Below are 1,008,898 nucleotides of genomic sequence, written 5' to 3' on the forward strand. Positions count from 1 at the left end.
AAAAAAAGGAAGAAAGAGGATGGGTTATATAAGACTGAAAAATGAGAAGTCCTGAAAGGTGGGAATCAGCTGCCAGGCCCAATCCAAAGTTCCCTAGCAAACCAGCCGTAGTGTAGAGAGGATTCTAAAAGGCCAAAAACAAAAACACATTCAAACACACTGGAGATGAATTCTTTCAAAGCAGCTTAGTCCTCTGGTGGGGCCTTCCCCTGTCTTTCCTCCACCCTCTGCCCCTACAAATATCCAGGGAGAGCAGACACCCACCAGCCTCGTCTGGCCCACAGAGGAGTTTTCTTTAACCTGCACACAGTTTTTAAATAGCTGTAAACATCAAAAGTGAGAAGTTTTACCTAAGAATTTAGACTTTTTCTTCTCTTTTGGAAAATCAAAAGTTTTTCATATGAAGCCAAGTGGCTTCATATCTCTGAATGATAATTGTGACAAAGGTGAATAGTGGCTGCCTCCAAGGTATTTGTATACCCAGACCACTTGACTCACTTATCTTCCCTGCCTGACCCCTGTGGGCATCTGTTTTTCACTCAGGCCAGGTGAGACTTCCCATCTGCATATCAAGTGAAACAGATCTCCTCTCACCCTAACATTCAAAAATCCTTCACAACACAGCTTATTCTGACTTACCCTTGTGACTAGACTTCCTGCATAAACAGGTCCCTTACCTTCCCATAGTCACATCTTTGCTGGTGTTTTTTCATTTCCTCTAAGTTGCCTTCTGTCCCAACCAAATCTGGGAAATCTCCAGCACCCTCAAAAGTCCATGTGAGGGCCTTTTTGGAATCTCTCAAACAGAAATAACCTTTCTTTCATTAGAGGCTCCAAAGTGCCATGTTATTTTGCAGTATAGTCATAACTTATGTATTCTTCTTTACAGATGTTGGGACTTTTACAAATTGAAGGTTTACAGCAACCTTGTATTGTCAGATGATGGTTAGCATTTTTTAACAGTAAAGACGTAAAGCTATTGCATACTTAACAGATTACAGTATAGTATAAACATAACTTTTATATGCACTGGAAAAGCAAAAAAAAAAAAAGGCTTGATTCACTTGCCTGCGATATTTGCTTTACTGTGGTGTTCTGGACTGAACTGGCAATACCACCCAGGTCTGCCTGTACTTGTTCTGGACTTTTACAATTTTACACATTTACATATTATAAGTTCTTTTCCTGTGATTCACTTCTGTCCTGGCCAGTAGTCCAACTGAGCCAGCCAAGGCCTTACCTGTGAATAAGGAAGCTATCTTAACCCTCCTGACCAGCCAAGTCACCAGATAAATGCCACAGAATGGCTTCATTTAATGCCATATGGAACAGTACAACTTCCTGACTGAGATTTGCCCAAATTCCTGACTTTTGTGACAGTTGTGTGATAGGATAATAAGGTTATTGTTTTAAGCCACTGCTTTGTCACATAGCAACAGATAACTAAACTGGTTCAGAAAATTTTAAAAGTCTTTAATCTTGTTAATTATTTTCAAGCCTTTTTACAAAATTAAAAATAAACACACATACAACTTAAAGAAGGAGAAGGGAACTCATTTATTGAGTTCTTAATTTGATTCAGTTCAGTTCAGTTCAGTTCAGTCGCTCAGTCGTCCGACTCTTTACTGCCTGACAAGTTATATGTGTTACATTATCTAACACTCAAGACAATCTAACTTGTGCTATTATCTACATTTCTGAGAAGAAGAAACCAAAGCTGAGAGGGAGTGTGCTTTGCCAGCTCAGAAGACTGAGTGGACGTTGGGTAGTACTGAGGTCCGGGGAGCGGGGGCACCACAGGAGCTCTAAGCACGTGGGCACTTGTGGTGGCTATTTTTCTCCCTCCATTTAGAAGTCACAGATAGTTTAGCATGAGCAAGAACTATATAACCAGGAGACTGGAGAGAAGAGGCCAAAGTACAAGTGATTTCATATTTAGTAACTACAAATACACATCATGAAGCTTTACTTTTTTCACTTTTTAAAAAAATTATCATTTTAATTGTCAACAAATGTTGATTGAAGGCAGGAGGAGGAGAAGACAACAGAAGATAAGATGGTTGGATGGCATCACCAACTCAATGGACATGAGTTTGAACAAACTCTGGGAGATGGTGAAGGACCAGGAAGCCTGGTGTGCTACAGTCCATGGGGTTGCAAATAGTCGGACAGGCTGAGGGACTGAAAAACAACACCACCGCTTATTTTACTCCTGTCCCCAACCACCTTCCCCTCGTTAACCACTAGTTTGTTGTCTGTGTCTAAGAGTCTATTATTGTCTTGTTTTGTTTAGATTCCACATATGAGTGAAATCATCAGGTTTGTGTTTTTCACTTTCCATCTTATTTCACTTGATTCTACAACTAAAATAACGGCTTCTATGAATTCAGTAATTACTATGTACCAGGCTCTGTGCATCTTTTAAAATGTTTGCAACAACCCTAAATGGATAGAGGTATAGTTGTTATTATCTCCATTTTACAAATGAGGAAACTAAGGCACAGAAAATGTAAGTAGCTTACCTAAGACCTCCCAGCTAAGTGGTGAAGCCAAGCTATCTAATTCCAGAGCCTGTACTTGTAACTGTGTAAATTAAGACAAGCCCTGTAACCTTTCTGATCTTCAGTTTCTGATCCATAAAACTGGGAAATCTTTGTGAGGATTAGAAATAATGTATATGAAATGACTATCATGGCCAGTGCCTAGTATTTTATGGATATTAACGGTTTCCCTAATGGCTTAGTGTTAAGGGTTGGATTGTGTCCCTCCTGAAGATGTTGAAGTCCTAGCACCTGGTGCCTATGAATGTGACCTTATTTGGAAATAAGGTCTTTGCAGATGATGAAGTTAAGATGAGGTCATTAGGATGAGAAATCTGGACACAGAGAGAGACACAAAGTGAGAGTGCCATCTGAACAACAAGGCAAAGATCGGGGTGATGTATCAACAAGACAAGCAACACCAAAGATTGAAAACGAACCGCCAGCATCTAGGGGAGAGGCTTGGAACAGATTCCATCAGAGCCCTCAGATGGAATCAGCCCTGCTGACACCTTAATTTTGGACATCCAGCCTCCAGGACCATGAGAGACTACGCTTCTGCTGCTTTCAGCCCCTCAGCTTGCGGCCCTTTGCTATGGCAGCCCTGGGGAACTAATAGCTCAGCATGTGGTACTTGTACCTTTGATACTCAGCAATGTGTCTCTGAGTCTGGGTATACACAGCAACCTGCTGCTAGCATGCTGGGTGCTCTGCACATGTGCAGCCCTGCAGCCCAGCTGTACATGGAGTCAGTCTAGTACATTGGAAGGTGGGCCAAGGTCAACTCTTCGAGATCCCGCCTGCTTTTGTGCTCCTCTGGATCAAGTGCCCACTACTCTTATGCTACCTTGGGTAGAGCAGAATGTCTTCAGTAAACTCATTCAGAAGAAGGTGCTGGTAGATAATTTGTCCTCTCAAATGAATTAATCACACCTGAAAGGTGATTTCTCTGATACCTTGGTGCCTGGTTGGAAGAGATTTTAGGTTAAGACCCCTCAGGCTCCCCCAGAATATCTGCATGCCCTACAGGCCACGCACCATGTGCACTGCTCTCTGCAAACAGATATCCATGTTCAGAGATCAAGGGATACTTTCCAGCAGAGAAGGTGATTTAAGCAGCCTAGGTAAATGCCTCAGGCCTTCAGGGAAATCAGGACAGCCTCAGAGAGCATTTAGAAATGGAGAGGTAGGAGGGCTTTGTGTGCCCAAGAGATTCATTGTTGGGGCTTGGAAAATAATTAGAGTTGGAATGAGCTCAAGCTGCAGCAACCAGGGACCCTGTGGGACACTGTTTTTCAGGAACTCTAGAAGCAGCATTCCCTCAGGTTCATTTTCAGGAAAGGAAAAGATCTCCAAACAGAAAGACCATCATAGCTGTTTAAAATAGGTGGAGATCATGATCTGTTGGTGTTCCCTGATCTATTAGGGGGCAACAGACCCCCTGCATATTGCTGTTTAACAAACTACCCCACACTGAGCAGCTTAAAATAACAATATTTATTGTCTCACATAATTTCTAAGGGTCACCTTACCTGGGTGGCTCTGGATCAGGGTCTTTCATGAGGTTGCAGTTGGGCAGTTGGCTGGGGCTGCAGGCTTTCCAAGGCTTGACTGGGCCTGGGGGATTTACTTCCCAGATGGCTCCCTCATGTGGCTGTTGGTAAGAGGCCTTATTTTTTGTTCACTGTTGTCCTGAAGTCTCACTACCTTACCACATAGGGTGACCAATCATCTTGGTTTGCCCAGGACTAAGGGGGTTCTCAGGATGTGAGACATTCATTCTAAAACCAGGAAAGTCCTGGGCAACCTGGGGACAAGTTGGTCTCATATGTGGACTTCTCTCCCAGGGGCTGCTCAGAACAGGAAGAGAGTGGCCGAGGTAGAGCTATGAGGCATTTTATCATCTAATCTTACAAGTAACATACTGTGCATCATTTCTGGTCTATTCCACTGGTCAGACAGACCAGCCTTGGTACTGTGTGCAAAGCTACTATACAAGGTATAAATATTAGGAGGTAGGGATCAGTGGAGCCATCTTGGAGGCTGGCTACTACATTTCCCCAAAACTCAGTGGTTTAAAGCAACCATCCTGTTAGTATCTCTTGTGAGTCTGTGGGTTAACAGGGCTCAGCTGGATGGTTCTTCTGCACCCCACGATGTCTGTTGGATCTGCAGCCACTAGGGCTCAATTGAGCTGGAATCTCAAATGACATATTCCCATGGCTGGCAGTTGGTGCTGGCTGTTGGCTAGGAGCTAATCTAAGGCTGTCTATGGGAAAGTCTTGGTTCTCCTCCATGTGACCTTTCCATATGGCTTTGACTGGATTTTGAGAGGGAACATCCCAAAACAGGAATGTAAGCAGAAGGAAACAGAAGCTGCCAAATCTCCTAAGACTTGAAATCAGAAGCCCTCGAACATTTTATATTGCATTCCATTGGCCAAAGCAGTCACAGGGACAGCCTAGATATAAGGAAAGGGGAAATAAACCATACTTCTTGATATGAGGAATAGCATATGTTTGCAGTAAGGGGAAGGATTACTAGTAGCTACTACGCAGCCTAATGGGGCTACCACTACCCAAAGATTGTGCTTCAGGGTTTCTCACTAGCGAATGTGCAAAAGCTCCAGAGGTGGTGAAATATTCCAGGTGCTCTTAAATTTCTGAATCTATAACCCTGGCTTCATTTTTCTTTAATATTTTTAATTAAAAATTTATACATGTAATTGTAATGAAGTTGATATAGAAAAAATAGGTAATCAATACTTAAGAGAGTGTGTAATTTTGGTACATAGCATCTTAGAATTTACACTATGCAAAAATAATAATTTTATTTTACAAAACTGTAACCATTTTGAACCTACTATTTTTGAATCTGCCATTTTCTCCTAAAACTAACTTGTGAGTCTCTTTCTGTGATGGTTAATATAGAGCTACCTCAGTTTAAGGGTTGCATAGTATTTCATTGTATATCTACCAGCCAAGACTGTTGATAGCAACAACAAAGATACACTGTGGTTAGGTTATTTAGCAAAAAAAGAAATTTTTTGAAAAGTATTGGATAGCCCATGGAATCTATGCTATGTCAGTTTAGAGTTCCATTAGCTATTTTTGTGTAATAATCCGTAAGACTTAGTAGAATAAAACATTCACCATTTTAATATACTCATAAATTCTGTGGGTCAGAAATTCTAACAGGGCATAGCAGGGATGATGCACAATGTCTGGGATCTTGGCTGGGAAAATTCACACTAAGAGTGAGATGAAAGGCTGGGATGGGGGTGGAGTGGTAGAATCATCTGGAGGCTATTTCATGCACATGTTTGGAGACTGGGCTGCCATGAATTGAACTCTGGGCTGGGCAGGGACTCTTGATCAGAGTACCTGTACAAGCTCTCTCTGTATGATTTGGGCTTCCTCACAGTGTGGTGGCCTCTGGGTAGTCTGACTTCTCACAAGGTGGTTCAGTGCTTCAGGAGATGGTGTTCTAGCAAGCAGGGAGGAAGCTTCACAGCCTTTTGTGACCTAACCCTGGAAATCACTTTCACCAAAGTCTATTGATTGAAGTGGTCACAAGCCTGCTCAAATTCAAAAAAGGGGACATAGTCTCTACTTCTCAACAGGAGGAGTAGAAAAGAATTTGTGGCTATGTTCTAAAATCACCATAATTAGGATAATCTAAGTTACCATAACAAAGAAACTTCAACTTAAGTGACTTAATGAATATGGAAATTTATTTCTCTGGTACATAACAGTTACAAGGTGAGTAGTCTAAGTCATTGAGGCAGCTCTGCTCCACCAGACACCACTATGTCCTGGAATCTAGGCTCCACTGCCAACACGGCAGTCTTGAAAACTGCTAACTGTTCTTGTGTCTTTGTGGGCAAAACCTTAGGCAGGAGTCCACACGCTGGCCACTCAGCTCACATGCTTGTATATTGTCTTCCAGGGAGCAAGGAGTGGGCATATTTGTCTTCTTTATGCGGATGTTGGCAATTTGATCTCTGGTTCCTCTGCCTTTTCTAAAACCAGCTTGAACATCAGGAAGTTCACGGTTCACGTATTGATGAAGCCTGGCTTGGAGAATTTTGAGCATTACTTTACTAGTGTGTGAGATGAGTGCAATTGTGCAGTAGTTTGAACATTCTTTGGCATTGCCTTTCTTTGGGATTGGAATGAAAACTGACCTTTTCAGTCCTGTGGCCACTGCTGAGTTTTCCAAATTGGCTGGCATATTGAGTGTAGCACTTTCACAGCATTGTCTTTCAGGATTTGAAATAACTCAACTGGAATTCCATCACCTCCACTAGCTTTGTTCATAGTGATGCTTTCTAAGGCCCACTTGACTTTACATTCCAGGATGTCTGGCTCTAGGTGAGTGATCACACCATCGTGATTATATTGCACTTATCTCACACGCTAGTAAAGTAATGCTCAAAATTCTCCAAGCCAGGCTTCAGCAATACAAGAACCGTGAACTTCCAGATGTTCAAGCTGGTTTTAGAAAAGGCAGAGGAACCAGAGATCAAATTGCCAACATCCGCTGGATCATCAAAAAAGCAAGAGAGTTCCAGAAAAACATCTATTTCTGCTTTATTGACTATGCCAAAGCCTTTGACTGTGTGGATCACAATAAACTGTGGAAAATTCTGAAAGAGATGGGAATACCAGACCACCTCACCTGTCTCTTGAGAAACCTATATGCAGGTCAGGAAGTAAGAGTTAGAACTGGACATGGAACAACAGACTGGTTCCAAATAGGAAAAAGAGTACGTCAAGGCTGTATATTGTCACCCTGCTTATTAAACTTACATGCAGAGTACATCATGAGAAACGCTGGACTGGAAGAAGCACAAGCTGGAATCAAGATTGCCAGGTGAAATATCAATAATCTTAGATATACAGATGACACCACCCTTATGGCAGAAAGTGAAGAGGAACTAAAGAGCCTCTTGATGAAAGTGAAAGAGGAGAGTGAGAAAGTTGGCTTAAAGCTCAACATTCAGAAAACGAAGATCATGGCATCCGGTCCCATCACTTCATGGGAAATAGATGGGGAGACAGTGGAAACAGCGTCAGACTTTATTTTTGGGGGCTCCAAAATCAGTGCAGGTGGTGACTGAAGCCATGACATTAAAAGATGCTTACTCCTTGGAAGAAAAGTTATGACCAACCTAGATTGTATATTCAAAAGCAGAGACATTACTTTGCCAACAAAGGTCCATCTAGTCAAGGCTGTGGTTTTTCCAGTGGTCATGTATGGCTGTGAGAATTGGACTGTGAAGAAAGCTGAGCGCTGAAGAATTGATGCTTTTGAACTGTGGTGTTGGAGAAGACTCTTGAGAGTCCCTTGGACTGCAAGGAAATCCAACCAGTCCATTCTGAAGATCAGCCCTGGGATTTCTTTGGAAGGAATGATACTAAAGCTGAAACTCCAGTGCTTTGGCCACCTCATGCGAAGAGTTGACTCATTGGAAAAGACTCTGATGCTCGGAGGGATTAGAGGCAGAAGTAGAAAGGGATGACAGAGGATGAGATGGCTGGATGGCATCACTGACTCGATGGACGTGAGTCTGAGTGAACTCCTGGGGATGGTGATGGATAGGGAGGCCTGGCGTGCTGCGATTCATGGGGTCGCAAAGAGTTGGACACAACTGAGCGACTGAACTGAGCTGAACTGAACTGATGCTTCTATAGTGGAAAGCAGGGGTGCTTCTTTCTTACCTTTAAATTTCTTCTTTAAACGAAGAATGATCAGATACTAGATACCCTAAAAACCAACAAATATCCAGTAGAATATGGATGTATCATATCCCATCTCTTACTGATAGACATTTAGGTTGATAAGTTTCTGTTGATAAGATGTTATTTACACCGTTTGGAGGAACATTCAAATATCTTTGAATATTTGTAAGGTATTTTTTTCCTTTAAGATAATTTCAGGACTTCCTTGGTCGTCCAGTTGTTAAGAATCTACGTTGCAATTCAGGGGATGTGGATTCAATCACTGGTCTGGGAATATCCCACATGACATGGAGCAACTAAGCTCATGCACCACAACTACCGAGCCTGCTCCCTAGAGCCTTTGCTCTGCAACAAGAAAAGCCACTGTAATGAGAAGCCTGTGCACAGCAGCAAAGAGTAGCCCCTGCTTGCCACCACTAGATAAAGCCCACTTGCAGCAATGAAGACCCAGCACAGCCAAAAAAAGCAATGAACAAAGGAGACACTGTTACTGCCTTGATCCTTATCATGCCCTTATCCAGACTTGACTGTATAACCTCTCCTTATTTATGGGGTGCAGGTGCGGGGGCGGGGAGTGGATAGTTCTTATGGAGCTAGCCTGCTGTGTTTCCCTTTGCCTGCTGCTGCTGCTGCTAAGTTGCTTTAGTCGTGTCCGGCCCTGTGCAACCCCATAGACGGTAGCCCACGAGGCTCCCCCATCCCTGAGATTCTCCAGGCAAGAACACTGGAGTGGGTTGCCATTTCCTTCTCCAGTGCATGAAAGTGAAAAGTGAAAGTGAAGTCGCTCAGTCGTGTCCGACTCTGCGACCCCATGCACTGCAGCCTACCAGGCTCCTCCGTCCATGAGATTTGCCTGGCAAACTAATAAAGCCACCCTTTCCTTCTCCGTGGGGGAAAAAAAAGATACTTTCCAAGGAGTCGTGTCATAGTTTCTGATGCCTAGCCCACAGTTTCTGTGTCTAGTCCTACAGAAACCCACCAAAGATGGCAACCTCCTCCTTTTCTTCAAGTCAGGGGTGGCAGCCCAGCAATTTGTATGAGCCAGGGAGAAAGTCTGGAGAGATTCATCATGTACTATCAGGGATGCTCCAGGATTAAGTGTTGGGGTGGCCATGACATAACCTGCTCTTGTTTATGGAGCACTGTGTGAAGGGCTTTACTCAAACAGTCTCACTTAGTCTTTGCATTAATCTGATGGGGAAGATTCATCTTCACTTGATAAAGTGTCTTTATCAAATTGTCTTTGACAAATTAGCTTCATGTAATAGACGGAGAAGCTTAGGTTCGAAGAGATTAGGTAATTTATCTAAGGCCTTAGAGTCAAATCAGTGCTTGGAATACTTGCTCATAGGATATTCCCTCTCTAACCCAGCTGCCATACTGTGGGAAGCCCAAGCCACATGAAGAGGCTATGTGTTGACATTTCAGCCAACAGTCCCAGCTGAGCTCCCAGCTGGCTGCCAGCATCAGCTCCCAGCCATGTGAGTGAGCCAGCTTGGATTCTTCAGCTCTCTCTTCAGCCCAGTTGACACCCCAGGTGGCTACAGCCCTAACCAGCATCACAGTAGTAGACCTGCTAAGTTGAGCTCAGCCACTCCAAAAACTGGTGAGAGTGAAATAGTTTATATGTGTCAAGTCACTGAGTTTTGGCAAGATTTTTTATGTAAGAGTGACTAACCAAAACAGGTGGGGAACTACTCATTCTTGGATGAATCCCAGCAGAGTCTGAGGAGGGGGTTACTGTTCTGGGGGTATCAGTAGAGTAGGGGGTCTTTGATGATTCTTACTAGCTCAATGCACTAGGCTGCATCTGCATATGACAGTTTTGCTTGTTCTCTGCCCCAGATGGGGAAAACTTCATTGAGTCACAAGTCTGGGAAGAGAAACTGTGTATAAATAAGTTGACAGAAATCTGGGCAAGATTCCCAAAGTAAATAATGTTGATTCTCAGTACAAAGAAGACATTGCTTAATGCTACAAAAACTCACATAAACAGTCATTGCTTTATGACTGATTTGCTATATTTTCAAATTTCAAAAAAGTAACCATAATAAACCATCATTTTAAAAAGCAGCACTTGGAAAGGCTGGAACATTGTGTGCAGTTCCTGAGGTCACAAGAGTATCCTTATCTTTTGGAGCTTCCCAGTCCTGTGGGCTGGAGGTTGTGCCAGTTTGACCTTTGGAAAACCCCAGTTGGCACTCAGATCCCAAAGCAAAATCCAACTTTTCTCTCCCAAAGAGCAGAAGAGAAGCTCACAACAGTTCAATAAGATGGTGGCCTTTACCAGTCTTAGGTGTTTACTCTCCTAACCCTCACCTCTCAGTCCCTTTCAGTTCAGTGGTTCTCAAATCTGGGGGCATAAAAATCATCTGGGAAGTATGTAAAAGATGCAAAAATCCAGGATTCTTCCCTGAAGATTCCCAGTTTCTAAGTCTGGGGTGGGATCCCAGAATTTTTATTTTAAAGAGAACCAGCTGGGACTTCCTTGGCAGTCTAGTGGTTAAGACTCCTCGCTTCCAATGCAGGGGGTTCAATCCCTGGTTGGGGAACTAAGATTCCACATGTCATTATGCATGGCCAAAAAGAAAAAGAACTGGCTAAATTCTTCCATTGTTGGGCCCCATACCCCAAGCTTAAGAGAACTGTCATCTCAGGCCTTTCCTGAAAGTGTAGAATAGAGATGGGGAGAGGCCTCGATAAGCCAAACCTCCAGAGACCGGGATGGACCTTGGAAGGGGATCAAGATGGGATATTCAGATTCTGAGCCAGGAAGGATATAACAAACTCTGTAGCAAACGGTTTTCAAATTTTGTTTCTTCGGACCCTAGGGGGTTCCTCAGATGTACTATCACCTCCAACCCCAGCAGTTTCTCTTTGATCTGTTTTCTCATAGTAGATTTCCAAGAAAGATTGTGTTAGAAGAAAAGATTTTACTACTAAATTCCCTTCCTGCTTAAGGATATAGTTTGGTGAGGATGAGGAGCAAACAGAACCCTCAAACCTTGGTGGTAAGAATGAAAAATGATGCAGCCACTGTGGAAAAGCTTGGTGGTTCTGTAATAAGTTACATGGAGATTACCATATGTCTTGGTTTGCTCAGGCTGTTGTAACAAAATACCATAGATGAGGTGAATTAATCAACAGACATTTATTTTTCACGGTTCTATTATAAACGTTTGGCTCTTTACAACAGTCCAAAGGTGGAAACAACCCAAATTTGACCATAACTGACAAGTGATGAACGGGTAAAAGTAGTATATCTCTACAATGAAATACTACTTAACTATACAAAAGAATGTAGTATTGATACGTGAATGAACCTTGAAAACATCATGCTACGTGAAAGAAGTCAGTCACAAAAGGACAAATAATCACATGATTCCATTTATATAAAATATTCAGAATAGGCAAATCTATAGAGACAGAGACGGAAAGCAGGTTAGTGGTTGCCAGAGATTAGGGGGATGGGGTAATGGGGAGTGACTTAGTAAGTGCAGGATTTCTTTTGGGGATGATGAAAATGTCCTGGAACTTGATAGTGGTGATGGTCACACAACGTTGTGAATGTGCTTAATGTCAATAATGACAAGCTTTATGTTATGAGAATTTCACAAAATACAGCAGAGAAAAAAAAAACCCAATCAACAGACCTGGAACAATCATCTCATTATTATTACTATTGTTTTTACTGATAAGGTAGCTGAGGTCAGAAAGGGAAAATGGCTTGGTGAGGTCACCCAGCCTGTTAGAGCTACAGCCAAGTCTGGTGACCCCCAGCCTGCCATAGCAGGCTGTCTCTCTTCCTCAACTTGGTCCCCTACCCCCAACTCTTACAAAAATGCTAAGATTCAGGGACATGCAATGTCCTGAGCCACACATCACACCATAGTTTTTGTAGCCAGGCCCCCTGCTTCCCAGGCAGAGGTCCACCTTAGCCCCCATAGAGCTGGGCCAGCCTTTCTTCTGCTGTCACCAGTGCCTATTGCCTTCAAGTGTGGTGATGAAAGACAAACCCACTTCTAACTTCATACTTGAGTAAATCTTCCTAAGGAGCTCGCTAAGCTGCATTCTTTGGACAGGGTTGATAGGGCTGGGTGCATCAGATTCCTTACATTACAGGCATTGCTTAGCTTCCCAAACTCCAGCTGGGCAGAGAGTCTGGAGGAGCTGGTGATGCTCCTAGGGCTGGGTTGGGTTTATTCCAGCCATACGCATTTGTGTGGTTGGCTCTTATCTCTGGCTGTTGGACCATATGCATCTATCCCACAGTAGGTGCTTCATAAAGATTCATTGTAGGCTTCCCTGGTGGCTCAGTGGTAAGGAATCTGCCTGCCAAGGCAGGAGTCACTGGTTGATCCCTGGTCTGGGAAGATTCCACATGCTGCAGAGCAACGAAGCTCGTGCACCACAGCTACTGAGCCTGTGCTCAAGCCAAGGAGATGCAACTACTGAAGCCGTGGGCCCTAGAGCCCATGTTCCATGAGAAGCCTGAGCACTGCAACTACAGAGTAACTTGCCACAACTAGAGAAAAGCCCAGCGGCAATGCAGACCCAGCGTAGCCCAAAATCAATCAATCAACAAGATTATTTAAAAAAATTCACTGGCACCTGTTGTCCCTGTCTTGTGGTCATCCTGGGACTGTCTTCATTCTAGCTAAGAGAGTTCAGGAAAAGGCCTCACTTTCCTTGGTGCCATTGAGAATAAAGGACTCACGGTAAGTTGTACATGAAGTGAGAATCGTTTATCTGGTAGCCAGCCAATTGTCCTGACTCTTTGTGACCCCATGGATGCAAAATTCAAGTCCATGGAATTCTCCGGGCCTGCAATGCAGTCATGTCCAACTCTTTATGATTTCACGGACTGTAGCCTGCCAGGCTCTTCTGTCCATGGAATTCTCCAGGCAAGAATACTGGAGTGAGCAGCTGTTCCCTTCTCCAAGGAATCTTCCCAACCCAGGAATTGAACTCAGGTCTCCTGCATTGCAGGCAGATTCTGTACCAGCTGAGCCACCAGGGAAGCCCAGGTAGCCATCTGAGATGGAATTATTCCCCATTCTGAGAGGTGGGGGCAACAGAAGGGTATAACTCATTTGCATTACTGTGAACTTTAGAAGTCAGGTCTTTGGGAACAATCCCTTCAGCCTCTTACCTAGGGTTTCAAAAAGTTGCTAAGGGTTTTGTTCTGTCTCCTCAGATCCTGACCATTCCTTACATCTCTTAGTTACAGTCTCCAGACAAATCATGGAGTTTTTAAAAAGTGCATAAACATACAAAAGGGCAATTGCAGGACCCAAGAAAATTGGCTCTTTGGCAATTTTCTAATCTCAGCTGAGAACCCTGGCTGAGAAGGGAAACCTAGTTCTGCTCATTTGTGTTCAGTATCTGCTTCAGCATGGGGATGGGGAGGGCGAATTCCCTCAATCCTCACATGGTGACTCGCTTCACTCAGCCTCTGAGGATGATCTAACTCCTTGAACTTGAACTTGGAAATTGACTTCAGGCAGCAGGGATGGATGGAGACATTAAGGAAGACAGCAGGGTAGCAGTGGCCAGTTTCTAAGTTGCCATTTGGGATAAAGCAGGAAAGGTGAGAGTTGCTATAGGGCAGACAGAGGTTTGGGGGTGAGTATTTACAATTCAACCTTGGTGGTTGTATGTGGTTTCCCTGCTGTGTGGACAGATGCCTTATGTCTGGATGCAGACTTTCATTTTACAGGACAGAGAGGTTTAGAAATGCTCTATTCCTATTTGGAGATTTCAGTGTATGACTCTGTTCAATGATCCAAGGTGTCCTGCAGAGGAGAAATCTGCCTTGGTGTTGTTCAATCCAGTCTTTCCCAGTTATTTGACTTCAGAATTCCTCCTTCTCCCATTATAGCACTCATTTATACTCCGTGAAAGCCAGGTTTCCAAGAAATAATAGGAAATGCCTCCTTTGTCCTATGGAGTTGGTTTTGGCCACTGATGCCCTACATTGAGCAGCAATGGGGATATTCAGGCAGGACACAGGACAGGGGACCCTGTTATAATAATCCAGGAAGTAGCATCACATGTTGTACCTGTCAGGCTCCTTCCTACACCGAGATGTTTTGATTTTCTGCACACAGACCAGGAAACCACTATTTGCTGAGCACCATGCACTAGGAGCTTTCTGTATGTCATCTGTGTAATCTTGCCTCAAGTCTGTTGTTTCCATTCTATAATGAGGAAATTGGGGCTCCAAGAGGTTGTGTAAGGAGGTCACCCAGTTGAGTGTGTGGCAGAGTGAAGATCTGGGCTGAGGACGATGGGACCACACTGGTACCCCCTCCTCAGACACCGATGTTGGGAAAGGAAACTGGGGCAGCCATAGTTCAGCAGTTCCTCCATCAGTTAAAGAGAATTGCCAAATGTCTTGGGCTGCTATGATAAAATACCATGGAGTGGGGGGCTTAAACAGCAGGCATCTGGTTCTCACAGTTCTGGAGGCTGGCGAGTCCCACGTCAGGGTTAGTGTCTGGTGAACACTGGTGGATGGCTGCCTCTTGCTGTCGCTCCCCTGTGTCTCGCCACTTCACTCATAAGCTGCATTTTCATGTTGCTCGTTCCAGAGTGTCTGGTTCCCACGAGGAGCTGTTTGGCTGGTCATGTGACATTGGGTCTCTGGGCCTCAGTTTCCTCATCTGTAAAATATGATGATGCTCTCATTTTCTTTCTTCTGAACTTTTCACATTTTCTTCTTCCTCCCCTCCTCTCCTCTTTCCTTCTCCCTTAATTTTTCCTCCCTCAGTTTGTTTTTCCACGTTGTCATAAACCTCCATCTCTAGCATTAATTTTCCCCTGGAAGATCCTTGAGACTCCCCTGTTGGATCCTCCCTAAAGTGGCTTGAGAGGCACCGACGGTTTTTCAGTAACAGAGACCAGACAAGAAGGCGACTGCTGAGAAATTCCATGTCAGTCAGGCGCTCTGTGCTCTGCATCTAGAAGAGGGCAGTTTCCAAGGTGACTGAGCCTGGTGTGTGAGGACAAGGTGATAAGGTGAGGGCCTGGAGTTATGAGCTGCCAAACTCATAAACCATGAGGGCTTCCTCTGAGCTACTCGCCAAGCAATTTAACCACCGACTTGTTTCAAAGTGTTCCAAACTATTTAATGATCAGTGCATCTATAAATAGGGTCGTAAAAACAATCTGGATAGATATTAATGTATGGGTTCAGTCCTGGTGTAACTAAACCTTGAGTTGTTTTGACCTCAGAGAGCCATCAAAGTCTGCTGCAAGGAACAATTCTGCAGTTGTCTTGTGGCAGATTTTTTGTTCCTGTTCAACGTGTCCTTGTGTGTATAATTAGTTAACATGATAATAATGTGCTGCTTGGCACTCAAAATTTAAAACTAAGTGCCTTCACACACATGTTCGCATTTGATCCTGGCAAGCCAGGCATTATTAAGAGGCTCAGGGGAGATAAGTGACTCACCTCAGGACATCCAGACTGTGGGGTGAATGGGGCTGGGGTTGGGGGGCGGTGGTAGCAGAGTCCAGGTTTCAGATAAGGACTATGTGGCTTCCAAATTTATTTTCCTATCTTATTCCATCAAATCCTATTTCCTGGTTTAAAAGATTGGATACAATCAGTGACTCTTCTGTCCTCAAAGGGGCCAGCATCCAAGTCTCTCCTTTGATTGCTTTACATTAAAAATAGGCTGGCCAGATTTAGTAAATAAAAATATAAAACACCTCATTAAATTAAAAATTCAGATTAAACAATGAATAATTTTTTTGGTGTAAGTGTGTCGCATGATACCTGGCAGCTCTAACTTAAAGTACTTGCTATTGTCAGATAAGAGAATTCTTACCTGTTCCTCTTTTTGGAGGGCAGAATAGAACGTGATGATTGGAGCTCGCATGATTTATGATTAAGGGCTCTCCATAATCAGGACTTGCAACACCCTGATTGTGCCTATCTGATTAAAAAAACAAAAAAATAAAAAAAATAAGGTACTTGCTATTAAATATTTTTGCTTTTAAAAAATAATATGAGTTACAGAAAATTTTGAAAAATCAGATAAACAAAAGAAAAGTGAAAGTGAAAATCATTTAGTCATGTCCGACTGTTTGTGACCCCGTGGACTGACTACATAGTCCATAGACTTCTCCAGGCCAGAATACTGGAGTGGGTAGTTTTTCCCTTCTCCAAGGTATCTTCCCAACCCAGGGACTGAACCCAGGTATCCTGCACTGCAGGCAGATTCCTTACCAGCTGAGACACAAGGAAAACCCATAAGCAAAAGAAATAAAATAGAAATTAGTCCTAATTTTACCATCACGTAATATTAATATTTAAATATTAGCTGTCAATACTTTGCTATATTTATTGAGACCTCTTTTCCATTATGCATATGTTTATATGAATAATTCCTTTTTAAAAAATAGAAAAATGAGTTTGCTGATTATATATTACTTAGTTCAGTTCAGTCTCTCAGTTGCTTTGCGATCCCATGGACTGTAGCATGCCAGGATTCCCTGTCAATCACCAATTCCTGGAGCTTGCTCAAGTCAGTGATGTCATCCAATGATCTTATCTTCTGTCGTCCCCTTCTCCTCCTGCTTTCAATCTTTCCCAGCATCGGGGTCTTTTCTAGTGAGTCAGTTCTTTGCATCAAGTGGACAAAGTATGGGAGTTTCAGCTTCAGCATCAGTCCTTCCGATGAATATTCAGGACAGATTTCCTTCAGGATTGACTGGTTTGATCTCCTTGCAGTCCAAGGGACTCTCAGGAGTCTTCTCCAACACCACAGTTCAAAACCATTGATTCTTTGGCACTCAGCTTTCTTTATAGTCCAGCACTCACATCCATGCATGACTACTGGAAAACCACAGCTTTGGCTATATGGACCTTTGTTGGCAAAGGAATGTCTCTGCTTTTTAATATGCTGTCTAGGTTAGTCATAGCTTTTCTTCCAAGGAGCAAGCATCTTTTAATTTTGTGGCTGCAGTCACCATCTGCAGTGATTTTGGAGTCCAAAAAATTAAAGTCTGTCACTGTTTCCACTGTTTCCCCACATGTTGCCATGAAGTGTTGGGACCAGATGCCATGGTATTAGTTTTTTGAATGTTGAGTTTTAAGCCAACTGTTTCACTTTCCTCTTTAACTTTCATCAAGAGGCTCCTTAGTTCTTCACTTTCTGCCATAAAGGTGATGTCGTCTGCATATCTGAGGTTATTGATATTTCTCCTGGCACTCTTGATTCCAGCTTGTATTATTTAAGGTCTGCGTTTTTTTCACTCAATAATATATCTTGGATATCTTTCTATGCCTTGATAAATTCTGTAATATTCAAATGACTGCAAGGCCATTGATGGCATAACACACTGCCTTTAGTGAATCCCCAGGTTGTGTCTAATGTTTTATTACTACAGACTTATCATGAATAAACTTCACTGAGTCTTCTGGACATCCCTGGGGTAAATTTCTGACAGTATAATTTTTCGGTCAAAGGATATGCAAACTTTAAAGGCTTTTTTATAGGTTGTCAAGTTGTGCTCCAGAAAAATTGTACCAGTTTATGTTCTTACAAATAGTGTCTGAAAGTGCCATTTCCTTGCATATTGTCAATATTGGGGATTATCAATAAAAACAGAAAGAAAAAATAACCCATTTGATTCTGAGCCTATCCTGACTCCATAATCATATTCAACACTCTGCCCTCAAGTATGTGATCTTACTTCTTTCTACTGAGCCTTAAATTCTCGAAGAAGGGAGTAGATTAGATCAGGGATAGAAATCACTACTACTGTCCCATCACATGCTGAATTTCCATCCAAGTACTAACAGGCCCGATCCTGTTTAGCTTTTGAGATTAGAGGAGTGCACATTCAGGGCGGTATGGCTGTAGACCATCTGCTGAATTTCCACAGTGTTCAGAATCCTATTCACCTCAGCCTTACAGGTGGCCATTACTAATGTAAAGAACTTGCTCATTAGGGCAAATTTCCCTTTATGTAGGAATTCAGTTAATAAATAGAGGCAGAATGGTAGAATTATTCCATCACCAACTCCCGGAGTTTAGTCAAACTCATGTCTATTGAGTCAGTGATGCCATCCAACCATCTCATCCTCCGTCATCCCCTTTTCCTCCTGCCCTCAATCTTTCCCAGCATTGGGGTCTTTTCAAATGAGTCAGTCCTTTGCATCAGGTGGCCAAAGTATTGGAGTTTCAGCTTCAACATCAGTCCTTCCAAAGAACACCCAGGACTGATCTCCTTTCGGATGGACTGGTTGGATCTCCTTGCAGTCCAAGGGACTCTCAAGAGTCTTCTCCAACACTACAGTTCAAAAGCATCAATTCTTCGGTGCTCAGCTTTCTTTATAGTCCAACTCTCACATCTATATATGACTACTGGAAAAACCATAGCCTTGACTAGATGGACCTTTATTGACAAAGTAATATCTCTGCTTTTTAGTATCCTGTCTAGGTTGGTCATAACTTTCCTTCCAAGGAGTAAACATATTTTAATTTCATGGCTGCAGTTACCATCTGCAGTGATTTTGGGGCCCCCTCAAAATAAAGTCAGCCCCATTACCACTGTTTCCCTATCTATTTGCCATGAAGTGATGAGACCAGATGCCGTGATCTTAGTTTTCTGAGTGTTGATCTTTAAGCCAACTTTTTCACTCTCCTCTTCACTTTCATCAAGAGGCCCTTTAGTTCTTCTTCATTTTCTGCCATAAGGGTGGTGTCATCTGCATATCTGAGGTTCTTGATATTTCTCCTGGCAATCTTGATTCCAGCTTGTGCTTCTTCCAGCCCAGCATTTCTCATGATGTACTCTGCATATAAGTTAAATAAGCAGGGTGACAATATACAGCCTTGACATACTCCTTTTCCTATTTGAACCAGTCTGTTGTTCCATGTCCAGTTCTAACTGTTGCTTCCTGACCTGCATACAGGTGTCTCAAGAGGCAGGTCAAGTGGTCTGGTATTCCCATCTCTTTCAGAATTTTCCACAGTCTATTGTGATCCACACAGTCAAAGGCTTTGGCATAGTCAATAAAGCAGAAATAGATGTTTTTCTGGAACTCTCTTGCTTTTTCGATGATCCAGCAGATGTTAGCAATTTGATCTCTGGTTCCCCTGCCTTTTCTAAAACCAGCTTGAACATTTGGACGTTCACAGTTCATGTATTTCTGAAGCCTGGCTTGGAGAATTTTGAGCATTACTTTATTAGCATGTGAGATGAGTGCAATTGTGCAGTAGTTTGAGCATTCTTTGGCATTGCCTTTCTTTGGGATTGGAATGAAAACTGACCTTTTCCAGTCCTGTGGCCACTGCTGAGTTTTCCAAATTTGCTGGCATATTGAGTGCAGCACTTTCACAGCATCATCTTTCAGGATTTGAAATAGCTCCACTGGAATTCCATCACCGCTACTAGCTTTGTTTGTAGTGATGCTTTCTAAGGCCCACTTGACTTCAGATTCCAGGATGTCTGGCCCTAGGTGAGTGTGAGTGATCACACTATCATGATTATCTGGGTTGTGAAGATCTTTTTTGTATCAGTGTTTCAGTGTCTGTTTATTTCAGGTGCAGAGGAAATGTTAAACTACTATGAACATGTAATCAGTGAAATTCAGACTAAGGGCAACTCTATAGGTCATATGGCTTCTTTCCTTTAAAAAAAAGAAAAAAGTGGGGAAAAAAAAAGGAAGCAGGGGAAACAACGTAAAAGATACTAAAAGACATTTCCACCAATCAGAATGTATGGAGCATACTTGAATCTTTAGTGTTTTTTTTTTTTTTAAAAAAAAACTATTGGAAAGAATCCACCATTCATGAGATGATTAGAAATGTAAACATGGAATGGATATTTGGTTAAAGTAAGTAATAACTACTAATTTTAAAACACATGATAGTAGTATCATCTATGTTTTAAATAAGAGCCTTCATCTTTTAGAGCAGTGGTTCTCAGTTTTGAGATTTTGCTTCCCAGGATATTTGGCAATCTTGAGATATTTTTGGTTGTCATAACTGGAGGGAAGGTGTTACCAGGGTCTAGTAAGTAGAACCCAGGGATGTTGCTAAACATCCTATAATGCACCAGATAGCTGCTCACAGCAGACTCATTTGGCTCACAATGGTAATGATGGTGAGATTGAGAGGCTCTGTTTTAGAGATACATATTGAAATATTTGGGTAGTGGTGAAGAATCCACCTGCCAAGTAGGAGACACAAGTTCAATCCCTGGGTTTAGAAGATTCCCTGGAGAAGGGAATGGCTCCCCACTCCAGTATTCTTGCCTAGGAAATCCCATGGAAGGAGGAATCTGGAGGGCTATAGTGTGTGGGGTCACCAAAGAGTTGGACACAACTTAATGACTAAACAACAACAAACTGAAGCATTTATGGGTAAAATGATATTATGGGTGGGATCTGCTTTAAAATAATACAGTACTCCTCCCCTCCCCTACTTTAGCAGCAGTTTTGTTTTCGGCCCTGTTTCAGTTACCTGTGGTCAACTCTGGTTTGAAAGGATAAAATGGAAAAATTTAGAAATAAACAATTCAGAAATTTTAAGTTGCACACCATTCTTTTTTAAAAAATTATCTAATTATTTATCATTTCTTTTCGGCTGTGCTGGGTCTTTGTTGCTGCGAGGGCTTTTCTCCAGTTGCAGTAAGCAGAGGCTACTCTCTAGTAGTGGCGTGCGGGCTTCTCATTGTGGTGGCTCCATTTGGTTTAGAGCGCAGGCTTTAGAGTATGAGGGCTCCGGTAGCTGCAGCATGTGGGCTCGTTAGTTGTGTCTCCTGGGCTCGGGGCACAGTCTCAGTAGTTGTGGTGTCCAGACTTGATTGCTCCTTGGCATGTGAGATCTTCCTAGATTAGGGGTTGAACCCCTGTCTCCCACACTGGCAGGTGGATTCTTTACCACTGAGCCACCAGGGAAGCCCCTTGCACACTATCCAAGGTAGTATGATGAAATCCCACGGGATCCCACTCCATCCTGCCTGGGACATAATCATCCCTTTGTCCAGCATATCTGCCCATTAGTCATCTAGTAGCCATCTAGGTTATCATGTTGACTGTCATGGTAACCCAGTTCTCATGTTCAAGTAACCCTCATTTTACAGAGACCACATTCACATAACTTTCATTCCAGTATATTGTTAAAATTGTTCTATTTTATTGTTGGTTACTGTTGTTAATCTCTTATTGTGCACAATTTATAATTGTAATTTAGGCAAACATGTATAGGAAAAACATCGTACATCTAGGGTTCAGTACTATTTCATACATCCACTGGGCGTCTTGCAACCCCCACAGACAAGGGAGGACAACTGTATGTGACAGAGGAAATGGATGGAGGTCTGCAGGCATGGACTTGTTGATGGTTGTTGTTTGGGGCTGGGTAAATGTTATGGGACTTCATTATATTCTATCTCCTTTAGGTAAGCTGGGACTCCCCTGGTGGCTCAGATGGTAAAGCATCTGCCTGCAATGTAGGAGACACGAGTTTGATCCCTGGGTCAGGAAGATCCCCTGGAGAAGGAAATGGCAACCCACTCCAGTACTCTTGCCTGGAAAATTCCATGAACTGAGGAGCCTGGTAGGCTAAAGTCCATGGGATCACAAGAGTCAGACACAACTGAGCGACTTTGCTTTCTTTTAGGCAAGTTTGAAATTCTCTAAAATAAAAATTTAGGGAATTCCCTGGCAGTCCTGTGGTTAGGACTCTGTGTTTCTTCTGCAGGGGACCTGGGTTCAATCCCTGATTGGGGAACTAAGATCCTGTAAGCCATGTGGTGAAGCATCCCCCCCCAATCCCCCAAAATCTTCCAATGAGGTGGATTGCCATTTCTTCCAGATTCCTTCTCTAAGAACCATCTTTTTCTTTCTCTAGTAACTTTGAATTTTTTCTAATCTCATCCATAGGAAACTGTGAAATAGCTTAATTTGTGTGTCCTCCTATCTCTGCCTTCCCTACCACCAGAGGGGAGGCATGTAGGTCAAACTTCCCCACCCTGTTTCTGTGACCAATTTTTATTTTTTCCTGCAAAGCAAGGACACACATGAATCTTGTTTACACTCTGGAGTTTTTTAAAAAAATTTGTCTGTGCCACGAGGCATGTAGTATATTAGTCCCCCCAACCCAGAGATTGAACCTGGGTCTCCTGCATTGCAGACAGATTTTTTTTTACTGTCTGAGTCACCAAGGAAGCCCAGAAAATTGAAGAGGAGAGGTTATTTACCAATTAACCATTAGGTTAAAATTACACTGAAATTCTAAGTCTTTACTTCCAGACCAAAGACTGCACTTAATATTAAGGGGAGAAAAAATGCAATTTTGGTAACGCCAGATGAAATGGAATCCTCGGTCTTATAAAAGCTTCACGGGAGACTTCTCTGGTGGTTCAGTGGCTGGGCATCTGCATTTTCGATACAGGGTGTAGGGTTCTAAAATAATTTGTATAGAATTTATATTACTTTTCCCTTACATGTCTGGTAGAATTTACCTGTAAAGCCATATGAACTTGGAGTTTTCTTTGTGGAAATGTTTTAAACTATAAATTCAATTTCACTAATAGACATGGTATTCAGGTTATCTATTTGTTCTTTCATAATCTTTGGTAGTTTGTATCTATCAAGGAATTCTTCCATATCATCTAAGTTGTCAAATTTATTGGCATAGAAGTTTTCCATAAGCATCTCTTATCATCTTTTTAATCTTTGTAGACTCTTTAGTGATGTCATCTCTCATTTCTTAAATTGGTAATTTGTGTCTTAAATAAAGTTTTGTGTTTTTTTTTTTGGCTGTATCTTGTAGCACGTGGAATCTTAGTTCCCTGGCCAGGGATCAAACCTGTGCCCCCTGCATTGGAAGCATGGAGTCCTAACTACTGGACTTCAAGGAAAGTCCCTGAATTAAAGTCTTTTAGAGGACAAAAATTCAACAAGGAAGACAGAATTTCTTTGCTCATATGAGAAAATCTACTTATGCTTGAAGTATTTGCTTTTACACATTTTATAGAATTATTCCTTATGTTGAAATAATGCAGCAGGAGGCTTATGGGAAGCAGAAGGGAGACAGTCAGATGAAAATCTGATTTGTAACCAGGCTCTGTCTTTATGAAAGGAGGAAGCAAGAGTGATAGGTCACCTTGAAGTTTTTTGCATACTGAGTTGCTTTAAAGAAGCACATAGTTTTTGTCAGGGTCATTGACTCCTACATTCTGGATCCTTTCCAAACCACTCTATTATTTTGGGAACATGTGATGTTAAATAATGCCGCTGTGCCTGTTTATTCTCAAACACTGGAGATTCTGGCAACATTGAACAGCTCAGATAATATTCTAGGTCTGCTTTTCCAGGAAGAGTTGGGGGACATTTGAAATTGTGGGAAAACCATAGGTTTTAGAGTAAGACAACTGTGACTTCAAAGTATAGCTGTGCTGCTCACTAGCTATGGACTCGGTACAATTGTGGAACTTCTCTCTGAACTCTACTTTCCTCACGTACAAATTGGGGACAATAAGACCTACTTCGTAGTGCTCTTGGGGTGTTTAAATGTGATAATACATGGGTCTAGCACATATTATCAACTCTGAGTGGATCTCAGGCTGTGGTCCCTGGACCAGCAGCAACAATAGCCCTTAGAAGCTTGTTAGAGATGTAAATTCTTGAACTCAACTCCAGACCTACAGAATCAGAAATTCTGGGGGTGAGGCCCAGTAATCTATGTTTTCATGTCTCCTTGGGGATCATAAGGACCTGCCACGTTGGAGCACATGGATTAGCACATTCTTTGGCAGATGGTAGAAGCTCAAGATATACTAGTTTTCTCCCATTATTTATGCTTTCTTGAAAAATATTCTTTCGGCTTATTATTGGCTCTGATACTAATTAAACTTATCAAGAATTAAGAGAGTCTTTCTCTGTCTCATCTTTTTTTCCTTTTTCCAAAGTTCCTGGTGCATGTCAGCATTCAGTAGAACTCAGAAAGTTAACTGTATTTCCACATGTCACAAAAGACAGAACTGCCCTTGGCTTTCCAGAGCTATACTTATTTATTTGATTTATGTAGCACCTTGGCTCAATCATGTCTCTGAAAGATGAGGTGTTCTATGTGTGCCTGGAGTGAATACCAATCTGTATGATACCAGGGATGTCAGAGTATAATGTCTTACTTTTGGTGTTGGCCAATAAACATAAATGCATGAGCAACGTCATAAGTCATTTGGTCCTGATTAAAGAAGAGATGTCATAAAACCTCACAAAACCCAAGTGGAGTGAGAGAGAGAGAGAGAGGAGGGCAGGCCAATAAATAAATGAAAACCCTAAGATGCACAGAAAATTCTTTTGTTTAAAAAAGGCAACTTTATTTGGTTTAAGAAAAACCTTAAGCTGAGAGACCAGTCATAGCTACCTTATAGGATGGTTGTGAGAAATGAATGTGATAATCCCTGTATTTGAGCATGGTACACTTTATTAAGCACTCAGTATACTACTAAATTATTACTAGTAATAGTAGTAGGTGGTAAGTGAATGTTTACTGGATAAATGGCTCATTAAACGAGTGCTTGGTTGAATGAAATAATGAACTATCAAGTTGTTTGATCACAGATAATTTTTCTTAGTGCAAAAGCAAACTTCAGGGAAAATTGTTCATTTTGTAGTGAGTCCCATAGCAGCTACTGGATAAGTATAGTTGAAATTCAAAAAAAGAAAGAAAAGTTTCATTTATAATAGTCCCAAACTAGAAACCACCCAAATGTCCATCAAAGACATTGAATGAATAAAGAAACTGTGGTTCATCCATAAACTGGATACTCTTTAGAAACAGTAAGAGAAAAGCTAAGGTGTCACACAACTTAGATGAATCTCAGAAACATTATATTGAGCAAAGAAAGCCAGACACAAAAGGGTGCATGCTGTATGATTTCATTTCTGTCACATTCTAGAAGTGGCAAACCTAATGTACAGTCAGGAAGCTCATCAGTGGTTGCCTGAAGTTGGAAATGCAGGTTGGGATTGACTACAAAGGGACCAGCAGGAACCTGAGAGGGTGATGGCGAAATTCTGTATCTTGATTGCAAGAGGGTGTACCTTTGTCAAAACTCATTAAACTGTATATTTCATTTATTTTTAGAAATTTTGTATATTTATTTGGCTCTGCTGGGTCTTTGTTGCTGTGCTTGGGCTTTCTCTAGTTGCGGCAGGCGGGGGCTACTCTCTAGCTGCGGTGCATGGGCTCCTTATTGCAGCAGTTTCTCTTGTGGAGCATGGGCTTTAGGCACATGGGCTCAGTATTTGTAGCTCTCAGGCTCTGGAGTTCAGGCTTAGTAGCTGTGGTGCACAGGGTTAGTTGCTCCAAGACACATGGGATCTTCCTGGATCAGGGATCAAACCCATGCCCCTTGCATTGGCAAGGCAGATTCCTATCCACTGTACCCCTGGGGAAGTCCAAACTGTACATTTTAAATGGATGGATTTTATTTCAACAAAATGGATTTTAAAAAAATCAGAAAAAAATAAACAACCCCAAAAGTCTCTCCACTGTGGTGCCACTGTAGATTCTGAATCCAGAGTGAGAGGGAGTGAAGGCTACAGTGTGTCCTGCTCCGGCTGGAGAGGTCAAGGCCCATATGCCCAGGTGCCATCTACCAGGGCTGATCACTCTGGGGAGACCAAGGAAATGGTGTGGGACAGTGTGCCCTAAAATGAAGTAACTGCAGCAAGTAGAACAGATATTTCAAGCTTGTTTTTCAGGCCTTCTTTTGTCTTCTTCTTAAACTAAATGTTAACCTCTAATTCATCCTGACCTGGCCTATGTCCAAATGCATTTAAACATGATGTTCCAAGCCCTACAGGAATCTTTCAGGGGGCCTGGAAGAATCTTAACAAGATGTCTGACCTTGAAAGGCTGTCTTACAGATCATTTTCCAAACTGCTATAATCACAGACATTCTGTGTGGCCTCCGGCCCTATTGCAGTGTGTGTTTGATCACCACAGAAGAGTTCAGACCAGTCTGGGCGAACAGACGCGAGGGAGGGCTGCGTCTATCCACCCAACTACCATTCATCTCTCCAGCCATCTAAACACAGAATCCAACCATGGTCATTTAGCTTACTTGAAACATAGAAAAAAATACATGCAAAATAAAAATTGCCATCCATCAGTGAAAACCACTGACTAACATTTTGGTCTACACTTTTTTCAGGGATACATAAAAACACATAAACAAATTTATTTAAAATTTAAAAAATAGGATCTTGCTGTAAGAATTGTTTTGTAATCAATTTTTGCCATCATGTCATTTATTGGGAGCATTTCCTGATGAAATAATCTCAATCAATATCCCAGTAGTCAGTTACTGCTAGGTAACAAGTAACCTCGAATGCTTAGTACACACACAGTTAGCATTGGTTCTTATTTAAATGTTTTCTGGCCAGTTGGGGTGACTCTGGTCCATATGTCTCCATCCTGCCACTAGGATCAGTCGATTAGTTGCAGCATGTTCTCATAATGATGAGAGAAACACAAGGGGACACACCCCACTGGCACACTTCAAATCTCTACTAATTTCACATCTGCTAACATTCCATTGGCCAGAACAAGTCACATGGGCCAGCTTGAAGTGAAAGGGCAAAGAAACAGACTCCACCACCTGCAGAGGAATTGCAGTCACGTGGCAAAGGCCCTGGATACAAGGAGGGAGATGAAATTGGAGCCAAGATCACAGTCTACCAGAGACCTCATTTTCAATGCCAGACTCATGTGAATGTTCACAAATTTATTCATTTATCACTTGTAGTGCTATGTTCCAGCTACAATTCTAAGTACTTTATAAATATTTAATTCTCAAAACAGACCTGTTTACAGATGAGGAAACTGAGGTACAGAGAAGTTAAACAGCTTGCCCACAGTCATACAGCTAGTAAGTGGGGGAGCAAGGAAGTTCACATCCAGAGTCTGTGCACATGAGTATCATGCTTGGCTACGTCTCGTATGATTTGTCTGTTAACCTCCTGCTCCCACTGGACTGTGGACAGGAACTCAGCAAACAGAGTAGTACTTGGCCCTGCAAGCCTCAGTATGTATTTGTTGGATCAGTTTCATCATTATCCTATCATTAGATATTTCACTTGGTTCTAATGTGTTTAGCTATCAGCATTCTATAATACTATGGGGTGAAATGTGTCCCCCGCAAGATTCATTTGTTGAAGCTCTACCCCAATACCTCAGCATGTGACTATTTGGAGATGGGTCTTTAGAGATTTGATTAAGTTAAATGATGCTTTTGAACTGTGGTGTTGGAGAAGACTCTTGAGAGGCCTTTGGACTGCAAGGAGATCCAAGTAGTCAATCCTGAAGGAAATTAGTCCTGAATATTCGCTGGAAGGACTGATGCTGAAGCTGAAACTCCAGTAATTTGGCCACCTGATATGAAGAATCAATTAATTGGAAAAGACCCTGATGCTAGGATTGAAGGCAGGAGGAGAAGGGACGACAGGGGATGGTTAGATGTCATCACCGACTCAATGGACATGAGTCTGAGTAAACTCCAGGAGTTAGTGATGGACAGGGGGGCCTGGCGTGCTGCAGTCCATGGGGTCTCAAAGAGTTGGACACAACTGAGCAACTGAACTGACTGATGCTGTTAGACAGGGCCCAACCCAATCTGACTGGTGTCTGTAAAAGAAAGGGAAGTCTGGACGCACAATGGGTTACTGGGAAGCTTGTGCACAGAGAGGAAAGACCACATGAGCTACAGTGAGAAGGTGGCCATTCGCAAGCCAAGAAAGGTCTCAGAAGAAAACAAATCTGCCAACAGTTTGATCTTGGAATTTTAGCCTCCAGAACAATAAACTGTGACACAATAAAGGGCTTCCCTGGTGGCTCAGAGGTTAAAGCGTCTGCCACCAATGTGGGAGACCTGGGTTTGATCCCTGGGTCGGGAAGATCCCCTGGAGAAAGAAATGGCAACCCACTCCAGTATTCTTGCCTGGAGAATCCCATGGACTGAGGAGCCTGGTGGGCTGCAGTCCATGGGGTCACAAAGAGTCGAACATGACTGAGTGACTTTACTTACTTACTTAAGCAGTTCAGTCTGTGGGCCTTTGTTATGGCAGCCCTAGCAAATTAACATCAAGTTGTTATAAGTATCCTAGGTGTGTCTGCTGCTAAGTCGCTTCAGTCGTGTCTGACTCTGTGCAGCCCACCAGGCTCCCCCGTCCCTGGGATTCTCCAGGCAAGAACACTGGAGTGGGTTGCCATCTCCTTCCCCAATGCATGAAAGTGAAAAGTGAAAGTGAAGTTGCTCAGTCTCTTTGCGACCCCATGGACTGCAGCCTACCAGGTTCCTCCGTCCATGGGATTCTCCAGGCAAGAGTACTGGAGTGGGGTGCCATTGCCTTCTCCGAGGTGTGTCTAAATTTATCTAAATCTGTGTGTATATCCATAACTACTGGAGAGATCATTTTAAAATCCCATTTAGCAATATTTTGGGGGGAAGGGTAGTGTTCTTAATCCCATGGAAATTGTATATCTGTTTTCTCCATAAAACTAAGCTATTTTATGACCAAGACTGTAAACTCTTGGTCTGTATGCCCAATAACTCTGGAATATGTAAGACATATCATGGATACTCAGTTAACATCTGTTATGGGAATCAATGGTCACAGTTCCTTTTTTTCCATCTTGCCTCAGCAAAGAATTTACCAGGAGCTTCTGATCAGAATGAATGGTGAGAGGTGGGGGAAGGAAATTCAGGGCTTGGACTCATCAGAAGGAGGAAGTGCAGGATGGGAGAGCAAGACAGAGAGAAAAGGCAGAGAGGAGACGTCATCAGCAACAAAGGTGAGTTACTGTTAGAAAGATGAAATCTTTCTTTCCTCATCAAATGAGATGATGAATAGGAAGAGCAAATAGTGGAACTTCCCGGGGACCATCTGCCTTTGCTCAGGAATGCAGTAAGGGGGTAGGAAGTCAGCTAAAACAGGGGACTAGGGCTCCTTCTGATGAGAGCACTTCATTTCCTTCTGTAGGTTTTCTTTAACAAGGAATGAAAATAATAGGGCAAGAATTATGGGTAGTCTTTAGAAAATTAACATCCTTGGGTAAGGATTTGCAGAAAGTTAAGATTTAGAGTTTTTGTGGCCCAAACACCCACTACTTCTCTTCCCTCCCATACCTGCTAAATCATTCATTCAACAAACATTTACTGAGTGTCCACTGTACTTGACACTGTGTGGGGTGCTGGAACACAGAGGGGCCAGGACAAAATGCACCTTTTCTTGTAGTCCTTGTGTCTAATTCTCATAAGCAGCTGAAAAAAACCTGAAATGTCCAGTATTGAATGAGAGTCATTGAATAATAGTCAAGTGATTTCCCATTCAAATTCATTGTCTCACTGTTTCATTCACTAATATCTATGGCTTCCCTGGTGGCTCAGTGGTAAAGAATCTGCCTGTCTATGCAGGAGACGGAGAAGGCGATGGCCACCCACTCTAGTACTCTTGCCTGGAAAATCCCAAGGACAGAGGAGCCTGGTGGGCTTCAGTCCATGGGGTCACTAGGAATCGGACACGACTGAGTAACTTCAATTTCACTTTTCACTTTCATGCATTGGAGAAGGAAATGGCAACCCACTCCATTGTTCTTGCCTGGAGAATCCCAGGGACAGGGGAGCCTGGTGGGCTGCTGTCTCTGGGGTTGCACAGAGTTGGACATGGCTGAAGTGACTTAGCAGCGGGCAGCAGCAGCATGCAGGAGACATATGGGTTCCACCCCTGATCCAGGAAGACCACACGTGCCTTGGAGCAACTAAGTCTGTACAACTATTGAGCCTGTGCCTAGAGCCCAGGCACTGCAACTACAGAAGCCCATGTGCCCTCAGCCAGGGTTCTACAACGAGAGGAGCCACCACAGTGAGAAGCCCACACACAGCAACCAGAGAGTAGGCCCCACTCACCACAGCTAGAGAAAAGCCCGGGCAGCCACAAAGAACCAGCACAACCAAATAAAATAGATACATTTAAAAATTTTGTTAAAAAATTAGGGATTTCTCTGGTGGCCCAGTGGCTAGGAATCTGCCTGCCAGTGCAGGGGCATGGGTTGATCCCTGGCCTAAGAAGATCCCACATGCCCTGGAGCAGCTAAGCCTGTAGGCCATAGCTACTGAAGCATAACGACACATGCTCTAGCGCCTGTGCTTGACAGCGAGAGAAGCCCCACTCCCAGCAAACAGAGAAAGCCAATGCACAGCTGCAAAGACCCAACACAGCCAAATATAAAATTAAAAAATCTACACAGCATCTGCTATATAGTTGCTCTAAGCATAAGAGAAGTGGCTTAAAGTGGACACCATCTCTGCCATGTGAGGGTTCCAGTCTAGCTGGTGAGAAATCAGATGATGCTCACGGGTGCAAGGGCAGTGATAGGAGTGTGACAGTAGTACAAAGGCAGTGGAGGTATACAGAGGGCCTGCACTGTAGTAGTGCACAGGAAGACTGTGGTGACATACAGGGGGGTGTGGTAGTACACAGGGGCACTGTGGGAGTGTGCAAGAGGACTAGGGTAGTAGGGGGGCTGTGGTCGTGTACAGGGCGACTGTGGTAGTGTACAGGAGACTGCATAGTATACAGCAGGACTGTGGTAGTGTACAGGGGGGCTGTGGTCGTGTACAGGAGGACTGTGGTGGTATAAGGCAGACTGTGGTGGTATACAGAAGGACTGTGGTATGTACAGGGGGACTGTGGTAGTGTACAGCGGGACTGTGGTAGTGTACAGGGGGACTGTGGTAGTGTACAGGAGACTGCATAGTATACAGCAGGACTGTGGTAGTATACAGGGGGACTGTGGCAGTGTACAGGAGGACTGTGGTGGTATAAGGCAGACTGTGGTGGTATACAGAAGGACTGTGGTATGTACAGGGGGACTGTGGTAGTGTACAGCGGGACTGTGGTAGTGTACAGGGGGACTGTGGTAGTGTACAGGAGGACTGTGGAGGTATAAGGCAGACTGTGGTAGTATACAGAAGGACTGTGGTAGTGTACAGGAGGACTGTGGTAGTATACAGCAGGACTGTGGTAGTGTACAGGGGGCTGTGGTAGTGTACAGCAGGACTGTGGTAGTGTACAGGCAGACTGTGGTAGTGTACAGCAGGACTGTGGTAGTGTACAGGGGGCTGTGGTAGTGTACAGCAGGACTGTGGTAGTGTACAGGCAGACTGTGGTAGTGTACAGCAGGACTGTGGTAGTGTACAGGGGGACTGTGGTAGTGTACAGAGGGACTGTGGTAGTGTACAGGGGGACTGTGGTAGTATACAGCAGGACTGTGGTAGTGTACAGCAGGACTGTGGTAGTATACAGGAGGACTGTGGTAGTGTACAGCAGGACTGTGGTAGTGTACAGGGGGACTGTGATAGTGTACAGGGGGACTGTGGCAGTGTGCAGGGGACTGTGGCAGTGTATAGGAGGACTGTGGTAGTGTACAGGAGGACTGTGGTAGTATAAGGCACACTGTGGTAGTATACAGCGGAACTGTGTTAGTATATAGCGGGACTGTGGTAGTGTACAGCAGAACTGTGGTAGTGTACAGGAAGACTGTGGTAGTGTATAGGAGGACTGTGGTAGTGTACAGGAAGACTGTGGTAGTATACAGGGGGACTGTGGCAGTGTATAGGAGGACTGTGGCAGTGTACAGGAAGACTGGTAGTATACAGCGGGACTGTGGTAGTATACAGTGGGACTGTGGTAGTGTACAGTGGGACTGTGGTAGTGTATAGGGGGACTGTGGTAGTGTATAGGGGGACTGTGGTAGTGTACAAGGGGACTGTGGTAGTACACAGGCAGACTGTGGTAGTGTACAGGGGCACTGTGGTAGTGTACAGCAGGACTGTGGTAGTGTACAGGGGACTGTGGTAGTGTACAGGGGGACTGTGGTAGTGTACAGGGGGACTGTGGCAGTGTATAGGAGGACTGTGGCAGTTTACAGGAAGACTGTGGTAGTATAAGGCAGACTGTGGTAGTGTACAGGGGGACTGTGGTAGTGTACAGGGGACTGTGGTAGTGTACAGGGGGACTGTGGTAGTGTACAGGGGGACTGTGGCAGTGTATAGGAGGACTGTGGCAGTTTACAGGAAGACTGTGGTAGTATAAGGCAGACTGTGGTAGTACACAGGCAGACTGTGGTAGTGTACAGGGGCACTGTGGTAGCGTACAGGGGGACTGTGATAGTGTACGGGAAGACTGTGGAGGTGTACAGGGGGACTGTGGTAGTGTACAGGGGACTGTGTTAGTGTACAGGGGACTGTGTTAGTGTACAGGGGGACTGTGGAGGTGTACAGGGGGACTGTGGTAGTGTACAGGGGGACTGTGGTAGTGTACAGGGGGACTGTGGAGGTGTACAGGGGACTGTGTTAGTGTACAGGGGGACTGTGGTAGTGTACAGGGGGACTGTGGTAGTGTACAGGGGGACTGTGGTTAGTGTACAGGGGGACTGTGGTAGTGTACAGTGGTAGTGTACAGGGGGACTGTGTTAGTGTACAGGGGACTGTGTTAGTGTACAGGGGGACTGTGGTAGTGTACAGGGGGACTGTGGTAGTGTACAGGGGGACTGTGGTAGTGTACAGGGGACTGTGTTAGTGTACAGGGGGACTGTGGTAGTGTACAGGGGACTGTGGTAGTGTACAGGGGGACTGTGTTAGTGTACAGGGGACTGTGTTAGTGTACAGGGGGACTGTGGAGGTGTACAGGGGGACTGTGTTAGTGTACAGGGGGACTGTGGAGGTGTACAGGGGGACTGTGGTAGTGTACAGGGGGACTGTGTTAGTGTACAGGGGGACTGTGATAGTGTACAGGGGGACTGTGGAGGTGTACAGGGGACTGTGTTAGTGTACAGGGGGACTGTGGTAGTGTACAGGGGACTGTGTTAGTGTACAGGGGGACTGTGTTAGTGTACAGGGGGACTGTGGTAGTGTACAGGGGGACTGTGGTAGTGTGCAGGAAGACTGTGGAGGTGTACAGGGGGACTGTGGAGGTGTACAGGGGGACTGTGGTAGTGTACACGGGGACTGTGGTAGTGTACAGGAAGACTGTGGTAGTACAGCAATCCCAGGAGGAAATGTTCACTCTAAGGAAAGGGTCTGGTTGGCATTTCCTAGCAAGGATACCTAGTATTGGTCACATGGAAGCTAGTTTGAAGGAAAAAGGATATGTTTTATGGATTGCACAGTTCTCTGAGACCCACAGAAATCAGAATCTGCATGGCTTTGAACAGTGACTCTACAGACTCCAAGAGCCAGGCACCGATCTTATCTGACTCCAAAACTGGCTCTGTCTCTCCTCTCTGCACATCTGCTTTGTGTCTTCCCCTCAACAGACCAGGCATCTAGATTTCTCTGCCCACCCACAGCCTTTGAGCTGGCCCATCTTTCAACTGAGTAACCAATAAAAATGAACTTTCTTATTTTAGGCCCAATTTACACTTTTGGGAGAAAATTGACCGATTCTTTTTTGGTTCGGTCAGCAATGGTCAGGGAGGGGCCAGGTCACTGGTGACAAAATGGATGCCAGGTCCCCTTGCTGAAGCGGGTGAAGCATTCTCAGGAAGGGGTGAGATGATTCACGTTGACAGTGTAGAAAGCCTTTTCCATATGGTGCAAAGGTGAGGAATCCATTAATGATTCTAATTTTAAAATCATTCAAGAAAACTTGCAGTGTATGCTATGAGGAGGAGCAAACACCACAGGTCAAATTCTGAAACCAATAAGAATAACTCAACACAAAGAACTACATAGTAAAGCTTGGATAACAAATACCAAAGGATTAAGTAATAGAATCTTGTGAGATTTCCATAGTCACTGTAACCAAGAAGGAGGAAGTGTAATTAAATTCAGGGGGTCAGGATCTTGAAAGCAGGAAGTAGGAAAGAACAGGAAAGAGAGAAAATGAAATTTCCTCAGGTGAGGATCTATAGCACGGAGTTCCTCACTTCACAGGCTGCTGTGAGGACAAAATGAGCTTGTGCACAGAAAGAATTCAGCCCAATGCTTGGCACAATTTTACTTGTAATTAGGAACATAAAGGAAAGGCAATGCACTACAATATTCTTGCCTGGAGAATCTCATGGACAGACGAGCCTGGAGGGCTATGTCCATAGGGTCACAAAGAGCTGGACATGACTTAGCAACTAAATCAACACCAAGAAAGCGTACAGGACACAATGGGGCTTCTCCTTGGTTAGCTGGCAAGTCAGTGAAGGAATTCCCAAGCCCAACCCCAGGAAAGCAATGCCATCCAATAAAGATGTGAGTATGGGTCCCAGTCTCTTTGGGCATGAGGACTCTTTCTAACATCAAAATATTTAAGCCAGGACCTTTAGTGTTCTGAAAATTCTGAAATTTGTGTGCTGAAAGGAACAGTTAATGTCATTGGATAGAGACATCTCAATTTACTCTTGTGGATACTGAAGGTCAAAAAAGTGAAGGCTGTCTTCACTATCACACTGAAAGCTAGACATCAAAATTGACAGAAACTACACCCCCTACCTGCCTTCCACTAGGATTCTTGTGTCCTCAACTGTTCTTTGACTTTTCTCCTCCTGCCTCACCACCCCTACTCTGAGAGCTTGGGTTTTATAGCTTTTTGGTCTAAACTTCTTTAATTTGAGGTTGTGCCTACACTCATTCATCCCTTCTTGTAGGCCTTTATTCACCCATCAGTAGTCAACTGCTATTTGGTCCCCAGGTCCTGTTTGGATACTGAGTATACAGCTAGAGAACAGAGGGTCCTAGTAAATGAAAATTCTTCATTATCAAGAGGATTTCCCAGAACTTCCCTGGTAGTCCAGTGGTTAAGAATCTGCCCGCCAATGCAGGGGACACAGTTCCCTGGTCTGGGAAGATTTCACATGCAGCAGGGCAACTAAGCCCAGGCACCATAATTACTGAACCTATGGCCCTTAACTACTGAACCTGCATGCCCCCAGAGCCCGTGCTCCACAACGAGAGAGTAGCCCTTGCTCACCACAACTAGAGAAAGTCTGTGCTCAGCAACGAAGACCCAGTACAGCCAAAAATAAATATATAATTTAAAAAGAGGAGTCCCCAAATGTAGAAGGACAGGAGTGTCAGCCCCTCAAGGTCACTTGAGAATTTCTAATTCATATCAGTAGTGTTAACATCTTTGTTTGGGAGTTCAGAAGTCTTACAGGCGGCAGAATGATTTAAAATTTGCCCAGTATCTTATTTACATGGCCTAATCATTTTTGATCTAGTTTAGTAACCATTATTTATCTACCTAGCCAGCTTTGTAATTCACATTTTCCCCTAGCACACAGTTAAGGAAACTGGTGAAATGCTCATGTTGGATGTGACCAAGATCACTGTTCAGGCACGCACAGACCTAGGAGAGTGAGCTGTCTCATTTTACTCCTGAGTTCATGAGTTTTGGAAAGCACATGCCCTGTCTTAAGAGTGGAATGCAGAGAGTTAAGACTTATTCAAGACAAAACCATGTAAAATCAAAGTTCTCACCACATTCTTTCTAGGAAGCAGATATTTTAAAAAGTTCAACAACTGGCATTGTGTTTCTAAAATAACACGTTTCCTTTTCATGTTATTTCAGTTGTTAAAGAGACAGATGAAACTGATAGTTACTTGGCTGAAAATATTTGTGTTGGGTGATGTCCCTATCCTGTCTCTACACCCAAGACATTCATTCTACAAGTGTTTATTGATGATTTTAGAGTACAGGGTTTGAGCTGTGGGTCACAACATACTGATGGGTCATGAATGGTGTTGGGCTGCAGCTGGCATTTTAAAAAATGAAATAAAACCAAATAAAACAGGAAACATCAGCACAAATTATGTGCAGTAAGGGTAAATATTGTTACATGCACCTTTTGATTCCTCTCTGTGTGCATGTATGTGTGTGTGTATAAATGTGAGTGAATACTATACTGTGCTATAAAACTTATTTCTTACTGTGAGTCACCATCAAAAATGTTTGAAAACACTGATAGAACAGTTAAAAAAAAAAAGCACAGACTCTGGAGTTAGAATGAATTAAAATCCTGGCTCCATCTCTTTTCTAGATGTATGATTATTGGACAATTACTTAAACTCTCTGTGAAATGGGAATTATGACAGATCCATTAAGCCTAGGAGAACCTGAGCACAAGCACGAGGTACATGATATTTTTGCTATTGGTGTTTAGTCACTCAGTCCTGTCTGATTTTTTTGCGACTCCATGGACTGTAGCCCACCAGGCTCCTCTGTCCATGGAATTTTCCAGGCAAGAATACTAGAGTACGTTACCATTTCCTTCTACAGGGGATCTTCCTGACCCAGGGGATCAAACCCACATCTGTTTGGCAGGTGGATTCTTTATTAATACCACTGAGCCACGTGGGAAGCCACACATATTTTTTGGAGCCTATTAAAATGTTTTATTTCTTTTAAAACCAGAAGAAAAAAAAATAAACCTTTAGGGCCGAAGAAGATATTTTACATTTTTTTCTCATGTAATAAAAAGGCAAATTTTTTAGGGTCCACCAAAGTCTACTTTGTGGGAGGAGCCCTCAAAAGCAAAAACTCCTGGGCCAATGAGAGTCGTAACACACCCTGAATAGGTAAGGTAACCAATTCACCCCAGTTTTAAATAGAAAGTCCCGCATCCCATGAACCTCCTCAGCCATAAGCAAACAGGACTCTCAGCTACCATGCTGATAGACTGTTGTGAAGCTGAAATTAGATGATTATTGACAAAGCTTGGAAGATTGCCTAGTACATAAGCGTTCAGTAAATGCCTTACCAAGGGTCAGGCACTGTGCTGGCCTTGAAGAATTGTAAGGTGAATCAGACAAGGCTAGCCCTTGAGAAGCAGTAGAATATTACAGTGGATGAGACTGAATGTGGAGCCAAATGGCAACTGTTCCAATCCCAACTCTGCTACTTCTTAGCTTTATGATTTAGAGCTAAGTACTCAGACTTTCTGTGCCTCAGATTCTTATCTGTACAGTGAATAAGATCGTAAGTGTACCTAATTCACTGGAAAGTAGTAAATATTAAATGAGTTGGTGCTTAAAAAATACTTGGAACAGTGTTTTGGAGAAGGAAATGACAGTCCAGTCTCCTTGCCTGCAGATCCCATGGACAGAGGAACCTGATGGGTTACTGTTCATGGGGTTACAAAGAGCCGGGCACAACTGACTAAGTACAAGCACAGTGTTTGGTGTATGACAAGCACTTCGAGAATCTCAGCTATTGAAGCATGAATCAACCAGCAGCTGGGGTTGCTGTAACAAATGCCACAGACTTGATGACTTTCCCAAGAGAAATTCATTTTCTCATAGTTCTGAAGACTGAATGTTCAAGGTCCCCGTTTGGCAGGGTTCAGTTTCTGGTGAGAGCTCTCTTCCTGGCTGACAAATGGCTACCTTCTGCTGTGTCCTACATGGGAGAGAGAGAGAGAGAGTGAGACACTGTGAAAGGGGGCCCTTTATCTTCTCTTGGCACCCTGATAACCAGAAATGAATCATGGGCCCACACTTATGTCCCCCAGGTGGACAAATATGGGATCACCATACTCAGTTCAGTTCAGTTCAGTCGCTCAGTTGTGTTCGACTCTTTGCGACCCCATGAATCGCAGCACGCCAGGCCTCCCTGTCCATCATCAACTCCCGGAGTTCACTCAGATTCACGTCCATCGAGTCAGTGATGCCATCCAGCCATCTCATCCTGGGTCGTCCCCTTCTCCTCCTGTCCCCAATCCCTCCTAGCATCAAAGTCTTTTCCAATGAGTCAACTCTTTGCATGAGGTGGCCAAAGTACTGGAGTTTAGCTTTAGCATCATTCCTTCCAAAGAATTCCCAGGGCTGATCTCCTTCAGAATGGACTGGTTGGATCTCCTTGCAGTCCAAGGGACTCTCAAGAGTCTTCTCCAACACCACAGTTCAAAGCAACAATTCTTTGGCACTCAGCTTTCTTCACAGTCCAACTCTCACATCCATACATGACCACTAGAAAAACCATAGCCTTGACTAGATGGATCTTTGTTAGCAAAGTAATGGCTCTGCTCTTCAATATGCTATCTAGGTTGGTCATAACTTTTCTCCCAAGGAGTAAGTGTCTTTTAATTTCATGGCTGCACTCATCATCTGCAGTGATTTTGGAGCCCCAAAAATAAACTCTGACACTGTTTCCACTGTTTCCCCATCTATTTCCCATGAAGTGATGGGACCAGATGCCACGATTTTCGTTTTCTGGATGTTGAGCTTTAAGCCAACATTTTCACTCTCCTCTTTCACTTTCATCAAGAGGCTTATTAGTTCCTCTTCACTTTCTGCCATAAGGGTGGTGTCATCTGCATATCTGAGGTTATTGATATTTCTCCCGGAAATCTTGATTCCAGCTTGTGTTTCTTCCAGACCAGCGTTTCTCATGTTGTACTCTGCATATAAGTTAAATAAGCAGGGTGACAATATACGTACTTGACGTACTCCTTTTCCTATTTGGAACTAGTCTGTTGTTCCATGTCCAGTTCTAACTCTTGCTTCCTGACCTGCATACAGGTTTCTCAAGAGGCAGGTCAAGTGGTCTGGTATTCCTATCTCTTTCAGAATTTTCCCCCGTTTATTGTGATCCACACAGTCAAAGGCTTTGGCATAGTCAATAAAGCAGAAATAGATGTTTTTCTGGAACTCTCTTGCTTTTTCGATGATCTAGAGGATGTTGGCAATTTGGTCTCTTGTTCCTCTGCCTTTTCTAAAACCAGCTTGAACATCTGGAAGTTCACGGTTCACGTATTGCTAAAGCCTGGCTTGGAGACTTTTGAGCATTACTTTACTAGCGTGTGAGATGAGTGCAATTGTGCGGTACTTTGAGCATTCTTTGGCATTTCCTTTCTTTGGAATTGGAATGAAAACTGACCTTTTCCAGTCCTGTGGCCACTGTTGAGTTTTCCAAACTTGCTGGCATATTGAGTGCAGCACTTTCACAGCATCATCTTTCAGGATTTGAAACAGCTCAACTGGAATTCCATCACCTCCGCTAGCTTTGTTCTTAGTAGTGATGCTTTCTAAGGCCCACTTGACTTCACATTCCAGGATGTCTGGCTCTAGATGAGTGATCACACCATCGTGATTATCTGGGTTGTGAAGATCTTTTTTGTACAGTTCTTCTATGTATTCTTGTGACCTCTTCTTAATATCTTCTGCTTCTGTTAGGTCCATACAATTTCTGTCCTTTATCGAGCCCATCTGTGCATGAAATGTTCCCTTGGTATCTCTATTTTTCTTGAAGAGATCTCTAGTCTTTCCCATTCTGTTGTTTCCCTCTATTTCTTTGCATTGATCACTGAGGAAGGCTTTCTTATCTCTTCTTGCCATTCTTTGGAACTCTGCATTCAGATGCTTATATCTTTCCTTTTCTCCTTTGCTTTTCGCCTCTCTTCTTTCCACAGCTATATGTAAGCCCTCCCCAGACAGCCATTTTGCTTTTTTACATTTCTTTTCCATGGGGATGGACTTTATCCCTGTCTTCTGTACAATGTCACGAACCTCAGTCCATAATTCATCAGGCACTCTATCTATCAGATCTAGTCCCTTAATCTATTTCTCACTTCCACTGTATAATCATAAGGGAAAGTGGTTTTCCCTACTTTCTTCAATTTAAGTCTGAATTTGTCAATAAGGAGTTCATGATCTGAGCCATAGTCAGCTCCTGGTCTTGTTTTGTTGACTGTATAGAGCTTCTCCATCTTTGGCTGCAAATAATATAATCAATCTGATTTCAGTGTTGACTATCTGGTGATGTCCATGTGTAGAGTGTTCTTTTGTATTGTTGGAAGAGGGTGTTTGCTATGACCAGTGCATTTTCTTGGCAAAACTCTATTAGTCTTTGCCCTGCTTCATTCCATATTGCAAGGCCAAATTTGCCTGTTACTCCAGGTGTTTCTTGACTTCCTGCTTTTGCATTCCAGTCCCCTATAATGAAAAGGACATCTTTTTGGGGTGTTAGTTCCAAAGGGTCTTGTAGGTGTTTATAAAACCGTTCAACTTCAGCTTCTTCAGCATTACTGGTTGGGGTATGGACTTGGATTACTGTGATATTGAATGGTTTGCCTTGGAAACAAACAGAGATCATTCTGTCGTTTTTGAGAGGAGCTACCCGTGACATCCGAGGTCAGGGGCAGAAGCCAGGAGGACCTCATGCCTGAGGGGTGGTGGCGGAGAGGAGCTACCCCATGCCTGAGGCCAGGAGCAGTGGCTGGGAGGAGCAACCCCATATCCAGACAGAGGTGGCTGCATGGGCGCAGGAGGGCCTAGAGGAGCTATTCCATGGTCAAGGTCAGGAGGGGCAGCAGTGAGGAGATACCCCTCATCCAAGGTAAGGAGCAGCGGCTGCAGTTTGCTGGAGCAGCTGTGAAGAGATACCCCACATCCAAGGTAAGAGAAACCCAAGTAAGATGGTAGGTGTTGCAAGAGGGCATCAGAGGGCAGACATACTGAAACCATACTCACAGAAAACGAGTCAATCTAATCACACTAGAACCACAGCCTGGTCTAACTCAATGAAACTAAGCCATGCCATGTGGGGGTCACCCAAGATGGGCAGGTCATGGTGGAGAGGTCTGACAGAATGTGGTCCACTGGAGAAGGGAATGGCAAACCACTTCAGTATTCTTGCCTTGAGAGCCCCATGAACAGTATGAAAAGGCAAAATGATAGGATACTGAAAGAGGAACTCCCCAGGTCAGTAGGTACCCAGTATGCTACTGGAGATGAGTGGGAGAAATAACTCTGGAAAGAATGAAGGGTTGGAGCCAAAGCAAAAACAATACCCAGCTGTGGATGTGACTGGTGATAGAAGCAAGGTCTGATGCTGTAAAGAGCAATATTGCATAGGAACCTGGAATGTCAGGTCCATGAATCAAGGCAAATTGGAAGTGGTCAAACAGGAGATGGCAAGAAAGAACATTGACATTCTAGGAATCAGTGAACTAAAATGGACTGGAATGGGTGAATTTAACTCAGATGACTATTATATCTACTACTGCGGGCAGGAATCCCTTAGAAGAAATGGAGTAGCCATCATGGTCAACAGAAGAGTCCAAAATGCAGTACTTGGATGCAATCTCAAAAATGACAGAATGATCGCCATACTAGTTTAGCTTAATTACGTTTCCTCCAAATAGGACTGGTCTTCCATCAGCAAGGTGGAAGATGAGCATGGCTGTTGAGTAGGCTTCTGACAGTGTCTGCCCTGAGGTGTTCACAGGCCACCTGGGAAGCCAGACAAAACAATAACAGCTAATGGTATGTAGCTGTGGCGCTAATGGTGCAAAGATGGTGGGGGGTACTTCTGGGATGTGACAGGTGAGTGGGGTCTTGCAGGCCTGAGAAAGATTTCTTCAGCTGAAGAAGTGGGCAGAGGAGAGGAAACAGCACAGGGAAGGGTGGTCAGGAACGGGCTGGAAGGGAGACTTTAGGAGTCAGGAGTGGGTGCCGAGATTAGAAGAGAGGCAGGAGAAGTGGGTGATCCCAGGTCATGGAGGCATTGAATGGTGGGCTCGAGAGGCTGGACTTGATCCTGAGAGTGGTCAGAACGCTTTGGACGTTTGAAGCCAGCAAGTAGCTGATTAGCTGAACCACTTTTCAAGGGAAAGCCTATGTTTCTCAGTCTTGCATGTACGCTTCTCAGGGGATACGTGGTGGTGTGGCTGGGGCTTTTGAAGTTACAGAAGGAATGAGTGCATCTCCTCACATGTAAGTGACTGGTTTGAGAAGAAAAAAGAAACTTATCCCCAGTAAGCAACTTAGAATTTTATTTTGATAATGAAACGAGCAAAGTAAGACACAGGATTTTCAAGAATAATGAAGATAAAAGAGAAGACTTTAAAGAAATTATGAGTTTGTGGTGGACTTCTTAAGGCTATGATCCTAGTCATCCAAAGTCTACATTTACTGTCATCTATAATCAGGTGATTGGTGGTGGGACAGTTGCAGAGCCCTGGAGCCAGTAGGGAGGGCAGCAAGAAACTGTCTTAACCCTGCTCGCAGGATGTTCTTTACCTGCCCAAGATCTCTGAAGGAATGTTTCCCTGGAAAGTATCCTTTTCAGACAAGTTCACAGGGAGTATCAGGCACTTTGTAATTCAGTGTGAGTTTATCTAAGCATACTCTACTGGCTAGTTCTATTGTCAACCCTGTTAAAAGGGAACTATGTTTCCGCAATCCCTTTCCTGTTTGGTTTCAGGCTAGAGTTGCCCAAAAGAGGAACTTGCACCAAACTGGGGAGGTGAGAGAGAAGCAGCAGCCATTCCCCCCTGGATGTCATCATGATTACATGCAGTGCCATGCGAAGAGGTACCAGTGCATTCTGGCAGCCCTAGCCCTCCTGCGCTCTGAATCCAGCTCTTCTATCCAAGTGGTGTCCCTGATGACCAACAGCAGCAGCAAGCCCATGGCCAGATGCTGTGGGCCCACAGCCCACACAGCTTCCCTATCAGTTTCCCCGTTGCACTCCCCTGGGATGTGCTTCTCCCAATGATAGGCTGGCAACTCTCCCACCTCACTCTTCCTTTCTGACTTCCGCTTCCATGCTCCTCTCATGATTGCATAAGGTTTAATCCCAAATTCCTTATCCCAGAGCTCACTTCGGTTCTGCTTCCCTGATTGGACTCGATTGATATACATAATTTCCTTTTGATGTTTCACTCAGGCCTGAGGACAGAGAGGTTTTAATGGAAAATAAAGTGAGGAGGTAATCTCTAGCAGGGACCAACTGCATAGTAGAGGGAACTAAACATTGTTCTATATTTGGTAACAACTTATAAGGGAAAAGAATCTGAAAAAAATATGTATGTATATATAACTGAATGACTTTCCTCTACACCTGAAATGAACACAAATTTGTAAATCAACTATACTCCAATAAAAAAAAACTAATTAAAAAAGAGACAGGAGGCAATCTTTTAAGCTGTGACAATATTTGAAAGATGAGACTGGACAGGACATGGCAGTGGGAGGCTGTAAGCCCAAAAAGCAGTGAGGCCTCCCACCCTGCCCCCCCACCATGGGCAAGGAATAGAGGGCTGTGCAGAGGTGAGACAGCAACAGTGAAGGATGGTCCCCACTTCCTGCTTTCAGCACGACCTGCCTCTGACGGCAGCTTGCTCATTCTCTTCTGGCTTTCAGAATGGTTGTTTAACAGATGACGCTTTCATGCCCGAGAGAAACAGAATAGAAAAAAACATACACAAAAGCAAGAGCAGTGGAAAAGAGAACACTGAGAAAGAAGACAGTCCCACACGGGATTCGTTAGTCTGGACAGGACTCTGAAGAATTCCTTTTGTGGCACTGACTTTATAAAACTACATCCTTCTGTATTGTCCTTATATCTGGGATCATAGATGACAGAAGTAGACCTCCCTTTATATTTTGAGAATGTTGTCTATTCCATTGTTCATGATTCTATACATAAAGATCCATGTAAAAATTGACCTTTAAAAGTGCACAAGTGGGAAAAATCTGGACTCTTGCCATTCATTTATAAGGCAAAAAGAAGTATGATATTTCTATTTTTCTTCTCGTCCTGGTTGCCAGGAAACTCAGATACACGTTTTATGATTGTAGGCAGGAGTGTCCTTTAGTCTAAGGTAGTTCTGTCTTTCTGTACTTAGTTCCCTTGAGTGTCAGTCCTTGAAAAGTTTCTTTGAGAATGCTTAAGGCAATTTTGTGTTTGTTGAATTTGCCAAAGGTCCTTCCTCTTGCCTTTTTTTTTTTTTCCATTTTGGAGACAACCTAGAGAGGGCATATTTCATTTCTGATAACTTGGCACCATTCCTTCCATTCCACCCAAGAGACAAACGTAGTTCTTGACTGGGAGGAACACAAAGAAGGTGAAAGCTGTATTTCCAGTTTGGAGAGAAATGAAATTGCGCTTGCGCGTGGGTCATATCTATATATATGGTTATTTTTGTCATGAGATACAGCCAAGACATGGAGCACCTTCAGGACTGCTCATCTGTGTGGAAAAAGGCTTAGTGGTTTTCTCCTAAATAGTCAGCGAGGAGTTTTCAGACTCATATAATGCACAGGTTACCGTGGAGCCCTTGGGCTCCTTCTATTGGTTCCTCAGCTTACTCATTTTTAGGTAATGGTCCAATTACTAAAATGCAAAAATCACATAAATTGTTGTCGAGTAGAAACATGTACAGGTGACTTTATTCTTTTCCAACTTTTTGAAACTGTAGTTATATGATTTGTAATTAAAATTAAATTTATAAAGAAAAGTTTGTTATGACAACAAAGTGAATTCCCTGTTGTAAGGTTGAAGTCCATAAACTTAATCACAACAATCCTATCCTCAGGCTACAGAAAAGTAGATTAAAATCGACATGGATAATTTAATCTGAAGCCCTGAAGGGAATTCAATCTGGTTTCAGAGTAAGAGAAAACAATAAATGTCAAGGAAAATTCAATCTCACTTCATTGGAGAAATGAAGGATCTGTGTAGCACAGACCAGGTTAACTATCAGTAAAATGGCAAAAAATGATGTAGTTGTTACATAAACGTATCATAGCAAAGCCAAATACACAGACATACTCTGTGTACACGTGCAAGCACACCCACACAACATAAGTGCCTTTAAAGCAAGAACTTTTTCTGTTTTGTGGTATTCCCAGAGACCAAAACACTGTCTTACAGTAGTAGGTACTCAAGTCTATTTCAAATATAAATAACATAGAAAGATAGCAGCATGCACCCTTAGACAGTGGCATATTCTCCATAAGTATTTGTGCTAAGAGAACATATAGATTCTTAATTTAATATAATAATATATATGAGGGAGTAAGCTAAGACCAGCAGAATGGGTTGAAGAGGATATTGCAGAACTGAATAAAAGTTAGTACTATTTGATATATAACAAGTAAACCTGATATATTAAGAGCTATGAATATATATAGCTGAAAGTCAAATTTTGGTGGAGAGTCTTGAGATAATCAGAATGAATGTGGAGAAAAGGGAAAATAAATTAGACAGGAGATGATAGACATGAAGAGGGCAAAGGTGACTCTTTGATGGCTTTGAAGTAGAGACTCTTGCAGATGGAATAGAACATGTATTCAGAGATGTAATATAAAAAATTTACTTTAAAATGAAAGAAGAATAAAATTTTTAGGCAGATAGGGCATATCACATGTAAAAAGTGATTAAAAATGATGGTACTCGGAGCAGATCTGCAGTCTGATTTAAGATCTTGAAAAATGAAGACAAACTATTCAAGTGTCCAGGAAGAAGCAGTGGGAGGTAGACAGGCCTCAGACTTTTCCACAACAGTCCAAGCCAAAGACTATGAAGTAAAGTCTGCCAAGTTCTGAGGGAAACAAAACGTGAGCTGGGAACACTACCTAGTCAATTCTTATCCAAATGTAACAGAACCAGCGCTGCCAAGTCGCTTCAGTCATGTGCGACTCTGTGCGACCCCATAGACGGCAGCCCATCAGGCTCCCCTGTCCTTGGGATTCTCTAGGCAAGAACACTGGAGTGGGTTGCCATTTCCTTCTCCAATGCATGAAAGGGGAAAGTGAAAGTGAAGTCACTCAGTTGTGTCCGACTCTTTGTGACCGCATGGACTGCAGCCCACCAGGCTCCTCTGTCCATGGGATTTTCCAGGCAAGAGTACTGGAGTGGGGTGCCATCGCCTTCTCCAAACAGAACCAGTGAGACATGCTCAAACATGAAGGAAGTCAAGAAGTCCAGTACCCATCAGTCACCAGCACTTAGAAAATTCACTAAAGATAAATTGATTTAAACAGAGATGAAACATAATAAAGAATCTAAGAATGAAAAAGCTGTGGTTAAAGTACTCATAGCTAAATATGGACAGACTAAGGCTGATAACAAAAGGATTTACATTTTCGGAAAAAAAATGTGAACACTGCAAGTCTTGATTAAATAAAAATGATGTGAGCAAAAAAAAAAAAAAAAAAAAAAAAAAAAGATACCAAGAGAAAGAGAAGGAAAAAGAGAAAAGGTGTAGCTGTGTTAACAAGTGCATGTTTTCTAGTGTAACAAACTGATACTACATAAAAACTGAAATGCATTTTATTTTTTTATTTTTGGCCACACTGTGCAGCTTATGGGATCTTAATTCCCCTACCAGGGATCAGACCTGTGCCCCCTGCAGTGGGAGCACTGATTTAAACACAGGACTGGCAGTTTAAGTTAAGTCACTCAGTCATGTCCAGCTCTTTGTGACCTCATGGACTGCACCACACCAAGCCACCATGTCCATCACCAGCTCCTGGAGCTCATTCAACCTCATGTCCATTGAGTCGGTGATGCCATCCAACCATCTCATCCTCTGTCATTCCCTTCTCCTCCCACCTTCAATCATTCCCAACATCAGGGTCTTTTCCAATAAGTCAGGTCTTTGCATCAGGTGGCCAAATATTGGAATTTCAGCTTCAGCATCAGTCCTTCCAATGAATATTCAGGACTGATTTCCTTCAGGATGAACTGGTTGGATCTCCTTGCTGTCCAAGGGACTCTCAAGAGCCTTCTCTAATACTACAGTTCAAAAGCATCAGTTCTTTAGCACTCAGCTTTCTTTATAGTCCAACTCTTACATCCATATGTGACTACTGGAAAACCATAGCTTTGACTAGATGGACCTTTGTTGGAAAAGTAATGTCTCTGCTTTTTAATATGCTGTCTAGGTTGGTCATAGGTTGCTTTCTTCCAAGGAGAAAGCATCTTTTAATTTCATGGCTGCAGTCAACATCTGCAGTGACTCTAGAGTCCCCCCAAAATAAAGTCTGTCACTGTTTTTACTGTTTCCCCATCTATTTGCCATGAAGGGGTGGGACCGGATGCCATGATCTTCGTTTTCTGAATATTGAGCTTTAAGCCAACTTTTTCACTCTTCTCTTTCACTTTCATCAAGAAGCTATTCAGTTCCTCTTCACTTTCTGCCATAAGTGGGGTGTCATCTGCATATCTGAGGTTATTGATATTTCTCCCGGCTATCTTGATTCCAGCTTGTGCTTCATCTAGTCCAGCATTTTTCATGATGTACTCTGCATATAAGTGAAATAAGCAGAGTGACAATATACAGCCTTGGCATACTCCTTTCCTGATTTGGAATCAGTCTGTTGTTCCACGTCCAGTTCTAACTGTTGCCTCTTGACCTGCATACAGATTTCTCAGGAGGCAGGTCAGGTGGTTTAATATTCCCATCTCTTGAAGAATTTTCCACAGTTTATTGTGATCTATACGGTCAAAGGTTTGGCATAGTCAATACAACAGCAGTAGATGTTTTTCTGGAACTCTCTTGCTTTTTTGATGATCCAATGGATGGTGGCAATTTGATCTCTGGTTCCTCTGCCTTTTCTAAATCAAGCTTGAACATCTGGAAGTTCAGAGTTCACGTACTGTTGAAACCTGGCTTGGAGAATTTTGAGCATTACTTTGATAGCCTGTGAGATAAGTGCAATTGGCATTTCCTTGCTTTGGGACTGGAATGAAAACTGACCTTTTCCAGTCCTGTGGCCACTGCTGAGTTTTCCAAATTTGCTGGCATATTGAGTGAAGCACATTCACAGCATCATCTTTTAGGATTTGAAATAGCTCAACTGGAATTCCATCACCTCCACCAGCTTTGTTCATAGTGATGCTTCCTAAGGCCCACTTGACTTCACATTCCAGGATGTCTGGATCTAGGTGAGTGATCACAACATCGTGTTTATCTGGGTCATGAAGATCTTTTTTGTATAGTTCTTCTGTGTATTCTTGCCATCTCTTCTTAATAGCTTCTGCTTCTGTTAGGTCCATACCGTTTCTGCCCTTTATTGTGCCCATCTTTGCATGATAAGTTCCCTAGGTATCTCTAATTTTCTTGAAGAGATCCCTAGTCTTTCCCATTCTAGTGTTTTCCTCTATTTCTTTGCATTGATCACTGAGGAAGGCTTTCTTATCTCTCCTTGCTATTCTTTGGAACTCTGCATTCAAATAGGTATATCTTTTCTTTTCTCTTTTGCCTTTAGCTTCTCTTCTTTTCTCAGCTATTTGTAAGGCTTCCTCAGACAACCATTTTGCCTTTTTGCATTTCTTTTTCTTGGGGATGGTCTTGATCACTGCCTCCTGTACAATGTTATCAACCTCTGTCCGTAGTTCTTCAGGCACTCTGTCTATCAGATGTAATCCCTTGAATCTATTTGTCACTTGTATAATCATAAGGGATTTGATTTATAAGGGGTCATACCTGAATGGTGTAGTGGTTTCCCTTACTTTCTTATTTAAGTCTGAATTTTGCAATAAAGAGTTCATGATCTGAGCCACGATCAGCTCCTGGTCTTGTTTTCTTCTAACTGTATAGAGCTTCTCCATCTTTGGCTGCAAAGAATATAATCAATGTGATTTTGGTATTGACCATATGGTGATGCCCATGTGTAGAATCTTCTCTTGTGTTGTTGGAAGAGGGTGTTTGCTATGACCAGCGTGTTCTGGTGGCAAAACTCTATTAGCCTTTGCCCTGCTTCATGCTGTGCTCCAAGGCCAAACTTGCCTGTTACTCCAGATATTTCTTGACTTCCTGCTTGTCAGGGAAGTTGCCAAAATATGTATTTTAAAGTAATACACAATATTGTAACCAAAGAGTTGAAAACTTATGTCTATACAAAACCTGCACATGGAAGTCTAGAGCGGCTTCATTTATAATAGCCCTAAATTGAAAGCAACCAAGATTCTTTCAATGGATGAGTGGATACACAAATTGGTGTTCCATATTTCATTCGTACAGTGGAATAGTATTCAGTATTCAGTAATAAAAAGAAATGATCTATCAAGCCACAAAAAGACATGCATAAACTTTATAGTGCTAAGTGAAAGAAAGCAATCTGAAAAGTCTACACGCTCTATGATTCCAACTATATAACATTCTGGAAAAAGCAAAAACAGTAAAAAGATCAGTAGCTAGCAGGGGTTCCTGGAGGGGGAAAGGATGAATGGGTAGAGCACAGAGTGTCTTTAGGCAGTGACACTATTCTCTATGGTACTGTTATGGTGGATACATGTCATTATACATTTGTCAAAACCCAAAGAATGTACAACACAAAGAGCAAGTCATAATGTAAATTATGGACTCCAGTTAATAATGATGCATTAATAAGAAGGGCAATGCCAAAGTATGTTCAAACTACTGCACAATTGCACTCATCTCACACGCTTGCGAAGAAATACTCAAAATTCTCCAAGCCAAGCTGCAACAGCATATGAATTGTGAGCTTTTAGATGTTCAAGCTGGATTTAGAAAAGGCAGAGTGATTAGAGATCAAATTGCCACCATCCATTGGATCATTGAAAAAGCAAGAGAATTCCAGAGAAACAGCTACTGCTGCTTTATTGATTATGCCAAAGCCTTTAACTGTGTAGATCACAACAAACTGTGGAAAATTCTTTTAGAGATGGGAATACCAGACCACATTACCTGCCTCCTAAGAAATCTGTATGCAGGTTAAGAAGCAATAGTTGGAACTGGACATGGAACAACAGACTGATTCCAAATCAGGAAAGTAGTACGCCAAGGCTATATATTGTCACTCTGTTTATTTAACTTATATGCAGAGTACATCATGCAAATGCTGGGCTGAATAAAGCACAAGCTGGAATCAAGATGGCTGGGAGAAATATCAATAACCTCAGAAATGCAGATGACACCCCACTTATGGCAGAAAGTGAAGAGGAACTGAATAGCTTCTTGATGAAAGTGAAAGAGGACGGTGGAAAGCCTGGCTTAAAGCTCAACATTCAGAAAACTAAAATCATGGCCTCTGGTCCCATTGCTTAATGGCTCACCCTGATGTTTTGGGATTTTATTTGTTTGTTTGTTTTTATTTTGACATAATTGCAGACATACAGAAGTCAAAATAAATTTCAAAGAGTTCCCACATACCCTTCACTCAGATTCCACAATATTAATATTTTAGATCAATAAACCATCCCCAAATTATTAATACAGCTTTAAGCTTTATTAGCTTCAGAAGTATAAATGCTATAAACTTACAAGAAATTATTATTTTAAAGTTTTCATTTCTTGTACCTGGGCTTCCCTGGTGGCTCAGAGGTTAAAGTGTCTGTCTGCAATATGGGAGACCCGGGTTCGATCCCTGGGTCGGGAAAATCCCCTGGAGAAGGGAATGGCAACCCACTCCGGTACTCTTGCCTAGAGAATCCCATGGAGGGAGGAGCCTGGTAGGCTACAGTCCATGGGGTCGCAAAGAGATAGGGAAACAATGGAAACAGTGATAGACTTTATTTTGGGGGGGTCCAAAATCACTGCAGATGTTGACTGCAGCCATGAAATTAAAAGATGCTTTCTCCTTGGAAGAAAAGCTATGACCAACCTAGAGAGCATATTAAAAAGCGAGACATAACTTTTCCAACAAAGGTCCATCTAGTCAAACTATGGTTTTCCAATAGTCATATATGGATGTGAGAGTTGGACTATAAAGAAAGCTGAGTGCTGAAGAATTGATGCTTTTGAACTGTGGTGTTGGAGGAGACTCTTGAGAGTCCCTTGGACAGCAAGGAGGTTCAACTAATCCATCTTGAAGGAAATCAGTCCTGAATATTCATTGGAAGGACTGATGCTGAAGCTGAAATTCCAATATTTGGCCACCTGATGCAAAGAACTGACTCAATGGAAAAGACCCTGATGCTGGGAAAGATTGAAGGCTGGAGAAGAGGAGGACAACAGAGGATGAGATGGTTGGATGGCATCAACGACTCGATGGACATGAATTTGAGCAATCTCTGAGAGTTGGTGATGGACAGGGTGGCCTGACGTGCTGCAGTCCATGGTGTCACCAAGAGTTGAACGGGACGGAGTGACTGACCGGAATATTGGTTCACCAGTTGTAACAAATTTACCACACTAATAATAAAAAAATAATAAAAGTTGTTAATAATAGAGAAGGGCTTCCCTGATATCTCAGTTGGTAAGGAATTTGTCTGCAATGCAGGATACCCCAGTTTCATTCCTGGGTCAGGAAGATCCACTGGAGAAGAGATAGGATATACACTCCAGCATTCTTGAGCTTCCCTTGTGACTCAGCTAGTAAAGAGTCGCCTGTAATGTGAGAGACCTGGGTTCTACCCAACCAGAGTTTAATTAAACCAGTATTAGTGTATCATTATTAACTGAAGTCCGTAATTTATGCTATGACTTGCTCTTTGGGTTGACAAATGTACAGTGACATGTATCCACCATAACAGTACCATAGAGAACAGTATCACCACCCTAAAGACCCTCTATGCTCTACCCATCCATCCGTTCCCTCTCCTGGAACTCCTGACAACCACTGATTTTTTTACTGTCTCTCTAGAGAAAACTCTGTGTGGGACAGACAGTATACAGGAACTCTCTGTACAATCTGCTTAGTTTTTCTGTAAACCTAAAACCACTGTAAAAGATAAAGTCTACTAATTAGAAAATTTTACAAAATTTTATAAATTTTAAATAAAAAATCTAAAATGTAAACTTTTGTCTCAATGTTTGTCAGTCAAAAATTTTCAAGTTATTAATATATTACAATAGATAAGTATACAAGTAATTAATAGATAAGTCTACAAGAAACTGAAGAAGTGAAGTGAAGTGAAGTGGAGTGGCTCAGTCGTGTCCGACTCTTTGCGACCCCATGGACTGTAGCCTACCAGGCTCCTCCCTCCATGGGATTCTCTAGGCAAGAGTACCGGAGTGGGTTGCCATTCCCTTCTCCAGGGGATTTTCCCGACCCAGGGATCGAACTCGGGTCTCCCATATTGCAGACAGACACTTTAACCTCTGAGCCACCAGGGAAGCCCAGGTACAAGAAATGAAAACTTTAAAATAATAATTTCTTGTAAGTTTATAGCATTTATACTTCTGAAGCTAATAAAGCTTAAAGCTGTATTAATAATTTGGGGATGGTTTATTGATCTAAAATATTAATATTGTGGAATCTGAGTGAAGGGTATGTGGGAACTCTTTGAAATTTATTTTGACTTCTGTATGTCTGCAATTATGTCAAAATAAAAACAAACAAAAAAAAAAAATCCCCAAACATCAGACCTTGCAGCCTTATGTGTTATTGAGTTTAGTTCACAGCCAAATACTGTTTGTGCGCTGCTTCTGAAACTTTAGCTTGGCCCTTCTTTCTTGTGGTGGCTGGTGTGTAAAGTACAACATGTATCTCACTTTAGAACGTCTATACCAACAACTCTAGACCACTGGATCCTTACAGGCTCCACCCATGTTCTCAGGGATTATCTCCCCCATCTGGCTTACAGGGGGACCTACGTGCTGGCTCCTTGGGCCCACCAAATCCAATTAGCATGATGAAAACCTGTGATGGATGATCTTGGTATTCTTGGGTCCTTTTTGAATACATTATGACCATGTACAGGGGAGAAGAAATGGCTTGAGGCAAGACAGGAAAGGTATTTCATTGTTCCTGCCAGAGGGACAGGATAGGATGAGAATAAAAGCATTTGCTGGGTCAGTAGTGACACACCAGGTTCCAGGGCTGTGTGGATTTGCTCCAGGGAAACTACCACCCCTGCAATCATGCTGTGAGTCACCTCACCATTTGCTTCCTCTCTGATCCTTCTGCATGACCCACCTGACTGTGTGCTGACCACACAGGTGAGTTAGTTGCAGATAAGGTGGGAAACACTATCCTGCATCTTCAAGTCTTTGGTGGTAGCATTAAGCTCTCATGTGAAAGAGAAAAGCACTATAAGAAGGATGGCACACTGAAGGATCTTGATGAATGGTAGCCGTCATCATCTTTGTCTTGTTGTTATTGTTATTGTTTAAGGCAAAGCAGGGCCAACATTTAGATTACCACTTTCCTTTATAAGCACCATATTTCACTGGTTCTAAGGAGCACATTGTTTTGTACTTTAAAGTCTCTGAAATCAAGATATGATAACAGTTGATGACGTGTTACTGCTATTCAGCTGGATTAAAACTGAGCGCCTTCACATAGGCTTTCTGTTTGCTTCTGCCAGTCCCTTGTGGGCAGAGGTAGGTGTACCCAACACCAATGAAACTAAAACTTCAAGGTCCCTCTCTTGTGTGGTTCTTCCAAGGCCCTGCAAGAGGCCTGAGTCACAGTTTCACATGATCATCTGGTTTTGTAAAATTTGTAAGAATAACGTATTTCATATTCATTTTCTTAAAGATGGTCCAAATTGCATAAGCTTCAGGCTCTGGCTGAAGCTTCTCTTGTGTCATCCTGCTTGGTTTTTTTTTTTCTTGCTAGTTCTATTTTGTATATTTCTCACTTACCCCTAAACCATGGCCTTTAATGTCTCACCTTTATCTGGGGGTCTTGTAGCAGACTTCCATTGGGAGTAGCTTTATTTCTTAGTGTTATGTTCAATAATGATGTATTTTATAATCAATGATGCCTTAAGTTCCATGAACATAGTATGTAATAGGACACCCAGGCTGGGGCCAGCTGAGGTCCAGGAGGCCAGCTGTGAAGCTGGACAGCACAGTTCCCTAGAGATTCCTTCTGTGGTCTGGGAAGATTAGCTTCCCCTCCCTCAACTACAACTCACAGTTCAGGAGTTTCTTAAAACTCAAGAAATATCTGGCGACATTGAAACAAATGCCTGGTCACATATTCTTGTTTGGTGTGGGGCTGAGGAAAGGATATGAATTCAGCCCAGATGTGGGGTTCAAATCTCTCTGAGGAACTGAAATGGTTGGAGGTGAGTCTGGATGTAACTAGACTGAGGGAGAGGCTATGGGACCTCTATGAAGGAGTGAGAACTCCCAGAATGACTCAGTTGAGCAAGTAGGGGCTAGATATGAGCCTCTTTTGATTTATTACCCCTTCCAGGGCCTGTGCAGAAAGGAGGAGAGGGATGCGGCATAAAATGAAAGACCTGTGTCACAGGAGGCCAAGCACTCTGCTAGGGAACTCCTTCCAAAAGAGCTGGCTATGAGAAGCAGTGTAGTGGAGTGGAAGGATCCCTGGAGGAAGCCTGTGAAACTGTTGGAATGACAGTCACTCAATTTATACACACTTAGGATACTCAGGGATACCCCTCTGCCAGGCACTTCAGATGTATTTGGGGAAATTAAGCAGGACTTCTCACAAATAAGCTTGCAGATATGACCTTAGCTATTTTCAAAAGGTAGTTAAGCCCATGGTACATCCCATACACCTCTACTCAACTTTCGCCTGCACTGTCCAATATGGTAGCCACTAGTCATGTGTGTCTATTGAGCTCTTGAAATATGGATAGTGCGGCTGTGGAACTGAATTTCAAATATTATTTAATTTTAATTAAAAAATGGAAGCTAAATATAATATTTGTCCTGTAAAACTTAAAAGGAAAATTTGAAACATGTTTCATTTTTGATATTTATAGATTTAGAATTGATTTTCAATTTGTGCAATACCTTCTTAAATGTGATATTAATAATTAGACATAAGAGTGAATGGATTTACTTAACTTGAATAGGTGTGATTTTGAAGTTGACATGCTTTTGCTTCAAAGTTACATGAATTCTTCTGAAAAAGGTGAATATAAATGGTCAGTATAGTTGTAAACATCAAAGGAAAACAATTTTTTGGTCCTCAATTCAGTTATTGGAAAACTTCTACGTATGTTTGGAATAACTTGGGTTTGTGAGTCTTAGTTCAGTTCAGTCACTCAGTCGTGTCTGACTCTTTGCGACCCCATGAATTGCAGAATGCCAGGCCTCCCTGTCCATCACCAGCTTCCGGAGTTCACTCAAACTTACATCCATTGAGTCGGTGATGCCATCCAACCATCTCATCCTCGGTCGTCCCCTTCTCCTCCTGCCCACAATCCCTCCCAGCATCAGAGTCTTTTCCAGTGAGTCAACTCTTCGCATGAGGTGACCAAAGTACTGGAGTTTCAGCTTTAGCATCAGTCCTTCCAAAGAACACCCAGGGCTGATCTCCTTTAGAATGGATTGGTTGGATCTCCTTGCAGTCCAAGGGATTCTCAAGAGTCTTCTCCAACACCACAGTTCAAAAGCATCAATTCTTCAGCGCTCAGCTTTCTTCACAGTCCAACTCTCACATCCATACACGATCACTGGGAAAACCATAGCCTTGACTAGATTGGCCTTTGTTGGCAAAGTAATGTCTCTGCTTTTGAATATGCTGTCTAGGTTGGTCATAACTTTTCTTCCAAGGAGTAAACGTCTTGTAATTTCCTGGCTGCAGTCACCATCTGCAGTGATTTTGGAGCCCCCAAAAATAAAGTCTGATGCTGTTTCCACTGTCTCCCCATCTATTTGCCATGAAGTGATGGGACCAGATGCCATGATCTTCGTTTTCTGAATGTTGAGCTTTAAGCCAACTTTTTCACTCTTCCTCTTTCACTTTCATCAAGAGGCTTTTTAGTTCCTCTTCACTTTCTGCCATAAGGGTGGTGTCATCTGCATATCTGAGGTTATTGATATTTCTCCCGGCAATCTTGATTCCAGCTTGTGCTTCTTCCAGTCCAGCGTTTCCCATGATGTACTCTGCATGTAAGTCAAATAAGCAGGGTGACAATATGCAGCCTTGATGTACTCCTTTTCCTATTTGGAACCAGTCTGTTGCTCCATGTCCAGTTCTAACTGTTGCTTCCTGACCTGCATATAGGTGTCTCAAGAGGCAGGTCAGGTGGTCTGGTATTCCCATCTCTCAGAATTTTCCACAGTTTATTGTGATTCACACAATCAAAGACTTTGGCGTAGTCAATAAAGCAGAAATAGATGTTTTTCTGGAACTCTCTTGCTTTTTCAATGATCCAGCAGATATTGCCAATTTGATCTCTGGTTCCTCTGCCTCTTCTAAAACCAGCTTGAACATCTGGAAGTTCACGGTTCTCATTTTGCTGAAGCCTGGCTTGGAGAATTTTGAGCATTATTTTACTAGCGCGTGAGATGAGTGCAATTGCCAACTATAAATTTTGTGAGAGCTAAATACCGATCAAATACTTCAGATAAAAGTTTAGTATCCAAATCAAGATGGAAAAGAAGGGCAAAATATAAGCCAGATTAGAAAATTTAGTACCAAGAAAAGAATGGAAATTTTCTAATGAATAATTATAAAATATAACATAAATTATATCCTGAAATGATAGGATTTTGGATACAGCAATATTAAATAAGTCATTATCAATAACCTCAGATATGCAGATGACACCACCCTTATGGCAGAAAGTGAAGAAGAACTAAAAAGCCTCTTGATGAAGGTGAAAGAGGAGAGTGAAAATGTTGGCTTAAAGCTCAACATTCAGAAAACTAAGATCATGGCATCTGGTTCCAACACTTCATGGGAAAGAGATGGGGAAACAGTGGAAACAGTGTCAGACTTTATTTTTGGGGGGCTCCAAAATCACTGCAGATGGTGACTGAAGTCATGAAATTAAAAGATGTTTACTCCTTGGAAGAAAAGTTATGACCAACCTAGACAGCATATTCAAAAGCAGAGACATTACTTAGCCAACAAAGGTCCGTCTAGTCAAGGCTATGGTTTTCCCAGTGATCATGTATGGATGTGAGAGTTGGACTATGAAGAAAGCTGAGCGCTGAAGAATTGATGCTTTTGAACTGTGGTGTTGGAGAAGACTCTTGAGAGTCCCTTGGACTGCAAGGAGATCCAACCAGTCCATTCTAAAGGAGATCAGCCCTGGGTGTTCTTTGGAAGGACTGATGCTAAAGCTGAAACTCCAGTACTTTGGTCACCTCATGCGAAGAGTTGACTCACTGGAAAAGACTCTGATGCTGGGAGGGATTGTGGGCAGGAGGAAAAGGGGACGACCGAGGATGAGATGGTTGGATGGCATCACCGACTCGATGGACATGAGTTTGCGTGAACTCCAGGAGATGGTGATGGACAGGGAGGCCTGGCGTTCTGCGATTCATGGGGTCCAAAGAGTCAGACACGACTGAGCGACTGAACTGAACTGGAAATTAGTTTCATTGGTCCCCCACTCCCTTTTAAAAATGTGGCTCTTAAAAAAGTTGAAATGACATATGTGGCCTACATCCATTTCTTTTTTTAGAAGATAGCTGTGTTGTCTTAAAAAAGTTATTTCTTTATCTTTGCTTATGCTGTGTCTTCACTGTTGCAAAGGACTGTCTCTAGTTGTGGTGCGCACACTTCTCACTGAGGTAGCCTCTCGTTGCAGAGCACTGGCTCTAGGCACACGGGCTCAGTAGAAGAGGCACATGGGTTTAGTTGCCCCGTGGCATGTGAGATCTTCCCAGACCAGGGATCAAACCCATGTCCCCTGCATTGGCAGGCGGATTCCTATCTGCTATACCACCAGGGAAGTCCTGCATTCCATTTCTACTGGACAGTGCTGATCTAGATTATCTGAAAGCAGGTCCACATTTTGTCCTTCCATATCCTCAGTGACACGTAACAGGGCTACATAAATGGTTGTTGAGGAAGACGATTTAATCTTGGAGCAAGTTTTCTGCAGCTGAGCATGATGGTTGCTCAGGTAAACTGCTAAGACTGAATTCATAAAGTAATGTGTAAAGCCACTCTCTCACTTTCCCAGGAGAGCTTATTACTCTCCATGTTTCTCTAACATCTTATCTTTTGGTCACCACTAGCTAAATGATGAAATGTTGAATCTACCATTGATCTATTGATTTCTTCCCAAAGCATCTATAGCATCACTGATTATTATGAAGGGAGTTGGCAGTAAGTTGTCTCTAGCCAGGTTTGCCAAGAAGGCTTTTGAGTTTGAAACTGTGAACCTCATTCATGCATTTCCTGTCCAGGCCCTCAGTAAGAAATTCAGCTGCACAAAACAAAACAAAACAACATATACCTATGATTTGTCCAAAGAAGTTAGGTAGTTTGTTGCTTATCCACTTTATGAAGCCTCTTCCCCTAAAATTCAACATGGCTTTAAAATAAAAATTATTTATTTGGTTGCACTGGGTCTTTGTTGCTGTGAATGGCTGATGAGTGGGTGCTCTTCGCTAGTTATTGGGCACTGGCTTCTTATTGCAGGGGCTTCTCTTGTTGTGGAATACAGACTCAGTAGTTGTGGTGCGCAGGCTTAGTTGCCCCGTGGCATGTGGAATCTTCCTGGAGCAGGGATTGAACTCGTCCCCTGCACTGAGGTGAATTCTTGACTACTAGAACACCAGGGAAGTTCTCAACATGGCTTTTGTGTCCAATCCTAGTATTGCACTGAAAGCCTGACTCTCTGTGATGTGAATTCCCTTTCCCTTTCAAGAGGAGCTGGAGAAAATGGAATATTTTCTCTTATGCTTGACAGGGACAAGTGGGTTTTCTGTTGACACTGCAACACAGCACATCTATGGTGGGATCTGCTCTGGTTCCTGTTCAACCTATTGTTCAAAATAACCAGTCTATATGATCTAATTAAGCCAGTCGCTTCAGCAGAGAAAATAGTTTGCTTTATTTCATCACTCAATGAGCAGATTAATTTCTTGAACATGACTGGAACTGCTGTGCTGCTGTGTCAGGAGACTGAATTTTCAATCAAGATTGGGCAAGGACATGCCCTGGATCACCTTTTCCCCTTCTCGTGTGTTGCAATATCCAAGCTAGAAATGCTGGACAAACCTTCATATATAATTTAAGGTCAGATACTATGTGGGGAATATGAAGTATGGAGTGTTTTTGTCTGATATGATTAGGGCTGCCAGATAATTTTTTGGTAGAAGTATGTCTCATGCAATATGTGGGACATATCATACTTCTATTAAAAATTATTCACTATTTGTATGAAATTCAGATTTACCTGTAGGAGAAGGCAATGGCAACATACTCCAGTACTCTTGCCTGGAGAATCCCATGGATGGAGGAGCCTGGTAGGCTGTGGTCCATGGGGTTGCGAAGAGTCAGACACGACTGAGCGACTTCACTTTCACTTTTTTTCACTTTCACGCATTGGAGAAGGAAATGGCAACTCCCTCCAGTGTTCTTGCCTGGAGAATCTCGGGGATGGTGGAACCTGATGGGCTGCCGTCTATGGGGTCACACAGAGTCGGACACGACTGAAGCGACTTAGCAGCAGCAGCAGCAGCAGCAGCAGATTTACCTAGGCATCCTATATTTTTATTCACTAAGTCCAGCAACTCCAGATAAAATGCTAGAATGGCCCCAAAGAGGTACCATTTCTTTTACCATTTCTCAAACAAAAAGGTGATGTGTTTAAGAAAGGATATCTGTAGTGCAATAGTATCAGAAACAAATAGTTAGGAATAAGTTTAGCCGGGGAGGGGAAAGATCTCTACACTGAAAACCATAAGACATTGATGAAAGAAATCAAACAAGACACAAATAAATGGAAAGGTATTCTTTGTTCATGGATTGAAAGAATTAATATTGTTAAAATGTCTATTCTACTCCAAGCCATCTAGAAATTTAATGCAGTTTCTATCAAGATTCCAATGGTACTTTTAACAGAAATAGAAAAAACAGTTCTAAAATTTACATGGAACCACGAAAGACCATGAATTTGCAAAAACAATCCCGAGAAAGCAGAACAAACAGAGAAGCATAACACTTCCTGATTTCAAGCTATTTTATCAAATTATAGTAATTAAACTGTATAATATTGGCATAAACTAGTTACACCGATCAATGCAACAGAACTGAGAGCCCAGAAATAAACTCAGGCATATATGGTCAACTAATATTTGACAAGGGAGTCAAGAATATTCAATGAAGAAAACACAGTCTCTTCAATAACTGAGAAAATTGGATATCACATAAAGAATGAAACGACCCCTTATCTTATACTACTCACAAAAATTAACTCAAAATGGATTAAAGACCTAAATGTAAGATGAGAACTCATACAATTCCTTGAAGAAAACATAGGAAAAAAGGCTGTTTGACATGGGTCTTGACAAATGACTTTTTGGATATGACACCTAAAGCACAAGCAACAACCTAAAAAGTAAGATGACATCAGACTCAAAAGCTTCTGCCCAGCAGAAACAAACGAACAAAAGCCAACAAAAGACAACCTACGGACGGGGAAAGCATATTTGTAAACTCTACATCTACTAAGGGGTTAATACCCAAATTATAATGAGGAAAACTGACCATTTCCAGTCCTGGGGTCACTGCTGAGTTTTCCAAATTTGCTGGCATATTGAGTGCAGCACTTTCACAGCATCATCTTTTAGGATTTGAAACAGCTCAACAGGAATTCCATCATCTCCACTAGCTTTGTTCGGAGTGATGCTTCCTAAGGCTCACTTGACTTCGCATTGCAGGATGCCTGGCTCTAGGCAGGTAATCATACCATCATGGTTATGAGTCATGAAGATCTTTTTTCTAGCCACAGAACTGGAAAAGCTCAGTTTTCATTCCAATCCCAAAGAAAGGCAATGCCAAAGAATGTTTAAACTACCACACAATTGCACTCATCTCACACACTAGCAAAGTAATGCTCAAAATTCTCCAAGCGAGGCTTCAATAGTACGTGAATTGGGAACTTCCAGATGGTCAAGCAGGATTTAGGAACCAGAGGAACCACAGGAACCAGAGATCAAATTGGCAACATCTGCTGGATCATTGAAAAAGCAAGAGAGTTCCAGATAAACATCTACTTCTGTTTAATTGACTATGCCAAGGTCTTTGTGTGGATCTCAACAAACTGTGGAAAATTCTTCAAGAGATGGGAATACCAGACCACATTACCTGCCTCCTGAGAAATCTGTATGCAGGTCAGGAAGCAACAGTTAGAACCGGACATGGAACAACAGGCTGGTTCCAAATCAGGAAAGGAGTATGTCAAGGCTGTATATTGACACCCTGCTTATTTAACTTATATGCAGAGTACATCATGCAAATGCTGGGCTGGATGAAGCACAAGCTGGAATCAAGATTGCCAGGAGAAGTATCAATAATCTCAGATATACAGATGACACCATCCTTATGGCAGAAAGTGAAGAACTAAAGAGCTTCTTGATGAAAGTGAAAGAGGAGAGTGAAAAAATTGGCTTAAAACTCAACATTCAGAAAACAAAGATCATGGCATCTGGTCCCATCACTTCATGGCAAATAGATGGGGAAACAATGGAAACAGTGACAGATTTTTTTTTGGGGGGGGGGTGCTCCAAAATCACTGCAGGTGGTGACTGCAGCCATGAAATTAAAAGATGTTTGCTCCTTGGAAGAAAAGTTATGACCAACCTAGATAGCATATTTAAAAGCAGAGACATTACTTTGTCAACAAAGGTCAGTCTAGTCAAAGCTATGGTTTTTCCAGTGGTCATGTATGGATGTGAGAGTTGGACTATAAAGAAAGCTGAGTGCCGAAGAATTGATGCTTTTGAACTGTGGTATTGGAGGAGACTCTTGATAGTCCCTTAGACTGCAAAGAGATCCAACCAGTCCATCCTAAAGGAAATCAGTCCTGTTTGTTTATTGGAAAAACTGATGCTGAAGCTGAAACTCCAATACTTTGGCCACCTGATGCGAAGAGCTGACTCACTGAAAAAGACTCTGATGCCGGGAAAGATTGAAGGCAGGAGGAGAAGGAGGCAACAAGGATGAGATGGTTGGATGGCATTACCGACTGGATGGACATGAGTTTGAGTAAATTACTGGAGTTGGTGATGCACAGGGAGGCCTGGCGTGCAGCAATCCATGGGGTTGCCAAATGACTGAGGGACTGAACTGAACTGATATAAAGATAATGGATGTTAACTTATTGTGGTAATCATTCACAATATATCAAATCATTACGCTATATACTTTAAACTTACATGGTGTTGCACATCAGTTTTATCTCAATAAATCTGGAAAAAATATTTATGTGCTATATGGAGATAATCAGAGACCAGCATGGTGTTTGGTGATTCCTGCTGAATCATCTTACTGAAACCAACAGAGGTCAGATCTGAGTGTCTGTGTTCACGTTTTCTATGATAAACTGAGCTCTGTTTAAGGGGTTGTGCAAATTGCAATGTGCTGCTCTGCCTGCTTTGCTTTGTTTCCCCTTTTATGTGCCCATATGAACTCCCCAGTGAGATTGTAAACCCAACAGGGCAGAAACTGTGTCTTCTTTTTACTGGGATCCCCAAAGTCCAACAAAATGTCTGGGTACCAGCAGATGTTTAGAAGTGTAATACATGATAATGAAAGGGAGACTTACCTTGGTCTGAAATCCAACAGATAGTCTAACAATCTCAGTGGGAGTTTTGTGCCCCAGGCGCCAGGCCAGAGGTCAGTGGAGTAACCTGATCTGGAAATAGAGCTCTTCTGCGCTTCCGGAGGAGTCTGTCGAAAGCCCTTCTCTCCTTTGCCCCAGAACAAGTGCTCCATCCTTGAGGCCAACACAAGCAACAGCCTCCCTGCCACCTGTCAGTGAATTGCTGCCAGAGTGTAATTGTACCGGATGCCGTGAGAGGAAGCCTGAATTACAGGAGGCTTCAGCAGGGCCAACAGTGCCTTTTCTTACCTGTTAATGAAGCCTCATTAGAGACAGCAAGAAACCGTGCTGAGAACTGGAAGCACCAGTCTGCTGGGCTCGCCTTGCCAAAGGATGATTAACTTAATGATTTACGGCAGCTGCTCTTTGAGACTACAGAGCTGGGGAGACTTGAGTGTGTGCGGCTGGCACAGTGTGTTGTCTGCTGGAAGCTCAGGAGGGTGTACAAATCCATTCTCCCCTCACTTCCAGGTTCTGGGAAATGCGCAGCCATTCAGATCCAGAAGTACCTCATTCTGATGGCCGGCCTTCTGAGGCTCTCCAGCTGTGTTTAAGTTAGGGATTTAGATCATGGCTGGGGAACAAAAATTCACATAATAAGTAAAAAAGAAAAGCAGAGCCCAGTGAACAGGCATTCTATAAAGTTGGCTGCACACTCTTCTGGGGAGGCCCTGGTACCCATGGCTTCAGTCACGGGCACCCCTGGGTGTGCAGCTATGGAGGGGATTGGTGCTTTCTGAAATGCAGCTGTAGGTGGTGTCTTGACTATTTCTGTGCTTCAGACAACAAAGGGAATCACGCAAATATGCCATGCAAACTAAACAGCTGTCCTGCCCACCTGACTTAGTAATACAATTCCTTTGATCCTGGGAGCCAAAAGGGAAACCAGTTGGAGTGATTTCAACCAGGCGATCCCCCATGTCTTACCTCGCTTCTCTTTCTAACTTTCTTAAAGGTAAATAAGATTCCATTTGTTTATGTTGACCTTGGCTATTTGGAAGCCCAGGAACTGAAGGAGGGGGTCTTCAAATGTGCCCATGTTGGACACACTGCCCTGTCTGGATTAGCTGCTTATATGAGGACAGAGACTCAGCTTGGATCATTTTTTAACTTTGGTCTGTAATTCTGTGTGACAGGTGTGCTGATAGGAGCTTGGGGGAGGAATTAAGAAATTAAGTCTGGGCTGTGTGTGTGTGGTTTTGGAGGCACTGAGAGCCTGTGCTAGGACACAGGTGGTGGTTTCAGTTTTAATCAGAAGGCAGGGGCGTCTCGAATGGGTAGGCGGCAGATTCATGAACTATATTTGGCTGGCCTGAGCCCTGAGAGGGCTGGGGAAGGACCCTGGAAGAATGTTCTGAGGCTGCAAGTGTAGGCAGCCACAATCACAACCTAATTCGTCTCCCACAGATTTAAACTGAAGTTCCCTTTAAACTGATTGAGAGAGGTGCTCTGCCAACAGCAGTGAAATGTGGGTGTCTGCGTATAACTATTCATGCAGAGCACACTAAAGACACCTGAATGCTCTGTGATCACGCTACACGCTGACCCCCTCTAGCAAGAATATTGTTTTTTTCCCCAATGGTGGCAATCTGGTATGCTGAGCACAACTCTCACCCCAGAAGCACATTTATGTTGATAAACCCACGAGCAGCTGACCCTTGAATAATGAGGAAGATGGCATCATGCTCCAGGACCCTTCTAGAAGCCTTTAAGAATGGCCCCATGAGGGAAGGCCAGGTAGGTAAAGTGATATCCATCTCTATCTGATAGTGGGTTGAACAAGGTGGGCAGACTGGAAGCCACACACAAAGCATTTATTTGAGAGGGGCAAGGGAGGTTGCTCGAGCTACAGACTACTTGAATTAAGGCAGCAGGACCCTCTCCTCTTCCAGGAAGCTTTTCAGCTCAAGCTGAACCAACCAGGAAATCCAGCTTGGGGTGGGCATTGGGAAGGGTGAGGGGAGATGGGGGTTGGGGGTGTAAGGGGGTGTGGGGGGGAATTCCTCAGGGAACTTCATTGGTCACTTGGTGAGGAAGCCAGCATTTTCTTCATGAAAAATGGGTATTTCTCCATTAGCTGAAACAAACAAAACCCCAAAAACACATGAGTGAGAAAAGCCATGGATGATGAAAATTAGTAAAGACATCACAATAGGATTATAGGGAAGGTAGATGTTTCACAGAAAGAATTTGGCCTTTGGAACAAGACAGTTTGAGTTTCAACTCCTACCTCCACGGTTATTAGCTGTGTGACCTTGGGTAAATGACTTAAGCTGTCTTTGATTTTGTTTCCTGTCTGTAAAATGGGGATAATGATGTGGTTCTGGCAGAGTTTTGAGGGGAAATGAAGATAGCGTAGAGCTTGAGACTGTGCTGGCACATAGCAGGCACTCACTGGATGGAGTTCTTGAAGTAAATTTAACCTATCTTGTTACTTTTGCGTTTCAGTTATTCATATGCACCTGAAAAAATTAGCGTTGTTACAAACATCTAGCTTTTATAATCAACAGAAATCAATCCAATAAAAAGACAGATGGAAACAGGAGCTGGATGCCATGTTTTTCGTTTGAAAGGAGTGAGTGTTAGGTTGCTTCCTGGCCTTCTCACCTTCTAAGAAGGGGATGGCACAGACCACAGTGAGAGCCAGGACACCTGGGATCCAGGTCTGCCACCCCGTGGGACCATGGGAAAATCTTTTTCTGCTCTGAACTTCTTATTCTCTCTGGAATCATGAGCCATTGTACTACATAATCAACAAGTCATCTCTTAGCCCTGCTATTCTACTTCTCATTCAACGTGTGCCATAGAATGGACCTTGGAGGGCATGAAGATAGAATTATGATGAAAGAAAGGCTTGAATTTCCTTAAAGAATTGGCAAGGAAGCTGAGCCCCAAGCCTCAGGCCTGTGCTTCAGGGTGTCCTTACCCATTAAAAAAGTACTGCTAGACGCATATATACGTGCATGGTGTATATGTATATATACCACACATATGAATATATGTGTGTTATATATGTATATGTACCACATAGACACATAAATGTATATATACCACATGCACACATATATGTACATTGAAGTACACATGTCATTCCCAACCTCTCACCTCTGTCCACTATGGAGGCTGGAAAAGCTAAATAGTTGCTTTCCCAGCTTCCCTTGCAGGTAGGTCTAATCATGTGAGCAGACTCTGGTTAATGAGATAAAAGAGAAAGTCTTTTATGGGTTGCCATTGCCTTCTCCGCATGAGCAGCCTAGCCTACCTCATTTCTGAAACTTTCAGGTGAACATGGTTTATGCCCTTGCTGCTCAAAGTGTGGTCTGTGGACCAGCAGTACAGGCATCACCTGAGAGTTCTGTCAGAAATGCAGAGTCTCAGGTCCTGTCTCAGACTTACAGAAGCAGAATTTGCATTTTTAAAAAGATGCCCAGGCTTGGCATATTTCAGGAGTGTTGGTTTATAGCTTCATTAATAAGGACTTACTACATACAATGGCACCCCACTCCAGTACCCTTTCCTGGAAAATCCCATCGATGGAGGAGCCTGGTAGGCTGCAGTCCATGGGGTCGCTACAAGTCAGACATGACTGAACGACTTCACTTTCACTTTTCACTTTCAAGCATTGGAAAAGGAAATGGCAACCCACTCCAGTGTTCTTGCCTGGAGAATCCCAGGTATGGGGGAGACTGGTGGGCTGCCGTCTATGGGGTCACACAGAGTCGGACACGACTGAAGCGACTTAGCAGCAGCAGCAGCGGCAACATGCAGCAGAAAGCATTGCTAACAGCTACCATGTAGTATGAGTTAAGTGTGAACCATATAGGTGTGTCTATAGGTGTGTGTCTATATGTCTGTATACATGAATATATACTGACATCCACACATATATTTATACACACATAAGTATATACTATATATTCATCTATATATTGTGTTGTTGTTTAGTTGCTAAGTTGTGTCTGACTCTTTGCAAACCCATGGACTGTACCCCCAGTCTCCTCTGTCCATGGGATTTTCCAGGCAAGAATTCTGGAGTTGGTTGCCATTTCCTTCTCCAGGAAATCTTGCCCACCCAGGGATCCAACACTTGTCTCCTCCTTGGCAGGTGGATTCTTTACCACTGAGCCACCAGGGAAGACAAAAACTATGGACATATGAATGGAAAAATCCTGGGAGGACAGTCAGGCTGTGGGAGTTGAGGGGGTGTGCTGGGAGGTGATTTCTCCTTTTTACATTACTTACTTCAATAGTATTTGAGAAAATGTTTAATCGAAACCTATGAGTACCTACCCCTCTCCTAACAAAGCTGAGCAGAGACGCACCTGCTTTCCTCGCGGTCCAGCAGCGCGTGGTAGGATGCCACGTCCCGCTGCAGCTGGCATTTGTGCGACAGCAGGTGCTCCCGGGCCTGCAGCTGCTGCTCCGCCTCCGCGCGCATCTCCCTGAGCTCCGCCTCCAGCCTGCTGACCACCGCTCCCAGGTTCTGCAGCTCGATGTCGTGCCAGTGCTTGGCATCGTGCAGGGTGTTCTCCAGGCCTCGCTTCTAGAAGAGAGGGAACGGGGGCCAAGCCTGAGGCCGACGGACAGGCCCTGGGAAGAGGGAAGTGGGCAGAGCAGTGCGAGGGGCTGGCCTTGGCCTGGTCTGTCCGTTTCTCCCAGGACGATTACGTTGACCGAAGGAGGTAGCTCATTGGGGAAGTAATGAATCCTCCTGGGGGAGGCCAGAGTCTTGTTTAGTCTAATTCACTGATCCTTCCTATGGGGGCGGAGGTGGAGAGGGAGAGGAGGAAGAAAAAGAGGGGAGGAAGACCAGAAGGGAGGGCCTAGGAGAAAGATTGATGAGAGAAAATAGAGGGAGATGAGTGAGAGGAGAGAGAGGAAAGGAGAGAGAAACACACAGACACACACAGACACACACACACACACACGAAAGGAGAGAGAAACACACAGACACACACACACACACACACACAAAAGGAGAGAGAAATACACAGACACACACACACGAAAGGAGAGAGAAATACACACACACACACACACACACAAAAGGAGAGAGAAACACACAGACACACACACACGAAAGGAGAGAGAAATACACAGACACACACACACACGAAAGGAGAGAGAAACACACAGACACACACACACACACATGAAAGGAGAGAGAAATACACAGACACACACACACACAAAAGGAGAGAGAAACACACACACACACCAAAGGAGAGAGAAACACACAGACACACACACACACAAAAGGAGAGAGAAACACACACACACACGAAAGGAGAGAGAAACACACACACACACGAAAGGAGAGAAACACACACACACACGAAAGGAGAGAGAAATACACAGACACACACACACGAAAGGAGAGAGAAATACACACACACACGAAAGGAGAGAGAAATACACACACACACACACACACGAAAGGAGAGAGAAACACACAGACACACACACACACACACACATGAAAGGAGAGAGAAAACACACACCACACACAAAAAGGAGAGAGAAAACACACAACAAAAAAAAAAAAAAAAAAAAAAAAAAAAAAAAAAAAAAACACACAAAAGGAAGAAATACACACACACACACACACACACAAAAGGAGAGGGAAATACACACACACGAAAGGAGAAAGAAATACACACACACACACACACACACACAAAAGGAGAGAGAAACACACACACACACGAAAGGAGAGAGAAACACACACACACACAAAAGGAGAGAGAAACACACACGAAAGGAGAGAGAAACACACAGACACACACACACACACATGAAAGGAGAGAGAAATACACACACACACACACGAAAGGAGAGAGAGAAACACAGACACACACACACACGAAAGGAGAGAGAAACACACAGACACACACACACACACATGAAAGGAGAGAGAAATACACACACACACGAAAGGAGAGAGAAATACACACACACGAAAGGAGAGAGAAATACACACACACACACACGAAAGGAGAGAGAAATACACACACACACACACACACACACACACAGAGGAGGCAGTCTGTAGGTGTTTCTTCAAAGAAATTTTGCAGTCTTCTCCCTGAACTGCCTGCAAGCCCTTTTGCTCCTGACTGCTCACGCTCTGGGCCCCTTCCTTCCTCTGTGAACCCCTACTTACTGTCCTGCTGGGAGGCTGTCTCCTCCTGCACGCTTCCCACATTCCACAGTCAGAAATAGTGTCTCTGGTCTTTATACCCTCGGCATGTCTTTCCTTAGTGTTTGGGTAGCACACTGTGCTAGTTCTTCTTCCCCAGCGGCCCCTTTGCCCTACCCTCAGCCCGTCTCTCTCTGAGCTGAGCCGCACCGGTTGGTCTCTACCAGACTCACGACTTGGTCACTCCTGTGTTGATGTGTCCAGCACAGATGTCTCCCCACCCATGCAGACTTGCTACTGAGGTTCTTCCTAGAAATATACACAGGTTGTGGGCACCTCAAATCAAGGTGTTCAAAATGAAGCCATTGGCTTCCTTCCAAACCTGCTGGCCCCTCCTCTCCTGTGCTCCAGCTGGTGAACTCAACAGGAGCTAGAAACCAGGGAAAGATATGCCCCTGATCCTGCTTCCCTCCCAAATTCAATTATCAGAGTCCTGCCTCTTGTATATTCTGAAACATTTTCCCATTTGTGCCCCCTCTGCTCCAGCCACCAATACCCTGGATGGATGCTTATCGCCTCTCATCCGGAGGAACCTCCGTGGCCTCCCAGCTCATTTCCTCTGACTGTAGTTCCTCCTCCTCTGCACCACAGCGCCCCACCACCACCACCCCACTGCTAACAGCAGCCACAGTGTGCTGTCTAAAGCCCAAATCTGCTTGTATCCCCCTCCTCCTCACCTGGCTACTCCTGTTTACCCCATGTCCAAGATCAGGGGTCACCTTTCTTAGGAAACCTCTTGTGCCTGCCACCACCAGGCTGGATTAGGGGGTCCCTTCTCTGGGTTTCACAGCTTCCCAAGCACACACGTGCCCTTGAAGTGGGCTGAGCTTCTTAGGGGCATGTCTCCTCTATCAGATGCTGAGCTCCTTAAGAGCAGGAACCTGGTCTCTATAACCCCAGAGATAAGATAGGACCGGATACAGAGCAGGTGTGTGTGTGTGTGTTGCCTAGATAACAGCACTTGTATTATGGTTACACTTACTGTCCTATCTCCCCACTAGACTGAAACTTTCTTCTCATCTTCCCATATACCAAGCCCTGCAAACTGAAGGGCTTTACTGACCAGTAAACACCTTTAAAAAATGGTATGCATCTTTAACAGTTTTTAGTAGTTCTAATTATGTAGTCCTATAATTTAGAATCTGGCTTTTTATATGGCATATAAGAAACAAATATCTTTCTAAATTGGACTGAGTCTTGTTGAAACAAGTTTCTGTACTCTCTTTTGACTGTTGTGACTGAAATGGAAGATTCTTGCTCAAGACGTCATCTTGAATCATGACTACTGTTAAGCAGAGGCTACCATATTATCTTATTTAAATCTTCCTAACTTTACAGGATATGAGAATGTTGAGTCAGATTCCCATCCTAGGTATGTCTACAGGTGGCAAAATGTGATTAGTAGAAATAAATATAGATCAGTGTCTGATTTGGTTATTATTTGCTGGTAAGATCTGGGGTGCTAACTCTACCTACTACGCTTGGCATTCAGTATCAGATGATCCTTTGCAGGCCTCAAAACTCTCATGAGCTGTGAGATGGGAAACCCATACAACTACAGTTCGACAGTCGAGAGTTAAACTTGACACAGAAAAGGCCAGGACTGTTCCTGGCCTACTCACCAGAGCTCGTAAGGACTCCGTCTCAGCCTGCAGGCTCTGGATTTGGCAGGAAGTGTTGTGCAACTCCACCCTGAGGGCTGCAGCCAGCTTCTCTTCCTGGGTCTGGGCCCTGCGAGCCAGTTCCGCCTGTTGCTGTGGAGAGTCAGGAGTGAGCAGAGGAGCCACAGCCTGGAGCCATGGTTCCCTCTCACCCTCTTGGAAACAGCCATTTGACTTAAAAATCACTTTTTTTTTTTTTTTTAATAGGTGCTCACATGAACTTGTATTCCAACACTTAAGTAATTTGAACATATAATGCATGCAAATAGAATAAAATACAAAAGATCTTCTAAAGGATATATAGTAGAAAGTCACCTTTTCTTCCTGTGCCCTAATTACTTCATTGTGTTTCTAGTTTCTTATATCCCCTACCAGAGCTATTTCGTTCATTTATAAACAGATGCACATGAGCATCCCTCCTTGCTTTGCTACTTAATACATTTTTAGAAACTATTCTATAGCAGTACATGTAGATCAATTACATTCTTTTTAAGGGTTGCATGATATTACCTTGCTTGGAAGTACTGTGATTATTTGGAAGTTTCCCACTGATTGACACTTAGCTTGTTTCCAGTCTTGGCCTGTTATGAACAATGACGCAATCCCTCATTTTCCATACATGGGGGGGATCTTTGAGGGGTAAACTGCTGAGTCAAAACATAGGCATTTCAGACTTCTCTGGTGGCTCAGTGATTAACAATCTGCCTGCCAATGCAGGGAACACAGGTTCAGTTCCTGGCCTGGGAAGATTCCACATGTTGGGGAGCAACCAAGCCTATGCACCGTAACTACTGGAGCCCTTGTGCTCTAGGGCCTGCAAGTCACAACTGCTGAGTCCACATGCTGCAGCTACTGAAGTCTGTGTGCCTAGAGCCCATGCTTAGCAACAAGAGATGCCCCTGCAAAGATAAGGTGGTGCACCGCAACGAAGAGTAGCTGCAACTTGCCACAACTACAGAAAGCCTGTGTGCAGCAAAGAAGACCCAGTGCACCCCCCCAAATTAATTAATAATAAAAAACCCAGTGCTAAGGGGTCATCAGGAAGGATTATAATAAAAAATGTAGGCGTTGTAACCATGATAAACTTTGGAAATTTGAATTCCTTCCAGCGTTGCAATTGTCCTACAAGGGGTGAACCAACTCGACCTGAAAGCTGCTGTTTTCCTGTAAAGATCCATCTGACCACCACTGTGAATACGGGGGGAAGATCTGTATTTCTCCCCAGAGCGAGATGGACACATTCTGATTCCTCCTACATTCAAGAGAGCGGGTCACTGCTACTCCTCTTTGCTGGAGAAAAGGGAAAACACCAGAGTTCTCCCTCATGTTTCTTCAGTGCAGTCTGATGAAAGGTCTCCAGGTCAATGATGTAGGAGAAAATAAACTGCTTTCTCTCCTAGGTTACTGGCTTTCTGAGTTTCCCCTCTTTACCACATATGAATACTTATTTATAGAATTACACCCAAATAGTCCAACCTAATTGACTGGCTAGAAAATCCCAAATCAAAAGGCTCACATCTCAGTAGCAGTTCTGCTAATTCTTGCTGTTTGAGGTCTATTAAGAGCTCAACTAAAATGTCCATTAAATGCCAGGGAGCAGCTGAAGGACAGCAGAACCCGTGGGCTCAGCTCTGACTGGTGGGCCCATGGCTGTGCATCTCTGGCCCATTATTCATCCTCTCTGAGTTCCAGTCTGTACCCTTAGATGACGTTGGGTGGGGAATGATAAGCATATGATCACTGCCTCCTGGGGTCACTGTGAGGCTCCTATCAGTTATGCATGTGGAGGTTTTTAGAACCTTAAAAGTGTGCAAATATTGGCTCTGTATATTTTCTATATGTAACAAGGAATAGTAGCTAACAAATGAGTTTGCAAAAGTCACTATAGTTGAATACTCCTAATGATAACTAATGGGCTTCCCAGGTGGCTCAGTGGTAAAGAATCTACCTGCCAATGCAGGAGACACAAGAGATGTGGGTTCGATACCTAGATCGGGAAGCTTCCCTGGAGGAGGAAATGGCAATTCAATCCAGTATACTTGCCTGGAAAATTCCATGTACAGAGGAGCCTTGTGGGGTACAGTCCATGGGGTCATAAAGAGTCAGACATGACTGAGCTTGTAGTTTGAAATCAGCCATGGTGAGAGTACTTACACCATGGAAACTGGCAAACACTACAAATCAGGGGTTGAATTATTGTTTTGTTGATTGTGCAGACTTAAGAAAGGGATGCAGAAAGTGTTAATAATGCAGATTAAACTTAAAAGTGGGTCATGTCTATAGCTGTTGCATTGATAATGTCACAAAAATTAGAGGGGCTATCCTTCCAGTATTTGAAAATTACTATGTGATTCACAAAGAAGTCACTCATAACCCTGATGAATGAACTCATTAAAGTCAATAAAAATATCAACCAAAATTCACAGTGGAGTTGTCCTCATTCCTATAATGTGAGTGACTTTTTGTTTAATTTGATATTAATAATCAAGCAGTTTTCTGATTTTGTGACACTACAGTTGATGACAGAATTATTAAAATGGCTGGCAGATTTTGTAAGAAATAGCAAGTCACACTGAAGTTATAGGTTCTAATGGAAAAACAAAGTATTTTAACTTAAAATTTGTTATTTCTAAAATAACATAAAGAAAACATCAACAGAAACTTTTATGTTACCTCTAAGTAGTATATGCAGAGTACATCATGGGAAACGCTGGACTGGAAGAAGCACAAGCTGGAATCAAGATTGCCTGGAGAAATATCAATAAACTCAGATATGCAGACGACACCACCCTTATGGCAGAAAGTGAAGAGGAACTAAATAGCCTCTTGATGAAAGTGAAAAAGGAGAGTGAAAAAGTTGGCTTAAAGCTCAACATTCAGAAAACATTCATGGCATCTGGTCCCATCACTTCACGAGATATAGATGGGGAAACAGTGGAAACAGTGTCTGACTTTATTTTTTGGGGCTCCAAAATCTCTGCAGATGGTGATTTCAGCCATGAAATTAAAAGACGTTTACTCCTTGGAAGGAAAGTTACAACCAACCTAGACAGCATATTCAAAAGCAGAGACATTACTTTGCCAACAAAGGTCCGTCTAGTCAAGGCTCTGGTTTTCCCAGTGGTCATGTATGGATGTGAGAGTTGGACTGTGAAGAAAGCTGAGTGCTGAAGAATTGATGCTTTTGAATTGTGGTGTTGGAGAAGATTCTTGAGAGTCCCTTGGACTGCAAGGAGATCCAACCAGTCCATCCTAAAGGAGATCAGTCCTGGGTGTTCATTGGAAGGACTGATGCTGAGGCTGAAACTCCAATACTTTGGCCACCTCATGTGAAGAGTTGACTCACTGGAAAAGACCCTGATGCTGGGAGGGATTGGGGGCAGGAGGAGAAAGAGATAACAGAGGATGAGATGGCTGGATGGCATCACTGACTCGATGGACATGGGTTTGGATAAACTCCGGGAGTTGGTGATGGACAGGGAGGCCTGGCGTGCTGCGATTCACAGGGTTGCAAAGAGTCGTACATGACTGAGCGACTGAACTGAAGTAGTAATATGATTATGACTGGCACATAAATACATGTGTTTACATTTCCCTGCAGAGAGAAGTTGGGAAATGTCACCAGCACAGCATGAGTTAGAGCTGGGCACGAGGAGAAGTCCAGTCCCATGGAGGCACATTTCAGTTCCTTGGTGGCAGGCCTGCGGTAAAGCTGCTGGCCAAGGAATGAACTGTCCCTCTACTGCGTTCAGATCATGTAGTCTGTGGTTCAGTGGTACACACTGGTCTCTGGAGAGATGAATCCACATGTCTCAGTTTTATTAGCAAAATGCTGTACCCAAATGTTTCCCAAGTATTCTTAGACAGCGAGCATGGTTTGTCACATATATGAATACTTATTCAAACCGTTTTTATTTGAATCACTTCACTTTTTCTTTGTAAATAAATGTCTTTAAAAACGTGATCTGCAGTGAAGTTCTCAAATATTAATGTGTGGCCGCATCATCTGGGAGACCTTGTGAAAATTCAGATTCTGAGTCAAGAGGTCCTGAGCAGATCCCAGGAATGTGCATTTAAAACTTCCATGCGATGCCTGGTCCTTGGAAGCAAAGTTCTAGGTTGTTACAGAAACTGATAAACTGTATTACTTGCCAAAGATAAAAGATAACTGAAAAGTCAATAAAATGAAAACAAGCCACTGATTGCATTCTAACAAATGCTGCTTGCCAAGCTGCTGAATCTCAAAGCTGCTTTTCTCTTTGTTGAAAGGTAGAATTAATAAACATAAGAGAAGTGTTAGTGACATCCTAGCATGAAATGGAAACTTTCTTACACCATTTTAAAAATTAAGGTGGAAAGAAAAAGAAACTAATTTGATCCCTATGGGTTTAGATATTGTTTTATATCACATCTCCAACATTCTCAAGAGGAGAAGGGGTGACAGAGGATGAGATGGTTGGATGGCATCACTGACTCAAACAAGGTTGAGCAAACTCCAGGAAATAGTGAAGGACAGGGAAGCCTGCTGTGCTGCACTCCATGGAGTCACAAAGAGTTGGACACGACTTGGCGACTGAACAATAATGACAACCTTCTTAAATCAGCTTGCCGCAAATGATACTTGCCCTTCATATGGGGACAGTCAATTGTTTTAACTCACCTAAAAGTATAACATGTTCTTCTCCAATGGCTTTTATTTATTTATTTATTTATTTATTTTTATTTTTTATTTACCAATGGCTTTTAGATTTACGTTGACCCAGCACCTCCGGATTTCTCCTCATACACCAAATAGCAGGTGTGTGTTTCGAGCCCCTGAGCATGGGAAGGGAGGCCCTTGATCTGTGGTTCAGTGCCATTGCTGGGACGTGTGTCCTGAGGCTTGCCAACCAGCTTGAACCCTTGGCTCCACTGTGCAGGAGCTGGGCTACTCAGGTTTACACTCCAGTAATATTTCTGGGGCAGGAGAGTGTTTTGGCATTCTGAAATATGGTAAAAATTTTCAAATTAACTGTTACAAATTGGCATGGTGTTGCACATGAAGGATGGATGTGAGAGAAAAAGAGCAGCAGGCTGTCAAGGAAGTCAGAATGAAGAATTGGATGGTAAAGAGCCATCCAATTGGAGGGGAAAAGATCCATCTCCACACTTTGCTGGTTAGCGCTGCCATTCCTCCAAACACCCTGGGTACTGGAAAGGTGACTCGGAAGTGGTGATTGTGTGGTGTGAGGGGAGAGTGAGAGTTTAAGAGAGGCACAGTATGGAGAACAGTGACGCGGGTCCAAGCTGAGCACTGAACATGAGTCCAACTGAGCACTCAAGGGTGGACGTGTGCAGTCCGCCTTTCCCTGAGCAGTTGCTGCGTGGGCTCTGGAGTCTCACAAGCTCTCTGGGTTTTGCAGCTGGGAAACAGCTTAATGAGAACATCGGTCTGCCCACGTCCTTGCTCACATCCTTGCCCTTAAGCTTCTCAGATCTCACAGGATGACACTGACCTCATTATGGTCACTTTCATAGAGAAAGGGAAAGCAATGGGTTCCTTGGAGAAGCAGGGGTTTCTGATCTTGCTCCACAGAGGAATCTTATGCCAGGTGGGCTACACTCCAAGGGGCTCTCAAAGAGCTGGACAATGACTGAGCAACAAACACTTTCATTTTCACATCCACAGGGAAAGCACAGAATTGTGGCCTGGAAAGATCCTGACAGAAGCCTGGCATAACCTTTTGGTTCCTCAAGACAAAGCCCTCCCAACCTCACACATGATGTCACTTGTGCTCATCCTTAAAAAAGAGGATGAATCAAGGTCTCCCTGCTTCCCAGCTCCCCACCCACTCCATGTGATCTGTCTGGGTCAGCCTAGCAGTGAAGAATGTTGATTCTATAGTTAGAACACATGGTTTGAATCCTAACTCTGCCATGTCCTACCTTTGTGATCTTGGGTAATTTATCTAACCTCTCTGTGCCTCAGTTTCCTTCTCTATATAATGGATGAAATCACAGTAGCTATCTCAGGTTAGGAAGAGGAAACAAGAACAGGCCTTTCAAGTGCTCTGGACACTGTTTGGCACTTGGTAAACCCTTAATAAGCTCCTGCTTTCCTGGCTCGGCTCACTGTCTTGCGGAAGAGTGGTCTTTCTGTCCACTACCTCCCCCCTGCTCCCCAGCTAACCTCACACTAGGGTGTACCACCTTGTGTGCAGGAACAACTTCGTACTCGCCCCTCAACTTCCATCCCAGGCACCTAAACTGGTTTTTATCCCTAGAACACACCCAATGACCTTTATTTAAGGTCAACAATGTGTCCCAGGTACAGGTTTGGGACTGCAGTAGAGTAAGATCTACCATGGAATTAAATCAAATCTCCTTTTCATTAGGAGGACTAGCTGTCATTATTATAATTATAAGGCACTTCATAGTCACAAGTGTCATATAAATGCTATTTAGCTGAGGAAAGCTTTTGCCAGGCAGCTACCCCAGCCAGATGTAGGATTTACTAGGGAGAAGGCTGGATGCCACCCAGGAGGACTTGGGTTCTCCTTAGTGGGAATTAAAAAGAAGTTCTTGTCTCCCTCAGTGAAACATCAAGACTGGCAGAAGAGCTGGCCTGGCTTGGCTGAGCCAAGTCTCTTCTTGAATTTACACAAGAGCTGTTTGGCTGCTGAAGGTGCTCTCTTTAGGGTACAGGAGTAATTCACAGCCTCAGTTGAAGCTGCCAAAGAAAACCCATGGGAGCACGTGGTCTGGCAGACCCCTGCCTTCTTGGTAGTGTGCAAGTGTGCCTGCTGATGAAAGAAGCAGAAGAGGCTCAGGAAGAAGGAGTATTCTGATGAGAAAAATAGATTTTTCTTCCTAAAGTAATTATTGAAAAAGTTGAAATGACAGCGTTTTTGCTCTGGTTCATGGAGATCACCCCATCCCTAAGAAGGCTCACCTCTGCTCTGTCCCTGCCAGGAGACCAAATGTTGAATACAAGCCACCCTACCTTAATGTCCCAGAGATTTGTATTTTCTTGTCTTTGCAGATCTCTTGGTTTAGAAGTAAGATCCCTATGCTTTTTTTGGGAAAGAGCTACTGTTAAGAAATATTCAAGACAGCTTTGAGATCAGCAGAATCAGGTGCCAGAAATGGCCAAGAATTGAAGCCAGGGACTTTCTGTCCACAGCACCAAGCTCACGGCCTAGAGCCTGGTTTGTGCTTGACAAACAGCATCTGAATGAGTGAGCGAGTGAAGATTTCTTGGTAGAAGGTGTGAGGACAAGGCTGTAATGGCGAGCGATACCCTGATGGTCAACTGGGTGTTGACCAGTCGTGGGGATGAAAATGCAATATACGAGGTGAGGACCTGGGCGCGCCCTCGACAACACCTGTGATTGTGCTGGGTGGTCAGGTAAAGAAGAGGGTGAGACAGCCTCTTCATCTTTCCTACTCTTGACTCTCCACACCTGCCCCCAGCTGCACCAGCTGGGTCATACCACCACAGCACACAGCTACAGGAACCAAATTCTAGCCCCTGGCTCCTATATAACACTTCCTTACAGGCTAACAACAACTTTTGAAAGCTAGCTGGAACCACCATAAAGTAAGTAAAAAGACCAGTGACAGGGAGGTCCCTGGTGGTCCAGTGGTTAGGACTCTGTGCTTCCACTGCCAAGGTCAGGCAACTCTGTGCTTCCACTGGTCAGGAAACTAGGATTCTGCAAGCCATGCAGTGTGGCTAAAACAAACAACAAAAAAAGACAAGTGACAAGTGATAAGCTAGGAAGATATTTGCAACTTCTATCATGAAGAGAGAATTAATTATTTCTCTAATGTACAAACAGCCACTACAAACCACTAATAGGGTCCAAGACCTAATAAAAATGGGCACAAGATATGATCTGATAGAATACACAAAAGCAAATATGGATGAAATTCAGCCATGATGTTACAACTTCCTCATAATATGGCAAAGGCAAAATAAAAGCATGCTGAAAAACCATTTTTACCTGTAATATTGGCAAAGATCACAAAGAGATCACAGTGTGAGAACTCAGTCTTGATGAGGATGCAGGGAATATATATTCTCAAACATTTCTAATGAGAATTGTTATAACCTTTACGGAAGGTAATTTGGCAATGCTTATCAAAATTACTGATTGCACATAATTTTTGCTCCAGCAATTCCATGTCTATAAATTTATCCAACAGATACATTTTTATATTGGGAAAGGAGGGACATACAAAGTTAGTGACTAATCATTTATAATATTATAGGAAAGATTGGAAGCCACCATTCATCAACAAGGTGCAGGTTAAATAAACCCTGGGATACACATTAGCTGGAACAAAGGTTGGCAGCTTTTCTGCAAAAGGCCAGATAGTAAATGTTTTAGGCTTGGCAGACCATATGGTCTCTGTTGCAACTATGCAACTCTGCTGGTATAATGCAAATACAGCTGTAGACAATATGTAAATGATGAGCATGGCTACATTCCAATAAAACTTTATTTGCTGAAAAACAGGCAGCAGGTCAGATATTGCTTGTGGCCCAGATTTAGCTCTGTTGCCCTCTGTGGTACAATATTGTGCAGCTAAAAAGCAGTGTGTTCCAAATAATACTATTTGTGTAAAAAGAGAGAAAATATGTACATATTTTCTTGTATATGCATAAAATGTCTCTGTAAGGGCACATAGGAAAAGGGTGACATTTATTGACCCAGCAACAAAGACTGGGTGCCTGGGACATGGGTGAGGTGACATTTTTCACTCTTTATTATTTTGTACATTTTGAATTTCGAACCAAGTGAAGGTATTAGATATTGAAATGAATAAATAAAATAAGAAGTAAAGGTAAGCTGGGGCTCTTTTAAAATCTGTGGTGTTTTTATGAGGTTTAGAAATGCTACATGATTCCTCTTCAGTGCTTGCTGTGAGGACTTATTTCACAGAAGAGCCATTGAGATTATAGCCAACTCATCACCACACAGGGACCCCCAGATTACAGATACTCTCGGAGTCTGCCCCCCCAAAGGAACTCCCCCAGTTGACTATCATGGCAGGACCATATGGAGCTTCTAATTTTCCATCTTAAAGCCTAGAGCAGGTGACAGCTGAGTGCCAGAAATGCATTTAATCCAAGTTTATATGCCCTAGAAAATATTGACTCTTCCAGGTAGAAGCAAGCAAAGAAAAGGCACAGACATGGCAGCCTGAATGAAATATCTACCCCGCAGGCAAGCTGCTGTTTGTGAATGCAGATGACATGGTGCCATGTTATCCAGAGCTTCTAGCTGCTCATGGGAAGATCTAGATCCATGCTGTCCAGTATGGTAGCCACTAGCCAACACACAGTGATTTATGTAAGAAGTCATAAAAAATAAATCAAGAGTTCAGGTTCGCAGCCGCACCAGGCACATTTCGGGTGCTCAGTAACCACGACTGAGCCGCCTCGCTGGACTGCTGCACACGTTACCGAGCAGCCCCTCCCCACGCCTGCCCACGGGCACGGTCATCAGAGGGCGCCACTCCAGTCCGTCTCAGTGTCTTCTCCCGCTCTAAGTCAGCAACAACCAGAAACCTCACAATTCATCTCCATCTGCTCACCTCTCTTCATTCTTAACCGTCTCCACAATCTGTCATCCTGACTATTCGAGGCATGACGGTTACAGCATAGACAAAGTTTCTAACCACAAATGTCTTAAACTGATCTGAGGCAAGTGTGGCCTCCTGTCAGGGCAGGAGGCATGGGGGCAATCTATTTGCTGTGGAGTCCCTGCCCCTGAGAGATTCCTCAGAGCGCCGCACCTGCCCACATTAAACAAGCTTTTGGTTACGGTGCACATCACCCAGCTGCAGTGAAGAAGGGACAGAGATGTAACGTCTAGGAATTGGGAGGCGGGCCTCCAGTTCCATCAGGGGCAAACTGAAGTGGTTAAGGTCAACCTTTCAATCCCTAAGCAGCCTGACTCAGAAACTTTGGGAGCCCTTAGTCTGCAGAGTGGCCCCATTTCCAGGAGGACCGCACACTGTAAGGAAAACATCAGGTGGAAGAAACATGGGATTATCTTTACCGTGATGGACTGACACTGACATAAAAGGCTATGCATGGGTGTGTGCCAAATCTCTTCAGTTGTGTCCGACTCTTTGTGATACTATGGACTGTAGCCTGCCAGGTTCCTCTGTCCACGGGATGCTCCAGGCAAGAATACTGGAGTGGATTGCCATGCCCTCCTCCAGGGGACCTTCCTGACCCAGGGACCAAACCCCCGTCTCCTGCATTGCAGGTGGGTTCTTTAGCACTGCGCCACAGGGAAAGCCCACAAAAAGACTGTAACAGACATTTAGGACTACATTCCTGAAAGTGTCTTTTTGGCTGCCGAGAACATCATTTTCCTGTTGATGACATGATGCTTGAAGTGTTTGCACCTGTGAAAGAAAAACTTAGTAGAAACAGCCTGGTTGCAGGGAAACTAGAAGCTCCCAGCTCTTTCTCCGCCTTTTCTCCCTTTCTGCTTGCTTTCCTTTCTTCCTTCCTGGTTGCAGAAAACACCTCTGTGAAGTGGGAATAGCAATAGTTCCTACTTTTGAGGCTGTTTGAATGAATAGAAAGGATGTCAGAGGTCTAGCCAGCACAAATGGCCTCACATGGTTATTGGTTTAATTTTTGAATTCTATTAATAGTCTTCTAACAATAACGGACAGATGACTTCAATGCGCCCGTAAGTTCTGCAAAAGTTTTAGAAAGAAGAGCACTGTAAGATCTTAACCTAGCCAAGGTCTGGGTAGAGCATACTTGCACTCAGGACTCTCTGTTTTCTTTGTTACTCTACAGAGTGGAAATAGCTCAGCACATGAATCTAGGAAACAGGCTAATAATAGTGACCCTGCTGGATTTCCCAAGGTGGTCTTTTTAAGGTCTGCTAGTTGCAGACCAGGTAGTGTGTTCCATGGCTAACCAGGTGGTCTGGAGGGTGGTGTGGCATGCTGTTGGAGGTTCTCAAGGTATACCCAGATATCCTGAGTTGGGTAACCACATCAAACAGAAAAGAAAGGGCCAGACTTTAAAACACTCTAGAAATTCTCTGGACCAACCTGAGGCCCCAGTCACTGAATCTTGCAACTTGAGAAGCTCCAGAAACTGGACCACTGTGGGAATGTAAATTGATACAGACACTATGGTAGACAGTATGGAGATTTCTTAAAAAACTAGGAATAAAACTACCATATGACCCAGCAATGCCACTATTGGGCATATATCCTGAGAAAACCATAATTGAAAAAGACACATGTACCCCAATGTTCTTTACAGCACTATTTACAATAGCCAGGACGTGGAAGCAACCTAGATGTCCATCGACAGATGAATGGAAAAAGAAGCTGTGGTACATAAATGCAATGGAATATTACTCAGCCATAGAAAGGAACACATTTGAGTCAGTTCCAGTGAGGTGGATAAACGTAGAGCCTATTAAACAGAGTGAAACAAGTCACAAAGAGAAAAAAAAATATGGTATATTAATGCATATATGTGGAATCTAGAAAGATGGTACTGATGAGCCTATTTGCAGGACAGCAATGGAGATGTAGACATAGAGAACAGACTTATAACATGGGGCTGGGGTTGAGTAGGAAGAGGAGAGTGGGGATGAATGGAGAGTGTAGCATGGAAACAAATACACTAACATATGTAAAATAGATAGCCAGTGGGAATTTGCTGTATGACTCAAAGAACTGAAACTGGGGCTCTGTGATAACCTAGAGGGGCTGGATGGGGTGAGAAGTGGGAGGGAAGCTCAAGAGGGAGGGGACATATGTATACCCATGGCTGATCCATGTGGATGTATGGCAGAAACCCACACAATATTCTAATTATTCTTCAATTAAAAGTAAATAAAAGAAAAAACACCTGGGCCACTGAGGTTCCCAACATCTGTAACACCATGACTAGAGAGAACCTATCGGGAACTTCTTTACAAGATTTACCGATTAAGAGTTGGCAGGAAAGCGGTAGCAGATGCTGATAGCACCCACCTTGACTCCTTAGGTGACACGTTAGTTCTCCCCAGCTTCCTTCCCACTGCCAGATTCTGCACCTGGGAGCTCTCTCTGAAGACTCTGAAAGGTCACTCAGCTAGCAGATGTCAGATAACTGACAGGAGAGGGTATTACTACCCCAGCTTCCTTATCTCTCTTATATTCTTTACTGTCCCCCAGACCCACCGTGGGGATGCTCCAGTCTCTCAGAGTGGGAGCTGGCTGGATAGTGTGTTCTTTGTTGGTTCACTTCTCTGCTTCCTGCAACTTCCAAAGAAACTACCTACACTTCAACATTTGTCTCAGGATCAGTTTCTGGGGGAATGTAAATGAAGACAAATTAATCATGTCAATTAATTTTTAGCCTCTCCAGACTGAGAGGTAATTAAATACATGTCTGTATTCTCTCTGCAAAAGGTTTTGAAAGCAGTGTGTGCTAAGCTATTTCACATTTACACTTTGCTGCCAAGAAACCAACAAGAGATGTTCAGGCCGGACAAAAGTCAGCCCCTGAGGGCATGATGGCAACTGACAAAACTATTTATTGGAGGACTTTGGCTGTCAGTTCTGATTGCTGTGGATGATTAGAATTCACTCATTCTGCAAATATTTTCAGAGCTCCGCCTCTCTGCAAGAGGCCCGCTGGAAGCATTAGCCAAACTGAAACAAATACTGTCTGTATTCTCTGAGATGTAGCTTTCAGATTACTCTATCTAAAATTAAAAAAAAAAAAACTCTAATGGATCTGTTTAGAATTAACCTTTGAATGACTGTTGGGCTGATGATGATTCTCAAGAGGGTAAGGGAAGAATAATAACTAACAAATTTTTTCTTTTTCACGTGATGCACAATTTATTTCTGTTAATTACAGTGCCCCTCCACCCTTCCCCAGAGAGATAATCACTATGATGTGGTAAGGACCCCGGGGGTGTTGGGACAGAAGCAAGTTTGCAAACTGCTGGGTCAGTATGATTTAGCTTTGGGAACAGGGCCAAAGAAAAGTGACAGCCCAGTGCAGAGAAAGGGTCCCTGGACCCAGACTCAGGAGAGCTAAACAGCGGTGTTACAGCCAGCTCTGTGACCTCAGGACATCAGCTACCCTCTGTGGGTCTTAATTTCCTCATGGCACCCCACTCCAGTACTCTTGCCTGGAAAATCCCATGGACGGAGGAGCCTGGTAGGCTGCAGTCCATGGGGTTGTTAAGAGTCGGACACGACTGAGCGACTTCACTTTCAATTTTCACTTCCATGCACTGGAGAAGGAAATGGCAACCCACTTCAGTGTTCTTGCCTGGAGAATCCCAGGGACCAGGGAGCCTGGTGGGCTGCCGTCTATGGGGTCGCACAGAATTGGACACGACTGAAGCGACTTAGCAGCAGCAGCAGCAGCAAAGTGAGGGTGTGGGACAGATGGTCTCTAGGGCCACTCATTGTAAACATTCATGAGTCCCCTAAGAAACAACGGACCCAAACCAAATCTATGTTTTGGTTTCATTTTCTCTCTGTGCTATTTCACCTCTCACCATTGTGGAGGCTGTATTTCAATGGAGTTACTAGGCGCTATTTGCTGTGTATTTGTTTGTACTGTGTATTTGCTGTGTACTATTTGTTGTGTATTTTGCTGTGTATTTGCTGTGTACTATTTGTTTGTAGTGACCTGGCCCAAGGAGTTGAAAGAAGAGGTGTTGGAAAGGGGTAGAGGGTAGAGAATTGGGGAGTGGAAGACACTTTCTGGACTGGAGAATTTGGGGGGATCCACATTTGCGAAGACCCTGTGGGGAAGTTTCCTATTGATATGTGGGGGCAGGGGTTGAGGAGGGCTGAGAAAAGAAAAAACAGAAAAGGCCTTCCTCATTTCCTTTTGGTCGATTTGATCAACCCATGGTCCCCAACCTTGGCTATGTGTTAGAATCATCAGTGAGCTTAAAAGCCAGGAAGTCCCTCTCCTCCTTCTGATTTAATTGGTCTCGAGCCTGGGTATTTTTTGAAAGGGCCCTGAAATAATTTTGCTGTGCAGTCAGGATTGAGACCCACTCAGTGGTCACCAAGACCTCAGAGCAACCCTCTTGCCTTCTTTCAAATTCTATCTTATTTTTCTCACTTCCTTTCTGCTTCCCTTCCTCTTCTGCTCTCTCATCCTCTGCCTCAGAATTCCAGAGTCATGAATTGGTGGGAGATGGAGAAGGGAAGAACAAACCCTGTGCTTTCTATTTTCTGGTTAAGTTCTTTCTTATTTCTGAGGTCTAATAAAAGATGCTTTCCCGCCACGAATATAAATCATACTATTTAAGAAAAGTTTGAGAAATACTCAAAAACAAGAAAGAAAACACACCACAACATGAAATGGGTCCCTCGCTTAAAGACAACCACTGCTGATGCTAATACCTTTACATTACAGGGTTTTTTCTTTCTGATATTTTCTTTAAGGGAGACCTTTTCTTTATAGCTTAATTAAGGTATAATTGTGTTAAGTCGCTCAGTGATGTCCAACTCTTTGCAACCTCATGGACTGTAGCCCACCAGGCTCCTCTGTCCATGGGGATTCTTCAGGCAGGAATACTGGAGTGGATTGTCATGCCCTCCTCCACGGGATCTTCCCAATCCAGGGATTGAACCGAGGTGTCCCACATTGCAGGAGGATTCTTTAGCATCTGAGCCACCAGGGAAGCCCAAGAATATTGGAGTGGGTAGCCTATCCCTTCTCCAGGGGATCTTCCCGACCTAGGAATTGAACCAGAGTCTCCTGCATTGCAGGTAGATTCTTTACCAGTTGAACTACCAAGAAAGCCCTAAATTATATAATTATAATGGTATAATTGAAGTACAATAAACTTCCTTCTGACTTTTTCTTGAGGCTTAGCTTCTTTGTTTGAATGCTTTACCCACTGTGTATAGCAGGGGTCAGCGATTACAGTCCAAAGGCCAAATCAGGCCCACTCACTTCCTGTTTCTGAAAATAAAGTGTTATTGGAACACAGCCATGCTCAGTGATACTTTCTGTCCACAGCAGTTTTCACACCACAGTGGCAGAGCTGAGTACTGCAACAGAGGACCTCTGGCCCAGGAAGCCTCAGTATTTACTATCTTGTTCTATACAGAGCAAGTTTGCTGGCCCCTGGTACATACCTTTCTCTACTCTCTTTATTACCCCCATTTTACATTATTGCCTGAGCAGTCCCCATACTGCTGTCAATGCTTCATAAATCTAATTTCTAATAATTGCCTGATATTCTATTGCATGCTCAGGTTGTGGCTTACTCTTTCTCCTGCTGATAAACATTTATCTGTTTTTCCTCCCAATTTTTTCACCCTTGTAGTAATAAATGCTTCAGTGGGTATATACAGATGTAAACTTTATATTTTCAATTATATCTTTAATGGAGCCTAGATTATTCAATTGGCAGGTAGGGGCATTTTAAAACTCTCGATACATACCACCAAATCCCTTCCTCAAAGATGTCAGACTGGTTTGTGCTTCCCAGTAACTCAGGAGAGTTGCCAACATTGAGTATCAACATTGTAAACATATTCTGCATTTAGACAGGTAAACAAAAAACTATTGCTGTAAATTGCATGTCTTTTTCTGTCTGATGAGATTGAAATGGTTGCTTTTCTTCTCTCACATGTTGGCTGCTATTCATCTTTGCTTGGCCTCCTTCTGCACAGGGCAGAGTGAGGGTGCTGGTCTTGCCTCTCACCTTAGCTTGGAGCAAGGCTCCCGCCTGCACCCGGTTCTTTTCAACATCTCTTTCCCAGTGAATTCTGATCGTCTCAAGGATGTCATCCAGCCCGGTGCCAATGGGAACATTCAGTTGTTCCAGCTCAGACCCTGCCAGCTGTTTGTACAGCATTTTCACATCCTGAAAATGACAACATACACCTCAGTGAGTTCAAGAGGAGAAAGGAAAGACATGAGGTTCTAGCGGCCAAAGCCCAGCTCCATGAGCGATACTTGGCTTCTCATTCTGCTGTTGCCCATTGTGGGGCTTCACAGAGACAGGCAGCTTGGGCACCATATTCTCTTTCCCCCAGGATGCATTTCTTAAGTTGGTCTTCACAATCCCAGACTCACCCAAAGCAAGACTCAAAATAAATCACAACACAGGGTAAGCAACAAAAGCAAGATGAAACTCATGAATCTCACCAAGTCAGAGCAGGTGGAAAGAAAGTTAAAGATAACTGTGAAGTTTTTAAAAAAGGGGTACCTTTCAAAAAGGGCGACAAACATGGAACTAAGAACAGGAGGAAGTGGTTAGCTCAAGGCTAGACAAAAGAAGTGACTTCCCAGTGTGAGCGTGGTTAGGTGGGTTTTCACTGTTTTAGCTGCAAGCATTTTAGGTCTTGGATCAGTGGCAGGCGCGACGCAGTTTAGAATCAGCGCAGTTCTGCAGGACACTGGACCACATCCTCGTTGGTGGGCCCCTTTGGTCTTGTCACTCTGATCTGACCTAATTTTATTATAAAGTGTGACTAAGCCACAGCCTGGATCTGCTCTCAGAGTTATTTCGTTTGTTCTGTCCAGTGTTGAAAGAAGGTCCGAGCTAGAAACCTTGGGAGATGCTCCCTTTAATTTAACACACATTCCGTCATTCACTGCTGCCTGGACCTGCTTCCTCCCCATTTATGTATCTGCCTGGTCCCTGAAGCAATTTGAGTTTGAGACTCAAGATAACCTCACCTGCTATAAGAATCTGAAAATATTTTATTGGTGTTTTACCCACAGCCCAGAGTAATTGATACAGAAAGGCTGTCGTCACTTGTGTTGTGAAGCTCAGCCAGACAGGTGAGGGCTTCTGGACCTGTAGACAGCCCAGTCCCCACCTACCTCTTCATAGCTCCTGGACAGAAAGCCGAGTTCTCCTTTCAGGCTTTCTATTTGACTCTCCAGATCCATTTTTGACGAATTTGCTTCATCAATGACTTTATACAGAGAGTTAATTTCCTCTTCTGCTGCCTTCCTAAATGGCTGCTCATTTTCATACCTGTAGGTAAAAGAACCCAATCAGCAAGATTGGATAACCCCAAAGAAAAACAATCAGATTATAAATGTGACCAACAGGCTAATTATGGGATAGTCAGGAAATGGATATTAAAAGTCAGTGTTTCAGTGGGTTTGAAAGAAAGAAAAGAAAGTGAAGTCACACAGTCGTGTCCAACTCTCTGCAACCCCATGGACTGTAGCCTACCACGCTCCTCCATCCACAGGATTTTCCAGGCAAGAGTACTGGAGTGGGTTGTCATTTCCTTCTCCTCAGTGGGTTTGAGGACACTGTTAAGGCAATTGTTACATATTGATTTATTAAAATGAAAATGATTGCAGCCAACTGCTGAAAACAGGGCACCTGGGCTAACAAAGTATGAGTCTCATGGAGCACTGGAAGCAAGGAGCTCTAGGGAAAGCTTCTCCAAGAGACCATATCCAGGTAAGGGGACCAGTACTGTCATCATTGTTCTAATTTGTCATCCTTTTAACCTGGGGATACTTTAGCAAACATTACTGAGAATCTGCTAATTACCAGACTAAAGTGAAGTGAAGTGAATTTGCTCAGTCATGTCCAACTCTTTGCGACCCCATAGACTGTAGCCTACCAGGCCCCTCCGTCCCTGGGATTCTCCAGGCAGGAATACTGGAGTTGGTTGCTATTTCCTTCTCCAGATCTTCCCAACGCAGGGATAGAACCTGGGTCTCCCATATTGCAGGCAGATGCTTTACCATCTGGGCTACCAGGGAAGTCAATAATCTCAAAATGAAGAACGTGTTCCTCTCTCCAAAGAGCCCATGTAAAATTTCAGGACTGTGGCTACAAACCCAGGTGCCTTCAGAGGCCAAGAGGGGGATACAGATGAGTGACGAGGGCCAGGTCCGGGCCAAATTGAGAGGTGGGGATTGACGCACCTAGGGACACACATGCTTCAGCAACAGGGGCCCTGCTGCCCATCCCCTCCCCAACACTGCAGCGTCAGAAGGGGTGTGCCTTTCTCTTCTACAGAAACTGGAGACCTGGATTTATATGTGAACTATGCAATAACATGGGGCTTTCCTGGCATTTCAGATGGTAAAAAATCTGCCTGCAGGAGACCCAGGTTTGATAACTGGGTCAGGAAGATCCCCTGGAGGAGGGCATGGCTACCCACTCCAGTATTCTTGCCTGGAGAATTTCATGGATAAAGGAATCTGGTGGGCTACAATCCATGGGGTCACAAAGAGTCAGACAATACTGAGTAACTAACACACAGACACACATACACACACAGATAGAAGTGTGAAACCATCACCTCTGAGTCACTTCAATCTCTGGTTTGCACAGGCCTTTTTTGCTAACAACTATCCAACATCTTTTCCAATTTCTCCCAGTGTCGCTCCTCTCCTCCACCTCCATTCACTCAGTCACATTTCACATGTTACCTTCATCTATCCACAGAAGGGAGATGTCTCATACCTCTCATTCCAGAAGGCATCTTAAGGTCTTAGAATTTTAATGAACTTTAGCGTTTGACTATTGCAGCTCCTGCCAGGTGACAATCCCCCGACGGTGTTATTGATAGGTGATCATGCAGGCTTGGCTTCAAAACTTCCAGCAATGGGACCTCATTGCCCAAGGCCACCAGGCCATTTTTGAATGATTCTAACTATTGCAAATTTCCTCCTTCAAGAGCTTTAGTTTCAGTTCCTATAAGAGTCTGAGTTCCATACTCTGCAACACCTGAAGTCAGTCTAAATCCTCCACTGCTGCTAAGTTGCTTCTGTCATGTCCTACTCCGTGTGACCCCATAGATGGAAGCCCACCAGACCTCCCAGTCCCTGGGATTCTCCAGGCAAGAACACTGGAGTGGGTTGCCGTTTCCTTCTCCAATGCATGAAAGTGAAAAGTGAAAGTGAAGTCGCTCAGTCATGTCCGACTCTTAGCTACCCCATGGACTGCAGCCCACCAGGCTCCTCCGTCCATGGGATTTTCCAGACAAGAGTACTGGAGTGGGCTGCCATTGCCTAGCTGTCCCCAAACATTTGGAGATACTCCCTTACTCATTCTCTCATCCCATCTCCATCCCCTCCACCCCTCCAAGACCTTTCTCCTTCAGGTTAAACATTCCCACTTTCTTCCTCCATTCTTCATGTAAATCAGGTTTCATATCCATCATTATTGACAGCAGGGTCTATGACCCTTTCCGTTTTGTTTTCCCAGCACCAGGTTTAAGATATATTTGTGGAATGATTAGAAATACTCTCACTAGTCTACGTCCTTCTTTAAATGTGATACAGAGAATGAAATGTAAAACTCCAGATATTACCTGATCAGTTCACAGTCCTGTGGGACTGTCTGCCCCTTTGTTTAAACCCTTTAATTCTATTCATCACAAACCCTAAGATTTGCATTGTGAGTTTTGTTTGTGTTTGTTTGTTTCAGTTTGACTGGCTGTATTTGCTGCTAACTAATCAAGGAGAACCTCTGAACGTTTTTCATAAGAGCTGCTTGAAACCCAGTTTTCCTATCTTCTCTAAGTCCACCTAGTATTTGAATCGCAAAATAGGAGTTCATGCTTATCCTCTTACAATTTCATTGGCTTATTATTGCAATGTGTTGGGACCAGAATCACCACCCCTACTGGCTTTGGATGGTCGGCCATTTTGTCACATCTGCTTTCAAGCTCCTTGCAGTTAAAAATAGTAAATGAGGAGACTAAGGACCAAGCCCTGTGACATGCCACCAGAGACTTCCCTCAGAGCTGGACCTGTATCTTTGAATCAGCACTCAAGGGTGGTTTCTGAAGCATTTTCTCTGTGTTCTACATGTGGGATTACATTTTCTACCCAAATGTATTCTTTTTGGAAGGACTGTATTCTTATTAACATTTAGTCCCTTTGGAGACAAATCCTGTCCCTCCAGCTGAAATGGAAAGCCACTCATATAATGGGGATTGGTCCCTTTTGACCCAAGTTGGAAGAATCCCTCACTGCCTCTGCAGTCCTGTTTTGCTCACCTGTCCAGGGAGCCTGGTCCCTTCCAGCACATGATCCATTCTGCATTACTGGAGGTTTTGGTCCCCTACAGACCATTTTTTTGGAAGTCCTCTGAGGATTTGAAATATCTCTGTGACATCCCCCAAGGCTGCTGTTAAACTTTTAGCCTTTTTTTTTTTTACCACCCTACTTTGAGTGGTGCTTCAGTTAGAACCCCTGGGTGCTCATGGCACCCAGAACCATCTTGCCTTGACCTGCAGGCCTCCCTGACATGACGGTGTCTATGGCATCTCATCACTTCTGCTTGACTGCCACCATCAACTCAACTCAGCTTCCCCAAAACCAAACTCATTATCAATGCCTGAATTTTAGACAAGCTTTCCCTCCCCAATTTTTCATTTCATTCAAAGAATCACCAGTGTTCTAAATTACTCAAGTTCAAAGCTTGGAATTTACCCTTCTCTCTTCAGGCTGTCTAAGTAGATAATTTTCAAATCCAGCCAGTTAGTTCTTCAACCCATCCCTCAAATCTGCCCACTACTACCATCCCAGGCCAGCCCTGAACTACACCTGCCTTCTAGGGTCTTCCCAGACTCACAGTATTGCCCACAGGGTGACTGTACTTAATCACACTGAATCATCTCTCTGCTCAGATGGCTTGTCGCATCCTCTGGCTCCTCAATAATCTGATAAACTGACTTTCCAACCACTGTCCCAATCCAGACCCTTCGCTCCCATTGTTTCCTACTCATTTGCCTGCCTCTTCTCTCTACCACTGCAAAGCTTCCTTTAAAGCTCAAGTCTCGTCATGATGGGCCACTGCTCAGACCCCTTCTGAGGGTCTCCTCTGCTCTCAGATAATGTCTGAGCCCTTTGGATCATTTGCTCTACATGCCCCAGTCTCCCAAGCTGCTTGGAATATCACTGACACATGTCTTCTCACGTCCTCCCAACTTGGCACATGCTGCTCATTCTGCCTGGGAAGTCATGCATCCTTTATTTGCCTGGTCAACTTCTACAGGAGTTCAGGATCCAAATCAGGTATCACCTGTTTTGCCAACCCTCCCTCATTTGGGCTCATCTCAGTGATGGCATCTATGCTCAGTGAGACCACTGTCTGCTCACTCCTCTGTCTTTGACATTAAACTGTGGGCTCACTGAGGTCAGGAACCGTGCCTGATTCACGTCACTCCCAGCACCTGGCAAGGGGCTGGATAAACGGACATTCAAACACATGTTGAACTCATTCATTCTCTCATTCAACAAATGTTTGTTGAGCATCTATCTCACGTCCTCTGTTTTAGGAGCTGGTGATACAGTGGAGTACAAAATAGATCAAACCCCTGCTTTCAGTGAGTTTACATTCTATTCTGTTGAATGGGAGGACAAAGGTATGTATGAATGCATGAATGAATGAATTGATGCCAAAAGGAATAAATGAATGAAAGACATTTCAGTCAGATGCTGCTTTATCACACTTAATTGAATTCCACCTTAAATTTAGTGTGAATGGTTTGTTATTTACTGGTAATTATCTTTAATTGTGCACTGAGCTATCATGACTGGATGATGGATCCACTTCCTTGTGTGCCTGTAACACTGGCTGCCAGTGCTGGGTAAATGGCAACCCTGGCTGATTGAGAGTCTTTTCAACTCCAGAATGCCACTAATGGAGGCCTTTTAGCAGGTAGAGTGGCTTGGTGTCAGAGAAAGGAAAAGACTAGGGATCTTAGGAGATGGTGGGGATTCCCTTTTTCATCACAGTTCAGTTCAGTCCCTCAGTCATGTCCAACTCTTTTCGACCCCATGGACTGCAGCATGCCAGGCTTCCCTGTCCATCACCAACCCCCAGAGCTTGCTCAGACTCATGTCCATCAAGTTGGTGATGCCATCCAACTATCTCATCCTCTGTCATCCCCTTCTCCTTCTGCCTTCAATCTTTCCCACCATCAGGGTCTTTTTCAAGGAGTCAATTCTTCGCATCAGGTGGCCAAAGTATTGGCGTTTCATCACAATACCCTTCTTATTCCTAAGATAAAAATGACTGTGGGATCATGGTCTTCCCTACAGACTCCCAACTATATGCCTTTCTTCTTAATCTTTGCCAGTTTAGGGAATAACAATCCCATGACTCACCCATTTGCTCAACTCCCAGGACACCTTCCCCACAAAATATTCTCAAAATCACTGTGCTCATCCATAAAAGGCATCTTCATTTTGCTCTTCCATTAGGCCAGTGTTTTGCAAAACTCACTCTCCTTCATGATTTTGCCCTAAACGTTGATCTCTTTTATCATTATTTATTTTTTATTGTTCCTCAAATTTGTCTACTTAAAGAGCAAACCTTAAATCAACAAACTTTAAAAGCTCTTTATATTAAACAAATTTTACATTGATACTATAAATGGTAGTACTATAGTGGAAAGACAGTTTCATGGGCCATAAACAGAAGGTAACATAAAGATCAATGACCATTAAAAATAAAATATTAATCTTCATACCACTTAAAATGATCTTCATCAGCTACATTTTAGGAAATACTGTATTAGACTCCAAAGAGGTGGTTCTCAAGGCTGGATGGACATCAAGAAAGCCTGGGGAACTTTAAAGATACAGAGGCCTGGCCCCATCCCTGGGACTCTGTTTTAATTAGCCTGTGGGGCTTGTGTACTGGCACTTTGAAGTGTCCAGGTAATTCTCATATGCAGCTGCACTTGAGAAGCATAGATCCAAACCAGTAGTTCTTAAAGTGTGTTCCCAGGACCAGAGTATCAGCATCATTGGGACCTTGTTAGAAATGTGAATTTTAGGTACCACCTACTGAATCAGAAATTCTGAGTGTGGGCACAGCCATCTGTGTGTTCCATCAGCCTCTCAGGTGATTCTAATGTACAATGAGTTTTGAGACCCCTGCTCTAAACCAAGTGACACTCGTGAAATCTCTGAGGTCTTAGACCTATTTGTGTCGACAAGGAGCGCTTGAGTGGGGTGGTCTTGGCTCTGGATTCTCCCAGGACTGCTGTTATCCCACCCAGCCTTCTGTGAAACTGAGGTGCCTGCTGCAGACACATTACCCAAGTGGCCCAGGAGTCCCAGGTGTGGAGGGACAGTCCCCTCTGCTGCAGAGTGTTACCTCTCCTTAAAGTCGTCCGCGCCCGCCTGGATATTCTCTGTCTGGAGCATGAGCCGTGCGTTTTCCAGGACCGCCTCGCCCACCTAGAACGACCACACACCGAAGGACAAGGTCACCGCCACGTCTTCCCGCTTCCCACTGGGCCTCATGCTGGGCACAGAGGCTTTGGGGCGCTGTGAGAACTTTTCTCACAGCAAGTATTTTTAGAATTCAAGTGTCCCTCTTTAAGAGACGAGCAGATAGACACTAAAGTCTAAAATCTGGATATATTTTAAGGGCTTTTAGGGTTGGATTTTGGAGCAAAAAGATTACTTAAGGCAGACTTGTCCATAGCCTCTTTCACAACAATGAGCTTTTGGCTCTCCAGAGAAAATTCTGGCTCCTTAAACAAAGTTTCACTGGCTCAACCTAGTGTCTCTTAACATTTTCTGGTCATGGACATCTTGAGAAGCTGATGAACTCTCTAGACCAGTGCTGTCCAACAGAATTTTCTGTGATGATGGAACTGTTGTACACTGCGTGGGCCAACAAGTGGCCCCACGTGGCTACGGAACACTCAAAATGTGGTAAAGGCAACTGCAGAAGGGGAGCATTCAATTTTATTTAAACTTAACTATTTACATTTAAATATATGCTGCACAGCTCTAGAATTCTGTCCACTCTGAAAACATACATGGGAACATAAACATAGTTCATACAGTTCAGAGGTTTCACGGAGAAGAATGGTTTTTCAAACTTGGACCACAACACCTCTCACGATCCCCACAGGTGGGAATGGGGGGGACGGTCCTCTTTTTAACCTGATACGCTTCTTTTAAAAAACATATATTTTTTACATATTGACTTTTGCATAATCTTCAGTTTGGGCTGGGGAATAAACTAACTGGTATTTTATTTTTTAATATAAATTTATTTATTTTAATTAGAGGCTAATTACTTTACAATATTGTATTGGTTTTGCCATACATCAATATGAATCCGCCACAGGTGTACACGTGTTAAGAAGGAGGCAAGAAGCTCTCTTGGTGACTCAGTGGTAAAGAATCTGCCTACCAATGCAGGAGACACAGGTTTGATTCCTAAGTCAGGAAGATCCCACATGCCCCGGAGCAACTAAGCCCGTGTGCCACAATTACTGAGCCCGTGCTCTAGAGCCAGGGAGCTGCTGCTACTGAAACCTGTGTGCCCTAGAGCCCCGCGCTCTGAAACAAGACAACCTTCACAGTGAGAAGCCTGTACACTGTAACAGAGAAGCCCCTGCTTGCCACAACTAGAGAAAAGCTCACAAGCAATGAAGACCCAGCACAGCCAAAAATAAAAACCAATAATAACATTTTTTAAAAATGGAAGCAAACCTGAGAAAACTTTGGGAGTGATGAAGATGTTCCAGGGACTTCTCTGAAGGCTCAGTGGTAAAGAATCCATCTGCCAATGCAGGGGACATGAGTTTGATCCCTGATCCAGGAAGACTCCACATGTTCAGGAACAACTAAGCCTATGCACCACAACTACTGAGGCTGCACATTCCAGAGCCCACATGTCACAACTACTGAGCCCATGTGCTACAGATACCAAAGCCGGAGTGCCCAGAGCCTGTGCTCCACCAGAGAAGCCACTAGTGAGAAGCCCTTGCACTGCAATGAACAGTAGCCGCCATTCGCCAAAACCAGAGGAAGCCTGTGCAGAGCAACAAAGACCTGGTGTAGCCAAAAATAAATGAATAAAATGTAAAAAGCCCAGATGTTCCATATCTGGATCTGTTGATTACACTGATATATAATAAGTAAAGGGACTTCCCTGGTGGCTCAGATGGTAAAGAACCTGCCTGCAATGCAGGAGACCTGAGTTTGATCCCTGGGTTGGGAAGATCCCCTGGAGGAGGGCATGGCAACCCATTCCAGTATTCTTGCCTGGAGAATCTCACGGACAGAGGAGCCTAGAGGGATACAGTCCATGGGGTCACAAAGAGTTGGACACAGCTCAGCGACTAAGCACAGCACAAGTTATCTTTAATAAAAATATGTAAAATTGAAAAAATAAAATGATGCAAATGACTGTTTTAAGCTCTTATCAGTCCTTTGCTCTTAAAAATTAATGAGTTGCAATTAATGAGTTCTTTGCTGACTTGGCGGAGGACTTCCAGCACTAGAGGTCAGAGACTGGAGTGAGATGAGAAAGAATGGGGAGAAGGAGACCCCAGTTTCCTTCTCCCCTGTGTGTGTCAGGGTGGGGCTGGAGCAGCAAGAAGATGAGGTTCCTGTTGGAAAAATCAATGAAGTGGAAAAACCACACAGGATGGCCCCACTGGATCAGAAGAGCACCATTCTTTCCACCTGGAGCTGGGACTTGGTCCACGCTGTGTTTCCTGTTTCCCCAGCAAAGTCTCATCGTGCTGAAGTAGACCTCCCCAGGTCAGCCCCTTGTTCATTGCTGTGTCCCCAAGCTCTGGCTTGTGGTGGCCGTTCCATCAACATCTGGAGAAGCACCAGGGTTGGTCAGGAAGGGGTGAGGGGAAAGCATGGGTAAAGGTTTTATTGTACTTTTCATGAGAAGAAATGGGCTTGGCAAGGTAAGCAGCTGGGACTGGCTGGTTTAAATAATTTCAGTGGTCTCTATGCTACAGTGGGGGTCCCCAGTTTTCTGGTACCTAGCCTTGGGTGGTCGGAGCAGAGGAATATTGCCTACTGGAAGGTGAGAGCCAGCAATGGGAGTCAGGTTGGGGTACTGACTCAGAATGGGCTGATTTGCACCTCGAAAGCATTGTCCCAGGTAAGTGGTTACTATCTTTAGGATTTGCTAGTCCCGTGAAAGCGCAGTCTCTGCCTGTTAATGAGGCCCCAGCTGTCAGAGCATCAAGAATATAGACAATAAGAAGACATAGTTATGTTGTTGAATATAGCTCATTCAAGGGCTCTGGCCAAGTGAGGCCTCTGAGGACTATCTCTGGCAGCTCTGACCCAGCCCTGTCTGCATCCTCTCCACACACTGCCACCCCTATATCAGGAGTCCCTTTCCTTGTCTCTGGATGTTCAGTGATGCCATCTTACAGATGATGAATTTGAAGCTCAGGGCACTCACTCTGCTCATTTTCTCACAGTTGTACCCCTGGCAAATATTTCACCCTGGTATGGGACCTGGAGGCATAGGAAGTGTCCAGATTGTGGGCTCAAAAACCTTAATACAGAGAAGATGGCTTCAGAAGTGCTCTAAACTACGTGGCTATGTGGGGCCTTTGTGGGTAGAACAGGCCTGCAGCTTGTACCATCTGGAAGACCACCTTTAAGAAAAGGAATAAAACAACGACTAATGTTGGACTTCCCTGGTGGTCCAGTGGTTAAGAATCCACCTGCCAATGCAAGGGACACTGGTTCAATCCCTGGTCTGGGAAGATCCCACATGCTGTAGGGAAACTGGGCCTGTGAGCCACAACTACTGAAACCCACATGCTCTAGGGCCGATGTGCAATTATTGAAGCCCTTGGGCAGCAAGGAAGACCCAGTGCAGCCATAAATAAATAAGTATATATGTATAAAGACTAAGGTGGGGTGTGCCAGTGAGGGAGCTCCAGGTTTAAACTATTCTCTTGGGTACAGCTCCATTTTGTGTCTGCTTTTAAAACTGGGAACCGAGGGGTTGGACAGAAAAAGTTAAAAATAAAACCCAACCCTGGGGCATGAGTGGCGGTATGTGTGTACCATGTTCAGAAGCACACAAATCTGGAAAAGCAGAAAGATGCTTGGGGATGCAGTCACCTATGTCTGGTTGTCCGGAATAAACACCCTAGTGCTTACACTTGCTGCGTTACGGCTGGGGCGTGGCTTTTGGGAATCAGTGACGTCTGCCCGGTGGACTGCAAACTTTAAGTAGGAGGCTGCCAGGAGGCCGGGCGCAGGAGTCGGTTGAAGGTGCCGGCTGATGGGAGGCAAGGCCGGGACCCTGCCCTTGCTTCTCCTCACCCCGGATGAGGACCGGAGGCGACTTGGGACCGTTTGGACATTGCCCAGCAGATGAAGTGGTTCTGTCCGAGAAGGCTGGGCAGCGCTGGGCTCCGGGAAGCTGGGGACCTTCCTGCTTTCACTGTTGTTTAGTAACAACAAGGGGTTTATTCGAGCCTCAGGCAGAGGCTAATTATAGGTCCCAACTTGCCAAAGCACAGTTGGCTGGCGGTGCTACCCCATGTCCACAGACGGGATCCTAAAATAGACCTCCAGCCAGGGCTGAGCCACGGAGAGCCTTCCTCTGTCCTCCTGGGGTCCCTCAGCCCCGCAGAGGCCACGGCCTCTGGGTGTCAGTGGTGGCTCAGCGCCTGCAGCCAGGAAGGGGCCGGGAGGCCGGTCCAGGACTGGGACTTAGCTGAGGTTTAGCACAGCCTGAGGACTGGGATTGTGGCCGATGCCAAAAGTACGCATGGAGCCTGCAGTGGAACAGGGACCATCTTTGTCTATATATCTGGGAAAACCATCTTCTCTGGGGCTGAGGACAGAAAAGGAAGAGGAAGGGAAGTCGGACTTACTGCCCATCCACACGTGTGCCGCCCGCCCCCTGTGCTGGCGCTGGCTTGGACTGGCTTGTACTTGCTTGCCAGGGCAGACTGTTAACTATTTCAGGAGTTTTGTGAGCTGGTTTTTAAACATAGCCATCACGAAAATTTTAATTATGTGAAGTTACATGTTCTGTGTTGTGCTTAGTCACTCAGTCATGTCCAGCTTTTTGAAACCCCATGGACTGTAGCCCCCCAGACTTCTCTGCCATGGGGATTCTCCAGGCAAGAATACTGGAGTGGATTGCCATGCCCTCCCCCAGGGGATCTTCCCCACCCCGGGGTTGAATCCAGGTCTCCTGCATTGCAGGCAGATTCTCTACCATCTGAGCCACCAGGGAAGCCCTACAATTACATAAATTGTATTAAAAACAAAAGTAATAAATACTCAATACAAAAGTAATGAATACTCATCAGTTCCAAATTGTTTTACTATGTTTGACTGTCATCTCTGCTTTTGAGATTGTTTCTATTATGATGTGTGGACAGGGAACATTGCTTGCCATTCCAGTACACAAAGAATGTTGCCTGCCATTCTATTAATAGTTCTACAAGGACCAAGCCATTAGCCACTGCAGCTGCCCCCTACCCCCATGGTGCACCCTAAGAACCCAGGATGCAGGAAAACAGGAAGCATTCTGTGCTTTGGATACTGGCCTTAGATAGTTAAGATGCACATTGAAGGAATAATTTCAATGAGCTCAGACTCTTCATCTCTCTTTATATATAAAAGCCCTGAAATCATCAGCTTGAGATGTCAGTTTCTTATGATTAGCAGTGATCTTTTGATGTTTGTTTTCTAGCATAAAGCTCCTATATCCTGCAGCTTACCTTATCTCTTCCAAACAGTTCCTCAGAGCTATCCGAGAGGCTGTCTTCTGGGCTATAGTCCTCAGTAGGACCCCAAATAAAACTTAATTCTCAACTCTTAGGTTGTGCATTTTTCTTTAATAGACAGGTGAAACTGTGTAACACTGTCCTACATGCATCTCTTCCCAGCTCTGTGTCTGTGTGGGTAGCTTGATGTCATTGGGTGAGAGTAGCTCCACTAGGGAGACTGGCAAATATTGTACCACAGAACCTTTTATCCATGGAGAGCCAGCTGTTAAACACATCTCAGCTCACCAGCAGTGCCCCACCTCCCACTCAGTACTACATTCACAACTTCACTAAATGCTCATGCCCCCCATCCCCCCCATGCTGATATCAACACACCCATTTTACGGATGAGGCTGCTAAGGCATAAGTTAATTGCCTTAGCAATTAACCTTAGCAATGGCACAGCTGGAATGTGGCAGAGCCAGAAGGCCAAGCCAGGTAAATGTGACTTGAAAGTGTGCAAATCTTTGTCATCAGTTTTGGAAACCAAAAGATACATCAGAATCAAGAGAGACTGTGTTGTGGAAGACTGTTTTCTGTCTTTGCTGTAACACAGAAGAGTCAGGATTCCAGGTTCCTATTTGGACTCCATCATGAAGACAAAGAGACATCGTCCCTACTGTGTGTGAGAATGCTAACCGATCAACCCAAGCCATCTCCCACTCTAAGTCCCTGAGCTTTCATTTCTGAGCTCTGTAAACTGGGAAGAGCTGAGACAGATTTGTGGTCCGACTCTGAAGGCCCAGAGGGGTCGTGCGGCTGTGTGCTTTGCTGTCAGCCCCTAGACAGCAGAGGTCATTTGTATTTAAGACTGCAAGAGGCATGCGTTAGCTATCTGGTCCTCTTGGATTTATAGCTATAGTGGGTGCAAATTAACCTCACTTCTCCAATCACCTTTTCTTTCTGGGGAGAAGGCAATAAAAATACCAAACACTAAGATTTTCAGTCCCTGACTGATGCTGGGAATGCAAACATGCTTATTCATGACCCTGGGGCCACACCTGTCCACTTTTCTAGTAGGAGAAAAGTATAACATAAACTGATGTAACAGTTGCTCTCAAGGGCAGACTTAAGGGAGAGCAGGCTGGCAGCTTGTCCCCAGGTATGCTGGGGACACCAGCAGGTGACATCCTTTCCTTCTCTCTGTCCCACTGCCCAGAGCAGGGACTCCTACCATCGAGGCCATGTAACTTAACACCACTTCTGTTAAAAAGAAACACCATCATAGCAGCGAAGGACAAATTGCTATGTGAGATTAGCTGGTTTTGACGGATTAGTACCCATTGGTTTTGCTAGAAGCAAAAACAAAAGTCACCTGCAAAGCCTAAAATGCTGTGGATGAGAGTAGCTGGGGTTGACTAGTGGGGAAATGGCAGTCAGAGGTTGAGGTGGGCAGGGGTGTTTGGGGGATGGTACTTGTAGGAGGGGCTGCCCACTGGCTGTGTGGGTTCAAGCTGCTCCGGGCGTGGCCTGCAGCTGTCTCATCTGACATCCCTGGACCTATCTTCCTCTGCGCCTCCACATGGAGGCTTCCTTAGCAGACTTTACCCCATTGCTTCTCAAAGTGTGGTCCCTCTGGACCAGCAGGATCAGCATCACCTGAGACTTGTGAGAATGCAAATTCTCAGACCCTACCTCCCATGTCTGAGTCAGAATCTCTGGAGTAGGTCCTAATGATCTCTGTTTTAACCAGCTTTCCAGGGGATTACAATGCACATTGGACTTTAAGAGCCTCTGCTTTGCACAGACCTGCCTCCAGTCCTGCTCACGCTGCCCCCAAGCTGCTCCTGGCCCTCCTTGCTGTCCTGACCCACGCTGTGGTCTCTACCTAGAACACCTGGTCTTCTACCCTGAACCTGGCCACCTGAGAAACTCTTCCCCACTTTAGCGCTCATCTTGAACATGGCGTTGTCTATGAAGTTGCTTTATTCACTCACTCATTCCTGCCTTCATGTCTCCAGCACGTGATGATGATTTCCTCTGGGCTGGCTATGTGCTGGTTTGGGGGAATTAGCAGGATGGTAGGAGACATGGTTAGAAAGGCAGGCAGAGGCCAGATCTTAGGGTGAAGGTCTTGGGAAGAGTGGAAAGGATATGGCCTCTGCTGGGAAGTCACTGGAAGCTTGCGAACAGGCACAGGGGTGACCCCCATGGTAAATGGACTCCTCTGACTCCTGCAGGAAGGGAGCTGTAGGACACGAGGGGCCATGCCGAGGGCCCAGCTGAAAGGCTTCTGCATTCACCCAGGAGAGGTGATGGCGCTTTGTCTAGGAAGGAGGTGGGGATGGAGCAGTTGCAGGGGGCATTAGAGAGAGGAATTAAGGATCAACCCTAGGCTTTCAGGCAGAGTTCCTGGGGGCTTCCCTGGTGGCTCAGACAGTAAAGAATCTGTCTGCAATGTGGGAGACCCAGGCTCGATTCCTGTGTCAGGAAGATCCCCTGGAGAAGGGAAAGGCTACCCACTCCAATATTCTTGTCTGGAGAATTCCATGGACAGAGGAGCCTGGCAGGCTACAGTCCATGGGATCATAAAGAGTTGGACACGACTGAGCAACTCACCAAAAAACAAATGAAAAAACAAACTGGCCCTTGCTGCCTCCCTTCCTTCCTTCCTCCTTGGGTTATCCTACATCTAAGTCTGGGTGATCACGTCTGGGACTCTCCACACAGTGTAAATGTTGTGTAGGCAATGAACATGTTGGCCTATTCTCGAGCCCAGCTCTTCCCTCACCAGTTTGGGCCAGTTGCTGGGATAAGTGATCTAAGATTCAGTTTCCTCATCCATTAAATGTGGATAGTGGCATGCTCTGCCTCCTGGGGTAGTTGTGAGAATCACGTGAGCTGATGCATGTGGAGCGGGGCAGGTGAGGGATTTGACTATCACTGCGTTTCAAAAAGGGCAAGGATGAGCAGCATTTTCAAAAGGGTTTATTGTTTGGGCTCAAGGGTATAATGAATGCTTTATTCGGAGTTAATGATATTGACATCCCAGCAGACAGAGCTGCAGAAGGGGAGGAGGTGGGTAAGACTGGGCTCCGGGAAATGAGACTCAGCTGGTGCACTGGCAGATGTAAGAACCCTGGAAACACTTCTCACATTTGTTTGACTTTCAAGTTTAGAATAAATGCTCACCTGTCTCCTGAGAAACCTGTATGTGGGTTAAGAAGCAACAGTTAGAACCGGACGTGGAACAACTGACTGGTTCAAAATTGGGAAAGGAGTATGACAAGGCTGTATATTGTCACCCTGGTTATTTAACTTCCATGCAGAGTAGATCATGTGAAATGTCATGGTTGGTCACAAGCTGGAATCAAGATTGCTGGGAGAAATATCAACAACCTCAGATATGCAGATAATACCACTCTAAAGGCAGAAAGTGAAAAGGAACTAAAGAACCCCTTGATGAGGGTGGTAGAGGAGAGTGAAAAAGCTGACTTGTAAGTCAACATTAAAAAACTCAGATCATGGCATCCAGTCCCATCACTTCATGGCAAATAGATGTGGGAAAAGTGGAAGCAGTTACGTATTTTATTTTCTTGGGCTCCAAAATCACTGTGTATGGTGACTGCAGCCATAAAATTAAAAGACCTTGCTCCTTGGAAGGAAAGCTATGACAAACCTAGACAGCATTATTAAAAAGCAGAGACATCACTTTGCTGACAAAGGTCTGCAGAGTCAGAGCTATGGTTTTTGTAGTAGTCATGTATGGATGTGAGTTGGCTGAGAGCCTAAGAAGTGATGCTTTCAAACTGTGGTGCTGGAGAAGACTCTTGAGAGTCCCTTAGACAGCAAAGAGATCAAACCAGTCGATACTAAAAGAAATCAACCCTGAATATTCATTGGAAGGACTGATGCTGAAGCTGAAGCTCCAATATTTTGGCCACCTGATGTGAAGAGCTGACTCGCTGGAAAAGAATCTGATTCCGGGAAAGACAAAAGGAGAAGGGGACGACAGAGGATGAGATGGTTAGGTGGCATTACTGACTCAATGGACATGAATTTGAACAAATTCTGTGAGATAATGGAGGACAGAGGAGCCTGTTGTGCTCCAGTTCATGGGGTCACAAGAGTCAGACAAGACCTAGTGACTGAACAACAGCAACAATAACTTGTTTTCAGCAATAAATGAGCAAGAATCATCACCTGTCCCTGCACCCCACTCTTACTGCAATTTTGTCAAGGTGGTGAAGGCCACCCTATCTCAAGCCAAGCAGATGCATCCCTGTGCTCATCATGACCTGCCCACTGTGCTTGTCACAAGGCACGCTTCCCTCTCTTGGCTCCCATGAGCCACTCTCCCCCACCCTTCCTTCTACTTTTTGGCCAGCTTTTGACTTTTTCCTTCATGAAGTCTTTCTCTCTTCTCTGACCTCTAAATGCTAGAGTTTCTCAGGATTAGGTCTTTGGGTTTGTTCTTTACAGTCATAAGTGGTCTGATTCATTTGCATGGATTGAAATGTATATGCGACGACGTCTGTATTTTTGTCTCTAGCCCAGAACGTTCCTTTCTATTCCAGGCTTGTGTACCATTCTCCCCTTGACATCTTCTCTACTTAACAAACTTAACATAACTAAAACGGATTTTTTTTCCCCTCAAATACCGCCTCCCACTTCTCCATGCCAGTAAACAGTACCAACATCTACCCAAAGACCAGAGTCTTGACATCACATTTTCTCTCATCTGCCACATCTAATCCAACACCAAGGTTAGTCAGCTTTACGCCCACTTCTGCCCCAGTGTACCTCAAATCCATCTGCATCTCAAGTTTCCACCCACACCCTGCTGCACATCCCGTCAAGCTCTCTGACCCCAAGACACCATCCTCCTAATACATCGGTCCTCCTCTCCTTGAGTCCGTGGTGCATTCTGCTTCCAGGGAGATTTTCTTCAACTCTTCACATCAGATCATGTTGCTGTGATTAAATTAAATAAAAACTCTCCTGCAGTGTTTCTTTTGGTTAGAAAAAAACCCAAACTCCTGACAGCAGCCCTCAAGGCCCTGCAGGTGTGATGACCTTCCCACTGCTCGCAGGTTAAACCCTGCTGGTATCGGTTTCGTGCACCATGCAGGCCTCCCTCCTGCCTCGAGGCCTTGGCGGGTGGCGACTCCTCAGCCTGGACTGCTCTCCCCTCTTTGTGTGGGTGGCTCCGTTCTCGTGATTTCCTCACCTAAGGCAGGATCTTCTTCCTCTCTTCCTCTCTCTGCCTTGTTGTCTTTCTTTAAAACACTTATCCCAGCTATGCTTAGTTGCTCAGTAACCCCGACTCTTTGTGACCCCATTAACCATAGCCCACCAGGCTCCTCTGTCCACAGGAATTCTCCAGGAGAATACTGGAGTGGGTTGCCATGCCCTCCTCCAGGGGATCTTCCCAACCCAGGGTTTGAACCCAAGTCTCCTGCATTGCAGGCAGATGCTTTACTGTCTAAGCCACCAGGGAGGCCCATGAATGCTGGAGTGGGTAGCCTATCCCTTCTCCAGGGGATCTTCCCGACCCAGGAATCGAACTGGGGTCTCCCGCATTGCAACGGATTCTGTACCACCTGAGCTACCAGAGAAGCCCATCAACAGCTTATAATTATTACCAATTTTTGTTTCTTGATTTATCAGTTGCTATCTGTGTATTTTCTGCCAGAATATAAGGCCAGGCACTGCTTTTCTGTTCCGCTGTTGTTCCATCCCCAGCACAGTGTCTGGTACAGGATGAGATGGATGAATGGGCCCCAAAATGGTGCTGCTTCTTCAGGGACAAACAGACAGGGGAGCCCCTCAAGGCACAGCCAGGTTTGTACCTACTTCAACCTGAGAATCACCTCCGGCCCCTCCCCTCACTCCCAAATCAAAGATAACAGTTCCCTACACTGACATGCTTCACTCCATTCCCATCCCTTATCCAGCTTGGTCTGAGTCCTAATCATCTCTTTTCTAGTTCAACCTGCTAGTTGTTACCTGCAGATGGAAAAAATGAAGCCCACAGAGTAAGTTAAGGTTGCACCTGTGGGTGGAGTTAGGGGACATGTCATCAGGGAGTGGAGAAGGTGTCACCTCCCTATGCAGCTCATCCCAAGCACAGTCACAGCCACTGGGCACCCAGGGAGAATCAGGGACACCGAGGGCTAATTTTAGCCTTTCTGGAGAAGCTGAGGTTGGGGGAACCCTCCTGAGTCTATACTGCATATGAGTTTTGACCTGATCATTACACTGTGGTCCATCTGAGAGAAGAGGTCTTAGTAGGAGAGGTCAGAGGAGGGTGGAGCAAGAGGCTGATAGTGCTGGTGTGGGTGCTGGTGCTCACAGTGCTGGGCAATCAGGAGCTCCTAGTCCCTAGAGGCTGCCCTCTGTCGTGGAGGACAGAATTCCCTTGTCTTCCCCCTCCTCGGAGGCCTCCTTCATTCCACACCCCCCAACATCCTGCCTCAGTTACCTTGGACTTGCTTTGAGCAGAGTTTAACCGCCACAGTATAGCAGTATGTAATCCTGGGCATACATGTCAGAAGGGTTTCTTTGTCATGAGCTGGCCCTAATTTCTACAGATGCCCTAATAAAATCAGAGTTTTGAGCACCAAGCATTTCAAGATATGGTGACTCTGGGAGGCTCTGTTTGGGCAGCCAGCTGGTCTCCATCTGTGACTTCTCTCTGCTTCTCTCCACTTTCTACATTTGAAGCAAATGTTTTCCAACTTCCCATTCCCCTTTCTACTGGAATGAACTTACTAAGAGCAAGTTTGAATTTATTCAGGGGTGTGCTCTTAAATAAACCCTGACAACTTGACCCTGCTCTTCACTCTGGCTTTCTATCTCCTCTCCCCCACTGTGGGCTGAACTATTTTCCTGAACAGATGAGGGCCTTTCCAGGTTCCAGCCCTTGACTCACATTGCTACCTCTGCATGCCATGAGCAAACCCGGCCACCCAGCCTCCCCATGGGGAAACTGAGGCCCAGAGAGTTCAGGAACTTGCCTACAGGACTAGGCATCCAAGTTGAATTTAATCCTCATATGTCTGACTCATAGCTCATTGCCCCTTTTTCTTTTTAAAAAAATTTTTTATTATGGAAAATTTCAACTACATAAAACTACATATAAAGGTAGAAAGAGACACATCTCTTCACTTCAACAATTAAAATCTCATGGCTGATGAACAAAACCTCCATTTCCACTGACCTCTCCTCCTTATCTCAGATTGTTATACACATGTCACTTCATCTGTAATTATTTCAGAAACTCTCATTTGTACTTCTTGTACTTCAACTTAAAAATTAACAAAGCCATGCATACACTAGTTTAAAAATTAAACAGTACTAAAAGGAAACGCTTAGAAAGGTTTGTAAAGAAAAAGCACTCGCAGGCCCTCAGTTTTCTAACCTCATGTCCTAGTCCCCAGCTGTTTGTCTGTCCAGAGCTTGCCCCATCTTTCTACAGATTTTTCGATTGCTTGAGTTCTCAGCCACAGGCATTATTTATTGACTTCCTGGCGGACATATGAAGATTTACTGCTGTCCCACTCCACCTCCCTTTTCCTTTATTCACTGGCTCTCTTGATAACTTTAAATAATAAAGCTGTATGTCTTGCTGTATCATTTATGGACAGTTTCTTTCTCACATTCACTCTTTCTCTTATAATTGCAGATGTTTTATATTCTAAGGTCAAAAGAGAAGATAGGAAACCGGTTTAATTACTAAACGACTCTAATGATGCCTGTGTGAAATACAGGTTCTTTTTGCTAAGAATTACGATGGAAGTGCCCCTGATTGTGAGAAGCTGTGGGCAGAGAGCCAAATTGTTGCTTTATTTCTCAACTGAGCATCCTTGGACCTGCAGAACAGTCAGCTATTTGATCATTTTTCATGGTGCTAACCTCTCCAGGGCATGCCTGCACCACCCGCACGCAACCATCTTGCTTCATCACCCACCATGTTTGAATTGTGATTCTAACACTGAGTAGCTTAGTTTTTTCTCTTGTCAAAGGGAGCAGCTTTATCTTGACAGTACCAGGCACACAATGATCCCTTAATAGATGTTTGTTGAATGAATAAGTGATACATGTTTAAAGAGCCAAACATGAAATAGCAATGAGAAACCAGTTCCCAAGCATCAGACTGGCAAAACTTTGGAAGTAGAGGATATGAAGAAGGGGGGCCTCATATTCTGTTTCTGGGAGGGTAGGTTGTGTGGCCACTCTGGGGAGGCATTTGGCAATGTTGGATAAAAGCTGATGGATAAAAGCAGAGCCCATGCTGCTCCTAGTACCAACCTGGAGCCCAGTAGGAAACCCTTTCTTTTTTGGGGGGTGTGCTGTGGCTGCTTGTGGGATCTTAGTTCCCTGACCAGGGATTGAACGGGAGCTCTCAGCGGGGACAGTGAAAAGTCATAACCACTGGGCCACCAGGGAATTCCCAGAAACCTTTTCTCTAGTGGGACAGGGAGGAAATACTTTAGGCTTTGTGGTCTTTGTTGCAAATCCACAACTCTGCCTGGGAGTGTGAAAGCAGCCAGTTAGTATACAATTAGCACATGAACAGGTGTGACTATGTTCCAGTAAGACTTTCCTTACAAAATAGATGCTTGGCTGGATTTGACCTGCCTGTAGTTTGCCCACCTCAGACCTAGAAAGAATCTTTCCATACATGAAGTTTATGCCCCCTTGTTTGTGACAGGGAACCGAAGCAACCTCTTCGGTTTGACAGTGAAGCAACCTCTGTCCATCGACAAAAAAATTCATAACCTATGATGTAAATACAATGAAATGCTACATGCATCAACAAGGACAAATCTCAAAATCAAAATGGAGAGTTAAGAAAGCAAGTTGCTTAAGGAAACAGTATATAACAGTTAATTTCTTGTGTCAATTGGGCTAGGCCATTTCATGCAAAGATGGGCACAATAAAGTACAGAAACAGCAAGGACCTAACAGAAGCAGAAGAGATTAAGAAGCAGTGGCCAGAATACACAGAAGAATTGTTCAAAGGTCTTAATGACCTGGATAACCATTGTGTAGGCAGCAGCAGCAGCAGCAGTCACACACCTAGAACTAGACATCCTGGAATGTGAAGCTAAGTGGGTCTCAGGAAGCATTACTATGAACAAAGCTAGTGGAAGTGATGGAATTCCAGCTGAGCTATTTCAAATCCTAAAAGATGTTGTTAAAAATGCCGCACTCAATATGTCAACAAATTTGGAAAACTCAGCAGTGGTCACAGGACTGGAAAATGTCAGCTTTCATTCCAATTCCAAAGAAGGGCAATGGCAAAGAATGTTCAAACTACTGTACAATTGCGTTCATTTCACAAGCTATTGAGGTAATGCTCAAAATCCTTCAACCTAGGCTTCAGCAGTATGGGAACTGAGAAATTTTAAATGTACAAGCTGGGTTTAGAAAAGGCAGAGGAACCAGAGAACAAATTGCCAACATCCATTGGATCATAGAAAAAGCAAGGGAATTCCAGAAAAACATCTACTTCTGCTTCATTGACTACACTAAAACCTTTGATTTTGTGGATCATAACAAACTGTGGAAAATTCATAAAGAGATAGGAATATCAGACCACCTTACCTGCTTCCTGATAAACCTGTATGCAGGTTAAGAAGCAACAGTTTTAAGTGGACATGGAAAAATGGACTGTTTCAAAATTGGGAAAGGAGTACATGAAGACTGTATATTATCACCTTGCTTATTTAATTTCTATGCAGAGTTGAGCTGTGAAATGCTGGGCTGGATGAAGCACAAACTGGAATCAAGATTGATGGGAGAAATATCAACAACCTCACATATGCAGATGATACCACCCTAATGGCAGAAAGTTAAGAGGAACTAAAGAACCTCTTGATAAAGGTGAAAGAGGAGAGTGGAAAAGCTGGCTTAAAACTCAACCTTCAAAAAACTAATATCATGGCATCCAGATTCATCAATTCATGGCAAATAGATGGGGGAAAAATGGAAACAGTGGCAGATTTTATTTTCTTGGGCTTGAAAATCACTGCAGATGGTGACTGCAGCCACAAAATGGCTGATTCATGTCAATGTATGGCAAAAACCACTGTAATGTTGTAAAGTAATTAGCCTCCAATTAAAATAAATAAGTTAATTAAAAAAATGCTTGCTCTTTGGAAGAAAAGCTATGACAAATCTAGATTGCATATTAAAAAAACAGAGACATCACTTTGCTGATAAAGGAGCATATAGTCAAAGCCGTAGTTTTTCCAGTAGTCATGTATGGATGTGAAATTTGGACCATAAAAAAGGCTGAGCACTAAAGAATTGATGCTTTCAAACTGTAGTGCTGGAGAAGACTCTTGAGAGAGTCCCTTGGATAGTGAGAAGATCAAACCAGTCTGTCTTAAAGGAAATCAACCCTGAATATTCTTTGGAAGGACTGATGCGGAAGTTGAAGCTCCAATACTTGGCCACCTGATGGGACTCATGGAAAGGACCCTGATGGTGGGAAAGACTGAGGGCAGGAGGAGAAGGGAGAGACAGAGAATGAGATGGTTGGATGGCATTACCGAATCAACAGACATGAGTTTTGCAAACTCCAGGAGATAGTGGAAGACAGGGAAGCCTGGTGTGCTGCAGTCCGTGGGGTCACAAAGAGTTGGACATAGCAACCCAACAACAACAACAAATGGTGCCAAGATGGCTCAGATGGTAAAGAATATGCTTGCAATGCAGGGGACCCAAGTTCAATCTCTGGATTGGGAAGATCCCCTGAAGATGGGAATGGCTTCCCACTCCAGTATTCTTTTGTCTGGAGAATTCTATGGACAGAGAAGCCTGGCAGGCTATAGTCCATGGGGTCGCAAAGATTTGGACATGATTGAGCGACTAACTAACATGGTGCCCAGATATTTGCTCCAACATTACTCCAGATGAGATTAACATTTTAATTGGTTACTTAAGTAAAGTGGATTGCCTGCCACAATGTGAGAGGACCTCATTCAATTAGTTGAAGCCCAGAATAGAACAAAGACTGAGAGGAAGAAGGGATTCTACCAGCAGATGGCCTCTGGACTTGAACTGGAACAAAAGCTCTTTCCTAGGTGTCTAACCTGGAGAAGGCAATGGCACCCCACTCCAGTACTCTTGCCTGGAAAATCCCATGGACGGAGGAGTCTGGTGGACTGCAGTCCATGGGGTCGCAAAGAGTTGGACACAACTGAGCGACTTAACTTTCACTTTTCACTTTTCATGCATTGGAGAAGGAAATGGCAACCCACTCCAGTGTTCTTGCCTGGAGAATCCCAGGGATGGAGGAGCCTGGTGGGCTGCCATCTATGGGGACGCACAGAGTCAGACATGACTGAAGCAACTTAGCAGCAGCAGCAGCAGCAGCAGCAGGTGTCTAACCTGTTGACATCTTGATTTTGGACTTTAGCCTCATTATAGTGTGAGCCAATTCCTTAAAATGTTTCCTTGAAACATCCTATTGATTCTGTTTCTCTGAAGAACCCTAATGCACAATGTAATACAATTGAATATAAAGTCTAAAATCATGCAAAACAATCCTACAAATGATATATATATACACACATAGTAAAATTGATAAAAGCTTGGTGGGAATGATAAATGCCAAATGTAGAGGAGTGGTGGTCTCTGGAGAGGAGAATGAAATCAGGACAAAGCACAAAGGAGTTTCAGCTGTATCTGAAACCTCTGATTGTGGTTTTTTTAAAAAAAAAGTCTGTAGCAAATAACATTAAGGTGGACAATTTCGGATGCTGGGTATCCGTTTTATATATTTGACATATTTTAGAAATTAAGAAGGATGAGACAACACCACACAACAAGGGAAAGAAAGTCAGTGCAGTGGCTGGCATGCCCATGCTCCTAAAATGCAGAGCAAGAGTGGCTGGGACGGCTGGGCAGAGAAGGCAGATCAGGGGTGGTGGGAGATGACCAGGTACAGGGCAGTGGGGACCTCTAGAGCTCCAGAAGAGGCCTCTGGGCAGCAAGGATGAAAATGAGGCAGACTTGGCATGGGAGAGTGGGGCAGAGCAGTGTGGTCTGTATGGGTGAGGCTGCGGTAGGTGGCTGCAGAGGCATGGCTCAGCCACGTGGATATGGTCACAGTTGCATGGGCTCTCCGAGGGGCATTTTGTGTTTACCTGGAAGAGGCTCTGCAGAAATATTAATAGTTATCCTCTACTTCGCTTTGACAAGAGTTGTTTCCTGAGAGCTTGCCAACATCAGAGGAATTTGTGTTGCTCTGAAATACACTGGGGACTTGTTGAGGCTTAAACTGAATTGCAAGTTCTTCTTCCCTAATACAGTGTGGCTGCTGGAGCAGACATTGTCAGCGCTCGGCCACATCCCCTTGGATTGTTTTTTCCACCATTTTCTGCGCCTATGGGTTCCTGTGCTTTCGCTTCCCATAGTCTGCACTTGGGACTCTTTTTGGAGCAGGGCCCTAGGCCAGCAGAGCCCACTGTTCAGTTCCCTGGGCTAGTCCTTTGGGAATGACTGACAAGCATGGGGTGCGGAAGCCCAGCTCCCTCACTTGGGATTAGGACAACTTTGAGTGCAAATTCCCCTCCTGAGTTCCCTGAAGCTGAGATGATTTGCTTGCTTGTTTCTCCCTCACAGGTTTTCCAGGAACACCTCTATAATATGCCACCTGCTAAAGAGTCCTAGACTTGGGCTTTGCCTCTAGGGCATCCATCTAAGACAAGCGTTCTTCTCATCCCAGAAACTCTCTGACGTCAGGATACCTCAAGCTGTCTAGTGGGCTGTTGGGCACATAGGCTGTAGAATCATACTACCCAAGTTGAAAGACTTGTCTCTATCACCTATTAGCTGTGTGACCTTGCAAAAGTTACTTAACTGTTCTGTGCTTCAGTTTGCTCATCTTTATTTTATTTTTTAAGTTTTATTTTTTCATTGAAGTATAGTTGATTTATGAAGTGTTGTTTCATCTGGACAGCACAGTCTTTCAGTTATATATATGTTTATATTCTTTTACATATAGTCTTTTATATATATTCTCTTACACATATATTGTCTTTCAGATTCTTTTCCCTTATAGTTTCTTACAAAATACTGAGTAGAATTCCTTGTGCTATATCATAGGTTCTAGTTTGTTATTTATTTTATATATAGTACTATGTATATGTTAATCACAAATTACTAATTTATCCCTCCCCACCCTATCCCCTTTGGTAACCATAAGTTTGTTTTCTAAGTCTGTGAGTTGCCTTATCTTTAAAAAGGGGATTATAAAATTGTGGGCCACATAGAGTTGTTGTCAGGTCAAATGGCTCAAGAGATGCAAGAACCTCAGAACAAATTCTGGCATATGGTAAGTGCCCAATAAATGTTAGCTTTGTTACCCTCCACTAGAACTTAAGGGCAATCAAGAATTAATATGCTTTACCCCTGAACCTGGGTCTGAACACCCAGGCTAATGTAATGAAGGAGACAAACCCTTCTCTGTTACATGGACATAAAACCTCAATTTATTACAATGCCGTAGGATGGGCAGGTCAGTAGATTGGCAGCGTGGATGTGGCTAATAGTCTATTGAAAGAACAATAGAAGAATCCTCACCCTTCCTTTGCCTGAGATCCCACCTCACCTTCTAACCTCGGGGCTGGTTGAGAAGCAGGAAGGTGGGTTTGGACTCCGTGTCCAGGAATGGGATTTGATAGAGAGACAATTAGAGAAGGGCACCAGCAAAAAAGAGAGGACAGAACTCAAAGTATTAGATTTGGAATAGGAAATCAAGGTTCCAGTCCTGGCTCTGACCTTTACCAGGCATGTATTTCTCATCTCTGAGCCTCAGTTTCCTCACGGGTAACGGGAGGTAATCGCACCGGATCTGACTCCACAGAGAGGCTGTGAGGATCTAGGGAGTCAGCAGAGAACTGCTGTGCACTGATTCCTACAGATGGCGCCAAAGCAAGTGTTAGGAGAGCAGCGCCATTGCACAGCCCAGATTATCTTTGGAAATCCCTTTGGAGGGCACTATTTGGGGAAACGACAACCAACACATCCAGGACAGCCGGGGTTTTTCTCCAGATAAGATAGCTGATTTAGAAGGAGATCTATGCTATCTGGAAAGTTCCTCTCTTGAAACACCACATCCTGCTCAGCAAGGTGGAACCCTCTCAGCAGGAGGAGCAGTGGGAACTGAGCCTGTGGAAAAGGAAGCAAATTCATCTCGTGCTCAGTACAGGGTACATCCTCACGGAGGGAGACGAAGGCCAGCACCAGTTAAAAGGGGTTTGTCTCTCCCTGCGCTGATTAAGGTGCAGGACACGCGGGGCCTTAGGGCAGGAAGTGGAGCGCTGAGCTGTGCTGCCTCTCACACTGGAGGGCGAGGCGCTGCAGATTGCTTTGCCGATGCCTTGCAGGAAACCTCAACTCACATTTCATGATGCAGTTTTAGAATGCAAAGGGCTCTTGGAGATCACGCAAGATGAAGAACCAAGGCACAGAGAGGTGTGATGGCTGGTCCCTCCGCTCTTTAGTGACCATAGCAAGGACTCATGGGAGAAACATGGTCTTGATTGGAGAGACAGGACTTCAAACCCTGTCTTTGTCACCTGGGAATGTGTGATGCTCTAAAGGCCCCTGTTTGTAGAATGGGAATAAGGAAACTTTCTCCCCAGAGTAGCAAGAGGACTAAATAACCTGCATGTGTAACAGAATGTTGAATTGTCTGAGCCCAGACAGGGAAGCTGCTCACGCCTCTTTCGGTGCCGGGAGGTTCGCCTGCCCCAGCAGCAAAGGCAGACCCTGCGACAGGCGTGGCAGCCTGGGCTCCACTGAGAGGGGTCTACCAGAGGGCACCTTTGGGGCTGGGGTTGCCATGGGGGGCACCAGCAGAGGAGAGGCCTCTTCCTGCAGCTAGTCCTGCAGAGGGGGAGGGGCGTCTCAGAAGAGCCAAGAAAAATGTCCTCAGGAGAAGAAACCTGGTTTGAACTCCAGCCACACCCAGACATTGTGAAGCCACCTTATAACAGTGTCTCTCAAGGAAGAACCTTTCTGCCTTCCTTTCCTCTCCTTCCTTCCTGCTTACACACTGACTGCATTAGAAACAGCAGTGGGGAGGGCAGGGCGGGGCCGGGGGTTGCCCACCTGGGAGGAGGGAACACATGGGTCCATGGGTTGAATAACATATTGACCAGCCATGTTGTTTACTGGATTGAGACAGTGTTTGGGGACTTAAAATTAGCATGGAATTTTTCATTACCTATAAGTGATCAGAAAAATCCTGAGACCATTCATGTTTTCAACAAGGGGCAGGAGACAGCATTTACCTCCCTGATTATATTGAAAGGGACCTTGGAAGAGGTCAAGCTGCTTTTGTAAGTGGACCTCATGAGGCCCTCCTGTTTAACACACAGTTGACACCCATCATGCACCCTGCACTATGCTTTGGCACACGGCAGGCTCTCAACAAGGTGTGGAGTCATTTATTCCCTCCTCATCCCTCTTGGCTCTCCAGGTCCTAGAGGCCAAGAATTTTGACCCTTTAATATCTGAATTCCATAGTGGCTGGTACAGAGTAGACCCGTCAATGCCTGATGAATGAACAGAATAAAAATGAGTTCTGTGCCAGCTCCACAGCAGCCACCATGACAAAGGTTACACTGTGGAGCCTGCTGCTGAGGAAGGGGGTGGGGCCAGCACACGCCATTATTGCCAAGATTCTGTACTTACATGTGACACTAATTACACCCGCAGGCTGAGGAGCTGCAGCCTAATCTCTGACACTGACAGGGCGTTTTCCCCACTCATATTATTCTCCTTCAGTTTCAAAAGAGTTGGGGCCATGATGGCAGGTGTAATTCTGTCTGTTCTTTTGTAGATGAGAAGATAAAGGTGGAGAGACTGGGGACCCAGGCAAAGTCTTTGGTGAGCTGAGAGCAGGTGGGACTCAGGACCCCTACTGCAAACTCAAGCTCTCACCTAAAACCCAAAGCCACAGAAAATGCAACTGAAAGAGAAAAGGAGGAGGTGGTTTCTCCCACCACAAATAGAAGCAGGAGAGAATAAGAACCGACTTGCTAGATAATAATATGCAAAGTCTCAGGGCAAAGTGCAATTTTATGGTTGATTTATAATCCTCAGGAAATTGGGAGCTGTCATGAAAATCCTGACATGAATGGACTGACTGAGGGGCAGTATGAAGTGTGTGGCTGGCCTCTCTGGATCAGGGTGGCTCTAGCAATGAAGGGATGATTATAGGCATCCAGAACTTGGCACAAATCAGATTTTGCAGCTGGGTGACTAGGAGTTCAAGCCAGTTCCTAGAGGAGCCAGAAGGTGACGCCACTTGCCAAGATAATCTGGTCAAAGGCAGCAGCCTGAGAGCCCCGCCCGCCCTCCGCCCCCCGCCCCGCCTACAAAGGAGTCCCTGGCCGCTCTAATTTGGCCTGGAGTTTACTGTTGGATTTCTATTACATAGTGAGATGCTTTTCAGACACCAAGGGTACATCTCTGATTCAGTTCAGTTCAGTCGCTCAGTTGTAACCCTATGACTCTTTGCAACCCTATGAACTACAGCACACCAGGATTCCCTGTCCATCACCAACTCCCAGAGCTCTCTCAAACTCTTGTCCATCCAGTTGGTGATGCCATCAACCATCTCATTCTCTGTCGCCCCCTTCTCCTTTTGCCTTCAATCTTTCCCAGCATCGCCAAAGGATTGGAGTTTCAGCTTCAGCATCAGTCCTTCCAATGAATATTCAGGACTGATTTCTTTAGGATGGACTGATTGGATCTCCTTGCAGTCTAAGGGACTCTCAAGAGTCTTCTCCTACACCACAGTTTAAAAGCATCAAGTTTTTGGTGCTCAGCCTTCTTCACAGTCCAACTCTCACATCCATACATGACTACTGGAAAAACCATAGCTTTGACTAGACTGACCTTTGTCAGCAAAGTAATGTCTCTGCTTTTTAATGTACTGTCTAGGTTGGTCATAGCTTTTCTTCCAAGAAGCAAGTGTCTTTTAATGTCATGGCTGCAGTCACCATCTGCAGTGGTTTTGGAGCCCAAGAAAATCAAGTCTGTAACAATTTCCACTGTTTCCCCATCTATTTGCCATGAAATGATGGGACCGGATGCCATGATCTTCATTTTCTGAATGTTGAGTTTTAAGCCAACTTTTTCCACTCTCCTCTTTTACTTTCATCAAGCTCTTCAGTTCCTCTTCCCTTTCTGCCATAAGGGTGGTGTTATCTGCATATCTGAGGTTCTTGATATTTCTCCCAGCAATCTTGATTACAGCTTGTGCTTCATCCAGCCCGGCATTTTGAATGATGTACTCTGCATATAAATTAAATAAGCAGGGTGACAATACGCAGCCTTGACGTACTCCTTTCCCGATTTGGAACCAGTCTGTTGTTCCATGTACAGTTCTAACTGTTGCTTCCTGACCTGCATACAGATTTCTCAAGAGGCAGGTCAGGTGGTCTGGTATTCCCATCTCTTTCAGAATTTTCCAGTTTTTTGTGATCCACACAGTCAAAGGCTTTGTTGTAGTCAATAAAACAGAAGAAGATGTTTTTCCGGAACTCTCTTGCTTTTCCGATGCCTCCACGGATGTTGGCAATTTGATCTCTGCTACCTCTGCCTTTTCTAAATCCAGCTTGAACATCTGGAAGTTCACGGTTCATGTACTGTCAAAGCCTGGCTTGGAGAATTTTGAGCATTACTTTCTAGCGTGCGAGATGAGTGCAATTGTGCGGTAGTTTGAGCATTCTTTGGCATTGCCTTTCTTTGGAATTGGAATGAAAACTAACCTTTTCCAGTCCTGTGGCCACTGCTAAGTTTTCCAAATTTGCTGGCATATTGAATGCAGCACTTTCACAGCATCATCTTTTAGGATTTGAAGTAACTCAACTGGAATTCCATCATCTCCACTAGCTTTGTTTGTAGTGATGCTTCCTAAGGCCCACTTGACTTCACATTCCAGGATGTCTAGCTCTAGGTGAGTGATCACACTATCATGATTATCTTGGTCTTGAAGATCTTTTTGTACAGTTTGTCTGTGTATTCTTGCCACCTCTTCTTATTATCTTCTGCTTCTGTTAGGTGCATACCATTCATATCCTTTATTGTGCCCATATTTCTTTTCACTTTCATGCATTGGAGAAGGAAATGGCAACCCACCCCAGTGTTCTTGCCTGGAGAATCCCAGGGACAGGGGAGCCTGCTGGGCTGCCATCGATGGGGTCACACAGAGTGGGACACGACTGAAGCGACTTAGCAGCAGTGCCCATATTTGCATGAAATGTTCCCTTGGTATCTATAATTTTCTTGAAGAGACCTCTAGTCTTTCCCATTCTAGTGTTTTCCTCTATTTCTTTGCATTGATCACTGAGGAAGGCTTTCTTATCTCTCCTTGTTATTCTTTGGAACTCTGCATTCAAATGGGTATATCTTTCCTTTTCTCCTTTGCCTTTAGCTTCTCTTCTTTTCTCAGCTATTTGTAAGGCCTCCTCAGACAACCATTTTGCCTTTTTGCATTTCTTTTTCTTGGGGATGGTCTTGATCAGTGCCTCCTGTACAATGTCATGAATCTCCATCCATAGTTCTTCAGGCACTCTGTCTATCAGACATAATCCCTTGAATCTATTTGTCACTTCCACTGTGTAATCATAAGGAATTTGATTTAGGTCATATCTCAATGGCCTAGTGGTTTTCCCTACTTTCTTCAATTTAAGTCTGAATTTGGCAATAAGGAGTTCATGATCTGAGCCATAGTCAGCTCCTGGTCTTGTTTTTTTCTGACTGTATAAAACTTCTCCTTCTTTGGCTGCAAAGAATATAATCAATCTGATTTTGGTGTTGACCATCTTGTGATGTTCATGTGTAAAGAGAGTCTTTTCTTGTGTTGTTTGAAGAGGGTGTTTGCTATGACCAGTGCATTCTTTAGGTAAAACTGTTAACCTTTGACCTGCTTCATTTTGTACTACAAGGAAAAATTTGCCTGTTACTCCAGGCATCTCTTGACCTACTTTTGCATTCCAGTCCCCTATAATGAAAAAGACATCTTTCTTGGGTGTTAGTTCTAGAGTAGAAGGATGTGAGCTCATCTTCTCCTGCAAGAACTCCAAAATTACAACTCGCTGCTGAACAACCATCGACAGGAGAATGTTGGATCCCACCAAAAGAAAGATACCCCATGTCCAGTGGCAAAGGAGAAGCCCCAGCAGAACAGTAGGAGGGGCAAAATCACGTTTAAAATCAAGTCCCATATCTGCCAGAGACACTCGGAGGGCTCAAACAAAGCCTTGTACACACCAGGAGACCCCACAGAGATTGAGCCAGACCTGCCTTTGAGTGCTTGAGTGTCTCCTGCAGAGGTATGGGTCAGAAGTGGCCTGCCGCAGGGGGCAGGGGCTCTGGGTGCAGCAGACCTGGGTGTGGCATAAGCCCTCTTGGAGGAGGTCACCATTAACCCCAGCATAGAGCTGCCAGAACTTACACAGGACTGGGGAAACAGACTCTTGGAGGGCACTAATAAAACCTTGTGTGCACCAGGACCCCAGAGAAGGAGCAGTGACCCCACAGGAGACTGATCCAGACTTGCCTGTGAGTGTCCAGGAGTCTCAGAAAGGAGGTGTGGGCCAGCGGTTGCCTGCTGCTGGGTCAGGGGCACTGAGGGTTGTAGTGGGTGCCTGGGACCTTTTGAAGGAGGTCACTATTATCTTCATTATCTCCAAACACCAGAGCTTGGTCTCAGGTCAGACAACAGGGAGGGAACACAGCCCTGCCCATCAATAGAAAATTGGTTTAAAGATTTACTGAACATGGCTCTGCCCATCAGAACAACACCCCCACAGTCAGTCTCTCCCATCAGGAAGCTTCCATAAGCCTCTTATCCTTATCTGTCAGAGGGCAGACAGAATGAAAACCAAAATCACAGAAAACTAATCAAACTGATCACATGGACCACAGTCATATCTAACTCAGTGAAACTATGAGCCATGCCATACAGGGCCATCCAAGACAGATGGATCATAGTGGAGAGTTCTGACAAAACGTGGTCCACTGGAGAAGGGAATGGTAAACCACTTTAGTATTCTTGCCTTGAGAACCCCATGAACAGTATGATAAGGTGAAAATATATGACACTGAAGGATGAACACCCTAGATAGGTTCCCAATATGCTACTGGAGAAGAGTGGAGAAATAACTCCAGAAAGAATGAAGATACGGAGCCAAAGCAAAAACAACACTCAGTTGTGAATGTAACTACGGATGTAAGTAAAGTCTGATGCTATAAAGAGCAATATTGCATAGAAACCTGGAATGTTAGCTCCATGAATCAAGGTAAATTGGAAGTGGTCAAACAGGAGATGGCAAGAGTGAACATCGACATTTTAGGAATCAGTGAACTAAAATGGACTGGAAAGGGGGGGGATTTAACTCAGATGGCCATTATATCTACTACTTGGGCAAGAATCTCTTAGAAGAAATGGAGTAGCCCTCATAGTCAACAAAAGAGCCTGAAATGCAATTCTTGGGTGCAATCTCAAAAATGACAGAATGATCTCTGTTCGTTTCCAAGGCAAACCATTCACTACCACAGTAATCCAAGTCTGTGCCCCGACCAGTAATGCTGAAGAAGCTGAAGTTGAATGGTTCTATGAAGACCTAAAGACCTTCTAGAACTGACACCCATAAAAGATATACCTCTCTGATTGCCCCTGTGCAACTGCTAATTCCTTCACCCTGCAGTACTGAAGAGTTGGCTGAGCAGATGGTACTGGGAAGGCCTTGCAATCCAAGCAGTTATTATCATTTTAACTACTACACACAATGACATAAATTACCACTACCATTAATTGAGCACGTGCCTGGCTAGACACTAAGCTAAATGCTTTCAGTGAATTATTTGATTCCCATGACAATCCTGTAGGGTATGTATTATTATCCACCTTTTACAGATGAGGATGTGTTGAAATTCAGAGAGGCCAATACATATGTTTTCCATCACAAGTCCAGTCAATTGCAAAGTCAAGTTTGAATGCAGTTCTTTCTGGACTCTGTAGCTTGTACCATGAATCACTGTGAGGCACTGTCTCCTTCTGTCTTCCTGCCCTCTCTCCTCTGCTCTCTCTGTGCCTGGCATTGTCCCAGGGGTTAGATTCAGGACCTGCTGGACTAAACCTCTGCTCTTGGGGATGAATAACAGCAGTGGGCCATGGGAGCGTGATTCCCATCCTGAGAACAGGAAAAATATTCACTTGTATCCAAGACCACCTTTAGGTCAGGCATGATGCTGGGAGGTGTTCAAGCTGGAAATTCCAGGTGTCTATTGGCTACATTTAATCTGGGTTTTTGTGATCATGGATCAGGTATGGGCTCTGTGCTCTCTCAGTAAGCCAATTTCTCCCCTCACTGCCAGTTAGCAAGACCGTCAATATATTCTGGCAGGTATGTGTGTGTGTGTTTTGGGGGGGGGGGAGCTGATTTATCAATACTGGAGCACAGGAACCACTTGAAAATGAAGCAGGTGGCCAACATATACTGAACAGTTCTATCCCAGCCGGCCAACTAGCAGAGCCATGAAAGATTAGGGAACCAGGCTCTTGGGAGGGTGGTTTCTTCTCTTAGGGGTCCTCTGTGGCTTGGGGATAATGAGGAACAGTGACAGACGCTCTAGGGCCAAGGCTTGGGAGATCAGAGAATTTTACCCTCTCATGTTGTGTTATTTCACTTGGAGTGAAATGGGTTTGCTGCAGGGCACACAGCCCGTTAACCCTGAAGTGAAGACAGACATGGGGGTCACCTGTACTTGGTGTCCATGGATTGAAGTGATATGAATGGAATCTGACCTATTACCTGTGTGTCTGCAAGATATCAGTTTGACCCAATCTCATTTAACAGTTGAGGAAACTGAGGTTCAGAGATGTCCAAGATCATGCAGCAACTTAGTGACATTTACTGTGTTTCTAATATATAAATAGTACCCTCCTGGGTTCTCTGTACCATGTATGTGGTTTCATACACCACACAGATTTGGAATCCAAGGAAGTGAGGGTGAAGTGAATTAGGTGCAGAAATATTGGCATTTCTGGAAACTTAAATGACATTTGAGGAAACAGGATAAAATGTTGGAAATCAAGACTGTAATGAGATAAAAACAATAGCTGATGTTATGGGTTGAACTGTGTGCCAGCCAAAAGATATGCTGAAGTACCTGTAAATGCAACCTTATTTGGAAATATGAGGTTTTTACAGATGCAATCAAGTTAAGACGAGGTCATTAGGGTGGACCCTAGACCAGCGTGACTTGATGTCCTTATAAGAGGGAATATTGGACACAGAAACACAAGGAAAAGGAAGTTAGAGACTGAAATGATACTCTACAAGCCAAGGAAGGTCAAGGGTGGCAGGCCACCACCAGAAGGTAGAAGAGGACCTGGAGCAGATCCTCCCTTAGGGACCTTTGGAGGAACCAGCTCCACTGACACCTAGATTTCCAGCCCCAGCCCCAGAAGTGGGAGAGAGTCCACTTCTGTTGTTTAAGCCACCCTCTTCTGGGTGCTTTGTAATGGTAGCCAGCAAACAAATATAATAGAGAACCTCTTTTTAAGTAGTTACTTTGCGGATCAGGTCTCTCTGCCGATTTAATCAATATTCATTGTGTATCTACTAGGTGCCAGGCACTGTCTAGGGTGCCAGAGAAAGATCAGGGAGTAGAGAGGCCAAGTCCCTGCCTTCTGGAAGCTTCTAGTTCCCTGCATTATGTCCCAGAATCCTCACAATTCTGTGAAATAGGGTCATCCCCCCTCACCTTGAGATAAGGGCCTCACATTAAGGAAGGACCAAGTTGGGACTGGTCTCTGTCACTCTGATTTACAGGGAGGTACACGACTGATTTCTGGGGGGAGAAGGTGAGACAGGCAGGGGTGTGGGGCCCCAGCATTTCTGAGGTCAGAGTTCTGCCTCCCAAAGAAACCATGCCTTGGCCCAGCCTGGAGAGCCCTGAATAGCCACAGGTGAGGCAGACTTGCCCGTTCTGTCTCCAAGTCCCCGCTTCCCGCACTGAGGTCAGGCTGCTCAGGAGGCCTAGTTTGGGTGGAGGATGTAAAACCCTGGCCCTGACAGCAGGCAGCTGCAGTTAACAGCTGGGCTGTGGTACGGTCACCTGCATATAAACGTTCACAGTGTATCAGCGACACCAGAGGGTTGCTCTGTGATCCTGGCGGGAGGGGACAGAGACAAGGCCTCCACATGATCGCATCTGAACCGAGAGGCAAGGTCAATGCTCTCCAACCACAGAAACTCAATGGGCTCCTTCTAGCCAGTGCTGTGAGGGACTGCTGTTTACTCACAACAGCTCTAGGCCTGCTGCACCTTGTCCACCGGGTCCAAACTGTAAGCTACCCCATCATCCAAGAGCCCCTGGTTCCTGACAGCATCAAATGCAGAACAAGTCCTTACTCTTAACTTCCTCCAAATTGCCCGGTACAAGCCTACACCTCACAACAAGCTCCTTGCAATCCCTCTTCCTGAGATGCCCCAGGTTCCCTCAGAGTGTTTCTCTCCTGCTTCAGCAAGTGACATACCTGACTTTGTCCCCCTACCTGTGTACTCTTAGTGGTCAGCCTGGCTGTAACTGGTGCCTGCCTCACTCCCAGACCCAGGTCCTTCGAGGTCAGCACAAGGGGCTCCTCCCACTGGGCGTGGCCTCTCGCCTCCCAGGAAGAACCCTCAGCACCTCAAGGGGCCCCGTAGACCTAGGTGTGGCGGCAGCCATCACCCCTGCAGGGGAGACTGGCTCCACTCCCGCAGTCTGTGGGAACCTCTGATGTAGGAGAGCGTTTTCCAAGGAGCACCCCTCTCTCCTCCCCCACAGGCTCCCACCGGAGCTCTTCAGCCGCTCAGATAAAGAGGTTCTGCCTTCAGGGCCGACTGCTCAGCACATTTTTCTAAGCATTAAAAAATCACTGAAGAAGAAAAATAGAAATCCCTGGGGGGCTGCACCATTCCCCGACAGCCAAGCTATTAAACTTTCAAGTCCCAGTGCTGAGCGGCCTGACAGCTGGAAAGCGCCCAGCCTCACGCGTCCTTGCTAAAGCAGTTCGTTCCAGTTAGAGCAAGCTTGGGTAAGGATCAATCACTGTTTCTGGCAGTTCCTCTCAAATTAGAAGAGGCAGAAAAGCAGAGAAAAAGGAGGCCTATCCCAGAGTTTAATCTCCTCTCAGAGAAGGACTTTCACTGACTATGAATCCATCTTATCAAACAGTGAGCACTCAGGGGATCACTGGTCCAGTTACCCTTCAGGGTCTGGTGTCTCTTATTTATTTATTTTTTATTTTTTAAAGTCTTTATTGAATTTGTTACACTATTGCTTCTGTCTTATGTTTTGGTTTTTTGGCTGTGAGGCATGTGAGATCTTAGCTCCGGGCAATCAGGGATCGAACCTTCACCCCATGCATTGGAAGGCAAAGTCTTTACCCCTGGACCACCAGGGAAGTCCCTGGGGTCTTCTAAATGAGTTTAATAATAGGAGGCTTTTCATAATTTTTTTGGGACAGGCAACACTGAGTTGGTCCTGACTAGGACACTAACTCAAGGAGAAACTGCATCTCTGTGGGCCTCAGTTTCTTTGTCTATAAGGTGGGTGTTAATGGCCTGAATTGTGTCCCCCTCTCCAACGTGCATGTTGAAGTCCTAACCCCTAGCGTCTCAGAATGTGACTGCATTTGAAAAGGGCTTTTAAAGAGGTGGTTAAGTTAAAATGAGGTGGCGGTAGTCTGATATAAGTGGGTCCTTATGGGAAGAGGAAGCGTGGCCACAGGTATAGAGGAAAGCCCATGTGAAGAGGCAGGGAGAAGACGGCCACCTGTCAGGCAAGGCGTGGGGCTTCAGAGGGAGCAGTCCTGCAGACACCTTGATTTCGGACTTCCAGCCTGTGAGAAAACCAGTTTCTGTCGTTTGAGCCACCCAGTATCACCCAGTCTGTGGTAATTTTCTATGGCAGCCCTGGCAGACTGATCAAGTGGGCATGCCTCCATTTTTCTGGGTAACACACTGTTGCGAGAATCCACTGAGACAGTGAATAAAGTTCCTGGAAATATCTGCAGGTGTCACACTGATGAAGGCGCTACCTGAGCGGCGCAGAGTGACTGCACACAGTTCATCTCCATGGATTTTATCAGAGAGCAGGATTCTTGGGAGGGAGTCGTATAGAACTCCCAGGGCACATTTGCCCGCTCCAGAGGGCAGTTGCGATCTGGGTGAACCACCTGGCAAGTGGGGGTTGCCCAGGGGTGCCCCCTGCAGTGAAGGCTGGCCTGGCTGGCCCTGGGTGAGCTGCCAGGTGCCTGCGGGAGCTAAAATCCCACCAGGTGCAATTCACTCTGCAGGCGGTGGTCCTGGGGACAGCCCAGGAACCTGTCTTCCTTGTCTCATTCACACTTCACAGCCACACATGGGCAAAGAGCCTTTCCACCTTTATTAGGAACATACACCAGCGCTAAGAAGTTAAGAGTCACATCCCTCCCCAAGTAACAATCAATTCGTTTATCAGATAACCTTCCTCCTCAGAGTTAGCTGGGAACAGGCCTGAGCAGTGGGCCCTTACCCGAAGTGGACAGAGATGATGAAGAAATAACACAATTAAAGGCTGGAGGTGAGGCCTGGACGGACTCTGGTCAGCCAGGGAGGACAAGGGAGGGTGGGGCCTGGGTGCTGGGGGAGGGGCCTCTGTCCTTGGTGCTGGGGGACACGGCAGGTGTGGGTGGTGAGGGTTCTTTGCCTCTGGTGAAACTTTGCCCAGCGTCTGCTGAGAGGGGGGCCTTTTAAATTTTGCTTCTCTCTCCATGTTCCCCTAAGAATTATTTAGATGGTTGTTCATTGGTCCCTAAAATAGATAAATAAAAACTACCAGTTGGTCGGTTTTGTGATGGAGTTTTCCACTCTGTGCACACTGCTTTTTGTTACTTACTAATAATGGCTGACATAACTTCTCATTTCTGCTAAATAATGTGTTTCTGCTCTACCATCTCATTTACAACCAGGTAAATGAGTCTTTATGTGCTTTTCTCCAGCCTGAGAACGATAAACTAGATTTTATTTTCCTAAATTGAGTCCTCAAATTTGGTAGATCAGCATAAACCTTTTAGGGGAGTGGCAGTGGCATGGATTATGTTCTGCTGGGTTCAACCGTTTTTTCAATAACTGCCTGGAAAGAGGCACTACATTTGTCTTTGGCACTTGCCTGGATTGTTTTAATTTAGTTCTTCTGGAGAGTGTAGGTCAGTGGAGGGTCTCTCCTATTGCTCTTGGGGTTTTGTTTTGAGAGAAGGCTGTTGAGAAAAGTTTTCTTCCCTCACACCTGGTTTGGTACTTCTCTGAGGCTGTGGGGGCTTCACCAGCCCTGGACCTGACTGGAACTCACCCCAAGTCATTGGTAGGAGTTTTATTTATAACTTTATTTTCTTTTAAGATAATTCATTCAAATGGTGCAAGAGCCCAAAGTAAGCCTGTTCCCACCTGTGTCTCCAGTCCCCCAGCTCCACACTAGAAGCACCCATTGCCACTGCTTGTGTGTGCTTCCAGGGACGGGCTGCCCTCCACCTTTCTTCCTCTCTCCCTCCCTCCTGCCCTTCTTCCCTTCCCCTCTTTTTTCCTTCCTTAAGGACCCCTCCCTCTTTCTTCCCCTCTCTCTTTCTTTTGCCTTAAATGCAAACAGTAGCATAGCATAGATAGGCTTTACAGTCTGCCTTTTGATTTTTAAAAAAAAATATATATTTAGTTTCACAGGTGGTTCAGTGGCGAAGAAGCTACCTGCCAAGCAGGAGATGCAGGTTCAATCCCTGGGTTGGGAAGATCCCCTAGAGAAGGAAACGGCAACCGACTCCAGTATTTTTGCCAGGAAAATCCATGGACAGAGCAGCTTGGTGGGCTACAGTCCATAGAGTGGCAAAGAGTCGGACACAACACGACTAAGCCACTGAGCATGCACCATGGTTTCTCATTAGGACACAACAGGCTTCCTTCTTTCTTTCTTATAACTGCAGAGGAGTCTGCTGTGTTATTTAGCGTTATGGGGCATTTGGGCTGTTTCTATTATTTCACTTCAGGGTTCTGATTTGAAACCTTAGACTGCCTGCTTCTGTATTTAACCCTCACTGCCCAGCCGTTCATGGGCTGCCTTTTGCGAGCTGTGTTGCATCCTCTCTCGGAATAGAGAGCAGGGCACAGACTGGGAGAGCTTGGCACTTGGAGGGGAGAACTGCAAACTGCATGACACTCTCCACCCACCACTGCCCTCCAACTAGGGGACCTGACAAAACTCTAGCGTGGCTTCCATCCCTAGGATGACCTCAGCCCACTTAAAATGCCTTCCTGAGGGAGCTCCAGCTCCCCAAAGAATTTACTGTTCCAGCCTGACAACAGACCCCCGCTCTACCTTTTCTTTGACAATTACTTTGGGAAACATGGAACTGTACATCTTTTCTCTACTCTTTTGAGATATGAATCTCTTAGAACCCAGAATGTTTCCTCTAGGACCTGGGAGCCGTCTCTGTGAAATGCAAACATCTGGGGACATAGTTCCCCCTCTCCCAGTTCCTGGTATGATGCTAATTTCAGGGGCCTCCTTGCTCCAGTCTGTTTCCATCATAAAGATGTGAGATGTGTGTTTCTCCTCTGGATAAGTGCCAGTTAGTGAACACGGATGGCCGGATCATCTGGACCACCCTCCTCAGCCTCCTTCAGCGTTCTCCTGTAGCACACCAGTGTTTAAAAAGCCTCCTACCTTTTGTTTCAGTGGAGTTGAGCTCAGTTCTATTCTGAAGTCTCTCTCTCCTACCGCAGTAGTCTGAATATTAATAAAACCTGTTTTGCTGATTTTTTAACGAATGTCCAATACAGACCTTCCCTTTGACAGTCGGGAGGTCAGCTCCAAGTGCCGATTGCCCTGCAGCTGGTCACAGCTGGTCCTAACTCCCAGCTTGGTCCACGCTGGGCCTGGATTGAAGGGTCGCCCTCTGGCGGGTTCTTTGGGTCTCACATTTGGTCTCCCTTTCTTGGGGGTACCTCTGAGGGCTAGTCAGTACCCCACTCCTCTCAACTCCTGCAGTGTCTGTGGTTTGAACCAGTTTCCCCTGGTAGTTGTTTACGTTACCACCCACTTAATGTTGCTATCTTCTCATTTATTCAATTCTACAAACTTAATTGGGTATTAAGTATGCTCCTAGCAATGTATATACATTATTTCATGTTATACCTACGGATCAATCATTTTTATTACAAAAATGTCAAACATATATAAAAAGAGAATGGTATAATGGATCCCCATATACCCATCACCAGTATGATTATAAACACATGGCTTTTTTTTTTCTTTTGTTATACCAATATCCCCTCACATTTCCATCCTGTCCCAGATTATTTTAAACAAATCCTGGATATTATTTCTTCTTCAGATATTTCAGTATGGTATTGCTAAATTATAAACATACATTTAAAAAAAACCACATAACTTCTACAAATCTAAAAATACATAGCATCTAAAAAATAAATACAATTCTTCAATAGCACCAAATATCCAGTTCCTCTTTCTTTAATTGTTTGATATATTTTTTACAGTTTCTTTGAAGAGTGGTCCACATAAAGTCCATTTCAATGGGTTGATATGTCAGTTTAATCTCTTTTAACTTATAATCCCCCATCTCTCCTTTCTCCCCTGGTAATTTTTGCATGCTGAAAAAATTAGATGTTTACCCCTGTAGTTTCCTACTGCCTGGATTTGCTGACTTCATCCCCATGGTGTCAGTTAACATGTTCATCTGACCTCTGTATTTCCCGTAGTTCTTTCTTGAGACTTAATCACTTGCAATTTTCTTGTTTGTTTGTTTCTTTTTTTGGCAAGGCTACTTCATAGGTGGTGTTGCATGCTCCATCAGAAGGTACAAGTCTGCTGGTCTTTTTTTGTGAGATTAGTAGCTATTTGATAATTGTTATTGCCTAGATACATTATTTGCAAACTGGTGATATTCAAATGCTGTTTTAAGAATTACTTTTATGATATACAAATAAAATTAATAATTACATTCTTATTTGTTTTTTAACTGTAATACTTCTACAAAATGATGCTCCCTCTCTTCTTTTTCTTTCTCTTTTTTAAAACTGTAACCAAGATATACCTACAGTTCTTATAGGAAAGTCGGGAAAAACTTCTGGCTCATTATCTATCATTTTCAAAAAACTGAGTTGGTTCCCCAGCAGATTCCAAGGTGGATTTTGGAGGAGAAGAGTACAATACTGAATGCATAGATTTAAACATTTTTATGTATTTCGATCTATTATAGTTAATATTATTATTGGTATTTAACCATCTTTGATTAGTGGGAGTCTATTCAAATTGGCTATTAAGTCTTTTAATGTGACTCTAGTAGTTCTTTATAGTTTCCTTGGTTTCTCAGACTCATTGCCTCCAAACCTGGATCCAGCCATTTCTCCAAGGAGCTTCTGTTCTTATAGTGAAAGATGGTGGTTAGAGACCAAAACCAGAGGCTAAAAATGCTCAGTACCAGAGGGTTGGCCATAGTTTCTAAGTCTTTTCACTGATCAGAGTTAGGAAATGGATATATATTTATTTTATGTTAACCTGCAACCAACAACATGATTACTGAAATGACTTGAAATTCTTTTTGCAGTACTCTTCTGCATCCCCACTAGGGATTACTGTGATTTTAAACTTGAAATAGTTCTTCTCTGTGTGATTATACGATAAATTTGAAACATAGTTGGATTCATTTGTTTCTTTTTCTTTTTGATTTTTTGAGCTTTCTCTTTAAGATTTAATTTTGTTTTCTAATTCTCTAAAATATTTGCATGGCCCAAAAGTCATCTCCACATAACAAGATAAATTAAAACAACTCTAGTGTCTATTTCTTTTCTCTCTACCTGCTTCCTGTAAGTGATCATTTAAAAACATGTTAAAAAATTTTTTTTCAATTATAAGGGAATATGTATGCATGTACTCATATCCCTTCCTCTGTCTTAGATAAGTGGTAAATAACACACATTCTCTCCACCTTGCTTTTTAGCCCAATGATATATCCTGGAGATTTTCCATAATAGTTTACAGAGTTATTTCTCATTTCTTTTGTGGATATATAATCCATAGCTTATTCAACTAGTCCCCTACTGATAGGTAGTTGGGTTGCTTCCAATTTTTTGCCATTATTCATAGAATTGATATAAATAGCCTTATGCATACTTCTTGTTCATGTTTTTGCCAGTGTGTCATTGGGAGGGAGTCTTAGAAGTGGGATGGCTGGATCAAATTCAGTATACGTAAATGCATATAAATTCATATAGATATTGCCAAATTCTTCTTCACAAGTGGTTGCAATATTTTCTATTCCCATCAGTATTAGATAAACTTCCCTAGAGCTTCACCTTGGCTTCCCAGGTAGCACAGTGGTAAAGAATCCTCATGACAATGTGGGAGACGTAGAGGTGTGGGTTCAATCCCTGGGTTGGGAAGATTCCCCTGGAGTAGGAAATGGCAGCCCACTTCAGTATTCTTTTTTTTTTTTTTTTTAGTTTTTTATTTTTTAAATTTTAAAATCTTTAATTCTTACATGCGTTCCACTTCAGTATTCTTGCCAGGAAAATCTCATGGGCAGAGGAGCCTGGTGGACTATAGTCCATGGGGTCGCAAAGAGTCGGACATGACTGAGCGACTGAGGACAGCCCAGCACAGAACTTCACCAACAAAATACACTGACACCCTTGTGGAGCTTTGCCAATCTGATAGATATAAATGGTATCTCAGGTAGGTTTCCGTTTTGTTTTATTTTTTGTATTTTACTATTATGACTGAAATTGAGCATTCTTTTATGTGGTTAAAAAACACTTTAACTTTAGAAAGGAGAGTTCAAGATGGGGGAACACCCGTGCACCCGTGGCTGATTCATGTTGATATACGGCAAAAACAATCAGAATATTGTAAAGTAGTTATCCTTCAATTAAAAGAAATCAATTGATTGTAAATTTTTTTCTTTTAACTTTTTATGTAAATGGTCTATTCATATCTCTAGTCCACTTAAAAATAAGAGTGTTGCTGACTTTTTTTAATCCTCAAATTTTAAATGCTGTCTATATAATGGAGATATTAACCCTTTACATTCTAAGTTGCAAATACTTATTTTTTAGTTTGCCATTTATTTTTCAGTTATGCTTATGTTGTTTGAGAATTCAAAATTTAAAACATTTTGGTAATCAAATTTATCAATATTTTAAAATATCAGCAAGTTTGCTTTTAGATTTTGAATTATATCAAGAAAAAATGTCCCCACAGCCAAGTTATAAAGAATTTAGCCTCGTATGGCTTCCTCTTTTACATTTAAATCTAGAATGAATTTGGAATTGACCCTAGAATATAGTGAGGAATGGATACGATTTCATTATTTTCCTTATGACTATCCAGTTTCCTGAATACCACTCACTGAAAAGGCTTGGTTGCAAAGGCTGCCTCGATCAGTACTAATTTCCATATGCAGTGGGGCTTAGTTTTAAATTTTGTCTTATGTTTCAGTGGCCTTTCTATTCTTTGTTTACTTTAATCATTGAGACTTTCTAGTATGTTTTATTATCTGGAAGAGCTTTCTCTTCTTCGTTTTTAGTTTTTCTTCTTGGCTCTTCTTGCCTTTTTCCTCTTACAAATGAAATTTATAAAGAACCCATCTAGCTCTAAAAAAGCAACGTTACTATTTAAAAAATTAGAATTGCATTAGGGAAAACTGGCATCTTTATGCTTTCAAGTCTTTATATTTCGGTGCATGGTATTTCTTTCCATTTGGGTCTTTCAGGAGAGTTTTATGGTGGTCTCATATAGATTTTGGACATTTCTTGTTAAATTCATTTAAAGGCATTTCATTTTATTTTTTGCTATTATAAGTAAGATTTTTCTCTTTCATTGTATCTTTTTTGTTATTTAAGATACAATGGCATTGACTTTAATTTTTTAAGTAAACTGGTACTTTACTAAAATTATGTTATTGTTTGTGTTAAAGTTTTCACATGGAACCTTTCAAATACTCCAGAAAGACCAACATTTTTCCTCTTGTATTCAAATTCTTGGTGCTTTCCAATTGTTTTCTGATCACATTGACTGCTACCTCTGACCAGTGTTACACAGTAGTAGAGATAGTACTCATCCTTTTCTTTTTGATTTCTTCAGGAAGGCTACCAGTGTTTTCTTCTTAGAGACAATTTATCATTGAAGAAAGTGTCCAAATATCCTCATTATCCAGATGAGGAATCAAGATGTAGAGCGATCAAGGAAGAACTTGTCTTCAGGTCTGTGGGGCCTCCATCTCCCCGGCTTAATAATCCCCAGTCTTTGCAGCACGCCCCTATTTTCCATTATCTAGACTCCTCTGCCCGCTTCCTCAACACGGACCTGACGTTTTAACAGATCTTGATGAAAGTGAAAGAGGAGAGTGAAAAAGTTGGCTTAAAGCTCAACATTCAGAAAACGAAGATCATGGCATCCGGTCCCATCACTTCATGGGAAATAGATGGGGAAACAGTGGAAACAGTGTCAGACTTCATTTTTTGGGCTCCAAAATCACTGCAGATGGTGATTGCAGCCATGAAATTAAAAGACGCTTACTCCGTGGAAGAAAAGTTATGACCAACCTAGATAGCATATTCAAAAGCAGAGCCATTACTTTGCCAACTAAGGTCCATCTAGTCAAGGCTATGATTTTTCCTGTGGTCATGTGTGGATGTGAGAGTTGGGCTGTGAAGAAGGCTGAGTGCTGAAGAATTGATGCTTTTGAACTGTGGTGTTGGAGAAGACTCTTGAGAGTCTCTTGGACTTCAAGGAGATCCAACCAGTCCATTCTGAAGGAAATCAGCCCTGGGATTTCTTTGGAAGGAATGATGCTAAAGCTGAAGCTCCAGTACTTTGGCCACCTCATGCGAAGAGTTGATTCATTGGAAAAGACTCTGATGCTGGGAGGGATTGGGGGCAGGAGGAGAAGGGGACGACCCAGGATGAGATGGCTGGATGGCATCACTGACTTGATGGACGTGAGTCTGAGTGAACTCCGGGAGTTGGTGATGGACAGGGAGGCCTGGCGTGCTGCGATTCATGGGGTCGCAAAGAGTCGAACACGACTGAGCGACTGAACTGAACTGAACTGAGGAGATTTAAGAGTGACTAAACTTAGCATGTGGGAAGGGCCTAGAGGCCCCAAGTGACAGGACTGTCTCTCCCTTATTTTCTTCAGCAATTCTGCTCCCTCTCAGAGACTCTATGTAGCAAAAGAAGAGCCTCCAAGAAATCAAAAACAACTTTCCTTAGAAAGCAGCTTACTGATCACCTATATTACTCAATCAAGAGCCTCAGGCCTCCTTCCCCTCGCCTCCTTCCATCCAAGGAATTTCTCCAACCTTACACATTACTCTCCCTCAGAGGAACGCTCAATGTATCTCTCTCTCTTGAGTTACATTTCTAATGATACTTCAGTGTCCCTTATAGATCCACTGACAGGGTGACTACCTTACGGGCCTGCTCTCTCTTCAGAAATTGTATCTATCAAGAAACAGACGGAGTGGTTTGTCTTGGGTAAATGTATTCAAGCTTGTAAAGGTTCTAAAACGGCTCAGGTTCTTCCTCTCTCCGCCTTTCAGGGATACCAGGTTGTGAGTCACAACAGTGATCCTGTGGCCTTTCATTTATTCAGAGGGGGAGGATTCTTCTCATATCTTTTTTTTTTTAAACAAAACAAAACAAAAAACTGCTAGGACCACAAGTGCTTTGAGGCGAGAAACCTGGCCTGGATCTAGATTCCCTGTTTCTGGTAGTTTCCCCAAATGGGTAGATCCTGAGAGTATGGACTCTTTCTCTGCAAGGGACAGAAAGAGAGACTGTGAGAGAGGGGGAAATACTAAAATCAGGCCCATCTGAAATTTGAATCCTTTTGCCTTTCAATAGTTTTGACTTCTTGCCTCCAGCTGACAGCCCTTGCCATTGGAGGTATAAGCCGCTGTTTTCTCCCATTTCGGTGGAGACTTAAGCCTCCGTGGTCCCCTTTCCTCTGCCTGCAGCCTCTCCACAGCGCTGGCCTCTGCTCACTCCCTGGGCTCTGACTCCGTGGCTGCCCCACCTCTGTTCCTACTCCTCTTTCATGAGCAGCTCTGAGGCAGGGAGGCTGCCTAATTCCAAGCTTGCGCTTGCCCTATTTGAGGATGAAAGGGCCTGATGTTGCTGCCAGAACTTCCTATCAGCGTTATTCACTTGGCATGGAAAGTCGGAGCACTAAGCAAAGCCAGACAGGGAAAGGACCACCTTCTGCCTGAGCTGGTGCCCGGGCCTCCTTGACCTCTTGCCACCGTCTGGGAGTTCTTCCATCTGTTTTACTGCTGAGCAGAAGTAGCTGAGAGTTTCTATACTAACTCAGCTGAGTCCCTGAGAGAGACGTTTGGACATGAAAAAGAACTTCATAACATTTAACTCTAACTAGGACAGGCTTCATACTTTGTGAATCCCAGTGCAAAATGAAAGCACAGAGCTCCTTGTGCTTTTCCGCTTTCAAAAAGCAAGAAAAGGGGTGCCTTGAAAGGTATTAGAATTTTCCTTTCTTTCTGGTTTTTCTATTGACCTATCATACTCATTTTTGCTGTTTAATCTTGTAATCCTTCAAGTACAGGGGTAATAAAGGCACAGATGCAACCCTCACAGGCACCCAGGGGGCCATGCCCTGTGATCTGGGGGAGCTGTGAGGCCCGCTACTATGGGGTTACCCTTCCTGCCAGCTACCGGACTGATGTGCTAGGTCCTGGCCAGGGGTGGGGAAGTCCAGCCAGGCATATCCCTTTCTATAGACTGGGCACCCTAACATGGAGGACAAGGGACCCCTAAGGGTACTGAACCTCAGTACTACTCTGTAGGCACCTGGATCGAGGGTGGGTGAAAGGCTCATCTTTCTCCTGTCAGTTGCCTGTTGAATGCACCGTGGTGCTGCCTGTCTCAGATCTGCCCCCCTGAGATACCACCCTGACCCTCCCTGCCCCTGTGACCAGGCCTTTGCTGGGGGTGGGGCAAGGAGGGGAGGTCAGGAGAGGCCTTGAGTTGCAAGGGGTCGCATGACCTGGCTGTCCCAGAGAGACAGGGGAGCCTCGGCTCCAAGTCCCTGACACACGCGTCACTGTGCCATTGGACTTCACTTACAAAACCCGAATTCAAAGAAACAGCTAGTGAAAGTTTCAATATGGCAGCTATTGAGCCTTAAACCCCAGCTTTGGGGCCTATTAGAGTTTGGGCTTCATAGTGTGGCAGTGGGCCTGCCCCCCATGAAGCTGGCCCTGACTCTGACCCCAGTTCTTCCAAGGCTGATAAACTTACACAGTGAAGGGGGATGGACTGCTGGGCTGTGAACTCCTGAGCCCCCGTCCTGGGTTACGTTCCGTGCTGGGGCTTTGTCCACAGGGAAGGCACTCTCTTTCCCCTTCTCGCCCTCTTCCTTGTTCTTCTGAAAGTACGCCTGTGTCTCCTCGAGGTTGGTGGTGAAAACTCTTGGTGGAGGTGGAGAGGCTGTGGGAGGCTCTGGAGCAGAGGGGCCTCTTCCCAGGAAAGCTCTGGGAGCTCTCCATTAACACTATCCCCTCTGAATCTTTTTTCTTTTTTCCTTCTCAAACAGCTACAGAAGCGTTTGACACGAAATCATGCTTGGTACTTGCTCTGAACTTCTCCACTGTTCCTATAGCTGAGTCTGAGAAAGTTTCACTGAAATGGACTTCCCAGCCCAACCTACTCGTGGGTGACAGGGGTCCATGTTGGGTTCTGTTGGGGGCCCAGGTTAGGGAGAAGGGGACATTTTTCTCTAGGTGTCCAACCACCATTCAGCCTCTTTAGGGCTCAGTTACTGAGAGCTTGACCCCAGGCCTCAAGCACAATGCGGGTCCTGAGGAGCCAAAGAAGATCAGGGAGGGCTTCACAGTGGAGGTGCCATTGAAATAGACTTGAAGGATGAGGAGGAGGTGCAAAGAGGGGAGGAAGTGGCTGCAGGTGGAGGAGAGTGGGCTGCCAAGGGGAAAGAGTACGGGAGTGTTGTGAAGTGTCGGGAATGCTGGGGACAGGTGTTTGGAGAGACAGGCAGGAAGCTCCAGGCCAAGAAATCCAAGTGAGGGCAGAGGATCCCAGGAGCACTCAGCAGGCATGCGTGGCTGCCTCTGAGCCCCCATGAGAGGAAGGCGGCACATTCTGAAACAAATGGACTGTGGAGGTGCGGGGGGCTGATCTCTAGACCAAAAGGGGTAGAGTGCCTTGGGGGACGGGTCCCTCCTGAGCCCTATGGGGACTGGCGGGTGGGAGTCTAGGGCTCCATGACCTGCACCCAGGGAGGCAGTGGGCCCCACTCCCTGAGGGAAAGGCATCATTTCTCAGTGCCCAGAAGCTGGGCCTGCTGCTTGGGGATAGATAGGGGTTAGGAGGGAGCTATCTCCTGCAGCCCTTGAGTGATGAGGACACTGCTTGGGGATTGGGGAGTAAGGGGTCCTTTTAAGGCCCTGACAGTAGCAACCCCAGGGCCCATGGCCCAGCTCCCAGGGGGGCGGGTCCTCTTTGAGGACACCACGCTTCACGCACACAGCCCTTCAGAGTCCATGCAGCCCCCTTTCACATCTTATTTCAGTTCATGCTCATAGTGGCCCCTTTCCACTGGGGAGGTGTTTATCCATCTCAAAGACAGGGATTTGAGGGTCAACACTGTGTTCCTTTCAAATACGGTTGGTCCATGTGAGGGGCACATGTTGACCATCGATCGTGTATGTGGCTCTAGGTATCTGCAGTGCCAGGAATGAAACTGTCTTTCTAGGCTGTTAGCCGCTGATTTTACCAAGTACATGACATTCAGTTAACCCCCTAACAGCTCCACACAGTAGATATAGTGACGCCCCAATTGCAAATGAGGAAACAAGCTCAGAGAAGTTACATAACTGACTCAAAGCCACCCAGCTGGAAGGTAGCAGAGCCAGCATCCAAATTCAGGTTCCCCTGACCTTTCCACGTGCCTGAGTGAGCCTAGTACGTGAGGGCCCAGACTCGCAAACGACACAGGTGAGCAGGGCAGCCTCCGCAGCCGATGTGTGTGCAGGCTGCCCCGCGGCCCCGGAGGGACGGCCAGGCCGAGGGCACGCGGTGTGCCCGTGGCCTCCCGGGTGCGCGGTGTGGCTGGGACAGAGGTGACTTTGGGAGGGCCCTGTGGACTGAGCTCAGGGTTGTGGATTTAGTCCTGTCGGTGAGGAGAAGCCCAGAGGGTTCGGGTAGGGTCATAATGCAGAATTTGCATTATGGATTATATGTGTCCAAAAGATCACTCTGGTGACTGGGTGGAGAATACCAGGTGGAGAGAAGGTGTTAGTAAAGCTGAAGGGGGAAGCCTGGAGGTGGATAGCCCACATGGGTCAGTTTTGCAACGGCAACAGAGGAAAAACTGTGTGTCTTTCTCAGATATGTAGGATTTTCTTTCTTTTTGGATGAAACAGAGCTAGATATGGCTGGAGGACTGGGCCATGTGAGACAGAAATAATTCCATTTTACAGGTTGTTCTAACTTAATCTTCAAGTCCATGTTTCATAAAAGAGGAGAAAGGGAACTCTGTATTTGTAGCTAGAATCTCAAGTCACTTGAAATGAAAATGGCCCCTATTTGGGGGCTGACTGTCTTGGTGTCCAGCCCACAGCTCTGTACCTGTATCACTCTCAATATGCACTTTTCTGATCTGTAGTCTACCTATGGGCAGGACTTATGCAACTTATTTATCTATGGACTTGCTGGAATACTCATGGCACTATTATACCCATTTTTCAGATAAGGAAACTGGGGCTCAAAGAAGTTGGGCAAGCTGCTGAAGCCTCTGAAGCCAGATTAAGTCAGTCTCTTTTGAATATGGACTAAGTTTTGTCACTGTACTTTTTGACTTAGGAATTGGGACATTTGACTTATGATAAGTCTGTGTGGCAGCTGAGTGCAAGAAATTATCTGGCAGGAGCTGAACTATTGGAATATTCCAATAAATAAATATTTGAATATTCCAATAAAGAAATATTGGAATAGGGGCATTCTCGTGGCTTGTGGGACACAAATATTTGGAATTATTACTGTTGGAGAGAACCCTGGAGGAATGGCTGGCCAAGATTTGTCAGCTTCAAGGTCCCAGGCTGCTCTGAGATGGCTCTCCTTCCAACACAGATGGATGTGAGCAGAACAGCAGCTCTGAGGAAGAGCCAAGAGGACAGTTTTGGGTGTCATGTGTACTGTGCTGTCTGCCGGGCACCAGCTGGTGGTGGGGAAGCCTCCTGGGGGTGAAGTGGGAGGCAAGAGGGGCAAATGGGGAGCCGCTGAGTGTGTCTGCCCAGCATCACGCAGTCACACACGTAAGAAGGTCTGTGACGTCCCCCTGGGGGCTGTGTGCTGAGCCCCAGGGTGCAAGGGGTCTGAGCTGGCAATTCCTGGCTGGGCTAGAGGCTGATTTAGCTCAGAGGGATGCGAAGGCCAGCATTTGTGGGAGGAAGGGAACAGAGAAGCCAGCCACCCACAAAGAGACAGATGAAATGTGCAAAGCTGGCTGTGGGCCCAGTGTCAGAACCACAGGCTGCAAGCAGATGTGACTGATGATCTCAGCGTCCTGCAGAACCACCCTGGAGAGCAGGTCCTGACCAAGCAAGGAGAAAACCTCTGTGCCCTGCCCTGGTCAATAAGGTAGCCACTGGCCACTTGTGGCTGTTTAAATTTAAAGGAATGAAAATGAAATAAAAGGAAAATGTCAGTTCCTCAGTCTCAGCCACACATCAAGTGCTCAATAGCCAGAGATAACTAGATGGTATGGATACAGTGCATTTCCATCATTGCAGAACTTCTTTTCAAATGTAAATTATCTCAGTAATATTTTTAGCATTGATTATATGTTGAAATAACATTTAAAATATAATGAGTTAAATAAAATACACTAATATGAACCTCACATGTATCTTTTTACTTTTATTACTGTGGGTAGTAAATTTGTCAATTACCTGCATGGCTCAGATTCCTACAGGACAGCCCTGAATTGATGCAAGTAGGAACAGGCCTCCATTTAGCCATCGTCTTTAATGCCACAGCCTTTGGTGGTGATGATGGCTTGATGATGGCTGTAAAAACCATTCTGCTTGATGATGGCTGTAAAAACCCTTTCTTAGCACAAAGTTACAGAGTCAGCCTAGGCTGAGGGGAGAAATGCAAGCTTTGGAGCTGGAACAATTTAGGTTCAAATCTCAGCTCTGTTTTCCCATCGGCTGTGTGATTTGGGGCACATAACTTCTTTGTGCCTCAGTTTTTTCATCTAAAAACGCAACCAGTGAACGATCCTCTGCACAGTACTGCTTTGAATCCTAAAGGAGACAGTGTCTGCAGAGGGTCTGGCATGGGCCTGGCCCTGAGGGCACCTTAATAAATGGTGCCCCCTTTTATTCTTTTTACCACTGTCATTAATGTTTTTAGCACGGAAGTGTAAGGGGTTATGGTCAGTCTCTCTGGCCTCAGGCCACTCACTTCCCTGCCCCCCACCCCCCACCCCGCCTCAGCACCCTTGCTCTCTTTAATGAACCCCAGAGATGGGGCAGCAGGCAGCCAGTCAGCACCCTCTCTCAGGCACTCACCTGCTGGCAGCTGCTGGCCCATGAGGCCCGGAGGGCACCCCAGTTCTCTGAGCGCGTGGCTTTGCTTTCCAGGTGCATGCGCAGCTGTGCCTCCAGCTCCTGGCTGACTTTCTCCAGGGCATGTACCTTGGCCATGTATTCCACCAGGCAACCCCCCAGGTCCTCGACGGCACCGAGGTCCCTCTCCAGGCTGGGAGCAGGTGCCGTGGCCAGGCCTGAGCTCCGCAGGCCCTGCAGGAAGACGCTGCTGATGCCCAGGGCCCTGCGGGTCACGCGGGCACCTAGGCCACCTGTAGGCCCACTGGGTGTCATCCCTACATAGACCCTGGGTGTTCGGACAAGACCGCCCACGGCAATGGTCCTGGAAGCTGGGAGGCCGTCCAGGGAGGACGGTGACGGAGCTGCCCTGAAGGGCGCCTTGTGCCTCTGCAGAGGCATACTGGAGCTGGCCCCTGCAGGCGCGTCCACCACCACTCGCCTGGTGCTCATCTCCCCTTCTGCCTCTGCTGTGCCTGGGGGACTTACAGAGCCCAGTGGTTTTGGGTTTCCAGCCCCAGCCTCCCCGTGACTGGGCCTCTCTGGAAGCTTCCCTGTGCCAGGGCTGCTTTGTCTGCTGTTTTCCATGAGTTTCCACCATTCACCACGCTGAAAGGGCAGCGGCCCGCCCAGGGCTGTGTGCAGAGAGGCGCTCAGGCATTCTCAGCAGGATCATGTGCCTGACCTCCTAGATTTTTCTGCGGGTGGTGGGGAGGCTGGATCCGGGTAGGCTGTGGGGGTGGCTCATCTGGGCCTGTGTATTTCACTACCTAGGAGGGCAAGGCCAGCACCCAGCAGTCCCATTTCACAGATGAGAAAACTGAAGCTCAGGACTATTAGATCAGAAGTAGAGAGAGTGGCTGAGCTAGGACTGATTCCAGGTGCTTCGGGGCTAACGTCAGGGCTCTCCAGCTTTGCCTGTGCTGCGTGTGTGACTGTGGACATGTGCCCGGAGATGACTGTGAACCAGCCTTGGTGGGAGGCAGCCCCAGGGACTCAAAAGAAACAAACTAAGCCTGTTGCTTCTTTCAGGCTCCCTCAGACCCAGCAGCAGATCAGGTCCCTGCCTGGTGCCTTTCTGCCCCCGAGCATGGTGTTCGTCAGTTGCTTGACCTTGACCATATTGCTTCCCTTCTCTGCACCTTACTTTCCATGCACTGGCCTGGGCTCTGACTTGCTGATGCACTAGAAAGGGACTGTGGGCAAATGCAGTTCTCGCACATGTCGGCCATACATGCTCTGGATGTTCCCCGCACCTTGCCTTCCCCATCTGCCAGAAAGCTCATAAATATAAAAAGAGGTTTTCTGGTTAAAAATCTTAAACGGTGCTCCAAGCTAGTACTGGATGACACCCTCTGGGCTTTAACTTGTGCCCTCAGTATCCAGAAAGGCTCTTGCAGTCCCCAGTGTAATAAAATGGACCTAAAATCCACTGCATTTAAGTTTAACCCTAGAGAAAAGAAGTAACCAAAACCCAGATCCTGCAATGTGGGGACGCACCTCGAGGAGAGAAGGGGAAGTGGCGAGCTGAATATGGCCAGTACTGTGCACATTCCCATGCTTACTACACTGAGTTCTCAATTTGACCTCAGGAAGCAGGATCAAGGTTGCCATGCACTGCCGTCAGGGCTGTGCACTGCACAACTCCAGGAGTATCATCACATGGCCTATGACCACCTGTTCTCCCTCGTGTGATGAGAGTCCTGAGGGCTGCGTGACTTACCTGAAGTCTCCTGTCCAGGAAGTGGCGGAGCTGGGATGAGAAGTCTTCTGACTCCAAGTCCAGTGACTTATCTAGAATCCCCCTGTCTCCTAACACCCAGAAAACAGGGTACCTGCCCCAGGTCACACACGCAGTTAAAAGAGCTGGTCACTTACTGGAACATTCTATGTGCTCTTTCCTTTTTTTCCCTCTTCCACTTTTTCTATTTGAAATGACATGGAAAGCACTTTATGAATATCAATGTTGAATATATGATTATCAGGTTAAGTAACCAATCAGATCAAGTAAAGGCTGGCAGTGCCCCTTGTTTATTCAGACGAGGCTTTCTTGCTGTGAACAGAAAGCACCCTTTCTTGGTGTACCTGAAGGCCCATGGCTCCCACTAATCTGCATTATAATGATATCCTCCTAAAACAGGTGATGCTAATGGGCCCCAGGAGCTGCAGGAATTCCAGGATGGATCACTCAAGAATGAACGGAGAGCTCAAGCCACAAAAATTGTTGCAATGGTGCCACATTTAGGCACTGTTAGTCTATGAAATGGTGACATTCTGTGGTCAGGTTAACTTCATATTTCTCTGACTGAAGATATTTACAATACGGTCCGGAGTCCAGGAAGGGGTGGATGAGGAGGATGTATCTTGACACCAATATCTCCAAAGACCCATAGACAAATGACTTTTGGGGGAGAAATCCCAAGCATTTCCTAAAGAATTTGTTTTATCAAATGATAAATGGCTATTAGCTCATCACACTGATAAAAATCCAATTTACTGTTAAAATAGATACAGATGGATACACGGTATTGGTACTTAAGGAAGACTTAAAAGTTATCTAAAAATGAAAAGAATGCAAAATGTATTAGCAACTTAATCCTCTGGCTAATAAAATAAGTTTATTTATATATACATGATAGCTGAATTCTGTGTATAAGGAAAAATAAGTCATACATCCCACATATGTATATATAACATATGTATCTCTGATTACATATATTATATATAAATTCTACTTTACAAACAGATTTCTTTCTCTATATACACACACATTGATATTTTAAATGCAATCACTGACAGAAATATTATGATAAAGTTGAAAGATCAGACAGCAATGCACTGGGAAATGAGTCTCAGAGCAACATGTAACCTGCTTCCTTGAGGGTTGAAGAGTCTTTGAGGAGAGACAATCACCAAACTCATGTTAAGTACATTCATACGACATTGAAAACACACAAGTTGAAAGGCCATTTTTTAAAAGGGAAAATGTAGGAAAGGAAAAGTTATGATAAAAAGACCACAGCAATAACACAAACATATGACTCAACATTCAAGTTCAGGTCCCAATCTGACTATAAGAACATCTATAATCAAAATATACTATCAAACTATCTTTCATTTAGAGAAAGGAAGTGTCAAAGCAGTTATCTTCTCTATCAGCCACTATATATTAGGGGAAAAAATGGATAAGCAGCCATCTCTGGAAGCCCTTCTCCTGTCTCCGGGGGTCTGAGCCTTGGTTTGTGGACCCCGGGGTGGGGGTGGGGCAGCGGGAGACCACCGACAGAGAGACCAGGGAGAGGTGAAGACCCCTGGTGACCCCCAGGCAGGTCCGCAGCGCCCAGCACAGATACAGTGATGTCTTCTGAGAGATCCGCTTTGGCAATCTTGTTATTTTAAGATCCTGGGAGGAAGGTTTAGAAAACTACAGCTCCACTGTAATTTTGGAGCTCCAACTCCAAGGCTTCTTCACAAACACGTTCCTCAGGGGTGTGATGTGATGGTTTTTTGAGAAAACAAAGGTGAACCCCCAAACATTGGATCCTTGAGGAAGGGCAAGCATTTCAAAGCTCCGGGGCTGGGATCCACATCCAGACGGTCTCCAGAGAAAGGCACCCTGTCTAATGCATTTGCGGGTGGTGGGAGAATGTGGGGATACACTTGAAGGGGAGCCTCCTGCTGGCGGAGGGGAAAGCAGTCCTGATGTTAGCACAGTGGGGGCTCCCTGAGGGGGCTGTCAGGGGGCGTGGCCCGAGGAGGTCCTCATCCGCCTCCACGCTCCAGCCTTTCTCCACACCTCGGATGCAATCACCCTCGACAGCCAGCGGTGCCGTCACAGGGCTCAGGGCTCCCTCTTCCTTGTCCGCCAGCGTCCTTCTAGGTGCCCAGTTCCCGTCACTGAGGTGCGGATGAGGGGACAGAAATGGGGTCCTTCACATTGAATCAAGAGGAACTAGAGCTGTAAGAAGCCTCAGAGGCCGTGCACTTGGCCATTTCAATATCCACTTGTACAGGTCAGTCTCTTCTCTCACCTGCCTGGGGCTGCTGGGACCCCCACGTACAAGGACAGTTATTAAGAGAAGCAATCAGTGCAACTGCTTTGCTTAGAAATACCTTTATTTTATAAAGGCCATGGATTGTTCTGCCAAGATTTTTTTTTTTTTAAACCACACTTATAAAAAAGATGTTGACAATTCTTAGGAAAAAAAAGCTGCTGAAAATGTTTCTCATCAAGTCAGGGTTACACAAAGATTATATTTATAATATATATTTGTATATTGATAAGTTAGAGATGAAAGGTAGGGACCGGTAAAGCGAGGGCTGCTGCTTAGATCTAGATCTCCGACACTTGATCATTTCCCACAAACAGCGTTTCTTGGCAGAAGGGGTTAACCAGGACCATCCCGGTATCTCTGTAGTCACCATTGGCCGGGGAGCGGGGCTCTGACAGCTGGTCCTGGAGGACAGAGGGAGGAGACGGGTGAGCTGGGGAGGGGTCATCAGGTGGCCATTCTTACATACCCACCGGAACATTTACTTCCACTTGGGAGTGCTTGGTAAACATGAATAAAGTTATTGAAATATAGTTGACATACAAAGTTACATGAATTTCCAGCGTACTACATAGTGATTTGACATTTACACATATTATGAAATGGTCACCATAAGCCTAATAACCATGTGCCCTCAAATAACGTTATTACAATATTATTGACCATGTCCCTTATGCTGTACCATTACACCCGTGAGGCTTATTTATTATATAACTGGAGGTTTGTACCTCTTAATCCCCTTTACCTATTTCACCCTTCATCTTAACCACTGGTCAGCATCCTCACTGCTGATGCTGGGGTTCAGAGATTTGCCTGCTCTTTTTTCAGATCTTCATATCAGCTTCCAAAGAAGAGTTCCTGCTTCCTGAATCATCTCCACTCTAGGCTGCAAGAGGTAGCATTGCTGTCCACACACGTACAGCTGTCCACGGTGTACAGCTCACTGCCCTAGTGGGCAAAACCTGGTCCCCTTGGGCCCCAGACTCTCCTTCCACCTTTTTCCCACAGACCTCCAGGAGGCCTCACCACTTTTCTTTCCTGAACACACCCAGCGCTTGCTCTCCTCTTTCTTCTGCTGAGACCCACCTGCCAGAACCTGCAGAGCTCATTCCACCCTCCTGAGTTCTCCCAGAGCCTGGTCAGAATTCTAAGCCTGTTTCTTATAGCACTGGATGTGCTGAGCTGAATGGATCTGAATTTCTGTGTGACTGCACAATAGGTAGTGAAAAATTCTGTCCATCTACACAGCCCCAGGAGGGGGAAAGCCCAGAAACAGACAACCCGCTCAGGTCATCTAAACGACTTCGGCCTCAGCCGTGCAGACAGATGGGGGCTATGCAATAGCAGCTCTCAGACTCCAGCCCAGGTGTTGACATAGAGAAAAAAAGCCACAGTTTGTTCCAGTTCCACACAATGGAAGTCTCAGAGTCTGCAGGCTATTGTAGTGCAAAGACTCAGTGGCAGACTTGGGTGTAACTGGTTTAGGCCAGACCAGCTTAGAAATGGCTTCAGTTTAAGATGTCATAATTAATACTCGGAAATTTATTTTTAAACAAAACGTGCGGACTTTTTTGATTTTGTTTTCATTGCACTATACTCCCCCCAAAATGAATAAAAAGCATGCAATTTTTGACAAGTATAATTATCTATGGGTAATAAGGAGAGAAAGGAAGACAGGCCATTTGTTGTAAAATGTCTTCAGAAGACAAGAATGTCCTTCGCTCATCTTAGGGGTGGACGTGGGGCCAGCTGTCTAAGAGAGGAGACCAGGGCGGCGTGTCAGCGAGGGGACAGAAACCCTCTTTCTCCACTGGGCTTTGGGGTTAAGCTGATGGGGAGTTTGGAACCTGAGAGGTGCTGTGGTTTTACAGTCCTCACAAGAGTGTAAGGGCAAACCATGTGGGGGAAGTTATTCTGTGTAAAAAAAAGAGAAAGTTATATAGAAAATAACTAAGGCAGGAAGGAAAAAACAAGGAAGGAGGGGAGGGAAAAAGAGGAGAAAGCATGAAAGTTTCCAAACGCTTCTGGGCACAATTCTGCCCACACAATTCTGTTTTGCTGTTTTCATCAGCCCAGCAGGGGAGCAGGGTGCCAGGGAAACTTGCTTAGGCGAAGCACTTGGCAGCCTCCAAAGCTGGCATCCTGGCAGTGAGCTCATGGCCCTATGACTGCGGTGGCTGTGTGGGTAGGCAGGGCCTCTGTGCCCAGGGGACAGGGGACAACTGCTGTTATTGGGAATACAGTGGGATGAGGGGAGCAGGCCGACTGGGAGAGGGTGAGAAACCCACTCTGAAGCCAGCCAAACTTGGCGTTGCTGCAGCCCCCTGACCCTGGGTCCTAGCAGGGTCTCATGGCCTGTGTCCCACGGTGTCCTAGGGCTGTGGGTGCTGTCCACCAGCACTGTCCTCTGGCTTTTGGTTTTCATTTACCAATTTGTAAGCAGCTTAGGGTCCAGGAGAACAGAGCCCACACTCAAAGTGGGCCAGCCCTTGGGCCAAGTTACCTGTTTTTTCTTTTTTTTTACTCACTGTGATAGTTTTCAGGAACACTCCTGCCACCAAATTGTACCCTGGCCACGCTAAAGATCAATGCCATTGTAAGGCCTGTCCCTCTGTTTGTCCTTCAGCTAATTTTTTTTTTTTACTGAGTGTCCACTGTGTGTCAGGGTTTGGGGTGGATGACGGGTAGATCGTGAGCAAAGTTCACCCATGTGAAGACCATTTACTGAGTACCTACCACATGCTCAGCACTGTTCTAGGAGTCGGGCACAGGGCGTGAGGAAGCCTCCTGCCCTGGGGCAGCATGTGTTCTAGTAGGTGAGATGTATACTCAGCAGTCAACAGAGAGAGAAGGGTACAATGCCAGGGGGAGAGAAGTGCTGAAGAAAATCGAAGCAGGTGGGGACAGAGCACAGAGTCGGGGGAAGGTGGGGTTCTAACCTGTGTCGAGCAGTCAGGGGAGGCGTCTCTGAGGAGGTGGCACTGCAGCAGAGGCTTGGAGGAAGTGAGAGATGGAGGCAGCGGGGAAAAGAGCATTTCAGACAGGTGCCAGGACGAGCTTACTCTAGGGACTGAGACCTGTACTCCTGGGGGGCCTGGCAGAGCGGAGAGGAGGTAGGCGGGGGCCAGCCTGAGAAAAAGCCCGCTGGGAGGAATCTGGACTTTGTCCAGAGTGTGCGGAGGAGCCCTGTGAGGCTTGGAAGTCGTGACTGACATGAGGTCCTCCCTTGAAAAGCTGGTCTGGCTGCTGTGTGGAGGACAGGCTGCAAGCAGGGACTGGGGGCAGACAGCGGCCGGGAGAGCCGTTTGCAGAGCGGTGGCAACGATCCCGGGTTCGAGGGCGGGTGTTGTTGGGGTGGGGGGTGGCCACAGTGCTGGTAGTGAGACCTGCTCATGTGGAGGAAAAGCCAACGGACGAGGGGCTGTTGACGGATGGGATGTGGGGTGTGTCAGAGGAGAAGGTGGCCAGCAGTGCCACCTGATGAGAAACACCAGGGGGCTTCCGGGTGTTGAGGTGGCGGGGAAACGCTGAGATGCCGGTTAAATGTGTGCATCGGTAGCTGGGCACATGGGTCTGGAGCTCAGGGGAGACGGCCAGGCTAGAGCAGAACTTGATAGTCATGGTGAGAATTGGGACTTAGAGTCATGGAACCTTCTCACAGAGAAGAGAAGCAGTGGGAGCACTGAGCCTGGGCCCTCCTGTGACTGGAGCTTGGGGAAAGGACGGGGGGCCATGATGGAGGTTCCGGAGGAGCTGCTGGGGGTGGGAGGGAACAGGACAGGATGGGGCTGGGATGCCAGTGGAGAAATGGTGTAAGGAGGAGATGACTGAACGTGCCAGTACTGCTGGTAGGCGGAGTAAAATCGGTGCCTTAGAACTGCCCCTCGGGGTCAGCAGTGTGGGGGCAACTGGCTATTCTAGTCGGGGAGAGAGATTCAAAATTGTCATGTCAGACCTGTGGCTGTGTAATTACAACCCTGGTACGTGCCACAGTGGAAAAGCACAGGAGCTGAGACCTGATGATAGGAGAGAGTGCCCAGCTCGGCAGTCAGGGGAGGCTTCTCTGAGGAAGTGATGGCTGGACTGCACCCTGAGTGGTGGGTAGGAGTCACTGAGTGGACAGTGAGGGGGATGCCCAGGAGGGACAGGAGACACGCTAGGAGACACACCAGGAGAGGGAAGAGCTTATGCACAGCCCTGCAGTGCGAAATAACTTGGGGCCGTAATGAAGTGAAGAGAAATCCAAAGTCATCTGAGCTTCGCAGATGAGGGAGAGGGCATGACATGAGGCTGGAGGGTTGGGTGGGGGCAGGTTCACCTCACAGGCCCGCCCTGAAAAGACTCTGAACTTCGACTTACCAGCAATGGGAAGCTACGGAAGGGTTTTGGCACAGGTGTGATGTGATCACAGGCATGTCTATAAAAGCTCATCTGGATGCTGGGGGGATGGGTCTGCAGGAGGGGAGGGGACTGTTCCACCAGAAGCATGCTCAGCACCACCCCCACCTTTACTTAGCTGACCGCCACCCTCCTCCCGGACCATCTGAACAGCATCCCTTACTTATTTCTCATCTGTCTTTCTGTCCTCTCATCCATTCAGCCATCCAGTAAACCATCCTTCCTTTCCTTCTCATCCATTCACTGATGATGACCATCAGCACAATCTTTCTACAACTAGGTCACAAAAAGCTTAACTTTCATTGACTCTCCGCTGTCCAAGACTAATGCACAAACTCCATCCAACTTCATCCAAGGCTGTGCCTAATCCATCTACCTCTCCTGGGGTACCCTGGCCCCTGCCCCACCCTTCTGTTAGAGTGGAAAGAGCAGTGATCTCTGTAGTCAGGACATGGGGTTCAAAGCCCAGCTCCCTCACTGGCCAGGCTGGGGTTTCCTGCTCTCATTCACTTTGCCAGCACTTGCTCTGCAAGGCTCTCCTCTGCGGGTTTCACAGCCTCTAACTCTCCCCATATCCCCCTTGCATCCTACTCTCCCCGTATTATCTGAATGATGCCAAGGTCCAGTACCTTAACCACATCTCGGAGCCTGGACCCCTTCCGAGCAAGCTCCCACCTTCACAGTCCCCTGAACACCTGCCACCAAACTGTCCTCAATGAACAGTTGTTGGCCTGTTCCCAGAAACCCGAAGTCCCAAGAAACGTGCCTCGCCAAGCAGATGCCCTTTCGGCAGGGCTGGGGTGGGGCCCAGCAGCTCAGGACCCTGCAGGTTCGTGCCACCAGGAGGAGGCTGTAGAGGCGAGCAGGTGCTCCTCTCCCAGTGGCAGTCCTCCCGGGGGCAGCCCTTGGTTTGGGGCTCATTACCTCAGATGTTTCCAGGGACTGGATCTCCCTGGGAAGCTCCACGGCATGCTTGCTGAAGTAGTCCATGGTGATGGCGTTGTTCCAGTAGCTCAGACTGTTCTCGGGGTTGGCCGGCTTCTTCTTCCTCCGCAGGCAGCACACAGTCAGCAGGACCGCTGCAGAGAGAGTCCCCATTAGAGAGAAGGAGGGGCGGCAAGCGGGGCCAGCATCGCGGAGGGAGGGGGCCAGCCTCCGGGTGAGACCGTGAAAGTCACACATCCAGCCACTTGCCCCGCTCACTGATTCGCTTGTTCATTAGCTCAACGAATATCTATAAACGTGGAGCGTCTGCTTTGTGCCAGGTGCTGGGGACGGGGGAGAGAAGAAAAAGACAGGACCGCCCTGCTTTCCTAAGCTTCCCTCCTTGCTTGTGTATGGAGGGCTCACAGGGGTTAGACAGTATAGGAAGATAACTGTTCAGAGAAAAGGAAACACGGGGAAGTGAGGGAGACAGCTGAGGGGAGCTGTGGGAGGGGTTCCATCGTGAAAAGCTTCCCTGAGCAGTGACTTTATGGCTGAGACTGGCACGTGGGGAAGGAGCTGGCCATGGGTGGAACAGGGGCAGCGTGTCCCAAGTGGAGGGAACAGCATGTTCAAGGGTCCTGAGGTGGGGACAAGCTGCATGTACGTGAGGAAATAGCAGCATGGCTGGAGTGCGGTTGGTGTGGGAGAGAGTGAGGTGGGAGGTGAGGCAGGGGCAGGTGGTTTGGATGGAATTTCGGATACCTGCTCATGTTGCAGTGCCAGGGAGTTTGCTCCAAGTAAAGGCCTTGTGCTCTCACTGCGGGGGGGCGGGGGGGGGGCTCCCCAGAGCTCAGCTGCAGGAAATGTCATGTATGTGCCAAGCTGTACCTCAGGACTGAGGAGGAGTGTTCCCGAAGTGGGAGTGTGGCATAGAGATGAGCAGAGCCCAAGGAACCTTACAAATGAGCCTTGACTTCCACAGAGGGCAGAGGCTCAGAGCAAAATCTCTAGGCAGAGGTCTTGGGTCCTGATAAAACTGTTGCTCCGGTCTCATTACCACCACCATCATCAAAAACAAATAGCTCTTAACAGTCCTATAGCATGTATGTAGGGCTCCAGTACTCTAGAAACATGAATTCATTTAATCCTCCATGTAACTCCATGAGGTCAGTACTATGAGGGTCACTATTTTACAGGCAGGAAAATGGAGACTTAGAGAGGTGAAGTGACTTTGCCCAAGAGCAAATCCAGATGGCTCCAAAGTCCATGCTCTCAACCATCAGTGCTGCCTCACAAAGATAAGCCAAATGCTGACATGGAAGCCCCGCTGCACAGAGAGGTCTGATCCCGCCTCCACACAGCTCGACGTGCCACGCTGTTTGTTCAGTCTTGGACTCTTGGGGACACGGGAGGAAGGAGCATGTTTGGAGGCTGCTGCTGAACCATGTGTGAACAGAGTGGCTTGGACATGCTGACAGGGAAGGCTTCCAAGGTCAGAGAGGTGGGGCGGCCTGTCCTGGGTCTTACAGGGGAATAGGGATGCAATGCCCCAGGGAGACAGGAGCCATCTTGGGGAGAAGCCAGTCAATGAAGACTGGGCACCTCCTGCCCAGGCTATCCATTCCCAGAGCCCATGGGGTGGCTGAAACTCTGGATCAGGAGTAGGCATGGTTGCACTCAACATCCTGGTGGTGCCCATCATCTGTGCTGGAGGGTGGAGGGCAGGCTGAGCTGTCCATAGAGGCTGGTGCTGTGGTGGCAGTGGCCACCAGGGGGCAGTGGAGGCCCATCTCTGCCCACAGCGGCCAGCAGGCTTGGTAGTTTTGGGGGCCTGTGCCTGCCAGGGTGTGGGGGAACTGCAAAAGTTGGCATCCACACAGGCTGAGACTTCAGGGCCCAGAGCCCAGAACCTTGCAGGCTGACTGAGGAATTCTGTAGCTCTTTCCTGCTGCTGGCCTTGCTGGCATCTCTACCTGAAAAGGCTTCCAGGCAAGATCAAGAGATTGGGCAAGTTTCCATTCCATCCAATCTGCTTTGATCAAAAAGACTTCTACTTTTCTTACCATTCTTCCAGGCCCTTTCAAAGAAGTTTTAAAAATAGAAAGCCAGTTTCTGAATACTTGAGCTCAAAGACATTTTAGACTGGCTGGTAGAGATTCTTTCAAGCTTTGTGGGTTTCCTCCCTTCCTTCCAAAGAGCCCTTTCTTCAGCTGGTTGAAGGAAGAAGGGGTGAGGAGGGAGGCTGCAGAGTCAGCCTGAAAGTCTGCTAGTTTAGGGCACACCTGCCTGTTTTATAGAGGAGAAGACTCTGATGCAGAACCCAGCTTGCCACAGGTCACAGCAAGTGGCAAGGCTGGGGTAAGGCCCTGGTCCCTTCTCTTTTCTGGAATTTTTATTCTTCATTGTCATTACTACTTTTCACCCTACTCCTGGGGCTGGAAAGGTGAAGCAGCCCAGGGGAATTCAAGCTGGGGAAACCCAAGCCATAGGGTGAGGGCTAGGCTGCATGACCACTCCCTCCCACCCCACCCCACCCCCGCCCGCTAACCTAGGTGTGTGCAGGTTGCAGAATCCAGGTCCTCTGGATCCCGGGCCAGTGCCCTCTGAGCCCACACTGCCCCTGCTCCAGGGCCTGGGCATGGTTAGGACGCACGACCAGGGTCCTGCCCTGTGGGAAGGGCTGGGGGTCGGAATGGGGAGTTCTGTTCCTCACCTTCTCCTCCTCCCATGTTGTTAGCACTCCCAGCCTGATTATACATCTATCGGGGAGTTCTTGGTGCCTCTCAAACACCAGTTCACTTACACACCAGAAGCCAGCCTGGCTACAGGAAGAGCATGGGCTTAGAGTCCAAAAGACCTGAGTTCAAGTCTGACTCAGCTGTGTATTACACTAGGCGTCACTTCATCATGCTGATCACTACAGACTCGGCAGGGTTGTAAGGATCACGAATGCTAAATGCTGAGAGCACTGCCTGACACACAATAGGTGCTTCACTAATACGAGTTTCCTTCTTGTTCTCACATCATCATCCTTAAAGGGAGACCCTGAAGGAAAAATTGGGCCTCATGACTGTTGCGTGGCTCAAGGCCAAGGGTTAGGTTAGTACTTTCATTATTTTGGGGCCTGAGCTTTCATCTCAGAAAGAAAAGTTCAATCAGATTTATGGAGTCTCTATTTTATTCCCAGGTGCTCTACTGTCTGATTTAACTCACAATATGGCTGCCTGAGGAAGGTGCTGGCACTCTTCCCATTCACAGAAGAGGCAACTGAAGTTGCCTAAACTTCTAAACCACACAACTCTGCACACTCAGGTGTGAGCCGCGCCCTCTCCCATGTCACCGAAAGCTTCAACTGCTCTGTTTCTCCAAAAGGAAACGCTGTCGAGACCCTCGAGGAGGTCAATAGGATCCCTATTTCCTCTAGTTTTGAAACTGAAATGAGAGTGAAGCAAGTTCTCCCAGCTTCTCCAGCACATCAGTAGGGAATCAGCCACAGCTTGTTGGATGTGTGACAGGAAGGAGGAGCGTTGCTGACGTGAAGATGGAGCCTGGGTACTGTGCTGATGTTTCTGGAAGGGGCCTCATTTCAGGGCTGGGACCTGCTATACGATGGGAAATGGACACGAAAGCCTACAGGACCCTGAGGGAGGGTGCTCTCCATGGGCGGCTGGAGGATGTGTGGCAAATCCTGACAATGAGATGAGTATCATCTCCCTCTGACCGTGTCCTCATTGGGCACCTCCCCATGGTAGAGGCCGTGATAGGACTTCAGATGCATCTGCTGTCCCCGACAAGGCTTTGGAGGGGCAGCTGCAGCCCCGCAAGCGCCTGAGCAGCTCTCCTGCTGCGCGGGGCAGCCAAGGGACCGCCCCTGCCTCTGCCCCCTTGACCCACCACCACAGGTATGCTGAGGCCACCCTTCCTAGGCTGCTCCCAGCCATTACTGATGGAGGTTTGTTCCCGTGGGACAGGAAACTCCTCTAATGGTCTGAGGACTCCCCTCACCTCGTGGAAGCTTCCTCAGGTTGGCCATCCCAGCCTTTTCCTTCCCAGCCCTCCACCTCCTTCTTCTTCCTTTGTATCAATAATTCAAAGGTGTTTCCCCAGTAAATCTCTTGCAGGCCTAATTCTGTTTTGGTATCCATCTCCTGAAGGCCTTGAACTAACAGTGGACATTAGTCCTATTTTTGCAGGTGAGAAAACAGTGGTCCAAGGGTTAACCTGTCCAAGTCCCAGGGGCAACTAGTGGGAGAGCTGGGTTTCCATCCAGGTGTGTCTGGTTCCCAAGTCAAGGCTTCCTGTTACAGCAGGGTCCCTCTCAAGCTATTCACACGAGTTTAAAGTTAGGCAAATGAGAGAGGGCAGGGAGCTCTGATGTCTTAGTGTGGCCCCTCATTAGGTAGATTAGAAACCAGAAACCCTGGAGGAAAGGATTACCTGAGTGGTGCCAGCCCATCTTGGACAATCATTTCCTCACTCCGGAGGTTGGGGGAGGTCAAGGGAGGCCTCAGGGTGTGGAAGGAGGCTGGGCTGGACTGGGTGACGGGCCTGGGGAAAGCAGGTTTGGGGGCTCATTGACTTTCTGGCCTGGTGGATGGAGATGTGCCTGAAGAGGTTCCAGAAGGTTCCTGCGGGGGTCGCTGGTTGGGAAGCACAGGGAAGAGCTCTGAGTGTGGCCAGGACACTCTAGTCTAGCCTCGGAACACCCCCGGGTAAGCCTGCCTTGTTCAAAGGCTGCCCCACGTCCTTCAGTTGGTTCATAAACCCCAAGGAGACAAACCTGGTCACACTTACTTCCCATCCTAATCTATTCTTTTAACTGGAAAGAGTACTTCTGACCCAGGTTTCTTTCTTTCTTTTTAAAAATAACTACAAAGTCACTGGGGTTGTGAATAAAGGTACCCAGACACATACGGATTTGAGTAACATTCACAGAACAACTGGTAATATAGCCACGAGCCACCTGGCATAAGGATGCATTCTCTCTGCTGCTCCAGTGGGATTTCTGTATGTCTGGAAGGAGGCCAGCCTGTCCTGGGTAATGTGCATATGAACTCTCACGAGTCCTGGGTCAGGGAGAGGTTGCTCTGCTTTGGATGGCTCAACTTGGATTGATGCTGAAAAATATCTGTAACTGGCCTTGTTTCCTGCTTTTGCCCCATGTAACTCCCATCTCTTCCAGGGAGGCTGGATGAAGACATTCTCAGCAATGAATGTGGTACGTGCAGGCCAGGCCAGAGAGACTGACAGAGCCACACAACCGACCTCCTGATGGAAACCCAGAGCACTGACAGCCAAGAGCAGGGGCCACTTCAGCACCAGACCCAGAGGCTTCCAGCAGGAGGTGGTGGGCTGTGCGTCCTGATGGTGGCAGCAGAGACCATCTCAGGAGCCACCCAGCTCCCAGACCCTGACCAAATGTGGCCTGGATCCAATCAGTTTCAGTTCTCAGCACATCTGAAACTGAGTGTGGCTGTTTCCAGTGTGGCTCAGGAGACAAAGCATTTCTCAGACCTGGCGCAACATACATCCTTCCAGCTGCTAGAAAAGGGCTCATGATCTGAAGAGCAGGTGCGATTGGTGACAGCCCCTCTTGAACAGACCTGAGACTTGCTACAATCACCCTCTGCTTCCACCAGAAACCGGGGACTTGCCGGCCTGCCCAGGCAGCCCCAGAAAAGCTGGACCAGGGCCCGGACTACTCAGAAAAGCCAGATGAGACAATCTATGCATGTACTTTGTTACCAATGCAGATTGCCTGAAATATCTGGCAAACTAGCCAAAGAGGAAACTCTTCTTTGAGGGCTGGAGAGTGTGCTTTAGGATAAATGTAGCTGCTGAGAAGGTCTGACGTTGGGAACCCTAGACCTGGCCAGGCTATGAGCTTTCAAACAGCACAGAATTTTAAAGCTGGACAAGCACCTTCTTTCTCAGTGCCCCTCTCATCAGGACCTTCACAGGGCCAGCGATGGTCCCACAGGACAGGGGCAGCCAGGCTGGAACCCTGCTGAGTGAGGGCTTGGCCTGAGGATGGTGGAAGTGTAAGACAGACACCAAAGGAAGCAGGGGCTGTGGGTCCCAGGGGAAATCTTCCTTTCTGAAGTAATATGCTCTCACCCAGCGGCTGAAGGCTCCTGTCAGTGCCAGAAGCATTCTCGCGGTGCAGTTCCAGGCTTGTCCTCGCTTCTGTCTTGGCTGATGTTATTATACATGGTTTAGGCAGCCCATGGGTTTTCTGCTTTGCAGTAAAATTTGATCTAATTTCAAACCCATATATAGCAGAAGGGCTGGAGACATCTTTTTAGACTTGCAAACCCAGGTGGGTGTGGGCTGTGGGAGTGCAGGTAGGGAAAGGGCTCCGGCAGCTGGGTGGGGGAAGCTGTTTCACACACTCCTGGGTCCCTCGTGCTTGAAACAATGCTTGGCACACTGAGCACTTGGGAGATGCTGTTGAGTCAAATGGATCATGCCACCAGGTCTGGGGTGGCTCAGGTGTGACTGGGACCCTGGGCAAGTCACTTCATTTGGTGACATACTCCTTCTTATCTGTATGGTGTATCTGCTTCGTCTTTTTATTTTATTGCTCTAGCTAGTCTGTTTTAAGGATGAATGATTAAAAATAGTAGGAATTCCCTTTGTAAACTAGAGCCTCTAGACACATGGAAAGAATGGAAAATTAGAAGGCTGTCTCTAATGTGGTTACTTCTAAATATGACCATTATTAATAATTTATTGGCTAACAGTGCTACATTTTCTCATTATCATTCTTCTGTTTTAGAAGTGGGCAATCACAGCTTTAAGAATATCTGTGTGCACCCATAAGTGACAATAAATCTGCTTAAGGAAAGAATGAATATGCAACCTGTAAACATTTTCACTTTTCCCGCACTGGGTCCTTGAGCAGACTGGACTTTCCCCAACATGGAAAGTTTGCTTTGCTTATCAACTAGAAGGAGACAGGGAGCTGGGAGAGGCAGCTCCTGGAAGGAATCCAGACTCCAGATTAAAAAGGATGTTGTCAGAATACAATGCCAAGCAGACATCAGGTTAATGTTAAAGGCACACACCTCCTGTGCTGATGTTTGCTTGACCCATAACATGAAGACAGGCTGGGAGACCTGGCCGCATAGCCTCCTCTGAGAAAGTTTCTGGGGCTTCGTTGCCCTTGAGATCAGGCTGAGCCCATGGTGTGACGTGAGGACCTGATGCCAGAGTAGGTTGCCTGAATGTGACTGAAGTGTCCGAAGAGAGGAACTGCCATGCACGCTCCTCTGCCTCAGCCGGGCACGGGCAGTGCCGTGCTTCTTCTGGGAGCAGGCATGAACTGAGGCCACTGGAGGGGTATACAGGGGCAGGACCAGGGCCAGGTGGCCCCATGAAGAGACTCAAAGCGACAGGGACGACAGCTTGGAAAAGCAAAGCCTGCCCTTGAGAGTGGTTTCATGTATCTCAGGGGTTGGTGGATGGACTTGTTTTGTGTGGTTTCAGAGGGCAGAGGTTAGAACCAAAGAGTGTAACTTACAACAGGGAAATTACAAGGCCCCCAGGAGAGCTGGAAACAGCTAACAGGAGAAAGGGGCTAAGTGGGGAGCACAGGGGTTTCTCACCCCTGAAAGGACTGAGGGGGCACCTGGATGGTGTCTGTGTGTGGGGTGGGGCCGGGGGGAGGGTAGGCACGGTAGGGATTCCTGTGAGGCCATCAGAAGAACTCTTCAGAATTGAGATCAGGTGCAGTGGGGAGACAGGAAGGCAGCTGTGGGTCCCGAGTGACTGCATCAGGTTCTTTGTGGAGACGTCAGGGAGGAACAGGGCTTCCCCAGTGGCTCAGCCAGTAAAGAATCTGCCTGCAGTGCAGGAGACCTGGGTTCAATCCTGGGTTGGGAAGATCCCTGGAGAAAGAAAATGGCTACCCACTCCAGTATTCTTGCCTGGAGAATTCCTTGGACAGAGGAGCCTGGTGAGCTATAGTCCAGGGGGTTGCAAAGAGTCAGACAAGACAGCAACTAACACTTTCACTGCACTGAAAAAGGGAGGAAGAAGCCCCTGCTGCTGCTGCTGCTGTTGCTAAGCTGCTTCAGTCGTGTCCGACTCTGTGTGACCCCACAGACGGCAGCCCACTAGGCTCCTCTGTCCCTGGGATTCTCCAGGCAAGAATACTGGAGTGGGTTGCTATTTCCTTCTCCAATGCATGAAAGTGAAAAGTGAAAGTGAAGTCGCTCAGTCGTGCCAGACTCTTAGCGACCCCATGGACCACAGCCTACCAGGCTCCTCTGTCCATGGGATTTTCCAGGCAAGAGTACTGGAATGGGTTGCCATTGCCTTCTCTGAAAGAAGCCCTGAGTTTTCAATACAGAAGTGATGGCGGCAGCAAGGGGGCGCTGGTGGCCCGCTATTGCTGTGGTCTAGGGGAGCCCTTCCCCATGTACCCAGTGGGAGCAAAGGCAATGACTAGGTCCACAAAGTACCACTTCACACCACTCATGGACAAGCAAAATGGGGAGGAGCCACAAAATAGCTAAATTCACATGTAACTTGTAAGCCTCAATTTAGTTATAAGAACTGTTTTTGTCAAGGCTAATAGAACTTCCTGCAAAATCAAAACTTCATCTTTTCGTCTTTCTTGAGGGAAGACAGGAGGAGAAGAGAACAGCAGTAAGGGTGATGGAAGAGAGGTGGGGAGGAAGGCTCCAAGGGCTCTGCTACTTGGAGGCTGTTGGTTTGGGAGCACCAGCTCTCACCTTGTGGGGTGTTGGTGTTACGTGGTGAGAGATGAGAGCCGGCAGGGTAGTGTCATGATATGAGCTCTGGGCTGGAAGATGGGTGCTCTGAGCTCACATTCTAACCCTGCCTCTCATGAGCTCTGGGGTCCTGGGGAAACCATGTCCCCTCCCCAGCCTGGTGTTTCTTTCTGCAAAATGCAGAGTTGGACTTGACTCCCAGCTCCTAGGAGTTGTGCCTTTATGATCAGTGGGCATCTGAGCCATGGCCTGATGAGCTTGGGACCAGGAGTGGGATAACCTGAGATTCTTGTTCTGCTGCCTTCTCTCCTCAGGTTCTGGGAACTCTGCAGCCCACTTCGTGGGGACTGCCCAAGTGTGGGGCAAAGGAATTGTGGGGATGGGTATGCTGCCGTGGTGGCGGGCCAGGGGAGAAGGGAGCGTGTGAGGCACTTACAGCAGGAGGAGATGGGCACGCTGATGGCGAGGATCACCCAGGCGATGTCCATCTTGCTCAGGCAGATGGTGGCTCTGTGCTGGGGTTTGTCCCCTTCGGCCACATGGGAAATGTTCCCTGCCATTCCAGGCTTCCAGGTCCCAGCGGGGACCAAACGGTTGAGGAAGTTTCCTGTGGCTGTGGACACCACTGTGGAGAGGGGACTGGGCACCCTGCCCATCATGGTGGGTGTGGGGGTAGCCACAGCTTTCTCCTTGGCTTGGGAAACAGTGCTTTCTGAAGCCCCTGTTGGGTGGGCTGGGGCCTGCGGGGCTGAGGATGTTCCCTGAGGAAGCCCCTCGGAAGGGACTGAGACACTGGCATCAAAGGCAGGCTGGATGGGCCCCGTGGTGTCTGTGAAGACCCCAGAGCTGGTAGATGGAGGTCTGCTGGTGCCGGGGGTGACAGTAAGCCAGGAGTCACTGTGGCGGGGGCCGTCCTGCGGGTCACCAAGGGGGCGCTGAGAAGGCACTGGCTGTTGACTGGCAGGGGTGCCTGAGGCTGCTGTGGCGTCTGGCTCCCCTCCTTGGCTGGTGAAGGTGGAACCACCCCCCTGGTCTGCCCTGCTAAGGCTGGGCTTGTCCTCCACAGGCACTAGGGGGGTGGCGGGTGGTACCCATGAGGTCCTGCTGGGCGCCGAGGTTGCAGCCACTGTCTGGGGCTGTGGAGAGGAGGAGAAACCCCAGAGCGGGTTCCTGGGAGTGAAGGTGGAGGGGTCAGGCTCCACAGACCCTGTGAAGTTGCCTTTGTAAATCTGAAAGATTTTCCCCAGGGGCCGCTTCTGCCCCAGGTGTGTGGAGCTCTGGTTTCTTCCCCGCTGGCTTTCCTTCCTGCCGGCATGACCACTGGGTGCAGCGGGGCCAGGGCGTGGTGCACTGCCGGCTCCCTTTCGGGAAGAGCCAGGGGGCCTGGGGGGCCGGCGTGTGGTAGCTCTGGAGGGGGCTGTGGGGGCATGGCTGGTGGCTTCCCCTGGCTTTGTCAGCAGGATGGTGGGTGCAGTCTCACCAGGGGAGCGGCCCTCTGAACGGGAGGATGTGGTTGCCACGGCAGCAGGGAGTGGCCCTGTGGACAGGGGCCCTTCAGAATGGGGGGTGGATGCCGTCGCCATGATGGTGGAGATGGTGTTTGTGGGAGGGTGTCCATCTAGATGGGGGGTTGTCGTTGCCATGGGAGCTGCAGCCTGTGAGGAGGGTCCATCAGGATGAGGGGTCGGGGTCACCACGGAGGCAGGGGTGGCCACCACGGAGGAGTGTCTGGTGGAACCGAGGGAAGCTGTCACCATGGTGCCTGGGATGGTGCCTGAGGGGGAGACTTGAAGAGATTCCCTGGGAGATGGTTCCTGGGCAGCAAATACCAGTGCTTCAGTCAGCGCCAAGGTCAGGAGGAAGCCTTGAGAGGGAGACAGAGAGCAGAGGTGAAATGCCCGGGAGCAGCTCAGCCCTGTGCTTTCCTTGCCCATGAACCTGAAGCACCTGGGAACTCAAGGGAAACGGTGGGAGGATCCCTGAGGCCCCCGCTCATCCCACACAGGACCATGGGGACCAGGGGTATCTATCAGGTTGGTCCCACCCAGCACCCCTCCCAGAGAGAACCCAACCACAGGGGAACCAGAGACAGCTAAACCAGCCAGGCCTGTCCCTTCCCAAGGGCCTCTGAAATGCCTCCGCCCTCCGCCCAAGGGCAGATGCTCAGACGGGCTGGGGGAGGGGCGTGGAGGAAGACTTGTGGCCCCCGAGTGCCTGCTGGCCTTCTGCACCAGCGAGCCGTCCAAAGTGTGACCACAAGGAAGCCAGCAGCTCTGTGTGAGCCGCCCTGAGTCACTGAGCAGGGCTTGGGTGGGCAGAACTGACCAGCACCCACGCTTTTTCAGACTCCTCCATTTATGAACTAGACACAGGTACAAATGACAGACCTCTGCTTGTTCACGCCCACCCACCAAAGAGTTAAGGAGGATCTACCCGCTCCTTGACCCTGGAGACACAAAAATGAACAGGGGCCGGGTGAGGTCATATAAATCCACAAACAATCCTAAAACAAGGCAGAGACATCTCGGTGCCTTTGGTGACCAATAGGCAGAAGCAGACAGGATTCAGAGGGTGACTGGATCTGCTGCCTATAGCAGCAGAGCCTGCAAGAGAAGGTGCGGTGCATAAACACCAGCTGGTTGTTTGGTTGTTATGTTAACTGCTTGTCCTGTGTGCTCAAGAGGCTGAACTCTGGAAGACCACTGGTGGTGCCTGGCCTTCCAGAGTAGGAGGAGCCCTTCTGAGCGTTGACAGAAAGCTATGGACTTTGCATGATGGTGAGTGTGTGTGCTTTTGTTCACTGAGAAAAATGCACAAGGACAAACACCTATACACTTAAAAACTCTTCTGAAGATGTGTGGATTTTATTGATCACAACAGCATGTGCCCATCTTTAAGAATAATACCTCAGATCAATGTGATATGTAGGATCTATTCAGATTATAAACGTGAAGACAGGCCACCCTGTACAATCCACGGGCTAGGAAGAGCTGCTTCCTGCCACCAGGGAGGGCTTGACAGACCTCTACGGTCTGATTCTGACCTGAGACCTCCCCCGTTCACAGGAGCCCCCTGCTCAGTCACTCACATGCCCTTCCTTCAGCGCTGCTAGCCGCCCAGACCAGCCCAGGTAGAGGTGGGCCTCTGACTGGTCACCCTTTCGGGGCCTCCCTCCCCCACAGATTCCAGCAGGATGAATGGTCAAAGCAGGGGCCCTGGTGGTGATTCTGGGGAACCTGGGGTGGTCAGCAAGGCTGGCAGGGGAAGACAGGGGCTCTGGTGAGTTTCTGGAAACAGGGGGAGACCTCTGGACATGGCTTCAAAGCAAGGTTCAGGGTCACTACTGAGGCCTCCTGCAACTTAGGGGAGGGGATGGGGTGGGTCAGTGCTCCCTCACCCTGCACGTCTAGCTTAGTGGGTGGGGGAGGCTGAGGGACGGCAGATGGAGTAGAGGCTATAGCACTCACATCTCCAGGACCAACAATTCTCCTTAAACGACAGAATTTCTCCACACTTTCATTCATAGTTTAGCCCATACACCAACAGTGTTTTCTCCTTATCTGGGTCAATCCTAAAATCTGGCTACTGAGCATCACCCTGGCCCTCTCATGCTTGATTGAACCCTCAACTTAACCACCTGATGGGGCAGGAAGTTGAGGCTGAGGGAGATTAAGTAATGTGTTCAAAGCCCCTCAGGAGAGAAGTATGAGACACCCAGGCATATCCAAAATGCACAGAGTTCCTGGTCACCCAGCACATACGAGGCAGGAGAAGAGGACAGGAAGTTGCAGCTACAGAAAGAACCATGTGCTCAGGGTTACTGCAGCCCCTCTCTGGCAGTTTAGCACCACAGGGACAATCTATTCCTAGAGCTGGTGGTCGTGACTGCTGAGGTTTTAAGGGACATTCTCTAATAAGCCTCTGTTGGCTCACGAGCACCCTGGTTCAATGTGTTGAATGTGTTGAACACATTCCCCTCAAAGCCATATGTGACACCCTAGTGCTAGCATCTCAGGGTGGAACTGTGTGTTAGGGCCTTTGAAGAGCTGATTAAGGCAAAATGAAGCTGATGGGGTAGGTCCTAACCCAATCTGAAGGGTGTTCTTATAAGAAAATGAGCCCAGGACACAGATGCAAAGAATGCCCGCACACGATAGGCAGTGAGAGGCCAGCTGCCTGCAAGCCAAGAAGAAAGGAGTCAGACTACTCCAACCCCGCTGGCACCTAGATCTTGGGGTTCCAGCCTCCAAAACTGTGAGGTGATGACTTCCTGTGGTTTAACCTCCTGGCTGGTGATACCTTGTGTGGCAGACCCAACAGACTGATACCCATGTCTTACCTTAGAGATTCCTAAAAAAGGAGAAGTGGAGACTGGGGCTTGTGTGCAGGGAGTTTATTTTGGGAAGTGGCCCTAGGGGACAGCTGTGGGGGCCTGAGATGAGTGAAACAGGGAAAGTCAATCCTCGGGTAGGCTGTGAACTGATCAGGGTGCAGCTCAAATCTGCTGGGGGTCTCTCAGGAGCTGAGCACCTCTTGCCAGCAGCTCCCCTTCCCACCGCCAGTGCTGCTCACCCACCTCCTCGCTGTTCCACGAGGCCCACCTGAGTGAGTCAGCGAGGCTCTGGGCAGGGCCTGTCTGCTCACACCTGTACCCAGCTGGTGGCTGCCACAACAGCTGGAGTTAAAATTAAGGGCCCAGAGGATTTCTAGGGTGGAGCACAGATGTGCTCCAAACAACCTGAGGCCCCTGACCAAGGACAAGGACACTGTTGCCTTCCAGCAGCAGCATCAAGGGCAGCCCAGAGTTTTTAGAGAGACCCCTAGGGACCCCGGGGACAGGCCAGAGGTAGGAGAGGGGTAGCTCGGCCTCCAGGGGAACTTCTGCAGCCTCTAGAGGCAGAGGGCTTAATGCACCCTGGTCTTCAAAATACTCATGGAAAGAAATCTCTTGACTTTGTCACCATGAACATCCCTGGGGCTAAAATCCTCCCAGGTGGGAAGTATACAGCTGACTAGAGTTCTCCTTCCTGCAAGACTTTCAGGGGAAGTAAACATGTGTGCCCTTGCTGTAGCTCTTTCTAGTTGCCAGCATCCCCTGAAGGTATTTTCACTCTAGGAGGACTGTTAGGGCCCTTTTTTCTTCAGACTTGAAAGCTTTGGTACAATGAATGGATACTGCCATCCTGGGTGCACAGAGTTTTCACCTAGAGGATGACATTTAGCTGCCACAGTGAGAAGGGCACTCGAAACAACTTAGTCCAGTCCCCTCATTTCACAGAAGGGGCAATGGAAGGAGTGAAGTGACTTGTCCAAGAACACAGCTGGTCGGGACACGGCCTGGATTACAGCCATCATTTCAAAGCAAGTTTTCATTTGTATCATAAAACTGCTGCAGCACCACAATGCCCAAATGCCTCCTTCAACCTCCACTGTCATCTTCACTATGGAAATCGCCTCTCCTCTTTGGCACAAAAGGTTAAGCACTGAACGCAAAGGCTTACACTGTCACAATTACTGCTCAAGGCCTTCAACCCAGGGCTCCCCTAACAGATGCAAATTTCCACTCCAGGCCCTTTGTGCTGGCCTGCTCACTCCCCTCCCCACAATCTGGGGCTACTGCCTCTTTGAATATAATTTGCATAGATTTGCATAATAGACTTTGCCGGCTCTAATCCCAAATATGTAGGCAAGACTATAACTAAAATCCTACTTGATGTGTTTTAAATGTAGAACCGATGTTTAAGGGATGCCAGAATAAGAACAAGTGTAGGGGGTGGGAACCAAAGATTGATCGGTGCTCAGATGTGGCAGGAAGGCCTCCTCCTACCTGCAATCCCAGTGCCCAGTGATCCCAGGACCCAAAGGAAGGAAAGGCCTTCCTCCTTCTGTTTATTTGGTTGGCTGCCGACAGCCCATATTGGGCATGATATTTGCATCCGGGAATTGGTGAAGAGAGAAACGACTAATCTGTGCTGAGTGCTTCCTGCATGCCACGTGTCATTTGAAGGGCTGAGCCTGTTCCTGACACATTTAATCTTCGTAACAACCTGATGAGGCAGGTGGTATCATTAGCTCCCCATCGCAGCCGACGAGAAGCAGCACAGAGAAGCACAGGAAGCTGCCTCCTTCCACACAGCCTGGGATAGTGAGCTGTGATTTGAACCTGGCAGCCTGGCCCCGACGTCTGCACGCTCAACCATGTTCACTCACCTTTCCGCTCTGCATATTCAAAAGCAATGGTTCAAAATCTTTTGGGAGTTGATTTTCTATTACTGATTGTTTGACTTTTCTTTCCTCCTATTTGTTTCCTTCTAGCTCCATTTCGGGGCTCTGTATTAACATTTAGGTTCTTAACAAGTGAGTCAGTTGACTTTATTTTGCAATTTAGCTTCTGCATCTGATGTTTCAACAACAAAAAAAGAGAATCCATGCTCACCAAGTTTGACCATCATGAAGTCTGTTTTCTACATGGGCAATAACATACCATCTTGCCAGAAAACAGGCTCTTCTCATTTCAGGACTATTGTCTTTTAATTGGAAGGGGCGCTAGGGCTCCCTGGTATCTAACTCCTTCACTGACAGATGAGAAGGCTGAGGCCCAGTGAAGTGGAATCCTCACTCTGGGCCACGTACTATGACGCACCAGCCCACAGGGCTCTCTTCACATTACTGTGGGTCTGGTATTCTAGTGCTCTATCCTCTGGACTTCTTTTAAAAACAAAATCCTTTTGTTTTAAAGATCAAAAAGCTTGTCATTCCTAAGAGCATGGTTTCTGTCCACGTTCAGAAATAAATGCACATCACTGACTTTAGGATGAGCTGGGTGACTGCTCTGAAGAGGTACTCATGCCTCTGACCTTGGGCTTCTTTATGAAAGGCAGATTTTTTTTTTTTTCATAAAGACAAAAAGGAGTTTGGGAGTGTGTATCTTTGCTGATACTCCCTTCTCAGGCGGACACTTTCCAAATGTTCCCTATCAAGTCTTGCTGGTGACATGCTTCAGGTCACAGAACTTAAAGCACAGAGGGTTTTGCTTAGTTCTGAGAGACACCTGAGGCCATCACCTGGTGGGTTCCAGAAATGTCTGGGGATCACTGATTCAATAGTTGCACTGATCAGATCCATGACTCCACTGAGAATTATTGCTCAGAGTACAATCTCTAGAACACATGTGAGCAAGCAAACCCCATGAGATGGGCCTGGGTGACCCAGACACTCCTATGGCCTCCAGCTAGCATGAATTCACTTCGTCCTGCAACTCTGAAGCTGACAGATCACAGCTTTCTATCAAAAACATGTGTACTCACATGTGAGCACACACACACACACACAAGCTCCTCTCCTGATAGCAGGAAAAAAGGAAGAATGACAAACGTGAGAGCTCCAATCATCTCCATGGTAATAAACAGTTAAGTCATTCATCTGAAGTAAAAATGACCATCGTGTAGCAGTGTCAGGATTTAAACACAGGTTCTCTGATCCTGGCTGCTCGAGACCCTAGGTACTGAGAAAGTTTTGATCCAGGAAAATGTCCTATGCTTTATGAAGACAGGCAATGATATAACAATAGTAGGAGCTATGATGAACACAGCTACAAAACAAAAATTTCCCCCCAAGCAGAAACACTTGGCAACCACACCACCTTTTATCTTCAGCTTTTGCTTCTCTGCCTTAGTCACTCAGTTCATTTGGGGACAAGCATTTTCCAACTAGTACTCCTTCCTCTTGGGTCTTGAAGCCATTGTTAGAAGCCCCTCCTGTGTGCCTGTAACCACCATTCCTATCCTTGATCCAACCCCTATCTCTCTAAATGGAAATGCCCAGTGTCCTGTTTCAAATGCCCACTGTCTGAACTCTAAGCTGCCAGAGTGCAGAGACTGTGTCTGCATCAATGATATTTCCCCATATCTAGCCCAGTACCTTAGCCACAACAAATGTTTGCTGAAGAATAAGAAACTCTCCTAAATATCCAAAATATAAGAACTCATACAGCTCAATTCACAAAAAACTCCAAATAATCCAATTAAAAAAATGCTTGGAGGGTCTGAATAGATATTTTTCCAAAGAAGACATTCAGATGGCCAACAGGTATGTGAAAAGGCACTCAGTATCACTAATCATCAGAGAAACGCAAATCAAAATCACAATAAAAAAACAAATGAAATATCTCTTTACACTCGTTAGAATGACTAGAATCAAAAGGATAAGAGATAACAAGTGTTGTGAGGATGCGGAAAAAAGGGAATCATTGTGGACTGTTGGTGGGAATGGAAACCGGTTAGAGCCAACATGGGAAATAGGATGGAGTTTTCTCAAAATATTAAAATAGAACTAATATATTATCTAGCAATTCCACTTCTGAGTACATGACTGAAGGGAACAAAAATCACTATCTTGAAGAGGTATCTGCACCTCCACGTTCACTGCAGCATTATGTAAATAGCCAAGACATGGAAACAAGCACAGTGTCTACTAATGGATGAATGGATAAAGGAAGTGTGGTATTACACACACACACATGCACACACACACACACAGAAGATTACTCAGCCACAAAAAGAAGTAAATGCTGCTATTTGCAACAACATGGATGGACCTTGAGGGCCTTACGCTAACCGAAATAAGCCAGACAGAGAAAGACCAGTACCATATGATCTCACTTATGTGTGGAATCTAAAATAAAAATCAGGGCTTCCCTGGTGGCTCCGTGGTAAAGAATCTGCCTGCCAAAGCAGGTGACACAGGTTTGGTCCCTGGTCCAGGAAAATCCCATATGCATCTAAGCCTGTGTGCTACAATTGCTGAGCCGATGCTCTAGAGCCTGGGAACCATAATTACTGAGCCCACGCTCCGCAACTACTGAGGCCCACGCATCGCAACTAGAGAGTAGCCCCTGCTCACCACAAACAGGGGAAAAGCCTGTACAGCAATGCAGACCCAGCACAGCCAAAAATAAATAACTAAATAAAATTACAATAAAATAAAAATCAAACTCACAGAAATACAGAGCACATTGGTGGTTACCATACGTGGGGAACAGAGCACAGGGGAAATGGGGGAAGGTAGGCAAAATTCCAGTTATAATAAATAATTTTGGATATAATGTATAGCATATTGTCTATAGTTCATAATCCCTGGAGAGGGAATGGCTACCCACTCCAGTATTCTTTCCTGGAAAATCTCACAGACAGAGGAGGCTGCTGGGCTACAGTACTTATTGTACATTTGCAACTTGTTAAGAGAGTAAATCTTAAATGTTCAGTACAGTTCAGTCACTCAGCCGTGTCCGACTCTTTATGACCCCGTGGACTGCAGCATGCCAGGCTTCCTGTTCATCACCAACTTCTGGAGATTGCTCAAACTCATGTCCACTGCATCAGTGATGCCATTCAACCATCTCATCCTCTGTTGTCCCCTTCTCCTCATGCCTTCAATGTTTCCCAGCATCACGGTCTTTCCCAATGAGTCAGTTCTTTGCATTAGTTGGCCAAAGTATTGGAGTTTCAGCTTCAGCATCAGTCCTTCCAATGAATATTCAGGACTTCCTTCTTTTAGGATTGACTGGTTGGATCTCCATGCAGTCCAAGAGACTCTCATGAGTCTTCTTCAACACCACAGTTCAAAAGCATCAATTCTTCAGCCCTCAGTTTTCTTTATAGTCCAATTCTCACATCCATACATGACTATGGGAAAAACCATAGCTTTGACTAGATGGACCTTTGTTGATAAAGTAATGTCTCTACTTTTTAATATGCTGCCTAGGTTGGATACAGCTTTTCTTCCAAGGAGCAAGTATCTTTTAACTTTATTGCTGCAGGAACCATCAACAGTGATTTTGGAGTCCAAAACAATAAAGTCTTTCACTGTTTCTATTGTTTCACCATCTATTTGCCATGAAGTGATGGAACTGGATGCTATGATCTTAGTTTTCTGAATGCTGAGCTTTAAGCCAGCTTTTTCACTCTTCTTTTTCACTTTTATCAAGAGGCTCCTTAGTTCTTCTTCGCTTTCTGCCATAAGGTTTGTGTCATCTGCATATCTGAGGTTATTGATATTTCTCCTGGCAATCTTGATTCCAGCTTGTGCTTCATCCAACCTGGCATTTCACATGATGTACTCTGCATAGAGGTTAAATAAGCAGGGTGACAATATACAGCCTTAACGTACTCCTTTCCCGATTTGGAACGAGTCTGTTGTTCCATGCCCGGTTCTAACTGCTGCTTCTTGACCTGCCTACAGATTTCTCAGGAGGCAGGTCAGGTGGTCTGGTATTCCCATCTCTTTAAGAATTTTCCAGTTTGTTGTGATACACACAGTCAAAAACTTTGTTGTAGTCAATAAAGCGAAATAAGACTTTTTCTGGAACTTTCTTGCTTTTTCGATGATCCAAGATGTTGGCAATTTGATGTCTGGCACCTCTGCCTTTTCTAAATCCAGCTTTAACATCTGGAATTTCTTGGTTCAGTTGAAGGTACTGTTGAAGCCTGGCTTGGAGAACTTTGAGCATTTTTCTTTGCTAGCGTGTGAGATAAGTGCAATTGTGTGGTAGTTTGAGCATTCTTTGGCATTGCCTTTCTTTGGGATTGGAATGAAAACTAACCTTTTCCAGTCCTGTTGCCACTGCTGAGTTTTCCAAATTTGCTGGCATATTGAGTGCACTTTCAGAGTATCATCTTTTAGGATTTGAAATAACTCAACTGGAATTCTATCACCTCCACTAGCTTTGTTCATAGTGATGTTTCGTAAAGCACACTTGACTTCACATTCCAGGATGTCTGGCTCTAGGTGAGTGATCATACCATCGTGGTTATCTGGGTCATGAAGATCTTTTTTTGTATAGTTCTTCTATATATTCTTGCCACCTCTTCTTAATATCTTCTGCTTCTGTTACCATTTCTGTCCTTTATTGTGCCCATCTTTGCATGAAATGTTCCCTTGGTATCTGTAATTTTCTTGAAGAGATCTCTAGTGTTTCCCATTCTATTGCTTTCCTCTATTTCTTTGCATTGATCACTGAGGAAGGCTTTCTTGTCTCTTTTTGCTATTATTTGGAACTCTGAATTCAAATGGGTATATCTTTCCTTTTCTCCCTTACCTTTAGCTTCTCTTCTTTTCACAGCTATTTGTAAGGCCTCCTCAGACAACTATTTTGCCTTTTTGCATTCTTTTTCTTGAAGATGGTCTTGATCACTGCCTCCTGTACAATGTCACAAACCTCTGTCCTAGTTCTTCAGGCACTCTCTCTATCAGATCTAATCCCTTGAATCTATCTGTCACTTCCACTGTAAAATCATAAGAGATTTGATTTAGGTCATACCTGAATGGTGTAGTGGTTTTCCCTACTTTCTTCAATTTAAGTCTGAATTTTGCAATAAGGAGTTCATGATCTGAGCCACAGTCAGCTTCTGGACTTGTTTTTGCTGTCTGTATAGAGCTTCTCCCCATCTTTGGCTGCCAAGAATATAATCAATCTGATTTCAGTATTTGACCATCTGGTGATGTCCATGTATAGAGTGTTCTCTTGTGTTGTTGGAAGAGGGTGTTTGCTATGACCAGTGCATTCTCTTGGCAAAACTCTGTTCACTTTGACCTGCTTCATTTTGTTCTCCGAGGCCAAATTTGCCTGTTACTCCAGGTAGCTCTTGACTTCCTACTTTTGCATTCCAGTCCCCTATAAGGAAGAGGACATCTTTTTTGGGTGTTAGTTCTAGAAGGTCATGTAGGTCTTCACGAACCATTCAGCTTCAGCCTCCTCAGCATTACTGGTCGGGGCATAGATTTGGATTACTGTGATATTGAATGGTTTGCCTTGGAAATGAACAGAGATCATTCTGTCATTTTTGAGATTTCATCCAAGTACAGCATTTTGGACTCTCTTGTTGACTGTGATGGCTACTCCACTTCTTCTAAGGGATTCTTGCCCAGGTAGTAGATGTAATGGTCATCTGAGTTAAATTTACCTATTCCAGTCCATTCTAGTTCACTGCTTCCTAAAATGTCAATGTTCACTCTTTCTGTCTCCTGTTTGACCACTTCCAATTTGCCTTGATTCACGGAGCTAACATTTCAGGTTCCTATGCAATATTGTTCTTTACAGCTTTGGACTTTACTTACACCACCTGTCACATCCACACTGGGGGTTGTTATTGCTTTGGCTCTGTCTCTCCATTCTTTCTGGAGTTATTTCTCCACTCTTCTCCAGTAGCCTATTGGGCACCTACTGACCTAGAAAGTTCATCTTTCAGTGTCATACCTTTTTGCCTTTTCATACTGTTCATAGGGTTCTCAAGGCAAGAATACTGAGGTGGATTGCCATTCCCTTCTCCAGTGAACCATGTTTTGTCAGAACTCTCTGCCATCACCCGTCCGTCTTGGGTGGCCCTACATGGCATGGCTCATAGTTTCACTGAGTTAGACAAGGCTGTGGTCCATGTGATCAGTTCGGTTAGTTTTCTGTGATTGTAGTTTTCATTCTGTCTGCCCTCTGATGGATAAGGATGAGGCTTATGGAAGCTTCCTGATGGGAGAGTCTGACTGATGGGAAAACTGGTCTTGTTCTGATGGGCGGGGCCATGTTCAGTAAATCTTTAATCCAGTTTTCTGTTGAGGGGGATTATAAGTCACTTTATATGTGTGCATTTTCATAAATGTTACATGTGTGCATTTCATAAATATTCTCATCATGCAAAAAAAAATTATGCACTTTCACTCACTTTCTCTTTCAAGAGACTGAATCTTAAAAGTTCTCATCATATAAAAAACTTGTAACTATGTGGGGTGATTGATGTTAACTAAACTTATTGCAGTAATCATTCCACAATATATTCACAGATCAAATCATTATGATGTAACACAATGTTATATGTCAATTATATTGAAGTAAAACTGAGAAAAAAGAAAACTCTTCTAATCAATCACTACCAGCTTTTATTTTCCAAAAATAACCACTGTAACACACCCCAACCAACCTACTCTTCCTAAATGTGACTGCAGCACTCCTACTGAAAGGTGAAGTCTGTTCCATCCCCTGGAATCTGGGTGGGTTTGTGACTATGGCTGACGTGATGCTACATGACTTCCGAGGCCAGGTCATAAGAGATGGTACTGCTTCCTCCGAGTCCTTATTCTTGGTATTCCTCTCAGAAGTCAGCCACCATGCTGTGAGGAAGCTTGGGCAGTCCATGAAGTGGCCCATCTGGAAAGGGGCTGAGGCCCTGGCCTTCAGTCCCAGCTTGAAGTCAACACCAACTGCCAGCCAGGGCAGTGAGCCATCCTCAGCCCTATGTGGGCCACCCCAGCTGAGTCCAGGTGGAGTAGAGACAAGTAGAGACTAGATTTATGAGCAAAATGAATGATTAATGTTGAAGTTTTGAGGCAGTTTGTTAGGCAGTCATAGTAACTTGAATACTATCTTGGTAGAAGTGAAATTAAAGTTCTTCATTAAAAAAAAACCCTGGATTTAAACATCAGGGGTTTTAAGTGCTGGGGCTTAACAGGCTGATCTTGTCTTGGGTCCCCTACTTTTGTCTCCTGCCCAGATGCAAGGAAAGGGAACTAGCTCACTTCTGGGCGCCTTCTTCAGCATCAGGATTTCTCTAATCTATAGTTACAATTCCCACCCCCAGAGGAGGGAATGGCTACCCACTCCAGTATTCTTGCCTAGAGAATTCATGGACTGAGGAGCCTGACAGGCTACAGTCCATGGGGTCGCAGTCAGACATGGCTGAGTGACTAACACTTCAACTTGACATCAAAGAAGGGAAGGAACAAACGTGTACTAACAGGGGCATGAAGTTCCTGGCATCCAGGTACTTTGTGGACCAGGGCACAGATGGAATGAAGTGGAGGCTAGCATAAGGTGACCACACATTGAAGACATGAGTTCAAAGAGTATATATATGTATGTCTATATGGTGCCTACATATTGAAGACACACATGACCATTTGCTTTAAGGAGCTGTCATTCTGGAAGGGAAGAGAGTCATCTGTGACAGGGGAACAAACCTACACATCAAAGATGTTTTCTCAAAGACTTTCTCCAAACAACAGGGGTCAAAATTAGAGGAATGAAAAGGTCAGCTCAGTTTCTAATAAAATAACAGGATCGTTAATATTCAGGAAACATCTCCCTGACATCATGGGAAAGAACACAAATGCATCAGTCCAGACTGCTTTGTACTCTCCTAAACTAAAAGCAAAAGACTCATAAAAATGTTCCATGCTTTACAGTAGAGAACCTGACAGACACTACCTCAGCCAGGCGATCAAGGTCATGCTGATAATATGCACCCTGGATATGAAGACAGCACTTTACCTTTGTAGCTCTCCTTTCCCCTATATCCCAGGTCTAATGATAAGCAAAAGATCTGAAAATCCCAAATGAGGGTCATGCCACAAAATATCTGACCAGTACTCCTCACCAAGGTCATCAAAAATAAGGAAAGTCTGAGAAACTCACAGCCGAATGGTGTGTAAGGAGACACGACAACTAAATGTAATGTGGAATCCTGGCTGGGTTCCTGGAACAGAAGAAGGACACTGGGGGAAAATGAAGGAGATGTGAGTAAAGGTTTGGACTTCAGTTAACAATAATGTATCAATACTGATGCATTAATTGTGATAGATGTACACCAGTATTGTAAGACACTGATTACAGTGGGAACCGGCTGCAGGCTATATAGAATCTCTCTGCTTTATTCTGCAATTTTTCTGTTAAGTTCAAAACTACCCTGGGACTTCCCGGATGGTGCAGTGGACAAGAATCCATCAGCCAATGCAGGGGACATGGGTTCGATCCCTGGTCCAGGAAGATTCTATATGCCGCAGAGCAGCTAGGTCTGTACACCATGACTACTAAGTCTGTGCTCTAGAGCCCGTGCTCAGCAACATATTGCAATGAGAAGCCTGAATACTGCAGCAAAGAGTAGCCCTGGCTCACCGCAACTAGAGAAAAGCCTGCACACAGCGACGAAGAGCCAGTGCAGCCAAAAATAAATAAATAAAAGTTATGAAAAAAAAAAAAAAAACCAACAAAAACCCAAAACAAAAATCTAGCCTGAGATTTAAAAAAAAGTTCCACAGAAGTAAGACAGCAGGGACAATGTGAGAGTGTGTCCTGGAAGGAAAGTTAGCTGAAGGGAGGTTTGCAGGCAACTTTCCCAGAGCCTTGGTGTTAGATCATGTGTCCACAGATGCATTTTGGAGCCCACTTACAGAGGGGAGTGACTATTGTCATATCTATCTATCCCCTCTGCTTCTCACCATTTAAAGTGTTCTCATACAGAGTGTGGAGTTTGGAGGGGAAATGGTCAGGGAGACTAACAGCCTGAACACATAGTTTTTTTAACCTGTTCAACTGAGGGATCAGTTTATATACATGCTACAGGTGTAATATAAACACTCTTGACCAAGGAAGCAGGCTGCATGGAAACCAAAGCTTATGTCTCATTACCACCGGGCTAAGTTGCCCTGCTGTCTAAACATGAAAACTATGAGATATTGGATACGGTTATACAACCAATCAAAGTTTCTGCCCATATCGCTTTCCTGCTTGGATGCCTCTCCAAAAACCCAATCTGTCACCTTGTCTTGACAAGATCATGGTTCCTCAATTTGTCCAGTTGGAATTGGTGGCTCCCTGCCCAGTGCTCATAAGGCAATCTGCTCCAATTCATACATGGCCCTTTTCTCCACAGAAACCTTCAGCCAAGGGTGTCATGGGAGGTCAGGGATGGACCTGCGGTCAGTGGGATTTAGGTCCATCCTGGCTCTGGAAAGTCCTAATGGTGGGACCTCTGGCAGATGAATTCAGCTTTGTTTTCCTTCTTATATGTAAGGAAGATCATGCTAACTTAGTGTGCTTTCAGGGATGAGAACACGACACAGAGGCACAGAGGCCCCACTGAGGCCTGGATGCAACAGGTGAAAACTGTAGTTTTATCTTCTGCTACATTTGGGTCAGTTCTCCTGGGCTCCCTAATCCCGCTGCTCTCCACCCGGCTGCCCTTTCCCAATAAAGTCTCTTGCTTTGTCAGCACATGTGTCTCCTCGGGCAATTCATTTCTGAGTGTTAGACAAGAGCCCAGTTTCAGGCCCTGGAAGGGGTCCCTCTTCCTGCAACAAATGGCAAGTCTGGTGGGATTCTCCTTCGCTGAGACTGACATCCTGACCACTCGGGGTACTCAGGGGCCAGCTTGCCTGCCAATGGACCAGACCCAGCGATTGCAACTGGGACCCTTTTGTCCCTGGTCTCCTCCTGACGCGGACAACTGGCCAGAGTGTCCCGACCGGTAAGGAACAAGAGACTTTATTGTGCTCTCTCCCCTTCTCTCTCTCTTTCCTCTCCTTAACCCTTCTTATCCTTCTCTGTTTTTCTAGTCACCTGGTCCTGGACGCAGGAATCTGGTCTAAGGGCCCTCAGCCTGAGCTGAGGATAGGAGACTGATCACCTCCTCTTGGCAGAGAACTCGAATTCTGGTTCTGGTCTGGTCTGATTTCTGGTAGGGCCGAGTTCCAGTTCTCCCTTCTCTGGAGGCCCAGGGAAAAGTCCCATAATGCCTAGGTATCTGTAGGTGGCAGGAGACGTCTGTAAGGCCACCCCTTTCGCATTCCCTCTCCCGCCTCCTTCCCCTTCTTCTTTCAACCTGGCTTCCTTTCCTCCCTTGAAATCTTTGATGTTAGTATTTGGATCTGAAGTTCTGTGTCTCTATAGGAGGTTTTCTGAGAGACTGTATTCTTGTATTTAAGGGCTTCCCTGGTGGTGCAGAGGTTAAAGTGTCTGCCTGCAATGTGGGAGACCTGGGTTCGATCCCTGGGTCGGGAAGATCCCCTGGAGAAGGAAATGGCAACCCACTCCAGTACTCTTGCCTGGAGAATCCCATGGACGGAGGAGCTTGGTGGGCTACAGTCCACGGGTTGCAAAGAGTCGGACACGACTTCACTTTCACTTTCACTTTCACATTTGGGTCAGTCCCCTAGGGCCATGAGCTTCTTCAGCATCTTGAACCCTAGAACTTAGTTCACTGACTTGTACTAGGGGCACAACAATGTTTTCTGTAAAAGATGAGAGGGTAAAAGATGACTTAGAGGATTCCAATCATTTAAGGTATTTGCAGCAGAATGCTTGCCACAAATTATAGATATTTATTTTGAAGACAATGTCAACAGAAGAAAACAGTACGAGTCCTGAGATGTGGCATTACGGTTGTGTGTGTGTGTGTGTGTGTGTGTGTACGTACAGGCACACATATCTAGTTTTCACTTTGCTTATCTTAACGATTAACATTAATAGGTTCAAATGGACACACATCACACAAGCAGGAGCCAGAAGAAAGCTGAGATGCATGGAACCAGCTTCCTGCAGATCCTCCCAAGACCCCCTCCCACTGCTGCCAGCTCTGGTCCTCATCCCCTAAGCAAATCAGCCTTCGTGCCTTTCCAGAGTTCTAACTGGTGATGTCTTTTTTGGCTTTCCATACTGTTCACGGGGTTCTCAAGGCAAGAATACTGAAATGGTTTACAATTCCCTTCTTCAGGACCACGTTTTGTCAGAACTCTCCCCGATGATCCGTCCGCCTTGGGTGTCTCATAGTTTCACTGAGTTAGACAAGGCTGTGGTCCATGTGATCAGCTTGATTAGTTTTCTGTGACTGTGGTTTTCATTCTGTCAGCTCTCTGACAGATAAGGATAAGAGGCTTATGGAAGCTTCCTGATAGGAGAGACTGACTGTGAGGAAAACTGGGTCTTGTTCTGATGGGTGGGGCCATGCTCAGTAAATCTTTAATCCAATTTAGGGCTATGTTCCCTCCCTGTTGTTTGACCTGAGACCAAACTCTGGTGGAGGTAATGAAGATAATGGTGATGTCCTTCAAAAGGTCCCATGCACGCACTGCCGCACTTAGTGCCCCCGACCCTGCAGGAGGCCACCGCTGACCCACCACCGGAGACTCCTGGACACTCACAGGCAAGTCTGGGTCAGTCTCCTGTGGGGTCACTGCTCCTTTCTCCTGACTCCTGGTGCACACAAGGGTTTTTGTGCCCTCCAAGAGTCTGTTTCCCCAGTCCTGTGGAAGTTCTGTAGTTAAATCCCACTGGCCTCCAAAGTCAAATTCTCCGGGGATTCTCAGTCCCTTTGTCAGATCCCCAGGTGGGGAAATCTGTTGTAGGTCCTAGAACTTTCTTAACACTGTGAGAATTTCTTTGGTATAATTGTTCTGCAGTTTGTGGGTCACCTGCTTGGCGGCTCTATGATGGGGTTAATGGTGACCTCCTCCAAGAGGGCTTATGCCACAGGCTGTGTGACCCAGGTGGCTGCACCCAGAGCCCCTATCTCTGCAGCAGGCCACTGCTGACCCATATCTCACATGCTAGCAAAATAATGCTCAAATTTTTCCAAGCCAGGCTTCAACAGTAGGTGAACTGTGAACTTCCAGATGTTCAAGCTCGATTTAGAAAAGGCTGAGGAAGCAGAGATTAAATTGCCAACATCCTTTAGATCACAGAAAAAGGAAGAGAGTTCCAGAAAAACATCTACTTCTGCTTTACTGATTATGCCAAAGCCTTTGACTGTGTAGATCACAACAAACTGTGGAAAATTCTTCAAGAGACGGGAATACCAGACCACCTTACCTGCCTCTGAGAAATCTGTATGCAGGTTAAGAAGCAACACTTAGAACAGGACATGGAACAACAGACCAGTTCCAAATTGGGATGGGAGTACGTCAAGGCTGTATACTGTCACCCTGCTTATTTAACTTATATGCAGAGAACATCATGCAAAATGCTTGGCTGGATGAAGCACAAGCTGGAGTCAAGACTGCCAGGAGAAATATCAATAACCTCAGATATGCAGATGACACCATCCTTATGGCAGAAAGTGAAGAGAAATGAAAAAGCCCTTGATGAAGTGAAAGAGGAGAGTGAAAAAGCTGGCTCAAAACTCAACATTCAGAAAACTAAGATCATGGCATCTGATACCATCACTTCATGGCAAATAGCTGGAGAAACAATGAAAACAGTGACAGACTATTTTCCTCGGCTTCAAAATCACTGCAGATGGTGACAATAGCCATGAAATTAAAGAGTACTTGCTCCTTGGAAGAAAAGCTATGACCAACCTAGACAGCAATATTAAAAAGCAGAGACATTACTTTGTCGACAAAGGTCTGTCTAGTCAAAGCTATGATTTTTCCAGTAGTCATGTATGGATGTGAGAGTTGGACTATAAAGAAAGCTGAGAATGATGACCCTATATGCAAGACAGCAAAAGGGACACAGATATAAAGAACAGACTTTTGGACTCTGTGGGAGAAGGTGAGGGTGGGATGATTTGAGAGAATAGCATTGAACCATGTATATTACCATATGTGAAACAGATCACCAGTCCAAGTTTGATGCATGGAACAGGGCACTCAAAGCTGGTGCACTGGGACAACCCAAAGGGGTGGGAAAGGGATGGAGGTGGGAGGGGAGTTCAGGATGGGGTACACATGTACACCTGTGGCTGATTCATGTCAATGTATGGCAAAAACCACCACAATATGTTAAAAAAAAAAAAGGAAGCTGAGCACTGAATAACTGATGCTTTTGAACTGTGGTTTTGGAGAAGACTCTTGAGACTTCCTTGGACTGCAAGGAGATCAAACCAGTCGATCCTTAAAGAAATAAGTCCTGAATATTCATTGGAAGGACTGATGCTGAAGCTGAAATTCTAATCCTTTGGCCACCTGATGTGAAGAACTGACTCACTGGGAAAGATGCTGATGCTGGGCAAGATTGAGAGAAGGGGACATCAGAGGATGAGATGGTTGGATGGCATCACTGACTTGATGGACATGAGTTTGAGCAAGCTCTGGGAGTTGGTGATGGACAGCGAAGCCTGGCATGCTGCAGTACATGGGTCACAAAGAGTGGGACACAACTGAACGATTGAACTGAACTGGTGATATGAGAGTGTTTGCCAGGACTTGGGATTTACAGACAAGTGCCAGCTTTGGCTTGCTGACTCAAGGTGTATCCTCTTGGGAGGGTTGGATGAAAGCAGGAAGGAAGGAGGGTTTGTATTTGATGGTGCTGGCAAGGCAGCCCATGGGGGCTCAACGTGTCTTAGAAGCCATGGTACTCTGAACCTGTGGCTCCTAGAAACCCAGTAAAATGACTCCCCTGGAATCTGTAGCCCCACAGCCTGGGGTCTGGTCCAGTGAGCACCTCAGCAACTATAACAGGATCTCTCGACCCCAGGGGAGCCCTGGTGAGTTCCAGGACCTGCCTGAAGAGGCTGAGGTACCTGCTTGAGCACAGAGGCATCTGTCTACCCTCAGCTCATGTGTCTGTGCTAAGTCACTGCAGTTGTTCCTGACTCTTTGCGACCCTATGGACTGTAGCTCACCAGGCTTCCTCTGTCTGTGGGATTCTCCAGGCAAGAATACTGGAGTCGGTTGCCATTTTCTCCTCCAGGGGATCTTTCTGACCCAGGGATTGAACCCATGTCTCCTGTGTGTTCAACAACTCAGGAGGGTTCTTTACCATTAGTGGCACCTGGGAACCCCAGCCCCAGCTCAGAACTCTCCAAAGCCAGGAGGAGAAGAAAAAGAGTGCTGGCCTGATCACATCTGAGAGTCACTTACCTAAAAAGGACATTAGGGCTTTTGACCCGACATCCTCTAGGGCTTGCTAACAGTCTGGTGTCATCTTTCAGCACCTGCTCCTCCACTCGAAAGAGTTTGCCAAGGAGAGAAGGGAAGAGGATGAGGGGTGAGGCTGGCAGGGATGTAGCAGGGGCAGTGGGAAGGTGCCTGGGGGGAGGGGTAGGCAGCCGGGGTGATAGGGGACTGACTGACGTCAAGACTGGTGTCTGCTCTCTGTGGCATTGGCTGCATGGCTCCTGGGCTCGAGGCAGCTTGGTATTCTGGCCCAGCTCCTGTTGGGGGGCTGCAGGCTAGTTGGCACTACTCTCTGGTTGCAAAAGGTTCACCGCTTATTCCAGTTTGCCTGGAACAAAAAGGCTCAGGCAACACAGCTGTGCATCCTTGTGAAACTGTCTAATTTCCCATGTCAAGGCAGGATACCTACACTCCAAGGTATAATTAGGCTTTGGGCATGACTTAGTTTTCACAACTGAATTCTGAAAGTCAGCTCTCCAGGCTGCGTGTGCCTGGTGATGAAAGCTTCCCTCCTATCTCGTCCCTCCTTCTCTCCAACATCTCCATTTATTGAGCACCTACTATGTGCCAGGCAGTAACTCTACTAAGAAATTTTTATGTCATCTTACTCAATCTTCACAAAACTCTCTGAGATAAGAAAGAACACGTCTCAACCCATGTTCCATATAATGATAAGGGTACTCACCCTTCACCTCCTTATTATTCTCTTTTGGAGTAAAGGTCTGTGGGTATAGGTAACTAAATAATTCAATGTGGACTTGGAGGTAGTTTTTTTGGAGGAAAAAATAATAAAAACATCTTGTTTACATCAAGCCAAGTGTTCTGATGAGAATACAGAACAAAGAGGGAACAACAGAAGGTGGGTTGCAAGGCAGGACTATTTTGGATGGAACACATTTTATGTGCTGTGGCTTGCAGGGAACCTACCAAAGCTGGAGGAACCCAGGAAGGCTTCCTGGAGGAAAATCCACAGCCTCTGACTACCATTCCACCATCCACCCATTTTCTTCATTCACACGTTCAACAAACATCTACTGAGGGCTAAGTGTGGCTTTCGTTTCTTGGATAAACTGGCATCCTGATCTCAGCCACGGAGATGGCTGCCATTACCTCATTCCCTACCATGGCTAATACAATGCATCTTGGCAGAGAAAATTCTGAAAAGGTCAGTTTATTTATGGGTGGGAAACACTTTATAGTGTGCTAATGTCCACTATTATGTATATGTATGTATGGACATACATGTATTATGTATGTCCACTATAATGTAAGACACATATTTATTAAGCCTTCTTATATTTATACTTCACTCCTGAAAACTGATACATATTCATAAAAGCTTTTGTGAGATGGGTATCATTCCTGAAAACTGAGGTTCACAGAGGTTAAAGGATTTACTCAAAAATCACAAAACTCAAGGGGGACCCATGATATGCATGCATATTTCTGTTTTTCTCTACCTTCCTTCTTTTCCATTTTCAGTGGACATTGCCAGCTGCAAAAGCCCTTTAGTGATAACATTTGATTACTCCCAGCAAGCACACCACCTGGCAAAGGACTCCTAACTTCAGTAGGCCTTGGAGAAGATAAGTGGGTGACTATGCAGAGTCAGTGGAGAAGGCAATGGGACCCCACTCCAGGACTCTTGCCTGGAAAATCCCATGGATGGAGGAGCCTGGAAGGCTGCAGTCCATGGGGTCTCTGAGGGTCAGACACAACTGAGCGACTTCACTTTCACTTTTCACTTTCATGCATTGGAGAATGAAATGGCAACTCACTCCAGTATTCTTGCCTGGAGAATCCCAGGGATGGGGGAGCCTGGTGGGCTGCTGTCTATGGGGTCTCACAGAGTTGGACATGACTGAAGTGACTTAGCAGCAACAGCATGCAGAATCAGACTCTCAAAGGCTGTTCCACTCTGGTCCGACTCTACTCCAGGCACAGTTCAAACTCTGCTTCCGACCTGAACCCAAGAATATAGGATCAGGATCAAAACTGAGGCACATCTCTGACAGGCTCTGATCCCCAGGTCAAGTCTAGGGGTGGCGTGGGGACCACCATAAACACCCACCTTGGGGCTGCCATCTTTTGTAGACACCCTGCTTAGTAGTAGAAAGGTAGTTGCCCCTTTCTCCTAGGCAGGGGAGAATGAGAGACAGTTTCTTTTCTTTGTTTTTAAAAATCATTTATTTATTTGGCTGCATCAGGTCGTAGTTGCAGAACCCAAGATCTTCATTGCATCATGCAGGATCTTTCATTACAGTGTATGAACTCTCTAGTCGTGCCTGGGCTCAGTAGTTGCAGCTTGTGGGCTTAGTTGCTCTGTGGCATGTAGGATCTTAGCTCCCTGACTAGGAACTCGGGTTCAAGTCCTAGTCAGGGATTGAACTGACTAAGTGGATTCTTAACCAATGGACCACCAAGGAAGTCCTGAGATGTTTTCTTGTCACTGAAATGTCCTTAGCTGTTCTCCCCTCACTCCAGACACTGCAGTTAACATGTCAGGTACCCAAGGCACACAGGTAAATGCAGCCTCCAAATGTGGTCCAGATTTCTTGTAGAATCTAGAACACAGTGTTTAAATACTACAGATCAAGGAACAGCACACTTCGTAATAAAGGGTGTTTAAGGTCTATTTTTCATCTCTCTCCTCTTTCCTAGAGAGGTATAGAGAGAACACAGACACTGGAACCAGAAAGAAAGTGAAGTTATTCAGTCGTGTCCGACTCTTTGCAACCCCATGGGTTGTAGCTTACTAGCTCCTCTGTCCGTGGTATTTTCCAGGCAAGAATACTGGAGTGGGTTGCCATTTTCTTCTCCAGGGGGATCTTCCCGACTCAGGGATCGAACTCGCGTCTCCTGCATTGCAGATAGACGCTTTACCATCTGAGTTACCAGGGAATCAGGAACAAGAGAGAACTAGGTGTAAATTCACTCACTAATTGCACAGCTTTGCATGAATTTCCCACACAAACTGGCTATGCTGGGATTCTATCCTGTGATTTCCATTCACCTACGTGCTCTCTTGTTGGTTCTTTAGATTTTTCACTGAATCAGTGTAGTGAATACTGTGGTGCACTACAGATTCCTCCTTCTGCCCCGCAGCAAGGAGGTCTTCATGCTATCACTGCTGGAAGTGTTGGCAGCAGAAGATAATACAGCCAAGTTTCTCTTCAGGACCTGCTCTCAGGTCAAGGTGACACCTCCTTTCTGGGAAACCTGCATCCAGTGACTGGTTCATGTGGGGTTAGAAGGACTGGTCCCCTACCTCAATTTGGGAGGACCACCCCAGCCCATGAGGTCTCCATAGGGTCTTTCTGAGGCCTCACAGCTCAGCTTCTTTCCATCTCTCCTGGAAGTGTTGTATGCAGATCTGTAGCTCATAATCTGCTTCCAGGGACTGAGGTCTGCAGTAAACCGCATCCGCTCAGTGCTGATGAGGATTCTTCCTTCTTATCACTCCTTTCCTGTGTCTTACTCCACCAGATTCTTTCCATTTCACCTAACATTGCTTTAGATCCACCAACTCTGGGTAGCCTCTCTCAGTGTAACCCTTCCTGGTTCCAGCCACCCTAACTGTGAATGCCACTATAAATAATAGTATGCGAGACCTTTATTCTTGTCTTTGTGTATTTTCTCACATCTATTAGCCTGGAAGCAACTTGACAACAGACAATTTCAAATTTAATTTTAAAATATCCCCTTTCACCCACTCACACACAGTGGTGGTCTGGGGTTACCTGATCCTGTTGATTGAATGTCTGATAAAACCTTCCTCTCCTTCTCATTAAGCCATTCAGCACACGTTTACTGGGTGTTCTATCTGAGCTAACTGTGCTCTTTGCTTGGGGACCCACAAAGACAGTGATTTCTCCCTACCCTCCAGGGAGTTGTGGTTGAACACGAGGGCCTTGTGGAAATGTGGCTGACCCTGAAGCCAGATGCCAAGCTCCAGCCCCCTTGCCCCCAATTTCTGGCTCAGGAGTCCTGGGAAAGTTACCTAAAGCTCTCTGGGCCTTAAGTTTCCTTACCTGTAAAATGAGATTAATAACACTGTTTATCCCCTATGGTTACTGTGAGGGGCTAGAGTTAATATACAAGGTTAAATATATATTAAATGAGTTAAAGGGTTTACAGCACTCTCTGGTACACAGTGAGCAGGACCTCAGTCTGTCCCACCCAGTGTGGTAGCCACTGATCACATGTGGCCATGGAGCACTCCACGTGTGATTCGTTCAGACTGAAATGTGCTCTGGGTGTAAAATACATACCTAATTTTGAAGACTTAGTACAGAAAATATAGAATATCTGGTTAACATTTATTTTGGTATTGATTACATGTTGAAGTGATAATATTTTGGACATATTTGATTATTAATAAAATGCATTGTTAAAATTAATTGTCTCATGTTTATTAATGTATTACTAGCTACTATCAAATTTAAAATTATATACATAGGTCACATTTCTATGAGACAGTACTGATCTAAGTCCTTCCTATAAAAGTAACAATGAAAGCAGAATATAACAGATACCATAATAGAGGTATATGTACTGTGAGAAGAGCTACTCAGTGTGGATCACCAGCAGCCATCAGCATCACCTGGGAACTTGCTAGAAATAGAGACTCTTGGATCCCCCTTCCAAACCTACTGAATCAGGAACTCAGGGAACAGGCTAGGCAATGTGTGTGTGTGTGTATGTGTTTTAAAAAACCTCCAGGTGATTCTAATCTCACCAAATTTTTAAAGGTACTGCCCAAAGGGGGTGCAGAGGAATCAGTGACCTGTTCTACTGGAGGAGGAGACTATGTCGTCCACAGGATAACAATGGAAAAAATGTAGTGTAGTTTCAGAGGCCACAAAGAAAATGGTCCAGGCAGTTAGCAAATTTGAAATAAAAATAGCCAGGTGAGCTACAGCAATGCTCCATCCTGCTCTGCCTGGCTCCTTCAGATGCTGCATTTTCTGCAAGTGATGCCCTCCGGCTCTGGCTAGGTTTCTTGGTCTCTGTACCTTTTTAAGCTAAAGTGAGCCAAGAACAAATGGAATTTGAGCTGTCTGCCAGCAGTGAACTTAATTTGCATTTGTAAAGCACAACCTCAGAAAGGTGCGGTTATTATTCCGTGGTTTGTGGATGTGGTGCCGAATGGGCAGCTCAGGTCCTGAAACAGACTGCAAGAGAGAAGCAGTAACTCCTGAGCCAGCCCATGACAAGGGGGTCAGCTTGTAAATAGTCCTTTCTGAAAGCACTGTGAGCCAGTGGAGGATTACAGGGTGGTGGTAGGGAGGGATGCAGGGATCCTCCTCCATTAGGAAAAGACTCTACACTTGACTCCATGATTTTGCCCTTTGGATTTATGGTCTTTATTTTCTCCTGTGCTCTTACCAAATGGATGCCTTTCAATTGATAAAGTCCAAATTCTGCCATTAGTCTTCAGTGGGGCTGTGCAGAGGGATGCCAGTCCACAGAAGGCCATGCATGTGGTGTGGGTAGAAACCACGGTGAATGTGCCAAACTCATGCCACATTTCTTTCTAGGGAAGTGGTATGAGAGAGCTGGGAAGAAGGGGCTCCGTGGGGCAATGTCACAGTGGAGGAGGCTGCAGGTACATAACCAACACATCTTTATATGGAAGCCTGTCTCTGCTCTCCCATCATTTGATTTACAGGGTGCGTATGCATGCACATATATTCACATTTCTCTTGGGTAAATACCTAGGAGAAGAACTGCCGAGACATACAGTAAGTATATATTTAATTTTGTTAAAAACTGCCAAACTGTTTTCCAAAGTGGTTTATCATTTTACATTTTTGTTTTAAAATGTAATTATGTTGATGGACAGACTGTTTAGATAATGAAGTACATTGGCACGATCCCAACGTCAAAATGCAAGTAATCAGTACAGTGAAAAGCCTATCTCCCAGCTTCAACACACCTCAAAGTGAGTGGTACTTCAAGAGATGACTGAAACATCTACAGGCAAACACTTAACCACAGTTTCCTTCTTCATGCTTTACACTGATGGGTGTGTAATGGATACACCTTGCTTTTCTCACTTAATATCAATAATATATCTTGGATACTGAATGAGAACCATCTTCCATAGTGTCTTTTGAGGAACTCTATACATATGCAGAGTACATCATGAGAAACGCTGGGCTGGAAGAAGCACAAGCTGCAATTAAGACTGCCAGGAAAAATATCAATAACCTCAGATGACACCACCCTTATGGCAGAAAGTGAAGTTGCTCTGCAGGACATGAAATCTTCCCAGACCAAGGATTGAACTCATGTCTCTTGTGTTTTCAGGTAAATTCTTAATCACTGGATCACCAGGGAAGTACTTCAGTTAAATTTTTAAAGTGTTTCTTCAAGGCCTCCTGTCTGTGCTGCTTTCTTCACACATGTCCTGTGCCCTCCCCCACTTCAACTAATCTGCCACTTCAAGGCTAGAAGATGGGTGAGAAGGGAGGAGAATAGTGGACAAAAGGAAAGAAAAAATGACAGGGTTTTGGGGGGTGAGGGGCACAGTGGAGGGATAAGGGAAAGGTAAGGAGGGGAACTGTAGAGAAGGCATCCACAGAAAACAAATAGTCAGATAAGGGACAAATGAACAGCTGCCCAACCTTAAACTCCATCACTTCCCATTTCTCCCCTCTCCTGTCCACTCCCCTCGAAGCCAAAATGTCCACTGGGAGCACTGGGAAAAGGGCATCCATGCCTCACATTCTCATGATCTACTCATTAGATATGTGTCCAGTGACTGAAGAGAGGCTTCTGAATTCTGGGCTCCAGCAGCTCCATCTGTAAGACCATAGAATCCCTAAGACTCCTTTACAGATTCCTCATTCTAGGATTCCATGAAATCTTTGTCGTCCACACTCAAACCATCTGAGGTTGCATCAGTTTGTGGCCAGATTCTGGGAGTGAATTTTATAAATTACCCTGTGCTAACTGTGCTATCTATCCAGGCAATAGATAGAATATTTACCTAAGGAAATTCAAGCTCTTCTGTTTTAAGCACATTTCATCAAACATAAGAGACAACATACTATTGTTTTATGTCCCAGTAAGAAAGAAAACATACTGCCAATTACACTATAACACAATGCTTTCTTACATTTACAATTTTTATTCTATGCTACTGAGGGAGTGCCTTTAGACTTATCCAGACACTTCAATCGTGCATCCCTTCACTTACATCATGTGGTACATAATTGCCAATTCTTTTGCAAATATTTCAGCAACAAAACACAACCCAGTTTCAACTGTTTTGTAAGGGTCTTCTTTCCTTTAGTCCCATTTAGAACTTGATCGTTGCTCTGGTATATGGAATGGAGACCATTCTTAAATGATGAGCATTTGTTTCACAAATAACAAATTTCTGCTCTGCTGCTCTGGTTCTATGCCTTCTGCACACAACACAACTTTTGGAGGCTGAGCCACAATAATCTTTTTGAAGAATTTAAGATAGCAGTTAAAGATGCTCAGTACCAGTGATGCATACGAGTCAAATAGAGATGATGGGGTAAATAACTACAGCTGACACTCACCACTTGGGCTGTGATCACCGTCTGACTGACAGGAGAGAAAGGTGTGTGCTTAAACAAAGTCCTACTTTCCTACTGTAGGAGGTAAAGAAAAAACAAAGTGCCTTGAAGCAGCATGTTGTAGCATCTTTCTTCTTTGCAACCATTTCCCAATGCTATGCAGGGATATTCGGATACTTCAGCTGAATATCTGTGCCATGAAAGTCACCTGGATCAAAACAGGTCTAACCATGGAATTCTTGATATGACCCACAAGAAGTGTATCTTCACACTTGCCCTCCCTCCCATGAGCTCAAAAAAAAAAAAAAAAAACCCCAAAAAACTTTGGTTTACTTAATGAATTATGCATTAGAGTGTGAAATGCTGATCGTTTTAAAGGGAGAAAATCAGAATTAAACTAGTTTTTTTTCCCCAAGCATGTGCTTAGCACATATGCCAAAGAAATGTGTAAAGGAAAAAGCCTAATTAGAAATTTATATCTGTGTAAAAAATGGTTATATGACATTTAAAGTAAGATCTGACAACTATAGCTACAGTTAAGAAGGCTGCTTGGCTCTTTTAAGCCCCTCTCTGAGCTGGGCCTGCCAGGCTCTGTTTGGCAGGTGGGGGTGCAGGGACCTTGGGAGGTGTGGTTACATGTTGGCATGGCAAGGAAAGCACACACCTTCTTCTCTTGGTGATGGATTTTGTGTCTCTGTCCTGTCCGAGGTTCAGACTCTGGTCTCTCTAACCATGATCCCCTATTCTCTCCACCTTATGCTGTTTCACAAAAGTGCTGCTAGGATCCACTATAATAAAACCCCTAATATTTCTATTCTGTACAACTCATTGTAGTAAACAAGTGTCCTGGCCACGCTCCCCTGAAGATGAGGCTGAGTGACATGGTGTTCTGGGTACCAGCTCACCCTCTGTGCCCCTTTAGCATGGTAGGAGTCTCTCAGATGCTGACCAGGTTTGTTGGGTGCCTCCACGTCAGTCAGCCTCCAGATGAGGGTCCACAGCTCAGACCCTCACTCAAGCACACACCTGACTGGTGCTTGCCAGCCTCCCGCCACAGACGTGGAGGTCCAAAATGACAAAACTGTTTCTGACATATGCCTTTCATGCTTTCAGAAAGGATTTAAGGTGGTTTACAATGGGATGGGCACAGACATAAGCTTTGTAACATAAAAATTGAGATCAACACTTTACGGAAGACTAAAATGAGCTGAAACAGAGGGTGGAAACAAAGACAACAGGGACAAGCAAGAGTCGCCTGTGAAATCCCCAGCTGCTCGCCCTGCCTCCTGTGGGCTCATTGCTAAGCCACCTTAAAGGACACAAGCACACTGGCGTCTCTCCAGAATGTTGAGGAGCCAAATCTGGCAGAAATCACGTGCCTGCCTGATGCTTGTGAAGGAAAGTTTGGAAAGGGGGCTGTATGCTTAAAATGGAGAGTAGGCAGGACACAGTACTATTCTTTTTTCTGACAGGGGGAACCAGAACATAGCAATCGGGTAGCAGTGAGGTTCTTGGCTCTTAAACTGCCTCCATGCATGTGAGAGGTGATTATTTCTTCCCACCGCACCAGCTTTCTCCCAGTTCACATCTCACATCTAGTACTTCTCTGTCAATCTAGGAGCAGGGGGCAGTAGAGTTGGGGTGACCTCACATGCACACTCTGAGTTAAAGTCTTTATTTACTGTCAGAGATGAGGAGACTGCACAGGGCAGAAGCAGATCAGCAGTCCTTGGCAAAGGAGTCCTGGCTTTCGGTTCCCTGATGGATAGGATCCTTAGGATGTTTGAGGTTACACAGGTTCTTGCTATGTCACTGCCCTGGTAGGTTTGGGTCTTGCACCTTCATTTTGAAAGAACTAAGACTAACAATGTATGTGGTTCCATTTAAGGAATTGTTACAAAAACAGACTCTTCTAACTCTTGAGCCAAAATCAGCGTCAGATTGCTTCCCATAACTTTAATTTCATAAAGATGGGTGGTAAAGGCAGAATTATCAGCACCCTCATACCGCTTGAACAACATCTTTGTCTCCAACCTCTGGTATTTTAGAAAGAGGTTCTCCCCATCCCCATTCCAGCATGACATTCTGCTGCTCAAAAATCTAGTTGGCTTCCTTCAGATTAAGGAGGAATTTCAAGATCAAGTCACATAGGTGGTAAGTGGCAGGACTGAAACTTGAACTTAGGTTTTCTAACTCTGTTCAGAGTGATGACTTCCCACTGCATGAGAAGGCATGGCAGCACCTAAGATTCCTAAGCTTACTGCTGCTGTGTCCTGTTTATGTTTAGTTACCATTTCTGTTAGGTCAATATGAATATCAAGTTGTAAATAAAATGCTCAAAATAGTCATCAGATCATCCATGATGAAATCTCTTTAAAGCATGAGGAGAAGGTAACACCAGCTTTTAAGATGACACCAACTCTGCATTCTAGGATATTTTGGGGGTGCATCAGATAAGTGGTTCTCACTGGAACCAGTGGGATTTTAAGACACTCCCTGGATGAACCTAATGTGAAGCCAAGACTGAGAATCAGTGATGTAATAAAAGCTGCACACTAAATCTCCTGCCCCTGGTCTCCATAGCCCATCTTGCTCAATGGAACCTGAGAGGAACTGAGGGGACAGAAACAATGAGGCCTTTGGAATCAGGGAGATCCTCATCCACATCCAGGTGTCTTAGGAAAGTGCTTTCAGTTGTGTAATCTTGGGCAATTGATCACTCTAAGCCTCATTTCCTCCATATGTAAAATACAGACTTAAGTATTTGTTTGACTTAAGTATACAGACTTAAGTATAAGTTTGGTGAGGCTTCTTCGTAAAAACACCAAATGAAGGCTAACTCTGGTGCTGTGGGAGGGCCTGGATGCCCCGGGGGGCCTGGAATAGGAGGCTGGGGTAGCATCCATGGAGACTTTGGCAGTGGTGTCCAGGGCCAGGGCTGCGGCCAGGGTCAGGGCTGGGGTAAACGCCATGGAGCTCTTGGAGGTAAGGCTGAGGACAGGGAGTGGCTCCCCGATACCAAGCTGGGCCCTCTGGTCAAGGACATGAAGATCAAGTTCCTGGAGGAGGTCTACCTCTTCTCTTTGCCCATCAAGGAATCTGAGATCATTGTCTTTTTCCTGGGGACATCCCTCAAGGACGAGGTTTTGAAGACTTTGCCCGTGCAAAAGCAGGTCTGTGCTGGCTAGTGGACCAGGTTCAAGGCATTTGCTGCCACTGGGGATCACAACAGACATGTCAGTTTGGGTGTCAAGTGCTCTAAGAAGGTAGCCACTGCCCTCCTGGTCATAGGGGCCATCATCCTGGCCAAACTCTCCATTGTCCCATGTGATGAGGCTACTGGGGAAACAAGATCAGCAAGGCCAACACTGTCTCTTGCAAAGTGACTGGCTGCTGTGGCTCAGTGCTGGTGTACGTCATCCCTGCCCTCAGGGGCACTGGCATCGTCTTGGCCCCTGTGCCCAAGTAGCTCCTGATGATGGCTGGCATTGATGACTGTTACACCTTTGCCAGGGGCTGTACTGCCACCCTGGGCAACTCTGCCAAGGCCACTTTTGATACCATTTCCAACTGATCTCTGGAAAGAGATGGTGTTCCCCAAGTCTCCGTATCAGGAATTCACTGACCATCTTGTAAGGACCCACACCAGTCTCCATGAAAGGACCCAGGCTCCAGCGGTAGCTACCATGAAATTTTATATGAGAAAAAAAAAAAGCGAATGAAACTGGTAAAAAAAAAAAAAAAAGAAGAAGGTTTGGTGAGATAATATATGAGAGGGCTTCTCACAGTGTCTGGTACAGTCACTATGGCTGCTATTATCATAATATTAACTCAGAAGATTTCTTTTTCCTTCCTAAAGTGTCATAGTCTCTAACCATTGATCAGCCTTCCAAAGGGTTCAGAATAAAGCAGCAAGTGGGAACACGGGATGTCCAGAAAAAGCCCACATGCTGGATGTTCAGCAGCTTCTATGGCCTTGACTTTCTGTAACGGGCACGCAAAAGTGGGGTGAGGTCTCAGGGGAGGGCAAGTTTCTGGGGGAGGTAGGAGCCAGTGGGAGAATATCCCCTGGAGACTATGTTTTCTTACAAGCATGTTGAGTTTGAAATAGGCAGGACCCTCCAGGTGACTCAAAATCAGCCCCTCCCCACCACACACAAATGTGAAGTAATGCTGTAAACCAAGGCTGATGTGCAAGCTATTTGTCAGGGATTTGAGAAAAGTAGCGCTGGAAGGAAACATTGTCCTCCAGATGCTCAGCATTTGAGGCAAGAGAGGTCTGTCCTGGACCACGGTGATGCTGGTGGCTTTTCTTACTGCTGTCCCTTTCCACCTACACGCCCTACCTTGATAAAACCTACTGTCATAGATGCTCTACATCTTTTTATCTGATTTGGGAAATATCACAAAAAGAAAGTCTTTTTCAATCTCATTTTTGGACTATTTGATATTTCCTTCCATTTGTTTTATAATTTCGTCTTTTACATTTAACCATGTAGAGAATGTTGTGTGTCACTCAGCTCTCCTCTTCAAGACTGAGGCTGTCTTCCCCCAGAGAGGAGTGTTGGTTGCTCACAGCAGAATCCCTCCCCTGGAATTTCCCTGGCCAAAGGAAGGCACAAAAAGCTATATGATTCCATTTGTATACAATAACACACATTTCATTTTATTTTTTAAGCTGAAGTATTTGATTGGTGATGGACAGGGAGGCCAGGCGTGCTGCAATTCATGGGGTCGCAAGGAGTCGGACACGACTGAGCGACTGAACTGAACTGAACTGATAGTTGATTTACAGTGTAACCACTGGTTTGTTTCCTGTGAACCTGTTTGTTTTGCATATACATTAATTTGTATTATTCTTTAGATTCCACATGTAAGTGATATCATATAGTATTTGTCTTTCTTTGTCTGACTTATTTCACTAAGCATAATATTCTCTAGGCTGACCCACTTTGCTGAAAATGGCAGAACTCCATTTTTTAATGACTGAGTAATGTTCCAGTACGTGTGTGTTTATGTATGTGTGTGTATATATCTCTGTCTCTCATATCTTTCTTATCCATTCATCTGTTGATGGACCTTTGGGCTGCTTCTATATCTTGTCTATTGTAAATAACACTGCTATGAACATTGGGGTGCATGTATCTTTTCAAATGAATGTTTTTGTTTTCTTTGGATATATACCCAGGAGTGGAATTGTTGGGCCATATGGCAGTTTTATTTATAGTGTTTTGAAGACCTTCCATACACTTTTCCACTGTGGCTGTACCGATTTACATTTCTACCAACAGCATACAAAGATTCTCTTTTTTCACATCCTCTCCTTGTTTGTAATCTGTAGACTTTCTGATAATAGACATTCTCATAGGTGTGAGGTGCTATCTTGTTGTTTTGATTTACTTTTCTCAACAATTAGCAATGCTGAGCATCTTTTCATGGATCTGTAGCCATCTGTCGGAGAAGGCAATGGCAACCGACTCCAGTACTCTTGCCTGGAAAACCCCATTGGCTGAGGAGCCTGGTAGGCTGCGGTCCATGGGTCACTAAGAGTCAGACACGACTGAGCGACTTCGCTTTCACTTCTCACTTTCATGCATTGGAAAAGGAAATGGCAACACACTCCAGTGTTCTTGCCTGGAGAATCCCAGGGATGGGAGAGCCTGGCGGGCTGCTGTCTGTGGGGTCACACAGAGTCAGACACGACTGAAGTGACTTATCAGCAGCAGCAGCAGTAGCCATCTGTACGTCTTATTCAAAAAAATGTCTATTCTGTCCATTTTTTGACTGGGTTTTTGTTCTTTTGATATTGAGTAGTAATGACTATTTACATATTTTGGATATTAATTCCTTGTTGGCCATATCACTTTTTCCCATTCTGTACGTTGTCTTTGTTTTGCTGACAGTTTCCTTTGCTGCGCAAACATTCTTAAGTTTAATTAGGCTCCACTTGTTTATTTTTGCTTTTATTTCTTTTGCCTTAAGACAGTCAAAAGTACTGCTATGATTTATGTCAATGAGTATTCTGCCTATGTTCTCTCACAGGAAGGAGTTTAATGGTTTCAGGTCTCACAGTGAGGTCTTTAATCAATTTTGAGTTTATTTATTTATTTTTAAATATAAATTTATTTATTTTAATTGGAGGTTAATTACTTTACAGTATTGTATTGGTTTTGTCATACATCAACATGAATCTGCCACAGGTATACACGTGTTCCCCATCCTGAACCCCCCTCCCTCCTCCCTTCCCATATCATCCCTCTGGGTCGTCCCAGTGCACCAGCTCCAAGCATCCAGTATTATGCATCAAGCCTGGACTGGTGATTCGTTTCATATATGATATTATACATGTTTCAATGCCATTCTCCCAAATTATCCCACCCTCACCCTCTCCCACAGAGTCCAAAAGACTGTTCTATACATCTGTGTCTCTTTTGCTGTCTCGAATACAGGGTTATCGTTACCATCTTTATTTTTGTATATGGTATGAAAGTGAAAGAAAGTGAAGTCGCTCAGTCGTGTCTGACTCTTTGTGACCCCATGGACTATAGCCTATCAGGCTCCTCTGTCCATGGGATTTTCCAGGCAATAGTACTAGAGTGGATTGCCATTTCCTTCTCCAGCAGATCTTCCAACCCAGGGATGGAAGGTCTCCCACATTGTAGACAGATGTTTTACTGTCTGAGCCACCAGGTTCTAATCTCATTGCTTTACATTTAACTGTCCAGTTTCCCCAGTGCTACTTGTTGAAAAGACTGTCTTTTATTCATTGTATATTCTTGCCTCCACTGTTGTAGATTAATTGACCATGTCTGTGTGGGGTTATATCTGGGCTCTCTATTCCATTCCATTGGTCTATGTATTTGTGCCAGTACTATGCTATTTTGATTACTGTAGCCTTGTAGTATAGTCTGAGGTCTGGGTGGGTGGTATCTCCCGTTTTTTTTTTTTTTTTCTTACTTAAGACTGCTTTGTCAGTTTGGGGTCTTTTGTTGTTCCACATGAATTTTAGGATTATTTTCTAGTTCTGTGAAAAATGTCATGCATATTTTGGTAGGGATTGCATTGAACCTCTAGATTGTCTTGGGTAGTATGGTCATTTTAACAATATTAATTCTTCTAATCCAAGAGTATGGGGTATCTTTCCATTTCTTTGTATCATCTTCAGTTTCCTTCAACAATGTTTTATAGTTTTCAGAGTACAGGTCTTTCACCTCCTTGGTTAAGTTTATTCCTAGGTATTTTATTTCTGTTGATGTGATTTTAAACAGGATTTTTTTTTTAATCCCCTACTGACAGTTCATTATTAGTGTAGAGAAATGTAATGGATTTTTCTAATCTTGTACCCTGCTTTCTTGATGAATTCACTTATTCTAATAATTTTTGTGTGGAGACTTTAGGGTTTTCTATATAGAGTACCATGTCACCTGCAAACAATGATAGTTTTACTTCTTCCCTTCCATTTGGATGACTTTCATTTCTGTTTCTTGTATAACTACTGTGGCTAGGACTTCCAATATTATGTTAAATATAGGCAGCAAGAGTAGAAATCCTTATCTTGTTCTTGGATAAACCTAAGTAAAAGTAAAAGCTGTCAGCTTTTACCCATTGAGTATGATGCTGGCTGTGGGTTTGTCATAAATGGCCTTTATTATGTTAAGATGTGTTCCCTCTATACCCACTTTGATAAGGTTTTTTTTTTTTAAATGATGAATGGATGTTGAATTTTGTGAAATGCTTTTTCTGTGACTATTGAGATGATCATGTAATTTTTAATCCTTCCTTTTATTAATGTAGTATATCACATTGATTGATTTTCAAATGTTGAGACATCCTTGTGCCCCTGGAATAAATCCTACTTGGATCATGGTATATGATCCTTTTTATGTTTTGCTGGATTTAGTTTGCTAATATTTTGTTGAGAATTTTTGCATTTATATTCATCATAGACAGTGGCCTACAATTGTATTTTCCTTGTAGTGTCTGTCTGGTTTTGGTATCAGGGAAATGGTGGCTTCATAGAATGAATTTGGAAGTGTCCTATCTTCTCCAATATTTTAAAATAGTTTGAGCAAGATAGGTATTAGTTCTTCTTTACATGTTTGGTAAGATTCCCCTATGAAGTCACCTGATCCTGAACTTTTGTTTTCTGGAAACTTTAAAAAAAATAACAAATTCAATTTCACTACTTGTGATTAGTCTGTTCAAATTATCTATTTCTTCTTGATTACTCTTGGCACGCTGTATGTTTCTAAAAATCTGTCCATTTCTTCTAGGTTGTGCAATTTGTTGGCATACAACTGTTCATTTTTTTTTATGATTTTTTTTGTATCTCTGTGGCATACATTATTATTTCTCCTCTTTTATTTCTTATTTTAGCCGTCTCTCTTTTCTCTTTGGTGAGCCTGGCTAAAAGTTTACCAGTTTCAAATTTTTATTAAAACAAAACAAAACAAAAAACAAAACTCAGTTCTTGGTTTCCTTGATCTTTTGAATATATTTTTATTTGTATTTTATTTATTTCCTCTCTGATCTTTATTTATTTATTTTTTTGGCCAATTTTGAGCTTTGTCCATTTTCCTAATTCTTTTTTAAAATATAAATTTATTTATTTTAATTGGAGGTTAATTACTTCATTTTCCTAACTCTTTTAGGTGGTAGACTAGGTTGTTTGAGACTTCTCTTGTTTCTTAAGGAAGGCCTGTATTGCTATAAACTTCTCTCTTGGGACTCTTTTGCTGCATCCCATTGATTTTGAAGTGTTGTGTTTCCATTTTCACTTGCCTTAAACGGTTTTCTAATTCCCCCTTTGATTTCTTCATCAACCCACTGGTTTTTCAAGCAGTATATTGTTTAGTTATCATATGTGTCATTTTTCCATTTTTCTTTCTGTAGTTGATTTCTAGTTTCATACCACTGTAGTTGGAAAAAATGCTTGATATACTTTCTATTCTTTTAAATTTCTTGAGACTTGTTTTGTGGCCTAGCTTGTAATCTCTTCTGGAGGACATTCCAGGTATACTTGAAAAGAATGTGTATTCTGCTATTTTTGGATGGAATATCCAATATCTGGTCTATTCTGTCTTAGAGTCCTGGTCTATTATGTTATTTAAGGCCATTAGTGCCTTACTGATTTTATTAAAGTCCCTTACTATTATAGGGCTTCCCTGGTGGCTCAGAGGTTAAAGCATCTGCCTGCAATGTGGGAGACCTGGGTTCGATCCCTGGGTTGGGAAGATCCCCTGGAGAAGGAAATGGCAACCCACTCCAGTATTCTTGCCTGGTGAATCCCATGGACGGAGGAGCCTGGTGGGCTACAGTCCACAGGGTCGCAAAGAGTCAGACACGACTGAGCGACTTCACTTCACTTCACTTCACTTCTACTATCATAATATCATTGCTCATTTCTCCCATTATGTATGTTAGTATTTGCTTTATATATTTAGGTGCTTCTGTTTGGGGTGCATATATGTTAGTGAGTGTAACATCTTCTTGAGTTGATCCCATTATCATTATAGTGTCCTTCTTTGTGTTTGTTATAGCCTTTATTTAAAGTCTACTTTGTCTGACATGAGTTTTGCTACCCTCATTTTCTTGTCATTTCTATTTGCATGGGGTACTCTTTCCTGTCCTCTTATTTTCAATCTGTGTGTGTGCTTAGCCCTGAAGTAAGTCTCTTGTAGGGAGCATATTGAAAGGTCCTTTTTAAAAAACCAATCAGCCAACACTCATACTTTAAATGTGCAGTATACATCTATAAATCACTACTCTAACCAAGATATAGAAACTCTCTATACCCTAAGAAACTTGATACTCCTTTTTAGCCAATATTCCGGACTCAGAGCAACAATTTGTTCCAATTTCTACTACAGATTAGTTTTGTCTGTTTTTGAACCTCATATAAATAAAATAATTAGATATTAATTTTTTGTATGTTGACTTTATAGTTAGTTCAGTGGCTCAGTCATGCCTGACTCTTTGCGACCCCATGAATTGCAGCACGCCAGGCCTCCCTGTCCATCACCAACTCCCAGAGTCCACCGAAACCCATGTCCATCGAGTCAGTGATGCCATCCAACCATCTCATCCTCTGTCGTCCCCTTCTCCTCCTGCCCTCAATCTTTCCCAGCATCAGGGTCTTTTCCAATGAGTCAGCTCTTCGCATCAGGTGGCCAAAGTTTCAATAGCAGTCCTTCCAGTGAACACCCAGGACTGATCTCCTTTAGGATGGACTGGTTGGATCTCCTTGCAGTCCAAGGGACTCTCAAGAGTCTTCTCCAACACCATAGTTCAAAAGCATCAATTCTTCAGTGCTCATCTTTCTTTATAGTCCAACTCACATCCATACATTACTACTGGAAAAACCATAGCCTTGACTAGACGGACCTTTGTTGGCAAAGTAATGTCTCTGCTTTTGAATATGCTATCTAGGTTGGGCATAACTTTCCTTCCAAGGAGTAAGCATCTTTTAATTTCATGGCTGCAATCACCATCTGCAGTGATTTTGGAGCCCAGAAAAATAAAGTTAGCCACTGTTTCCACTGTTTCCCCCTCTATTTCCCATGAAGTGATGGGACCGGATGCCATGATCTTTGTTTTCTGAATGTTGAGCTTTAAGCCAATTTTTTCACTCTCCTCTTTCACTTTCATCAAGAGGCTCTTTAGTTCTTCTTCACTTTCTGCCATAAGGGTAGTGTCATCTGCATATCTGAGGTTATTGATATTTCTCCTGGCAATCTTAATTCCAGCTTGTGGTTCTTCCAGCCCAGTGTTTCTCATGATGTACTCTGCATATAAGTTAAGTAAGCAGGGTGACAGTATACAGCCTTGAGGTAGCTCTTTTCCTGTTTGGAACCAGTCTGTTGTTCCAGGTTCAGTTCTAACTGTCGCTTCCTGACCTGCATACAGGTTTCTCAAGAGGCAGGTCAGGTGGTCTGGTTTGCCCATCTCTTTCAGAATTTTCCACAGTTTATTGTGATCCACACAGTCAAAGGGTTTGGCATAGTCAATAAAGCAGAAATAGATGTTTTTCTGGAATTCTCTTGCTATTTCGATGATCCAGCAGATGTTGGCAATTTGTTCTGACAGGATGTGGTCCACTGGAGAAGGGAATGGCAAACCACTTCAGTATTCTTGCCCTGAGAACCCCATGAACAGTATGAAAAGGCAAAAAGATAGGGACACTGAAAGCTGAACTTCCCAGGTTGGTAGGTGCCCAATATGCTACTAGAGATCAGTGGAGAAATAACTTCAGAGAGAATGAAGAGATGGAGCCAAAGCAAAAACAACACCCACTTGTGGATGGGACTGGTGACAGAAGCAAGGTTCAGTGCTGTAAAGAGCCATATTGCATAGGAACCTGGAATGTTAGCTCCATGAATCAAGGCAAATTGGAAGTGGTCAAACAGGAGATGGCAAGAGTGAACACTGACATTCTAGGAATCAGCAAACTAAGATGGACTGGAATGGGTGAATTTAACTCAGATGACCATTATATCTACTATTGTGGACAGGAATCCTTTAGAAGAAATGAAGTAGTCATCAGTCAACAAGAGTCCAAAAGGCAGTACTTGGATGCAATCTCAAAAACGACAGAATGACTTCTGTTCATTTCCAAGGCAAACCATTCACTATCACGGTAATCCAAGCCTATGCCCCAACCAGGAACACTGAAGAAGCTGAAGTTGAACAGTTCTATAAAGACTTACAAGACCTTCTAGAACTAACACCCAAAAAAGATGGTCTTTTCATTATAGGGGACTGGAATGCAATAGTAGGAAATCTTTGACAAAGGAGGCAAGAATATACAATGGAGAAATGACAGTCTCTTCAATAAGGTGTGTTGGGAAAACAGGACAGCTACGTGTGAAAGACTGAAACTAGAACATTCTCTAAAACCAAAAACAAACTTAAAATGAATTCAAGACCTAAATATAAGACCAGATACTTTAAAACTCCTAGAGGAAAACACAGGCAGAACTCTTAGACATAAATCACAACAGTATCATTTTTGAATCCATCTCCTAGAGTCATGAAAGAAAAAACAACAAGAAAAGAACAAATTGGACCTAGTTAAACTTAAAAGCTTTTGCGCAGTGAAGGAAAGAAACCATCAGCAAAACAGAAGAATAACCTACAGAATGAGATAAAATATTTGCAGATAATGTGACTGATAAGGGATTAGTTTCCAAAATAAACAAACAGCCCAATATATAAAAAAAAAAAGAACAACCCAAACAGCAGGCTTATGAAAATATATAAACATCATATTTATTAGAGAAATGCAAATCAAAAGTGCAATTATTAAAGAAATGCATATTATTAGAGAAATGAAAATCAAAACTATAAAGCATACCGAACATTGATCAGAATGAAAGTGAAAGTGTTAGTCACTCAGAATCTGACTCTTTGCCACCTCATGGACTGCAGCCTGCCAGGCTCTTCTGTCCATGGAATTTTCCAGACAAGAATACTGGAAGTGAAGTTGCTCAGTTGTGTCCGACTCTTTGCGACCCCGTGGACTGTAGCCTACCAGGCTCCTCAATCCACGGAATTCTCCAGGCAGGAATACTGGAGTGGATTGCCAATTCCTTCTCCAGGGGATCTTCCCAACCCAGGGATCAAACCTGGGTCTCCCGCGTTATGGGCAGACGCTTTACTGTCTGAGCCACCAGAAGAATACTGGAGTGGGTAGCTAAGAGATAAGAAAGCTTTCTTCAGCGATCAATGCAAAGAAATAGAGGAAAACAACAGAATGGGAAAGACTGGAGATCTCTTGAAGAAAATTAGAGATGGCAAGGGAACATTTCATGCAAAGATGGGCTCGATAAAGGACAGAAATGGTCTGGACCTAACAGAAGCAGAAGATATTCAGAAGAGGTGGCAAGAATACACGGAAGAACTGTACAAAAAAGATCTTCACGACCAAGATAATCATGATGATGTGATCACTAATCTAGAGCCAGACATCTTGGAATGTGAAGTCAAGTGGGCCTTAGAAAGCATCAGTACAACAAAGCTAGTGGAGGTGACGGAATTCCAGTTGAGCTGTTTCAAATCCTGAAAGATGATGCTGTGAAAGTGCTGCACTCAATATGCCAGCAAGTTTGGAAAACTCAGCAGTGGCCACAGGAATGGAAAAGATTAGTTTTCATTCCAATCCCAAAGAAAGGCAATGCAAAAGAATGTTCAAACTACTGCACAATTGCACTCATCTCACATGCTAGTAAAGTAATGCTCAAAATTCTCCAAACCAGGCTTCAGCAATACGTGAACCGTGAACTCCCTGATGTTCAAGCTGGTTTTAGAAAAGGCAGAGGAACCAGAGATCAAATTGCCAACATCCGCTGGATCATGGAAAAAGCAAGAGAGTTCCAGAAAAACGTCTATTTCTGCTTTATTGACTATGCCAAAGCCTTTGACTGTGTGGATCACAATAAACTGTGGGAAATTCTGGAAGAGATGGGAATACCAGACCACCTGAGCTGCCTCTTGAGAAATCTGTATGCAGGTCAGGAAGCAAGAGTTAGAACTGGACATGGAACAACAGACTGGTTCCAAATAGGAAACGGAGTACGTCAAGGCTCTATACTGCCAACCTGCTTATTTAACTTATATGCAGAGTACATCATGAGAAACTCTGGGCTGGAAGAACCACAGCTGGAATTAAGATTGCTGGGAGAAATATCAATAACCTCAGATATGCAGATGACATCACCCTTATGGTAGAAAGTGAAGAAGAACTAAAGAGCCTCTTGATGAAAGTGAAAGTGGAGAGTGAAAAAATTGGCCTAAAGCTCAACATCCAGAAAACGAAGATCATGGCATCTGGTCCCATCACTTCATGGGAAATAGATGGGGAAACAGTGGAACAGTGTCAGACTTTATTTTTCTGGGCTCCAAAATCACTGCAGATGGTGACTGCAACCATGAAATTAAAAGATGCTTACTCCTTGGAAGGAAAGTTATGCCCAACCTAGACAGCATATTCAAAAGCAGAGACATTACTTTGCCAACAAAGGTCCGTCTAGTCAAGGCTATGGTTTTTCCAGTAGTCATGTATGGATGTGAGAGTTGGACTATAAAGAAAGTTGAGTGCTGAAGAATTGATGCTTTTGAACTATGGTGTTGGAGAAGACTCTTGAGAGTCCTTTGGAGTGCAAGGAGATCCAATCAGCCCATCCTAAAGGAGATCAGTCCTGGGTGTTCATTGGAAGGAATGATGCTGAAGCTGAAAGTCCAAAACTTTGGCTACCTGATGTGAAGAGCTGACTCACTGGAAAAGACCCTGACACTGGGAGGGATTGGGGGCAGGAGGAGAAAGGGATTACAGAGGCTGAGATAGCTGGAGGGCATCACCGACTTGCTGGACAGGAGTTTGGGTAAATTCCAGGAGATGGTGATGGACAGGGAGGCCTGGCGTGCTGCGATTCACGGGGTCTCAAAGAGTTGGACACGACTGAGCAACTGAACTGAACTGATTGAATATTATAAGATACTCAATTTCTTGTATAACCTATACTGGAAAATAATCTGAAAAACAATAGGTAGATTGATAGTTATAGATACTGAATCACTTTGCTATACCCCTAAGTGTGTACACCTGAAACTAATACAACATTTTAAATCATCCATGCTTTAATAAAAAGTTGCTTGTTTGAGGGAGGAAAAGACATGAATATGAACTGAGGTTGAATAAATGTATGGAGAAAATTAAGTAGGGTCAGAAGATGAAGGGTATGATGTGGGATAGTCAGGAAGAGCCTCCATTGAGTGGAGAGGCCCTGAGGGATAATTTTTGGAAGAGCAACATGGAAGTCAGTGTGGCTGAACTAGAGCGGGGGTAAGGCAGGGAATAAACGAAGTCAGAGCAAAGGTCAATGGCATTGTTAATACTTGTGTTTTGCTCTAAGTGAACTGGAAATCCTAGAGAGTTTTGAGCATAGAAATAACACGTAATAACTATTATATGTTTATCATGTAATAACTATTACATGTTTAACATCATTTCCTCTGAACAGTATTTCTGCCCCCCCTTTTTAAGCCTTCTGGGAAATTCCATTATGTCTCAGTCCACTCCAGACTCTGATTTAATGCTCTTTTTTTCTGAGCCACTCAGGCAGAGTTAGGTCTGAGGACGTCAATCCCAAATCCATTTCCCCTGGGCCAGCAGCCTCATTTCCTCATAGCCCACATTTCACTCTAGTCAGAAATTAGGCACATAGAGAAATAAGCAGACAGCACCTGCACTCCACATTTTTTCCCATTCTAACCCCACCTTCCCTGCCACAGCCACATGAGAAGATTATGAGCAGCACACAGCCCTGTTATATGCACACTTCTGCCATGTGAGCAGGATAACATCCCAAGAGGCAGGCACCTTTTGACTAATGAGGGACGGAGCCACATTTTTCCCCCTGCTGTCCCCTGCAGGCACATAAGATCCTACTTTGCTCCTCCAATGATCCTTAGTGAGACTGCATCCCAACTGTCCACAGTGGTGATCAGCTCAGTAACATATGTTCTTTCTCCCTTCCACTTTTTCACTCTTTCCAGTCGCCTACACAAGTTCCCTGAAACCACTCTCCAAAATTTAAGCCATATGTCAGCTTACTTTGGGGAGAAAAAAACAGGGTTAAAACATCCCTCTCCTTTCACCTTACTCTTCTCCTGCTTCTTTCAAAAAATTTCATGTCAGCTTCAGCCTCAAGGAACAGAAGACGAACACCAATAACCCCTTCTCTAGCAGGACCATACCCCACCCACTCCTGCTGGACAGACCCAGCCACTGTCCTGGCTGATCTCAGGCACACGACTTTTCTCTGGCTACTTTCCTACATTCATAATAATTTTTTCCTTTCAACCATTTTTTCAAAGATCAGTTCAAATCTCAGTGATTTTCCTAACAGCTTGCTTCTCTAAATGGCCAAAGTGGAAGTTGTTCTGTTTGTGAGATCTCATCTGCTGTCTTATAATAATTATTTCTGTGTGCTAAGTGTCCTTTCAACTTGATTATGGGATCCTTCAGGGAAGAAACACCATCTTACATTTCAATCACGGAATTATAAGACTTCATGGTTGGGAAGAATCTCAAAACTCATTCATACAGGACCAGGATTACGATGCCATATCTGATTCTAACTTCATGACTTTCAGAGACTCACTTCATTTCTTTGGACCTGCAGAATGAGGATGAGCTCCAAGCCACTTCAAAAGTCAACCATTTCATGATTTCGTGAAAAGACAAATAGTTATTTCAACAAAGAAGGAACCAACAAACAGCCCAAAGAGAGGAAATGACTCGCTCAGGTTCACAGACTCAATGGCCAAAATATAATTAGAAGTTCAATTTCTTGATCTCTAGCCTGCTGGGAGCTATTTTGGAAAGCCCTTTGACTCTCCTACAACACCACTATGAACCTCAAGAAAATGCTCAATGAAAACATACAGATTGACTTACTAAGAAACTAAACTCTCCAGAAAGATGCAACTGACCACAATCCTTGAATATTCTTAAACACTATTACTTATCACAGAATTGTACATTACTTCTCCATTTCAATTTCTAGGCACTGATTCCTTTTATGCCATGCCAAAGGTTAGCTTTCATTTTACTTTGTTAATAAAGTCTTATTCTTAACTTTGGAACTGTCTGACAAGCTCTGCTGTCCCTGACATGTTTTTGATTTTCCACTTGCTCTTATCTTTTTCACAAAGACAAGTTATAGCAGAGGCATATTAATCTCTTTAGCCTTCTGTTTCCTTACCTGTAACCAAAAGTTGTGGAAATGAATGTTCTCTAAAGGTTTTTCTGACTTTAAGATTATTTGAGAAGATCTGACTTATCTCAGTCTATAGCAGAAGGAAGTAAAATGTGGAAACTGTGACCAAGATCTCTTATAATAATTAAACAAATAGTTAAAACTGCTAATTTCTGTTTTGTCCTTCAGTTCAGTTCAGTTCAGTTGCTCTGTCGTGTCCGACTTTTTGTGACCCCATGAATCGCAGCATGCCAGGCCTCCCTGTCCATCACCAACTCCTGGAGTTCACTCAAACTCACATCCATCGAGTTGGTGATGCCATCCAGCCATCTCATCTCTGTCGTCCCCTTCTCCTCCTGCCTCCAATCCCTCCCAGCATCAGAGTCTTTTCCAATGAGTCAACTCTTTGCATGAGGTGGCCAAAGTACTGGAGTTTCAGCTTCAGCATTTTGTCCTTAAGCAATATATTTTTAAGTGACATTTTAAGCATAATTGATACACAGTGTCCTTGGCACAAGGACTAGTTAGAAAACTCAGTAAAATAATGAAGAAAATTTGTCATTTTTTGCTAACAGTTCTTTGGAAGATCATTTAAATGAGTGCAATTGTTTAGAAACAGAAATGTATGAGGCCCATTCAGCTTGATAAATTCCTGTTTTGAGTGGAATTGGTGGAAAGGTGAGAGAGAGATTCGATTTTTTTGTGTTTGGCATGGATAATTAGAGATAATTATTGAAGGACAATAAAAGTTTGTATACTTTAAAAACAAAGAAACAAGTCAGCAGCCATCAAAAAAAATAGAATAGAAATCATAAAAGAAACTGAGAAAAATAAGACCTAAATTTATATGAATAAATGTAACCAAAGTCTCTTATTAGGTGACAGAGATGTTCACCTAAAATAGAATATAGCTGATATTCTCCATTAACCTAAAACACGACACAAAATATTGGTAAATACAAGGATAGAAGAAAATCAGCAAAACTCAAGTAGAAATATATTTTATTCAAAGCTCAATTCAGACAAATTGATAACCTTGAAAGTTTTCATCATTTAATGAGGAAGAATGAAGATAAATTATCTGTGAATTCAGCTAAATTTTTTTCCAAAACAACAAAATGTAATTAAAGCAAAAAGAGGAAAATAAAAAAGTAAGTAAAATTGTAAATTAGAAAAACAGTCATAGATATATTCAAACGTTAATTTCTTGAAAAAATAAAATGTATGCCTTTGACCAACTTCCCAGGTGATGCCAGTGGTAAAGAACCTGCCTGTCAATGCAGGAGACATAAGAGACACAGGTTCGATCCCTGGATCAGGAAGATTCCCTGGAGGAGGGCATGGCAACCCACTCTAGTATTCTTGCCTGGAGAATCCCATGGACAGAGGAGGCTGGTGAGCTACAGTCCATAGAGTTGTAAGGAATCAGACACAACTGAAGCAACTTAGCACACACACATGCCTTTGACAAGTATATTAAAACAATAAAAATTTGGTGTGAGAAAAATATGTAATAGATGAGGAAATTTTTAAACATGGCTACACTTTGTACTATATGTTTAGTGTGAAAATTTTAACAAAATTTACAAGTTTCTAGAAAAATACAGGAATCAAAATTATATAGCAAAGCAGGTAGAACTGTAAGCATAGGAAGTATTTTTAAACTGTCAAATTTTTAAGTTTTTAAGGTGTGAAAGAATTATCTCCAAAAAAGACTTTTTACTGTTTTATAAATAGTAAAAAAAAAAAAAAAGTTTAATGAATATCTTACATGCTGTATAAAGTTGCCCAGATCACAGAAAACACCTAAAGACTCTCCTTTTATATTACACAGCTCATGAAACCCAGTTACCAAAACCTAACCTGTTACCTTAAAACCACCATCTCAAACTTATAGACCAATATTAATCATAAATACAGATATAACCATCTGAAACAAAGTTCTATCAAGATCAAATGAAGGTTATTCAAAGAATGCACAGATGAATTGCTCTTAGTATCTATTAATATAGACCATGAAGTCTTAAGGAGAAGAGTTGAATGACAAGCTCAATAGATTACATAAAAAATATTTGACATTTAATATCTACTCCTTAAAAAAAAACACCTCATACTTAGATTCAGAAGCATATTTCCTTAACCTAATAGTATTATTACATACAGTCATTTCCATTAAAACCAGGATTAAACAAAGATCCCCACTAACATCATGTTAGATTTAGTTAACCTTATTCTGGACAGTCAAATTAATACAATACAATACAATAAAATAAAAGTAAGAATAATAAATGTATAAAAATAATACAAAATTATTGTTCATAGCAATATTATTGTTTTCCTGAAAAATTCTAAACTGTTAGAGCAAATAAGAGATATTCGTAAAGGGTATGAACTGGACATGGAACAAGAGACTGGTTCCAAATAAGAAAAGGAGTACGTCAAAGCTGTATATTGTCACCCTGCTTATTTAACTTATATGCAGAGTACATCATGAGAAACACCGTGCTGGAGGAAGCACAAGATGGAATCAAGATTGCTCGGAGAAATATCAATAATCTCAGATATGCAGATGACACCACCCTTATGGCAGAAAGTGAAGAAGAACTAAAGAGCCTCTTGATGAAAGTGAAAGAGGAGAGTGAATAAGCTGGCTTAAAGTTCAACATTCAGAAAACAAAGATCATGGCATCCGGTCCCATCACTTCATGGGAAATAGAGGGGGAAACAGTGGGAACAGTGGCTAACTTTATTTTTCTGGGCTCCAAAATCACTGCAGATGGTGATTGCAGCCATGAAATTAAAAGATGCTTACTCCTTGGAAGGAAAGTTATGACCAACCTAGAGAGCATATTCAAAAGCAGAGACATTACTTTGCCGACTAAGGTCCGTCTAGTCAAGGCTATGGCTTTTCCAGTGGTCATGTATGGATGTGAGAGTTAGACTATAAAGAAAGCTGAGCACCGAAGAATTGATGCTTTTGAACTGTGGTGTTGGAGAAGACTCTTGAGAGTCCTTTGGAATGCAAGGAGATCCAACCAGTCCATCCTAAAGGAGATCAGTCCTGGGTGTTCATTGGAAGGACTAATGTTGAAGCTGAAACTCCAATACTTTGGCCACCTGATGCGAAGAACTGACTCATTGCAAAAGACCCTGATGCTGGGAAAGATTGAGGGCAGGAGGAGAAGGGGATGACAGAGGATGAGATGGTTGGATGGCATCACTGACTCGATGGACATGGGTTTGGGTGGACTCCAGGAGTTGGTGATGGACAGGGAGGCCTGGTGTGTTGTGGTCCATGGAGTCTCAAAGAGTCGGACACGACTGACTGACTGACATGAACTCTTCATAGATTAAGTGACTGTAAGTGCATGGGTTTATTTCTGGTTCTCTGTCCTGTTCTACTGATCTATGTGTCTGTTATTGTGCCAGTGCCATAGTCTGAAATCAGAGGGCCTGACCTCTCTATTTCTTCTCTTCTTTCTCAGCTATTCAGGGTCTTTTGTGTTTCCATACAAAGTTAAAATTTTTTTTGCTCTAGTTCTGTGAAAAATGCCATTGGTATTTTGATAGGGATTGCACTGAACCTGTAGATTGCCTTGGGTAGGATGGTCATTTTAACAATATTGATTCTTCCAGTCCAAGAATATGGTATATTTTTCCAACTGTTTGTGTCTTCAATATCTTTCATTGTCTTATAGTTTGTGGAATACATGTTTTTTGCCTCCTTAAGTAGATTTACTCCTAGGCATTTTATTCTTTTGGATGTGATGGTAAGTGGCATTGGTTCCTTAATTTCTTTTTCTGATCGTTGTTAGTATATGGAAATACAACAAATTTCTGTATAATTTTGTTTCCTGCAACTTTACCGAACTCACTGATGAGCTCTAGTAGATTTCTGGTAGCATCTTTAGGTTTTCCTATGTATACAGTACTATGTCATCTGCAAATGGTGACGATTTTAGTTCTTCCTTTTCACTTTGGATTCCTTTTATTTCTTTTTCTTCTCTGACTGTTGTGGCTAAAACTTCTAAGACTCTATTGAATAAAAGCGAGGAAAGTGGACATCCCTATCTTGTTCCTGATCTTAGAGGAAATACTTTAAGCTTTTCACCGCTGAGCATGATGTTAGCTGTAGGTTTGTCATATATAGCCTTTATTATGTTGAGATATGTTCCCTCTTGGCCCACTTTTGGTGTCTTTTAAAAATAATTTATTTCCTGGAACCAACAGATTTGCTCAACTCAGGGTTGCCACAAACCTTAAATTTGTAAAAAATATAAAAAAAAGAAAAAAAAACCCAAAAATATGTGAAACACAATAAAATGAGGTATACTTATAAATAAACAGGCATACTACAACTCCATTAGAAATTTATGCTAATTAAATTTCATGAAGTAGTTTAAAATGCTATTTGAGTTTTGAACCAATTGTTGATTTTTCTCCATAAATGCAATACTAAAAAATAAAATAAATTTATTTTAGTATGCTCCACTGGAATGTAAGTACCACTAACATAACATATGTGTTTTGGTTTGTTCATTGGCATGTTTCCAACATCTAGAACAGTTCCTGTAAATAGCAAGTACTTGATAAATTGAAGAAAAAATGAGTGACAGACTGAATGAATGAAGATGCATGTGTCTTGCTGAGCCTGAGTTTGTTTCAAAAAAGATAGGAGGGGTCTACCATTTGTTAAAAGGCCCTAAATCAAAACATAAACACTGATTGATTATGTTCTATCTAGATGGTGATGGACCTTGCTTGTGATGTAGAAAGATGGGAGTTTTTTGGACCTGGAAAGACCAGTGTATAAACAGTGTCACCAGCAGTTGTGTGTTACTGCTGTGGACTCTTGGGTTAAAAGGAGGCATTTTGGAATATGTTGCAACAACTATATAACCTTCTGCCCCTGTATCACCTGGTTGTGCCCTCATATCCTGTGACTTCAGATGATATTTTGTCCTCTTGGCTAATTAAATCAGGTAAATCAAATCCCTTATGATTATACAGTGGAGGTGAGAAATAGATTTAAGGGACTAGATCTGATAGATAGAGTGCCTGATGAACTATGGATGGAGGTTCGTGACATGGTACAGGAGACAGGGATCAAGACCATCCCCATGGAAAAGAAATGCAAAAAAGCAAAATGGCTGTCTGGGGAGGCCTTACAATTAGCTGTGAAAAGAAGAGAAGTGAAAAGCAAAGGAGAAAAGGAAAGATATAGGCATCTGAATCCAGAGTTCCAAAGAATAGCAAGGAGAGATAAGAAAGCCTTCTTCAGCAATCAATGCAAAGGAACAGAGGAAAACAACAGAATGGTAAAGACTAGAGATCTCTTCAAGAAAATTAGAGATACCAAGGGAACATTTCATGCAAAGATGGGCTCTATAAAGGACAGAAATGGTATGGACCTAACGGAAGCAGAAGATATTAAGAAGAAGTGGCAAGAATACACAGAAGAACTGTACAAAAAAGATCTTTATGACCAAGATAATCACGATAGTGTGATCACTCACCTAGAGCTAGACATCCTGGAATGTGAAGTCAAGTGGGCCTTAGAAACCATCAGTACAAACAAAGCTAGTGGAGGTGATGGAATTCCAGTAAAGCGATTTCAAATCATGAAAGATGATGCTGTGAAAGTGCTGCACTCTATATGCCAGCAAATTTGGAAAACTCAGCAGTGGCCATAGGACTGGAAAAGGTCAGTTTTCATTTCAATCGCAAAGAAAGGCAATGCCAAAGAATGCTGAAACTACTGCACAATTGCACTCATCTCACATGCTAGTAAAGTAATGCTCAAAATTCTCCAAGCCAGGCTTCAGCAATACGTGAACTGTGAACTTCCAGATGCTCAAGCTGGTTTTAGAAAAGGCAGAGGAACCAGAGATCAAATTGCCAACATCCGCTGGATCATGGAAAAAGCAAGAGAGTTCCAGAAAAACATCTATTTCTGCTTTATTGACTATGCCAAAGCCTTTGACTGTGTGGATCACAATAAACTGTGGGAAATTCTGGAAGAGATGGGAATACCAGACCACCTGAGCTGCCTCTTAAGAAACCTGTATACAGGTCAGGAAGCGACAGTTAGAACTGGACATGGAACAACAGACTGGTTTTAAATAGGAAAAGGAGTACGTCAAGGCTGTATATTGCCACCCTGCTTACTTACTTACTTAACTTATATGCAGAGTACATCATGAGAAACGCTGGGCTGGAAGAAGCACAAGCTGGAATCAAGATTGCTGGGAGAAATATCAATAACCTCAGACATGCAGATGACACCATCCTTATGGCAGAAAGTGAAGAGGAACTAAAACGCCTCTTGATGAAAGTGAAAGTGGAGAGTGAAAAAGTTTGCTTAAAGCTCAACATTCAGAAAACAAAGATCATGGCATCCAGTCCCATCACTTCATGGCAAATAGGTGGGGAAACAGTGTCAGACTTTATTCTGAGGGGCTCCAAAATCACTGCAGATGGTGACTGCAGCCATGAAATTAAAAGACGCTTACTCCTTGGAAGGAAAGTTATGACCAACCTAGACAGCATATTCAAAAGCAGAGACATTACTTTGCCAACAAAGGTCCGTCTAGTCAAGGCTATGGTTTTTCCAGTAGTCATGTATGGATGTGAGAGTTGGACTGTGAAGAAGGCTGAGTGCCGAAGAATTGATGCTTTTGAACTGCGGTGTTGGAGAAGACTCTTGAGAGTCCCTTGGACTGTAAGGAGATCCAACCAGTCTATTATAAAGGAGATTAGTCCCGGCTGAAACTCCAGTACTTTGGCCACCTCATGCGAAGAGTTGACTCATGGAAAAGCGTCATGCTGGGAGGGATTGGGAGCAGCAGGAGAAGGGGATGATAGAGGATGAGATAGCTGGATGGCGTCACCGACTCGATGGACATGAGTCTGAGTGAACTCTGGGAGTTGGTGATGGACATGGAGGCCTGGAGTGCTGAAATTCATGGTGTTGCAAAGAGTCGGACACAACTGAGCAGCTGAACTGAACTGAACTGATTTAAGATAAACTTAGAGAAAGTCTAGGTAAGTGTGTGGTTTGTATTTACATGCTTAAATGTGCACAAGCAAAAGCTCTTCCAACCAATATGCAACTCAAAAAATCTGGTAAAGATATGTTGTTGAAGCCTAAGGTGACAGCCTCTAAATATAACTATTGCAGCATGATGTATACATATTTGAGAATGAACAGAATAGCTAGAGAAAGGAGAAGGCTAAATGAAGTTGTTTTAGTGATAAAAATCTCAAGAATCAGAAGAGACATGAAATATGTAGGATTTTTGGACAAATTTCTACTAATTTTATAATATAGCTTAGCTAGTGAACCTAACAACAGAGTTCAGTGAATCTAGACTCTTGGAGTGACTGAGTGGTAGTTTCTCAGCCATGTCTGACTCTTTGCGACCCCATAGACTATAGCCTGCCAGGCTCCTCTGTGCATGGAATTGTCCAGGCAAGAGTATTGGAGTGGGTTGCCATTTCCTTCTCCAGGGGAGCTTCCCAACTTAAGAACCGAACACAGGTCTCCTGCACTGCAGGTAGATTCTTTACGATCTGAGCCAACAGGGATGCCTATTATTAAGAGACATTTCTAAGTATAAAGACAGGTCAACTGAAAAAGTATCAGCAGATACATGCTTGACTTTTATCTTATAATCAGTAGACAATATATTAGAATATGTAATGAATCCATACAGTTTTTCCAAAGGAATACCCGAGACAGAAGTAGCAATAAAGTTATAAATGACAATTATCAATCAGATGAAATAATTTAGATGAAGCTTCTCTCTCGAAGAGATGTGGACTGGGCAAGTGTTCAGGAAGGAAATACAATGTGCTTTTAACTTTGTATGAAAAATAATCTCAGAAAAAGAGTTACCCCCAATTAAATAAATTTATATTAAAAAGAGTTATGAGTAGTAGTTTTGATTTGCATTTCTCTAATAATTAGTGCTATAGAGCATCATTTCACATGCCTCTTGGCCATCCATGTCTTCTTTGGAGAAGTGTCTATTTAGGTCTTCCTTCCATTTTTTGATGGGGTTATTTGTTTGTTTTTGATATTTAGCTTCATGAGCTGTTTGTATATTTTGGAGACTAATCCTCTGTCTATTGCTTCGTTTGCAAATATTTTCTCCCATTCTGTGAGTTGTCTTTTCGTCTTGCTTATGGTTTCCTCTGCTGTGCAAAAGCTTTTAAGTTTAATTAGGTCCCATTTGTTTATTTTTGCTTTTATTTTCATTACTCAAAAAAGATCTTGCTGTGGCTTATGTCAAAGAGTGTCTTTCCTATGTTTTCCTCTAAGAGTTTTACAGTGTCCAGTCTTACATTAGGTCTTTAATCTGTTTTGAGTTTATTTTTGTGTATGGTATTAGGTAGTGTTCTAATTTTATTCTTTTACATGTATTGGGTCATTTGTAGAGCTATGGATGAACCGAGAGTCTGTCACACAGAGTGAAGTAAGTCAGAAAGAGAAAAACATATATCATATATTAACGCATATATGTGGAGTCTAGATGGAGAAGGAAATGGCAACCCATTCCAGTGTTCTTGCCTGGAGAATCCCAGGGATGGAGGAGCCTGGTGGGCTGCCGTCTATGGGGACGCACAGAGTCAGACACGACTGACGTGACTTAGCAGCAGCAGCAGTGGAGTCTAGAAAAATGACAGAGATGCGCCTATTTCCAGAGCAGGAACAGAAACACAGACATACTGAGCGGACATTTGGACATGGGGTGGGGGGCAGGGAAGGGAAAGGTGGGAGGAATTGAGAGATTAGGATTGACATACATGCACTGCCATGTAAAGCAGAAAGTTAGTGGGAAGCTGCTGTAGAGCACAGGGAGCTCTAGCTCAGGGCTCCATGATGACCTAGACGGGTGGGATGGGAGGAGGGCAGCAGGGAGACCCAAGAGGGAGGGGATGACCCAAGAGGGAGGGGATGAATGTGGACTTTTAGCTGATACATTTTGTTGTACAGTGGAAACTAAAACAACACTGTAAAGCAATTATACTCCAATAAAGAACACTAGGAAGGGGGTTTATATTGATGGTAAGCTTGTCAGTGATACTTTCTGAAAGTGAACATACAGTTTAGCATAACTGTAAACTCTCTGGTGACATTATTTAAGATTTTTAAAATCTTTTGAAGTCATATAAATCTAGCATTTGTAGATATCAGTTGTATGAAACTGAGGCCTGAAAAGTCTAGAAAAATGGAACTAGTAAAGAAATTTGTAAGCTGAGCTTGGTTTACATGAATTGAAGTAAGGGGGTCCTAAGATTAGGTATAAATTTTTTATGCAGCCATGTACATTTTTCTGGGAAAAGGTTATATAGTGGGGTTGGCAAACATTTTCTATAGAGGTCTAGACAGTAAATTTTTGAACTTTGTGGACCAAATGGTCTCTGCTGCAAACAAGTCAACCCAGCCCATATAGTGTGAAAGTAGCAATAGCTGATATACAAAAGAATGGGCATGACTGTCATTCAATAAAACTTCATCTGCTATCATAGGAGGAGGATTGAACTTGGCCCAAGAGCCATCCATGGTATAGTGCAGTGCTAGCCACAAGAAGTCTAAACAACTAGAAAATGAAATGAAAATGAAAATGTCCTTTATTGGTACTGTCCAATACGGTAGCCAATCTGTGTTGTCCAATATGGTGGCCACTAAACATAATATGGCTATTGAACACTTGAAATGTAGTTAGTACTACGTGGGAGTTGAGTTTTTGATTAATTAAAATTTAAATTTAATTGCCACATATTGGCTTACCATACAGGAAGGTATAGGTCTAGAACTTTCATCACAGAATTAGAGGCAATGTAAATAAGCCACAGGCTCCCAGAGAAGAGGACCTCATCCTGCAAAGAGAGGTGTTGCACACAGAGAGAACTCCCTAGGGTTTTGCCATCGTGGCTCATGCAGTTATTCAAACCTTACCTTGGATGAGGTCTTGATGGGTTAGTGTCAGGAACCGAGGAGGTGGTCTGGTTTTACGACAAATGCTCTGGCACTTGGATCACTACAGGGGATAGACTCTCTTCTCCCAATTTACCTGCCTGAGATAGTTCATAAGCATGACACTAATGGTCACCCACTTCCCTAGTGGTTCCTTGGTTAGAGGAACATGCTGGTACAATGTGACCAATTAGCCGAAAGGACAGGAAGAAGACTGAACCTAGATGCTTGATAAAGGCTATAATTGAAGGGTTTTAAGGTTACTTCCTCCCCCTCCCCCATCTTTAGACAGTATTGAAACACACCAGAATCTGAATATTTAATTCTGGGGCCCAAAGCATTTCTCGAACAGGCTGCTGACCATGGGCTGGAAGGACCTTGCTCTAGCCCTGCTGCATCTGCCCGCCTCTAGGGAGTGTCCAAGTTACGATGGAGATCTCTGGTCTCTGGGCCTCACTGTTGGTATCTTTTGCCACATATTCCAAGTCTTTCATCGTTTCCTGTTTGCTGAATGTGGTAACCATCCTCCAGAGCTGGTGGGAATAGATGTATTGATTCACATTTTGTACCTGGATTCCAAGAAGCTCTCTCTTGTCAGCTTTTGGCACGGCTACAGTGGGAGTCACACAGAGATGTCTCCAGATATTCAGCATCTCCCTTGGACAGAATTACTCCTAGTGAATCTCTAACCTAGGCTGGATCTGTGGCATCCTCAAACCTCTAAAATATGAGATGATTCAGTGGAGAAACCATTTTCCTCTTATACACTGCCTTCCTAATACAAAAAATGGCTATTTCAGTAGCAAATTGGATACCTCAGCCCCGTCTAAAGATTGACTTATCTAGGCAGATCAATTCAAAGGCCTCAGCCACAAGTTTCAGTATGTATTTGTGACACAAACTGACTTCTAGTCTGGGCTCTCTATTCTTCAGACTTCCCTACCCTCCATCACCAGAATTCCCCTGACAAGTATTAATAAGATTCCTTCCTCTGGTTCTTGAGATTTAATTAGGTTTGTCCCCAGGGAAATGCGTGCATCACGGAACCTAGGGGGCCATGCTTCTGGGGAAACCAGAAGAGAAAGAAATGATAATCAGTATGGGTCCCTGGGGGGCTCTGTGGATATGCAGCTTGCAGTCTATAAATGGTACTGATAGCAGCTAAGGGAAGATTCCACATGCCTTCTGCTCCCAGGGGGTTCTAACAGATGAAGAAAGGCAATATTTTGACTGTTCAATCCACACTGCAGTCTGCACTGGATGTTTTGTTGTTGGTTTTAAGAAAGAGAGTCATTTGTCTGGTTTCTCTGCCTCTATTAGAATGTTCCATGACAGGAATGTTTCATTAGGATGGTAAATTGCCCCATAAAATATTCAGCACTGGGGGAGACCTAGTAAGTCTGGATCAAATCCATAACCAGGAGTTTTTTATTCCAGCATTATTTTTTCAGTACTGAGACATTTGATGACAGTCAGTATCCCCAAATAAGGCAACCACCCACAGTAAATGTCAGTATCTTTCTTAGCAAAGTGTCTTGGTAGCTTGCAGCCTGATTTCTTTTCCTGTGATTGCTTCCATATCTTCGGACTAAGGGACATGGGTACAACTTCTTACCTTTTATCACAGATAAACATAAATCTATGTAAAAGCAGGCAAAAGAGTATTAGGAAACTTCCATGTGTCAACAAGTATCAACTCCTGGCCAGTACTGCTTATCTAATCCCCCACCCACTTCCCTCCTTTCTTGCATTGCTGTGAGGTAAATTTCCAAACACTGTATAATGATAACTGCTTTTTAGGGGTCTCTTTTATTCCCCTTGCCTGATATGTTACATTGTCTACTTCTCACCTCTGCTGCTGCTGCTAAGTCGCTTCAGTCGTGTCCGACTCTGTGTGAACCCATACACGGCAGCCCACCAAGCTCTCCCATCCCTGGGATTCTCCAGGCAAGAACACTGGAGTGGGTTGCCATTTCCTTCTCCAATGCATAAAAGTGAAAGTGAAGTCACTCAGTTGTGCCCGACTCCTAGCGACCCCACGGACTGCAGCCTACCAGGCTCCTCCATCCGTGGGATTTGCCAGGCAAGAGTACTGACTGGAGTGGGTTGCCACCTCTAATGTTTTGCTATTTTGAAGTGAATTACAAATATCATACTTTTCAGGGATCCTTTTCTTTACCCAGCCTGATATGTTATAAAGTTATTTGTTTATTACTTTTAATAAACTGAATACATTTAAAAAACAGAAGCAACCTGTCAGCAGAGAAAGCATGATTTAGAATCCAGTCCACAAAGCAAGCTCCATTCTCTAGAATGGGCTGAATGTAGTTGGAGGACACAGTACTGTATTTAATCTTAGCAAAAGCAACAAAACAAAGCAATCATACTCCTGCCAGCCACAGCAACAACAGCAAAAAAGAAAAACACAAGGTCTACTCTATCTGATGAGATACTTTCCTATAAAACCAGGTGGTTCTATTGCCCAAGGTTTTCACCAATGTCATTCTAGAAAAGAACTTTTCCAAGAAAACTAACTATAAGCCACATATCAATATAACATCTGTCTCTCTGTCCCTCTCTCTCACACACACTCTTGCACTTGGACATGGTTTCCCCTGAGACTTTAGGCTTAGAAGTCGGCTTCCTCCCCTACCACCCCCTACCCGCACCTCCCTGTGGGGTCTCCTGGCCCAGCTGCTCTCCAGAGCAACACAGATGCACACGTGGCAAGGCAGGGAAGTGGAGCTGGCCAAGAGAAAGTTTCTCATCAAAAGGCAACTTCAGTTCAGTTCAGTCGCTCAGTTGTGTCTGACTCTTTGCAACCCAATGAATTGCAGCATGCCAGGCCTCCCTGTCCATTACCAACTCCCAGAGTTTATCCAAACTCATGTCCATCAAGTCGGTGATGCCATCCAGCCATCTCATCCTCTGTCGTTCCCTTCTCCTCCTGCCCTCAATCTTTCCCAGCATCAGGGTCTTTTCCAATGAGTCAACTCTTCCATGAGGTGGTCAAAGTGTTGGAGTTTCAGCTTCAGCATCAGTCCTTCCAATGAACACCCAGGACTGATCTCCTTTAGGATGGACTGGTTGGATCTCTTGTCTTCATGAAAGGAATTGTGTGTACCCAGCACTTTTCAGCGGTGAAGGCAATGGCACCCCACTCCAGTACTCTTGCCTGGGAAATCCCATGGACGGAGGAGCCTGGTAGGCTGCAGTCTATGGGGTCGCTGAGTCGGACATGACTGAGTGACTTCATTTTCACTTCTCACCTTCACGCACTGGAGAAGAAATGGCATCCCACTCCAGTGTTCTTGCCTGGAGAATCCCAGGGACGGTGGAGCCTGATGGGCTGCTGTCTATGGGGTCGCACAGAGTCGGACACAACTGAAGTGACTTAGCAGCAGCACTTTTCAGGGCAGGCAAATAGCAGTGTTTATGACATTATTAATGTTCCTTTCTCTCCTTGCCATTATTGTGATTGTTTTGTTTCAAAGCAAAAGTGCCAGGTACAAAGGATGAAAAGACAAGGAAACCCAAATTGCATCTCCCTCAGCATCAAGTTCCTTTTTATGGGGAACTTTAATCTTTCTGCGGAGGGGATGTAACCACACACTGCCCTATAATCTTCCCCAGAAAAGGTAACAGGTCACAGCTTGGAAGCATGTTTAATTAGAAATTAACCACTGTCTCCCAGAGGTTTTGAGATTGCTGCTGCTGTGTGTGTAGTTTTGGGTGGGGCTGAACAGAGGGCCTAGGGCCTTCACTTCCTGCGCCTGTGAGCTGTGATAAGCATTATTTGAACTTTTTCTTCGCCTTAAAAGACAACAATAAATAAAAATGGAGGGTAACCAAGCAAAGGAATGGGAAAATAAAATCTCCCCCCATGACTTTCCTATGTGGTTAGCACAGCTGCCCAGAGCTGAAGCTGCAGAGTGAGGGAGCGACTAGAAGCAGAGCTTCCACCACTTCTAGCATTTTCCTCCTTTTTTTTCCCCTGGAGATTTTCTGTGAGGCCTTGTGATCCTGTCTACAGAGACAAGACCCAGAAAAGCTCTGCCAGTCACTGCCAGGCTGTCACGGGCTCTAGGCATTGATGAACTCACACGTCACCTGCTTAGAGAACATTTATCTTCCTCAGCGAAGAGCCCAACCTCATTTCCCAGATTCCTTCTCTGGTTTTAATTACACAGACCTGGAACATGTTCCAAGGCATCAGGCAACAGTGGGGCTGTTAATTTTTTAAAAGGAGATGCTTTCCTGCCCCCGCACAATGTGCTTAGATTGAATAATTTTTTTTTCCACCCACAAAATACTATTAATAGTGTTGTCATATATACTCCAAGATTCTCTCACTTAATACATTTTCAAACACTTATTTACTACCTAATATACTCCAGACAACAGACTAGATTATGAAAATGGTTAAAACAGTCATGACACTCTTAGGCAGCTCAAGGAGGGTGGGTAGGGGACATATAGACAAGTAAATTAAAAACAGCCTCAAAATCTGACAAGGGTTAAAACAGAGGTATGGGTTTAACACAGTGAGACTAGAAAGGGAGGTGTGAAGATCATCTCTAGTCACCTCCCTTCTTTCTTCCTTCCTCCCATCCCCTGACTGTTTCGGGAACCTGTGGCGTAGAAAGTGCAGAGCATCATTCTGCATGTAGTCCTACGTTACATGTGCCCTGCTACAGGCTTGGACATTAAAACACACCCTGGCTTCCTCTGTCCACTGCTCTGCGAGTGTGGACTGGCTCTGTGTGCTATTGTGAGACAGCCTGACAGCAAGAGGTGAGGAGGGTAGGACAGGTTTAGGAAAAACCAACCACTGCTCTCTGCCTGGAAATACTGGTAACACTGATTTTACCTGCTTGAGTAGAAACAACCAGAATCCCTCTGCTTCTCACAGGGCCATAGAGGGAAGACACCTGCTGACTCAGGCTGGGCCCTGCAGACAATAGGCACGCAGCAGGAGCTCACACGGTTGTGTTAATTGTAGAAAAAGGAAAACCTGATCAAATGATAGGGACTTCTATTGAGCTCTACCAGGTTTTTAACTACAAGTGATGAGCTCAGAGATTTTGGTACCAGCATCCCTTTATTCCCTTTGGTCAGGAGTCATGGCACGATCTTAGTCAGGCACGAATGACTGATCCTCTATTACACACACCGCCTCATGATGCTAGGCTCCCAAACGCAGAATGATAGCAATCCCCATGTAGGGAAGCACACAGCTAGCATCAGTTCCGAATGGGGTTCCAAATCCCCTCTGGGCCACTAAATGTTCCTAGATACCAACTAGATGAATGGAACTAAACTGAAAATCCCCCAAAGTTAAAAAATGAGTCTACAAAGGTGGTTTGGGGAAAGAATAGAAAGGAGGCATTTCAACAAATAGTACTGGGACAACCAGTTAAACATCTAGAAAAAAATGATGTGTATCTGGACATCACGCTGTCCACCTGTTAACGCCCGCCTCCCTCTTGCCGTCCCTTCTTCCTTCACTGAACCTCGCTGCTCTTCTTTTCATAACTTTCTTGGCTCTCCTTTTGCCTTTGCTTGTCTCGACAGACTTTAGAATCATTTTGACCTCCACCCCAAACACGTCCACAGCAGTAGGCCTGGCTTCTGCTCTTTCCTCTTAGAAGGGTGGGATCCCTGCTCCTGAGCTTCTGATATGAAGTAGTGTGGTGGGGCAGAGATGTGTGCGCTCACCCAGAGCTGACCCTGGGTCAGCTGACCACGCTGACCCTGACACCACTTTGGAGAGGCAGCATCTCTTTAAATGGTAAAGGAAAGGGGGGCCCTGCTGCCGATGGACATTTGCCAGGAGGACTCCTATCACTAGTTAAGATTCACTGGGCATCCACCTGGGATGCAGAGTTGACTGTGTCTGGAGGGTGGCCTTGGGGAAGTCAGTCTAACATGCAGCCAGGCCCACAGTGGCTACCTTCCTCAGACAGCCCATTTGGAAAAGTAGCACTTTCATGCTTCTGTCTTTTTAATGACCCTGGTCCCATAATGCCCAAGCTAGAGAACCTGAATAACCAACAAAAAATCTTAACATGGTCTCAAAATGTGGTTCGTTTCAAAGAAGGCCCAGTGCTCTGACAATGTGCTTGGAGTTATTTTCCCTCTTGACTCTTGGCACCAGTTGGAGTCATGAATTATAAAAACAAATCCCTTCCTCTAGGTGACTGGCATTTCCCTTCTGAGTAGGAACACAGAGCACTCACTCAGCAGCTCTGCGCAAAGCGGACAAAGACACGCTTCCTTCACGCAGACGTTCTGCACTCGGGCGCACGGCTGAGCCCAGCCAGGTGCCCTTGTGCAGTGACAAGCCTGTGTAACCATAGCTGGTGGCTCTGCTGCTGAGGCGCCCACATTCACAGACACATCTAGTTACACTTGTCATTCACCAGGTAGCAAGAAAGCACCTGAGGCAGTGGGAAACTCTCACTTCCCAAGCACGAACTGTGCACTGGATGTTGAATGTCTTCTGTTAAATCTTCTAGGTGGACTTCATTATCGCTATTCATAGATAAGGAGATTAAAAGCTTTGCCAAAGGCTCCATGGTAGGTAAGTGATAGATATAGAATTAAAACCCAGGACTTTCTGATGCCAAAGCCATGTCCTTCCTGCCTTACTATCTTGGGAACACAGAGAAGCACAAGACAGGCTCCTTCTCTCAGGGGGCACGGTCTAAAGTGGGAGAAAGAAGATCCAGAAAATGTGAGTCACTCCTGCGATAGAGACTACTTCTCCCCCTATTCATTAACTGCTGGGTCTAAGCTGACCAGGTATTTGGGAGCCCATCATCTTGGGAGGGATCTTCAGGGTTGATATTATTCTATTGTTTGATGCTATTCCATTTGATCACCACAACTCTCCAAGGCTCAGCAAGGTGAAGGGCTTTGCTCTAGGTCTGCAGCTCCTAAAAGTAAGGCCAGATTTCTTTTCATTATACCACATCACCCCCTTGTTCCTTGGATGACATGATCCATGAGCTGGTTGCACAAAAGCCATAGCCCCAAGACAGGGGAGTATACCATAGGCAGGAAGTCCAACACTTAGCCAGCTCTGGCAGGTGGTCAGTGCAACCAATTCCACATTCACCATGGCAGGGGTGTTTGGTTTTACTTTTTATTATGGAAAAAATTAAGCATATACAGAACTAAAGAGAATAGTATAACAAACTGCTATAATAGTGATCAACAATGGTCAGTCTTACTTATTTATGACTTCTCCAATACATCATTCTTTTATAAAAATTAATTACTTTAATTGGAGAATAATTACTTTACAATATTGTGATGGTTTTTGCCATACATCAACATGAATCATCCACAGATATACATGTGTTCTCCTCAATCTGAACTCCCCTCCCCCCTCCCACCCCACGCTATCCCTCTGGGTTGTCCCAGAGCACTGGCTTTGAAACATGTATATCACCATTTATAAAACAGATGACCAGTGCAAATTCAAATACATTACTCTAAAGTAAACTCAGGCATCATATCATTTCCTCCGGCAATATGTAAGCATGTACCTTTAAATTTACTCATTTAAAAACTTCCTCTTTTATCACACCCAAAAAAATAAAAATAACTCTTCAATGTTATCAAATTGAAGAGTTATTTTTATTTTTTCAGGATGCTTGGAGCTGGTGCACTGGGATGACCCAGAGGGATGGTATGGGGAGGGAGGTGGGAGGGGGGTTCAGGATGGGGAACACTTGTACACCCATGGCGGATTCATGTTGATGTATGGCAAGACCAATACAATACTGTACAGTAATTAGCCTCCAATTAAAATAAGTGAATTTATATTTAAAAAACTGCAAAAAAATAAAGTTTAGAGCAATTTCTTAAAAAAAAAAAGTTTATACAAATAAAGATCTAAATAAGGTCCAAGCTTTGAAACTGGTTGTCTCTTAAGTCACTTTTAATCTATAGGTTTCTTTCCTACTCTTTTCCCTGTATTAATCTACTGAACAAACCAGGCAACTTGTCCTGTAGTGTGACCCACATTCTGGATTTCGCTGAGTGCATCGACATCTGGGAACGGTTTTTAAGGGTGAAGAGTGAGGTGCTAGTAAGAACATGGCCGGGTGGAGTGAAAGGTGACACACTCTGGACTCAGACAGATGTGGGTTTATTTTTTATTTTATTTATTTATTTATTTTTTACTTTTTATTTTTAGTGGGTTTAAATCCTCAAACTGGAATTAACCGTATAAATTTGAGCAAGTTACTCAGTTTTTATTTTCCATTTTTTAGCCTATAAAATGGGCTTGAAAAATGACAGTGCCTACTAAACGGTGAATGTCAAAGAGGCAACTGTACACGTCTGTAATATCCTCAAAGTGTTAAACAGTTCTCCCCATTTCCCTCCCATCTGCCATCACTGGAGTAGGAGCACCGATGAGGCCACTAACGGGAGTGCCCCACTAGAGCAGAAGCTCCGTCTGGGTGAGGTGTGGCTTTGTTTTCCTGGCACAAAAGAACATGACTTGGTGAATCACTTTGCAAGGTTGAAATCCAACCTTTTTCCTAATTTCCCTTGTGTTGTATTTCAAAGGGCCACCACTGACCACAGCTGTGAGGTGACAATGATCCCAGTCTGGCTGCACCACTCAATCACTGGAGAAAAGGAGATCCAGGGAGTAAGGTGCCTGGCTGGAGCCCCCATCTCCACTCTAGAAACCAACCCTTTCCTGAAATCAGGGCCTCTGGCACATTTCCCCCCTTTCCAAGCTGAAGCACCACCCTTCAACCCATCTACTCCCCTTTCAGGCCTTAGATTTCTTCATTGCATGTATCCCCATCTAACACACCACATGTTTTGCTTATTTATTCCTGTTTATTAATCTTTCCCTAATAGAGTGTCAGCATCGCAAGGGCAGGAACTTGGGCTGTTTTGTTTGCTGTTGTGTCCCCAACTCCTAGAATGGTGTCTGGCACACAAAAGCCACTCAACTCATACCTGCTAGATTGAACCATGTTGAAAAAAAGCCTTTTCAGTTGCTATTTGGGGGCATCCACACCGAATAACATTTCTAACCAAGAAGACATTAAAGGTTATAAGCGGAGAATTTCCTGGTGGCCCAGTGGTTAGGAATCAGCATTCTCACTACCAGGGGCCTAGGTTCAATCCCTGGTCAGGGAATTAAGATCCTGCAAGCTACATGGTGTGGCCAATAAATAAATAGGCTTTAAAAAAAGGTTATGAGCAATTACTATTTGTTAATGCTCTTCAGGTTTCTATTGTGCTTATTTTCATAGTTTGGCTTGGTGTTTATGTTCTTGCCGATAATTTATGTTCTGTTTCCAACCTCTTATTTACTAAGCCATCTGGGCAATCTCTAAATCCATTACTCACAATTTGGAGAAACTAATTTCTTATAAAAATCATATTATTGGTATCTGCCAAGATCTTCAAGATTTGGCAAAAATCTTTATTCCCCTCTCTTTGAGATAATGTTTATTACTTCCTTTGGTTCAGTTCAGTTGCTCAGTCATGTCTGACTCTGTGACCCCATGGACTGTAGAACGCAGGCTTCCCTGTCCATCACCAACTCCCAGAGCTTGATCAAACTCATGTCCATTGAGTTGGTGATGCCATTCAACCATCTCATCTTCTGTTGTCCCCTTCTCCTTCTGTCTTCAATCTTTCCCATCATCAGGGTCTTTTCTAAGGAGTCAGTTCTTTGTATCAGGTGGCCAAAGTATTGGAGTTTCAGCTTCAGCATCAGTCCTTCCAATGAATATTCAGGACTGATTTCCTTTAGGATTGACTGGTTTGATCTCCTTGCTGTCCAAGGGACTCTCAAGAGCCTTCTCCAACACCACAGTTCAAATGCATCACTTCTTTGGTGCTCGGTTTTCTTTACAGTCCAACTCTTATATCCATACATGACCACAGGAAAAACCATAGCCTTGACTAGATGGACCTTTGTTGGCAAAGTAATATTTCTGATTTTTAATATACTGTTTGGGTTGTTCAGAGCTTTTCTATCAAGGAGCAAGCATCTTTTAATTTCATGGCTGCAGTCATCATCTGCAGTGATTTTGGAGCCCAAGAAAATTAAATCTGTTACTGTTTCCATCGTTTCCCCATCTATTTGCCATGGAGTGATGGGACCAGATGCCGTGATCTTAAGTTTTTTGAATGTTGAGTTTTAAGCCAACTTTTTCACTTTCCTCTTTCACTTTCATCAAGAGGCTCTTCAGTTTCTCTTTGCTTTCTGCCATAAGGGTGGTGTCATCTGCATATTTGAGGTTATTGATATTTCTCTTGGAAATCTTGATTCCAGCTTGTGCTTCATCCAGCCCAGCATTTCACATGATGTACTCTGCATATAAGTTAAATAAGCAGGGTGACAATATACAGCTTTGATGTACTCCTTTCCTGATTTGGAACCAGTTTGTTGTTTCATGTTCGGTTCTAAGTGTTGCTTCTTGACCTGCATAGAGACTTCTCAGCAGGCAGGTATGGTGGGTCTGGCACTCCCATCTCTTTCAGAATTTTCCACAGTTTGTTGTGATCCACAAGTCAAACGCTTTAGCATAACCAATAAAGCTGAAGTAGATGTATTTCTGGAACTCTCCTGATTTTTCTATGATCCAAGAGATGTTGGCAATTTGATCTCTGGTTCCTCAGCCTTTTCTAAATCCAGCTTGAACATCTGGAAGTTCTAGGTTCATGTACTGTTGAAGCCTGGCTTGGAGAATTTTGAGCATTTCTTTGCTAGCAGGTGAGATGAGTGCAATTGTGCAGCAATTCTTTGGCAATGCTTTTCTTTGGGACTGGAATGACAACAGACCTTTTCTTGTGGCCACTGCTGAGTTTTCCATATTTGCTGGGATATAGAGTGCAGCACTTTCACAACATCATCTTTTAGGATTTGAAATAGCTCAAGTGGAATTCCATCACCTCCACTAGCTTTGTTCATAGTGATGCTTCCTAAGGACCAGTTGACTTCTCATTTCAGGATGTCTGGCTCTAGGTGAGTGATCATACCATCGTGGTTATCTGGGTCATGAAGATAGTTTTTTGTATAGTTCTTCTGTGTATTCTTGCCACCTCTTCTTAATATCTTCTGCTTCTGTCAGGTTCATACCATTGCTGTCCTTTACTGTGCCATCTTTGCAGGAAATGTTCCCTTGGTATCTGTAATTTTCTTGACGAGATCTGTAGTCTTTCCCATTCTATTGTTTTCCTCTATTTCTTTGCATTGATCACTGAGGAAGACTTTCTTATCTCTCCTTGCTATTCATTGGAACTGCATTCAAATGGGTATATCATTCCTTTTCTTCTTTGCCTTTAGCTCCTCTTCTTTTCTCAGCTATTTGTAAGGCCTCCTCAGACAACCATTTTGTATGTCTTTTTCTCAGGGATGGTCTTGATCACTGCCTCCTGTACAATGTCAGGAACCTCCATTCATAGTTCTTCAGGCATTCTGTCTATCAGATCTAATCCCTTGAATCTTGTCACTTCCACTGTATAATTGAAAGGGATTTGATTTAGGTCATACCTGAATGGTGTAGTGGTTTTCCCTACTTTCTTCAATTTAAGTCTGAATTTTGTAATAAGGAGTTCATGATCTGAGCCAGTCAGCTCCCAGTCTTGTTTTTGCTGACTGTACAGAGGTTCTCCATCTTTGGCTGCAAAGAATTACTTCTTTAGCAAAGGTAGTAAAAACTCAACAATTTTTACTAAGCTTGTCACACATCTGATGTCAAGGGAATAGCATCCTTTTTTAAAGCCATCACAGTAATATGGTAACAGCAACGCACACATTTCTTTGGGGGATAGAAATCCCTTTTGATTTGCAGGCCATCAGTTTGAGATGGGCAACAATAGGGCTGTGAAAACAGAAACTGTCAGCCCAGGAACCTGGAGTGCTTTTCAGCTGCTCACAGAAACACAGGTGCAGTTCACTTTTGAATCAGTGCTCACTCTGACAAGCTCATAAGAGTTTACAAACCACCCCATTAGGCCTCGCTAGCATACTCAGTGGTTCTCCTCTCCCCATTGATGTTTAAAGATAGATACTGCTATGGATCCCCTTTCCTCATAGAACTTTCTCCTACCCTCAGCTTCATCCTTGGCTATCCAGCTTTCCCTCCTCCATCTATACTAACTCACTCTTCTGACTCTTTGATTAGGTACCTCCCCAAGACCCTGTTTTTTAGCTTCCCCCTCGGTCTTGCATATTATAAACTGAGGGCCAAATCTGCCCACCTTAGTTCTGACTCAGGTACCTGGGGACCTTGCCAGCTAGGCCCTGTTTGGTAAGAGGAGGGATCTGACAATATGGTTCATTTTCAGTCATTCCTTTGGTACCGATGAGACACAGGGTTTGGCTACATCTCTTTACCGACAAAGAAAAGATGTTCACCCATGGCTTTACATGCCCTACCTGTTCTATAATGGCAAGCTCTCACTTTCCAAGGTTCAGAGCTCTCCAATTAAGTACCAGGCAAAGTGCTGTTCAGTTCACAGTCAGCACATAGGATGGAAACAAACCTAGTGACCACACAGCTCCCTAAGCGATGATGCTAGAGACACAGGCTCTGCAGAATAGACCTTTACAGCTGGTGCCCAATGGATACTGATTTTCTTTTAAAGAGAGTGCTTTCTTCAATTTCCTTATAAAAGAGATTCTTACAAATTCAGAGGATACCTAGAGAAGGAAGATCCAAACTGAACACCCACAATCTCACCATCCAATGGGAATCACTCAACCCATTGGTGTATTTCTTCCAGTCCTTTATTTTTTTTTAAAGAATGGGAGGAGTATATTTCTTTTTCTCCTCCTGCCCCATATATTTGTTTCCCTTATCTTTCTTGTCTTCTGTGATTAATGGAATAACTAATGTAACAGGGACTCCAGAATAGCTGATTTACTGGAATGTTTGTATAGGTCCCTCCTTACTTTGTCATCTGTGTGTGTTTCAGGAGAGGCTTCAGGGCTTCCGCTGTCCCTGGATCTTAGGTGCAGGAGGATTACTTTAAGAGCAGGTGCTTGCCAAAGCTGCAGAGTGTGTGTATATGCTTTTTATCTCTCTTAATAACTGGATGATACAAGTGCTCACTCAATTATGTATTCTGCTTTTTCTTTTACTGTTACTGTGTAATGCAAAGATGAAAGTGAGCTTTGCAAACAAGTGCTTCTATGTCCACTGTCAAAGTGGTGTCAAATTTAATTTTCATTCCCTAAAGATCAGAAGTTACAAAAGCCACCTCTCAGATATTTCCATGGTTTTTATTTCTGAGGGCGACCTAACTCTCTATATATGTGACTGTGACTGCTGGGCTTCATGGAACCAGCAGGTTGGTGAGATTTCCTGTTGGGGTATCTGGGCACCTGGCAGGGGCGGGATGGGGTTTGTGTTGCTCATGCTCCCAGTTGACCGGCTCCTCACTGCCTCTGTGTCTGGCACTTGCCATAGATCCAGGCTCTGGTGGGCCTGGGGGCTGGGGAAGGGGTCAAGCATTTCTGTGGGGATACAGACTGGTCCAGGTCTGTTTCATATACTCAGGAGTATGGCTTCTCTTTAAATTTTCAATTATTGTGGGATCGTAGGCAACTCATTGAACATCTGGCTCTGACTTCTTCACCTGTTAAAAACAGGAGGGCTTCGCTGGTGCCTCAGTGGTAAAGAATCTGCCTGCCAATGCAGGAAACACAGATTTGATCCCTGATCTGGGAGGATCCCACATTCTGTGGAGCAACTAAGCCTGTGTGCCTAAACTACTGAGCCTGCACTCTAGAGCCTGCGTGCTCCGCAACAAAAGAAGCCACTGCAAAGAGAAGTCTGTGCTGCAACTAGAGAGCAGCCTCCTCTTGCCCCAAAACTAGAGAAAAAGCCCACACAGCAATGAAGACCAGCACAAAATAAAGAAAAATCACATTACAAAAAGAAACACACAGGGTATCCGTCCATGCCTTTGTGTTCTCTAGCAGAATATAAGGATGCGGACTTGTATCAAGCATTTCCTGTGAGTTGGGCATCATTCTAAGGACTTGATTAATATTATCTTATTTAGTTCCCACAACCACCTAAGAGCAAGGAACCACTATTATCTCCATATTACACATGAAGAAATTGAGACACAACAAGGTGAGACACCTTTAAGAAGATGGTGAGGCCAAATTTACACCAAAGCATTTTGGCTATATTGCCTAAAAGGAGAAATTGCTGAGTGCTTTGAAAGGGCCATGCAAAATAGGTGGTCACTGCCATCATACTTCTTTCAGAGAGGTGTATCAATAGTAATAAGCTCTTGGAGTTGGGACCGAGTAATTCCAAATCCTAAACTGATGCTACCTGTCCTTGCTCCAGATCTTTAGGTAAAGTCTAATCCACCCACCAACCCCCATGATAGATTCCATGCTACAAAGCTCCAGCCCTAGACCTCTGTGTGAGTAGGTGGAGACATGGCTTTAGTGTGCAGCTTATGGCTCTCAAAGAACCTTGGCTATAATATATGTTAGTCGCTCACTTGTGTCCAATTCTTCGTGACCCCATGGACTGTAGCCCACCAGGCTCCTCTGTCCCTGGAATTCTCCAGGCAAGAATACTGGAGTGGGTTGCCATGCCCTTCTCCAGGGGATCTTCCCCACCCAGGGATCAAACCTGGGTTTCCCCACATTGCAGGCAGATTCTTTACCATCTGAGCCACCCAGGAAGCCTGCAATATATAATGGGAGGAAGCTTATATCTTCAGATGAAAAAGTGATTTTATACATCTTCTACTAGCTGTACAACCATTCTTTCCCAAAGCATGCATGTTCTTAGGAGCAGTATCAGTTTGAGAATTAGAAATGGGTCTAGAGTTACATCTCTGAAATCACAGCTAGTAAGTTGAAAGTGCTTCTGAAAGCAACTGAACCTCCTATTTAGTTGTGCCTCCAATTAGCATCTACATAATTTAATAGCAAAGCTGTCATCCTCTCCTATTAAATAGATGCCGAGATACTGACGAGAGGTGGCACATGCTTTGGATTTGTCATCATCCTTTTTATTTTCCCAAGCTATTAAAAATATTTTTTTCTCCATGTACTACCCTTTCCAATAAAATCTGAGCCATTACTTTTCTTTTGAGTTGTTCGTTTTTCTTGATTTAATGGAACAGGAAAAAAAAAAACAACCCTTAAGAATTCCTACAGTAACACAGCTCCCTCCATTTATTCACAAACAGGCATGGCAGTGATCCAATCAGGAAAGTCTTTGGAGATATTAATAGAACAGCACAAAGGAGTTAATCTTGTATTAGATCACAGTGGATAAGAAAACTGTCATTCATTTGGTAGAATCTTTCTCTAATTCTCGTCATCCATGCATTAGGAAAAAGCCTTAAATACACATTAAAAAGTCTTCTGCGTTTAATGCCATTATCAGTGTTCTCTTCACAGGAGGGAGCAATTACCTGCAGTATTGCAAGAGAGGAGAAGGTTTTCCCCTGCCAGGGATACTGAGAAACATCTAAAATGCTGGTCCAAAAAGAAATCAGAGGACACACTAAATGTGAGGGGAGAATGGTAGTTAAGCAGTGGAGAAACTGGGCCCACCTTGATTAGGTGATGAAAATAAACATCCGTGAGGCAGATGGACACATCGTGCACTTCCAGATGCACTGCCCTGAGAAGGACTCGCCACTGTCTGAGTGGTGTCCTGACTTGAGAAGCACAATATGAAGGGAATCAGGTGGAAACATCAGACAAGAAAAAAACAAAGACTATCTACTTTAAATGTATTTTTAAATGATGTAAAAATAATTGTCAAAAGTGTGAATATATATGTATTGTCTAATGTTTTTTGAAAGTGTATTTTCAAAACTGTTAATATTATAAAATGCAAAGAAAGGCTGAGGAGTTTTTCAGATTAAAGAGACATGACACCTAAATGAACTGTATGATTCTAGATTGGATCCTATTCAGGAGGAAAACAGGCTATGAAGCACATTCCAATTGGTGAAATTGGAATATAGGTAATTGATGAAGAGATGAAAGCATATCTAGGGAACTTGGTAATTTTACTGTGGTTATGTAAGAGAATGTCATTCTTGGGAAATGCACACTGAAGTCCTCGGGGAAAAGGGCATGATATATGTAACTGAACCTCAAGTGGCCAGGAGATAATTGCATACATACAGAAGCAATACAGTATTGTAAAATAAAATAAAGTAAAAATAAAAATTTAAAAAGAAAAAGAAAAAAAAAGAGATTGATAAAGCAAACAGGCAAACTGTTAACATTTACTGAATATGAATAATGGGTACCTGTGTTTTCTTCATACTATTCCTATAAACTTTTCTTTAAGTCTGAATTTTCTTACAAATAAAAAGCTGTTTTAAAGTCACTAAACTATGTTAAGATGTCAGTTCTCCCGAGACTGATGTATACATTTGATGCATTCTATCAAAATTCTAGTAGGTTCTTAGAAATTATCAAGATGACCCTAATACTTACACGGAAATGTAAAGGGCCTAGAATAGTCAAAACAATTCTGAAAAAGAACAGTGTTGATGGGCTTATACTACTTGATTTCAAAACTTACTATAAAATCACGGTAGTTAAGACAATGTGGTATTGGCACATGGATAGTAATATAAACCAAATGGAACAGAAATGACTTTAGGAGTAAATCCTTATGCTTATGATTTTTGATAAAGGGATCAGGACTATTCAATGGGGATGGCAGAGAGTTTTTTCAACAAATGATGCTTACACAATTGGATAGCCACATGCAAAAATAATGAACTTAGATCCTTATACAATACACAAAAATTAACTCAACGTGGCATGTAAACCTATATGTAAGAATTAAAACTGTAATATTTCTGGAAGAAAATATAGGAGAAAGTCTTTGTTACTTTTGGTTGGGCAGAGTTCTTAAAAATAATACCAAGTTCATCAAAATTAAAAAAAAATTCCATGCTTCAAAGACACCAATAAGAAAAGAAAACAAAAGCCATACACAAAAATAGAAATGTAAGCTACAGGAGAAAATATCTGCATAACATATTGGAAAAAGACTTGTATCTAGAATAAAAGAATTCTTACAATGCAATAAAAAAAATTCAATTAAAAAATGTGCAAAAGATCTGATGGCATTTCACCAAAGATGTATGGATAGCAAATAAGTATATGAAAAGATGCTCAATATTATTAGTCATCAGGGAAATGCAAATAAAAAATCCTAATGGATATAATTTCATATTCACTAGAATGGCTGTAACAAAAAAGACAGTAGAACCATGGATTGGTGATAATGCAAAGGAATTGGACTATTCATACGTTGCTAGTGGGAGTGTAAAATGGTTAGCCAAAACAGTTTGGCAGTTTTTTAATTAATTAATTTTTTATTGAAGGATAATTGCTTTATAGAATTTTGTTGTTTTCTGTCAAACCTCAACATGAATCAGCCATAGGTATACATATATCCCATCCTTCTTGAACCTCCCTCCCATCTCCCTCCCCATCCCACCCCTCTAGGTTGAGACAGAGCCCCTGTTTGAGTTTCCTGAGCCATACAGCAAATTCCTGTTGGCTATCTATTTTACACATGGTAATGGAAGTTTCCATGTTACTCTTTGCATATATCTCACCCTCTCCTTCCCTCTCCCCATGTCCATAAGCCTATTTTCTATGTCTGTTTCTCCATTGCTGCCCTGCAAGTAAATTCTTCAGTACCATTTTTCTAGATTCCATATATATGCATTAAAATACACTATTTATCTTTCTTGTTCTGACTAACTTCACTCTGTATAAGAGGTTCTAGGTTCATCCACCTCATAGGAACTCATTCAAAGGTGTTCTTTTTTATGGCTGAGTAATAGTTCATTGTGTATATGTACCACAACTTCTTTATCCATTCATCTGTCGATGGACATCTAGGTTGCTTCCATATTCTAGCTATTGTAAATAGTGCTGCAATGAAAAATGAGATACAATGTATCTTTTTCAATTTTGGTTTCCTCGGAGTGGGATTGCTGGGTCATATGGTGGTTTTATTCCTAGTTCTAAAGAATCTCCATACCATCTTCCATGGTGGCTGCATCAATTTACATTCCCACCAACTGTGCAAGAGCGTTCCCTTTTGTCCACACCCTCTCCAGCATTTATTGTTTGTAGAATTTTTGATGATGACCATTCTGACTGGGGTGAAGTGATATCTCATTATAGTTTTAATTTACATTTCTCTAATAATGAGCAATGTTGAGCATCTTTTCATGCGTTTGTTCAGTTCAGTTCAGTTGCTCATTCATGTCTGACTCAGCAACCCATGGACTACAGAACGCAGGCTTCCTGGAGTTTACTCAAACTCATGTCCATCGAGTCGGTGATGCCATTCAACCATCTCATACTCTGTCGTCCCCTTCTCCTCCTGCCCCCAATCCCTCCCAGCATCAGGGTCTTTTCCAATGAGTCAACTCTTCTCATGAGGTGGCTAAAGTATTGGAGTTTCAGCTTCAACATCAGTCCTTCCAATGAACACCCAGGACTGATCTCCTTTAGGATGGACTGGTTGGATCTCCTTGCAGTCTAAGGGACCCTCAAGAGTCTTCTCCAACACCACAGTGCAAAAGCATCAATTCTTCGGCACTCAGCTTTCTTCACAGGCCAACTCTCACATCCATACATGACCACTGGAAAAGCCATAGCCTTGACTAGGTGGACCTTTGTTGGCAAAGTAATATCTCTGCTTCTCAATATGATCCTTGCACTTTCTCCATTTTGTTCTGAAGGTTTTTGATCATCTTTACTATCACTATTCTGAGTTCTTTTTCAGGTAGTTTGCCTACTTCATTTATTTGGATTTCTGTGTTTCTAATTTGTTTCTTCATTTGTGTAGTATTTCTCTGCCTTTTTATTATCAGTATTTTTTTTAAAACTTATTGTGTTTAAGGTCTCCTTTTCCCAGGCTTCAAGGTTGAATTGTTTCTTCTTTTGGCTGGCGGCCGCGAGGAGCAACCCGAGGAGCGTTGGCTGAGCAGGCACAGGAGGGCCTAGAGGAGCTATCCCACATTGAAGGTCGGGAACGGCACCCATAAGGAGATAACCCTCCTCCAAGGTAAGGAGCAGTGGCTGTGCTTTGCTGGAGCAGCTGTGAAGAGATACCCCATGCCCAAGGTAAGAGAAACCCAAGTAAGATGGTAGGTGTTGCAAGAGGGCATCAGAGGGCAGACACACTGAAACCATACTCACAGAAAACTAGTCAATCTAATCACACTAGGACCACAGCCTCTTCTAACTCAATGAAACCAAGCCATGCCTGCAGGGCAACCCAAGATGGGTGGGTCACGGTGGAGAGATCTGACAGAATGTGGTCCACTGGAGAAGGGAATGGCAAGCCACTTCAGTATTCTTGCCTTGAGAACCCCATGAACAGTATGAAAAAAAAAAAAGGTTGGTCCAGTGGTTTGTAAAAGCTTCATATAGGGTGAGTTTTGTGCTTTTTTTTTTGCTGTTTGTTTGTTTTTCCTTTGATGGGCAAGGCTAAGTGAGGTGGTAATCCTGTCTGCTGAAGATTGAGTTTTTATTTTGTTTGTTTGTTGTTTAGATGAGTCCTGTACAGGGTGCTACTGGTGGTTGGGTGTTGCCAGGTCTTGTATTCAAGTGGTTTCCTTTGTGTGTGAAGTTGCTCAGTTGTGTCCGAACTTTGCGACCCCATGGACTGTAGCCTACCAGGCTCCTCTGTCCATGGGATTTTCCAGGCAATAGTACTGGAGTGGATTGCCATTTCCTTCTCCAGGGGATCTTCCTCACCCAGGGATCAAACCCGGGTCTCCCACATTTAAACAGACGGTTTACTGTCTGAGCCACTGAAAAGCTTTCCTTTGTGAGAGTTCTCACTATTTGATACTCCCTAGGGTTAGTTCTAAGCAGAGACATTACTTTGACAACTAAGGTCCATCTAGTCAAGGCTATGGTTTTTCCAGTAGTCATGTATGGATGTGAGAGTTGGACTGTGAAGAAGGCTGAGCACTGAAGAATTGATGCTTTTGAACTGTGGTGTTGGAGAAGACTCTTGAGAGTCCCTTGGACTGCAAGGAGATCCAACCAGTCCATTCTGAAGGAGATCAGCCCTGGGATTTCTTTGGAAGGAATGATTCTAAAGCTGAAACTCCAGTACTTTGGCCACCTCATGCGAAGAGTTGACTCATTGGAAAAGACTTCGATGCTGGGAGGGATTGGGGGCAGGAGAAGAAGGGGACGACCGAGGATGAGATGGCTGGATGGCATAACGGACTCGATGTATGTGAATCTGAGTGAACTCTGGGAGTTGGTGATGGACAGGGAGGCCTGGCGTGCTGCAATTCATGGGGTCACAAAGAGTCAGACACGACTGAGCGACTGAACTGAACTGAACTGAGGGTTAGTTCTCTGGTAGTCTAGGGTCTTGGAGTCAGTGCTCCCACTCCAAAGGCTCAGGGCTTGATCTCTGGTCAGGAACGAAGATTCCACAAGTGGTTTGTTATGGCATTAAGTGAGATTAAAACAAATACCCCAAAACGAGCATCCAAAGATGAACCTCAGACAAATGGCAGTTACAAAATCAGGCAAATAATAATTAAAATAATGGAATATTCACATATACATATACAACTATAAGCAAAGTCAAAACAGTCCAACTAAAATAAAATACAGTAGACTGGCTCGGTGAACAAAGGAAATCAAAAATGATATTTAGCAGTTAAGAACAAAACTAACAAGAGCACAAACTGGAAAACAAAACTAAAGCAAGTTGCCAAGTGGAGAATAAAGCATTGAAAACAAAACTAACAATATGTTGAGAGAGAAGGAAAGAAAGAAAAGAAATGCAAAGTTAAATAGAGGTAGATGAAGAAGATTTATATACAGTAAAGATTAACTGCAAGGGGAAAAGAACAGTAAGAAAAGAAAGGAATAAATGTAGAAAAAATAATAATAGGTTTGAAAAATTAAAAATAAAAAAAGAGAACCCGCCCTCCAAAAAAAAAAAAAAAACTCCACAGAACTGCAAAAAGCCCAACGTAGAGGTAGACATTTATAACAATGATAAAAATGTGACTGAGAAAAAAAATCTCAAAAGTTCAATTAGATTTCATAGTCCTAATAAAATCAACAACTAAAACAGTGGGGAGCAGGGCAGTGGGGGAGGGAAAAAAAAGGAAAAAATCCAAAAGAATCTATAGAACAAGTCAAAACAGGAATAATAAATGTTTTTCTTGAGTCACTGCTGTCAGAGTCCTTTCCCTTGCTGGGAGTCACTGTCCACTGCGTCTCCCTACAGTGCCCTCCAACATTGTACAGATCTCTGGACCTGTTGTTGGGGCAGCTCAGATTCTAATCTGGTCTTACTCCTGTGTGTTCTTACCTCCAATGTCCACAACTATCAGAACTAGTGCATTTTCTTTTGTGGGAGCTCTCAGTGCCCTTTTATATATTTCATAGACAGAGTCTGCCTGGTTGATGTGTGGATTTTATCTGCAACAGTGGGAAGGTTTCAGGTCTTCTTCCTTAGCTACCTGGCCCTTGGGTTTCAACTGTGGTTTTATTTCCACCTCTGCATGTGGGTCGTCCACTGAGGTTTGCTCCTGAGGCTGCCCTGGAGGTCTGGTTTTGCCCCTGTGAGGGCCAGGTGTAGAGGTGTTGCAGTTGCTTGGGTCACAGTGGTTCTGGCAGCACCAGGTACTCAGGGGAGTTGACGGTTAGGGCAGCAGGAAATAAAGTGCTCTAGAAGGGTATGGTGCCAGGAGCCAGCATGGGGAATCCCACCCATGGCAAAGGTCACGAGTAAGAGGCCTGATAGGCAAAGGCAAGATCAGGCCTTGAGGAAACCCCCCTGGGCCTTCTTGAGCATCTACCCCCAAACCAGAATCTGTCTGTCTTATTATTTTATGACTTTCACCAACGTTTCTGACATTAACAGGGGCTACCCCCAACCACCTTTCTCTGGAAAAAGTTAACTTAGAGCTCCAGTTAACAGTCTCCTGCATATAAAAGGAGTGTTTCAGCTCAAACCCCTCTGATGGCTCTCTAACTTGCCTTACCTGGACTTTTACAACTACGCAAGTGATTGTTTACAGCCCCCCAACCGCGAGAGGCATGAAGCTTAAAACATCTTAAAGAAACAGAGCCTTTTTTAAAGAGCTAAGAATTATACTGGTGGAGGGTTTTCATTGTTGTGTTAATGACTGCCACCAGGCCTCCATATCCTTTATCTTTTAGGCACCTGGAGGATATTAATCATTGTAATTCGGATGTAGAAAAAGAATATAGTAGTTTTGATGTTAGCAATACTAGACTTTTGAGTTAATGAATTTTCTCTTTGTTATAAATCACTGTACTCCTCTTTCCTTGTTATAAATTGTTGTGTCCTTGCTGTGTGACAATGTAACCTTAATTAGTGCTTTCTGAGAGTGGCACCAGACTTTAGTAAGAACAACACTTTTAGGGCAAATAAGTTTTCTGGTTGATGGACCCTTATCAGAAAAGGGCCATAAAATGCTAATAGGCCTCCTGGCCAGAAGATGATAATCACCTAAGACCTGTGTATATAGCTAAGTATGCAGAGAGGAAGCCTGGTCTTGATAAGGGTCAGGGCTGCTGACCCTGCATGACTTTGTATTTTCCACTTATCTCTATGTATAACAAAAAGTATAAAAGCGGACCTGGAAAATAAAGAAACAGACCAGTTTCTTGGAAATCTGGCTTCCCCTGTGTCTTCTTTTTCTTTCTTACTCTATTTTCTGGCTGATTCCCGTCTGGAGCGTAGAGGCTCATCGTGTCTGCTTATTTGCCTGGGCTTCTAAGACCCACACGAGAGGGAGCCCAAGGTGGGGCACCCTCCACTATTCAAGCGGGCGCTTGTGGCCTTATATAGACGGTGTAAGTCTCTTGTCTGAGGCTTTACTGGCTTTCTATGTAAACCAAAGAATAGAGCCTCTTTCTCTCCTCTATTCTCTTAACTGCAAACTCTTTCCTTATCTCTCTCCAAATCTATATATCTCTCTTGCCACGCCATCCCCGCTTCGAATTACCCTGGATACACCGGAGCTGGATCCACCTGGCAGTATGGCAACCAGTATTGGGTAATACGTTCCAGTATTCTTGCCTGGAGAACCTCCCTCCCTCCTTGACAGAGAAGCTTGGCAGTCCACAGTCTACAGGGTCGCAAAGAGTCGGATATGACTGAAGTGACCCTGTTAGCATAGACACAAGACTTTTTTGCCTGTGGCAGCTCTGCCCCAGTGAGAGTTGAGCGTAAAGGTGGCACAGCTGCTTGGCTTGCGGGGACCCTGGTGGTACCAAGTGTGCAGGGACTGCCTCCATGGCAGGAGTTATGGCTCTGTCAGTCTTTTTTTGAGCCTCTTGTAGCTGGTGATCAGAAGGCCTCTTTGGCCAGTCTTTCCCTGTAGCTCTGCCTGTTCAGGCACTTAGAGGGCTCCCTTGCCTGGGTCCTTCTTTGTTGTTCGGTGCATCAGGCACATAGAGGGGCCCCCTCCCAACCCGCCCCCAAGCTGGGGTCCTACTCTTCAGTTGCTGCTGTTGCTGCTGCTGCTGAGTCGCTTCAGTCGTGTCCGACTCTGTGTGACCCCATAGACAGCAGCCCACCAGGCTCCCCCGTCCCTGGGATTCTCCAGGCAAGAACACTGGAGTGGGTTGCCATTTCCTTCTCCGATGCATGAAAGTGAAAAGTGAAAGTGAAGCCGCTCAGTCGTGTCTGACTCACAGCGACCCCAGGGACTGCAGCCTACCAGGCTCCTCTGTCCATGAGATTTTCCAGGCAAGAGTACTGGAGTGGGTTGCCATTGCCTTCTCCACTCTTTGGTTAGGGTGCATGCATCAGTCACTCAAAGGAGTACCCTGGGTAGAGTCCTACTCTGTAAGTCAGTGCGTCAGGCGTTTGATGGGCCAGCCTCTCTATTGTTCAGCTGCCCGCTGCTGGTGTGTGGGGTCAGCGAAGCTATGGCGATGGCTCCACCCTCTACTTGTGACTCAGCAGCACTGCCTTGCTTCCATGGCTGCCCGGCTTTCCTCCACAGGCATTTCCCACTGCAATCTCCTCAGATCCCCTCGACCTGTCTTTCCACAGTCAACAGCAGCACTCACCCTGGGATTGCTCCACAATCCCTAAACTCCAGCTCCCAGCCACTGTGCCTTTCAGAGGACCTGCATCCCTGTCTGGGGTATGTGTGGCTGTGGCAAGGACTGTCTGATTCTCATTCTGTTTAGGTTGCCACAGATCAGCTGTTTCACTCTCAGCCTTGAATGTTTCTTCTCTGACTCAGACAATTGACCCAATATGGGGACTGGACCCCTTGCTTAAGTGCTCTTACCTGCTAAGGGCAGGTTCAATCCTACTAACACTCCTGTTTTTTCCCCTAGTTCCTTTGTCCTACTGAGTTTTGCGTGGTTTTACATATTCTTTTCCACTGGTCAGGTACTCCTGTCTACTCTCAGCTGGTGTTCTGCATGGACTTCTGTGTCTGAAGGTGTATTCCTGATGTATCCGTGGAGAGAGATGTACTCCATGTCCACCTACTCTTCCACCATTTTGATCTTTCCTCAGTTTGGCAGTTTTAAAGAGATAAACACAAACTTATCATGGAACCCTGAAATTTTACTCCTAGGAATCTAACCAAGAGAAATGAAAACAAATATTCACAGAAGGACAAACACATGGATACTCAGGGCAGTATTACTTTTAGTAGGCCCAAACTGGATACAATCCAAATTTCCACCAAGTGATGAAAGATAAGCAACATGGTAGTATATCCATATAATAGAATTCTATTCAGCCATCAAAAGGAATGAAATATTGATACATGCTTGTGATGGTTAGCTTTTTGCATCAACTTGATTAGGCTAAGGGATGTCCATATAGCTGAAAAAATATTATTTCTGGGTGTGTCTGTGATAGTGTTTCCGGAAGAGATTAGCATTTGCATCAGTAGACTGGATTAAGGGAATTGCTCTCCCCACTTTGGGTGGGCATCAATCAATCTTTTAAGGGTCTGAATAGAACACAAAGGCAGAGGAAGGGAAGATTTTCTCTTTGGTTGATGTAGGATATCCTATCTTCTCTCCTTCTTGGACATTGGCACTCCAGGTTCTTGGGATTTTGGACTCAGACTAGGACTTATACCACTGGCCAGTTTGGTCTCAGGTCTTCAGATCCAGACTAGAACTACATCACCTGCTTTCGTGGGTCTTCAGAATGTGGATGGCAGACTATGGGACATCCGAGCCCCCAGAATCACAAGAGCCAATCCCCTATAACAAATTCCTTTCTACATATCTATTCATTTCCTATTGGTCTATTTCTCTGGAGACCTCTAGCACAATGATACAACGGATGAACCTTGAAAAACATCATGTACACTGAAGAAGCAGATATAAAAGACTGCATATACTATATATTTCCACTTATATAAATGTTTGAAAGTGTAAAAGTGTTAATCACTCAGTCGTGTCCAACTCTTTGCAATCCCATGGACTGTAGCCCACCAGGCTCCTCTGTCATGAAAATTCTTCAGGCAAGTATACTGGAGTGGGTTGCCATTACCTTCTCCAGGGGATCTTCCTGACCTAGGGATTGAACCCAGGTCTCCCACATAGCAGGCAGATTGTTTATCATCTGAGCCATCAGGGAAGCCCATAGAAAAGGTACACTTATAGAGAAAGCAAGCAGATCAGTTGCTGCCTAGACTGTGGTTGAAGTGAGGTGCTGCCAACGGGCAAAGGAAACTGCAATGATGAATGCTCTATAACTGTACATGGCAATGGCTCCACAGCTCCATCCATTTATGGACATAATTACACATTATCTCCATAAATGGAGATATGTCAGCATTTGGTGGGTTTTATGGTATATAATTCATACTTCAACAAAGCTGTTAAAAATTATACTTCCTTGACTTACAAGGGGACTATGTCCTGATAATCCAGTGTAAGATCAAAATATCACAAGTCAAAAAAGCATTTAATGCACCAATTCTTCTGAACACCACAGGTTAGCCTAGCCTATCTAGGTTTAGAACACTTAAATTAGCCTGCAGCTAGGTAAAACTATCTAACACAAGATCTATTTTATAATAAAGGGCTGAAGATACTATGTAATTCATAGAATGCTGTACTGAAGGTGGAAGACAGAATGGTTCTATGTATATTACTTGTTCACCCTTGTGGCTGCATGGCTGAATGGGAGCTGCAGTTCACTGCCACTGCCTCAGCATCATGAGAAACGACTGTACTGCATATTGCCAGCCCAGGAAGAGATCAACATTCAAAATTCAAATTATGGTTCCTACTGAATGTGTATCACACCATTGTAAAGTCAAAAAATCTCAAGTCAGACCAGAATAAGTTGGGGACCATTTGTGTAGCCAAGTTCAGAAGGAAGATGTAATACAGAAGGCTTTCACTCTGTCAGGCCATTCTTGCATGATCACGGCTGAATCAAAATATCAACTACTTTTTTGCAGTGAGATGTCCATAGCTCTTTCATGGCATATGAAGGAAAAGTAAAGAATTGAGCCAGGCAGTATGTACCAGGCATTACAATGGTTCTTTTTCTTGTATTTATTATGACCGCCAGTGAAGATGGTAATTATTCCCATTTTGCAGGTTTGGGCTCAGAATTTGTTAGAACAGCAGAGCCCTGTTAGTGTAGCTTGATGAAGCCGGATCTCACATCGTGAGACTTATTGGAAGTAGTAGCTGCCACATGGCTATGTTGGCTTATATAGTAAGACATGGGAAACATAAGAGTGCTGAGCCAGGAATAAAGTCAGAAACTACATTAGCAAAAAGAGACTTCAATTTCTTGCTTAGCCAGAAAGGAAATAGCAACTACGTAACTATACAACCATTTGTCTTTTCAATAGACATTAAAAAAAAAAAAAACTATAACAGGGTAATCAACTGAAATTGGATTTCCTTGATATTTCATCATGGTAACAGTAAAGTTTTGCAAAGTAAATTGTCACATAATTACATATGATTTAACCTTCATAAATCAACCTTGGGTTAGTAAATTAATGGTATTCACTTTAAGAGTATATGGCACCCCACCCCAGTACTCTTGCCTGGAAAATCCAATGGATGGAGGAGCCTGGTGGGCTGCAGTCCATGGGGTCGCTAAGAGTCGGACACGACTGAGCGACTTCACTTTCACTTTTCACTTTTATGCATTGGAGAAGGAAATGGCAACCCACTCCAGTATTCTTGCCTGGGGAATCCCAGGGATGAAGGAGCCCAGTGGGCTGCTGTCTATGGGGTCACACAGAGTCAGACACGACTGAAGCGACTTAGCAGCAATAGCAGTGGTTTTTTAACGACTAAGGCAGGCTTTCTTGTTTCATTAAGACTGCATAACAAATGAATAAATAATGGCCAAATTGCTTCACTGCTTAATTTGATTTTATGAGAAGGATATTAGGAAGTTATTCTCAAAAGTATTCTGACTGATTTTCTATATATTGTGGAATGTTTAAGAAGATACCTGAAAGACAGTTGTCTTTGGTAAACTCTGATAAAGTTCATTGTCTATGAGATTTGTCACTATTATGAAACATTTCCTTTGAAAGACCCAAAGCTCACCCACTTCCCTGTTGTAGGGCATCTGTTCTCTATGGGGACCCTGACTGATGCTGCTGATGTTAGGCAAAGTATGTAGCATGTACATTCTCCAAATACAGTGGTTACCATTAAAATGTATGTAAAAGTGTTTTCTAAATGATAGCTCTAATATATAAATACTCCATGCAGTGATTATCCTTGAGAAGTTTGCTGCTACTGTTAGCTCTAAAGAACACCTGTTTCTACAACTAGAGCTATATCATAAAATTAGAGATGAGTGTCATAGAAAAAATTCCCATAGAACAGCTTTATCATCAAACAGGCCTCTGGTTCTGATCATATTTCCTGGACCACTTTAATCTCTATCAGCAGAACTCATCAAGAGACAATTAAAAAACAGGCAGCAGGTAGCAGGTCCACTGTCCTATGTCATATGTACCACCTCACTTCAGGCTTGAGGGCCTAGCAAGGAATGAAGTCACATCTGTGTGAGGCTGACTGCTATTCCTTTCATGCTTGAGGGCTGACAGGACACATGGGGGGAAGGCTCAGGGATGACAGATGCTATAGGATCATGCTGTAGGGCCAATATTACTCAAGTATTAGAGTCAAAACACTTCAATATTAAATGTAGAACAGAAATTTCAGAAGATCCATGAAAATGTATATTTTGAACTTTATATTTTCAAAATGTAAATTGAAATTTTACATTTCAGTTTGGAATATGTCTTCAGTCTACCAAGGGTATAAATTCCCCAGTATGTAGAGTTTGGTAACTAAGTGTGTGTGTACATGTGTATGTATACGTATGTGGTTTCACTGATGTGTCAGCTTAAGGTTTAGTAAGGTGATGAGCGCAAGGTAAGAGAAACTCAAGATGGTAGGTGTTTCAAGAGGGCATCAGAGGGCAGACACACTGAAACCATACTCACAGAAAACTAGTCAATCTAATCACACTAGGACCACAACCTTGTCTAACTCAATGAAACCAAGCCATGCCTGCAGGGCAACCCAAGACGGGCAGGTCATGGTGGAGAGGTCTGACAGAATGTGGTCCACTGGAGAAGGGAACGGCAAGCCACTTCAGTATTCTTGCCTTGAGAACCCCATGAACACTATGAAAAGGCAAAATGATAGGCTACTGAAAGAGGAACTCCCCAGGTCAGTAGGTGCCCAATATGCTACTGGAGATCAGTGGAGAAATAACTCCAGAGAGAATGAAGGGATGGAGCCAAAGCAAAAACAATACCCAGTTGTGGATGTGACTAGTGATAGAAGTAAGATCCGATGCTATAAAGAGCAATATTGCATAGGAACCTGGAATGTCAGGTCCATGGATCAAGGCAAATTGGAAGTGGTCAAACAGGAGATGGCAAGGGTGAACGTTGACATTCTAGGAATGAGCGAACTAAAATGGACTGGAATGGGTGACTCAGATGACCATTATATCTACTACTGAGGGCAGGAATCCCTCAGAAGAAATGGAGTAGCCATCATGGTCAACAAAAGAGTCCGAAATGCAGTACTTGGATGCAATCTCAAAAACGACAGAATGATCTCTGTTCGTCTCCAAGGCAAACCATTCAATATCAGTTATCCAAGTCTATGCCCCAATCAGTAATGCTGAAGAAACTGAAGTTGAACGGTTTTATGAAGACCTACAAGACCTTTTAGAACTAACCCCCAAAAAAGATGTTCTTTTCATTATAGGGGACCGGAATGCAAAAGTAGGAAGTCAAGAAACACCTAGAGTAACAGGCAAATTTGGCCTTGGAATGCGGAATGAAACAGGGCAAAGACTAATAGAATTTTGCCAAGAGAACGCACTGGTCATAGCAAACACCCTCGAAGACTCTATACATGGACATCACCAGATGGTCAACACCGAAATCAGATTGATTATATCAATCAAAGATGGAGAAGCTCTATACAGTCAACAAAAACAAGACCAGGAGATGACTGTGGCTCAGATCATGAACTCCTTATTACCAAATTCAGACTCAAATTGAAGGAAATAGGGAAAACCACTAGACCATTCAGGTATGACCTAAATCAAACCCCTTATGATTATACAGTGGAAGTGAGAAACAGATTTAAGGGACTAGATCTGATAGACAGAGTGCCTGATGAACTACAGAATGAGGTTCGTGACATTGTACAGGAGACAGGGATCAAGACCATCCCCTGGAAAAGAAATGCAAAAAAGCAAAATGGCTGTCTGGGGAGGCCTTACAAATAGCTGTGAAAAGAAGAGAGGCAAAAAACAAAGGAGAAAAGGAAAGATATAAGCATCTGAATGCAGAGTTCCAAAGAATAGGAAGAAGAGATAAGAAAGCCTTCTTCAGTGATCAATGCAAAGAAATAGAGGGAAAGAACAGAATGGGAAAGACTAGAGATGTCTTCAAGAAAAATAGAGATACCAAGGGAACATTTCATGCAAAGATGGGCTCAATAAAGGACAGAAATTGTGTGGACCTAACAGAAGCACAAGATATTCAGAAGAGGTCGCAAGAATACATGGAAGAACTGTACAAAATAGATCTTCAAGACCCAGATAATCATGATAATGTGATCACTAATCTAGAGCCAGACATCTTGGAATGTGAAGTCAAGTGGGCCTTAGAAAGCATCACTACAAACAAAGCTAGTGGAGGTGATGGAATTCCAGTTGAGCTGTTTCAAATCCTGAAAGATGATGCTGTGAAAGTGCTGCACTCAATATGCCAGCAAGTTTGGAAAACTCAGCAGTGGCCACAGGACTGGAAAAGACCAGTTTTCATTTCAATTCCAAAGAAAGGCAATGTAAAAGAATGCTCAAACTACTGCACAATTGTACTCATCTCACATGCTAGTAAAGTAATGCCCCAAATTCTCCAAGCCAGGCTTCAGCAATATGTGAACTGTGAACTCCCTGATGTTCAAGCTGGTTTTAGAAAAGGCAGAGGAACCAGAGATCAAATTGCCAACATCCGCTGGATCATGGAAAAAGCAAGAGAGTTCCAGAAAAACATCTCTTTCTGCTTTATTGACTATGCCAAAGCCTTTGACTGTGTGGATCACAATAAACTGTGGGAAATTCTGGAAGAGATGGGAATACCAGACCACCTGACCTGCCTCTTGAGAAATCTGTATGCAGGTCAGGAAGCAAGAGTTAGAACTGGACATGGAATCACAGACTGGTTCCAAATAGGAAAAGGAGTACGTCAAGGCTGTATATTGTCACCCTGCTTATTTAACTTATATGCAGAGTACAGCATGAGAAACGCTGCGCTGGAAGAAGCACAAGCTGGAATCAAGATTGCCAGGAGAAATATCAATCACCTCAGATATGCAGATGACACCACCCTTATGGCAGAAAGTGAAGAGGAGCTAAAACACCTCTTGATGAAAGTGAAAGTGGAGCTTGAAAATGTTGGCCTAAAGCTCAACATTCAGAAAATGAAGATCATGGCATCCAGTCCCATCACTTCATGGGAAATAGATGGGGAAACAGTGGAAACAGTGTCAGACTTTATTTTTTGGGGCTTCAAAATCTCTGCAGATGGTGATTGCATCCATGCAATTAAAAGATGCTTACTCCTTGGAAGGAAAGTTATGACCAACCTAGATAGTATATTCAAAAGCAGAGACATTACTTTGCCGACTAAGGTCCGTCTAGTCAAGGCTATGGTTTTTCCTGTGGTTATGTATGGATGTGAGAGTTGGACTGTGAAGAAGGCTGAGTGCCGAAGAATTGATGCTTTTGAACTGTGGTGTTGGAGAAGACTCTTGAGGGTGCCTTGGACTGCAAGGAGATCCAACCAGTCCATTCTGAAGGAGATCAGCCCTGGGATTTCTTTGGAAGGAATGATTCTAAAGCTGAAACTCCAGTACTTTGGCCACCTCATGCGAAGAGTTGACTCATTGGAAAAGACTCTGATGCTGGGAGAGATTGGGGGCAGGAGAAGAAGGGGACGACCGAGGATGAGATGGCTGGATGGCATCACGGACTCGATGGACGTGAGTCTGAGTGAACTCCAGGAGATGATGATGGACAGGGAGGCCTGGTGTGCTGCGATTCAGAGTCGGACACGACTGAGCGACTGAACTGAACTGAAGGTGATGAGCAGGAGATACCTGGAGTCATACACTGGAGTAGCAAACAACGAAAAGTGGGAAGACTGTGGATTCACTGGGTATAAGAGCTGAGACCTTACAGCCCCTTGTGCCCTTTTTACCTGCCTTGCTCAGCCATCTCACAGCTGAGAACACTGAGGCTTATACAGTTTTAGGGATGATTCATCATAGAGGCAGAGGCAGAGGAAGTGGTAGGACATTCACAGAGTGCTTCCAGGGTTGTGCCCATTTCTGTGGCAGTAAGGGAGGGCAGATAACATAAAGCTTAAAACATGGTTTCACCCAGTGTGTGTGCATTTGTGCTGGGCTTTGCACATTAGGAATGTGTGACAGTGGAAGTGTTAATCACTCAGTCGTGTCCGACTCTTTGCACCCCCAGAGAATGTAGTCTGCCAGGCTCCCCTGTCCATGGAAATCTCTAGGCAAGAATACTGGAGTGAGTTGCCATCCCCTTCTCCAGGGGATCTTCCCAACCCAGGGACTGAACCTGGGTTTCCCACAATGCAGGCAGATTCTTTACCATCTGAGCTACCAGGGAAGCCCAGGAATGTGTAACCAAATGCAAGGAAAACGGTTAGTCAGTAGAGGCTTGCAGAGACTATGGAACTAAAAATGACTGTGCTAAATGCTTTTCTATTACTTGGCTTTTCCTTTAACCCCATCCAAATCATCACTTCTATCTTCTAAATATGCATTGTTAAGAATCCCCCAAAGTAATTATTAACAAGTGAGTCAGCCGGTGCTTGTAAACCATTTTACAAACACAAAAGGCTCTGCAAATATTTATTCTCATTACTGAACCTCACTCTACAATGGCATAATATAGTAACTCCTTCTTAGCAATGCTCACTGTGCGTAATTGGAAAAGACACAGCTCATGCCTCAACCCTGGTTAAACCTGGCAGGTGAGCTGAGGAAAACATATTCTCCACTTTTCTGTGTTGAGATAATCAAAATGACCAGACCTGAGTCCTGCACTGTTTGCAGTTATTCTTTCAAGTCTGCACCTCAGGGACTACACAGCAGTACTGTGTAAAAGGCTTCAGTGTTCTTCCGGTCCTAAAGTGCTCATCTTCAAAGAACGGCTTTTCCTGAGGCACCTGCTTGGCATTAGTAGGTGTGCACACTGTGTTCTTGGGCATCAGAGGGACAGGGAAGGAACAGGAGATCGTTCTCATGCTGCTTTTTAGGGCTCCTTTCTTACTCTGGGAAGGGTGGTGGTTTAGTCCCTAAGTCATGTCTGACTTTTTGTGACCCCCATGGACTGTAGCCAGGCTCCTCTGCCCATGGGATTTCCCAGGCAAGAATACTGGAGTGGGCAGCCATTTCCTTCTCCAGGGTGTCTTCCTGACCCAGGGATCGAACCCACATCTTCTGCATTGCAGGCAGATTCTTTACTGCTGAGCCACCAGAGATTCCCTACTCTGGGAATCTCAGTCCTGGAAAACACAGATATCTCTTACATCACAAAACAGTAGACCTTTTGCTTATGTGTGTATTAAGGCCAGTATTAACTATACTTTCTTATCTTCTATATTCTAATGCTCTGGCATCTGGGCCTTGCAGACCTGTGGGAGGGCTACCCCTCCGAGGGTGTGCTAATTCTTAGGGATAGTAAACTAGAAAACACCAGGATTCCCTGGTGGTTCAGATGGTAAAGAGCCTGCCTACAATGTGGGAGACCCGGGTTTGATTCCTGGGTTGGGAAGATCCCCTGGAGAATGAAATGGCAACCCACTCCAGTATTCTTGCCTGAAGAATTCCATGGATGGAGGAGACTGGCAGTCTACAGTCCATGGGGTTGCAAAGAGTTGGACACAACTGAGCGACTTCACTTCACTTCACTTCACTTCATGAGGGCCCTGCAATATGGACACCGTCCTTCTGCCCTAATTATGCCAGGGCCAGGAAATCAGCAATTTATGGTTCAGATAGCACTAAACTTATTTAAATTAGCCAATTCTAAGTCTGTCTACCCTGCCTACCCAGTCTTGCCCTCTCCTTCCCATGAAAACTATAATATAGGTTCTCGCCCATGCTACCCTTTTGCCTCCTGTCTGACCCTGGTGCTTTCTTGGGTGGCCTTGTGTGGCACACCATGCCTGCTGTTTCTAGAGGTCTGTGAGACATGCCTTCATGACAGTAATTTCCATATCTGTATGTCTTACCATACCTGATTGAAACAAACCCTGGGTACACTTTAAAACATAAATCCTTACCCAATTTTATTCATAGTCAGCAAAAAGGAGTGAAGTGAAAGGTGCTCAGTTGTGTCCAACTTTTTGCAACCTCATGGACTATACTGTCCATGGAATTCTTCAGGCCTGAATACTGGAGTGGGTAGCCTTTCGCTTCTTTAGGGGATCTTCCCAACCCAAGGATCAAACCCAGGTTTCCTGCATTGCAGGTGGATTCTTTACCAGCTGAGACAGCAAAGAGGGATGGGAATGGTAAATTAGATCTCTGAACACGTCACCAATTTCTCTCTTTTCCTGGGACTCTATTGCTCCAGGAACAGCTAAGGTTGCCAGGCAACACCATCAGGTACACTGCCTACAGTCCCTGGATATCAATCACTTTCCTTCAGGACTTATTTACTTAGGTCTTTATGTGCTTAAATGTGGTCAGGATCTACTTCCTCTTCCTTTCTTCTCACACACACACACACACACACACAAAATCTTTTATCTTTTAAACAAACACTTTTGAGACTTCCAATGGCTTGATAAATGATACAGGGAAATATGGAGCAAGAGAAGGCATGGACCTGTCAGGTAACCTATGAATTCTAACTGTGCCATTAAAGTACCTCACTTACAACTCTTTATTGTTGTTGTTCAGTCGCTCAGTTGTGTCAGACTCTTTGCAACCCCATGGACAGCAGCATACCATGCTTTCCTGTCCTTCACCATCTCTGGAGCTTGCTTAAACTCATGTGCATTGAGTCGCTGATGCCATCCAAATGGCTCGTCCTCTGTTGTCCCCTTCTCCTCCTGCCTTCAATTTTTCCCAGCATCAGTGAGTTGGCTCTTCGCATCAGGTAGCCAGAGTATTGGAGCTTCAGCATCAGTCCTTCCAGTGAATATTCAAGATTGATTTCTTTTAGGACTGACTGGTTTGATCTCATTGCAGTGCAAGGGACTCTCAATAGTCTTCTCCAACACCACAGTTCAAAATCATCAATTCTTTGGCACTCAGACCTCTTTGGCTCACTGTAATTTCCTGAAAACTTAGGGTGAAAAATCAGCTAGTCCTATTTTCTTCTCACTCTGACCTTTCCTTATTCTTAACTCCGGTTTTCAGATTTATCACTTCTATGTGATAGGAAGACCATTTTAATAAAATGTGCTAATGACATAAGATAATCACATTCATAACTGGGGAGAACTGGGAATAGATGTATGATTGTTATCATTGGGGTGGCTCAGGAGAAGAGTGTGTGTGTGTGTGTGTGTGTGTGTGTGGTCAAAGATAAATATTGGCCTGGAGGAATGGGAACAGTTTCAGTTTTTGTTATTTATAGTAGCATCCCAGGCAGAGAAGAACAGTGGGCCTGTGTCATAAGGGAGAAAAAAGCAAAGAAGTGCTTTTTCACTAAGATCTCTGATGGTTTTGGTCCAACATCATTTGAAAATCTTAAGCATGAGTTGTCTGAGTCTGTGGTGGGCCCAGGATAGGAGGGGAGTGTAATTTCCATGAGTTCCTTTATGCTAAACCACCACATAAACAAATGGGCTGCAGAAGGAACAATCCTGCTTGCTATACAAATGTAGCTTCAAGCAAGTCTCCTTAGCACTCCATTCCAAAAAGACTGACAACCTCATCTCTAGCTCTAAAGAAGTTCTGGAGATTTGGGCTTGATATCCTAATTGACTTGTGTTCACAGCTGGTCAAAAAGTCCAGATTAAAAGAGTAAGATGAGACTCACCAACTGGTTGGTTAAATGTATTTACCACTGAAAAGTTACTCTTTTATTTCCCCCATTGAAATAGAGGCAATTTACTCCTCTTGTTTGAAAAGTGGCTTTCTGGCCTCCAGGTCATCTGGGAGGCAGTGAGCAACAGCAGGCTGCACAGTGTCACTCAACTTCTGCAGGCTTCATTTTGCTAGGCTGCAAGCTTTATAATTTTCCCGGATTTTTCCTAGATGACACTTGCCATGAAACAAGTATTAACAGCTTCACAAAAAAGTGTCCTTTTTACCCCCAGTACAGGTTTCCCCAATGGGAATTTGTGTAGGGCTGCCACCTCTGTCAGTTCAAAGCAGGAAGTGGAGCAGGCAGCTCTCCTGGAAACCTAGCTTAAACACATAATCTGTAAGGATGAAAAGTCATGAGCAATAAGATGTTCTTTGCAGTTATTTATAATTCTGAAGAGAAGACAGTTAACTAAAATATCAGCGTTGCACAGTGGTTATGAGCATAGATTAGCATATGCCTGTCTCTGCCGCTCACTACAATGTGACCTTGTACAAGTTACCTAGTCTCGCTAAATCTCGATTTCCTCATCTATAACGTGAGCATAGCATTTGTTAGGAGTGTGAAATGAGTTTATAAACATTTGTGAGTGAAATTAGTTAATATTTACTGTAATATTTATGAGCCTGGTACATACAAAGCATATGTAAGTATTAGACAAACAAAGTGGTACCTTTTCTAGATGGAGAATTTTACAGCTATTACAAAGATCACTATCAAGATTATTCAGCAGTGAGGAAAGGGGTTATCATAGAAAAGGCCCTACAAAATCATAAGTACTCTATATGAAATATGAATATGTTTATCAGTACTGTTTTTCTAGATTCCATTTATATGTGTTAATACACGATATTGTTTTTCTCTTTTTGACTTGCTTTACTCTGTATAACAGGCTCTAGGTTGCGGGGTGGGAGGGAAGTTCAAGAGGGAGGGGATATATGTTTACTTATGGCTGATTCATGATGGTGTACAGCAGAAACCAATGCAACATTGTAAAGCAATTATCCTCCAATTAAAGGTAAATTTTTAAAATATGAATATGAATATGAAAATTCATCAACGGACTACTTAAAATGAAACCAGTTGTACTGAGATTCAGGGGCATCTTCTGTTTTCCAGACATTCTGTGTATTTTTGTATTAAGTTTTAAGGAAGTTCATGAGGCAGCAGTGGAAAGGCAACATTATTCCTGGGCCCCTGGCTGGAACAAATCACCTCATCCTTCTGGCAGAGCTGGGAGGGTTGTCTGCTCTACCAAGAGTAAATAGAAACCTACTCATAAGAATACCCTCAGAGAGGGAGATAACTGGGGGTAGATAACTGGGGAAAGAGGTTGCAGCAGCCAGGAGAGGGAAGAGGGACCAAAGTCAGTGGGCAGGCACTTCCTTGCCTTCTGCTCCCTGATTCGCTAGTGGTGCAGTCCATGTTGGGAGGAGGGAGTTCAGAACATCTTGGCAAGATGGACAAAGACAGCAAAGAGATCAAAGCATTTGAGACTTACAAGGTAGCGGTAGAATACCCTCATTTGTCAGGGACTTGTCCACAGTCACTGAAATAAACTCCAACAAAAGAAATAAACACCAGCATCCAGCAGGCCTCCCTCTCCTCTTCTGACCTGGATATCTTATCAGCCCTTCCCAGGAGGGCAGGTGCTTCCCCAGGATAAAGCAGCTTGGATACAGCAGTCTTGCCCTCTGTGTTTACCCACAATTCCCTTTCCCCTCTTCTCACAAGACTCTCAAATATACAAGGAATCCTTGAAGATTGTCTCAGCCAGTGGCTTTCAAGTCTGGCCCATAGTCCACTCCTAGGGAACTTAATACAAACATGTCCTAGGCTTTAAAAAGTAGCAGCTCTGGGGTGGGGTAAGGATTCTGCATTTTAACTTCCCCTGAGGTGAATCAATTCACCTGTGGGAATTATAAGTCTCCTAGTTTATCTTAGTAATAGGAACAACTGACCCAAACTTTCCCTTTTTCTTCTACCTGTTGGTCATTTACTATTTTCTTTTCTACCTTCACCCTACTTCTTCCTTTCTTTCTTTCTTTTCCTGGGTTGGGATTGGCATTTTAACTACAAGAATGAAAACCTCAACTGGGGGAAGGGAGGCTAACAATCTTTTGTTACTAATAAACACATTGGCATTGTTCCAGCATGGCCCCAACATCCTGACATCTGTCTCAGGAAGAGAGAAGTATCTCTGAGCAGTGCACCCATCTGTCCTGGCAATGAGGCAGGGACACAATGAGACGTGCTAAATTAAATGAGTGAGCTCTATGCCTAATGAGTATTATTAGTGCATCTGCATGCATTTAAGGAAAAGCCATTGTTAGCCCTGTGCTGTTCTGACTTCCATCAGAAAGAGGGTGTGAGACTCAGCTCAGACCTGGGCCTTGTGCTATTGTCTTGATCAGATATCTGAGGACCAGACTCCCCAAGAAAGTGGGGACAGTTGACGTCACCAGGGATCCATCATCCTCACTGGTTCATACTCTCTATTCTTCCTTCCACCTAATGAGAAAGCTGTCTGCTTAGAGTCTATACCTTTGAATGAGACACTTTCATTCAAACCTGGTTTCTGGGGGCCCTTCTGACACTTCCCCATGTTTGTTCCTGACTTTTCTGTGCTGGACTGCAGCCCCACTGTCCACAAGTGGCCCCAACAACCCCTTCAGAGGTGCACTGGGCCTGCCACATAGGTTCAGGCAGGTGCCTCCTCCAGCCTATCCATCTATCCTTGAGGAGTGGGACAGGGATCTGGATAAGCACGAAGTTCAGTGGAAATGTCAGATCATTGCTTTTTGTTAGTGTTTTTGGGCAGCTTAGTAACCTGGTAGTAACAGTTGATGCTTACATGGTACTTGTTGGTTAGCCTGGCTACATAATAATTTGAGTTCTGGAAATATTGGCAGAAACATGATTTCTTTGTGTAACAGATTTTTTGTGCACTTTGTATGTAAATATCCTTGTGAGTTCTAAGTACTTTGCTTCCTGGGTGTAATTCCTGTTTTAACAATGTAATCGTTGTTTTGTGTTTAATGAATTCAAAAAAGCAAGGGCTTTGGGGGCAGAGACTCTGAGATTTAAATTCCGACTTCACTGCTTTCATAGCTTTGATGTTTCTTTTATTATTTTGGCTTAGTTTGTTTTTTGCCTGCCTTTAGTATTTAGTAAAATTTTTTAAAAAAAAAACTTAAATGTGACCAAGAGAAAACCAAGAAAGAGGGGACTTCTGTTAACATTTGAACCAGAGTGTTAAGCGTGGACACACGCTCAGTCATCAGACAGACTAGGAGCAGCTGGAATAGAAATAAATGAGAATTTTGGAGAAACAGTCAGTTGGGACAAGAGCTCTTTCCAGTCTTAAAGCACTCTGTCTTGTTCTTTCATTTTAGTAGGAGAGGCTGTTCCCCGAAAGAGGCTGTTCCCCGAAAGACAGCTCCATTATCCCTTGTTGGCTAGAGAATGTTTTCATCCAGAGGGTCTTGATGAGCCTTATTTTCCCGACTCTATGGTCTTCTCTCCTCAGTGGGCCAGCTGCCATGCTGGTGTTGCTTATCCAGGAGCATTGCCTCCGGCCTAGAACTCTTTACCCTTCTGTAGCAGAAGAGGTGAAGCAGTTGTAACTGGTGGCACAGCAGCCAGTGGTGGCCCTAACCTAGTACTTACTACCTCCCTCCCAGCTCTCTCAGTGTTCCTTGGGGATACGAAGAGCCTGGTCTGGATGTCGGGACCTTCTGGATTCCAGACCTGGTTTTGCCAAAGAATGCTCTCGGGCATGTTATGCACTCTTCTGCTCTTCAGTGGAAAAGTAAGAGAATTTTCTTAACAGTACCAAAACTGACCCTGACATTGGGCTTTACAGTTCACATGCTTCCAGGAGATTTCATTTCATGCTCATAACTTTCCAGGTAGGCAAAGGTGTTGTCATTATTTCCATTTAAAGATAAGGAAACCGTGGGTCACGGGGTTACCTAATGGTCCAAGGCCACACGGCTAGACCATGGCAAGCAGGTATGGGACCAGAGCTCTGCTTTGCCCCCTCTCCCATCTCCTTGGTGAGTTGTTCTAAAAGCCTTCTTTCAGATCTTAAATGCTATGATTCTTAGGGTTCGGGGCAAACTTTGCCTAGCTTCTGCACCAAAAATTTTGGATAACTTACACTAATCTCTAAACTTGTCCTTTTAATGAAACAAACATGAAAAAAGAAAATTACGACATATTGTGATGTTAGGATTCCAAGTTTTATCTAAATTCATTATTTTCCCATGATTTGTTGTTATAAAAGTACACAGTAGGGAGTAGCTGAAAAATAGCCTTTAACTTGATAAACCTCAAATGGTTTTGCCCACAGCAACACTCCTAGCATTGGTAAAATTTTACTTCAGGCAAGGAATGTACATTATTCTGTTGGTGGTTCTGCTCCAACTAGATTGAAATGGCACATACATTCACTTCCTTAAAACTTTTTTTTCAGGAAACAGTAAGGACATATGGATGCTTGAAATCTCATAAGTCTGAAATTATCCCAATTGTGAATCAGCTAATATCATTAAAGGGAATGGGCTGGGCTATCATTTCCTGAACTTCACCATCTCAGTAGCAGCCATTTAATAAAAACAATGTGCATTTAGTTTTAGTTTCCATTAATAATGATAGAAGTTTAAAAAATAAGCAAAAAGTAAAAAATACTTGTCAATATTGCTACTTGAGAATCAAGTTGATTTTATCCTTCTGTAGATGGGAGAATTATCACAAGAGGCAAAGCCCCCATCTCCAGAAATCATCCTTACACCAGTATTAAACTAAATTGCCCAGAAATAATCATATTTGAAGGAAGTAGAGAAAATATCTTGAGACGAGTCATCATGAAGTGATGGCTCTGTGACATAATGCTGTATGTTTTTATGGTTTTAGAGTTTTCTTTGATCTCTCAATTCTAAATTAGAATTTGTTTTAAAAAGTAAAACAAATAGCAAAAAGGATAGTTGCTTTTTTATTACCACTTCTTCTAGAAGTTCAAAGAATTTTAGAGCCACGTTGCTATCAGCTCAAAACAGCTCTAGGGTTGAGAGATTTTTACTGGACAATAAAACTTTCTTCCTATGTTTAATACGATCACTTTTCTTGTGCCTGAAGATGCCCTATATTTGTATAAAGAAGAGAAATACAAATGTTCATTATCCAAAAAAAGCAATTCTAGTAAATTAAATTCACTGAATTAAATTCATCACAGGGGACTAAACACTTCAGAGAGTAGGGAATTAATATCTAGACTTGACAAATGCAAGATCTTCTGCATACTAGTCTATCTTTGGCAAAAGGATGGTGGTGGTCCAAGCCGCAGCATCTCCACTCTGTGTGCTGAAGCAGATTCCCATGATACCAGCTGCCACTGGAAGTAATTCTAAAATTCAAGTTGACAGCTTCTTAGTTCTTCTGTTGAGATGATGGTCTCTGCTTCCAATGTAAACTAGATCAGACTCTGATATAAGAAAAATCTTTAATTATATATATATATAAAAATCCCTCCTATACATAAAATTTGGGCATGTCCAACCCCTTTCATTCCTGAGCTAAAGAGGAAATGGACTTTGCTGTACAAAGGAAACTAAACCACTATTTAGCCAGTGAAACTACTCAACGTCCTCCTCAGGAAGGAACTGAAAATAAAGGACCCTAATTTGTTAGGTGCTGGAAAGTTGGCCCTGGCTAAGCGCAGAAAGTTGGTAAGATGAACCCTTAAGATCCATTCCAACTCAGTAATGTATATTGTGCTAATCTTTGGCTTGAAGTACATCTAATCCAATGCTGGACAGTGTCCAAGCTCATTCATTTAATAGCCAACATTTGTTAAGGGCTTACTATGTGTGAAGACCTGTATTAGCCTTGAGGACAGATACAAAGAAGATTTCTGCCCTTGAGGAGTGTGATAAAGGCTTTTAGGGAGGGAAGTGCTAACTTCAGTGGGAACCCAAGGGAAGGCATGACTGACTCCAGCTGCGGGGTCAGTGGTGAAGAAAGCTGGGGCCAGATCCTATGATGAATGGCAGGCTGTCTACATGGAAACACTATCAGTGAAAGCTAACACTTCCTGAAAGGTACCTACTGGTAAATTGATTCTTCTTTGTGTCTCAGAAAAAGCAACCTGCCTTACAAGCTTGAATTATACAAGGTTTTGTTCCCCGTTGTTCTTAAGAAATAGCCCCTCATTTGTAACATACATCCCTTTCCTCAAAACTCCATTCACATGAGATCTCCTCCATTATTCCAGGCCACAAAAAGTTTATAAAGCATGCTAAAATACCAATTTTATAGAAAGGGGAACTGAGACAGGAAAGACGTTTCATTTGGCCAAGTGATTTGGCTTAAGTTAGACAAGTAAGTAGCTTATGAAACAGAACAGGAAGCCAGGTGTTCTATCTCAAGCCCCAAGCTCTTCATAGAGCTCCATTCCATCAAGCTGATAAAACTAAATCCAGAATTCTACTATAAGAAAATTGTGGCTAGAGCATCTCTCTGTCTGTTCTGGCAAAGGAAGACAGGATCTTATACTTGAGAGTATGGGAGAGATGCTTGAGAAAAACTTGATGAAAACTATTTCTGGGGTTTCCATTCAAACTCTAAACCCTAAAACCATTCAAACTCTCTGCCAACTGCAGAGCACTTTGGGGTGGGCTGTTTCTGCCTGAGCTATCTTACAAACAGCCAAGTTCCAAGTCCCAGCCATGCTGTTTCTCTCTCTTATGATGATCAGTGCCAGAGCAAAGGACAAGTGAGAAGCAGTCGTGGCAGGGTCAAAGAAAGCTTGAAGCAACCCAGACCCTGGCTCTGGGCCTGTGAGGACAGGGCTAGGAACCCACCACTGGAAGCCCGAAACAGCAGAGCTGGAGGGGAGCCTGGCAGTGAGATCTTTATTAAAAGAAAACATATCAAGAACTCTGATATTTACAAAAGAGTTTCCTTACCACTTGAACACTTTTTTTTGTAGTTTGAAAACCTGCCTTTTCTTTAACTTGCTATGCACACACCTTCACCCATATCTGTACACATAGCATTTTATATCCAAGTGAAAAGAATTCTTTCCCCTTTGTCAGTCTGGTAAACTTCTATTCACCCTTCAAGATCCTCAGGAAGTGTTTTCTAACAGAATCATCTGAGGCACTTAGACAAACTCATGAGTCTCTTTTCATATGTACTAAATACAGACTTCTGTTCTTATCGAGCTCCTGGTGGGACCCAGGTGTGCAGTCAGGTCTGGAAACCACAGCAGATCCTGCTCTGTAAAATGGTTTTTAACAAGAGATGATTTATAGAAGAATTAACTCCAAACTTTCTGGGAAGGGGAGGAGGTGACAGAGAGATAAGCTGAAGCTTGTTTACTGTCCAGAGGTGAGCAAGGCCAGGAGGAAAGTGAAGGGCTGCAAGGCTCCAGATGCTTCAGGGCCCTGCCTCTGTGGGTGAGGGCTGCCTTAAGGACACAGAAGCCAGAGGGCAGGCAAGCTGAGGAACACAGGACATCAGGGGCTTAGAATCAGTAAGTCTGCAATTTTCTCTTGTGCAAGGCTCAGGGAAATCCCACAGCTCCATGAAGCTTGCACCTGTCCCATAAAGAAATCCCGTGGTGGTAATTTAAATGTTTTTCCTTCTGATAGTTCCATTTACACGGTTTTTTAAAGAGTGCCAGAATGAAAACAACCCACCTCTTGAATGACTGAAGGTTCTAATTGCTATTAACATTTTCAGTATTGACTTCTACTTGTTACCCATGGTTCAAGAAAAAACATCCTCTCCGGGCCCTCCACTCCCAAATTCATAAAACATCTACATACAAGAACAAAATATTGTTACGTTGTTATTATGTGAGCAGCTGGAGATCTCATTTAAACAGTGGAGATCCCATTTAAAACAGCTGATCCCTGGGTGCAGAAGATCCCCTGGAGGAGGGCATGGCAATCCACTCCAGTATTCTTGTCAGGAAAATCCCACTGACAGAGGAGCCTGGCAGGCCATGGTCCATGGGATCACAAAGAGTCGGACACAACTGAAGTGACTGAGCATGCATGCATGAAATTTTAGCTAGTGCTATTTAGCATCTCAAATTACCAGAACATGATTTCTTTCTTTCTTTTTTTTAGGGATCAATTAACAACTGAATTTAGACAATGTTCATTTCATAATTTACTGCCACATTCCATCAGGGCATTTGTTTTCATGTTATGACAGTCCAGCAGCTAAAACATTTATCTCTGAGAAAAATCCTAATGCTTAGTCTTGTAACATATAAATATAATGCACCGTATACCCACAAATTGCTACATGCATCATTTCTGAAATATATACCATATATAAAAGTATACCTCTATATTGGCTGTGATGCTTTAAGAAAACTTAAGCTTTCAAAGAACTTAAGCTTGTAGTAACTATCTCAGCCTCTGCAGGGCCTAAGGTCTTCTTCAGACCACTCAACTCTGCTACTGTAATGTGAAGGCAGCCACAGGCAAAACAACTGAATGTTTTTCATTATTATTGTTCTAATAAAACTTGAATTTATAGACACAAGTTTGAATATAATATAATTTTCATGTCACAAGATATTAAAAAATTTTTTTTCAACCATTTAGAAATGTAAAACATTGCAGGCAGTGGGCCAGATCTGAATCACTTGTGGAAAAATGTAAAACCAAACCAAAGCAAGGCACTGCAGCAATAAAGTGAGTGGTGAATGCTCTTAGCCAACCTTTTATTTATTTATTTTGCAGCATAATTCCAGAAATACAAACTATAATGATGGTAGTATCTAACATATAGCTCTTCCTGTGTTTCAGACACTATTCTAAGGACTTTAAAAATAATAACTTGTTTACACTTCTAAGCAATCCTAGTATTATTATTATCACTTCTTTTTACAAAAAATAAAACTGAGGCACAGAGAGGTTAAGTGCATGCCTCATGCTAGAACCTGAGGCTGGGCAGTAGAAGTCCAGAGGCCACACTCTTAACCTTTACGTCATGTTGCTACTAGGAAGAAAAAGGACAGTGAAGAACATTTAGGACTCTCATACAAAACATAAATTCAGACAGCTCTGCAACTTACCAAAAGAATACTAGCATAATAGATATTTCTTTACATAGCGTTAAATTTTATTGTGTAGGGTATTTCAGCTGTTTTAAAAAATGAACTTGTTCAGTTGCTAAGTCATGTCTGATACTTTTGAGACCCATGGGTTCTAGCCCACCAGGCACCTCTATCCATAGGATTTCCCAGGCAAGAATACTGGAGTGGGTTGCCACCTCCTTCTTGAGACAATGTGATTTCTTATTTGGGTAAAATCTCTGGGCCCTTCTTCATTTTGCATTGTGAGTGAGGTACAGGGTTTATGTAATTATCACCTCTGTTTCTTCTTTCTCCAAGTTCAGATTCTACTGAAAACACTGAAGTGAGGTAATCCAGAAGTTATAGACCAGTTTTCTTTTGTTCTTTCCTGAGTTATTCTGTCTGATGTAGGCCAGTTCTCATTAGTTTTCTGTTGTATAATGTAATTTCAGGGCTTTGTTTCTGAGTTAGTTTATTCTTTTTGTTAAGAGACAACTGACAGGGACTTCCCTGGCGGTCCTGTGGTTAAGACTCCATGCTTGCAATGCAGGGGCACAGGTTCGATCCCTGGTTAGGGAATTAAGATCCCACATACTGCACAGTGTGGCCAAAAAACCAGAGAGAGAGAGAGAGAGAGACAACAAAGTTAAGTGGCGGATAGCTCTCTTACCTCTTTTAAGTCTTTAACAAATTGCCACCTTAGTGAGGCCTTTCCTGTCACCTCCTTCCTGCCCCACGACCTTTTCTATGCTCTTGGCCCGCTTTGTTCCCTTCTTAGCACTGTTAGCAAATCTAACAGAATGCACACTTATTGTTTGGTATTGTGGTTACTGTTTGTCTTCCCATCAGGATCTGAGCCCCATCAGGGAGGCACTTTGTCTGCTCGTTCACTGCTGTAACCCCTGTGCCTAGCTCAGCACCCTGCAAGTCCGAGGTGTTCTGTAAGTGTGGGTGAATAAGTGAATGAGCCATCCCTCCCGCCCTCCTTCCATCCTTCTGAGGATTATTTTTCATCATGGCAACATATACATAAAACTTACCATTTTAACCTGTTTTCTTTTTAAAGTGTGCATTTCAGTGGTATTAAGCTCATTTGCATTGTTGTGAAACCATTGTCACCGTCTTACCTCCGGAACTTTTTCATCTTCTCAAACTGAAACTCTGTGCCCTTAAAACACTAACTCCCCAACAACTGGGCAACAACCAGTTAACTGTAACTCTGGGCAACAACCATCCTATGTCTCTGTGAACCTGATTACTCTAGGTACCACATGTAAGTGGAATGGTACAATAAATATTTGTTCTTTTGTGTCTGGCTGATTTCACTTAACATAATGTCTTCAAGTTTCATCCATGTCATAGCATGTGACAGGATTTTCTTTCTGAATAATATTCCATTTTATGGATAAATCACGTTTTAAAATTGAGATATAACTAACATACATATTGTATGAATTAAAGTGTTGAGCTGATACATTTATATATATTGCCTTATAAGTACCACTGAAGCTTTAGCTGATACCTTTACCGTATCATACAACTATTACTTCTTTTATTGTGGTGAGAACATTTGAAAACCAGGCTCTTAGCAATTCTGAAATATATAATACTGTTTTGTGGACTGTAATCACTACGTTGTACATTAGACCTCCAGAACTCATTCATCTTCCAGTTTCAAGTTTATCGTTTTTCACATCTCCCCAGTCCCTCAGCTCCTGGTAACTATCATATTTCTTTTCTTTTTAAAATGTATTTATTTTAATTGGAGGCTAATTACTTTACAATATTGTGGCAGGATTTCCTTCTTTCTTACAGCTGAATCATATTCCAGTGTATACATGCCACATTTTCTTTATCTGCTTGTCTGTTGATGGGCACTTAGGTTGTCTCCATATCTTGGTTATTTTGAATAATGTTGCAGTGAACATGGGGAGGTAGATATTTTTTTGATATTCTGTTTTCATTTCCTTTGGCTAGATACCCAAAAGAGGGATTGCTGGATCCTATGGTTGTTGTATTTTTAATTTGAGGAGTTTCTGTACTGTTTCCCATATTAGGTGAACCAATTTACATTCCCACCAACAGTCTATTAGAGTTCCCTTTTGTCCACACTCTCCCCAACATTTGCTTTTCCCCCCGTTTTCTTGATGTTGGCATTCTAACAGACAGTGATCTCCATTTTTGGTTTTGATTCTCTATGACTAGTGATATTGAGCACCTTTTCATGTACTTGTTGGCTATTTGAATATTTTCTTTGGAAAAATGTCTATCCAGTTCTTCTGCTCATTTAAAAAATTCGATTGCTTGTTTTTATTGTTGAGTTATTGTTATTGAGGTTGTATGTGTTCTTTATATATTTTGGATATAAGCCCTATATACACTATATGTTGCTGTTGCTGTGCTGTGCTCAGTTGTGTCTGACTCATTGCAACCCTATGGACTATATATAGCCTGCCAGGCTCCACTATCCATGGGATTTTCCTGGCAAGAATACTGGAGTAAGTTGCCATTCCCTTCTCCAGGGGATCTCCCCGACCCAGGGATTGAACCCAGGTCTCCTACATTGCAGGCAGATTCTTTTTCCCTGAGCCACCATATGGTCTGCAAACATCTTCTCCCATTCAATAGGTTGCCTTTTTATTCTGTTTATTGTTTCTTTTGCTGTGTGGAAGCTTCTTAACTTGATGTAGTCACCTTTGATTTTTGCTTTTCTTGTTTGTGCTTTTGGTGTTGCATCTAAAACATCATTGCCAAGGCCAAGGTCAAGGAGCTTTTCCCTTATGATTTCTTCTAGGAGTCTTTAACATATGGGTAAAAACTTTGGTCTTATATTTAGGCCTTTAATCCACTTTTTAAAATCTATTTTGAGTTAGTTTTAATGAGTGGTAAAAGACAGGTCCAATTTCTTTCTTTCTTTTTTTTTTTTTGCATGTTGTTATCCAGTTTTTCCAACACCATTTGTTGAAAAAACTATCCTTTCCTCATTGAGTGTTCTTGACTTCCTTGTCAAATCCTGACTGTATATGTAGAGCTCTTAATGCTGTTTCATTGATCTATGTGTCTTGTTCTTATGCCAGTACTAACTGTTTAAATTACTATAGCTTTGTAGTACAGTTAGAAGTCAGGAAGTGTGATGCTTCTGGCTTTGTTCTTTCTCAGAATTGCTTTGGCTACTTGGAGACTTTTGTGAACCTGTGAACATTTAGATGCTCCATGTTTTTTAGCCTCCACATTTGAGACAGTGTAGTCAAGTGAACAGATGCCCAGAACTTTAGTTCTCAGGGCACTTAGTTAGATCAAAAGTTGGTGATGGACAGGGAGGCCTGGGGTGCTGCGATTCATGGGGTCGCAAAGAGTCGGACATGACTGAGCAATTGAAATGAACTGAACTGAACTGATGTCAAAACAACTTAATAGCCGTTTGGAAAGAGAAGCACATACATTGAAAGAAAAATATTTTAATTTTATGCTTTAATATTGTAATTAGTTAGTAATGGGATGTATGCACCTATTAGGGATGGCAGACTTTGCAGAATCAGATGGGACACAAGAACCTTCAGTTCTGGTTCCACATTGATTTTTCATGTGGTACATGCTTTTTATCACAAGTGCTGAAAAGCCAGCTTCACAAAGATACACTATCATCGGAGGAAAGCAGGGTGCTCTAATGTGCACACCGTGAATCTGAGCTCTTAGTTCAGGCGGTATCTGACAGGTATGCGGCACTGGGCCATCATATCCACTCTCCGCCCTACTGCTGTGCCCTGGGGAACTGTGGTGCAGTTTCAGAACCATGGACAGAGTGGCTGGATGCAAGCAAACACTTGGGGAAGGTTTCCTATCTATAAGAAAGAGCAAATAATTGTATCTACGTCATAGATTTTGTTTTGCTTTTTATGATGAAGAAATATCAAGCCTACAGAAAAGCAAACAGAACAAAACATACCGCATCACTAAGACCCCAAACCATTCAATTATGACCAACTCTGCCCCAGCCCTGCCCTGTATACTTCGCTCCTCATAGCTGAGACATAAATCCTGAGTTTCATCTGTATTTTAGCACCTCCTAGGTTTCCCACGAGAATTAAATGAATTAATAAACATGATGTATTCATCAGACTGCTGATCTTCCCAAAGTGTAGGCTACTGTTACCACTGTCATCTCAGCAACAGCAGCTCTACCACACGCAAGCACTCTGCTCCGCTCCTGGGATGTGTCATACCGGTAAAATCTAGTGTGCTTCCTGTGATACTCCCCAGTATAAAGGAATACCCATGGCCACAGAGAATAGGGCTGTGGCAAATGCACTCACCACCTTCCACAAGGATTTAGTATATGTTTCTCTACGGAATTTCCTCGTCCTGCCTTAGAGAATACATGGCATTCAAATGGCATCAGATGCTTTTTATAGACACACAGAGCCACATAGAGTCTGGTTTGATTTCTTGGTTCTGGGTAGAAATCTTCTCTGAGAAGATTAAGTTCTTTCCTACCTCCTGGCACTTTAGATGCAGTGGGGTTTTGCTAAACTAAGTATATCAGAATGCTGCTAAGCTAGTATAGCACAATTTTGAAAGAACTAGGAAAAAAAAATCAGTTTATGGAGAGGTCCCAGCTTCATGTAACTGTCCACACACACACATTTGATTGTGAGGGGCACAGCTGCTACTCTATCTAGCTGTTGAGGCACGAGGTATGTAAACGGTTATGAAGACAAGAAACAATTGCTATTTTTTCTGAATGACACTCTTAATTCTCTCTTCCCTCCTGGGGCTCAAATAAAATGTAATTTAAATTGTTCCCATCTTGGGGTCTCTGAGTCCATTATCCTGTACCCAGCCTAGTGAGTGAGGGGTGATGACAGGAACATGAAGCATCCCTCTGATTTCAATGCTGCAGCAGCGAAATTCTCCACTTGGCTCTCCTGAATTTGCTGTGGAACCTAAGTGATTATCTGTGTTCAACAAAGCTGAACAAATTATTGATCTGTTCTGTTTGATTTACAGTCTGTTTGGTTTACTGATCTGAGAGAGGCGCTAACTAAAATTCTTCAGTTTTTACTTAGTGAAAGTCGCTCAGTTGTGTCTGACTCCTTGCAACTCCATGGACTATACAGTCCATGGAATTCTCCAGGTCAGAATACTGGAGTGGGTAGCCTTTTCCTTCTCCAGGGGATCTTCCCAACCCAGGGATCGAACCCAGGTCTCCCACATTGCAGGAGGATTCTTTACCAGCTGAGCCACCAGGGAAGCCAAAGAATACTGGAGTGGGTAGCCTATCCTTTCCCCAGCAGCTCTTCCCGACCCAGGAATTGAACTGGGGTCTCGTGCATTGCAGGCAGATTCTTTACCAACTGAGCTACCAGGGAAGCCCAAAGTCACTCAGTTATGTCCAACTCTTTGCAACCCCATGGACTATACAGTCCATGGAATTTTCCAGGGCACAATACTGGAGTGCATAGCCTTTCCCTTCTCCAGGGGATCTTCCCAACTAAGCGACTGAACCCAGATCTCCCTCATTGCAGGTGGATTCTTTACCAGATGAGCTACCAGGGAAGCTCAGGGAATAGTGAAGTGGTTTTACTTAGGCCAGGGGCAAAATATACAACTAAATCATCTGCAACTGGCATCCACTTCTTTTAGGCACTGAGCATACCTTAGACCGGGACGTTGTGTTGGAATCTTATCAGCGCACCCTCTCCCACAACATTCATTTTATTATAATTTTCCATCAATGTTACACCACAGATTCAATCTAGCTCCCGTCAAAGACAACCAGCAATCTCAAACAAAGGAGTAAATAAAGTCATTCTGAAAAACGGTGAACTGTCTAGAAGCAACTCTGTTAACCTCCATGCAACTTAGGAAGGTAGGAACTCAGTATAATCGTATTTGTCAGTTTTTGTTCAGGGAGTAAATAACATGTGAAGTCTTGTATCATATTCTTTAATACTGCATGGTGCTTCATTCAAACAGTTTTTCCTGAATTAACAAAATAATTGACAGAAGTCACTCATACCCATAAATATACTCAGCCCTGATTTACTTCTAAAAAGGTTTTATAAACAAGGCTTTGCAAGAATTTTAATCCGTATTCTTTGTCAGTGATCTGCTCTTTATCTTTTGAACCTCATTACATAAAACTGTCTGAAGAGGTGAAGTTTTAAAAATACCAAGAACCTTCTTGCCAACCACACTCTCAATTCCTGGGTCAGCTAGGCAGGACTTTGAGGGACCTGAGCCTCTTATTTATCCAGCCTTCCTGTCTACTCTGAAAGCAAAGAGGAGCAAAGGATTCAACAATAAAGCTGGAAAAATAAAGAATATAAGTAGTAATTAGATGAAAATCTAAGAAAACAGGATCAGAGAAGCAGATAACAGAATCTACACGAAGAATCAACCCTTTTCGTATTTGGTCTGTTTCCTGATTTCCTGATAAAGCAGGTTTTCCAGTTACTAAGGCTGTGGGGATGGAGCAACAAGACCTGCCTCTGCATTCACTGGTCCCCAGGCATGCTCAGTGGCCAAGGGCCAGAGGTTTCACTACTGCTGTCCTATTGTAGCACCAGGCTGATACAGGTACAACACGCGGATCACATTTTGGAGTCGCTTTCAGGATCATTAAAAAGTCAGGTGTGATACCTTCCCATTGGGAGGTGGAGCTTAATTTCCACCCATTTCCCATTTGGGAAATTTAAATTTGGGTCTGCTTAGCCACTTCGTGGGAAATAGATGGGGAAACAGTAGAAACAGTGTCAGACTTTATTTTTGGGGTCTCCAAAATCACTGTAGATGGTGACTGCAGCCATGAAATTAAAAGACGCTTACTCCTTGGAAGAAAAGTTATGACCAACCTAGATAATATATTCAAAAGCAGAGACATTACTTTGCCAACTAAGGTCCATCTAGTCAAGGCTATGGTTTTTCCTGCGGTCATGTATGGATGTGAGAGTTGGACTGTGAAGAAGGCTGAGCGCTGAAGAATTGATGCTCTTGAACTGTGGTGTTGGAGAAGACTCTTGAGAGTCCCTTGGACTGCAAGGAGATCCAACCAGTCCATTCTGAAGGAGATCAGCCCTGGGATTTCTTTGGAAGGAATGATGCTAAAGCTGAAACTCCAGTAGTTTGGCCACCTCATGCGAAGAGTTGATTCATTGGAAAAGACTCTGATGCTGGGAGGGATTGGGGGCAGGAGGAGAAGGGGATGACTGAGGATGAGATGGCTGGATGGCATCACGGACTCGATGGACAAGAGTCTGAGTGAACTCCGGGAGATGGTGATGGACAGGGTGGCCTGGCATCCTGCGATTCATGGGGTCACAGAGTCGGACACAACTGAGTGACTGAACTGAACTGAACTTAGTGGCCTTCTCAGGTGGCTCAGCAGTAATAAATCTACCTGCAATGCAGGAGACGTGGGTTTGATCTCTGGGTTGGAAAGAACCCCTGGAGGAGGAAAGGGCAACCCACTCCAGTATTCTTGCCTGAAAAATACCATGGACCAAAGAGCCAGTAAGGATAGCAGAGTTGGACATGGCTGAAGCGACTTAACATGCACATACACTGCTTTAGTGACTTGCTTGATCAGTAAAGTGCAATTTAAGTGACTCCTGGCACCCCCAAGGCTAGGTCATAAGAAACTTTGCAGCTTCCGCTTGGCTGTCTTGAGACAGTCTCTCTGGCTGCCCTGAGCCGCCATGCAAGAAAGCCAACTACCTGGAGACTGCTCTGCAGGTGAGGCCAGATGTGGGTGCTCCAGCTGACAGGTCAGTGCAGCCATGCTCAGTCTTCCAGCCATCCTTGCTAAGATATAAAGTTGCCTTGTCTGACAGCCTCCAGGCCAACCTACCCACCAGCCAAATACCAGTGAGCTTTCTTAGTCAGTCAATGAACCACGGAGCAGAAGAATCCCCTGGCTGAACTCTGTCCTCCACTTCCTATCAATGTAAACTATTAGGTATATTATAAGAAAATGCTTGTAGTTTGAAGCTGTCAAGTCTCAGGGTAGTTTGTGACACAGTAGCGGATAACAGGAACACCAGGTACCTGACTGGCTATGCCACAGAATGACTGCCACTTCAAGAGCCACAGCCCAGAACCTGGGGTAGAATGGCTGATGTGCTGTTGAACCACTAGTGAGCTGGATTAGCCAAGGGCTCTCAGGGTTACAGTTGGTCTGGAGGAGACCACAGAGAGTTTTGTTGCCAGTTTTGATGAAAGGAAACCAAGACTGGTGAGGGGTATTAGGCAAAGTATTCAAGAGGAATCTGGGTGTGTGGAGTTTTGCTTGAGGGTCATATAAAATGGACTACTGCAATGATTTGGAGGAGGTACCAGGAGAGGAGATTCATAAATATTATCTTAGTTCCCTATTTTGGACTCCGAGTTTTAAAAAACATGGACTATCTTTTTAGAAAAGATTAGAAGGATGGCACCAGAGAAGGAAGGGTACAAAGTCACTTCTGCAGCCCCTCACTTGGAAGAGTAACAGAGAAGTGAGCAAAAAGAAGATGCCACTTGGCTTTATGTGGGAATCTCATGCAATACCACCACCAAGCTGGTTAAAGAATCAAGTGCCCATTCATTCTGGTTTATTTGACACAGACCCACTTTAAGTCTGTTATTCTGGGGCAATTATTCAGAACATTTTCTTTCCTCTCAAAATAGTTGGTGTTGGAAAATAAATTATTTGTTGTTCAGTATCTTAATTGTATCCGACTCTTCGCAATGCCATGGATTGCAGCACGCCAGGCTTCCCTGTTCTTCACCATCTCCCAGAGCTTACTCAAACTCATGTCCATCGAGTTGGTGATGCCATCCAACCATCTCATCCTGTCATCCCCTTCTCCTGCCTTCAGTTTTTCCCAGCATCAGGGTCTTTTCTAATGAGTCAGCTCTTTGCATCAGGTGGCCAAAGTATTGGAGATTCAGTTTCAGCACCAGTCCTTCCAATGAACACCCAGGACTGATCTCCTTTAGGATGGACTGGTTGGATCTCCTCGCAGTCCAAGGGACTCTCAAGAGTCTTCTCCAACACCACAGTTCAAAAGCATCAATTGTTCAATGTGCAGCCTTCTTTATGGTGCAACTCTCACATCCATACATGACTACTGGAAAAATCATAACTTTGACTACAGGGACCTTTGTCAGCAAAGTAATGTCTCTGCTTAAGGAAATGGCAACCCACTCCAGTAGTCTTGCCTGGAGAATTCCATGGGCAGAGAAGACTGGCAGACTACAGTCCATGGGATCACAAAGAGTCGGACACTACTGAGTGACTAACAGCTTTTCTAGGTTTGTCCAGCTTTTCTTCCAAGGAGCAAGCGTCTTTTAATTTCATGGGTGCAGTCACCATCTGCAGTAATTTTGGAGCCCAAGAAAATAAAGTCTGTCATAATAAATCATAATTTATGTGCCTGCCCTGTTTGCAAGAAAATAAAGTCTGTCACAATAAATTATAATTTATGTGCCTTCCCTATTTGTAGGGGCCCGTGTGGCTCAGTGGAATAGAGTTTTGAACACACTTCCCATCATCCCATTAAGATAACACAGAAGGACCTTATTGAAAGTTTGTAGGGTTCTTCTCTGGAGTAATGTTTGCCTTTAGATTTGATATTTCATATATCCACTCAACAAACATTTAATGAGAGCCTATTGTACTGTATTCTTTCACAGTTGTGACCAGATGCTTAGGGAATCAATGAATGTAGGAGTGTGTTATGATTAGAAATGCCTTGGAGGGGACACCACTGGTCAAGACAGCCTTGTAAATTTGTGTTTTGATGTATCCCCCCTTTGCCCCCTGCCTCAAGCACAGGGCAATGCCAGTTAGAACATAAAATGAGAAAACTAAAAAGACACAGCTGAACTAAAAAGCAAGATTAACATACTTGGGCCAGAATTGGAACCAAAAGGTAAAGCAGTGAAGACTGCTGAAGCCACAGGCTAGCAGGCAGGCAGTGATGGAGTCTAGCTCTAGCAGGAAGAAGGAAATAAAGCATTGGATCTAGGGATGGGAATCAGGTTCATAGCTTAAGGCTGGGGTTGAGGTACGTCTCTTCTGCTTGTGAAAGTGAAAAAGCCAGTCATTTCTAGTTACCACTTGGGGCTGCGGTTTTAGCAGGTGGAAAATCCAACGAGGAGGAAGATCAAAGTTATGGTCTCATCGGGAACTGAACCAAGCCACAAACAGGTCTCTCCACATTATCCAACTCACTCTGGAGCAGGAGCTTCAACACACATTTCTCAAAACATATTCGTTACTTAAGACAGTTCTACCATCATAAAACCCACCTATTCCATTCCTGCATCATATCAGAAAAAACAAAAATCCTAAATGAAGTAGTACCTTCCACTTGAAAAACAGAGAAAGAAATTATAAAGCAAAGAATGCAAAAAATAAGAACATTTACCAATAAAAATGTTGGTAATTAAATTTACATTCATCAAATTAAAAAATGTTAAAGCTTGGAATAACCTTAGACAGTGATACAGTGATTTAGTAATTAGTGAACTGGAAGACAAAACTGAGGCCTAAAGCCAGGTGGAGCACAAAAGACAAAATGAAATGTTCTTGCAAAAACCAGTAGAAAAAGAGGTTGCAGGTCATTCTTGGCTTGAATAAGTCAGGGTTTTGGCATTAATCTGGGATGGTCTGAACAGGACAGGCAGCAATTCAGAAAAATAACATGGGAAGAAGAGACAAAAACCATTTTTTGAAAGAGGTAAACTCAAAATGTTGGCCAGTTGCTAGGCAACCAACCAAGGGTGTCAGCAGCCACTGGAGGAGAAGCTGAAGGCACCTGCTCAATGAGAATAGTAACAAGTAGGACCACCACCAAGGGAAGGTGGCCATCTGACTGAAGGGACAAGAAGAACCTGTTGTCACAATAGCCAAGACCTGGAAACAACCTAAATGTGCATCCACAGACGACTGGATAAAAAAGATGTGGTGCATGTATAGTAATCAATGGAGTACTACTCAGCCATTAAAAAGCAAGAAATAATGCCATTTGCAGCCACATGGATGAACCGAGAGATTATCACACACTAAGTGAAGTAAGTCATAGAAAGACAAATACCATATGATATCATTTGTATGTGGAATCTTTAAAAATATGACACAAATGAACATACGTACAAACAAAAAGGACTCACAAATATAGAGAACAGACTTGTGATTGCCAAGACGGGTGAGGGAAGGAAGGACAGGGAATTTGGAATTAGTAAATGCAGTATATACTGGATGTATATGGTATATATAGGATGGAGAAACAACAAGGTCCTACTGTATAACTCAGGGAACTATATTCAACATCCTATAATAAACTAGAACAGAAAAGAATATAAAAAATAATATATATATGTAACTGAGAGAAGCAGAACATATTAAGAAGGGGTGGCAAGAATACACAGAAGAACTGTACAAAAAAGATCTTCACAACCCAGATAATCACGATAGTATGATCACTCATCTAGAGCCAGACATCCTGGAATGTGAAGTCAAGTGGGCCTTAGGAAGCATCACTATGAACAAAGCTAGTGGAGGTGATGGAATTCCAGTTGAGCTGTTTCAAATCCTGAAAGATGATGCTGTGAAAGTGCTGCACTCAAGATGCCAGCAAATTTGGAAAACTCAACAGTGGCCACAGGACTGGAAGGGGTCAGATTTCATTCCAATCCCAAAGAAAGGCAATGCCAAAGAATGCTCAAACTACCACACAATTGCACTCATCTCACACGCTAGTAAAGTAATGCTCAAAATTCTCCACGCCAGGCTTCAGCAATATGTGAACTGTGAACTTCCAGATGTTCAAGCTGGTTTTAGAAAAGGCAGAGGAACCAGAGATCAAATTGCCAACATCTGCTGGATCATTGAAAAAGCAAGAGAGTTCCAGAAAAACATCTATTTCTGCTTTATTGACTATGCCAAAGCCTTTGACTGTGTGGATCACAATAAACTATGGAAAATTCTGAAAGAGATGGGCATACCAGACCACCTGACCGGCCTCTTGAGAAACCTGTATGCAGGTCAGGAAGCGACAGTTGGAACTGGACATGGAATAACAGACTGGTTCCAAAGAGGAAAAGGAGTATGTCAAGGCTGTATATTGTCACCCTTCTTATTTAACTTATATGGAGAGACACTGGAGAAACGCTGGACTGGATGAAGCACAAGCTGGAATCAAGACTGCTGGGGAAAACATCAATAACCTCAGATATGCAGATGACACCACCCTTATGGCAGAAAGTCAAGAACTAAAGAGCCTCTTGATGAAAGTGAAAGAGGAGAGTGAAAAAGTTGGCTTAAAACTCAACATTCAGAAAACAAAGATTATGGCATCTGGTCCCATCACCTCATGGGAAATAGATGGGGAAACAGTGGAAACAGTGGCTGACTTTATTTTTTTGGGCTCCAAAATCACTGCAGATGGTGACTGCAGCCATGAAATTAAAAGACACTTACTCCTTGGAAGAAAAGTTATGACCAACCTAGACAGCATATTATAAAGCAGAGATATTACTTTGTCAACAAAGGTCCATCTAGTCAAGGCTATGGGTTTTCCAGTAGTTATTTATGGATGTGAGAGTTGGACTATGAAGAAAGCTGAGTGCAGAAGAACTGATGCTTTTGAACTGTGGTGTTGGAGAAGACTCTTGAGAGTCCCTTGGATTGCAAGGAGATCCAACCAGTCCATCCTAAAGATCAGCCCTGGGTGTTCATTGGAGGGACTGATGTTGAATCTGAAACTCCAATACTTTGGCCACCTGATGCGAAGAGCTGACTCATTTGAAAAGGGCCTGATACTGGGAAAGATTGAGGGCAGGAGGAGAAGGGGACAACAGAGGATGAGATGGTTGGATGGCATCACCGACCCAATGGACATGAGTTTGGGTGAACTCCAGAAGCTGGTGATGGACAGGGAGGCCTGGTGTGCTGCGGTTCATGGGGTCTCAAAGAGTCAGACACGACTGAGTGACTGAACTGAACTGAGACATTCTGCTCTCCAGCAGAAATTAAATACAGCATTGTAAATCTATACTTGAAATCAATTTTAAGATTTGAAAGAAATAAATAACTTGCCTGAGAGTGGCAGGGGGCCAGGCTGGGCTGGCCCCTTGAACAAACAGCCTTTCTATGCCTGCACTGATAGGGCTCTGGGAAGGGGTTGGAGCCAGGAGAGCCATGTGTGGCTGGGGGAGTGCGGCGGAGGGTGGAGGAAAGGGCTGACTCCCGAGTGGAGTGTTTCTGACCTGCTGACAGAGACAGAGGCTGGGGCACAAGAGACACATGAGCTCTGCAGGGGACTAGATATCTCTTCCTCTGGCTGCCTGGGAGCTGAGCACTACACAGGAGACCAGTCTGGGGGAGGAAGAAGCGGCTCTGGGGAGGACAAGACCCTCCTCCAACCCTGAGCACCAGGCAACCCTACAGCCCCCTGGCCAGGAAGACTCTCTCTCAGAATGCTCTAGAATCTTGCTGCTCAATACAGCAGCCTCCAGGTCCAAGTGGCTAGTCCACACCTGATACCTGGAGATACCGCACAGGTCTTTTCTCCCATGTTTCTCAATGTGGAGCGGCCACTGCTGAGTTTTCTGGGTACCTGAAAGGCACCAGATACATGGCATATGGATTATAATTTTTGAGAACATGGAAAGCAACACCAGATACCACCACATTTGAGCTTTCTTTGAAATTCCCAAAGTTGCATGGAGGACATGCAGTGTCTTACCACAATTGTTATAAACAAAAGTTATCAGCATGTGGTACCGTAACTGCTGAAGGTGTAAGAAATTAAGCATCTGGATTGACTGTATGACAGAACCTGAAAGGCTTTTGGAAAAGTTCCCCAAGTTTGGCTTACTTGTCTCATTTTCAAAAAGCAGAGTAAAGAGGAAAGTACTGATTATGTGAGTATCTGGTTGTCCAGATTATGAAGAAGTATCAATAATTCAGTTCAGTTCAGTCATTCAGTCGTGTCCAACTCTTTGTGACCCCATGAATCGCAGCACGCCAGGCCTCCCTGTCCATCACCAACTCCAGGAGTCTACCCAAACCCATGTTCATTGAGTCAGTGATGCCATCCAGCCATCTCAGCCTCTGTCGTCCCCATCTCTTCCTGCCTCCAGTTCCTCCCAGCATTAGGGTCTTTTCCAACGAGTCAACTCTTCGTATAAGGTGGCCAAAGTATTGGAGTTTCACCTTCAACATCAGTCCCTCCAATGAACACCCAGGACTGATCTCCTTTAGGATGGACTGGTTGGACCTCCTTGCAGTCCAAGGGACTCTCAAGAGTCTTCTCCAACACCACAGTTCAAAAGCATCAGTTCTTCAGTGCTCAGCTTTCTTCATAGTCCAAATCTCACATCCATACATGACCACTGGAAAAACCATAGCCTTGACTAGATGGACCTTTGTTGGCAAAATAATGCCTCTGCTTTTGAATATGTTATCTAGGTTGGTCATAACTTTCCTTCCAAGGAGTAAGCGTCTTTTAATTTCATGGCTGCAGTCACCATCTGCAGTGATTTTGGTACTCTTTTATAATTAAAGTGTAAGGAGTTAATTGTAATTAAAGGTCACCATGTTTCGAAAAAGCTGTCACTTCTTGGAATTAAGTCTGAAATAACAGAGCAATCAAAACCTGAAATGCAGATCTTTGCAGATGGTTTTTGTCCAGGTTGGGATACACAGCCTTTTTATTTCCTGCAACCTCTGTTGTGTTCTTTTCCTTCACAGTGACAGGTCAGACAGGAATTCTGGAGTGGGTAGCCATCCCCTTCTCCAGGGGATCCTCCCAACCCAGGGATCAATCATGTATTGATCGCCTAACTCTTTACAAAAATTTCATTTACCATTCTTTAAAAATGTCATAAATCATATGATTCTATGTGTCTAATGTTTAAAATGCAAGTAATGCAGATAAGCAAACATTCCCATTACTCTCCTTCCCCCTTCTATTCTGCTGACCCCAGAAACTGCCATGAACTATTAATGTGTCCTTCCTTAGCAAACTCACCTGTGTACACATGTCTACACTTCCTTTGAAATAACTGTTCCAGTTAACTTTTCCACAAATAATAACACATTTTTCCCATTTCTCCAAGTCTTTTGAAAAATGTTTGATGTTAATACCAATAAACCTTGCTGCTTTTCACTGCTGTACTCTATTCTCTCGAATAGCATTGCCCTATTTTATTAAAGCACTCCTCCCTTTATGGGAGTTTAGGTTTGCCCCACTTTTCACTGTTACAAACACTGCTGCAAAAGAATTTCACCCTTTACAAAAAACCTGAATGGAGACGGGGACAGGAGACACAAACTTAACGTCACACCAGTAGAGAAAGAGAAATGAAATAATGATGGGCAATGGAAATGCACAACAACAGGACAAGGGTGTGTGGTTTTAATCAGCGCCAGGAGAGCCTTCTTTGACACTATCTGAAGACTTCTTGGTGGCTCAATTCATTAGTGAATCCGGGAATTGAAATATGGAGTCAAAGAAAGTTTTCAAAGCATGCCAGATTCGAATAGTTCATGCAAGGAGGTAAGCAACAACATGACTGTCTTAAGATCCTGAATCTCTGGACTCCAGCAGGGAGCGCTGTGCTGCCTAAAATGGCACGAAACTGGGGAGCTGCTGCTGCTTCTAAGTCACTTCAGTCATGTCGATTCTGTGCGACCCCATAGACAGCCCACCAGGCTCCTCTGTCCCTGGGATTCTCCAGGCAAGAACACTGGAGTGGGTTGCCATTTCCTTCTCCAATACACGAAAGTGAAAAGTGAACGTGAAGTCGCTCAGTCCTATCCGACTCTTAGCGACCCCACGGACTGCAGCCTTCCAGGCTCCTCCGTCCACAGGATTTTCCAGGCAAGAGCCCTGGGGAGAAAACCTTCTAAATCTCCATGAAGTCTCTTCTGATTCTTATTTGCATCATTATCCTCTTATCTCCAGGAAAATAAGCAAACTGGGTTTGGCAGAGAGGTCCATGGCCAGGAAAACCGCACTAAAGCCCAGGCTGAGAGTAGTCTAAGAACACTCTTTTCCTGCTGTACAGTTTCTTGGGATAAGCCATTATGTGTAAAAGTACTCAGCCTACTATACAGAGCGAAGTAAGTCAGAAAAATACCAAGACAATATATTAACGCATATATATGGAATTTAGAAAGATGGTAACGATGACCCTATACGTGAGGCACGGATATAAAGAACAGATTTTGGATTCTTTGGGAGAAGCCGAGGGTGGGATGATTTGAGAGAATAGATTGAAACATGTAATTACCATATGTGAAATAGATCGCCAGTCCAGGTTCGATGCATGAGACAGGGTGCTCAGGGCCGGTGCACTGGGATGACCCTGAGGGATGGGATGGGGAACACATATACACCCATGGCTGATCCATGTCAATGTATGGCAAAAACCACAACAATATTGTAATTAGCCTCCAATTAAATAAATTAATTAAATAAAAAAAAATAAAGTACTCAGCCCCCAAATCCTAATTCCATTACTGGAAGGAACTACAGAGACAATCAAATTCATCCTATTTGGTAGGGAATGTAACCAAAGCCCAAGAAGAGAAGGTGACTTGGACCTCATCACAGCTGGTTAGTGGCAGAGCCTGGGCCATGTGCAGTTACCCTGAACTAGCCTCCTGCTGCTCGCCACAGTATCCCTCCATCACACCCAGTGTGCCAACTACTCTCGAGCTTCTGTCTGGTAGTGCCACCTCTGTTTGTCACTTTCTTAGCCACGTGACACACATTTTTTGTTTGTTCATCTGTTTAAGCTTCTCTGTCCTTGGTATACAGCACAGAGAAAGAGGCTCAGTTAGCTGCGGCTGTTTCCAACTATCTATGGTGTCTACCGCAAGGTTCATTTTTATCTGATGCTATGCTTCTGCATTCCTTTGAGGCATAGCTATCTGGCAGAACCCTATCCACACACACACCTTTCCTAAAGCAGAATTCAATTTCCCCATCAAAAACAACTTTGCAAACTTTAGTGCAATGAAGAGGCTCTGGCTTTCATTTCCTGCCCCCCTCAGTCTGACTTATTTAAATATGTGACTCCTTTGACCCCTCCTCTTTTGTCCTGACAGGTTAAGCCTTATTTACTGATTTCATTCAGGGCTCTATTTCTTTTGATGTGACTCTGGTAGATTACAAAAATGACTGCCATTCTTCCCTTCACAGTATCTGCCACCCCTTGTGAAAGTGAAAGTGAAGTCGCTCAGTTGTGTCCGACTCTTTGCGATCCTGTGGACTGTAGCCCACCAGGCTCCTCCTTCCATGGGATTCTCCAGGCAAGAATCTTCTCCAGGGGATCTTCCCGACCCAGGGATCGAACCCAGGTCTCTCGCACTGCAAGCAGACGCTTTTACCTCTGAGCCACCAGGGAAGCCACCCCTGCCTTGTATGTGACTCTAAAGTTCTTCCCATCAGGAGGTAAAGTTTACTTCCCCATCTCTTTAATCTAGGGTGCTGTGTGACTTGCTTTGGCCTATAGAATGAGGTGGAAGTGGCAGCATGCCAGCTCTGAGGGTGGACTTTGACAAGTCTTGTATATTTCTGTCTGTTCTCTTAGATACCTGCTCAGTATCCATGTGAACAAGCCAGAGCTAGCCTGCAGGAGCAAGTGAGACCATGTGAATCAGAGATGAACAGTTCCAAATGAGGCTGTGCCAGATTAGCCAGCCTCCCTCAACCCACTTGGCAGCTGAGCACAAAGGCATGAGTGAACCAACCAGCTGAGGAGAGCCCACATAGATAACTGTTAGGATTATAGGCTAAATAAATGACAGTCATTTTAAGCCACTAATTTTTTTCGGGGGGAAGAGTTGCTATTATGGAGCAAAAGCCAACTGATAAAGATTCCTTTATTACTGTCTGCACGAATGTTTAAAATTGGGCCTCTCAGAGCACTTGGTTCTGTATAATACCTCAATGAGTAACTTAATAGAAATTTAGAACAAAAATTGTTTTCTTGAAGAGAATAGGGAAATGGTAAAGAATCATGAAAATGTGATTCCCACTTTCCTCCTACATTCAGCCCACCCCACTCTCTACAGCCTGTGATTAAGGAAATAAATAGAAATCCACAGGATACAGGGCATGTCATTAATCAATACTATGGTAGTAAGACAAGCAGCAGAAAATTCTCTCCTTACAAAAGATTTTCTCCTTACCGAAGAATAGCCTGGGAAAATTGTCTAGGGACAGGGTGAAAACCCTGTAATTTTTCAAACATCTTGACTGGCGTGACTTTTGCTGTGCCATTTCTTCACCACTGTCCTGGGTTTTACCTTTGAGCCCATCTCAGTTCCTTCCGAAAGGCAGGAACTTTTGCCTCTGCTCCAGGCTCTCTTGCAGGGAGGGATGGGGAGTACACCACGTGACTCACACCTGACTGCTGTGACTGTGCTGCTTCAAGTCCTTCTTGGGGCTTAAATGGGCTTCTCTGGTGGCTCAGTAGTAAAGAATCCGCTTGCCAATGCAGGAGACATGGGTTTGATCCCTGGGTCAGGAAGATCCCCTGGAGTAGAAAATGGCAACCCCACTCCAGTATTCTTCTCTGGGAAATCCCATGGATAGAGGGGCCTGGTGGGTTACAGTCCATGGGATTGCAAAAGAGTTGGACGTGACTTAGTGATTAAACAGCAGCAGCCGTGGGCCCTACATGAACTTTCAGAAGCTCCACTCATGCCACATTCAACATGTTAAAATGTACCCACATCCTACAATTTAATATAATTTGTACAGAACCCTCAGGGTCAAGTTGTACTTGACTAGCTAATATTCTGTATGATATTCCCCTAATTACACATTTGAATGTTTACTTTGTAGTTTTCTTTCTGTATTTTGACTTCTTTCTCCATTGCTGATCTTCAGTTCTGAAACATTTTCATAGTCTCTTGAAGAACTCACAGGTTCTGGGCTCTGTGCATATAGGTGTCTAACAGGAAAGTCACCCGTGGCCTAGTCAATCAACCAATAGCTATTTCTTGAGCACTTAATAGTTATAAAGCATTGTACTGAGGTCTTCATCAAACTCATTCATTGGGCAGCTATTTGCCATATCCAGCTACTGAGCTAAGTGCTGAGAACCAGGATAGAGGCCCTTCAGTTTCTGCCGTCAAGGGTTCTGAGTTAGCCAGGCCTAGGCTCAAAGTAAAGCAGATGAAAAGAACTACATCTGGGGTCTTTCCTTTACTCCACTCTAAGGGTGAACAGAGTTCATTTGGGTCAATATCACTGAGAAGTAGAATACTGCTTACTATAGTCAGTGTCAACTACAAATTGGCAATTGCCATTGACCCTTGCCATCTGCCTCTACAAGGATTAAATCAGGTGCTGCTGCAGCTGCTCGTCTTCAACACCCCCTGAAAGGACTTCAGGGTGGATAGCAGAAATGAGGCACTCCATGCTCGGGGAAAAACTGGCAAGACAGGTCTTCAGATAGTTAGATATTCTAAGGAGCTGATTTTATGAGCCCAATTCTTGTATCTCCTCATATCTAGAAGAGCATTAAAGTCCTCTGTGGTGACAACTGCTCCTCATGACTAGCAGAAACCTTCTGCAAAAAATTATGTGCTTGACTCTACCTCTTTGAAGCAGCTTCTCAGAGCTATCTGAGGTGCTGTCTCCCAGGCTATAGCCCTCATTTTACTCCAAATAAAATCTGACTCACAACTGTCACATGTTGTGCAAATTTTTTAAAGTTGATATCAGTAAACAAAGGATGTCACAGTCTTTAGCAGCTGCCCAGTGATAAACCCTGAGGAAACTCAGGATGTGATAACACAGGATACTGGCCCCACCTAGCTGAAGTACATATCAAAGGAATAACTGCAGTGAGCTCAGACTCTTGCAGAGAAGGCAATGGCACCCCACTCTAGTACTCTTGCCTGGAAAATCCCATGGATGGAGGAGCCTGGTAGGCTGCAGTCCATGGGGTTGCTAGGAGTCAGACACGACTGAGCGACTTCACTTTCATGCATTGGAGAAGGAAATGGCAACCCACTCCAGTGTTCCTGCCTGGAGAATCCCAGGGACAGGGGAACCTGGTGGACTGCCGTCTCTGGGGCTGCACAGAGTCGGACACGACTGAAGTGACTTAGCAGCAGCAGCAGACTCTTGCATCTTCCCATACACAGAAAAGCACTAAATTCCTTAAGATATATGGTTTTATTTTATAAACAGTAATCTTTCGTTCTTTTTGCTGCAAAATGCCTATATATCCTAGCACTCCCCTCAACTCCTTGTAGCAGTTCTCTCAGGGTTACTTGAGATGCTGCCTCCTGGGTTGAAGTCCTAAGACCTGCCAGATAAAACAACTCAGCTTTCAGGCTGTGCAGTTGTTTTCGACACCACCTTCCACCTCCGTCAGCAAAAGGAGACTTGACAGATAGTCCTCATTCCTACCTGCAGCTGACTTTGGGCTAAACCCTTACAGTCCTTCCCTCAGAAAGCCAGGATGGTCTCATGAGGAACATGGCAGTCTCCAGAACAAAGGCCAGACCTGGAAGTAACAGGTCCCTCAGAGCTGACTTCGGGGGTCATGGTGGGGGTGGTACAGAGGACTGGCTCAGCCCTGTGTTGAGGCAAAAGCTCTATCAGGGTTCTCAGGGTGCTTTTAGTGTTCACCAGAGACTATGCTGGTTTCCCAGGCTCTTGAATGACACACTTTACAGCCTCAATGGGCAAAACACTGAAAATCAAGTAGGTCTCAGGTTCCAGCAAACAGAGATCCTGTTTTTAAGGTCCTGATTTTAAGATCTCTCAGACCTCTTTAAAGGCACTATTAATACTATAAGAATCAACTCAAGCAAGGGTGATGTTTTAGCTCAGCTTCTCAACTCTCCTGTGCATTTGAATGCCCTGGGAATGGTGTTAAAATGTAAATTCTGATGCAGTAGGGCTGGGGTGAGGCCCAAGAGTCTGCTTTTTTCTCCCCATGAAATCAATGCTTAATTGCACTTTGAGCAAGGCTTTATATCATACAGCTCTCCATAGACTTTATCTCTTTTATTAATTTACCAACTCTGAAGCTTTAGCATCTACATCTCACAAATAACGTCATGGACTCAGAGTGGCTCACCTGGAATACCTGCATCCACCCCCCACCCCAACCCCTGCCACTAGTAAATAGCAGAGTGAGTTCTAATCTGTCTTCTGGCTTCTAGCTCAGCATCACTGCTATTCACTCATGGCCCCAGACAGTTCTTTTCACTTTTACTCCCATGTCTTGCGAGGTCATTTGTCTCAAGGTAAAAAGTCCAGAGTTAATTTCATCCTTTCAAATTTTTGAGCTGATAACCTGATCTCACTTCTCATACTGTGTGACAGCTAGAGAAGGAAAGATTTCCAAAAGCCGACTAGAAGGGGCTTGCAGTGGTTATGCCTGGAGTGATTACACCTGCAAAGAAACCAGTCATCCTTGGAAGCATTGTCTGGAGCAGTTAAGCCAACAGGATTTCCATCAGGGCTTGCAGTTAGAGGTTTCCGAACGGCAGAGCCTGAGCTTCAGGCCCACAGACTTGGCAACAGACTTGTTGCTTTCTGTGCCTGAAAGTAATAAAAAAAACTGGAGCTAGTCAGCCATGGTCTTTCTGTGGAAAGAAAGCTATATTTAATTTGGGGAAGGTACCTATTACATGCCAGATGCTGAGCCAGGTACTTTGTAAACGTCACTTCCAATCCTAACAGCAAGGCTTGAGGTAAGTTGCCACATTCCATTTTTATAGGGTAGGAAACTGAGGCTCGCTAGGGCCCTGCAGCCCATGGACACCAGGGCTGAGTGTGTCTGATGTGCAGGCTCTTATCACCACACCAGACTACCTCTGAAATGGAGAGTCAGTGAAGTTCAAGGGCAAGAGACTGAACCTGCTGTAACTCCAGTGGCTCCTGTCTCAGTGGAGGCCGGGTCCTCACCCTTCCCATGGCTATCTTCTTGGAACATCTGTATCTAGGTTTTGCCAGGATGCATCCTTTTCTTGCTTTTTTATTGAAAAAAAAAATCCTTACTAAAAGTTATAAAGACTGGTACAACGAACTTCTGTATTTTTCACGTAGATTCACCAATAGTGAGTGTGTATATATATATATATATATATATATATATTCCTGAATCACTTTTTATTGGAGGATAACTACTTTACAATGTCGTGTTTCTTGCCATGCAACAATATGAATCAGGTATAAGCATACATATGTCCCCTCCTTCTTGAACCTCCCTCCCATCCCACCACTCTAGGTTGTGACAGAGCAGCGGGTTTGAGCTCCCATGTCATACAGCAAATTCTCATTGGCTCTTTATCTTACACATGGTAATATATCAACTACTCTCTCAGTTCGCTCCACCCTCTCCTTTGCCCACTGTGCCCACAGGCGTTCTCTATGCCTGTGTCTCCACTGCTGCCCTGCAAATACGTTCATCAGTGCCATCTTTCTAGATTCCCTATATATGCGTTAATATATAATATTGTTTTTCTCTTTCTGACTTACTTCACTCTATATAATAGGCTCTAGGTTCATCCACCTCATTAGAACTGACTCAAACGTGTTCCTTTTTATGGCTGAGTGCTGACTCATTTGAAAAGAACCTGATGCTGGGAAAGATTGAAGGCGAGAGGAGAAGGGGATGACAGAGGATGAGATGGTTGGATGGCATCACCGACTCAATGGACATGGGTTTGAGTAAACTCTGGGAGTTAGTGATGGACAGGGAGGCCTGGCCTGCTGCAGTCCGTGGAGTCACAAAGTGTCGGAAATGACTGAGCAACTGAACTGAACTGAACTGAATATTCCACTGTACATATGTACCACTTCTTTATCCATTCATCTGTTGATGGACATCTAGGTTGCTTCCATGTCCTAGCTATTATAAATAGTGCTGCAGTGAACACTGAAGTACATGTCTTCTTCAATTATGGTTTCCTCAGGGTATATGCCCAGTAGTGGGATTTTGGGGTCATATGGTAGTTTTATTCCTAGTTTTTTAAGGAATCTCCACACTATTATCCACAGTCAAAGCCCACTTTTGATGCAACTTTAAGCCTCTCCATCCCTGGACCTGGGTGAGCCAGGTGGTTCTTAAGCACTTACTCTTAGCACCTCTTAATTTCGGAGGCATTTAGAAAGGGAGTTATGCTCTCAACAAATGCCCACCACTATCCACTGTACCCCTCATTTAAAAAATAAGAGATTGTTCCTAATTCACCCTCCTTGGCTTTCTTTCTGGGATCCTTAGTGGAGATTAAGAAGCTCCTAAATCAGGAGTTACATATTAAAAAGCAGAGACATTACTTTGTCAACAAAGGTCCATCTAGTCAAGGCTGTGGTTTTTCCAGTAGTCATGTATGGATGTGAGAGTTAGACTATAAAGAAAGCTGAGCACTGAAGAATTGATGCTTTTGAACTGTGGTGTTGGAGAAGACTCTTGAGACTTCTTGGACAGCAAGGAGATCCAACCAGTCCACCTTAAAGGAGATCAGTCCTGGGTGTTCATTGGAGGGACTGATGTTGAAGCTGAAGCTCCAATACTTTGGCCACCTGATGCGAAGAGCTGACTCACTGGAAAAGACCCTGATGCTGGGATAGACTGAGGGCAGGAGGAGAAAGGGATGACAGAGGATAAGATGGTTGGATGGCATCACTGACTCAATGGACATGAGTTTGGGTGAACTCCGGGAGTTGGTGATGGACAGGCAGGCCTGGCGTGTTGCAGTCCATGGGGTCACAAAGAGTCGGACACGACTGAGCGACTGAACTGAACTGAAATCAGGGGCTGTATGATTGCCTTGTGGCTTATGACTTCACAATGTTTTTAAGAATGCTAAAACAGTCAATTATGAATGAAGAATGTATTAATTCTTATGAGTTAAGACTGTCAGATTATAAAAAAAAAGAAGTCAGTGAACTACAACCCAATGGTCAAACCTGAATCACTGCCTCTTTTTCTATGGCCCATGAATGAAGACTGACTTTTATATTTTCAAATGGTTTGAAAAAAGTTTTAAGAAGATAATGGTTCATGATACATGAATATTACATAGAATTCAAAATTCAGCATCCATAAATAAAGATTTGTTAGAACATTAAAAAAAAGAATGTCAGATTAGCTTTTGGCTCCAAGTTCCCTCCCAATGACCTTTGCCATGATGACTGCAAAGGTCACATTAGTAACTACATTCTTTGTCATTCTGGAGTTTTTGAATTCTGGAATTTAAAAACCAGGTTTCTAATCTCCTTAGCCATCTAGACTGCTTCACACATTTTGTCTGAGAAAATATGACGCAAGATGAAAAAGACCTACATTGTTTTAGCTGGCCAGTAAGAAGCAGCGGGCTACTTCTGACGTAGCTCTTAACCTGTCAGAGTCAGTACAGAAAAATACATCTGGCCAGGTAAATTTGAATTCTGAATAAATTTTATCTGAAATTCAAATATTGTATAGGGTGTAGTTATATTAAAAAGTTATTTGATGTTTATCTGAAATTTAAATTTAACTGAGTGTCCTGTACTTTCTCTGGCAATCCTAAATCTATGCCTCTAGGATTACCTTTTACATTTGCTGGAGATAGTTATCACTACTGAGATTCAAAATAAGGGAGGAAAAAGAGAGGATATACCTATATGTATAACTGATTCATGTTGCTATACAGCAGAGACTACCCCAATATTGTAAATCAACTATACTCCAAGAAAAAAATTAAAAATACAAAAAAAATAAGGGAGAAGACTCAACCATTATACCATATCTGTGGCCAGCAAATGGACAATGGCATTGCCGTATTAGTTCTGGGCTGAGTTTTGATAAGTGAAACAACTAAGTAAATATAGAAGCTAAGCACACACAGTTTTCACAGTACAGATCCATATCCTTGTCTCTGGCATACCACCTGGAACATGCCTGATCTCATCAGATCCACATCCTTTATCTGTAATTTCGAAAGATAAAACACTCTGAAAATCGAAAATTTTTATTTAACTCACTTGCCAGCAACATTCAACCAATAAGATACTAATTATCATCTTATCTCACTTAGTGTGAGTTATCATACTCTTTGCTACAGAAATATTTATTTGTTTGACCACTGAGCACTGCTCCAGACCCCCTAGATGTATCACATAACATATGATAAATACTGTATTACATAGTAATATGAAAAATTCTGAGTCCTTTGTCTGACATCAATGGGTTCGAATAAAAAACTATGGCATATTTAAAAATTAATAGCCAGAAGGTTAAAACTGCATTGTCCACTATGGTAGCCATTAGTCATGTGGCTACACTGAACATCTGACGTGTGTCTAGTCTGAACTGAGATGCACGGTTAATGTAAAATACATACTGAGTTTCAAAAACTTAGTAGGAAAAAGAATATGAAATATATGATCACATGTTGAAATAGTATTATTTTGGATTTATTAGGTTATATAAAACATATTATGAAAATTAATTTTGCTAATTTTTCTATTTTTTAATGTTCAGTTCAGTTCAATTACTCAGTCATATCTGACTCTTTGCGACCCCATGGACTGCAGCATGTCAGGCCTCCTAGTCCATCACTAACTCCCAGAGTCAAACTCATGTCCATTGAGTCGGTGATGCCATCCAGCCATCTCAGCCTCTGTCGTCCCCTTCTCCTCCTGCCTTCAATCTTTCCCAGCATCAGGGTCTTTTCTAATGAGTCAGTTCTTCACATCAGGCGGCCAAAGTATTGGAATTTCAGCTTCAACATCAGTCCTTCCAATGAATATTCAGGACTGATTTCCTTTAGGATGGACTGGTTGGATCTCCTTGCAGTCCAAGGGACTCTCAAGAGTCTTCTCCAGCACCACAGTTCAAAAGCATCAATTCTTCGGTGCTCAGCTTACTTTATAGTCCACTTCTCACATCCATAAATGACTACTGGGAAAACCATAGCTTCGATTAGACGGACCTTTGTTGGCCAAGTAATGTCTCTGCTTTTTAATATGCTGTCTAGGTTGGTCATAACTTTTTTTCCCCAGGAGCAAGCGTCTTTTAATTTTTTAACGTAGTTACTAGAAAATTTAGAACTACTTTTGTGGCTCCTGTTATATTTCTAGTGGAGGCACTGCTTCAGAGAATATCTAAGTGTAAAACATTTTTACAGTTGGGAAAACTAGATGAGAAAGTGACTTGGGTACTATGGGCAATTAGTTGCTGAGTCTGAGCTAAACCTTTGGTCTTCTGACTCCTGTGTTAGCGTGCTTTCCATTTTCCCTTCAAAAGACCTGATTCCAGAATGAAAATTCTCAGAGGATGAGTCTCTCAACAGCCTCTGGGCTCTGTACTTGGTTCTGGAATTCTAAGACCAATTTTAGAGCCTGACTGAATGTTGGTAGTTCTTGCTGATGGAAGTAGGAAAATCAAACACCGACTTGTAATCAATGGTTTCAGGCATAACAGAATCAGACTTTATCAGCAAATGAGAAAGATTTGTAGGTCACTGGTTCCATTTGATGTGCTAGTTTTCAACAGATTCAGAAGAGGAGATCTCAGCCCTGAGTGCCTTGCACCAGAGGCAGTGGAATTTCACTCAGACTCTGATCAGACCTGCTCCTTCATCAGCTCTGCTGGAGATGGTCAGGCTGGAAAAGCACGCCCAGTAGGGAGGGTGGGGCTGTCTCTTATTCTCTGACAAATGGTACAGGGATCCACTACCTGCAGAAAGTTCACCTTCTAGACAGAAGACGTTCAGTAATAAGATGGGCCTGAGTGAATGGTAAGCCTGGTCACAGGGGCAGGGAATCACTTGTTCAGCTGTAGTTAAGACTCCCTGACAGGAGGCAGCGGGAAGGGACTCTCGCCCACCAGCACACAGTTATGCTTGGCTGAACTGAGGGATGCTTTTGAACTGTGGTGCTGGAGAAGACTCTTGAGAGTCCCTTGGACTGCAAGGAGATCCAACCAGTCCGTCCTAAAGAAAATCAGTTCTGAATATTCATTGGAAGGACTGATGCTGAAGCTGAAATTCCAATACTATGGCCGCCTGATGTGAAGAACTGACTCATTAGAAAAGACCCTGATGCTGGGAAAGATTGAAGGCAGGAGGAGAAGGGGATGACAGAGGATGAGATGGTTAGATGGCATCACTGACACAGTGGATGTGAGTTTGAACAAGCTCTGGGAGATGGTGAAGGACAGGGAAGCCTTGTGTGCTGCAGTCCATGGGGTTGCAAAGAGTCAGACACAACTGAGTGAGTGAATTGAACTGAGGGAAAAACAAATCTCCATGGGGAGCAGAACAAAGCCATCACAAAGTGAGAGCAGATGCAGTTCCCTCGTGATGTGTCCAGCCAGGCTCGGGAGGCTCTCAGGGGCTGAGTTCTTAGGCACTTGCATCAGCAGGGCCTTGCCTCTCCCATCAGTCTAGAAGGAAAGGTTCATAATCAAGAGAAAGAAGGAAGAAGCCCATGAGAGACATTGCCCTGACAGGATTCTAGATGGCCTTGATGGATCACCAGAAATCTGAATGACAGTTGGCAGGCTCATCCCCAGCATCCTGCACCCAAAGCAACCTGAGAAGAGTCCTGCAGCTGGGGAGGTGCAGTCATTTGCAGGTATGGAGCTCCCTGCTATGCAGGTAATTTGAGCAGTTTGAAAGTACCATTAGCTGTGTTTGCTCATTTACACAAACTAGCTGGGTGTTTGGGAAGCCCTGGGGTAGGGAGAACTTGGCCTAGGAGTCACAGAGGGCTGGGTGGGAATTTTATATAACTGTGAAAAAGTTACTTCAAGTCTCTGAGCCATTTTCTTCATTAGTAAAATGGACAAGAAAATATGTCCCAGAAGGTTCTTGCAGAGTGACCATTCGCAATGTCTGTTTGGCTCTACTTTTACACTTGACCCTAAGTCCTCTCTCACAGAGTGGTAGTGGGCTGGCCATCTTCCCTCTCCTCCTCATCCCCCCTATCCTCCTCTCCAAAACAGCCCCACAGAGGCTTGACAATCCACTGCCTGCTGTAAATGGAAGGAACAAAACACCCTGAAATGGAGCATTTTGCCACCTAACTAATTTAATGAGTCAGAAATTGCCCTCTTGGAAAATTTATAAAATGCAGCATATGATTTACAGCTTGACCAGCGTTAAAACCTGTGTTCCTCCTACCTCAGCCAGGACACACAGGACTGCAGGAGCCTGTGACCCACTCCCATCTCTGTTGTGGCCCCCACCCTTGTAACGAGGGGACAGCAAAGGGGAGACAGGTGCTGGAAGCATATGTGGTGTTCGGTTCGCTCTCACTAGGAAACAGTAGCTACAATTTTCAAGTGAATTTTCCAGGGCTTCTGGTGAGTGGGAAAAAAAGTCTAATAGTCTGGATAGCACCATGCCTATTTGATAGGGGGAAAAGACTCTTATTATTCATCCCATTAGGTAGACACCCCTTTATCCATAAGAAAATATACACATATTTAATTTCTTCTACCTTTATGTCTCTTTCTAGTCCAGAGTTATTAACCTGGGATTCAGGGATGGGCTTAAAGGGGCTTATAATCCATTAAAATTAGGTGCAAAGTTCACGTGTATGTGACAGTTTCCCTGAAGAGGAGATTTTTAATTAGTTCTCAGAGGGGTTGGTGATCCAGTCTCACATACGCACTCAAGGATAAACTGCTGCGCTGCAAGTGCTCAGAGCCAGTTCTCTCTGCTCGGGATGGGCTCTTGCTGCCATAAGAAAAGTCGCTTTAATCCTGTGGTTCTCAGTGTGCTGCTGCCATCTGGGACTGCGTGAGTCCTCACTGGGTAGGACTGCTCCACTTACTATGCTTATAGCATCCCTGGTATCTGCACGTTGAATGCCAGTATCACTCCTAGTCGTTTTGGCAACCGAAGATGATCACGCATATTTCCACACCGCCTTAGAGGGCAGGGCCTCCCTTGCTTGAGACAGTTAAGCTTATCTTCCCCCACTTCTCCTTCATGAGGAAAATGTGGGAGGTGGGCAAGATGCCCTTCCGGCTCCGTGATTCAGTGGCACCTCCTTCAGTGGCATCCCCCCTTCTCTGAGTGCCACGTTTGTTCCTGTTCACTCCACTATGCCAACAGATGTGTGTTGTTGAAGGGACCAGAAAGGTACCCCCAAGAGTGCAGAACCATGGCCTGGCCTAGATGTGGCCCTCCTGGGCAGTCCTGTGGCCTTCTTAGGCTGATGCCCATCGACTGTAATCAGGCTGAAGTGACTTGGAGGGTCAGTTCAGCTCTAGAGTTGGATGATTCTATGCAGTAATGAGAGTAGGTTCTATGGAATTCCCTGCACCTCAAGAAAATCGCTAAGAAATCTTTCAGATATTGTAACAAACCCCTTAATGGGGGGGAAAAAAAGTGAATAATGCTCCTAGCAGGCAAAGGACCCGGTATGCTCCTTCAATGCCATAAGTGTTAGACCATACAAATCAAATGTCTAATAAGGGAAAAAAAAAAAAAAAGAAACAGTCCTAGGGGAGGGGATATCCTGGTTGGGCTTATTGATGAGAATCTGGGAATTTGACGACCAAGTTCAGACACTAACTCCTCTCAGAGGCCTGTTTGAGCTCCCGAAGCAGTTAAGAACCCAGAACCTAATGTCAGTGCATTTTTATTATGATACATTAATTTTACCCTAGCTGTTGATTATTTGTTCACCTACTCATATCTTTACTGAGCACCCGAGGTCTTTGAAGACAGGTTGCATAGGACTCATCAGAGCCCGACACACAGTAGGGATTCAGATAAATGAAACAAGGTGCAGGGATAAGGCTGGGTTGTGCACTTGATGGAAGAAATGATAAAGCAAGCTGGGCTAGCTTCCAGTGGGGCTGCTCATGATGGCCTGTGGAGGACACCTTTCAGCTTTGTCTCTTCTCTCTTCCAGGGGAGCCAGAGCAGCACCTGGTGTTAATCACTCTTTCCCTGCAAATGAGACACTTCCTGAACTCACACACTAGCTAGACAGTCCTGTGAAGCCAAAGGAACCATACTGTTAATTCCCGCTCGCTCTCTCTCTCCCCTTGCCCCATCTCTCTAGTGAGTATCTGAATGCAGAAACACCTTCTGCATTTTTCTCTAGAGATTTAATACCATGTAGGAAATTATTTCTGAGCAATCACTTCTGAACTGCTGAATTTGGGTATTCCTACTAAAACTGACAGGCCTGTAATAAGGAAATTTATGGGCCTTGTGAGAGAGGTTTTGAACATAGTTGTCAGGTAAAAAGTTAATATTTTCTAATGACAAAGCGATGTGGTTGATTCAGATCCCCAGACAATGTTCCCCTGAAGGCTGCTGGCCCTGCCTGTTTCCTGGGCTCTTCCTCTTTCCTGGCGCTTCCCCTTCTACTGTGGAACTCTTGACCCTTTCCCTCAATCAGTGAGCTCAGTCTTTCCTGGTTTCCCCAAGTCTCCTTCTTGGCTTCTTGATGACGGTGAGGGCAGTACAGAGTAGGTGAAGAGGCAAGAAAGCCTGCTATAGGGTCCAGAGCTGGGCTGAGTGATATCTCGAGTGCCTGAAGTGGTAAGGACCAAAGAGTCACAGAAAGTCAAAGGTCAGAACAGTGCTGGCTTCAAGAGGATGGCTTCCAGGGGGCTTCAGTTCTTCAGTGACTATCACTAGTCTCTCTGACCAAAGAAGGGGGGTGGAGGGTATGACTCTTCCTGACAGAGCTGTGTGGTGATCTGGGGAGGTGGGAGAACTGTGTGTGCATAGGGCCATTCTTCAAGCAGGGAGAAATTGGCTAATATGACCAAAAAAAAATGGCTTCAGCCACATTTGACCACCAAGGTCTTCTTGAGAGCATGTCCAGGACACCTGCATATGTCTGCACAGCCTTTAGAAAGTTCTTCTTGTGGACTAGGACCAATAGCCTCCACTCTCCAACCCAGCTTGCATCAGCCAAAAATGGCAGGGGTGGTGAAAAGGACACAGGCTTGAGAGGAAGATCTGGGTTCAAGGTTTATATCTGACTCTTCAAACTAGCTGTGTGTTCTTGGGCAAGTCACGAACTCTCAAATTCTCATCTCATCTCTAAACACAGGTACTGCAGGTTTCTAGGTCTTTTAGGAGCTTGTATTTATTAAAATAATATTTGTCGAGTACCTACTATGTTCTAGGTACTTTCAAGCTGCTTGGGATACAACAGAAAACACAAAACACTAAAATCCCTGTCCTCATGCAGCTCATGAGGGAGGGAGCTTGATAATAAAGGTAAGTATGTATATTATATTGTCATTTAGAAGGTGATCAATATTATGGGATGAAATAAAGCACAGTAGGTTAAGGAGGACCAGGAAAGGTGAAGTCAGGGGCTGGGGGAGAGTGCAAGCAGCAAATTCTCTGATTGATGATTTTCTGGAATCTCAAAAATGCCTCCTAAGTAAACTTTCTGAGTAGGAACATGATGCCTGTTGAGATGACACAATCAAAGGGAGGAAAATGAGGTTTACCTTTCACAAGATTTCAGAATGATCCAATTGGCAGCTCTTAACTTTACTCTAGCTCATTTCCATGAGGAGAAGGTGGGTCTTACTTTCAACCAAAGCTCAGGACAGGGCAGTACTATTGCAAGCTCCCTCCTCACAAGTTGGGTCCTTGGAAATGCCACAGGAGGAGGTTGCAGGTGATAGGCAGTTAGAGATCTACTACCAAGGCTCGGTAATTACTGGAAGCCTCAAATTTACTGGTCAGAGGCCTGTGTAATTACCCTAAATGGCAACAGATAACTTCATATCACTGTGAGAAGCCAACTAAAAACTACTCAAAAAATGATCAATAACTCACTGGAAATTCTCCTTCCTCCAAGAATAAAATAGTCTTATGGGGCATCACCAACTCGATGGACGAGAGTTTGAGTGAACTCCAGGAGTTGGTGATAGACAGGGAGGCCTGGCATGCTGTAATTCATGGGGTCGCAAAGAATCGGACATGACTGAGCGACTGAACTGGACTGAACTGAACTGATGGTGCCAATGCTTGGTTATAGGTTTTGTAGAGGTTTGTTTGACTGATTAATATATATTCATTTCCTTGCTCCTTCTTTCTTTACAGAACTGGCTAATATATTTATTTGAGTTCTGAGATCCAGAATGAATTCATTTACAGAATTTTTCTAATTGTAAAGATCTGGGTAGAGGAAGGCAGGCAGAAGGCAAAGACTGGCACACGACACATGACAGTGGGTGCTTACCAGCCAGCAGACCTCACAGGTTGCACGTGTACTCAACAAGTGCAAACCCCACTTGGGTGTGTCACCCAGTGTCCAGAAGGCAAGTAATGGATTTCCTGGCAGACATCTCCTGTGTGAGGCCCAGTAGTTAATTGGTTCCCAAACTTGATCCCAGAAAAGACAATGCTTGGAAAGGTCATCTGGAAATTAGGACATTTTCCAGGATATGCATTATCTTCCCAAATCCCTGTTTATCATATGATTCCATTCCTCATTGCGTCTACTCTGAAAATGTAGATATCTGTTCTTCAGACAGAGATAAAACAAATATGCTGGTTGGAAAATATTGTGAGCCTCTACAATAGAGCAGTATTCAGTAGGTTTCCTTTGTTGGCACATTTCACATAACTACATATCATAGAGAAAAGAATTCCTTCTTGTTATTAGACCTTATCACACCATTAACAGCACTGTGAAAATCCACAGCTCTCTATGGACTCATTCTGTAGATTCAGGTAAAAATGTTTACAGCGTGCTTTCTACTTTGAAGTGGAGCAAATATGACTTAGGAGCCAATCTTCTGCCCTCTTCTCCCCTTAGCACTCATATTCCTAATTATTTCTACCGCATCCCTTGTAATCGTACTTCTCAAACTTTTAGGTCCATATGACTCAGAGTCTATTGTGTGCAGGGTGACGCCTAGGATTCGGCGGTTTTACAAGCTCTCAGACAATGCCAGAGCTGCCGAGACTGTGCTCCACGGACCACGTCTGGAGTAGCAGAGTTCTACGTCCCATACCACGCTGCCTGATCTAGGTGTTATCTTGCTGGACTTTGGTGACAGCTCATTGTCCCTTCTGTTTCAAACTTCCCCCACAGTTTCCAAGAGGACTTTCTAAAATATGGATGTGGTGCCTGTCTTCTCTTCTTACCACTTCCTCCAGTGGCTCCATGCTGCCCAGAGATGAGGTGTCAGCCTGCTAACGTTGGCTGCTGGTCTCCTTCATGATTAGGTCCTGCACCTCACAGCTTCTTCTGCCGTTTGGTGTCTTAATCTTGATATCCTTGTGTGGCAGCCACCTTCCAAGATCTCAGCGATCTCTGTCTCACACCCCTGTGTGTAGTTTCCTCCCATCTTGCAAAGGGCTAACTTGTACAATCAATAGAATTTTGCGTGACTTCTAAGATTAGGTCATAACCTAGAAGCTGTCACACTGAGTGAAGTAAGTCAGGCAGAGAAGGAGGAATAGCATATGACATTCCTTATATGTGGAATCTAAAAAGAAATGATACAAATGAACTTACACAATAGAAATAGATTCACAGACTAGGAGAATGAATCTATGGCTGCCGGGGGAAGGATGTGGGGAAGGGATAGTTAGGGAGTTTGGGACAGACATGTACACAATGCTGTATTTAAAATGGATAACCAGTAAGGATCTCCTGTATAGCACACGTGGAATTCTGCTCAGTTTTATATGGCAGCCTGAATTGGAGGGGAGTTTGGGGGAGAATGGATACATGTGTACGTATGGCTGAGTACCTTTGCTCTCCACCTGAAACTATCACAACATTGCTAATTGGCTACAGCAATATAAAATAAAAAGTTAAAAAAAGATTAGATCATAAAAGATATTTAGGCTTTTGCTTTGCTTTCTGTTGGATCATTTACCCTGGGAGAAGCCATTTGTCATGCCATAGGAACACATGGGCAGGCCTATCAAAAAACCCCCTTGGTAAGGAACCGAGGCCTCCTGCCGACAGCCACGTGAGTGAACCATTTCAGAAGCAGATGCTCCAGCTGCAGTAAAGCCTTCAGATACCTGTAGCCCCAGCTGATGCCTTGATTACAACCAAGTGAGAGACCTTGAGCTAGAACCCTTCAGGCTGAGCCACTTTCAAATTCCTGGCCTATAGGAACAGTGAGATAAATGTTTGTTGCTTGAAGTCACCAAGTTTTGGGGGTTACTTGTTGTGTAGCTATTGATGCTGGCACCTCTTCTGGGAAAACTTTTCATCTGCCTAACTTCTAGCCATCCTCTGAGATCCAGATCTCCAGATGTTTCCTCCAGGAAGCCTTCACTAACCTTGTCCCTCAAGATTTGACCAGATGCATCTTCCTTGGGCTGCCACGATGCCCTGGGTGCGTCTGTATCCCTATCTTTATTACAATGTCTAGTCATTATCTATATTTCTGACAGTCTCACAAGGCTGTGAACTCCTTTGAGGCAAGGGAGAGTACCATTTGGATAACCTGAGTGCTAATCAAAGTACCTGGAACATAGTAGGCACTTGTATATGTTGGAATGAATGAACAAGTAAATGAAGTCAACAGCTCTGGAATCATGACTTTACAGTAACCATATCACTTTATCCTGGAAGTTCTTTAAGCACTTGCCACTACTTGCTGACCCCCCCATCTCACAAGGGTCAGCTATGATGCAATCTGTTGACTGCTAAATTTCCAGTTTTTTATCACACCACTCATCCACTGAGTTACCTCAGTGGCTCTTAAACAGAATACATCATAATCATCTGTGAGATTTAAAAGAAGATATGTGTGTATACACACACACATATATACATATATATACATACACACACACACACACACACACACACACATACATATACAGGTATTTACTTTGCTGACAAAGGTCCGTCTAGCCAAAGCTATGGTTTTTCCAGTAGTCATGTATGGATGTGAGAATTGGACAATTAAGAAAGCTGAACACCAAAGAATTGATGCTTTTGCACTGTGGTGTTGGAGAAGACTCTTGAGAGTGCCTTGGACTGCAAGAAGATCACACCAGTCAATTGTAAAGGCAATCAGTCCTGAATATACACTGGAAGGACTGATGCTGAAGTTGAAGCTCCAATACTCTGGCCACCTGATGCAAAGAACTGACACACTGAAACAGACCCTGATGCTGGGAAAGACTGAAGGCAAGGGGAGAAGGGGATGACAGAGTGAGTATAAGATGGTTGGATGGCATCACCGACTCAATGGACATGAGTTTGAGTAAGTTCTGGGAGTTGGTGATGGACAGGGAAGCCTAGCATGCTGCAGTCCACATGGCTGCAAAGAGTTGGACATGAATGAGCAACTGAGCTGAACTGATACACACACACACACACACACACACACACACACACACACACACACACACGAGCTTCCCTGGTGGCTCAGATGGTAAAGAATCTGTCTGCCAATGCAGGAGACCTGGGTTTGATCCCTGGGTCAAGAAGATCCCCGAGAGAAGGCAATGGCAACCCACTCCAGTATTCTTGCCTGGGAAATCCCATGGCCAGAGGAGCCTGGTAGTCTACAGTCCACGGGGTTGCAAAGAGTTAGACATAACTGAGCAACTAATATGCATATCTGTGTGTATATATATACACACACATACACACACTTACATACATATTTCAGTCCTGCCCCCAGAAATTCTGAATCAATAGTTGTTAGCTCCAGACATGTACATTTTAAAGGTTTCCACAGGTGACTTTTCATCCCTAAGTTGATACTCATTGATTTATTGATGTTTATGTCCAAAAAGCACAGGAAGTTTATAAGAACATATGATTACTAAAACAAAATAAGAATAACCAAAAAAAAAAAAAACACCTCAAACTCTTAAATATAGGGAAGTATAATAATAAGAACAAGCGATGGTAAGTCTTGGTAGGGGATAATTTTTATAACAGAAGATCTAGGCTAGGGAAGCTACTGCGAATTTTTTTAGAGCTTCCTTGGAGCCAAGACAAGAAGAGACTTGAATGAATTATGCTGCTCTCAACATTTGAAAGAGATAGCATGTACGTTTGTCAGTAAATATAGCTTCTTCTCTAGTATTGAATTATAAGAGGAACTATCTCATAACTCTTTATATAAGAGGCACTCAAACACAATGAATGATGTTTTTGATACATAAAAAAAGGTATAGGAAACTTTTACATACAGCTACTTTTACCCATCGTCCAAGGTAAGGAGCAGCGGCTGTGCTTTGCTGGAGCAGCCGTGAAGAGATACCCCACGCCCAAGGTAAGAGAAACCCAAGTAAGATGGTAGGTGTTGCAAGAGGGCATCAGAGGGCAGACACAGTGAAACCATACTCACAGAAAACTAGTCAATCTAATCACACTAGGACCACAACCTTGTCTAACTCAATGAAACCAAGCCATGCCCTCGGGACAACCGAAGATGGGCGGGTCATGGTGGAGAGGTCTGACAGAATGTGGTCCACTGGAGAAGGGAATGGCAAGCCACTTCAGCATTCTTGCCTTGAGAACCCCATGAACAGTACGAAAAGGCAAAATGATAGGATACTGAAAGAGGAACTCCCCAGGTCAGTAGGTGCCCAACACGCTACTGGAGCTCAGTGGAGAAATAACTCCAGAAAGAATAAAGGGATGGAGCCAAAGCAAAAACAATACCCAGTTGTGGATGTGACTGGTGATAGAAGCAAGGTCCAATGCTGTAAACAGCAATATTGCATAGGAACCTGGGATGTCAGGTCCATGAATCAAGGCAAACAGGAAGTGGTCAAACAGGAGATGGCAAGAGTGAACGTCGACATTCTAAGAATCAGCGAACTAAAATGGACTGGAATGGGTGAATTTAACTCAGATGACCATTATATCTACTACTGAGGGCAGGAATCCCTCAGAAGAAATGGAGTAGCCATCATGGTCAACAAAAGAGTCCGAAATGCAGTACTTGGATGCAATCTCAAAAACGACAGAATGATCTCTGTTCATCTCCAAGGCAAACCATTCAATATCACAGTTATCCAAGTCTATGCCCCAACCAGTAATGCTGAAGAAGCTGAAATTGAACGGTTTTATGAAGACCTACAAGACCTTTTAGAACTAACACCCAAAAAAGGTGTCCTTTTCATGATAGGGGACTGGAGTGCAAAAGCAGGAAGTCAAGGAACATCTGGAGTAACAGGCAAATTTGGCCTTGGAATGCAGAATGAAGCGGGGCAAAGACTAATAGAGTTTTGCCAAGAAAATGCACTGGTCATAGCAAACACCCTCTGCCAACAACACAAGAGAAGACTCTACACATGGACATAACCAGATGGTCAACACTGAAATCAGATTGATTATATTCCTAGCAGATTTGATTATATTCTTTGTAGCCAAAGATGGAGAAGCTCTATATAGTCAACAAAAACAAGACCAGGAGATGACTGTGGCTCAGATCATGAACTCCTTATTACCAAATTCAGACTCAAATTGAAGAAAGTAGGGAAAACCGCTAGACCATTCAGGTATGACCTAAACCAAATCCCATATGATTATACAGTGGAAGTGAGAAGTAGATTTAAGGGCCTAGATCTCATAGACAGAGTGCCTGATCAACTATGGAATGAGGTTCGTGACATTGTACAGGAGACAGGGATCAAGACCATCCCCATGGAAAAGAAATGCAAAAAAGCAAAATGGCTGTCTGGGGAGGCCTTACAAATAGCTGTGAAAAGAAGAGAGGCAAAAAGCAAAGGAGAAAAGGAAAGATATAAGCATCTGAATGCAGAGTTCCAGAGAATAGCAAGAAGAGATAAGAAAGCCTTCTTCAGCGATCATTGCAAATAGAGGAAAAGAACAGAATGGGAAAGACTAGAGATCTCTTCAAGAAAATCAGAGATATCAAAGGAACATTTCATGCAAAGATGGGCTCGATAAAAGACAGAAATGGTCTGGACCTAACAGAAGCAGAAGATATTAAGAAGAGGTGGCAAGAATACATGGAAGAGCTGTACAAAAAAGATCTTCACGACCCAGATAATCATGATGGTGTGATCACTAATCTAGAGCCAGACATCCTGGAATGTGAAGTCAAGTGGGCCTTAGAAAGCATCACTACGAACAAAGCTAGTGGAGGTGATGGAATTCCAGTTGAGCTGTTTCAAATCCTGAAAGATGATGCTGTGAAAGTGCTGCACTCAATATGCCAGCAAGTTTGGAAAACTCAGCAGTGGCCACAGGACTGGAAAAGGTCAGTTTTCATTCCAATCCCAAAGAAAGGCAATGCAAAGAATGCTCAAACTACTGCACAATTGCACTCATCTCACATGCTAGTAAAGTAATGCTCAAAATTCTCCAAGCCAGGCTTCAGCAATACGTGAACCGTGAACTTCCTGATGTTCAAGCTGGTTTTAGAAAAGGCAGAGGAACCAGAGATCAAATTGCCAACATCCGCTGGATCATGGAAAAAGCAAGAGAGTTCCAGAAAACATCTATTTCTGCTTTATTGACTAAGCCAAAGCCTTTGACTGTGTGGATTCCAATAAACTGTGGAAAGTTCTGAGAGAGATGAGAATACCAGACCACCTGACCTGCCTCTTGAGAAATCTGTATGCAGGTCAGGAAGCAACAGTTAAAACTGGACATGGAACAACAGACTGGTTCCAAATAGGAAAAAGAAAGTGAAAGTGAAAGTGAAAGTGAAGTCACTCAGTCGTGTCCCACTCTGTGTGACCCCATGGACTGTAGCCTACCAAGCTCCTCTGTCCATGGGATTCTCCAGGCAAGAATAGTGGAGTGGGTTGCCATTTCTTTCTCCAGGGGATCTTCCCGACCCAGGGATCGAACCTGGGTTTCCCGCATTGGAGGCAGACGCTTTAACCTCTGAGCCACCAGAGTATGTCAAAGCTGTATATTGTCACCCTGCTTATTTAACTTCTATGCAGAGTACATCATGAGAAACGCTGGACTGGAAGAAGCACAAGCTGGAATCAAGACTGCCGGGAGAAATATCCATAACCTCAGATATGCACATGACACCACCCTTATGGCAGAAAGTGAAGAGGAACTAAAGAGCCTCTTGATGAAAGTGAAAGAGGAGAGTGAATAAGCTGGCTTAAAGCTCAACATTCAGAAAACGAAGATCAGGGCATCTGGTCCCATCACTTCATGGGAAATAGATGGGGAAACAGTGGAAACAGTGTCAGACTTTATTTTGGGGGGCTCCAAAATCACTGTAGGTGGTGATTGCAGCCATGAAATTAAAAGACGCTTACTCCTTGAAAGAAAAGTTATGACCAACCCAGATAGCATATTCAAAAGCAGAGACATTACTTTGCTGACTAAAGTCCGTCTAGTCAAGGCTATGGTTTTTCCTGTGGTTATGTATGGATGTGAGAGCTGGACTGTGAAGAAGGCTGAGTGCTGAAGAATTGATGCTTTTGAACTGTGGTGTTGGAGAAGACTCTTGAGAGTCCCTTGGACTGCAAGGAGATCCAACCAATCCATTCTGAAGGAGATCAGCCCTGGAATTTCTTTGGCAGGAATGATGCTAAAGCTGAAACTCCAGTACTTTGGTCACCTCATGCGAAGAGTTGACTCATTGGAGAAGACTCTGATGCTGGCACGGATTGGGGGCAGGAGGAGAAGAGGATGACAGAGGATGAGATGGCTGGATGGCTGACTCGATGGACGTGAGTCTGAGTGAGCTCCGGGAGTTGGTGATGGACAGGGAGGCCTGGCGTGCTGTGATTCATGGGGTCGCAAAGAGTCGGACACAACTGAGCAACTGAACTGAACTGAACTTTTCAACAAAAGTCAAAAGCATATTAAATTGTAGAATGGTGAAAGTATTTCTATGGAGAGTCAAAAAATAAAGTATGTACCTTCATTGTATCTGGCTTGATACAAGAAACTGATAGAACCTGGAGGAGAAAATGTCATGAATATTCCATTCATTTTCAATGGTCTCACTCAGACTTCTTGCAGGAGCTCCGTAGTAGCCATCCCTCCACTCCCCAAGTCCAAATTTGGGCTGTTCTCCCTTGTAGCTCTGCTGCCAAGGATGGAGGGTGGTGACAGAATATGTGCAGGTGTGGAATGAATGCTAGCTACATTGGTTAACAAAGGCTCCTGCCCACACAGTTCAGAATCACTGCACTGGAGTGCCAGCAAATGATGTAAGGAAGGTACATTTTACCTGTAAGCACCGTGCAGTGCGCGCTGCACAGCACTGAAGGGCAGAGTGATCACACCTAATTCAAAGTATGTGTTTTGTCTATCAACAGGTTGGGAGCTCAAGGTCACACTTTAATGAATTATTTCAAAGCTTCAAGGTAGAACATCAAACCCCAAAGGCACACAGAATGTTTGAGGTAGAAGATACAGATATCTGGAGGGCATAAGTTAGGAAAAGAACATGCAATCAAAGGATCTTGCCTTGCCTGTCTATCTGTGATGATTCCTAGTGGATCTATGCCAAACTAGTCCATCAGGAATACTTGACCTTTGATTAATGATCAACCAGTCAGTGAGGTATCAAACAGCTATCACCATACTCCTGGCTCTCCTTGCCCAACACCAAGGGCAGCTTTGGGGGTCATGGAAAAGCCCTAGGAGTATAGGTGCAGACTGGGAAAGGACTGGGGCCCTAAAAGGATGCTCTGTGCCATTAATATTTCAGAAAACTTGCAAAGGTTGTAGATTTCAGCTATGTTCGCAAGTTCTGATTGACACATGAAGAGACATTTCAGCAGTGCTATCCAACAGAACTTGCTAAAACTGATGGGACTATTCTATGTCTGCACTGTCCAATATAATGGCCACTAGTTACATGTAGCAATTGAGAATTCCAAGTTTTGTTTAATTACAAATAGTTTAAATTTCAATCACTCCATGTGTTTTAAGTGGTTATCCCTACTGGACAGCATAATTCTCTAGGATCTGAACCAAACTGCTTCTCCTCTGGAACTGCTAATTGAGGCTTCTGACTTCATCTGCTAGGGAGGGTTATCCCCAAGTAAAGCTGTATATTCCATGGGACAGCTGGTTGTGTGCCCTGAGGGCTTTGCCAGCAGCCTCAACCAGATCAAGAGGGCCTCCCAAGCTCGGAGTGTCAAGTTCAAGCCTTGGCATACAGTACTCTTTTAGGAGAACAACTCCTCCATCATTCTGGGTCTCTGGGTGCCATTATATATCAACTTGTCCAAAGAGTTCTAGGAAATGAGGAGGGAGACAAGAGTTAACAGTACTATCTCACATCTGAATAGCAAAAGCAGGAGGAATGTAACTCAACTTCAGTAGGCACTGCAGTCAGCACTTTCCTGTTGTGGTAAATAATGAGAGCTGGTTTTCCCAACCCGACTTCCACCTTCCTCCTAGCTGGAGGGGCTGAGGAGCCTAAAACATGTTTCCTTGACTCCTGTGTGTGGCAGTGTTCTCGATGTGCATTGCAGGCTGTGGGGGACCTGGAGGCCCAAGCCAGCAAGAGGTGACTCTCTCGCGGGTCAGTTCTGATCATAATGAGAGGTGGTGAGGCATCTGTATTTAGCACTCCTATATCCAGGCTGCAGTGTTCTCAGAGCTAAGAGGCAGCTGTAGTGGTCACTGTGGTGGTTCCTGACGTCTGGATTGCTTCTACAGGGGTGTGTGCTTGGAACTGACCATTCCTGACTTCTATCACTGTCCCAGCTTTCTAATAGTTTAGTAAGCACTTAATCATCTATATACAACCTCTTTCTGCTCAAACGATTAGAGTGATTTCTGCTTCCTGCACTGTTTTCCTGATCAACACCCTTGCATTATCTCATTTAGTCCCCTCAGAAACCCTCTAAGGTGGGTAATTTTACCATTGCTTCTTTTACAGATAATCATCAAGTCCAGTTCTGTTTGTGTAAGTACGTTGTACATTCATGGCCACATCTTTTCCTCCAAACAAATCTAGACCTACATCTTGAATTGTTTCAAAAGCCAGAGTGTATGCTTCGAGCATCAACGCTTCTTGTATGTGTGTGTGATGAATCTGTATCCAAACCAGAAAGCAAGTTGTAATGACAACTTGCTGAGAGTGATGTTATCTTTGCTAGAAAATAGTGTTGACACCTGTGGACAGAATTTCAATCCTAAATTAGCTATGTTCCTGCTGAGAAAGTCATAGTTCCGGGTTCACAGAATGAATCTCTAACCATAAACAGAATGAAAACCACAATCACAGAAAACTAACCAAACTGATTACATGGACCACAGCCTTGTCAGACTCTATGAAATTTATGAACCATGCTGTGTAGGGTCACCAGAGACAGACGGGTCATGGTGGAGGGTTGTGACAAAACGTGGTCCACCGGAGAAAGGCATGGCAAACCACTTCAGTCTTCTTGCCTTGAGAACCCCATGAACAGTAATGACAAAACAAAAAGATATAACCACAAACAAGCAGCTACACATGAAGTTCTTGATCTAGAGAAACTGGACAAGAGATGTGAGTGATTGAAGTGACCTAGTACCACCTGCATATCAGCCCTACAGGACAGCCTTCTTTGGGGAAATTGATACTGTTATCTGTCTCCTCCTATTAAGTCAGGTATCTGAACTCTATGTATTTTCACCTCCAGATCCCCAATATTCCATAACTCATGAATTATTCTCTTCGTCAGATGAACTTTTGACCACTCCATAGACATATCAAATAACTGCTCTGAAATAGTTTCTTTCAAGCTAGAGAGGAAGAAAACACTCATCACTAGACTGGTTGTGACTTGGGCAAGGGGTTCCCACCTCACCCTCCAGCAGTAGCTCTGTGAGCTGTAGAAAGACAGTATAATAGACTGACCTCTCCAACTTGTCCAAATGCTGCCTGTGAGCATTGACGCCACAGTTTGTGGATTATCTGTGACCCTTTCACACTTCTGATACTAATTTTGAGCCATTTAATTATGTAAACGTCCATCCTACTAGAAGCTGAAACTCATGACAGAGTTAAAACTCAAGTCAGCGAATTTGACTTTTTAATATCATTATAGAGTCTATAAGTAGTATCATACCAAGAGCTTCTTTTTGCCCTTCAGATGAATCAAAGAGTAAAGATGCACTATTCAGGGCATCAGAGAAGGTCAAATTTCAAACATTTAGAACGTCTTTAATTTTTATTTATTTGCTGTTTATTTGTTTATTTTATTTATTTGCTTATTTAACTTACACACAGAGTACATCACGTGAAATGCCAGGATGGATGAATCACAAGCTGGAATCAAGATTGCCAGGAGAAATATAAACAACCTCAGATATGCACATGATACCACTCTAATGACAGAAAGTGAAGAGGAACTAAAGAGCCTCTTGATGAGGGTGAAGAAGGAAAGTGAAAAAGCCAGCTTAAAACTTAATGTTAAAAAAAAAAAACAACTAAGATCATGGCATCTGGGAATGCCACTCAGGGGAAAAAGTGGAAGCAGTTACAGGTTTTATTTTCGCAGGCTCCAAAATCACTATGGACAGTGATGGCAGCCATAAAATTAAAAGCCACTTGCTCCTTGGAAGGAAGGCTATGACAAATCTAGACAGTGTCTTAAAAAGCAGAGACATCACTTTGCCGTCAAAGGTCCGTAGAGTCAAAGCTATGGTTCTTCCAGTAGTCATGTATGGATGTGAGAGTTGGACCATAAAGAAAGGTAAGTACTGAAGAATTGATGCTTTTGAATTGTGGGGCTGGAGAAAACTTTTGAGAGTCCCTTGGACTGCAAAGAGATCAAACCAGTCAATCCTAAAGGAAATCAACCCTGAATATACATTGGAAGGGCTGTTGTTGAAGCTGAAGCTCCAATACTTTGGCCACCTGATGTGAAGAGCTGACTCATTGGAAAAGACTCTGATGCTGAGGAAGATTGAAGGAAAATGAGAAGGGGGCAACAGAGGATGTGATGGTTAGATAGCAAAACCGACTCAATGGACATGAATTTGAGCAAACTCTGGGAGACAGTGAAGGACAGGGAAGCCTGGCATGCTGCAATCCATGGGGTCACAAAGAGTTGGACATGTCAGTGACCGAACAACAATCTTTGTTTAGCTTATTCTTTTCACCACAAAAATACTGTATGGAACTGAGTCATTTCAAATTTAAATGAGAGAAATTATTATGCACAAATACTTTGAGGGAGGTAAAGCGAGACTATCAGCTACTCATTAAAACCAGTAAGTCATCAGTTACTATCAGTGAGTACTCTTTGATGTTTATCTTTTAATAACTCAACATTGTGAGCTCATCTCTGAACTTCTTTTAGATACATAAAGAAATTTCACTGTTTTACTTTTTTTTTTATTTTTATTTTTACTTTATTTCACTTCACAATGCTGTATTGGTTTAGCCAGATTCTCCAAGCACTGAAAAAACTCACTCAACCTGACTGCAATTAGGATAGAATAATGATGTTGTAAACAGTAACATATATAGCATACCCAAAGGACTTATACAGGTTTCAAAGGTAGCAAACGTTTGAGAAATAACTTAGTTCTGAATGACATATATGCTCCCTTCTACTTGGCTATGCACAAAATGGAATTCAGCTAATTTTCACTTCAGTTCATCACCACTAATTTACCACTATGGTATTTTGATTATTTTTATCCAAGAAACTACAAGTATTTTCACTTCACTGCTCTCTGGGTTTCCTGTAACCACTGTGCCCTCTACCTCACCTGTGGTATTCCCAACAGGTTAGGATCTTTGCAAGGGAACAAAGCAACTGGCTTGCAAAGTTTTTTAAACTATCATTTAGATCTATAGCAGCAGAGAACTTTCAAAAAACACAGAAGCTTTGCTTAAGTATTTTGAATGGAGGGTCATATCCCATTGGCAGGGTATTCAGGACAAACTTTTGTGTTATAGTCATAAACCAAGAGCCCATTCTCAAGAGATTTGGAAAACAAAGATGCCTGGTAATAAAGGGATTGTATCTGAAAATTTTGTTAAGATTCTTGGAAAACAATCCTTTTTGTGGGAAAGAGGTATGATTACTAGCTTACAGGTTCTCTGAAGGTAGCACCACATATCCTGCTGCTTGCATGATACATTGTGTGTGCTTAGTAAATATCCAATGAACTGAATTCTCAGAATCCACAAGTACTGCAACATTCTTATCTTTAATTATCATCAGTAATCTTGGGGATGGGCTTCCTGCTTTCTCTAGGCCCTCTGTCTGAGTTGGTGGGCTCACAGAAACCTAAAGTCTCGAAGGTAAAAGCTCAATTGCTGTCTCTGTTTCTTTCATTTTTGTTTGAACAATCTTTCCACGTTACTATGGTAATGCCTAGTATCAGGATGCTCTGTAAATTTTCATTTGGGAAGCAGGAGGAGATCACGAGTGATGTAGTTCATAGAAAAATCTGCCCAGAGGGCAACCTCTTTGCCAATCTGAAAAGCTTGTGCATGTCCTATTTCATAATAAATGCATTTAAATAATACATGACACCATATAAAGCAGACACAATATGTTGAAATAGAGATCCATTGGGCCCAGGAAAACTGCATTAAGTATGAGATTATAAGTAAGTGAATATTTTAAGACATTTGAAAAAAAATACCAGAGGGAATTCAGTCCATATATAAGATTCATTTCAACACATAAAGGTAATAGCTGTGGAATTCCAGAGATGAGTACACAAGGCTATCCTGAGTGGAGCTGGATATTAGTCTGGGACCAGATCTGAATGGTGAATACACTGGTTACGGCAGTTAAAGGGGCAGGGGTAAACTAAAGAAACAAAGACATCTGTTACTGATATTTGCCCTTTGATATGTGTAACTTCACAGCTGGTATGATCAAATCTGGGACTCTGAGATGGGGATGAGAAAATGGTCTGTGGTATCTGACACTTGAGCCATGAAGTCAAATTTCTCAGTACTACTTTTGGACGGTGCTGACTGTTTCTCAGTACTACTTTTGGACGGTGCTGACTGTAGCTTATTAAAACCCAAGCTGGGAATGCTCCCGCCTGGCCAGAGTAGGCACTATAACACCTTAGGATGCCCACCACCACTAGTTTTGTCTGAGGACATAAGCTGCTTTGGCTTCTTGATTTATTACTTCATTACAATGTTTGTGCTTCAAAGCTCCATCAAAGCTTACTGAAATTAATAGTGTCTTAAAACGGAAATACTCAGTGATAAATGAATGCAGCTTGCATCTTATGAGAGGGGAAAATAGAGCACTCTGCTGCTGCTGCTAAGTTGCTTCAGTCGTGTCCCACTCTGTGCAACCCCATAGACGGCAGCCCACCAGGCTCCCCCATCCCTGGGATTCTCCAGGCAAGAACACTGGAGTGGGTTGCCATTTCCTTGTCCAAGAGCACTCTAGATACCCTTTATATTCCTCCAGGTACAGGGTCATGCTTTCTGCTGTTGTATACTAGTAAGTCTCAAGAATGAGTCGGTGAGAAGATGTAAGTGAGATCATGAAGAGAACAATCACTGATTCTCAGCCAAGAAGAGCACAGCTGCCAGCAGTCTTTCAGAAATGCATTAAGGAAAAGGTCTAAATTGTTCCTGCTTAGAAAGACCACAACCAACTCAGAAATCAAAAGGCTGCTATGTCTATTACAGATATTCACTGACTTGGTATTCACAGAGATCTCAATTTAAAGATATAACTTTGAGATGGGCTTTTTGTGAAGATTCTCACAAGGACACAGGATTTTGAGCTTCCGAGGCAGCTCTTATTTTTTTATATTCATAGCACTTGGCTACATCTACGTGTGTGTACTCAGTCGCTAAGTCTTGTCCAACTCTTGCAATCTGATGAACTGTAGCCCACCAGGCTCCTCTGTCCATGGGATTTTCCAGGCAAGAATACTGGAATGAGTTGCCATTTCCTTCCCCAGGGGATCTTCCTGACCCAGGGATCAAACCTGTGTCTCTGGCATCTCCTGCACTGGCAGCCTGATTCTTTTCCACTGAGCCACCTGGGTAGCCTAGCTATGTCTAGCACATATTAAATATTTGATGAATAAGTGAATGTAGCAGCTACCACTTCCAAAGGGAGCCCTGATTCTTCCTTGTGGTTTCTTGCGATCCATTTGTTCAAACTATCCCAGGACCTAGAGATGATGCAGTTACTGCCATCAGCACCAAGTTAACAAAGTCTCACTTATCCCTTTTTAAAATAAATTCAAGTGTGGACAAGTAGCTCAAACACTTAGTGGGAGTTTAACCCAAGCGTCTTGCTTTTGTTCATCCGAACCCCTTATCTCATTCCACTGGTCCTCTCACCCGCTGTCCTTCAGACACAGCTGGTCCTCTTTCTGCTCCTCATCACTTATGAGCACGTCTCCCCTCAGGGCCTTTGTCCATGCTGTCCTTTACTACCTTGTTCTTTTTTATTCGTCTTTGCAGGCCAGGGTGCTTCCTTCCATTCAGATTTCAGTCTAGTGTTAACCTACTCTGAGATGCTTTTCTTGATCACTTAACCAAATGAGCTACCCAGGCAAGCACTATCAAAATAACCTTGTTAGATCTCTGCACACTAGGGGTCTCTTTCAGGTTTTACACATTTGCTTATTGTTTGGGTTGCCCAACTATTCATTCTAGGGATCTTATTTATCTTGTTTACTATCAAGAATGATGCCCAGCACATAGTAGAAGCCTCATAATCTTATTAAAAAGCAAGCCTAAAATGGTCACCAGAAAAACATCTATTTCTGCTTTATTGACTATGCCAAAGCCTTTGACTGTGTGGATCATAATAAACTGTGGAAAGTTCTGAAAGAGATGGGAATACCAGACCACCTGACCTGCCTCTTGAGAAATCTGTATGCAAGTCAGAAAGCAAGAGTTAGAACTGGACATGGAACAACAGACTGGTTCCAAATAGGAAAAAGAGTATGTCAAGGCTGTATATTGTCACCCTGCTTATTTAACTTACATGCAGAGTACATCATGAGAAACGCTGGGCTGGATGAAGCACAAGCTGGAATCAAGATTGCTGGGAGAAATACCAATAACTTCAGATATGCAGATGACACCACCCTTATGGCACAAAGTGAAGAGGAGCTAAAGAGCCTCTTGATGAAAGTGAAAGAGGAGAGTGAAAAGGCTGGGTTAAAGCTCAACATTCAGAAAACTAAGATCATGGCATGTGGTCCCATCACTTCATGGCAAATAGATGGGGAAACAGTGGAAACAGTGGCTGACTTTATTTTTCTGGGCTCCAAAATCATTGTAGATGGTGACTGCAGTCATGAAATTAAAAGATGCTTACTCCGCAGAAGAAAAGTTATGACCAACCTAGACAGCATATTTAAAAGCAGAGACATTACTTTGTCAACAAAGGTCTGTCTAGTCAAGGCTATGGTTTTTCCAATAGTCATGTATGGATGTGAGAGTTAGACTATAAAGAAAGCTGAGCACCAAAGAATTGATGCTTTTGAACTGTGGTGCTGGAGAAGACTCTTGAGAGTCCCTTGGACTGCAAAGAGATCCAACCAGTCCATCCTAAAGGAGAGCAGGCCATGGGTGTTCATTGAAAGGACTGATGTTGAAGCTGAAACTCCCATACTTCGGTCTCCTGATGCGAAGAGCTGACTCATTTGAAAAGAGCCTGATCTGGGAAAGATTGAGGGCAGGAGGAGAAGGGGACGACAGAGGACGAGATGGTTGGATGGCATCACTGACACAATGGACATGGGTTTGGATGGACTCTGGGAGTTGGTGATGGACAGTGAGGCCTAGTGTACTGCAGGCCATGGGATAGCAAAGAGTCGGACACGACTGAGCAACTGAACTGAACTGAAAATGGTCACAAGTGAGTAGCTCTGCAAGCAAGAAACTACTATACTGAATGCAGGTTCCTCAACCAAGCCAGATGCTACGTATAAACACAACACCTGGATAAGGCATATCTGAGTTGGTGAATTGGCATAGTTCTTTCACATCTGATGAGACTTTCACTGACCCCTTGAACCCACAAAATCAATTCTTAGTATCCTTGGCTCTGGGATCTGTCTCCCCAAGGCCTCCACCTATCTGGACCTTGGTAGATCAGTTCTTTGAATTGTCCAAATGATCAAAGAGACAGTTTCTGAATTCACACGGGACAGGCAGAAACTGACGGCTAAACCAAAGGAAAATTCAAGGATGATTCCACATGGGTTTGTAAATACTAAAATAACAAAATAATTAACCTCAAATCACGAATAAGTATCTCTTAACTGTTATTTATGAGTGTAAAATTTTATTTTTCCAATCTTACATTTAAATTTTTTTGCTGCTTCTGCTAAGTCGTGTCCAACTCTGTGTGACGCCATAGACGGCAGGCCACCAGGCTCCTCTGTCCTTGGGATTCTCCAGGCAAGAACACTGGAGTGGGCTGCCATTTCCTTCTCCAATGCATGCATGAGTGCTAAGTTGCTTCAGTCATGTCCAACTCTGTGCGACCCTATTGACAGCAGCCCATCAGGCTTCCCGTCTATCACCAACTCCCAGAGCCTGTTCAAACTCATGTCTGTAGAGTCAGTGACACCATCCAACCATCTCATCCTCTGTCATCCCCTTCTCCTCCTGCCTTCAATCTTTCCCAATATCAGGGTCTTTTCTACTAAGTCAGTTCCTTGCATCAAGTGGTCAAACTATTGGGAGTTTCAGCTTTAGCATCAGTCTTTCCAGTGAATATTCAGGACTGATTTCCTTTAGAATGGACTGGTTTGATCTCCTTGCAGGCCAAGGGACTCTCAAGAGTTTTCTCCAACACCAAAGTTCAAAAGCACCAATTCTCTGGCGATCAGCTTTCTTTATGGTCCAACTCTTACATCCATACATGACTAATGGAAAATCTATAACTTTGACTAGACGAACCTTTGTTGGCAAAGTAATATCTCTGCCTTTTAATATGCTATTCTAGTTTGGTCATAGCTTTTCTTTCAAGCAGCAAGCATCTTTTAATTTCATGGCTGCAGTCACAATCTGCAGTGATTTTGGAGCCCAAGAAAATAAAGTCTGCCACTGTTTCCATTGTTTCCCCATCTATTTGCCATGAAGTGATGGGACTAGAGGCCATGATGTTAATTTTTTCAATGTTGAGTTTTAGGCCAAGTTTTTCACTCTCCTCTTTCAGTTTCATCAAGAGGCTCTTTAGTTCCTCTTCACTTTCTGCCATAAGGGTGGTGTCATCTGCATATCTGAGGTTATTGATATTTCTCCCAGCAATCTGGAGTCCAGCTTGTGCATTGCCTGCAGTCATTTCCACATACACTACCTCAATGGACCTCTCTAATAAGTGAAGAGACAAAGTAAATCCAGTAAAGAGCAAAGCCAGGACTGGAAAGTTTATGCTCTTCTCCTATATCCTATGGCCTCACATAGCTCAGATTTCTCACATTTCCAGTACAATTTATTAGGAGTCTGAAGGAAAAAAGAAAGGGAGAGGAATTTAATTCTCACTGGCAGTTTTAGACCTTGCAGGCTGTTGGCTGGGAACCTCACCAGGTACCTAAGACTTCTGTCTCAATGAAAATAACTTTTTTCCCCCATGAAAGTTTCTCATTCAACCTTGAATAACAGTCATCAAGGCCAGAGTCCTTAAATAGAGGGCTATGTGAATAATGAATGATCTCTATTTATTTGGCATCTATTAACTACCAGGTATGTTCATAGAACTGGTGATAAGTAATCTCCCTTAATCCTCACAAATCCAGCATCATGGGTTATATTACTCCTAGACAGATGAAGAGACTGAGGTAGATAGTAAATGACAGAACCTATATTCGAATCTAAGGTTGTCAAAACTCAAATGGCAAACTGTTGTTGTTATTTAATTTAGTTCACAACCAGTTCATAGCACAGAGAAGGCAATGGCACCCCACTCCAGTACTCTTGCCTGGAAAATCCCATGGACGGAGGAGCCTGGTAGGCTGCGGTCCATGGGGTCGCTAAGAGTCGGACATGACTGAACGACTTCACTTTCACTTTTCACTTTCATGCATTGGAGAAGTAAATGGCAACTCACTCCAGTGTTCTTGCCTGGAGAATCCCAGGGATGGGGGAGCCTGGTCGGCTGCCATCTATGGGGTTGCACAGAGTCAGACACGACTGAAGTGACTTAGCAGCAGCAGCAGTTCATATCAAACCAAAATAACTGACATCTTGGATACTTAACAATTAAGCATAAAGAGCAATATTGAAAGTCAAGTTGACTTAGCATAATATTAGAGCTTGGATTTCTTTCTCATCTCCTCTTGTCATGCTAAAACAGGTAGACATGTAGAATAATGATACTGCTAGAAAAATTTCATACAACTCTTTTTAAAAATGCAGTTGATACTTCTAACCACCAGCATTTGCAATCTAAAAATCAGGCAGAATTCTGAAAACAGCAAATGAGTAACTTAGCATTTCACATTTACCTGTAAATAAAAAAATAGCAAAAAAGGTAAAATCTCCTATTATTTCCAGTCATGTCCACAGGTTTGCTGGCACCGAAAGCGTCTATTTTAGTGCTTTCTCAGTTGCACTAACAATCAGCTTATCCTGAAACTGCTCTTCACATGCTAAATTTAGTTCAAGAGACTTATAGGACACCATCTTTTTATTTTCAATGAAGATGTCACTCCAAGACAAAAAAGAAACCCTACCCATCCTCAAGGGAAAAAAGTGTCCCTACACGATGTTTTGCCCTTTGTTCACAGCATGAGAAGATGTTTTCCAAGTCCTTGTTTTCTCTGTCTCTCTCGCTGCCTCACCCCTACCCCCTCGACCTACCACTCTGGATGAGGAGGTCCTTTCCTCAAACCACTGAGGAAGGGACTGCCGAGGGGCAGGGCTGACGAGGATGGACAATGCAGCAGCGACACTGGCTGTGCTGGAGAGGGTGAGTGCCCGCTGCGGCTACACCTCTGCCTCCCTGAGCTGCAGGCAATGGGAGGTGGGATGGACAGCTGCCCCAGAAACAAGGATGGGGCACAAGTGTGCCTGAGGGGCTCCTCTGGACTCTACCACACCAAGAGGGACCAGGGCTCAGCAGCCAGCTGCCCCTGGCCTGGACCCACCACGTGGCCTTCCAAACCAGTTTCTGGAGAAACACCGAGTGCGTTTTCCTGCCTTCACCAACTGCCGTCTCATAGCTGGATGGAGACGAGGGTGGGGTCTGGCTGGTATTCTCAGCATGGGACTCACGGGCATCTGATTCCCATCCTACCCTTCCCACAAGGTCCCTGAAGGAAACACAGGAAACAACTCCTCCTGGAACCTTTCATGCTGGGGAGATCTTTTCCTCTAGTAAAGACTGCCTGGTCTCTGACTTCACAACAGGCAGAGCTCAGGGCCACACACTGAGTAGATCAGAGCCTGGAAGAAAAGCCTTTGCACTTTCCTTCATCACCGGAGCTGACCGAAGTTTGCAACTAAGCAGCATCTATTCTGCCCAGTTCAGATGTCCAGCCTAGTCCTATGAATGGTTTGCATCCCTTTTCATTTATCCTCTCCTCACTGACAGCTCTCAGAGAAGGGAGGGTGGAGAGGTAAATCCATGCTTGTTCAGTTTAGCTCAGTTCAGTCGCTCAGTCGTGTCCGACTCTTTGCGACCCCGTGAATCGCAGCACGACAGGCCTCCCTGTCCATCACCAACTCCCGGTTAATCTAATTTGCTAGCTCACGCTTTAACATGCCCCTGAATAGATGACAGGTAGATCCTTGGCACTCAAAGGGAGAGATACAATACTGCTGTAGGTTTTGTTTCAAGAGGGTCAATTTCTTTCTTTCTTTTTTTTTTTTGGTTGCACAACTCAGCATACAGAACTTCTCCAACCAGGGATCAAACCCATGCCCCCAACAGTGGAAGCAGGTAGTCTTAACCACTGGACCACCAGGGAAGTCCAAGAGGCAGTGATATGATGAGGTTAGGTCTAATTGTTGAAAATTTCTGGACTTAAGCAATGCTTAAACCGTACTAAAATGTATTGCTTTTCTAAGGATTATTAATAATACATTTGTAACTACTCAGAGACTGGTTATAAACTTTCAGAGACAGAATGAGAATGTAATCTGTCCACAGCAACAGAGACGAATGACTTTGATAAATTCCTTATGATGTTGCCTCATCTCCTGCAACTCCTGGATTGGTTGAGTCTACAGTTAATCCTTCAATAACTCCCACAAGCATCTCATTACTCATCAGACTGTGACATCTTGGGCTGTAAAAGAGGTGCTGTGGTATAACACAGGCATTGTGTGGCAGCCTTAGGTCATGAATATTAAGACAGCTTCAAATGAATTGATATCAATAAAGCCCTCCTGTCAACCTCCACCCAAGAAATAAACCAGAAGAAGGCACGATCTTGTCCTTGGAGGCATCCAGAAAGCAGGGGTGATAGGTGCAGGCACTGTGCTCTTTTCAGCTTTCATGGTTGCCATCCCTCCCACCAAGCCATGACTTTACAATCATGTTGATGAGCATAAGGTTGATGCAGTAATTTTCCCTTCTCATGTTATCCTTTCCTGACTTTTGCATTAAATGTATAGTAATCTCGATCTACTGACATTTACTGTGCTTACTGATATTTATACTCATTTCTACCTTTTCCTATTCATCCAGCTTCTCCATGCCCACTTTTTATTGCCTTTTTCTAGTTACAACAGTGTTTTTTTTTTGTTGTTGTTCTGTTTGTTTGGACCATGTGTGTATGCATGCTCAGTCATGTCTGATTCTTTGCAACCCCATAGATCTGTAGCCTAATAGGCTCCTCTGTCCAAGGGATTTCCCAGGCAGGAATACTGGAGTGGTTTGCCATTTCCTACTCCAGGGGATCTTCCCAACCCAGGGATCTAACCCACGTCTCCTGCATTGCAGGTGGATTATTTACTGCTGAACCACTGGGGATTCCTATTTCTATTCTTTTAGTGGGGTTCTTAAAAGTTTGCCATGCCTATTTACCTTGACAATGCCTAAGTTAACTGATGTATTTTCCTTCCTCTCAAACATGGCAAGGGAGTTAGAAGACTTTGATTTTGTTCAACTCCTCCCAACTCAAATGCTACTGTTGTCCAGCATATTTTTTTAGTTTTGTTTTCATTTGACCTGACAAATTAAACATTATACTGTTTAATGGGACTTCCCAGGTGCCGCTAGTGGTAAAGACCTTGCCTGTCAATGCAGGAGCTGCAAGAGACCCGGGTTCAATCCCTGGGTCAGAAAGATCCCCTGGAGGAGGCCAAGGCAAGCCATTCCACTGTTCTTGTCTGGAGAATCCCATGGACAGAGGAGCCTGGCGGGCTACAGAGTCAGACATGACTGAAGAGACCTAGTGTGCACACATAATGTTTAATACAGAATATTGTTTGCCAATTTCTTTGGTGACTATTCCTTTTTACATTTAAAACCTTTCTTCTGGGAAAATTTTCTTCTTCCTGAAGCATGTTTTTTAGAAATTTTGTAAGTGAGAGTATCTGTGAAATACTTTGTTTGGGAACTCATGTACACCCGTGGTGGATTCATGTCAACGTATGGCAAAACCAATACAGTATTGTAAAGTAAAATAAAGTAAAATAAAGTAAAAATAAAAATTAAGAAAAAAAAAATCTGAAAATGTTTTTATTTTGCTCTCATGCTTTAAAGATGGTTTCACTGGATTCGTAATTCTAAGGGGGTAGGAGAGGTGGGCAAATTGAGAAAGTAGCATTGATATATACACACTATCATGTGAAACAGATAACTAGCAGGAAGCTGCTTTATAACACAGAGCACCCCGCCTGGGGCTCTGTAACCACCTAGAGGGGTGGCATAGGAGAGAGGTTCAAGAGGGAGGGGATATATATGTGTATAATTATGACTGATTCAAGTTTATGCACAGTAGAGACCACCACAACATTGTTAAGCAATTATCCTTCATTTTAAAAAAAGATTATCTCATTATGGGCAATACCATTGTTCATATATCCAGGTTTGGTGTTCCTTTTCACTCTTTCTTCAGACTCACAGTACTCCCAGAATCTGAATGTTCACATCTTTCTTATATCCTAGAAAATATTCTGAGAATTTAAGTCTTCAACTATTTCTCCTCTTCATTGTCTCTCTTCTTCCTTCCTGAGCTCCCCCCTTATACCTATTAGGCCCTCTCAAACAACCTTCCATGTCTCAATCACTTTCAAATTTTTCACCTTACTTCTCCGTAACATATTCCAGGTACTTTCTTAAGCTCCATGTTCTAGTACGTTAACTCTTTTAAAAAGATTAAATCTGCTATTTAATCTATCTATGGAGTTTCAAATTCCAGTGATTACATATGCTGTAATTCTGTAAGTTCTAGCTTGTTCTTCCTTCAAATCTAACTGGTCACTTTGAATAGTCTATTATCTCATGATCTCCCTTCAATATATTCTTCTCTCATTTGTTCAAATATTTTTACCTAATCTGACAGTTTTTAGGAAATGGCTGCAACAAAATTTCTACTGCTAAATTGCCCCTCAGAACCCTGATTACCCTCATCAAAAGACTTCACCTTTTCCCTCAAGCCTGGCCAGTCTTTGTGACTTACTTAACAAATAATGCTGTGGAAGTCACACATCAAGTCTCGGGGCTAGTTGAGAAATGTTGATATGGCTGCTGCCTGGCTCTCTCCACAGATGCTCTGGAAACCAGGCATCACGCTGTGAGGAAGCCCAGACCAGGAGGTGAGGCCACATTTGGATGTCCTGGCTGGCAACTCCAGCTAAGGTCTCAGTCACAGCCAGCAGGAACCACCAGAAATGTGAGTGCAAGAGCTTTCTGAGCGCAGCAGCAGCCTGCAGCTGAGGCGCTCCGGCCTTTCAGCTATGGACATTGACAATGTGGAATGGACACAAACCATTTCCCCAGGACCCTGAATTCCTGACCCACAGACTCCACAAGCATAACAAATGGTTGTTTTATGCCACTAAATTCTGTGGTAATTTATTAAATGTTGATAGATAATGAGAAGTCTCTTCTTGTTTAGTTGCTAAGTCGTGTCTGACTCTTTGCACCCCATGGACTGTAGCCTACCTGGTTCCTCTGTCCATGGGATTTCCCAGGCAAGAATACTGGAGTGGGTTGCCATTTCCCTCTCCATGGGATCTTCCCAACCCAGGGATCAAACCCAAGTCTCTAGCATTGGCAGGTGGATTCTTAACCGCTGAGCTACCCTATGAGAATCCTAAATGGTTCATACTCAGTATCTGATAATTCCAACAGCTAAAGTCCTTGGCAGTCTAAACCAAGCTTTCTCCCCCTCCCTTTTCCCTCCCCCATCTCTTTCTGTTCTTCCCTCTCTCTCTGGCTGACTCCCACTATCACAGCTCGCTTCCTTATGTGTTTGAAACTTTTCACTGAGACATGAAAGTTAATCTATAGGTACCCTGAGATCCTTTGGTTGAAGATGCTTTCACACCAAGAGAATTCCCATTTGTTCTGGCTGGCTTCCAGAAGGTGCTATCACTGGAATTACTTTTATTTATATCTCCTTTCAGAGTTACCATAGAATATGTAATGTGGTTTCAAAATCCAAACCACAAGAAAGCAGGACTATGTTTCGAAATTCTCAAGAGAGGCTAATGTTATTATTATTTTTCTTCACTAATAGCTGTAACTGTGACTGATAAGTTTGTTCACTGGCTGCCTTTGTTGCAGGTGGATATTCCCTAGGCACATTCACTCAACCTACAAGTACTCAATAAATATGCTTCATATGTTCCTTTACAGAACGTGGCTCAGGTTCCTTTACATGACGTGTTTGCACCCACAGCACTGCTGCAGCCAGGTTTACAGTTTAGTTTTAAAAATTACCTCTCCAATTACCTCCTTCCCATACCTACTGGGATTAATCAGAAGCTCTATGAGATCAGGCCTATTATCTTTTTCTTTTCTTTAAAACTCACAGTGACTACAAAAGCTCAATACGCACAGGAGATGCTTTTTGTTTTTTCCCTGGCTGTGCTGAGCTATGACTGACATACAAAAATTGTATGTATTTACATCATACACTGTGATGTTTTGATAAAATGTGAAATAACCACCACAGTCAAGTTAATTAACCCATTCATCACCTCAAACAGTTACCTTTTTTACTTGGCGGTGAGATCATTTAAGATCTATTCTCCTAGCAAATTTCAAATATACCAAACATATTTTTGAAGATGACTATTAGCCAATCAACAGAAGCTTGGTAAATGAAAACAGGTGAAATTAAATTGACCACTGGCAAAAGAAATCCTCCTACGGGTAGATTTATGATTCAAAAAGCCTATCAGAAGGGCGGCATGTGTTTCAGTTTTCTATACATATTAGGTCACATCTGAAGAGTTAAATAGCTTAGCTCGTGTTTAATCAGCTGTATCACACGGGATGGACTAGGTGAAAAGACTACATATGCCCTTATGTTTCTTTCTTGGTGAGCTTCTGCCATGAAGTCTGACTCCAGTGTGGAGATCCCATGTCACTCAGATCTTTTTCTTTGTTTTAGGGCAAAAACACCCATCATGTTTAAATTCTAGAATCAGAGAATATTAAGAGTAGGAACAATCTTGTAGAACACTTGATGTTCTTTTTTAAATGTTCTTTTTATAGGTGGATAAACTGAGATTCAGGAATGGGGAAACTGACACTCAGGAACAGATAAACTGAGGCTCACTCAGGACGAGGCAATAACTGACTTTGAGGCTGTATTAGTAGCTGAGCCAGCATTAGAATCCAGCTTTTCTGACCCACAGACCAATGTTTATGTCATAGAACTACCCCTCTTGTTTTATGTGGTATTTGTCAGGTAAGACAGAAACCTCTGCAATAGATTGCTCTACATTCTATGTTTCTATGAACACTGTACACAGACATGGTGTTGGAGACTTCCTAATTTAAGCATCATTTCACAGATGGGTGATCAGAGGCTCAGAGAGGTCTCCCTATCCACTCAAACGCCACAGCTCCTTGATCCTTCCGTCTTCTGTTTCTCTATCTTTCATCATAATCTCAACTCTCTTCCTCTTGATTTTACTTTCCATTTCTCCACAGAAACATGAAATTCCTGCTTATGAAACAAGATTTCCTTATATACTATTCTGAGAAAAAACAGAACTTACATCAGAAAAAACTAAAAGGAAAGTATCTGCTGGATCCCAATGTGAACTTTAAGTTAAAGCATCATAAACTGTGTTTAAAACAGTATTTTTCCTTCCTATCCCATTGCTAAAATCTTCTTTCAGCCCTTTACAAGAGAGTCATATAATTCCAGAAGGATATTAACACAGTTTGCATATGAATGGTGCCCCTACCGCTATGCACTTCACAGCCTGAATAACCTTAGCTAATGGCCCTGTTTCCATTCATCTCACATACCCAGACTTTTTCAGCTTTTTTAATACTACCATAACAGGGAGCTGAAATGAATCATGTTTTACTTTCCTTTCATCCTTCTCAATCTGTGAAAAGCAATATTTACTCCCAAGAGGCTATCAAAACCTGAAATTAATGTGGTTCTGGTCACTCACTCATTTATTTCAAGGGCACTCACATCAACAGATGATGGCAGTGATGGTAACAGTATTCCATAATAGAAAACTGCTATGAAACAATGCTGCTGGAGTTATATAGCAACAGGGGTTAGAATGAATTATTTCTCAAAACCATGCTTATGGCCTTTATTTTACTCAATATTACAGGCTGTCAGAAGACTTGAGTGCTTGACAGGTTGTCTTGTTTCCTTAGTTAACTTTCCACCTCGAGTTTTAAGTGTAGAGCCAGAAACAGAGGTGCCTAGTTGGCTACCCAAGATTCATATTTCCCTCCCACAGTGTATACTGGTTTCTGGGAAGTGGCTGCAAGCATTTTCTAGTCCCCTTGCATCTAGATGGGGCCATATGACTAAATCAAACTACTGGGACAGGAACAGAAATTCATGTGTATTACCTCTACTCTGAGGAGGACATGTAGACAATATCTATTTCCCATCTGTGATGGTCCTGGAGGCCACCAAGTGAAGATAATGGGATCATGAGATGGAAAAAACTGGGCTCCTGATCAAAGCTTGGAGGAAAGCCATCCAACCAGAAACATCTACTTGGGAACTTCAGGTAAGCGAAAGACAAATCTTTGCTGGGCTAGGTCATTATGATCTTGGAGTTGTTTGTTACAGCAAACAACCTACACTGATTAAAACAATAACTATTGGTTGGTTGGTTTGATTGTATAAAATTCCTTTAAAGAGAAGGGACCCTGTCTTCATTAGGTTATATCCTCTGCAATGCCATCATAACAAGTGCTTAGTGATGTCGAAGAAAATTTGTTCTGAGGAAGGGTAACTTTCATCTGACTCTCTCAGGGGGCATAAGATTTTTAATATTTTGTTTGCCTTTTAATGGGAAAGGAGTATGTCAAGGCTGTATAGTCACCCTGCTTATTTAACTTAAATACAGTACACCATGCGAAATGCTAGTCTGAATGAAGCACAAGCTGGAATCAATTGCCGGGAGAAATATCAATAACCTCAGATATGCAGATGACACCACCTTTATGGCAGAAAGTGAAGAGGGACTAAACAGCCTCTTGATGAAAGTGAAAGAGGAGATTGAAAAAGCTGGCTTAAAATTCAACATTCAAAAAACAAAGATCATGGCATCCGGTCTCATCACTTCATGACAAATAGATGGGGAAACAATGGAAACAGTGACAGATTTTATTTTCTTGGGTACCAAAAATCACTGCAGATGGTGACTGCAGTCTTGAAATTAAAAGACACTTGCTCCTTGGAAGAAAAGCTATGACCAACCCAGACAGTGTATTAAAAAGTAAATGCATGACTTTGCCAACAAAGGTCCATCTGGTCAAAGCTCTGGTTTCTCCAGTAGTCATATGGATGTGAGAGCTGGACCATAAAGAAAGCTGAGCACTGAAGAATTGATTTTGAACTGTGGTGTTAGAGAAGATTCTTGAGAGTTCCTTGGACTGCAAGATCATCAAACCAGTCAATCCTAAAGGAAATCAGTCCTGAATATTCATTGGAAGGACTGAGCTGAAGTTGAATCTCCAATACTTTGGCCACCTGATGCAAAGAACTGACTCATTGGAAAAGACCATGATGTTGGGAAAGATTGAAGGCAGAAGGAGAAGGTGATGACAGAGGATGAGATGGTTGGACGGCATTACCAACTCGATGGACATTAGCTTGGACATTAGCTTAAACAAGCTCTGGGAATTGGTGATGGACAGGGAAGCCTAGTGTGCTGCAGTCCATCGGGTCGCAAAGAGTTGGACACGACTGAATGACTGAACTTGCCTTTTAAGGAATGCATCCAGGATCTAGCACAGTGCCTGGCTACCTGACTATTAATCTCTTTCAGTGCCTGTTTGAGTCACAGAATGGCTGGCTATGGACTAAGATCCTAGGGAACCTCACTGACCCACGCTCCGGGTATGCCAGCATAAGTATACAAGTCAGACTAAGTAAAAGTAAAACAAACAAACAAAATCCAAGGGATTCTTATTGCAGTGATACACTATTTTAGGCAACTGGTTCAATACAAAAGAATTATGATTTGTGAGATGAGAGAAGAAGAAAAAAAGTAGGGGACAAATTAGAGTTGAGAGAATAGAGAATTTTTTTAAAGCCACTTCACCCCTACAGGTAGAGATAATAATGAAGATCTGATAGCTCAAGGAAGCATACTTTTTGAAGTTTAAAAATACACATTTAAAAAAATGCATATAACTACTGTCCTACACCATATACAAGAATCAACTCAAAATAAAGACTTGAACATAAGACATGAAATCATCAAACTCCTCGAAGAAAACATAGGGAACAAGATTTTTGACACCAGTCTTGGAAATGACTTTTTAAAATTATCTGGACCAAAAGTGAAGGTAATAAAAGCAAAAATAAACAAGTAGGACTAGATCAAACCAAAAAAAGCTTCTGCACAGTAAAGAAAACCACAACAAAATGAAAAGGCAGTCTACCAAATGGGAGAAAATATCTGCAAATCATATATATCTAATAAGGGGTTAATATTCAAAATATATAAAGAATTCAATTATTAATAACTCCATAGCAAAAAACAAATGAAACGAAAAATAAAGACAACACCAAGCAATCTGAGTAAAACAGGCAGAGGAAAAGAAACGGAGAGGAATTGAACAGACATTTTTTCAAAGAACTACAAATGGTCAGGAGATACATGAAAAGATGTCCAGCAGGTACATGAAAAGATGGTCAACATTACTAATCATCAGGGAAATGCAAATCAAAACCACAGGAAGATATCACTCACACCAATTAGAATATGTGAATGTAAAAGTTGCTTAGCTGCATCCGACTCTTTGTGACCTCATGGACTGTACAGTCCATGGAATTCTCTAGGCTAGAAAACTGGAGTGGGTAGCCTTTCCCTTCTCCAGGGGATCTTCCCAACCCAGGGATTGGACCCACGTCTCCTACACTGCAGGTGGATTCTTTACCAGCTGAGCCACAAGGGAAGGCCAAGCATACTGGAGCAGGTATCCTATCCCTTCTCCAGCGTATCCTCCCAACCCAGGAATCGAACCGGGGTCTCCTGCATTGCAGGTGGATTCTGTACCAGCTGAGCTACCAGGGAAGCATGGCTATCATCAAAAACACAAGAAAGAACAAGTACTGGTTAGGATATGGGGAAAAGGGAACCCTCGGGCATTGTTGGTGAGGATGTAAGTACTGGTGCAGCCACTGTGGAAAACAGAATGGAGGCTCCTCAGAGAATTAAAAACAGAACTACCATATGATCCAGCAATCCCACTCCTGGGCATATCCAAGGGAAATAAAGTCAGGACCTCAAGGAGAAACCTGCATTGCCACGTTCATTGCAGCATTACTGACAAAGATGAACTGTGAATAGCATTATTCATGATAATACTATGGTGTGTGAACCACAAATTGGCACTGGCTATGGGTGCTTGCCATCTATCTCCACAAGGATTAAATCATGTACTGTGGCAACTGCTCACCTCCAATACTTCCTAAAGGAGTTCAGGAGGGTGGAGAGCAAAAATGAGGCACTCTGTGCTCTGGGAAAACTGGCAGGACAGGTCTTCAGATAGTTAGATATTCTCAGGTGCTGATTTTATGAGCTCAAGTTTTTGTATCTCCTCATATCTAAAACAGCACTAAATCCTTCAGGGTGATGACTGTTTCCCGTGACTAGCAGAAGCTTCACAAGACCAGCAGAAACTTTCTAAAAAATGTGTTTGGTTGCATGTACTTGCCCTTTACCAAAATCACATATATACTGTCCTTCCCCCTTACCTCTCTGCAGCAGTTTCTCAGAGCTATTTGACGTGCTGGCTCCTGGGCTGCAGTCCTCATATTGCCCCAAATAAAACTTAACTTGCAACTCTTACATTGTGCAGGTTTTAAAGTCAATGGGTGGTAATCATTTTGGAATATGTAAGCATGTCAAATTAACACATTGTACACCTTAAACTTACATACACAGTTATATGTGAATTATATCTTAATAAAGTTGGGAGAATATATACAACTGCATTTTTGATAAATAAAAATTTCTTTTCTTTTTAAAAAGTTTCCTACTGTACACATATCACTTTGCTATACTATTCAAAGAATTTAAAAACTGGAAATAGAATTGCCAATCGACCCAGCAATACCACTGCTGGGTATACACCGAGGAAACCAGAATTGAAAGAGTCACGTGTACCCCAATGTTCATCGCAGCACTGTTTACAATAGCTAGGACATGGAAGCAACCTACATGTCCATAGGCAGACAAATGGATAAGAAAGTTATGGTACATATACACAAGGAGTATTACTCAGCTATTAAAAAGAACACATTTGAATCAGTTCTAATGAGGCAGCTGAAACTGAAGCCTATTATACAGAGCGAAGTAAGTCAGAAAGAAAAACACCAATACAGTATATTGACGCATACATATGGAATTTAGGAAGATGGTAACGACAACCCCGTACGCAAGACAGCAAAAGAGGCATAGATATAAAGAACAGACTTTAGGCCTCTGTGGGAGAAGGCGAGGGTGGGATGATTTGAGAGAATAGCATTGAAACATGTATATTACCATATATGGAACAGATGACCAGTCCAAGGTCAATGCATGAATCAGGGCACTCAAAGCTGGTGCACTGGGACAACTCAGAGGGATGCGATGGGGAGAGAGGTGGTAGGGGAGTTTGAGATGGGGGACACATGTACACCCATGGCTGATTCATATCAATGTATGGCAAAAACCACCACAATGTTGTAAATTAATCCTCCAATTAAAATAAATTAATTCATTAAAAAATTTTAAATATCGTTGTTCCTTAATGTGGAGAAAATCAATCACTACAAAATTAATTTAAAATGATGGTGCTTCCTACAACTGTGTTCCTGGTCAGATAAACACACTTCTGAAATGTCATCAGTTATAGAATAAAGATGATCAGGGTTATTTTAGTGGCATCTAGGTAGCCATGGCAATGATGAAGCATCTATAGTTGATGTCACTGTTGTAGGAGTCTCCAAAGAACCTGAAAACTCATCACTAACGTCTGGCTATTTTGTTGATTATGTTTTATTGATATAAATAATTTGGTAAAATGAGCAGATACATAGTGTTTTGACTTTTGGACTCAACAAATGTAATGCACTTTGTTATTAAATCAGCAGCCTAGTGCCCACTTGATTCACTTTAGGCCTTTTATTTTCTTCTTCCATTTCTTAGAGCCTCTTTGGCTTTTGATACACTCACTACCTCAAAACTCCTGTTGAAATTCACCCTAACAGTCCACTTGTGCAGTTAGTAAGTGGACAGGCCTAATAACTAAACAATAGAATTTTGCAAGATACTTGCAAATTAATGGGATTTTCACAGTAGCATTGCTGGGCTTTTGGGAACTTTTACTTATGAAAATTGTATTAAATAGCAAATAAAATATAATGACTTTAAACTGTCCACATCATTATGACTGCAACTGCAGGATTAGGGGTTGTTTAAAAAAACTTCTTCATCCTCTCAATTCTAATTTTCTATCTCCTATTTTTCTTCTTCTTTCTCATCTCTTTTCCTAGCCTGAATTCATTTCCTCATATCTTCATAATAACTCCAATTCCTTGTACTCTGCTATCTGCATTTCGTCATTCTTTATTACTCTGGGATTCTAAGCTTCTTTACAATATTTTTATCATCTGCCTTCTCCTCACTGGATGGTATCATCCTTCCTCTGGGGAAACAAAAGGCAGAACTGATTATTTCACTGGTCCTGCAACCGTATCTTATATTTCTTCTCCTGAAATATATAAATGCTGAAGGAAAAAGAGCTATGTTGGATGGGCTTGGTGGTGACGCACGGTAGCCTCTCAGCAATGAATTAGTGAGGATATGAAAGAAGAGCCAAGACCCAGCAGGAGGTGGAGCTGGAAAAAGCCAAGCAGCTACAGACAGTGTTGCTATTGACAACATGGACATGTCATATCTGGCCTTACCCTGGACAGGCCACGAGAGCTCAGCTGTGAAATTTAGGAACACCCAGAGATCCCAGGCCAAGTTGGTTTTCCTCTCACAGTGCTGGCTTACCAGTCTGTCTGGGCAGGCCCTCAGTGCTGAGAACTTATGGAAAATAGAATCCAGTTCCCTAGGGGAAGATGCTGACGGGAGCTCAGAGGACGAGGAGCCTGCAGGTGAGGCCCTCAGGACAGCAGCAGGGCAGCGGGGGCCGATGCTGCAGTAGACTCAGGAGGTGGCAGCGGAATGCCAGTTCACATCCTTCATGCTCAGAGTATTCCCTACTCTGGTTTTCCCCATACAGCCCCTTCAGAGCTCGTCTACACTCAACCACAATGTGAGAGAAACTGTTTAAGGGCTAACATTCCCTGCCCTTAGCTGCTCTGATGTAGCCCAATGCTGCTGCTAAATCACTAAGTCATGCCTGACTCTTTGTGACCTTATGGAGCCCACCAGGCTCCTCTGTCCATGGGATTCTCCAGGCAAGAAAACTAGAGTGGGTTGCTATGCCTTCCTCTAGCTGATCTTCCTGACCCAAGGATGGAATCCATGTCTACTGCAGCTCCTGCACTGCTGTCCGATTCTTTACCGCTGAGCCACAGGGACGCTTTACCGTCTGAGCCATGCTATGAAGACCTACAGGGGAAGCCCAATGCAGCCCAATAGCTTGCCACATTTACTCACTTCTTGAGCCCCTTGTCATTCTTCAGTGCACAGTGGGGCTGTCCCATTACAGGCTCCTCCTCTTGTCACATCAGCTGGAATGAGGCTTACGTGCCATGACTAGAATATCAGGCTCAACCCAAATTGTTCATGTTTCACTCGGCACCGCACGGGAGATGTCATGTCACTGCAATGCACTCTTTCTATAAAACATTTTCACCTCGGTCCTCCCAGGTCCAGCTGGTACCCAGAATGAACGACTGGATGACGAGGAGGAAGACCTGCAGCACCCTGAAATACCTGTCATCAGCTCGTAGCCCTAACAGCAACTACACAAGGAAGGGTGCAGTATCCTTTGAGGGCTGGATGAAGACACATCTCAGTCAAGAAACAATTAAGTGAACGTATTTGGGAGCCAGATTTCTTTTCCCATCCTTTTTCTCAGTTGTTGTTAATAATCTAAGACTTCTAAAAATACAGCCATAAGGATGGCACACGCAGAGTTTGCTAACTAAGAAATAATGAGGCTAAGTGAACTCCAGATTCATTGGCTTATGAAAGGAATGGCCCACAGCCTTGATGGGTTACAACATTTATTTTCCCAAATATAATCTAGCCAATATCTGGGAGCTAGTATCTTTACCCTGCAACTGTTTATTTTATTTCTTTAAACAGACTAGGGGCAGAGGATGGGTGACAAAAAGACCAACTACCAAATCTGCTAAAACAAAATGAGGCATATTGCAAGGGAAAGGCTGGAGGAGTTCATCGATTCAAGTTGAAAAACTCCAAGAAGAAAACACACAATCAGATGGCACAACTGTCCTCAGTGAGTTGTACAGTATTCCTAGTACAATGACTGTGGCTTAGATAAAACATGAGAGACTGTGGGTAAGATATAGGACTTGGAGCAAGAAAAGACCTGGGTTCAAGTTGTAGGACCTCGTAGGATCTTAACTACAACACTTAGCTTCTTTGGGTTTCCTTTTTTTTTTATTTTGTCATAATGTGATAAAAATCATGCCCATCAACAGGGTTGTCAGGATGATGAAAGGCACACCAGATGAGAAAACACTTTGCGAAGTACAAATGGCTGGTTTTCACTGATCTCCTTCGGTTGCAGTGCTGGTCTCAGGGACTAATCACTGCCTTGCTCCAAGTCTGGAGCCACTAAAACACACACAGTTCAGTTCAGTTCAGTCGCTCAGTCGTGTCCGACTCTTTGTGACCCCATGAGTCGCAGCACGCCAGGCCTCCCTGTCCATCACCAACTCCCGGAGTTCACTCAGACTCACATCCATCGAGTCCGTGATGCCATCCAGCCCTCTCATCCTCGGTTGTCCCCTTGTCCCCCCTGCCTCCAATCCCTCTCAGCATCAGAGTCTTTTCCAATGAATCAACACTTCGCATGAGGTGGCCAAAGTACTGGAGTTTCAGCTTTAGCATCATTCCTTCCAAAGAAATCCCAGGGTTGGTCTCCTTCAGAATGGACTGGTTGGATCTCCTTGCAGTCCAAGGGACTCTCAAGAGTCTTCTCCAACACCACAGTTCAAAAGCATCAATTCTTTGGCGCTCAGCCTTCTTCACAGTCCAACTCTCACATCCATACATGACCACAGGAAAAACCATAGCCTTGACTAGACGGACCTTAGTCGGCAAAGTAATGTCTCTGCTTTTGAATATACTATCTAGGTTGGACACAGAGGGCTTAGAAATTGAATCAAAATGTCATCTTCATTACTATTAAGCTGGACTTAAGAACATGGCTTGACCTGTGCCTTATTATAGTCTGAAACGTACTATTTTCTTTTTATCTTCCATACTTGTCTTCTTGATTATATTATTAAAGCTTCTGGATAGTAGACTATGTCTTATATATCTCTGTCTTCACAGAATTTTTCCCAGAACCATACATACAGCTGGCACTCTGTCCGATCATGATGAACCCACGTTTGTACTCTAGGTTTCTCTCGAAGCCTCTCTCTCTACTGGCCTGGAGCTCATGGAAGGAAATGTGTACATTCCTAGTGCCTAGCACAATGCCTGGTCCTTTATGAAAGTGAACTGAAAGATAATGAAAATAGGAGGATATCAAATGATCCACCTACGGGTTGTAGAGAGGGGCTTAAAGTAGGGATGTCTAATACAAATTCCATTCTTGGTAGCTCATTCATTTGTGAAGAGCTCTACCTGCAAATTGTTTATGACTTAAGAATTTCTCTGAGATAGTTTTCCACAAGACAAACTTTAGTGTTTGTCTACTCATCAGGCCCCTTGCCTATCTGGGCATCTGTGCTCTGTGTATCTCAATTAGCACTCGGTAACTAACTTAGATCTATGATAGAAGCCTGTGACATCTGATGTTTCACAGTACAACACTCACCCTTGTTCTCCTAAGGGATGCATGCACCATGAAAGTTTCCTTTGGGACTGCTGGTGGAGTCAGCTCATGGCATGATACCCAGGCCACCCAGACAAGTGTAAGAAAGCTGTGAGAAATAGCATGTCTGCCCCTGCATCATTAAGCTCCTCAGGGACTGAGGGAGACACAGTGCTGCCCGGCCTGGACTACAGCAGAGGTCAGGATGAGATGTACACAGAGGGGCTGCGGATCTCAAAACATGCTTCGCGAGAGGGATGTTCAGGACCTGCAGAGGATCTGAGGAAGAAGCCTTCCTGGACAGAAACTCTCAATGCCTCTGTGGCTCACCCTGTCAGAGCCACACAAGCAGGTTGCTCCAGGGTCAGGCCCTCTGCTCTGAGTGATGCTCTCTGTGTTTTCTAAGCCCTGAGCCTGATGCCACCACTGCAAGAGAGGCTCCAATGTGTGCTTCGATTCATCCCTGGACTATACAGTCTCTGTAGGCACTGTGAAAATCTCTGATCTTGCCCTTCCTCTAAAACAACTCAAAATAAAACCACTTTACTTAGAGGGATTTACCAACTACTACCTCTTAGCATGATGCCCGGAGATGGGTGGGCTAGAGGCACGGTCATCTATCATGGCCAAGGCCATGGTGCTCTGCCTCAGTGCATCCTGCCCACCAGGCTCTGCACCACGGGGCAGATGGAGGGCAGGAAGGGCAGAGGAACGTCAAAACCAACACTGAGGTGTCAGTAATACATCCTTGTGCAGCCACAGGCACATCTAGTGCTTGAAATGCTGCTAGTGGCTGAGGAACTGAGTTTTAAAATTTTATTCATTTTTAACTAAACTTAAAAACTGATATCAAATTCAAGTGCTAGAAAAAAATTTATGTGAATCTAATTATTCAACTATATGTTTTATGAAATCTAAGTGCCAATCAAGTATTTCTGATAAAAATTCAATGTCCAAATTGAGATGTGGTATAAGTGCAATTTCACCTATTTCTACCCATTTTTTCTAATATGGCTATTGGAAAATATTAAATTGTGGCCTGCATTCTTTATGTCTATCAGACAGTGATACTCTAGACCATAATTCCAACCCTTTCTATATCCCTTTCTGACAATGTGAACCACCCAAAAACCTGCCCATTGGTCCTCTGTCTGGTTCATTCTATTTTAATGTTGCTTTAAAAATTTTTTTTCTATTGAAGGGTAATAGCTTTACAGAATTTTGCTATTGTCTGTCAAACCTCAACATGAATCAGCCATAGGTATACATATATTCCCTCCCTTTTGAAACTCCCTCCTACCTCACCCCCATCGTACCCCTCTAGGTTGACACAGAGGCCCTGTTTGAGTCTCCTGAGCCATATAGCAAATTCCTGTGGGCTATCTATTTTACATATGGTAATGTAAGTTTCCATTGTATTCTTTCCATACATCTCACCCTCTTCCCATGTCCATAAGTCTATTCTCTATGTCTGTTTCTCCACTGTTGCCCTGTAAATAAATTCTTCAGTACCATTTTTCTAGATTCCATATATTTGCGTTGCTGCTGCTGCTGCTGTTAAGCCACTTCAGTTAGAATACAGTATTTATCTTTTTCTTTCTGACTCACCTTCACTCTGTATAATCGGTTCTAGGTTCATCCACCCCATTTGAACTGACTCAAATGTGTTCCTTTTTCTGGCTGAGTAATATTCCATTTTGTATATATAACACAACTTCTTCATCCATTCTTTTGCTGGGGGATTTCCATGAGCCAGGCGCTATTCAATGCTGGGAACACAGTATGTTGGCTCACGGCTGACATTCCAAGAGGAGATGTAGGGAATGCAGAAAAAAGGGCAAAGAAAAATGTCAGACAGCCCCGTGTGCTAGCAGAACTTAAACCAAGGCAATGTCATGGACAGAGGCTGGGTGGGGAGGAAGCTGCTGGGCTGAGGTCAAGGGGCCAATCCTGAGCAGCAGGGAGCCAGGCACACCAGGTTGTTGGAATACTTGAGAAAGGAAGAGAAAAGCAGTGAGACAGGGGCTGAAGGGAAGAGGGAAGGTGGAGGGTGGTGGAAGGACCGCCTGCAGGGAGCCCTGCTCCTGGCTCTGGGGACCCATGTTTGTGCCTCTGCCCTCACATCAACTTATCCTTTCAGGACAGAATCAGTTTCTTCATCTGTTAGATAAGAGTGGCAATTACTAAAGGATCTTCCATTCAGCTCTGAAACTATCTGACTCTTCCGTATATTCCAGGGAATAAAATCCTGTCATGGAAAATGAAAGAAAGAGGAAGCGAGTGGAAAAATCCTGACCATTAATCTCTTTCAATATTTAGCAACTGCTTATCTGATGCCTCCTCTTTCGCTTCCTCTCCTCTTTCCTTTTTTTTTTAAGAAAATGAAATTTATTTGATATAAAGTCTACACATTCTCGTGTAACATCAGAAGGTAAATCTCTCAATTCCCTGCTATACACACAAGAATGTTTTTCTCACAAGAACAGTTAGGTGTCCTGTATAAAGACTTCCTTCCTTCCTTAATAATTATACTATAAATCCCTCCGAAGTTTATAAATAATTCCTAAGTTTTGGAACTTTTTATTTTTGAAGTACCCATTGATTGGGGGAATCTGGATTCCCGGACTGGCAGTGATGTGCTGAAGTTCCACCTATGGCGAAGAACTCCCAAGGAGACCACATCTGAAAGAGCCACATCTTCAGGGAAAGATGAAAACACCTGGCCTCCTCATTTATCATCCCAAGTTAATAATGCACAGGAGACACCCACGGGGCCACGTCCGGGGGGATTTCAATTACATCTCTAACCACAGATACTTTCATCACCAGTCCTTCTCCAGTCACCTCTGGCGCTCAGCTGGGACTCCAGACAGGCTCTCAAAGAAGGAGACTTAGGAAGGGGACTCATAGGGGAAAGGATGGAGATGTAATAGCTTGGACTTGTAACACAGTATATGAGAATGAGAACAGGTCCAGAGATAAAAGAGAGATGAGTTTCACTTTTAAGTCCAGAGAAATGGGATAAGTGGGGGAAGGGATGGTAACAATGGTGGAAATAATTATGACTCAACGTTTTTGGCTCTGCTCCAAGTACTTAGATGAGACCCCATGTGTTCAGACAAGGAAGTTGCCCAGACACTCAGGTTTCTTGCAGGCTGGCACTCCTCCAACCTCCTAGTGGCCTCCAGGCCTGAGCTGGGGTCTTAATAATCACCACCCCTGTTCAAGTGCCCTGACTGAGAGCTTCCAACTGTCTCCACCTATCACCTTCCTATACATCTTCCACTGCAACCCTGGATGCTGGGGCATAACCCAGCAGAGACTTGGGGCACAATACTTGGTCCCCCATCCAGGTGACATCTGGACTCTGGCTTTGGGGGAAGGTGGTTACGCTCTCATTTCTTCACCTAACCAAGGAATTTCAAAGTAAACTGTAGCATCTTTTCATCTCAGAGGGTTCCAGGCTCTCTCTCAAGCCATATTATAATTAGCAGACCCTGCAGCTGCCAGCACAGAGCCTGGGCTCTGCCCTGTGGGAGACAGTTGTCTGAGAGAATATCCCAGGGAAATCTTTAAAGCCCTTATGCTCAGTGTTAACCAGACTCACTCATCACAGTTCAAGAGAATCTAATTCTTGCCTCTTCTCATCAAATACCCAGCACTGCAGTCCCTGGCAAGGTCAGGAGACGCAGCCTGTGCACCAGCTACACACGGGCCTGGGCATCTCGGCTAGAGTCCCTCCTGCCCTAGAGGCTCAGCCTCAGTGTGCACCTCGCGTCCCTCAAGCTTATAGCCCTAAAGCACTCAGTCTCTGCAAATCTTTCCTGGGCACTTTTACACCAGTTGGGTTGGGTTCACTGGTGTTTTTTTTTTTTTTTTTTTTTTAAGCACTTGGTGCTCTCCTGCCCTCACTTTGTGGTAAAACTTCAGAAAGCTGTATAAACTCATAAGTGCACTGGTTCCATTTCCTGACACCCTACTCCTCCACCCACACTCACCACGGCCTGAGCACCTATTCGGCACTGTGCTAAGTGCTTGATATACTTGTATTACCAACTCTATGAAGTATAGCAAGATCATTCTCTGATTGGTGGGGGTGTGGTCCCTCAAAAGGCCCATCTATGTCCTAACCTAGAAACCTGTTAAAAGTGATGGTTACTTAGTCTTATCTGACTCTTTGTAATCCCATGGACTGCAGTCCTCCCGGAAACCTGTTAATGAGACCTTATTTGGAAAAAATAGTTCTGCAGGTATAATCAAGGATCCTGAGATGAGATCATGCTTGATTATCCAGTAGGCCCTAAATCCCTTGGCAAGTGTCCTTACAAGAGATACACAGAGGAGAGACGCAGGGATAAGAGGGAAGGCCATGTGAAGACAACGGCAGAACCTAGAGTGATACAGCCACAAACCAAGGAACATCCTGGAACCACCAGCGTGGGAGAGTCAAGGAAGGATTCTCTCTCGGAGCCTTGGTAGGGGGTGCAGCTCTGCTGACACCCTGAATTCAGACTTCTGGCCCCCATAACTGTGAGAAAAAAAAAAAGTTCTGCTGTTTTAAGCCACCAAGTTTGTGCTAATGTCATATGGCAGCCATAGTGAGCTTTTTATAGAGGAAACTGAGGAAGATGCATAGACAGGGGGATGAGTAATACTACTGGCCACAGCTCACAGGGCACCCTGATACCCTAAGTGACATGCTGGTATCTCCAGAACAAAGGCAAGAAATCCACTTTTGAGGGGCTGTCAGAACACCTGCAACAGAGAAAGGATTTATGCCTTGCAGCAGAAAGTTTCAGAAACTTCTCAAGGGGAAAATCAAAGAGAAGAGACAGCCTGGTGAACAAGATAACCCAAAGGAAAGGAAGGGAAATGGGTGAACAGGAGAGGGAGATTAAGAAGGAGAGCTGGCAAAGGCAATGTGGCTTAGGTCTGAGAAGCTTCTTGGATTGTAGCTGGACAATCTCCAGTGTCCCTCACATTTGTAAAGGCAATGATTGAACCATCCAGAAAACTTCCAGAGAAGATTTATTACAAGTCAGTGTGAATCTGCTGAGGAAAAATTCCTTTTATTCATTAAAAAAATTCTGCTCGAACCTCTCTCATTTACAACAATTTTCCAAAATTTTATCAGATCCCGATAAGCCAGAAAATGCCCTGTTAGACTAGCTCCCTTGAGTTTCATGTCCATGAATGAGTGTTCTACTGAATTGGAAGCTGGGTAAGGACATACTAGACTCTCTCACATTTCCCTTTTAAAATTTTTAAATGAGATTTACTAAACAATAGCACAATTTAAAAACAAAAGAAATGTTTAAGTTATTTAAAGTGAAAAGTGAAAGTCGCTCAATCATGTCTGACTCTTTGCGACCTCATAGCCTATACAGTCCATGGACTTCTCCAGGCCAGAATACTGTACTGGGTAGGCTTTCCCTTCTCCAGGGGATCTTCCCAACCCAGGGATCAAACCCAGGTCTCCTGCATTACTTACCACCTGAGCCACAAGGGAAGCCCTAAGTTATTTAAGTACAATAGTAAAAGAACAACCCATGTTTAAAAGGCATTTTACAACTTATGAAATGTTTCTATACCCTGATCATTTAACTCTCACAACAATCCTCAAGGTGGATATACTCATCATTTGTGTCCTGTAGTTAAGGAAAATGAGGCAGCTCTGGGCAGTTAAGCGCTCTGTGTAAAATGACAAACCTGTTAAGAAAAGACATGAGAGCACAAAGTACATCCTTCAAATCCAAATTCTATGCTCTCTCCCACTGTATGTTCAGCAAAAGTACTTTCATATTGAAAATTCATATAGAATTTTGACATAGAAATTGAATTTTCTATATGATTCATTAAAATTCATTAAGAGTTAACATTTAAGCATCACTATGAACAAAGCTAGTGGACGTGACGGAATTCCAGTGGAGCTATTTCAAATCCTGAAAGATGATGCTGTGAAAGTGCTGCACTCAATATGCCAGCAAATTTGGAAAACTCAGCAGTGGCCACAGGACTAGAAAAGGTCAGTTTTCATTCCAATCCCTAAGAAAGGTAATACTAAAGAATGCTCAAACTACCGTACAATTACACTCATCTCACATGCTAGTAAAGTAATGCTCAAAATTCTCCAAGCCAGGCTTCAGCAATATGTGAAACCTGAACTTCCAGATGTTCAAGCTGGTTTTAGAAAAGGCAGAGGAACCAGAGATCAAATTGCCAACATCCGCTGGATCATGGAAAAAGCAAGAGAGTTCCAGAAAAACATCTACTTCTGCTTTATTGACTATGCCAAAGCCTTTGACTGTGTGGATCACAATAAACTATGGAAAATTCTGAAAGAGATGGGCATACCAGACCACCTGACCTGCCTCTTGAGAAATCTGTATGCAGGTCAGGAAGCAACAGTTCGAACTGGACATGGAACAACAGACTGGTTTCAAACAGGAAAAGGAGTACATCAAGGCTGTATATTGTCACCCTACTTATTTAACTTATATGCAGAGTACATCATGAGAAATGCTGGGCTGGAAGAAGCAAAGCTGCAATCAAGATTGCCGGGAGAAATACTAATAATCTCAGATACGCAGATGACACCACCTTTATGGCAGAAAGTGAAGAGGAACTAAAAAGCCTCTTGATCAAAGTGAAAGTGGAGAGTGAAAAAGTTGGCTTAAAGCTCAGCATTCAGAAAACTAAGATCATGGCATCCAGTCCCATCACTTCACGGGAAATAGATGGGGAAACAGTGGAAACAGTGTCAGACTTTATTTTGGGGGGCTCCAAAATCACTGCAGATAGTGACTGCAGCCATGAAATTACAAGATGCTTACTCCTTGGAAGAAAGGTTATGACCAATCTAGATAGCATATTCAAAAGCAGAGACATTACTTTGCCAACTAAGGTCCGTCTAGTCAAGGCTACGGTTTTTCCAGTGGTCATGTATAGATGTGAGAGTTGGACTGTGAAGAAGGCTGAGTGCCAAAGAATTGATGCTTTTGAACTGTTGTGTTGGAGAAGACTCTTGAGAGTCCCTTGGACTGCAAGGAGATCCAACCAATCTATTCTGAAGGAGATCAGCCCTGGGATTTCTTTGGAAGGACTGATGCTAAAGCTGAAACTCCAGTACTCTGGCCACCTCATGCAAAGAGCTGACTCATTGGAAAAGACTCTGATGCTGGGAGGGACTGGGGGCAAGAGGAGAAGGGGACGACCGAGGATGAGAGGGCTGGATGGCATCACGGACTCCATGGACGTGAGTCTGAGTGAACTCCGGGAGTTGGTGATGGACAGGGAGGCCTGGCGTGCTGCGATTCATGGGGTCGCAAAGAGTCGGACACGACTGAGCGACTGAACTGACCTGACCTGAACTGAAGTCAGCAGCTCTAGCTGTGAGGATGACTTCCCTCATCTATGCTCCTGCCGTGTGTGTAATGGAGTATACTCTAAAGTCATAAAATTGAGTTTCTTTAAAATATTTTATTTTCAGTCTTTACTGGGATTGCTTACAATGAGAATGTCTACTAAGGTTTGTTTAATCTGCATAAGAGAATTGTTGACTTAGGCAAATTAAAAAAAAATCACAGTCTAAAATGAAAAACACCAATACAGTATACTAACACATATATATGGAATTTAGAAAGATGGTAATGATGACCCTGTATGCGAGACAGCAAAAGAGACACAAATGTGTATAGCAGACTTTTGGACTCTGAGGGAGAGGGAGAGGGTGGGATGATCTGGGAGAATGGCATTGAAACATGTATACTATCATGAAAGAAACGAATCGCCAATTTATGCCCAATGCAAGATATAGGATGCTTGGGGCTGGTGCACGGGGATGACCAGAGAGATGTTATGGGGAGGGAGGTGGGAGGGGGGTTCATGTTTGGGAACGCATGTACATCCGTGGTGGATTCATGTCAATGTATGGCAAAACCAATACAGTATTATAAAGTAAAATAAAGTAAAAAAAAATAATAATAAATTTTTTTAAAAATAAGAAAAATTAGAAGATGCTTTATCAGAAAAAAAAATAAAATAAAATTTAAAAGACATTAAATCAACATAACACTTTTAAAGGCCCAGTATGCACAAGCTTCCTGGGTTAATGTTGGACCCCAGAGTGTTATTTCCTCAATTTTTCTGTGTAAATGAATTAATCGTCAAAGAATCAAGGAGATCTGTTCTCCCTAGAAAACATTAGAAAAACTTTTTCATAATAAAAAAATTTCAGCCTCAATTTCCTGACTTGCAAAAGAATTATCCAGCATGAAATGAAGAAACAGTCTTATAAAATCAAGTTCTAAAGTGGGCCTGATGCAGTGAACAGCCAGATTTGAGGGCCATTCTCCTGTTTTGTCTTTGTTTATAACCTTAGCTGAAGCTCCAATACTTTGGCCACCTGATGCGAAGAGCAGACTCATTGGAAATGACCCTGCTGCTGGGAAAGACTGAAGGCAGGAAGAGAAGGGGTTGACAAAGGAAGAGGTGGTTGGATGGCATCACCGACTCAATGGTCATGAGTTTGAGTAAACTCCAGGAGATGGTGAAGGTCAGGGAAGCCTGGGGGCTGCATTCCATAGGGTCACAAAGAGTCAGACACGACTGAGCAACTGAACAACAACAACATAACTTAGCTAGTCCATTCAGAGTGCCCTTTTCCAAAACAGAGTGAAAACTAACTTCCAGTGTATCCTGGGGAGTAACTGAAACCTCAACTTCTAACAGTTCCTAACCTTACAACACTGAGATTCTTTTGGTTTTCTTCCTCTTCCTTCCTAACTTCCTTCCTCTTCTTTCCTAACTGACCCTGGTTTTGCTCCAACATTCATTTCACCACTTCACCCTGCTCAAGTGCTGCAGGGAAACTGAAAGCATCTTTGGCTCCACGAGACAGCACTTCTTTTGTCTAAGACAGTGATTATCAAAGTATGGTCCGTGATAGAACTGCCTTATGACCCAGCAAGCCCACTGCTGGGCAAACACACGGAGGAAACCAGAATTGAAAGAGATATGTGTACCCCAGTGTTCATCACAGCACTGTTTTTAATAGCCAAGACATGGAAGCAACCTAGATGTCCATCAGCAGATGAATGCATAAGAAAGCTGTGGTACATATACCCAATGGAGCATTACTCAGCCATTAAAAAGAATACATTTGAATCAGTTCTAATGAGGTGGATGAAACTGGAGCCTATTATACAGAGTGAAGTAAGCCAGAAAGAAAAACACCAATACAATATGCTAACGCATATATATGGAATTTAGAAATATGGTAACGATAACCCTGTATGCGAGACAGCAAAAGAGACACAGATGTATAGAACAGTCTTTTGGACTCTGTGGGAGAGGGAGAGGGTGGCATGATTTGGGAGAATAGCATTGAAACATGTATAATATCATATATGAAATGAGTCACCAGTCCAGGTTCAATGGATGATACTGAATGTTTGGGGCTGGTGCACTGAGATGACCCAGAGGAATGGTACGGGGAGGGAGGAGGGAGGGGGGGTTCAGGATGGGGAACTCATGTATACCTGTGGTGGATACATGTTGATGTATGGTAAAACCAATACAATATTGTAAAGTAATTAACTTCCGATTAAAATAAATAAACTTATATAAAAAAAAAGTGTGGTCCCTGGACGAAAGCTTCTTCAGCATCAGAGACAATTTAGAAGTGCAAATTACTATCCCCATATATTGAGTCAGAAATTCCAGGGGTGGTGACCAGCAATCTGTATTTAAATAAGCCGTCCAGGTAATTCTGTTGCATGGTTATCACTGCTCTAAGCCAGTGATTCTCAACCCTGTTGCATGTTAGCATCACTGGATACCTAGGCCCCACACTCTCCACCCTGTCTCCCAAAGATTCTAATTGATGTGGTGTGGGGTCTGGGCAAGGAGATTTATTAAAAGTTCTCCAGGTGATTCTAATGTATATCTAGGTTTGAGAACCAGCAACGAAAGCCAGTTGGAGTAATCCAGTCTGAAATACTGAACTGTGGTGCTGATGAAATGGTTCCTCCAATTTCCATAACGCTTACTGGAGAACAGATTGTGTCACTACCATTATTATAGCTACTGGTGGTAGCACTTTGCTTTTTTACTTTCATGGCCTCTGGGGTGATAGATCTGCAAGGGGTGGAGGGCAGACGCTCCCACAGGTATTTGGAGGCATGCTTAACTGGCAGGTTTGGTACCTAAAGAGGCAAAAATCATTTGGATAATAATTTGTAGCAAACCAGGATCTGAGCCCAAGCAGTCTTAACCTGGGGCTTCCCAAGTGGCGCTAATGGTAAAGAACTTGCCTGCCAATGCAGAAGATATAAGAGACACCAGTTCAATCCCTGGGTCATGAAGATTTCCTGGAGGAGGGCATGGCAACCCACTCCAGCATTCTTGCCAGAAGAATCCCATGGAGAGAGAAGCCTGGTGGGCTACAGTCCATAGGGCTGCAGAGTCGGACACAACTGAAGCAATTTAGCAAGTGCCCACGCAGTCTTAATCCACAATCTGAGTCCTTAACTGTGGCAGGCACATGTTATCCTCCATGGATGGTATAGTCAGGCACCTTCAGTGAGAAAGGGAAGCACCTTCAATGGTGGGTGGAGGAAATGAAAACTCTTCATTTCTGAGGCAAGTTCAGTTCAGTTCAGCCACTCAGTCATATCCGACTCTTTGCGACCTCACAGACTGCAGCACACCAGGATTCCCTGTTCATCACCACCTCCTGGAGCCTGTTCAAACTCATGTCCAGCAAGTTGGTGATGCCATCTAACCATTTCATCCTCTGTTTCCCCTTCTACTCCCCCCTTCAATCTTTTCTAGCATCAGGGTCTTTTCCAGTGAGTAACTTCTTCCTATCAGGCAGCCAAAGTATTGGAGCTTCAGCTTCAGCATCAGTGCTTCCAATGAATATTCTGGGTTGATTTCCTTTAAGATTGACTGGTTGGATCTCCTTGAAATCCAAAGAACTCTCAAGAGTCTTCTCGAACACCACAGTTCAAAAACATCAATTTCTGTTTCAAATCCTGAAAGATGATGCTGTGAAAGTGCTGCACTCAATATGCCAGCAAATTTGGAAAACTCAGCAGTGGCCACAGGACTGGGAAAGGTCCGTTTTCATTCCAGTTCCAAAGAAAGGCAATGCCAAAGAATGCTCAAACTACCGCACAATTGCACCCATCTCACGTGCTAGTAAAGTAAGGCTCAAAATTCTCCAAACCAGCCTTCAGCAATACGTGAACCGTGAACTCCCTGATGTTCAAGCTGGTTTTAGAAAAGGCAGAGGAACCAGAGATCAAATTGCCAACATCCTCTGGATCATGGAAAAAGCAAGAGAGTTCCAGAAAAACATCTATTTCTGCTTTATTGACTATGCCAAAGCCTTTGACTGTGTGGATCACAATAAACTGTGGAAAATTCTGGAAGAGATGGGCATACCAGACCACCTGACCTGCCTCTTGAGAAATCTGTATGCAGGTCAGGAAGCAACAGTTCGAACTGGACATGGAACAACAGCCTGGTTTCAAATAGGAAAAGGAGTCCATCAAGGCTGTATATTGTCACCCTGCTTATTTAACTTATATGCAGAGTACATCAGGAGAAACGCTGGGCTGGAAGAAGCACAAGCTGGAATCAAGATTGCCGGGAGAAATATCAATAATCTCAGATACGCAGAGACACCACCCTTATGGCAGAAAGTGAAGAGGAACTAAAAAGCCTCTTGATCAAAGTGAAAGTGGAGAGCGAAAAAGTTGGCTTAAAGCTCAGCATTCAGAAAACTAAGATCATGGCATCCAGTCCCATCACTTCATGGGAAATAGACGGGGAAACAGTGGAAACAGTGGCTGACTTTATTTTGGGGGGCTCCAAAATCACTGCAGATGGTGACTGCAGCCATGAAATTAAAAGACGCTTACTCCTTGGAAGAAAAGTTATGACCAACTTAGATAGCATATTCAAAAGCAGAGACATTACTTTGCCAACTAAGGTCCGTCTAGTCACGGCTACGGTTTTTCCAGTAGTCATGTATGGATGTGAGAGTTGGACTGTGAAGAAGGCTGAGTGCCGAAGAATTGATGCTTTTGAACTGTGGTGTTGGAGAAGACTCTTGAAAGTCCCTTGGAGCACAAGGAGATCCAACCAATCTATTCTGAAGGAGATCAGCCCTGGGATTTCTTTGCAAGGACTGATGCTAAAGCTGAAACTCCAGTACTTGGCCACCTCATAAGAAGAGTTGACTCATTGGAAAAAACTCTGATGCTGGGAGGGATTGGGGGCAGGAGGAGAAGGGGACGACCGGGGCTGGATGGCATCACGGACTCGATGGATCTGAGTCTGAGTGAACTCCGGGAGTTGGTGATGAACAAAGGGAGGCCTGGCGTGCTGTGATTCATGGGGTCGCAAAGAGTCGGACACGACTGAGGGACTGAACTGAACTGAACAGCTTTCATTATGGTCCAACTCTCGCATCCATACATGACCACTGGAAAAACCACAGCTTTGACTAGACAGGCCTTTGTTGGCAATGTAACGTCTCTGTGTTCTAATATGCTGTCTAGGTTGGTCATGACTTTTCTCCCAAGGAGCAAGCCTCTTTTAATTTCATGGCTGCAGTCACCATCTGCAGTGATTTTGGAGCCCCCCAAAATAAAGTCTGTTACTGTTTCCATTGTTTCCCCATCTATTTGCCATGAAGTGATGGGACCAGATGTCATAATCTTTGGTTTTTGAATGTTGAGTTTTAAGCCAATTTTTTCACTCTCCTCTTTCACTTTCATCAAGAAGTTCTTTAGTTCCTCTTCACTTTCTGCCATAAGGGTGGTGTCATCTGCATATCTGAGGTTATTGATATTTCTCCCGGCAATCTTGATTCCAGCTTATGCTTCATCCAGCCTGGTATTTCATATGATGTACTCTGCATATAAGTTAAAGAAGCAGGGTGACAATATACAGCCTTGACACACTCCTTTCCCAATTTGGAACCAGTCTATTGTTCCATGTTCAGTTCTAACTGGTGCTTCTTGACCTGCATACAGATTTCTCAGGAGGCAGGTCAGGTGGTCTGGTATTCCGATCTCTTTCAGAATTTTCCACATTTTGTTGTGATCCATGCAGTCAAAGGCTTTGGTGTAGTTAATAAAGCAGAAGTAGCTATTTTTCTGGAACTCTCTTGCTTTTTCTGTAATCCATTGTTGGCAATTTGATGTCTGGTACCTCTGACTTTTCTAAATCTAGCTTGAACACCAGGAAGTTCTTGGTTCATGTATTGTTGAAGCCTGGCTTGGAAAATTTTGAGCATTACTTTGATAGCCTGTGAGATGAGTGCATTTGTCAGGTAGTTTGAACATTTTTTGGCATTGTCCTTCTTTGGGATTAGAATGAAAAATGACCTTTCCCAGTCCTGTGGCCACTGCTGAGTTTTCCAAATTTGCTGGCATATTCAGTGCAGCAGTTTCACAGCATCATCTTTTAGGATTTGAAACAGGTCATCTGAAATTCCATCACCTCCACTAGTTTTGTTCATAGTGATGCTGTTCATAGTGATGCTTCCTAAGGCCCACTTGACTTTGCATTCCAGGGTGTCTGACTCTAGGTGAGTGATCATACCATCATGGTTATCTGTGTCATTGAGATCTTTTTTGTATAGTTCTTCTGTGTATTCTTGTCATCTCTTTTTAATATCTTCTGTTTCTGTTAGGTCCATACGATTTCTGTACTTTATTGTGCCATCTTTGCATGAAATGTTCCTTTGGTATCTCTAATTTTTGTGAAGTGTTCTCTAGTTTTTCCCATTCTCTTGTTTTCGTCTATTTCTTTGCATTGATCACTTAGGAAGGCTTTCTTCTCTCTCCTTGCTCTTCTTTGGAACTCTGCATTCAGATGGGTATATCTTTGCTTTTCTCTTTTGCCTTTCACTTCTCTCCTTTTCTCAGATATTTTGAGCCTTTTTGCATTTCTTTTTTGGGGAATGGTCTTGATCACTGCCTCCTGTACAATGTCATGAACCTCTGTCTACAGTTTTTCAGGCACTCTATCAGTTCTTACCTCTTGAATCTATTTTTCACTTCCACTGTATAACTAATGCAATATCTTTATGACTGCCTGTAACATTTAAAAGAGCCTACAATCCTGGAGTTAATACTTGTTTGGACATTAATTCCACATCAGTCAGTTATGATTTATACCAGCTCTCCCTCCTTTACCTAAAGGAAAACTTCCTCTTACTTCTTAGAAAAACAGACCACGAAGACTGCATATGCTCACCAACATCAGTTAGGGATAACCCACTTACTTGGATCTTTCTCTAGTTTCCAAAGGAAATTCCTTTGCAATATGCGGCCAAACTAGGGTGGGAGCTAGAATACGGGTGGGAGCTAGGATACAGTTGGGTTTGCTGAGACTTGGTCCTAAAGGAGAATTTAGTGGCAGAAACCCAGGACCATGTTGCCCAGTTAGCCACAATCTACTCTAATAATTTTATCCGTATATGTGCTTCTGTATTGTAATGTATAATTGATAATTGATGGCTTGTGATAGTTCTACAGTTGAAGCATTAATTCTTTCTCAGTGGTTCATTAAAGTAACCGTGCATTTTACAGTTAATGACATCCTTGACATTCTAGATTTGCAGAAACGTGGTAATTACATTAAACATATATTAAGCCCCATTATGAGTCAAGTTCTAGATTAGACTGGAGATAGGGGAATGAATGGAGTCCCCACATTGAAGAACTGGCAGACAAGCAAACAAGCATATGCACACAGAAAGCCGAATACAAGCTGATCCTCCAAAAACACAGGTTTGAACTGCATGGGTCTGTTCATACACAGATTTTTTTTTTCAATAAATACACTCTTACCCCACTGTAAGTATGCACAGACTGACTGTAAGGAACCCTAACACCTATGGAAGTGGGATCCACAGAGGGGCCTGGAACCAATCCCCCTTAGATACTGAGGGGTAACTGTACTTTGTGAGGGATGCAATGTCAGCACACTGTGGATGTCCCTGGGTGGAATAGCGTGTGTGTGTGTGCACACGAGCACACGCCTATGTACATGGAGAGAATCAGTGAGAGATGAGGTGGAAGAAGAAGGCAATCTGGGACCAGAGTATTAACCAGTCTTCAATGCTAACCTAAGAAATTTAGGCTTAATCCCTCAGTGATCCTCAAACACTTTGGTTTCATGACCTCTTTATACTCTTAAAAGCGAACCTTTGTTTATATGGGTTATATCTACTAATATTTATTATGTGCTGTACTGTGCTTAGTTGCTCAGTCATGTCTGACTCTTTGTGACCCCATGGACTGTAGCCTGCCAGGCTCCTTTGTTCACGGGGATTCTCCAGCCAAGAATACTGGAGTGGGTTGCCATGCCCTCTTCCAGGGGATTCTCCCAACCCAAGGATCAAACCCAGGTCTCCCGCATTGCAGGTGTATTCTGTACCATCTGAGCCACCAGGGAAGCCCATGAATACTAGAATGGGTAGCCTATCCTTTCTCCAGGGGATCTTCCTGACTCAGGAATTGAACTGGGGTCCTCTGCATTGCAGGCAGATTCTTTACCGGCTATTAGAACTGAGAAACAAAAAAATATTAACCCATTAAAATAACAATAAACTCACTACATGTTAATATATAACATTTTAACTAAAATACAACCATATTTTCTAAAACAAAAAAATTATGACAAGGATTCAGTTCAGTTCAGTTCAGTCACTCAGTCACGTCCAACTCTTTGTGACCCCATGAACTGCAGCACGCCAGGCCTCCCTGTCCATCACCAACTCCCGGAGTCCACCCACACCCATGCCCATTGTGTCAGTGATGCCATCCAACCATCTCATTCTCTGCTGTCCCCTTCTCCTCCTGCCCTCAATCTTTCCTAGCATCAGGGTCTTTTCAAATGAGTCAGCTCTCTGCATCAGGTGGCCAAAGTATTGGAGTTTCAGCTTCAATATCAGTCCCTCCAATGAACACCCAGGACTAATCTCCTTTAGGATGGACTGGTTGGATTTCCTTGCAGTCCAAGGGACTCTCAAGAGTCTTCTCCAACACCACAGTTGAAAAGCATCAATTCTTCTGCACTCAGCTTTCTTTATAGTCCAACTCTCATGTCCATACATGACTACTGGAAAAACCATAGCCTTGACTAGATGGACCTTTGTTGACAAAGTAATGTCTCTGCTTTTTAATATGCTGTCTAGGTTTGTACCATTGTTTTATATTTTTGTAAATCTCCTTAAGATCAGGCTTATGAAACACAGCTAGCTGGCTCTCACATCAGCTTCTGCATTTAATCTCTTGCAGTATAGCTGAAGAATATAAAGAAAATCTGGCTTCATAAAGATAATATAGTTCGAAAAGGAGAGCCTCACAGACTTCCTGGAAAGGTCTCAGGGGTCTCCAGAGCTTCTTGGACCACACTATGAGAACTGCTGTTCCTGGTAATGCAAAGCCATCGAAAGATCATCAGCAGTGGACAAGCTGCTGTTTGGTGGCAATGTGAAGGTGGATTAGAAGGAGGAGGCCTTAGATAAGGGAAGTAGGAAAGGAGACTATTAAAAGGGCTCAGATAAGACCATAGGAAGCCTTTCTTTAAGCAGAGACAATGCAGATGCAGAGAAATGGATTCACAACAAGTTAAGAGTCTGTGGGAACTGATATCCAAATGCATAACTTCAGGTATTCAGCACTGGAAATCCAGAAAGATGGTGATGATAAGGCATAAGCAGATCATTTCTGCTTTTAGTTGGCCAAAGAGGCAAGGGATAAGCCAGAAAGAGAAATAATGGGAAAATTCAAGACCTTTGACTCAAAGAGATCCAAATGCATGGACAGGCCCTGGCAAACTTACCTGTTTAAACTGCTATACTCAGTATGGTTTAAAACGACACTGAGGATTTCCCTGGTGGTCCAGTGGTTAAGAATCCACCTACCAAAGCTGGGGACTTGAGTTCAATCCCTGCTCTGGGAAGATTCCACATGCCACGGAGCAACTAAGCCTGTGAGCCACAACCACTGAAGCCCACATGCCCTAGAGCCTGTGCTCTGCAGCTTGAGAGTAGCCTCTACTCACCACAACTAGAGGAAGCCCTCACACAGCAACAAGGACCCAGTGCAGCCAAAAATAAATAAACATTAAAAAAAACCCACAACACTGACAGCATTTGCCTTAAGAAGGTAAAATTAATTTCTTTATTAATGCAAATATCCCTGAAGGTTATGGAGAAGCTCCCAACTCTCCTTAGCCAATGAAGCACACCTTGGCATTAGTTAATTTAGTCAGATTGTTTTCTTTCTTAATGAGCATGGGGGAGCTTCAGATCACAGATCACATTAGAGCAACTGGCCTAGTAGGTACCATGGTGGGGCTCTGGGTATACTATGGGATAAAAGGGAAAAGAGAGGGAGAATGTTAACTCCCTTTGGAAGATATTATTATCTGGATATTTTTAGTTGAAGAATTGATTAGAGGGACGATCGTTAAGTGATTATTCAGTTCAGTTCAGTTCAGTCACTCAGTTGTGTCCGACTCTTTGCAACCCCATGAACTGCAGCATGCAAGCCTCCCTGTCCATCACCAACTCCCGGAGTTTACCCAAACTCATGTGCATCGAGATGGTGATGTCATTACGAAGTATATAAAGTCACTGGGTAGCTGGTTGGCAAAAGTCTCTAGTTAGCACTGAAAAACACAAAAGACAGTTTGCTCATTGTAAAGTATATTTAGGGCTTTCTGCCCAGTTCCAGAGATCAGAAGAGAGGCAGATCATCCCAACAGAAATGAACTCTGTTCTCAAGCAGCTTCTTATTATGCCTAAAAGAGCCTAGAGAGTTGAGTAATACGGATTTTGGGGTGTGTATGTCTGTGTGCATAATTTGAGTCTGAGACAGATGCAATCTCCATGGTCCAGGTAGAAGGCAGAAAAGTTGATACTTCTTACCTTCTAAATTCTACAGATTAGGAACCCAGATCTACTATAGGAATTCTCTTTATCTTCTACCATTTGAGTAATAGGGCCCTGTGGACAGTTCTCTGGGTTGAGCAAAGGATTACTTTTTGTATGGTCAGCACAGTTAGTATATTCAGAGGATGCAAGAATAAGCAAGATTGGGAACGCATGTAAGAATTAAAAAAAAAAAAAAAGAATAGGCAAGATGTACCAATAATGCAGAGTATGATTTAAGAAATACAGATTCCTGGGTGTAGAGCAAATGCTTAACTTACTAAATATCATTACTCCTTAACTCTGAGTAAGTATCCAAATGACTTTGATCTGAACAGATATAAAAACTTACTTTCATAAGCGCAAAAGGATTGTCATGGTCTTAAAAGTGAAGTAAATTTCTAGGACACAGCACCCAGGCAAAGACCAAATCTGTCATTTTAGAACTCAGCGCCTCCCCAGTAATGTCACATTCTTAAATGTTTTGATGATGTTCCTTATTTTCCATGTTACTTAAAAAAAAAAATGTGACATGACCTGGGAAAGGCAGCCTTGATCATGTCAACTCTCTCTTCTGTAGAATGAGATCAATGATAGTCAATGTTCCACTTGCCATATAATGTTTGTAAGGATTAAATCCTGCAAACATTTTTGTGAACCAAAAAGTCCCATGCAAATGTTAGTTACAGTAGAGCTCCTAGGGAGGCTGTATCCTTTTCATGCAGACAGGATGGCCCAATAAGGGAACAGGCATTTATTGCAGGTCTTCTATATGCCATATTACCTCACTGAATACCATCTTATGTAGTGGGTGGTCATATCCCATTTTATATAGGACATACATGGAAGTCAAGTCATGGTTATCGAGGTCATTAAGTCATTTTTTGTATAGGTCTTCTGTGTTTTCTTGCCACCTCTTCTTAATCTCTTCTGCTTCTGTAAGGTTCTTATTGGTTCTGTTCTTTGTCATGCCCATTCTTGCATAAAATGTTCCCTTGATATCTCCAATTTTCTTGAATAGATCTCTAGTCTTTCCCATTCTACTGTTTTTCTCTATTTCTTGGTATTGTTCATTTAAGAAAGCCTTCTTATCTCTCCTTGCTATTCTCTGGACTCTGCTTTCAATTGTGTATGTCTCTGCCTTTCTCCCTTGCCTTTCACTTCTCTTCTTTCCTCAGTCATTTGTAAAGCCTCTTTAGATAACCACTTTGTCTTCTTGCATTTCTTCTTCTCTGGAATGGTTTTGGTCACTGCCTCCTGTAGTGTTACAAATCTCTGTCCACAGTTCTTGAGGCATTCTATCTACCAGGTCTAATCCCTTGAATCTATTCATCACCTCCACTGTATAATCATGACCTTATAATACTACGCAAACTTTGGGGCATCCAATCAACATAGGTGAATTCAACAAAGCTTCTGCTGCCTTCTAAATCAACTATGCCCTTTTTCATTTCTGGCTTCTCTTACCTATAAAAAACTGCCTCGCCTTCTTGAGTGTGTGTGTAATCCTATTTATCATTCAAATATTCCCTCTCTCATCATGGCAGAATTAATCATTCCTTGATGACACTGCTAATTCAATCCATAAAGCCCTTTCTCTAATAAGCAAGCTTATCATTAAAAAAAAAAAAGCAACAAACCCTATAAAATACATGGGGAAAAACATGAGAGAGTCCCTATAACTCTTGGTGACATCCCACCAGGCTGAAATCAGGCTGAAGTGATCTGTGTTTCAGGGATTAGAATTTAATAGCAAAAATGAGTCAGGTAAAACACCCAGTCAGAATGCTGTCTGTAGATTAAGTGCTTTGCACTGGGGATACAACAACTGCTGAATCCTAAGGGCTGACTGGTGATTGCATCTCAATCTCTTTTCATGTTATTTTCTTGGCAAAAGTTAACAAGGAGCACTCAGCCTAGGAAAGACAGGTCCTCTATTTACCTTAGCAAGAAACAGATAAGCACAATGAATTTCAAGTTTTCCCAGTTCAATGGCTTTGGTTTGACCTGGAGTGGGTAATGTCTGTTGTCCCAAATGTGTCAATCTGAACATCAAACCCACCAGCTGGTGTTAGATTTTACATTCATTTAGTAACAATCCAGAACCAACGATTACACAGTCCCTATGTGACAACTGGCACTTTATGGTACAATCCACGAAACACATGAGCAATGTGCCAAGAAAACCATGATCGAACACTTGCCATCCTACCACCAAACCTAAACAGATTACGTTTCACCACTCATTGTTGAAGAACACATGGAACTATGCAAAACTATTCCAAGTAAGGCTGTACAGTCACTGAGTGGTAATAGGTTCTATGTAACTAAATCCTAACAGCCTACCATTCCCTCTTCATGAGGAATCCAGAGTGGATCATACCGGAAGCTCTTTAAATTCTGCCACATAACCAAGAGTTTTAACGCTTTTGATACTCATTTTCAAATTGACTGTGCTTAACATACCAATTTAGAATAATCATATAAAAGTCTACAATAATCATGTATAGTAACTGATGCCTGAGGCAACAGAATGACTTAATGCTTGATACTCAAGTACCTAGATGAAGCAGAGGGAAAATGTACTGTTCTTCTTCACCAGCCAAACACTGGTCTTCCTCCAGAAGCTTCTGGCACCAGCGAAATAATAACATTGGTCTATTCTAGGCCAGAAGAAAAGTGACATTGACTTACTTAACAGTTGGCAATAGAGGGCCTGTAAACTTCTCTTCATGGTATCATCTGGTCCTGCTTGTCCTCCAGTTTATTCATGATTCTGTCTAGGAAATTGGGAGAAGAAAATCATTACATCTGGGAAACAGAATTCAAGTCAATAATCAGCAAGAACTCCACTCAATATGACTCTGGTGTTAAAGCCCAAAATACCTTATTTGAAGAGAAAAATTCTTGGAGTGAATATACCACAATATAGTCTATGTTATAAAACTATCAGTTAATCAATTAGATTTTGAAACTACGCATCACTCATATGGGCAACTAGAGGGTGAGAATCCGGCCTTGGGATTTTGAGGACTTCCCAAACATCTTTCCTGCGTCTCTAGTTTTGAAACGGGAGAAACAAGGAACTTGTAATCTCATTTCTGCAACAATAAGTCCTGCTCACCAAACAAAACACTCCCCCAAAGCTTCACCAATTTCAAATTGTATTATATCAAACAACTTTTCTATTATTTTCTGATTACAAAAGATACCTCCAGTGTAGAATATCTGAAAAATATAGCTAAACAAAATATAGTTAAGAATGTACATGAAATTACAAATTATCTATCTCTTCAGCTTTTCCTGTGTACACTTCTATTGGTCTCTTTTGCTATACATTCTAATTTTTCTCCCTAGCAGTAGAAACATCTTCCTCTGTTGTTATTACACTTTATTACATTTTTTTTTCTTTTGGCCATACCTCTTGGCTTATGGGATATTAGTTCCCTGGCCAGGGTTTGAACTCAAGGCTCTCAGCAATGAAAGCGTGGAGTTCTAAGCACTGGACCACCAGGGAATTTGCATTTTACAACTTTATTCTAAATGGCACACCGTGATGACCCAGAGAGATGTTGTGGGGAGGGAGGTGGGAGGGGGGTTCATGTTTGGGAACACATGTAAGAATTAAAGATTTTAAAATTTAAAAAATAAAAAAAATTAAAAAAAAATAAAAATATATATAAAAAAAGATAAATTCCTAAAAACAGAATCACTAGGATACAATCTAAGCCTTTTGAAATATATTGCTGAGATGCCCTTCACCAACACCATATTATGAAAATCTCCATTAGACTGCAACCTACTCAATGAAAGAAACTTATATTTTCCTACCATCATTGCCAAGTAAATAGGCACATATTTCATCTCATTGCTTTTGTATTTTACAGGTTTATTAATCTTTTCAAAAACTGTAAATTCACATTTGGCAAAGATTCTCTAGTTAGGGGCTGAACCTTCTCCTGTGGACCTATCTGTGCACTTTCTTGTAAAATCAAGTGAAGGCAGCTCTTTTGCCCCTTTCCTGTTCGCCCATTTCTCCTCCCTTTTTAAACTTTAAAGAACCTAATGTAGGAATAAGATCCTTAGGCAATTTAACCTAACTCCTGACTTACGCTCTCCTGAATGCACACCATGCCTTGCCTAACCTGCGAATTCTTCTCCAAGATAAAAAGAAGAGTGAAGAGTTAACTAGTTAAAGAATGGTTAGCTCTCTACCCCACAATGGCGCCCTCAGGAATCCTGTAGGCAGATCAAGGGGGCAAGGTAATATCTGGAGAGAGAGAGTCAGCCAGTCTGCACTCAGTAGAGATGATGCAGAACCCAACCTCCTGCCTCGACAATTCTGAGATTCTTTTCCCCATTTTTCCCTTTAAAAACTGTCATGGCTGAGCAGAATCCTTGGAGTTGGTCTCTGGACATGAGTCCACCTCCTCCCTGAGGCTGCCGGATTTTCTGATTAAAGCATCTTTGCTTTCTACTGACACTTGCCCCTCGAATTATTGGCTTTTGAGTGGTAAGCAGCCAAACCTGAATTTGGTAACACTGGTTTTTAGCAAAAACCCTGCTAAATCAGTTTAACTAGCACCCCAAACCCTCAACATTTGATCAGATTTACTCTACCATCCTACCTTCAGCATAACCTTGTTAGGTCAGTTTAGCCAAACCCCTTACCCTGGTGCTTCCTCCTAGTAATTTTCCACCCACTGACTCCCATTCTGCTCCTTGGCTATCTATTCCCACTTGACTGTGCTTTATTCAGGGTGGAGCCCAGTCTCTCACCCTTACTGTAAAATCCCATTGCTATGGTCCCTGCATCCATTCATGTGGTATTCAATAAAGTATGTCTTGCCACCATTAACAAATGGCACTGAATGTTTTTTTAAAGACATTCCTTAACCATTTTCTACTGGTATGTTGTTTTTTTTTTTTTCTTATGATACCCCAAGTAGAAATGATCTATCCTTAAATTTTTTCTCAAGTATAATTAATGTATCATAAAATTCAGCCTAGAAAGTAGACAATTTAGTGGTTACCAGCATATTAAAAGTTGTGCAACCATCACCAATACCTAATTCCAGAACATTTTCATCACTCTAAAAAGAAATCCCCATGTTTATTAGCATTTATTTCCTAACATCCTCTCTTTCCAGTCCCTGGCAACCACTAACCTACTGCACTATGGGTTTGCTAATTCTGTAACTTTCACACAGAATATATGGCCTTTTGTGCCTGGCTCTTTCAATTAGCATAGTGTTTTTAAGGTTCATTCATGTTGTGAAGCATGCTGTTTTTTTTTTTTTTTTCTTATTTTTTTGTAAGAATGATACACACACACACACACACACACAAAACCATGGTTAGAAAGGCCTTCCTCACTTAATTAAGGATTACATAAAAGGTTATAAGTAGTTGCCTATATTTTCTTCTATTTTTTTAAAAATTTCATTTAGATCTGTTTCTGAACTTTGTGTTATGTTTTACTTCTCTGTCTGCTCATTCTCCCATTAAACAATATGTGTTGTTTAACTCAAACTCTTAGTAGAACTAGTTCTGCATTACTTCCCCTTTTAGAGACCCAGGTTCAATCCCTGGGTCAAAAAGATCCCCTGGAGTAGGAAATGGCAACCCACTGCAGTATTTTTGCCTGGAGAATTCCATGGACAGAGAAGCCTGGTGGGCTCCAGTTCATGGGGCTGCAATGAGTTGGGCATGAATGAACACACATGGATGGATGTTGTTCTTTGAGTTTATTCTCCCCCCAAATTAACTTTAAGATAATTTTATTAAATTTCAGAAAAAAAATAATTGGGATTATAGTTAAAATTATCTTCTATTTGTTTATTAATCTGGGAGAGGCTTGATTTCATCAAAATCCAAGTGTGCTGAGGGAATTAAATTTTTTAAAGATTGTAGCTCTGGACATCAGAAGAATCCCTTTTATAGGAAAAGAGCTCTTGTTTTGTAGGGTGGGGTAGGGGGTGGGGGAACAATAGCTCAATGACTTCTTTGGCTAACCCAACCCCAGTGTGATCTAGCTGAGTAACAGCGGGAGAGAGAGAGAGTTAAATTGCTCTCCATTATAATATAAGAGGGGGCTTCCCTAGTGCTTCAGTTGGTAAAGAATCTGCCTGCAATGCATGTAGCCGAGCAGGCTACATGACTGTGCAACTAGCTTTAACTTTTGACTTTGATAACATAAGAGGAGGTTTGAGTTCCCAAAGTCTAGAAAAGAGGGATTAAGAGGAGATAATAAACAAGAGATACTGTGAGGCAGAATGAAAGTGAAGTCGCTCAGTCATGTCCAACTCTTTGCGACCCCGTGGACTGTAGCCTACCAGGCTCCTCTCTCCATAGGATTCTCCAGGCAAGAATACTGGAGTGGGTTGCCATTTCCTTCTCCAGGGGATCTTCCCAACCCAGGGATTGAACCTGAGTCTCCCACATTGCAGGTAGACGCTTTAACCTCTGAGCCACCAGGGAAGCCCTGTGAGGCAGAATAGGCAATTCCAAAAGACAGCAGCAGGTAAGACACAAGAATAAAGGATAGAGTGAGAAATTCCCCACAAACTTAAATATGTGTAATATTTAATTTTTCATTGCTTCTTGTTTTATGCTATTTGACCTTAGACACCACATCTGTCCTCCCTCTCTCTCACACAACAGTTATCCACCACTAGGATCCTCAAAAACCTCAGAAAGTCTTGCACAAAACAGCCTTGTGTTGGCGATGCTCAGCTGGGCAATGAAAGAGATTATGTCTTAAGACAAGAGTGACTGGAAATGGAGATAGGAGCCACAAGGACCATAAGCAATGATTGTCAGGCATCTTCGGAGTGCTCAGGACCCGGTAAGCATGCAACAAATGTGCTGTGAATAAAGAAATAAATGAATGAATAAATGAATAATCAAGTAATTGGAGAACAGGAATATTCGTAGTTGATGTTGATCAAGAGGAACATAAGCCCCTCAATCATCTCTGGAAATGCTTGGAGATTTTCAAGAACCCATTAGACTTGTCACAATAGATGGAATAGAGTCATGTCATTCGACTATCAAAGAAACAACTGAGCACATAAATGTGGGACACTTGAGCCCTCTGGGTCACCCAGGGCTATTCTAACTACAAGCACCGTATGGCCTACTATTTATTCAAAATTAATCTTTAGGTCTTTCTGCGGATTTTTGTAATGTTTTTCCTTAAGTTCTATAGTCTTGTCGAGTTACTCCCTAGGCATTTTACACCTATATGTCCTTTTGCCACAGTGATAGAATTTCCATTTCCATTATATTTTCCTAATTGCTTCTACATGGAAATGACTGAGTTTGTATATTTACTTTGTGATCTAACTAAACTCACTTAGAATTCTAATGATGGTTTCTCAGCTGGGTCTCTTGGGTCACTTGCGCTCCTTTGGGTGGATGCAGAGGCATGGTGAGATTCCATCAAAAGCTTCTTTTTAACCGTATTTATTGTATTAATCGTATTAACCATATTAACATTAATTGTATCTGGTCCCTCAGGGAATAATTTAGGAGCTCTGATGATGACAGCTAATCCTAAGGATGTACAGAGTTTTATAGCCAAAAGGCTGAAGGAAAGACAAATGAGAGGAGGAAGATGAAAACACCTGACCAAACATGCAGAGACAGTGGCAGGGGTGGGCACCTGGCTGATCATTAGCTCAGGGGAGAGGAGAGGGTGCAAGTAACCCGAATCACTCCTTAGCAAGTGCGAGCCTCATAGAACCCTGCCTCTCCTTCTGCGTTAAATGAAACAGTTCTATCACTTTTATTGACTTGGGAGGGAAATCTCTTTAGAAATGTCCACATACCCAAGGAAGAAGTAATAAAGAATCAAATGAAAACCTCTTGACATTTGATACGTAAATTGACTTGAAAAGACAAGTTCATAGCGAACAAATAAGAAAGAATACCCAAGAAAATTCTGGAAAGAAAAATCCAAGAAGATGGGGCCAGGGAGAGAGGGACTGCCAGACCTAATAGACATTAAAACATCCTCAAAAGCCTCTATATTTAACATAATTTGAAACTGGCACAAGAATATACCAAATTATACATGGATATTTATGATACAATAAGGACAGTAGTATTAAATCAGCAAGCAAAAAGATGAGCTTTTAAATAAACATTTTGAGATAATGGCAGAGCAATATGGATAAAGTTAAAATTGTACTCATTCCAAATATCACATACCAGCATAAACTGCAAATAAGGTAGACATTTAACTGTAAAAAAAGTAAAGAATACAAATACTAGAAGGAAATATGAGTAATTCTTCAATTACTTGGGGGTAGAGAAGGTTTGCTAACTCTGAGTCAAAGTTTGAAGCACTAAGGAAAAAGATAAACTTTATTACATAAAAATTACTCAGTAAAAACTTTAATAAGTAAAATATAAGTTAAAAAATATAAAAATGTTCAACTTATAAGAAGGAAAGATTTAAAGTCTCTAAATTTTCCCCGAAATCAATCTTCATGGTGCTTTAGCAGTTGTCTGCATACATGGGCAGAATGGCACAAATCTGAACCGGCCAGCACACCTGCTCCAACTCAGGCTGAGCGAGGCAGGGCTCTGTCTTTGTATTTCAGGTCTCATACTGTGAACAGTGTCCTTTCAACGGGCAATTTAATGCCATGCGTGTTAGCATTTTGTGCTTTTTATTGACATCTCTGTTTGAAATGACCCGCAAGCAGAGTGCTGAGGTGTTGTCTAGTGTTCCTAAGTGCAAGGAGACTGTGACGAGCTTTACAGAGAAAACACTTGTCTTAGATAAGCTTTGTTCAGGCATGAGCTATAGTGCTACAACTGTGAGTGCAAAGTTAATGAATGAACAATGCATATTACACAAGGCATCTTTAGACAGAGACACATATAAAACAAGACTATATATTGATCAGTTGACAAAAATGTGACCACATCTAACGAGGAACCTAACCCTATATTTCCCTTAGGAGCACAGACTCACTCTTTACTCATTCAGTATTCATGACAACTTTATAGAACATAACTATTATGAGTAATGAAAATCAATGGTATTTGAGTTCAGCTTTAAAATATTTTGTGGAGCAAAGAATGAATATGATGAACAATCCATGCCAATAGTAGAGTTTGAATAAAACAGGATAATCGTTCACCATCTCTTTGGGACAGAGAAAGATTTGATTAAGCTGATGGCTAACACTTGCCCTCTGGGAAAGAGAGAGGGGAAAAGGAATAGCAGAACTGACATAACAGTTAACATCACAGGCCTGTGAAGAAGTTTGGAATGGAGCATCCTCCTCCATTTTACAGGTAGGGACACAGACACCGAGTCATAGTCTTTTTATAAGTAGAAATAATGACCTGGTTCTGCACATGATTTCTGATACTCTAAAATTATGTAGCTAAAAGTGAAAGTGAAGTCACTCAGTCATGTCTGACTCTTTGTGACCCCACAGACTGTAGCCTACCAGGCTCCTCCATTCATGGGATGTTCCAGGCAAGGATACTGGAGTAGGTTGCCATTTCCTTCTCCAGGAGATCTTCTGGACCCAGGGATTGAACCTGGGTCTCCCTGAAGTTTATATGATATCTAAGATTCATGGCCTTTCTAGACATTATATGTCTCATCATAAAAATTATAATAGCGTGATGAAGAACAAGACGTTCCTTTCCTAAAAAGTCCTCATGGAGTAATCACATCAATTATGGTCACTCCTTCACGTAGCCATTTAGCAATTTATCTCACATCTTCCTAGTAGTGGTTTTGTTTGGTCAAGAAATCAGTCGTTATTCAAGATCAAACCTACCAGCGATGAGATTCTTGAGCTGGATTCTTGACTTCTCTGATCCTTGCATTTCTTGTAAGGTATAAGAACAGTCCTTGATATGCTTGTGGCAAAGACTGAGACAACCCATGCAGAAGGCAAGATAACAAACAAATCAGGCCAGAGCTTACCAACCATCTTAATTTTGCTTCTCTTAAGCCATAAAAGAAAAGCTTTAGGGCTTTTCCCCAAAGGGCCCCTTCTGTAAATCCAGTGTCTTATTTAAATTGACTTTAGAGATTACTTATATGGGGATAAGTGGAACTTTAAGATTCTTATTTAGAACTTATACATTTGTCTTCCTTAAAAAGGATCTGAGGAAGTTTACTATCAGATACAACGTGTACAGTAGAAATACTAACAAATCAAAGCACATTAATGGCATCAGAAAGACAGATTCAGAATTACAGGGAGAAAGGGGGCGATTCATTTTACCATAAGATGCATTGGGGCCATACACCTCCCTTGGAGGTTCTTGAAAATAAAGGCAAAAAGGACAGCTAGTACCATGGCTTTTTTTTTTTTTTTTTGGCTGCATAAATAGAAGTACATTCTCTATTTTGTTCAGAAATACAAACCTATTCTGCCATTAAAATCTAAGAAAAGATCATTAGACAAATCTCCTGATAAGCATACAAATAGAATATTCTTGCCATGGCTGCTTCTTATGCCGTATGTGCTCCATTGCTCAGTAATGTCTGACTCGTTGCGACCCCATAGACTGTAGACTGCCAGGCTCCTCTGTCCATGGGACTTCCCAGCCAAGAATACAGGAGTGGGTTGCCATTTCCTGCTCCAGGGAATCTTTCTGACCTAGGGATCAAACACTTGTCTCTTGCGTCTCCTGCACTGACAGGCATGTTCTTTATCACTGTGCCACCTGGGAAGCCAGGCTGCTCCTCATCAATCCACAATAAACACTAACGTCTTTGTGTTAAGTAGGAATTCAGGGGAAGTTTTTTGATGAGCAGCAGGAGCACCATGCTTCGGAGAAAGAGTGAGGCAGGCCTGCCCCTGAGTAGCTTTGCTATGTGAACTTGGGCAAGTTACTTTACTTCTCTGAGCCACAGCTTTCTCATCTGTAAATGAGGCTGACACCTAAATCAAAGGATTGCTGAGAGAATTAAGTGAAGTAAAGAACTTACTGTGTACTTGATATATTATATGTGTCTCTTCTTTTCTGCCAAGCTACTAGTGTACAGACACGCCGCTTCCGGTCGTATGGGGATAGAGAGAACTAGGAAAATAGGGGGAATGACGTTTAGTAAGTCAGCCTGGGGCCTGAGCTGCTGGTTACTCAGGAAGGCAAATGTGATGGTGTCTCAGGTTCACTTACACCAAAAGGCACAAATGAGTGTATGTGTCCACAGGCTTGAGTCTGGGTCATAATGGTGTTTTCAGAATAAAAAGTTCTTTTGATAGAGACACATTGCATTTTAAACACAGGAATATGCTTCACTTCCATAAAGAAATATTCTCTCTCACTTTTCTTGAAACTTATAGCCCTCCTACTCTTTCTTCCAATTTTTCTCATTTTTGTGCAAGAACTAGTTCACCCTACTCTGGGATCAACAGTGTGAGCATGATTACAATGACTGTTGCTTTGCCTCAGGTCTGGGAGTTCATCGGAAGTAGTGGGGACTATGGTGAACTTGAAAGCAGAAAAAAAATAGTGGTTTTTTTTTTGGTCTTCAGCCATTTGTCAGTGGAAAAATAGCTCTTTGTTTATTTTATCTTAAGGAAACTGAAAATCCTTTCAAAAATTTTTCCCTAAATTTTCAACAGAGGTTAGAAATTTTAGATGAACCTCCCTATTTAAAAATACTAGCAATGAATTCATATGGGCCAAGGCTGTAGGATTTCTGACTAATAAGGGTTCTCCTGCAGCAGAACCTGCACAGTGACTGTTGGGAGCTGGGAAGAGGGAAAGGACATGCAACTCTGCCTTCCACCCAAGCTCTGTCCTCCAGGAGCCCTGGGGCCCAATAAACTTCAAAGCATGAAACACACCTTCAATAGAGCTCCTTCCCTCTCCTCCCCTTCATATTTCCTTCTCTGAAAAAGAAAAGAAACTACTGGGAGTTTGTCACACCCACTGAGATTTAATTTCAGTAGAATTTAAAACAAAAGGGCAAAAATTATTCATCTGCTAAGGAAAAGCCTACAAAAAGGGATTGATAAGATGTGGATTCTGCTTGGAGGACTGAGAGGTGACTGCCTGAACATTCGTCAAGACCAGCTGGACTTTGTTTGTATCTGCTGTGGGTGGGTATTCCGCTCTCCACAGCCACTGAAGTCAGCAGAAGGATAAAAATAGGACCAGAAGTTTGAGGCATATTAGAATGACACAGACCTTCTCCTTCCGGCATTAAAGTGTATTAAGACCACTTATCTCATTTGAGGAGACAGAAAGGTGCTTGTGTGAAGTGAAGAATACCTATTACACATCCCTTTTTATAGTTTTGATATTAAAGACTGAATACCAAAGTCAAGGAATTATATGATACTGTAGCAATGCCAAATACTAAAGGAGCATGTTCTATCATTTTCACCAGCTTATGAAAGAGATTATTTCTCATCCACAGTAAACTCAAGCATTTTTCTTTTTATCTTTTGCAGTGTGTGAGAAACATTCTCAGATATTGAATTTGGGGATCTAAAAAAATGTGTGTTTCTTTTGGGTAGCAGGCATTTGTTCTGAAAGATGCACCACATTTTTATAATGGAAAGACAGGCAAAGCCTTATGAAACAGGCAAAATTGTCATCAGAATGTTTACATGTGGAAAGACTATTTAAACCCACGATGCACAATTTGAATGGGCAGTGTATTTCAGCATGTGAAATTATTCATAATATCATAGCAATTGCTAAATTTTAATTTTGACTTGTTGGCTGAAAAAAAATGTATGATCAAACAGTTGAGAATTATGTTTTATTTGGCAGACTTTCTGAGGACATCAAGCCTGGGAAGCAGCCTCTCAGATAGCTCTGAGTTCAAAGAGATAAGGGAGGAGTAACGATTTTTGCAACAAAGGGCAGATAGCAGGAACATCAAAAGATTACTGTTAATTAAAGAAAACCAGATATTTCAGGTTAAGGAGATTTAGTGCTTCTCTATGAATGAGAAGAGGACTTCCCTGGTGACTCAGATGGTAAAGCGTCTGCCTACAATGTGGGAGACCCAGGTTCAATCCCTGGGTTGGGAAGATCCTCTGGAGAAGGAAATAGCAACCCACTCCAGTACTCTTGCCTGGAGAGTCCCATGGACAGAGGAGCATGGTAGGCTATAGTCCATGGGGTCACAAAGAGTCAGACACGACTAAGCGACCTCACTTCACTTCACTTCATGAATGGGAAAACACAAGAGTCTCAGCTCATTGAAATCATTCCTTTGATATGCAACTCAGCTATCTGGGGCCAGAATACTTTTCTTTCCCATCCTTTGACCCCTCAGGGCGTACCAATGGGGCAGCTGCAGTAGCTGAGGGCTTGGTAGCCTGGCAAGCTAACTCATTTGTCTCTATTCTGAAGTGAAGTGAAGTGAAGTCGCTTAGTCGCATCCGACTCTCTGCGACCCCATGGACTACAGCCTACCACGCTCCTCTGTCCATAGGATTTTCCAGGCAGGAGTACTGGAGTGGGTTGCCATTGCCTTCTCCAGAGGATCTTCCCAACCCAGGGATTGAACCTGGGTTTCCCGCATTGTAGGCAGATGCTTTACCATCTGAGCCACCAGGGAAGTCTCTGAGCTCCTTCAAAACTCATCTTCGGAGGCTGTAGTGGCTTGATGGCTATATCATCCTTCGTTTACTGATACGGGAGGGAATATTTTTCATTTATAAACCTTTAACCTCAAACTCTCTTCCCCTTCCTTAGCTCCTCCCATCCCACCTCCACCCACATAAAGCCTTCTTTAACGGTTGAGCTCGTATGAAGACATTTTAATTTGTGGTTTTGTTTAATCTTTGAAAATACATAATTTATGTCAAGTGATTCTACAGGATAGTCTGTTGAACGTGCAGTTGGAATAAAAATTATAAAGACATGAAAAATTATGTGGGCAAGAGTGGGATGGGTCAATACCAAAAGCTGAAGCCATCACTTGAAGAGTACGGATCAAGGTCACAGGAAAGGCCTGTGCAGACAAGCTCAGTCCACAGGGAAGTCATGGTATTCCAAGCATTTCTGATGAACTTTATACCTCAGTTTTTTCCTCAGCTTTACACCTTGCTTCAGGAAGCATGAATTAAGTAATACATTTGATCTCACTTGTGAGGGCCTAAAATACTAAACAGCTCATTTAACTGTGCTGATGATTCTGTCTTGCTTTGATGACCACAAAGGCTAGAATAAATATCCAGAAGAACCAAGACTGCTGTTTCCCAAACAAGCTGATAGTCAGAATCTATTTTTAAAATAAATTCCTAGGTGTTTCCCTCAGGAATTCTAATTCTAGGTTCTTAGATGGGACAATTTTAAAAGGCTCTCAAGCTGACTCTCATGATAACCCAGGGATGGAAACCAAGACTGAATCTAGCTGCTCTAACCCTGACTGCACATTAGAACTATGGAGGAACATAAGAAATCAGTCAAGCAAACTCCCCAGGGACTGTGAGAAGCTCCCAGGAGAACCAGGGATCCTTGTTGCTGCTCAGTTGCCAAGTTGTGTCCAACTTTTTTCCAACCCCATGGAATGTCACATGCCAGGCCTCCCTATCCCTCACCATTTCCTGGACTTTGCCCAAGTTCATGTCCACTGCATCCGTAATGCCATCCAACCATCTCATCCTTTGTCGCTCTCTTCTCCTTCTGCCTTCTGTCTTTCCCAGCATAAGGTCTTTTCCAATGAGTTGGCTGTTCGCATCACATGGCCACAGTGTTGGAGCTTCAGCTTCAGCATCAGTCTTTCCAATGAGTATTCAGGGTTGATTTCTTTTAAGATTGACTGGTTTGAACTCCTTGCTGTCCAAGGGACTCTCAAGAGTCTTCTCTAGCTCCGCAGTTCAAAAGCATCAGTTCTTTGGTGCTCTGCCATCTTTACGGTCCAGTTCTCATAACTGTAGGTGACTACTGGAAGGACCATAGCCTTGACTATACAGACCTTTGCTGGCAAAGTGATGTCTTTGCTTTAACATACTGTCTAGTTTTGTCATAGCTTTCCTGCCAAGAAGGAATCGTTTTCTAATTTCATGGGTTCAGTCACCATGCACAGTGATTTTAGAGCCCAAGAAGAGGAAATCTGTTACTGCTTCCATCTTCTCCCCTTCTATTTCCCATGAAATGATAGGGCCAGATGCCATGATCTTAGTGTTTTAAGCTGGCTTTTTCATTCTCCTTCAGCATCAAAAAGAGGTTCTTTAGTTCCTCTTCACTTTCTGCCATTAGAGTAGTATCATCTGCATATCTGAGGTTGTTGATATTTCTCTAGGCAATCTTGATTCCATCTTGTAACTCATCCAGCCTGGCATTTCTCATGATGCGCTCTGAGTATGTTAAATAAACAGGGTGACAATAAATAGCCTTGTCGTACTCTTTTCTCGATCCTAAACCAATCAGTTGTTTCACATAAGGCTCTAACTGTTGCTTCTTGACTGGCACACAGGTTGTCCAGGAGACACGTAAGATGGTTTGGAATCTCTTTAAGAGTCTTCCACAGTAATGATCCACACAGTCAAAGGCTTTAGCACACAGTCAATGAAACTACACTAGATGTTTTTCAGGAATTCTCTTGCTTCCTCTACGATCCAGCAAATGTTGGCAATTTGATCCGGGTTCTCTGCCTTTTCTAAACTTAGCTTGGACATCTGGAAGTTCTCGGTTCATGTAACGCAGTTTACGGTTTAGTATGCAGGATTATGAGCATCACTTACAATCATGGGAGATGATATGGTCTTGTTTGGTGGCTTGAACATTTTTTAGTTATTGCTCTTCTTTGGAACTGGAATGAGGATTGACCTTTTCCAGTCCTGTGGCCACTGCTGGGTTTTCCAAATTTGCTGAAATATTGAGTAAAGCACTTTAGTAGCATCATCTTTTAAAACAGTGTCTGTATATATATGTATATAACTGAATCATTATGCTTTACAGAAGAAATTATTACAACATTGTAAATCAACTATAATAAAATTTTTTAAATATATAGAAAAAAATAAAATAAAATTTTAAAAAGCTATGATAGAACTCCATCACCTCCACTAGCTTTGTTCATAGCTAAGGCCCACTTGACTTTGCATTCCAGGATGTCTGGCTCTAGGTGAGTGATCACACCATCGTGGTTATCTGGGTCATTATGATCTTTTTTGTGTAGTTCTGTGTATTCTTGCCACCTCTTCTGTTAGGTCCATACCATTTCTGTCCTTTATTGTGCTCATCTTTGCATGTAATGTTCCCTTGGTATCTCTAATTTTCTTGAAGAGATCTCTTCTTTCCCATTCTACTGTTTTCCTCTATGTCTTTGCATTGATCACTGAGGAAGGCTTTCTTATCTCTCTGTGCTATTCTTTGGAACTCTGCATTTAAATGGGTACATCTTCCCTTTTCTCCTTTGCCTGTAGCTTCTCTTCTTTTCTCAGCTATTTGTAAGGCGTCCTCAGAAAACCATTTTGCCCTTTCACATTTCTTTTTCTCGGGATGGTCTTGATCCCTGCTTCCTATACAATGTCATGAACCTCTGTCCATAGTTCTTCAGGCACTCTGTCTATCAGATCTAATCCCTTGAATCTATTTGTCACTTTCACTGTATAACTGTAAGGGATTTGATTTAGGTCACACCTGCATGGTCTAGGCGGGAGGAGGTGGGAGGAGAAGGGGATGACAGAGGATGAGATGGTTGGATGGCATCAATGACTCAATGGACATGAGTTTGAGTAAGCTCTGGGACTTGCTGATGGACACGCAGGCCTGGCGTGCTGCAGTCCATGGGGTTGCAAAGAGTTGGACATGGCTGAGCGACTGAATGGAACTGAATGAATGGTCTAGTGGTTTTCCCTACTTTCTTCAATTTAAGTCTGAATTTGGCAATAAGAAGTTCATGATCTGAGCCACAGTCTATTTCCGGTCTTGTTTTTGCTGACCATATAGAGCTGCTTCATATTTGGCTGCAAAGAATATAATCAGTCTGATTTTGGTATTGACCATCTGGCAATGTCCATGTGTAGAGTCTTCTCTTGTGTTGCTGGAAGAGGGTGTTTGCTATGACCAGTGTGTTCTCTTGACAAAACTTTGTTAGCCTTTGCCCTGCTTCATTTTTGACTCCAAGGCCAAATTTGCCTGTTATTCCAGGTATCTCTTGACTTCCTAGTTTTGCATTCCAGTCCCTATGATGAAAAGGACATCTTTTTTTGGTGTTAGTTCTAGAAGGTCTTACAGGTCTTCATAGAACATTCAACTTCAGCTTATTCGGCATTACTGGTTGGGGCACAGACTTGGATTACTGTGATATTGAATAGTTTGCCTTGGAAACAAATAGAGATCATTCTTTCATTTTTGAGACTGCACCTAAGAACTACATTTCAGACTCTTTTGTTGACTATGAGGGCTATTTACTTTCTTCTAAGGGATTCTTGCCCACCATTGTAGATATAATGGTCATCTTAATTAAGCTTGCCCATTCTCGTCCATTTTAGTTCTCTGATTCCTAAAATGTCGACATTCACTTTTGCCATCTCCTGGTTGACCACTTCCAATTAACCTAGATTCATGGACCTAGAACTCCAGATTCCTATGTAATATTGTTCTTTACAGCATTGGACCATACTTCCATCACCAGTCACATCCACACCTGGGCATTGTTTTTGCTTTGGCTTTCCTCTTCATTCTTTCTGGAGTTATTTCTCCACTGACCTCCAGTAGCATATTGGGCATCTACCGACCTGGGCAGTTCATCTTTCAGTGTCATCTCTTTTTGCCTTTTCATACTGTTCATGGGGCTCTTAAGGCAAGAATACTGAAGTGGTTTGCCATTCATTTGTCAGAGATTAGGTTTGACCACATTTTGAGAATCCCACTTCGTAAACCACATGGTTATACTACTGTGGAGTTGATGAAATAATGTGTGCCTACATTCATCATTAATATATGATGAGAGATTAATATATCAAAAATTACTCTACAGCCAGATTTTGCCCTATCAGCTCTATCAGACAAGTTATTTTACTATAGCAAATTATTACAAAGTAGAAAATGTGTTACCCTTCTTGTCTCACCTGTAAACAAGTATCACACCTACACTACAAGGTTGTTTTGAGAATAAAATAATATCCCTGTCCTTTCAGAGGAAGGAAAAATGATGTCTTCTGGAGAGCACCAGACAAGGTGTTTGGATATGGAATCTACACGAACTTTCGAGGTGAGGAAGCATTTTGACTAGTAAAGGTGGAAAAGCTCAAAGCTGCACAGAGAGGACAGTGAGGCAGGAGTTTGGATGAGTAAATTAAACAACAGAAGACTGGTCGCTTTAAAATTCCTAAACAATGCTGTTTTTGATATAGCGTAACTGGCTCTCCAGCTTCTCAGGAAGGGTTGAGTCAAAGATTCCATCTTCTAGGGGTGGGAAGGAAACACAGAGAAGACAGACTGACAGAGAAGCAGCAGGCAGTGGTTGGGAAGCAGAGAGCCAGAAGCTGGGCCTCTGAGGCTCAGTCTTCCCAGATCTGAACAACAAAATAAATGCTTACTCCATGAGATAGCTGGCATCTCACTGTCCTGGAAGTCCCAGGACCCAGAACTTCCCCCATCATGTCTACCCAGGACGAGATGGTCACCACCCCAAACCTAGGTCCACACCTGGATAGAGCTGATCATTTAGCTGGATCCTCAGATCTCTAGGCTAGCTGTGTAGGCACTCATCATTTCATCAACTCCACAGTAGTATAATCATGTGGTTTACAAAGTGGGGTTTTTAAAACATAGACCTCAGATCACCAGCAGCATCCAAGAAGTTTTTAGAAATACAAATTATCAGGCTCTACCCTAGACTCCCTGAATCAGAAGCTCTGGGGAGGGGATTCAGCAGTGTGTGCTTCAACAAACCCTCCAGGATGCACACATAAGTCTTAGAAACTCTGCTTTGCATGGGTGAATTTTTGGATGCCTTTATCATGCTATAGCTGAGTTTTACTCTTCAATTCTTGCTTGGACAAATTATTGCTCTTCAAAGAAGCAATAGTGAGGAAAGAGGGATTTGGAGCAGAAAGACTCATTTCCAAGGTCTCTTTCTTCTATAACAGACTCTAAGTCATCAGTTCACCAGTGGGGAAAAGATTTATAGTTCATTAGTTCAACCAGATTGTTGGTGTTGGCATTCACGGCTCTTGTTGAGAGCATTTAGCAGTGTCTGAATTCTAATGGCTAATTTAGAAATACCACCCATTTTCATTATTCAAGTTTTTAGGCTGGTATCATTAATGCTCTGTGAGTAACCCCTGTATAGGGGGTGTGTGTATTAAAACATGGGCTTTGTGGTAGGAAAACCGACAAAATGATTGCTATGTTTTGTCTCTGCTGTAGTTATATACTATCAGTAAGAACTAGACCTTTCACTGAATTAAAATTCTAAACGCAGGCAGCCAGAATTGATTTAAACGATCAAATCCTAGAACGACTACTTTCAAATAAATCTCTTACTTAGATCTAAAAAACTTAACAGTGGCAGCCAGCACTTAAAGGTAAATCAAATGTGTAAGCCATCTGTGCCGTGCAAATCAGCTCAAATCAGATGTCTAAAATTCAGAGGTCTAAAAGTAGAAGAAAACAGAGAGCTACATCTTAAAGGATCAGACTGGTGATGAGCCAAGATTAAAAAAAAAAAAAATTAACTATCTGTTTCCCCAGGCTGTCCTTCTTCAAGCTATTGCTAAACACTGACATTTGGATGCAGGCTTTGTAAGTTGAAGTGTAAGTCCCGGGAAAGCAGAAATTTTGCTTATCTTATCCACTGCTATATCCTCAGTTTTTAGAAAGGGGTCAAGCACATGGTAGGTATCCAGCATATTGACTAAATGCATGAATGATCCTACAAGTTACTGTACTGTACACAAAACAGTGGCACTGTCACAGAATATTCTGTGATGACAGAAATGTTCTGTAAGTTGTAGTGTCCAATACAGTAGCTACCTGTAGCTGGGGACATAAATCTTAAATGTAAGTGGCTACTATATTGGACAGCACAGTTATAGAGGCTACAGACGTGTGGAGGAAAAAACAACAAAAAAAAACTGTAGTGCAGGAAACTTGTTACTTATGAATTCTGACTCTGGCAGGTGGTTCAGATAAGGGCAGGTTGGGTAGGGTAGTTCCTGGTTTTCAGATTCTTCCCACTTTCTCTTCAACCACTAAAGGCTGTGGCAGCAGCTATTGAGGCAAGGAAGACTGGGTTTCAGATTTAAGGAGGAGAGACTGCATTCCTCTCCCATCAGGGACAAGGTGGTATTGAACCTATGGGTACCCCAACAGATGAGAGTGACCAGCGGATGGCAAATGACACTTAGCACTTGCAGAAGCAGGCAGTGATGAGTTCTGGGTCTTTCTCTTGCCTCAGTTTGCTTTCTGGTTCATGAGTTTATTCATTTGATTATTTTTACTCATTCAAGGATCTTCCAATATCTTCATTAATACACAGGCCCTCTTTCATCAATATCCTTTGTTAGGGGACACTATACAAAGGTCTGATCCTTTGAGGTTCTTGGGCTTGCCACAGAGGAAATCCTGAGAAGAATGGGCTGTCTTACAAAATGAGATGATTAAATAAAAGTCATTTAATCTTACTATTTTAAAAAAGATATGCCCTTTTATTTTTCTGCCCAAATTAGTAGGCCTTGCTGCTGCTGCTAAGTTGCTTCAGTCATGTCTGACTCTGTGCGACCCCATAGACGGCAGTCCACCAGGCTCCCCCGTCCCTGGGGTTCTCCAAGAACACTGGAGTGGGTTGCCATTTCCTTCTCCAATGCATGAAAATGAAAAGTGAAAGTGAAGTCACTCAGTCGTGTCAGACTCTTATCGATACCATGGACTGCAGCCTACCAGGCTCCTCCAACCATGGGATTTTCCAGGCAAGAGTACTGGAGTGGGTTGCCATTGCCTTCTCCATAGTAGGCCTTAGGAAGCGCTAATATGAACAAAACTAGTGGAGGTGATGGAATTCCAGCAGAGCTATTTCAAATCCTAAAGGATGATGCTGTTAAAGTACTGCACACAATATGCCAGCAAATTTGGAAAACAGCAGTGGCCACAGGACTGGAAAAGGTCAGTTTCCATTCTAATCCCAAAGAAGGGCAAAGCCAAAGAGTGATCAAGCTACGGCACAATTGCACTCATCTCATATGCTAGCAAGGTCATGCTCAAAATCCTTCAAGCTAGGCTTCAACAGTACCTGAACTGAAAACTTCCAGATGTCCAAGATGGATTTAGAAAAAGCAGAGGAACCAGAGATCAAACTGCCAACACCCACTGGATCATTAAAAAAGCAAAAGAATTCCAGAAAAACATCTACTTCTGCTTCATTGATGATGCTAAAGCCTTTGACTGTGTGGATCACAGGAAACTGTGGAAAATTCTTAAAGAGCTGGAATTATCAGACCAGCTTATCTGTCTCCTGAGAAACCTGTATGTAAGTCAAGAAGCAATAGTTAGAACTGGACATGGAACAATGAACTAATTCAAAACTGGGAATGGAGTACGTCAAGGCTGTATACTGTCACCCTGCTCATTTAACTTCTATGCAGGATTCATCACGTGAAATGCTGGGCTGAATGAATCACAAGCTAGAGTCAAGATTGCTGAGAGAAATATCCGTAACCTCATATATGCAGAAGACACCACCCTAATAGCAGAAAGCCAAGAGGAACTAAAGAGCCTCTTGAGGGAAAGTGTAAGAGGAAAGTAAAAAAGCTGTCTTAAAACTCAACATTCAAGAAACTAAGACCACAGCATTCAGTCCCATCACTTCATGGCAAATAGATGGGGAAAAAACAGAACAGTGACAGACTTTGTTTTCTTGAGCTCCAAAATCACTGCAGATGGTGAATGCAGCCATGAAATTAAGACACTTGCTTCTTGGAAGAAGAGCTATGACAAACCTAGAATGCATATTAAAAAGGAGACACATTGCTTTGCCAACAAAGGTTCGTATAGTCAAAGCTATGGTTTTTCCAGTTGTCATGTATGGATGCAAGGGTTAGACCATAACGAAGGCTGAGCACCAAAGAATTGATGCTTTCGAACTGTGGTGCTGGTGAAGACTCTTGGGTCCTTTGGACAGCAAGGAGATCAAACCAGGCAATCCTAAAGGAAATCATTCCTGAATATTCATTGGAAGGACTGATGCTGAAGTTCTAATACTTTGGCCAAATGATGCAAAGAGCTGACTCATTGGGAAAGATCCTGATGCTGGGAAAGACTGAGAGCAGGAGAAGGAGGCGACAGAGGATGAGATGGTTGGATGGCATCATCAACTGAATGACATGAGTTTGAGCAAACTCCAGGGGAAAGTGAGCACACAACTGACCCCATGGTGTGCTGCAGTCCATGGGGTCGCAAAATGTCAGACATGACTGAGCGACTGAAAAATAAATGTGGTGGGTGCATATTTAAGTTGCTTTAGCTCAGTTCAGTCGCTTAGTTGTATCTGACTCTTTGCAACCCCATGGACAGCAGCACGCCATGGGGTAAGATGTGTCCAACACTTTCTGGTCCTATGGACTGTAACCTGCCAGGCTCCTCTCTCCATGGGATTTTCCAAGAATACTAGAATGGGTTACCATTTCCTCCTCCAGGGGATCTTCCTGACCCAGGAATCAAAGCTACATCTCTTACATCTCCTTCATTGGCAGGTGGGTTTTTGTTTTGTTTTTTTTTACCATTAGTGCACCTGGGAAGCCCATTTATGTGGTATAAGGCCACAAATAAGGCTTATGTGCATTAATATGTCTGCCTTGACATCTGGTAAAGCCAGGAAGGCCTTGAATGGCCTGCTTCTTCACTTCCCTCTTTGCTCTAGTCATCAAAGTCTCCTAGCCAAGCAACTCTCCTTATCAAAAGGACCAGGCACAAGGTCCTGCTTAACCCTGAGTAGGAGGTTTCAGTTCCCTCCAAGCAAGCGGAATTTTTCAGACCAGCCAATCTCATCCTCCACATGAATCAGAGGCTCCTCAGCCTCTTGGTATTACAAAGCCTGCTTCCCACAGCCTTTGGTTGTTCATGCTGTTTCTGCGGACAGGTCCCACGTGCCCTGCATGGCACTCCTGTCCTCAGCCTCCGGTTATGAGTCCATGTGACTAATCAGCTGCTGTTGATCTCATCTATCCAGTGTTGTTGTATGTTTGGCCATCCCCAAGCCACTAGTGCAGGATCCCTCCTTCATCAGTGAAGACAATAGGAAGTGATTAAAACCAGTTTTGTAAATTCCTCATACATAATTCATCAGTTGCTGCTGGACCAGACATCATTCACTGATATTCAGGACATACTCCACCCTTCTGAGCTCTCCTTTGTACCTCAGGAGCATGAAGCCTGGAAACTGCATTTCTCAGAGGCCCTTGCCATCAAGTTTCCCATTAGATCCCACCAATTAGAGGCACTTGCATGACATTATAAAGGTAAAGAGAAGCTACCTCCCCAGTAGCAGCTGTGGGAGAGTGGTAGACAAGAGATGGAAGGCATTGCCAGAGGCTTCTGAGTGTCTCCCAGAGAACCACCTCTATGGGGACTACACTCCTAGGACTATTTTATGTGAAATTTCCTGATATTGTTGTAGCAGATGTCTCTGCACCATGGTTCATATCCTCTTGGCTTTACCTCTGATATCAGCCATGGTTGCACAATTCCACACAAGCTTTAACTCGCTTCATGCTAGCAGCATCTGCCTCAAGTGCAGGATACACATCTCCATTTTCTGTTCCTCCAACATTTCAGAAGTCACAAGAGTTAGCTGGCTCACATACACATGGGCAGCTCATAAATATAGGAAGTCAGTATCTCTGGGGGCAATTCTCAGGACCCAGTGGATAAATCCCCCTGCCTTCTAATCCTTGGGGAGACAATTCTGGAAGGTATCCTGTATCTCAGTAGGTTCTGACAGAATCAAGCTCCTACCCATCAAAATGCAACCTTCACAACACACCCCTACCTAGGTTGACTATTCTTCTTTCCCTTACTCTCCAACTGCTGATCCCTGGGCTCACTTCTCAGGTAAATTACCTGCTCACAGTCCTTTTCTCAGGCTCTGCTTTGTGAGGAATCCAAGCTAAGATAGGGGTCTTCCTGACATTCACTCCTCTGGCCGTCCAAAGACTGTATAGCTTCTAATTCCCTGTAATGAAGTATTTCCTAGTCCTCCTACCTAGACCAGCTTTTGTTTTCATGACCTAGCTATAATTAATATAGTTACAGAATATTCTATCTCATTTGATCATTTTATTTGTCCATTAATCTGCAAATGGATATTAAGTATGCCTCTATTATTTTACTTAATATCTTCAGCACATTGATTACTATGGAAAACATTATTAGTTGTTTACCAACATCCATTCTCTCCATTTCCCTTACTAAGAAAACCCAATTTGGGTTAACCTGACAATGTACCAAACCTAAACCTGGGAAATTATTCCAATCTCCCTACAGCTAGCGGAGACATAGTTCTAGCTAATGAGAAATAAACAGAAGTCCACCAGAGATTTCTAGGAAGGTTTTACCTGCCCTCTTGTCCTTCTATTCCCACCTGTAACAATGACATGAGATTAACTTGCCATCCTACAACCACATGGGACAGTGAGGAGAAATGCCATTAAATACGATCCATCATATTAAAACTGAGAGGGGGCCTGTGGGGCTGTGCTGTGCTTAGTTGCTCTGCTGTGCTGACTCTTCATGACTCCATGGACTGTAGTCCACCAGGCTTCTTTGTCCATGGGGATTCTCCAGGCAAGAATAACTGGAGTGGGTTGCCATGCTCTCTTCCAGGGGATCTTCCCAACCCAGCGATTGAACCCAGGTCTCCCACACTGCAGGCAGATTCTTTACCATCTGAGACACCAGGGAAGGCAAAGAATAAAGGAGTAGGTAGCCTATCCCTTCTCCAGGGGATCTTCCTGACCCAGGAATATGAACTGGGGTCTCCTGCATTGTAGATGGATTCTTTAACAGCTGAGCTACCAGGCACAGAGGCCCTTCTTTTTCCCATTTCTTGTAAGTACCTTCCAAGACCTTACCTAAGTTCCAAAAGGCTGATTCAACAGGTGCTAATCAAGGGAAGAGCAGCCACCTGAGGCAAAATCAAAGGGAGCAGAGAAGCTCATCAAGATTAGGAGACTGAGCACCTGAGATGAGACTGAAGTGAAGTCGCTCAGTCATGTCCGACTCTGCGACCCCATGGACTGTAGCCTACCAGGCTCCTCCATCCATGGGATTTTCCAGGCAAGAGTACTGGAGTAGGTTGCCATTTCCTTCTCCAGAGGATCCTCATGACCCAGGGATCTAACTCAGGTCTCCTGCATTGTAGGCAGATGCTTTACCATCTGAGCCATCAGGGGAAGAGATAAGATTAAGGGAGTACAAATCCTGCACAAACCATAATCCTGTCAGAGAACCCCATCCTTGAACTGTTATAAACTCCCTCATCAAATCCTCTGGGGTTAAGACACATAGTTTTTCAAGGCAGGAACCCTCTGTGTCCCCCTTTGTCTGGCAAAGCAATAAAGCTACCCTTTTCTACTTCACCCAAACCTCTGTCTCCAAGATTTGACTCACTACCAGTGTACAGAGAAGCTGAGCTTTTGGTAAAAGGATCATGGAGATGCCCCAGCAGCTCTGAGTGTTGGTCTTCTTACTTCTTATTACATGAAAAAAATAAATGACTATTTTGTTAAGCTATCATAATGGTTTCTCTAACACTGCTGAGTACAATCCCATACCTGGTATACTGTATTCGTATTTCTATGAATTATTTCCTTTAACTAGACAACCAGAAGGAAATTCCCAGGTCAAAAAATGTATTAAACATATATGAATTTATAATTCATGCTGTTAAATTATTTTACAAAAGGAATACATCAAAATACATGGCTACTCTTAAAATCTGAAGCTGTATATGCTGGAAAGGTACATTGTTTGTACCTGCTAATTCATTTCCACTTTGATCAGCAGTCTAATATACTACTGGTAGGTTTCAGAGTCATAGGCTACATGGTGAGAAAAAGCTGTGGGAGCCCTAGTCAAAACGACTCTAAGCATGTTGTCCATTAAAAAAAGCAGCACATACAATGTTGCTCTACAGTGATTTCATTACAGGCTGACTGTTAAGACAGCCAGTGTGTCTTTCTTTGAAAAGAATTTTCCCCAAATGCTCCAAAGTGACTCCGGTGGTCAAGGAAGACATAGAGGTTAAAAGAGGCAAAACAATGAGAGGATGACAAGAAAACCAGTGTGGTAATGGCTTACCAACAGCTAAGAGATCTGCTTCCATGGGCAAAAGGTAGAGGAAAAGGTGGAAAGTCCCTGCACTGCTCTAATTGAAAAGAGAGCTGTTAGATACCAAGAGACAAAGGTGGGGGCATTTCTAGCTGATTGTTGTTGTTGTTTAGCCACTAAGTCTTGTCCGACTCTTTTGTGAACCCATGGACTATAGCTCACTGGGTTATCCTGTCCGCAGGATTTCCCAGGTAATAATACTAGAGTATTTTGCCATTTCCTTCTCCAGGGGATCTTCCTGACCCAGGGATCAAACGTCCATCTCTTGCATTGGCAGGCAGATTATTTATCACTGAGCCACCTGGGAAGCCCTTCTAGCTGATGGCTCCAGAGTTATTGTGGCTCAAAAGGAATACTAGCTTGAAAAGAGAAATTAAAAAAAAAAAATTGTAAAGAGAAGACCAGGCCAAACTGGTGTGTCCCCCATGGCTTGCTGTGCACTATGTTCTGTGTTCAAAGCTCAGCCTCATCTTATATCTGAGCCATTTCCCCCACTTATCTGCAGATCTAAGAGGAAAGACCCTTGGCGAGGTCAGTAATCACACCACTGCTCTATGGCAGACTCTTGGGATGTGACTCATTCATATATGTTCATTCACTCACTCAGTCACACTTTTCCTGCACGCTTGCCACTAGTAAGTGATAATAAATAAAATACCCCCTGGACTGAAGGAGCTCAGTGTCTTGGAGCAGTTATGATACTATAGTAATAATGACAACACAAAGGATCTGTAGGTTAAGAACAACAGAAATATGTGAGGTTGCAGGAGTTGAGAGTATGAAGAATTTCCTCCAGTTGGGAAGACTGGAGAATCCTACTTGGAGATGACAACCCAGTTGAACCTCAACAGGTAAGCAGGATGTCAAAAGGGATGCTTAGATGAAAAAGCAATCAATGTGAGGGGAAAAGAATAGGGTGTAAACAAGAAATCCTGGATTTTGCCCCATTCTGTTAGGATTTTAGATCTACTAAAATTTTGTGATAGATGGGGAAAGAATGGAAACAGTGGCAGATTTCTTTTTCATGGGCTCCAAAATCACTGTGGATGGTGACTGCAGCCACGAAAAAGCTATGACAAACCTAGACAGCGAATTAAAAACCAGACATCACTTTGCCAACAAAGGTCCGTAGAATCAAAGCTATGGCTTTTCTGATATAAGAGTTGGACCACAAAGAAGGCTGTGCACCAAAGAATTGATGCTTTCAAACTGTGGTGCTAGAGAAGACTCTTGAGAGTCCCTTGGACTGCAAGGAGATCAAACCAGTCAACCCTAAATGAAATCAACCCTAAATATTCATTGGGAGGACTGATGCTGAAGCTAATACTTTGGCCACCTCATGTGAAGAGCCTACTCATTGGAAAAGATCCTGATGCTGGGAAAGACTGAGGGTAAGAGGAGAAGGTGGTGAGAGAGGATGAGATGGTTGAATGGCATCACTGATTCAATGGACATGAGTTTGAGCAAACTCCAGGAGACAGTGAAGGACAGGGATGTCTAGAGTGCTACAGTCCTTGGGGTTGCGAAGAGTCAGACATGACTTTGTGACTGAACAACAACAACAACCATTCAGAGGCTTCTTATTGCATGTATTAAATTACATAGTACATGGGGGAAACTATCTCATAAATCTTAGCGATATAAATATAATTAACTTATTATTATTATCATTGTGTTTCTTATTCTTCCACGTATAGCAAACAGGACCAAAATGTTCAAACACGGAAATTTTCCGGGTATGAATGAGACAAGTTTTTCTCTGTCTAGACTCAAGATCATACACGATTTGTATAATAGACTGTTAAACAGTTGTTTGACACACACCCAGACACACACACCCTAAGTATTAGTTCACTGAAGTCTGATACTGGATTTTTTTTTTTTTTAACTGTGTTAGTGCTCATGGTAAATGTCATGTCAACATACAGGTCTTTGTAATGAAAATTTTTATATTCTCAAGATTTTGGCCATGTTAAATAGGGTTAAAGATGTTATAATTTAATGAGATTGAGTTTATAACCAGAAAGGAAATCTGAAGCCTTCAATATAAGAAAGCAGTTCAGCATCCAACAAAAGTTGGTATCCAACCTGAATTTTGTTTCTCATTATACCTAGGTAGCTTTCTGGCCAGTAAGAATAGGTGAACTCGCAGAAAAAGCATTAGCTTCCATGCTGACTGGAAAATAAAGTTATGAGATTTTACTGACAAAAATATCATGGAACTTTTATGGCCCTTTTTGATGCTGATAACTCTGAACATTCAGAAAGTTGCTGTGAAAAATACAGCAGAAGAGGGAACTTATTCATTTCTCTTTGTCTAGTGTGGATTGAGAGTCTAGTCAGTAGAAAAGAGAAATAATTTGAAAAAAAATGTTAACAAACACAGAAAACTACTCACAGCAAAACTGGCATAAACAGGCTCAAGGAAATGTCCAGTGAAATTACTTATATTACTCAGTTCAGTTCAGTCGCTCAGTTGTGTCTGACTCCTTGCGACCCAAAGGACTGCAGCGTGCCAGGCCTCCCTGTCCATCACCAATTCCCGGAGTTTATTCAAACTCATGTCCATTGAGTTGGTGATGCCATCCAACCATTTCATTCTTGGTCATCCCCTTCTCCTCCCGCCTTCAATATTTCCCAGCATCAGGGTCTTTTCCAATGAGTCAGTTCTTCACATCATGTGGCCAAAGTATTGGAGTTTCAGCTTCAGCATCAGTCTTTCCAATGAATATTCAGGACTCATCTACTTTAGGATGGACTGGTTGGATCTCCTTGCAGTCCAAATGACTCTCAAGAGCCTTTTCCAGCACTATAGTTTGAAAGGATCAATGTTTTGGTGCTCAGCCTTCTTTTTGGTCTAATTCTCACATCCATACACGACTATTGGAAAAACCAGAGCTTTGACTCTATGGACATTGCTGGCACAGTGATGTCTCTGCTTTTTAATATGCTGTCTAGGTTGGTCATAGCTTTTCTTCCAAAAAGGAAGCATCTTTTAATTTCAAGGCTTCAGTCACCATCTGCAGTGATTTTGGAGCCCAAGAAAATGAAATTTGTCACTGTTTCCATTTTTCCCCACCTATCTGCCATGAAGTGATGACAGCAGATGCCATGATCTTTGTTGTTTGAATGCTGAGTCTTAAGCCACCTTTTCCACTATCCTCTTTCACCGTCAACAAGAAGTTCTTTAGTTCCTCTTCACTTTCTGCCATTAGGGTAGTGTCATCTGCTTATCTGAGGTTATTGATATTTTTCCTGGCAAACTTGACTCCAGCTTGAGCTTCATACAGCCTGGCATTTTGCATGATGTACTCTGCATATAAGCCGGCTCAGATGGCAAAGAAAAGCTTTTGTGTATGTGCGTGTGTCTATATATATACATATACTATGTGTGTGTGTGTGTGTGTGTGTGTGTGTGTGTGTATATATATATATATATTTTAGAAAAGTAATGAATTTTTGCCTATCTAAAAAGATATATAACATTTAGATTCCACTTGCTTGACTTAGTATAAATACAATGCTAGGTTTCTAATTTATGTTCACTCAAAATTTTGATATTGCTTCACGTATTTTGGCATCTAGTATAGCCCCTGTTAGAGGAATAAAGATACAGTTGATGTGTGACAGGGATGTATCTTAGGGAAGAGTAAACTTTTTTGTTTTAAGTTACTAAGATCTGGACGTCTTTTGTTACTGCAGCATAACTTAATATATCCTGACTATATATATAAAGTAATTGTTATGAGAAATGGGGTGCTCCAGTAACAACAAAAAGCCCTTAAACAAAGGCATTGGCTTAGGGCCAGGCAGTAGCCCCATGCAGAAACTCTTTTAATGGAGCCTAGAAAGATAGCAATCTATTCTACAGAAGGAAAATATTTGCTAGAACTGTCACTTGTGACAATTTAGAACACACATAATGCACCTAATGAGCTTGTTGCTCTAGGTGAAGAGAGTGAAAAATGGAATGCTAATAGCATCCTCTGACTGCTGCTGGCTGTATCTGACAAGGTACCATGAGAAAGAGATGATTTTTTTAAAAAGTGAAAATTTTATTAAGCAGAAATAAAAGGACTGAGAGCCCAGAGATTCCAAGCCTTATAGGATTAAAAGAGGCAATTTCTTTATAATCCAAACTGAAACAGAAAATATCAATAACCTCAGATATGCAGATGACAGCACCCTTATGGTAGAAAGCGAAGAGGAACTAAAGAGCTTCTTGATGAAAGTGAAAGAGAAGAGTGAAAAAGTTGGCTTAAAATTCAACATTTAAAAAACGAAGATCATAGCATCCAGTCCCATCATTTCATGGCAAATAGATAAGGAAACAATGGAAGCAGGGACAGATTTTATTTTCTTGGGCTCCAAAATTACTGCAGATGGTGACTGCAGCCATGAAATTAAAAGATGCTTCTTTTTCGGAAGAAAAAGTTATGACAAACCGAGACAGTGTATTAAAAAGCAGAGATAGTTCTTTGCCAATAAAGGTCAGTATAGTCAAAGCTCTGGCTTTTCCATTAGTCATGGATGGAGGTGAGAGTTGGACCATAAAGAAGGCTGAGCCCTGAAGAATTGATGCTTTTGAACTGTGGTGTTGGAGAAGACTCTTGAGAGTCCCTTGGCCTGCAAGGAGATCCAACCAGTCCATCCTAAAGGAGATCAGTCCTGGGTGTTCATTGGAAGGACTGATGTTGAAACTGAAACTCCAATATTTTGGCCACCTGATGTGAAGAACTGACTCATTAGAAAAGACCCTAATGCTGGGAAAGATTGAAGGCAGGAGAAGTAGATTACAGAGGAGATAGTTGCATGGCATCACCGACTTGATGAGCATGAGTTTGAACAGGCTTCGGGAAACAGTGAAGGACAGGGAAGCCTGGCGTGCCACAGTCCATGGGGTCAGAGAGTCGGATACGACTGAATGACTGGGCAACAACAACCGACAAAACTAACGAGACCTTTAAGCAACGAGGCTAATTAAATCTCAGTTTCAGGGCAAGGACCAAATTAAAGATTGGCCTTTATAACCTTTAAAAAGCCCCTGAATGGCCTCAGGTAGCCCCCATGTGGATAAAATAACCTAGGAATAAGAGACTAAGGGTTTCTCCCCCTAAATTCAAGGTTCATAAGATTAAGTTTAGAGAAAAAGGACTGCCTTCCCGGCCCAAGCTTGATGATGTGATTTGTTTGGCTAATGAGATATGAGCAGGCTTGATGTGTTGTGTGTTGATTCTGGACCGAAGCTTTAACAGCCAGTGTTAAAACACTCTTGACCACAAAACTGGCAATATTCCCGACAGAGGCTACATCATCAGCCTAGAACTCAGAGTAAAAAGGACAGTAAGCAGAGCTGCAGCCCATCCTTGTTGCCTTGTCACAGTGTGAATGAGCTATAAACTGCCATGATTGTTTGTCACCACAGCATAAATCAGCTTATCTACCTAGACAGACATGATGACTTTTAAAAACATCTCTTGCAACTCCAAAGGAGCAGGGGCCTATTTTATAATAACAGAGGTGAAAGTTTGCTCACTAAACAAAAGTGAACAGCAAAAGAGAAAATTAGCACATTTAAAACCAAGTTATTAAGGCTCTGTTGGGGACTATGCTTCATTAAACTGACTGCCTTCTCTGGTCCTGCCTCTTCATGCCCCATATTTTTCTTAAAAAAAAAAAAAAATCTCTGCTTATGGCACTCCCCTCCCAATTCTCAAATTCTATTCACAATGGTACTACTCACTAATATACTCTGTTGCTTCCTCCAATTAATTCTAAATGAAAAAGGATTTAATTAATTAATTCATTCATTAAGAGTGAAAATGAGCCAGACTGGCATATTGAGGATGTTTTTGTTTTTTGTAATGAATCACTGTTTAATTGATATACCAGCTCCATCAACAACTCTGATGGAATCATACGTTGACAATAAATGTTGTGTTGAACTCTTATTTATTTATTTATTATGTTTTATTTTTATTTACTTATTTTTTACTTTATTTTACTTTACAATACTGTATTGGTTTTGTCATACATCAACATGAATCTGCCATGGGTGTACACTAACTCTTAGTTTAGATTCTCATATAGAAGTTACTGCCTCCAGTGACAACCAGCAGCCCAAGTTCATCTTTGCTCACAAGAGCAATGAGGACTGCACACACTTTGATCTGAGTGCCAGAAGCAGCCAGCACAGAGCCTAGGACAGAGCTTGTGATCAAGGAATGTCAAGTTCCTCTTGTGCCCAGTCTCCTCCCTGCCTCTTTACTGAAGACATCTGTCTGATCAGACTCACTGTCACTTTAAGATCTTAAAACAGAAAGTGAAAGTCACTCAGTCATGCCCGACTCTTTGGGACCCCATGGACTATACAGTCCGTGGAATTCTCCAGGCCAGAATACTGGAGTGGGTAGCCTTTCCCTTCTCCAGGGGATCTTCCCAACCCAGGGATCAAACCAGATCTCCCACATTGCAGGCAAGCTTCTTTACCAGTTGAGCCACAAGGGAAGCCCAAGAATACTGGAGTGGGTAGCCCATCCCTCCTGTACAAGGTCACGAACCCCTGTCCATAGCTCTTCAGGCACTCTGCCTATCAGATCTAAACCCTTGACTACTGTTCACTTCCACTGTATAATTGTAAGGGATCTGATTTAGGTCATACCTGAATAGTCTGCTGGTTTTCCATACTTTTTTCAATTTAAGTCTGAATTTTGCAGTAAGGAGTTCATGATCTGAGCCACAGTCAGCTCCCAGTCTTTTTTTTTGCTGATCATATAGAGCTGCTTCATCTTTGGCTGCAAAGAATATAATCAATCTGATTTCGGATTGACCATCTGGTGATGCCCATGTGTAGAGTCTTCTCTTGTGTTGCAGAAAAAGGGTGTTTGCTATGACCAGTGCACTTTCTTCACTAAACTCTGTTAGCCTTTGATCTGCTTCGTTTTGTACTTCAAGGACCAAATTTGCCTGTTACTCTAGGTACCTCTTGACTTTCTACTTTTGCATTCCAGTCCCCTATAATGAAAAGAACATCTTTTTTTTGATGTTAGTTCTAGAAGGTCTTGTAGGTCTTCATAGACCCATTCAACTTCAGCTTCTTCAGCATTACTGGTTGGGGCATAGACTTCGATTACTGTGATATTGAACGGTTTGCCTTGGAAATGAAGAGAGATCATCCTGGTGGTGATCAAGACCATCCCTAAGAAAAAGAAATGCAAAAAGGAAAAATGGTTGCCTGAGGAGGCCTTACAAATAGCTGAGAAAAGAAGAGAAGCTAAAAGCAAAGGAGAAAAGGAAAGATATAAGCAGATGAATGCAGAGTTCCAAAGAACAGCAAGGAGCAATAAGAAAGCCTTCCTCAGTGATCAATGCAAAAAAATAGAGGATAACAATAGAATGGGAAGACTAGAGATCTCTTCATAAAAATTGGAGATACCAAAGGAATATTTCATGCAAAGATGGGCACAATAAAGGACAGAAACCGTATGGACCTAAAAGAAGCAAAAGATATTAAGAGGTGGCAAGAATGCACAGAAGAACTATACAAAAAAGATGGTGTAATGATCACTCACCTAGAGCCAGATATCCTAGAATGTGAAGTCAAGTGGGCCTTAGAAAGCATCCCTATGAACAAAGCTAGTGGAGGTGATGGAATTCCAGTTGAGCTATTTCAAATCCTAAAAGATGATGCTGTGAAAGTCCTGCACTCAATATGCCAGCAAATTTGAAAAACTCAGCAGTGGCCACAGGACTGGAAAATGTCAGTTTTCATTTCAATTCCAAAGGAAGGCAATGCCAAAGAATGTTCAAACTACCACACAATTGCACTCATCTCATATGCTAGCAAAGTAATGGTCAAAATTCTCCAAGCCAGGCTTCAACATTATGTGAACTGTGAACTTCCAGATGTCCAAGCTGGCTTTAGAGAAGGCAGAGGAACCAGAGACCAAATTGACAATATCTGCCAGATCATCAAAAAAGCAAGTGAGTCCCAGGAAAACATCTACTTCTGCTTTATTGACTACTCCAAAATCTTTGCATGTGTGGATCACAACAAACTGTGGAAAATTCTGAAAGAGATGGGAATACCAGACTACCTCCTAAAAAGTCTGTATGCAGGTCAAGAAGCAGCAGTTAGAACTGGACATGGAAGAACAGACTGGTTCCAAATCGGGAAAGGAGTACGTCAAGGCTGTATACTGTCACCTTGCTTATTTAACTTATATGCAGAGTACATCATGCGAAATGCTGGGTTGGATGAAGCACAAGATGGAATCAAGATTGCCAGGAGAAATATCACTTACCTCAGATATGCAGATGACATTACCCTTATGGCAGAAAGCGAAGAAGAACCAAAGATCCTCTTGATGAAAGTGAAAGAGGAGAGTGAAAAAGTTGGCTTTAAACTCAACATTCAGGAAAACTAAGATCATGGCATCTGGTCCCATCACTTCATGGCAGATAGATGGGGAAACCAGTGGAAACAGTGAGAGACTTTTTATCTTTTTGGGCTCTAAAATCACTGCAGATGGTGACTACATAAAATTAAAAGATGCATGCTCCTTGGAAGAAGAGCTATGACCAACTTGCCGCTGCTGATGCTGCTAAGTCACTTCAGTCATGTCCGACTCTGTGCGACCCCAGAGATGGCAGCCCACCAGGCTGCCCTGTCCCTGGGATTCTCCAGGCAAGAACACTGGAGTGAGTTGCCATTTCCTTCTCTAATGCATGAAAGTGAAAAGTGAAACTGAAGTCGCTCAGTCGTGTCCAACTCCTAGCAACCCCATGGACTGCAGCCCACCAGGCTTCTCTGTCCATGGGATTTTCCAGGCAAGAGTACTGGAGTGGGTTGCCAGTGACTTCTCCATGACCAACCTAGACAGTATATCCAAAAGCAGAGACATTACTTTGCCAACAAACGTCTGTCTAGTCAAAGCTATGGTTTTTCCAGTAGTCATGTATGGATGTGAGAGTTGGATTATAAAGAAAGCTCAGCACTGAAGAATTGATGCTTTTGAACTGTGGTGTTGGAGAGGACTCTTGAGAGTCCCCTGGACTGCAAGGAGATCCAACCAGTCCATCCTAAAGGAAATCAGTCCTGACTATTCATTGGGAGGACTGATGTTGAAGCCGAAACTCCAATCCATTGGCCACCTGATGTGAAGAACTGACTCACTGGAAAAGACCCTGATGCTGGGATAGATTGAAGGCAAAAGGAGAAGGAGACAACAAAGGATGAGAGGGATGGATGGCATTACGAACTGGATGGACATGAGTCTGAGCAAGTTCTGGGAGCTGGTGATGGACAGGGAATCCTGACGTACTGTAGTCCATGGGGTCACAAAGAGTCCGATATGACTGAGCGACTGAATTGAACTTAACTGAGCCTATGCCTTCTTCAGCAGATCTTCCTGACCCAGGAACTGAACTTGGGTCTCCTGCATTGCAGGCAGATTCTTTACCTACTGAGTTATCAGGGAAGCCCTTAAAACAGAGATGGCAGGAAATTTCTCTACAGCACAGCTTCTAGGGTAGCTCAGTTTTCTAGACCAGGGTGGTCAGGTGTCCCTCCCTTACAGGACTGGCTCCACTGTCATAAGAGGTTTAAGAAGAACTTAGCAAGAAAAAAAGACAGTTGCATCCAATGAGGTCAATTTAATTAGTTCCTCCCTCCCCAATTTTTGGGGGTCTGGCAATAATCAAGGGAAGTTTAACAAGTTAAATTTCTTATTCTTCCACTGTTGAGATAGCTCCTGATTTTTTTTTTTTTAAAGCTCATTGTTCCTGGGTAGGAAAATGATATCTAACATGGCTAAAGTAACACTTCTTGACCTGATGTAAATAAAATCAGGCTTGATATATTAAAAGTCCAAAAGGTCTTCACCCTGGACATTAGCCCATTGGCCCAGATGCTCTAACAAAATCCTTTTACCATAGATAACTCCCCACATTCACAAAACTGCAATCTTTAAGGCTAGAGGAAAAAACCCAAAATTTTTATCATGTGATATCAAGTTAAAAGTTGAGATCTTTGTTGCCATGGAAATGGGATTTTTCTTGCAGTGCTGGCCTTTTGCTGGAAGATGTTGTATATAATCAATAAAGGAATAGTACTTTCATACTTTCCTCTTGGGGAATGGATTCTAAGCAAAGGCACATAGAACCATATTTGATGGGTCTTAAATGTCAATGTGTAGAAGTTTCCCCTGTGAAATACCAGAATGCTCAAATAAAATCCCTTTACCATGCTCTGCTGAAGGATTCACTAAAAGTCAGAGTATACAGGCCAGTTCCTGATTTCTCTCTGTTCCTTGTCATTTCTCTAGTGCTTTGGGTCCCATCTAACAAGTCGTTCAGATGTCTGAACTGCTTCTTAATCAAGAACCAAGTTGAGTTGAGAATCTCTTAGACTTTGAATTTTGGAATAAGTTTAAAGGGTGTAAATGAATCTCTCTAGAAGACTATGTCTCAAATTTGTAATCATGTAATCTTCTGTTACTGGATATCTTGGTGTTACACCATTCCTTTATCATTTAATCTGAAATCTCTCTGGCTTTGTTTTTCTTTTGGTCATTTGGCCATCTTGAGGTTCTTGTTTTCCTCTTTCCCTTAGAGGAACACCTTGGTAGAAAGGAACAATCTTTTAAAGATTTTCCTAATATAACAGATGGATGGATGATATCTCCTCTTACTTTACACATGTATATATCAAAAGTCGGCAGCAACTCCACTTTAAAAATATGGTGATTCAAGCAGGGTCTCTATTTATACATGCTTACTCCTGACAGGAGAAAAGTCCTCTATGTATAACAGTCTTCTCCTTCCAGAGAAAAGTAAATGGAATAAAATGGGGTCAAATGGATACATGCCTGACCACTAGATCTGTCTATTCAGATGCCCTGGTGTCATTACTCAGTTACTCCCTGGGACTAGGATAGTGTGCACAGGGATGGGTACAAAAGGAAAGGAAACCAAGGTGGAGTCAGGACTATGGGTTCACCATTGCTTCTTCCTCCTGCAGGTAACGGGCTCAACTCCATTTTCAAAGCTCCCTTGCAGTTAGGTAGGACCACGTAGCCAAGAAGTTCTGACGTCTAAACTGCATGATCCTCTTCTCTCTTTCTCACTTAGTTGCCAGGTTGATGCAGAGAATGCAGGAGATGGATGCTGAATCTGAGATGCATTATAGAGAACTTCTAGGTCCCTAAATGGAACAGGGGCTTCCAAGGTGGTGCTAGTACTAAAGAACCCACTTGCCAACATAGGAGACGTAAGTGATGCAGGTTCAATCCCAGGGTCGGGAAGATCCCCTGGAGAATGAAATGGCATCCTACTCTAGTATTCTTGCCTGGGGAATCCCATAGACAGAGGAACCTAGTGGGCTACAGTCCATATGGTCGCAAAGAGTTGGACATGACTGAAGCGACTTAGCACACAAATGGAGCTAAGGGTCCTTCTTCATCCCAAGTCCTGCCAACCTACATTGGATCAGGATGTGAGTGATAAATTTTTATGTCAAAACACTGAGGTTTGGGTTTTTTGTTAATACAATCAGTATTACCTATCTGGATTAAAAAAGGCAATAAGTGGATCCTGAAACATGGTTCCTCTTACACGTTTAGACCACCTAGTTCAGTGTCCTGAACTAATCTTAAATAATCCATACTAGAATTTTGAGGCAACTATTGATAGATGGACACTGTTCATTGATCCTCTGAACTTAAGGACCAAGAAGAAATCTCAATATTTAGTGCAAACCTAGAACTGATAGCCAAAAACAAATATAAAATTCCTCGTCCTTGTTACTTTCCCAAACTCTCCATGTCCATTGAAAAAGGAATAATACAAACAGCTCCAGAAGCTGCAGCTCACCAATGTCACCTCAGGGCAGGGACGGGGAGGATGAGGGAAGGAGACAGGACCATTTATACCATCCAATCTCTTTCAAATTATTCACTCATCATTTCTATGGGGAGATTATCCTCCTCCAACACCACTTTCCATTTTGCAAATGTGTAGTGTGCAGACTTTCCTGGTTTTATGGGGAAGGTTTCCAAGAAAATTAAATGTCAAGGCTGCTTGGCTTATTGGTTTCATTCTGTATAAATTCCCTTTTAAATTCAGCTTTGAAGAATAACATTCCTCAGTGTCAATGTGACAAATTAGCTTCAATCTTAATGGGGTGTGAGAATCGAGAGAGGAGGAGAGGACTAGCTATGGTGCTCATCTTAGCACGTTAGACAATTAATCGAGAAATAAGTCCAAAAGACAGACTTTAACGACTCTGAGGAAGAAATGGCACAAAAGGCACCAGATTTTTTCCTTAAGTCTGTTGATTATTTGTTCCTATAGTTTTCATTTTCCAGAAGTCAACACCCTGATAGATGCAAAATTTATACTAGAACCCTCCCCTGAATGTAGATAGGATATTGCTGGGAAACCCGTGTTTTCCTATGAGACCACACTCAAGGCTACTCCTGGCTGTGAATGAGTTAGCGAGCCTTGGGAGACCCAGGCCCAGAACTCCTCCCTGCATTTCTCATCCCTACAGTAGCCCCATGTAGCACTATTCTATCATATGGCTTTGAACACAGGTTGACTGGTGAAGACTGGTTTGGGGTAGATCTAATATTTAATCAAAAAATATTTTAGTCTTTTTTTTTTAACCCTTCCTCTCAGTTCACATATATTAAAATATGAGACAAAAGCTAAGAGAACAGCTCTTGTATATATGTGAATTACATCAGTCCAGGCTCTCAGAGATAAAACCTTAATCTATGTTATCTGCATATGGAGGACATACGTAAGTAAGCATGTGGTCACAAGGTGCTTTCCCATTAAAGTAAAAACATGTTATAAAAATAGAATGCTTAAAATAAAAACATGGTGCAACTCCTTCACACTGCACTGTGAGGATACAGCCCAGAAGGGCTAACTGACTTGTCCAAGGTCTGTTTCTCTGATATGACTGATTGACTTGATATGACAGGATACACATACAGAGAGAGAGAGAGAAAGGAAAAATGATATACCAATTTGCACATTAAAATCTCAGATGTCTGGAAGCAGTATGATGATATTTAAAATATTACATCCTCAAGGCATGTATCATCCAGCAAAATTATTCTTAAAGAGTTGAAACCTAGGATTACAAAAGCTGTTGCCAACTTTGTTGCCAAGGTTTTATCAAAAGGAAATTTGGATTGGGAAGACTTATTTCTTTACATGCTGTTTCCAGGGATAACTGCACCAATAAATGGATGACACATTTCCCAGAGATTTGTTACAATATCTTGACTGACATTTCTATTTATACTCACAAACAGGACAGACTAAATTTTCAACTGGGTTTTGATTCCTAAGCCTTTTCAGAGTATGAAAAATTGACCCCAGCATTGCAGTTGATGCTTTTAAAACTCATTTTACACAACATGGCTTTGCAGGCATGGATCAGAGCTAGGACAGTAAGAAATAAATTATGAACTGTGTTAATAGCAGAAACAGGACAGTAATATCAACCCCAACAGTTTGAGGGGAGCTAACTAACACCCACTTCCAATGTTTTGAAAGTAAGCTTCAAAAATTTTCCACAAATGCATCAGAAATAGTTACCAACAGTGTGAAGCAACCTAAACAGTTCCTAACAGAGTGGACAGTATTGGCTCTAGAGAAAACAGTAACAAATGAAACCCCAAAATGGATATTACTGTAGACTCTCCAACCTGAGAAGGATGTCAAGCCCATTCTGGAGACTGCATCCTCTGACAGACTGCGAAGGCCCTCAGTTCATTTGCCAAAGGCAGCCAGGCACCTGCTCACTCTTGGGTGAGAATTTTCCTATAGCTGGAGAAATTGCTGAGCACTTGCTGAAATTCTGGCCCCTGATTCACAGCTAGGGATTCACCTGTAGGATCTCTAGCTCTGCAAACAAGAAGCGGTGCGCACACTCAGGCACAATGCCATGGAAGAGCTCGCCAACTCTCCCTTCAACCTTTCTACTGCAGGCTCAGGGGGCCTTAGACCACTGCACAGGGAAACAGTGCCTGAGCAGGGAACAAGAGAAACCTGCCTGGCACTGGACATGAAACAGTTAATCAGGCAGCCCTTTGGAGACAGGGAGAAATGCAGGCAGGGTGAAGGGCAGAGTGAAATGTAAGAGTTAAGCAGAAAGTACCCATATGTCCATTCAATGCAGGGGAAGAAATGTTTCTAGCTTTGAAACTGTGTACAAGGCCCTGTGTCCTTGTCTTTTGAAGTAAAGGGCTGACTCAAGAGTTAAGGATTGGTAAATGTGAAGATGTGGAAACAAAGAATAGCTGTTGGTCTAGGGAACTGGTAATAATTTAGACTATAATTCTGCCACATAGCAGAATCACTGAACTCCCAGTTCTCAGAAAGATATAGATAAACACCTGACACACATTCCTAAATTGCGCTTATAGGAAGCAGACCCCCTCCAGATGAAAATTGCTGACCACAAGAACACAGACCCTAGACTGGTTCAAACAAGAAGGCTGTTCATGCTTGAAACTTCACTTTGATGCCAGCCAATCCAAGAACTGTCCATGAGCTAATCATGCCCTGCTCCTTGAACCTATAAAACTCCTCACTACCCCTCTAGTGTGGGTCACACAGTCTTGGGGGCATTAGCCCACTGTGCCCACCTTTGTCTGACGAAGCAATACAGCTACTCTTTCCTACTTCATCCAACTCTATCTCCACATTTCTATTTGGCACCAGTGAACAGAGACTGAGTTTGGCCAATAGTTTGGACCCTCAAACAGGAAGTTACTTTTCTAACCAAAAGCAGCTGAGACTATCCTCTCCTATTTAGTCTGCAGTCAGAGTTAATGAGGCCATAACACTGAGAGAGGATGTAGAGTAGAGAAATACACGGAGTCAGGGCAACAAAGCCAAGTCAAACTTGAATTAAGTGGTAGATCAGGAAGCTGTAATTCTGTAGAATTTCCGGCAGGAAGTAAACTTCCTTCCAAACACAACTATGAAGATATTTGAAGAGACCTTAGATGAGGTGGTCATGTATGGATGTGAGAGTTGGACTATGAAGAAAGCTGAGTGCCGAAGAATTGATGCTTTTGAACTGTGGTGTTGGAGAAGACTCTTGAGAGTCCCTTAGACTGCAAGGAGATCCAGTCCATTCTGAAGGAGATCAGCCCTGGGATTTCTTTGGAGGGAATGATGCTGAAGCTGAAACTCCAGTACTTTGGCCACCTCATGCGAAGAGTTGACTCATTGGAAAAGACTGATGCTGGGAGGGATTGGGGGCAGGAGGAGAAGGGGACAACAGAGGATGAGATGGCTGGATGGCATCACTGACTCGATGGACGTGAGCCTGAGTGAACTCTGGAAGTTGGTGATAGACAGGGAGGCCTGGCGTGCTGCAATTCATGGGGTTGCAAAGAGTTGGACACGACTGAGCAACTAAACTGAACTGAACTGAACTAGATGAGGTGGGTAAACAGAAACTATTAGGTTGGTACAAAAAGTAACTGCAGTTTGGCATTGTTGAATCTTGCCATTTGACATTGCAATACAATTAAACATGGTTATGTTAACATTATTTTAATGCACATTTCTTGCTTTTTTTTTGCTAATGACTTATTACTTGCTATGCATTTCATATTTATTTTAGACTATGGAAATGATGTTAGACGAAAAACTAATTTGAGTAATTTTCTTAGAGTTCAAAATGGGTGGTAAAGCAGTGGTGACAACTCCTAACATCAACAACACATTTAGCCCAGGAACTGCTAATGAACATACAGGCAGTAGTGGTTCAGGAAGTTTTGCAATGGAGACAAGAGCTTTGACAATGAGGAGCATAGTGGCCAGCCATCAGAAGTTGACAACGACCAACTGAGAGCATTATTGAAGCTGACCCTCTTATAACTACAGGAGAAATTGCTGAAGAACTCAGCGTCAGCCATTCTATGGTCATTTGGCGTGTGAAGCAAATTGGAAAGGTGAAAAAGCTCGATAAGTGGGTGCCTCATGAGCTGACCAAAATTCCAAAAAACTGTCGTTTTGAAGGGCCATCTTCTCTTATTCTATGAGACAACAATGAACTGTTTCTCAATCAGATTGTGACATATGACAAAAAGTGTGTTTTATATGACAAACAGTGATGACCAGTTCAGTGGTTAGACCAAGAAGAAGGACAAAGCACTTTCCAAAGCCAGACTCCCACCCAAAAAAGGTCAAGGTTGTTGTTTGGTGGTCTGCTGTCCATATGATCCACTAGAGCTTTCTGAATTCTGGCGAAACCATTACATCTGAGAAGTATGTTCAGCAAATCAACGAGACACACCGAGAAATGCAATGCCTGAGCTGGCAATGATCAACAGAAAGGGCCCAATTCTTCTCTACAACATTGCCTGACCACATGTCGCACAACCAACACTTCAAAGGTGAATGAATTGCGCTACAAAGTTTTGTCTCCTTCACCAAGTTCACCTGTCCTCTTGCCAACCAACTATTGCTTTTTCAAGCATCTCGAAAACTTTTTGCAGGGAAAATGCTTCCACAACCAGCAGGAGGCAGAAAATGCTTTCCAAGAGTTCATAGAATCCTGACGTACAGATTTTTACACTACAGGAATAAACAAATTTATTTCTCATTAGCAAAAATGTGTTGACTGTAATGGTTCCTATTTTGACAGATAAAGATGTGTTTGAACCTAGTTATAATGATTTAAAATTCACAGTCTGAATCCCCAAGTACGTTTGTGTCAACCTAATAGAATAAATTTTATAGACAATAAAGAAAAACCTTATTTGTTGTTGTTATTTATTCACTAAGTTGTGTCCAACTCTTGCCATCCCATGGATTGTAGCCTGCCAGTTTCCTCTGTCCATTAGATTTCCCAGGGAAGAATACTTGCCATTTCCTTTTCCATATTGGTTTTTACTATCATGGAGTCAAGAATATCATAGAAAAGAATCAGCAGAAAAAAAAATGAGTGTTACATTGATTATCCTTTTATAAATTAGCTACATACATTTATGGTTTGGTTAATTTATCACAGAATGCATGCAGTGGACTTTCAAAGTGTAACCTACACTGCCTGCTACTTGGAAGTGCAGGGGAGAATACAACTTTAGAGACAAAATGTACGCTATTCACACTCTTAAACAACCCTTAGTTAACTGACCTGCAGATGAACCAGTACCCTCCACTCCATGTCACACTGACCGATTCTCTTGCAAAACCAAGAACTCACAGGTAACAGTTTCTGGGGTGTCTCCACATTGTCTGCTCTCAAGAATAAGTTGTGTCTCCAAATATGCTTGCTGCTGCTAAGTCGCTTCAGTCGTGTCCGACCAAATATGCTTATGTCCAGTTTATGGGTTTGTTAGTTACCTAATAACTAGTAACATAGTTGCATAACACACGGTGAAAGGAGAAAAAAGGGACTGAAGAGAAAGCTGTCTGTATGCAAACTAAATCAAGTGCTTTGAATCGACTTAATTGATATACGTTTCCTCTAACAATGCCTTCAATTAGGTGTCAAGGCAACTGTAAAATATTTTTTTACCTGTAAAAACTCAAAGATTCTATGCTCACATTTCATTGCAAGAGAAAACGAGTAACTGACACAATAAAGAAAATATAACTACAAATTGTAGACAAAGCATTATGGGGGGGGAGGGTTTATGCCAGAAATAAGCAGCAGGACTCTAAGAAAAGGTTTTAGGTCACTATTAAAAGATATCTGTATGAATGCAGATTTATATTAAATTAAAATGTTTAAGATAGATACATATATAATTTTTTAATGATTCTCTCTTTTAACCACTTAGTAAAAAACTAGTTCTGATCACATCTGATATAATATCTTCTAATAGATAACTGAATGCCCAGTCAAGCTTAAAACTTAGTCCAATACAAAAGCTTAAAAGTTCTTTTAGAAAACATTCAGGTTCTCTGATAGCTTCCTCTTCTCCTGTAATAGCACCGGCCCTCCCAGTGTTGTAAGCATTGTACTAGTCCTGACGTGTGCGCTGCCTGGCACCCGCTGGTCTGTAATAATGACTTTGTTTCTCGGTCACATGAGCCCCTCTGGCCTCTGATAGTAAAGTATGAGGCTGTCCCCTTCTTTTACCTCCAGCAATCCTCCCAGCCAGATGTGGCCATTTCCCATTGTTGTTTATTTAGCTTTTCCGCAGCTGGCTGCAGCCCCAGCACTACATGGCCCTGGGCTGCATGTCCACCCTACATCTGCTGTGATGCTTCTGGTTCTCTCCTGAGCATCCTTGGTGTATGTGGACTGAACTGCTCCATATTGGTTTGGGAGGCATCTGCACTGTGCTCCTTTCTGCTCCCCAGTCCCAACAGGAGCACTGGAATAGAATCTCGGGCACTTCCCTGAATGCTTCATTCTTACCTTGGCCAGGACAGCAGCAGGCCTTTAATTTCTCTTATATCACCTTTTTTGCTTCCTGACTGCAGTCTCCACACTGGGAGAACCCTGTGAACTTGGTCTTCATTTACCTAAGGATCAGGTAGGGGAATTTAATGGGACTTCTCACTCCTCACTGCCTGCTTTCAAGCCCAGCATCCTGCCAGTCTCCTGCACCAATGCCATAAGCTCACTGTGCTTTACAAATGATGAGCTATAATGAGACAAGACTCTAAGGGAAGGAGGGGAAGATGCATTGGTTTAATGTCTGTGAACACATAAATATTTATTTGTTTTTATTTACATATTATAATTCCAGAATGAGGGTTCAAACATGCCAGGTAATACTTTTGTTAGTATTATAAAGTCTCCTCTACCTCTAGCTATGGATTAACACCTGCTATTGCTGTGCATAGATGTCTGGACTGAATACTACAGTCAGTACATGGTGCCAGAGAGGCCACAACTCAGTCAGGTGCACCTCCTACAGAAACACCTTCTTATCAACCAAACACCTGCTTATTTGGTTTAGATACCAATATTTCACAAGAGGTATCCTCCCTGGGAGGGTTTCTCTGGTGGCTGAGTGGTAAAAGAATCTGCCTGTGAATGCAGGAGACACAGGTTTGATCCCTGGCTCAGGAAGATCCCCTGGAGAAGGAAGTGGCAACCCACTCCAGAATTCTTGCCTAGGAAATCCCATGGACAGAGAAGCCTGGTAGTCTACAGTCCATGGGGTTGAAAAGAGCTGGACATGACTGAGTGACTAAACGACAACAAAAAAACAATTCTCCCTGGACTCCAGAAACCTTCACTGAAAGGACAGGTGTATCAGCACACCTCCTGCTGGGCCCTGTGCTTCCAGACAAGACAGTAATGAGGTTTGCTGGCTGAAGTAGCTTCTCCCACACACATAGGTGAATTAAGCAGAAGGCGTATATTTAAGGCTATAAGACTAGTAAAATATGGAAAGAAATGCATTATCATGAAACTTCAAAGCAGCAGAAATAAAGACCACGTCATAAAGATCACACCATTATCTAATGACCATGGGGTTCCCAGGTTTCCCTTCTCATGGTCTGCTAATGCTCAGATGTGCCCAGTTGTAAATCCATGTGGAAATCTCAGGCTGTTCTCCCCAAAGGTTGACCCTCAGCAGGTCTTTTTAAAGAGCCCACTCTCACAAGCTCTCTGGGGAGACTCTGATCTATGCATTTTCCTAGATAACAGCGAAATCTAACCTTTTATATTCTGCTTAGGACTATCAGTCCTGAAAAGAAAAGTTAACCTTTCCTGCCCTCAATGCAGTGTGGTTAATTGATCTACCACTGCAGGAAGAAAGGAATCTGCTTCCATTAAAACTGGAATAAAAAGCCAGCAGTCAAGCACATGCAGAAACTATTAGACACTGACACATGTGACAGACAAATGGTGGAAGCCAACTGGGGTTGCCTAGACAGGGCGAGATCTACCAGACGGAGTACTAGGTTAGGTAGATTGGGGGTTCAGAGGCAAAAGCTTACTGCTTAAGCTTTTAGCAAACTAAATCCTCTGTTTAGCTGAAATTTGTGTTTCTGGAATGAATCTGCTAAAATCTTAACTTTTCTTGGAACAAAATCACTCCTTGAAAACTTTTCTATGTTCTACATAAATGTGCCTCAAAATGTTTCTCTCTCTGCAATGAGGTCTCTTCATTAGAGGACAATCTTTGACTGAGTCCAGGCTGTGGGAGGGGCAACTTCAGTGATAAGGAAGTGATCTTAAGCATGTGGTATTTAGAAAGAACACAGATCTTGCCCTCAAAAGGCACAGAACTAAGGAAGGAAGCCGTCAACTAGGTTGAAATTAAACACGCATGTGCATACTTTCCAAGTTCAGAGCAGTGGTAAGAAACACTGGATCCCCTGAATGGCTGCTAGATGTAAGGCCGGACCCCGGGGGCCATGATGGGCCGCCCCTCCTCTCCCTCCTGCCGGCGGGGGAAGTCCCTAATGGAAGGAGCCTTCCAGATCCCAGGGACCAATGACAGCACACTTCGCCAGCTAAAGCCTCCCCACCCCAGCCACCAGCCACGTAGAATGACCTGTCAGCCCGTGATGCCTGGGCCTGGCGACCTATCCGAACGCCCGTCCATCTAGCCTGACCATCCTTTGCAACAAACTATAAAAACCACCCCCAACACAGTCCGGGCGCGACTTCCTCGACCTGCCTCCTTTGGGTCCTGGAACACCGCCGGGGAGCGCTTCGCCATTAAAAAGCCTGTTAGACACTCTTTTGGTGTCCTGGTCATCTTTACCTAACACTAGATAGGGCTCTCTCTTTTCCTGTAATAAAAGAAAAATAAAGAAATCTTGAGTGATGGGGCAGGGGTATGGCCAACCAGGCTCTTCTTTTCTGGACAGCTGAGCACAGATGAGACTCCTTTAAACCTTTACTGGCACTTGGCACCGTCAACTTCCTATAACTGCTTAGTGTCCTGAAGACAACCTTTAAGCATACACTTTAGTACAGATTGTCTTTATCTGAAAACAACTGGAAAAAGAACACATTCATTGAATAAATAATAAATTGACTGTTTTTTGGAGTGTTTTGTAGACAGAATGGCCCAATAGTACCATATGACACTCTTTACTTCACACAAGATGCTCACAGAACAAATATAATGGAAGCAATTTTTCAAAATCTATTTCAGGGCTTCATTTTCTTTCCTTTGTTAGCCAAATGATTCTCTTTGGAAACATCAGCTGCATCACGGTTGCCCAATCCTACCAGCTCCTCATTTGTTAATGCTGTTCACGTGACTCAAGCTGTTCCCCAACATTACTTGCAACAACTTCATGAATTCTAATCTGGTAAACAGTACATATTTAATACTTTCTATAATGAGGAGCAGGAAAAGTTAATGTTTACAAGCTGGATTCTGGAGCCAGATCACCGAGGGCCAAACTTGGTTCTGCAATTTCTAAGCCACATGCCCTTGGGAGCTTTTTTTGAACCGTCCAGGCCTCAGTTTCCACAGTAAACACTATTAGGTGCTGACTACCATCATGTTTGGGGGCTTCCCAGGTGGCTCAGATGGTAAAGAATCTGTCTGTAATAAGGGAGACCCAGGTTCAATCCTTGGATTGGGAGGATCCCCTGGAGAAGGGAATGACAACCCACTCCCGTATTCTTGCCTGGAGAATTCCATGGACAGAGAAGCCTGATAGGCTACAGTCCATGGGGTTGCAAAGAGCTGGATGCCACTCAGCTACTAATACTTTCACCATCATCTTTATCATCATCAGAGTCTGCAGGAAATCTTCAGCAGCAAGTGTCTAGGTATGCACAAGTCATGGGGACTTCTGACATGCAAAGTGGTAATCAAGACATTAAAGTAGCTAAATGAGGAAACTACTGCTTCTCTATCAGGTAATTGTGAGAATTTATCCATTTGTATTTCTTTAAACTGTTTTCTAAATGTTGAATCCTCATAAACTGGATAATAAGTGATTTATGCTTGGCTCATTTAAGAGGTAGGCTTTTTCAGAGAAAGTATAGTAACTGAATGGAATTCCTTCATAACTATAACAAAATGGTCATTGATTTAAATAAATTTTATGCTGTTGCTCTTGATGGCCTCATGCAGTGCTTCTCAATGTTTTCACAGAAGAACATTTAATATAAGAAAAAATATATATACCACCCACCACTCTAACCCTACATTCTGGACCCTCAGGGTCTAGTAGAAAGTATTCTAAGCAGGAAATTTCCTTCAAGTCTCTTGTTTCATTTTAAAAACCAAACCACATTTTGCTTTATATTCTATAATATGTACAATTTATTTAATATAAAATAATTTTAAAGTTATTTATCATTAGTAAAATTTGTTAACATTTTTTGTCCCCGACATCCTCAAATAAAATCGTAACTCTAAAAGCCCATAGCACTTATCTATGCTATGCTATGTGTATCTAAGCACAGTTTTGTTAATTTCTTGCATGTACCTGGTATGTGTGGATAAAATGCAACATGCAGGCACAGATTAATGGAAAACCAGCCACAACCAGGATCACCTACCTGGTGTTAAATTATCCAGATGTCAGGGAAAGGAGAAAGCCAGAACCAGTGACATCAGGCTTACAAGCAAGTAAGATAATGAAAAAATATCAACTGGCGACCAACTCACCTCACAGCAGTGTATTTGCTAGTAACACCTACTACTTTTACTTGCCTAATCTTCACTACTTACCTAAATGTTAGGAAAATGGGTCAGAGTGATATGAGGTTTAACTATTCATTATCTAGGGGTGGAAAATAAATCAGTCTGAAGATTAACCATGCTCAAAGGTATACATAAACTGTCAAAAAAGAAAATCATCACAATTCAGCATGAATATTTTCATCTTTGTGTCTTTATTGGAAACAACACACTAATGAATAGCTGTGATTTCCTATCATAGCTTGGGGACATCTCTCTTTCGCCATGAAACAAATTGAAAGTGAAAGTCACTCAGTCATGTCTGAATTCTCTAGGCCAGAGTACTAGAGTGGGTAGCCTTTCCCTTCTCCAGGGGATCTTCCCAACCCAGGGATCAAACCCAGCTTAGTCACAAGGGAAGCCCAAGAACACTAGAGTGGGTAGTCTATCCCTTCCCCAGTGGATTTTCCCAACCCAGAAATAAAACAAATTAACAAAACCCCAAAAACCAAGCAGTATATTTTAAAAGACTTTGATCTTTTTAAAACTCTGATTTTAAATATTTTTTATTTTAATATTCTGACCATTTCTTTGTTGAGGAAGTAAATGTTTAGTTGCTTGCACTAAATCAATACCTACATTATTTCTGCCTTTAGATGATGTTTTAGAATGTTAATGTGTTTCTGAACATTAAACATGCTTTGAACTAAATATGTTTACAGTGAAAATTTTGGTACCACATGTTGACTAGTTTTGGCTCAACCACGCTTTAAATTGTCTGTGATTTTTCCTTTCTCTCCATTTATACCTTAGGGAATTGAGAGCTGGGAGATCCTAGAGTCTATAGCATGGGTTTCAGTAGGCAGCAACTTGAAAACTTTCAATTTGTTGTTGTTGTTGCTTTTAACTAAGCAGAAATGGAATGGTAGCCTAAAATATTTGGGTAGCTTCATTTGTCTTTTTTTTTAAATATAAAATATAGGTCTGTGTTTGTATAGGTAGATAGTATGAATATTAGTTTTCCATAGCAGTCATAAATGGAGCTGAAAATGCTTTGTTTGGAATTCTTAAATAGATGAATAAATAGATGTCCCAGGAAGAAGACATTACTATTCTTAACAAGTGGATGGAAAATAACATTGTCATCTCTTACCACAAAATTTTAAGGAAAGTGTTACCTTAATAAAAATGAGAATGCTGTGGTATAAAGTTAGCCCACTCTTTATGTCCACTGAAATAATGAATGTATTGCTAATGAACCCAAGAAAATGAAAACTTTTGTATCCAACCCCACCCTAGTTTCCAGTACATCTGCCTTGAGAAGACCTGTTGTTATTCAACCAGCTAATCACATCCTTTGTTTACATCACTGTTTCTACTCATCAGAGCTAATCTACACAGCCATCTGGTACTTGAGAGATAATTACCTTTTCCAAGTCCCAGAAGCCCATGAGGCATCTCAGGGGAAAGCTGAATTAGATCTGCCCTTCCCTGGTAGAGCAACTACTGGAGCTAAGATGAACAGATGGTTAGAGTGTTAGCCTTCAACTGGAGTATGGATTTTACCCAGCATTACAATGAACCTGTAGTTTACAGGGGAAATGGCAGCTCTGATAACATTCTTTAGTATGACTTAGTCTAGAATCTGCTTCCACTTTCCTTGGCAGCCTTGTTTCCTACCAGTTCAAATGAGTCAGTATCTCCAGCAATGAGGCTCAGAAAGCTGCATAGTTCACCATAGTTCACATACTTTCTAAGGTGATTCTAATGTATAGCCCTGACACTGGAGGTGAAATGGTGAGCAGTAGACAGTCCCCTTCCTGCGTAGATAATACTTCAGGGTTTTGTTTATAATCACTTTTTTTTTAAGAGTATAAAAGAGATACATGCTTATTGTAGAAAGCTTGGAAAACACAGAAAAGCCTAAAAGTAGGCTCAGAAAAATATCATCCAATGACACACCTGTAAATATTTCTTCTCCAAAACTTAATACGATTATATGTACAAGAAAGCGTCTACTCTTTTTTTTTTTCCACTTACTAGTATGTCATGAGGAGTTTTTAATGTGATATTGTTTTTTTTTTTTTTAACCAATTTGTAAACTCTCTTAAAATGTTCTTCTCAGTTACTCTGAATCACCCACTGCATACTCATCTAAGTCTCCCCAGGCCCCATCTCCCTTTGGTATTTATCTCTCAAGAGGATCCCAGGGTCTCTTGTTCAGGCTCCAAACAAGCAAAGAAGCCCTTCTGGAGCCTCTTTATCTCCATCAAAGGGTGATCTGAAGACTGGCCTCAGTCCATTCCTTCCGGCCACTCTACTCTGCTGCTTTTGAAGCTTTTAGGAGTTGATATGGAAATAAGCTATGTAAATAGAGGCTGTTCTTTATGAGCCTGCTGTCTTCCCAGATATTCAATAAGAACACAGAAAAATGGCTTTTTAGAGGATTAGGTGGAATTTCATAAAATTTACTTAAAAAATTTATTTTATTATTTTTATCAAAGTAGAGCTGATGTACAACATTATATAAGTTACAGGTGTATCATATAGCGATTCGCAATTTTTAAAGGTGTTACTTTTTTATACTTATTATAAAATATTGGCTGTATTCCCTGTATAGTACTTATAAATTCTAGTAGCTTATTTTACACCTAATAGTTTGGATCTCTTAATCCCCTACCCCTATCGTGCCTTTCCCCGTTTCCTTCTCCCGATCGGCAACCACTAGTTTTTTCTCTAAAGTCTGCTTCTCTTTTGTATATTCACTGCTTTGTTGTATTTTTTAGATTACACATATATGTAATATCACACAGTATTTGTTCTTCTCTGACTTATTTCACTTTTTTATTCTTTTTTTCTGGGTGAATAGTACTCCATGGTATATATGTGTATGTATGTGTGTATGTATACGTGTTTGCGTAAATAATGCTGTTATGAGGACTGGGCTGCATGTATTTTCATGAAAGTTATCTTTAATAAGCAAATTATATCCCTTATATCAATGGTGGTAGTGTTTTTACATTTTTCTATTTATGGGAATAAATGCATAAAAAAACTTTCCCCACCAGATAAAGTGTATTCTCCATCTACATTGCTGTGTACTTTTTTCTTTCTTTATTTCTTTTTTTTTCAGTTTTATTTATTTTTTCAATTTGGTATCCTGGATGGATATATTAACGATATCTCCATGTGAATTTTAAAAATATACTTGTTACTGAAAATAATGTTGTCACTGAAAATACTTCTAGTATGAAGACAGAGTTAACAAAATAAGTGACTCACACAAGAATCCCCTAAAAAATAAACCAGGGTGGTCACATTTAGCTGCAAATCCTGTCACATCCACAATTGTATCAGCAGTGTCCAACGTGGTGCCGGGTACACAGCGGTCATACCCAAATGGTATCAAGTTAAAGATCTTGACCATGTCGTCTGGCCAGTAAGCTGGCAGAGTGAGGATGCTCCCAAACCTAGGACTCTCACTACAAGTTCAGTATTCCTTTTATATCACACAGCTATGGAGAAGGTAATGGCACCCCACTCCAGTACTCTTGCCTGGAAAACCCCATGAACGGAGGAGCCTGGTAGGCTGCAGTCCATGGGGTCACTAAGAGTCGGACACGACTGAGTGACTTCACTTTCACTTTTCACTTTCATGCGTTGGAGAAGGAAATGGCAACCCATTCCAACTTTCTTGCCTGGAGACTCTCAGGGACGAGGGAGCCTGGTGGGCTGCCGTCTATGGGGTCACACAGAGTCAGACACGACTGAAGTGATTTAGCAGCAGCGGCAGCTTCCTGCTGACCTATTAAGCTCCAATACATACAAAGTTTTTCATCCACCCTCACCAATGACAGCCTGCTGGGTCTTCACTGTTCAGCTTGAAGAGAAAAGTTAAAATTTTACATAACCTCCTATTCCTTTTGCCTCTGTAACTCAGCTTGCTCCTTGCAAAGTCTGGATCATGTAGTCTCAGAAAGTGGGGACTTACAATACTAGGAACTGGAGTTTATCACACTCACCCTTGTCCTGCTCTTTGCAATTGCCCAGCCCCTGCAAACCTGCTTAATCATGCCTGTCCATGTAAAGGTCAGGCATCCCCCTCCCCATCTTGACTACTGTTCCCATACACACAAAATCCCTTAGTTTAAACCAGCGTATTAGCAGCTAGTGTTGCCACTATAGTAAGTTTATAAAAACTCTGTAACCCCTTTGTTTGGGGCTCAGAACTTGGAGTGTTAACTCCTCTGGGCCTGCTGGTGTGATAAGCCTGAGTTCTTCAACTCTCTGAGTGCGGTGCTTGGTTTCTTGATGACTGGTTTCTGCAATATTTCTGGGGCCCCAGTGAGATTCCAAACATGCTGGCCCCTTGAGCCGTCGGACTGGTGGCTTGGCCGGGCTAGAGCGAAGGAGCCACAAGACAACAAGAAGGCACACCACCTGATGGTATTTTGGATTCTCTTTTGGATCCGTGTTCTGACTCTCTGGTTGGCCGAGCCCTGACGAGACTCATTGGAGGAGCAGAGCAACTCACCAGGAATGGCCACAGGATAAGGTAAGGCCCAGGGCCAGTCCCCAGTCAGGTCCTACCCCAACGGATAGAAGAGGAGATGGATCACCTCCTTGGAGGTCCCAGGAAGGGAGCAACAGTTAAGGAAACCTGGGGACTTGGGAGAAGGAAGCATTGTAATAGTCTCTGAATGACTGTGAGCGAATGGAATGAAAAAATTTTTCTTTTTGGAAACTAAAAAACCAATTCTTTTTTCAGTTGAGTTCAGTTCATTTGCTCAGTTGTGTCCCACTCTTTGCGACCCCATGAACCACAGCATGCCAGGCCTCCCTGTCCATCACCAACTCCTGGAGTCCACCCAAACCCATGTCCATCAAGTTGGTGATGCCATCCAACCATCTTATCCTCTGCTGTCCCTTTCTCCTCCTGCCCTCAATCTTTCCCAGCTTCAGGGTCTTTTCCAATGAGTCAGGTGGCCAAAGTATTGGAGCTTCAGCTTTAGCATCAGTCCTTGCAATGAATATTCAGAACTGATCTCCTTTAGGATGGACTGGTTGGATCTCCTTGCAGTCCAAGGGACTCTCAAGAGTCTTCTCCAACACCACAGTCCAAAAGAATCAATTCTTCGGTGCTCAGCTTTCTTTATGGTCCAACTCTCACATCCATACATGACCACTGGGAAAACCATAGCCTTGACTAGATGGACCTTTGCTGGCAAAGTAATGTCTCTGATTTTTAATGTACTGTCTAGGTTGGTCATAACTTTCCTTCCAAGGAGTAAGCGTCTTATAATTTCATGGCTGCAATCACCATCTGCAGTGATTTTGGAGCCCAGAAAAATAAAGTCAGCCACTGTTTCCACTGTTTCCCCATCTATTTGCCATGAAGTGATGGGACCAGATGCCATGATCTTCGTTTTCTGAATGTTGAGCTTTAAGCCAACTTTTTCACTCTCTCTTCTTTTACTTTCATCAAGAGGCTCTTTAGTTCTTCTTCACTTTCTGCCATAAGGATGGTGTCATCTGCATATCTGAGATTATTGATATTTCTCCTGGCAATCTTGCTTCCAGCTTGTGCTTCCTCCAGCTCAGTGTTTCTCATGATCAACTCTGCATATAAGTTAAATAAGCAGGGTGACAATATACAGCCTTGACGTACTTACTCCTTTTCCTATTTGGAACCAGTCTATTTTTCCATGTCCAGTTCTAACTGTTGCTTCCTGACCTGCATACAGGTTTCTCAAGAGGCAGGTCAGGTGGTCTGGTATTCCGATCTCTTTTGGAATTTTCCACTGTTTATTGTGTTCAACACAAACAACTAGCTTGTTAAAAGGCCTAGGAAAAAGCTTGAAGTTAACCCTTTCCATGTCCTTGAAATACACAGCCAACCTTGCCTGAGACAAATTAATTTGCCTTGGGCAAATCAGAACTTGAAGCAAAGAAAAATAAAAAGGGGTCAAAGAGATAATTTTTTTTTTTATATTTTAAATTTCAAACAGAAAACTATAAGATCTCTGTCTGTCTGTCTGGATTTATGTATGTCTCAGTGTATGTCTTTTGTTTTTTTCTGATAATAATGTTGAAGTTGTAAATGAATTCTAATTTAATTAGCCTAAGAAAGTAAATGCTTGGAAATCAAACAATTCTAAATACAAGAAAAATTAACTTAAATAAATTTCAGATTCACGTAAACTGGGAAATATTCAATACTAAATATCTAGTATTAATGTTTGTTTGCTAATCTAATAAGGAAGTAGGATGTATGTTTTTAACAAAGAAGATATAAAACATTACATTTTACAAAAAGAAAAGAAAGTAGGTCAGACTTACAGGTGGCTATTACAGAAAGTGATTAAAAAGTCTGTGGAAAGTGGACCCTGAAAAAAAAGTTTTGTGCATGGCTAGGACTGATTAAGTTTAAAATAAATTTAATTAAGTTTACCTAAATTAATTTAAAGTAAGCTGGTGCAAAAACTTGAATTTGGCCTTTCTCTCTGTTAAGAGGACATACTTTCCTCATATGATGAACTGCTTTTAATAATAGATTTAAGTGTCTTTACCTCTTAATTGATCTGTTCTATATTTACCTTTGAAATCTTCTAACTTTGGCTAAGTGTATAACTATTATTTCACAGTAACTTATATGATCCTACCTGACTGTTACAAACCCTTTTGACATTTATTGACAAAATTTCCTAAATAACTTGATCTCAAGCTAACTTTGGGATGCTTCAGAGGGCCCCTGAGATATCCCAAAGAGCTATTAAGCTACCTTGGTTCCTTGGACATATTAAATTACATGAGAAGTACTGTTAAAGGGGTGATAAATCTTTTCAGGTTATACCATATGGTTGATGTTACTCATATAGATATCCTAAAATTATGTAAGATTCATATGGATCTGATATGCCCTGATAAAATATGGTCAATTATAATTCTAGTTATCATATTAAAGTGTTACATATCACAACAATGACCAGGTTTCTCTGTCAACTGCAACAGAATCAGATTTTAAACATGCTTTCTATGGTTTTACTCATGTGCTTTCTGAAGAATACTGCTAGTTCTTCAAGATTTATGAAAAAGACTTTCCAAGATTAAACAGATAAACAAATGTTGTTATTAACAGTAAGCTGGAACCAGATTGGAATTTGGTCTTCTCTCTGTTTATAGAACAAAGTTTTCTTAGAGTGCAACTTTCGATAACAGATTATGACTTTCTTTGCCTTTAAGTGATTTATATTTGTTTTTTAAAACTTTTTGTTACTTTGGTAAAGTAAATAAACATTATTTCAGATTATGGTACATGCAGACAAAGCTCATTCTGCTTCTACAAAAAATAACCCCTCACGGTTTTACTTTTGCTATCCTAATGTCCTTAAAACATGGAAATAGTCTGCTTCTAAATCAGGAAATTAAAAATGGATAAACAACAGCTGAAAATCAAAGAGCCAGGGCTATGGGAAATCCAAGACAGCTGCTTGCCTTTTCCCAGTTCCCTGATAGACCTCATTTTTATTTGATGGGTTAAAGCCTTCCCTGGCTACAGTGTTAATGCCTTCACAATGAGTTCTCCCAAAAAAAGAAAAAAAATTACGTTTCACTGAATATTAAGTTCTAGTTTTATTAATTAACGTCTGTGCTTACTAAGACTCACTTCTGAGTTAGTTCCTTGTTATGTTATATTGCTAAAAGTTTTAATTAAGTTATTAAAAAGACACTCATTGTTTCTAAAGCTTATCTCAGTAACCAATCTTTGTATAAAGGTCAGATGCTCCTTGATGTAGGACACAGTTGAGCGACTTCACTTTCACTTGTCACTTTCATGCATTGAAGAAGGAAATGGCAACCAAGAGATTAACAATTGGCTATGATCATTTATCTGAGTCAGATTACCTGGGGTATACCGAGTTATATCCAATGAAAGTTCTTGACTTAAATACTTGTTTGTGATCTTACTAATAACTGCTAGCTCTATTATTTCCTATGTAGCTTGCTTCAAAAGATTATTTCTTACGTTACCAAATTTCTTATGTGAGCCTATGATAAATGCTAATATGCAGCTCCATGTGAAATCAATAATTGTAATAATGTAACTCTATATATGGAGAGAAAGAACAAGAGGAGATATTTTCCTGGACCAAGAGGCTAGTAAGACAGACTTTTGCTACTTACAAGCCCTGGTCCAGTGACAACACATTGAGTAGCCTATCAGTGGAACCTTTGTTAGACCTGGGAATGAGCCTTCCCAGCACCATGGGACACAATGACCATGCTGCTGCTGTTAAGTCGCTTCAGTCGTGTCCGACTCTGTGTGACCTCATAGATGGCAGCCCACCAGGCTCCCCCGTCCCTGGGATTTTCGAGGCAAGAACACTGGAGTGGGTTGCCATTTCCTTCTCCAATGCGTGAAAGTGAAAAGTGAAGTGAAGTCGCTCAACCATGTCCTATTCTTAGTGACCTCATGGACTGCAGCCTACCAGGCTCTGCTGTCCACGGGATTTTCCAGGCAAGAGTACTGGAGTGGGGTGCCATTGCCTTCTCCAACAATGACCATGAAATGCCCCCAAAACATGGTCAAATATGTGGCTTTGAAGGGGCCCTGCTGACTGGAAGTTGGCCCTTGACAACTGCCTCTACAAAGATTAAATTATGACTGCCACAAGATGCTGAACTTCAACACCCCCCGAAAGGAGTTCAGGGTGGAGACAAAAAAATAAGGCACTCTGTACTCGGGGAAAAACCCAGGAAAACAGGCCTTCAGATAGTCAGATGTTTTCAGGGAAAGATTTTTATGAATCCAAATTCTTTGCATCTTGTCATACCTAGAGAAACACTACTGTCACGAACCAATGTCTGGACCTGGTTCTCCTGGCTAGCCCCACAACTGCTTTCCTACTTCTATTAATCTTTGGATCATATATCTTTAGCTTCCTTGTTAAGTTTGTTTCTCTAAATAGTAGTAGGACAAGAATATCCCCCAGCCAACACCCAGACAATGCTGGAACAAGCTGCCTTATCATTCTGTGGACTCTCATCTCCCTCTGTAAATGCACCCTGAGGACCTCAGGCTTTCTCCCTTTGAGATCTTATACAGGAGACCACCTCCAGTGATATAAAAGCTCAAGGGAGACCACCAACAACTAGCTGACCTAGAGATGTCCCAACACCTCCAGGCCCTGGAAAAAGTATTACGCCATATCATCTGGTAAACCTTAGAAAGGACACCCATTCCTTTGGGCAATTGGGTTCATCCTATCAGGAGATGAGATATGGGTTAAATATTAGAAAAAAACCACAACACGTCAGCCAGTTTGGACAGACCCTCACACAGTCATCCTGGCAACCCCGACTGCTATTAGAGTTATAGGTGTCATTCCCTTGGATCCACCACACCAAAGTCAAGAAGGCAGTGACTTTCTGTGATGAGGACACCTGGAAAGCAGTTTGGGACCCCAAAAACCTCCTCAAGGTCTGGTTCCAAAGACAATGGCCCTCACCCACAAAGGATGCTGAGCCCTGCTCTAGTTACTCTGGAAGCTGACCAGTTAATGCATGGAGAAGTTTGAGGATTCTTCAGCCTTGCTCCAGCCACACTCCGGTAGCTGGCTGGTCAATGCACGGTGGAAGCTTGAGGATCCGGCTATCAAAATATCAATGGATTTTCATTGTCAACCCCAGCCTCTATCCCTAATCAGTATTACTGCTGTGCTCTTCATTACAGGACCAACTAGATGCACTGGCTGAGGTGGTTGACAGAATAGGAGAGGGCTAGACCTACTGACAGCTGAAAAGAGAGGACTCTGCCTCTTCTTGAATGAAGAATGCTGCTTTTATGTAAACTGATCAGAAGTAGTCAGGGACATGGCCCAACAGCTAAGGGAACAAATCATAAAAAGCAAAGAGAAACCAGCTAATTCCTGGGATAATTGGAACAGTATCTGAAGCTGGGCATCATGGCTTCTCCCTTTAACAGGTCCTCTCTTCATGCTCTTTGCTGTGCTCTTGTTCGGCCCTTGTATTCTCAATGCATAACCTCTCGAATTGAATCCATAAAGTTACAAATGGTAATAGCTCCATATAGCCCCCTAAATGATAGGAAGCTCTGAATGTCCTGCTAAAACATGAGATGATGCTTTCTGCAATGAGTGATAGAAGCATCAAGAGGGGGGAATGAAGAGGAAAAGTTAAAATTTTATGTAACCTTTTGCTCTTTCTGCCTCTGTAACTCAGCTTGCTCCTTGCAAAGTCTGGATCACGTAGGTGATGTAGTCTCAGAAAGTGGGGACTTACAATACTAGGAACTGAAGCTTATCTCACTCACCCTTGTCCTGCTCTTTGCAATTGCCCAGTCCCTGCAAACCTGCTTAATCATGCCTGTCAGTGTAAAGGTCAGGCAATCCCCTCCCCATCTTGACTACTGTTCCTGTACACACAATATCCCTTAGTTTAAACCAGCATATTAGCAGCTAGTGTTGCCCACTATAGTAAGTTTATAAAAACTCTGTAACCCCTTTGTTCGAGGCTCAGAGCTTAGCGTGTTAACTCCTCTGGGTCCACTGGCGTAATAAACCTGAGTTCTCCAACTCTCCACGTGTGGTGCTTGGTTGCTCAGTTAGTGGTTTCTGCAACAAGCTCAGGGACCCTCCTCTGTCAAGGTGTCAGGCTTTTTCCATACATGGCTCATGAAACTGGCTGGGTTAAGGACTTATGCCATTGGTGTGTCTTTGGAGGAGTCGGGAAACACTTCACAGTGTTAGATCGAGTCAGGGAGAAATCCACAGCCCTTCCTGTGACTCGACACTCAGTCTTATCTGTTGAGATTAATAAAATTATTCTTGTCACACAGTATTAATAGAAAAAGGCATTAAATGTAGTTCATACAAAAGCAGGCACATACAGATAGTTGTGATGGCTAATAAATAAACTCAACTTAAGAGGCCAACTCTAATGCAAGGAAAGGGAAGGGAACATTATGAAGAGATAATCAAACTGTGCATCTCTGATTGCAAATTACAAGAGGAAACCTAAGTAAGGGTAGCTAGACATAGGCGAAATCCTAGCTTAGGATAGTGAGAAAACTAAAAATTGAAACTTGAGGCTCAAACAGCTGTCAGAGAAGAGATCCCTGGTATATGGCAAATTGGGGCCCTGGGCAGCAGCCCAAGCTTTAGAAAGCTGGCGACCAGAGCTGACGTGACTCAGACAGGAGAAGGGTGAGCAGAGGAGGATGCACCACTGTGGGCAAAATTCTCCAAAGGCTCATAGATTCAGGCCACTGAGCACCACCACCCACCCTCCTGAAGGCAAAGGCCTGGAATACCCTCCCTCTCCCACAGCCTTCAAGACTAAAGCCTTCCAACCTCTTAATCTGATTATCCTGGTATAGAAAGCCTTGGGGGCAGGTGGCAGCGTGAGCTCCTGAATGCCTGTCCCCTGGCAGAATCCAAGGGAAATAGGTGACCAGGTCTTCCCAGCTCACCCCTCCACTGTCACCCATGACAGCCACTGCCACCTGTAATTCTCTGCCCTCCTCATCCCATCCTTCTTGACTCCTGCCATGAATGAGGACGTGTGGGGCAATTTACCCATGACTGGTATAAGCTGTGCTGTGAAACACAGTGCCATTGCAGGAGGGCCTAGGAGATACCACCCCAGGCTCTGTCACCTTCATTGTCTGGCTCTTCCCCACTGGATGGGGAAGACACTGGCCACTTTAAATGTCAATTTACTCTAAGAAGATGGATTGGGAAAAAAGGAAAGTAAGGTAAGAAGCCAGTAGCCCATTTCAGAAAAAACAGTTCCCTGACCTCTGGCTTCTGAGCCTCTCTCTTTCTCTCATGAATATTTATGTCTAACTCCCTCCCTTTGTACTCCCTGAGGCAGGGTAGCCGAAAGGCTCAGGACTGTGGCAGAAACAGGGGAGAACTGACAGGCATGTGATTGGAAAGCAAGTCACAGCTATTAAACCTAGGTTCTTTGTATGCAGACCTCTGACCAAAATCTAGATGGGGTGGGAGAAAACCCCAGCCCCAGATGTTACCATAATGCCCACATCACCTTTTGGAAACCACCTTCTTAAGTGTTTCATATGGTGCCAGAAATAAACAGGCAGAATGCAGCTGGGAGCTCTGAGCCATGCTCCTCTGCAAATCACTCAACTGCATACAAATGATAGCAATTATATAGCCAGGATCCCCCAGGGAAATGATTTCTATTCCCACTCTCTCCTAACCTGATGAGTCACTTGAGGTCAGCTGGTAGGAGCAGTACGCTCAGGGAAGCTGCTCTGACAGGCCTGGTAATGTGCAGGGTAGGGCCCGGCCTCCCTGATTGTAGCCTGTCTTCTCAAGAGTTGGTCTTGCAACGTGTGCTGGCTCTGAGGGAGCCTAACAGATGGCTCTCGAAGCCAGAATCCACTACTGGAGAAAAATCTCAGAGGTAAACTGAAATCTGGCCGGACTTGAGAGATCAGGATTGCTGTCAGACCAGGGGAATGAAATCACGCTTCATCCCGATCTGCTCACGTCAGGCTGCTGGGTATCATATTCTTTTCTCTGCCACTAGCTGTTCCTCTTCCCTTTTAGATGAAAGCTTTTAACACACAATAGTTAAAGATGAAATAATGCAGCAAGTTGATAACTACATCCAATCAGAGTCAGTAAGATTCTAAGAGAGAAAGAACTCTGGGATAGGAGACATCCTCTCCTGTCCTGGGTTCAATGCTCCGTAGCAGGAAACCAAGAATGAAGACATATACCTTCTATGTACTTGGGTCCTGATAAAAAGTCCCTAAGAGTCAAGGCTCCCAAGTAGAGCTTTTAGTATAGTAGGAGTAGTGCCCAGTCACATCTGACTCTTGGTGACCCCATGGTCTTGCTGACTCCCAGGCCCCTCCGTCCACGGGATTTTACCAGGCAAGAATACTCAAATAGGCTGCCATCTCCTTCTCCAGAAGATCTTCCCAACCCAGGGACTGAACCCTAGTCTGCTGCACTGGCAGGCAGATTTTATTTTATTTTTATAACCACTGAGCCACCATAGTGCTTCTTCAACACCATTCAGTTCAGAATTCACTCAGATTGTTATTGAGTTTCCCTTTTTTGCTGTGTGTGTGTTAACCTGTGGATATCCCCAGCCTCACCTCCACCTCTCCAACCCCATGTATCAAGCCTGCCTGTTGGATTTGTGACTTTTTGTTATGCTGATTTAGAAAATGGGTCCAGAACCTGGAGGTGTGCAGCCAGGCCATGGGTTTTTGAGCAGAGTTCTTTGGTTGGGACTTGGCGGGGAGATAGGAAGAGAAAAACTGACTGACTGGCTGCCATGAGTGTTGGATAATGTGGGCAAAAGAGATGGTGAGATGGGATTTTAACAAGTTTTGCTATAGATGAAAAATACACCCTTCCATCTTGGGCATATTCTTGAGGGTATGAGCACAGATTTTAGTTGCTTTCAGTCATATTTTTCTGCTAGACACCTATTTTTCTGAACATGTTACTGCATAGAATCAGGACAAAATAGAACCCCGGTTATATTAAGGTTTCACCTTTTTGGTTTTTGATAATATAATTAATACGAATAGTGAACGTTTATAGAACATTTATCAGGTGTCATTCATTCAGTATTAATTGCCCACCTACTATGTTTTCAACACTAGTCTTGGCACTAGGAAAACAAGATCAGGCCATGAAAGGTCCCTGTCTTCATGAAATGATTTCCTAAAGGAAATAAAGAGATAATGGACAAGTACATAAACAAGAGACACAAAAGTTCTATTCATGTGGCTACTTCAGACTAGACAATTAAAGACTGCCTCTTTGAGGATGTTAAGCTGGGATCTGATGGTGTGAGGAAGCTAGTTACACGAAGATCAGTGGGCGAGCACGTCAGGTAGCAGAAACAGCTTCTACATGAGGGCCGATGTCAGCAGATACTTGGAGTGGTAAAAGAGGTAGGTCAGTGTGGCTGAATCAAAGGGGAGAGACGGTATGAACTGACATCTGAGATGGAGGCAGGGAGCTGAGGCACAGGGCGACGCAGGCTTGCATGTGAGCAGTGTGGCAAGATCGAGAAGTCACTGGAGGACTTCAGACAAGGAAGCGATGAGATGGAATCTTCACTTTTAAAAGATCAAATTGGTTTTGATACAGAAAACAGCTTTGGCGGTGGGGGTGGGGGGTCGGCAGGGTGAAAGCAGGAAGGCCAGGTAGAAGACCATTACAGGGACCCAGGAGACAGTATAGCCTTAATGTCAGATGCCATGTTTTCATTAAGTCCTCAAACGACCACCCAGGGAGCGAAATGAAACACAAGGACTAGGGCTTGGTGTAAGGACAGTGCTGGACTGACCAGATACACAAGTGGGGTGGGATGGCTGGGCTGAGTGACTTACAAAAGCAGATCTTCAAGGTTATCGAGATTTGAAGGCATGGCCAGGTGAGCAGTGACAGCAAGGTGTGGTCAACTAAGAAGATCCCCCCTGGGAGAAGCTGTCAGTTTTTCTATACAGGAAAGCATCAAAGGTGGCAGCCCAAGGCAACACTGCTCTGATTGAGGCTCCTGGACCCACAGTCCAGGGCTAAAATATTTTTAACCTTGTCTCAAGGGGCAGTGTTCACACTCTTTGGAATGAGTCTCAGGGCTCAGGGACTTCCAGAACCTCAGTGTACAAACCAGGCTTTATTTGGTTCTTGATGGCAGAACAGAGTACCCAGTGGCAGCCCTTTTTCCAAGTAACTTCCTAAAACTTAATAAAAACCTAAAATCTATGATTAGAGGCTATGGCACAGCTTTCAGGTACTTTCTCCTTTCATTGCTTCAATTTTCTCAAAATCTCAGCTTCCTGCTGAGGCTCATGTTCCAGTGTTAAATGAGTGACACCAAGTAAATGAAACAAAAGTTAATTACTTCGGTAGCCCAAGTCTAGCATGTTAATTTGATGTTGAGATAAGTTACCAGATTCCTCAGAGTCACAAAGTTGAAGTACCTATTAGTTTGCTTGTTTCTCTCTCTTCCTTCCTCTCTCCCCAATCTCCATCTCTCTCTCTCAGCCACCTTCTCTTTGCTCTCCTCTCACTCTCCTTAAAGCAACAGTGAGTAAATGTCAAGCATTCTAGGAAAAGGTATCTTTCAATCTAGGATTCCAGATACACTTGTTTAAATGAGTGTGGAGAAATGAAGGGACAGGGGTTGGATAAATTGTCCACAATAAGACAGCCATGCTAAAATATAATACAGGTTTAAAAAATTCTAGCAAATGGTATCTGTCAACTTTCAAAGCATTCCAAGTAATGTCTGTTCCCTCCTGCAAGAAGCGGAAGTTAGAAATTAAGTAGCAGAAGAGAACACAAGGCTGGCAGGCCAAATAGCAGGGCTGCAGCTCTGACAATTACTTGTGAGAACTTCAGCAAATCTCTCCAGACCTTTGTTTCCTGGTTTATGTAACAAGGGAGCCAAGGCCAGGGTGGTCCCTAAATTTAAATCCAGCTTCAAAAGGATCTCTTCAAAAGGAGCACTCTTTCAAAGTCAAAGAACACCTGAACAAAGATTATAAATGACAGATGACTTAATATGTCATATATAAAGCCACTCCTATTTAAGCTTTAAGTTTCTAACTTTTGGGTTGTACATACTATGCAGGCCAGCAATCCCTGCACTTTCCCAGCCTCAAGAAAGAGCCCAGAGTCAGCAACAGAGATATCAGTGCTTTTATGGGTGGGGAGCTTCCATGTCTGAAGCAGGGTCCTGGAGTAATACCCCACTGTGTGTATCAGATGGTGGGCAGGACACAGCAGCAGTCTTTGTTGTGGGGGTGGCAGGGGAGAGGGAAGTTATCAGTTATACAGGGAACTGATGTCAGGTTGGCTCACTGGTTACCAAGGAAACCAGGAGCACAGTCCTTCACTACCCCTTTGCTACGCTATCGTGGTGGAGGTGTTCTCATCTAAAGATTAGAACAGTTACTAGCTGGGGCCGAGGCAGGTATGTAGGCATGTACTGACGGGGCTCTATGATTAAGAAGGAAGGTCAATTAGGTGAGTAGGGTCTAAGTGAAGCAGGGACTGGTCAAGCAGGGCATAGCCATCCTGGGCGGCCTGACCATACACTAACAGAGGTTCTTCCACAACATCATAAAGCCAGGTGGCAGGTGGCAGGGGGAAGGGATGAAACATCCATGGAAGGGTGGTAAATTCCCTACTCCCTCTTGCCCTGCAAGTGCCAGGGATCTGCATAACAGAAATGAAAAGATACTAAACGACTAAGCAAAATGCGTTCTTGTTTGCTAAGACTGCATAAACAAACTAGAATGAAAGCGCAGTCTTGTTATAGACCCAACTTCAACTCTTCTCTAGGGTTTGAGAACTGGAACTACATATATAATCTTGCAACCTTCCACCCAGGATCTACCCACCAAGCACACACAGTTGTTTCCTCCTATGATTCCACTGAATGCTGTCAGTTCCTTTTCTCCCACCAGCTCCACTTTCCAGAAGCAGCCCCTCCATCATAGAGTGCTGGCCACTCCTGACGCCAGCCAGCAAATACTGATTTCCCTGCAGATTAGGGCCTTGTGAGCTTGAGGACTTTAACCTCCGTTAAAGTGAAGTAAGCCCTGCCCTGGAAGATGCCTTCTGCCAAACAAAACAGAGACAGACCTCACCTAGATTGAGAAAGAATTCAGAAAAAGGGGAAAGTGGAAGCAGAATGAAAGAGTACAAAGGAGCAGTGAAAGGAGAGATGCCCTAGAGTCACACTGCCTGGGTCTGAACCCCAGCTCCACGAGTGGAAGCTGTATGACACTGGATAATTCAATTAACCTCTCTGCGACTTAGTTTCCTCATCTATAAACTGCAGATAGCAACAGTATTCACTCATAGGGTTGTTGTGAGGATTAAATTAACAAGAACATGTGGAGCAGTGTCTGGGCCAGAGGTAAAGATATAAGTGCTCATCACCATCACATCATCATCTTTGTGGTTTCTTAAAACTGAATGTAAGCTTGTGGTTCTACTCTTGGAAAGAATTATACCAGAAATACATGAAGTAACGTACAAGAATCCTCAAAGTAGTCAGTCGGATGGATCCTCTTGAACAGACAGAGAAAAATAAAATTGCCATTTAGAGTATGGATAAATGCAGCCAAGGAGAACTGTCTGTTGTTGTTTAGTTGTTAAGTCACGTCCAGCTCTTCTGTGACTCCACAGACTGTAGGCCGCCAGGCTCCTCTGTCCATGGAATTTTCCAAACAAGAATATTGGAGTGGGTTGCCATTTCCTTCTCCAGTGGGTCTTCCCAAGACAACTACAGGTGTATAAATGCTTTAAAATATCTAAATTCCAGGAAAATGGGCCGTGGGGATTTACCTAACTTAACTAAGAAAATTAGAATAAAAACTAGGTGAACAGGTGAAGACCACAAAATAACCAGAGTGATGGATTCCTACACATCTTGTCAAATGGATGATAACCACTGCCATGTGGAGAGCCTCAGCACTGGTTTACAGGAGAGATAACTTAGGAGGGCAGCCTGTCAGAAACAGCAGGATGTCACAGCGAAGATCTGGGGAGGAGGTGAATGCAACCTAGGGAGAAATACATTTTTCCTTTGTGTATTGAAAGCCTGCATTTTTGCTGTCCTTTCCCAAGTGATTCATCACATGATCCGACAGATACAGCATGACAGTCACACTCTCCCTGCAGGGGAAATGCTGGTGGTGTTTACAGCCTGGTAAGCTATCCATGGGTTCAGCTCAACTCTGCTGTGTTAGCTAGCTTTTCACATGCTTTGATTAGCAGCTGGCTGACACTAGCCATCCATAGGAAAGGTCATCAGGAGACAGTAACCAGGGATATCACCCCTGGGATAGCATCTCTCGATTGCCATTTACTGAGCCAATTCTCCTGCCCTGCATGCTTGAGACACTCAGTGCTCATGACCCTGCTGGAAGAGGGATGTGGTATCTCCCCTGTCCTTCCATATACACACACACACTTGGGGCTGGCTTTTCAAAGTCTCAACAAATACTCTCCATGCATGGTTGAATTATTCTCCTAGTGACTCTTTGGCAATTTTGATTATCTATTAAAAATGTGTCATTCTTGTGATGTTAAAAAAAGAACAAAATTTTCCTTCCTTTGGCCAACTTACTTTGCATCTAACCAATCTCTAAGATACAAGAGGCACAACAGAGAGAAATGTGGAAGACAGAACTTACTTGTTTTTTGCGTCTGTTTTAATCTATAAATGAAGTTGACTAAGACTCACAGGACTGTCAAAAGGATTAAAGGAGATAACCCATTTGAAAATGATTGCTCCAGTACTTGACATATGGCACGTAGAATCTGCGTCCCGAAATGGGTTAATCTATTCAGTCTAGGAAGACTAATCCCTCAAAAAGCCCATCTCACTACCTCCAGTGCTGGCACTGACTCATGCTGCCTGAGGATGGGCTAATCACTCATTTAAGAACTAAGAGGGGCCTATTTACCCAAGTCACCTGCACCTAGAGGGATACTCTTGAATCCTCATTCTAGTTGATGGCTCAGATCCTTCAGTTCAGTTCAGTCACTCAGTCATGTCTGACTCTTTGCGACCCCATGAACTGCAGCACGCCAGGCCTCCCTGTCCATCACCAACTCCCGGAGTTCACCCAAACTAATGTCCATTGAGTCAGAGATGACATCCAGCCATCTCATCCTCTGTCTCATCCTGCCCCCAATCCCTCCCAGCATCAAGGTCTTTTCCAATGAGTCAACTCTTCGCATGAGGTGGCCAAAGTATTGGAGTTTCACCTTTAGCATCAGTCCTTCCAAAGAACACCCAGGACTGATCTCCTTTAGAATGGACTGGTTGGATCTCCTTGCAGTCCAAGGGACTCTCAAGAGTCTTCTCCAATACTACAGTTCAAAAGCATCAATTTTTTCGGTGCTCAGCTTTCTTCACAGTCCAACTCTCACATCCATACATGACTACTGAAAAAACCATAGCCTTGACTAGATGGACCTTTGCTGGCAAAGTAATGTCTCTGCTTTTCAATATGCTATCTACGTTGCTCCCAACTTTCCTTCCAAGGAGTAAGGGTCTTTTAATTTCATGGCTGCAATCACCATCTGCAGTGATTCTAGAGCCCCCCAAAATAAAATCTGACACTGTTTCCACTGTTTCCTTATCTATTTCCATGAAGTGATGGGACCAGATGCCATGATCTTCATTTTCTGAATGTTGAGCTTTAAGCCAACTTTTTCACTCTCCTCTTTCACTTTTATCAAGAGGCTTATTAGTTCCTCTTCACTTTCTGCCATAAGGGTGTTGTCATCTGCATATCTGAGGTTATTGATATTTCTCCTGGCAATCTTGATTTCAGCCTGTGCTTCTTCCAGCCCAGTGTTTCTCATGATGTACTCTGCATATAAGTTAAATAAGCAGGGTGACAATATACAGCCTTGATGGACTCCTTTTCCTATTTGGAACCAGTCTGTTGTTCCATGTCCAGTTCTAACTGTTGCTTCCTGAACTGCATACAGATTTCTCAGGAGGCAGGTCAGGTGGTCTACTATTTCCATCTCTTGCAGAATTTTCCACAGTTGATTGTGATCCACACAGTCAAAGGCTTTGGCATAGTCAATAAAGCAGAAATAGATGTTTTTCTGGAACTCTTTTGCCTTTTCAATGATCCAGCGGATGTTGGCAATTTGATCTCTGGTTCCTCTGCCTTTTCTAAAACCAGCTTGAACATCTGGAAGTTCACGGTTCATGTATTGCTGAAGCCTGGCTTGGATAATTTTGAGCATTACTTTACTAGTGTGTGAGATGAGTGCAATTGTGCAGTAGTTTGAGCGTTCTATCCTTAGGGCTAGTGATATGTAGGCTTGGGATATTCTATCATGCAGAAAAAGTGCAATATAAAGTGGTGCTGTCTTAGGCACTATCCACAAGTCTTTCTCAAGATTTAAAAGTACTCTTGGGAACTTTTCTGGTGATCCAGTGGCTAAGACTCCATGCTGTCAATACAGCCGGCTTGGGTTCAGTCCCTGGCCAGGGAACTATGATGTAAAGGACATCTTTTTTTTTTGGTGTTAGTTCTAGAAAGTCTTGTAGGTCATCAACTTCAACTTCTTCAGCATTAGTGGTTGGAGCATAGACTTGGATTACTGTGATACTGAATGGTTTGCCTGGGAAACGAACAGAGATCATTCTGCCGTTTTTGAGACTGCACCCATTTTGGATTCTTTATTGACTATGAGGGCTACTCCAATTCTTCTAAGGGATTCTTGACACAATAGTAGATGTAATGGTCATTGCCCATTAAACTAAATTTGCCCATTCCGGTCCATTTTAGTTCACTAATTCCTAAAATGTTGATGTTCAATCTTGCCAACTCCTGTTTGACCGCTTCCAATTAACCTTGATTCATGGACCGAACATTCCAGGTTCCTATGCAATATTGTTCTTTACAGCATCAGACTTTACTTCCATCACCAGTCACATCCTCAACTGGGCATTGTTTTCGCTTTGGCTCCATCTCTTCATTCTTTCTGGAGTTATGTCTCCACTCTTCTTCAGCAGCATATTGGGCAGCTACTGACCTGGAGAGTTCATCTTCCAGTGTCATATCTTTTTGCCTTTTCATACTGTCCATGGGGTTCTCAATATTACAGGTACTCAAGTAATGTTTTCATACTGCTCATGGGGTTCTCAATGTTACAGGTACTCAATATATTTTTATACTGTCCATGGGGTTCTCAATACTACAGGTATTCAAGTAATATTAAAGGTGAGTGATATACAGTCTAATCAGCATGCTAAAAAACTATGCTGCAGTAACAACCCCGATTCTTACTACTTTAACATGGCAGGAACATCTTGCTCATTCTCTTGTCCATGCTCTATGCTCAGCATTAGTTGTCTGGGGGCTCTGCTCATCACAGCTACTCAAGGGACTATAGGTTGACTTAAGACCCAGTGATGCTTCCACAATCACAGTGGCAGAGCAAGATGGGAGAAAGCAGTGAATTACACACAGGCTGTTAAAACTTCAACCTGAAAGTAACAAATGTCCACTTGAGTAAATAATGTCCACTTCATTGGCCAGAGTAGGTCACACGACCCTACCTACCTAACTTCATCGGTGGCAAGGCTATACAATTCTATCATATGTCTGAAAAGCACTAAGCTGGACACTTCCAGTGAACATTATTGACTGCTATTACTAAATGACAAGCTTATTATTTAAGAACTTTGCAAAGTTCTTCCACACTCACTACCTCATTTGATTTCTACTCAACCCTTACAGGGGCTTCCCAGGTGGCACTAGTGGTAATGAACTTGCCTGTCAATACAGGAGATGGAGGTTTGCCTCCTGGGTGGGGAAGACTGCCTGGAGGAGGGCATGACAACCCACTCCAGTAATTTTGCCTGGAGAACTCCATGGACAGGGGAGCCTGGTGGGCTACAGTTTAGAGTTGCAAAGAGTGGGACACGACTGAAGCAACTTAGCATACATGCACACAGCGCCCTTACAGTGTGGGTTCTATCAGCATTCTTTTTTTACAAATAAAATAACTAAAGCTCGCGGAGATGAAAACTTATTTAAATCACACAGATAGTAAATCAAACAGTTTGGAACTTCAAATCTTAATCTTTTAAAAAACTACTATAGAATCCCATGGACAGAGGAGCTTGGTGGGCTACCGTCCACAGGTCACAAAGAGTCGGACACAACTGAGTGACTTCATTTTCACTTTCACTATGGTACAATCTTTGCACCCATTATAACCAGTGCATTCCAATTTGCCATTTAGTTGCATTATTTATTCATTACATTATCGGACATTACTCTTCCCTTCATGTATATTATACATGTACTAGATTGCGAAATTTATGTTTTCTGAGAACATATTGTCATATACTTTGTGTTCACGGAATCTCACCACATCTTATCTCATCTTATCTCACCTTATGAAAGGCGTATATTTCTAAGTTTGTCTTGGTTAATTTGTAACAGAATCACTATTTTCTGAACACCAAGGCCATGCTTTGGGCATTAGAGAAGAAAGATGCCAACTAGATAAATTAAATCAAGAACTTCACTGTTAGGGAGAACGTAAGTCTGCTCAATTTGAAGATGTCCTCCAGATGCTACCTGCCGTTACAGGTCCAGGTTTCATTGGGATGAAACTTGACATGCACGTGCTTCCCATTTTCATCACATCAAGTCATACCACACGCTCCTGACAATGCATCACTCTTAGAACAGCCTCCACAGATTTGCACAGACTTGTTCACCTTATTTTGATACTGAAAGCTCCTCTCTTTGTGAATTCACTAGGAGCCATTCTGCTGTCATAATGCCATTTCCATGGATACCCATAGGCAGAATGTGTCCTGAAACACTGGAATGAATGCTGTGCTCCTGCATATGGGGCAAGACTGGAAGACTCAAAAACCAGCTGCCCGATTAGAACCCAGGTCTGAATAACAAGCAGAGGTGCTAATGGTGAAAGCAATTCTCCATTAGCTTATCTAATGTGCCTTAATATAACCACAGAAGGAACTGCCCAAGGACACGGTTTCCTCAATTTCCTTGTTTGTGGGAAATAATTGTACTTACTTCACAGGGTTGCTGTGGGATTAAATGAGGTAATGCAACAAACATTTAGAATAAGCTTAATGCATAGTAGTTTCTCACTAAATCTCTCACTTATTGTAGTACTTGCCTTTGAATTTAGCCAAATGCTTTCACTTGAGCCAGCTGGGCTCAGATATTAACATATAAGAAAATTTTAGGGCTGGAAGGAACTTTGGAATCCATCTGCTCCAGAGAAACTGAAGAGATTTGTCCAGGATCACAGAATTTATGGTGGAGCCAAAATAGGATCTGGGTCTCTTGACTGTAATTTTACATTTAGGAGGACTGTCTTACTTAGAACAGTGTTTGACACAGTAAAGAAGCTGTCTATTTGATTCTACATGAACCAAAGCTGATTTACTTTGGTTAGTTTTCATTTCTTCTGAAAAGTCCATTTATTTAATAAGTACACAGAACACAATCAATCCCTATTACAGTTAAATTGTGTCCTAAGAACAAAAGGAAACTAACCCAAATATTAAGTCAAAGCTCTTTCCAGCCTAGGGCTAGGACTCCAGTCTGAAATTAGTTCTATTTTGCTCACGAGTTTAATGATATTGTCAGTTGTTTTTTAATTAAGTTGCTCTTAACTGCTACACTGCATGGATTTTAAAAGCTAACAGAAGTGCTTGCTGTGCTTCAATACACTTTAAAGTGAAATAATTTGAACTGGCTCTCTTTTAAAAGGCTTAGATAAGGGCATTTCAGAAAACAACTTAAAAGTTTTTTTCCAGGTAAAGAGTCTGGAAATGTCTGCAAGTTTCCAGGCTTTCTAGACTTGATAGTTAAATTCCAATTCCTCCAAAGTAAGTCACTGAAATTTCTTTATTTCTGTGAAATAGAAATCATGACCTTTGTAACCCAGGGGAGAGAAAGCGGAGCCATTACCCAAATAAATGGTGGCAATTTCCAAAACAACTGTAAAGACTGGTGTCCTCTATTTTACTTTTTTCTTTTTAGAATCAAATCAGTTTTCAATAGAGAACAGATGTGCCATTATAGCTTCTCCTTTGCCCTTTTGAAGGTTCACCTGGGATACCTCTTGGCCAAAATAGATTAAGTGAAGTCAGCATGTTGCTATTACATTGGGAAGCCAAAAAGAGATATTGTCTCTTTCTAAGGTAAGAACCTGGTTGAAGCAGTAATGTGAATTCCCAGCAAACCAGCTGTTTGCACAAGAATATGCTATTGCTGTTCCTCAGCAACCAATGTTATTCTTTAAAGGGACAATGAATGGAAAGTATTTTGTTCTGTCTCTTGTATCTGGAGTATGACTTGAACAAACCTCTAATTAAAATGAACACTCTACTGGTACCTTGGAAGGACTCAGGTAACTGACCAAGTTTGCCCATGGAGTTGATAAGTCAGATACGATTTTGATCAATGGAAGTCTCCAATAACCAAATAAATGCCCCTTCACTCTCTTTCTTCCATTCAGCTGTAGATGAATAACAGTGTCTGCTCTACTCTTGGCATCTACCATGTCATTCAACATTCCATTCTCTCACCCAGTCTCATGTTCTACTCTGGCACTAGCACTAAAAGAGGCAACATGCGTGAAGCAACCAATATTCCACGGAATGGTTAAACAAACAAACAAAATGAGATAATAACACAAAATTTTTAAAATTGCTTTATTTTAATTGCAGGATAATTACTTTCCAATATTGTGATGGTTTTTGCCATACATCGATATGAATTAGCCATAGGTGCACATGTATCCCCCCATCCTGAACTCCCCTCCCATCTCCCTCCCCACCCCATCCCTCTGGGTTGTCCCAGAGCACTGGCTTTGGGTGCCCTGCTTCATGCATCGAACTTGCACTGGTCATCTATTTTACGTATGGTAATATACATGTTTCAATGCTATTCTCTCAAATCATCCCACCCTCGCCCTCTCCCATGGAGTCCATAAGTCTGCTCTTTACATCTGTGTCTCTTTTGCTGCCTTGCATATAGGATCATCATTACCATCCTTCTAAATTCCATATATATGTGTTAATATACAGTATTTGGGTTTCTCTTTCTGACTTACTTCGCTCTGTATAATAGGCTCCAGTTTCATCCACCTCATTAGAACTCACCCAAATGTGTTCCTTCTTATAGCTGAGTAATATTCCACTGTGTGTATGTACCACAACTTCTTTATCCATTCATCTGCTGATGGACATCTAGGTTGCTTCCATGTCCTAGCTATTGTAAACAGTGCTGCAATGAACACTCGGCTACACGTGTCTCCTTCAGTTCTGGCTTCCTCCATGTGTGTGCCCAGCAGTGGGATTGCTGGGTCATAAGGCAGTTCTATTTGCAGGTTTTAAGGAATCTCCACACTGTTCTCCATAGTGGCTGTACCAGTTTGTATTCCCACCAACAGTGTAAGAGGGTTCCCTTTTCTCCACACCCTCTCCAGAATTTATTATCTGTAGACTTTTTGATGGCAGACATTCTGACTGACATGAGATGATACCTTATTCTGGTTTTGATTTGCATTTTTCTAATAATGGGTGATGTTGAGCATCTTTTCATGTGTTTATTAGCCATCTGTATGTCTTCTTTGGAGAACTATCTGTTTAGTTCTTTTGCCCATTTTGATTGCATTGTTCATTTTTCTGGTATTGAGCTGTATGAGCTGGCTTGTATATTTTGGAGATTAATTCTTTGTCAGTTGTTTCATTTGCTATTATTTCTCCCATTCTGAAGGCTGTCTTTTCACCTTGCTTATAGTTTCCTTCGTTGTGCAAAAGCTTTTAAGTTTAATTAGGTCCCATTTGTTTATTTTTGTTTTTATTTCCCTTACTCTGGGAGGTGGGTCACAGAGGATCTTGCTGTGATTTATGTCAGAGTGTTCTGTTTATGTTTTCCTCTAAGAGTATTACAGTTTCTGGTGTTACATTTAGATCTTTAATACATTTTGAGATTATTTTTGTGTATGGTGTTAGAAAGTGTTCTAGTTTCATTCTTTTACATGTGGTTGAACAGTTTTCTCAGAAAAACTTGTTAAAGAGACTGTCTTTTCTCCATTGCATATTTTTGCCTCCTCTGTCAAAGACAAAGTGTCCACAGGTGCATGGATTTATCTCTGGGCTTTCTATTTTGAATAACAGAAAATTTAATGACAATCTGCAATTAAAAATATTTAGGCACTGCTATATAGTCACTCTACTGTTATTTAAACATAAAACACAAAAGATCTGGCACTTAAATACTTTACTAAAGTAGTTCAAACTATAAGATTAGTTTTACTGCAGTACAACAGGCTCTTTGTTACTGTTATTTATTTCCACTGCTTAAAATCCTAGGCTTAATAATGCCTATGATCATCCCCTACCCCAAGTGTCCAGCAGATTCTTACTGGAATATAAATGACAAAATAATCTTACAGAGGTATGAGCTTCACAGGTAGATTATAATTTGATTTCCATAGCGGTTTTCCCACTGAATATCTCTTGAATGAACTTTGGAAAGTCTTCCCAGTATTCTGGTCCAGATTTATTATTTCTCACTTATTAATTAACCCAACAAGTATTTATTGAGCATCTTGCTGTCAGCAACTGAGGTAGGCACCAGGGGATGTGGACAAGATAAACAAGTTCCCTGCCAAGTGCTAAGGATCCATGCTAAAGGAGCACCCAGAAGGTTCACTTATCTAGACCCAGAGGGGGCTCAGGACAGAATTCTTGGAAGGAATGGTGATAAAACAGAAGAGCTAATGAAGCAGTAGAAGTGTTCTTGGAAGAGGGAGTATCAGGTGTACAGGTTAGGAAGAGAGAGAACATGGCAAATGAAAGAAAAAGAAGAAAAATTCACTGTTGATACAGTTGAGTTGGGATAATGAGGTCAAGAGAGGTAAACTGGGACCAGATTATGAAAGGCTGTAGAAGCCAAATGAAGGTGTCTGACTTTAAGAATATGTGTATGAAACTGGAGCCGATTATACAGAGTGAAGTAAGCCAGAAAGAAAAACACCAATACAGTATACTAACACATATATATGGAATTTAGAAAGATGGCAATGATGACCCTGTATGCGAGACAGCAAAAGAGACACAGATGTGTAGAGTGGACTTTTGGACTCTGTGGGAGAGGGAGAGGGTGGGATGATTTGGGAGAATGGCATTGAAACATGTATACTATCATGTAAGAAACGAATTGCCAGTCTATGTCCAATGCAGGATACAGGATGCTTGGGGCTGGTGTAAGGGAGATGACCCAGAGAGATGTTATGGGGAGGGAGGCAGGAGGGGGCTTCATGTTAGGGAACACATGTACACCCGTGGTGGATTCATGTCAATGTATGGCAAAACCAATACAGTATAAAAAAAAAAAAAAGAATATGTGTATGTACGTAGCCTTTAGCCTTTCCTCAAACAGAATGCCACTCGACCCTCCCTGCCCAGCTGTTTTTTTTTCATTAAAAATTTTTTTTTGTCAGGACTTCATTTCTTGTTTCATTTCAGTTTTCTTTTTCTTCCATTTTTATTGATATATAATTGACATGCATCCTAAGTCACTTCAGTTGTGTCCAATCCTTTGTGACCCCATGGAGGAGCCCGCCAGGCTCCTCTGTCCATTCTAGGCAAGAATGCTAGACTCGCTGGCCATTTCCTTCTCCAGGGGATCTTCCAGACCCAAGGATTGATTGAACCTTGTCTCTTAGGTATCCTGCACTGGCAGGTGGGTTCTTTACCGCTAGTGCTACCTACCACACTGTATAAGTTTAAGACGTACAGTGCAACAATTTAATTTAATATATCATGAAATGATTGCTACTTAAGTTTAGTGAACATTCATCATCTAATATAGATAAAAATTAAATTGAAAAAACTTTCCTTATGGTAAGAACCCAGATTCACTCTCATAACAACTTTCATGTATAATATACAACTGTTAATTATATTTATCATGTTGTACATTACATCCATAGTACCACCCCATTTTATAAACTATTATAGACATTTCATAACCACTGAATGAATTTTTCTCTGATAAAAAATAACATCTTTGTTAAAATGGAAAAGCTATCTGTTGATCATGTTCTTGATCTAGAAGGGAATTCAAAGATCATACATTCTAACCCTTCTCACTTTTTAGGAAGAAAAACCAAGATTAAGAAAAGTGAACTGTGTCATCTGAGGGTCTGTGGGTGCTAAAGGGTGAGCAAGGCCTAAAACTTAAGTTCCTATTGGACATTCCTCTACACAATAATATCAGATGTGAAGTCTATCTGACTGATTTAGACATATTTTATTACTATATAAGCTGGGTTAAATGAATTTTTTTTAACCCTACCAGTACCTTTGAAAGCTGAGGAGCTTTCTTGAATGATCTTCATTAGGAATATAATGGAGAAGGCAATGGCACCCAACTCCAGTACTCCTGCCTGGAAAATCCCATGAACGGAGGAGCCTGGTGGGCTGCAGTCTGTGGGGTCGCTAGGAGTCAGACACGACTGAGCGACTTCACATTCACTTTTCACTTTCATGCACTGGAGAAGGAAATGGCAACCCCCTCCATTGTTCTTGCCTGGAGAATCCCAGGGACGGGGGAGTCTGGTGGGCTGCTGTCTCTGGGGTCACACAGAGTCGGACACGACTGAAGCGATTTAGCAGCAGCAGCAGGAATGTAATACTATAAGAAATATGATGGTGAAGCCCTGCCCTGTTAATAATGTAGATTCATAGTTTGAATGCACGGAAGATCTTTAAATGAAGCCTCAGGTCTCTGTCCAGTATTAGGATCATCTCATTAGAAGCATAATCAAGATACAAGCAGTACCTTCATGGAAGATAAACCAAACACAAAAACAACAAATGCCACTAGGAACAAAAGGACAGAACTGTCAACTCAGAAAAACCAGACTCTGGCTCCAAATTATCGTATGCATTTCCCAAATGTCCAGAGAAAAACAGCTATTTGTTACAAACTTTAATTACTGCTTTTAAAGATTCCCTGAAAACAAAAAGCAGTAGCCATAAACTTTTCAGGCAATGTATGCCCCACAAGCACAATTTAATTACAGAACATGAAGCTGAGTTTTCTATCTTGGAAACATTTGGCTAGGAATTCAAATAGACCATGTCATAGCTTCTTCTCATCTTAAATTAAAAGACCCTGAATATTTTTTAAATTAGGAAAACATAGGCAAATGTGAGCTTCTGTGCTTTTTTTTTTTTTCTGTAGTGAAATAACACATATAAACTGTGGCCTGTACCCTTCCAAGACCCAGTTCTTGAGGACATTGTTCTACAGTTTATTATATGAGCATAGTTAAGAAAACTGCGCCCCGTTTGTTTAAAAATATCTTCAAAGAGCCGACCTTATCCTCGAAAGGAGGCATGGCTGACAAATATCTTCTTTAAAAAAGGTAACAAACCAGACTACACTGGATATTTATTGAGTGTATTTCGATAATCTTTCAGTTTTCTCAGTTTCAGTTCATTTATTTATCCATTCATTAAAGAATTTTAAGAAAATATAACCTTCTCTTGGAACCAAGGAGGTTACAAAAAGTTAATTTTTGTAGAGTTTATATAAAAATGGGGGCAACATACATACTTGAAAAGAACAGAATTCCTAATTAAGATATGTTAGTTAACTGTGGCCCTGTGGAGTCTGTAAAAATGCACGTGCTGAAGGTATGCAAAGCAAGAAAAATATAGGAGAAAAATTTTTAAACTTTTAATTTTGAAATAATTTTAGATTTACAAAAGAGCTGCAAAGATAGTACTGAGTTCCTATGTACCTTTCATTCAAATTCCCCTAATGTTAACATCTTATGCAACTATGGTACAATTATAAACTAAGCAATTAAAATTGGAAAAATATTACTGACTAAACTCCCCAAATGGCAACCCACTCCAGTATTCTTGCCTGGAAAATCCCATGGATGGAGGAGCCTGCTAGGCTACAGTCCATGGGGTTGCAAAGAGTCGGACACGACTGAAGAGATTAAGCATGCATGCACGCAAACTACAACGTCATTTGAATTTACTCATTTTTTTCCCACTGATGTCCTTGAAGGAGTTCCCGACATGGCACTCCAAAATATGCCACTTTGGCATATTGATTATTATGAACTAAAGGCACTTGAGAAGGAGCGGATTCAGGAAGGGCTCTCTGACCTCTCCTTTTGTATCCAAAAACAGGTCATAAAGTTTCTCATGAGAAAGGTAGCCCTTTGTACCAGGAGGAAACGAACATCCTTGTTTCCCAGAGACTGGGAATTAATGTTGAAGTGGATCTGTACAAACTTACTCTAATGATGCGATATTGTCCTCCACTGGTTTCCCTCTCACCCCATTTATGTCCTATTGCCTTCCCCATAATTTGTTGCCCCTAGCCCAAACTCTTTTGCCATTTCTTCACAAATCTATTATTTCTTTCTCTAAAAGTATGAAAGCTTCCTGCTCTGGTCACTTCCTCAAGGTCTTCATTCTCTTTTGAAGGCCCCCATGTACAGGTAGAAATTTAGTAAAGGGTGTATGCCTTTTTTTCTGCTAATAGTCTTAGGCCAGTGTAGTTCTTAAGCCCAGCTGGAGATCCTAAAGGAGAATTCTGCCCCCGACCCCATATCCTTTTTCTGTTCTTGCCTCCAACTCAGGATCCCACATTTCATTTAGCTGTCACCTCCTTAGCTCCTTCCTTCCGTTACACTTTCTCAGTCTTTCCTAGCCTTCACTTTTTCATGACCTTGATACTTTAGAAAAGTACTGGTCAGGTATTGTGTGGAATCCTCCTTGATTTGGGCCTGTGAATTTCAGGGAAGAAAACCACAGATGTGAAGCATTCTTTTCATCACATCAAATCAGGGTGTACCTGATGTCAATGCAACTTTTTTCTGGTGGTGTTCACCTAGATCACCTGGCTGACGTGGTGTCTGCCAGGCTTAGACACTGGAAAATTAGTAATGTTCCCTTTCCACTCTCTACTCATGAGATGTGAATCACTAAGTTCAGCCCCCTCCAGGGGAGAGGATTCAAGTTTCATTTGTTGGAGGAAGAAGTCTCAAAGGACTTGTCAACTTATATTAAAACCACTACAGTAATAACTATTTGGGGAGAGATACTTTGAATCTATGCTAAATATTCTCTCTCTGAAGGTTTTGCCTACATTTAGTATTCACTGATAAATCTTGCCTATAGCAATTTATTGTGGTATTTGAATCACAATTTTCTATTTCTCTTTATATTTTCTAAATTTAATACCTAGAATTCTTTCAGAAAAAATATTTATCCCCTCTCCTTATTTATTTATATTAGTATGGTATCATTGATATTTGCTAAAATTGCTTCAGCACTGGTCTTTGGAGGTTCTTTTAGATATATCTAATCATGCATTTTTTTTTTAACATGGCCTCCTTTTTTTTTTTCTTGAACATTTACTTACTTTCTGGCATTATAGGATACTCCAGATTCATCTCGTATTTTCCTCATTGGCCCAAGATTCAGCCATTTCCCAAAGTGGTACTGGTTCATTTTACTAGAAAATGGTATTTAGCAACCAAAATCTGGGCATCATGTGTTAACAATGAAGTATGCTCATTGCTATAGGAATATTACTGTCCCTAGGGCCTCTCAGGGAATAGAGCTAGAAAATATACGTATGTATACACAGATAAGGGGCTTCCCAGGTGGTGCAGTGTTAAAGAATCCACCTGCCATTGCAGGAGATGCAAGAAAGGCAGGTTCAATCCCAGGGTCGGGAAGATCCCCTGGAGTAGGAAATGGCAACCTACTCCAGTATTCTTGTCTGGAAAATGCCATGGACAGAGGAACCTACAGACCAGACCAAGGGGTTGCAAAGAGTTAGACACGACTGAGAAACTGAGCGTGCATGCATGCTACATAGATAACTCAATTTCCATATATACATTAAAATAGACATGAGTTCATGTTGTTATATTCAACTTTAATCCAACAACAATGGATTCATTCAAGCACTCACAGCAGAAGGTATTCTAATCAGAGAAAGGTTTCAGTCAAAAAAGATCTCACACGAGTCTCAAGCCATGCTGAGAGGTGAAAACACTGAAATGTCTATTGAATTTCTTTGAATAAAATCTTCTAAGCAGGTGGTAGTAGATTATATTGAGGACATTTTATAGATCAGAAAATGAGGTGTCCGAAGGGTCAAGGAACTTGGCCAGTATCTAACATACTGGTAAGAGATAAGCCTTCCCCTCCCTGTGGGATGTTCATAACTGGGAGCATATCAAATGGAGGAGAAGGAACACCAGAGGCTAGGGAAATACGAGTGTGGGCAGACAGGAGCACCCACTGGGCTGGCAAGGCCCCAGTCTGGCTGAGGTAGAGCATGGAGTCTCCGCTCCTAGTTCAGTGTAGCCCAGGATCTACCCCGGGCTGAAGGGAATTCCAAACCTAAACCCCACTTCTGCTTCTCTCTGTAGCCCTGTTTCCCCATCAGGAAAGCAATTTACAACATCTTTTTTACCATACCAAGCAATAATAAAAGGCAAAGGAATGAAAATATCAATGTAAACTCTTCTGCTTCATAAATGATTTTGCTTCTGGTGCTGTTCTGATGAGAAAATAATACAATTGAAAATGGCTTTTATAAACACAAGGTATTACTTTATAACAGGTCTAGATGAATATAATGTACTTTCATATTACAGAAGTGTCAATTGAATACATTAGTCTATAAAATTTGGAAATGATAAATTCAAAAGATCTCATTGAAAAAAATGACTAAAGGAAGATATGTTTCTATTTGTTGGTTCTGTTGTTCAGTCACTCAATTGTGTCCAACTCTTTGTAACTCCATAGACTGCAGCATGCCAGGCTTCCCTGTCCTTCACTATCTCCTGGAATTTGCTTCCCTGGTGGCTCAGATGGTAAAGCATCTGTCTACAATGCGGGAGACCTGGGTTCGATCCCTGGGTCAGGAAGATCCTCTGGAGAAGGAAATGGCAACCCACTCCAGTAACCTTGCCTGGAAAATCCCATGGAAGGAGGAGTGTGGTAGACTACAGTCCATGGGGTCACAAAGAGTTGGACACAACTGAGCGACTTTCACTTCATGTGTATTGAGTCCGTGATGCCATCCAACCATCTCATCCTCTGTCACCCCACTCTCCCTTCCTTCAATCTTTCCCAGCATCAGGGTCATTTCCAATGAGTCAGCTCTTTGCAACAGGTGGCCAAAGTGCTGAAGCTTTCAATGAATATTTTGGGTTGATTTCCTTTAGGATTGACTGGTTTGATCTCTTTGCTGTCTAAGGGACTCTCAAGAGTCCTCCAGAACCACAGTTCAAAAACATCACTTCTTCGGCACTCAGCTTTCTTTAAGGTCCAGCTCTCACATCCATACATGACTACTGGAAAAATCATTTCACTACAGCCTTCATTATACTAGCCTTTGTCAGCAAAGTGATGTCTCTGCTTTTTAATACACTGTCTAGGTTTGTCAAAGTTTTTCTTCCAAGGAGCAAGCATCTTTTACTTTCATGGCTGCAGTCACCATCTGCAGTGATTTTGGAGCCCCCCAAAATAAATTCTGTTACTGTTTCCATTGTTTCCCCATCTATTTGCCATGAAGTAATAGGACTATATGCTATGGCCTTTGTTTTCTGAATGTTGAGTTTTAAGCCAGCTTTTTCACTTCCTCGTTCACCTTCATCAAGAAGCTCTTTAGTTCTTCTTCACCTTCTGCCATAAGGGTGGTGTCATCTCCATATCTGAGGTTATTGATATTTCTCCAAGCAATCTTGATTCCAGCTTGAGCTTCATTCAGCCCAGCATTTTGTATGATGTACTCTGCATATAAGTTAAATAAGCACATGACAATATAGAGCCTTGAAATAATCCTTTCTGAATTTGGAACCAGTCCATTGTTGTATTCCCAGTTCTAACTGTTGCTTCTTGATCTGGATACAGGCTTCTCAGGAGACAGGTAAGGTCTTCCCATCTCTTTAAGAATTTTTCAGTTTTTTGTGATCCACACAGTCAAAGCCTTTAGTCAACACTTTCTGGATTTCCAACAGGCCAGAGACTATGGGCACAAGTGCCATATATTTTTTTATTCTATCTATGTAGTTTTTCGCTATCTCTGTCACACTATGGCAAGTTATTAGCATGGGTAGAGAAGGGAGTGTAGTGTGGAATAAAAGCACAGGAGCTGAAGCCAGGTCAACTGTATTCAATTCCTGTTTATTCATCTTACTATTGATGTTTGTGTAACTTCTTCATGCCTCAGTCCCCTCAAACGTAGTCAAGAAAATGACAACATAATACAACTAGCACTGTTGTGAAAACAAATGAAGTTACATATATAAAGCACATAGAAGACTGCCTGGAACATAGAGAAAGTTTAGTGTCAGCTACAAATATTTTCCACTAATAATCTTATCAGGTAGAGTTCCTAATGAGGGGACATGGGTTGTTAGTTCAAAGTACTAGAAATTATTTTATTATCATATTTAATCACGTGAGGAAAGAGGAAGAGTAGCTTTACATTGCGTACATGTAAAATCCATGTTTTAGAACTAATTTCATGACCAGGATGTGCTTTTTAAGGAGCTGCAGGGAAGCATGGAGTATGAGATTGTTTCAGGGCAGCAGCTTCTAGCTCAGCCTCCCTCCCTCTATGTCCTAACCCATCCCCTCGTCTCCGCCCCCACCCCCCCGCCCCAGCAGGGCAGTGTTCTCACAGTTTCCCAACATGCTTGCCCTTGCTCACCAGCTGCACTTTTCCCCTGCACATGTTATATGCCATCCATCCTTAAATGAATGGCTCCACCTCTGGCTCCTCTTCAATATATTTCCTCATGTCAGTCCATCTCAATCTGTGTTTCTAACTCTTTTCATATGTATGCCAAGAAGGACACCATTCCAAACAGACTTTGTACCACATTATACATGTAGATTAGATGTGTGCACCCAATTGGATTTCTTGAGAACAGAGCCATGATTTACACACGCTTCTTTTGAAGACTTCAGCAGTGGTTCTCAGCTAGGGACGATTTTGTCCTCAGGTACCATTTGGTAATATCTGGAGACATTTTTGGTTACACAGCTAGGAAAGTGAGGTACTACTTGCATCTAATGGGTAGAGACCAGAGATGCTGCAAAACAACCTACAGTGCACAGGACAGCCTGCCCTCCCTTATAACAAAGTAGTACCTGGTTCAAAGTATTCATCGTACCACAGTTGAGAAACTTTGCCTAACAGTATGCAGGACAGTGGAAAAATAAGAATCATTCCCATTACTTTGCCAACAAAGGTCCACCTAGTCAAGGCTATGGTTTTTCCAGTAGTCAGGTATGGATGTGAGAATTGGACTATAAAGAAAGCTGAGCGCCAAAGAATTGATGCTTTTGAACTGTGGTATTGGAGAAGACTCTTGAGAGTCCCTTGGACTGCAAGGAGATCCAACCAGTCCATCCGAAAGGAGATCAGTCCTGGGTGTTCACTGGAAGGACTGATATTGAAGCTGAAGCTCCAATACTTTGGCCACCTGATGCGAAGAACTGACTCATTTGAAAAGACCCTGATGCTGGGAAAGATTGAGGGCAGGAGGAGAAGGGGACAACAGGGGATGAGATGGTTGGATGGCATCACTGACTCGATGGACATGTGTTTGGCTGAACTCCGGGAGTTGGTGATGGACAGGGAGGCCTGGCGTGCTGTGATTCATGCGGTCGGACATGACTGAGCGACTGAACTGAACTGAACAATTTCATGTTTTCTATAATATCTCAATGAGCTAAGCACTAACTCAACTTCCATTCCAGGGTCATATCCACTAACATGGGCTTCCTTATAACCAGCAATAATGACCAGGAAAACAAGAGGAAATATTTTGTATTCATATTTTTGGGGTCTTGTGGCTACCTTGGTAGCAGGAGCATGAGTGTTTATTCACAGTGAGAGTTGAACAATGGCAATGACATCTCCTTGGCACTGAAAAGATAACCATATAGGTCAGTCCTTGTCTCTAATCTCAGCTCAGCTACAGCCTCTGAAGTCTTTTATCAGCAGCCTCAGCCCAGATTAGAAACCTGGATATTATCAGCTTGTTCCCTGAGCAGGGTAGGGTCTGAGATTGATATTGTTGCTCTCACCAGCTATACCTATGGGACTAGAGAGGACTCTAGGGCACCCACATTCCCACTTCATTGCAGTTTTTTCTTACTAATCACTAGACTTGCCCAGTCCCCATGAATGACCTTTAGCTCTAGATTCTTAAGTGAGTTCCTGCTCAACCCTAAAATTTAGGTCCTATCCTTTCCCTCTGACTCTCAGCAAGCTCAGCTGAGAGTGAGAGCACATCCAGGAGATGTGCTCTGCTCTCAGTACCTCAGTCACTGAGCATGAGCCTATTTCAACAACAATGGCCCTACTGGTATCAGAGCTGCTGGAACTAGCCTGACTATCAGAGAGACTTGTGCCTACTTCCCTCAATAGTTTAAACCACCTGTCCTCAAAGTCCTCCTGGATACTGACCTTTCCCTTATAGATGGTGTGATTTAATTCTAGTTGATTCCAAAAGCTTTGAGCAGCACTCTTGTGGTTGGGTAAGCTGGATCCTTTAAGTGAACCTCCACAGTGAGTGCCTCTCCTCTAATATACTCTGATAGGCACAGTCCATTTCACTTACTGAGATGGAGCTCAAGATGGCACATGCAAAATTTTGGGAGGATGAGAAGGTACATACCACAAATATTCTGGAAAGTTTAACAATCAAAATACATAATGATTAAAGAAAATAAATGAATCATGATAAGCTGCTATCTCATTCTCAAAGCCTTATTTCATCTGGTACTGTAATGTGTTTCTATCACTCAAATGTGATTATAGCTCTAGACTTTTTATGCAGCGCAGAAAATGGATGTGGATAAATGAAAGGAATAGACTGAGATAGGAACAATCAATTTTGCACTTGATTTCTATTTGTAAAGGTGTTTTTAAAACTCTTTACCATCTCTTAACTGCTCAGACTTTTCTCTCAAAAACAAAAAAAAAACTTATAAACTTGTTGAAGTTATTAAGTACAAAATTGCCCAGCTAATATTTTTTTTTCAATCAACTTAGCCACTGATTTAAAAATTCACAGATATTCTACAATTTACAGGATAATACCTGTTGACACAATCTTTCACTTTACCAATAGATCATGAGGTAATATACATAATTGATTGCTTGTTCTTCCCTGGTAGCTCAGATGGTAAAGAATTCGCCTACAATGCAGGAGACCTGGGATTGATTCCTGGGTTGAGAAGATCCCCTGGAGAAGGGAACGACAACCCATTCCAGTATCCTTCCTTGGAGGATCCCAAGGACAGTTGAGCCTGGTGGGCTACAGTCCATGGGGTCACAAAGAGTTGGACACGACTGAGCAACTAACACTATACTATATTATTAAATCAGCATGGTGAATGGTCAAGTCATGATCAACTGCACCTGCAAGGCTCAAAGAGGTAACTGAATGGATTCAAGATGTTTACAACTAGAGTGTACATGCACTAATTTCAAGTTCAGTTCAGTTGCTCAGTCGTGTCTGACTCTTTATGACCCTGTGGACTGCAGGACGCCAAGCTTCCCTGTCCATCACCAACTTCCAGAGCCTGCTCAAACTCATGTCCATCAAGTCGGTGATGCCATCCAACCATCTCATCCTCTGTCATCCCCTTCTCCTCCTGCCTTCATTCTTTCCCAGAATCATGGTCTTTCATAATGAGTCAATTCGTTGCATCAGGTGGCCAAAGTATTGGAGCTTCAGCTTCAACATCAGTCTGTCTAATGAATATTCAGGACTAATATCCTTTAGGATTTACTGGTCTGATCTCCTTGCAATTCAAGGGACTCTCAAGAGTCGTCTCCAACACCACAGTTCAAAAGCATCAATTCTTTCATGCTCATCAATTCTTCCCTGGTGGCTCAGACGTTAAAGCATCTGCCTGAAATGCGGGAGACTCAAGTTTGATCCCTCGGTCGGGAAGATCCCCTGGAGAAGGAAATGGCAACCCACTTCAGTACTCTTGCCTGGAAAATCCTATGGATGGAGGAGGCTGGTAGGCTACAGTCCATGGGGTTGCAAAGAGTCGGTCACGACTGAGCGACTGTACTTTCTTTCTTTCAGCTTTCTTTATGGTCCAACTCACATCCATACATGACTACTGGAAAAACCATAGCTTTTACTAGATGGACCTTTGTCGGCAAAGTAATGTCTCTGCCTTTTAATATGCTGTCTAGGTTGGTCATAGGTTTTCTTCCAAAGAGCAAGTATCTTTTAATTTCATGGCTGTGGTCACCATCTGCAGTGATTTTGGAGCCCAAGAGAATAAAATCTGCCACTGTTCCAATTGTTTCCCCATCTATTTGCCATGGAGTGATGGCACTGGATGCCATGTGATCTTAGTTTTTTGAATGTTGAGTTTTAAGCCAGATTTTTCACTTTCCTCTTTCACTTTCATTGAGGCTCTTTAGTTACTCTTAGCTTTCTGCCATAAGGGTGATGTCATCTGCATATTTGAGGTTACTGATATTTCTCCTAGTTATCTTGATTCCAGCTTGTGCTTCATCCAGCCTGCTACTTCCCATAAGTTAACTCTGCATCTAAGTTAAATAAACAGGGTGACAGTATACATACTTGAAGTACTCCTTTCTCAATTTAGAACCAGTCTGTTCCATGTTTGGTTCTAATTGTTGCTTCTTGACCTGCACACAGATTTCTTAGCAGGCAGGTAAGGTGGTCTGGCATTCCCATCTCATGAAGAATTTTCCACAGTTTGTTGTGATCCACACAGTCAAAGACTTTAGCACAGTCAATGAAACAGAAGTAGATGTTTCTCTGGAATTCTCTTGCTTTTTCAATGATCCAACAGAAGTTGGTAATTTGATCTCTGGTTCCTCTACCTTTCCTAAGCCCAGTCTGAACACCTGGAAATTTTCAGTTTACATACTGTTGAAGCCTAGCTTGGAGAATTTTGAATATTACTTTGCTAGCATGTGAGGAGAAGGCAATGGCAACACACTCCAGTACTCTTGCCTGGGAAATCCCATGGACAGAGGAGCCTGGTAGGCTACAGTCCATGGGGTTGCGAAGAGTCGGACACAACTTAGCAACTTCACTTTCACTTTTCACTTTCATGCACTGGAGAAGGAAATGGCAACCCATTCCAGTGTGCTTGCCTGGAGAATCCCAGGGACGGGAGTCTGGTGGGCCGCCGCCTATGGGGTCACACAGAGTCGGACACGACTGACATGACTTAGCAGCAGCAGCATGTGAGATGAGTGCAATAGTTTGAATTACTGAGTGCGGTAATTTGAACATTCTTTGGCATTGCCTGTCTCTGGGATTGGAATGAAAACTGATCTTCTCCAGTCCTATGGGCACTGCAGAGTTTTCCAAATTTGCTGGCATACTGAGTGCAGCACTTTCACAGCATCATCTTTTAGGATTTGAAATAGCTCAGCTGGAATTCCATCACCTCCATTAGCTTTGTTTGTAGTGATGAACATGGAACAACAGACTGGTTCCAAATAGGAAAAGGAGTAAGTCAAGGCTGTATATTGTCACCCTACTTATTTAACTTATATGCAGAGTACATCATGAGAAACGCTGGACTGGAAGAAACACAAGCTGGAATCAAGATTGCTGGGAGAAATATCAATCACCTCAGATATGCAGATGACATCACCCTTATGGCAGAAGTGAAGAGGAACTAAAAAGCCTCTTGATGAAAGTGAGAGGACAGTGAAAAAGTTGGCTTAAAGCTCAACATTCAGAAAATGAAGATCGTGGCATCTGGTCCCATCACTTCATGGGAAATAGATGGGGAAACAGTGGAAACAGTGTCAGACTTTATTTTTGGGCTCCAAAATCACTGAAGATGGTGACTGCAGCCATGAAATTAAAAGATGCTTACTCCTTGGAAGAAAAGTTATGACCAACCTAGATAGCATATTCAAAAGCAGAGACATTACTTTGCTGACTAAGGTCTGTCTAGTCAAGGCTATGGTTTTTCCTGTGGTCATGTATGGATGTGAGAGTTGGACTGTGTAGAAAGCTGAGCGCTGAAGAATTGATGCTTTTGAACTGTGGTGTTGGAGAAGACTCTTGAGAGTCCCTTGGACTGCAAGGAGATCCAACCAGTCCATTCTGAAGGAGATCAGTCCTGGGTGTTCTTTGGAAGGACTGATGCTAAAGCTGAAACTCCAGTACTTTGGCCACCTCATGCGAAGAGTTGACTCATTGGAAAAGACTCTGATGCTGGGAGGGATTGGGGGAAGGAGGAGAAGGGGACGACCCAGGATGAGATGGCTGGATGGCATCATAGACTCTGTGGACGTGAGTTTGAGTGAACTCCAGGAGTTGGTGATGGACAGGGAGGCCTGGTGTGCTGCAATTCATGGAGTCGCAAAGAGTTGGACATGACTGAGCGACTGAACTGAACTGAAGAAATGGATAAATTCCTAGAAATATACAACCTACCAAGCCTGAATCATGAAGAAATGGAAAATATAAACACACTTATTACTATCAAGAATACTGAGTCAATAATCAAAAATCTTCCATCAAACAGAAGTCCATGACCAGATGGCTTCACTGGTGAATTCCACCAAACATTTAAAGAAAAGTTAATACAATTTTTTTCAAATGCTTTCAAAAAATGGAAGAGAAGGAAATGCATGCAAACTCATTTTATGAGGCCTGCATTACACTGTTACCAGAACGAGGCAAAGACACAAGAGAATTATAGACCAGTGTCCTGATGAACATAAATGTGAAAATCCTTAACAAAATATTAGCAAACTGAATTGAACAATACATTAAGATGTTGCACACCATGATCAAGTAGAATTTAATGTGGAGATGCAAGAATGGTTCAACAGTCACAATTCAACCAATGTCTGTCACCACATTAACAAAATGAAGACTAAAAATCAGATAATCATTTTAATAGCTACAGAAAAAGAATTTGAAAAATATAACATCCATTTATGATAAAATCTCTCAACAAAGCAGATACAGAGGGATGTATCTCAACATAGAAAAGACTATATATAACAAATGTGAAAGTGAAATGGCTCAGTAGTCCGACTCTTTGCGACCCCATGGACTGTAGCCTAAGAGACTCTTCCATCTATGGAATTTTTCAGGTAAGAGAACTGGAGTGGGTTGCCATTTCCACAGGTAATATCATAATCATGAAAGGCTGAAAGCTTTTCCTATAAGATTAAGAACAAGGCAAAGATATCCACTCTTGACACTTTCAGTCACTATATTATTGAAAGTCCTAGCCATAGCAATGAGAAAAGAAAAATAAATTAAAGGGATTCAAATCCGAAAGAAAAAAGTAATACTTTTCTCTATTTGCAGATAACATGATATTACATATAGAAAATCCTGAGCTCTACCAAAAATGTGTCAGAGAAAATGAATGAATTCAGTAATGTTGTAGGATACAAAATCAGCACACAAAAATCTATTGTGTTTTTACAAATTAATAACGAACTTTCAGAGAGAGACATTTTAAAAAAGTCCCACTTATAATTGCATCAAAAAGAATAAAATACCTAGGAATAAATTTCAGGAGGGAAGTAAAAGACCTATATACTGAAAACCTTAGCCATCGAAGAATATAGAAATAAATAGAAAGAGAGTCTGTACTCAGGGACTGGAAGAATATTACATGTTCAAACTACTCAAAGTAATATACAGATTCAATGCAATCCCTATCAAAATTCCAATGGGATTCCCCCCTCCCACCCCCAACAGGAATAGAACAGTCCTAAAATTGGTATGGAACCATCAAAGATTCCAAATAGTTATGGCAATATTGAGAAAGAAGAAAGCTGGAGATATCATATTTCCTGATTTCAAATTATATTACAAAGCTATAGTAATAAAATGCCAGTATAATACTGGCATTAAATGGCATTAAAAACAGATACACATGCCAATGGAACAAAATAGAGAGCCCAGGAAAAAATGTTTATATGGTCAATTAATTCATGACAAAGGATGAAACAATGGGGAAAGAACAGTCTCTTCAACAAATAATGTTGGAAAAAATGGACAGCCACATGAAAAAGGATGAAACAATATCACCATCTTATACCACACACAAAATGAATTAAGGATTTAAATATAAGACCTGAAACCATAAAGCTAGAAGAAAACACAGGGGGTAAGCTTCTAGACATTGGTCTTGGCAATGATTTTTTTTTTTAATTTGACACCAAATGTAAAGCAATAAAAGAAAAAATTAATAAATGGGACTACAGAAAGTCAAAATGCTTCTTCATAGCAAAGGAAACCATCAACAGAATGAAAGGGCAACATACGGAATGGGAGAAAATATTTACAAATCATATCTTTAAGGAACTACTAACCCAAAATATAAAATAACTCATATAAATCCATAGTAAAAGACAAATAATCTGATTAAAAAATGGGTAGGTCTGGATAGACATTTTTCCAAAGAAAACATACAGATAGCCAACAGATAATATTAAAAAATGCTGAACATCACACTAATCATAAGGGAAATGAAAATCAAAACCATAATGAGGCATCACTTAACACCTGTTAGAATGGCTACCATCAAAAGACAATAAATAACAAGTGTTGGCAAGGATGTGCATTGTTGATGAGAACATTAATTGGTGCAGCCACTATAGAAAGTAATGTGAAGATTGTTCAAAAAATTAAAAATAGAATTACCATATAATCTAGCAATTTCACTTCTGAATACTTATCTGCAGATAATGAAAACACTATTTTAAAAGATATCTGCATGTCCATATTCACTGCAGCATTATCTATAATAGCAAAGGCATGGAAATAACCGAGTCCATCGATGGATGAATGAATAAAGAAATTGTCAAACACACATAACGGAATATTATTCAGCTATAAAAAAAGAACCCTTGCCATTTGTGACAACATGAATAAAACTTGAGGGCATTATGCTAAGTGAAATTAGAGAAAGACAAATTCTGTATGATCACTCAAATATGGAATTTGAAGAAAGAAATGAACTCATGAATTCAGAGAAAATATTTGTGGTTACCAAAGGCTGGGTATGTGTGTGGGGTAGGAATGGGAGAAATGAGTCACAGTGATGAAAAGGTATAAACTTCCAGGTATAAGATAAAAACATCTTGGGGATGTAATGTACAGAATGATGACTATAGTTAACAATACACTATTGTATATTTGAAAGCAGCTAATAGAGTAAATCTTAAAAATTCCATTATAAGAAAAAACTGTAGCTATGTATGGTGATAGATATTAAATAAGCATTGTGGTAATCATTTCAAAATATATACATATATTAAATTACATTGTATACCTGAAACTACTGCAATGTGTCAATTTTATCTCAATAAAAATAAAAACAAAACAAATGACCATTTAAAACTTCTGGAAATTGACCAAAGGCATATAATAAATTAAGATTTATTCAAGTACACTTACTGAATCTCAGTAAGAAGAACAGGATTCTGTGACATTATAGCCAGAGATTGCTCCTATTCCTTGCCACCTCCTACCTCAGCTTCATGCTACTGAAAATTCTACCCAAGCCTCAGCAGATGGAGAGGGCTGTGGGAATTGGCAGTTCTACCTCCCTGCTACAGGGGGTTGATTTTATGGAAAAATTCCTGCCTGGGCACTGTTGGTAACAATAGTTATCTCAGTGGCAAACAATCAGGAAAGGCTAACATCATGAGTCGCCTGAGGTCTTGACAGGTTGGGACAAGCATAACATGGCAGACATGCCAGATATTTAATAAGGAGATCCAGGGAAGGAAACAACCAAACAGAGCCTGGCTAACAGCCCCCTTTTCTCTGGTGGTCTGGAAAGCTGTACATGCTCTGCTGAGATCAGACAGGACGAGCTACTTGCTACCTGTCCTTGGCTGATACATCATGTGTCTAGCACATCAATTGATAACTAAACTCATTTAAACCCACCCACTGTGGTCACAAATCATACATTACAGACCACCTGCATTGCCTCCTTTATTATACAGGTGGTAAAACCAAAGCCTCTGAGCAGTTTAAGAACACGAGTTTCCATAAAGTTAGTAGAAAATCATCAGAAGTTAGTACAAATGGCTCCATAGGACTTTTCAGAAATTCATTTACCTGCCACAAGTTGGCATAAAGTTAAAAATAAATTTACCTTGCTAGTCAGGTAAGTTTGGTCTACCTGCATCAAATATACATAAAGATCCTCCTCAATCTTTATCCTACATACAGTCTCCCTTCTCTTTGTTTTATTTTATTTTGAGAGACTAGAAGGGGCTCCTGAGGAGTCACTCCTTGTGGACTCTCAAACAGGTGGTAAACTGCACTGGAGAACAGATGATACCTGTCCTATGAGTGATGATCTATCACAGTTATTGCTCTTAATCAATCCTCTTACCTTCTGTTGTTTCATGTTGTCGTAACTCCTGACTCCTGGATCTAGCTCTTCATCTTGTGTTTTGTGGGTGACAACCCATGCTAAAAATACAGAAGTCTTTTGGTTGGCTACCTGTAATTCTCAGGGAAAATGACTCACCTCAAACTGTTATCTCATCTCAAACATTTTTGTCTTTATAACACTGCCTCTTTTCATAATGAAATGCTATCCATGCATGTCCTTAAGCTTTTTTATTGTAAATCCTGCTTATTCAAGCAAGTGATTAGAAGTTCTCTTGAAGGCAATAGAACACTCATGTGCACTAATAGCTCTGTTTCCCCAAAGCATGGTTTAGGATACAGGAAGTTACTTCAGTTTGGTATCAAGGAAACCTGCTCCCGAGACAACCTTTATATGTTCCTGTTGTTCTTGATGGCTTGACATTTGGTTCATCCCTGGCATTTAGTCAAGTTTACATCACTTGAAAAAAGAAATAAATCCCTGTGTTTAGACAGCTGACATCTTTGCTTCTCATAACTTTGTATAATCTGTATTTATGATAAGGACAGTCAGGAATTTTAATAGTTTAAACATCATAAATAGGGTGATGGACATTCAAGAAAGGGTACAAAGGATAGATTATAGTAGGGCTAGCTGTTGCACTGTGGACTGTGGACCGAATCCTTTATTTAGGCTTTTTTTTTTTCTTCTATTTTTGTTACTTGAAGACAGCATCCAGGGATTGAAGGCTGGAACTCAGGGCAGGTATAGAGGAATGATGTCTCCATAAAGGGGAAACACCTGGGTAAGACGAATTTATCACAGAAAACACATCTATTCTCTCACATGAGCAAAAGTAAATACCAAAATATGCCCAGAGGCAGTATGGTATAAATTTTGCCACCAATTAATTATTCCTGGGTTTGAACTGTGTCCACCATGTACTTGCTCAGTTGGACAGTACCTTGGACAGTTTCCTCACTCTCTGAGTTTCCTTAACTGCACAATTGATTAAATGAGACAATTTAGGTAAAATTTAGATAAATTCAATAAAATACTGCTCTCATGAGCTCATCTATGTCAACAACTTTCTACTTTATTGACATCATCCAAAGGCAAGTGTTAATAGTGACAAACTCATTTCTAAGCAGATTTTAGAATCTATATTTGTAGTTTTCAATAGCAACAACAAGAACTATAAGAACCCTTCTGCAGGTTCACAACTCAAAATTTTTTTCCATCTAGGTTGAAATGAGTAACTTTTACTTGACACTTTTCCTCCTGAGTCACTTCTAAAAGATAAGATATTTTAACAGCACCCAATTCATACCTCAGGATCCCATGGGTCAGCCACCGCCACCAATGTAAAAAGGCCAGGAATATTTTAGATCATGATGCTGCCAGATAGAGTTGAGCTCCCCAAAGAAAACATTTTATAGCACATGATTTTTTTCCCCCAAACTCCCAGCTCCCTCCTCTGACAAGAAATACCTGGATTTGATGAGGCTTGCAGTCCATAGGGTCACAAAGAGTCAGACACGACTGAGCGACTAAACTGAACTGACGGATGTATGCCCAAGTTCAGAGCACTCCAGGATAGCACCAGGTAGAAGGCAAGGAGTTGCTCATGTTCTGGACTGACACATCACATCTGCTATTAAAGCTACTTACCACCCTGACAGGGAGAAGTTCCTTTGAACTCTCGGCAGTGTCCACTGCAATCATTATGTGTGAGTGACGAATAAGTCACTGAATCACTGTGATGACTCATGCATTAAAAAGAAAGCCCGAATTTGGGCTCGTAGGCCAGGCAGCAATCTCCAGGGAAGAAACTGATCTTGCCAGCTAAAAACAGCAGGTAGGAAGCATAAGCGTTGCAAATACTTTTTTAATTAAATGGAGGGATTTGTTTTTTTTCCCCCTTCCCTTGCTCTGCCTCTGTCTTCCCTTCCTTCTACTCCTTCCTGTCTTACCAGATGCTCTTAGACACTTTGGATCATATCTGCCAGCCTGTGGACAGTGTTAAGGTTAAAAATAGATACCCAACAAGAGGTCCCATTGGCGGCACTGCATGGCCGCAATCATTTTACAAACAGCAGAGAAGATAGTTCTACATTTCAAATTCTAGACCTAAAATTTCACTGAAATCTTATGATTATTTAATTATACGTTATTTATTGCTAGAAACAGACTCTCTGCATCCTGCAGCAGAGATCTATATTCTAACTCAGGAAACGAAAGAAGGAAAAACAGTAATGACCAGAACCACCAAAATCAAATGTTGCCGAGTTCTCAACACAGAGATATCCCTAATTTATTAAATACTGATTTCTTCTAAGACCGACTCATCATCTTCCTGAAAAGATATCAAATCATTTATGTGACAAACTCACCTCGTCTTCTCTTTGCAGTGGTGTCTCACTACACCCCCAACATGCACCCCGCCTTCCCTGCTCTCAATCCTGCTAGCCCTCTAGATTATACTCTTTGGAGTGCATCACCTAATCTCTCTTCTTTAAATCTTCTTTTCAGAGCTTTACCTTGTCAACGTCCTTTAAAATTTTGTTTCTCCTTTTCATTACCTTTGCTTGCTTTGGTTTAGTTACCAGCCTCCTCCCAGATCAGGAGTCACACATATCACTCCTAAATAATACATCTACTCATGTCACCCCACTGCTTTAAACCTGCCCCAACTCTCTACTGCCATCAGTTTGGCATTTAAGGCTCTGCATAACCCACTCACTAATGAGCTAACCTCTCTAGCTCCATCTGGCACTAACCTGCTCCTAAGCTCCAGCCTGCTGCGCTGATGAATGTTCCATGAAAGCACCCAGAGCCCTCCACACTTCACATTTCCTATCCTGAGATGCCCCCACCCCCTGCTCCTTAAACTTAGCTTCCCCTCTCTGTGCTCACAACACATCGTCCTAATCTTGAATTCTGTATTTACACTGCAAATATATATTTTTTGTGAGTGTTACTTATTCATCTCTGTATTACTGACATATAGTATAGAGTTTACTATTAAAAAACTCACTAAATGAAATTCTAACGGATATACTTCAGAAAGAAGGAAAAAGACTACCGATGAAACTCTGAAATGGAAGAAAGTAACAAGGGGAAAATAATGACAAGTAGATGGATAAAACCAAGTAATCTTTATTTAAAACTATAAGAAAAATGTGTAATTTGTGGAAGAAAAATAAGGAAGCTGAGGAGAGGTAAGTCTTTGAGTTTTGGAGCATGAGTTATAACATACTCATCAAATAGAAACTTTAATTTAGAATATATTTGCTGAAATAGCAAGAACAGCTACTAAGGGGGCAGACACTAAGCATATAACCTAAAAAGAAGCAGGAGGAAAAACCCAGACTGAGGAAAAAAGTGATTGGTTCAAAAGATCGCAAGAAATGTATCTGTGGGGGGGTGGGAGAAATAGAAAACATTCACAAATAAAAATACATAAAATAGTGATAGAAATAAAAGTAAACATACAATTAATTGCAATAAATGCAAAAGACCCACTTTCTAATTAATATTTTTAGACAATAAATAAAAATCTAGCTATGCATTGATTGTAAAAGATACATCTAAAACATGGAAAAACAAAGAATTATAAATTGTGTGTATCTATTAATATTACCTGAAATCATGCAAAGCAAAAAACTGACATGATAACTAGAGAAATGAGCAAATCACCAGAGAGAGAAACTGCAATATAATTCTTTTAGTAATTGACAGCTTCAGCAGATAAAAGCCAATAAGGATAGATAAGATTTAAACAAAATCAATATTATAATAAAGTGAGTCACATGAATTTTTCGGTTTTCTAGTGCATATAAAAAGGCTTCCCCGTTGGCTCAATTGGTAAAGAATCTGCCTGCAATGCTGGAGACACAGGTTCGATCCCTGGGTTGGGAAGATTTCCTGGAGAAGGCAATGGCTAACCACTCTAGTATTCTTGCCTGGGAAATCCCATGGACAGAGGAGCCTGGCAGGCTACAGTCCATGGGGTTGCAAAGAGCTGGGCATGACTTAGTGACTGATCCACAAGAGAAACTGCATATAAAAGTTATGTTTATACTATACTGCAGTCTAAGTGCATAATAACATTATGTCTAAAATTACAATGTACATACCTTAATTTAAAAATATTTTTATTGTTAATAAAATGCTACTATCATCTGACCCTTCAGTGAGTCCTGATCTATTTGTTGGTGGACAATCTTCCCTCACTGTTGATAGCTGCTGACTGATCAGGGTGGTGCATTGCTGAAGGTTGGTGTGGCTGTGGAAATTTTTCAAAATGAGACAGCTGAGTTACTGCACTCACAATTTCCCTGTAGCATGTAACGTTGTTTGATAGATTTTACCCACATAACTTTCAAAATTCTCAAACCCTGTGGCTGCTTTATCAACTAAGTTTATATAAAATTCTAAATCCTTTGATGTCATTTCAATAGTCTTCATAGCATCTTCACCAGAAGTGGATTCCTCCTCAAGAACTTTGCTTATCCATCAGAAGCAATTTCTCATCTGTGAAGTTTTTATCATGAGAGTAACAGCAACTCAGTCACATTTTCAGGCTCCATTTTTAATTCTACATCTCTTGCTATTTCTACCATATATGCAGTTTTTCCTCCACTAAAGTCCTGAACCCCTCAAAATCATCCATGAGGGTTGGAATCAACTTCTTCTAAGCTCCTGTAATGTTGATATTCTGAACTCTTCTCATGAATCACAAATGTCCTTAAAGGCAGTTAGAATGATGACTCCTCTCCAGAGGTTTTCCATTTATTTCACCCAAATCTATCAGGGGAATCATTATTTATGGAAGCTACAGCCTTATGAAATATATTTCTTAAATAATAAGACCTGAAGTTACTCCTTGAGTCGAGGGCTACAGAATGGATAATGTGTTAGCAAGTATGGAAATAACATTAGTTTCAGTGTATATCTCCATAAGGATTCTTGGATGACCAGGTACATTGTAAATGAACAGTCATATTTTGAAAGGAATCTTTGCTGAGCAGTAGGTCTCCATAGGGGGCTTACATTCACTGCTGCTGCTGCTTAGTCATTTCAGTCATGTCCGACTCTGTGTGACCCCGTGGACTGTAGCCCTCCAGGCTCCTCTGTCCATGGGATTCTCCACGCAAGAATACTGGAGTTGATTGCCATTTCCTTCTGCAAAATATTCACTAAAATGTTTTAAACAGGTGCTGTATCTAGGCTTTGTTGTTCCATTTCTAGAACACACACAGAGTACGTTGAGCACTTCTTAAGGGCTCTAGGATCTCTGGAATGGTGAAAGAGCACCAGTTTCTACTTAAAGTCACCACTCGCATTGGATTTGCTCATAACAAGAGTCAGCCGGTCCTTCGAAGCTTTGAAGCCAAGCACAGACTTTTACTCTCAGCTATGAACGCCCTAGATGGCATCTTCTTCCAGTAGAAGGCCATTTTGTCTACATGGAAAATCTGCTGTTTAGCGGAGCCACTTGCTGCTTTACCTTGCACTTCTATGTTAGAGACAGCTTCTTTCTTTAAACTTCTATCATCTCCAAACTTCTCTCTTGCAGCCTCCTCAATTCCTTCAGCTGTTATAGAATTGAAGAGAATTAAGGCTTTGCTTTGGGTTCAGTTCAGTTTAGTTCAGTCGCTCAGTCGTGTCCGACTCTTTGCGACCCCATGAATCGCAGCACGCCAGGCCTCCCTTTCCATCACCATCTCCCGGAGTTCACTCAGACTCACATCCATCGAGTCCGTGATGCCATCCAGCCATCTCATCCTGGGTCGTCCCCTTCTCCTCCTGCCCCCAGTCCCTCCCAGCATCAGAGTCTTTTCCAGTGAGTCAACTCTTCGCATGAGGTGGCCAAAGTACTGGAGTTTCAGCTTTAGCATCAGTCCTTCCAAAGAAATCCCAGGGTTGATCTCCTTCAGAATGGACTGGTTGGATCTCCTTGCAGTCCAAGGGACTCTCAAGAGTCTTCTCCAACACCACAGTTCAAAAGCATCAATTCTTCGGCACTCAGCCTTCTTCACAGTCCAACTCAGGAAAAACCATAGCCTTGACTAGACAGACCTTAGTCAGCAAAGTAATGTCTCTGCTTCTGAATATACTATCTAGGTTGGTCATAACTTTTCTTCCAAGGAGTAAGCGTCTTTTAATTTCATGGCTGCAGTCAACATCTGCAGTGATTTTGGAGCCCCCCAAAATAAAGTCTGACACTGTTTCCCCATCTATTTCCCATGAAGTGATGGGACCAGATGCCATGATCTTCATTTTCTGAATGTTGAGCTTTAAGCCAACTTTTTCGCTCTCCTCTTTCACTTTCATCAAGAGGCTTTTTAGCTCCTCTTCACTTTCTTCCATAAGGGTGGTGTCATCTGCATATCTGAGGTTATTGATATTTCTCCTGGCAATCTTGATTCCAGCTTGTGTTTCTTCCAGTCCAGCGTTCCTCATGATGTACCCTGCATAGAAGTTAAATAAGCAGGGTGACAATATACAGCCTTGATGGACTCCTTTTCCTATTTGGAACCAGTCTGTTGTTCCATGTCCAGTTCTAACTGTTGCTTCCTGACCTGCATACAGATTTCTCAAGAGGCAGGTTAGGTGGTCTGGTATTCCTATCTCTTTCAGAATTTTCCACAGTTTATTGTGATCCACACAGTCAAAGGGTTTGGCATAGTCAATAAAGCAGAAATATATGTTTTTCTGGAACTCTCTTGCTTTTTCCATGATCCAGCGGATGTTGGCAATTGGATCTCTGGTTCCTCTGCCTTTTCTATAACCAGCTTGAACATCAGGGAGTTCACGGTTCACATATTGCTAAAGCCTGGCTTGGAGAATTTTGAGCATTACTTTACCAGCATGTGAGATGAGTGCAATTGTGTGGTAGTTTGAGCATTCTTTGGCATTGCCTTTCTTTGGGATTGGAATGAAAACGGACCTTTTCCAGTCCTGTGGCCACTGCTCAGTTTTCCAAATTTGCTGGCATATTGAGTGCAGCACTTTCACAGCATCATCTTTCAGGATTTGAAACAGCTCAACTGGAATTCTATCACCTCCATTAGCTTTGTTCGTAGTGATGCTTTCTAAGGCCCACTTGACTTCACATTCCAAGATGTCTGGTTCTAGATTAGTGATCACATTATCATGATTATATGGGTTGTGAAGATCTTTTTGTTCAGTTCTTTCATGTATTCTTGCCACCTCTTCTTACTATCTTCTGGGTTAGGTTTTAGGTTAAAGGAATATTGTGGCTGGTTTAAACTTGTATTCAGACCATTAAAACTTTCTCTACATTCACAATAAGACAGCTTTGCTTTCTCATCACTCATGTGTTTACTTTTAATTTCCTTCAAGAACTTTTCCTTATCCTTTGCTTTCAAAACTTAGACGTTTGGTGGAAAAGGCCTAGCCATCAGTTTTTGACATGCCTTCCTCACTAAGCTTAATCATCTCTAGTTTTTGATTTAAAATGAGACATGAGCAACTGTTCCTTTCACTTGAACATTTAGAGGCCATTGTAGGGCTATTAACTGGCCTAATTTCAGTATTGCTGTGTCTCATGGAGCCCCAGGGAGAGGGAGATGGATGGAGAACAGCTAGCTGGCTGCTGGAGCAGTCAGAACACACATAACATTTATCAATTAAGTTCACCATCTAATAATGGTGCAGTTTGTGATGGCCCAAAGCAGTTACTGTAGTAGCATGAAAGACCACAGATTACCATATAAAACCGAGTATCAATAATAATATAAAAGTATGAAATATGCCAGGACTACCAAAAGGTGACACAAAAACACCAAGTAGGCAAATGCGGCTGGAAAAATGGTGCTGATAAACTTGCTTGAAACAGGCTTGCATGCACCTTCAATATGTAAAAAATGCAATACCTGTGAAGTGCAATAAACTGAAGTGCAGTAAGAAAAAACAAGTACGCCTGTAGTGAGATTAAGCAAATTTGATTTTCATAAAGCTAACATGCAGAAATCAACTGCAGGTTCATACTTGGCAATAATCAGAATGATACCATTAACAACAGCAACAAAAATATAAAGTACCTAAGAATCCAGTTGACCCTGAGCAACACAAGAATCAGGGCCATTGACCCCTGAGCAGCTCAGTCAAAAATTCAAATGTAACTCTGTAGTTGGCCCTCTGTATTCATAGCTCTGCATCTTCAAATTCCATCAACTACAGACTGAGTAGCACTGGAGTACATACTTACTAGGAAAAAATCCATGTATGAGTGTACCTGCACAGTTCAAACCCATGTTGCTCAAGGGTCAACTGCAAAACTAACAAAAGATATACAAGGTTTTTTTTTTTTTTAATATAAAACACTTTTAAAGTGAAAGCATTATGTGATGATTCAAACAAATAAAGGATTTTACTTGTCTCAGAAGGTAAAGCCTCTGCCTACAGTGTGGGGGACCTGGGTTCGATCCCTGGGTGGGGAAGATCCTCTGGAGAAGGAAATGGCAACCCATTCCAGTACTCTTGCCTGGAAAATCCCAGGGACGGAGGAGCCTGGTAGGCTATGGTCCATGGGGTAGCAAAGAGTCAGACACAACTGAGCAACTTCACTTCACTTCACTTCAGAATAGACACAAATGAAAAGAGTCACCAGGGAAGTCTTGCTATAGATATAGATATGGTAATGCTATAAAGGAAAGGGTTTAACCTCCAGGGGATAAGGAAGGTGACAGTTTACTTCCTATCTTGCAGGGTGTATACACAAGTATTCTGTTTTTCTTTAAACTGTATGTATAAATTTTACATTTCTTAATATGGATGGAATATTTTACTGCTTTTTAAAAAGTCTAGAACAAACTTAGCCCGATTAATGCAAAATGTACCTAAGTCTGTTGTGCGCCACGCCCCAGGATTCCCATATTTTACATGTAGCACTTGAAAGAAGATACTAACTTTGTAAACTTTAAGAAATGTGTCTTGAATAATCATTTCATTTTCAAAAGAGGAGGCAGCAGATGTTTTAAAATGCTAGAATAAACCCCTACCAGAAACATTCAATTTTAAGTGTAATGGTCTTCTCCACTTTTTAGTTTTGAGTGGAAAGGTTTCTATGCAAGGTGTTTACATAAATATTCGGCTGTTTACTTCTGCACACAATGTAGAAAAGCAGATATATGATGATAATTCAAGAACATTAAACAGGCATGGGCTCAGCAATGACAGAAAATTCAGGAAGAGTACACTAGCTATCTCATTAGCCTAATCCACTCATGTTTTACAAGTGATTTGTTTCTAATGTTAGAGAAAGTGCCAAAATTTTGCAGATGATTTACTTTTTTGAAGAGTGTAAATTATGGTGGGTTAAATTATAGGGAAATAAATTATATTTCATTTACATACCAATATGCTCCCTTGGATGGGCAAGAAATGCTCAGAGATACACCTGGCTTAGGCATCAGCATATAACCCATATCCTGGGTTATCTGTACAGCAGACTGTATTTTCCAAAAATGGTCACTGCAATATTTCCAGTTCCACATGCTCTTCCAGAAACTTTCCACTTCCCTATCAAGAGAGAGTATCTATTTCCATTCCCACTGAACTTGAGCGGCTTTTCTAACTGCTTCAATGAACTGAACGCACTGTAGGGATGCTGTGTGATTTCCTAGGGTGGGTCATAAAAGATAAGGTTACAGCCTGACTTTCTCTCTTGAGTCAGGAGCTTTAAAGCACTGAGCTAGCACAGAAGTCTGGCTACCTTGCAGCAATTCATGCTGGAGAGGTCACCAAGAAAGAGAGATGCCAGAGGAGCCCAGCTACTCCAGTCTTTCCAGACCAGGCTTCAGACATATGAGTGAGTGAGCTCAGATGATTAAAGCCTTCAAGCCAACCCAGCTGATGCTGAGTGAGCAGAAATGAATGATCCCCATTGGACCCTGCCCACATTGCAGATCTGTGGGCAAAATAAACATGGCCACTGGTTTAAGATACTAACTTTATTGTGCAGCATTAGATAACTGTTGTCATTCATATCTGTGAGAAGGACATTGAATGCAAATGTCATCCTCTCATGTCCCCAAAGGAACCACCAATCCAAACAACACAGTTTCTTAAAAACCAAAATGATGGCACCATATTTCACCCCAAAAGCAGTGAGCACCACCTCTGAAGGTTAAATTTGATTTAGGATTAAACTTTTTGCCACTGATCAATGATCCTATCAGTGAGTATCTTTATAATCCTATTATTTTAAAAATTTATTTAATATTTTTGCTTGTGATATCTTCAAAGGATTTCTGAGATGCAGTTTAACAACTTCTGCTTATAAATGAATTACTCCATTTATGTATTTCCCTTTCATTCTGGTCCATTTATGTTGGCATCTTCAGAATGGCATCAAGCATCCTCCTCAAACACAGTGGAACCAAACTGAAATCACTACTATTGGATATTACTGAAATTAGTGGAAAATAATTAGACTTTAGAGCCAAATAAAATCCCTTCTCACTTACTTTGTGACCCTAGGCAAGCTAGAGTACTTTCCTGAGTACTTATATTGATTTGTAAAATGGAAATAATACCTATCTGTCTTGTAGAGTGGTTATAGAATTAAATGAGCCAATATGTAAAAAAACACTTAGTATGCCTTGTACACCTAATAGGCAATCAATAAGTTTCCTTTCCTTGACATACCTCTGTTTCTTTTTAAACAACTGAATGACAGGAGTACAAAGGCTCCTGCATTTGCCTGGCAAAAAGCTGCCCTCCTGAGAAAGTCAGGCTCAGCTTCCTATCTGTGAGTACTGCCTCAACACTTGAAGTAGGCCTCCAGCCCACTCTGGGAACTTCAACAGCAGTACTTTACTGGGGTCTTCTGTTCTGCTTTGCTTTGTTATAGTTGTTTAAATGGTAAATATTTGAGCAAAGTTAACTGCATTCCAGCTGCTGCTTTTTCCTTTGTCATCATACCTCTTCAGCAACAAAGAACTGATTTATATTTTTTGTTTACAGGTCACTGGTGGACTTTATGCCATAGAGATGCCTGAGCTGAATTACTGAAGGTAGCGAAAAAAAAAGGCAACCTGGAGGTTTTAGAGGTTTTGGCCAGCAACCTCAAAATATCAGCAGACAAAATGAATGATGTTATGGGGATAGGTAAAACCAGCCATTCTTCTGAATATCTTCATCTGGTTCATGCTCAGCTTCTCAGAGCCTGATGAAGCCTCTGGGGTAGACAAAGCACATGACTGAGAACAAGAGGCCTGCCTCCCACTTGCTACATGTTCTCAGGAAGTGACTTCACAGGCCTCTGGTTATCTGGGAAGCTGCAGGATTAGTCAAGATGATCAAAACATGTGACGGTTGAGATGGGCCTTGAGACCACCTGGTCTAACATTTGACAGGTGAGAAGTGAGGCCCAAAGCAAGCCAATGGCTTTCCTGATATCACACCCCTCACAGCTCATGGACTAAGGATTAGCATACAAGGTTGTCCTTCTGTCATTGATAATCATTCCACAAAGTCCTATTTAAAAATTATTTGATTTGATGGTAATGAGGAAGGCGCACAATGTGCATTCCTACTCAAATTAGTTCAAAATGACTCAACAGACTGAATTTCTGAGCTAGTTTTCTTACCAAGGGAGGACTTGTTACTGTCTTGGATAACACATTATTCCTTAGACCTGGAAAAGCTCTGGAAGTACTTTTTACCTTATATGTCCCAGAATGCACAGGGTGAATTTCAACACTGTAATTGACGGTGTCCCTTGAAAGTAAGTATCCAATAGGAACTGATGAACTCTGTGCTCTATAAGCTCTTGGTGATCATGCTATATGCCAAACAAGGTTCAGACCCAAGCAAAATGCAAAGCAAAAAAATTCTAGTAAGGCTAAGGGGGCGGGGGCGGCGGTTATCTTCCAAATTATTACCTACCTACCTACGTATTTCTTAATTCCTCCTGCCTAGGGAAAAAAGAGAGGTTCTTAAAGGTTAACAGGTCTAATCACAGGTGACCATAGTGAAGAACCCTGATTTGCCCAAAGAAAAATATTTCCATGGGTAGAAGGGACTGTGAGGCTTCTTGACCCAGTCACTCTAGAAGTCTGGAGCAAGGGGCTGAGGAACATTTTCTAATTCAAATGAATATAAATCAAACACTATGACCTTAATTAAGAACCACGCTGAAAGGTGAACATTTGAATCCTCCACTAAAATGGAAACTAGAGCCAAATGTGATGAAAGATTAAGACAAAGGAGGGTCTATAAGCAGGAAACACTCTGATGTAAAGGAACCGAGCCAGTGTGGAGGATGGTCACAGAAGCCCGAGGCAGGCACATCGCCATGTTCTCATCTGTTGAGGGTACGTCTGGGAGCACAGTGGAGACAGCATAGTCAGCCAAACAGATAACCTTGCTAGGAGGGCTCTAATACAGTTTAAATGGAAATCTCTTTTAAAAATGTAAACTCTTTGTCTGTAGTTCCCAGCTTACAAAGTGAGGTCCTTTCCCCATTAGAATTCTCAGGTAGGACTCACAACTGAGGTATGTGGGAGTGAAGAATGGAAGCTGGAGAAAGGCAGGCCTGTCTATGCTGTCCAACGTGGCAGCCACTACCAGCCAAGTGTTGCTACTGAGTGCCTGAAATGTGGCTAGTGAGACAGGAACTGCATTTTATTTTAAATTTTATTTAACTTTAAATTTAGAAACAGATACTGATTCAGTTATTGTAAAGTTGATATGCATTGTGGAATGACTTGGGTATGTGAATCTACCTTTTCAACTGTAAATTTTAATCTAAATACAGATCATGTGTTTTCTGTGAAAACGTACTGTCCAAATTTAGATGAGCTATAAGTGAAAAATGTACACTGGATTTCAAGATTTAATATGGAAAAATGTAAAATATCTCATATAATTATATTAATTACTGTTAAAATGGTAATCTCAGTATACATTTGGTTAAATATATTAAAATTAATTTTACCTGTTTCCTTTCACTCTTAAGTGGCTACTAAAAGATTTAAAATTACATAGAAGTGCACATTTGAGGTTCACATTTTATTTTTATTAGATAGTGCTGCTTAAATTTGTCAGGCTGCCTCACTTTTCTGAGTCTAAAAATGGGCTTTTGGTGACAGAGTGTGCAGCTCTAAAGCACAGTTCCAGCTTTCTTGCATGTTTAGCTAGGGTTTTGTGAGTGCATTGCTATTTACCCCATGAAATCACATGTACAACACTCTGCTTTGTAACTGGACTTGTATTATCGCTTTTTTCTGTTACCACCCATTTCATGTTAGCTGCATTGTTAGTCAGCTTATAATTAAATTAACTGTGAATCATTTTAGCGGCCTGTGAAGTGGTAACTAGTCCATTTTGTGGTCTTTTGACACACTGTTTTTATAATTTGCATCATTGGCTAATTAGTTGATATTTAAAATTCCTTGACGATTTCTCTGTGGTTTCATGCTTGATTTCTTTCCGAGTATTTGTTAAGGAACAGTTCTGTATGTTTTCCTTGCTGTTGGAGTTCTCTGATGGTGTGTCTGCTTTCATCATTGGTTTTGATTTCCTGTCTCATCCTGTTGTCTGCTTAGTCGTCGTCAATCCAGACCCCCCTCCCCCCGCCGCCCCCGAGGCTGTAGTTTACCCATCCTTCTCCCCTCGCCCGTCCCCCCACTTGCTCTGGTCATAGTTGTGCTGTGGTCCACAGCGTGTGTGCCCTTAGTCGGGTTTGTGCTTTGTCTTCATGTCTCATTAAATGGTGTTTTTCCCCCATAGCAGTAAGTTGAACTGGTGTATCACTATGCAGTTACAGGAGAAGGCAACCCACTCCAGTACTCTTGCCTGGAAAATCCCATGGATGGAGGAACCTGGGTGGCTGCAGTCCATGGGGTCACATAGAGTTGGACACGACTGAAGTGACTTAGCTTAGGTTAAATTCTAGCAGGTCTAGATAAGAATATCACTTTATAAAAAACATTATAACCAATATACATTTTAGTTTCTTTGTCAAGATCAAACTAGAGAAAGGTTATACCATCTGAAGAGTCCAAAGATAGTTTTTCTAATTATACTCTCCCAGTAAATTAAAATTTGACATTTGGTTTACAAATTTACCTCAGATTAACTTGTCAATCAATCATTAAATGATCAATTAAAGTAAAAATGATGCTAAAGGTACAGACCAAAACACTGATGAAGGAGTGAATTCTGAAACAGAATACAGTAACCTCTACTCTGGGTCCTATGCCATCCTTTGTATTTATGCATCACTATAATTCAAATATTTGATAATAAATATCATGTTCTATTAGTCTTCTTTATACGACCCAAGAGAAAAAACCACACTAAAAGAAACATTACACTGTATGCTGCAACTACTGAGCCCACATTCTCTGGAGTAGAGGCGAATGTGAGGCTTCTTACACACTTACATCAGTGTGTTTCCTGCTTACAGGCCCTCCTTTGTCTTTCCTATTGTTTCATTCTTCACATTTGGCTCTAGTTTCTGTTTCAGTGGAAGATTCAAATGTCCACATTTCAATGTGGTTCCTGATTAAGGTCATAGTTTTATTTACATTAATTTGAATTAGAAAATGTTCCTCCTCAGTGCCTTGCTCCAGACTTCTAGAGTGACTGGGTCAAGAAGCCTCATTGTCCCCTCTACCCATGGAAGAGGGGTTGTGGGTCACAACTAGAGAGCCTGTGCACCACAAAGAAAGATTCTGCATGCAGCAACTAGGACCCAACACAGCCAAGTAAGTAAATAAATAAATATTTTTAAAAAGAAGCAACTTTTTTAATACACATATATACCCTAATGAGACCATTTTAAATACCCTCTGAACACAAATCAAATCTATGGCACAAATGATAATAATTATACATATATAAATACTTCACATGTATAAGTAAAACTATCAGTTAAACAAAGCTTCCTTTAAGTTAAAGGAATAAACCTGAAACACAAAATCTTTGACCTAAATCATTATGACAAACTAAGCCTGTCATTATCATCATAGGCACCTCAGGATCTTCTACCACCTCCAGAAATTGTATTCAATGACAGCAGCATCCATGCTCACAACATTCCAGAAAGGCAAGGATTAGCTCTCACATCCATTTTAAGAGCTGATAATTGATCAATGACAGAGAAGTTAAATAGCACAAAGGTTCAACATTTGAAAAAGCTAACAGCTGCTTATTTCTGCTTGGACCCTGAGCTGTCATCCCAGAAGCTGCCACCAGATACGTAAGGTACTTATTAATAGAGCAGTAAGCCCATCTTAGAGGGTCTCTTTAAGGTTTGACATCAGTCAAATTTGGTCAATTGGACATTTGGTCAATTGCGCTTCCCCCTCTATAAAAAGAGAACTTAATAAATATAGCAGCATAATTAATTAACAAATCTTTATTACTACCTTTGTTTTATGAATTAAAGATATAATCTAGCATAATATTTACTTAAAAAATACCTTCAAACTAAATATTTCTTTCAACTAAATCTCACTATTTTAAATCTACATCTAATTTAAACCTGGGTTTTTTCCAGAGTCAAATCAGAATTTTCCCTGACTCAATTCTAGATGGTAGCTTCTCCAAGTCTCAGACCTTCAGAACAGAATAGGGGTTCATCATGTAATTTCCCAGAGTTAAACTATTCTTAATTCTCCTGCCTGTTTTTAGCTTCAGAAACCATTAGTTTCACAGGGCACCTAGGGACTCGTCTGCTGAGGCCCCTCTTCCCTTCACAGGATGCAGTGTCCTTCTGCCTTTTCCACACCTAGCCTCACAGAACGTTTCTCGGGTTTAGCCCCTCCCTCTCCATGGCTTACCTCTGCTCCATGGCCCACTCTGGGCTCCCATGCCCAAGCAGAAAGAACCACAGATGCAGCCGTCTTGCTCTCTCCACTTTCCAATCAGAGAAACATTCCTATGGCAACCAACATGCGCCACCATCTCACTCCTCTTCCCAGAAAATTCCCTATTTGCATTTCAGACATTTGGCAAGGACCCATGAATAACTTGCCTAGCAACTACTAGCCCGTTCCAGCCTCTCTAAGGGGCTTACTTTTTTCTCTTTATCTTTTAGAACACACTCAGAAGCTGGTGGGTTGGCTGTGGAAGAGCAGCTGCCGAGTCAGCCTCCCTTGGTAGTGGCCTGGAGCACACACAGCTTTTGGGCAAATTGCAGCCTCCTTTTACCCCAGGGTAAAATAATGCCCACAGGCTCAAGACAATGGCCCAAGACTGGGCAGCTCTAAAGTGTTCATTCTGGGCTTCCTCCAGGGAAATTTCAGTTCTTAGAGAACCAGAGATCTTGTTCATCCTCAGCTATAAGAGTTGCATTATTAGTACATATGCCTCCATTTAGAAAACCAGGTTTATCCATCCATTATGTTGAGTAATAAGGGTCCTCCTATTTATTTATTCATTTACTAAACAGACTAGCAACCAGATATTTTGTTTTGTTTTAATTTATTTTTAATTGACAGATAATTGCTTTACAGTATTGTGTTGGTTTCTGCCAAACATCAACATGAATCAGCCATAGCAGCAACCAGATATTTTAACTTACAGATTGTATTTAACTCATTTAGGCAATTTTGGTATCAGAAACCAATGTGGTCCCAAATGACTAATGCTACTACCCACATTTTCCCCCTCAATGAATTCTGAAGAAGCCCTCAGTGTCTTTAACATAATTGTAGTGCCCTTGCCTGGAAAATCCCATGGATGGAGGAGCCTGGTAGGTTGCAGTCCATGGGGTCTTGAAGAGTCGGACACGACTGAGCGACTTCTCTTTCACTTTTCACTTTCATGCTCTGGAGAAGGAAATGGCAACCCATTCCAGTGTTCTTGCCTGGAGAATCCCAGGGACGGCAGAGCCTGGTGCGCTGCCGTCTATGGGGTCGCACAGAGTCCGACACAACTGAAGCGACTTAGCAGCAGCAGCAGCTGCAAAGTGAAATACTTTCTCTGAGAACCCACAGAAGTGAAGGAGTTTCAATAATAAATAAACTGTGTTTCTCCTGCCTTTGTGCTGTTCTGCTGATAGAATTCGGAGAAGGCAATGGCAACCCACTCCAGTACTCTTGCCTGGAAAATGCCATGGATGGAGGAGCCTGATAGGCTGAAGTCCATGGGGTCGCGAAGAGTCGGACACTTACTGAGAGACTTCACTTTCACTTTTCACTTTCATGCATTGGAGAAGGAAATGGCAACCCCACTCCAGTGTTCTTGCCTGGAGAGTCCCAGGGATGGCGGAGCCTGGTGGGCTGCTGTCTCTGGGGTCACACAGGGTTGGATACGACTGAAGCGACTTAGCAGCAGCAGCAGCAGCAGCAGCAGCAGCTGATAGAATTCCATGCTTCCCTTTCCAAAGAGAGGCCAACAGTACATCCTAGCTCCTAAAACCAACTGACAGAATCATCAAGGGAGGTCCTAAAAAAGCTACTTTTTTTTTTCCCTCCACAAGGAAAGCAAGCCACTGATGCAGAAAGGGGGATGTAGGGGGAGTTGTCAATTTAGGCTAGGAATAGAACTAGAAGTCGATCCTGGCAATGCTTTCTTTACACTTACTTTCATGACTTGACAAGGACGATTTTTGATCCTGAGATCCCATTTCAGAGAAGACACATAGTAAGTACTCAGTATATACTGAAGTGAAACATATACTGTATATACTGTAACACATATAAACATATAAAGTGAAACACTGTTGCTGGAACTGATACAGTAATTCTGGAGGACACTTTGGCATTATCTAAAAATGCACACACCTTCACTAATTAATTCCCCTGCTTTGGTTTTCCTTGAGGCTCAGCTGGTAAAGAATCTGCCTGCAATGTGAGAGACCTGGGTTCGATCACTGGGTTGGGAAGACCCCCTGGTGAAGGGAAAGGCTACCCACTCCAGTTCTGGCCTGGAGAATTCATGGACTGTATAGTCCATAGGGTTGCAAAGAGTCAGACACAACTGAGTGACTTTCACTTCACTTTCACCAAAAAAAAAGGTGAAAAGGTATGTCCAAGGATATTTATTGCAGCATTGTTTGTGACAGGATAAATCAAATCTAGAAATAATCCAAATGTTAATAAATAGAAGATAATTTAAATTATGACATGCCACCACTACTATATAGCCAATAAAGTAAGGTAGAATATATGTATTGATATGGGCAGATTTCTAAGATACATAATTAAGAAAAACGTATTGCACAATAGAACCCATAGGTAAATACACATGTGTGTTATGTGTATGTATATCTATATATGTACATATGTAAGTACAGATGTGTATGTATGTGTGTGTGTATATATATATATACATATATATATATATGTATATATGTACATATGTAGGTTCCCTGGTGGCTCAGCAGTAATCCACCTGCCAATGCAGGAGATATGGATTCAATTCCTGGGTCAGGAAGATCCTCTGGAGAAGGAAATGGAAATCCACTCTAGTATTCTTGCCTGGGAAAGCCCATGGACAGAGGAGCCTGGCAGGATACAGTCCATGGGGTTGCAAAGAGTCAAGCATGACTTAGCAACTAAGCAACAACAATGTTCTTATGTACATTTATGTGTGTATTTGGATGTGAGTGTGTGTGTGTGTGTGTATGTATGTAGAACATTAGATCATTTCTGGAAGGTTCTACAGAAACTTTAACCTAGTTATCTTTAAATAAAACTTTAGAATCAGCGAACAGGAAGACTTATTTTCTCTTTATCATTTTTTAAAACTTTGATCAATTTTAAAACAAAGTAAGCCTTCAGTCAGTTCAGTTCAGTGGCTCAGTCGTGTCCAACTCTTTGCGACCCCATGAATCACAGCACGCCAAGCCTCCCTGTCCATCACTAACTCCTGGAGTTCACTCAAACTCACGTCCACAGAGTCTATGATGCCATCCAGCCATCTCATCCTCTGTCGTCCCCTTCTCCTCCTGCCCTCAATCCCTCCCAGCATCAGAGCCTTTTCCAATGAGTCAACTCTTCAATGAGGTGGCCATAGTACTGGAGTTTCAGCTTTAGCATCATTCCTTCCAAAGAAATCCCAGGGCTGATCTCCTTTAGAATGGACTGGTTGGATCTCCTGGCAGTCCAAGGGACTCTCAAGAGTCTTCTCCAACACCACAGTTCAAAAGCATCAATTCTTCGGCGCTCAGCCTTCTTCACAGTCCAACTCTCACATCCATACATGACCACAGGAAAAACCATAGCCTTGACTAGATGGACCTTAGTCAGCAAAGTAATGTCTCTGCTTTTGAATATGCTATCTAGGTTGGTCATAACTTTTCTTCCAAGGAGTAAGCGTCTTTTAATTTCATGGCTACAATCACCATCTGCAGTGATTTTGGAGCCCCCAAAATAAAGTCTGACACTGTTTCTACTGTTTCCCCATCTATTTCCCATGAAGTGATGGGACCAGATGCCATGATCTTAGTTTTCTGAATGTTGAGCTTTAAGCCAACTTTTTCACTCTCCTCTTTCACTTTCATCAAGAGGCTTTTTAGCTCCTCTTCACTTTCTGCCATAAGGGTGGTGTCATCTGCATATCTGAGGTTATTGATATTTCTCCTGGAAATCTTGATTCCAGCTTGTGTTTCTTCCAGTCCAGCGTTTCTCATGATGTACTCTGCATAGAAGTTAAATAAGCAGGGTGACAATATACAGTCTTGACGTACTCCTTTTCCTATTTGGAATCAGTCTGTTGTTCCATGTCCAGTTCTAACTGTTGCTTCCTGACCTGCATACAGATTTCTCAAGAGGCAGGTTAGGTGGTCTACTAAAGCAGAAATCATAAGCCTCAGAAGCCCTGAACATACATAAAAATTAAGAGCCCATAAACTGGATCTAAGAACTCTAAATGATGTTTCACCAAATAAAAAGTCAGAAAGCTGAAAATGCGTCTTTTTGGGAAGAGTTCTTAAAATGGGGAGAGTACTTAAAATGCAGAGAGGGACAGCTGAAGAGAAATTTCCCTTAGTCACTTTCACATCAGTAACAAGAAAGTAAAGGCCATGGCATAAAATTATTATTTTCAACTTCCAAAGTCTAGGAAGAACACTTCATTAAGAAAATATAGCATTAAAGTTCAGTTTCACACTATGCCAGTCTCCCAAATATTCCTACCTTTTTCTTACAAACTCAAGAGAAAAATTTCCTGTGGTACTCATTATTAAAACCCCAGAATGTTCTTGACACTGCCATTTTAACTGTCTATTGTTCTCCTAACTCCAGGAAGTCTCTGAAAGCCAGACATAATGACTGTTATGACAGTTTTCAGTAACAAGAAGTGAAGTTTCCTGTCAAAAGAAGTGTTCTCTCCATTTTGATCATATGTTAAAGAAGATGTTTCAACAAGCACCTTCACAGAAAGAGCAGATTCTCTGAGACCCTGAAAATGTACTACACAAGTGAAAGAATGAATCAAAATCAAAATGACAGATAAATTTGTGGGAGTTTTTTTCCTTTCAGCTAGAGCAATGTGATTTATTTCCCAAGTAATATTGATTTTCTGGACATAGAACTGGTTTTTTATTGGGCTTCCCTGGTGGCTCAGATGGTAAAGCTTCTGCCTGCAATGCGGGAGACCCGGGTTTGATTCCTGGGTCGGGAAGATACCCTGGAGAAGGAAATGGCAATCCAGTCCAGCACTCCTGCCTGGAAAATCCCATGGACGGAGGAGCCTGATAGGTTACAGTCCATGGGGTCGCAAAGAGTCAGACGACTGAGCGACTTCACTTTTTCACTTTCATTCTAGAACTGTTAAAGGTAAGTTCCAGATGTTAATTCAAAGGAGCAGGAAAAAAAAGCTGGGAGTTGGTACTAGCTCCTCAACTAAATGCAGGGGATATGAGACACATTACATTATAATGCTCTCCCAATAACTGCTTCAAGTCACCAAGAATCCAAATCTCCCATGATAAGTGAGAGGTCTTCAGTAGGGCTTTGGTCAGATGAGCAGAAAGGAGGAGGATGTGTCTTGGACCAGGATTCAGAAGCCCTGGTTAAGTACTACAGTCCTGGACCTGTACCACAGAAAGCAGAGACAGTCTCATATGCCTTACTTCTCCCATGTAAATGAATGGGGACAGGTGTAACAGATCAAGTGAGGTGGAAACAATCTGAAAAAATTGGGGAAGATGCCAAATGGTCTTACTATTAGAAACAGCATGGGTTCCTCTGTGTGAAACTGTCAAATACAAATGTGTTCCTGCATGACTCAGTTTCCTTATCTGTAAAATGAAAATTATAATAACATTCCACAGATATTCTGAGAATTAAATGAGAGAACATATGAGATATTCTTAGAAGAGTGTCTGGCATAGACAGAGCAAATGCTCAAAAACATTAGCTATAATCTTTAGTACAAAACGGCTTTATTTATTTAGAACTGTGGATCCCTAGTACTGGAGAGTCCCTAGATGTTACATAGTCATTGCATAAAGTGAAAAATTGGGATACATTAAGAAGGAATAAGCTATTGCTCATAGCATCTGCCTTGTAACTAGTGGTGCAGTTAGGCTCAAAGCAATAACCACAGAAGGATGGTTGATATTGGACTTGGACCAAACACACAGCAGCTCTGAGTACAGTGAAAGGCAAATCTCTCTACTAAAGGTTAAATGGTTTGTACACTAAATATGACATGCATGGGGGCAGAGAGTCTGTCTCTTCTCTATGCCTGACTGGTTCCAAAGCTTCTTGTTATTGTTCAGTTGCTCAGCTGTGTCCGACTCTTGGTGACCCCATGGACTGCAGCATGCCAGGCTTCCTTGTCCTTCACCATATCCCAGAACTTGTTCAAATTCATGTCCACTGAATCAGAGATACCATCCAACCATCTCATCTTTTGTCATCCCTTCTTCTTCTGCCTTCAGTCTTTTCCAGCATCAGGGTCTTTTCTAATAAGTCGGCTCTTCACATCAGATGGCCAAACTATTGAAGCTTCAGTTTCAGCATCAGTCCTTCTACTGAATATTCAGGATTGATTTCCTTTAGGAATGACTGGTTTGATCTCCTTGCAGTGCAAGGGACCCTCAAGAGTCTTTTCCAACACCACAGTTCAAAAGCATGAATTCTTTAGTGTTCAGACTTCTTTATGGTCCAACTCTCACATCCTTATATGACTACTGGAAAAACCATGGCTTTGACTACACGAACCTATGGCAACCCAGTCCAGTGCTCTTGCCTGGAGAATCCCAGGGATGGTGCAGCCAGGTGGGCTGCCATCTGTGCGGTCGCATAGAGTCGGACACGACTGAAGTGACTTAGCAGCAGCAGCAGCATACGAACCTCAGCAAAGTAATGTCTCTGCTTTTTAATGTGGTTCCACAGTAGGTTCCCCCCAAATATTTGAAAGATGGGCAAAAGGAGGGATGGGATGAACAGGTAGTGCTTTCAACACAATCCTCTTACAGAGTGTCTATCATAATATAGGCTGGTCAACATTAAGGCAGTCTATATGAAAGAAAAAGGAAAGTCCCAAAGATGTATGTATTCTTATACCTTCATTCATTATTTATTCAATGTTCACTATAGGTAAGGCACAATACAGAAGTTGTTTTATGAGTAAAGGTTTGTGTATGTAATTACAGAAATCTAACCAACTTTTCACAGGAAGAAGCTGGCCTCCTATTTGGACTAGAGTTTAGCCATAGAGGACATAAATAATTATCAGTCTCTCTAATTGGCTTCTACAGGACACTCTTCTCAGTACTCAAACTTCAGCAATACCATTTAAGTGTCAAGATATTTGTATTAATATCTAAGGAAACCAAAGGAAACTGAAGGTCTTATTCAAAGGATGTAATTGCACCAGACAGTTTCCAAGGGATTTAGAAGCATGTAATTAATTACAATAATACCTTACAACAAATTCATCCTGATGGAAGGAAGATCTGGGTGACAATATTGAATTACAGATGAGTTTTAAAGAAGAGGAGTTTTATTAGAGTAATTCAAATTAAATGCTAATAAAATATTACCAAGTAGAAATCCTCATAGGACTACTTTAATGACTAGAATCACTCATAATCAGTATTTAGTTAGGATACAAATAGATGCAAGTAAGGCATTTGAAAATAGCCCTTTTCTTAAGCAGGTTAGTATGTTTCCTAGCAAACTTATTTACACTTTCCATTTGCTTGGTGGGTCCCTTCTCCATAGATAAAGTAAACTTCAGATTTGCCTCACAAAAATTATTAAAGACCATGAATCAATGGGCTACAAATGGATGACATTGCTGGAGAGAGATCCAGGGCTCTGTCAGATGGCTGCAGCCAACTACATCTCAAGTTATTTTTAAATGTGGGTTTATACTTCTCTGTTCATGCACATTATCACAAGAGGCTCTGTCCATGCATACAAAGCAGGAAAGAACTGAATTCAACCAGTGTGCTGAATGGAGCCAGGAGAGTAGGTGGAGGGGAGTACCTACCCTTTTTCCTCTTCTTTTCTCTGTTATTTTCCTTTCCTCCCCTATCTGGTATTCTTGGCTACACTCTGTCAGCTTGTGCAAACTGAGGAGCCTGACAGCCTTGACTCAGGAAAGACACACGTGCAAACATGTTTTGCAGCCTGTGCAGAATGATCAGACCTTGGTGAATGAGTTAGTACATGTCCAAAGCAGTCCAGAAGCTGCAAAGAATGATCCATGTTACTCATCTGATACAACCACTGGTGAGACAAGAAAGGCAACCTCTCCATTTTACAAGTAGGAGAGGTTACTGATGCAATCAAGGCCACACTGTTAGAAATGATAGATCCCATTGTCAAGTCCAATCCTCTCACTCTTGGTCTGCGGCAGTGGCCCCATACCACACCGCCTAGAACTTAACAAACTTGTTTTTTTTTTTTACACACCCCTATGGTAAACTGACAAGCCCTAGCATCGATCTCTTACATCCAGAGGAAAAAGAATCCTGGGTGGGGAAGGATTCATAGCCCTCGGCCTCACTGTGATTTCACAAGGGACTTATTCTGTTCTGGAACAGCCACTTTTCAGATGTTAGGCAGTTTTACTGCAAATGTTCTTCTGCTAGTGAAAAACATGGTTTGGGGGCAATGACCAAAGAAAATTACCTATTGTTCTAAAGTTTGCTTCTGTGCTAAGTCTCTTGAGTCATGTCCAGGTCTTTGAGATCCCATGGAAGAGTCTGCCAGGCTCCTCTGTCCATGGGCTTCTCCAGGCAAAAATACTGGAGTGGGATGCCATCCCCTTCTCCAGGGGATGTTTCCGACCCAGGGATTGAACCCCATCTCTTATGTCTCCTGCATTGGCAGGCAGGTTCTTTACTACTAGTGCCACCTGGGAGCCCTTCTTACTGAAGTTGAGATATCAAACGGGGGCAGGAGTGGCTTAGGCTTGCAGGTCTCTCATTTGAGAGGCAACTAAAATATATTTTGCAAACATAAAATTTAACATAAATGCCTATAAATTACCTTCAAGATAGTGGCGTAGAAAGACATGCGCTCATCTTCTCCAGCAATACCAAGATCACAACTAGCTGCTGAACAACCAGAGACGGAAGAATGTTGGATCCCACCAAAAAAAGATACCCTGCATCCAAGGACAAAGGATAAACCCAAACAAGACAGTACGAGGGGCGAAACTGTGTTTAGAATCAAAGCTCAGATCCGCCTGAGATGCTCAGAGGGTGCAAACGAAACCTTGTGCACAAAGAACTCCGGGAAAGGAGCAGTGACCCTCAGAAGAGACTGAATCAGACCTGCCTTTGAGTGTCTGAATGTCTCCTGCAGAGGCATGGGTCAGCAGTGACCTGCCATGGGAACTTGGGCTCTGGTTTCAGCAGATCTAAAAAGCGCTTAGACTTCACTGGAGGAGGTCACCATTAAGCACCACCATAGAGCCACCAAGCAGACATCCCACAAACTGGAGAACAATTATAGCAAATAAGTTCTTGCACTGTTGCAAAAGTTCTAGGGCCCACAATAGATTCTTCAAGCTGGAGATCTGGCAAGGGACTGAGCCCCCCCAGAAAAACAGATTCTTGGAGGACACAACAAACCTTGTAGGCACAAGGTCCAGGAGAAAGGAGCAGTGATCCCACAAGAGACTGAGCCAGACTTGCCTGTGAATGTCCAGGAGTCTCCAGTGGAGGCATGGGTCCATAGTGGCCTGCTGTGGGGTCAGGGGCACTGATTACAACAGTTCTGGGAGCCACGGCATGCTGGCATAAGTCCTTTGAAGGAGGCTGCCATTACTGCAATTATCCCTACCACAGTTTGGTCTCAGGCCAAACTACAGGGAGCAAACATAGCACTTACACATCAGAAGAAAATTGGATTAAAGGTTTACTGAAAATGGACCAGCCCGCCAGAGCAGACCAAAAACTAGCTGAACACACAGCTAGTCACTTCCACCAAAAAGTTTCCAAAAGCCTCTTATCCTCATCTATCAGAAGCCAGACAGAATGAAAACCACAATCACAGAAAATGAACCAAATTGATCACATGGATCACAGCCTTGTATAGCTCAATGAAACTATGAGCCATGCAATATAGGGTCACCCAAGACGGACAGGTCATGGTGGAGAGTTCTGACAATATGTGGTCCACTGGAGAGGGGAATGGCAAACCACTCCAGTATTCTTCCCTGAGAACCCCATGAACAGTACAAAAAGGCAAAAAGATATGACACTGAAAGATGAACTCCCTAGGTTGGTAGGTGCCCAATATCCTACTGGAGAAGAGTAGAGAAACGGCTCCAGAAGGAAAGAAGAGGCTGAGCCAAACTGGAAAAAATGCCCATTGTGGATGTATCTGGTGGTGAAAGTAAAGTCTGATGCTGTAATGAACAATACTGCATAGGAACCTGGAGTGTTAGGTCTATAAATCAATGTATGGCAAGAGTGAACATCGACATTCTAGGAATCAGTGAACTAAAATGGACCAGAATGGGTGAATTTAATTCAGATGACCATTATATCTACTACTGTGGACAAGAATCCCTTAGAAGAAATGGAGTAGCACTCATAGTTAACAAAAGAGTCCAAAATGCCGTTCTTGGGTGCAATCTCAAAAACAACAGAATGATCTGTTTGTTTTCAAGGCAACCCATTCAATATCACTGTAATCCAAGACTATGCCCAACCATTAATGTCAAAGAAGCTGAAGTTGAATGGTTCTATGAAGACCTACAAGACTTTCTAGAACAACAAAAAAAGATGTCCTTTTCATTATAGGGGACTGAAATGCAAAAGCAGGAAGTCAAGAGACACCTGAAATAAAGGCAAGTTTGGCCTTGAGTACAAAATGAAGCAGGGCAAAGGCTAACAGAGTTTTGCCAAGAGAATGCACTGGTTATAGCAAACTCCCTCTTCCAAAAACACAAAAGATGACTCTACACATGAACATCACCAGATGGTCAATACCGAAATCGGATTGATTATATGCTTTGCATCCAAAGAGGAAAAAGTTCTATAAAGTCAGCAAAAACAAGCTGACTGTGGCTCAGATCATGAACTCCTTATTGCCAAATTCAGACTTATATTGAAGAAAGTAGGGAAACCACTAGGCAATTAAGGTATGACCTAAATCAAATCCCTTATGCTACACAATGGAAGTGACAAATAGATTCAAGGAATTAGATCTGACAGAGTGCCTGAAGAACTATGGACAGAGGTTTGTGACACTGTATAAGAGGTGGTGATCAAAATCACCCCCAAGAAAAAAAAATGCAAAAAGGCAAATGGTTGTCTGAGAGGTCCTTGCAAATAACTGAGAAAAGAAGAGAAGCGAAAGGCAAAGGAAAAAAGGAAAGATATACCCATGCGAGTAAAGGGTTCCAAAGAGAGCAAGGGGAGATAAGAAAGCCCTCCTAAGTGACCAATGGAAAGAAACCGAGGAAAACAATAGCATGGGAAAGACTACAGATCGCTTCAAGAAAATTAGAGATGGCAAGGGAACACTTCATGCAAAGATGGGTACAATACAGGACAGAAACGGTATAGACCTAACAGAAGCAGAAGATGTTAAGAAGAGGTGGCAAGAATACACAGAAGAACTATACAAAAATGATCTTAATGACCCAGATAACCACGACGGTGTGATCACTCACCTAGAGCCAGAAATCGTGGAGTGCAAAGTCAAGCAGGCCTTAGGAGGCATCACTACAAACAAAGCTAGTGGAAGTGATGGAATTCCAGTTGAGTTACTTAAATCCTAAAAGATGATACTCTTAAAATGCTACACTCAATATGCCAGAAAATTTGGAAAACTCAGCAGTGGCCACAGGACTGGAAAAGGTCAGTTTTCATTCCAATCCCAAAAGGGGGCCAGAGAGTGTTCAAACTACTGCACTATTGCACTCATTTCACATGCAAGCAAAGTAATGCTCAAAATTCTCTAAGCCAGGCTTCAACAGTATGTAAACCAAGAACAAAAAATGAAGATAATGGCACCCGGTCCCATCACTTCATGGCAAATAGATGGGGAAACAATGGAAACAGTGACAGATTTTCTTTTCTTGGGCTCCAAAATCACTGCAGATAGTGATGGAAGCCACAAAATTAAGAGATGCTTGCTCCTTGGAAGAAAAGCTATGAAAAACCTAGACAGCATATTAAAAAAGAGAGACATTACTTTGCCCACAAACTCCATATAATCAAAGCTATGGTTTTTCCAGCAGTTGTATATGGATGTGATAGTTGGACCATAAAGAAGGCTGAACGCCGAAGAACTGATGCTTTTAAGCTGTGGTGTTGAAGAAGACTCTTGAGAGTTCCCTCGACTGCAAGGAAATCAAACCAGTCAATCCTAAAGGTAATCAATCCTGAATATTCATTGGAAGGACTGATGCTGGTGCTGAAGCTCTAAAACTTTGGCTACCTGATTCAGAGTTGACTCATTAGAAAAGACCCTGATGCTGGGAAAGATTGCAGGCAGGTGGAGAGGGGGACGACAGAGGATGAGATGGTTGGATGGCATCACTGACTGAATCGACATGAGGTTAGCAAGCTCTGGGAGATGGTGAAGGCCAGGGAAGCCTGGCATGTTGCAGTCCATGAGGTCGCAGAGAGTCGGACAGGACTGAGCGACTAAACAGCAACACTCCCTTCTTTTTTGAAAAACTGATTCCATTTAATATTCATGTTACTCTATAACCACCAATACTATATTACCATGGGAGGATTATTTTTCATTGGAGGCATAGCAAAAATCTGATACAATTTTATTAATTTAGGTTTGGGGAAATCTCAGAATTGGGAAGTCTTTAAACAGTCTTGATATTATAACATTGAGTGTTTCCCACATTTGGACGGCACCAGAGTCTCAAGGAAGGGTTTATACTCAGCAGGCTGTGAGAACCACTATCAACCAACCCCAGAGACTAAGAAACTTGGTGAGTAGCCAGTAGCCTGTTAAGTCCATGCTGCTCTTCTCCCAGAAAAGCTTAATGATAAATTCTAAAGAAGGGTAGTTTTAAAATAACTACTCCCTCCTAGCTGGGGGGTGGGATGGGGGGAACTTTTGCAAGCTGAGAGTTGCAAACTTCACATGTTTACTGATTACTCTAATGAGCAGCCAAAACTGTTCAAGTGAGAAAGTGGCCAGCAACATGGATTTCCAAGACTACACTTTGAGAAATGTAGAGATTTGGTGAAACTCCTTATAACTTTGGTTGTTTTTCCAAATCCAGTGCACTGAATCCAGCCTCACAAATCTTTGTTTAGCATTTATTATTAAGGGCAAGGCATTGGTGCCTGCTACCTTCTGACTCTGGATTCAGAGTAAGACTGGACAACTTAGTCACAAGCAAACAGATATAGATAGACACACACAGAACAAATGCTACAAGTGAACCTGTTGAGAACATCATTAGGAAGGATCTGTGAGGTCATCAATGATTACCATAGCAACAACAGCCAATGGAAACTCCATCACTGCTACCAGTGCAATGATCTGAGATCTCAGTCTCCCCTGGGAGGTTTCTGTTGGCTTTTTTAAGAGGCCAGGATAGACTTTGGTCTGCTTTTGTCCCTGGGAGAGAAGAATGAACTCTTTATTAAAGGTTGCTCATAGTCCACATATAAAACTGAAACTAAAGGTTCAGGACTCTATTATTCACTAATTTGCTTGTTTTTGAACAGTCATCAGAAATTGTTCAGGGAGTTCCCTGGTGGTCTAGTGGTTAGGATTCAACACTGTCACTCCCGTGGCCTAGGTTTAATCCATGTTGGGGAACTGAGATCCTGCAAGGCATGTGTTCAGCTCTAGCCTATTAAAAGCCATCCAGTTACTCACTGGGAAGGTTCTCTGCTACATTAGACCAAGTTGTTCCATTTGGAATCAATGCTCATCTGATACTGTGATCCAAACTTAGAGCAAACTGTCAGCCGGTGAAATAATCTGAATGCACTTAAATGATCTTTAACAATCAAGCCAAAATAAGTACTATTTGAGTTAAAAGCATATGCAGATATATTTTCCTTTGAATGTACTAGCATCTCATGGTTGAATACTAAGAATGTTTAGTAAATATGCTGAAGACAAGTCAGTTCAAAATTTGAATTTGATGATATGGTATTCACCCTGAAGACAGAATGTCTTAGAATTAGAAGGCATTTTAGAGATAACTTAGTACATCTTCATAGCTAGGATATGAAAAAAAAATGTACATTTCATTTACTGAGTAGATAAATATGTGTGATAAACGTAAAATACACATATACACATACAAAATAGTAGAAGAATGTTCACTGAAGTTTTAACAGTTATCTGTAAACAGAATTACACATAATTTTATTTTCGTGTTTTGACTTGTATTTTCTGACTTTCTTCCTTTACAAGGAGTTGAATTTACTGTTACCCTGTTTATGGCACATTATTATCATTGTTCTTACAAGGTTCTCTTTTGCTTTATTTATTATTTCCCTTTTTATCTCCCCACTTCTCACCCTTGTCCCTCACACAACCAACTCTGAGAGGTTTAACTGGTACCTCTTCTGTATCTCCATTTCTACTAAGACTATAAGCTTGAAAGCAGATAGCCTCATTTTGTGCACTTACAGAAATGAGTATCATTTTGTGGGCATGTAATTTAACTTGTACTGAATCTCATTTTTCTTACTCTTTACATCTGGCACTATGCCCTTAAGATCCAGTCATGTTGATAAATGTTTGTCTAATCAATTTTTTCTAACAGATGCACAATACTCCTTTATGCTCTTTCAACTAAATTTGAACTAACCACTTTGTTAGTGAAGGACAACCAGTTTACCTCCAAGTCCCTCTTCAGTTCAGTTCAGTTCAGTGACTCAATAGCGTCTGACTCTATGTGACTCCATAGACTGCAGCATGTCAGGCTCCCCTCTCCATCACCAACTCCCAGAGCTTACTCAAACTCATGTCCATCGAGTCAGTGATGCCATCCAACCATCTCATCCTCTGTCGTCCCTTCTCCTCCTGCCTTCAATCTTTCCCAGCATTAGGGTCTTTCCTAATGTGTTGGCTCTTCACATCAGGTGGCCAAAGTGTTGGAGTTTCAGCTTCAGCATCTGTCTGTCCAATGAATATTCAGGACTGATTTCCTTTAGGATTGACTGGTTGGATCTCCATGCAGTCCAAGGGACTTTCAAGAGTCTTCTCCAACACCACAGTTCAAAAGCATCAATTCTTTGGCGGTAAGACTCCCTCTTACCATTACAATAACCTTGCGTGAATACACTCAGGTCCTAGTATGGTGCTTTACATACACACAAGGCAGGAGACATAAGAGACGCAGGTTCAATCACTGGGTTGGGAAAATAACCTGGAGGAGAGCATGACAACCCACTCTAGCATTCTTGCCTGGGAATACTGGAGGAGCCTGGCAGGCTACAGTCTATAGGGTTGCACAGAGCTGGACATGACTGAAGCAACTTAGCATGCACAAACGCATACATACACACATATATGCTGCTGCTGCTGCTAAGTCGCTTCAGTCGTGTCCGACTCTGTGCGACCCCATAGATGGCAGCCCACCAGGCTCCCCCGTCCCTGGGATTCTCCAGGCAAGAACACTGGAGTGGGTTGCCATTTCCTTCTCCAGTGCATGAAAGTGAAAAGTGAAAGTGAAGTTGCTCAGTCGTGTCTGACTCTTAGTGACCCCATGGACTGCAGCCCACCAGGCTCCTCCGTCCATGGGATTTTCCAGAGTACTGGGGTGCCATTGCCTTCTCTACACACATATATACATAAGGGATATATGTATATGTGTATATATGCACATGTGTATGCATATATATGCATGTGTTTATATATACATACATATATATGTATGTATGTGTGTGTGTGTGTGTGTGTGTGTGTGTGTGTGTATATATATATATATATATATGTATATAAAACAAAGACATTTTCATACATCTCCAAAGAAGAATTTCTGGGTTATGGGTGTGAGTGGCCCTAATTCAAACAGGTAGTATTACAGGCTCTCCAAAATGTTAGCATCAGTCTATCTCCTATTAACAATGCATGAAGGTCCCCAAAGTCCCAGAAACACTGGGTATAACTGAGATCTCTAAAATGCTGTACATGCCATTATTGATTTAATTTGCATTTCTCTCATCACCAGTGACTTGGAGTATCTTTTCCAATACTTTGACAGCCTTTTGAGTTTCCTCCTCTTTAACTGCCTTTTCTAATCCTTTGCCCAAATTTTCTACAAATAACATGTATCACTTTAAAATTAATCTCCTGCCTCCAGTGAAATCAGCTGAATAAGACAGGCATGAGAGGCAACTAGAAAACCCAAACGTGAGGACAGATGGCAGTTAATCCATCTTCTGAAAATATCAGCGACTCAGTAGTCAACAGAGAATCTGATAACTGCACAACAGTAACAGGGACAGCAGCAACGGCTGATGTTATGTGAAACACATCCACTCCTGTGGTCCCTGGCTTGTAGTAGATGCTCATTAAACATGACTCCCCTCCCTTATCTTCTTGGATTACCACAACAAATCTGTGAAAAGGAAAATTGTGTATTATTTTTAGTCCCCTTTAATGGAGAACAAAACTGCCTGGATGGATGCTCTGATAAGTGTGAGAAGCATGACTAAGGCAGGTGCTTCCAGCTCCTCCTTTCATTTCTACTAGGAGAGTAAGCTTGAAAGCCTGGACATAAGTGGAGGCTCCCATCTCCTCAACTTACCAGCATGTGGCCTTAGGCAAGTCAAGCCACTTTTTGAACTTCAGTTTACCCCTATCAAATGAATAATGATGGCATTTTCCTCAAGATGTTGCACTGAGGATTAAATGAATGATTTCCTGTGAGCCATGCAGAATAGCGCCTGACACCCAGTAAGTGCTTAGTGAATATTAGCACTTAGTGAACGTTAGCTTGTCTTTGGAGTACGGAGACTATACTAAACTGACACCATAAATGGTCTTTCATAAACACCCTCCAATTATAAGTTTTTAAGAATTCATTTTGAAGGATTAAAGGCAACGTAGCATATGAACACTTTATATCTGAAATACTGCATTTCATTCTAAACATTTTTCATAATACACCTTTTTCCAATTTGGCTTTAAAAAATTATCTTGAGGAGGTAAACATTTTTGCTTGAAATTTTCTGGGGGGTTTCTTTTTTTAGGTCTTCAATCTCTAGTAACACATTCAAGGATTGACTAGATAGAACTGTTGGAAAATAGGCCTCCATAAAGAGTAGGCTAGCACTTCTGTCCTCCTTGTACAAGGATATTCTCATTGATATTTCTATCCACTGAGGTAAGAAAGGATGTCAGCTAAAGCAAAGCAACTAGTGGTAGCCGTGGCCTAAATAAAAGCAACCTTCATTTTTCTCAGCTTTAAAATATAAAATAAAATTGAAGTGGGTAAAGCAGGGGAATCAAATCAAGCACATGTTACCAATACTAGAATTAAGGGAACAGCAGCAACAGAATGAGAGCCCCTGGATTCTTATGTAAGTGGTCAGAACTCACTGAATTACAAAAATCAGCATCATGGTACAAGAAGAGCTAGTGTCTTAAGTCCTGATTCTTTTATGTTATAACAAGATAGGATCTGATGGCTTATTATGTCTCTTCTATGGGACTCAAATTCCTTATTGTAAGATGAAGCATAGGATGAAAATATCCTTTCTCTTCACATTTTCTTCCAGCCCTAAATTCTAGGACCTACATTTAAAATTTTTAAAATTTCCCACATTATTTATAATGATACCTTTCCCAGCAGATATAACACTATGTTAGTGAAAGTAAAAGTGTTAGTTAGTCATGTCCGACTCTTTGCAACCCCATGGACTGTAGTACACCAGGCTCCTCTATCCATGGAATTCTCCAGGCAAGAATACTGGAGTGGATTGCCATTCCCTTTTCCAGGAGATCTTCCCGACCCAGGGATTGAACCTGGATCTCTTGCATTGCAGGCAGATTCTTTACCACCTGGGACACCACAAGTGGTTCAACTCTTCTTCCTCTGTAACTGGAATGCACACATGAGAATCCAGCTGCTACATCTAATTGGATGAGAGATGTTGAACTTGAAGAAAATGACCAGATACTCCTTCCAAAAGCACTGCCTTATCTATGCTTTTGCCAGACATGCTGCCGCTGCTGCTAAGTCACTTCAGTCGTGTCCAACTCTGTGTCCCACCAGGCTCCCCTGTCCCTGGGATTCTCCAGGCAAGAACACTGGAGTGGGTTGCCATTTCCTCCTCCAATGCATGAAAGTGAAAAGTGAAAGTGAAGTTGCTCAGTCGTCTCCGACTGTTCGCGACCCCATGGACTGCAGCCTGCCAGGCTCCTCTGCGCATGGGATTTCCCAGGCAGGAGTACTAGAGTGGGGTGCCATTGCCTTCTCTGTTGCCAGATATGGCTCCCCTGCAAATGTAGGCTCAAAGATGTGAAGCTGCTTCTTTCTCCATGTGAATTTTCCCTTTTTCCCAAGATGGACCTGAAAAGGATAAAACACCCAGTACACCCTAGAATTAATCATCACAAATACTGTGCATGCAATTGTCAAGAAGTGTCTAATACACACAGTCATATCCTGAAATCAATAAATGTGACCCTGGGAAATGCTCTGAGAGCTAGAACAAATGAGTACACACACTTCACCAAACAACACAGGGCCACTTCAACAGGTACCTCTCTGGGCCATGAGTCAAAGAAAATCACCGGGGAGAAAACAAACAACATTCAGTCATCAGTGACTTTGAGCCACACGGCTTGGCTCAAAGGCTGTGGTGGGGTGGGAGATGGAGTGGGAACAGATCACCTTAACAAAGCCATTTTGCTACACGGGAAATTTTTATGTGGCTCCCCCCAAAATTTAACATCCATTTTGTGATGTTACACAAAATGAGGGGGATTTACTCATTACTTAGTTTTTTACATATTCAGTTAGAACTGGATATGGAACAACGGATTGGTACAAATTGGAAAAGGAGTCCATCAAGGCTATATATTGTCATTCTGCTTACTTAACTTATATGCAGAGTACATTATACAAAATGCTGGGCTGGATGACTCATAAGCTAGAATCAAGATTGCCGAGAGAAATATCAACAACTCCAGATATGCAGATGATACCACTTTAATGGCAGAAAGTGAAGAGGAACTAAAGAGCCTCTTGATGAAGGTGAAAGAGGAGAGTGAAAAAGCTGGTTTAAACATTCAAAAATCAAAGATCATGGCATCTGGTCATTGGATGGACTGGTGCTGAAGCTGAAGCTCAAATACTTTGGCCACCTGATGCAAAGAACTGACTCCTTAGAAAAGACCCTAATGCTGGGAAAGATTGAGGGCAAAAGAAGAAGGGGGCGACAGAGGATGAGAAGGTTGGATGGCAACACCGGCTCAATGAGTTTGAGCAAACTCCAGAGAAAGTGAAGGACATGGAAGCCTGGCAGGCCACAGTTCATGGGGTCACAGAGCAGGACATGACATAGGGACTGAACAACAACAACACAATTTTATAAGAGATAGGAAAAAAAATATGTATAAAAGAGGCATTTTCACATGCCCCTCATCTCACAGACGGCCATCAAGTATTCTAATAAGGGAAACAGGGAATCATCTGAGAACTGACCTGAAGTCAGTTGTGCTATAATGTTTCTTTGAAAACAAAAATTTGTTTCAATGCAATTGATATACTAGGAAACCATTAGAGGATAATGAAAATTTTGTGTTTGCTTGTGAACAATTTCAACCATGAGAAACACTAGGAGACTGCAGAAAACCACACACAGCTGAACCCAAGCACCCTCACAAGCATGCATGTACCTCCAACACCCACCAGCGATCTGGCTCACCTGGTGATAACGTACCACCCATCCACATTTGTTAAAATTTCCTTTCAGTTTCCAAACAACCCTTCTTTACTACTCACAATAACTTACAACTGCAACCTTTCCAACACCCACTTCCACAAGTAAACTTAAAAACAAGAGATTTTATATTTCCCAGTCATTTAGTTCCTGGGGGGGGGGTACCTACGACGATCAATCTTTCCTCCTTATCATCATTCTTCCTGTAACCTAGTTCCTTGTTCCCTACAGCCTTCAACAGCAGACACCAGAATTTTTTGTTTTTTCGGTTTGTTCCCCTGCTCCACCTCTCAGTGGAAAAAGAGCTGTTTTCTATAGGAAAGGAAAATACCTGCACTGCTATTAATGTGGACAAAATATATAAACTCTCACTGCAGACATACTCTCAAAGCCCTCAGGTCTTGTTCTTGTTTTCCAACAGAGTGGATCTGTCGATACAGACCTGCCAAACATCTCCCCAGAATTAAATGATGCCCTAAATTTCTTCCTTTATGGTGAAGTACTGGCGAGAATATGGGGAGGGAAGGGCAGCGAAGGCAGTTTCATCTCCATTTATTTACTGATGGCAGTCAAGGGTGTGGCTGCAACTTAGTATAAATCAATGGCAATCATAGAGGCAGATTTTCTTAGACTTTATGTGAGGCATAGAGGAAAAGCCAGTTTGTGTGTGGATGAGTAACATGTATGTGCACTAGGCATGTATGTATTTCTTGCCCTGTTCTAATCTGCTTTAGGGCAACTTCAAGGACACATGTTACATACTATATTAGATATACATGCAAAATACTAAAAATGAAGCCAAGGAGCATGTGTGTATATATATATATCATATATATATATAAATACACACATATGTATATGTAAGTCATAATTCAAACCCTAATTAAAGAGAATCTGTGTAATGTATAATCTTGGTTACATAATAATGAGGAAAGATGTCAAAATGGAACCCAGGAGAAACAGATTAGGTGAAGGAAAATCAGGCAATGAAGCCCTAATCCTGGGTTCAAATACCAGTTCTGCCATTTACTTCTGGGTAAGTAATTTCCACTTTTCAAGTTTCAATTCCTCACAGATAAAAGTGAGAATACTTCCCACCTAGAGTGTTATTTTCCAGATTAAAGGACAATGTTCCTAAGGTCACAAGGGGATCACAACTTCTGCACCAGAGATCTGGTTTTATACCATGTTCAGAAATTCAGATGGTTGGGCATCCCAGAGTTCTCAGCACTCTGGGTCTGAAGGACAGAATATGGGCACACACGCATCACCCCAGACCCAAGCAGCAGTGGGACAGAGATGAGCTGGCCTCAAAGGAGTGAGAGAACTGAGAAACCCCAGGGGTCTGTACCCTGATTTCCAATCGTCCAAGGTTGGAAGAACCTTTCAGTTCAGTTCAGTTCAGTCGCTCAGTTGTGTCCGACTCTTTGCGATCCCATGAATCGCAGCACGCCAGGCCTCCCTGTCTATCACCATCTCCTGGAGTTCACTCAGACTCACATCCATCGAGTCCGTGATGCCATCCAGCCATCTCATCCTCTGTCATCCCCTTCTCCTCCTGCCCCCAATCCCTCCCAGCATCAGAGTCTTTTCCAGTGAGTCAACTCTTTGCATGAGGTGGCCAAAGTACTGGAGCTTCAGCTTTAGCATCATTCCTTCCAAAGAAATCCCAGGGCTGATCTTCAGAATGGACTGGTTGGATCTCCTTGCAGTCCAAGGGACCCTCAAGAGTCTTCTCCAACACCACAGTTCAAACGCATCAATTCTTCGGCGCTCAGCCTTCTTCACAGTCCAACTCTCACATCCATACATGACCACAGGAAAAACCATAGCCTTGACTAGACAGACCTTAGTCGGCAACGTAATGTCTGCTTTTGAATATACTATCTAGGTTGGTCATAACTTTTCTTCCAAGGAGTAAGTGTCTTAGGACAGCAGTTTCCAAAATGGGACCAGCAGAATCCACATCATCTAGAAATTTGTCAGAAATACAAATTATCAGGCCTTATTTCATACATTCTGAATCAGGAAGTCTGAGTGTCCGGGCTGGCAACTCAAGTTTAAGAACCAAAGTCTTAGGAGATTAGAGTTTTGCTTCATTAAGTTCAAGAATTTGTATAATACCTGTTTCAAGTCAGAGTTTTGAAAAGAATAAAAAAAGAATACCAGTATCTCTCTGGCCCTGCTCTACAAGTTAGTAATGAATTCACACACCCTTTGGCTATTCTGGCCACCCAGCAATGCTTGCTGCCTCCTCAGACCATTAGAGGTATGGTCAATTCCTGATACAACCAAAAATGTCACAAACATGCTGATCAAATCACATGGGAGGATTTGTGGACAGAAAGCAATGGAAGGTGTAATCCTCTTAGAATGAAAGAAGTGTGGAAAAAGAAAAAAAATCACCTATTGGAGTGTGTGAATAAGGTCTACAGTGGAAGGATGATGTGAAAATGCATCCTTTTACATATCCAGCACCAACTACTTATTTCTGCTTGTCTTCCTGCCTGCCAGTGTCTGAAATTGGGGTTACATACTCAAATTAGGGCAAGCTACTTTACCTGGTGACCTTCTCCTTAACCTCCTTCCCTACACTCAAATCAACTCCAGAATTGCCAGAGTTTGAGTTTATGAAGCTCTTGCAACATCTAGACCCCTTGATTTTCTTCCTTTTCATTTATTTGCTTATCTGATTGCATTTGCACCAGTTTTCTGAGAGATGGATGGGAGAAAATGGAGAAAAAAAAAAGTGGGCAAAATAGGCTTGGTGAAGAAGAGCTACAATTACAATGGAAGCTAAAATACAGGATTTGTCATTAATGGGCAGATTTCATTATCCTGTACTGTTCTATAAGGAGTGCTGTCTCCAGTTACCAACCTGGAAAGAAAATCCGTAATAACTACAAATTGCAATGCCTGAGAGTTCCTATTGTATGCTAATGTTGCACCAAAGCTAAGATCACTCTATATTCACTGGCAGAAGGCTGCACCTCCTGCAAGGTGTTAAGATGATTGTACAAGTCACAACAATCAATTAAAACTGCAATTATCAAACAGAATATAAAACACACTGAAAAATACCTATGGCACGGACTTACTGACTTATGTATAAACTCATTCAACAGCAAGCAGCATTTCTAATTTTTTCCACCATAATCTTTATGAGTTTTAGAAATTAAGTAATTTTTATAATTAAAGAGGAATACTCATGTTACACATAAAACCAAGCAAATGGATATACACTGTGTCTAATAACAATGCAAAAGTTTCCAAAGGATATTTTTGGTTATAATATTTGTCCTATTCCCTTTAGAATAGTTAGATTATCACTCTAAACTCTCCCCAGAGACACATGTTATCTCAATTTTGACAGACATATCACATAAAAGGAATCATATGTCATGGAACATTGTAATGGGAATGAACATTGGGAATCATCTAATCCAACCCTTTCTCATTTTATGAGCAAAGATATTGAGACTCAGGAGATTTAATATTTGCCCAGGATTACACAGCTTGCCAGTGGCTTAGTGAGAATTAGCACTTTCCCCTTGACTCTAATATATTGTTCTTTCCACTGTATCATTCTGCCCCTAGCTTTCAGGTAGAGCTAACCAAGGACCTGACTGCACCAGAAGCTCAGAGAATAGAAGCTCCTGATCAGAGTTTTCCCACTACATACTTCTCTCTATGTCTGTGTTTGGCTGAAATCTAATCATCACACGCTTAAACCATGTACACTTCTTCAGGTGGTGACCCACAGATCTGCCTTGAGCATACTCTTAGGACAACACATTTTTCTTTCAGGGGCTTGTACTAGCCTTGTAGGGATGCTGCAAGGAGGAAGCTCTCTACTAATTAGAAAAATAAAAATAAACTATGATTCCTAGGATTCAAAGAGTCAGATACAGATTTTAAGATTTTCAAACTCAGAAAAAGATGAGACAGAAGTATTTATAAGATATTTAATTCCTCAGTGACTGCCTTCCAGGACCAAATGGCATGAAAGTCAGTTAATCTGTAAATGTTCCATATGCAAGAGATCACCAATAATCTATTTTTCTAAGGGCTCTGCTGTTCAAAACCCTACAGTGTCTCCCTCACACAGAATAAAAGCTAAAGTTCTTAGACTGCACAGTAGGTTTTTTAATAATCTGTTTAACACCATTTAAATAATATTAATTACTTGCTCTTGTAAAACCCATGCTGTATTAACTACCTATTACTGTGAAACAAATTAGCCCAAAACGTAGTGGCTTAGAACAACAATAAATACCCACAGAGATTCTGTGGGTCAGGAGTCTGAGAGCAGCTTTACTGGCTGCTTCTAGTTCAGGGTCTCCCATGACGTTGCAGTCACCTGAAAGCTTGACTAGAAGTGGAAGATCTGCTGCCAAGATGGCTTTCCCCATAGCCTTGCCGCGGGCACCTCCCCAAAGAAATGCTGGTCTCTTAGGGGATGGCAGCTATTTCCCTTCAAAAACAGAGACTCAGGAAAGCCAGCTTCAAGCTACAAGGTCTGCTTTGACCTAGCCTCAAAATCAGACATCATCCTCTTTGTAATACCCTATTGGTAACACAGGCCAGCCCAATCCCATTTGGTAGGGGACTATACAAAGGTGTCAATACCAGCAGGTGGGATTGTAGGAGGGCTATTGGAGGCTAGCTACTGTACACCCCATACCAGCCACCACACTCTGCCATTTTGCCACATGGTTGGCCCCTCTGCCTCCTGCTCATATTAGAATGGTTAGGAAAAAAAGCACGTGATCTATAGTTAGTGAAACTGGGTTCAATCTCAGTCAGTCAAAGCCTGGAGTCTGATTATGAGCAAATCTCTTAGTTTTCCCTCCTATATCTGTAACAGAAATACTATAATCCCTACTGAAAAAAGTAAGTGTGGTTACTAAATGAAGTTCAGTATAGAAAACTACTTTGTAGACTGCAGGTAAGTAAAATTGTTTCTCAACCACCACTTTCCTTCTAGGAGTGCCTGTACACCACTGTTTCTTAAACTTTCTGCTCTCCATTGAAAGTCCCAGTGTCCTCTTCTCGGTTCTGACAGCACCACATGTATTCCTACACAGTCTTCTCACACTGTGCATTTATTATAAGTATTTGTTTAAATGAAATTCACTCCTACTAGCTTATACATTTCTTCAGGTCAGAATCTCTCATATTACTGTCTATTATAAAATAGTCAATAAATGTTTGATTAATCAAACTAGCATGCCTTTATCCTTTAATCACCATCCAAAGAGACAGGAAGGCCTTTCTGCACACACAGTCCATGGGATACACATGATAGAACAGAGAAAGGTTAATTTTAGTTCTAGACAGTCAGAGCATCTTGACGCCTACGATGGAGAAAATAGTTTGGCACTTTGGAACATGTCTCGGATATCAAAAGCTGAGCTCCTAGGATAAATGATGATTTTGGGGGAACTGGGGAATACATGGCCAGCCAGTCTATCCCTCCACTGACAGAGGAGAGCCAGAGGAGTTTGGGGATAAGAGTGCAACAGGCAGAATTCTAAGGATGTACCTCCCCTGACATTTCCTGTTCCTGGCTACTAATCCAGCCATTAATTTTGGTATTGCTCTTTAGGGACTTCACAGATGATATTAAGGTTATTCATAAGCTGACCTTAAGACAGAGGTATCATCTGGGTGGGTCCAATGTAATTACCTCAGTCAGAGAAGTCAGGAGAGGCACAGGCAAAGGAAGGTAGAAAAAATGAGAAAGGAGGGAAGGTCAGAGAGATTCAAAATGTGAGGACTCAACCCACCATTGCTGCCTTTGAAGATGGAAGAAGGGAGCCATGAGCCAAGGAAAGAACAACCCCCAGTTGACAGGCAGCAAAGAAATGCGGGTCTTGGGCATCAAAGGCAAGAAACTGGGACATTCTAACAACCAAGTAAGCCTGAAGTGAACCTTGATTTCGGTCTTATAAAACCCAAGTCTGTGAAGTCAGTTAAGTCACCCCGGACTCCTAACACTGCACTGTAAGATAATCAAATGCATGTTATTTGAGCTGCTAAATGTCCAGTAATTTGTTATGGCAGCAATGGAAAACTAATGCAAAGAGTAAGAGGGTTTCTGAAAAGAAAACAGAGCCTTCTCTCCCTATCTGCACTTTGAACCAAGTCTATGTGGGTGGGGGATAAAGCAAAAGAAACCTCAGGTGAGTTCAGAAGCTGAGAGAAGCTTAGCACGTAGCAGGATCTGGAAGGATGGAAGAGCCGGCAGCACAAGGAGAGCAGGGACATGCATGGGGGCCACCATACAGGTCTGTGCTTTCTAGTGAGATGAGGGAGAAAACCAAGAGTTTCCCCCAAAGTATCAGAGAGGAAGGCCTGAGGTATCAGCAGGGTCTGGGGCCTGGAAGGCAGAATGAAAACTTTCAGCTGTGCACTCAGCAGAACCAAAGACCGCTGGAAACCCTACATCTGAATGGAAGTGTCACAGATCTCAGAATAACACCTAATCCCAAGAAACTTACCCTGAGGGAGAAACAAAGTATAAAAAGGAAGGAAGAAACCCAAAATCAACTGAGTGTTTGCTCAAACTAGAGAAGGAGGGGAAGTGTCTGGAAGTTTCTGAATTTACCATTAAGTTGGCAAGATTTCATTTTTAGCCAAAAGAGAAAAATGGAGGCTCAAGAGGTAAGAAAATTCGGTTATAAACAAAGTTTTATTTTGTATACCAAGTCTGTGACTGCTGATAATTGCCAGAGACAGATGCCATTTATCAAAGTTATTATCTTCCAAAAGCCATACTTCACATTCATCCTATAATTTAATATCCATAATAACCCTCCAAGCCTTGCACTGCTATCAGCTCTATTTCATAAGTAGAGAAACCAAGACTAAGAGACATGAAGAAAATAGTCCAGAACGTGACAACTGGCAAATGGTAGATTCCAGATTCAAATATCTACCCACCTAGTATTTCCTCTTTGAATTCCTTTCAGTGAGTGTGCAGAAGGGATGCTACTATTTATGAAAGCATTTATAAATTAATCTGTGATTATACTACCTATAAGACGACTTTTATGAATTCTTTGGTATCTCAATAATAGCAATAGCATCTGTTAACTTATCTTGAAAGCACAGACATGCCAAGCAGCTCTAAGTGGCTTTTGTGGATCATTTAAAAATTACGGTTTTCTCCTTTTTGTAGATGAGAAAAGTGAGGCCCTGACTTGTCTGAGTACACAGAGTAAGAGGCAGGCCCGAGATCTGAACCCAGGCACTCTGACTCCAGTCTTTGTGTTTACCCATGGGCTGCACCCCAGTCTATCCCTCCAGCCAGTCTATCCCTCCACTGACACAGCATTCCTACCTTGAGTCACCCTTAAGACCTAGAGGTCAACAAGAAATGCCACACTGGCCCAGAAGAGAGATTCTGGAAGCAGCATGGAGGGGTGTTTATAGAAGAGCACTGTTACACTCTATGACTACACTTATTAAGGTTTAGCTGTCCGTGAAGTGATCTATCTTGCTTTTCTTAACCTACTTCATTGCTTTGATGCTTAAGAGACACCATCAATTCAATAATAGCTACTGAGGTTATAAGCAAACACATTTATTATAAGTCCTATTCAAAGTTCAGAAATATTAAGAGTGTCAATAATAAGGATGTGTATTTACATTTTTCAGCTTGTAGCACCTCATGAAAAAAACAAATTCAAGTTCATTTATCCAATACTTTCTAAAAGCCAAGACTATGGAGTCAGAGATAAATGACACAGTCCTGGTCTCACTGGACTCACAGGGATACTTTAGCCAACAGCATGTGACACTAAGTGAGCAAACTGGAGGAGCAACTAGCTGCAAGGGGAGGGACTATGAGGAAAAGCTTTCTGGAAGAAGCCATGCTATCAGAATTCAATTTGTAGGATCGGAGAGCAAAGAGGTGGTCAAGATTTTAAAAAGAAGAGGCTATGACTTATTTAAGGGGCTGTAAACACAGTTGAAAAACTTATTTCACTGACTTCTACTGAACTAACTCCTGAATTAACACTCTCTATTCTCTCTGAAAGACATCTTGACACTCAAGCCAAATACTAATGGATTCTCTCCAGTGGGCCAGGGCACTTGATGTCTCACCCAGGTGAGGGAAATGTTTGCCAAGAGTCACTTGTATTGGTTCCCAATATATGTATGCCAGTTGTGCTTGGCTTTATAATCAAATTAATTTAATTAAACATTATATTATTTAATTAAATATGTCAATGAAACATGAGTGAAAAAAAAGAGTTACTGTGTCTAAGAAAACTAGGTTGAATCTTTCAAAACGACTCAAAAAGATTAGCTGCCAAAAAGTTACTGTCAAATTACAAGTGAGTGAGATGGCTATAAAAGACTGGAAAATATAACAACCTAGAAGATTCTGCTCTTTTATTCACTCTACTTGAAAGAAACTCAATTGAAATCATGAGACATATTATGGGTGTGGTTACACAAGAACATTGATGAGGTACTTTGACAAGTAGAGCCACATTCAAGGCAAAGGCTTTGGCCCTATATCAAAAGATTGCTGAAGAAATGCAAACACATGTTTTAAGTTAAAATAAAAAATTTTAATGTATCATTTTTAGGTCTCTATTTTAACCAATATTTGTATTAAAAATTATGTCTCAGATCAGAAGGTTTACACTGTAATTTAAGAAGACTGAAGCCAGGATTATAAATAGGCAAGTATCAACAGATGAGGCTAGAGAAGTTGGCAATATAACCGCAAGGTCTGCACACATGCAAGAACATGTAGCTTCACACAGAGAACACAGCAGAGGCACTGGTGTGACAAGATTCCTGGTTGAGAAAGGTCATATGGGAAACATGGAGAATGCTTTGGAGAATCAAGACTAGATGCTGTTGAATAAATCTGTGAAGAAATGATGAAGCTTTAACTGAGGCTGGTATAGTGAGAGGAACAAAGTTTGCAGTCAGTGCATGAGATAAAGTACCTGGTGAGCTGGTACAACAGTGGTGAAGTGCTACGGCAATGGGAGCTGTCACTGCAATCTTATGGACAGTATCTGGCATAGGGGACTCGAACTCTACATATTTACAATTTTAAAGAGGACTCTTTTGGGGGTTTTAAGCAAATCGTAATGCATCACCATTTTATTGATTACATTACACGGCCCCATTGATAAGTGTCTATCTAGGCTGAAACTCTCACTTTTTTCAGTCCATCTTCACAGAACAGTCCTGCTCTATCCTTGATTTACTTGGTCTTTCTCAGGTTGACTCAAACTCTAACCAGAAGGTTTAGGTAAGAAACCTAAATTAAATATTCTCACAATGGGAATTCCACAGCTAGTTCTTTATAAAGTCATGGATGAGATCACTGCAGCATCCATACAGAGTAATGGATATGATAAGGCTTATCTTCCTTTACTAACAGATCTAGTCACAAGAAAATAATAGTAAGCCACGTCTGTCTCATTGGATAATTACTAAATGATGCCAAACTACAAATAAAGCTACATAGAAATCTAACATTTAGATAGAAGTAAAACAATAAAATAGGTAATAGTAAAGGATATAGCATGCTTGGGGCTGGTGCATGGGGATGACCCAGAGAGATGTTATGGGGAGGGAGGTGGGAAGGGGGTTCATGTTTGGGAACGCATGTAAGAATTAAAGATTTTAAAATTAAAAAAATAAAAAATAAAAATAAATTAAAAAAATAAGAAAACAATGTAAGTAATTTTAAAGCAACCTCTTCAGTGCCACCCGTATACACACATGATTACTCAAACAGAAAGGCAAAGTGATAAAAACTGCACATGAAATGATATTTTCACTTTATAATAAAATAAATTTATAAGGTGGCTGATAATAAACAAAGTGGCTTCACATATATTTCATTCATTAATTTACCTCCTATGATAAAGACATTATCATACCATATATGAAAAATAGACTCTATAAAGTATATAATATTTTCTAAATTTATTCTTCAAAACATCACCAGTGTTATTTTTCTAAATCCTTAAAAAAAATGGTAAGTTGAAGGGTGGCATGTTATGAACAGGCAGAGGGCATACAACAGAAAATCAATGCTCAGTAAAAGCATCCAGATTGGATTATTATCAACTCCCCTGTACTTGTATTTACAGCACAGAATCACAATAAATGCATTCTGGAAATACTACAGAAAGAACATTAAGATATTTTAAAATGGTCACATTAGACTTTCATCAGAAGTCTAAACCCCACAGAGTAGGGAATGCACATAAGACTATCAGCAGATTTTTCAGCACAAATTTTGCAGGCCAGAAAAGAGTGGCACAATGTAATTAAAGTACTAAAAGAAGAAAACTTCCAACTAAGAACACTCTACCCACAGCAAATTCATTATTCAGAACTGAAAAATTTTCAGACAAGCAAAAACTAAAGGAGTTCATCAACACTAAACTGACATTACAAAAACCTTAAGTTAAAAGGACTCAAGTTGAAAACAGCTAATTCGTAACAAGAGCACATATGAAAGAATAAATCTCACTGGAAAAGTAAATATATAGTAAAGATAATGATTAATTACTTATAAAGCTAATGTACAGGTTAAAAGATAAAACCAGTAAAAGTAACTATGATTATAATAATTGGTTATAGAATACACAAAATAAACATGTAAAATATGACATCAAAAACTTAAAATATGTAGAGGGGTGGTGAGTAAAAATCTTGAGTTTATAAAACACTTAAGTTGGTATCAATGTAAAATAGATTGCATAAATAAAATTTGCTATATGTAACCCTCATATGGCAAAAACCTATAGCAAACAGAAAAAGATAAAGAAAAATAAATAAATATAAACATAACCACTAAAGAAAGTCAAATGACAAAAGAGGGAAGAAAAGAAAAAGGAACAGATATGTTCACTTCAGCAGCATCTATACTAAAATTGGAACCATACAGAGAAGATTATCATGGCCCCATGCAAGGATGACATGCAAATTTGTGAAGTGTTGCATATTTTTAACAAAGAGATAGAACATTTAAGGAAGAAACAAACACAGATGAAGAATATAATAACTGGAAAGAAAAATACACTAGACGGCATCAATAGCTGAATAACTGGGCAGAAGAATGAATAAGCAAAATGGAGCACATAATGCTGGAAATCACTGCCATGGAACAGAAGAAATAAGAATGTAAAGAGAGCCAGTCTCAGAGACTGCAGGGACAACACTAAACACATGTGCATAAGCATTATAGGGGTACAAGAAGCAGGAGAGACAGAGAAAGAGCATTAGAAAGTATTTCAAGAGATTAGAACTGAGAACTTTCCTGAGAAAGGAAACACACTCGAGTGCAGGAAGTGCAGAGTCCTATACAAGATAAACCTAAGGAGAAACACACTAAGAAATATTTTAATCAAACTGACAAAAATTAAAGACAAAGAAAAAATAACAGCAACAAGGGAAAAGCAACAAACAACATACAAGGAACCCCCGGGAAGGTTATCAGCTGATCAGTCAGCAGAAACTCTGCAGGCCAGAAAGGAGAGGCATGACATCTTTAAAGTGATAAAAGGGAAACACTTACAACCAAGAATAGTCTACCCAGCAAGGTTCTCATGCAGATTTGAAGAGAAATCAAAAGTTTTAAAGACAAGCAAAAGCTAAGAGAATTTAGCATCAGAAAACCAGCATTACAACAAATCCTAAAGGAACTTATCTAGGTGGAAAAGAAAAGACCACAAGTAGACTATAATGGACTTTTGGACTCAGAGGGAGGGAGAGGGTGGGATGATTTGGGAGAATGACATTCTAACATGTATACTATCATGTAAGAATTGAATCGCCAGTCTATGTCTGATGCAGGATACAGAATGCTTGGAGCTGGTGCATGGGGATGACCCAGAGAGATGTTATGGGGAGGGAGGTGGGAGGGGGGTTCATGTTTGGGAATGCATGTAAGAATTAAAGATTTTAAAATTTAAAAAATAAAAAAATAAATTAAAAAAAATTAAAAAAATTAAAAAAATTAAAAAAAAATAAAAGCAACAAGGTAAAAAAAAACAAATAAAAAAAAAAGAAAATTATGAACTGGGAAACTCATCAGCAAAAGAAAACATAAAGGTAGGAATCATCCCTACACAAATTTGATATCAAAACCAGCAAACAGGAGAAGAGGAGAGCACCAATGCAGGATACTGGATCAGCACTTGAAATAAAAAGACTAGCAAACTAAAACAACTTTATCTGTATATAGACTACTCTATAAAACCTTTTGGGAACCCAAAACCAACAATCTATAATAGATACAGACACAAAAGAGAAAAAAGTTATCCAAAACCTCCACTAAAGATAGATATCAAATCACAAAAGATGAGAAGAAAAGAGGAAAGGAAGGAAAAAGCCATTCAAAACATCCAAAATAATTAAGAAAATGGCAATAGGCATATAAATAATGCTCCAACCAAAAATAAAGAAAAAAACAAAACATGGACTGACTGGCTGAATAGACAGAAAAATGAGGCCCATATGCATGTTTTCTACAACAGACCCACTTCAGATCTAGGGACACATACAGACTGAAAGTGAGGGAACAGAAAAAAATATTTCATGCAAACAGACATTTTTAAAAAGTTAGAGGAGCATTACTCATATCAGAACAAACAAACTTCAAAATAAGGAACATTACAGGAGACAAAGGTGGGCACTACATAATAATCAGCATAGTCAATGAAGCAGAAGTAGATGTATTTTGGGAATCCCCTTGCTTTTGCTATGATCCAGCTTATGATGGAAATTTGATCTCTGGTTCCTCTGCCTTTTCAAAATCTAGCTTGTACATGTGGAAGTTACCAGTTCACATACTGCTAAAGAACTGAAGGATTTTGAGCATAATCTTGCTAGGATGTGAAATGAATGTAATCGTATGGTAATTTGAACATTCTTTGGTATTTCCTTTTTTTGGGATTGGAATGAAAACTGACATTTTCCAATCCTGTGACCACTGCTGAGTTTTCCAAATTGCAGGCATAGCGAGTGCAGCACTCTAACAGCATCAGTTCAGTTCAGTTCAGCTGCTCAGTTACATCCAACTCTTTGTAACACCATGGATGGCAGCACGCCAGGCTTCCCTGTCCATCACCAACTCCCAGAGTTTACTCAAACTCATGCCCATTAAGTCAGTGATGCCATCCAACCATCTCAGCCTCTGTTGTCCCCTTCTCTTCCTGTCTTCAATCTTTCCCAGCATCAGGGTCTTTTCCAATGAGTCAGTTCTTCATATCAGGTGGTCAGAGTACTGGAGCTTCAGTTTCAGCATCAGTCTTTCCAATGAATATTCAGGACTGCTTTCCTTTAGGATTGACTAGTTTGATCTCCTTGCAATCCAAGGGACTCTCAAGAGTCTTCTCCAACACCACAGTTCAAAAGCATCAATTCTTCAGTGCTCAGCTTTCCTTATGATCCAGCTCTCACATCCATACATGACTACTGGAAAAACCATAGCTTTGACTGTATGGACCTTTGTCAAAAAAATAATGTCTTTGCTTTTTAATATGCTGTCTAGGTTTGTCACAGCTTTTCTTCTAAAGAGCAAGCATCTTTTAATTTCATGGTTGCAGTCACCATCTGCAATGATTTTGGAGCCCATGGAAAAAAAGTCTGTCACAGTTTCCATTGTTTCCCCATCTATCTGCCATGAAGTGATGGGAACAAATGCCATGATCTTTGAATGTTTTGAGCGATCTTTGATCGTTTTTTGAATGTTGAGTTTTAGGCCAGCTTTTTCACTCTCCTGTATCACTTTCATCAAGAGGCTCTTTAGTTCCTCTTTGCTTTCTGCCATAGGGGTGGTGTCATCTGCATATCTGAGGTTATTGATATTCTTCCCAGAAATCTTTATTCCAGCTGTGCTTCATCCAGTCCAGTATTTCACATGATGTACTCTGCATATAAGTTAAATAAGCAGGGTGACAATATACAGCCTTGATGTACTCCTTTCTCAATTTGGAACCAGTCCATTGTTCCATGTCTGCTTCTAACTGTTGCTTCTTGACCTGCATACAGATTTCTCAGGAGGCAGGTAAGGTAGTCTGGTATTACCATCTCTTTAAGAATTTTCCACAGTTTGCTGTGATCCACACAGTCAAAGGCTTTGGCATAGTCAATAAAGCAGAAGTAGATGTTTTTCTGGAACTCTCTTGCTTTTTTGATGATCCAACGGATGTTGGCAATTTGATCTCTGATTCCTCTGCCTTTTCTAAATCCAGCTTGAACATCTGGAAGTTCTCGGTTCACGTACTGTTGAAACTCTGCTTGGAGAATTTTGAGCATTACTTTGCTAGTGTGTGAGATGAGTGCAATTGTGTGGTAGTTGAATGTCCTTTGGCATTGCCTTTCTTTGGGATTGGAATGAAAACTGACCTTTTCTAGTCCTGTAGCCGTGGCTGAGTTTTCCAAATATGCTGTCATACTGAGTGCAGACAACAGCATTCTTTAGGATTTAAATAGCTCAGCTGTAGTTTCATTACCTCCACTAGTGCTGTTTGTAGTAACATTTCCTAAGGCCCATTTGACTTCATACTCAGGATCTCTGGTTCTAAGTGAGTGATAACACCATCCTGGTTATCTGGATCATTAACAGCTTTATAGTATAGTTCTTCTGTGTATTCTTGCCACCTATTCTTAATCTCTTCTGCGTCCATTAAGTCTTTGCCATTTTTATCCATTATTGTGCATATCTTTGCATCAATGTTCCCTTGGTATCTCAAATTTTCTTAAAAAGATCTCTCATCTTTCCCATTTTATTGTTTTCCTCTATTTCTTTGCATTGTTCATTTAAGAAGACTTCTTTATCTCTCTTTGCTATTCTCTGGAACTCTGCATTCAGCTGGGTATATCTTTCCCTTTCTCCTCTGCCTTTTTCTTTTTTTTCTCTCAGCTATTTCTAAGGCCTCCTCAGACAACCAATTTGTCTTCTATTTCTTTTTCTTGAGGATGGTTTTGGTCACTGCCTCCTGTACAGAGTTATAAACTTCCATCCATATTTCTTCAGAGAAGGCAATGGCAACCCACTTCAGTACTCTCCAGTATTGCAGCCTGATAGGCTGCAGTCCATGCAGTCTTGAAGAGCTGGACACAACTGAGTGACTTCACTTTCACTTTTCACTTTCATGCATTGGTGAAGGAAATGGCAACCCACTCCAGTGTTCTTGCCTGAAGAATTCCAGGGACAGCAGAGCCTAGTGAGCTGCTATCTATGGGGTCACACAGAGTCGGACACAACTGAAGCAACAGCAGCAGCAGCAGCATATTTCTTCAGGCACACTGTCTACCAGATCTAGTCCCTTGAATCTATTTGTTACCTTCAGCGTATAATCATAAGGGATTTGATTTAGGTCATATCTGAATGGCCTATTGATTTTCCCCTACTTTCTTCAATTTGAGCCTGAATTTGGCAATAAGGAGCTGATGATGTGAGCCATAGTTAGCTCCAGGTCTTGTTTTTGCTAACTATATAAAGCTTCTCGATCTTTGGATGCAAAGAACATAATCAATCTGATTTCGATAATGACCATCTTGTGATGTCCACGTGTAGAGTCATCTTTCGCCTTTATCCACAAACTGGGAATATTCTTAAAGAGATGGGAATACCAGACCATACTACCTGCCTCTTGAGAAACCAGCATGCAGGATAAGAAGCAAGAGTTAGAACTGAACGTGGAATAACAGACTGGTTCAAAATTGGGAAAGAAGTACATCAAGGCTATATATTTTCACTCTGCTTATTTAACTTATATGCAGAGTACATCATACAAAATGCTGGGTTAGATAACTCACAAGCTGGAATCGAGATTGCTGGGAAAAATAACCTCAGATATGCAGATAATACCACTTTAATGGCAGAAAGTGAAGAGGAACTAAAAAGTCTCTTGATGAAGGTAAAAGAAGACAGTGAGAAAGCTGGCTTAAAACTCAACATTCAGACAAATCAGATCAGAATACACAGACTTAACGTGAGGGGATGGCAAAAGGTATTCCATGCAAATGGAAACAGAAAGCTGTAGTGATACTTAGATGAGACCAAACAGATTAAAAAAAAAAAAACTGTAAGAGACAAAAAATACATTACATAATGATAAAGGGATCAATTCAAGAAGGCATGACAACTGTAAAAACACATGCACCCAATACAGGAGCAAGCACCTAAATAGGTAAAGCAAATATAAACAAACCTAAAGGGGGAAATGGACAGCAACTCAGTAACAGTAGGAGACTTTAATACCTCAATTACATCAAGAGACATATTACATAGACAAAAAGTCAATAAGGAAATATTGGCCTTAAATGACACATTAGACCAAACACATAATCAGTAGAAATAGAACGACCCATCCAAACGCAGCAGAATACATTCTTTTCAAGTGCACATGGAACATTCTCCAGGATAGATAGCATACTAGGTCTCAGAACAAATGTCAACAAATTTAAGAAGATTTAAATCATATTAAACATCTTTTCTGACCACAACAATATGAAACTAGAAATCAGCTACAAGAAAAAACTGCAAAAAAAAAAAAAAACAACACACACAGAAAAATGCACAGGCTAAACAATATGCTACTAAACAACCAATGGGTCAGTGAAGAAATCAAAGAAGAAATCAAAACATACCTGGAGACACATGGAAATGGACACACAACAATCCAACATCTATGGGATGTGGGAAAAACATTTCTAAGAGAGGAAGTTCATAGCAATAAATGCCTATCTCAAGAGACAAGAGATGTTTCAAATAAACAACCTAATTTTATACCCCAAGGAACTAGAAAAAGAAGAACCAAAGAAGCCAAAAATTAGTAGAAGGAAAGAAATAACATAGATACGAGTAGAAATAAATGAAATAGAAACTGAAAGAAGAGAAAAGAACAATAAAACTAAGAGGTGGTTCACTGAAAAGATAAGAAAAATTGACAATCTTTTAGTGAGACTCATCAAAAGGAAAAGAGAGGACTCAAAGAAATAAAAAAAATAAAGGAGAGATGTTACAACTGATACCACAGAAATACAAAGACTCTTAAGAGACTACTATAAACAATTGTTGCTGTTTGTTTGCTAAGTTGTGTCCAACTTTTTGTGACCCCATGGACTGCAGGCCACAATGATCCTCTGTCCATGGAATTTCCCGGGTATGAACACACTGGAGTGAGTTGCCATTTCCTTTGCCAGGGGATTTTCCTGACCTAAGGATTGAGCCCATGTCTCCTGTTTGGCAGGTAAATTCTTTACCACTGAGACACCTGGGAAGCTCCATCTATGTGCCAATAAATTGGACAACCTAGAAGACAGATAAACTCCTAAAAATATATAATTTACCAAGACTGAATCATGATGAAATAGGAACTCTGAACAGATCAATTACTAGCAAGGAGACTAAATTGGTAATAAAGAAAAACCTTCCAAAAAATGTAAGTCGAGGACAAGATGGCTTCACTTGTGAATTCTATCAAATATTTAAAGAATTAATACCAATACATTTTACAAGGGCTGCATTACCGTGATATCAAAACCAAATGAGGATGGCATAAAAAAAAGAAAACTACAGGCCCAAATCCATGAAATCATAGATGAAAAATCCTCAACAAAATATTATCAAACTGAATTAAACAATACATTAAAAGGATCATACACCATAATCAAATGGGATTTATGACAGCAATACAAGAATGGTTCAACAACTGTAAGTCAGTCAGTGTGATTCCCCACATTAAAAAAGGGCAGGATAAAAATCATATGATCATTTTAATAGATGCAGGAAAGAGCATTTGAAAAAGTTAAACATCTATTTATGGTAAAAATAAAACTATCAACAAAGCACATATAGAAGGAGCATTTGTTGCTGTTCAGTCACTCAGTCATGTCCACCTCTCTGTGACCCACTGGACTGCAGCATGCCGGGCTTCCCTGTCCTTCACCACCTCCTGGAACTTGCTCAAACTCATGTCCATTGAGTTGATGATGCCATCCAACCATCTCATCCTCTGTTGTACCCTTCTTCTCCTGCCTTCTATCTTTCCCAGCATCAGGGTCTTTTCCAATGAGTCAGCTCTTCACATCAGGTGGCCAAAGTATTGGATTTTCAGCTTTGGCATCCGTCCTTGCAATGAATATTCACAATTGATTTCCTTTAGGATTGATTTGTTTGATCTTCTGACATACCCAAACATAATAAAGGCCATATGTGGCAAGCCCAAAACTAACACCACACCATACTCAACAGTGAAGAGTTGAAAGTTTTTCCTCTAAGATCAGGAACAAGACAAGGATGTCCACTCCAGTCATTTTTATTCAGCACAGTACTGGACATTTTAGCCAGACAAATTAGGCAAGAAAAAAAGGCATCCAAATTGGAAAGGAAGAAGTAAAACTTGTTTCTATTTGCAGATGCCATGATACTGTATATAGAAAACTCTAGCAACTGTATCAAAAAATTGTTAGAACTACTAAGCAAATTCAGTAAAGACAGGATAAGAAATCAATACACAAAAGTCAGCTGCACTTCTATACAGTAATAATGAACTATCAGAAAGAGAAATTAGAAAAATAATCCCAATTACAATTGTATCAAACAATAAAATACCAAGAAAGGAAATAAACCAAGGAGGTGAAAGATCTCTATACTGAAAACCTCAAGACACTGATGAAACAAACTGAAGAAAATACAAATAAATGGAAAGATATTCCACACTCATGAATTGAAAGAATTAATATTGTTAAACTGTTCATACTATCAAAAGCATCATACAGATTCAATCTAACCTCTATTAAAATTCCAATGGCATTTTTCACAGAAATAATAGTCTTTAAAATTTGTATGGAAACGCAAAAGACCTCAAATAGACGAAGTAAGTTTAATAATAATAAAGCCGGAAGTATCACACTCTCTTATTTCAAACTATATTATAAAGCTGTAGTAATTAAAACAATGTGGTATTTGCATCAAAAGGACACATAGGTCTATGGAACAAAATGGAGGGCCCAGAAATTAATCCACACATATATGGTAAATTAATCTGTGACAAAGGACCCAAGAATATACAATGGGAAAAAGACAATTTCTTTAATAAAAGATGCTTAAAAAACTGGACAACTATATGCAATAGAATAAAAATGGACAACTATCTCATAACATAAAAAAAATTGACCCTAAATGGATAAAATACTAGAATGTAAGACGTAACACCATAAAACTCCTAGAAGATAGGTGGTAAGCTTCTTGACATAGGTGTTGGTGATGATTTTTTGAATCTTCATCAAATGCAAAAGAATAAGGGCAAAAATAAATGAGTGGGAATACATCAATGTAAAATGCTTCTGCACAGCAAAGGAAACCACCAAAAAATGAAAAGAAAACCCATAGAATGAAAGGAAGAATTTGCAAATTATGTATCTGATAAGGGACTAATCATTGATGTTTCTCAACTGTGGTGTTGAAGAAAAGTGAGAGTCCCTTGGATTGCAAGGAGATCAAACCAGTCAATCCTAAAGGAAATCAGTCCTGAATACTCACTGGAAAGCTGATGCTGAAGCTGAAGCTCCAATACTTTGGCCACCTGATGCAAAGAACTGACTCACTGGAAAAGACCCTGATGCTGGGAAAGATTGAGGGCAGGAGAAGGGGACAACAGATGATGAGATGGTTGGATGTCATCACCAACTCAATGGACATGGGTTTGGGTGGACTCTGGGAGTTGGTGATGGACAGGGAGGCCTGGCGTGCTGCAGTTCATGGGGTTGAAAAGAGTCAAACACGACTGAGCAACTAAACTGAACTGGGTAAAGGAGACTTCAGAATACTATCAGTTGCAGGTCCTACACCTTGGAGTTCAGGTAACAATGGAGATGTTTCACAGCCCTCTGAGTGTGTCAACTAATCAATGAGAAAGAAATCTGCTGACTTCTCATCACTGGTTTCTTATCAGTCTGGATCTGAAATGAAGTTGATTTATTTCTACCACTTAATTGTTTATAAATTCAAGGCTCAAATGATGGACTCCCCTCCCTGCCACTTCAACAGTCATCAAAGAAGAATGCATTAGTTTAGCATCAGAGGAAAAAACCTGCAAGCCTCCTCCTAAGGCAAACCTTGTAATATTGAACCTGTAAGTATTGCTGAAGTCTGAAGTCACCATACTTTATAGACTAGTATTTTATTATTAGACAGGGACAGACCAGTTGAAACTTAGCAAGTGAAGGCACGAAATAATGTATATTTTCAGAGAATATCAAAACAAACATTTGTGTTCTTATGCTACAATGATAGTTCTTAGATGACTCTCAAACCAAAGTAGGACTTTATCAGAGCTTTTAGAAACAAGATTAGTAGGTATAGAGAATTAGGTAGTACGCTCTTTCAGGTATGAGCCAAACTTTGTATAAAACTGGGGCCTGTAAACCAGAAGGCCATGTAAAAAACAATGTTTTACACAGTTCATAAATTTGAATTCCAGGTAGCAGAGCAGCACAGCAGAAGCATGCTGGGCCCATGAATTTGAACTCATTAATGAAATAAAAAGGAAGTGCTAGTTCCTCAGTGGTATCTGACTCTTCACTACCCCATGGACTGTACCCACCAAGGCTTCTCTGTCCACGGAATTTTCCAGGCAAGAATACTAGACTGGGTAGCCATTCCCTTCTCCAGGGGATCTTCCTGAACCAGGGATCGAATCCAGGTCTCCTGCATTACAGGCAGATTCTTTACTGTCTGAGCCACCAGGGAAGCCTACTCCTTAATGAAATAAAAAGAATAAGTTATATAATTCCTTATATTTCCACACTTTATAAAAGTTAACAAACTATTTTATGTATTATATACATGTGTATATATATATCTATATATATATATCTTTTTAAATGAATACTTTTTATGGCCAATAAAGCTGCGAGTATTATTTGTATTTTACAGATGGAAACTCTAAGGCTCAGAGAAGCTGGCTTGACCAAGGTCACTCAAAAGGCCAGAGTTCAAAATCAAACCTTTAGATTTAACATGGTGCTTTCTCTCTACTGCTTTTTTCAGCCTAATTTGATTAGACTTTGCTTAAGGGCAGGGGCTTCCTAGGTGGAGCCAGTGGTAAAGAATCTGCCTGGCAATGCAGGAGAAGTAAGAGATGTGGGTTTGATCCCTGGCTCTGGAAGATCTCCTGGAGGAGGAAATGGCAACCCGGTCCAGTATTCTTGCCTGGAGAATCCCAAGGACAGAGATGTCTGGCAGGTCCACAGGGTCACAAAGAGTCGACATGACTGAAGCAACTTAGCACACACACAAGGGCGGGAATGATCTTGATAATCTTACAGTCTTCTTCAAACCAAAGAATTTGATCAGGTTGGTGGTGAATAAGCTAAGAGTAACAGTTAACAAAATAGGCAGTTTTAAAGGTATGATACTAATGAATTCATAAGTTTGTAATAGAAAAGACTATACCACTCATCAGATGGTTTTAAAAATGACTTACTACATTATGCACCATAATCAATAAATGTCAGGGCAAGAATAAGGAACAGAAAGTTACGACAGATGTGCATTAAGTAGATTATTATAAAAGTAGATACACTGATCTAACCAACCAACCCATAAAAATGGATGTCCTTTGCCTGGGTTTGTGGTAAGTTATAAATTATAAATGCCCCATCACTCCTCTCATATGAAGCCAATACACAAAGAGGATCACTCTCTAGAGTGCAGAATAAGCCAAAACAATAACAAATACAGGTATACAAATATATGGAAAAATCCAACATCTTGCACAAAGAAATACAAATTAAAATTAAGATACCATGTTTACCTATGAATCTGCAAAATAATTTTTAACAGTAATACTTGGCATTGGTGGAGCACACTGAAACAGACAACCTCTCATAATCATAGATGAAAATTAAACTAAAGTCAGTGCATTCTGGTAATATTTATTTAAAATGTATGTATTTAGCCAATAACTTTATTTACATTCATTTACTTCCAGATGTTCAAGCTGGTTTTAGAAAAGGCAGAGGAACCAGAGATCAAACAGCCAACATCTGCTGGATCATGGAAAAAGCAAGAGAGTTCCAGAAAAACATCTATTTCTGCTTTATTGACTATGCCAAAGCCTTTGACTGTGAATCACAATAAACTGTGGAAAATTCTAAAAGAGATAGGAATATCAGACCACCTGACCTGCTTCTTGAGAAACCTGTATGCAGGTCAGGAAGCAAAAGTTAGACCTGGACATGGAAAAAGACTGGTTCCAAATAGGAAAAGGAGTACATCAGGGCTGCATATTGTCACCCTGCTTATTTAACTTCTATGCAGAGTACGTCATGAGAAACGCTGGGCTGGAGGAAGCACAAGCCGGAATCAAGATTGCCAGGAGAAATATCAATAACCTCAGATATGCAGATCAAACAACGCTTATGGCAGAAAGTGAAGAAGAACTAAAGAACCTCTTGATGAAAATGAAAGAGGAGAGTGAAAAAGTTGGCTTAAAGCTCAACATTCAGAAAACTAAGATCACTGCATCTGGTCCCATCACTTCATAGCAAATAGATGGGGAAACAGTGGCTGACTCTAACTTGGGGGGCTCCAAAATCACTGCAGATGGTGATTGCAGCCATAAAATTAAAAGATGCTTACTCCTTGAAGAAGGTTATGACCAACCTAGACAGCATATTAAAAAGCATATTACTTTGTCAACAAAGGTCTATCTAGTCAAGGCTATGGTTTTTCCAGTAGTCATGTATGGATGTGAGATTTGGACTATAAAGAAAGCTGAGTGCCGAAGAACTGATGCTTTGAACTGTGGTGTTGGAGAAGACTCTTGAGAGTCCCTTGGACTGCAAGGAGATCCAACCAGTGCATCCTAAAGGAGATCAGTCCTGGGTGTTCATTGGAAGGACTGATGTTGAAGCTGAAACTCTAATACTTTGGCCAGTTGATGTAAAGAGCTGACTCATTTGAAAAGACACTGATGCTAGGAAAGATTGAGGGCAGGAGGAGAAGGGGACAACAGAGGATGAGATGGCTGGTGGCATCACTGACTCAATGGACATGGGTCTGGGTAGACTCTGGGAGTTGGTGATGGACAGGGAGGCCTGGTGTGCTGCGGTTCATGGGGTCACAAAGAGTTGGACACGACTGAGTGACTGAACTGAACTGAATTCTAAAAATTCACAAACACTAGTTGAATGTGCAAGGATAACCATCATTGTTTTATGTAAGTAAAATACAGCAGACAATGCTCATTTAACTAAAGGATAAAAATAGCAGTAAATTCTGGGATTTCCATAGGAAACTATTCAGCCTTAAAAGCTCATGTTCTCAAAGAACATTTAATGACATGGTAAATTATACGACATGTGGAAATTTAGGTCTGATGGCTGCTGCTAAGTCACTTCAGTCGTGTCCGACTCTGTGCGACCCCATGGACTGAAGCCTACCAGGTTCCTTTGTCCATGGGATTTTCCAGGCAAGAGTACTGGAGTGGGGTGCCATCGCCTTCTCCGAAATTTAGGGAACATATTATCATAAACAGTATGATTTCAATTTTATAAAATAAAAAGTACATTCCTATATGCATGTAAGCTATACTGAAAGGAAAAATTCCAAACTGTTAATCATTGATTTCTCTGGATGCTGGCTGCATGGAAGATTGCTTTATCTCACTCTTACAATGAAACTGAAATTTCTTACAGAATCAGTACAAGAGAGGTGATGCATTGATTTATCAAGCTTTATTTAGCAATACATGAGTATAAAGTATTTTAATGTTGGGAAGTGACTTATTGATGCATATTGACAGCTTTTTCCCAAAGTGGTCCTGCCCAGAGCTGACAAAGGAAGGAGCCAATGATAGATGAACTTCAAAACCCTTATAAACTCTTATAGACTGGACCCTACCAAAGCAGCAGCTATGTGAAATTTCCTTTTAAAATTAAGTCAGGGGAAAAGGTTCTCCTGAAGAATTGTTGTATTTATCAAGCAATAAGAATCATATCGCTGTCTTGAGATGCCAGAGAGTTCAGAAATACTCACTGACAAACTTTTTGTTTGGCTCCTGAGGTTTGATAGGAAGGATAAAAGGGCTCTCTATGTTTTTTCTAAAAGCAGTAATCTCCTTCTCAGGTAATGAATGTTTCATTTTCTAATTAGGCACTTGCTACAAGTTCTCCAGGGTTTCAGTAATATAATAACATAAAGTAAGACCCACTGGTGACTTCTTCCATCCCTACCATGTCCTTCATCTTTGTTGGTCTCATTTTAATCTTCTGCTTATGCTCAGCCTACAAAGCTGGCAGAGTGTGAACTTGCCTTTAAACTCCATTAGTTAAACCTTTCCTTTTTCTGTATTTTGATTTCAGGATTTAATCTACATATTGAACACATGCTAAACTGACATTTGATTGATCTTGGAATGTTTACCCAATGTTGGTATACAGCCAGTCAACTGACCTGTTTTCCATCTCTTTAAGATACTCAGACCTACCTTCAGCAGGTTAGTTTATGAAAGAACAAGATTTCTAACCAGGCTGTTCACTTTTTTCCCAAGAGTCAGGAAATGAAAGCTGGTTTGCACCTCTGAACCATGAGGTCTAGTACAAATCTGACATAAAAGAAGGTAGGCTCTCTGTGGCTCCTGAAACTCTTCTCTCTTCTCTTTCCCTGTCAAGTTCATTGGTTATTCAATCACCCTCCATATGAAATGACAGCCTATATTGGTGTCATCAAGTTTATCTAACCACGTGCTATGCTTGGTCACTCAGATCCTTTGAGATCCCATGGACCGTACCCCCCAGGCACCTCTGTCCATGGGGATTATCCAAGCAAGAATACTAGAGTGGGTTGCCATGCCCTCCTCCAGGGGACCTTCCCAACCCAACAGTCAAACCCAGGTCTCCCACACTGCAGGCGGATTCTTTACTGCCTGAGTCACCAGGGAAGCCCAAGAATACCGGAGTGGGTGGCCTATCCCATCTCCAGGAGATCTTCTCAACCCAGGAATTGAGCCGGGGTCTCTTGCACTGCAGGTGGATTCTCTACCAGCTGAGCTACCAGGGAAGCCCTTATCTAACCATATGACACCATAAAAGGTCACGAGGCACATTCAGATTAAAGTGGACCAGAAAGCTATAAAAATGAATGAATTACAGCCCCCAAACAGGATTCATATGCATTTTATTATTAAAAAACTAAAATTTCTTTTAAATAAAAATTCAAAATACAATATGTTGAAATTACTGAAAAGGCATAGATGTAAACTGGCAAGTTTATCAAAAAACTGACATCATCCTGATTTTCGAAGCATCAGTGTGTGCAATGAGCAGGGCTCTGCACACTTTTGATGCTTTCTCCTGGCACTTGTAGCCATGGCCCAACCAATATTAATGATAGAGTAATCTTTCCTCATTAGCCCCAAACAACAATGTCAAGGGCTCTCATAATACCACGGCAAAATAACTCTGGGTTCAATCTAGTAAGCAGCTATTGAAATGTCTATTATCAGTCAGAAATGTCCTTAACAAGAATTATTAATATCAACATTTATTCAAAGCCAAACACTTCAACATAGTGTTAACATACTGCTTAGCACCAAAAATCATGCAAGAACTCTTTGTGTGATGAACTGCTAGCACAGATCTATAAAAATGGTTGGGAAGTAGTTTAGGAGGAGAACATAGTGGCCTAACCTTTGATACTCAAAAAAAAAAAAAAAAACCCAGCCCCAACAGCAATCTATCCCCACAATTACCCTATTCTCAGCATTACCCCATCCCTACTACCCCACAGGCTCTTCCAAGGCTAATCTGAGAACATCACTTTCACTAGAACACCCTTTCTCACCTCCAAACCCTTTGGGCTGGTATTTTTTGCCCCTGTGATTTATGATGAACCCTGTTGAATTTACCTACCATTACTTCTTTGTTTTATCCTCTTTCTGCTGCTGCTGCTGTTCAGTCACTTCAGTCATGTCCGACTCTGTGCAACACTATGGACTGGAGCCCGCCAGGCTCCTCTGCCCATGGGATTCTCCAGGCAAGAGTACTGGAGTGGGTTGCCGTGCCCGCTTCCAGGTGATCTTCCCAACCCAGGGATTGAACCCAGGTCTCCTGCACTGCAGGAGATTCTTTACTGCTGAGCCACCTGGGAAGCCCATCGTCTTCTACTCCAGCTAACTGACACATCAGTTCTTTCAGGTACCTCCTGCACATTAGTTTGTTCACAACTGGGTCACCCCCTCACAGCCTCTCTCTGCTCTTAGGAATCATCCCATTTGTGAAAGTCCAACTTAAGACCTTCACATTCTACCACCTTTGTGCGGTCTTTTCTGCACTGTCAACCTTGTAGCACATGCTCTCTGTCCCACAGCGCCCTTCCCAGATGCCCTTGCATTGCTGGTTAGCTTACTTTGGATCTTGTCTCTCCAACAAGGATACCGACAACATGGGAGCAATGACCGTGGCCATTCTTTACTGTTCCAAATGCCTATCTGAAATATTTGGGCCCTGATTAAGAAAGAAAATCCTGAAGTCGATTTCAACACTCCAGTAACAATCTGATTTCCTTCACCAAACAGGTACAATACCAAGATTATGATATTTTTCTCCAGCTCTCTGAAAGCTCTCTAATGGGAGGAGACCATTTTTCTAACGAAGGCATTATTTCTCAAAGGCACTACCTAGTTCGATCTTGACTCTAATGACATAACAGGCAATGACCTGATCTTCTACGTGATGACTGGGCAAACCACAATGGTAAATCCAAGGCTCTTCTCTGGCTGCCACCACCACGCATGGTATATGGATGACAACACCAAGAGCTCAGGTGTGAGGTACATGGTCCCTGCTTTCAAGATATCTGTAGTCTTGTTAGAGATACAAGGTCAAAAGCAAGTTAATTAGCAAGGCCAAGGAGTGTAAGAAGGGTGCTTTGAGGTGGACACTGTGAGCCTGGCACAACCAGTCCTAATGACAGAAGAAAGTTTCCCTCACCTTGGCTCTAAAAACCAATGCCAAGGGCTAACTGTCACAGTGCCACAGCTTTACCGCATTTTTTAAGGGTCAGCATAAAACAAAAACAAAAAGACATTCCCTTGGTTAATCCCTAGCCACCAATGTCTGATCTCTCAGATGAGGACAAGGCAACAGAGCAAGTTGGCAAGTGGCCACAATTCTGTGGTTAAAAGGAATGGACCCTGGGATACATTCTAGAATACGTACCCCGCAGGTTTACCAGATCCAAACTGGACAGAATTTGAAAGATGAGTCAGAGTGGGAGGGCATGGTGAGAGGGACTACTAAAGGCAGTGTTCATAACTCAACAAGACTTTCTATCCATCCCAGAGTCCTGGAAAGGGGAGAGCAGGTTAGGGATATATATAAAGCTGAGTCACAGGCAGAAAGCGCAACAGGGAGAAGCCTAGAGAAGAGGGAAATAGGGTGATTCAGGCATATCTTTATTAGGACTGTAGCCAAACACTGGTGAGTGAAAGTCACCACTGAGTGAAGGCTGAGAAAGCCAAGATACTAAGGTTGAGTGTTCCTCCTCAGAGAATCCCAACGTTCTTAAGTGCCTTTTACAAGCGGGAACTTAAGATTCCTGGGATGAGAACAAGGATTTCTACACATCTAGATTTTTCCTAGTCATTTTGTAATTTTAATACTACAAAGCAGGCCACTCTTTCCACAGACATATATGTGGAGTGTGGAATCAAGCAGCTAACCCACAGTAATCCCCAAATCACAGTGTACTGGACAAAGAGCTCTCCCTTCTGCTAACATGATCTTTGCTGGATTTGGGCCAACTTAATTTAGCTAAATGAAATGTTCTCTCTATTTACCATGTCTGACCTCTGGCAGTGCAAGGTGCTATTAGACTCATCCGTTCTGTGGAAGCAAGATGGTGTCCTGTTCTCTGACATGCACCTTGTCCAATGAAGGAAGACAAGACCTGTTTCACAAGGATGATGTCAAAGGGTGCTCATCTTATGACAGTTCTTCAAACTGTAACTATTTTATACTGTTGCTGTAGTCATCTTAAATTTAACAATAAAACACTTTAGAGAAATGAGGCAGATACACACCCCGCATGTATAAATAAAACGCAAGGTAGATAGAATTCAACAGCTGCTGAACCCTTGCAATGCTTCAGATCTTGTACTTACAATGTATAGAATTTGTCATTTAATCCTCACCTCCAACTTACAAGGGTGGTTTGGCTTCACTTTATACTTGGCAAAGGGTGGTCGGGAGACTTGAATGCTCCAGAAAGTAACTAAGAAGAGAGCTAAAATGTGACTCTAGGCACATCTGGCTCTGAAGTAAGTAAGCTGTTTTTATGCTCTAGCCAACCCTGGACAGGCCAGTGGGGCCCAGAACAGCCTCAAGGAGCAGGGAGCAGAGATGATTTCCAAGGACAGCAAATATTTGGTATGTCATCCCTTTCACTGCTCTCTGGGCAGGATTAGCATCTGAGAATTCCTTCTGTCTCTTTTCACGTGATATGTCCTTAGTAAGCAATCATCAGTGTATTCTTTCTCTTCTCTCTTGTTTAAAAATGTAGCTCAGCAAAGAGAGACGAGTGGAAGAGTTGAAAAAGAGAAAAGATGAAATTAGTTAAAAATAGAAACACTTGATTTAGAAAACTTATAAATTCTATTTCCAAAGTAATGTTCCACTCCAAAAATATTGCTCTGATGGAGACTGAAATTCTTAAAAACACACACACACACAAATGGCACACTGATCTAACTAATGGCTTTCAAACTTTTCCAAGTAGTTCTAAAATCCACATAATCTACTCTATTCCTTCTATTCTGCCACAAAATAAAAAATTAAAATAATTAAAAGAAAGAAAAAAATCTAGCAAGAACATTCAACAAAGACATCTTACTGGGACACCTTATTGCCACAAATAGCAAGCAACAACGACTCAAAGATTAATAGGGTTATCTCAAAATGACACAGAAACAGGATTAAAGAGACTTTTAGAAAACAAATTTAGGGGGAAAAGGCTATTACTGTAATATAGTGAATAGATAAAAACTCATGAATATAAAGCATTAAAAAATAGAAAGAAAAAGGCAAACCCTTATATTTCAATTATATTCCCATCTCTTGTTGTAGCCTCTGATTAAGAATCAGTTCTGTGCTTCTGTATTCCTTTCCCATTGTATTTTTGCTTTGTATAGCCCTTTTCCATTCTAAAAGGAAAATAAAGTGAATAAGCATGACAGTAGGCAATGCTTTCTGTGGCAGAGGAAGAAAAAATTATCCTCCAGACATTTTTGAGACTATGAGGTGGAGGAAATGGAAAAAAGGAACAGAAATAATTCATTATGCCTACAGTTTCATACAAGGATGCAAGAGATTCCTCCCCCAACTTTACACTGTACTATGGACCCTGAATAAGTTGTATTTCTAAATGCTTCCAAGGTTTAGTATTTTGCCGAGTTAAGATAAAAAAATTATATAAAGCAAGAAACATTCCTGGAAAAAGACAGAAAGAGAAGAGTCAGTCCCCCAAATGCTGAAAGTTAGAGACTGGTGTCATGAGACCTCCTGGGGAGCTTCTCGGAGCGGAGACAGCCGTGTGGTACCAGTGAACACACTCGGCCCAAGGTGGTTCCTGGAGAAGCCTCAGCCCTGCTCACCCACCAGCCATGTGTCCTGGAGAAGCTTCCTGCTCCTCGAGTCATGGCTTCCTTCACAAAGGAGTCAGTCTTCATGACCTTCACTCACACTCTGAGCCCGTGGATGTCTGAACTTCCATTCCCACGTGCTGTGTGCACCCTGGAGTGAACTAGCTCCCCTGTGCCTTAGGTTCCTCATCTGTAAAATGGTAACATTAACAGTTCTTGCACCTCAGTTTGTTGCTGTGAGAATTAATGAGATAATATACGTCAAGTGCCTGGAAGAGTGCTTGGCATGTAGTATGCATGCCAAACATGGTATCTATTGTTGTCATTATGGTAATAAAAAATCTCAAGTATCATTTCTTTTGTTATCCATCCAAAGTCTTCTCCAAAAGTTAATAATACTTCAGTTCTGAGGCTTTCATCATTCTAGCAGGATTTGCCCATCTGCCTCCCTTGTTCTCCTCTGCCACTGTGGCTCTTTCAATAGCTCCTGGAAGTCTATACCATTTGGGGATGAGTTAACTTTACAACATCCTGCTCCAAACCATGCTGTAAGATCATTTTTTATCTAGAGTAAGAAGAGAAAGGGAAGAGTAACTGGAGTGGGTCTAACAGATTGATTCCTTTCGTGAGAGTAAAGGAGCCTAACCAAAGGGAAACTGAGCACTGGGAGAAAACTGGCAGACCAGGGACCACAGCGTCCATGACTCAGGCAGGCGAGTCTGGTGACAAGGGGGACAGGGGGCAGATGGATGCTGAAGCGCATGCAGGGCATGCAGTTCCCGACACTGCTCTCTCCAGATTTTATCAGTTGAAAATTCCTAATGATTTTTTCGATCTATGAAACTTTTAAAAACCTAATGGAAATAAACCTCATCCTCCATGATATTGGGGTATGCACTGCACAGTTGACTGACAACTTCCTGGCTGAAGATGTTATAGAACTGTGTTCCTGTGTCCAACACAATGAGGCCAAACAAACTGAAACACCAGAATGTGGAGCAGACAAAGGCTTATTATAGGGCCAAGCAAGGAGAACAGGTGATTTGTGCCCCCCAAACCCCAAACCCTCTGAAGGGTTTCATCAAAGCAATTTTAAAGGCAAGGTGAGGGCATGGGGTCCCAGAGTCTATGATTAACTTGTGCACAATCCTCTGATTGGCTGATGGTGATCAACCCTTGGGCTTTCCTACTGGCTCAGGTAGTAAAGAATCTGCTTGCAATGCAGGAGACCTGGATTTGATCCCTGGGTCAGGAAGCTCTCCTAGAGAAGGGAATGGCTACCCACTCCACTATTCTTCCCTGGAGAATTCCATGGACAGAGGAGCCTGGTGGGCTATGGGGTCTCAAAGAGTAGGACACAACTGATCAATCCTTAGATGTCATAAAGTCTAGGGGCTACATGCTCATGACCATCATCATTAATTTTTTTCATTTGGTAGTGGTTTTTAGCATTTGAAAACCTCAGGGAATATATACCAGATCCTATTATCTGGGTATTTCAGAGAGGCACTACATCAGAGGGTATAAGGGAGGGGTCTTCCTGGAAAGGCCATTACAAAGAGTGATCTCTTGGATGTATTTTCTCTGCTTTCTGCAACCATGTCAGGAGCTTCAGAACTTCATCTTCAAAATGTTAAGAAATTTAATTATCTTGGAAGGTCTTAGCTATGAACACAAAGGGAACATGAAGCTTTTTAGAATTATTATATGTCCCCTTTCTATACTACCCCAGGACTAGCCCTTGTGAAAGGTGAGAGGAAAAGTAATAAAGCCAACATCTTCATCTCCCAATTTTTTTACTGTTTCATCTCATTGAAAGTCTCTTAGCACAATGCAAAACATGAGTTTTAATTATATATTCTTTTATAACAAACCCAGAAATATCACTGTCTTCAGAATGCTCTCTGGATGAGAACTATCTAAAAATAAAGTATTACTTCAAGGACATGAAAAGAAACATAAATTTCCCAATGAATGTGACACCACAAGAAGTATTAAAACAAAAAAAACAAAGACCTCTGGAACATACTTCTTTCAAAGAAGCCCCTTTTTAGTCCCCAGTGCTCTAAAGTAGGTAGGTCTGGGGATAGTATTTAGCCAGGAAGATAAGGTAAATAATGTTTGAAGGTTGAGTAAAGAGAAAACAACATCTGAAAAGGAGCAAAATTACTCATCCAGGAGCCTGTTCCAGCTAACAGTCCACATGGGACACACCAACGACTCACTGTCTCCGTCCAGTCATTCAACAGACTTCCAAAGGCCTTGAGTGTGTGAGGTGTTTGGGGTGAGGCAGTCTCCAGGGCCCTCACAAGGTACTACAACAGAGACTCATACACAAACAGCTAGGCCAGGCTGAGGGGTGAAAAAGAGCATCAGAGAAGGGCTTCCCAAGTAAAGCCGTGAAAGAGGCAGAATAGCCTGTCTGGCACAGACTCAGGGTCACACTGCCTCAGTACAAATCTCAGCATCACTGGCTCTGTGACTTTGGTGGAGTAATTTAACCTGTGTTTCAGTTCCACAGTGAAAAAAAAATTAAGTCACTGTTTTAAAGGCATATGAGTATAAAACAAATATTTTATATAAATGTCAAGAACAGTGCAAATTCTTGGCAGATAAAGGACCATACAGTATACTGTCCAAAGTGAGATATCTTGAGCATAATGATAATACTTACATTGGAACAGAAGTAATCAACTAGAATTATCCTTTATATAGAGGACATTTGGTCACCCTGAATATGTGTTCATTGATGTTACTGAAGGATGTTGGCCAAGCACAGAAGCAGAGGAAGGATATTATGGCAGACAGACAACATGTACAATGACAGAAGGCAAGAGGCTGAGATGAGTTCAAGGAATTTAGGTTCCTCTGTCACCTGCTCCCATGGAAAGGTCTTCGTTTCCTCCAGTTGTGGTTGGTAGTCATGCCCCTGTCACTGTGAACATCTGACTTGCACAGTTTCCCCCATTAGACCACAGGCCCAGACAAGCCTGGCTTTGCTCAGCAAGCTTGGTCACCAGCACAAAGAAGGCACTCCCACGACAGTTGCAGAAATGTGGCATGGTAGAGGTGGGAATACAAAGTAGCCTGTGGTGGTCACAGGTGTGCTGCTCAGATTTATTTTCCAGGAAGAATCTGCTGCAAGGAGCACCGTGAACCAATAGCTCCCAGCTGTGTGTGTCCTTAGGCTCTGACTCAACTTTCAAGCCGAGGCTACACTCTCCTCAGGCAGTATCAGCTAATGACTGAGCAAGGCTTACCATTCCTCACCAGCAGGGACACCCTATAGGTCATTTTTGACTCAAAGTTTCTTCTTGGGTCAGACAAGACTTTCTCAGAGCTGTATCAAAGTGTGAGGCTCTTCCTATCCAGCTGTCCTTCCTCCCTGCTTTCTTTTTCAGTGTCAGACCAGCATCACATCTAAAGCTTTGCCCTACTAAGACAAACAAACAAACAAACAAACAAAAAAACCCACAACTTTTATAGAAATAAAAAAGACCCCACATAGCCAAAGCAATTTTGAAAGAGAAGAATGGAGCTGGAGGAATCAGCCTTTCTGACTTTAGATTATACTACAAAGCTACAGTCATTAAGACAATGTGGTATTGACAAAAAAACTGAAACACAGACCAATGGAATGAGATAGCCAAGAGATAAACCCACGCACCCATGGGCACCTAATCTTTGGTAAAGGAGGCAAGAATAAACAATAGAGAAAAGACAGCTTCTTCAATAAGGGGTCCTGGGAAAACTGAACAGCTACATGTAAAAGAATGAAACTAAAACACTTTCTAACACCATATACAAAAATGAACTCAAGTGGATAAAAAATTTAAATGTAAGGCCAGAAATTATAGGTAGTATATTCTATGACATAAATCACAACAAGATCCTCTTTGACCCACCTTCTAGAGCAATGGAAATAAAAACAAGCTAAACAAATGGGGCTTAATTAAACTTGAAAGCTTCTGTACAGCAAAGGAAACAATAAATAAAATTAAAGGACAACCCTCAGAATGGGAGAAAATAATAGCAAATGAAACAACTGACAGAGGATTAATTTCCAAAATATACAAGCAGCTCATGCAACTCAGTATCAGAAAAACAACCTAGTCAAAAAATTGGCAGAACATCTAACAGGCATTTCTCCAGAGAAGACATACAGATGGCCAACAAATACATGAAAAGATGTTCAACATCACTCATTGTTAAAGAAATACATATCAAAACTACAACGAGGTATCACCTAACACTGGTCAGAATGGCCATGATCAAAAAACCTACATATAATAAATGCTGGAGAGGATGTGGAGAAAGGGAACCCTCATGCACTGTTGGGGGGAATGTAAACCGATACAGTAACTATGGAGAACCAGTCAATCCTAAAGGAAATCAGTCCTGAATATTCATTGGAAGGACTGATGCTGAAGCTGAAGTTTCAATACTTTGGCCACATGATGCAAAGAACTGACTCATTAGAAAAGACCCTGATGCTGGAAAAGATTAAAGGCAGGAGGAGAAGGGGATGACAGAGGATGAGACGGTTGGATGGCATCACCAACTTGATGGACATGAGTTTGAGCAATCTCCAGGAGTTGGTGATGGACAGGAAGGCATGCTGCAGCCTGTGGGATCACAGAGTCAGACACAACTGAGCGACTGAACTGAACTGACCAAGATTCTTAAAAAATATCCTTAAAAAACTAAGACTAGAACTACCATGTGACCCAACAATCCCACTACTGGGCATATACCCTTGGAAAACCATAACTGAAAGAGACACATGTACCCCAATATTCACTGCAGCTCTTTTCACAATAGGTAGGACTTGGAAGCAACCTAGAAATCCATCAACAGATGAATGGATACAACATTGTGGTGGTAGTGGTGGTTTAGCCACTAAGTTGTGTCCAACTCTTGTGACCCCCATGGACTGTAGCCTGCCAGGCTCCTTTGTCCATGGGATTCTCCAGGCAAGAATACTGGAGTGGGTTGCCATTTCATTCTGCAGAGAATCTTCCCAACCCAGGAATCAAACCCAGATCTCCCACACTGCAGGTAGATTCTTTACTGACTGAGCTACAAGGGAAGACCACTGTGGTATATATACATATATTTAATCAAATATTACTCAGCTATAAAAGAGAATGCATTAGAGTTAGTCCTAATGAGGTGGGTGAACCTAGAGAATATTGTACAAAGTGGAGTAAGTGAGAAAGACAAAAACTGTATATTAATGCATGCCTATGGAAACTAGAAAGATAGTACTGATGAACCTATTTGCTGGGCAGCAGTGGAGATGCAAACACAGAGAATAGACTTGTGGACACAATGGCAGAAGGAGAGAGTGCGAAACACTGAGAGAATAGCATGGAAAGATATACATTACCACATGTAAAATAGACAGCAAGTGAGAATTTGGGGTATGAAACAGAGCTCAACCCAGTGTTCTGTGGCAACCTAGAGGGGCATGAGGGGGTAGGAGATGGGAGGGGCTTCAAGGAGGAAGGGGACATATGTATATCTGTGGCTGATTTGTGTTGCCAAAGAATGCTCAAAGTACGGCACAACTGCACTCATCGCAGTTCAGTTCAGTTCAGTTCAGTCGCTCAGTCGTGTCCAACTCTTTGTGACCCCATGAACTGCAGCATGCCAGGCCTCCCTGTCCATCACCAACTCCTGGAATTCACTCAGACTTGCGTCCATCGAGTCAGTGATGCCATCCAGCCATCTCATCCTTGGTTGTTCCCTTCTTCTCCTGTCCCCAATCCCTCCCAACATCAGAGTCATTTCCAATGAGTCAACTCTTTGCATGAGGTGGCCAAAGTACTGGAGTTTCAGCTTTAGCATCATTCCTTCCAAAGAAATCCCAGGGTCATCTCACACACTAGCAAAGTAATGCTCAAAATTATCCAAGCCAGGCTTCAACAGCACATGAACCATGAAATTCCAGATGTTCAAGCTGGATTTAGAAAAGGCAGAGGAATCAGAAATCAAATTGCTAACATCTGCTGGATCATCAAAAAAGCAAGAGAGTTCCAAAAAAACATCTACTTCTGCTTTATTGACTATGCCAAAGCCTTTGACTATATGGATCACAATGAACTGTGGAAAATTCTTAAAGAGATGGGAACACCAGACTACCTTATCTGTCTCCTGAGAAATCTGTATGCAGGTCAAGAAGCAACAGTCAGAACTGGACATGGAACAACAGTTTGGCTCTAAATTGGGAAAGGAGTACATCAAGGTTGTATATTGTCACCCTGCTTATTTAACTTATATGCAGAGTACATCATAAGAAATGCCAGGCTGGATGAAGCACAAGCTGGAATCAAGATTTCTGGGAGGAATACCAATAATCTCAGATATGCAGATGACACCACCCTTATGGCAGAAAGCAAAGAAGAACTAAAGAGCCTCTTGATGAAAATGAAAGAGGAGAGTAAAAATGTTGGCTTAAAACTCAACATTCAGAAAACAAAGATCATGACATCTGGTCCCATCACTTCATGGCAAATGGAGGGGGAAACAATGGAATCAGCAACAGATTTTATTTAGGAGGGCTCCAAAATCACTGCAGATGTTGACTGCAGCCATGAAATTAAAAGATGCTTGCTCCTTGGAAGAAAAGCTATGACCAACCTAGACAGCATATTGAAAAGTAGAGCCATTACTTTGCCGACAAAGGTCCATCTGGTCAAAGCTATGGTTTTTTTCAGTATTCATGTATGGTCATGAGATTTGGACTATAAGGAAAGCTGAGCTGAGCACCGAAGAATTGATGCTTTTGAACTGCGTGGTGTTGGAGAAGACTCTTGAGAGTCCCTTGGGTTGCAAGGAAATCCCAACCAATCCATCCTAAAGGAAATCAGTCCTGAATATTCATCAGAAGGGCTGATGCTGACACTGAAACTCCAATACTTTGGCCACCTGATGTGAAGAACTGACTCAGTGGACAAGACCTTGATTCTGGGAAAGACTGAAAGCAGGAGGAGAAGGGGATGACAGAAGATGAGATGGTTGGATGGCATCACCAACTCAATGGATATGAGTTTGAGTAAGCTTCAGGAGTTGGTGATGGACAGGGAAGCCTGGTGTGCTGCAATCAATGGGGTCGCAAAGAGTTGGACACGACTGAGCAACTGAACTGATTTGTATTGACAGGTGGCAGAGGCCAACACAATATTGTAGAGCAATTGTCCTCCAAAAATTGTATTTTGTTCTATACTTCTCAATACTGCAAATAAGAAACTTTGATAATTATTAGTCATTCTAATAGTATGTAAGAACAGTTACTATTTTTACTATTATGTAAGAACAGTTACAGTTTATGAGCATTGTTCAACTGTCATCACCAATAGAATGATACTCAGATGTGTTCTTTCTAAAACTTTGTAAGTATAAGGGAAAAAAAGAAGACTTAAAGAAAAATAATGTCTTTCACAGCAAAAAAGACACAGATGTGTATAACGGACTTTTGGACTCAGAGGGAGAGGGAGAGGGAGGGATGATTTGGGAGAATGGCATTCTATCATGTATACTATCATGTAAGAATCGAATCGCCAGTCTATGTCTGACGCAGGATACAGCATGCTTGGGGCTGGTGCATGGGGATGACCCAGAGAGATGTTATGGGGAGGGAGGTGGGAGGGGGGTTCATGTTTGGGAACGCATGTAAGAATTAAAGATTTTAAAATTAAAAAAATTAAAAAAGTAAAAAAAAAGAAAAATAATGTCTTTCATCATCCAAAGCTGTATTCCCTTATAGATCATCTCCTTCTTCCTTTGGACCACAGAATCTCCAGACACCAACCCCTTCCTTAGACATCTGTCTCAGTCTTCCTCACTCTTTCAACCTCCTTCCTTGGTTCCTGCTGAATGATGGCTTTTAATGAGGCATTATTCCCATGTGGGTTTTTCTCACCCTTTAAACCATATGTTTCTTCCTCTGTGATTCACTGCTGGTACAAAGCAGGAGAAAGCTCCCTGTATACCCCAGAAACAGAACACAGAGTGGACTAAATAATATCCTATCTTTCCTACAACCTCATAAAGAATAATGTACAAAAGAGAAGGATACGGAGAGGGGAGAAGTTAAAACCACAGGAATGTGCTAGTTATGAAGAGTGATGAAGCAAGGATAATGATTAAAGATTATCATGAGAATTAAGACTCCTTGAAAATTAAGATTACTATTCAATAGGGTGCTTTATAAGCCTTCCCTGGTGGTTCAGTCGGTAAAGAGTCTGTCTGCAATGTGGGTGACCTGGGTTTGATTCCAGGTTGGAAAGATCCCTTGGAGAAGGAAATGGCAACTCACTCTAGAATTCTTGCCTGGGGAATTCCATGGACAGAGGAGCCTGGGGGCTACAGTCCATGGGGTCATAAAGAGTCAGACACGACTGAGTGACTAACTTTCACTTTTTCACTCTCAGGGTGCTTTATATTGCTAGAAACCACAGCAAAACAGCAAGAAATGTTCAAATCACTGATGATCAAAGAAATGCAAAACACAATGAGATTTTATGTCACACATACTAGCCCAGCAAAGATTAGAAAGCTGGATAAAGCTAAGCATTGCTGGGGACTTGAGGAAATCCCCAAGAAGCCACTAGTACTTCCAAGAAGTGCTGGTAGGGAAGCCATTTGATACAGCCATTCTGAAGAGCAATTAAATACTACTTAGTAAAATTAAGTACGACCCAGCAGTTTTACTCTCTCTGTGTGTGTATATATATCCCAGAGAAATACTCATACACAGTCAAAAGACACTTTGATGGCAGTACTGTTTCCACACAGTCTACAGAGGTAACAGATAATCAGCTGATGCTTGTCACCTCTACTATGAATTAGTAAAAGAAAAGAAACAAAAGTCTTGAGATAGAAAGGCAGGAGGAACCATGCACACTCTATCCTGACTCATGCATGTGCCATTTATGTGGGTGACTGGATTTAGGCTGTTGATATATGAGCTCCAAGAGGACAGGCTTAAGTTTGACTTACTTATGAACTATGGAACTTAATGCAGATAGGCACTTGAGAAGAGTATGTGTTGGGTAGTCAGGTGGTATGGAGTGTGGATGGAGAAAGCAGTAGTACTCTAAATGACAGAAAAAATTGAAAAGCATCTCCCTCACCTTTTAGGCCTTCCCGATCAGTTAGTCAGTTCATTTGTTCAGTCATGTCCAACTCTTTGTGACCCTAAGCACTGCAGCATGCCAGGCTTCCTTGTCCATTACCAACTCCCATCACCAACATGCTCAAACTCATATTCATCAGTTCAGTGATGCCACCCAACCATCTCATCCTCTGTTGTCCCCTTCTCCTCCTGCCTTCAATTTTCCCCAGAATCAGGGTCTTTTCCAATAAGTCAGTTCTTAACATTAGGTGGCCAAAGTATTGGAGCTTCAGTTTCAGCATCACTCCTTCCAATGAATATTCAGGACTGATTTCCTTTAAGATGGACTGGTTTGATCTCCTTTCAGTCCAAGGGACTCTCAAGAGTCTTCTCCAACACCACAGGGCAAAAGCACCAATTCTTCAGCACTCAGCTTTCTTTATGGTTCAACTCTCACATACATATATGACTATTGGGAAAACCATAGATCTGAATAGACGGACCTTTGTTGCCAAAGTAATGTCTCTGCATTTTAATACACTGTTGAGGTTGGTCATAGCTTTTCTTCCAAGAAGCAAGTTTCTTTTAATTTCTGGCTGTGGTCACCATCTGTAGTGGTTTTAGAGCCCAAGAAAACAAAATCTGTCACTATTTCCATTGTTTCCCCATCTATTTGCCATGAAGTGATGGGACCAGATATCATGATCTTTGTTTTTTGAATGTTGAGTTTTAAGCCAGTTTTTTCACTTTCCTATTTCACTTTCATCAAGAGGTTCTTTAGTTCTTCTTCACTTTCTGCCATAAGAGTGGTGTCATCTGCATATCTGAGGTTATTGATATTTCTCCCTGTTATCTTGATTCCAGCCTGTGCTTCATCCAGTCCAGCATTTTGCATGATGTACTCTGCATATAAGTTAAATAAGCAGCGTGACAATATACAGCCTTGATGTACTCCTTTCCCAATTTGGAACCAGTCTGTCATTCCATGTCCAGTTCTAACTGTTGCTTCTTGACCTGCATACCGATTTCTCAGGAGGCAGGTAAGGTAGTCCAGTATTTCCATCTCTTTAAGAATTTTCCACAGTTTGTTATTATCCACACAGTCAAAGGCTTTGGCATAGTCAATAAAGCAGAAGTAGATGTTTTTCTCGGAGAAGGCAATGGCATCCCACTCCAGTACTCTTGCCTGGAAAATCCCATGGATGGAGGAGCCTGGTGGGCTGCAGTCCATAGTATCGCGAAGAGTCAGACAAGACTGAGCGACTTCCCTTTCACTTTTCACTTTCATGCATTGGAGAAAGAAATGGCAACCCACTCCAGGGTTCTTGCCTGGAGAATCCCAGGGACGGGGGAGCCTGGTGGGCTGCCATCTATGGGGTTGCACAGAGTCGGACATGACTGAAGTGACTTAGTAACAGCAGATGTTTTTCTGGAACTCTCTTGCATTTTCGATGATCCAGTGGCTGTTGTCAATTTGATCTCTGATTCCTCTGCCTTTTCTAAATCCAGCTTGAACATCTGGAAGTTCACGATTCACATACTGTTGAAGCCTGGCTTGGAGAATTTTGAGCATTATTTTGCTAGCGTGTGAGGTGAATGCTATTGTGTGATAGTTTGAACATTTTTTGTCATTGCCTTTCTTTGAGATTGGAATGAAAACTGACCTTTTCCAGTCCTGTGACCACTGCTGAGTTTTCCAAATTTGCTGGCATAGTGAGTGCAATACTTTAATAGCATCATTTTTTAGGATTTGAAATAACCTTCATGATAGATCAGTCAAAATTAATTGCTACTTTGGCTATGCTCTCAAAGCTCTGAACTTAAAGTGTCTATGTGTAACAAGAACAACCACCATATAAAACAACATTATTAGTCCTTAAGGAAAGGCAAATCAAAAATTCTAGGCACAAAGGTGGCTAGAATTTAAAAGTCAGATAACAGTATTGGCAGGTATGTGGAGAAAGTGGAATCCTCATACACTGCTGTCAAAGTGTAATGCCACTGTGGAAAACAGCCTGGCAATTTCTCAAATGATTAAACAGAGAGTTATCATTCAACTCAGCAATTCCACTCTTAGGCACATACTCAAGAAAAATGAAAACATACACACACAAGAACGTGTACACAAATAACAACAATATTCATAATATCCAAAGAAGTAAAAAAAAAAAAAACCCAAATGTCCATCTACTGATCAATGGATGATCAAAATCCAGTATATGCCAACAATGGAATACTACACAGACATAAAAAGTAATAACAACATGAAGTACTAACAACATGAACCTTTAATACATTATGCTGAGTAAATGAAGCCAGGCACAAAAGTTGATATAATGAATTCATTTATATGAAATGTCTAGAACAGGTAAATCCATAGAAACAGAAGACAAATTTAGTGATTAGCAGAGGCTGGGGTCAAGAGGGTAAGGTGTGGCTGCTAAAGAATATGAGGTTTCTCCTAGAGATGATGAAAATATTCTGAAACTATAGAGCGGGGATGGCTGTACAACTCTGTGCATATACTACAAACTACTGAATTATATATTTTAAAAGACTGGAATAATATGTAAATTGTATCTCAATAAAGGTGTTATTTTAAAAAAGAGGCTTTAGTACACTTTTTGACATCAATCTTAGCAATTTTGTTTTTTTGGATCTGTCTTCTCAGGCAAGAAAACAAAAGGTATAATGAACAAATAGGACTACATGAAGTCAAAAAGTTTTTGCACAGTGAAAGAAACCATCAACAAAATGAAAAGGGAGCCTACCAGATGAAAGAAGATCTCTGCAAACAAGATATCTAACAAGGGGTTACTATCCAGGATGTACAAAGAACTCACACAACTCAACATCAAAACACAAGCCACTAAATAAAAAATGGGCAGAGTCTTGAAGACAGAGAAGTTCAAGGTAAAAAGGACATAGAGACAGAAGACAAGCAAGCATGAGCTTTGACAGGGAAGAGATGAGGGATCAGTTGGTGAGACATGGTCCGTGGGGCAGATGAAGACAGACAGCATATGGTAAGTGGCACTGTGCATCATGGGAGGAATTTCCCTTTGGTTCTTGTTTAAGAAACTTCAGGAAAGGTTTATTTTCACTGGTATCAGTGTTAAAATATCAGATGATTTCTGACTACTGGATGTTAGATTATTTCTGGATATGAAACTGTACTGTGGCTCACCAAGAGGCTACTCAGTTTCATGCAACTTATAGAAACCTTCAACACAAATAACGTCCACTTAGCCAAATCTGAACCAAAATAATTAAGGATTGTAATGAATTATAAACTACTGAAAAAACAGTAATCCTTAAGCCCATAGCAATCATAAACAGATGGAGAAATATATAAGTGGTGGAAAAGGGAGCGCTCTCGCCAACAGGAGAATGTCTAGTGATGACTGTTCACTGTGCAAAGTGCAGGTGGGTAGGTCTGGAGAAATCATTTCGCAGCCATCCCAGGAAAGACTGATTTAGGCAAGAATTATCAATGGATGCTATGTGTAGGGGAAAGTATTTTATGAGAAGCAAGATTTTTGTAATAGTAACTATACGGTGGAGAAATTGGACATCTTGACCAGGTGACCAAAATCACCCCACCAATGTAGGACAGGTGGTACTTCTAAATCAAAATGTAATGACCTCAGAAGGATCCAATATAGCTTATTTAGTACCCTGGACAGGAATGTATAACCTGAATCTAATTATGAGAAAACATCATAGTGTTCTTCATTTTGGATTTGTAAAGTGAAAGTGGAGAGTGAAAAAGTTGGCTTAAAGCTCAACATTCAGAAAACGAAGATCATGGCATCTGGTCCCATCACTTCATGGGAAATAGATGGGGAAACAGTGGAAACAGTGTCACTATTTTTCGGGGCTCCAAAATCACTGAAGATGGTGATTGCAGTCATGAAATTAAAAGACGCTTACTCCTGGGAAGAAAAGTTATGACCAACTTAGATAGCATATTCAAAAGCAGAGACATTACTTTGCTGGCTAAGGTCCGTCTAGTCAAGGCTATGGTTTTTCCTGTGGTCATGTATGGATGTGAGAGTTGGACTGTGAAGGAGGCTGAGAGCCAAAGAATTGATGCTTTTGAACTGTGGTATTGGAGAAGACTCTTGAGAGTCCCTTGGACTGCATGGAGATCCAACCAGTCCATCCTGAAGGAGATCAGCCCTGGGATTTCTTTGGAAGGAACAATGCTAAAGCTGAAACTCCAGCACTTTAGCCACCTCATGCGAAGAGTTGACTCATTGGAAAAGACTCTGATGCTGGGAGGGATTCGGGGCAGGAGGAGAAGGGGATGACCGAGGATGAGATGGCTGGATGGCATCACTGACTCGATGAACCTGAGTCTGAGTGAACTCCAGGAGTTGGTGATGGACAGGGAGGCCTGGCGTGCTGCGATTCATGGGGTCACAAAGAGTCAGACACGACTAAGCAACTGAACTGAACTGAAAGAAAGCTGTGAGGAAACATAGTTTTCTTCAAAAAGGTGAATGTCAACAAGTATTCAAATAAACAAGTATACAAACAAACTCTTATAGTTAAACTGATTCTTATCAAAGGTGTCAAGGCAATTTAATGTGGAAAGAATAGTGTTTTCAACAAATGGTGCTTGGACAATTGGATAACCACTTACAGAAAGATTACTTTGGACCCTTGCCTCACATTTTACACAAATTTACAAAAATTAACTAAAGATGTATCATAAATATTAATGTAAGCTGTGTAAGAAAACATAAAATATCTTCATGGTCTTGGATTATTCAAAGTTTTATTAGAATCATCAAAAGCTTGAAACATAAAAGAAAAAAATGATAAATTGCACTTCATCAAACTTTAAAACTTTTGTACATCAAAAGAAAGCATTAAGAAAATAAAAAGTCACCAAAAATACCTTCAAATCATTTATCTAACAAAGACTCACATCTAGAATATAAAAATAACTTAAAAAAGAAGATAACAAAAGATCCAAAGGAAAATGGGCAAAATACTCGAATAGACATTTTACCAAAGAAGATATACAAATGGTCAATAAACACATGGGAAAAAAAGTTCAACATCATTAGTCATTAGGGAAATACGAATTAAAATAATGACATACTTCTTTACCCATTAGGATGGCTATCATTAAAAAGACAGACAATAACACACTAGTGAGAACATAGAGGAATCGGAACCCTCATACATTGCCAGTAGGAAAGTAAAACAGTACAGCTACTTTCGAAAAGAATTTAGGAGCTTCTTACAAAGAAATATAAATGTATCATGATTCCATTCCTAAGTATCTATCCAAGAGAAATGAAAAAGTATACACATACACAGACTTAGAATGTGCATAGCATCGTTGTTTATAATAACCCAAAAGTGGAAGCAACCCATCTGTATACAGAGAGAGGCAGGGAGAAACTGTGTGCATGAGCATGCGCGTGCAACAAACCAGTAAGTGGGTGAGCACCTGGGTGGTCTCTGTACTACATTTAAACTTTTCTACAAGTTGAAATTATTTCCAAACAACAACAAAAAGGTGAATTCTCACTGAGCACTTTTTGCATATGAGGCACTGTACAAGGTACTGGGCTCCTGCCTCAAGGACATCAGACCTGCAGTAGTTGGCTGTTCAGGGTCCCCACCTCCCCACTGAGAGTTCCCTGAGGACAGTAAATATTGAGTTTAAAAGGGAAGGTGCCCCAGAGAGATGATATGGGGTGGGAGGGGGGTTCAGGATTGGGAACTCACGTACACCCGTGGCTGATTCATGTCCATGTATGGCAAAACCAATACAGTATTATAAAGTAAAAATAAAAATTAAAAAACAACAACAAAAAAGGGAAGGTGTGCTAGAACACTCTGAGTCACTGTCGTAGCCTGTCTCCCAAAAACCCATCTGTAGCTCAGAACACAAGTTACTTCTAATGACCAATGGCTGTTAAATGAAAAAGAATCAGAGGAAGTATTCACTGCAAAGTTTATTGTAGTCAGAACAGCAAAAAGCTTTTTCTACAGGTCATCACAGATACTGCTTCATTATAGAGAATGAGTCCTTATAACGAAATGTTATAATGATATTAAATCCTACTCTCTTCTTAATAACCAGTCTTCTGGGTTTACTATATTTTTCCTTTACATCTGTATTCATAGCAGTTCCTCATAAGCCACATTAGAGTCTAAAACCCTTTCCAGTGGAAAACTCCCTTTAAATTTCTTCAGTTTTTTGCAGCTCACTGCCCATAAGCTGTGAGGATGGGGGATGGTGGTAGCAAGCAACCACAGTCCTGCAAATGCTCAGGCTGGGCTGCTCAACACAGATGACTGACCACTTGGTGAAGCCAGTCTTGCATTATTGGCTCACTCCTCACATGTATAAACCCTCTTCTCCCAAGAGTGTATGCCTCCCAGAAGTCAGGCACAATGTTACACTGGGCATACGCTGGGCACTTGGAGGGTCCCTCTGAATCTCTGACTCTCACAGGTACCAAAATAGCTTGGGTCACCTGAGAAGAGGTACGGGAAGGTAAGCAAGGTCCTATGACAGTTGTTGTATGGGCGGCACCACTCAGTGCCCCAGGGAGGATAACTTAATGAGGTATGATGGGGATCCTGAGCCAAAAGAGAAGATGGGCAAAAATGCAGCAGTGGGCTTTTACAGGAAAATACATTTAGAAGCACTTGTTAAGGGTGGAAGGGGCTTGAGGAGCATCAGTCAAAGAGAAATTTATCATTCTGGAGGAGAGATATCTATCAGGTTTTGTGAGTAAAAGTAATATATATTAAATCATTAAATTCAACAGATTATATATGGGTATAATGACACTGAGGAAAAAGAAGTTAGGGAGACTGAAGAAAGCACACATTGTTATACAGCTGGACTCTGACCAGACAAAGACTCAACAGACCACACACCACTCCCAGCTCTGCACGTAAATGAAGGAAGACAGAATCCAGGATGAAACACCAGGTGGTCCTGGCTATTTCCAACTTAGGAGCAGATCTAGGGAGGGGTCTGGACATTGAATAAAAGGTGAGATATGGAGGGGAAGGGTTTTGGATGATAAACAGAAGGATTCATACTGAATAGAGTTCTGGAGTGGTTTGCCATTTCCTTCTCCAGGGGATCTTCCCATCCCAGGGATCGATCCCAGGTCTTGCGCATTGTAGGCAGATGCTTTACTGTCTGAGCCACCAGGGAAGAGCCCAAATAGAACCTTACACTCCTTCAAAACAACAGACTTGACTTAACCCTGCTGATGCATGTTGGCTCAACCATTTCCTCCCACTATTGTAGAAAAGATGAAAACCTTGAGGGAGTAAAAGAAGTGACTTTATTAGCTAAACCTGCACTTGTCTAATTACTTCTTAAGTGTTAGTCACTCACGTGTGCAACTCTTTGTGACCCCATGATTGTAGCCCACCAGGCTCCTCTGTCCAAGGAATTCCCCAAGCAAGAAAACTGGAGTGGGTAGCCATTCTCTTCTCCAGGGGATCTTCCTGACCCAGGGATTGAACCTGGGTCTTCTGCACTACAGACACATTCTTTACAGTCTGAGTCACCAGGGAAGCCCAATTACTTCTTAGGTTATATAAACAGAATTGGTTCTTCTATACAAAAACCCAGTGACAGACTAAAATCAACCATGTGACTTAGTGAAGTGCCATAAGATAGTAATCCAGGGCCAACAAAGTCAGTCCACAATCAAAGATGAAGTGGGGCTATTCATAAAGAAACTGTATTCCTAGTGAAATCTTCTAAACTAGAGCTGTCTCAGCTACATCTTCATGAAGCCACAAAACCTATCAGTTTACTACTCCACTAGTAAGGAAGAGATTCGAGAACAGCTTTCCCTCTCTCTAAATTCACCTTCCAGCCCTTCTCTGTCCTATCCAGAGGTCTACAGTGTTCTGTTCTGCTTGGAATGCTTTCCCTATTCTCTGCTGTTTAACTTCTACCCATGTTTCCAGGTCCACACTGAACTGACAGCTGCCCCAGGAAGCCTTTGCTGGTGGCTCCCTCCACAGTGATCTCTCCCTTTTCTGACTTTCTAAGGCCTATTTTCCTTGTACAGTAAACTTGGCAGTTAGTATGATCAATTTTCTTACGTGCTTCACCAGGAGGTCATTCAGTTCATTCTTCAGATATCAGCAAAAGTCTTCTTAACAGCTCAACTATATCATGTCACCCTCCCCCACTCCCTCCATTTCAAACCCTTCACCAGCTTTCCATTGCAGTTAAGTGTGAATTTACACTTCTTACCCTCCTTGAAGGTTCTATATGGTCTGGCTTGCTCTTAATCTCCAACCTCATTTCTTACCACAATATTCCAAACCTAGCATCTGCCTTCCACCGTATAGGGAGTTTTACAATTCATAAACATGTGGGTTTTTACCCTGCCTCAAGTTCCTTGTGCATGCAGTTCCCTTCTGGCCTGAAATGTCCCTTCTCCTTCCTCCAACCCAACCCACACACAGTACAGTTGACCTTGGACAACACAGGTTTGAATTGCATGAGCCCACTTTCATGAAGAATTTTTCAACAGCAAATACTTCAGTACTACACTTTCTTGGTTTGCTGAGTTCATAGATGCAGAAGATCCATGGATACAGAGGGCTGACTATAAGGTGAATGCAAATGAACCCTTGTGCTACTCAAGAGTCAACTGTTGTCACATCTCCCAGCTAATCTCTTCCTACTCATTATGTCTCAACTAAATTCACCTGTATGAGATGCTGTCTCTGACACACTTCCTGAAGTGTGTTTCCTGTATTAATCTCCATCTTGGCACCTGACACCTCCTGCCCACAGCATTTGCAGCCCAGCTGGCCTGCACCCTAATAGGACACATACGGTCTCCAAGAGCAGACCACGTATCTTGGCACATACTAGGTACAGTGCAAGTAATTACTGATTTCTGTGTTAATTGAGAAAATAATAACTGAAGATGTTTGAAAAATGTTCTAAATTCTTTACCTAAGCAGGTTATCAACATTAGTGATTTTGATCCAGTGAGCATGAAATTCACCTCTTCTAGCCTCACAATACCTTTATAAAGAATGCATAAATCAGCCACCATAGATGGGCAAATATTAAAGAGTCAGACCAAGTATTATCAGGATATGAAGCCCAAGAGTTCCAATTATACTAGCTGGACTATAAAATAGTGTAACGATTTTGGAAAACAATTTCACATTGTCTAGCAAGGCTGAGTATGCACATATGACACAATTGTTTGATAATTATAGAGCCTAGAGAAAGTCTCACATGTCGGGACTTATGTAAGGCATACATGGACATGAACCCAGAGACACAAATTGGAACATTGATAGCATAAGGGAATAAAGAGTGCATGCTCACATAAGGGAAAACAAAGGAACTATGGTACAAACTTCAACATGGAGGAATCTCAACGCTGTGGACAAGAAGCAAGGTCACAAAAAAACATGCATATGATGGTTTCATTATTTTTTACTTTGTATGTAAATAATGTAAAAAACTTTAAAACCTTAAGGAATAACTGTGAAGTTTAAGATACTGATTACATCTAGTTAGGGGAAAGGAGAAGAATGCAGTTGGAAAAGAGCATATTGGGGCTTTAAAGGAAATGGTAACGTTCTAATTTTTGACTATGCACAAAGTACACAGGAGGTAGAAGAGGTACTCTTCATAACTTACATACACATTATAATTACTCTTCTATGTATGCTCAACTGACTCTTTTCAAACAACTAATAAACACTGACCAAAATACAGAAGAGAAGTAGATGGTCTGCTCTTCTATTAAGGATACCGTGTAATGTAGCACAGACTCCTGCAAAATGGGTGCTACAAAGCCCAAGGCCATGTATCTGTCCCTTGAAAAACAAGAATAACTGCCTAAAACTGCAATTTCCTTAGCTTCATTCAAGGTTCTATTTTTTATTACCTCACCTTTTTTTTTCCCCTTATTTCACATTCAGTCTTAAATTTTAACTTGCTATATTTTAACGCATCTTTTGACAACATTCTAATTCCTTTATACAGCAGGATATGGTATGAAATGAGACGTACATTGAAATAATATCATAATATAGAGCAAATTAAAGGTATCATCCTGCAATCAGGCTAACAAAACATTAAAGGGGCTTGTTCTACATGGAAATAGCAATAAAGTTGGTGGTTACAACAATATAATATGAATTAAAATACAAGTTCAAGAATATACTTACTTCACATAAAATATGAGTGTAAGTAACTCAATGAAAATTCAGTGAGGAATGTCATGCTTGGGCTGCCAAGTACAGTAAGGTAATTGGAGCATAAGTACATGTGAAGAATTATAATCACAGTAAAAACTCACAGAAACCACATTAATGAAGTAAATATGAGTAGCTTTTCATAGCTACTACGGCAGTTTAGTATTTCTACACTTAACTTAGAGAATATACAGAAGAACCTCCAGAAGAGTACATTTCCTTATTCACAGACCCAAAATTGCCAAGCATTATTAACATTCTAATTACACTGAAAAATTCATTTATGGGATTCTACTCACTTTAAGCCTTGAAAGTGGCTCAACTATGTAGAAATAGTGACATGCTGGTACTGCAATTTTCATTTTAAAATTTATTTTTATCCTTAGAATGCTACAAACAAATACTTATAATCACATGAATACCATATGGACACACACACAAAAAAACCCTCTCATTTGAAAAACTGGCTGTGTGATGAATAACACAATTTGTTAGAAATAAGATTAAGGAGTAATCAAATATATCACAGAATGTGATGGTGGATTTTGTCAAATGTTTTTTTATGCATCTATTGAGATGATCATGTGATTTTTATCTTTTGTTTTGTAAAAGTGGTCACATAAATCAATTTTTGGATATTGGACCATTCTTGTATCCCTGGAATAAATGCTATGCTCATATTGTCTATATCTTTTTGATTCAGTTTTGCTTGATAGTAGATTTCTAGAAATTTGCCCTATTTTTCTAGGTTGTCCAATTTTCTAGCATATAATTGCTTCTGAGTATTGCGGTGTTATTTCCCTTCTTTTGTTATTATTTTGAGTCCTCTCTTTTTTCTTTGTGATGATACTGGCTAAAGTTTTATCAATTTTGCCTTTAAAAAAAGCAGATCTCGGTTTCTATTCTTCTTTTCTATTGTTTTCATTTGTTTGCTTTTTTGGTCTCTATTTATTTCTCTTTGGGCTTTGTTCTTCTTCTTTCATATATATATATTTTAAGATGGTAGGTTAGGTTGCTTCTCTGGGATCTCTCTTGCTTCCTGAGGTAGACCTTCATTGCTATAAAGTTTTCCCTTAGCCCTGTTTTTGCTGCATCCTATAGGTTTTGAAATGTATTTCATTTTATCTTGAGGTATTTTCTGATTGTCCCCTTGATTTCCTCATCAACCTATTGGTTTTTTACTAGCATGTTATTTAGTCTCCACAATGGTTGTGCTTTTCTCATTTTTCTTTAATTGGTCTCTAGTTTCATACTGTTGTCATTAGAAAACATTTCTTAATATAATTTTAGTATTACATCTATTGAGACTTGTTTAGTGGTCTAGCAAGTAGTCTATCCTGCAGGTCATTCCATGTGCACTTGAGAAGAACGCGTACTCTGCTTTTTTGGGGATGCAATGTTTGGTAGATATCTATGAAGTTCAGCAGATATACTGTGTCATTTAGAACCTCTGCTGCCTTGTTGACTGCCTGTATGGATAATCTACCCACTGATGTCAGCGGGGTGTCAAAGTCTCCTTGTATTATTGTCAACTTCTCCATTTATGTTTGTTAATAATTGCTTTATATATTTAGATGTGCCTGCATTGGGTCATATGTATTAATAAGTGTAATATCTTCTTCTTGTACTGATCCCTTCACCATCATATAATGCCCTTCTTTGTCTTTTCTTTTGGCCTTTAAGTAAGTTTTTATCGCATATGAGCACAGCTACCTCCACTTCCCTGTCACTTCTTTGTTGCATGAAATAGATGGAACTTTTCATCCTTTGTGGCATGAGGGATGGAAATCCATCCCTCACTTTCACTCTGTGTGTGTCTTAGCTCTGAAGTGAGTCCCTTGTAAGTAGCATACAGATGAGTCTTGTTTTTCTCTTTTAATTCGATCAGTCACCCTATGTTTTTTAATTGTACATTTGGTCCACTGACATTTAAAGTAGTTAGTGATAGGCATGTACTTATTGCCAATTTATTAAGTGTTTTCCAGTTCTTCTGTGTTTTCTTCTTCTTACAATTTCTTCCCTTGTACTTTGGTGATCTTCATTAGTGGTATGTTTATTTTCCCTTCTCTCCAGTTTATGTGTATCTACTGTGGGTTTTTGATTTGTGGTTATCATTAGGGTTCATATATGTTGACCTAAACTTCTATCTACTTGTTCTAAATTGGAAGTCATTGACACATTCCAAGAAAATTTTTACTCCCTTCCCCAACATTTTGTTTTTTTGATACCATATTTCACATCTTCCTGTGCAAATATCTATTCACTATTTTTTGATATCATATTTCACATCTTCATGTGTGAATACCTATTCACTATTTATTAGAGCTGCTTCCGCTTTTTTTTTTTTTTTTTTGGCCATTTAACCTTTGTGCTGGATTACTGAAGTGGTTGATCCTCAGTCTTTACTATATATTTGCCTTTACTAGTAGGATATTTTCTTTTGCTATAGATCCTCTTTGATACAGCCTTTTCCACTTAGAGAACACCCTTTAACATTTCTGTTAGGGTAGGTTTATTATTGAGCTATTTTTCATTTTTGCTTGTCTGAGAAGTTCCTTATCTCTTCTTAAATAATCTTGATAAGTAAGAGTATCATAGGTTGCAGGGGTTTTCTCTTTCAGCACTTTGAATATATTACACTATGCCCTTCTGGCCCAAAAATTAAAAAAAAAAAATCAGCTGATAGCCTTACAGTCTTTTATATGGCATTTTCATTTGCTGCCTTTAGAATTCCCCCCTCAGCTTTTGCCATTTGGACATGTTTTGGTATGCATCTGTTTGTATTCATCTTTTTTGGGATCCTCTGTGCTTTCTGTACCTGTATACCTGAATCTTTCTTCAGGTTTGGGAACTTTTTAGCCATAATTTCACCAAATACATTTTTAATCCCCATCTCTCCCTCTCTTCCTTTGGGGACTCCGATAATGCAAATTTTGGCATGTCTCATTTATCCTAGAGATCTCTTAAACAGGGCTCATGTTTTAAAATTTGTTTTTCTTATTGCTATTTTGATAGGGTGATTTCCATCACTCTATCTTCTAGATTACTTATGCATTTTTCTGTATTACCTGGTCTGTTCTTGATCCTTCTTATATGCTTTTAAAAATACATTTATTTTTAATTAGAGGATGATTGCTTTACAGTATTGTGTTACTTTCTGCTGTAAATCAACATGAATCAGACATAGACATACATATGTCCCTTCTCTTGAACCCTTTTCCCACCTCCCATCCCATCTGATCCCTCCAGGTTGTCACAGAGCACAGAGTTTCAGTTTCCTGCATCATACAGCAAATCCCTACTGGCTGTCCATTTTACACATGGTATTACAGGTTTCAATGTTACTCTCAACATGTCCCTCATTTTCCTCCCCCCACTGTGTCCACAAGTCTGTTTGCTAATTCTGCACCTCCACTGCTGCCCTGCAAATAGGTTCATAAGTACCATCCTTCTAGATTCCATATATATGTGTTAGTATATGATATGTTTTTCTTTCTAACTTTACTCTGTATAATAGGCTCTAGATTCATCTACCTCATTATAATTGACTCAAATGTGTTCCTTTTTTCAGCTGAGCAGTCCATGGGGTCGCAAGAGTCGGACACAACTTAGTGACTAAACTACAACCACCACCAATACTGCATTATATATATGTACCAGAACTTCTTTATTCATTCTTCTGTTGATGAACATCTAGGTAGCTTCCATGTCTCAGTAATTATAAACAGTGCTGTAATAAACATTGGGGTACCTGTGTCTTTTTCAATTATGGTTTTCTCAGGGTATATGCCCAGTAGTTGGACTGTTGGGTCACATGGTAGCTTTATTCCTAGTTGTCTTTTTTTTAAATTAATTTTTATACTGTATTGGTTTTGCCATACATTGACTTGAATTCAACACAGGTGTACATGAGTTCCCAACCCTGAAGCCCCCTCCCATCAACCTCCCCATATCATCTCTCTGGGTCATCCCAGTGCACCAGCCCAAAGCATCCTGTATCCTTTTTTTTCTTTGTAAGGAATCCCATACTGTTCTCCATCGTGGCTGTATCAGTTTACATTCCCACCAAGAGTGCAAATGGGTTCCCTTTTCTCCACATCCTCACCAGCATTTATTGTTTGTGGATTGTTTTAATAATGGCCATTCTGACTGGTGTGAGGCAACATCTCATTGTAGTTTTAATTTGCATTTCTCTAATAATAATGAGTGATTCTCATGTGTTTTTTAGCTATCTGTATGTCTTTGGAGAACTGTCTGTTTAGGTCTTCTGCCCACTTTTTTATTGGGCTGTTTGTTTTTCTGGTATTGAGCTTTATGAGCTGCTTGTATATTTTGGGGATTAATTTCACTTGGTATTATTTCTTTCCCATTCTGAGGGTTGTCTTTTCACCTTGTTTGTAGTTTTCTTTGCTGTACAGAAGTTTTTAGGTTTAATTTGACCCCACTTACTTATTTTTGTTTTTATTTCCATTAATCTATGAAGTGGGTCATAGAGGATCTTGCTGTGGTTTATGTCAAGGAATGTACTGCCTGTTTTCCTCTAGGAGCTTTAGGCCTTACATTAAGCTTTTGATCCATTTTTTAAATTTATCTTTGTGTATGGTGTTAGGAGTTATTCTAGTTTCATTTTTTAACATGTAGCTGTCCAGTCTTCCCAGCACCACTTATTGAAGAGGCTGTCTTTTCTCCATTGTATATTCTTGCCTCCTTTGTCAAAGATAAGGTATTCATAGGTACGTGGTTTTATCTGTCGTCTTTCTATCTTGTTCCATGGGTCTGCATTTCTGTTTTTGTGCCCATACCATACTGTTTAAATAACTGTAGCTTTGTAGTATAGCCTGAAGTCAGGAAGCTTCATTCCTTCAGCTCCTGTTTTCCTTCTCAAGTTTGCTTTGGCTATTTAGGGTCTTTAATGTTTCTACACGAACTGTGAAATTTTTTTATTTAGTTATGTGAAAAATACCACTGGTAGTTTAATAGAGATTACATTGAATCTGTAGATTGCTTTGGATAAAATAGTCATTTTCACAAAATTGATTCTTCAAATCCACAAACATGGTATATCTCTCCATCTGTGTCATCTTTCATTTTTTTCAGCAGTATCTTATAGTTTTCTTTATACAGGTCTTTTGTCTCTTTAGGTAGGTTTATTCCCAGGTATTTTATTATTTTTCTTGCAATAGTAAATGGAATTGTATCCTTAATTTCACTCATTTTTCATTGTTAGTGTATATACAAGTGATTTCTGTGTACTAATTTTATATTCTCCAACTTTACTATATTCATTATTAGCTCTAGTAATTTTCCAGTGGAATCTTTAGGGTTTTCTCTGTATAGTATCTTGCCATTTGCAAACAGTGAGTTTTACTTCTTCTTTTCCAAAATGGATTTCTTTTATTTCTTTTTCTTCTCTGAATGATGTGACTAGGACTTTCAAAACTATGGTGAATAACAGTGGTGAGAGTGGGTACCCCTGTCATATTGCTGATCTCAGAGGAAATGCTTTTACTTTTTCATTGTTGAGAATAACATTTGCCATGGTTTTATCATATATGGTCTTAATTATGTTGAGGTAAGTTCCTTCTGTGCCTACTTTCTGGAGAGTTTTTATTATAAACTCGTGTTGAATTTTGTCAAAAGCTTTCTCTGCATCTATTGATATGACTATATGGATTTTATATTTCAATTTGTTAATATGGTGTATCACATTGTTTGATTTGCATATACTGGTCATGATGCATGATCCTGTCAATGTATTGTTGGATTCTATTTGCCAAACTTTTGTTGAGGACTTTTGCATCTATTTTCATCAGTGAAATTGCCCTGTATTTATCTTTTTGTGTGTGTGGCGTCTTTGTCCTGTTTTGGTACCAGGCTTCACAGAACGAGTTTATGAGTTTTCTTTCCTCTGCAATTCCTGGCAGAGCTGGAACAGTATAGGTGCTAGCCCTATACTGTTAGTCCTATACTTTCTAAAATTTTGTTAGAATTTACCTGTGAAGCCATCTGGCCCTGAGCTTTTGTTGTTGGAAGATTTTTTTATTATAATTTCAATTCCCGTGCTTATGATTGGCCTGTCCATATCTTCTATCTCTTTCTGGTTTGGCTCTGAAAGATTATACTTTCTAAGAATTTGCCCATCTCTATGAGGCTGTCCATTTTATTGGCATATAGTTGCACATAGTAGTCTATTACGAATCTTTTGTTTTTGCATTGTCTGTTGTAATTCCTCCTTATTCATTTCTAATTTTATTGACTTGAGTCTTCTCCCATATTTTCTTGATATTCTGGCTAATGGTTTGTCAGTTTTTCTCATCTTCTCAAAGAACCAGATTTTTAGTTTTACTGATCTTTGCTATTGTCTCCATTTTTTTTTTCAATTTTTTCTACTCTGATCTTCATGATTTCTTTCCTTCTACTGTTTTTTTTTTATCTTCTTCTTCTTCTTCAAGGTTAGGATGTTTATTTGATGTTTTTCTTGTTTCTTGAGGTAGGCTCATATTGCTATAAACTTCCCTCATAGCACTGGTCTTAGGACATCCCACTGATTCTGAGTTATCATGTTTTTATTGTCATTTGCTTCTAGGCATTTTTCAAAATCTATTCTTTGATTTCTTCAGTGATCTCTTAGTTATTCAGAAGCATGTTGTTTAGCCTCCATCTGTTTGTGTTTTATAGTTTATTTCTTTCCTGTATTTGATATCTAATCGTAAAAGTGTTGTGGTCATAAAATATGCTTGAAATGATTTCAATTTTTTTCAAAATTTACCATGGCTTGATTTGTGACCCATGATGTGATTTATCCTAGAGAATGTTTCTTCTGCACTTGGGGGGAAAAAAGTGAAATCCACTGTTTTGGGATGAAATGCCCTGGATCAATTAGATCCAACTGGTCTACTGTACCATTTAGACCTTGTGTTTCTTTATTCACTTTCTGTCTGGATGATCTGTCCACTGGTATGAGGGGGTTGCTAAAGTCCCCCACTATTATTGTGTGTCAATTTCCTCTTTAATAGTTGTTGGCATTTGCCTTGTGTATTGAGGAACTCCTATGTTGGATACATATACATTTATAGTTGTTATGTCTTCTTCTTGGAATGATCCCTTGATCACTATGTACTGTCCTTCCTTGTCTCTTCTGACAATCTTTATTTTAAAGTCTATTTTATCTGATATGAGAATTGTTACTCCCGCTTTCTTTTGATATCCATTCACATGGAATATCTCTTTTGAGCCCCTCACCCTCAGTCTGTATGAGTCTCTAGGTCTGAGGGAGGTCTCTTGTAGACAGCTTGTATAGGGGTCTTGTTTTTGTATCCATTTAGTCAATCTGTGTCTTTTGGTTGGAGCATTTATCTACATTTTGGGTAATTACTGTTACACATGATATTATTGGACACCTTCTGGAGCTCCAATAATTTGACCATCTGATGTGAACAGATGACTCATTGAAAAAGACCCTGATGCTGGGAAAGACTGAAGGCAGAAGGAGAAGATGGTGACAGAGGATGAGTTGGTTGAATGGCCTTACAGACTCAATGGACATGAATGTGGTGTGGGCAAACTCTGGGAGATAGTGAGGGACACGGAAGCCTGGTGTGCTGCAGTCCATAGAGTCCCTAAGAGTCAGACATGACTTGGCTACTGAACAACGTTACCATTTATCTTATTGTTTTGGAGTTGTTTTTGTAGGCCTTTTCTTTCTCTTGTGTTTCCTGTCTAAAGAAGTTACTTTAGTATTTGTTGTAAAGCTGGTTTGGTGCCGCTGAATTCTCATAACTTTTGCTTGTCTGTAAAGCTTTTGATTTCTCCTTCGAACTGGAACAAGATCATTGCTGGTTAGAGTAAACTTCCTTGTAGATTTTTTCGTTTCATCACTTTAAGTATATCCTGCCAGTCTCTTCTGGCCTGCAGAGTTTCTGTTGAAAGATTAGCTGTTAGTCTCTTGGGGATCCCCCTGTAATTTATTTGTTGCTTTTCCCTTGCTGCTTTTAATATGTGTTCTTTGTGTTTAATTTTTATTAGTTTGACTAATGTATCTTGGTGTGTTTCTCCTTGGGTTTATCTTGTATGGGACTCTGTGCTTCCTGAATTTGGGTGGCTATTTCCTTTCCCATGTTAGGGAAGCTTTTGACTATAATCTCCTCAAATATTTTCCTATGCTCTTTTGTCTTCTTCTGGGACCCCTATAATTTGAATGTCAATGCACTTAATATCGTCCAAGAGATCTCTGGGACTGTCCTCACTTTTTAATTCTTTTTTTCTTATTCTGTTCTGCTTCACTTATTTCCACCATTCTATCTTTCAGTTCAATTATTCATTTTTCTGCCTCAATTACTCTCCTACTGGTTCCCCTTAGCGTATTTTTAACCTCAGTTATTATGTTGTTCATTGCTGGTTGTCTATTCTTTATTTCATCTAGGTCCTTGTTAAACACTTCTTGTGTCTTCTAGATCCGTGCTTCCAGTCTATGTATCTGTGCCTCCATTTCATTTCCAAGATTTTGGGTCATCTTTACTATCAAAGCTCTGAAATCTTTGTCAGGTAGATTGCCTATTTCCTCTTCATTTTTTTGGTCTTGTGGGTTTTTACCATGTTCTTTCACTTGCTGCATGTTTGTCTGTTTTTTCATTTTGTTTAATTTACTGGGCCTGGGGTCTCCTTTCTCCAGGATGAAGGTCATAGTTTCTCTTAATTGTGGAGTCTGCCCCCAGTGGGTGGGGTTAGACCAGTGCCCTGTGAAGATTTCCTGGTTGAGGGGACCTGTGTCTGTGTTCTGGTGGATGGAGCTGGATTGTGTGTCTCTGAAGGGTAGTGCCATGTCGAGTAGTGTATCTTGGGGTGTCTATAGGTTTGGTATGGCTTTGGTCAGCCTGTCTGCTAATGTTTAGGGTTCTTTTCCTGCTTTGCTGAAGGACCAGCATGGGGCATCCAGCACTGAAGCTTGCTCGTCTTTGGGTGGTGCTTGGTCCTAGTGTTTAGATTGAGGCTTTTGGGAGATCTCTCACTGATTAATGTTTCACAGGGTCGAAGTACTCTGGTGGTCCAAAGTCCTGGACTCAGGTCTCCCACCTCGGGGGTTCAGGCTAAACCCCTTACTATAGCACCAAGACTACATGCCACATAGCACAGAAGACAAGACTCCATTGGTGAAAGCAACATTCAACAGCTGAGAAAATGCAAAGAGATTCACAGTCTTACAAAGAGAGAAGAGAAACAAAGAAAAGGATAAAAACAGGAGTCAAAAAGGAAGAGAGCAATCAAGTCAATAAACAAACCCACAAGTGAAAATGAATACTAGAGACTAGACTAGCAAGAATACAAAATCAAAAACCTGGGGAAAATGCAATAGAACTAAAGGGTACTATAAATATAGGGAAATAAAATGAAATGAATTTATTAAAAATACAGTGTTTTAAAAAAGGAAAAAGTAGGTTATAAAAAATAAAGATTAAAGGAATAATATAGAAAGAATACAAAAAACAAAAAGAAAAAAGAGAAAATTATATATAAAGTGGTAGTGAAAGGAATGCCTTCATGATTCCTCCATTTTCCACTCCACACGTTCCAGTCAATCTGCTTACTCAGAAAGCCCTCCAACATTTCTAGGAAGGTCTCTGGACCTGTTGTGGGCAGTATAGGATCTGGTCTGTCTCAGATTTGGCCTCACTCCAGATTGTACTTCCTACATTATAATCTCTGCAGGGATTTAACCCACTGCACCTGAGGCTGCAGGGGTTAATTCCCTTCCTTTTCTTTGGCGGCACAGCTTTGGTTTCGGCCCTGACTCTGCTTGCAGGCAGCCCTCTGGTGTCTGTTCCCCACCCAGACAAGAGGGAATGAAGGCCAAGGAGTGTGAGGGCTCACTTGCTCAATGGGACTGTGAAGAGGGGTTTGGCAGACACAACTGGGATGTACCAGGGAGTGCCTGCTACAATAGAGACCTGCCAAATGTTGTTACAGTCTGAGGCGGGTCTTGCCTCCTCCCAGGGAAAATGGACCAGGGTCTTGGGTCCCTAGGAAGAACCAAGCTGCCTGGGGTCCCAACAAGGTGTGGGCAGTAACCTGTGCCTGCTCACAGCCTGATAGCTGCTGCCACCTCTGGGTCAGGGCCATTGCAGCATTTTGTCCACTGCCTCAGGCACTCTTCCTGGCTTTGGCAGTTGCCAGTGGCTTATGTTTCCCCCTCTGGGATCATAGACTGAAGTCATGTCTAATTCTGCTGCTGGTGCTCCTACTGGTTTTGCCAGTTTTGTCGGCAGCCACCAGGCACATAGATGCTATTTGCAAATGCACAAGGTTACAGTGTCCCAGCAAGGACACCCAGTCTTTTTCCTGGACTCCCTTAGCTGCATTGTATTAGCCCTCATGGCAGCCAACCCCAGTCCCCTCCCTGGGGCCTGATCCCTGAGCCTCAGCCTCAGCAAACTCAGGCTGCGGATGTAGGCATGCAACCTGCTTCTCGGCTGGGAAGTTCTGGTCAGCAACAATCTCTATTGTGAATTCTCTCCGTTTTGCCTCTTGAGCACCTGATGCTACATTCCCTCTGAAGTTCTGAGGCTCACCCCTGATTCTGCCCATGAGTGGGTTTCTGAGTGTGCAGAAACTTTTCTGCCTTTATGACTTCCTCCCCAGCTCACAGGTGCCCTACAATCCTGTATCTCTTTATCTTTTGCCCTACCTCGTTCTAAGGAGACTGGCTTGCCTTTTTGGAAGTCTAAGGTCTTCTGCCGATCTTCAGAAGCTGTACTGTAGGAGTTGTTCCAAATGCACGTGAATTCTTGATGTATTTGTGGGAGAGATATGATCTTCCTGTCTTATTTCTCTGCCATCCTTCTCATGTTTTCTTAATTTCAGTTTTTGTATTCTTCAGTTCTGACTGGTTCTTTTATACTTTCTAGTTCCTTGTTAAAATTCTCACCATGTTCATCTACTTTTTCCTCTAACTCAGTTGACATTCTTATTACTAATGTTTTGAATTCTCTATCTGGTGAGTTGTTTATTTCTGTTTCTTTGTGGTTTTCTTTGTTGTTGTTTAAGAGTTTTTGCTTACTTTTAATTGAGATCTATTCCTCTGTCTTCTCATTTTGCTTGACTTTCTCTGTCTCTGTGAAATTAGGTGAAACAGTTACCTACTGAGGTCTTGAAGGGGTGTCTTCTAGGAACATGTGCTCTCTTGTGGGCACAAAGCATGTGCTCTGTGGTTCTGATGGGAGAGCTGGACCTAATGTGAATAGGAGTCACATCTTTCCTCAGAGTGTGTGAGCAGCTATCACCTAGGTAGGAGGTAATGCTGGAGAAGGAGGGGCTAGGGCTTGAACTAGGTGTGAGCCAGGGCTTACTGTCTGCTCAGTGGCCATCACTGCCCTATCAAAGGGCAGGGTTAGGTCCCAAGTTGCTGTAGTAGAAGCCCTGAGGCTCAGATTTGAGCTGTTTCTGTTAGCTTTAAGTGTGAGCTCTCCCACATCCTAGCAATGGCACCCTTGCCCCAGAGAGGAGCAGTCTGGTACAAGAAGGACCCAAGCAGGCTCTCAGCATGTGACAGTTCTTGCATGTGATGGGGTGCAGGCTGGGGAGGTCCAGTCATAGAGTTCAGGCTCTTCTGACACACTGCCTGTGCAAATGCCAGTGATGGCTGTCCCTGACCTGCTGAGACGTCACTTTGGGTCTGGGCCACCTCTGGAACTAACAGTCAAGTTCTTTCCTTGGCCATAATAACCATCACTCCACTGTGGAGTTGTGGCATGATATAATAAGTGGTGCTGGAGCACTTGTTCTGCTCAGGCTGGGGCATGTACCCAGATGGTCACAGGAAACTGGCAGCCACTTGCGCAGTTTCAATCTGCCATCCTTGCCCTGCCTTGGGAGCAAGCAAGTGGGTGTGCACTCCTCAGGAGTGGAGGCCAGGCTTCCAACAGCCCTCCTGTTAGTCTCACTGGTCCTCTGACGAATGAAGAGCATTTGTCTTCCCTGTGTCGGACCACAGGACTGGAGCGTCCAATATGTAGCTCAAATCATTTACTCCCCAAGGAGTACCTCTGCCCTTAAAATCTTCCTTTTCCTCAGAGTCCCCTCCCTGGGGCACATTTCTCTTCCTGTCTTACCCAACTCCATGTGGATATTTCTTACAACCTCGGTTGTACAGGAATCTTTCTTTCAGGATCCAGTTGGTTTTCAGTAAGAAATGTTCCATATGTAGATGTATTTTTTATGTTTGTCGGGGAAAGTGAATTCTACATCCTCCTATCCCACCAACCTTGATCTTCCCTCTCATCATAGAAGCTCTCAATTAAGGAATATGACCCTGTGTTGAGGCCCTTTCACTTTTTCATAAAGAATGGTTTGTTTACAGACCATGTTTAAAAAAATGGATTTCATCGTATAAACTAGAGCTTAAAAGATGTCAAAACTAGGTCAGAGGTGGAGAGATTAGGCTTAAGCCATCAAGAGATGACAAAATTACACATTCCCCTCCCTGAGCTTATTTTTATTTCCTAAGACATGGTTTCCTAAACATGGTTGTTTTCTCTATGAGGAAAAAGATTTAAAACTGGCAAAATGCAACTACATTTATGGTCAGCTTAATGTACATACCTAGTTGGAAAATGCAATGTTCTGGCTAATTGAAAATTCTGTTAGCTAAGAGTCAGGGTGTCTCCATGGCTGATTCATGTCAATGTATGGCAAAAATCACCACAATACTGTAAAGTAATTAGCCTCCAATTAAACTAAATTAATGAATTTTTAAAAAGAGTCAGGGTTCTCTTCGTATATGCAGGTATATCCTGTGTAGGAACATGCCTCTGTGTGCACTTTTACATGTGTATATTTGTACATTTCCTTACACATTTGGGTTTGGATTGCTAGCAAACACAGAATTAGAAAAGAATATACAATACTAAATAATACACTGAGCACAGTTTAATTTATTCAACAAATATACATTGAACACATTTACATTCATTTAAATATCACATCATTGTGGCTTTAGCATCTAGCATGCCCCAAAGGGTGAGATCATTTTCCAAAAGTCAGTGTGTGAGACATAAAAGGTCTTGTCCTGCTTTCTAAATGTTTACTGCCTGGCAGGGATCTGATTTAACTTTGCTATTTCAGGACTTCCAGAATCTTGCAGGGACTAAACTATGATCAAGACTATTGCAGATATAAGGCAGTGTCAATGCAAAGTTGGAAAAAAAAAGGCAGAAAACCAGCTTGTGTTGTGTTTACTACTTACATATCATCTAATGGATCTGTAGGAGAGATTTCTTTTTAAGGAGGGAAGGGGTACCTTTAAAATCATGATTTCATTAGTGCCATCTTCCCCTGCTTCAGTCCATCGTTGAAACCGCTACCATATGCTGTAATTTTCCACAAGAAAAATTAGTTTCCTTTTCTAATCAAATTTTATATACATGTTTGTTCCCTCCCTTTGTTTTGAAATCTATGATTAATTTATGAGAAGTCCCCTTAGATACAAAGTAGACCTTTAGAAGAGAAATGTTAAAACAACTCAAATGTTTCATGAAATGTCATTTCTGTGTGATATCCTTGTAAAGGTAGCAGGATTCTAGAAAGAGGAGTTAGAATTAAAATTAGGTCCTTTTGATAAATCTCTCTTGGATCTCTTTCTGTGAGAATTAAGACACTACCATATGTCCACAGGTAGACAGTCAGGACTTATCAAGGAGTTCATTTTGAATTTTAAATCCAGTGCTTACAAAGAGTTAAACACAAATTAATTTTCCCAAAATAGATTACCTAAAGGTCAGTTCATACATCTAGTTGTTTAGTTTCTTTTGGCTTGTACTATGGAATATTTTTGGATTGCCCAGAAGACAGAACTGATGCCCTTGTGGTTAGCAAAAGTGATCCCTAGTTTTAAGCCAAATGCCTTCTTGCTGACAGTATCTGAGCAGAGTCCTATAGGCACATCTCAATGTTTTGCCCTAAGTCTAGCACTCACTACAGCCTCATCTATGCAGACATAAGCAGTGCAAATGGGTAAGTGGAAAGGAAAGAAAAAAGAAAAGAATGAGGGCTCTTTATCAGGCACGGTGATTAGCAGAAATATGTCATAGCCAAAGGGATGTTATGTGTGAAATAAGTAATTCACAAAGCTGAATAAAGCAGAACAGCCTTCATGTTCCTCTGCAGCTCTTTGCCCTTCCTGAGGCAGGGGTAAGGATGAGCTGAGTGCTCAGAATTAAGATAGTCCCTCCTCTAGTCTAGCGGTAAAGAATCCGCCTGTGAATGCAGGAGACCTAAGGGGCACGGCTTTGATCCCTGGGTCAGGAGGATCTCCTGGAGGAGAGCATGGCAACCCACACTGATAGTCTTGCCTGGAGAATCCCGTGGACAGAGGCCCTGGAGGACTACAGTCCATGGGGTCACAGTCAGACACAAATGAAGTGACTTAGCATGTATGCACTTGTCTAGCTGGGGTTAAACGGGAGCCCTCTGTGTTTGGTGTAAGACCCCTCAAGTAGGAATCTGTCTGGAGACCCAGAACCCCGGATGCTCTAATATCCACACTACCTGCCTCCCAACCCACTCCCTATACTTACAGCCTCGGGACTATCAGGACTCATTTCATTACACCTTTTACTCCTACAGACAACAGACACAATGAGATGCCCAGGTCACCTCTCATTCCTCCAATTTTTATACTCAAACAGCCTCTTTCATAGTTTTTTCTTGACCTTCTATCTCCCGTCCTTCTCAGTGTCTGATGCCCTTTTCCTGTGCTCTCTGGGACTCTCAGGCAGCCATCAGGAAGACTCCCTTCCTGTCTGAATGCTCCCTCTGTCTTTCTACCTTGGCTGTTCCCTAAGGACACTACTCCCCCGCTCCAGCCCTCGCAAGTGGTGTCTATTTTCTCCCACATTCTCAAACCATAGGGCTTAGAGGTAGGGTGGAAGTCCTAATGCTTCTCTTTACCACATCTGGCCCACTATCCTTCCTCTTCTCTTCCATAAAAGCTCTTGAGTTCTGAATCATACAAAATCAGACTGTACCATCCACTCCCCCAAAGTCGAGGAAGAAATGGTTTCCTGGCACCTGTCACACTCCATCACTATGGTGGCCACGATTCTAGGTGAATTCAGTGTCCACACAGATGAGCTTTCTTATCCCCCACTTCTCAGTCCCTGTCTTCCACCCTAACTCCAAGAACACATATCAGTTCTTAACTGAAATTCCTCCACAGTCATCTCCAACCACCACCACCCTGTCAGTTTCCCACTTCTGGTACCCCAACTCCAGCAACCTCAATGAGATCTGATAACCACTGATCCTCCCACTTCTCAATTTCCATCAGCCGCCTCTTGTCTGGCCTCACCTCCTTCACCAGTGTATATTCCACATTCAATTGTCAGAACCATTCCCTCCCTGAGTGAAAACTCCTCCTGCTCTCACAGGGACCTGCTCACTTGGTAAAGCCACACCCTGGTTGACCTCCTCTCTCCACTCTTTCACACACAGGCCCAGAGAAGAAAGTCACAGAATTCTGCTAAATGCTATTACTCTAAATCTGAGATCTCTAGTGAGCCCTCAGCATGCCTCAAGGGACTGGCTAAAGTCTTCAAAAGTGTTCTGTCTCATCTTTCTTCTCCCTGAATCCATAGGGGCTTGATATATCTTTGCAAAAATGAACTGTCATCAGAATTTAGAATGAAACAAAGTTAATTCCATGAAAGTAAGTTTCACATGAGACTTGTTTTAAGTTTCTCAGGCATATACACATAGAAAATGCTCACAAAGATTTCCCTCAGCACAAATTCCCATAAAAGTAAAAGAGAAGATTGGATAGCAGAGGACATTAACCAACTTCCCTTAAAACAGATTCTTTGAAAATCTCCTAGCTTTTGGCCCAAAAGAATGTCCATTAGCAGCAGATAGATGTTTTTACTTTCTAAGCCCACAGAAAATTCAAAGTTTTAAATAATGAGATGTTAATGGAGAATTAATAAAACTACCAAAAACTCTAAAAAAGTTTCATGGCTATTATTTCTGCCTTCACTCAAGAGGCTATGATTTTCCAATATGGAAAAATAATATGATGATGCTAGAGGAAACCATCCATCTCAGAGAAATAAAAATTGGATGAAGGAATGACTAAGCACTCATTTTACTTGCAAACTGAATAAATGACCTTTTCACCTAGAATATGCATCCTGATTTTCCAGCACTGCCATGAAGAAGACTCAGGGTCCATGATTTAAATTGTAGGTGGTTACAATACCTAACGAAGCCAATGAAAGAAATTGCTGCTGCTGCTGCTGCTAAGTCGCTTCAGTTGTGTCCAACTCTGTGCAACTCCATAGACGGCAGCCTACCATGCTCCACTGTCCTTGGATTTCTCCAGGCAAGAACACTGGAGTGGGTTGCCATTGCCTTCTCCAATGAAGAAATTGCTAGTTCCTTTTAAAAGTAAGTGTCAAAACTAGTAGCAACATTCACTTAAATGATTCAGGAGGTCCATAAAATTGTGTCAAAATATCTCTTTCAAAGTGAAGCACTCACTGATTTTCCTTTCACGTGTGGGTAACCATTCAAGGTAAAATGACAAATTGGAATACACATGCCATCCATCGTAAAAGCTCTCCTATGCAGATACTTATATATTCCAGGCCAATGAACTGCATACCTACTGAATAACATGTCATTTTAGAACTATTCTAGACTTTAAGTTCCTAGGCACAAAGACACTCATTTGTACCCTTATCACTTAATGTGTACATAAAGTTGAACTTAACAGATGTTCTATAAAAACAATGCCCAGTCCTTTCCACCCACTAACATGCTACCTTGTTTAGATGGTGCTACAAACACTTGATCAGTAGGACCAAGCAGGTTTTAAATATTGTTAGGAATTTTAATGAGGCATGCTCATTGTACAAGCAGATAAATCACACAGAAAAATTACAAAATAAAATCACTTGGAAAAAAACCACTACTAAGATGTTATTCAACAGTCCCTCTGCCCGAGTGCTTAGCCGCTCAGTTGTGTCTTTGCAACCCTTGGGACTGTAGCCCATCGGGCTCTTCTGTCAATAGGCTTTTTCAGGCAAGAATACTGAAGTGGGTCCCCATTTTCTCCTCCAGGGATCTTTCTGACCCAGGGATCAAATTTGTGTCTCCTGTATCTCCTGCACTGCAGGCAGATTCTCTACTCACTGAGCCTTCGGGGAAGCCCTTTCTGCTCAAGTACATATATTAAAGACAATTTTATACAAAGCGACTCACACTACTTAAGCTTTCTTGTGATTATAATTATTTTAACCTAAATTTAACTTACTAATTTGCCAGATAGCTTCCCATAAAAATAAAGTATTTTTTAATTGAAGAGTAATTTACATACTATACTACATTAGTTATGTTAGAACATAGTGATTTGATATTTTTATACATTACAAAATTATCTCCACAATGAGACTAGTTACCCTCTGTCACCATACAAAGTGATTACAATTTTATTGACAATATTACCCATGCTGTACATTTCATCCCCATGACTCATTTTATAATTGGAAGTTTGGGCCTCTTAATCTCCCTCACCTGTTTCACTCACCCTGCCACCTTCCTCCCACGGGGGACCATAAAGTTTATTCTCTGTATCTACGACTATGTTTTCAAATGATTTGGTCATTTTTTTAGATTCTAAATATAAGTGAAATCACATAGTATTTGTCTTTCTCTCACCTATTTCACTTAGCATAACATCCTCTAGGTCCTCTTAACATTCCTCTTATCACAAATGACAAGATTTCATTTTCACGGCTGAGTAACACTCTATTGTGTATATGTATATGTGTCTTTTTTATCCATTCATCTATTAATGGACATTTCAATTACTTCCATGTCTTGGCTATCGTAAATTATGCTGCTGTGAACATCAGGGTACATGTATCTTTTTGAATTAATCTTTTCATTTCCTTTGGATATATACCCATGAGTAGAATTTCTGGATCATATGATAAGTATAGGTTTTAAAGAAACCTTCATACTATTTTTCATAGTGACTGTACCAATTTATAGTCTTATCAACAGTGTACACGGGGTCCCCTTTCTCCACATCCTGGCCAATATTTGTTCCTTGCTGCCTTTTTGATGACAGTCATTCTGACAGGTGTGAGGTTTTGTGATTTCCATTTTCATTTCCCTGATGATTAGTGATGTTGAGCATCTTTTCATATTTCTGTTGACCATCTATATGGCTTTTTGGGAAAATCTCCAATCAGATCTGTCCGTTTTTTAAGATAGTTTATTGGGGTTTTTTTATGTTGAGTTGTACAAGTTCTCTGTATATTTTGGATATTAATCCCCTTATAGGATATATTACTTACCAACATCTTCTCCCATTCAGTAGTCTGTCTTTTCATTTTGTTAACAGTTTCCTTCACAGAGAAAAGCTTTTGAGTTTTGCTGTTGTGTTGTGTTACACTAAGACGTGTCTGACTCTTTGCAATGCCATGGACTGTAGCCTGCCAGGCTCCTCTGTTCATGGAATTCTCTGGGCAAGAATATCGGAGTGGATTGCCATTCCCTTCTCCAGGGGATTTTCCCAACCCAAGGATCGAATCTGGGTCTCCTGCATTGCAGGTGGATTCTCTACCGCCTGAGCCACCAAGGAAGCCACGAGCTTGACCCAGTCCAACTTGTTTACTATGGCTTTTCTTTCTCTTGCCTGAGGAGGCAGATCAAAAGACATATTGGTAACACTGCCTATGTTTTCTTTTAGAAGTTTCTTGCTTCAGGTCTCATATTTCAGTCTTTAATTCATTTGAGTTTATTTTTGCACATAATATGAGAAAAAAGTCCAGTTTGACTCTTTAGCATGTCAAAAAAGCTGTCCAGTTTCCTTGACACTGTTTTTTGAAGAGGCTTTCCTTTCCCCATTATAGATCCTTGCCTCTTTCGTCAAAGATTAAGTGGCCATATAACATGTGGCTTCATTTCTGGGCTTTCTGTTCAGAACTGTGTTATTTTTAATGGCTCTATTGTATTTCATGGTAGACATGTATCATTATTTAGTGACAAGTCTCCTACTAATGGATACTTAGGTTATTTCTAGTTTTTTCTTATCAAATACAAACCTACAGTGGGTATCCCTGTGAATGCATCTATGCTATGAAACAAACGTAACAACAGAGACCCAACCAACCAACTGGTTATAACAACACTGACCCAAACCCTCCAGAGGTCCTCAGTCTTGTCAACACCATTATGCTGTTGAAACACATTGCCAATGTGTTTCTACTTGCACGTTAGAGACATTAACAATAAACATGCTCTAAATATTTCAGTTAGTCACATCTTTAAATCTTGCTTATAGTGATTTTTGTCATATTTCGTCAAGTTTTATTGTACTATGAAAGAACAAATTTTTAAACAATTTCTGATTTTCATGACACATATGGAAAGATTCTATCACTCCAAACTTTTTAAAATCAGTATTTTCTGCTAGTACCATTATTCTTAACCATTTTGTGATGAGAACCCTGTTTGAGAATCTGATGAAACCAGAACCACCCAGAAAAAAAGCTTTTAAATGTAAACATTTTGCAGATAATTTCACACAGTTGAAGCCTTCATTAACCTGATATGTGATCTTGTGGAAATCATATTTTATGCATTTCTCTGCAAACTAACATGGAATGATAAATTTTCAAAATACTCACTATATCTATAGGTTAAGTGGGCCCCTTTCTAATATCTTTCTTCTCAAGGATTTCATTCCCACTGCCTTGGTCTTCGTCCCATGCATCTTATACAAAAATACTTGTGAGTAAATATGTGAAGAGTTCTCTTTAGGATTTGCCAGTTGCCATCTCTGGCCAAGCCCACATATGTAATGAGCTTTGAAGAGTTAAGAAAAACTGGTAAAAAGATCCCTTTCCAGCTTCTCGGGATTATCTCAGAGAGCCCTGAAGTTTATTTTGAAATTTTTATTAAATTCTTATTATCACTTATCATTTAGCCATTCTCAATTTCTATAATTCCTGAGTCCTTAATTTTTACCACCCTGTAGAATAAATTTTAAAATCTCCTAATAAGTTATGGGAAATTAAATAAAACTATAAGTTATGAAGGAGATAAGTTATCATGTGGACATGATAGAAGGTGAGCCAATAAGTACTCCAGAAGAAAGGAAGGTACTGTTGCTGCTGCTGCTAAGTCGCTTCAGTGGTGTCTGACTCTGTGCGACCCCACAGACAGCAGCCCACCAGGCTCCCCCATCCCTGGGATTCTCCAGGCAAGAACACTGGAGTGGGTTGCCATTTCCTTCTCCAATGCATGAAAGTGAAAAGTGAAAGTGAAGTCGCTCAGTCGTGTCTGACTCTTAGTGACCCCATGGACTATAGCCCACCAGGCTCCTCCACTGTATATTGCTTCACACATGGCAAGGAAGGAAAAAATACACAAGACTTTCTCATCAAAATGTAAGCTATTCATATAATAGCTAAATGGTATGTACTAAATGAAATTCAGAAGATCAAAGTACTTTAACAATGAGGGCTTTCACAGAATTGTCACAAAATTCAGAGGAATAAACCTGGGTTACAGGCAAACCTCTGCTAAGAAATCTGGGTAGAAACCTGGGTTACAGGCTGAGCTCTGCTACACAGGAGCTACTGACTGGCTTTGGGCAAGTCACTTCCTTTCTCTGGGTTGATAACCCCCAGTTTAAACCTTACATTCTCACAAAAGCCTCCCTGGACCCTAAGGCAGCTCCCAGTGGTGGGCTTCTGAAGTTCCCAGTACTTACAGCTTTCAGATTTAATCATCTGTTCATTGCCTATCCTCTCCACTTGACAGTAAGCTCCACCTCTATATTCACCTCCAATCTCCTGCTCCTTATACAGTGCCTGGCACAAAATAGAGGGAAGAAAGGAGGAAAGAATTAAGAAATAACTGAATCAATAAACTGATCCAAAAAAGAGGTGGACCAGAAGACCTCTAAGGTGTGCTTAGATCTTAATGTATTAAAGGCATTTCTTCCTGTTGAATGCTATAAATGGTTGGGTTTAATTAGGTTAAAACATTTATGGATCACCTAATTTGAACAAAGTCTTATGCTTGGTCTATAGGGAGAAAAAGGGTAGCCAAAGATGCACGAGAAATAGGTCTTGTCCCTGCCCTTCAAAGAAATGGGTTTGGCTAAGGAAAAAAGACTACATTAAACAGCTAGGACAAAGGAATAGGACAACTTAAATGAAAACAAAAATAACAGAGTAAGTGATATGACTAAGAGGAATTGGATGGACTCCTAATTATTAAAATACACTACACAGAAGTGAACTGACTCCTCTGTAACCACACAGACAATTTAAGTGAGACCTGATGGAAAAGAACTCCAGCCTTTCCATCTTCTGGTAGTTAAGGAAGCCTCTTAAGTAAAAGGTGAGGCTCATGTTCCTGACACAGGGTTACAAGAGAGAAGTAAGATTCAGCTCAACAGATGAAGTCTGATATGACCAAATCAATCCTACTGCAGACAGCTTTGGAGGCATTCAGAGTTTCACCCACCTGGAAAAATAAATGCCATTCCAGAGAGAAACAGCAAGTGGACATTGATAAAATACATTAAAATGGTAATGAAGCTCCCCTGGTGGCTCAGACACTAAAGAATCTGCCTGCAATGCAGAAAACCCAGATTCAATTCCTGGGTCATAAAGATCCCCTGGAGAAGGGAATTTCTACCCACTCCAGTATTTTTGCTCAGAGAATTTTTTGGATAGAGGAGGCTAGTGGCGTACAGTCCATGGGGTCACAAAGAGTCAGACACAGCTGAGCTATACACACACACACACACACACACACACACACACACACACACACACGGGAATGAATAAGATAGGCTACAAACTACTAATGCCATGCAGTCCCCCTTTTTTGAGACCCTACCCATGTGCCTCCTGTAGGATAAGTCATGCAAAGAATGCATAAGAAGTTCCTGGTAGGGTCCACGCTTGAACTCCAGAGACAAATGAGTAAATGAGGAAAACAATTCCAATTAGTAACAAAGTCTCCTAGTTGCAAAATGTGGCGTCAAATTACAATGTCCAAAGAAGCAAAGCTAGATGAGCAGAAACGCCTGGAGTGGAGCTGGGAAACAGGGTTTTGCCCTTGGCACTTCTTGGTCTCTTCTTGTTGGGCCTCTCACCCCTGAGGATTATCCCTCTCCCATCTTCTCCACCCTGGGAAGAAAGGTGGTGGGCACAAGGGAGTAGCCCCAACATTTAGTGGTCTGCCCAGCTGCAAAGGGAGGAAACCCAGGCAGACAGGCTGTGGCATGAGAGCACACCTGAGAGAGGTGATTCTGAGGGCCGAGCAGGATGTGACTGGAAGTAATTTAAGGTGTGAGTTATTTTTCCTTCCTCAGGAACAAACCCACAGTGGGGCTATCATCCTCCCAAGGCAAGATCTAATCCCATCTGCTCTTCTTCCTAAATTCTGAGGGAACAGGGGAGAGCTTCCAGTAGGAGAAAGTTCTCATTAGCTTACAGGTGGGGAATTGAGAGATTTATTTAAAACTGAAGAAAGAGCAGGAGACTCAGCCTAACACAAGGTGCAGAGTGGCCACGTATCAGCTGCTGCACACCTCACCTTCCCGTCGCTATTCTCATCCCGGTGCCCATAATTTAAAAAACTCAAAATCAACAGCTTAAAAGAAAACCCAGCTGGATTAGAGGCTGTATATTTCTTGCTTCCTCCAACTATGAATAACTCTGTAAGAAAGAACACATGGCCGAAACACTGGTTTTTCCCCTTCAGGAGGATTAACAAGCAACTTCATGCAATAGAGTCACCCAGTTTATTGTTACCACCCTCCCTTTCTGTCACCCTAAACACACACACAGGCACTTCCTCCATCAGTGCTCATGGAGAGAAGAGGGTGGGAGGCTCCTGCTGCACGCCTATAATATCTCTCCACTCAAAGTAGTTACACTAGATAATCTTTCTGATTATGAACCCCCAAAACCCCAAACAAACAAACAATTCTATCACGAATCTTCTCCAAAAAGAGGATCTGGAAAGAAAAATTCAATCATCCATAGGTATCTGCTGGGGAATTGGACCCAGCTAATTCCCCAGTAGATAGCAAAAGTTGCAGGTGCTCCATCCCCTTATATAAAACATCAGTGTTGAAGTAATCTCTAGATTATTTATGTTACCTAACATAATGTAAATACTATCTAAATTGTTATAAATACAATGTAAAAGCTATGTAAATAGTTGCCAGTGTGCAGCAAATTCAAGTTTTCCTTTTTTTTGGAATTTTGTGTAACTTTTTTTCTCAAATATCTTCGATCTACAGTTTATTGAATCGTGGATGCAGAACCATGGATATGAAGGGCTGACTGTATACTGTAGTGGATCTTTTCACATCACAAATATTCTCATGGATTTTTATATATTTCCCTTAAAAGTCTAAGATAAAAAGAGAGAAAGCCCACAAAATTTAGACAACTGTTAAGGGTTCAGTGAGCTACTGCTCATATCACCAAAGAATGCAGAAAAACCCATGCAGTTGTACTTATACCTCTCATCAGTAAATTCAAGCAAATATTTTCTCCCATACGACTCATGCAGCTCAAAATCAAAAAACTCAATTTAAAAAAAAAAAGGAAGATCTAAATAGACACTTCTGTAAAGAAGACAGACAGGTGGCCAAAAAGCACATGAGAAGATGCTTAACATCACTAATTATTGCCTGCCTGCGTGCATGCTCAGTCTTGTCTGACTCTTTGCAACGCTATGGATTGTAGCCCACCAGACTCCTCTCTCCATGGAATTTCCAGGCAAGAATACTGCAGTAGGTTGCCATTTCCTACACTAGGGGATCTTTCCAAACCAGGGATCAAAGCTGCATTTCCTGCATTGGCAGGTGGATTCTTTACTACTGAGCCACCTGAGAAGCCCCAACTAATTATCAGAGAAATGCAAATCAAAACTACAATGAGGTATTACCTTACACTGGTCAGATGGCTATCATCAATAAAATCCACAAAAATAAATAAATAAATAAATGCTGGAGAGGGTGTGGAGAAAAGGGAACCCTCCTACACTGTTGGTGGGAATGTAAATTGGTAATAGCCACTATGGGAACAGTATGGAGGTTCCTTAAGAAATTAAAAGTAGAACTGCCATATGACCCTGCAATCCCATTCTTGGGCATATATCCAGGAAAAAACATGCTTCAAAAGGATACATCCACCCCACTGTTCATGGCAGCAACAGCCAAGACATGAAAGCAACCTAAGTGCCCATAAAGAAGGTGTGGGATATATATATACATATATATGTATGTAAATATATGTATGTATACATATATGTATGTGTATATATATATATATATATATATATATACACACACACAATGGAATATTATTCAGCCATCAAAAGAATGAAATAATGCCACTTGCAGCAACATGGATGGACCTGGAGATGACCATACTAAGTGAAGTAATTCAGATAGAGAAAAACAAATGTCATATGACATTGCTGCTACTGCTAAGTCGCTTCAGTCGTGTCCGACTCTGTGCGACCTCATAGACAGCAGTCCATCAGGCTCCCCCGTCCCTGGGATTCTCCAGGCAAGAACGCTGGAGTGGGTTGCCATTTCCTTCTCCAATGCATGAAACTGAAAAGTGAAAGTGAAGTCGCTCAGTTGTGTCTGACTCTTCGCGACACCCTGGACTGCAGCCTACCAGGCTCCTCCGTCCATGGGATTTCCAAGGCAAGAGTACTGGAGTGGGGTGTCATTGCCTTCTCCTAAAAAAATGATACAAATGAACTTATTCACAAAACAGAGACAGTTTCACAGATCTCAAAATTAAATTAAATTTATGGTTACCAAATGGGGAATATGGGGGAAATAAATTAGGAGACTAGGATTAATATATACACACTACTATATGTAAACTAGATAACTAACAAGGACCTACTATATAGCATTAATGCTACAATGTAGTATTGAAAGACGCTTGCTCCTTGGAAGAAAAGCAGTGACAAACCTAGACAGCATGTTAAAAAACAGAGACAGAAGTCTGTATGGTCAGAGCTACAACTTTTCCAGTAGTCACATATACATGTGAGAGTTGGACCATAAAGAAGGCAGAGAGGTGAAGAATTGATGCTTTCAAACTGTGGTACTGGAGAAGGCTCTTGAGAGACCCCTGGACAGCAAGGAGATCAATCCTAAAGGAAACCAACCTGAATATTCATTGGAAAGACTGATGCTGAAGCTGAAGCTCCAGCACTTCAGCCACCTGATGAGAAGAGCTGACACATTAGAAAAGATCCTGATGCTGTGAAAGATTAAGGGGAAGAGAAGGAGGTGACAGAGAGTGAGATGGTTGGATGGCATCATCAACTCAATGGACATGAGTCTGAGCAAACTCTGGGAGATGGTGAAGTACAGGGAAGCCTGGGATCCATGGAGTCACGAAGAATTGAGCAACTGAGCAACAATAACAACTATATAGAATAGGGAACTCTAATCAATATGTAATCAATATTATATAATAACCTATATGGAAAAAGAATTTGAAAAGAATGGTTGAATCACTTTGCTGTACCCTTGAAAGTAACACATCACTGCAAATCAACTATACACCAATAAAATTTTTTTAAAAAAACAAGCAAGAAAAGAGAAAAAATTAATGCAGTGAGAGATCCACAAGTATATACGAAATTGCAGCCAATGCTAATAACTAAAAAAGGAAGCTCAAACCAGAAAAGCAATACAAGTGTTTAAATTTTTTGTCCATGATACAATAAGAAAAATGGAGAAATAAAGGAAAGAGTAAGAAGGGCCAGAAGGAGATACGTTTTACAAACTACAATTTATAAGCCTAAAGTATGGCTTAAATCATTTGAGCAAGTGGTGGAAAACCATAATTTAAAAAGAGTGAACAAAAGAAACACTGATATGCTTTCAGCTCCACAGTCAGAAGGGCAGAACTGCCAGGACAGCATTACCATTGTCTGAGAACACTGGCAGGTTTATTCATGCTAAACATGCTATAATTGAGAATCAATATGGGGCAGAGTATGCTTAAATGAACTCCAAGGGTTTGTACAAGGGTTCGTACAAGCAATCCTGTTAACGTCACATTGCATTTTATTAAATGATGTTTGGAATAAAAAGCCTGTTGGTTGGGCCTGGGAAAACTTTGTTTTAAAGAGGTATAACTTCTTATGACAGCTATAATCATAACACTGATCTTCATGATAATCTCACTGCACATAAAAGGAATCAACTATGAAGATGAACCAGCGTTCAGGTTGCATGGAGTGTCCCTAAAACTGCCTTCAATTTCTAATGTGGGAGATAAATCAGGACATTATGAAGGTCCAGGATAATTATCACCATAACAGGTGCAGGGAGAACAGTATCCTTTTTTCCCCGAAGTAACAAGTTTATTCAATCTTTTTTTTTTCCATTTATTTATTTTTATTGACATAGACTTGATTCACAATGTTTAAGGTGTTCAGCAAAGTGATTCAGCTATACATACACAAGTGATTCAGTGGTAAAGAATCCACCTGCAATGCAGGAGACACAGGTTCAATCCCTGGGTCAGGAAGATTTTCCTGGAGGAGGAAAGGGCAACATGCTCCAATATTCTTGTCTAGGAAATCCCATGGACAGAAGAGCCTCTTCACGGGATCACAAAGAGTCAGATGCGACTGAGCACACTAACACATATACACACATATTTTTTAGATTCTGTTCTCTTATAGGCTATTACAAGATACGGTACATAGACTCCTGTGCTATACAATAAGTCCTTGTTGTTTATTGTTTTTTACTTTTGAATTTTTTATTTTGTATTGGCACAACATTGTAGCCAATGTTGTGATCATTTCAGGGGAACAGTGAAGAGACTCAGCTATACATATACATGTATCCATTATCTCCCAAACCTCCCTCTTATCTAGGCTGCCACATAACATTGAGCAGAGTTCCATGTGCTGTGCAATAGGTCCATGTTGGTTATCCGTTTTAAATATAGCAGTGTGTACATGACTATCCCAAAATCCCTCCATGCTGCTGCAAACGGCATTATTTCAATTCTTTTTAATGGCTGAGTAAAATTCCATTGTATTTACATACCACATTTTCTTTATCCATTCATATGCTGATGGTCATTTAGGCTGCTCCCATGCTTTAGCAATTGTAACCAGTGCTGCCATAAACATTGGGGTGCATGTATCCTTTCGGATCATGCTTTTCTCCAGACATATGTCCAGTAGCGGGATTTCAGGGTCATATGGTAGCTCTGTTTTTAGTTTAAGGAACCTCCATATTGTTCTCCATAGTGGCTGTACCAATTTACATTTCCACCAACAGTGTAGGAGGCTTCCCTTCTATTCACACCCTCTCCAGCATTTATTGTTTGTGGATTTTGATGATAACCATTCTGGCAGGTGTGAGGTGATATCTCATTGTAGTTTTGATTTGCATTTCTCTAATAATTAATGATGTTGAACATCTTCTCATGTGCCTATTGGCCATCCATATGTCTTCTTTGGAGAAATATCTATTTAGGTCTCCTGTCCATTTTTTGAGTGTATTGTTTGTTTTGATGCCGTTAAGTGACATATTAGTTGTTTATAAATTTTGGAGACTAATCCCTTACTGATCATATTATTTGCAAATATTTTCTCCCAATCTATGAATTGTCTTTTCGTTCTGTTTATTGTTTCCTTTGCTATGCAAAAGCTTTTGAGTTTAAGTGGGTCCCATTTGTTTGTTTTTATTTTCATTATTCTGGGAGATGAATCAAAAGACCCCCAAACAGCCAAAGCAATCTTGAGAAAAGAAAAATGCAGCTGGAAAAATTAGGCTGTCTGACTTCAGACTATACTACCAAGCTACATTCATCAAAACAGTATGGTACTGGCACAAAAATAGAAATATAGATCAATGGAATAGGGTAGAAAGCCCAGAAACAGGCCCATGCACCTGTGGCCAACTAATCTAAGACAAATGAAGCAAGACTATTCAATGTTAGAAAGACAATGTCTCCAGCAAATGGTACTGGGAAAACTGGACAGCCACATGTAAAAAAAAAAAAAAAGAAAAGAAATTAGATCATTCTTTAACTCCATACACAAAACATGCTCAAAATGGATTAAAGACCTAAATATGAGACTGGACACTATAAAACTCCTAGAGGAAAATATAGGCAGAACACTCTCTGACATAAATCACAGCAACATCTTTGTTTATCTATTTTATATATAGTAATGTGTATCTGTTAATCCCAAATTCCCAATTTATCCCTCTTCCCCATTTTCTCTTTGATAACTGTAAGTCTGTATCTATGTTTGTGAGTCTATTTCTGTTTTGTAAATTGGTTCATTTGTATTTTTTCCTAGATTCCACATACAATATCAGATGATATGTGTCTTTTCTGACTTACTTCATTCAGTATGACAATCTCTAGGTCCACCCACAGTGCTGCAAATGGTATTACTTCATTCTTTCTATGGCTGAATAATATTCCACTGTATTTGTGTGTGTGTGTGTGTGCATGTGTGTAGTAAAGACACTACTCTGTCTTTATCCATTCATCTGCTGATGGACACTTAGGTTGTTTCCATGTCTTGGCTATTGTAAACAGTGCCGCTATGAACACTTGGGTACATGTATCTTTTCAAATTATAAAGAAAGAAAGAAAAAGTGTTAATTGCTCAGTCACGTCCAACTCTTTATGATCCCATGGACTGTAGCCTACCAGGCTCCTCTGTCCATGGAGTACTCCAGGCAAGAAGACTGGAGTGGGTTGCCATTTCCTTCTCCAGGGGATCTTCCCGACCCAGGAATCAAACTTGTGTCTCTCATGTCTCCCACACTGCAGGCGCATTCTTTACTGCTGAGTCACCAGAGAAGCCCAATTAGAGTTTTTGTATTTTCTGGATATATGCCCAGAAGTGAGATTGCTGGGTCATATAGTTACTCTATTTGTGGTTTAAAGAAGCTCCAATACTGTTTTACACAGTGTCTGCACCAATTTACATTTCCACCAATAGTGTGGGAGGGTCCCCTTTCAGTCATGCCCTAGGAGCGTATATTTTCAGGTGCTTACTGATCAAGTTAGGGGTACTGGAGAAGAAACATGTGGTTACAGAAGGTGTGGCAGTTGTAGGCAGATGATGGCTAATCAAGAAATGTGACTCAGATCAGCTGGACAAATCTGATCAGTAACTTCGTCAGCAAGTGCACACACAGCTTGGTGCTGGGCAGTCAGAAGCGAGGGTATGGTACCATGTTCACAAGCACCCTACAAGGGGGCTATTTTGAGTCCCTTCTTAAAAATGAGAAAATTGAGATTGAGAGAAATATTTTTCCCAAAGTCACCTTTCTAAAATCTGATAGAGACAAGATGGAAATACACATCTGGCTAATGGGACAAAGGTTTTCAATGCTACCAAACAGATATGGTCACTGGAAAGAAAGGGCATTCTATGCACAGAATAGACAACTGGGCCAAGGACCAGTCTGAGTAAGGAGCAGTTTGTGAACAGAAAGAGTAGAAAGTCAGACAGTAAGTTGGAGTCATACTGCATACTGTCTTTATGCCTAATTAAGAAGCACATTGTCCTTCAGACTGTTGGGAATCACAGAACTTTGGAAATCAAGAAAGATGTAAGAAAGGGGGTAAACAGACCAAAGGATCTAAACTAGATAACAGGGTTAGTGGGAGGAGGGAAAAGATGGAAACGCATTTAGAGAAACACCAGAAGGAACAAGAGGCTGAAGTCTAGTACCATATTAACATGGGATTTGGGGCTCTCAAATTAAAAGACACTAATTGGGGGGTCTCTATTAATGTCCTTTTGTTTAATGTCTGGCAAATATTTTACTAATGTCAATAATTAAAAATTCCAGAAGTAATCTAATAAGCGTTCTGGTTCAGCTGGTAAAGAATTCGCCTGCAATGTGGGAGAGCTGGGTTCAGTTCCTGGGTTGGGAACATCCCGTGCAGAAAGGAAAGGCTACCCACTTCAGCATTCTGGCCTGGAGAATTCCATGGACTGTATAGTCCATGAGGTCACAAAGAGTCAGACAAGACAGAGCAACTTTCACTTTCACTTTCCAATAGAAAAGAGACAGCTTTTGAGAACTAAGGGAAGCATGCATCTGCCTGCCTTCATCCTCGTCCAGGAAGCTTCTTTTAAAAGGGACGTGCTAATAAGAAATCATGTTTGAGGATATTACTTCAGCCATGGCTTTGCTTCCTAGAAAGGCTAAGGCCAGGATTTAACAATGGGCTCAGTAGTGAAAGGCCTGAGTAGGATCTATTCCCTCCTGTGGTTCATGGGAAGCACAGGACACTTCACCAAAGCTGGAGGTTTCAGCCCTCCCCTCAAGCATCTGTGTCCATTTATCACACTTATTCCCCAACACTTATCCAGGGAGTGGCTTAGAGCAGGACAAAATCCCAGGATTGAGGACCTGAGACTCTCAGGCATCTTTCTGGCATCATCTTTCATCTCTTTACACCTCGGAGAGAGCAGATGTCTTTACCATTGCTACAGAATCTTCATGCAAGGGCTGCAAATTAGTTCCTGATTCTGTAAGAACAAACATAGTTTTGTTTTATTTTTATAAAAAATTAATTATATATGCAAAAATTTGACTTTATCTTTGGTTTATACTGTAAGATTAGAATTTCTTTAAAATTAAAATTGAGTATTTTAATCTGGTGATATATGGTTACAATATACAAGTCTTCCTCTTCAGAAGAAATACGATCATGTATATTAAAATGTATTGGATACAATTCTCTATTTTTCCCTTCTCGTTAAAAAAATTCCATAGAAGGTATAGGTATCTTCCCAGAGTAACAAGAGAAACTGAAGCAAAAGATTCATCTCTGCTCCTTTGAGCAGCTGAGTGAGAAAGCTGATCCCAATCATCTTTCAGTAACAGACTACATTCTTTCCTCAATTAGCAGTTGCAGAAGCCCCACTGAACTTTTCTTCTGCCGCTTTCAACAGAAGCTGTAGTTAAGGAAATACTAACTCTGTATGTGTCACTCCCATGCTCCAGCTGCTTGAGAAGAGTAAGAGCCTTAAATGAATTCAGTGAGCCAATGGGCTGTGTGTGATGTCACAGAGCAGGCCCTTCACAACTGTGATGGCCCACGAAGCTAGGACCATAATCTTACCCTGTCACAGAATCATAAATAAGGACAGAAAGTGAAGTCGCTCAGTCGTGTCCGACTCTTTGTGACCCCGGGGACTGCAGCCCACCAGGCTCCTCCGTCCATGGGATTCTCCAGGCAAGAATACTGGAGTGGGTTGCCATTTCCTTCTCCAGGGGCTCTTCCCGATCCAGGGATTGAACCCAGGTCTCCTGCATTGCAGGCAGATGCTTTAACCTCTGAGCCACCAGGGAAGACAGAGCCTTCTGCAAATATGAGGATGTACTCCCTTGTAAAGTCATATTCAATCATTGGTTCAAATGAAACTAACTCTCCAAGATCAGGGGTAAATAAACAGAACACACTACAACACAAAACATTTTAAAGTCTGCCTTTAAGGTAGTAATTCCCAAAATGACACCATCTATATGGAATCTATTTCTGGAGTAATAAGCCAAATTATTTTACTTTGTCAGAACTGGAATCTTACAAACCCAGCTGTTGAATAACACTTGTCAGAGATGTCAAAATGTCTTTCAACATTTAGACAGCTACCTAGCCATTATTCCTACAAGATGCATGGGTGGTTGAAAGAATCACATTTGACAGATGCAAAAAATATATATATATATATCCATATGGAAAATATAACTACTGATTTCCCAATCATCTAGCCCAGTAATTTCCCTACCATTCTGCTCTGGGATGCAGCTGCTGCTGCTGCTGACACTAAGTCACTTCAGTCGTGTCCAATTCTGTGCGACCCCATAGACGGCAGCCCACCAGGCTCCCCTGTCCCTGGGATTTTCCAGGCAAGAACAGTGGAGTGGGTTGCCATTTCCTTCTCCAATACATGATGCAGACAGTCTCCTAAAAAAAACAGATTCAGGCTTTTTCATAATTGCTACTGAATGCAGAGGCTTCAAAAGTAATCTTCCAATTCTTTATTATACACATAAACCATAAACACTGTTTATGTGGATTCTAAGAGTTAAGAATTCAGTGTCCTTACACAAGAGAGGTCTCACATTCTGTTGACCCTACCACTGCTCCCTTCCAGAGAAACCACAGTCTTTATCGAGGCAAGAAGACCCAGGCCACCACTGTGTGGACCAAGAGAGGGCATCAGTACCTCCAAGACTGCCTGGGAGAAAGATCTCTATAACCAGAGGGCTGATAGTTACTACAGAATCATCATATTCTTTTCCTTCTTGGTCCATACATAGACCATCAGTTAGGTTGTGGGGACAGGAAGATATAAGTAGAGAAGCCAAAACAGGAATCCTGAGCCATGTAAAGGTGGAGAAGTAGAATGCAGACTGATCAAGCACTGTTGGTGCGGACACATCCTGGAGTCGCAACAGATCGGGCAATAATCTTCCTGGTCCTGAGTTAGGTCCTGTCGCCGTGAGGTCTGGCCACATGATGGCTCTTTCTCATCCTGAAAGACCTCTGGGATTACCCACAACTTGCCACATGTCTGACGTTTGTTTTATTTTCCCATGTATTCTTACTTAAGCCTTCCATTTCTTAAGGAAACTTGAATGGGCTTCTGTTCTTGTAATCAGAGACATTTATAGATGCCCCACAGCAAGACGTCTGAAAGTGTTCTTTTTCTCTTTACTAACTATAAAACAACCTCAGATTTCCCATCTGAGAGTCTACACATAACCTCACAAATTTAGGGCTACTTTGCCAGTTTCTGTATTCACAGAGAAAGAAAAGAAATGGCTGGCAAAATCCCTTTCTCTTGGATTGTATTTAAATCTCCCTTGCTGCATTTTTTTCTCCCAGTCAAGAATAGAAACCACCATGCTCTGGGAGCCTCAGTATTCTCTCCACCCTCTGTGGCACTGACAGACTTCCCCCCTGTGACTCCTGGGTTGATTTCGAGCTTCAGGGACCAAGTTTTCCACTGGCAAAACCTGATTCTTCTGGTCTCTATAGAATCATATTGGCTCCCAAAGCAGTTCCAACACTGGGAATAGGTCAGGTTATACCAGAAATTAATGAGCCAGCCCCTCTGAGCACCTGCAACTTCTGTAACTCTAATTACTCCCCCTTTCTAAGACCCCCCAACACTCTAGCAGCCAGTGATTCTCAATCAGAGGCCATATTTAGAAATATAGGCGGCTTTGTTAGTTGACTTGATGACTTGGTTAGAGTAATACAAACATTCAACAACCAGGGATGCTATATGTCTTATAATGGACAGCAAAGTTTCACACAATGATGAGTCATTCTATCAAAATGCTAAGAGAACCTCCCTTGAGAAACACTAAGACCCCTCCAACACCCCAAGCAGAACAGAAACACAAAGTGAAGAGAGGAGGGCAATACGAGGATCGGCACCACACAGTCAGGAGAGAGGCAGCCAGTGAAGGCCATCCAAGAGTCATCTCAGCCCAGCCATCTCCAGGCCTTGTCTCCAGCAACACTACTCACAGCACGGAAACCCTCTGCTCTCATTCCTTCTACCATGCAAAACAGTCAGTTAGATTTAAATTACATCTTTTAAAATACGTGTCTTTATTTCTACATCTTTTCATTTGTTCTAACTATGATAGTTTCAGACCAACTAATATTGGTACTAGAAAGAGATAATATCACCTGAAAATTCGTCCATGTTGCTCAAGGGCTTAACTACTAAATATGTTCTATACTACTTTACAAACTAATTCTTTAGGGGATAACGCCTCAGAGCTTAAGCTTGTGAACTAATACCTTCTTATGAAACACTTTTCTGAGCCATGCTGGGGCTTGGAAGGAAGGAAGGTGAAAACTCTCTCACCACCTGTCCCAGACCCTTTGTGAAGCTCTGATGCTCTAGGCCTTATCAAAAGAGACATCCTGCACAAACAAGCTTCACCACCGAGAGTCAGGGTGTGGAGACACCAAATGGAAAGAGACAGCTCAGCAGCCTGGGATTAAAGCACAAATATTTTTGAGGCAGTGCACTCAGTTATGTCAGAGAGACAGGTTCATGGCACTTTCTGTGACAGGTGCTTCAGCAAGCTAAAAAGTTCAGCAAGATCCTCTCACAGACTGAAAAGTGACCCAGGATGGAGAAATCCAAAACACAATTCTGTTCTAAATGAGGTGAGGTCTTGTTATAATAAGCACACACACACACTGTCACTACAAGTATGGATTTCTGATAAACAGTCTTTACAGATTAAAGCAGTGCTGTCCAACAGAACTTCCTGACGATGGCCACACTCTCTGTCCACACTGTGCTGTGTCAATATGGTCTTGGTGTAAGTTTGGTGAGTGTATCTAATAAGTACAGAGACCAACACCTCAGCAAGGCTGAACTCAAACCTGCCAGGACAGTTTACATCTAATCCCTGCACTTGCTCTTCCTAAACTGAGGTTTTCTAGTAAAATAACATGACTGCTTCAGGACCAAGGCAAGGTGATAGTCCTTTTCACCATTCCAGCACAGTTCTAGAAGATGACCAGAGAACAACCAAGACACTAAAACATTTTATGTATCATTCAAAAGGCATGGGTTGAAGACAACCCCTTTTCTATACTTTCAAAGGAGAGAAATAGATGGAAAAGCTAAAGAATAAAAACGGACTTCTCCAAACATTCTCTGGTATTTGTTGTATTACTCACAAAATCTGCTCTAGGATCCACAGTAATTTGGGAGGATATTTTTCTTTGGGAGGGTAACTTCTTTATGTCCTTTGGTGACTTTATGTCCTAGTGACTTCCCTTCACTAGGTGGCACTAGTGACAAAGATCCCACCTGCCAATGCAGAAGACTTAAGAGACTCAAGTTCAATCCCTGGGTCAGGAAAGTCCCCTGAAGGAGGGCATGGCAACCCACTCCAATATTCTTGCCTGGAGAATCTCCATGGACAGAGGAGCTTGGTGGGCTACAATGCATAGGGTCGCAAAGAATCAGACATGACTGAAGCAACTTAGCACTAATTATACGAGTCACTTTAAGATTACCACAATCTCCAATCCCTAGCTGAAAGCAATTTCTTTGACTGCTCTTCTAACAGCTTATTTCTTTCTCCTCCACGCTCCCATTTTTTCCTTTCCAAAAAAAAAGCCTTTATTCAAGAGTATATTGTTGAAATGAACTGAATATGAAGGCTTCAAGTGAAATCAGAGTCTGGCACTATGCATCATTTCCCACACCACTGACCCTTCAAACTCCCCTGCTCCTCAGCTACTGCCTTCATAAAGATTAAGAGAGATCCCTGGGTCCTGGATATTTTAGGAGACAGGTATTTCTTAGCATTCATAGAGCTCTCAAGTAATCACACAGTGCTTTGTACATCCCTTCTTTTGGCTTCAGACTTACAGATGCTGTGTCTACTTTACAGGTAGGGAAACTAGCATAATGAGGCTAAGTTACTGAAATGCCATCCCAGAGAAACTCAAGAACAAAATTAAGTCACCTCCAGCAGTGGTTCTCAACCAGGGGCAGTTTTTTCCCCAGGGCACATTTGGCAATGTCTGGAGACACTTTTGATTGTCCTGATTGTGGTGGGGGTCGGGTGAACTACAGGCATCTAGAGGGTAGAGGCCAAGGATGCTGCCGAACATGCTTCACTGCACAGGATAGCCCACAACAAAGAAGCGCCAGGCTCAGCATACCAATGGTGCTGAGGATGAGAACCCCTGATCCTCTGGCATCTCCAGCACTAGTTTCTTTGGCTTCTAATCAATAAAGAATAGCTCCCTCTGTAATTTGATCCTCATACAGCATTTACACGGAAACATACCAGTTGAGGGCTATTTCTGTCATGCTATACTTTTTGGCGCCACAGAGGAAAATAAGGAAAAGCTGGCAAAGTCTGGCTCCTTTCCTCTAATGAGAAAGCTTAGCAGAGACCAGGTCCTTTCCTTAGTGACCCCCAGGCGCTGAGCTGGGGTCTGTGTCTGGCTGCTCACCTAGACCCTCCAGTTGTTGATGTGCCCTACAGCTCCCTGTCCTCTGCTTTGCTTATCTCTAAGCACATGCATCACTCCAGAGCTGTAATGATGCATGCTTATGGGAATCTCCAGAGATCTACAGCTCCTAATTGTCTATTTTGTTCAGTAAATTGTACTCATTACTGAGCCATGTGAGGCTCAGAAGGACATCAGCCTTACTGGGTGCTCTCTGTCTGAGCGTGGGTAATGGGACATTATCAGCAAGGACTCCACAGTATTGAACTAAGACGCTTAAAAGCAATCCTCCATTCAGTTCCTCAGCTGAGTACTTTTTTTTTCTTCTAAATATAACGTCCTGTCCCCCTTTTTCCTAACCAGTCTTAGCTCTGCTTAGATTTGTATTAATTATTATTTTCTCTTTAGTGAGTCTGGTTTTAGTTTAAGCTCTAAAATCCAGAGACCTCAGAAAGGATGGGATGTCCTTTCCACTCCTCCCTCTCAGCCCTCCACTGCCTCTGAGAAGGGCACACCAAATCTCCTTCTGGTCTCAAAATCTTCACGACAGATGAAAATCCAAAGCAGCTTTAGTTATAATGCTCCTGGTGCCTACATCCATTGCACTAAGGACTGCAAACAGATGAGGAGGGAATGGACATGTGACTTCCAGTGACACTGGACAAAATAAAATGGAATGGGCAGAACCATGTGCTTTGCTATCGCTATTATCTACCGAATTGAAAATCATCAACTCTCTGGTAAGCAGTTTCCCATCTCCCGAAAAAAAAAAAAAAGTGATTAACGCAGAAAAAGGTAAGCAAAGTGATCCATGGAAGAGTAGAGTGCTGAGAGAGGGGAATTTGTGTCAGCAGAGATAACAATATGATATGGCTACAGGAAAACAGCACTCAGGCCTAGTTCCCTTCTCAGAAGGGCCCAGCAACACCCTCACCCTCTACGTAAATCAAACCCCATACAAACTCACTAAAAAATTCTTATGTTGAGATATTGCCATGTAGATTCTATCCCATCACCTTGATCATGGTTTTAGCTTTGTAAGTGCTGATCTTAACAGTGTTTATGACCTGAATTACTAAAGGCTTTGGGAAGCTTTCACAGACAGGGCACCCCACTGCACTGACGCCAAAAGGCTGTTAAGACAAGAGTAAAACCAGAACAACAATGGCAAAGAATGCCTTTGACTTACCCTGGAGTAGAGGGTGTGAGAGCCTTCAAATGCACTTACATCCTCATGACCCATCAGCTCTGTTGCCTTTCATCACTCACTTCTGCATGGTGGATCACAACCAATCGATCACCAACTACCAAAGATGAAAAATGAAAGAATGAATACGTTAGGCCAGAAGATCCATAACTTCAAGTTCCAAGCCGCTGCTCCTCAAGTGAATTTGCTAGCGTAGGCTAACTATCAGTACTTACTTAACACAGAAACCCAAATATATATAATGGTTTAAGTTCAATAAAAGCTTATTTCTTGTTCCTGTATACATACTGCACAATTGAACAGTCTCCCTTAACAGCAATCCAGGCAACCAGGCTGACAAAAGTCCTGCCATCCTTTAACATAGCATCCCACGATCTCGTAGGGACCCTCTCCATTCCAGCCTACACAGAGTATAAACCAGCATGGAGGAACTTGCGTGGGTGCTCTCTTTTTGTTTCTTTTTTCCCTAGAAATGGACCACGATACTTTTTCACTTCCACTTAGTTACACAGCCACACCTAAATCCGTGGGTTGCTGGGTAGCTAATAATCAGTATCATATAAGCCTGACGCCAGCCCAATGAAGATATTAGCTTTAGAGTCTGGAGTTCTGGGTGAGACACTAACAGTAAATCTGACTTAGTTACTTAATCGCTCTGAGATCTGGTTTCCTCATCTGTGAAATACTCTGCTTCCCTCATTGACCTATGCGTCAATGTGAGACTCAAAAATGAGACAAAACAGCACGCATAGCCTGGGCATCTTGACAAAATGCTGAGCTGCAAACTCCCAGATGTTGTAGTAGAAAAGAAGATTGAAGTAGAAAAGAGGTTTTAAAAATTAGAAAATATTTTTGTATTCCACAAAGTGATCTGCAGATATAAAGAACTGGCACCAACTTTGATTGAACATAAATTCCCCATTATCAGGATACCAGGTAAAATTTCAAAGAGTCACAAGATTTCGGAACTAGAAAGAATTTAAGTGGTCACTGCTTTCCTGTCTTATTTTCCAGACAAGGAAACAAACTCAGAAATCAACAATGTTCCTCAAATCTCATACTAACTCAGTGTGCTGGAATTAGAGTACAGAAATTGGACTTTTTCTTCTGTTACTACATAAATTCAATCAAAAATTGAATTGCTGAAAAAGAAAAGGTGATTCTTATTCTTCTGCTAGAGTGAGAGTAAATGGCTACTCTCCATTTACTCTCCATTTACTCTCCATTTACTCTTTTAGATTTGGCCAGAAGGTAGCATTCACCAGCATGGACCACCATCATACCAAACATAAGGCAAGGGGGTCACAGGGCAGACCAAGGTTTTCAAGCAAATGTTCTTCGAAACAGTGATCTCCACCAAAGTTATATCTCACAAGTCCAAAATGTGACCTGAACACAAATTAACTTCTGTATGCTTTCTGGCAAAACCAAGAATTTTTATTTTCTATACATACACACTGAGTCATTGCTATTAAGGGACAATTAGAAAAGGAGAATTTGAGACTGCAAATAAAAAAGGGAAAGGAAATATTAATAATTAGCTGAGGAGGAACAGAGGTTTCCATAGCCAATCATGGGGACAAATAAAGGAATCTCAAGATTTTTTTATCCATGATACTTAAATTATTTTGCATCTCTGAGAGCATGGTGAGTCCTTGAAGTTAAGAGCAGAAAGTAATGTCTTTCATTATTTTCATTACTTTCATTAAGAGCAGCAATGTCTTTCATTGCTGAAAGACAGGAGTCCAAATTCAAAGTTCTAAATCAGGAAGGGAAGAATGGAACCACTTAATATGCATGTCTCCAATAAAGAGATAAAAATTTGAAAGTGTTTTGGCAAAATTAAGAGGGATTACTTAATGAACAAGAAATGATAAATGGAAATCAATACTTGCATATCCATGGTTAAGATGAGTAAAATGCTATTATCAGCATCTTCATCTAGTGAGTAATTTCAAGCATTTTAATAAAGGTAAAATGTTCTAAGAACTGCTACAGGTTACTCCACCCCCAACTCTCTTTTGCCGTAGTGTCTCTGCTGCTGCTAAGTCACTTCAGTCGTGTCCGACTCTGTGTGACCCCATAGACGGCAGCCCACCAGTCCCTGGGATTCTCCAGGCAAGAACACTGGAGTGGGTTGCCATTTCCTTCTCCAGTGCATGAAAGTGAAAAGTGAAAGGGAAGTCGCTCAGTCGTATCCAACTCTTAGCGACCCCATGGACTGCAGCCTACCAGGCTCCTCCGTCCATAGGATTTTCCAGGCAAGAGTAGTGTCTCTAGCACCTCAAAAACTCTCCCATCCTGGCAATTTCCCAGAACCTCTTCTCGACCCTAGAAGTTTTACTTATTCTTGTGCCATGGACTCTCCGGTACTTTTGGCAATCTACTGAAGCCTAAGGAACTCCTCAGAATAATCTCTTAAATGCAGAGAAAAAAAAATATATGTATATATAAGAATAAAAAGGAAATCAATTATATGGAAATTATTCTAGTCACATGGCCTTCAGAGAGTCCATGGACCCAATTTAAAAACATCTATTTGGGGAATGACTCTTTTAGGGTAAAGAAAGTTTTTTTCTTCTGCAGGAAAGTTTTAAAAAGAACAAGGATGTATAGTAAAGAATACTACTCAAGAACAGTCAGTGAAGAAAAGAATGAGGTGCAAAAAAGAAGTCAGACCTTGAATTTCTGCCCAACACAATACTATTCACGCTGTGGTTTAAAAATCCTACTTTAAGGAATTACTCAGAATTTTCTTGGCTCCAGCCCTGTAGACACAGCATCTTCTTCGTACTGATGGCAGGTGAAGAAATTCAGCATTGGAAAAGGCAGGACTGAGATGAGCTTTAGTCCCAGCTTTCTACCACTCTCTAGTTCTGTTAGCTTGGGCAAATCACTCAGCTCTGAGGTGAAACTCTTTGTCTATGAAATGAGAAGGTCAAGCTACACCATCCCTAAGGTTTCCTACAACTCTGAATTATTAGGATTCTCTGAGAAGAAATATCAGTGAGATTTCTTTTTGCTCTAGGTTCACTGCATGAAAATACCTTTTAGATGAGAATTTTCAGGGGCTTCAGAAATGTTGACACTATGAGAATCAGCTGGGTGTAGAATTTTTGACTTAGAAAGGATTTTTTTCAAGAGACATCTCACCCAATTCCAGTGACCCAGGTGAGAAAACTGAGGTTCAGAAAGGCAAAGAAATGTATTTGAGGTCACATAATGAGGTAATGTTAGCAAACTGTTGTGACTACTGCTGTCTAGCGTCAGCAAGATTTTAGGATTTGGCATTGGTATACAACTCAGCTCATGAGTTCACTTGAAGAGAGATGGAAATAAACTCCAAAAAGCTGAGCCATAGCACAGGGACAACATAAGGAAGCAGGTGATTTGGGTAATGACTCCCAGGAGCAGAGTTCTATGCCTCCAAAAGGGTCAAAGCTCATATGCACAGTAACCTCATTAGTAACAGTATCGCCTCCTTCAAATATATGGCTACAAAATTCATATAAAAAACAATTATTTTTTTAAAAAATGAAAGAAAAGGTGGTTCAAAAGAGGGGAATAAATGAACAAACCCTGGCTAATAAGGTCAATAAAACCACAGTTCAGGATGTGAATTGCTAATAAAATCTTAAAATTGTAGAATACTTGTTAGGAATTTTTAAATTTTAGAAGAAACTGATTCAGAATAACTTTGACCTACTATTGTGGACACCTCTAAAATACAGTAATCATGAGCATTATTTTTACTAATACTCTCACCACTATCTTCAGATACATAATTATAGGATATTGATTCGGTTTAAAAGTTATATGTGTATTTCCATAGTCCCGCCCACGTGTACAGACTAGTTTTATAAGCAAAGACGTAGACACTAGGAAGTTGTTGGGAAATTTGATTGAATCATGAATTCAACCTCATTTTCAATTAGCCAACAATATGTATGCAAGAGCTTTCAAAACCTGTGTTCCAACGCTTGTCAGCTTACCCTCTCCATTTCCCACACACAACCAGCAAAGTAATGGCACCCATTCTCAACCCCCACAACCATAATTCCTACTTTGTATTAATATTTCTGGCTTTTGTAACTTTTTTTTTCTTTTTTTTTATGATTTTCTTTGGAAACTGACACAGCCTTTCAAATCTTCTAGACCAGAGGCTATACATCACTGGTTTGCCAGCTCCTGTTTCATCTCCTCCAGGAATTCCCAGAGACAGCAGTGCCATCTACTGGTAGGGAGGGCATAACTTGTTTTCTGGAAGCCTGCGGTTGACATGCCTGAAAGAATGGCAGCCTAGATTTGTGTTTTTGTGAGCCTTTCTTTTCTAGAGCACATTACAAGCGTAACTGATGCTTACAACCTGAGACACAGAAATCCACAGGAGCCCCCATCGTGAAGGGCAGGTCCTTGGGAAGCCGTATAAAACCCAGCCTGTCAAGCCAGTAGAGAGGCAGCTCTGCCTTCTCAAAGATCCAAAGGCAGAGCCTCACTGAAGCACTTCCTAGCTCTCCTCACCCTAGGGCTTCTGTATCAGATGTTCTCACCTTGCTTCCACCTGTGGCAATGCTATCCCACTCTACCTTACAGCAAGAGTCCAGGGAAGGTGCTTAGACCTCTATCAACGTGACGGCTCTTAGATTTACACAGTGTGACACAGATCCTGCTCAAAGGACAGTACTGCTTAGGCATGCAGGTCAGACTCTAATCTCTCATTCACTCTTCCCTCCCTGACCCAGGGGACAGAAACGACAGAAAGGAAATGATTTTGTTGTTGCTTTGGAAGCAACATTAGTGGGCTTTTAGTGAATCAGAGAATAAACCTTGTCCTGTAGATCACTGAGGTACATTGCTTCCCTTAAGATGAACTAAGCCTGCCAATCTTTCTGCTTTCCCTTGTTTAACCTAATAAGTGTTTTTCAACCTTTCCAAAACCCTTGCCTCCCTTTCACAGACTAAACATAAACACTGCACGCCCTTTGTGCAGTTTATATAACAAAAGCGACATTTTCTCTCTAAACAAAAGCATATACCTTTTCAAACTATACTTCCTACCCGAGCCTCAGAATTCCTTCCTCTCCCCACTGATACCAGCTAGAAACAAATCACTGACAAGTTCTAAAATTACTCTAATTTGCTTTATGTACCAATCTGTCAGGTGACAATCTATATTTTACTTTATGAGGTCATTTGTTACATTCCCAACAAGCTTTGCAACACCTTTTCTTTTACTTTGGCTCACCCCAGAAAACCACCAAAAGTTGATCTGCTACAGTTGATGTTAATTCTGATAAGTGTTCCTTCTTTAGTTTGAACTTGCCAAGTAAATTATTTCCTAACAAGCTTGGGCATTTCACAGGCATGGTGTGTGTCTTAGATGTTTGGGAAAAAAAAAAATCACACCGTTTCCTAAAGAAACAAAACTTTGTATGGGGAAGGTAAGAGTAATAAAAAGCCTTGGAACCCTGTCAGGATTTCTCTGAGGAATCAGGTAGAGAGATTCCTGTCCATTTCCTACCAGAATAAGTTGTAAATGAATTATAGTGGAATTCCAGAATACAGTAAAATCTTCCTAATGATAGTTTAAACCGTTCTGAACCAAGCAGACTAACAGGTATAGCTAATAAATTAACTAGTGGAAAACTGAAGGGGCTTTTTATACTTTGTTATGAGCTGTACAGTATGCTCTTATTATTTCAGGTTTAGGGAAATTGAGAAGGAAAGAGGCAGAGGATGCCTTTTGTAAAGTATGACTTCAAGGAGACATCCCCCACCCCCAAACCATAATCACACACACACACACACACACAAGCAGCTTTTGACATCCAAAGGCCTTCTTTTAACACGCACTTTTGAAAGAATTAAGGAGATCTAAACGGGTGTAACCTGCCTTCCCTTCTCCCTAGCACCCATTAACATGCTAAAAATAAGTCATTACTTGATTCGGCAGTCCAGAAAAACCTCAGTTTACAGAGATAACCAGCACCACCCCCCGGGGGAAAAAAAAATCAGGTTTTCTTGAAGGAGAATATCCGTGTGATGGTCTGCTCTGCAGTTCACTGCAGGGATCTTCCCCCTCACAACTACCAGCCATCAGTTTCACTGTAATTTCTCACTGTAGCGTCTCACTTAAACCTTCTCCGCCAGTGCCCAGCAGCTTTAAAAAAATAATTTTTCCCCCTTCTCTTTACGAATCTCTTGATCTTGATGCCTTCGGCAGGCTGAAAGCGTTTCGGTGCAACTCTGGGATGAGAGCTCCAGGCAGGTCCGGAGAAGCCTTCCACCTGCGCACCTGGGCTGGCCCGCGGGTCCTGCCCCCACCCCTGCCCGCACGGCTGCGCCAGGAATACGGCTTTGGTCGCCGCCGCCGCCGCCGGATTAGTTCGAGTCCCGTGGCTTGGCCAAAGTGACACTACATTTTTTTCCTTCGTTCTCACATGTGACAGATCCCACTGCATTAAAGCCATCTTCTCCCCGGCTCTAGGCCAGGTCTTGCGCCGGAGACGTCCCCGCCCCACCACCCTTCACCCTGTACCTGGGGAGGGGGTCGGTACCAGCATCCCTCCGGGAGAGAAACAAAGGCGGAGGCGAGGCTAGCAGGTGGGCAACTCCCCTCGGGTGGACCCGTCACCGCGGTGAAGAGGATGGGGAGATGCACTAGCGGGCAGAAAAGGGAAACCGAGGCACCGAGGGAGATGACTGAGCCTGGGTCTGCATCCTCTCCCAAGTGAGGCTCCCCGGGCGGGCGGACCTCAGACTTCCCCCCGCCCCGCTCGCCCGCAACCGGCCGCGGAGGGGCAGGGAGCCCGCCCCACAGCAGTTCTTACCTCGGGAGAAGCGCTCCCGCTCCCTCCGACGGCTCGGGGAAAGAGCCCCGCCGCTCGCGCACGCGCATTCGCGTTCTCGCCCCTCCGCGCCACCGCGCGCGCCCCTCCGACCTGGCTTTGGCCCGCCCCGGCTCTGTCCGTCAGCGTACGCGAGAGCCAATCCACTAGCACGGGAGGGCCAGCGCCGGTCACGTGGTCGACATAGCCAATCACCAAGCTGCCCTCGGCAGCACCCGTTCCGATGTCTCCGGGGATTCGGTTGCTACAGAGTGGATCGGGTGAGAGGCGTGTACAAAGGGCTGGATCTCTGTTTTGGGCTCTGATTGGTGCTAGATTGACAATTACTAGATCTATTGATATCTCAAATGCTAAATATGAACAAGAATGACCTGGGCATCTTATTAAAAAGCGGATTCTGATCCAGTAAGCCTGAGACGGGGACTTGAAATTCTGCCCAACAATCTCTTAGTGATGATGCTCCTGGTCTGAGGACCACGCTTTGGGTAGTAAGATTTTAAAGGCACTCGTCTAAAAATGATGGTTATAACCCCCTACTCCATGTTATCCAGAAGTTTCAAAACCTTTTCCTTCCTCAACTGATAAAGCATTCCAGTGACTGACTGAACAAGGGGTGTTTTGGTGACGCTTGTAGTTTGGACACAGGCTGAGGGAAGGCATGTTTGATTTGAACATCACCCATCTTTGTTCATGGGGCAGTAACTAATTTGGTGGACTCTCCTCATTGAGAACAGTAAGTCATCCTGAAGTATTGGACATGTGTGTCACTGTGCTGTATTCTTGGCCAGAGAAGAAGCATAAGTGGTTCCTGTTTTTTGGAAATTTGCAGTCTGTCACAGAACTACACAGGCAAACTCGGGAAGAAGCATTATAGGAATAAAATCCAGGGAGCTAATTGCTGCAGATCCTTGGACAATTCAGGTCAGAACTATCCAATATAAGCCAGAGTTTGTAATATCCTATCTTAGGAATCTTTAAGATTGCCCAGATAGACTTCTGTCAGTAATTCCAGAGTCTGGAAATCAGGAAGCCCAGTGCCTCTGTCATCTCTCAAACTTGACCTAAATCTGAGTGTTTTCAGACTGGCTAGACTATTTGTTGTTCAGCATAGTCCTATTACCCAATAGTGTACTGGTGTGATTTAAAGGTCTTAAGTGCTACAGTCTCCAAAACCTTCTTCCTACTTCAGGCCAGGTGGTGTGACACTGCTTCAGCAGTTTTCTCTCACTATTCCTCAAGGTGATCAAAATGTCACTTAGAGGAAACTTATATCCTTGTCAGTGTATAGAGAGCCTCTGGCTTATCAGCCCCAGAAGTGAAGCCTGCTTAATAATCTCAGCTATTGTTCACCAGTAACTCTGTCAGAGATAGCATAGCACAAAACTCAGAGTTACAAGAATGCACAGAATCGAGCACAGCAATGGTTCCGGCTGCAGCAAGAGTAAAGAAATGTCTAACCGAGAAGAACATGTTTGAAAATCTCAGAGAAAGTTTATTTTGCTATCTTTAAACCAGTGGTTCTCAAGCTTGGGTATACAGTAACATTTTTTTTTAAATTGGAAGATAATTGCTTTACAATGTTTTGTTAGTTTCTGCCATACAACAGGAGAAGGCAGTGGCACCCCAGTCCAGTACTCTTGCCTGGAAAATCCCATGGGCGGAGGAGCCTGGTGGGCTGCAGTCCATGGGGTCGCTAAAAGTCAGACAGGACTGAGCGATTTCACTTTCACTTTCATGCACTGGAGAAGGAAATGGCAACCCACTCCAGTGTTCTTGCCTGGAGAATCCCAGGGACGGGGGAGCCTGGTGGGCTGCCGTCTATGGGGTCGCACAGAGTCGGACACGACTGAAGCGACTTAGCAGCAGCAGCCATACAACAATGTCAATCAGTCGTTAAGTAACCATATGTCCCCTCCCTCTTGAATCTCCCTCCCACCCCCCCCCCCACCCCATGTCACCACTCTAGGTTGTCACAGAGCACTGGGTTGAGCTCCAGCTCCATGTGTTATACAGCAACTTCCCACTAGCTATCTGTTTTATATATGGTCATGTAAATGTTTCAGTCCTACTCTCTCAGTTTATCCCATCCTCTACTTCCCCTGCTGTGGCCACAAGTTTGTTCTATGTCTGTCTCTCTATCCCTGCCCTGCAAATAGGTTCCTTAGTACTATTTTTCTAGATTCCATGTATATGCATTAATATATGATATTTGTTTTTCTCTTTCTGACTCATTTCACTCTGTGTAATAGACTCTTAAGTTCATCCATCTTACGAGAACTGACCCAAATTAATTCCTTTTTACAGCTAAATAATATTCCATTGTACATACCTATACTACTTCTTTGTCCATTCATCTGTCAAAGTGGAAATAAAAACAAAAATAAACAACTGGGACCTAATTAAACTTAAAAGTTTTTGCACAGAAAAGAAAGCTAAACACAAAATGAAAAGAAAGTAGTGCTTTTAAGGAAATAGATTTTGGAGTTCCCGTGCCTAGAGATTCTGATTGGAGTGAGGAGTGGAGCCTGGGCAACAATAGGTTTAAAAAGTTCCACCGGTGATTTGTATCCAGCCATGCTTGAGAATATCTATACAAGCTGCTAGATTGAGGGACTCATTTTTTAACAGGGGAAATCAACTCTGCAACACAAATTACTAATGACATAAAGACTGGAAACAGAGGGAAAGCTTCCATATAATTTGTGAGAACAGATTTTTTTAAAGCCAAAAAATAATTCATAGGTAATAAATATTCCAAAGACTATTTAGTGGACTAAATTTAAAAGCCAAGTTCACAACTAGGTTTAATTCCAGTTGATTAAGTAAATATTGCCCAAGAAGCCTATTACCTTTTGACAACCACTCCAAACTGATGAAATCTCTGGTGCTATCTTGACTTGTTTTATGTCCTTCTTAACTAAAAGCAGATTTCTGTTTGAGCATTATTGAGAGTTATTCTCTACGGCTTTTCCCAAGACTTGCAACAGAATCACCTGGAGTCCTGGTGAAAACACAGATTCCTAGGTCACACCCCAAACTTCCTCTAGGCTCTCTCCTGTAACAGTTCTGAAGCCAGTTCTAGTTAAACTTGAATCTACATTGTATCTGCTGTTACAGAACATCTCAAGCTCTGCTATTAGTTTAGTTTGCTGTGATAGCTAAATGAAGGAGGTGAGTCCATTTTAAGGTATTCTGAAAGAGTCTCAATTCTCTTTATTGAGATTTTACCAAATTCTTATATTTTTTGTGACATAAAATGATTAGTGCCTGGACCTTGGAAAACTGTTGTTGCACAGAGTTTTTCTATGGAGTGATATTTGCTGTAGTGGAATATGACCTCATTTTTAACTGAATTAGTGAGATACCCTCAGAACACTCTGCCAACAACAGCCATCTTGCTCAAAAATGACTTGATTTGCCATGTTAGAAATATGGAATCCGATGTGTAAGTCTGAAATCTAACTTCCTTCTGCTCTGACACTTTTAAAAATATATTTCACAGCATTAAATGGAGGAGAAATTTTTCTCACCTCATAAACTTGTAGCTTTATCCACTGGGTAAAATAAGGACAATTTTCACTGATATTTAACTAGCACCAGTAATTTAAATTTTTAACTACAAAAAAGCATTTATCTTATCTTGTGAATATCATCATTACAAAAAGATGCATCAAGAAACAAAAGAAATTCTTGCCGAAGGGTAAAAATTGGAAAAAAAAAAAAAAAAAAAAGAAGAAGAAGAAGAAGAATATCCAGGCTGTCATTCATTTTCTGTTTTTGTCTGCTTGCCTCACAGGTATAACCTGGCTATTCTGTCTCAGGAAATGGAAATGTTAGTATCTGATATAAATCAGGCGTTAGCTTATGCAATCCCCCTTCCCCATTTCCCCAACCTGAAATTGCTTAGTAAGAGATTTAGGTATATTTGAAAAGAAAAGAAGATTAGATATAAACAGCCAAGTCTCCAAAAATCCACCCATTGCTCCATGATAATCAGAACCTCCACAGGACTGCTTTATGATTGCTAATTATGTTTTCATCTCTTTAGCAATAAATAGCTTCTCTAAACTTCATTTATTTCATTCATGAAGACCCACTGATTACCCAAGATTCTGGTCCCTGTCTATCATATAAATCTAGCCAGGATAACCATTTTCTGTCTGTATCTTTGTTTTAATAGCTGCTATCTTTTCTCCACTTTACAGTGTAAAAGTGTGTAGATTTAGCCTAAAACACTGGACATTTTAAGATGAGTTTATGTTCTTTACATTCTTTATATTATCTGTCAGTTCAGTTCAGTTTAGTCGCTCAGTCATGTCTGACTCTTTGTGATCGTGTGGACTGTGGTATGCCAGGCTTCCCTGTCCTTCACTGTAGCCCTGAGTTTGCTCAAACTCATGTCCACTGAGTTGACAATGCCATGCAACCATCTCATCCTCTATCACCCCTTCTCCTCTTGGCCTCAATCTTTCCCAGCATCAAGGTCTTTTCCAGTGAATCAGTTCCTCGCATCAGGTGGCTGAAGTATTGGAGTTTCAGCTTCAGCATCAGTCCTTCCAATGAATATTCAGGACTAATTTCCTTTAGGATTGACTGGTTTGATCTCCTTGCAATCCAAGGCACTCTCAAGAGTCTTCTCCAACACCACAATTCAAAAGCATCAATTCTTCAGCACTCAGCTTTCTTTATAGTCCAACTCTCACAACCATACATGACTACTGGAAAAAGCATAGCTTTGACTAGATGAACCTTTCTTGGCAAAGTAATATCTCTGCTTTTTAGTATGCTGTCTAGGTTGGTCATAGCTTTTCTTCCAAGGAGCAAGTGTCTTTTAATTTCATGGCTGCAGTCACCATCTGCAGTGATTTTGGAACCCAAAAAATAAAGTCCCTCATTGTTTCCATTGTTTCCCCATCTATCTGCCATGAAGTGATGGTACCAGATACCATGATCTTAGTTTTCTGAATGTTGAGTTTTAAGTCAGCTTTTTCACTCTCCTCTTTCACTTTCATCAAGAGGCTCTTTAGTTATTCTTTGCTTTCTGCCATAAGGGTGGTGTCATCTGTGTATCTGAGATTATTGGTATTTCTCCCAGCAAGCTTGATTGGGCTTCCCTGGTGGCTCAGAGATTAAAGTGTCTGCCTGGAATGCAGGAGACCCGTGTTTGATCCCTGGGCCAGGAAGATCCCCTGGAGAAGGAAATGGCAACCCACTCAAGTACTCTTGTCTGGAGAATCCCATGGAGGGAAGAGCCTGGTAGGCTACAGTCCATGGGGTCACAAAGAGTTGGACATGACTGAGCGACTTTCCTTTCACTTTCTAATCTTGATTCCAGCTTGTGATTCATCCAGCTTGGCATTTTGTATGATGTACTCTGCATATAAGTTAAATAAGCAGGGTGACAAATATATTATCTATAATATTATCTATAAAGATTTATAAATATTCCTTTTAATGTTTTATATAGTATTTTATACTTAAAATGTGGTATGCCCATCTATACCTCCCACCTTAAGAAATAAAATGTTATTAATACAGACACCATGGACTCCTTCCAACAAGTTAATTCTTTAGATGGAGATACCACACTTAGCAAGCTTAGGCACAAGGAGAGAGAATGATTATGGAAGAAAACACTGTATGTATGCATATGATAGAAAACATAAACCTAAGCATAATTTTTACTAAATAAAATGTTTAGAAGTTCCAAACTGATAAAAGAATAACAGGGCTGGAAATCCCACGTGTTCAACTTCTTTGATTCCATTCCATGTGGTTCAACTCCTGTCCCACAAAGAAGCAGACATGACTGAGCAACTGAACAACAACAGCAACAACTCCTATGCAGGTAACTTTTAGAAGACTACATGAGTATTGTGCAACAGAAATAAGGAAAGGAATCAAGTCTCATTCATTCAACAAAAATACTATGTGAAACCTGGCTTTTAGCTCATTTTAAGTTAAATTTAAGGCATCACAATTCAAAATAAAAAGTTTTATGTTACACGTGAGGCACGTTCACTGTAAGAAAGAAGGAACACCAATTCTTGATGAGATCAGAGAAAACTTTCTGCAAGAAGCAATACCTGAACTGAATTTCAGGGCACCAGTAAAAGCCAGCAGAGGGCAAGCAGAAATGTGTTTAATTTGACTGGCTGTGAAAGAAGAAGGCAGGTGACTGAAAGAGGGGCAAAGATCAGAATGCAAGGATGGCAAATGACCTTCCTCTCTTTTCTAGTCAGTCATGGCATTCAACTCTGTGCTTGTGAGAAGAATCAAGACCAAATCCCAGTTCCTCCACTTATCAGCTGTAGAAACCTGGAGAGTTTATCCCTTGGAAGGTATTGAATAAATGATTGCACAGTGTTCTCATCTGTAAAATGGAAATATAATGACAATACAACTGCTTGCCTCTTACAGCTATTAATAGCTAATTATAAAGTGTTTAAGCAGACTTTCTTGATGGCTCAGCAGGTAAAGAACCCTGCCAAGAGGGAGACACAGTAGACACGGGTTTGACCCCTGAGTCAGGAAGATCCCTTGAAGGAGGAAATGGAAACCCACTCGGGTATTCTTGCCTGAAAAATCCCATGGACAGAGGAGACTGGTGGACTACAGTCCATGGGGTCACACAGACTGGGCCATAATTGAGCAACTAAGCAAGCAAGCTTTCAAAGTGTTTAAGGAATGTTTGTCATGTAATAAATGCTAAATAAATGTTAGCTATTATTAACAGTATTCTTCTAAACATGGATAAAATTCTTAAAGGAGTACCAGACCACTTTATCTGTCTCCTGAGAAACCTATATGCAGGTCAAGAAGCAACAGTTAGAACCAGACATGAAACAGTAAACTGGTTCAAAATTGGAAAAGGAGTACTTCAAGACTGTATGTTGTCACCCTTTTTATTTAACTTGTATGCAGAGTACATCATGAAAAATGCTGGGCTGGACGAATCACAAGCTTGAATCAAGATTGCTGGGAGAAATATCAACCTCAGATATTCAGGTGACACCACACTTATGGCAAAAACTGAAGAGGAACTCAAGAGCCTCTTGATGTGGGCGAAAGAGGAGAGTAAAAAAGCTGTCTTAAAACTCAACATTCAAAAAATTGAGATCATGGTATCTGGTTCCATCACTTCATGGCATATAGATAGGGAAAAATTGGAAATAGTGGCAGATATTATTTTCTTGGCCTCCAAAATCATTGTGATTAACAGATGATTGCTTCTTGGAAAAAAAGCTATGCCATATCTAGACAGTGTACTAAAAAGCAGAAACATCACTTTGCCGACAAAAGTCCTTATAGCCAAAGCTGTGGTTTTTCCAGTATTTATGTACGGTTGAGAGTTGGATCATAAAGTCTGAACACTGAAGAATTGATGCTTTTGAATTGTGGTGCTAGAGAAGACTCCTGAGAGTCCCTTGGACAGCAAGGAGATCAAACCAGTCATTCCTAAAGGAAATCAACCCTGACTATTTATTGGAAGGACTGATGCTGAAGCTCCAATATTTTGGCTGCCTGATGCAAAGTGCCAACTCATTGGAAAAGACCCTGATGCTGGGAAAGATTGAGAGCAAGAGGAGAATGGAATGATGACAGAATGAGATGGTTGGACGGCATCATCAATGGACATAAGTTTGAGCAAACTCTTGGAGACACTGAAGGACAGGGAAGCCTGGTATGCTGCAGTCCATTGAGTCACAGAGTCAGACAGAACTGAATGGCTGAACAACAAAAACAACGATACTTCAACCAATCAGAGTTGGCATCTGGGGGAACCTTTCAGCCCGCTCTGATACCTGATACAACTCTGATTTCGAGCTCTGCATCCTAGTGCCACTCACCTATACTGATTCTTATCTACATTTAATCAAGTTTACTGATTCTTATCTGCAGTTAAGCAAGTTTTCTGTGACTTAGAAGACCCTCTCAGTCCCCAACACCAAGTCACACACAAATAAAACTAGCTGCTGACACACATAAAATATTTTCTTGATGATTTAGAGATTGTTTTCATGATTTTTTTCTTTGTAACTTTAAATAAAACACATCATACTCTAAGTAGTTTGGACTTTTGTCCCTCTGATGGATTACTTCTCACACTCAAGTATATGACATTTTTGAACTATATGTCTACCACCTTTCCATTCCTAGGCAGAAGAGCTTAGCATCCTTTATGAAGATGTAATATCGGCACATGTGGTTTCCACCAAATGATTCTTAAAAATTCTCAAGACTAAATCCTGAGCCAGGGATGCTCCTCATGCATGCATTCATTCCCACTTAGAAACACCTCTGAGGTTCTCAACAACTGGATGCTAAGGACATAGCCCCAAGCAAACAGGCATGGTTTCCACCAAAGAAATCTTGCTATCCTCTGCCCATCTTTCAAGCCCTACCCTATAGGCTGAGAAGCTTTGTTAGCCCTAGAATGGAGACTGTTGCTGCCCCCAAGATGCCCCTGGATTCCTTTCACTAGCTCTGTGTTCCCACTCCCATCCCCAGCCTCCACTCCCTCTGTAATAATCTTCAGAGGATTACTTTGAAACTGGAGCCACCTCACTTATATAAAACCCAAAATGCCTGAGAGTGACACCACCCTGTTGGGTAGCCCATAGTCAATGACTAACAACTCCTTTGCTTTAAAATGTGACAAACTCTGCAGTGTAATTTACAGTGCAGAATTCCACATAGATCGGGCTGAGTCTGTTGCTTGAAATCCCACCCTTGCTTGGCTCATATTAGTTCTTCCTAAAGGATATTTCCTTTAAAAATCACTAACACTTGAGTGCCTGGTTCAGGCTCTGCTTCTGGAAGGACTCAACCTATAGCCACCTGTCTGCTTATTGTTAAGCTATAGCATTTATCACACTATTTTGCTTAGTGTGAGTCAAGTGATATAATCTATGTTGCCAGTTGCAAGAGGATGGAAATCATGATTCATTCATCTTTGAAACCCCCAGGTCATGACACACAGTTGGAGCTCAGTAAATTTCTGGTGAACTAACTCAAGTTGAAATGCCTCTGGCATGTCTCACCACCCCATCTCCACTCTTTGCCATCCATTTCTCTGATCTTATCCCTACCTTTCTGTCTCTTGATAACTCACCTCCACCACACTGGCCTTCTTAATTGTTCCTCTAGTATATGAAATCCACTCTTCTCTCTGATTGGAATACTTGGCCACCACCCCCTACCCCTTACCCTCACCTTGCCTCTGCAGGGCCCTCCTCCCTCACTAAATTCAGATCTCTGCTCAAAGGACTTCTTGTCAGAGAGGCCTTCCCTGGTCAGATGATCCAAAGCACCCACTCCTTACCACAACTGTGATTCTCTAATGCCGACTTTCTCTACCAGCATTCCATGAAGGTATTAAGCCCCATAGAAAATGAATTCAGTGACTGTTTTCTCCCATCTCCCAAGGATGATACCAGGTGGTATCATTCTAGTTGCATAGGGGAGAAGTTAATTCATCATATTTAAAGGCTACCTTTGGGCACCAGAGCTTAATTCTCTGGTGGAAGTGATAGAAAAGGGCTGTTCTAAACTAGCGACAACCCCCCATATATACATGTATATATATTTTTTTTCTTTTTAGCTCATATCAACATTTGACAAATTATTTCTTTGTCTCCCTACCTTACCCCTCACTAGAATATAAGGACATGGATTTTGATTCAGTCTCTGCTTATCAAAACTACCTAGAACTGGCATATAATAGACACTCGAAAAGCATTATTTGAATAAACTTCACAGGATGCGTGCATACTTGTGTGCTGTCACTTGAGTCGTATCCAGTTCTTTGCAAACCTATGCACTGTAGCCCACCAGGCTCCTCTGTCCAAAGGATTCTCCAGGCAAGGCTACTGGAGTGAGTTGCCATGCCCTATTCCAGGGAATCTTCCCCATCCAGAGATTGAGCCTGCATCTCCTGTGGCTACTGCATTGCAGGCAGGTTCCTTACTGCTGAGCTACCAGGGAAGCCCAGTTTCACAGGATAGATTCGTGTTATAACTTTTTGTATGAAAACTTTCCATAGTAAAAGGATTTCATGTTAAAACTTCCCCATGTTGAAAAAAATGTATTTTATAGATTACTCAAGTGAAATGATGAGAATATACAGAAGAACTGCACAAGAAAGGTCTTAATGACTCAGATAACCATGATGGTGTGGTCGCTTACCTAGAGCCAGGCATCCTGGGCTGTGAAGCCAAGTGAACCATCAGAAGCATTACTACAAACAAAGCTAGTGAAGGTGATGGAATTTCAGCTGAGCTATTTCAAATCCTAAAAGATGATGCTGTTAAAGTGCTGCACATAGTGTGCCAGCAAATTTGGAAAACTTAGCAGTGGCCACAAGACTGGAAAATGTCCATTTTCATTCCAGTCCAAAAGAAGGGCAATGCCAAAGAATGCTCAAACTACTACACAATTGCACTTATTTCACATACTAGCAAACTAATGCTCAAAGTCCTTCAAGCTAGGCTTCAGCAGTATATGAACCAAGGACATCCAGATGTACAAGCTGAATTTAGAAAAGGCAGAGGATCCAGAGATCAAATTGCCAATATCCATTGGATCATAGGAAAAGCAAGGAAATTCCAGAAAAACATCTACTTCTGTTTTATTGACTGCACTAAAGCCTTTGACTGTGTGAATCACAGCAAACTGTGGAAAATTCTTTGAGAGATGGGAATACCTGATCATGTTACCTGCCTCCTAAGAAACCTGTATGCAGCTCAAGAGGCAACAGTTAGAACCACACTTGGAACAACAAAGCAGTTCCAAATTGGGAAAGGAGTACTTCAAGGCTGTGTATTGCTTATTGAAACTTATTTAACTTATATGCAGAGTAAATCATGCAAAATCCTGAGCTAGATGAATCATGAGCTAAAATCAAGATTGCCAGGAGAAATATCAATAACCTCAGATATGCAGCTGATACCACCCTCATGACAGAAAGCAAAGAGGAACAAAACAGCCTCTTGATGACGGTGAAACAGGAGAGTGAAAAAGCTGGCTCAAAACTCAACATTCAAAAACAGATATAAAGAACAGAGTCTTGAACTCTGTGGGAGAAGACGAGGGTGGGATGATTTGAGAGAATAGCACTGAAACATGTAGATTACCATATGTAAAATAGATCACCAGTCCAAGTTCAATGCACCAGTCCAAGCCAGTGCACTTGGACAACCCAGAGGGATGGGATGGGGAAGAAGGTGGGAGGGGGGTTCGGAATGGGGGATACATGTACACCCTTGGCTGATTCATGTCAGTGTATGGCAAAAAAAAAAAAAAAAACACACCACAATATTATAAAGTAATTAGCCTCCAACTAAAATTAATTAATTAATTTTAAAAACTTGGATTGTTGCATCTGGTCCCATCACTTCATGGTAAATGGGGAAAAATGGAAACAGGGAGAAACTTTATTTTATTGGGCTCCAAAATCACTGCAGATGGTGACTGCAGCCATAAAATTAAAAGATGCTTGCTCCTTGGAATAAAAGCTATGACAAACCTAGACAGCATATTAAAAAGCAGAGACATTACTTTGCCAACAAACGTCCTTAGAGTCAAACCTATGGTTTTTTCAGTACAGATGTGAGTGTTGGACTACAAAGAAGGCTGAGCAGAAGAATTAATGCTTTTGAATTGTGGTGCTCTTGAGAGTCCCTTGGACAGCAAGGAGATCAAACCAGTCAATCCTAAAGGAAATCAATCCTGAATATTCAATGGAGGGACTGATGCTGAAGCTGAAGCTCCAATACTTTCGCCACCTGATGTGAAGTGCCAACTCATTGGAAAAGACTCTGATGCTGGAAAAGATTGACATGAGGAAAATAGTACAACAGAGGATGAGATGGTTGGATGGCATCATCGATCAATGATGAGTTTGAGTTTGAGTTTGAGCAAACTGGGAGACAGTGAGGGCCAGGGAAGCCTGGAGTGCTGCAGCCCACAGAATCACAGAGTTGGACACGACTAAGTCAACTGAAGAACATCAGCAGGTGCAATGTTGAGACAATGTTAAATGAGGAACCTGAAGAATTTATCTATATAATAATAATGGGAGGCTTTAATCATCCAAACACAAAGTAGTGAAAGTCGCTCAGTCGTGTCCGATTCTTTGCGACCCCATGCAATTCTCCAGTCCATGGAATTCTCCAAGCCAGAATACTAGAGCAGGTAGCTGGTTCCTTCTCCAGGGAATCTTCCCAACCCAGTCATTGAACCCAGGTCTCCCACATTGCAGGTGGATTCTTTACCACCTGAGCCACTAGGGAAGCCCAAGAAAGCTGGAGTGGATAGCCTATCCCTTCTCCAGTGGATCTTCCCAACCCAGGAATCAAACCAGGGTCTCCTGAATTGCAGACAGATTCTTTACCAGCTGAGTTATCAAAACACAAAGTAACCAAATGCTCAGTCAGGATGGGAGATGGGGGTAGGGGTAGAAGGCTGGATGTTAACAAATTGAGGACCGCTTTCTAAATGCCACATGGAGGGGAAATGGAGAGAACTTTCATCCTAAACAGGATCAGAAATGGACCCTAGAGATTGCTGTGGTGAGACCCTTGGCAAAAATTAATAACATAATTAAATTTCACATCCTCATGGGACAGGTGAAAACCAAGAATCCCATTCTATACACTCTAGATTTTTTTAAAGGGAAATGTGATAAATGCAGGCCCCGTTTAGGAAACAATTGAAGGACTTTAAAAAGTCAATAACCCGCAAGAAAGACTATATACTCTTTCGTTGCTGTTTGCTTTCCATGAAATGCATTTAACCAAGGAATAAAAATAAGAATTAGAGGTAGGAGCTAAAAAGAGAACTTCTAGTTCCATATAAATTATCAGAGATAAAATAGGGCACTTCCCCTAAATTGGTAAGGGTGTTAATGTAAAGTAAATAAAGAAACCAATCAATTATAAATGAGAATAATAACTACAATGAAAACACTTTGAAGAGCACCTTACAAATGACTCCGAAACCAATAAAAGGAGGTTAACATGTCAAGGGAGGAAGTCACTCAAGAATAAGTGGAATCTTTTGATCTTGGTGAGATAAAGGATTTGTTCAAGAATGGAAAGGAGCATATTTCACAGGCTGAATTATTTGCTGCAAATTAAGATACTGAAAGAGTAATATAGTGACTTCCTTTACTAGACTATCCACAAAAACGGGCAAGTTAGAATTATTTGACTGTAACAGTGACCATGTAAACAGAACACTTCACGAAGTTGAACAATCAATGTGGACAAACCATAAGGACTGAGAGAGAATCTGCTCACTGAAAGGGCTGACTTGTATAACTGAAGGGGTGAAATGTGTAACTGTTACCCATTCTTACAAAAAGACTCAGAAGAGACCTGAGAAAAGATAATCCCAAACAAAGTTTACTTTGGCTTAAATCTTCAAAGACTTTGATCCTCAATTATAGTCTCCTGACTTTGCCTGACTTAAAATAACTTAATGAAATGGCTATTTGATTAAATCTGATAAGAATGATATGTAACCTTGTTCTTGCTGTTGTTTCTTATCTCTTTTGACATCAACTCTGCTGTGCTGTGCTGTGCTGTTCTTAGTCGCTCAGTTGTGTCTGACTCTTTGCAACCCTGTGAATTGTAACCCACCAGGCTCCTCTGTCCATGGGGATTCTCCAGGCAAGAATACTGCAGTGGGTTGCCATGTCCTCCTCCGGGGATCTTCCCAACCCAGGGATCGAACCCAGGTCTCCCACATTGCAGGCATTGACATTAACTACCACTTGTGACTTTCTTGGCCAATTACACTTAAAGTTACAACTTTAAAACAAACTGAAAGCCTGGCACATAATAAACATTCAGTAAGTGTTACCTGCTTTAAAATGAAATTTTTTTTTCAGTAGATAAACAAAAATATAAACACATAAAAATGAAATAAAATAAGTTACAGACTGTTTGTTTCTCCCTCTCCCCCACCTTTATTTGCTTTAAAAAAAAAAATACTGAGATTTCCCTGGAATTCCATCAGCCATCTCCTGCTCCATCAGCAACAGTCCTCTGACAAAAGTTACTACTAATAAGGGGTCCCCAAACATGACCCTCATATATTCCTATAACTATTTTTGCTTGAGAGCTTGTATGGCTCAAACTTCTCCTGAGATCTCAGAATAGCAACCCATTAAGGAAGAATATTCAGGTCTTCTGTTTTCAAAGACTTTTTTTTTTTTTAAACAGATTCATTTCCTCTTGGCTAGAGCCCTCCCTGCAGTTTGATGATTACCTTCCTAAGGTTAGAAATCATTTCAAAGATGACTCTGAACCCAGTCCTGTGCTTCTGCCAAGGATTTTGATATCCATAGTTCTAAATCTCTCTTCTCTGTTACATGTCATTTTAACACACATTTTTTATTAAAACCTCAAGCTGGGTCATCGGATTAATGCTTTCCACCTCAGAGAGATCATTTGAAATGAGCTGCAGAAAAGTGCTTTACTCATCTCCTTCAGTTTGCTCCTACACTATGCCTCTGCTCTAGGCAGTGGCCATTACCAAGACTCCCCTCTCCCATCTAAGTTCAGAGCCTCCTCTCTGAGCCCCCACAGCGACCTGGCACAGCCCCTAACGTGGCTTCTGTCACAGTGCATCAAACTTGGCCGTTCAGTATCTCACGATCCCTACTAGACTAAGTTCTGTGAGGGCAACTTAGGATTTCTATCTTGTCCTTTACTGGACAAGACAATTGCCCTCAGAACAACGTCTGGAATAAAGTAAGTACCCAACAATCATTTATGAAGTGAATGGAAGCTCTCATCCTTAGAATTCTCCCTCTACTTCTGTGAGCATCTCTGACGATTTTGCTCTGAACCGGGCAATTGCCATTACTTATTAGCAGGGCTTATTATTACCGTTCATTTATGTTTCATTTCCTTTCCAGGTTTTGTGTTCTGCTAATTAGAGTGTGTGTAAACATTTAAGTTCCCCTCAGGTTAAACTCTTTTCTCCACTCTTGAATTTCTTCCTTTCCCCCTGCTAATTATAGTAAGATCATCAAACCTAGATAGTACTACTTCAATTATGACTCATGGATACCTCATACACATTGCCAGTGATTACTTCAATAGCCATAAATCCTAACAAATAAATTACAAAACAATACTTTTGATATTCCACTCCTTTCAGTTCAGTTCAGTTCAGTCACTCAGTTGTGTCTGACTCTGCGACCCCGTGAACTGCTGCATGCCAGGCCTCCCTGTCCATCACCAACTCCCAGAGTTTACTCAAACTCATGTCCATTGAGTCACTGATGCCATCCAACCATCTCATCCTCTGTCATCCCCTTCTTCTCCTGCCTTCAGTCTTTCCCAAATGAGTCTTTTCAAATGAGTCAGCTCTTAGAATCAGGTGGCCAAAGTATTGGAGTTTCAGCTTTAACATCAGTCCTTCTAATGAATATTGAAGACTGATTTCCTTTAGGATTGACTGGTTGGATCTCCTTGCAGTCCAAGGGACTCTCAAGAGTCTTCTCCAACACCACAGTTCGAAAGCATCAATTCTTCAGTGTTCAGCTTTCTTTATAGTCTAACTCTCACATCCATATATGACTACTGGAAAAACCATAGCCTTGATTAGATGAACCTTTGTCAGCAAAGTATCATCTCTGCTTTTAATATGCTGTCGAGGTTGGTCATAACTTTTCTCCCAAGGAGTAAGCGTCTTTTAATTTCATGGCTGCTGTCACCATCTGCAGTGATTTTAGAGCCCCCCAAAATAAAGTCTGCCACTGTTTCCACTGTTTGTCCATCTATTTGCCATGAAATGATGGGACTGGATGCCATAATCTTTGTTTTCTGAATTTTGAGCTTTCAGCCCACTTTTTCACTCTCCTCTTTTACTTTCATCAAGAGGCTCTTTAGTTCTTCATTTTCTGCCACTCCTTTACATTCCAGTTTTTCTAAGTAGAAACTTCCTTTCTTATGAGTTTTCCTGTCACTATGTCATAGTCACTTACAGAACACTATGCCAGTGGGTCTCAAACTAGAGTGTGCATTAAAATCACTTAGAAGGCTTCTAATCAATATGGCACAACAGAATTATTGGATCTTACCCTGAGAGTGTCTGATTCAGTAAGTTCGCTGTGAGTGCTGGGAATGTACATTTTAAACAGGGTCAAGGAGGATGCTGATGCTTTTGCCTAAGAACCACAACTTAGAATCACTGTACTATGTCATTAAATAACAAACCCCCAAACAATATAAGAAAATGTAATTAATAAGTATTCCATGTATGAAAGTAATTACTCGCTGTGATTGGCTATGACCAAAGGAGTAACCTCATTCCAGGATGTCAGTTCAGTGTGGCACTACAACTCAAATGATCAGCCAGTTGTTGAATATAATTCAAAAGAAATGTATTTTTTCTTTCCATAAAACTTTATGTATCTTTTGTTACTGAAATTCAAGAAAGTTACAATGGAAAAAATTTCAGGAAAGAACAGCTAGCCTGATTGAAAGCAGGAGTTTCACCAGACAGAAAGCTGCCTTCTAAGACCAAATGAAAGGGGGAGATTTTTTTGTTGTTGTTGTTTCAGAATGGTAGAAGCTAAGAAGTAGGACAATAATAACCTCTAATATCAACAACTGTATACATAGAGTGATCACTCAATTTTGAAATATGGGAATGCAGAAGGTCCTGTGAAACTTGAGCTTGGGGAAATTTATGAAAAAGGTACTACTTCATTCAATGAGTATAATTTGTGGTACCCTCAACTCCTGAGGGGGCTTCCCAGGTGGCGCTAGCGGTAAAGAACCCACCTGCCATTGCAGGAGATGTGAGAGACAAGAGTTCAATCCCTAGGTCGGGAAGATCACCTGGAGGAGGGCACAACAACCCACTCCAGTATTCTTGCTTGGAGAATCCCATGGACAGAGGAGTCTGGCAGGCTACAGTCCATAGGATCACAAAGAGTCAGACACGACGGAAGTGACTTAGCACAGCACAGCACAGCATAACTCCTGAGGGGGCTTCCCTGGCTCAAAGGTAAAGAATCTGCCTGCAATACAGGAAGAGCAGGTTTGATCCCTGGATCAGGAAGATCCCATGGAGAAGGAAATAGCAACCCACTGTGGAATTCTTGTTTGGGAAATCCCATGAACAGAGGAACTTGGCAGACTATAGTCCATGGGGTTGCAGGAGTCAAACAAGACTTAGTGATTAAACCACCACCCCTAGAACCCCTGAGAATGATGTGAGTAGGGAAAATAAAGATAATCAAAATGTGTTTTTGTCAAGTGGATGAATAAAACCATAAATTTTTAGTTTTTCACTGTTCTTAGAAGGGAGGACCACTTACCTCCCTATCACATATCCCTGGTGCTGCCTTTGGTAAAAAGTATATGGTAAAAACTCCCTGAGATCTGTCTTATAATTCAGTTCTAATCCTTAAGGCCACATAAGTGATTTGAGACCTTTAGACTTCATGTGATCCATTTCACCTTGGAATATGGCCTGTGATCCAAGTTCAAGACCAGTAACTAAAATATTAAAGTGAGTGAATAATAGTCCCATTTATTCACTCATGCATGCAGTGGGTTTAAGAAAGTCTTCCCTAGGCATGATCCCTGTGTGAATTTTAGGACAGATCTGTCATCCAGGGCCAAGGCACAGGCAGATAAAACATAAGACACAGAAGGGAAAAAGGATGAGAGACAAACTATGGTTTAAAGCAAGTTTACAAAGCAAATGCTTGCAGAATGAGGCAGGTGTATGTGTTATGTATGTTAGTCACTCAGTCATGTCCAACTCTTTGCAACCCCATGGACTGTAGCCTGCCAGGCTCCTCTATTCATGGAATTCTCCAGGCAAAAATATTGGAGTCGGTTGAATGTAGAAAGGAGTATAGCAGACAATAAGGCCATAAAAAGAAGTAGGGGCCATGTTGTTACTGAGTTGCAGCCCATTACTGCAATGTGGGAATGCAAATAGATCACATCTCATAACATTTTACTAATCTAGAAATCTGCTTTTTTGTGAGAATTTATCATTTTAAAAATAAATCTCTATGGGCCAAGCATATCTGTAAATCAGATATGGGCCACAGATATATCCCTTGGCTAACATGGTCAATTCCCATCCTGAAATCTCCCCCGCTCCTTCTCAGAACTGTGCTATGTGATCACTGTGAAGTGCAAGAGAAGCTGGGAACTGTAGAGTTGTTTTTTTTTTTAGCAGAGTACATTGTTGTCATGGATAAAATCTGGATTCCATGACTAAAAAAGAAAGGAGGCCACATATCCTAAGAGGAAATATGCCCCATACTTTGAAACACTAGGTCCGAGAGAATTCCAGAGACATTCTCCCAGCTCTTGAACGATCTTTGGAGGTCTGTAGGTCAATCCGTTAGTCTAAGTATAAAGTGACTTGAACTGTTTTATTATAGAACTACATTAAATTAAAGGACAAATTATTGTGCCAAATGTGGCCATTTTCAATATAGTACAGATTTTCGTAAAGTAGAGAAATGGGAAAGAAAAGCTATGCTAAAAATTCCAGGCACACAAATTAAAACTTGAATCCCTGCTTTTGCTGGGACTTTCTTGAGATGACAGATGTACTTCTCTGTCATTGCCCCAGTTTCAAGGCAAGCAAATGTCTGAGAAGTCATTAGATTTAAATTACTTTGGGAAATATCTTTGCAGTCAAAACCGATATGCACCAAGTACACATTTCTCATTTTCATGTCAATGACTATCTTATTTGAAGAGTCTATTGTGCTAATTTTAAAACCCAGAAAGAAAAGGCAGTGATCTATTAGTAATGATGCAATGATCTTGAGTAAGGATTGATTAAGCTCTCAGGACTACTTTACTCTTCCCTGATTTTAGATTTTCTAACTTCACCTTAAACAACATAATCATAATGCATCTAACTGAGACACTAAGAACACCAATTTCAGGCTTTCTATACTTTCAAGCGATCTTGGATTCACTGTTTATTTCACCTAGACTTCATTTTCTTCAGATTTTATGATAATCAAGTGTGTACTTATCCTTATATGCCATTCACTGGGAAGAAAGAGAAGTCATTTGCTTCCATTTTTTATTAATTTCTAGATTTGTTTACTTTTTAATTTTGTGGGGCTTTTTTTTTTTTTGGTACCTATGTGAAGTCTTCTTGATTTAACATCTCTAGTTATCAAGATTTTCCAGCACTGATGATGTCTGAGGAGTTTGTCAATAGCAACACAAATCCGCATTTGAACATTAAATCCTTGGTGCTAAAATTGTTTACTCTGGGCTGTAAGACCAACTCTTCCGGTGCCTTCATCTATTTTTGTCAAAGAGGGCTGCCAGCTTTTGTAGAGCCAATATTTGTGTTTCAATCTAGCCAAGTCTCTTAGGAGTTCATCCTTCATTAGCCTTCCAGTAAGAACTGTCAAGGCTCTGCCTTTTCCTACAGCTTTAGGGACTGACTTTTCCTCCTCTCCATATTCCAAAGCAGAAATCAGATGAAAATTATTGTTTCTTTGTCAATCCAGAAGTTTCACTTATATTACATTAGCCTTCAGAAACACATGCTAATCTTGTGACTCAGTCCTTTTTGTAGACTTTTAAGCTCATGGTTCAAGATATAAAACACCCTTCCATTTTGGACAGGCATTGATTTGGGCTGGATATATAAGAATTACAGCTTCTGGGGTTTATCCAATAGTGTGTAAAAAACTCTTCTCATGCCACCAGAAGTTCAGAGGTAGGCTGACACAGCAGCTGTGCAAGATCATTGCAGCAGGTCAGGGTCTTCTGGAAAGCAGACTCTGCAGTGGAGACTGAATGTTGAGCAGTTCTATTGGGATTAACATATTTGGGGTAAGGAAAGGTAACAGAATTAGGTAAAAGGAAGAAGCTGGGCCATGATGTGGTCACAACAGATCTCCGACAATCATATGGGGAGCTCTAAAGCTGGCCCTTAAGAGTTTTCTGTACTGGAACAAGAGAGCAGGGCTTTATACCCTCTTGTCAGTCAGCATCATTGGATGCTGGTTAACCATCAGAAGGGCGTGAGATGCGGTGTGGGGTGACTGTCTCCAGGTAAGGACAATTTCCAGTGAGGGCTAACAAGTAAGGAACACCTGCTATCAAGAGTCTCAGCAGTGGGGATCAAAGACCAGTTCTGAGGGGAGTTTATGCTGTTACAGCGCAATATCCACCACAGATGTCAATGGCCCAGACTCCTTTTTCCTTTCTGCTCTGCCACTCTAAGCATGTGGCTTTCGTGTTCATGATTGGTTCATGATCTCAAGATGGCTATTTCACCCCTAGTCTTATGTCTATACTCTGAGTAAGAGCAAGAAGGAAGCCAAAAGAAGGAAAATGTAGCACCTATATCAGAAAAGCAACTATTTCCCAGAAATGTTCAACAATCTTCTATTATGTCTCACTGGAAACCATTGTCATATGACTATTCTAGCTGCAAACAATGCTGCAAAATGTGTTTTAGCCAGACACACTACTGCCTTAACCAAAATCGTAGATCAGAGGTTTTTTAAGGAAAAGAAGAAAATAGATATTGACATTAGCAACTAACAGTTCTCCCAAACCATTTGATTTTCAAGAAGACTTAACTTCCATTGTCAAGAAGTTCATGACTCCTCAAGGAATTTTTTCATATTTTGTTACAAGAACTCACTTCTCTATCTTAATCGTGTACTAGTTATACTACTACCTCTCTCTGTAGTCACTGGAGGTTAGACTTCTTTTTCTAAGTCATGTTTATCTCAACATACTAACTCTAAAACTTCTTTCTGTATGCTCCATCACTTTTCTCTTTTACACTTTCTCTCTCTTACGCATCCATGTATACAGACATACACAATTTCACTATTCCTGTGCTCTTAGAAGAGATGGTAACAAACAATCATCCTTAGCTTCTTGTCAGAGCTGCATCAAATTAAGGTACATCTAGAGATAAGGAAGAAGAAAGACCTTGTCAAAAGAAACACACAGACAACAGAGGTATAACAAGTGCAAGATAGGAAAACCTGCCAAAGAAGAATTTACCAGGACTAGGACTGCCAGATTTAGCAAATCAAAATAGAAGATACCCAGTTAAATTTGAATTTCAAATAAACAGAGAATAATTTTTAGTATAAGCAATGCACTTAGTGTTTGTATCCCCCTGAAATGTGTATGTTAAATCCTGATAACCAATGTGATGGGATTTAGAGGTGGGGGTCTTTGGAGGTGATTAGGTTACAAGGATAGAGCTCACCTCATGAATGAGGTTGTGCTGGTGGTGGTTTAGTCGCTAAGTCATGTCCGACTCTTGCGATCCCATGCACTGTAGCCTGTCAGGCTCCTCTGTCCGTGGGATTCTCCAGGCAAAAGTACTGAAGTGGGTTGCCATTTCCTTCTCCAGGGGATCTTCCCGACCCAGGGATCAAACCTGGGTCTCCTGCATTGCAAGCAGATGATTTACCAACTGAGTTAGACTCCAGAGAGCTCCCTTGCCTCTTCTGCCAAATGGGGTTACAATAAGAAGATGTTCATACCTGAACCAGGAAGTGGACTATCACTAGTCGCTGATTCTGCCAGTGTCTTGATCTTAGACTTTGCAGTCTCCAGAATTGTGAGAAATAAGTGTCTGTTGTTTAAGGCACCTAATTAATCTATGATATTCTGTTATAGTAGTTCAAAGAAAAGCAATATCCCTAATATGTTTGGGACATACTGAAAGTTTGTTTACTGTTTATCTGAAATTCAAATTTAACTGGATATCCTGGATTTTATCAGGCCACCCTAACTAGGAGTAGTGTCACTATCACATGGTTAGAGTCTGTCACTGTGCCCATTTCCATACTGACTTCCAAGCCACTGACTTTACTCCTCCCTTGGAACTATCCCACAAACCTCTAACCTTAGAACCACTGTCCAATATCTCTGGAGACTTGCTAATTAATGCAGTTAAATAGAAGCTCTATTTTGCAACAAATTACATTTTTAATATTTCTTGGAGCACAGATTCTCTAGGCTATATGGATATTTTTCAAGTGGGTCGCTGAATCCACTGAAATTATATGGAAAATTTTGTGTTTAGGCTTATGTACATTTTTCTGGGGAGGAGGCCCATAGCTTTCATCTCAGTCTAAAAGGAACTATAGACTCAAAATAGTTCATTCCCAAGCAGAGGGCACTGAGAAAACACCAGGCAGTCTGTTAATCTTTCCTGCTTATTCTATTTGGGGACAGAAGAAATATCAGCCATGGAACAAATGTGTTAGAACTTTTCTGTATAGGGAAATTTGGGGCAAATAGGAGAAATGTCCATTTCTTTATCAGCCCAAAATCAATGACAGAGTTAGACATTAGTCAGAAAGATTTTTCAGCAAAGCCTCTTAATTTCAGAAATCACCCACACTGGTTTCTCAGCACCTCTGTGGGTGAAGTTTCTCTCCTTTAACTGCCAAGCTGTTGCAAAGGATAGATATTAGGGGCTACCACACTCCCTGATTGACCCCTAGTCTTTGGAGGAGCAAATTAAGGAGTTTATTTGTGGTCAAGTCCTGTAGACATGACTTTGTCATTACTTCTTTCTCTTCAGTGTCTTATCTATTCAGGGTGCTTGACAGTGAAGACCTCCTATTATGATTCTTGGCTTCTCATTTGGGTTTCTGTTTTTTTAATAGGATATGCTACAAACTAGCAAGCATAGCATATCCTATAAAAGAAAGAAAGAAACAAACAAACAAAAACCAGAAACCCAAATGAGAAGCCAAGAATCATAATAGGAGGTCTTCACTGTCAAGCACCCTGAATAGATAAGACACTGAATGTGCTAAAAACTAGCAAGCATAGCAGAGAAGGCAATGGCACCCCACTCCAGTATTCTTGCCTGGAAAATCCCATGGATGGAGGAGTCTGGTAGGCTGCAGTCCATGGGGTCGCTAAGAGTCGGACACGACTGAGCGACTTCACTTTCTCTCTTCACTTTCATGCACTGGAGAAGGAAATGGCAACCCACTCCAGTGTTCTTGCCTGGAGAATCCCAGGGATGGGGGAGCCTAGTGGGCTGCTGTCTATGGGGTCGCACAGAGTCGGACACGACTGAAGCGACTTAGCAGCAGCAGCAGCAGCAGCAGCAAGCATAGAGACAGTCTTGGGATCTAATGTCTAAAAGCAGAATATTCCATGCTTCTTCATGCTCCCTTCAGCTTCCAGGGCATGGCATGGTCTAACCCTTGAAGTCTTGTTCTCTCCTAACAAGTTTCCTGAATTCATGTGCTCATAAGTGACATATTCCCTGTACCATAGCAAATTGGCAGGAAAACCCCCAGACAGATCTTCAGGATTCTCCAATGGTCCCTGGCATAACACTATTAACTACATCCCAGAGTGGGTTATGTCCAATATACTATGAGTATCTTGAAGGAACCATGTCTTATTTTACTCTCCCCCAACTCCTACCTAACCCCAGATCTAGTTTAGTGCCATAAATAAAGCAAGGAGACACAAATGCTTGTTTACTTATTGAATGAAGGATGGATGGATGCATAAATTAATGCATAAGTGAAAGCTGTAAAAGTCTACAAGAAACAGGCTTCAGATACCTTATATACATGCCAGCATGTTCAGTTGTGTATGACCCTTTGCAACCCCACAGACTGTAGCCCCTCCAGGCTCCTCTGTCTGTGGAATTTCCCAGGCAAGCATACTAGAGTGGTTTGCCATCTCCTTCTCCAGGGGATCTTCCCAACCAGGGGATTGAACCCGTGTCTCTTGTGCCTCCTGCATTGCCCGCAGATTCTTTACCACTAAACCCCTGGGAATTTCTCTCAGATACCTTTGAGAAGGACTAACATCAAGCTCCCTGTTCTAAATGCAGGTTTCTCCCCTGAGGAGTCAATGCAGAATTATTTCATTCCTCTCCAGCCTCTGGAAAGAGGAAGCATATTTAAAATTTGTATTCTACTCCTGAGCGATTTTGTTATCTTTTCTTTTGAATATACTGGTGAATTGATTTGGGAAAGGAAAAGAGAAGACAGTTTCCAAAATCCTAGATCCAACTAAAAACATAGCCCATCAGGGTCACTAACTCAGGATCAGGGATCAGAAAAGACTTCTGGGAGGCTCCCAGATGGATAAGTTTAAGTAAACAGGATAACGAGTGTTGGAGCAGAAGGTGAAATCTGTGTTCTGAGCAGAGAAACCCTATACAGGTGTATAGTCTAAGGATGAGAGGCTCCTTGGCACATTTGACATAGAACAGAGAGGGTTTATAAGCCAAACTAAGAAGTACCACAGTTAGACATGGGCAATTCCTTAAGCACCCCTACTCCTATCCCTATCACCCTGAGCCCAACCTGGACCCATGACTCAAGAGCCTATGCTTTGAAGGGCCTTTTTCAAAAATTTCCAAGTCCTTCTCTAGTGTTTTAAACTAGTTGAGTGTGACAGTATCAGAGCCCAGACTGGGACCTGCACAGACTCTCTGTGTCTCTCCTTCGTGTGGCTCTTAATCTTCTACCCCATTTTGGGGGGTTGACCAGATGCCCCAGGACTCATACTATGGGATTTTCCTGGGACCCAAGAGCCAAGTAATGGCTCCAGAATGTTAGTCTGGCAAGCAGATTGCTCCTGCTAGAAGATGCAGTATTTCTTATGTGAGATCACGTGAGCTTAGGTCATCAGAATGGTGATGATAAACTCATTTTGGATGACTCAAACTGTTTATATAGAGATCCCAGAAGGAATATTTGCCTAGAGTCTGCACACTCTATGGGCAGCTTTGTTAAGGAATTTGGACTTAATGCCAAAAGAAAGAGGAAGGATCAAACTATATTACCCCAAAGATCCTTCTGTCTAAATCTTTTTCAATTAAAACTTTTTTATTGCAGTAAAATATACATAACATAAAATTTACCATTTGAAAGTATACAGTTTAGTGGTATCAACATTCTTGTGCAACCATTAAACTCTCCTTTACTATAGTAAGAAACTAAAACTCACTTGTCCATGGTCACACAGGTGGTCCCTGAAAGAGCCCTGCACTGAGGAGTCAGTGCTTTCCCACTCTTCCAGTTCATTCATTTTATGGGTAAGGAAACTGAATGCAGAAAGGCAGAGTAATCTTCCCCAAGTCAGAAGTAGGACTAGTGAGATCTCCAGGTTAGTGCTCTGCTTCCTCCACCTCCCTACTTCAGGCTGCCCTCACCATTTTCCTTCCCTACTTCTTTCCACCAGGAATTCCAAGCCTTCTTGCACCAAAAATGTGAGTTTCTCACAGCCAATTATCACCTAAAACGATTTTCTAAATTGGTAGTTGGGGGCGTCAAATTCATTGGCTGCAATATGTCTTCACACCAGACTTCAGTAGTTTGTCAGTTATGGATTAAAGAAACTACTGCCATGCTTTCCCATCACTGCTAAAGTTCTTCATGCATTGTTTTTGGCTGTAAATCAAGTTTAAGGAATTGGAAGCATAATTTAGGTCATTTCCAATGTACTATAGACACTGAAATTAGTTTGCTTAAAAATATGGTCATTTAAAAGTGTCTGGCACATAGTAGGTGATGAGTAAGTATTTGCTGAAAAGTGAACGCAGGTATTTTTCATCGGGTTTTTTCCTCCACTTACCAATTAAGGTATAATTTATATGCAGGACAATTTATCCTTTTAGTATACAGTTCTGAGAGATAAGACAAGCATTTACAGTCATGTAACCACTACAACAATCAAGATATATAATAGGTCTCCCATCCTCCAAATTCCCCCTTGCCCCTTTATAGTCAAGCCCTTCCCCTGGCCTCTCTAGCCCTTCCCCTGACCTCTCATTTATGCAAGAATGTTATAAATGAAATCATATATTATGTAGCCTTTTGACTGTGGCTTGCTTCACTTAGTATAATGTTCTGTAGGTTCTTTTATGTTGATGCATATGAGCTGCAACATTCCTCATTCCTCATTCTCTCATTCCTGCTGTATGTTGTATCATTGTATATTATATTGTAGTTTATCCATCTCCCAGTTGAAAGGTATTTGGGCTATTTCAGATTTCATTATGCATTGAACTTTAATTTGTTTTTATTTAAATGTTTATCAAGCATCTGGAGCGATGAGAAGAAAGCATCCTCAAACCTTTAGCTCATATTAGTTTACTTGTTTGTTGTGATATGTATTGGAACTGGTAAAGACATTAGAGTTAAGACCAAGTGTAAGAAGAGCTTCCTGATAGCAAAATAAGAGACATAATGCAAAGCATAATCGCAGATACTGAGAGTTGTCTGACCCTCATCCTGTATCAACTTTGGAAACTTGATGAGCGTTTATCCTTTTTCTGACCAACTTGCATCTTGTGAATGGGAATATCCTGCCCTCATACTGGGAGAAACACATTATCAGACCTGCCCACTTTCCAACTATCTTTGTGGCCATGGCAAGTCAGATGACTTCAGGTCCAACAATCAAATGTCATGCAGGACAATTTGGTTTGTAAAAGATCAATGGGGATCTGTTTTCTGGGGAGGGTGGCAGTGAAGATGTTTGGTTTCTGGGAGCAGTAAGATGGCATTCTGGCACCAGTGCTCAGCATGGCCAATGCTATCTATGGTAGCAACACTGGCTAAAGAGGCCATTTGTTGCAACTAAGAGCACTACTATCTCAGTAGAGAGGGCCAGTAACTGAGCTTCCTCTTCTACAAAACAGATAAAAATTTCTCACCTATTTGTGAATAACTGTTGAGGATATTTCCCTGTAATTGCACACAGTAGTCTCTCTCTCTCTCTTTTTTAAGATTCGCCTAAAAACTTGCACTTAAGTTTTATGAATTGCTGGGCTTCCCCTACAAATGCATTTTTTATCTTACAGGCATCATAAGTCAAGAAGTTGATTTGGTGGTGGTTATTTTATAGGCTGTTATATCAGAGCCAAATGTGTGGCAGTCAGCAGTCACAGAGACCTTAAGACATGTATTTTGTATTCTAAATTACTTGTACTTTTAAACTTTTGAAAAACTTGTTTCTGGTTTCCTCACTTTTAAAAGTTTATGTGATAAGGAAAAATGGAGCACTATCTAAGCTCCCAGAAAACTCAATTATATGTCATGTATATACAGGCATGCTTTGTTTTATTGCATTTTGCAGATTTTTGCATTGTTCACAAATTGAAGGTTTGTGACAACTCTGCATCAAACAAATCTACTGGTGCAGTTTTTTCATCAGCATTTGCTCACTTTGTGTCTCTATGTCACATTTTGGTAATTTGCACAATCTTTCAAACATTCTCATTATTATTACAATTGTTATGGTGATATATATAACAATTATTACAATTGTTATGGTGAATTAATGACTTTTGATGTTACTGCTGTGTTACCATATGACTTGTTGAAGGCTTGGATGATGGTTGGCATTTTTAGCAATAAAGAATTTTTAAATTAAGACATGTACATTGTTTTTGAGATATAATGTTGATGCACACTTACTAGACTACAGTATATATTGTTGTGTAAACATTACTTTTACATGCACTAGGAAACCAAAATATTTTTGTGACTCACTTTACTGAAATATTTGCTTTATTGAGGTGGTCAGGGACCAAATCTGCACAATCTCTATGGCCTACCTGTCTCTCTCTCTGTGTATACAGTCCATAGTCAGACATGACTAAAGCGACTGAGCAAAGCATATATATATATATATATATACATATATATATACATATATATACATATATATATACATATATATATATATACACACACGTATATATATAAATGCTGCTGTTGCTGCTAAGTCACTTCAGTTGTGTCTGACTCTGTGCGACCCCATAGATGGTAGCCCACCAGGCTCCTTTGTCCTGGGATTCTCCAGGCAAAAACACTGGAGTGGGTTGCCATTTCCTTCTCCAATGCATGAAAGTGAAAAGTGAAAGTGAAGTTGCTCAGTTGTAGCCAACTCCTAGCTACTCCATGGACTGAAGCCTACCAAGCTGCTCCGTCCATGGGATTTTCCAGGCAAAAGAGTACTGGAGTGGGGTGCCATTGCCTTCTCCATACACACACACACACACACACACACACACACACGCGCATGAGTGAAGTCGCTCAGTCGTGTTCGACTTTTTGCGACCCCATGGACTGTAGCCCACCAGGCTCCTCCATCCATGGAATTTTCTAGGCAAGAGTACTGGAGTGGGTTGCCATTTCCTTCTCCAGAGGATCTTCCTGACCCGGGGATTGAACCCGGGTCTCTGACATTGCAGGCAGACGCTTTACCGTCCGAGCTACCAGGGAATCCCGTATATATGTATGTATGTATATAATTTGTTGTTGTTCTTGAGTTGCTAAGTACTGTCTGACTCTTTGTGACCCAGTGGACTGTAACTTATCAAGCTCCTCTGTCCATTAGATTTCCCAGATAAGAATACTGGAGTGGGGTTGCCATTTCCTTTTCCAGGGAATCTTTCTGACCCAGGGATTGAAATGGCATCTTCTGCTTGGCAGGCAAATTCTTTACCACTGAGCTACCTGAGAAGCCCTATATATCTCTATACGTAACTGGTGAGAAATTTCAAACTGTACAGAAAGGTACAAAATGAAAATAAAAGCTTTTTGCCTCAGTGCACCAGCTAAATTTATATTAAAAAAAAAAAAAAAAGCTTGTTGCCTTTACTAAAGCTCATTCTCCCAAAGATAACTACATTTCCTTCAAGGAAAAAAAAAAGTGCATCTGTGAGCATTTAAGATTACATTTGCTTAAATTTACACAAAAGATATCATGCTGTACATAATTTTCTGTACCCTTTTTTTTCCCACCTAATAATATGTCTAAGAGATCTTTGGATATCAGCATATATAGAGGGTACAGAAGGGAATGGCAACCCACTCCAGTGTTCTTGCCAGGAGAATTCCATGGACAGAGGAGCCTGGTGGGCCACAGTCCATGGGATTGCGAAGAGTCAGACACCACTGAGGGTCTGAGCACGTAAAGAGGCAGCATTTCTTTTTAAATATCTCCCTAATAGTCTATCTTGTTACTGTACGTAATTAATTTAACTGGTCCTCTAAAGGATGAACACTTTGGTTTTCTACAGGCTTTCACTATTACCAAAAATTTTGCAATGAATGTCCACAAACCTGTATCTTGGTGAAATTTTGAAAGTAAATTCCTAGGATTGAAATTGAGAGACAAGTTGGTATAAGACTTGAAAGATTTGATAGATGTTGCTAAATTGTCCTCCAGGAAACTAGCAGAAAATTAATATACTATATGCAAATTAATATGCTAATATCTTATATGTATTTTATCAGTATTTCCATTTCCATGTATTCTCATCATCATTGGATATCATCAATCATTTAAATTTTTACCAATAGGGGAAAATGGTACCTCTTGTCTTAATTTCCGTTTATTTAATTATAATTTTCAGATTATAATTATAATTTTCATTTATTTAAAAAATCTTTAGATGAATCTATTTCTGGAACCTATTTTAATGCCTTTTTGAATTAATATGGTCTATAAAAACCTATATGTATTCCATTTCTTTAGAATATTTAAAAAGCACTGTCCTGTCTCTAAATCAGTGGTGTGCCATCTTGACTGCACATTTGAAACACCTGGGTTGCTTTTTAAAAATACCTTTGCCTGGGCCTTATCCCAGACCAATTAAGTCAGAATCTCTGGGAGTGGGGCCTAGCTTTGACATTTTTAAAAAGCTTCTCGGGTGATTCACAAGCACAATCAAGGTGGAACACCACTGCTCTAAATGCATTATAATGGACTTTACAAATAAATACTATGTTTAAAAGGTTTAAGGCTCAAGTCCTAGATGGTAATAGCTGAATGTATAAAAGCAAAACATTTTCTTAACTGTACTTTTTTTCAAACAGGGTCTGATATTCCTAATGGTGAAGGGACAGCCTCCTTGCTCAGCCTCCGTTTCACTGTATACCAATCTGTATAGCCAGTATTTCAGTAGGAAATGACAAACTCATACTTTACAAATTAATAATTGATGTGACCAAACCACAGAGACTCACTCGCAGAATGGTGATTAATATCTTTATGATCAAAGGTGTAAGAATACCTTCCTGTTGAGTTATGACTGTAATTGGCTCACCATCCATGGAGAAAAAGAAAAGATTATCATAAAGAAAGAAAGCCACCGCCACCTCATGTGAAGAAGGCCCTTTAAAGTGTACTTGTCACTCTTCAGCTTCCCTGGTTCCTGTGACAGGTGTGTCACAAGCTGTCTTTTCTTTCACTAGAGCTAAACCAGCAAATACTTAATAGGAGAAAAACTGTCTAGGAAATGATCCAGTTTATTGATTCAACTTGAATTTTCTATGATATCAGGAAAGATCAGGAAAAGTAGTAACAGTAACTGTTTTACAAAATTTCTAAATGTATTTGCATTTAAAAATGCAAAATCAGATAACGTGAGTGGGAAAAGAAATTTTTAATTCTCGTAATTTAGTTGCTTTTGATTTCCAGACTCATACTAATGTCTGTTTTCTCCCATTCTCCAAAGGAACCAGATTTCATTTTCAAAAATTGTTAATAGCAATGATTAGAACATAGAGATCTTTTAAAAATACATTGAAGGATTAAAAACTAAGAAATCACTACTAACTAACTCTGCTGCTGCTGCTAAGTCACTTCAGCCGTGTCTGACTCTGTGTGACCCCATAGATGGCAGCCCACCAGGCTCCGCCGTCCCTGAGATTCTCCAGGCAAGAACACTGGAGTGGGTTGCCATTTCCTTCTCCAATGCATGAAAGTGAAAAGTGAGAGCGAAGTCGCTCAGCCGTGTCCAACTCCTAGCAAACCCATGGACTGCAGCCCACCAGGCTCCTCCGTCCATGGGATCCTCCAGGCAAGAGCACTGGAGTGGGGTGCCGTTGCCTTCTCCCTAACTAACTCTAACAATATAATATTTTAAAGAAAATATTTGAAACTTTGGAACTTAGCTTCTCTCTTTAATTGAATTTATTCTCTTATGATTTGTGTACAGTATATTGCAAATATTTAAAGTGTTTAATTTGATGACTTTTTAACAGATACACTCTTGAAACCACCATAATCATGATAAAGAACTCCCTCACTCCCAAAAGTTTCCTTATGCAACTTCGCAGTCCCTGGCCTCCGGGTCACTTCCAACCTGTTTCCTGTCTCTATAGATTTGTATGAATGAAATGATACAGTGTATACTGTTTTTTTGTGGCTTCATTTTACTCAGCATAATGTCTATGAAACATATTCTCCTTTATTGCAGAGAGCTACTCCACTGGTGGATGTGCTCCAGTTTCTTTTCCCATTTACCTGATGAATTTTGCAGTTGTTTCCAGTCTTGGGCTGCTGTGAGTAATGCTTCTGTGAATATTCTGGGACTAGCACTTGTACGAAAAATAAACAATATACTTGTAAGATGTTAATGTTAGTGTATATATCAAGCTCTAATGCACAAATATAGTTCTGTTGATTTGGGGGGAGGGGACTTTATAAGCCTCTAATACTATGATTTCCATGAAATATGAGATGGCTTTTTACTCTCCCAGATTTCTCTGTCCCCAGACAAAATATCTTTCAGATTGTACACACACGGCTCTATTGGTGCCATTTATATCATGATGCACCATCTGCTCAACTGTGTGTGGCAATGAACGTCTTTAACCAGTTCTTTTTCAATGAGGCCAGAATATTTCCTCATGCCTATCCATTCCCTGATATTAATCATGATGAGTTCATCTTTTCAGAAGTCACTCCCATCATTATTCTGTCATGTTTAAGAAAATTCACTGGCACCCCTTGCCAGTTCTCCACCTGGCATGTAAAACTCTCCATGGATGGGTCTCCACACTAGGAAGCCAACACGTTTCTCATAGCTCTCAGACATGATCCAGCTTCTCTACCATCTTCACAATATCTCATAGGTGCTTTTCCTGACTCTGCTCTTACCCTGCCTAACTTCCTTCAAACTCTCTTATGATTCTCACACCAGCATTTGACTTTGTGGAGTTAGTCCTTACTGAATTCCTAAAATCCTATTATGTTATGCTGTAATTCTAACACTCACTCTTCAGTTATTTCCCTTATATCTGTATAATCTCCTGAATTATATTTTGATCTCCCTCTATATAAACATAAAATGACAAATTTGGAAAATATATTGGTTCCTATATGTCCTCCTAAACTCTTAATACTGTATAATTGTCATAATTGTCACAAACCAAACCATCTTTGACTTCACTTTGATCATGAAAATGATTTACTTCATTTAATGTGAGATCTCTTTATTGCCCAGTCCTTGGGTAAGCTGAACCAGAACTTAGCCACAAGCCAAACTCTGGCTCCCAGTTTTGAATTATTGAAACCTGCCCTTGGATGAAATAATAAGATGATGATTTTCACAAGAGTTTTTCAGAAGCAAAGGTCAGTGATGTAAACCTTTGGAGATCTTGATGGGCCCAGATCCAACACAGGTGCATCCAATAGTCAGGGAAAAGTCAGCAAGGAAAGAAGGGAGATGCTGATTTCAACAATTCCTTTTAGCAGAGTATATCAAACCTGAGTAGACTGAGAAGGCTATTTTTAAACACCCTTTACTTTGTGCCTGATTTATAGGCAGACACTAAAAATATTAATAAGTAAAACTGGTGCAGATCTATGAACATGATGAGCTTTCAATTTCTGGAGCCACAAGGTGACAGACTGCCATGAAGATGCCTACATTCTCATAATATCCTGAAGGGATCCAACTTTAAAGAAAAAAACATTGGTATTTAAAATCCCAGTTTGGCATTTAACTGTGTTAAATCATTCTGTTACACTGGCATTACTCAAATAGCCTTAAAAGGAATTAAAAAATAGATTGTATTACATATCACAGAAGCTTTAATACAAATGCTCTAAGCCCAAGGGAAATTATGTCCTATGCAAATTGTTTCCCTGGTATTGGCTTTCTTTTGGGTCTCTTAATCCCATCTTATATAGCTATATTGATGTAGGTCAAAGGTTGATTTTAAAATGACTGTATTATCATGGCAAATGCAAGACAAACAGTGTCTGAAGTAGTGTATCAGTGGGGGAAATTTAATCAAGGAAAACAAGAGCTGGCAAACAGAATTGTTCCCAAACCACTTTACCAACCTATTCTTGCCAGGAAAACCAGGTGCAGTCCTTAAGCACATAACTTGGGCATATCATTATAATAATTAAAAATAGAAATATCAAAGTGTGGTATAGCTACTTGGAAAAAGTTTGGCAGTATTGAATAAAGCTAAAGATATAGATACTTAAATGATCCAGCAATCCATCCCCAGACATAAGCTCTGCAGAAACACATGTTATGTGCACCAAAAGACTTAATATAAGAATCTTCATAGCAAGCAGCATTTCTTGTAATAACCTTTATGGAAACAGTCCAATGTCCATTAACAGGGAAATGGATAAATAACCTGTGATATTGTCTCACAATAGAATACCACCAAGAAAGACATTTTAGACACATTTTAGTATGTTTGTTACATTTAATTTTTTTTTAAGCAAGAAAAATGGGAATAATATGTTTTAGGTTTCTTGACAAGATTATTTTTGCCCTGTACATTATCAAGGGAATTCAACAATAAATCTATTGCTGGATTTAATATGTGTGTGTATTTTTAAAATTGAAACACTACCCACTTTTTAAATTCTCACTGAAAATTTCTATTTACTCATATTCTCTAAGTGATTACATTTTCCAAACAAGAATTAATAGGCCAGAATTAAAACATGAATTTTTTAAAAAAATGAAAACTACTGCTGTCTTTGATCCAAAGTTGAGGGGGGGAGGGGGAGTGAAAATAATGTTTGGAAGCAACCATTGGAGCATTCCAAGGATTTACATTTCTAGACTTTTCAACAGAGACCAACCTGTGAGATCATGAGCTCTTGTGTATGACCTTCTTCAGTTGACCATTCATCTCAAATCACCTAATCCACTATCTGCCCTTTCTCTTGTGGGACCCAGCATGAGGGTATATGGATTATTGATCTAATCACGGGCCTTGGAGGGGAACACTCTGAGTCCCGGACCCAGGAGAGCTACCACCTTACCGAGCACCCATGGGTTACATTGACTCCATGTTTTCCTTTTCTCTCCAATAGATCGAGGTGATTATTTTAGTCTGTTTTGCTGTCTCAGTCAGAGAAGGCAATGGCAACCCACTCCAGTACTCTTGCCTGGAAAATCCCATGGATGGAGGAGCCTGGTGGGCTGCAGTCCATGGGGTCGCTAGGAGTTGGACACGACTGAGCAACTTCACTTTCACTTTTCACTTTCATGCATTAGAGAAGGAAATGGCAACCCACTCCAATGTTCTTGCCTGGAGAATCCCAGGGATGGGGGAGCCTGGTGGGCTGAAGTCTATGGGGTCACACAGAGTTGGACAAGACTGAAGCAACTTAACAGCAGCAGCAGCTATCTCAGTATATGGAAACATTATTTGAAGGCCAAAAAAAAAAATAATAATAATTCCAATTAAAAATGTCTTCTTTTATGGGTAGCTTTTAACACATTCATGAGAGAGAGTTTTATTTTTTAGCTTTTATGTTTCTGGCATTTTTCAAGGATTTTTAATTCTTGTATCCATTTAAAGAAACTGACTTCACTGGCTCTCTCCTTTCTTCTTATAGGTAGATTTCAACACTAAAATGAAACCATTTTGTTTTTTAGCTTTAGCTGGATTTTGGTATTTTTTCAAAGACTTTCATTATTTTATTCATTATCAAAGTGATAATGATCTCTCACTTTTCTTCCTACACTCCCTGGAATTTGGAATTACATTTGGTGGGTGAAAGAGAGTATATACCTGAGCAAGAGCAAAGGAGACAAAACAAGCTCAGTACACAGTTTTATAGGTCAATGTACTTTCAGCTTGAAAGGACAACATAAGACCATAAAAAGTTGTCACTTTACAACTTAAAATGAGATTTTTGACTCTTTCTATATTTTTTTCCAGTGCATCAGACAGAGACACTTCTCCATTTCTTTCAGGATTAAAGTATTAATGTCAAGCTGGGAGAGATCCAAGGAAAATAGCTATGCAGAATGAATTCAGAGAAATTATAAGAAACTCTAATATTTTAATATAGAGAATCAAGATATTTGATCCAAAACAAACAGGCCTAGATTTTTCTTTCTATCTATAACCATTTTTGCATTAGAGACACCTTTGAGAGTCTATAGAAAGTTATGAATGGTACATCGCCCCAGAAAAATGTGCATAGGCAAAAAATGTTACATACACTATCAGAGGATTCACAGATACGCTGAAGCCCATCCACCTATTTCAACCCTTCAACTAAACATCTGAAGCTCTAGAGTCATGGGGCCCTGGAGTTCACTTAGGCCTCAGAAATCTCCAAAAACACATACCTGTATCTGTTCCCTCAGTTTTGCACCTGCTTGTGCAACTCTGCTAGTCTCTTTACTTGCATTTTGCCCTGTGCATCTACTTATATCATCAGCTCACTGACTCTGAATTATAGTCCAGTTTTCCAAATCTGATTACTTCAGGCGATCATTGTCCTCGTAAGGGTATCTTCTAGGGTCAGCATGTCTCCTCTGAGCTAATTGGCTTTGACTACCTTTAACTTAGAAGTGTCTCAGAAGGAGGCTGGGAATGGCTAATCTTCTGATATTTGTCCTGTCCTCCATTTTGCACAAGGATCTCATGACACTATATAAAAATAACCTCAAGTATATACCTATGAAGCTAGGATAATATGAAAATAAAGTTTTATGCTGTGGACCACTATACACCAGTAGTGAGTCAATGGTAAGTTTGCGACTAGAATTTGTCATATTGTTGACACATTCTGAACATGATGCCTATGAACATTAGTGATACACAGAATGTGCTGAGAAGAACAATGTAAGCAAGCTTTACCAAAAGTTTTTAAAACGTTATGCTGCTGATTCTAGTACATCAGTGCAGGTTCATCAATGGTGACAAATTTATCATTCTTGTAATGAAAGAGGCTACACAGGTGTCGATGCAGGAGGTATATAGGAAATCTCAGTGCCTTTCTCTCAATTTATCTGTGAACCTAAAACAGCTCTTAGGTTTTCTGCTCTCCCCATTTGAAAGATACTGGGCATTGCTGGTTGGAAGACACTGGGGTTTGCTCAGCTGAATGACACTGAGTGGCCTGGACTGAGTGTGAAAGGATGATCTACCGCCTTACTTCAATTCAACTGCCTTAATAGAATCTGTTGAGATAAAAATAAATATATTACACAAAAGCTTTGCACTAAAGAAGAAGGACAAGACTTCTCCCAGTCAATACTGAATTTCTCAGGAGACTAAAAATTTTACCAGAAATGCTGAAGACAGAGTCCTTGTACTATGCAGCGGTTCCATAGACCCACTCTTTAATTAAAAGACTTGATCATCCAGGGATCACGTATAAAAATTGGCCATTCAATGATCCAACCACCCATGGTGGTCTTAGACCACCAAATGGAGTAACAAGACATGTAAGAGGGCTGAAATGACTTTAGGGTGATGCCTAGGGGAGTTAAGCTCACAAGAAGCACACTGGCCACCACACAATTTCATTAGCAGATTTTATCCTTGCAAATTCAACTTTAAAGTGGGAAATAGAGCCTCTCAAACAGAGACATGAGAGGCATCAGAAAGTCAACCTCCAACTCAGTCAATTTTATGTATCTCCAAAACTTACTCATACAAGTACTTACTTAACTAGGAATTAAAGGAAAATCTTGCCGTGAAAATGGCCAAGATGGGTTCTTTTATTGCATGCACAGTTGTTAGAGAAACCTGGCTTGATAAAACATCTTTTCAGAATTCTGACCCTGAGAGAACAAGTCCCTCTAGGAGAACTTGCTTTTTTCTCCCTGTGCGTTGAGATCAAGGCTCTCAGGAACACTTATTTTAACTAGACCATCTCTAATTCCTGAGAACCAGAAGGAAAAACAGGCGAGAAAGAAGCCTTTTAAAATTTAACTTATTCCAACTGTTATTTATAAACAAGTAGGTTTTATATTTGTAATACCTGATTAATGACTAAGTTTTAAAATAAAGCATGAGATCTCTGGCTGTGTCTATCTACATATCTGTCAGTATGGTATTATTAAAATTAATTTGTGAATAAGCTTTAACTTGATTTAAAGGAAATTAAGTGTTTATACAAATGCTCAGAAATATAAAAGTAAACTAGCCAGAATGAATTCCAGGTTCATGTGGGAACTGGGAAATATTCAATATTAAATTAATATCTGGTATTAATGTTTGTTGATTTAATTAATATAGACATATCTTTAGAGTCATCAGTATTAAGTATCATATCTTTATTGTACCTAGGATTAATAAAAATCAAATAAGATCTTGTTATATTTGTTGCAAATTTGTCAGCAAGCAAACAAACCTTGGTAGATGGAATATTTTATAAATAAATGTAAATGAGATGAGATTTTTTAAAACTGTTTATGGAATAATTGTTTTAGGAGTGTCTACTTGAAAATAATCTCACTTGATATTTTTTAACTTGAAATTTTAGAATTGTGCTAAATTAAGTTAAATGATGGAAGTTTATTGAAGAGTTAGGTCATTTTCAAATAAAACAAGATGCCAAAACAATAAGTACTGAACATTGTTTCAGGAAACAGGAAACTAAAGGCATTTAGGACTGTTAATAAATACATTTGGTGCCACACTGAGATATTTTCTATAAGAAAGAACTTGTTTTTAGAAATTATTATTGGTACTTATGCTTGCCAATCTCTAGATGCTAATGTGAAAGGCAGTTCATAATTGCTTACTTCTTGGTATATACTGGAAATTGAGTTTTTTAAGAGTTGAAGATCCTAATTCAAACTTGTAATTAAAGTTACAACATTTCAGTATGCCAGGAAAACAGGACATGTGTTTCCAGTAAAAGAAGATATGAGGAATGGAACTGAATTTTGTTAAGGGAAAAGAAAGCAATTTTGTCCTAGAGCTGGTTGTTTCTAGATGGAAAAATAAGGAAAAACTAATAGGAATACATAAAGTTATGGAAAGTTTGTGGGAAAAGAACAAAAAGAAGAGAGTTTTGTGTATGGTCTAGATTGGCTAAGTTTAGAAAATATATAGTTGAAGAAATAAATTTTAAAATAAGCTGGTGCAAAACCTGAATTTAGTTTCTCTCTCTCTTCAGAGGAAAATGTTTTCTTAAAATGTTGATCTGCTTTGGATAACAGATAAATTTTCTTTTACCTTTAACTGGTAATCTGTTATAAATAAATGTCTGTATTTTCCTTTGAAATCTTTTATTGTCAATTTGGTTAAATGAGTAAGTATTGTTTCACAGTGACCTATGATTTCTATTTGACCAAGCATTTTAAACCTCTTTGATGTTTTTGACAAACTTCCCAAATCAAATCCTAATGAATTTATTTTGACCCTTAGCTAAACTTGGCATGCTTTAAAGGGCTCCTGGAACATCCCAAGAGAGATCTTAAACTAATTAGGTTGATTTGATATATTAAATTACATGGGGAACATTATCAAAGAGTAATAAATCTTCTTAGGTTATATTTTATGCATAAATTTTATTAATATAGATATTCTAGAAATTATATGAAATTTCTAAAAATCTGCTGTGTCCTGATAAAATGTTACCAGTCATAATTCTAGCTATTATCTTAAACTATAATATGTTACTGAGAATTCTTAGGTAGTTTGATAAGGAGTCCAGGGCTCTCAAGGAAGAAGGGGTCCAGGGCCCTTGAGGAGGAGAAAAGAATCCAGGGCTCTTGAGCTCTCAAGGTGAAAGGGACAAACTTTTTTTCCTACATTGCTTTTTCTTAGTCACATAAGACTTTTTTTTCCTAAACTCTAATTTGTTATGACAACAGTCTTTAAGACTAACTTTCTTTAAGCCCAAAGCTAATGATTACACAACAAAACAACTCACCTTTTTGAAGGTGTATGCTTTTCCTTAAGTTTTCCTTTATGTTTCTCTGTACTGAAGATTATAGAACAGCAATGTGTCTTGCTCAAAGACAAGTTTCTCCTTAACAAGTACCTCCTGACTAACCTTGCTATCTTGCTGTGGGAGTGGATCTGGTAAGACCTTTCTATTGTTAGTTCTAATCTTGTTAATTTAACATGTGTGTTGTGGAGTGGGTCTGGTAAAACTATATAAGGCCTTGATAAGACTAGTGAAGCAGAAGATATTAAGAAGAAGTGGCAAGAATACACAGAAGAACTCTACAAAAAAGATCTTCACAACCCGGATAATCACGATGGTGTGATCACTTATCTAGAGCCAGACATCCTGGAATGTGAAGTCAAGTGGGCCTTAGAAAGCATCACTACAAACAAAGCTAGTGGAGGTGATGGAATTCCAGCCGAGCTATTTCAAATCCTAAAAGATGATGCTGTGAAAGTGCTGCACTCAGTGTGCCAACAAATTTGGAACAGTCAGCAGTGGCCACAGGACTGGAAAAGGTCAGTTTTCATTCCAATCCCAAAGAAAGGCAATGCCAAAAAATGTTCAAACTACTGCATAATTGCACTCATATCACATGCTAGTAAAGTAATGCTCAAAATTCTCCAAGCCAAGCTTCAGCAATTGTAAACTGTGAACTTCCTGATGTTCAAGCTGGTTTTAGAAAAGGCAAAGGAAACAAAGATCAAATTGCCGACATCTGCTGAATCATGGAAAAAGCAAGAGAATTCCAGAAAAACATCTATTTCTGCTTTATTGACTATGCCAAAGCCTTTGACTGTGTGGATCACAATAAACTTTGGAAAATTCTGGAAGAGATGGGAATACCAGACCACCTGACCTGCCTCTTGAGAAACCTATATGCAGGTGAGGAAGCAACAGTTAGAACTGGACATGGAACAACAGACTGGTTCCAAATAGGAAAAGGAGTACGTCAAGGCTGTATATTGTCACCCTGCTTACTTAACTTCTATGCAGAGTACATCATGAGAAACGCTGGACTGGAAGAAACACAAGCTGGAATCAAGATTGCCAGGAAAAAGATCAATAACGTCAGATATGCAGATGACACCATCCTTGTGGCAGAAAGTGAAGAGGAACTAAAAAGCCTCTTGATGAAAGTGAAAGAGGAGAGTGAAAAAGTTGGCTTAAAGCTCAACATTCAGAAAACGAAGATCGTGGCATCTGGTCCCATCACTTCATGGGAAATAGATGCGGAAACAGTGGAAACAGTGTCAGACTTTATTTTTTGGGCTCCAAAATCACTGCAGATGGTGACTGCAGCCATGAAATTAAAAGGCGCTTACTCCTTGGAAGAAAAGTTATGACCAACCTAGATAGCATATTGAAGAGCAGAGACATTACTTTGCCGACTAAGATCTGTTTAGTCATGGCTATGGTTTTTCCAGTGGTCATGTATGGATGTGAGAGTTGGACTGTGAAGAAGGCTGAGTGCCGAAGAATTTATGCTTTTGAACTGTGGTGTTGGAGAAGACTCTTGAGAGTCCCTTGAACTGCAAGGAGATCCAACCAGTCCATTCTGAAGGAGATCAACCCTGGAATTTCTTTGGAAGGAATGATGCTAAAGCTGAAGCTCCAGTACTTTGGCCACCTCATGTGAAGAGTTGACTCACTGGAAAAGACTCTGATGTTGGGAGGGATTGGGGGCAGGAGGAGAAGGGGACGACCGAGGATGAGATGGCTGAATGGCTTCACTGACTCGATGAATGAGAATCTGAGTGAACTCCGGGAGTTGGTGATGGACAGGGAGGCCTGGTGTGCTGCGATTCATGGGGTCGCAAAGAGTCAGACACGACTGAGTGACTGACTGAACTGAATGAACTGATAAGCTATCATTACAAAGTAACCAAGTTTCTTTATCAATTGCATTGTTCAGTTCAGTTCAGTTCAGTGGCTTAGTTGTGTCTGACTCTTTGCGACCCCATGAATCGCAGCACGCCGGGCCTTCCTGTGCATCACCAACTCCCGGAGTTCACTCAGACTCACGTCCATCGAGTCCGTGATGCCATCCAGCCATCTCATCCTCTGTTGTCCCCTTCTCCTCCTGCCCCCAATCCCTCCCAACATTAGAGTCTTTTCCAATGAGTCAACTCTTCGCATGAGGTGGCCAAAGTACTGGAGTTTCAGCTTTAGCATCATTCCTTCCAAAGAAATCCCGGGGCTGATCTCCTTCAGAATGACTGGTTGGATCTCCTTACAGTCCCAGGGACTCTCAAGAGTCTTCTCCAACACCACAGTTCAAAAGCATCAATTCTTCAGCACTCAGCCTTCTTCACAGTCCAACTCTCACATCCATACATGACCACAGGAAAAACCATAGCCTTGACTATACAGACCTTAGTTGGCTAAGTAATGTCTCTGCTTTTGAATATGCTATCTAGGTTGGTCATAACTTTTCTTCCAAGGAGTAAGCGTCTTTTAATTTCATGGCTGCAGTCACCATCTACAGTGATTTTGGAGCCCAAAAAATAAAGTCTGACACTGTTTCCACTGTTTCCCCATCTATTTCCCATGAAGTGATGGGACCAGATGCCATGATCTTCATTTTCTGAATGTTGAGCTTTAAGCCAACTTTTTAACTCTCCTCTTTCACTTTCATCAAGAGGCTTTTTAGTTCCTCTTCACTTTCTGCCATAAGGGTGGTGTCATCTGCACATCTGAGGTTATTGATATTTCTCCTGGCAATCTTGGTTACAGCTTGTGTTTCTTCCAGTCCAGCGTTTCTCATGATGTACTCTGCATAGAAGTTAAATAAGCAGGGTGACAGTATATAGCCTTGACGTACTCCTTTTCCTGTTTGGAACCAGTCTGTTGTTCCATGTCCAGTTCTAAGTGTTGCTTCCTGACCTGCATACAGGTTTCTCAAGAGGCTGGTCAGGTGGTTGGGTATTTCCATCTCTTTCAGAATTTTCCAAAGTTTATTGTGATCCACACAGTCAAAGGCTTTGGCATAGTCAATAAAGCAGAAATAGATGTTTTTCTGGAATGCTCTTGCTTTTCCATGATCCAGTGGATGTTGGCAATTTGATCTGTGTTTCCTTTGCCTTTTCTAAAACCAGCTTGAACATCTGGAAGTTCACGGTTCATGTATTGCTGAAGCTTGGCTTGGAGAATTTTAAGCATTACTTTACAAGCATGTGAGATGAGTGCAATTGTGTGGTAGTTTGAGTATTCTTTGACATTGTCTTTCTTTGGGATTGGAATGAAAACTGACCTTTTCCAGTCCTGTGGCCACTGCTGAGTTTTCCAAATTTGCTGGCATACTTAGTGCAGCACCATCACAGCATCATCTTTTAGAATTTGAAGCAGCTCAAGTGGAATTCCATCACCTCCACTAGCTTTGTTCATAGTGATGCTTTCTAAGGCCCACTTGCCTTTAACCACATCTTAAGTCTTTCATCATTCATAGACAGTTATTATTTTATTCTGATGCTTTTGCAAAAATGCCCTCTCTCAAGAAGACTCTTAGCAAGTAACAGGTTTACGGTAACTTTCAGATCATTGTGGAGGACTGGGTTAGAAACTAAAGAATTCTATTGGAAAACCTGATGGCTTCATAAAACTGTTAACAGAAAGGATTAGTTATAGAGGACTAATGAATATGGTTATAATTTTTATGGGCTTTCTCTGAAGCATTACTGGCTTTTAATCTGTGTTTACAAGATATAAAGAAACAGTTCCCCTCAAGGTGATTATAACTTGGAGCAATTTGGTAAATTACACCTTTGTATGCAGAGCAGCACCCTGGGCTTCCCTGGTGATTCAGATGGTAAAGCGTCTGCCTGCAGTGCAGAAGATCCGGATTCAATCCTTGGGTAGGGAAGATCCCCTGCAGAAGGAAATGGCAACCCACTCCAGTACTCTTGCCTGGAAAATTCCATGGACGGAGGAGCCTGGTAGGATACAGTCCATGGGGTCTCAAAGAGTCAGACACGGCTGAGAGATTTCACTTACTATGCAGAGTTGAAACCTTTGTCTTTTCTCTCAATCTGATCTCTCCAGAGGCTGAAGACTTTTAAGTTCCTCACAGTTTTGTCAGGTATATTAGTAAGGCCATCTCATAACAGGTGAAGGAATCTCAGGAATCTGGGGGACTTTTGAAAAGGAAAAAATTCCTCCAAATCTGTAGATATCACAGGTGAAATTTGTGACATGCCCTAAGTGTGGCCTACTGGCCTTAGAGACTTTTAAAATTTTTTATTTATTTATACTTTTTGATTTTTCTTTTGACCACACTGCACAGCATACAGAATCTTAATTCCCTGACTAGGTGTCAAACCTGTGCCCCCTGCAGTGGAAGTACAGAGTCCTAACCATTGGACAACCAGGAAATTCCCCTTAGAGACCTTTTTAAAATTCAATCTGAAATGCCTTATACAATGTTCCAGCAAGGCCAATTTTAAAAAAGACTGTGTGATCAATTACATTTATATAAATCATCAGGCCAATTTTATTGAAACCAGACTTATTTTGAAAACAAACTAGTTTAGCTATATTTGGTAGAAATGAGAGTAATTTTAGAGAGAAAAAGGTTGCATTTCAGTGGATAGTAATTTTTAGTTTTGTTACTTGAAGTCTGTTTTTACTGAGAATCACTTCCCAGATAGTTACTTGCTATAGTGTTATATTATTATAAGTTTAATTGAACTATTAAAAGGACACACTAAACTTGTTTCTGAAGCTTATCTCAGTAATATATCTTTGGATGAAGATCAGATACCCTATGACCTACAACCAGGGCATTATGCATACTGGAAAATACATCATTTAAGGGACTAGCTCTGATAATTCGGAGAAATGCAAATCAAACTACAATGATATACTACTTCACACTTGTAAGAATGTCTATCATTAAAAAGTCTACAAATAATAAATGCTGGAGAGATGTGGAGAAAAGGGAACCCTCCTACACTCTTGGTGGGATATAAGGATATAAGTTAGTGCAATCATTATGAAAAACACAAAGTTTCTTTAGCAAACTGAAATTAGAATAAGCATATAGTCCAGTAGTCCCATTTCGGCACATATGCCCAGGCAAAATTACAATTCAAAAAGATACATGGACCCCTATGTTCATAACAGCACTATTGACAATAGCCAAAACATGGAAGCAACGTAAATATCCATTGACAGATGAATGGATAAAGAAGAGATGCACACATACACAATGGAATAATAGCCATAAAGAGAACAAAATAATGCCATTTGTAGAAACATAGATGCAACTAGAGATCATCATACTAAATGAATTGTCAAAAAAAGAAAGACAAAGATTGATACTATATGATATCACTTAGATGTGGAATTTAAAATATGGCACAAATGAACCTGTCTACAAAACAGAAACAGACTCATAGACATAGAGATCAGAATGTTGTTGCCAAAGGGAAAGGAGGGAGATAGACTGGGAATTTGGGGTTGGTATATGCAAACTATTACATTTAGAATGAATAAACAACAAGTTCCTACTGTATATCACAGAGGACTATGTATAATCTCCTGGGATAAACCATAATGGAAAAAAAAACGTTTAAAAAGAGAATATATATGTGTAAAACTGCATCACTTTGCTGTACAGCAAAGATTCCCAAAGCATTGTAAATCAACTATCAGTTCAGTTCAGTTCAGTTCAGTTGCTCAGTCATGTCCGACTCTTTGTGACCCCATGAGTTGCAGCATGCCAGGCCTCCCTGTCCATCACCATCTCCCAGAGTTCACTCAGATTCATGTTCATTGAATCAGTGATGCCATCCAGCCATCTCATCCTCTGTCGTCCCCTTCTCCTCCTGCCCCCAATCCCTCCCAGCATCAGAATCTTTTCCAATGAGTCAACTCTTTGCATGAGGTGGCCAAAGTACTGGAGTTTCAGCTTTAGCATCATTCCTTCCAAAGAAATCCCAGGGCTGATCTCCTTTAGAATGGACTGGTTGGATCCCCTTGCAGTCCAAGGGACTCTCAAGAGTCTTCTCCAACACCACAGTTCAAAAGCATCAATTTTTCGGCACTCAGGTTTCTTCACAGTCCAACTCTCACATCCATACATACTTCAATTTTAAAAAGAACTACCTCTTACCTAAATGGAAGGAAATCTTAATTAGCTCATGCACAGTGAAATGGAAGGGAATTGACTCTTGGATTAATATTTCCACCTAGAAAGGGCCCCTGCACTGGTTTGGCCTACAGAGAGGATTGCTGACCTTAAAATAATCTTAAATCAATGCTTACATGGAGGAGAAACTACCAGACCAGGATGAGAAGAAGACATCTGAAGGAGACAGCTGACCTGATGCTAGACCAAGCCTGTATACCAATCACTTTGGTAAGTGCTCACATTCATGCTTATGAACCAAATGTATTTCACAATCTTATGCAGAGTTAAAGTTAATACAGTTGTTAGGTTTATTATCAGTTACCTGTAGACTGTACTTCTGCATTACCTTCGTTGGTTTCTCCACTGCAAAGCTCTCATTGGATAGCCCTTAGAAAATTTCTTTGAGAAGAAATTATGGTCCTGTTCAGGTCACTGTTGATATTACTAGGTGGAATACTTTGCCCTGGCCAATTAATAATATATGATGTAGCATGAATATAATAGCTTCCCTAGCCATAAATCTGAGTTTTCTTTTAGAGTCACTGAAACTCACCAAAACAATGAGGTGAATCTCAGTCAAAAATAATACTTCTCATTTATTAGAACAAAACCTCCCTCAAACTACACTACAAAGTCACAGTCATCAGGATAGTATGGTACTGGCACAGAAATATAAACCAATAGAACAAAATAAATAAACCCAGAGATAAACCCACACACTGATAGGCACCTTATCTTTGACAAAGGAGGCAAGAATATGCAATGAAGAAAGGACACCGTCTTCAATAAATGATGCAGGGAAACTGTACAGCTACATGTAAAACAATGAAATTAGAACACTTCCTAACACCACACACAAAAATAAATTCTGAATGGATCAAAGACTTAAATGTAAGGCCAGAAACTATAAAGCTCTTAGAGGAAAACATAGGCAGTACACTCTGACATAAATCTCAGCAAGATCCTCTTTGATCCACCTTCTAGAGTAATGTAATAAATACAAAAATAAACAAATGAGATCTAATTAAACTTAAGCTTTTGCACAGCAAAGGAAGCAATAAACAAGATTAAAAGATAATATTCAGAATGGGAGAAAATAGTTTTAAATGAAACAACTGACAAAGGATTAAACTCCAAAATATAGAAACATACAGCTCAGTATCAGAAAAACAAACAGCTAATTCAAAAAATGGGGAAAAGAGCAAAACAGACATTTCTCCAAAGAAGACATACACTGGCCAATAAACACATGCTCAACATCACTCTATTAGAAAAACGCAAATCAAAACTTCCATGAGGTATCACCTCACACCAATCAAAATGGCTATCATCAAAAAACTACACACACTAAATCTTGAAGACAATGTGGAATAAAAGGAACCCTCCTGCACTGTTGGTGGGAATGTAAATTGATACAGCCACAATGAGAACAGTATGGCGATTCTTTTAAAAACTAGGAATAAAACTACCTTATGACCCAGCAATTCCTACTGCTGGAGATATGCCCTGTTCAGTTCAGTTCAGTTCAGTCGCTCAGTCATTTCTGACTCTTTGCGACCCCATGAATCACAGCACGCCAGGCCTCCCTGTCCATCACCAACTCCCGGAGTACACCCAGACTCACGTCCATCGAGTCAGTGATGCCATCCAGCCATCTCATCCTCTGTCGTCCCCTTCTCCTCCTGCCCCCGATCCCTCCCAGCATCAGAGTCTTTTCCAATGAGTCAACTCTTGCATGAGGTGGCCAAAGTACTGGAATTTTAGCTTTAGCATCATTCCTTCCAAAGAAATCCCAGGGCTGATCTCCTTCAGAATGGACTGGTTGGATCTCCTTACAGCCAAGGGACTCTCTAGAGTCTTCTCCAACACCACAGTTCAAAAGCATCAATTCTTCAGTGCTCAGCCTTCTTCACAGTCCAACTCTCACATCCATACATAACCACAGGAAAAACCATAGCCTTGACTAGATGGACCTTAGTCGGTGAAGTAATGTCTCTGCTTTTGAATATGCTCTCTAGGTTGGTCATAACTTTTCTTCCAAGGAGTAAGCGTCTTTTAATTTCATGGCTGCAGTCAACATCTGCAGTGATTTTGGAGCCCCCAAAAAGAAAGTCTGACACTGTTTCCACTGTTTCCCCATCTATTTCCCATGAAGTGATGGGACTGGATGCTATGATCTTCGTTTTCTGAGTATTGAGCTTTAAGCCAACTTTTTCACTCTCCTCTTTCACTTTCATCAAGAGGCTTTTTAGTTCCTCTTCACTTTCTGCCACAAGGATGGTGTCATCTGCATATCTGAGGTTATTGATATTTCTCCTGGCAATCTTGATTCCAGCTTGTGTTTCTTCCATTCCAGCGTTTCTCATGATGTACTCCTCATATAAGTTAAATAAGCAGGGTGACAGTATATAGCCTTGACATACTCCTTTTCCTATTTGGAACCAGTCTGTTGTTCCATGTCCAGTTCTAACTATTGTTTCCTGACGTGATATGCCCCAAGAAAACCACAGTTCAAAAGACACATGTTCCCTAATTTTCACTGCAATGCTATTTACAAAAACCAGGACTTGGAGGCAATGTCCTCCAAGATACTTATCGACAAAGAATGGATAAGGAAGATATGGTACATAGACACAATGGAATATTACTTAGCCATTAAAAGAACAAATTTGAGTCCGTTTTAGTGAGACAGATGAACCTAGAGCCTGTTACACAGAGCAAATTATCTGCAAGCAATAAATACTGGAGAGGGTGTGGAGAAAAGGGAACCCTCCTACACTGTTGGTGGGAATGCAAACTAGTACAGCCACTATGGAGAACAGTGTGGAGATTCCTTAAAAAATTGCAAATAGAACTACCTTATGACCCAGCAACCCCACTGCTGGGCATACACACAGAGGAAACCAGAATTGAAAGAGACACATGTACCCCAATGTTCATCGCAGCACTGTTTATAATAGCCAGGACATGGAAACAACCTAGATGTCCATCAGCAGATGAATGGATAAGAAAGCTGTGGTACATATACACAATGGAGTATTACTCAGCCGTTAAAAAGAATTCATTTGAATCAGTTCTGATGAGATGGATGAAACTGGAGCCAATTACACAGAGTGAAGTAAGCCAGAAAGAAAAACACCAATACAGTATACTAACACATATATATGGAATTTAAGAAGATGGCAATGACGACCCTGTATGCAAGACAGGAAAAAAGACACAGCTGTGTATAACGGACTTTTGGACTCAGAGGGAGAGGGAGAGGGTGGGATGATTTGGGAGAATGGCATTCTAACATGTATACTATCAAGAAAGAATTGAATCGCCAGTCTATGTCTGACGCAGGGTGCAGCATGCTTGGGGCTGGTGCATGGGGATGACCCAGAGAGATGTTGTGGGGAGGGAGGTGGGAGGGGGGTTCATGTTTGGGAACGCATGTAAGAATTAAAGATTTTAAAGTTTAAAAAATAAAAAACTAAAAAAAAAAAAAGAAAGAGGAAAACAAATATACATTAGTGCATATATATGGAATCTAGAAAAAAATAGTACTGATGAACCTATTTACAAAGAAGGAATGGAAATGCAGACAAAGAGAACAGACTTGTGGACACAATGGTGGAAAGAAGCCAGGACAAATTAAGAAAGTATTATTGACACATATACACCATCATGTGTAAAATAGGCAGTGGGATGTTGCTCTATAACACAGGGAGCTTAGTCTGGCACTCTGTGATGACCTAGAGGGTAGAACTGGGTAGGGCTTGTGAGGGAGTCTTATTTATATATAATAGCCATAATATATATATATATATAGCCATATAATAGCCATATATATATATAATTATGACTGATTTTGTTGATTTTCAGCAGAGACCACCACAATATTATAAAGCAATTATATTCCAATAAAAAAATAAAAACTTTAAAAAGTAAAAATTGAATACAAATCAACTTCATAAAACAGTTGTTGTTGTTGCTGTTCTGTTGCTCAGGCCATCTGACTATTTGCAACCCCATGGACTAACAGCACACCAGGCTTCACTGTCCTTCATCATCTTACAGAGTTTGTGCAAACTCTTGTCCATTGGGTCAGTGATGCCATCCAACCATCTTATCCTCCGTTGTCCCCTTCTCTTCCTGCCTTCAATCTTTCCCAAGATCAGGGTTTTTTCCTATGAGTCAGCTCTTTGCATCAGTCCTCCCAATGAATATTCAGGGTTTATTTCCTTTAAGGTTGATTGTTTTGATCTCCTCACCTTCCAAGGGACTCTGAAGAGTCTTCTCCAACACCACAGTTAAAAAACATCAATTCTTCAGTGTTCAGCCTTCTTTACAGTCCAACTCTCACATCTGTACATGACTACTGGAAAAACCATAGCGTTGACTCTACGGACCTTTGTAGGCAAAGTAATGTCTCTACTTTTTTAATACACTAAGTTTGTCATTGCTTTTCTTTCAAGGAGCAAGTGTCTTAATTTCATGGCTGCAGTCACCGTCCACTGTGATTCTGGAGCCCAAGAAAATCAAGTCTGTCTCTGTTTCCTTTGTTTCCCCATCAATTTGCATGAAGTGATGGGACCAGATGTCATGATCTTTTTTTTTCCTAATCTAGTGTTTTATTGAAGGATAATTGCTTTACAGAGCCCTGTTGTTTTCTGTCAAACCCCAACATGAATCAGTCATAGGTATACATATATCCCCTCCCTTTTGAACCTCCCTCCCATAACCCTCCCCATCCAACCCCTCTAGGTTGATACAGAGCCCCTGTTTGGGTTTTCTGAGCTATACAGCAAATTCCTGATGGCTATCTATTTTACATATGATACTGTAAGTTTCCATCTTACTCTTTGCATACATCTCACCCTCTCCCCGTGTCCATAAGTCTATTCTCTATGTCTCTTTCTCCATTGTGGCCCTGTAAATAAATTCTTCAGTACCATTTTTCTAGATTCCGTATATGTGCATTAGAATATGATATTTATCTTTCTGTTTCTGACTCACTTCACTCTGTATAATAGGTTCTAGGCTCATCTACCTCATCAGAACTGACTCAAATGCATTCCTTTTTATGGCTGAGTAATATTCCATTGTGTATGTGTACCACAACTTTTTAATCCATTTATCTGTCGATGGACATCTAGGTTGCTTTCATGTTCTAGCTATTGTAAATAGTGCTGCAGTGAACAACAGGATACATATGTGTTTTTTAGTTTTGACTTCCTCAGGGTATATGCCTAGGAGTGGGATTGTTGGGTCATATGGTGGCTTTGTTCCTAGTTTTTAAAGGAATCTCCATACTGTCTTCCATAGTGGCTGTATCAATTTACATTCCCACCAACAATGCAAGAGCATTCCCTTTTCTCCACATCCACTCCAGCATTTATTGTTTGTAGACTTTTTGTTGATGGCCATTCTGACTGGTGTGAGGTGATATCATATTGTGATTTTGATTAGTATTTCTCTAGTAATGAGTGATGTTGAGCATCTTTTCATGTGTTTGATAGCCATCTGTATGTCTTCTTTGGAGAAATGTTAGTTTAGATCTTTTCCCCACTTTTTGATTGGGCTGTTTGTTTTTCTGGCATTGAGTTGTATGAGCTGCTTATATATTTTGGAAATTAATCCTTTTTCAGTTGTTTCCTTTGCTATTATTTTCTCCCATTCTGTCTTTTCACCTTGCTTATAGTTTCCTTTGCTGTGTAAAAGCTTTTAAGTTTAGTCAGGTCCCACTTATTTACTTTTGTTTTTATTTCTGTTACTCTAGGAGGTGGGTCATAGAGGCTCTTGCTTTGATTTATGGCATCGAGTGTGGTGGCCATGTTTACCTCTAAGAGTTTTATAGTTTCTGGTTACATCTAGGGTACAGAAAGGTTACATCAGGTTTCTAATCCATTTTGAGTTTTTCTTTGTGACTGGTGTATGGTGTTAGGAAGTATTCTAATTTCATTCTTTTACAGAGGCTGTCTTTGCCCCACTGTATATTCTTGTCTCCTTTGTCAAAAATAAGGCACCCATAGGTGTGTGAGTTTATTTCTGGGCTTTTTATCTTGTTCTATTGGTCTATATTTCTGCTTTTGTTCCAGTACTATACTGTCTTGATGACTGTAGCTTTGTAGTATAACCTGAAGTCAGGAAGGTTGATTCCTCCAGCTCCATTCTTCTTTCTCAAGACTGCTTCAGCTATTGGGGGTCTTTTGTGTTTCCATATGAATTGTGAAATTTTTTGTTCTAGTTCTGTGAAAAATGCCATTGGTAATTTGATAGAGATCACATTGAATCTGTAGATTGTAGTTGGTAGTATAGTCATTTTCACAATATTGATTCTTCCTACCCAGGAACATGGAATATCTCTCCCACCTATTTATGTCATCTTTGATTTCTTTCATCAGTGTCTTATAAGTTTCTGTGTACAGTTCTTTTGTCTCCTTAGGTAAGTTTCTCCTAGATATTTAATTCTTTTTGTTGCAATGGTGAATGGGATTGATTCCTGAATTTCTCTTTCTGATTTTTCATTGATAATATATACAAATGCAAGTGATTTCTGTGTGTCAATTTTGTATTCTGCAACTTTGCTAAATTCACTGATTAGCTTTAGTAATTTTCTGATAGTATCATTAGAGTTTCTATGTACAGTATCATGTCATCAGCAAACAGTGAGAAATTTACTTCTCCTTTTCCAATCTGGATTCTTTTTCTTTCTTTTTCTTCTCTGATTGCTAGGACTTCCAGAACTACGCTGAATAATAGTGGTAAAAGTCAACACCCCTGTCTTGTTCCTGATTTTAGGAGGAATGATTTCAGTTTTTCACCATTGGGAATAATGTTTTCTGTAGGCTTATCATATATGGCCTTTACTATCTTGAAGTAGGTTTCTTCTACACCCATTTTTTGAAGAGTTTTAATCATAAATGGGTGCTGAATTTTGTCAAAGGCTTTTTCTGCATCTATTAAAATGATCATATGGTTTTTATCTTTCAATTTTTTAATATGGTGTGTCACATTGATTGATTTGCATATACTGAAGAATCCTTGCATTCCTGGAATAAACCCAACTTGATCATGGTGTTTGAGCTTTTTGATGTGTTGCTGAATTCAGTTTACTAAAATTTGTTGAGGATTTTTGCATCTATGTTCATCAGTTATATTGGCTTGTAGTTTTCTTTTGTGTGTGTGTTGTCTTTATCTAGTTTTGGTATAAGGATGATGGTTGAATGAGTTTGGAAGTATTCCTTCCTCTGCAATTTTTTTGAGAGTCTTTCTTAGAAGGACAGGCATTAGTGCTTCTCTAAATGTTTGATAGAATTCTCCTGTGAAGGTATCTGGTTCTGGGCTTTTGTTTTTTGGGAGATTTTTGATCACAGCTTGAATTTCAGTGTTTGTAAATGGGTTGTTCATATTTCTATTTCTTCCTGGTTCAGTCTTGGAAGATTGAACTTTTTAAAGAATCTGTCCATTTCTTCCAGTTTATCCATTTTATTGCCTTATAGTTGTTCATAATAGTCTCTTATACTCCTTTGTATTTCTACATTGTCTGTTGTAACCTCTCCTTTTTCATTTCTAATTTTGTTGATTTGATTTTTCTCTCTTTTTTTCTTGATGAGTCTGGCTAAAGGTTTGTCAATTTTGTTTATCTTCTCGAAGAACCAGCTTTTAGATTTATTAATGTTTATTATCGTTTCTTTCATTTCTTTTTCAATTATTTCTGCTCTGATCTTTATGATTTCTTTCCTTCTATTAATTTTGGAGTTATTTTGTTCTTCTTTTTCCAGTTGTTTTAGGTGTAAAGTTAGGCTGTCTATTCAATGTTTTTCTTATTTCTTGAGGTAGGATTGTATTGCTGTAAACTTTCCTCTTAGAACTGCTTTTGCTGCATCTCATAGGTTTTGAGTTGTGTTTTCATTGTCATTTGTTTCTAGTTTTTTCATTTCCCTTTGTGATTTCTTCAGTAACCTGTTGGTTATTTAGAAATGTGTTGTTGAATCTCCTTATGTTTGTGTTTCTTACAATTTTTTTTCTTGTAGTTTTATCTAGTCTCATAGTGTTGTGGTTGGAGAAGATGCTTGATATGATTTTAATTTTCTTAAATTTACTGAGGTTTGATTTGTGACCCAAGATGTGGTATAGTGGAGAATGTTCCATGTGCTCTTGAGAAGAAAATGTGTATTATACATTTGGATGGAATGTCCTGAAGACACAATGAGATCCATCTCCTATAATGTATCATATAAGACTTGTGTTTCCTTATTAATTTTCTGTTTTGATGATCTGTACATTACTGAGTGGGGTGTTAAAGTCTCCTACTATTATTGCATTACTGTCCATTTCTCCTTTTATGTCTGTTAGTGTTTGTCTTATGTACTGAGGTGTTCCTCTATTGGGTGCATAGATATTTACAGTTCTTATGTCTTCCTCTTGGATTGATCCCTTAATCATTATGTAGTGTCCTTCCTTATCTCTTGCAATCTTCTTTAAGGTCTATTTTGTCTGATATGAGGATTGCCACTACAACTTTCTTTTGATTCCCATTTGCATGGAATATATTTTTCCATCCTCTCACTTTCAGTCTATATGTGTCTTGAGGTCTGAAGTAGGTTTCTTGTAGACAGCATATATATGTATCCATTCAGCCAGTGTGTGTCTTTTGGTTGGAGGATTTAATCCATTTACATTTAAGGTAATTATTGATATATACATTTCTATTGCCATTTTCAACATCTGCTGGACCCTGGAAAAAGCAAGAGAGTTCCAGAAAAACATCTATTTTGCTTTATTGACTATGCCAAAGCCTTTGACTGTGTGGATCACAGTCAACTGTGGAAAATTCTGAAAGAGATGGGAATACCAGACCATCTCTGACTGCCAGTGAGAAATCTATGCAGGTCAGGAAGCAACAGTTAGAACTGGACATGGAACAACAGACTAGTTCCAAATAGGGAAAGGAGTACATCAAGGCTGTATATTGTCACCCTGCTTATTTAACTTCTATGCAGAGTACATCATGAGAAACGCTGGGATGAAGAAGCACAAGCTGGAATCAAGATTGCCGGGAGAAATATCAATAACCTCAGATATGCAGATGACATGATCCTTATGGCAGAAAGTGAAGAGGAACTAAAAAGCCTCTTGATGAAAGTGAAAGAGGAGAGTGAAAAAGTTGGCTTAAAGCTCAACATTCAGAAAACGAAGATCATGGCATCTGGTCCCATCACTTCATGGGAAATAGATGGGGAAACAGTGGAAACAGTGTCAGACTTTATTTTTGGGGGGCTCCAGAATCACTGCAGATGGTGACTGCAGCCATGAAATTAAAAGACCCTTACTCCTTGGAAGAAAAGTTATGACTAACCTAGATAGCATATTCAAAAGCAGAGACATTACTTTGCCGACTAAGGTCCATCTAGTCAAGGCTATAGTTTTTCCTGTGGTCATGTATGGATATGAGAGTTGGAGTATAAAGAAAGCTGAGCGCCAAAGAATTGACGCTTTTGAACTGTGGTGTTGGAGAAGACTCTTGAGAGTCCCTTGGACTGCAAGGGGATCCAACCAGCCCATTCTGAAGGAGATCAGCCCTGGGATTTCTTTGGAAGGAATGATGCTAAAGCTGAAACTCCAGTACTTTGGCCATCTCATGCGAAGAGTTGACTCATTGGAAAAGACTCTGATGCTGAGAGGGATTGGGGGCAGGAGGAGAAGGGGACGACCGAGGATGAGATGGCTGGATGGCATCACTGACTCGAAGAACGTGAGTCTGAGTGAACTCCGAGAGTTGGTGATGGACAGGGAGGCCTGGCGTGCTGCGATTCATGGGGTCGCAAAGAGTCAGACACGATTGAGTGACTGAACTGAACTGATGGCCATCTTCTTTATTGTTTGATGTTGATTTTGTAGCTCTTTTTTCTTCGGTTGTATTTCTTGACTATATAAGTCCATTTAACATTTGTTGTAAAGCTGGTTTGGTGGTACTGAATTCTCTTAAATTTTGCTTGTCTGAAAAGCTTTGATTTCTCCATCAATTTTGAATGAGACCCTTGTCAGGTACAGTAATCTTGGTTGTATATTTTCCCCATTCAGTACTTTAAATATATCCTGTCATTTCCTTCTGACCTACAGAGTTTCTGCTGAAAGATCAGCTGTTAAGTGTATGAGGTTTCCCTTGAATTTTACTTGTTGCTTCTCCCTTGCTGCTTTTAATATTCTTTCTTTGTGTTTAGTCTTTGTTTGTTTTATTAGTATGTGCTTTGGTGTGTTTCTCCTTGGGTTTATCTTGTATGGGACTCTTTGTGCCTCTTGGACTAGAGGCTATTGTGTTTTCCATGCTGCCGAAATTTTCAACTACAATGTCTTCATAAATTTTCTCATACCCTTTCTTTTTCTCTTCTTCTTCTGGGACCCCTATAATTTAAATGTTGATGCATTTGATATTGTCCCAGAGATCTCTGAGACTATCCTCAGTTCTTTTCATTCTTTTTACTTTATTCTGCTCTTCAGAAGTTATTTCCACCATTTTACCTTCCAGCTCACTCATTCGTTATTCTGCTTCAGATATTCTGCTATTGACTCCTTCTAGAGTATTTTTAATTTCAGTAATTGTGTTGTTTGTCTTCGTATGTTTATTCTTTCATTCTTCTAGGTCTTTGCTAACTGATTGTTGCACTTTTTCTCCCTTTTCCCCCAAGGTTTTTGATCGTCTTTACTATCATTATTCTGAATTATTTTCCAGGTAGTTTGCCTATTTCCTATTCATTCATTTGGACTTCTGTGTTTCTAGTTTGTTCCTTCATTTGTGCACTATTTCTTTGTCATTTCATTATTTTTTTCTTCCTTTCTTTCTTCCTTTTGGTTTCTGCCCTCCTAACGTTGGTCCAGTGGTTTGTAAAAGCTTCCTATAGGGTGAGATTTGTGCTGAGTTTTTGTTTGTTTGTTTGTTTTTTCTCTGATGGAAAAGGCTGAGTGAGGTGCTAATCCTGTTTGCTGATGATTGGGTTTGTATTTTTGTTTTGTTTGTTGTTTAGATGAGGAGTCCTGCACAGGGTGCTACTGGTGACTGAGTGATGCAGGGTCTTGTATTCCAGTGGTTTCCTCTTTGTGAGTTCTTACTATTTGATACCCAGGGTTAGTTCTCTGGTATTCTAGGGTCTTGGAGTCAGTGCTACCACTCCAAAGGCTCAGGGCTTGATCTCTGGTCAGGAATGAAGATTCCACAAGTGGTTTGTTATGGCATTAAGTGAGATTAAAACAAATATCCCAAAATGAGAAACCAAAGAAGAACTCCAGACAAATGGCAGTTATAAAATCAGGCAAATAATATTTAAAATAATAGAACATACACATATGGATATACACCCATGAGCAAAGTCAAAACAGTCCAACAAAAATAAAGTATAATAGATCAACCCGGTGAACAAAGGAAATAAAAAATATATTTACCAGTTAAGAACAAAACTAGCTAAAGCACAAACTGGAGAACAAAACTAAAGCAAGGTGCCACGTGGGGCAATAAAGCAATGAAAACAAAACGAACAAATATTTTGAGAGGAAAGGAAAGAAAGAAAATGGGAGAGGGAGAGGGTGGGATGATTTGGGAGAATGGCATTGAAACGTGTATACTATCATGTAAGAAACGAATTGCTAGTCTAGGTTCGATACAGGATACAGGATGCTTAGGGCTGGTGCACTGGGATGACCCAGAGAGATGATATGGGGAGGGTGGTGGGAGGGGGGTTCAGGGTTGGGAACTCATGTACACCTGTGGTGGATTCATGTCAATGTATGGCAAAACCAATACAGTATTGTAAAGTTAAAAAAAAAAATTAAAAAAAAGAATAGCAATGCATGAAGAAGATTTATATACATTAAAGGTTAACTTCAATTGGAAAAGAGTAGTAGGAAAGGAAAACTAAGGAATAGATGTAGAAAAAATGGAGTAGGTTTTAAAAAATTAAAAGTTAAAATTATAAAAAAGAGAAAAGAAAAAAATGGAAGAAGAAAGAGAAAAGGAAAAAACATAAGGGAAAACTCCATAGAACTGCAAAAGCTCAACGTTGATGCAGAGGTTTATAACAACCATAAAAATTGTGACTGAATATATACATACACATATACACCCATAAGAAAAATCAAAACAGTCCAACTAAAATAAAGTACAATAGAGTGACTGGTGAACAAAGGAAACCAAAAATTATATTTACCTGAACAAAACTAACTAAAACACAAACTGGAAAACAAAAATAAAGCAAGGTGCCAATTGGGTATAAAGCAATGAAAATAAAACTAAAAAATATGTTGAGAGGAAAGTAAAGAAAGAATAGTTATGCAAAGTTAAGTAGAGGTAGATAAAGAAGATTTATATATATTAAAGATTAACTGTGAGGGGAAAAGAACAGTAGGAAAAGCAAACAAAGGAATAAATGTAAAAAAAATAATAGGTTTAAAGATTAAAAATTAAAATTAAAAAAGAAAAGAAAAAAAAAAAAAAGGAAAACTCCCCAGAATCAAAAAAGCCCAACATAGAGGTAGAGGTTTATAACAACAATAAAGAATGTGACTGAGAAAAAAAAGAAGCAGCAGGAGAAAAAAAAAAAAAAAAAGCTCAAAAGCTTAATTAGATTTCATATTGCAAATAAAATTGACAACTACAAAAGGAGGGGTGAGAGGAAACAAAAGAAAAAAAAATCCAAAAAAATCTACAGAACAAGTCAAAACATAAGAACAATAAATGTTTTTTTTGAGTCACTGCTGTCAGAGTTCTTTCCCTCTCTGGGAGTCATCGTCCACCTCACCTCCCCAGTACGTGCTCTAGCACTGTGCTGAACTCTGGACCTGCTGTGGGGGCAGCTCAGAGTGTAATATGGTCCTACTCCTGTGTGTTCTTGCCTCCAATGTCCACAGCTATCAGAGCTAGTGCGTTTTCTTTTGTGAGAGCTGTCAATGCCCTTTTTATATTCCATAGACACAGAGTCTGCCTAGTTGATCATGTGGATTTAATTTGCAGCTTTTACAGCTGGTGGGAAGGTTTTGGGTCTTATTCCTTAGCCACATTGCCCCTGGGTTTCAATTGTGGTTTTATTTCCATCTCTGCATGTGGGTTGTTCACTGAGATTTGCCCCGAGACTGCCCTGGAGAACATGGGTTTGAGCCTGTGAGGGCCAGGTATGGAGGGCAGATACTTGGGTCGCAGGGGTTCTGGCACCACCAGGTACTCAGGAGAGTTGACATCTAGGGCAGCAGGAAATATAGTGCTCTAGAAGTGAATGGCAGCCAATATTGGCCAATACGTTCCAGTATTTATGCCTGGATAACCCCCTCCCTGACAGAGAAGCCTGGCAGGTTACAGTCTACAGGGTCACAAATAGTCGAACACAACTGAAGCGACCCTGCACGCATAGATGCAAGGCTTTTTTGGCCTGTGGCAGCTCTGCCCCAGTGAGAGTTCAACATGAAGGTGGCATAGCTGCTTGGCTTGTGGGGACCCTGGCAGTGCCAAGTGTGCAGGACATGAACTGCCTCCACTGCAGGAGTTATGGCCCTGTCAGAGTCTTTTGTTGAGTCTCTTGTAGCTGGCAATCAGAAGGCCTCTTTGGCCAGTCTTTCTCTGTAGCTCTGCCTGTTCAGGCATTTAGAGGGCTTGCTTACCTGGGGTCCTTCTCTGTTGTTCAGCGTATCAGGCACATAGAGGGCCCCCCCCCCTGGCTGGGGTCTTACTCTGTAGATTGGTGAGGCAGGCACTTAAAGGGGGACCCTGGGTGGAGTCCCACTCTGTAGTTCAGTGCATCAGGTGTTTGATGAGCCAGCCCCTCAAAGGCTATGGTAGTGGCTCCACCGCCTACGTGTGACTCAGCAGTATCGCCTTGCTTCCATGGTTGCCCCGCTTTCCACCACAGACATTTCCTACCAGGATCTCCTCCCTCACATCCCCTCAATCCAGCTCTCCACAGTCAACAGCGGCTCTTGCCCTGGGATTGTTCCACAATCCCTCAGCTCCAGCTCCTAGCCACTGCGCCATCTGGGGTATACGTGGCTGCACAAGGACTGTTTGATTCTCATTCCATTTAGGCTGCCACAGATCAGTTATTTCACTCTCAGCCTCAAACGTTTCTGCTCTAACTCAGACAATTGCCCCAGTGTGGGGATCGGACCCCTGCTTCACTTCCCCTACCCGCCGAGGGCAGGTCCAGTCCTACTAACACTCCTGTTTTTTCCCCTAGTTCCTTCGTCCTACTGAGCTTTGTGTGGTTCTATATATTATTTTCCTTTGGTCAGGTACTCCCGTCCACTCTCAGCTTGTGTTCTGCATGGACTTCTGTGTCTGAAGGTGTATTTCTGATTTTTCTGTGGAGAGAGATATACTCCATGTCCACCTACTCCTCTGCCATCTTGCTCTCTGATCTTTGTTTTTTGAATGTTAAGTTTTAAGCCAGCTTTTTCACTCTCCTCTTCCACCTTGATCAAGAGCCTCTTTAATTCCTCTTCACTTTCTTCCATAAGGGTGGTGTCTTCTGCATACCTGAGATTATTGATATTTCTCCCTGCCATTTTGATTCCAGTTTATGTTTTATCCAGCTCCACATTTCACATGATGTACTTTGCATATAATGCAGTAACATTATTTAAATGTGAATGAGTATTATAATAAACAATATTAAAAGAAATAAATATTATTTCAATTAAAAAATAAAGCCTGTCACAATTATGGAATGAATTTATGTGGTTAACACCAAGCTATGGTCCTTTAAGTTTAAAAGTCTTCATTATTTTAGGAACAATTAAACCATACTAAGGATAATCAGACTAAAATCTGTGGAACTGAGCTGGATGCCTTATTAACAATCCCAAAATATAATGTCTCTTAAAGAGAAGGATTGGTGAAGAACAAAGTCAGACAACCTGTGGATATTCTGAGCTGCACCTACTAGAAGTTCTTGGCTAAATTTCTTACTTATGATGTTACTAGTGGGGTTCCCCAGGTGGTGCTAAGTGGTAAAGAACTGGCCTACCAGTGCAGTAGACATAAAAAATGTGGGTTTGATCCAGGAGTTGGGAAGATCCCCTGAAGGAGGGCAGGGCAACTTTTCTAGTGTTCTTAATCTTATTAATATCACTAGCTATATTATTTGTGTTTTGCCTGTTTAACAAAATTACTGTTTCTTACATTACCAAATGTGTGGTTGAGCCTTCAAAAAAAATGATGACTAGGTTACTTGAAGCAGTTGACTAGATATATAGTTCTACATGAGATTAATGATTAATGATTAGATAATGAGATGACATTAATAATAGTGTAACTCTAGATATGGGAAGAAACAACAAGAGGGAGTATTTTCTGGACCAAAACAGACTAGTAACATAGGGGGTCCAGAGAGTTTTGGCTACTGTTAATAAGGCCTAGTCCACTAATAGCAAATTAAAAGTCCTATCAAAGAAATCCTTAACTGACCTAGGAATGAGCTTTCCTAGCACTATAAGACAAAATGGTGATGAAGTGCTTCCCAAACCATGATCAAATATATGACAAGAAGGAATCCCACCAATTAAAAATTGTTACTTGCAATCTGCCTCTATGAGGATTAGGTTACTAGCCACTGTAATTTCTGATCTTCAATATGCCCTGAAATGTATTCAGGGGGAAGATCAGGGATGAGGCACTCTGTGGTCTTAGAAAAGCTAGCATAACAGGTCTTCAGATAGTTAGATATTTTCAGGAGTTTTTTTTGAGCCAAATTTCTTGCATATTCTCATATCTTAAAAATACTAAAATCATTAATGGAGACATCTGCTCCTCATGACCAGTGGCAATCTTCTGAAAAAATATGTGCTCGGTGGCATGTACTTCCCTTTACCAAAATCATGTATGTATTGACATCCCCTCTTACCTCTTCAGAGCAGTTCCTCAGAGCTATCTGAGAAGCTGACTCAAAGGCTATAGTCCTCATTTGGCTCCACATAAACCTTAACTCACAACTCTCTCACATTATGCTTTTTTCTTTTCAGTCAGACAGAAGGAATAGAACTTATGGCTAACGAAAGAATCACTTCATGTCAAACACTGTGCGAAGCTCTCTCAGTCATGTCCGACTCTTTGCGACCCCATGGACTGTAGCCTACCATGCTCCTCCATCCATGGGATTCTTCAGGCAAGAATACTGGAGTGGGTTGCCATTTCCTTCTCCAGGAGATCTTCCCAACCCAGGGATCGAACCCAGGTCTCCCACATTGTAGGCAGATGCTTTACCATCTAAGCTACCAGGCAAGCTCTCTGTTTCAAACACTGCCTTGAGATAAATGAGTGGTATTTGTGGAATTTACAGTGTGATAATCCCAAGAGAGGGCCAAAAGACAATTGCCTGCCATTGAGGAGGGGATTTGACAGGAAAAATTAGGGCTAACCAAGGAGCAAGATGGCAAACAAAGGTTAACAAAATTTCCTCAGACATGAGAGTCAATGAGCTGTCTTGCTACTGTTGTTTCATTCATTGTTTTTGACTGAGACATATGTGGTGAGTTTACCCCAAAAATCGTTGCCACAGATAAATAGCCCAAGCTAAACAGGAAGCTGAGATGACCTGAAGTTCTCACCAAGTTACATTTCACAACAGTGCCAAGTCCTGGGCAGAACTCTGAGGGCATTAAGGCCAGCCTTCACTACCATCTGCTCTCTTTCCCATATACCAGAGATGTCTCAACATAGCTGTCTCTGCATGTGTTCTTCCATCCTGAAGCCAGTCCTCCACAGGTAGTGCCCTCAGTTCTAGAATCCAACCCCTAGTTACTTTCTTTTTTTTTTTTTTTACAGCCTAAGACCTAAGACCTCTCCACCATGACCCACCTGTCTTGAGTGGCCCCGCAGGGCATGGCTTAGTTTCATCGAGTTAGGCAAGGCTGTGGTCCATGTGATTAGATTGACTAGTTTTCTGCGATTATGGTTTCAGAGTGTCTGCCCTCTGATGCCCTCTCGCAACACCTACTGTCTTACTTGGGTTTCTCTTACCTTGGATGTTGGGGTATCTCTTCATGGCTGCTCCAGCAGTCTGACAGAATGTGGTCCACTGGAGAAGGGAATGGTAAACCACTTCAGTATTCTTGCCTTGAGAACCCCATGAACAGTATGAAAAGGCAAAATGATAGGATACTGAAAGAGGAACTCCCCAGGTTGGTAGGTGCCCAATATGCTACTGGTGATCAATGGAGAAATAACTCCAGAAAGAATGAAGAGATGGAGCCAAAGCAAAAACAATACCCAGCTGTGGATGTGACTGGTGATAGAAGCAAGGTCTGATGCTGTAAGAGCAATATTGCATAGGAACCTAAATGTCAGGTCCATGAATCAAGGCAAACTGGAAGTGGTCAAACAGGATATGGCAAGAGTGAACGTCGACATTCAAGGAATCAGCGAAGTAAAATGGACTGGAATGGGTGAATTTAACTCAGATGACCATTATATCTACTATGGGCAGGAATCCCTTAGAAGAAATGGAGTAGCCATCATGGTCAACAAAAGAGTCCGAAGTGCAGTACTTGGATGCAATCTCAAAAATGACAGAATGATCTCTGTTCATTTCCAAGGCAAACCATTCAATATCACAGTAATCCAAGTCTATGCCCCAACCAGTAATGCTAAAGAAGCTAAAGTTGAACTGTTCTATGAAGACCTACAAGATCTTTTAGAACTAACACCCCCCGAAAGATGTCCTTTTCATTATAGAGGACTGGAATGCAAAGTAAGAAGTCAAGAAACACCTGCAGTAACAGGCAAATTTGGCCTTGGAATATGGAATGAATCACGGCAAAGACTAATAGAGTTTTGCCAAGAGAACGCACTGGTCGTAGCAAACAGCCTCTTCCAACAACACAAGAGAAGACTCTACACATGGACATCACCAGATGGTCAACACTGAAATCAGATTGATTATATTCTTTGCAGCCAAAGATGGAGAAGTTCTATACAGTCAGCAAAAACAAGACTGGGAGCTGACTGTGGCTCAGATCATGAACTCCTTATTGCCAAATTGAGAGTTAAATTGAAGAAAATAGGGAAAACCACTAAACCATTCAGGCATGACCTAAATCAAATCCTTTATGATTATACAGTGCACGTGAGAAATAGATTTAAGGGACTAGATATGATCGATAGAGTGCCTGATGAACTATGGACTGAGGTTCATGACATTGTACAGGACACAGGAATCAAAACCATCCCCATGGAAAAGAAATGCAGAAAAGCAAAATGGCTGCCTGGGGAGGCCTTACAAATAGCTGTGAAAAGAAGAGAAGCAAAAAGCAAAGGGGAAAAGCAAAGATATAAGCATCTAAATGCAGAGTTCCAAAGAATAGCAAGAAGAGATAAGTAAGCCTTCCTCAATGATCAATGCAAAGAATTAGAGGAAAAGAACAGAATGGGAAAGACTGGAGATCTCTTCAAGAAAGTTAGAGATATCAAGGGAACATTTCACGAAAAGATGGGCTCGATAAAGGACAGAAATGGTATGGACCTAACAGAAGCAGAAGATATTAAGAAGAGGTGGCAAGAATACACGGAACTGTACAAAAAAGATCTTCATGACCCAGATAATCACTATGGTGTGATCACTCACCTAGAGCCAGACATCCTGTAATGTGAAGTCAAGTGGGCCTTAGAAAGCATCACTATGAACAAAGCTAGTGAAGGTGATGGAATTCCAGTGGTGATATATGAAATCCTAAAAGATGATGCTGTGAGAGTGCTGCGCTCAATTAGCCAGCCAATTTGGAAAACTCAGCAGTGACCACAGGACTGAAAAGGTCAGTTTTCATTCCAGTTCCAAAGAAAGGCAATGCCAAAGAATGGCCAAACTACCACACAATTGCAGTCATCTCACATGCTAGTAAAGTAATGCTCAAAATTCTCCAAGTCAGGCTTCAGCAATACATGAGCTGTGAACTTCCTGATGTTCAAGCTGGTTTTAGAAAAGGCAGAGGAACCAGAGATCAAATGGCCAACATTCACTGGATCATCGAAAAAGCAAGAGAATTCCAGAAAAATATCTCTTTCTGCTTTATTGACTATGCCAAAGCCTTTGGCTGTGTGGATCACAATAAACTGTGGAAAGTTCTGAGAGAGATGGGCATACCAGACCACCTGATCTGCCTCTTGAGAAACCTATATGCAGGTGAGGAAGCAACAGTTAGAACTGGACATGGAACAACAGACTGGTTCCAAATAGGAAAAGGAGTACATCAAGGCTGTATATTGTCACCTGCATATTTAACTTCTATGCAGAGTACATCATGAGAAACGCTGGACTGGAAGAAGTGCAAGCTGGAATCAAGATTGCCAGGAGAAATATCAGCAACCTCAGATATGCAGATGACACCACCCTTATGGCAGAAAGTGAAGAGGAACTAAAAAGCTTCTTGATGAAAGTGAAAGAGGAGAGTGAAAAAGTTGGCTTAAAGCTCAACATTCAGAAAACGAAGATCATGGCATCTGGTCCCATCATTTCATGGGAATTAGATGGGGAAACAGTGGAAACGGTGTCAGACTTTATTTTTGGGGGCTCCAAAATAACTGTAGATGGTGACTGAAGCCATGAAATTAAAGGACGCTTACTCCTTGGAAGAAAAGTTATGACTAACCTAGATAGCATATTCAAAAGCAGAGACATTACTTTGCCAACAAAGGTCTGTCTAGTCAAGGCTATGGTTTTTCCTGTGATCATGTATGGATGTGAGAGTTGGACTGTGAAGAAGGCTGAGCGCTGAAGAGTTGATGCTTTTGAACTGTGGTGTTGGAGAAGACTCTTGAGAGTCCCTTGGAGTGCAAGCAGATCCAACCAGTCCATTCTGAAGGAGATCAGCCCTGGGATTTCTTTGGAAGGAATGATGCTAAAGCTGAAACTCCAGTACTTTGGCCACCTCATGCAAAGAGTTGACTCATTGGAAAAGACTCTGATGCTGGGAGGGATTGGTGGCAGGAGGAGAAGGGGATGACAGAGGATGAGATGGTTGTATGGCATCACGGCCTCGATGGACGAGAGTCTGAGTGAACTCCGGGAGATGGTGATGGACAGGGAGACCTGGCGTGCTGCAATTCATGGGGTCGCGGAGAGTTGGACATGACTAGGCGACTGAACTGAACTGAATGAACTGAAGACCTAAGAATGGACTTTGCACTTTCAAATAGTTGAAACAATCAAAAGAAGGATATTTCATGACACATGAAAATTATATACAGTTCAAATTTCAGTATCCCTAAAGGAACAGAGCCATGCCCATTTGTTTGCTTGTTACTGATTGCCACTTTCCTGCTATAATTGTAGAGTTGAGTAGTTGCAACATAGATCATAAGGCCTTGCAGAGCCTAAACCATTTACTATCAAGCTCTTTACATAAAGTGTGTGTCAAATCCATGGTCTAGATCACAGTTCCCAAAATTCATTTCATAGAAACTTGTCAAACTCTATGAAATGCCCCTAAAGACAAAATGTTGCTGCTTTTGTTAAGTCTCCAAGTTGTATCCAATTCTTCGTGACTCCATGGACTGTAGTATGCCAGGCTCTTCTGTCCTCCACTATCTCAAAGAGTTTGCTCAAATTCATACCTATTGAGTCAGTGATGCTATCTAACCATATTCTCTGCTGCCTCCTTCTCCTTTTGGCTTAAATCTTGCCTAGCATTAGAGTCTTTCCAATGAGTCAGCTCTTTTGCATCAGGTGGCCAAAGTATTGGAGCTTCAGCTTTAGCAACAGTCCTTCCAATGAGTATTCAGGATTGATTTCCTTTAGGATTGTCTGGTTTGATCCTTGCTGTCCAAGGGACTCTCAAAAGTCTTCTCCAGCACCACAATTCAAAAGCATTGATTCTTTGGCACTCAGACTTGTTCCAAATAGAAAAAGAAGTACGTAAAGGCTGTATATTGTCATCCTGCTTATTTAACTTCTATGCAGAGTACATCATGAGAAACGCTGGACTGGAAGAAACAAGCTGGAATCAAGATTGCCAGGAGAAATATCAATAACCTCAGATAAGCAGATGACACCACCCTTATGGCAGAAAGTGAAGAGGAGCTAAAAAGCCTCTTGATGAAAGTGAAAGAGGAGAACGAAAAAGTTGGCTTAAAGCTCAACATTCAGAAAACTAAGATCATGACATCCGGTCCCATCACTTCATGGGAAATAGATGGGGAAACAGTGGAAACAGTGTCAGACTTTATTTTTGGGGGCTCCAAAATCACTGCAGATGGTGATTGAAACCATGAAATTAAAAGACGCCTACTCCTTGGAAGAAAAGTTATGACCAACCTAGAGAGTATATTCAAAAGCAGAGACATTACTTTGCTGACTAAGGTCCATCTAGTCAAGGCTATGGTTTTTCCTGTGGTCATGTATGGATGTGAGAGTTGGACTATGAAGAAGGCTGAGCACTGAAGAATTGATGCTTTTGAACTGTGGTGTTGTAGAAGACTCTTGAGAGTCCCTTGGAGTGCAAGCAGATCCAACCAGTCCATTCTGAAGGAGATCAACCCTGGATTTCTTTGGAAGGACTGATGCTAAAGCTGAAACTCCAGTACTTTGGCCACCTCATGAGAAGAGTTGACTCATTGGAAAAGACTCTGATGCTGGGAGGGATTGGGGGCAGGGGGAAAAGGGGACGACAGAGGATGAGATGGCTGGATGGCATCATGGACTCAATGGATGTGAGTCTGAGTGAACTCTCGGAGATGGTGATGGACAGGGAGGCCTTGCGTGCTGCGATTCATGGGGTCGCAAAGAGTCAGACACGACTGAGCGACTGAACTGAACTGAACAGCCTTCTTTATGGTCCAACTCTCACATCCATACGTGACTACTGGAAAAACCACAGCTTTTGACTAATTAGGACCTTTGTTGACAAAGTGATGTCTCTCCTTTCTAATACACAGATGTGTAGATTTATCATAGCTTTCCTTCCAAGGAGCAAGTATCTTTTAATTTCATGGCTTCAGTCACCATCCACAGTGATTTTGGAGCCCAAGAAAATAAAATCTGTCACTGTTTCCACTTTTTCCCCTTCTATTTACCATGAAGTGGTGGGACTGGTGCCATGATCTTAGTTTTTTGAATATTGAATTTTAAGGCAACTTTTTCTCTCTCCTTTTTCACCTTTATCAAGAGGCTCTTTAGTTCCTCTTCACTTTCTGTCATTAGATTAGTTAGTTCAGTTCAGTCAGTCAGTCATGTCCGACTCTTTGTGACCCCATGGATGGCAGCACATCATTCTTCCCTGTCCATCACCAACTCCAGGAGCTTCTTCAAACTCATATCCATGGAGCCTGTGATGTCATCCAACCAACTCATCTTCTGTCGTCCCTTTCTCCTCCTGCCTTCAATCTTTCCCAGCATCAGAGTCTTTCCCAAAGAGTCAGTTCTTTGCATCAGGTGGCCAAAGTATTAGAGTGGTATCATCTGTATATTTGAGGTTGTTGATATTTCTCCCAACAATCTTGATTCAGCTTGTGATTCATCCAGCCCAACATTTCTCATGATGTGATCTGCATATAAATTAAATAATTAAGATGACAATATACTCTTTCCCAATTTTGAACCAGTGAGTTGTTTCATGTTCCATTCTAACTGTTGCTCCTCAACCCTCATACAGGTTTCTCAGAAGACAGGTAAGGTGGTGTCTGGTACTCCATCTTTCTAAGAATAGACAGAGTACTGTGTAAAAAAAAGTGGGAGATTCTTTATATTATATCCTCCATTTAGAGGGAGCTAATGCACTTCAGATTATTAAATATCTGAGCAATACTATGACTTAAGAATTTAAGTTGCACCTGGTGTTACACAAATTCATTTGAAGATAGATTCAGTTTCTCCAAATAACATCCATGAATATACCTATAACATCCCAAGAACACATCCTGGGAAATACTGCTTTGGGTCAACTCATCTCCTTTCCATATTGAAATATATCTGTCCTGTGTTCCATTTCTTCACATCTATGAAGTTACTGCCTTGGAAATTAAAGAAAAATCTTATCTTACAAATCAAGAACTGTATTTCTCAGTTTACGTATTTTCGTATGGTCTTAATAAATAAGTCTTCCTCAATTATGAAATGGACATAATGACAGTCCTCTTGTATGTCACATGGCAGAGTTGTGGAGGCAAGTAAGATAATGTGTATGATAAGTTTCTAATGATCATAACATACTATATGAAGATGAGACATTATTAATATATCTCAAACCAGGAGATCAGGAGCAATCTGTTAATCTCTTCAGCTCCATTTTCCTCATTCAATTATTGCTGTATATTACTGCCAACTAATTTCATAAAACTGCTCTTTAAAAAATGTAATCCTCTACTCAATTACTCATAATTGGTCCTTGTAATTGCTAAGTACAATGTTTTAAAACTGAGTTCTACAGAGTTATCAAGTTTCATGTGGCTAACTTGGGTCCCATGAGGATGAAAAAGGGTAAACCTAGATCATGGAGCTCCCACCAACTCTGTCTTATATATTAGAATTTCCAAATATTTCATTTTAAAAGAAACCTAGCTTCTAAAAATGTGTTAGAAAATTAGTATGCACAAGTTTGTCTCTCTGTGTGATTTTGAAATCTCCAGACCCAACATTGTCTCGCATATCTTTGCAGTAGTCATCTTTCTTTCCAGTTGGATATTGATAGGATTGCCTCTTTGAAAGGGTTGGTCAGTGCTGCAACTGTGCAGTATTTTGGGAACACCGAGTAAGGAGAAGGCAACAGGGAGTGGGGAAATAGTGCAGAACACACATGGGAACAGTAGCTCAGCCCCAGGAGGAGGTCAGCCATGAGAAACTATGCACCAAACAGATATGCTGCTCCATCCTTCATTCACACGTCTCAGCTGCAAGAAGCTGAAGGAGAAGGGCGGGGATGTGTGTGTATCAGATGGGATGAAAGGAGCAAGACGATGATTCATGGATTTGAGAGACAAGGGTCATAGCAGACCTTACATTCTCGTACAAGTCGAGCCATTAGCCAATATTATATTAAATGAGTCAATACATGTAAGTCACTTACAAATGTGCTTTGGACATAGTCAGGGGTATACGAGTGTCAAGTATTGTTATTATTGCAATATTACCACTGTTGCTGTTATTATTATTCAGCATAAGTTCAGTTCAGTCACTCAGTCCTGTCCAACTCTTTGCAACCCCATGGACTGCAGCATGCCAGGCTTCCTTGTCCATTATCAGCTTCTGGAACCTGCTCAAAGTCATGTTTGTCGAGTCGGTGATGCCATCCAACCATCTCATCTTCTGTCGTCTCCTTCTCCTGCCTTCAATCTTTCCCAGCATCAGGGTCTTTTCTAAGGAGTCAGTTCTTCACATCAGGTGACCAAAGTATTGGAGTTTCAGCTTCAGAATCAGTCCTTCCAATGAATATTCAAGACTGATTTCCTTTAGGATGGACTGGTTGGATCATTTGCAGTCCAAGGGACTCTCAAGAGTCTTCTCCAACACCACAGTTCAAAAACATCAATTCTTTGGCACTCAGCTTTCTTTATAGTCCAGCCCTCACATCCATACATGACTACTGGAAAAACCATACCTTTGACTAGACAGAACTTTGTCTGCAAAGTGATGTCTCTGCTTTTTAATACACTGTCCATGTTGGTCATAGCATTTCTTTCAAGGAGCAAGCATCTTTTAATTTCATGGCTGCAGTCACCATCTGCAGTGATTTTGGAGCCAAGAAAAACAAAGTCTGTCACTGGTTCCATTTTTTCCCTATCTATTTCCCATGAAGTGATGGGACCAGATGCCATGATCTTAGTTTTTGGAATGTTGAGCCTTAAGCCAGTTTTTTCCCTCCCCTCTTTCACTTTCATCAAGAGGCTCTTTAGTTCTTCTTCGCTTTCTGCTGTAAGGGTGGTGTCATCTGCATATCTGAGGTTATTCATATTTCTCCTGGCAATCTTGATTCCAGCTTGTGCTTCATCCAGCCCAGCATTTTGCATGATGTACTCTGCATATAAGTTAAATAAACAGAGTGACAATATACAGCCTTGACGTACTCCTTTCCCAATTTGGAACCAGTCTGTTGTTCCATGTCCAGTTCTAACTGTTGCTTCTTGACCTGCATACGCATATTATTGCTTAGGGAAAATATGGATGTAGCCACATAGAAAAATGTTTGCAAGAATAAGCCAAGATGCTGGGCCTATTTAGTTTGATGCTTCACTAACTCTATCCTATGGCTGTGCTACCTGTTTAGTTCTGTCAAAGCACTTGCCACAATTTGTAAGTACCTATTATTTGGGAATTTTTTTCTATTTATGGTTTATTGTGCTTCCCTTGTGGCTCAGACGGTAAAGAATCTGATCGTAATGCGGGAGACCCAGGTTCGATCCCTGAGTTGGGAAGATCCCTGGAGGAGGGAAAGGCTACCCACTGCAGTATTCTGGCCTGGAGAATTCCGTGGACTAGTCCATGGGTAGCAAAGAGTCGGACACGACTGAGTGACTTTCACTATGGTTTATTGTCTGATTCCTCCACTAGGTTTTTACTCTGTGAAGTCAAGGACTAGGTCTGTTTTTCTCACAAACTATAGCCAGTGTCTAGCACCATGTCTGGCATAGTGAAATTAATACTCAATACATAATGTTGACTGGCTGGATGCCCACTGGTATAGGTCAGACTTACTCTAAAAGCCATAACTTCAGCAGGTGAGCTGGAAAAAATCTTTGATGCTGAAATATTCCAGGAAAAAGGGAGCCAAAGAAGAAGGCTGAATTCCCTGGGTACATCAATCCTGGACTGTGAAACCAAAAAGAAGGTGGGGCTAGTACTCTGGACATTTAGCTCAAGGAACCTACTGGGGGTTCTGAGAATGAGTGGCAGCAAGCCTGGAGGTGTCTGGAGTCTACTTGCCAATAGATGTGACAGGGCTAAAAGAAAAGTTCACACTGGCCAATTTCTTCAAAGTCCCCAGACAAAACCAGTCATCCTCTTCTTAACTTGCCTTTCCTCGTCTTCAACATTAACTCAAGAGCTCCAATCTGTGCCTTGCAGCCTATTCCAAACTCTATTGTCTTTAAATGAGTTACCAATTTTGAACCATAGGTTAAAATCTACTTACATATATTTTGGAAGTTTTGGGATACTAGCTACACCCTTTATGAATTTGGGTTCTTAATCAATTGATAAGGCAAGGAGCTAAGTAAACCATTGAACAACATCTGCCTCTTTACTCATTGTTGTTGTTTGATGACTAAATTGTGTCTGACTCTTTGCAACCCTGTGGACTGTAACCCCTCCAGGCTCCTCTGTCTATGGGATTTCCCAGGCAAAATTACTGGAGTGGGTTGCCATTTCCTTCTCCAGGATATCTTCCTGACCCAGGGATCAATTCAAGTCTCCTGCTTGGCAGGCAGATTCTTTACCACTGAACTATAGATTGGATTTAAAAAACCTCCTCTTTCTCTTCCCTCTATCTAGGGATTTACAAAACCCAATTTATCAATCCAGATATAAATAGAGAATTTAGAAGATGGTAAACTGGCTGATGGAGGCTCTACTTGATTTTTTTTTTCCAATTAAGACAAAAAACACAAACTCCAACTATTATACTTATTTTACCTTAGGCTTTCCTTTAAGGAAGAAAAACTCAGACCTGAGTTTCAGTAAAATGGCCTTAGAAATTACCTATACTTTTTTCCTTGGGGAGGAAAGGACAGTGGAGAGTTGAGTGAGAGATCACAGGTAGTCCTTTGATTCTATCTCTTCCAGATGACTGGCTTAGACAATCTCTCATGAATGTATGTGGAAGAGGGCCCAAAGGTTCTTTCCCACATACACATCTCACACACGCTTGTTCATACATGTTTGTTTCATAAGCATCTTGTCACTCCTCTGGGTTAGCTACTGTTTCAACCTCTGCAGCACATTGTGTTTACCAAAGATGGCCACAATAATATCTCCGTACCTGTTCCTTTAGAACCCTGTCATTCCTTCATCGAGAAATGGGGAGTCCATGTCTCCTCCTCTTGAATCTGCATGGTCTTTCAATTACCCTAATGAGTAGGGTATGGCAGAATGGCATTCTAACTTCCAAAGATAGATAATATTCATTTTGATGTATGGCAAAACCAATACAATATTGTAAAGTAATTAACCTCCCATTAAAATAAATAAATTAAAAAAAAATCATGTACTTCATCTTGTTTTTTTTTGGGACAGCCTGTCGTAAACACCCAAAATCAAGACCCAAGCAGCTTATGGAGAGACCATGTGGAGAGGAACAGGCCCTTTGACTTATAGCCCTGGCTAAATTCCCACCCAACAACCAACATCTACTTGCCTGTCATGTGAGTGGGTCAGCTTGACAGTGTATCACTCAGCTTTCAGTCAAGTTGCCCCACTGATGAACCATTGTTGTCAAGCTCTGTCCAAATTTCAAATTCATGAGCAAAATAAGTGGGGGAAGGGTGGTTTGTTACATCACGATAGATAACTGATATGATAGTTAACTAGCATAAACCTTAAAATCAGCAGCACCAAAGATAAGCTGTGAGAATTAGGGTGAGGCATCTTACTGAGTAACACGAATGAGCCTGGGTATGAAAGAATAGATCTTCCATTTTTAAAGCAGATCAACCACTGTGTGATTATCAATATAATCAGCACACTATACTACCCCAAGTTTCAGTCATAAAAGGAAGTGTAGGGGAACTACTGCAATTAGCTTCTATACCTGGGAACTCTGTGAAAGGGATTTCTCTCTGCTATGGATAACAGGTGAGGTGTAGAATGTCAGCCCTGAGCTTAGAATGTCTTTATTTTGTTCAGAGTGCCTCACAGTGGGAAATAAAACTACCTGCTTCAAATACTTCACTGTTAGTCATGAAATCCTGCCTGGACAGCCATTTCAAAAGACTAGCTGTGATTTTCAGCTTGTGGGACTTCTTCTGATATATGGTATGCAGCCTCTTTCACCATCTGTAAATGGTCCTCCCTTGATTTTTCACATGCCTTTTAGAGTCCTGAAGACTTTTGACAGATTAAAAAAAAAAAGTCACAGAAATAGACTGTATAAAAGAAAGCACCTTCTGGAGTAGATTGGAAATGATGCTGTGAGAAATTAGAACAAGAATGAATCCAGTAGTTTATTGGGAAGTCCAGAAATATTCTGGGTTCACCCTCTGCATAGACCAGAGAGTTTAGAGAGGTATAGGAAAAACAAGAAGGATTCATATTTGAGGGCTCCCCTGTGTCAAATTTCAACTACTTCGAAGCTCATCATCTTAATTTGTTTTCAAGGCATTAGTTGAACTCCCCCAGCCAGTTCCTATCACTTACATTGCCTCTTTTCTTCTCATATTTATCCAGATCATTAGTCAAGTTAAATGTTCAAATTCTCCTTAGGCTATATATATATATATATATATATATATATATATATATATATATATATACATATATATAATTTATATATATATACATATATATTTATACATATATATTTAGATGCATAGATATATAAAAGGCTTTGTGTTACTCACTCAGTTGTGTCTGACTCTTTGCCACCTCATGTACTCTAGCCTGCCAGGCTCCTCTGTACATAGAATTTTCCGGGCAAGAATACTGGGGTAGGTTGCCATTTCCTTCTCCAGGGGATCTATATAAATTCTTTAGATGGAAACTTTTTGGTGAACTTTTAAATTGAAGTGTAACATAGATATGGAAACATACAGTAATCATAAGTGAAAGATTCATATGAAGATATACAAATATACAGAACACACCATATAACCACAACTGAAATCAGCTAAGGAGATAAAGTGAGTTATATTTGATCATACCACTAATTAATAGAAGTTCATTTCTATACCTCTTTCTGCTATACAGCAATGCCTCCCCTCTGCCCTTCCAACACACATATCTAAGGATGAGGAGAAAACCCAACTATGTTGAAACACTGACACACTGTCCCTATAAAAGGGAAGCAGACTTCCCATACTTTCTCCATAGAGTCAAATCCTGTTCCTTTATCAGCCTATTTAAAACATTTTATTATATCAGAAAAATTTTTGAGCAGAATTTGACAGAGCATAACTTTTCTCCTCATTCATTCATTCCCTCATTCACTTAACAAATATATGTTGAATATCTGTTATGTACCAAGTATGTTTATGTTCTAGAGATACAATGATGAACAAAAAAGAGAAAATCCTTGTCTTCATGGAGGTTACATTCTAATGGGGGAGGCAGTCGAGAAACAAGACAAGTAAGAAAATACATTATGTGTTAGATGATCATGGTGTTATGGAAAAAACAGAGCATGAGTTGAGGTGAGGTGTTCTTTTGAGACAAAGTTTTCACTGCCGACTCCTATAGGAGGTGAAGGAGTAAACATGCAGATATCTAGGGGGAAGTCATTCTTGGCAGAGGAAACAACAAGCGCAAAGGCCCTGAGTTGAGACTCTGATTAGTATGTGCAAGGAATAGCAAAAAGCCAGTGCAGCTAGAGCAGAAGCAGCAAAACGATGAGTAATGGGAGATGAGGGAAGAGAGGTGCTATAGGTGCAACCATAGAACTTAATTATACTCTGAGAACAATGGGGATTCCCTTAAGGTTTCAGTCAAGGAATGCTATGATATGACTAATGACTGACATGATCACTCTGGTAGCTCTGTTGAAAATAGTGTTTAGGCAGGTCAGATGGAGGCAAGGATTCTGAACAGACTATTCTTGGGGGGAAGAATCTTGGGACCAGGGTGATGACAATGGAGGTGGTGAGAAGTGATAGGATTTAAGATATGTTTTAAAGTTACAACCAAGAGAATTTGGTGCCCACAAAGAAGAGTGAACCTATGTATGGTGGTATTAAAAAAAAAAAAAAAGCTGAAAATCCTGTGATACTCTATCCATCTCCATGGTCAATATCTCCTCTCCTTGAATCCACATGGTCTTGTGACTATTTTTGATCAACAGAGTGGTGTTTGGTGACCTCTGAGGCTAGGTCGTATCAGTTCAGATCAGTCGTTCAGTTGTGTCCTACTCTTTGCTACTCCATGGACTGCAGCAAGCCAGGCTTTCCTGTCCATCACCAACTCCTGGAGTCCTTTCAAACCCATGTCCACTGAGTCGGTGATGATGCCATCCAATCATCACATCCCCTGTCGTCCCCCTCTCTTCTCGCCTTCAATCTTTCCCAGCATCAGGGTCTTTTCAAATGAGTCAGTTCTTCACATGAGGGGGCCAAAGAATTGGAGCTTCAGCTTCAGCATCAGTTCTTCCAATGAATATTCAGCCCTGATTTCCTTTAGGATGGACTGGTTGGATCTTCTTGCTGTCCAAGGGACTCTCAAGAGTCTTCTCCAACACCACAGTTCAAGAGCATCAATTCTTCAGCGCTCAACTTTCTTTATACTCCAACTCTCACAACCATACATGACTACTGGAAAAACCATAGCCTTGACTAGATGGACCTTTGTTAGCAAAGTAATTTGAACATGCTGTCTAGGTTGGTCATAACTTTTCTTCCAAGGAGCAAGCGTCTTTTAATTTCATGGCTGCAGTCACAATCTGCAGCGATTTTGGAGCCCAAGTAATAAAGTCTGTCACAGTTTCCATTGTTTCCCTATCTCTTTCCCATGAAGTGATGGGACCAGATGCCATGATTTTAGTTTTCTGAACGTTGAGTTTTAAGTCAACTTTTTACTCTCCTCTTTCACTTTCATCAAGAGGCTCTTTAGTTCTTCTCTTTCTGCCATAAGGGTGGTATCACCTGCATATCTGGGGTTATTGATAGTTCTCCCGGCAATCTTGACTCCAGCTTGTGTTTCTTCCAGTCCAGAGTTTCTCATGATGTATTCTGCATATAAGTTAAATAAACAGGGTGACAATATACAGCCTTGACATACTCCTTTCCCAATTTGGAACCAGTCTGTTGTTCCATGTCCAGAAACTGTTGCTTCCTGACCTGCATACAGATTTCTCAAGAGGCGGGTCAGGTGGTCTGGTATTCCCATCTCTTGAAGAGTTTTCCACAGTTTGTTGTGATCCACACAGTCAAAGTCTTTGACAGTCAATAAAGCAGAAATAGAGGTTTATCTGGAACTCTCTTGCTTTTACGATGATCCAGTGGATGTTGGCAATTTGCTCTGGTTCCCCTGCATTTTCTAAACCCAGCTTAAATATGTGGAAGTTCACAATTCATGTATTGTTGAAGCCTGGCTTGGAGAATTTTGAGTATTACTTTACTAATATGTGAGATGAGTGCAATTGTGTGGTAGTTTGAGAATTCTTTGGCATTGTCTTTCTTTGGGATTGGAATGAAAACTGACCTTTTCCAGTCCTGTAGCCACTGCTGAGTTTTTCAAATTTGCTGGCATATTTAGTGTAGCACTTTCACAACATCATCTTTTAGGATTTGAAATAGCTCCACTGGAATTCCATCACCTTCACTAGCTTTGTTCATAGTGATGCTTCCTAACGCCCACTTGACTTCACATTCCAGAATGTCTGGCTCTAGGTGAGTGATCATACCATCATGATTTTCTGGGTAGTGACGATCTCTTTTGTATAGTTCTTCTGTGTATCCTTGCCACCTCTTCTTAATATCTTCTGCTTCTGTTAGTTTCATACCATTTCTGTCCTTTATTGTGCCCATCTTTGCATGAAATGTTCCCTTGGTATCTCTAATTTTCTTAAAGAGATCTCTAGTCTTTCCATTCTGTTGTTTGCCTCTATTTCTTTGAACTGATCGCTGAAGGCTTTCTTATCTCTCCTTGCTATCCTTTGGAACTCTGCATTCAAATGGATATATCTTTCTTTTTCTCCTTTGCTTTTTGCTTCTCTTCTTTTCACAGCTATTTGTAAGGCCTTCACAGACAGCCATTTTTTTTTTTTTTTTTTGCGTTTCTTTTCCATGGGGATGGTCTTGATCCCTGTCTCCTGTACAATGTCATAAACCTCTGTCCGTAGTTCTTCAGGCACTCTGTCTATCAGGTCTAATCCCTTGAAATTATTTGTCACTTCCACTGTATAATTGTAAGGGATTTGATTTAGGTCATACCTGAATAGTTTAGTGGTTTTCCTTACTTTCTTCAATTTAACTCTGAATTTGGCAATAAGTCATGATCTGAGCCACAGTCAGCTCCCAGTCTTGTTTTTGCTGGCTGTATAGAACTTCTCCATCTTTGGCTGCAAAGAATATAATCAATCTGATTTCGGTGTTGACCATCTGGTGATGTCCATGTGTAGAGTCTTCTCTTGTGTTGTTGGATGAGGGTGTTTGCTATGACCAGTGCGTTCTCTTGACAAAACTCTATTAGCCTTTGCCCTGCTTCATTCTGTACTACAAGGTCAAATTTGCCTGTTACTCCAGGTGTTTCTTGACTTTCTACTTTTGCATTCCAGTCCCTATAATGAAAAGGGACATTTTTTGTGGGTGTTAGTTCTAGAAAGTCTTGTAGGTCTTCATAGAACTTCAGGTTCTTCAGCATTACTGGTTGGGATATAGGCTTAGATTACTGTGATATTGAATTGTTTGCCTTGGAAATGAACAGAGATCATTCTGTTGTTTTTGAGATTGCTTCCAAGTACTGCGTTTTGTACTCTTTTGTTGACTGTGAAGGCTATTCCATTTCTTCTAAGGGATTCTTGCCCACAGTAGTACATATAATGGTCATCTGAGTTAAATTCACCCATTCCAGTCCATTTTAGTTCACTGATTCCTAAAATGTCGACATTCACTCTTGCCATCTCCTGTTTGACCATTTCCAATTTTCCTTGATTCCTAACATTCCTGGTTCCTGTTGCAATATTGCTGTTTACAGCATCAGATTTTGCTTCTATCACCAGTTACAACTGGGTGTTGTTTTTGCTTTGGCTCTACCTCTTCATTCTTTCTGAAGTTATTTCTCCACTGATCTCTAGTAGCATATTGGGCACCTACCAACCTGGGGAGTTCAACTGTCAGTGTCCTATTTTCTTGCCTTTTCATACTGTTCACGGGGTTCTCAAGGTGAGAATACTGAAATGGTTTGCCAATTCCCTTCTCCCTTGGACCACATTTTGTTAGAACTCTCCACCATGACCTGTCCATTTTGGTTGGCCCTACATGTCCTGGTTCATTGTTTCACTGAGTTAGACAAGGCTGTGGTCCATGTGATCAGGTTGTTCAGTTTTCTATCATTGTGGTTTTCAGTCTGTCTGCCCTCTGATGGAGAAGGATAAGACACTTATGGAAGTTTCCTGATGGGAGAGACTGACTGAGTGGGAAACTGGGTCTTGTTCTGATGGGCAGGGCCATGCTCAGTAAATCTTTCATCCAATTTTCTCTTGATGGGTGGAGCTATGTTCCCTCCCTGCTATTTACCTGGGACCAAACTAAGCGTCTGCCTACAATGCAGGAGACCTGGGGTTGATCCCTGGGTTGGGAAGATCTCCTGGAGAAGGAAATGGCAACCCACTCCAGCATTCTTGCCTGGAAAATCCCACGGGTGGAGGAACCTGGTAGGCTACAGTCCATGGGGTCACAAAGAGTCAGACATGACTGAGCGACTTACCTTAAACTATGGTGAAGGTAATGAAGATAATGCTGACCTCCTTCAGAAGTTCCCATGCATGTCCTGCTACACTCAGTGCCCCAAACCCTGCAGCAGGACCCAGGAGAAAGGAGCAGTGACCCCACAAAAGCCTGACCCAGACTTTCCCGGGAGTGTCTAGTGGAGGCATGGGTTGGCAGTGGCCTGCTGCAGGCTGGTTAGGTCATATAGGCCACTCATTTTTGTCCTTGGTCTTTAGGAATGCCTGCCTCCTTCTTGGACCCCAGCTTTCATGCTGTAAGAAGTCCAAGCATACAGAGAAATTAAGGTGTGAGTGCCAACTGACAGTCCCAGCTGAGCCCAGCCTTCAAATGAGCCCAACCCAGGTACCAGGGAGAAGAAGCTTGCTGATGATTTCACTAAATCATTTAAGTCTTCCCAGCTGAGGCATCAAACATCATAGAGAGGAGATAAGCATGTCCACTGTGCCCTTCTGAGTTCCTGACCCAAAGGATCTATGAGCATAAAAAGCTTCCAAGTCACCAAGTTTAGCAAGTGTGTTACATTGTGGTAGATAGCCAAAACACAGATTCCACATGGGATATTTGCAGTACAGAACACCAAGAATAATCTCCTCACCCAGATCACACTCAGTCATGTTGTTACACAAAACCCACTGGGAAGCTGTCTAAGGTCTAGCAAGAGAAACTATGCCATCATTATCAGTGTACAAGCATATTAGGAATGGGTAATGGCCCTGAATTCACTATCTCCCACTTACCAATAATAAAACCACTGCCAACTACTTGAAAAGCCAGATTGAACAGATGCAGTCAGCAATCTGGTTCTTCCCTTTATTAGCAGTAATTATGATCACTTTGTTTTTATTGGCTTTATTTTTATTAATATCTCCTTAAACAAGCCAAAACAAACAAACAAACAAACAAACAAACAAAAAAACATGCCTTCATACATGGGCAAGGTTCCACAGGCTCAATGAAACAAACTAGGCATGTCTCAAGATAGGCATGGTTTACTCTCCACATACTCAGTACTTGTGTTGGAATTGGGAGGGACTAAGGGTTCACACTGATTGAGGAGCAGTGTGTGGACTCAAGATCCTCTGCCAGACTATGTTCCAGTTTGATATCATGATTCTTGGCTCATCTTCCATCCCTGAGCCATGGTAGCAAGCTACCAACTTCTGAGTCTATTTTTCATGCTGAAATAAGAGGAAAAAATTTACTGAATGTTGGCAATCAGCACTGTCCTATGCTCTCAGGGCCCAAAGGAAATCTGGCAACGATTCTGCTAGAAATAGAATTCTCTAGAATAGATTCTTTATAGTCCTCTTGTAATTCAGTGGTTATAGAAAGCTGCATGTCTATTTATCCATCCAATAAACATTTTTCAAGGGACCAATCTACACCAGGCTCTTTGCCAAGGGCAAGAAATATAGAGATGAAGACCGGACAAGACTCATCTTTCAAGACTCAACCCAAATACCACTCTCTCTGTAAAATTGTGGTAGGAACAGTATTGCATATTCACCCAATTCATTTTATTTTCCTTCTGTGCTGTCTGGAAAACTAACTTCTCAGTTTGCCTTGTAGTTAAATTTGAGCCATGTGAATAAATTCTAGCCAATGAGAGATCTGGCAAATGTGCTATCTGAATGATCACCCTGCCCATAAACCCTCTGGGACATTCTCTACAGACTGTTACTTTCTGTGGTGGCCATAGGGACCATATGATCAAGATGGTGAGTTCACTTGATGGAAGGAGTCTGAGTCCTTGAATGGCCCCATGGAGGAGAGCCACCCTGTTGGCCACACTGAAACGTGGCAAAATCAATTAACTTTTATTGTGTAAAACCACTAGGATTTAAGTTGTTTGTTTCAGTTACTCCCTGCAACTGCCCCAAAACTAATAGAAAGTTTTAATTGCCACATTGTTCAGGGTTGCTCAGGAGGCAGAAAGCATAACATTTTTAAGAATTTTGGTAAAATACTCATAAAATTTGCCATCATGACCGTTTAAAAGTGTACAGTTTGGTATTGCTAAGTATGTTCATTTTGTTGTGCAACCAGTCTCCATAAAATTTTCATCTTACAAAGCTGAAATCTATATTCACTAAACAACTCCCATTTTCCTCTCTCCAACCCCTGGAAACCACCATTCTACTTTCTGTTTCTGAGTTTGACTATTCTAAATAACTCATGTAAATGGAATCGTATAATATTTGTTTTTGAGATTGACTTATTTTGCAGCATAATGTCCTTCAGTTCATTTCAGTTCAGACACTCAGTCGTGTCCAACTCTTTGCAACCCCATGAATCGCAGCACGCAAGGCCTCCCTGTCCATCACCATCTCCCGGAGTTCAGTCAAACTCACGTCCATTGAGTCGGTGATGCCATCCAGCCTTTTCATCCTCTGTTGTCCCCTTCTCCTCCTGCCCCCAATCCCTCCCAGCATCAGAGTCTTTTCCAATGAGTCAACTCTTTGAATGACATGGCCAAAGTACTGGAGTTTCAGCTTTAGCATCATTCCTTCCAAAAAACACCCAAGGCTGATCTCCTTTCGAATGGACTCGTTGGATCTCCTTGCAGTCCAAGGGACTCTCAAGAGTCTTCTCCAACACCACAGTTCAAACGCATCAATTCTTTGACTCTCAGCCTTCTTCACAGTCCAACTCTCACATCCATACATGACTACTGGAAAAACCATAGCCTTGACTAGACTGACCTTAGTTGGCAAAGTAATGTCTCTGCTTTTGAATATGCTGTCTAGGTTGGTCATAACTTTTCTTCCAAGGAGTAAGCATCTTTTAATTTCATGGCTACAGTCAACATCTGCAGTGATTTTGGAGCCCCCCAAAATAAAAAGTCTTACACTGTTTCCACTGTTTCACCATTTTTTTCCCATGAAGTGATGGGACCAGATGCCATGATCTTCATTTTCTGAATGTTGAGCTTTAAGCCAACTTTTTCACTCTCCTCTTTCACTTTCATCAAGAGGCTTTTTAGCTCCTCTTCACTTTCTGCCATAAAGGTGGTGTCATCTGCATATCTGAGGTTATTGATATTTCTCCTGGCAATCTTGATTCCAGCTTGTGTTTCTTCCAGTCCAGCGTTTCTCATGAAGTACTCTGCATGGAAGTTAAATAAGCAGGGTGACAATATACAGCCTTGATGTACTCCTTTTCCTATTTGGAACCAGTCTGTTGTTCCATGTCCAGTTCTAACTATTGCTTCCTCACCTGCATACAGGTTTCTCAAGAGGCAGGTTAGGTGGTCTGGTATGCCCATCTCTTTCAGAATTTTCCACAGTTTATTGTGATCCACACAGTCAAAGGCTTTGGCATAGTCAGTAAAGCAGAAATAGATGTTTTTCTGGAACTCTCTTGCTTTTTCGATGATCCAGCAAATGTTGGCAATTTGATCTCTGGTTCCTCTGCCTTTTCTAAAGCCAGCTTGAACATCTGGAAGTTCAGCGTTCACATATTGCTGAAGCCTGGCTTGAAGAATTTTGAGCATTACTTTACTAGCATGTGAGATGAGTGCAATTGTGCGGTATTTGGCATTGCCTTTCTTTGGGATTGGAATGAAAACTGATCTTTTCCAGTCCTGTGGCCACTGCTGAGTTACCCAAATTTGCTGACATATTGAGTGTAGCACTTCCACAGCATCATCTTTCAGGATTTGAAATAGCTCAACTGGAATTCCATCACCTCCACTAGCTTTGTTCATAGTGATGCTTTCTAAGGCCCACTTGACTTCACATTCCAGGATGTCTGGCTCTAGGTGAGTGATCATACCATCATGATTATCTTGGTCATGAAGGTCTTTTTTGTACAGTTCTTCTGTGTATTCTTGCCACCTCTTCTTAATATCTTCTGCTTCTGTTAGGTCCATACCGTTTCTGTCCTTTATTGAGCCCATCTTTGATGTTTAAGGTTCAACTATATTGTAAACAGAATTTCCTTTTTTAAAGGTGAAATAGCATTTCATTATATGCATAAAGTGTTGATTTCACCTCTTGGCTATTGTGAACAATGTTGCTATGAACACTGGTATACAAATATCTCTTTGAGACCTTGCTTTTGATTTATGTAAATTTCTATCCAGAAGTGGAATTGTTGGATCATATGGTAGTTCTCAGGCTTCCCTGGTAGCTCAGCTGGTAAGGAATCCACCTGCAATGCAGGAGACTCCTGTTCGATTCCTGGGTTGGGAGAATTCCCTGGAGAAGGGATGGCCTACCCACTCCAGTTTTCCTGGGCTTCCCTGGTGGCTCAGTGGGTAAAGAATCTGCCTGCAATGCAGGAGCCCTGGGTTCGATCCCTGGGTTGGGAAGATCCCGTGGAGAAGGGAATGGCTACTCACTCCAGTATTCCGGCCTGGTGAATTCCATGGGTAGTCCATGGGGTAACAAATGGTAGGACACAACTGAGCAACTTTCACACACAATCGTAGCTCTATTTTTATTTATTTGTTTATTTTTTGAGAAACCTTCATACCATCTTCCCTAATAGGTGCAACATTTTACATTCTCACCAGCAGTGCACAAGGGGTCCAATTTCACATCCTCACCAGTCTTACCATGTTTTTTGAACAGAGGAAATTTGATATAAAGAATCACTTACTAGGTAACTGAAAGGGTAAAAAGGAAATATTGAAATTTTATTAAGGAAGTTTATTGACTATGCCAAAGCCTTTGACTGTGTGGATCACAGTCAGTTCAGTTCAGTCGCTCAGTCGTGTCCGACTCTTTGCAACCCCATGAATCGCAGCATGCCAGGCCTCCCTGTCCATCACCAACTCCCAGAGTTCACTCAGATTCACGGCAATCGAGTCAGTGATGCCATCCAGCCATCTCATCCTCTGTCGTCCCCTTCTCCTCCTGCCCCCAATCCCTCATAATAAACTGTAGAAAATTCGAAAGAGATGGGAATAGCAGATGACCTGACCTGCCTCTTGAGAAACCTGTATGCAGGTCAGGAAGCAACACTTAGAACTGGACATGGAACAACAGACTGGTTCCAAATAGGAAAAGGAGTACATCAAGGATGTACATTGTCACCCTGCTTATTTAACTTATATGCAGAGTACATCATGAGAAACTCTGGGCTGGAGGAAGTACAAGCTGAAATCAAGATTGCCGGGAGAAATATCAATGCCTCAGATATGCAGATAACACCACCCTTAATGGCAGAAAGTGAAGAAGAACTAAAGAGTCTCTTGATGAAAGTGAAAGAGGAGAGTGAGAAAGTTGGCTTAAAGCTCAAGATTCAGAAAACTAAGATCATGGCATCTAGTCCCATTACTTCATGGAAATGGACGGGGAAACAGTGGAAACAGTGCCTAACTTTATTTTGGGGGCTCCAAAATCACTGCAGATAGTGAATGCAGCCATGAAATTAAAAGATGCTTACTCCTTGAAAGGAAAGTTATGACCAACCTAGACATCATATTAAAAAGCAGAGACATTATTTGTCCAATAAGGTCCATCTAGTCAAGGTTATGGTTTTTCCAGTAGTCATGTATGGATGTGACAGTTGGACTATAAAGAAAGCTGAGCACTGAAGAACTGATGCTTTTGAACTGTGGTGTTGGAGAAGACTCTTGAGAGTCCCTTGGACTGCAAGGAGATCCAACCAGTCCATCCTAAAGGAGATCAGTCCTGGGTGTTCAATGGAGGGACTGATCTTGAAGCTGAAGCTCCAATACTTTGGCCACCTGATGCGAAGAGCTGACTTATTGGAAAAGACCCTGATGCTGGGAGGGATTGAGGGCAGGAGGAGAAGGGGGTGACAGAGGATGAGATGGTTGGATGGCATCACCGACTCGAAGGACATGAGTTTGGATGGTCTCCAGGAGTTGGTGATGGACAGGGAGACCTGGCGTGCTGTGGTTCACAGGGTCACAGAGTTGGACCCCACTGAGCAACTGAACTGAACTGAACTGAAGGAAGTAACAACACATGTGGCAGCTAACACTCCTCGGGCTGAGTGCACAAAGGAAAGAGGTAGAATTTATTTTTATACAAAGACAGAGGAGGGTTCTGTGGGGCAGGGATCCAGATCCCTGAGAAGTGGTCACAAGCTGTCTGGTTCTGGTCCCTCTGATAGGTGACAGTGAGGCTGGTTCAGGGGTGTTGGAGAGACTGCAAACTGGATTCAGCTGCTGTTACAGGAATGCACTGCTGTTGCCAAAGTGCTGCTGCCAGGGTGAAGAAGCACTGTTAAAGTGATACTCTCGGGAACAGACAGTGACCAGGTGGAATGAACCCGTTTTTTCTCCAGCCCTGCAATCTTTCCCTGGCGCCCCCTATGGTGGAGCCTAATAGAGCAGAAATCTATGTATAGTTTGCAGAGTCCCAACACGACTGAAGTGACTTAGCAGCAGCAGCAGCAGCAGCAACCTCAGTGCCAAAAAGCAGACTATGGAAGGGCAGATTTGGGACTGACAGTAACTCAAACAACCTGCCCACCAAGTAGTGACCTCTCTCTGCACAATACTCTCAGCATTTTGCCTGCTTTCTTGTATGTCTTCGTACCACCTCTACCTTGAATGGGAGTTTTTTGGCTATGTCTTAACTCTCTGATTCTTATATAAAGTCTGTTAAGAGCAAGATCATCTTGCTGATTAAGTGGCTGATTCATCTCCGTATACCTTTCTGATGTCCCCAAAGCCTAGCACAATGGTTATACATAAATGACATACAGTAATTTTGTCAAATGAATGATCTCCAATGGGTAAAAGGGCAGTGGTTAGAAAGTAGCACAGAGGGAGCCCAACCACCATGAAAGTCATTGCAGATTTGTGGATTGAGTGGAATTTGGGCTGAGATATTTGTAAAGGCTGGTGAAAAGCAGACTCACACAAACTTTGTGCAAATGCTTTAAGACTTAATGGAGGTGCCCTGAAAAGCTGCACTTATTTGGTATTGGCTCCTCAACTTGGGCAATAGAGAGGCGAAACCAGGAGAAGAGGGCCTGTCCCAGGGCCCTCTCTTTACAGATAGCCTGGTGTGTCCAGAGTCTCTTCCTCCTCTTCTCAGAATACTGTGGACTAGCACTTAGACTCTAAGCAGTAAGATCAGGCAGAAATATTGAAAAGCTAGTGTCCTAATTATTATTTCTGCTCAACAAATTATCTTCAGACTTAGTGACATAAAGCAACAGACATTTTATCATATTCATGGGTTCTCTGTGTCAGAAACTCAGAAAGAACTCAGTGAAAATGACTTGCCTTTGTTTGTGGGTGTCTGGAGTCTCAGCTAAGAAGACTCCATGACAGGAGGAGACTTTATGGGTGAGATCTAGAATGCAAGCAGAAATGGGAGATATTGCAGGTTCTATCCAGACCACTACAATAAAGCAAATATTGTAAAAGTGAGTTACACAATTTTTTTTTTGTTTTCTGGAGCATATAAAAGATATGTTTACAGTATACTGTAGTCAAAAATGTTTAATAACATTATGTCTAAAACTATGCATGCTTTAATTTAAAAATGCTTGTATACCCATAGCTGATTCATGACAATGTATGGCAAAAAGCACCACAAATTGTAAAGTAATTAGCCTCCAATTAAAATAAATAAATAAATAATAAATAAATAAAAATGCTTTATTGCTAAAAAATGCCAACCATCATCTGAAAACACAGGGTTGCCACAAACTTTCCATTCATAAAAAACATAGCATCTGTGAACCGCAATAAAATAAGACATGCTTGTACTCTGGGGACATCCTCACTTACATGTCTGGAGATTGATGCTGACTACCTGCTGATGTTGACCAGAGTACTATGGCCTCCACATGTGGCTGGGGTTTCCTTCTGGCACAACAGCTTCAGAATAAGTTTATTATATGGTGACTTAGGGGTCTATAGCAAGTATCCCAGAAGACAGAGTGGAAACTTTCATGTCTTAGCATCACAAAATGGGGAAAAGGGAACTCTTGTACACTGTTGCATTCATGCTAAGTCACTTCGGTTGTGTCAAACTCTTTGCAACACTATGAACTGTAGCTCATCAGGCCCCTCTGTCCAGGGGATTCTCCAGGCAAGAATACTAGAGTGGGTTGACATTTCCTTCTCCAGGGGATCTTCCTGATTCAAGGATGAAACCCACGTCTCTTATGTCTTCTGCATTGGTAGGTGGGTTCTTTACCACCAGTGCCATTAGCGTCACCTGAGCAAATTGGTATAGCCATTGTGGAAAACAATATGGAGGTTTCTCAAAAAGCTAGAGCTACCATACGACCTACCTATGATTCTATATATGTGAAAAAGGCAAATGCACCCCAATGTTCAGAACATCATTACTTACAATAGCCAAGACATGGAAATAACTTAAGTGTCCATCAATAGATGAATGGATGAAGAAAATGTGGTATATATATAATGGAATACAATTGTCATGAAAAGGAATGAAATTTTGCTGTTTGAAGCAACATGGTTGGACTTGGAGGGCATTATGCTAAGTGAAATAAATCAGAGAAAGAGATAAATATTATATAATATCACTTATATGTGGAATCCACTTCATGGATCACAACCTTGTGGTGACAAAGGGGCTTGATTAACTTATTGAAGCTATGAGCCATGTTGTGCAGGGGCACACAAGACTAACGGGTCATAGTGAAGAGTTCTGATAAATCATGGTCCACTGGATGAGGAAATGGCAAACCACTCCAGTATTCTTGCTGCAAGAACCCCATGAACAGTAGGAATAGGGGGAAAGTTATGACACCAGAATATGAGCCCCCTCAAAGTCAGAAAGTGTCCAATATGCTACTGGGGGAGAGTGGAGGGAAATTACTAATAGTTCCCAAAAGAGTGAAATGTCTGGGCCAAAGTGGAAATAACACTCAGTTGTGGATATGTCTAGTGCTGAAAGGGAAGTCTGAAGCTATAATGAACAATATTGGATAGGAACCTGGAATGTTAGGTCCGGGAATCGAGGTAAACTGGACGTGGTCACACAGGAGATGGCAAGATTGAACCTCAACATCTTAGGAATCAATGAACTAAAATGGATGGGAATGGGTGAATTTAGTTCAGATGAGCATTATATCTACTACTGAGGGCAAGAATCCATGAAAAGAAATTGAATAGTCCTCATAGTCAACAAAAGAGTCCAAAATGCAGTATTTGGGTGAAATCTCAAAAACGACAGGAGGATCTCGGCTTGTTTCCAAGGAAGATATTCAACATCACCGTAATCCAAGTCTATGCTCCAACCACTAATGCCACAAGGAAGCTGAAGCAGACTGGTTCTATGAAGCCCTGTGACATCTTCTAGAACTAACACCAAAATAAAGATGCCCTTTTCATCATAGGGATCTGTAATACAAAAATAGGAAGTCAAGACATACCCAGAAAACAGGCAAGTTTGTCTTGGAGTTCAAAATAAACCAAGGCAAAACTTAACAGAGTTTTGTCCCCAAAACATGCTGCTCATGGCAAACACCATTTTCAAGGACCCAAGAGATGACTATACACATGGACATCACCAGATGATCAATACTAATATGAGATAGATTATGTTCTTTGCAGCCAAAGATGGAGAAGCTCTATACAGTCAGTAAAAACAAGACCAGGAACTGACAGTGGCTCAGATCATCAGCTCCTTACTGCAAAATTCAGGCTCAAATGGAAGAAAGTGGGGAAAACCACTAGACCATTCAGGTAAGGCCTGAATCAAATACTTTATGATTACACAGTAGAGGTGACAAATAGATTCAAGGGATTAGATATGGTAAACAGAGTGCCTGAAGAACAATAGACAGAGATTTGTAACATTGTACAGGAGACGGTGACCAAAACCATCCCCAAGAAAAAGAAATGCAAGAAGGCAAAATGGTTGTCTGATGAGGCTTTACAAATAGCTGAGGAAAGAAGAGAAGCAAAAGACAGGAGAAAAGAGAAAAGATATACCCAACTGAATGTAGATTTCCAGAGACTAGCAATGAGAGATTGGAGAAGGCAATGGCACCCCACTCCAGTACTCTTGCCTGGAAAATCCCAGGGATGGCGGAGCCTGGTGGGCTGCCATCTATGGGGTTGCACAGAGTTGGACACGACTGAAGTGACTTAGCAGCAGCAGCAATGAGAGATAAGAAGGCCTTCTTAAATAAGCAATGCAAAAAAAAAAAAAAGAAGAAGAAGAAAACAATAGAATGAGAAAGACTAGAAATCTCATCAAGGAAATTGGAGATATCAAGGGAATATTTCATGCAAGGATGGGCACAATAAAGGACATAATTGGTAAGGACCTAACAGAAGCAGAAGAAATTAAGAAGAGGTGGCAAGAGTACACAGAAGAACTATACAAAAGAGGTCTGAATGATCTGGTTAATTAGGATAGTGAGGTCAATCCCTTAGAGCTAGACATCCTGGAATGTGAAGTCAAGTGGGATTTAGGAAACATTATTACAAACAAGATTAGAGGAAGTAATGGGATTCCAGCTAAGTTATTTCAAATCCTAAAAGATGATGCTGTTAAAATGCTGCATTGGGCCCACTCAGCAGTAGGCACAGGACTGGAAAAGGTCAGTTTTCACTTCAGTCTCAAAGAAGAGAGAAGTCGTTCAGTCATGTCTGACTCTCTGTGACCCCATGGACTGTAGCCCATCAGGCTCCTCAAAAAAGAAATTAATGCTAAAGAATGTTCAAACTACCATACAATTGGGCTCATTTCTCATACTAGTAAGATTATGCTCAAAATTCAGCAGTACCTGAACTGAGAACTTCCAGATACACAAGCTGGATTTAGAAAAAGAGAAAAACTGGAGATCAACTTGCCAACATTCACTGGAACATAGAGAAAGCAGGGGAATTCCAGAAAAAATATCTACTTCTGCTTCATTGACTATGCTAAAGCCTTTGACAGTGTGTATCACAACAAACTGGAAAATTCTTAAAGAGATGGGAATACTAGACCACGTTACCTGTCTCCTGAGAAACCTATATGTGGGTTGAGAAGCAACAGTTAGAACGGTACATGGAACAACTCACTTGTTCAAAATTGAAAAAGGAATATGACAAAGCTGTAAATTGTCACTCTTCTTATTTAACTTGTATGCAGAGTACATAAAGGGAAATGCCAAGCTGGATGAATCACAAGCTGGAATCAAGATTGATGGGAGAAATATCAACAACCTCAGATATGTAGATGATACCACTCTAATGGCAGAAAGTGAAGAGCAATGAAAGAGCCTCTTAATGAGGCTGAAAAAGGAGAGGGAAAACGATGGCTTGAAACTCAACATTGAAAAAACTAAGATCATGGTATCTGGTCCCATCACTTCATGGGAAATGGGAGCAAAAGTGGAAATGGTGACAGATTTTATTTTCTTGGGCTCTAAAATCACTGTGGAAGGTGACTGCAACCATGAAATTACAAGTCACTTGCTTGTTGGAAGGAAAGCTATGACAAACCTAAACAGTGTATTTAAGAGCAGAGACATCACTTTGCTTACAAATTTGCATATAGTCAAAGCTGTGGTGTTTTCAGTAGTCATATATGAATGTGAGAGTTGGATCATAAAGAAGGCTGAATGCTGATGAACAGATGCTTTTAAATTGTGGTGCTGGGAGAAGAATCTTGAGAGTTCCTTGGACAGCAAGGAGATCAAACCAGTCAATCCTAAAGGAAATTAACCCTGAATATTCATTAGAAGGACTGATGCTGAAGCTGAAGCGCCAATATTTTGGGCCACCGATGCAAAAAGCCAACTCACTGGAAAAGCCCCTGATGCTGGGAAGGATTGAAGGCAAGAGAAGGGGGTGGCAGAGGATGGTTAGATAGCATCACTGACTCAGTGGACATAAATTTAAGCAAACTCTGGGAGATAGTGGAGAGAGGAGCCTGGTGTGCTGCAGTTCATGGGACTTCAAGGAACTGGACACAACTTAGCAACTGAACAATATGTGGAATTAAAAAAATACCAAAACATACTCATGAATGTAACAGAAGAGAGGCAGACTCAGATATAGATCACAAACTAGTGGTTACCCACAAGGAGGAGGTGGAAAGGCAATGTAGGGACTGGAGAGTGGGAGATACAAACCACTGCTTGTAAGGTAGGTTCAAGGATGTATTGTATAGCCCAGGGAATATAGCCAGTATTTTGTAATAACCATAAGTGAAAAATGTTAAAGTTTGTATAAAAATTTAAAACAAAAGTCATGCAGTACTACTTTTGCCTCATTCTATTGGTTATAACTGAGTCATGAGCTCACTTATACATAAGGGTAGAGCATATGGACCTCATCTGAATGAGTGTCAACATGATCAACTGTAGAAAAGTATGTGGGATAAGAAATATAGTTGCAGATGTTCTGGGAAAACAGAGTGTGCCACAGCTGTTAAACTTATTCTCCACATTTTTGGGATGAGGACACCAAGTTCTAGAGAACCTGGTAAGTGGCTTGCAAAGACACTGCAGGTAGTTCTCAGAATGCTTAGAGAACCCAATTTTGCCATGGCTGCTGTTAACAAATTCCACATACTGAATGGCTTTTAACAGCAATAGTTTATTTTCTCACTCTTCCAGAGGCTAGGTTTCAGTTAGGGCCATGCTCTTTCCGACTGCTCTAGGAGAGGATTCTTTCTGACCCCTTCCTAGTTTCTGGTGGTTCTCAGCAATCTTCCTGGAGTTCCTCAAATTGTAGGTCCTTCACTCCTATCTCTGCCTCATCTTCAGCTTGGCATCCTTGCTGTATGTCTGCACAAAGTTTTCCCTCTGTGCATGTCTAACTCTGTGTCCAAATTTCCCTTTTTCACAAGGATGCCAACTATATTAGATTAAGTTGCACTGTAATGGCCTCACTTTAACTCGATTCCTTCTGTAAAGGAAGGAATCCTTCTGTTCCTTATTTCCAAATAAGGTCACAGTAGGCAATGTGCAAGTGGGGGATGGGGGGAACTGGTGGCAAGGGAGTAGTGCTTCCCAGGTGTCACTAGTGGTAAAAAATCTGCCTGCCAATGCAGAAGACTTAAGGACATGGGTTTGGTACATGGATCACAAAGATTCCCTGGAGGAGGGAATGGCAACCCACTTCAGTATTCTTGCCTAGAGAATCCCATGGACAGAGGATGTAGTCCATTGGGTTGCAAAGAGTTGGACACGATTGAGAGATTTTCACTTTTTACTTTTCAGGAGGAGTTAGGGCTTCAACATATATTTTGGGGAGGGGGACACAATTCAACCCAGAGCACCATCTTTTATGAAACCCATGGGAAGAGAACTAAGAGACTTACTCTAAGGTAAACTTAGAAGCACATACAGCAGCCATGCTGAAGGAATTACCCTGGCCAGTAAGCCTGGGCCAAAGTGCTGAAGGTGTTCTAAGAGAAAAATGGACTGGAACTGTTGAAACACACCAGAAATGTTTGTTATAGACATTTTCATGACAAACATAAATGGGGGTCAGTGGGTGCCATCAGAGAGGATCCCAGTGACTTCACAGAGGTTAGATGCTAGAGCCAATTCCCCCTCTCTCATGTCTGAAGGGTGATGATTAAACTTCAGAAGCAATTTGGGCCCCAGTGCCTGACACAATGAAAGTGAAAGAGGAGAGTGAAAAAGTTGGCTTAAAGCTCAACATTCAGAAAATGAAGATCATAGCATCCGGTCCCATCACTTCATGGCAAATAGATGGGGAAACAGTGAGAACAGTGGCTGACTATTTTTCTGGGCTCCAAAATCACTGCAGATGGTGATTGAAGCCATGAAATTAAAAGACACTTACTCCTTGAAAGGAAAGTTATGACCAACATAGACAGCATATTAAAAAGCAGGGACATTACTTTGTCAACAAAGGTCCATCTAGTCAAGGCTATGGTTTTGCCAGTAGTCATGTATGGATGTGAGAGTTGGAATATAAAGAAATCTGAGCACTGAAGAATTGATGCTTTTGAACTGTGGTGTGGAAAAGACTCTTGAGAGTCCCTTGAACTGCAAGGAGATCCAACCAGTCCATCCTAAAGGAAATCAGTCCTGGGTGTTCATTGGAGGGACTGATGTTGAAGCTGAAATTCCAATACTTCGGCCACCTGATGCAAAGCGCTGACTCATTGGAAAAGACCCTGATGCTGGGAAAGATTGAGGGCAGGAGGAGAAGGGGACGACAGAGGATGAGATGCCTGGATGGCATCACTGACTCGATGGACATGAATTTGGATGGACTCTGGGAGTTGGTGATGGACAGGGAGGCCTGGCGGGCTGTGGTTCATGGCTTCACAAAGAGTCAGACACAACTGAGTGACTGAACTGAACTGAACCTGACACAACCCACTGAAAAGCAGAGGTGGCTTGTAGAGGAGATGAATAGCTATTCTCTCAACCCTGGCTTTGGTTTTTAATATAAATTTATTTATTTTAATTGGAGGCTAATTACTTTACAATATTGTATTGGTTTTTCCATACATTAACATGAATCTGCCATGGGCGTACATGTGTCTCACATCCTGAACGCCCCCTACCCCCTTCCTCCCTATCCCATCCCTCTGGGTCATCCCAGTGCACCAGCCCTGAACATCCTGTATCATGCATCGAACCTGGACTGGTGATTCATTTCATATATGATATTATACATATTTCAATGCCATTCTCCCAAATCATCCCACCCTCACCCTCTCCCACAGAGTCCAAAAGACTGTTCTATACATCTGTGTCTCTTCTGCTGTCTTGCATACAGGGTTATCATTACCATCTTTCTAAATTTCATATATATATGTTATTATACTGTATTGGTGTTTTTCTTTCTGGCTTACTTCACTCTGTATTATAGGCTCCAGTTTCATCCACCTCTGTAGAACTGATTCAAATGTATTCTTTTTAATGGCTGAGTAATGCTCCATTGTGTATATGTACCACAGCTTTCTTATCCATTCATCTGCTGATGGACATCTAGGTTGTTTCCATGTCCTGGCTATTATAAACAGTGCTGTGATGAACATTGGGGTACACGTGTCTCTTTCACTTCTGGTTTCCTCAGTGTGTATGCCCAGCAGTGGGATATCAACCCTGGCTTTGAATGGAGCAGGACCCTATGGTTCTTAACTCGCCCTTCACCACCATGTCTTCTGCCTGTCTTTCGTCTGTGGAAAATTTCAATAAAAGAATAAGTTTAATCAGAGAAACAAGAAATGCAGAAACAAAGGAAAACAGGAGACTAAATAATAATACAGTCATTAAGCATAGTTAAGGACCTTTAGTTCTTTCTCAAGGTCTACAGATAATATTATGAGCCACATTCTGTGAGCTGTCTTATAGATGCTAAAACCGCAGGTGGAGAAGTTAACAACAAGATGACCAGACTGTAACCAGGACATGAGCTTCCACAATTCTGAGAATTTGCCTCTAAGAAATGGGAACAAATGGACCCTGGAACTGATGATTAACTGTACCTAAAACAATCAAGATGATGCTGGTCAGAACACTGATGATCAATGTGAAGAAGACTGTCAGAGATGACTGTGCTATTTCTACATGTAGTCCCCTGCCTCTCACTTATGTCTATGAAAGCTCTTGCCCCACTGATTGCTAGTTGAGGAAAGTCTGCCTTTGGCCAGATGGCCACCACCCTCTCCCTCCAGTTGCCAGCATCTGAAATAAAGCAAATTTTTCTTTCTACCAACGTGGTCTGTTTACTGGCTTTTTGAGCAGTAAGTATCCAGACCCACACACACTCTTTCAGTAACAGCTTCAAATCATGAAAGGTAGCTTTCCCTTCCACAAAAACAGTGTTGTGAAGCAGATGATTCAGGCAGAGATAAAAGAGACTGTGGACTTCGGCAAAGCTAGAAGGAGCCCTAGATTGGAGGAAAACTGTATTCTACCTTACTACCAGTGTCCTTTCCTCCAGAATTTAGGGGAATACAAAGAATTTTACATTGTTTACCAGTGACAGCATCAGAAAAAACAAGAATTGTTACCACTTATTGAGGGGCAGTTTATCTAGGCCATCTATAGCTTTGCTACAGTTTTTTGCTTATATCCCTGACAATTCCATTATTGTTTTCTAGCACACTGACTTTTGGTAGAGTTTTGCCCCCTAAAATTGCATCGTTTTGTTGGAGAGCTGCCCTCAGTTTGGTATAGCTGACTTTTCGGGCCACAGTGGGAACTGGAAGTGCTTTGGAATTTACACTCCCTTGGGTATCCTTTATCTAATGGCACAGATATGGTAGTGTATGGGGGCTTCCCAGGTAGTGCCAGTGGTGAAACCCCCACCTGCCAATGCAGGAGATGTAAGAGATGTGGGTTCAATCCCTGGGCCGGGAAGGTCCCCTGGAGGAGGGCACAGCAATCCACTTCAGCATTCTTCCCTGGAGAATCCCATGGACATAGGAGCCTGGTGGGCTATAGTCCATGGCATCACAAAGAGTTGGACACAACTGAAGCGACTTAGCACACACATGGTAGTGTATAGCAAAGGGGTATAAATTCCATGGGCTTCCCTGGTGACTCAGCAGTAAAGATCTGCCTGCCCAGGCAGGAGAACAAGTGTTCGATCCTTGGGTTGAGGAGATCCCCTGGAGAAAGAAATGGCAACCCACTCGAGTATTTTTGATTCAGAAATCCTGTGAACAGAGTAACATGGCAGGCTACAGTTCATGGGGTCAAAAAGCAGTCAGACATGACTTAGCGACTAAACAATAACAAATAAATTCCCTGCTTCTCCCCTTCCTCTGACTCAATAACTACACTCTCCTGTAAAGAAACTGTGGGATTGAGTCAAAATTGCTCTCGGTGATACATGATAACTCACTCTTATGTGGCCCCCTTCCCCTACCTGTCTCAATTTCCCACTTCTCTGTGTATGCGTTAGCCTCTCAGTCGTGTCTGAATCTTTGCAGTCCCATGAACTGTAGCCCACCAGGTTCCTCTTTCATGGGATTCTCCAGGCAAGAATACTGGAGTGGCTTGTCATGCCCTCTTCCAGGCGATCTACCTGACCCACGGATTGAACCCACATCTCTTGTGACTCCTGCAATGGTAGGTGGATTCTTTACCCCTAATGCCACCTGAGAAGCCCTCCCATTTCTCTACTACTAGTTTTCACTGATACTAATTCCTAGGAAATGATTTTCACATTCTAATTTCAAGGTTAGTTTCAGAGGTCCAGTCTAAGACACCATCTTATCTAACCTTCACAACCACTTCTCCAAGGCAGGGAGGACAACTATGGAAACTCTGGCTTTGAAAGGACTGCCCCCAATCACATCATAATTGTACTTGTCTTCCCTGGTGGCTGAGATGGTAAAGAATCTACCTGCAATGCAGGAGATCCAGATTCTATCCCTGGGTTGAAAAAATCCCCTGGAGAAGGAAATGGCTACAACCCTGGTATTCTTGCCTAGAGAATTTCATGAACAGAGGAGCCTGGCAGACTACAGTCCATGGGTTTGCAAACAGCTGGACACGACTAAGTGACTAACACTACTAACTATCTAACTCAAATTTCAAACCAATCTTCTCTCTGCTATATTATATTGCTTCAAAGAAACAACTTGTCGTATTTCTTTTTCACCTCTTAATTGCCTTTGCTGCTGCCAAGTCGCTTCAGTCGTGTCCGACTCTGTGCGACCCCATAGAAGGCAGCCCACCAGGCTCCCCCATCCCTGGGATTCTTCAGGCAAGAACACTGGAGTGGGTTGCCATTTCCTTCTCCAATGCATGAAAGTGAAAAGTGAAAAGTGAAAGTGAAGTCGCTCAGTCGTGTCCGACTCTTAGTGACCTCATGGACTGCAGCCTACCAGGCTCCTCTGTCCATGGGATTTTCCAGGCGAGTGTACTGGAGTGGGTTGCCATTGCCTTTGGATTTCCTGAATTTCTTCACTTAGAAGAAATACACTGAATTTTCTCAACTAAAGTGAAGAATTGATACTTATTTTTTTCTCTTGCTGTTTTCCAAGTCTAGGTTTTTTTTTTTTAATTTTAAAATCTTTAATTCTTACATGCGTTCCCAAACATGAACCCCCCCTCCCACCTCCCTCCCCACAACATCTCTCTGGGTCATCCCCATGCACCTGCCCCAAGCAAGCTGCGCCCTACGTCAGACATGGACTGGCGATTCAATTCTTACATGACAGTATACATGTTAGAATTCCCATTCTCCCAAATCATCCCACCCTCTCCCTCTCCCTCTGAGTCCAAAAGTCCGTTATACACATCTGTGTCTTTTTTCCTGTCTTGCATACAGGGTCGTCATTGCCATCTTCCTAAATTCCATATATATGTGTTAGTATACTGTATTGGTGTTTTTCTTTCTGGCTTACTTCACTCTGTATAATTGGCTCCAGTTTCATCCATCTCATCAGAACTGATTCAAATGAATTCTTTTTAACGGCTGAGTAATACTCCATTGTGTATATGTACCACAGCTTTCTTATCCATTCATCTGCTGATGGACATCTAGGTTGTTTCCATGTCCTGGCTATTATAAACAGTGCTGCGATGAACCTTGGGGTACATGTGTCTCTTTCAATTCTGGTTTCCTCCGTGTGTATGCCCAGAAGTGGGATTGCTGGGTCACACAGAAATCCCTTGCATTCCTATACACGAATAATGAGAAAGTAGAAAAAGAAATTAAGGAAACAATTCCATTCACCATTGCAACGAAAAGAATAAAATACTTAGGAATATATCTACCTAAAGAAACTAAAGACCTATATATAGAAAACTATAAAACACTGATGAAAGAAATCAAAGAGGACACTAATAGATGGAGAAATATACCATGTTCATGGATCGGAAGAATCAATATAGTGAAAATGAGTATACTACCCAAAGCAATTTACAAATTTAATGCAATCCCTGTCAAGCTACCAGCCACATTTTTCACAGAACTAGAACAAATAATTTCAAGATTTGTATGGAAACACAAAAAACCTCGAATAGCCAAAGCAATCTTGAGAAAGAAGAATGGAACTGGAGGAATCAACTTGCCTGACTTCAGGCTCTACTACAAAGCCACAGTCATCAAGACAGTATGGTACTGGCACAAAGACAGACATATAGATCAATGGAACAAAATAGAAAGCCCAGAGATAAATCCACACACATATGGACACCTTATCTTTGACAAAGGAGGCAAGAATATACAACGGAGTAAAGACAATCTCTTTAACAAGTGGTGCTGGGAAAACTGGTCAACCGCTTGTAAAAGAATGAAACTAGATCACTTTCTAACACCGCACACAAAAATAAACTCAAAATGGATTAAAGATCTAAATGTAAGATCAGAAACTATAAAACTCCTAGAGGAAAACATAGGCAAAACACTCTCAGACATAAATCACAGCAGGATCCTCTATGATCCACCTCCCAGAATTCTGGAAATAAAAGCAAAAATAAACAAATGGGATCTAATTAAAATTAAAAGCTTCTGTACAACAAAGGAAAATATAAGCAAGGTGAAAAGACAGCCTTCAGAATGGGAGAAAATAATAGCAAATGAAGCAACTGACAAACAAATAATCTCAAAAATATACAAGCAACTTCTGCAGCTCAATTCCAGAAAAATAAACGACCCAATCAAAAAATGGGCCAAAGAACTAAATAGACATTTCTCCAAAGAAGACATACGGATGGCTAACAAACACATGAAAAGATGCTCAACATCACTCATTATTAGAGAAATGCAAATCAAAACCACAATGAGGTACCACTTCACACCAGTCAGAATGGCTGCGATCCAAAAATCTGCAAGCAATAAATGCTGGAGAGGGTGTGGAGAAAAGGGAACCCTCCTACACTGTTGGTGGGAATGCAAACTAGTACAGCCACTATGGAGAACAGTGTGGAGATTCCTTAAAAAGTCTAGGTTTTTTTATCAGAGCAGTGAATGAGGTGAAGACAGTCTTCTTCATGTTCCCTTCTCCTGAGATACTGTAATAGACTAAAGATAGACCTAACTTACTTGACAGTCCTTCCACTGAAGGCTGGAGTCTGTATACCCTCCCTTTGAATCAGGGCTGACCCATGACTGTGTGACAAAAGTGTGGACTGTGTGCTAAGACAAATGTGATCTGAGACTAGATTTTTAAAAGGGCTGGCAGCTTTTGCCTGGATTTTTGAAGTCCTGAGCTGCCATATAAGAAATTCCACTACGCTGAGAATGCTGGCCCTTGACGAAGCCCAAGCCACATGAAGAGGTCATGTGGAGAAAGAAGTGTCCAGTGAGGCATCATCCTTTTGAGTTGTCTTGGTTGAATCTTCAGACATCAAGGAGCAGAGATGATCCATCCATCCCTCCTGTGCTTTGTCTGAATTTTTGATCCACAAAAATCCATGGTCATAAAAAGTGGTTTTTATACAGTGAAGTTTTAGAGTATTTTGGTCATGCATCAATAGATAAGTTGAACAGCCAGACACATCTGATGGCGCAGAAAACATCTGTATTAGCACAGAGGAACTAGTCTATCCTCTATCCAGCACCCACCATATCATTCCACCTGCTTTTCAAACTTTCTCACCCTAGTCTTGGAGCTGGGAACAGATGAACTCTTCTTTGAACATCACTCAGTCACAGCCAGCTTTAACTTCTAACTGGACACCTGATCCAGGGCAGGAAGGAATATCATTAAGGGTCACTCTTGGGTTAACAAAGTAACCTGGGGACCAGTTTCCCCCCAGCACATCTAAACTTCTGCCTTTTAACTTCTTGGTTACCTTATAAATTATTCGAGCTGCTACTGGGCCCCAAACCTTACTGACCTGGGCATAGTTAGATTGCATGTTCTTGTTTGTATGAAAAGCACTGCTTAAGCATTTGGTTCTGTTTTAACTTTGTTACTTTGCCACTGTGGGCAAGTCACAACCTCTCTGAGTTTCATTGCTTCATTTTCATTCTTCTAAAATGAGATGATTGTCTTGTGAAGTATTTTTTTTTGCCCTCCCTAGGGGAATGATTTGTTTGTATGGTGGGATTTCTGTGGAGGTGGCACTAGTGATAAAGAATCCACCTGTCAATGCAGGAGATGAAAGAAATGCAGATTTGATTCCAGGGTTGAGAAGATACCCTGGGATAGGAAGTGACAACCCACTCCAGTATTCTTGCCTGGAAAATTTCATGGACAAAGGAGCCTGGCAGGCTATAGTGCGTGGGTCGCAAAGAGTTGGACACAACTGAGGAGCTGAGCATAGGCACATGGCAAAGTTTCTGTGGCACTTTGTACACAGTCATTTTGTAAATATCACGTATATTACATACATGTTTTATTCATGCTATACAGAGCCAGTGCCATGGCAGAAAGCGCTGTGTAGGTTATAAGTTTCCAAAATCAGACCTGGGTTTGCCATTTATTAGCTATGTGACCTTGAACAAAGTATTGCCTCTCAAATTCTATTTTAACTTACATGCCTACCTCATATACTTGTATTGGGGATCGAGGTAAATAGTGAAACAATGATTAGCTAAATAAACATTCAAAAATTGCTGCTATCATTATGATGAAAGCCTTTCCTTTATAAACAATTCATGATGCTATTTACTTCATGTACATTTTAAATGGTTCCAAACCAAAATTATTACTCTAAAAACAGACAGTTTAAAGAATGCTCTGAATTACAGATTTCAGAGTCAAAGGGAAAGTTTGCTTTTTTTTCCCCTGTGAGTTCATTCAAAGTAAACATTTGCCATATCATGGGCAAAAGCACAGTCCATACGTATGCCTGCTCCACTGACTCCCAGTCGGCCAAAGAAGACAAACATATTTCATGTAGACCCAGCAGGTCTTCCATCTTTAGTTTGAAGTTATCTTATTTGCCCTCTAAAGCTTTTGAAAAGAGAAGGGAAAAAGAGAAGAAAGTCTCAGCGGTTTCCACCGTCCATTCAATAAACCAGGGCAGTATTAAGCCGCTTTCATCTTATGAACCCTATGTGTGTTAGTCAGCAAAACAGTGGTCCTGTGTCATCACCAGGAGACAGAGGAACCTGGGCAGAGGGGCTCTGACGATGCTGACCAGCACAAATGGCCTTGGGGCATGAACGTGATTTTAGCTTTGAATCTGTTCAGCACTTGCACGTCTGAACTTGATGTCTGGGACTGCTGAGGAGCACCTGTCCATGCTACTCACTTACTCCAGGGCTGTGGTTGGAGATCAGGTGTCAGTGTCCAAATCTCACTCCCCCTCACGTCAAATTGCCATCTCTCAGGACAATACCAAGACAGCACACAATCAATGTGTATTGGCTGAATGAATAATTAAATGAATTAATATGTACATTATATTAACTGAGCTTTGTTTGTTCCACCACTTACATTGACTTCCACCTTTGACATTGTCGTTTGGCACTTCTTAAATCTGGTCTGGAAAGTAGGGAGAAAATATAGTTTATAAAGCCCTAGCATCTACTCATTGAACACCCACTTACTTTATTCTCCCAGCAACTCCATTTTATGATGAAAAAGGGAAGTTCAGAAAAATTAGCTCATCTAAGCACCCGCAGATAATGGATGGCACTTTCAAGATTCAAACTCCAATTTTCTGACTTAAAAGTTTATGATCTCACTATTATATTCCATGACATTTCTCAGAATTAGAGGAAGTTGCTTGTTGGTATAGAAGAAAAAAAGGTGGGGTGTCTGACCCTTGACTTAAGTGATCTTTCTTGTGAATGGCACCCACCATACTTTTGATAGATGGAGAGTCTATTCTTGTTACAGATTTTCTGGAATGGGGACAATCGTTCACTTCATAAAAGTTGACAGAGTAGCCTCCATATTCCTGCTGTTGTCTGAGAAAGATAAAGCGTTATCCAAGGCAACTTTCAAGAGCTGCCTAGGAAAACTCCCTTGGCCTCCCTTTTAAGGGAATTATTAAAAATGAATTTGCATAACATTGCTTTTTTTTTTTTTGCAGTAGCAGTAGTAGAATCAGAAGAGCAGTGGGTACAAAAGGAGATGGGTTTTATTTTAGACTTTTAAGTCACATCAGAGGAATATGCACAGATGCATACATGGCTATCATATGTGGAGGAATAGTTAGAAGGCTGAAATTCCTAAAAATAGTGTCAGATGCTGGTGACACACCCCTCTGTAAAGCCCAAGATTGCTGACCCACATGTTCCTCTGTCATTTTTCCTCAGCATCCTCCTTAAACAGGCCAAAGCTTTCAGAGACCATAATCTAGCAGATTTATGGCTGGAAGTAGTTTTAAGGCCCCTTAGTTGAAAGATGCTTAATGTAAATCTGCAAATAAGGGCACTTGAATGTCAGCAACTGTAACTGCTACCAAATCACTTTCCTTCTCACCTGAGAAGGTTAAATAATGTCTCAAGAAATATATGCAATATACGCTGGCATTAGGAGCAGTATGAGGACTCTCCATTCTGAGTACATTTCGCCCCAGACAGACCTTACATTTTGGAAACAAGACATAAAGACTTGAAGATTCTGGCTTTAACAAAAATTATACCATAGTGAAGAAGTTCTCAAAAATTTCATTTTCATATAGCTATGGACATGTCATTGCCTCTCTGCTTCCATTTTTCATGCCAAAATTTTTTACCCATTTAATACCTGGGGCAAGATTTAATTCTTATCTAACTCTACTTGGGATTATCAGAGAGAATTTAAGTAGACAATATATCTCTTAGATCTCAATGTGTACCTCCTTTTTCAAATGATTAGACAGGGAGTTTTCAAAAATTTCTAAGGGGTAAGAGGATGTAGGCATCACATAGACTTTCCATCCCAGTCTTACTCAAACCTAGGAGTTCCAGACCACTCATGGTTACACACTAATGCTATTCCAAAGAGGATACCATGTTCTCAACTGACTTATCATTCACATGGATCCTGAGTATAATACATTCCATCTTAGTACCCACTTTTCCAAGCCATATACAGAGGAATGGTGATAAGATAGAGGAACAAAGGGGTTCAGTTCAGTTCAGTTCAGTTCAGTTGCTCAGTCACGTCCGACTCTTTGTGACCCCATGAATCACAGCACACCAGGCCTCCCTGTCCATCACCATCTCCCGGAGTTCACTCAGACTCACATCCATCGAGTCCGTGATGCCATCCAGCCATCCCATCCTCAGTCATCCCCTTCTCCTCCTGCCCCCAATCCTTCCCAGCATCAGAGTCTTTTCCAATGAGTCAACTCTTCGCTTGAGGTGGCCAAAGTACTGGAGTTTCAGCTTCAGCATCATTCCTTCCAAAGAAATCCCAGGGCTGATCTCCTTCAGAATGGACTGGTTGGATCTGCTTGCACTCCAAGGGACTCTCCTCCAACAGCAAGTCAGTCTTCTGCCCAACACAACAATCTACTGAAATGTATCCATAACAAAAGCATCAGTTCTTCTGCGCTCAGCCTTCTTCACAGTCCAACTCTCACATCCATACATGACCACAGGAAAAACCATAGCCTTGATTAGATGGACCTTAGTCGGCAAAGTAATGTCTCTGCTTTTGAATATATTATCTAGGTTGGTCATAACTTTTCTTCCAAGGAGTAAGTGTCTTTTAATTTCATTGCTGCAGTCACCATCTGCAGTGATTTTGGAGCCGAAACAAATAAAGTCTGACACTGTTTCCACTGTTTTGCCATCTATTTCCCATGGAGTGATGGGACTGGATGCCATGATCTTAGTTTTCTGACTGTTGAGCTTTAAGCCGACTTTTTCACTCTCCTCTTTCACTTTCATCAAGAGGATTTTTAGTTCCTCTTCACTTTCTGCCATAAGGGTGGTGTCATCTGCATATCTGAGGTTGCTGATATTTCTCCCGGCAATCTTGATTCCAGCTTGTGTTTCTTCCAGTCCAGCATTCCTCATGATGTACTCTGCATACAAGTTAAATAAGGAAGGTGACAATATACAGCCTTGACGGACTCCTTTTCCCATTTGGAACCAGTCTGTTGTTCCATGTCCAGTTGTAACTGTTGCTTCCTGACCTGCATACAGATTTCTCAAGAGGCAGGTCAGATGGTATGGTATTCCCATCTCTTTCAGAATTTTCCACAGTTTCTTGTGATCCACACAGTCAATGGCTTTGGCAGAGTCAATGAAGCACAAATAGATGTTTTTCTGGAACTCTCTTCCTTTTTGGATGATCCAGCAGATGTCGGCAATTTGATCTCTAGTTCCTCTGCCTTTTCTAAAACCAGCTTGGACATTAAGCACCTGATATTCACTGATGTGATCATGAGACCTCCCATTGTATTTTTGGAGTAAAGACATGCATACTTCACATTTAGACTTTCACATTCAGCTGGCCTTCAACCTCACTTCCATGCCTAGTGAAGGAAGCAGAGTTGAGGAATATTGCATGCGTTCATCCACCTCTTTCCTATAATTGAGCATCACTCAGAGGGAGGAAGGAGAAGAAAAATAGGCCCTGCTCCCTAATCTCAGCATCTATGATCAACTGATGCAATATTTCTCAAGTGTTTAGGAAGAGTGTTTCTGATTATGAAGACAGCTTCCTTGCAGAATCCATGTTGACAGTGTTGGGAAGCACAGTCGACTTGTAGAGTAAGGGAGATTTGAGTTCTTGTTCTGGCATTTCCCAAAACTTGATGAATAATCTGGGAGTAAAGTGTTTTGGCTTTTAAGTTTAATTTGGACCCTTTTGTTTATTTTTGTGTTTATAATATTACCATTACTTTAGGAGGTGGTTCAGAGAGAAACTTACTGTGATTTATGTCCAAGAGTGTTCTACCTATGTTTTCCTCCAAGAGTTTTATAGTGTGTGGTCTTATGTTTATGTCTTTAATATATTTTGAGCTTATTTTTGTGTATGTTGTTAGGAAGTGTTCTACTTTAATTCTTTTATATGTAGCTGTTCAGATTTCCCAGCAACACTTATTGAAGAGGCTATCTTTTCTTCATTGTATATTCTTGCCTCCTTTGTCAAAGACAAGGTGCCCATAGGTGTGTAGGTTTATCTCAGGGCTTTCTACCTTGCTGTGTTTATCTATATTTCTATTTTTGTGCCAATACCACGCTATTTTGATGACTACAGCTTTATAGTATAGTCTGAAGGTTGATTCCTCTAGCTCTGTTTCTCTTTCTCATGATTGCTTTGGCTATTCGGGGTCTTTTGTGTTTTCATATGAATTGTGACATTTTTTTCTAATTCTATGAAAAATGCCATTGGTAATTTGGTAGGGATTGCACTGAATCAGTAGATTGCTTTGGGTAGTACAGTCATTCTCACAATATTGGTTCTTCCAATCTAAGAACATGGTATATTTCTCCATCTGTTTATGTCATCTTTATTTCTTTCATCAGTGTTTTATAGTTTTCTGCATATAGGTCTTTTGTGTCCTTAGTGAAGTTGCTCAGTTTTGTCCAACTTTTTGCAACTGCATGGACTATACAGTTCCTGGAATTCTCCAGGCCAGAATACTGGAGTGGGTAGCTGTTCCCTTCTCCAGGGAATCTTCCAAACTCAGTGATCTAACCCAGGTCTCCTGCATTGCAGGCAGGTTCTTTACCAGCTAAGCCACCAGGGAAGCCCTTTTGTGTCTTTGGGTAGATTTATTCCTAGGTATTGTGTTCTTTTTGTTGTGATGGTGAATTGGATTGTTTCCTTAATTTCTCTTTCTGATTTTTCATTGTTAGTGTGTAGGAATGCAAGAGATTTCTCTGTATTAATTTTGTATTTCATGACTACTAAATTCATTGATTAGCTATAGTAATTTTCTGGTGGCATCCTTAGGGTTTTCTACATATAGTATCATGTCATCTGCAAACTGAGAATTTTACTTCTTTTTGAATCTTTTATTTCTTTTTCTTCTCTGATTACTGTCTCTATGACTTCCAGAACTATATTGCAGGCATGGGCACCCTTATCTTGTTCCTGATTTTAGAAGAAATGCTTTCAGTTTTTCACTACTGAGAATAAAGTTTGTGTGGGTTTGTTGTATATGGCCTTTACTATGTTGAGGTAGGTTCTTTAAACAGTTTGGAGATTCCTTAAAAAACTAGGAATAAAACTACCATATGACCCAGCAATCCCACTATTGGGCATATACCCTGAGACTATCATAATTGAAAAAGACATATATACCTATGCATCTTTGAGGAACTGTTTACAATAGCCAGAACATGGAAGAAACCTAGATATCCACAGACAGATGAATGGATAAAGAAGTTGCGGCACATGTATACAATAGGATATTATTCAGCCATAGATAGGAACGAATGTGAGACACTTACAGTAAGGTGGATAAACTTAGAGCCTGTTACACAGAGTAAGTCAGAAAGACAAAACCAAATATCGTACATTAACACATATATATGAAATCTAGAAAAATGGTACTGATGAACCTATAGAGACTCAGACATAGAGAACAGACTTATGGATACAGTGGGAGCAGGAGAGTGTGGGACAAATTGAGAGTACCATTGACATATTTACACTACCATGGGTAAAGTACCTAGCTAGCAGGAAGAAGCTGCATAACACAGGGAGCTCAGCTCAGTGCTCTCTGATGACCTAGATGGGGAATGCGGGTGGTGGGAAGGAGGCTCAAAAGGAAGAGGATATATGTAAACTTATAGCTGATTCACGTTGGACAGAAGAAACCAGCACATGTAAAGCAATCATCATCCAATTAAAAATAAATTTAAAAAGTAAAAAAAATACAATGTTTTTGCTGGGGTCCAGCCCCGGTGGATCCAGGGAATTCAAAGCATGGATGGCATTGGCGTGAGAAAAACTTATTTATTGATTGATATAAGATTAGATTAAGAAACAATAGTGTAGTAGGAAAATTAAGTGGAGGAAGAGGGCTGAATAACTTGGATTACGCAGAAGACCAATAAAATTCCAGACAAGGAATTTGCACCATCTACGTTGGGCCACTGGCACTCGCTTGAATATCTAAGGGTGCCTCGCCTTAGGCTCCCTTTCGCATGGGTCTTAACAGCCAGGGCAAGTAAGTAGACTTGGTGAGCCTCTGCGCCCCAGATGGGAATTCAGCCTGAAATTAAAGTAAAGAGGAAAAGGAGGGAGAGGGAGAAAAAGAGAGAGAGACAGGGGAAACCAGTCCAGTGACTGGCTCTGTCCTCTATTGTTCAGAAGGCCTTTTATATTTTTGATAAAACATGGGGATCAATGGGTAACACAAAGTTGTGCAGCGTTAGCAGTCCAGACTCTTATCAAAACCAGGCTTCTCGCTCTGCATACCTAATTGTACACACAAGTCTTAGGTGATTTACATCATCTTCTGGCTAAGAAGGGCCAATTAGCATTTTACAACCTTTTTTCTGATAAGGGTTTGTTAACTAGAAGACTTATTTGTTTTGATCTTCCCAAAGTCTGGTGCCACTCTCAGAAAGCACTAAATAAAGTTACATTCTTACATAGCAAGGATACAAGAGGAGTGCAGTGATACATAACAAAGAGAAAAGTAATTAACTCAAAAGTCTAGTGTTGCTAACATCAAAACTACTATATATCCTTTTCCATATCCCGTTAACATTGATTAACATCCTCCCAGGTGCCTAAAAGATAAGGAATATGGAGGCCTGGCAGCAGTCATTGACTCAACAGTGAAAACCCTCTACCAATATAATTTTTAACTCTTTAGAAAAGGCTCTGTATCTTTAAGATGCTTTTAAGCTTTGTGCCTCTCACAGTTGGAGGATTGTAAGCAATTCACAAGCTGTAAGAGGTCTGGGGAACCTATTAGAGCTATCCAGAGGGGTTTTACTGAAACATTCCTATCAAATGCAGAAGACTAAAGCCCTGATTTGATTTTTTCCAGAGAATATCAGAAGAGCGGAAAAGCAGGCAGATTCTTATTATGTTGGGGGGGGGGGATGCTCAGGAAATACTAGGGGGAACTCCTGAAGTCTGATCACGACCTTGCGTATGTCAGCTTCCTTCCTCATGACTTTGTCACGGGCGGAATTCCTCACTCAGGCCCCCGGCAAGTTTTGGCTTTCACAAGGATAAAATAAGGAACTGGATGAAATAAGCACAATGCTCTCTGTCAGTGAGAGTAAAATAATTGGCTGGAGATAGATGGCAAAGGAAAATTTACTGAGAATTCTGGATTCTATTAATTGACAGTTCAGTTTAGTTCAGTTCAGTTCAGTCGCTCAGTCGTGTCCAACCCTTTGCGACCCCATGAATAGCAGTACGCCAGGCCTCCCTGTCGATCACCATCTCCCGGAGTTCACTCAGACTCACGTCCATCGAGTCCATGATGACATCCAGCCATCTCATCCTCAGTTGTCCCCTTCTCCTCCTGCCCTCAATCCCTCCCAGCATCAGAGTCTTTTCCAGTGAGTCAACTCTTCGCATGAGGTGGCCAAAATACTGGAGTTTCAGCTTTGGCATCATTCCTTCCAAAGAAATCCCAGGGCTGATCTCCTTCAGAATGGACTGGTTGGATCTCCTTGCAGTCCAAGGGACTCTCAAGAGTCTTCTCCAACACCACAGTTCAAAAGCATCAATTCTTTGGCGCTCAGCCTTCTTCACAGTCCACCTCTCACATCCATACATGACTACTGGAAAAACCATAGCCTTGACTAGACGGACATTAGTCGCAAAGTAATGTCTCTGCTTTTGAATATGCTGTCTAGGTTGGTCATAACTTTTCTTCAAAGGAGTAAGTGTCTTTTAATTTCATTGCTGCAGTCACCATCTGCAGTGATTTTGGAGCCCAGAAAAATAAAAAGTCTTACACTGTTTCCACTGTTTTGCCATCTATTTCCCATGGAGTGATGGGACCAGAACTATGATCTTCATTTTCTGAATGTTGAGCTTTAAGCCAACTTTTTCACTCTCCTCTTTCACTTTCATCAAGAGGCTTTTTAGCTCCTTTTCACTTTCTGCCATAAGGGTGGTGTCATCTTCATATCTGAGGTTATTGATATTTCTCCCAGAAATCTTGATTCCAGCTTGTGTTTCTTCCAGTCCAGTGTTTCTCAGGATGTATTCTGCATAGAAGTTAAATAAGCAGGGTGACAATATACAGCCTTGACGCACTCCTTTTCCTATTTGGAACCAGTCTGTTGTTCCATGTCCAGTTGTAACTGTTGCTTCCTGACCTGCATACAGATTTCTCAAGAGGCAGGTTAGGTAGTCTAGTATTCCCATCTTTTTCAGAATTTTCCACAGTTTATTGTGATCCACACAGTCAAAGTCAAAGTATTGGCATAGTCAATAAAGCAGAAATAGATGTTTTTCTGGAACTCTCTTGCTTTTTCCATGATCCAGCGGATGTTGGCAATTTGATCTGTGGTTCCTCTGCCTTTTCTAAAACCAGCTTGAACATCAGAAAGTTCACGGTTCACATATTACTGAAGCCTGGCTTGGAGAATTTTAAGCATTACTTTACTAGCGTGTGAGATGAGTGCTATTGTGCAGTAGTTTGAGCATTCTTTGGCATTGCCTTTCTTTGGGATTGGAATGAAAACTGACCTTTTCCAGTCCTGTGGCCACTGCTGAGTTTTCCAAATTTGCTTGTATATTAAGTGCAGCACTTTCACAGCATCATCTTTCAAGATTTGAAACAACTCAACTGGGATTCCATCACCTCCACTAGCTTTGTTCATAGTGATGCTTTCTAAGGCCCACTTGACTTCACATTCCAAGATGTCTGGTTCTAGATGAGTGATCACACCATCGTGATTATCCGGGTCGTGAAGATCCTTTTTGTACAGTTCTGTTATTCTTGCCACCTCTTCTTAATATCTTCTGCTTCTGTTAGGTCCAGACCATTTCTGTACTTTATTGAGCTCATCTTTGCATAAAACATTCCCTTGATATCTCTAATTTTCTTGAAGAGATCTCTAGTCTTTCCCAGTCTGTTGTTTTCCTCTATTTCTTTGCATTGATCACTGAAGAAGGCTTTCTTATCTCTTCTTCCTATTCTTTGGAACTCTGCATTCATATGCTTATATCTTTCCTTTTCTCCTTGGCTTTTTGCTTCTCTTCTTTTCACAGCCTTTTGTAAGGCCTCCCCAGACAGCCATTTTGTTTCTTTGCATTTCTTTTCCATGGGGATGGTCTTGATCCCTGCCTCCTGTACAGTGTCACGAACCTCATTCCATAGTTCATCAGGCACTCTATCTATCAGATCTAGGCCCTTAAATCTATTTCTCACTTCCACTCTATAATCATAAAGGATTTGAATTAGGTCATACCTGAATGGTCTAGCGGTTTTCCCTACTTTTTCAATTTGAGTCTGAATTTGGTAATAAGGAGTTCATGATCTGAGGCACAGTCAGCTCCTGGTCTTGTTTTTGTTGACTGTATAGAGCTTCTCCACCTTTGGCTGCAAAGAATAGAATCAATCTGATTTCGGTGTTGACCATCTGGTGATGTCCATGTGTAGAGTCTTCCCTTGTGTTGTTGGAAGAGGGTGTTTGCTATGACCAGTGCATTATCTTGGCAAAACTCTGTTAGTCTTTGCTCTGCTTCATTCCACATAGAAGGCCTAATTTGCCTGTTACTCCAGGTGTTTCTTGACTTCCAACTTTTTCATTCCAGTCCCCTATAATGAAAAGGACATATTTTTTGGGTGTTAATTCTAAAAGGTCTTGTAGGTCTTCATAGAAATGTTCAACTTCAGCTTCTTCAGCATTACTGGTTGGGGCATAGACTTGGATAACTGTGATATTGAATTCCATTTTCCTTGGAAATGAACAGAGATATTCTGTCATTTTTGAGGCTGCATCCAAGTACTGCATTTTGGACTCTTCTGTTGACCGTGATGGCTACTCCACTTCTTCTGAGGGATTCTTGCCCGCAGTAGTAGATATAATGGTCATCTGAGTTAAATTCACCCATTCCAGTCCATTTTAGTTCGCTGATTCCTAGAATGTTGACGTTCACTCTTGCCATCTCCTGTTTGACCACTTCCAATTTGCCTTGATTCATGGACCTGACATTCCAGGTTTCTATGCAATATTGCTCTTTACAGCATTGGACCTTGCTTCTATCACCAGTCACATCCACAACTGGGTATTGTTTTTGCTTTGGCTCCATCCCTTCATTCTTTCTGTACTTATTTCTCCACTGACCTCTAGTAGCATATTGGGCACCTACTGACCTGGGGAATACCTCTTTGAGTATCCTATCATTTTGTCTTTTCATATTGTTCATGGGGTTCTCAAGGCAAGAATACTGAAGTGGTTTGCCATTCCCTTCTCCAGTGAACCACATTCTGTCAGACCTCTCCACCATGACCTGCCCATCTTGGTTTGCCCTGTGGGCATGGCTTAGTTTCATTGAGTTAGACAAGGCTGTGGTTCTAGTGTGATTAGATTGACTAGATTTCTGTGAGTATGGTTTCAGTGTGTCTGCCCTCTGATGGCCTCTTGCAACACCTACCGTTTTACTTGGGTTTCTCTTTCCTTGGACTTGGGGTATCTCTATACGGCTGCTCCAGAAAAGCACAGCCACTGCTCCTTACCTTGGATGAGGGGTATCTCCTCCTGCCGCCCTTCCTGACCTTCAGCATGGGATGGCTCCTCTGGCCCTCCTGCGCCCGGGCAGCCACCACTCCTTGGGTGTGGGGTTTCTCCTTTTGGCCACAGCCCCTGGCCTCAGGTGCCACCTCTGGCCTCAGACGCAGGGTAGTTCCTCTCAGCCGCCGCCCGTGACCTCGGATGCGGGGTAGCTCCTCTCGGCTGTTCCTGTGCCAGCGCAGCCTGGCACTCTAGGCCACTGTCCCTGACCTTAGACGTGGGGTAGCTCTTGGCCATGCTTAGTGTGCCGGGTGCCGCCACCGCCGCCTGCACTTACAAGAGAGATGTTATTCCATACTTTTGGCATAAGCACATCCTTATCCTGGCTGTCATGGTCTTGATTTAACAAGGATACCTGCCTTTTGCCTTAGATGACATATACTCACAAACCTTATGGCTTACAAACCTTATGGCTTACAAATCTTAGGGTTAGATCTCACCTGCCTTCATCTTCCTCTAATAATGGAATGATGTCATAATTTAAGACCAAGTTTAGAGATTTTTCAATCCAGAAACAATGAGGATGAAACCTAGGCCGCTAGTAGCTCTCCCCAGACCTAGACCTGTAGGACATGTTATTATAGTAACAAGAGTTATTGCAATAAAAACAGTGTGTTCCTGAACAGAAACCCAGACAAATAGGCCACTGGAGGAGCACAGAGGGGCCTTGTACATGTGGGAACTTGATATGTGTTGGCATCTCAGTTTTTAAATAAGCTTTTAAAATTATAACTTATTTTATGTAGATAGATGGTGCTGGAAAAACTGAGTTCACCAAATAAAGAAAAGTAAAGTTGGATTTGTATTTCACACTACAAGAATAAGAAAGCAAAGATATACAAAAATTAAGAAAAAAAAACACAAAACAAAGATCTAGTGTGAAAGGTAAAAAAAAAGATGCTTACTCCTTAGAAGAAAAGTTATGACCAACTTAGATAGCATATTCAAAAGCAGAGACATTACTTTGCTGACTAAGGTCCGTCTAGTCAAGGCTATGGTTTTTCCAGTGGTCATGTATGGATGTGAGAGTTGGACTGTGAAGAAGGCTGAGCGCCAAAGAATTGATGCGTTTGAACTGTGGTGTTAGAGAAGACTCTTGAGAGTCCCGTGGACTGCAAGGAGATCCAAGCAGTCCATTCTGCAGGAGATCAACCCTGGGATTTCTCTGGAGGGAATGATGCTAAAGCTGAAACTCCAGTACTTTGGCCATCTCATGCGAAGAGTTGACTCATTGGAAAAGGCTCTGATGCTGGGAGGAATTGGGGGCAGGAGGAGAAGGGGACGACCCAGGATGAGATGGCTGGATGGCATCACAGACTCCATCGATGTGAGTCTGAGTGAACTCCGGGAGATGGTGATGGACAGGGAGAACTGGCGTGCTGCGATTCATGGGGTCGCAAAGAATCGGACATGACTGAGTGACTGAACTGAACTGAACTGAAAGCAGATTAAAGATGGAGATAATGGAAGAAGTGGACAATGGAAGTGGACAGTGGTCATGTTCAACATGACAACAAATTTTCAAATGATAAGGGTCTCTATTTCTAATCTTACAACAAAATGGTGCAAAATTGCAGCAGAGACTTCTCTGTCTTCCTCAAAGCCTCTTTTCTTTCCCTCCTGTTGTTCAGTTTCCCAGTAGTGTCCAACTCTTTAAGACTCCATGGACTGCAGCATGACAGGCATCCTTGTCCTTCACCAGCTCCTAGAGTTTGCCCAAGTTCATGTCCATTGCATGAGTGATGCCATCTAGCCATCTCATTCTCTGATGCCCTCTTCCCCTTCTGCCCTCAATCTTTCCCAGCATCAGGGACTTTTCCAATGAGTTGACTGTTTGCATCAGGTGACCAAATTGCTGGCACTTCAGCTTCAGCATCAGTCCTTCCATTGAGTTTTCAAGGTTGATTTCCTTTAAGATTGACTGGTTTGATCTCCTTGCTGTCTATGAGACTCTCAGGACTCTTCTCCACCAACACAGTTTGAAGGCATTAATTCTTTGATGCCCTGCATTCTTTATGGTCTAGCTCACACCCCTTTCATGGATTACTGCCTTGTCATGGCAAAGGGGCTTGTGTAGCTCAGTGAAGCTATGAGCCATGCCATGTAGGGCCACTCAAGATGGACAGGTCATAGTGGAGAGTTCTGACAAAAAGTGATCCACTGGAGGAGCAAATAGCAAACCACCCCAGTTTACTTGCTATGAGAACCTCATGAACTGTATAAAAAGACAAAAGGATATGACACCAAAAGATGAGTCCCTCCTGTTACACAGATTATTTTGCAGTTTCCTGTGTCCAAGGACTGAATCCTGACCAGTGGAATGTAGGTGTAAATGATGTATGCTACTTCCAGGACTGGCCCATGTAGTCATAAATATAACATCCTGCCATGTTCTTCCCTATAGGTCATTGGCCAGTACTGTGCTGACCTAACTGGGAGCACAGACTCAAGATGCAAGAAGTCTGAGACCTTGCATGTCCATACAGAAGGCTGCATTGCTAACACCTGCTTTGCACTATTCTGTGGGGGAAAAAAAACTGTGTTGAACCACTGAGATTTGGAGGGCTATTGTTACTGTGGTTAGTGTCACCTTAACTAACAAAAATAGCAACATCATGGATTAAAATATAAAATTATAAATGCTCTAGAACACAATTTACAAGAGAGATTTTATGATGTAGAGAAGGAAAAGAAGTTTCTAAGCATGGAAGGAGAGACAAAAATATACATTAATGTTTAATAGATTTCATCATGTAGAATTCTTTTAAACCAATGACTATTTATTTAATTGTTGAATTACACTTACAATGAAATCTACCCCCTTAATAAATTTTTACGTGTACAGAACAGTGTTGTTACCTATAGGTGCAATATTATACAGCAGAGCTCTAGAATTTACTCATCTTTCATAACTGAAATTTTATACCCACAGAGCAGAAGTTTTCTATTTCCCCCTCTCCCCAGCCCCTAGCAACTGATTTTCCACTCTGTTTCTATGAATTTGATTATTTTTATTGCCTCGTAGAAGTGGAATCCTGCAGTATTTATTCTTCTATGGCCGGCTTCTTTCACTTAGCATAATGCTCTCCAGGTTCATCCTTTTCGTCACATACATCAGGATTTCCTTCTTTTTTAAGGCTGAATAAGATAATGTTATGCACATTATACATACATATTATTTACATTATATTTTATAATAATTAGAGCACATTTTGTTTATTCATTCTGTATATTCAACGCTTGATTTATCCTTTCATTGACCGGTGGACATTTAGGTTGTTTCCATATCTTGGCTATTGTGAATACTGATGCAGTTATCTCTTCAAATTGATCACTAACCACTATTTATTTAGGCAAAAATAAACTTTTGCATTTGCTTTATAACTATAGTCAATACACCTCTGAGCAAACAAGAACTGTATTTGCAGTTTAAAACAACTCCTGTATCTGAGCTATACATATATTGCTCCTGTTGCTGCTGAGGTTATAATGATGGTAATTAAAAACGAAAGTACCAGTTTAATTACTAACTAGGTGGCTCAGAGGTAAAGAATCTACCAGCAAGGTAGCAGATGCCGATTCGATCCCTGGGGTGGGAAGATTCCCTGGAGGAGGAAATGGCAACCCACTCCAGTATTCTTGCCTGGAAAATTGCATGGACAGAGAAACCTGGTAGGTTACAGTCCATAAGATCACAAAGAGTCAGACACGTGCATGCAAATGCATGCAAAAGGTAAAATAAATAGAAATATTAGTCATAAATTGATGTGCTGTGCTTGGTCACTCAGTCATGTCTGACTCTTTGTGACTGCATGGACTGTACTCTGCTAGGCACCTTTGTCCATGGGGATTCTCCAAGCAAGAACACTGGAGTGGGTTGCCATACCCTCCTCCAAGGGATCTTCCTGACCCAGGAATCAAACCGGGGTCTCCTGCATTGCAGGCAGATTCTTTACCAGCTGAGCTATCAAGAAAGCCCCACAAGTTGATAATATTATCTTCAAAACATTAAGAACCCGAGTCCCATCAAAATTTAATTCAAGCAAAAATTTTGTCTCTTAAGTAATAGCAGTTTTTTAAACTAATGGCAAAAGATAAATAATCCCAAACTATTTCTTTTGAAAAAGACAAAAGTGGGGGCCCCAAGTTTTTCAGTATAGTCTGGAAGTTATCGGCACAGTTCTGAAATATTTGGTTTGTTTGAAAGTTGAGTTAATCTAGAATGAATCCTCTTTTATTTTCAGGATATGAGGACGGTAGATGTGTGAGGTGAAAATGGAGGAGGAAACAGAGAAAGGGAAGAAGGTGAAAAGGTCCTTCTTGCAGAAATTGTCCTCTTGGATCAATATATATCCCTTTGGCAATAATGAATTTGGCTAGATGGACATTGTCTGATAGCAAATATGAAATGCTAGTGGCGGAGAGAGGAAAGCTCTGATTTCAACAGGAAGCTCCAGCTGCTGGTGCGGGATTACTTGGGGATTGGCTCTTGGCCTCATATTCTGTTGGAAAACTGCTTGTAGTGTGATTACTCAATTCATTTTCTATTGAATGGATCAGTGTTATAAGTTCAGCCACCAACTTCTCTTGTTCTGTGCATGTAGGACTTTCTTCATTCAAGTCTTATTTTCAGGAAATTACTTCATTCTTAAACTTTCAGTTTCCTCCAGGCTCCAGATTTCTGATGACTCTTTCTCTAGGCTAGAAGTCTTCAAAAATGACTCCATCTTTTTATATTCTTTTCGAACAGAGCTAAGCCATCCAGGAGTTCATGTATTTTCTGAATCAATGCTAGCATGCTCTGGGGCAAGTTTTTTCTTTTAAATAAAAAGCCAGCTTTTGTTTGACCTAAATATTCTGAACAAAATATGCGCTGCATGCTCAGTTGCGTCTGACTCTGAAATCTCATGGATTGCAGCCTTCCAGGCTCCTCTGTCCAAGGAATTTTCCAGGCAAGAATATTGGAGTGGGTTGCCATTTCCTACTCCAGGAGATCTTCCTAACCCAGTTATCAAACTTTGATCTCTTGCAGCTTCTCCATTGGCAGGCAGGTTCTTTACAACTGTGCCACCTGGGAATTCTGCCTAATAAACTGAGGCTTCCCTGATGGTTCAGGCTGTAAAGAATCTGCCTGTAATGCAGGAAACCTGGGTTCAATCCCTGGGTTGGGAAGATCCCCTGGAGAAGGGAATGGCTACCCACTCCAGTATTTTTTTTTAATTCAAATTTATTTATTTTAATTAAAGGCTAATTCCTTTACAATATTGTATTGGCTTTGCCATACATCAACATGAATCTGCCACGGGTGTACACGTGTTCCCCATCCTGAACCCCCCTCCCACCTCCCTCCCCATACCATCCCTCTGGGTCATCCCAGAGCGCCAGCCCCAAGCATCCTGTAAAGCTGTGGTACATATACACAATGGTGTATTACTCAGCCACTCCAGTATTCTTGCCTGGAGAATTCCATTAACAGAGGGGCCTGGTAGGCTATTAGGCATCACCAAATAGTGTATACTTTGAAAGGACTGTATTTGAAAAGACTGTAGGTTCTTTGGGTCAAATTATAGGACCTGATATTAGGAATAAAATATAGGACTTGTGAAAAAAAAATGTGAGTCTAGCTCCCACAAGAAGCTGTACAATTAAAAGTCAAGACAAAGTCGTCAGTCAGCAAGGCCACTGCCTTGCACAGATTTCCAAAGATTAGCTTGGAGTAAGGTTTCTTAGAGGTTCACAGCTCCTCTGTGGCACCAACATTCCCCCACCCAAATCCACCTTCACAACAAAGGCTGCATTAGAGTGTAAACTGCAGTGCACACTCCATAGAGTTGCAGTTAGAACCCACTGGGATACACCATCAGTGGAGCAGAGGATGTTTATAGTAAAGAACACACATGCTCCACAACTCCCTATTCTCACTCTCCTTTGTAACTTTTTAATTAGAAAAAATTCAAATAAAGAAAAGTAGAAATATTATACAATGAACATCTGCTTAGCCACCACCTGGATACAACACTATTAACAGTTTATACTATTTGCCCCACCTACCTCTCTCTCTTTTTTTTTTTTTTTTTTTGTAAGTGAATCACTTCAAAATAAACCACTGACACCTGGACACTTTGGCATGCGATTCCAAAAAATAAAGACATTCTGCTGCATAACTGTATATCCTGCTGAGATGGGGAAACACTGAAAATCTCTTTGAAGAAGATAGGGAGCTAGAGCTTTAGCATACTAACTGTTCAAGGCTGTAGGGTAAGGTGGTGAGTGGTCCTGAGACGTGGGTGAGTATCTCTTCAAGTGGCAGCTCTGAGGAAACTCTCTTAACTGTGGGGGCTTATGTAAAACTCTTTCATTACTATAAAAAGAAAAAGTACATCACAAACAAAGTGAAAAGACAAGTGACAAACTGTGAAAAAACATAGTTTATGTAGTAAAAATCAAGTGTTAACATTCTTAATATATAAAGAGCTCTTCCAAATCAAAACTTAAATACCTCATTTTTTAAATAGAAAATTGTATTTTAATGATCATTTGTTTTGCCAGCCTATAGTCTTTCCTTCTACTTTGCACAATTTTGCTTTGGGAAAACGCCCTTTACTATCTCCTAAAACTGTCAAGACAGCATGTTTTCACCTTCCCCACCTCAAGAACTGATGTGTGACCAATCAAACTATCTCACCCCTCAGGTGTGCTGATAGTTCAGGGGTTGATATGTTCCCAATAAGTCAATATTTTGCAGGTGTAGAGGCTGTTACATATGCAATAAAATAAAAGGAACCCTTCCTTCTAAGAAGACAAACTTTCAGAGAGGGACAGTAGAAGAGAGAGGGGGAGAGAGAGAGATGATTTCAAGCTCATGCGAAGAGTTGACTCATTGGAAAAGACTCTGATGCTGGGAGGGATTGGGGGCAGGAGAAGGGGACAACCGAGGATGAGATGGCTGGATGGCATCACGGACTCGATGGACATGAGTCTGAGTGAACTCCAGGAGATGGTGATGGACAGGGAGGCCTGGCGTGCTGCGATTCATGGGGTCACAAAGAATTGTACATGACTGAGCGACTGAACTGAACTGAATGTTGTTTAGTCTCTAAGTCGTGTCTGACTCTTTTGCAACCCATGGACAGTATCCTGCCAGGCTTCTCTGTCCATGGGATTTCCCAGGCAAGAATACTGGAGTAGGTTGCCATTGCCATTTCCTTCTCCAGGGATGTTCCCGATCCAGGAATCAAACCCGTGGCTCCTACCACCCTCCTGCATTGCACACGGGTTCTTTACTGGCAGAGCCACAGGGGAAGCCCCAGCACCAACCTAATAGTATAGTTAATATATTTGTTGATGAACAAGTCATGAAAGAAAAAATTTTAAATGGCTAGTGGCCCAATTCTCAACCATGAGAACAATCTCGGAGGGGAAAAATACAATTTCACATCAGAGAGTAAGATGTTTTTTCCACATTTTCAAAGATTAAAAGGGTTGATAAGTACTGAAAAGGTGTAAAATTAAATATTACTTAAGTTTTAGGTGCATATGGAGGGTGGTGTGTGGACAAGGGGACTTGATTGACCCTTCTGTCAGTTTTTTTGCCTTCCTTGGGCTGGATTCTGCTTCCAGAAGTCCTTTCACTTCACTCAAACTTTGTGTTCAACTTCCTGTTCCTTCCACATGCTATGAGCCACCATTTTCCCAGAGCCCACACATGCCCTTACTGTGATCCCCTGTCCAGTGGCTTCATCTCAAGTTGCTGACTTCTCCCCAGAAGGCGTTCTAAGTGCTCTGTGTGGCCAGGCATCCTGAAGTCAGAGTCTGCTCTGCAGAAAATGACTAGCAAGCTAGAAACTTTACCTCTTCCCCAGTAGCCTACCTCTTCACACCACAGTTAAGACACATGTGTACACGCACACACAGGTTAACACCACAAGTGAAACACACACACAGGGGTTGTATGGTCACACAGGTTTGAGTGGGGACTATGGCATATAACTACCAGGGTTTAAATCTTGACTCTGAATCTTACTAGGCACACGGTCCTAGGAAATATACCTAACCCCTTTTTGCCTCAGTTTCTTTATCTAGAAAGTTTAAAATATCTATCTGTTTTGAGGGTAAATGAATACACATGCAAAACTTTCAGCACAGCATTGTACATGTGGGTTACCAATGGCACATGTCGTCTTCAGTCCTAAATAAGCACACAGACTTGTTTCCAGAATAGGAAAGCTCGTAAATCATTATGAAAATTTATTGACAAGTGACAGAAACCAATGTCAAGTAGCTGGAGCAAAGAAGGCAATTTATCAGCTCATTTAATGGGGGAACCCAAAGGTTGAGCTCACCTTGAGCCTGGTTACATACAAAGTTCAAATGGTGTCAATGTCAGCTGCCTAAGAATTGGGCCGTTGTGTTTTATAATTGTGGTTTGGGATGTGTGAAAGAGTTGAAGTTAATAAAGCAGGTCTGAAATTCAAATTTTACCACTTGTCAATGTGTGAATTTGTGGGAGGAATGTCTATTTTTGATAATTTGGGGGATAATCCCCTGCAAAGGGCCTGAGATCCATGTCATCATATGATCACTTCTCCACCCCATTTGGACATGAGATAAAATAACAGGCTGTGACTGTCATTTCAGTTCAGTTCAGTCAGTTCAGTCGCTCAGTCGTGTCTGACTCTTTGCGACCCCATGAATTGCAGCACGCCAGGCCTCCCTGTTCATCACCATCTCCCGGAGTTCACTCAGGCTAGGAAAGATATATATCTCCTCATTTAATATTCAAGACTGTATCTTCCCTAGGTGCATTTAGTTTCCACAATGGAAAGATGTGGTAGAATAGCTTTGTGTAATAAACTTGATTAACAAAGAACAATTCCACTGTGCTGTGTATGAAGCAGGCAGTGGACATGGAGCCCAGCACAGAATAACACATTCATCCACACAGCATGCCAAGAATGAGTGTGGAAGGTTGTGCACGAAATCACAGAGGGAAAAAGGAAGCTGTTTGCCTGCACACGGTAGGAGTATCATCCTGTCAGATCCCTGCCACAGGGCTGATTCCGAACATCTGCTGTCATGTTTTTGCGTGTGTTGAGTAACAATGTTTCACTTCTCAGCAACAGCCAGTCCACTGTGTTGCTCTGGCCCTTTACATAGGAGACAAATTCTGAGCAGGTAGGCTAGAGGCAGCAAATGCCCCCTCCCATCCCCGTCACACCGTCAGGCCTCTGAGTCTGTAAAGTTGTGTACATATGCGGCTTCTTACAAGGATAAAATCACTAACACTTTTAGTAATGCATGTATCCGGGTCAAAACTCACTGTGAGACTGGAATATCACTTCCTAATTATCAACAAAGTGAATCTTTTCACACATTTGGGAGACTTTTGTTTCAAAATGTAAGAGGTGGAAGAGATGGCAAAGATCATCTTGTCCAACACCCTCATTTTACTGACGAAGCTCCAGAAATAGTGGTGTTTTTTTCCTGAGCCAGAGGCTTCTGTCCCCTCAATAAGTGTACCTGTTTACTCTAGAGCAGCCTTCCTAATACCAGCTAGATGATTATACCCCCTTCTTTGTCTTTTGTGCTGTGGCTTTTCTCTGATGGATTTTAATGTCCTGCATTGTTAATCCCTGACACCCTCCAGGCTACAGGCCCACCCTCATGGGGATATGTTTTCAAATAAGTGAGCTTGTTTTAATACAAACATAAGCACATGTATTGATTTCAAAGCTGATTTGGCTCATTTAAGCCATTGTTCCACTTCATTAAAGCATTCCAGGAGTGAGCAATTGCACGCATTCATTGCGATGACATCCTCTTGGAAGTCTCTGACTCATGACCCTGGAGAGGACTTCGGCTGCAGCCCAGGTGCTCCCAGAGTTTTGCACATTTTCCCTTTCAACACTCAGCCAGATTCCTGTAGTGGTTTATGTCTTCTCTGATTGTTGTATTTTATGGTTTATCTTTAGGGTCTTCCTCTTGCAGAGTGACCATTTTTGCCACAGTCTGGTCACCCAGGCAGCTGATTGTGGAGGAGGAGGAGAGGGGAAATTTGGAGAGAAAAAGCAGTACTTAGAGATTTGAATCTAAGACATGTGGCACAATTTATGAACAGTCCTTTTTTTATATATAATTTTTTTATTATTACTTTATTTTACTTTACAATACTGTATTGGTTTTGCCATACATTGACATGAATCCACCATGGGTGTATACAAGCTCCCAATCCTGAATCCCCCTCCCACCTCCCACCCCATATCATCTCTCTGGATCATCTCCATGCACCAGCCCCAAGCATCCTGTATCCTGTATCAAACATAGACTGGCACTTCATTTCTTACATGATAGTACCCGTGATTCAATGTCATTCTCCCAAATCATCCCACCCTCTCCCTCTCCCTCAGAGTCCAAAAGTCCGTTCTATACATCTGTGTCTCTTTTGCTGTCTCACATACAGTGTCATTTCTAACACCACACACAAAAATGAACAGTCCTTTTTGAATATCCAGCTAAAGGTACATGTCATGAACATAGGAGTATTTTATGTATTCAATTTTTATTGGATTAATGAATAAAAAAATGACTCAATAAAACGGTAGCTCTTCTTTCATTTCCTCTGTTCTGCAGATGTGTTTCCTGCCACTTGAAGCTAAATCAAATTGTCATACCACTGTACTCACATTACTTGACTCATAAGCAGCATTTGACAAGAGATTGTCCCCTCCTCCTTGACACATGTTCCTCTCTTAGCTTTGAGGACACTGTACTCTCCTGGTTTCCCTCTCTGACCATTTCTCCTTTTCATTCTTCATGTTTCTAACCTCCTTCTACTGACCCTGGGTTTAGTATTTAATAATTTTTTCTTCTTTATACATACTCATTCCCTTGTTGATTTCATCAAGGTCCATGATGGGTGACTCTTCAAGTCATGTCTACAGCCTAGACCTCTTTTTTCAATTCTCACTCCGTTTATCCAACTATTTACTTATATTTTCACTTGGATGCACAACTTCACAAGCCTAAGTGAGGTCCTCATGTTTGTCTCCTAAATCACCTTCCATTTCAGCTAGTGGCAACACCAGTCTCTGTTGATGGCAGGTCAAATCCCTGACATCATCCTTGTTCTCATAACTCAGATAAAGACAAAACTCCAGAGCATGGTGGAGCCACAGGATAAAAGGAACCTCTGTTCCTGAATGGACTAGAGCTGTCTTATAGGCTGGACCACCTACTGCCAGAATGTTACATGACCAGAAAGGAGTTCTAAATTACATAAGCCACTGTATTTTTGGATATCTTTGTCACAGAAGCTTACTTAGCTGGTGCCCTAACTAACACAGGAGGTAAGGAACTAGATTTTGTGACTGTAGAAATCTTTCTTTCAAGAAGTCTTAGAATGTGAAAAGGAGAGAAATAAAAAAGATTATTGCTGGAATGGTTGATGAAAAGATTGTGAGAAAATTTGGCTCTAGGGGAAGATGCTAAAATGCCTATGCTCTGCAACAGTAAATATACTGAATGTTGCTCAGAGAATCCAAGTTACTCAGGATTTGGGGGGCAGAGGTGGACCTGGGAAGGCTTAACTATCTATGCCCCATTTACAACATCACTTCTTCTTTTTGATGTAATACACTGAAAACTTTTAAATAATGGCATTGATAACCCAATAGCAGAAAATAAAGATTGAGATATTTAGTTCTTAAATGGGAGAGATTTTGTACTAAACCATCCATGATTATAATTCTCTCTCATAATGAAAACTATACATCTGAAGTAGACCTTGTCAGGGGTGATGAAAGTAATAAAAAGGAATAAAAATACCAACAACTCATAGTTGCTAAGCACTTAAGATACATCCTGGCCTTTGTAGGATACTTTGCATCCTTGTCTAAACACTCATTCATTTGTACACATTTAAGTTAACCAAATTTTTCATGTAATAATATTTATCTTACTATATGTGACACACCTGGTATTTTTTTCTTTGATTCTATTTAATTGCATTGTATAATAAAATTGCTGGTTGGACTTATTAATTGATTTCACAAAGTATTTGTCACCCTGCTTATTTAACTTACATGTAGGCTACATCATGCAAAATGCCAGGATGAATGACTCACAAGCTGGAATCAAGTTGCTGGGAGATATATCAACAACTTCAGATATGCAGATGATATCACTATAATGGCAGAAAATGAGGAGGAACTAAAGAGTCTCTTGATGAGGGTGAAAGAGGAGAGTGAAAAAGCTGGCTTAAAACTCAGCATTAAAAAAACTAAGATCATGGTATCTAGTCCCATCAGTTCCATACAGTTCAGTCACTCAGTTGTGTCCGACTCCTTGTGACCCCATGAACCACAGCACGCCAGGCCTTCCTGTCCATCGCCATCTCCTAGAGTCCACCCAAACCCAAGTCCATTGTGTCAATGATGCCATCCAACCATCTCATCCTCTGTCGTTCCGTCCCCTTTCTGCCCCCAATCCCTCCCAGCATCAGAGTCTTTTCCAATGCATCAACTCTTCGCATGAGGTGGCCAAAGTATTGGAGTTTCAGCTTCAGCATCAGTCCTTCCAATGAACACCAAGGACTGATCTCCTTTAGGATGGACTGGTTGGATCTCCTTGCAGTCCAAGGGACTCTCAAGGTCTTCTCCAACACAACAGTTCAAAAGCATCAATTCTTTGGTGCTCAGCTTTCTTTATAGTTCAACTCTCATATCCGTACTTGACCACTGGAAAAACCATAGCCTTGACTAGACGGACCTTTGTTGGCAAAGTAATGTCTCTGCTTTTGAATATGCTAACTAGGTTGGTCATGACTTTCCTTCCAAGGAGCAGGCATCTTTTAATTTCATGGCTGCAGTCACTATCTGCAGTGAATTTTGGAGCCCCCTAAAATAAAGTCTGACACTGTTTCTCCATCTATTTCCCATGAAGTGATGGAACTGGATGCCATGATCTTCGTTTTCTGAATGTTGAGTTTTAAGCCGACTTTTTACTCTCCTCTTTCACTTTCATCAAGAGGCTTTTTAGCTTCTCTTCACTTTCTGCCATAAGGGTGATGTCATCTGCATATCTGAGGTTATTGATATTTCTCCCAGCAATCTTGATTCTAGCTTATGCTTCCTCCAGCCCAGCGTTTCTCCTGATGTACTCTGCATATAAGTTAAATAAGCAGGGTGACAATATGTAGCCTTGACGGACTCCTTTTCCTATTTACTTCATGTCAAATAAAAGGAGAAAAAGTGGAAACAATGACAGATTTTATTTTCTTGGGCCCCAAAATCACTGCGGACAGTGACTGCAGCCATGAAATTAAAAGATGCCTGTTCCTTGGAAGAAAAGCTATGACGAACCTAGACAGTGTATTAAAAAGCAGAGACATCACTTTATTAACAAAGGTCCATATAGACAAAGCTATGGTTTTTCCTGTAGTCATGTACAGATGTAAGAGTTGGATCATAAAGAAGTCTGAGCATTAAAGAAATGATGCTTTTGAATTGTGGTGCTGGAGAAAACTCTTGAGAATCCCTTGGACAGCAAGGAGATCAAGCCAGTCAATCCTAAAGGAAGTCAACCCTGAATTCATTGGAAGAACTGATGCTGAAGCTCAAGCTCCAATACTTTGGTCACCTGATGCAAAGAGCCAACTCATTGGGAAAAAACCCTGAATTTGGGAAAGAGTGGCGAACTTATTGGAAAAGACTCTGATGCTGGGAAAGACTGAGGGCAGCAGCAGAAAGGCACTGACTAAGGATGAGATGGTTGGACGGCATCACCCACTCAATGGACATGAATTTGAGCAAACTCTGAGAGATAGTGATGGACAGGGAATCCTGGTGTACTGCAGTTCATGCGGTTTCAAAGAGTCAGATATAACTTAGTGACAAAACAAAATAACAAAATTGCTGGTTGGACTTACCAATTGATTTAATAAAGTACTAATGTTGTGGTGACATGCAGTTTTAAATACATTATTTTTGATTGCTAGAATAGAGAGATTTTTATAAATCAGTGTGCTAACAAGTTGGTGAGTTTTTTTACTTATTAGTTTATAGACTTAGCTTTCTCTTATTTAAATTTTATAAAGCAACTACCCTCTTTTGTGAAATCTCAAAGTATTTATCCTGTGTATAACCAAGCAGCATTGAACAGTCTTGTATCTGTCTGGTGTACACCCAGACCTGGACACCAGATCTGCAGAAGGAGATCCCAAGAATCAGAGATGAGGAAGGGTAAGTGGGTGTAAAGAAGGTGGGAATAAGCCAGGAGCTGGGCATAGAAATGGGACCTCAGGTTGGGAATAGGTTCCAGGGAAGAGGGGAGAAAAGGGATATGAGGAGAAGAAACATCAGAAAGAGCTTGATCCCTTCTCCCACTCCTCTCTGTACTCCCCACCCTTGGCAGCCTGGTTTCAGAGGTGCACACATCTGTCCACTCAGCCTTCCAGGACTTTCTTTGGGGGCCTCCATCCATGGAAGGTTACCTCCTGGTTCCCAATTCCCCACCATAAGGAGATTCCAAAGACTTTCCACACCCTGCTTTCATCCAGCTCCCCCTCTGACAAGCCCAGCACTTCTCCTGCTAATGACATATACTCCTGGCCCAATGCTCCTTCCAGCAGGCTCCATAACACTTTCAAAAAACTTTATATTATAGAAAACTTCAACTATATCCCAAAGTAGAGAAAATAGTTTAGTGAATTCCCATATACATACCACCTGCTGTCAATAATTATCAATATTTTGTCCATTTTATTTTATTGTGTGCATGCTCGGTCACTTCAGTCATGTCCAATTCTTTGCCACTCCATGGAGTGTAGTCTGCCAATCTCCTCTGTCCATGGAATTTTCATGGCAAGAATACTGAAGTGGGTTACCATGCCCTCCTCCTGGGGATCTTTCCAACCCAGGGATCCAACCCATGTCTTTTGCATCTCCTGCATTGGCAGGCAGATTCTTTACTACTGAGCCACCAGGGAAGTCCTTTGTTTTATTCTCCCATCGAATTTCTGACATTTTTAAGAGCTGAAAAAAATTATGTGCAATAAAATGATAGTTATTTGGAAGTTAACTTCAAGTTAACTATCTTGCTTAACACAATATACTTTTTAATAATTTTCTTATTTTCAGTCACAAGGATTAGATCTAGATTTCTTTGAAAAATTTAGGATATATTCGGTGACTAGGGGTAAGAGCTGGAGTGCCATGCTTGATATGTGCTTCATGATGGGGTATGGGTATTCCAAGGGGCCTTGTTAGACTACATGGAGATTTTGGGAGAGAGGCTTAGAGGGAGGACTCTCGAGGGATTCTGACCTTTCAAATAATTCTCAGCTAACCCACCTCTTGGAGTCTCCCTACCGGGCCATGGGAGAATACTGTTTTAGTCTTCATCCTTCTGTCTCTGCCTGCTTAGTGGGACCCCATGTGGCTGGAGTTCCCTCATATTTCCTTTGAAACCTTTGGGTGAAGGTCAAGAAAACAACAGAAAAGGCAATCACAAGGTCAAAGGATACAGAGAAAGCCGTAGAATATAGGATTTTAATAATTGAGGAACAATACTCCTCATATCTCCTACCAATTTCTATCAAGTGATGACCTTTTAGAAGCTATTCAGTTGCTTTCTCAAACAACCTTAAGCCACAGAAAGCTTTTTCTTCTTCTTCCTCTTTCACCTCCTTCCTTCTTTCTCCTTCTTCTCTTCTTTCTTCTTTTCTTCTCCTTTATTCTCTTCCTTTATCTTCCTCCACTTTCTTTATTCTCTTCTCTTTCTCTCCTTTCTCTTCCTCTTCTTCTTCTTGCCCTTCCTCCCCCTTCTTCTTTTCTCTCTCTCTCTCGATTTAAATCTAATGAGGAATCTCAAAGCATAATCCAAGTAGAAGTTGAGCTGCTCACGTGGATAGTGGAGTACAGGAACCTTTCTTTGACCTCCAAGGTGGCCCTTGAGTGAAAGCTACTGATGTGGTTAAAGTTCTTCATTTTATAGTTGAATCTGAGGTCCAGAGAGCATCCCCAAGTCACACAGCTGGTATTAAAAATAGAGCTGAGAGGAGGAGGTTGTTAAAACACCATAGAAATGTGTTTTCTAGAGTACTCAAAAGCTAAAACTATTTTGTCTCTTTCTTAAAGATGTATTTTATAAAACCACTGATTTTCAAAAATGTAAATCCTACCAATCACCCAAAGAATCTCTCACAGAGATACCAGATACTCCCAACAGGGGGCAGAATAACTTACTGTAGAGCCAGGGTGCTATTACCACGGCCTTTCCTTCCCAGGGATCTTTATACATTTCAAACCTGAAACGGAAGGGAAGTGGAAGAATCTATACAAAGACATCCATGGGGACTTTGGACGGTTGCCTCTCATAGGTGCAGAGCTGTCTGAGGTTTCAATTGATGAGTCTCTCATTGCAACATGTTACCATAGGGAGCTGAGAATGCCCTAGGAGTACATGTTTTCACATCCCTAAGGTTTGATCAGTCATGAGCTAATGGGAGCAGCAATGGGCAGAAGAGAAGAAACAACTCTTCCTTACACTTCTGTAGCCTAGTGACAGCAAAGCATGGAATACGATAGATGGATCAGCAAGCAGAAGTGATCAGATCAAAGAGCATCACACACACATACATGCATTCACACATACCACACACGCACATATACACATATCCACCACACACATACCGCACACTCACACCCACACACACTCACCACACACACACACCACACTCACACATACCCACCACACACACACTCTCATACATATGCATACCAACCACACATACACATAGCCACCACACACACACACATACACACACACACTTACATATACTCACCACACACAAACACACATATGCAAATATAACTTCCCAAGTGTGTAAGCCACAGGAGTAGTTCAGCTCTGCCTCTGTGCATTGGTACTCTTGATGTATGCACCTAAAGCAATACTATTAATATATTCACATCCAAAAGCTGATGAGCACTACTATCTAACTTCTGTCTTTCCACCCCTCTACACCTCTCAAACTGAGAGCTTAAGAGAGGAGAGAAACATCAAGCAAAAGGTAAACAGAAGATACAGCCTTCATTTTCCTTTGGAGTAAGTGAAACTGTGCCAACATCCAGAGTTCCTTGTGTCATTTTGACTCAGTTGTCAACATACTTACATAGTGAAATTAAGATTAGCATCGTTTACACTTATTAAATTGAAATCCCCTCTGTACTCTCATACAGTTTGGCACTGATATGAAAAACTGTAGTCAAAGAAAGGGGAACTGAGTAAGGTATATAATTGAGAGAGTCATTTCCTAGGCAGGTTGATAAGAAGTCTAGGGGTCCCCAAGGAGAGAGGGGTCTGGAATTCTCAAGGAGGAAGAAAGGACAAACTTTTTTTCCTTCTCTACATTCCTTAGGATTATATAACAATAATGTATCCTGCCTGAGGACAGTCTCTGGATTAAACCTTCTGGCAATTCTGTTTCTTAAAATGTAAATTATGGGAGTAGATCTGGTGAGGTCTTTACAACCTGCAGACATTCTTTGGATTCATTGGAGAGTATATAACTTCATTGCTGACACTAGCAAGGGGGTACTCTTTCTACCCACTTCTGATGTCTATGTCAGAAGCTTTCTCTATCTCCTTTATACTTTAATAAAACTTTATTACACAAAAGCTCTGAGCGATCCAGCCTCGTCTCTGGCCCCAGATTGAATTCTTCTCCTCTGGGGGCCAAGAATCCCAGCGTCTTCGTGTGACTCAACAACAACCTTTCATAATCAAATGCTAAAAACATTACTATTAACATAATTCTGCCAGGAGCCACCACGGGAGATCCCACCCATGACAAACGTCATGCAGAGAAGACCTGACAGGCAAAGGCGGATCAGGATTCAAGGAGCTCCCTGGACCTGCTTGAGCATCTACCCCCAAACCAGAATCTGTCTGTCTTACTATTTTGTGCCTTTCACCAACTCTTCTGACATTAACAGGGGGCTAGCCCTGACCACCTTTCTCTGGAGAAAATCAACTTAAGACTCTAGCTAATAAGTCTCCTGGACATGAAAGGAATATTTCAATTTAAACCCCCTCTGTTGGCATTCTAGCTTGCTTGGCAGGTTTATCCAGACTCTTGCAGCTATGCATGTGATTATTCACAGCCTCCCAACTGTGAGAGGCATGGGAAGCCTAAAAATATAGAGCCTTTCAAAGAGTTAAAAGCTATTAGAGTAGTGCTGGTGTAGGATTTCACTGTTGAGCCAATGCTTGCTGCTAAGTTCCCATATCTCCTATCCACTGTGCACCTGGGAGTACAATAGTTAATGTAGTTGGAATTTAAGAAAAACAAGCAATAGCCTCAAATTAACCACATCAGAACTTTGAGCTAATTGGTTCTTTCTTTGTTGTAACTCACTGCACCTTTGATCCATGAGAAATGTAACTCTGTTTAATACTTTCTGAGGCTAACATAGGTTAGAAATATAAAGAAGAAACATTTCAAGGGAAAATAAGTTTTCTGGTTGAGCAGCCTTTATCAAAAGATGGTCATAAAAAGTTCACAGGTCTCCAAGGCCGAAGATAATGTACACAACATTGTTTATGGGAAAAGTATGCAGAAAAATCCTGGTTTTGATAAAGACAAAACAGATGTAATGTTTGGGCTGACTCTGTATGACTTTGCATCTTTCATTTCCCTCTATGTACAAGTCAAGGTATAAAAGTTCTTTTTGAAAATAAAGTTATGGGCCTCGCTCACCGAAGAAGCTTGGTCTCCCCGTGTCTTTCTTTCTTCCTTTCTTTCTCGCTCTTACTCTCTTTTTCAGGCTGATCCCTTGAAGCATAGAGGCTCTTTGCGATCACTTTCCTGCCTGGGCTTCTAAGACCTGAACGGGAAGACACTCTGCGTCTTCACTGCCTCAGGAGACCAGGAGGGCGCCTGCGGCCTCTGTGAACAGAGCAAGTCCCTTCTCTGGGACTTTATTGGCTTTCTGTGTAAACCAAGGAATATCAGCTTCTATTCTTTCCTCTCTCATTCATTCATTCATTCATTCATTCACCAATGCCGTTTCTCCTGAGGGTTCCCCTGGATCCTGCACGGGCTGGACCCCGGCATAATTCCAATTATCTATCATAAGATTATAGAAGTGAAAAGCAGAAAATTTCATCCTGAATCATGTGTCTGTCTCTTCAACTAGACCAACTGAAGACAAGTTCACTCTGGAGTTCATGGACAATCTTACTAGGGGTATGCTGATGGTAACAAAGTTATTAAGGTGAAAGTGTACTAGGGTGGCTCTAAAGAGAGCATGGGATATGCAAAGCATCTTTTTCAATGATAGAAAAGCATCTTTTTCAATGATACAAAGCCAGTGTGAAAAATATTACCATGTGTTGAATAAAAATTAGAAAAAAAATTTTTGAAATCTAATAATCCTCTGCCAGCCACTGGAGTATTATGACTGGCAAAACTTAAGTTGGCAAATACACATTCTTACAGATAGAAAGGGTTAGGAGAAAAACTATAAAATTGGAGTTAATATTCATTTTCAAAAAGTTGAATTAAACAGAAGTTCTTAAAAGCAGCCATACTTCAAATCAACCAGAGTTTGAGGTATAATCAGTTCTTCGCCATTTTTGAGAACATTGCTACTGTGCTGTGACCTGAAGAGGTGGTCAGTTCAATCACTCAGTTGTGTCTGACTCTTTGCAATCCCATGGACTGCAGCACACCAGGCTTCCCTGTCCATCACCAACTCCTGAAGCTTGCTGAAACTCATGTCCATCGAGTTGGTGATACCATTTAACCATCTGATCCTCTGTCTTTCCCTTCTCCTCCTGCATTCAATCTTTCCCAGCATCAGGGTCTTCTCCAATGAGTCAGCTCTTCATATCAGGAGGCCAAAGTATTGGAGTTTCAGCTTCAGCATCAGTCCTTCCAATGACTATTTAGGACTGATTTCCTTTAGGATTGACTGGTTGGATCTCATTGCTATTCAAGTGACTCTCAAGAGTCTTCTCCAACACCACAGTTCAAAAGCATCAATTCTTTGGCATTCAGCATTCTTTATAGTCCAACTCTCACATCCATCCATGACTATTGGAAAAACCATAGCTTTGACTAGACAGACCTTTGTTGGCAATGTCTCTGCTTTTTACTATGCTGTCTAGGTTGGTCATAGCTTTTCTTCCAAGGAGCAAGCGTCCTTTAATTTCATGGTTGGAGAAACCATCTGCAGTGATTTTGGAGCCGCTCAAAATAAAGTCTCTCACTGTTTCCATTGTTTCCCCATCTATTTGCCATGAAGTGATGGGACTGGATGCCATGATCTTAGTTTTCTGAATATTGAGTTTTAAGCCAGCTTTTGAACTCTCTTCTTCCACTTTCATCAAGAGGCTCTTTAGTTCTTCTTCTCTTTCTGCCATAATGGTGGTGTCATTCGTGTATCTGAGGTTATTGATATTTCTCCCAGCAATCTTGATTCCAGCTTGTGCTTCATCCAGCCCAGCGTTTCACATGATGTACTCTGCAGCCAGCGCACTGGCACACTGAGCACAGCTGTGAGCCGGCACACAGGGTGCAGGAGGCTGGTAGCCGGTGCACTTGGCGGGGCCGAGAGGAGCTACCCCACGTCCAAGGTCAGGGGCAGCGGCCTAGAGTGCCAGGCTGCGATGGCGCAGGAACGGCAGAGAGGAGCTACCCTGTGTCCGAGGTCAGGGGCAGCTGGGAGAAGCCAACTCAGGCCCAAGCCCAAGGGCGGTGACCCTGAGGAGCCACCCCGAGCCCGAGGCCAGAGGCGGCAGCTGGGAGGAGCCACCCATGCCCGAGGCCAGGGCCGGCGGCCAGGAGGAGCAACCCGAGGAGCTGTGGCTATGCAGGCGCAGGAGGGCCTAGAGGAGCTATACCACGTTGAAGGTCAGGAAGGGTGGCGGTAAGGAGATACCTATGGCCCAAGGTAAGGAGCAGTGGCTGTGCTTTGCTGGAGCATCTGTGAAGAGATACCCCACGCCCAAGGTAAGAGAAACCCAAGTAAGATGGTAGGTGTTGCAAGAGGGCATCAGAGGGCAGACACACTGAAACCATACTCACAGAAAACTAATCAGTCTAATCACACTAAGACCACAGCCTTGTCTAAGTCAATGAAACCAAGCCGTGCCTGCAGGGCAACCCAAGACAGGAGGGTCATGGTGGAGAGGTCTGACAGAATGTGGTCCACTGGAGAAAGGAATGGCAAGCCACTTCAGTATTCTTGCCTTGAGAACCCCATGAACAATATGAAAAGGCAAAATGATAGGATACCAAAAGAGGAACTCCCCAGGTCACTAGGTGCCCAATATGCTACTGGAGATCAGTGGAGAAACAACTCCAGAAAGAATGAAGGGATGGAGCCAAAGCAAAAACAATACCCAGCAGTGGATGTTACTGATGATAGAAGCAAGATCTGATGCTGTAAAGAGCAATATTGCATAGGAACCTGGAATGTCAGGTCCATGAATCAAGGCAAATTGGAAGTGGTCAAACAGGAGATGGCAAGAGTGAACGTTGACATTCTAGGAATTAGCGATCTAAAATGGACTGGAATGGGTGAATTTAACTCAGATGACCATTATATCCACTACTGTGGGCAGGAATCCCATAGAAGAAATGGAGTAGCCATCATGGTCAACAAAAGAGTCCAAAATGCAGTACTTGGATGCAATCTCAAAAACGACAGAATGATCTCTGTTCGTTTCCAAGGCAAAACATTCAATATCACAGTTATCCAAGTCTATGCCCCAACCAGTAACGCTGAAGAAGCTGACGTTGAATGGTTCTATGAAGACCTACAAGACCTTTTAGAACTAACACCCAAAGAAGATGTCCTTTTCATTATAGGGGACTGGAATGCAAAAGTAGGAAGTCAAGAAACACCTGAGTAACAGGAAAATTTGGCCTTGGAATACGGAATGAAACAGGGTAAAGACTAATAGAGCATTACCAAGAAAATGCACTGGTCATAGCAAACACCCTCTTCCAACAACACAAGGGAAGACTCTACACATGGACATCACCAGATGGTCAACACTGAAATTAGATTGATTATATTCTTTGCAGCCAAAGATGGAGAAGTTCTATACAGTCAACAAAAGCAAGACCAGGTGCTCGCTGTGGCTCAGATCATGAACTCCTTATTACCAAATTCAGACTTAAATTGAAGAAAGTAGGGAAAACCGCTAGACCATTCAGGTATGACCTCAATCAAATCCCTTATGATTATACAGTGGAAGTGAGAAATAGATTTAAGGGCCTAGATCTGATAGATAGAGTGCCTGATGAACTATGGACTGAGGTTTGTGACACTGTACAGGAGACAGGCATCAAGACCATCCCCATGGAAAAGAAATGCAAAAAAGCAAAATGGCTGTCTGGGGAGGCCTTACAAATAGCTGTGAAGAGAAGAGAGGCGAAAAGCCAAGGAGAAAAGGAAAGATATAAGCATCTGAATGCAGAGTTCCAAAGAATAGGAAGAAGAGATAAGAAAGCCTTCTTCAGCAATCAATGCAAAGAAATAGAGGAAAACAATAGAATGAGAAAGACTAGAGATCTCTTAAAGAAAATTAGAGATACCAAGGGACATTTCATGCAAAGATGGTCTTGATAAAGGATAGAAATGGTATGGACCTAACAGAAGCAGAAGATGTTAAGAAGACATGGCAAGAATACACAGAAAACTGTACAGAAAAGATCTTCACGACCCACATATTCATGATGATGTGATCACTCATCTAGAGCCAGACATCTTGGAATGTGAAGTCAAGTGGGCCTTAGAAAGCATCACTATGAACAAAGCTGGTGGAGGTGATGGAATTCCAGTTGAGTTGTTTCAAATCCTGAAAGATGATGCTGTGAAAGTACTGCACTCAAGATGCCAGCAAATTTGGAAAACTCAGCAGTGGCCACAGGACTGGAAAAGGTCAGTTTTCATTCCAATCCCAAAGAAAGGCAATGCCAAACAATGCTCAAACTACCACACAATTGCACTCATCTCACATGCTAGTAAAGTAATGCTCAAAATTCTGCAAGCCAGGCTTCAGCAATACGTGAACCATGAACTTCCTGATGTTCAAGCTGGTTTTAGAAAAGGCAGAGGAACCAGAGATCAATTTGCCAACATCCGCTGGATCATGGAAAAAGCAGGAGAGTTTCAGAAAAACATCTATTTCTGCTTTATTGAATATGCCAAAGCCTTTGACTATGTGGATCACAATAAACTGTGGAAAATTCTGAAAGAGATGGGAATAGCAGACCACCTAACCTGCCTCTTGAGAAATCTGTATACAGGTCAGGAAGCAAGAGTTAGAACTAGACATGGAACAACAGACTGGTTCCCAATAGGAAAAGGAGTACGTCAAGGCTGTACATTGTCACCCTGCTTATTTAAATTATATGGAGAATACATAATGAGAAACGCTGGACAGGAAGAAACACAACCTGGAATCAAGATTGCTGGGAGAAATATCAATAACCTCAGATATGCAGATGACACTACCCTTATGGCAGAAAGTGAAGAGGAGCTAAAAAGCCTCTTGATGAAAGTGAAAGTGGAAAGTGAAAAAGTTGGCTTAAAACTCAACATTCAGAAAACGAAGATCATGGCATCCGGTCCCATCACTTCATGGGAAATAGATGGGGAAACAGTAGAAACAGTGTCAGACTTTATTTTTTTGGGCTCCCAAATCACTGCAGATGGTGACTGCAGCCATGAAATTAAAAGACGTTTACTCCTTGGAAGGAAAGTTATGACCAACCTAGATAGTTTATTCAAAAGCGGAGACATTACTTTGCCGACTAAGGTCCTTCTAGTCAAGGCTATGGTTTTTTCTGTGGTCATTATGGATGTGAGAGGTGGACTGTGAAGAAGGCTGAGCACCGAAGAATTGATACGTTTGAACTGTGGTGTTGGAGAAGACTCTTGAGAGTCCCTTGGACTGCAAGGAGCTCCAACCAGTCCATTCTGAAGGAGATCAGCCCTGGGATTTCTTTGGAAGGAATGATGCTAAAGCTGAAGCTCCAGTACTTTTGGCCATGTCCTTCAAAGAGTTGACTCATTGGAAAAGACTCTGATGCTGGGAGGGGTTGGGGGCAGGAGGAAAAGGGGACGACCCAGTATGAGATGGCTGGATGGCATCACGGACTCGATGGACATTAGTCTAAGTGAACTCCAGGAGATGGTGATGGACAGGGAGGCCTGGCATGCTCCAATTCATGGGGTCACAAAGAGTTGGACACGATGAGCGACTGAACTGAACTGAAGCATTGTGACAATATATAGCCTTGATATGCCCCTTTCCCAATTTGGAACCAGTATGTTGTTCTATGTCCAGTTTTAACTGTTGCTTCTTGACTTACATACAGATTTCTCAGGAGGCAGGTATGGTAGTCTGGTATTCCCGTTGCTTTAAGATTTTTCCACAGCTTGTTATGATTCACACAGTCAAAGGCTTTGGTGTAGTCAATAAAGCTGAAGTAGACGTTTTTCAGGAGCTCTCTTGCTTTTTTGATCATCCAACAAAATCGGAGCTAACTTTCCCACTCATAAACAGTACATGAACCATGAACTTTCAGATGTTCAAGCTGGATTTAGAAAAGGCAGAGGAACCAGGGATCAAATTGCCAGAACCAATTGGATCATGAAAAAAGCAAGAGAGTTCCAGATAAACTTCTGCTTTATTGACTATACCGAAGAGGTTATAGTGCCCACAAATTTTAAGTAATGTGCAGTCAACATCTCAGTAAACTTTTAATATCAGATCTTCTGGCTGGGAGTTTAATGCCTTTGACACTGTAAGTCTTCTTGGTTTTAGTTTTACAAGTCTCAGCAAAATACTTTTGTAATTCCCCAGGTAAACTCACAAATGGTACTGCCCAAGGACACATTTTCTGAGCTAACCCTCCCACTCATAAATTGAGGATTGGAACTGCAAGAGAGTTCACCTCATAGACTCTTTCATGCAGTTTATAAGATGAGGAAGCAGTATTTGTTTCTCTGGGGACTGCATTAGTCAGGGTTTTTCAAAGAAATATAACCAGTAAGAAATTTGTATTCATTATAGAAATTGGTTCACATGGTTATGGAGACCAAGAAGTCCCACAATATGCTATCTACAAGCTGGACAACCAAAACAATTAATTAATTAGACCATCAATTACAGGTGATATAACTGAATTCAAGGTCCAAACATCTGAGAACTGGGGGATTGATGGTCTAAGTCCCAATCTGAGTGCAAGAGCCAGAAGAGCTGATGTTTGAGGGCAGGAGAAGATGTGTGTCACAACTCAAACAGATATAAAAAGTTCATTCTTTTTCCAGCCTTTTTGTTTCATTTAGGCTTTAGGTGGATTGAATGATACCAACTCACCAATTCAAATACTAAGCTTTTCTGGACACACCACCACAGACATAGAAACATAATATTTTACCAGCTATCTTGGCATCCCTTAGCCCAGATAAGTTGACACATAAAGTTAACCCCCACAGAAACTGAGGTGAATGGTCTGTAGGTTGGCTGGTCCCCTTATATCATTAGTTGAAACCATGCAGTTACAACTCAGAACTTTCAAATGTGAGGTCAGAGATATTTTTTCACTATACATAAGATAGCAAATGGGCTTCCCTGGTGGCTCAGTGCTAAAGAATCTGCTTGCCAATGCAGGATATGTGGGTTCAGTCCCTGGGTCAGGAAGATCCCCTGGAGAAGGAAATGGCAACCCACTCCAGTATTCTTGCCTGGGAACAGAGGAGGCTCATGGGGTTGCAAAGAGTCTGACATGACTGAACAACTAAACAATAATAGCAACATAGTTTCCTCCAGTTCTATAATACACATATTACCTGTGTTGCTATCTGAAGATGTTAATTTTAGCTTCTCATAAATGTCGACAGAGCTTGGAAAGGAATCAGAAATCTTTATTTTTCAATGGAGATGATAGTGCAGTGTAGGGAGGAACAGACAGGAGTCGGCAGATTTGAAATGATGTCCTAGCCATCATATATTAGCTTAGAAACATTGGAAAACTAAATCAGTCTCTCTTTATTTGTAAAATAATATCAGTAGTTTCCAAAATTATTTTTTTTATGATGGAAATGCTTTATAACATGAAATTTCAGAAATCTCCTGTAGAAGCACACCACATGAAGGAGATAAAATGGTGCCACCCCAAGTGAAGGTGGGATGTAGAGACCATACCTGGAATCTTCCTTGTGCTGCCTCTCCCACACCTACAAGGAAGCTCCTAAAGAAGACACAGGCTCCCCATTTAAAAAACATTTAAAATCTTGAAATAATTATAAATGTATGGGAAGTTTCACAGCTAACACAGAAAGGTCTTATCTGCTCACCCAGTGTCCCCTAACAGGCCCATTGAAATGAGACATTTGGCACAACAATGCAAATGTACTTAACACCACTCAGCCATACACTTAAAAATGATAAAAATGCTAAATTTAATGTCAGATATACTTTACCACAATAAAAAGATTTTTTTAATTAAAGAACCTTTAGGACCTACTATTAGACAATCCTTCAAAGCCCATCCAGCTCTAAATTCTATGTATGTATCTTAAGTGTTAGAGCATTCTCATTACAGTTCTGCAATCACAGACTTACCAAGTTTAAGTGTACCTTAGGAATCAGACATAGTGCAAGTCTTCACTACTTTTCAGGGCTTCTCTCTTGTTACGGAGTTTAACTAGAGTATGGCATCCGGACTCTAACAAATCTGCTTTACAGAGGTGGTCTTTATTATCTTCTCTTTGGCTCTTTTCACAGTGGGCTTGGCAGTGTTGCCTTGTGTTATTTTCCATGCCAGTGTCAACTTACAGTGCTCTTTAAGGTGGCACCAAAACATGTAGGCTGCACTGAAATGGCCAGACTCCCCGAAACTCATTTCCATTGTGCTGTTACTTTTTTCTTTTTAATGTTCGTATATGTGGTCACATAAAATTTTATATAAACTCAAGATATGTGATCATATAATACACCCTGTTTTTTGAAGGTAGTTTTTGTTTTGGTTTAGCTCTTCCTTTCCATATACCCCTTTCTCAATCTACATTATCTCCTCATAGACACAAAGCTACCCATGGTTACAACCTACTGTATATGCTTTCCTATTTTTCCTTAAGTTCATGTGTTCATAGATAACTACACATAATGTACATATGTATTCATAATATATAGAAACACACAAAGAGAGGTTTTGTCATTATTTTGCAAAAACTGAAGCACGTATTTTTGAATCTTGCATTTTGTGAACAATGACTTTCTTTCTTATGGCTGCCTAGAATTTTATATTCCAATATGCTGTAATTTCAAACTTTCTGTTATTGACGGACCATCACTTTGTTTCAGTTTTTTCTTTTGTGCCTCTAAAATAATGCTGCAATAAACATCTCTGTATATATACTATATTGATACTTTTGCTTTCATTTCAATGGAACAGATGACCAGAAAGAAACATTTATGGCTCAAAATGTGTATGCATTTTAAGTTTTAATAGAATTCATCATTTTTTTCACTAGCTCTGTGTGGTAGTACACTTGCCCCACATTCCTATCAACAATATAGGTTGTCAGTGTTTTTAACTTTTGCCATTCTGAAGTTGTAATGCTATATATTAGTTTGAGAATACTTTCATATAGTCCTTTAATATTGGAACCTCTATTTTCCTATGAGTTTTATGACCTCATCTTGTTACTTTTTCAGGATTCTTTTGCATTTGAAATAGTAACCCTCTGTCTGTTCTCTTATGGCAAATATTTCTTTCACATCTCTTACTTGGATGTGGAAGAAATTGTTGATTTAGCTTATAGTATTTTTTTTTGTAATGATACCTGCTATGCGCCACACATTTTTCTATATGCTGAGGATTTAACAGTGAACAAAATAGACAAAAATCCCTTCCTTCTAGAACCCTACATTTTAGGGATGAAATGCAAGCAATAAATAAATTCATGTTATTCATGGTATTTTAAAGTTTTATGTGGTCACATAAGTCTGACTTTTCTTATAGCACTTATGGGTTTCCAGTCTGAGTTAAGACTTCCCCTACCCATCAGTAATGTATATGGTTTCCTCCTCCTGCTGCTGCTGCTGCTAAGTCGTTTCAGTCATGTCCGACTCTGGGCGACCCCAGAGACGGCAGCCCACCAGGCTCCCCCGTATCTAGGTTTCTCCAGGCAAGAACACTGGAGTGGGTTGCCATGTCATTCTCCAATGCATGAAAGTGAAAAGTGAAAGTGAAGTCGCTCAGTTGTGTCTGACTGTTAGTGACCCCATGGACTGCAGCCTACCAGGCTCCTCTGCCCATGGGACTTTCCAGGCAAGAGTACTGGAGTGGGTAGCCATTGCTTTCTCCAATATGGTTTCCTAGATACTATTGATCTTTCTATTTTTAAAATGTGGCTGTTATGATGCTATCTCCAGACTAAAGTTAAGCTACATCTTAAGTTCTCAGAATTTCATTGAACTTTTTCATATCAAACCCTTTCTCTCTGTTCTAATCTGCAGTTATAGCTTTCATATATAATTCATCAAAGGCCCTATCATATAGCATTGTGTTAATCACTTAGTCTTGCCTGACTCTTTTTGACCCCATGGACTATAGCCCTCCAGGTTCTGCCCATGGAATTCTCCAGGCAAGAACACAGGAGTGGGTTGCCATTTCCTACTCCAAGGGATCTTCCAAACCCAGGGATTGAACCCCGGGTTTCCTGCATTGAAGGCAGATTCTTTACTGTTGAGCCACAGAGAAGCCTACCAAATAGGTATCAGTAATTATTAGATTGAACCATATGAAATTGCCATTTTTGTAGATTAAGGATGATTGAGTGTATATATGTCAGTCTTGAGCTTGTGTTTGTTGCTCAGTTGTGTCCGATTCTTTGTGACCCTATGGACTGTAGCCCACCAGGCTCCTCTGACCTTGGGATTCTCCAGGCAAGGATACTGGAGTGGATTGCCATTCCCTTCTCCAGGGGATCTCCCTGACCCAGGGATAGAACTTGCATCTCCTGCATTATGGGAGGATTCTTTACCATCTGAGACACCAGGGAAGCCCATGTCAATCTTACTCTCCCAATTTGTCTCACCCTCCCTCTCCCCACTGCGTCATTGTCCATTCTCTACATATGTTTGAGTCATGTGTACACTATTTGTCTAAAATAGATAGTTAGTGGGAAGCTTCTGTATAGCACAGGGAGCTCAGCTCGCTGCTCTGTAATGACCTGGAAGGATGGGATGGGGTGGGGATGGGAGAAAGATTCAGGAGGGAGGGGACATATATATGCAGATAGCCAGTTCACTTCATTGTATAGCAGAAACTGACACAACATTGTAGAGTAGTTATACTCAAAAAAAAAAAAAAAAAAGGTTGAATAGCACTAAGTACATATGGTTCAACCTGAAGATAAGAAATGGGAAAATCCTTTTATTAAGGTCACTTATTTGCTTGATACTATGGTGGATATTTTATGTGCAATATTTAATTTCCCCATCAGCACTTTGAGGTTAGGTAACACTAGCTCCTTTTTATCATTATTTCAAAATTATTAAGAGGAAGAGCTAGGATTGATGTCATTCAGTTGATACCAAAGTCCAAATGTATTTCTCTTTGGCATTAAAATATAATTCAACAGGAATTTACAAAGCACTGTGCAGGATTTTGAGTAGTGCTGAGAATTTTAAAAAGTGCTAAGTAAGTTCAGTGCCTAGAACAGTGCTGAACACAAAATAATACCCAATACATGCAGGTTAAATGGAATTACCTACCCTATAAGAGATTACATCATAATGATTATGTAAAACATACAAAGATCAGTACAAGAGAAATTTCAGATGTCTGATGACTGTTTTAGGTGAAACACATAGGCTTAATGTGTTTTATTTTTTATGGCAGTGCTAACACTACTTAGATATATGCATAGCATAGTACCTAGCACATAACAAGTGTACAATGAATATAGTTTATTCAGTTAATGAAATAAACCAACTAACGGTAAAAATATTTGGAATATACAGAAACAGAAAAAAAATTTCAATAATCTTCATTCCCACCATTTACATGTGTACAGCTTTTAAAACACTCCCATCAATTTTTAATTCTATAGTTTCAGTTCAGTTCAGTTCAGTTCAGTTGCTCAGTCGTGTCTGACTCTTTGCGACCCCATGAACTGCAGCATGCTATAGTGTAGATAATGTAAATAATTTTCATCCATTTTAACCAGACTTAACTTAGATATTAAATAGTTGCCCTTACCATTAAATATTCTTATTAAAACATAAAGTTTTATTTTTTCAATAGTGTTTTCAATTGTTTTTCTAAAATAATAGCAACTTCTCACCAGCTGTCTATTTTACGCATGGTAGTGTATATATGTCTGTGCTACTCTCTCCATTCATCCCACCCTCTCTTTCCCCTTCTGTGTCCACAAGTCTGTTCTCTATGTCTGTGTCTCCATTCCTTCCTTGCAAGTAGGTTCGTCAATACCAATTTTCTAGATTCCATATATATGTGTTTTATAACACAGGGAGCCCAACGAGGGGCTCTGTGATGATCTAGAGGGGTGGGGTGTGGGGAGGAAAGAAAGGCTCAGAAGGAAGGAGATATATGTATAATTATGACTGACTCACATTGTTGTATGGCAGAAATCATCACAACATTGTAAAGCAATTTTCCTCCAGTCAAAAATTTAAATCAAAAGATAATAATAACAAGAGATATTACTATGTCTATAAACAGAGATTGTACAGTTTCATTTTTTGAATCTCAATTTTTTTCCTCTCTGTTTTTTTTTTTTGCCTTCATCCAGTTTCTCCCTCCCTGACCAGCCCCCACTCCCCGCATCCTCCCACCCCCCACCGCCGCCACACACACACTCAGTTCATGCCTCTGGTAACTCCAAATCTGATCTCTTTTTCTATAAGTTTGTTTGTTTGTAAAACATAAATTTTGATAGTTGCAAATAATTCACTGCATGGATGCAATTAATTTAATTACCCATCACTTTTTTTCCCCCTAAACACCTAAGCTATTTCTAAAGTCTTGTTTTCATAAATAATACTATCAATGCTTCCTTGGACATAGATCTTTGTCTACATCTCTGAATATTTCCTGAATATTTCAACATTCCAATTTAAATTCGAAGGGCTACATCAAAATCTATGAACATTATTAAGGCTGTTGATATGTATCACCAATTTGCCCTTTAGAGACATGGTACAAAGAAATCATCCCTTAAAAATCATATTTGGGCTTGGATATGTTTAGTATCCTGGAAATTCATTTTAAACCAACCTGTAAATATTTAAATCCAGAAAAATTTAAGTCTTTTGACTTCCTCATCTTGAATCTCCACTCAACTCCCCATATCCTCTCCAAGTTTGAAATAACCATCTACTCTTTTGGAAATAATCAGTGGAATCAGATAGCAGTTTAATTTCTGGCTTTGAACTGCTGGCTATGTGAAGCTAAAATAAACATAGGATAGTGATTAAACAGTGTGAGCCCTAATTGGCCATTTTTCTTGCAGACAAGTTGAAACTTGGAGACCAAGTTAGTGAAGTAGCCATGTTTCATTACCTTTATTCAACATAGTGCATTTTTCACCTTTGTTGAAGGCATCCTTCTCAAACCATTATTTCAAAGCTACAGACCTTTTTTTTTTTTTTTCATTTTACCTTTGCTGCTGCTGCTGCTAAGTTGCTTCAGTTGCATCGGACTCTCTGCGACGCTATGGACAGCAGCCCACCAGGCTCCTCTGTCCACAGGATTCTCTAGGCAGTAATACTGGAGTGGGTTGCCATTTTCTTCTCCAATTTTACCTCTAACTCAGACTAATTACAAAGAAAATTATCATCTTTCTTATGATAACCTAAGGTGATTGAACTTTGGAGTCAGAGCCATTATTTAATTCCATCATTAGAATATATTATTAAAATGACTTTTTTCACCCCCAAAATGCACATGAGTATTTGATAAAATTTCATGATATTTAAATTATGAAATACGATTTCTTCTAGAGAACCAGTCACATTGGAACACAATTTTAAGAAGTGAATGAATTCCCTTATAGCCATATTGATTAGGATTCCACTCTCTCTTTCTTATGGTAATTTTTAAATTAGTTTGTACCAAAGTCTAAAGTTGGCCTGAAATCTCCTCTCTTTGTCTGAAGGAAACCACTCAGCCTCAGCTCTGTACAGCACAATCTTACCCTTGGGTGTTGTAGAGAACCACAGATGTCCTTCAGCCAAATGTCAGGGCAATGCAGTGTTGTGCAGCACCTTTCTCCTGGTGCTGAGGGTTAGGTTGCTATGTATCACATAGAGCGATCTGCTCTACTTTATGCTTTTAATAAACAATCTGCAGCTTGGATAAGGGCAGACAGAATTCTACAAAACAAGAAGGAAACAACAAGTGAAAACTATGCAAGCATGTGGAAATTTTTCTCCATTGACCTCAACAAATCAAATAAATCAGAGGCATTTATCTTTCATGAAGGGGGGTTCCCAGCTTCATATGTCATATAACTGGATAAGCAATTGTGTGGGTGACAATGTTCCTCTTAGTCTGGGTCCATTTCATCAACCATGCCGATGGCAGTTGAAAACAGGTACTTTAGCTCTTTACCTCCTCTGCTCTGCACGGTCTCCTAAGCAGCCCCCTCTCCACAGTGTTCTTCATAGAGATGTTCTTAAATCATAATGAATGCTGAGAAGGTTACTTGATCCTTACATTATCCTAAGGATAAAAAAGCCTTTGACTGTGTGGATCACAATAAACTGTGGAAAATTCTAAGAGAGATGGGCATACCAGACCACCTGACCTGCCTCTTGAGAAATCTGTATGCAGGTGAGGAAGCAACAGTTAGAACTGGACATGGAACAACAGACTGGTTCCAAATAGGAAAAGGAGTACATCAAGGCTGTATATTGTCACCCTGCTTATTTAGCTTCTATACAGAGTACATCATGAGAAACGCTGGGTTGGAAGAAACACAAGCTGGAATCAAGATTGGCAGGAGAAATATCAATAACCTCAGATATGCAGATGACACCACCCTTATGGCAGAAAGTGAAGAGGAGCTAAAAAGACTCTTGATGAAAGTAAAAGAAGAGAGTGAAAAAGTTGGCTTAAAGCTCAACATTCAGAAAATGAAGATCATGGCATCTGGTCCCATCACTTCATGGGAAATAGATGGGGAAACAGCAGAAACAGTGTCAGGCTTTATTTTTTTGGGCTCCAAAATCACTGCAGATGGTGACTGCAGCCATGAAATTAAGACACTTACTCCTTGGAAGGAAAGTTATGACCAACCTAGATAGTTTATTCAAAAGCAGAGACATTACTTTGCCGACTAAGGTCCATCTAGTCAAGGCTATGGTTTTTCCTGTGGTCATGTATGGATGTGAGAGTTGGACTGTGAAGAAGGCTGAGCACTGAAGAACTGATGCTTTTGAACTGTGGTGTTGGAGAAGACTCTTGAGAGTCCCTTGAACTGCAAGGAGATCCAACCAGTCCATTCTGAAGGAGATCAACCCTGGGATTTCTTTGGAAGGAATGATGCTAAAGCTGAAACTCCAGTACTTTGGCCACCTCATGTGAAGAGTTGACTCATTGGAAAGACTTTGATGTTGGGAGGGATTGGGGGCAGGAGGAGAAGGGGACGACCGAGGATGAGATGGCTGGATGACATCACGGACTCGATGGACGTGAGTCTGAGTGAATTTCGGGAGATGGTGATGGACAGGGAGGCCTGGTGTGCTGTGATCATGGGGTCGCAAAGAGTCGGACACGACTGAGCGGCTGAACTGAACTGAAGGATAGAAAGGTTTCTTTAAAGAGATTTACTGGTGGAAGACTTGGCTAATATTTCTATTTCATGACCCCACCAAAGATATATCTTCATTTCTAGATGGAAAATGGTTACATTGATATGTTTCTGGTTTAAGAGTTAGAATTTATTTATTTACTTTGTGCCCCTTACAATGCTAACTAAGGGCTTAATGTACCTTGAAAAAGGTGAAAATGTTAGCTGCTCAGTTGTATCCAACTCTTTGGAGAGTTCATTGATTTCAGCCCAACAGGGTCCTCTATCCACAGAATTCTGCAGGCAGGTATATAAAGTGGATTTTCATTCCCTTTCCAGGGGATCTTCCCAACCCAGGGATCAAACCAGGTTTCCTACATTGCAGGCAGATTCTTTACCATCTGAGTCACCAAGGTTAATGTACCTTGGGTTCTTTAAATATTACAACCACCTTGGGAGATACATATTACTGTGTCTATTTTACAAATGAAAGAACTAAGCCTCCCTGACTTCAAGGAACAAGCCCATATGTGCCCAGGAAGTAGCTGATCCTGGATTTAAACTTGTATCTTCTTGACATTTGAAGCTGTGTCTGTTAACTACAACTGTTCTATACTGCTGTAAATTTTTCCTCACCTCTGGATCTGATCTCCTGTGAGGGCAAAGAACTGTCAATTTACCCCTGGGTAAGGTCATGCAGTAAAATGAATTCTTTAAAAGTTCCTGGGTGCAAAGTTGTATAGGAAATGAGTCAGTCAGAATCCAGTCAGGGAAGTAGAACCACTATTAATGATGGGAAGAAGGAATTCGTTGTGGGAATTTGGGCTTATGCAGGGTGGGATCTGGTAAGAAGTCTATGGAAGGTTTGTTGTCTCTGCACCTGGTGGTGGGCCTGAAGTATATGTCAGTCAGCTGGGCTGATGATGGGGAAGAAAAACTTGATGTGAAGCCAGTTCAGTTCAGTTCAGTTCAGTCGCTCAGTTATGTCCGACTCTTTGCGACCCCATGAATCGCAGCACGCCAGGCCTCCCTGTCCACCACCATCTCCCAGAGTTCACTCAGACTCAGGTCCATCGAGTCCGTGATGCCATCCAGCCATCTCATCCTTGGTCGTCCCCTTTTCCTCCTGCCCCCAATCCCTCCCAGCATCAGAGTCTTTTCCAATGAGTCAAATCTTCGCATGAGGTGGCCAAAGTACTGGAGTTTCAACTTTAGCATCATTCCTTCCAAAGAAATCCCAGGGTTGATTTCCTTCAGAATGGACTGGTTGGATCTCCTTGCAGTCCAAGGGACTCTCAAGAGTCTTCTCCAACACCACAGTTCAAAAGCATCAATTCTTCAGTGCTCAGCCTTCTTCACAGTCCAACTCTCACATCCATACATAACCACAGGAAAAACCATAGCCTTGACTAGATGGACCTTAGTCGGCAAAGTAATGTCTCTGCTTTTGAATATACTATCTAGATTGGTCATAACTTTTCTTCCAAGGAGTAAGTGTCTTTTAATTTCATGGCTGCAGTCACCATCTGCAGTGATTTGGGAGCCCAAAAAAATAAAGTCTGACACTGTTTCTACTGTTTCCCCATCTATTTCCCATGAAGTGATGGGACCAGATGCCATGATCTTCGTTTTCTGAATGTTGAGCTTTAAGCCAACTTTTTCACTCTCTTCTTTCACTTTCATCAAGAGCCTTTTCAGTTCCTCTTCACTTTCCGCCATAAGGGTGGTGTCATCTGCATATCTGAGGTTATTGATATTTCTCCTGCCAATCTTGATTCCAGCTTGTGTTTCTTCCAACCCAGCATTTCTCATGATGTACTCTGCATAGAAGTTAAATAAACAGGGTGACAATATACAGCCTTGACGTATTTCTTTTCCTATTTGGATCCAGTCTGTTGTTCCATGTCCAGTTCTAACTGTTGCTTCCTGACCTGCATACAGATTTCTCAAGAGGCAGGTCAGGTGGTCTGGTATTCCCATCTCTTTCAGAATTTTCCACAGTTTATTGTGATGCACACAGTCAAAGGATGTGAAGCCAGAGAGGAGGACAAATTGGAATCCATATCTGTCTCTCACCATTTCCAAAGATGAAGAAACAGTGATCTGCAGAAAATGCTGGTGCTTTTTGCTACTTTGCTGCACACACACCTGGCTTGGGACACAGAGGAACTGAAGGAGGAGATGTGGTGGAGCTGGAGGAGCTGCCGAGCTGGCTGTGAACCCACAAGAAGGCAAGCGGCGGATTAAGGACCATATGCCGAGTGGTACATGGTGACCTACCCTGACCATGCTACTGCACATCCATCTTCCAAATCTTACTCAAATTTTTCTTGTGGCCAATCATAACCCAGAGTCATATGAGAAAGACATTTGAGAAAATTAAATTCTAGCTTAGTTAAGTTGACACGGTACAAAACCATTGCAAGGAACTGTGAGGGATTGTGTGATTGGAGACTTCAATTTGTCACACATCTACATGGCCAAATCACCCTTCTCTATGCAGAACATCTTCTCCCACTTTGCCTTTTGCTAACAGGCCCTGCATCACTACCAAGTGGATGAATTTAAACAGTCCCTGATTTCATGGACCTTATAAACAAATCTAGAAAACTCTGAGAATCAAAATATTAAATCTATACTTATGAGTAATTTTTGAAACAGGTTTATTAAGAGTGAAGTCATTTTAAGTATGTGGAGATGTTAAATGCATTCCTGGTCACTGATGCTGTCTATATTCTGGGAGAATCTCTCACTTTATTCTTTACAGAGGCACTGAAAAATCATCCTCAAACTGCAGCCAGCAACTTGTTCAAAGATTTGTTATATCCCAAATGATATTTTCCTCCTGCACAACTCTGTCTTGGAAATACATAATGAAATCTATAATAAAATCATCTAGTTTTTGTTTTTTAATTTTTACAGTGCTGTATTGGTTTCTGCCATACAACAACATGAATGACCCATAATTATACATATATTCCCTCCCTCTTGAACTTCCATCCCCTCCCATCCTACTCCTCTAGGTGACCACAGAGTACCTGTGTTGTACAGCAACTTTTCACCAACTACCCATTCTACACATAGTAGTGCATATATTTTGATGCTACATTCGCGATTTGTCCCACTCTCTCCATCCCCCACTGTGCCCACATATCCATTCTCTACATCTGTGTCTCCATTCATTCCCTTCAAATAAGTTCATCAATACCATTTTTCTAGATTCCATGTATATGTGTTAATATAAGATATTTGTTTTTCTCTTTCTGACTTCACTCTGTATAGGCTCTAGGTTCATCCGCCTTACTAGAACTGACTCAAATTCATTTTTTTTAATGGATGTTAATGTTCTATTGTATATATGTACCACAGATTCTTTATCCATTTATCTGTCAGTGGATATCTAGGTTGCTTCCATGTCCTGGCTATTGTAAATAGTGCTACAATGAACATTGGAGTACATGTGTCTTTTAGAATTGTGGTTTTCTCATGATGTATGTCCAGTAGTGAGGTTGCTAGGCCATATGGCAGATTTATTCTTAGTTTTGAAAGGAAACTCATGTCCTGTTCTTCATAATGGCTGTATCAGTTTACATTCCCACCAGCAGTGTAGGAGGGCTCCCTTTCCTCCATATCCTCTCCAACATTTATTGTTTGTAGATTTTTTGATGATGGGTATTCTAACTGGTGTGAAGTGACACTTTACTGTAATTTTGATTTGCATTTCTCCAATTGTGAGCAATGTGGACCACCATTTCATGTGTTTATTGGCTATCTGTATGATTCTGGAGAAATGTCTGTTCAGGTCTTCAGCTCATTTTCTAACTGAACTTTTGTTTTCCTGATATTGAGCTGTATGAGCTGTTAAATATTCTGGAGATTAATCCTTTGTCAGTTATTTCATTTGCAATTATTTTCTTCCATTTGGAGCGTTGCTTTTCATCTTTTTTATTGTTTCCTTTGTTGTTTTTCAGCTACTGAGTTGTGCCCAAGTCTTTGCGACCCCATGTGACAGCATACTAGGCTTCCCTGTCCTTCACCATCTGTTGGAGATACTCAAACTAATGTTCATTGAGTGGTGATGCCATCCAACCATCTTGTCCTCTGTTGTCCCCTTCTCCTCCTGCCTTCACCCTTTCCCAGCATCAGGGTCTTTTCCAATGAGTCAGCTCCTTGGATCAGGTGACCAAAGTACTGGAGTTTCAGCTTCAGCATCAGTCCTTCCAATGACTATTCAGGACTGATTGCTCTTAGGATAGACTGGTTGGATCTGCTTGTTGTCCAAGGGATTCACAAGAGTCTTCTCCAACACCACAGTTCAAAAGCATCAATTCTTTGGTGCTCAGCTTTCTTTATAGTCCAACTCTCACATCATACTTGATTACTGGAAAAACCAAAGCTTTGACTAGATGGACCTTTGTCTGCAAAGTATTGTTTCTGTTTTTTAATATGTTGTCTAGGTTGGTCATAACTTTTCTTCCAAGTAACAAGTATCTTTTGAATCAATGGCTGCAGTCACCATCTGCAGTGATTTTGAAGCCCCCCCAAATAGTCTGCCACTGTTTCCATTGTTTCCCCATCTTTTTGCAATGAAGTGATGGGACTGGATGCCATGATCTTAGTTTTCTGAATGTTGGGTTTTAAGCCAACTTTTTCACTCTCCTCTTTCACCAAGAGGCTCTTTAGTTCTTCTTTGCTTTCTGCCACAAGGGTGGTGTCATCTGCATATCTGAGGTTATTGATATTTCTCCCAGCAATCTTGACTCCAGCTTGTGCTTCATCCAGCCCAGCGTTTCTCATGATGTACTCTGCATACAAGTTAATAAGTAGGGTGACAATAAACAGCCTTGATTACCCCTTTCCCAATTTGGAACCAGTCTGTTGTTCCATGTCCAGTTCTAACTGTTATTTCCTGACCTGCATACAAGTTTCTCAGAAGGCAGGTCAGGTGGTCTGGTATTCCCATCTCTTGAAGAGTTTTCCACAATTTGTTTTGATCCACACAGTAAAAGGCTTTGGCATAGTCAATAATGCAGAAGATGTTTTTCTGGAACTCTCTTGCTTTTTTGATGATCCAACAGGTGTTGGCAATTTGAACTCTAGTTCCTCTGCCTTTTCTAAAACCAGCTTGAACATCTGGATGTTCACGGTTTACATACTGTTGAAGCCTGGCTTAGAGAATTTTGAGTATTACTTTACTAGCATGTGAGATGAGTGCAATTGTGCGGTAGTTTGAGCATTCTTTGGCATTGCCTTTCTTTGGGATTGGAATGTTACTGACCTTTTCCAGTCCTGTGGCCACTGCTGAGTTTTCCAAATTTGCTGACATATTGAGTGCAGCACATTCACAGCATCATCTTTCAGGATTGAAATACTTCAACTGGAATTCTATAACTTCCACTAGCTTTGTTTGTAGTGATGCTTCTTAGGGCCCACTTGACTTTGCATTCCAGGATGTCTGGCTCTAGGTGATTTATCACACCATCGTGATTATCTGGGTCATGAAGATCTTTTTTGTATAGTTCTTCTGTGTATTCTTGCCATCTCTTCTACAGACTGGTTCCGAATCAGGAAAGGAGTATGTCAAAGCTTTATATTGTCACCTTGTTATTTAACTTATATGCAGAGCACTTCATGAGAAATGCTGGACTGGATGAAGCACAAGATGGAATCAAGATTTCTGGGAGAAATATCAATAACCTCAGATATGCAGGTGATACCACCTTTATGGCAGAAAGCAAACAAGAACTAAACAGCCTCTTGATGAAAGTGAAAGAGGAGAGTGAAAAAGTTGGTTTAAAACTCAACATTCAGAAAACTAAGATCATGGCATCTGGTCCCATCACCTCATGGAAAATAAATGGGAAAACAATGGAAACATATTTTTGGAGGCTCCAGAATCACTGCAGATGGTGACTGCAGCCATGAAATTAAAGACACTTGCTCCTTGGAAGAAAAGCTATGACCAACCTAGACAGCATATTAAAAAGCAGAGACATTACTTTGCCAAGAAAGGTCCATCTAGTCAAAGCTATGGTTTTTCCAATAGTCATGTATAGATGTGAGTGTTCAACTATAAAGACAGCTGAAAGCCGAAGAATTGATGCTTTTGAACAGTGGTGTTGGACAAGATTCCTGACAATCCCTTGGACAGCAAGGCGATCCATCCAGTCCATCCTAAAGAAAATCAGTGCTGAATACTTATTGGAAGGACTGATGCTGAAGCTGAAACTCCAATACGTTGGCCACCTAATACGAAGGACTCCTTAGAAAAGACTCCAATGCTGGAAAAGATTGAAGGCAGGAGGTGAAGAGGACAACAGAAGATGAGATGGTTGGATGATATCACTGACTCAATGGACATGAGTTTGAATAGGCTCTGGGAGTAGGTGATTGACAGGGAGGCCTGGTGTGCTGCAGTCCATGGGGTCACAAAGGGTCGGACATGACTGAGTGACTCAACTGAACTGAACTGAAAACGTTTCTTTATAGTCCAACTGTCAAATCCATTCATGACTACTGGAGAAACCATAGCTATGACTATGCAGACCTTTGTTGACAAAGTAATGTCTCTGCCTTTTAATATGCTGTCTAGGTTTGTCACAGCTTTTCTTCCAAGGAGTAAGCATATTTTAATTTCATGGCTGCAGTCACCATCTGCAGTGAATTTGGAGCCCAAGAAAATAAAGTCAATCACTGTTTCCCCATCTATTTGCCATGGTGAGATTGAACTGAATGCCATGATCTTACTTTTTTGAATGTTGAATTTTTAAGCCAGCTCCTTTTTGCTCTCCTCTTTCACTTTCATCAAGAGGCTCTTTAGTTCCTCTTTGCTTTCTGCCATAAGGGTGATGTCCTCAGCATATCTGAGGTTATTGATATTTCTCCTGGCAATCTTCTTCTTGTGCTTGTGCTTCTTCATCAAGCCTGGCACTTTGCATGATGTACTCTGCATATAAGTTAAATAAGCAGAGCGACAATATACAGCCTTGACATACTCCTTTCCCAATTTGGAACCAGTCCATTGTTCCATGTGCACTTCTGTTACTTCTTGACCTGTATACAGATTTCCCAGGAGGCAGGTAAGGTGGTCTGGTATTCCCATCTCTTTAAGAACTTTCCACAGTTTGTTGAGACAAACACAGTAAAAGGTTTTAGCACAGTCAATGAAACAGAATTAGATGTTTTTCTGGAATTCTCTTGCTGTTCCTGTGATCCAAGGGATGTTGGCAATTTGATCTCTGAGCTCTGCCTTTTCTAAATCCAGCTTGAACACCTGAAAGTTCTTGATTCATGTATTGTTGAAGCCTAGCTTGAGAATTTTGAGCATTTGTTTTTTTTAGTTAGAGTGAAATAGTGCAAGTGTGCCATAGTTTGAACATTCTTTGGCATTGCACTTCTTTGAGATTGGAATGAAAACTGACCTTTTCCAGTCCTGTGGCCACTGCTGAGTTTTCCAAATTTGCTGGCATATTGAGTGTGACACTTTCACAGCATCATCTTTTAGGATTATAGCTCAGCTGGAATTCCACCACCTCCATTAGCTTTGTTCATAGTGATGCTTCCTAAAGCTTGCTTGACTTAGCATTCCAAGACATCTGGCTCTAGGTAAGTGATCACACCATCGTGGTTATCTGGGTCATTAAGATCTTTTTGTATAGTCTTTCTGTGTATTCTTGCCACCTCTTCTTGTCTTCTGCTTCTGTTAGGTCCATATTGTTTCTGTCCTTTATTGTGCCCATATTTGCATGAAATATTCACTTGGTATCTCTAATTTTCTTGAAGAGATCTCTAGTCTTTCCCAGTCTACTCTTTTCCTCTATTTCTTCACATTGTTCACTTAGGAAGTCTTTCTTGTTTCTCCTTACTATTCTTGGAAATCTGCATTCAGATGGGCATATCTTTCCTTTACTTCTTGCCTTTTGCTTCTCTTTTTCCCCCAGCTCTTTTTAAGGCCTCCTCAGACAACCATTTTGTCTTTTTGAATTTCTTTCTCTTGTGGAAGGTTTTGATCACTACATCCTGTACAATGTTACAAATCTCCACCCACAGGTTTTCAGGCTGTCTATCAAATCTAATCCCTTGAATCTATCTGTCACTTGCACTGTAAATTTTAAGGGTTTTGATTTAGGTCATATCTGTTGATCTAGTGGTTTTTCCTACTGTCCTCAATTTAAGTATGAATTTTTCAATAAGGAGTTCATGATTCAAGCCATAGTAATCTCCTGGTCTTGTTTTTGCTGACTGTATATCATTTCTCCATCTTTGCCTGCAAAGAATATAATCAATCTGATTTTGCTATTGACCATCTGGTGATGTCCATGTGTAGAGTCATCTTTTGTGTTGGTGGAAGTGGGTGTTTGCTATGACCAGTGCGTTTTCTTGGCAAAATTCTCTTATCCTTTGCCCTGCTTCATTGTGTACTCCAAAGCCAAACATGCATGTTATTCTGGGTATGTCTTGATTTCCTATTTTGCATTCCAGTCCCCTATAATGAAAAGTACATCTTTTTTTTTTTTTTTTTGGTGTTAGTTCTAGGTCTTGTAGGTTTTCAGAGAACCATTCAATTTCAGTTTCTCTGGCATTAGTGGTTGGGGCATACTTGGGTTACTGTGATATTGAATGATATGCATTGGAAATGAACAGAGATCATTCTGTTGTTTTTGAGATTGCATCCAAGTACTGCATTTCAGACTTTTGTTGACTACATGGGGGCTACTCCACTTCTTCTTTGCTGTGTAAAAGCTTTTAAGTTTGATTAGGCCCCATTCATTTATTTTTATTTTTTATTTCCATTACTCCAAGTGGTGTGTCAAAGAGGACCTTACCATGTTCATGTCAAGGAATGTTCTGCCTTTGTGTTCCCTGAAGAGCTTTATACTTTCTGACCTTACATTTATGTCTTTAATTCATTTTGAGCTCATTTTTGTGTATGGTGTTAGGAAGAAAAGAAAACCAAAAAGGTTGTCTGAGGAGGCCTTATAAATAGCTGGGAAAAGAAGAGAAAAGAAGGGTTGATCTTCACACTATACAAACAGCTCATGCGGCTCAATAACAGAGAAACAAACAACCCAATTGAAAAATGGGTGGAAGAAATAAATAGACATTTCTCCAAAGAGACAGATGTCTAAAAAGTAGATGAAGAGATGCTCACTGAATATTTGTTGTTGTTCTTAAGTCATTCAGTCATTATCTACTCTTTGCTACCCCATAGACTGTGGCATTCCAGGTTTCCCTGTCCTTCACCATCTCTCAAAGCTTGTTCAAACTCATGTCCATGGAGCTGGTGATATCATCCAACCATCTCATCCTCTGTTGTCCCATCTTCTTCTCACCCTCAATCTTTCCAAAATTCAGGTGTTTTTTTTTTTTCCCAATGAGTTGGCTCTTCACATCAGATGGCCAAAGTATTGGAGCTTCAGCTTCAGCATCAGTCCTTCCAATGAATATTCAGGGTTGACTTTCTTTAGGATTGACTGGTTGGATCTCCTTGCTGTCCAAGGGACTGTCAAGAATCTTCTCCAACACCACAGTTCAAAAGCATCAATTCTTTGGCACTCAGCCTTCCTCATGGTACAACTCTGACATCCATACTTGATTACTGGAAAAACCATAGCTTTGACTAGATGGACATTTGTCTGCAAAGTGATGTCTCTGCTTTTTAATACACTGTCTAGTTTGGTCACAGCTCTTCTACCAGGAAGCAAGCGTATTTTAATTTCATGGCTGTAGTCACCATCTGCAGTGATTTTGAAGGCCAAGAAAATAAAGTCTGTCACAGTTTCCATTGTTTCCCCATCTATTTGCCATGAAATGATGGGACTGGATGCCATGATCTTAGTTTTTTGAATGTTGAGTTTTAAGCCAGATTTTTCACTCTCCTCGTTCACCTTCATCAAGAGGCTCTTTAATTCCTCTTTGCCATAAGAGTGGTGTCATCTGCATATCTGAGGTTATTGATATTTCCCCTGGAAATCTTGAGTCCAGCTTGTGCTTCTTCATCCAGCCCGGCATTTTGCATTATGTACTCTGCAGAGAAGTTAAAGAAGCAGGGTGACAGTATACAGCCTTAACACTCCTTTCCCAATTTGGAACCAGTTAATTGTTTCATGTCCAGTTCTAACTGTTTCTTCTTGATCTGCATGGAGGTTTCTCAGGAGGCAGGTAAGGTAGCCTGATATTCCAAACTCTTTAAGAATATTCCACAGTTTGTTGAGATCCACACAGTCAAAGGCTTTAGCATAGTCAATAAAGCAGAAGTAGATGTTTTTCTGGAATTCTCTTGCTTTTTCTATGATCTAGCAGATGTTTGCAATTTGATCTCTGGTTCCTCTGCATTTTCTAAACCCAGCTTGTACACCTGTCAGTTCTCAGTTTCATGTACTGTTGAAGCCTAGCTACGAGGATTTTGAGCATTACCTTGCTAGCATGTGAAATGAGTGTCATTGTGCCATAGTTTGAACATTCTTTGGCATTGCCCTTCTTTGGGTTTGGAATGAAAACAATCTTTTCCAGTTCTGTGGCAACTGCTAAGTTTTCCAAATTTGCTCACATATTGAGTGCAGCACTTTAACAGCATTATCTTTTAGGATTTGAAATAGCTCAGCTGGAATTCCATCACCTCTACTAACTTTGTTCGTAGTGATGCTTCCTAAGGCCCACTTTACTTCACTCTTCAGGAGGTCTGACTCTAGGTGAGTAATTGTGATCATCTGTTCATTAGGATTTTTTTTTTTTTTTACCTTTCAAATCCACTTTTATTTTTCTTTTTCCTCCTCACATACAAATCTTTTCCACAAGCTGATTTTCTTGCAGGTAAAAAGTCATTTGATTTTGGTCAGATACCATTTTATCCCCTAAAACTTTGCTAGCATCAAAATATGACAGTTAACCAGTGTTAAATCTATAAAATATTTACATAACACAGCACATTAAGCTTTAGACACTTGGAAACTAAACCACATAAAAATTGGACAAGATTCCCAACCTACATGTTTAGAATAAGGTGTTCACAGTTGCTATCTGGTGACTGTACATGGTTCAAGAGGCAACAGAGTCAACACAGTCAACACACAGGTACTTGGAAGTACTTGGACCACTATCATCTGGAAGCACATTATGTTACCCCAGTGTCATGTCCCACTCCACCTTTCTCCAAGGTGGTCTCATAATTCTGGAATGACAGGTTCGGCTGATACAAAATGAAGACAGACAACACAACGTTTACTCTGTGGAGACATCCTATCTCCTACTATGCATGCATGGTGATCTTGAATGTAACTCGTCCTAAAAACTTGTCATGGTCATTCTGGGCTTTTAGGTTGGGTGATCCATCAATCTTGCAGTCAACCATTGCTTCTTTTACGTCAGCATCACTGCCAAAGCTGAGCTGGATGGCAACTAGTGGCTGCAGGTAGCTCTCATGCAGTATTTTTTCCCCATAATATGGAAAATATTTAAAATCTATCTTTCCATTGGGAGGATAAGTTGATAGAACTGCTGTGCTTTCACTCTTTGCAATACCGTCTATCCTTGGTTCTCCTTGAGGCCGTAATCCAATTGTTCTGTTAATTTTCATAAGAACATAGGGTTTCCTGCTTGGTAGCCAAACGTGGGATCATCCACATCACTGCATGTTTCAAATAAGGCAAGAGGAAACTGACATGCTGTGTATTCTGGAACCTTCTGCTCAAAAAAGGTTCCAGTCTGTGAGATTGCTCTATCCTTCTAAGCCATATGGCTTTAGAAATTTCTTTTTTTTTCCTTATTATTTATTTATTTTATTTTGCTTTACAATACTGTATTGGTTTTGCCATACATTGACATGAATCCGCCACGGGTGTACATGAGTTCCCAATCCTGAACCCCCCTCCCACCTCTCTCCCCATATCACCCCTCTGGGTCATCCCAGTGCACCAGCCCCAAGCATCCTGTCTCCTGTATCGAACCTAGACTGGCGATTCGTTTCTTACATGATAGTATACATGTTTCAATGCCATTCTCCCAAATCATCCCACCCTCGCCCTCTCCCACAGAGTCCAAAAGTCCGTTCTATACATCTGTGTCTCTTTTGCTGTCTCGCATACAGGGTTATCATTACCATCTTTCTAAATTCCATATATATGTGTTAGTATACTGTATTGGTGTTTTTCTTTCTGGCTTACTTCACTCTGTATAGTCGGCTCCAGTTTCATACACCTCATTAGAATGGATTCAAATATATTCTTTTTAATGTCTGAGTAATACTCCATTGTGTATATGTACCACAGCTTTCTTATCCATTAGTCTGCTGATGGACATCTAGGTTGCTTCCATGTCCTGGCTATTATAAACAGTGCTGCGATGAACATTGGAGTACACGTGTCTCTTTCAATTCTGGTTTCCTCAGTGTGTATGCCCAGCAGTTGGATTGCTGGGTCATAAGGCAGTTCTATTGACAGTTTTTAAAGGAATCACCACACTGTTCTCCATAGTGGCTGTACTAGTTTACATTCCCACCAACAGTGTAAGAGGGTTCCCTTTTCTCCACACCCTCTCCAGCATTTATTGCTTGTAGACTTTTGGATCACAGCCATTCTGACTGGTGTGAAATGGTACCTCATTGTGGTCTTGATTTGTATTTCTCTGATAATGAGTGATGTTGAACATCTTTTCATGTGTTTGTTAGTCATCTGTATGTCTTCTTTAGAGAAATGTCTATTTAGTTCTTTGGCCCATTTTTTGATTGGGTCGTTTATTTTTCTGGAATTGAGCTGCATAAGTTGCTTGTATATTTTTGAGATTAGTTGTTTGTCAGTTGCTTCATTTGCTATTATTTTCTACCATTCAGAAGGCTGTCTTTTCACCTTGCTTATAGTTTCCTTTGTTGTGCAGAAGCTTTTAATTTTAATTAGATCCCATTTGTTTATTTTTGCTTTTATTTCCAGAATTCTGGGAGGTGGATCATAGAGGATCCTGCTGTGATTTATGTCAGAGACTGTTTTGCCTATGTTCTCCTCTAGAGTTTTATAGTTTCTGGTCTTACTTTTAGATCTTTAATCTATTTGAGTTTATTTTTGTGTATGGTGTTATAAAGTGTTCTAGTTTCATTCTTTACAAGTGGTTGACCAGTTTTCCCAGCACTACTTGTTAAAGAGATTGTCTTTTCTCCATTGTATATTCTTGCCTCCTTTGTCGAAGATAAGGTGTCCATAGGTATGTGGATTTATCTCTGGGCTTTCTATTTTGTTCCATTGATCTATATTTCTGTCTTTGTGCCAGTACCATACTGTCTTGATGACTGTGGCTTTGTAGTAGAGCCTGAAGTCAGGCAGATTGATTCCTCCAGTTCCATTCTTCTTTCTCAAGATTGCTTTGGTTATTTGAGGTTTGGCTGAATGGATACAAAAACAAGACGCCTATATATGTTGTCTACAAGAGACTCACCTCAAAACAAGTGACACATACAGACTGAAAGTGAAGAGCTGGAAAAAGATATTCTATGCAAATAGAGACCAAAAGAAAGCAGGAGTAGCAATACTCATATCAGATAAAATAGACTTTAAAACTAAGGCTGTGAAAAGAGACAAAGAAGGCCACTAAGTAATGATCAAAGGATCAATCCAAGAAGAAGATATAACAATTATAAATATATATGCACCCAACATAGGAGCACTGCAATATGTAAGACAAATGCTAACAAGTATGAAAGGGGAAATTAACAATAACACAATAATAGTGGGAGACTTTAATACCCCACTCACACCTATGGACAGATCAACTAAACAAAATTAACAAAGAAACACAAACTTTAAATGAAACAATAGACCAGTTAGACCTAATTGATATCTATAGGACATTTCACCCCCAAACAATGAATTTCACCTTTTTCTCAAGTGCTCATGGAACCTTCTCCAGGATAGATCACACCCTGGGCCATAAATCTAGCCTTGGTAAATTCAAAAAAATTAAAATCATTCCAAGCATCTTTTCTGACCATAATGCATTAAGATTAGATCTCAATTACAGGAGAAAAACTATTAAAAGCTCCAACATATGGAGGCTGAACAACACACTTCTGAATAACCAACAAATCACAGAAGAAATCAAAAAAGAAATCAAAATATGCATAGAAACAAATGAAAATGAAAACACAACAACCCAAAACCTGTGGGACACTATAAAAGCAGTGCTAAGAGGAAAGTTCATAGCACTACAGGCATACCTCAAGAAACAAGAAAAAAGTCAAATAAATAACCTAACTCTGCACCTAAAGCAACTAGAAATTTCTTAAGGTGATCAATGTACCCTTGATAGGATTCTGAATCAGACAGGCTGAATAAAAAATCCAATGCCAACACTGGTTTTGGAAAAACTGTAAGTCCTGGACTAGGAATCTGGTCATGATATTTTGGAACCTCATCGTTCAGAGTCTGAAGCATGGTCCACATTGTGAATGAAAAGAGTGCAGCCAGGAACCCATAATAGACTAGGTGGAAGAGTACGATCAAACCTCAGCTCTTGGTGGTCTGGTTGTGGATGAAGCGCTTCCACTCAGCCAGGCTCTGGTTGAAGGACTTTTTGTCTTTCTTCATCATGGTGTGTGTGCTGTTGACAAGGGGAGCTGCGGCCTTGGGGGTGGAGCAGTGAGGAGCGCGGAGACGTGCCCAGGCTCCAGCTGTGCAGCCCAGCACCAGCAGCGGAAGACAACGGGGCTGAGGAAACCTCCTGGCTGTGGAGAGCGGTCAAACTGACTGTGCTGAACTGCGCCCAGTTGGGCTGCCACTGAATTACATCTCCGCCCTCCGGAGCCAATCCCTGCGCTGTTCAGCCCCCCAAGACTTTTTTTGTATAGTTCTTCTGTGTGTTTTTGCCACCTCTTAATATCTTCTGCTTCTGTTAGGTCCATATTGTTTTTGTCTTTTATTGTGCCTACCTTTTTCATGAAATGTTCCCTTGGTATCTCTAATTTTCTTGAAGAGATCTCTAGTCTTTCCTATTCTACTGTTTTCATGTATTTCTTTGCATTGTTCACTTAGGAAGGCTTTCTTATCTCTCCTTGCTACTGTTTGGAACTCTGTATTCAGATGGGTATATCTTTCCTTTTCCCCTTTGGCTTTCACTTCTCTTTTCTCAGCAATTTGTAAGGCCTTCTCAGACAACCATTTTGCCTTTTTGCTTTTCTTTTTCTTTGGAATGGTTTTGATCACCACCTCCTGTGCAGTGTTATAAACCTCTGTCCATAGATCTTCAGGCACTCTTTATCAGAACTAATCTCTTGAATCTATTTGCACTTCCACTGTATAATTGTAAGGATTTGATTTAGGTCACTAATTACTGGGACTTCCCAGGTGGCACGAATGTTAAAGAACATGTCTGCCAGTTCAGGACATGTGAGAGATGCATGTTTGATCCTTGGGTTGGGAAGATCCCCTGGAGAAGGAAACGGCAACCTACTCTAATATTCAGTTCAGTTCAGTTCAGTTGCTCATTCGTGTCCGACTCTTTGCAACCCCATGAATCACAGCACGCCAGGCCTCCCTGTCCATCACCATCTCCCAGAGTTCATTCAGACTCACGTCCATCGAGTCCGTGATGCCATCCAGCCATCTCATCCTCGGTCGTCCCCTTCTCCTCTTGCCCCCAATCTCTCCCAGCATCAGAGTCTTTTCCAATGAGTCAACTCTTTGCATGACATGGCCAAAGTACTGGAGCTTCAGCTTTAGCATCATTCCCTCCAAAGAAATCCCAGAATGGACTGGTTGGATCTCCTTGCAGTCCAAGGGACCCTCAAGAGTCTTCTCCAACACCACAGTTTAAATGCATCAATTCTTCGGCACTCAGCCTTCTTCACAGTCCAACTCTCACATCCATACATGACCACTGGAAAAACCATAGCCTTGACAAGATGGACCTTAGTCGGCAAAGTAATGTCTCTGCTTTTGAATATACTGTCTAGGTTTATTGCCTGGATAATCCCATGGACAGAGGAGCCTGGTGGGCTATAGCTATGGAGTTGCAAAGAGTCAGACACAACTAAAGTGACTTAGCACTCATGCATGCACTAATTATTAGAGAAATGCAAATCAAATTCACAATGAGGTATCACCTCATATTGGTCAGACTGGCATCATCAAAAAAGCTACAAACTAAATACTGGCGAGGGTGTGAACAAAAGGGAGCCTTCCTACACTGTTGGTGGGAATATAAATTGGTATAGCCACTATGGAGGACAGTATGGAGTTTCCTTACAAAAATAAAAATAGGCTAACATATGATTCAGAAATACCACTCCTAGTCATATATCCAGAGAAAGAACAGAAAAAAAAAAAAAGATACATGTATCTAAATGTTCATTGCAGCACTATTTACCATATCCAGAACTTGGAAGCAACCAAATGTGTATCAACAGAGGAATAGATAAGAAGATGGGGTATGTATATACAACAGAATACTACTTAGGCAGAAAAAGGAATTATTTAATGCCATTGACAGCAACATGGATGGACTTAGAAATCATCAGTGATTGAAGTAAGTCAGACAGAAAAGATAAATATCATATGATAGCATTTGTATGTGGAATCTAAAATTTAAAAGGGTACAAATGAGCTTATTTAACAAAATAGGAATTGAGTTACAGATGTGGAAAACTAATTTATGGTTACCAGGGGTAAGGGGTGGAGGGATAAATTGGGAGATTGGAACTGACATATGCACACTACTATATGCGTTTGAACTGTGGTGTTGGAGAAGACTCCTGAGAGTCCCTTGGACTGCAAGGAGATCCAACCAGTCGATTCTAAAGGAGATCAGTCCTGAGTGTTCACTGGAAGGACTGATGCTAAAGCTGAAACTGCAATACTTTGGCCACCTCATGTGAAGAGTTGACCCATTGGAAAAGACTCTTATGCTGGGAGGGATTGGGGGCAGGAGGAGAAGGGGATGAGAGGATGAGATGGCTGGATGGCATCACCGACTAGATGGACATGAGTCTGAGTGAACTCTGGGAGTTGGTGATGGACAGGGAGGCCTGGCATGCTGTGATTCATGGGGTCGCAAAGAGTCAGACACAACTGAGCAACAGAACTGAACTGAATACATAAAATAGATAACTAACAAGAGCCTGCTGGAAACTACTCAGTACTCTGTAGTGGCCTATATGGGGAAAGAATCTAAAATAGAGTGGAGATATGTATATGCATAAGTGTTTAATTTTGCTGTATATTTGAAACTAACACTACATTGTATATCAACTATATTTCAATAAATATTTTAAAGATAAAATAAAGTCTCAATTTGTTTATTCTTTTTCTCTTTGTTTTTTTTTGTTTGTTTGTTTATTTCCATTTTATTCTTAAAATGGAGAACACAGTATCTCACATTAGAAAAAACCATAAAGAAAATATTTTTGGGTAGTAATATAATTATTCTAAACATAATTATTTATACTCTAAAATAATTATTGTGGTCAAAGAAGATGCTTGACATGATTTCAATTTTCCTAAATTTACTGATGTTTGACTTGTGACCCAAGATGTGATCTATCCTGGAGAATGTTCCATGTGCACTTGAGAAGAAGGTATATTCTTGTGCATTTGGATGGAATGTCCTGAAGATATCAAGGAGATCCATCTCATCTAATGTATCATTTAAGACTTGTGTTTCTTTATTAATTTTCTGTTTTGATGATCTATCCATTGGTGTGAGTGGGGTGTTAAAGTCTCCTACTATTATCGCGTTACTGTTAATTTCTCCTTTTATGTCTGTGTTTGTCTTATGTACTGAAGTGCTCTTATGTTGTAAAGTGAAAGTGAAGTCGCTCAGTTGTGTCCGACTCTTTGCGACCCCATGGACTGTAGCCTACCAGGCTTCTCTGTCAGTGGGATTTTCCAGGCAACCGTACTGGAGTGGGGTGCCATTTCCTTCTCCAGGGGGTCTTCCCGACCCAGGGATCAAACCCAGGTCTCCCACATTGCAAGCAGATGCTTTACCCTCTGAGCCACCAGGGTGCATAGATATTTACAATTGTTATGTCTTCCTCTTGAATTGCTCCCTTGATCATTATGTAGTGTCCTCCCTTATTTCTTGTAATAGTCTTTACTTTAAGGTCTATTTTGTCTGATATGAGGACTGTTACTCCAGCTTCCTTTTGCTTTCCATTTTCATGGAATATATTTTTCCATCCTCTCAGTTTCAGTCTATATGTGTCTTTAGGTCTGAAGTGGGTTTCTTGTAGACAGTATATATATGAGTCTTTTTTTTTTTAATCCATTCAGCCAGTCTGTGTCTTTTGGTTGGTGCATTTAATCCATTTACATTTAAAGTAATTATGATATATATGTTTTTATTGCCATATGGATGTGAGAGTTGGACTGTGAAGAAGGCTAAGCACCAAAGAATTGGTGCTTTTGAACTGTGGTGTTGGAGAAGACTCTTGAGAGTCCCTTGGACTGCAAGGAGATCCAACCAGTCCATTCTGAAGGAGATCAGCCCTGGGATTTCTTTGGAAGGAATGATGCTAAAGCTGAAACTCCAGTACTTTGGCCACCTCATGAGAAGAGTTGACTCATTGGAAAAGACTCTGATGCTGGGAGGGATTGGGGGCAGGAGGAGAAGGGGACGACGGAGGATGAGATGGCTGGATGGCATCACTGACTCCATGGACATGAGTCTGAGTGAACTCCGGGAGATGGCGCTGAACAGGGAGGCCTGGTGTGCTGCGATTCATGGGATCGCAAAGAGTCGGACACGACTGAGCGACTGAACCGACCTAGTCGCTTGGGGTTTGATTTTGTAGATCTTTCTCTTCTCTTGCATTTCTTGACTATATAAGTCCCTTTAACATTTGTTGTAAAGCTGGTTTAGTTGTACTAAATTCTCTTAACTTTTGCTTGGCTGTAAAGCTTTTGATTTCTCCATCAATTTTGAATGAGATCCTTGCCAGGCAGAGTAATCTTGATTTTAGATTTTTCCCTTTCAGTACTTTAAATATATCCTGCCATTCTCTTCTGGCCTGCAGATTCTGCTGAAAGATTAGCTGTTAAATGTATGGGGTTTCTCTTGTAGGTTACTTGTTGCCTTTCTTTACTGCTTTTAATATTCTTTTTTATGTTTAGTATCTTCAGTTTGATTAGTATGTGTCTTGGTGTATTTCCCCTTGGGTTTATCCTATATGAGACTCTTTGCACTTCTTGGACTTGACTGACTCTTTCCTTTCCCATATTGGGTAAATTTTCAACTATAATCTCCTCAATAATTTTCTCATGTCTTTTCTTTTTCTCTTCTTCTTCTGGGACCCCTATAATTTGAATGCTGGTGCATTTAATATTGTCCCAGAGGTCTCTGAGATTATCCTTAGTTCTTTCCATTTTTTTTTACTTTATTCTGCTCTTCAGAAGTTATTTCCACCATTTCATCATCCATCTCACTTATCCATTCTTCTGCCTCAGATATTCTGTTACTGATTCTTTCTAGAGTATTTTAAATTTCAGTAATTTTGTTGTTTGTCTCTGTATATTTATTCTTTATTTCTTCTAGGTCTTTGTGAATTGATTCTTGCATTTTCTCCATTCTATTTTCAAGGTTTTGGATCAACTTTACTGTCATTATTCTGAATTCTTTTTCTGGTAGTTTGCCTATTTCCTCTTCATTTATTTGGATTTGTGTGTGTGTAGGTTGTTCCTTAATTTGAACAGTATTTCTTTGCCTTTTTATACTTTCTTTTAACTTATTATATTTGAGGTGTCCTTTTCCCAGGTTTTGAGGTTGAATTATTTCTTCATTTTGGTTTCTGCCTTCATAAGTTTGGTCCAGTGGTTTGTGTAAGCTTCATGTAGGGCATGCCTTGTGCTTGTGTTCTGGTGGGAAGAGATGAATTATTTTTCTTCCTCTGACTGTCAGGGCTGAGTCAGGTGGTAATCCTTATGCAGTTGACTGGGTTTGTATTTTTGTTTTGTTTGTTGTTTGGATGAGGCGTCCTGCACAGGCAGTTGGGTGATGCTAGGTCTTGTATGCAAGTGGTTGCCTTTGTAGGAGTTCTATTTGATATTCCCTAGGATTAGGAGTCCTCTGGTAATCTAGGGTCTTGGAGTCAGCACTCCTACTCCAAAGGCTCAGGGCTTGATCTTTGGCCAGGAATGGAGATTCCACAAGTGGTTTATTATGGCATTAAAAGGGATTGAAACAAATACACAAAAATGAGAAACAGGAGATGCATCCCAGACAAATGGCAATTACAAAATCAGACAAATAATAACTAAAATAATGAAATATACACAGACACATATACACCCATAAGCAAAACCAAAACAGTCCAAAAAATAAAAAAATGAAGTACAATGGATTAACACAGAAAACAAAGGAAACCAAAAATGATACACCAGCTAAGAACAAAACTAACTAAAGCACAAACTGGAAAACAAAACTAAAGAAGGTGCCACCCGGGGAATAAAGCAACAAAAACAAAACTAACAAATATGGTGAGAAAAAGAAAGAATAGAAAATCAAAGTTAAATAGAGGTAGATGAAGATTTGTATATATTAAAGATTAACTGCAATGGGAAAAGAACAGTCAGAAAAACAAACAAAGAAATAAATATAGAAAAAATAATAATGTTTTAAAAATTAAGATAAAAAAAGATATAAAAAGGAAAGAAAAGCAAAAACTCCACAGAACAGCAAAAGGCCAATGTAGAGGCAGAAGTGTATAGTAGAAATAAAAACTGTGATTGAAAAAAATTTTTCAAAAGCTTAAATAGATTTAATAGTACTAATAAAATCGACAACTATAACAACGGGGGGAAGGAGGGAAAAGAAGTGGAAGAAAAAGAAAGAAAAAATCCAGAAGCAACTATAGAACAAGTAAAAATATAAGAAAAATAAATGTTTTTCTTGAGTCTCTGCTGTCAGCATTTTTTCCCTAGTTGGGAGTACAGTCCACCTCATCTCCCTACAATGCGCTCCAACACTGGGCTGGTCTCTGGACCTGCTCTGGGGGCAGCTCATACTCTAATCTGGTCCTATCCCTGTGTGTTCTTGCCTACAAGGTCCAAAGCTGTCAGAATTAGTGCATTTTCTTTTGTGAGAACTCTCATTGTCTTTTTATATATTCCATAGACACAGAGTCTGCCTAGTTGATTGTGCAGATTTAATCTGCAGCTTATACAGCTGGTGAGAAGGTTTTGGGTCTTCTTCCTTAGCCACACTGCCCGGGTCAAAGGGGCCCTGGCAGCACCAAGTACTTAGGAGAGCCTGTGGTTTGGGCAGCAGGAAATACGGTGCTCTAGAAGGGTATGACAACCCATTCTAGCATTCTTGCCTGGAGAATCCCCTAGAGAAGCCTGGCAGGCCACAGTCCACAGGATCACAAAGAGTTGGACAGGACTGAAATGACCCCATGTGCACATACACAGGACTTTTTCTAGCCTCTGGCAGCTCTGTTCCAGTGGGGATCATGCACGGAGTTGGCACGGTTGCTTGGATCACAGGGCCCCTGGCAACACCTGCTAACACAGGAGGGCCGGCGGCTATTGTCGCAGGAGATATGGTACTATTAAGGCTTTTTCTAGGCTGTGGCAGCTCTGCCCCAGTGAGAACTGAGCATGAAGGTGATGCAGCTGCTTGGGGGGGTGGGGGGGGGAGGGGGAGTACGGTGGGCAGGGATTAGTCCTCTGGAGGCACCAAGTGTCCAGCGACACAGACTGCCTCAGCCACAGGAGCTATGGCCCTGTCAGTCTTTTTCTAGCTTCAGGCAACTGGCAATCAGAAGGCCTCTTTGACTGGTCCTCTCCGTTGCTCCACCCATTCAGACATTTAGAAGACTCCCCTGGCTGGGTTCCTTCTGTATTATTCAGCACAGCAGGCACATACAGTTGCCACTGCCCACCCCCACCCCGATGGGGTCTTGCTCTGATGTCAGAGCATCAGGCACTAAAAGGGCTCCACTGGCTGGGGTCCTTTTCTGTTGTTCAGACATGTCAGGTGCTTGAAGGGCCAGCCTCTCTATTGTTCAGCTGCTAGTGCTAGCGTGTGGAGAGAGACAGAGGTTATGATGATGGCTCCATCCCCTATGCATGACTCAGCGATATTGCCTTGCCTCCATGCTGCCTGGTTTTCCTCCTCAGGCATTTCCTACCATAATATTCCTTCTCACTTCCCCTTGGGTGCTCTCCCCATTGTCAACAGCAGACCTCGCCCTGGGATTGCTCCACAATCCCTATGCTCCAGTTTCCAGCCACTGTGCCTTCTAGGGGACCCGTGTCCCTGTCTGGGGTACGTATGGCTGTGACAAGGATTGTCTGTGTGATTCTCATTCCATTTAGGCTGTCACAGATCAGCTGCTTCACTCTCAGCCTCAAATGCTTCTTCTCTATTCTAAACAATTGCCCTGATGTGGGGATCGGACCCTTGCTTCAGTTCCCCTACCCGCTGGGGGCAGGTCCAGTCCTAACTCTCCTCTTTTTCCCCCTACGTCCTTCATCCTACTGAGTTTTGGGTGGTTCTATATATTCTTTCCCAGTGGTCAGGTACTCCTGCTCTCGACTGGTGTTATGCAAGCAATTCTGGGTCTGAGGTGTATTCCTGATGTATCTGCAGAGAGAGATGTACTCCACGTCCACCTACTCCTCCTCCATCTTGTTCTCCTGTATTTTGGTGCCTTGAAAAGTCCGTGCTGTCTTTCTGCCAGGGTTTCTCAACCAGGTCTGGGGAGAGAGGGCTGTATTGTCAAGTAATTCTGGAAAGTTTGTGCACCGTTATTCCCCTTTATTATTTCACAATCCAATGTAAGCACATTAAAAACAATAAGAAATCTTTGGCTTAACATCATCTAATCCCAAACTTCTCAAACTTATTTCTGACTCCTGCTCTTCAAAAAATACCCACTGTACTACTACTTTGGGGACCAAGATAGTATGTCACAATCTTGCCTTTGATTCCATAAAAATCTCTGAGAGCTATGGGCTCCCTTCCTTTGTGCAAGAGATACCAGTGAGTAAGAGCTAGCTCCAAAGGACTTGCTGTCTTATATCTCTCCCACTCTTTCCCTAGATATTCCTGTACCCCCAACTCTGAAAAGGAATTCCACATTATGTCAACCAGATGAGTATATTTATTCTCAGCCAGTGATACTAGAAATGGGGAATGATTCTCCAAGCATAGAACTGGCAGAATTGATAGACATAATAACAAACTGGATATAGGGTTGATATAGATTATTTATGTCCCCCAGAATTCATATGTGTAAACCTAATCCCCAATGTGATGGTACTTAGAGGTGGGAAATTCGGGAAGTGATTAGGTCAAGAGGGTAGAATACTCATGAATAGGATCAGTGCCCTTTGAAAAAGGATCTCAGAGAACTCCCTTGACTTTTCCACCACCAGTGAAATGATGATTGTCTTGAGCCTGATTCAAATCTGCCAGTACCTTAATACTGGTATTCCCAGTCTCTAGAACTGTCAGACTAAATTTCCACTGCTTATAAACCAACCATAGACGGACTAAGACAGGTGTGAAGGAGAAGATGAAATCAAAGATGACTGTGGTGTTGAGTCCATTCATAAAGAAAGAAAATGGAAAGAGGGATAGAATATATTATTGTGTGCTCACCAGGCCAAGCTCTGTTTTACACTCTGGGAACAGAGAAATGAACAAAGATAATTTTTAGTTTTACCTGTCCAGATTACAGGCCAATGGAATATCTGGTCAGAGTCACCTGAAAAATTCACAAATGGCCTTCAGGCAGACAGAACCACATGAGCAATACATTTTAAATTACTCTTATAAATTTACTTCTTGAACAAGCCTTACAGTTTAACAGTTGTCCCCTTATTAAAGCACTCCCTCTTAATCTACTGTTAAAAATACATGTGCTTTCTGCCCTCAGGAGCCCTGTAAGGCAGCACAAAAGAACATGCAATGAACAGAGGGAGGGAATGACCTGTGATTCCTACTTCAGTCTTTTCAGTCAAAAAAACAGAAGAGAAAATTCACGAGCAGCATAAGCAACATTTGAATGAGATGTACATATTATCAGCGAGAACCTTCAAGATACAAGACTCTGTTGGGCACTTTATGAATGCTATCTCATTCTCTCTAAGATGCACTTTTTTCAGCCTTGTAAATAATTGAAAACATGCCACAGAGGTCTCTCTGTTCTATCAAGGAGGTAAATGTGTGTTTTGTAAATACAAATAAAATTTCAACAAGAGGCTTACTAATTTTTCTGTGATCAGTTATCCCTAAGATATAGAAAAAACAGAATCAGACCTAGTTGCAAACTATAAGAGGTCTATTAACAAATACATTCATTCTTTTATACAACATGAATTCATTCTTGGATTGAATTTTTGGATATCTATACATTACACTTAAACCAGAGGGAGAAGTTTAACCTGCAGAACATTTTATAGCAGAGTGCCAAGTTAAAAGTCTTTTCTCCTGTGACATCAAGCAAGGAGGCCAACCAAGGGTCATTTTTCATTTCTTCTTTTGCTCTTCTATATTTTACAATTTTTCACAATGAAAATGGGGCGGGGAGGAGGGGCAGGCAAGAAAAGGACAGGACTATGGAATTATTTTGGTAAAGTCTCTTAAAACCCAAAATATAAACAGTTGCAAAAACCAGTTGCTAAAAGTTAATATTGATTTTTTAATGTGATAAAACAACTACAGCTATGCCTTATCTGACCTCTTTCTGTTCATTTAAGATGAAAGAACACTTCAGGGAGAACTTGAGGCATTCTTCCTTACTGTCAGCATCCCCCCCATCTCTTCTCAAATCGTGTTGCTGTTGCTGCTGCTCCTGCTAAGTCGCATCAGTCATGTTTGACTCTGTGCGACCCCATAGACGGCAGCCCAACAGGCTCCTCTGTCTCTGGGATTCTCCAGACAAGAATACTGGAGTGGGTTAGGGTTAATGAAGGTGAATTCATATGTTTGAGTCCATTTGGCCAGTCCCTGGTCTTGATGTAAAACCTTTTGTAATTACGGGGCTTTAAACTATCCTTAAGCCTTGACAAGACTGTTTTTCCCAGAAGCAAATTATCTCTTTGATCTCTCCCAAAAGACTCAACTCTGAATATCTGATTCACCATCTTCATGATTAATGGATGGCAAGAAAGAGCCAAGATGTATAAAAACAACAACAATGACAACAACAACAACAACAAAACAGCCTGCAAAAGATCAGCCATACAAACAAGAATCAAAGTCAGATGACTTGAAGAAAAAAATAAAAAATAAAAAATAAATAAAGAGAGTTGAGAGAAATAATAGACTTAGAAGTCAGACAGGCCTGAATTTGAATCCCAGCTTTATCACTTAGAATTAAGTAACTGGCAAGGATTTCTAACCTCTTTGAACCTCAGTCTGTTCATTACTGAAATGAAGTATATTACAAAGTGGCTTTAAGGATTAAGTGAGATGGCATGTATGCACAGACAGAAGCTCAGAAGTTGTACATGGAAAACTTACCCTTGTCTTAGATGGTGATTTGGAAGATTATTTGAAATAGCACATCTAAGACACATATCACAGAGTCTGGCACATGGTAAATGTTCATAATATGACATGATTATTCAATTCAGTTCAGTTCAGTTCAGTTGCTCAGTCGTGTCTGACTTTTTGGACCCCATGAATCACAGCATGCCAGGCGTCCCTGTCCATCACCAACTCCCAGAGTTCACTCAGACTCACGTCCATCGAGTCAGTGATGCCATCCAGCCAGCTCATACTCTGTCGTCCCCTCCTCCTCCTTCCCCCAATCCCTCCCAGCATCAGAGTCTTTTCCAATGAGTCAACTCTTCACATGAGGTGGCCGAAGTACTGGAGTTTCAGCTTTAGCACCATTCCTTATTATTATTCTCATTGAATTCTTACGTCCTTACTCATCTGGAAGTGGGTAAGCTGAGTTACTTCTAACAGGAATGCAGATGACCAATTTCAAAACCCTGAATTACTAAGAAATGAGACTGGGCCAAGTCTAATAAAAGTAGCAAAACCTCCAGGGCAGACAGAGAAGAAATATAGTCTCTTCATATTTTTGACAATTCTATTGATATGGATCACAGACTAAGGGGAGTATGTAAACAAGTACACCTTGTTACCATGAGACCCGAAGCTGAAGGTCCTTGAGAGGTGACTGAGTCCTACATACTCTGGCACTACAATTGAAGTTTATACCAGAACACTAAAGAGTAAGTAATGCTCAAAATTCTCCAAGCCAGGCTTCAGCAATATGTGAACCATGAAATTCTACAGGTTCAGGCTAGTTTTAGAAAAGACAGAGGAACCAGAGATCAAATTGCCAACATCCACTGGATCATGGAGAAAGCAAGAGAGTTCCAGAAAAACATCTATTTTTGCTTTATTGACTATGCCAAAGCCTTTGACTGTGTGGATCACAATAAACTGTGGAAAATTCTGAAAGAGTAATGATGACCCTGTATGCAAGACAGCAAAAGAGACACAGATGTATAGAACGGACTTTTGGACTCTGTGGGAGAGGGAGAGGGTGGGATGATTTGGGAGAATGGCATTGAAACACGTATACTATCATGTAAGAAACGAATCGCCAGTCTAGGTTTGATACAGGATACAGGATGCTTGGGGCTGGTGCACTGGAATGACCCAGAGAGATGATATGGGGAGGATAGTGGGAGGCGGGTTCAGGATTGGGAACTCATGTACACCCGTGGCGGATTCATGTCAATGTATGGCAAAACCAATACAGTATTGTAAAGTAAAAAATGAAATAAAATAAAGAGAAAAAAAAATGAAAGAGATGGGAATACCAGAGCACCTGACCTGCCTCTTGAGACAACAGTTAGAACTGGACGTGGCACAACAGACTGGTTCCAAATAGGAAAAGGAGTACGTCAAGGCTGTATATTGTCACCCTGCTTATTTAACTTATATGGAGAATACATCATGAGAAACGCTGGACTGGAAGAAACACAATCTGGAATCGAGATTATTGGGAGAAATATCAATAACCTCAGATATGCACATGACACCACCCTTAAGGCAGAAAGTGAAGAGGAACTAAAAAGCCTCCTGATGAAAGTGAAAGTGGAGAGTGAAAAAGTTGGCTTAAAGCTCAACATTCAGAAAACAAAGATCATGGCATCCAGTCCCATCACTTCATGGGAAACAGATGGGGAAACAGTGGAAACAGTGTCAGACTTTATTTTGGGGGGCTCCTAAATCACTGCAGATGGTGACTGCAGCCATGAAATTAAAAGACGCTTACTCCTTGGAAGGAAAGTTATGACCAATCTCGATAGCATATTCAAAAGCAGAGACTACTTTCCCAACAAAGGTCCATCTAGTCAAGGCTATGGTTTTTCCAGTGGTCATGTATGGATGTGAGAGTTGGACTGTGAAGAAAGCTGAGTGCCAAAGAATTGATGCTTTTGAACTGTGGTGTTGGAGAAGACTCTTGAGAGTCCCTTGGACTGCAAGGAGATCCAATTAGTCCATTCTAAAGGAGATCAGCCTTGGGTGTTCTTTGGAAGGAATGATGCTGAAGCTGAAACTCCAGTACTTTGGCCACCTCATTTGAAGAGTTGACTCATTGGAAAAGACTCCGACGCTGGGAGGGATTGGAGGCAGGAGGAAAAGGGGACGACAGAGGGTGAGATGGTTGGATGTAATCACTGACTCGATGGACGCGAGTCTGAGTGAACTCCGGGATTTGGTGATGGACAGGGAGGCCTGGTGTGCTGCGATTCATGGGGTCGCAAAGAGTCGGACACGACTGAGCGATTGAACTGAACTGAACTGAAAGAGTTCTAAATACTAAGAAGCTGTTTACTAGGACCAAATAGAATTGAACAATAGGCATCATCCACATTTTCTCAGAAGAGACGGGATGTAGAGGTTGATAAGAATTTATTCATGTCTTCATTCATTCAAATTTACAACCTGCCTAACTCTGTAACAGAATTCCAGGAGGTGAGGTTTCCTATAGCACAAGGAGGCTGGGGAGTGCAGTCTATCCTGAGGGCCCTTTGAATATAATGAATAATACATATGATATGGTTATTGCTGTTTATACTTTAGAAAATTAAAGTTCTGGAGATGGATAGTCATCATGGTGGTACGAAAATATCAGCATACTTAATATTGCCAAGATGTAAATTTAAAATAGTTCAAATGATAAATTTTACATTCTTTATATCACATTACAATTTTAAAAATTAATATTTATTTTTCCTTTCTTAACTTCAGGTATTGCCTCTGACATTCACATAAGAAAAAAAATTGACACTAAGGCTATAGCCCTCCATCACAAAACAAAACAAATTTTACATGGAAAAATGTCATTTCTCAATTATGTTGAGCATGAAAATTAGCAGGTACTTTTAAAATATGAGTGAAATATTTATCATCCCCTGGCATTGTATGTGTGTGCACTTAGTCATGCAATGATATCAGTAAATTTAGGTTTTACAAGACAAGTCAGCCCTCTACAACAGAACAGAGATTATAATGAGCCCAGGCTACAGAAAGGACATTGTAGCTGCTGCTCAGCTCCTCACCTATACATCAACCACACTTGCAAAATGTACCATTCTCATTAACAAACTGTAACTTTTAACCAAAGCATTCATATTTTTTATTAATATAAGATAACTAGGGATTTCCATTTAAAAGCACCCAGCACAAGCAGTGATCCTCTTAGTAGTCCTTGGAAGTGCTAGTAAATAACTTCTATTCACAGACTTACTATAAAAGTTTGCCTACATCACAGAACAGAGGCTACACTAAGATTCAGATTCCACGAGTGGAACAGAATACTGAAGGCACACAGTAAGGGCTCAAACATTTCTCCAATAATCACCTACTTACCACTACTCAAGTACATCTCAGAACTATTTTCCTTAACTCTTGTACTTCCTGATGGCACTGCTTCAAATTCACTGGGCCAAGGCCACATCCCCTCCTCCTTGTTTAGAAAAATTAGGCCAGATTTTAAGGAAACTATATGGCTGAAAAAATGCAAAAGTCATTTTTTAGGTTATTCCCTAAAAAGTTGTCTTTTCCCTCTTAATAATATGTGGGTTTGAAAGCTGACTTCACATCCATTTGGTTAACTTCTAGATTTATTGAAGAGCTACACTGTATTTTTCCCTCATGGATCACTGCCTTGTCAAGGCGAAGGGGCTTGTGTAACTCAATGAAGCTATGGGCCATGCCATCTAGGGCCACCCAAGATGGACAGGTCATAGTGGAAATTTCAGACAAAATGTGATCTACTGGTGGAGGGAATGGCATACCACTCCAGTATACTAGCCATGAGAACCCAATGAACTGTATAAAAAGGCAAAAAGATCTGACACTGAAAGATGAGCCCCTCAGGTCTAAAGGTGTCCAATATGCTATTAGGGAAGAGCAGAGGACTACTACTAATAGCTCCAGAAAGAATGAAGCAGCTGGGGCAAAGCAGAAATGACCCTCCATCGTGGATGTGTCTGGTGATGAAAGTAAAATCCGATGCTATAAAGAACAGTATTGTGTAGGACCCTGGAATCTTAGATCCATGAATCAAGGTAAACTGGAAGTGGTTAAGCAGGAGATGACAAGTGTAAACATTGACATCTTAGGAATAACTCAACTGAAATGGATGAAAATGGGTGAATTTAATTCAGATGACCATTATATCTGCTACTGTGGGCAAGAATCTCATAGAACAAATGGAGTAGCCCTCATAATCAACAAAAGAGTCTGAAATGTAGTACTTGGATACAACCTTAAAAATGACAGAATGATCTCAGTTTGTTTCCAAGGAAAACCATTCAACATCACAGTAATCCAAGTCTATGACCCAACCATCAATGCCAAAGAAGCTGAAGTTGATCAGTTCCATGAAAACCTAGAAGACCTCCTGGAACTAACACCAAAAATGATGTCCTATTCATCATAGGGGATTGAAATGCCAAAGTAGGAAGTCAAGAGATACCTGCAGTAACAGGCAAGTTTGGCCTTGGAGTACAAAATGAAGCAGGGCAAAATCTAAAAGAATTCTACCAAGAGAACATACTTATCATAGCAAACACTCTTTTTCAAGAACACAAGAGATGACTTTACACATGGGCACTACCAAATGGTCAGTATTGAAATCAGGTTGATTACATTCTTTGCTGCTGAGGCTGGAGAAGCTATATACAGTTAGAAAAAACAAGACCTGAAGCTGACTATGGCTTAGGTCATCAGATCCTCATAGCAAAATCCAGGCTTAAATGAAAGAAAGTGGGGCTTTCAGGTATGACTAGGCTTGTCAGGTATGATTTAAATCAAATGCCTTATAAATATACAGTGGAAGTGATGAATAGATTCAAGGGATTTGATCTAGTGAACAGAATGCCTGAAGAATATGGACAGAGGCCCATACAATAATAATTGTATAGGAGGTAGCAAACAAAACCATCCCAAAGAAAAAGAAATGCAAGAATGCCGAGTGGTTGTCTGAGGAGGCTTTACAAATAGTTGAGGAAAGAAGAGAAGTGAAAAGCAAGAGAGAAAGTGAAAGGTACATGCAACTAAATGCAGAAAGTAGCAAGGAGAGACAAGAAGGCCTTCTTCAATGAACAATGCAAAAAAAATAGAGGAAAACAACAAAAAGGGTAAGACTAGAGATTTCTTCAAGAAAACTGAAAATATCAAAGGAACATTTCATCCAAAGACGGGCAAAACAAAGGACAGAAATGGTAAAGACCTAATAGAAGCAGAAGAGATCAAGAAGAGATCATACAAATAATACATAGAAGAATAGCACTAAAAAGATCTTAACGATTCAGATAACCACAATGGTGTAGTCTCTCATTCAGAGCTAGACAACCTGGAGTGTGAAGTCAAGTGGACCTTAGGAATCACTGCTGTCAATGAAGCTGGTGGAGGAGATGGAATTCCAGCAGAGTTGTTTAAAATCCTAAAAGATGATGCTATTAAAGTGCTGCACTGAATATATCATCAAATTTGGAAAACCCAGCAGTGCCCAAGGAAAGGTCAATCCTCATCCCAGTTCCCAAGAAGGGCAATACTAAAGACTGTTGCACTCATCTCTCATGCTAGTAAGGCTATGCTCAAAATCCTCCAAGCTGGGCCTCAGTATTACATGAACTGGAACTTCCTGATATTCGAGCTGGGTTTAGAAAAGGGCAGAGGATCCAGAGATCAAATTGCCAGCATTCACTGGATTATAGATAAAGCAAGGGAATTCCCAGAAAATATCTACCTCTGTTTCATTGACTACACTAAAGCCTTTGAGAGTGTGCATCATAACAAACTGTGGAAAACTCTTTAAGTGATGGGAATACCAGACCATCTTACCTGTCTCCTGAGAAATATATATGCATCTTAAAAAGCAATAGTTAGAACCCTGTATGAAACAACTGACTGATTCAGGATTGAGAAAGGAGTATGACAAGGCTGTTTATTGTCACTATGTTTATTTAACTTACACATAGAGCACATCATGCGAAATGCTGGGTTAGATGAGTTACAAGCTGGAATCAAGATTGCCAGGAAAAATATCAACAACCTCAAATATGCATATGATACCACTCAAAGGCAGAAAGTGAAGAGGAACTAAAAATCTTCTTGATGAGGGTGAAGGAAGAGAGTGAAAAAGACAGCTTAAAACTCAATATGTAAAGAACAAAGATCATGGCATCTGGTCCCATCAGTTCAGTTCAGTTCAGTTCAGCCGCTCAGTCGTGTCTGACTCTTTGCGACCCCATGAATTGCAGCACGCCAGGCCTCCCTGTCCATCACCATCTCCCGGAATTCACTCAAACCCATGTCCATCGAGTCGGTGATGCCATCAAACCATCTCATCTGCTGTCTTCCCCTTTTCCTCTTGCCCTCAATCCCTCCCAGCATCCGAGTCTTTTCCAATGAGTCAACTCTTTGCATGAGGTGGCCAAAGTACTGGAGTTTCAGCCTCAGCATCATTCCTTCCAAAGAACACCCAAGGCTGATCTCCTTTAGAATGGACTAATTGGATCTCCTTGCAGTCCAAGGGACTCTCAAGAGTCTTCTCCAACACCACAGTTCAAAAGCATCAATTCTTTGGCGCTCAGCTTTCTTCACAGTCCAACTCTCACACCCATACATGACCACTGGAAAAACCATAGCCATGACTACTGCTGGATCATCGAAAAAGCAAGAGAGTTCCAGAAAAACATTTATTTCTGCTTTATTGACTATGCCAAAGCCTTTGACTGTGTGGATCACAATAAACTGGTCCCATCACTTCATGGCAAATAGTAGAGGAAAAGGTGGAAGCAGGGACAGATTTCCTCTTCTTGGGCTCTAAAGTCACTATGGGTGGTGACTGCATCTATGAAATTAGAAGACAATTGCTTCTTGGCAGGAAAGCCATGACAAACCTAGACAGTGCATTAGAAAGCAAAGACATCTCTTTGCTGACAAAGGTCCATATTGTCAAGGCTCTAGTCTTTCCAGTGGTCATGTACAGATGTGAGAACTGGACAATAAAGAAGATAGAGCACTGAAGAATTGATGTTTTATCACTGTGGTGCTGGAGAAGACTCTTGAGAGTCTATTGGAAAGCAAGGAGATCAAACTGGTCAATCTTAAAGGAAATCAACCCTGAATATTCTTTGGAAGGACTGGTACTGAAGCTGAAGCTCCAATACTTTGGCCACCTATATGAACAGGTGACTCACTGGAAAAGACCCTGATGCTGGGAAAGATTGAGGGCAGGAGGAGAAGAAGATGGCAGAGGATGAGATGGTTGGATGGCATCACTGATTCATTGGACATAAACTTGGGCAAACTCTGGGTGATGGTGAGGGACAGAGAATCCTGAGGTGCTGTAGTCCACGGGATTGTGAATAGTTGAACACAACTTTGTGACTGAACAACAGCACTGTAATTCATATAAGAAGCTTTCCCTAAGGAAAGTTATTATTATTATTACAGGAAAACAACAATCCACTATTATATGCTTAGTAGGTTTCTGGCAGGCAGGGAAGATGGCCTTCAGAGGCTCTGGCCACTATCAGAAGTCCCATCATCACAAGCATGACTGGGTCTTCCCTCAGACGCAAAGACACTTCTCTGGAACCCATCAACAACCATTCATTGTGAAGCTCTGGAAATCAGGCTCTTGTTCTGCCCTTTGGCATGTGTTTCTAATAGTTTCTCCTTTCAACTTCATTGACTTCATTCAGAAAATCACTGAAATCATTAATATTGGGAAGAGAAAAGTGTATTGTTAGTGTTTGGAAGACAAAAGAAGAACAAAATCATTCAAAGATTTCAGGAATTGAATTTACTCCTTCTGTATACTTTGCACTGCTCCCAATACCCTAAAGTCCTTGGAGCCACAGCAACTGTGAGGTTGTTCATTTAGAGTTTAGCGGCATGGACCCAGAGCCAGGGTTTCTAGGTTCAAATCCTCTCTCTACCACTTCATAACTATGTGATGGTGAGCAAGTTAATCTAACATCTTTGTACCTAGGTTTCTCCAACTGTAAAATTGGGCTGGTGGTAATTTAGTCACCAAATTTGTTGGACTCTTGTGGTACCATGTACTGTAGACCACCAGGCTCTTCTGTCCATGGGATTTTCCAGCAAGAATGCTGGACTGGGGTGCCATTTTCTTCTGCAGAGCATCTTCCCAACCCAGGGGTTGAACCTGTGTCTGCTGCATTGCAGGTGGATTCTTCACCACTGAACCACCAGAGAAACCCGGTAAAATTGGGCTAATGATATTCAATACTCTCTACCTCACAAGGTTTCTAAGATTAAATGCATTATTGTCTATAAAGTAGTTAGAACAGTATTCAACAGATATTTACATTGCATGTAATAACTGTTGTATAACATAAATCCTTACTCTGCCTTCACAGAAATTCATCATTGCCTATCAGTTACCAAGTCTTATTGATTTTGCTTTCTAAATACCTCCCAAATCTATCCCTTTCTTTTGATTCCCAGCGTTCTGGTTTTGTCTGTTTTTTGTTGTTTATTTTATGGTTTGCTGCTCTAGTGTTAGTCACTCAGTTGTGTCTGACTGTATGGGCTGTAGTCCACGAGGCTCCTCATTCATACTGGAGTGAGTAGCCATTTCCTTCTCCAGAGGATCTTCCTGACCCAGGGATTCAACTCATGTCTCTTATGTCTCCTGCATTGGCAGGCATACTCTTTACTGTCTGAGCCTAGAGTGATTTTGCTTTCTAAGTGCTTTCCAAATCTGTCCCCTTTTTCTGACTCCCAAGGCCCTTCTTTTGTCTGAGACTACATCACTTCTTGCCTGGTTGACTGTAATCCAGATCAATTAGACATTCTTCCACCCTCCTACTGACTCAGTTCAGTTCAGTTCAGTTCAGTGGTTCAGTAGTGTCTGACTCTTTGCGACCCCATGAATCGCAGCACACCAGGCCTCCCTGACCATCACCAACTCCCGGAGTTCACTCAGACTCACGTCCATCGAGTCCGTGATGCCATCCAGCCATCTCATCTTCTGTTGTCCTCTTCTCCTTCTGCCCCCAATCCCTCCCAGCATCAGAGTCTTTTCCAATGAGTCAACTCTTCAAATGAGGTGGCCAAAGTACTGGAGTTTCAGCTTTAGCATTGTTCCTTCCACAGAAATCCCAGGGTTGATCTCCTGCAGAATGGACTGGTTACATCTCCATGCAGTCCAAGGGACTCTCAAGAGTCTTCTCCAACACCACAGTTTAAAAGCATCAATTCTTCGGCACTCAGCCTTCTTCATAGTCCAACTCTCACATCCATACATGACCACAGGAAAAACCATAGCCTTATCTAGACGGATGTTAGTGGGCAAAGTAATATCTCTGGTTTTGAATATACTATCTAGGTTGGTCATAACTTTTCTTTCAAGGAGTAAGCGTCTTTTAATTTCATGGCTGCAATCACCATCAGTAGTGACTGTGGAGCACCCCGCCCCACCCAAAGAAAAAGTCTGACACTGTTTCCACTGTTTCCCCATCTATTTCCCATGAAGCGATGGGACCATATGTCATGATCTTCGTTTTCTGAATGTTGAGCTTTAAGCCAACTTTTTCCACTCTCCACTTTTACTTTCGTCAAGAGGCTTTTTAGTTCCTCTTCATTTTCTGCCAAAAGGGTGGTGCCATCTGCATATCTGACATTATTGATATTTCTCCCGGCAATCTTGGTTCCAGCTTGTGTTTCTTCCAGTCCAGGGTTTCTCATGATGTATTCTCCATATAAGTTAAATAAGCAGGGTGACAATATACAGCTTTGACATACTCCTTTTCCTATTTGGAACCAGTCTGTTATTCCATGTCCAGTTCTAACTGTTGCTTCCTGACCTGCATACAGATTTCTCAAGAGGCAGGTTAGGTGGTCTGGTATTCCCATCTCTTCCAGAATTTCCCACAGTTTATTGTGATCCACACAGTCAAAGGCTTTGGCATAGTCAATAAAGCAGAAATAGATGTTTTTCTGGGACTCTCTTGCTTTTTCCATGATCCAGCGGATGTTGGCAATTTGATCTCTGGTTCCTCTGCCTTTTTTAAAACCAGCTTGAACATCTGGAAGTTCATGGTTCACGTATTGCTGAAGCCTGGCTTGGAGAATTTTGAGCATTACTTTACTAGCATGTGAGATGAGTGCAATTGTGCAGTAGTTTGAGCATTCTTTGGCATTGCCTTTCTTTGGTATTGGAATGAAAACTGCCCTTTTCCAGTCCTGTGGCCGCTGCTGAGTTTTCCAAATTTGCTGGCATATTGAGTGCAGCACTTTCACAGCATCATCTTTCAGGATTTGAAACAGCTCAACTGGAATTCCATCACCTCCACTAGCTTTGTTTGTAGCGATGCTTTCCAAGGCCCACATGATTCACATTCCAAGATGTCTGGCTCTAGATTAGTGATCACACCATCATGATTATCTGGGTTGTGAAGATCTTTTTTGTACAGTTCTTCTGTGTATTCTTGCCACCTCTTCTTAATATCTTCTGCTTCTGTTAGGTCCAGACCATTTCTGTCCTTTATCGAGCCCATCTTTGCACGAAATGTTCCCTTGGTATCTCTAATTTTCTTGAAGAGATCTCCAGTCTTTCCCATTCTGTTGTTTTCCTTTATTTCTTTGCATTGATCGCTGAAGAAGGCCTTCTTATCTCTTCTTGCTATTCACTAGAACTCTGTATTCAGATGCTTATAACTTGCCTTTTCTCCTTGGCTTTTCACTTCTCTTCTTTTCATAGCTATTTGTAAGGCCTCCCCAGACAGCCATTTTGCCTTTTTGCATTTCTTTTCCATGGGGATGGTCTTGATCCCTGTCTCCTGTAAAATATCATGAACCTCATTCCATAGTTCATCAGGCATTCTATCAGATCTAGGCCCTTAAATCTATTTCTCACTTCCACTGTATAATCATAAGGGATTTGATTTAGGTCATACCTGAATGGTCTAGCGGTTTTCCCTACTTTCTTCAATTTGAGTCTGAATTTGGTAATGAGGAGTAGATGATCTGAGCCACAGTGAGCTCCTGGTCTTGTTTTTGTTGACTGTATAGAGCTTCTCCATCTTTGGCTGCAAAGAATATAATCAATCTGATTTCGGTATTGACCATCTGGTGATGTCCATGTATAGAGTCTTCTCTTGTGTTGTTCGAAGAGGGTGTTTGCTATGACCAGTGCATTTTCTTGGCAAAACTCTGTTAGTCTTTGCCCTGCTTCATTCTGCATTCCAAGGCCAAATTTGCCTGTTACTCCAGGTGTTTCTTGACTTCCAACTTTTGCATTCCAGTCCCCTATAATGAAAAGGACATCTTTTTTGTGTGTTAGTTCTAAAAGGTCTTGTAGGTCTTCATAGAACCATTCAACTTCAGCTTCTTCAGTGTTACTGGTTGGGGCATAGACTTGGATAACTGTGATATTGAATGGTTTGCCCTGGAGACGAACAGAGATCATTCTGTCGTTTTTGAGAATGCATCCAAGTACTGCATTTCGGACTCTTTTGTTGACCATGATGGCTACTCCATTTCTTCTGAGGGATTCCTGCCCGCAGTAGTAGATATAATGGTCATCTGAGTTAAGTTCACCAATTCCAGTCCATTTTAGTTTGCTGATTCCTTGAATGTCGACGTTCACTCTTCCTGTCTCTTGTTTGACCACTTCCAATTTGCCTTGATTCATGGACCTGAAATTCCAGGTTCCTATGCAATATTGCTCTTTACAGCATCAAACCTTGCTTCTATCACCAGTCACATCCACAGCTGGATATTGTTTTGCTTTGGCTTCATCCCTTCATTCTTTCTGGAGTTATTTCTCCACTGATCTCCAGTAGCATATTGGGCACCTACTGACCTGGGGTGTTCCTCTTTCAGTATCCTATCATTTTGCCTTTTCATACTATTTATGGGGTTCTCAAGGCAAGAATACTGAAGTGGTTTGCCATTCCCTTCTCCAGTGGACCACAATCTGTCAGACCTCTCCACCATGACCCACCCATCTTGGGTTGCCCCACAGGCACGGCTTGGTTTCATTGAGTTATACAAGGCTGTCATCCTAGATTCAGGTATGACCTTAATCAAATCCCTTATGATTATACAGTGGAAGTGAGAAATAGATTTAAGGGACTAGATCTGATAGATAGAGTGCCTGATGAACTATGGAATGAGGTTCGTGACATTATACAGCAGACAGGGTACAAGACCATTCCCATGGAAAATAAATGCAAAAAAGCAAAAATGGCTGTCTGGGGAGGCCTTACAAATAGCTATGAAAAGAAGAGAAGTGAAAAGCCAAGGAGAAAAAGAAAGATATAAGCATCTGAATGCAGTTTCAAAGAATAGGAAGAAGAGATAAGAAAGCCTTCTTCAGTGATCAATGCAAAGAAATAGAGGAAAAAACAGAATGAGAAAGACTAGAGATCTCTTCAAGAAAATTAGAGATACCAAGGGAACATTTCATGCAAAGATGGGTTCAATAAAGGACAGAAATGGTCTGGACCTAACAGAAGCAGAAGATATTAAGAAGAGGTGGCAAGAATACACAGAATTGTACAAAAAAGATCTTCACGACCAGGATAATCACGATGATGTGATCACTAATCTAGAGCCAGACATCCTGGAATTGAAGTCAAGTGGGCCTTAGAAAGCATCACTATGAACAAAGCTAGTGGAGGTGATGGAATTCCAGTTGAGCTGTTTCAAATCCTGAAAGATGATGCTGTGAAAGTGCTGCACTCAATATGCCAGCAAATTTGGAAAACTCAGCAGCGGCCACAGGACTGGAAAAGTTCAGTTTTCATTCTAACCCCAAAGAAAGGCAATGCCAAAGAATGCTCAAACTACTGCACAATTGCACTCATCTCACATGCTAGTAAAATAATGCTCAAAATTCTCCAAGCCAGGCTTCAATAGTACATGAACCTTGAACTTCCAGATGTTCAAGCTGGTTTTAAAAAAGGCAGAGGAACCAGAGATCAAATTGCCAACATCCGCTGGATCATGGAAAAAGCAAGAGTTCCAGAAAAACATCTATTTCTGCTTTATTGACTATGCCAAAGCCTTTGACTGTGTGGATCACAATAAACTGTGGGAAATTCTGGAAGAGATGGGAATACCAGACCACCTAACCTGCCTCTTGAGAAATCTGTATGCAGGTCAGGAAGCAACAGTTAGAACTGGACATGGAACAACAGACTGGTTCCAAATAGGAAAAGGAGTATGTCAAAGCTGTATATTGTCACCCTGCTTATTTAACTTATATGGAGAATACATCATGAGAAACCCTGGACTGGAAGAAACACAAGCTGGAACCAAGATTGCCGGGAGAAATATCAATAATGTCAGATATGCAGATGACACCACCCTTAAGGCAGAAAATGAAGAGGAACTGAAAAGCCTCTTGATGAAAGTGAAAGAGGAGAGTGAAAAAGTTGGCTTAAACCTCAACATTCAGAAAATGAAGATCATGGCATCTGGTCCCATCACTTCATGGAAAATAGATGGGGAAACAGTAGAAACAGTGTCAGACTCTATTTTTTGGGCTCCAAGATCACTGCAGATGGTGACTGCAGCCATGAAATTAAAAGACGCTTACTCCTTGGAAATAAAGTTATGAGCATCCTAGAAAGCATATTCAAAAGCAGAGACATTACTTTGCCGACTAAGGTCCATCTAGTCAAAGTTATGGTTTTTCCTGTGGTCATGTATGGCTGTGAGAGTTGGACTATGAAGAAGGCTGAGCGCCAAAGAATTGATGCTTTTGAACTGTGGTATTGGAGAAGACTCTTGAGAGTCCCTTGGACTGCAAGGAGATCCAACCACTCCATTCTGAGGGAGATCAGTCCTGGGAGATCTTTGGAAGGAATGATGCTAAAGCTGAAACTCCAGTACTTTGGCCACCTCATGCAAAGAGTTGACTCACTGGAGAAGACTTTGATGCTGGGAGGGATTGGAGGCAGGAGGAAAAGGGGACGACCGAGGATGAGATGGCTGGATGGCATCACTGACTCGCTGAAGGCGTGTCTGAGTGAACTCCGGGAGTCGGTGATGGACAGGGAGACCTGGTGTGCTGCGATTCATGGGGTCCAAAGTGTCGTACACGACTGATCGACTGAACTGAACTGAACTGTGGTTCTAGTGTGATTAGATTGACTAGAGTTCTGTGAGTATGGTTTCAGTGTGTCTGCCCTCTGATGCCCTCTTGCAACACCTACCATCTTACTTGGGTTTCTCTTACCTTGGAAGTAGGATATCTCTTCACGGCTGCTCCAGCAAAGCACAGCTGCTGCTCCTTACTTTGGATGAGGGGTATCTCCTTACTGCTGCCCTTCCTGACCTTCAACATGGGATAGCTCCTCTAGGCCCTCCTACGCCCGAGCAGCCACCGCTCCTCAGGTTGGTCCTCCCGGCCGCCGCCCCTGGCCTCCAGCTTGGGGTGGCTCCTCCCGGCTGCCGTCCCTGGCCTCGAGCGAGTGGTGGCTCCTCTCGGCCTCTGCCCCTGACCTCCATGTGGGGTAGCTCCTTCCAGCCGCCACTGACTTCCGACGCAGGGTAGCTCCTCTCGGCTGCCACCCCTGACCTCGGATGCAGCATGTCTCCTCCCGTCGGCCACTGACTTCGGACATGGGGTAGCTCCTCTTGGCCGCCGCCCCTGACCTCGGACACGGGGTGTCTCCGCTTGGCCGCCACTGACCTCGGACGTGGGGTAGCTTCTCCCGGCCGCCACCCCGACCTTGGACTTGGGTAGCTCCTCTCGGCTGTTCCTGTGCAGTCACAGCCTGGCACTCTCGGCTGCTGCCCCTGACCTCAGAAGTCGGGTAACTCCTCTCGGCCGCGCTTAGTGCGCCGGGTCGCAGCCGCCCATTCTTACAATCTTATGACACCACTCTCATGCCTCTAGTGGCTCTCCTATCAATGGGCAAGGTTCAAACCCATGGCATGGTATCTCAGCACCTTCACGCTTTGGTCCCAGAACTTTTCCAGTCTCATCTCAAGTCACCCTTCTCCCATCACTTGTGCCCCAACTACTTCTGCATGCCACATTCTATCATACAGCCATGCTTTCTCACACAAAATTTTCTGTCTTGAATGTCAGCCCAACATACTCCTGTCTACTTTCTAAACTCCTACACATCCTACAGTCTCCATCTAAAGTATCCTCTTGTCAGTGACATCTTCTCTGACTCCCCTGACTCCCCTGGGGCAAAATTACTTTCTCCCACTACAGTATCCTACAGCTTATTCAAGATTCAGCTATTAAGCCGCATATCAGTTGTAATGTAACCATGTATCTACCAGATTATGAAAGCAAGGCCATATGTCATCATACGTTCATTTATTCAATCACAGTGAGGTTGGAGACAAATTTATAAACAAGGCACACTTGATCTCAGTCTTTGTGGAGCTTATGATCAAGTACCCAAGAAATAAACAAACAAATAAATAAATAATTATCAAGTATAATGAGTACCAAGAAGGAAAAAACATGCTTCTGTGGTGGAGAAAAACAGAGAGTGACATTTCTACTTCCTCAGTATTAACCATGCTCTCTGGCTCATATGCCCTCATCAATGCAGTCAGATTGGCAGAGACCATTGTGATTACTCATTTTAGTTATCAAGTGATTGATTTCATTTCAACCCTAATCCCAAGATCCGCACAAATATATCCCTATAATAAGACATAATCACTATGGCAACTATTTACTTCCTGTTGTAAAACATTCACAGATCTTGGCCATTCATCAACCAGTAGATGTCAAGGAAAGTAGAGGGAAATTTCAATCTTTCAGAAACATGAGTCTATATCAGAGCCAGACAGAAATCTGTGGACTCTAAATCCTGGTCTTAAATTAGCATGAGCCCTAAAGGACATCTGAAGTGAGCAGTGGTTTTTCAAAGCATGGCCCCTGGACCAGCACCAGCATCACCTGGGAAATTGTTAGAAATGCAAATTCTCAGAGTCTGCCTCAGACTTACTAAATTAGAAATTCAGCAAGGGGTCTGTCAAACTTTTTAAAAAACCTTTAGGTGATGCTGATACAAACTTTAGTTTCCGAGCTATAGATATAAATCTAAATCTTGCATAACTTGTCACACTGATTACTCCTCCTCTGAGTAGGATTAAAATGAAAAGGGACATTCCAGGTATGTCATATTAACTTTCTGACCTCGTGTCTCCAAGCTCTCTGGCAACTTAATCTTATGAAAGTACTTGCCATTTCCTCATTATGCCAGCTTCTGTGCCCTGAGTTATTGCCTTTGCCTAAAAAATTAATAAATCTTACTTACCCTTTAAGACCAAGTTCAAATTCCAGCAACTCTGGGATGGCTTATCTGACCTCTCCAGCAGAACCAATCACTCTCCTTTTGTCATTTTATAGTGTGTTGTATATATTTTCCACATAGTCTTCATCATATTATATAGTTATTGGTGATATATACAAATTTCACGGTTTCTTCCTTCCCCACAGTTCCTAAAAGACCATCTCTCTACAAGTAGAGATCCCCACTCACCAGGAGTGCAGACCTCACCCCCAAAGCAGCCAGTACAGGCTCACTCATAATTTGAGTGGTCTAGTTCAAATAAATAAGTTAGATTATTCTAGATTCTCTTACTTGAGAATCTGGACTGAGACATCAAACTGACCATCGATTTGCAGTGGGACATAAAGTGACAGAGTGGTGACATAGATAGGGCCAAGGTGAAGAATCCATGGGGTCATAAATGAAGCACAAGTACAGCAAGGAATCCTATCTTCCACGAGAGGGGAATGAGGCAGGTGTGCAGAGGAGAGCAGGGTGATCTTCTTGAGAAAGGGAATGTGACTGCAGTTTCTAATGGTATTCTACTGTCTTTCAAGTTCATGAGAAGATTTTTAAATATTGTAAACTTTATTTTACTTGAGTACTTGTGAGGGGCTTCAGTCTCTTGTAGTCACTGGAGCAGTGAATGAATAATAACCTTCCAAGTAGTGGCACAGGCTTCCCAGGTGGTGCTGGTTGTAAATAATTGGGCTGCCAATGCAGGAGATGCAAGAGACATGGGTTTTCATCCCTGGGTCAGGAAGATCCCCTGGAGAAGGAAGTAGCAACCTATTCTAGTGTTCTTGCCTGGGAAATCCCATGGACAGAAGACCCTGGCAGGCTACAGTCCGTGGGGCTGCAGAGCTGGACATGACTGAATGAGTAAGTAGTGGCACAAAACAACCATCGTGTTGTTATACCATAGATTCTGTGGGTGAGGAATTAGGATTTGGCTCAGCAGGAATGACCTGTCTCCTTTTCATGCTCTTTGAAGTATTGGACCTCAGCTGTGAATATCTGAAAGGCTAGAGGCTTGGAAAGATCTTGAAGCTTCTTCACTCACATAATATGTTGCCTTGGTTGAGATTGTCAATTGAAATGCCTACACACAACCTCTCCATATGACTTGGGCCGCCTCACAACATAGCAGCCTCAGGATAGACATACATTTTGTGTGATAGTTCAGGGCTTCAGAAGCAAGTATTCTAATAATTTAGGCAGAATATGTACAACCTTTTACAACCCAGGCTTGAAAGTCACACAACTTCCATGGTACCCTATTCATCAAAGCACATACAAGCCAGCACAGAATACAGGGGAGGAGAGATAGAACACACCTCTTTATGGGAGGAATGTCAAAGAATTTGACACCATGCTTTAAAATCATCACAATGTGCTAATAATGGGCTTTTCAAAAGCAGGCTGTGTTCACTGATTCCAGCTGTGAGGAATAAGACCTCACACACAAAAATGAGAAAATATGGTGTTTGCAGATATCTTACACTTCAATCTACTGAATCTGTTCATAACTATAGAAATGAAATGGTGTGATTTCAGTATTCTTGAAGTGTACAGAGGTTGGGGTAATATACAGTCTTGCCAAAATTTATTGAGACATGGGATTAGGACTAACATAAGTTATGTTGGCTTATAATGTACAAAGAACTCAAATACTTCAATAAAAAGGACACAAATAATCTAATAAAATAGATATAAATAGACACCTCATCAAAGGAGATATACTGATGGCTAATAGCACACAAAAAGATAGTTATCATCAGTAATTAGAGAAATGTGACCTTATACTTCATACCCTCTAGAATGGCTGGTAATAGTAAAGACAGACAATAACAAATGTTGGTGAGGACATGGGGAATCCTAGCCTTCATGTATTACTGGCGGGAATGTAAAATGATGCAGCTGCTTTGGAAAACAGCTTGGTGGTATCTTAAAGAGTTAACTATGAATTTACCATATTCCATTTTTAGTAGACTCTTACGTATCTTCCCAAGTGAAACAAAAACACAGAGATTTGGATGTGATTTTTCTTAGAAAAATTATTCAAAAATAGCCAAATATTGACAGTAACCTAAATATCCATCAGCAAGTGAGTGGATAAATAAAAGGATACAGTCATATTATGAAACACTATTCAACAGTTAAAAAAATTTTTTAATATAATAATAATCGCTTTACAGAATTTTGGTGTTTTCAGTCAAACCTCAATATGAATCAGCCATAGGTATACATATATTCCCTCACTTTTGAACCTCCCTCCTATCTCCCTCCCCATCCCATCCCTCTAGGTTGATACAGAGCCCCTGTTTGAGTTTCCTGAGCCATACAGCAAGTTCCCATTGGCTATCTAGTTTACATATGGTAATGTAAGTTTCCATGTTACTCTTTCCATACATCGCACCCTTTCCTCTCCTCTCCTTTCCCCATGTCCCTAAATCCATTTCTTTCTATGTCTCTTTCTCCATTGTTGACCTATAAATAAATTCTTCAATACCATTTTTTCTAGATTCTCTATATATGTGTTCAGTTCAGTTCAGTTCAGTCGCTCAGTCGTGTCCAACTCTTTGCGACCCCATGAATTGCAGCACACCAGGCCTCCCTGTCCATCACCAACCCCCGGAGTTCATTCAGACTCACATCCATCGAGTCAGTGATGCCATCCAGCCATCTCATCCTCGGTCGCCCCCTTCTCCTCCTGCCCCCAATCTCTCCCAGCATCAGAGTCTTTTCCAATGAGTCAACTCTTTGCATGAGGTGGCCAAAGTACTGGAGTTTCAGCTTTAACATCATTCCTTCCAAAGTAATCCCAGGACTGATCTCCTTCAGAATGGACTGCTTGGATCTCCTTGCAGTCCAAGGGACTCTCAAGAGTCTTCTCCAACACCACAGTTCAAAAGCATCAATTCTTCGGTGCTCAGCCTTCTTCATAGTCCAACTCTCACATCCATACATGACTACTGGAAAAACCATAGCCTTGACTAGACAGACCTTAGTCGGCAAAGTAATGTCTCTGCTTTTGAATATGCTATCTAGGTTGGTCATAACTTTTCTTCCAAGGAGTAAGAGTCTTTTAATTTCATGGCTGCAGTCACCATCTGCGGTGATTTTGGAGCCCCCCCAAAATAAAGTCTGACACTGTTTCCACTGTTTCTCCATCTATTTCCCATGAAGTGATGGGACCGGATGCCATGATCTTCGTTTTCTGAATGTTGAGCTTTAAGCCAACTTTTTCATTCTCCTCTTTCACTTTCATCAAGAGGCTTTTTAGTTCCTCTTAGAATATGGTATTTATCTTTCTCTTTCTGACTTTCTTCAACATTAAAAAGAAATGAACTACTGATAAATGCTATGACATGGATTAAGCCTAAAAATCATTAAGTGAAAAGAAGCCACTTAATATGAGACCACATATTACGTGGCTCTACTTAAATGGAATTTCCAAAGAAGGCAAATCTGTGAAGACTAAAAGCAGTTATTTGTTGCCTGGGTGGATGGATAGTAAGGAGAATTAAGAGTAAATAGGCATAAGGGATTTTATCAGGGTAAAAGAAATGTTTTACAACTGATTTATGATGATGGTTGTACCACTTGGTGAATTTATTCTGAAAGTCATTGAAATATACTTAAAATTGGCCGTTTATACACTATATAAAATTTGCTTCAATTGGTTACAAAAATAAATGTATTTTTGAAAAGAATAAATTCAAATTTGGCTTTATGCTCATTTTGCTTTTTGTGAACTGATCTTGATTTCTGAGTATGCAACACATTTAGAGTGAACTTCAGAAAGATATATTTATTCTGTCAAAGAGCTAGACTTATGAGACCACAAGAGAATAATGTGCATGCTGGCTGGCGGTTGATCATGACTAACTGATTGAGGCCAACGAGCGCAGAGATTAAGAGCAGGGTTTGGAGTCAGACAGACTAAGGATCAAATCTTGCCTCCACTTCCATTTACTTGATGGGTAAAGTTGACTAAATTTCTAGATGACAGTTTGTTCACTTACAAAATGAAGATTAAGAAAACCTCAAAGGATTGTCAGAATTAAATGATATCATGTTTTGGAAACACATATAAATGGTAGCTATGAACCATCACTGAGTGATATAACAGTAATTTCCCCATTTATTAAAAATATGTTTTAGAGGTTTTTTTTTTTTTTTTCCTGGTAAACACCCTGAAGTGACCTCTAGAAATGGTTCACTATTCATTTGACCCAGAAAACCCCACCAAATCATGCAAATCAAGAGCTTTGAATCCTCGTGTTCACTTTTAGAACACTCATGAAACCATCCAGGCCATCAAGGGTATGCAAATCTGAAAAGTAACCACATATCTGAAGGCTATCCCTTTACAGAAGCAATGTGTGCCATTTCGTTGCTACAATGGCGGAGTTGGTAGGTGTATACTGGCCAAGCAGTGAGGCTGGACACAGGGTCGGTGGCCCAAAAAGAGTAATAAATTATTACTGAACATGCTCAAAACTGCAGAGAGTAACGCTGAACTTGGTGGTGCTAGTGGTAAAGAACCTGCCTGACAGTGCAGGAGACATAAGAAAAACAAGTTTGATCCCTGTGGCAGGAAGATCCCCTGGAGGAGGAAACGGCAACCCACTCCAGTATTCTTACCTGGAGAATCCCATGGACACAGAAGTCTGGCAGGCTATAGTCCACAGGGTTGCAAAGAGTTAGACACAACTGAAGTGACTTAGCATGCAAAGCTGAACTTAATGTAGATGTAAATGTAGAGTCTCTGGTCATTGAACACAGCCAGGTGAACAAAGCCTCCAAGATGTGGTGCAGAACTTACAGAGCTCAAGGTCAAATCAACCCATACATGAGCTCTCCTCACCACATTGAGATGATCCTTACTGGAAAAGAAGATTGTTCCTAAACCAGAAGAGGAGATTGCACAGAAGAAAAAGATAGCCCAGAAGAAACTGAAGAAACAAAAACTCATGGCACAGGAATAAATGAAGCAAGTAATAATAAATGCAAATAAAAGTTAAAAAAAAGTCTAAAATTTTAAATATGGATTTTGTATTTCAGTGCTTAATAGACAGTCAGTAAATGTTAGCAAATTTTTAAAAGCCCATATGACTCTTGCTACATGTCTTAATATATATAAATTAAAGTTTAATCCAACTTTCTTCTTGTCTCCAAATCATATTAGATATCCTTTTTTTTTTTTTCTTTTTCTTTTTTAACTGACTGGTTTGTACTCAGTTGTTTCTAGAGCTAAGACACATAACTATAAGATTTGGGATAAGTATGCTATCAGAATTTTTTCAACTCTTTTCATGGTTTTTGACTGTGACTACTCTAGATTATCTCTTCTGTAGTTCTAAAACTGAGTCTTTTCTTTTCAACAAGTGGTTACTGATCTTACAGCTCTCTTTCCAATATCAACAGCAAAAGGAAGAAAGCCAGGAACAAAATACAGTATTTCCTCTGCTGTTCACTGCTCCCATCTTCCCTGACCTTCTCTCCCAGCCTCGGGGAGGTAGGAGTGAGGACTGCAAAGTGAAGCTCCTCCTCAACAGGAAGGCTGCTTTCCACAAACCTGATGGAAGTCATTGTCTACTTAATTTAAAGAATAAAGACATCTTTTTCCTCCTGAAAGATGCTTCCTGCTGCTAACTGCTCTTCCAGATGTTGCTTGAAATTAAATTCAGTGGGAGGTATATTTACTGTTGAAATTGCCCATGGAACTTGCAACTTCTATAGTTTAGGCATAGAAAAAGGCACTAAAAGGAACTTTAGAGACTCTTCTAAAGAGTCTCTTGGAGAAGGAAATGGCGACCCACTCCAGTGTTCTTTCCTGGAGAATCCCAGGGACGGGGGAGCCTGGTGGGCTGCCGTCTATGGGGTCGCACAGAGTCGGACTTAGCAGCAGAGACTCTTCTAGTCTAATCCTTTCGAGTAAGGAATTTGCTTCTGATACAACTGTTTTAGTAAGAGTTCCTTAAAACTAATGTTTTAAAGATTTTGTGTCTATTACATGTGTGCTTCCATGTGTATAGAAAAACGTTCTGGAACAGAATCAGTTCTAAACAGATTTGAAGCATCATAGTGTTTCTCAAACTTTTGTGGCTTGAGAACCACAGGAGCAGATTGCTACCCTCTCCTTCCCCTCCCCAGTTTCTGATTTAGCAGATCTAGGATGGGGACAGAGAAATTACATTTCCAACAAGTTCCTAGGTCATGTCCATGATACTGGTCCAGGGACTACACTTTGAGAACCATCATTCTAGAAGAATGACTACTCTACCTGCTGACTCAAATTCTTAGAGTCACCATTTTTAACTGCAGTATTCAAACAAATGATTTTCCATTGTAAATTTTCTGAATGAAGAATTCTGAAACCTTTACTACTCTAAGTGCTATCCTTTTTTTGCTGTTTCTTTTTTAACACAGATTTTTGTTGCCTAGGGAACAGATTGAGCTGGAAGAGCTTTCTTAACCAAAGTGTTCCCTAGTTCAAGATTTTATTTCCTATAAGCCCATACATATCTTCAAGTAGATCACTTCTCTTTTCCAGGTCTCTGCTACTCAATTTTTATACAGGATTATATGTATATTTCTTATCACATACTTCTTTTTAAAAGATGAAAAGTAAAATAATTAAATCATGGTTTATGCAAGAATTTAAAGCAAGGTAAAGGCTGACACACATATGTTACTGATTCTCACATTTGTCTTTTGTGTGGACATTATAAAATTGCATAACATTTTATCTTCTTCCCTTTGTGCTTGCGGGGAGGACATGGTGAGAAAAATATCATCATATAATTAACAGGATATTGTAACCTGGGAAATTCTTAGTGTAGGTTTGACTTTATATAATAAATGTGGTTCTAAAAAATTGAGTATAGATGAACCTGATGTCAAATCCAATTCTCTTACTAGTTCTCATCATAGAACTAAAGATAGGCTCCTTTGGGGGGGTGGGGGGTGGGAAATGGTTCTAACACATAATAAATGCATACCTAAGACTATAATAAACCATTTACATAGAAAATGGTGATTTTCTGATAAAAATAATAACAGCCAATGTATGCCACAAATTATGAATACCAAGTAGCTAAGGTCATTCTCATATTTGATACACTTGTTTAAATGTCAGTCCTAAAAAACTGTCAGGCTAGCTGAAGAGAATATCCTTCTCTTCCTAGTGATGAAGTGTCACTAGGAAAGCCAGCAATGATAAACTGCAGCAATTAACACATGCAGGGGATAACATGTCCTCTAGAGACACACACATGTCTCCTGTAGGCCAGGAGACTTGTAAAGCTTTAAAGCTAGTCATCTGGCATGGTGTATCAAGTTAATTCTTTAGAATTAAAATTTTTGTTGTTAAAATTTCTCTAAGCAGCAGTGCCACAAAGTGGTAAGATCACAGACTCATAACCAAAGAGCCTAGGTTCTATTGCTAACTTTAAAGCATTGGAGCTGCATAACCAGGATCTTGTAATCACAAACCAGCAGCACTGCCATCACCTGGGACCTTGTTAGAAATGCAGACTCTCAGACCTGGCCCAGAATCCGCATTTTAAGACACTTGAATAGGCAGATTATATAGTGGCTGCTGGATGAACTTCCCAGTTTCCTCTTTAGAACTGAGATGCTTACTCCCCCAGTGACTGAGGAGGCTGCCCTTATCTGAAAAATGCTATTGATGGTGAGAGATTCTTCACCAGGGTCATAACCCCTTTTCCAAAGGCAGCCTTCATCCAATGACTGGTCATTGTGAAGGTCTTTGCTCCTGACCCTACTTGGAACTACTCTGAAGGCCACCACATTTTCAAAGTTCTCCCGTGTTGATAGAAACTGTTGCTGAGATTGCATTTGGTCCAAATTCTCTTTCTGCCCAATGTTCCTTTCTTCTCTTGCCTTCTTTTCCTGAGAGTACTTCTTATTAAACTTTCTTCATGCTAAGCTTCATCTCTAGATCTACTGTCTGGGGAACCAAATCTGCAATAACATTGACATCTGAAATGCTTGAATTTTGGTTATGTAAATTAATCTCTAGCCCTTCTGTTTTCTCATTTGTAAATGGGGATGAGTATCCTCAAGGTATGCTGTAAGGATTAAATATCCTAATGTTTGTAAAACACTTCGAGCAGTGACTGACTCTTGCAGTGTTACATAAGTGTTAGTTAACACTATAGAGTAAGTCTGTGGATAAGGAGTTAACATCTGATAAAACTCAGATTCCTTGTAAAATTTTAACAAAACGCTACCATGAATATGCAAAAATTCAATTCAATTAGGGAATAATCATTTTACTTATATGTTCAATCACATTGCAAGGGCTGATGGGAAGGAAGTGTAGGAACACATATACTAATGTGTTATCTGAATTTAAATCAAAGATATCAAGCTGAGCTTACCTCAACATAATAAGGGCCATATCTGACAAACTCATAGCAAACATTTTCAACTGTGAAAAACTGAAACCATTTCCTCTAATATCATGAACAAGACAGGGATGTCTACTCTTGCCACTTTTATTAAACATAATTTTGGAAGTCCTAGCCACAGCATTCAGAAGAGAAAAAGAAATAAAAGGAATCCAAATTGGAAAAGAAGTAAAGCTCTCACTGTTTGCAGATGACATGATACTATGCATAGAAAATCCTAAAGATGCCACCAGAAAACTACTTGACTGTTTTAACGAATTCAGTGTGGTTGCAGGATACAAAATTAATACACATAACTCTCTTGCATTTCTATACACTAAAAACAAAAGTTCAGAAAGAGAAATTAAAGAAACAATCTCATTTCCTATTGCATCAAAAGAATAAAATTCCTAGGAACAAACCTACCTAGGGAAGCATAAGATTTCTACTCTGAAAACTATAAGAAACTGATGAAAGAAATCAAAGATGACACAAATAGATGAAAAGATATACCACATTCTTGCATTGGAAGAATCAATATTGTCAAAGTGACTATACTACCCAAGGTAAACTGCAAGTTAAATGCAATCCCTATCAAATAACTAATGGCACTTTTTCACAAAATTAGAACACAAAATTTTTTTTTAATGCGTTTGGAAACACAAATGACCTTGAATAGCTAAAGCAGTCTTGAGAAAGAAAAACTGAGCTGGAGGAATCAGGTTCCCTGACTTCAGACTATACCACAAAGCTCCAGTTCTCAAAATAATATGGCACTGGCATGAAAACAGAACTACAGATCAATGGAACAAGATATAAAGTCCAAAAATAATCCCATGCACCTATGGTCAATTAATCTATGACAAAGGATGCAGAGTATACAATGGCAGAAACACACTTTCTTCAATAAGTGGTGCTGGGAATACTGGACAGCTACATGTAAAAGAAATAAATTAGAACATTCTCAAACACCATACACAAAATAAAATCAAAATGGATTAAAGACCTAAATGTAAGACAAGATCCTATAAAATTCTTAGAGGAAAATATAGGCAGACACTCGTTGACATAAATCACAGCAATAATCTTCTTTGACCCACCTCCTAGAGTAATGAAAATAAAAACAAAATTAAGCATATAGGACCTAAGTAAACTTAAAAGCTTTTGCATAGCATAGGAAACTATAAATGAAACAGAAAGACGACTCACAGAATGGGAGAAAATATTTGCAAATAAGGTGACCGACAAGGGACTAATCTCCAAAATATACAAAAACTTATACAGCTCAATATCAGAAAAAAAAAACTCAATCAAAAATGGGCAGAAGATCTTAATAGACATCCCTCCCAAAACGACAGACTGATGGCTAAAATACACGTGAAAAGATGCTTAACATCACTAATTATTAGAGAAATACAAGCCAAAACTACAGTGAGGTATCACCTCACACTGGTCAGATTGGCAATCATGAAGATGTCTACAAACAGTAAATGCTGGAGAGCATGTGGAGGACTGAGAACTCTCTTGCATTGTTGGTAAAATGCAAACTGATACAACTATTCTGAAGAAAACTTAAATAGAACTACCATATGATCCAGCAATCTCATACCTGGGCCAAGCAATTTGAAGGAAACCATAATTTAATAAGATATATGCACCTTAACAATTCATTTACACTATTTACAGTAGCCAACACCTGAAAGCAACCTAAATGTCCATCAACAAATGTATAGATAAATATGCAGTAAATATATACAATGGAATATTACTTTGCCTTTAAAAAGAACAAAATAATGTCATTTTCAGCAACATGGATGAACCTGGAGATTATTGTACTAAGCGAAGTAAGTCAGTCAGAAAAAGACAAATATTGGCGGCATTCCTAGGATGGCAGAGGAATAGGATGGGGAGATCACTTTCTTCCCCACAAATTCATCAAAAGATCAATTGAATACTGAGTAAATTCCACAAAACAACTTCTGAACACTGGTGGAGGACACCAGGGACCCAGAAAGGCAGCCTATTCTCTTCAAAAGGTGGTAGGACAGAATATAAAAGATAAAAAGAGAGACAAAAGAGTACGGGACAGAGACTCGTCCCGGGGAGGGAGTCATGAAGGAGAAGTTTCAAACACCAGGAAACCCTCTCACTGGCAGGTCTATGGGGAGTTTTGGCATCTCAGAGGGCAACTTAACTGGGAGGGAAAAAATTGAAAAACACCACAGAATATGCAGCTAACCGCAACTCCCAGCAGAGAAGTAGCCCAGATGCTTGCGTCCACCAGCAGTGAGCGGGGGCTGAACAGGGAGGCACGTGGGCTGCACACTTAGGATTAGGACCAGGCCTGAATGCCCTGAGGACAATCTGAGGGAGCTAACATGAGACAGCAACCCAAACTGTAGGATAGCCAGAGAGAGGGAAAAAAAGAGAGAGAGAACTTTCCTGTGAAAAGCTCTAACCTAAGGCACTGTCTGGCCTGCTCACAGAACAAAGGACTGAGCAAATACCAGGGGAGAGCTAGCCAGCTGAGGACTGGCCCCTCTCTGCGCCGGAAGCACAGAGGCAGGCAGGCAACAGCCAAAGTGGGAAGGTGAGGGGCAACCTTGGCCCCAGAGACGGCATCTTTTACCGAACTGTGAGCAAGCTCCCAGTTGCTAACCAAGCCTTCCTGTGATCCTGGACAGCTGACATCCACCAGGAGGGTTGCAGTCAGAGATCAGCTCCCCAGAGGAGACACACAGCACACCTGAGATGACGCTGTCACTGCACACCCAGGAAACCGAGCGGCTGGGACCGGGGAGGTGATAAGAACACTGCCCACCTGGGAGAGTTTGCTCGCCAAGCACCTGGTCACCTGAGCTGCTTGGACCTGGGAAGGGCACAAAATGTAGATCCAATCAAGTCTGTGCCTTTGAGTAGTACCCGAGAACCTGAACCTGAGTGGCTCAGACCAGAGAAGTGCACACAACCCAGGACCAGCTTTAGACAGTTCCCCTGCAGAGCAACCTGGAGCCTGAGCAGTGTAGACTGGGAAAGCACACATGCCATGAGCAGGGGCAAACCCAGTGTGGCCCAGACACTGTGAGCACTCCCCACACACACCAGTGATATTTATTTGCAGTGTTCCTCCCCCCCCCCAACTCCTCACAAAACACAACTGAGTAAGCTAACCTACATAAGTGACCACTTCACCCCCTTGTATCAAGGTGGAAATTAGACACTGAAGAGACTTGCAAACAGAGGAAGCCAAAATAAAGAGGGAATAGCTTTGGAAGTGACAGGTGCAACAGATTAAATCCCAGTAGTTAGCACTGACTACATTGGAAGGTGTCTATAGACCTTGAGCAGAAGTATAAGCTGGAACAAGTCTCTGCGGAGAATCTTTTCACCATTAACCTAGATGTTTATCATTGGTGCTGTATGGATGGAGAAGTTTTAAGGCTACTGTAAGAATAAGACTGAAAGCCAAAGTCAGAAGGCTTAAATCCAACACTTAAGAACACAAGAAAACTCCTGACTCCAGGGATCACTAATCGACAAGAGTTCATCCAAAACCCTCCATACCTACACTGAAATCAAGCTCCACCCAAGAGCCAACAAGTTTCAGAGCAAGACATATCAAGCTAATTCTCCAACAATGCAGGAACATAACCCTGAGCATTAAAATACAGATGGCCAAAAGTCACACCAAACCCACAGACACCTCAAAACTTACTATTGGACACTTCATTACACTCCAGAGAGAAGAGATCCAGATCCACCCACCAGAAGACCAACGTAAGCTTCCCTAACCAGGAAACCTTGACAAACCACTTGTCCAACCCCACTCACAGGGAGGAACCTCCACAATAAACAGGAACCACAAACTTCCAGCATACCCAAAGGCCACCCCAAACACAGCAATCTAAACAAGATGAAAAGGCAGAGAAATATTCAGCAGGTAAATGAACATGATAAATACCCACCAAACCAAACAAAAGAGGAGATAGGGAATCTACCTGAAAAGGAATTCAAAATAATGATAGTAAAAATGATCCAAAATTTTTAAAACAAAATGGAGTTACAGATATATAGTCTGGAGACAAGAATTGAGAAGATGCTTCAACAAGGACCTAGAAGAAATAAAAAAGAGTCAATCAACAATGAATAATGCAATAACTGAGATTAAAAGCACTCTGGAGGAAGCCAACAGTAGAATAACTGAGGCAGAAGATAGGATAAGTGAGGTGGAAGATAGAATGGTGGAAATAAATGAAGCAGAGAGGAAAAAAGAAAAAATAATTAAAAGAAATGAGGACTACCTCAGAGACCTCTGGGACAATTTTAAATGCCCCAACATTTGAATCATAGGAGTCCCAGAAGAAGAAGACAAAAACAAAGGCCATGAGAAAATACTTGAGGAGATAATGCTGAAAACTTCCCTAAAATGGGGAAGGAAATAGCCACCCAAGTCCAAGAAACCCCGAGAGTCCCAAACAGGATAAACCCAAGGCTAAATACCCCAAGACACATATTAATCAAATTAATAAAGATCAAACACAAAGAACAAATATTAAAAGCAGCAAGGGAAAAACAACAAACACACAAGGGGATTCCCATGAGGATAACAGCCGATCTTTTAATGGAAACTCTTCAGGCCAGAAGGAAATGGCAGGACATACTTAAAGTGATGAAAGAGAAACAACTGCAACTCAGATTACTGTACCCAGCAAGGATCTCATTCAAATATGAAGAAGAAATCAAAAGCTTTACAGACAAGAAAAAGCAGAGAGAATTCAGCACCACAAAACCAGCTCTTCAATAAATGCTAAAGAATCTTCTCTAGACAGGAAACACAGAAAAGGTTCATAAACTCTAACCCAAAACAACAAAGTAAATGGCAATGAGGTCATACTTACCAATAATTACTTTAAATGTAAATGGGTTGAATGCCCCAACCAAAAGACAAAGACTGGCTGAATGGATACAAAAACAAGACGCTTATATATGCTGCCTACAAGAGACCCACCTTGAACCAAGGGACACATACAGACTGAAAGTGAAGGGCTGGAAAAAGATATTCTATGCAAATACAGACCAAAAGAAAGCAGGAGTAGCAATACTCATATCAGATAAAATAGACTTTGAAATAAAGGCCATGAAAAGAGACAAAGGACACTACATAATGATCAAAGGATCAATCCAAGAAGAAGATATAACAATTATAAATATATATGCACCCAACATAGGAGCACCGCAATATGTAAGGCAGATGCTAACAAGATGAAAGGGGAAATTAACAGTAACACAATAATAGTAGGACACTTTAATACCCCACTCACACCTATGGATAGATCAACTAAACAGAAAATTAACAAGGAAACGCAAACTTTAAATCATACAATGGACTGGTTAGTTCTAATTGATATCTATGGGACACTTCATCCCAAAACAATGAATTTCACCTTTTTCTCAAGTGCATACAGAACATTCTCTGGGATAGATAACATCCTGGGTCATAAATCTAGCCTTGGTAAATTCAAAAAAAAAATGAAATCATTTCAAGCTCTTTTCTGATCACAATGTGGTAAGACTGGATGTCAACTACAGGAAAAAAACTATTAAAAATACAAATATATAGAGACTAAACAACACGCTTCTGAGTAACCAACAAATCACAGAGGAAATAAAAAAAGAAATAAAAATATGCATAGAAATGAATGAAATGAAAACACAACAACCCAAAACCTATGGGATTCAGTAAAAGCAGTGCTAAGGGGAATGTTCATAGCAATACAAGCTTATCTCAAGAAAGAAGAGAAAAATCAAATAAATAACCTAACTCTACACCTAAAGCCACTAGAAAAAGAGGAAATAAAGAAGTCCAGGGTTAGCAGAAGGAAAGAAATCATAAAAATTAGGGCAGAAATAAGTGAAAAAGAAACAAAGGAGACCATAACAAAAATCAACAAAGCTAAAAGCTGGTTCTTTGAGAAGATAAATAAAATAGACAAACCTTTAGCCAGACTCATCAAGAAAAAAGGGGAGAAGAATCAAATCAACAAAATTAGAAATGAAAATGGAGAAATCACAACAGACAGACAACACAAAATACAAAGGATTATAAGAGACTACTATCAGCAACTATATGCCAATAAAATGGACGACTTGGAAGAAATGGACAAATTCTTAGAAAAGTAACACTTTTCAAATTCTTAGGAAAGTAACACTTTTCAAAACTGAACCAGGAAGCAATAGAAAATCTTAACAGACCCATCACAAGCACAGAAATCGAAAATGTAATCAGAAATCTTCCAGAAAACAAAAGCTCAGGTCCAGACAGCTTCACAGCTGAATTCTACCAAAAATTTCGAGAAGAGCTAACACCTATCCTACTCAAACTCTTCCAGAAAATTGCAGAGGCAGGTAAACTTCCAAATTCATTCTATGAGGCCACCATCATCCTAATACCAAAACCTGACAAAGATGCCACAAAAAGAGAAAACTACAGGCCAATATCACTGATGAACATAGATGCAAAAATCCTTAACAAAATTCTAGCAATCAGAATCCAACAACATATTTAAAAGATCATACATCATGACAAGTGGCTTTATACCAGTGATACAAGGATTCTTCAATATTTGCAAATTGATCAATGTGATACACTACATTAACAAATTGAAAAATAAAAACCTTATGATTATCTCAATAGATGCAGAGAAAGCCTTTGACAAAATTCAACATCCATTTATAATAAAAACTCTTGAGAAAGCAGGAATAGAAGGAACATACCTCAACATACTAAAAGCTATATATGACAAACCCACAGCAAACATTATCCTCAATGGTGAAAAATTGAAAGCATTTCCCCTAAAATCAGGAACAAGAAAAGGGGGCCCACTTTCACCACTATTATTCAACATAGTTTTGGAAGTTTTGGCCACAACAATCAGAGAAGAAAAAGAAATAAAAGGAATCCAAATTGGAAAAGAAGAAGTAAAACTCTCACGGTTTGAAGATGACATGACTCTCTACATAGAAAACCCTAAAGACTCCACCAGAAAATTACTAGACCTAATCAATGAATATAGTAAAGTTGCAGGATATAAAATCAACAGACAAAAATCCCTTCCATTCCTATATATGAACAATGAGAAAACATAAAGAGAAATTGAGGAAACAATTCCATTCACCATTGCAATGAAAAGAATAAAACACTTAGGAATAAATCTACCTAAGGAAACAAAAGACCTAGCTATAGAAAACTATAAAACACTGATGATAGAAATCAAAGAGGACACAGATGGAGAAATATACCATGTTCATGGATTGGAAGAATCAATATAGTGAAAATAAGTTTACCACTACAAAGCAATCTATAGATTCAATGCAATCCCTATCAAGCTACCAACGGTATTTTTCAGAGAACTAGAACAAATAATTTTACCATTTGTATGGAAATACACCTCAAAAAGCCAAAACAATCTTGAGAAAGAAGAATGGAACTGGAGGAATCAACCTGCCTGACTTCAGACTAAACTACAAAGCTACAGTCATCAAGACAGTATGGTACTGGCACAAAGACAGAAATATAGATCAATGGAACAATACAGAAAGCCCAGAGATAAATCCACACACCTATGGACACTTTATCTTTGACAAAGGAGGCAAAAATATACAATGGAGAAAAGAATCTCTTTAGCAAGTGGTGTTGGGAAAACTGGTCAACCACTTGTAAAAGAATGAAACTAGAACATTTTCTAACACCATACACAAAAATAAACTCAAAATGGATTAAAGATCTAAACATAAGACCAGAAACTATAAAACTCCTAGAGGAAAACATAGGCAAAACACTCTCTGACATAAATCACAGCAGGATCCTCTATGACCCATCTGCCAGAGTAATGGAAATAAAAACAAAAATAAACAAATGGGATCTAATTAAACTTAAAAGCTTTTGCACAATGAAGGAAAATAAGCAGGGTGAAAAGACAGCCTTCAAAATGGGAGAAAATAGTAGCAAACAAAGCAACTGACATATAATTAATCTCAAAAATATACAAGCACCTCATGCAGCTCAATTCCAGAAAAATAAATGACCCAATCAAAAATTGGGCCAAAGGACTAAACAGACACTTCTCCAAAGAAGACATACAGATGGCTAACAAACCTGAAAAGATGCTAAACATCACTCGTTATCAGAGAAATGCAAATCAAAACCACAATTAGGTACCATCTCACACCGGTCAGAATGGCCTCTATCAAAAAGTCTACAAACAACAATCGCTGAAGAGTGTGCAGAGAAAAGGGAACCCTCTTACACCATTTGTGGGAATGTAATCTAGTACAGCCACTATGGAGAACACTGTGGAGATTCCTTAAAAACTGCAAATAGAACTGCCATACGACCCAGCAATCCCACTGCTGGGCATATACACCAAGGAAACCAGAATTGAAAGAGACACGTGTACTCCAATGTTCATCACAGCACTGTTTACAATAGCTAAGACATGGAAGCAACCTAGATGTCCATCGGCAGATGAATGGATAAGAAAGCTGTGGTACATATACACAATGGAATATTACTCAGCTATTAAAAAGAATGCATTCAAAAGAGTTCTAATGAGGTGGATGATACTGAAGCCTACTATACAGAGTGAAGTAAGCCAGAAAGAAAAACACCAATAACAGTATATTAATGCACATATATGGAATTTAGAAAGATGGTAATGATGACCTTATATGCGAGACAGCAAAAGAGACACAGATGTAAAGAACAGATTTTTGGACTCTGTGGGAGAAGGTGAGGGTGGGATGATTTGAGATAATAGCATTGAAACGTATATTATCATATGTGAAATAGATTGCCAGTCCAGGTTCAGTGCATGAGACAGGGTGCTTAGGGCTGGTGCACTGAGGTGACCCTGAGGGATGGGATGGGGAGGAAGGTAGGAGGGACGTTCAGGATGAGGAAAACATGTACACTCATGGCTGATGCATGTCAATGTATGGCAAAAACCACTACAATACTGTAAATAATTAGCCTTCAATTAAATAAATAAATAAAAGAAAAAGACAAATATTATATGGTATAAATTTATATATGGAATCTGAAAAATGATACAAATGAACTTACTTGCAAAAAAGAAACAGACACACTGACTTTGAAAACAAGCTTATGGTTATCAAAAGTGAAAGGCTGGGGGAAAAAGGAGCTTGGGATGAACATATACACACTATCACATGTAAAATAAATAATCAACAAAGACCTACTGTATGGCATAGGGATCTCTACTCACTATTCCGCAATAACCTATATGGGAAAAGAATCTGAAAAATAATGGATGTGTGTGTTTGTATAATTGAATCACTTTGTTGTACACCTGAGGCTAACACAACATTGTAAATCAACTATACCCCAATATAAATAAAAATTAAAATAACAAAAAATTAATTGCCAAGATTAATAAAACAAACTACCGATACTTTTCCTCCATACTCAGCATATGATAATATACTGAAATAACATAAAATAAGTTAATGATTTTCTAAAATGCTTATCTACACCTGAGGATAATTAAAATTCATGCCAGATTTTGAATGTTAGCAACAAATAATATAAGTGAAAATTTTTCAAGAGTTTAAAACAAAATTCTACAAGGGATTCATTAAAATTTTACTGTCAATAAATTTTAAAATCTCCTTCTATGCATATCATATTTAAACTTCAGAAAAATTAAAAATATTTAAAGAAGCCAAAGGAGTAAAACACCTTACCTACCGAGGAACAAGTATAAGAATTACAGGGGACTTTTTCTCAGAAACTATGCAAGCAAAACAAGAGTGAAATAAAATATTTAAAGCGTTGAAAGAAAAAAAATAACCCTTGTAGAAGTCCACATCCAGTAAAATTATCTTTCAAAAGCAAAAGAGAAACAAATACTTTCTCAGACAAAGTTATTTAGGAATTTATTGCCAAATCACCTACACTGCAAGAAATATTAAAAGAAGCTTCAGAAAGCTGAATATGGTATGAGTCAAAAACTTGGATTTACTAAAGAAGGAAAGAACATTGGAGAAGGAATAAATGAAGGTAAAATAGCATGATATATTTTTCCTATTCTTAGTTGCTCTAATAGGTAATTCTCTGAAGTAATATTAGGGAAAAAATGTACTGATTATAAGATATGGATAAGTGAAATGAATAACAGTAATGTTGTAAGAGACGAGAGCAGGTTTGGGATATATCTCAGTATCTTTACTTTCTTGAAACTCATTTCTTGCTGTCCATTACTTTGGAAAATGAACCATTGTGACTGACTTGATAAACTACTAGGATACTTTGAGATCTTAATTTAGTCATAAGAGATCTTTTCTTCAAATTTGCAACTTTTCTAACTTTATTTGCAGTACAAGTATCTCCACAACCTTCAAGAAAAGTCCTAATCTTATGCAAACCTTTGTTTCCTTTCCAATAATCCTATATTTGGAAACTGGAACAGTTATAAATCTCTGAAACTTTAAATTCTTCTCAGATTTTCTTTTGGTAAAGCTGGAAACCAGAGGTACATGGAAGTTACGGACTATTTGGATGTCAGTGCACATCCAAATCACCACCATTTTGATTGGGTTTACCATTAAGTAATTTTGATCATTTGATCCAAGCTAAATCTTATCACTTTTTATAAATTTTTAGTAGCAAATCATGTTTATTTAGTTCTCAGTGGAGTGTGGCATTATGCCATAGTATCCTTAAATTATTTACTCTTTAAGAGATAGCTTTGAATCAAAGTTGATGTTTGAGCCAAATTTCCTTCAGAGCATATTTTAAGTCCCTGTTACTGTTAAAAGATTTATTCTAATTGTTTTTTCCACAAATCAAACCTGGAGGTTAGACTTGCTTTTCTTTTAAAAGTATCTATTGGCTCCTGTAATTTTCCATAGGCAAAAATGAAATTGGAAATCTACTAGCCTCAGCAGTTTTAAAAAGTTGTATAGCTATTATGCCAACATGCCAGGGAAAAAACCATACAAGCAGCTTGCTTTGGAACACCAGCTAAAAATATTTTTGCCATAAAAAGTATAATTTCTCTGCTGGATATTTATAAAAATGAATGAACACCTGCCCTATAGTGAGACAGTCTCTTTTCATGAAGCACAAAGGAAGCATACATTAGAGGTAAAACAACAATGAGAACAGAAATCCAATTCATTCCATTTTCTAGAGGGATCTGTGCAGAGTAATTGACATTTTTTAAACATACTATTAGAAAAATGAATGTTTATTCAGTAACTTTTCAGCTTTATTTTTTTCCCCTACAAAACACCACAAATAAATGTACTCCTTGAGGTTTTGACAGTTGGTTCTTCATTCTCCATTTCTGAAACTCAATTAATAAGGCCTTGTATGCTTTTTTTACATGGACCATGTATGTTCAGTTTGAAATTATTAACAGAATAAGTTCACCTTTATTAAATTCACTTTTATTGGGTGGTACATGAAAAGTCTTAAATGGATGTGATTTAAAATCAGTCCCTCTTAATGCCAATTCCCTGGAGCTAAGTGAGTTTATATTGGATATTCAGAAATGCTTTATAATAAAGAATGCAAACAGTCCTTGGTTTATATAATTAGCATTCCAATAAGGTGCATAATTCATGTCTAAATGGCCAGCTAAAGAATATAGCCCGTCTTCTCTTGAAGGTTCACCGGGTGGCTGTATCAGCTGGAGGTTTCTCATGGAGGTGACTAAAGGGTATCCTGACAGTAATGGCCCTGGGCTCAGTATCATGGTTGGGATAACCTCCTAGGCTTCAACTCCTAGGCTCCAAGTCAGCTGGCTTTGGCTAATGGAAAGTACTGGTAGCAGTTAGGAGGGCAGCAGGAAAAGAAAAGCCAGGATATTTCTCCCCTTCCTCTCTGTATCCAACAGCCTCTCCTAGTGCAGCTGGGTATCCTTCACTGCTCTAGTTCATGTTAAACAGATCTACTATGGTATTAGTTTCTTCCAGGTAATTCAGGCCCCCAGGCTCTGATAAGAACTGTGGTCCCTTCAGCCTAAGGGTGAGAGTAACTGCTTACTATAGTTAATCTCTGGACTGTTTCCTAGTTTATGGTTGTCTTCACAGATCACTTACTTTTTAACAAGGCTATATATTGTCACCCTGCTTACTTAACTTATATGCAGAATACATCATGTGAAATGCCAGGCTGGATGAAGCACAAGCTGGAATCAAGATTGCAGGAGAAATATCAACAACCTCAGGTATGCAGATGATACCACTCTAATGGCAGAAAGTGAAGTGGAACTAAAGAGCCTATTGAAGAGGTGAACGAAGAGAGTGAAAGGGCTGGCTTAAAACTCAACATTCAAAAAAACTAAGATCATGGCATCTGGTCCCATCACTTCACTGCAAATAGAAGGGGGAAAAGTGGAAACAGTGACAGATTTTATATTCTTGTGTTCCAAAATCACTGTGGATGGTGACTGCAGCCATGAAATTAAATTAAAAGATACTTACTCCTTGGAAGGAAAACTATGATAAATCTCAAGAGCATATTTAAAAGCCAAGAAATCATTTTGCCAACAAAGGTCCGTATAGTCAAAGCTATGGTCTTTTCAATAGTCATGTATGTATGTGAGTATTGGTCCATAAAAAGGCTGAGTGCTGAAGAACTGATGTTTTCTAATTGTGGTGCTGGGGAAGACTCTTGAGAGTACCTTGACAGCAAGGAGATCAAACCAGTCAATCCTAAAGGAAATCAATCCTGAATATTCATTGGAAGGACTGATGCTGAAGGTGAAGCTCCAATACTTTGGCCACCTGATGCAAAGAGCTGACTCTGGAAAAGACCCTGATACTAGGAAAGATTGAAGACAAAAGGAGAAGGAGGTGGCAGAGGATGAGATGATTAGATAGAATCAATCACTGACTCAATGGACATGAATTTGAGCAAACTCTGAGAGATAGTGGAAGACAGAGGATCCTGCTGTGCTACAGTCCACGGGGTCACAAAGAGTCGGATACGACTTAGCGACTGAATGACCACAAGCATCTGATTCCAGAACACTTAAGTAGTTTCTGTTTTCTTAGATGTGGCTAGTACATTGACTAGCATGATACAGTAAAAGGCATTTGATAGATGATTGCTGGAGTCATTTACAAATGGAATGGAGAACTGAACCAAGAAAGCTTGAGAGTGTACAAACTAGGACAGTTTTAGGAAATATAGCACTAGAAATTCAAGGACAATCTCTTGAGCATTGCCATCATATGACGCAGCTCCCAGTACCTTCTGCTCTGTGCACAGCTTCACTGGAGATTCAAATTTCCAGGAGAAGGAACTCCATCAGTCAAGCTAGAAGTGCAGGTCCACCCCTGTACAGGAGGCAGTGATCAAAACCATCCCCAAGAAGAAGAAATGCAAAAAGGCAAGATGGTTGTCTGAAGAGGCCTTACAAATAGCTGAGAAAAGAAGAGAAGTGAAAGGCAAAGGAGAAAAGGAGAAACATATCCATCTGAATGCAGAGTTCCAAAGAATAGTAAGGAGATATAAGAAAGCCTTCCTAAGAACAATGCAAAGAAATAGAAGAAAATAATAGAATGGGAAAGACTAGAGATCTCTTCAAGAAAAGTAGAGCTACCAAGGGGACATTTCATGCAAAGATGGGCACAACAGACAGAAATGATATGGAGCTAACAGAAGCAGAAGATATTAAGAAGAGGTGGCAAGAATACACAGAAGAATTATACAAAAAAAAAAAAAAAAGTTAATGACCCAGATAACCACAATGGTGTAATCACTCACCTAGAGCCAGCCATCTGGGAGGAGAAGTCAAGTGGGTCTTAGGAAGCATCGCTACAAACAAAGCTAGTGAAAGTGATGGAATTCCAGCTGAGCTATTTCAAATCCTAAAAGATGATGCTGTTAAAGTGCTGCACTCAATATGCCAGCCAATTTGGAAAACTCAGCAGTGGCCACAGGATTGGAAAAGGTCAGTTTTCATTCCATCTCAAAGAAAGGCAATGCCAAAGAATGCTCCAGCTATTGCACAGTTTCACTCTTCTCACATGCTAGCAAAGTAATTCTCAAAATTCTCCAAGTTAGGCTTCAACAATACATGAAATGAAAGCTTCTTGATGTTCAAGTTGGATTTAGAAAAGTCAGAGGAACCAGAGATCAAATCACCAACATCCATTGGATCACAGAAAAAGCAAGAGAATTCCAGAGAAACATCTACTTCTGCTTCATTGACTATACTAAAGCTTTTGACTGTGTAGATCACAACAAACTGGAAAATTCTTAAAGAGATGGAAACACCAGACCACTTTACCTGCCTCCTGAGAAATCTGTATGCAGGTCAAGAAGCAACAGTTAGAACCAGATATGGGACAATGGACTGGTTCCAAATTGGGAAAAAGAGTACGTCAAGGCTGTATATTATCATCCTGTTTATTTGACTTATATACAGAGTACATCTTGTGAAATACCAGACTGGATAAAGCACAAGCTGGAATCAATATTGCTGGAAGAAATATCAATAACCTCAGATATACAGATGACACCACCCTTACAGTAGAAAGTAAAAAGGAACTAAAGAGCCTCTTGATGAAAGTGAAAGAGAAGAGTGAAAAAGCTGACTTAAAACTTAACATTTAAAAAACAAAGATCATGTCATCCGACCCCATCACTTCATAGCAAGTAGATGGGGAAACAATGGAAATAGTAACAGGCTTTACTTTCTTGGGCTCCAAAATCACTGAGATGGTGAATGCAGCCTTTAAATTAAAAGACTCCTGCTTTTTGGATGAAAAGCTATGACCAACCTAGATAGCATATTAAAAAGCAGAGACATCACTTTGCTGACTAAGGTCTGTCTAGTCAAAGCTGTGGTTTTTCCACTAGTCATGTATGGATGTGAGAGTTGGACCATAAAGAAGGCTGAGTACCAAAGAATTGATGCTTTTGAACTGTGGTGTTGGAGAAGACTCTTGAGAATCCCTTGGACAGCAAGGAACTCAAACCAGTCAATTCTAAAGGAAATCAGTCCTGAATATTCATTGGAAGAACGTATACTGAAGCTGAAGCTCCAATACTTTGGCCACCTGATGTGAAGAACTGACTCATTGGAAAAGACCCTCATGCTGGGAAAGATTGAAGGCAGGAGGATAAGGGGATGGCAGAGGATGAGATGGTTGGATGACGTCACCAACTTGACAGACATGAGTTGAGCAAGCTCCAGGAGTTGGTAATGGACAGAGAGGCCTGGTGTGCTGCATTCCATGAGGTCACAAAGTCAGACACAACTGAGCAACTGAACTGAACTGAACCCCTGCGATGGTTGTGGTGGCAGCACAGGCGGTGGTGGTGATGTTTGAGAGAGTCAAAGGAATTTCAAAAAATGGAAGGCAGAAGTGTTCCTCAAAGGATAGGATTCTGGAGAGATAAAATAACTGATGTCCACTACCATAACACTGACTTGCCATGCTCAGGTTTTGGTCTTGAATCCTATATGCTGAAGACACTGATTTTGTGGGTGCTTTGAGACTGAGAACATGTCCCAGGAACAGACTCATATTAGTAATGTTCTCAGAGATTGAGCTTAACAGAAAGCTAATTTACTCATTTATAATAAAAAATATAACTGTCAAGTAAACTTGATGCTTAAAAAGGAAAAACATTCTTTCCTTTTAGGGAATCCATATGAAATTAAAAGATGCTTACTCCTTGGAAAGAGAGTTATGACCAATCTCAGTTCAGTTCAGTTCAGTCACTCAGTCGTATCCGACTCTTTGCCACCCCATGAGCACGCCAGGCCTCCCTGTCCACCACCATCTCCCGGAGTTCACTCAAACTCACATCCACTGAGTCGGTGATGCCATCCAGCCATCTCATCCTCTGTCGTCCCCTTCTCCTCCTGTTCCCAATCCCTCCCAGCATCAGAGTCTTTTCCAATGAGTCAACTCTTTGCATCAGGTGGCCAAAGTACTGGAGTCTCAGCTTTAGCATCATTCCTTCCAAGAACACCCAGGGCTGATCTCCTTCAGAATGGACTGGTTGGATCTCCAGAGTCTTCTCCAACACCACGGTTCAGAAGCATCAATTCTTCGGTGCTCAGCTTTCTTCACAGTCCAACTCTCACATCCATACATGGCCACTGGAAAAACCAAAGCCTTGACTAGACGGACCTTTGTTGGCAAAGTAATGTCTCTGCTTTTCAATATGCTATCTAGATTGGTCATAGCTTTTCTTCCAAGGAGTAAGCATCTTTTAATTTCATGGCTGCAGTCACCATCTGCAGTGATTTTGGAGCCCAAAAACATAGTCTGACACTGTTTCCACAGTTTCCCCATCTATTCCCCATGAAGTGATGGGACCAGATGCCATAATCTTAGTTTTCTGAATGTTGAGCTTTAAGTCAACTTTTTCACTCTCCACTTTCACTTTCATCAAGAGGCTTTTTAGTTCCTCTTCACTTTCTGCCATAAGGGTGGTGTCATCTGCATATCTGAGGTTATTGATATTTCTCCTGGCAATCTTGATTCCAGCTTGTGCTTCTTCCAGCCCAGCGTTTCTCATGATATACTCTGCATAGAAGTTAAATAAGCAGGGTGACAATATACAGCCTTGACATACTCCTTTTCCTATTTGGAACCAGTCTGTTGTTCCATGTCCAATTCTAACTGTTGCTTCCTGACCTGCATATTGGTTTCACAAGAGGCAGGTCAAGTGGTCTGATATTCATATCTTTCAAATTTTCCACAGTTTATTGTGATCCACACAGTCAAAGGCTTTGGCATAGTCAACAAAGCAGAAATATATATTTTTCTGGAACTCTCTTGTTTTTTCCATGATCAAGCAGATGTTGGCAATTTGATCTCTGGTTCCCCTGCCTTTTCTAAAACCAGCTTGAGCATCAGGAAGTTCACAGTTCACATATTGCTGAAGCCTGGCTTGGAGAATTTTGAGCTTGGAGAATTTTTTAGCATGTGAGATGAGTGCAATTGTATGGTAGCTTAAGACAGCATATTAAAAAGTAGAGACATTACTTGGTCAACAGTCTAGTCAAGGCTATGGTTTTTCCAGTGGTCATATATGGATGTGTAGTTGGACTATAAAGAAAGCTGACTGCTGAAGAATTGCTGCTTTTGAACTGTGGTGTTGGAGAAGACTCTTGAGAGTCCCTTGGACTGCAAAGAGGTCCAATCAGTCCATCCTAAAGGAGATCGGTCCTGGGTATTCATTGGAAGGACTGATGTTTAAGCTGAAACTCCAATACTTTGGCCACCTGATGCAAAGAGCTGACTCATTTGAAAAGACCCTGATGCTGGGAAAGATTGAGGACAGGAGGAGAAGAGGACAACAAAGGATGAGATGGTTGGATGGCCTCACTGACTCGATGGACATGAGTTTGGGTAAACTCCAGGAGTTGGTGATGGACAGGGAGGCCTGGCATGCTTCAGTTCATGGGGTTGCAAAGAGTCAGACGCAACTGAGCAAATGAACTGAACTGAACTGAACTGAACATAGTAGTAGAAAATTAATTTTTGAGCATGAAGGTATTCTCTGAGAAGTGTTTCAAGTAATATGTATCTTGACTATTTAGACATTCTAAGCTGTGTCTCTCCACTAAAGTAATCTGAGATATTATTATATAATTGGACTGTTACACGTTGGGTTCTCAGGAAGTTATGCTGAGCCAGTCGGGATGGTCTGCATTTGTTAGAGATCAAATCTGAGAAAGGAAGGGGGAAAGCTAAATGGAGAAGGTAAACTATGAAGCAGACCTAGCAAAACCCTAGCCCACTGAATACAGAGTTTTGAACAAGTCCTGCCCATCTGCATTGTCACCACTGGGTCAAGATAGCAGGCTTCTGATTCCTGTCTCACACATCACTGAGCATGCCCTGCCCAAGAAGGCCAAGACCAAGGACTGGCTACTCTCTGCCATGGAGGTAGCCTGAAGAAGCTGGGTGTCACATTTTCATGCGTACCAAATTCATTGTGGGCAACTCTTGCTCTGGATGCAGTACAGTTCACAGCCACTTAACCAAGAACTCCTTTCCTCTTAAAAAAAAAAAAAATCCTTTGTGATCTTCAAGGTTCTACTTCTTCTATGGTGCTTACATGTGCCCTAGCAATGTTTGCCTCTTGCTTTCCTTTTAAAAAGGTTCCTTTCTGTTCACTCCAATCTCTCTCTAATAGAGGGTATACAATGTAAATAATTTCTGCTCAAAAATATCCAATCACATTGTACCTTTATCACTTTGAGATGACTGCTGGATAACTGTGATTGCTCTTTTGGGTGTTTCCAAGCCTCCTAGACACACAGGGATACTCTCTTGTTTTACTATCATGCATGGCAATCCATTCAGTGTTGGACTGACTGCATTGACTCTGAGGACAACTGACCAAACATGAGAGGTATTCATTATATATAGATTTCTTCATTCCTTCCTTTTCTATTTCCTTTGCACTCTTCTTAAGTAGCAGAGTTTACCAGAACATTGAAGAACAGACTAGACCTTACAATAAATCCTACTTTGGCCTGGTGTTTAGTGTCACTAGACTGAGATCATACCCAGGCTGAATGCTACATCACACCCTCTGGATTTAACCCAAATAACTCACAAAAACATATAACCTTTATCATATCATAACAAAAGAATCCTACGCAAAAGGCACATGTGTTAGAGTGGTGCTAGTGCTTGCATTTCAAGAAACTCAGTCAATGATAATTCTAGTCACTGTCAGTTTAATAAATACAGTTATTTTTTCCTTCTCTATAAAATCTGCCATAAAAGCAAGTTAAGGTTGACATATCATTACTTGATGAATTCATTCTAAGAGCCCCCAGGCATTATTCATAGGCCATGTACTCATGAATTACAAAGGGAAAGGGGGGTTGGGAGGTTGTATCTCAGTTATTTTCAGAAATCAAATTAGAAGCTATAGTGCATACATCTATGTATGCCCTAAAAGAAAAATAAAGTGCATTGGAAGTTGAATATCAAACTAACATGTTATATATCCTACCTCAATTCAGTCTTTTATAAGGTAATATCTAAGAAATGTTTCTGAAGTGGTTATTTGTCTGTGCTTGCCATCACTCATGAACACTTATCCAGCACTCACTCTGCTTCTAGTTGCATTCTTTCCCTTCCTTCCCAACCCTCAAATCCCAGTGTCTTTTTTTCCTGCAGTTATGCCCCTCATGATAATCCCAGTGTATCTAGAAGCAAACATTCCCCACATTGAAAATTTCCTCTCACCATTCGTCAAGCCAGTATCTAAGCGTCACAGAGAAGAAAAATAGATGGACCATATGATGGTTTAGTAAGTAAAGCCTTGATCATTTAATCAAGTTTCTGGTCCATATAACAAAAACACGGGCATATTTAATTTTTATTCACACACCACCTCACACTCTATAAAAATCTATAGAATGCCTATTTTAATAACAGATCAGGAGTATGGGTTTCTGCACACATAGACACAAAACTTTTTCTTGGGTATAGTCAGTCTGGGAATTTGCAGAAAACGGATGTGAAATGTTTTGGCCTACTCCAATTATGCAGCCTGGACAGCCAGAATTTGCAGGTTCAGTTGTGTAAAATGTGGGCCCCATTCAGTTGGCCTACATGATAGAGTAATAGCAAAAAAATTGGTCTGGGCATTTGTGACTTACTTTGCCAACCTGCCTTTTAAACAATCAAGTGTTGAAGCTGGTGCTCCAAATAAATTCCTATGTTGACTTTTTTTTATATTGTAGAGTTATGTTCGTTCTCTCTTTTCTTCTTCTTCAGAAGAAGTTATTAATAAACTATGTGATGCCTTCAAATACCCGAACTATGCACTTGTGAGCATTTCGTCTAATCAAGACAGAAAATCAATCTGTTACACCTGGAGGACTTCCACCAGTTTAAATCAAAAAGGGCACCCATGACAAACTTCCTCTATGATAAGTTATCCCCACCTCCCTCAGGCTATGGCACATAAATGGTGCCTGCTAGCTGTTTGTGTGTGTCTGTGTTCATGTGTTCTGTCCAGAAATCTCTCCCCTTGTGTTATTTTGTTTCAGTTACACAAAAGTAATTTCAGCGGTAACAGTCAGAAGTAAATTCAATAGTCCTAATTTGAATCTGAATGAAAAGCAACTCTAGTATTTAAGAAAACTCTAGATCCTTAGATAGTCACAATATTCAAAATACAATGTCCTTAAATTTTTAAAAAATATTTGACCAATTCCTTACAAATTTCCTCTTACCATTAACAGACATCCCCTTCTGTAGGCCAGATCTCACTAGTTTGTGCATCTTTTTTATTAAACTCCCAAATTAATTTCCATATCATGCTGAGGATTCTTGCATTAATCTGAATTCATCTTTCCCAAATAGTAGATCTCTATTCTATCAACTCTGATCTCCATGAGAGACATTGCAGGGGTAGGGGTAGGGGTTGTAACAGAACTGTTCTATATCTGGACTGTAGTGGTGTCAGTTACCTAATTCTATGCCTTTGTTAAGTGGATGGTTAATTTCCACTTATAGCACCTCCAAGATTGGGCTCAGGGAGGGATGTGAAGAAAAGAGGAAATAAAATAAAAGAGGAAAAGTTATATTTGTCTAACTGATGCTATTTGTAGCTTTCATTTGACTATTGAATGCCCACCTTCAAATGCTGGCTCTTTCATAACCACATTGGTAGATTCTTCATGGACATGACCTCACTTCTTGGACAGGACCTCACTATCCAGACATTCACTATTCTGTGAACCTTTTCTCTCTTCAACTTTCTTCTCTTCAACTTCTGTGTTCCAGCAGTCATCCTGCAAGGATCCAGTGTCAGAGGGCTGGCCCCACAGCATGAGGGAATCTGAGCTATTCTGCTGGAACATAAAGTTTCCTTCCCTGTTTTCAATAAGCTTGTTATTTTATTGTTTTGTAGAGGAACATAATGTTTTTAATAATCTGCCATCATTTAAAAATATCAAAAGTAATATTAATGCTCATATCAAGCCTGTCTGTATTTAAAACAGGAATGATCTTAGCTTTAAATAAATAATTATAAAAGTTTATTTCAAAAAATGGTTGTTTAGGACCTTTCTTGGTTGAAAGTAAGAGGAGCCCCTTGGATTTAATTTTAGTTGAAAAGAGAGTTTATTATAAAGATGACAGTGGTCATAATGGAACAACAACAACAACAAAAAAAAACCTATGTAATGGAACAGCAACAAAATAAACAAACAAACAAACAAAAACCAGAAAAACTGTAGCTGGATTTCAGGAACACACTGGAACCTGAGATTACTCCAGAATGCTCTGGTGAAGCCCCCAAATTCTCTCCTATTCTGTTTCCCAGCTTTTTCTATTTTGTAGTCCTCATGGTTTAACAGCTACTGTTGATAACACCTTACTAGTTTCACTGTCCTTAATCCTGCTTGCTCTCAGTCTTAATTCCAAATTCCTGTTTGATCAGGTCTCCCAGCTGCCCCCAGTCTAATCAACTGCAGCCATGCCATTAGGTCATGGGGGCAGGGGGTGCATTTCTAAAAAGTAGGGAAGGGTGACTGGACTTCTAAGAGATAATAACTAGGACAGATATTTCAAATGTTTAATTCTTTATCTCAAGAAAACTTTCAAGATTTAGGCAATCGATTTAGCTATTGAGAAGAGACATTATTCACTCTATTATTCTGACATGATTTATATTCTATTCAAGATTGAAAGATCTTCTTGCTTCTTAATAGGGAAACGTCACCGTTATAACTTAACTATTACTTATAACATTAGTTTCAGTCTCTGGTTGCTGTTCTATTTGAAATCAGAGGAGAAAAATAACAACATCTCTAAGTATAAATGAATCATAAGATCAGATTTTAAACTCAACCAAACTCCAAACTTATTGGGCTTCTTTTCTGATCATAATTTGTTAGCGAGTTCAGGAGGGACCTAATCAGAAAAGAGGGAGAGGGTGGGATGATTTGGGAGAATGGCATTGAAACATGTATACTATCAGGTAAGAAACGAATCGCCAGTCTAGGTTCGATACAGGATACAGGATGCCTGGGGCTGGTGCACGGGGATGATCCAGAGAGATGATATGGGGTGGGAGATGGGAGGGGGGTTCAGGACTGGGAACTCATGTACACCCGTGGCCGATTCATGTCAATGTATGGCAAAACCAATACAGTATTGTAAAGCAAAATAAAGTAAAAATAAAAATTAAAAATAATTAAAAATAAACAAAAAAATAAACTATATTTGAAAAAAAAGAAAAAGAAATTACATTCGACTCAGAAAAAGCTAAGACATTGGTTATTTTTCATTTGAGGATACACACATTATAATCATGTGGCCATTTTGGCAATGATCTAATCTCTTTTAAATTAAATTAGGCTCTATGATTTTTTAATTTTAAATTTATTTCTCTTTAATTTGAAGGATAATTGCTTTACAGAATTTTGTTGTTTTCTGTCAAACCTCAACAAGAATCAGCCTTGTGAAGTGAAGTCGCTCAGTCGTGTCCGACTCTTTGCGACCCCATGGGCTGTAGCCTACCAGGCTCCTCTGTCCATGGGATTTTCCAGGCAATAGTCCTGGAGTGGATGGTATACATATATCCTTTCTCTCTTGAACCTCCCTCCCATTTCCCTCCCCATCCCACCCCTCTAGGTTGAGCCCCTGTTTTGGTTTCCTGAGCCATACAGCAAATTCCCCTTGGTTATCTATTTTACATATGGTAATGTAAATTTCCACGTTACTCTCTCCGTACATCTCAGGCTCTATGATTTTTAAAACACTATTGAACAGGCTTCTCCTTTGTATTACCATATTGATTTCTGTGGAACACTTTTATTTTACTTCCTCCAAATTGTTTTTTAACATACCTTGTGTTTTTTTCCTCCAGTTCTTTCCTCCCCTGCTGTACAGATATTCACAGGGTACTTAATTCTAGTAATTCTAGTGTATACCAAGGAAATAATGGATTCCAGGGCCTTGGGAGTGAAAGAGTTCAGAGGAAGGGGAAGGGCTGGGGAAGAAATAAAGGATACTGTGGGTAGTTGAAGGCAAGTATGGAGTTCTTGCCATTCACGATAGAGCTCATTCCCATAATTAAAATTTCCTTTTTTCATTTTTCAGGCAAACATGGCAAATGCAGGATAATCTTAGAAGGTATTAAGTTCTGAGTCATTTCTATGGAAAGCTACAACCACAAGGGCACACAATTCTAACAAAATGTTATTTATATTTACAGTCATAAATAATATTTAAGTTTAAAGAAGTAGCTGTGTATTTGTTTATTTCCATTGGTGACTCCAACAAGATGAAGTTTTATGTTGAGACTGCTAAACTCACAGTTTAGCGAGACTGCTAAACTCCCTTTAACTGCTAAACTCACAACATACAGAATATCCATAATTTGTTAAATGTGGAACTGAATATACAATACCCTCTAGAGTCTTTATGTTTCTGAACACTCATTTTAGGCCTAAAATAAATAGCAATGAAGCCGAACACTGCTCCTCTTGCTGAATGTAACTGGTTTGGATAGCCAGCTATTTTAACTAAATCTTTGCTTTCAAGTTGGAAGGTATTCCTCATTATGGTGAATTTAGAAGAGTAGAGACTGGCAAGCAGATTGTTATTTGGACTTCAAGTGTTGGCCTGGTTTTACAATTTTTATCTTCCTCTGTTCCTCAGTATTCCCAAGTGAGCAGCCTGAAACTGATTAGAACACAAGTTGTGGCTCATTGTTCCAACACACTTTTGTTTTTTAATTTTAGGTGAGATCAATTTGACCTATTTACACTATGGGGCATCTGTCACTTTAGATGAAAATCCTAGATAAGAAAGAATGAATCAGACTATGGGAGGTAGACCAAGATTAGATGGAATTTTCCTGAGGCCAAGAAAACAAAGCCTCTCCCTAGCAAGAGGAGTAGGAAAGTGGGAAGGAGGAAATTTGACTATTCTTGGAATGGGAAAGAGTGGGAATTTCTCTTCTGTCTGGTATTGACTCAGAGCCCTGAGGAAACTTAAAGCAGTTTCAGTGGAACAGGGTGAGCCAGGAGCTGGAGAGTTGTTTTTGACATTGGCCATTCTGATCAGCATGAGGTGATACTTCATTATAGTTTTGATTTGCATTTCTCTAATACCATAGAGAAAATAAACTCAAAATGGATTAAAGACCTAAATTTAAGACCATATACTATAAATTCTTAGAGGAAAACATAGGAAAAATATTCTTTGACATGAATTGCAACAATATCTTTTTTGATCTACATCCTTAATGAAAATAAAATTTAAAACAGACAAATGGGACCTTATTAAATTTTAAAACTTTGTACAGCAAAATAAACCATAGACAAAACAAAAAGACAGCCACCGAATGGGAGAAAACATTTGCAAATGAAGCAATTGACAAGTGATTAATCTCAAAAATATACAAACTCATGCAGTTCAATATCAAAAAAGCAAACAACCCAATCAGAAAATGGGCAAAACATTTAAAAGAAGACAGATGGCCAAAAAGCATATGAAAAGATGTTAAACACTAATTATTAGAGAAATGAAAATCAAAACTATAATGAGGTATCACCTCACACTGATCAAAATGGCAAATGTTAAAAAATCTACAAACAATAAATATTGGAGAGATTATAGAGAACAAGGAATCCTCCTCCACCACTGGTGGGAATGTAAACTGGTATAACCATTATTAAGAATAGTATGAAGTTTTCTTTAAAAAACTACATCTAGAAATACCACATGGTTCAGCAATCCTGCTCTGGGCATATCCCAAAGAAAACTATAATTTGAAAAAATACATGCATCCCAATGTTCATTGCAGCATTACTTATAACAGCCAAGTCATGGAAGCAACCTAAATGTCCATAGGAGAAGGAAATGGCAATCCACTCCAGTACTCTTGCCTGGAAAATTGCACGGATGGAGAATTCTGGTAGGCTATAGTCCGTGGGGTCGCAAAGAGTCGGACGTGACTGAGCTAATTCACTTCACTTCACTTCAAAGATAAAGAAGATGTGGTGTATATATATATATATATATATATATACACATACATACATACACCATGAAATATTGCTCAGTCATTAAAAGAGAATAAAAATAATGCCATTTGCAGAAACATGGATAGACCTAGAGATTGTCACACCAAGTGAAGTAAGTCAAAGACAAATATGATATGTGGAATTTAAAAAAAAGATACAAATGAACTTATTTACAAACCAGAAATAGCGTAATAGATGTAGAAAACAAACCTATGGCTACCAAGGGGAAAGGAGTGATAAACTGGGAGATTGGAATTAACATATACACACTACTATATATAAAATAGATAACTAATAAGGACCTACTATATAGCACAGGGAACCTTATTCAACACTATCTAATAACCTATGAGGGAAAAGAATCTTAAAAAAGTGGATATATGTATATGTATAACTAATTCACTTTGCTGTACACCTGAAATTGACATAACTTTGTAAATCAACTATATACCAATGATATTTTTTAATTTGTGGTTTCAAAGAATATTTGGTGGCCTGGGAGAAAGTAAGTGAGACAAAAAGCAGGACACAGTTCTGTATGTAGAGTACAATTCCAATTTCTAAATGAATATTATATATTCATAGGAAAGAACTTGTTAGTATTGGTTCTTGTTCAGTTGTACAATTAAATTAATTTTCATTTTTTCTTCATGTTTTTGCAGTTTGCAATTTTTAATAATAATTTTACTCTCAACACAAAAAGTTATTTCTATAAATGTAGTTTTATAGACTCTTAGATACATATTGCTGACTGGAAAAAGTGGGAAAAATAAATACACAAAAGCAGATCCAAGAAAGAATGCTACCGTTTAAATGGGATAGCAGGATTATGGTTGACTTCTTAGTTTCTCAATTTCCTTTCCAAGTCATTACACTTTTTTATAATATAAAAGTCTAAATAAAAATAACTCTTGTATTGAAATTCTAATAAGGCAATCAATTAAAAATTAAAACAATAATAATTTAAATCTAATTGGTAAACAGAGTAAGCACCAAGGTAACTCACAGAATTCTTTCTCTACAATAGAAATATATAGATAATAAAGGCAGAACCACACTCCCCCAGCACAGCACAATATCGCATGAATGAGGGGACACTGCCAGCAGAGTGGAGAGGATTAGCCAGTACAAGCTGGGGGGCCAGCTTACCTAGGCTTAATTCTGACTCTACTGCCTACTGGTTGAGATATTTTTATAGGTCACTGAGTTTTCTGAGTGCTAGGTTTCTCACCTGGAAGATAGCAATGGTAACAATTTATTATGAAGAGTGAATGTGCATAAAAAGTTGGTTTTTTTTTTTAACATGAAGCATATTTTTAAAATGCTAACTCTTACATAGCCACACCATTGATATGTTCTTTATGCAGAAAAGCTCTCTGTCTTCTCACAGTTGGGTCCCAAACCCTCCACTATATCAATTCTGATTGCTAATTGTGTAAAGACTAATTTCAAACTCTATGGTGACCTTAGAACCCTAATTACTCCTGATCCACTATTTTAACAAACTTTCAAAAGTGAAGGTAAAGATGCAGAAAAGTATGATACATTAGAGTTCAATTAAATTTCACAAGGTGAACACACCCATGTGACCACCATCCAGATAAAAAAATAGGTCACTACCAGTATCCAGGAGTCACCCTCATGCTCCATCAAAGTCAACCCTCCACTGCCTCCCCAGAAGTAAGCATTATTCTGACATTTGACACCAGAGATTAGTTTCTCTTCTTTATAATGGAATCACTTTTGCCCAACTTCATGTTTCTGAGATTCATTCAAGTTATGTGTAGCAGTAGTATGCTCATTTCCATTGCTATATAGCATTCCACTATATGGATAATTACATATCCTCGCACAGATGGACATCTGATTGTTTCTGACCAGATAAATAGTGTTGGTATAAACATCCTTGCACCTGTCTTTTGATGAACAAATTCATTCAGTTATCATGGGCATATGCCAATGATTGTGATTGCTGGGTTCTAGAATATACTTAAACTCATCTTAGTTGATCCACTCTCGTGGCTTTCCAAAGTGGTCCCATTTCATTTTTCATTATCCCCTCTTCATGACCCCTAACATTAGCATTCTATTTCCTGTTTCTATGAATTTGACTACTTTAGGTAACTCATATAAGTGGAATCATATAGCGTTTGCCTTTTAGGGACTGGCTTATGTCGCTTAGCAGAATGTCTTCAGAATTCATCTATGTGGTGATATATGTCAGAAATTCCTTTTTAAGGAGGCAAGAATATACAATGGAGAAGAGTCTCTTCAACAGGTCATGCTGGGAAAACTAGACAGTTACATGTAAAAGAATGAAATTAGAATATTTCCTCACATCACATGTAAAAATAAACTCAAAATAGATCAAAGCCTAAATGTTAGACCTGAAACCATAAAAATCCTAGAAGCAAATATAAGCAGTTCACTCTTGGTAAATCATAGCAGTATTTTGAGTTGATTTTTTTTTCTCCCTGGGGGCGGGGGGGTGGGTGGGGTGGAGATCTGTCTCCTAAGGCAAAAGAAACAAAAGCAAAAATCAGTTCAGTTCAGTTGCTCAGTCGTGTCCGACTCTTTGCGACCCCATGAATCGCAGCATGCCAAACCTCCCTGTCCATCACCAACTCCCAGAGTTCATTCAGACTCATGTCTATCGAGTCAGTGATGCCATCCAGCCATCTCATCCTCTGTCGTCCCCTTCTCCTCCTGCCCCCAATCCCTCCCTGCAGTTGGTGACTACAGCCATGAAATTAAAAGACACTTACTCCCTGGAAGGAAAGTTATAACCAACCTAGATAGCATATTGAAAAGCAGAGACATTACTTTGCCAACAAAGGTCTGTCTAGTCAAGGCTATGGTTTTTCCTGTGGTCACGTATGGATGTGAGAGTTGGACTGTGAAGAAAGCTGAGCGCTGAAAAATTGATGCTTTTGAACTGTGGTGTTGGAGAAGACTCTTGAGAGTCCCTTGGACTGCAAGGAGATCCAACCAGTCCATTCTAAAGGAGATCAGTCCTGGGATTTCTTTGGAAGGAATGAAGCTGAAGCTGAAACTCCAGTACTTTTGCCACCTCATGCGAAGAGTTGACTCATTGGAAAAGCAAAAATAAACAACACCAAATTAAGTTTAGAAGCTTTTGCACAACTAAGGAAGCCATTGACAAAATTAAAAAATAGCTCTACTGAATGGGAGAAAATATTTGCAAATAATATTACCTACAGGCTTCCTTGGTGACTCAGTGGTAAAGAATCCACCTGCCAATGAAGAAGATATGAGATATGTGGGTTCAATCCCTGCATTGGGAAGATCCCTTGGAGAATGAAATGGCATCCCACCCCAGTATTCTTGCCTAGAAAATTCCATGAACAGAGAAATCTTTCAAGCTACAGTTCATGGGGTCGCAAAGTATTAGACAAGACTGAGTGACTGAGCTATAAGGGGTTAATAGCCAAAATATATAAACAGCTCATACAACTCAATATCAAAAATAAACAACTCAATTAAAAATGCACAGAAGACCTAAATAGACATATTCCCAAAGAACATATACAATCACAAGAAAAAATGCTCCATAGCACTAATCCTCAGAGTGTAAATCAAAACGACAATGAGATAACACTTTACATCTGTCAGAATGGCTATTATCAAAAATGTCTACAAATAACAAATGTTGGGGAGCATATGGAAAAAAGAACCCTAGTACCTTGTTGATGAGATTGTAAATTGGTGAAACCAGTATGAGAAACTGTGGAAACTTTTCAAGAAACTAAAATAGAATTACCATATGATCCAGCAATACCGCTCCTGAGTATATATCTGAAAAAAACAAAAACAGTAATTCAGAAGGATACACAAACCCCAGTGTTCACAGTAGCTTTATTTGCAATAGCCAAGATATGGAAGAAACCCAAGTGCCCATGAACTTATGAATGGATAGAGAAGCTTTTACATATATGGAATAGAATATTACTTAACCATTAAAAGAAATTCTGCCATTTGCAACAATATCGATGGACCTAGAGGGTATTAAGCTCAGTGAAACAAGTCAGATAGAGAAAGACAAATACTCTGTTATCACTTATATGTGGAATCCCTGAATACTCATTGGAAGGACTGATGCTGAAACTGAAGCTCCAATACTGATGCAAAGAGCAGACTCATTGGAAAACACCCTGATGCTGGAAGAGATTGAAGGCAGGAAGAGAAGGGAACAGAGGATGAGATGGTTAGATGACTAACTCAATGGACATGAGTTTAAATAAACTCCAGGAGAGGGTGTAGGACAGGGAAACCTGGCATGCTGCAGTCCATGGGGGTCACAGAGAATTGGACATGACTTAGTGACTGAACAACAACAACAAAAATTAAACAATGAATATAACAAAACAGAAGCAGATTCACCGATACACAGATAAATCTAGTGATTACCAGTAGGGAGAAGGAAGTGGGGAGGAGCAAAATAAGGGATAGGCAATTGAGAGATACAAACAAGGCATTATTTTATAATAACTTTAAATGGAGTATAATCTATAAAAATATTGAATTACTATATTGTATACCTGAAACTAATACAATATTGTAAATCAACTATACTTCTATTTTAGAACAACAGAATTTCTTTCCTTTTTAAGGCTGAATAAGATTCTATTAAATGTATATACCACATTTTCTTTATCCTTTCATCAGTCCACTGATGGATACTTTCACCTTTTGGCTATTATGAATGATGCTGCTATGAACATGGATGTACAGATACCTGTTTAAGTGCCTGCTTTCAACTATCTGGGGTCTAGAGATAGATCTGCCAGATCATAAAGTAACTCTATGTTTAATTTTTCGAGGAACCACAATACTCTTGATAGCTTACAGTGAACGGTGTTAGATTCGTGATCTCTAAAGAAAATAATTTAGCTTCAGTACCAGAGATGAGGCTTCAGGCACTCGGAGCTTCATGTGGCAAAAGTTTTATTACAGTGAAAAAGGTCTGTCTGACCTAGACAAAAGAGGGCAGAGAGTGCCCCACTCACTAGTTTGGGTCGAGCTAAAACCCCACTTTTTCAGTTGGTTACTGACAATAGAAAGGTCTTACCAGACTCACTCTCATATACATCTTAAGATAATAGTATTAGTCAGAAGGTTCTTATTAAGAAGGAGAAACATGTCCTTGAGCAAGATACATCTTTGTTAAATAATCATTAGTACAGAGCTTAAGGGAAAACATATCCTTGAGCAAGATTAGTTGCTTTATGTGTAATCATTAGCTCTGGGGTTAAAGAAAGTTAGTCTTGGGATTTATTGTTGCCATAACAGCTCAGAGCTTAAGAAAAAATGTCTTATGTGACAAAGACAAAGGAATATAGGGGAAAAAAGTTGCTCCTTTTTCCTCCTCGAGGGCCCCAGACCACTTTCTCCTCCTCAGTTCAGTTCAGTTCAGTCGCTCAGTAGTGTCCAACTCTTTGTGACCCCATGAATCGTAGCACGCCAGGCCTCCCTGTCCATCACCAACTCCCGGAGTTCACCCAGATTCACGTCCATTGAGCCAGTGATGCCATCCAGCCTTCTCATCCTCGGTCGTCCCCTTCTCCTCCTGCCCAAAACCCCTCTCAGCATCAGAGTCTTTTGCAATGAGTCAACTCTTTGCATGAGGTGGCCAAAGTACTGGAGTTTCAGCTTTAGCATCATTCCTTCTAAAGAAATCCCAGGGCTGAGCTCCTTCAGAATGGACTGGTTGGATCTCCTTGCAGTCCAAGGGACTCTCAAGAGTCTTCTCCAACAACACAGTTCAAAAGCACCAAGTCTTCAGCTCAGCCTTCTTCACAGTCCAACTCTCACATCCATACATGACTACTGGGAAAACCATAGCCTTGACTAGACGGACCTTAGTCGCAAAGTAATGTCTCTGCTTCTGAATATGCTATCTAGGTTGGTCATAACTTTTCTTCCAAGGAGTAAGCATCTTTTAATTTCATGGCTACAGTCACCATCTGCAGTAATTTTGGAGCCCCAAAAAATAACGTCTGACATTGTTTCCACTGTTTACCCATCTATTTCCCATGAAGTGATGGGACCAGATGCCATGATCTTTGTTTTCTGAATGTTGAGCTTTAAGCCAACTTTTTCACTCTCCTCTTTCACTTTCATCAAGAGGCTTTTCAGTTCCTCTTCACTTTCGGCCATAAGGGTGTTGTCATCTTCATATCTGAGGTTATTGATATTTCTCCCAACAATCTTGATTCCAGCTTGTGTTTCTTCCAGTCCAGCATTTCTCATGATGTACTATGCATATAACTTAAATAAGCAGAGTGACAATATACAACCTTGACATACTCCTTTTCCTATCTGGAACCAGTCTGTTGTTCCATGTCCAGTTCTAACTGTTGCTTCCTGACCTGCATACAGATTTCTCAAGAGGCAGGTCAGGTGGTCTGGTATTCCCATCTCTTCCAGAATTTCCCACAGTTTATTGTGATCCACACAGTCAAAGGCTTTGGCATAGTCAATAAAGCAGAAATAGATGTTTTTCTGGAACTCTCTTGCTTTTTCTATGATCCAGCAGATGTTGGCAATTTGATGTCTGGTTCCTCTGCGTTTTCTGAAACCAGCTTGAACATCAGGAAGTTTATGGTTCACGTATTGCTGAAGCCTGGCTTGGAGAATTTTGAACATTACTTTACTAGCATGTGAGATGAGTGCAATTGTGCTCCTTTATCAACCTACCTAAGAATTAACTCTCTCACTCTTTTCCATTGCAGCTATACAATCCCATTTCATTTGAACAATTTTCTATTTCAAATCAAAATCAGGTCCTTCATCTCAACATCTTATCCACCTTTTGGTGACAATCCAGCCTTTGTGTGTTCCAGCCCTGGTTGTCTATGTGATGAGACAGAGATAGGGAACAAAAGTTGAATGTGGATGAAACCTAGTTCTATTTCTACTGCCACTAATTCACACAACTATTAAACAAGAAACAAGAACCCTCACAGGTGTCCTGAAGTTTAAATAGAAATCACAGGAAGTTAGAGTGATAAAATAAGCAAATTTGAATACACCAGACTTTGCATATCAAACAGACGTTTTTTAGCCTCAAAGGAATCATTCCAGCTGAGTAAGATCATACTGTTATTTCATAATATCTGTTTCATTTCTCTTCTTTTGTAATCATTCCCCAAATCTAAATTTAATTACTAAACACCAATTACCGAACAAGAACAAACAGATTCAAAGAACTGAGGACTTAGAGAAAAGGTAAGATTCTTTCCTTTGTGAGAAATCTAGCATAACAGCTATTGCTTTATCCTTTTTTTGCACAGCATCTCTTCCTCCATCCCCCTATTCCCTTTCTGATCATCAGGAGGTGGCAATCATAAGGTGTACAGTTCAGACCATCTGAAAAGCCCACATAGTTGACTGACAGGCTCCAGCAGCTGCACTTTGGGATCCACCATTGTGTTTATACCAAGACCATGCTTCCTCTAGGCTGTTTGCAAGCCAATGACTGAGCATGATGGGGATCTAGAGTTGGAACAGTCCTGCCTGGATGTAGTACTTTTCCAATGACAATCTTCTTGGGAATTCTCTATTTGCTTGGTGAAGACTCTCAGAACAATGCAGTGGCCTGAGGCTCTTCTTAATCGTCCATCTTTCCTTCTCTTCTTTCACAGACACTAGGCCTGTGTTACAGCCTGAAGGTTCTCCCCAACTACTTCTGCTTCCTTTCAGTTTATCTTGTATGGGCATTTCCCCCAATAAATCTCTTGGAAATCTAATCTCATCTTGGCATCTGCTTCTAAGAGAAGGAACTGAGGCAAGGACAGAATCTGGGGGTTCCAGTTATCATCTGTGGCCTCAGTGATTGGTCAAAGGGGTGAACATTTGATTGGCTTGCTTAGGACCAATCAGAATATTTTGCTGGGGATTAGTCAATCTCAAACAGGTGGGAGCAGAGGAGTCCCAGGAAGTAAGGCAATAAACTCACATTCCCCTGAGGCCATGGTTCCTGGCAGAGGAAATTGTGTCTACAGTTGCAAAGAATGAGGTCAATATTATAGAGTGAAAGAAAGGAGTGAAAGGCTTGGGAGTGGAGTGTCGGGACCTAAGGAGATGCAGATTCTAAAGTCCAGAGACCAGCATCACCCATCATATTTGATCATGTGAGTCAGTAAGTTTCCTGTTTTAATTGGGTTTTGATCCCTTGTGACCTAAGAGTCCTAGTTATGCGATTCCCTTGGTTAACATCTTTCCTTGGCTTCCATTGATTTTAGGATAAAGCCCAAACTTGTTATACTACAACATTTTGTTTTCAAAAGTTTCCAAACCTACTGAAAATTTGTCAGAATAATAAAATATACTGTACCTAAATTCATCAATTATTAGTATTCTGCTACATTGATTTTATCTCTTTCTCTTTCTGTATACATATAATTTTGGTTGAATAATTTGAGAACTAAATTAGTCAAAGACATCTTAATATTTCACCCTTAAATACCTTTAAAGCCATTTTCCTATATAACCATGATACAATTGTCACATTAAGAAAATTTGGCCTTGATACAGCATAGAATCTGAATTCAAATTATCCTAATTATCCCAATAGTGTCATTTATAGTTATTGCTGTTGGTGGTGGGTTTTTGTAAAATCAAGATCCAATTAAGGATTCAGTCAGTCAGTCAGTTCAGTCACTCAGTTTTGTCCTACTCTGCGACCCCATGGACTGCAGCATGCCAGGCCTCCCTGTCCATCACCTACTCCCAGAGTTTACTCAAACTCATGTCCATTGAGTCGGTGATGCCATCAAACCATCTCATCCTCTGTCGTCCCCTTCTCCTCTTGCCTTCAATCTTTCCCAGCATCAGGGTCTTTTCCAATGAGTCAGCTCTTCGCATCAGGTGGCCAAAGTATTCGAGTTTCAGCTTCAGCATCAGTCCTTATGTAATGCTTTTAGGTGTTATATCTCTAATCTCCTTTGATTTAGAACATTTCCTTCACATTTTTCTGTCTTTCAATCCCTTGATTTTTTTTTAAGAATCCAGGAACATTGTTTGGCAGAATGCATCTTAAATTGGATTTTTCTGGTTGTCTGCTCCTGATTAGATTCAGGTTGAACATTTTCAGGAGCAAACAGAGGTGATGTGATGCCCTCAACACATTCGTAGGGCTGTTCACAGGCTGGACCTGCCCACATATCTGATCTCATCACCTCCTACTCTCTCTGTAATTCTTTGAGTTTCAGCCAAACACACTTGTTCCTCCAGCCTGCCTGTCTTTTCCAGCTTTTACACACCCTACTGCTTATGCCTGACACTCACTTCACCTACCCTGCCCTTGGTTTGTCTGGGTCACTGGCATGTGCATTCTGGTCTACCCTTAGATATTCATGAGGCCATTCTTGACCCTTTGGGGAGGGTCAGTTTACCTGTGTACTTGAGTAATTATTTTTCTTTCTAGACCATTGGTCTTCAAAGTGTGGTCTTCAGACCCTTGGGGTTCACAAGATCAAAACTAGTTTCATGGTAAAACTGTTTTTTATCTTTTTTTTACTGTATTGACATTTGTACAAAAGAAATGGAGGTGAAACTACTGGGGCCTTAAGATGAATCATGGTTGGGATGATAGAATTAGCTGTTCTAGTCTTTTTCCATTCATTCACAGAAAAAAAAAATGCTAGTTTTACTTAAGAATGTTCTTGATTAAGCAATAAAAATGATTAATTTTATTAAATCATGTCCCTTGAGTACATATCTATCTTATATTCTCCATGACAAAATGGGAAGTATGTAAGCCCTTCTGCTGAAATATGATGAAGTACGATGGTCATCCTAAGGAAAAGCATTTGTGTGATTGGATTGTAAGCTGAGCTACATGCTATTTTCTATGGAACACCATTTTTACTTGAAAGAACAACAGGCAGTTAAACTATGCTTATTCAACCTGGGTATTTGGCAGACATTCTCTCAAAAATGAACAAAGTCTGTCATTTAAAGAAAAACACTCATATTATGTATAAAAGTGAAAAGTGAAGTCACTCAGTCGTGTCCAACTCTTTGTGACCCCATGGACTGTAGCCTACCAGGCTCCTCTGTCCATGGGATTTTCCAAGCAATAGTACTGGAGTGGATTGCCATTTCCTTCTCCAGGGGAGCTTCCTGACCCAGGGATCAGACAGGGTCTCCCACATTGTAGACAGATGCTCTACTGTCTGAGCCACCAGGGAAGTCCCATATTATGTGTGGCCAATGGTAAAATTTAAGCATTCACATACAAGTTAGAATTTTGGGAAAATTGTATTTGTTGCCACAAGCTCAACAGATTTCCAACACTTAAAGACTTTTCTGATGTGATCAGTGTTGCTATTAAGAAATATGACTTTTTATATATTGTGTAATGAAATATGTCAACATTTGAAAGAATGGTATAACTCAGTGAACCAATGTTTGTTAAACAATGTACGTTATTACAAAATTATAATAAGATCCATTGAAAGTAAAAACTAAACTAATGATTTTTAATAAGAAAAATTTATTTCATGTATTTATCATTGGTGTGATTTCAGATTCGATATTGTAGTAATCTTTAAGAAGTTACCACTTATTAATTTTTGGTATAGTATTAAAGCAAAGAATAATTTCTGCAATTATCTGAAAACACTTTTAAGATACTTCTCTCTTTTCCAATTACTTATCTGGGTGATGCCAGATATTCTGTATATATCTCAACCAAAATAACATATCACATCAAATTAAAGAAAGAAGCAGAGGTGAGAATTCAGATTATAAAACATTATAAATTAAAGAGACTAACAAAATTATAAGCAAATGCCACTCATTAAATTTTTTGTTCTGGAAAAATGTAGTTATATTTTCATAGGTGTATATTATTTATGCTTATATATAATAGGTTCATTGTGCTATATTCAAATGAATTAATACTTTTAAATTTTCCTAGTTTTAATCTCTAATATAAATAGATACCCACAACTGCAACCCACATAATCAAAAGCCTTTTGCAGTCTTCAACTTTTAGAGTGTTACAGGGTCCTAAGATCAAAGCTGGAGAACTCTAAGCTTCGGGAGAGCATGCCACATCTCTCTTGAGCACTACTCTGCTCTGCATCAGAGACATTTGAAAAGTAGCTGCCAGTATTTGTTGAAAATATGATTGACTGAATGACTGTCTGAGAGAATGAATGACACTTGCAAGATACTGCAGACAGAGGGAAGAGTCTGATATTAAAAAAAAAAAACAGAAATAAAACAGGAAGAATTTTAGGAAAGTGTTGATATCATTCAATTGCTCTGTTGTGTCCAACCCTTTGCAACCCAATGAACTGAAGCATGCCAGAGTTCCCTGTCCTTCACTATCTCCAAGAGTTTGCTCACACTCATGTTCATTCAGTTGATGATGCCATTCAACCATCTCTTCCTCTGTCATCCCCTTGTCCTCCTGCCCTCAATCTTTCCCAGCAGCAGGATCCTTTCCAATGAGTTCACACTTCACATCAGGTGACCAAAGTATTGGAGCTTCAACTTCAGTATCAGTCCCTCCAGTGAGTATTCAGGGTTGATTTCATTTATGATTGACTGCTATGATCTCTTTGCAGTCCAAGGGACTCTCAAGAATCTTCTCCAGCACCCCAGTTTGAAAGCATCAATTCTTGGTGTTTGGCCTTCTTTATGGTTCAACCCTCACGTTTGTGCATGACTACTGGAAAAACCATAGCCTTGACTATGAGGACCTTTGTTGGCAAAGTGATGTCTTTGCTTTTTAATATGCTGTCTGGGTTTGTCAAAGCTTTTCTTCCAAGGAGTGCTTAAGTGTGTTAGTCATTCAGTAGTGTCCAACTCTTTGTGATCCCATGGACTATAGCCCACCAGACTCCTCTGTTCTTGGAATTCTCCAGGCAAAAATACTGGAGTGAGTAGCCATTCCCTTCTCCAGGGAATTTTCCCAACCCAGGGATTGAACCTGGGTCTCTTGCACTGACAGGTGGATTCCTTACTGTTTGAGCCACCAGGGAAGCCCTAAGGAGCAAGTGTCTTCCAAGGAGCCAGTGCCTTTTAATTTCATGGCTGCAGTCTCACTATCCACAGTAATTTTGGAGCCTAAGAAAATTCTATCACTGTTTGCATTGTTTCCCCATCTATTTGCCATGAAATAATGGGGCAGGATGCCATAATCTTAGCATTTTAAATGTTGAATTCTAAGCCAGTTTTTTAACTCTTCTCTTTCACCTTCATCAAGAGGCTCTTTAGTTCCTCTTCATTTTCTGCCATTAGAGTGAGATTATCTGCATATCTGAGGTTGTTGATATTTCTCCCGGCAATCTTGATTCCAGCTTCTGAGTCATCCAACCCAGAATTCTGCATGATGTGGTCTTCTTATAAGTTAAATAAGCAGGGTGACAGTATACAACCTTGACACACCCCTATCCCAATTTTGAATCAGCTCATTGTTCCATGTCTAGTTCTAACTGCCACTTCTTGACCTCTACACAGGTTTCTCAGGAGACAGGCAAGGTGGTCCGGTTTTCCCACCTCTTTAAGAATTTTCCAGACGGAGGGAAAGATGGTGGAGGAATAGGATGGGAAGACCACTTTCTCCCTCACAAATTCCTCAAAAGAACATTTCAACGCCGAGCAAACTCCACAAAACAACTTCTGTAGGCTGGCAGAGGACATCAGGCAACCAGAAAAGCAGACCATTGTCTTCAAAAACAGGTAGGAAAAAATATAAAAGACGAGAAAGGAGACAAAGGAGGTGGGGAGGGAGCTCTGTCCCGGGAAGGGAAGCCCGTCCCGGGAAGGGAATTTTAAGAAGAGAGGTTTCCAAACACCAGGAAACACTCTCCCTGCCGAGTCTGTGGCGAGCCTTGGAAACACAGAGGGCAACATAACAGGAAGGAAAAATAGATAAATAATTAAAACCAACAGATTACAAGCCCAACAGTAACTCCCCCAGCGGAAAAGCAGCACAGACGCCTGCATCCGCCATTGGGAAGTGGGGGCAGGGCAGGGATGCGCGGGAGGCGCGGGCTGCAGTGCTTTGCAAGAATCAGGCAGGAACGCCCCACGCGCAACCAGAACGATCTAACTTGGGCTAGCAAATCAGACTGTGGGATAGCTACCACGAGAAAAGCTCGAACATAAGACACCGCCAGGACCGAGCACAGAACAAAGGACAGAACGGGAAAAGCCGGCTGCAGACCATCCCCCGCCGGGGACAGGCAGCCAGAGCCGTAAGGACTGGAAAGGGGCAATTGCAGACCCGGAGAGACTTTACTTACCTAACTGCAAGCAGGCTCCTTTGCTAAGACTTCTGGGGGTGCTGGACAGTCACAATCTGCCTCACGGGGTGCGCCAGCGGTCCACCCAGAAAGCTGAGCAGCAGCGGCAGAAAAGGTGACAAGCCGAGGCGATCACGCTCGCCAAACTCCTGAGCTACTCGGACCTGGGAAGGGCACAAAGCACAGTCCCAGCCGAATTTGTGCCTCTTAGGGCTGCCTGAGCGCCGAACCTGAGCGGCTTGGACCGGGGAAGTGCACGCAGCCTAGGGTCGGCCCCAGACGGTTCCTGGCTGAGCATCGTAGAGCCGGAGCGGTTTGTGCACCGCGAGAAAGGACAGGTCAAGCGGGGCTGAGATACTGTGTGCACACGACAGTGCTATTTGTTAGCAGCATCCCCCCTCCCCACAGCGCGACTGAACTAGTGAGGCTAAAAAACCAGCAAACAGAAGAAGTTAAACAGAGGGAACCACCTTGGAAGTGATCCCACACGGCCCATAACATCAGAGAAGGGCTAGAAATATTTTTACTCTTTTTAAAATCATTCCTTTTTTTTTTTCTTTGCTTTTTTGTTTTTGTTTTTCTTTTTTTTTCTAACTTTTTTTAAATTGTTAAGTCTTCTATTTCTCCTCTAACTTTTATTTCTATAACCTATTATTACTATTTTTAAAAAAAAAGACCTTTTTTTTTTTTTTAAGGCAAACACCATATATAGTCTTTGGATGGTTGTTGGTGGTTTTTGTTTGTTTGTTTGTTTTTTAATAATTCTTTTTTTTCTTTCTTCCTTTTTCCTTCTGCTTTTCTTTAATATTGTATCTTTGAAAATCCAACCTCTACTCTAGATTTTTAATCTTTGCTCTTAGGTTTTTGTTGTCAATTTTGTACATTTAAAAACCCAAACTTCACTACCCAAGTTTACCTGAGAGCGAGATTACTGGCTTGACCACTCTCCCCTCCTCTGGACTCTCCTTTTTCTCCACGAGGTGGCCTCTGTCTCTTTTATCCCCCATCTCTTCTCTATCCAACTCTGTGAATCTCTGTGTGTTTCAGACGGTGGAGAACACCTAAGGAACTGGTTACTTGCAGGATTTGTCTCTCTCCTACTCATTCCTCTCTCTTATCCTCCTGGTCACCTCTGTCTACTTCCTCCCTCTCCTCTTCTCTGAATAACTCTGTAAATACCTCTGAGCGGCCCAGACTATAGAGCGCACATAAGGAAGTGACTACTGGCTAGCTTGCTCTCTCCTCTTTTGATCTCACCGCATCTCATTCCAGTTACCTCTAACTACCCCCTCCATCTTCTCTTCTCCTTGTAACTCAGTGAACCTCTCTGAGTGTCCCTCAATGTGGAGAAACTTTTCATCTTTAACCTAGATGTTTTATCATCGGTGCTGTATAGATGGAGAAGTCTAGAGGCTACCGTAAAAATAAAACTGAAAACCAGAAGCAGGAGGCTTAAATCCAAAGCCTGAAAACATTAGAGAACTCTTGAATTCAGGGAACATTAAGCAATAGGAGCTCATCAAATGCCTTCATATCTACACCGAAACCAAGCTCCACCCAAGGGCCAACAAGTTCCAAAACAAGACATACCACGCAAATTCTCCAGCAACACAGGAACACTCCCCTGAGCTTCAATATACAGGCAGCTCAAAATTATCCCAAAACCTTTGATGTCTCATAACCCATTACGGGTCACTCCACTGCACTCCAGAGAGAAGAAACCCAGCTCCACCCACCAAAACTCCAACACAAGCCTCCCTAACCAGGAAACCTTGACAAGCCACTGATACAACCCCACCCAAAGTGAGGAAGCTCCATAATAAAGAGAACTCCACAAATTACCAGAATATAAAAAGGCCACCCCAAACGCAGCAATATAACCAAGATGAAGAGACAGAGGAATACTCAGCAGGTAAAGGAACAGGAGAGTTGCCCACCAAACCAAACAAAAGAGGCAGAAGTAGGGAATCTACCGGAGAAGGAATTCCGAATATTGATAGTGAAAATGATCCAAAATCTTGAAATCAAAATGGAATCACAGATAAATAGCCTAGAGACAAGGATTGAGAAGATGCAAGAAAGGTTTAACAAGGACCTAGAAGAAATAAAAAAGAGTCAAAATATATTGAATAACGCAATAAATGAGATCAGAAACACTCTGGAGGCAACAAATAGTAGAATAACGGAGGCAGAAGATAGGATTAGTGAAATAGAAGATACAATGGTAGAAATAAATGAATCAGAGAGGAAACAAGAAAAACGAATTAAAAGAAACGAGGACAATCTCAGAGACCTCCAGGACAATATGAAACGCTCCAACATTCGAATTATAGGAGTCCCAGAAGAAGAAGACAGAAAGAAAGATCATGAGAAAATCCTTGAGGAGATAATAGTTGAAAACTTCCCTAAAATGGGGAAGGAAATAATCACCCAAGTCCAAGAAACACAGAGAGTTCCAAATAGGATAAACCCAAGGCGAAACACCCCAAGACACATATTAATCACATTAACAAAGATCAAACACAAAGAACAAATATTAAAAGCAGCAAGGGAAAAACAACAAATAACATACAAGGGGATTCCCATAAGGATAACAGCTGATCTTTCAATAGAAACTCTTCAGGCCAGGAGGGAATGGCAAGACATACTTAAAGTGATGAAAGACAATCACCTACAGCCCAGATTACTGTACCCAGCAAGGATCTCATTCAAATACGAAGGAGAAATCAAAAGTTTTACAGACAAACAAAAGCTGAGACAATTCAGCACCACCAAACCAGCTCTCCAACAAATTCTAAAGGATATTCTCTAGACAGGAAACACGAAAAGGGTGTATAAACCCGAATCCAAAACAATAAAGTAAATGGTAACGGGATCATACTTATCAATAATTACCTTAAACGTAAATGGGTTGAACGCCCCAACCAAAAGACAAAGACTGGCCGAATGGATACAAAAACAAGACCCCTCTATATGCTGCTTACAAGAGACCCACCTCAAAACAAGGGACCCATACAGACTGAAAGTGAAGGGCTGGAAAAAGATATACCACGCAAATAGAGACCAAAAGAAAGCAGGAGTGGCAATACTCATATCCGATAAAATAGACTTTAAAACAAAGGCTGTGAAAAGAGACAAAGAAGGCCACTACATAATGAACAAAGGAACAATCCAAGAAGAAGATATAACAATTATAAATTTATATGCACCCAATATAGGAGCACCGCAATATGTAAGACAAATGCTAACAAGTATGAAAGGGGAAATCAACAATAACACAATAATAGTGGGAGACTTTAATACCGCACTCACACCTATGGACAGATCAACTAAACAGAAAATTAACAAAGAAACGCAAACTTTAAATGATACATTAGATCAGTTAGACCTAATTGATATCTATAGGACATTTTCACCCCAAAACAATGAATTTCACTTTTTTTTTCAAGTGCTTATGGAACCTTCTCCAGGATAGATCACACCCTGGGCCATAAATCTAAACTTGATAAATTCAAAAAAATCGAAATCATTTCAAGCATCTTTTCTGACCATAATGCATTAAGATTAGATCTCAATTACAGGAGAAAAACTATTAAAAGCTCCAACATATGGAGGCTGAACAACACACTTCTGAATAACCAACAAATCACAGAAGAAATCAAAAAAGAAATCAAAATATGCATAGAAACTAATGAAAATGAAAACACAACAACCCAAAACCTGTGGGACACTATAAAAGCAGTGCTAAGAGGAAAGTTCATAGCAATACAGGCATACCTCAAGAAACAAGAAGAAAGTCAAATAAATAACCTAACTCTACAACTAAAGCAACTAGAAAAGGAAGAATTGGAGAACCCCAGAGTTAGTAGAAGGAAAGAAATCTTAAAAATTAGGGCGGAAATAAATGCAAAAGAAACAAAAGAGACCATAGCAAAAATCAACAAAGCCAAAAGCTGGTTCTTTGAAAGGATAAATAAAATTGACAAACCATTAGCCAGACTCATCAAGAAGCAAAGAGAGAAAAATCAAATCAACAAAATTAGAAATGAAAATGGAGAGATCGCAACAGACAACACAGAAATACAAAGGATCATAAGAGACTACTATCAGCAGTTGTATGCCAATAAAATGGACAACGTGGAAGAAATGGACAAATTCTTAGAAAAGTACAATTTTCCAAAACTGAACCAGGAAGAAATAGAAAATCTTAACAGACCCATCACAAGCACGGAAATTGAAACTGTAATCAGAAATCTTCCAGCAAACAAAAGCCCAGGTCCAGACGGCTTCACAGCTGAATTCTACCAAAAATTTCGAGAAGAGCTAACACCTATCCTACTCAAACTTGTCCAGAAAATTGCAGAGGAAGGTAAACTTCCAAACTCATTCTATGAGGCCACCATCACCCTAATACCAAAACCTGACAAAGATGTCACAAAAAAAGAAAACTACAGGCCAATATCACTGATGAACAAAGATGCAAAAATCCTCAACAAAATTCTAGCAATCAGAATCCAACAACACATTAAAAATATCATAAACCATGACCAAGTGGGCTTTATCCCAGGGATGCAAGGATTCTTCAATATCCGCAAATCAATCAGTGTAATTCACCACATTAACAAGTTGAAAAATAAAAACCATATGATTATCTCAATAGATGCAGAGAAGGCCTTTGACAAAATTCAACATCCATTTATGATAAAAATTCTCCAGAAAGCAGGAATAGAAGGAACATACCTCAACATAATAAAAGCTATATATGACAAACCCAGAGCAAACATTATCCTCAATGGTGAAAAATTGAAAGCATTTCCCCTAAAGTCAGGAACAAGACAAGGGTGTCCACTTTCACCGCTACTATTCAACATAGTTCTGGAAGTTTTGGCCACAGCAATCAGAGCAGAAAAAGAAATGAAAGGAATCCAAATTGGGAAAGAAGAAGTAAAACTCTCACTGTTTGCAGATGACATGATCCTCTACATGGAAAACCCTAAAGACTCCACCAGAAAATTACTAGAGCTAATCAATGAATATAGTAAAGCTGCAGGATATAAAATCAACACACAGAAATCCCTTGCATTCCTATACACGAATAATGAGAAAGTAGAAAAAGAAATTAAGGAAACAATTCCATTCACCATTGCAACGAAAAGAATAAAATACTTAGGAATATATCTACCTAAAGAAACTAAAGACCTATATATAGAAAACTATAAAACACTGATGAAAGAAATCAAAGAGGACACTAATAGATGGAGAAATATACCATGTTCATGGATCAGAAGAATCAATATAGTGAAAATTAGTATACTACCCAAAGCAATTTACAAATTCAATGCAATCCCTTTCAAGCTACCAGCCACATTTTTCACAGAACTAAAACAAATAATTTCAAGATTTGTATGGAAATACAAAAAACCTCGAATAGCCAAAGCAATCTTGAGAAAGAAGAATGGAACTGGAGGAATCAACTTGCCTGACTTCAGGCTCTACTACAAAGCCACAGTCATCAAGACAGTATGGTACTGGCACAAAGACAGACATATAGATCAATGGAACAAAATAGAAAGCCCAGAGATAAATCCGCACACATATGGACACCTTATCTTTGACAAAGGAGGCAAGAATATACAATGGAGTAAAGACAGTCTCTTTAACAAGTGGTGCTGGGAAAACTGGTCAACCACTTGTAAAAGAATGAAACTAGATCACTTTCTAACACCGCACACAAAAATAAACTCAAAATGGATTAAAGATATAAATGTAAGATCAGAAACTATAAAACTCCTAGAGGAGAACATAGGCAAAACACTCTCCGACATAAATCACAGCAGGATCCTCTATGATCCACCTCCCAGAATTCTGGAAATAAAAGCAAAAATAAACAAATGGGATCTAATTAAAATTAAAAGCTTCTGCACAACAAAGGAAAATATAAGCAAGGTGAAAAGACAGCCTTCTGAATGGGAGAAAATAATAGCAAATGAAGCAACTGACAAACAACTAATCTCAAAAATATACAAGCAACTTATGCAGCTCAATTCCAGAAAAATAAACGACCCAATCAAAATATGGGCCAAAGAACTAAATAGACATTTCTCCAAAGAAGACATACGGATGGCTAACAAACACATGAAAAGATGCTCAACATCACTCATTATTAGAGAAATGCAAATCAAAACCACAATGAGGTACGACTTCACACCCGTCAGAATGGCTGCGATCCAAAAATCTGCAAGCAATAAATGCTGGAGAGGATGTGGAGAAAAGGGAACCCTCCTACACTGTTGGTGGGAATGCAAACTAGTACAGCCACTATGGAGAACAGTGTGGAGATTCCTTAAAAAATTGCAAATACAACTACCTTATGACCCAGCAACCCCACTGCTGGGCATACACACCGAGGAAACCAGAATTGAAAGAGACACGTGTACCCCAATGTTCATCGCAGCACTGTTTATAATAGCCAGGACATGGAAACAACCTAGATGTCCATCAGCAGATGAATGGATAAGAAAGCTGTGGTACATATACACAATGGAGTATTACTCAGCTGTTAAAAAGAATTCATTTGAATCAGTTCTGATGAGATGGATGAAACTGGAGCCGATTATACAGAGTGAAGTAAGCCAGAAAGAAAAACACCAATACAGTATACTAACACATATATATGGAATTTAGGAAGATGGCAATGACGACCCTGTATGCAAGACAGGAAAAAAGACACAGATGTGTATAACGGACTTTTGGACTCAGAGGGAGAGGGAGAGGGTGGGATGATTTGGGAGAATGGCATTCTAACATGTATACTATCATGTAAGAATTGAATCGCCAGTCTATGTCTGACGCAGGATACAGCATGCTTGGGGCTGGTGCATGGGGATGACCCAGAGAGATGTTGTGGGGAGGGAGGTGGGAGGGGGGTTCATGTTTAGGAACACATGTAAGAATTAAAGATTTTAAAATTTAAAAAATAAAAAACTAAAAAAAAAAAAAAAAAGAATTTTCCACAGTTTTTTTGTGATCCACTCAATCAAAGGCTTTAGCATAGTCAGGGAAGCAGAAGTAGATGTTTTTCTGGAATTATCTTGCTTTTTCTGTGATCCAGTGGATGTTGGCAATTTGATCTATGGTTCCATTGCCTTTCTTAAACCCAGCTTTTATATCTGAAAGTTCTTGGTTCACATACTATTGAAGCCTAGCTTGAAGGATTTTGAGCATTACTTTGCTAGCATGTGAAATGAGTGCAATTGTGTGGTAGTTTGAACATTCTCTGGCATTGCTCTTCTTTGGGAAGGGCAATGAAAACTGACCTTTTCCAGTCCTGTGGCCACTGCTGAGTTTCCCAAATTTGCTGGAATTTGAGTGAAGTACTTTAACAGCAACATCTTTTAGGATTTGAAATAGTTCAGCTGGTATTCCATCAGCTCCACTGGTGTTGTTCGTAGTGATGCTTCCTAAGGCCCATTTGACTTTGCAATCCAGGATGTTTGGCTCTAGGTGAGTGATCACACCATTGTGGTTATCTGGGTCATTAAGATCTTTTTTGTATATTTCTTCTGTGTTTTCTTGTCACTTCTTCTTAATATCTTTTGCTTCCATTAGGTCCATACTGCTTCTGTCCTTTATTGTGCCCATCTTTGCATGAAATATTTCCTTGATATCTCTAATTGACTTGAAAATATCTCTAGTCTTTTCCATTCTATTGTTTTCCTCTATTTCTTTGCATTGCTCACTTAAGAAGACTTTCTTATCTCTTCTTGCTGTTCTCTGGAACTCTGCATTCAGATGGGTATGAGGAAACTAGTGTATGGATGAAAACTTAGGCTCTGGACCTAACCCTGAGTTCAAATCTTGGCTCCAACTTTTATTAGCTAAATACCATTCTGAGCTTCAGCTTGTTAGCTGTGTACTAGTACAACTTCCTGCCTCTGTGCCTGTTTCTTTACCTGTAAAATGAGAATAATGACAGCACCTATCCCATACATTCATGTTGAAAGTAAAGTGCTTGACTTTTACTGCCTAATATGGCAGTCACTGGCCACATGTGATCACTGAGCACTTGGTATGTGGCTAGCACAAATGAAAAAATAAGTTTTAAATTTTATTTCATTTTAATTGGTTGAAATTAAAATGTTTAAATTGAAGTAGTTTGTCAAAATGAATGAGACTAGAAAAAGAAATATTTTTTGATACTAATTCAAGCATTAAACTTCTTTTAAGCAAATTTAGATCAACTTGAGTTTGTGATTCTAATTTTCCAGTTTATTTTTTAGGAAATCTAAATACTGATCAAATATTTGCAGTGAAAAGTTAGGTCCAAATTGAGATGTGTTGTAGGTATAAAATGCATGGTGGATTTCCAAGACAAGACCAAAAAATGAAGTATATTAGTAAGTTTTTATATTGATTATACACTCAATAAAAAAATTATTAAGATAAATCTCACCATTTTTTATTTTTTGATGTGGCAATTAGAAATGTGAGACAGCAAAAGAGATACAGATGTATAGAACAGTCTTTTGGACTCTGTGGGAGAGGGAGAGGGTGGGATGATTTGGGAGAATGGCATTGAAACATGTATAATATCATACATGAAATGAATCGCCAGTCCAGGTTCAATGCATGATACTGGATGCTTGGGGCTGGTGCACTGGGATGACCCAGAGGGATGGTACAGGGAGGGAGGAGGGAGGGGGCTTCAGGATGGGGAACATGTGTATACCTGTTCCCCATGTTCAACATGGCAGATTCATGTTGATGTATGGCAAAACGGATACAATATTGTAAAGTAATTAACCTCCAATTAAAATAAATAAATTTATATTTAAAAAATGTAAAAAAAAGAAATTTGAGATACACATATGGATTACATTCTATTTCCAATGCACAGTGGCTCTGTACACAATAAGCATTGTACACAACATTAGTGGTCACTGTTTTATTATTATGTATACTATAAAAAGATAACATTTACCTTATAAAATCGTATAAAGATAAAAGGCAAGTATTCTGTAAGGCTCTTACCCCAGTGTTAGGCACCTGATAAGGGCTCAGTAAAAGGTACCCATCACCAGTAAGGAAAGAGGGCATTCTGTGTTCTTGGATAACAGAACTGAAAGGCTGGGTGGGGAGTACATATTGTATAAAGTTTTGAAAATCTGGCTGAAAAAGCTGAGGCTTAATTCTCTATACAACCAAGAGCCACTGAAGCACATGATCCAAGATGTGTTTTAGAAAGATAACTCTGACAATAAGTGTCCTCAGAGGGGGGAGATGTGAGATTTAGAAACAGTTCTAAACCATTCAGAGCTACATCTGCAGAGTTGGTTGGGTGATCAAGCTGGGAACTGCTGTCTGGGGTCACAAACCAAGTCTCAGTTTGAGTGATGAGCCTGGTTTCTTGGGAAGCTCATAATCAAGCCTTGTAGCAATTCTGAAAGAGATTTCACAGGCATTTTTGAAAAGTGATAGACAGCATCATCAGTATAGGCAGCTCTCCTTCCACTGCGACTATTCCAAAATGTGTACATTTTTTTGTGTTTACGCATCAAGCAAATAAATGATACCATCACATTTTAGTGTATTTTTGTGCTCCAGAAGAAAGGCTCTTGTAAAAACTTTTCCTGGTCTCAAGCACCCTAACCAGTCCTTTAAGTTCCCTTTTTATATAAATAAACCCATGCTTCCCTAGGAAACACTTAGATACTGACTGAAACAAACTAAATCCATATCCTTTCACCAGTATTGCCCTTATATCCAGATGAAAGACGCCCCTCTCCTAGGCCCCACAGCTTTGAGGGTTCTGAGATGGCCCCTTTCCTGCTGCACTGCTGTCCTTTATTAGTTGTCTAAGGTTGCATAAAAAATTGCAAAACTTAGTGAGTTAAAATGACAATCATCATTTACATCTACCATGGTTTCTACAGATTGTGAATTAAGAAGTAGCTTAGCTAGGAAAGAGGCTTCTCTGGTGGCTCAGATGATAAAGAATCAGCCTTTAGACTGCTGAAACTGGAATCAGCAATGCAGCCTTCAGACTGCTGAATCTGCAATCAGCAATGCAGGAGACGTGGGTTCAGTCCCTGAGTTGGGAAAATTCCCTGGAGGAGGGCATGGCAACCCACCTCATTATTCTTACCTGGAGAATCCCTATGGACAGAGGAGCCTGGCAGGTTACAGTCCATGAGGTTGCAAAGAATCGGACCCTACTGAGCAACTAAGCCCAAGCACTGTTAGCTAGGTGACTCTGGTTCAGGGTCTCTCGTGGGAGGTTGTAGTCAGAAGTCAGCTGGGCCTGTAGTCATTTGAAGGCTTGTCTTTGGAGGATATATTAATGCTTTCAAGGTGTTCACTTACAAACTGGAAATTTGATTTTGGCTGCTGTCAGAAGACTTTGGGTCCTCTTCACAAGGGAAGCTCCCTCACAAGATGGTGGCTAGGTTCTGAGGCCAAGCATACAAGTGGACAATGACTAGATCATACATGAAAATGGAACCCAGAACCACAATGTGCCCCATCAGCGAAACCAACAACAACTTCCATATCAATAAGTCCCAAATGGCCAGGACTTGATCTATTACTGATAGCTTCTCTAATTTTTGCTTCCATTTCCAACTTAAAACTAACCAAAGAAAGCAAAATCTGCCTCCCTCAATCACACCAGAGAAGGCAATGGCAACCCACTCCAGTACTCTTGCCTGGAAAATCCCATGGAAGGAGGAACCTGGTAGGCTGCAGTCCATGAGGTCGCTGAGAGTTGGACACGACTGAGCGACTTCACTTTCACTTTTCACTTTCATGCCTTGTAGAAGGAAATGGCAACCCACTCCAGTGTTCTTGCCTGGAGAATCCCAGGGATGGGGGAGCCTGGTGGGCTGCCATCTATGAGTTTGGGTCGCACAGAGTCGGACACAACTGAAGCGACTTAGCAGCAGCAGCAACCAATCACACAAAATACCTTACTTCCATTCAGCCAGCCCGTGGCTTCCCCAGGCCATACACTTCTAATTAGGCACACCTGAGGCTTTCCCATGCCCAAGGCCAGCGGCGGTGGATGGGAGGAGCAACCCCACATCCAAGGAGAGGTGGCTGCCCAAGCACAGGAGGGCCTAGAGAAGCCATCCCACGCTGAAGGTCAGGAAGGGCGGCGGGAGGAGATACCCCTCATCCAAGGTAAGGAGCAACGGTTGCACTTTGCTGGAGCAGCCATGAAGAGATACCCCACACCCAAGGTAAGAGAAACCCAAGTAAAATGGTAGGTGTTGCAAGAGGGCATCAGAGGGCAGACACACTGAAACCATACTCACAGAAATCTAGTCAATTTAATCACACTAGGACCACAGCCTTGTCTAACTCAATGAAACTAAGCCATGCCCATGGGGCAACACAAGAAGCGTGAGTCATGGTGGAGAGATCTGACAGATTGTGGTCCACTGGAGAAGGGAATGGCAAACCACTTCAGTATTCTTGCCTTGAGAACCCCATGAACAGTATGAAAAGGCAAAATGATAGGATACTGAAAGAGGTATTCCCCAGGTAGTAGGTGCCCAATATGGTACTGGAGGTCAGTGGAGAAATAAATCCAGAAAGAATGAAGGGAGGGAGCCAAAGCAAAAACAATACCCAGCTGTGGATGTGACTGGTGATAGAAGCAAGGTCCAATGTTATAAAGAGCAATATTGCATAGGAACCTGGAATATCAGGTCTATGAATCAAGGCAAATTGGAAGTGGTCAAACAGGAGATGGCAAGAGTGAACATTGACATTCTAGGAATCAGCGAACTAAAAGGGAGTGGAATGGGTGAATTTAACTCAGATGACCATTATATCTACTACTGTGGGCAGGAATCCCTTAGAAGAAATGGAGTAGCCATGACGGTCAACAGAAGAGTCCAAAATGCAGTACTTGGATGCAATCTCAAAAATGACAGAATGATCTCTGTTCGTTTTCAAGGCAAACCATTCAATATTACAGTAATCCAAGTCTATGCCCCAACCAGTAATGGTGAAGAAGCTGAAGTTGAATGGTGCTATGAAGACCTACAAGACCTTTTAGAACTAACACCCAAAAAAGATGTCCTTTTCATTATAGGGGACTGGAATGCAAAAGTAGGAAGTCAAGAAATGCCTGGAGTAACAGGCAAATTTGGCCTTTAATGCGGAATGAAGCAGGGCAAAAATTAACAGAGTTTTGCCAAGATAATGCACTGGTCATAGCAAACACCCTCTTCCAACAACACAAGAGAAGACTCTACACATGGACATCACCAGATGGTCAACACTGAAATCAGATTGATTATATTCTCTACAGCAAAAGATGGAGAAGCTCTATACAGTCAACAAAAACAAGACCAGGAGCTCACTGTGGCTCAGATCATGAACTCTTTATTACCAAATTCAGACTTGAATAGAAGAAAGCAGGGAAAACTGCTAGACCACTCAGGTACGACCTAAATCAAATCCCTTATGATTATACAGTGTAAGTGAGAAATAGATTTAAGGGCCTAGATCTGATAGATAGAGTGCCTGATGAACTATGGAATGAGGTTTGTGACATTATACAGGAGACAGGGATCAAAACCATCCCCATGGAAAAGAAATGCAAAAAAGCAAAATGGTTGTCTGGGGAAGACTTACAAAAGGCTGTGAAAAGAAGAGAAGTGAAAAGCCAAGGAGAAAAGGAAAGATATAAGCATCTAAATGCAGAGTTCCAAAGAATAGCAAGAAGAGATAAGAAAGGCTTCTTCAGCGATCAATGCAAGGAAATAGAGGAAAACAACAGAATGGTAAAGGCTAGAGATCTCTTCAAGAAAATTAGAGATATAGAGGGAACATTTCATGCAAAGATGGGCTCGATAAAGGACAGAAATGGTCTGGACCTAACAGAAGCAGAAGATATTAAGAAGAGGTGGCAAGAATACACAGAAGAACTGTACAAAAAGGATCTTCATGACCCAGATAATCACGATGGTGTGATCACTTATCTAGAACCAGACATCTTGTTATGTGAAGTTAAATCGGCCTTAGAAAGAATCACTATGAACAAAGCTAGTGGAGGTGATGGAATTCCAGTAGAGCTATTTCAAATCCTGAAAGATGATGCTGTGAAAGTGCTGCACTCAAGATGCCAGCAAATTTGGAAAACTCAGCAGTGGCCACAGGACTGGAAAATGTCAGTTTTCATTCCAATTTAAAGAAAGGCAATGCCAAAGAGTGCTCAAACTACTGCACAATTGCAGTCATCTCACAGGCTAGTAAAGTAATGCTCAAAATTCTCCAAGCTAGGCTTCAGCAATACATGAACCATGAACTCCCTGATGTTCATGCTGGTTTTAGAAAAGGCAGAGGAACCAGAGATCAAATTGCCAACATCCACTGGATCATCGAAAAAGGAAGAGAGTTTCAGAAAAACATCGATTTCTGCTTTATTGACTATGCCAAAGCCTTTGTGTGGATCACAATAAACTGTGGGAAATTCTGGAAGAGATGGGAATACCAGACCACCTGACCTGCCTCTTGAGAAATCTGTATGCAGGTCAGGAAGCAACAGTTAGAACTGGACATGGAACAACAGACTGGTTCCAAATAGGAAAAGGAGTACGTCAAGGCTGTATATTGTCACCCTGCTTATTTAAGTTATATGCAGAGTACATTATGAGAAACGCTGGACTGGAAGAAACACAAGCTGGAATCAAGATTGTTGGGAGAAATATCAGCAACCTCAGATATGCAGATGACACCACCCTTATGGCAGAAAGTGAAGAGGAACTGAAAAGCCTCTTGATGAAAGTGAAAGAGGAGAGTGAAAAAGTTGACTTAAAGCTCAATGTTCAGAAAATGAAGATCACGGCATCCGGTCCCATCGCTTGACGGGAAACAGATGGAGAAACAGTGGAAACAGTGTCAGACTTTATTTTTGGGAGCTCCAAAATCACTGCAGATGGTGATTGCAGCCATGAAATTAAAAGACGCTTACCCCTTGGAAGAAAAGTTATGACCAACCTAGATAGCATATTGAAAAGCAGAGACATTACTTTGCCAACAAAGGTCCGTCTAGTCAAGGCTATGGATTTTCCAGTGGTCATGTATGGATGTGAGAGTTGGACTGTGAAGAAGGCTGAGTGCCAAAGAATTGATGCTTTTGAACTGTGGTGTTGGAGAAGACTCTTGAGAGTCCCTTGGACTGCAAGGAGATCCAACCAATCCATTCTAAAGGAGATCAACCCTGGGATTTCTTTGGAAGCTGCTGCTGCTGCTGCTAAGTCGCTTCAGTCATGTCCGACCCTGTGTGACCCCACTGACGGCAGCCCACCAGGCTCTCCCGTCCCTGAGGTTCTCCAGGCTAGAACACTGGAGTGGGTTGCCATGTCCTTCTCCAAAAGTGAAAAGTGAAAGTGAAGTTTCTCAGTCGTGTCTGACTCTTAGCGACCCCATGGGCTGCAACCCACCAGGCTTCTCCATACAGGGGATTTTCCCGGCAAGTGTACTGGAGTGGGGTGCCATTGCCTTCTTCTGCTAAAGCTGAAACTCCAGTACTTTGGCCACCTCATGAGAAGAGTTGACTCATTGGAAAAGAGTTTGATGCTGGGAGGGATTGGGAGCAGGAGAAGAAGGGGATGACCGAGGATGTGATGGCTGGATGGCATCACTGAGTCGATGGACGCGGGTCTGAGTGAACTCCAGGAGTTGATGGACAGGGAGGCCTGGCATGCTGCAATTCATGGGGTCGCAAAGAGTCAGACACGACGAGCGACTGAACTGAACTGAACTGAGGCTTTCACTTTACTTAGAGCTATGCCCCTAGTCTGCTGCTTTTGGATCTCTGCCAGAAGACATGATAGTGGCTGACTCCCTTTCTACACAAACTCTGAATTAAATAGCTTTTTCTTGTTTTAATGTGGGTGGGTTTTGCTTATTTACAGAAATTTACACAAATTCTGAAAGTGTGTGTGTTTGTGTATGTGTGTATGAGAGAGAGAGAGCATGAAGTGGCCAGCAGCTATGTCCTTTCATGACCCAGCTTTAGAAGTCACAAATTATCACTTCCACCTACCCCCTTGGTGCAGGTAGTCACAATCCGTCACCTAGAGGGAACATAGATCACCCCTCTTGGTAGAGAGATGTGCCAGTAACAATGAAATAAGAGCATCCTAGATGGGATATATATGCGGGTTTGGTCATTAAAAACAAATACAATCAGTTCCCTACCCTCTGGACAAGGAGTCTATGGGATTAGGAGACATGCTTGCATAAAACCTGCTCCCCAGCTTCTAAGCCCACAATGAATATGTTAGCCACTATCTAAATGTGTTTTTTTCTATTTAAATCAATTAAAATTAAATAAAATTTAGAGTCCTCAGTCTCACTAACCACATTTTGAGTACTCAATAGCCACAAATGCCTAGTGGCTACCATACTGGACAGCCCATATAGAGAATATTTCCATCACTGCCTTGAATAGTGCTGATCTAGGTCAAGTTCAGAGACCTCAAAAATCCACGTAGATCATATTTTGATATTAGCAGTGGGGGCCTGGATGGATGACCCAAAATGATGGTTGGCAGGCTTTGTCGATAGAGTTTAAATATCCAGGCTGCAATATCAGAAAGCTTGCTGTTATGTCCTGAGTTGTGTCCCCTCAGATTCATATGTTAAAACCCTAACCCTCGATGTGACTGCATTTGAAGAAGGGCCAAAGAAGGAGGTAGTACACATTAAGTGAGGCCATAAGGGTAGGACCTTAATCCAGCAGGTCTGATGTCCTTAGAAGAGGAAGAGATGAGAGAGCTCCCCTACTCCACATGCCACAAGGAAAATGCCACATAAGGATGCAACAAGATGGTAGAACCTGTAAGACAAGAAGGAAACTCACCAACAACCAAATTAGCTAGCACCTTGATCCTGGACTTCCAACCTCCAGAACTGTGAGAAAATTAATTTCTGTTACTGAATCCACCCAGCCTATGGTATTTTTTTTGTGGCAGTCTAAGTAGATTCACACACTTGTGCACAAGGTCCTTCACAGAACAGTCTAGAACAAGGGGTGGGAGGAAGAGGGAAGGGGAGACACAGGTTGGTGGCTTACTCTCCACCACCATCTCACTTCAGCATGGAACCTCAAGAAACTCAAAAAATAAAACTCAAAATTGACCTCCCAAGATGTTATAACGATGCATATGGCAATGAAGAGAGATACAATTTATTTAACAGTTTGTGCACTTGATTCTTACCTTCTAAATATTTTGACATACAGTATCTAGGTACGCCTCCATGTGTGCTCCTTTATAGGAACCCATGGGGCTCCTCTGGTACCTCAGTTGGTAAAGAATCCACTTGTAATGCAGGAGACTCTGGTTCAGTTCCTGAGTTGGTAAGAGTCCCTGGAGAAGGGATAAGCTACCCACTCCAGTATTCTTGGGCTTCCTTGGTAGCTCAGATGGTAAATAATCTGCCTGCAATGCAGGAGACCTGGGTTTGATCCCTGGGTTGGGGAGAAGGGAAAGGCTACTCACTCCAGTATTCTTGCCTGGAGAATTCCATGGACAGAGGAGCCTGGCAGGCTACAGTCCATGGGGTTGCGAAGAGTCAAACACGATTGAGTAACTAAGCACAGTACAGCATAGGAACCCACAAATGTTGCAGATGCATTTAGTTTACATAGTTTCTTAGCCTGAGGAATAGGAAAATATATGTGTGTGCTATGTTGCATTATCACTGTAATGAAAACACTGGATTCCAAAAAGAAGGGTGCTAGGCATCAGGCCCAGTGTAGTGGCACAAACTGGGTAGAAAAACTTGCTCTGCCTCAGTGCATATTTCATAGAGCCTGTTTCAAGACTGAGTCAAATGGAGATATCAATTGCATTGTGGTCTAAAGAATCTGCTGAGTTACCTGGAAAAAAAAAAAGACTGCATGGAATAGGCTTTGAAATAGAATTATGCAGGAATCACTGTTGCTGCCCTCTTCCTGGGCTGCAGCACCCATCTCTCAGTCACTGAGGGTGGCTTTTCTTTCAAGTGACACCTTGAACAGCCAACCTTTATCCACTGAAATATACCTTGATACATTCTATTTTTCCACCTGGTATTTTTTTCATAATTTCATTAATTTATTTTTGGCTGTGCTGGGTGGTTCTTCACTTCTGAGCAGGCTTTTCTCTAGCTGTGGCAAGTGAGGGCTGCTCTCTCGTTGCAGTGCTCACACTCCTCATTGTGGTGGCTTCTCTTGTTGCAGAGTACAGGCTCTAGAGTGTGCAGGCTTCAGTAGTTGTGGTTTGTGGGCTCTAGGACACAGGCTCAGTAGTTGTGACACACAAGTTTAGTTGATCCATGGAGTGTGGGATCTTCTTGGGCCAGGGATCAAACCTGTGTCTTCTGCATTGGCAGGCAGATTCCTTACCACAGAGCCCCCAGGGAAGGCTCTGCCTGGTATATATTCAAACAAAAATGCTTGTCAGCAGCTTGCACACAAAGAAAGTCTTCCATTTTCCCATATAAATATTTTGGGCTATCTGATGAAAAGCCTGTTTTTCCAGATCAGCGAGTTCTGTAGCTGACGAATGTTTCCAAAACCATATGGCTGCTGATGGTGAGAACCCAAATTCCTGACTACACAGAAAGTGGCTTCCTGCATCTGAGACTCTGGGTTGAAGGGCAAGTTTTGTCCTTGGCCAGAGCAGCTGAGAGCCTTTCTATATCCCAGGAAAAAAATGCTTTTGCTGCTCCCTCCTTGTTCAGTTACTTGTGTTTACATTCCCCTGACTTTGAGGGCTTCATGTGGCATTATCACAATGTGAGTCAACATTGCAGAAATTACCCAGACTTCTAGACCTCGTGGAAGGCTTAACAAGTGTGGAGGCTGACTTCACCCCAAATTCTGCTCCAAATATGCACAAAGACTGGATCCTACTCATATTTTTTAATTAAAAATAGATAAGTGTTGGGCAGTGAGGGAAAAAAGACCAGTAAAGATGTTCTGAAAGAAAGCTAGACTTACTACTTGCCTGGAAGGGAGAGCCACACTATTGCACTCAGGTGTAAGATCAGCAGGTTTCTCTAAGCAGAAATTGAAAGAACTTATATAACAAAAAGAATTTGGCCAAGAGGCAGAATGTAAATTCTTTCTTTTCGTGTCTCTGATACAGGGAAGTCTGGTTTCAAATAAGTTTGGGATTAGTTGCCTAAGTTACCCATGGGCTTGGAGTCATTCAGTGGAAGGCTTAAGTTAAGAATTCTCATCAAAGTTTTCTTTAATACACACACAAATAAGAAAGAGTAATTGCCAGGAGTCAGAAGAAAAGAAGGAGACTTTAAATAGTGAAGTAAATGAAAGTTGAAGCTATGCAGCCCATAGGATGTGAGCCTTATTAAATACACTTGAAGGGAGAGGGTTTTAATGCCTGATCAGGAAGTAACTTGGTGTACACCAGGACCCAGGAGAAAGGAGCAGTGACCCCACAAGAGACTAAGACAGACTTGCCTGTGAGTGTCTGGAAGTCTTGGGTGGCGGTGAAGGTCGACAGTAGGTGGCCTGCCCCAGGGTCAGTGGCACCAAATACAACAGTCCTGGGAGCCCTGAGGCATGCTGGGGTATGCTGCCCTAAGCCCTTTTGAAGGAGGTCACCATCATCCCTACCATAGTTTGGCCTTAGGCCAAACTATAGAGAGAGAAAACAGCCCCAACTTCAACAGAAACTTGAATTAAAGATTTACTGAGCATGGCCCTGTACTATACAGGGAGAAGATTTATACAGTCAGCAAAAATAATACCTGGAGCTGACTGTGGCTCAGATCATGAACTCTTTATTGCAAAATTCAGACTTAAATTGAAGAAAGTAGGGAAAACCCCTAGACCATTCAGTTCAGTTCAGTCACTCAGTCGTGTCCAACTCTTTGCGACCCCATGAAGCACAGCACGCCAGGCCTCCCTGTCCATCACTAACTGCCAGAGTTTATTCGAACTCATGTCCATTGAGTCGGTGATGCCATCCAGCCATCTCATGCTCTGTCATCCCCTTCTCCTCCCGCTCCCAATACCTCCCAGCATCAGGGTCTTTTCCAATGAGTCAACTCTTTGCATGAGGTGGCCAAACTATTGGAGTTTCAGCTTCAGCATCAGTCCTTCCAATGAACACCCAGGACTGATCTGCTTTAGGATGGACTGGCTGGATCTCCTTGCAGTCCAAGGGACTCTCAAGAGTCTTCTCCAATACCACAGTTCAAAAGCATCATTCCTTCAGCACTCAGCTTTCCTCACAGTCCAACTCTCACATCCATACATGACGACAGGGAAAACCATAGCCTTGACTAGACGGACCTTAGTCAGCAAAGTAATGTCTCTGCTTTTCAATATGCTATCTAGGTTGGTCATAACTTTCCTTCCAAGAAGTAAGCGTCTTTTAATTTCATGGCTGCAATCACCATCTGCAGTGATTTGGGGGCCTAAAAAAATAAAGTCTAACACTGTTTCGACTGTTTCCCCATTTATTTGTCATGAAGTGATGGGACTGGATGCCATGATCTTAGTTTTCTGAATGTTGAGCTTTAAGCCAACTTTTTCACTCTCCTCTTTCACTTTCATCAAGAGGCTTTTTAGTTCCTCTTCACTTTCTGCCATAAGGGTGGTGTCATCTGCATATCTGATGTTATTGGTATTTCTCTGGCAATCTTGATTCCAGCTTGTGCTTCCAGCCCAGCGTTTCTCATGATGTACTCTGCATGGAAGTTAAATAAGCAGGGTGACAATATACAGCCTTGATGTACTCCTTTTCCTATTTGGAACGAGTCTGTTGTTTCATGTCCAGTTCTAACTGTTGCTTCCTGACCTGCATATAGGTTTCTCAAGAGGCAGGTCAGGTGGTCCAGTATTCCCATCTCTTTCAGAGTTTTCCACAGTTTATTGTGATCCACACAGTGAAAGGCTTTGACCATACAGGCATGACCTAAATCAACTTCCTTATGAGCATATAGTGGAAGTGACATATTCAAAAGATTAAATCTTATAGACAGAATGCCTGAAGAACTAGACTGGTAACATGGTACAGGAGCCCTCGATCAAAACCATCCCCCAGAAAAAGAAATGCAAAAAGGCCAAATGATTATCCACAGAGGCCTTACAAATAGCTGAGAAAATAAGAGAAGTGAATGGCAAAAGAGAAAAGGAAAGATATTTCCATTTGAATGCAGAGTTCCAAAGAATATCAAGGAGAGACAAGATAGCCTTTCTAAGTGATCAATGCAAAGAAAGAGAGGAAAACAATAGAATGGGGAAGACTAGAGATCTCTTCAAGAAAATGAGAGATATCAAGGGAGCATTTCATGGAAAGATGGGCACAATAAATGACAGAAGCGGTATGGATCTAATGGAAGCAAAGGATATTAAGAAGAGGTGGCAAGAAAACACAGAAGAAATATACAGAAGAGATCTTAATGACCCAGATAACCATGATGGCATGATCACTCACCTAGAGCCAGACATGCTGGAGTGCAAAGTCAAATGGGCCTCACTAAGCATCACTACAAACAAAGCCAGTGGAGCTGATGGAATACCAGCTGAACGATTTCAAATCCTAAAATATGACGCTGATAAAGTGGTGCACTCAATATGCCAGCAAATTTGGGAAACTTAGCAGTGACCACAGGATTGGAAAAGGTCAATTTTCATTCCAGTCCCAAAGAAAGGCAATGCCAAACAATGTTCACACTGCCGCACAATTTCGCTTATCTCATAGCTAGCAAAAAATTGCTCAAAATTCTCCAAGCCAGGCTTCAACAGTACATGAACTGAGAACATCCAGATGTTCAAGATGGATTTAGAAAAGGTGGAGGAACCAGAGATTAAATTACCAGTATCCATTGGATCATAGAAAAAGCAACAGAGTTCCAGAAAAACATCTACTTCTGCTTCATTGACTATGCTAAAACCTTTGACTGGGTGGATCACAAAAAAACTGTAGAAAATTCTTAAAGAGATGGTCATACCAGACCACCTTACCTACCTCCTGAGAAATCTGTATGCAGGTCAAATAGCAACAGTTATAACCAAACATGAAACAATAGACTGGTTCCAAATTGGGAAAGGGTACATCAAGGCTGTGTGTTGTCACCATGTTTACTTAACTTCTATGCAGAGTACATCTTGCAAAATATTGGGCTGGATGAAACACAAGCTGGGATCAGTATTGCTGGGAGAAATATCAATAACCTCAGATATGCAGATGACACCACCTTTATGGCAGCAAGTGAAGATGAACCAAAAACACTCTTGATGAAAGTGAAAGAAGGGAGTGAAAAACCTGGTTTAAAACTCAACAGTCAAAAAACTAAAATCGTGGCATCTGGTCCCCTCACTTCATGGCAAATAGATGGGAAAATAATGGAAATAGTGACAGACTTCATTTTGGGGGGTTGCAAGAAAAACTATGACCAACCTAGACAGCATATTAAAAAAGAGAAACATTGCTTTGCAAACAAAGGTCTGTATAGTCAAAGCTATGGTTTTTCCAGTAATCAAGTATGGACATGAGAGTTGGACCATAAGAATGGCTGAGGGCCAAAGATGGATGCTTATGAACTGTAGCATTGTAGAAGATTCTTGAGAGTCCTTTGGACTGCAAGATTGAAAAAATCAATTCTAAAGGAAACCAGTCCTGAATATTCATTGGAAAGACTGAGGCTGAAGCTGAAGCTCCAATACTTTGGTCACCTGATGCAAGGAGGTGACTGATTAGAAAAGACCCTGATGCTGGGAAAGATTGAAGGCAGGAGGAGAAGGGGATGACAAAGGATGATATGGTTGGATGGTATCACTGACTCGATGGACATGAGTTTGAGCAAGCTCTGGGAGTTGGTGATGGACCAAAAATCCTGGCGTGCTATAGCCCATGGGGTTTCAAAAAGTCAGACACAACTGAGCAACTGAACTGAACTGATCAGGATGCAGAGTCAGAGATAGGCAGCCAGAACAATTCCCTGCACAATGCTGGGGTTCATAAAACCTTGCCCCATCTGTGGCCTGGGATTGAAAAGTTGCATCAGGTAGCAAGCTTCCTACCCCAGGTTTGGGTGGGAACACCACTAGGGAAGGATAGGACATTAAGACCAAGAAATGTTGTCCAGGACCTACCTGGTGTATTCTGTGGGCTGAGCAGATTTGGGCCAGCCACAAATCCACACCATGGATCTCAAACCAGGCTTCTCCAGGATTCCCAAGGAAGGTGAGCTGTCTGAAGTCTGAGACTGGTGGGCTACAGTCCATGGGGTCACAAAGCATCAGACACACCTGAGCAACTAAGCACAGCATGACACTGCAATAAAAACCTTTTATTTATTTAAAAAAAAAAAAGCAGTAAATACTCTGTTTAATGGCTCTCAGGGATGAGGCAGTAGGGAAGGAGGGTTTTGAAGAAGGGCTGCAGTGTGAGAAACCCTCTAGAGTATATATATGTTATTAATCATCACCATGTGCCAGGCTCTTTACTACTTGTTATCTTGAACCTTCCCAACAACCACATTCTATAGCAGCCATTTTATCTATTTTCAGAAAGCTAGTCAAAGTTGCACTCTTATCGCATGCCTGAAATTTCATCAGCTGAGATTCATTCTTAAAAGTCTTAATAGCTTTTCCATCTCTATCTGCACACACAGCTCCATGCTAGACTAGAACACTGGGAAATGTAGTACGCTGAAAAGAATTCTGAAAAGGCAGCCCTACGATTGTGGAGCAATCCCAGGGTGAGGGCAAATGTTGACTGTGGAGAGATGGAACAAGGGAGGAGATTCTGATGGGAAATGCCTGTGGAGGAAAGCTAGGCAGCCATGGAAAGGTGATACTGCTGAGCTGATCATAGTGGGTGGAGCCATCACCATAGCCTCTCTTGCTCCACATGCCAGCATCAGCAGCTGAACAATAGAGAGGCTGGCCCATCAAGCACTGGATGCACCGAACTACAGAGAGGACCCCAGCAGGGATCCACCTTTAAGTGCCTGATGCAGGTATCTATAGAGTAGTACCCCAGCCAGGGTGGGGGGGGGCGGGGGGGGGCCTCTAGGTGCCTGATGCACTAAAACACAGAGAAGGACCCCAGAAAAGGGAGCCCTATAAGTGCCTGAAAGGGCGGATCTATGGAGAAAGACTAGCCAAAGGGGCCTTCTAATCACCAACTACCAGAGGCTCAAAAATAGACAGATACATCCATAACTCCTGCGGCTGAGGCAGCCCATGTCTCAGCATGCTTGGTGCCACCTGAGTCCCCACAACCCAAGCAGCTGTGCCACCTTCACTCTCAATGCTCACTGGGGCAGAGCTGCCACAGGTAAATAAAAAGCCTTGCGTCTATGCACGCGGAGTGGCTAGGGTCATGTCTGACTCTTTGCAACCCTGTGGACTGTGGCCTGCCAGGCTTCTGTCAGGGGGTTCTCCAGGCAAGACTACTGGAGTGTATTGGACAATTCTGGTTGACATACCATTCTAGAGCATTATATTTCCTGCTGCCTTAGCCGCCAACACTCCTGAGTACCTGGTGCTGCCAGAGCCCCTGCAACTCAAGCAGCTGCACTACCTCTACACCTGGCCCTCGCTGGGGCAGACTCAAGTCCTCCAGGGCAGCCTCAGGAGCAAACCCCAGTGGATAACCCACATGCAGAGGTGGAAATAAAACCACAAGTGAAACCCAGGGGCAGTGTGACTAAGGAAGAAGACCCAAAACCTTCCCACCAGCTGTAAAATCTGCATTAAATCCACATGATCAACTAGGCAAACTCTGTTTACAGAATACATAAAAAGGCTTTGAGAGCTCCCGCAAAAGAAAACACTCTATTTCTGATAGCTGTGGATGTTGGAGGCAAAACCACACAGGAGTAGGACCAGATTAGAATCTGAGCTGCCCCTACAGCAGGTCCAGAGAACAGCACAGTACTAGAGGGCATGCTAGGTAGGAGAGCTGGACTGTGACTCCCAGCAAGGGAAAGGACCCTGACAGCAGTGACTCAAGTAAAGCATTTATTATTTTTATGTTTTGACTTGTTCTGTAGTTTCTTTTGAATTATTTTCCTTTTTTTTTTGTTTCCACCCCCTCCTCTGTTTAATTTTTTATTTTTTTTCAATCACACTTTTCAATGTTGTTATAAACCTCTGCCTCTACATTGGTCATTTACAGTTCTGAGGAGTTTTCTTTCTTTCTTTCTTTTTTCTTTTCCTTTTTAAAATTCTTTCCTCTTCCTATTTTTTTCTTTTCTCTTTTTTTAATTTTTAACTTTTTAAATCTATTATTATTTTTTCTACATTTATTCCTTTGTTTGCTTTTCTTACTATTTTTTCCCCTTGCAGTTAACTTTTACTGTATATGAATCTTCTTTATCTACCTCTATTTAACTTTGCACGTCTATTCTTTCTTTCCTTTCCTCTCAACATATTTGTTAGTTTTGTTTTCATTGCTTTATTCCCCATTTGGCACCTTGCTTTAGTTTTGCTTTCCAGTCTGTGCTTTAGTTAGTTTTGTTCTTAACTGGTAGATATAATTTTTTATTTCCTTTGTTTGCCAGGTCAATCTATTGTACCTTATTTATGTTGGACTGTTTTGATTTTGTTTATGGATGTAAATGTATATTCCATTATTTTAATCATTATTTGCTGATTTTGTAACTTCCATTTGTCTGTCATTCATCTGCCAATGCTCGTTTTGGGTATTTGTTTTAATCTCACCTAATGCCATAACAAACCACTTGTAGAATCTTCATTTCTGACCAGAGATCAAACCCTGAGCCTTTGGAGTGGCAGCACTGACTCCAAGACCCTAGACTACTAGAGAACTAACCCTCTGGAGTATAAAATAGCGAGAACTGCAAAGGAAACCACTTGAGTACAAGACCCAGCATCACCCAACCACCAGTAGTACCCTATGAAAGACACCTCATCCAAACAACAAACAAAAACAAAAATACAATCCCAGTCATCAGCAGACAGGATTACCACCTCACTCAGCCTTGCCCATCAGAGGAAAAACAAACAAATAAAAAAACTTGGCACAAATCTCACCTTATACAAAGCTTACACAAACCACGGGCACCAGCGATAGTGGGGCAGAAACCAAAAGGAAGAAAGAATTCAGCCTTGAAGCCTGGGGAAAGGAGACCTCAAACACAGTAAGTTTAAATAAAAATAATGAAAGAAAGAGAAATAATACACTAATGAAGGAACAAACTAGAAACGCAGAAGTCCAAATAAATGAAGAGGAAATAGGCAAACTACCTGAAAAAGAATTCAGAATAATGGTAGTAAATATGATCAAAAACCTTGATAAAAGAATGGAGAAAATGTAAGAATCAATTAACAAAGACCTAGAAGAATTAAAGAATAAACATACAAAGACAAACAACACAATTACTGAAATTAAAAATACTCTAGAAGGAATGAAGAGCAGAATATCTGGAGCAGAAGAAAGAATCAGTGAGCTGGAAGATTAAATGGTGGAAATAGCTTCTGAAGAGCAGAATAAAGTAAAAAGAATGGAAAGAACTGAGGAGAGTCTCAGCGACTTCAGGGACGATATCAAATGCACCAACATTTGAATTATAGGAATCCCAGAAGAAGAAGAGAAATAGAAAGAGTATCAGAAAAATTTTGAAGAGATTATAGTTGAAAACTTCCCCAGTATGAAAAGAAAATATACAATCAAGTCCAAGAGGCATAAAGAGTCCCATACATGATAAACCCTAGGAGAAACACCAAAACACATACTAATCAAACTAGCAAAGACTAATCACAAAACAAGATTATTAAAAATGGCAAGGGAGAAGCAACAAGTAACATACAAGGGAAACCCCATACATTTAACAGCTAATCTTTCAGCAGAAACTCTGCAGGCCAGAAGAGAATGGCAGGATATATTTAAAGTACTTAAAGGGAAAAATCTAAAACCAAGATTACTGTACCTGGCAAGGACCTCATTCAACATTGATGGAGAAATAAAAAGCTTTTCAGACAAGCAAAAGTTAAGAGAATTCAGTACCACCAAACCAGTTTTACAATAAATATTAAATGGATTTATATAGTCAAGAAATACAAGAGAAGAAAAAAGATCTACAAAATCAGCATCAAACAATTAAGAAAATGGCAATAGAAACATATATATCAATAATTACTTTAAATGTAAATGGATTAAATGTGCCAACCAAAAGACACACACTGGCTGAATGTATACATATATATGCTGTCTACAAGAAACACACTTCAGACCTAAAGACACATATAGACTGAAACTGAGAGGATGGAAAAATATATTCCATGCAAATGAGAAGCAAAAGAAAGCTATAGTAGCAATCCTCATACCAGACAAGAAAAGACCTTAAAATAAGGAAGGTTGCAAGAGATAAGGAAGGACACTACAAAATTAATGATAAGGGATCAATCCAAGAGGAAGGCATAACAATTGTAAATATCTATGCACCCAACATAGGAGAACCTCAATACATAGGACAAACACTAACAGACATAAAAAGAGAAATTGATAGTAACACAATAATAATAGGAGATTTTAACACCCCACTCACACCAATGGACAGATCATCAAAACAGAAAATTAATAAAGAAACACAAGTCTTACATGATACATTAGATGAGATGGATCTCTTGATATCTTCAGGACATTCCATCCAAATGTAGAAGAATACACACCTTCTTCTCAAGTGCACATGGAACATTCTCCAGGATAGACCACATCTTGGGTCACAAATCAAACCTCAATAAATTTGAGAAAATTTAAATTGCATCAAGCATCTTCTCCAACCACAACACTATGAGACTAGATATCAATTAAAAGAAAAAAAACTGTAAGAAACACAAACACATGTAGATTAAACAACATGTTTCTAGAAAACAAACAGCTTACTGAAGAAATTAAAAGGGAAATCAAAACACTTCTAGAAACCAATGACCATAAAAACATGACAACTCAAAACCTACGGGATGCGGCTAAAGGAATTCCAAGGGAAATTTATAGCAATAAAGTCCTACTTCAAGAAACAAGAAAAACATTGAATAGACAGCCTAGCTTTACACCTAAAGCAACTCGAAAAAGAAGAACAGCAACCAAAAACAAAACACAAACAAACAATTAGTAGAAGGAAAGAAATCATAAAGATCCGAGCAGAAATAAATGAAAAAGAAATGAAAGAAACAATAGTAAAGAGTAATAAAACTAAAAGCTGGTTCTTTAGAAGATAAACAAAATTGACAAAACTTTATCCAGACTCATCAAGAAAGAAAGAGAAGAATCAAATCAGAAAAATTAGAAATGAAAAAGGAGAGGTTACAGCAGACAATGCAGAAATACAAAGGATTATGAGTCTATTATGAACAATTATATGGCAATAAAATGGAACACTGGAAGAAATGGACAGATTCTTAACAAAGCTCAATCTCCTAAGACTGAACCAGGAAGAAATAGAAATTATGAACAACCCAATTATGTGCACTGAAATAAAGCTGTGATAAAAAGTTTCCCAAAAATCAAAAGCCCAGGACCAGATGGCATCACAGGAGAATTCTATCAAACATTTAGAGAAGAGCTAATACTTATACTTCTGAAATTATTTCAAAAAATTGCAGAGGAAGGAACACTTCCAAACTCATTCTATGAGGCCACCATCACCATGATACCAAAACCAGACAAAGACAACACGAAAAAAGAAAACCACAGGCCAATATCACTGATGAACATAGATGCAGAAATCCTCAACAAAATTTTAGCAAACAGAATTCAGCAACACATCAAAAAGCTCATATACCATGATCAAGTTGGGTTTATTTCAGGAATGCAAGGATTCTTCAATATATTTAAATCAATCAATATGATACACCATATTAACAAAATGAAAGATAAAAATCATATGAGCATCTCCATAGATGCAGAAAAAGCCTTTGACAAAATTCAGCACTCACTTATGATTGAAACTCTTCAAAATACGGGCATGGGGGAACCTACTTCAACATAGTAAAGGCTACATATGATAAGCCTACAGCAAACATTATTCTCAATGGTGAAAAACTGAAAACATTCCCCCTAAGATCAGGAATAGGAAAAGGGTGTCCCCTTTAACCACTATTATTCAAAATAGTTCTGGAAGTCCTAGCTACAGCAATCGGGGGGTGATGGGAAACAAAAACAAATAAAAGGAATCCAGATCAAAAAAGAAGAAGTAAAGATCTCACTGTTTGCAGATGACCTGATACTGTACATAGAAAACCCTAATCAGTGAATTAGCTCTAATAATTAGGATACAAAGTCAATACACAGAAATCACTTACATCTCTGTAAACTAACAATGAAAAGTCAGAAAGACAAATAAGACACTGATGAAAGAAATCAAAGATGACATAAACAGATGGAGACATATTCCATGTTCCTGGGTAGGAAGAATCAATACTGTGAAAATGACTGTACTACCAAATGCAATCTACAGATTCAATGCAATCCTTATCAAATTATCAATGGCATTTTTTTCACAGAATTAGAACAAAAAAATTCTCAATTCATATTGAAACACAAAAGACCCTGAATAGCCAAAGCAGCCTTGAGAAAGAAGAATGGAACTGGAGAAACCAAGCTTCCTGAGTTCAGATTATGCTACAAAGCTACAATCATGCATGACACTGGACAAAAACAGAAATATAGACCAATGGAACAAGATAGAAAGCCCAGAAATAAACCCATGAATCTATGGGTACCTTATTTTTGACAAAGGAGGTAAGAATATATAATGGGGCAAAGACGGCCTCTTCAATAAATGGTGCTGGGAAAACAGGACAGCTACATGTGAAAGAATGAAATTAGAACACTTCCTAACACCACACCCAAAGATAAACTCAAAATGGATTAGAGACCTAAATGTAAGACCAGAAACTATAAAACTCTTAGAGGAAAACTTAGTCACAACACTCGATGACACAAATCAAAGCAGGATCCTCTATGACCCACCTCCTACAGTAATGAAAATAAAAACAAAAGGAAACAAGTGGAACCTGATTAAACTCAAAAGCTTTTGCACAACAAAGGAAACCATAAGGAAGGTGAAAAGACAACCATCAGAATGGGAGAAAATAATAGCAAAGGAAAAAAACTGACAAAGGATTAATTTCCAAAATATACAAGCAGCTCATACAACTCAATACCAGAAAAACAAACAACCCAATCAAAAAGTGGGGGAAAGGACCTAAACTGACATTCTCCAAAGAAACCGTACAGATGGATAACAGACACATGAAAAGATACTCAACATTGCTCATTTTTAGAGAAGTGCAAATCAAAACTACAATGAGCTATCACCTCACACCAGTCAGAATGGCCATCATCAAAAAGTCTACAAACAATAAATGCTGGAGGGGGTGTGGAGAAAAGGGAATGCTCTTGCAATGTTGGTGGGAATGTAAATTGATACAGCCACTATGGAAGATGGCATGGAGATTCCTTACAAAACTAGGAATAAAATCACCATATGACCCAGCAATCCCACTCCTAGGCATATACCCTGAGGAAACCAAAATTGAAAGAGACACATGTATCTGATTGTTCACTGAAGCACTATTTACAATAGCTGGAACATGGAAGCAACCTAGATGTTCATAGACAGATGAATGGTTAAAGAAGTGTGGTATATATACACAATGGAATATTACTCAGCCATTAAAAGGAATACCTTTGAGTCAGTTCTAATTAGATGGATGAACCTAGAGCCTATTATAGAGAGTAAGTCAGAAAGAGAAAGAAAAAAATCATATTCTAATGCATATATACATAATCTAGAAAAATGATACTGAAGAATTTATTTGCAGGGCAGGAATGGAGAAACAGATATAGAGAATAGAATATGGACATGGCGAGAGGGGAGGAAAGGGTAAGATATGTGGAGAGAGTAAAACGGAGACTTACATTACCATATGTAAAATAGAGAGCCAACGGGAATTTGCTGTATGTCTCAGGAAACTCAAGCCGGGGCTCTCTATCAATCTAGAGGGGTGGGATGGGGAGGGAAATGGAGGGAGGTTCAAAAGTGAGGGGATATATGTATACCTGTGTCTGATTCATGTTGAGGTTTGACAGAAAACACCAAAATTCTGTAAAGCAATTATCCTTCAATTAAAAAATAAATAACGTTTTAAAAAAGGCAAGCCTACAACCTGTGTTCTGTTCTGCGCACCATGCCCATGATATGACGCTTTGCTCAAGCTACATACCTACTCTGGTGTTCAGCACACAGGAGACGGTCAATAAATGATAGTGTCTAATTTCCACTATTATTACACATTCCTGACCAAGGACTCAGCATCTCCAAACATCAAGGCCCTTACCAGCACAAAAGCCACTAGAACCCTGCTGTGTTGCATGGTGAAGTGTGCAGGCACCAGGAGTGCCTTCATCAGGAATCCCATCTTACTCAACACAGATCTGGAACACTGGAAGCCAAGGTGTTGAAATGTTTTTTCACAACTCCCTTTTTGGGAGGGATTGGGGGCAGCAGGAGAAGGGGACAACAGAGGATGAGATGGCTAGATGGCATCACTGACTCGATGGATGTGAGTCTGAGTGAACTCCAGGAGTTGGTAATAGACAGGGAGGCCTGGCGTGCTGCGATTCATGGGGTCACAAAGAGTAGGACACGACTGAGCAACTGAACTGAACTGAACTGAACTTTTTGTTCTAAGGTCTGCTCACATGAGAAGTTTTGCTTTCTTACCCTTTTTCCTTTTCCACTGCTTCTGGCCCAAGACACCTACTTCAATCTCCATGGTTGCTCTGCTGACAAATCTCATTGCCCAAGGCTTTAATTGTTCAAAGTGGAACAGAAGAAGACAGACACATATTGCCAATACTGATGACTTCTCACAGCCTAACTTTGATTCTGTATTATACTTAAAGTTCCCCTCTCCACCAGAAGAAAGTCTTGACAGAGAAAGTGATGCCCTATGCAAATAGTTTATTATCAAACTGTCATAATTTTAGAAAGAGTCTGGGCTGACTTCTATAATTAGGATACAACTCTGCTGTACACATTGATGGTATAAGGAGGCCCCAGTAAGCATAAATTTGATGTAAAATGAAGCTTTGTCAATGACACATAATAATTTGCCTTCTTAAAATTTAGAATGGAGTGTGATTTGAAAGAACCAGGCAGAATTATTCAAAAACTATTGCTTAAAATTAGTTGAAAAGTCCTCCTCAGGGATACTAACACCTGCTTGACTTAGATACTTATAATACTGTTTCTCTTACTGAAAAGAACCATTAGAAGGAAAAGTTGATCCAAAGCTCCCTGCTTTGCATTCTGCTGTGCCTCTAACTATTCAAGACCCTGATCATGCCTGGGGCAAGTGAAGGCAATCAGACCACCACAACCAAGGCATCGTGGGCTTCCTACTTCACTGGAGACCATGGAATCAACTAGTATGTCCAAAGTGCTTCTCCAAAGTTCTCCCCAAAGAAGTTTTAAAGCAATCAGGGAAGAGAAGCCAGGGATAAAGTTGAGACCTGAGATGGAAGGAAAAATTAAAACCATAATTAGCAGGCAGATGTAGAGGCTAGAAGAATAAAGCATTTCGGAGCTCTCCTTGAAAATGGGAGGGTGGTGTGGGCCACTTCAGATAGGTGAATTGCATCAGCTGAGAGACGGTGGTCTCACTGAGCTCCAGTTGGTTTGTGTGGAATGTAGTCACTGTGGCTCCTTTTAGCAGTAAAATTGTAGGATAGTTTCCTTACTCTGCTATTTAGACATAGTTTAAAAATGATTACCTAATGATATATTCACTTGAAATGAAGATGCATGATATTGCATATTATGTGCACACATGAGATATGAGTTCATTTATCCAATGATCACAAACACATATTCAGACAACTTTTAAGAAAAGGATCAAAAGTTTCTCTTTAAAATGGTAAAGTTATCCACCTCGATGTTTCACAGGCACCTCCAACTCAGCTTTCCCAAGAATGTATCATTCTTCCCTCTAAGTCCTTCTTCTACAACACATATGTCAGCTGATGGCTCCACTGTGCCAGTACCACCTTGGCTACAACACTGAGACTCTGTCTTATCTCTTACCCTCCACTGTCATAGGTTACCAGGTCCTGATAAATTAACCTCCCCAGTGTGTGGGGGCACTCGAGAAGGAGTAAGGGATCTCACAGTTTAGAGCACTTTGCTTACCTGGACCACTGCCTGCCATCTTGCCCTCCATCATCCACTAAACCATTGTCCCTGATGTAGAAACTCTTTCTTTTTTCTTATTTTAATGTTACTAGAGAATAGTTTATTTGCAATGTTGTGTTAGTTTTAGGTACACAGCAAAGTGATTCAGTTATAAATATATACATATATTCATTCTTTTTAAGATTCTTTTCTCATAGAGGTTATCAAGGAATATTAACTAGAGCTCTCTGTGCTACACAGTAAATCCTGGTTGCTTATCTATTTTATACAGTAGTGTGTGTGTGTGTCTCTCCCAAGCTCCTGATTTGTTCTTCCCATCCCATGTTTCCCCATTGGTAAATGAACTTATTTACAAAATGGAAACAGATTTACAGATAACAAAAACAATCTTTCTGAAGCATCAATCACTTCCTTGTTCAAAATCATTCACACTCAAAAAAAATCATTTGTTCACACTCTTTTGGAGATCTTTGCCCACCTGCATGTCATCTCCCTCCTGGATCATCACCAGGATAACTTCTACTCATCATTTTAGACACTGAAAGCACATCTTAGCTCCCCACTCTTCTGCCAGGCTATACCAGATAGCCACACTATTTCATTCCCTTTGTGTGTGCTGCAGGACTCACTGCCTTGATTGTAACTGTGCCTGCCTCCATAGCTAGGATGAGGACTCCCTGAGAACAGAGGTATATTTTATCCCTGTCACCTAACAGAACTCCTAGCCCATACCAGCTACTTGTGTTTCTCAGTCATGTCCAACTCTTTGTGACCCTATAGACTGTAGCCTGCCAGAGCATTACATAAAGAATGGGACTCTTCTGAATAGGGGACCCTATGCAACTGCCAACCTTAGTCATCTGTGCTGTTTACTATATACTTCAGTTAAACAACAAAGAATCTGTTAGCAATAAATATGCCTGAACATGTCCCCTGACTCTGATTCTCATGTCCATGGGATTCTCCAGGCAAGAATACTGGAGGGACTTGCCATGCCCACCTGCAAGGGACTTTCCCAACCCAGGGATCGAACCCAGGTCTCCCTCATTGCAGGTGGATCCTTTATCAAAAAATTTAACTACTTTATTATTTCTCTGGGCACAGAAATGTCACTGATCTAAAGCAGAACACAGTCATTGCCCAGCCACCTAAATCTGTTCAGTGAAGCATAGCAGCTGAGATGCAAGCCCAGTGCCCCAGACAGATGCCAGAGTCTTTGTTGGACACTGGTATCTACTTATGGTAAATACTGAGTTGGGTCAAGTTGATGCTAACAAACTGTTTGACAGAGAGCCATCCTGACAGCTATTTCTGTTTCCCAGCGCACATCGCATGCAGCAGATGCTACTTTAAGGTAATTATTTTACACAAAATGTAATCAGTTTCCCTGTGTGCTTTCTCTCCAGCAAATGATTCTGCATAAAGCAAACTTTAATATTTTGGCTTGGCTAAGAGGCTTTTTCTCAGATGGGAAAAGAAGTGCTCCAGAAACCTTGCCAAAAATTCCCAAACATCACTCAGTTTTCAAATATTGCCCTACACTGATCAATTTTCATTGACTTCTACATACATAGTTGACTCGATTCCTTTGCAAATCACTCCAGCCTTTAGACCTCATTTTCTCCATCTGCAAAATAAGAGGAATGGATTAGATGAGTTTTAATATTTCTTTCCAGCTCTTAAATTGGACTATTTCAAGAATCTTATTTATTGTTTATGTTCCATTTGATCTCATGTTTTAAGTTAACTGATGGTACAGAAATTTAACAGTAATATACATAAATTAGGGGATTATTCTTCATATAAAAATAATTTGTTATTGCATAAGGTTTAACTTTATATAAAAATTTCCCTCAGTTCATTTCAGTTCAGTCATTCAGTCGTGTCTGATTCTTTGTGACCCATGGACTGCAGCACACCAGGCCTTGCTGTCCATCACCAACTCCAGGAGTTTACTCAAACTCATGTCCATTGAATTGGTGATGCCATCCAGCCATCTCATCCTCTGCCATCCTCTTCTCCTCCTGCCTTTAATCTTTCCCAGCATCAGGACTGATGAATCTTGATTACAAATTCTTGACCTGTATGCTACCTCATTATACAAATCAACAGTTATCTGCAGGACTGGCTACATAACCTGTGGGAACCAATTTAAATGAAAATACTGGGCCTTTGTTTAAAAATTAGCCAGAATTTCAAGATGGCAATAGTAGAGCATTACACAAATAATGAGACTCTTCCAAATGGGGGACCCTATGCAACTGCCAACCTTAGTCATCTGTGCTGTTTACTATATACCTCAGTTAAACAACAAAGCATCTGTCAGCAATAAATATGCCTGAACATGTCCCCCAACTCTGATTCTCAAGTAAATCCAACAAAAAGTAATAAAGATGCACAGAAGGAAATATCACTAAGCTATTGGCTACAATCTAAGTTCCCTTGTGCCCATTCAATGAAAGAGCGTCAGGCTGGAATCAGACTTGAGTGCCATGTCTAACTTGACCATTGGCTTACTGATTTTTCACTGAACTTTCTGAGCACTAAGTCCACCCTTCTGTAAAATGAGGAACTTCATTTTTGGCACTAGGACTCTGTGAATTTTTGTTTTTTGATCCAGGCCTTGTTTCCATGGCCATGTAATTTTTCTGTACTTGCTATTGAAGTGTAACATGTATGAAAAAGTGTACATACATATCATAAGTGAACAGCTCAGTGAATTTTGAAAACTGAATACATTTATATAACCAACTCCCACATCAAAAAAAAATCCCACCTCATGCTCCATTCTGGTCACTGTCTCCATATAAGTCAGGATAGTGGTTACCCCTGTGAGAGTGTCTCACTTTTAATACCGTTTGTTAAGTTTGCCTGTTTTTAAACTTTAAACAAAATAGAATCATGCAGTATATATGCACGTGACTTCTTTAACTTGGCATTGTGTTTTGAAATTCATCCACATGGTGAATAGTAGATCATTTATTCTCATTGGTTTAGTGTTCTGTTGTGTAAATATACCACACTTAAATTACCATTCTACGAGTATTTAGGCAGGTTACATTTTTGGCTGCTCATGTAATTTTATAATTTACTAAAAATATCCACCATTGCTAATACTCAGTAATTTTAGTAAGATTAAAAATATTTACTCTTTTGATTTCATGTAAGTTAAAATGCCCCTGGACTCTTTCTTCAGTCCTAGAGGTGAACAGTGAGCAGAGGAGAATTTTCTTCTTCTTCTTCTAGCTCAGCTTCTACCGGATATTTCACAATCACAGGTGAGGATTTCTAGCCTACAGAAGAAGCAACTGTCATTGTTCATTAACATCTGACCAAAGTCTATTAAATGACAGAAATGGCTTCTGAGTATATCAGGAGGAAAGCCTTTCCTCAGGAAGCTTCAGGAAGTCTGCTGATAGAACAGACCATACCCACTCAGGGGATGCTGAGTGATGGAAACAAGTCACACCTGCCAGGAGCCACAGGAAGCTTAGAGTTCTAGACAAGATACAACGGATGGTGATGGTAGTTGGGGTAGGAGTAGGGAGAGTGCTCCAGGCAAGCAGTCTCCAGAGACAAAAGAAAAAATAGACAAAATTCGGCAATCCGGGCAAGTGTTCAATGGCTGGGCAGTTCAGTAGAAGGTAACACACAGTTCCTCCTCAGAAGGAACTCAGCAACAGAAGATGTGAAGGCAGGCCATCCTTTCACAATCTGGGCAGAGGTTGAGCTCAAGAAGATCTGAGAGGCACTACTGACTGTGGGCATAACTCCACTGGAAGAACTGAGAAAAGCAAAAATAAAAGAAGACTCAATGGACAAGTGACTATAGCTCTAGGCAGGTTACCTAAGCAAGGGCTCAGGCAGCCTCCTGGGACTTTACCACCAGAAATAGGACAGAGTAGAATCAGCAGGAAGATTGAAAAGTGCTGTCATTACTGATTCAATGAACTGTTTGGCCAAAAATTCATTCACGTTTCTTATAACAGGTTCTGTAAGATGTTATAGAAAACTCAAACGAAATTTTTGGCCAACCCAGTATTATGGGGTCCTGGCTCAATGTGGCAAGCACTGCACTCATTGATGGTGGTAAACAATGCATACATGGTGATCACATCAGGATGCTTTTGTCTGCAAGTAACAGAACACCTGAATAAAAGGGGCTTAAACAATAGGAGGTAACTGGTAATCTTGCATACCAAGTCTTGAAGTAGGCTGTCCTAAGCTTTCCTAAGTCACTTACTAATATTTGGACTCAGGATGAACTTCTCTTTAGTTTACCTCGTGGCTACAAGGAAGCTTCATAGGCCTACAAATCATACCCTCACATAAAAATATTGAAAGTAAGAAAGAATAAAGTAACTTGTATGCCTTCTTTTATCTGAAAGAAAAATCCTTTCCAAAACTTCTTAGTTGAATTCCTCTTGTACCACCTTGGCCAGAACTAGATCAGGTGATTACAACTAAACCAGTCACTGGGAGGAGGGATGAGATGATCACAATTGTCTAGAACAATCAAGACGCAAGCTATGGGGCTTGATATACTGTGCCTCATAATGTGAACAAATTCAGGGCTTTGTCAGCAAGGAAGAAGGGAGGATAACTGTGGGGTATAAAACCGAAAATACTGCTACCACCACCCAAACTCTTGAAAACAAAAAAGTTTCTTTTACTGCCTTGGGGCCAGGATGGGTTCCAAATTTGGAAGATCTCTTTTATTCAACAATGTCTGAGTAAGCATCTCCTCTGGGCAAGCAAATGTGGGATCTCCAACTGTGAGCTCTGGAAAGCTTCAGCCATCAGATCACTTATTTCTTCAAGCTCTACATAAACTCCTTTCCCACAAGGCCAATCCATGTTTCATTCAGCCCACTCTCTCCAATGGTGGTACCAATGGGAATGCTAGGGAAACAGCATTTGCTTCCTGTGCTCTCAGAAGTTCAGTTCAGTTCAGTTCAGTCGCTCAGTCGTGTCCGACTCTTTGCAAACCTATGAAGCACAGCACGCCAGGCCTCCCAGTCCATCACCAACTCCCGGAGTTCACCCAGACTCACGTCCATCGAGTCAGAGAAGCCATCCAGCCATCTCATCCTCAGTCGTCCCCTTTCCCTCCTGCCCTCAATCCCTCCCAGCATCAAAGTCTTTCCCAATGAGTCAACTCTTCGTATGAGGTGGCCAAAGTACTGGAGTTTCAGTTTTAGTATCATTCCTTCCAAAGAAATCCCAGGGTTGATCTCCTTCAGGTATGTCCACTTAGAGCTTTATTTCATCCCTCCCTGAATCTATTTCTGACTTATACAACCTCCTAAGAGAGTGAATTCCATTAGTTTTATACTTGCCAGGTAAGCTAATCCTTTTTTTTCAACATATCAATACTACTTCCTTTAAGCTTCTAAAGGTTACCTCATCTCTTCATTAGTTATTTATTAGAGGTTAGCCTGCAGACCTATCACAGATTGCTTGTTCTTTAGATATCCTTGAAGAGGAAACTGCCAGAATAACGCATTGAGAAATTACTATGTGCTATGGTTTTTCCAGTGGTCATGTATGGATGTGAGAGTTGAACTGTGAAGAAAGCTGAGCGCCAAAGAATTGATGCTTTTGAACTGTGGTGTTGGAGAAGACTCTTGAGAGTCCCTTGGACTGCAAGGAGATCCAACCAGTCCGTTCTAAAGGAGATCAGCCCTGGGATTTCTTTGGAAGGAATGATGCTGAAACTGAAACTCCAGTACTTTGGCCACCTCATGCGAAGAGTTGACTCATTGGAAAAGACTCTGATGCTGGGATGGATTGGGGGCAGGAGGAGAAGGGGACAACAGAGGGTGAGATGGCTGAATGGCATCACCTACTTGATGGAGATGAGTTTGAGTGAACTCTTGAGAGTTGATGATGGACAGGGAGGCCTGGCGTGCTGCAATTCATGGGGTTGCAAAGAGTAGGACACCACTGAGTGGCTGAACTGAACTGAACTGATGTGCTATTCTAAGCACCTTTATATTAATTAATCCTCAAGAAATCCTATGATAGAGGAATGCTTATGCACTTTTTTTGAAGAAGAGATATGGAGCTATTAATTAACTTGCCTAAAATCACATTGGAGAAGGAAATGGCAACCCATTCCAGTGTTCTTGCCTGGAAAATCCCGGGGACGGGGGGAGCCTGGTGGGCTGCCGTCTGTGGGATCGCACAGAGTCGGACACGACTGAAGCGACTTAGCAGCAGCAGCAAAATCACATAGCTAATAAAAGGAGGAACAGAAATTCAAACTCAAACTGCCTGAGCAAGAGCTTACATATTCAACCATTCATTATACACCCTCTCAAAGGGACAAAGCTTTCCCCACCCTGAAAGCCTCCCAGGACTTTTTCATCTTATAGCTTGTAGGCCCTTCAGAGGACTTGCTGGGGTTAAACAAGATAACACAATTAGTAGACAAAGCCAGACCATGCCAAGAATTATACCCTGATTCCTCTCCCCCTTGTCAGTTACTAGTCTGTCCTCTCACACCACAGAGGTGTCTGTGATGTTACTCAGTGAAGACTTTGCATTCAAATTCTCATGGGCAGATTATCTCTAGATCATAAAGAGGTCTTTTGGGCAAAGAGGCGATTTGAGAACAGCTGTAGAAAGTGCATTCCCTTTGTGAGGTGGTTTCCAGAATAGCTTTTCTATAAGTCGAGGGCAGACATAACTGTCTCTCCCACAACATTTTAACACTAAATCACCCACCCAGTGATGTGTACTGCATTTTCACTTTCTTGAATTCACGTCTTATAGCCAAAATACAATTGTAAGTTCTTTGAGATTTTGGACTGCACCTTAATCATGGCTCCAACCATGCCTCACCTGAATGAAAAATTCTTCCCTTGATGAAATATTCTGCTTTGTGTATGAGACCCATTTCTCCAATATGACTAACAGTTTTCTGAGAGCTTTTGTGGCATTTTCTCTAACATATAATTCAATTCTGAATATTCCAAGGACTCAGAGACAACATTGAGGTGCCCATGTCAAGAACTGAGAGATCAGAGGAAAATTGGTCTTGTCACTTGCGTTTATTTTGTTTTGCTTTGTCTTCTTCCTGTGAACTCATCAGGGGAGAATAAAGCATCCCTCTGACCCAGCCCCTCCTCTCACCAAACCACTGTATTTCCAAGAAGTCTGCGTTTTATCACAGGACCACCACCTGCACCTCTACTGTGAAAGAAAGCAAACACGTCTTACTGAAGAGAATGAAGCTGGGTTATCCCAGAGGGCAATGGACAGAGTCTGGTGCTGTGACTTGGGTAAAATGTGAGGAAGGGCGGCAGAACCACCAGAAGGAGCTTCCCTGAGAGCTTAGGGGATTTATGAAAATGGTAGACAAATCCAATATCTCATACTGAGGTATGTCCTAGGGTCCAGGACACTTGGGCACAACAGATACTTCAATCTGTGAGAAGATTCCTGTGTTGGGACATCTCACAGAAGAGCAAGAAACAGCCAAGAGATGACTTCACTCACATCTGGTGCCTTGGTGGCTGGGTCCAGTTGGGATTGTCAACTGAAACAGCTATATACATTGGCCCCTCCAGCATGGCAGTCTCAGTGTAGATGATCTTTTTACATGACAGCTCAGAGCACTGAGAGAGTCTTCTGCGAAAGAGTCTTTTTCAAAAGCTGCAAGACTTTTTCTGACGTAGTCCCCACAGTCCCAGATCACTTATGTTGCATTCTTTGGCTAAACAAGTAGCTGAGGTCAGCCAGTCTGCCTCTTAGTAGAAGAAATAGCAAGGAATATTGGTGTAGGCATATTTGATCTACTATTGTCTCTTTGACCAACATGAAGTAGACAATGATCTCCATGATGTTGATGCAATAGTCTATAGCATAGGAGGAGATGAGAACTGACAACATGGTTATTTCCCAGCTGGTAAACATGAAATCTTGCTCAGATGGGTGCCTCTAAATGATGATGTTCTGAGTGATCATGTATCCTTGAGGATGAACAAAGGGCACCGGAGTAGACAGGTTAAAATCCCAGTAATTCCATTGATTTGTTGCATACTTTGTTATCAATCCAGGCTACCCCTCCCCAAGAGGGCCCAAGTTCCTTGGACTCTAGGCTAGCACATTGTTGTTGTTTAGTCACTAAGCCATGTCTGACTCTTTTGTGATTCCATGGACTATAGCCCACCAGGCTCCTCTCTCCATGGAATTTCCAAGGCAAGAATAATGGAGTGGATTGCCATTTCCTCCTCCAGGGAATCTTCTTGACCCAGGGATCAAACCTGCATCTCCTGCAAGTTCTTTACCACTGAGCCACCAAGATAAGCCCAGGAAGCATGTAGATGAGAGAGCTAAGGGTTGGGTTTTGCAGCATCTTGGGAAATTTTATTCTCAGTATTAGGCTTACCCCTCCATGAAAGAAAAGTTAAAAATGTCTCTGGGCTACTTCAAACAGGTACAGTTTAACCAAAGTTTATAGTATTTTATTGCAATTGTATACATTCATCTCTATTTCAACCTCTCCCTACCCATAACAACACACATTATATCAGGAACATTAGAGAAGCCAGCAGATGAAGTGTCTTTTTATGACCTCTTGATATTTGATAATATCTAACACCTGTTCTAGAGGAAGCAATGGCAACCCACTCCAGTGCTCTTGTCTGGAGAATCCCAGAGACGGGGGAGCCTGGTGGGCTGCCGTCTGTGGGGTTGCACAGAGTCAGACACGACTGACATGGCTTAGCAGCAGCAGCAGCAGCAGCAACACCTGTTCACAGTCATAGGAGAGTTTACTGACATCTCATCACTTAAACTGACAGACAGATAACAAGATTGCCCAGGTCCATAAGGAAAAGGTAAAGGCAAATATTTTAAGAGAAAATACAGGTTATAACTAATTAGGGTTTTTCAATATATGAGGAAATACAGAATGGTAGTACTGATAAAGTGAGAGACATTACCATTGCAAGTGTTAGAAAGACCAAGTCATAGTGCAATAAAAAATAAAAAGGCATATACTGACTCCAGTTACTAGATAGTGCATGGGGAGATGATTTATCCGAAGCTTAAGTGATACCAGGATGTGGCTTCTCTCTCTTGCTGTCTCCTTCTGCTTTCCTCTGCTTTGCATCCTTGGTGTTGGTGCCATTCCTAGGAACCCTCTCTCCTATGGTCCCCACACAGTTGCCAGCAGCTTCAAGGGCTGAAGGCTTAAATCTAGAGATGGGGAAGATGTAGTGCTGTTTCTATAAATTCTAGCAGAAATCTTGTCCCATCTCCTTGGCTCTGCTTGGGTCTCATGTCCAATTCTAAATCAATCAATTTTAGCCAGGAAAATGTGTTGAGTGAATTGTTTTAGGCCTGAACTACTTACTGTTTCCTGAGTCATAAGTGAGACCAACTTCTCTGGAAGCATTTGGGCTGAAAGTGGGAAGGAGATTGCAACCCAAAAGGAAATGCAGCAGAAACACAAATTTGAGCATTGTGATACAAACAGAGAGAGAGCGCCATGAGACTCTTTCTGACTTGGGGGCAAGGAAAATAAAAGAGATCTCCTAAAGCTCAGAGATAGCTAGGTAAATTCTTCAATTATTCTCTACCTTTGCTCTCTCTTACCTCATACCCCAGGCAATCCAGAGGCATGTGTGTGGCAGTAAAGGAAAACTATAGGAGATCACATTCTAAGGGAGAGAAATCTTCTTTTAAAGTCAGTGAAACTACAAGTCCAAGAGAGCAGGCCATTCCAAGCCCCAGTGATTTTTTTCCCTTTCTCTCTGCCCATCCAACATAATAGGATAAATAGCAATTTCTGGCCAGAGGACTAAAAAGGGGAGCCTTAGGGACCAGTAAGTCTCTCAGAGATAGAGGAGGGAGAGGACCTCAAAAAGCAATTTCGTACAACTATTGATGAACTCCTGGACTCACCCTTACCTGAAAATTCTGGATCTGGCCTTAGAGAGGCTCTCATCTAGATTCTAAGCTGAGTAGCACACGCTTAAGAAGGACCCCTGTAACACTGCAAAGTCTTTAAAGACTAAGGCAATATTGCAACCAGAGCCCACAGAAGGTGGATTGGAATTTGCAGCCTGAATCTAAAGAGGTCAAAACAAAAGCCTAAAACAAAAGTCTCAATAAGATTCACAGGACTTAAGCAAAACCCAGCATCTTATAACATTGAAATTGCCCAGGATATAGTTCAAAATTACTTAACATGCAAAGAACCTTGACAACTTCAACATACATGGGGAAAGACACCAGTGATAAGATGACACAGAGGTTAGAATTATTGGACAATCCTTAAATCAAGATATTATAAAGAATGTTTAAATAAAAAACTGTGAACACTCAGAACAACATAGAAAGTATCAACCACAACAAAACAGAAATAGAAAAACCAGGTGGAGACTATAGAACAAAAAATACAATAAAAATTAAAACCTCATGGGGTACAGTCAATACTGGTATAGAGGTGGTAACAGAGAAAAACGTCACCGGTCTTGAAGATAGATCAATAGGAATTATTTAGGAGAAAACAGATTTGAAAACTTCAGGGTCCTGGGGACTTGTGGGATTAAAAAACAAGAAATGTCTAATAGACATGTCACTGAAGTCCCATAAGGAAAGGTAAAGAGGATAGTGCTGAAAAAATATTTAAAGAAATTATGGCTGAATATTTCTCAAGTTTTTCAAAATCATAAAACTACAGATTCAGGGAGCTAGAAAACAGCCAAATAGAAAAAAAAAAACAAAAAAAAACAAAAAAAAAAACAAAAAAAAAATAAATTCATACCTAGGCACATAAAAATTGGAATGTTGTAAACTGAAATCAAAGGAAACACTTGGATGCAGCTAGAGAAAGGGACACATTATCTATAGGGGAAAAATGATTCAAAGGACAACAGACTGTTCACCAGAAACCATGGAAGGTAGGAAAAGGAAGCACAATTTTAACAAGCTAAAAGAAAATAACTGTTGACACTGAAATCTATATCCAGTGAAAATATCCTTCAGGAATAAAGGTAAAATGAAGATATTCTCAGGTGAAGGAAAACTTCAGGGATGAAAAGGGGGGAAATTATTACAGACTTCACAGGCATTAAAAGGATCATAAGAAAATACTATGAACAACACTAGGATAAAAATTCAACAATTTAAATAAAATGGATTAATTTCTCAAAAACTACAAACTACTAAAACTTATCCAAGATGAAATAGATAACCTGATGAGCCCTATAGCTATTATACAGCTGTTACATAAATTGAATTTATATTTTAAAATATTCTTTAAAAAAAAACAAATCCATTCATGTTTTTTAATTTATAGAACTGATCTAAAAAATCCACAAAAACATGAATTCAAAAAGATACATGCATCCTTATGTTCATAGCAGAATTATTCACAATAGCCAAAATATGGAAGCAACCTAAGTGTCTATCAACAAGTGAATGGATAAAGATGTGGTATATATATATATATATATGCATATATATACACACACGTATGTACATATATGTACATGTATACATGTGTATGTACATATATGTATACATATGTACATACATACACACAATGGTATATTACTAAGTCATAAAAAATAATGAAATTATGTCATTTGCAATCATGTGGATGGACCTAGAGGATAATATGCTTAGTGAAATAAGTCAGACAAAGAAAGACAAATACCCTGTTATCACTTATATGTGGAATCTAAAAAATAAGACAAGCAAATGAATATAAAAAGCAAACTCACAGTTATAAAAATGAACTAGCAATTAACAATAGGGAGAGAAGTTACCAGTAGGGAAGGGCAAGACAAGGGTAGGGAATTAAGTGATACAAACTACTATGTATAAAATAAATAAACAACAAGGACATATTCTATAGCAAAGGGAAGCAGATCCATTTTTGTAATAAATTTAAATAAAGTATAATCTATAAAAATATTAAATCACTGTTTTACACCTGAAACTAATATAACATTAAATCAACTATACTTCAACAAAAATTTCATAGAATTATATATCAAAAGAAAATGAATCAATTTTCCTATATGATAATTTAAAATATATATATATTTATTTAAACCTTCAAAAAAAAATCTCTAGACCCAGATAGTTTCACTGGTAAAGTCTCTCCAAATATTTGACCAAATCATGATAGCAATTCTACATAACTTCATCCAGAGAATAGAAAGGAGGAAATTCCTCCCAACTGTTTTATGAAGGTTGCATTACTCTGAAAACAAAATTAGAGAAAGACACTACAAGAGAGAGAAAGAGAGAGAGGATGGCAGGCCAGTATCTCCTATGAATATAGAAATAAAAATCCTCAAAATATTCACAAATAGAATCAAGTAATACATAAAAAGAATACTATTACATCAAGACCAAGTGGAGTTTATTTTGAGAGTGCTTGAAAATTAATCAGTTGATATATTCTAAAATACTATGTATAATTTTAATTAAATGGTGCTATCAACAGATGCAGAAAAACATTTGACAAAAAAATAACATTTATTAATGTAAGAAGCTTCAGCAAGCTAGAAATAGAAGTCGGACCTGACTGAGCAACAAAGCACCCAGCATAGGAATAGAAGGATATTTAATGAACCCGATAAAGGGCATCTATAACTAACATTGTCCTTATGATGGTAGAAGACAGAACGCTTTTCCCCTAAATTGGAATCAAGGTAAGGATATTGACTCTTACCACTTTTATCCAACATTGAACAGGAAATCTCAGCAAGTGCAAAAAGGAAAAAAAAATGAAACAAGAAATAAAAAGCATAGAGATTGTAAAGGAAGAACTAAAATTCTCTCTATTTGCAGACATTATTATCTGTATAGAATATTTCAAGTAATCTACAAAATTCTTAGACTAATAAGTGAGTCTAGCAAGGTTGCAGTATACAAAGCCAACACATACAAAAAAAACAATTTTATTTCTATATACTAAAAATGTACAGTTAGAAACTGAAATTTAAAAACAATACCATTTACAATGACTCAAGAAATAGAAATATAACAAAACATGTACAAGATCTGTATGCTGAAAACTAAAAAGTGCTGATAAAATAATTTAAAGAAAATGGAGAAAGATAGTAAAGATGTTAGTTTCCCTCAAGCAACCTATAGATTTAATCAATGTCAATCAAAGTTCCATGCAGGAATTTTTGTAAATATATACAAACAGATTTTAAATTTTATATACAAAGGTAAAGGGAGTAGAATAGCTATGATAGATGATAGATAGATAAGAGAGTAGTCAGAGGAATTACACTATCCCGCATTAAAATGTCCTAGAAAGTTAGAGTAATCAATACAGTGTAGTACTGACCAAGGCATAGACAAACAGATCAGAGGAATCAATAATAAGTTCAGAAACAGACACACACAAATAGACCATCTCCAGTAAAGGACTTATATACAGAATATATATAAAGAACTCTCAAGACTCAACAACAAGAAAATTACTCAATTTTTTATGAAAAAAAAAAAAGACCAGATACGTCACTAAAGAGGATAAAAAGTTGGCAGATAAGCACATTTAAAAAGTTTATCATTAGCCATTGGGGAAATGCAAATTAAAACTACTACTCAACTATAGGATGGATAAAACAAATAATCTTGTTGTTAGTTGATGAGAATGTGAAGAAATAAGAACTCTAAAATGTCTAGAAAGCAATTTGTCAGTTTCTAATAAAGTTAAGTATAAATTTACTATATGTCCTAGAGATCCTACTCTTGAGTATTTTCTATATAGAAATGAAATCTTATTTTCATGTGAAAACCTGTACGTAAATGTTTATAGCACTTCTAGTCATAATCACCCAAACTGGAAACAATTTAATGTTCCTTAATGATGCATTAATTCCCTATTGCTGCTGTAGCAAATACTGCAGATAGTGGCTGGAAACATGCACACTTATCTTACAGTTCTGGAGATCGGAAGTCTAAAATGGGTCTCAAGGGGCTAAAATTGAAGCTTTCTAAAAAGCATTTTTATTTAGAAAGTAGCACATGTTTATTGTTAAAAATCAAAGTACAGGGATTCAGGAAATATATTTAAAAATAAATCTCATATTCATCTTTCCCCTTCTCCCAGCCAGTCCTTTGTGACATTCATTGTTAACAGTTCTTCTTTTTTTTTTTTTTTTTTGGAAGATAATTGTTTTACAATATTGTGTTGATTTCTGCCATACAACAATGCAAATCAGCTATAATTATACATATGTCCCCTCTCTCTTGAAGCTCCCGCCCATCCACCACTCTGGGTCATCACAGAGCACCAAACTGAGCTCCTTGTGTTATACAGCAGCTTCCCATTAGCTATATATTTTACACTCGGTAGTCTACATATGTCCCTTATTGAACCTATCTTTGCATGAAATGTTCCCTTGGTATCTCTAATTTTCTTGAGATCTCTAATCTTTCCCATTCTATCATATTCTTCTATTTCTTTTTATTGTTCACTTAGGAAGACTTTCTTCTCTCTCCTTGATATTCTTTAGAACTCTGCATTCATATGAGTATATTGTTCCTTGACTCCTTTGCGATTCACTTCTCTTCTTTTCTCAGCCATTTGTAAGCACTCCTCAGACAACCATTTTGCCTTTTTGTATTTCTTTTTCTTGGGGATGGTTTTGATCACTGCCTTCTATACAATGTTACAAGCCTCTGTCCACAGTTCTTCAGATATTCTGTCTGTCAGATCTAACCCCTTGAATTTATTTGTCACTTTCACTGTATAATCATAAGGGATTTGATTTAGGTCATATCTGGATGGCCTAGGGGTTTTCCCTACTTTCTTCAAATGAAGTCTGAATTTTGCAATTATAAGTTCATGATCTGAGCCACATTCAGCTCCAGGTCTTGTTTTTGCTGACTGTATCAATCTTCTCCCTCTTTGGCTTCAAAGAATATAATCAATCTGATTTCGGTATTGACCATCTGGTGATGTCCATATGTAGAGTCATTTGTTGTGTTCTTGGAAGATGGTGTCTACTATGACCAGTGCGTTTTCTTAGCAAAACTCTGTTAGCTTTTGCCCTGCCTTATTTTCTACTCCAAGGTCAAACTTACCTGTTACTCTAGGTATCTCTCAAGTTCCTACCATGATCTTCATTTTTTGAATGTTAAGTTTTAAGCCAGTTTTTTCCACTCTCCTCTTTCATCCTCACCAAGAGGCTCTTTAGTTCCTTTTCACTTTTTGCCATAAGGGTGGGGTCATCTGCATATCTGCGGTTATTGATATTTCTCCTGGCAATCTTGTTTCCAGCTTGTGCTTCATCCAGTCCAGAATTTTGCAAGATGTACTTTGCAAGGAGATCCAACCAGTCCATTCTAAAGGAGATTAGCCGTGGGTGTTCTTTGGAAGGAATAATGCTAAAGCTAAAACTCCAGTACTTTGGCCACCTCATGCGAAGGGTTGACTCGTTGGAAAAGACTCTGATTCTGTGAGGGATTGGGGACAGGAGGAGAAGGGGACGACAGAGGATGAGATGGCTGGATGGCATCACCGACTCGATGGACGTCAGTTTGAGTGAACTCCGGGAGATGGTGATGGACAGGGAGGCCTGGTGTGCTGCGATTCATGGGGTCACAAAGAGTCAGATACGACTGAGTGACTGAACTGAACTGCACTTTGCATATAACTTAAATAGGTAGCGTGACAATATTCAGCCTTGATGTATTCCTTTCCCAATTTGGAACCAATCCATTGTTCCACGTTTGGTTCTAACTGTTGATTCTTGACTTGCATACAGGTTTCTCAGGAGGCACATAAGGCGGTCCGATGTTTCCTTCTTTTTAAGAATTTTCCAGTTTGTTGTGATTCACAAAGTCAAAGGCTTTAGTATAGTTAATGAAGAGAAGTAGCTGTTTTTCTGGAATTCTCTAGCTTTTTCTATGATCCAACAGATGTTGGCAATTTGATCTCTGGTTCCTCTGCCTTTTCTAAATCCAGCTTGAACATCTGGAAGTTTTTGGTTCAGGTACTGTTGAAGCCTTACTTGGAGAATTTTGAGCATCCAGTCCCATCACTTCATGGGAAATAGATGGAGAAACAGTGGAAACAGTGTCAGGCTTTATTTTGGGGGGCTCCCAAATCACTGCAGATGGTGATTGCAGCCATGAAATTAAAAGATGCTTACTCCTTGGAAGAAAAGTTATGACCAACCTAGATAGCATATTCAAAAGCAGAGACATTACTTTGACAACAAAGGTCCGTCTAGTCAAGGCTATGGTTTTTCCAGTGGTCATGTATGGATGTGAGATTTGGATTGTGAAGAAAGCTGAGGGCCGAAGAATTGATGCTTTTGAACTGCGGTGTTGGAGAAGACTCTTAAGAGTCCCTTGGACTGCAAGGAGATTCAACCAGTCCATTCTAAAGGAGATCAGTCCTTGGTGTTCTTTGGAAGGAATGATGCTAAAGCTGAAACTTCAATACTTTGGCCACCTCATGTGAAGAGTTGACTCATTGGAAAAGACTCTGATGCTGGGAGGGATTGGTGGCAGGAGGAGAAGGGGATGACAGAGGATGAGATGGCTGGATGGCATCATCAACTCAATGGACATGAATCTGGGTGAACTCCGGGAGTTGGTGATGGACAGGGAGGCCTGGCGTGCTGTGATTCATGGGGTTGCAAAGAGTCGGACATGACTGAGTGACAACTGAACTGAACTGAACTGCATATTTAACAACCTCTCAGAGGTTCATTTTATCCTTAGTAAAACAGAGATAGTAATAATATCCATCTTCCACAATTACTGCTAAGCAAGGAAGATGGTTTGTATGATATGTTGTGTGTGTTCAGTTGTGTCTGACTCTTTTGCAACCCCATGGATTGTGGCCCACCAGGTTCCTCTGTCCATGGGATTTCCCAGGCAAGATTACTGGAGTGGGTTGCCATTTCCTCCTCCAGGGATCTTCCCAACCCAGGAATCAAACCTGTGTCTCTTGTATTATCATGCTTTACCACTGAGCCACCTAGGAAGCCCTGTATGATAAGCAATGCTTTTCAAACTTGAATGTGGATCAGAATCACCTGGAGAGCTTGTCAACCACAGATTGCTAACTCCCCTCCCCCAAGACATACACCCCGAGTTTCCGATTCAGAAGATTTCAGTATCAGGACTTCCATCAAGCTCCAACGTAATGTTGATGTTGCCTTCTGGAGACCACACTTTGAGCAGCACTGTGATAAAACACTTTGTGAATTTTTTAATGTCATGTAAACATAATGTTTTTTAATAGAGAAGGATGGTGGCTTAATGCCTCATCTATCCTGGCCCCGAGGCTTAGATGTATTTAGATGAATTCTCCAAGGAGATGTAATAGTGGCTTTGACCAAGGAATGAATTTTGCTCATTTCACCAGAGGATTTAATGGACTACACTCTGAAACTTGGGGATGCTAGGAAGGCACTGTGTGATTTGGAATGAAGCGTACTTTACACGCATATGGAACTTTGCAAGACTCAAGCTGGTCCCTCTCCTAGCACTTCCCTGTTCAGGACATGACTTCACCATCATACTATTTCAAAGGTCAGAATCAAGTGCTCTTCATTTTATCACCTAAATATCTTCCAATTTCATTCTCTTATCTCCATCCCACCACCCCTGTCACCACCCTATGACCTGCCTCTATGTTCTCTCAACTTGGTTACTACAGGGGCCTCCAAATTTGTCCATCTACACTTACTCTGTCTCTCTAATGCACTTATCACTCTGCAGGCAAGATAATGCCCCTACTTCCAGCACAGCTTTCCCCTTGGTTTCAAGTCTTGAATCAAGAGAATCCAACTGTCAAGAGAATGTGACAACCTGAGTAAAGGATTAGTGTGTATTTAAAGAAAAACACCATGAAAAGAAATTGTATGTAGGTCAAGAAGTAACAGAACCAGACATGTAACAAGGGACTGGTTCCTAATTGGGAAAGGAGTACGTCAAGGCTGTATATTTTCACCCTGCTTATTTAACTTACATGCAGAGTACCTCATGTGAAATCCCAGGCTGGATGAAACACAAGCTGGAATCAAGATTACTGGGAGAAATATCAGTAACCTCACATATACAGATGACACCACCCTATGGCAGAAAGCGAAGGCTCTTCATCTTCATGAGAGTGAAAGAGGAGAGTGACAAAGTTGTCTTAAAACTCAACATTCAGAAAACTAAGATTCATGGCATCTGGTCCCATCACTTTATGGTAAATAGATGGGAAACAATGAAAACAGAGAGAGACTGTATTTTCTTGGGTTCCAAAATCACTGCAGATGGTAGCTGCAGCCATGAAATTAAAAGACATGTGCTCCTTGGAAGAAAAGCTATGACAAACCTAGATAACATATTAAAAAGTAGAGACTTTTTTTTAGGTTCCAATTTTGTTTTGTTTTAATATAAATTTATTTATTTTAATTGGAGGCCAATTACTTCACAATATTGTATTGATTTTGACATCTGTCAACATGAATCCACGAGTGTACACGTGTTCCCCTTCCTGAATCCCCATCCCACCTCCCTCCCCATTACTTTGCAGACAAAGGTCCATCTAGTCAATGCTATGGTTTTTCCAGTAATTATGTATGGATGTGAGAGTTAGACCATAAAGAAAGCTGAGCACAGAGGAATTGATGATTTTGAACTGTGGTGTTGGAGAAGACTCTAGAGAATCCCTTGGACTGCAAGGATATCAAACCAGTCAATCCTAAAGGAAATCAGTCCTGAATATTCATTGGAAGGATTAATGCTGAAGCTGAAGGTCCAACATTTTGGCCACCTGATGTGAAGAACTGACTCCTTGGAAAAGACCCTGATGCTGGGAAAGATTGAAGGCAGAAGGAGCAGGGGATGACAGAAGATGAGGTGGTCGGATGGCATCACCGACTTGATGGGCAGGAGCTTGAGTGGGCTCCGGGAGTTGATGATGGACAGGGAGGCTTGGCGTGCTGCAGTCCATGAGGTTGCAAGAATCTGACATGACTGAGTGACTGAGGTGACTGACCATGAAATTATACTCAGTCCTATTATTATTTTCATTGCTCAAAAAGGATGTCCCTCACGTGGTCATCATATCTGCAAGGATCGTTAGATTTCAGAAGACATGAAAGTTGTAAAAGTCAGAGATAAAGTTTTATTCAACTCGCAGAAAGGGAATCAAGTCTTTATTCAGTTTAAGTATTAGGATTGGATGGGATGTTTCTGATTTTGTGGTCATCTCATGATACAGAGATGCCTTTACTTCCCCCTCTGACCATGTATGCAGTTGTGTTCCCTTAACTATAATGATGTCAGGGCAAGATGACAGGGGTCCTTTTATATGACCTTTCAGACCCTGGTATACACTCTGTATCTTTTTTTAATGGGCTTTTGTACCTGCTGTTCCCACTGCCTGGAATGCTCTCCTCATCTCTGCCTCTTGTTACTCCCTATTTTCCCTTCATGATATAACCATTATCACTACAGCAGGGATGGCTTCTCTGACCTGCAACCTAAGCCAGATCTCCCTCATACAGCCTCTCCAGCACCATTTACCTCTGCCTAGGAAAATTAAAATCAGTTGAAGTTGACATTTGCTTGTGTGACTTTCAAAACTTAAAATCTAATTTCCCCAGTCGACTCAAGTAAACTCGTCTGGGAAGAAATGATGTCTGTACTTGCTCCATCATTGTATCCCCAGGCTCTGGTAGAGTATTAATACATGGCTCACAGTAGGTGCTCAATGAATGGTTGTAGGACTTCCACACTGGGATCTCTCTTGATTTTCATTTGATTCCATATGAGGTGGGCAGAACATACTCTGTTTTTCCCCTTATTCCTATTTGACTGAAGAAGAAATTGAGGCTAAAACCATCTGCATCTTGTTCAGCCTATATGAGTAAGTAGAGAAATGGAAACTCAGTCCCTCTCAACTGGGTCTCAGTGGCCTCTGGCTCTACGGGCCTTCACAGTGAAGGGTCAGATGCACTGCAAACTCATAAACATTGCAGGATGTGAGTGGGAAATAAAAGGGAGAGACAATCTCTTACAAGTGAAAGTGTGAAAGGAAAAGTTGCTCAGTCATGTCTGACTCTTTGAGACCCCATCAACCATACTGCTACTGCTAAGTCACGTCAGTCGTGTCCGACTCTGTGCGACCCCATAGACGGCAGCCCACCAGGCTCCCCCATCCCTGGGATTCTCCAAGCAAGGACACTGGAGTGGGTCACCATTTCCTTCTCCAATGCATGAAAGTGAAAAGTGAAACTGAAGTCGCTCAGTTGTGTCCGACCCTCAGCGACCCCGTGGACTGCAGCCTTCCAGGCTCCTCCTTCCATACAGTCCATGGAATTTTCCAGGCCAGAATACTGGAGTGAGTAGCCATTCCCTTTTCCAGGAGATCTTCCAAATACAAGGATCAAACCCAGGTCTCCTGCATTTCAGGCAGATTCTTTACCAGCTAAGCCATCAGGGAAGCCCAAGAATACTGGAGTGGATAGCCTATCCTTTCTTTCGTGGATCTTCCTGACCCAGGAATCAAACTGGGGTCTCCTGCATTGCAGGCAGATTCTTTACCAGCAGAGCAACCAGGGAACCTCTCACAAGGTGTCCTCAACTATCTAGCTTGGGATATGTCAGATCAGATAGTCCCCAAGACCTTGACAAGGACAGAGAGACTATGAACCCTGAAATTACAAAGTCAATGCAAAACTTTAAGATATCTTTGTTCCTGTTTTCAATTTAAAGTTTAAAAGACATCAAAGCAGACTGACAATATTGCTGCTTGTTTAAAGCTAGAAGTTTAAGAAATAGGCTACTGTTTAACTTCACATAATAAAATCTTAATTGAACTTCAGTTGAAAAAAGTAAAAATAGGTTATTTGCATAATGACAAGTGTGTCAGATTTTCAATAAAGCTTTAATATCAAGACTCAGGGCAGAGCTCTATGGTTATGGTGGCTGGAACATCTGAAGCAGCACTTCTCTCCAAGCTTCCTTTGAATGTATCAGTTCCAGACTTAATCCTATAGGCTCCTCTGTACTCATACTATGTGATTTGATGGAAGAAGTGCAGTATCCCAGGGCTTCCCTAGTAGCTCAGAGATAAAGTATCCACCTGCAATGCAGAAGATATAAGAGATGTGGGTTAGATCCCTGAGTCAGGAAGATCCCCTAGAGAATCCTCCAGTATTCTCACCTGGAGAATCCCATGGACAGAGGAACCTGGCAGGCTACAGTCCATAGGGTCTCACAGAGTCAGACATGATCAAAGCAACTTAGCATGCACGCACGCACAGTATCCCTAGTTTTGGCTTGAGCATAGTCTCAGAATGTCTAGTCTCTGCAATTTATACTCACATACAAAGCAAATGACACACACTTATGCTTAATTGCCTCCTTGTGTTGCCCAGAATTTAGAATGTGAATTGATTAGAACTGGATGGCTCTGATGTCATTTCGTGTCAAGAAATTCTCTCTAGCTCTATTCCTAGTACCTTCCTGCTGACTCTGCATCTCTGTGGGTTTGTGAAGTAAGGGGTAAGTGAGGGAGAATAACTTAATTGGATGAGTAGAGATAGATGCAGTAGGAAGTTGTGGGGCTCCAAACCCTAGGTCTCCTGGGCAAGATAAATCTAGAACATAAATCCCCTCCAAGTTTTGCATGGATCATAGCAGTTGCTTAGGCAGAAACATCCCTTATCAAGTAATGGGTGAAAAAGACTTCTAGAAGACACTGGGAATTGTCAGGAGCATGAACACACTTGGCACATTTCTGTGGGTACATACAGAGGCATCCATAAGTGTCCCCTGAGGCACCATGGTCTCTCAAGAGCAATTTTCCTTAATAACGTTCAAAAGACTCTAAAATGCTCAAGAGTGGAGCTGCAGGTATAAATTATACAAAGGAAGACTTACCAGAGGATACTGAACTTACTAGAGAGCTGAGAAACAGCTGAACCAAGGGGTCAGTACAAGTCTAGAATTTAAATGCAACTGTTTTTTGTATTATCAAGGTTGTATTGCTCAAGTATTTCCCTCAGCCACCCTTCTTGTTTCCTGTGGGAAGTGATCGCCTCCCAGCAATGCACATGGTTAGATTTGGGAAGCAGGAAAGAGAACCTCTCCAATTTGGGTCAATGAGATCTTCCTTGGAAATATGGAATAAGAGATTCCAATTGGTCTAGCTTTTCTGTCTCCAGTTGAGGAGATATAAATCTGGGAGTTGCTGTAGTGGTTATTTTGACACATGGGCTAGAAAAACAGATACAGGTGATCTAAACCAACTAGAAAGAATTAAGCAGATGCACAGAGAAAAATGGGAATAAGTTCAGTTCAGTCACTCAGTCATGTCCTACTCTTTGCAACCCCATGGACTGCAGCATGCCAGGCCTCCCTGTCCATCACCAACACCCAGAGTCCACCCAAACCCATGTCCGTCGAATCGATGATGCCATCCGACCATCTCAACCTCTGTTGTCCCCTTCTCCTCCTGCCCTCAATCTTTCCCAGAATCAGGGTCTTTTCCAATGAGTCAGCTCTTCACATCAGGTGGCCCAACTATTGGAGTTTCAGCTTCAACATCAGTCCTTCTAGTAAACATCCAGGACTGGTCTCTTTTAGGATGGACTGGTTGGATCTCCTTGCAGTCCAAGGGACTCTCAAGAGTCTTCTCCAACACCACAGTTCAAAAGCATCAATTCTTCAGTGTTCAGCTTTCTTTATCGTCCAATTCTCACATCCATACTTGACCACTATAAAAACCATAGCCTTGACTACATGGACCTTTGTTGGCAAAGTAATGTCTCTGCTTTTTATTATGCTGTCTAGGTTGGTCACAACTTTCCTTCCAAGGAGTAAGCATCTTTTAATTTCATGGCTGCAATCACCATCTGCAGTGATTTTGGAGCCCAAAAAAATAAAGTCAGTCACTGTTTCCACTGTTTCCCCATCTATTTCCCATGAAGTGATGGTTCCAGATGCCATGATCTTACTTTTCTGAATGTTGAGCTTTAAGCCAACTTTTTCACTCTCCACTTTCACTTTCATGAAGAGGCTTTTTAGTTCCTCTTCACTTTCTGCCATAAGGGTGGTGTCATCTGCGTATCTGAGGTTATTGATATTTCTCCCAGCAATCTTGATTCCATATTGTGCTTCTTCCAGCCCAGTGTTTCTCATGATGTACTCTGCATATAAGTTAAATAAGCAGTGTGACAATATACAGCTTTGACATACTCCTTTTCCTATTTGACAGAAATGGTAGGGACCTAATAGAAGTAGAAGATATTATAAAGAGGTGGCAAGAATACACAGAAGAGCTATATAAAAAAGATCTTCATGACCCAGATAATCACAATGGTGTGATCACTCACCTAGAGCCAGACATCTTAGAATGTGAAGTCAAGTGGGCCTTAGGAAGCATCACTACAAACAAAGGTAGTGGAGGTGATGGAATTCCAGTTGAGCTGTTTCAAATCCTGAAAGATGATGCTGTGAAAGTGCTGCACTCAATTTGCCAGCAAACTGGGAAAACTCAGCAGTGGCCACAGGACTGGAAAAGGTCAGTTTTCATTCCAGTCCCAAAGAAAGGCAATACCAAAGAATGCTCAAAACTACTGCACAATTGCACTCAGTTCAGTTCAGTTTAGTCGCTCAGTCGTGTCGAACTCTTTGTGACCCCATGAATCACAGCACGCTAGGCCTCCCTGTCCATCACCAATTCCCAGAGTTCACTAAAACTCATGTCCATCGAGTTGGTGATGCCATCCAGCCATCTCATCCACTCTCGTCCCCTCCTCCTCCTGCCCTCAATCCCTCCTAGCATCAGGGTCTTTTCCAATGACTCAACTCTTCGCATGAGGTGGCCAAAGTATTGAGTTCCAGCTTCAGCATCAGTCCCTCCAATGAACACCCAGGACTGATCTCCTTTCGGATGGACTGGTTGGATCTCCTTGCAGTGCAAGGGAATCTCAAGAGTCTTCTCCAACACCACAGTTCAAAAGCATCAATTTTTTGGTGTTCAGCTTTCTTCACAGTCCAACTCTCATATCCATACATGACCACTGGAAAAACCATAGTACTCATCTCACATGCTAGTAAAGTAATGCTTAAAATTCTGCAAGTCAGGCTTCAGAAATATGTGAACCATGAACTTCCAGATGTTCAAGCTGGTTTTAGAAAAGGCAGAGGAACCAGAGATCAAATTGCCAACATCTGCTGGATCATTGAAAAAGCAAGAGAGTTCCAGAAAAACATCTATTTCTGCTTTATTTTTTAAATTTTTTTAAAATATAAATTTATTTATTTTAATTGGAGGTTAATTACTTTAAAATATTGTATTGGGGGCTCCGGAGGGAAAGATGGCGGAGGAATAGGACGGCAAGACCACTTCCTCCCTCACAAATTCCTCAAAAGAACATTTCAACGCCGAGCAAACTTCACAAAACAACTTCTGTAGGCTGGCAGAGGACATCAGGCAACCAGAAAAGCAGATCATTGTCTTCAAAAACAGGACCGAGCACAGAACAAAGGACGGAACGGGAAAAGCCGGCTGCAGACCATCCCCCGCCGGGGACAGGCAGCCAGAGCCGTAAGGACTGGAAAGGGGCAATTGCAGACTCGGGACCTAACTGCAAGCAAGCTCCTTTGCTAAGACTTCTGGGGGTGCTGGACAGTCACAATCTACCGCACGGGGTGCGCCAGCGGTCCGCCCAGAAAGCTGAGCAGCAGCGGCAGAAAAGGTGACAAGCCGCGGCGATCGCGCTCGCCAAACTCCTGAGCTACTCGGAACTGGGAAGGGCACAAAGCGCAGTTCCAGCCGAATCTGTGCCTCTGAGGGCTGCCTGAGCGCCGAACCTGAGCGGCTTGGACCGGGGAAGTGCACGCAGCCTAGGGCCGGCCCCAGACGGTTCCCGGCTGAGCATCCTAGAGCTGGAGCGGTTTGTGCGCCGCGAGAAAGGACAGGTCAAGCCGGGCAGAGATACTGCGTGCACACGACAGTGCTATTTGTTAGCAGCAGCCCCCCTCCTCACAGCGCAACTAAACTAGTGAGCCTAAAAAGCCAGCAAACAGAAGAAGTTAAACAGAGGGAACCACCTTGGAAGTGATCCCACACGGCCCATTACACCAGAAAGGGCCAGATATTTTTAAAATCATTCCTTTTTTTTTTTTTTTGCTTTTTTTCTAACTTTTTTTTAATTGTTAAGTCTTCTATTTCCCCTCTAATTTTTATTTCTATAACCTATTATTACTATATTTTTGTTTGTTTTAAAAAGACTTTTTTTCTTTTTTTTTTTTTTTTTAAGGCAAACACCATATACAGTCTTTGGATGGTTGTTGATGGCTTTTTTTTTTTTTTTTCTTGATTGTTTGTTTGTTTGTTTTTTAATAATTCTTTTTCTTTCTTTTTTTTTTTTCTTTCTTTCTTCCTTTTTCCTTCTGCTTCTCTCTAATATTGTATCTTTGAAAATCCAACCTCTACTCTAGATTTTTAATCTTTGCTCTTAGGTTTTTGTGGTCAATTTTGTACATTTAAAAACCCAAACTTCACTATCCCAGTTTACCTGAGAGCGAGATTACTGGCTTGACCACTCTCTCCTCCTCTGGACTCTCCTTTTTCTCCACCAGGTGGCCTCTGTCTCTTTTCTCCCCCATCCCTCCTCTATCCAACTCTGTGAATCTCTGTGTGTTCCAGACAGTGGAGAACACCTAAGGAACAGGTTACTGGCAGGATTTGTCTCTCTCCTACTCATTCCTCTCTCTGATCCTCCTGGTCACCTCTGTCTACTTCCTCCCTCTCCTCTTCCCCGTATAACTCTGTAAATACCTCTGAGCGGTCCAGACTATAGAGCGCACATAAGGAAGTGACTACTGGCTAGCTTGCTCTCTTCTCTTTTGATCTCACCGCATCTCATTCCAGTTACCTCTAACTACCCCCTCCATCTTCTCTTCTCCTTATAACTCAGTGAACCCCTCTGAGTGTCCCTCAATGTGGAGAAACTTTTCATCTTTAACCTAGATGTTTTATCATCAGTGCTGTATAGATGGAGAAGTCTAGAGGCTACTGTAAAAATAAAACTGAAAACCAGAAGCAGGAGGCTTAAATCCAAAGCCTGAAAACATTAGAGAACTCTTGAATTCAGGGAACATTAAGCAATAGGAGCCCATCTAATGCCTTCATACCTACACCGAAACCAAGTTCCACCTAAGGGCCAACAAATTCCAAAACAAGACATACCACGCAAATTCTCCAGCAACACAGGAACACTCCCCTGAGCTTCAATATACAGGCAGCTCAAAATTATCCCAAAACCTTTGATGTCTCGTAACCCATTACGGGTCACTCCATTGCACTCCAGAGAGAAGAAACCCAGCTCCACCCACCAAAACTCCAACACAAGCCTCCCTAACCAGGAAACCTTGACAAGCCACTGATAGAACCCCACCCAAAGTGAGGAAGCTCCATAATAAAGAGAACTCCACAAATTCCCAGAATATAAAAAGGCCACCCCAAACGCAGCAATATAACCAAGATGAAGAGACAGAGGAATACACAGCAGGTAAAGGAACAGGAGAGTTGCCCACCAAACCAAACAAAAGTGGAAGAAGTAGGGAATCTACCGGAGAAGGAATTCCGAATATTGATAGTGAAAATGATCCAAAATCTTGAAATCAAAATGGAATCACAGATAAATAGGCTAGAGACAAGGATTGAGAAGATGCAAGAAAGGTTTAACAAGGACCTAGAAGAAATAAAAAAGAGTCAAAATATAATGAATAATGCAATAAATGAGATCAGAAACACTCTGGAGGCAACAATTAGTAGAATAACGGAGGCAGAAGATAGGATTAGTGAAATAGAAGATAGAATGGTAGAAATAAATGAATCAGAGAGGAAACAAGAACAACGAATTAAAAGAAATGAGGACAATCTCAGAGACCTCCAGGACAATATGAAACGCTCCAACATTCGAATTATAGGAGTCCCAGAAGAAGAAGACAGAAAGAAAGATCATGAGAAAATGCTTGAGGAGATAATAGTTGAAAACTTCCCTAAAATGGGGAAGGAAATAATCACCCAAGTCCAAGAAACACAGAGAGTTCCAAATAGGATAAACCCAAGGCGAAACACCCCAAGACACATATTAATCAAATTAACAAAGATCAAACACAAAGAACAAATATTAAAAGCAGCAAGGGAAAAACAACAAATAACACACAAGGGGATTCCTATTAGGATAACAGCTGATCTTTCAATAGAAACTCTTCAGGCCAGGAGGGAATGGCAAGACATACTTAAAGTGATGAAAGACAATAACCTACAGCCCAGAATATTGTACCCAGCAAGGATATCATTCAAATACGAAGGAGAAATCAAAAGCTTTACAGACAAGCAAAAGCTGAGAGAATTCACCACCACCAAACCAGCTCTCCAACAAATTCTAAAGGATATTCTCTAGACAGGAAACATGAAAAGGGTGTATAAACTCGAACCCAAAACAATAAAGTAAATGGTAACGGGATCACACTTATCAATAATTACCTTAAACGTAAATGGGTTGAACGCCCCAACCAAAAGACAGAGACTGGCCGAATGGATACAAAAACAAGACCCCTCTATATGCTGCTTACAAGAGACCCACCTCAAAACAAGGGACACATACAGACTGAAAGTGAAGGGCTGGAAAAAGATATACCACGCAAATAGAGACCAAAAGAAAGCAGGAGTGGCAATACTCATATCCGATAAAATAGACTTTAAAACAAAGGCTGTGAAAAGAGACAAAGAAGGCCACTACATAATGATCAAAGGAACAATCCAAGAAGAAGATATAACAATTATAAATATATATGCCCCCAATATAGGAGCCCCGCAATATGTAAGACAAATGCTAACAAGTATGAAAGGGGAAATCAACAATAACACAATAATAGTGGGAGACTTTAATACCCCACTCACACCTATGGATAGATCAACTAAACAGAAAATTAACAAAGAAACGCAAACTTTAAATGATACATTAGATCAGTTAGACCTAATTGATATCTATAGGACATTTCACCCCAAAACAATGAATTTCACTTTTTTTTCAAGTGCTCATGGAACCTTCTCCAGGATAGATCACATCCTGGGCCATAAATCTAAACTTGATAAATTCAAAAAAATCGAAATCATTCCAAGCATCTTTTCTGACCATAATGCATTAAGATTAGATCTCAATTACAGGAGAAAAACTGTTAAAAATTCCAACATATGGAGGTTGAACAACACACTTCTGAATAACCAACAAATCACAGAAGAAATCAAAAAAGAAATCAAAATATGCATAGAAACGAATGAAAATGAAAACACAACAACCCAAAACCTGTGGGACACTATAAAAGCAGTGCTAAGAGGAAAGTTCATAGCAATACAGGCATACCTCAAGAAACAAGAAAAAAGTCAAATGAATAACCTAACTCTGCAACTAAAGCAACTAGAAAAGGAAGAGTTGGAGAACCCCAGAGTTAGTAGAAGGAAAGAAATCTTAAAAATTAGGGCAGAAATAAATGCAAAAGAAACAAAAGAGACCATAGCAAAAATTAACAAAGCCAAAAGCTGGTTCTTTGAAAGGATAAATAAAATTGACAAACCATTAGCCAGACTCATCAAGAAGCAAAGAGAGAAAAATCAAATCAACAAAATTAGAAATGAAAATGGAGAGATCGCAACAGACAACACAGAAATACAAAGGATCATAAGAGACTACTATCAGCAGTTGTATGCCAATAAAATGGACAACGTGGAAGAAATGGACAAATTCTTAGAAAAGTACAATTTTCCAAAACTGAACCAGGAAGAAATAGAAAATCTTAACAGACCCATCACAAGCACAGAAATTGAAATGGTAATCAGAAATCTTCCAGCAAACAAAAGCCCAGGTCCAGACGGCTTCACAGCTGAATTCTACCAAAAATTTCGAGAAGAGCTAACACCTATCCTCCTCAAACTCTTCCAGAAAATTGCAGAGGAAGGTAAACTTCCAAACTCATTCTATGAGGCCACCATCACCCTAATACCAAAACCTGACAAAGATGTCACAAAAAAGGAAAACTACAGGCCAATATCACTGATGAACATAGATGCAAAAATCCTCAACAAAATTCTAGCAATCAGAATCCAACAACACATTAAAAAGATCATACACCATGACCAAGTGGGCTTTATCCCAGGGATGCAAGGATTCTTCAATATCCGCAAATCAATCAATGTAATTCACCACATTAACAAATTGAAAAATAAAAACCATATGATTATCTCAATAGATGCAGAGAAAGCCTTTGACAAAATTCAACATCCATTTATGATAAAAACTCTCCAGAAAGCAGGAATAGAAGGAACATACCTCAACATAATAAAAGCAATATATGACAAACCCACAGCAAACATTATCCTCAATGGTGAAAAATTGAAAGCATTCCCCCTAAAGTCAGGAACAAGACAAGGGTGTCCACTTTCACCGCTACTATTCAACATAGTTCTGGAAGTTTTGGCCACAGCAATCAGAGCAGAAAAAGAAATCAAAGGAATCCAAATTGGAAAAGAAGAAGTAAAACTCTCACTGTTTGCAGATGACATGATCCTCTACATGGAAAACCCTAAAGACTCCACCAGAAAATTACTAGACCTAATCAATGAATATAGTAAAGTTGCAGGATATAAAATCAACACACAGAAATCCCTTGCATTCCTATACACGAATAATGAGAAAGTAGAAAAAGAAATTAAGGAAACAATTCCATTCACCATTGCAACGAAAAGAATAAAATACTTAGGAATATATCTACCTAAAGAAACTAAAGACCTATACATAGAAAACTATAAAACACTGATGAAAGAAATCAAAGAGGACACTAATAGATGGAGAAATATACCATGTTCATGGATCGGAAGAATCAATATAGTGAAAATGAGTATACTACCCAAAGCAATTTACAAATTTAATGCAATCCCTGTCAAGCTACCAGCCACATTTTTCACAGAACTAGAACAAATAATTTCAAGATTTGTATGGAAACACAAAAAACCTCGAATAGCCAAAGCAATCTTGAGAAAGAAGAATGGAACTGGAGGAATCAACTTGCCTGACTTCAGGCTCTACTACAAAGCCACAGTCATCAAGACAGTATGGTACTGGCACAAAGACAGACATATAGATCAATGGAACAAAATAGAAAGTCCAGAGATAAATCCACACACATATGGACACCTTATCTTTGACAAAGGAGGCAAGAATATACAACGGAGTAAAGACAATCTCTTTAACAAGTGGTGCTGGGAAAACTGGTCAACCACTTGTAAAAGAATGGAACTAGATCACTTTCTAACACCGTACACAAAAATAAACTCAAAATGGATTAAAGATATAAATGTAAGATCAGAAACTATAAAACTCCTAGAGGAGAACATAGGCAAAACACTCTCAGACATAAATCACAGCAGGATTCTCTATGATCCACCTCCCAGAATTCTGGAAATAAAAGCAAAAATAAACAAATGGGATCTAATTAAAATTAAAAGCTTCTGTACAACAAAGGAAAATATAAGCAAGGTGAAAAGACAGCCTTCTGAATGGGAGAAAATAATAGCAAATGAAGCAACTGACAAACAACTAATCTCAAAAATATACAAGCAACTTCTGCAGCTCAATTCCAGAAAAATAAACGACCCAATCAAAAAATGGGCCAAAGAACTAAATAGACATTTCTCCAAAGAAGACATACGGATGGCTAACAAACACATGAAAAGATGCTCAACATCACTCATTATTAGAGAAATGCAAATAAAAACCACAATGAGGTACCACTTCACACCAGTCAGAATGGCTGCGATCCAAAAATCTGCAAGCAATAAATGCTGGAGAGGGTGTGGAGAAAAGGGAACCCTCCTACACTGTTGGTGGGAATGCAAACTAGTACAGCCACTATGGAGAACAGTGTGGAGATTCCTTAAAAAATTGCAAATAGAACTACCTTATGACCCAGCAATCCCACTTCTGGGCATACACACGGAGGAAACCAGAATTGAAAGAGACACATGTACCCCAATGTTCATCGCAGCACTGTTTATAATAGCCAGGACATGGAAACAACCTAGATGTCCATCAGCAGATGAATGGATAAGAAAGCTGTGGTACATATACACAATGGAGTATTACTCAGCCGTTAAAAAGAATTCATTTGAATCAGTTCTGATGAGATGGATGAAACTGGAGCCAATTATACAGAGTGAAGTAAGCCAGAAAGAAAAACACCAATACAGTATACTAACACATATATATGGAATTTAGGAAGATGGCAATGACGACCCTGTATGCAAGACAGGAAAAAAGACACAGATGTGTATAACGGACTTTTGGACTCAGAGGGAGAGGGAGAGGGTGGGACGATTTGGGAGAATGGGAATTCTAACATGTATACTGTCATGTAAGAATTGAATCGCCAGTCCATGTCTGACGTAGGGTGCAGCTTGCTTGGGGCAGGTGCATGGGGATGACCCAGAGAGATGTTGTGGGGAGGGAGGTGGGAGGGGGGTTCATGTTTGGGAACGCATGTAAGAATTTAAGATTTTAAAATTTAAAAAAAAATAAAATAAAAAAAAAATAAATTGTGGAATGTCAAAAAAAAAAAAAATAAAATAAAATATTGTATTGGTTTTACCATACATCAACATGAACCCACCACAGGTATACACATGTTCCCCATCCTGAACCCCCCTCCCTCCTCCCTCCCCATACCATCCTTCTGGGTCATCTCAGTGCACCAGCCCCAATGCCAAAGTCTTTGATTGTGTGGATCACAATAAACTGTGGAAAATTCTGAAAGAGATGGGAATACCAGACCACCTGACCTGCCTCTTGAGAAACCTGTATGCAGGTCAGGAAGCAACACTTAGAACTGGACATGGAACAACAGACTGTTTCCAAATAGGAAAAGGAGTATGTCAAGGCTGTATATTGTATAGGCAGCTAATAACTGGCAAACTTTTTCTGTAAAGGATCAAGGAGTAAATATTTTAGGCTTGAGGGCCTTGTAGTCTTGGATTGCAACTACCGAACTCTGCCATGTATTGCAAACAATATGGAATGTGTTTTCATATTGGAATATTCCATAAATAGTATGGAAATGAATGTATGTGTCTGTGCTCCAATAAAACTTTATTTATAAAAAACAGGAGGCAGCCTGAGTTTGGCCCAAGGGCCATAGTTTGCAGACCTCTGGATTATAACATAGAGACTTAATTTAGTTGGAAAAGGAAGAAGAGGGAATTCTTCAAGGATTTGTCGTCAGAGTACTGATTGCAAAACCCGTCTGTGGTAGTCTTGAATCCAGTTTATCTTGTCTTTAATACCAAATGCTCATATTTTGTTGGCATATTGTTTTTATGCTGGGATCTTGGAAAAAAACTGAAACCAGAGTCATATGTGTCTTGAGAAATACCTAGAGTTGTATTCTACACTAACATTTTGAATAACGGTTGCAATCATTTTGAAAGTGTTTTTTATCTTCCTGGATTCTGAAGGAAAAAGAGAAATAACAATGGACAAAGATTTTATGAAAAAGTGGAAGAGGAAGGCAGCAGTGTCTACATTTACAGATAACTACCTTAGAATCTGTAATCAGACATGGGAAATCTAAGGATAATAAAAATGAACCAGAAATACTTTCTTTGAAACAAAAACTGTACTGCAGTATCTTTTCAAAAAAAAACAAAAAACAAAAAAATCTGTGGGGAGAAAAATTCTGAAGTTCTTATGGAGGGTGATGTTCAAAAATATCTTTTCAAAGTAATTAATTAAGAGATGGTATTGTGACTTCCCTGGTGGCTCAGATGGTAAAGCGTCTGCCCACAATGCAGGAGACCCAGGTTCGATCCCTGGGTCGGGAAGATCCCCTGGAGAAGGAAATGGCAACCCACTCCAATATTCTTGCCTGGAAAATCCCATGGACGGAGGAGCCTGGTTGGCTACTGTCCATGGGGTCGCAACGAGTCGGACACGACTGAGTGACTTCATTATCACTATCACTATTGTCAGGAGACGGGCTTTTCTGGTAGCTCAGTAGTAAATAATTTGCCTGCCAATGGAAGAGACATGGTTTGATACCTGGGTCAGGAAGATCTCCTGGAGAAGGAAATGACAAACCACTCAAAAATTCTTGTCTACAAAATCCTGTGAACAGGGGAGCCTGGAGGGATACAGTCCATAGTGTTACAAAGAGCTGGACATGACTTAGATACTAAAACAGCAGCAAATTATCAGAAGATAGGGGAGTCAGAAAGAAAATTTGCTAGTTTTAAAATCTTTTCTTGATTGGAAAAAAATATCTTTTCTTGATATTCACAGAGCAGAGCTTTCAACAGCTGGATAATTCTGCCAAAAATACTCCGGAGTTTTGGTAATAAAATTACTGTCATTTTTTAAGACCAGTTTTTTTAAAAGATCAAAAATTATTTCACAAAAAATGTTTTATTATTTCTCAAGTTTCCGTATTTTTATGTAGCATCAATTTATTTTTATAATACTTTATTTTTATTAATTGTATTTTTACAGCAGAATAGCAAAAGGTTTTTTCATAAATTATTTCTTTTTGTAATAAGCTTAAATATGTTTGCATTAGAAATGTATTAAATATTGTTTCTATTTTAAATCAAATTGATTTTCAAAATAAATACCATTTATTTGCTACTTACAGAAACTCTATGAAGTGGGTGCTAGTATTGTTTCTGATTTACAGATAAGGAGAATAAAGCTCAGAGATGTGAATGAATTTGCCCAAGGTCACACAGTAGTAAATGGCAGAGCTGAGATTCAGAAGTAGACTGTATGACTCTAGAGTCTATGCTTTTAACCACTATGCTATGCTGACACTTAAAAAAAAATAACAGTGTTAAAACTTGAAACAAATACTGAAATATCAGATTGTCGTTTTCTCTAATATTGAAATTACTACAGATGAACTGAAATCTGAAGGATAAATGGGCATTAGCTCTGTGAAAAAGGAAAAGACAAATACTCCAGGTAGAGGAAGAGTGAAAGGGCTGAGGCAGGAGCTACAGCTCCCCATAGTAAGAACTGAAAGGATGCTTCTCAGGGCCAGTTATCCTGCATATGTTCATAAAAACCAGAAACTCTTCATTTTCACTGTTAAGACATGTTTTGTGTGTGCTGGGAGCCCAAGTGAAAACCACAGGTTGATAGAATGTTGATAATTACCATATCCTGGTGCCAATGGACCAGAAATAGACAACCACTGGACCGGAGAGAGCTGAATTTGGACAATGAGAAAAAAGGGAACAGAAATAAGTGGCGTGGAGGTTGATGGAGTAGAGGAAGTATGAAGAAAGAGGAAGGTGATGGGGAAATTGACTAAAGATCAGGAGACCTCAAATTCAAATCACTTATCAAGGAAAAATGTTATCCCCTGAGCTAAAATTGTGCAGAAATGTTTCATGTTTCCCTCAGCTCAAGGTCCTTTGCCCTTCTCCACTTGTTTCTGATGTTTAGTAGTTAAGTCACATTCCACTCTTTGCAACCCCATCGACTGTAGCCCACAAGGCTCCTCTGTTCATGGAATTTTCCCAGCAAGAATGTTGGAATGGGTTGCCCTTTCTTTCACCAGGGGATCTTCCTGACCCAAGGATAGAACCTGCATCTCCTGAATTGGCAGGCAGATTCTTTACTGCTGAGCCACCAGGGAAGCCCGCTCTCCCTCACATCACCCTGCTAAACAAGGTCTATGCCTGGGTCACAGAGGAAGAAAGTTCTCTTCTAAGACCTTCATATGCCTAACGTACCCTATTAATTTCCACCATGACAGAGACTCGCCTGCATTCTGTGAGAACTGGGAGCCACTAGAGGGGTCATCTTGTCCAACCAAAATCAGCTGCTCTGGAACCCAAATCCAGTGCTCTGTGACAGCCTAGAGGGGTGGGATGGGAAGGGAGGTGGGGTTGAGGGGTTCAAGAGGGAGGGGACCTATGGCTAATCCAGGTTGATGTATGACAGAAACCATCACAATATTGTAATTACCCTCTAATTAATAAAAGATTAAAAAAAAAAAAAGGTCAGCTGCTCCAATCCTCTTCCCCAAATATCAGACCTGGCACTTTAGCGTCACCTTTGATTGGGAACATGGCCAACCTGGAGAGGTGACCCTCATGTTTTGGAGCTTCCTTTTAAGCCTTCTTCTCAGTTCCACAGCCACCTTTCTCTTTCCATACCTCAGCCCAGTAACAAGTAAAGCCAGGGTTTGGCCTGGGGGACTGACATGGTGCCATCTTTAGAGAATTTTCTTGATAATTCACCTTCTCCAGGGCCTTTTCATCATAGCCTTAAACAAAGAACTTTAAATAACCAATCATCAAGATTCCTTTGAGAGAATATGCTCCTAATGGGTGACCATTCCCACAGCTCCCCCAATCCTACCCTCCCCCAGGCATCTCAGCTCCCTGGGATGGAAAGAACTTCCCTTCCACCGCTGTATTTGGACACCTTCTCAATTATGAGAATGACTGTACTTGTGCTCTGTCCAGTCCAGCTATGGATGTGCCCAGCTAGTACTGAATGATGCTGCCATTCATTCATTCTTTTGCTCATTCACCAAATGTGCTAAGTGTTTACTACTCATCAGCCACTCTGCCACATGGAAAAGAATCAGATATGCACCCTCCTCCCCCAGAATCTCAGTATTTAGTGGTGGACAGACTTATAAACAGATCACTACAATACAATGACAACTACTGCTTCAGTCATGTCCGATTCTGTGCGACCCCATGGACGGCAGCCCGCCAGGCTCCCCCATCCCTGGGATTCTCCAGTCAAGAAGACTGGAGTGGGTTGCCATTTCCTTCTCCAAATCATGAAAGTGAAAAGTGAAAGTGAAGTCGCTCGGTTGCGTCCGACTTTTTGCGACCCCATGGACTGCAGCCTACCAGGCTCCTCCACCCATGGGATTTTCCAGGCAAAAGTACTGGAGTGGGTTGCCATTGCCTTCTCCGACAACTACTACACTGCGTCCTAAAGTTTTCTTTTTCCAATTTATTTTTTAAATTTTTTAATATAAATTTGTTTATTTTAATTGGAGGCTAATTACTTTACAATATTGTATTGGTTTTGCCATACATCAACAGGAATCCGCCATGAGTGTACATGTGTTCCCCATCCTGAACCCCCCTCCCACCTCCCTCCCCATCCCATCTTTCTGGGTCATCCCAGTGCACCAGCCCTGAGCATCCTGTATCATGCATCAAACCTAGACTGATGATTCATTTCACATATGACATTATACATGTTTCAATGCCATTCTCCCAAATCATCCCACCCTCACCCTCTCCCACAGAATCCAAAAGACTGTTCTATACCTCTGTGTCTCTTTTGCTGTCTCGCATATAGGGTTATTGTTACCATCTTTCTAAATTTCATATATATGTGATAGTATACACTGTTGGTATTTTTCTTTTTGGCTTACTTCACTCTGTATAATAGGCTCCAGTTTCATCAACCTCATTAGAACTGATTCAAATGTATTCTTTTTTATGGCTGAGTAATACTCCATTCTGTATATCCATTCATCTGCTGAGGGACATCTGGGTTGCTTGGCTATTATAAACAGTGCTGCGAACTTTGGGGTACACGTGTCTCTTTCAATTCTGGTTTCCTCGGTGTGTATGCTCAGCAGTGGGATTGCTGGGTCATAAGGCAGTTCTATTTGCAGTTTTTTAAGGAATCTCCACACTTTTCTCCATAGTGGCTGTACTAGTTCGCATTCCCACCAACAGTGTAAAAGGGTTCCCTTTTCTCCACACCCTCTCCAACATTTATTTCTCGTAGATTTTTGGATAGAAGCCATTCTGACTGGCGTGAAATGGTACCTCATTGTGGTTTTTATTTGCATTTCTCTGATAAAGAGTGGTGTTGAGCATCTTTTCATGTGTTTGTTAGCCATCTGTATGTCTTTTTTGGATAAACATCTATTTAATTCTTTGGCCCATTTTTTGATTGGGTCGTTTATTTTTCTGGAATTGAGCTACAGGAGTTGCTTGTATATTTTTCAGATTAATCCTTTGTCAGTTGCTGCATTTGCTATTATTTTCTCCCATTCTGAACGCTAAAGTTTTGATCCTATGTGATACCCTATATGGCAGAAGTGCACCAGCTGCGATGGACCACGCAGAAGCGTGGCGGAGAGGAGCTACCCCTCGCCCAAGGTCAGGAGTGGTGACCAAGAGTGCCAGGCTGCATCAGCACAGGACTGGAAAAGGTCAGTTTTCATTCCAATCCCAAAGAAAGGCAATGCCAAAGAGTGCTCAAACGACCGCACAATTGCGCTCATCTCACACGCTAGTAAAGAAATGCTCAAAATTCTCCAAGCCAGGCTTCAGCAATATGTGAATCGTGAACTTCCAGATGTTCAAGCTGGTTTTAGAAAAGGCAAAGGAGCTAGAGATCAAATTGCCAACATCCACTGGATCATGGTAAAAGAAAGAGAGTTCCAGGAAAACATCTATTTCTGCTTTGTTGACTACGCCAAAGCCTTTGACTGTGTGGATCACAATAAACTGTGGAAAATTGTGAAAGAGATGGGAATACCAGGCCACCTGACCTGCCTCTTGAGAAACCTATATGCAGGTCAGGAAGCAACAGTTAGAACTGGACATGGAACAACAGACTGGTTCCAAATAGGGAAGGAGTATGTCAAGGCTGTATATTGTCACCCTGCTTATTTAACTTATTTGCAGAGTACATCATGAGAAACGCTGGTCTGGAAGAAACACAAGCTGGAATCAAGATTGCCAGGAGAAATATCAATAACGTCAGATATGCAGAAGACAGCAGCTTTATGACAGAAAGTGAAGAGGAACTAAAGAGCCTCTTGATGAAAGTGAAAGAAGAGAGTGAAAAAGCTGGCTTAAAGCTCAACATTCAGAAAACTAAGATCATCGCATCTGAAACCATCACTTCATGGGAAATAGATGTGGAAACAGTGGCTGACTTTATTTTGGGGGGCTCCAAAATCACTGCGGATAGTGATTGCAGCCATGAAATTAAAAGATGCTTACTCCTTGGAAGAAAAGTTATGACCAACCTAGATAGCATATTCAAAAGCAGAGACATTACTTTGCCAACAAAGGTCTGTCTAGTCAAGGCTATGGTTTTTCCAGTGGTCATGTATGGCTGTGAGAGTTGGACTGTGAAGAAAGCTGAGCGCCAAAGAATTGATGCTTTTGAACTGTGGTGTTGGAGAAGACTCTTGAGAGTCCCTTGGACTACAAAGAGATCCAACCAGTCCATTCTAAAAAATATTTCAACATTTTTATCATAATAAAATACACATAAAAGTTAAAAAAAAAATTAAGGCGATCAGCCCTGGGTGTTCATTGGAAGGACTGATGTTGAAGCTGAAACTCCAATACTTTGGCCACCTCATGAGAAGAGTTGACTCCTTGGAAAAGACCCTGGTGCTGGGAGGGATTGGGGGCAGGAGGAGAAAGGGATGACAGAGGATGAGATGGCTGGATGGCATCACTGACTCGATGGAGATGAGTTTGAGTAAACTCGAGGAGTTGGTGATGGACAGGGAGGCCTGGTGTGCTGCGATTCATGGGGTCGAAAAGAGTAGGACACAACTGAGTGACTGAACTGAACTGCTACCCTATACAATACACATTTGTTTTTGTGGCAAGCACCTTATACTCTATGTGTTTGTAAAAATATTCAGCATCAAGAATCTTGGTAAACAATACTGGGTTGTTACTTACCCTAAAACTGGAAAATCTTATCAGGGCATCAGAAAATAAAACAAGTGGCTGCTTAATATCTGGCCAGTCTATCATGTCATGGAGAGAATATCGGGACAGAATCATGTAAGGAGATAATGATTATCTGAACAATCAGGAAAAGAATCATGTTTAAAAAGAAATAATAAAGGGAAGTCACTGAGAGGACTCGACTTAGCTGTTTTATTTTTGTAACTAATAATCCTAAATAAAACAGCTGAGGATTGCCAAAATTATCAAGACGATTAACCTTCTGCCAAGCCATATGACAGCCCATGCAGCTCTTAGACAGTCAGCTAAGTTGTGTGACAACTGTGATTCAAGAGGCCACATCCTAAGCCCAGTTCAAAGGCTGGAGATAAGGTTCTATGAAGAATTACAATAAATTAAACAGCTCAATGTAAACCAGTGGTTCTGAAACTTGAGCCTGCAGCAGAATCACCTGGAGGGCTTGTTAAAACATGGATTGCAGAGCTTCACCTCAAAAGTTTCTAAATCAGCAGGTCTGGGATAAGGCCCCAAAGTCAGAATTCTTCATAAGTTCCCAGATGCTGCTAATGCTGCCTGTCAGTGATTGCATTGTGGCTGTGACCCCTGGGTGCACATCAGCATCACCAGGGGACCTTTTAAAACATTCCCAGACCTTCAAAAACAATTAAATCATAATTTTCAGAGGTATGCCACAGGCTACAGTGTTTTTTTTAAGTTCCCAGGTGATTCCAACCTGTAACCAGAGCTAAGAACCACTAGGTAGGGTAAATGCCAGCAGAAAACATTTGTAACTCTCAGAATACACATGAGAATAATTATGTTGTAGAAAAGAAAATAAAGAATAAGAATTTCAGGACTAAAAGCCTCAACCAAAATCCCTAATGGGATCTATGAGGTGCTATGTTTGGGGGAGACTTAAGAGTCTCAGAAGTTTCCAAATAAAAAACTTTAGGTTAGGAATTTTCCCTTAATCTAATTTTCTAGAGAGGGTTGGATTGGTTAGCTGTGGAATTATGTAACCTGGAGAATACTTACAAATCACCTCCCAAAACATAAACACCCACTAGACAGAAGTGAATTTTAATCAAGTGCAGTATTTTCTCTCTGTAGAAGACACATTAATGACCGTGTATCTGAATCCCAGACTCTTCTTGAGGAAACTATCCCTGAGGAAGGTTTGATACCAAGGTAGTCTGCTCACTTTGCCCCACCTGCCCTTTCCCTGTGCCTCCCCTCTAGCCAAGCAACTAGGCCAAGGTGAGCGCCAATCATCTGACCAGAGCAAGTCCTCTTATAGCACTGGGGGATTCTGCCTAAACAGACATGGTGGATATCTACTGAACGAATTCAAGTTCCTCTCTTGTTACTGAACTGGAAATAGGAGAAGAACTACTTTAAATACACCTTCCTGGAGGAGGTGTATTTTCAGAAAATTCCACAGCCACATTTGCCCCAAATGTAGGTTTAGAAAAACTATCGCATTTCTGTTACCAGAATCTCTGCTGCTCTTGACCAAGAGAGCCATCTAGTTGGCAGTAGTCTGACATACAGACTTCCCTTCAGAGACGGAACTTCTCCCCTGTCCCTCATATTTATGCCCATTCCCCAGGCGGAGCTGTCACAGCACGTAATGGGCATGGTCTTGTCTGAGGACAAAAAGGTCAGTTAGTTCAGGAGCTGTGAATTTAACTTCTCTGGTAATCAGTTCAGATCAGTTCAGTCGCTCAGTTGTGTCCGACTCTGTAGACTTTGTTAGATAATGATGTATCAATGTAGGTTCATCAGATGAAACAAATCTCTCTGGTGGGAGTTCTTGGTAATGGGGGAGGCTGTAGAGGGTGAGGACAGGGAGCATGTGGGAAATCTTTGTACCTCCTGTTTAATATTAATGCGAACCTAGTTCACTTCAGTTCAGTTGCTCAGTCGTGTCCGACTCTTTGTGACCCCATGGACTGCAGCACACCAGGATTCCCTGTCCATCACCAACTCCTGGAACTTACTCAAACTCATGTCCATCGAGTCGGTGATGCCATCCAACCATCTCAACCTTTGTCATCCCCTTCTTCTCCTGCCTTCAATCTTTCCCAGCATCAGAGTCTTTTCCAAGGAGGCAGTTCTTCACATTAGGTGGCCAAAGTATTGAAGTTTCAGCTTCAGCATCAGTCCTTTCAATGAATATTCAGGACTGATTTCCTTGAGGATTGACTGATTAGATCTCCTTGCACTCCAAGGGACTCTCAAGAGTCTTCTCTAACACCACAGTTCAAAAGCATCAATTCTTCAGCGTTCAGCTCTCTTTATAGTCCAACTCTCACATCCATATGTGACTACTGGAAAAACCATAGATTTAACTAGATGGATCTTTTTCTCTGGTATTGGGATCTTTATTTTTTGGCTCTATTTTTGTCCCTTCAATACCTTGTAGGATTGTGAAGAAGATGGAATAGAAATGTCCACCAAGGATTTAATAGAATAGTGTACACACACACATATACTCTGGAATCAGACTGCCTGGGGTCAAATCTCAACCCTACACCTTTCTGATGGTGTGACCTTCAATAGGTTACTTAACATCTCTGAGACCAGAGCTTAGTAGAACCCTCCTCATCTAGTTGGGAGGAAAGATCTGAGCCCACTTCCTTGTGCAATGAGCTCATTTCATCAGTGCCAGCTATGATTACTGCCCACATACAAGAAAGTATTTACCCATTTAAAGGGCTGTCTGGAAAGGAAAGGATTCTCACAGTTAGATGTTGGTAAAGGGCCTGACAATCAGATTGGCTTCTCACTGTAGGTCTCTTTCCTACAACTGTGATTTGAGTTAAAGCTGTAGTAACAGAACACCATCTAGAACCTTTGGATAAGCAGCAATAAATCATTCTTGGGCCTCCAAGGGACTCTGTGAACCTTCATCTAGGAAGTGAGGCTGCCCCATGGGCAATTAAGATACAGGCATGGAGATAAGAAAAGCTTCACCAATTAAAACTTAGCACAAGTAGTCATGAGAGACTCATCAGCCCACCTGTGATCTTACACTCACATTACCTACTCTGCGATTTCAAGCCCTTGTCCTGCCTTCTGGGGTAGGATATGGGCATGTAAGTTCCCAGGAGGGAAAAACAAGTGAGAGACTCTCCTCCAACATAAACTCTTTAATTCTGACATCAGGCAGTGAGAGAACCTCCTTCAGCAAGGGAACTCACACAATCAATATACTTGTGCCAAATCAGAGTGATTTTTTTTCTGTCTTTAATGACCCCAAACTTGTGAAACAAGGAAGAGGGGCCTATGGAAATCCTTATATTCACAAGGGTCTTGGAAACAGAGAAGCAGGTCTCACTGAGGCTTCATATATAGAAATCTCCTCTGCCAGTTCTTCTAGATTCTAATAAAATTCACATAAAAATTTAAAATATCTTAATTGATCAACATGGTTTTACTTATTACAATAAGCTTTCAAGCTTCCTGAATGGGTAAGGGAAAGGTTTTTATGTCTGGATTATTAAATAAATGGAATATAATAGCATTCTCAGTATGAAAAATGAGCTGAATAATATAAAATGTCACATAAAATAAACTGAATCAGCTATAACTCACACTAGATCATTAGAACTTTGTTAGGACTTTCTGTATTGAAGGAGGCATCCTTTATCTGTTCTATTATGGTAACCTTTAGCCACAAGTGCAGCCACATGCATAGAAAAATGTGGCTGCTAGAACTGAGACACTGAATTTTTAATTTTTAAAATCAGCAGATGAATGGATAAGAAAGCTGTGGTACATATACACAATGGAGTATTACTCAGCCATTAAAAATACATTTGAATCAATTCTAATGAGATGGATGAAACTGGAGCCGATTATACAGAGTGAAGTAAGCCAGAAAGAAAAACACCAATACAGTATACTAACACATATATATGGAATTTAGAAAGATGGTAACGATAATCCTGTATGTGAGACAGCAAAAGAGACACAGATGTATAGAACTGACTTTTGGACTCTGAGGGAGAGGGAGAGGGTGGGATGATTTGGAAGAATGGCACTGAAACATGTATACTATCATGTAAGAAATGAATCGCCAGTCTATGTTTGATGCAGGACACAGGATGTTTGGGGCTGGTGCACGGGGATGATCCAGAGAGATGATATGGGGTGGGAGGTGGGAGAGGGGTTCAGGATTGGGAGCTCATGTACACCCGTGGCAGATTCATGTCAATGTATGGCAAAACCAATAGAGTATTGTAAAATAAAATAAAGTAAAAATAAAAATTAAAAATAAATGAATAAATAAAATCAGCAGTAGACAGAAAAAAAATAATTTTCAAAATTTGAATTGATCTGAATTTAAACTTAAACAGCCATATGTGGTTAGTGGCTATCATTTTGAGAGTTGCAAAAGGACCAGAGATTAGGTTAAATATGAAGCAACCCAATGATATACCTTGGCATGCAACATTTCAGAATTAATTCAACATGAGGTATTTATCATCTGCCTTTTCAAAACAAAAATAAAGCCAGAGCACAAAATATCCACTCCCCAACACACACTAAACAAAACTTGCTGCCTGAGCTTTCTGATTAGCTTAGATGTCAGATAAACAGAAATTGTCATATTTAACTGCCAAAAAAACATAAAAGCCATAGAATTCTAGAATTAAAAGAGAAGTTAGAAATTATGCAAAGTGTTTAAAACTCAGATTGTTTGGAAATATCTGGGGGTACTTGGGGCTGTCATAATGACTAGGAAGTTCTCCTAGTCAGAGACCAGAGATTTTAAACATCCCGCAATGTGCACCAGAGTCTCACTTGTGGAAGAGTTGAACTGCCTGAATGCCAATTGTTCCCCATTGAAAATACTTTCTGTCCAACTGTTTGTTTTAAAAATTAGAAATTTGCTTTCAAAAATATTAAGTGACCTTCTCTGGATTCCATAGCTAGAAAAGTTACCTGCTGCTGCTAAGTCACTTCAGCCAACTCTGTGCGACCCCATAGACAGCACCTAGACCATGCATAAAAGGCCAAATGGCAGCTGGATGGTAAAATGTATTTGTGCTTTTGCTCTGCAAGCTGCACTAGATTTTTATGAGAAATAAATGAATATAAGGCAAAAGAAGATGTTTTCTCGTAGTTCACCATTCTTATGCTCAGTAACATTGAAAGAAAAATTCTCATACTGAGCACTTATGATGCCACCATAGACTGGCACCTGGGTAGCTCTGAATTCCATTTACTATGATGGCATGAGTTGAGAAATTGTGACAGAGACTGTCTGGTTTGCAAAGCCTGAAATATTTACATCCAGCCCTCTAAGAAAAAATTTGCCAATCTATGCCATCAATTATTACAGTACAGTTAGTGTGAAAATTGAGCTAAGTAAAGTACTATGGGAGCATCACGGAGTTAATAACTGGAGGGTCCAGGGAAAGCTTTCCCAGAAAATTGAATCTTGAAGGATAAGTAGTTGGAAAATATGGTATGTTATGGATGAAATTGTGTCTCCCCATCCCCAAAGGCTTCCTAGGTAAAGAATCCACCTGCCAGTGCAGGAGATGCAAGAGTAAGGGATTCATCCCTGGGACAGGAAGATCCCCTCGAGTAGGAAATGGCAATCTGCTTCAGCACTCTTGCCTGGAAAGATTCCATGGACAGAGGAGCCTGGTGGGCTACAGTCCATGGGGTCTCAAAGAGTCAGACATGACTGAACACACACACACACACACACACACACACACACACACACACACACACCCTCCCCAAAATTCATATGTTGAAGCTCTACTCCCTCCCAATACCGCAAAATGTGACTATATTTGGAGATAGTGCTATTAAAGAGCTCATTCAGTTAAAATGGAGCCATTAGGGCCCTAATCAAAACAGACTGGTTTCCTAACAAGAAGAGATTTGAACACAGATGGCAGCATGAGGTAAAACCACGTGAAGACAAAGCAATAAGGTGGCTGACTGCAAGACAAGGAGAGAGGCCTAAGAGGAAACCATCCTTGCCAGACCTTGATCTTGGACTTCCAGCCTCCACAATTATTAGAAAATAAATTCTTGTGTTTTAAGCCCCCAATCTGTGGTATTCTGTTATAGCAACCATAGAAAATAAATCCACAGTAGATGAGAATGTTATTTTAGATCAGGGAAATCAACATAGAGCCTCAGGGCATGAAAAGCTTTGACACTAGTGAATAGTGAAAATGTGTTTTGAAGAATTATGAGTACTGGAGTACAGGAAGCAGGGAAAAGAGAAGGTGGAAGAGCATTCATTTTGTCTCTTAAGCATCCATTTTGTCCCCTGGGTAGATATGAGGATTTGGTTTCTAGGTTAGTAATTCTGACGGTAAATGAGAACAGTGCCAAGAAGACCAGTCAGGAAGCTTGAAATTTCATCACTTGAAAAAAATGATGAGAAAAAGCTGAACAATATACTGCTTACAGTGTGCAAAAATGTGAGTGGATTTAAGAGATGTTTCTGAGGGAAAACATTAAAAAAGATTTCGTTGGCCAGTTGATTGTAGAGGAAATGTACAGTAAAACTCAGGCCTCAATAAAACAAAATCTCCACAAGTTTAATCTGGTTCTTAACCCAACTGTACACTCATTTCTAGCCCAGGAATAACAGGAAATTCTATTTTAAAGGGTCAAATAAACTGCTTCCTAAGATTCAAGATGATAACAAAACACCAAATGATTTAATTTAAAATAATTTCTGGATAGAAAAAAATCAGGTTTCTCATAAATTAGAGCAGTAAAAGAAAGAGATGGATGAAACAGACAGTTCAAACTACAAAAACCAATGAAAGGTGGTTGATCAGTAGTAGTATTTGGAATTGTTGGGATGATGTGTGTATAGGCTTTCCCAAGCAAACATAGATGGCAGCCTTAAAAATGAGCTCTGCTTTTGAGAGGTTGCGTTAGAAATTTATTACTTTAATATAAATTTTCAGTTGATGCCAGAGGTTTAAATAATAACAGCATCATTGCAAAAAAAATGTGGGGTTTTTATACTGCACTAAAACATTCACTCTTTGCAATGTGATATTATTTGAAATTTATATCCTAATTATGCAGATGTTCATTCCTGGATGAAATATAGCCAAAGAAGAACCAGCCTGGTCAGATCTACTGCCTGAAGATAACATTCTTTTCGGAGGCCTTATTTGGAAGCCTTGAGTTGCACTGAAATCCGAATAGCAAAATTTCAGTTGTTTAAAACAACAAAAGTTTCTTTGTTGTTCATACTATATGTCCACTGTGCGTTGTCAATCACGGATTCAGTCTAATGGAGAAGCCCTCATCTTAGAAGTTGCCAGCTATCATGGTGGAAGGAAAAGAGAGTAAGGCAACATGCTCCCTGATTCAGAGTTTGTCCACCAAGAAATCACTGCCAGGGCAAGTCACTTAACTTCCAGTAAGTGGAGAATAAAATCCTACTTTGTACTCAAAAGAAGAGGGTGCCAGAATATCTAAGAAATGAAACATTCGTGCAGAATATGTCTCAAGTATTCAAAGCATGACTTTGAAAAATACTTTGTATGTTTCCAAAAGATAGAACTCACAAAATTTCTGCAAAGAGCCCATTTTAAGTGATCATTTCAGTGAAATGTTTAAAAGTATGAAAGACAGTCCTTTGTGTCAATCACTTTTAGTCTTGAAGAAAGTAATAATTCTTAGAGTATTCTCATAATAACAGTGAATGTTAACTGAATGCTGACTACATGTCAGGCACATAGTACATATTAACTAATTTTATACTCATAGAAACCTATGAACAGGCCACAATTATTATTCCCACTTTACAGGTGAATGTTCAGAGGCATAGGAAAATTAAGTAATTTTTCCAAGGCCATGAAGTTAGTAAGTGAAAACCAAGCAAATACCCTCAGAGCTAGACTGCTTCATCACTTATTGTTTACACAATTAGCAAATAACAACAAATAAAACTAAATACATATTCAACTGAAGGAGAATTTCAGTAGCTGGGGGAATGATTTGATATTTCATTTTCATTGCATTCCAGTACTCCATCAACATTCCAATATTGTTCCAATATTGTTGATTTGGCTGATCTGGTTGGCTAGGCGGGTATCCCTTCCCTCCCTCACTGCTCAATGTGCATCCCTCCCAAAGCTGCACACTCAGTCAAAGGACAACCATCCCCGATAGAAGAGAAACAGTCTTCAGTCAAGGGTACACGAGTAGCTACACTCCCCTGCTAGAACCTCCAAACAAGTTCTCAAGGTCCAATATTTATATATTTTAAAATGCTAGATAATATGACTGAACTGTTACAGTATCTTTATCCATGTCATAGGTAAGAACTATGTATTTTTAAAACATCTTCTGTTTTTCTAAAGTAACTGTTTAATATACCCAGCCCCAAAAACATTTGGTATTTTATGTGAGAAAAGTAAAAGTGTTAGTCACTCATTTGTGTCTGACTCTTTGCAAACCCATGGACTGTAGCCTGCCAGGCTCCGCTCATGGAATTATCCAGGCAAGAATACTGGAGTGGGTAGCCATTCTCCAGGGGATCCTCCCAACCCAGGGATCAAACCCAGGTCTCCTGCATTACAGGCAGATTTTTTATGGTCTGAGCCACCAGGTAAGCACCATTTATGTGAAATTTACCTTAAATTGACTCTAAGGGATCAGTGTAATGAACAACTATTGCATGGAATACATGGAACCACCTCTACCCCTGCCCTGCTTTCTACTGGGAATAGCTTCTCCCTCTTCTCTGTTTTATCAACATGGTAATCTCTGGACCAAGCGTCTTATAGAAAATGTACTCTGGCCACAGTTAGCTGGTCCAGGAGAAGACATCTGAGCCAATTACCTAACAAAACCTGTCCTAGCTAGCAGATTGGTTCCAGACTGAGCATTTGATTCAAAGTGGGCCACTTCAAGTCTCTTACCAGGGATTTCTTAACTGAAATGAAAGAGTCCATCTCATCCCAGGTGACTGAAACTCTAAATGAAAAGGTTGCTGTTGCTGCAGCTGCTAAGTCGCTTCAGTCGTGTCTGACCTTGTGCGACCCCAGAGATGGCAGCCCACCAGGCTCCGCCGTCCCTGGGATTCTCCAGGCAAGAACACTGGAGTGGGTTGCCATTTCCTTCTCCAATGCATGAACGTGAAAAGTAAAAGAAGTCGCTCAGTTGTGTCCGACTCTTTGCAACGCCATGGACTGCAGCCCACCAGGCTCCTCCGTCCATGGGATTTTCCAGGCAAGAGTACTGGAGTGGGGTGCCATTGCCTTCTCCAAATGAAAAGGTTAGGTAGGTGCTACCAACCACCAATTTTTCTTCCCATGCAAGCACAACAACCCAGGGGAAGGATTGAGGAAGACAGAAATATGGTAGAAAAATAAAGACATTAATAGGCAAAAGATGAAGAGAGAAACCTGCCCTTGAGATCTGTGAACACTACAATATCCTTGCTTCAACAACTGTCACTAGACTTTCTGTCATTTGTAGCCAAAATCGTCCTAATTACTATGATCAACTTCTGAAATTCCTTATTCAACCGGTATATTGTTGAAAGATATCAAAAGGGAACATGTTAGTAATCATGGTTGCTTATGATTCACCAAAGCAAACAGAATTATCAAAATTGAACAGAAAACTCAAGATTTTAGGAAATGACTAGTTACCCACATAAAGCAACCACAAGGGACAAGTTTTTCTCTTACTTTTGCCTGTCTTAGGAAAATTATAAAGAAACCAGAACCACATAATATCTACCAGTTACTCAGAAATGAGTGCTAATAAGACAAAAATCTTTCATAGCATACTATCTAGTGACTAGCAAGTGACTTATTATCAAAGAATAGCAAAGAGAGATAAGAAAGCCTTCCTAAGTGAACAATGCAAAGAAATAGAGGAAAACAATAGCATGGGAAAGACTAGAGATCTCTTCAAGAAAATTAGAAATACCAAGGGAACATTACATGCAAAAATGGGCATAATAAAAGATAGAAACAGTATGGACCTAACAGAAGCAGATGATATTAAAAAGAGGTAGCAAGAATACACAGAAGAACTAGACAAAAATAGATCTTAGTGAACCAGATAACTATGATGGTGTGATCACTCACCTAGACTCAGACATCCTGGACTGTGAAGTCAAGTGGGCCTTAGGAAGCATCACTACAAACAAAGGTAGGTGGAGGTGATAGAATTCCAGCAGAACTATTTCAAATCTTATAAGATGATGTTGTTAAAGTGCTGCATTCAATTTGCCAGCAAATTTGAAAAACTCAGCAGTTTTTTTTTTGGATCACAGAAAATGCAAATTCCAGAAAAACATCTACTTCTGCTTCACTTTGACCACAACAAGCTGTGGAATATTCTGAAAGAGATGTGAATACCAGACCACCTTACCTGCCTCCTGAGAAACCTGTATGCAGGTCAAGAAGCAACAGCTAGAACCAAACATGGAACAATGGACTGGTTCAAAATTGGGAAAAGAGTATGTCAAGGCTATATATTGTCACCCTGCTTGTTTAACTTGTATGGAGAGTACACCATATGAAATGTCGAGCTGGATGAAGGTCAAGCTGAAATCAAGACTACTGGGAGAAATATCAATAACCTCAGATATGCAGATGACCCCACCCTTATGGCAGAAAATGAAGAGGAACTTAAGAACCTCTTGATGAAAGTGAAAGAGGAGAGTGAAAAAGCTGTCTTAAAACTCAACATTGAAAATCAATCCTGAATATTCATTGAAATAACTGATGCTGAAGTGAAACTCCCGTACTTTAGCCACCTATTGTGTAGAGTTGACTCATCGGAAAAGACCTTGATGCTGGGAAAGATTGAAGGCAGGAGGACAAGGGGACACCAGGGGACAAGGCGCTTGGATGACATCACTGATTCAATGGACATGGATCTGAACATGCTCCATGAGATGGTGAAAGACAAGGAAGACTGGTGTGCTGCAATCCATGGGGTCACAAAGAGTCGGACATGACTAAGCAAATGAACAACTACAATCAAGTGACTAGCACCCCAATATCAACAACCCTAGTAGGCAGAAAATTTGTAGGGATCCCCTCCTCCAAAGCTCTCTTATAGCATGCTTATTCCTTTGTGATTTTGATGGAATTCTATTTTTCTATTCTATTGGGCCAGTCCGGTGTGTGTTCTTTCCAACAACATCAAGCAGTTCTCAGCAAATACTGACTGGATGTCCTACAAGTTAACTCAATTCTGACACTGTCTGCCTGAGCATAGTGTCAGATCTCACAAGTTAAGGGCTCAGTCCTATAAGACTGCACCTCCCTCCCCTCCCCTCAGATACCAATTGCAAGTCCAGGCTGTCACCTGGGCTTCTGGCCCACTAGATTACAGATTCCCATCACCCAGTCTTTGCATTCAGGTATTTTGATTAATGAGTTCATAGGACTCAGAGAGATTTACTTACTTTACTAGTTATAAAGAATAATGTAAAGGACAGAAATGAACAGTCAGATGAAGAAGCACATAGGGCAAGGTACTCACAAAGGGGTTCAGGGCTTCCTAGCTCTTTCTTGGGGGCACAACCATTGCAGTACTTCTATATGTTTACCAGTCAAGAAGCTCTCTAAACCCCATCCTTTCAGATTTTATGGGGACCTCATCACATAGGCATGGTTGTTTAAATCACTGGCCACTGGTGACCTGAGTTCAATATCTAGTCCCTCTCTGCTCTCCAGAGGTGAGGGTTTGAGGGTAGGTAGTGTGGGGTGGGGGCTGGGGGGGGGAGAGGTTTGAGGGTGGGTAGTGTTCTTGCCTGGAGAATCCCAGAGACAGGGGAGCCTGGTGGGCTGCCGTCTATGGGGTCGCACAGAGTCAGACACGACTGAAAAGACTTAGCAGCAGCAACAGCAGCAGAAGTGGGGACTGATGGACATGACTGAGTGACTTCACTTTCACTTTTCACTTGCACGCATTGGAAAAGGAAATGGCACCCCACTCCAGTGTTCTTGCCTGGAGAATCCCAGAGACAGGGGAGCCTGGTGGGCTGCCATCTATGGGGTCACACAGAGTCAGACACGACTTAGCAGCAGCAGTGGGGACTGAAAGTTCCAACTTTCTAATCACAAGATGATTCCCCTGGAAACTGACCCCCATCCTTAGGTTGCTTAGGGGTTTTCCAAATATCACACCATTAACATAACTTTCTCTATCTTCACTTAGTAAATTCGAAGGGTTTTCCGAGCTCCATACTAGGAATGAGATGGAGATCAAGTATATATTTATTATAAATCACAGTATCATAGCAGAGGAACAGTTTCCTTCTCAAGACATTGATTATATAAATGGTTACCAGGATTCCCCTCTACAGAAACGAGGCTCTAGATTTGGAATGAGCATAAGTTTACTTAAGAAGGTGTTTCTCTAACTCCATTTTCTTTTAATACCCTCAACATCCATCTGTTAATTATTTTGACAATGTATCCGTCAGGAGTTGCTAATTGAACCAATTGTACTCATTTCACATGTTAGCAAAGTAATGCTCAAAATCCTTCAAGCTAGGCTTCAGCAGTATATTAACCAAGAACTTTCAGATGTATAAGCTGCATTTAGAAAAGGCAGAGGAACCAGTGGGTCAAATTGCCAACATATGTTGGATCTTAGAAGAAGCAAAGAAATTTCAGAAAAAAATACCTACTTCTGCTTCATTGACTATGATAAAACCTTCGACTGTGTGGATCACAACAAACTGTGGAAAACTCTAAAACAGATGAGAATATCAGACCAGCTTACCTGTTTCCTGAGAAACCTGTAAGCAGGTCAAGATGCAACAGTTAGAACCATACATTGAACAACAGACCAGTTCAAATTTGGGAAAGGAGTACATCAAGGCTGTATAGTGTCCCTGCTTATTTAACATATATGCAGAGTACATCATGTGAAATGCCAGGTTGGATGAATCTCAAGCTAGAATCAAGATTGCCAGGGGAAATATCAACAACCTCAGATATGCAAATAATACCACTCTAATGGCAGAAAGCAAAGAGCAACTAAAGAGTCTCTTGATGAGGATGAAAGAGGAAAGTAAAAAAGCTGGCTTAAAACTCAACATTCAGAAAACTAAGATCATGGCATCCAGTCCCACCACTTCATGGCAAATGGATGGGGAAACAATGGAAACAATGACAGATTTTATTTTCTTGGGCTCCGAAATCACTGCAGATGGTGACTGCCACCATGAAATTAGAAGACGCTTGCTCCTTGGAAGAAAAGCTATGATGAACCTAGACAGCATATTAAAAAGCAGAGACATTACTTTGCAGACAATGGTCCATCTAGTCAAAGCTGTGGTTTTTCCAGTAGTCATGTATAGATGTGAGAGTTGGACCAAAAAGAAGGCTGAGCACCAAAGAATTGATACTTTTGAATTGTGGTGCTGGAGAAGACTCTTAAGAATCCTTTGGACTGCAAGGAAATCAAATCAGTCAATCCTAAAAGAAATCAAACCTTGAATATACACTGGAGGGACTGACACTGAAGCTAAAGTTCCAATACTTTGCCACCTGATTCGAAGAGCCGACTCATTGAAAAAGACCCTGATGCTGGGAAAGATTGAAGGCAGGAGGAGAAGGGGACGACAGAGGATGAGATGGTTGGATGGCATTACTGATTCAATGGACATGAGTTTGAGCAAACTCTGGGAGACAGTGAAGGACAGGAAAGTCTGGTGTGCTGCAGTCTATGGGATCACAAAGAGTCAAACATGACTAAGACTGAAGAACAACAACAACAACACACACACACACACACATTCAACAAACTCTCATATGCTTCTTCTCTATATGTTTGACTCTATTGGTAGACTTTAATGAGAAAATACCAGCTCCTATTTTATAAAGAAGAATACTATCTTAGCCTTGCTTCCCCCCAAAAGCAGAACCCAAGGTAAAAACTTCCTTGTAGATAGGTTATTTTGGAATACATTTTCTATAAAGCAAGACTTCAGGATAGGAAAAGCCAAACAGGAAAAAGACAAGGCCAACACAAGGCTGTGTTGCTAGGTTGGTCTTTATTATGAGCAGTCAATGCTTGATCTACTAGGACCTTCCAAGGAGCCTTATTTCAGAAGTTTCCATTCTGGGGACGCAGGTGAGTACATCTGCTCTTCTCTCCTATTGGTCAAGTGTGGCTTGAGCAAATTTATTCCTCTGAATTTTGGGGTTTTAAGTGCAGAGCAGTATTCAATGATGTGATATCAGAGAAATCACAGGGTAAGAAACTAGAGGTGTGTGATCATGGCATGAACCCAGAGAAAGTCTCAGTCTAATTTCCTCTGCATGAAAAGATTAAAGTCTACAAGAACTAGCTGCCATAGAAGTAGCTCAAGTAAGAAGTAGACCTGACAAATTTTTTATGTCATGCACAAAGCTGTCCACCACAAATAAATAAGGTCATAGGATTTGAAACCAAGAGGCAACTTTCAGGGATGCATTACTTGTCCAAATGCTATACATCTGCTCACAAACATGCTCCCAACATCTTACGTCAAAGAGAGAAAGAGAATTTCCTCTGTATTGTCCCTGCCACCAGAGAGAAATATAGCAATTCCCTCTAGCACAAGTTTTCAGCAAGGAAGACATATGTCATACTCCTGAAGCATGATTTGATTGTTTGGTGGAGAGATAAAAGACAAGTATCATGAATTCAACAAATACAAGATCATGCATGGCTTAAAATATTCAGCAACAGTCTAAAAAAAGAATGTGAAAACTCATGATTTATCATTATTTTTCATGAAGAATAACTGAGTCTCCAAGACAAACTATTCTTGAGGCTCAAAAGCAACAAGACTCCCTGAAGTTCAGCTTAAAATGATCTCTGGGCATCATATGTATGTGGTCATCCCATAAGAGAGGTACACAATTAGACAAAAATGAAAGTTTCTCTTAATAAGGCAAAATTCACTCAAAACCTCCATGCACGGACAAAAGATATGAGAAAAAGTAAATTAAAACAAAATTAAAGTCTGCGTTTATTTATTCAAACCTTGCTGGTCTTAAAATAAGCCATGATGAGTAAGACCCTAAAGAAAATTATGCTATGTGCTTAGGAAAACAAGATAGCTGGCAGACCAAAAAAACTGACTTTCTCTTAGGGTTTCTATGGGAATTGGAGGTTAAATTCAGTTTATTTTTTGCAGCAGGCAAAAATTTTATATATAGTGTTTCACAGAGTGGAAGGAGCTCCCTGAGTCAGTCCACCAACCTGAACCAAGAGGGTTGACACCAGGGCTGTCCACATCTCTTACCACACACTTGAAGGCCGCTAGATTCTCCTCCAAGTGAGCCAGCAAATGTCAATAATGTCAGGAGAGTAGGCAGAAGTTCCAAGGAAGAAGTGCTGTATAAATGGTAATGTAATTATCTTGAATATAAGCCTAAGCTTTTTTTTTATTCTCCCTGTTAATCATGTTCACTATTAAGGCCAAGTCACAAGGCTTAATGACTTAATGAAGGAGGCAGGGCCACTTAGAACAAAGATACCTACAGATGAGAAGGAAGTAACTTAGAGGAAGTCCCCATCAGACAGAAAAGGCAAGTCATACCCCATCTGGAGGGAAAAAGAAAAGACTGGGGGCAGGGCAATGTGTAGGAGGAAGAATTTTCTGGTCCTATAGGGCCCAAGCATTCCTGTCTCTGATCTTTAGCTCAGGCAATGGGAACAGACAGTAAAGGATAGAAATCTAAGACAAAGAGGAGGCAAGATGACCAGTCCAAGTTCAACGCATGAAACAGGCCACTCAAAGCTGGTGCACTGGGACACCTGAAGGGATGAGATGGGGAGGAAGGTGGGAGGGGGATTTGGGACAGGGGGCACGTGTACACCCATGGCTGATTTGTGTCGATGTGTGGTGGAAACCACCACAATATTGCAAAGTAATTAGCCTCCAATAAATAAATTTTTTAAAAGTGATTCAGATGTGCCTGTAGGCCAATCAGTTCATTTCAGTCACTCAGTCTTGTCCAACTCTTTGCGACCCAGTGTACTGCGGCACACCAGGCCTCCCTGTCCATCACCAACTCCTGAAGCTTGCACAAACTCAAGTTCATTGAGTCAGTGATGACATGCAACCATCTCATCCTCTGTCATCTCCTTCTCCCACCTGCAATCCTTCCCAGTATCAGGGTCTTTTCCAATTAGTCAGTTCTTCCCATCAGGTGACCAAAGTACTAGAGTTTCAGCTTCAGCATCAGTCCTTCCAATGAATACTCAGGACTGATTTCCTTGAGGATTGACTGGTTGGATCTCCTTGCAGTCCAAGGGACTTTCTAAAGTCTTTTCCAATACCACAGTTCAAAAGCATCAGTTCTTCAATGCTCAGCTTTCTTTATGGTCCAGTTCTCACATCCATACATGACTACTGGAAAAACCATAGCTTTGACTAGATGGTACTTTGTCAGCAAAGTAATGTCTTTGCTTTTTTTAAATATAAGTTTATTTCATGTTGATGTATGTCTTTGCTTTTTAAATGCTGTCTAGGTTAGTCATAGCTTTTTTTCCAAGGAGCAAGTGTCTTTTAATTTCATGTGTGCAGTAACCATGTGTGGTGATTTTGTCGCCCCCCAAAATAAAGTTTGTCACTGTTTCCATTGTTTCCCCATCTATTTGCCATGAAGTGATGAGACCAGATGCCATGATCTTAGTTTTCTGAATGTTGAGTTTTAAGCCAACTTTTTCACTCTCCTCTTTCATGTTCACCAGAAGGCTTTTTAGTTCTCTTTTGCTTTCTGCCATAAGGGTAGTGTCATCTGCATATCTGAGGTTATTGATATTTCTCCAGGCAATCTTGATTCCAGCTTGTGCTTCATCCAACCTGGCATTTCGCATGATGTACTCTGCATATATAAGTACAGTGACAATATACAGCCTTGACATACTCCTTTTCTGATTAGGAACCAGTCTGTTGTTCCATGTCCAATTCTAACTATTGCTTCTTGACCTGCATACAGATTTCTCAGTAAGCCAATGTGGGGAGCCAAAAATGTAGCTGATGGTAAAGACTTTCAAGTCTGCATGGCCCTTCCATGGAAAGGCCATAACTCCCCAGTAGAGACTGGGTTGGGGGTGGATATCCTTGCCCAGGCTACTTACTAGGTGGGACTTAGGCAAGACCTGAGGATCTGCAGAACCTAGGAAAACCTGGGAAAAACTGAGTCAGCTGGAGTCTTAGCCAATAACTTCTGCAGTAAAGTCAACACAGTGACCAGGAAATGCATAAAACTCTTTCTTCCCCTCTGCCATAAAGATGAATGAGCTATCTTCTATATCTAGATACTATGTTGGTTGGGGAAGACTACTTTATAACCGTGAGTTTAGTGGAGTAAGTTTGGATTTTTAAGTAATAAGACACATTTTTTTTTCATTTTCACTAAGATCTTTATTAAACGATGTATTCACCATCTTGTTCCACTATCTTCTGCCATTTTTCAAGCAACTTCATAATTTCATCTTCCCCCAAATTTTCATCTTCTTGAGGAAAGAACTGTTCCATGTACCTTTTATATTTGTTCAAGGAATGGAAATTTTTTCATTAAGAGGGTTTTGTAAAAACAAATAAATGGACATTTGTAGGTGTAATGTCTGATGAATATGGCAAATTAATCAGAACTTCTCAACCAAATATTACTGTTTTTGCCTGGTCATCAAGAAATATGCGATTTGTGTTATCTTGATGGAGGATTATGCGTTTTCTGTTGACTAATTCCAGATGCTTTTCATTCAAGTGGTGCTTTCAGTCTGTTTAATTTGGAACAGTACTTGTTGGAATTAGTAATTTGGCTTTCTGGAAGGAGATCATGATAGAGGACTCCCTTCCAATCCCATCATGTACACAACAAGGATGAAGACCGGCCTTTGGTGTGGTTGTTGGTGGTTCATTTCACTTGCCCCATGATCTCTTCCCTTCCACATTATTGTACAGTACCCACTTTTCACCACTTGTCACAATGTGTTCTAAAAGAAGAACATTTTCATTATGTTTAAGTAAAAAATCACATGCGAAAACACAATCAAGAAGATTTTTTTCTTTTTTTTGCTTAACTTATGTGGAACTCAAACATCAAAGTGATTACCAAAACCAAGCTGGTGTGAATTATTTTCAATGCTTGATTTGGGTACTTTGAGTATGTCAGCTATCTCCTATGTGGTATAACATTGATTGTTCTCAATTTATACCTGGATTTGATCCCTATCAATTTCAGCTGGTCTAACCAACCATGGAGCATCTTCCAGTGAGAAATCTCTAGCGTGAAACTTCACAAACCACTTTTGTGTCATTTGATCAGTCACAGCATCTTCTCCATACACTGCACAAATCTTTTTTTGTGTGTTTCAATTGTTGTTTTACCTTTCTTGAAATAATAAAGCATAGCATGCCAAAATGTTGCTTTTTTATTCCATCTTCAATATTAAAATAGCTACACAAAAATTCAATTTTAATAAAAAAATTTTAATGTATGCTGATATGACAGCTGTCACAATATAATAACAAAATTGTTTTGAGTGACCTTAAAGATGGCTAAGAGCTACACAGACATTGTAAAGAAAAAAATCAAATGTACCTTTTGGCCAATTTAGTAATTTTTTTTTCTAAAAATGAGACTATTATAATTAATTGACACACTTAAATCCCCTTGTCAACCTCCAATAATATGTAGACTTGACAGAAAAATGAAAAAAAATTATAGTAGATAATACTACAGTATTTGTACATCTGATTTGTGTCATTAATGATAGACTAGACCATGCTGAGGTAATAACCCCCAAGCTCCAGTAGTTTAACACAATTATTTCTTACTCATGCAGCGTGTCCATTTACATCAATGGGGCTATGGTTGAGGAGTCTCTAGTCCATGTCATCCTCACTCCAGAATCCAAGAGTGAAGCTTCCATCATTTGGAATATTTCAGATTCTTCTGGCAGAAGAAGAGAGAAGTGGAGGGTCTTATAGCAGCAATTAGATACTTTGGTTCACATGTTACTTTTGCCCACAACCCACAAGTCAGACTAGTTACATGGTCCCATCCAGATAGAAGACAGATGGACAAGAGTAATCTCCATGGGCCAAGAAGAGAAGTGAACAGGAGAAGGTGAGCTAATGCTAGTGAAGTCTCTACCACATAGAGTCTTACCCTAATACAAAAGTTACTTTTAAAAAAGATTAAATTACTCACATTTCATGTTACTGCCCATAATTAAAAATGTAAGTACCCCATCCACCCAGGTCATCTTTTCTTTCTCAAATTTATCTCAGAACTGGCCTGGGCTTCTTTACCCTTAACCCACTCTCCCGCTGCTATTTTCCTCCCAAATCCTTTCCACAGTGCCTGCATGAAATTACCCATTCCTAGGGAAACTCTTTTCTTTGTTCCCTCATTTTCCCTTGATATCCAAACATTTCCTGGTCTTTTCCAAGTCCACTTGGACCCTGCAATGTTCTCATAGCACCCACACTTCCCATAGATGCCTCTGCTTCTGTGGCACCTGTGCAGCTAAATCCCAACATTTGTAGGACTTCAATAGTTTAGCATCCCAAGGTTCCAACAGTCAAGGGCTAATTAAAATAGAACTAATCAATAAAGTTTCAGTCTCAGCTGTCTGGTACTTTAAAAATTGCAAAAATCTGGTCCACTTAAACTACATTAAGATTTGAGATCAATTCTAGTATTTTATGACCTAGTCATTTTTTAGTTTTTAAAAAGCTTTCTTCTTGCTTTGTGTCACCTTACTCATGAGGGCTGATGTGAAACCTAGAACTTCCTCTGATTCAACAGTATATGGGCAAAGTCAGAAAACATCACCCTGATGTTTGTCCCCCTAGCATATGCACTGCTTGAAAATCTGAAATCACTCCAAATAATTCCCCAAATTTGCCCACATATTTACATTTTCTTTACCATGAGCTTCCACAACACCAATTATTTATGTCATTTCCCTCTCCGTCTTTATCTAGAGGTTATAAACCTTTTCAATCTATCCTCTAACCTGGACCAAGACAATTTCTACTAAAAATTGGTTCATGGTGCTGACTTCTCCCAGATCTAAAACTACAAAGGTAAAGGGTATCATTTAGCCTGATTCTTTTTGTATATGTCTGCAGGGAAATTGGTGGAAGTTAAGAACAGAGTGGTCAGGGAATTCACTGGTCTTTTGTCAGAGAGTGGAGCAGCCTCATAGGAAAGCTTCTCTCATTTCTCATATGGGTGCTGCCTGCAAACTCCTAAGGGCCTTCAGTAATTGTTTGCATCTTACCATTATGTCACTTCCCTGTGCCCTACTGAGAAGCTTGTCATCCAGCAAACTGTACCAATATGGTCCTAATGAGACTGTAAACCTGAGATATAGATGTAAACAGACCTTCTCCTGAAGCAACATTTTTCAGACTATAAAACAGAAAGGAAAAAAAGGAACAAAACATTCCTAAAATTACTGATGGAATTTATGTCAACCTGTAATCTCTTATGTCAAAGTTCTTAGGTTAACCTCTAATCTCTTCTTAAAGGTGTTTATCTCTTCTCTACTTCCCTCCTCAATAATTCTTTGAATATAATAGCTCATGTTCCTGATAGTCACTAAATCTTTGGTAGATTGTGTTTTCTCAAAGATGGCTGCAACAATTTATATATCCCATTCCATATGCTCCTTTTACAATGTGATTGACACTCCCCCTACTGAGAGGCAGGACCTCTATTCCTTCCACTGAAACTGGGCGAGCTTGAGACTGCCCTTACCAACAGACCAAAAGAAGTTTCTGAGGTTAAGCCAGACAAAAGAGACAGCATCCACCTGCCTGTCTATATCAGGACACTCACCCTTAGAACCCAGCCACCATGCTGCAAATAAGGCCAAATTAGTTCATGCAGAGAGACCACGTGGAGACACGCAAATGGAGAGGCAGCTAGTACTAACTGCTAGTTGAGTACATGAACCTTTGATGATTCCTGCTCCCAGCTTCATGTCTTGTACCTGATATGACCCAGGCAACATGGAGTGAGAACCCAGCCCTGCTGTGTCCTGCCCAAATTTGTTACCCACAGAATTCGAGAGTATAATAAATGTCTATTTTATTCCACTCAGTTTTGGGTAATTTGTTATGCAGCCATAGTAACCGGAACAAAATCTTTCCTGATATTTTATCTCATTTCATCTTTACTCTCAAAGTGACTTTCACAAACAATATAAAAATTATGTGATAACATCTAGGGTAGTGAAAAGATTATTTCTACCCATCGACATTTCAATAAAACTGGGTTTTGTTTCTCCATTTATAAAATGAAGGCTATTTTCAAGGTCAGGAATTAAAACAGTTGGAATGTTTCTTATCTTTATTTCTCTTTGGAAGAGGGAGTATTTTTCAAACTAAAACTGTTCTTCCTATTGATAAGGCCCTTGAATCTGTAGAATACAGTATTTATTTTAGTGTTTCTTTGGCTTCCTTTAATTTCTAAAGTCAGAAAGAGAGGATAGCAGTTTCAAAGAGAACAGTAGTAACTTCAGTGCCCATTAATCTGAGAGGAAGCCAGAGCAAGTGGCCTGCAGGGCTGGTTGCCATAATGATAAAATTAGTAAGAACCTCTTTAGTAAGGAAAAAGAGTGGGTGAGGAATAAGTGAGAAATGTCATGGAAATATTAAATAGTAATAAGGGATAAAACCTTTCCAATAACCTTTCTGTAATTGAGAGACAGTTTTCATTTTAACTTTTTCATCAGTTACAAGGAAACTCAAATTGAACTTCTTTTTTCTGTCTACACTCCCACACCATTCAGATATTCATCTAGTCTCTAGCTTTGAATCCTTCCTCTTTTCTCACAAGTTCAAAATTTGTACATCCAGCCCAGACCTTGTTCTTACACTCCAGACTCCCACAACCTTCTGCTTCCCAGATTCTCCCCCTGATATCTAACTTTCATCTCTAGTTCAACTTCTCCACAGACTCCTGATGTCCCTCCCCAAACCTGTTCCTCTCTTGTAAGTGACAGAAATTCTACCCTTCCAATGGCTCAGGACAAGTATCACTTTAAACTCACTTTCACAAACAACAGCCCTCCTATTGGCAAATTCTGGTGGCTCTAGCCCCAGATCATATCCAGAATCTAAACAGTCTCATGACCTTCAACAACAGCTCTCATCTAGAAAATTATTGCCATCACCTCCTAACTGGTCTCCCTGCCTTCATCCTTTCCTTCCTATGCTGTGTTCTCACCCCAGGAACCAGAATGATCCTCTAAGAATGTAAGTCTGATCATGTGCTTCCTCAACTTAGATTTCTTTAATGGCTTTGCATCTCATTCATAATAAAAGCGCAAATCCTTAAAATGTCAAATAAGGCCCATCATGATTGTTCCCTTATTACTCCTCTCTTGCCCTATCCAGGCTCACCAGGCTCCTGACTGTGCCTAGGAGACACCAAGCACTCTCCTACCTTGGTGCTTTTGGGTTTACTCTTCGCCAAGAACATCTCAAACCTCAACCCCACCCCATATCTGTGTGGCTCATTCCCCACCTCATTCACCTTATCAGCAAGTCCTTCCCTCACCACCCTATTTAAAAAAACAAATACCATATCTTCCAGGTTCCTCTTCCCTACCTTTTTTTTTTTTTTTTTTTTTTTTTAGTACAAACATATGTTTAATTACCAGGATCACTGCTCTTTTTTAAAATCTTGCTCACTTGAGCTAGCATATTTGGGCTTGCCACCTCATCTTATTAAGAACAGAAATTTGGTATAAATGGTGTGTTTCCACCTGTGTCTCCAAATAAATTTCATAGTTTATAATTATTTTTAATATGATATTATACATGTTTCAATGCCATTCTCCCAAATCATCCCACCCTCTCCCTCTCCCTCTGAGTCCAAAAGTCTGTTCTGTACATTTGCGTCTCTTTTGCTGTCTCACATACAGGGTTATTGTTACCATCTTTCTAAATTCCATATATATGTGTTAGTATACTGTATTGGCGTTTTTCTTTCTGGCTTACTTCACTCTGTATAATCGGCTCCAGTTTCATCCACCTCATTAGAACTGATTCAAATGTATTCTTTATGATGGCTGAGTAATACTCCATTGTGTATATATACCACAGCTTTCTTATCCATTCATCTGCTGATAGACATTTAGGTTGCTTCCATGTCCTGGCTATTATAAACAGTGCTGCAATGAACACTGGGGTACACGTGTCTCTTTCAATTCTTGGTGTGTATGCCCAGCAGTGTTCCCTACTTTTTTTATCTTCAAGGAACTTATTGCACCCCAACATTAAAGTAATTAAATAAACAGATACGTTTGTTCATTCACTTACTGCCTATTTTCCCCATTTAGAATCTAAGTTCCATTAAAGTAAAGTTTTTTTTGTCTATTTTGCATATGACTGAATTTCCAGTGAACAGAATAGTTTCTGGCATATAATAGTCACATAAATGGCAAGAATAACATACACCTGTTGATGAATGAACAAACAAAGGAACAACTGGACCATAGTCAATTCACAGCCAAGCACCAACTGTGCTGAAGGCAGAAGGCACATGGAGAATTCTGGATAATGCTCACATCTGCCTGGACAGCTCCTGGGTCCCCAGGGTGCTCTGCAAATTCTCCTGAGTGCAATGTGATGGCAGTAAGATTGGAGGGTCTTGGGTCACTCTTGTCTTCACCCCAGGGGATACAGCTTTGTTCTATGAAAAGTAGAAGCTTTATTACCCAGAAGTCTGGTATTAAAATTCATGAAGTGTTTGCATGATTCTGGACAAGTTACTTAACCACATTGAGTCTTGGGTTCCTCATCTGTAAAATAAAAACAGTAGCAGTTATTTTTCATAACTGGAATAATAAAGATTAAATGAGTTAATACATGGAAACAATGGTTGTTGTGTTGTTGTGTTAGTCACTTAGTCATGTCCAACTTTTTGTGACCCTGTGGACTGTAGCCTGTTAGGCTCCTCTGTCCACGGAATTCTCCAGGCCAAGAACACTGGAGTGGGTAGCCATTCCTTTCTCCAGGAGATCTTCCCAACCCAGGGATTGAGCCCAGATCTCCTGCATTGTAGACAGATTCTTTACTGTCTGAGCCACCAGGGAAGACCAATCTGTAAATTATAAATGGGCATAAAAGCTGTAATTATGTAAGAAAACAACCTTGATTTGAGCCTGTTGTGTTGAGTCACTAAGTTGTGTCTGACTCTTCACGACCCCATGGACTGCAGCACATCAGGCCTCCCTGTCCCTCACTGTCTCCTAGAGTTTGCCCAGGTCCATGTCCATTGCATTGGTGATGCTCTCCAGGCATCTCATCCTGTTACCCTCTTCTGTCTTTAATCTTTCCCAACATCAGGGTCTTTTCCAATGAGTCCTCTGTTCATGTCATTTGACCAAATCAGCACCAGTCCTTCCAAAGAGAATTCAGGGTTGACTTCCTTTAAGACTGACTTATTTTATCTCCTTGCTGTCCAGGGGACTCTCAAGAGTCTTCTCCAGCACCTGAGTTTGAAAGCATCGATTCTTTGATACTCTGCCTTCTGTATGGTCCAGCTTTCATAACCATAGGTGATTATTAGAAAGATCATAACCTAGACTATATGGACCTGTGTTGGCAAAGTGCTGTCTTTGCTTTCTAACACACTGTCTAGGTTCGTTATAGCTTTCCAACCAAGAAGCAGTCATCTAATTTCAAGACTGTAGTCACTGTCTGCAGTGACTGTTAGAGCCTATAAAGTGGAAATCTGCCACTTCCTCCACCTTTCCCCCTTCTATTCGCCATGAAGCAATGAGGGGCAGATGCCATGATCTTAGTTTTTTTTAATATTTAGTTCTAAGCTGGCTTTTTCACTCTCCTCCTTCACCCGCATCAGAAGGTTCTTTAGCTCCGCTTTGCTTTCTGCTGTTAGGGTAGAATCATTCACATATCTGAGGTTGTTGATGTTTCTCCCAGCAATCTTGATACCAGCTTGTCACTCATCCAACCTGGCATTTCTCATTATGTGCTCTGCGTATAAGTTAAATAAACAGAGTGACAATAAACAGCCTTGCTGTCCTCCTTCCTCAACCCTGAACCAGTGAGTTGTTCCATACAGGGTTCTTAGATTTGAGCCTACTTAGTAATTAAAGCAGAGTCACATATTCAGTGTAACTGATGGGTACCTGATTAGTTACAGAAAAGGCCAAAATGACTGATTGGTTACTTATGTGAGACTTACTGGTATGAAAGGGGAGGGAATTGGGCAACTTTTTAATACCCACAAGTGATGGGTAATCTACATACATTATTTCATTTTATCCTAATAAAAATTCATGGAAGGTAAGTATTAATATTACAAAAATCACATCAAAGTCATAAATGAAGTTCAGAGAGTTTAAGTAACTTACCAAAACTACCCTGGTCAGGTAGCTAGAAATTACAAGGCCATTTCCAAAACACCAAGTCATAGTCTTGGACTTTAAAAATCAAACTTCTCCACCAGTGATTCTTAAATGTATTAAAGACAGGTGGTCCACATAAAATGTGGATGAAAAAGATATAACAGAAGATGAAACAACTAATTAAAATCCATAGAAAATGAGAAAAGCTTGATACAAAAGAATACATATTCTGTGATTCCATTAAGATAAAATTCTAGAGCAGACAAAAATAAGCTATGGTGATAAATTCAAAACAGTGATTACCTTATGTGTGTTGCGGCAGAGGCAGGGATTAATTGAGAAGGGGCTATGGGCTTCCTTTGTGGCTCAGCTGGTAAAGAATCTGTCTGCAATGCAGGAGGCCTGGGTTCGATCCCTGGGTTGGGAAGATCCCCTGGAGAAGGGAAAGGCTACCCTTTCCAGTATTCTGGGCCTGGAGACTTCCATGGACTGTATAGTCCATGGGGTCACAAAGAGTTGGAAATGACTGAGCAACTTTCACTTCAACATGGGAACTTAACAAGGAGATAGAAATCTCTTACACCTTGATAATGAGTTATATGGTAAATACATTTGTTAAAACTCATCAAACTGTGTACTTAAGATCTGTGCATTTCATTGGAATGTTGTCTTAGTCTGTACCAGCTGCTTTAAGGCTGGTGGCTTAGAAAAGAGTAAAAGCATTCAGTTCAGTTCAGTCACTCAGTCGTATCTGACTCTATGCAACCCAGGAATCGCAGCACGCCAGGCTTCCCTGTCCATCACCATTTCGCAGAGTTCACTCAAACTCATGTCCATCGAGTCAGTGATGCCATCCAGCCATCTCATCCTCTGTCGTCCCATTTTCTTCCTGTCCCCAATTCCTCCCAGCATCAGAGTCTTTTCCAGTGAGTCAACTCTTCGCATGAGGTGGCAAAAGTATTGAAGTTTCAGCTTTAGCATCAGTCCTTCCCAAGAACACCCAAGGCTGATCTCCTTTGGAATGGACTGGTTGGATCTCCCTGCATTCCAAGGGACTCTCAAGAGTCTTCTCCAACACCACAGTTCAAACGCATCAATTCTTCGGTGCTCAGCTTTCTTCACAGCCCAACTCTTGCATCCATACATGACCATCCATACATGGAAAAACCATAGCCTTGACTACACAGACCTTTGTTGGCAAAGAAATGTTTCTGCTTTTCAATATACTATCTAGGTTGGTCATAACTTTTCTTCCAAGGAGTAAGTGTCTTTTAATTTCATGGCTGCAATCACCATCTGCAGTGATTTTGGAGCCCAAAAAGATAAAATCTAACACTGTTTCCACTGTTTCCCCATCTATTTCCCATGAAGTGATGGGATCAGATGCCATGATCTTCGTTTTCTGAATGTTGAGCTTTAAGCCAACTTTTTCACTCTCCTCTTTTACTTTCATCAAGAGGCTTTTTTAGTTCCTCTTCACTTTCTGCCATAAGGGTGGTGTCATCTGCATATCTGAGGTTATTGATATTTCTCCCGGCAATCTTGATTCCAGCTTGTGCATCTTCCAGCTCAGCGTTTCTCATGATGTACTCTGCATAGAAGTTAAATAAGCAGGGTGACAATATACAGCCTTGATGTACTTCTTTTTCTATTTGAAACCAGTCTGTTGTTCCATGTCCAGTTCTAACTGTTGCTTCCTGACCTGCATATAGGTTTCTCAAGAGGCAGGTCAGGGGGTCTGGTATTCCCATCTCTTTCAGAATTTTCCACAGTTTATTGTGGTCCACACAGTCAAAGGCTTTGGCATAGTCAATAAAGCAGAAATAGATGTTTTTCTGGAACTCTCTTGCTTTTTCCATGATCCAGCAGATGTTGGCAATTTGATCTCTGGTTCCTCGGCCTTTTCTAAAACCAGCTTCAACATCTGGAAGTTCACAGTTCATGTATTGCTGAAGCCTGGCTTGGAGAATTTTGAGCATTACTTTACTAGCATGTGAGATGAGTGCAATTGTGTGGTAGTTTGAGCACTCTTTGGCATTGCCTTTCTTTGGGATTGGAATGAAAACTGACCTTTTCCAGTCCTGTGGCCACTGCTGAGTTTTCCAAATTTGCTGGCATATTGACTGCAGCACTTTCACAGCATCATCTTTCAGGATTTGAAATAGCTCCACTGGAATTCCATCACCTCCACTAGCTTTGTTCGTAGCGATGCTTTCTAAGGCCCATTTGACTTCACATTCCAGGATGTCTAGCTCTAGATGAGTGATCACACCATCGTGATTATCTTGGTCATGAAGATCTTTTTTGTACAGTTCTTCTGTGTATTCTTGCCACCTCTTCTTAATATTTTCTGCTTCTGTTAGGTCCATACCATTTCTGTCCTTTATCAAGCCCATCTTTGCATGAAATGTTCCCTTGATATCTCTAATTTTCTTGAAGAGATCCCTAGTCTTTCCCATTCTGTTGTTTTCCTCTATTTCTTTGCACTGATCGCTGAGGAAGGCTTTCTTATCTCTTCTTGCTATTCTTTGGAACTCTGCATTCAGATGCATATATCTTTCCTTTTCTCCTTTGCTCTTCACTTCCCTTCTTTTCACAGCAATTTGTAAGGCTTCCCCAGGCAGCCATTTTGCTTTTTTGCATTTGTTTTTCCATGGGGATGGTCTTGATCCCTGTCTCCTGTACAATGTCACGAACCTCAGTGACAGGTCTCTCTTACCTTGGACGTGGGGTATCTCTTCATGGCTGCTCCAGCAAAGCACAGGCACTGCTCCTTACCTTGGATGAGCGCTATCTCCTCACCTGAAAGCATTAGTTGCATCCAACTCTTTGTGACCCCATGGACTGTACCCTGCCAGGCTCCTCTGTCCATGGAATTCTCCAGTCAAGAATACTGGAGTGGGTAGCCATTCCCTTCTCCAGGGGATATTCCCAACCTAGGGACCAAACCTATGTCTCATGTCTCTTGCATTGGCAGGGGGGTTCTTTACCACTAGCATTACCTGGGAAGTCCAGCTTATAAACTACTGGAATTTATTTATCACAGTTCTGGAGGCAGAAGGCCACAGTGCTAGCACGGTAGGGTTCTGGTGAAGGTCCCCTTATGGGCACCAGATTTCTGGCTATGTCTTCAAGTAGTAGAAGGGGCAAAGGCGCTCTCTCTGGAGTCTCTTTTATAATGGCATTAATCTCATTCATAAAGGCTCTATGTATTTGAGGGAGAGTACAAAATCATTCAAACCATAGCATTTTTTAAAGTTTTTATTATAGAAATGTAGGGGGTTTTCAGGCTTGCAACCTGAGTGAAAAATAAAGGCATTGTTTTAAGGACTTTTATTAATCCTTGGGAAAATCCAATGATGTCGGTTCAGAAATCAAACTCATCTCCAAGATGAAGAAGTTTAAGTAAACAATACAGAGTAATTTTTGTGGTCCACACAAAAGTCAGGAAGAGTAGAACTAGGATTCAAGCCTTAGTGAAATGTAATTAACCCCCCACTAAAGCTGTCTCTTAAGATAGCTTGTTGTGGCAACAATGAAGCTGGAAAAGGGAAGTATGGGTTCATTTTCCCCACATAAATACCAAGTCTTTAGCCTCAGCATCATGTAGACAAAGAGAATATATGAATACTAAGTAGCCAGTCCAGACCTTATTCAAAGGGGTGTGTTAGTAGGAAATTTTGAGGAAAATGATCATTTGTGAGCCATAGGGATAGAAATGGTTAGATTTTGTCTCATACTACAATACATCTTATTTCTGTTTATTCACATTTCACCTTACTTAAAATTAAAAAAAAATAATCTTATCATCATAGGAATAAAATAAGCATATGACTTTGAATTGTAACAAAGAATAAGCATTATATTAAATAGCCACTATAACCAAGATTAAAGTTATTTCAAATGAATCCCATTTAAAACTAATGTGGAAGGTTTAGCCACATTGTATTGTGTGGTAGATTTTTAACACACCTCCTTATACACAATAGCTTTGATTTAACATGGGAGAAGAGGCAAGAATAAAAATGTCACAGAATAGATAGGAGCCTTATGGCACATTATTTCCCAAAAGTCCCTTCCTTTAATGACTGAATTCACTACACCTTCCTTAGAAAGGCAAAATGGTAGGTAATTTAAATTCAAACACCGTGTAGGACATAGCCAACTTAGCAAGTCACAAAAAAGAATTCAGAGGAAGCAGGGACGATATTAACCACCATAAAGAAAACAACAGAAGATAAATAATAGAATCTTGCTTACCACACAGGTTTCTAATTATAGGGGATAAAACTTCCTTGATATTTTTCTCAAATAAGACATTAAACAGAAAAGCCTCAGAAGAGAAAAGCATTTATTTTGGTGAAAGAAACATAAATAAAATAGTTGCATGATATAAATAATGGCAATATTAAGGAATGTAACTGGTGCAAGCAAAAACTTTTGCAAAAACTAAGTACAGTGCAGAGGAGTTCATGTCTGTTTCAGGAGGTGTTAACACAGTGCTGTCAACTAGAATTTTCTGTTGTGATGGAAATGCTCTCTGTTCTGTCCTTTGTGGTAGTCACAAGCCATGTGTTGCTAGCCGAGCACTTAAAACATGGCTAGTGTGACTGAGGAACTGAAGTTTTAATTTTAATTAATTTAAATTTAAATAACCAAGTGTGGCTAGCGGCCATCTTATTGGACAGTATAGCCTTAGAATGGTTTCAAAGAGATAGACAAGCCTTTGAGACTGACTTTGTCTTCAAACAAACCCCTGATGGCTCTGTAATTTCCCAAACTGACTTGTGAACATTAGTCAGTCTGTATGGTTTAAAGAGTTCAATGTGTTGCAGATACCTGCCGTTCCCAGGGGTGAAACATATAGCCATGTCCGATGAAGGTTTGCCTCACAGCAATGAAATGGATTGTGACATTTGGAAACACTCTCACTCCTAACCCTGGCCCATGAGATTCCCATAGCATGGCCTTACACAGAACTGATGTAGTCCTTTATCTGATCTTGGATTCTAAACCAAGAAAATAACAAAGTCTCCTGGTGTGCTTCTTGAGAAAAAGAATTAAATTGATCTGACAGCCTAGCTTCTCTTCAGTAAGAGCTTATTGCTGTTGCTAATAGATTTCTTCCATGTGACGAGCTCCTCCACATGCTATAGTGCTATAACATTATAATCCACTATAATCCTCTAACTTTCTATTCTACCCAAATAAATTTAGTCCTTGGTGGAAACCACCTGTGGAGTCTATGTGGTGAAATTCCCTTCAACTAACCAAAGCATTAAGCTTTTGTTATGAAGGAGGTCATAAATTTAGCTAAAGATGGAATGCAGATTTCATTTAATCAACTGCTAATAACTGCCTAGAGCAGTTATTAATAATAACTTAATAAAGAAATAATGTCTTGAGGTGCCTTGAAGTGCCTTTAGTGGGAAATCATGCTGTGATTGTTTAGTACTATTTTCCATAAAGGAGACTTTGTTTTCTGAGCTTCTATTGGCCACCCCTATGTGAGCCAATGTAAGGATACATAGATGAGGAAAACATTGTCTAGATACATCTGTCACTAAATATCCTAGAAGAGTGCATCATAGATATGACAGAAGCAAAAAGATAATAGAGATCAATGTCAATGGGAAATATGGCAACTGGCATCATGGAAGAGGTGGCATTTGAGCTAGATTTTGAAAGATGCATGATCTGTGGAGTAATAATGTGGAAGGATTACTGGCAATAACACAGCGGTGCACAGCCTGTCAAAGGAAGGGCAAATGTGTGACAAAGGCAGAAAGAGGTGTACTGAAAGATGCTACCAAAAAGATGTGGAGTCAGATACAAAAAGGCATTGGATGCCATGCTACAGAGCTTGTTTTGTAGTTATAATTAGCCATCAAAAAACTTTAAGGTCAGAGCTGCATTTTAAGAAGACAAGTTTGACTGTCATGAGCAGGAGGGATAGGTAAAACAAGATGTCAAATGTAGCAGTCACTTTATTAATTTATTTGCAATATAATATACCCTTCAAAAAATTCTAAAGTTAATTGAGAGGGCTTATTATAATCATATAATACCCACCCATCAGAACAAGACCTAGTTTTCCCCACAGTCAGTCTCTCCCATCAGGAAGCTTCCATAAGCCTCTTATCCTTATCCATCAGAGGGCAGACCAAATGAAAATCACAATCACAGAAAACTAATAGAACTGGCCCCATGGATCACTGCTGCTGCTGCTGCTGCTAAGTCACTTCAGTCGTCTCCGACTCTGTGCAACCCCATAGACGGCAGCCCACCATGCTCTCCTGTCCCTGGGATTCTCCAGGCAAGAACACTGGAGTGGGTTGCCATTTCCTTCTCCAATGCATGAAAGTGAAAAGTGAAAGTGAAGTCACTCAGTCGTGTCCAACTCTTCGGGATCCCATGGACTACAGCCTACCAGGCTCCTCCGTCCATGGGATTTTCCAGGCAAGAGTACTGGAGTGGGTTGCCATTGCCTTCTCTGCCATGGACCACAGCCTTGTCTAGCTCAATGAAACTATGAGCCATGCCATGTAGGGCCACTAAAGATGGAGGGGTCATGGTGGAGAGTTCTGACAAAATGTGGTGACTGGAGAAGGGAATCGCAAACCACTTCAGTATTCTTGCTATGAGAACCCCATGAACATTAAGAAAAGGCAAAAAGATGAACTCCCCAGGTCGGTAGATGCCCATATGTTACTGGAGAAGAGTGAAGAAATAACTTCAGAAAGAATGAAGAGATAGAACCAAAGCAAAAACAAAGCCCAGATGTGGATGTGACTGCTGATGGGACTAAAGTCCAATACTGTAAGGAGCAATATTGCATGCTGCTGCTGCTGCTAAGTCACTTCAGTAGTGTCTGACTCTGTGCAACCCCATAGATGGCAGCCCACCGGGCTCCTCTGTCCCTGGGATTCTTCAGGCAAGAATGCTAGAGTGGGTTGCCATTCCCCTCTCCAATGCATGCATGCATGCTAAGTTGCTTCAGCCACGTCTGACTCTGTGCGAATCCATGGGCAGCAGCCCACCAGGCTCCTCTGTCCACAGGATTCTCTAGGCAAAAATACTGGAGTGGGTTGCCATTGCGAACCTACAATGTTAGGTCCATGAATCAAGGTAAATTGGAAGTGGTCAAACAGGAGATGGAAAGAGTGAACATGGACATTTTAGGAATTAGTGAACTAAAATGGATTGGAATGGGTGAATTTAACTCAGATGACCATTGTATCTACTACTGTGGGCAAGAATCCCTTAGAAGAAATAGAGTAGCCCTCATATTCAACAAGAGTCTGAAATGGAGTACTTGTGTGCAGTCTCAAAAATGACAGAATGATCTCTGTTCGTTTCCAAGGCAAATCATTCAATATCACAGTAATCTGAGTCTATGCCCCAACCAGTAATGCTGAAGAAGCTGAAGTTGAACAGTTCTATGAAGACCTATAAGACCTTTTAGAACTAACACCCACAAAAGATATCCTTTTCTTCATAGGGGACTGGAATGCAAAAGCAGGAAGTCATGAGATACATGGAGTAACAGGCAAATTTGGCCTTGGAGTACAAAATGAAGAAAGGCAAAGGCTAATAGAGTTTTGCCAAGAGATTGCACTGGTCATAGCAGACACCCTCTTCCAACAACACAAGAGACAACTCTACACATGGACATCACCAGATGGTAAATACAGAAATCAAATTAATTATATTCTTTGCAACTGAAGATGAAGAAACTCTATACAGTCATCAAAAACAAGACCGGGAGCTGCCTGTGGCTCAGATCATGAACTGTTTATTGCAAAATTCTGACTTCTATTGAAGAGAGTAGGGGAAACCACTAGACCATTCAGATATGACCTAAATCAAATCCCTTATGATTATACAGTGGAAGTGACAAATAGATTCAACGGCTTAGATCTGATAGACAGAATGTCTAAAGAACTATGGATGGAGGTTTGTGACATTGTACAGGAGGCAGGGATCTAGACCATACCCCCAAAAAAGAAACACAAAAAGGCAAAATGGTTATCTCAGGAGAGCTTACAAATAGCTTGGAAAAGAGGAGAAGCAAAAGGCAAAGGAAAAAAGGAACGATATACCCATCTGAATGCAGAGTTCCAAAGAATACCAAGAAGAGATAAGAAAGCTTTCCTCAGTGATCAGTGCAAAGAAATAGAGGGAAACAAGAGAATGGGAAAGACTAGAGATCTCTTCAAAAAATTAGAGATATCAAGGGAACATTTCATGCAAAGATGGGCACAATAAAGGACAAAAATGGTATGCACCTAACAGAATCAGAAGATATTAAGAAGAGGTGGCAAGAATACACAGAAGGAATATACAAAATGAAGATCTTCCTGACCCAAATAACCACGATGGTGGGATCACTCACCTGGAATCAGACATCCTGGACTAAGAAGTCAAGTGGTCCTTAGGGAGCAACACTAGGAAAAATGCTAGTGGAGGTGATGGCATTCCAGTTGAGCTGTTTCAAATCCTGAAAGATGATGCTGTGAAAGTGCTGCACTCAATATGCCAGCAAATTTGGAAAACTCAGCAGTGGCCACAAGACTGGAAAAGGTCAATTTTCATTCCAATCCCAAAGAAAGGCAATGCCAAAATATGTTCAAACTACCACACAATTGTACTCATCACACACACTAGCAAAGTAGCGCTCAAAATTCTCCAAGGCAGGCTTCAACAGTATGTGAACCATGAACTTCCAGATGTTCAGGCTGGTTTTAGAAAAGGCAGAGGAACCAAAGATCAAATTGCCAACATCTGCTGGATCATCAAAAAAGCAAGGGAGTTCCAGAAAAACATCTACTTCTGTTTTTTAACAACTCAAAGCCTTTTACTGTGTGGACCACAACAAACTGTGGAAAATTCTTAAAGAGACAGGAATACTAGGCCACCTGACCTGCCTCCTGAGAAATCTGTATGCAGGTCAAGAAGCAACAGTTAGAACCGGACATGAAACAACAGACTGGTTCCAAATTGGGAAAAGATACATCAAGGCTATATATTGTCATTGTGTTTATTTAACTTATATGCAGAGTATATCATGCAAAATGCCAGGCTGGATGAAGCACAAGGTGGAATCAAGATTGCTGGGAGAAATATCAGTAACCTCAGATAAGCAGATGACACCACCCTTATGGAAGAAAGCAAAGAGGATGAATGTGAAAGAGGAGAGTGAAAAAGTTGGCTTAACACTCAACATTCAGATAATGTTGAGTCCCATCACTTCATGGCATCCAGTCCCATCACTTCATGGCAAACAGATGGGGAAACAGTGAGAGACTTTATTCTCTTGGGTTCCAAAATCACTTCAGATAGTGATTGCAACCATGAAATTAAAAGACTCTTGCTTCTTGGAAGAAAAGCTATGACCAACCTAAACAGCATAGTAAAAAGCAGAGATGTTACTTTGCAGACAAAGGCCCAGCTAGTCAAAGCTATGGTTTTTCCAGTAGTTATGTATGGATGTGAGAGTTGGACTATAAAGAAAGCTGAGCGCCAAAGAATTGATGCTTTTGAACTGTGGTGTTGGAGAAGACTCTTGAGAGTCCCTTGGACTGCAAGAAGATCCAACCAGTCCATCCTAAAGGAAAGCAGTCCTGAATATTCATTGGAAAGACTGATGTTGAAACTGAAACTCCAATAGTTTGGCCACCTGATGCGAAGAGCTGACTCCTTGAAAAAGACCCTGATGCTTGGAAAGATTGAAGGTGGGAGAAGATGGGGATGACAGAGGATGAGATGGTTGGATGGCATCAATGACCTAATGGGCTTGAGTTTGTGCAAGCTCCAGGAGTTGGTGATGGACAGGGAAGATTGGTGTGCTGCTCTCCGTCTCTCCCAGAGCGTCAGACATGACTGAACAACTGAACTGGAAGGCCAATGTGGTGGAAGTGCAGGGAGAAGGACTGGAGAATGATGGAAGGTGAAGTCAGAGAAAAGACAACACCAGATCACAGGCAGCCTCTGAGACTAGAATCCCTGACAACAGGTGAAGGAAAAGCCCAAATCACCGCGGCCTGCTTATACATGTGTACAGAAGGACCTATGGTTAAAATAGTAAAATACTTTCATTCCAGCTGGTAAACAGCCACGATGCTGATCTCCCTAAGAATCCCCACAGCTCTAGCCAGCCAGGGTTTTCCCTGAGGGCCATAAAACTTCCAGGATCTGATAATTTAAGAATTCAGGGTAACTACATGCCTCTAACCTTGATCTAGCTCCATGACTGCAGATGTATAACATTATCCCTGGGCAAAAGGAAAAGTATTTCTTTATATACATCTTTATGAAATTCAAATAAGCATGCATTCACTTAGTCAGTAAATATTTCTTAAGTATCAACTATGGGCCAGGAGTTATTAGAAGTCTCAGGACAAGTGAGAGTAAACAGACCAGGTTCTACCTTCACAAAGCCAAGGGTTTGAACTTTGGGCAAATTATTGCCTGTAAGGAGCAGTTTTTAGGCAGTGGTTCTCAACCCAAACTACACAACAGAATCACCAGAAAGTTTTTTAAAGTACTGATACCTAGGTCCCACCCTCAAAGGGTCTGATTTAACTGATATGAGTAGGGGCTAGGTTACTGGAAATTTCCTTAAAAACCCCAGCTGATTCAGTGTGTTACAAGGCTGAGAACTTCCCTCCCAGAGATATGAGCCAATGTGGATGACAGAGTGGAATTGTGACATTTTAGAAAAATTTATGGATGCAAACTTGGGACATCTTCACTGCATGTTAAAGCATAAAGATAAATCAAGATGGAAACATGATTCTTTCAAAGGTATTTCTCAGAAAGTTCTTGAGGCTGTCTTTGTAGAATGGTATTCTGACAAATGCTGCCTGACAGTCTGATCCAATATTAGACAGGTCAACTCTTCATATTCTGCCAATCCTCAGCAAAATTCTGGGTTTTGTGAAATCGAATTCCTCAGGAGAAGGACCTCCACCCACGACCTGTCTGCATGTCAGCCTGAGGAATGAATGAACACCCAGCACTCCAGACCACAGGATAGGAGTCCAGCTCTCTCGGGGTTAACAACCAAAACTCAGTGGATTGAGATTGTTCTTTACATAGAATTCTTGCCTCTCTAACTGCTTTCTAGTTGACTCCCTCAGTTGTCCATCTGGTGACAAATGTTTAGAAAGAAACAGAATCAGAAACTCCTTGAAAAGGTTTGACCCAAAAGAGAGTTGAGGGGGGCTGTGGAAAGGGAATGAAAAGGTACCCAGCATGTTTAGGTATACTTCAGCTGAGCAGCTTGGAATGTGACCAAGAATGTAGAAAGAAAATGACTAGGATTTCAAAACTTAGCATGAAAACCCACAAAAGGGAAACATCTTAGTGGAAATAACAGAGCCCTGAGTTATGATTTAGAAGGCAAGAATTTTTGTCTCTGGTCTATTGTGACATGGGTAACTTTTCTGTGCTTCAGTTTCCTCAATTTTAAAATGAGGGGACTAGACGTAAACGACCTCCAATAGAACAGGTAGGTAAAATGTAATTTAATATTTGTGTGAGAGAGAGAAAGAGAAAAAAAATACTGATAAGTGGAATATGAAGACAACTGTTAGGGAGGAACCAAATTAACATTTGGAGCCCAAGACATTCCTAGGGGGTGAGGGTGAAAGGGGATCAAGACCCTCACACTTTGTCTTAAGAACTAAAACTGGTCAGGGTAGACTGGGGATTGCCCTGAACTAGTCCCAAAGACAGAGAAGGGCCATGAGAAGCCTAGGTAAACGCACCACCAAGGAGAAAAGATAGGACCACCTGCCCAGCGTCTGCAATGACATAGGAGTTCCAAAGTATAGTGCACACTGGGACCAAACCCAGGAGCAGGGAGCAGGCTTGAGTCCTGGAGAAGCGGACACGTAAATAAGGAACTATAATTATGGGAGTCCAAGCCAGATTTGCCCAAAGCCCACCTCTGGCTGAACTTACTCCTCAGCGCTGGGGCCTTCTCTCTGGCCCCTTATAGAAGAGCAGTGACCCCAAAAAGGTCTACACTAGCAGCTTCTCCTGGAGCCACCAGCCTCTGTGGAACTGCAAAGTTCCCTAGCTTGAGTTGGGATTCCAGTCCTGGCCTGTCAGAAAAAGGGGCTCCCTTCATGTACTTCACATCCATGAGGCAGGCGAGGACTCCCACATTCAACTTTGGGACCCTGCCTGAGTGGTGCCTTATTTGCATCCCAAGCTATGAACTGACACACTCCAGTCACAGATCTATAAGATCACTTACAGCTCTAATATGCTGTGGTTTTAGTGTACAGTTCAGAATGAAATCCAAAGACAGAGTTTGGCATATAACTATCTCCTTAAGCTTGTAGACGCTGGAAACTTGTCTGAAAAAAAAAAGAGATGTGTAAATTAGGAATCCATCTGTGACCATGACATAGCCTAAAATTAACACAGAAGGCATATCACTCCATGTGCATTCATTAAAGATCATTAAAGTGAAAGCTGGGAATGCAAAAGATAATTATATAGTTTGAATATCTAAAACGTCTTCCTTATGGAGAGCAGGTTTGTATGTATGTGTAAAACATATATGTATTATCTCCAAATGGAAACAGAAACACGTTTGCTTTATTGGAAGGTAATCATTGTATTAATTTCCTGTTTCAAATGGCCTTAAACAATAACCATCAGCTTTGTTAACATGCATACTGCTTGACTCAGAAATATCACATGTAGAAGTTTAACCTGATGAAAATTTTCACATATATACAAAAATATATAAGAATGTTCATTGTCAGAATATTGTTAACAAGGAAAAAAGCTGAAAAGAATTGAAATGTTCATTATAAGAGATTAGTTAGATAAATTTTCAGTCATCCATATACAAGGATACTCTGCAATTACCAAAAATAGTCAAACTTACTTTTATACTAAGGAAAAATTTTATATTAACTGATGGAGCTGATAACAGTTTGTATATTTACCCCACATCCATTCTCTGCTTCAATCAAATCGACTTGAAGCTGAGGATTTCTTGTGTCAGGGAGGCTTAGTTACAAACAGCACTGACCACAAAATGATAATTCCTCACACAGGTCAGAATGTCCATCATCAAGAAGTCTACAAACAGTAAATGCTGGAGAGGGTGTGGAGAAAAGGAACCCTCTCACACTTTAATGGGAATGTAAATTAGTACAGCTACAATGGAGAAAAGTAAGGCGGTCCCTTAAAAAAACTAAAAACAGAATTATCATCTGATCCAGCAATCCCACTGCTGGGCATATATTGGAAAAGATTCATGCACCCCATTGTACATAGCATCACTTTTTATAATAGCCAAGACATGGAAGCAGCATAAACGTCCACTGGCTGATGAATGAATGAAAACGATGTGGTATATTTATTATAATGGAATATTACTCAGCTGTGAAAGTTCAGTTCCATCACTCAGTCATGTCCGACTCTTTGCGACCCCATGAATTGCAGCACGCCAGGCCTCCCTGTCCATTACCAACTCCCAGAGTTCACCCAGACTCACGTCCATCGAGTCTGTGATGCCATCCAGCCATCTCATCCTCTGTCATCCCCTTCTCCTCTTGCCCCCAATCCCTCCCAGCATCAGAGTCTTTTCCAATGAGTCAACTCCTCGCATGGGGTGGTCAAAGTACTGGAGTTTCAGCTTTAGCATCATTCCTTCCATAGAAATCCAGGGCTGATCTCCTTCAGATTGGACTGGTTGGATCTCCTTGCAGTCCAAGGGACTCTGAAGAGTCTTCTCCAACACCACAGTTCAAAAGCATCAATTCTTCGGCGCTCAGCCTTCTTTACAGTCCAACTCTCACATCCATACTTGACCACAGGAAAACCATAGCCTTGACTAGACAGACCTTAGTCGGCAAAGTAATGTCTCTGCTTTTGAATATGCTATCTAGGTTGATCATAACTTTTCTTCCAAGGAGTAAGCGTCTTTTAATTTCATGGCTGCAGTCACCATCTGCAGTGATTTTGGAGCCCAAAAAAATAAAGTCTGACACTGTTTTCACTGTTTCCCCATCTATTTCCCATGAAGTGATGGGACCAGATGCCATGATCTTCGTTTTCTGAATGTTGAACTTAAGCTGTCAAAAAGAACTAACTAATGCCATTTGCAGCAACATGAATGGACCTAGAGATTGACAAATATCATGTGATTATCACATGTAGAAAAGCCCAGGTCCAGACGACTTCACAGCTGAATTCTACCAAAAATTTAGAGAAGAGCTAACACCTATCCTACTCAAACTCTTCCAGAAAATTGCAGAGGAAGGTAAACTTCCAAACTCATTCTGTGAGGACACCATCACCCTGATACCAAAACCTGACAAAGATACTGCAAGAAAAGAAAACTACAGGCCAATATCACTGATGACCACAGAAGCAAAAATCCTCAACAAAATTCTAGCAGTCAGAATCCAACAACACATTAAAAAGATCATACACCATGAACAAGTGGGCTTTATCCCAGGGATGCAAGGATTCTTCAATATCCGCAAATCAATCAATGTAATTCACCACATTAACAAATTGAAAAATAAAAACCATATGATTATCTCAATAGATGCAGAGAAGGCCTTTGACAAAATTCAACATCCATTTATGATAAAAATTCTCCAGAAAGCAGGAATAGAAGGAACATTCCTCAACATAATAAAAGCTATATATGACAAACCCACAGCAAACATTATCCTCAATGGTGAAAAATTGAAAGCATTTCCCCTAAAGCCAGGAACACGACAAGGGTGCCCACTTTCACCGCTACTATTCAACATAGTTCTGGAAGTTTTGGCCACAGCAATCAGAGCAGAAAAAGAAATCAAAGGAATCCAAATTGGAAAAGAAGAAGTAAAACTTTCACTGTTTGCAGATGACATGATCCTCTACATAGAAAACCCTAAAGACTCCACCAGAAAATTACTAGAGCTCATCAATGAATATAGTAAAGTTGCAGGATATAAAATCAACACACAGAAATCCCTTGCATTCCTATACACTAATAATGAGAAAGTAGAAAAAGAAATTAAGGAAACAATTCCATTCACCATTGCAATGAAGAGAATAAAATACTTAGGAATATATCTACCTAAAGAAACTAAAGACCTATATATGGAAAACTATAAAACACTGATGAAAGAAATCAAAGAGGACACTAATAGATGGAGAAATATACCATGTTCATGGATCAGAAGAATCAATATAGTGAAAACTAGTATACTACCCAAAGCAATTTACAAATTCAATGCAATCCCTATCAAGCTACCAGCCATATTTTTCACAGAACTAGAACAAATAATTTCAAGATTTGTATAGAAATACAAAAAACCTCGAATAGCCAAAGCAATCTTGAGAAAGAAGAATGGAACTGGAGGAATCAACCTGCCTGACTTCAGGCTCTACTACAAAGCCACAGTCATCAAGACAGTATGGTACTGGCACAAAGACAGACATATAGATCAATGGAACAAAATAGAAAGCCCAGAGATAAATCCACACACATATGGACACCTTATCTTTGACAAAGGAGGTAAGAATATACAATGGAGTAAAGACAATCTCTTTAACAAGTGGTGCTGGGAAAACTGGTCAACCACTTGTAAAAGAATGAAACTAGATCACTTTCTAACACCGCACACAAAAATAAACTCAAAATGGATTAAAGATGTAAATGTAAGACCAGAAACTATAAAACTCCTAGAGGAGAATATAGGCAAAACACTCTCCGACGTAAATCACAGCAGGATCCTCTATGATCCACCTCCCAGAATACTGGAAATAAAAGCAAAAATAAACAAATGGGATCTAATTAAAATTAAAAGCTTCTGCACAACAAAGGAAACTGTAAGCAAGGTGAAAAGACAGCCTTCTGAATGGGAGAAAATAATAGCAAATGAAGCAACTGACAAACAACTAATCTCAAAAATATACAAGCAACTTATGCAGCTCAATTCCAGAAAAATAAATGACCCAATCAAAAAATGGGCCAAAGAACTAAATAGACATTTCTCCAAAGAAGACATACGGAAGGCTAACAAACACATGAAAAGATGCTCAATATCACTCATTATTAGAGAAATGCAAATCAAAACCACAATGAGGTACCACTTCACACCAGTCAGAATGTCTGCAATCCAAAAATCTGCAAGCAAAAAAAAAAAAAAAAAAATCTGCAAGCAATAAATGCTGGAGAGGGTGTGGAGAAAAGGGAACCCTCCTACACTGTTGGTGGGAATGTAAACTAGTACAGCCACTTTGGAGAACAGTGTGGAGATTCCTTAAAAAATTGCAAATAGAACTACCTTATGACCCAGCAATCCCACTGCTGGGCATACACACCGGGGAAACCAGAATTGAAAGAGACATGTGTACCCCAATGTTCATCACAGCACTGTTTATAATAGCCAGGACATGGAAACAACCTAGATGTCCATCAGCAGATGAATGGATAAGAAAGCTGTGGTACATATACACAATGGAGTATTGCTCAACCATTAAAAAGAATACATTTGAATCAGTTCTGATGAGATGGATGAAACTGGAGCCGATTATACAGAGTGAAGTAAGCCAGAAAGAAAAACACCAATACAGTATACTAACACGTATATATGGAATTTAGAAAGATGGCAATGACGACCCTGTATGCAAGACAGCAAAAAAGACACAGATGTGTATAACGGACTTTTGGACTCAGAGGGAGAGGGAGGGGGTGGGATGATTTGGGAGAATGGCATTGTAACATGTATACTATCATGTAAGAATCAAATCGCCAGTCTATGTCTGATACAGGATACAGCATGCTTATGGCTGGTGCACGGGGATGACCCAGAGAGATGTTATGGGGAGGGAGGTAGGAGGGAGGTTCATGTTTGGGAACGCATGTACACCCGTGGTGGATTCATGTCAATGTATGGCAAAACCAATACAGTATTGTAAAGTAAAAATAAAAATTAAAAAAAGAACTTAATGATATGTTATTTGCCCACCTTATATTCCAGAAAAAAAGTATCTTTTTTTGCTAAAATGAACCAGATGAATGCCTTAATTTGAGCAGTAATTTTTTTTGTAGTAAGTCCTTGTTGGTTATTTATTTTAAATATGGCAATGTTGCTCCATAATTTTTAATGTATTGATACATAATTAGGAATTACGAGGGGCAGATCAGAAATGTATTCTAATAGGACAGATAATCAGTTGAATGTATCTGAGTGCTTTAACCTGTATTATACTTGTTCAATAAAATATATGCACATAAAAAAATAGATACAAATGAACTTGTACAAAACATAAATAGACTCACAGATAGAACAATTTAGGTTACTAAATGAGAAGGAGGAGAGAGGATTAAATTAAAAGTTTGGGATGAACATAAACACACTATTATATATATAATAAACAACCAAAAAGGACCTATTGTGCAGTACAGGGAACTATAGTCAATATTTTCTAATAACCTATAAGAAGAAAGAATATTTATATAAGAAACAATCACTTTGCTGTCTACCTAAAACTAACACAACATGGTAAAACAATTATACTTCAATTTAAAAAAAAAAAAAAGACAAATTTTTAGTGCTCAGCACCAAAGACAAGGGACCCAGAGAAAAATATTCTCAGCATCCCATAGGCACATTCTTGAGAATGGAAATAACCTGGACTGTCCTGAGAAAACAAGAACAACCAACCTGGACCTTTCCCTGAAGGTTAATTCATTTTCTTATAAATGAAAGACAAATGTCATCTTTTAGCAGATAAAATCCTTGCTTTCACGGAGATTTAGGTGATGGGAGATGGAAAAAATAAAGACAACAAAATAATAAAAAAGACAATCAGAGATTAATAAAGCTTTGAAAAAAATTTAATGGATTAAGAAATCAGTGCAGGGTGGGGAGGAAGAATGGTCAGGAAAAAAACATGTGGGCAAACAGGTAAGCAATGACCCCAAAGCATCTGTTGTGTTGAAAGAATGCACCCTATGAAAGGGGAATCCATTGGGGGATAAATTAAGGGTCTGATATAATATGATTCATCATCTAGGGAGAAGGAATGAGAAAGAAGGAAATGGAGACAAAGACAACCGATGGAAGGGGATGAATGATGTGTGTGCTGTTGTTTTTCAGTCGCTAAGTCATGTTTGATTCTTTTCAACCCCAAGGACTGTAGTGCTCCAGGCCCCTCTGTTCTCCACTATCTCCCAGAGTTTGCTCAAATTCATGTCCATTGAGTTGGTGATGCCATCCAACTATCTCATCTTCTGTTGCCCACTTCTCCTCTTGCCCTGAATCTTTCCCAACATCAGGATCTTTTCCAAGAGTCAGCTCTTCACATCAGGTAGCCAAAGAATTGGAGCTTCAGCTTCAGCATCAGTCCTTTCAATGAATAGTTAGGGTTGATTTTCTTTAGGGTTGACTGGTTTGACTTCCTTTCAGTCCAAGGTGGAGAAGGCAATGGCAACCCACTCCAGTACTCTTGCCTGGAAAATCCACGGAGGAGGCTGGTAGGCTGCAGTCCATGGGGTCGCTAAGAGTCGGACACAACTGAGCGACTTCACTCTCACTTTTCACTTTCCTGTATTGGAGAAGGAAATGGCAACCCACTCCAGTGTTCTTGCCTGGAGAATCCCAGGAACTGGGGAGCCTGGTGGGCTGCCGTCTCTGGGGTCACACAGTCGGACACAACTGAAGCAACTTAGCAGCAGCAGCAGCAGTCCAAGAACTCTCAAGTGTCTTCTCCAACACCACAGTATGAAAGCGTCAATTCTTCAGCATTCAGCCTTCTTTATGGACCAACTCTCACAACCATATATGACTACTGGAAAAACCATAGCTTTGCCTATATGGATCTTTGTCAGCAAAGTGATGTCTCTTCTTTTTAATATGCAGTCTAGGTTTGTCATGAACTTCTTTCCAAGGAACAACCATCTTTTAATTTCATGGCTACAGTCACCATCTGTTGCCGGGAGCCAGAATGGGGAATCCCGCCCATGGCAAAGGTCATGAGGAAAGGGGCCTGACAAAACGCAAAGGCGGGATCAGGCCTCAGGGGTCCTCCTGGACTTTCTCGGGCATCTACCCCAAAACCAGAGTCTGTCTGCCTTATTGTATTATGCCTGTCACCAACGTTTCTGACATCAACAGGGGCTATCCCCGACCACCTTTCTCTGGAAAAAGTTAACTTAGAGCTCCAGTTAATAGTCTCCTGCACATAAAAGGAGTGTCTCAGCTCAAACCCCTCTGATGGCTCTCTAACTTGCCAGACAGGTTACCCAGACTTTTACAACTACGCATGTGATTGTTTACAGCCCCCCCAACTGTGAGAGGCACGAGAAGCCTAAAACATAGAGCCTTTCAACGAGTTAAAAGTTATTAGAGTAGTGGTAGTGTAGGATTTCATTATTGGGCCAATGCCTGTTGCTAAGTTCCCATATCTCTTATCCACTGTGCACCTGGGAGTGTGTTAGTTAACATAGTTGGAATGTAAGAAAACAAAACAGTAGCCTTGAAATTAACCACATCAGACTTTTGAGCTAATTCTTTCTTTGTTGTAACTTACTGCACCTTTGCTCCGTGAGAAATTTAACTTTGTTTGATACATTCTGAGGCTGACATAGATTAGAAATATAAAGGAAAAAACACTTTGAGGAAAAACAAGTTTTCTGGTTGAGCAGCCTTTATCAAAAGAGGGTCATAAAATATTTCACAGGCCTCCAAGGCCAGAAGATAATGTACACAACATCATTTGTTGGGAAAGGTATAAAAGTCCCTTTTGAAAATAAAAGTAACGGGCCTCACTCGAAGAAGCTTGGTCACCCTGTGTCTCTTTCTTTTTTCTTCTTTTTTTCTCTCTTTACTCTTTTTCAGGCTGATCCTTTGGAGCATAGAGGCTCCCTGCATTCACTTATCTGCCCGGGTTTCTAAGACCTGAATGGGAAGACGTTCTGCATCTTCACTCCCTCGGAGGCACCTGTGGCCTCCGTGAACAAACCTCTTTCTCTCCTCTATTTTCTTATCTACAACATTCTTTCCTTATCTCTCTCTAAATCAATCGCTGACTCCGTCCCCGCTTCAAATTACCCTGGATCCACCAGGACTGGACCCCGGCAATCTGTAGTGATTTTGGAGCCCAGAAAAATAAAATCTGTCATTGCTGATGTGTCTGAAGGAGAAAATTAGTAAGGGTAGGAAAGGGGGGTAGGAGCACCAGAAAGAAACATTTCAGCACCTGCCCCAGACTAGAGGTGGTATAGCTGATACTGGGAAAGGACAGTACCAGGACTGGCTTGCCTGAGGGTCTAAGGAATTTTTCTAAACCTCCGTGGATATCAGAGTAGGATAGCAAGACGACCACAGATTGGAGATACATAGCCTAGCCAACAAAAGGCTAGTGCAGAATTTACTTGTAATCATATTCATTATGCTGGGAAGTATTGAAGGCAGGAGGAGAAGAAGACGACAGAGGATAAGATGGTTGAATAGCATCACCAACTTGATGGACATGAGTTTGAGCAAGCTCCAGGAGTTGGTGATGGACAGGGAAGCCTGGCATGCTACAATCCATGGAGTCACAAAGAGTCAGACATGACTGAGAAACAGAACTGAACTAAACTGATATTCATTATAATCACAATTTATCTCAGGCTTAGTCACTGTGGATCAAGCTGACCTGAAGCTCTAGACAGAAGAGGTAATTTAGGTTGTCAGATTTTTCCTCTGTATGGTAATGCTCCACAATGATGACTATTTTGCAATTTGATCTTTTCTAGACTATGTATAGTGTTCCAATGATCCATTTTACCAATATACACTGTTTTGATTTAAAGACTTTACAAAAACTTAGTTTTAGAATAAGTCTTAAAGTCAGAGAATGTGAGTTCCCTGACCTTTTTTTTTTGCATAATTGTTTCACCTATTATGCAGTTTCACATTTTTAAATCTTATTTTAATATTTTGTGAAAATGTTTCTGTATTTATTAAATACATCTCCTTTATTTTTATCTGAAAAAAGAAAATAAAAGAAAGAAGCGCTGTCAGTAAAGCATACTGTAGGCTAAAACTGAATCTCTCATTTCAGTGCCTTAAACAAAGAGGGAGTTTACTTCCCCTTAAAGTAAGTCTTCAAGTAAGTCTTCAAACAGAAGTCTGAAGATTGGTGTCTGCTACTCTTGATTCAGCAGTTCATCAAGGTCAGCGCTGACACTCTATGGGTCTGTTGACCTCTCTCTCATGATCACAAGATACTAGCTACACCGACTGTCATTTTGTTCATTCACAGCAGAAAAAAAGTAACCATATTTCCTTGTCCAGAATTGTATCAAATGCCTTTTTTGGTTTCAAGAGGGGGTGGGTGTGGAATGTTTTTGTCTTTCGGCCTATAAAATATACATAGACCAGAAAGATGTTTGATATGAGAGCTAAAGTACTAACCTGTGATGCTGGCCTCCAAGAACTGGAGAGGGGTTTAAAAAAAAATTTTTTTTTTTATTAAACTCTTCACTCCCTAAAATATAGCAAAGAGACCAGTAATTTAGAATCCAAATGAAGCCACATCACTTTCCTGCTCAATGTTGCTTGAGGACCACCTTCATGCCTCATGATCCTGCCTCTCCCCTAGCATTCTACAGTACTCTCTCTGGCCTTGAGAGCTAGAGACACAAACTAGAAAAACAAATCTAGCCTATTGCTGAAGGACAGGAGTAACATGACCAGGCTACAGCAGAGCTTTCTTTAATAAACTTTCATCAAAAGAATATTGGAATTCAATGCATGTTCATGTATTGCCTATTTCAGGCCCTGAGTGGGGAAAACTGGGTATTTCATCTTTCCTCTCATTCAGTAAACAGCTATAGGGCTTCTGTGTGTCAGGCGCTGGGTGTTTTATTCTTCTTCCTTTTATTATTGTTCCCTGTCCTGTTTTCTTGGATTATTTCTCTCTCCAAATGTCTGTGAGGATACTTGAAAAAGTGTGAGACAATATATCAAACCTGAAGAATGCAGGGCATTGTCAGGGCCATCAGAGCACCGCCCACACCCCTGAGAAGGAAAGCCTGGGAAGGGGTGAAAGCATCAAGATGCAAGAGAATACCTGTGAGGAATGGTATTTCTTACAACACTCACTTGCTTACTCACACATGCATTTACTCACTAAACACTTACTGAGTCCATTTTCTAGATTCTGGAGATATTGTGGTGAACACACAGACAAGGTCTCTACCTTCATTGAGCTTATACTTGTTGTAGGACAATGTTTTTGAAATATAAATCAGTGTTATTTCCCCCAGTAGTTTCCTTTTTATTTCTCTGTTCCCAATCAAGTAGCTAAGCTATGCTCATTGCCTCAGGGGAAAGATGGAATAAGAAGAAAGCAGGGAAAAAAGAAGACATCTTGTACTTTAGGAGGATAGAAATGACATTGTGCTGTGCACTAAGTCATGTTCGACTCTTTGTGACCCCATGGCCTGTAGCTCACTTGGCTCCTCTGTCCATGGGATTTCCCAGGTAAGAATACTGGAGTAGGTTGCCATTCCCTTCTCCAGAGAAATGACATTAGGAATAAACACTATGTTAGCATGAACAGGACCTCAACCTACACAGACACTGCACGAAATGGCAAAGATTTATGTTCACTGAAAGGGGGAAGAAAGATGGAGGGCAATAGAGTGGCCATAGGTAGGCCAGCAAGGGAGCTGGAAGGTACACTCCAGACCAAAAAGGGCTATGGCTTAGCACAAGCTGTATCTCAGCCCAGGGCCAGCATGAGGAGAAGCTGTGATCATCCAGGAGCCAGATGGCAAACAGACTGAATTTACCAACACATAGGGAGCACTGGGTCTTTATCTACCAGGTGTTCAAACTCCATCCTTGCCTCTTCTTCCTGGGCACACAGTTAGGCTCTGTTTCCAGCCTCCCTTGCAACTAGATGAAGTTACATCGTAAACCAGCGAGTTCTGTCCAAAGGAGTGTGGGAGGAAGTGATATACACCATTTTCTACTTTGTCCATAAACTGCCAATGTAGTCCCGATGCTCCCTCTTTCCTGTTCTGTCAGATATAAATGACACGTTTCGAGGCAAGAGAAAATGGCAAAACCAAAAGATAGAAACCTGGGTTCCCACATCCCTGTTTGGAAGAGCCCCTGTGTTTCCGGTCCCACACAGACCAAAATTCACGGACATCTGCATTGTGCAAACGGAAGTTAATTTTTCTTGTTAAGCCACTAAAATGTTGAAGTTTGTTACAGAAAGTTTAACTTACTCAACAAATATTCCAAGCAAGCCCCTAGCTTTGGATTTAGTTCACCCCTTACCCATTAGTACATGAAGACAGGCACTTCACTGCAAAATACCAGGGCACAGTAAGCAACCTCCCCTCAGTGAAGTTGGGGCCCTCACAATCTACCATGTGGTGTAATGGTGAGAAAGGAAAAGGTCCTGCTCTTATATTTGTGAAACTAAACAAAATCTACTTAAGATTTTCCCTGAGCGAGAAGAGTAATTAAGCACATGAGCATCACAGTGTAGAAGGGGAGAGAAATATGTAACAAGCAAGTGAAGAGTTATGTGCTGAGCTCTATGAGAGAAAAATACAAATAGTCTGGAGCAAATAATAAGTGTGGGTATAATTATTACTAGGGAGTGGGAATGAGTGAAGGCTTCTCTGAAGAAGGAACAGTTGAACCTAAGAGGGAGTGAGAGCCAAGCAAGTTAAGAGCCAGGAGAATAGCATTCCAGGCAAAGGGAATAGAATGTAAAAAGGCCCTGAGAAAGGAAAGAGGTTGGCTTATTTGAGGATCTGAAATATAGCTGTGACATACAAAAGAGGATAAGAATATGATACAAGAAAGGAGAAATAGGCAGAGGCAAATTCATACTGCCCCATGGAAACCTGGATCTTGATTTTGAATTTTATTACAAGAGCTTGGGAAAGTGCTGAAAAATGTTAAGCAAGGATCATGGTCAAGACTGCATTTTTAAAATATCAAACTGGCCAAGGTGGAGACTTGTTGGGAGGGAGGGAAAAGAAAAGGGCCAATGTAGGAAGCTATTTTAGCAATCCAGGCAGGAGATGATGGTGTGCTGAATTAGAGGGATGTCAGTGGCTCAGAGGTTAAAGCGTCTGCCTCCAATGCAGGAGACCCAGGTTTGATCCCTGGGTCAGGAAGATCCCCTGGAGAAGGAAATGGCAACCCACTCCAGTACTATTGCCTGGAAAATCCCATGGACAGTGAAATCTGGTAGGCTACAGTCTTTGTTACCCCACAGGGTCGCAAAGAGTCGGACACGACTGAGCAACTTCACTTCACTCACATTGTGTATGTGGAGAGAATCAGATGAGTTTAGTCTATGCTTGGGAAGCTGAATGGAGTGCAGCTCTTGCATTCAATATTTTTAAATTCTAGTGAGAGCAGCATTAAGTGGTACAAAATTCAGTTCTCAGCTAGGCCCTCGAATGGTTGAAAGAATGTGGCAAATGACAGTAGCAGTAGCCTCTCTTGTCTGAAGCACCATAATTTCAGCAGGTTGGTTTGGAGGAGGTTGAGGTTGCAGGGAAAGCTGGGCTTGGAATCAGAGGGTTGCAGCCCAGTTGGGTGTACTCACTTAGGTGTGACATCATGCTGGATGGATAGAGCCTGATAAGGTAAGCAACTTAGAAACCTAACAAATAAGGTCTCTGCCCAGAGATGATCTAAGCGCTATAGAGGTGAGTGCCATTCAAATAACCCCACCCTTTGCCCATTCTTGGGTGTGTGTGTGTGCATGAGCTCAGTCATATTTGACTCTTTGTGACCCCATGGACTGCAGACCCCCAGGCTTCTCTGTCCATGGAATTTTCCAGGCAAGAATACTGGAATGGGTTGCCATTTCCTCCTCCAGGGGTTCTTCCCAACCCAGGGGTTGAACTCACATCTCTTATCCTGCAATGGTAAGCAGATCCTGTACCAACTGTGCCATCTAGGAAGCCCCTTTTTGCTAGCTTATAATAATAAGAGGAAGGATAGTTAACATTATGGAGCTCTTTGTACGGGGCCCTGTTCCAAAGCAGCACAGTGACTTTGTATTAAAGTATACGAGGGGGAGAGGGAAAGATGGCGGAGGAATAGGACGGGAAGACCACTTTCTCCCTCACAAATTCCTCAAAAGAACATTTCAACGCCGAGCAAACTTCACAAAACAACTTCTGTAGGCTGGCAGAGGACATCAGGCAACCAGAAAAGCAGATCATTGTCTTCAAAAACAGGTAGGAAAAAATATAAAAGACGAAAAAGGAGACAAAGGAGGTGGGGAGGGAGCTGCGTCCCGGGAAGGGAAGCCCGTCCCGGGAAGGGAATTTTAAGAAGAGAGGTTTCCAAACACCAGGAAACACTCTCCCTGCCGAGTCTGTGGCGAGCCTTGGAAACACAAAGGGCAACATAACAGGAAGGAAAAATAGATAAATAATTAAAACCAACAGATTACAAGCCCAACAGTAACTCCCCCAGCGGAAAAGCAGCACAGACACCTGCATCCGCCACTGGGAAGTGGGGGCAGGGCAGGGACGCGCGGGAGGCGCGGGCTGCAGAGCTTTGTAAGAATCGGGCAGGAACGCCCCACGCGCAACCAGAACGATCTAACGTGGGCTAGCAAACCAGACTGTGGGATAGCTACCACGCGAAAAGCTCGAACATAAGACACCGCCAGGACCCAGCACAGAACAAAGGACGGAACGGGAAAAGCCGGCTGCAGACCATCCCCCGCCGGGGACAGGCAGCCAGAGTCGTAAGGACTGGAAAGGGGCAATTGCAGACTCGGAGAGACTTTACTTACCTAACTGCAAGCAAGCTCCTTTGCTAAGACTTCTGGGGGTGCTGGACAGTCACAATCTGCCTCACGGGGGGTGCCAGCGGTCCACCCAGAAAGCTGAGCAGCAGCAGCAGAAAAGGTGACAAGCCGCGGCGATCGCGCTCGCCAAACTCCTGAGCTACTCGGACCTGGGAAGGGCACAAAGCGCAGTTCCAGCCGAATCTGTGCCTCTGAGGGCTGCCTGAGCGCCGAACCTGAGAGGCTTGGACCGGGGAAGTGCACACAGCCTAGGGCCGGCCCCAGACAGTTCCCGGCTGAGCATCCTAGAGCCAGAGCGGTTTGTGCGCCGCGAGAAAGGACAGGTCAAGCCGGGCAGAGATACTGCGTGCACACGACAGTGCTATTTGTTAGCAGCAGCCCCCCTCCCCACAGCGCAACTGAACTAGTGAGCCTAAAAAGCCAGCAACAGAAGAAGTTAAACAGAGGGAACCACCTTGGAAGTGATCCCACACAGCCCATTACACCAGAAAGGGCCAGATATTTTTAATATTTTTAAAATCATTCCTTTTTTTTTTTTTTTTGCTTTTTTTTCTAACTTTTTTTTAATTGTTAAGTCTTCTATTTCTCCTCTAATTTTTATTTCTATAACCTATTATTACTATATTTTTTTTGTTTGTTTTTTAAAAAGACTTTTTTTTTTTTTTTTAAGGCAAACACCATATACAGTCTTTGGATGGTTGTTGATGGCTTTTTTTTTTTTTGATTGTTTGTTTGTTTGTTTGTTTTTTAATAATTCTTTTTCTTTCTTTTTTTTTTTCTTTCTTTCTTCCTTTTTCCTTCTGCTTCTCTCTAATATTGTATCTTTGAAAATCCAACCTCTACTCTAGATTTTTAATCTTTGCTCTTAGGTTTTTGTGGTCAATTTTGTACATTTAAAAACCCAAACTTCACTATCCCAGTTTACCTGAGAGCGAGATTACTGGCTTGACCACTCTCTCCTCCTCTGGACTCTCCTTTTTCTCCACCAGGTGGCCTCTGTCTCTTTTCTCCCCCATCTCTCCTCTATCCAACTCTGTGAATCTCTGTGTGTTCCAGACGGTGGAGAACACCTAAGGAACAGGTTACTGGCAGGATTTGTCTCTCTCCTACTCATTCTTCTCTCTGATCCTCCTGGTCACCTCTGTCTACTTCCTCCCTCTCCTCTTCCCCGTATAACTCTGTAAATACCTCTGAGCGGTCCAGACTATAGAGCGCACATAAGGAAGTGACTACTGGCTAGCTTGCTCTCTTCTCTTTTGATCTCACCGCATCTCATTCCAGTTACCTCTAACTACCCCCTCCATCTTCTCTTCTCCTTATAACTCAGTGAACCTCTCTGAGTGTCCCTCAATGTGGAGAAACTTTTCATCTTTAACCTAGATGTTTTATCATCGGTGCTGTATAGATGGAGAAGTCTAGAGGCTACTGTAAAAATAAAACTGAAAACCAGAAGCAGGAGGCTTAAATCCAAAGCCTGAAAACATTAGAGAACTCTTGAATTCAGGGAACATTAAGCAATAGGAGCCCATCTAATGCCTTCATACCTACACCGAAACCAAGCTCCACCCAAGGGCCAACAAATTCCAAAACAAGACATACCACGCAAATTCTCCAGCAACACAGGAACACTCCCCTGAGCTTCAATATACAGGCAGCTCAAAATTATCCCAAAACCTTTGATGTCTCATAACCCATTACGGGTCACTCCACTGCACTCCAGAGAGAAGAAACCCAGCTCCACCCACCAAAACTCCAACACAAGCCTCCCTAACCAGGAAACCTTGACAAGCCACTGATACAACCCCACCCAAAGTGAGGAAGCTCCATAATAAAGAGAACTCCACAAATTCCCAGAATATAAAAAGGCCACCCCAAACGCAGCAATATAACCAAGATGAAGAGACAGAGGAATACACAGCAGGTAAAGGAACAGGAGAGTTGCCCACCAAACCAAACAAAAGTGGAAGAAGTAGGGAATCTACCGGAGAAGGAATTCTGAATATTGATAGTGAAAATGATCCAAAATCTTGAAATCAAAATGGAATCACAGATAAATAGGCTAGAGACAAGGATTGAGAAGATGCAAGAAAGGTTTAACAAGGACCTAGAAGAAATAAAAAAGAGTCAAAATATAATGAATAATGCAATAAATGAGATCAGAAACACTCTGGAGGCAATAATTAGTAGAATAACGGAGGCAGAAGATAGGATTAGTGAAATAGAAGATAGAATGGTAGAAATAAATGAATCAGAGAGGAAACAAGAACAACGAATTAAAAGAAACGAGGACAATCTCAGAGACCTCCAGGACAATATGAAACGCTCCAACATTCGAATTATAGGAGTCCCAGAAGAAGAAGACAGAAAGAAAGATCATGAGAAAATCCTTGAGGAGATAATAGTTGAAAACTTCCCTAAAATGGGGAAGGAAATAATCACCCAAGTCCAAGAAACACAGAGAGTTCCAAATAGGATAAACCCAAGGCGAAACACCCCAAGACACATATTAATCAAATTAACAAAGATCAAACACAAAGAACAAATATTAAAAGCAGCAAGGGAAAAACAACAAATAACACACAAGGGGATTCCCATTAGGATAACAGCTGATCTTTCAATAGAAACTCTTCAGGCCAGGAGGGAATGGCAAGACATACTTAAAGTGATGAAAGACAATCACCTACAGCCCAGAATACTGTACCCAGCAAGGATCTCATTCAAATATGAAGGAGAAATCAAAAGTTTTACAGACAAGCAAAAGCTGAGAGAATTCAGCACCACCAAACCAGCTCTCCAACAAATTCTAAAGGATATTTAGACAGGAAACACGAAAAGGGTGTATAAACTCGAACCCAAAACAATAAAGTAAATGGTAACGGGATCACACTTATCAATAATTACCTTAAACGTAAATGGGTTGAACGCCCCAACCAAAAGACAAAGACTGGCCGAATGGATACAAAAACAAGACCCCTCTATATGCTGCTTACAAGAGACCCACCTCAAAACAAGGGACCCATACAGACTGAAAGTGAAGGGCTGGAAAAAGATATGCCACGCAAATAGAGACCAAAAGAAAGCAGGAGTGGCAATACTCATATCCAATAAAATAGACTTTAAAACAAAGGCTGTGAAAAGAGACAAAGAAGGCCACTACATAATGATCAAAGGAACAATCCAAGAAGAAGATATAACAATTATAAATATATATGCCCCCAATATAGGAGCCCCGCAATATGTAAGACAAATGCTAACAAGTATGAAAGGGGAAATCAACAATAACACAATAATAGTGGGAGACTTTAATACCCCACTCACACCTATGGACAGATCAACTAAACAGAAAATTAACAAAGAAACGCAAACTTTAAATGATACATTAGATCAGTTAGACCTAATTGATATCTATAGGACATTTCACCCCAAAACAATGAATTTCACTTTTTTTTCAAGTGCTCATGGAACCTTCTCCAGGATAGATCACATCCTGGGCCATAAATCTAAACTTGATAAATTCAAAAAAATCAAAATCATTCCAAGCATCTTTTCTGACCATAATGCATTAAGATTAGACCTCAATTACAGGAGAAAAACTATTAAAAGCTCCAACATATGGAGGTTGAACAACACACTTCTGAATAACCAACAAATCACAGAAGAAATCAAAAAAGAAATCAAAATATGCATAGAAACTAATGAAAATGAAAACACAACAACCCAAAACCTGTGGGACACTATAAAAGCAGTGCTAAGAGGAAAGTTCATAGCAATACAGGCATACCTCAAGAAACAAGAAAAAAGTCAAATAAATAACCTAACTCTGCAACTAAAGAAACTAGAAAAGGAAGAGTTGAAGAACCCCAGAGTTAGTAGAAGGAAAGAAATCATAAAAATTAGGGCAGAAATAAATGCAAAAGAAACAAAAGAGACCATAGCAAAAATCAACAAAGCCAAAAGCTGGTTCTTTGAAAGGATAAATAAAATTGACAAACCATTAGCCAGACTCATCAAGAAGCAAAGAGAGAAAAATCAAATCAATAAAATTAGAAATGAAAATGGAGAGATCACAACAGACAACACAGAAATACAAAGGATCATAAGAGACTACTATCAGCAGTTGTATGCCAATAAAATGGACAACGTGGAAGAAATGGACAAATTCTTAGAAAAGTACAATTTTCCAAAGTTGAACCAGGAAGAAATAGAAAATCTTAACAGACCCATCACAAGCACGGAAATTGAAACGGTAATCAGAAATCTTCCAGCAAACAAAAGCCCAGGTCCAGACGGCTTCACAGCTGAATTCTACCAAAAATTTCGAGAAGAGCTAACACCTATCCTACTCAAACTCTTCCAGAAAATTGCAGAGGAAGGTAAACTTCCAAACTCATTCTATGAGGCCACCATCACCCTAATACCAAAACCTGACGAAGATGTCACAAAAAAGGAAAACTACAGGCCAATATCACTGATGAACATAGATGCAAAAATCCTCAACAAAATTCTAGCAATCAGAATCCAACAACACATTAAAAAGATCATACACCATGAACAAGTGGGCTTTATCCCAGGGATGCAAGGATTCTTCAATATCCGCAAATCAATCAATGTAATTCACCACATTAACAAATTGAAAAATAAAAACCATATGATTATCTCAATAGATGCAGAGAAGGCCTTTGACAAAATTCAACATCCATTTATGATAAAAACTCTCCAGAAAGCAGGAATAGAAGGAACATTCCTCAACATAATAAAAGCTATATATGACAAACCCACAGCAAACATTATCCTCAATGGTGAAAAATTGAAAGCATTTCCGCTAAAGTCAGGAGCAAGACAAGGGTGTCCACTTTCACCGCTACTATTCAACATAGTTCTGGAAGTTTTGGCCACAGCAATCAGAGCAGAAAAAGAAATCAAAGGAATCCAAATTGGAAAAGAAGAAGTAAAACTCTCACTGTTTGCAGATGACATGATCCTCTACATGGAAAACCCTAAAGACTCCACCAGAAAATTACTAGAGCTAATCAATGAATATAGTAAAGTTGCAGGATATAAAATCAACACACAGAAATCCCTTGCATTCCTATACACTAATAATGAGAAAGTAGAAAAAGAAATTAAGGAAACAATTCCATTCACCATTGCAACGAAAAGAATAAAATACTTAGGAATATATCTACCTAAAGAAACTAAAGACCTATATATAGAAAACTATAAAACACTGATGAAAGAAATCAAAGAGGACACTAATAGATGGAGAAATATACCATGTTCATGGATCAGAAGAATCAATATAGTGAAAATGAGTATACTACCCAAAGCAATTTACAAATTCAATGCAATCCCTGTCAAGCTACCAGCCACATTTTTCACAGAACTAGAACAAATAATTTCAAGATTTGTATAGAAATACAAAAAACCTCGAATAGCCAAAGCAATCTTGAGAAAGAAGAATGGAACTGGAGGAATCAACTTGCCTGACTTCAGGCTCTACTACAAAGCCACAGTCATCAAGACAGTATGGTACTGGCACAAAGACAGACATATAGATCAATGGAACAAAATAGAAAGCCCAGAGATAAATCCACACACATATGGACACCTTATCTTTGACAAAGGAGGCAAGAATATACAATGGAGTAAAGACAATCTCTTTAACAAGTGGTGCTGGGAAAACTGGTCAACCACTTGTAAAAGAATGAAACTAGATCACTTTCTATCACCGTACACAAAAATAAACTCAAAATGGATTAAAGATCTAAATGTAAGATCAGAAACTATAAAACTCCTAGAGGAGGACATAGGCAAAACACTCTCCGACATAAATCACAGCAGGATCCTCTATGATCCACCTCCCAGAATTCTGGAAATAAAAGCAAAAATAAACAAATGGGATCTAATTAAAATTAAAAGCTTCTGTACAACAAAGGAAAATATAAGCAAGGTGAAAAGACATCCTTCTGAATGGGAGAAAATAAAAGCAAATGAAGCAACTGACAAACAACTAATCTCAAAAATATACAAGCAACTTCTGCAGCTCAATTCCAGAAAAATAAACGACTCAATCAAAAAATGGGCCAAAGAACTAAATAGACATTTCTCCAAAGAAGACATACGGATGGCTAACAAACACATGAAAAGATGCTCAATATCACTCATTATTAGAGAAATGCAAATCAAAACCACAATGAGGTACCACTTCACACCAGTCAGAATGGCTGCGATCCAAAAATCTGCAAGCAATAAATGCTGGAGAGGGTATGGAGAAAAGGGAACCCTCCTACACTGTTGGTGGGAATGCAAACTAGTACAGCCACTATGGAGAACAGTGTGGAGATTCCTTAAAAAATTGCAAATAGAACTACCTTATGACCCAGCAATCCCACTGCTGGGCATACACACCGAGGAAACCAGAATTGAAAGAGACACATGTACCCCAATGTTCATCGCAGCACTGTTTATAATAGCCAGGACATGGAAACAACCTAGATGTCCATCAGCAGATGAATGGATAAGAAAGCTGTGGTACATATACACAATGGAGTATTACTCAGCCGTTAAAAAGAATTCATTTGAATCAGTTCTGATGAGATGGATGAAACTGGAGCCAATTATACAGAGTGAAGTAAGCCAGAAAGAAAAACACCAATACAGTATACTAACACATATATATGGAATTTAGGAAGATGGCAATGACGACCCTGTATGCAAGACAGGAAAAAAGACACAGATGTGTATACCGGACTTTTGGACCCAGAGGGAGAGGGAGAGGGTGGGATGATTTGGGAGAATGGGAATTCTAACATGTATACTGTCGTGTAAGAATTGAATCGCCAGTCCATGTCTGACGTAGGGTGCAGCTTGCTTGGGGCTGGTGCATGGGGATGACCCAGAGAGATGTTGTGGGGAGGGAGGTGGGAGGGGGGTTCATGTTTGGGAACGCATGTAAGAATTAAAGATGTTAAAATTTAAAAAAAATAAAAAATTTTTTAAAAAAAGGAGGAAAAAAAATAAAGTATACGACTTCATGAACAGTATGAAAAGGCAAAATGATAGGATACTGAAAAAGGAACTCCCCAGGTCATTAGGTGCCCAATATGCTACTGGAGATCAGTGGAGAAATAACTCCAGAAAGAATGAAGGGATGGAGCCAAAGCAAAAACAATACCCAGCTGTGGATGTGACTAGTGATAGAAGAAAGATCTGATGCTGTAAAGAGCAATTTTGCATAGGAACCTGGAATGTCAGGTCCATGAATCAAGGCAAATTGGAAGGGGTCAAACAAGTGATGGCAAGGGTGAACGTCGACATTCTAGGAATCAGCGAACTAAAATGGACTGGAATGGGTGAATTTAACACAGATGACCATTATATCTACTACTGCGGGCAGGAATCCCTTAGAAGAAATGGAGTAGCCATCATGGTCAACAGAAGAGTCTGAAATGCAGTACTTGGATGCAATCTCAAAAACAACAGAATGATCTCTGTTCGTCTCCAAGGCAAACCATTCAATATCACAGTTATCCAAGTCTATGCCCCACCAGTAACACTGAAGAAGCTGAAGTTGAATGGTTCTATGAAGACCTACAAGACCTTTTAGAACTAGCACCCAAAAAAGATGTCCTTTTCATTATAGGGGACTGGAATGCAAAAGTAGGAAATCAAGAAACACCTGGAGTAACAGGCAAATTTGGCCTTGGAATGCAGAATGAAGCAGCACAAAGACTAATAGAGTTTTCCCAAGAAAATGCACTGGTCATAGCAAACACCCTCTTCCAACAACACAAGAGAAGACTCTACACATGGACATCACCAGATGGTCAACACCGAAATCAGATTGATTATATTCTTTGCAGCCAAAGATAGAGAAGCTCTATACAGTCAACAAAAACGAGACCAGGAGCTGACTGTGGCTCAGATCATGAAATCCTTATTACCAAATTCAGACTCAAATTGAAGAAAATAGGTAAAACCGCTAGACCGTTCAGGTATGACCTAAATCAAATCCCTTATGATTATACAATGGAAGTAAGAAATAGATTTAAGGGCATAGATCTGATAGATAGAGTGCCTGATGAACTATGGAATGAGGTTCGTGACATTGTACAGGAGACAGGCATCAAGACCATCCCCACGGAAAAGAAATGCAAAAGAGTAAAATGGCTGTTTGCGGAGGCCTTACAAATAGCTGTGAAAAGAAGAGAGGTGAAAAGCAAAGAAGAAAAGGAAAGATATAAGCATCTGAATGGAGAGTTCCAGAGAATAGCAAGAAGAGATAAGAAAGCCTTCTTCAGTGATCAATGCAAAGAAATAGAGGAAAATAACAGAATGGGAAAGACTAGGGATCTCTTCAAGAAAATTAGAGATACCAAGGGAACATTTCATGCAAAGATGGGCTCAATAAAGGACAGAAATGGTATGGACCTAACAGAAGCAGAAGATATTAAGAAGAGGTGGCAAGAATACACAGAAGAACTGTACAGAAAAGATCTTCATGACCTGGATAATCACAATGGTGTGATCACTCATCTAGAGCCAGACATCCTGGAATGTGAAGTCAAGTGGGCCTTAGAAAGCATCACTATGAACAAAGCTAGTGGAGGTGATGGAATTCCAGTTGAGCTGTTTCAAATCCTGAAAGATGATGCTGTGGAAGTGCTGCACTCAAAATGCCAGCAAATTTGGAAAACTCAGCAGTGGCCACAGAACTGGAAAAGGTCAGTTTTCATTCCAATCCCAAAGAAAGGCAATGCCAAAGAATGCTCAAACTACCACACAATTGCACTCATCTCACATGCTAGTAAAGTAATGCTCAAAATTCTCCAAGCCAGGCTTCAGCAATACGTGAACCATGAACTCCCGGATGTTCAAGCTGGTTTTAGAAAAGGCCGAGGAACCAGAGATCAAATTGCCAACATCTGCTGGATCATGGAAAAAGCAAGAGAGTTCCAGAAAAACATCTATTTCTGCTTTATTGACTATGCCAAAGCCTTTGTGTGGATCACAGTAAACTGTGGAAAATTCTGAAAGAGACGGGAATACCAGACCTCCTATCCTGCCTCTTGAGAATTCTGTATTCAGGTCAGGAAGCAACAGTTAGAGCTGGACATGGAACAACAGACTGGTTCCAAATAGGAAAGGAAGTACGTCAAGGCTGTATATTGTCACCCTGCTTATTTAACTTCTATGCAGAGTACATCATGAGAAACGCTGGACTGGAAGAAACACAAGCTGGAATCAAGATTGCCAGGAGAAATATCAATAACGTCAGATATGCAGATGACACCACCCTTATGGCAGAAAGTGAAGAGGAGCTAAAAAGCCTCTTCATGAAAGTGAAAGAGGAGAGCAAAATAGTTGGCTTAAAGCTCAACATTCAGAAAACGAAGATCATGGCATCCGGTCCCATCACTTCATGGGAAATAGATGGGGAAACAGTGGAAACCGTGTCAGACTTTATTTTTTTGGGCTCCAAAATCACTGCAGATGGTGATTGCAGCCATGAAATTAAAAGGCGCTTACTCCTTGGAAGAAAAGTTGTGACCAACCTAGACAGTATATTCAAAAGCAGAGACATTACATTGCCGACTAAGTTCTGTCTAGTCAAGGCTATGGTTTTTCCTGTGGTCATATATGGATATGAGAGTTGGACTGTGAAGAAGGCTGAGCGCCAAAGAATTGATGCTTTTGAACTGTGTTGTTGGAGAGGACTCTTGAGAGTCCCTTGGACTGCAAGGAGCTTCTACCAGTCCATTCTGAAGGAGATCAGCCCTGGATTTCTTTGGAAGGAATGATGCTAAAGCTGAAGCCACAGTACTTTGGCCACCTCATGCGAAGAGTTGACTCATTGGAAAAGACTCTGATGCTGGGAGGGATTGGGGGCAGGAGGAGAAGGGGACGACAGAAGATGAGATGGCTGGATGGCATCACGGACTCAATGGACGTGAGTCTTAGTGAACTCCGGGAGATGGTGATGGACAGGGAGGCCTGGCGTGCTGCAATTCATGGGGTCGCAAAGAGTCGGGCATGACTGAGCAACTGAACTGAACTGAACTGATACGACTTCCTGACTTCTGTTCTTTCTCCTGTGTTTGGAAAGAGAAATAAGTTAATTTTGGCCTCAAAGGTCTTCCCTTGTGGCTCAGCTGGTAAGAGATCCAGCCTCAATGTGGGAGACCTGGGTTCGATCACTGTGTTTGGAAGATCCCCTAGAGAAGGGAAAGGCTACCCACTCCAATATTCTGGCCTGGAGAATTCTATGGACTGCATAGTCCATAGGATCGCGAAGAGTCAGACACGACTGAGTGACTTTCACACACATACACATTGTTCCTAGGAATGTGTTGCTGCTGCTGCTGCTAAGTCGCTTCAGTCGGGTCCAACTCTGTGCGACCCCATTTAGACGGCAGCCCACCAGGCTCCCCTGTTCCTAGGATTAAGTTCTCTCATTTAAGCTCACTAGAGCTTTGTAAGATCCCTACTACCATCACCACTGTTTACTAACAAAAACTAGTGCCTAGAGATTAGTACCTTGTCCAAGGCCATGTCTTCAGTAATTAAAGGAGCATATATTCCAACCCAGCTCTGTCTTTCAGAGCTAGGCTTCTAACCATATCATCAACATGTTGAAAAGGATTTTGAAGATGCATTTGTGGGCATTGACTCTTCAGGGCAAAGTCAGGTGGATGCAGTCTGATCAGTCATGTATTTGCCACCTCTGTACCCACACTTCATGCCTCCGAAATATATCAATCTTATTTAAATAAAAGTAGATGCTAGGATTAAATCTCTCTCCTCTAGCTGTCTTATTGTAACCATGCTGCCTTATTCTAAAAGATAAATCAATATGGATTGCATCCAACTTAGAATAACAAGAGAAAATTGTAATTATAATCTTATAAAATGTCGTATTCATATTCTAATGGTTGATTATATTTTTCAGGCCAACTAACTAGAAAGAATATTATTTGAACAATCTGGTATACAAGGGCCTCTAGACACCTTAACACAAGAATTCTAAAAACATTATGAAAGATTAAAAACCTACTTGGAGAGCCTCTTCTCTTTAGAACTCAACTGGGAAGTCATATCAGGCTAAAAAATGGTTCTGGGGCAAAGCCAAGCTTTGAGCTGTCAGGGAAAGGCTGCACTGAAACAGAACTGCATCATCTCTAGGAACCCAGTGTTCACTGGTGAAAACCAACATTGTTGTTCCTCAATGCTCTCATAAGAAAAGAGCATTTGAAACTACTAATGTGGTTTTCTTCTCTTCACCACCTCTCCTGCCTCCAGTGGAGGGAAATATTTACTCTTCTAATTTCTTTATTCTTTATGTCACCAAATACCTTGTGATAGTATTACACTTGACAGATCTCTTATTGAGAATTTGCCAAAGTCATTTTGCGGACATATAAAAGTGCCAGAGAGTGGACCGTGCTCAACCTATTGGAGATAGTATCCAATTGCTCATATCTCAATGAAATTTTCTAGAGTTGTAAACAACTGTTATATCTTAAAGAAGGCCTTGTGCAATATAATGCTTTGCTGAAAGAAGCTGGGTCCCTAGCTTTTAAAGAATGTAAGGGCTACCCAGGGGATTAGCAGATATTCATGAAATGTCTACTTGGTCAGGCATGTTGCTAACTCTGAGGATAAACAGAAGAATGAGATCTAAGAGAATTGACTGTGTAATAAAGAAGGGAGAGATCTATACAACACCTCTTAGAGTGAGTACAAAGAGATCAGTATAGATATTAGAGTAGTTCTCAAAGTTGTGATCGCCAGATAAATAGCATCAGTGAGAAGCTTGTTAGAAATGCAAATTCTCAAGCCCTATATGAAACCTACTGTGTGTGGAGGGGAGGGGGTGGCTAGAAATCACTCTCCAAGTGATTCTGATGCAGCCTAATGTCCAGAAATGACTGATTTGGCAAAAGAGATGACAATACAGTATAATGGCTTGGATGGGTTACTAGTATCCAACCAAGAAATAATGAATGTGGGCACTGGGGTCTTTGGGAGTGATGTAATCTTTAATACAATCTTTAATGTAATTTTTAATACAGTGTATTAAAAAGCAGAGACATTAATTTGCTGACAAAGATACATATAGGCAAAGCTATGTTTTTCCAGTAGCCACGTGCAGATGTGAGAGTTGGACCATAAAGAAGACTGAGGGCTGGAGAATTGATGCCTTCAAACTGTGGTGCTGGAGAAGACTCTTGAGAGTCCCTTAGACTGCATGAAGATCAAATCAGTCAATCCTAAAGGAAATCAACCCTGAATATTGATTGGAAGGACTGATGCTGAAGCTAAAGCTCCAATACTTTGGCCACCTGATGCAAAGAACTAACTCACTGGAAAAGACCCTGATGCTGGGAAAGATTGAAGGCAGAAGGAGAAGGGGGAGACAGAGAATGAGATGGTTGGATGGCATCACTGACTCAATGGATATGAGTTTGAGCAAACTCCAGGAGATGGTGAAGGACAAGGAAGTCTGGTGTGTTGCAGTCCATGGGGTCCCAAAGAGTCAGACATGACTTAGCGACTGAACAACAACAACCCAGACCTTGGTGGTGCTAGTGGTAAAGAACCCACCTGTCAATGCAGGAGACTTAAGAGACATGGGTTTGATTCCTGTGTCAGGAAGATCCCCTGGAGGAGGGCATGGCAATTCACTCCAGTATTCTTGCCTAGAGAATCCCATGGACAGTGGAGTCTGACAGGCTATGGTCCAGAGGGTCACACAGAATCAAACTACTTCTGAAGTTACTTAGCATGCACACACACAACTCAGCCCTTATGAAGCAGGATTTGATATTTCAGTCATGCCAACATCTAAGGCCATCATGTATCTCTCCAGCTTCGATTCTTGATAATGTCTGTCTTTGTTTCCTACTGCTGATGTAACAGATTACAACAAATCTAGTGACATAAAACAAAGTGTATTATCTTTCAGTTCTGGAGATTAGAAGTACAAATTCAGTCTCAATGGCCTGAAATAAAAGTGTAAACAGATCTGTTTCCTTCTGGAGGCTGGAGGAAATTCCATTTCCTTACCTTTTCCAGCTTCAAGAGGCCACTTGCATTCTTTGCCTAATGGCCCTGTATCACCTTGACCGCTACTTCCCTCATCATATCTCCTTTAACTCCATCCTTCCCAGAACCTTCTTATAAGGATGCTTGTACTTACACTGGGCCATTCACATTATCCAGATTCGTCTCCCCATCTCAAGATGTTTAATTTAATGACATTTGCAAAAAAACCCTTTTGCCATGTAGGTGGCATATTCAGAAGTCGCTGGAATTAGGATATGGACATCTTTGAGGGGCCATTATTCAGCTTTCCACAGCTTCCCCTTCAGTGTTGCTCATAGAACAGGAAAGATGGAGGGAGCAAGAAGTATTAAGTTACAGAGTTTATAGGACAGAACTAATAGTTCTTTTAGATTGTTTCAATGTGTTGGGTAGTCATTTCCCTTATAAAAGCCGAGATAAGCAGGCATGACTTGGGGTGTCCAAAAGAGCAGAGTCAATAATGGTCAGCAAGGCCCAGCCCCCCAAGCATGCCTGCTTATCCTTATGTTCACCTGTCTACTGGATATTGCCTGAACAGGCACAGAAACAAGCTCTTCATTCCTGGTCCCTGTCCTCATCCCAACCTGTTTGTCCTCCTTCAGTCCCTAAGACAAAGATGTATAGCCTACTCACTAAACCCAGAAATCTACACCATATCCTAGGCTCCACTTTCTCTTTCACTCCCAAATTCCACCCCACACCCCAGCCACCCCAGATCAAATCAGCCACCAACTTCTGTCAAACCCATCTCCCAGATATCGCTCTTCATCTTCCCCCACCCTAACCAGGCTTGACCCAGGGACACACAGTTTCTCACCTTGCATTTTTACAAGAGCCTCCTAACTGGCTCTCCTGGCTTTGGGAGTGCCACCTTTATCACCACTACTAGGAGACTATTTCCAAAGCATGAATCTATCACCCTTTTTCTCTACTACTTAAAACTCCCTAATGCCATCTTAGAATAAAGACCAACATCTTAATAAGGTGGTGAAGGCTCTTTGTGAGCACCCTTAATTTACCTGGTCAACTTCATGTTAGCCATTCTCTCACATGACAAGACAAATTATTTACAGGTCCTAGAAGGTACCTTGATCCCTCACACCTCCCACCTTTTGGACAGGCTCTTTTCCTTGCTGGAACATCCTCATTCAATTCTGTACTTGGATGGAGTGGCAATTCTCTGTTTTCCTCTAGGCATATTGGACTTCCCCAGAGGCTCAGATGGTAAAGAATCTGCCTACCAATGCAGGACACCAGGTTTTGATCCTTGGGTAAGAAAGATCCCCTGGAGAAAGGAATGGTTACTCCAGTATTCTTGCCTAGAGAATTCCATGGACAGAGGAGCCTGGTGGGCTATAGTCCATGGCATTGCAAAGAGTCAGACATGACTGGGCAACTAACACTTTCATTTTTTCTAGGCATATTGCCCTCGCCTCTTCCATCTTAGCACTCACTACTCACTCTGGAAGCACTTATAACCCAAAATTACAATTGATCATTTAATTATAATCATCTCTTGGAAGATTGGACTGTGAGCTCCTAGAGTGCAAAGATTATTCCCAGGGGCCAGAACAGCCCAAGGCACACTGTAATTGTTCAATACATTCCTTAGTTGAATTGAGATACTACATTGGGAAATGCTAGCTAAGAAAACAAAAAGGAGTAGTAGTAATAAGGAGAGTTAGGGTAGATTTCTAAGGGCCAAGTATCTGGAGCAGATTAGAAAATTTTATGGGACACCCATCCAGACATACAGTTATAAGAACATAAAGAATAAAAAGAAAAGATTTTTCAACGTCAATTGCTCGTAAAGATCAAAACCAGAGAAAAGACAAACAAGAAAGCTATCCATGCTGTTCAAGAAAACAGGCTCAAGTGGAATAGTCCATATAGCCAAAGCTATGTTTTTTCCAGGAGTCATGTAAGGATGTGAAAGTTGGACCATAAAGAAGACTGAACACTGAAGAATTGATGCTTTTGAGCTGTGGTGTTGGAGAAGATTCTTGAGAGTCCCTTGGACTGCAAGGAGATCAAATCAGTCAATCCTAAAGGAATTCAGTCCTGGATATTCATTAGGACTGATGCTGAAGCTGAAGTTCCAATACTTTGGCCACCTGATGGGAAGAGCCAACTCATTAGAAAAGACCCTATTCCTGGGAAAGACTGAAGGCAGGAGGAGAAGGGGATGACAGCGGATGAGATGGTTGGATGGCATCACTGACCCAATGGACACGAGTTTGAGCAAACTCTGGAAGAAAGTGAAGGACAGAGAAGCCTGGCATGCTTCCATCCATGGGGTCACAAAGAGTTGGACACAACTGAGTGACTAAACAACAACAGATAGTACAGTAGACAGTGAGGGAAAAGGTCCAGTTTACAGGGAGTCAAGCACTATATTGTGCTTAAACTTTACTGTGCATCACAGTCTGGGGAGACCTTATCCAAAATGCATATTCCAAGGTCCATCAAAAGAGATTCTGGTTCAGTTAGTGTGGAGATGGGGGTAGGGGGGTGGGGCAGGCTTCAGACTCTGCATTTTTAACGAGTGTTCTGACTTTGAGAAACACTTGAATATGTTTCAGTAAGATATTGACTATACATTCTAGAGAATGTTGAGATAAAAAAAGGAAGAATCTGGGCAGTATATAATTTGAGGGTGTTAGGCAAAGATGTCAAGAGGTGTATATCAGTAACAGCCAGCCAGTAGGAGATGTGTGTATGCACACACTCCCACACACACGCACATGGATTTGTCACAGAAATTTGACCTTATGGAATTATGGGAGCTGGTCAAGCAGTTTCTGTGAGGTTGTCTTTGGTCTGGAGTTGGAGCATGAAGTCCACAGGATAAACAGAAGGGAAGATGGCTGTAAAATGGAGGAGATCAAGAGCAGTTCAGAATCCACAAACATGAGCTGGAGCCCCACAAGGATGAACCAAGACCCTTGTCAGTTCTTGCTACCTCTGCATAGTGTGGTGTGTCCTGTGGACTCTGGAGACGTCCTCATGGAGCTAAGTTCACATACCTGGCCTAGAAAGGGAGCATGAAAGGAGGGTCCAGGGGAAGGTAGGGCAGTTGCATACCTTGCTGCTGATCACAGCAACCAGCTGAGCCAGCTGCTAAGTGGCAACGGGTACAAACTACAAAATGGCTGCTGCTTCACTTCCACCTTCCCAGTCTCCCACAGGAATCTCACTCTGACCCTAATAACTAGAAATACGCAAGGAGGAGAATTCTTGGAAATGCAGTTCAAGTTAACGCATTATAAAATCGCCACAAGGGCCTTGTGTGTATGTTAGTCAAGTTAACACATTACAAAACCTCCACAAGGGGGTTGTTTGTGTATTAAGAAGGGACAGGGATCACCAGACAGAAAGGTTCAGAAGTCAATTAAGAGAAACTATTGATGGAGTGATATCCTAGCAAAAGAAGAAGGCAAGGGGTCTGGACTTAGAAAGGAGGGACATTCCTTTCTCTAGCATAAATACAAAGAAGCAGGGTAGGAGGAAAAGGGAGAGTAGGGCTTGTGTAGGGAGCTCAGTCACTTCAGTTGAGTCCCATTCTTTGGGATCCCATGGACCTACCAGGCTCCTCTGTCCATGGGATTATCCTGGCAAGAATACTGGAGTGGGTTGCCATTTCCTCCTGCAGGGGATCTTCCCAAGTAGGGGTAACCTAGACCAAAGCACACTTGTTAGAAGAAAAGGAAAGGAGGCAGATAGCCTGAGACCACATGTAGAATACAGCCTTCTCAAAGACAAAGAACAACTTGCGTCAGTTTTGTTCTGAAGGTCCTCACGTAAGAAAACTTCCAAGAGCAACCAACCCAAAGATAACTTGCAGTCTTTTGATTGTGGATACAGGATGCATTGATGTTCTTCCAAAATCCAAACTGTGACATAATTTTGAAATATGGTTACTAAGCACCTGCTTTTTCATCACTGTGAAGTTAAGGACGTTTATAGAGGTCGTGTCTTAGCATATGGTCTGCTTCTTGCTCATTGAGTTGTTGGCAGCGTAGCTGGTCACAGCTTGGTGTGCTGTGCTAGCACCAACATGAGAATTTAAGGAACACCATGCTGTTTTAGCCAGTCCATCTGAGATTTCTGGCAGAGAGAGGCCCCTTTGTGGGGAAGGCAGAGTTCCTTCTGAAAACTTAAAAGTACAAGTTGAGGATATAACCAAACACCCACAAAATTTCCCTAACATGACTCTATTGTCTTTCCTTCTTCCTAGGGTAGTGACTTCTCTTACTTTACTTTCTATGAAAAACAGTTCTTCTTTTCTATTAACCTTAACTCTCTGGTTTCAATCTTCAAAGGAACACCCCAGCTCTAATAGATAAGATTTGATAAACAAGACTTGTTCAAATGATACTTACTTGATTTTATGAACTTTTAGTCATGTCTCCTTGACATTTTACTTTCTGGACTAGAAAATGTTTTTCTTTTTCTCCTGAAAACAATCCATTTGGAAAAAATAATTAGACTTGAATGCAGGTTATCTGTACTTCGGTTTCAGTTTTCCCATTGCTTGGGCAAATTAATCTCTCCTTTCTTCATCTATAAGTGGGGGTACCAACAAATACCTGACATGTTAATTATAAGGATTAAATGAGATAATACATATATTAGGGGATAAGCTAAGAAGAACCTAAAATGTCAGGTATTAAATAAGACAAATCTATTTCTTATTCTGGAATTAGTGGCTGATAGGTGTCTCTAGTTCCAGAAAAACATCTATTTCTGTTTTATTGACTATGCCAAAGCCTTTGACTGTGTAGATCACAATAAACTGAGGGAAATTCTGAAAGAGATGGGAACACCAGACCACCTCACTTGCCTCTTGAGAAATTTGTATGCAGGTCAGGAAGCAACAGTTAGAACTGGACATGGAAAAAAAGACTGGTTCCAAATAGGAAAAGGAGTACATCAAGGCTGTATACTGTCACCCTGCTTATTTAACTTATATGCAGAGTACATCATGAGAAACGCTGGGCTGGAGGAAGCACAAGCTGGAATCAAGACATGTACACCCATGGCGGATTCATGTCAATGTATGGCAAAACCAATACAATATTGTACAGTAAAAAAATAAATTAATTAAAAAATAAAAAAAGATTGCCGGGAGAAATATCAATAACCTCAGATATGCAGATGACACCACCCTTATGGCAGAAAGTGAAGAAGAACTAAAGAGCTTCTTGATGAAAGTGAAAGAGGAGAGTGAAAAAGTTGGCTTAAAGCTCAACATTCAGAAAACGAAGATAATGGCATCCGGTTCCATCACTTCATGGCAAATAGATGGGGAAACAGTGGAAACAGTGGCTGACTTTTTTGGGGGGGCTCCAAAATCACCGTAGATGGTGATTACAGCCATGAAATTAAAAGACACTTACTCCTTCAAAGGAAAGTTATGACCAACCTAGACAACATATTAAAAAGCAGAGACATTACTTTGCCACAAAAGGTCCATCTAGCCAAGGCTATGGTCATGTATGGATGCGACAGTTGGACTATAAAGAAAGCTGAGCACGGAAGAATTGATACTTTTGAACTGTGGTATTGGAGAAGACTCTTGAGAGTCCCTTGGACTGCAAGGAGATCCAACCAGTCCATCCTAAAGGAGATCAGTCCTAGGTGTTCATTGGAAGGACTGATGTTGGAGCTGAAACTCCAATACTTTGGCCACCTGATGCGAAGAGCTGACTCATTGGAAAAGACTCTGCTGCTGGGAGGGATTGGGAGCAGGAAGAGACGGGGACAACGGAGGATGAGATGGCTGGGTGGCATCACTGACTCAATAGACATGGGTTTGGGTGGACTCCGGGAATTGATGATGGACAGGGAGGCCTGGAGTGCTGCCATTCATGGGGTTGCAAAGAGTTGGACCTGACTGAACGACTGAATTGAACTGAACATTCTCAATATACAGCTTTCATTTGTGGAAGGGTCATATCCCAGCCAGCAGTGAGGAGAGAGATAATGATTGGCAAAAAACTTCCTTTTTAAGGTGTAACCCAGAGACCGCACATCACTGTTGTTTGTACCCCACTGACCAGCATGCACTCACATGACCACCTCCATAGCCTCCCAGCTAGTGATGCTGGGAAATGTGGTCTCTATCTGGTTGGACACTATGCCCAGTTAAAATTGTGGGGAAGTGATTTGTTGTTAAAAATAAGGATAGTATAAATATTGGGGGCTGCTGCTGCTGCTGCTCAGTTGTGTTCAACTCTTTGCAACTCCATGGACTGTAGCTCACCAGGCTCCTCTGTCCATGGGATATCCCAGGCAAGAATACTGGAGTGGGTTGCCATTTCCTCCTCCAGGGGATCTTCTTGACCCAGGGATTGAACCTGTATTTCCTGCACTGGCAGACAGATTCATTACTACTGAGCCACCTGGGAAGCCCACTTGGTGTTTTACATCATGGGAATTTTCCAAGTTTTATTCACCCTTCAGTTCAGTTCAGTGCAGTTCAGTCACTCAGTCGTGTCTGACTCTTTGCAACCCCAGGAATTGCAGCACGCCAGGCCTCCCTGTCCATCACCATCTCCCGGAGTTCACCCAAACTCATGTCTATCGAGTCAGTGATACCATCCAACCATCTCATCCTCCATCATCCCCGTCTCCTCCTGCCTCCAATCCCTCCCAGTATCAGAGACTTTTCCAATGAGCCAACTCTTCACATAAGGTGGCCAAAGTATTGGCGTTTCAACTTCAGCATCAGTCCTTCCAAAGAATACTCAGGATTGATCTCCTTTAGAATGGACTGGTTGGATCTCCTTGAAGTCCAAGGGACTCTCAAGAGTCCTCTCCAACACCACAGTTCAAATGCATCAGTTCTTTCATGCTCAGCTTTCTTTATAGTCCAACTCTCACATCCATACATGACTACTGGAAAAACCATAGCATGACTAGACGGACCTTTGTTGGCAAAGTAATGTCTCTGCCTTTCAATATGCTATCTAGGTTGGTCATAACTTTCCTTCCAAGGAGTAAGCGTCTTTTAATTTCATGGCTGCAATCACCATCTGCAGTGATTTTGGAGCCCCAAAAAATAAAGTCTGACACTGTTTCCACTGTTTCCCCGTCTATTTCCCATGAAGTGATGGGACCAGATGCCATAATCTTAGATCCACTATTTTGAATGATTAATATCTTTACAAAGTTTATACACAAAAATTTCCTGATTTCTTAAACTAGATTCAACCAAAACAATAAGTATGCTAAAGACTTCAGACAGGGCTTCCTTGGTGGCACAGTGATGAAGAGTCCACCTGCCAGTGTGGGAGATGCAAGTTCGATCCCTGGTCCAGGAAGATCCCACATGCTGCAAAGCAACTAAGCCTGTGTGCCACAACTATCAAGCCTGTGTTCTAGAGTCTGGGAGCTTCAACTACCAAAGCCTGCACACCCTAGAGCTGGTGCTCTGCAACAAGTGAAGTCACCTCAATGAGAAGCCCACATTCTGCAACTACCGAGTAGCCCCTGCTCACAGCAACTAGAGAAAAGCCCATGCTGCAACAAAGACCCAGCACAACACAAAATAAATCAAAAAAATTTGGGGTAAAAGTTTAAAAATAAATAAAGATTTCAAAGACACTCAGTATAGGCTAATTCATTTGTAACTTCCAAATGCTTCATGTTAAAATTGTCTTAGAAATGTTACAGGAAAACCCTAATGATTTTTTGGGCCAACCATATAGTTGATTACCTAAAGCCTAAAGGTTAAGTTTAGACATTGCTCAGAACTCCCAACAGAAGATGATATACAAGGATTCAGAAAGACAGTAAAATGCCTATGCCTTTCACCTTGATACAGAAGTCTGAAAAATATAACGAAATTATCAGCCATGTTCTTCAGCTTGAAATTTATCATGTCTGAACCAAAGTAAAACCGATGGCAGAGAAAGCATTCACCCATTCAACAACATAGGTTCTTTATGTACAGAGCACCGATGGTATACAAGTATCGGTGTTAGCTAATCTAAGCACTCTGGCCGTGACTGACCTCTTCAGAGAATTGTGATCAGCTTTCCATCTGTATCATAATGATATCCTTTTGCTGTCTTGTTTTAGGACAAACATTCTAGGTTACAAGTGAAGCCAAATAGCCTTGTCAAATGTTTTCATGCATACATAATTATATATAATGTTTTGTATGTATTATATACATATATATGTAATTATATATAACATTTGATGGTACAAAGTTCTGCAATTTATGATTACAGAAATCAAAAGAACTGGTATTTTTGCTCCCTTTCAAGCTAGTGTAAGAAAAAGCAAATCAGGTATTTCAAAGTATATACTGAAAAAAGATTAAAATTAAGAACATCTGGAAAAATTGTACATTTGTTTATGGCATTGTATTATAATTTGGTCCTGCCCTCTATCACAGTATCTCTGCCCCTGACACTGAAATGCTTTCTTCCCTCTAGTGCAGGGGTTCTCAGAGTGAGATCCCTGGATCTACAAGAATCAGCACTACCTGGGAACTTGTCAGAAATATAAATTATTGGTCTCTCCACAGCTTTTTAAATCTGAAACTTGGTAGGTAGGGTCCAGCAATACGTGTGTTAATAAGCCCTCCAGGTGATTCTGGTACATGCTCATTTCAGAACCATAGCTATAAGATTACACATTAAACTATGTTTTTCAGTTCCCACTTAATAAATGTTTATTTGGAGTTCATATAATAAGTGCTATACAATATTTAACCTTTGTCACTGGCACTTGTGCATCACATGTAATTATTTTAAATATATATATATTTATATACTACTGTATATTATGTATGTTGGGCACGATTGTGTTTTCACAAGCTCTCCAAGCAGTTCTGATGAATGCTGAAGTCTAACTTGAGCCCTAACTCATTCTCAAACTCATTCTCCATTAGTCCTGCCCTTGCAAACAGAAACCTGGTATGATCCACAGCAATAAATATAAACAAGAACAAGAGGCAAAGAAAGCACTAAGAATTCTTGCCATCACAGAGGATCATTTTGCATTTCCAAGCAATGAAATGAATCAGCTAGAGTGGCAAATTCTGTATAAACACTTGTGCTTGAATCTCCATTCTCTAATCTTCCGGTTTGCTTCTCAGGAAATCATTTAATTTTTATAATAGTTTGTTTCCTTATCTATAAAAGGAGGGCTTGACCTTGGGCATCTTTACAGTGCCCTCCAGCTCTTACATAATTCCAAGAATCTCAATCAATATGTATATTATTATTATTTTCAGAGATACCCATATTTTCCCACTTCATGCTGTTACTCAAAAGCATATCAAAACTCTTAGAACTCATAATAAGAATACAACACGGTTAAAAAATGAACAAAGAATCTGAATAGATATTTCTCCAAAGAAGATATACAAATAGCCAATAAGCACATGAAAAGATACTTGATATTATTTGCCATCAGGGAAATGCAACTCACAATTACAATGAGATACCACTTCACACATGACTGGTGGGAATGTAAAACGGTGTAGCAGCTTTGGCAACAGGTTGGCAGTTTCTCAAAAGACATAGACTTCTCATATGACCTAGCAATTCTACTCTTTGGTATATACCAAGAGAACTGAAAACATATGTCTATGCAAAAAGTTGTACACAAATGTTTATAGCATTATTCTGAATAGCCAAAAGTGGAAACAATACAAGCACCCATCAGTGAATGGATAAATAAACTGTGAAGAATCTGTATAATGGAATATCCTCCAACAATAAAAAGGAATGAAGTAAGGATACATGTAACAGTATAGACGAACCTCAAAAAATATTATATTTATTGAAAGAAGACAGTCATAAAGACTGTATATTATATGATTTCATGCATATGACATGTCCAGACTAGGCAAATCCATAAAAATCCATACATACAAAAAGTAGGTTGGTGGCTACCTAGAGCTGGAAAAGCTGAGGGGAAATGGGAGAGGGAGGTTACTGTTAATGAAAAAAATGTTTGGAAATTGACTGTAGTATGTTTGCACAGCCCTGTGAATATACAGAAAACCACTGAATTGGACTCTTTAAATGGGTGAGCCATATGGTAGGTGAATTATGTCTCAATAAAACTGTTACCTTATGATGAATCTAGATGGTATATTCAAAAGCAGAGACATTACTTTGCCGACTAAGGTCCATCTAGTCAAGGCTATGGTTTTTCCTGTGGTCATGTATGGATGTGAGAGTTGGACTGTGAAGAAGGTTGAGCGCCAAAGAATTGATGCATTTGAACTGTGGTGTTGGAGAAGACTCTTGAGAGTCCCTTGGACTGCAAAGAGATCCAACCAGTCCAATCTGAAGGAGATCAGCCCTGGATTTCTTTGGAAGGAATGATGCTGAAGCTGAAACTCCAGTACTTTAGCCACCTCATGCGAAGAGTTGACTCATGGGAAAAGACTCAGATGTTAGGAGGGATTGGGGGCAGGAGGAGAAGAGGACGACCGAGAATGAGATGGCTGGATGGCATCACGGACTCAAAGGACATGAGTCTGAGTGAACTCTGGGAGATGGTGATGGACAGGGAGGCCTGGCGTGCTGCGATTCATGGGGTCGCAAAGAGTCGGACACGACTGAGCGATTGAACTGAACTGAACTGAAAACTGTTACCAAAAATAAAAGCATATCAGAACATACTCTCCTGCTTTATTTCTGCCCTTATCATATCAAATGACCATCAGTGAGACTAAACTAATCCCTTTATGAGCATAATAGCGTGGAAAGAAGTACCATCCTACTGTTATTTAATTCATTATTCCAATACTCAAGAAATGGTACTGGATGCAGTGTGGACTGGCCATCTCTTGATAATTTTGTTCAGTTCAGTTCAGTCACTCAGTCATGTCCGACTCTTTGCAACCCCATGAATCGCAGCACACCAGGCCTCCCTGTCCATCGCCAACTCCCGGAGTTCACTCAGACTCACATCCATCGAGTCAGTGATGCCATCCAGCCATCCCATCCTCGGTCGTCCCCTTCTCCTCCTGCCCCCAATCTCTCCCAGCATCAGAGTCTTTTCCAGTGAGTCAACTCTTCGCATGAGGTGGCCAAAGTACTGGAGTTTCAGCTTTAGCATCATTCCCTCCGAAGAAATCCCAGGGCTGATCTCCTTCAGAATGGACTGGTTGGATCTCCTTGTAGTCCAAGGGACTCTCAAGAGTCTTCTCCAACAACACAGTTCAAAAGCATCAATTCTTCAGTGCTCAGCTTTCTTCACAGTCCAACTCTCACATCCATACATGACTACTGGAAAAACAATAGCCTTGACTATACACACCTTTGTTGGCAAGGTAATCTCTCTGCTTTTGAGTATGCTGTCTAGGTTGGTCATAACTTTTCTTCCAATAAGTAGGCGTCTTTTAATTTCATGGCTGCAATCACCATCTGCAGTGATTTTGGAGCCCCAAAAAATAAAGTCTGACACTGTTTCCACTGTTTCCCCATCTATTTCCCATGAAGTGATGGGACCAGATTCCATGATCTTCGTTTTCTGAACGTTGAGCTTTAAGCCAACTTTTTCACTTTCCTCTTTCACTTTCATCAAGAGGCTTTTTAGTTCTTCACTTTCTGCCATAAGGGTTGTATTATCTGCATATCTGAGGTTATCGATATTTCTCCCAGCAATTTTGATTCCAGCTTGTGCTTCTTCTAGCCCAGCGTTTCTCATGATGTACTCTTCATATAAGTTAAATCAACAGGGTGACAAAATACAGCCTTGATATACTCCTTTTCCTATTTGAAACTAGTCTGTTGTTCCATGTCCAGTTCTAACTGTTGCTTCCTGACCTGCATGCAGATTTCTCAAGAGGCAGGTCAGGTGGTCTGGTAGTCTCATCTCTTTCATAATTTTCCACAGTTTATTGTGATCCACACAGTCAAAGGCTTTGTGACTGGTGATAGAAGTAAGGTCCGATGCTGTAAAGAGCAATATTGCATAGGAACCTGGAATGTCAGGTCCATGAATCAAGGCAAATTGGAAGTGGTCAAACAGGAGATGGCAAGAGTGAATTGACATTCTAGGAATCAGCAAACTAAAATGGACTGGAATGGGTGAATTTAACTCAGATGACCATTATATCTACTACTGTGGGCAGGAATCCCTTAGAAGAAATGGAGTAGCCATCATGGTCAACAAAAGAGTCCAAAATGCAGTACTTGGATGAAATCTCAAAAACGACAGAATGATCTCTGTTCGTTTCCAAGCAAACCATTCAATATCACAGTAATTCCAAGTCTATGCCCCAACCAGTAATGCTGAAGAAGCTGAAGTTGAACGGGTCTATGAAGACCTACAAGACCTTTTAGAACACCCAAAAAAGATGTCCTTTTCATTATAGGGGACTGGAATGCAAAAGTAGGAAGTCAAGAAACACCTGGAGTAACAGACAAATTTGCCCTTGGAATACGAAATGAAGCAGGGCAAAGGCTAATAGAGTTTTGCCAAGCGAACGCATTGGTCATAGCAAACACCCTCTTCCAACACACAAGAGAAGACTCTACACATGGACATCGCCAGATGGTCAACACCAAAATCAGATTGAGTATATTCTTTGCAGCCAAAGATGGAGAAGCTGTATACAGTCAGCAAAAACAAGACTGAGAGCTGACTGTGGCTCTGATCATGAGCTCCTTATTGCCATATTCAGACTTAAATTGAAGAAAGTAGGGGAAACCACTAGATGATTTTGTTACTTTTATTCAAATCTAAACTTCTAAGAAAAGGCATTTACAAAGATAAATGCTAGAAGCTGGCTCTTTTATTATTATATTGGAAGTGACCATTTGCTAATTACTGACACACTTTGAACTGGGCATAAACAAGACATCTACAGAATGAGCAAATATTTCTCAACTCTTTCTTTAAATCCTTGAATTCATACAGTGTGAATTCTAAAGGTAAATGTGGGAGAGTTGAAAACAGGAAATTTTAAGTTACACACACAAAAATGGTGTTTCAAAAACTTTTGCTAAATTATGCACATGAAAATAAACAACAATATAGAAAGCAAATTCCTAAAAGACTACATTGATGAGGCTAATCACCAAACAAGTTGGACTTTCAGAGCATGCCAAATGTCTGTGGTAATTATCCCTACCTGTTTTATTTGCTAAAGCTTCAGATAGACCAAAAGACATTCCTTGTGAATGTCTCCATGACTAATTTTCTCTTAATCAAACCAGGAATGCAAATTTCCTTTCCTAATAAATAGCACAGAGCCAGAGGACCTGATTTTCACTATAGAAAGGGCTTTGGATACATGAGGACATTTTAGAAATCTGGGTCAAATTGTATTTTAAGACTTTAAGAGCTAATAAGAATTTGTGTTATGTTTAAATTCACATTACAGTAAAACAAAATCTTTGAGCTGTGAGAACATAAATAGTTGACTGCAGATAGTTAATTATGACCTAGTCTATCAGACTGATCAAAAATCACATCTTCAGAGACTGCCATTTGTATAATTGTTAACATTTGAGCAAATGAGGGACTGTGTTTAAGAAGGTGAAATTCATATAGATTCTATCCTACTGAAAATGTAGGCAGGCATACATTTTTGCATATAACTTCATGAATATACCCCAAGAGGGTTCTGAAAATAAAAGTTCAAGAATCCACGAAAACGTGAAAAAAAAAAAGCAGAGATACCATGACACGCACATGGCTATAGTAAAAAAAAAAAAAAAAAAAAAAACCTTTGACAACACCAAATATTAGCAAGGAAACGGAAAAAACTGGAATTCTTGCATACTTTGGGAAGCCATTTGGTGGTTTCTTAAAAAGTTAAACATGCAACTATACTGAGTTTCAGCAATTCTACTCTTAGGTATTTATCCAAAAGAAATGAAGAGGTATATCTGTACAACATCTTATATGAGACTTTCCTTAGTCCATTCTTTTTTAAAAAATAATAATTTACTTATTTGGCTATGCCAGGTCTTGGTTGTGGCATGTGGGATCTAGTTCCCTGACCAGGGATCAAACTTGGGCCTCTTGCACTGGGAATGTGGAGTCTTAGCCACTGGTCCACCAGGAAGGTCCTCTTAGCCCATTTTTAATAGCTAAAAACTAGAAACAACCCAATGACCTTTGACAGAAGCATGGACAAATTATGGTATTTTCATACAATGGAATCGTATACAGAAAAGCAATAAAAGAATGTGCTACTTACATCCACAACAATGTGGCTAAACTTCAAAAACATTATCCTGAATGAAAGAAAGCCAAGCATAAGAAAGTATGAATTTCTAGAACAGGAAAAACTATGCACAACAATAGAAATCAGAACAATGTTTGTTTCTGAAGGATGTGATAGGCTAGAAGAAGGTATGTGGAATCTTTGCAGGTGTTGGAAATGTTATGTACATTTTATGTATATAATGGAAGTGTAGGTTACATAGTTGTATGCATTTGTCAAACTTGATTGAACTGTATACTTAAGATCCCTGTGCTTTAATTCATGTAAAGTATACTTTAACAAAATATCTTTTAGAAGCAGAGATGAATTGTGAATCTGTTAGTGTCAACGTAAGTAAGAGAATTCAGATTTTTTTCTTTTACTACATATTTAGGCTAGTATTAGTAAAAGCACTGGAAGAGATGAAAAGTGTTGCTTCTTTAAAAATTATTGCTCTAGAAATATGGCCATATTTCATACAGTTTATTTAGAATTTTCCTACATCTTTCATTTGATTCTCATGACAACTCTGTGGGGGAAGTAGTATGATCACCCTGCCCCATTGTACACTGTACAATGAAGGGCATCACCCTCCCTGATATTCAGAGAAAACACTGAGGTTCAGACAGGCTGAGGGTTCTATCCCAGGTCACACAGTCCATCTGTGGCAGAGCTGGGCCAGAACACTTATTTTCTAAGGAAGTTGAGCATTCATTTTACCTCTACACTTTTAGAGAGAAGAAAGATATAACAGCCAGAGAAACATCTGAGTTAGACTCTAGAACATGGATATTATTTAGTGAATTAAAAATCCAGTGAATCTGACACATGTTGCTAAGAGCCTCTAGCTCCTTGTTTTTAGAGTTAAACAATACTTTGTTCACTGAAACAGTGTGGCTGCACCATGCCAACAACTCTCTAGGTTAGTGTAAGTTTCTGTTACTCAGTATCAAGCTTCACTAATCATTTTAAAGTGAAAGTCAAAGTCAAAGTCACTCAGTGGTGTGCAACTCTTTGCAACTCCATGGACTATACAGTCCATGGAATTCTCCAGGCCAGAATACTGGAATGGGTAGCCATTCCCATCTTCAGGGGATCTTCCCAACCCAGGGATGAAACCCAGGTCTCCCACATTGCAGGTGGATTCTTTACCAGCTGAGCCACCAGGGAAGCCCAAGAATACTGGAGTGGGTAGCTTATCCCTTCTCCAGCAGATCTTCCTGACCAGGAATTGAACCAGGGTCTCCTGCATTGTAGGCAGATTCTTTACCAGCAGAACTACCAACTAAGGGGAAAAGGTGAGGCAGGGAGGGGTCCAGGATCTGGAGTGTGGCTCCCCAGGTCCTCTCTTCCTGCGTCAGACATGTACTCTGCAGCTCACGGCAATGGTGGGGAGTTGGAAGGGTGTCTACAAACAGATGTGTGGGTTATCTTACACAACAGGGAGACTTTAGGTTATGAATAACCCCCACTTTATACCCAGATCATTATGTGACTTAAATGGATTCCTCTAGGGAGCCATGATTCATAACTCCATAGACTCTAAATTAGTTTTCCATAAGCCATCCTAATCCAGGGGCAGTTCTGCTAAAAGCATTCCGTAGACAGGGTGTCTCCTGCTAGTAAGTGTCATTAGTTTATTTACCAAGAGGCCAATTATTAGCATGTTTATGAAGAGATTACATTGGGTCACTTGCTTTTCTTGTCTCCCAGGAGTCTCCGCATGGTTACAGGAGAGAAAGGATGATAGGCCAGCTGCTTAACTTCTTCCCTCCCAGGATTGAGAGCCAAGTGATACAACCGACTGCATTCCAACAGTGCCACAACTTAGTTCTAGGAATCTTGAATCATAAGGGAGTTTTTCATGAGGGAACTGGAGTGCACAGAGCACCACTGAGCAGAGCCATCTCAAGGACTAAGTGACTGGGCTGTGACACTAGGAATGATTTAGAGGAGTGAGTGAGAGGGGAGCTAGTGCTATATCAACAAAGAAGTTAAATACTGGAGTCCATTTATTGAAGGCTCACTACCATGAGCTCATAAGGGAATATTATGTTAATTTTACTCATGTGGAGCTGAGCTTCAAACAGTTGAAGTAACTTGCCCAGAGTCACACAACAAGTGAGGGGCAAAGCTGGGATTTAAAAACAAAACTGCTCAAGGCCCAATCTCAACTTCACTGTCCCCCTCACCCCTTATTCACTATGCCTTATGAGACGGAAGCTTCGACTCTGCAAATCAACTTTTTGGTTTTTCCAGCTGCTCACTATGATGCAATGCCAATTGGAGGTGCTAAGAAGAACATACTTTCTTGAGCTTGCTTCCCACTACTCTGTTACCCCAGAAATGCCCCTCACCCCAACATTAACAGATTCCTCCTGTGGCCACAGTTGAATCTAGTTTGTAGTTTCTTTGACACTTTTAAAACTAGCCTCAGAAACACCTGCACAAGGGGGCCTGACCACTTCCTCAGAGGTTTGGGTCGCAGCCTCCAGGACCATTGTCTGGGTTTCCAAGTTTTAATAATCCTAACCTCTTCCAATGAACATCTTGCCAAATTCAGATTTAAATTGAAGAAAGTAAGGAAAACTACCAGACCATTCAGGTGTGACCTAAACCAAATCCCTTATGATTATACAGTGGAAGTGACAAATAGATTCATGGGATTAGATATGATAGAGTACCTGAACAACTATGGATGGAGGTTCATGATATTGTACAGGAGGCAGTGATCAAGACCATCTCCAAGAAAAAGAAATGCAAAAAGGCAAAATGATTGTCTCAGAAGGCCTTACAAATAGCTGAGAAAGGAAGAGAAGCAAAAGGCAAAGGAGAAAAGGGAAGATATTTCCATCTGAGTGCAGAGTTCCAAAGAAAAGCAAGAAGAGGTAAGAAAGGTTTCTCAGTGATCAATGCAAAGAAATAGAGGAAAACAAGAGAATGGGAAAGACTAGAGATCTCTTCAAGAAAATTAGAGAATACCAAGGGAACATTTCAGGTAAAGATGGGCACAAAAAAGGACAGAAATGGTATGGACCTAACAGAAGCAAAAGATATTAAGAAGAGGTGACAAGGCAAGAATATACAGGAGAACTATACAAAAAAGTTCTTCATGACTCAGATAACCATGATGATGTGGTCACTCACTAGAGCCAGACATCCTAGACTGTGGAGTCAAGTGAACCTTAGGAAGCATCACTACAAACAAAGCTAGTGGGGGTGGTGGAATTCTAGTTGAGCTCTTTCAAATCCTAAAGTATGATTCTGCACTCAATATGTCAGCAAATTTGGAAAACTCAGCAGTGGCCACAAGACTGGAATAGGTCAGTTTTCATTCCAATCCCAAAGAAAGGCACTGCTAAAGAATGTTCAAACTACTGCACAATTGCACTCATCTCACATGCTAGTAAAGCAATACTCAAAATTCTCCAAGCCAGGCTTCAACAGTATGTAAACTGTGAACTTCCAGATGTTCAAGCTGGATTTAGAAAAAGCAGAGGAACCACAGATCAAATTGCCAACATTCACTGGATCATCAAAAAAGCAAGAGAGTTCCAGAAAAACATCTGCTTCTGCTTTACTGACTGCACCAAAAGCTTTTACTGTGTGGATCACAATAAACTGTTGGAAATTCTGAAAGAGATGGGAATGTCAGACCACCTGACCTGCCTCCTGAGAAATCTGTATTCAGGTCAAGTAACAGTTAGAACTGGACATGGAACAACAGACTGGTTCCAAATTGGGGAAGGAGTACTTCAAGGCTGCATATTGTCACCCTGCTTATTTAACTTCTGTGCAGCGTACATCATGAGAAACGCTGGGCTGGAGGAAGCACAAGCTGGAATTAAGATTGCCAGGAGAAATATCAATAACCATATAAGATATGAAGGTGACGCAAAGAAAGAAAGCAAACAGGAACTGAAGAGCCTCTTGATGAAAGTGAAAAAGCTGGCTTAAAACTCAACATTTAAAAAACTAAGATCATGGCATCTGGTTCTATCACTTCATGGCAAATAGATGGGGAAACAATGGACACAGTGAGAGACTTTATTTTCTTGGACTCACTGCAGATGCCGACTGCAGCCATGAAACTAAAATTGATATTTTCTCCTTGGAAGAAAAGCTATGACCAACCTAGACAACATATTAAAAAGCAGAGACATTGCAAACAACGGTCCGTCTAGTCAAAGCTATGGCGTTTCCATTGGTCATGTTTGGATGTAACAGTTGGGCCATAAAGAAAGCTGATTGCTAAAGAATTGATGCTTTTGAACTGTGGTGTTGAGAAAACTCTTGAGAGTCCCTTGGACTGCAAGGAGATCCAACTAGTCAATCTTAAAGGAAATCAACCCTGAATATTCATTGGAAGGACTGATACTGAAGCTGAAACTCCATTACTTTGGCCACCTGATGCAAAGAACTGACTCCTTGGAAAAATCCCTGATTCTGGGAAAGATTGAGGCAGGAGAAGGGGATGACATCGGATGAGATGGTGGGATGGCATCACCGACTCAATGGACATGAGTTTGAACAAGCTTCGGTAGTTAGTGATGGACAGGGAAGCCTGGCCTGCTGCAGTTTATGGGGTCGCAAAGAGCCAAACACAATTGAGTGACTGAACTCAAGAGAGCTATTTACATATTCTGAATATGAATCCTTTGTTAGATATGTACACAACAAACACATATATCTTAGTCTCTGGCTTACATTTTCATTCTCTTCAGTGTGTTTTAATGAACAGAGCTTCTTATTTAATAGAGTCCAATGTATAAACCTTAGCTTTTATGAATCTTAGGTGCTACACCCTAGTAGACTGCCCTGGTATCATACTTGAGGGGTGAAGGGTTGGGACAAGAGAATAGAGACAGCGCTCAGGAGAGATGAGAAGGTGTGAAGGAAGATGTGGAGATGGGGAAAGACAAAATGGAGAGAAGCAGAGAGAAGAAAGAGGGGGAGGAGGGAAGGGATGTCTTCCCAGCCTGAGCAAAGTTACCTCTGTCTCAGAAATCACAGCATTCTGTCCAAGCAGGGACCCACCACGTGGGCAGGACTAGAGTCAAGGCAACAGATACAAGATCAGAAGTCCCTTCCCCACTCTTCTCAACCCTCCCTTCCCTCTCTGTGCTCAGGCCAGTAAGCATTTTCCTTTGAAAAGCACTTTTTAAAACACTTGCTGAATTTGTTTTAAGAAATCTTCATTTCCCAAGGATGTGCTGAGACGTCATTACAGTAATGTTTATCTGAAGCCATGTCTAGATTTTGACCAATATCCAGAAATTAACCCTGACAAAATGTGTAGTAATTTTAAATATGTACTTTGAAGTCGTATAAACCTAGGTGTCTTTACTTACCCACTCCTATCTTTGGGAAAGTTCATGAACTTCTGTGAATCTCGGTTTCCTTGTCTATTAAATAAGCATTTATTTATTCATTCATTAACATATATTTATTGAGTGCCTGTTACATGTGGGAAACTATTACTATCCAATAAAAATTATTTACTCCCATGAAGCTTGCCTTCTAACAGGGTAAGCAGACAATAAGAAGATCACACCAGTCAATCCTCAAGGAAATCAACCCTGAATATTCTTTGGAAGCACTGATGCTGATGCTGAAGCTGAAGCTCCAATGCTTTGGCCACTTGTTGCAAAGAACCAACTCATTGGAAAAGACTCCAATGCTGGGAAAGATTGAGGGCAAGAGGAGAAGGGAGTGACAGAGGATGAGATGGTTGGTGGCATCACGGACTCAATGGACATGAGTTTGAGCACACTCAGGGAGATAGTGAAGGACAGGGAAGCCTAGTGTGCTGCAGCTCATGGGGTCGCAAAGAGTAGAACACGACTTAGTGACTGAACAACAACAAGCAGACAATAAAACAGGATGAAATAGCATAATGTATAGTACGTTACACAGGGACAAGTAGGGGACAACTGGAAGAATGGAGCTGCTGTTACCTAGGATGGGGAAAGCTGCAGGAGGTACCAGAAGAGAAGAAATATCAAGAATTCACTTTTGGGTACATTATGTTTTAGATCCCCAAGTAGATGTCAAGTGGACAGTTGGATATACAAGTTCAGGGAAGAAGTGCAGATTAGAGATACATGATTGGAAGTTACCAATGAATAAGTAGTATTCAGAGTCCTAAAACTGGAGGAGATAATTCAAAGAGTGATTTTAAAGAAATAGGAAAATATTGCTCCACTCAGGGTTGTTGATGCTGGTAATGTGTGTGTGTGTGTGTGTGAGGTTTGTTGGAGTAATAATAAGAGCTTTATTTATTGAGTGCTTAATATGCACCAAATGCTGTGCCAAGAGTTTTGTATTCCTTAACTTATTTAATTTTCTAGGTAGTAGGTGATACTGAGAAAGTTTGTATTTGCTTAAAGTCATGGAATTAGTAAGTGATAAAATTGGGATTTGAACACAGAACCCATGTTCTTAATCGACATACTTCATCTCATATAATCTAACCTAAAAATCTAATACCCACTGATCATTCTAATACATGATAATCACTTAATTAAATGCCTCCTCCACTACATACTGGGTTTCCATGGTAGCTCAGATGGTAAAGAACCTGCCTGCAATGCAGAAGGCTTGTAGTCAATCCCTGGGTCAGGAAGATCCCTTGTAGAAGGCTACCCATTTCAGTATTCTTGCTTGGAGAATTCCATGGGCAGAGGAGTCTGGTGGACTACAGTCCATGGGGATCGAAAGAGTCAGACACAACTGACTCTTTCACCTTCACTTTCCACTTTTCCACTAACACTTCCACTTTCTCATTACATACCAGCTTGTGCCTTGTAACAAAACTTGTTTGACCATGGTTTGAGATTCTCAGTTTCTAGTGGGCATGTTAATAATGATGACTCTTCTGCCTAACTAATAGGGCCAAATGAGATTATGTCTAAAGAATTTTATCTCCATACTTGTTACAGAATATCATCTCTACCACTGCAAAATAAGCCTGAGCTTTCTGAATACGATAAAATCAGATCAAATTAGTTCTGCTCACGAAATATATACTCCAGGTGCACAAAACATTACATGTTAGAGAAATTCTATTCTTTAATGAGATATTTGACCTTGACTTGATACTAGTATTTCAGCAACTGGCTCCTCATAAACTGGAACATACACTGAAATACTTACATGCAGAAATAACAACAGAAAAAAATTCCAAAATGGCAAGAACTTTTTAAATCAATGTTTTGAACTGTTGTTTTCAGTTTCACTGTTGGAATATCTCAACACTAATTGTCTTTTTAAGTTTCTGGACTATCTTAAAAGTGCTTTAATTGGGTAAGAATTATTAGCTTTCCTATTTCTTGATTTGAATGTTAGGAAATATTTCTATGTGAAATATACATTCCCATGATTATAAAGAGTTTGACACAGGACCTAAACTGTCCAGTTTGTGCTTTTCAAGGACTAAGAAACAAGTGGACAAAGTATAGAATTTGAAGTCAGAAGACCAATATTGAGTTCTAATATGTTGGCTAAACCTTTATACAGCAAATTTAAAGTATTTTTTTTCCTTCTGTTTGCATTATCTGCTCACAGATATGGCAGGGTGATAAGACTCAAACAGAAGATCTCTTTGATCTTGAATTATTTCACTGACCATCAATAAGAAGAGTTTTGTTAGGAAATTTTCACTCAAAGCAATATAAGATAGAAAATTGTTGTTGTTGTTTGGTTGCTAAGTCGTATCTGACTTTTTGTGATCCCATGGACCGTAGCCCGCCAAGCTCCTCTGTCCATGGATTTTCCCAGGCAAGAGTACTAGAGTGGATTTCCATTTTGTTCTCCAGGGGATTTTTCTGACCCAGGGATTGAACCCATGTTTCCTGCTTTGGCAGGCAGATTCTTTAGTGCTGAACAACCAGGGAAGCCCCAAGATGGACTATACAGAGCTACAATTGACTAAACATCCACCGCCACCCTCCATCCCCAAATATATGGTTATCTCTACACTCCATACACTAAGGAGATTTAAAGACATAAATAAAATTTGTGGTCCTTGCTGTCCAACAGCCACAGTCTAAAATCAAAACCACACATACATGAAAAATAACTTAAAAGATTTATAAACTGCACTAGAACAAAAATAAAATGAGAATGACCATAATTATTAATGCGTGAAGGAAACTCAAAATGAGAAAAAATTTTTATAAAATCACCAGGGAAGTGTGTAGAGAAGTTGACTGGAGATACCTGTATCCATCTGTGTCATTTTATTTCTTACCAGATAATTTATTAGTCTCTGCAACCACACAGGCCATGGGTGATCTTTGATAGACATTTCATTGCTCTGTGACTCAGTTTCTTCATTCATGAAACTGAAAATCATGCTCATTGTTTCATATAAATCTCAAGGTGACAGTTGGAAAACTAAGAAATACCCCATTTTTTAGATAAAATGTAGATAAATTTAAATCATATTTCATAGACACATCTATGATAATTATTTTATTTATTTTTTATATTTTTATTTTTGATAATTAAGAGATAGCCCAGTGAGTCAACTTATCTCTGCAGCCTAAACTTAAGACAGATAAAAATAAAAATCTTATGGCAAGGTAGATTCACACAGAATTGTGAATGAAGCTTACAGGTTTTTAAACATTTCAGTCAGCATTTTTAATGTACCTGGAGTGGGATGTTGAGAAATAAATCAGTAAAGTGCTTCTTATTTCCTTGCAAGGAAATAAGGGTTTTTTTTCTGAGAATTATAAGGTTTGCCTTTTTTTTTTTTAATCAGGCCCAAAATAATTAATTCCATTGCTGCCAGGAGCATCTGAACCATTTTTCCCCTATGTTAATTGGATAAAAGAGATTTCCTTGGTCAATTCCTAAGTGACAGATGTAGGAGGAACTCTTCCATCCAATTCTACCTATGGGAAGTGGCCCAGGAAATATTTGTCATATAAATAAATCAGTAAGTGAATGATTCATGTTGATGTATGGCAAAAATCATCACAATATGGTAATTATGCTCCAATCAAAATTAATTAATTTTTTAAAGAAAAGAAAAAAACAAACATTTATAGGCTGAACATGATCCTTCTCTTTTGAAGGAATGATCTGTAACTAATACTGTTTTTTTTCCAAATATTTTTGTTTTCTAAAATTAAAATTACAGGAGGGATGGCCAAGAATGCAGAGTTAGGAGGACCCTGAGTTCATCTCCTCACACAAGCACACCAAAAATATAACTACTTAAAGTAAGGCAAATATCTATGAGAATTAAATGTAGACTAGCAGAAAAGATTTTTTCACAATTAAAGATATAAAGAAGGAACTACCACAAGATTGGTAGAAGCAGTGGAGATGCAGTATAGTCAAAACCCACACTCGCAGGAGGTAACTCAAAAAGAGAAGGATAATCACCCTCGTGTGAGTTTTCTCAAGGAAGTGAGGGGTCCAAATCCCACATTTGGCTCCCTAACTCAAGGGTCATACACAGAGATGAGCCCCTAAATGGTTGACTTTGAAGGCCAGTGGAGTGTGTATAGCTGCGAGCCAGAGGGCTGTAGAAAAGAGAGATTCCACTGTGAAAGAATGCATGCAAAATTTCACATGCTCCAAGACCCATGGCAAAGGCAGCAATTTGAAAGGAGCCTGGGTCATACCCATTTGCTGATCTTGGAGAGCCTCTTGGAGAAGCAGAAGGCAATGAAAATTCCCCCTGGGGACATAGATGCTGGCAGAAGCCATTTCAGGGATCTTGTCTGCCATGAAGACACTCACACTGGCAGGCACCATAACTTGCCCACCCAAAGTCCAGCACCAGATCTGGGACCATCCCCCCCAAGGTACCCAGGGATCTTACCAGCAGATGGTAGCCACTGCAGAAGGCAGGGCTGGCAGCCAATAAGGTCAAGTTGGTCCTACCTATCACCTCATCCGCAAGTCAGCCTCACCACAACAGGGGCCCACATAACTTACAAAGGAAACACTCCTAGAGCACATAGCTCTAGTGACAAAGGTGAGTGCTGTGTGTGTGTGTGTGTGTGTGTGTCTGTGTGTATACTCGCAGTCATGTTCAACTCTTTACAACCCCATGGACTGTAGCCCACTGTCTATGGGATTTTCCAGGCAAGAATACTGGAGTGGGTTACCATTTCCTCCTCCCAGGGATCTTCCCAACCCAAGGATCAAATCCATGACTCCTGTGTCTCCTGCACTGCACATGAATTCTTTACCACTGAGCCACAGGGAAAGCCCAAGTATGAGGGCCCCATAGGTTTTATCCTACCTAAAGCCATTTCTCTAAGATCAAGGAAATGACTTACCTAATACAGAGAAATAGGCACAGAGAATTAAGCACAATGAGGACACAGAGGAACATGTTCCAAATGAAGGAACAAGACAAGACCTCAAAAGAAGAACTATATGAAGTGCTGACAAGTAATATCTAATGAAGAGTTTAAGGTACAAACTAAGGAGAAGAATGAGTGTACACAATGGGAAGTTTAACAAGGAGTTATAAAATATAAAAAACCTCTAAGAACTAATGGATACATATCTGAAATAAAAATACACTAGAAAGAATTAATAGATTAGATAATACAGACGAATGAATCAGCAGACTGCAAGACAGAGAAGTGGAAATAACCCAAGCTGAACCGAAAAAAGATTTTAAAATGAGGGCAGTTTGATACATTTTGGACAACACCAAACATGCTCAGTTCAGTTCAGTTCAGTCGCTCAGTAGTGAGAAGGAAAGTGAGAAGCAGGCAGGCAGTGGGAAACAGGCAGGCAATGGGAAGCAGATAGTATGCAGCAGGCAACAAACTCCTAACACATACTTGATGTCTCACCCTGGGAGCAATTTTGAGGCCTCTTGGCTTCCCTTTTTAAACTTTTTTCCCCTCCGCCTGAAGCCTGATTGGCTACAGTTCAGTTCAGTTCAGTTCAGTCCCTCAGTAGTGTCCGACTCTTTGCGACCCCATGAATCGCAGCACGCCAGGCCTCCCTGTCCATCACCAACTCCCGGAGTTCACTCAGACTCACGTCCATCGAGTCAGTGATGCCGTTCAGCCATCTCATCCTCTGTCGTCCCCTTCTCCTCCTGCCCCCAATCCCTCCTAGCATCAGAGTCTTTTCCGATAAGTCAAGTCTTCGCATGAGGTGGCCAAAGTACTGGAGTTTGAAGAGATAATTGATGAAAATTTCCCTAGCTAGGGAAAGGAAAAATACATCCAGGTGCAGGAAACACAGAGTCCCAGATAAGATGAACACAAACAGATCCGCACCGAGACACACTGTAATTAAAATTGCAAAAAATAAAGAGACAATCTTAAAAGCAGCAAAAGAAAAGCAACTAATTACATATAAGTGAACTCCTATAGGACTATGAACTGACTGTTAAGCAGAAACTTTGCAGGCCAGAAGGGGGTGGCATGATATTTTCAAAATGATGAAGCGGAAAATCTACAACCAAAAATACTCTACCTGGCAAACCTTATATATATAATATATATAGATATATATTACATATAATACATATAGGTTGTTATATATGAAACTCATGGTAACCACAAACCAAAAATCTATAATATTAATACATACACACACACAGACAAAATAGAGAAAGGAAGCCAAACGTAACACTGAAGATAGTCATGAAATCACAAAGGAAGAGAACAAAAGAAGAAAGGAACAGAAAGAAAGAACTAAAAAATAACCAGAAAACGAAATGGCACTAAATATACACTTAGCAATAATTACTTTAAATGCAAATGGGCTAAATATTTCAATCAAAAGACAAAGAGTGTCTGAATGAACACAAAAGCAAGACCCACATATATGCTGCCTATAGGAGACTCACTTCAAATCTAAAGACACATAAATTGAAAGTGAGGGATAACCTTGTATGTGAGACAGCAAAAGAAATACAGATGTATAGAACAGTCTTTTAGACTCTGTGGGAGAGGCAGAGGGTGGGATGATTTGGGAGAATGGCATTGAAACTTGTATAATATCATATAAGAAACTAATCACCAGTCCAGGTTTGATGCAGGATACAGGATGCTTGGGGCTGGTGAACTGGGATGACCCAGAGGGATGGTACAAGGAGGGAGGTGGGAGGGCGGTTCAAGATGGGGAACACATGTACACCCATGGCAGATTCATGTTGATGTATGGCAAAACCAATACAATATTGTAAAGTAATTAGCCTCCAATTAAAATAAATAAATTTAAATTTAAAAAAAAAGAAAGTGAGGGGATAGAAAAATATATCCCATGCAAATGAAAATGGAAGGAAAGCTGGTGTACCAAAACTTAGATAAAATATACTTTAAAACAAAGACTAACAAGAGACAAAGAAGGACATTACAAAACATAAAGGGATCAATTCAAGAATAAGATATGACAATTGTAAATATATATGCACTAACATAAGAGCATCTAAATACATAAAGTGAATATTAACAGACATAAAGGGAGAAACTGACAATAACATAATAATAGTAGGGGGGATTTAGCACTCCACTTACATCAGTGGACTGATCGATCAACAAGACAGAAAACAATTAAGGAAACATTGGCCTTAAATGACATATTACACCAAATGAACTTAATAGATATATACAAAGGCAGCAAAATACAAATTCAAATGCACGTGGAACATTCTACAGGACAGATTGCATACTAGTCCAAGAAAAAGTTCTCAATAAATTTAAGATTGAAATCATATCAAGCATCTTTTCCAATCACAGTAGCATGAGACTGGAAAAAACTGCAAAGACACAAAAATGTGGAGGCTAAACATAGTTCTACTAAACAGTGAGTCACTGAAGAAAAAAAATTACCTGGAGACAAATGAAAATGGAAACCCAGCAATCGAAAATCTATGGGACACAGTAAAAGCAGTTCTAAGAGAGAAGTTCAGAGCAATTTAAACTTACCTCAGGAAATAAGAAAAATAAAGAAACAATTTAACTTTACACTTAATGGAACTAGGAAAAGAACAAACAAAGCTCAAAGTTAATAGAAGGAAAAAGATCACCAATATCAAAGCAGAAATAAATGAAATAAAGGCCCCTCAAAAAATAAAAAAGAATAATGAAACTAAGTTCTAGTTCTTTGAAAAGAAAAATACAACTGATAAAATTTCATCTAAACTCATCAAGAAAAAAAGAAAGAAGGCCCAAATGAACGAAACTAAAAATGAAGGCAAAGTTACAACCAACATCACAGAAATATAAAGGCTCACAAGAGATTACTATAAATTATATGCCAATAAAATGGACAACCTAGAAGACATGGATAAATTCCTAACAATGTACAATCTTCCAAGACTGAATCAGGAATAAAGAGAAAATCTAAACAGATGGATTAGTAGTAAAGAAATTGAATTAATAATTTTTTAAAAATTGACCAACAAAAGCCAAGACCAGATGCCATCACAGATGAATTATACCAAACATTTAAAGAAGAGTTAATGCCTATACGTTTCAGACTATTCTAAAAAAATCAAAGAGGAAAGAATATTTCCAAACTCATTCTATGAGATCAGCATCACTTTGATACAAAAACCAGCACCAAACAACACACACACACAAAGAACATTACAGGCCAATATCCCCAATGATAGTGATATTGAATCAAGGTAAATTGGATGTAGTCAAGCAGGAAATGGCAAGAGGAAACAATGACCTATTAGAAGTTAGTGAACTAAAATGGACGGGAATGGGTGAATTCAATTCAGATGACCATTGTATCTACCACTGTGGGCAAGAATCCCAGAAGAAATGGAGTAGCCTTCATAATCAATCAGAGTCAGAAATGCAGTACTTGTGTGCAATCTCAAAAACAACAGAACATCCGTTGGATCATAGAAAAAGCAAGAAAATTCCAGAAAACATCTACTTCTGCTTTATTAAATATGCTAAAGCCTTTGACTGTGTGGATCACAACAAACTGTAGAAAATTCTTAAAGAGATGGGAATACCAGACCATCCTACCTGTCTCCTGAGAAACCTGCATGAGGTTCAAGAAGCAAAGGTAGACCCTTACATGGAACAACTGACTGCTTCAAAACTGGGAAAGGAGTACGACAAGGCTCTATATTGCCACCATCATGTGAAATGCCAGGCTGGGTGACTCACAAGCTGGGATCAAGATTGCTGGGAGAAATATCAACAACCTCAGAAGACATGCAAATTATACCACTCTAACAGTAGAAAGCAATGAGGAACTAAAGAGCCTCTTGTTGAGGGTGAAAGAGGAGAGTGAAAAAGCTGGCTTAAAACTCTACATTCAGGGACTTCCCTGGTGGTCCAGTGGCTAAAGACTCTGTGCTCCCAATGCAAGGGGCCCAGGCTTGATCCCCAGTCAGGAAACTAGATCCTACATACCACAACTAAGATTGCTGCTGCTGCTGCTGCTGCTGCTGCTGCTGCTGCTGCTGCTGCTGCTGCTGCTGCTGCTGCTGCTGCTGCTGCTAAGTCGCTTCAGTCATGTCTGACTCTGTGAGACCCCATAGATGGCAGCCCACTAGGCTCCTCTGTCCCTGGGATTCACTAGGCAAGAACACTGGAGTGGGTTGCCATTTCCTTCTCCAATGCATGAAAGTGAAAAGTGAAAGTGAAGTCGCTCAGTCGTGCCCAACTCTTAGCAACTAAGATTGGGTGCAGCCAAATGAACAAATATTTTTTTAAAAAGTTTGGGAATGCATGTAAGAATTAAAGATTTTAAATTTTTTTAAAAAAATAAAAAAAGAAAAAAGAAAAACTCAACATTCAAAAAACTAAGATCATTGCATCAAATCCCATCACTTAATGGCAAATAGAAGGGGGAAAAGTTGAAGCTGTGACAGATTTTCTCTTCTTGAGCTCCAGAATCACAGCAGATGATGACTGCAGCCATGAAATTAAAAGATGCTTGCTTCTTAGAAGGAAGGCTATGACAAACTTAGACAGTGTAGTAAAAAGCAAAGACATCACTCTACCGACAAAGGTCTGTGTAGTCAAAAGTGTGATTTTTCCAATAGTCATGTACAGATGTGAGAGCTGGACCATAAAGAAGGCTGAACACCAAAGAACTGATCTTTCAAACTGTGGTGTTGGAGAAGACTCTTGGGCTCTTGGAGTTCCTTGGACAGCAAGGAGATCAAACCAGTCAATCCCAAAGGAAATCAACCCTGAATATTCATTGAACAGACCGAAGCTGAAGCTAAAGCTCCAATACTTTGACCCACCTGATAGGAAGAGCCAACTCATTGGAAAATACTCTGATATGCTGGGACAGATTGAAAGCAGGAGGAAAAGGGGGTGACAGAGGATAAGATGGTTGGGTGGCATCACTGATTCAATGGACATGAACTTGGGTGAACTCCAGGAGATTGCAAGGGACAAAGAGGCCTGGTGCAATCACAGAGTCACAAAGAGTCAGACACAACTTAGAGACTGAACTACAACAGCAGTCCCTGATGAACATAAATATAAGAATCTTCAACAGTATATTAACAAAATGGATTCAACAATATATTAAAAGTATCATACACCATGAAAGTAGAGTTTATCCTAGAGATGCAAGAATTAATTCATATGTACAAATCAATCAGTGTGATATAACACATTAACAAACTGAAGAACAAAGATTATATGATCATCTCAAGATGTAGAAAAGCTCTTGACAGAATCGACCATCCATTCATGATAAAAAATAAAATGAGGATAAAGGAAACATATCTCAGCAAAATAAAGGCCATATATGACAAGGCTACAGCCAACATTATATTTAGTGGTGAAAAGCTTAAAGGATTTCTTCTAAGAAACAAGATTAAGATGGCCACTCATGCCACTTTAATTCAACATAGTGTTGGAAATTCTAGTCACAGCAGTCAGACAAGAAAAATAAAATTTAAAAATCCAAATTGGAAAGGAAGAAGCAAAACTGTCACTATTTGCAGACTACACCATCCTAAATATAGAACATCCTAAATACACCACCAAAAAAAACTATTAGAAAAAATAAATGAAGTGCAGGATGCAAAATTAATTTATAGAAATCTATGGTGTTTCTATACACTATCAAAAGCTACTAGAAAGACAAATGAAGAAAACAATCCCATTTACAAATGCATCAAAAAGAATAAAATACCTAGGGATAAATCTAACCAAGGAAGTAAAAGACCTGTACTCAGAAAACTGTAAGACATTGATGAAAAAAATTGAAGACGATGCAAACAAATGGAAAGACATGTTGTGTTCATGGATTGGAAGAATTAATATTTCTAAAATATGACCATTACCCGAGGCAATCTACTGATTCAATGCAATCCCTATCAAAATACCAATGGAACTAGAACTAGAAAATAGAATTCTAAAATTTGTATTGAAATACAAAAGACTCTGAATAGTCAAAAATATTTTGAGAAAAAACAAAGCTGGAGGTATGCTTTTCATTTTCAAACTATACTTCAAAGTTACAGTAACCCAAACAATATAGTACTGGTGCAAAAACAAACACATAAATCAAAAAAACAGAATCTGGAAATAAACCCACATTCATATGGTCAATTAATCTACAACAAAGGAGTTAAGCATATACAACAAAGAAAAGAGAAACTCTTCAATAAATGGTTTTAGGAAAACAACATTTATATGCAAAAAAAAATCAAACTGGACTACTTTCTCATACCATATAGAAAAAATGAACTTAAAATGGATCAAAGACTTAAATGCATACCTGAAACCATAAAACTCCTAGAAGAAAACATAAATCTGCTCTTTGACATCAGTCTTAGCAACAGATTTTTGGATCTCTCTCCTCAGGCAAGGGAAACAAAAGCAAAAATTAACAAGTGGGACTATATCAAATTAAAAAGGTTTTTCACAGTAAAGGAAACTATCAACAAAATCGGAAATTCCAACTGAATGGGAGAACATATTTGCAAATGATAGATTTGATACTTGGTTAATGTTCAAAATATACAAAGACCTATAGTTCAACATCAAAAAGAAGCAAGCAACCTGATTTTAAAATTGTCAGAGAATCTGAATAGGCATTCTTCCAAAGAAGACATACACATGGCTAACAGACACAAGAAAAGATACTCAACATCACCCATCACTAAAGTCAGGAAAATGCAAATCAAAACCACAATTAGATACTCACCTCACACCTGTCAGAATGGTCATTATCAAAAATATAACAAACAATTTGTTTCTCGGGAAGTTTAAAAAAGGGAACCACCATCCACTGTTGGTGGGAAGGCAAATTGGTACAACCACTATGAAAAACATACGAAGTTCCCTCAAAAATTAAAAATAGAAATACCATTTATGATCCAGCAATTACATTTCTGGGTATTTTTCCAAAAAAAAAAATTCAAAGAAACCTAATTCAAAAAGGCATATACACCTCATGGTCACCACATTATACACAACAGCCAAATTATGGAAATAACCAAAATATTCATTGATAGATTAGTGGAAAAAAAAGATGTGGTATATCTATACAACTGAGTATTCAATTCAGCTCAGTCTCTCAGTCGTGTCCAACACTTTGCAACCCCATGAATCGCAGCATACCAGGCCTCCCTGTCCATCACCAACTCCCAGAGTTCACTCAAATTCATGTCCATTCATTCCGTGATGCCATCCAGGCATCTCATCCTCTGTCATCCCCTTCTCCTCCTGCCCCCAATCCCTCCCAGCATCAGGGTCTTTACCAATGACTCAACTCTTCTCATGATGTGGCCAAAGTATTGGGGTTTCAGCTTCAACATCAGTCCTTCCAATGAACACCCAGAACTGATTTCCTTGGGGATGGACTGGTTGGATCTCCTTGCAGTCCAAGGGACTCTCAAGAGTTTTCTCCAAAACCACAGTTCAAAAGCATCAATTCTTCAGTGCTCAACTTTCTTCACATTCCAACTCTCACATCCATACATGACTACTGGAAAAACCATAGCCTTGACTAGACAGACCTTTGTTGGCAAAGTAATGTCTCTGCTTTTCAATATGCTACCTAGGTTGAGCATAACTTTCCTTCCAAGGAGTAAGCATATTTTAATTTCATGGCTGCAATCACCAACTGCAGTGATTTTGGAGTCCCCAAAAATAAAATCTGACACTGTTTCCACTGTTTCCCCATCTATTTCCCATGAAGTGATGGGACTGGATGCCATTCTATTCATTTTCTGAATGTTGAGCTTTAAGCCAACTTTTTCACTCTCCTCTTTCACTTTCATGAAGAGGCTTTTTAGTTCCTCTTCACTTTCTGCCATAAGGGTGGTGTCATCTGCATATCTGAGGTTATTGATTATTCCCCAGCAATCTTGTTTCCAGCTTGTGCTTCATCCAACCCAATGTTTCTCATGATGTACTCTGCATAGAAGTTAAATAAGCAGGGTAACAATATACAGCCTTGACGTACTCCTTTTCCTATTTGGAACTAGTCTGTTGTTCCATGTCCAGTTCTAACTGTTGCTTCTTGACCTGCATATAGGTTTCTCAAGAGGCAGGTCAGGTGGTCTGGTATTCCTGTTTCTTTCAGAATTTTCCACAATTTATTGTAATCCACACAGTTAAAGGCTTTGGCATATTCAATAAAGCAGAAATATATGTTTTTCTGGAACTCTCTTGCTTTTTCGATGATCCAGCGGATGTTGGGAATTTGATCTCTGGTTCCTCTGCCTTTTCTAAAACCAGCTTGAACATCTGGAAGTTCACAGTTCATGTACTGCTGAAGCCAAGAGGAGCTACCCCACATCCAACGTCAGGGCAGCAGCCAAGAGGAGCTACCCCACACCCGAAGTCAGAGGAGGAGGCCAAGAGGAGCAACCCCACGTCCAAGGAGAGGCGGCTGTGCCGGCATAGGAGGGCTGAGAGGAGATGCTCCACGTTCAAGGTCAGGAGGGGTGGTCATGAGGAGATACCCCTTGTTCAAGGTAAAGGGCAGTGGCTTCATTTTGCTGGAGCAGCCGTAAAGAGACACCCTCAAGTCCAAGGTAAAAGAAACCCAAGTAAGACGGTAGGTGTTGTGAGAGGGCATCAGAGGGCAAAACACACTGAAACCATAACCACAGAAAACTAGCCAATCTGATCACACGGACCACAGCCTTATCTAACTCAGTGAAACTAAGTCATGCCATGTGGGGCCCCCCAAGATGGGAGGGTCATGATATAGAGGTCTGACAGAATGTGGTTCAGTGGAGAAGGGAATGTCAAACCACTTCAATATTCTTGCCTTGAGAACCCCATGAACAGTATGAAAAGGCAAAATGATAGGATACTGAGAGGGGAACTCCCTGGCTTGGTAGGTGCCCAATATGCTACTGGAGATCAATGGAGAAATAACTCCAGAAAGAATGAAGGGATGGAGCCAAAGCAAAAACAATACCCAGTTGTGGATGTGACTGGTGATAGAAGCAAGATCTGATGCTGTAAAGAGCAGTATTGCATAGGAACCTGGAATGTTAGGTCCATAAATCAAGGCAAATTGGAAGTGGTCAAACAGGAGATGGCAAGAGTGAACGTTGACATTCTAGGAATCAGCGAACTAAAATGGACTGGAATGGGTGAATTTAACTCAGATGACCATTATATCTACTACTGTGGGCAGGAATCCCTTAGAAGAAATGGAGTAGCCATCATGATCAACAAAGGAGTCCGAAATGCAGTACTTGGATGCAATCTCAAAAACAACAGATGATCTCTGTTCATTTCTAAGGCAAACCATTCAATATCACTGTAATCCAAGCCTAGACACCAACCAGTAATGCTGAAGAAGCTGAAGTTGAACAGTACTATGAAGACCTACAAGACCTTTTAGAACTAACACCCCCAAAAGATGTCCTGTTTTTTTTTTTTTTTAGTTTTTTGAATGTTAAGGTTTTTTTCCGTTTTTTTTTTTAATTTTTATTTTTACTTTATTTTACTTTACAAGTCTTTTTTCATTATAGGGGACTGGAATGCAAAAGAAGGAAGTCAAGAAACACCTGGAGTAACAGGCAAATTTGGCCTTGGAATATGGAATGAAGCAGGCAAAGGCGAATAGAGTTTTGCCTAGTTTTGCCAATTGATATTACTTAGTCATAAAAAGAAGGAAATCTTGCCATTTGTGAAAATATGCCAGCCAGAGAAAGACAAATACTGCAAAACTTCATTTAAAGGTGGAATCTAAAAAATGAAACAAATAAACAATCATAATACACAGAAACAGAGTCATAGATTCAGAGAACACACTGGTGGTAGCTGGGGAAGGAGGTGAATAAAATAGTTGAGGGAGATGAACAAAATAGGTGAGGGAGATTAAGAGCACAAACTTAGAGCTGTAAAATAAATGTCACGGGGATGAACAAGGAGAGCAGGCAAAATGTAGTCAATAATATTGGATTTATCTCCGGGCTTTCTATTTTGTTCCATTGATCTATATGTCTGTCTTTGTGCCAGTACCATACTGTCTTGATGACTGTGGCTTTGTAGTAGAGCCTGAAGTCAGGCAAGTTGATTCCTCCAGTTCCATTCTTCTTTCTCAAGATTGCTTTGGCTATTCGAGGTTTTTTGTATTTCCATACAAATCTTGAAATTATTTGTTCTAGTTCTGTGAAAAATGTTGTTGGTAGCTTGATAGGGATTGCATTGAATTTGTAAATTGCTTTGGGTAGTATACTCATTTTCACTATATTGATTCTTCCGATCCATGAACATGGTATATTTCTCCATCTATTAGTGTCCTCTTTGATTTCTTTCATCAGTGTTTTATAGTTTTCTATATATAGGTCTTTAGTTTCTTTAGGTAGATATATTCCTAAGTATTTTATTCTTTTCGTTGCAATGGTGAATGGAATTGTTTCCTTAATTTCTTTTTCTACTTTCTCATTATTCGTGTATAGGAATGAAAGGGATTTCTGTGTGTTGATTTTATATCCTGCAACTTTACTATATTCATTGATTAGCTCTAGTAATTTTCTGGTGGAGTCTATAGGGTTTTCCATGAGATAAATCCACACACATATGGACACCTTATCTTTGACAAAGGAGGCAAGAATATACAATGGAGTAAAGACAATCTCTTTAACAAGTGGTGCTGGGAAAACTGGTCAACCACTTGTAAAAGAATGAAACTAGATCACTTTCTAACACCCCACACAAAAATAAACTCAAAATGGATAAAGATCTAAATGTAAGACCAGAAACTATATAACTCCTAGAAGAGAACATAGGCAAAACACTCTCTGACATAAATCACAGCAGGATCCTCTATGACCCACCTTCCAGAATTCTGGAAATAAAAGCAAAAATAAACAAATGGGATCTAATTAAAATTAAAAGCTTCTGCACAACAAAGGAAAATATAAGCAAGGTGAAAAGACAGCCTTCTGAATGGGAGAAAATAATAGCAAATGAAGCAACTGACAAACAACTAATCTCAAAAATATACAAACAACTTCTGCAGCTCAATTCCAGAAAAATAAACGACCCAATCAAAATATGGGCCAAAGAACTAAATAGACATTTCTCCAAAGAAGACATACGGATGGCTAACAAACACATGAAAAGATGCTCAACATCACTCATTATTAGAGAAATGCAAATCAAAACCACAATGAGGTACCACTTCACACCAGCCAGAATGGCTGTGATCCAAAAATCTGCAAGCAATAAATGCTGGAGAGGGTGTGGAGAAAAGGGAACCCTCCTACACTGTTGGTGGGAATGCAAACTAGTACAGCCACTATGGAGAACAGTGTGGAGATTCCTTAAAAAATTGCAAATAGAACTACCTTATGACCCAGCAATCCCACTGCTGGGCATACACACTGAGGAAACCAGAATTGAAAGAGACACATGTACCCCAATGTTCATCGCAGCACTGTTTATAATAGCTAGGACATGGAAACAACCTAGATGTCCATCAGCAGATGAATGGATAAGAAAGCTGTGGTACATATACACAATGGGGTATTACTCAGCCGTTAAAAAGAATACATTTGACTCAGTTCTGACGAGATGGATGAAACTGGAGCCGATTATACAGAGTGAAGTAAGCCAGAAAGAAAAACACCAATACAGTATACTAACACATATATATGGAATTTAGGAAGATGGCAATGACGACCCTGTATGCAAGACAGGGAAAGAGACACAGATGTGTATAATGGACTTTTGGACTCAGAGGGAGAGGGAGAGGGTGGGATGATTTGGGAGAATGACATTCTAACATGTATACTATCATGTAAGAATTGAATCGCCAGTCTATGTCTGATGCAGGATACAGCATGCTTGGAGCTGGTGCATGGGGATGACCCAGAGAGATGTTATGGGGAGGGAGGTAGGAGGGGGGTTCATGTTTGGGAACGCATGTAAGAATTAAAGATTTTAAAATTTTAAAAAAATAAAAAAATAAAAATAAAAATAAATAATAATATTGCAATACTTTTGCATGGTGACAGACTTTGCATAGCAATTAGACTTACCATGGTGATTATTTTCTAGTGTATGAAAATATGGATCACTATGCTAGTAAAGTAATGATCAAAATTCTCCAAGTCAGGCTTCAGCAATATGTGAACCATGAACTTCCAGATGTTCAAGCTGGTTTTAGAAAAGGCAGAGGAACCAGAGATCAAATTGCCAACATCTGCTGGATCATGGAAAAAGCAAGAGAGTTCCAGAAAAACAACTATATCTGCTTTATTGACTATGCCAAAGCATTTGACTGTGTGGATCACAATAAACTGTGGAAAATTCTGAAAGAGATGGGAATACCAGACCACCTGACCTTCCTCTTGAGAAATCTGTATGCAGGTCAGGAAGCAGCACTTAGAATTGGACATGGAACAACAGACTGGTTTCAAATAGGAAAAGGAGTACATCAAGGCTGTATATTGTCACCCTGCTCATTTAATTTCTATGCAGAGTACATCATGAGAAACGCTGGTCTGGAAGAAACACAAGCTGGAATCAAGATTGTTGGGAGAAATATCAATAACCTCAGATATGCAGATGACACCACCCTTATGGCAGAAAGTGAAGAGGAACTAAATAGCCTCTTCATGAAAGTGAAAGAGGAGAGTGAAAAAGTTGACTTAAAGCTCAACATTCAGAAAACGAAGATCATGGCATCCGGTCCCATCACTTTATGGGAAATAGATGGGGAATCAGTGGAAACAGTGTCAGACTTTATTTTTTGGGGCTCCCAAATCACTGCAGATGGTGATTGCAGACATGAAATTAAAAGACACTCCTTGGAAGGAAAGTTATGTCCAACCAAGGTAGCATATTCAAAAGCAGAGACATTACGTTGCCAACTAAGGTCCGTCTAGTCAAGGCTATGGTTTTTCCTGTGGTCATGTATGGATGTGAGAGTTGGTCTATAAAGAAGGCTGAGCACCGAAGAATTGATGCTTTTGAACTGTGGTATTGGAGAAGACTCTTGAGAGTCCCTTGGACTGCAAGGAGATCCAACCAGTCCGTTCTGAAGGAGATCAGCCCTGGGATTTCTTTAGAATGAATGATGCTAAAGCTGAAACTCCAGTACCTTGGCCATCTCATGCGAAGAGTTGACTCATTGGAAAAAGACTTTGATATAGGGAGGAATTGGGGGCAGGAGGAGAAGGGGACGACAGAGGATGAGATGGCTGGATGGCATCACGGACTCGATGGACGTGAGTCTGAGTGAACTCCAGGAGTTGATGTACAGGGAGGCCTGGTGTGCTGCAATTCATGGGGTCGCAAAGAGTCGGACACGACTGAGCGACTGAACTGAACTGATGCTGTACATATGAAACTAATATAATACTGTTGAGTCAGTTTTACATTTCAAGTTACTTAACTAATAGAAATAAAATTGAAGTTACAGGATTCTAGAAATTGACTTTGAAGTAATTACTTTTAGGGACACATCCTTACAAAATCCTAAGCAAAACTTAGGATTATAAGCAAGCTCAAAACCTATAATATTTCCAGTTTTAGCAATAAGAGAACTGAGAACTTCCTGACATGAAACGGGAATTTGCCATGAGGTTTACTAAGAAGCTCTAGATGAAAAAGAGTGAAACAAGAAGTCTGTACTGGAGTTACCTGAGAAGCAATGGAAAACTGAAAGGTCCCTCAAAATAGGGGGTTTCTGTAAAAGTCTCCTCAATTAGGCCTCCACCCAAAGGTAAAGAAATACATAGAATACACCTAGTCACCTGCTAGTACATGGCTCAGACAGGTTGGATAAGTTAGAAAGAAATGGACCAAAGTTGAGGATAGGACTTCCAGAAGTCATTTCTACCTCTAGCTCAAGGAAGAATAAGAGAGATAATACTCCACCAGTGAGCTGAAGCTCAAGGCAACTCTGTGTGGGGAAGAATAGAGAGCCTTGTTGTAACAAAGGGGCCAGTGGAACTTTAGGAAGGAAACTAAGTGTAGGTTGGGGCCAGAGAATGCAACTCCAGAATCTAAATTCAAGGTCAGTTCAGTTCAGTTCAGTCACTCAGTCATGTCCGACTCTTTGTGACCCCATGAATCGCAGCACATCAGGCCTCCCTGTACATCATCAACTCCCGGAGTTCACTCAGACTCACGTCCATCGAGTCCGTGATGCCATCCAGCCATCTCAACCTCTGTCGCCCCCTTCTTCTCCTGCCCTCAATCCCTCCCAGCATCAAAGTCTTTTTCCAATGAGTCAACTCTTCTCATGAGGTGACCGAGGTACTGGAGTTTCAGCTTTAGCATCATTCATTCCAAAGAAATCCCAGGGCATATCTCCTTCAGAATGGACTGGTTGGATCTCCTTGCAGTCCAAGGGACTCTCAGGAGTCTTCTCCAACACCACATTTCAAAAGCATCAATTCTTCGGTGCTCAGCCTTCTTCATAGTTCAACTCTCACATCCACACATGACTACTGGAAAAATCATAGCCTTGACTAGACGGACCTTAGTCGGCAGTGTCTCTGCTTTTGAATATGCTATCTAGGTTGGTCATAACTTTTGTTCCAAGGGGTAAGCGTCTTTTAATTTCATGGCTGCAGTCACCGTCTGCAGTGATTTTGGAGCCCCCCAAAATAAAGTCTGACCCTGTTTCCACTGTTTCCCCATCTGTTTCCCATGAAGTGATGGGACCGCATGCCATGATCTTCGTTTTCTGAATGTTGTTAAAGAAATTAAAATGCTCTCCCAAGAAGTCAGATGCAGTGGTAGTCCAAATTCAGGGAACACTTGGATGGGTCAGTATCCAAACACTTAACTGATAGCTCTCAGAGCACTCAAGAAAAGGAAAGTGATCTATTTCAAGATGGCAGAGTAGAAGCACGTACACTCACCTTCTCCTTTGAGAACATCAAAATTACAACTAGCTGCTGAACAACCATCAACAGGAGAATGTTGAAACCCACCCAAAAAAAAAAAAAAAAACCCATATCCAAGGTCAAAGGAGAAACCACAGCAAGACAGGAGGAAGGATGCAATTGCATTTAAAATCAAACCTCTTACTCACCAGAGACACTCAGAGAGTGCAAACAAAACCTTGTGTCACCAGGACTGAGGGAAAGAAGCCGTGATCCACACAAGAGACTGAGACAGACCTGCCTTTGAGTGTTTTAGGGTCTCCTGTTGAGGCATGGGTCAGCAGTGGCCTGCCGCAGGGACAGGTGCTTTGGCAGCAGCAGTCCTGGGAGTTACTGCATGTAACCTAAGTCCTCTTGAAGGAGGTTGTCATTAGCCCCACTATAGAGCCGCCAAGGAGGTGACCCACAAAACTGGAGAGCAGTTATACCAAAGAAGTTCCCACCCTGTTGAAAGGGTTCTAGGCCCAACAGACTTCACAACCTTGGGAAACTGCAAAGGGACTGAGTATTCCCAGGAAATCTGACTTTGAAGGTCAGCAGGATTTGATTATAGAACTTCCATAGGATTGGGGAAACAGAAACTCTTGGAGGGCACAAATAAAACCTTGCACACAGCAGGACCCAGGAGAAAGGAGCAGTAACCACACAAGAGACTGAGCCAGACTTACCTCTGTGTATTCGGGAGTCTCTGATGGAGGAGTGGGTCAACAGTGGCCTGCCACAGGATGAGGGGCTGAGTACAACAGTCCTGGAGGTGCAGCATGAGGCATAAGTCCTTTTGAAGGAGGTTGCCATTACTGCCATTAGCCCACCATAGTTTGGCCTCAGGAAAAACTATAGGGAGAGAACACAGCTCCACCCATCAGCAGAAAAATGGATTAAAGACTATCTGAGCATGGCCTTGTCCACCAGAACAAGACTCAATTTTTCCCACAGCAAGTCCCTCCTATCAGGAAGCTTCCACAAGCCTCTTATTTTCATCTATCAGAGGGCAGACCAAATGAAAGCCACAATCACAGAAAACTAACCAAACTGATCACATGGATCAGAACCTTGCCTAACTGAATGAAATTATGAATCACGCCATGTAGGTCCACCCTAGATGGATGAATGAAGGTGGAGAGTTGCCGGGGTCCAGCCCCGGTGGACCAAGGGAATTTGAAGGTGGGGACAGAGTCAGCGTCCTTGGAAATAACTTATTTAATTACAGATAGAGAGGGATTAGAAAATTAGCAGAGAAAAAGAGGCTGAATAACTTGGTTCACATGGAATACCAATCACCACCTATGTAGGCTGCAGGCATCTTTCCATTCTCCCAAAGGAGAGGAGGCACTGAGGAGCACCCCCCCCCCCCGCCCACTCCGGGTCCGATCTTAGAAGCCCAGGCAAAATTAGCAGGCTTGGTGAGTACCTACATTCCAGATGGGAATTCAGCCAGAAAATAGTAGGAGAGAAAAAGGAGACATGGGGGAATCAGTCTTTCCAGAAACTGATCCGATTTCTTTATTTTGGGGTTTGCTTATATACCTTTTGTTACACATAGGGATGAATACAGAGTCATGCAGGGGTCAGCAGTCCTGACCTTTATCAAAATCAGGTGCTTCACATAAATGTATAAAAAAAAAAAGGTCTTAGGGGTTTTACATCATCTTCTGGCCATGAGACCTGCTGACATTTTACGACCCTTTCTTTCTGATAACTAAAAAACTTATTTTTTTCCAAGGGCGTTTTTTCTTAAGCCAGGCACCACCCTCCAAATAAAGTTGCATTCCTATAGGGTGAGGGTGTAGTGAGTTACAATCAAGAAAGGAATTTATTTAACCCAAGGTTAACATGATTAATCTTAAAGGTTAATACTTATTTCTCCTATATGCTTAAAGGTTAATACTTATTTCTCCTATATGTTAGTTATATTCATTATAAGGACAGGGAATATGGAGATTTAGCAGCAAACATCAGCCCAAAAATGAAAATCCTTTCACCAATGCTCCCCTTAAGATCTATTTAGTCTTAAGATAGTGATAAAGTTACATTTTTACATAGCAAGGACACAGTGATTTATAACAAAGTACAGTGATCTATTACAAAGGAGAAAATTCATTAACTCAAAAAGTCTAGTATTGCTAACCTTAAAAACTACTATATTTCCTTTTCTATATTCCAAATACATAGATTAATATATTCCCAGGTGCCTAAGGATATGGAGGCCTGGCAGCAATCATTGACTCAACAATGAGAAAAGCCCTATGTCAATTAAGACTTTAAAAATACTCCAAAACTCTCTGTGCTGTTTATGATTGAGAGGTAGTAAACAGTCATGTATGGATAATCCTGTTACACAAGCTAGTTTGTCAGCAGAGAGGTTTGACCTGAGACACCCTTGACTCACCCAGGGCAGGGAATTAGCAGTAATTATTGGCACAACAATGAAAAAAACCTTCACCAATATAATTCCTAACCAACCCACTATACTGACAATTTCCAACTTCCCAAAGGAACTTGCCTTTAGTAAGTCTAAAACATCTCGTGCCTCTCAGGTTGGGAGGCTGTAAACAATCACATGTGGCCGGATGAACCTATACAGGTGGGCTAGATAACCTTCAGAGGAGTTCATAAGCTGAAACACTCTTGTCATGCCCAGGAATTTTTATTGACTTGGAGTTGCACGTTTACTCCTTCTCCAAGAGAACCGGTGGGGAACAGCCCTCCATAAAGTCAGAGGTGTAGGCAAGAGCATGAAACAGTAAAGTAGATAGACTCTGGTTTTGGGGGTAGATGCTCAGGAACAGGGGGTTTCCTGAAGCTTCTTCACACCTTTGCGTATGCCAAGCCTCCCTCCTCATGACCTTTGCCATGGTTGGAGTTCCTCACGCTGGCCCCTGGAAGAGAGTTCTGACAAAACGTGGTCCACGGGAGAAGGAAATGGCAAACCACCTTAGTATTCTTGCCTTGAGAATGCCATGACGTGTGTGAAGAGGCAAAAAGATATGACACTGAAAGATGAATTCCCCAGGTCAGGAGGTGTTCAGTATGCTACTGGAGAAGAGCATAGAAATAGCTACAGAAAGATGAAAAGGTTGAGCCAAAGCAGAAACAACACTCAGTTGTGGATGTGTCTGGTGGTGAAAGTAAAGTCTGATGCTGTAAAAAACAGTATTGCACAGGAACCTGAAATGTTAGGTCCATGAATCAAGGTAAATTGGAAGTTGTCAAACTGAGATGGCAAGAGTGAACATCAACATTTTAAGAATCGATGAACTAAAATGGACCAGAAGGGGTGAATTTAATTCAAAGGACCATTATATCCACTATGTGGGCAAGAATTGCTTAGAAGAAATGGAGTATCCCTCATAGTCAACAAAAGACTTCCAAATGCATTACTTGGGTGCAATCCCCAAAATCACAGAACAATCTTAGTTTGTTTCCAAGACAAACCATTCAGTATCACAGTAATCCAAGTCTATGCCCCAACCACTAATGCTGAAGAAGCTGAATGGTTCTGTTAAGACCTACAAGACCTTCTAGAACTAACACCAAAAAAAGATTTCCCTTTCATCATAGGTGATTGGAATGCAAAAGTAGGAGGTCAAGAGATACCTGAAGAAACAGGCAGTTTGGCTTTGGAGTACAAAACGAAGCAGGGCAAAGGACAACAGAGTTTTGTCAAGAGAACGTACTACTCTTAGCAAACACCCTCTTCCAACAAAACAAGGGATGACTCTACACATGGACATCACTAGATGGTCAATAAGCAAATCAGACTGATAATATTCTTTGCAGCCGAAGATGGAAAATCTCTATACAGTCAGCAAAAACTAGACCAGGAGCTGACTCTGGCTCAGACCATGAACTCCTTATTGCAAAATTCAGACTTAAATTGAAGAAAGTAGGAAGTCACTCAGGTATAACCTAAATCAAATCTCTTATGATTATACAGTGGAAGTGATAAATGGATTCAAGGGCTTAGATCTGCTAGACAGAGTGCCTAAAGAACAATGGATGGAGGTTCATGATATTGTACAGGAGGTGGTGATCAGAACCATCCCCAAGAAAAAGAAATGCAAAAAGACAAAATGGTTGTCTGAGGAGGTTTTACAAATAGCTGAGAAAAGAAGAGATGTGAAAGGCAAATAAGAAAAGGGCCACAGTAATCAAGACAGTATGGTACTGGCACAAAGACAGAAATATAGATCAATGGAACAAAATAGAAAGCCCAGAGATAAATCCACACACATATGGACACCTTATCTTTGACAAAGGAGGCAAGAATATACAATGGAGTAAAGACAATCTCTTTAACAAGTGGTGCTGGGAAAACTGGTCAACCACTTGTAAAAGAATGAAACTAGATCACTTTCTAACACCACACACACACAAAAAAAACTCAAAATGGATTAAAGTTCTAAATGTAAGACCAGAAACTATAAAACTCCTAGAGGAGAACATAGGCAAAACACTCTCCGACATAAATCACAGCAGGATCCTCTATGATCCAACTCCCAGAATTCTGGAAATAAAAGCAAAAATAAACAAATGGGATCTAATTAAAATTAAACGGTTCTGCACAACAAAGGAAACTATAAGCAAGGTGAAAAGACAGCCTTCTGAATGGGAGAAAATAATAGCAAATGAAATAACTGACAAACAACTAATCTCTAAAATATACAAACAACTCCTGTAGCTCAATTCCAGAAAAATAAACGACCCAATCAAAATATGGGCCAAAGAACTAAATAGACATTTCTCCAAAGAAGACATACGGATGGCTGACAAACACATGAAAAGATGCTCAACATCACTCATTATTAGAGAAATGCAAATCCAAACCACAATGAGGTACCACTTCACACCAGTCAGAATGGCTGCGATCCAAAAATCTGCAAGCAATAAATGCTGGAGAGGGTGTAGAGAAAAGGGAACCCTCCTACACTGTTGGTGGGAATGCTAACTAGTACAACCACTATGGAAAACAGTGTGGAGATTCCTTAAAAAATTGCAAATAGAACTGCCATATGACCCAGCAATCCCACTGCTGGGCATACACACCGAGGAAACCAGAATTGAAAGAGACACATGTACCCCAATGTTCATTGCAGCACTGTTTATAATAGCCAGGACATGGAAACAACCTAGATGTCCATCAGCAGATGAATGGATAAGAAAGCTGTGGTACATATACACAGTGGAGTATTACTCAGCCGTTAAAAACAATACATTTGAATCAGTTCTGTTGAGATGGATGAAACTGGAGCCGATTATACAGAGTGAAGTAAGCCAGAAAGAAAAACACATACATATGGAATTTAGAAAGATGGCAATGATGACCCTGTATGCAAGACAGCAAAAAAGACACAGATGTGTATAGTGGACTTTTGGACTCAGAGGGAGAGGGAGAGGGTGGGATGATTTGGGAGAATGGCATTGAAACATGTATACTATCATGTAAGAATCGAATCACCAGTCTATGTCCAATGCAGGATACAGCATGCTTGGGGCTGGTGCACGGGGATGACCAGAGGGATATTGTGGGGAGGGAAGTGGGAGGGGGTTTCATGTTTGGGATGGCATGTACACCCGTGGTGGATTCATGTCAATGTATGGCAAAACCAATACAGTATTGTAAAGTAAAATAAAGTAAAAATAAAAATTTTTAAAAAAGAAAGAAAAGGAAACATATACCTATTTGAATGCAGAGTTCTTGTCAGGTAGTTAGAAAAAATAAATTTAAAAAAGACAGAGTCCCGGATGACAGAACGGTACAGAGGGAGAAAAAGCCAATAAAAGAGAAAGTTGAGGACCTGAGTGAGAACCTCTAGTCCTGGGTGTGACCAATTAGGTGAACGCTGGTACTATCCGCTATTTGCATGGGGCCTATCCTGGGAAAATTTGCACCCTCTTCGCTGATTTGTTCTGGGTGTAACCAACCAGGTACATGCTGGTACCATCACCTATTTTGCATAGACTGTATAACTTATATGCAGAGTACATCATGAGAAACACTGGGCTGGAAGAAACACAAGCTGGAATCAAGATTGCCGGGAGAAATATCAATAACCTCAGATATGCAGATGACACCACCCTTATGGCAGAAAGTGAAGAGGAGCTAAAAAGCCTCTTGATGAAAGTGAAAGAGGAGAGTGAAAAAGTTGGCTTAAAGCTCAACGTTCAGAAAACGAAGATCATGGCATCCAGTCCCATCACTTCACGGGAAATAGATGGGGAAACAGTGAAAACAGTGTCAGACTTTATTTTTGGGAGCTCCCAAATCACTGCAGATGGTGATTGCAGCCATGAAATTAAAAGACGCCTACTTATTGGAAGAAAAGTTATGACCAACCTAGATAGTATATTCAAAAGCAGGGACATTATTTTGCCAACTAAGGTCCGTCTAGTCAAGGCTATGGTTTTTCCTGGTCATGTATGGATGTGAGAGTTGGACTGTGAAGAAAACTGAGCGCCGAAGAATTGATGTTTTCGAACTGTGGTGTTGGAGAAGACTCTTGAGAGTCCCTTGGACTGCAAGGAGATCCAACCAGTCCATTCTGAAGGAGATCAACCCTGGGATTTCTTTGGAGGGAATGATGCTAAAGCTGAAACTCCAGTACTTTGGCCACCTCATGCGAAGAGTTGACTCATTGGAAAAGACTCTGATGCTTGGAGGGATTGGGGGCAGTAGGAGAAGGGGACGACCGAGGACGAGATGGCTGGATGGCATCACGGACTCGATGGACGTGAGTCTGAGTGAACTCCGGGAGATGGTGATGGACAGGGAGGCCTGGCGTGCTGCGATTCATGGGGTCGCAAAGAGTCAGACACGACTGAGCGACTGAACTGAACTGAACTGTAGCCAATCAGGCTCCAGGCGGAGGGGAAGAAAGTTTAAAAAGGGAAGCCAAGAGGCCTCAAGATTGCTCCCAGGGTGAGATATCAAGTATGTGTTAGGAGTTTGTTGCCTGCTGCATACTATCTGCTTCCCATTGCCTGCCTGTTTCCCACTGCCTGCCTGCTTCTCACTTCCCAGATGAGCCATAACTATGTTGTTTATCTTGCCTGCTGTCTGCCTAATAAAATCCTCCCTGTTTGAACTACAAGTGGTCCTTTGTTCCAAATCTTTGTTACAGGAAGCAAAAGGGAAAGAAGTATACCAATTCAACATTCTCAAATAATACACAATAAATATGCATAATATGCTTCCATACTACTATGGTTTTAACATCCATATTTCTCTGTTGAATGCAAAGTCTGCTCTAAAGTGTTCTTAGAAATTCTGAAAGTTTTTGTTTTGAAGCACCAAGGCTGCTGAAAAATATACATACTTTTATAGGCAAAACACATATTTACATATACACACCCACAGATAGATATACATACCACACAGTTTCAATGTATCATCAATCATAAGTAATACTAACATAATTCATTTACTGCATGCTTACTATGTGCCAGGGTTGGGTTGAGCAATTTGCAGATATTATCCCCACCCCCACTACAAATTTGTGGAGCAAGCTATGTTTCTATTCCTCTTATCATTTTAAAACTGATTAAAATATTAAAAGCTATACTAATGGTTAAGCAAATTTCTCTAAGTCATATCCTTTAATAGCAATAACCTTGGTTAAATAAAACATTAGTCTGAAATGGAACAATTAATACATAATTAATTAATACATAATACAAGCTAAATTGTTGATTGTTGTAAGGGTATGGGTTTCCCATACACATTTTCCCATACACACATCAGCATAACCTATTAAATAAGGAACACGTGTATACCTGTGGCAGATTCATGTTGATGTATGGTAAAACCAATACAACATTGTAAAGTAATTAACCTCCAATTAAAATAAATAAGTTTATATTTTAAAAAAAGACTGAAAGAAGGAAATTATACAGAACAAACAAGATGATGATTAATACATCATCCTTTGCATCATAAATATAGATTTCATTTATCTCACTCATATAATTCAAGAGTTAAATAAAAACCCTGTAGAAAATACCAATTAATGCTTTGCTGTGAATAAATGTTGACTCGGTCTCTGATTAATGCTCTGGAAATAGATTTGGTTCCAATGGCTGGTCTTTCCCAGTCGCTAAATTTCAAAGACTGCAGATGAAAATTTCAACATAAATGGACATAATCATCAAGAAATGAGATACTCACCAACTTGAATGATTATTGTCATCCTGTTTGCATTTCTATTTCTCACAGGAGTTTTAGTTAAAATATTTTTTTTAACAGTTTCATGCTTGAAAATTTTGTCTTTTCTAATTTAACAAGAAGCCCCATTCAGGGGCAAAATTTGCAAAGTAATTACCATGGAGAGGTCACATTATTTCAACATTTGTCAGGGACCATCTTTATCCCTGTAGAACATATGCGTCCTCATTCCACTCTACTGATCTGTGCCCCAAAGGCCCCTGATGGTGCTCTTGATGCAGTCAACATTATTCTTTTCTTTAAGCATCTTAAAGCATGTTGCTAAAAAATAATCCTGTGGCATCTACTCTACTGAACTTAGTCACATATCAATGTCAAAGCCACATTGGCAATGCATTAGAATGTTAGGATAGAGTTCATTTCTTCTCTCTAATTATTATTTAAGCAATCATATTTCTTGTTTTATAATTCTCTTTTGGGAGTTGTGATACATAGTTCAAAAATCTGCCGAGTGCTACTGGGATATTTCTCCCTTGACCTACTGAATTAACTCCTGAAAAAGAACTGTTCGTTAAATTTATTTAACAACATCTCTCTTTCCATTTTTATTAAGAAATATGCAACAAAATGAAAACACCCAGTATCAATTTTGCTAGTGTTTCTACAGATGGAACTCATTCTTAGCAGTCAGTCATTGAGGGAGCCCTGGACCAGGTGCCAGAAATTGAATTCTAGATGCAGAGCACTCAGACACCTTTTTGTCCTTTTAAGGAACTCATGGGTACTCTCTGTTCAGAGTCAAGCTTATTTACCTCTGAAATGGGTTCATAGTAAAAAAAAAAAAAACTATACATCAGAGAGGACAGGAGTAAGAGGGTGTGCAGCCAGGAATGCCCATAGAGGTAATATGGTCAGCCTGGGAAATAAGATGCCATTGTTAGGCACACGGGGGGCAGGGCTGCCACTGCACCCACACAGCAGCCCCTGCCTCCATGAGCTGGAGAATCTCCCACCAGAGCAAGCATGACCCTGTCTGTTGCAACTGCTGCCAGTCTGTGCCACCACAAGCACTTCACACACACCTCAGATGTGGCCACCATTCCCTTCTCCAGCTTGAGCAGCCCCAATTATCTGCTGCTTTCACTCCTGCTCACCTGGGCAGGGAAAAGATGTCTGAGGTTGTTGTGCCACAGAGATGGGGCCAAAACCAAAGTTGAACCCCTAGGGTGAAACCAAGGAAAAGGAAAGGAAATCTTCCCATTCAGCTGCACAAGCCACAGATTAAATCCTCAAGATCAGCTTGGTAAATCTGTGGAATATCTGAATAGATAACAAATCTTTCACAACTGAGACCTGTCTAACTTTAGCAATGGACTTTGGGAGCAAGTACACACAAGAATTGGGACAGGTCAGAGTCTGAGCTGCCCATATAGTGCTCACAGTAGGCTCAGAGTCCTACCTAGAGGTATTGGAGGGTCTCCTGGAGAGGTGGAGGTTGGTTTTGGCTCACTGTGGAAGCAGGGGCACTGATAGAGGAGGCCCCAGGAAAATATTCTTATTACCATTATTTTTATTTGCTTGTTTCATTTCATTAAGTTGTTGTTTTATGCTTTAATTTTTTTATATTTCTACTTTTGTCATTTTGTGGGGGTTTTTTCTTGCTTTTGTATTTTGTTGTGTTCTGTTCTGTCTTTTTATCGTTTTTGTTTGTTTATGTTAGCTTTTTAAAGTTTGGCTTCTGGTTTTTGCTTTTGTTAGTTTACTCTTTATTGATCATTTTCATCTTTGAGTTCTTTTGTTTGTTCTCTTATTTTTGTTACCATGGGGTTTTTTTAATCCTGTTTCTTTGTTTCTACTTAGAATGGTTTTTTTTTTATCATTTGTCTGGGGTTTGGTTTGTCTGTTTGTTTTCTTTTTTGTGGGTTGCTGTTGTTGGTATTTGTTTTTGTTTTTGCTATTTGTCCTCAGTTATATTTATTTGTGTTTTCTTTTTCCTTTTTTCTCTGGCCACATTGCATAGCTTGTGGTCTCTTCATTCCCTGGCCAGGGGTGGGGCCTGGGCCTTCTATGGGAGCACCAAGTCCAGGATGTTAGACCACCAGAGAATTCCCAGGCCCAGAGAATAGTAATCAGTATATGCTTTCTTTAGGGTTTCCATCACAACACTAAAACCTGGTTCTACCAACAGCTTGCAGGTTCCAGTGCAAGATACCTCTAGCCAAACAACCAGCAAGACAGGAACACAGCTCCACCTATCAGCAGACAAGCTGCCTAAAGTGATAGTAAGCTTACAGACACCCCAAAGCACACCACGTGACACGGCCCTGCCATAAGAGAGAAGATTCAGCTCCACCCACCAGGGTGCAGGCATCAGTCTCTCCCTCCAGAAAGTCCACTCAAGCTGCTAGACCAGCCTTATTCACCGTGGGAAGAGAAGAGAAAGAGAAACTACAAACCTGCAGTCTGAAGAAAGGAGACCACAAACACAGTAAACTGGACAAAATGAGACAACAGTGAAATATGTTACTGGTGTAGGAGCAAGGTAAAAACCCATAAGACCAAATAAATGAAGAGGAAAAAGGAACTCTACCTGAAAAAGAATTCAGAGTAATGATAGTAAAGATGATCCAAGCTGTCAGAAATAGAAGGGAGGCACAGGCCAAGAAGATACAAGAAATGTTTAACAAGGACCCAGAGAACTGAAGAACAAAAAAATCAATATGTTCATTGTGTGTAATTAACAACACAATAACTGAAATGAAAAATACACTGGAAGGAATCAATAGTAGACTAACTGAGCTTGAAGACTGGATAAGTGAGCTAGAAGATAGAATACTGGAAATAACTACTTCAGAGCAGAATACAGAATAAAGAATGAAAAGAAATGAGAAGAGTTTCAGAGACCTCTGGGACAACATTAAACACATCCATACTCAAATTATTGGGGTCTCAGAAGAAGAAGAAAAAGAGAAAGTACCTGAGAAAATAGTTGGAGAAATTATAGAAGGAAACTTCCCTAACCTGGGAAAGGAAATAGTTACCCAAGTCTGGGACATGCAATAAGTCCAATACAGGGTAAACCTAAGGAGAAACATGCCAAGACACATATTTATCAAACCAGCAAAAATTGAATACAAAGAAAAAATATTAACAGCAATGGAAGAGCAACAAGTAACATACTGGGAAATCCTCATGAGGTTATCAGCTGTTTTTTCATCACAAACTCTGAAGGCCAGAATGGAGTGGTGTGATATATTTAAAGTGAAGGGAAGGGAAAAACCTACAACCAAGGTTACCCTATCCAGCAAAAATATCATTCAGATTCCATGGAGAAACGAAGTTTTACAGAGCAAGCAAAAGCTAAAAGAATTCAGCATCACCAAACCAGCTTTCCAACAAATGCTAAAGGAATTTCTCTAGGTGGGAAACATAAGAGAAGTAAAAAGACCTACAAAAACCAAACAATTATGAAAATGGTGATGGGAACATGCTTATTGATAATCACATTAAATGAAAGTGAATTAAGTGCTCCAACCAAAAGACCCAGACTGACTGAATGGATTAAAAAAAAAAAAAAACTCATGTATATGCTGTCTTCTAGAGACTCACTTCAGACCTACATAGTGACTGAAAGGGAGGGGATGGAAAAAGATATATGATGCAAATAGCAAACAAAAGAAGGCTGGAATAACAATACTCATATCATAAAAAATAAAAACAATTAGAAGATACAAGAAAGGACCCTACATAAAGATTAAGGAATCAATCCTTGAAGAAAAATTAAAAATTGTAAATATTTATATATCCAACAGAGAAACTCCACATAAGGCAAAGGTTAATAGACATAAAAAATGAAATTGACAGTCACACAATAATACTGGGGGACTCAGCACTCCAGCTACACCAGTGAATAGATCATCCAGACAGAAAATTAATAAGGAAACACAATTCTTACATGACACATTAGACCAGATAGACTTAATAGGTATTTATAGAACAGTCAATGGACTGCAAGGAGATCAAACCAGTCAGTCACAAAGGAAATCAACCCTGAATATTCATTAGAAGAACTGATGCTGAACCTGAAGCTGTAATACTTTGGCCATCTGATATGAAGAGCTGACTCACTGGAAAAGGCCATGATGCTGGTAAAGATTGAAGGCAGGAGGAGAAGGAGGCGACAGAGGATGAGATGGTTGGATAGCATCACCAACTTGTTGAACATGAGTTTTAGCAAGCTCTGGGAGATAGTGAAGGACAGGGAAGCCTGGCATGCTGCAGTACATGGGGTCACAAAGAGTCAGACGTGACTTAGCAACTAAACAACAACAACTGAACATTCCATCTGAAAGCAGCAGAATACACATTCTTCCCAAGTGCACACAAACATTCTCTAGGAGATTTTATCTTGGGTCACAAATCAAGCCTCAGTAAATTTAACAAAATTGAAATTTTATCAAGTATCTTTTCTAAACACAAAGCTATGAGGTTAGAAATCAATTACAGGGGTAATTGATTCCCTGGTGGTCCAATGGTTAAGACTTGACTTTCAATGCAGGGAGTGTGGGTTCAGTCCTTGATCTGGGAGCTAAGATCACATACACCTTGAGGCCAAAATACTGAAATACAAAACAGAAGCAATATTCTAAAAAGTTTAATAAAGAATTTAAAAATGGTTCACATCAATAAATAAATCTGTAAAAATATAATTATTACAGGAAAAAATGTGAAAAAAAACACAAACACATCAAAGATAAAAAATATGCTATTCAATTCAGTTCATGTCCGACTATTTGCGACCCCATGAACCACATTACGACAGGCCTCCTTGTCCATCACCAACTCCCAGAGTCCACCCAAACCCATGTCCATTGAGTCGGTGATGCCATCCAACCATCTCATCCTCTGTCGTCCCCTTCTCCTCCTGCCCTCAATCTTTCCCAGCATCAGGGTCTTTTCCAATGAGTCAGCTCTTTGCATCAGATGGCCAAAGTATTGGAGTTTCAGCTTCAATATCAGTCCTTCTAATGAACACCCAAGACTTATCTCCTTTAGGATGGACTGGTTGGATCTCCTTGCAGTCCAAGGGACTCTCAAGAGTCTTCTCCAACACCACAGTTAAAACGCATCAATTCTTCAGTGCTCAGCTTTCTTTATAGTCCAATTCTCACATCCATACATGACCACTAGAAAAACCATAACCTTGACTAGGCAGACCTTTGTTGACAAAGTAATGTCTCTGCTTTTCAATATGCTATCTAAGTTGTTCACAACTTTCCTTCCAAGGAGTAAGCGCCTTTTAATTTCATGGCTGTAATCACCATCTGAAGGGATTTTGGAGCCCAGAAAAATAAAGTCAGCCACTGTTTCCACTGTTCCCCCATCTATTTGCCATGAAGTGATGGGACGAGATGCCAGGATCTTCGTTTTCTGAATGTTGAGCTTTAAGTCAACTTTATCTGTCTTCTCTTTCACTTTCATCAAGGGCTCTTTAGTTCTTCACTTTCTGCCATTAGGGTGGTGTCATCTGCATATCTGAGGTTATTGATATTTCTCCTGGCAATCTTGATTCCAGTTTGTGCTTCCTCCAGCCCAGCGTTTCTCATGATGTACTCTGCATAGAAGCTAAATAAGCAGGGTGACAATATACACCCTTGACATACTCCTTTTCCTATATGGAACCAGTCTGTTGTTCTATGTCCAGCTCTAACTGTTGCTTCCTGACCTGCATACAGGTTTCTCAAGAGGCAGGTCAGGTGGTCTGATATTCCCATCTCTTTCAGAATTTCCCACAGTTTATTGTGATCCACACAGTCAAAGACTTTGGCATAGTCAATAAAGCAGAAATAGATGTTTTTATGGAACTCTCTTGCTTTTTTGATGATCCAGTGAATGTTGGAAGTTTGATCTCTGGTTCCCCTGCCTTTTCTAAAACCAGCTTGAACATCTGGAAGTTCACTGTTCACGTAATGCTGAAGCCTGGCTTGGAGAATTTTAAGCATTACTTAACTAGTGTGTGAGATGAGTGCAATTTTGCAGTAGTTTGAACATTTTTTGACACTGCCTTTCTTTGGGATTGGAATGAAAACTGACCTTTTCCAGTCCTGTGGCTTCCAAATTTGCTGGCATATTGAGTGCAGCACTTTCACAGCATCATCTTTCAGGATTTGAAACAGCTCAACTGGAATTCCATCACCTCCACTAGCTTTGTTCAGAGTAATGCTTTCTAAGGCCCACTTGACTTCACATTCCAGGATGTCTGGCTCTAGGTAAGTGATCACATCATCAAGATTATCTGGGTCATGAAGATCTTTTTTTGTGCAGTTCTTTGGTGTATTCTTGCCACCTCATCTTAATATCTTCTGCTTCTGTTAGGTCCCTACCATTTCTGTCCTTTATTGAGCCCATCTTTGCATGAAATGTTCCCTTGGTATCTCTAATTTTCTTGAAGAGTTCTCTACTCTTTCCCATTCTATTGTTTTCCTCTATTTCTTTGCATTGATCGCTGAGGAAATAACCAAGAGTTCACTGAGGAAATCAAACAGGTAATCAGAAACACCTAGAAACAAATGACAATGAAAACACAAAGACCCAAAATATATGGAATGCAGCAAAAGCAGTTCTAAGAGGGAGATTTAGAATACAATCCTATCTCAAAAAAAAATTCATATAAACAACTTAACCTTATGCTTAAAGCAACTAGACAAAGAAGAATAAAAAATAATAACAGAAGAAAAGAAATTACAAAAATCAGAGCAGAAATAAATGAAAGAGAAATAAAAAAAATAGTAGCAAAAATCAATAAAAATAAAAAGTGATTATTTGAGAATATAAACAAAGTTAATAAATCTTTAGCCAGACTCATGAAGAAAAAATGGAAGAGGACACAAGTCAATAAAATTAGAAATTAAAAAGGAGAGTAGCAACTGATACCACAGAAATACAAAGGATTTCTACAGCAACCGTCTGCATGAAATGTTCCCTTGGCATCTCCAGACTTCTTAAAGAGATCTCTAGTCTTCCCCATTCTATTGCTTTCCTCTATTTCTTTGCATCGTCTGCTTAAGAAGACTTTCTTTATCTCCTAGCTATTGCCTGGAACTCTGCATTTAGTTCAGTATAACTTTCCCTTTCTCCTTTGCCTTTCGTTTCTCTTCTCTCAGCTATTTGTAAGGCCTCTTCAGACAACCACTTTGACTTCTTGTGTTTCTTTCTCTTGAGGTTGATTTTGGTCACTACCTCCTGTACAATGTTACAAACCTCTGTCCATAGCTCCTCAGGCACTCTATCAGATCTAGGCCCTTGAATTTATTCATCATCTCCACTGTATAATCATAAGATATTTGATTTATATCATACCTGAATGGCCTAGAGGCTTTTCCTATTTTCTTCACTTTGAGCTTGAATTTTGCAATAAGGAGCTGATTATCTGAGCCACAGTTACCTCCAGTCTTGTTTTTGCTGACTGTATAGAGCTTCCCCATCTTTGGATATCAAGTATATTATCAATCTGACTTTGGTATTGACCATCTAATGATTTCCATGTGTAGAGTCATCTCTAGTGTTGTTGGAAAAAGGTGTTTGTTATGACCAGTATGTTCTCTTGACAAAATTGTTAGCCTTTGCCCTGCTTCATTTTGTACTCCAGGGCCAAACTGCCTGTTACTTTAAGTCTCTTTTGACATCCTACTTTTTCATTCCAATCCCCTGTGATGAAAAGAATATCTTTTTGGTGTTTGTTCCAGGAGGTCTTATAGGTCTTCATTAGAATCTTTCAGGTTCAGCTTCTTCAACATTAGTGATTGGAGCACAGAGTTGAATTACTAAAATGTTGAATGATTTGCCTTGGAAACAAACAGATCATTCTGTCATTTTTGACACTGCATGCAAGTACTGCATTTCAGATACTCTTGTTACAATGAGGTCTACTCCATTTCTTACCACAATTGTAGTTCTAATAGTAATCTGAATTAAATTTACACATTCCCATCCATTGTAGTCCACTGAGTCTTAATTTTGATATTCACTCTTGCCATCTCCTGCTTGACCACATCTAATTTACCTTGATTCATGGACCTAGTATTTCAGGTTCCTATGCAATATTGTTCTTTATAGCATCAGACCTTACTTTGACTACCAAGAGAGAGTTATTTCTTAGGTAGGTTGAAACAAGAGTCTGGGGCCCTCGAAGAGGAGGAAGGGGTCTGGGGCCCTCAAGAAAGAGAAAAGGACAAAACTTTTTTCTACATTCCTCTGTCTCAGTAACATAATATGTTTTTTCTTAAGCTCTGAGTTGTTACAGCAACAATATATTTTGCCTGAGCTTAACTTTCTTTAAACCTAGAGCTATTGATTACACAACAAAACAACTCATCTTTCTCAAGAGTATGTTTTTCCTTAAGCTCTGTACTGATGATTGTAAAATAACAATGTATGTTGCTCGAGGACATGTTTCTCCTCTTTAATAGGAACCTTCTGACTAATCCTGCTATCTTAAGATGTATGTTTTGGGAGTGGGTCTGGTAAGACCTTTCTATTGTTAGTAACCAATTGAAAAAGTATATAAGGCCTTGGTAAGACCAGCGAGTGGGGCACTCTCTGTCCCCTTCTGAGGTATATGTCAGAAGTTTTTTCTATCCCTTTTCCACTGTAATAAAACTCTGCTACACAAAAGTTCTGAGTGATCAAGCATTCTCTCTGGCCTCAGACTGAAATTTTCTCCTCCAGAGACCACAAATCCGACACCCTTCACTGGAGGCTATCAACCAGACACATCTACAACTAAGCATCGTTTTCACTTTGTTGCAGCCTCTTCATTCTTTCTGGAGCTATTTCTCTGCTCTTCTCCAGTAACATATTGGACACCTTCCAACCTGGGGGTTCATCTTCAGGTGTCATATCTTTTGGCCTTTTCATCCTATTCATGGGGTTTCCAAGGCAAGAATACAGAAGTGGTTTGCCATCCTCTTCTCCAGTGGACCACGTTTTGTCAGAACTCTCCAATCCTGGGTCACACTGCATGGCATGGCTCATAGCTTCATTTAGTTATTGGGCTTCATTGAATTACACAAAGCTCTGATCCATGTGATCAGAAGCAGAAGAGAATAAGAAGAGGTGACAATAATACACAGAAGAACGGTTCAGAAAACATCTTTATGACCTGGAATATCACAATGGGGTGATCACTCACCTAGAGCCAGGAGTGTTAAGTCATGGGTGTTAGGAAACATTACTACAAATAAAGCTAATGAAGGCGATGGAATTCCAGTTGAACTATTTCAAATCCAAAAATATGATGCTGTTAAATTGCTGCATTGAATATGCCAGCAAATTTGGAAAATTCAGCAGTGGCCACAGGACTGGAAAAGGCCAGTTTTCATTCCAACCCCAAAGAAAGGCAATGCCAAAGAATGTTCAAACTACCATGCAATTGAGTTCTTTTCACATGCTAAAAAAGTAATCCTCAAAATCCTTCAAACGGCTTCAGCAATATATCAACCAAGAACTTCCAGGTGTACAAGCTAGATTCAGAAAAGGAAAAGGAACCAGAGATCAAATTGCCAACATTCGTTGGATTATAGAGAAAGCAAGAAAATTAAATATAAATAAATAAATAAATAAATAAATATATATATATATATATATATATATATATATATAGCTTCATTGACTAAGCTAAAGCTTTTGACTGTGTGGATCACAACAAACGATGGAAAACTCTGTGAGAGATGAAAATACCAGACCACCTTACCTGTTTCCTGAGAAACCTATATGCAGGTCAAGAAGCAACAGTCAGAACCGGACATGGAACAACAGAATGGTTCAAAATTGATAAAGGAGTAAGTCAAGGCTGTATGTTGTCACTCTGCTTATTTAACTTCTATGCAGAGTACATCCTGTGAAATGCCAGACTGGATGAATGACAAGCTGGAATCAAGACTGCTGGGAGAAATATCAAAACCTCAGATATGCAGATGACACCACCCTTATGGCAGAAAGTGAAGACGAACCAGAGTCTCTTGACAAAAGTGAAAGAGGAGAGTGACAAAGTTGGCTTAAAACTCAACATTGAAAAAACTAAGATCATGGCATCTCGTCCCATCACTTCATGGCAAATAGATGGGGAAACAATAGAAACAGTGACAGACTTTATTTTCTTGGGCTCCAAAATTACTGCAGATGGTGAGTGCAGCCATGAAATTAAAAGATGCTTGCTCCTTGAAAGAAAAACTATGACCAACCTAGACAGCATATTAAAAAGCAGACATTACTTTGCTGACAAAGGTCCATCTAGTAAAAGCTATGATTTTTCCAGTAGTCATGTATGGATGTGAGAGTTGGACTATAAAGAAAGCTGAGCACTGAAGAATTGATGCTTTTGAACTGTGGTGCTGCAGAAAACTCTTGAGAGTTCCTTGGACTGTAAGGAGATCCAGCCAGTCAATCCTAAAGGAAATCAGCCCTGAATATTCATTGGAAGGACTGATGCTGAAGCTGAAACTCCAATACTTTGGCCATCTGATGCGAAGAGCTAACTCCTTGGAAAAGACCCTGATGCTGGGAAAAATTGAAGGCAGGAAGAGAAGGGGATAACAGAGGATGAGATGATTCAATGGCATCACCAACTCAATGGACATGAGTTTGAGCAAGCTCTGGGAGTTGGTGATGGACAGGGAAGCCTGGCATACTGCAGTCCATGGAGTCGCAAACTGTCGGACATGACTGAGCAACTGAATTGAACTGAAGGAATAATTACTATTGACATTGAATATTATATTATCTTATAATGTACAAAGGGACATCAGGAATGGTAAAGTCATTTTTTAAAAATTCTAGACTACCTACTTAAAAAAAAAAATTCTTCTAATTTCTAGTTTCCCTGCTTCTTCCTTGACTTCAGGCCATAGCTGCTGTTTTAACTACTGCAATGTTCCCACCCTGTAATCTGCTGTAAATTTTGGAGCCAACATCTAAAATAATAGTGCATAGGATCTTTGTGGAGACCTTAGATTCTCTCCTCTGAGTTATTGAATGTTGGCCATGCAAAGTGCAAGGACTTTTACTGACATCACTTTTCTCCTTTTCCACTTATGGTTTTGAGTGGAATTTCTCATAGGTGAAGTTTCCCTTAAGTGAATTACTGATACATGGAAATGACAGTCTAATGTTCATTGACTTAAAAAAAATTTTTTTAATGTATTGTTGTCTGGGCAGAGGGGGTACTGTGCTATAGCTCTTCATTGCAGTATGCCGCACATACTGCACAGAGAAATGTGGGATCTTAGTTCTTGACCAATGACCTAACTCATGTCCCCTACATTAGAAGATGGGTTCTTTACCATTGGACCACCAGGGAAGAACACATTGATTTTTATCAATGATGAGTATAATGGCAGACTTAGATGGCAACCTATGGTTGCTTCTTCTGGGACCCCCTATAATTCAAATGTTGGTGTGTTTGATATTGTCCCTAAGGTCTCTGAGACTTTTCTCAGTACTTTTCATTCTTTTTACTTTATTCTGCTCTTCAGAAGTTATTGCCACCATTTTATTTTCCTGCTCGCTGATTCCTTTTTCTGCTTCATATATTCCGTTATTGATTTCTCCTAGAGTATTTTTAATTTCAGTAATTGTGCTGTTTGTCTCTGTATGTTTATTCTTTAAATCTTCTAGTTCTTTGTTAATTGATTCTTGCATTTTCTCCACTGTTTTCAAGGTTTTTGATCATCTTTACTGTCATTATTCTGAATTCTTTTTCAGGTAGTTTGCCTATTTCTTTTTCATTTATTTGGACTTCTATGTTTCTAGTTTGTTCCTTCATTTGTATAGTATTCTCTGCCTTTTCATTATTTTTATTTAAACTTACTGTGTTTGAGGTCTCTTTTCCCCAGGCTTCAAGGCTGAATTCTTTCTTCCTTTTGGTTTCTGCCCCACTATGGTTGGTGCAGTGGTTTGTGTAAGCTTTGTATAGGGTGAGATTTGTGCCAAATTTTTTGATTATTTGTTTGTTTCTTTTTCCTTTGATGCGCAAGGCTAAGTGAGGTGGTAATCCTGTCTGCTAATGATTAGGTTTGTATTTTTCTTTGTTTGTTGTTTAGATGAGGCTGCACAGGGTGCTACTGGTGGTTGGGTGATGACTGGTATTGTATTCAAGTGGTTTCCTTTGTGTGAGTTCTCACTATTTGATATACCCTAGGGTTAGTTCTCTGGTAGTCTAAGGTCTTGGAGTCAGTGTTCCCACTCCAAAGGCTCAGGGCTTGCTCTCTGGTCATGAAAAAGATTCCACACGTGGTTTGTTATGGCATTAAGTGAGATTAAAATAAAATCCAAAAACAAGAAATCAAAGATGAACCCCAGATAAATGGCAGTTACAAAATAGGTACATAATAATTAAAATAATGGAATATACACATATACATATACATATACACCCATGAGCAAAGTCAAAATAGTCCAACAAAACTAAAGCACAATAGATTGACCTGGAGAACAAAAGAAATCAAAAATCATATTTCCCAGTTAAGAACAAAACTAACTAAAGCACAAAGTGGAAAACAAAACTACAGCAAGGTGCCAGATGGGGAAATAAAACAATGAAAACAAAACTAACAAATATGTTGAGAGGAAAGGAAAGCAAGAAAAGAAAGAAAGAACATATATGCAAAGTTAAAGAGAGGCAAATGAAGAAGATTTATATACATTAAAGATTAACTGCAAGGGGAAAAGAACATCAGGAAAGGCAAACAAAGGAATAAACGTAGAAAAAATATAACAGGTTTAAAAAATTAAAAGTTAAAATTATAAAAAAGAGAAAAGAAAGAAAAAAATGGAAGAAGAAAGAAAAAAGGAAAATGCCCCAGAACTTTAAAAGCCCAATGTAGAGGCAGAGGTTTATAACAACGGTAAAAAGTGTGACTTAATATGCACGTATACATACACACCCATAAGCAAAATAAAAACAGTCCATCAGAAATAAAGTACAGTAGATCAACCCAGGAAAACAAAAATTATGTCTACCAGTACAAAACTAAAGCATAAACTGGAAAACAAAACTAATGCAAGGTGCCAATTGAGGAATAAAGCAATGAAAATAAAATTAGCAAATGCATTTGAGAGGAAAGGAAAGAAAGAAAAGAAAGAACGAATAGATGTTCAAAGTTAAATAGAGGTAGATAAAGAAGATTTATATACATTAAAGACTAACTGCAAGGTGAAAAGAACAGTAGGAAAAGCAAACAAAGGAATAAATGTAGAAAAAATAATAATAGGTTTAAAAAATTAAAACAAGAGAAAAGAAAATAAAGGAAAATGACCCAGAAGTGCAAAAGCCCAACGCAGAGACAGGGATTTATAACAACAATAAAAAATGTGACTGAGAAAAAAAAGAAAAGAAAAAGCTCAACAGTTTAATTGGATTTCACATTGCCAATAAAAACGACAGCTACAATGGGGTAGGGGTGGCGGGGGGAGGGGGGGAATCCAAAAGAGTCAGATTCTAATCTGGTCCTACTCCTCTTGTTCTTGCCTCCAAGATCCACAACTATCAGAACTAGTGCATTTTCTTTTGTGGGAGCTCTCAGTGCCCTTTTATATATTCCATAGACAGTGAATCTGCCTAGCTGATTGTGTGAATTTAATTTGCAGCTTGTACAGCTGGTGGGAAGGTTTTGGGTCTTCTTCCTTAGTCACACTACCCCTGGGTTTCTATTGTGGTTTTATTTCCACCTCTGCATGTGGGTTGTCCACTGGGTTTTGCTCCTTGAGGCTGCCCTGGAGGACTTGAGTTTGCCCCTGTGAGGGCCAGTTGTGGAGGTGGTGCAGCCGCTTGGGTCACAGGGGTTCTGGCAGCACCAGGTACTCAGCGGAGTTGGCGGCTAGGGCAGCAGGAATTATAGTGCTCTAGAAGGGTATGGCAACTAGTATTGGCCAATACGCTCCAGTATCCTTGCCTGGAGATAACCTATCCCTCCCTGACAGAGAAGCCTGGCAGGCCACAGTCTACAGGGTTGCAAAGGGTTGGACACTACCGAAGCGCCCCTGCACACATAGATGCAAGCTTTTTTTTTTTTTTTTTTTTTTCTTGCTTGTGGCAGCTTTGTCCCAGTGAGAGTTGAGCATGAAGGTAGTGCAGCTGCTTGGCTTGAGGTGACCCTGGTGGCTCCAAATGTGCAGGGACATGGACTGCCTCCACCACAGGAGTTATGGCTCTATCAGAGTCTTTTTTCCAGCCTCTTGTAGCTGGCAAACAGAAGGCCTCTTTGGCCAGTCTTTCTCCATAGCTTGGCCCATTCAAACACTTAGTGGGCTCCCTTGCCCAGGGTCCTTCTCTGCTGTTCTGCGTGTCAGGCACATAAAGGGTACCCCTTGCTGGGATCCTACTCTGTAGATCAGTGAGTCAGGCACTTAAAGGGACACCCTGGCTGGGGTCCTACTCTGTAGTTCAGTGCATCAGTCGTTTGATGGGCCAGCCTCTCTATATTGTTCAGCTGCCAGTGCTGGCGTGTGGGGGTGGAGAGAGGCTATAGTAGTGGCTTCACCCCCTATGCATGACTCACCAGTATTGCCTTGCTTCCATGGCTTCCCAGCTTTCCTCCACAGGTATTTCCCACCACAGTCTCCTCCCTCACATCCCCTCGATCTATCTCTCCGCAGTCATCAGAAGCTCTCGCCCAGGGATTGCCCCACAATCCCTAAACTCCAACTCCCAGTGGCTGTGCCTTTCAGGGGACCTGCGTCCCTGTCTAGGGTACGTGTGGCTGCGCAAGGACTGTCTGATTCTCACTCCATTTAGGCTGCCACTGATCAGCGGTTTCACTGTCAGCCTTAAATGTTTCTCCTCTGACTCAGACAATCGCCCCGATGTGTGCTTCAGTCCCCCCACCCACCTCGGGCAGGACCAGTCCTACTAACACTCCTGTTTTCCCCCCTAGTTCCTTTGTCCTACTGAGTTTTGTGTGGGTCTATATATGCTCTTCCACTGGTCAGGCATTCCTGTCCACTCTCAGCTGGTATTCTGCATTCGCCTCTGTGTCTGAAGGTGTATTCCTGATGTATCCATGGAGAGAGATGTACTCCACATCCACCTGCTCCTCCACCGTCTTGTTCTCCCCTGCCTTGGTTTCACTCTTGTACTCACTTAAGCATTAAAACCCTCCCCTTCACCAATTTCTACCCCCACCTCAAAATAATAATAATAATAAAATAAAAAATCCAGTACACAGTTAAGTTTTTTGTGAAAGCGGAAGTTTATCGAAGATTTGGGACGTCTAGGAAAGCACTGCTCCATTTAATCAGGTGTGCTTGTCCAATAGGCATAGCTCTCCAGACAGAGAGCCCAGTGACTGTGAAGGGATAGGGAGGACTTTTTCTGAGTGGTTACTGAGTTGGGGTCAGGAGTGCTGGATTCTGTGGTTAGTTTAGGATTTCCCTTCTTGGTGGGAAGTTCCATTACTTACACTGTTGTAACCAACTTTCTATCAAAAGTGAGAATTAGGGGGGAAGGAAGGGTGGGAGTCCGTGGGGTTGGGCACGACTGAGCGACTTCACTCTCAATTTTCACTTTCATGCATTGGAGAAGGAAATGGCAACCCACTCCAGTATTCTTGCCTGGAGAATCCCAGGGACAGAGGAGCCTAGTGGGCTGCCATCTATGGGGTTGCACAGAGTTGGACACGACTGAAGCGACTTAGCAGCAACTTAGCAGCAACTTATCAGCAGCAGGAAAGCACTGCACATTCCATCATCTCTCTACATTCTTCCTTCCCTTTTCCCATTTCTTCAATCTCTTCCCCTTCCCTGTTCAAATTAATTCAGTATGGTCCTCTGTCAATCAGGACAGGCTGGGATGTGCTACAGTACAAAAAGCCCTCAAACCAATCGCTTAAAACAAACATTTATATGGGAATGAGACCTTCACTGATATGCTTTGAAAGTGCCCACAGAGATAATTTGAACCTTAAGCTCTACATATATATCTTTTATACCAGGTATATAGAAAATAATTACAATATGCCAAGGAGGACCTTATAGTTCCCTAAAAGGAGAATTTTATTTTGGCCTGTGTGTGTGTGTGTTAGTCTGTCAGTTATATCCAACTATTTGCAACCCCTGTAGCCCACCAGGCTCCTCTGTTCATGAAACTCTCCAGGCAAGAATACTGGAGGGGTAGCCATTCCCTTCTCCAGAGGATATTCCCAACCCAGGGATTGAACCCGGGTCTCCTGCATTGCAGGCAGATTTTTTTACCAACTGAGCCACCAGGGAAGCTCCTATTTGGGCCTGCTGCTGCTGCTAAGTCGCTTCAGTCGTGTCCGACTCTGTGTGACCCCATAGACGGCAGCTCACCAGGCTCCCCCGTCCATGGGATTCTCCAGGCAAGAACACTGGAATGGGTTGCCATTTCCTTCTCTAATGCAGGAAAGTAAAAAGTGAAAGTGAAGTTGCTCAGTCGCGACCCCATAGACTGCAGCCCACCAGGCTCCTCCGTCCATGGGATTTTCCAAGCAAGAGTACTGGAGTGGGGTGCCATTGCCTTCTCCGCTATTTGGGCCTAATGGTTGCAAAATTAGGACTTGCTTCAGAATCATGTAGGGACAAAAAAATTCAGATACTTTAAATTCTACACCCCATTCTCAAATACTCTGATTGGGTGGGTCTGATGTACATTCCAGGACTTTAAATTTTTAACAAGCTCCCCAGGTACTAGTGAAAGTTATCCAGGTTTGAAAACTACCCCTCTAATTCAGGCATCAGCGAACTATAGGCCTCAAGCCAAGTTAACCCTGCCATCTGTTTTTGTAAATAAAGTTTAATTAGAATGTGGGCATGCCCATTCATTTATGTATTGTGTATGGATGTTTTTATGCTGTAATGGCAAAGTTGAAATAGAAACCATATAGCCCATAAAATGTAAAGTATTTGTTATTTGGTCCTGTATAGGAAAAGTTCACAGACCCTTGCCTCTTGTCTATTTCATGACTAATTTCCAGAAGTCATGTTATCACTTGTGGTGGAAACTAAGTAAGGCAATGTAGTTTATCACTATTGAAAACAATAATACCTGGACTGAATTCTTTGCAATCTTTATCTTCACATGAGAAAAATGATTCTTTTTAATATATACAAGTAACAAGCCAAATTTTTTCCTGAGTTACACTGCCCCCTGATGGTAGAAATGTTAAATCACAGATGTTTAATCAGATTAGGTGTTAAGAGAACAACCCACTCCAGTGTTCTTGCCTGGAGAATCCCAGGGACGGGGGAGCCTGGTGGGCTGCCGTCTATGGGGTCACATAGAGTCGGACATGACTGAAGTGACTTAGCAGCAGCAGCAGTATTGTTACTCAATTCCTGAAATCAGTCTCTAGATTTGGTAACAGGGACTTTAGGAATCAGTTCACGTGGCAGAACTGAGTAGAACTAAATGGCCTTGGAGAAGGCTGGCAATTTTCATAAGAATTAGAATGTCTTCCCTTTGTGAAATTCTTTTATCTTCAAAGGCTATTAACTCTCTGTATGTACAATTAGACAGTCATTTATCCCAAGGTGGTATATTTTCTTGGGGACATTTTGGCCATTTGTGATGCTATGTCATCACCACAACTGAAGAACAATGCTATCAATATGGTCAAAATTACATGTGCACTCACTATGTGATGAAAGGAAGGGAAGCTTAAACAGGAATCAGAATGCATACAAACATGCCAAAGTGGTTTCTAAGGGGGACTGCACACCTGTTGGCAATAATGAGTTAGCAGAGGATAAAACCATTAATTTCCCCCTTTAACTATTGACTAAAGTCCTCCAAGAAGCTTTTAAAACATGACAGCCAAATCCTCCCTGGCCCTTGACCCCTCCCTTAGACCCCCCTCAACCCACCCGACACATTATGACCTAACAGGCAGCAGTGCTTTTTTTCTTTTTAAGTTCTGCAAGTGATTTTCTGTGCAACTAAGGTTAAGAACTACTCTTCTACAGCAGTTTCTCAAATTTTAAGGTATATTCAAATCACCAGGGGATCTTTCAGATGTGCACAATGATTCAGTGGGTCTGTGATGAAACCTGAGAATGATTCCTCAGTTCAGTCACTCAGTTGTGTCTGACTCCTTGCGACCCCATGAATCGCAGCACGCCAGGCCTCCCTGTCCATCACCAACTCCCGGAGTTCACTCAAACTCACGTCCATCGAGTCAGCGATGCCATCCAGCCATCACATTCTCTGTCGTCGCCTTCTCCTCCTGCCCCCAATCCCTCCCAGCAACAGAGTCTTTTCCAATGAGTCAACGCTTCACATGAGGTGGCCAAAGTACTGGAGTTTCAGCTTTAGCATCATTCCTTCCAAAGAAATCCCAGGACGGATCTCCTTTAGAATGGACTGATTGGATCTCCTTGAAGTCCAAGGGACTCTCAAGAGTCTTCTCCAACACCACAGTTCAAAAGCATCAATTCTTTGGCACTCAGCTTTCTTCACAGTCCAACTCTCACATCCATACATGACCACTGGGAAAACCATAGCCTTGACTAGACAGACCTTTGTTGGCAAAGTAATGTCTCTGCTTTTCAATATGCTATCTAGGTTGGTCATAACTTTTCTTCCAGGAGCAAGTGTCTTAATTTCATGGCTGCAATCACCATCTGCAGTGATTTGGGAGCCCCGCAAAATAAAGTCTGACACTGTTTCCACTGTTTCCCCATCTATTTCCCATGAAGTGATGGGACCAGATGCCATGATCTTTGTTTTCTGAATGTTGAGCTTTAAGGCAAATTTTTCACTCTCCTCTTTCACTTTCATCAAGAGGCTTTTTCGTTCCTCTTCATTTTCTGCCATAAGAGTGGTGTCATCTGCATATCTGAGGTTATTGATATTTCTCCTGGCAATCTTGATTCCAGCTTGTGCTTCATCCAGCCCAGCGTTTCTCATAATGTACTCTGCATAGAAGTTAAATAAGCAGGGTGACAATATACTCCCTTGACGTACTCCTTTTCCTATATGGAACCAGTCTGTTGTTCCATGTGAAGTTCTAACTGTTGCTTCCTGACCAGCATACAGGTTTCTCAAGAGGCAGGTCAGGTGGTCTGGTATTCCCGTCTCTTTCAGAATTTCCCACAGTTTATTGTGATCCACACATTCAAAGACTTTGGCATAGTCAATAAAGCAGAAATAGATGTTTTTCTGGAACTCTCTTGCTCTTTCCATGACCCAGAGGAAGTTGGAAATTTTATCTCTGGTTCCTCTGCCTTTTCTAAAACCAGCTTGAACATCAGGAAGTTCATGGTTCACATATAGCTGAAGCCTTGCTTGGAGAATTTTAAGCATTACTTTACTAGCATGTGAGATGAGTGCAATTGTGCAGTAGTTTGAACATTTCTTTCTTTTGGATTGGAATGAAAACTGACCTTTTCCAGTCCTGCGGCCACTGCTGAGTTTTCCAAACTTGCTGGCATATTGAGTGCAGCACTTTCACAGCATCATCTTTCAGGATTTGAAACAGCTCAACTGGAATTCCATCACCTCCACTAGCTTTGTTCTTAGTAGTGATGCTTTCTAAGGCCGACTTGACTTCACATTCCAGGATGTCTGGCTCTAGATAAGTGATCACACCATCATGATTATCTGGGTTGTGAAGATCTTTTTGTACAGTTCTTCTGTGTATTCTTGCCACCTCTTCTTAATATCTTCTGCCTCTGTTAGGTCCATACCATTTCTGTCCTTTATCGAGCCCATCTTTGCATGAAATGTTCCCTTGGTATCTCTAATTTTCTTGAAGAGATCCCTAGTCTTTCCCATTCTGTTGCTTGCCTCTATTTTTTTGCATTGATCTCTGAGCAAGGCTTTCTTATCTCTTCTTGCTATTCTTTGGAACTCTGCATTCAGATGCTTATATCTTTCCTTTTCTCCTTTGCTTTTCCCCTCTCTTCTTTTCACAGCTATTTGTAAGGCTTCCCCAGGCAGCCATTCTGCTTTTTTGCATTTCTTTTCCATGGGGATGGTCTTGATCCCTGTCTCCTGTACAATGTCATGAACAATGTCCATAGTTCATCAGGCACTCTATCTATCAGATCTAGGCCCTTAAATCTATTTCTCACTTCCACTGTATAATCATAAGGGATTTGATTTAGGTCATACCTGAATGGTCTAGTGGTTTTCCCTACTTTCTTCAATTTAAGTCTGAATTTGGCAATAAGGAGTTCATGATTTGAGCCACAGTCAACTCCTGGTCTTGTTTTGCTGTATAGAGAAAAAACTGTATAGAGCTTCTCCATCTTTGGCTGCAAAGAATATAATTAATCTAATTTCAGTGTTGACCATCTGGTGATGTCCCTGTGTAGAGTCTTCTCTTGTCTTGTTGGAAGAGGGTGTTTGCTATGACCAGGGCATTCCTTTGGAAAAACTCTAATAATCTTTGCCTTGCTTCATTCTGCATTTGAAGGCCAAATTTGCCTGTTACTCCAGGTGTTTCTTGACTTCCTACTTTAGCATTCCAATCCACTAATAATGAAAAGGACATCTTTTTGGGTGTTAGTTCTAAAAGGTCCTGTAGGTCTTCATAGAACCGTTCAACTTCAGCTTCTTCAGCGTTATTGGTTGGGGCATAGACTTAGATTACTGTAATATTGTATGGTTTGCCTTAGAAATGAACAGAGATCATTCTGTCGTTTTTGAGATTGCATTCAATTACTGCATTTCGGACTCTTTTGTTGACCATGATGGCTACTCCATTTCTTCTAAGGGATTCCTGCCCATGGTAGTGGATATAATGGTCATCTGAGTTAAATTCACCCATTCCAGTCCATTTTAGATCGCTAATTCCTGGAATGTCAACGTTCACTCTTGCCATCTCCTGTTTGACCACTTCCAATTTGCCTTGATTCACGGACCTGACATTCCAGGTTCTTATGCAATATTGCTCTTTACAGCATCGGACCTTACTTCTATCACCAGTCACATCCACAACTGGGTATTATTTTTGCTTTGGCTCCATCCCTTCATTCTTGCTGGAGTTATTTCTCCACTGATCTCCAGTAGCATATTGGGCACCTATCAAGCCGGGGAGTTCCCCTTTCAGTGTCCTATCATTTTGCCTTTTTATACTGTTCATGGGGTTCTCAAGGCAAGAATAGTGAAGTGGTTTGCCATTCCCTTCTCCAGTGGACCACATTCTGTCAGACCTCTCTAGTATGACCCTCCCATCTTGGGTGGCCCCACACGGCATGGCTTGGTTTCATTGAGTTAGACAAGGCTGTGGTCCTCGTGTGATTAGATTGACTAGTTTTCTGTTATTATGGTTTCAGTGTGTCTGCCCTCTGATGTCCACTCGCAACACCCACCGTCTTACTTTAGTTTCTCTTACCTTGGATGTGGGATATCTCTTCACAGCTGCTCCAGCAAAGCACAGCCACTGCTCCTTACCTTTGACGAGGGGTATCTCCTCACTGCCGCCCCTCCTGACATTGAATGTGGAGTAGCTCCTCTCAGAATCATTAGAATGATTCCTAATAAGCTTTAAAGTAGGGAGTACCCAGCCTCCAGTCTGCAGACTGTTGCCTCCTGTCAGATCAGTGCCAGGATTAGACTAGAAATATAGTGCAAAATAAAAGTCATTCACTTGAGTCACCCCCAAACCATCCTCCCCACCCCCGGTCCATGGAAAAAATTGTCTTCCACGAAATTAGTCCCTGGTGCCAAAAAGGTTGGGGATGCTGCTTTAAGGTGATGTTGCTGCTGGACCACACTGTGTAGGAACAAAGTAGATCATTGTTAGGGTATGGACCTTACAGAAGCAGAAGATATTAAGAAGAGGTGGCAAGAATACATGGAAGAATTGTACAAAAAAGATCTCCACGACCTGGATAATCATGATGGTGTGATCATTTATCTAGAGCCAGACATCCTGGAATGTGAAGTCAAGTGGGCCTTAGAAAGCATCACTACGAACAAAGCTAGCGGAGGTGATGGAATTCCAGTGGAGCTATTTCAAATCCTGAAAGATGATGCTGTGAAAGTGCTGCACTCAATATGCCAGCAAATTTGGAAATCTCAGCAGTGGCCACAGGACTGGAAAAGTTCAGTTTTCATTCCAACCCCAAAGAAAGGCAATGCCAAAGAATGCTCAAACTACCGCACAATTGCACTCATCTCACATGCTAGTAAAGTCATGCTAAAAATTCTCCAAGCCAGACTTCAACAATACATGAACCGTGAACTTCCAGATGTTGAAGCTGGTTTTAGAAAAGGCAGAGGAACCAGAGATCAAATTGCCAACATCCGCTGGATCATCAAAAAAGCAAGAGAGTTCCAGAAAAACATCTATTTCTGCTTTATTGACTATGCCAAAGCCTTTGAATGTGTAGATCACAATAAACTGTGGAAAATTATGAAAGAGATGGGAATACCAGACCTCCTGACCTGCCTTTTGAATAATCTGTATGCAGGTCAGGAAGCAACAGTTAGAACTTCACATGGAACAACAGACTGGTTCCATATAGGAAAAGGAGTACATCAAGGCTGTATATTATCACCCTGCTTATTTAACTTCTATGCAGAGTACATCATGAGAAACGCTGGACTGGAAGAAACACAAGCTGGAATCAAGATTGCGAGAAGAAATATCAATAACCTCAGATATGCAGATGATACCACCCTTATGGCAGAAAGTGAAGAGGAACTAAAAAGCCTCTTGATGAAAGTGAAAGAGGAGAGTGAAAAAGTTGGCTTAAAGCTCAACATTCAGAAAACGAAGATCATGGCATCTGGTCCCATCACTTCATGGGAAATAGATGGGGAAACAGTGGAAACAGTATCAGACTTTATTTTTGGGAGCTCCAAAACCACTACAGATGGTGACTGCAGCCATGAAATTAAAAGACGCTTACCCCTTGGAACAAAAGTTATGACCAACTTAGATAGCATATTCAAAAGCAGAGACATTACTTTGCCAACTAAGGTCTGTCTATTCAGGCTATGGTTTTTCCAGTAGTCATCCATGGATGTGAGAGTTGGACTGTGAAGAAGGCTGCGTGCCAAAGAATTGATGCTTTTGAACTGTGGTGTTGGAGAAGACTCTTGAGGGTCCCTTGGACTTCAAGGAGATGCAACCAGTCCATCTGAAGGAGATCGACCCTGGGATTTCTTTGGAAGGAATGATGCTAAAGCTGAAACTCCAGTACTTTGGCCACCTCATGCGAAGAGTTGACTCATTGGAAAAGACTCTGATGCTGGGAAGGATTGGGGGCAGAAGGAGAAGGGGACGACAGAGGATGAGATGGCTGGATGGCATCACTGACTCGATGAACGTGAATCTGAGTGAACTCCGGGAGTTGGTGATGGACAGGGAGGCCTGGTGTGCCGCGATTCGTGGGGTCGCAAGGAGTCGGACACGACTGAGCTGAACTGAGACAGAATTTTTATGCAAACTCAGTGGCTATGAGATCTTAAAGTATGTGTCACTTGGGAGACAACTAAACATGCAGATCTGCAAGCTCCAGTCTCAGAAATTAAACCTTAGTGGATCTCAATAAACATCCCAAGGGATTTTGAGATTCACAGTCTGGGTACCAAACCTATACTAACCTACACAACTGATATTTACTCTACAAATCACATTGTTTAAAAGATGGCAGCATTATTTACTAATTTTACAAGCTACCTTCACCAAATGTGGGGAAATTTTTCTCTTGCTCTCAGTATAAGAAGAAATTATCCTCAAATTCATTGGCTTAAACCAACAATTATATATATTTCATGATTCTGTATTTCAGGACTTGGGCGGAGGTTGACTGGGTGATTTTTCTACTCTCCTTGTGGTGCCAACTCAAGTCACTTAGTAGTATCCAGCTGGCAAATAGGCTAACCTGAAGAGTCCCAGATGGCTTCACTTCACATGCCTTGGCTGGAAGGCTGGGCAACTGTTGCCTGGAATGCCTACACACAAGCTTACCAGTCTGGTAGTTTTGGCTGAGGTAATAGATCTCCTTACATGGCAGCTCAAAGTTTCAAGTGCTTCAGGGCACAGGAAGTGGAAGCTGCCATTGTCCTAAGGTATGGACTCAGAAACTGGCACAGTCATTTCTGCCATAGTCTATTGGCCAAAGCAGTTTTACAGAGCCCAACCAGATTCAAGGAGAGGAGTCAATAAACAGAGTAGAGTAATGGGCATACAGCCCTCTGGAAAAACTCAAGGGCAATTGAATAGGGATATGAACTCAAAAGGATTCCGTTCTTCATTTATTGCTATTTTAAAATTCTTTATAATTTTTGAATGAAGGTCACTAGATTTTCATTTTGCACTGCCACCCACAAATTATGTAGCCTGTCTTCATCATAAACCTCACTTTACAATGAATAGAGTATTTAACATTTTTTGGCCATCTTTAATTGGCCATAAGCTTCCTCAATCCTTACCATCATTCTGTATTCAAAATTATCCTTTCAAAATGCAGACTGAGGTTTGTGGCATAAATTCAGCATACAGAAGGGAAAAAAAATTATAAGGTTGAAAATTGGAACAGATGCTATGGTAAGTTTAGGATTAAAAAGTGTTGGAAACCAACCACATTGATTGTCTGCTAACACCTTTTAACTGATCACCTCTGGGCCCACTCACTCAGTTAGGTCAGTTAGGCAGTAGCCAACAGGTATCCAGGGTCAATATCTGTGCTGATGTATATTGTCCTGGATGAGAAATGTATTGTCCTTGATGAGTATATTTTCCTTGATGAGAAGGTAGCCAGTAACCACTATATAGAAAGAAGTCTCAGCAAACCTGGATTTGTTTTGGAGGCAAAACTATGCAAAGGTTATTAGAGAAGGCAGTGACAACTCCTATGCTTTTGGAGAACCCCAGCCACATTTGACATTTCTTTGGGTCATCAGTCATTTGTGCTACATTATATTCTCAGCAGGTGTCCAGTAAGGTTGCTGGTGATGAATCTAAGCAATAAATAGCCTCAAAACAGTAACAACTACCAAACACCAAGAGAGATAGAATGGAGACACAATTAATGGAGAACAAGGTCAGAAAAAGTTAAGTACAGATCTTTGCACAAAGATGAAGATTATTGAATTGAAACTATTAATAAGATAAACTCTTGAAAGGTATGATTGTCCAGTGAAAGTTTATTAGGCAAAGAAGTCAGACTTTGAAAGAAATGAGGGTTGGCAGAGTACTGAAAAGAAATAGAAACTATGTTGGTATAAGGACCAGAAGAAAATCAGCCCGCTAGTGTGGAGGAACATGGGTAGAGGAATGTTACAAGACAAATTGGAGGTGAGGAGAGGAGAGCCATTGCTCCAGGGCACTGTTCCAAGGCTGCAGAATCTGAATTTACTCCACAAGCTATGGGAAGTTTGCTATTGGTTTGGAGGAAATGAGTGATGGCCTTTTACTCTATTATTCAAGCATAATAGTGGACGTCTCCAGCTGATGCACTTTCCTTATCTCAGGAGATTATTTGAAGAAGTTAATATGTATCTCTTGGAGTTTGAAGAACATAAGGGTCTAGTGTCTGCACTCCCACCTGAAGAAAATCTAAAGGGTCAAAGAAAAGATGACTAGCTACTGTGATGGAAGGAGTGAGAATTGGCCTGCATTTCCAGAGTTCTTGGAGGTGAAGAGTGTCTTGTGTTGTGGTAGATGTGATGCCTGAAAGACTTGTTTCTCCAACCACTGGGAGTGACGCCAGCAGACATTCCCCCACCATCAGTCTCCTGGGGATTGTTTTGCCTGAAGAAAGATGATAACTAGATGGTATAGGGGTATAAAGTCCCAGTTTAGGAAAATTAGAAAAATTCTGCAGGGTCAGGTTCAACACTTCCTGTAGCCTGGCTAAGTCCTCTGTTGAGATTGTAGCAAAGCTCAGCTTCTCCTGCTAATCAATTTAGACTTTTTTCCTTCCTTTCTTTTCCTCCACTCTTCTCCAGGAGCATATTGGACACCTACTGACATAGGGGTTCATCTAGCAGTGTTATATCTTTTTGCCTTTTCATACTGATAATGGGGTTCTAAAGGTAAGAATGCTGAAGTGGTTTGCCATTCCCTTCTCCAGTGGATCACATTTTATCAGAACTCTCCACCATGACCTGTCTGTCTTGGATGAGTCTACACAGCGTGGCTCATAGTTTCATTGAGTTACACAAAGCTGTGATCCACATGATCATTTTGGTTAGTTTTCTGTGATTGTGGTTTTCATTCTGCCCTCTGATGGATGAGGATAACACTGAAAGATGAAGCCCCCAGGTCAATAGGTATACAATATGCTACTGGAGAAGAGCAGAAAAATAGCTCCAGGAGGAATGTAGAGGCTGACCCAGAGCAGAAGCAATACCCAGTTGTAGATGTGTCTTGTGGTGAAGTAAAGTCCCATGCCATAAAGAACAATATTGCATAGGAACGTGGAATATGAAGTCCATGAATCAAGGTAAGTTGGAAGTGGTCAAACAGGAGCAAAAGCAAGAGTGAAATGAACATTTTATGATTCGCTGAGCTAAATGGATGAGAAGGAGCAAATTTAACTCAGATGACCATGATATCTAATCTCTTAGAGAAATGGAGTAGCCCTCATAGTCAAAGAAAGAATCTGAAATGCAGAACTTAGGTGCAATCTCAAAAATGGCAGATTGATTTCAGGCTTATTTCCAAGGCAAATCATTCAATATCACAGTAATCCAAGTCTATGCCCCAATCACTAATACCAAAGAAGATGAATTTGAACAATCCTGTTCTAAAAAAAGATGTCCTTTTCAACACAGGAGACTGGAATGTAAAAGTAGGAAGTCAAGAGATATCTGTAATAGGCAAGTTTTGCCTTGGAGTACAAAATGAATCTGGGCAAAGGCTAACAGAGTTTTGCCAAGAGAACACACTGGTCATAGCAAACACCCTCTTCCAATAGCACAAGAGATGACTCCCCACATGGACATCACCAGATGGTCAATACCAAAATCAGAGTGATTACATGCTTCGCAGCTGAAGAGAGAAAATTTCTATGCAGTTAGCAAAAACAAGACCTGGAGCTGACTGAAGGCTCCTTATTGCAAAATTCACGCTCAAATTTAAGAAATTAGGGAAAACCACTAGGCCAATCAGGTATGATCTAAATAAAATTCTTTATGATTTTATACAGTGGAGGTGATGGATAGATTCAAGGGACTAGGAGCTGGTCCTTTCAGAGTGACTGAAGAATTATGGATGGATGTTCATACCATTGTACAGCAGGTGGTGAAAAAAACATTCCAAAGGCAGGGGGAAATGCAAGAAGGCAAAACGGTTGTCTGAGGAGGCCTTACAAATAGCTGAGAAAAGAAGAGCTGTGAAAAGCAGAGGAATAAAGGAAGGATATACCTATCTGAATGCAGAGTACCAAAGAGAAACAAGGAGAGTTAAGAAAGGCTTCTTAAGAAAACAATGCAAAGAAACAGAGGAAAACCATAGAATGAGAAAGTCTAGAGATCTTTTCAAGAAAATTAGAGATACCCAAGGGAACATTTCAAGCAAAAATGGGCACAATAAAGGAAAGAAACAGTACTGACCTAACAGAAGCAGAAGAGGTGGCAAGACTATACAGAACTGTACAAAAAATGTCTTAATGACCCAGATAACCATGATGTTGTGGCCATTCACCTAGAGCCAGACATCCTGGAGTGTGAAGTCAACTGGATCTTAGCAAGCATTACTATGAACAAAGTTAGTGAAGATGACAGAATTCCAGCTGAGCTATTTCAAATCCTAAAAGATGGTGCTGTTAAAGTGCTGCGCTCAATATGTCAGCAAATTTGGAAAACTCAGCAGTGGCCACAAGACCAGTAAAGGTCAATTTTTGTTCCAGTCTCAAAGAAGAGCAATGTCAAAGAATGTTCAAACTACCACACAATCTCATTCATTTCACATGCTAGCAAGGTAAGGCTCAAAATCCTTCAAGCTAAGCTTCAACATTGTGTGAACTGAGAACTTACGGACGTACAAGCTGGATTTAGGAAGGGCAGAGGAACCAGAGAAAAAATCGCCAACATCTGCTGAATTATAGAAAAAGCAAAAGAATTCAAGAAAAAACATCTACTTCTGCTTCACTGACTATGCTAAAGCCTTTGACTACACAGGTCATAATGAACTGTGGAAAATTCAAGAGATGGGAATACCAGACTTTACCTGCCTTCTAAGAAACCTGTATGCAGGTCAATAAACAGTAGTCAGAACCAGACATGGAACAATGGACTGGTTCCAAGTCGGGAAAGGAGTACGTCAAGGCTGTCTATTGTCACCCTGCTTGTTTAACTTCTATGCAGAGTACATCATGTGAAATGCCAGGCTGAATGATGCACAAGATGGAATCAAGATTTCTGGGAGAAATATCAATAATCTCAGATATGCAGATGACACCACTCTAATGAAAGAAAGTGAAGAGGAACTAAAGAGTCTCTTGATGAAGGTGAAAAAACAGAAAAAGCTGGCTTAAGACTCAACATTCAAAAAATTAAGATCATGGCTTCTGGTCCTATCACTTCACACCAAAGAGATGGGGAAAAAAATGGAAACAGTGACATATTTATTTTCCTGGGCTCCCAAATCAATGCAGGCTGCATTGGTGACTGCAGCCATGAAATTAAAAGACTTGCTCCTTGTAATAAAAGCTATAACAAATGTAGACAGCATATTAAAAGGAGGTCCTTATAGTCAAAGTTATGGTTTTTTGTAAGATTTGAACCATAAAGAGGGCTGAGCATCAAAGAATTGATGCTTTCGTGTTGTGGTGCTGGAGAAGACTCACGCGAGTACCCCCGAGAGCAAGGAGATCAAACCAGTCAATTCTAAAGGAAATCAACCCTGAATATTCACTGGAAGGACTGATGCTGAAGTGAAGCTTCACTACTTTGGCCACCTGATGGGAAGAGCCAATTTATTGGAAAACACTGTGATATGGGAATGATAAAGGTCAGGAGAAGCGGACGACAGAGGACGAGATGGTTGGATGGCAGCACCAATTCAATGGACAAGAGTTTGAGCATGATCCAGGAGATGAAGGACAGGAAGCCTGCTGTGCGGCAGTCCATGGAATCGCAGAGAGTTGGACACTACTGAGCGACTATTACCTGTCCTCCTACCAAGGGTTCCAAACCTGGAGAGGTTAGAAACTTGGCAGAGGGGCAAGAGCACAAGACAGCATAAGCAAGAAGATGACAACCCCACTCTTTCCCTGACTTAAAAGTTTAAAACTGTTCCCCATCTCTTCATGTTTTATGATATGGCTCATAGTGGACCCTTTCCTTTAATGGGTTAAATGTACCATATTCTTCTGAAATGCAGGTCTCCAATGTCCCACGTCGCAAAAAAAAATTGAACTTTCACTTTGTCTAAGGTGAAACTGGTGGTCCCAGTCTGTAAAACCTAGAAACATTGTCTTGGCTGATACTATGTCTCTCTGGTTATTCCAACTGCAGGCATTCTGA

General features: G+C 41.5%; 2 protein-coding genes and 2 pseudogenes across 3 annotated transcripts; 1 reads left to right on the top strand and 3 right to left on the bottom strand.

Annotated features, from left to right (window-relative positions):
- BFSP2 (beaded filament structural protein 2) lies at positions 64,298–139,068 on the bottom strand. The gene is made up of 7 exons (XM_018051235.1): positions 138,512–139,068; positions 93,470–93,552; positions 87,202–87,358; positions 86,075–86,236; positions 70,326–70,457; positions 66,827–67,047; positions 64,298–64,581 (listed from the first exon to the last, which is right to left on the bottom strand). Exons 1-7 carry the CDS (start codon positions 138,998–139,000, stop codon positions 64,578–64,580), a joined length of 1,248 nt encoding a protein of 415 aa, XP_017906724.1. The 5' UTR covers positions 139,001–139,068; the 3' UTR covers positions 64,298–64,577.
- On the bottom strand, positions 141,192–563,195 carry TMEM108 (transmembrane protein 108). 2 transcript variants are annotated; one of them, XM_018051242.1, is made up of 6 exons: positions 563,103–563,195; positions 556,255–556,369; positions 344,482–344,567; positions 157,099–158,526; positions 147,922–148,076; positions 141,192–143,003 (listed from the first exon to the last, which is right to left on the bottom strand). In XM_018051242.1, the coding sequence occupies exons 3-6, from the start codon at positions 344,519–344,521 to the stop codon at positions 142,881–142,883; spliced, it is 1,746 nt and encodes a 581-aa protein (XP_017906731.1). In that variant the 5' UTR covers positions 344,522–344,567; positions 556,255–556,369; positions 563,103–563,195; the 3' UTR covers positions 141,192–142,880. The 2 variants fall into 2 exon arrangements, with proteins under 2 accessions (XP_017906731.1, XP_017906740.1); XM_018051251.1 differs by having other exon boundaries at positions 142,646–143,003; positions 344,482–344,563.
- On the top strand, positions 187,705–321,762 carry LOC102176734 (annotated as a pseudogene).
- LOC102169470 lies at positions 539,622–722,585 on the bottom strand (annotated as a pseudogene).

The sequence above is a fragment of the Capra hircus genome, chromosome 1 (genome assembly GCF_001704415.2).
Source record: "Capra hircus breed San Clemente chromosome 1, ASM170441v1, whole genome shotgun sequence".
Classification (NCBI taxonomy): Eukaryota; Metazoa; Chordata; class Mammalia; order Artiodactyla; family Bovidae; genus Capra; species Capra hircus.

What these genes read in the sequence shown, in the direction of transcription:
- BFSP2 (XM_018051235.1), bottom strand. Translation starts at nt 139,000, where the DNA reads ATGAGCACCAGGCGAGTGGTGGTGGACGCGCCTGCAGGGGCCAGCTCC. An exon ending in GCGGACGACTTTAAGGAGAG is followed by an intron (nt 87,359 to 93,469) that starts GTAACACTCTGC and finishes TTTTACCTACAG; the next exon opens with GTATGAAAATGAGCAGCCAT. An exon ending in GAGCCTTGCTCCAAGCTAAG is followed by an intron (nt 70,458 to 86,074) that starts GTGAGAGGCAAG and finishes GACTCTCCACAG; the next exon opens with CAACAGGCGGAACTGGCTCG.
- TMEM108 (XM_018051242.1), bottom strand. Translation starts at nt 344,521, where the DNA reads ATGAAGAGAAGTTTACAGGCCCTCTATTGCCAACTGTTAA. An exon ending in CCTCTATTGCCAACTGTTAA is followed by an intron (nt 158,527 to 344,481) that starts GTAAGTCAATGT and finishes CTCCCTCTCAAG; the next exon opens with GCTTCCTCCTGACCTTGGCG. An exon ending in CGTGCCCATCTCCTCCTGCT is followed by an intron (nt 148,077 to 157,098) that starts GTAAGTGCCTCA and finishes CTCTCTCTGCAG; the next exon opens with CGGTCCTGCTGACTGTGTGC.